Below are 1,153,433 nucleotides of genomic sequence, written 5' to 3'. Positions count from 1 at the left end.
GGTGCAGGGGTATTGGAGCCCGCCAGCCCGCATGTCTGGATCTTCGCCCAGCAGCAAGGGGACATCCAGCCCACCCCCTGGGAAGAGGAGCAGAAGGCAGAAGGGGCGCCGCAGGAGCCCGCCTTCTACATCCCCCCCGGACACCACCCAGAGACAGTCACCAGCCACAGCTCCAAAGGGAGGAAAGGGCCACAGGCCCACGACTAAGGAGGGCAAGGGCAGCAAGTCGGAGAGGTCAGGCAGCAGGCCTGCTGCCCAGGAGGAGCCCACAACCCCCATAGCCGCTGCCCCGGGAGGAACCGGCACAGCTGCCCCGGGAGAGCCCACCACCCCCATAGCTGCTGCCCAGGGAGGACCCAGCCCAGCTGGCCAGGAGGGCCCCACCACCCACAGCCCAGGTGGGCATTGAAGGAGCACCATCCCCGCTGCCCAGGAGGGCACCACCAGGCAATGAGCAGTTGGCCATAGACCGGCCGCCGTCTCAAGCACCGCTGAACTGGGCCCCGCCGTCTCAAGAACCGCTGAACTGGGCCCCGCCGTCTCAAGCACCGCTGAACTGGGCCCCGCCGTCTCAAGCACCGCTGAACTGGGCCCCGCCGTCTCAAGAACCGCTGAACTGGGCCCCGCCGTCTCAAGCACCGCTGAACTGGGCCCCGCCGTCTCAAGAACCGCTGAACTGGGCCCCGCCGTCTCAAGAACCGCTGAACTGGGCCCCGCCGTCTCAAGAACCGCTGAACTGGGCCCCGCCGTCTCAAGCACCGCTCCGCTGGGCCCCGCCGTCTCAAGAACCGCTGAACTGGGCCCCGCCGTCTCAAGAACCGCTGAACTGGGCCCCGCCGTCTCAAGAACCGCTGAACTGGGCCCTTCAAGGCAAGGACCGCTGAACTGGGCCCCGCCGTCTCAAGCACCGCTGAACTGGGCCCCGCCGTCTCAAGAACCGCTGAACTGGGCCCCGCCGTCTCAAGCACCGCTCCGCTGGGCCCCGCCGTCTCAAGAACCGCTGAACTGGGCCCCGCCGTCTCAAGCACCGCTGAACTGGGCCCCGCCGTCTCAAGAACCGCTGAACTGGGCCCTTCAAGGCAAGGACCGCTGAACTGGGCCCCGCCGTCTCAAGCACCGCTCCGCTGGGCCCCGCCGTCTCAAGAACCGCTGAACTGGGCCCCGCCGTCTCAAGCACCGCTCCGCTGGGCCCCGCCGTCTCAAGAACCGCTGAACTGGGCCCCGCCGTCTCAAGAACCGCTGAACTGGGCCCCGCCGTCTCAAGAACCGCTGAACTGGGCCCTTCAAGGCAAGGACCGCTGAACTGGGCCCCGCCGTCTCAAGCACCGCTGAACTGGGCCCCGCCGTCTCAAGAACCGCTGAACTGGGCCCCGCCGTCTCAAGCACCGCTCGGCTGGGCCCCGCCGTCTCAAGAACCGCTGAACTGGGCCCTTCAAGGCAAGAACCGCTGGCCCTTTGGCAGACGTGGCAGGGCAGGATCTATCTCGGGCAGGGCTGCAGGATGTCCTCTGGCCAACTTGCCTCCTCCAGTGGCAGTGGGGTCTGTTATGGACTGTATGGACCGTGGCTTTGCACTCCCCAGGATGGCCCAGTGGGCAGGCCACCCACTGTATGGACTGTATGGACCGTGGCTTTGCACTCCCCAGGATGGCCCAGTGGGCAGGCCACCCACTGTATGGACTGTTTGGACTTGCACTCCCCAGGATGGCCCAGTGGGCAGGCCACCCACTGTATGGACTGTATGGACAGTGGCTTTGCACTCCCCAGGATGGCCCAGTGGGCAGGCCACCCACTGTATGGACTGTATGGACTGTGGCTTTGCACTCCCCAGAATGGCCCAGTGGGCAGGCCACCCACTGTATGGACTGTATGGACAGTGGCTTTGCACTCCCCAGGATGGCCCAGTGGGCAGGCCACCCACTGTATGGACTGTATGGACTGTGGCTTTGCACTCCCCAGAATGGCCCAGTGGGCAGGCCACCCACTGTATGGACTGTATGGACAGTGGCTTTGCACTCCCCAGGATGGCCCAGTGGGCAGGCCACCCACTGTATGGACTGTATGGACTGTGGCTTTGCCCTCCCCAGAATGGCCCAGTGGGCAGGCCACCCACTGTATGGACTGTATGGACTGTGGCTTTGCACTCCCCAGGATGGCCCAGTGGGCAGGCCACCCACTGTATGGACTGTTTGGACTGTGGCTTAGCACTCCCCAGGATGGCCCAGTGGTCATGGAGTCCCCTCGTGGATCTGGCGTCGTGTACTCAAGTGGCTGAGGTGCCCCCCCTTCCCTTCCCCCTGAGGTGCCTGTCCTATTTTCTTTCTGATGCCCCTGCAGTGTTCTCTCCGTGGAGTTCTTGTCGTGGGACTGGGCCTTGCCCCTTTGCACAGGACCCCTGTGATCCACGGACAGTGGTTGGACTACATTTAGTAGCTGTGTATATTTTGTACATAGTTTATTTATTTATTGGGATTACTGGTGTACATATTTCAATATATCTGCCCGTTTATGATCTCTTCTTTTGGTCTTGGCATTATTTCGGAGGGGGGGGGTTTGTGGGTTGTGACAGTGATCTGTGGGAATGCATTGATGTGTGTGTTGTAGTGGGTGTGGGTGGGTGGGTGTGTGCCGGTAATCTTTTCCCTCCCCTGTGTCGTAGGTGCAGTACTCACCGATGTCTTCCGCGCCGCCGGGCGTGCTCCTGGTATATGAGCAGGTATAGGAGTGCGGGGATGACCTGCAACTCTGGTTTCATACTGCCGGAATCTCGCGTGGAGTGCGTAGAGGTGAGCGTTTTCCCGTTCGTAGTCTGTTTCCGCCGTGTTCTTATCGGCGGTGCTCCCGCCCCGGAAAAGGTGGCGGATTGGTGGGTCGTGATAGGGTGGGCGGTACATTGTCTGCCGCCTGGCTGTTGGCGGGGACCGCCGCGCTGTTTGTTTGTACCGCCGTGGCGGGCGGAGTGTTAATACGGCGGGCTGTGTTGGCGGTTCCCGCCAGGGTCAGAATTGCATATTTTAGACCGCCGGCCTGTTGGCGGCTAGGCCGCCGCTTTATCACCGACCGCCAGGGTCAGAATGAGGGCCTATGTATGCAATCTGATTTGATATATTGTTCAAAGCTTGAGTACTTCATCCTTCAGGACGTTGACACAACCTCATCTGATAATCTAATCCCTGACTCTTGAACCCTTGAACTCTCGCTGTGGCAGTCACCGATTTCCAAGAGGGCTGAGAGCAAAATGCAATGGTGGTATCTTAATGGTGTTGTACCTATGTGTCTAAATATAGGTTTCTATGAGAGACATAAAAGGCTAAAAGAGGGCTCCACTGTACATGTCCAGTCTCTTGCATGCAACCTCATTCGTAAAAGCAGAGACAAACGATAGGTCAATGCTTCTTTAGTGAGCTTCCTTTTGTAGTGTTTTCACTCATGACTGACTCAGGCTCTGCACCGGTACTGTTGGTACATTAAAACAGCAAGACTGACCTTCCACTAATACCCAGTCTGGATTCGCACCATGACTGCACCATGTAAGTTTTCAATGGTGGATTATGCTTGATCTCCAGTGTACCCTCCACTCACACCCCAGAAATCCTTACCCCACATCTACTGAAATCAAACAGAGAGCGTACAAAGTAGAGTCCTGCATCCTGCATCGCCTCTCTTAAATAAGGTGGCTCATTCACAGGCTGATGTGATTGGAAAGGCTCTTGCCTTTCAAAGAAAGCTCTGGCGGGGCACCCCAGAAGTGTGAAGATGGGAAGTCATTCCCCCTTTCTATGGAAAAAAACAATGATGATGAAATTCAGCAATGGATATGCATTGCACTCTCCTGCAACCATAGCACAGCATTTTAACAGTAGTGGATCACTTGGCACATGAGCTCATTTTTAGGTTTCGCCTAAAGAGCGCATGCACTGTTAGCAAAAGTTATTGTTTTAAAAAAAAAATAACTTAAAAGGTTCTTGGAGTCCTCCCATTACTTACCTTTAATTACCATTGGTTGGCTCCCATGTCACTCTCATTTCCTTGCTTGCTATTGGTGGATACCTCCATCTTGCCTCTGGCTTACTCCTGGGCTAAGTCTTCACCTCTTCTGGTTCCTGCTTGCTGTGGAGCATAGACCAAGTGCTGTTTCCTGTGGCCAGTGTCTTTCCACTGACTGCTTAAGGTACTCCTTTTTGCATTTAATTGTCGGCACCCCGGTCATTCTTTTTTACCCCCCCGCCCACTTTGATTCCTACCCTCCTCTCTCTTGTTGATTTTTTTTAAAAAATCCAGGTTTACAGAGCAAATTGGCCCGTAAGTATTGGAGCGCTTTACATGAAGACCATTTACTTTAAACAGGGACAGATTTATTTTTTAGTTTTGGCCAGGGGAGATCAAGTGATGTGCCCAGAATAACAGGAATGCTGAGGATCAAACCTGGTTCCCCAGTTCCGCTGGCGGCAGTTGTAGCTAGCATGCCACATCCTCTTTAAATGACATTAACAAAGTCAAATAGCTTTCATAATGTTTTTTTAAGGATGTTGCACACAGCACAATCTACTGTATAACATGATTGAAAGAAAACAATAAAACACCGTATGACGTGGTCAACTATGACGTGGCCAGTGCTGACTTGTCATAGCACTTTGTTTTTATTTACTGTGGGTCATGTTGCACAGCAACTATAGATGCTTTGCAGCATCTTTAAAATGAAAAATAATTGACAACACCAATGGGAAAATCTGTTGTTTTTGCCAGTGTTTGTTTTCCTTCTCTTTCTCCTGTCTCACTACAGATCCACTTCCAGTACACAAAGTCAACTTCTGGCTTGAAAAACTGGAATAGAAAAAGGATAAAAGAAAATCCACAGAGTAATGTTTAACTCTGGTGTCATCTTTCCATACCTCCAAATTATGCCAATAACAGCTATAGGGATAATTTATCCATAAGATTGTGTGTCCATTGACCTCTGTGGTGCTGGGCACACCAATTTTAAAATCCATAATTTCCTATCAGTCACACTAGTAGATGATGCCGCGATGGCAACATTTTAATTTGTCGTCAGAATTAAACATATGGTGTTCTGCTTGTGGACTTATTTTGAGCTCTCAACTTTATTAGAAGTTTGTTCTCACAAAAACTGCATAGTGTCAGAGCCACTAAAATTCTGCAGCAAAGGACAATCTAATTAGGCAACAAGGTTGACTAAATCATGCTGCCAGGAAAGCAAATTATGGCATTCTGTGGCATTCTGGTATCACTATTGTAGGAAAGTGCCCTTTTTATATGGTCTCCCTGCATTTTGTGCCCCACTGCTGATAGTTCTGACTCTGAAAGTCCATTGGAACCAGGCCCCATTGCCAGTGCTTCTCCCTAACAATGATGACTGAGAATTGGTATCCCCAATTGGAAAGGACTTTAACCCCCTTATAAGTCCCTAGGAAATGGTACCAGTGGTACACAGGGCATGGGTGCTAAAGGGGTCACCATGGCCTGAAGCACCAATTGTGACCCAAGTAAATCCTTGACCATTTGCATACTGCAGGAACAGTGGAAACTGCTCCAATTTGATGGTGCCCCCACCATGATGGCAAGGTCAATTTACTGATTTTAATACATGCCAGTCACACCTAAAGTAGGCCTTCCGGGCCAAGGAGACAGGGTACATTATTATATTGAATGTGTGGGCATAGAAGGGCAAATGTATATGCCACTATAGTGGCCTTTGCCATTAAAGGCTACTATAAGTGGCCAGCAGACTTTAGGCTAACATGGGACAGCACCTGGCATCCCAAGACCAACTCAGTATGGCCCTGCTGAAGAACTTCATGTTTGGTATCAAATAACTTGTCACATTAAACCTGATTTGAATCCAAAGTCCTATTTATGTGTCGTGCATCCAGGTGGCTGGCTTAGAGGTGCCCACTTTGTTGCCCCAGCATTTCCTGCACCCCAGCTGAGAGCCGGCATCTGCTGCTGCCAAGGCAAGATTCTGCCCCCTCCCCCAGCAAGGAAGCGTGAACACTCCCAAGAGTCTGAAACAAAGGCCTACCTTGGTGGGAGGTGTCACCTCCCTTCCAGGCAGGATGGCTAGTGAAGTGGCACATCAAGGAAATAAGCTTCAAAGGGCAAGCCTCCTCTGGCATGCAAGTAGACTGTGCCCCAAAAGAGGACAAAGCTGTCCCCCTGCTCTGCGGGAAAATTAGGTAGTCAGGAGGCGTAGACCCCCAGAAGGCTAGCCACGCCTCTATAGTGGGCTACATGGTCTGTATAGCTGAGGATGGGTTGTGCCATTTTGAAGAGTGCCAAAATAGAGGGCTAGTAGCCCATTGGCAACTTGCCCCACACCCATGATGCATCTAAATCTAGGATTTAAGGGGCACTCCAGGCACCAGAACCTCAGATCTGAATAAACTTGTACCCAAGGACAAAGAAGAGACCTGAGCCTGTGACTTCATTACCTGTACTCAGAAACGGAGCAAAGCTCTGCACCTGTGGCAACCACCCTGCAACTGCACAACAGCGACTCATCCTCAACCAGAGATGGGTTCTAAAGTCAAGAAGAACTTCTCTGAGCACTAAAGTCACCTCCAGAACTCCATAGGGCTAGAGCTACTAGACCCCTGCAGCCCAAACCAGCAGACTTGTGGAACCAAGGAATCATTGGTCATCAGGCAACCAGAGGGATCGTCCAAAAGTAAATGGTCTAGTGCATTGTGGGAAACATAGTCCTGATCGCAAGTATTTTTGAGGCTGCTACTCTTTTCTCCCGGACTCCAGGTCATTGAAGTGACTGCACGTTGTGTTTGCCACTGCAAGGCTTGTTGGTGATTGGCCAGGGTATCACCACCTTGAGAGAACCGTGCAAATACTCCAACCATTCCCCTCAGTTGCTCCCTTGTCGAGCTTTTGCATCCATTTCCACTTCAGCACCACCTAAGGGGTGAAACCAGCAACGGCAGCTCCTACGTTCAGCACCAAGGACAGTCAGGGCCACTCTGCACCAGGGCCATATGAGCCAGGTAAAGTTTTACTACCTGGTGAACCTTGGTCTAGGGACCCATGTCAGCTTAATCTCCTGTGGGTTCCCCTGAACTTGACCTGCAAGTGACAGTGTCATAAATGTGTTTTCTAGCAACCGTGGCTCCCGTTTTCAGCACCTTGGACAGCCAGGACAACACTGCACCTGGGCCCTATGAACCACCTAAAATTGTACTGACTGCTGAATTCTGGTCCTGGGACCAACATCACCTTAAGTCTCAGTGTTTTCCAGTGGACGTAACCTGCAAGTGACTGACTGTCACTAGCTGTTTTCTCCTTTGACCACAATATTAAAGTTTGACAGCAGTGAACTGCACAGATATATTTTCCATTCTAAAATCCATAACTTTGGTTATATGTACCTGATTGTGTTTGTTTTGGTGTCTACATTTATACAAAAATCTGCTCTATTTTCATAAATTATTGTCAGATTTTTTTGTGCAGAGTCAATTACTTATCATCTATGCTAGTACTCTGAAATGCTTAGCACATGTTCCTCTCGTAATGCCTGACTGCTCTGTGCAAACTAGCAGGACTGAGTTAGGGATTTATTATTTTGAATAAAAAGGACCCACATTGGGGCATTGTGTGAGTATTGCATAGTGAGACCTAACCAGCCTCACTGCATAATATTCCAGTTTCCTACATTGATGCTACAAGTGTGGGATCCTCAACTTGTGTTCCACAGTGCCACTTGCTCATATGTGATTTTTTTACACAAAAAAAATCTCAATTGACATTAGATACAAATTACATTTTCAGATTGTGTCAAACAAGTCTTGAATTGGAATTGACAGGACAATGCGTAGATCCCCATTCCAAAATGTAATTTGTAACCCAAAAGTTTCTAAAAAGTTAGACAAACCTTTTTTAAAGTTTTAAAAAGGTCCCAACTTTCAGGTAAAGTTATTGCACAATGGAAGCTGGCAAAAATCACAACTTGTCTATAATCCCTGCTCTGAAGATCAGTGACCTAAGAATGTTGAACAAAGTTTGGGGCATTAGCTGTAGAGCAACAGCTAAAATGGAGGACCTCAAAAGGGCCCTCGGCTCCTTTGAGAAAGTAAGACTAGAGAGGGAGGGACATTCTACAGAGGAGGACCTTGAAGAAAGAGAGGAAGATGCCCTAGCCTAAATTGAAAACAATGGGTGTTAGAAATGGGGTCTCTAATTGGCAGTCGGTTTACACCCTAGGGACCCTTAGGGCCTGATTCTAACTTTGGAGGACGGTGTTAAACCGTCCCAAAAGTGGCGGATATACCACCTACCGTATTACGAGTCCATTATATCCTATGGAACTCGTAATAAGGTAGGTGGTATATCCGCCACTTTTGGGACGGTTTAACACCGTCCTCCAAAGTTAGAATCAGGCCCTTACTCTAGTCAGGGTAAGGAGATACCCAGCTCAGATAACCCCTGCTCACCTCCTTGGTAGCTTGGCACGAGCTGTCAGGCCTATCTCAATGTGTAATGCATTTGCATATAACACACAGTAATACAGTGAAAACACTACAAAGGACACCACACCAGTTTTGGGAAAATAGAAAAACAAGACCAAAATGAGAAAAATCCCACATACAATAATAAAGATATCAATTTTGTAAGAATTGCTTAAAAATACAGTTCCTTGAAGTCGAAAGCTCCATCTGGGGCATGGACTCATGAACAACAAATCTAACAGTTAAGGCTGGCCGCGTCATTGCAGGCCAGCTACAGTGTCAGGAAGACCTGCAAACTGTACCTTGGAAATGTAGGGCTTTGTGATCCTCGCGATGAGATGCCTAGTGCAGAGTCGCTGGCGTCGGCAGGTGTCGGCAGGTGTCGGTGGGTGTTGGTTCCGTAGGTCCGTGCAGGGGTCGTCGGGCCTTTGAAATCACAAGTGTTGCAGATCGAATTCCGGGCTGATGACGAAGTCAGGAGTGCTGGTGTTGATGGCATCCAGGCTGCAGTGCAAGGCGGGACGTTGCAACGTGCGGTGCCCACAGATCACGGTGCAGGCAGAAGCTTGTTGATGGCATCCTGCTGCATTAGTGAGACCAGGGCTGCATTGTGAAGCAGGGCGGTGTGACTTGCAGTGTCTCCAGTTTGCAGTGCAGGCAGCGTCGTCATCGTTGTTGAAGGCTGTCACCGGTAGGCCGAAGGCGGTGGTACGACACGGGGAGTGCCCTGTGCGGCACCTATGGATCACGGTGCAAACAGGGGCATCTGTTGACGATGCTGGTGTCGCTGGCACTGGCATTGGTGGACCAGGGCTGCGGTGCAGGACGGGACGGTGCTATGTGTCCTTAACCAAGGTGCAGGCGCAGCGTCAGTGGAGAGTGGAGGCATCTGGGATACCAAGGCTGCGGTGTGAGCAAAGTTTTGCAGAGTGCGATACCCAAAGGTCGTGGTGCAAGCAGCAGTTAGGTGACAGCATCAGGTGGCGGCATCAGTGAGACCAGGGTTGTTGTGCAAAGCGGGGCACACATCCGTGCAGCACAGTCAGGTCACGGTGCAGGCAGCGGCGTCGTTGATGGCATTGTGGTGGTTTTTCTTCTGTTGCAGCACAAAACACCCAGCTCCCAGTGCTGCAGACAGATGAACTTGAAGTCTTTGATATCCCTGAGACTTCCAGCAGGAGGCAAGCTCTACTTCTAGCCCTTGGAGAAACTTCACAAGCAGGATACACAACAACGTCCAGTCTGTCCTCTTTAAGGCAGAAGCAACAACTGCAGGCCAACCCAGTAAAGCACACACAACAAAATGGCAGTACTCCTCTTTTCCCTGGCAGAGGTTCCTCTTGATTCAGAAGTATTCTAAAAGTCTGGGGTTTTGGGTCCACTACTTATACTCATTTCTGCCTTTGAAGTAGGCAAACTTCAAAGGAAAGTGTCTGTTGTTCACAAGTTCCTGCCTTACCCAGGCCTGGCATCAGTCAGAGACTGCATTGTGTGAGAACAGACACAGCCCTTTCAGGTGTAGGTGTCAGCTTCTCCCTCCCCACCTTATCCCAGGAGACTCATCAGGATATGCAGGACATACCTCAACTCCTTTTGTGTCACTGTCTAGGGAGAATTCACAAACAGCCCAACTGTCAATCTGACCCAGACATGGATTCCACAGGCAGGCAGCGGCACAGAATGGTTAAGCAAGAAAATGCCCACTTTCTAAAAGTGGCATTTTCAAACAGACAATCTAAAAAACAACTCCACAAACATTTAAATTGTGAGTTCAGAGACCCCAAATTCCTTATCTCTATCTGCTTCCAATGGGAAAGTGCACTTAAAAGATACCTAAAGGCAGTTCCGATGTTAACCTATAGGAGGGATAGGCCTTGCTATAGTGAAAACCGAATTTGGCAATATTTCACTATCAGGACATGTAAAACACATTAGTACATGTCCTACCTATTAAAATACACTGCACCCTGCCCATGGGCCTACATAGGGCCTACCTTAGGGGTGTCTTACATGTACAAAAAAGGGAAGGTTTGGGCCTGGCAAGTGGGTACACTTGCCAGGTCGAATTGCAGTGCAAGACTGTACACACAGACACTGCAGTGGAAGGTCTGAGACATGTTCACTGGGATACTCATGTCGATGGCACAATCAGTGCTGCAGGCCAACTAGTAGCATTTGATTTACAGGCCCTGGGCACCTCTTGTGCACTTTACTAGGGACTTACCAGTAAATCAAATATGGCAATCATGGATAAACCAATCACTAATATAATTTACACAGGGCGCACTTGCATTTTAGCACTGATTAGCAGCGGTACAATGTGCAGAGACAATAAACCAGCAAAAATTGAGCCCAGCGTATCATAAAAACAGGAGGTCAGAAGGCAAAACGACAGAGGGAAACATGCCAAAAGATGCCAGGTCTAACAATGCAGAAGAAGGTGAAAACCAATGCTCTATGCCCTTTCCCAGACCACCTTCATCAGTGGGTAGTGACAGGAGTCATTCTAGCAGACCCCCTACTGGTAAGGTGGTAGGTAACCTTGAGGAATAGCTTGACCTCCTCTCACTAGTGGAAAAAAGACTTGAACTCAAGGAATGGAGACTAGCTCTTGATGAGAATGTGTAAGATGGGCTTGAAGCCAAAAGATAATGGTGACAGCAATGTTCATAGGTAAAAAAAGAGGAAACATTTGACTTTAAGATCCCAAAAGGGATTGTCCCAAAGTTTAGTGATGGTGATGATATTGAGAAATGGTTTGCAGCCTTTGAGAAGGCCTGCAAAATGAGAAGGCTAGGTCAGTAGCACTGGGGCTCTCTATTGTGGGTGTTTTTCTCAGTGAAGGGCAAAGATAGACTCCTGACCCTTAATGAGGATGTGGCTGAGTCCTATCATCATATGAAAGAGACCTTGATAGAGGGATTTGGACTCACCACAGAGCAATGCAGAGTCAAGTTTAGGGACACCCAAATGGTCCAAACCAGACCTAAGAGGATTTTGTAGACTCCACGTTCAAGTCACTGGTAGGCTTTATAAAAGGCAATGAGATGGACACTTATGATGGGCTTTACCATTCAATTATGAAAGAGCACATTTTGACGAATTGTACCACAGAGAAAATGTGTCAGCATCTGGTGGATTCCAAGTTGCTTCTCCCAGATAGCTGGGGAAGATAACTGACAAGTGAGTCAGAACCATGGTGTTCTAGAAGGTTCTTGGTGGGCGTTGCCACATGAAGGGTGCTCAGGGTTCTCAGCAGAGGAAAGAGGTGAGCAACAACAATGATAAAAATAAGGTGGTCTCTAAAGGCCCCAGAATTCTTCCAAGGAGGGAAGGCCCCAGGACTTTTCCAAGTGCACATGTAAGGAGTAGCAGAATAAGAACTGGGATCCTACAAAGGCAGCTAGGGTATGCTATGACTGTCAGCAGTTTTGACATAAGGGAGGGCAATCAGCATGCCCCAAGAAGTCCCCCAATGGTGGACAGTCCAAGGGGTTGGCTAGGGTAGGAGTAGGGGTTAAAGCCCTATTCTGGAGAGGCCAGGGGTTACACAGAAGCTACTTTAGTTTTCCCGGGTGAGGTGGATATTGAAGCCCTGGAGATCTTACTTCTATGCATGGAGAAGTACAGAAAAAGGCCTAAAATCAATTGAACTGAAGTAAAGGCTCTGGATGATACATGTGTCAGTGTCACAATGGTGGCAGCTAGCCTGGTTTACCCAGACCAAATGATACATGTTGTTAGTCACCAGGTGACCACTGCTAATAATTAGACTACTCTCCATTTAATGGCCTTGGTAAGCTTAGAGTAGGGAGGGGTTACTGACCCAAAGAAGGTGGTTGTATCTCCTGTCATCCTAGCGGAATGTCCATTGGGAAATGATCTGGAAATGTCTGCTTGGGCAGAAGTGGAAAGAAAGGCTGATGCAGAGATGCCTGGTCTCCGAGTGGGTGTGTGTGACAATGAGAGCGCAGGCAGCACAATTGGGATGCCAAGGGACCTTGGAGCCTGAAATAATAGTCCAAGATTCCCAGCACAAGAGAAAGAGCAAGACGTCCAATAACTTACCTTCAAAGAGGCCACAGGACTGGGAGAGAATTCTCCTGAGGGAGATGACCTGGTGCCTGAGGAGGGAACTGCAGCTGAGGGAGTCTGGCCTGATCAGGCAGAGCCCCTCAGTACAGGGGGACCCATCAGAGAGGACATATATCATGGGCAAAGTCATGCTCTCCTCTTGAAGCCTTAGGCAGCAAGCTGCAAGGCAAGAAGAGGAAGATGTCAGTGACATCCACAGGGTCTACTGGGAAGATGGGCTTCTGTACACTGAGGCCAGGGACGCTAAAACCAGGGGCAACCAGGAGTCTCTTTATTGCATGATTACCTAAAATTGTTGCAAGAATACACAAAAATACAACAGAATAAATACAAAGGATATATATGTGCAGTACACAACCTGGAAGACATTCCATCACAATGGGTGATCTGTTTGGGTGGATAACAGTATGACAGGTAAATCTAGACCAATACAATAATTGAAGTTAAAACCCATGTATATATATTCAAGCTTAAAAATTAAAGTATCAGAGTGTTATATGATCAGTTATAAAATACAGTTTATGCTAAAAGAAAAGTCTAAGGGGGTCATTCTGACCCCGGCGGTCAAGGACCGCCGGGGCCAGGGTCGGCGGGAGCACCGCCAACAAGCTGGCGGTGCTCCGCAGGGCATTCTGACCGCGGTCAGAACAGGAAAACCGCTGCCCTGCTGAATCCTCCATGGCGGCGCAGCTTGCTGCGCCGCCATGGGGATTCCGACACCCCATACCGCCATCCTGTTCCTGGCGGTTCGCCCGCCAGGAACAGGATGGCGGTATGGGGTGTCGTGGGGCCCCTGGGGGCCCCTGCAGTGCCCATGCCAATGGCATGGGCACTGCAGGGGCCCCCGTAAGAGGGCCCCACAAAGAATTTCAGTGTCTGCTTAGCAGACACTGAAATTCGCGACGGTTGCAACTGCACCCGTCGCACCTTTCCCACTCCGCCGGCTCCATTCGGAGCCGGCTTCCTCGTGGGAAGGGGTTTCCCGCTGGGCTGGCGGGCGGCCTTCTGGCGGTCGCCCGCCAGCCCAGCGGGAAACACAGAATCACCGCGGCGGTCTTCAGACCGCGGAGCGGTGTTCTGGCGGGGGAACTCTGGCGGGCGGCCTCTGCCGCCCGCCAGAGTTAGAATGACCCCCTAACTGAACACTGAGGCCCTCATTACACCATTGGCAGTAAATCCCGCTTACCGCCGTGCAGAAGACCGCCAACACACCGCTGCGGCCGCAGAAATCCGCTACAGCTATTACGACCCACAGGCCGGAATCCGCCAAAATTTAGACACCCACACAAGTCCGCCACACCAAAGGTCAGTGATAAACTGGCGATAACAAAACCTCCACCGTCACGCCAACAGGAATACATCCACACTATCACGACCCACGAATCCACGCGGTGGTCTTTCAACCGCGGTATTCCATTGGCGGTACACACCGCTGTGCTCAAAATACACACACATTTACAAAACACAACCACATTGAACAATTCAAATACACACCCCTGATACACATACATACACCACTCCCACACACCCAAACCAATATATATCACACACGCACATCACCCACAAACCCCTACAACAAAAATTGAGAAAGAACCACAGAGAGAGTCACCACCATCAACAAACTAGCATCCAAAGGCACACAACACCATCACTCACACAAGATCTACGCACCTCACACAACACACACAAACACTTCCCCTCACACATCACAACACACACCACCTCACACATCACCCACACCATACCATGGCACCGCAAAGACACCCCAGGTTCTCTGAGGAGGAGCTCAGGGTCATGGTGGAGGAAATCGTCCAGGTAGAGCCACACCTATTCGGATCACAGGTGCAGCACACCTCCATTGCTAGGAAGATGGAGCTATGGCGCAGAATCGTAGGCAGGGTCAACGTAGTGGGACAGCATCCAAGAACACGGGATGACATCAGGAAGAGGTGTAAGGACCTACGGGGGAAGGTGCATTCTGTGGTCTCAAGACACCCGATTGCAGTTCAGAGGAATGGCAGCGGACCCCCACCTCCTCCCCCACAACTAACAACATGGGAGTAGCAGGTCTTGGCTATACTGCATCCTGAGGGCCTCGAAGGAGTAGCAGGAGGAATGGACGCTGGTAAGTCAAATCTTAACTTTTACAGCCCTACCTGCATGCTATCACATACCCCCACCCTCACCCTCACCCCTATCACTCCAACACCTCACATATGTCCCACTATCACAAACCACCCATCCCAACACCAAGCCCTGCATGCAACACCAAAGCATGTCCACTACAGATACCCACACAGATCCCCAAACCAAATATCACACATGGTCCTAGACAAGAATGTAAGCACTGGGGTACAGGGTCACCCACCCATTGCACACGATGGCACACACGGATGCAATAATCATGCCTTTACACCCCTGCTAGGACCCCTATCTAGACAGGAGGTGCTAGACATGTCCACCCCCCCACAGAAGAGGCCTACAGTGATGACAGCAGCTCTGTCCAACTGGATCTAGATGACCAGCCCAGCCCATCTGGGACCTCAGGACAGTCAGTTCCCCACACACTGGCACATGCCACCACAGAGCTTCTCCCCCCTCAGTAAACACCAGCACAGCACCCACCCAGCGGGCCCATCCCTCTGTCCCCTGGACACGTCAATCAGCAGTGTTTCCACCACTACAGGGAACCCAGGCAAACCCATCAACCCAAAAACATCAGGGACCTGGGGGCAGTGGCAGTGGGCACACGGTTCTGGGGACAGAGAAACAGGAAAACAGGGGAACTGGGAGGACTGCTGTGCGACAGGAGGAGGACAGGCCCAGGGTACCCACTCTCCATGAGGCACTCTCCAACATCGTGGGAGCGTACCATCATTCCCAGGAGACGATGGCAACTGTACTGGCCAAGTTTCAGAAGACCCAGCGGCTGCAGGAGGAACAGTATTTGGCGATCTGGGAGGAACACATGTCCATCAACACCACCCTGGTCACCATTGTAGGGGTGCTGAAGGACCTTCTGAACACCAGTAGGGACACTGTGGCACAACAAGGGGCCCCTGACACTAGCCTCGATGATGAACAGCCCACCACCTCCGCTGGCGCTAGTGGACAGGAGGCACCGCCACAGGACCACGACACCAGCACCCCACCCTCTGCAGATGGAGAACCAACCCGCAAACAGTCCCTGAGATCCAGGACAAGACAGAGAACAATGCCAAGACCCCCGCCAAGAAATGAGACCAACCTGAATGTCATCCTTCTGTCCCACTTCGTCACCCTGTCCATCCATCAACTGCCCTAGCTCCACTTCCTATGCCCCTTTGGACAATGCACCTGTGAGACAAATAACTGGACTCTGCCATGGACATTCCTCCACCATCACCCCTGACCATTTTACAACCCCCTCCACTATTTTGCACTTAAATAAACACCCTTGAATCACAAAACAATCTGGAGTCAGTCTGTGCTTTCACAAATGTGTATTTGCTATAACTAAGGAAAATAGCAATGCCCATTGTATTGTCAACATACCTATGCCACACAGCTCTAGTCCATGAGGTAATATAGCAGAGGTCACACAGTGGGACCCACATCTGTGAAATGGAAAGGCAAAGTGACAAGTCAGGGTCCATACACTGGGTGAAAGTGACAGACATATGATAGGTCTAACAATTGTATGAGATGTAGGAGGCAGTGAAGTCTTCTTACCTGTTCTCACTGGAAGTATTGCTGGATCACGTTGTTTCTGTTGTTGATATCCTCTTCTTCTGCCTCCTCTTCTTCACTATCCACAGGCTCCACTGCAGCCACAAAACCTCCTTCTGGACCATCCTCCTGCAGAAAAGGCACCGGTCGTCTCAAAGGCATGTTTTGCAGCATACAGTAGGCCACGATGATCTGGCACACCTTCTTTGGTGAGTAGTAGAGAGAACCACCTGTCATATGGAAGCACCGGAACCTGGCCTTCAAGAGGCCGAAGGTCCTTTCGATCACTCTCCTAGTTAGCCCATGTACCTCATTGTAGCGGTCTTCTGCCCTTGTCCTGGGATTTCTCACTGGGGTCAGTGGCCATGACAGGTTGGGGTACCCAGAGTCACCTTTAAATGTCGAGGGACAACTGTTAGACACACACTAACCCTTAGGGACAACCCCAGACCCAGACAATCATTCACATGGTATAGGGTCCTTGTCCTCACCTATTAGCCACACACGGTGCCTCTGAAGTTGCCCCATCACATAAGGGATGCTGCTATTCCTCAAAGTGTAAGCGTCATTCACTGAGCCTGGAAACTTGGCGTTCACATGGGAGATGTACTGGTCGGCCAAACACCCCATCTGCACATTCATCGAATGGTGGCTCTTCCTGTTTCTGTACACCTGTTCACTCCTGCGGGGGGTACCAAGGCCACATGTGTCCCATCAATGGCACCTATGATGTTGGGTATATGTCCCAGGGCATAGAAGTCACATTTCACTGTGGGCAAATCCTCCACCTGAGGGAAAACGATGTAGCTGCGCATGTGATTCATCAGGGCAGACAACACTCTGGTCAGCACGTTTGAGAAAATAGGCTGTGACATTCCTGATGCCATGGCCACGGTCGCTTGAAAGGAACCACCTGCCAAGAAATGGAACACAGATAGGACCTCCACTAGAGGGGGGATACCTGTGGGGTGTCAGATAGCTGAAATCAGATCTGGCTCCAATTGGGCACACAGCTCTTGGATTGTGGCCCTATCAAGTCTGCAGGTTAGGATAATGTGCCTACCTTCCATTGTCGCCAGGTCCACCAGGGGACTGTACACGGGGGATGTCTCCATCTCCTATTCATCCTCAGTGGTTGAACTCTAGGTTGAAAAACGGTGAGCAGAAGGTCATATTCAAACACGTACTCAGATTAATATGCAATTTTTGTTTTACAGGAACAGTATGTGAACTAGTAAGTCAGTTGATGTGCCTATTTGTGCTGTGATGCAGTTAGGTGTCATGGTCTGTGCCCCCCTGAAATGGAGGCTGCCTGACCTGTGAGGAGGGACAAGTGGAAGTGAGCTAATTCCGCTGGCGTTGTGCGCCGTTGCGGTTGGCGATCGATGACCGCTGTGCAACACCACATTGGTTATCATTGGGGCCTATGGGTTCCAGGAGCCAATGGTGATGAACGCCGGCGGTGACAATACGCACTGCTAAGGACGTGACCGCCATTTTCTATCTGTTCACTCACTTGCTACCTGACCTTCAACAGGAGAGGACCTTCACTGCAAATGCTGCTGTGACCTGTGTCTGGAAGCGACCATGGCTCGAGTGTCTGGGGAAAGGGCCCCTGCCTTTACTTCGGAGGAGTTGGAGAGACTGGTGGATGGGGTCATACCCCAATACCATTTACTTTATGGCCCTCCAGACCAACAGGTCAGTACACTGTGAGCATGATGCATGGGGCATGAAGGTATGGAGTGCTGTGTGTGTAAGCCGCGTGTAGGGGGGGTGACTGAGGGGTCCTGGGCAGAGTGCTGCATGGTGGTCAATGTATGTACATAAGGGGATGGGAGGGATATGGTGGGCCATGAGTATGACAGTCCAGATGGTATGACTAATCCCTTTTCTGCTGTATTTTTCCTGCAGGTCAGCTTGTGTGCATTAACATCATCTGGCAGAGGAGCAGAGGCACCGGCGACGGAGGGAGCTGCATCCCTCATGGGCCTGGAGGCCGAATCCACCGACGGTGAGGGCACCAGTGGGACGGAGGGCAAGGGGAGCACCACGATGGAGACAGGAGGGGACAGTACCGACAGCGACTACTCCTCCGATGGAAGCTCCTTGGCGGTGGTAGACACCTCTGTGCCCACTGCATCTACAGGTACAGCTGCCACCCCTGTACCAGCACCACCCTTCCAGCAGCCCCTCACCGTGAATCCCGTGCCCGCTCACCCAGGAGGGTGGGCATCTCCTTCGCCCCAGGCACCTCAGGCCTTTCCCCAGTCAGCCCTCCTGCCCTCAGTGAGGAGGCTATTGACCTCCTGCGATCCCTCTCTGTTGGGCAGTCAACCATATTGAATGCCATCCAGGGTCTAGCAGGGCATTTGCAACAAACAAATGCATACCCAGAGGGCATTCACTCTGGCCTGGCAGCCCAACAGAGAGCATTCCAAGCTTTGGCCAACTCACTGATGGCAGCCATTGTCCCTGTCTCCAGCCTCCTCCCCCAGCTTCCTCTACCCAGTCCCAATCCCCTCAACCCCAGCCTATCCCAAGCACACCTTCAGACCAGCGTGCACTCAAATCAACACACAGAAGTGGCTCAGGCAAACACAAGCACCACATTCATCCCACAGGCACTCACACAAGCACCATCCAGATGCAGACACACCAACATCCACTGCCTCCACTGTGTCCCCCTCCTCCTCGTCATTCACCTCCCTCCCAGTAGCATCTCCACTCACACCTGCATGCACTACATCCTTATCCACTACCTCCATCACCGGCACGCCTATCACTACACGACCCTCACTGGCAGTCACCAACCCCACATCCATGCACACGTCCCCTGTGTACTCTGCCACTTTGTCTGTGACCCCTCCTCCCAAAGTACACAGACGCAAGCACACAGACACCCAACAGCCATCCACCTCACAACAGCATCCAGCCCATGCACCTGCACCCAAACACAGCAGACTGACATCTCCTACAACCACTCCCTCTTCCTCCACTCCCAAACCTTCACCCTCTTCCGGACCCAGTGTCCCTATTAAGCTTTTCCTCGCCACCATTGACCTATTCCCTACCCCACCCCCATCCTTCACTTTGGCCCAGGGTGGCCAGAACCCAGCCCAGCACCTCAGCCACCCAGTCCACAGCCACTGTGGTTTCTGCAGCTACTGCAGGTGTGAGAGGCTCCAAGGAGGCACCCGTCAGCACAGCCAGTGTGCCAGCACCACCTGCCAAGGCCAACAAGGGGTTGCCACCTAGCAAGGGCAAGAAGGGGACACCAGCCAGCAAGGGGAAGGAGGCACCACCCGCCAGCAAGGGGAAGAAGGCACCAGCAGCCAGCAAGGGGAAGGAGGCACCACCAGCCAGCAGGGGCAAGAAAAGAACAACAGCTGGCAGAAGCAAGGAGACACCACCATCTGCCAAGGGCAGGAAGAGGCACACAACACCAGCCATGGCACTTCAGCCGTCCGAGGCTGCAGGGGAGGGGCTGGTGCCTCCCCCCACCACTGCCAGCACCGCCACTTGCCCCGCCACCAGCAGCACCACTGCCAGCAGCAGCATCCCAGTGGGCAGCAATCCGAGGCTGCAGGGGAAGGGCTGGAGCCTCCCCCACTACTGCCAGCACCGCCACCTGCACCACAGCTAGCATCGCCACCTGCACCGCTGCCAGCACCACCACCTGCCCCGCTGCCAGCAGCACCACTGCCAGCAGCAGCAGCCCAAGTGGGTAGCCGTCAGAGGCTGCAGGGGAAGAGCTAGAGCCTCCCCTCACCACTGCCAGCACCGCCACCAGCACCGCAGCCAGCACCGCCATGTGCACTACGGGTAGCACCGCTACCTGCCCCACCGCCAACAGCACCACTGCCAGCAGCAGCAGCCCCAGTGGGCAGCTGTCCGAGGCTGCAGGGGAAGGGCGAAGCCTCCCCCCACCACTCCCAGCACCGCCACCTGCCACGCCGCCAGCAGCACCGCTGCCAGCAGCAGCCCCAGTGGGGAGCCGTCCGAGGCTGCAGGGGAAGTGCTGAAGCCTCCCACCACCACTGAGCAGCCGTCACCGCAGCGAGCAGTGTGTAGGAGTGACTACATGGGCTACAGTGCGTCCTGGCCCCTGCAACGCCTGTCGGTGTGACACCCAGGTGAGAGACTGTGACCTTGAACCATCCAGGATGAAGCACACTGGGCACAAAGCCCCCTCCAGAAACAGTGGAAGAAGGCATCCACTCACCCCCTCCTTGGCAGGATGAAGCACACTGGGCACAAAGCCCCCTCCAGAACCAGTGGAGAAGCCATCCATTAGAGAGACTGTGGCCTTGCACTCCCCAGGACCAAGCAGTGGGCAAACCACCGACGAGAGAGACTGTGGCTTTGCACTCCCCAGGAACAAGCAGTGGGCAAACCACCCACTAGAGAGACTGTGGCTTTGCACTCCCCAGGACCAATCAGTGGCAAACCATTCACTAGAGAGACTGTGGCCTTGCACTCTCCAGGACCAAGCAGTGGGCAAACCACCCACTAGAGAGACTGTGGCTTTGCACTCCCCAGGAGCAAGCAGTGGGCAAACCACCCACTTGAGAGACTGTGGTTTGCACTCCCCAGGACCAAGCAGTGGGCAAACCACCCACTAGAGAGACCGTGGCTTTGCTCTCCCCAGGAGCAGGCAGTGGGCATGGAGCCCCCTCCAGGCCAGTGGCATTGTACCATCTTCCGGTTGAGGTGCCCCTCCAGTCCCCGTCCCCCTGAGGTGCCTCTGTGTTTTTTGACCTTATGCCCCTGCAGTGTTTCTCCGTATTAAGGCAGGAGTCAAGTGTTGGCTTGGCCTATGTGCTATGGCCCCGTGGGCCACGGACATTTTGGAGTGGGCATTGTCCCTCCTTTTGTAACTATTGTACATACTGTTTATTGATTTAAGGACGTGTTTGTCTGAAATTGTACTATTACACTCATTTTAATCCATTCCTTTTGTCCTTGTGTTCTTCCTGAGGGTTACGGGGTGTATATGTAATGTTGTTGCATCTGTTTGTGTGTATGGTGTTGGGGGTGAGGGTTGAGGTGGGGGTGTTGCATGTTGCATGTGTAGGTCGCTCTCTTTTTCCTCCCCCGTCCTTTGTGTACTAGGTGCAGTACTCACCGTGGTCGTCTTCGCCAGAGTTTGTGTTCCTGGTGTATGAGGAGGTACACCAGCATTGGAAAAATGTGCAGCTCGGGCTCCATGGCGTCGTGGTTCTTCCTTGAGTGTCGAGAGGTGAGTTGTTTCCCTTCAGTGTACTGTTTCTGCCGTGCTTTTGATGGCGTTGGTACCACCCCGGAAAAGGTGGCGGATAGGCCTGTTGTAATGCTGTGGGTGGTATATTGTCTTCCGCCTGGCTGTTGGAGGTTACCGCTGTGGTGTTTGTTGCTATCGCCGTGGTGGTCGGTGTGTTAAAGTGGCTGTCTGTGTTGGCGGTTTCCGCTGTGGTCATAATTCTATTTTTGTTACTGCCGGCCTGTTGGCGGTATTACCGCCACTTTATCACCGACCGACAGGGTTGTAATGAGGGCCTTAGTCTTGCTGAAGGGCTCTCTATGAGATTATTTAACTGACATATTCTGGTTGTTATAAAATCAGCCTTTGACTTCAGGTGATGGAGATGGACTTTGGGCTTTCCCTTTGCCGATAGCCAAATGGTCAGGTAGTTGTACACATCTGTTCTGCTGATGATGAGTGGCCCTAATTTCCAACGAGAATGCTGGTGTTTCAATGACCCTCCAAATATTACAACTTTTTTACAAATTTGTAAGCGTTCCCCTTCATTTTATTTGCAATTTTGTAGCTGTGCAAGGCTGTTAATTCTTTTTGTAACACAATTTTTGAGGAATCCAGCAAAACAATATTGTCTGCATGTTGCAAGAGGGTGACTTTAAGGTTTCCAGTTTTTGGTGGAATCAGGTTTGCTTGTCTTAGCGCCTGTGACATATCTGCTGTGGAAAGATTGAACAATAGCGGTGCTAGCACGCATCCTTGTTTTAACTCAGTGGTGGGGATCTCCTTGCTCACAACGGAACTTGACAGCTTAACCTTTACCCAGGTGGATGTGTACAATAGAGTTATTGCCCTTAGTAACTTACTTGGGATAGCCCAGTGTAGGAAGCTGGCCTGATGTGTGGTGGGTACCTAAGGTACTTACACATCATACCAGGTCCAGGTATCCCCTATTAGTGTAGTGTAGGCAGTGTCTAGAAGCCAGGCTCTCTAGAGGTAACTGTGGATGAGGGTTTTTATACCTTTGGTGCAAAACTGCACTAATGCAGATTTGCATCAAAATGTTTTGCACCGGCTTGCACCATTCTTGAGCGGCAACCTGGCACCATATTTATGGAGTGGTGCAAGCTGGCACAAAGGGTAGGCTAGCGTAAAAAGAATGACGTTAGCCCAGTGGGGGTGGCGGTATGGGAGAAGGGGGTTTTTCACCAAAACATTACGTTAGGAAGGTTAGAGTTAAAAAAAATTACTCTAATCAGGCTAGTGTCATTTTCTGACGCAAAACCATCCATACCACATGGCTCCTGTCTTAGAAAAGACTGGAGTCATGTCCACCACCCCAAAGGCAAGCACAGGGGACCAGGGTCCCCTGGGCATGGCCATTGCACCCAGTGCAATGTAGGGGGCCCATTTCAAGGCCCACAATGGCACTTTAAAAGCAATAATAATAATTACCTCTACATACCTATACTTTCCTGGGATGGGGTCCCCCATCCTCTGCTGTCCCTCTGGTGTGGGTGGGGTGTCCCTGGGGCCTGGGGGGGGCACCTGTGGGCCTATCCCATGGTTTGCCACCGTGTAAATTGGCCCACAGGTCCCATAACGCCTGCCTTGACCCAGGAATTAAATACTGGTGCAAAGCAAACTTTGCACTATTATTTGACCCCTCCTCCCCATGCGTGATTTTAGCACAGGGGGATAAATATGGCACTAATGCCATAGAGTAGGCCAAGGTAGATTTCCACGTCCAGAAAATGATTTTAACTCCTTAATGTTGGCGGTAGGTGGGTCTATTTCCAAAGTATAAATATGGAGTTAGTTTTGCACCGAATTAGCGTAAAAGAAATGACGCAAATTTGGTGCTCAGTGTTACAAAAATAAAGGTACTTTATTATGGTAACACAACACCAAAAATACTATAGAGGCAATACTCCCCAAGGAGGTAGGTAATACACAGGTTTTATACACTAGTTGTCAGAAATAGGCAGAAGAGTAGTTAGACAACAATGCAAATACTGTAAAATACAATAGAGAAGAGTGGCCCTAGGAGGAGCACAAACCATATACTAAAAATATGGAATGCGAGCTGTCACCCCCACCTAGGTAAGTGGAGTTTGTAGAGGGCCGCTGGGGGTACCAGGAAAGCACAAAGGTAAGTACCACAACACCCCTCAAAAACCAGGAAAGCAGGAGTAAATTACTAGATTTTCCCCAGAACATCCACTTAGAAGAAAAGAAGAGAATTGCAAAACCCAGAGATGACTGCAAGAAACCAATTTTGGATTCCTGGAGAGGAAGACTTGTGGAAAAAGGGGAAGACACAGCAGAGTCCAGTGGGGACAGGAGCCTCTACCCACCAATCTGAGGATAGCAGGAGTTGGTCAACAGTGAGGAAGGAAAGTCAGCATGGCAGCCCTGGAGTTGGAGTTGAGTTCCTCGAGGATGCAGGTGATATCCCATGACGGAAGGAAGATTTTAGTTGGGTTTGTGTGCCCGGATCTCACCAACAAGCCTTGGCACAAGCAAAACTTGCAGTTTGTGAAAGTGGCGCTGCCGGGGACCAGCAAAGCCCAGGAGGACTTAACACAGGAGGGGGAGTCCGAGAGAGTCGTCAGTGTCACAGAGAGCCCATAGAAGCACAGGCAGCATGCACAGGAGTCCCACAGGACGAGGAAACAAAAGGTGCAAATGGAGCCCAGGCAGCACTAGGAAAAGGAGTCCGACGCTACAGGAGAGCCACTCAGGGAGCTGTGCATCACAGGAAGGAGTGCTGGGGGCTGGAGCTACACGATGCCTGAACACTCCTTGGAGGAAGTGCCAACAAGCCTTGACAGATGCAAAGGATGCGGTGCACGGGTGTACTGACCTGCGTGGGAAGGCAAAGGCTTACCTCCACCCAAGTTGGACAGCTGGTAGAGAGGGCCAGCTGGACCACTTCTGACCATCACCTGTGTTGCAGGATCCATGCAGTTCAGCAGGAGAGGTGATCCACGCAGCTGATCACTGTTGCTGTTGGTGCCTGCAGATGCAGGGGAGTGGCTTCATCACTCCAAGGGAGATTCCTTCTTCTTTCCTGGGCAGACTGAAGACAGACTGTCCTCAGAGGATGCACAACCAGGGAAATGTTGCAGAAGCTGGAAGGAGCCAGAGAAACAATGTTGTTGGTAAAGTCTTAGTTTTTGTTGCAGATTGTCGGATCCTGGAGAGCCCAGATGCAGTTTCTTTGGTCAGAAGTCAAAGTAAGGGATGCAGAGGAATCCTGCTGGAATCTTGCAAGCTGAATCTGAGGAACCACCTAAAGGAGTGACCCTAAATACCCTTGAAAGGCGGATTGGTCACCTAGCTGGGTGACCGCCTATCAGGAGGGGGCACTGATGTCATCTACCTGACCTAGCCACTCAGATGCTCCCAGAGTTCCCTGCCAACCTTGGATCCAAGATGGCAAAACCCAGGGACCCTATGGAGAAGCTCTTGGCACCACCACTGCGGTGATGATGGACATGGGAGTAGTCACTCTCCTTTCCATTGTCCAGTTTTGCGCTAGAGCATGGGCTGGGGGTTCCTTAAATGGTGTAGACTGTTTTATGCATGGAGGGCACCAAATGTACCCTTCAAAGCCTACCAGTGGCTTTGGAGGCTACCACTCCCAAGTCATGTAACATCTACTTCCAAAGGGAGAAGGTGTGACACCCTTCTCCCAAAGGAAATCGTTTCTTCTGCCTTCCTGGGCTTGAGCTGTTCAAGCAACAGAAGGGTAGAAACCTGTCTATGAGGTGGCAGCAGCCGGGGCTGCCTGGAAAACCTTGGAATGCTGTGGAAGCAATGCTGGGTGTCCTCTCAGGAGCCCCTAGAGTGCATGGAATCAAACAACCAATACTTGCAAAAGTATTGGGGTATGATTCCAACATGTTTGATACCAAACATGCCTAGGTTTGGAGTCACCGTTATGCAGCTGGACATAGGTAGTGGCTTATGTCTAATACACATCGTAAAATGGCATCCCTGCACTCACAAAGTCAGGAAAATGGGTCTGGAGTTTGTGGGGGTACCTCTGCTAGTGCAGGGATGCCCTCACACACAGATACATGCACCCTGCCCTCTGGGCTGAGAAGGCCTACCATAGGGGTGACTTATAGTGACCTGTAATGAAAACGGGTGCATGCACCCGGTCCACGGAGACTGCAATGGCAGGCCTGCAGAATCCTTTGCATGGGCTCCCAATGGGTGGCAGAATAACTGCTGCAGCCCATAGTGATCCCCAGGACCCCCAATGCCCTGGGTACCTGGGTACCATATACTAGGGGCTTACATGGGGGCACCAGTATGCCAATAGTGGGATGAAAAAGGTTCCAGCAGCCAAGTTAAAAGGGGAGCGCATAATCACTGGTCCAGGATAGCAGGATTCCAGTTAACCCAGTCAAACACACTGACAAACAGGTCAAATATGGTGGTAACCAAGCTAGAAAGAGGCTATTTTCCTACACTCAGTTTTTTTGTTTTGTCCATAGCAAGTTCCTGTCCACTTCATCAAAGACTGTAGAATAATTCCCGAAACAAGCCAAGAAGGGTAGTGTCTTTTTGATGGCAGCCTCATGTGCCAAAAAAGAAAGGGCCACAGTGTTGTCTGTGGTCGCAGAGTTTGCCCTAAAGCCAGTTTGACAAAGGGGCCTAATCCTCTTGGCCTCTGCCCAGCATTGTAGTTGTTCAAAAAGGACTGAGGCAAAACCTTTTGCTTAAATATCCAAAAGGGCGATAAGACGACAATTAGCTGAATCTTGCCTATACTCCTTTTTGTAAGTTGGGTGTAATATGGAACCTCTCCAATTCAATGGTACTTCTTGAGAGTCAAGACAGGAGCAGTAAAGTGCAGAGAGGATTGGCGACCAGAGCTTCGTGTCTTCCTTGAAGTTTGTGCAGGAATACCACGGGGACGGGTGCCCCAGATGACCTCATTCTATGCAAGATGATGGAAATTTCACCTGAAGAGGGAGCAAGTCCTAGGTCCAGCTGAAATTCATGCTTTCCAGGTTTATCCCTTAGTTGTTCTGGGAGGGTGGATCAGATGCGTATTATTTTTTTACATGTTTTATCCAATCAGCTTCATTTATCATGTTGGTTTCTAGGTCGTTCTTTCTCATCTTGTTTTTGATGTACCTCCAAAGGTCGCCATGGTTGTGTTTTCTTATCAGGGAGTAGAAATAAATAGGCTCCCTCTCCACTTGTTGGCATTTTAAGGACTAGATCAGCTCCTTTATGTTGTTTAGTGTATGTTCGTAGTTTTGAGGCTAGCTCTATTTTTGTTGAAGGGTCCTTAGTTTTGCCATGTAGTGCTCCCAGTCTACCAAGACTCTGCTTACTTTCCATTATAGGATGCTGGGAAAGGGTTTTTGCGAGATGCCATTGTGAGGTGTTGGAGGATCTTGCTTGTTGTAAGAGGTTGTTAGTGATGTCTGGCCATTTACTTCGGAGTGTTTTGCCCATCATTAACAGCATAGTCAGGCCATTGGAGTTTGTCCAGGAACTGTATGCCTGTGATGCGATTGATCCCTATGTTATTCGTCTGATTATTTTGATTCTTTGCCCTCCTGGGAGGTTCCTATTAATTTTTGTGTTTTCAGGTGTGTCTCAAAGTTTGCTGTAAGTGGAAGGTGGTCACTGGCATTTAGTTGTAACATTTCAAAGATGCCAGACATTTAACAGGTTCCTCTGAGGCGAAGATGTAGTCTAGGGTGCTCTTGCCCTGAAAGGTTTTTGAAAATGTCTGTGCAGAGTAGCTTAATTTTGAGAATGCTGAATTGAGGAAAAGCTGTGTTTGCTGAGGAAGAATTTATGTTGTTTGGTGGCTGAGCATCCTGGCTGATCTGAGTCTGCTCTTGTTCCTAAAAGTCTAAGGTTGAAGTTCCCACAAATTATGATGTTGTAGCCAATAGAATTGCAGAATACTCCATCCAAAGTATCTACTAGTTGTGGCATACTTTCTGCTCTAGTCAGGCCAAATATGTTAAAATAGAGGTTGACTATTAGAGATTTTGATGTGTGGCCTTTTGGTGTAAGGATTTCCAATCTCATTACTTGCAGCATTTGATTTTGTGTAGGAACTATGCAGACTTTAAAGTCTACATTAATGTTTAGGTATATCGAAAGGCCACCGGAAGGCCTCCCGAAGATATTTCTTTTTATTGCAAATTGTTGTATTTCATAAAATCCTGGGATAACCATAGGAAAGGTTAGCCAGTTTCTTGCAGGCATAATATGTCAGCTGCATCATGTTTTAGGCATCTCTTGAGGCCTGCAACGTTCCAGGAGATGACTGTCAAGTGGCGTTCACAGCTCTCAGCTTGGCTATTGTTGTTAGGCATAATACTGAGTTATTCTCTCAGAAGTGACGGGGCTCCAGTTGGTGCTACTTTCATTTCCATGGTCAAAAGACACCTTTCTAATGCAGCTCATTGAAGATGGGTAAATACTGGATATGGAGAGATTGGTGTTCCACTCGTCTGCCCTGAGATGACCTACCCCTTTTAAAATGCTGCGAGTGCTAGGTTTTTAATACTGGGTTTCACTTGTTTTTTAGGGGTAGGGGTATTTAGGCTGACCAATCAACTCTACCATTATGCCCCATTCCTCAAAAGACCACTTGTTTGTCGATATCCGTTCCGCCAGTGCCAGAGAGCTTAAAGTCATTGTGGTAGATCTGCGGTAATTGCTGTATTCAGGTAGTACCTTGATTGCTACTCTTAAGATATCGACAGAGTTTATGTTGATCATCTCTGGTAATGTCTTAAACAGCCTTAGCAGGTTTGAACTGTTCAAGATGTTGTGGTTGCCTTCAGAGCGGTATTGGGGTAGAAGGGCTAGCTCTGCAGAGGATACGCTGTTCCTCAGCTCATTCGTTCCCTGTTTTTTTTCTTCTGTGACTTTTAATTCTCCTTGTTTGCTTCAGGTGTAGTGTCAGATTGTTGTACCCCTTATGATTGATCCGTTAACCTAGACAGTTTGAGGTTGTGGAGCGAGAAACCGGTGCTCACCACTGCAGAAGTAGCCGGTTTGAAGTCTGATGTGATTTTCACTGAAGCTATGTAGCCGCAAGACTCGCTTGGTTTTGTGCTTGTGCTGCCATTGTTATGTGCACAAACTTGGGTCAGTGGCTGTGTAGAATTTTTGTCTGGTAATTGCAGAGCTATGTAGACATAAGGCTTGCTTGGTGTTGTGCTTGTTCTGCCATTGTTTTGTGCACCAACTTGGGCCAGTGGCTGCGTAAATTGGTTGTCTGGTAGTTGCGAAGAATTCTGATTTTCCTGGGTTTTTTATCGGTTGCCCTATGCTTAAAGATGGAGTATGTGCTTGGTTCTTCCGGAGATGCCACCATGTGTTCCATTCTTTGCAGTGCCTGTAATGTATCCTTTTTCATTTTGCTCTTTTGCCTTTTTTAGCCTCTTTTTGGCTCACTTTGATAGCGTCTTTGGCCAGTGTGGATTTCTGCTGTTTGCTGAGTCATTAGAAGCATCTTTACTTCTCTACATTTATGTACTCCATTGAGGCGGAATGGGGGCTTGCTGTGAGGTGTTCTTGGCCTCATTGAGCGCATTCTCCCTAGAGTTTGGGGTGGTGGGCGAATTATCCAGCTGGGGCAGGTTGTCCATGAGTGCGACAGAAGTTAGGAGTGAATGCGCTTCTTAGATTGAGGTTCGATTTGATTGTTGGGATTTGATTTGCTTGTTTAACTTGCGCTGTATCAGATGTTGGAAGCCTAACAAGACTTATGCTTTGCAGAGCTGTTTTCCATTCTGTAATCATGGTGGTCACAACCTCCACTAGGGATGATAATTTTTCCACTATTGGGGTACAAGGACACATGGATGTGTTGCTGCTAGGTGCTGTAGTATTGATGCATAGCCCTCTCTGTTCAGGGCTGTAAACTTTGCATCTAATTTATTGATGCCAACAGATTGCTCTGCTCTATGTTGATTTGGGGTGCCAGAGGAGTTGCCTTCACCTGGGCACTTGGTAGATCCATCTGGCTTATATTATGGGGAGAGTAGTGCTGAATATCAAAAGAGTCACTGTACTTTCGCTCATTGCTAGCCACCTGTCTGCCTTTCGAAGCAATGTAGGAGACATGCGTGGGAACCAGCAGCCCTAGTGGTCCCTCGCTAAGATGAGGGAATGCTCTTTCTGATAGCGGGCTGCTTTATTGTGGAGTCAGAGCAATGTGAGGTGCGGCTGCACAGGTCTTGTGCTCCTGTTTGTTTGGAACTGACCCGAAAGCTATGTTGCTTAGAGGACTGGTCAAGATTACATTTCCATGTTCAATCCAATCTTCATACTTTGGGTGGTTTACCATTGCTGCTGGTGTATTGTCTGTGACACTATTTGATGATATTTCTATAACTGTGTCAGTCTTCACCCAAACCGATCCATTGTGTGCCAGGTCCTGACAGTTTGTTGGGCGTTGCTTAACAAATTTCTTGGTGCATAAGTTATCCCCAAAAGGGGACTGGCCTGAAGCTGATGCTGTTGCTTTCGGAGCTCTTGTGAAAAAGTCCAAAACTGATCTTTGGGCAGTTCCTTTGGCTGACTTGCCCTGTTTTGCTGCTGCTTTAGCATTTTTCTTGTGTAGGCATGATAGATCATAACTTTGTACATGGCTAGTTTTGGGTTGTTGCTCTGAAGTGGTCTCAATGTATTAGATGGCCACGGGGCAGAAGAATCCAAGGTGGTGAGCAAACTGTGTGTGGACATGACCTCCCCTGGCTTGCTATCCATTGTCTTCCCTGAAGGGGGTTTGGTAATGTTCTCGGTAGCTCTGAGCTGGGGGTCCGTCTGGCCCTGAGAATCCTTGCCACTACTTTAATTCGTCAGTGGATGGATAATAGGTTGGACATTTTCCAAGTAAGCAAGTGTGGATTTTATTTTTTTAATTGGATTGAGCATTGGCTTAAACTCTTCTTAGAGCCCTTGACCTTCACAGGCTTAAACTGCTTCCATCTCGCCTGGAGTTTGGTGGTCTGTGTCTGTCGGTGGAGGAGTGGCCAGAGTATGGTTAAAGATGCGTTCAAGGGCACAAGGAGCAATAGAAACAATATTGGTTGCATTGCAGGTTGTGTCAAGAGCCTTTGTGCCTGTATCTGAGTCGCTGGATCGCTGCGGTGCTAAATCACTGGACTACTGTAATGAGCGTGGGTGAAGCAAGATGAAATGAAGTAAGCAGAGTATGGTGGGCGGTGGCGATATGTTACTGTGGTCAAAACATGAATCTTTGGCAATAGCGTGCCGTGGCAAAGGCAAAGGCAAGCAGAGTCTATGCCCTTGTGCGCTGGATCTGGGCCTGGGAGGGATGCGTGCTTCAGATGTTTGGGGTTTGGGCTGGGGGCTTCGAGCGCGGCCGTACAGGCCTCCCACAAGCTGCACCTGGCACTAGCTGGGCCGCTTCCTTGGGAAATCCGGGACGTGCACTTAGCAGAGGCTGAGGACAGCCTCCGCGCTCTGCCTTTCCAAGTCCTCCCTTGGCCCCCCTCACTCACCTCTGCCTCCACTCAGCTCAGCTCGGCTCGGCTCGACTTGGCTCAGCTTCACTCTGCTTTCTTTCCCAAGGGCCAGGTTGTGCCTTGTAGGTGTCGGCAGTGGCAGAGGTGGCGAGGTCCAGGGTCCGTGTGTGCTCCAAGCCCCACGTGTCCACGTCTGTTGGGGGCTTCTGTGTCTTTCAAACCTCGACCTTGTATCATGCCCATTGGCGCTTCCTGAGGCTGAGGTGCATGTCCAAGTCTGGGTCATGTCTGAGCTTTCCGGGATCAAGACCCTCCTGGAGCTGGGGGTCCCTGGAGCTGGGTTGGGACCAGGGCCGAGGATGGGTCGGGGATCGCCCGGTATGCAGTGTGCCATGCACTGTGGCCATGTGTCTGTCTCTGCGCCGCTCTGCGTGATGCATCTTTCCACTCTTGCCTCAGGAGTGTGGTGATCCCCCACAACTTCAGACAGTTAATTCTGACTGTAGCACATGACATCCCACCTCGTTGGACATCTGTGACAAACTAAAACCTAGGGCAGTTTGGTTTCCCATTTTAATTAGCCCCAGATGTCTGAAAAAGTGAAGGAGTTTTTCTGCTCATGTGTCATCTGTTCGGCTGGTGACAAGACAGCAGGCCAGTCAAATACTCCCTTAATTATACTTCCAGTGGTTGGGACTCCCTTTGGGGGGGTAGGGATGGACCACCCTTGATCCTCAAACTGCATCCCCCAGGACTGCCACTGTCCCTGCAGTAGCAAAAACCCTTCTTCATATCTTCACCAGTGTGGGATTTCCTAAAGAGGTGGTCTCTGATAGACGGACCTGATGTCTGCATACCTAAAAGCTATGTGGATAAATGTGGTTTGAGCTATAAATTCATTACCCCTTATCACCCCCAGGCAAATGTTTTTTTTTAAAGATTCAACAAAACCATGAAAGGCATGATGATGAGCCTCCCTGAAAACTCAGAAGGAGACGGATTTCCTGTCATTTTGCCTCTTGTTTGCATACAGAGAGATGCCTCAGATGTGGTTGGCTTAAGCCCCTTTGAACTTCTGTCTCGACATTTCTTAAGGGGTTCCTTAAACTTGGTGAGGGATTATTGGGATAAGCCGCTCAAAGAACTCAAGCTGGACATAAAGGCCTATGTACTGGGTCTACGATCATGTATGGATGAGAACATAAAGAAAGCAAACAAAAACCTTGACACCAGTCAGGAGCTTGTCAAACACTGGTATGACCTGTAGTCAGCACTGGCTGAATACGAGCCAGGTCATTTGGTTTGGGTGTTCGAGCCTGTGGCTCCCAGGTCCCCCAGGACAAGCGGACATGGCCCTATCCCATCTTGGAAAAGAAGGGGGATGTCACCTACCTGGTTGACTTAGGCACTCTAAGGAGTGCTCTCAGAGGTCTCCTTGTAAATCACCTAAAGCCACACCAAGACAGGGCTGACATGACCATGCGTATGGTCACTGATGAAGGCAACGAGGAAGCTAGTGAAGCTCTCCCTGACCTTATCAACCAACCCACAAGATGGTTCAGTAGAGAGTTTTGTTTTGTTAGATACCCCCACTGCATAGCTGCAGACTGACTGTAGGCAGGTCCTCAGCCAGTTTGGTGAACTCTTTTCTTTGACCCCCGGTTAGACAAACTTGTGTGTCCATGATGTGGACACAGGTGACAGCCTCTGTGTCAAAAACAACATTTATAGACTGTCTGACCAAGTCAACACATGCATCAAAGCTGAAGTAAGCAAGATGCTAGAGCTCAGGGTAATTGAACCTTCTTACAGTCCCTGGGCCAGCCCAGTGGTACTGGTCTACAAGCCTCCCTCAAAGGGTAGCAGACCAGAGATGAGGTTTTGTGTGAATTACAGGGGCTTAAATGCAGTCACTAAAACTGATGCACACCCTGACACAGAGCTGATGAATTGATTGACAAGTTGGGTGCAGCCAAATTCTTAAGTACCTGTGACTTAGCTCAGGGTACTGGTAGATTGGACTCACACAGGGAGCCACTTTTCAAAGATTGGTTGTAGGAGGCTGGCCTGGTTTGTAGTGGGTACCTTGGGTACTTACACCTTATACCAGGTCCAGTAATCCCTTATTGGTGAAGTAGTAGTGTTCTAGCAGCTTAGGCTGATAGACCTAGCTATAGCAGAACAGCTTAGGCTGAGCTAGGAGACATGCAAAGCTCATGCAATTCCACTTATAGTTACACAGTACTTATACACAAGTAAAGACAATACTCAGTGTTACCAGTATTTATTTGGGTGACACAGTACCAAAAATATCTTAGAGACAATACTCCTTCTGGAGGTAGGTATTATACATAATATATATACTAGACACCACAATTAGACAAGTAAATAGTCATAGAACAATGCAAACAATAGGAAATGCTATAGAATGCAATGGGAAAAATACGTGTAGGGGCAACACAAACCATATACTAAGTAAGTGGAATGCGAACCATAAATTCCCCCCTAGGCAAGTGTAGTGTGTTCAGAATTTCTGGGAGAGTACGAATACAGTGAAGGTAAGTAAATTACCCCACCCCAGAGCCAAGAAAGGCAGGAGTAAAGTACTGCATGTTTCCTTAGGACACAATACATCTTGTGATTGGGATTTTGCAGCAACCAACCAAGTCTGCGAACAAGAACTACTGGATTCCTGGACCTGAAGACCTGCAAAGGAAGGGGACCAAGTTCAGAAGTCGAAAGAAGTTCTAGGAAGGACAGGAGCCCCTGCCAACCCAGAAGAGGGTGCAAAAGAAGAGTCCCCAGTTAGTCGAAGACTGCAGGAATGCACCCTAGGAAGATGCCAGTGGTTTCCTGCATGATGCAAAGGATGTGAAGGTCGTTGCATATGTGATTTCAGGTTGGAAGTCGCCAACAAGCCTTGGTTACGACAAAAGTGTATTTTGCGTCAAAATGGCACTGGATGGATCCATCAGAGACCTGGGGGCGTCACCTCTGTGTGAGGAGGAACAGGGGTCTCTCAGCATTTTAGAGAGCCCTCAGGATGCCAGTCAGCACCCCCGGGAGATCCAGGATGTGGAGAAAAAGGAGGTGCACAGTTGATGCAGAACAACAAAGGAAGGTCCCACGCCGCTGGAAAGCAAATCAGCAAGGTGAACATCGCAGGATGGAGTGCTGGGGACCTGGGCCAGGCAGTGCATGAAAGAATTTTGAAAATAGTGCACAGAGGCCTCAAGAGGTAAAGAAGACGCAGTACACAGGGGTACCATCGCTCTCAGGGAAGGCAAGGTCTTACCTCCTCCAAATTGCATCAGCAGGGCCTCAGAACAGTCTATGTTGATGATGTACACCCTCTGTTTCCTTAGGAGCACACTTGTGAGAGGAGTCCAAGGATACCGGTCATTGTCTTGGAAGGTGCCTGCTGGAGCAGGGGAGTGACTCCGTCGCCCGACAGGAGATTTCTTCGGTCCTTCTGGTGCAGGATGAAGACAGGGAGTCCCCAGCGTGTGCACACTGTGGAAACTGTTGCAGTTGCTGACTTGGAGTTGAGTTTGCAGAAGAAAGGTATCCCTTGTGGATACTTTGTTGCAGTTACAGCAGTTCCTGGAGCAGGCTGCGGTTGATCCAAGGTCAGAGGATGATGAAGTAGTTGCAGAGGATTCCCAAAGGAAACTTGCAAGCAGAACGTGAAGAGAACCCACAGTAGAGACCTAAATAGCCCTCAGAGGGGGATTGGCTACCTTATCACGTATGGACCTATCAGGAGGGGTCTCTGACGTCACCTGCTTGCACTGGCCACTCAGAGGCCTCCAGAGTGCCCCCACACCTTGCAAAGCAAGATGTCTGAAGTATGGGACACACTGGAGGAGCTCTGTGCACCACCCCTGGGGTGGTGATGGACAGGGGAGTGGTCACTCCCCTTTCCTTTGTCCAGTTTTGCGCCAGAGCAGGGGACAAGGGGTCCCTGAACCGGTGTAGACTGGTTTATGCAAAGAGGGCACCATCTGTGTCCTTCAAAGCATTTCCAGAGGCTGGGGGAGGCTACACCTCCCCAGCCTGTAACACAGATTTCCAAAGGGAGAGGGTGTAACATCCTGCTCTCAGAGGAAATGCTTTGTTCTGCCTTCCTGGGACTGGGCTGCCCAGAACCCAGGAGGGCAGAACCCTGTCTGTGAGGTGGCAGCAGCTGTAGCCGCAGTGCAAGCCTCAGAGAGCTGGTTTGGCAGTACTGGGGGTCCATGGTGGAGCCCCCAGGATGCATGGAATTGGCTCCCCAATACCAGATTTGGAATGGGGGGCAATTCCATGATCTTAGACATGTTACATGGCCATATTCGGAGTTACCCTTGTGAAGCTACATTTAGGTATTGACCTATATGTAGTGCACATGTGTAATGGGGTCCCCGCACTCACAAATCCCGGGTAAATGGCCCTGAACTATGTGGGGGCACCTTTGCTAGTGCAAGGGTGCCCTCACACTTAGTAACCTGGCACCTAACCTTCAGCAAGTGAAGGTTAGACATATAGGTGACTTAGAAGTTATTTAAGTGCATTGAAAATGGCTGTGAAATAGTGTGTGCACTATTTCACGCAGGCTGCAATGGCAGTCCTGTGTAAGGGTTTGTCTGAGCTCATTATGGGTGTGCAAAACAAATTCTGCAGCCCATATGCATCTCATGGAAACCCAATTCCCTGGGTACCTAGGTACCATATACTAGGGACTTATAAGGGGGGTCCAGTGTGCCAATTGAAAATGGTAAATTAAGTCACTGGACTAGAGTGACAAATTTAAAAGCAGGGAGAGCATAAGCACTGAGGTTCTGGTTAGAAGAGCCTCAGTGACACAGTCAAGCACTATACAGACACACATTATGTTATAAACTATGAGCACTGGGGTCCTGACCAGCAGGATCCCAGTGAGACAGGCAAACACTTACTGACATACAGGTAAACTTGGGGGTAACATGCCAAGGGAGGTGGTACTTTCCTATATTGGTGAAAATAGTCTTTTTAGGTCTGGACAACTTCAGTGCGGCAGATCTTGATGATTTTGCTGTGTTAGTTCCACATGGAAGGCTCATTAGGTGCCACCTGAGAGAATTACTTCAGGCCCTGCAACAGGCAGGAACAATTATCAAGGCCAGCAAGTGCAGAATAGGGCAGAGCTCAGTTGTCTATTTGGGCCACCTTGTAGTGGAGGCCAAATAAAACCTCTCCAATCTAAGATCCAGACCACCCTCGACTGGGAGACTCCCACATCCCACACCAAAGTCCAGGCTTTCCTTGGCTTGACAGGGTATTACAGATATTTTGTGAAGGGGTATAATGCCATTGTTGTCCCTCTCAGTGAACGTACCCCCAAAAAGCAGCCTAAGAAGTTCATCTTGACCACAGGAAGCCCAAAGGCCTTTGACACCCTGAAAGAGGCTATGGTGGTCATTGTAACCCTGGCGGTCGGTTTTAAAGCTGCGGTAAAACTGCCAACAGGCCGGCGGCAAAACATTGGAATCACGACCGTGGCAGAAACCGCCAACATAGACAGCCACTTTAACACTCCGACCGCCAAGGCGGTACAAACAAACACCGCGGCGGTAACCACCAACAGACAGGCGGAGGACAATGTACCGCCCACCGAATTACAACAGTCCAATTAGCCACCTTTTACTGGGCAGATTCACCGTGAACAAAAACACGGCGGAAACAGGACTTGGAAGGGAAAACGCTCACCTCTACACAACCCACGAGGAATCAGGATGCCATGTAATCCAAGCTCCAGATACTGCCAGCCTTTATCTTCCTGCTTCTCTACCAGGAACAACAAAGATGGCAGCGAAGACCACGGTGAGTACTGCACCTACGACACAGGGGAGGAGGAAGGGAAAAGAGTAACACACACACGCAACACCCCCACCCCCACCCTCACCCACGACAACACACACACTAATACATCATGATATATTACAGTTACACCCCCCAAACCCCTCTGGAAGAATGCAAGGACAAAAGGAAATGAGTTGAATGATTGTAATATATTCAAATACATGAATCAAAAATATATACATATATAAAGATATTCACACTATAAACAAATATATACACCAAGATTACAAGTCCAAGGGATTCCACCATCATAGTCCGTGGAGCACTGGGCCCAAAATGCATGGGCGAGGCCCACACTCAATACTCGAACAAGACGGAGAGAACACTGCTGGGGCATCAGATAGAAATAAAACAGGCACCTCAGGGGGAAGTGAAGGGGGGCACCTCAGCCGGATGAGTGCACGATGCCAGATTCACGAGGGGGCTCCAGGCCCATTGATGTATCGTGGGGAGTGCAAAGCCACAGTCTCTCAAGTCTCTCCAGTGGGTGGTTTGCCCACTGCTTTATCCTGGGGAGTGCAAAGCCACAGTCTCTCAAGTCTCTCCAGTGGGTGGTTTGCCACCTGCTTTATCCTGGGGAGTACAAAGCCACAATCTCTCAAGTCTCTACAGTGGGTGGGTTGCCCAATGCTGAATCCTGGGGAGTGCAAAGCTACAGTCTCTCAAGTCTCTACAGTGGGTGGTTTACCCACTGCTGCATCATGGGGAGTGCTTCATCCTGCCAAGGACTGAGGTAGTGGATGCCTTTCTGCACTGGTTCTGGAGGGGGCTTTGTGCCTAGAGTGCTTCATCCTGCCAAGGACTGAGGTAGTGGATGCCTTTCTCCACTGGTTCTGGAGGGGGCTTTGTGCCCAGAGTGCTTCATCCTGCCAAGGACTGAGGTAGTGGATGGATCTCTCCACTGGTTCTGGAGGGGGCTTTGTGCCCAGAGTGCTTCATCCTGCCAAGGACTGAGGTAGTGGATGGATCTCTCCACTGGTTCTGGAGGGGGCTTTGTAGGACGTTGGCTCTGTATGTGCTATTTCAAAGTAAGGAATAGCATGCACAGAGTCCAAGGGTTCCCCTTAGAGGTAAAATAGTGGTAAAAATAGATAATACTAATGCTCTATTTTGTGGTAGTGTGGTCGAGCAGTAGGCTTATCCAAGGAGTAGTGTTAAGCATTTGTTGTACATACACATAGACAATAAATGAGGTACACACACTCAGAGACAAATCCAGCCAATAGGTTTTTGTATAGAAAAATATCTTTTCTTAGTTTATTTTAAGAACCACAGGTTCAAATTCTACATGTAATATCTCATTCGAAAGGTATTGCAGGTAAGTACTTTAGGAACTTTAAATCATAAAAATTGCATGTATACTTTTCAAGTTATTGACAAATAGCTGTTTTAAAAGTGGACACAGTGCAATTTTTACAGTTCCTGGGGGAGGTAAGTTTTTGTTAGTTTTACCAGGTAAGTAAGACACTTACAGGGTTCAGTTCTTGGTCCAAGGTAGCCCACCGTTGGGGGTTCAGAGCAACCCCAAAGTCACCACACCAGCAGCTCAGGGCCGGTCGGGTGCAGAGTTCAAAGTGGTGCCCAAAACGCATAGGCTAGAATGGAGAGAAGGGGGTGCCCCGGTTCCGGTCTGCTTGCAGGTAAGTACCCGCGTCTTCGGAGGGCAGACCAGGGGGGTTTTGTAGGGCACCGGGGGGGACACAAGCCCACACAGAAATTTCACCCTCAGCAGCGCGGGGGCGGCCGGGTGCAGTGTAGAAACAAGCGTCGGGTTGGTAATGGAAGTCAATGGGAGATCTAGGGATCTCTTCAGCGCTGCAGGCAGGCAAGGGGGGGGTTCCTCGGGGAAACCTCCACTTGGTCAAGGGAGAGGGACTCCTGGGGGTCACTCCTCCAGTGAAAGTCCGGTCCTTCAGGTCCTGGGGGCTGCGGGTGCAGGGTCTCTCCCAGGTGTCGGGACTTAGGATTCAAAGAGTCGCAGTCAGGGGAAGCCTCGGGATTCCCTCTGCAGGCGGCGCTGTGGGGGCTCAGGGGGGACAGGTTTTTGTACTCACAGTCTTAGAGTAGTCCTGGGGTCCCTCCTGAGGTGTTGGATCGCCACCAGCCGAGTCGGGGTCGCCGGGTGCAGTGTTGCAAGTCTCACGCTTCTTGCGGGGAGCTTGCAGGGTTCTTTAAAGCTGCTGGAAACAAAGTTGCAGCTTTTCTTGGAGCAGGTCCGCTGTCCTCGGGAGTTTCTTGTCTTTTCGAAGCAGGGGCAGTCCTCAGAGGATGTCGAGGTCGCTGGTCCCTTTGGAAGGCGTCGCTGGAGCAGGATCTTTGGAAGGCAGGAGACAGGCCGGTGAGTTTCTGGAGCCAAGGCAGTTGTCGTCTTCTGGTCTTCCTCTGCAGGGGTTTTCAGCTAGGCAGTCCTTCTTCTTGTAGTTGCAGGAATCTAATTTTCTAGGGTTCAGGGTAGCCCTTAAATACTAAATTTAAGGGCGTGTTTAGGTCTGGGGGGTTAGTAGCCAATGGCTACTAGCCCTGAGGGTGGGTACACCCTCTTTGTGCCTCCTCCCAAGGGGAGGGGGTCACAATCCTAACCCTATTGGGGGAATCCTCCATCTGCAAGATGGAGGATTTCTAAAAGTTAGAGTCACTTCAGCTCAGGACACCTTAGGGGCTGTCCTGACTGGCCAGTGACTCCTCCTTGTTGCTTTCTTTGTTCCCTCCAGCCTTGCCGCCAAAAGTGGGGGCCGTGGCCGGAGGGGGCGGGCAACTCCACTAAGCTGGAGTGCCCTGCTGGGCTGTGACAAAGGGGTGAGCCTTTGAGGCTCACCGCCAGGTGTCACAGCTCCTGCCTGGGGGAGGTGTTAGCATCTCCACCCAGTGCAGGCTTTGTTACTGGCCTCAGAGTGACAAAGGCACTCTCCCCATGGGGCCAGCAACATGTCTCTGGTGTGGCAGGCTGCTGGAACTAGTCAGCCTACACAGACAGTCGGTTAAGTTTCAGGGGGCACCTCTAAGGTGCCCTCTGTGGTGTATTTTGCAATAAAATGTACACTGGCATCAGTGTGCATTTATTGTGCTGAGAAGTTTGATACCAAACTTCCCAGTTTTCAGTGTAGCCATTATGGTGCTGTGGAGTTCGTGTTTGACAGACTCCCAGACCATATACTCTTATGGCTACCCTGCACTTACAATGTCTAAGGTTTTGTTTAGACACTGTAGGGGTACCATGCTCATGCACTGGTACCCTCACCTATGGTATAGTGCACCCTGCCTTAGGGCTGTAAGGCCTGCTAGAGGGGTGTCTTACCTATACTGCATAGGCAGTGAGAGGCTGGCATGGCACCCTGAGGGGAGTGCCATGTCGACTTACTCATTTTGTTCTCACTAGCACACACAGGCTTGTAAGCAGTGTGTCTGTGCTGAGTGAGGGGTCTCTAGGGTGGCATAAGACATGCTGCAGCCCTTAGAGACCTTCCTTGGCATCAGGGCCCTTGGTACTAGAAGTACCAGTTACAAGGGACTTATCTGAATGCCAGGGTGTGCCAATTGTGGATACAATGGTACATTTTAGGTGAAGGAACACTGGTGCTGGGGCCTGGTTAGCAGGGTCCCAGCACTCTTCTCAGTCAAGTCAGCATCAGTATCAGGCAAAAAGTGGGGGGTAACTGCAACAGGGAGCCATTTCTTTACACAAGCCCCCCCCAGCCCACAGGCCAGGAGACTCAGCCCAAGCTGGGAGAGTCTTCCTAGTCTGTCAGGCGAGGAAGAGTAGGAGAAATAGGCTGGTTAGTTGCAGGGCCTACTCTGCCTTACATCCTTCTGTTCAGGTCATTCCCTTTGGGGAACTGACCTACTTCCACAGTGATAGGACCTAGTCTGAATTGCCTCTTGTCTGCCTCTTCAATGTCTCCACCCATTCTTTCTATCTTGGTCTTAGAGGTATCCACCTCTGCTAACCTTATCTTGGCCAGGGTTACCCCTAGCTTACCCAGAGAGGTTACCCAGAGCTGGAGTAACCCCACCATGACCAATAGGGTCAGGGGGCCTAACTTGCTATTTGGCATGGGGTCAGACCACCATGCTAAGGATAGTGCAGCCATAAAGGCTAACACCCAGCAGAGGCCACTGACAGCTGTCAGTGCCCAGAACCACACCTTTAGCTCTTCACCTAAAAGGGAAGGGGCTAAGTTACAGGCTTCTTTGGGTTCAGGTTGCCTGTCTGCTGTATTGGAGTGGGGGGTTACCACATCTTGTAGTAAACACCCTTCTTCCACTCTTTCTTCTGTTAGCTGAGGAGCCACCCACTCAGGTTTAACAGTTGCCTGACTAGCCAGGACTTCTTGTGGGTCAGGTTGGACTTTATCAGGGCCATTTTTGGAGTTCTCCCCTACTGGAGCAGAATCTCCTTGGCTTGCTGTAACCTTGGCTAAAGGTTGTCCACCCTTCCTACTCTGTTTTCTTTTCTTCTTCTTCTGGGGCCTGCTTGCATTTACTGCAGAGGCAGGACTTCCAGAATCCTTGGGAGAGGACTGGCACTGGACCAGTTCCTCTCTTGAGCTCTGACTAACCTCTGGGTAGTCATTTCCAAGGAGACAATCAAGGGGGAGGTCTGTACTGACTACTACCCTTCTCCAGCTAAGAGTGCCACCCACTTCTATGGGCACTAAAGCCACAGGCCTCTTAGTGACCCTGTCTAGGCTAACTCTTACCCTGGCAGTCTCACCTGGGATGTACTGGTTTGAGAGCACCAGCCTGTCATGCACAATAGTGTGACTGGCACAAGTGTCTCTCAGGGCAGTGGTTGGGATTCCATTCACCAGTAGGTGGTGGAAGTGTCTACTTCCCTCTGGAATCTCCAACTCACCTGTTGGGCCCTGTTTCCAGTTGAAGGCTAGGAAGACCTCCTCATCTGAGGAGTCATCTCCCATGGCTACACTGGTTACCCCAGGAATTTTGTTCTGGGGTTTGTTTTTGGGACAAGAAGTGTCCTTGGTGTGGTGCCCAGACTGTTTACAGTTGTGGCACCATGCCTTAGTGGCATCCCAGTTCTTACCCTGGTACCCACCTTTGTTTTGGGTTGTGTCCTGGGGCCCACCCACCTGTTCTGGTTTTTGGGGGCCTACAGAGGACTCTTTTTCTTTGTTTCTAGTGTTACCCACTTTCTCCTGGGGAGTTTTTGTAACCCCTTTCTTTTGGTCACCCCCAGTGGAAGTTTTGGTTACCCTAGTCTTGACCCAGTGGTCTGCCTTCTTTCCCAATTCTTGGGGAGAAATTGGACCTAGGTCTACCAGATACTGATGCAACTTTTCATTGAAGCAGTTACTTAAAATGTGTTCTTTCATAAACAAATTATAAAGTCCAACATAGTCACACACTTCATTTCCAGTTAACCAACCATCTAGTGTTTTTACTGAGTAGTCTACAAAATCAACCCAGGTCTGGCTCGAGGATTTTTGAGCCCCCCTGAATCTAATTCTATACTCCTCAGTGGAGAATCCAAAGCCCTCAATCAGGGTACCCTTCATGAGGTCATAAGATTCTGCATCTTTTCCAGAGAGTGTGAGGAGTCTATCCCTACACTTTCCAGTGAACATTTCCCAAAGGAGAGCACCCCAGTGAGATCTGTTCACTTTTCTGGTTACACAAGCCCTCTCAAAAGCTGTGAACCATTTGGTGATGTCATCACCATCTTCATATTTTGTTACAATCCCTTTGGGGATTTTTAGGATGTCAGGAGAATCTCTGACCCTATTTAAGTTGCTGCCACCATTGATGGGACCTAGGCCCATCTCTTTTCTTTCCCTTTCTATGGCTAGGAGCTGCTTTTCCAAAGCCAATCTTTTGACCATCCTGGCTAACAGAGGGTCATCCTCACTGAGAGCATCCTCAGTGATTTCAGAAATGCTGGACCCTCCTGTGAGGGAAGCAACATTTCTCACTATCATTTTTGGAGACAGGGCTTGAGAGGCCCTGGTCTCCCTATTTAGGACTGGAAGGGGGGAATTGCCCTCCAAGTCACTAATTTCTTCCTCTGTGAAGTCATCCTCAGAGGGGTTGGCTTTTTCAAACTCTGCCAACAGCTCCTGGAGCTGAATTTTGGTAGGTCTGGAGCCAATGGTTATTTTCTTTATATTACAGAGAGACCTTAGCTCCCTCATCTTAAGATGGAGGTAAGGTGTGGTGTCGAGTTCCACCACATTCATCTCTGTATCAGACATTATTTTGCTAAAAGTTGGAAGACTTTTTAAAGAATCTAAAACTGTTTCTAGAATCTAATTTCAAACCTTTAACAAACTTTTAAACTCTAAAAGACAATGCTAAACAGGGACTTAACACACAAGGCCCTAGCAGGACTTTTAAGAATTTAGAAAAATTTCAAATTGCAAAAATGAATTTCTAATGACAATTTTGGAATTTGTCGTGTGATCAGGTATTGGCTGAGTAGTCCAGCAAATGCAAAGTCTTGTACCCCACCGCTGATCCACCAATGTAGGAAGTTGGCTCTGTATGTGCTATTTCAAAGTAAGGAATAGCATGCACAGAGTCCAAGGGTTCCCCTTAGAGGTAAAATAGTGGTAAAAATAGATAATACTAATGCTCTATTTTGTGGTAGTGTGGTCGAGCAGTAGGCTTATCCAAGGAGTAGTGTTAAGCATTTGTTGTACATACACATAGACAATAAATGAGGTACACACACTCAGAGACAAATCCAGCCAATAGGTTTTTGTATAGAAAAATATCTTTTCTTAGTTTATTTTAAGAACCACAGGTTCAAATTCTACATGTAATATCTCATTCGAAAGGTATTGCAGGTAAGTACTTTAGGAACTTTAGATCATAAAAATTGCATGTATACTTTTCAAGTTATTGACAAATAGCTGTTTTAAAAGTGGACACAGTGCAATTTTTACAGTTCCTGGGGGAGGTAAGTTTTTGTTAGTTTTACCAGGTAAGTAAGACACTTACAGGGTTCAGTTCTTGGTCCAAGGTAGCCCACCGTTGGGGGTTCAGAGCAACCCCAAAGTCACCACACCAGCAGCTCAGGGCCGGTCGGGTGCAGAGTTCAAAGTGGTGCCCAAAACGCATAGGCTAGAATGGAGAGAAGGGGGTGCCCCGGTTCCGGTCTGCTTGCAGGTAAGTACCCGCGTCTTCGGAGGGCAGACCAGGGGGGTTTTGTAGGGCACCGGGGGGGACACAAGCCCACACAGAAATTTCACCCTCAGCAGCGCGGGGGCGGCCGGGTGCAGTGTAGAAACAAGCGTCGGGTTAGTAATGGAAGTCAATGGGAGATCTAGGGATCTCTTCAGCGCTGCAGGCAGGCAAGGGGGGGGTTCCTCGGGGAAACCTCCACTTGGTCAAGGGAGAGGGACTCCTGGGGGTCACTCCTCCAGTGAAAGTCCGGTCCTTCAGGTCCTGGGGGCTGCGGGTGCAGGGTCTCTCCCAGGTGTCGGGACTTAGGATTCAAAGAGTCGCGGTCAGGGGAAGCCTCGGGATTCCCTCTGCAGGCGGCGCTGTGGGGGCTCAGGGGGGACAGGTTTTTGTACTCACAGTCTTAGAGTAGTCCTGGGGTCCCTCCTGAGGTGTTGGATCGCCACCAGCCGAGTCGGGGTCGCCGGGTGCAGTGTTGCAAGTCTCACGCTTCTTGCGGGGAGCTTGCAGGGTTCTTTAAAGCTGCTGGAAACAAAGTTGCAGCTTTTCTTGGAGCAGGTCCGCTGTCCTCGGGAGTTTCTTGTCTTTTCGAAGCAGGGGCAGTCCTCAGAGGATGTCGAGGTCGCTGGTCCCTTTGGAAGGCGTCGCTGGAGCAGGATCTTTGGAAGGCAGGAGACAGGCCGGTGAGTTTCTGGAGCCAAGGCAGTTGTCGTCTTCTGGTCTTCCTCTGCAGGGGTTTTCAGCTAGGCAGTCCTTCTTCTTGTAGTTGCAGGAATCTAATTTTCTAGGGTTCAGGGTAGCCCTTAAATACTAAATTTAAGGGCGTGTTTAGGTCTGGGGGGTTAGTAGCCAATGGCTACTAGCCCTGAGGGTGGGTACACCCTCTTTGTGCCTCCTCCCAAGGGGAGGGGGTCACAATCCTAACCCTATTGGGGGAATCCTCCATCTGCAAGATGGAGGATTTCTAAAAGTTAGAGTCACTTCAGCTCAGGACACCTTAGGGGCTGTCCTGACTGGCCAGTGACTCCTCCTTGTTGCTTTCTTTGTTCCCTCCAGCCTTGCCGCCAAAAGTGGGGGCCGTGGCCGGAGGGGGCGGGCAACTCCACTAAGCTGGAGTGCCCTGCTGGGCTGTGACAAAGGGGTGAGCCTTTGAGGCTCACCGCCAGGTGTCACAGCTCCTGCCTGGGGGAGGTGTTAGCATCTCCACCCAGTGCAGGCTTTGTTACTGGCCTCAGAGTGACAAAGGCACTCTCCCCATGGGGCCAGCAACATGTCTCTGGTGTGGCAGGCTGCTGGAACTAGTCAGCCTACACAGACAGTCGGTTAAGTTTCAGGGGGCACCTCTAAGGTGCCCTCTGTGGTGTATTTTGCAATAAAATGTACACTGGCATCAGTGTGCATTTATTGTGCTGAGAAGTTTGATACCAAACTTCCCAGTTTTCAGTGTAGCCATTATGGTGCTGTGGAGTTCGTGTTTGACAGACTCCCAGACCATATACTCTTATGGCTACCCTGCACTTACAATGTCTAAGGTTTTGTTTAGACACTGTAGGGGTACCATGCTCATGCACTGGTACCCTCACCTATGGTATAGTGCACCCTGCCTTAGGGCTGTAAGGCCTGCTAGAGGGGTGTCTTACCTATACTGCATAGGCAGTGAGAGGCTGGCATGGCACCCTGAGGGGAGTGCCATGTCGACTTACTCATTTTGTTCTCACTAGCACACACAGGCTTGTAAGCAGTGTGTCTGTGCTGAGTGAGGGGTCTCTAGGGTGGCATAAGACATGCTGCAGCCCTTAGAGACCTTCCTTGGCATCAGGGCCCTTGGTACTAGAAGTACCAGTTACAAGGGACTTATCTGAATGCCAGGGTGTGCCAATTGTGGATACAATGGTACATTTTAGGTGAAGGAACACTGGTGCTGGGGCCTGGTTAGCAGGGTCCCAGCACTCTTCTCAGTCAAGTCAGCATCAGTATCAGGCAAAAAGTGGGGGGTAACTGCAACAGGGAGCCATTTCTTTACACAAGCCCCCCCCAGCCCACAGGCCAGGAGACTCAGCCCAAGCTGGGAGAGTCTTCCTAGTCTGTCAGGCGAGGAAGAGTAGGAGAAATAGGCTGGTTAGTTGCAGGGCCTACTCTGCCTTACATCCTTCTGTTCAGGTCATTCCCTTTGGGGAACTGACCTACTTCCACAGTGATAGGACCTAGTCTGAATTGCCTCTTGTCTGCCTCTTCAATGTCTCCACCCATTCTTTCTATCTTGGTCTTAGAGGTATCCACCTCTGCTAACCTTATCTTGGCCAGGGTTACCCCTAGCTTACCCAGAGAGGTTACCCAGAGCTGGAGTAACCCCACCATGACCAATAGGGTCAGGGGGCCTAACTTGCTATTTGGCATGGGGTCAGACCACCATGCTAAGGATAGTGCAGCCATAAAGGCTAACACCCAGCAGAGGCCACTGACAGCTGTCAGTGCCCAGAACCACACCTTTAGCTCTTCACCTAAAAGGGAAGGGGCTAAGTTACAGGCTTCTTTGGGTTCAGGTTGCCTGTCTGCTGTATTGGAGTGGGGGGTTACCACATCTTGTAGTAAACACCCTTCTTCCACTCTTTCTTCTGTTAGCTGAGGAGCCACCCACTCAGGTTTAACAGTTGCCTGACTAGCCAGGACTTCTTGTGGGTCAGGTTGGACTTTATCAGGGCCATTTTTGGAGTTCTCCCCTACTGGAGCAGAATCTCCTTGGCTTGCTGTAACCTTGGCTAAAGGTTGTCCACCCTTCCTACTCTGTTTTCTTTTCTTCTTCTTCTGGGGCCTGCTTGCATTTACTGCAGAGGCAGGACTTCCAGAATCCTTGGGAGAGGACTGGCACTGGACCAGTTCCTCTCTTGAGCTCTGACTAACCTCTGGGTAGTCATTTCCAAGGAGACAATCAAGGGGGAGGTCTGTACTGACTACTACCCTTCTCCAGCTAAGAGTGCCACCCACTTCTATGGGCACTAAAGCCACAGGCCTCTTAGTGACCCTGTCTAGGCTAACTCTTACCCTGGCAGTCTCACCTGGGATGTACTGGTTTGAGAGCACCAGCCTGTCATGCACAATAGTGTGACTGGCACAAGTGTCTCTCAGGGCAGTGGTTGGGATTCCATTCACCAGTAGGTGGTGGAAGTGTCTACTTCCCTCTGGAATCTCCAACTCACCTGTTGGGCCCTGTTTCCAGTTGAAGGCTAGGAAGACCTCCTCATCTGAGGAGTCATCTCCCATGGCTACACTGGTTACCCCAGGAATTTTGTTCTGGGGTTTGTTTTTGGGACAAGAAGTGTCCTTGGTGTGGTGCCCAGACTGTTTACAGTTGTGGCACCATGCCTTAGTGGCATCCCAGTTCTTACCCTGGTACCCACCTTTGTTTTGGGTTGTGTCCTGGGGCCCACCCACCTGTTCTGGTTTTTGGGGGCCTACAGAGGACTCTTTTTCTTTGTTTCTAGTGTTACCCACTTTCTCCTGGGGAGTTTTTGTAACCCCTTTCTTTTGGTCACCCCCAGTGGAAGTTTTGGTTACCCTAGTCTTGACCCAGTGGTCTGCCTTCTTTCCCAATTCTTGGGGAGAAATTGGACCTAGGTCTACCAGATACTGATGCAACTTTTCATTGAAGCAGTTACTTAAAATGTGTTCTTTCATAAACAAATTATAAAGTCCAACATAGTCACACACTTCATTTCCAGTTAACCAACCATCTAGTGTTTTTACTGAGTAGTCTACAAAATCAACCCAGGTCTGGCTCGAGGATTTTTGAGCCCCCCTGAATCTAATTCTATACTCCTCAGTGGAGAATCCAAAGCCCTCAATCAGGGTACCCTTCATGAGGTCATAAGATTCTGCATCTTTTCCAGAGAGTGTGAGGAGTCTATCCCTACACTTTCCAGTGAACATTTCCCAAAGGAGAGCACCCCAGTGAGATCTGTTCACTTTTCTGGTTACACAAGCCCTCTCAAAAGCTGTGAACCATTTGGTGATGTCATCACCATCTTCATATTTTGTTACAATCCCTTTGGGGATTTTTAGGATGTCAGGAGAATCTCTGACCCTATTTAAGTTGCTGCCACCATTGATGGGACCTAGGCCCATCTCTTTTCTTTCCCTTTCTATGGCTAGGAGCTGCTTTTCCAAAGCCAATCTTTTGACCATCCTGGCTAACAGAGGGTCATCCTCACTGAGAGCATCCTCAGTGATTTCAGAAATGCTGGACCCTCCTGTGAGGGAAGCAACATTTCTCACTATCATTTTTGGAGACAGGGCTTGAGAGGCCCTGGTCTCCCTATTTAGGACTGGAAGGGGGGAATTGCCCTCCAAGTCACTAATTTCTTCCTCTGTGAAGTCATCCTCAGAGGGGTTGGCTTTTTCAAACTCTGCCAACAGCTCCTGGAGCTGAATTTTGGTAGGTCTGGAGCCAATGGTTATTTTCTTTATATTACAGAGAGACCTTAGCTCCCTCATCTTAAGATGGAGGTAAGGTGTGGTGTCGAGTTCCACCACATTCATCTCTGTATCAGACATTATTTTGCTAAAAGTTGGAAGACTTTTTAAAGAATCTAAAACTGTTTCTAGAATCTAATTTCAAACCTTTAACAAACTTTTAAACTCTAAAAGACAATGCTAAACAGGGACTTAACACACAAGGCCCTAGCAGGACTTTTAAGAATTTAGAAAAATTTCAAATTGCAAAAATGAATTTCTAATGACAATTTTGGAATTTGTCGTGTGATCAGGTATTGGCTGAGTAGTCCAGCAAATGCAAAGTCTTGTACCCCACCGCTGATCCACCAATGTAGGAAGTTGGCTCTGTATGTGCTATTTCAAAGTAAGGAATAGCATGCACAGAGTCCAAGGGTTCCCCTTAGAGGTAAAATAGTGGTAAAAATAGATAATACTAATGCTCTATTTTGTGGTAGTGTGGTCGAGCAGTAGGCTTATCCAAGGAGTAGTGTTAAGCATTTGTTGTACATACACATAGACAATAAATGAGGTACACACACTCAGAGACAAATCCAGCCAATAGGTTTTTGTATAGAAAAATATCTTTTCTTAGTTTATTTTAAGAACCACAGGTTCAAATTCTACATGTAATATCTCATTCGAAAGGTATTGCAGGTAAGTACTTTAGGAACTTTAGATCATAAAAATTGCATGTATACTTTTCAAGTTATTGACAAATAGCTGTTTTAAAAGTGGACACAGTGCAATTTTTACAGTTCCTGGGGGAGGTAAGTTTTTGTTAGTTTTACCAGGTAAGTAAGACACTTACAGGGTTCAGTTCTTGGTCCAAGGTAGCCCACCGTTGGGGGTTCAGAGCAACCCCAAAGTCACCACACCAGCAGCTCAGGGCCGGTCGGGTGCAGAGTTCAAAGTGGTGCCCAAAACGCATAGGCTAGAATGGAGAGAAGGGGGTGCCCCGGTTCCGGTCTGCTTGCAGGTAAGTACCCGCGTCTTCGGAGGGCAGACCAGGGGGGTTTTGTAGGGCACCGGGGGGGACACAAGCCCACACAGAAATTTCACCCTCAGCAGCGCGGGGGCGGCCGGGTGCAGTGTAGAAACAAGCGTCGGGTTAGTAATGGAAGTCAATGGGAGATCTAGGGATCTCTTCAGCGCTGCAGGCAGGCAAGGGGGGGGTTCCTCGGGGAAACCTCCACTTGGTCAAGGGAGAGGGACTCCTGGGGGTCACTCCTCCAGTGAAAGTCCGGTCCTTCAGGTCCTGGGGGCTGCGGGTGCAGGGTCTCTCCCAGGTGTCGGGACTTAGGATTCAAAGAGTCGCGGTCAGGGGAAGCCTCGGGATTCCCTCTGCAGGCGGCGCTGTGGGGGCTCAGGGGGGACAGGTTTTTGTACTCACAGTCTTAGAGTAGTCCTGGGGTCCCTCCTGAGGTGTTGGATCGCCACCAGCCGAGTCGGGGTCGCCGGGTGCAGTGTTGCAAGTCTCACGCTTCTTGCGGGGAGCTTGCAGGGTTCTTTAAAGCTGCTGGAAACAAAGTTGCAGCTTTTCTTGGAGCAGGTCCGCTGTCCTCGGGAGTTTCTTGTCTTTTCGAAGCAGGGGCAGTCCTCAGAGGATGTCGAGGTCGCTGGTCCCTTTGGAAGGCGTCGCTGGAGCAGGATCTTTGGAAGGCAGGAGACAGGCCGGTGAGTTTCTGGAGCCAAGGCAGTTGTCGTCTTCTGGTCTTCCTCTGCAGGGGTTTTCAGCTAGGCAGTCCTTCTTCTTGTAGTTGCAGGAATCTAATTTTCTAGGGTTCAGGGTAGCCCTTAAATACTAAATTTAAGGGCGTGTTTAGGTCTGGGGGGTTAGTAGCCAATGGCTACTAGCCCTGAGGGTGGGTACACCCTCTTTGTGCCTCCTCCCAAGGGGAGGGGGTCACAATCCTAACCCTATTGGGGGAATCCTCCATCTGCAAGATGGAGGATTTCTAAAAGTTAGAGTCACTTCAGCTCAGGACACCTTAGGGGCTGTCCTGACTGGCCAGTGACTCCTCCTTGTTGCTTTCTTTGTTCCCTCCAGCCTTGCCGCCAAAAGTGGGGGCCGTGGCCGGAGGGGGCGGGCAACTCCACTAAGCTGGAGTGCCCTGCTGGGCTGTGACAAAGGGGTGAGCCTTTGAGGCTCACCGCCAGGTGTCACAGCTCCTGCCTGGGGGAGGTGTTAGCATCTCCACCCAGTGCAGGCTTTGTTACTGGCCTCAGAGTGACAAAGGCACTCTCCCCATGGGGCCAGCAACATGTCTCTGGTGTGGCAGGCTGCTGGAACTAGTCAGCCTACACAGACAGTCGGTTAAGTTTCAGGGGGCACCTCTAAGGTGCCCTCTGTGGTGTATTTTGCAATAAAATGTACACTGGCATCAGTGTGCATTTATTGTGCTGAGAAGTTTGATACCAAACTTCCCAGTTTTCAGTGTAGCCATTATGGTGCTGTGGAGTTCGTGTTTGACAGACTCCCAGACCATATACTCTTATGGCTACCCTGCACTTACAATGTCTAAGGTTTTGTTTAGACACTGTAGGGGTACCATGCTCATGCACTGGTACCCTCACCTATGGTATAGTGCACCCTGCCTTAGGGCTGTAAGGCCTGCTAGAGGGGTGTCTTACCTATACTGCATAGGCAGTGAGAGGCTGGCATGGCACCCTGAGGGGAGTGCCATGTCGACTTACTCATTTTGTTCTCACTAGCACACACAGGCTTGTAAGCAGTGTGTCTGTGCTGAGTGAGGGGTCTCTAGGGTGGCATAAGACATGCTGCAGCCCTTAGAGACCTTCCTTGGCATCAGGGCCCTTGGTACTAGAAGTACCAGTTACAAGGGACTTATCTGAATGCCAGGGTGTGCCAATTGTGGATACAATGGTACATTTTAGGTGAAGGAACACTGGTGCTGGGGCCTGGTTAGCAGGGTCCCAGCACTCTTCTCAGTCAAGTCAGCATCAGTATCAGGCAAAAAGTGGGGGGTAACTGCAACAGGGAGCCATTTCTTTACACAAGCCCCCCCCAGCCCACAGGCCAGGAGACTCAGCCCAAGCTGGGAGAGTCTTCCTAGTCTGTCAGGCGAGGAAGAGTAGGAGAAATAGGCTGGTTAGTTGCAGGGCCTACTCTGCCTTACATCCTTCTGTTCAGGTCATTCCCTTTGGGGAACTGACCTACTTCCACAGTGATAGGACCTAGTCTGAATTGCCTCTTGTCTGCCTCTTCAATGTCTCCACCCATTCTTTCTATCTTGGTCTTAGAGGTATCCACCTCTGCTAACCTTATCTTGGCCAGGGTTACCCCTAGCTTACCCAGAGAGGTTACCCAGAGCTGGAGTAACCCCACCATGACCAATAGGGTCAGGGGGCCTAACTTGCTATTTGGCATGGGGTCAGACCACCATGCTAAGGATAGTGCAGCCATAAAGGCTAACACCCAGCAGAGGCCACTGACAGCTGTCAGTGCCCAGAACCACACCTTTAGCTCTTCACCTAAAAGGGAAGGGGCTAAGTTACAGGCTTCTTTGGGTTCAGGTTGCCTGTCTGCTGTATTGGAGTGGGGGGTTACCACATCTTGTAGTAAACACCCTTCTTCCACTCTTTCTTCTGTTAGCTGAGGAGCCACCCACTCAGGTTTAACAGTTGCCTGACTAGCCAGGACTTCTTGTGGGTCAGGTTGGACTTTATCAGGGCCATTTTTGGAGTTCTCCCCTACTGGAGCAGAATCTCCTTGGCTTGCTGTAACCTTGGCTAAAGGTTGTCCACCCTTCCTACTCTGTTTTCTTTTCTTCTTCTTCTGGGGCCTGCTTGCATTTACTGCAGAGGCAGGACTTCCAGAATCCTTGGGAGAGGACTGGCACTGGACCAGTTCCTCTCTTGAGCTCTGACTAACCTCTGGGTAGTCATTTCCAAGGAGACAATCAAGGGGGAGGTCTGTACTGACTACTACCCTTCTCCAGCTAAGAGTGCCACCCACTTCTATGGGCACTAAAGCCACAGGCCTCTTAGTGACCCTGTCTAGGCTAACTCTTACCCTGGCAGTCTCACCTGGGATGTACTGGTTTGAGAGCACCAGCCTGTCATGCACAATAGTGTGACTGGCACAAGTGTCTCTCAGGGCAGTGGTTGGGATTCCATTCACCAGTAGGTGGTGGAAGTGTCTACTTCCCTCTGGAATCTCCAACTCACCTGTTGGGCCCTGTTTCCAGTTGAAGGCTAGGAAGACCTCCTCATCTGAGGAGTCATCTCCCATGGCTACACTGGTTACCCCAGGAATTTTGTTCTGGGGTTTGTTTTTGGGACAAGAAGTGTCCTTGGTGTGGTGCCCAGACTGTTTACAGTTGTGGCACCATGCCTTAGTGGCATCCCAGTTCTTACCCTGGTACCCACCTTTGTTTTGGGTTGTGTCCTGGGGCCCACCCACCTGTTCTGGTTTTTGGGGGCCTACAGAGGACTCTTTTTCTTTGTTTCTAGTGTTACCCACTTTCTCCTGGGGAGTTTTTGTAACCCCTTTCTTTTGGTCACCCCCAGTGGAAGTTTTGGTTACCCTAGTCTTGACCCAGTGGTCTGCCTTCTTTCCCAATTCTTGGGGAGAAATTGGACCTAGGTCTACCAGATACAGATGCAACTTTTCATTGAAGCAGTTACTTTAAATGTGTTCTTTCATAAACAAATTATAAAGCCCAACATAGTCACACACTTCATTTCCAGTTAACCAACCATCTAGTGTTTTTACTGAGTAGTCTACAAAATCAACCCAGGTCTGGCTCGAGGATTTTTGAGCCCCCCTGAATCTAATTCTATACTCCTCAGTGGAGAATCCAAAGCCCTCAATCAGGGTACCCTTCATGAGGTCATAAGATTCTGCATCTTTTCCAGAGAGTGTGAGGAGTCTATCCCTACACTTTCCAGTGAACATTTCCCAAAGGAGAGCACCCCAGTGAGATCTGTTCACTTTTCTGGTTACACAAGCCCTCTCAAAAGCTGTGAACCATTTGGTGATGTCATCACCATCTTCATATTTTGTTACAATCCCTTTGGGGATTTTTAGGATGTCAGGAGAATCTCTGACCCTATTTAAGTTGCTGCCACCATTGATGGGACCTAGGCCCATCTCTTTTCTTTCCCTTTCTATGGCTAGGAGCTGCTTTTCCAAAGCCAATCTTTTGACCATCCTGGCTAACAGGGGGTCATCCTCACTGAGAGCATCCTCAGTGATTTCAGAAATGCTGGACCCTCCTGTGAGGGAAGCAACATTTCTGACTATCATTTTTGGAGACAGGGCTTGAGAGGCCCTGGTCTCCCTATTTAGGACTGGAAGGGGGGAATTGCCCTCCAAGTCACTAATTTCTTCCTCTGTGAAGTCATCCTCAGAGGGGTTGGCTTTTTCAAACTCTGCCAACAGCTCCTGGAGCTGAATTTTGGTAGGTCTGGAGCCAATGGTTATTTTCTTTATATTACAGAGAGACCTTAGCTCCCTCATCTTAAGATGGAGGTAAGGTGTGGTGTCGAGTTCCACCACATTCATCTCTGTATCAGACATTATTTTGCTAAAAGTTGGAAGACTTTTTAAAGAATCTAAAACTGTTTCTAGAATCTAATTTCAAACCTTTAACAAACTTTTAAACTCTAAAAGACAATGCTAAACAGGGATTTAACACACAAGGCCCTAGCAGGACTTTTAAGAATTTAGAAAAATTTCAAATTGCAAAAATGAATTTCTAATGACAATTTTGGAATTTGTCGTGTGATCAGGTATTGGCTGAGTAGTCCAGCAAATGCAAAGTCTTGTACCCCACCGCTGATCCACCAATGTAGGAAGTTGGCTCTGTATGTGCTATTTCAAAGTAAGGAATAGCATGCACAGAGTCCAAGGGTTCCCCTTAGAGGTAAAATAGTGGTAAAAATAGATAATACTAATGCTCTATTTTGTGGTAGTGTGGTCGAGCAGTAGGCTTATCCAAGGAGTAGTGTTAAGCATTTGTTGTACATACACATAGACAATAAATGAGGTACACACACTCAGAGACAAATCCAGCCAATAGGTTTTTGTATAGAAAAATATCTTTTCTTAGTTTATTTTAAGAACCACAGGTTCAAATTCTACATGTAATATCTCATTCGAAAGGTATTGCAGGTAAGTACTTTAGGAACTTTAGATCATAAAAATTGCATGTATACTTTTCAAGTTATTGACAAATAGCTGTTTTAAAAGTGGACACAGTGCAATTTTTACAGTTCCTGGGGGAGGTAAGTTTTTGTTAGTTTTACCAGGTAAGTAAGACACTTACAGGGTTCAGTTCTTGGTCCAAGGTAGCCCACCGTTGGGGGTTCAGAGCAACCCCAAAGTCACCACACCAGCAGCTCAGGGCCGGTCGGGTGCAGAGTTCAAAGTGGTGCCCAAAACGCATAGGCTAGAATGGAGAGAAGGGGGTGCCCCGGTTCCGGTCTGCTTGCAGGTAAGTACCCGCGTCTTCGGAGGGCAGACCAGGGGGGTTTTGTAGGGCACCGGGGGGGACACAAGCCCACACAGAAATTTCACCCTCAGCAGCGCGGGGGCGGCCGGGTGCAGTGTAGAAACAAGCGTCGGGTTGGTAATGGAAGTCAATGGGAGATCTAGGGATCTCTTCAGCGCTGCAGGCAGGCAAGGGGGGGGTTCCTCGGGGAAACCTCCACTTGGTCAAGGGAGAGGGACTCCTGGGGGTCACTCCTCCAGTGAAAGTCCGGTCCTTCAGGTCCTGGGGGCTGCGGGTGCAGGGTCTCTCCCAGGTGTCGGGACTTAGGATTCAAAGAGTCGCGGTCAGGGGAAGCCTCGGGATTCCCTCTGCAGGCGGCGCTGTGGGGGCTCAGGGGGGACAGGTTTTTGTACTCACAGTCTTAGAGTAGTCCTGGGGTCCCTCCTGAGGTGTTGGATCGCCACCAGCCGAGTCGGGGTCGCCGGGTGCAGTGTTGCAAGTCTCACGCTTCTTGCGGGGAGCTTGCAGGGTTCTTTAAAGCTGCTGGAAACAAAGTTGCAGCTTTTCTTGGAGCAGGTCCGCTGTCCTCGGGAGTTTCTTGTCTTTTCGAAGCAGGGGCAGTCCTCAGAGGATGTCGAGGTCGCTGGTCCCTTTGGAAGGCGTCGCTGGAGCAGGATCTTTGGAAGGCAGGAGACAGGCCGGTGAGTTTCTGGAGCCAAGGCAGTTGTCGTCTTCTGGTCTTCCTCTGCAGGGGTTTTCAGCTAGGCAGTCCTTCTTCTTGTAGTTGCAGGAATCTAATTTTCTAGGGTTCAGGGTAGCCCTTAAATACTAAATTTAAGGGCGTGTTTAGGTCTGGGGGGTTAGTAGCCAATGGCTACTAGCCCTGAGGGTGGGTACACCCTCTTTGTGCCTCCTCCCAAGGGGAGGGGGTCACAATCCTAACCCTATTGGGGGAATCCTCCATCTGCAAGATGGAGGATTTCTAAAAGTTAGAGTCACTTCAGCTCAGGACACCTTAGGGGCTGTCCTGACTGGCCAGTGACTCCTCCTTGTTGCTTTCTTTGTTCCCTCCAGCCTTGCCGCCAAAAGTGGGGGCCGTGGCCGGAGGGGGCGGGCAACTCCACTAAGCTGGAGTGCCCTGCTGGGCTGTGACAAAGGGGTGAGCCTTTGAGGCTCACCGCCAGGTGTCACAGCTCCTGCCTGGGGGAGGTGTTAGCATCTCCACCCAGTGCAGGCTTTGTTACTGGCCTCAGAGTGACAAAGGCACTCTCCCCATGGGGCCAGCAACATGTCTCTGGTGTGGCAGGCTGCTGGAACTAGTCAGCCTACACAGACAGTCGGTTAAGTTTCAGGGGGCACCTCTAAGGTGCCCTCTGTGGTGTATTTTGCAATAAAATGTACACTGGCATCAGTGTGCATTTATTGTGCTGAGAAGTTTGATACCAAACTTCCCAGTTTTCAGTGTAGCCATTATGGTGCTGTGGAGTTCGTGTTTGACAGACTCCCAGACCATATACTCTTATGGCTACCCTGCACTTACAATGTCTAAGGTTTTGTTTAGACACTGTAGGGGTACCATGCTCATGCACTGGTACCCTCACCTATGGTATAGTGCACCCTGCCTTAGGGCTGTAAGGCCTGCTAGAGGGGTGTCTTACCTATACTGCATAGGCAGTGAGAGGCTGGCATGGCACCCTGAGGGGAGTGCCATGTCGACTTACTCATTTTGTTCTCACTAGCACACACAGGCTTGTAAGCAGTGTGTCTGTGCTGAGTGAGGGGTCTCTAGGGTGGCATAAGACATGCGGCAGCCCTTAGAGACCTTCCTTGGCATCAGGGCCCTTGGTACTAGAAGTACCAGTTACAAGGGACTTATCTGAATGCCAGGGTGTGCCAATTGTGGATACAATGGTACATTTTAGGTGAAGGAACACTGGTGCTGGGGCCTGGTTAGCAGGGTCCCAGCACTCTTCTCAGTCAAGTCAGCATCAGTATCAGGCAAAAAGTGGGGGGTAACTGCAACAGGGAGCCATTTCTTTACAGGCTTTATGTCCAGAGTGCTTCATCCTACCAATGACTGAGGTAGTGGATTCCTTTCTCCACTGGTTCTGGAGGGGGCTTTGTGCCCGGAGTGCTTCATCCTGCTCGTGGCAGCCTCAGTAGCGTCAAAATCTTTGGCGCTCACTGGCCTACGGATGCTTGTTGCGGCGGTGTCCTGTTCAGCAGTGCTGGTGGCAGCGGTGTCCTTGGCAGCAGTGCTGGTGGCGACAGTGTCCTGTTCAGAAGTGCTGGTGGTGGCGGTGTCCTGTTCATCGGTGCTGGTGGAGGCAGTGTCCTTGGCAGCGGTGCTGGTGGTGCCCTGTTCAGCGGTGCTGGTGGCGGCGGTGTCCTTGGCAGCGGTGCTTGTTGCAGTCTGGTCCGCTGTGCAGCTTTTTCCAGACTTGCCGGTTTTACTGTGCCCCTTCCCCACCGTGGATGGTGGCGCAGCTGTCTCTACACTCCCAACTGTACCCCAGGGAGTGGCTATGGTGGCAGATTTGTTTCCTCTCTCCCGCCGGGCACTGGCCAACTAGTTATGCTTTTGAGGTGGGGGACTGCCCGTGCTCTGGCTCCTTGCCACACTGGCTGCCCTGCTGCCTGGCGCACTCCAGAAGCCGGTTACTACTGGCACCACTGTTCCCGCAGATGTGGCTGAGGCGCTGGGTTGGGACCTGGAGAGGCAGACCCTAGGAGACTGAAGGGGAGGTGAGGGAAAGAGGTCAAGGTTGGACAGGAAACTTTTTTGGGCACACTGGGATGGGTAGATGGAGGGGGTTTGGGAGTGGAGGAAGAGGTAGTGGTTGTAGGAGGTGTACGTTTGCTGACTTTGGGTGAAGGTGCATGGGCTGGAGGCTGTCGTGAGGTGGATGGCTGTTGGGCGGGTGTGTGGCTGCATTTGTGTACCTTGGGAGGTGGGTTCACAGACATACTGGGAGAGGACACAGGGGATGTGTGAATGGTAGTGGGGGTGGTGAGTGCACATGAGCGGGGTGTGGTGGTGGGTGTGCTGTTGATGGAGGTAGTGGCTGACGATGTAGTGCATGCAGGTGTGAGTGGAGACGAGACAGGGAGGGAGGAGGGAGACGAGGAGGGGGGAGACACAGTGGAGGCAGTGGATGTTGGTATGTCTGCATGTGTATGATGCTTGCGTGAGTGCCTGTGGAATGTGTGGTGCTTATGTTTGCCTGAGCTTCCCTTGTGTGTTGACATGTGTGCATGCTGTTCTGATGGTGTGCTTGGGATAGGCTGAGGTACAGGGGTTTGGGTCTGGGTGTAGGAAGTTGGAGGGGGGAGGCTAGAGACAGAGACAATGGCTGCCATCAGTGCTGAGGCCAGAGCCTGAAAAGCTCGCTGTTTGGCTGCCTGACCAGAATGAATGCCCTCCAGGTATGCATTGGTTTGTTGCAACTGCCTCTCTACACCCTGGATGGCATTCAAAATGGTAGACTGCCCAACAGTGAGGGACCTGAGGAGGTCAATGGCCTCCTCACTGAGGGCAGAAGGGGTGACAGGGGCAGGGGCTGAGGTGCCTGGGGCGAAGGAGATACCCACCCTCCTGGGTGAGTGGCCAAGGGGCAAATGCTGAGGGGCTGCTGGGAGGGCGGTGCTGGTGGGGGGGGGGGTGGCGGCTGTACCTGTAGATGCAGGGGGCACAGATGGGCCTGCCACCGCAAGGGAGCTCCCATCAGAGGAGGAGTACGTATCGCTGGTCTCAGCTCCTGTCCCCGCCGTGGAGCTCCCCTCGCCCTCTGTCCCACTGGTGAATTCAGACTCCGTTGTGTCGCCCTCCAGGGCCATGTGGGATGCAGCTCACTCCTGCTCCGGTGCCACTGCTCCTCTGCCTGATGATGCTAATGCACACAAGAACAGGGAGACCACAAAAAGGGGGGGAAGAAAGAAGAAAGACATGTTGAGTGCATGCAATACCGCTACCGTTGGCGGACAATACAGACACAGAAGCCCCCTGCACTACGCGTGCACTTGGAGTTCTCTAATCAATCACAGGGGGGGAACATCCTTTTTTACGACTTTTTTTTTCCGAAAGTCGTGGTTGACGAAAGGGCAACAATGCTTTTTTTTAACCACGACTCTGGTTTTTTGTGCCTTAACTACGTATGTTCTGAACAACGAACATGCGTGGTTAAGGTACAAAGAAGTGAGTTGGCGAAGGTAAGTGGTGGGTTTAGGTTTTGGGGAGGGGTGGGGGGTCAGGGGGTTTTAGGTTTTGGGGTGGGGTTGGGGGGGTGGGGCGTTTTTGGTTTTGGGGAGTGGGTGGGGGGTCAGGGGGTTTTAGGTTTTAGGGTGGGGTTGGGGCGTTTTTGGTTTTGGGGAGTGGGTGGGGGATCAGGGGGTTTTAGGTTTTAGGGTGGGTTTGGGGGGGTGGGGCGTTTTTGGTTTTGGGGAGTGGGTGGGGGGTCAGGGGGTTTTAGGTTTTAGGGTGGGGTTGGGGGGTGGGGCGTTTTTGGTTTTGGGGAGTGGGTGGGGGGTCAGGGGGTTTTAGGTTGGGGTTGGGGGGGTGGGACGTTTTTGGTTTTGGGGAGTGGGTGGGGGTTTTAGGTTTTGCGGTGGGGTTGGGGGGGTGGGGCGTTTTTGGTTTTGGGGAGTTGGTGGGGGGTCAGAGGGTTTTAGGTTTTGGGGTGGGGTTGGGGGGGTGGGGTGAGGGATGTAGGGTGAATGGTGCCTATTGCTAATGATTTTATCAGGAATGCCTTTACAACGAAATATCGTTGTTAAGGCATTCGTGGTAAAATCATTAGTAGTAGCAACAAGGTCGGTGTTCCGACCTCGTTGTTAAGGCAGTAGTTGTTTTTGAATCGTTGTTTCGTCATACAGTCATCACAGGGACATGGGTTACAAGGCTATGCCCGATTGCTGCACATATGGATGTCACAAGAGCCTGACTAGCTGTAGTTTGCTCTGCACACAGGAGGGGTGGGGTGCCACAGGGCCTGCCTTCAGAAGGGACCTTGCCTACTAAACTCGCCCTGGCCTAGGGGAACCCAGAGCCCACTTACCCCACCCAGACACCTACAATGTGCGCTGAATCAGATGAATGAGAGTGCACTCACCCCCTTGTGGCTGCTGTGATGCCCTCATGCGCCCATCCAACTCCAGGTACGCCACTGCCAGTATCCGGAACATCAGGGGGGTCATGGTGCAACGGGCACCTCTCCCACGTTGGGAGGCCATCCCCAGCTGGGCCTCCACGGTCTTCTTGCTCCAGCGGCGAATGTACACCCATTTTTTCCAGCAGTGGGTGCTCCGTCTGTGGTAGACCCCCAGGGTACAGACTTCCTTGGCGATGGCACGCCAAATATCCTTCTTTTGGTTGTCGCTGACCTACATAAATAGTACAGGGGAAAAGGAGACGATATAACCGTCCGCACCGTCACAGTCATTGGCCCGCATCCCTACCCTTGCCATGACGCACATGCACTCACCGTTGTTTCATGCACGCCTCATTCTCCCCCCCTATCTTTCATCCACACCACTCCAAACAGCCATTGCCCATACATCATGCTCACAGTGTACTCAACTGTTTGTCTGGAGGACCGCAGAGTACCGTGTACTGGGGGAGGACCCCATCCACTAGTTCCTCCAACTCCTCTGTGCTGAAGGCAGGGGCCCTTTCCCCAGACACACGAGCCATTGTCTCTTCCAGACTGAGGTCACAGCAGCACTTGCAGTGTAGGTCCTCTCCTGTTGAAGATCAGGTATCAAGTTATTGAACAGAGAGAAAATGGCAGGCACGTCCGCGGCGGTGCGTACCGTCACCGCCGCCATACATCGTCATTGGCTCCTGGGACCCATAGGGTCCAATGTTAACCAATGCAGGATTGCGCCGCGGTCTTCGACCGCCTACCGCGACGGTGTACAACACCAGCGCAGTTACCTCATATCCCCTGTCCCACTTTACAGGTCTGGCAGCCGCCATTTCAGGGGCCCACATGGCATTATTTTGGACTGCGTCACACATATCTAGGCTTTGCTTAAACACTAATACAGCAATATGTCGATTTGCAAACATTTTCCGATTAAGTTGTGTTTACGTACCTCAGAGTTGGCTGACTCTGTACTCGCTGTTCTCCTCCATAGGCAACATCCGCTGGGGCAGTTGAGGAGATGGCGGCATCTTCCAGTGTACAGACCGCTGGTGGACCTGTCGACAATGGAGGAGCGACATGTGATCATCACCTACAAACTTGATTTAACCACAATCCTGGAACTGTATGCCCAGCTGGAGCCAGACCTGATGTCAGCTATCCACCATCCCACAGCAATCCCCCCTCTAGTGCAGGTGCTGTCAGTACTCCATTTCCTGTCAAGTGGGTCTTTTCAAACAACAGTGGCCATAGCATCAGGGATGTCCCAGCCTATGTTTTCCAATGTGTTGTCCATAGTGTTGTCTGCCCTGCTGAAACATATGCGGAACTACATCGTTTTCACTCAGGTGGAGGATTTGCCTACAGTGAAAGGTGACTTCTATGCCCTGGGACATATCCCCAACATCATAGGTGACATTGATGGGACACATGTGGCCTTGGTCCCCCCACGCAGGAGTGAACAGGTGTACAGGAACCGGAAAAGTTACCATTCGATGAATGTGCAGATGGTGTGTTTGGCCGACCAGTACATCTCCTAGCTGAATGCCAAATTTCCTGACTCAGTGCATGACGCTTGCATTCTGAGGAATAGCAGCATCCCTTATGTGATGGGGCAACTCCAGAGGCACTGTGTGTGGCTATTAGGTGAGGACATGGAACCTATACAGTGTGACTAGGTGTCTAGGTCTGGGTATGTCCCTATGAGTTAGTGTGTGTCTAACAGTTGTCCCTTACCATTTGCAGGTGACTCTGGTTACCCCAACCTGTCATGGCTACTGACCCCTGTGAGGAATCCCAGGACAAGGGCAGAGGAACGCTACAATGAGGCCCATGGGCGAACTAGGAGGATTATAGAGAGGACCTTCGGCCTTCTGAAGGCCAGGTTCCGGTGCCTCCATATGACAGGTGGTTCCCTATTCTACTCACCAAAGAAGGTGTGCCAGATCATCGTGGCCTGCTGTATGCTTCACAACTTGGCTTTGCGATGACAGGTGCCTTTTCTGTAGGAGGATGGTCCAGATGGAGATGTTGTGGCAGCTGTGGAGCCTGTGGACAGTGAAGATGAGGAAGCAGAAGAATAGGACATAAACAACAGGAAGACGGTGATCCACCAAACTTCCAGTGAGACACAGGTAAGAAGACAACACTGCCTGCTACATCTGATTTAATTCTACTACCTCTTATCTGTCTGTCATTGTATGGTCACTGAGTTGTCACTTTCCATTATGATTTCACAGATGTGGGTCCCACTGTGTGACATCTGCTTTGTTTCCGCATGGACTAGAGCTGTGTGACATAGGTATGTTGACAATACAATGGACATTGCTATTTCCCTCAGTTATTGCAAATACACAATTGTGAAAGCACAGACTAACTCCAGATTGTTTTGTGATTTAAGACTGTTTATTTAAGTGCTAGATAGTGGAGGGGGTTGTAAAATGGTCAGGGGTGATGGTGGAGGTGCATTGTCCAAAGGGGCATAGGAAGTGGAGCTGGGGCAGTTTAGGTATGGACAGGGTGACAAAGTGGGACAGAAGGATGACATTCAGGGTGGTCTCATTTCTTGGCAGGGGTCTTGGCATTGTTCTCTGTCTTTGTCCTGGAACTCAGGGACCGCTTGCGGGGTGGTTCTCCATCTGCAGGGGGTGGGATGCTGGTGTCATGGTCCTGTGGCTGTGCCTCCTGTCCACTAGCGCCAGCGGAGGTTGTGGGCAGTTCATCGTCAAGGCTAGTGTCAGGGGCCCCTTGTTGTGCCACAGTGTCCCTCCTGGTGTTGACGAGTTCCTTCAGCACCCCTACAATGGTGCACAGGGTGGAATTGATGGATTTTAGTTCCTCCCTGAAGCCCAGATACTGTTCCTCCTTGAGCTGCTGGGTCTCCTAAAAACTTGCCCAGTACCGTTGCCATCTTCTTCTGGGAATGGTGGTAGGCTCCCTTGATGTTGGAGAGGGCCTCGTGGAGAGTGGGTTCCCTGGGCCTGTCCTCCCCCTGTCGCACAGCAGCCCTCCCAGTTCCCCTGTGTTCCTGGGTCTCTGTCCCCTGAACCGTGTGCCCACTGCCACTGCCCTCAGGTCCCTCTTGTTGGGGTGGTGGGTTAGCCTGGGTTCCCTGTAGTGGTGGACACACTGCTGATTGACGTGTCCTGGGGACAGAGGGATGGGCCTGCTGGGTGGGTGCTGTGCTGGTGTTTCCAGAGGGGGGTAGCTCTGTAGTGGCCTTGCTAGTGTGAGGGGAACCGACTGTCCCGAAGTCCCAGATGGGCCGGGCTGGTCATCTTGATCCAGTTGGACAGAGCTGCTGTCATCACTGTGGGCCTCTTCTGTGGGTGGAGTGGACATGTCTGGACCCTCCAGTCCGGTGACATTGGGTAGGGGTCCTGCAGGGGTGTAAAGGCATGATTATTGCATCTGTGTGTGCCATGGTGTGCAATGGGTGGGTGACCCTGTACCCCAGTGCTTGCATTCCTGTGTGTGACCTTATGTGATAATGGTTTAGGGGGGTGTATGGGTATGTGCAGTGGACATGCTTTGGTGATGGATGTCCATGCTTTGGTGTTACATGCAGGGCTTGGGTTTGGGATGTGTGGTTTGTGACACACGTGAGGAGTTGGAGTGATGGGGTGAGGGCGAGGGTGGGGGTATGTGATAGCATGCAGGGGGGTGGGGGATGAAGTAGTAAAAGATTTGCCTTAACAGAGTCCATTCCTCCAGCTACTCCTGCGAGGCCCTCAGGATGCAGTATAGTCAAGACCTGCTCCTCCCATGTAGTGAGTTCTGGGGGAGGAGGTGGGGGTCCGCCGCCAGTCCTCTGAACCGCAAGGTGGTGTCATGAGACCACGGAACGCACCTTCCCCCGTAGGTCGTTCCACCTCTTCCTGATGTCATCCCGTGTTCTTGGGTGCTGTCCCACTGCGTTGACCCTGTCCACGATTCTTCGCCATAGCTCCATCTTCCTAGCTATCGTGGTGTGCTGCACCTGTGATCTGATTAGCTGTGGCTCTACCCGGATGATTTCCTCCACCATGACCCTGAGCTCCTCCTCAGAGAACCTATGATGTCTTTGCGGGGCCATGGGGTGGTGTGGGTGATGTGTGGGGTGGTGTGTGTTATGATGTGTGGGGTGATATTTAGAGGTGTGTTGTGTGAGGTGCTTGGATGTTGTGTGAGTGATGGTTTAAGGTGCCTGTGAATGCTATTGTTCTTTCTGGTGGTGTCTCTCTCTGGCCTTCTGTCGCAATTGTTCACGTAAGGGTTTGTGAGTGATGTGGGTGTGTGTTTTATATTGTTTTGGATGTGTGGGAGTGGAGTGTGTATGTGTATCAGGTGTGTATTTCGAATTGTCCAATGTGGATATGTTTTGTAAATGTGTGTGTATTTTGAGCGCGGTGGTGTGTACCGCCAATGGAATACCGCAGTTGAAAGACCACTGGGTGGATTCGTGGGTTGTGATAGTGTGGGCGTATGCCTGTTGGCATGACAGTGGTTTTGTTATCGCCAGTTTATCACTGACCTTTGGTGTGGTGGACTTGTGTGGGTGTCTACATTTTGGCGGATTCCGGCCTGTGGGTCGTAATAGCTGTAGCGGATTTCTGCGGCGGCAGCGGTGTGTTGGCGGTCTTCTGCACGGCGGTAAGTGGGATTTACTGCCAATGTTGTAATGAGGGCCTCAGTGTTCACTTAGACTTTTCTTTTAGCATAAACTGTATTTTATAACTGATCATATAACAATCTGATACTCTGGATTTTGGCAGATTCCGAGCTGTGGGTCATAATGACCGTGGCGGAATTCCACGGCCGCGGCGGTGTGTTGGCGGTCTTCTGCACGGCGGTAAGCGGCTTTTACCACCAATGTTGTAATGACCCCCTACATTCTTAGCACCTCTCCTGAAAGCAGCAGAGTATGGGAAATAATTCATTGTTCAATCAGGCACTTCTGAACATGGGATTGGGGTAGTGCTGTCACAAACAAATGAAGAGAGCCATGTTCAACTAGTAGCCGACATCAGTAGGCACCTCCTCCCTAGAGAACGGTGTGGAAGTGCCATTGAGAGGGAAGCCTTTTGCTGTGGTTTTGTCCCTGAAGAAGCTGAGATTCTACTTGTTTGGGACTCACTTCAAGGTTCAAACTGACCACAGGCCTCTCAAGTAGCTTATGCATACGAGAGTAGAGAATGTCAAATTGTTGAGGTGGTCCATTTTCCTACAGGTTATGGAATTTAAAGTGTAACACAGACCTGGGAGTGACCATGCTAATGCAGATGGCCTTTTCAGGTTCTTTCCCTTAGAAGAAAAGAACTGCCTGTGTAGAGGTTATTTGCTCATTACCTTTCATCGATAGGAGTCATGTAGGAAAGTGCCCTTTTTGTATGTTTGCCCCCACATATTTTGCCCCATAGATGATGGTTATGACTCAGAAAGTGTGCTGGTGTTTGATAACCAGGCCCTAGTGCCAGTGCTCTTTCCCTAAATTTGATGACTGTGAATTAGTATCTCTAATAGGCAAGGACTCCTATATGTTCCTAGTAAATGGTACCAGATGGACCCAGAGCATGGGAGTTCATGGGGATGCCAGGGCCTAAAGCATTATTTGTGCCACCCTGAGAGACCAAAGTAAACCTATGACAGCAGACCTGTATTGCTAACTGCAGGAATAGTGTAAACTGCTACCATTCAACTTTGCCCTCACCATGTGAGGCACCATCAACGCACTGCTTTTAATACATAACAGTCACCCCCTAAAGTAGGCCTCCTGACCTCAGGAGGCAGAGTATATTATATTAAAAGGGTGGACATAGAAGTGCAAGCTTATATGCCCCTATAGTGGCCTTTGCTATTAAAGGCTACCATAAGTGGTCACTGGGCCATAGGCTAACACAGGCTGGCATTCGGAGGTTGCCAGCTTAATTATGGTTCCGCTGAAGTATGTCATGTTTGGTATCAAACAACTTGTCTCATGAACCCTGACTTGAATCTGAAGTCAGATTTAATGTGACATGCACCCAGGTGGCTACCTAAGAGGTTGCCCACTTAGTTGCTCCAGCATTTACTGTCCCCTGGCTGAGAGCCTGTAGCTGCTGTCACCAAGACAGGAATCTGACACCCTGCAAAGAAGTGTGAACACTCTCAAGAGTCAGAAAAAATGCCTGCCTGGGTGGGAGATGTCACCTCCCTTCCTGGCAGCATGGCTAGTGAAGTGGCACATCAAGGCGGTGAGCTTCAAAGGGCACACCACATTTAATATGCAAGTAGGCTTTCCCTCAGAGGAGGACAAAGCCACCCCCTGCCCTCAGGCACATTTTCACATGGGCAGGCGAGAAATTTAGGTAGTGAGGAGGTGTACACCCCCAGAACGGTAGCCACACCTGTAGAGTGGACTACAAGGTCTGTACAGCCGAGGATGGGTTCTGCCTGTTACAAAAGTGGCAACATAGAGGGTTCTGGATAGAAAAGGTGACACAATCCCCTAGATGTGGTCACCTCAGGAGTGGATAAGTCACTGCGGCTAGTAGCCCAATGCATGGAGAAAAAGGGCCCACCTGTAAATATAAAGATAGGTCTGGGACCAGGGGTAATAGACAACCTAAAAAAAGAACATTCCCACTGACCTGTGTAACTTCTATTTTGCCTAAACGAATGCTCTTGGTTCTGATCCCTCAATGAAAAAGAATCACTTGAACATATTCATTTAATTAATTAATTTCCTTTGTTTGACATGATTTCATCTATAAGTATCAAAAAGGATTATACATCATAACATTTTTTCTGAATATTTTTGCTCTTTTTAAAAAACTATTTATAATAAACACCCAACAAAAATGATGACAATACAAAAATACAATACAAAATCAAAGACAAAATCAAAAAACAAATTGATATTATAGATTAAATCATGTCAACAATGAGGAAATACATTTATTGAATGAACATGTTTAAGTTATTCTATTTGCTTGAGGATCAGAAACGAGAGCATTTGTTTAAGCAAAATAGAAGTAACATAGGTCAATGGGACTTTTATTTAGTTCGCTAGTAGCCCAGTAGTCACTTGTCACCACACCCATAACTCCCCTATAACTAGGATTTAGGGGGCACCCCTGGCACCAGAACCTCAGATATGATTTGTCTTGCACACAAGGACAAAGAAGAGAACTGAGTTTGTGACTTCAGGACCTGCACAAAGAAAATGAGCAAAACTCTGCATCTGTGGGAACTACCCTGCAACCGCACAACTGTGACTTGTCCTGGACCAGAGACCAGTTCCAAAGTCAAGTGGAACTTCTCTGAGCACCAAAAGTAACGCCAGAACTCCCTACGACTAAAGGTACTAGTTTCCTGCAGGCCGCATGAACCAGCACGCTCTCGGAATGAAAGAATCTCTGCTCATCACGCCTGGTGAGGGTTTGCCCAAAAGTAAATGGTCTAGTGCATTGGGGGAAAAGTAATCATGACCTCCAGCAAGTTTGAGGGTTTTACTGTCCCCCCCCCCCGACTCCAGGACATCGAAGTGACAGCACGCCGTATTTACCTCTGCCAAGGCTTGTTGGTGGTTAGCCAGCCTATCACTACCTTTGCTCCATGCTGCCCCTCAAGGGAACGCTGCAACACCTTCAACTACCCATCTCAGTGGCTCCCTTGTCTAGCTTTTACAGCTGTTTCCTCTCCTTCACAGTCTAAGGGGTAAATCCAAACCTGCAGCTCCTGTTTTCAGCACCAAGGACAGCCAGGACTCTGCACCCAGGCTCTACAAGCCAAGTAAAATTGTACTGAAAGCTGAATCCTGGTCCTGGGACCCTCATCAGCCTAACATCCAGTGGTTTCAACTGGACTTGACCTGCAAGTGACTGATTGTCACTAGCTATTTTCTCCATTGTCCACAATTTTAAAGTTTGACAGCAGTGAACTGCACTGATTTATTTTTCATTCTAAAATCTATAACTCTGGTCATACGTACCTGATTGTGTTTGCTTTGGTGTTGAAATTGAAATTAAAAGCTGCTCTATTTTTATAATTTGGTGTCAGTTTTTTTTTTAGTCATGTCAATTACTTATCGTCCATGCTGGTACTCTGAAATGCTTAACACATTCCTTTAGTAAAGCCTGACTGCTCTGTACCACACTAGCAGGACTGAGGTAGGGATTTATTATCGTGAATGCAAATAACCCAGTTTGGAGATTGTATGACTACTGAATAGTGATACCGACCCAGCCTCACTGCACAATACTCCACTTTCCCACAACTATGTGACATTTTAATACCAAATGATAGAGACAGGACCCTAATGTTTTGGATAATACTAAGTATATTGAAGAAAGAAAAAACAATTAGTTGATCTAATCAAAATGTTATTCACCAACTTATAATGCTTTGACAGGCATGAAAGCACACGAACACCATGTTCTTAGCAGTGTGTTTTTGAATTTCCAGAGTAAAATAGTTTGCTTAAGGCAGACAATATTGCACCAAGCATAAAGCAAGGCTATCTGCCTGTAAACACAAAGGTGCCTCTTATATTTTGTGTATTCCAAATATGTTTTTCAGCTGGTGTTACACTTCAGATTGAGTTTGAGACTCTTGAAGCAACTCTTTCCAGTAAGATCATTTTGAGACAAAGAAGAGCTCTATATTTCATTTCTGTCCGATTACTTTTAAATATAAAACAATGTTTTAATATTGCAGAAAAAAAGTCATTCTTTTTGTTTCAATCTCAAATTATGCAGCAGCTGATGGATTGTAGTAAATCCTAGTTCGTGTTAATGGGATAACAGGAGTTAGCTTAGCTTCTGGCTTGCAGAGTCGTGCCCCCGTCACCTAGTGACTTTTAACCTACTTAGCTTGCTCTGTCTTAGCCCATTTAATTATTTAATTCTTCTAAGATGGCTGCCTTGTTTATAGTTAGGCCACTTGTTATGTTTTGCATTATCAGTGCCACCGTGCTAAAGCGTCAAGATCAAGCAACAAAGACAAACAAACAGTAGGTGTTCACACTTTGGGACTTTCCCTCTCTATACTTTCGAGGGATTGTTTATATTAATTGCCGTCCCATGCATGTCTGTTATCTATTGTTTGGGAACACACCAACGTCAGTGGTCCTGGTAGATCTGTATAAATACATCACACTTTAGACAGATAATCAGAGGGATTCCGACCAGAGGGCATCGCCACCATCGCTGACATCGATGCTGCACATCGTCTTGACGCTGACCCAGTCTTCGTGTCCCTGCGGAGTCTGAGATAGAGACCTCATTCCAAGGTAACAAGGGTTGGGGGCTCCTCTCATGGACATGACATTGGCAGATTAGGTTTAGCAAACCCAGCTCTCCTTTAGGTAGGAGGTTGGGCCTCTCATATTAGGGTGTTAGAGCATATTACATCGCGTATGTCTTTCTTATCCATTGCAAGATGGTGGGGGTCTTTGTAATAATGACTCTCGTCTTCACAATTCTGTTCCTTGCATTATTCATTATCCTAATCATTGCAGCCTGAGCAACGTATCGCAAATTGCAGTTATGTTAAATAAAAACTATTGAAACTTTACTGCATCTTTGTCATTGTCCGTGCTTGTATGAGACTTGATATATCTGTGAGAAAGGGGTAACCTCCGTTTAACCACGACACTCCCTGAGATGTCTTTCTCTCAAGTCCATACGTAAAGGCTGCCACAAATCACCTTTTACTATTGTGTTTCTGGTGAGGTGCTGCTAGTGAGCCGGTAAGGTTGGGACAAGAGTTGCGACTTGTTGTGGGATAGGCATAGTCACCTACAAACAAAAGCACTGTCATCCTTTAACCAGCAGTCTTGCCTAGAGTAAGAGTCCAAACTACGACATGGCACCACCAACAATGGTGTTTAGGCACTAGTTTAAGGATACCCCGACTATCACTGTCTCACAGATAACAGGTACCCTAAGTACCATGACACGGAGACGTCCATGGTCTTTGGGAAAATCCTCCTCAGCTGAAAAGGTGACACCTGATTAAGCTGTAGGTTGTTCAAGCTCGAACTCATAAAAGAACTGAAAGTCCCCGTTTTGGTGTTCCCTTTTCTAAACAAAAATGGCTGCTGCCATAGACATTCCTGAAAATGCTAGACATGCACTAACACACCATTTATTAACGCATGGCCTTACAGATGAGGGCGGGGATGTTACTCTTATAATAGAAGCTAATGAAGCATACCAAACAGAAACATTTTATTGTTAGGTCACCTTTCCTGAGGTGGACCAAAGAACACATACGTTCCACACATATGAAATTGCAAACGTACCTTTACAGTAGCATACCAGTATCATGAAATATCGCTCACATACCAAGAGCACCAGAACTGGTTTGAAGGTGCCCTACCACATGTATTACAAAGAGTGAGGCTAGGTCCCTTAAGTAATGACGGACCAACATGGCCTATGTTTGCCACATACACACCTCACCCAGGCATGCAAAATATGCCAATAGCAGATCTGCAAGATTTATTTAATGAATTGGTGACATTATATAGACAATTAGTTCAGTTCGTGATGCGAACATTGAACACAACACCAGCGCGTCCAGCACCGCCAGCACCTGGTGGTTACCAATTGGCTACTGGGATTAATCCACAAACAGTGCATACTATCATGGGTAAAGTTCCAGTGGAACGGGAAAAAATACCGTTCTGGATTGCCCAGAAAACTAATCAGCTCGAAGATGTGTTTCCCCATATGGGACCACAGGAAAAACATAGACTGCTCACTATGTGCTTGCCCTTTGGGATGGTTCCTTCGGTGGATGACTGTGCCACATGGGGTACAGTCTTCGCTGCCATATATAGTACCACACATGGTACCCCGACACTTGCCAATTTACCGGAAGTGTTAAAACAAATACGAAATGAGCATGGGGCTGCACCAGCCCTGGATTTGGGGATGAAATTAATGCGTAATTTTGACACGGTTTCCTCAATAATACTCAGTAATATTAAAGTGGAAGCAGTAGCACTGGCAATATGCCAGCGTCTCCAGGAAACTCCACACCAGGAACAAGAGAGACAGCTACCGAAAATAATTTCCGACACCTATACTGGTATAGGCCGGGATAGTTTGGGAGCCAAACCAACCAAATTGGAGTTACAAGGTACCACCCATAAAGAAGGTACAAAACAGGCACAAGAGGGCCCTAAGAAGCGCTGGGACAAACAAAAAGATTTCAAGGATAGAAGAAATAAGGGAGCTGATTCTCCACACCCAGAGAACTTCGAAAGGAGATACAATCTCAGAAACTGGGAGAACATTAAAACTCCAGACAGATATACTGATTTACGTCCCTCTCGTTACTTTCAGGACGCACCGGATAGATGTAGTGAGAGAGGGGGACGTCCAGATCGACATCCTGAATACGTGAAAGAAAAGAAAGACTCACAGCAGTCTACCATTAAAAAAGAAGAAAAGACTCCTCAGCAAAAGCCACAGTTTATAAAGAGTAAGGTGGCAGCACTGACAGCTAAAAATGCCAGTATACTTGAGAACACTGTTGAGGAACAAAACGTGGGCAGTGACTCTGTTAGACAGCGCAGCAGAGGTCACGATATGTCGCCAGAGTCCAAAAGATCATCTAGATGCGACAGCAACTAGCTATTTTATCGCAGTTGAAACAGCGGAGGGCCGCGTTCTCCCCCCGGACAGGGTTTATGATTTAAAAATTCAGATAGAGGGAGCCGTGAAGCGCACTATAGGTGTGAAATTTTGGAATTAACTTACTAGTGATATCCTACTGGCCAAAAGAGATTGGCCACCTGAACACGTCCGTAAGCTCCTGCATGGAGAAAATGTCATTTTGCCTTCTTTCTCCGATCTTGTTCCGGAAGCAGAAAAAGAAGTCTATGGTGCTGAATGGGCTATATTGCAATCATGTAGTTTGGGACAAGGAATCTCCTTGTCATGTTATTCCCGTTAAGTCTACACCCCAACCGTAGCCACAATATCCTGTCAAACATGAAGCAAAAGCTCCGGTGAGGGAGATCCTCACCCAACTTGAGTACCAGGGAGTAATTGAGCCCTGTACATCTGCAATTAATAATCCGTTATTCCCCGGTGCAAAGCCAGACCATTCATACAGAATAATCATTGATTATAGACATTTAAATAGTCATACACGCACATATGCTATCCAAAATTCACACAGCACAGCACTAATAAACAATGTAGTGTGCAATTAGACATATCTAATGTCTTTTTCTGCCAGAACTTAGCACATGAAAGTCGGGACCTGAGTGCATTCTCATTTGGCTCTCCTAAACGCTTTTGTCGTTTACCTCAAAGCTATAAAAACAGCCCGGGCTATTTTCAGCCCGTGTAACATCAATATTACATGATATTGATTCCGAGGCGTTATCCTACGTGGATGACATATATCTCACAGACGACAACCTCAGCATTCATCTTGCAAGGGTCGATCGGATCATTTTGGGATTTGCAGACCTTGGTTACAAATTTAACTTTAAGAAAAGCAAGATCGCCTTTCTCAGTGTATTATTCCTGGGATATAAGCTATAGAACGAGGGAAAGAGCCTTTCCCCGCACTTTCTGGAAAAATTTGCTCAACTGCACCCTCCTAACACACTTAAGAAACTACAGTTATTACTAGGTTTCTTTAATTTTGGCAGAACGTACATTCCAGATTATGCACAACAAATAAAGCCACTTTATGATTTGGTTCAGCCCAATTTTTCTGGCAGACACTGGACAGTTGAACACTCCTGATCCTTAGGGAAATGCAACAGGACCTGCTAGAAGCTAAACACTTGCACACACGTGACAATAAAACAAATTTGGTCATCAGAATAATTGCTGGTGCCATTGGATTTACTTCTGTCACCTTCAATGAAGGTGACACAGTACCTACAGCAAATAAATCACATTTATACTCCAATGCAGAACAGCGTTTTGCACCTACAGAAAAGATTCTGATGGCAGTTCAGGTGGCCGTCATAAAAGAGAGGCCACTTGCCCGGGTGGAAAGGTATTATTGTTGTCTCCCCGGTGCCAGCCTTAGAGGCTGTCACCAAAGCAAGCATTCCTAACGCTAAAGCATTACATCCACGTTGGATTCAATGGGCAATTTCTCTGACCGCCACTAATGTCGATTACATTTTTGATCCAAAACTTCAGACACAAGAGTTTCTCCAGTACGAACAAGAGTACCCCGTTCCTCTAAATATTTTGGCACTAGACAGATAACATAATGTCATATATACTGCCGGTTCAGCACAACCGGCTGTAGGTACTAAACATCAATACTCCGCACCTTGCGCAGCCGTGAGCGGAGTTATGGAAGATGGAGTCTTCCACCCACACAATACCTACACGCAGACATTAGGGGACTGCACAGCCCAGTTGGCTAAACTTAAAGCTCTTATACTAGCACTCAAACATACAGAGCCAGGAAGCCTGACTTTAATAGTCTGTGACTCATATTATACAAATCAATCATTGGAAGCTGAACGGGTTTAGAGACTCTAAAGGGAACACCATTAAACACAAAATATTGTGGGGGAGGGTGGCTGATCTTAAGGATAAGCTACCGCGTGTCCATGTAGTACATACATTGGGCCACCAACGTGTAGGAGTACACGTTACCGTTAATACATTGGCTGATGATGCGGCCAAGGCAGCAGTAGCTACGGCTTCTGTGGCTGCAGTGACTCATTCACAGACGAGATTGGATAATGAAACTTTGATTGCTGTGAAAGCTTTGGCTGCAGGCAAGCACCTTCTGAAGGGATACCCTACAAACTATACTTACCACATCAGTGCACAGAATGTTGCCTACGCAACAATACCTGGGGTTGGAGATCGAGTGATCCCCAACGAAGACCAGAGATTAGATCTAATTAAAGCAGCGCATGAGGGTGACGCTTCTGCACATGCTGGTATATCGGTCACGACCACACTCTTACAGAAACGCTTCTGGTGGCCTGGTCTATGCAGACTATGAAAACAGTATGTCCTTTGCTGTGACATTTGCCAGCAGATAAAGGGCTTTAATATCAAACACCCACCGCAGACATCCCTCTTAGTGTCCAACAGGCCACTACAGTGTGTGTACCTGGACTATTGTGGTCCCTTACAGCCTAATGGTGCATACAAATACATTCTAGTCACTGTAGATTCTTGTTCTAGATTCCTGTGGGTGTGGCCACAGCGGTCGGCTGACGCTCGGACTGTTATAAAAGACTTGCTGATCTTTATCGGTACATATGCAGTTGCAGTGTTTTATTCGGACCAGGGCCCTGCATTTTCCTCTAAGGCATTCAGGGACACCATGGGGACGATGGGTGTTGAACTCCATTACTCCTCACCATACCATCCAGAGGGAAATTTGGTAGTGGAGAGGCGGAATCTTGATCTAAAGCAGTCCTTAACAGCTCGAGTATTAGGTTCAGGTTGTAGTTGGTTACATCACCTATATGGGGTCCAGAGAGCACTGAATAATCTGCCAAGACGGTCCTTAGGGGGACGCACTCCATATGAGGTTCTCTTTGGGATACCTATATATGTCCCAGATCGTGATGCTCCTGATATGGTGGCAGCAGAAACACCATTTGACATAAATGAACATCTCACTGTTTTACAGGAGCTTTAGCAATTTCATGATGATAAATCATCTGCAAGTGCTGCCACCTTAGGAATAAGGGACTTAACTAAAACTTCGACTGGCTGGATTCCTAAAGTTGGGGATCTGGTTCGTGGGAAGATCGCTGTGAAGAAGGAATTCGGTCTATCATACAGAGCACCTGTACCGGTCTTGGGAATCCAAGGTATCAGGACTGTCATCTTACCACCGCTGTCTGGCTCTATAATGAACAGATTCATTTCCATCGATGACATCAAATGACACCATGTGGCCGATCCTTCACAGTAGACCAAGAGGTCCCTTGGGTGGTTCCTGATCCCCTCTCACCACCCAACAGGGCATACATCTACATAGTAGGATGGACAACACTACTACGGACTATGCAACGATGTCCAACGCTGTTCCAGATACCTCCTCGACCATGGGGAGGGTGGAAAATGAACTCTTGCTAGTTCCTGTCACAACTTCAGTGACCATTCCGGTCCAAGATTCAGCTGTTTTTTACACAAACACATCACAGACTAATGATACTGTTTACCAAGAGCCTCCATGTGAAGTGGACCAAAGTACGGACAGTGCACCGGCTCCCGTGTTTGCAGAGACGGCCTCTGGCTATTTCATTGATATTGATGATTTTTCTTCAGACTCATCCACTACTGTGATTGACAATGTTTCAAAAAGAAGTAAGCTGTATCAATGGCTTAAAAAGAACTATTTGATATACCCATGGAACATTTTTTGCATTATTTTTATGGGTTGGTTTTGTGACTGTTTTCTTTTTGCTCATAAATGGTCACTATATTCCTGATCGCTCCTCTGCGGAGCCTGTTGATGAAGTTTTAACTCCATATCATTCCTCACATAAGGTCCGAAGAGACTTGCCCCCTGTAAATGTTACAGCAATACCGATTTCTGATGGGATTGTGTGGGACAAAGTTCCATTTGATATATATGGGCCTACAGAAATTATTCAAATACCATACATGTTCAAAATGTCTATGACAGATGTAATTATACCTGATGTTGTCTCTGATGATTGCGATATCCAAACAGTTGATTCCAAGCTAACTGAAATGAAAGACTACTCCGCTTTTGAAAGTGATGATATATATGAACATACAATGAATTATGGGGAAATGTTCTGCTATAACAATTGGGGACATTACTACCTACACCGTGCCACTAGATACAGGTCAGTATTAAACTACCCACAGTGGGAACACTGTTCTACACCACTGGTAGGGAGCCCAAAATACTATGGTGATAAATTTACATATTTTTCTGGGCATGATACAAAAAAAGCAGAGTTGTATTATTTTAAAATACCTCCAGCACAAATTAGAAATTTTTTGCTAACTGACACAAAACTGATTTATTTAGATCCCTTTGTTTCCCGGCTCGCAGTTGAAGGTTACGAATACTGGAAGAGCACTATTGACTTGAAAAGTGTATGGGGAACATAAGATTGGCAGATACAGGGTAGGGAGGCTTTATTTCGAGCATGCCTGATTCCTGTGCAAATGATTTTCTTGAATGACACTATTCAGCAGACATCCTGTCTGGGGTTAGCAAAAATTAAGGACTTGAACACGCCCAGTATCCCCACACTGGCAAGGTTTAAAGATTGGCAATACTTCCTCAATATCACCGAGGACATGCAATGGTTAATGCTGGTACCTATAATTCTCCACTTTCCAGTCCTGGCGGGTGGTTAATATGGCTTACGGACACTAATGAGTGTCAAGTGCGTTTTTTGAACTCTTCAGGGTTTTTTTCAATTAACAGGCCAGACTCTCGCTTTGTATCGGGGCAACATACTGGTATAGTTACGACATACAACATTGGCGGTAAATCCCTCTTACCGCCATGCAGAAGACCGCCCACACACCAACGCAGCAGCAGAATTCCACCACAGCTATTACGACCCACAGCTTGGAACCTGCCAAAATTTAGCCACCCACACAAGTCCGCCACACCAGAGGTCAGTGATAAACTGGCGAGAATGAAACCTCCACCGTCATGCCAACAGGAATACGCCCACACTATCACAACCCACAAATCCACGCGGCGGTCTTTCAACCGCGGTAAACCATTGGCGGTACACACCACCGCACTCAAAATACACACACTCTTACAAAACACTACCACATTGGACAGTTCCAAATACACACACCTGATACACATACACACACCACTCCCACACCACTATAAAACACCCTCCCACATCACCCACAAACCCTTACTACCTAAAATATTGACGAAGGCCAGAAAGACAGCACAGTAAAGACAACACCACCGTACAGAGGCACACAACACCATCACACATACACATCCACGCACAAAACACCACACACCCCTAAACATCACCCCACACATCACAACACACACCACCTCACACATCACCCACACCACCCCATGGCACTGCAAAGAAACCCCAGGTTTTCTGAGGAGCTCAGGGTCATGGTGGAGGAAATCATCCGTGTAGAGCCACAGCTATTCAGATCACAGGTGCAGCACACCACCATAGCTAGGAAGATGGAGCTATGGCACAGAATCGTGGACTGGGTCAACGCAGTGGGACAGCACCCAAGAACACGGAATCACATCAGGAAGAGGTGGAACGACCTACGGGGGAAGGTGTATTCCGTGGTCTCAAGACACCACATCGCGGTTCAGAGGACTGGCGGCGGACCCCCACCTCCTCCCCCACAACTGACAAAATGGGAGGAGCAGGTCTTGGCTATACTGCATCCTGAGGGTCTCGCAGGAGTAGCAGGAGGAATGGACTCTGGTAAGTCAAATCTTAACTATTACATCCCCCACCCTACCTGCATGCTAACACATACCCCAAACCTTATCCTCACCCCCATCACTCCAACTCCTCACATATGTCCCACTATCACAAACCACACATCCCAACTCCAAGCCCTGCATGCAACACCAATGCATGTCCACTGCACACACCCACATAGAGCCCTAAACAATTAGCACACAAGGTCCTACACAGGAATGCAACCACTGGGGTATGGGGTCACCCACCCATTGCACACCATGGCACACACAGATACTAAAACTATGCCTTTACACCCCTGCAAGACCCCTACACAATGTCACCGGACAGGAGGTTCCAGGCATGTTCACTCCCCCCACAGAAGAGGCCCACAGTGATGACAGCAGCTCTGTCCAACTGGATCTTGATGACCAGCCCGGCCCATCTTGGACCTCGGGACAGTTGGTTCCCCTCACACTGGCACAAGCCACAACAGAGCCTCCCCCCTCTGGAAACACCAGCACAGCACCCACCCAGCGGGGCCATACCTCTGTCCCCAGGACACGTCAAGCAGCAGTGTGTCCACCACTACAGGGAACCCAGGCTAACCCGCCACCCCAGGAACAGCAGGGACCTGGGAGCAGTGGTAGTGGGCACACGGTTCAGGGGACAGAGGCCCAGGAACACAGGGGAACTGGGAGGGCTGCTGTGCGACAGGGGGAGGACAGGCCCAGGGAACCCACTCTCCACAAGGCCCTCTCCAACATCATGGGAGCCTACCACCATTCCCAGGAGACGATAGCAACGGTACTAGCTAAGAAGTTTCAGTAGACCCAGCGGCTGCAGGAGGAACAGTATTTGGGGTGCAGGGAGGAACTCAAATCCATCAATACCACCCTGGGCACCTTTGTAGGGGTGTTGAAGGAACTCGTGAACACCAGGAGGGACAGTGTGGCACCACAAGGGGCCCCTGACACTAGCCTGGATGATGAACTGCCCACCACCTCTTCCGGCGCTAGTGGACAGGAGGCACCCCCACAGGACCACGACACCAGCACCCCACCCGCTGCAGATGGAGAACCACACCGCAAGCGGTCCGTGAGATCCAGGACAAAGACAGAGAACAATGCCAAGACCCCGCCAAGAAATGAGACCACCCTGATTGTCATCCTTCTGTCCCACTTTGTCACCCTGTCCATCCATCAATTGCCCCAGTCCACTTTCCTATGCCCCTTTGGACAATGCACCTGTGAGACAAATAGACTGGACTCTGCCATGGAAATTCCTCCACCATCACCCCTGCCTATTTTACAACCCCCTCCGCTATTTTACACTTAAATAAACACCCTTAAATCACAAAACTGTCTGGAGTCACTCTGTGCTTTCACAAATGTGTATTTGCAATAACTAAGGGAAATAGCAATATGCATTGTATTGTCAACATACCTATGTCACACAGCTCTCGTCCATGAGGAAACATAGCAGAGGTCACACAGTGGGACCCACATCTGTGAAATCGAAAGGGATAGGGACAAATCAGGGTCCATACACTGGGTGAAAGTGGCAGACAGATGAGAGGTAGAACAAGTGTATCAGATGTAGCAGGCAGTGATGTCTTTTTACCGGTGTCTCACTGGAAGTATTGATGAATCACGGTGTTTCTGTTGTCGATATACTCTTCTTCTGCTTCCTCTTCTTCACTGTCCACAGGCTCCACAGCTGCCACAATACCTCCTTCAGGACCATCCTCCTGCAGAAAAGGCACCTGTAGTCGCAAAGCCAAGTTGTGCAGCATACAGCAGGCCACGATGATCTGGCACACTTTCTTTGGTGAGTAGAATAGGGAACCACCCGTCATATGGAGGCACCTGAACCTGGCCTTCAGGAGGCCGAAGGTCCTCTCTATAATCCTCCTAGTTCGTCCATGTGCCTCATTGTAGCATTCCTCTGCCCTTGTCCTGGGATTCCTCACTGGGGTCAGTAGCCATGACATGTTGGGGTAGCCAGAGTTACCTGCAAATGTTGAGGGACAACTGTTAGATACACACTAACCCTTAGGGACAACCCCAGACCCAGACACCTAGTCACACTGTATAGGGTCCATGTCCTCACCTAATAGCCACACACGGTGCCTCTGGAGTTGCCCCATCACATAAGGGATGCTGCTATTCTTCAGAATGTAGGCGTCATGCACTGAGCCAGGAAATTTGGCATTCACATGGGAGATGTACTGGTCAGCCAAACACACCATCTGCACATTCATGGAATGGTAACTCTTCCGGTTTCTGTACACCTGTTCACTCCTGCGGGGGGACCAAGGCCACATGCGTCCCATCAATGGCACCTATGATGTTGGGGATATGTCCCAAAGCATAGAAGTCACCTTTCACTGTAGGCAAATCCTCCACCTGAGGGAACACGATGTAGCTGCGCATGTGTTTCAGCAGGGCAGACAACACTCTGGACAACACGTTGGAGAACATAGGCTGGGACATCCCTGATGCTATGGCCACTGTTGTCTGAAAAGACCCACTTGACAGGAAATGGAGTACTGACAGCACCTGCACTAGAGGGGGTATCCCTGTAGGATGGCGGATAGCTGACATCAGGTCCGGCTCCAACTGGGCACACAGTTCATGGATTGTGGCACGGTCCAGTCTGTAGGTGACAATTACATGTCGCTGTTCCATTTTCGACAGGTCCACCAGCGGTCTGTACACCGGAGGATGCCGCCATCTCCTCACCTGCCCCAGCGGACGTGCTCTATGGAGGAGAACAGCGAGCAGAGGGTCAGCCAACACTGAGGTACGAAAACACAACTTCATTGCACAAATGTTTCAATCCGCTATTGGCCTGTCTTAGTGTGTATGCAAGGCCTAGATATGTGTGACACAATTAAAAATTATGCCATGTGGCCCCTGAAATGGCGGCTGCCTGACCTGTAAGGTGGGACAATGGGATATGAGGTAACTGCGCTGGCGTTGTACACCGTCACGGTAGGCAGTCTATGGTTCCCAGGAGCCAATGACGATATACGCCGGCGGTGACGGTACGCACCGTCGTGGACATGACCTCCATTTTCTATCTATTCACTCACTTGATACCTGATCTTCGACAGGAGAGGACTTACACTGCAAGTGCTGCTGTGACCTCAGTCTGGAAGCGACAAGGGCTCAAGTGTCTGGGGACAGGGCCCCTGCCTTCACCACGGAGGAGTTGGAGAAACTAGTGGATGGGGTCCTCCCCAGTACACGCTACTCTACGGTCCTCCAGACAAACAGGTAAGTACACTGTGAGCATGCTGAATGGGCACTGCCTGTGTGGAGTGGTGTGGATGAAAGATACGGGGGAGAATGAGGCGTGCATGAAACAACGGTAAGTGTATGTGTGTCATGGCAAGGGTAGGAATGCGGGCCAATGACTGTGACGGTCCGGACGTTTATATCTTCTCCTTTTCCCCTGTACTATTCCTGTGGGTCAGCGCCCACCAGAAGAAGGATATTTGGCGTGCCATCGCCAAGGAAGTCCGGACCCTGAGGGTCCACCACAGATGGAGCACCCACTGCCGGAAAAGATGTGAGGACATTCGCCGCTGGAGCAAGAAGACGGCGGAGGCCCAGCTGGGAATGGCCTTCCAATGTGGGAGGGGTGCCCGTCGCATCCTGACCCCCCTGATGTTCCGGATCCTGGCAGTGGCGTACCCGGAGTTGGATGGGAGCTTGAGAGCATCACAGCAGCCACAAGGGGGTGAGTACACTCTCATTCAGCTGAATCAGCACGCATTGGAGGTGTCTGGGTGGGGGAGGTGGGCTGTGGGTACCCCCAGGCCAGGGCCAGTTTTGTAGGCAAGGTCCCTTTGTAAGGCAGGCGATGTGGCACCCCACCCCACCAGTGTTAAAGCCAACTACACCTAGTCAGGATCCTGTGACGTCCATGTGTGCAGCAATCGGGCATAGGCCTTGTATCCCATGGCCCTGTGATTAATGAGGGAACTCTAAGTGCATGGCATAGTGCAGAGGGCTGCTGTGTCTGTAGTATCTGCCAACTGTAGCGGTATTGCATGCACTGAACATGTCTTTCTTATGTCTTCCTCTCCTTTATGTGGTCTCCCTGTTCTTGTGTGCAATAGCATCATCAGGTGGAAGAGCAGTGGCACCGGAGCAGGAGGGAGCTGCATCCCACATGGCTCTGGAGAGCGAGACAACGGACTACGAATTCACCAGTGGGATGGAGGGTGAGAGGAGCTCCACGGCGGGGACAGGAGCTGAGACCAGCGACACTGACTCCTCCTCTGATGAGAGCTCCCTTGCGGTGGTGGGCCCCTCTGTGCCCCCGCATCTACAGGTACAGCCACAACCCCCCCTACCAGCTCCGCCCTCCCAGCAGCCCCTCAGCGTGTGCCCCATGGCCGCTCACCCAGGAGGGTGGGCATCTCCTTCGCTCCAGGCAACTCAGCCTCTGCCCCTGTCAGCCCTGCTGCCCTCAGTGAGGAGGCTATTGACCTCCTCAGATCCCTCACTGTTGGGCAGCCTACCATTCTGAATGCCATCCAGGATGTAGAGAGGCAGTTGCAACAGATGAATGCATACCTGGAGGGCATTCATTCTGGTCAGGCAGCCCAACAGTGAGCTTTTCAGACTCTGGCCTCAACACTGATGGCAGCCATTGTCCCTGTCTCTAGCCTCCCCCCTCCAACTTCCTCCACCCAGACCCAAACCCCTGTACCTCAGCCTATCCCAAGCACACCATTAGACCAGTATGCACACACGTCAACACACAAGGGAAGCTCTGGCAAACACGAGCACCACATATAGCACAGGCACTCACACAAGCATCATACCCATGCACACATACCAACATCCACTGCCTCCACTGTGTTCCCTTCCTCCTCATCTCCCTCCTCCCTCCCTGTCATGTCTCCACTCACACCTGCATGCACTACATCTTCAGCCACTACGTCCATCACCAGCACGCCCATCACCACACACAGCTCACGTGCACCCACCACCCCACTACCATTCACACATCCCGTGTCCTCTCCCAGTGTGTCTATGAGCCCACCTCCCAAAGTACACAAACGCAGTCACACACCCATCCAACAGCCATCTACCTCACGACAGCCTCCAGCCCATGCACCTTCACCCAAAGTCAGCAAACGTACACCTCCTACAACCACTACCTCTTCCTCCACTCCCAAACCCCCTCCATCTACCCATCCCAGTGTGTCTAAAAAGCTTTTCCTCTGAAATGTTGACCTCTTCCCTACACCTTCCCCACCCCTTCCGTCCCCTAGGGCACGCCTTTCCAGGTCCAAACCCAGCACCTCAGCCACCACATCACCGGGAACAGTGGTGCCAGCAGTAACCGGCTTCTGGAGTGCGCCAAGCAGCAGGGCAGCCAGTGTGCCACGGAGCCAGACCACAGACAGTCCCCTACCTCAGAAACATAAGAAGTTGTCCACAGTCTGGAGGGAGAAGGGCAAAACACCTGCCACCAAGGGCTCTCCCAGTACTACAGCTGGGAGTGGCAAGACAGCTGCTCCCCCATCCAAGGTGGGGAAGGGGCAGAAAAAGAAAGGGAAGTCGCCGCCAACCTGCACGGCGGACAAGACCGCCACCAGCACTGCTTCCCAGGACAACGCCGCCACCAGCACCGCTTCCCAGGACACCACCGCCACCAGCACCGCTGCCAAGGACAGCACCGCCACCAGCACTGCTGCCAAGGACACTGCCGCTACCAGCACCGCTACCAAGGAATTCTTGGTGTATATATTTGTTAATAGTGTAGATATATATTTTTGAGTAATGGATTTTTATTGATTACAATCGTTCAACTCATTTCCTTTTGTCTTTGCATTCTTCCGGGGGGGTCGGGAGGTGTAAATGTAATGTATGAATATGTATTAGTGTGTATGTTGTAGTGGGCGAGGGTGGGGGTGGGGTTTTTGCGTGTTGCGTGTGTATGTCACTCTCTTTTCCCTCCGCCCTCCCCTGTGTCGTAGGTGCAGTACTCACTGTGGTCTTCGCCACCAGCATTCGTGCTCCTGGTAGAGGAGCAGGAAGACAATGGCAGGTAGAATATGGAGTTCCGGCTCCATGGCGTTCTGGTTCCTCGTGGGGTGTGTAGAGATGAGGATTTCCCCTTCCAAGTCCTGTTTCCGCCGTGTTGGCCTCTTATGATACTGTGGGCAGTACATTGTCTTCCGCCTGTCTGTTGGCGGTGACCGGCATGCTGTTTGTTTGTACAGCCGTGGCGGTCGGAGTGTTAAAGTGGCTGTCTATGTTGGCGGTTTCCGCCACGGTTGTGATTCCAGTTTTTTACCGCCGGCGTGTTGGCAGTTTTACTGCCGCTTTAACACCGACAGCCAGGGTTGTAATGAGGGCCAAAGTGTGGGTAAGCTGTGCCTGCAATGGGTACAGACCAAAACGTTAGCCGCAGTTAAGAAACACCTGAACACTGTTTCTGAAGATGTAGACTTACAGGATTTTCTGCTGGGTCCTAGAAAACAGCGCTCAAAAAGGTTTCTATATGCTATGTACAATGACATTTGGAAACTTTCACAGATTGAGGCTGCTGCACGTTTAGGGCAATTAGATAAGGAAAATTTAGAAAAGGTTTTAGCGGTTGGCGATAACGGCATGAATATTCTGTCCAACAGGATTTATTCACTATCAAATATACTGTTGTCTGCTATTGATATCACTCAGACAGACTTGTCCCAGTTATATCATGGGCAAACGCAGCTACGTTCCATCATGCAGCTGGGTTGGACTATACAGACACTGAAAAATGGCCGCATTCCATGGAAGTATATTAACAGGAGTGAGTTCTTCACTGCTTTTAAGTTTTCCGGAGAACAACAGACAATGGCTAAAGGGGAGGCTAGTTTCACAATGCTTCACGTAGAAAAATTAGATAAGTTGCTCTTCATGGTAGCAGAGAGTCCTTCAGCTATTTGGCTCTTAAATGGCATAATTAATTTACCCATTTCGACCTTTCGTTTCTCAAGCTGCCTGAAACATCTTGCAGTGGGAAGGTACGAGCAACTAGGAGATAGCTATATTAAGGAAGAGTGGGAGTTGCCCTTTGATTATAGGTGTCTGAATGGCGAAACAGAGGTCTTTCTTAGCAGAACTGAATGTGAGACTGCTGTTAGTCATTCCATGATATGTAAGCAGCTGTTCCTTCACGGTCTTTGTAATGCGGAGGTCGCGAATTTGGCCTGTTTACTGAAGGGTACTCCTGTCCCTTCGATTCGCCCGGTATTTCATGTACTTTCCAATGGAAGTTATGTGGTACTGAACGATCAATGTTGTTGCGGCATGCGACCAGGAATTGCCTACGCAATCTCAGTCCCGAAGGTCCTTACATGTTGTGGACATGTTTTGTCCCCCCCACACAAGAGATAAAAGTATCTGACATGTGGCCCCACATAGATACTATTAATGTGAACTATGACAAGCTGAGCAGGCTAAAGGCGCTATTGTTTCAAAAACAGGTCATCTTGACATCTGCAAAGGAGACGTATGCTCTCCAGATTGCGAGATCATCAGCCGAGATACAATCCCTATTAAATACCAACTTTCCCAAGCACTTTGGAGAACTGGTATCCAGAATATTCAATGCTTCAAGCACCACTGGGATTGTTAATTTCTTTAAGGCTGTCGGGTCTGGTTTTGTGTCCATCTTCCAGACTGTCTTCAGAGTCATCCCGTCAGCCATCCACTCGCTCTTCTCAAGCGTGTTTGGTGGCTTTCCAATTATTTTGGCTTTGATTGGCAGACTACTACTGCTATTTCTTCTGATTCGCAGTGGTTGTGTCTTTCCAGCTATGCAGAGCAATGGAGCCGCCCCCACCAACTCCACTGTGCCGTGAACGCATGGTTCGTATCTTCGGCGCACCCTTGCTGGTGGAACTGGAGCACGACTGGTCATTGTCATTTCGGCCCCTTCTCTGGTGCGTACAACCAGTCTTCTGCTGCATATGGTGCCTCTTTGAACATCTGCCTATTGTCTGTCTTGCTGTTGCACCGACATCTCCTGTGGACCTCAAGCTGCTGATGTCCCTGATGAGGGTTCATACACGGTCATGTCCCTTGAGACTGAGGTTGCTCCCCGAGGCCACCTATGAGCCTTCCGTTTTGAGATCTACCATGGACGAGGGCACTGCAATGAATGACGTTACGCCAGAAAGTACTGCTCACTACTGCTCTGTGGATCCGTTTGTCCTCCCAGCACTCGATTTAACATCAGATGATGTTGACTCATTTTTTAGGTCCTTGGTTGGTGACTTCGATGACACTCTTCAAGATCATGTGTACAGCAAATAATTTGATGAATTTGTTTGCCATTCCCGATTAAAGTTATGCATTTAAAATTGACTTGCTTTGGCACGCTGTGCTTGTCAATGGTTGACATTAACATCTCTGTATGTATTTTAGCAGAACTGTTTTTATTCCTTTTTTTACACATTTTAAAGATTTTTTTAGCTGGTTTTTATGCTTTTAGCTTTTTAGATCAAAGCAATTTTAGCGTTTGGGTTCCTGTACCTTCGTCATACCTGTTACGGCAATGGGGAGGGTGTAGTGAATCCTAGTTTGTTTTAATGGGATAACAGGAGTTAGCTTAGCCTCTGGCTTGCAGACTCATGCCCCTGTCACCTAGTGACTTTTAACCTACTTAGCTTGCTCTGTCTTAGCCCATTTAATTATTTAATTCTTCTAAGATGGCTGCCTTGTTTATAGTTAGGCCACTTATGTTTTGCATTATCAGTGTCACTGCGCTACGGCGTCAAGATCTTGGAACAAAGACAAACAAACAGTAGATGTTCACACTTCGGGACTTTCCCTCTCTATACTTTCGAGGGATTGTTTATATCAATTGCCGTCCCAAGCATGTCTGTTATCTATTTTTTGGGAACACACCTACGTCAGGGGTCCTGGTAGATCTCTATAAACACATCGCACTTTTGACAGAAAATCAGAGGGATTCCGACCAGAGGGCATTGCCACCATCACTGATATCGATGCTGCACTTCGTCCCTGCGGAGTCTGAGATAGAGACCTCATTCCAATGTAAAAAGGGTTGGGCACTCCTCTCATGGACATGACATTGGCAGATTAGGTTTAGCAAACCCAGCTCTGCTTTAGGTAGGAGGTTAGGCCTCTCACATTAGGGTGTTAGGGCATATTACATTGCATATGTCTTTCTTATGCATTGCAAAATAGTGGGGGTCTTTGTAATAATGACTCTCGTTTTCACAATTCTGTTCCTTGCATTATTCATTAGCCTAGTCATTGCAGCCCATGCAACTTATCGCAAATTGCAGTTATGTTAAATAAAAACAATTGAAACGTGACTGCATCTTTGTCATTGCCTGTGTTTGTATGAGACATGATATATCTGTGAGAAGTGGATTGCCCTGTTATGCAGGTCATTGGGGATAAGGGAATGGAATATAGGATTACGTTTAATGATAACTGATACAAATGATAAAATAGTTTTTGCAGTTGCAAGATATCTCCAAAGTGCATGGGCTATAAGAACTAGAGAATTGTCATAATTGTATGTTTTAACATATTGGTCTTAGTTATTTATTATAATAACCTGCTATTTGATTTGACTGGAATAAGATAATGAGCCATTAACCTTTTTACATTTAACATGACAGGATTTTAAGATTTTAAGAATAATAATGCTTGTATTGTACTGTTTTAAAATTATGTGATTTTAAAATTCATTTAGGGTTTTTAAATGTATAATGTGGTAATTCATTTATTCTTCTTTTCTACAAATTGATATGTTGTTTAACTATGACATGGTGTCTAATTGTTCACTTTTATGGCTTTTTGGCCGAAATAAAGTAAAGTATTGACATATATCTGTGAGAAAGGTGTAACCTCCGTTTAACCACGACACTCCCTGAGATGTCTTACTCTTGAGTCCATGCGTAAAGGCTGCCACAAATCACCTTTTAATATTGTGCTTCTGGTGAGGTATGGCTAGTGAGCCGGTAAGGTTGGGACAACAGTTGCGACGTGTTGTAGGATAGGCATAGTCACCTACAAACAAAAGTACTGTCAACCTTTAACCAGCAGTCTTGCCTAGAGCAAGAGTCCAAACTACGACAAGATTATGGCGTAAAACATTTTCTGCTTCAACTAGTCCCCAACAAGTGAAAATTACTTGGAAGATATAAAACAGAAAAACATATTCAAGAAATACATACAGCCCAATAATCAAGATTTACTACCTTTGATTATGGAAAATACACCTACATTCGCAAATTTTAGTTATTATCCAGGCTTACCTAAAAGTAATAAAAAGCAGTAAAAAATATTACCCTCTGAATTACCTCAGGCTCATTTTTGTGAAGTGCATTGCTTTCTTATTTGCATGTTACAGGCAACTTGTAGTAGTTGAATAGTTTTCATTGTTCAGAAGTCAGCAACTAATTCTTAAATCAGCAGAAAGGCTCAAAATTTCTGATAGAAATGTAATCAAGATAATGGACAGGCTCTTGAGGTAATTAGTCAATAATCTTCAAATTCCAGAAACAATTTCATCATGTTAATGCCTCTGAAGTAATCAAATAGTCATTTTAAATCATCCACAAGGCATCAGGAGCAATCACAGCTTGATAAATAATCTTGAACTAATTATTAAATTATCCTCAGTCATCAGCAACATTCTTATCTTGTGAAGTAATCAAAAGGTCATTTCCAAACCATCCTGAAACCATCAGACCTAGTTTCTAGACTTTGCTGGTGACTTTAAGAGCTTGATGACATATGATAATGAGAAAATGACTTTGAATGTATTTGGAAAATTAGCCAATGATTCTGCGATGGCTTCTAAAATAATCCTGTTTAACCAGGGGTGTCACTGTGATGACACAGTACTGGTCTCTGAGATGTGCTCAGCACAGCTAATACTTCAGGTGAAAAGTGCTCTCAAAGTGCCACGTCTTCTATGTTAACACAACAGCCGAAATACTGACACCGTAAAGGTCACACAGCTGCCACAGAGCGTTGCTTGAAAACAAGATAAGTGCAGCAGACTCTTAACCTATTTATCGTCAGCTGCGTCTTCGGAGATTCTCAGACAGCTGTCCCCGGGAGCGTTACATCAACATGAAGCATCTGCTACCCACAACCTGATGGAAGTGTTTGCTGCGATGCCTTCAACCCCATTCAGTCACTTTGTTCCACATGTTCTCGTGGAATGCTTTCAAGTAGCACTAAAATCTGAGAACATATTTTCCACACTTTCATGAGCATGGACCGAGGACTACATTTCTTGGCATTTCACGATATCTGACAGCCCTCTGGGTTTTTCGTTCTCACTGATGTGCCCTCGCTGACGCAGACGCTCGGCTGTCTCATGAAAACGGAACTACTGCAATCAGTCGGATTTGTTCAAGACAAGCAGACGTGTGTCTCTGCTGCTTCACAACATTGTGGAATTAGAAACGGGGTGCGAGGAGAACTGAACATCTAAGGAGAAAGACATAATCACATTGTGTTGAAACTTGTTTACGGACAACATTTATACCTCATTAGAGTTAATCTACAACCAATGGGATGATTTTTTTTTAATGGAAAACAATATCGAGGGCAAAATATTTATGGCTGCGGATAGTCCGACATACAAGCTATTAAACATTACGGGTATTGGGACAACAGTCCTCTGAAAACTTGCCCCTGATTTACTTTTAACGCATGCCTAATAGTATTCCATACTTTTGCTCGATACTCTGTCGGGACACTTGATTTGCTAAATATTTGTGACAAAAATGACAATGAGCCCAAAACCTTGATTACCAGTGGATTCACCCAAAGGGTATTTCCAATCCAAGTCTTTGCTGGCCCAACACACAAAGACGGGCAATTTGGTTGCATCCGGACAGGCCAATTTTCCTGTTCCCCTGAAGTGAGCAAGGTCTACTCTTATGTCTCCTATAAAGTCCCACTTGCCACTCCATTAAATGGTTACTCACACATGCTATTGTAAAGCATACTGTGTGCTGCGTGTCATGTTACACAAGTGTTGTGTGAGGTGCACAAAATGATGGTTCACATTCAGGATGACTTTGTCCCTTGATTGCTGCTGTGAACATCTCTATGATGTTCTCCGTGGGGTTCAGTCCCAGAGGTTTTGTAGCCACCTAGTGTTTTAGAGAAATATAAATACGAGCTAAGTCCACCTCTGCCCAACAATAATGCTCACCTCTCCCTGACATGAGGGACTGGAAGACCTTAGATGAGAGTTTGAGTGTGAGAGAGCATAACTTGGCTGTGCCATTATGCGTTTCAGAAATAATATGAACATTTAATCAATGACATATATAAATAGTGTTCATATGTATTCATGTAAACATAGTGCACTGAAAAGACAATTAATCAAAGGGCACACATAAGTAGAAAAACAAAAAATTCATATGTAAGTCCTGTAATGACATTTATTGATCGAAGACATACACATGGATGAATTTGTTATATTAAATTGTTTTGGGTATTATGATATCTTAGTTAAATTATATAGTTCCATTGATATTCTTCGTTTTTTGTGCTTATGAGAAATGTATGCACAATCATTTGTGGGAATGTGCATTAAGTTGTATGTTAAGTCAGCTGAAGTTAAGGCCTTAAATGCATTTCTGTGTTTAACCTTCAGGGTGGATTGCTCTTGTTACATATTTCTTTATTTGCAAGTGGACTGCACAAGTCTGTACTTAAAGAAGAGCATATTGTTAGTCTTAGGTGAAGGGGTGTGGGAAGATGGGTTGCCAAGGATGAGGAGTGTTAATGAGGAACCAAGAACACCCCTCCGTATTTCTGGACATAGTAGGGATCCAAGGTCATCCTGATGTTTGGTCTGAGAAATGAAAGGCTAGTGAGAGTTGAAAATCTCAAACTGTGCACGGAAATTGAAAAGTTACAGCTGTTGACATCAGCTACTGAAAGTCGTGTAGAGACTGAACTGGTGTTTGGTTAGTTAGAGACACAGATTCCTTTTATCCTTTGCCTAGAGTGGACCCTTAGAGACTTAGAAAGGTACAGATATATTATCCTTTACTTTGGCTGATGTGGCTTCATGCTATGCACATCTCTCTTCTGCAGAAGATCTACTGAGGTCTATGTGTTGCTGATCCTTTTGATTCATTTTCTTCTTTCCATAATTTGGGGATACTTTAGGTTTCCCTTAGTGTACTAGAATAGTTAGATTATTTAAATTTAAATGATCAGGCAGGATGATAGCAATCTGGACTCTGATCATCAAGTACTTTTTCTCATCTTTTTGATAGCCGCAACTGAGATTTTGGTATATCTTATGTTTGTTCAATTGATTCAGTGCTTTCATTCTCCTTTGGTAATTCTATTCTTTTAAAGTATGTTTCCGAGACCCATTTACATAGTCTGACCTAGAATTTGTAACAAATCTTTTGAACTCTAATTCCTCCTCCAAGATTCAATGTGTGGTGGAGTGGGTTCCACTGTAAATTGATAGAAATGAGTCTCTCCTTACCCCTTGGAACTCCTAAAAAGATTAATCCGACTTAGAAAATTAGTGAATTGGCTAGACACATTATCAGGTGCAATCTGTTAATCATTTGATGCTAGCCTCTTCTTCTGGCTTTGTAAATCTGTGCGAACACAGAAGAACCATCAGGGAGCCGCACTTAATCCTGGAGTCAAGAACATTTAAATATAAAATTAAGTTTTAACATGTGATTGCTGAACCAGTGATACTCAATGCAAGCACAGAAGACTCAGTAAACAAGCTGTAGGAAAATGCCTCTCATGGCATGGTTACCCCCTAACCGTTTGCCTTTTGTTGATGCTAGTTTTGATTGAAAGTGTGCTGGGATCCTGCTAGCCAGGCCCTAGCACCAGTGTTCTTTCCCTAAACTGTACCTTTGTCTCCAAAATTGGCCACGCCCTGGCACACAGATAAGTCCCTTGTAAATGGTACCCCTGGTACCAAGGGCCCTGTGGCCAGGGAAAGCCTCTAAGGGCTGTAGCATGTATTAGGCCACCCCGGGGACCCTTCACTCAGCACATGCACTCTGCCTCTCAGCTTGTGTGTGCTGGTGGGGATAAAATGACTAAGTCAACGTGGCACTCCCCTCAGAGTGCCATGCCAACAACCCACTGCCTGTGGCATAGGTAAGTCACCCCTCTAGCAGGCCTTACAGCCCTAAGACAGGGTGCACTATACCACAGCTGAGGGCATAGTTGCATGAGCACTATGCCACTACAGTGTCTAAGCATAATCTTAGACATTGTAAGTGCAGGGTAGCCATAAAGAGTATATGGTCTGGGAGTCTGTCAAACACGAACTCCACAGTTCCACAATGGCTACACTGAATTCTGGGAAGTTTGGTTTCAAACTTCTCACCACAAGAAATCCACACTGATGCCAATGTGGGATTTATTGAAGAATGCACACAGAGGGCATCTTAAAGATGCCCCCTGTACACCAGTCCAACCCCTAATGTTAGGCTGACCAGTTTCTGACAGCGTGCCACATCCAGACGGGTTTCTGGACACATGGGGTGAGTGCCTTTGTCACACTGTGGCCAGGAACAAAGCCTGTACTGGAGGGAGGTGCTTCTCACCTCCCCCTGCAGGTCCTGTAACACCTGGCGGTGAGCCTCAAAGGCTCAAGCCTGGTGTTATAGCACCCAAGGGCACTGTAGCTAGTGGAGAAGTCCGCCCCTCCGGGCACAGCCCCACTTTTGGCGGCAAGTCTAGAGGAGATAATTATAAAAACAAGGAGAAGTCACCCACCAGTAAGGACAGCCCCTAAGGTGTCCTGAGCTGAGGTGACCCCTGCCTTAAGAAATCCTCCTTCTTATTTTGGAGGATTCCCCCTATAGGATTAGGGATGTGCCCCCTTCCCCACAGGGAGGAGGCACAAAAAAGGTGTAGGCATCCTCCAGGGCAGTAGTCACTGGCAACTGCCCCCCAGACCTAAACACACCCATAAATTGAGTGTTTAGGGACGACCCTGAACCCAGGAAATCAAATTCCTGCAACCGGAAACAAGAAGAAGGACTGCTGACCTGAAAGCCCTGCAGAGACGACGGAGATGACGACTGACTTGGCCCCAGCCATACCGGTCTGTCTCCAGACTCAGAGAACCTGCACAGTGACGCATCCAGTGGGACCAGCGACCTCTGAGGAATCAGAGGACTGACCTGCACCTAAAAGACCAAGAAACTCCAGAGGACAGCAGCTCTGTCCAAAACTGCAACAAAGAAACCTTCTTTAAAGAGACTCCAGCCTCACTCCGGAAGCGTGAGTCTTCGCACTCTGCACCCGACACCCCCGGCTCGTGTCCAGAAGAACTAACATCGCAGAGAGGACCCCAGGTGACTCCAACGATGTGGACACCCTGAGTCGATCTCCCTGCACCCCCACAGTGACGCCTTCAGAGAGGATCCAGAGGGTCCCTCTGACCGCAACTGCCCGGTAACAAAGGAACCAGACACCTGGAAGAAGCACTGCACTCGCAGCCCACTGGACCGAGAGGAACCAACTACCAGTGCAGGAGTGACCAGCAGGTGGCCCCCATCCTAGCCCAGACGGTGGCTGGCCCGAGAAGCCCCCCTGTGCCCTACCTGCATCACCAGAGTGACCCCCGGGTCTCTGAATTGATTCCTATCTACAACCCGACACCTACTTTGCACAATGAACCCGGCCGCCCCTGTGCAGCTGAGGGTGTATTTTGTGTGCCTGTTTGGGACCCCCCCAGTGCTCTACAAAACACCCCTGGTCTGCTACCCGAGGACACAGGTACTTACCTGCTAGCAGACTGGAACCGGAGCACCCCTGTTCTCCATAGGTGCCTATGCCATTTGGGCCCTACTTTGACCTCTGCACCTGACAGGCCTTGTGTTGCGGGTGCTGGGTGTTTGGGGTTGACTTGAACCCCCAACAGTGGGCTGCTATGTCCAGGAGACTGAACTAGTAAGTGTTTTGCTTACCTGAGAAACTAACCAATACTTAGCTCCCACAGGAAATGTTGATTTTTGCACTGTGTCCACTTTTAAAATAGCTTATTGCCATTTTTGCCAAAACTGTGTACATTACCGTTTTAATTCAAAGTTCCATACTTACCTGTGTGAAGTACCTTGCAATGTACCTACTTACCTAAATTCTGAATCTTGTGGTTCAAAATAAATTAATATGTGGTGCATGGGGGTATTGTCTTGCGTGGGGAGGCAAGCTGTTACCTCTACCAAATAAGGACAGCTGGATCTTCTGGGTGGGGTATTTTACTTATCCTTGGTGTTTTCTTACACTCCCATTGCCCTTCTACACACTACACTTGCCTAGGTGGGAAACCGACTTTCGCATTCCACTATTTTAGTATATGGTTTGTGTTCCCCCTTGGCCAATTGCAACCTATTTGGATTTTCACTATTTGCACTGTTTTCCTACTGTGTAATTACCTGTTTCTGGTTACTAGTGTATATATTGTGTAATTTACTTACCTTCTATGTGATTATAGTCTCCAAAGTATTTTTGGCATTGTATGACTAAAATAAAGTGCCCTTATTTTTGTAACACTGGGTATTGTCTTTCATCTGAGTAAGTACTGTGTGACTACGGTGGTATTGCAAGAGCTTTGCATGTCTCATAGTTCAGACTTGGCTGCTCTGCCTACAGCTACCTCTAGACAGCCTGGCTTTGAGACACTGACAACATTTCACTAATAAGGGATAACTGGACCTGGTATAAGGTGTAAGTACCTTTGGTACCCATGACAAACCAGGCCAGCCTCCTACACCCCCACCCTAACCCCAGCGAGACTTCTGCTTATAGGGTCTATTTATGAGAAATAGCTACTCAAAGGCCCTAGACGGGTGGAGGGGTGTGGGCAGAAGTATAGAAGATAGTCTTGGGTTGTTCCTGATTGAATAGGATGTCGTTGATCTGATCTATACTTTCAGTCGAGGCTGGAGGGACCAGGAGAGGAAAAACTGAATCCATTGGATCAATCTTCTTGTACATTTGTTATCTATTAATCATTATCTGTATAAGATATGCTTTTAAGAAGCCATTCCACATAGAAGCAATAGGTCACTTACATAGTCCCTGATACTCCTCTCTACACAGTATGTGTCCTTCTGCAGTACCCCAGCTCAAGACCTCCTCGCACCAGCTGCCAGCAGTAGGGGCCCTAGGGGATCTCCAGCATCTGGTTATTTGATATTTGGCTACAAGAGCGCTAGGTCTACATGTTAAGGTTTTAGGGGTTTTGAGCCACGGATCGAGACACAGTAGACAGAATTCCAGTGAAAGACCCTAGCTATGTCCATCAGGGTAGCGTGAACAGTTGCCCTGCAATATCACAGGGAGGGGCACTCCCAGAGCATATGCAGTAGGTTAGCGGGGTCAGTGTGACATCTAATACATTGTGGAGATCCCACTGGGTACAGCCTATGTAGTTTCTGAGGGGTGAGGTACACCCTGTGAAGCAGTGAAAACTTAATACGATTGAATCCGGGGTTTCGTGCAATTAGGCTGGGATATTCTAGAAGAAACAGCAATTCCTTGTCATGTAGAGCACTGCTGAGACCCTCCTCCCACCAAACGCATAGGGGCGCCAGTGAAACTTGGAACTGTGTGTGTAAGCCTTTATATAGCCATTTTACAAGGTGTCTGCCTTTCCCCATTTCGTAGACCGCATGAATGAATGAGTGTGTATTGGGCCCAGAACCTGGTGGTGCTCAGTGTGTTCGAATATAGTGGGAAATGTTATCATGTGTCTGAAACAGGGAGTCAAAAAAGCTTGTACTGCATTATGAAGTCTTGATGTGCAAAGGGTGTCCCTTCCATAAACATATCTCCCATCATATGTATTCCAGCTGATTCCCAAGGTTCTAAGTGGCGTGATTCCATTTTTTAAAAGTTAATATATTGGATAATATTCACTTTTCCATATACTTACCTATTTAGTAATGATATTTTGGTTTTCTATATTTTTGTAGTCATTACTTTGTCCTTCACATTCCTTCCTGTCAGTAACTTAAAAAAAAAAAAATCACTGCTTTTACAAACATTGAACAATATACATACAGAGAGCATAGACCGACACTTATTTCTATCATTAATAATATATTGAGTGATTTCTAAATACCAATAAAACCGTCTGCAGCGTTTTCATTAATATTAAAAGGTAGGTCTAACAGTGAAACATATTTACATGTCGATTCCCTCAGCAAGATGACTAGAAGTGAGTATGCTTCATTTATCTCCAATCTAAATAAATTATCCCGAGGGATCCAGAGTCGTCATAAACATGTTGGTAACTTAATTGTGCCTTTCTGTGTGAAGAATATGTTTTTATGGAGTTCATGGAAAATGATTCCTAAATATACAGCACACTCGAAGTGGCTTTATGTTATTCACCAAACTAAAGAACAGTACTCATTATTAGGATAATAGGCTAGGAATAGATTTAAAGGGTCAACAATACACTTTACTCAACAAACAGATACGGGAGTTAATGTAGACATAGAGAGGCTTTGTGTCCCGTTAGCAGGTAGAATGAGCAATGGACTTCATGCCAGTGTTTTTCTATTGTCTCACAGCTCCTTTTTTACCATTTGCATTTAGGAAATATTTCCTACAAGAGTATTGATTTTTGGCATCTTACAGCCAAATTGCTTTTATAGCATTCTATGATAATTGTAAAAACATTAGGAAGGAAGCAGTTTTGATGAGTACAGCACGATGAAAATGAAATAAATCATATACATTATAAGCACAATTGACAGCCAAAGCTTAGAAAGGGGCGAGGGAGGTGGAGTGGAATGTGGTTGACTTATCATACGGATTGATGCGCAGTGGGCACATGCACGGCAGGAACAGCACACAGAGAGAGAGCACAGAGAAGGCACGCAAGGAGACCTGGGAAACAAGGGACATCTGGGTGAATCCATGTAGGTGGTGGGCGTCTGCAAACCCGGGATGTTTACTTCCGGGTTGTCCGTCCATATCTTAACACCCAAGGTGACAACAGGGAGGAAAATGTAAGAAATCAACATAAAGAAGCACAATTTGGGTAGGAAAACAGGCTTGTTTTCATCATAGTTCTAATTTAATTGGTATTACAAATATTAATGTTTGAATATATTTTTACACCATTCTTAATCCATGCCTAACCTAACTGCCGACACGTATGTGAACATTTGGAGTTAAATATGTCTCTTCTTCAGAGAACACTCAACATTCACTAAAACGGGTTTAGTGTAAGAAGTTTCAAGCGTTCGAAATCTCAATGTTCATAGCTATTCGATACATTTTCAAGTCCAAAGGAGTGCCAATTTGAGCGCGTCAGACCTTATTAAGTAAACTTACAAGGGAGAAGCCCATAGGCTTATGGATCTTTTCACTGCGCTTCGAGTAGTTCCCACCATATAACCCCGTGCCAATACAGATCAATAATGACAACAATCAATGACATCAATAAACAATAGGAGTCAGTAATTTCCACTGACCATGACCTCTTGGCCATGAATAACCACACCTTTATGTAAAAGTTAGAATGTTTATTTCCCAATATTAACACTGCTAATGTCACATAACTTAGGGCCAGATGTATCAAAGGGTTTTTCCCATTCTGTGTCAATGGGAAAATGTGTTTGTACATATGGCCCTTAGTCTCAAAATCAAATGCTAAACATACAAAAACAATACTGGCTGACCAAAGCGGCAAAAGAATCGCAATCTAATCAAAGCTTAGGCTACTACACATTCTAAGGTTACAGTACAAATTAATAGCAAGAATAACTGCGCAAAGAAATAACATACATTTAGGTTCCGCAAAGAAAAGACATCAACTGTTATTACATGTAGTGAGCTTCATCATTGAGAACCCTTACCTAACATTGGATTAGAATAGTATGTTTGGACTTCATGCAAATTTGGAAAAACAGCTAACTAAGGCACTATCAAAAGTAGCAGTTGGTACCTAGGGACAAAAGCAAATACACATAACAATCACTAACATCGTCTTATACCTTGCCTCAGCTTGGTTCAGCAAGCTGTGACAGACTTAGGGGGTGATTCTAACCCCGGCGGTCTTAGACCGCCGGGGCCAGGGTCGGCGGGAGCACCGCCGACAGACAGGCGGTGCCCCGCAGGGCATTCTGACCGCGGCGCTTTGGCCGCGGTCAGTGCAGGAAAACCGGCGGTCTCCCGCCGGTTTTCCGCTGCCCCTTGGAATCCTCCAAGGCGGCGCAGCTTGCTGCGCCGCCGAGGGGATTCCGACCCCCCCTACAGCCATCCAGTTCCCGCCGGTCCGCCCGCCGGGAACCGGATGGCGGTAGGGGGGGTCGCGGGGCCCCTGGGGGCCCCTGCAGTGCCCATGCCACTGGCATGGGCACTGCAGGGGCCCCCGTAAGAGGGCCCCTAAATGTATTTCACTGTCTGCTGCGCAGACAGTGAAATACGCGACGGGTGCAACTGCACCCTTCGCACAGCTTCCACTCCGCCGGCTCGATTCCGAGCCGGCTTCATCGTGGAAGCCTCTTTCCCGCTGGGCTGGCGGGCGGCCTGAAGGCGGCCGCCCGCCAGCCCAGCGGGAATGTCAGAATTACCGCCGCGGTCTTTCGACCGCGGAACGGTAACCTGACGGCGGGACTTTGGCGGGCGGCCTCCGTCGCCCGCCAAGGTCAGGATGAGGGCCTTAGTCAATAGGACATATGTTCGGTCAGTAAGACATCAGGATTCAGCATTAAAGTTCAGAAAAAACAAAGGGCCTGATTCTAACGTTGGAGGACGGTGTTAAACCGTCCCAAAAGTGGCGGATATACCACCTACCGTATTACGAGTTCCATAGGATATAATGGACTCGTAATACGGTAGGTGGTATATCCGCCACTTTTGGGACGGTTTAACACCGTCCTCCAAAGTTAGAATCAGGCCCAAAGTCTCTTAAAGCAATAAAGTTAAACACATCTCTTCTCAGAAAGGTCAATGAAAATAATAGATCATCTTCTCTCGGTGCAGTCTAGCTAAGTTAGATTTCCTAAAACTACTTCCCACATTCTTATTGGTCAATGAATCGCATGTTTACACTTAGTCCAATGAAAATAAAGCCCCAAATCTACAATTTTACTAAAGTATGGTTCACATGTCGATGAATGGCTCCTCTTCTCACGTTCCCATCGTTTGGCTTGTCAGGCATCAATATTGCTGCAGCTTATACTCCAGTCAGTGCATCCATTGTCTTCTCCTGGGAAGGTCACTCTTACACATACTACATTATACAATGTTTCTCTGGCTAGTACAGCATCTTCTAACAAGCAGTTCTCATGAGAAAGAACTTCAGCTAAGAGCACTTGGTCAGCAAAGTGGAAAATTACAATTAAATTTTTCCAATCAGCCATTTTATAAGTCGCCTAAGAAATGCAGCTTGACATGAGGCCGTACAACAAGGCCCAAGACCTCGCTAAGTTAAGGCCTATGATTAATAAAGCTAATATATAATGCATAACCCTTAATATGACATATTACTACATTAATAACACATGAGCTCAACATTTCATATTAATAAGCTATTAATAAGTACACTTCGTGAATATTGGTGGCCAGTCAGGTGGGCGCACTTTCAAATGTTTACATTCATTTTCTCTACGTTAATATATTTTTCTACGCAAATTCAACACTCAGAATACATGAATACTCATTAATAAATTCAGCGTTAACAATCCCTCCTCTGATGACTAAATATATCATCACACCAAGGGCCATATTTATACTTTTTGACGCAAAACTGCGCCGACGCAGTTTTGCGTCAAAAAGTTTAACGCCAGCTAACGCTATTTCTTAGCACCGCTCGGGCATCAAATTTATACTTTGACGCTCGGCTGCGCATACCACTGGTTTGAGTCATTTTTATTACTCAAACCAATGCACCACATCACAAAGAAAAACGACATTAACATGGCGAAAATGACTTTGATCCGGTTTACAACGTAGCAAATCGGATACGTGCCTTTTTTTTCCGCAATTGCATCAAAAAGCGGCGCAAACACAGCAAAATGTGCAAAGGAGAGCCAAAATGGATCCCAGAACACATGAGAGAACGCAGGAGGATGACAACTGACCAGGAACCAGCCAGGACGACCCACACAAGACCCAGGAGAGGGAGAAGAAGAAAAGGAAGTGTTGGTTCAGTGCAGAGGAGCAGGAAATACTGGTGAAAGGTGTCAGAACATCAGCACCAATTTTTTGTCACCTCTAAATTGCTAATTGTGAGGAGAGAGGCAATTTGGCAACAAATTGTCTATAAAATCAACAGTGTGGCAGAAGTACAGAGAACAGTCACCAAGTGCAAGAAGCACTGGCATGACTGCAAGCGCAGCACCAAGGAAAAGATGGCAAGGAACAGGAAGTCAGCACTGCAGACTGGAGGTGGGAGTCCAGCACTGCAGGAGGCCCTAGACCACATGGAGGAGATGGTGGCAGCCGTCATCCCTGAGATCATCACAGGGATTCAAGGACAGGACAGCGCAGACTACCAGGATAGAACACAGATGCAGGGTAAGTGGCATGGGGAACTAAAATGTCTAATTGTTAACTGCAAGCAGGGAGTTGACATACCTACTACACAATGCATGTAAGTCATGATAATCAGGGAGTGGAAAGGGCAAAGGGGCACGGCACAGGGGCATGGGCTGTGCAGGGCAAACCTGGGGCACAGCACAACACTACACCAACAACCTTTGCATTGGGGTATGCTGCCATGCCAAGGATGTTGGAAAAGCAAAGGCAGTCCAGGAGGGTAGGGTACAATGTAAAACTAGCATGCTGTCACACGACAGCTGGTATTGTTGCTACATGAACTAGGGCTCAATTAACAGTCTCAGGCCATATCCGCAAGTGGAATATAACATTGACAACAGTTGTCACTACCACCTCTACTGTGCGTGCAGGTCAAGTAGCTAATGGCAGTTACGTGCCCATGGATCAAACACACCCAAATTAGAGGGTTCAGGATGACAATGTTATCAATCCCCTGTAATGAACAGAAATTAGCTAATCCTGTTAAATGGTTATGTCCATAGTTGCTACAAACATCAGGCACTGTCATAAACATTATGAGGTATACAGCAGTAATATCATACCCATGCTGCACATGTTGGGGTCTACCCTGTGCCTGGGTCACAATAGCTGCAATGCCACCATGCAGCATCCCAACTGTCATACTGCTAAGACAACAGCATTGAGGGGCAGGACATATGTTCCCGGCTAGTGAAACACACCCGCACAGTCAGAAGAGGAATTAGGACACTGCTAGGACCATCAGTGCAATCCAATGTAGCACACATTCCCCAACATCAACATTACAAACTACCAATGCTGACACCTGTATTGTGCCATGCCATTGCTATACATAGTTTATGCTAGGTCTCAGCAACATATAGCTGGACGTGAAATATCAGAGACTGGGTCAGTTCCAGATAGTTAAGTTTGGTGCAAGTGCCATCAGAGCACCCTCAGCCAGTGCAAGGCCACAACATGAGAATGGAAGTAGACGGAGGGTTGAGTTGTACAATAAGGTGGCAACATACAATTTGGGCACAACCCACACCTAGAGGATGTGACGCAGCATGTGCCATGCAGGTGGGGCATAGGCCTGGGAGAATACTAATCTTAATGACAGGAACAATGAACAGGAACCAAGATCACAATGTGCAACTAATAGGAAGTCAGGCACGTCACATCATAAATGCCACAACACAAACACACTAATTGTACAATATCTTATTGCAGATGACGATGGCTCTCCTGGGGATATGCCTGTCCTGGACTTCCCTGATGACATGGATGACGAGCTGACAAACATTAGCCAGCTGACCCTCCAAATGTCCTTGGAACCCTCCAGACCCCACCTTCAATCACAAGGAAGAGCACAGAAGTAGTACAACCTGCCAGCTCCAACCCAGCTGAGGACTCTGACGACACTGGCACCAGCTTTGAGAGGACTGTAGTTGGAGTACAGTGGGAGCTGGCCAAGGAGGTGTGGGTGGGGATACAAAATATGGCAGCCAGCCTAGAGGGGGTGTGTTCGTGCATGATGTCATCTGCAGAACAGACAGCAGCCAGGCAGGGGCGAACATCTATCTTGCAAGAACTTCAGGAAAGTGTGAAGGAAATCAGCACAGCAGTAAGGGGGTTGCCACAACACCTCGCACACCAAACCTTTCACTGCGTGCACAAACGCAATGTTGACCCCCTCAGGGCTGACCTGGTTGCCTACCACAGTGATGTAGCTGCTATACTTAAGAACCAGCAGCTCCTCCTTGCTGCAGTACTGACCTTAATAGCCCCACAGTTGGCAGCTACCGAGATTTCTGACTCCACGTCTTCAAACACTGAAGTGTGTGTTGCCCCTTCAAACCCACCACCACCAAGGGCAGAGGAGACGACACACACATCAGAAGATGAAGATGTGGAACAGATCACCTTCACCCGTAATAGCACCTGGTAGCACAAGTACTTGCCAAATGGGGACTTATAACCAAGGTCCTGTGCTTCGTAACATGCCAGTCTTGCAACAGCTGCTCACATGCACTGTTCTCCGCCCACTGTTTACCTTGACACTATGCTCTGTAATTGTCTCTCACTACCTCATTGGCAATTCATGTTTCTCTGCACTGTGTGCAACATCCCCCCAGAATTTCCAATGACAGGTCCTTTTGCACTTGTGTAGTATCACAATGGAAGGCGTCACTATTGGACTCAAAATCCTGGACTATGTAAATATTGCACTACAGCACTTTAAAATAAATAGCACTTACACAACCACTTTGTCTCTATGTAATGTGACACATCAACCGTGAGGGAGATTAGTGATGTTTGCCTCATGTCAATGGCCATAGAATGTCAATACAACAGCCTTGAAAGATTGTGGGCTGATAACTATGCACTGGGGTCTGTATTGCACCATCATCTGCCCTTCCTGAGGGTTAATTCTGAAGTCAATAGAAAAATTACAGTATAATGCTGTGTTGGACAGAATAAGTCTGCTTCAAGGGATGTCTAAGCAGAAAATCAATGTCTTGAAATTTTTCTTCTAGACATTCTTTAGGTATGTGACATTTGACTCTAAAATTTTATCACACACACACCACACAGCAGGAATGGATGTGTACGAGTGTATGGACAAATAAGTAACCTGGCAGTACAATGTAAGAAATGATAGGTGTGAGTTATGTATACTATACTACATAAGATTATACCATCACTCACCTTATCAGGGTTCACATGAACATCAGACTGCAGGCTGACGTAGCCCAGTGTCCCAGAGACAAAATCTGGTCTTAAAGTATGACAGAATGAAAACATACATCCAAACTTAACAACAGATCGGGAACCATAGTAACCTTGAGTGGTGGGTGCAATGGATGGCAGATGCATAGAGAAGTAGCTGTGGTGTAGCTGCCAATGTGATAGCTCAATTGGGATTTGGATGCAGGATGGAACACAAATGCAAATACTAAATTGGCACTGTTCACCCATGCCTAGGCCCTGATGCCCAAGCATATGACACATACTGTAAAGGAGTACCTAAATATTTATTGAACTGTAAAAAAAGGATAATAAAACTAGGGGAAACACCTTAACTAACCTAACCTATCCTAACTACACATTACCCACAACTGGCCCTAACTACCTTAAGCTAAACTTACTTATCACATTTAACTAAACACTCTAAACATCAATACCCCACCCCCCTTAAATGACGGGACACATGGAGGACAACATATACTAACCTAAACACATAGGGGGTCATTACAACCCTGGCGGACGGTGATAAAGGTGCGGTAATACCGCAAACAGGCCGGCTGACAAAAAAAGGGAATTATGACCCTGGCGGAAACCGCCAACAAAGACTGCCACTTTAACACACCGCCCGCCACGGCGATACAGACACACAGCGCGGCGGTCACCGCCAACAGACAGGCGGGAGACCATGTACCGCCCACAGTATTACAACCTACCAATCCGCCCCCTTTTCCGGGGCGGATTCACTGTGGATAAAAACACAGTGGAAACAGCTTTTGCTATGGGAAAACGCTCACCTGAACACATCCCACGAGGAAGGAGGCCACCATGGAGCCGGAATTACAAATACTCCCTGCCCTTGTCTTTCTGCTCCTCTACGACCAACAGCTACGTAGGCACAGAAGACACAGATGAGTACTGCACCCACGACACGGGGGAGGGGGAAGGCAAAAGTTAGGGGGACACCCACCAAACACCCCCACCCTCGCATATTACAACATACACACCAATGCATTCACAATAAATCACAGTAATAACCCACAATCCCCCCGGAAGAATTAATAGACAATGCGAAATTCGGTCAAACAATGTAATGTGCCAATATACATGTCATACTAAAATATACAGATATATATTTCAAATTAACTCATAATTATAGATACAAAACGAGAAGTAGTGCAGATATGTACACAACAATGTCCGTGCACCAACAGTCCAAAAATGCATGGGCGAGGCCCACAAACGATACCTGACCACTATCGGAGAGAACACTGCCGGGGCATCAGATCGAAATACTACAGGCACCTCAGGGGGAAGGGAAGGGGGGGCACATCAACCAGATGAATGCGAAGCCAGATCCACAACGGGGTTCCATGCCCATTGATGTATCCTGGGGAGTGCAAAGCCACAGTCTCACAAGTCTCTACAGTGGGTGGGTTGCCCACTGTGCCATCCTGGGGAGTGCAAAGCCACAGTCTCACAAGTCTCTACAGTGGGTGGGTTGCCCACTGTGCCATTCTGGGGAGTGCAAAGCCACAGTCTCACAAGTCTCTACAGTGGGTGGGTTGCCCACTGTTACATCCTGGGGAGTGCAAAGCCACAGTCTCACAAGTCTCTACAGTGGGTGGGTTGCCCACTGTGCCATCCTGGGGAGTGCAAAGCCATAGTCTCACAAGTCTCTACAGTGGGTGGGTTGCCCACTGTGCCATCCTGGGGAGTGCAAAGCCAAAGTCTCACAAGTCTCTACAGTGGGTGGGTTGCCAACTGTGCCATCCTGGGGAGTGCAAAGCCACAGTCTCTCAAGTAGATGCAGTTCTCTACTGCTACTGTGTGGGACTGGTGCCCAGACTGGATGAGTCTCCCCATGAAAGTTCATGTCCTGTCACTGTCCCAGCTGCACATGGGATAAGGATGCCTGATGTGGCGGCCTTTTCATTCCTACGCGGTCTTTGCCCTGTTTAGCGGTCTTCACCATGGCGTTCTTTGCCCTGTTCAGCTGTGCTTTGCCATGGCGGTTCAGGACTGTTCAGCGGTGCTTTGACATGGCGGTCTTTGCCCTGTTCAGCGGTGCTTTGACATGGCGGTCTTTGCCCTGTTCAGCGGTCTTCACCATGACGGGCTTTGCCCTGTTCAGCGGTCTTCACCATGGCGGTCTTTGACCTGTTCAGCGTTCTTCACCATGGCGGTCTTTGCCCTGTTCAGCGGTCTTCACCATGACGGTCTTTGCCCTGTTCAGCGGTGCTTTGCCATGGCGGGCTTTGCCCTGTTCAGCGGTCTTCACCTTGGCGGTCTTTGCCCTGTTCAGCGGTGCTTTGCCATGGCGGTTCAGGACTGTTCAGTGGTGCTTTGCCATGGCAGTCTTTGCCCTGTTCAGCGGTGCCTTGCCATGGCGGTTCAGGACTGTTCAGCGGTGCTTTGCCATGGCGGTCTTTGCCCTGTTCAGCGGTGCTTTGACATGGCGGTCTTTGCCCTGTTCAGCGGTCTCCACCATGGCGGTCTTTGCCCTGTTCAGCGGTGCTTTGACATGGCGGTTCTGATACGGACATTGGTGTGTGGCATGACGTTCTCTACACTGGGCATTGGTGTGTGGCATGACGTTCTCTACACTGGGCATTGGTGTGTGGCATGACGTTCATTCATTGCCCAGCGGGACTGTGACAGCTGGGGCCCTCCTGGGCTGTGACTCCGGCGGTGGTCTCTGGACCAGTGACGATACTTGGGCCCTCCTGGGCTGTGACTCCGGCGGTGGTCTCTGGACCAGTGACGATACTTGGGCCCTCCGGGGCTGTGACTCCGGCGGTGGTCTCTGGACCAGTGACGATACTTGGGCCCTCCGGGGCTGTGACTCCGGAGGTGGTCTCTGGACCAGTGACGATACTTGGGCCCTCCTGGGCTGTGACTTCGGCCGTGGTCTCTGGACCAGAGACGATACTTGGGCCCTCTGGGGCTGTGACTCTGGCGGTGGTCTCTGGACCAGTGACGATACTTGGGCCCTCCTGGGCTTTGACTCTGGCGGTGGTCTCTGGACCAGTGACGACGGTGCTGGCGGTTGTGTCTGGTCCGCCGGAAATGATGGCGCACTTCTCCGCCGTTACAATCACAAGAGGCTGGGCAGACTTCCCCTGGACCTTCCCCACCTTTGTTGGAGTCACAGCTGACTCACCAATCCCCTTCAAACCCATGTCAGTTGTTGTCCCACCAGGAGTCTTAACACGGTCCCGTCGTCCACTCTCCAATTTGAGAGCCTTTACAGGGGGTGGGCTGCCAGTGCCTTGGCTTCGGGTCCTACTGCCTGCCCTAGTGGCCAGTGCACGCCACAGGCCTTGAAGACGCACCACTGGTATTGGAGGCTTTTTGGCTGAGGCGCTATGACGGGACTGATGAATTGGAGGAGGGGGTGGGGGCAAAAAGGTCAATTTTACAGAGGGACATTTTCTGACGAACACTGGGATGGGTAGCTGGAGGGGTCTGGGAGTGGAGGAAGAGGAGGTGGTTGTCGGAGGCGTCACTTTAGATGTTTTGGGTGCAGGTGCGGGTACTGGAGGCTGTCGTGAGGTGGATGGATGTTGAGTGAGTGATTGCCGGCGTTTGTGTACTTTGGGAGGGGGCGTCACAGACACACTGGGAGAGGACACAGGGGATGTGTAAATGGCAGTGGAGGTGGTGAGTGCAGGTGAGCGGCTTGTGGTGCTGGGTCACCTTGTGCGACTCATAGTGCCTGTAGATGTGGTGCATGCAGGTGTGTGTGTAGACGAGACTGGGAGGGAGGAGGGATAAGAGGAGGAGGGGACACAGTGGAGACAGTGGATGTTGCTGTGTCTGTATGGGTGTGATGCTTGTGTGAGTGCCTGTGGGATGTGGGGTGCCTATGTTTGCTTGAGCTACTTTTGTGTGTTGACTTGTGTGCATGCTGGTCTGTAGGTGTGCTTGGGATGGGCTGGGGTACAGGAGATTGGGTCTGGGTGGAGGTAGTTGGAGGGGGGAGGCTAGACACAGGAACAATGGCTGCCATCAGTGCTGAGGCCAGAGATTGCAGGGTTCGCTGAAGGACAGCCTGACCAGAATGAATGCCCTTCAGGAATGCATTACCATGTTGCAACTCTCGTTCTACACCCTGGATGGCATTCACAATGGTAGACTGCCCAACAGTGAGTGACCTGAGGAGGTCAATGGCCTCCTCACTGAGGGCAGCAGGGGTAACTGGGGCAGGGCCTTAGGTGCCCGAGGTGTGGTGGTGGGTATGCTGGTGATGAAAGTAGTGGCTGTAGATGTAGTGCATGCAGGTGTGAGTGGAGACGAGACTGGGAGGGATGAGGGAGATGAGGAGGAGGGGGACACAGTGGAGGCAGTGGATGTTGCTATGTCTGCATGTGTGTGATGCTTGCGTGAGTGCCTGTGGGATGTGTGGTGCTTATGTTTGCCTGAGCTTCCTTTGTGTGTTGAGGTGTGTGCATGCTGGCCTGATGGTGTGCTTGGGATAGGCTGAGGTACAGGGGATTGGGTCTGGGTGGAGGAAGTTGGAGGGGGAGGCAAGAGACAGGGACAATGGCTGCCATCAGTGCTGGGGCCAGAGTCTGAAAAGCTCGCTGAAGGGCTGCCTGACCAGAATGAATGCCCTCCAGGAATGCATTGGTTTGTTGCAACTGCCTCTCTACACCCTGGATGGCATTCAAAATGGTAGACTGCCCAACAGTGAGGGACCAGAGGAAGTCAATGGCATCCTCACTGAGGGCAGCAGGGGTGACTGGGGCAGGGCCTGAGGTGCCTGGGGCGAAGGTGATGCCCACCCTCCTGGGTGAGCGGGCACGGGGCGAACGCTGAGGGGCTGCTGGGAGGGCGGTGCTGGTAGGGGAGGTGGCGGCTGTACCTGTTGAAGTGGGGGGCAAAGATGGTGCTGCCACCACAGGGGAGCTCCCATCGGCGGACGAGTCTGTGTCGCTGGTTGGTGATCCGGTGGCCGACGTGAAGCTCCCCTCGCCCTCCGTCCCACTGGTGCATTCTGAGTCCGTGGTGTGGCCCTCCATGGCCATGTGGGATGCAGCTCCCTCGTGCTCCGGTGCCACTGTACCTCCGCCTGTTGATGCTGATGTACAAAAGGACAGGGAGAGCAGGAAAAGGGGGGGGAGACAGAAGAAAGAGAGTTTTAGTGCATGGCATTCCGCTACCGTTGGCGGACAAGACAGACGCAGCAGCCCCCTGCATAACGCAGTGCGCCTGCACTCTGCACATGCAATTTCTGGGTTATGGCCTACATGGCAATGGTGGACATCTGCGCACATGGATGCCACAGGGGCAACTATACCTCGACTTGGCACTCTGCTGAGGTGGGGTTGAGTGCCACATGGCCTACATTACGGAGGGGCCTTGACTACCTAACTCGCCCTGACCTAGGGACACCCACAGCCCACCTCCCCCACCCAGACACCTTCACTGCACGCAAAGTCAGCAGAATGAGGTTGTACTCACCCCCTTGTGTCTGCTGTGATGTCCTCAAGCGCCCATCCAACTCCGGGTAGGCCACCGCCAGGATCCGGAACATCAGGGGGGTCATGGTGCGACGGGCACCCCTCCCACGTTGGGAGGCCATCCCCAGCTGAGCCTCCGCCGTCTTCTTGCTGCAGCGGCGAATGTCCTCCCATCTCTTCCGGCAGTGGGTGCCCCGTCTCTGGTGGGCCCCCAGGGTCCGGACCTCCTTGGCGATGGCACGCCAAATGTCCCTCTTCTGGTGGGCGCTGACCTACATGACATGCACAAGGGAAGAGGAACAGTCATTACCAACTGCACCGTCGTTGTGAGTGGCCCCTCCCTACTCTGGCCATGTGGCCCATTCATTCCCATGCATTAATGTTCTATGTACTCTGCCCCCTTCCCTCTTCCAATCAGCCCTCTCCACCCAGGCCTAGCCCATACAACATGCTCGCTGTGTACTGACCTGTTGGTCTGGAGGACCGTAGAGTAGCGTGTACTGGGGGGAGGACCCCATCCACAAGTTTCTCCAACTCCTGTGCAGTGAAGGCAGGGGCTCTTTCCCCAGACGCAGCAGCCATTGTCGCTTCCAGACCGAGGTCACAGCAGCACTAGCAGTGTAGGTCCTCTCCTGTCGAAGGTCAGGTATCTATTGATTGAACAGATAGAAAATGGCGGTGACGTCCGCGGTGGTGACGTCCGCGGCGGTGCGCATCATCACCGCCAGCGCACCTGTTCATTGGCTCCTGGGAGCCATAGGGTCCAATGTTGACCAATGCAGCATTGCGCCACGGTCTACGACCGCCTACCGCGACGGTGTGCAACGCCAGTGCAGTTACCCCACAATCCCATTGTCCCACTTTAGAGGTCAGGCAGCCTCCATTTCAGGGGCCCACATGGCTTCATTAACTTCTGCGTCACACATAGCTAGGCCTACACTCAACACACATACAGGAAGGGTTTTGTGTCTGGTGTAGTCTTGTGTGTAACTGTGGGTACATACCTAGAGGAATAGTGACTGGTTCTTCGCTGTTGTCCTTCCTAGGCACCGTCAGCTGGGACATATAAGAAGATGGCAGAATCCTCCGGTGTACCGACCGCTGGTGGACCTGTTGACAATGGAAGAAAGACATGTCATCGTCACCTACCGGTTTGACCGTGCCACTATCCAGGAACTGTGTACCCAATTGGAGCCAGATCTGATGTCACCAATCCACCATCCGACTGGAATCCCCCCTGACGTGCAGGTGCTGTCAGTGCTCCATTTCCTTGCAAGTGGGTCATTTCAGACTACTGTGGCCATGGCATCAGGGATGTCCCAGCCTATGTTTTCCAGCGTGTTGTCCAGAGTGTTGTCTGCCCTGCTGAAACATGTAAGGAGGTACATCATTTTCCCTGAGGTGGAGGATTTGGCTACAGTGAAAGCTGACTTCTATGCCCTTGGACATATCCCCAACGTCATAGGTGCTATTGATGGTACCCATGTAGCTCTGGTCCCCCCCCACAGGAGTGAACAGGTGTACAGGAACAGGAAGAATTATCATTCGATGAATGTCCAGATGGTCTGTTTGGCAGACCAGTACATCTCGCAGGTAAATGCTATGTTCCCTAGCTCAGTGCATGACGCTTACATCCTGCGGAATAGCAGCATCCCTGATATGATGGGTCAACTCCAGAGGCACCGTGTATGGCTATTGGGGGACTCTGGTTACCCCAACCTTTCCTGGCTATTGACCCCAGTGAGGAATCCCAGGACCAGGGCAGAGGAACGGTACAATGAGGCCCATGGGCGGACTAGGAGGGTGATCGAACGCACCTTCGGCCTCCTGAAGGCCAGGTTCAGGTGCCTCCATATGACAGGTGGATCCCTATTCTACTCACCGAAGAAGGTGTGTGACATCATCATCGCCTGCTTCATTCTCCATAATTTGGCTTTGCGACGCCAGGTGCCTTTTCTGCAGGAGGATGATCCAGATGACGGTGTTGTAGCAGCTGTGGAGCCTGTGGACAGTGATGAGGATGAAGCTGAGGAAGAAGAAAACGACAACAGAGAGTCAGTCATACAGCAATATTTCCAGTGACACACAGGTGAGAACATTTTCAGGTTTAACATTACATTAACTTTCACACGTCTACCTCTATCCTGTTCCTCCATTTCAATCACTATTTGTTAACTGAGTTGTACCCTTCAATTTCAGTTTCACAGGTGTGGTAACCTACGTGTCAACTGTTTGCATCGTTCATGGGCTTGTGATGTGTGACATAGGTATGTTAGCCTTACAATGGTACAGCCATTATGACACTGTCATTGATAATACAAAGTACCAAATCATAGACTGACTCCAGATTGTTTTGTGTTTCAAGGGTGTTTATTTAAGTGCTCAAAACAATGAAGGGGGATTGTAAAATGGTGATGGGGGATGGTGGAGGAATGTCCATGGCAGAGTCTAGTCTATTAGTCTCACAGGTGCACTGCCCATCTGGGCATTGGAAGTGGAGCTGGGGCAGTTTGACTATGGACAGGGTAACAAAGTGGGACAGTGGGAGGACAATCATGGTGGTCTTATTTCCTGGCGGGGGTCTTGCCATCTTGCTCTGTCCTGTTCCTGGATCTCAGGGACCGCTTGCGTGGTGGTTGTCTGTCTGCAGGGGATGGGGTGCTGGTGTGGTGGTCCTGTGGCGGAGCGTCCTGTCCACTAGCGCCGGCGGAGGTGGTGGGCAGTTCATCGTCGTGGTTAGTGTCAGGGGCCCCTTGGAGTGCCACAGTGTCCCTCAAGGTCTGCTGTATGTCCTTCAGCACCCCTACGATGGTGCCCAGGGCGGAGCCGATGGTCCTGAGCTCCTCCCTGAACCCCATATACTGCTCCTCCTGCAGGCGCAGGGTCTCCTGCAACTTGTCCAGGAATGTGGCCATCGTCTCCTGGGAGTGGTGGTATGCTCCCATGATAGAGGATAGGGCCTCGTGGAGAGTGGGTTCCCTTGGCCTGTCCGCCCCCTGTCGCACAGCTGCCCTCCCAGTTCCCCTATGTTCCTGGGCCTCCGTCCCCTGGACCGTGTGCCCACTTCCACTGCCCCCAGGTCCCTGTTGTTGTTGGGGTGGTGGGTTACCCTGGGTGCCCTGTAGTGGTGGACACACCACTGATTGACCTGTCCTGGGTAGGGAGGTTTGGGCCCGCTGGGTGGGTGCTGTGCTGGTGTTACCAGAGGTTGGAAGGTCGGTGTTGGGCTGTGCCTGTGCAAGGGGAACCGACTGTCCTGAGGCCCACGATGGTCCGGGCTGGTCATCAAGATGCAATAGGGCAGACCTGCTCTCGTCACTGTGGGCCTCTTCTGTGGGTGGAGTGGTGTTGTCTGGACCCTCTGGTGTGGTAACGGTCCTTCGAGTTCCTGCAGGGGTATAAGAGCATGATTATTGCATGTGTGTGTGTAATGGTGTGCAATGTGTGGGTGTGCGTGTACCCCAGTGCAAGCATTCCTGTGTGGGGGCTTGTGTGATTATGGTTGGGGGGTTGTTATGGGTATGTGCAGTGAGCATGCTTTAGTGATGGGTGTACATGCTTAGTTGTGTAATTCAGGGCTTGGTGTTGGGATGGGTGGTTAGTGTTATGGGTAGATTAGTGAGGATTTTGAGTGATAGGGGAGGGTGTGAGGGTGGGGGTGTGTGATAGCATGAAGGTAGGGTGGGAGATATGATAGTTGAGATTTGACTTTCCAGTGTCCCATCCTCCACCGACTCCTCCGAGGCCCTCAGGATGCAAGATGGTCAAGACTTGCTCCTCCCATGTTGTTAGTTGTGGGGGTGGGGGTCCGCCGCCAGTCTGCTGCACTGCGATGTTGTGCCTGGAGACCGTGGAACGCACCTTCCCCCGTAGGTCATTCCACCTCTTCCTGATGTCCTCCCTATGTCTTGGGTGCTGTCCCACGGCGTTCACCCTGTCCACTATTCTGCGCCATAACTCCATCTTTCTGGCTATTGATGTGTGCTGTACCTGTGATCCGAATAGCTGTGGCTCTACCCGGACGATTTCCTCCACCATGACCCTGAGCTCCTCCTCGGAGAAGCGGGGGTGTCTTTGGCGTGCCATGGGATGGTGTGGGTGAGGTGTGGGGTGGTGTATGTGGTGATGAGTGTGGTGAGTGTAGTGGTTTGTGGTGTTTTGTGCGTGGATGTTGTGTGGGTGATGGTGTTGTGTGCCTCTGTGTGATGGGGTTGTCAATTGCTGGGCTGTGTCTCTGGCCTTCTTTCAGAATTTCTGGTCGTAGGGGTTTGTGGGTGATGTGGGTGTGTATTTTATATTGTGTTGGGTGTGTGGGAGTGTTGTTTGTATGTGTATCAGGTGTGTGTATTTGTAATTGTCCAATGTGGCGGTGTTTTGTAGATGTGTGTGTATTTTGAGCGCAGCGGTGTGTACCGCCAATGGAATACCGCGGTCGAAAGACCGCCGCGTGGATTCGTGGGTCGTAATAGCATGGGCGTGTTTCTGTTGCCGTGGAGGTGGAGGATTTGTTTCCGCCAGTTTATCACTGACCTTTGGTGTGGCGGTGTTGTGTGGGTGTCTGAATTTCGGCGGATTTCGAGATGTGTGTCATAATAGCTGTGGCGGTCTACCGCGGCCGCGCCGGTGTATTGGCGGTCTTCTGCACGGCGGTAAGCGCCTTTTACCGCCAACTTTGTAATGACCCCCATACTATCTTATACTAAGCAATTATATATTTTTTTGTATTTTTTATATATATTTTTTGCATTTTTTAATTTTTATTACACAAAAACCCCAACATCATCCCCCACCCACCCACAAAAAAACACATGTAAAAATATCATACCCCCACCCCCCAACCTACTTATACTAATTGAACTAACAGCCTATTCTAACCTAACACTAAGCCCCCTAAACCCACTAAATATAAGAACCAGGAAAGAGGCGGGAGGGGAGGGAATCATGGCTGAGGGTCCAACAGTTATAAGTTTGCCCTCCGCATGATCTTTTTTATCCCACGCACTCTCCTATTAATCTGGGACACCTCCTGCTGCAGCCTGTGCATGTTCTGAAATTCAACATTGTCATTGACTGCAGCAGGAGTGGTCTGTGTGCCAGTTGTGGAGGGTTGTGCTGTTGCCGGTGCCATGCTTTTAGGGGGAGGTGCAGGAGCTGCTGTCAGTGGCCCAGGAGCGGAGGATGTTGAGTGACCTGCAGTGATGGCTGTCATACATGGTGCCACTTGGGATGGAGTGGTGGTGCTGGTGGTGGCGGCTGTTGTGGACTGGGATGGGCCCAATTAGGCAAATGCCCTCCAGACCCCTGTTGCTGTCTCATGGCGATAACGCCGTGCCATGTGGCGGAACCCAGACTCAACATCCAGAATGTGGCAGTAACGCATCGCCCTCCTCTGGAATTCGCGGATCTGATTGGCATCCATAATGGCTGCTGTTAAAAAAGATGAAGCCAAACATTAGTTACATCACTGTATGATACAGCTACTGATGATATTTAAAAAATTCATCAAAATTAGCTTAAACAGGCCAAATCACAGTATAGATCACAGATTGTCCCTGAGGAAGTACATGCCAACACAGCCTACACATGTCCTATCTAACAGCACACCAATGCTCAAACAATTGTGTCCCTACTTAAATGATCTAAGCATCATTGTTCTGCCAGTAGTCACATAGCAAGTGCTGAAAGTCTTCCACATGTGACAGGCCAACTAATGACTATCTTCTGGATGACAATCAAGGGCCACAAGATCTGTGATTTTTAAATGGAATTGCCAGGATGGTATGCAGTGTCTAATCATGAGTGGGTATCCTAGGTTAGAACAAATTAATTTCTGAATCACATGTCTGTGTACTACACCTGGATCTTCACACCTAGGTACACATATTTCATAACCCTAAGCCTGTGCCTCGGGGGGATGGACAAGCAACACATACTTTCAAACATCAAGGACAGCCAGGAAACTTTCAGACAGCTTTCCATGGGTTTAGTCAGTCCACCACAGATAAGGAGGGTGTCCAACTAGGATAGACAAAAACATTGTACAATCACATCCACATTTATGTTCCTAATTGTAGACAATTGTCAACATCATTTGGTATCACCAATACCTATCCTACAACAAGCACATAGATGCAAGCACCCATCTGGGCTTGAGCTGAATGCGTACCTATGATATTTTACTCAAGTGCCACATAAACGTAGCACAACATGTGGAGCTAGATGCTGCTAGGAAGTCAAACATACAGTCCTACATGTTCATTAGTTAACAGGGAGGGTCAAGTATGTGGGTAATACTTCAGCAACCCTGCTCTGTGTGATTCAGGGTATGACTTGCTGACTAAATCATGAAAATGGCTACCTCCAAATATTTCATTACAAGAAATGTAACAACAGATTTCACCCTATTCACAGGGGAGTTCCTACAGCGCTGCACTACAATCCCAAAGGATGACTCTACGCCACTGATTGTCCAACTCAAATATGGCAAAAAAAAGTCAAACTCCATTTAACTCACATACCAGCACATCATACCTTGCTATGTGTCCAACACACAGGAGTCAATCACACAACAGCTGCAAACACAACACAGAACTGAACTATCAACACTTACTGGATATGTCTGGGTCCGCAAATCAAGCCACTTCTCCAATTGTGTAGGGGGCAGGTCCACCTGTAAAGCATGAAAGGGTGAAATGTGCTCAATGTCTGTGCACTGTACAACACTGTGAAGAAAAAATTACTGTGTGTGACATTATATTTGATAGTCCAGCCCCTCAGGCATGATGACACTCCAGCAGACATACGACTGCAAACATGTATTGACCCTGACACTCCAGTGGGTGATACACACACATATGCACACATGCAGTGGCCCTAACAATCATGTGGTGACAAACATGATTCCTCAATTGGTTGTAGATTCATTTATAGAGTGCACTCCATTTATTCATCTGTTGTTATGAGAGACATGCAAAGCCACGTTCCTGGTGCACTGCAATACCAGTCACTCAGGTATTGTGCCTTGTGCATTCAGGGACAATCAGTTACTGTGTGATGCTCATGTGGGTTGAGTTTAGGTCATGAATTATTATGCTTTCTATGGTCCATTACATGTGGGCCTATGTTGTCTGTAGGTTACATATGGCACATTGACAGTGTACCCTGAGCCAGATATGCCCCCTAAGACACCATAATGGCAGGGATCCTGTGTATTACTTGATGACAATCTGACGCTAAACATGGATTGGCAATTTATCTAAATTAATACAACAAATAAATATATGCTGATAGTGTCTATTTTGGTCATCCGTGACAGAATGCATGGGCACAGGTGTAGTCATTGCACCTGACATGTGTCACTCATTGCCCTGTCTACCCATATCGGGTATAGGATTTCACAGTTAGCCACATTCATCATCTTACATTAGCCAGGTTGGGTGATCTGCGGGTATACAACAAACTGACAATGTTCCATTATTGAAACATGGTTTAGCAAATGTCCTACTGTGGCAATCTTGATGATGTAGGTTCCAATTTGTATGCACCTTGGGAATGGCAGCAGTCACAGGAATGCTGGTCTTCTGATCTTACCATACACCAATGTCTGTGATAGACTTCATACTGGGAAGTTAGCTATTGTACATATGCTGCACTATATCAGCAGGGGTGTTCCAAACGTAAAGTAGCAAAGTATTTGGGCACTTTATATGTATGATGGAATCGGTCAGGGGTCCCTTGCACAACATCATGCAAGTAATACATTGTGACCATGCAATCACCAACTTAAGGTATCCCATGATGCCCCAATAACGTATGAGAATTGCATGGCTATAAAGTGACACAAATGGCAAATGCATCAGCTCTGTTCCAGCTATTGTGCCCAAGGCACATTACAACACACAGGGACAATGAACAGAGGGCCAGAGATATTTTTTATTCCTCAATTTGTAGCATTTGCTTCATGTTTTATGCTAGAGCAATGGAAAGTAGCACCAAGCATGTAGATATGAACCCGTTTGTATTACTTTGGCATCCATTTCTAATTTAATTGCGGCACAAACCAAGTAAAAGTATCAGCCCAAGATATTCCAGAGGTTAGGGAGAACTTTGTACGTATGGCCAGGAATACAGTTCAGACATGTATTCCTAATAATTGGGGACCACATTAATTCCTTGCTTTAGCTATTGAAATACATCTCTTTCTTGGTACACTCACAGACCATGAATGAAACATATGTTTGAGTCGCATTCCCATCATATATTGACATCAAAGCAGCACTAATTTACAAGATCAAGTTGTATTTTGTAAGTTTATGCAGCTGTTGCGTCAACAAATGACGGTAATGTGTAGCAAATATTGTATAAATCAGGTCCACTGTATATTTAACTTGCATTCCACCTGTCCAAAAACATTGCATGCAGCATATCAGCAAATCTGATAGTCACTACAGAGCATTTATATGTGCACATTAGTCTGAATTGTACTCACCAACAGCGCCAACATTCACCACACCCAGGTGGTCCAGCACGTCTTGCCCTCTGGCAACAAGGTCAGCCCAGCGGTGCTTGAGGTGGTGGTCGTTGCACGGTGTGTTGAAAATTCTCCTCAGATGGTACAGCACCTTGGACCACCTGAGCCTCCTCGCTCCCTTGTGATACCCCTGTATCACCCTTCCACCAGAGGGAGGAAGTGGCACACCAGCCAAAGGAATGCCCCCAGCTCCTCCTCACCCATTCTCCCCAGACGTGGCCTACTTAACATGACCAAAATAATATTTATAGGAAAGGATACAGAGGAAAATACAGGGAAAAGAGGGAGGAAAAGGACAGTTAGGTAACCCAAAAACAGCCCAACAATCCCCAAACTAACAATAACCACTACACACTCCCAACAGTACAAAGACAAAAGTATACACCAAGTATGACAAAAGCACACTTACAATGAACAACTGAGACAATTACTAAAACAATAGATGACAAATAGGATGGCACACTGGAGACAAAAGCACAATTTGGACAGTCAAAACTCTCAGTACAGCCACACAGTCTAGAAAAATCACAGACTGCAAAGTGAAAGTGAAAGTACACCCACTGTACCATTTTTGTAAAGAGGATATCCTATTACATCACTTCCTGTCTCAAATGCGGTGCGTTTTTCTTATGATGTGTGAAAATGTTATGACGCTTATGGGCTGTGCATCAAATATTTTTGATGCAATTGCTTCAAAATTCCCCCGCATTCATAGTTCCAAATATTTTTCATTGGTAACCAATTTCATGGGGTACCGTGTAGGAATTACCGCTCAGGCCCAATGGATGTATAATGGCTGTGAGCGTCATTTTTCAATGCATATGCGGCGATTTCTGACACATATGCATCTTTTTTGAATATCGGCCTTTTACTGTGTTTGTTTTATTTCTCTCCTTTGTAACGTACATGAAAGCTGTAACTGTACACAGATAGTCTGTTAGGGCCTGCGTTGTGTGTTCCAGTGTTTTGGTACATGTGGCAGACCACACTACTGCGGACCATAATACTCACGTTGTGTACCGGATGAGCACTCTTCACTGACGCAACACCTACCCAAACATTTTAAATAAAAATCAGTATTACCCAATTTGAGCAGGTTGTGCGTCAATAGAGGATGGCAAGGCTACGCAACTTAATACATTCACTCATGACCTGTGTGTTTATGTCTGTGAATGGCTATTTCAATTGTTGTTGGGCCTCTGTGTGAACGTCACAAGACGTGCTTTCATTAATGTGCTTGTATGCATGTGTTGTAAATTTGGATAACCATCAGATGCTATTCAGTGTGGAAATGAGTCAGGATATGTGTCATACACGTAGCATCTAATGCTGTGTGAACTTCCATGACATTTGGGACAAAACATCTTCCATGACAAACTATGCACAAATAGATAGAGGACGGTTGATAATGGCAATAAGTAAGCCATCACATGTACAGGAATGTTGGATACCACATCCTGGTCACTTGTTTGTATTCTACCTATGAGTCAGGCATTTCAAAATGCTATGTAGGTACAGTGTTTGTGACACAGAGTCCCAAAACCAATGCAAATATGTTATGTAACTCTACAGTTTGAGTCATATATATGACCTATGTTTTTCGTGTGGCAGTGGAGAACAGCAGACCAAGCTGCATGTGTTCACATATTTTCAGTGGTTAATTGCACAAAGGTGTCCAGTTCACATGTGTGGCTATGTGTACCCTGTGTCATTATTGGCCTCCATGTTGTCACAGTTACGTGCAGGTCTAGTCATGAGTCTGTGGAGCCATTCTCTGCATTAACAGAGTATCCTTCAAAGCAGAATTGACCAAAAGCCAAAGAGGAATTGACAACACACATGGGGATAGTCCAGCTATGGCACTTCAGATGTTTTATGAGGCAGACAACAGGCCAACCTTGGTGTGCTCACAAACGTAATGGATCAGTAAATAGAACCCGTCAGGTTTCATCACAACATTTGTACACAGGGTAGCCTCTAAACTTCCCACTGCAACAGAGATCATCCGTGCCACTGTGCTGATTAATCTCACAGCTAGTCACCACGCAAGCACCATCATTGGGTTGCAGCCAATGTGAATCTGTGTGCGGACCGCCAGGGCACAAACATGCTTTGTCCTTTCATTCACATTAGCAAACGTTGTTTTTTGTGGTGGAGGCACCATACACAATCCATGCATGCAGCCATAGTACACTGTCAATGTTTGTCACTCATGCATACATGAAACCCAGGCAAAGGATAGGGCCGGGATTAGGCTATTTGAATACATGTCCCAGACCATGATACGATAAGTAAACTGATTACACTATGCAATCTATTTGTGGATTCATCATAGACCTACCAGACTCAATACACCAGGAGGAAAGAGAGGGCATGGAAAGCAACTATGAGACAAATGTAGCCACAGGGAACCTCTATGGTATCACAAAGACAGCAACCAATCAGGCTAACAGGATGCAGGCTCTGTCAGGAACTAACATGAACAAGGCAAAGGCACAGTGAGTAGACTCTGACTGGGAAAAGCTGGAACAACACTGTGGTAAATAAAAACTGAATTTGTGCTGTGGGCTGCAATGTTACACAATAACCCAAGGGCTGTGTTACACAAGTGATTTATATGGCAATTACAACAAGGATATACATGAAATGGCAGCTTCTAAGCAGTTCCAGGCAGCAGCAATGGCAGTGCAGGTTGAAATGGCTGGTCTGCATGGAAGTGCTCACAGGTGTGTGCAGCTTCAGTCTCTCACAAGTCCTGTAGGTGAGAATCAAGTTCAAAGGGCCAACAGTACCTTTCACATGAGAAGCAATGGGCAGGTGACTACAGGTCCTACAGACTACTAGTCAGTGCATTGTCAGACCTGAAGTCCATGCAGACAGATGGACTATGACTATGGCATGCCATACTAAAGAGGGAAACACACTGGAGTCAGAATGTGAGTCTGGGTGTGTGTAGATGAAGGATTGTCAGGGTACAAATAGTCCAGTTACAGGACCCCCTAGAGAATGGTAGGGAGAGACTGAATACATGCCTGTGGAAGGACTTATAACCTGGGTTGACATGCACAAGACATGTCTTGTGAGCAATGCTTGTCATACCTGGGGCACTCATACTATCCATTTTCTGCTTAGATAGATTTCTTGTCACACATGCTCCTTGCAGAGATAGCTGATTTCACACTTACTGCTGTCAAGGGTTTGGTCATACATTCCTGTTACCAATGTAATAGCACATCCACTGCTTTATGTATGAAGCTGTTTTTTAACTTATGATTCATGGTGTCTTTGTTGTGTGCCATATGCTGCAATGAACCATGTTGCCAACATGGATGTGTGCCATAGCTGTGCTACTCTGATATTGCCCTTCAAATGTGAAATGGACACAATATACGTCATTTACACTGTGTGTGAAGTTGGGTGTACATTCATACCCATCAAATGTGATGTGGCTTTTTCAGTATCCTAATCTGTATTACTGCAATGCTCCATGAGGATAAACTCTGATTGTGATTCCTAGGGATCATGTGATGCATAAATAATTACCCAGACCATGATTTAGTGATCAAATGAGGTGTTTAATGACATATGGTAAGACAGTGTTGATGGTGACTAGAGTTAAAAGAGGTTTTGTACAATGTGTTGTCTCCGACGCAATCCTGCTGCAGTGTTTGGATGGTTCCCCTCATGTTGATGGACAACATCCTCCTCTTCCTCCTCTTCAGGCATTTGTGGCTCTGGTTCATAGAGGGGAATGTTCCTCCTTACACATATATTTTGCAGGAAGGCACAGGTCAAAATGATCTTGCAGACCATTTCCGGTGAATATAAAAGGCTGCCTCCGGTGATGTCGAGGCACCTGAATCATGACTTCAGGATGCCAAAAGTCCTCTCTATTATGGTGTGTGTCCTCCGATCTGCCTCATTATAGGCACGCTCTGATGCTGTGCTTGGGTTGGCAAATGGGGTCATGATCCATGGCTGGATCCCATACCCCTGATCAGCTGAAAGAGAAAATGAGTGAAAAATCTTTGATGGAGTTTGCACCATGATTATCACTTTGCATGGCAGTTGTTATCTTGTGTTGTCTGTGACTCATCTGTGTTTGTGTTATTGTGTGGAATCCTAGGCTTCTAGGATGTACCATCAGCATTGGGTTGTTTCGTTATCTAAACTGGTGTTTGGCTGATTGACCGGATATCAGCGGTATTTTTGTACACTTGCAGGGCATTGTGTACTCCCATGCATTATGTCATGTGAAAGAGGTGTCCATGTGTCTTCCCTGGGGGTGACATGATAATTCCACACACAGAATCTATTCCACTGTGTTGGTAACACAGTTGCACTATGTGGTCTGAAGATCCCATCCAATTCAACATACATAATAGCATGTGAAAAACAACAGTGAGGACCTTTGATTCGGCTAGGTGACAATGTAGAACACATCTCCATAAGTTGGCAGCACTGAAGTGTTGACAACTGACTACTGAAAAAAAATCCATGTGTGACAAGTTCTATGCAAACCTATTTTTGTGCCCTCACTGAGTTGGCTCATGTGCAAACGTGTACCTACACTACTTAACCTGCTCCAGGTAAACTGGCTAGCTTGGTTGTCAGATTGAAGGTTTAATTGTCAGAAGGTCCATATGCCTGTACATCTGGTGTGTATATGTGTAATTGTCTCAATCCGTATGCTTAGCAATGTGCACTTTGCAATAATGTCACATCAATATATGTTCTTTGCATAGTCCACTTGCTTATTGGTAGCGGGCAATGTCACCCCAGGAGTGATGTGAGATGTTGGTACTGCCTCACTGATTCCACGTCACCTTCATTAGAGTCATCATCTTCATGCTATGTGTCTCATGGTGTTTGACCTGCAGCGAAACACATTACACACCCCTTACACAGTACGTATTGCTTGGAAGGGTGTGTGATTGAGTGTTATTGATGTGATATTGAGAGATTCATCTTCCAAGTTGTACTGCCAGTTAAGGCCATGTCATTGTCACTGTGTGGTTTTAAATTGGTCCCTTGTGTCTCTGGAGAGGCATCTGTTGTTATTTGCATCTGTCATTTGTTCATAGGTGTGTATCCCATTGGGTCAGGATATCAAACATGACTAGCAGTGTCACAACGTCAGTGTGTTCCTGGCCACGTGTCAATGTAGTGGTGTATGTGTTGTGTGTCCTACAGGGTTGCTGGTGCAGTGTGCATATAACTAGGTTTCTGTACTTACCAACAAGTAGGCCATTTCCATATCGTCCATCCTGGAAGTGTTGATTGATGGTGCAGCGGTGGAAGATGAATGAATCATGTACACTCCCAGGATACTTTGCCACAATGTTGGTGATCAATCCCCGGTGATCCACAATGGCCTGCACATTGATGGAGTGTGTGTGCTTCCTGTTGCGGTATAGCTGCTCGGTTGCAGCAGGTGGCACAGTCTGTACATGTGTGCAGTCAATGGCACCAAGCACGTGGGGGAAGCCATTAATTTGATAGAACTCCTGTTTGGTCTCGTGCTGCTTCTACTGTGTGTTGGGGAAGCTGATGTGGCGGTGTGAGGGAGATGATGTCATCCAGTACCTTGGGAAGGAAGGCAGAGAATGAGGGCTGTGAGATTCCGGCAACCAGGGAACCAGTGGTTTGAAAAGAGCCACTTGCCAACATATGGAGGATAGCTAGCAGCTTGGTCTCGGGTGGAATGGTGTGGGGTGTCTGCAAGCGGGTTGCCAACTATGGCTCAATGTTGCGCAGCAGCTGCTGTATGGCTTGCCAGTTTAGTCTGTACGTCTGGATGATGTCATGTTCCCTGAGGCCCTGAAGGGTTGTCCTGGTCCGAATATCCTCTCCTGCCTTCTGCGTTGCCTTTGGGGTCCCTGTTGGTGTGGTGGAAGCAGCTGCTGTTGGTCGTGTGCTCTGCGTCTTTGTGCATGCTGGACGAATAGCACCTCCATGTCTTCCTTTTGGACCTCTGATGTTACTTTTGTGTGTTTTCCTTAAGTAATGGTGTGTTTGCCCCATTTTAACGCCTGCCCTGACCCAGGCGTCAACTTTTGACGCAAATCGGGCTGTGCGCCTTTTTCCGCCTCCACCTCCCAGCCATGCAGGATTTTTGTGTGGTTGGATAAATATGGCTCACAGGTATTTAAGTCATGTTTTGGATGGGAACGCCTACCTTGCATGTCATTAACGCAAGGCGGGTTCACGCATCCATAAAATGATGCACACGGCGGAATTTTGGCGTTCGCGGGGTCAGGCGTCAAAGTATAAATATGGCGTTAGGTTTGCGCCACATTTACATTAAAAAAAATGATGCAAATCCAGTGCAAGCAGAGTATAAATATGCCCCCTAATCTTCCCACACAAATTTTCTGCTTCAGCAAAAATTCTGTCATCTTTATCCCCTTAAATCTTTGTTCCCTTTTTTAATTTTCCCTAGACAAATATTCCCTTTTTATTTCTTCCCTCCTCTGATCATTTTTCATTTTCTTCAATTTAATAATCCCACACAATTTACATATTCCCCGTGCTCCAATTATGCAAATCATAATAATCAATATCCCTTGTATTAATTTCAACAATATCCCTTTTCAATGTTGCTGAGCCAATTTCGCACTGAAACAAATCCTTTGCCAACTTTCTCCCAGACACCTGGTTCTTTCAACCCTTTCAAATCAGCACTCTCATTAGTCAGATTAGTAAATAAGCTCCTAATTTCTACACTATTATCAGGAATATACGAACAGCAATGCTTTGAATAAAACATTTTGCAAACTCTGCCATCTTTTGCTAAAAGAATGTCTAAAGCAAGGTGGTTCTGACGATTCATAGGTCTTTCTGAGGCCAGTTCTGTATCTATCAGGATCATAGCTCCTGAATAATTTGTCAACATGTTATCCACAATAGTAGACAACTTTCAAATCTTTATAGAATTCAGAACAACTCCCACTGAAGGAATCATTGCTCAAAATATAACTCCCACTGTACCAGAAGGAGACTCTCTCCTTTCTCTACTATGATGTAACTGTCAATTTCAGTAATCTTTTCAAGTCATCAAGTTGGAATATCTTTGGGAATACTATCCCCAAATAACCTGTGCCATACCATCCTCTCGGAAGACGGTATTGAACATTAGGTCCACAAAAGTAATATATACCAAGAATCGCTGGATCCTGTCCATTCAACATAAATGTGCATTTACTCTGAAACAAGAACGCATGCTTACATTCACTCGTTCCCACAAAGTGTCAGTGCTAGATTTAGATCTATATACACAAAGCTTTCCTTTGTGTATCTAAAGCTAATTTCCCTTCTGTTTTTATTTCTCTAAAAGCATGATCATTTCTAAAAGTATTTTTCTCTAAGCCCTTTTCTACTTTCTCCTTCAATGCCTTTCTCCTGTCATCTGTCTGATCTAAGAAGCTGTTTTCTAATAGTGTAAGCAAGCAGGTCAAGTTATTCTTGTATACATATGCTGTGCCAAAAGTTAATGTAGGCTCAAAGAAACCCCTCACTAATACTATGTCATTGTGCTTAGCTACTCTAACCAGGTAGCTAATTATGGAGACAAACAGAAACACAACATCATGATTGGAATAGAAATATTGAATGTGCTCCTGGTTATAGAATCTTGTTAGTAACCATCTACAAATTATCTCCTAAGTAAGATGCAAACTATGATAGATAACTCCTTCTTTGACTCATGAAGGAATCTGTGTACGGACAAAACAATTCCTCGCATCCATCATCTCAACATACTCACTCAGTAAGCGATATAAGACATTTGAAGAAACTTCCCCTTGTTCATTGCCCATGTGCGGGTACTTCTCATCTAACCTAAAACTCTCTATCACTGTTAATGCAGTAGTTGTCTCTGAAGCTGAAGTATGGTTGGCTTTACTCTTGTCAAGAACAGTCATACCCACAATCAATAAAAATGTAAACTTCTCACTTGTACAGCACACTACTCACCTGTTAGGGTCTCAAGGCACTATACGCATACCGCTGTGGAACTCCTCCTGGCTTTTCCCTGTGAGGCGCCCACTCCTGGGAAACCCCCCGGGTGAAGCCAGGTATCCAAGCGTTGTCAGGGCCATTGTGGAGATTAAGGAAGCTATTACCCAGAGTTACAGTGTGGGACCCATTAATTAGATATGGCACTGAGGCAAGAATTATCTGGTCCAAAGGAATTGAGCCCAAGACCCACTCAGGTAGGAATTGAACCTTGGTCCCGGGCCAGATTTCTGCATCAGGGTCTGCTGCCCTAACTATTGTGCCACACTTCTCCACTGCATCATGCCCAATATCACACACACAATTGCCAAACCAATATTCATGTATTTACAGCAACTGTTGCTCCTACCCTGCTGGCTAATGGTACTTAGGATTTGTAAAGAATCAGAAAGTAGAAGAGAAAATGTAGTAATTATGCAGCAAAAAAAAAAAAAAATCTTCAATCTCTTTCAGCAATTATTAACAGCCTTCAGTCTCACTTCCAAAATTGCCAAAAATCGGTTTAGCAGCTTGTCAAATCAGGTTATCAAAGTCTTTTCCAGTTTTTTTCAACAGTCTCTTTTTCTTTGTACCTTCCTCAACTTGTCTCAACAGTTCAGTTCAGTAATTTCCTTCAAGTGCCAAAATATTGACCTGGAATGTCTCGATCAAAACAAAAAGACAAAAATTCTCTTTTCTATTCACTTGTCGTTGCATATGCCCATACAGGACGTGCGTACCTTCCACTTGCTATTCTCTTTCTTTTCAACTTTCGATCTCCATTCAATTTTCCTTCACTTAGGTCTTCCTTTCTAGTCGTATCTATTTCTTCTTCGATTATTGTCACTACGACTTCTTCCTTTCTCTTTGCTTGTGACTCCGGCCACTTATCTCCTTTCAGTGGAGCGTTGGTCAATGCTCTTTTCAGTGTTGAACTCGTACATTCTTCTTGCTCTGCAGAAGTTTCTCTTGACAGACCTGCGACTGGTTCAGGAGGAATCAGGCCACCTTGGCTTTGATCTGCCTCAACTCCTTCCCCCTCTGGGTCTAGCGTTTGCTCTGTTTGTCTCTCACTTTCATCTACTTCTGGGAGAGCCCTCCTCTGACTAGACTCTTCTACTGCCTCAATCAAGATTGGCTCACTATCACTCTCCTGGAGGTTTTCTCCTTCGTCTATCACAGGACTGACTGAACTGTTCTCAACTCACTCAGATCCGGTCTCAATTCCTCTTTCTCCTCTTTCCGGCTCTGAGGTTTGTTCGGTCATTGTTGGTACTCTCAACAACTCCTCTTCAATGTCCAAAGGAAATGCCGCTTTTCTCGTATGGCTTGCGTGTATCCATTTTGGAACTCCAGCACACTTCACAGCTGTGGTAGTGATTAGTACTACCTGGAAAGGGCCTTTCTATCGAGGTTCCAAACACGTCTTCCTCACATGTTTTCGGACCACAATCCAGTCACCCGCTCTCAGATTGTGTCCTTGATCTTGGGACGGTTGCAGTGTGGTCGCTTCCACCTGCTGAGAGAAAGAGCGAATCACATCAGCCAGACCTTTGCAACACCATATCATGTGTTAAGTTCACAACCTCATTGCTCTGCCCATGAGGATCTCGTGCAGTGCCAATCCTGTTTTCCTGTCGGGTGTGTTTCGCATTGTCATCAGAACTAACAGTAGTGCGTCTGGCTATTTCAGATTCGTGGACGCACACAGTTTCGCCATTCTTGATTTTAAGATACTGTTCATCTGTTCCACTAGTTCTGATGCATTAGGGCAGTAACTACAATGCAACTTCTGCTCAATGTTTAAGGCTGCACATAGTGACTTAATTTCTTCATTGTTGAAGTGACTTCGTCTGTCTGATTCTAAAGAGATCGGAAACCCTAAACGCGGTATCAGTTCTCTAAGCAGTAGTTTCGCTACTGTGAGACTGTCATTTCTCTGTGTAGGGTATGCTTCAAACCAATGACTAAAGATGCAGACAGTCACCAACACATATCTGAATCCTCCACACATAGGCATTTCAATAAAATCCATTTGCATTCTGCTAAATGGGCCTCCGGCTCTTCCAATGTGGCTCAAATTAACCACTGTCCCTTTTCCCACATCCATTTGTTGACAAATGACGCAACAATGGCAAACTGCTTCAGCAACTTGTCTAAACCTTGGATTGAACCAATTCTGCTTGAAGATGCAAATCATGGCATCCCTCCCAACATGTGCTTGACCATGATAATACCTAGCCATTTGAGACAACAAACTGTTTGGCAAGACCAATTGACCCTCTTCTGAAACCCACAATTCATCCTGTTGCTGTACACATTTCATTTTGCACCATGATTGTTTTTCCTCCCTGTCAACATTACTCTGCAGTGTTCTCAATTCATCCAATGTATCTATTACATGGAATGCATAGCTTGGACATGTTTCATCTTCTTCAGGTAACAATTCTCACTTATCTTTGAATGATATACAGTTCAAAACCTTGTGACTTGATCTGCAAATCCATTTCTCATTGACACAAAATCTTGCAATTTCAGATGTGCACTGCATTTCACCCCGGCAATCTTTTCAGGCAGCTGGATAGCTTGCAAGAAATCTGGAATTCTCTTACTATTTCTCACTGGTGAACCAAATAAGGTCATGAAACCTCTCTGTGACCACAATTGGCCAAAACCATGGACTGTTCCAAATCCATACTGGCTATCCGTATAGATTGTAACTTTAAGCTGAGCAGAAACATGGCATGCTCTAGTAAGGGCTACCAGTTCCGCTACTTGTGCAGAATATAATCCTCGAAGCCAGGACACTTCCAGTATACCAGTAATTGTGCACACTGCAATACTGCTCTCAGTACTCCTGTACTGTCTCTTAGAAAGAACCACCAACAAAAATAATGTGATCATTTTCTTTCAATCAGGTGTTTCTAATATCAGGTCTCAATTTTGTGCAAAGATCAGTTACTTCAAGACAATCATGCTCGATGTCTTCCAACTTTTCAACTTCAACATTTTCATTTGGACGCAAGGTTGCTGGTTTAAGCACTGTACATCTTTTCAATGACACATTTGAGGAACCTACGATGCTCATCTCATAGCAAGTCAATATTTGCACCTGTCAGGTACTGGGTTTTGGTTCAGGTAAGTAAAACTTAAACTGAGTGAGGGACCATTGTGGTTAAAGGGTGTCACATCACAATACCTCTCAACTGAGAAAACTCTTTCATGCAAGCCTGGTCTAACACTATGGGATCAGTGACTTCTTCGTGAGTCAGCTTTTGCAAGGGCTTGGAAATGACTGAAAAGTTAGGAATCCATTGGTGACAATAGCCTACAATCCCTAGAAACATCCCGACATCTCTCTGTGTGATTGGGGGACTCATCTGCAGTATTGCTGTGATCCTTTCTCTGGATATTTTCCTTATTCCTTCTAAATCTGGAGACCCAAATATTTAACTTCTCTCTGACAGTATTGTAACTTAAGTGGAGACACTTTATGACCATTCTTTCCCAAATGGTCCAGCAAGGCAATTGTGTCATACCTGCACTCTTCCTTTCTTTTGGATGCAATGAGCAAATCATCAATGTACTGTACCAATGTCGATTGAAAAGGCATTTCCAATTACTCCAAATTATTTCTGATTGAATATGGAAGTGACTCTGAAAACCCTTCAGGAATTTGACCCCAACAGTAAACTCGGTGTAAAAATTTGAAACAAAAGAGAAATTTACTATCCTCCTGAAGAGGCACAGAAAAGAAGGCTTGTGACAAGTCTATGATGTTAAACCATTCAGCATCACATGGAATCGGAAACAAAATCATGGCGGGATTTGGCACCAGGGGGCAACATTTGATCACAATGTCATTTATTTTTCTCAAATCCTGGGCAATTCAAACTTTCACAGAGGGCTTTTTCAATCCCATTATCGGTGAATTACATGGGCTGCTTAACACTTCTTTGAAGACCCCTTGGTTTACAAACTCTGCATTATGTGAGCAACCTTCATAAGGATATCCTGTGGCATGTGGTACTGGGGAATCTGAGGAAAAATTGCATTCGGCTTTGCAGGAAGTTTTACTGGCTCAACTCCTTTTATCAGGCCAATTTCTCTCCCTGTCACAACCCATACTTTTTCTTTAACAATTCCCTGAAAATCAGGAGGAAGCTCCTTCACTGTGAACACTGGAAAGAAATTAATCAGGAGGTACTCCTCATTTATAATCTCACACCCTGTCTCTGGAGCTGGGTCATCCTCATCATCACTATTCGTCTGTATCTCAATTCCATCGTTTGAACAAGTAATCGAGCACCTGGTTTTACACAGCAAGTCTCTTCCCAGTAGGGATACCGGACTTGGATCACACAGTACAAATTTGTGCAATCCTTTAAAGTTGCCAATTTTATCCTAAACTGGTTCTGTAATTGGGTTGCTCAAATACTAATTTGCTACTCCTACAATCTGGACTGTCTTACCTGATAGGGGCAAGTTTGGAACTTCTGCAGTTCTCACTGTAGAGTGTGTAGCTCCTGTATCAACCAAGAATGAAACCTTGTGACCTATTACCTTTCCTTTCACATATGGGCCTTTCTGATCTACTTCTAAAGAAGCTGCAAGCACGCATTCCTCTCACCCAATCATCATTTATTCCATTCTTACTGTGTAACAGGAATTGGTGAACTGTGTTATTACTCTGGGTAAACTTCTGACCTTTGACCTGTTGAGAAGCATCACCTACTGCTGTTCCATTGGGGCTTGAGGTATTTGAATTTGCTATCTAGGTACCATTTGAACCTGCTGTTGCATTGGCTGCATTTGTATCATTTGTACACGTGGCATTTGCACCTGCTGCACTGGTTGAAAATTCTGCATTTATTCATATTATTATGAAAATTTGGATTATGACTTCTTGGTCTTGGTCCTCTCATGTTTTGGAATGAGCTGATGTCACTTGTTTGCTGAACGACACCTTCCTGCACCATCATCGGACACTCCCTCTTCAAATGTCCGACCGTTCCGCAAGCGTGACAAGGCAACACTCTTTTCATTCCTTTCACCTCATTCTGTACCACTACAGTAATCCTATTGGGACTACGGTTTTCATCACCTCTGCGATCTCTACCTCTCATCTGATTTTGAAGCAACACATTTCCCTGTTGCTGCGGCTATGGAAAATTTCCCTGCATCCCTGTTAGTTTCCCTTTTATCTGCATCACCTTCGCCTTTTCTTTCAGCTTTCTGTGCTTCAATTCAATCTTGTAACTACAATACTTTGCATTCTGCAACACCTCATCAATCAGCTTTGCTTGCCGGCAAATCAAATGACTCTTAATAATCCGGCTAATTTCAGGTCTCAGTCCTTCCACAAATCTGAACACAAAACAAATCATGTCTTTCAGCTCTATCGTTTCGGTACCGCTGTAATGGTTAAATGCTTGCAACAAGCTCTCATAATATGCATGTAATAACTCCTTTGCTTCTTGAGCTGTCCTGTCTATTCTCTGCCAGGCAACGTTTTTGGGCAAAATTCTCATCTTCAAAAATTTAAGCACCTTGTACTAATATTTCATTACTTCAGGAGATGGCGGACCTGTAGTCGGTTCTCTTTCTGATTCTTTTGTCGGCCAATCTATACTCCGACACTCCATCCACAGATCAGCTGGGACTGCTATCTCTAATAGAGTGTTCAAGTCTTCCCACAGGCATTTTGCAAGTTTCACAAACCTGTCTGTCTGCTGGTACCATGCTACTGGCTTCTCTCTCAACCAGGGATAGTCATTTGTAAAAGATAGAGGGGGTCATTCTGACCCTGGCGGCCGGTGACCGCCAGGGTCACCGACCACGGGAGCACCGCCAACAGGCTGGCGGTGCTCCCAAGGGCATTCTGACCGCGGCGGTTCAGCCGCGGTCAGAAAGGGTAAACCGGCGGTCTCCCGCCGGTTTACCGCTGCCCCATTGTATCCTCCATGGCGGCGGAGCGCGCTCTGCCGCCATGGGGATTCAGACACCCCCTACCGCCATCCTGTTCATGGCGGGAAACCCGCCATGAACAGGATGGCGGTAGGGGGTGCCGCGGGGCCCCTGGGGGCCCCTGCAGTGCCCATGCGAATGGCATGGGCACTGCAGGGGCCCCCGTAAGAGGGCCCCACAAAGTATTTCAGTGTCTGCTTTGCAGACACTGAAATACGCGACGGGTGCAACTGCACCCGTCGCACCCCTGCAACTACGCCGGCTCAATTCTGAGCCGGCGTCCTCGTTGCAGGGGCATTTCCGCTGGGCCGGCTGGCGCTCTTTTGGAGAGCGCCCGCCGGCCCAGCGGAAATGTTTGAATGGCCGCCGCGGTCTTTTGACCGCGGTGCGGTCATTTGTCGGCGGTACCTTGGCGGACGGCCTCCGCCGTCCGCCAAGGTCTGAATGACCCCCAGAATGTCACTTCTCTTCTGCTCCAACGGACATGAACACAATTCCCTCCCGGAATCTCTCTATTTGGTAAAATTTTCATGGGATCCTTCTATGCTGCACGTTTGCAGTCAGCTCCGCAGAATCCCTTTTCCGCAGAATCCCTTTTTCTTTTATCTCTTTTCTTCGCCCATCTGCCTTCCCATTTATCTAAGGCTTCCCCATGTCTGGACACTTTGGAGTAACTCCCTAAGGTGTGTCTTCATTCCTGCAGATCTCATGTGTTTGAAGTCTTTTTGGTCAAAATCTAACCTGTAACTCCCTTTCAAATGTTTTGCTTTCTCTGTTGCTATGATGTACTTCTCTGCCAGGTCTGCTAGCCTCTGGTGCACATTGCTCACTTCCCTCGTAATTTATGGGCACAGATATCTCAATTCTTCTTCTCTGTAGGACTCTAGTCTGTTCACGCACATAGTTCCTTCAATGAGCTCACCCGCTTCCATTCCTAATCTCGTATAGTTCAAGTACACCTCCCCACTAGGAGCACTCTGTGGGGTGTTCTGCTTGTCTAACCATCCAGTTAAACCTTTTCAGCAAAATATTGTTGGCCTGGGCATGTGGCACTTGTTGCACCACTGGATTCTGGGACTGAGGTGTCAGTAATTTCAGGCTCTGACTAACATTAAACCCTATTACAGTATCCGGAGGAACTCCGTATGGGCTAAGGTCTAGCAATGATCTTGATCCATCAACAGCCTGTCCCATAGGAGAGACTACTCGGATATTCTCATTAAGTTCTCCCATCATCGAGTTCTGACTCAGGAGTCCCTGTCCATTTGAAGGGATATTCTCTTCTGCGAGCAAAGGTACAACTGGACCAATGGTGATAGGTACAGAAACAGCATCTGCGCTTGGTCTAATACTAAAGTTCTGTGGGTGCATAGTTCCCGCATTCTGACTCATCAGTACGGACCTGACTGACTGTGTCCCTATTATCGGCGCATATGTCAGCACTGCTTGTGGCTGCACTTGAGGCAGTAAGTGGAGTTGGCTCTGTCTAAACCAACATCAGTTTTGGGAAAACCTGTCCTGTTGACACTATTAGGTTTGTGGCAGTTTCCACTATGGGTACATCAGGGTAAATTCTCGGGACATTTGACAATAGCACCTGATTTTGTGCTACTGGAGTAATATGTGCATTAAGACTACTCTGCATAGGGTTCTGTGTCATGCTAGGATTACTCTGCACTAGACTTATTGTTATGTTAACCTTTGTTGGAGCTGAGGGATTTACACTGGTGCTTGGACTACTCTTGTGCTGCATATGGTGAGGGACAGTTTCTCAATAACTTCAAAATGAACTCATCATCGTCTGACTCTTCCTCAAGCGTAAAAGATACTTTAGACTCTTTTGATCTCTGCTCTCTACTCTCGGAAGGCATCCTGTTTGCCTTTCTGGTGGCTTTCCTTCCTTCTCTCTTGCTGTCTTGTGTAATTGCTGGAAACAGTTTAATCCCCTGTAAAGTCTCTGTCCTCTACAATTTCTGATCATTGTCCCCTCTAGCCTCCGCTAGTGTCTTTTCGGCCTTTCCCATTCTTCTTTCATATTTCTGTTGCGGATTGGCTACTAACTCCCAGATTTCTAATGCCTCCAACTGTGCTGGTCTCAGAGGGGGTTTCAGATCATACAGTACCCTCCTCAGATTCTCTAAGCTCCTCAAATTAAATGTTCTGTGGGCAGGAAACGCTAAATTCCCATCCTTCTCTGTCATTTTGCACCATTGTTTCAGCCAAAGACATGGCACGATACCCTGTTCTTCGATTATGATGGAAGCTTCCGTACCTTCTGGCGGTGCAATATTCCCTTTACTAATTGTAATGTACATATCTCCCCTCAAAGCACTCTTTAAAGTTTTGAAAAATGTAATCTTTGTGACCTTTCTGTTACTCAAATCAAATCAGGAAGTGACTTTTAATCCCAGAATTTTCTTCACACTCCTTCTCAACCAATTACGCTTCACGGATAGCTTCCAATTCGTTCATGACCCTTCTCACTAACCAACCTATCCCAGTTCGGCTCCAATGACAACACACACACTTACTGCGGCTGAGAAAGTCTTGCAGCTTGTCCTCCCAAACTCAAATTCACACTAAACTAATGCAAATAATTGCGAGCACTAAACAAAATCAAAACCGAATTTGTCCGTTTACTACAGGTAGGGTAACAGAAACTTTATGAATTTTTCACTGACGGCGTTTCGCTCTGTCAGCTATTCCTTCTTTCTCAGTTTCCCTGATTCAGAAGCAAAATTCGACCTGCAAATTTCACTCTTAACTGATCAGTGGCTCTGTCCTGGTGCACAAAGGACTCGCCAGATCTCAGTCAAAAAATTATTTCACCCACTTTAACTCACACTCTGACTTGTTGACCACACCTGATCAACCTATTAAACCAGACAAATTACAACAAAGACCAAGGGCCTGATTACAACTTTGGCGGAAGGGATTAATCTGTCCCAAATGTGACGGATATCCCACCCACCCTATTACGAGTTCCCTAGGATATAATGGACTCGTAATACGGCGGATGGGATATCTGTCACATTTGGGACGGATTAACTTCCTCCGCCAAAGTTGTAATCAGGCCCCAAGTGTCTCATTTACTTTTCAGTATACTCCGGAGTCTTAGAACATGCAGTGTCCGTATAGTAATAACCATGTGGACAATGTTTGAGCACAAAGCTCCACACATATGTGAAGTTCAACGACTTCCCTACTCTCACACTTCAGAGTATGCACACTCTTCTACAACTTCGTTTGGAATACTCAAACTCTCTAAACCCTTGAAAACATCACAATTCACCTGCGATTCGCATAAGCGGTGCAAGCACAAAACCTACTCCATTCACACAGTCACTAGAACACTGAGAACATCCTCAAACTATCATTGGCAAGCTCCAAGATCCTGGGAAAGTCATTTTAAGTACTTAGGGGCACATTTTCTTTCCACTTTGTATCATTGAATCTAGAAAACCCCAAAACTTCACCAATTTCACTCAATCTGTGAATTATTTTTCTCTTACTACTGTCTCCCCGAACACCTGTTACTCCTTGCTTGCTATCTCTGGGACCAAATACTCTACTACCTCTCTCTGTATTTTATGACAGGCTCTTAAGGAAACAAACCATGTACTGAGCCTCTATGATGGGCTCTTAAGGAGACTAACCATCAATTTCTGCTACTGTCTCTGCGAGCGCATCAGACCTTATTAAATAGACTTACAAGGGAGACGCGTACAGGCCAATGGACCTTTTGACTGCGCTTCGAGTAGTTCCCACCATATAACCCTGTACTAATACAGATCAATAAAGACAACAATCAATGATATCAATAATTAATAGGAGTCAATAATTTCCACTCACCATGACTGCTTGGCCATGAATAACCACACCTTTATGTAAAAGTTAGAAGGTTTATCTCCCTATGTTAACAATGCTAATGTCACTAAACTTAGTCTCAAAATCGAATGATAAGAATACAAAAATAATACTGGCTGATCAGAGCAGCGAAAGACTTGCAATCTAATCAAAGCCCGGGATACTACACATTCTAAGGTCACAGTACAAATTGATAGCAAGAATAACTGCTCAATCAAAATAACTTAAATTTAGGTTTACCAAAGAAAATACATCAACTGTTATTATATATAGTGAGCTTCATCAGTGAGAACCCTTAATATCGGATTAGAATAGCATGTTTGGACTTAATGCAAAACCAATTTAATCACACAAATTTGGAAAAACATCTAATTATGGCTCTATCAACAGTAGCAGTTGGTACCTAGGGAAAAAAGCAAATAGACATAGCAATCAGTAACATTGTCCTATACCTTGCCTCAGTTTGGTTCAGCAAGCTGTGACAGTCTTCGTCAATAGGACATCAGTTCGGTCAGCAAGACATCAGGATTCAGCATTAAAGTTCAGAAAAAGTCTCTTTACACAATAAAGTGAAACACGTCTCTTCTCGGGACGGTCAAGGAAAAAAATTGCGTATCTCCTCTAGGTGCAGTTTGGCTAAGTTAGATTTCCTAAAACTACTTCCCACATCCTTATTGGTTAACGAATCGCATGCTTACACTTAAATCCAATGAAAATGAAAACCCCAAATCAACAATTTTGCTAGCGTATGGTTCACGTCGATGATTGGCTCCTGTTCTCCTGTTCCCATTGTTCAGCTTGTCAGGTATCAATATTGTTGCAACTTATACTCCACTCAGTGCATCCATTGTCTTCTCCTGGGAAGGTCACTCTTATATATACTACATTATACAATGTTTCTCTAGCTAGTACAACATCTTCTAAAAAGCAGTTCTCATGAGAAAGAACTTCAGCTACAAGCACTTGGTCAGCACAGTGGAAAATCACAATGTAATTTTTCTAAGCAGCCATTTAATAAGTTGCCTACGAAATGCAGCTTGACATGAGGCCGTGCAACTAGGCCCAAGACCTCTCTAAGTTAGGGCATAAGATTAATAAAGCTAATACATAATGTATAACCCTTAATATGACATATTACTACTTTAATAAAACAGGAACTCAACATTTCATATTAATAAGCTATTAACAAGTACACTTTGTGAAAAATGTCGGCCACTCAGGTGGGTACACCTTCAAATGCATGCATTATTTTCTCTATGTTCATAAATTTTTCTTCACAAATTCAGCACTCAGAATGCGTGAATAATCATTAATAAATTCAACGTTAACACCAACTATAATATTTAAAAAAGAGAGCGTTTGACAAACACTGTTCAACAGCCATAGCGAGAATAAGGAGCGATACAAAAGGGTTAGTTACCCTTGACATTCCTACCCAACCCAGCACTGTTACCCCCTCTCTTATCAACATCAGAAGGATGAAAGACAGTGTTCGAATCCCTTACAACACAATCTCTAAAGTGAAGGTAATAATATAATGCTCTGTTCTACCAGCTTGACTGCCAGTGGTTGAGAAAACATATCCAAAAAAAGAGAGAAGAGTCAAACATAGGCCCATATTTATACCTTTTTAGTGTTGCATTTGCGTCATTTTTTGACGTAAAACCGGCGCAAACTCACAAAATGCAATTGTATTTTGGAAGTTTGCACTGCTTTTGTGTCAAATAGTGGCGCAAATGCGGCACTAAAAAAGTATACACATGGGCCATAGAGTATCAGACACAAGGGACATCTTTGCAATGTCTAACTACAGTGCATATCTCACAGAGTTACGCATTTGATCTGCATTATAATGGTGTAATATAGACGGCTAATGCAAAAAAGTCAGTACGGGCGGGGAAGGGGAGGTAATTTGTGCAGTTCAGTGGGCAGACTAATATATCAGAGTATAGTATTGCCCAAACTGATGATTAACGGGGAAAGACAGAGTGCGACGCTGTCAGCTGTAGCGGAATGCCCAGGCATCTGGCCAACTTTAGAAGAACAAAAAATTACACTTGTCATTAACTTCACAAACAAAATGACAAGGACAGACTTTCTGTGCACTCCTGATCTAAGAGAAAACACGAGGCACTGCACTACTGACAAAACGTCTGCATGTAAACGGATGAAAGAAAAACATCTCACTATATGCATGGTACGTTAGATTTGTAGTCAGGGCAGATGTGTCCTTGAGCATAAAACTGTCTTGTAAGCATCCAGTCTTGCAGTTCATATACCGTTTGCATGGCTGTTACCAGAAAAAGACAAGAATACTGACTTTTACATTGTCGCTGTATGAGCATATATGTCTATCATGCTTAAAACAGTTTCCATAGAAAGCTTAATACATTTGGTAAATTCCTGAGTGGAGGCACTCGAGAGGTTTTATAGCGATAAGAAGACGGCTCCATTCCAGCCTGATACTTTTGCTCAAACATAATCTGCAAATTTAGACAACACATGAGTCTCAATCATACTGTGACGTTTATGCATCTAGGATAAAGCTATCTAAATTAGTACTGATGGAAGGATTATGATGACAATGAATGAATTCGATCTGAACATGGATGGTGAGTCTCTCTCTTATATTGACTTGATCTATTGGTATGTGCTAAGAAAAAGGGAAAGCAATAAAAAAATATTTTGGTGCTCGTTCTGTTTTAATGGACTAACACAAATTTTAGATCCTGTAACCACTGTAATCATGAAATTTTGTTCATTGGTGATTATCTGCAGAAATCGAATAACATATGTAGCCAATCTATTTTGTTTTGTAATTTTTTAGATTTTCTTAGCACAAACGTCCATCATTTAAGTTTGTTTTTCTTAATGTGTTCTTTGAACTGGAAATGGTTATGTGAACAAGACTTCAATGGGTCGTACCACGTCATGTTTCTCTGCCATCAATAACACATTTGTGGGAGTAATTGATGGTCCGGTGTGGCTCGCATTTTATTGCGTACCTGCACAAGGGATGAGAAAACTGAATTTTCCAGGTGGTATGATATGAGCCCCGGTTCTTGTGTGGTAAATTTTCTACATTCTTGGTTCCTCTCTGTGTGGAAGGAGGTCTTGGGGGGGAGCGCGGATATCGACAGTCTCCCCCCCCGGGAAGTTTGCAGGAGATGGTTCAGCCCATTGGCGCCGTTTTGGGTGCCGTTTTGGGCTTCATGGGGCAATATTTTGGTAGCCTGGGGCTACCCTATAAAAGGGGCGGACACTTTAAACCGTCACCATTTTTTGTGGTGACACAGTGGTAGGTGAGCAGCAGGTTTTTTGGCAGGTGTGGGCGGTTAGCAGTGTTAGGAGTTACGGTGCTCTGTTTGGGAAAAGCAAAGTTAGTGTGGTAGGCTAGCATTAAAATATATATATTTTTTTTAAATACAAACATATATAGTGAGGACTTATTGGTGCGGCGCGAAGTTAGTTGAGTGGCCTTACCTGGTGTCGGAACGTGTCTGAACTGGTGGTCGTGTTGCCCTGGTCGACGGAGACATGGATAATCGAGTCATGCAGGCCCTTCAGCTTCTTCGGGAGGCAGGGCGCCTCGATTTGCTGGCGGATAGTGGCGATTGCAGTGCCCGTACGGCGCGGCAAGAGGCGAGTGGGGTGGCGGCTGCCGTCGTAGCATGTTCGCCAACCCTAGGGAAGCAAGGACGGGCCCCCAATGCAGGTGAGGAGGATGGGGATGGGGCGGGTCGGGGCGATGGCTGCGACGCGGCTGCCCGACAGAAACCGGGAGGCTATCCGTGCAGTTAGAGGCTCTTGGAGCCGGACTAGAGCGGCCCTCCTTGCTCAGGGAGCATGTGGGTGGCGGTCGCGCCCCTTGGGGCGCGGCTGCCCGTCCGAGCTGAAAATAACAGTGGTGAAGGCAGGCCAGAGGCTGGCCCGCATAGGCAGGCGGGCATGTCTTCGACAGGCCACGGAACGGAGGCAGTGAGGCAGGCCCGGCCTACGCCACACAGTGAGGCGGGGCCAAGCACGCTCCTTCCCCGAAGGGAAAAGGGCAAGGGGAGACTGAAGAGCGTGCTGGGGAGAGGGAGGTGCATCAAGCTGGGCGGGGAAAAAGGGGGTTTTGTGGCAGCACAGGAGTTGATCGGGCAGGACAGGGATGGGTGGGGGGCCCCGGGAGGAGTGAGTACCCAGAGTGCGGGTTGGGAGGCATGGCCCTCAGGGGACAGCAGTGGTACAGGTTCAACAGAAGGCAGGGACATGAGCCACATCTTGGAATGGAGTGATGATGCAGCCTGTAAGGAAATGCCTCTTTGGCATAGTTACCCCCTGACTTTTTGCCTTTGCTGATGCCAAGTTATGATTTAAAAGTGTGCTGAGGCCTGCTAACCAGGCCCCAGCAACAGTGTTCTTTCCCTAACCTGTACTTTTGTTTCCACAATTGGCACACCCTGGCATCCAGGTAAGTCCCTTCTAACTGGTACCCCTGGTACCAAGGGCCTGATGCCAGGGAAGGTCTCTAAGGGCTGCAGCATATCTTATGCCACCCTGGGGACCCCTCACTCAGCACAGACACACTGCTTGCTAGCTTGTGTGTGCTGGTGGGGAGAAAATGACTAAGTCGACATGGCACTCCCCTCAGGGTGCCATGCCAACCTCACACTGCCTATGGCATGGATAAGTCACCCCTCTAGCAGGCCTTACAGCCCTAAGGCAGGGTGCACTATACCATAGGTGAGGGCATGAGCACTATGCCCTTACAGTGTCTAAGCAAATCTTAGACATTGTAAGTGCAGGGTAGCCATAAGAGTATATGGTCTGGGAGTCTGTCACACACAAACTCCACAGAACCATAATGGCTACACTGAAAACTGGGAAGTTTGGTGTCAAATTCGCCCCCGGCTCGAATTGTGGAGAACCAACACTACAGGGAGGACTCTCCAGCGACTGCGAGCCCGTGAGTAGCCAGAGTTGACCCCCCTGAGCCCCCACAGCGACGCCTGCAGAGGGAATCCAGAGGCTCCCCCTGACCGCGACTGCCTGCTTCTAAGAACCCGACGCCTGGTAAGGACACTGCACCCGCAGCCCCCAGGACCTGAAGGATCTGACCTCCAGTGCAGAAGCGAACCCCAGGTGGTGGCTACCCCGAGGAGCCCCCCCTTGCCTGCCTGATTCGCTGAAGAGACCCCTGGGTCTCCCATTGAACTACATTGCAAACCTGACGCCTGTTTGCACTCTGCACCCGGCCGCCCCGTGCCGCTGAGGGTGTACTTTTTGCGCTGACTTGTGTCCCCCCTGGTGCCCTACAAAACCCCCCTGGTCTGCCCACCGAAGACGCGGGTACTTACCTGCTGGCAGACTGGAACCGGGGCACCCCCTTCTCCATTGAAGCCTATGTGTTTTGGGCACCACTTTGACCTCTGCACCTGACCGGCCATGAGCTGCTGGTGTGGTAACTTTGGGGTTGCCCTGAACCCCCAATGGTGGGCTACCTTGGACTCAACTTTGAACCCTATAGGTGGTTTACTTACCTGCAAAACTAACAAACACTTACCTCCCCCAGGAACTGTTGAAAATTGCAGTGTCCAGTTTTAAAATAGCTTATTGCCATTTGTCTGAAAACTGCATATGATATTTTGCTAATTCAAAGTTCCTAAAATTCCTAAGTGAAATACCTTTCATTTAAAGTATTGTTTGTAAATCTTGAACCTGTGGTTCTTAAAATAAACTAAGAAAATATATTTTTCTATACAAAAACCTATTGGCCTGGAATTGTCTTTGAGTGTGCGTTCCTCATTTATTGCCTGCGTGTGTACAACAAATGCTTAACACTACCCTCTGATAAGCCTACTGCTCGACCACACTACCACAAAATAGAGCATTAGAATTATCTCTTTTTGCCACTATCTTACCTCTAAGGGGAACCCTTGGACTCTGTGCATGCTATTTCTTACTTTGAAATAGTACATACAGAGCCAACATCCTACATTGGTGGCAGCGGTGGGATACAAGACTTTGCATTTGCTGGACTACTCAGCCAATACCTGATCACACGACTAAATTCCAAAAATTGTAATTAGAAACTGATTTTTGAAATTTTTGCTATTTTTCTAAATTTTTTAAAGTCCTGCTAGGGCCTTGTGTTAGTCCCTGTTAGCATTTCTTTTAGAGTTTAAAAGTTTTGTAAAAGTTTGAATTAAGTTCTAGAGATAGTTTTAGATTCTTAAAAAGTATTCCAACTTTTAGAAACATAGGCGGTCATTCTGACCCTGGCGGTTGAAAACCGCCAGGGCAGAGTGCCGCGGAAGCACCGCCAACAGGCTGGCGGTGCTTCATGGGCAATTCTGACTGCGGCGGTAAAGCCGCGGTCAGAAAAGGGCAACCGGCGGTTTCCCGCCGGTTTACCCCTGCCCCAAAGAATCCTCCATGGCGGCGCTGCTCGCAGCACCGCCATGGGGATTCCGACCCCCTTCCCGCCATCCTGGTCCTGGCGGTAAAATTCGCCAGGAACAGGATGGCGGGAACGGGTGTCGTGGGGCCCCCTAACAGGGCCCCATAATGATTTTCAGTGTCTGCCTAGCAGACACAGAAAATCGCGACGGGTGCCACTGCACCCGTCGCACACCAGCAACTCCGCCGGCTCCATTCGGAGCCGGCTTCATCGTTGCTGGGGCTTTCCCGCTGGGCGGGCGGGCGGCCTTTTGGCGGTCGCCCGCCCGCCCAGCGGGAAAGTCAGAATGACCACCACGGTGCGGTTTTCTGGTGGGCGGCGCCCGCCGCCCGCCGGGGTCGGAATGATCCCCATAATGTCTAATGCAGAAGAGATATTGATGGAACTCAACCTCACCCCTTACCTACATCTTAGGATGTCAGAGTTAAGGTCTCTCTGCAAAATCAGAAAGATTAAAACTGGTTCAAACCCTACCAAAGTACAACTCCAGGAGCTTTTGGCAGAGTTTGCTAAAAACAACCCCTCTGATGATACCTTCCCAGAGTGGGAAGCTAGTGATGTGGAGGAATTCCCACCCCCACTCCTAGTTAGGGAGAGCAGGGTTTCTCCAACCTTGTCTCCACAAGTGATAGTCAGAGATGCTGCTTCTCTCACAGGAGAGTCCAGCAACTCTGGAAGCATTGAGGGCAGCCTCAATGAAGAGGATCTCCTGCTAGCCAGGATGGTCAAAAGACTGGCTTTAGAGTGACAGCTCCTAGCCATAGAAAGGGAAAGACAAGAGATGGGTTTTGGTCCCATCAATGGTGGCAGCAACATAAATAATATCAGAGATTCTCCTGACATGATGAAAATCCCAAAAGGGATTGTAACTAAGTATGAAGATGGTGATATCATCACCAAATGGTTCACAGCTTTTGAGAGGGCTTGTGCAACCAGAAAAGTAAACAGATCTCACTGGGGTGCTCTCCTTTGGAAAATGTTCACTGGAAAGTGTAGGAAAAGACTCCTCACACTCTCTGGAAAAGATGCAGAATCCTATGACCTCAAGAAGGCTACCCTGATTGAGGGCTTTGGATTCTCAACTGAGGAGTACAGGATTAGTTTCAGGGGTGCTCAAAAATCCTCGAGCCAGACCTGGGTTGATTTTGTTGACTACTCAGTTAAAACAGTGGATGGTTGGATTCATGGCAGTGGTTTAAATGATTATGATGGGCTGTACAATTTATTTGTGAAAGAACACCTATTAAGTAACTGTTTCAATGATAAACTGCATCAGCATCTGGTAGACCTAGGACCAATTTCTCCCCAAGAATTGGGAAAGAAGGCGGACCATTGGGTCAAGACTAGGGTGACCAAGACTTCCACAGGGGGTGACCAAAAGAAAGGGGTCACAAAGACTCCCCAGGGGAAGAGTGTTGAGACATCCAAGGGAAAAAGTAAAGAGTCTTCTATAGGGCCCCAAAAACCTGCTCAGGAGGGAGGGTCCAGAGCCTCTTCACAATCCAATTTTGGGTACAAGGGTAAAAACCTTGATTCCAACAAGGCCAGGTGTCGTAGCTGTATTCAGCAAGGACACCAAACTGGAGACAAGGCCTGTCCCAAGAAAGGTTCCACTTCTAACTCTACTCCAGCTAACACTAGAATGGCCAATCTCCAAGTGGGATCAACAGTGTGCCCAGAGCAAATCGGGGTTCACACTGAAGCTACATTAGTCTCTGAGGGTGGGGTGGATTTAGCCACACTGGCTGCCTGGCCCCCTAATATGCAAAAATACAGGCAGCAACTCTTAATTAATGGGACAAGTGTAGAAGGCCTGAGGGATACAGGTGCCAGTGTCACCATGGTGACAGAGAAACTGGTTTCCCCAGGTCAATACCTGGCTGGACAAACTTATCCAGTCACCAACGCTGACAATCAAACTAAAGTGCATCCCATGGCTATGGTAACTTTAGAGTGGGGAGGGGTCTATGGCCTGAAACAGGTGGTGGTCTCCTCAAATATCCCTGTAGACTGTTTGCTTGGAAATGACCTGGAGTCCTCAACATGGGCTGAGGTAGAACTCAAACCCCATGCAGCCATGCTTGGTATCACTGAACTGGTGTGTGTCAAGACAATGGCACAGTGCAAGGCTCAGGGTGAAAAAGTGGTGTTGGAGAATGGGAAAAAGGCCTAACCCTGCAAAAGAAAAGGAAAGAAGGCTGGGGAACCAGCTTCAACACAACAAGACAAAGCGAACCTCTCTTCTCAGGAAGAAGTTCTGCCCTCTGAGGGAACTGAGACCATGGAGTTAGAACCTTATCAGGTTGAGCTCCTAGGCCCAGGGGGACCCTCAAGGGAACAGTTGTGTAAGGGGCAAGAAACATGTCCCTCTCTTGAAGGCCTTAGGCAGCAAGCTGCTGAAGACTCCAAAGGAAAATAACAGGAACACATAGGGGGGTATTCCAACTTTGGAGGAAGTGGTAATCCGTCCCAAAAGTGACGGTAAAGTGACGGATATACCACCAGCCGTATTACGAGTCCATTATATCCTATGGAACTCGTAATACGGCTGGTGGTAAATCCGTCACATTTGGGACGGATTACCACCTCCTCCAAAGTTGGAATAACCCCCATAGAGTCTATTGGGAAGATGGACTCCTCTACACTGAGGCAAGAGATCCCAAACCTGGTGCCGCTAGGAGAGTGGTAGTGCCTCAGGAGTTCAGGGAGTTCATTCTGACCTTAGCTCACGATATTCCTCTTGCTGGGCATTTGGGACAGACCAAGACTTGGGAGAGATTAGTCAACCATTTCTATTGGCCCAACATGTCCCAGAAGGTAAAGGAGTTGTGTGTCTCCTGTGCCACCTGTCAAGCCAGTGGTAAGACAGGTGGACACCCAAAGGCCCCCCTCATTCCCCTTCCAGTGGTAGGGGTCCCCTTTGAAGGAGTGGGTGTGGACATAGTAGGTCCACTTGAACCTCCCACACTCTCATGGAACCAGTACATACTAGTAGTAGTGGATCGTGCTACTAGATACCCTGAAGCAATTCCCCTTAGGTCGACTACTGCCCCGGCAGTAGCCAAAGCACTCATTGGTATTTTTACCAGAGTGGGATTTCCTAAGGAGGTGGTGTCTGACAGAGGTACCAACTTCATGTCAGCATACGTGAAGCATATGTGGAATGAGTGTGGTGTGACTTACAAATTCACCACACCATACCATCCACAAACCAATTGTCTTGTACAAAGATTTAACAAGACATTGAAAGGCATGATCATGGGGCTCCCTGAAAAACTCAAAAGGAGATGGGATGTCTTCTTGCCATGTCTGCTTTTCGCCTACAGAGAGGTGCCTCAGAAGGGAGTAGGGTTTTCCCCCTTTGAACTTCTGTTTGGCCATCCTGTAGGGGACCACTAGCTCTTGTAAAAGAAGTCTGGGAGAGACCTCTTCATGAGCCTAAACAAGATAAAGTGGACTATGTACTAGGCCTACGTTCAAGAATGGCAGAGTACATGGAAAAGGCAAGTAAAAACCTTGAGGCCAGCCAACAACTCCAGAAGATGTGGTAGGACCAAAAGGCTGCTATGGTTGAGTTTCAGCCAGGTCAGAAAGTCTCGGTTCTGGAGCTTGTGGCTACCAGGGCACTTCGGGACAGATGTAGTGGCCCTTACCCAGTGCTAGAGAAGAAGAGTCAGGTCACCTACCTGGTAGACCTAGGCACTAGCAGGACCCCCAAAAGGTGATCCATGTGAACCGCCTCAAACTCTTCCATGACAGGGCAAATGTGAATCTGTTGATGGTAACAGATGAGGACCAGGGAGCTGAGAGTAAACCTCTCCCTGATCTCCTCTCCACAGACCCTAAATATGGCTCAGTTGATGGAGTGATCTATTCAGACACCCTCTCTGGCCAACAGCAATCTGATTGTAGGAAGGTCCTGCAACAGTTTGCTGAGCTCTTTTCCCTAACCCCTGGTCAGACACACCTGTATACCCATGATGTGGACACAGGAGACCGCATGCCTGTCAAAAACAAAACTTTCAGACAGTCTGACCAAGTTAAGGAAAGCATCAAAGTGGAAGTCCACAAGATGTTGGAATTGGGAGTCATTGAGCACTCTGACAGCCCCTGGGCTAGCCCAGTGGTCTTAGTCCCCAAACCTCACACCAAAGATGAGGTTCTGTGTGGACTACAGAGGACTTAATTCTGTCACCAAAACAGATGTCCATCCCATTCCAAGGGCAGATGAATTGATTGATAAACTAGGTGCTGCCAGATACTTAAGTACCTTTGACTTGACAGCAGGGTACTGGCACATCAAAATGGCACCCGGAGCAAAAGAAAAGACAGCATTCTCCACACCTGATGGGCATTATCAGTTCACTGTGATGCCCTTTGGTTTAAAGAATGCCCCTGCCACCTTCCAAAGGTTGGTGAATCAAGTCCTTGCTGGCTTGGAGTCCTTTAGTGCAGCTTATCTTGACGATATTGCTGTCTTTAGCTCCAGCTGGCAGGATCACCTGGTCCAACTGAAGAAGGTTTTGAAGGCCCTGCAAGCAGCAGGCCTCTCTATTAATTCATCCAAATGTCAGATAGGGCAGGTAACTGTGGTTTACTTGGGACACCTTGTAGGTGGAGGCCAAGTTCAGCCACTCCAGCCCAAGATCCAGACTATTCTGGACTGGGCAGCTCCAAAAACCCAGACTCAAGTCAGGGCATTCCTTGGCTTGACTGGGTACTACAGGAGGTTTGTGAAGGGATATGGATCCATAGTGACACCCCTCACAGAACTCACCTCCAAGAAAATGCCCAAGAAGGTAAACTGGACTGGAGAATCCCAACAGGCCTTTGACACCCTGAAACAAGCTATGTGCACAGCACCAGTTCTCAAAGCTCCAGATTACTCCAAGCAGTTCATTGTGCAGACTGATCCCTCTGAACATGGGATAGGGGCAGTTTTGTCTCAAACAAATGATGATGGCCTTGACCAGCCTGTTGCTTTCATTAGCAGGAGGTTACTCCCCAGGGAGCAGTGTTGGAGGTCCATTGAGAGGGAGGCCTTTGCTGTGGTTTGGTCCCTGAAGAAGCTGAGACCATACCTCTTTGGTACTCACTTTGTAGTTCAGACTGACCACAGACCTCTCAGATGGCTAATGCAAATGAAAGGTGAAAATCCAAAACTGTTGAGGTGGTCCATCTCCCTACAGGGAATGGGCTTTATAGTGAAACACAGACCTGGGACTGCCCATGCCAATGCAGATGCCCTTTCCAGGTTCTTCCTCTTAGAAAATGAAGACTCTCTTGGGAAAGGTTAGTCTCATCCTCTTTCGTTTGGGGGGGGGGGGGTGTGTAAGGAAATGCCTCCTTGGCATGGTTACCCCCTGACTTTTTGCCTTTGCTGATGCCAAGTTATGATTTGAAAGTGTGCTGAGGCCTGCTAACCAGGCCCCAGCACCAGTGTTCTTTCCCTAACCTGTACTTTTGTTTCCACATTTGGAACACCCTGGCATCCAGGTAAGTCCCTTGTAACTGGTACCCCCGGTACCAAGGGCCCTGATGCCAGGGAAGGTCTCTAAGGGCTGCAGCATATCTTATGCCACCCTGGGGACCCCTCACTCAGCACAGACACACTGCTTGCCAGCTTGTGTGTGCTGGTGGGGAGAAAATGACTAAGTCGACATGGCACTCCACTCAGGGTGCCATGCCAACCTCACACTGCCTATGGCATAGATAAGTCACCCCTCTAGCAGGCCTTACAGTCCTAAGGCAGGGTGCACTATACCATAGGTGAGGGCATAGGTGCATGAGCACTATGCCCCTACAGTGTCTAAGCAAAACCTTAGACATTGTAAGTGCAGGGTAGCCATAAGAGTATATGGTCTGGGAGTCTGTCATACACAAACTCCACAGCACCATAATGGCTACACTGAAAACTGGGAAGTTTGGTATCAAACTACTCAGCACAATAAATGCACACTGATGCCAGTGTACATTTTATTGTGAAATACACCCCAGAGGGCATCTTAGAGATGCCCCCTGAAACCATACCCGACTTCCAGTGTGGGCTGACTAGTTTTAGCAGCCTGCCACACACCAGACATGTTGCTGGCCACATGGGGAGAGTGCCTTTGTCACTCTGTGGCTAGTAACAAAGCCTGTATTGGGTGGAGGTGCTTCTCACCTCCCCCTGCAGGAACTGTAACACCTGGCGGTGAGCCTCAAAGGCTCACCCCCTTTGTTACAGCACCCCAGGGCACTCCAGCTAGTGGAGTTGCCCGCCCCCTCCGGCCACGGTCCCACTTTTGGCAGCAAGGCCGGAGGAGATAATGAGAAAAACAAGGAGGAGTCACTGGCCAGTCAGGACAGCCCCTAAGGTGTCCTGAGCTGAGGTGACTCTGACTTTTAGAAATCCTCCATCTTGCAGATGGAGGATTCCCCCAATAGGATTAGGGATGTGCCCCCCTCAGGGAGGAGGCTCAAAGAGGGTGTAGCCACCCTCAGGGCTAGTAGCCATTGGCTACTAACCCACCAGACCTAAACACACCCCTAAATTGGGTATTTAGGGGCCCCCAGAACCTAGCAAGATAGATTCTTGTGACCTAAGATGAAGAAGGACTGCTGACCTGAAAGCCCTGCAGAGAAGAGAGAGACACCAACTGCTTTGGCCTCAGCTCTACCTGCCTGTCTTCCCACTTCAAGAAAAAACTGCAACAGCGACGAGTTCCACAGGGTCCAGCGACCTCTGAAGCCTCAGAGGACTACCCTGCATCTAAAAGGACCCAGAACTCCAGAGGACAGCGGCTCTGCTCCAAAGAAGAAACATCTTTGCAACAAAGAAGCAACTTTTAAAGAACACACGTTTCCCGCCGGAAGCGTGAGTCTTCTCACTCTGCACCCGACGCCCCATGCTCGACTTGTGGACAACCAACACTACAGGGAGGACTCCCCGGCGACTGTGAGCCCGTGAGTAGCCAGAGTTGACTCCCCTGAGCCCCCACAGCGAAGCCTGCAGATGGAATCCAGAGGCTCCCCCTGACTGCAACTGCCTGCTTCTAAGAACCCGACGCCTGGTAAGGACACTGCACCCGCAGCCCCCAGGACCTGAAGGATCCGACCTCCAGTGCAGAAGCGACCCCCAGGCGGCCCTCTCCCTTACCCAGGTGGTGCCTACCCCGAGAAGTCCCCCCCTTGCTTGCCTGCTTCGCTGAAGAGACCCCTGGGTCTCCCATTGAACTACATTGCAAACCCGACGCCTGTTTGCACTCTGCACCCGGCCTCCCCGTGCCGCTCAGGGTGTAGTTTTTGTGCTGACTTGTGTCCCCCCTGGTGCCCTACAAAACCCCCCTGGTCTGCCCACCGAAGACGCGGGTACTTACCTGTTGGCAGACTGGAACTGGGGCACCCCCTTCTCCATTGAAGCCTATGTGTTTTGGGCACCACTTTGACCTCTGCACCTGACCGGCCCTGAGCTGCTGGCGTGGTAACTTTGGGGTTGCCATGAACCCCCAACGGTGGGCTACCTTGGACCCAACTTTGAACCCTGTAGGTGGTTTACTTACCTGCAAAACTAACAAACACTTACCTCCCCCAGGAACTGTTGAAAATTGCAGTGTCCAGTTTTAAAATAGCTTATTGCCATTTGCATGAAAACTGTATATGCTATTTTGCTAATTCAAAGTTCCTAAAGTCCCTAAGTGAAATACCTTTCATTTAAAGTATTGTTTGTAAATCTTGAACCTGTGGTTCTTAAAATAAACTAAGAAAAGATATTTTTCTATATCAAAACCTATTGGCCTGGAATTGTCTTTGAGTGTGTGTTCCTCATTTATTGCCTGTGTGTGTACAACAAATGCTTAACACTATCCTCTGATAAGCCTACTGCTCGACCACACTACCACAAAATAGAGCATTAGAATTATCTCTTTTTTCCACTATCTTACCTCTAAGGGGAACCCTTGGACTCTGTGCATGCTATTTCTTACTTTGAAATAGTACCTACAGAGCCAACTTCCTACATAGCCCCAGAGGTAGAGGAGGATGGAATTACTTTGAAGGTGCGCCCGCCGAGCTACACTTATGTCGGCAGGAGGAGAGGTATCGGGGAGGGGGTAGCCAGAGGTACAAGCAGTTCTGACATTGAAGTGGCAGTGGGGGGGAGGAAGTAAATGGCAGGGTAGGTGGGAGAGTTCAGGGGGAAGGGCCCATGCTCACTGACACACTGGGCCTTTTGCAGAGGGAGCGGGAGCGAGGACGGAGACCCAGGCGGGTTTTTGGCAGCCTCTGCACCCTGGGAGGAAGAGAAGGCGGGGCCCGGTACGGCTGGCTGGATGGAACCTCGGCGCATCGGGGAGACGGTGCGGGCCAAGGCGCTAGCACGGCGGCGCCGGACCGGATTGGGTGTTGCGCCCACCGGTAGGTCGGTGAGTAGTGTTACACGGCCTGGCCACACAGCACGGTGGGGAGGACCAGTGGCGGCCCCTCGGCGTCCGTACACACTGGCGGCGCAGGCGGAGGACATCATCAAGAGGGCACATTTCGGGGTGGGCTTGGTGTCCGGTGATAGTGAGATTGCTAGTGACCATGAGCTATTAGACTACGAGGATGACAGTGCGGACGAGGGGGAGATTCGGGAGGACGAGGACAAATGGTGGACCGCGGGGGTAGTCTAATGTTCTTCAGTCATTGCAGATGCCAGCACCAGCCTCAGGTGAGAGGAGAGCTGCGGGGCGGACGGTTTCGGAGTGTTGACCCAAGTGGGTGTGGCAGTCGGTATGGAGGCCGGTGTGTGTGGCGCAGGGGAGCGATTGCATAAAGGGGTGTACGTAGCAGACATGGTGGTGGGCACAGATTCGGCGAAGGATCAGGTGAGTACGGTTGTGGAGGAGAAAACAGGTAAGGCCACCGAGGAGTATGGGGCCGGTAAGGTGAGTGGGAAGCATAAGCGTTTGCCGTATATGGGGACGGCGAAGCCATTGGGGGCCCATCTTATGCTGGCTCCGAAAGAAAAAAATTGGAAGGGGGAATACGTAGAGATGCTCAAATTGTTGCACAGGGAGGTACGAGCGAAAGAGGGATCTAAGGAGGAAGAGTATGAGTTGGCGAAGCGGCCCAGGGTCCCGGTGACCATTGGAAATTGGAATGCGGCTTTTCTTTTTTTTGCCAACGTGTATTGCAAGCGTTTTCCGGAACGGGCGGTGGCCCTGTTCAAGTATATGGATGTTATTCAGAAAGTGTACCTTAATTACAGTGGCTACGCTTGGGTGCAATATGATGAGGAGTTTCGGGCTCGTATGGCGGCCGATGATGAGGTGCAGTGGGGTGAAATTGATACAGATTTATGCCAGCATACGATGGGACCAGCGAAGTTTGAAAAGACGGTTTTCACAGCGAGCGGGTTACCGATTATATATTGGCCCTTTCGGGATCGCCCCACCCAGGGTGGGGCCACTTCGGGAACTAACACAGGAGAAAGGGGGGTCCGGTGGAGCAAACGCGGGTGCGTGAAAGTCAGGGGCATGCTGGGACTTTAACAAGGGGTTGTGCACTAGAGAGTATTGTAAGTTCAAACATGAATGCTCCAAGTGTGGGGGGAAGCATGCCCTTACTAACTGTTCGGGGGTAACACCGTCGGGCAGCAGGCTGCGTCATCGGGAGGCAATAACCAAGGGAGTCAGGGACAGGCCAGGGCAAGAGGGCAGGGTAGTCTGGGAAAAGGCTACTACGGCAATTAAGGTGGACAGGATCCGTTTTTGGGTAGGTCAATATGGCCTTGTGCGTCAGGGGCAGCTGCTGTTGCGGGGTTTCACAGAGGGGTTTGAATTGGGCTACGACGGACCTCATCTGCGGCGGTGGGCGGAGAATTTGCATTCCATTCATGGAAAACAGGAGCTTGTGCGGCTCAAGAAAGAAGTGGCTGAGGGGAGAATGGAAGGCCCTTTTTCGGATTGGCCTTTGGAGAATCTGATTGTGTCTCCTATTGGGGTGGTTCCCAAGAAGGAGCCAGGGCAGTATCGTTTGATACACCACTTATTGTGGCCGGAGGGGGCTTCTGTTAACGATTTCATTCCGGAACAACTCACAAAAGTGTCATATGCCTCAGTGGACGTGGCAATGGCATTGGTGGAAGCATTGGGGCCGGGCACCCTCATGGCAAAAACAGATATCAAATCTGCTTTTAGACTGCTGCTGGTGCATCCTTGGGATTTTGAATTGCTGGATATTCAATTTCAGTTAGGTTGGTATGTCGACAAGGTGCTGCCCATGGGTTGTTCCATTTCTTGCTCCTTGTTCGAATGCTTCAGCACCTTCTTGCAATGGATTTTCGTGCAGGTAACCGGTCATGCGTCGGTCACTCATTATTTAGATGATTTTTTCCTTGCAGGGCTGAAGGAGTCTGAATCCTGTGAGGTAGCTCTGGAGAGTTTTCAGTTGCTCATTGGGGACCTGGGTGTGCCTCTGGCCCCCGAGAAGATGGTGGGGCCCTGTACGGCCTTGTCTTTTTTGGGTATTGAGCTGGACACCGTGGACATGGTGGCTCGCTTGCCCATGGAGAAAAAACGGACCATGTTGGAGACGGTGCGGTCCATGATCCAAAACGGAAAGTGACAGAAGGTGACGGTTAAGGAAATTCAAGTCCTATTGGGTCACTTAAGTTTTGCGTGTCGGGTTTTGCGGGCTGGATGCACTTTTTGCAGGAGGCTCGGTATGTCACTGTCAGGCCACACCATGCCCCATCACCACGTGCGGCTTAGCGCTGGAGTAAAAGAAGATTTGAGGATGTGGTGTGTTTTCCTGGAATCCTTCAATGGTATTCCAATTCGGGCATGGCCTTTATGCGAATGGGACGTTCAGATTTTCTTGGATGCGTCGGGGCGTCTGGATTTGGAATCTATTGGCAGGGCAAGTTCTGTGCGGAGGAGTGGCCAGATGCGTGCCACTCGGGAGGGCGCAGCATTGACTTTTTTGGAGCTGTTTCCATTGGTGGTCGCGGTGTGTGTGTGTGGTGCCAATGGTTGATGCATAAACGAGTACTGTTTTGTGTGGATAATTTAGCAGTGGTGCAAGTGATCAATCGGCTAGAGAAGCGCAGGTGTTGGGGCTGCTTCGCGTTTTTGCGTTGGAATGTTTGCGGCGCGATATCTACTTCAGGGCCCGGCATGTGTCGGGGGAAAATAATGATATTGTGGATGCGTTCTCGTTCGCAGTGGGAGAGATTCCATGGGTTGGTTGCGGACGAACCCTTGAGCAGAACTACTATGCCGTTGGCGCTCTGGAACGTAGGCGACAGAAGATTCTGTGATTGGTTATGAATTCGTTGGCACCTTCCATTGAGCGAACGTATGTACGGGCTTGGCAGGATGTTTTGGAGTTGGGGGCTCGGGGGTGGCGGCTGGAGCAGGACCAGGTGGGGGACATAGTCAATTTCATTATGGGTATGGTGGATATCGGATTGTCTAAGGTTTCCATTGCAGGGAAATTAGCCGGTATCGCTTTTATGGGTAAGTTATTGTGGGGTTATGCACTGTTGGCAGGGGAGTTGGGTCAACGCATCTTGGAAGGTTGTGCCAGGGAACGTGGAGCCAGAGTTCAGCTACGGCAGCCGATTACATTGGGTATGTTGAAGCAAATGATGTCGGCGACGGAGGTGATTTGTCGGGAGGAAGCGGAATGCGCTTTATTTTGGACTCTTATGTCCTGGATGTTTTTTGGGGGTTTCCGGGTATCCGAACTTACAGGTTCCAGGTTATCGGCGGGTATCCAGTGGGAGGAGGTGTGTATTTCTTCCGGGGGTGGTGGTATATTTGCGGCGGTCAAAGATGGATCAACACGGTAAGGGGAGGCAGGTGTTCCTGATGGCCTACCCTGTGAGGGAGATTTGTCCGGTAAAATTGGTGCTGCGACTGAAAGGGATATTGGTGAAGCACAAGGGTGAGGTTTTTGGGCATTTGCGGTGTGATGCGGTTTCAGCGAACTAGCTGCTTGCGGATTTAAGGGCATGCTTGATGATCATAGGTTTGGAGGCTTCGCAGTTTGGAACCCACTCTTTTAGAATCAGCATGGCGACTGAGGCAGGCCTTCGAGGTTGGCAGAAGGCAGTGGTGTTAGAGTTGGGACGATGGAAATCGAATGCATATAAGAAGTATGTGCGACAAGGGGTTGCGACAACGGAATGGTAACATATATTTTTCTTGCTACAGGTTCTGTTCCGGGTCCAGCGGTGCAGTTTATTTCCATCTGGGTCGTGGGACATTCCTTTGTCAAATGGGCATGGAGACAGGCGCGGTCGACTACACTATGGGATAATTTAGGATTGAATGGGCAACGCTATCGAGTACGTTGGGAGGGAAAAGGGGTATGTGTTGGACAGAATTTTTGGACACACTGCAAAGACTGAAGGGAAGGGGTTTTTACCCAGATGTACTGTTAGTCCATCTGGGTGAAAATGACTTGATTAAGAGGACAGGACTAGATCATCATCATCAGCTTTATTCGATCAAAGACCATAAAAACAAGATAATAAGTAATTCTTAAGTAAATAAATAAATACACATCTATAAATTGGTGTAAAAACATTAAAACAATAACTTGAATTACACATATGACTCTAAAACTTATCTATAAAAGAAATGAGACATTAAATTACTTTTTGAAGATGGCATCGTATGCGCCAAGCTGTTACTAAATACTTGCTTACTGAAAGAATTACGTCAGCTGAATTATGGCTTTGTAGAACCCGTAGAGCCAAACAGCAGTTCTTAAATCCCATAGCCCTGCAAATATTGTGAATCCATTTTGATTGCAGAATCGCATAGGCTGGGCAGAAGAACATGAAGTGCTCAATGGTTTCGAAAGTACTGCCACAGGCAGGGCATATATCGGGAAGATTAATCGACCCCCACCTATGGATCAATGACATCAAGGGCAAAGAGCCAAAATGAAACCTTTCATATAAGCTCTTGCCCTGCAAATCCGGTATAATATCCAGATAGGATTCAAACTTTGAGGACCATTTAATATCAATGAAGGAATTAATTAAGCAACCATGGGATTTGTGGGTTATGTAGTTATCCTTAACATAAGACCAATAGGTTAACTTTAAAACGTTTTTATGCCGTCTCTCTAGTTTATGGGGATTTTCCCAATAATCACCCAGGCCAATAGCCGAAGCCAATGGGCCACATGGCGAATCCAGGGAAGAGTAATAGCGTTTTGGCATTTCAATAGATCGAGTAATGAGGTCTTATATATATCTAGTTCGGGGGTTATCCATAACCTGATCCAATAAAGGAGAGGTCTTAGAGTAGCTAGATCTGCTACTCGGCTTAACCCCAGATCTAGAAATAATGGAAGCAGGGGTGTGGTGCGTGGACATGCAGTTTAAGCCCTTGCAAAATTGTTTTCCCCCACACTGATCTTGTTACAGTTAGCGTAACCCCATACCTCCGCTCCGTACAGGGCTGCACTTTGAGCCTAAGCTGTATAAATTTTTATTGCTGGGGAAACAACTTTTGTAGAGGTGCTTTGATAGAAACGCAATATAGATGAGGCTCTGTGTTGTAGGAGCCCTGCACTTTTTGTAATCTGCTCTTCCCATGATAGTTTACTAGTTAGCCTAACTACCAGGTAATCTATAGAGCTTACTTCCTTCAACGGTACTCCCTCAATATGAATGGAACATTTTTTCCCAGGTCCCTTGGATAACACCATCAGTTTGGTTTTGTTAATATTAACCTCCAACCCATGATCGCTACAAAATTGGTTAAACCGGTCAACGAGGGTTTGCAACCCCATTGGTGTCTTAGAAATGAGAAGCGAATCATCGGCAAAGAGCAGGATGGGGATTTTTTGTGTATTCAGGGAGGGGGCATCATTCTGGCCTATGGACACAGCCTTTACTACTTCATTGATAAATATGGTAAACAGTAGGGGGGCTAGCACACAACCTTGGCGAACTCCCCTTCTAATTGGGATCTGTTCTGTCAGTTCGCCTTGTTCACCCCACCTCACTTGGGCATAAGTGTTCTCATGTAGTAGTTTTAACAGGAGTAATAGGTCCTCTGGGACTCCCAATCTACCCAGCACTTCCCACAGTTTGGCTCTTGGGACCAAATCAAAAGCCGATCGCAGGTCTATAAATACTACATACAGGCACTGCTTGGCAACAAGAACATATTTCCAATGCAATATGGCCAGTCGAAAGACCTGGTCTATCGTGCTAGTTTTTGCACGAAACCCTGCCTGTAAATGGGAAAGGATTTGGTACTCCTCAACCCAATTGATTAGCCTCTGCAAAATTTGTTTAGCAAAGATCTTTTGTAAGTTGTCTATAAGGCTAATTGGCCTATAGTTAGCTGGAAGATTAGCATTTCCTTTTTTATAAATGGGTATGATCTCTGCCCCCTTCCATGTACCTGGAATTTGCCCCCCTGCAGCTATGCTATTTGAGATGGCATTAATATACCAGGACCAGATATATGGTTCCGATCTATAAAGATCTCCAGGAAGCTTGTCCGGTCCAGGTGCTTTGCCAGGTTTCAGGCTATTTATAGCCTCAAGGGTCTCTTCTACTTTAAAGATGAGGCAACCCTCAGGGACACACTGGGCCTCCACTTGGAGGGCCATGCTGGAATTTGATTCCAACAGTTTTGTTGGAGAGTGGACCACATTGGTGTCCAATGGGCCCTCTGGTAGGGCATAAAGAGTAGTAAAATGCTCTACCCAGCTTCCTGGTTGAATATGGTTGCTGGGACAACTCCTACCTCCATTTTCTCTTTTAGACAGAAGTTCCCAAAAACGCTTGTTATTCTTCTCTCTGGAAGCATCTAATAATTCCTGCCACAGGGAATCCTCCCACCGCTTTTTTGCATTAGACAAAGTTACTTTGTATAAGGACCTAGCTTGTTCAATTTCCCCCTGGGAACCAGACATTACTGCTACTCTTAACCCAGACTTAGCCTTTGAGCACCTCTCATCGAACCATCCCTTGCGTGCCCCTTTCCCTTCATGTGGCTTTGACCGCCTTGTTTTGTAAAAGAACCCCCGTAGCTGAGTAGTCATGCTGTCATGTATTTTGAGAATCGGAATATTCCCCACAGCCTGATCTTCGTACTCAGCCAAACTATTTAAGAAAATTTGATATATTGCTCTAATATGGTGAGGGTTGGACATCACTTTTGGCCAAGTAATCTTAGTAAATTTGTTGTTCCAGCAAGGTGGCGGAATTATTGTAGCATAGTTGTTAAGTGTTCTCCTGAACATTTCTCCAGAAAGGGTAAGGAGCAAGGGGAAATGGTCACTATCACATCTCACTTCTACTTTCATATCTACCAAATGGGGCCACAACCTAACATCGACCAAGAAGTAATCAATAGTGCTTATAGACATGCCCCTTTTGAAAGTGGGTGCGCTGTTCATATCAGATGGAGTTCTACCATTACAGGCCCTAAGGCCATGGTTTAAACATAATGTGGCTAATTGCATGGCCACCCGAGATTTTTTGCAAGGCCGGGTAGTGGATAATTGTGGGATCCCCCACTGCTCATCCTCTTCATCAGTTAAACCACTTATGAGAATAGAAGGCTCGAAGGTACAGTTAAAATCTCCAGATATGATTAGGATAGTTGAGGGGTGGAGGCTTCCTAAAAATTCGGACAGAATAGCCAGGATATGGGACTCAGAGCCATATGGGACCGATCGTATATAAGCATTAACAATAACAATTGATAATCTTCTGTTGAACGTAATACACATGGCTTTTAGATCTACAGAATCAATTTCCAAAAGCTTATAGTCACACTGCAGATTCTTGTTAACAAGTAATAAAAGCCCACCTTTCGCCCGGCCCCTCCCCTTCTCTGGAGGTATAGCAGGTGCACTTAATGAGAGAAATCCATCTATATTAGTAGCATCCTCCGCCCAAGTTTCCTGAAACAGACATATGTCTATTTTTTTAATAAAAGAGGCCCATTCACCATCATATAATTTCTTTGCCAGGCCGGCAACGTTCCATGACATAAGTTCTAACGTACATTTATCTTGGTTTATCACCATGGTTGTGCATCCAGCATCTACCGCGCTCGGGTCATTACTACAAATGTCTAATGATGGTGCTTTATCATCCCCTGTCAAATGTAAGGCCTTGGAGCGGGCCATCACATTAGTTACTAATTCAGTAGTCAGTCATACAGGATTAGGCAGCGGCCTGAGATTAGTAGGTTCCTTTCGTACAGCACCTCCACGGGAATTAATTAAACCATCGAATCCTGCCGGTCCCATGGCTGGTCCAGAATTATGTGGGTGTAGCATGAGTCTTATTCCCCCCCTGGTTGTTGCATTATCCAAGTGGGTACGAGAATCAAAATCCATTAATTGTGTCACCATAGACTTGTCTTCAAAATAGATAGTTATTGTGTCAAAATTGGTCCCTGTGATGCTGCTTCTCTTGCCCGATATTATGTCAGAACGAATAACAGAGAGACAACTTCGTCGGGAGCGTATCCAGTGTATGACTTTGTTAATCAAGGAAGCTTGGTTCTCAGCTGACCCTGACGATAGTTTTGGAACATTAGTCAAATAGATTTTGTTTGTTCCCTGACTTGTAGGCAGGTCCTGTTCTTTAATAACTGTACTCTCAATATTGTAGCAGGAGAGAGTGATGTTATTATAGGGGATCTTGTTTAACCTGTTAGGGGTTTGTGTAAAACTGGACTCTTGGACAGTTTCCGGTGGGTCAGGTCTGCTGGTCCTACCTCTAGCTCTATCACTGGTTAAATTACTTGACCAGTTACCTTGACGATCTCCGTGTCTAGGTACATTTGTAGACCTCCTTCTGGGCCTCATATTATCTTTGTTGGGATCACAGCGGTAATCTTCCCTCCCTTGAAGAGCTGTCCCCCCTCTAATGGGGAGACACAAATTGTCCCTTAACTCCGTCCCCTTTGTTGGGGCAGATGATGGGAAAGCTTCTTCCCCCCTGACCTCCCCACAAACTTTTCAAATCCCTGCACAAGCATAGTTGTTTCCATGCTGGTGCGCACGGTTGCTCTTCATAAGATCTATTAATACTAAAACCGATCCCTTAACTTCATCGACTCTCTGAAGGACTGTAGCCAGGTTATCTCTACTAGCTGCAGATTCTTTGCCTTCCGACTCGAACTGGGAGATCGGTGAGATAACACTAGGGTTGGGTGTTCCAACTACTGGCTTGCACTTGGGCACACTCGTGGGCACGGGCGAATCCTCCATTGCTAATAGAGGTTCAAAGCGATTAGTACAGAATAAGCTAGGGACCACCTTGATCACCGGGGTCCGTGGTAGGAGAGTTGGTGTGTGTGGTACATGTGGGAGACCCCACTGGGATACTGGAGGACTCGCTATGTTATGAGTGGGTTTTGGGAAGGGGCCCCTACAGTTATGCGGGCCCCCATCTCCATCAGCCCCTGTTATAGTATCTATAGAATCCCTTGTCCCCTTCTTTTTAAATATCTCTGGGATTTTCCTATCCTTAGGGGGGCCTCTCTTTGGATTATTTGCCCCTATAGTTGTTTGTGTACCTAACATAGACCTCCTAGTTAAAGAAGTTGAGTCTATTTCATCCAATGGGTTAGACCCATTGGGTGTACCCAGATTCAAAGGTCTACTTGGGCGTTTTTTTGTGATTTTAGTACCCTAGGATTGCGCTGGTAAATCTATAGCCTTTCTTTTCCCCATGTTAAGAAGATGCCCGTAAGATAAAATAAATACAAAATACAGTGGTAAAAGAAAAGAAAAGGAAAGACAGCTCCCTTACTTATGAGTTGAGTGTCCTGTCACTGGAGTAACTGGCCCTGCCTAACAACCCTCTTCCGGGGATAGCAGCGTCTCACTCGTTAGCTGGGTGCTTGTTTTGGATTTGTTTGGGAACAGCCCTCTGGGTGATATCCTCCGGATGCCAGTAGAAGCTTATGGAAGAGGCCTACTGTTGTTGTAATACGGATGAAAGAGGGGGGGCCCAGCCCAGCCTCCTCCGGTCTCAGACGGGCACAGGACGGGCCCGCCCTTGGCCCGGGCACGCCCGCGCGCTTCCCGCAAGGCGGGAGCGCTTCCAAGTTTTTAAAGGGCTCCTGCCCCTTGTGTCAATGCCGCCTCCTCCTCCGCCCCCAGGTGCCGGTGATCGCGTTTCCCGCGAGGCGGGAGCGCTTCCAAGTTTTTAAAGGGCTCCTGCCCCTTGTGTCAATGCCGCCTCCTCCTCCGCCCACTTAGGCGTTATTAAGTCTGATGGAAATAGCTCAGACATGGGTAGAAAAAATATATATTTACAAAAAAACATATATTTACAACTTAATGATATAAAGAGTATTTTTGTATAAGCTTTTATCTGATGTTTTACAAATATTATGATGAATATCAATGATGAACTTGACTAACAACTTATTGGTAAAGGATTATTGTATAAATTATTGTTTATTTATGCTAAAATTGAACATCTTAAGATGGCTGCCGCTTTGTAATCTTAATGGTGGGTGAATTGTGGTTTTGCCCATTTTCGATGTTTATGATGAATTTGGGTTATTTATTTGGAGCACTATAGCAACAATCTATCCGTGACAAAGGCTGTTGCCGAAACACGTTGGATTTTTTTGCTGAAATAAATTGGTTCTTCACATCGGAGGTGTCCTGGTTCTCCTGATATGTTTAGGGATCGTTGAAGGATATGTGGGGCGTCTCGGAGCCCGTCCCGGACCGCTGTGCTTAGCACCTGCATTCCGGGACTTATGTATATATATATATATATATATATATATATATATATATATATATATGACCTTGTTACAACAGGGAAAGCAATTTTAGTCTAACTTTGGTGCAGTTTGACAGATCCTAACACTTTTTTCAAAACTAATGTAACAGTCACGTCCGCTGCTGTCTGGAAATATTTGGGGTGATTCATCAAGCGGGGGACAGAGAAAAGGGGGGGGGTCCTAAAACACGTTTGCCCTATGCAATTACCTAAAGAAAATTTAGACATGACTACAGCCTGAGGTGCGGAATTACACCAACTTTGACAGAAAGCTGGATCTTGGTCTAGAAAGATATCTTATTGCAATTTGGTGTAAATCTGTCATGTAGTTTTGGAGTTATTAATGTAAAAATATTTATGTATATGTAGAGATGCGGATCCACTGTGAATCCGGGTGGATTTGCGGATCCACACGCCAACAGCAATGCTGTGATTGGCTGGCCTCCACCTGAGAGGAAAGTTGTGGCTGTCGTTTTGTTCATCAGGACTCTTTTCCCAGTGATGAAACTAAAATTTTAAAGTAATGGAAGGATTCAAGGTAGGGGTACCTGATCATCGTTGGACTGATAGAGGGGCCTATGAGGGACCCCTCATGGGCAAGAAATTGTCCAAATTATTTTTTTAGCACACAAGGAACCAGAGAGGACCCGGATCCTCCCAAATACGGCTGGATTTGGGTAGATCTGTAAATCCAGACCCGATTAAAAGAAACACTTAGACCTACTTACACACTTGCACTTCTACTCACACACTTACACACCAACTTATACACACCAACTTATACACCCACACAACCACCCACACACCCACTCACACAGCCACAAAACAAATCACACTTCCATTCACAGGCCCACAAACACATATAGCCACTCACACACCCACTCACAGACCTGCAAAACCACTCACACACCCATTCACAGTCCCCATCACAACCACTCACACACCCACTCACAAACCCATACATTCACTCACACCCTCACTCACAGACACACAAAGCCACTCACACATCCACACACCCACACAGCCACACCCACTCCCAGACCCACACACACACTCACACACCCACCACACACTCCCACACCCACTTACACAACCACTCACATACATACCCACACACCCAGGTAACAGAGATGTTGTTTTTAGGATATAGCAATAAAAACCCACAGGAATTCACTGAAAAAAACAATGGCTACAGGGATTTTATAGTCAATACCATTGAGGGTCCCTGCTTTAATATGGTAGCTCATCCAGGGAAATTAAACAATTACAAATAAAAATAATAGAACTACTCTTTAATTATACTCCAAGGATATATATATAAAACCACAGTTGTATACCTGATCAATATGTATTTAATGTGTATGTCAAGGACTTATAATATATGATAAGTCCCAGCATGAAATATTCAAAATGGAACTATGCTTCTGTTAATTCTGTTCATTTAGACATACTTCATTAGATCAATCCTATATTTCTTTGATATGTTTATTATATTTTATAAAAAATTATGACAATAAATATATCAGAACAATCATGTACAAAAAATTCCTTAAGACAGTGCAGTACAGTACAACCTGAATATTTCGCTCCACATCAAACAACATGCAACAAAAACACTCATACCTCATTCATACTCAAATATACCAGACTCAACCATAAAATCATAGAAACTGTGGATTGTCCAAAATCTAATATAAATTTAATGTATAAATCATGCAAAGACAAATATATGCATACAGATATATCACAATAAGTTCAAACACTTCCAATAGTCTTTCATAGTGAAGAAAACACTTTGATAGAACATATATCAATAGAGTCAATGAAACAAAATGTCTGAACCCATAGCCTACGGGCGTTTCGGTATCCCTCTCATAGGGAGGCCACCTTCATAAGGGCGGTTCCAGTCCAATAGTTCATGTGGAGGAAGAACAAAGATAAAACAGGCGTAAATAACTACATGCCAGTTTTTTTAGATACAGCCACATCTGTAGATGATTTCTAAACAACAAAAAACAAACAGACATCCTTAGAACTTGAGAGACAATACACCCTACTATTCTCTTCACAACAATATAAAAACACTTCATTTTAAAACCAGTGTCTAAATTAAAATAAAAAGAGAAACTTTCACGTGTTTTTACTTATAGTGTGCCAAAGAAATTCAGATCGGATAAGTGCCACCATACCTTCCCATATTAAATGTGAACTATTCAATCCTTTCACCACCATGTCTTATCATCTATCATTAAATGCCTTTACATTATAGGGCAAAACTTTATAGAATTCAAGGCTGCAGTTACAGATTATCTATGAAATAATGGAACATAGTGACTACATCGCTAATAACTACTCTAGCTATGTCCTGTTTACTGTCCCAAAAATGGATAAAGCTACCTCCAGTTACGATATCTGTTCTGTGTTTTTAGCACCTTTGGGAGTACGGATCCTTTAACTTATCACTCACAGCATAGAGATGAAAACGATATCTGCTACAAGGAAAACAAAAGATAAAGAATAATAGCTGTCCTTAGAGATCGCAGGGAGTACATAAAAGCCTACATAAGCACTCATGAAGTGCAATAACCCAAAGGCCTCATCGGGTAACTGAGATACCTAAAAACCATTGGCCCAACATCATGCACATAAAGGGGCTACTGTATTATGTAAACAAATCCCTCCTTAGCTTACTTGCCTGATGCAGAGCTTGAAAAGTCGAGTCTTCTGTTCAAGTACTCCCGCGTTCCCTGTACGGACCTGACCTGATTTAAAGTTCCAGTCACATGGTATCTGACTGTCATAGGTCCACGCACTGCGTATACCAAAAGTCTATGTCGGCAAAAATAGGCTCACATCGGTGGCCATCTTGGAAGGGGGACAGTGTGCCCTATGTTCTAAAAGATTGGGGTTTATAAAAGGAACAAAGACGGCCTTATGGGAAAAGGATGCATTGTTGGGAAATCACATAAATAATACCTTCTAAATCCCATTGTCCTACTCAGATGGGGGATGTTACATTATAAGCAGATATATTCCCATACAAGAAATAAACACACAGCGGTTGCCATCTTGGAAGGGGGACAACGGGCCCTACTTTATAATAGATCGAAGTTTTAAGAAGGAACAAAGACAGCCTAATGGAAAAAGGGTGCAGGGACAGAAAATCACATAAATAATGCCTTCTATGCCCCATTATCCTACTCAAGAGGGGGATGTAATTTTATAAGCAGATATATTTCCATACAGTAAATGCAGAGACAAGGTGCATAACATCTTTCTTCTTCAAGTATAGAAAGCATACACAGTTAACAGAAAAAGAACCATAGTCTTGATGTAATATGGAATTACAGGATGTCACTTTCCATATATAGATTCAGCTTCTAACAAAGTTTACAACTAATCATATAGAGGGCAAGAAAAATACATAGAACTTTCTAGAACCCCATGGAAGCTGGACCAACCGTACTACCAGCTGTATCTCATTTCTGAACATAGAGATAGGTATGTCTAAATCCTCGTAAGCGGAAGTCACTCCCAACTGCTGTTGATCCAGGTGATCACATTTTTCTATGGAATGTATCAATTCAGACCACTTTTACATGTGTCCAAAGTGAAAATCCAGTATAGCTCTTGCTTCTTCCTGATTTTATTGCATTCACTTTCATGGGTGTTCTTGATTTTTTCCAGAGCCGTCCACCTAAGGTCATCTATCCTATGTCCCATTGTTTCCCAATGTTGGACAAGGGAGCTCCATCCCTTTTATTTCGAATATTATATTTATGTTCTGATATTCTCACTCTTAGTTCCTGTCCTGTTTTTCCCACATACCCTAACATACAAGGGCAGCAGATCAAATACACAGTTAGCTGTTCTACAGTTGATCACATCATTGAGTTTGAATTCCCTGTTTTTCCATAGTAATACATCCTCCATGATCACTCCTGGGCAGGCTTTACAGGTTCCACATCTGTGGTTGCTTCTAATAGGTTGCTGCCCCGTGATAAACATTTGACAAAAGTTCTTGTCTTTAGGTATGGTTGATCTAACCAACCAATTACAGGTGTTCTGATACTTCTTGAATGCAAGGAGTGTTTTTTCAAGGGGGGACAGATCTTGGTTGGTATTAAGAATTTGCCAATTGGTCCAAATAATTTTTCCAATTTTATCATTCAAATTAGAATGCTGGAGTACACACACCATTTGTTCCTTTGGACCTTTATTTTGTATTTCAAACATGCTATCCCTTTTGAAATATTTGCCTCTTTTATAGGATTCCTGTATAAATCGTTTTGTAACCTCTTAACAGAAGTTTCTGCTTTAGAATTTCTGCATGTTTGTCATAGTCTCTCAGACTGGTACAATTCCTATGGATGAGTAAAAATTGGCTGAAAGGTAAGCCTTGATTTTGACTCCTGGGATGAAAACTCTCAAAGGGGAGTATGGTGTTCTTAGCAGTAGGTTTAGTGTATAGTGTCACCTCTAAGAGGAGATTCTTATGTCCTATTCAGATATCCAAAAACTCAACTTTATCCCTGCTCTTATGGATAGTAAACCTAAGATTGGAATCACAGGCATTAATGCAATCACAGAATTAATTGAGTTGTTCTTCATGTCCTGACCAGATAAAGAAGATGTCATCTATATATCTGGACCAGAGCTGGACAATCTCATAGAAAGGTGCCACTTCATTATATGTGGGCTTCCTCAAACTAACCCACGTATATATTAGCTACACTCGGGGCACAAGCTGCCCCCATACTGACTCCTTTTCTTTGTTGGTAGATATCTCCATCAAACTCAAAATAGTTTTCTTCAAGAACAATCTTCAGGCATTGCAATACAAACTTAAGATGATCAGACATCCCCCCCTTTTCAAACAGCCGAGCAACGGCTTAAATCCATGTGGAAAAATAGTAGAATATGTAATAATTAATTTAGATTCTAATTGTCTAAGTTCCAGTTCTCTTTTGCCACCTCCTATACTGATGGGGATGCTGTCTAGCACACAGAATTTCAACAAATCCCTATTTTTCTGGTGAATAACAGCAAAGTATCTGGTGGTCGGATATGTTTTATCTTCATTGGTTATAGTTCCCATATGTTCCAATACTCTTTTCTTCACTTTATGAATCGTACTACCAATATAATACTTGTTACATGGGCAGCTGAGAGCATAGACACAGTATTTAGTATTGCAATTAAGGTTCTTTCTAATAACAAAGGGGCTTGTATTCCTAGATAGCTGAATCTTACAACAGTTATTACTACCCTTACATGCTTTACATTTACCACATATGAAAAAGCCCTGAACTATGAATTCCTTTTTCACCTGGGATGATTGCACTAGGATTTTGCATAGACGATCCTTTAGAGATGCACATCTTCTAAAGATCACCTGAGGTTGCTCTCCAATTGAGTCTGCTAAATGTTCATCGGTTTTAAGAATATTCCAATATTTCATTAAGATGAGTTTAATTTCCCATGCTTGAGTATTAAAGGTAGTAATGAACCTGATTGTTTGGTTGTCATCTACATTAGTACACTTCTGTGATATCAGTAATTTTTCCCGATCTAATAAAAGTACTTTTTCACAAGTACTGTCAATTAATTTGTGGGAGTATCCTCTCTCTAAGAATCTATTTCTCACTGTTTGCATTTCTGCCACAAAATCACTATTCTCACTACAATTTCTTCTTGCTTTCAAAAGTTCACCATAAGGGATATTGCAAATCAGGTTTTTGGGATGGCAACTATTAGCATGGAGAAGGCTTTTCCCTGCTTTTTTTTTTTACGGAACAGGATACTCGGTAGTCTGTTTTTTTAACTTGTAACTTGAGATCCAAAAATTCAATTTCCGAATGATGTGTATGTGAAGTTAATTTCAAATTGATCTGATTTGTATTTAACTGTTTCACAAATTCTACAGCCTGATCTTCACTGCCTCTCCAAATGCAAATAATATAATCAATGTAATGTACCCCTAATATCACATGTTTATCAAACATCTGCATGTTATAAACAACTTGCTCCTCCCACCAGCCGAGGAAGAGACCTGCGTAGCAAGGGGCAAAGCAAGTACCCATTGCAGTCCCTTGCAATTGTTGATACACTTCATGATTAAAGATAAAGAAATTGTTAGTTAAACATATTTTCATCATATATAGTAACATTTCAGTATGCTGTAAATGAGATAACGATCTTGCCCTGAAAAAATGCTTACATGCAGCAATGCCTAATTCATGGGGAATGCAAGTAAATAGGCTTTCAACATCTAATGTTAATATTAGGAATTGCACATCCCAGGGCACCTCATGAATCCTTTTTAGAAAATCCCTGGTGTCCTTAATGTATGATGGTAATGCTTCTACAAAATGTCTAAGAAAGAAATCAATATATTTAGATGTATTCTCCGACCCACTACCTCTAGAGGAGACAATTGGTCTGCCAGGTGGATTAATAGAATCCTTATGCAATTTAGGTAACAAATATAGTACTGGTAATTTGAGATGAGTATCTAAGAAATAAAAAATCCTCCTTTACAATAACTTGGTCAGTTACCGAATCGTTTAATTTGTCACTATGGTGGTCATTCTGACCTCGGCGGTAAAAGGCGCTTACCGCCGGGCAGAAGACCGCCATAACACCGCCGCTGCCGCGGGAAACCGCCACGGTCATTCTGACCCACAACAGGCAAACCGCCAAAAACCCGACATCCACAAAAGTCCGCCACACCAACGGGCAGCGAAATACTGGCGATGACCAAACCTCCACCGTCACGCCAACAGAAATACGCCCATGCCATTCTGACCCATGAATCCACGTGGCGGTCTTTCAACCGCGGTATTCCATTGGCGGTACACACCTCTGCGGTCAAAATACACACACAGCTCCAAAACACTGCCACATTGGTCATTTTGAAACACACACACCTGATACACATACTAACACCACTCCCACTCACCCAACACAATATAAAACACACACCCACATCACCCACAAACCCGTACGACCCAAAATTATTGACGAAGGCTAGAGAGAGAGCACAGAATAGACAATCCCACATCACAGAGGCACACAACACCATCACCCACACAACATCCACGCACAAAACACCACACACCACCACACGCACCACACTCATCACCACAAACGCCACCCCACACCTCATCCACACCACCCCATGGCACCCCAAAGACACCCCAGGTTTTCAGACGCTGAACTCAGGGTCATGGTGGAGGAAATAGTTCGGGTAGAGCCCCAGCTCTTCGGGGTACAGGTGCAGCGCACCACCATTGCCAGGAAGATGGAGCTATGGCAACGAATAGTGGACAGGGTCAACGCTGTGGGACAGCATCAACGAAATTGGGACGACATCAGGAAGCGGTGGAACGACCTATGGGGGAAGGTGCGTTCCATGGTATCAAGGCACAACATCGCGGTGCAGCGGACTGGCGGCGGACCCCCACCTCATACCCCAGAATTTACAACATGGGAGGAACAGGTCTTGGCGATCCTGCATCCTGAGGGCCTCGCAGGAGTAGGCGGAGGAATGGACTCTGGTAAGTCGAATCTCAACTACTTCATCCCCCCCCCACCCACCGGCATGCCAAATCATACCCCTGCCCTCCCCCCCACCCCCATCACACATCCTCCTTGCTGATGTCTCACCATCACAACCCACCCATCCCAACACCAAGCCCTGCATGCAACCACAAACCATGGACACCCATCACCTAAGCATGCCCACTGCACATCCCCCCCCCAAACCACCATCACAACAGCCCCTACAAGGGAATGCCAGCACAGGGGTACACGGGCACCCACCCATTTCACGCTATGGCACACACAGAAGCAATAACCATACTCTTATACCCCTGCAGGACCCGAACTCCACGACACCGCCCAGGAGGGTCCAGAAATGTCCATTCCACCCCCAGAAGAGGCCCACAGTGATGACAGCAGCTCTGTCTCCCTGGACCCAGATGACCAGCCCGTCCCATCGGGGACCTCGGGACAGTCGGTTCCCCTCAGACAGCCACAGGCCACAGCAGACCTACCCCCCTCTGGGAACACCAGCACAGCACCCACCCAGCGGGCCCATGCCTCTGTCTCCAGGACACGTCAATCAGCGGTGTGTCCACCACTACAGGGCACCCAGGTTACCCACCACCCCAACAACAACAGGGACCTGGGGGCAGTGGTAGTGGGCACACGGTCCAGGGGACAGAGGCCCAGGGAAACAGGGGAACTGGGAGGGCTGCTGTGCGACAGGGGGGGGGGACAGGCCCAGGGAACCCACTCTCCACGAGGTCCTCTCCTCCATCATGGGAGCATACCACCGCTCCCAGGAGACGATGGCGACGGTCCTGGCCAGGTTCCAGGAGCTCCAGGTACTGCAGGAGGAACAGTTTATGGGGTTCCGGGAAGAACTCAGAAGCATCAGTTCCGCAATGGGCACCATCGTTCTGGCTCTCAATCAGATTGTCAGCACATTGCGGGACCATGTGGCACCACAAAGGGTCCATGTCACTAGCATGGACCAAGAACAGGCTACCACCTCCGCCGGCGCTAGTGGACAGGAGGCCCAGACACAAGAACAGGCCACCAGAACCCCACCCCCTGCAGAAGGAGAACCACCCCGCAAGCGGTGCCTGAGATCTAGGAAGAAGACAGAGTAGGATGCCAAGACCCCCGCCAGGAAAAGATACCCCCTGATTGTCGTCCCACTGTCCCACATTGTCACCCTGTCGAACCTTAAACTGCCCCTGCTCCACCTTCCACAGGCATATGGACAATGCACCTGTGAGACTGAAAATCTGGACTCTGCCATGGACATGCCTCCACCATCACCCATCACTGAATTGCAACCATTTCCCTAAATTTTACACTTTAATAAACACACTTATTGCACAAAAATCATCTGGAGTCTGCCTGTATTTTTTAACAAATGTATTACACAGAACCGTGCCAAAATGTCCAGTTACATTGTGATGACAACATACCACTGTCACACAGCTGTAGTCCATGGGGAAACAAAGCAGAGGTCACGGAGTGGGGCCCACATCTCTGAAATTGGAAGGGAAAGACACAACTCAGTGAACATACACTGGGTGGAAACTCAGACACTAGAGAGGCAGGAGACTTTAAGTAAATGTAAGTTCCGGTGTTGATTCTTACCTGTATGTTATTGAAAATACTGCTGTATTACTCTGTCCCTGTTGTCTGTGTCGTCCTCTTTGTCTTCCTCCTCTTCACTCTCCGCAGGCTCCACAGCTGCCAAAACACCACCATCTGGACCATCCTCCTGCAGGAAAGGCACCTGGCGGCGCAAAGCCAGGTTGTGAAGCATACAGCAGGCCACGATGATATGGCACACCTTCTTTGGTGAGTACATTAGGGATCCACCTGTCATATGGAGGCACCTAAATCTGGCCTTCAGGAGGCCGAAGGTCCGCTCGATCACCCTCCTAGTACGCCCATGGGCCTCATTGTACTGTTCCTCTGCCCTTGTCCTGGGATTCCTCACTGGGGTCAGTAGCCATGACAGGTTAGGGTAACCAGAGTCACCAATTAGCCACACACGGTGTCTCTGAAGTAGTTCCATCAGGTAAGGGATGCTGCTATTTCGCATGATGTACGCGTCATGCACTGACCCAGGGAACTTGGCATTTACATGGGAGATGTACTGGTCAGCCAAACAGACCACCTGGACATTCATGGAATGATACCTTTTTCTGTTCCTGTACACCTGTTCACTCGTGTTGGGGGGGACCAAAGCAACATGTGTACCATCAATTGCACCAATGATGTTGGGAATATGTCCAAGCGCATAGAAATCACCCTTCACCGTAGCCAAATCGCCCACCTCAGGGAAAACAATGTAGCTCCGCATGTATTTCAACAGGGCAGACAACACTCTGGACAACACCTTGGAAAACATAGGCTGTGACATCCATGATGAAATGGCCACTGTAGTTTGGAATGACCCACTTGCCAAGAAATGGAGTACTGACAGAACCTGCACTAGAGGGGGAATCCCTGTGGGTTGGCGGATGGGTGACATCAGGTCTGGCTCCAGTTGGGCACACAGTTCCTGTATAGTGGCTCTGTCAAGCCTGTATGTCAGTATGACATGTCTTTCTTCCATTGTCGACAGGTCCACCAGCGGTCTGTACACGGAAAGATTCCTCCATCTCCTCGCAAGTCCCAGCGGACGGTGCCTAGGAAGGACAACATGGAGCACAGAGTCAATCTACCCACAGGTACGTTCCCACAGCTTGCACAGTACACGATTCTCAATGCATTGAATGGCTTGTATGAGTGTTGATGCAAGGCCTAGGTATGTGTGACGCAGTAGATTTTAAGCCATGTGGGCCCTTGAAATGGCGGCTGCCTGACCTGTGAAGTGCGACAGTGGGATGTGAGGTCAATGCGCTGGCGTGGCACACCGTGGCGGGAGGCGGTCGAAGACCGCGGCGCAAAGCCGCATTGGTTAACATTGAACCCTATGGGTCTCAGGAGCCAATGACGATGTGCGCCGGCGGTGCGTGACTGCCATTTTCTAACTGCTTAATCACTCGATACCTGATCATCCACAGGAGAGGACCTATACTGCAAGTGCTGCTGTGACCTCGGTCTGGAAGAGACAATGGCTGTTGCGACTGGGGAAAGGGCCCCTGCCTTCACTTCTGAAGAATTGGAGAAACTCGTGGATGGGGTCCTCCCCCAGTATGCGCTATTCTACGGTCCTCCAGACCAACAGGTAAGTACACTGGGAGCATGCTTTGTGGCCAATGCCTGGGTTGAGTGGGGTGAATGAACAATGGTGGGGAGGGGAGCGAATGAGGCATGCATCAAACGACAGTTGAGAGCATGTGCCACATGGCAAGGGTGGGGATGGGGGGCCACTCACATCGAGCATGCAGAAAATGATTGTTTATTTTTCTCCCCCTGTACATGTCACATAGGTCAGCGCCCATCAGAAAATCGACATTTGGCATGCCATCGCCAAGGACGTCCGGACTCTGGGGGTCCACAACAGACGGGGCACCCACTGCCGCAAGAGGTGGGAGGACATCCGCCGCGGGAGCAGGAAGACCGCGGAGGCTCTGCTGGGTATGGCCTCCCAACGTAGGAGGGGTGGCACTCGTCAATTGACCCCCCTGATGTCCCGGATCCTGGCGGTGGCCTACCCCGATTTGGATGGGCGCGTGAGGACATCACAGCAGACACAAGGGGGTGAGTACAAATACATTCTGCTGACTTTGCGCGCAGTGGAGGTGTCTGGGTGGGGGAGGAGGGCTGTGGCTAACCCTAGGCCAGGGCGATTTCCGTATGCTAGGCCCCTCCGTTAGGCATGGCCCTGTGCCCCCGCCCCCCACCTCTGTAGGTTGCCTAGTACAGCTAATCATGGCCCTGTGACACCTATGTGTGGATTTGTCATCCACAGGCTTGTAGGGCATGTCCCACGGATTGAGTAGTGTACCCCAAGTGTGCAGCGTAGTGCAGGGGGCTTCTGTGTCTGTCCTCTCCGCCAACTGTGTAGCCAATGCATGCACTCAACATGTCTTTATTTCTCCCCCCCCCCTTTTTTTTGTGGTCTTCCTGTTCATGTGTGCATTGGCATCATCAGGCGGAGGAGAAGTGGCATCGGAGCACGAGGGAGCTGCATCTCACATGGCCATGGAGGGCCATGCAACCGACTCGGAGTTCACCAGTGAGACGGAGGGCGAGGGGAGCTCCACAGTGGGGACACGTGGTGACACCAGCGACACAGACACGTCCTCTGAAGGGAGCTCCCTTGTGGTGGCGGCAACATCCGTGCCCACCACAACAACAGGTACAGCCGCCACCCAGCGCACCAGCTCCGCCCTCCCAGCAGCCCCTCAGCCTTCGACCCGTGCCCGCTCACCCAGGAAGGTGGGCATCTCCTTTACCCCAAGCACCTCAGGTCCTGCCCCAGTTACCCCTGCTGCCCTCAGTGAGGAGGTCATTGACCTCCTGCGGACGCTCATTGTTGGGCAGTCTACCCTTTTGAATGCCATCCAGGGTGTAGAAAGGGAGGTGCACCGGAGTAATTCATACCTGGAGGACATTCATTCGGGTCAGGCTGCCCATCAGCGATCGTTCAACGCTCTGGCCTCAGCACTGACGGCAGCCATTGTCCCTGTCTCCTGCCTCCCTCCTCCAACTTCCTCAACCCAGTCCCACTCCCCAGTACCTCTGCCTATCCCAGACACACCTACAGACCAGCCTGCACACACCTCAACACCCAAGGGAAGCTCATCCAGACATAAGCACCACACATCACACAAGCATTCACCCAAGCAACATCCACATGCAGACATGCCAACAGCCACTGCCTCCTCTGTGTCCCCCTCCTCCTCGTCTCCCTCCTCCCTCCCTGTGACGTCTCCACTCACACTTGCATGCACAACATCATCAGCCACTACGTCCATCACCAGCACACCCACCAGAACACTCCGCACACGTGCAGTCACCACCCCCACTAACATTTACATGTCCCCTGTGTCCTCTCCCAGTGTGTCTGTCACCCCCTCTTCCAAACCACACAAACGCAGGCAGCCACCCACCCAACAGCCATCCACCTCACGACAGCCTCCAGCACAAGCACCTGCACCCAAAGACACCAGACTTGACTCACCTACAACCACATCCTCTTCCTCCACTCCCATACCCACTACACCTATCCTTCCCACTGCTCCTAAAAAGTTTTTCCTTTCCAAAATTAACCTCTTTCCATCACCTGACCCACCCCCTCCATCTCATAAGACTCCAACCAGCACCTCAGCCACCACAAAACCTGGACCTACAAGGACAATAGTCCAAGGATTTTGGAGTCCAACACCTTCAAGGCCAGGTACTTCGGCTAGCAGTAAAGATACAGCCAGCCCACCCCCTGGAAAGAAAACCAAAAAAGCCAGTGCCCGGCGCGAGAGGCCAGAGACAGCAGGCTCCAAGGGCACTACTCTGGCACCATCAGGAAGTGGGGTGCCACCTGGCACACCGACAAAGGGTGGAAAGGGCCACAGAGGAGCAGGGAAGCGTGGCAAGGGCAGCACGCCCGACAAGTCCGGCAGCAGGCGAGCTGCCCAGGAGGGCCCCACCAGCCCCATTCCAGGGGTGAAGGAGGACACCCACGGGCCCAGGACGGCAGCACAGGAGGGCCCCGCAAGCGAGAAGATGGATGTGCACGAAGGGCACGGCAGCCACATGTCGGGTGGCGAGTGAGATCCATGTCATGGCCGGATCTGGTGCCCTGGAGACACATGTCAAGCACCGCTGAACAGGGCACTGCCGTCTCAAGAACCGCTGAACAGGGCCCTTCAAGACAAGCACCGCTGAACAGGGCCCTTCAAGTCAAGCACCGCTGAACAGGGCACCGCCGTCTCAAGAACCGCTGAACAGGGCCCTTCAAGACAAGCACCGCTGAACAGGGCACCGCCGTCTCAAGAACCGCTGAACAGGGCCCTTCAAGACAAGCACAGCTGAACAGGGCACCGCCGTCTCAAGAACCGCAGAACAGGGCCCTTCAAGATAAGCACCGCTGAACAGGGCCCTTCAAGACAAGCACCGCTGAACAGGGCACCGCCATCTCAAGAACCGCTGAACAGGGCCCTTCAAGACAAGCACCGCTGAACAGGGCACCGCCGTCTCAAGAACCGCTGAACAGGGCCCTTCAAGACAAGCACCGCTGAACAGGGCACCGCCGTCTCAAGAACCGCTGAACAGGGCCCTTCAAGACAAGCACAGCTGAACAGGGCCCTTCAAGACAAGCACCGCTCCGCTGGGCCCTTCAATTCAAGCACCGCTCCACTGGGCCCTTCAAGTCAAGCACCGCTCCGCTGGGCCCCGCCGTCTCTTCACCGCTCCGCTGGGCCCTTCAAGTTAAGCACCGCTCCGCTGGGCCCCGCTGTCTCTGCACCGCTCCGCTGGGCCCTTCAAGTCAAGCACTGCTCCGCTGGGCCCTTCAAGTCAAGCACCGTTCCGCTGGGCCCCGCCATCTCTGCACCGCTCCGCTGGGCCCTTCAAGTCAAGCACCGCTGCGCTGGGCCCTTCAAGTCAAGCACCGCTCTGCTGGGCCCCGCCGTCTCTGCACCGCTCCGCTGGGCCCTTCAAGTCAAGCACCGCTCCGCTGGGCACCGCCGTCTCTGCACCGCTCCGCTGGGCCCTTCAAGTCAAGCACCACTCCGCTGGGCCCTTCAAGTCAAGCACCGCTCTGCTGGGCACCGCCGTCTCTGCACCGCTCCGCTGGGCCCTTCAAGTCAAGCACCGCTCCGCTGGACACCGCCGTCTCTGCACCGCTCCGCTGGGCCCTTCAAGTCAAGCACCGCTCCGCTGGGCCCCGCCGTCTCTGCACCGCTCCCCTGGGCCCTTCAAGTCAAGCACCGCTCCGCTGGGCACCGCCGTCTCTGCACCGCTCCGCTGGGCCCTTCAATTCAAGCACCGCTCCGCTGGGCCCCGCCGTCTCTGCACCGCTCCGCTGGGCCCTTCAGGTCAAGCACCGCTCCGCTGGGCACCGCCGTCTCTGCACCGCTGGCCCATTGGCAGAAGGGGCAGGGCAGGATCTGTGTCGGCCAGGGCTGCACGAAGCACTCTGGGCACCATGCCTCCTCCAGAACCAGTGGAGTCTGTAATCCACTTGATTGACTGTGGCTTTGTACTCCCCAGGATGGCACAGTGGGCAATCCACCCACTGTAGAGACTTGTGAGACTGTGGCTTTGCACTCCCCAGGATGGCACAGTGGGCAATCCACCCACTGTAGAGACTTGTGAGACTGTGGCTTTGCACTCCCCAAGATGGCACAGTGGGCAATCCACCCACTGTAGAGACTTGTGAGACTGTGGCTTTGCACTCCCCAGGATTGAACAGTGGGTATGGAGGCCCCTCGTGGACCTGGCGTTGTGGACTCATCTGGCTGAGGTGCCCCCCCTTCCCTTCCCCCTGAGGTGCCTGTAGTTTTGCTATCTGATGCCCCTGCAGTGTTCTCTCCAATGGAATCGGGTATCGTGTGTGGGCTTTGCCCATGTGTTTAGGCCCATTGGCCCACGAACAATGGCTGATACCCAATTTGCACAGGACAATTTACATTTGTATATTTAGTTATGGATGTTGAATATATTTTTTAACTTAGCCGTTCAATATACTTCAAGATTCATGAACATTTTATTTTGTCTTTGCATTCTTCCGGGGGGTTGGGGGGTGTCACTCTGAGTTGTTGCTCTGCATTGATGGGTATGTGGTTGTGGGTGAGGGTGAGGGTGGGTGTGTTTCATATGTGTGTGCCCGTAATTTTTTGACCTCCCCCCTCCCCTGTGCCGTAGGTGCAGTACTCACCGGTGTCTTCTGCGCCGGCGTTCGTGCTCCTGGTAGAGGAGCAGGAAGACAATAGCTGGTAGGATGTGTAGTTCGGGTTCCATGCTGTCCAGATTCCTCGTGGAGTGTGTAGAGGTGAGCGTTTTCCGTTCGTAATGTCTGTTTCCGCCGTGTTTTTATTGGTGGGGCTACCGCCCCGGAAAAGGTGGCGGATTGGTGGGTTGTGATAGGGTGGGCGGTACATTGGCTCCCGCCTGTCTGTTGGCGGTGACCGCCGCGCTGTTTGTTTGTCCCGCCGTGGCGGTCGGAGTGTTAAAGTGGCGGTCTCTGTTGGCGGTTTCCACCAGGGTCAGAATTCCATTTTTTACACCGTCTGCCTGTTGGCGGGTTGGCCGCCGCTTTAACACCGACCGCCAGGGTTGGAATGACCCCCTATATTTCTTATTGGCTTCATGATACTGTTTTTTGTGCGTTTTTTCGTACTGTCTGCTATCACTGAGTTGCCTCTGACCCTCCTCCAAATATTTAGACAAAGGCCAGATTACCACATTACCGCCTTTGTCAGAGGGTTTAGTGACTATATTTGCATTATTCTTTAACTCAAGGATAACTGTAGTTGTTCTGAATTGAAGTTGTGATGACCAAATCTTCTGTTCTTATTCCTATTTAATCTTTTAAATTCACTAATAACACATTTTTCAAATACATCAATCGATGCAGATGTCACTTGGGGGCAGAAAGTGGATCTAGGTTTAAATATGTTGATTGCTGCACAATGTTGATTAGTCTAAAATCCTTCTCTTTCCAGACTGGCTATAGGATCATTCTCCCAATTACTGTCACCCATTAACTGTCCCATTGTTTGAAGTGTCTAAATATCCGCAATTTGTAACGGGACAAAATTGGCTTTTCTACTCTCATTTGTTGCCCCACAGAGGCCTTGGTAGTGAGAGAGCTTAGCTTACATAACCTATATTAAAATGAAATGCTTATATCAATGTGTAATGATGCTGTATAGAAAACAATAATAATAGCGATTTTGCTTAAACGTGCACCTGAAATTGTGATCACGATGAATGGCCACCAATGTATACGCAAACTAATAATGATGAATAAAATGTTCATGTTATGATTACTTAAGTTTATATTAACATTTATGTTACTGCATCTGTATTGAAAATCTTTATAGGCCTTAAGTTAGCGTGAGCTGCGGGTTTTAGCTGCCCAGCTCTCATATCAAATGCATTTTCTGTTTTTCCAGTGTGCTGACTCGCAAAGGGCAATGACCCTGCAAATGTTCTTTTTCTTCAACTTGGAAGACGATTGTAACCATATAAATTCCGTTCCCAAGCGCATATTCAGTGCCTTGGTTTAAAAGTTATGAGTAAAGTGAAACAAATGTAGATTAATGAAACATACAAGGTCATTTAGACCGATGGACAATGAATCTGCTGACCCAAAAGACGTGCCAAAGAGTGAAGTAACGCCGGATGTGCCACCTCCGAAGACGTCAATTATGAAGACCAATCAAAGAACTATGAATTCATGTGAGGTGACACTTGGGATTACCTAATGCTAAATTTGATAGGTTAAAGATAGTGGGTCCAATAGAATTTTGGGGGAATGTACTACGAAAAAGGGATAAAAACCCATGTCACAGAAGGGTCATTAGAATTAGGTAGGGAATGCTATTGATTTTATCCAGAAACTCTGTCACTCTGTTTGGTGACTTGAGACTTATTTAAACTATCCTCACCCATAGACTGCCCATTTACACTTCTCCTACTTACGAGGGAAGTGCCCCCTATGCACTTTAGCTGAGTCTTGACTGATGGTGTTTGACTGATGTCCTGAAGACGAAGACTGATCCTGTGTGCTGACCTAATCTTTGGAGGGTAATTATGACACTGCAATTTATAATTTGTCTGTTTGCTTTTCCTTTCTAGGTACCAACTGCTTGCTTTTGACAGAGTCCATAGCTAGATGTTTTCCAAATTGGTGTTCTAAATTGTTTTGCATTAAGCCCAATATGCCAATGCTAATTAGTGGTTAGGACAGGTGTTCATCAGATTGACGCAAATAGACAAACCACTGACAATGCCTTGTTGAACTGACGTGATATCAATATTATGCTATATTCTGGATCTGTGTTCACGCCGTGCTATGTTCTGATGTTTATGATTCTCGCCTTATTGAAATCTTATCAAAGTTGCCATATCGTAACTATGCTGTTGTATTTCTTGGCTTTAAGATTGACGCACTTAATCTTAGATTGTAACTAATAGGGAATAAAACACATAAAATTCTATCAACTGGTGTGGTTATTCATGGCTAGAAGGTCATGATTACGCCGTCAATTTGATTAATGACTTTGACTAAAGTGAAATGTATTGTTGTGATAAATATTGATGACATTATTGACATATTGATTGACATATTGATTAGCTATCTCGTCCTACGGTGTCTCTCAACTGGGTCAAAAGATTCATTGGCCTAAAACGAGTCCTAATGTGTAATAAATTAACATAAAAGGACGCGTTAACAGTAGCAAACCAATATTTAAGTTTCAATTTTCTAATAAAATGAAACAAATCTATTCTGCTCAAAGTGTAATCAAAGGATGCTGTTGGGCAAAATGAAAGGCCCAAGGATAGTACTTCTTCTGTGTTTACCACTGTTCCTTTTATAGGTTCACGGCAGTTTGACCCGTGGTGCGTATCCCCCATGTACTTTTGATGTCTCTTTGTTGTGGTCCACTTGATTTTGTTTCTCCTCTTCCTCCTTTTCAATGAACTCTGAAACCTGCTGCGCCTATGCCCCGTTGGGCCATCACTCTTCCTTGGGCCAGCAGGTTGAACTCCTTTAAAATTTACAATTTTACTCCCTCTGTCTCAGATTGATTAAAGACATCACTTTCACGGTTTTCACTTTCCGTAGTGTCCACTGGGGTCTTCTCCTGCACACCACCTGATGACATGGATAGTGTCTCTATATTTTGTACCAATTGTTGATGTCCTATATTGTCCATATTATTCCTCAGGTACTCATATTTGCGTGCAAAAGTCAAAATCTGTCCTCTTTCATAGTCACATTCATCTTGGGGGAATTTCCGTTGCTTTTAAGCCATGATTTCACCTTCCAATTTGTCCAGTCTCCCTTGAATTTTATCCATCTCACACTTAAATTCATCTGCACTGCATTTCTCTTGTAGTGCTAAAGTGTATTTCTCCATTTCCGCTGCTGCCTTCTCCACATCCTTTTTCGCATACTTGATAAGTATTTTAAGCATACCAATTGAACACTGATGGTTATTAATTGCCCATTCTTCAATCATTTCCGGATCAGGGTTAAATATTGTTGGTAAGATAAATATTCTCAATCCACGTGGTACTCGATCAACTTCAACATATTTTTAAAGAGTGGTGGCTTCCCACCACTTAGCCTGTTCACGCTTGGAGGCTTTCCATAAATTGTCCCAAAATTGTTTCTTACTTGCTTCATCACTTTGTTCACTTAATTTCTCAGAGAGGCTAGATTTTCCTCGTGAAGGTATAAACAATTTGGCAGCTGCCTCTTGTCGCCTTTGTTCTCTTGAGGATGTCATCTTTATGTACTCGAGAAACAAAAATCCAGAGTTAAAAACACTCCAGGATTAATATCTCCAGCTTGTTTATCATTTGAAACACACTCTTTTGCCAGCACGGACTCAACATATAATTAGAGTCCGCTTCTGTATGCCTCAAATTCTGCCATTAATCACTTCAAACGCCAGTCAGCTACCATGCCTGCGTCCTGTTTTAGCGCAATCTCATTAATGCACGCAACCGATTATGGTGCACTCTCTTCAATGCTGGTGATTCCCGCAAGCACTACACAAAACTTAAAGAGACACGCGCAGGTTATTGTCCAGTTCTCCAAGGATTTATCACTTACGGGCGGGCCGGGGTTACTCAATGAAATTCAAACAAGCGTTGCCTTCACACCAGCCACTTACTAACGGTGAATCACTGCAGGGCGGCGACCCCTCATAAATCCATCAAGAGTTGTCCAAACACTAAAGGAGCAAAATCCCACGACGAAAAAACAACCAGCGGTGACTCCATGCAAGATCATGTTTATTGCTTAAACAAGAAAATCCTAACGTATTTTCGAGCACTAGCTTCTTGATCACAGGTCAAAGGGAATGTTACATCGTACATACATTTTAAACTAAGAGAAAACATAGAAAAGGGACTAATGCCAGTCTCTAGACACCTATTGTAAAGGTGTCAGGCATTTTGAAACGGGGAATTATTATTGTTTCGTTCATGTATATGAACATGCACTAACTACATATTCACACATCAAAAAAACAAATGTCACATTATACATACACTTAAACTTCAAGAAAAAATATAAGAAAATTACATATAGAAAAGAGGAAAAACCCTGCTGATCTCTAGATACTAAATGCAAAAGTGTCGGCCATATTTAAACAAAATTCGTATAATACACTACATCATCCAGATGCTCATTATGAATTCACCTTTATGTATCTCTCATAATGCAAATGGAGCTCAAATACAAATAAATTCATTTTATACTTCTTGCATGACGAGCCTCTCAAAAACTATATTATTATTACGACAATATAAAATTGATATTGTAATACTCATCTAGTATGTAGAATGAACTCGTCAAGGGTTAAAAACCCTTATGTCAGATATAATAGCTCCTTGCATTCCGCCAACACTGCTCAGCAATTTCTTTATACCTAATAACAAAGTATGACATAAAAAATAATTATTAAAAAATAGTAATAATGACACTTAACAATTATCATATCGTATTCCCTTGGTTTACTCACAATGAGTATTATTGCCCCCCATATCTAAGTAGAACTACGATGAACTGCAGATTCCTCATCCTGATTAAATCCATGTGGAAAAATAGTAGAATATTTAATAATTAATTTAGATTGTAATTGTCAAGTTCCAGTTTTCTATTGCCACCTCTTATACTGACAGGGATGCTGTCTAGCACAAAGAATTTCAACAAATCCCTATTTTTCTGGTGAACAACAGCAAAGTGTCTTGCAATCGAATATGTTTCATCTTCATTAGTTATAGCTCTCATATGTTCCAATACTCTTTTCTTCGCTTTATGAATCATGATACCAATATAATACTTGTTACACGGGCAGCTGAGAGCATAGACACAGTATTTAGTATTGCAATTAAGGTCCTTTTTAGTAACAAAGGGCCATGTATTCCTAGATAGCTGAATCTTACAACAGTTATTACTACCCTTACAGGCTTTACATTTACCACATATGAAAAAGCCCTGAACTATGAATTCCTTATTCACCTGGGATGATTGCACTAGGCTTTTGCATATACGATCCTTTAGAGATGCACATCTTCTAAAGGTCACCTTAGGTTGCTCTCCAATTGAGTCTGCTAAATGTTCATTGGTTTTAAGATTATTCCAATATTTCATTAAGATGCTTTAATTTCCCATGCTTGAGTATTCAAGGTAGTAATGAACCTGATTGTTTGGTTGTCATCTACATTAGTACACTTCTGTGATATCAGTAATTTTTCCCGATCTAATGAAAGTACTTTTTCACAACTACTATCAATTAATTTGTGAGAGTATCCTCTCTGTAAGAATCTATTTCTCATTGTTTGCATTTCTGCTAGAAAATCACTATTTTTACTACAATTTCTTCTTGCTCTCAAATGTTCACCATAAGAGATACTGCAAATCAGCTTTTTGGGATGGCAACTATTAGCATGGAGGAGGCTATTCCCTGCTGTTTTTTTTATGAAACAGGATACTCATTAGTCTGTTTTCTTTTACTTCTAACTTGAGACCCAAAAATTAAATTTCCTAATGATGTATTTGTGCAGTTAATTTCAAATGTATCTGATTTGTATTTAACTGTTTCACAAATTTTACAGCCTGATCTTCACTGCCTCTCCAAATGCAAAAAATATCATCAGTGTAAGGTACCCATAATATCACATGCTCATCAAACATCTGCATGCTATAAACAACTTATTCACAGAAAAAACAACGTTTACAGGGTTCTGAATTTACTTGTACAAAACCTTAGAAATTCAGCAGTTATGGTTAGAGTTATTTCAATTAACTGTAGCTCGCACCCTAAGGTAATATAACTGGCGCTCTTTCCATGCACCATTTTTTTATTAATAATTTTATTGCAAATGTTGCAGTAATAATATCAAAGATGCCATAAAAGATATCATCAATTACATAATATGTGGAGTAATTAGCTGTGCATTATGACAGCACAAGTTATAGTTACCTTAGGGCTCGAGTTATAGTTACTTGAAATCACCATGATTATAACTGCTGAATTTCTCTGTTTTTGTATGAGGAAATTTGAAACCTAACTATGGCATCCTTGTAACCTTTGTTTTTTCAGTGAATTTCTATGGATTTTTAAAATAAAGTAATGTTAACTACTACACTTTAGCCAAACAACCGCTGCGCACAGCCCTGTGGCCAGGCTCTGCAGCCAAGCCCTTATAACCACCCAACCACACCTTTGGCCATGCGCAGCGGGTGTTGGCCACAGGGCCTGTGTAGGAGGCTGGACTGGCTTGTAGTGAGTACCAAGGGGTACTTGCACCTTGCACCAGGCCCAGTTATCCCTTATTAGTGTATAGGGTGTCTAGCAGCTTAGGCTGATAGATAATGGTAGCTTAGCAGAGCAGCTTAGGCTGAACTAGGAGACGTGTGAAGCTACTACAGTACCACTTAGTGTCATATGCACAATATCATAAGAAAACACAATACACAGTTATACTGAAAATAAAGGTACTTTATTTTTATGACAATATGCCAAAGTATCTTAGAGTGTACCCTCAGTGAGAGGATAGGAAATATACACAAGATATATATACACAATAGCAAAAATATGCAGTATAGTCTTAGAAAACAGTGCAAACAATGTATAGTTACAATAGGATGCAATGGGGAAACATAGGGATAGGGGCAACACAAACCATATACTCCAAAAGTGGAATGCGAACCACGAATGGACCCCAAACCTATGTGACCTTGTAGAGGGTCGCTGGGACTATTAGAAAATAGTGAGAGTTAGAAAAATAACCCTCCACAAGACCCTGAAAAGTGAGTGCAAAGTGCACTAAAGTTCCCCTAAGGACAAAGAAGTCGTGTTAGAGGAATAATGCAGGAAAGACACAAACCAACAATGCAACAACTGTGGATTTCCAATCTAGGGTACCTGTGGAACAAGGGGACCAAGTCCAAAAGTCACAAGCAAGTCGGAGATGGGCAGATGCCCAGGAAATGCCAGCTGCGGGTGCAAAGAAGCTTCTACTGGACAGAAGAAGCTGAGGTTTCTGCAGGAACGAAAAGGGCTAGAGACTTCCTCTTTGGTGGACGGATCCCTCTCGCCGTGGAGAGTCGTGCAGAAGTGTTTTCCAGCCGAAAAAACGGCAACAAGCCTTGCTAGCTGCAAATCGTGCAGTTAGCATTTTTGAACGCTGCTGAGGCCCAGGAGGGACCAGGAGCTCGCAAATTGGACCAGCAGAGAGAGGGGACATCGAGCAAGACAAGGAGCCCTCTCTGAAGCCGGTAGCACCCAGAGAAGTGCCAGGAACAGGCACTATGAGGATGCATGAAACGGTGCTCGCCAAAGTTGCACAAAGGAGTCCCACGTCGCCGGAGACCAACTTAGAAAGTCGTGCAATGCAGGTTAGAGTGCCGTGGACCCAGGCTTGGCTGTGCACAAAGGATTTCCGCCGGAAGTGCACAGGGGCCGGAGTAGCTGCAAAAGTCGCGGTTCCCAGCAATGCAGCCCAGCGAGGTGAGGCAAGGACTTACCTCCACCAAACTTGGACTGAAGAGTCACTGGACTGTGGGGGTCACTTGGACAGAGTCGCTGGATTCGAGGGACCTCGCTCGTCATGCTGAGAGGAGACCCAAGGGACCGGTAATGCCGCTTTTTGGTGCCTGCGGTTGCAGGGGGAAGATTCCGTCGACCCACGGGAGATTTCTTTGGAGCTTCTGGTGCAGAGAGGAGGCAGGCTACCCCCACAGCATGCACAAGCAGGAAAACAGTCGAGAAGGCGGCAGGATCAGCGTTACAGAGTTGCAGTAGTCGTCTTTGCTACTATGTTGCAGGTTTGCAGGCTTCCAGCGCGGTCAGCAGTCGATTCCTTGGCAGAAGGTGAAGAGAGAGATGCAGAGGAACTCGGATGAGCTCTTGCATTCGTTATCTAAAGTTTCCCCAGAGACAGAGACCCTAAATAGCCAGAAAAGAGGGTTTGGCTACCTAGGAGAGAGGATAGGCTAGCAACACCTGAAGGAGCCTATCACAAGGAGTCTCTGACGTCACCTGGTGGCACTGGCCACTCAGAGCAGTCCAGTGTGCCAGCAGCACCTCTGTTTCTAAGATGGCAGAGGTCTGGAGCACACTGGAGGAGCTCTGGACACCTCCCAGGGGAGGTGCAGGGGAGTGGTCACTCCCCTTTCCTTTGTCCAGTTTCGCGCCAGAGCAGGGCTAAGGGGTCCCCTGAACCGGTGTAGACTGGCTTATGCAGAATTGGGCACATCTGTGCCCAACAAAGCATTTCCAGAGGCTGGGGGAGGCTACTCCTCCCCTGTCTTCACACCATTTTCCAAAGGGAGAGGGTGTCACACCCTCTCTCAGAGGAAGTTCTTTGTTCTGCCATCCTGGGCCAGGCCTGGCTGGACCCCAGGAGGGCAGATGCCTGTCTGAGGGGTTGGCAGCAGCAGCAGCTGCAGTGAAACCCCAGGAAGGGCAGTTTGGCAGTCCCAGGGTCTGTGCTACAGACCACTGGGATCATGGGATTGTGCCAACTATGCCAGGATGGCATAGAGGGGGCAATTCCATGATCATAGACATGTTACATGGCCATATTCGGAGTTACCATTGTGAAGCTACATATAGGTAGTGACCTATATGTAGTGCACGCGTGTAATGGTGTCCCCGCACTCACAAAGTTCAGGGAATTGGCTCTGAACAATGTGGGGGCACCTTGGCTAGTGCCAGGGTGCCCTCACACTAAGTAACTTTGCACCTAACCTTTACCAGGTAAAGGTTAGACATATAGGTGACTTATAAGTTACTTAAGTGCAGTGTAAAATGGCTGTGAAATAACGTGGACGTTATTTCACTCAGGCTGCAGTGGCAGGCCTGTGTAAGAATTGTCAGAGCTCCCTATGGGTGGCAAAAGAAATGCTGCAGCCCATAGGGATCTCCTGGAACCCCAATACCCTGGGTACCTCAGTACCATATACTAGGGAATTATAAGGGTGTTCCAGTAAGCCAATGTAAATTGGTAAAAATGGTCACTAGCCTGTTAGTGACAATTTGGAAAGAAATGAGAGAGCATAACCACTGAGGTTCTGATTAGCAGAGCCTCAGTAAGACAGTTAGTCACTACACAGGTAACACATTCAGGCACACTTATGAGCACTGGGGCCCTGGGTTACCAGGGTCCCAGTGACACATACAACTAAAACAACATATATACAGTGAAAAATGGGGGTAACATGCCAGGCAAGATGGTACTTTCCTACACAACCCCCCCCCAAACGAAGGACAATAAGACTAGCCATGACCTGATGAGCCTTCATTGTCTAAGTGGAAATATCTGGAGAGTCCATCTGCATTGGAGTGGCTACTCCCAGGTCTATGTTCCACTGTATAGTCCATTCCCTGTAGGGATATGGACCACCTCAACAATTTAGGATTTTCACCTTTCATTTGTTTTAGCCAAAGTAGAGGTTTGTGGTCTGTCTGAACAATGAAGTGAGTGCCAAACAGGTATGGCCTCAACTTCTTCAGAGCCCAGACCACAGCAAAGGCCTCCCTCTCAATGGCAGACCAACGCTTTTCTCTAGGGGTCAACCTTCTACTAATAAAAGAAACAGGTTGATCCTGGCCCTCAGAATTAAGTTGTGATAGGACTGCCCCTACTCCTAATTCAGATGCATCAGTTTGGACATAGAATTTTTTAGAGTAACAAGGGCTTTTCAGGACAGGTGCAGAGCACATGGCCTGCTTCAGCTCCTCAAAAGCTTTCTGACAGTTTGCTGTCCATAATACCTTTTTAGGCATTTTCTTGGATGTGAGGTCATTAAGAGGGGCTGCAATGGAGCCATAGTTCTTAATGAACCTCCTGTAATACCCAGTGAGGCCTAGGAAGGCTCTCACCTGAGTCTGAGTGGTAGGGGGAACCCAATCAATAATTGTTTGGATTTTCCCCTGAAGTGGTGCAATCTGTTCCCCACCAACAAGGTGTCCCAGATAAACCACCTTACCCTGCCCTATCTGGCACTTTGAAGCCTTGATAGTGAGGCCTGCCTTTTGCAGGGCCTCCAAAACTTTCCATAGGTGGACCAGGTGATCATCCCAGCTGGAGCTAAAGACAGCTATATCGTCCAAATATGCTGCACTGAAAGCTTCCAGCCCTTGCAGGACTGTGTTCACCAACCTCTGAAAAGTGGCAGGTGCATTTTTCAAACCAAAAGGCATTACAGTAAACTGGTAATGTCCTCCAATGGTAGAAAATGCAGTCTTAGGTTTAGCATCTTCTGATAATTTGATCTGCCAATACCCTGCAGTCAAATCAAAAGTGCTTAGATACTTGGCAGATGCCAGTGTATCTATGAGCTCATCTGCCCTGGGTATAGGGTGAGCATCAGTTTTGGTTACCAAGTTGAGACCTCTATAGTCTACACAAAACCGCATTTCCTTCTTTCCATCTTTGGAATGGGGTTTTGGTACCAGTACCACAGGAGAAGGCCATGGACTGTCAGAGTGCTCAACTACTCCTAGTTCTAACATTTTCTGGACCTCTTGCTTTATGCAGTCCCTGACATGGTCAGGCTGCCTATAGATCTTACTTTTGACAGGTAAACTGTCTCCAGTATCTATAGTGTGCTCACACCAAGAAGTGGTACCTGGCACAGTAGAGAAGAGTTCAGAGAATTGATCTAGGAGATTTATGCAATTATCTTTCTGCTCAGCAGTAAGACAATCAGCCAAAACTACACCTTCCACAAGAGCATCTTGTTCTGTGGAAGAGAAGAGATCAGGTAGAGGATCACTGTCTTCTTCCTGTCCCTCATCAGTTGCCATGAGCAGGGTGAGATCAGCCCTGTCATAGTAGGGTTTCAGGCGGTTGACATGGAGCACCCTAAGGGGACTCCTGGCAGTGCCTAAGTCAACTGAATAGGTGACTTCTCCCTTGTTTTCAACAATTGTGTGGGGACCACTCCATTTATCTTGGAGTGCTCTTGGGGCCACAGGCTCCAAGACCCACACTTTCTGCCCTGGTTGGTACTGAACCAAAACAGCCTTCTGATCATGCCATTGCTTCTGGAGCTCTTGGCTGGCTGAAGGTTTTTACTGGCCTTTTTCATGTACTCAGCCATCCTTGATCTGAGGCCAAGTACATAATCCACAATATCCTGTTTAGGAGCTTTTAAAGGTTGTTCCCAACCCTCCTTTACAAGTGTGAGTGGACCCCTAACAGGGTGTCCAAAAAGAAGTTCAAAGGGGCTGAAGCCCACTCCTTTCTGGGGTACCTCCCTGTAGGCAAAAAGGAGGCATGGTAGAAGGATATCCCATCTCCTGCGGAGTTTTTCAGGGAGACCCATAATCATGCCTCTGAGAGTTTTATTAAATCTCTCCACCAGTCCATTTGTTTGTGGATGATAGGGTGTTGTGAACTTGTAAGTTACACCACACTCCACTTCCACATGGCCTTTAAGTATGCAGACATGAAATTGCTTCCCCTGTCTGATACCACTTCCTTTGGGAAGCCCACCCTGGAAAATATTCCCAGGAGGGCCTTTGCCACTGCAGGTGCTGTAGTGGTCCTTAAAGGAATAGCTTCAGGATATCTTGTGGCATGGTCCACTACCACCAAGATAAACCTATTGCCTGAAGCAGTAGGAGGGTCAAGGGGGCCAACTATGTCAACCCCTACCCTTTCAAAGGGAACCCCAACCACAGGCAGTGGAATAAGGGGTGCCTTTGGGGTGCCACCTGTCTTGCCACTGGCTTGACAGGTTTCACAGGACTTACAAAATTCCTTTGTGTCCTCAGACATCCTAGGCCAATGAAACAATGGAACCAGTCTGTTCCAAGTTTTCATTTGACCCAGGTGCCCAGCTAGGGGAATGTCATGTGCCAGTGTTAGGAGGAACTTTCTGTACTCCTGAGGAATCACTAATCTCCTGGCAGCTCCAGGTTTAGGATCCCTATGCTCAGTGTACAAGAGGTTGTCCTCCCAGTAAACTCTGTGAGAGTCACTGACATCCCCATTAGCCTGTTTGACAGCTTGCTGTCTGAGACCCTCTAATGTGGGACAGGTTTGCTGTGCCACACTCAGCTCCTCTCTGGCAGGCCCCCCTTCACCCAAAAGCTCAGCAGTGTCTGCTTCCAGCTCCTCTGGTGTAGGTTCTGCACAGGGAGGGAATTCTTCTTCCTCAGAAGTCGAATCCACTGTAGAGGGAGGGCTGGTAGGAAGTGGTTTGCTTCTACTAGCCCTTGCTTTAGGGAGCACTTGGTCCATTGTTCCAGGATCCAAGCTTCCCTGTCCTTTTTGCTTTTTGGCCTGAGCCCTTGTCAAAGCAAAAATATGCCCTGGGATGCCCAGCATTGCTGCATGGGCCTCCAACTCCACATCTGACCAAGCTGATGTCTCCAAATCATTCCCTAATAGACAGTCTACAGGTAAATCTGAAGCTACCACAACTTTCTTTGGACCAGTAACCCCCCCCCCAGTTGAGATTAACAACAGCCATGGGGTGGCTAAGTGTGTTGTTGTGAGCATCGGTTACTTGCTACTGGTGACCAAGTAGGTGTTGTTCAGGGTGGACCAGTTTCTCTATGACCATAGTCACACTGGCACCAGTGTCCCTGTAGGCCTGAACCTCAACACCATTTATTAGGGGTAGCTGCTTGTACTTATCCATATTAAGGGGACAAGCAACTAAGGTGGCTACATCAATAGCCCCCTCAGAGACTAACACAGCCTCTGTGGCCTCCCTAATAAGGCCAACCCCAACTAAGTTACCAATAGTGAGCCCAGCTACTCCCTTGGATTGGCTATTAGTAGGTTTGCTCCCACCACCACTGCTATTAGTAGGGACACTAGGTGTAGCAGTAGGGGTTGTAGTGGTAGGAGGCTTGGTGCCTTTCTTTGGACAACTGGGATCTGTTGTCCAATGGCCTTTTATTTTACATAAATAGCACCATGGTTTCTTTTCCTTGTTCTGATTAAAAGAGGATTTGGGCCCACCACCCCCACCAGAGTGTTTTTGTGGGCCTGATGAAGACTCATTTTTAGATTTGTCCCCACCCTTGTCAGAAGACTTACCATCCTTCTTTTTGTTGCCATCTTTGTCACCCCCTGTATGAACTTTTCTGTTCACCCTTGTTCTGACCCATTTGTCTGCCTTCTTTCCCAATTCTTGGGGAGAGGTCAGATCAGAGTCCACCAAGTACTGGTGCAACAAATCAGACACACAATTATTAAGAATATGCTCTCTCAGGATCAAGTTATACAGGCTGTCATAATCAGTAACTTTACTGCCATGTAACCACCCCTCCAAGGCCTTCACTGAATGGTCAATGAAATCAACCCAGTCTTGTGAAGACTCCTTTTTGGTCTCTCTGAACTTTATCCTGTATTGTTCAGTGGTTAAGCCATAACCATCCAGGAGTGCATTCTTAAGAACTTGGAAATTATTAGCATCATTTTCTTTCACAGTAAGGAGCCTATCCCTACCTTTTCCACTAAATGATAGCCATAGGATAGCAGCCCACTGCCTTTGAGGGACATCCTGTACAACACAGGCCCTCTCAAGGGCAGCAAACCACTTGTTAATGTCATCCCCCTCCTTATAAGGGGGAACTATCTTGTGCAGATTCCTGGAATCATGCTCTTTTGCAGGATGACTATGGGGAATACTGCTGCTGCCACCATGGGTTTCTAAACCCAGTTTCTGTCTCTCCTTCTCTACTTCTAAAGTCTGTCTATCCAAATCCAGCTGTTGCTTCTTAAGCTTCAGTCTGGTTTGTTCCACTCTCAATCTATTGAGCTCCCTTTCTAACAATCTGTCATCAGGGTGGGTGGGAGGGACATGCCTTGAAACAGAAGTATGGTGAGAATGGACAGAAGGAGACCTGTCCCTTACAGAAGCCACCCTAACAGCTTGGTTAACAGAAACATCACTACCAGTATGGTGAGAATAAATGCTTTTGCTATGATGTGAGACAACACTATTTATATGGTGTGGCTCATCATCATTACCAACTATTCTAGACTGTCTAGTAATGGGCAGGCTAGGAAGTTTCTTTCCTGAATCTTTTCCTGGGGGAGTCCCTGGATCAGATTGAGAACCATTAGCTACTTTTTCAACTGATTGGGCACTTATGGCCTTATCCTGTACTCTAAGCATGTTAATTAACAGTTCTAAGGAAGGATTCTTCCCTACACTCAAACCTCTCTCTATGCAGAGATTCCTTGCTCCTTTCCAGCTAAGGTGATCATATGCAAGTTTGGACAGATCAACATTTTGGCCTGTGCCAGACATTTTTAGAGAGAGTTAAAGTGATAGTAAAAGATAAAAAGTTTGTCAGAGCTTTTAGAAAGACAGAGAAAAAAACTTTGTAAACTTTTTAGAACTTTTTAGAAATTTAGAAGTACTTTTCAGCACTTAGAAAAGAGTGAAAAGAGGAAATGCAAAACTTTTTGGCTATGTGTATATACACTGACCTTGTTTTGTATATTTTTCTCTTATGAAAAGTACAATGACAAGAGTGGTAAGTAGTCTCAAAGCACTTATCCCACCGCTGCACAACCAATGTAGGAGGCTGGACTGGCTTGTAGTGAGTACCAAGGGGTACTTGCACCTTGCACCAGGCCCAGTTATCCCTTATTAGTGTATAGGGTGTCTAGCAGCTTAGGCTGATAGATAATGGTAGCTTAGCAGAGCAGCTTAGGCTGAACTAGGAGATGTGTGAAGCTACTACAGTACCACTTAGTGTCATATGCACAATATCATAAGAAAACACAATACACAGTTATACTAAAAATAAAGGTACTTTATTTTTATGACAATATGCCAAAGTATCTTAGAGTGTACCCTCAGTGAGAGGATAGGAAATATACACAAGATATATATACACAATAGCAAAAATATGCAGTATAGTCTTAGAAAACAGTGCAAACAATGTATAGTTACAATAGGATGCAATGGGGAAACATAGGGATAGGGGCAACACAAACCATATACTCCAAAAGTGGAATGCGAACCACGAATGGACCCCAAACCTATGTGACCTTGTAGAGGGTCGCTGGGACTATTAGAAAATAGTGAGAGTTAGAAAAATAACCCTCCCCAAGACCCTGAAAAGTGAGTGCAAAGTGCACTAAAGTTCCCCTAAGGACAAAGAAGTCGTGTTAGAGGAATAATGCAGGAAAGTCACAAACCAACAATGCAACAACTGTGGATTTCCAATCTAGGGTACCTGTGGAACAAGGGGACCAAGTCCAAAAGTCACAAGCAAGTCGGAGATGGGCAGATGCCCAGGAAATGCCAGCTGCGGGTGCAAAGAAGCTTCTACTGGACAGAAGAAGCTGAGGTTTCTGCAGGAACGAAAAGGGCTAGAGACTTCCCCTTAGGTGGACGGATCCCTCTCGCCGTGGAAAGTCGTGCAGAAGTGTTTGCCCGCCGAAAGAATGCCAACAAGCCTTGCTAGTTGCAAATCGTGTGGTTAGCGTTTTTGGACGCTGCTGAGGCCCAGGAGGGACCAGGAGCTCGCAAATTGGACCAGCAGAGAGAGGGGACGTCGAGCAAGACAAGGAGCCCTCTCTGAAGCCGGTAGCACCTGGAGAAGTGCCAGGAACAGGCACTATGAGGATGCATGAAACGGTGCTCGCCGAAGTTGCACAAAGGAGTCCCACGTCGCCGGAGACCAACTTAGAAAGTCGTGCAATGCAGGTTAGAGTGCCGTGGACCCAGGCTTGGCTGTGCACAAAGGATTTCCGCCGGAAGTGCACAGGGGCCGGAGTAGCTGCAAAAGTCGCGGTTCCCAGCAATGCAGCCCAGCGAGGTGAGGCAAGGACTTACCTCCACCAAACTTGGACTGAAGAGTCACTGGACTGTGGGGGTCACTTGGACAGAGTCGCTGGATTCGAGGGACCTCGCTCGTCGTGCTGAGAGGACACCCAAGGGACCGGTAATGCAGCTTTTTGGTGCCTGCGGTTGCAGGGGGAAGATTCCGTCGACCCACGGGAGATTTCTTCGGAGCTTCTGGTGCAGAGAGGAGGCAGGCTACCCCCACAGCATGCACAAGCAGGAAAACAGTCGAGAAGGCGGCAGGATCAGCGTTACAGAGTTGCAGTAGTCGTCTTTGCTACTATGTTGCAGGTTTGCAGGCTTCCAGCGCGGTCAGCAGTCGATTCCTTGGCAGAAGGTGAAGAGAGAGATGCAGAGGAACTCGGATGAGCTCTTGCATTCGTTATCTAAAGATTCCCCAGAGACAGAGACCCTAAATAGCCAGAAAAGAGGGTTTGGCTACCTAGGAGAGAGGATAGGCTAGCAACACCTGAAGGAGCCTATCACAAGGAGTCTCTGACGTCACCTGGTGGCACTGGCCACTCAGAGCAGTCCAGTGTGCCAGCAGCACCTCTGTTTCCAAGATGGCAGAGGTCTGGAGCACACTGGAGGAGCTCTGGACACCTCCCAGGGGAGGTGCAGGTCAGGGGAGTGGTCACTCCCCTTTCCTTTGTCCAGTTTCGCGCCAGAGCAGGGCTAAGGGGTCCCCTGAACCGGTGTAGACTGGCTTATGCAGAATTGGGCACACCTGTGCCCAACAAAGCATTTCCAGAGGCTGGGGGAGGCTACTCCTCCCCTGCCTTCACACCATTTTCCAAAGGGAGAGGGTGTCACACCCTCTCTCAGAGGAAGTTCTTTGTTCTGCCATCCTGGGCCAGGCCTGGCTGGACCCCAGGAGGGCAGATGCCTGTCTGAGGGGTTGGCAGCAGCAGCAGCTGCAGTGAAACCCCAGGAAGGGCAGTTTGGCAGTCCCAGGGTCTGTGCTACAGACCACTGGGATCATGGGATTGTGCCAACTATGCCAGGATGGCATAGAGGGGGCAATTCCATGATCATAGACATGTTACATGGCCATATTCGGAGTTACCATTGTGAAGCTACATATAGGTAGTGACCTATATGTAGTGCACGCGTGTAATGGTGTCCCCGCACTCACAAAGTTCAGGGAATTGGCTCTGAACAATGTGGGGGCACCTTGGCTAGTGCCAGGGTGCCCTCACACTAAGTAACTTTGCACCTAACCTTTACCAGGTAAAGGTTAGACATATAGGTGACTTATAAGTTACTTAAGTGCAGTGTAAAATGGCTGTGAAATAACGTGGACGTTATTTCACTCAGGCTGCAGTGGCAGGCCTGTGTAAGAATTGTCAGAGCTCCCTATGGGTGGCAAAAGAAATGCTGCAGCCCATAGGGATCTCCTGGAACCCCAATACCCTGGGTACCTCAGTACCATATACTAGGGAATTATAAGGGTGTTCCAGTAAGCCAATGTAAATTGGTAAAAATGGTCACTAGCCTGTTAGTGACAATTTGGAAAGAAATGAGAGAGCATAACCACTGAGGTTATGATTAGCAGAGCCTCAGTGAGACAGTTAGTCACTACACAGGTAACACATTCAGGCACACTTATGAGCACTGGGGCCCTGGGTTACCAGGGTCCCAGTGACACATACAACTAAAACAACATATATACAGTGAAAAATGGGGGTAACATGCCAGGCAAGATGGTACTTTCCTACAGCCTGTCTCTGTCAGTGGATCTGTGAGAGGGTGCATAAATGTCTGAGTGGGTCTCAAAATGGATGTGTGAGTCTATGAGTGGGTCTCAGTAGGTGCATGAGTGTTAGAGTGGGTGTGTGAGTGAACACATGAATCTCTGAATGCATATGAGTGAATGAATTAGTGTATGAATGATTATGTGAATTTCTTTTTGCATATTCTTGAATATTTGTGAATATCGTGCATGGTGAAAAAAAAAACATTTTAAACCCATAATTTGATGCTCAAACACCCCCAAATCACATCCGTGAGGTACCTCCACCCTGACCCCTTATACCACTTGTCATTTCTATGTTCAGCCGCAGGAACCCTCTCCCATAACATAAAATGGCGGCCACAACTTTCTAGTCAGGTTGTGGCCACCCAATTGCAGTGTTTCTATTTGCGTGCAATAGTCGCAAATATTTGCGATTTATTTACAGCCACAGATATACAAATTTGGATTATCCTTAATTTCTTGTAAACTACTGAATGGATTTACACCAAATATCCAAAAGTGTAATCTGTGTACCGAAAGCTACCTTTCTGCCAAATTTGGTGTAATTCCATCCAGCGGTTTGGATTGTAGCCTTGTTCAAAACTCCTATAGGAATTAACATGGGTAACACACATTTTTTGCCCCCCCCCCCTTTTCTGTGGCCCGCTTGGTGGATTACCCCAAAACTTTCTATGCGCAACAAGAATCACTGGCACACTTTTAAAAAAAAATGTCCATGAAGATTCATCAAACAGTGTCAAAGATATAGGCATGTCAAAAAACGCTTTTTCTATGGAAACATGGTCCTAATTATGACTACCTATTGGCAACCAGTACGTTTTATATATACCACATTACCCCAATGGGATCCGAGTGTTCTGCATTTAGAGAGAGCAGAGGGTAGTGAGATGACACTAAAACCTGCTTCTAATAGTTTCACTTGGCTTTGAACTGTGGCTAGTTTGGGGTAGTCATATGTGATAATTCCAATACGGGGCAGGAGCAGCACACCAGGCCGGACGCGCTTCCCAGGAGAACTGAATACAGCAAAAGTCCATTGAAACAAGAATGTGGTATTCCTACCTTGCTTTGGTAGGTGCAATAGCTCAGTGAGTCAAGCACTTGCTGCTGCCACCCGTAAGCAAATAGGAGATAGTGTCTTTGAATCTTGAGCAGGACATTCTGACTTTCATCCTTCAGAAGTCGATGAAAGGAGTAACATTGAAGTGGGGAATGGTACAGCCTGCTTTACAGTACTATGAACCAGCAGGGATGCGCTAAAATTAAATTAGAGCACTGGGAGCAGTATGTGAAATTATTTTCATGACAGATCTGCCTGTATAGTAGGCACCCTAGTGATTTTACAGCCCAGACAGAAGGCACAAGGCTGTGTTCTGCTGGTATGATGCAAGTCCTCTCTGTGAAAAATAGACACATACAAGGCCAAATTAGGTGTCCACCTTCATAGACTATAGAACCAAATATCCACAAAAATGACATCTTGGATACTGGAGATCTGTTTGCCTTAGCATACAGAATGATAAAAGTCGCAAGCCCTGAAAACTTGAATGGATTTTTGGGGAAAACATCCTATGTTGCAAGGGTTGTTTATACCTTTTCTTCCCAAAAATATTGGTATTTCCTTTGTAAATAAAATTACATACATTTTCCCTCTTTCTGCAGAATGCGCTCCCTCCTGGAAGCTCCATAAAGTCACTATTTACACCCCCCACTAAACAGTTAATCGTTTAAAGTGCGTATATATTCAGAGGCCCACCGGGTACCATGCATGCAGATGTTACAGACCTGGCGCTGTGTTCCAACAAACAGGTGCCAGTGTTTTAAAGAATATTGCAGCTCAGCGTCTGGTTGGCACTGTCAGGAAGGCACCACAGTTTGAGTCAGACAATACCTAATAATTGCGAGTTACTCCTGCTTTGGGAAAAGGGTCATTTGCCTGTGGGTTTTATAAACAATAATACATATATAGCTAGTAGCATTCATAGTGTTCATACTCCCATAGTAGTTGATAGTTAGGGAAAGCCCAGTGCACAGATCTGTACACCTCCACAGAGCCAGTGCTGTCATACTGCGCACACCCTGACCATGCCCTTGGGCGGGTGGCGTCCTCCAGGGGAGCCCTACTGAGCGGGGCTATGGTGGAGCCACTGGTGGCCCTGGGATCCACCGATAGCAGAATAGTGAAGCCGGAGCAGTGCCTGAGGAGGCCCATGTAGCAGGCTCTGTAGCTAGGAAAGTGTCTGAAGTCACTGAGGGGTCATGGGAGTGGAGGGGAAGTGGCTGGCACCACTTTTTACACAGTTGCTCCTATACAATTACTCACAGGACATAGAGTGTTGTGGTTACACAAGTTTACACTTAGAACAACCTGCCACCTGCCTGCAGAGCTTCTCAAATGCCACACTACTCATTGGTGCTTAGAGTGGTGTGGTTACACATGCATGTGCAGAGCTCCAGAATTGTACAACTCACAGAAGTTTAGAATGTTGGGATTACACATGAGTGTCTAAAACATGTTGCATGTGTGCAGTGTTGTTCCAGTGTTAGGAACACTAGAAAATGGAACCCTGCTGGATCACACTCAGCTGTCATCACACCACCTGTGTGCAGAGCTCCTTGTGTTACACTCCCCATACAAGCTTAGGCTGCTGAGGTCACACGTGTGCACATAACACAACTGGTCACTTGTGCGCAGAGCTCCTTCCCAGAGTCAGTGCTGCATGACACGTGAGAGGTCTAGAAAACTACAAAGGGTCACTCAGTCACATCTTGTCACCTATGTGCAAGGCTGTGTGAGAGTTTCAGTGTTAAACTTCCCACTGTAGCTTAGCCTGCTGGGGTCACAGGGGAGAGGTGCCCTCCTTGTCTAGTCACTTCCTAGTAGAATTGTTGGCAGCCAATCAGATCTCAGCACGAGATCAGGAATATTCGCGAAGCATTCGCGTCTCTAGATATCTCTATTTCTGTTTTTTTTTTAATATAAAAAAAACAACTGAACGAATTTACACCAAACAAGAAAAAGTCTTTATTCTGGATCAAAAGCTACCTTTGTGCCAAATTTGGTGTAATTCCGTCCAGCAGTTCTTTCTGTAGTCACGTTTGAAGTCCCTATTGGAATTATAATGGGAAAGGCATTTTTTTGCCCTCCCTTTTTCTCAGCCCCTGCTTGATGGATCAACCTGAAACTTCCCATGTACAACAAGATTCTCAGGAACACTTTTTCTGGAAAAGTTTGTGAAGATTCTTCAAACGAAGCTAAAGATATAGGCAAGTCCAAAAATATTATTTCTATGGAATCACGGTCCCAAATATAACTACTTACTAGTGACTTCCAGTAGGGAATTAATTAATATATGTGTCTGTGTGTGTGTGTGTGTGTCTGTGCGCGCACGTATGTGTATGTGTGTCATTCTTTAGAGAACTCTGTAGAGCTGCAGTAGAAGACAAGGGACTCATCTGAGAGGCTGCTCCTGTTGGAAGTACATGTTTTACTGAGATAGTCAGACTTCATTTTCATATGACTGAAATAGTGTGAATTCACAGAAAATATGTCCTCATTTTAGCTTCTGGAGCACCCTCCAGAACCCCTATGGGAAAATCATGAGAAACAGTTTTCTCCTAAACATGATTCATGAAATCCCAGCAGAAGGCTTTTTCACAGGGTGAAATCACTTTTCAACAACCCCACAATTCTTAAAATGAGTATGGTACCAACAACAAATGATTTATATTGTAACTAAGATCTATTATCACCCTTATACGTTCTCCCTTTTATGACCCTCAAAACCTGACATTCACCTCTATGCATTTCAATGGGGACCATGCCTCAGAGTCCTGTAAGTAATTCCACGGCATGTTGTCCAAACTTTAACCAGACAATAAAAGGAGGGGGTCCCTTGGAGACCCCCATATATTCCCTTTGGGGTATGGGTGTGCTCATCCTGCCCACGTACATACATTTTTAATTCATTTTCAGGACACTGGTACCAAGTCCATGATTCTTGTAATAGCTACCAAAATATATTGTTCAAGTTGTTACCAATAAATTAGGATTGGCTAGTCATCTTTAAACTGTCCAATCAAAGCATATCTGAACACCAACTAATCAGATATCTATGCTTCTTTTTCCTTTGATATGTCATAAACTACTGAACGGATTTACACCAAGTAACAAAAAGCACGATCTACTGCCCAAGATCTAGCCTCCTGCCAAATTTGGGGGAATTCCATTCAGCAGTTCAGGTTGTAGTCGTGTCTAAGGACCCGATGGGAGAATTCATGGGGAAAATGCATTTTGGCACCCCTTTTTTCTCAGCCCCCGCTTGACGGATCACCCTGAAACTTTCAAGACAGCAGAAAATTTCATGAAGATGCGTCACACTGTCACAAAGTTATTGGTAAACCAAAACATGCTTTTCTTATGGAAACTAGATCCTAACTATAACTACCTACTGACGACTGCATATTTGTATATATAATATATATATATATATATTTATATATATATATATATATATATATATATATATATATATATATATATATATATATATATATATACACACACACATATCTATGCAGTAAAAAAACAAAGGTTACAAGGGTGTTATAGTTAGGTTCAGATTTTCCATGCACAAAACCATAGAAATTCAGTTTTTTATAGTTATTTCAAGTAACTAAGTAACTTTAACTTGTGCCCTAAGGTTACTATAACTTGACCCTTCATCATGCAGTTTTCTCATCAATAATTTTAACTGCAAATGTTACAGTGATACTATCAATGATGTCTTTTCTTTTTCTTTAGTTTACTTTATTCGGTGCAAAAAGACCATAAAAGACATAACATAAATAAATAACATACAGAATTTCACAGTCATAAAAATTTCTAAAAGCATTGTTAATACATTGTCCGAACACCAAAAGCAGCATGTATAAAATTTAGCACAGCCTGGATTATGTCCATATTTCCCAAATCATGTAAGTGGGAGTAAGCAAGTTGGCTAGTTCTAATACTGTTAGACTGAAATAGCGGATGTAAAAACCTTTTTCTTGGAACAGGATATAAAGTGCAGAAAAGCATAAAGTGTAATGTACTTTGAGATGTCTTTCCATCGCAGCAACAGGGAGGGAGGATCTTAAACCAGGTTCCAGCAACTGGGAATGCTACCAAATAATGTAAGGTGTTTAAACGTAGTCTTGTGGTCGCTCATGATTAATGATGGTCAAGTACAACTTTGGTTGAGGTTGTTGTGTCTCATAGCTTGTCCGTTGACTCATTAAAATAGAGGCTGGGTCCATATCCTGATTTTTCTGCCAGAATATGTCTTTGACCTTCTTCATGTCCTGTCTTGTTAAAGTATCTGGTTTGAGGAAAAAATCTCCTAATCCTAATGATAGGAGAGAAAGATAAACATATCTAAACCAGGGTATATCTAGAAATCGTGACAGAAGGAGACAGTCCTGTATCACCTTTCTACATAGAAGCGTTTCAGGCTTAGTCCAGATTTTTATCCACAGTATAAGAGGTTGAAGTTTTATATAGCTAGATATGTATCTTAAACCTACTTCTTTGTGACAGAACTTTATTGGTGTAGATTGGGGGACTAATAGTAGCCTTCTTAGAAATTTATTTTCTATAATCTGGAGCCCTGTACATTCTGCAAGCCCCCAGATCCCAGCTCCAAATGTCGCGACGGAAAGGCATTTAGAAGTGAAGACAGTCATCATTTCCTTAACAGGTTTATGTCGAAGTCTTCTTGCAAACCTAAAAACAGCTTCAATGGTTTTTTGGAATTGTATTGAGCGTGTATTAACTAAAAACTTCCAGTTAAAATCTACATCAATAGGGACCCCCAGATACGTAAAATGTGGGACCTTAAGTATCTCATGCCCATTTAAAGTAAATTTTTTCGTTTTTGCTAATTTAGGACCGCACTTCATAACAAATGACTTGGTTCTGTTAATTTTAAGACCAAGGTTCCTCATAAAAGTATTAAAAGCATTCAATAAAATCTGGAGGCCATTCGCTGTCCTTGAAATTAGTACTGCATCATCTGCATATAAAAGTACAGGGATTAATAACTGCGGAGTCTTTCCCTAAATCGCAAAGAAATTTCTCCAACCCATTTATATATAAGAGAAAGAGGAAAGGGGCAAGAACGCAACCCTGTCTGACCCCTTTTTGTTAGGGGAATTTCTCTGTCAGGCCTCCCTCCCAAGAGTAACGGACCCGAGCCTCTGTGCAGGCATGAAGTTTACTGAGTGATATAACTATGTGTTTATCCACACCCATACCCAGCATTACCTTCCAAAATTTCTCCCTGCTGACTGTATCAAAGGCGCAGGAGAGATCCATAAATGCTAAGTGTATACAGCCCCTTTTGGCTTTAGTGTATTTCTGGACTATAAGTGTCAAATTAAGAGTTTGTTCGACTGTGCCCACCCCTGGGCGAAAGCCAAATTGTACCTCTGAGAGGGAGTGAGTATCAGTCGCCCATTCTTCTAGCTTATTTAAAATTACTCGGCCCACAATTTTGACTGAGCTGTCCAGCAAAGAGATTGGGCGATAGCACAGAGGGTCTGCCCTATCTCCCTTCTTGAAAATCGGGACGATGATCGCTTCTTTCCAAGAGTCTACTAAAGGGCCTACCACAGCCGATCTCATGACATTGGTTAGCAGTGGGCCCCAGAAGTCTGGAAGTGCTTTATATAAGTCAGCAGGAATTCTGTCTGGACCCGGGGCTTTCTCAGATGGACTATCTTGGATTGCCTGTTTAACATCATTCACACTTATAATGTTACTAAAAGCCAAACTTAGCTGATCATTTCCTGCAGGTTTTAGACAATTTAGCATTTTTGATTGGGTATTTGTCTCTATGGCGAAAGTTTTTTTAAAATAGTCCACCCAGGTCTTGGCTGGAATGACAGTGTCCATGGGCGTCTCATAGTTATCGCTCAATAGTGAAGAGTTAACCACACGCCAGAATGCAGTTGTATCTTTGAGTTTGCTTGCAGCCATCAGTTCCTCCCACGCAGATTCACTTAGATCAACTTTCCTTTTGGCAAGAACTTCTTTATAGTTTTTCCTGGCAATCTTAATTGCTTGTAGATCTTTGGGAGATGCATTGATTGTTTTTTTTAGCTTGCTTAAAGATGAGGTACATGCGTGGTTAAACCATCTTGGACCATGGACTTTATTAGCTCGTTGTGGCTGTAGTTTCTCTGCCATATAATTTGTCAGAGGGGAGAATGCACGAATAATTTCATGTGGGGCCTTATTTTCATCCAGCGATGTCATAACATCTGGCCATTTATTCAAAAAAACATCTCAATTTTTTTTTTATTGTTTATCTTCCCCCATTTGATTGTAAGCCCTTTTTGGGATGAGAGCTTCATGGCAGGGTGTTGCTTTCCTCTTCTTGAGTCATTTATCAGATCTAAATTAATCATAATGGATAAGGGATTAAGATCACTAAAACAGGTCGGGGTAACCCTGAATTGACCTGTAATAGGGGAACTCTCTAGAATGAATAATATAATCAATAGTGGTGTGAGTGTCCCCCCTTACAAATGTTGGTATCCCTCTGGTAGCGGGTGTGGGAAAGGAAAGGGAGTTTACTGTTATCAGAGAATTAAGGGCGTTCCCATACGGGGAGTGTTTGAAGTGTTGAATGGGAATGTCATTCTCGTCCAGGAGTCCACAACAGTCAAGGAGTTCTGGCTCGCAGAGATGGGCATTAAAATCACCAACCCAGACTATTCTTGTGTCCTTTTTACTGGATACTGTTACCTTATGTATTAGGGTCTCCAAACTACTGACCACGCTAGTGTCTGAGTTATCAAAGGTGTTGTTATAATAGTTGATCAGTAGTATATCGAATGGTTCTTCTAGTTTCAGAGATAGGGCCAGAAAAAAAGGCGATATACCTACAACACGTGCTTCCATCCCTCCAGCCTCCACAGATAAAAAGATGGCCAGACCGCCCTTAGCTCTACCTTCATGGGCCTTGGTTGCAGGGACATAATATGTGGTATAGCCATTAATATGTGGTGATTCTGTGAGCCAGGTCTCCTGACAACCAATAATAAGATTTCCCATCACGAAATCTATCCAATCGGGGTTTCCAATTTTTGATTTTAGACCTGCAACATTCCATGAAATAATCCCTAGGGGTGTCATACCCTGTATATCACGTATATTAGGGACTCCTTTAGATTCTAAGGGGGACTGTGAGAGTACGTTTGTCTCCAGAGGATCTTGCAAGGATGGCTCAGTTAGTGATTGTCAATCTAACTGCTCTAGTGAGGTCAGGGTCTCATACCTGTTAGATAATGTCAAAGCAGTGTCAGAGGGGTTAGAGAGACCAAGGTTTCTGGGATTCTGAATCCCAGAGTAGGTTGAATCAGAATAGCATGGGTTTGATAACGGATGGATAAACTTAGTCAAACGTTGGACTCTTATAGGCCCTACAGATGATCTCATAGGTGAGAGATGGTGGTACAGTGCATTAACGGTCAGGGGGGACTTAAAATTTATTATAATACAATCCCCAGGTGATGTTTTAGGGGATGAGCCAACCCAAGGTACCCTTCTTACAGTTAAGATGTCCCTATGGAAGTCAACCCGTCCTCCCGTGTGTTTTCCTACCCAATGAGTCACTTTATTCAGTAGAGACATATGGGATTCAGGGTGGGTGCTTTCCAATATAGGGGCATTTTCCAAGATTAAAACATAGGGGGTACATGCCAAAGGAATCCTTGGGCAGGCTGCCTGAGTACTTATAGTTTCCTGGCCCTGGCGACCTTCCCGTTTATTTGTGCCCCACTGATATTGTGGGTTTGTAGAATGTTGTGAGGCCTCTGCATTCAGGGGTTTTTGGATTGGGTTCTGGGCAGGAGATATTCTAAAGTTCTGATGCTGATGAGTAGGTGGAGCTGGTAAATATTCAGGAATGGAATGAATGTTCTGGGATTCGGCCTTCGGTGGTTCGGGTTTTATATTCGTTATAGATTCAACCTTCTGTTCGAGAACGGCCACTTTCTCCAGAACTGATGAGCATAACTTTTTAATGTCTCTAAGTTGGTCTTCAATTTGCAAAAAACAAGTTTTAATTGAATCCAGATTTTTACTGTCTTTTGGTTGTTTCCCTGTAGTTTGTTTTATTTTTGGGGTTTTAGAAGGACATTTGCTCCTGGTCTTCTTAGTTCCTGATGAGGACTCTCCAAAGCCTTCCCTATCTACAGGAAGTCCCATTTGGTGTATGGGGGTTACTGCCATTTGGGGGGGATTATTTGCCTGCTTTTTTTTTAGGGTGGACTCTCTGGAGTTGTAGGAGTAATTAAATCGATTAAATCAATTTCTGTTATTACACAAGGGTTTCTTTTCTTGGTCTTACTCGGCAGCAGTGTTGCCAACGGGTTCCGTCCCCCCTCCCCAACCTTTCCTGCTTTCTCAAGAGACGACTCTAGGGTAGCTTCTACCCTCCCTATCTCTGTCTCAATGGCACCCATTACATACGTTAGGTTGCTTGTTATTAGCCTGGGTGGGGGGGCCTTCTGGGTGGGTTCCCTTTCCCCATTATCTCCCTTACTTTTTCCCATTTTGACAGGCTAGTCTTTGTCCAAGATAGGGCACTGTAAATTACTTTAACGGATATATCAAACTCAGATCCCTGACTGGGGGAGAAAATAGAACCAGATTATAGTCAGTCAAATGTCCAGTCACAGCATTAACCACACCAAGTCCACTGCAGTTCTAGAGTTATAGGCCTGACTTACGCCTTGCGCGTAAACCGCCTATATCAGTCCTTGCGTGAGGGGGGGCGCGTCCTTCAAACTAGAAATCAGTGCTCCTTCACAGCAGCACCAAAAGCGCACTTCCTGAAGACCCTCTTTTATTTTAAAGAATAATCACCGGCACAGTACCTTTAGGTAGCCCTGTCCATTGGGCTAACTGATCCAGACTTTTTTTGGGTGGATGTCAGGGGGGTGGCCCTGCCCTGCCTCTTCCTGGCAATGACGGGCCCGCCCTTGCGCCCTTGGCCCGGGCTTGGCCCGGGCGCCGCCCGCGCGCGTCCCGCGCAGCGGGAGCGCGGTAATGTTTTTAAAGGGCTCCTGCCCCTCCTCTCCTAGCACACCGCTTCCCGCGACGGCGGGAGCGTGGTAATGTTTTTAAAGGGCTCCTGATGTCATAGAAGATGTCATGAGTGATGTAATATCTGGGGTAATTAGCAGTGCCAGTAGGTAGTTATAGTTAGGACCTAGTTGCCATAGAAAAAGCATTTTTTGACTTATCTATACCTTTAGCGCTGTTTGCTGAATCTTCGCAAAAGTTTCCAAAAAAGTGCCAGTGCATGACGAGGGCATGAGTTATTGTTGACATAAGGCACGAGTTATAGCTACTTGGGATAACTATAACTGTAACTGTAGAATTTCTGGGGCTTTATGAGTTTAAATTTGACTTTGTTACTGAATATTTCACTTAAGTATAATAGAGCTTCAAACTTTGTTTTATTTAGTGAATTTCAGTTTTTTTAATGTAGAGTAATATTTTGTGCATTACCTTCAACCAGTCATAGTGGGGATTGGTCTCAGGGCCTGTCCAGATGCCAGAACTTGCTTCCAGGCCCCCAAAGGCAGCCAACCCCATACTCAGCAATACCTTTTGTCGTGCATGGTATGGGGTTGGACGCAGGCAGCCAGACCCATGGTGCGTGTTGGCGTTCACTGTTTGCAGTGGGGGAATTGGCCATAGGGCTTGGCCTGTCACTAGGCCCTGTGCTCAAAACCCCAGAATTGGATCTTGTTGTGCAGGGAAACTTTCAAAATGACTCGTCAAGCGGGCCGAGAAAAAAGGGGGTACCAAAATGCTTTTTCTCCAAGCATTCTCCAATTGGGATCTTTAGAGTTCAAGAAAAGTGTGTTTCCCATGTTAATTCCTATAGACTCTTGAGACACACCTAAGCCCGAATCGCTGGATGGAGTTACACCACATTTGCCAAGAAGGTAGCTATTGGTTTGCAGATCACTAATTTTTTAATTTGGTGTAAATTCGTTCAGTAGTTTTTGAGATTTTAAAGGGAAAGAACATTTGTATATCTAGAGCTGCAGATCCAGGGAGATCTCCTGCTGAGATGTGACTGGCTGCCAACACTTCAAACAACAAGTGTTGGCAGCCATTTTGGGACTCAGCTTAAGGCAAGTCACCCCAAAAAAATGAAAAAAGAAAAGGAGGCAAGGTATATATAACCTAAGCTGTTAACCTTGGTCCAGGGGTCTCCCAGGGACTCACTCAAGGTTTCAAAGTATTTTTTTTTTAAATCACAGACGAATCCAGGGATTTCACTGTGATATAAAAACAAACACGGTCTGTTGTCAGCACAGCAGCAAACTACTGATATGTAAGTCTGGTCAGAGAACGTTTCCCCTTATTCGCTTTATTATTATTATTTTTTTAGTATTTGATGCTGCTGGACAAGTGAGTACCTTTTTATGCTATTTTACATCGCAAATACATATATAAGAGTTAAAAATGTAATGTCAGAATTTCTAAGTGACCAGGGATTGTGCGCTTGATTAAATTACACCCCCTCACTCAAGTGAACAAACAGAGTCCCGTCTAGTTACACTGTATTAAGTGAAAAATGTACTACTAGGTTTGTAGATAATTCTATAATAGCCCTGTACTGTTGTCAGGTGTATATCTGCAATCAAGCTGCACATTTGCATTCAGGGATGCAGGAGTCACCCATCTCCCCTTTCTATTCCTCATTGTTAAACTAGACCGTGACAGGCGGTCCCTGCCCTCCAAGGAGAACAGGTGTTGATACCCTCGCCCTTGAATTTGATTACTGGTTGATGTGATTATTTCAGATAAAGGCTTGCTTGATGTGCTGAAAGTACTCAACGATCGCGGAGAGGTGACTGGTGAAGCTACCAGACACCTTCCCGTGCAGAGCCACTGACACTGAAGAAGGCCTGGTCTAACCTAACTTGAGTTAACTGTGTGCGATATTGAGAAGGGAAAGATGGCGGGGGATGATGGGGGTGTGCCCTTTATTACCTCACTGCCGTGTTTGACAAAGACTCCGCAGAGCACCGCACACTATTTGCCTCAGTCTTGCACTGCATGCGCCTGGACGTTCTTTCTGCGTGAAATCACTTCATACAACAGTTATGTCCCAGAAAATTTTTCCTCATTGCAAACACACCATGCACATGTTGCCTTAAACTGATACCAGTGTCGCTTTATATGCAGTTCTTTGTGTCTGAACAGTGCGCACCCTGTGATACCTTACATGCAATACATTGTATCTGAAGCCATAATTTTGCATTTTGCTCACATTCATCAGTAGTTTCCAAGCCAAAGCTGTCAGAATGTTCATGAACATGTGAGGTGAAATGAGAGGTGCAATTTTGGTGAATGCTGAGGGAGCGAGTGAGTGGCCTGTGGTTGTTCCTCGGTGTGAGCCTTTAGTTAGGCAGGGGGCACAAGTTAATTGTATGGACCCTGGCATCCTGCTGCTTATAGCACTCAGATTAAACCCCTCTGGGCTCTAAAGCACCACCAGTGAACCCCCGAACTGCACACAATGCAGATGTGTTGTGGGAGTTTTCTCTGACTTTACCCTTCTTTAGAGGTTAACCCTGATCTGCAGCTTTTACCTAAACAATGGAATCCCCCTCCAGACGCGGCTCGTGGTAGGGAAAAGGGGCAGGGCAGCAAGTGGTGGAGGTGAACAATTTTTTTTTTGATAATACAAAAAATAAAACGTACCTTTTTTCTGCTCTGTGCTGCCGCTGCACCGTTCCATCCACTCCATCTTGCATTGCCAGCAAGGGATCAAAGTCTGCCCTGTGGCCAATTCTGACGCTGCTCAGAGCAGCATTAGGAATGGCAGGGAGCACCCAGCCTGTGCCTGCTCACTTCAGACCAGAAACACAGTACCGGGCTGGAGAGAGCACAGTGCGCATGTGTGTTTGGATGCCCCAAGACGGACGGCCAAATGTACATGCATACTGAACGGTAAGTGCTGTGCACTCCCCCTCCATCCCTGTCACGCCCGTGGCCCTGCCCCTTTTATGGTAAAAACATAATAAACTGAGTTTATTATGTTCTTACTATAAAAGGTTTGCAGACGGCTGCTGCTGGCAGGGAGGAAGCTCCTCCGCTGCAGCGGAGGAGCCGCCACTGTCCCCTTCCCAAATAAACAATACCACTTAGAACTGGAGACTTGGAACACGACTTCTGATTGACTTTGAGCATGTGCTTGGTGTTTCCTGGTACCCCTGCCTGCAAACATTATGCACACACGATGAGTGGTATTTTCATAGCACAGGAAAACGAGGAGGTGTAATGTGCAATATCTGAAAGCTAGAGATTGTCATAAATACATGACATTACAAATCTAATTCTCATATTTTGCAAATGTCACCATGGGTTAAAACACCAATGATACTCCCATAAACAAAATTAGGCCATGCTTCACAAAATATCTGATAATAGCTGAGGATTGGTCATTTCGAGACTCAGTGCTTTAAATGAAAATACAGAAGTCCAGGTCCTAACTCTTTAGAGTACCTGTTTGTTCCTTAGAAGTGCCTGTACTCTCCCATTAAATGTATTAAAGCAAAGCTGAAGAGTGCAGAAACTCTCCCTTTCAAATTGAAGTAAACATGTGAGCCCCAGATTCAATTAGTGCTACCTTCACAGACGTTCGGAGACTGATGGATGATTTTTCTTCATATTCTGGAGCATATATTTATTTATTTATTTACTTATGTGTATATGTATGTATGTAATGATTTATATAGCTCAAGGTCCACCGAAGCCCGTTTCACAGCAGTGTATAACCAGTGTAGAAATTTTTAGAGGCTGTGGATGGACGCATCTATAACAGCAGACAAAGGTAATGAGGGTATAGCAGGCCAGTAGTATGCAAGGATAGATCCATTACATAATTAAGTATGAAGAATGGGTACAATACTGAGAATACAATATGATCCAAAGCATGCATAGTTAGAGGTTGAAATTAATGCTTCATAAAGTTATGAACAATGCTAGCTGTGAATGCAGAAGGGTGACCAGGCACTAAAACAGTCGGGCAGGTACCGAGCCTAATGGTTGTCACTCTGAAACATTAGTCAACAGTGCTGAAGTGAGCGAGTAATGTGGCAATAAAAACAACGGTCCATTGACTTTATAAACAGATAGTATTTAAGTCAAAAAGGGGTTTCAAGAGTCTATCAGGATTTAAGTAAGAATGGAACAGGAAGTGGCAGTAGGATGAGTGACAGGCAAGTTTGAAGAAAAGACAATCAATCATGCAGGCTGTATTTATGTGCGGTGTCTGTGCGAGGGCGAGGTGAGCAGAGCAGAGGTTTCGGGATGGTTGGTGGAAATTCAGGTGGTGGTTCATGTATGCCAGTCCTTGACGGTGGAGGACTTTGCATGCATAGATCAGGAGCTTGAAGTGGCATCTCTTCCGGATGGAGAGCCAGCGGAGGTCTCTTAGGTGCTGGGAGATGTGAATCTTTTTGGGCAGGGTGAGGATCAGTTTGGTTGCTGCGTTAAGGATCGTCTGGGGTCTTCTCATGAGTTCCCCAGTGATACCTAGGTAGAGAGCGTTGCCATAGTCCAGTCTGCTGGTAATGAGACCTGTGCCACTGTTTTCCTGGTGCTGGTGGGTAGTCACTTGAAGATTCTGCGGAGCATGCGCAACAAGTGGAAGCAGATAGAGGCAACAGTGTTAACTTGTCATTTCATGGAGAGTTAGCTGTCAAGGTTGATGCTGAGGTTGTGGGCATGATCTTTTAGCGTGAGGGTGGGACCGAGTTCCAATGGCAACCAGGAGTAGTTCCAAAGGGAAGTAGGTCAGCTGAAAATCAGCATTTCAGTTTTGTCAGTGTTGAGTTTTAGGTAGTTGACTCTCATCCTGGCAGAGACATTCTTCATGGAGTTGTGAAGGTTGTTTTTTGTCGCGGTGGGGTCCGCTCAGAGTGGGAGGACGAGCTGGGTCACGTCAGAGTAGGAGATGATGTTGATGTCATGGGTTCTGACAATGTTTTCTAATCACATCATGTAGATGTTGAAGAGGGTAGTACTGATGGATGAGATACCGCAGATGGTGTGCTTGGGCTATGAGGTAAAGGTAGGGAGTAAAATTCTCTGTGTGCATCCAGTGAGGATGGACACCATCTCAGATGGATGCCATCCATCTGAAAGCATTGTCCTTGATGCCGATTTGGTGCAGAAGGTTGATGAGTGTGCGGTGGGAGATGGTGTTGAAAGCAGCAGAGAGGTCAAGAAGGATCTTCTCCTTTGTCGAGTAGTCATCTGTCACTGTGATCAGGGCTTTCTCTGTGCTGTGGTTGGCTTTGAATCCAGATTCGTAGGGGTCTAGGTGGTTGTTTCTCTCTAGGTGTTCTGTGAGTTTGAAGTTGATGGTCTTCTCCAGGACTTTGGTGGGAAATGGGAGCAGCGAGATGGAGTGATCATTCTGGAGGTTGTTGGGGGTCTTTGGAGGGTTTCTTGAGAAGGGGTAAGACTTCTCAGTGTTTCTAGGTATTGGGGAAGGTGGCTATGGAGATGGAAGAGTTGAGGATGGTGGTGAGCTGGTGGCTGATCTCATCGCTTCCGAGGCTGAAGAGTCAATGGGTGCACCTGATTGGCTGGAGTTCGTTAAGGACCTGGTGTTTGTTATGCTGGGTTGTTCCCATGTGGAAAGCAGGTGGTCTGCGGATGTCTTCGGAGGGTGGGGATGCTGAGGAGGTCGCTGGCTTGGGGTTTAAAGTTTCTGTAGATGGTGGCTATCTTATTGTAGAAGCGGTCTGCAAGGGTGCGCTGTGAGGGTGGACTTGAGTTTTCTGTGCCTGATGGGCAGGTGCACTCTTTGACATTGACAAAGAGTTCCTTGTTCGGATTGGCACTGGGCTCAGTGGGTTGTGTCAGGGCATTCTTTTTAGTGGTTTTGAGTAGGGGTGATATATGCTTGGAATACTTGAGGATGGCTCGATCACTGTCCTTTTTGCTGGAACTTAATTTTATTTCTAACTGTTTGCATCTGCGTTTCTCTGTGGTGAGTTCTGGGGTGGGCCAGGTGGCTTGTTTGGTGGGTCTGTGTGTTTTGGCTGGTTTGGTGGGGGCGACTTAGTCGACAGCGCAGGTGATCCAAGCATTGAAGTTCTCTACTGTCTGGTCCAGGTTAGTGGAGCATCGGGCTGGGTGAGACTGGAAGTCTGTTCATTGGTGCTGAGTCACCTTTGTCCAGCTGTGGAAAGGGGCAATGGGGCTTTTGGGTGATGTGCAGCAGGATCTGTCGATGGTAAAGTGTACGATGCAATGGTCAGATCTTGTGAGTTCTGTGGTGTGGCTGTATCTGATTCTGTTGCTGGGCGTGGGGTTTGAGACCAGCTGAGTGAGGCCTATGTTGTGCATTCAGTCCAGGAGGTCCGTAGAGTTGGTGTCTGTTCGGTTGTCCAGGTGAAAGTTGAGGCCTCCCACGAAGACGTAGTGTTGGGATTTGATGGCTAGTGGGATGATGAATTCAGTGATTGTGTCAATGAGGACAGTTCTTGGTCTTCGGATCAGTATGCAAGGGTGCCTCTCATGGTGGCTTTCCCATTAGTATTGAGCTGGAAATTCAGGTATTCCATAAATGGCGTGGTTTCATCTTTAGTGTTCGCACCGATTAATTCTTCCTTGTGTACTATGGCGATGCCGCCTCCCTTTCTGTTGGTGAGGTTGCGATGGTTCATTTTATAGCTACTGGGAGTTGCAGTGGCGATGTCCCTGGCTGACAAGTGGTTGAGCCAGGTCTCTGTGATCAAGGTTACATTAACTGAGATGGTGCAAATGGTGTCCCAGACTTCAGTGGTGTGTTTGAACAGAAATCTTGCATTGATTAGGAGGCATCGGAGTTGCTCTGGGGGTCTTGGGTGGTGAGAAAGGCAAAGTGCGGGATCCTGCTAGGGTGGTCAGTTCTAGGGTGGCAGTGCAGTGGCAGTGCTGTGGAGTGAGGAGATGCACTGGCAGCAGTCATTGTTTCATCTGGGGGTCTAGGGCATGGAGATCTGTGGCTTAATACCTGTGGAAATCTGGACGGCCAGGGTTCTTGCCACTCTGCACGGTCAAGGCGTGGACGGGTGCAGATGGGCTTGCCTTTGGTGTACCTTCGTCGAGTCTGCTGCACCCCTACACTGTGGTCTCCATGAAATAGATCCTGGGAGAGCCGCTGGGGTGGCGGGAGGTGTGAAAAAGTGGGAACTATAACTTGTGCCCAATGGTAACTATAACTTGCACCCTCGCCATGTACTGCTAATCACCCCACATATTACAACATGCATGACATCTTTGATATCCTCATTGATAATATCAATGTAACATTTGCAGTAAAATTATTGACAAGAAAATTGTGCATGGCGGGGGTGCGAGTTATAGTTACCTTATGCACGAGTTATAGTTACTCTAGCTAATCAAAAGTATAACTGCTGAATTTGTATGGTTTTGTGTGAACAAATTTAGAATCTAACTATAACATCCCTGTAAACTTTGATTCTTAAGTGAATATAGATATCTATTTATTTATATATTTATCTATCTGCATCTATCTATCTATCTATCTATCTATCTATCTATATATAAATAAATAAATATATATATATATATATATATATATATATATATATATATATATATATATATATATATATAAAACCACTGTGAAGTAAAAACAAAAACCTTTCGTTTTGCTAATTACTTTGGTGCTGTTTGACGAACCTTCACTGAACTTTCCAAAAACAAAGTTCATCCACCTCATCTCCTTCTAGAAAAGGTTTGGGGTGATCTGTAAACCGGTTCCAAGAACAACAGGGTGGTCCCAAAACACTTTTTTCCCCATTAAATTTCCATAGGAAAAATTAGACAACAATTTACAAATAAAAGGATGAACAGATTTACACCAAATGTGTTAGAAAGCTAGATAGTTATCAAGGTTGCATGTTTTTTGTGATTAAGTGTAATTCAGTTGAGCCGTTTTAGAGAAATTAAGGTTAAAATTTCAGATATCTCATGTCACTGGACTACCACGAAAAAGACAAAAAAACTGAATTCTGATTGTACAGGTCTGCTGGAGTTCTGTATGGGATGTGATTAGTGGCCGCAAGATGAAGAAAAATGTTGTGACTGCCATTTTAGGGCTTGGGGACTCGGTTCAGCAGCAAACCTATCATATAATAATAATATGTTACTTTATGTCACCCCTTTGATGCTCTGCTTGTGACCTCCCATTTTATATCACTGATGACATCTGTAATCTATGATGGTGAAAGTTATTCTTTGTCAATTCTGTATAACTGGCGAATTTCAGTGTTTTTTTGCTTTTAAATGGCAGAGCTTTTTCTGCTTTTTCAGTTTTTTAAAGTACATTAAAATCTTACTACCTTCCTCACCTATGAGTCCACCTTAACCTTAGTTTTTTTCACAGCTGTATATTATACAGGGGCAGTCACCACTTTGTAGTTATAATTAGGTCAGTGTTTTGATTAGAAGATTTTTTTTTTGTTTTGCTAATAACTTTGACACCTTTTGATGAATCTTCATAAAACTGTTTTAATAAAAAGTTAATCCTCATCAGCACCTTCCTAGAAGATTTTGGTGTGATCTGCGAACCTGGGACAGAGAAAATGGGGTCCCCCAAAATGACATTTTCCCATGTTAATTGTTATAGGAAAATCTGGAAGGCAATACCTAAAAAACAGCTGAACAGAATCACACCAAATTTAGCAGAAAGTTAGATCTTTACTCAGAAAGCGTACTTTTGTTATTTGGTATAAATGTGCTCAGATGTTTGCAAAAAATGTACATTTAAAGAAGGCCTTTGGTTGGGCATTATCTGGTTAACAAATTAGGCATGTCTGGAGCGTTGGTGACCAGTTATATTGTGAGTGGGCAATTCAAAGATGACTGTGCAATCTTGATTGGCTGGCCAAAACCTGAACAATATGTTGTGACAACCATTATAGGACTCAGGAACATTGTCCTGCATCCTGGAATATATTAAGAAAATATAAGCGGCGGATTGACCCCTACGTGGTTGACCCGACACAACAACATGTTATGGCATACATTCCAGGACTGTGGGACACAGTCCCCATTTAATTGCATTGAAGTGAGTGTCAGGTCCTGACATGAAAACATATTTGAGTCATAATATAAATATTGTGCTGGTGTTGTTAACCTTCCATTATGAAGTTCTGGTGAGTTCTCAAGTGATTTTACCATGTTAAAATTGCTGACCTTCTTCTGGGATTTGATGAAACATGTTTGAGAGGAACTTTCTCACAGAGGTTATGGAAGGTGCTCCTGAAGCTAAAATTAGCGCATATTTTCTATAAATACACACTGGAATAAAATCTGGTATTCGTAATAAAACATGTACTTGCCATAGCAGCAGCTGCAGCCTGCCCCTTGATCCCACAGTTTTATAGTACAGCTTCCCACAGTGTTTTAGTGAACAGCTAGAGCTCTAACTTTCTGTATTTGTAACACAACTATGCAATTCCTGAAGCCATCTTGATGGAATCATAACTGTAAAACCTAAATTATTTTCTTTAGAAATTAATAAAATGAGAGAGTTCTTTCTTGTCAGAGAAATCATGTCTAGTTCTTTGAAAAGCTAAAATGAAGAAACATTTTCTATGAGTTCTCAAATATCTTTCTCATCCATTTCATTATACCATTCTTATATGCAGAGTTAAACATACTGCCTATACCAGTAGGAGTCTGTCAGTTAACTCCCTAGTAATCAACTGCAGTAGACTTGTGCCCCCGCCATGCACAGTTTTGTCATTTTTTTTCAATAATGTTATAGAACATATCATGAGAGATGTAATATGTGGAGTAATAAGCAGTGCATGGTGATACTATGAGTTACAGTTACTTCAGTTAAATATAACTGTATAACTGGTGAATTTCAGTGGTTTTGAGTTTAAAATGTAACATTTTAACTGGCATTTTCAACTGACTGTAAAATCACTTTGATCTTTGTTTTTTCATGGAGTTTCTCAGGAGGTTATTGTAAAGTAAAATATTATACCCATTCCTAACTACATCATCACTTTAACCTTCATTTATTTTCAGTGAATTTCTAGTTTTTTTAAACATAAAGTAAGATTTTATTATTACACATAATTAGGATTAGCCAATGCTGTGCAGGGCCTTTGTACAAACGTTGCTTGGGTTTGGCCCAGTGATTGTGTAGTGGGGGTAAGCTGCATTCTTCCAGGGAAGCCTTGTAGAGTCACACCTGATTACTGTAAAACTCTATATGAAGGTCATCAGAGTTGGATGTTTTATTACAAGCCAGTTCTTCGATGGATCCATGGATTTTGCCAGCCAGGCGTGAGGGGGGGCACCCAGCAGGTCTTTAACTGTGGATGTTATCTTAGGTAGTGTGAGCTGTTCTAGAAAAGATTGGGCTGTCATGGCATCTGCAGAGGGGAGCAGTTTAAAGGCAGTTTAAAAATCATGGAATGTGGCATTAATCTCCAGTTGGATGGTGGCCTGAGTGTTCTGAGGTGTGGTTATAGTGAGGATTGTTGTAGGCAGTGCCTTGGCCAGATCATACAAGAAAGCAACGCAGTCGATTTATTGGCCTCGCTGTGGGTATTCTGAACATAGGCTCCATAATCAATGATTCATAAACGTTCCAAAAGCTCCTCATATTCAATTCTGACTTTTTGTAATATCAGGACATGTCTCCTAATCAGCTGTAGCCTTCTGTAGGGCACCCAAGCTTTCTTCAACACTACTAAGGTCTTGGAGTACTGTTGTACAGGTTCCCCCACCTGTGCCTATAGGTATTCACCGTACCACTACCTTGAGTGCTTCCCATTACACTAAAGTGGATGAATCTCCGCTGGTGTTTTCAGCAAAGTAAGTGTCAATTGTAGTAGCCAATGTAGCTAGGAAAACCCCATCTTCTAACAGCTGAGGTTGTAAATGCCATGTGGGGATGGGAGCCAGTACCCGGCCCCATGTGAATTCAGTCTTTAAAGGGTTGTGATCAATAGTGTCTTCCCCAGGGATGTTGTGTGAGGGACAGTGGTCTGGAGCAGACCGTGCATAAGATTCTATTAAGGCGGGTATGTAACAAGTGTGGAGGTGAGTAAAAGGAGTGTTCGTGCATGCCGTTATGGTGGCTGTGCCAAACATCTAAAAGGGGCCATCACTCTACCTGTTATAGTGTTGCTTTGGCTTGTCGCATTGAGCCTGCATTTAGTAGAGCGGGTGTGATCAATCCAGGTTGATATCCAGGACCGCATTAAAATCCTCCCTTAGGAACCAGCGGTAATGCGCCTACTCCACCAGGACAGTGGATAAATGTGCTAAGAATAGATCCTGTTCTGAGTTGGGAGTGTATTCACTTCCCAGTGCTGCTGGTGTGCCATCGAGGGTGCCTCTAAGAAGGATGAAGCACTTGTGTTTATCAATTCTAGTGCCTGAAGCTGTGCAAAGGCAGGATAGTAAGTATGAAATAGTTGGCCTCTCCATTTCTTGCATAATGTGAGGGTCTCAGGGATATTAAGAATGGTCTCCTGCAAAGACACTATGGCCCTTATTATGACCCTGGTGGTCGGCGGTAATGTGGTGGAAAGTACTGCCAACAGCCATTGGCAGAAGCCAAACCGCCAATGTACCACACCGACCGCCACTGCGGTAACGGCTGCAGGGCTGGAGATATCAATCCCCAGCCCGGTGGCCGTCACTGTACTGCCTGCGGGATAATGACCCCGCCTACCGCCATGGTTTTTGTGGCTTCCTTACTGTCACGAAAACCATGGAGGTAGGCACTATCGATGACAGGGAATCCCTTGCTTGTCACTGATAGAGGTCTTCCTCACTCCCACCTCCCTTCCCAGATTCTTCCCCACCCCCCTTCCTCTCCATACTTCCCATTCATTCACACCCCTCCCTTCAAACATGCATACACACACCCATACCCGCATTCATCCACACATGCATACATCCATTCACACACACACACATATCCACACACACTTTCATACATACACGCACACACGCATTCCTCAAAACACAACATACAGCACTCACACATCCATACATGCACACACATACGACACAGAACACACACCCGCATACATGCATGCACAAACATTCACATCCCCCTCACACATACACACAACAAACCCCAACCCCCTCCCCTGTTGGAGCACCTACTTACCTGTGCTTAGGGGGTCCTCCAGTAGGTGACAGGATGGGGCGGTGCTGCCAGCAGCAGCATCCGTCAGCAGAACACCGTCAGGCCATATTATTTTGCATAATACGGCTGGCGGAGGTCTACTGGTGTGGCGCTGCTGCTGGCAGCAGCGCCACCTTACCACCATCTGCTGTAATGGCCACAGCCGGATTTCCGCCATCCTTCTGGCAGAAATCCGGGTGTGGTCATGATACCGCGGATGGGTGGTAGCCACGACGATGGTCTTTTGGCAGCCGTCACCGCAGCGGTAGGAGGTTTTTACCTCCAATATCATAATGAGGGCCTAAATGTACACAATGACGATGCAGTTGGGCTAGGATCCTAAAACATTTCGTTGTGGGCCCCAGACCCCTAACATTCCAAGTAATTATGTTATATTTGTGTGAAACAGCCATTAGTACTTATGAGGAACAAACATACAAAATCAGACATGATCTGAGACCTGACAGCATTAAGAGCATAATCCACATGTGGCGATGTCATAGAACAATAAACATAAACAAACCCCAATACAAGGTCCAGAGAAAGAAACTTGTTCGACCAATACAGTGAAAGAAACAGGGAAACAATGTAACAGTGAGTGCAGTCGCCCTTGGCTTACATGGCATAAAGCCTGCAGGTATCTCTTGAGTGGGACAGGTGGCCCATCTATAAGCCGGTATCTTCCCAGGCCCAGATTCCAGCATCCAATGGTGCTAGGCTACATCACATTAAATGGAGACTTCCTTAGCATCATTAATCGGTGCGGGAGTCTGAAATCAGTATGTATTTACTAATGTAGGGGATATTAGGCTTGCATACATGGTCCCCATCATAGTAGGTAGTGGTGAGTTGTTGCATACTCAAGGGGGGCCCATCAAATAAATGTTTCATAAGTACAAGAGGGGAGATGTGTCCCAGTAACTCCTGCTAACAGTTAAAGGTGGATCTCTATGGTAATAGTACTTACAGAGTACTCAGCCCAGCAAGTCATTGGCAGTCTGTGGGGTTATTGATGGGAACAGTGATGAGCTACCCCCAGAATCAAGGTCCAATACGCTGTCTGGTGATGAATTAGTACTGGTGTCCCGGGGGGTGTCTCAGAGAGATACGGATGATATGAGTGCAGCATTTTCGGCCCCCAGGGCTTTTGTGGAGTTGGCACTGTGTTTCTCTGTGGATTTTGAGCGATCCCAACACTGCTTCCAGGGCGGCCTTTGCACTTCAGGTGTCAATGGTTGCGAGAGCTTGGGTCTCTGAGAGTCAGGAAAGTGTTGTCCCACCTAGTCCCAGGTAACCGCTTAGGTATCAAAGAACTGAGTCCTTTGTTCGTCGTTCACTTTGATCCAGGCCGGAAACAGCAGGGCGTATGTGAGCCCTAATGCACATAATTGTTGTTTCATCGCTTGGAAGGAGGATTGTTTGTGCTGAACTGCAAGTGTGTAGTCTGGGAAAAGCAAGATCCACTCATTATCCATTAGGATATGCACCATTTCCCTTGTGTTACAAAGGAGTGCATCCCTGAACCCATAGTTCAGTATGTGGCCCACAAATTATCGTGGTGACACACCTGGGGTGGGGAGTCTCCTTGCCGGTACCCAGTGCACCCTCTCCACTGTGAAAAACTCAGATAGACCAGTTAGTGCCACCTTGTTACAGTGCCATTCCTCTTTGTACTGTGTAGATTTGGGGCCCTCAAGCCCCTCCGGCAGGCCAAAAATTCTGACATTAATACGGCCTGTCCACCCTTCAGCATCTTCTACTAGTTCTTGCAGCATTTCAACTTGCCGCTGAAGAAGTGCCACTGTGACAGTCTGTTCTTTATGCCATGGTATCAATAAAGAGAGGGCAGCTTAATTTTTTTTATAATGTTACTTTCTCTGGTCATCTTTAAGGAGACTGATATCTGTGGTGACTGTTCCAGGATGCTGTTTGATGGCCACTCTGGAGTACTGAGCTTCTTGTAGTATAACATCTCATTTGTCCATTGGTGGCCCACCAGCATAGGAGATATAGGGGCATATTTATACTCCGTTTGCGCCGAATTTGCGTCGTTTTGTTCGACAGAAATTTGACGCAAAACTAACTCCATATTTATACTTTGGCGTTAGACGCGTCTAGCGCCAAAGTTCATGGAGTTAGCGTCATTTTTTTGCGTGAACACCTTCCTTGCGTTAATGAGATGCAAGGTAGGCGTTCCCGTCTTAAAAAATGACTCCCAGGCATGTGCGTGGTATTTATACTCCCGGGCAAGAATGACGCCTTTTTTTAACGCCTGGGTCAGGGCAGGCGTTAAGGGACCTGTGGGCTCAGAATGAGCCCATAGGCGCCCTCCCCTGCCCCCAGGGACACCCCCTGCCACCCTTGCCCACCCCAGGAGGACACCCAAGGATGGAGGGACCCATCCCAGGGAAGAAAAGGTAAGTTGTGGTAAGTATTTTTTTAAAAATTTTTTTGTGGCATAGGGGGGCCTGATTTGTTCCCCCATACATGCCACTATGCCCAATGACCATGCCCAGGCGACATAAGTCACCTGGGCATGGCCATTGGTCAAGGGGGCATGACTCCTGTCTTTGCTAAGACAGGAGTCATGTTAATGGTGTCTGGGCGCCCAAAAAAAATGGCGCAAATCGGGTTAAGACGATTTTTTTTGGCTCAGCCTGACTTGCCCCATTTTGGGACGCCCAAACGCCATTTTTCCCTACGCCGGCGCTGCCTGGTGTACGTCGTTTTTTTTCACGCACACCTGGCAGCGCCGGTCGGCTAACGCCGGCTAACGCCATTCAATAAATACGGCGCCCGCATGGCGCTTCAGAATGGTGTTAGCCGGCGCTAATTTTTTTGGCGCAAAACTGCGTTAGCGCAGTTTTGCGTCAAAAAGTATAAATATGGCCCATACAATCTTCTGGTGCCATAATGGAGGAACATTCAGATGGGAGGATTGAGAATGGGAGTGATCTAGTGGATCTGTTGCCTTGGCTCTGATACACTCCATTGTGAGCAGTGTCTAGTATCAATTAGTGCAGGAATGTGGGGGGCAAATCACGGCACACCACATGCAGGGCCACTGCACTCTCCTCTGTGCAGTGAAATGATGCTAATGGGGGTAAGTCTATGTTGAGTGGCTGTGAGGAAGTGTACTCCAGCAGTTCAGTCAGCAGGGTGTCAGGAAAACTATTGCCAGCATAGTTAAGTTCTTCCCTCAGCAAAAAATGATTCCCCTTTTCCTTGTACCCACGTTGATTGCAGCGGCGTCCTCACTCCCGGTGGCCCTTGCGGAGGCTGTTCTTAGAACTAGCTTCTTCAGGTTTAACTGCCACTCAAAATGGGGGCCACAAATCCTTGTGAGGTCAGCCCTCTAGTGTTTCTACCTTAGTCTCGTGCTGAAGCTTCCCTCCAGCTGTTTCTCTCTGGGAGCCCTGCACTTCAACTGTCATCCTGAGGAGAATGAGCAGTGTTCCTGAGGCACTTCGTTTCATAGAGAATTCTTCCAGTTTTGAGTAATTCATTATTTTTTTTGTTACGATGTGCACACCAGCTACTTTTTCCCTTTTGAAGAAGCTGAATTATTTCCTTCTTCCAACAACTGGCTTTCTGAGGAGAATTCATTTTGGCTTAAGAGAACTTCAAGCAACTGCAGTAAGGAATCCTTTTGTATGATTTCCAGACTTACCAATATACATATGTACATATATTCAAGAACTCTTTGCTTGCAGACTTGTCAGTCTTGGAGACAAACATCAGTGCTCAGACTAATTCCTAGAGACTGTGATTGAGAAAACTGAACCTTGAGAAGGAGTTTTCATTTCCTGTAAAAGACATTAGTAGTTTGCATATTTGTGAACTTTTAAACCGTTTTCCAATGAACCTCTGAAACCTCTGACTCCTGGAGAAAAGAAGATATTAAGTTAACATTGTTCTCATAGAGAGAGGCTAGTCTCACAAAGGATCCAGGTTAGGAGAACAATAGAATTGGGTGAATGAGAATGGCTGAACAGTTGAATGCACAGTGGGAGTGTACTTATCTATGCTCTTATCACCCAACTGCAGGTCCTTCTTTTAAAGATATCCCAATAAGAAGAAAGGTGCAGGTTTTCAGAGACACACAATGAATATCCTATCTTCAAGTGGGAAACACAGGCTGGAACTGGATCTGGAGGCAGTCTCTCTTTTTCATTTCCCATTCCTCTTTCCCCCTAGCGGATGCAGGGTTCAGATAATCAGTTAAAGTCTGAGCACGCATCTGTTGGAGCGAGTTGGGTAAAAGACATCTGCTCCTGTGGAAGTTTGATTTAATGGGTAATCTTCTAACACAGGGCATGGAAAGCGGGCCCCAGGTCACAGCAGTTCTGTGTTATAGGTGATGAGGGTATCCAGGGCATATGTGTGATCTTGAAACCTGCAACACAGCTTTAAAATTGACGTGCCACCCGCCTCGCAGTTGAAATCGATGCACCACTTGCATTACGGCTGGGAAATCGATGCATTGTGTGCATTGCGGCTTTAGAAACGATGTAAACACCCGCAGCGTGGGTTCTCAAGCACCGCCGCTGGGCATCAAAGTCACTGTGAAGCTGCGCGATTCTGAGGTGTCCATCCGGAAACCGATGCATCGCTCTCTTGTGGGTGAGCAAAACAACACATATCCTACCTGACTGAAGAAGAAATGATGTGCGGCCTCACTTGTGAGTAAGCAATCAATGCATCACTGTCATTTTGACGAACACTTGCCCATGCAGCTTTATTTTTGACGCAAACCAGGTACTTTGTGTAAAAACAATATTTCAATTGTTTTCCATAGAGTAAGACTCATATTATTTTTAAAAAAATCATATCTTGACTTGTGTATGTGGGATTTTTGGCATTTTGATCTTGTTTGACTTAAATAAATATTGCCTATTTTTCTAAACTGGTGTGGTGTCCATTTTGTAGTGTTTTCACTGTATTACTGTGTGTGTTGGTACAATTACTTTACACATTGCCTTTGGGATAAGCCTGACTTCTTGTGCAAGCTACCAAGGGGGTGTGCAGGGGTTATCCAAGCGTGTATCTCCATTGCCCTGGCTAGAGTGAGGGTCCCTGCTTGGCCAGAGTGCAAACTGACTGTCAACCAGAGACCCCATTTCTAACAGCACCCATATTTTCGGCCAGCGGGTGATGGATTCTTTGAACCTCGCAGAGGCAGCGGTGTGAGGAGGTGAACGATCATGCCGCTGATACTATTTTTGGTGTGCTGCGTGTCAGAAATGGAGTTTGTGAATGTAACTGCTCCCTTTATAATACATTTGCTGTGCTAGGAACGACTGGGTCTGGACATGCACTCCCAGAGAGTGGGGCGCAAAGCCAATAATATCCAGTGCTTGTGGTGATCATGCTATTAAAGGTGGAGACCAGGTGTTGGGGGGTCTGCTAGGCCTCAGCATGGGTCAGCCTGCGGGTTCCCAATGATCTTACCTCGTAGTATGAATAGTGTCTACCTCTTTTGTTCCTTCCTAGTAGTGAAGCCTTGTCTCTTGTCTCAGTGTCCACACGGCTAGGAGGCATTGCTATACCTTGCTGGGTTGCTTGGGTCATGGGAGCATAGAACTAGGGGCTACAGTGTTGTGTAGTAGTCTGCTCACATTTCTGACAAGTTCTGCATGCATGGAGTGGTTGATCAAAAGGGGATGGGGCCATGGAACGTTTCTAAGCTAGGCTGTCATACAGCCTCCCCTGCTGGCCTGTCCAGAGCAGTCCTTGCAGCCTTGGTTACTGCTGCTCGGCCTGTGGCTGGCCCAGAGTTCTACCCACAGAGTCTTCTGTAGATGGCCAGGCCCAAGTCCATCCAGCCTCACCGAAAGTGCCCAGGGGTGCTCTTCCCAAGTCCTCGCCCTGGTGTCTCTGGCCAGATCTCCTTTTGGAGAGATTGTTCCGGGTTCGGCCAGTGGCTTGGGTGCCAGGTGGGTGGAGAGGGGTTCTAGTATGCATGCAGGATGTGTGGCGACGGTAGTCCCTGCTGGTTACAGACCTCCACCAACAAGGCAGAGCACCATGAGGCCAGGACTGATGACATCAGGGCTCTCCAAAGTGGTAGTTATGATCCACCAGGGACAATGGTCGATAGAGAGCTAGACCAGGAGAACCGGGATGCATTATTTATGCAGGATGCCCCATTTTGATGCTGAATAATAGTGGATGTCCAGGCCAGGCCTGGGAGCTCAGTGATTATGCAGCCTCCATGTTTGGCAGCTAGCAGCCCCCTTTAAGGTATAACTAAAGAATTTGTAAAGTTTATGTATTTCAAGTTGTTTATTTTGTGTAGATGGACTAACTGAAGTTTTCCTAGCTATAACAACGGTTTAACCTTCGTATTTTTCATTGAGTTCATTTTTTTAATTTTTAATATCAATGTGTTTCAGATTGTCGTTTACTGTTGTCAAGTGGAGTGTTATGTTGAATGTGATACAGTGGAGTGTTGTATAGCAGAATAGCAAAGAGTGGTATGGTGTACATTGGAGTGGCATATAATGGTGTGCTGTTGAGTGGAGTCGGGTAGTGTGGAGTGGTGTAGGTGGAGTAGAGTGGAGTGTTGTAGAGTAGTGTAGAGTTGAGTGCACTTGAGTAGACAGGCATAGTGTAGAGTCAAGTCATTTATTATTAATTGGAGTGGTGTCTTGTAAAATACAGTGTAGGGACATTGTGTAGAGTACAGTGATGTATTGTGGCACCGAATGTAGTAGAGTCTAGTAGAGTGAAGTTGCATTGAGTGGAGTAGATTGTGGTACACGTGGGCTGTGTACAGTGGAGTGTTGTCCAGTGCCATTGAAGAAGGTAATGTGTTGTGCAGCGGAGTACAATGTAGTCGAACCCAGTGGAGTGGCAAAACATAGAGCGGGGTAGTGTGTTCTAAATTACAGTGGCATGGCATAGTATACAGTGGAGTAAAGTGTTGTAGGGTGGAGCAGTGTGTGGTACAGTGGAGTAGACTTGTGTGTTGTGGAGTGTCAGAAAGTGTTGTAGAGTAGAGTAGGGTATCACAGTGAATTAAAGTGCTTTACAGTGGAGTGGCATGGAGTAGAGGTGAGTGTGGTACAGTATTGTAGAGTCGAGGGGGTAAACCTCTCCTACAGTTGAGTGGCATAGCATAGCATACAGTGGAGTGGTATAGAGGGTAGTAGTGGAGTACAATGGAGTACAGTAAAGTCATGTCTCGTAGAATAGAATATATTAACTGGGGTGTAATGGTATAGAGGGAGTTGTGTAGGGTATTGCAGAGTGGAGTATAGTGTGGTACAGTGGAGGGGCATTGACTGTTGTTGAGTGAAATACAGTGATGGTGAGGGGAGGAGAGTGGCAAGAATGGAGTGGAGATGGGTAGAGTGAAGTGGTGTAGAATGTAGTAGCGTACAGTGGAGTGGCTTAGAGTGAAGAGGTATACAGAGCAATAGCGTACAGTGGATTGCCGAACCAGACAGTGGTGTAGATTGGAGTGGCATAGAATGGTATATCATAGAGTGGAGTTGGGTAGAGTGGAGTTATATTCAGTGGAATAGTGTAGAGTACAGTATTGTAGAACAGAGTGGTGTACAGTGGAGTGGCGTTGACTGAAATGGTGTAGAGTCGAGTACCATACGGTGGAATAGCGTGCAGTTGAGTGCTGTAGAGTATAGTGGCATAGAATGGAGTGCCACAAAGTGGAGTGGGGTAGAGTGGAGAGGTGTAGAGTGGAATATCATACAGTGGAGTGGCTTAGAGGTGAGTGGTGTAAAGTGGAGTGGGATTCGGTAAAATGATGTACAATATAGTACCATACATTCAATAATGTACAGTAGAGTAGTGTAAATTGGAGTGGTGGTAGAATAGAGTGGCATACACTGGAGTGCTGTAGAGTGGAATGGCATAGATTGGAATGGTGTAATTGGAGTGGCATACTGTGGGGTGGTGTAGAGTGGAGTGGGGTATAGTGGAGTAACATACAGGGGAATAGTGTACAGAGGAGTGGGGTAGAGTGGAGTGGCATAGAGTTGAATAGTAAAGAGTTGAGTGGGGTAGAGTGTAGTTGCGTACAGTGGAATAGTGTAACGTGGAGTGGCACAGATTGGAGTGGGGAACAGTGGAGTGGTATAGAGTGGAGCGGCAAGAGTGGGATATCATACAGTAGAATAACGTACAGTGGAGTGGCAAAGAGTGGAGTAGCATGTAGGAGAATAGTGGAGGGGAGATAGTGTAGTGGGGTATAGTGGAGAAACATACAGGGGAATAGTGTACAGTGGAGTAGAGTAGAGTTCTGTGGCATAGAGTGGAACGACGAACAGTGAAGTGAGGTACGATGAAGTACAATACAGTAGAATAGCATAGAGTGCAGTGGAGTGGCATAGAGTGGAGTAGCATGGAGTGGAATAGCGCATAGTGAAGTGCTGTATAGTGGAGTGCCGGACAGTGTAGTGTTGTAGAGTGTAATAGCGTATAGTGGAGTGACATAAGGTGGAGTGACATACAGGCAAATAGCATAGAGTGGAGTGGCAAATGTGGAGTTGCATACAGTGGAGTGGTGTAGCATGAAGTGGCATAGAGCGGAGTGAAGTACAGTGTAGTAGCATACAGTGGTTGAGAGTGGAGTGTTGAGGAGTAGAATACTGTAGAGTGTTGTAGAGTAGAGCAGGTGGAGTGTAGTATGGAAGACAGTAATGATTTATAGTGTAAAACCATACTGTGGATTAGTGTAGAGTGGAGCATTGCAGAGTGGAGTGGCATACAGTGGAATAATGTAGAGTGTATGTCCCATATATCTTTTTTAGAATATTTTGGCAAACTGAAACCATTAACTATTTTATATTTTTTACTTTCCTGATGATTTCCTATGCAGAAAGTGTCTGAATGTTTGTAAAGATTTTAAATAATTGTACAATAAAGATTTATGATGATGATGATAGTGTAGAGTGTAGTGGTTTAGAGTGGAGTGGCATAGAGTCACATACAGTGGCATACAGTGGAGCAGCGTGCAATGGAGGATTGTAGAGTGGTGTGTAGAGTGGAATAACGTTGAGGATTACTGGCATACACTGTAGTGATGTAGAGACATAGAGTGAAGTGGCATATAGAAGAATAGAGTAGAGTAAAGAGGCATAGAGCAATGTGTCGTTCAGTGGAATAGCTTAGAGTGAAGTAGGGTAGAATGGAGTGGCATAGAGTGGAGGGGTAGAGTGGAGTGGTGTAGAATGAAGTGATATACTATGTAAAAACATACAGTGAATCGTGGTAAAGTGAAGTGGTGTATAGTGGAGTGATATACAGTGGAATAGCGTACAGTGCAGTGATGTAAACTGAGTTACTGACAGTGGAGTGGCATATAGTGCAGAAGCATTAAGGGGGTGATTCTAACCCTGGCGGTCGGTGTTAAAGCGGCGGCCATCCCGCCAACAGGCTGGTGGTAAAAAATATGGAATTCTGACCCTGGCGGGAACCGCCAACACAGACAGCTACTTTAACACTCCGCCCGCCACGGCGGTACAAACAAACAGCGCGGCGGTCACCGCCAACAGCCAGGCGGCAGACAATGTACCGCCCACACTATCACAACTCACCAATCCGCCACCATTTCCGGGGCGGGAGCACCGCCGATAAAAACACGGCGGAAACAGACTACGAACGGGAAAACGCTCACCACTACGCACTCCAGGAGGAAGGAGGACAGCATGGAACCCGAATTAAACATCCTACCTGCTCTCGTCTACCTTCTCATCTACCACGAGTACGAAGTCCGGCGCAGACGACAACGGTGAGTACTGCACCTACGACACACGGGAGGGGGGAGGACGAAAGGTTACGGGCACACACATATGCGACCCCCCCCCCCCCCCAACTATGTACACACCAATGCAGAGCAACAAGTCACAGTGACACCACCCAAACACCCCAGAAAAATGCTAGGACATAATCAAATTTGGAATTAATATTTATGTACCAAAAAGGTCCTGAAAAATATCGTACAACCATGAAAGATATTCACAAGAAAACAAATGACATACACATCAGTGTATAACTGAAGTAACAAGTCCTGCACATCCTACGAATTCATCATGTCCGTGGGCCAAAGTTTTGAGAAAAAAGGGCAAAGCCCACACAGGAGACCTGAGTCCTTTGGAGAGAACACTGCAGGGGCATCAGATGTAAAAACTACAGGCACCTCAGGGGGAAGGGAAGGGGGGGGCACCACAGCCACATGAGTCCACGACGCCAGATCCACGAGGAGCCACCATGCCCACTGTACCATCCTGGGGAGTGCAAAGCCACAGTCTCTCAATGTCTCTACAGTGGGTGGGCTGCCCACTGGACCATCCTGGGGAGTGAAAAGCCACAGTCTCTCAATGTCTCTACAGTGGGTGGGCTGCCCACTGGACCATCCTGGGGAGTGCAAAGCCACAGTCTCTCAATGTCTCTACAGTGGGTGGGCTGCCCACTGGACCATCCTGGGGAGTGCAAAGCCACAGTCTCTCAATGTCTCTACAGTGGGTGGGCTGCCCACTGTACCATCCTGGGGAGTGCAAAGCCACAGTCCATCAGGTGGATGACAGTCTCCACTGGTCAAGGAGGAGGCATGGTGGGCACAGTGAACCATAAACAGTGATTGAGACGGCGGTGCCCAGCAGAGCGGTGCTTGAGATGAAGGGCACAGCGGAGCGGTGCTTGAGATGAAGGGCCCAGCGGAGCGGTGCTTGAGAGGAAGGGCCCAGCGGAGCGGTGCTTGAGATGAAGGGCCCAGCGGAGCGGTGCTTGAGAGGAAGGGCCCAGCGGAGCGGTGCTTGAGACGGCGGTGCCCAGCGGAGCGGTGCTTGAGAAGAAGGGCCCAGCGGAGCGGTGCTTGAGATGAAGGGCCCAGCGGAGCGGTGCTTGAGAGGAAGGGCCCAGCGGAGCGGTGCTTGAGAAGAAGGGCCCTGTTCAGCGGTGCTCTTCTTCACGGCGGGCCCTGTTCAGCGGTGCTCTTCTTCACCGCGGGCCCTGTTCAGCGGTGCACTTCTCCACGGCGGGCCCTGTTCAGCGGTGCTCTTCTCCACGGCGGGCCCTGTTCAGCGGTGCTCTTCTCCACGGCGGGCCCTGTTCAGCGGTGCTCTTCTTCACCGCGGGCCCTGTTCAGCGGTGCTCTTCTCCACGGCGGGCCCTGTTCAGCGGTGCTCTTCTCCACGGCGGGCCCTGTTCAGCGGTGCTCTTCTTCACCGCGGGCCCTGTTCAGCGGTGCTCTTCTCCACGGCGGGCCCTGTTCAGCGGTGCTCTTCTTCACCGCGGGCCCTGTTCAGCGGTGCTCTTCTCCACGGCGGGCCCTGTTCAGCGGTGCTCTTCTCCACGGCGGGCCCTGTTCAGCGGTGCTCTTCTCCACGGCGGGCCCTGTTCAGCGGTGCTCTTCTTCACCGCGGGCCCTGTTCAGCGGTGCTCTTCTCCACGGCGGGCCCTGTTCAGCGGTGCTCTTCTTCACCGCGGGCCCTGTTCAGCGGTGCTCTACTCCACGGCGGGCCCTGTTCAGCGGTGCTCTTCTCCACGGCGGGCCCTGTTCAGCGGTGCTCTTCTTCACTGCGGGCCCTGTTCAGCGGTGCTCTTCTCCACGGCGGGCCCTGTTCAGCGGTGCTCTTCTCCACGGCGGGCCCTGTTCAGCGGTGCTCTTCTTCACTGCGGGCCCTGTTCAGCGGTGCTCTTCTCCACAGCGGGCCCTGTTCAGCGGTGCTCTTCTTCACCGCGGGCCCTGTTCAGCGGTGCTCATCCAGCAGGTCAAGGGAGCCAGACCTGGCCTGGACTCCCTGCTCAGTCGCCCTCGGACCGTGACGTTTCTGGACCCTCCGGGGACGGACTCCTGGCCTCCTTAGTGTCCTCCTTCCCAGCTGGGATGTGGCATGTGGGGTCCACCTTCTCCGCGCTCCTGCTGCCCTTCCGCTCCTTTGATGGGGCTCTCGGGCCCTTGCCTCCCCTAGATGGTGTGGGTGGTGAAGTGGCCGCACATTGCTCCTTGGGGTCAGCCCTGTCGGTCCTCGCACGGTGGCCCTTGTTTTTGCGGGTCCTCTTGCCGGGGGGGGGGGCTGGACGTGTCCTTGCTGCTGATCGATGTGTCACTGCTGGCAAAGGGTGGGCTCCAGAACCCATGCACAACAGTGACACCCGAAGCTGGGCTGGTGGTGGCTGCGGTGCTCTTGGGACTCTTTGAAGATGGATGGGGGAGCTCATCGGGGGGAAAGAGGTCAAGGTTAGCCATGAAAAGTTTTTTAGGGCCAAGGTAAAGGGTAGGAGAAGTGGAGATGGAAGTGGAGGTAGAGGAGGTGGTTGTAGGAGAGTCAGGTGTGCTGTCATTGGGTGAAGGTGCTGGTGCTGTAGGCTGTCGTGAGGTGGATGGCTGTTGGGTGGGTGGCTGCCTGCGTTTGTGTGTCTTGGAAGGGGGGGGTGACAGACACAGTGGGAGAGGACACAGGGGACGTGTAAATGGCAGTGGGGGTGGTGACTGCACGAGTGTGGACTGTACTGGAGGGTGAGATGGTGATGGAAGCACTGGCTGATGTTGGGGTGCATGCAGGTGTGAGTGTAGAGGTCACAGGGAGGGAGGAGGGAGACGAGGAGGAGGGGGACACAGGGGTGGCAGTGGCTGTTGGCATGTCTGCATCTGGGTGTTGCTTGGGTGAGTGTTTGTGGGATCTGTGGTGCTTGTGTTTGGATGAGCTGCTCTTGGGTGTTGAGGTGTGTGCAGGCTGGTCTGATGGTGTGGATGGGATAGGCTGAGGAACAGGAGACAGAGAAAGGCTGGAGGCAGTAAGAAGAGGGAGGCTGGAAACAGGGACAATGGCTGCCGTCAGTGCTGAGGCCAGAGCAGTGAACGCTCGTTGATGGCCAGCCTGACCCGAATGAATGCCCTCCAGGTACGCATTGCTCTGTTGCACCTCCCTTTGCACACCCTGGATGGCATTCAAAAGGGTCGTCTGCCCAACAATGAGCGTCCTTACCAGGTCAATGAGCTCCGCACTGAGGGCAGCAGGGGCAACAGGGGCAGGGGCTGAGGTGCCTGGGGCGAAGGATACGCGCGCCTTCCTGGGCGAACGGGCACGGAGCGAAGACTGAGGGGCTGCTGGGAGGGCGGGGCTGGTGCGCTGGGTGGCGGCTGTACCTGTAGAGGCGGGGGGCACGGATGTTGCCGCCACCCCTAGGGAGCTCCCATCCGAGGACGTGTCGCTTTCGCTGCTCTCACCAGCAGTCCCCGTCGTGGTGCTCCCCTCGCCCTCCGGATCACTGGTGCCCTCGGTGTCTGTTCCTGGGCCCACCGGGGCCTTGTGTCCTGCAGCTCCCTCATGCTCCGATGCCAAATCTCCTCCGCCTGATGATGCTAATGCACACATGCACAAGAAGATGAAGAGAAAGGGTGGGGGGAGAAAAAAGAAGACCAGGTTGAGTGCATGCAATGTCAACACCGTTGGCGGAGAGGACAGACACAGGTGCCTAATGCACTAAGCCGCGCATTCGGGGTACACTACTCAGTACTACTGACTAAGACAACAGGCCAAGAGACGTCAAACGCGCACATGGGAGATGCTGGACCTTCAATGGCTGTACTTGTCACCCTACCGAGGTGGGGGCCGGGGGCACAGGGCCATGCCTAAGGGAGAGGACTTCACTACAGAAAGCGCCCTGGCCTAATGTCACCCACAGCCCTCCTCCCCCACCCATACGCCTCCACTGCGCAGAAAGATAGGAGAATGTGCTGATACTCACCCCCTTGTGTCTGCTGTGATGTCTTAAAGCGCCCATCCAATTCAGGGTAGGCCACCGCCAGGATCCGGGACATCAGGGGGTCATGGTGCGACTGGCACCCCTCCTAGGTTGGGAGGCCATCCCCAGCAGTGTTTCTGCGGTCTTCCTTGTTCCGCGGCGGATGTCCTCCCACCTCTTGCGGCAGTGGGTGCCCCGTCTGTTGTGGACCCCCAAGTTCCGGACTTCCTTGGCGATGGCACGCCAAATCTCGATCTTCTGATGGGTGCTGACCTATTTGACATGTACAGGGTGGAAAGGAGGAAATCATCAATGACCTGCATGTTAGATGTAATTGGCCCCCCCCCACCAACTTTGCCATATGGCACATGCTCTCATCTGTCGGGCGTTGCACTCCTCATTCGCCCCCCACCCCACCAACTTACATCCACCCCAATCCACACAGGCATAGCCCATTCCATGTGCACCCGGTGTACTCACTTGTTGGTCTGGAGGACCGTAGAGTAGCGCATACTGGGGGAGGACCCCATCCACGAGCTTCTCCAACTCTTCAGACGTGAAGGCAGGGGCCCTTTCCCCAGTCGCAGCAGCCATTGTATCTTCCAGACCGAGGTCACAGCAGCACTTGCAGTATAGGTCCTCTCCTGTGGATGATCAGGTCTCGAGTGATTAAGCAGATAGAAAATGGCGGTCACGCCCGCGGCGGTGCGTACCGCGGCGGTGCGTACCGCGACCGCCGGCGCACTTCGTCATTGGCTCCTGAAACCCATAGGCTTCAATGTTAACCAATGCGGCTTTGCGCCGCGGTCTTCGACCGCCTACCGCCACGGTGTGCCCCGCCAGCGCATTGACCTCACATCCCATTGTCCCACTTCACAGGTCAGGCAGCCGCCATTTCAAGGGCCTCCATGGCTTAATTTTGACTGCGACACACAGGCCTAGGCCTTGCATTGCCACACATACACGCCTTTCAACCCATTGCCATTCTTTAACTGTGCAAGCTGTCTGTACGTACCTGTGGTTTGGCTGACTCTGTGCTCCATGTTGTCCTTCCTAGGCACCGTCCGCTGGGACTTGCGATGAGAAGGAGGAATCCTCGCGTGTACCGACCGCTGGTGGACCTGTCGACAATGGAAGAACGCCATATAATACTTAGATACAGACTTGACCGTGCCACTATCCATGAACTGTGTGCCCAGCTGGAGCCAGACCTGATGTCCCCCATCCGCCAACCCACAGGGATTCCCCCTCTGGTGCAGGTTTTGTCAGTCCTCCATTTTTTGGCAAGTGGGTCATTCCAGACCACAGTGGCAATGTCATCTGGAATGTCTCAGCCTATGTTTTCTAAGATTTTGAGCAGAGTGTTGTCTGCCCTGATGAAACTCATGCGGAGCTACATCATTTTCCCAGAGGAGGGTGACTTGCCTACAGTGAAGGGTGATTTCTATGCCCTTGGACATATCCCCAACATCATTGGTGCCATTGATGGGACCCATGTGGCTTTGGTACCCCCAAAAGACGATGAGCAGGTGTACCGAAACAGAAAAAGTTATCATTCGATGAATGTCCAGGTGGTCTGTTTGGCTGACCAGTACATCTCCCATGTAAATGCCAAGTTCCCAGGGTCAGTGCATGACGCGTATGTGATGCGAAATAGCAGCATCCCCTATGTGATGGAGCAGCTACAGAGACAACGTGTGTGGCTAATAGGTGACTCTGGTTACCCCAACCTGCCGTGGCTACTGACCCCAGTGAGGAATCCCCGGACAAGGGCAGAGGAACGCTACAATGAGGCCCATGGGCGTACTAGGAGGGTGATTGAGCGAACCTTTGGCCTCCTGAAGGCCAGGTTTAGGTGCCTGCATATGACCGGTGGATCCCTAATGTACTCACCAAAGAAGGTGTGCCATATCATCGTGGCGTGCTGTATGCTTCACAACCTGGCTTTGCGACGCCAGGTGCCTTTCCTGCAGGAGGATGGTCCAGATGGTGGTGTTGTAGAAGCCGTGGAGCCTGTGGAGAGTGAAGAGGAGGAAGACTCAGAGGACGACACAGACAATAGGGACAGAGTGATACAACAGTATTTCCAGTAACACCCAGGTAAGAATCACCCACGCCATTTCACAATTGCTTATAGCCTCCTGCATCTGTACTTTCTGTAGTTCCCACCAGATCTTTTTGGGTCATTTTTATTTTTCCCTTCCCTTCTCAGTGCTGTATGACTCAGTGCCTGACTTCTGCTTGGTTTGCCCATGAACTACAGTGTATTGACATTGGTATGTTGTCATCACTAATTGACAGAACAGATATTGAACAGTAATATGTAATACATTTGCTAATAATACAGCATGACTCCAAACTGATTTGTGTGCAATATGTGATTTATTTACAGTGCTAGATATGGGTACATGTGATTATAAGGGTGATGGGTGGGGGTGGAGTAATGTCCATGGCAGAGTCCAGTTCTCAGTCTCACAGGTGCATTGTCCTTTTGCCTGTGGAAGGATGGAGCAGAGGCAGTTCATGGTTGGACAGGGTGGCAATGTGGGACAGTGGGAAGAGTTCAGGGGGTATGTCCTGCTGGCGGGGGTCTTGACATCCTACTCTGTCTTTTTTTTGGATCTCAGGCTCCTCTTACGGGGTGGTTGTTCTTCAGCAGGAGGTGGGGTTCTGGTGGCCTGTCGTGGTGTTGGGGCCTCCTGTCCACTAGCGCCGGCGGAGGTGGTAGGCTGTTCCTGGTCCGGGCTAGTGATAGGGGCCCTGTGTGGTGCCACATGGTCCCGCAACGCGTCTTCTATCCTGTTGAGGGCCAGGACGATGGTCCCCATTGCGGTCCCGATGATTCTCAGCTCCTCCCTGAACCCCATGTTGCGTTCCTCCTGCTGTGCCTGGATCTCCGTGAACCTGGCCAGTACCGTCGCCATCGTCTCTTGGGAGTGGTGGTAGGCCCCCATGATGGTGGTGAGGGCCTCTTGGAGAGTGGGTTCCCTGGGCCTCTCCTCCCCCCCCTGTCGCACAGCAGCCCTCCGAGCTGCCCGGTTTCCCCCGGCCTCTGTCTCCTGGACGGTGTGCCCGCTCCCACTGCCCCCAGGTCCCTGTTGTTGTTGGGGTGTTGGGTTAGCCTGGGTGCCCTGTAGTGGCAGACACACCGCTGATTGACGTGTCCTAGAGACAGAGGCATGGGCCCGCTGGGTGGGAGCTGTGCTGGTGTTGGCAGAGGGGGTCGGGTCTGGTGTGGCCTGTGGCTGCCTGAGGGGAACCGACTGCCCAGAGGTCCCCGATGGTCCGGGCTGGTCATCAGGTTCAGTGTCGACAGAGCTGCTGTCCTCACTGTGGGCCTGTTCCGGGGGTGGGATGGACATTTCTGGACCCTCCTGGCTGGTGTGTTGGCGTTCGGGTCCTGCATGGGGTAAGAGAGTTTGGTTATTGTTTCTGTGTGTGCAATGGCGTGCGTGTTAAGGGTGCCCTCGTCCCCCAGTGCAGGCATTCCCTTGAGGGAGGTGTTGTGAGGGTAGTTAGTGGGGGGGGGGTAAGTGCAGTGGTCATGCTTGGGTGATGGGTGTCCATGGATTGTGTTGGCATGCAGGAGTTGGTGTTGGGATGGGTGGGTTGTGCTGGTGAGACATTGTCAGGGAGGATGTGTGCTGGGGGGGTTGGGGGTGAGGGTGGGGGTGTGGGTTGGCATGCTGGTGGGGTGGGGGGGATATAGTAGTTGAGATTGGACTTACCAGAGTCCATTCCTCCGGCTACTCCTGCGAGGCCCTGAGGATGCAGGATGTTGAAGACCTCTTGCTCCCATGATGTAAATTCGGGAGGGGTGGGTGGGGGTCCGCCGCCAGTCTTCTGGACCGCGATGTTGTGCCTGGAGACCATCGATCGGACCTTCCCCCGTAGGTCGTTCCATCGTTTGCGGATGTCCTCCCTATTCCTGGGATGCTGTCCCACCGCGTTGACCCTGTCCACGATCCGCTGCCATAGCTCCGCCTTCCTAGCTATACTGGTGTGCTGCACCTGTGAGCCGAAGAGCTGGGGTTCCACTCTTAGGATTTCCTCCACCATGACTCGGAGTTCTTGGTCCGAAAAGCGTGGGTGCCTTTGGGGTGCCATGGGGTGGTGTGGGTGAGGTGTGGGGTGGTGTATGTGATGATGAGTATGTTGGTGTGTGGTGCTTTGTGCTACTATGTGGTGTGTGTGATGGTGTAGTGTGCCTCAGTGTGTATTGCTATGGATTGTCTGCTGTGTCTCTCTCTCCTTCTCTCAGTAATTGTGGTCGTAGGGGTTTGTGGGTGATGTGGGGGTGTGTTTTATAGTTGATTGATTGTGTGGGAGTGGGTTGTGTATGTGTATCAGGTGTGTGTATTTGTAATTGTCCAATGTGCCTGTGTTTTGGTGCTGTGTGTGTATTTTGACCGCGGCGGTGTGTACCGCCAATGGAATACCGCGTTGGAAAGCCCGCCGCGTTGATTCGTGGGTCGAAATGGCATGGGCGTATTTCTGTTGGCGTGACGGTGGAGGTTTGGTCATCTCCAGTTTATCGCTGCCCGCTGATGTGGCGGCCTGCAGTGGAGGTCGGATTTTTGGAGGTTTGGCCGTTGTGGGTCAGAATGACCGTGGCGGCTTTCCGCGGCCGCGGCGGTGTTATGGCGGTCTTCTGACCGGCGGTAAGCGCCTTTTACCGCCGAGGTCAGAATGACCCCCTAAGTGTATTGCCATAGAGTGGAGTTGCATACAGTGGAATAGAGTACAGTGGAGTAGCATAGAGTGGAGGGGAGTACAGTAGATTGGCGTACACTGGTGTGTCATAAAATGGAGTGGCATACAGTGTAATAGCCTACAGTGTTGTGGTGTAGCGTGGAATGGCGTAGAGTGAAGTGGGGTAGAGTGGATTGTGGTAATTAAAACATACGTAGCATGAAAGTGTGTGAATGGATGGAGATGTAATGTGGCAGGAAAATATATTATTAAGTGTAAATGGTAACTGTTGGTGGTATGTGTGAATAGCAGAAGTAGAGTTAAAGTTATACATTTTAAAATACTTAGGGCCTGATTTAGATCTTGGCGGTAATAGTCCTACCGTGGTTTTCCATCTGAAAATCCGCCTGCTGCCATGAAGGTCCATCTGCCCTACTTAGAGGTTAGTGCGCCCATAGTTGAAAGACTGTTGACGGTCCCGTTACCGCCAAGATTCACTGCCTGGATCGATGGTGCCATAGGCAAAAGCTGCTGGTGGCAGAACTCCAGCCCCTTTTCTCACCCAGCCAATCATGATGTGCATTCCTGCTGACACAACTGTGACGGCTAAACCTCCACACCTGAGTTGGCAGATTGGGAGGAGTATATGCACAAAATGTTTTTTTCAACTTTCCCCATTTCCTGGCATCATGAATCCAATCGTACCAGTACTACCCTTGCTGCTGCTACTAGACCAAGATGAAAACCAACCCTGTCATCACCAGAACAGAAGGTAAGTCCCTGTATTACATGTAATCCTTGGAATTGTCGCTGTACAGCAGCACTGGACTCGAGCTTGTTTAATAAAAGTTTTCAAACAACAGTACAATGACATGCAATGCATATGTCTATAATGTTGTGCTTAGAAAAATGTTTAAAAACACACTTAAAGATAGCAGTAGTACCAACCAATCTAGCACTAGCTGCCTTCATGGCAGTGGGCACCTATACCATAAGTCACAGCAATCCCAAATAAAAATGTGTCCATATAGGTGTGTTCAAAAATTTTCTCTAACTAACATATGTAATTCATAAATAGTATCCTCTGTATTCAGTCTGTGTGTGTGGATGTGTCTGTTGTGGATGTGATGTGTTGTTGTGATGTCTGTGCTGGGGCATGTGTGTGTGCTTACTCTTGGCATGCTGGTTCTATATGTGCGTGTTGGTATAGTGGTAGGTGTGGTGTCTGCAGGTGTTCTGTTGTGAGTCTGCAGGTCGTGGTGGGTGTGGGGCCTGTGGGTATGCTTGTGGTGATGAGGTGAGTAGCATCTGCATGTGTGTGTTGGTGTTTCTTGGCGTGTTGATGTGAGGATGGACTGTTTGTGTTCGTTGTAGTGGGTGTGTGCAAATGTTTGAATGTACTTGGGATAGAGCTGGGTGGACGGATTTTGGATGGGAAAGCGGTAGGAATCTGGGCACAAGGTTGGGGTCGGTGGGAGGTTGTGCTCAATGACGATGCCAGACCCTGGAATGAATGCTGTAGGCCAGACAGCTGTGACTGACATCCAGGTAAGCCAGCATCTGGGTATTCTGGCCAGCCAGCCCTTGATGGTATTCAATAGTGCGGTCTGGCCTACAGCGATAGTCCTTAAAAGATATACAGCCTCCTGATTGAGAGCAGGCTCGGACACCAGGGTGGGGTGCCTTCAGTGAAGGTGAATCTACCCCTTTTGGGGGGTCACTACGGCCAACTGGCGGGAGCAAGAGGGAGGGTGGATATTGGAACATGGCTGGTAAACGACGACAAAGGTGTAACAGTCGCTCCAGGGTCCACTGACACTAAGTGACAAGTCTTCATTGGAGGCCTCTGAAGGAGACATAGAGTAACTTGTGGCCTTCATGCCAGTCCCTTGCCCTTCATGCCAGTGGGTCCATTGGTGTCTCTGGTGTCCACAACCGAGCCACAGTGGCAAGCTTCTTCCCCGCCAATGTGGCCACTGTCACCTTCGCCTTGCCCAGATGATGCTGAAAAGACAGATGAAACAGTTTTAGGGTATCTTAGCAAATACATTTGGACATGAACTTTGATCACACATTTGCTCAAAGTCTAGAAATTCCCCATGCTCGCTCTTATATCATGTATGCCTTTGTCTCTTCTCCACTTGTAGTTCCCTCCATGACAAAGGGCTTCAACAGCATGAGTAAACAAAAAGGCTTTGAGCCATTTCTAACCCATCACAGTACTGAGATAAAATATATTCACATTTCCAATAGAGCCGTGGGTTTGGCTGGAAATTGACTTCTGAAGATGGGATATTACAACATCTATGTGATGTAACCTTCCATCTGCAGATGTCCCTTTAAGTATCACATTTCTCTCCATCATTGCTTTGTCATCTAGACAGAACTAAGGACACCAAAATGTTGTTTGGGGGACATGTAACTCTCTTACCAATGTGGACACATTCCTTTCAGTTCCAATTAATACAGTTTGGAATGTAATTTTACATTGTTTGACACAGACTGGTTACATGGACATTTCTGAAGGACTAAGACATCATGCCAACCTGTACTGTCCACATAAACTGACTAGAATTTTGCTGTACAAACCGGCTTCAAACATGTTCCAGATAAAGAATTATGCACTGTATACGTGTTTCCAGTCTTTTTGGAGGAGATGCTCATTATCATATTGTCATAGCACCAACTTACCAATGTCAAGTTTGATACATCAACTGCATCATAAGTGCGTAGTGTGGGATGTCACCAGTAATAGATCCTATGCTATCTACTCACATTTGTGATGGAGTATCCTACCTGACCCAATTATAAATTGGGGTATGTTTGGTCCAACTGTCCCTCATGACATATAGAAAATGCAGGTACCCCTTTGTTCGCATGCAGCCATGTGTCTGCTCAAAAGAGTACTTAGCTCGTGATGAGGAATCTAGTGGCAACCTTCGGCACAAAGCAATACACCAGACGCAGCATCAGACAATGTTTGATTTACTTATCCCTCCAGAAATCCTCTTGTGCGTTGGATGTGTGCCAACCATCATGTTGATGCCATACAACATTGCTGGAAATTAAAATGGTTAAACAAGAAAACTAGCTACAGACAATCACTTATCCCCTCAATGCTGCTGTGAGGCCCTCAACTACCCATCAAGTTCCAGGTAATCCACCACAAGGATGCAGTCCATTAGGGGGGTCAGGGTGTGGCGCACCTGCTTGGATCATTGGGAGGACTGTCCGAGCTGGCCTTCCTCAGACGTACACATCCAGCGTTGGAGGTCCTCCCACCTCTTCCAAGCAAAGCAGGCTGCACCACTTATGGACCCTGCCCCTCCTTTCCCCGGGTCCGCACCTTCTTAGCGATGGCCTTCCAGATTTCCCACTTTTGATGGACGTTGACCTGTATGGATGATAGGAAAGAACCAGAAAATATGTTTTGAGTGGTTTTGTTTGTCTCTAATGTTGTGACACAATTTAGTTGCATCGCTCATATGCATTCACCAAACTGTAACTTCATCTTTTCCTAAAACATTTAGAGGTTCCAAGGAAGCAATGATTTGATCTCAGAGGTTTTGCCTCAGATTCTTTCACAAGCACTGTCCGAGAAGTCAGTTAATATTATCAGTTGGAACATAGCAGGGTTAGAGGACAAAGGGGGTCATTACAACCCTGGCGGTCAAAGACCCCCAGGGCTGTTTTGTCTATTGCACCGCCAACAGGCTGGCGGTGCAATCTTGGCTATTTTGACCGTGGCGTTTCCTGCCACATTTGCTCCGGCGGTGATAATCTGCCTGGGCAGCGCTGCTTGCAGCTCCGCCCAGGGGATTACGAGTTCCCGACCGCCAGCCTTTTCCTGGCGGTTTGAACCGCCAGGAAAAGGCTGGCGGTACGGGGAGTTGCGGGCCCCTGGGGGCCCCTGCTATGCCCATGCCACTGGCTATGCAGACAGTAAAAAGCGCGACGAGTGCAACTGCACCCGTCGCACGACCGCAACACCGCCGGCTCCATTTGGAACCGGCTACTGTGTTGCGCCCGAGATCCCCGCTGAGCTAGCGGGCAGAAACCAGGTTTCCGCCCGCCGGCCCAGCGGGGATCTCATAATGACCGCGGCGGGAGTGCAGCCGCATTGGCGGCTGCCCGGTGGTCAGATCTTGGCGGGCGGCTGTAGCCACCGCCAAGGTCATAATGAGGGCCAAAATGTCCATCCCAGAATGTTTTTTTTTTATTGACGGGCATATAATTTGCTTATTCCAGGAAACCTCTGCCATGGAGCCCAAGCATAGACCAAGGTACAAGAGTTATTGGGTTCCACCAAACGGTGTCCTCCGGGAGACCCTCGAAGAGGTCTACTTATGTTAGGGTTTGTGCACAGCAAAGAGCATGTCCCCTCTCACTGCACTAGTGGGTTCTGTAATAGCTCCCTTTTAAACTTACTATTGAAAGCCTTTCTTGTTATCTCACCTTCCCCCCCGCCCCCCCAGGCTTCTGTGTATGTTGTTTAATGTGCTGTTTTGTTTACACATTGGGCCTTGCTTTTACCAAGGCTTCTTTAAAACACTCCTCTCTAGGCCATGTGTTAATTTAACTCATTTGCATAATAACTGAAACTCTGCACACCTTTCAAGCACATGTGCAGCATGTGAGGACCACACCCAGCTCTTCAAACCACACCCAGCTCTGCACACCTTTCAAGAACATGTGCAGCATGTGAGGACCACACCCAGCCCTGTCTATAAAAGGCAGCCCCCGAGCCTCACCCAGTGCTTGTGCTCGTCTACCTCTCGCTTACCTGAGGACAGATCCCTCGGCGCTGGCACTCCTGCTCTCTACAGACTTTCATTGGCTTCAATGGGCGCAGCTGCTGGCTCTTCCTTCTTCCGGTTTCCGGTTCCTCCTTGCCTCAGCCTCTCTCCTACAAGCAACCTGCAAAAGAGAAAGAAGACAAGGTTAGACTGATCAGTATCTCTTGCCAGCAACAATTAAGTGCAAAACTTTTATTACCTGAAAGAACTTTGACAACAATTTCTGGATTCGTGTATAGACAATTTGAAACAAGATACCTTCCACGAACATTGTGATTTAAACTCTTTGTTACAAGAATACTTTGCGGAACTTTGTGAAGCAAACATTTTTTTTTTTTATGGAACTTTTAAGAATCGAACCGTGGAAACCATTAACAGCAAGGCAAACAGTAAATCAAGGACTTGCACAAATTACATGCTGTATTTTGACGTAAAAGTACAGTATTTGTTTTATAAAAGATTCTGGAAATATGGGAAAAGTGAGTCTGCTATTGGGAATTTAGGCTTTAGTTATATTAAGATGAATGTTTGATATTGGTAATTCTGATAACGGTATTTGTTTAATGTTTTAGAAGCTTTAGAGTAATAGAAAGCACATCCCAGAGCAGTAACACATTCCAAACCTGGAAACTAGAGACCAGGATCCAAGAGGCACTTTTAGAAGAAAATTTCTAATAAATAAAGGGATAGTCAGGAACCCAGTTAGGAATAGGTTGTACTTATCTGTTCTTTGTTTATGTTTCATTAGGCACCAGTTTCTACAGAAGTCAGAGAGGGCCGCAGATTTGTGCAGCACTTCAACAGTGGAAACGCAAGAACGGTGTTGTCTCTTTATTTTATTTTATCCACTTCCCCCCTTCCCTTGAGCTTCTGTTCTTAGTGCACTGGTGGGGTCGGATTGTCTTCAACCTCCATCAGAACTGAACAAGGACTCAGGTGAGCTGGGCTTTGACAACTTATTTGGATTAGTGGCTGCCTTAAGTGCCAAGTGAGAGAATTGGATGTGGGTTGTGCTGATTTACAGGGCTGACTTCTGTCCGCCCACAGAGAGGAATCGCTACTACTGGTAAACACCTATAGTAGGAGTGTGGGAAGAAGCTTTGAATCCGAAGTTTTAAGTGTTCTGGATAATATTTTAGCTAGCAGATATAGGTGGTCATTACAACCCTGGCGGTCGGTGTTAAAGCGGCGGTAAGACCGGCAACAGGCCGGCGATAAACATTTTGCAATTACGACTGTGGCGGAAACCGGCAACAAAGACAGCCACTTTAACACTCCGACTGCCACGGCGGTACAAACAAACAGAGCGGCGGTCACCGCCAACAGACAGGCGGATGTCAAAGTAACGTCCGCAGTATCACAACCAACCAATCCGCCACCTTTTCCGGGGCGGATTCACCGCGGATAAAAACATGGCAGAAACAGGATTTTGAAGGGAAAATGCTCCCATCTACACACCCCACGAGCAACGAGGACACCATGGACCCGGAACTCCAAATTCTCACTGCGATTGTCTTCCTGCTCCTCTACCAGGAGCATGAACGCCGGCGGCGAAGACCATAGTGAGTACTGCACCCACGACACAGGGGAGGGGGGAGGGAAAAAACAGGGACACACACACACAACACCTCCACCCCCACCCCTACCCACTACAACACACACTAATACAGCATGATACATCACAGTTACACCCTCCAATCCCCCAGGAAGAATGCAAAGACAATAGAAAATGAGTGTAACCATTGTACTATATTCAAATCAAGTAGGCAAAAACATATATATACACCAAGTACAAAAATATATACCAAGCATAGTAGTCCAGGTAGTGCTCCAATTAAGTCCGTGGAACACTGGGCCCACAAGGTATGGGCGAGGCCCACACAAGATCCCCGACCATGACGGAGAGAACAATGCAGGGGCATCAGAGAGCAAGAAAACAGGCACCTCAGGGGGAAGGAAACGGGGGGCACCTCAGCCGGTTGAGTGCACAACGCCAAATCCACGAGAGGGCCACATGCCTGCCGTTCAGTCCTGGGGAGTGCAAAGCCACAGTCTCTCAAGTCTCTACAGTGGGTGAGTTGCCCACTGTTCCATCCTGGGGAGTTCAAAGCCACAGTCTCTCAAGTCTCTACAGTGGGTGGGTTGCCCACTGTTCAATCCTGGAGAGTGCAAAGCCACAGTCTCTCAAGTCTCTACAGTGGGTGGGTTGCCCACTGTTTCATCCTGGGGAGTGCAAAGCCACAGTCTCTCAAGTCTCTACAGTGGGTGGTTTGCCCACTGTTCAATCCTGGGGAGTGCAAAGCCACAGTCGCAGAGTGCTTCATCCGGCTAAGGACAGAGGTAGTGGATGGATCTCTCCACTGGTTCTGGAGGGGGCATGGTGCCCAGAGTGCTTCATCCTGCTAAGGGCAGAGGTAGTGGCTGGATCTCTCCACTGGTTCTGGAGGGGCATGGTGCCCAGAGTGCTTCATTCTACCCGTGACGGACTCAGTAGCGTCAGTGCCCTTGGCGCTCATGGGCCAGCGTTGCTTGAGACGGCGGTGCCCTGTTCAGCGGTGCTTGAGGTGGCAGTGCCCTGTTCAGCGGTGCTTGAGATGGCGGTGCCCTGTTCAGCGGTGCTTGGAGCAGCGGTCTCCTTTGCAGTGACTCAGCTGCTGGTGGTCCTTCATGGCCCAGCGGGGCTTTTGCTGGTGGTCCTTCATGGCCCAGCTGGGCTTTTGCTGGTGGTCCTTCATGGCCCAGCGGGGCTTTTGCTGGTGGTCCTCCATGGCACAGCGTGGCTTTTGCTGGCGGTCCTTCATGGCCCAGCGGGGCTTTTGATGTAGGTCCTTCATGGCCCAGCGGGGCTTTTGCTGGCAGTGGCCTCTTGGGCAGCTGGGCTGGTGCTGGCGGTGGCCTCCTGGGCAGCTGGGCTGGTTCTGTCGGTGGCCTCCTGGGCAGCTGGTGCCGGCGGTGCCCTCCTGGGCAGCTGGGCTGGTGCTGGCAGTGGCCTCCTGGGCAGCTGGGCTGGTGCTGGCGGTGGCCTCCTGGGCAGCTGGGCTGGTGCTGGCAGTGGCCTCCTGGGCAGCGGGGATGATGGCGGCGGCCTCCTGGGCAGCGGGGATGATGGCGGTCTTCTCCGCCGTGCTGCTCTTCCCAGACTTGCTGACTTTCTTGTGCCCCTTCCCCACCTTGGAAGGTGTCGCAGCTGACTCCACACTCGCACCTTTACCCCTGGGAGCAGCTTTGGTGGCTGGAGTCATCCCCCTCTCCCGCCGGGCACTGTCCAACTTCTGATGCTTCACAGATGGGGGACTGTCTGTGCTGTGGCTCCGTGCCACACTGCCTGCCCTGGTGGCCGGTGCACTCCAGATTCCGGTGACTACAGGCACCACTGGTCCTGGAGATGTTGTGGCTGAGGTGCTAGTTCGGGCCCTAGGAGATGGACGGGTGGGGGAGGTGTGGGAAAGAGGTCAAGGTTGGACAGGAAAAGTTTTTGGGAGACACTGGGACGGTAGCTGGAGGGGGTTTTGGAGTGGAGGATGAGGTTGTGGTTGTAGGAGGTGTCAGTTTTCTGACTTTGGGTGAAGGTGCATGCGCTGGAGGCTGTCATGAGGTGGATGGCTGTTGGGTGGGTGTGTGCCTGCATTTGTGTATCTTGGGAGGGGGCGTCACAGACACACTGGGAGAGGACACAGGGGACGTGTGAATGGTAGTGGGGTTGGTGAGTGCACATGAGCGGGGTGTGGTGGTGGGTGTGCTGGTGATGGTAGAAGTGGCTGTAGAGGTAGTGCATGCAGGTGTGAGTGTAGATGAGACTGGGAGGGAGGAGGGAGACGAGAAGGAGGGGGACACAGTGGAGGCAGTGGATGTTGGTGTGTCTGTATATGTGTGATGCTTGGGTGAGTACCTGTGGGATGTGTGGTGCTTCTGTTTGACTGAGCTTCCCTTGTGTGTTGACGTGTGTGCATGCTGGTCTGTAGGTGTGCTTGGGATAGGCTGGGGTTCAGGGGATTGGGTCTGGGTGGAGGAAGGTGGAGGGGGGAGGCTAGACACAGGGACAATGACTGCCATCAGTGCTGAGGCCAGGGTCTGAAAAGCTAGCTGAAGGGCCGCCTGACCAGAATGAATGCCCTCCAGGAATGCATTTGTTTGTTGCAACTGCCTTTCTACACCCTGGATGGCATTCAAAATGGTAGACTGCCCAACAGTGAGGGACCTGAGGAGGTCAATGGCCTCCTCACTGAGGGCAGCAGGGGTGACTGGGACAGGGCCTGAGGTACCTGGAGCGAAGGTGATGCCCACCCTCCCGGGTGAGCGGGCACGGGGCGAAGGTTGAAGGGCTGCTGGGAGGGTGGTGCTGGAAGGGGGGGTGGCGGCTGTACCTGTAGATGGGGGGGGCACAGATGTTGCCTCCACCACAAGGGAGGTCCCATCAGAGGACAAGTCCGTGTCACTGGTGTCAGCTCCTGTCCCCACCGTGGAGCTCCCTTCGCCCTCCGTCCCACTGGTGAAGTCCGATTCCATAGTGTGGCCCTCCATGGCCATGTTGGACGCAGCCCCCTTGTGCTCCGGTGCCACTGCTCCTCCGCCTGATGATGCTAATGCACACAAGAACAGGGAGACCACAAAAAGGGGGGTGGGACGACAGAAGAAAGACATGTTGAGTGCATGCATTACCGCTACCGGTGGCGGACACGACAGACACAGAAGCCCCCTGCACTACGCCGCGCTCTTGGGCTCCACTGTTCAATTCCTGGGAAATGGCCTATTAGGCTATGGACGACATCTGCACACATGTATGACACAGGGGCATGACTAGGTGTACTTGGCACTCTACAGTGGTGCGGTGGGGTGCCACATGGCCTGCCTTACGGAGGGACCTTGCCTACGGAACTCGCCCTGGCCTAGGGAAACCAACGGCCCACCTCCCCCACCCAGACACCTCCACTGTGCGCAAAATCAGCAGAATGCTAGTGTACTCACCCCCTTGTGGCTGCTGTGATGCCCTCAAGCGCCCATCCAACTCCGGGTCCGCCACCGCCAGGATCCTGAACATCAGGGGGGTCATGGTGCAACGGGCACCCCTCCCACGTTGGGAGGCCATCGCCAGCTGAGCCTCCGCCGTCTTCTTGCTCCAGCGGCGAATGCCCTCCCATCTTTTCCGGCAGTGGGTGCTCCGTCTGTGGTAGACCCCCAGGGTCCGGACGTCCTTGGCGATGGCACGCCAAATATATTTTTTCTGGTGGGCGGTGACCTACATGATTTGTACAGGGGGAAGAGAAACTTATTACCAACTGCACAGTCAAAGTGATTGGCCCCCATCCCTACCCTTGCCATTTGGCACATGCACTCACCGTCGTTTCATGCACACTGCACTCTCCCCCCCTTCCTTCTTACATCCACCCCTCTCCACACAGGCATAGCCCATACAGCATGCTCCCAGTGTACTTACCTGTTTGTCTGGAAGACCGTAGAGTAGCGTGTACTGGGGAAGGACCCCATCCACAAGTTTCTCCAACTCCTCCGATGTGAAGGCAGGGGCCATTTTCCCAGACACTCGAGCCATTGTCTCTTCCAGACTGAGGTCACAGCAGCACTTGCAGTGTAGGTCCTCTCCTGTCGAAGATCAGGTATCGAGTGATTGAATAGATAGAAAATGGCGGTCACGTCCGCGGCGGTGTGCACCGTCACCGCCGGCGTACCTCGTCATTGGCTCCTGGGACCCATAGGGTCCAATGTTAACCAATGCAGCATTGCGCTGCGGACTTCGACCGCCTACAGCAACGGTGTACAACGCCAGAGCAGTTACCTCACATCCCATTGTCCGACTTTACCGGTCAGGCAGCCGCCATTTCAGGGGCCCACATGGCTACATTTTCAACTGCATCACACATACCTAGGCCTAGACTCAACACACATACAGGCCACTTTTTAGATTATGAACGGTGTTCTGTGTAAGCTGTGGGTACGTACCTCTGAGTTGTTTGACTCTGTGCTCGCTGTTATCCTTCATAGGCATCGTCCGCTGGGACATGTGAGGAGATGGCGGCATCCTCTGGTATACCGACCATTGGTGGACCTGTCAACAATGGAGGAAAGACATGTGATCATCACATACAGGCTTGACAGTGCCACAATCCAGGAACTGTGTACCCAGTTGGAGCCAGACCTGATGTCAGCTATCCGCCATCCCACAGGAATCCCCCCTCAAGTGCAGGTGCTGTCAGTGCTCCATTTCCTTGCAGGTGGGTCATTTCAAACAACAGTGGCCATAGCATAAGGGATGTCCCAGCCTATGTTTTCCAACGTGTTGTCCAGAGTGTTGTCTGCCCTGCTGAAACACATGCGGAGCTACATCGTTTTCCATCGGGTGGAGGATTTGCCTACAGTGAAAGGTGACTTCTATGCCCTGGGACATATCCCCAACATCATAGGTGCCATTGATGGGACACATGTGGCTTTGGTACCCCCCCACAGGAGTGAACAGGTGTACAGAAACCGGAAGCGTTATCATTCCATGAATGTACAGATGGTATGTTTGGCAGACCAGTACATCTCTCATGTGAATGCCATGTTCCCTGGCTCTGTGCATGACGCCTATATCCTGCGGAGTAGCAGCATCCCTTATGTGATGGGTCAACTCCAGAGGCACTGTGTGTGGCTATTAGGTGAGCACCTGGAAGGTAGTCAGTGGGAATGGTTGTGTGGGTCTGGGGATATCCCTCCAGGTTAGTGTGTGTCTAACAGTTGTCCCTCGCCATTTGCAGGTGACTCTGGTTACCCCAACCTGTCATGGCTACTGACCCCAGTGAGGAATCCCAGGACAAGGGCAGAGAAACGCTACAATGAGGCCCATGGGCGAACTAGGAGGGTGATCGGGCGGACCTTCGGCCTCCTGAAGGCCAGGTTCAGGTGCCTCCATATGACAGGTGGATCCCTATTCTACTCACCAAAGAAGGTGTGCCAGATCATCGTGGCCTGCTGTATGCTTCACAACTTGGCTTTGCGACAACAGGTGCCTTTTCTGCAGGAGGATGGTACAGATGGCGGTGTTGTTGCAGCTGTGGAGCCTGTGGACAGTGAAGACGAGGAAGCAGAGGAAGAAGACATGTAAGAAGCAGAGGAAGAAGACATGGACAACAGTGACTCAGTGATCCAGCAATATTTCCATTGAAACACAGGTAAGAATACAGAGCTGCCTACTACATGTACTTAAACACTACTGCCTCTCTACAGTCTGTCGTTTTCACCCAGTGTATGGTCACTGAGTTGTCACTTTCCCTTACGATTTCACAGATTTGGGTCCCACAGTGTGTCATCTGCTTTGATTCCTCATGGACTAGAGCTGTGTGACATAGGTATGTTGACATTTCAAATGAAAGAGCTTTTTGCAACAGTTATTGCTAATACAGTATTCCGAAATCACAGACTGACTCCAGATTGTTTTGTGCTTTAAGGGTGTTTATTTAAGTGCTCAATATTGAAGGGGGTTGTAAAATGGTGAGGGGTGATGGCAGAGGAATGTCCATGGCAGAGTCCAGTCTATTAGTCTCACAGGTGCATTGCCCAAATGGGCAAAGGAAGTGGAGCTGGGGCAGTTTAAGGATGGACAGGGTGACAAAGTGGGACAGTAGGATGACAATCAGGGTGGTCTAATTTCTTGGTGGGGGTCTTGGCACCATTCTCAGTCTTGTTCCTGGATCTCAGGGACCGTTTGTGAGGTGGTTCTCCCTCTGCAGGGGGTAGGGTGCTGGTGTGGTGGTCCTGTGGCGGTGCCTCCTGTCCATTCGCGTCGGCGGAGGTGGTGGGCAGTTCATCGTCCATGCTAGTGTGAGGGGACCCTTGTTGTGCCACAGTGTTCCTCCTGGTGTTGAGTACTTCCTTCAGCACCCCTACAATGGCGCCCAGGATGGAATTGATGGTTCTGAGTTCCTCCCTGAAGCCCATATACTGTTCCTCCTGCAGGCGCTGGGTCTCCTGAAACTTGGCCAGTACCTTTGCCATCATCTCCTGGGAGTGGTGGTAGGCTCCCATGATGGAGGAGAGGGCCTCGTGGAGAGTGGGTTCCCTGGGCCTGTCCGCCCCATCACACAGAAGCCCTCCCAGTGACCCTGTATTCCTGGGCCTCCGTCCCCTGGACCGTGTGCCAACTACCACGGCCCCCAGGTCCCTGTTGTTGTTGGGGTGGTGGGTTAGCCTGGGTTCCCTGTAGTGGTGGACACACTGCTGATTGACGTGTCCTGGGAATGGAGGTATGGGCCCACTGGGTGGGTGCTGTTCTGGTGTTTCCAGAGGGGGGTAGCTCTGTGGTAGCCTGTGACTGGGTATGGGGAACCGACTGTCCAGAGGTCCCCGATGGGCCGAGCTGGTCATCTAGATCCAGTTGGACAGAGGTGCGGTCATCACTGTGGGCCTCTTCTGTTGGTGGTGTGGACATGTGTGGACCCTCCTGTCCGGTGACGTTGGGTAGGGGTCCTGCAGGGGTATAAAGGGATGTTTATTACATCTGTGTGTGTCATGGTGTGCAATGGGTGTGTGACCGTGTACCCCAGTGCTTGCATTCCTGTGTGGGACCTTGTGTGATGATGGTTTAGGGGGGTGTATGGGTATGTGCAGTGGCCATGCTTTAGTGATGTGAGTCCATGCGTTGTTGTTGCATGCAGGGCTTGGTGTTGGGATGGGTGGGTTGTGATATTGGGACATTTGTGAGGAGTTAGAGTGATGGAGGTGAGGGTGAGGGTGGGGGTATGTGCTGGCATGCAGGTAGGGTGGGGGATGTAATAGTTAAGATTTGACTTACCAGAGTCCAGTCCTCCACCTACTCCTGCGAGGCCCTCAGGATGCAGAATCGCCAAGACCTGCCTCTCCCATGTTGTTAGTTGTGGGGGAGGAGGTGGCGCTCCGCCGCCAGTCCGCTGAACCGCAAGGTGGTGTCTTGAGACCACGGAATGCACCTTCCCCTGTAGGTCGTTCCACCTCTTCCTGATGTCCTCCCGATTTCTTGGGTGCTGTTCCACTGCGTTGACCCTGTCCACTATTCTTCGCCATAGCTCCATCTTCCTTGCAATTGAGGTGTGCTGCACCTGTGATCCGAATAGCTGTGGTTCTACCTGGACGATTTCCTCCACCATGACAGTGAGCTCCTCCTCCGAGAACCTGGGGTGTCTTTGCCGTGCCATGGGGTGGTGTAGGTGATGTGTGGGGTGGTGTGTGGGGTGATAAGTGTGCTGATATGTGTAGGAAAGTACCATCTTGCCTGGCATGTTACCCCCATATTTCACTGTATATATGTTGTTTTAGTGTATGTGTCACTGGGACCCCGCCAGCCAGGGCCCCAATGCTCATAAGTGTGCCCTGTATGTGTTACCTGTGTTATGACTAACTGTCTCACTGAGGCTCTGCTAACCAGAACCTCAGTGGTTATGCTCTCTCATTTCTTTCCAAATTGTCACTAACAGGCTAGTGACCAATTTCACCAATTTACATTGGCATACTGGAACACCCTTATAATTCCCTAGTATATGGTACTGAGGTACCCAGGGTATTGGGGTTCCAGGAGATCCCTATGGGCTGCAGCATTTCCTTTGCCACCCATAGGGAGCTCTGACAATTCTTACACAGGCCTGCCCTTGCAGCCTGAGTGAAATAACGTCCACGTTATTTCACAGCCATTTACCACTGCACTTAAGTAACTTATAAGTCACCTATATGTCTAACCTTTACCTGGTAAAGGTTGGGTGCTAAGTTACTTAGTGTGTGGGCACCGTGGCACTAGCCAAGGTGCCCCCACATTGTTCAGGGCAAATTCCCCGGACTTTGTGAGTGCGGGGACACCATTACACGCGTGCACTATACATATGTTACGACATATGTATAGCGTCACAATGGTAACTCCGAACATGGCCATGTAACATGTCTAAGATCATGGAATTGTCACCCCAATGCCATTCTGGCATTGGGGAGACAATTCCATGATCCCCCGAGTCTCTAGCTCAGACCCGGGTACTGCCGAACTACCTTTCCCGGGGTTTCACTGCAGCTGCTGCTGCTGCCAACCCCTCAGACAGGTTTCTGCACTCCTGGGGTCCAGCCAGGCTTGGCCCAGGAAGGCAGAACAAAGGACTTCCTCAGAGAGAGGGTGTTACACCCTCTCCCTTTGGAGAAAGGTGTCAGGGCTGGGGAGGAGTAGCCTCCCCCAGCCTCTGGAAATGCTTTGATGGGCACAGATGGTGCCCATCTCTGCATAAGCCAGTCTATACCGGTTCAGGGATCCCCCAGCCCTGCTCTGGCGCGAAACTGGACAAAGGAAAGGGGAGTGACCACTCCCCTGACCTGCACCTCCCCTGGGAGGTGACCAGAGCTCCTCCAGTGTGCTCCAGACCTCTGCCATCTTGGAAACAGAGGTGCTGCTGGCACACTGGACTGCTCTGAGTGGCCAGTGCCAGCAGGTGACGTCAGAGACTCCTTCTGATAGGCTCCTTCAGATGTTGCTAGCCTATCCTCTCTCCTAAGTAGCCAAACCTCCTTTTCTGGCTATTTAGGGTCTCTGCTTTGGGGAATTCTTTAGATAACGAATGCAAGAGCTCATCAGAGTTCCTCTGCATCTCTCTCTTCACCTTCAGCCAAGGAATCGACTGCTGACCGCGCTGGAAGCCTGCAAAACTTCAACAAAGTAGCAAAGACGACTACTGCGACCTTGTAACGCTGATCCTGCCGCCTTCTCAACTGTTTTCCTGGTGGTGCATGCTGTGGGGGTAGTCTGCCTCCTCTCTGCACTAGAAGCTCCGAAGAAATCTCCTGTGGGTCGACGGACTCTTCCCCCTGCAGCCGCAGGCACCAAAGAACTGCACCACCGGTCCTCTGGGTCTCCTCTCAGCACGACGAGCGAGGTCCCTTGAACTCAGCAACTCTGTCCAAGTGACTCCCACAGTCCAGTGACTCTTCAGTCCAAGTTTGGTGGAGGTAAGTCCTTGCCTCCCCACGCTAGACTGCTTTGCTGGGTTCCGCGTGATTTGCAGCTGCTCCGGCTCCTGTGCACTATTCCAGGATTTCCTTTGTGCACAGCCAAGCCTGGGTCCCCGACACTCTAACCTGCAGTGCACGACCTCCTGAGTTGTCCTCCGGCGTCGTGGGACCCTCTTTTGTGACTTCGGGTGAGCTCCGGTTCACTCTCCTTCGTAGTGCCTGTCCCAGCACTTCTGCGGGTGCTGCTTGCTTCTGAGAGGGCTCCTTGTCTTGCTGGGCACACCCTCTGTCCCCTCACGCAATTGCCGACATCCTGGTCCCTTCTGGGCCACAACAGCATCCAAAAACCCTAACCACGACCCTTGCAGCTAGCAAGGCTTGTTTGGGGTCTTTCTGCACGGAAACACCTCTGCACGACTCTTCACGACGTGGGACATCCATCCTCCAAAGGGGAAGTTTCTAGCCCTTGTCGTTCTTGCAGAATCTACAGCTTCTACCATCCGGTGGCAGCTTCCTTGCACCCACAGCTGGCATTTCCTGGGCATCTGCCCACTCCCGACTTGATCGTGACTCTTGGACTTGGTCCCCTTGTTCCACAGGTACTCTCGTCAGGAAATCCATTGTTGTTGCATTGCTGGTGTTGGTCTTCCTTGCAGAATTCCCCTATCACGACTTTTGTGCTCTTTGGGGAACTTAGGTGCACTTTGCACCCACTTTTCAGGGTCTTGGGGTGGGCTATTTTTCTAACTCTCACTGTTTTCTTACAGTCCCAGTGACCCTCCACAAGGTCACATAGGTTTGGGGTCCATTTGTGGTTCGCATTCCACTTCTAGAGTATATGGTTTGTGTTGCCCCTATCCCTATGTGCCCCCATTGCATTCTATTGTGACTATACCTTGTTTGCACTGTTTTCTATTGCTATTACTGCAGATTTTGGTATTGTGTACATATATCTTGTGTATATTTGCTATCCTCATACTGAGGGTACTCACTGAGATACTTTGGCATATTGTCATAAAAATAAAGTACCTTTATTTTTAGTATATCTGTGTATTGTGTTTTCTTATGATATTGTGCATGTGACACTAGTGGCACTGTAGGAGCTTCACTCGTCTCCTAGTTCAGCCTAATCTGCTCTGCTAAGCTACCTTTTCTATCAGCCTAAGCTGCTAGACACCCCTCTACACTAATAAGGGATACATGGGCCTGGTGCAAGGTGTAAGTACCCCTTGGTACCCACTACAAGCCAGTCCAGCCTCCTACAATATGTAGTAGTGTGTAGTGTGAGGTGCGTGGAATTTATGTGGGTGATGGTGTTTTGTGCCTGTGGATGCTAGTATTGTTTATGGTGGTGTCTCTCTCTGGCCTTCGTTCGAGAAAATTTGGTCGTAGGGGTTTGTGGGTGATGTGGGTTTTTGTTTTATATTGTACTGGATGTGTGGGAGTGGTGTGTGTATGTGTATCAGGTGTGTGTATTTGGAATTGTCCAATGTGGCTGTGTTTTGGAGATGTGTGTGTATTTTGAGCGCAGCGGTGTGTCCCGCCAATGGAATACCGCGGTTGAAAGACCGCTGCGTGGATTCGTGTGTCGTGATAGTGTGGGCGTATTTCTGTTGGTGTGACGGTGGAGGATTTGTTTTCGCCAGTTTATCACTGACCTTTGGTGTGGCGGACTTGTGTGGGTGTCTGAATTTTGGCGGATTACGTGCTGTGGGTCATAATAGCTGTGGCGGTTTTCCGCCGCCGCGGCGGTGTGTTGGCGGTCTTCTGTACGACGGTAAGCGGGTTTTACCGCCAATGTTGTAATGAGGGCCATAATGCCTATTATATTTTGATTGCTGGGGACTGTAATGACCATTTGAACCTTATCCATGGGAGCAGGAGCTCTATCAAGAAGAGGACAGTCTATGGGGTATCCACAATTACTAAAGAGTAAAGGACAAAGACTGACTAGGGCGGCACTCCAAATTGTTAATATCATGCTTGCCCACGGTCTCTGAGCATGTAATGGGTGCTTTCACTCAGTTGTCAGTCCCTCGCCTACATTTAGACGAGGAGCATGTAGGAGTCATATTGACTACTTTTTACTGGATGTACGCTTGTGAGGGCATATGGGAGACATGGTGGTATTGGAGCACGAGAAAAGTGATCATGATCCATTGATCTCACTACCAGGAGTTTGCTACCTGTAAATGGGCCCCTGTATCTAAGGATTTTGATTGGCATCCCACTATGACAAATAGTAGACATAATGTTAAGTGGGAATACATCAATTCTTCCCTGTGGACCATTGCAACCGTGCTTAGATTAATGGCAAACCAAATTGAACTCATGCTCCAATTCGGGCAGGATGAGAGAAGGATACTGGCTGAACATTTGAAATTATTTGATTGCTTGAAATAACTATTCGTTAAATAGGCTGCAGGCAAAATGAGAACCAAGGGAAATGATAGGTGGCACAATAAATCTTGTAGAGACACTAAGAATAGGCTATTGAGGGATCTCAGAAGGGGGCTTAGAGATCCAATCAAACAATTGAGGAAACATTATAGGTTAGAGTTAATCAAGTCACAGAGAAGTTGGGAAAGGATGTGTTGGATAGCTCTTTTAGAGGCTGCAAGAAATAAAGACGTCAGTAGGTTTTGGAAACTGATCCCAAACAAAAGTAGTGAATCCCAGCCTCTGTTAGAGGCATCAATTCTTTCTGATGAATAGGTTAAACGCTTCAGTTTGCTCTACTATGAGAGAGACGAGCTTCACCTCACAGAGTGGAGTGTTAGTAGGGAAGAGATTGTATCCCCAACTATGTTTTCCTTAGTTGAGGTCAAGGCAGCAATATCTTCCCTTAAGTGGGGCAAAGCCCCAGGCTTTGACAAAATACCAGGTGACCTCTATAAGTCAAACCTTGACATCTGGACACCTTATCTAAATAAGGTTTGTAATGCAGTGGCTGCAGGCGCACCCATCCTTTATACATGGAAAGGAGCTGAAATAGTTCCCCTCTACAAGAAGGGAAGCCCCAGTGATCCATCTAATTATGGGCCTATAAGCCTGCTAGAAATGTTTTTCGCAAAGCAGATCTTGAATCGTTTGGAGGAGTGGATTGAGGAGTGCTGGCCATTTCGAGTTTGCAGGCTGGATTTCTGCCTGCACTTAGCACAATTGACCAAGTGATGAGGTTTATGGCAATCAGATGGAAGACCGTGGATATCGGTGGAGGGAACCTATATGTCGCCTTCATTGATCTCTGTGCAGACATAAGCTGTGGTACACACTGAGTATAATGGGAGTTCTTGGTGAACTCTTGAAATTAATTGTCCGACTGCACAAAGGTACTTTTGCCCGAATCAGGTGCGGCAGGGGCGTTGAACTGACAGACCCAGTTATCAACGAGAGGAAGGGTGTTAAGGCTGTGTTCTTGCTCCACCCTCTTTCTTTAGTGCATTAAAAACTGCATTAAGTATTTGAATAGTTGCATGAATGACTCGCCACGGTTGACTGGTTGGAAAATTTTGGGGTTGCCTTATGTGGATGACACCATTATTGTGGCTAAAACATCTATGGGATTACAAAACTTATTCAACCAATTCTGCTAGTTTTGTAAAGACTTTTACAATTGATGATTTGTTGCCAGAGAAAGAAGAAGGTGAAAGCAGGCATAACAATGAATTCTGTCATTCTAGAAAGAGTCAAAGTGATTGACTATTTGGGATTAGATTGATAGATTCGGGTAGATGGGATGCACATATTAGTAAAAGTGCCCATGTCATATGTCACAGAGGGGGAGCTTTGGGCCGCAAAGCTAAAGGTGCAGTTAGTACCCCATTAAACCCCATTGTAGAAATTTACAACATAGCTAGGCTGGGGAAGGGCACTCCAGTAGTACCCCTAAGAATGGATCTTGGGTTGAACAACATTGAAGATCATGTAGCCCTGAAGCCCCCCTTATATTGGATCCGACTCTCAAAGACAGAGGAACTGGAATCTTTCAGGGAGGCAATCAGAGACTTATTAGGGAACTCAAGCTGTTTAGATAAGGCTAGTTGGCTGCAGGAAATGAAATCTGTTTGGGTCGAATTAGGTTTCCCCCAGTTTTGGGGGAACCCTGAATCAATCCCAACCAATCCTGCCACGCTTGTTTAGCAGAGGTACTGGGGGAAGAAAATGATCAGATGTTTTTATCATTTTTTATATATTTTTACAGCAGTTAAGAGAGAACGTTGCATTTAAAAAGAAATTTCTAAGTAGCATGATAATTTGTAGGTATTTGTGCAGTACTCCGTAGACTTGTTTGTGAAGATTTAAATATATTAAAAATAGAAAACATTCAGTAGTACACTATAGGCCAGATGTATAATTTATCTGGATAGTGATTACCTAATTACGATTACCTGCGAATTGCAATTAGATAATCGCTATTTGAATGTATGAAACTCCAGTAGTTTCATGTACAGAGTCCCAATGGTTTGCAAATCGACCTACGTCATTAATATCCATGAGGTAGGTTGCAATTTGCAACCCATTGTGAATGGCTACAATCACAAGGTTGGTGTCCTACTTGGCTCAGCAAACCACCATGTCTATGATTGCTTTTAAATAAGGCAATCTTTTTTTTTTAATTGCAGCCTGCTTTCCCTAAAGGAAAACAGGATGCGTTTAAAAAAGAAAAATGAAAAGTTATATTTTCATTTTTTTAAGAGCAGGCAGTGGTCCTTGGGGATATCTTCTTGTTTGTGAATGGGTTACCACCTACTTGAAGTAGGTAGTAAAATGCGAATGCTTTGCGACTGCATTTCGGTCACAAAACATTCCTAAACACTGCTGCAATTCGGTATTAGGAAGGGACGCCCTTGTCACGCCCCTTCCTAATACCGAATTCGTATGTAGTCGCAGTTCCAAATTGCGATTCGGTAACAAGTTACCGAATCGCAATTTGGGATTCATACATATCAAAATGCATTTTGTGGTCGCAAACGGCCCGATTGAGCTGTTTGCGACCGCAAAAATGCATGATACATCTGGCCCCATATCTGTAAAATAGAGTCTAATACAGAGTATTTGATTTCTTAACATATTTATTTTTTAAATATATTTTAAATACGGGGTGCTCCGTCCATTTTTTATTTACTATATAGAAACTCATAGTTAATGTTCCCTACTTATTACTACTTTATTGAAGTGGTAATAGGCAGGAAAAAAATATCAAACCTAATACTTATCTATATGTAAGTGCATAATGCAGAACACAGCCAAAGTGTACCTAAAAACAACAATGCTGATTTACCTTTTGTAAAGGTAGTCATTAATCAATCACGTAATACCTTGTCATTGCTATGTACCTTGTTACTGTCACAAAATACAGTGTAATTTCGTGAAACTACAGTGACAGCAAATGTCACTAAGTTAAAATACTTTATAGCTTAAAAAATACTTGCACTACTTATATGTAGCAACCAAAAGGATCATCTGCACACCATAATGTATAACCCTGGCAAATCTCATGCAACTCTGTTGAGCCATTTTAGTACTATGTGAGATACAAAAGTCTATGGAAAATCCATAGGTGAAAAACATTGTTTTGGGACCCTCTTTATCTTTGCAGCCCCTTGACCAATCACCGGGAAACTTTTCATCCTCTGGCAATGTAGAAAAAACTATAGGTCTGTAAATTTTCATGGAGATTCGTCAAACAGGGGAAAAGTTATTAGCAAAGAAATTCTTACAAAGTGGCTAATGCCACCTATACATATATCTATATCTATATATATATCTATATATATATATATATATATGAAAAATGCAGATACGTGTGTGTGTGTATATATATATATATATATATATATATATATTTTTTTATGGGGCCCAACTCCCCATATAAACAAATTTCAGCCCGGGATGGCTGGGCCCCCGGGGCCTATGGAGGCTCGTGGAGTGGCTCCATTCACTCCCCCTCCCCTTTACATGGTGAATATAGTGAATACAGCCATGGGGTAGACTCCCTGGGACATAAAGTTAGTTAAATGTATACCTATCGAACGGGAGTCCCATAGGATTGATGTATTTTTTGACAATTGTGTTTCTTTAGCCTCTGGGTCCCTCCCATGGGTCATAGGGGGTCAGGGTATCCCTACCCTGTCGCCTTATATTATTATTTTTCTTAAACTTCAGGAGAGGGGTTCTAAGTCCTTGAGTCCCATAATGGTTTCCAGCTACATTTTTCTTATGTTGCTGCCAGGAATCAGAGTGCTCACTCGCACAGGAGTTTGACTCCCATGGGAGCAAGATGGCCCAGGGAAATAAAGTTCCTTGGGACAATGAGAACGCTCTATTTTTAAATTGCTACTCCTGCGAGAGTCTCTCAAGACTCTCTCGGTCTCAACCAAAGAGATATAGAATTACATTTCTCCCTTAATTTCTCCAAAACTACTAAACAGATTATCTATGGACCAAGATCTAGCTTCATGCTGAATTTGATGTAAGTCTGTTCATCAGTTTTTGCTGGTGACTTGCCTAATAAGTCAATGGAAAATGCATGGGGATTTTTTCCATTTTTGGAGCAGGACCTCCTTTTTTCTTGGCCCCGCTTGATGGATAACCCCAAAAGTTTCCATGCACAAAATAGTCAAAAAGTAGTGTTTTTTTGTAAAGATATGTAGACATTTGTCAAACAGTGCCAAAGTTATTAGCAACACAACAAATGCTTTTCCTCTGGAACCTAGTGGCAATAGTGTTACCGTACTGCAATTCCTGATGCTAGAAAACTTACATCTTTAAAATAGTGATTCCTTGAGTGTGTTGCAACATGAAATACTTCATGAATAGTAATGAGATAAGTTGCAATTTATGACCCTTTAGGAATCGCAGACCACTGCGTCAGCAGATCACCATATCTGTGATCTCATTTTGATAAAGCAAACTTTTTTAATGCAGCCCATTTTCTTTAAAGGAAAACGGACATGCATTTAAAAGGGAAAAGTCAAACTTTGATTTTTCACTTTTTTAAGAGTAGGTCCACTTCTGCTCTTACAAAATATTTTTTTAACATTCTCGCAGGGGAAGTGGTCTTCTAGGGACTCTTCCTCTTTACAAATGTGTTACCACCACTTTTCAGCTTGTAGCATAGTATTACTGTTTTGCGCCTGGAATTGGGTCGCAAAAAAATAATACATACCATAACAATTCACACCCCTTCCAATTACCAAATCTTTAACATAAATGGCAATTCAGTGGCATGTTACTCAATCACAATGTTTTGCTTTTGCACTTTTGTACATAAAAAAACATTTTTGTGGTCGCAAACGTCGGCAAGTGGCAAATCCGTAATAATGCTTTATACATCTGGCCCTTATTCCCTGGAGTCCTGTAATGCTGCTGCAACATTTTCTTTGATGTTGCGACAGGCCAATCATAGCTCTAGCTCCCTTGGAACCCTCACCCACAGGAGTGAGGTGGCACAAGGGAAAAAAAGACCCTTAGGCCAATCAGAATACTCTATTTGATAAAGTTGTGCTAAAGGCATTTTTGAGAGAGTCCCTCAAATCCAACCATCTAGATCAGCAGTTCCCAACCTGTGGCCGCGGACCCTCAGGGGTGCATGACAAATTCCTAGGGGGTCCGCTGGCCTAGAATGAAGGGATTTCTCCAACTGGGGCCTCTGACAAACAGGTGCATGTTTTTATATGTATTACTTCCTTTGTGCAAGAGTTTAAAAGCACTGCAAAGTTCCTTGTACATCAAGCAGCTTTGGGCACAAATAAAAGCATCAAGATAACTCTAGTGATTAATGTAGGTGCTGGAGAGAGATGGGAGTTTTGTCTAGTGGCAGTTTTGACTCAAAGGTAGTGCAGATGGTTAATATGCTTGCTGCAAAGAATGTGTATCATGCAAAGAACAGTATTTTATATGCAATGCTGAGTGGGATACTGCTTTTGTCACAGAGATTAATTTGTTACTGTGCCGTTCGTAATCTAGCCCAGGAAGTTATGAAGGGTCATTAAAGAGCTGCAGACAAACTGCATGGCACAAATTTCATTTTTTTCCAGTCTTTCATTTTCCTTATTTTGCTAAAAAAGGTTTGCTTGCGAAGAAATACGTTCTCAGTATTAAAGTCAATGTTAGCCACTGTATTGTGTTCTGAATTCTGAGTTTGTGCTTCTCCAGACCAAGCACTCTTAGAAAGTGCCTACCAATATGGATGATGTGAATCCTACACCTTGTCGTCCCCTGTAAAGTGCTCTGACACCCTGCACTGGTATGAGAAGTGCTATAAAACAAATGAAATACATGTGACAGAGAGGCTATGGAGAGATGAGAGGCCCTTATGGTTTTGCTTCCTTTCCCTACCATATATTTATGTGAAAAAGCTTTCTCAGATGTTATTTACCTAGAAAGTAAAAACAGAAATGGCTTGGGAAATGTAGAAGCTGACCTGAGTATTCAACTTTCTGAAATAAAACTAAACACTGAAAAGTTAGTCTCTGAGACGCAATGCCAACCTTCCCATTAAAATGTATTGATTTTTGCATACTTTTTTCAACATAAACTAATTATGGCCCTCATTACAACCCTGGCGGTCGGTGTTAAAGTGGCGGTAATACCGCCAACAAGCCGGCGGCAAAAATATTGAATCACGACCGTGGCGGAAACCGCCAACATACACAGCCACTTTAACACTCTGACCGCCACGGCGGTACAAAAAAACAGCGTGGCGGTCACCGGCAACAGACGGGCGGAAGACAATGTACCGCCCACACTATTATGAGAGGCCAATCTGCCACCTTTTCCGGGGCGGAACCAACACGAACAAAAACACGACAGAAACAGGACTTGGAAGTGAAAACACTCACCTCTCCACACCCCACGAGGAACCAGGACGCCATGGAGCCAGAACTCCAAATACTCCCTGCGATGGTATTCCTGCTCCTCTATCAGGAGCAAAAAAGATGGCGGCGATGACCACGGTGAGTAATGCACCTACAACACAGGGGAGGGGGGAGGGAAAAGAGAGTGACACACACACGCAACACCCCCACCATCACCCACAACACCATACACACAAATACATGCTGAAACATTACATTTACACCCCCACCCCCTTTCAAGAACGCAAGGACAAAAGGAAATGAGTTGAACTATTGTAATAATGAAAAAAACAGTAGTCAAAACTCTAAATACAGTATATACAATTATGTACACCAACTACACAAGTCCGGATAGTGCACCAATAATTGTCCGTGGACCACTGGGCCCAAAATGCATGGGCGAGGGCCACACTCGATACCAGACATCAAACGGAGAGAACACTACAGGGGCATCAGATCGAAATGAAACAGGCACCTCAGGGGGAAGGGAAAGTGGGGCACCTCAGCCGGATGAGTGCATGACGCCACTGCTCCATGAGGGGGCTCCATGCCCACTGCTGTATCCTGGGGAGTGCAAAGCCACAGTCTCACAAGTCTCTCCAGTGGGTGGGTTGCCCACTGCATTATCCTGGGGAGTGCAAAGCCACAGTCTCTCAAGTCTCTCCAGTGGGTGGTTTGCCCACTGCTGCATCCTGGGGAGTGCAAAGCCACAGTCTCTCAAGTCTCTCCAGTGGGTGGTTTGCCCACCGCTTTATCCTGGGGAGTGCAAAGTCACAGTCTCTCAAGTCTCTCCAGTGGGTGGTTTGCCCACTGCTGCAACCTGGGGAGTGCAAAGCCACAGTCTCTCAAGTCTCTCCAGTGGGTGGTTTGCCAACTTCTGCATCCTGGGGAGTGCAAAGCCACAGTCTCCCAAGTCTTTCCAGTGGGTGGTTTGCCCACTGCTTTATCCTGGGGAGTGCAAAGCCACAGTCTCTCAAGTGGGTGGTTTGCCCACTGCTGCATCCTGGGCAGTGCAAAGCCACAGTCTCTCAAGTCTCTCAAGTGGGTGGTTTGCCCACTGCTTTAACCTTGGGAGTGAAAAGCCACAGTCTCTCAAGTCTCTCAAGTGGGTGGTTTGCCCACTGCTTTATCCAGGGGAGTGCAAAGCCACAGTCTCTCAAGTCTCTCAAGTGGGTGGTTTGCCCACTGCTTTATCCTGGGGAGTGCAAAGCCACAGTCTCTCAAGTGGATTACAGTCTCCACTGGTTCTGGAGGGGGCTTTGTGCCCAGAGTGCTTCATTCTGCCAAGGACAGAGGTAGTGGAGGCCTTTCTCCACTGGTTCTGGATGGGGCTTTGTGCCCAGAGTGCTTCATCCTGCCAAGGACAGAGGTAGTGGATGTGATACTCCACTGGTTCTGGAGGGGGCTTTGTGCCCAGAGTGCTTCATCCTGCCAAGGACAGAGGTAGTGGATGCCTTACTCCACTGAAGGTGTTGCATTATGGAAGCGGCCCAGGATCCTGGAACTCACCACCAGGCTCGGTCGACTGACCACTGGGGATGGCAGCCATGTCTGTGGTGGTGCCACTGGCTCAGGACGTCGCAGGCCACTGGCGGTGCTTGCGGGGGCCTCTGTGGCATTGTTGCTGGCGGCGGACTCTGTGGCAGCGGTGCTTGCACCGGCCTCTGTGGCATAGGTGCTGGTGGTGGACTCTGTGGCAGCGGTGCTTGCGGCGGCCTCTGTGGTATCGGTGCTGGCGGCGGGCTTTGTGGTGGCGGTGCTGGTGGCGGAATCTGTGGCGGCGGTGCTGGTGGCCGTGCTGGTGGCGGGCTCTGTGGTGGCAGTGCTGGTGGCGGGCTCAGTGCCGGCGATGCTGGTGGCGGGCTCAGTGACTGCGGTGCTGGTGGCAGGCTCAGGGACTGCGTTGCTGGTGGCGGTGCATGTGGCGGTGCAGGTGGCGGTCTTCTCTGCCGTACCGGTTGGCGTCGACGTGGACAGAAGGTGTGACACTGGTCCCTTAGTCGGTGCCACCATGCCCACTCCTGACCTGCCCTTGATTTTCTGGCCCTTCCCCACCTTGGGTGGTGGCGCAGATGTCTTGCCACTATCCCCTTTTGTTTTCCCTGAGCCCTTGGTGGCTGGTGTTTTTGCATTCTCCCTCCGGGGTGTGGGCAACTTTTTTACTTTCACAGGTGGCGGAATGTCCTTGCCCTCGCTCCGTGGCACACTGGCTGCCCTGATGCTTGGCACACTCCAAAAGCCCGCTGTTGCTGGGACCACTGTGCCCGGTGATGTGGTGGCTGAGGTGCTGGGTTGGGACCTGGAAATCCTGGCCCTAGGGGACGGACTGGGGGGGAGGTGTAGAGAACAGGTCAATGTTAGCCAGGAAAATGTTTATACACACACTGGGACGGGTAGATGGATTGGGTTTGGGAGTGGAGGAAGAGGTAGTGGTTGTAGGAGGTGTACGATTGCTGAATTTGGGTGAAGGTACATGGGCTGGAGGCTGTTGTGAAGTGGATGGCTGTTGGGTGGGTGCGTGCCTGTGTTTGTGTACTTTGGGAGGAGATCTCACAGACACACTGGTAGAGGACACATGGGATGTGTGAATGGTAGTGGGGGTGGTGAGTGCATGTGAGCACGTGTGGTTATGGGCGTGCTGGTGATGGAGTTAGTGGCTGAAGATGTTCTGCATGCAGGTGTGAGTGGAGACGAGACAAGGAGGGAGGAGGACGACGTGGAGGAGGGGGACACAGTGGAGCCAGTGGATGTTGGTATGTCTGCATGGGAATGATGCTTGTGTGAGTGCCTGTGGGATGTGTGGTGCTTATGTTTGCCAGAGCCACCTTTGTGTGATGAGGTGTGTGCATGCTGGTCTGATGGTGTGCTTGGGATAGGCTGAGTTACAGGAGATTGGGTCTGGGTGGAGGAAGTTGGAGGGGGAGGCTGGACACAGGGACAATAGCTGCCATCAGTGCTGAGGCCAGAGCCTAAAATGCTCTCTGTTGGGCTGCCTGGCCAGAATGAATGCCCTCCAGGTATGCATTTGTTTGTTGCAACTGCCTCTCGACACCCTGGATGGCATTCACAATGGTAGATTGCCCAACAGTGAGGGATCTCAGGAGGTCAATAGCCTCCTCACTGAGGGCAGCAGGGCTGACTGGGGCAGGGCCTGAGGTGCCTGGGGCGAAGGAGATGCCCACCCTCCTGGGCGAGCGGCCATGGGACACACGCTGAGGGGCTGCTGGGAGGGTGGTGCTGGTAGGTGGGGTGGCGGCTGTACCTGTTGATGCGGGGGGCACAGAGGGACCTGCCACTGCAAGGGAGCTCCCATCAGAGGAGGAGTCGCTGTCACTGATGTCACCTCCTGTCCCCGCCGTGGAGCTCCCCTCACCCTCCGTCCCACTGTTGGCTTCAGACTCCATTGTCTCGCCCTCCAGGGCCATGTGGGATGCAGCTCCCTCCTGCTCCGGTGCCACTGCTCCTCCGCTGATGATGCTATTGCACACAAGAACAGGGAGACCACAAAAAGGGTGGGGGAAAGACAGAAGAAATACATGTTCAGTGCATGCAATACCACTACCGTTGGCGGACACTGCAGACAAAGCAGCCCTCTGCACTACGCCATGCACTTAGAGTTCCTAGAATAATCACATGCCCATGGGGTACAATGCCTATGCCCGATTGCTGCACACATGGAAGTCACAGGAGCCTGACTATGTGTAAATGGCTCTTCCCACTGGTGGGGTTGGGGTGCCACATAGCCTGCCTCACAAAGGGTCCTTGTGTACCAAGCTAGCCCTGGCCTAATGTAACCCACTGCCCCTCTCCCCCACCCAGACACCTCGTAATGCGCGCAGAGTCAGATGGATGTGACGGTACTCACCCCCTTGTGACTGCTGTGATGCCCTCAAGCGCCCATCCAGCTCCGGATACACCACCGCTAGGATCTGGAAAATCAGGGGGGTCATGGTGCGACGGGCACCCCTCCCACGTTGGGAGGCCATCCCCAGCTGGACCTCTGCTGTCTTCTTGCTCCAGCGGCAAATGTCCTCCCATCTTTTACAGCAGTGGGTGCTCCATCTATGGTGGACCCCCAGGGTCCGGACGTCCTTGGCGATGGCATGCCAAATATCCTTCTGCTGGTGGGCGCTGACCTAGAGGAATAGTACAGGGGAAAAGGAAAAACCTTAACCGTCCGGACTGTCACAGTAATTGGCCCACATTCCCACCCTTGCCCTGACGCACATACACTCACCATCCGCACATGCAGGCCTCAGTCTCTCCCCATGTATCTTCCATCCACACCACTCCAAACAGGCATTGCCCATGCAGCATGCTCACAGTGTACTCACCTGTTTGTCTGGAGGACCGTAGAGTAGCGTGTACTGGGGGAGGACCCCATCCACTAACTTCTCCAACTCCTCCGAAGTGAAGGCAGGGGCCCTTTCCCCAGACTCATGAGCCATCGTCGCTTCCAGACTAAGGTCACAGCAGCACTTGCAGTGTAGGTCCTCTCCTGTCAAAGGTCAGGTATCAAGTGAGTGAACAGACAGAAATGGTGGTCACGTCCGTGGCGGTGCGTACCGTCACCGCCGGCGTACATCGTCATTGGCTCCTGGGACCCATAGGGTCCAATGTTAACCAATGCAGGATTGCGCTGCAGTCTTCGTCCGCCTACCGCAACGGTGTAGAATGCCAGCACAGTTACCTCATATCCCTTTGTCCCATCTCACAGGTCAGGCAGCCGCCATTTCAGGGGGCCACATGGCATTAATACTAACTGTGTCACAGATATCTAAGCCTTGCATACACACAGTAACAGGCACATTCCGGATTTACAAATGTTTGCTAATGACATTTATTAATACCTCAGTGTTGGCTGACTCTCTGCTTGCTGTTTTCCTCCATAGTGCACTTCCGGTCGAGCAGGTGGTGAGATGGCAGCATCCTCCGGTGTACAGACCCGCTGGTGGACCTGTCGACAATGGAAGAGAGGCACTTAATAGTCACCTACAGACTTGATTGTGCAACAATCCATGAACTGTGTGCCCAGTTGAAGCCAGACCTGATGTCAGCAATCCGCCATCCCACAAGAGTCCCCCCTTGAGTGCAGGTCCTGTCAGTACTCCATTTCCTGGCAAGTCGGTCTTTTCAAACAACAGTGGCCACTGCATCAGGGATGTCCCAGCCTATGTTCTCAAACGTATTGTCCAGAGTGTTGTCTGCCCTGCTGAAACACATGCGCAGCTACATTGTTTTCCCTCAGGTGGAGAATTTGCCTACAGTGAAAGGTGACTTCTATGCCCTGGGACATATCCCCAACATCATAGGTGCCATTGATGGGACACATGTGGCCTTAGTACCCCCCGCAGGAGTGAACAGGTGTACAGAAACCAGAAAACCTACCATACAATGAATGTGCAGTTGGTGTGTTTGGCCAACCAGTACATCTCCCACGTGAATGCCAAGTTTCCTGGCTCAGTGCATGATGCTTACATTCTGAGGAATAGCAGCATCCCTTATGTGATGAGGCACCGTGTGTGGCTAATAGGTCAGGAAAAGGACCCTATACCCTGTGAATAGTTGTCTGGGTCTGGGGTTGTCCCTAAGGGTTAGTGTGTGTCTAACAGTTGTCCCTCGACATTTGCAGGTTACTCTGGGTACCCCAATCTGTCATGGCCACTGACCCCAGTGAGAAATCCCAGGACAAGGGCAGAGGAATGCTACAATGAGGCAATGGGCAACTAGGAGAGTGATCGAAAGGACCTTCGGCCTCCTGAAGGCCAGGTTCCGGTGCCTCCATATGACAGGTGGTTCTCTCTACTACTGAGCAAAGAAGGTGTGCCAGATCATCGTGGCCTGCTGTATGCTGCACAACCTGGCTTTGCGACGACAGGTGCCTTTTCTGCAGGAGGATGGTCCAGATGGAGGTCCTGTGGCAGCTGTGGAGCCTGTGGACAGTGAAGAAGAGGAGGCAGAAGAAGAGCATATCAACAATAGAAACAACATTATCCAGCAATACTTCCAGTGAGACACAGGTAAAAAGATGTCACTGCCTCACACCTCTCATACAATTGTTAGACCCATCATATGTCTGTCACTTTCACCCAGTGAATTGACCTTGACTTGTCACTTTGCCTTTCCATTTCACAGATGTGGGTCCCACTGTGGGACCTCTGCTATATTTCCTCATGGACTAGAGCTGTTTACATCGGTATGTTGACAATACAATCGACATTGCCATATTCCATAGTTATTGCAAATACACATTTGTGAAAGCACAGACTGACTCCAGCTTGTTTTGTGATTCAAGGGTGTTTATTTCAGTGCAAAATAGTGGAAGGGGTTGTAAAATGGGCTGGGGTGATGGTGGAGGATTGTCCATGGCAGAGTCTAGTTCATTTGTTTCACAGGTGCATTGTCCAAAGGGGCATAGGAAGTAAAGCTAGGGCAGTTGATGGATGGACAGGGTGACGAAGTGGGACAGAAGGATGACAATAAGGGGGCTCTCATTTCCTGGCGGGGGTCTTGGCATTGTTCTCTGTCTTTGTCCTGGATCTCAGGGACCGTTTGCGGGTGGTTCTGCATCTGCAGGGGGTGGGGTGCGGGTGTCGTGGTCCTGTGGCAGTGCCTCTTGTCCACTAGTGCCGGCGGAGGTGGTGGGCTGTTCATCATCCAGGCTAGTGTCAGGGGCCCCTGTTGTGCCACAGTGTCCCTCCTGGTGTTCACAAGGTCCTTCAGCACCCCTACAATGTTGGCCAGGGTGGTGTTGATGGACTTAAGTTCCTCCCTAATGCCCAGATACTGTTCCTCCTGCAGCCGCTGGGTCTCCTGAAACGTGGCCAGTACCGTTGCTATCGTCTCCTGGGAATGATGGTACGCCCCCATGATGTTGGAGAGGGCCTCGTGGAGAGTGGGTTCCCTGGGCCTGTCCTCCCCCTGTCGCACAGCAGTCCTCCCAGTTCCCCTGTTTTCCTGTGCCTCTGTCCCCTGAACCGTGTGGCCACTGCCACTGCCCCCAGGTCCCTGATTTTCTTGGGTTGGTGGGTTTGCCTGGGTTCCCTGTAGTGGTGGACACACTGCTGTTTGACGTGTCCTGGGGACAGAGGGATGGGCCCGCTGGGTGGGTGTTGTGCTGGTGTTTCCTGAGGTGGGAGGCTCTGTGGTGGCTTGTGCCAGTGTCAGGGGAACCGACTGTCCCGAGGTCCCAGATAGGCCAGGCTGGTCATCTTGATCCAGTTGGAAAGAGCTGCTGTCATTACTGTGGGCCTCTTCTGTTGGGGGAGTGGACATGTCTGGAACCTCCTGTCCGGTGACGTTTGGTAGGGGTCCTGCAGGGGTGTAAAGGCATGATTATTGCGTCTGTGTGTGCCATCGTGTGCAATGGGTGGGTGACCATGTACTCCAGTGCTTGCATTCTTGTGTAGGACCTTGTGTGATAATTGGCTTGGGGATCTGTGTGGGTATCTGTAGTGGACATGCTTTGGTGATGGGTGTTCATGCTTTGGTGTTGCATGCAGGTCTTGGTGTTGGGATGTGTGGGTTGTGATAGTGGGACATTTGTGAGGTGTTGGAGTGATGGGGTGAGGGTGGGGTATGTGATGGCATGCAGTTAGAGTGGGGGATGTAATAGTTAAGATTTGCCTTACCAGAGTCCATTCCTCCTGCTACTCCTGCGAGGCCCTCAGGATGCAGTATAGCCAAGACCTGCTCCTCCCATGTTGTTAGTTGTGGGGGAGGAGGTGGGGGTCCGCTGCCAGACCTCTGAACTGCAATCTGGTGTCTTGAGACCACGGAACGCACCTTCCCCCGTAAATCGTTCCACCTCTTCCTGATGTCATCCCGTGTTCTTGGATGCTGTCCCACTGCGTTGACCCTGTCTACGATTCTGCGCCATAGCTCCATCTTCCTAGCTATGGAGGTGTGCTGCACCTGTGATCCGAATAGCTGTGGCTCTACCCCAACGATTTCCTCCACCATGACCCTGAGCTCCTCCTCAGAGTGGGATTTACCGCCAATGTTGTGATGGGGGCCTATATCTTTTGTAATTCAAGTATTGCAATGGACTTTCTCGAGCTTTTATGATTAGAGGTTTAGAGATTTTTTCTAAATCTCTTCTGTATATATTTTTTCACAAAAACATTTTTCTTGGGGTTTTTAGATGCACAATATTCCATCCTGACAAAGGTATTAAATCAATGTAAATTAATGTGATATAGCAATATGCAACAGAGGGCTACCTGTATAAATATTAAATATATAATTTGCAATATACTGTCATAATATTTGTAAGATTATTACGTTGACACAAATATGTTATATAAATTGACAATCAGACAGGAAAGAAACTGCTTATACTTATAGTTATACTTATATCAATGGTATCCTACTAAAGGCATACTTTTCAACTTACCTTTACAAGATGGCATTTGCGTTTAGGGTAAAATATTTAAGCATTGTAGTGTGAGTCCTTTGTTTATGTTTGTGTATCTGTCAATGGTATTTATACTTGTTGTGTGCATTATACCCCCATCCGTGAACAAGGCTACGGCTGAAACGCGTTGGGAGGAAATACATCTTCTTGTTTTCTTTAATATACTTTTGAAACTGTCTGACTGGTGTCTTGATTTTCTTTCCGACTGGGTGAGAAAAACTTACAAATATTTAATGGGATTCCCGATCCCATATCAAGACCGCCACAAACTGAGCCTCGACAATTCGGGTTCCTTTTTTCTTGTGGTTATTATATATATATATATATATATATATACATATATATATATATATATATATATATGGTTTTGAACAAGTAAATTCAGAACCTAACTATAACGTCCCTGTAACCTTGGTTTTTCTGTGAATTTCTATGTAAAATTATTTTAATGACTATACGTTAATCCAACCACTGTCATGCATGGCTAGGCCCTGCAGCCAAGCCCATATAACCATCCAACCCTACGCCATGCACAGCCTTTGCCCGTGTGCAGAGGGGCTGGTCACAGGGCCTGTCTCTGTCAGTGGTTCCATGAGTGGGTGCATGAGTGTCTGAGTGGGTCTGAAAGTGGGTGTGTGAATCTATGAGTGGGTGTGAGTGAGTGCATAAGTATCTGAGTGGGTGTGTGAGTGGGCGCATGACTCTCTAAGTGCATGTATGAGTGAATGAATTAGTGCATGAATGAGTCTGCGAATGCTTTTTTTTTTTAAATTGCATATTTTTTTACTATTCTTGAATATCGTCGAATATCCTTGAATATTCAAGGTTAATCGAGGATATTGGAGGATTCTTGCGAATATCACACATGGTGAATTAAATTCATTTAAAACCCACGATTGGACCCTAAAACATCCTTATAGCACATGCCTGGGGTCAGGGTACCTCCACCCTGATCTCTTATACAACTTATTTCTATTTTCAGCCCTGGAGATCCTCTCCTATAGCACAAAATGGAGGTTGCAACTGTCTAGTCAGTTTGTGGCCAGCCAATTACAGCTCTTCTATTCGCATGTTCATTCGCAAATATTTGCTATTTATTCACTGCCAGAGATATGCAACTTTGGATTTTCTATAATTTCTCATGAACTAATGAAGAGATTTACATCAAATAACCAAAAGCAGAATCTGCGTACCGAAAGCTTGTTGGGTAGCCATTTTAATTATAGCTGAATGCATGTTATTTTAGCACTCTGGGCCTGCCGGTGTGCACTTTAACCTAGATATATTTTATTCAGCTTTGTTTATTATTTTAGCAATAGCCACATTTGCAGTCTTGTTTTATTTCTTTCTATCTAGCTGTCCTTTGCCTATGCCAGCATTGTCTTCTAAAACAAGACATTTCTTTCACTCTGTGCTTTTCTCAATGCTGCAGTAAGATAGGTTGCCGGTAAATGTGGTAACGCTTTGTCTCTAGTGTTCGTAGAAACATACACATCCTGACGTAGGGACATTTTCTCAGAACATCAGCTTTTTTTATTATAAAAACATTTCTATGTCACATACACATGAGAGGGAGAGTCCAGCCAGATGACCACGACTGCATGCTGATTGCTGAATGCTTCGCTACAGCTGCTTATGCAGACTTCAGGCCTCTTGCTCAGGTAAGGGGGTTGATGTCATCCCAGGGGAACCTGAAGGTCAGAACTAGAGCTTAACATGCTATGCTCTAACATAGCCTAGATAGGAATTATATTAGTAACTCTAGTGACAATATGGTAGCGTTATTTTTATGCTTTAATCTCCTCGTCACTATTTTAATCCTGTAATGCTTCATCGTCCTGGTTATTGCAGTAAATGCTTAACTATCTAAGATGCAGTTGCTTCATTAAACACACACAGTCTTTGTTTGTCCGCGTACACGTGAGACTCATGTAACTGAGAGAAACTGATGTGATCTGAGTGACCACGATTTCCCTGAGGAGTCAAATGTGTTATGCGCTCGGCTGCCAAACCATCCCTGCTCTTGGGTGGAGATGAGGCACTGCTAGTCAGCTGGAGCAAAAAACACAGATTAGGCCAACAGGTGTCACCTGTAGTGGGTTAGACTCAGTCCCCCACACCGCAGGCGATTCTGCCACTCGAAATCAGGTAGTCTCATTAGAATAATGGGAGCCTATGCGACAAGCTAACTTTCTGCCAAATTTGGTATAATTCTATCCAGCAATTTAGGCTGTAGTTGTGCCTAAAGGTCCTATGGTAAGTAACGTTGGAAACCAACTTTTTTGACCCCCCTTTTCCTTGGCCCCAGATTGACAGATCACCCTGAAACTTTCCACACACCACAAAAATTGCCAGGGCACTTTTTGGGGGAAGGTTTCATGAAGATTCGTCAAACGGTGATATAAATATAGGCAAGTCAAAAAACGCTTTCTCTATGGAAACATTGTCCTAACTTCCTAACTATAACTACCTACTGGTGACCACCAGTTGGTTTTTTATATATATATATATATATATATATATAAATATATATATAGAGATAGATAGATAGATAGATAGATAGATAGATAGATAGATAGATAGATAGATAGATAGATAGATAGATAAATAGATAGATATTTATTCACTGAAAAACCCAAAGGTTACAGGGACGTTATAGTTAAGTTCATATTTTACATACAGAAAACGATAGAAATTCCGCAGTTATAGTTATACTTATGTTAAGAAACTGTAACTCACTGCCTAAAGTTGCCTTATGGTATGAGTTATAGTTTCTTGAGATAAGTATAACTATAACTGGTGAATTTCTATTGTTTTGTGTGTGTAAAACTTGAACCTAGGTATAACATCCCTGAAACCTTTGTTTTTTTTTTAGTGAATTTCAATTTTTTTAATGTAAAGTAATATATGATAACCATACATTAATCCAACCACTTCCAAACACAGCACCTTTGCCCGTGTGAGATGGGGGTTGACTGCAGGGCATGACCTGTAGCTAGGCACTGTAACCAACCCCCCCCAAAAGCACTCAACTCCACAAAACATAGAGTGTTTGGCTCTGTGGACCGGGCGATGGCCCAGCAGCCAACCCCCCACATGCTGCTAACCCCACTCTGTGCACAGTCTTTGGCTGTGCATGGCAGAGGTTTGGCATGTGAGTGAGTGTATTTTTTTTACCATTGTGTTTCAGCTCTATGGATCCATTGTGAAGCTACAATGGGGGTTGCGATGAGTGCTGGAGTAGATCAGCGGATCCCCATGTAGGCCACCAACATTTTTTGGGCAATTTCTTGCCCATGAGGGGTCCCTCAGGAACCCTTCCATCTCTCCTATGGGGTCAGGATACCTGTATTTTTACCCCTTCTTTGATTTTTCTCTTCAATCTTTTCCTCCCCAGACCAACGGAGAAACAAAATGACAACCACAACTTTTCTCTCAGGTTGCCGCCAACCAATCAGGGCCTTGCTTTTTGCTTCGGATCCGTGGATCCTCCTCAGGTGTATCCACTGAGAATCCGCATCCCTAGATATGCATTAATCTCTTTCCTTTAGTGTCTCTGAAACTACTGAATAGGTTTACACCAAAATTACAAAAAGTGCTCTTTCTGGCCCAAGATGTAGCTTTCTGCCACATTTGGTGCAGTTCTGTCCAGCGGTTCAGGCTGTAGTCATGTTCAAAATCCCTACCATAAATTGCATGGGAGTATTTGGGACTCCCCCTTTTTCTCTGCCCCTGCTTGACGAATCACCCTAAAACTTCAACCCATTCACATACTCACACTCACAGACACATAAGACCACTACCACATCCAATCACAGATGCAAACAGCCACTCACACACCTACTCTCACACATACTCATTAATACACTGACACACCTGCTCCCAGACCCACCAAACCACTACCACCCCGCTGACAGACTCACACACCCACTCACATACCCATTCAAACACTCACATACTAACACACAGACCCACAAAACCACTACCACATCCACTCATAGACCCACACAGCCACTCACTCACCCATTCACACACTCACACCTACTCATACACTCATTCGCACACTCACACACCCACTCACGTTCCAACGTACACACCCATTCACAAATTCACCCACCCACCCACTCACAGACCTACAAAGCCACTATCAAATCCACTCACAGACCCACACAAACCCTCACACAGCACTCACATACCCATTCAGACACTCACACACCTACTTATACACTCATTCACATACCTACTCACAGACCCACAAAACAACTACCACACCCACTCACAGACCCACACAACTACTCACACACTCACTCATGCACCCATTCACGCACTCACTCACCTACTCACACACCCATTCACACAATCACACAAGCACTCACAATATAAAAGACAAACTCCTTATTTGACTGGGGATCTGCATGGATCTGAGTGAGAAATAAAAAAAAGGATTTGAAAGAAAAAAGAACCAGTGTTTGGAAAAAGGGTTGGCTCTGAAAAGAGCCTTTGGGCTTAAGATGATACTTACAGGATACAGGCAGAATGACGGAAGCACCGCCAACAGGCTGGCGGTGCTTCAAAGCCCATTCTGACCGCGGCGGTAAAGCTGCGGTCGGAAAACCGGGGCCGGCGGTTTCCTGCCGTTTTTGCCCCGGCTGGGCGAATCCGCCAGGGCAGCGCTGCAAGCAGCGCTGCCCTGGGGATTCTGACCCCCTTACAGCCAGCCTGTTTCTGCCTAGCAGACAGTGAAAAGCGCGACGGGTGCAACTGCACCCGTCGCACGCCCGCAACTTGGTTAGCGCCCACCGGCCCAGCGGGAATGTTGGAATGCCGGCAGCGGTCTTTTGGCCCCATGGCGGCCGATTGGCTGTTCCCGCCGCCCGCCAAAGTTGGAATGAGGACCAGAGTCTTTTAAGCTGTTGACAAGCACCCTGTTGCCTCTATCTATGGACTTCTTCTTCCTGACATATTCCATCCACATTGAAGCATAAGTTGTGATATAGAGCCCAACTTGTGGTCTCAGAGGAATGCAAAAACAGTTTTAATTATATGTTTCCTGGATTTCTCTATCTGCAGACATAATTCAGTTGACCATTGCCATTTCTGTCTTTGGCAAATGTTGGAGAAAAGTGTCATTAATTTACGAAAGGTATGCTTCATCAGGATTCCAAGACCTACCCAGTAATTGTACCTAGGTCATTACGACCACAGTGCACAATCATGAAGTCTGGATGTTGGCAGTCCACAATACTTTCAAAGGCAGCAATTGATGCCACTTCAACCCTCTGTATACCCAAGTAATGTCTTCATTAGGTAAAACCAGGTCCCTGACAATGCAACTCTTTCTAGCTCTCTCTCTGGCCCAAAACACCAAACTATGCCCCACAATCTAGACTCTGACCATTTTGGAGACAAGCGTGAGTAGTACAGAGGAAAAGGCTGCAGCAAAATGAGGCAGTTGTGAGGATGAAAGGCAGTTACAATGGAGATCAGTAATTAAAATATAAAAACATATATGACTGGATGATGGAGATGCGCAGGGAACTAAAATTAGGCAGTAATTTTATGAAAAACAAATAACTTATGCTGTGATTGCCTTTGGAAAACTAAAAAATAAGTTATGTTGTTTGGGATAGGTATGGAATTACAAACAGTCAACCACATCTCCTACAGCTATTGTAAGCTAGTATACTGTTGAGAGAAAGTCTTGTGAACACTGGTTGGCAGAAACTATTGGAAAGATGGTTATTATGGAAACAGAGTTAAAGGAGTATGGGGGAAGGGAACAAAAGAGACTGCAGTGTGAGGCTGAAAAGCAGACTGGTGTACAAAAATTGCTCAGTTGGAAGTGTATGTCTTGTAACTGACAATATTTTATAGACTAAAATTTAAATGAAAAGCATTGACAGCAGATTGTTGAATGCTTTTATGGACTGTAGTACAAATCCATTGATACACCTGAGACAATAAGGAGGGCCAGGCTGAGCCTCATGGTGAATTGGTGAATTCACAAAAAAAACTGAATTGGGCTTCTTTACAGGAAACATTGAAATGGTTAGCAAATAGTGCTCATTTTGAAATTGTATAACAAGCCTAAAAGATTAAAGGAAGTGATTTACTAAGTACAGCAGTGTGAGCGAAAGCGCAGTTGGAATGATTGCCATTATTGGTACTTTTCTATTGAGAGTTGGAAGGATTGCCATATTTCTGATTTTAGATTTGCAGTGGAAAACAGATATTAACAGATATGAACATAAAAGTTGCAAAAGAGCAAAGAGATTTTACAGGTATGTGAGTTGTACTATAAAAAAGTATATTAAAAAATTATGAGTTAATATACACTGAAAGAAAATGTGTAGCTTCTAGACACTACAATAAAAGACAAAATGGAAGAGAGATTAGATGAGAACATTAAGTAAAAAACAGTGTGCAGCAAAGGAGGACGGGAGTTGCCATATTGGAAATATAATTGCTTTATTAAGCCAGTGTGAATTAATGTGTTTGAAATTAGATGTAGGTGCTTGCTTATAGTATGTAATTTAATAGATTGTAATTTGCATCACTCACACACTCAAGGAGGCACTTACACACCCAGTTACACTCCTACAAAAGCCCAGTAATCATATAGATAGTCACTGACATACTCAGTTGCATACCCTTAAACCATTCACACACCCATATACTCACCTATACTTCCACTTAGAGTCATTCACACACCTATACAGGCACTGTCACACTCAGTCACACATCTAAGCTATGGTAGGGATTTGTAAATCACATGCCTACCTCAACGGGCTTCCCAGTGCTGAGACAGGTCCTTCGCACAAGGAATAAGCAAACTAAGCATTGGAAGAGATAGCTTAGCTTTTAAGTAATTTCTGAAATTTAGTTTCGTCCCCTTTCAACCGCAAGAATAAAGACAACAAGTTCCAGAGTTTTGGTGCCAAATAGGAGAAAGAACACCCTCCATTCCTGGATTTCTTTCTGTTTGGTACAATAGGGAGTCTTTGATCTTTAGATCATAGTAATCTTTGGGAATGTGAGGGGTTAGCAGCTGCTGAATTAGAAGGGAGCTTTTATTATAGATCACTTGGTGTGCTCGACAGAGAGATTCAAATGTGATTCTCTTGTGGACCAGCAGCCAATGTAAACCTGCCAAAAATGACAAGCCAGGATGATGCTTAGGAATCTTCAGGAGAATCTGAGCTGCAGAATTCTTAACAGTTTTGTATTTCAATTTTAGGGGAGGGTAGGTCTCTTAAAAGGTTAGGCCACTGGAATAAATTTCAAAGAGAGAAATTGAGCCGTGTGGCACCTCATGATATAAGGCAAGGGTTTTTAAGCAAAACCGTTCCTCCCAAACCTGAAAATTTCTGTTTTTGAGAAATTAGGTTAACCATTCTAGGGCTTTACCAGCTATGCAAGCCTCTTCCAATCTGTGTGTTGAATGTGACACTGTATCGAATGCACCACTTATATCAAGGAATCGAACTGCTGCTGATCCACTTTAAGTCTAAAATCATTTTAATGTCATCTGTGACAGCTAGAAGAGCCGTCTCAGTGCTATGACCTGCTTGAAAATCTGTTTGGGTATAGTGAAGAATTCCTTGCATCTTCAGAAATAAAGACAGGCTTTTATTAACACATTTGTTCATCCAGATTGCTGATAACTGAAAGCAGAGAAATTGGTCTGTAACTGTTAGTGAGGATTTCTAAAAAGTGGCTTTAGCATAACGTGTTTCAACCCCCGCGGTGCTTCACCCTTTCATAGAACTGATTGATTATGTTTTCCAGAACAGGATAGATAATTTTTCTGCCTTTCAGGAGGATATTAGGAGGTGGAGAGTCCAAGGGGGATCCTGACTTGATTGATGTTAATAAGTTTTCAATGTCTTCTGTATTAATCCTAGAGAAGGATAACAATAGCATGTTTGCCTTCTTTACCTGAGGGGATGAAGTGTTGTTGGGGTATTGAACTACCACCTCTGGCAGAGTTGAACAAATGCTATTTACTTTCTCCAAAAAGAAAGCAGCAAGCCTATTGTATCTGGCTTCCACCGGTGCTGGACCTGCGGATGAGATAGGAGTGTTCATAAGTGAGTTTGCAATTTTAAAAAGTTATTTTGCTGAATTGGCTGAATTGTCAATCTTAATGCTAACATAAGATACCCTGTCTTTCCTGATGGTGCAGTGGTATTTTTTTACTAAGAGCTGATAACCGTTTTTACTAGCTGTGTTGTAATACTTTCTCCAAATTCTCTCTTTTCTCTTTGACTTTTTCTTTAGGATTAGTAACTCATTTGTGAACCAACGTCACAAAATTACCTCTGTTTTTTTTTTTTTATTCTCTTAGGAATAATTTGCTCAAAGATTTTTCTATCCAATCTTCCAATCTTCAAATGTAAAATTGGCTTTGATCCATATCTCCTGTGAGTGTCGAAATGGAACTTGAAAGTAGGTAGTCATAATTGCCCTCATCAAGTTTAGCCAAACCTTGACCCAACCTACTTTGATGTATAGGAGTAGGTTTTTCTTCATATTTATTGAGATAAAATAAGATAATGTGATTGTTGGATCAGCCCAAGGGGAGTGGGGTGCTTGCCTTAGCTCATCAATATTTGAGAATATGGGGTTGAGAAGGATTGCAGATGTTAGAAATGGGGTCTCTGGTTGGCAGCCAGTTTGCACTCTGTCCAGGCAGGGACCTTCACTCTAGTCAGGACAATGGAGATACACACTTAAGATAACCCCTGCTCACCCCCATGGTAGCTTGGCACAAGCAATGAGGCTTAGCTCAAAGGCAATGTGTAAAGTATTTGTACCAACACAAACAGTAATACAGTAAAAACACCACAAAATGGACACCATACCAGTTTAGACAAATAGGCAATATTTATCTAAATCAAAAAAGACCAAAATGACAAAAATTCAACATACACAAGTCAAGATATGAAGTTTCAAAAGAAGAACAGTGTTACTCCATAGAAAACAATGGAAACATTGTTGTTACACAAAGTACCTGGTTTGCATCAAAAATAAAGCTGCACGGGCAGGTGCACGTCAAAAAGTCAGTGATGTGTTGATTCCTTCCTTCGGTCAGGTATGCGATGCATTGTTTTTCACACCCGCAAAAGAGCGATGCATCGATTTCCAGATGGGGCACCCCAGATCCGCACAGGCTTGCATTGATTTTTGATGCCTAACGATGATGCAGTAGAAATCCGGTCGTACAGTGTTGGAAAATTGTGCTGCATGGGGTTTGCGTAATTATCAGCAGTCACAAACTGATGTTGCATCATTTCTTTAGCTGCGATGCATCGATCTGCCAGCTGCGATGCAGGTGGAACATCGATTTTTGTTGCGAAGTGGGTGGCGGGTGTTTTTCAGCCGCGTTGCAGATGGTGCGTCAAAATTGTCTCTGTGCGGTGTTCTGTGTGTGGATTTCAGTCCTTGTTCTGCCAACTTCACCTTTCAAGGGCCCAGGGACTCGATGGGGTACCACTTGGCAGGGCAGGAGTCTCAACAGAGAGTCCAGGTGCTGGCAGAGGAAGTCTTTGATGGCCATGACACTTCAAAACAGGAGGTAAGCTCAGTTCAAGCCTTTGGAGATGCTTCACAAGCAGGAATATATCACAAAGTCTATTCTTTGGCCTCTTTCAGGCAGAAGCAGTAACTGCAGGCCAACCCAGCGCAGCACAGTCACATGCAAAGGGGCAGTACTCCTCCTTCAGCTCTTCAGCTCTTCTCCTTAGTAGAGGTTCCTCCTGATTTCAGAAGTAATCCGAAAATCTGAGGTTTTGGGTCCTCTACTTATACCCCTTTCTGACAATGAAATAGGCAAACTTCAAATGAAAGGCCTGGCTCCACACACACACACCAGGGGGTTGGAGATTGTATTGTGTGAGGGCAGGCATAGCTCCCTTTATCTCATTGCCTTGAGGGGATTGAGAAACAGCCCAACTGTCAGTCTGACCAAGACAGGGAACACACCAGCAGGCAGAGTCACAGAGTGGTATAAGCAAGAAAATGCCCACTTTCTAAAAGTGGCATTTTCAAACTGACAATTTAAAAAACAACTTTACCAAAAGATGCATTTTTAAATTGTGAGTTCAGAGACATCAAACTCCATTGTTCTATCTACTCTCAAAGGGAAACTACGCTTAAAAGATATTTAAAGGCAGCCCCCATGTTACCCTATGAAAGAGATGGGCCTTGCAACAGTGAAAACCCGAATTTTGCATTATTTCACAGTTAGGACATGTAAAACACATCAGTAAATGCCCCACCTCTAACATATACTGCACCCTGCCCATGGGGCTACCTATCGCCTACCATAGGGGTACCTTACATGTATTAAAAGGGAAGGTGTGGGCCTGGCAAGTGGGTACAATTGCCAGGTCGAACTGGCAGTTTACAACTGCACACACAGACACTGCAGGGGCAGGTCTGAGCCATGTTTACAGGGCTGCTCATGTGGGTGGCACAACCAGTGCTACAGGCCAACTAGTAGCATTTTATTCACAAGCCCTGGGCACCCCTAGGGTTACAAGTAAATCAATAGGCCAATCATGAAAAAGCCAAATACACACAATTTACACAGGGAGCACTTGCACTTTAGCACTGGTCAGCAGTGGTAAAGTGCCCAGAGTACCAAAAACAGCAAACCAGGGTCCAGTACACAGTCAAAACATAGGAAGCAGAGGCAAAAGAGACAGGGGAGACCATGCCAAGGATCCCAGGTCTAACAGCAGAACTCTCTGCATAAGATGAATATACTCTAAATCTAGAGTCAACTTGTTTATATTTGAACATTTAAAATTTTCAAAATGGGGATTGAGATCTCCCAGTACTAAATAATTTGCCTTCTGCAAACATTGTTCTGCTAAAATATCAAGTAATGCTTATATGAACTGTGCTGGAGTCCCAGGTGGATAGTATAGAAGAATTCCCAACAGTGTGAAGGTGTGGGAGAGTTCATATGCGAAGGCTAAATGTTCGCAGCTGGAAATTGATGAGTTGGAATGCCTTTTAACTATCTAACCTATGCAGCTATTCATGTACCCAACAATCAAACAGTCAGTTACACAATTATACATTCATGCCTTGAGTTATGTACTGTCATCCCACCCGTAAAGCTAATCACATACGTATTTACAAAAGCATAGAGACGCTCACACACCCTGCCAGACAGTGACAGAGGCACTTGCGTATCCACTCACATACCCACAAAGCACTTATGTATCCACCACTAACAGAACCACTTGCACACACAATACACACCAAAACACCCACTAACACAGCCAGTTACCAATCCTTATAACCACTTACATACCCATTTAGACACCCATACATTTGCAAACACACCAAGCCACACACCAACAGCTAATTACACATCCAGTGGCATATCCATAGAGGCACTGATACACTCACTCACGTATCCACTCAACCACTGACTCACCCAGTCACCAACCCTATTTATATACCACAACTTGTCACACACTAACATAACCACATATGTAGCTACTCACTTGCTTATAGTATGTAATGCAAAGGTAAATGTGGTCTCTATTTGCTTTTCAGATATCTACTATTGCTTAAAAATGAATGGAAGATGATATGGTGAGGTAAAAAAAAAAAGAATTATGCTTGTTGACAGCATCCATAAACTGGTCATTAGATGAAATTTTAGTACAAATGGCAAATTGCATTGCTTCAATGAGTGAACATCTCTCCCAGTTTTAGTGAAACAAAAAGGATGGTAACCATCTTGTCAAAAGATAAGGGTCCCACAGAAGGTCCAGCTGCTGATGACGATGCACCACCTTGCCTCCCTATTATCATGTTGTGAAATGTCCTTCTATTTATGGTTTTCAGGTGTTTCCAATTTGAGGATGTGCCATGTGAATACTTATTCATCATACCACTTGACAGTTTTTTGCTGCGTGTATTGCATTGGACAAATTTTAGAAAGAACTTTATTTTCTCCTGAATAGATGGAAAAATATTTCTTTGGAGGTGTAAGTCTTCTTCTTTGTCCTGTTCTTCCGCTTCTTGTCTATCTTCAGCAGAAGACATTATAACTTTGAAACTCTCTACTTTTGAAGGAAAACCAGGAAAATCAATGGAGCTGCGATTTTGAGTCTATCTCCATAGAGATGTGAAACCCAAACAAATAGTTTAGGGTATGGTTTGCAATGTGGATGGGTGGAGACTTAGGGCCTGATTTAGATGGTGGATGGGTTACTCCATCGCAACAGGATATCCGTCACTGTTGTGTTGGAGTAACCCATCCACCAATATCTAAATCAGACCGTTAGTGTATCTAACGAGAAGTGGATATTTGTGTGTGTTCTTGGAATTGCAACAGATTCATGGTGGCATTGCAGCAGATTTGTGGATCTATAAAATGAATACAAAAAAGAGAAAGACTTGCTGTAATACATTAATATAAAGTTGACAATTGCGCTTCCCTAGATTAGGGAATGTATCCCCTAAGTGCACTACTTCCAATGTCCCAATGACGGTTGTGACATCAATAATCCCTGTTTGTTAATTTTACTCAATGTGACTCCCAGCTTCAAGCGTTCAGTTCATCTCATTTATTTTACATTTGAATGTAGGTATAATTAGTAGATATCCATTCATGGTAAGGTCATGAATAGCTCACACCATGTTGCCAGTTGTGAATGTTTTGTATCAACATGAACTTAATCCCAATGCATGTCGGGTTGGCTCTTTATCAGGGGAAATTATTCTAAAACAAAGCAGGAAATGGAATTAAAAATCGATGGAAGTGTAGGAAAGTACCATCTTGCCTGGCATGTTACCCCCATATTTCACTGTATATACGTTGTTTTAGTCTATGTGTCACTGGGACCCTGCCAGCCAGGGCCCCAGTGCGCATAAGTGTGCCCTGTATGTGTTCCCTGTGTGATGACTAACTGTCTCACTAAGGCTCTGCTAACCAGAACCTCAGTGGTTATGCTCTCTTCTTTCTAAATTGTCACTAACAGGCTAGTGACCAATTTCACCAATTCACATTGGCATACTGGGACACCCTTAGAATTCCCTAGTATATGGTACTGAGGTACCCAGGGTATTGGTGTTCCAGGAGATCCCTATGGGCTGCAGCATTTCTTTTACCACCCATAGGGAGCTCTGACAATTTTTACACAGGCCTGCCACTGCAGTCTGAGTGAAATAAGGTCCACGTTATTTCACAGCCATTTACCAATGCACTTAAGTAACTTATAAGTCACCTATATGTCTAACCTTCACCTGGTGAAGGTTGGGTGCTAAGTTACTTAGTGTGTGGGCACCCTGGCACTAGCCAAGGTGCCCCCACATCGTTCAGGGCAAATTCCCCAGACTTTGTGAGTGCGGGGCACCATTTCACGTGTGCACTATACATAGGTCACTACCTGTGTATAGCGCCACAATGGTAACTCCGAACATGGCCATGTAACATGTCTAAGATCATGGAATTGTCACCCCAATGCCATTCTGGCATTGGGGAGACAATTCCATGATCCCCCGAGTCTCTAGCACAGACCCGGGTACTGCCAAACTACCCTTCCCGGGGTTTCACTGCAGCTGCTGCTGCTGCCAACCCCTCAGACAGGTTTCTGCCCTCCTGGGGTCCAGCCAGGCCTGGCCCAGGAAGGCAGAACAAAGGACTTCCTCAGAGAGAGGGTGTTACACCCTCTCCCTTTGGAAAAAGGTGTCAGGGCTGGGGAGGAGTAGCCTCCCCCAGCCTCTGGAAATGCTTTGATGGGCACAGATGGTGCCCATCTCTGCATAAGCCAGTCTACACCGGTTCAGGGATCCCCCAGCCCTGCTCTGGCGCGAAACTGGACAAAGGAAAGGGGAGTGACCACTCCGCTGACCTGCACCTCCCAGGGGAGGTGCCCAGAGCTCCTCTAGTGTGCTCCAGACCTCTGCCATCTTGGAAACAGGTGTTGCTGGCACACTGGATTGATCTGAGTGGCCAGTGCCATCAGGTGACGTCAGAGACTCTTTCTGATAGGCTCTTACCTGTGTTACTAGCCTATCCTCCTTCCTAGGTAGCCAAACCTCCTTTTCTGGCTATTTAGGGTCTCTGCTTTGTGGAATTCTTCAGATAACGAATGCAAGTGCTCATCCGAGTTCCTCTGCATCTCTCTCTTCACCTTCTGCCAAAGGATCGACCGCTGACTGCTCAGGACGCCTGCAAAAGCGCAACAAAGTAGTAAAGACGACTACTGCAACCTTGTCTCGCTGATCCTGTCGCCTTCTCGACTGTTTCCTGGTGGTGCATGCTCTTGGGGTAGCCTGCCTCCTTTCTGCACCAGGAGCTCTGAAGAAATCTCCCGTGGGACGACGGAATCCTCCCCCTGCAACCGCAGGCAACAAAAAGACTGCGTCACTGGTCCTCTGGGTCCCCTCTGAGCACAACGAGCATGGTCCCTGGAACTCAGCAACTCTGTCCAGGTGACTCCCACAGTCCAGTGACTCTTCAGTCCAAGGTTGGTGGAGGTAAGTCCTTGCCTCCCCACGCTAGACTGCATTGCTGGGTACCACGTGATTTGCAGCTGCTCTGGCTCCTGTGCACTCTTCCAGGATTTCCTTTGTGCACAGCCAAGCCTGGGTCCCCGACACTCTAACCTGCAGTGCACAACCTTCTGAGTTGTCCTCCGGCGTCGTGGGACCCTTTTGTGTCTTCGGGTGGACTCCTGTTCACTCCTCTTTCAAGTGCCTGTTCTGGTACTTCTGCGGGTGCTGCCTGCTTCTGTGAGGGCTCACTGACTTGCTGGGCGCCCCCTCTGTCTCCTCATCAAAGTGGCAACATCCTGGTCCCTCCTGGGCCACGGCAGCATCCAAAAACCCTAACCGCAACCCTTGCAACTAGCAAGGCTTGTTTGCGGTCTTTCTGCATGGGAATACTTCTGCAAGCTTCTTCACGACGTAAGACATCCATCCTCCAAAGGGGAAGTTTCTAGCCCTCTTCGTTCTTGCAGAATCCACAGCTTCTAACATCCAGTGGCAACTTCTTTGCACCCTCAGCTGGCATTTCCTGGGCATCTGCCCACTCTCGACATTGTCGCGACTCTTGGACTTGGTCCCCTTGTTCCACAGGTACTCAGGTCCGGAAATCCACTTTAGTTGCTTTGCTGGTGTTGGTCTTCCTTGCAGAAACCCCATATCACGACTTCTATGCTCTCTGGGGGTTATAGGTGCACTTTACACCTACTTTTCAGGGTCTTGGGGTGGGCTTTTTTTCTAACCCTCACTGTTTTCTTACAGTCCCAGTGACCCTCTACAAGCTCACATAGGTTTGGGGTCCATTCGTGGTTCGCATTCCACTTTTGGAGTATATGGTTTGTGTTGCCCTTATACCTATGTGCTCCTGTTGCAATCTACTGTAACTTTACATTGCTTGCATTACTTCCTTTTGCTATTACTGCATATTTTTGGTATTGTGTACATATATCTTGTGTATATTTGGCATCCTCATACTGAGGGTACTCACTGAGATACTTTTGGCATATTGTCATAAAAATAAAGTACCTTTATTTTTAGTATATCTGTGTATTGTGTTTTCTTATGATATTGCGCATATGACACCTGTGGTATAGTAGGAACTTTGCATGTCTCCTAGTTCAGCCTAAGCTGCTCTGCTATAGCTACCTTCTATCAGCCTAAGCTGCTAGAAACACCTCTTCTACACTAATAAGGGGTAACTGGACCTGGTACAGAGTGTAAGTAACCCTTGGTACCCACTACAAGCCAGGCCAGCCTACTACAGGAAGCACATATAAAAATCATCATGTAAGCATTACACTCCATGGTATGCATCACAGACACCAAAACCCCACAAAAGTACTGACTTCTAATCAATGGAAATGCCAGTAATGTCAAAGTATCAAAGTAAAAATGGAACATCATTCTGAGAAGATCATCGTGAATCAATGATAGCTGATTAAAGGGCACTATCGAGAAATGTGACACCTTATGACACCAACTGAAGCCGCTGTGAAAAAGTGACAGTCTAACCGTGGTAAGCAAACCATCAAACCGACACAAAACATAAACCTGACAGTCACAATCCATAGCAAAAATATACACAATCAATATCCGCAGGATCTTCCACTCACCCAGAAGTGTTCCACAAGTGAAAACCATCGGCATGATGAAACGTATGTTTGGCAATGTGATGGCGTTCAACACAGTAGCCATATTTGTACTGCAGGGGGAACCCGAAACAAACAAGGGACTCAGTGAGTCGAGACATGCAACAAAACAACAAAAAAAAACACTAAGGACAAAGTACAATAGCAAAAATACACACTGTCAATGTCCATAGGATCTTCACTCACACGAAAGAGTGCTGCATGTGAAAACTGACGGAATTGTGAAAAGTAAATTATGCAATGGAAGCACGGTAGCCATATTTATACTTCAAAGAAAAATCCGGTGATCATTTAAAACCCTCAAGGAAACCCCAAAATAAACAAGGGCATCAATGAGTCTAAAACAAAAAAACAATTAAAACAAAATACGACCATGATTTAACAAGAAAAGCAAACCAAGAAAATACTAACTCCTGCAAAATATCACCACAACTTTCCAAGTGCCTCAGTATCCAAGGCATTAGGGGCAATCAAATGCAAACAAAGTCATCTGGAAATCTAAACTATCCCAAAATAAACAAAACCGCATCAGTAAATACACCTGAAAGCTGTTCCTCCTGGCAGTACCAAAGAGTCAGAATACAGAAAAAGCACTGACCTGTAAATGACAGACGTAGTAAAAAACTAAATTAATTAAACTCATGCCAATGTGAATTGTATAACACACACCAGCAGAAGGTATAATTTATTAGTATAGGAACTGAAATACAATAAGTGTATGTCAGTATAAATGGTGCATTTTCTCTAAAGAACCCACCGTCAAAGAAATAATAATAATAATTCACTATCAAAGGAATAATAATGAAGATCAGCTCGATATATGTATGAAATACTGTTCTGCCACTCACCTGAATTCAAGGCATTTCGATGAGGCGATGACAATTCCCCAATCCCGGTGAGGATTAATGTGACTGTGGTGAAGAGTACATTGCCGTCTCGCCAGTCATCAGGAGAAAGGGGGTTTTGGGCAGGGAAAAAGAGAAAATATTAGCTTCTGCTTCATGGATTGCAGAGTCAAACTGCTGAACCCAGGACTGAGTGTCTCGTTGGGTGTCAGGACTTCTAATTTTTCAAAATACTAGGTTCTTGGTGTTTAGGATTGTGGGCAGCTAAGGAATTAATTCATTAATACATTGAACTTGTATACACTATTGCAAAATTATATATTGCATAATGTCAGTCATTGTTGACACATTGTGCAAACATTCCTATAAGGCTTATCAAGTCTCTTACTCTTTTTACAGAACTCAGAGTCTCTGAAGCAATGTCCAAACTCAAAAACAATAAACTTGACTAAAGGGCTTCTTTGTGTTCTGGAGAACGAGGAACATTGGAACTCGACTGCAAGTAGGCTGGAGAACAGGGAACTTGACTTGCACTGGAACTCGACTGGAGGTAGGCTGGAGGACAAGGAGCTCGACTTGACTGGAAACAACGGAGCACAACAATAGGTATGAAGCCAAGCAAGGCCACAGACTCACAAGCATCCCTAAAAAATAAGATGTGCACATGTGCCTTTTGGCAGTTGATTGCTTGTTAAGGAAATGAGCAATTATTCTCCTGATTGTGGCACATGTTCAATACAGATCACATTGTGAAGAGCACATGTTTTGACAGTTGCAATGTGCATAATCAATAAGCATTGGTTATAATAAATGAGACATTTAACAAACATTGGTATTGCAAACTTGATATTCAAGGATGTAATTAATATACCCAAATAAGTCTGGATGTTGCAAGCAACAGCATCTTACTGTAATCGAGCTCCTGGATGTGCTAGTGTACCCACAACAAATACATTAGATCATAACACATGATAAATTAAAGAAAACAACTGTATTCCAAAGGGTCATTGAGTCCCCTTAGCATCAATCTTTCCATTTTTTTGTATACCGAATATTTCTATCTGAATTAAAAACTTAATGTTTTCAAGAACTTCTCTGGTGGGTACTGATTCCAATACAGTAAAACGTAACTGACTAATGTTATGACCAAGTGAATTGAAATGACTTGCAATGATGGATCTTTCATTTTTAGTTCAGATGTTGCTTTTATGTTCATTGATTCATGTTTCAATTTTTTGCTCAGTTTTACCAATATATGCCAATCTACATGGACATTTCACTAAGTAAATAACATTTTTGGTGTCACATGTAGCAGTGGTATGCAATGATATTTTAGTGCCTGTGGGAGGATGCATGATTGTATTTCATTTTTTAATGTTATTACAGTTGCAAGAATGCAAGCAAGGTATGGTGCCTTTGTACATGGATTTGTTTGAAAGGTCATCCCTTTTTCCTGGCAACTCTTTAACATTTTCATCATTCATGCTCAAACAATGGTGGTTGGTTAAAAGACATTGTTTTCCATCTGTGACACAGACCAATACTTTAACACCACATTTTTCAAATTTTTACTCCTGGAACAAAACATAGATACATATTCACAACACTCAGAATTGTTATTGCTCTGACTACATTTCAACAGCCCAGACCTATCTTGGGAGTTGACATGCTCAATAGATTTTTTTATAACTTAATGAGGACCGCCACGTTCCATGAATTTATTCACCATGGTATTTTTGCTTTCTTCAAATTAAATCCCATTTCCTATTTTGTTTTAGAATAATTTCCCCTGATGAAGGGCCATGCCGAAATGCATTGGGATTAAGTTCATGTTGGTATTTAACATTCATAACTGCCAACATGTAAGCTAATCATATAATTGGCATAAATAGATATCTACTACTTTTACCGACATTCAAATGGAAAATAAATCAGGTGAATTGAACTCATAAACGTTTGAGTCACATTAAGTAAAATTAACAAATGTGGAGTATTGATGTCTGATGTTAAGCCTACTGCTCTGCCAAGCTACCAAGGGGGTAAGCAGGGGTTAGCTGAGGCTGATTCTCTTTTACCCTGACTAGAGTGAGGGTCCTTGCTTGAACGGGGGTAACCTGACTGTCAACCAAAGACCCCATTTCTAACAGATACCATTTAACCTGTTTACAGTTTCCAGACACAAAACAAGTATATCACATGCTTCTCATAAGGCACACTGCAACTGCACCATGGGGGATAAGCACGGACCTCTGTTAAGTGGGATAGGAAGAATTTTTCAGCGGAGAGGCATGTGCGTTCTCACCTTCAGAACGTCATATAAAAGATTAGTGGCCCAACACTACAATCAGCCCTGTGCCCCTTCCCCCACCACACATACACAGTCAAATAACAAACATCTCCACTTCCAGTGAACACAGAGGCATTTGAGTCCATTGCTGGAAAAGACAAGCCAGGCCTGCAAATGACCAGCAGATTAAATTGTAACCTGAATCTGCAAAACATCCCAGTCTTCTGAAAATCATGATATAAACGAACGTGTAATATTTGCATTAGCAATGTAATAGTAATTATTAAAGGGACCTAGAGGGATTCCAAGAAAAGTTTGACCATTCGCTGTCTGGGAAATGAGAAATGAGTTTAGGAAATATACAAAACAGTATTTTTGTATTCATTAAGTAAAAAAACAAAAAAACACAAATGTCTAGACTGCCTTATAGGATCCTATGTAGATTCGTTGAATGAGTTGAGTGGGTGCCAACTTCAGAGAGTTTATGTAAACTTCAAGTGGCAGACACGAATTCTAATAGGGCTCACTTAGGCTATCTGTCTTCCTTATGGAGTCAACAAAACATGATACTTTCAGTGACCGCGACTTGAATTAGCGAATAATCGATAACTCTGGCTGCTGCGGGCACTATCGAAAGAATCAAACAATTACAGGAAACCGCGTCTACAATGCATATCCTTCCGACTAATATTGTAGAAGCTGCACTGTGAACAACGTGTGGGATTTATGGATCTGCGTCTATACCTCCAATTACAAGGTGCAGAAGTGAAAACATTGTCCTCGAGCCTCTAGGGGAGGGTCGTTAACAGTAATTACAATTGTAAGTAATAAAAAGATTAAAATGCCTAATAACAATACTATTTATTATTATTACTACTACTGGTACTCGTGAGAATAAAAATAATAATAATTATAAGTAATAATAATTGTAATAACGGTAGCAATCACAAAAGTAGAAATGTTTCTGGTATTAATGTTGCTTCCAAAGGTTGATATATTTTCTGTTTTCTACAACCCATTTTTGTGCTGATATTTTTAACCCCGGTAGTCGAAATTCACAGAATCGATAACCATTTGTGTCACAGTGGGAAATTGGGATGCGTGCAGTTCCCTAAAATAAGATGGCTGTTGTCCAAGCAGCGGCCGCCCTGGGAATCCGCGGAGGAGGACAAGAGCAGCCCGAGTGAGACTGGAGGGAGCTGCTCCGTGGTACCGTTCCTGCGGCCTGGCTCAGAGCAGGTGCGCGTCTCGTCCTGTGTGAGGCTCTGTATCTCCATCTCGCTGCGCTCGTGGGAACCAGCCAGCAGCGACGTTTCCAAACAGCCTGTTAGATCGGCGTGGCTTCTAGCGGTTGGACAGAAGGAGTGCAGCTTCTGAAGTCGGATGGTGGCTGCTTTCGGGAGCCGCACATCCAGATGCAGCGTGCTGCTCGTCCGGCCAGGTAGATGTGCCGCTGCAGCACTCGCACACTGCCTGCTTGGCTTGGTAGCACATGAAGCCAGCATGAAGCTCAAACTCAGTGCCGTGTCCCTCTTTGTGGCGCTTGTCGGCGTTCTGAGTTTCATATTTCTGGTGGTGGCGCTGGGAACAGACTTCTGGTACATCATCGACTCTTCAGAACTGGAGAAATTCGGCAATTACTCTGAACCTCTCAGTTCTCATTCAGGACTTTGGAGAACTTGCAATTGTAAGTTATTTTTTTTTTTACAGTAGATCCAGTTTTAGCATTTCAGTGGTATAATATCCAGTACCTCTATTGCTAGTATTACCACTACCACTAATATTAATGTTAATGGTGAAAATAGTGAATGTAATTGTAGTTTATTATTATTTTAAAAAGTACATTATTGGTAGTACCTACTATAGTAGTAATATTACTGGGAGCAATATGACTATGATTAACAAATATTGCTATTCATACTAATATTCATGCCTTTGTTGTTGGCAATCATTATTTTGTCAACGGCAACACTAGCAGACCTTCTTCATAATTAGATGCAACTTAACATAAGATTACATTCCTGAAATCTGTCTTTTATATATATATATTTTCTAAACTGGCATCAACCACCTACTTTGATCCGTCCCACATATTCATAAATTCATAATCAACATCTGAATAGATGTGTGTGTCAGTAAGACTCTGGCATATATTTTTTCTTCCTGTGCGTGGCGACGGAGGCATGTTATGTCTTCCTCTTAACTGTCTTATCTTTTTCTGTCTCCAGATAGAAGCAGATGCGCCCCCCTCGTAAACCCCTTCTGGCACGGAAACAGAACCTTCTCTGACTCCCACAAACAGCTTCTGAGTGAGTACACTTCCCCTACCCCGCTCTATTTGTCTTGCGTGACTCCCCGTCATGTGCTGGTCAGGGCTGCAAGGTGCGCTCCACGAGACCTCTGACTAGTCCGCAAGGCTGGCGATGGCGTCAGAGTGCGCGTGGTACACAGGGCGTTTCACCGCAGGAGCCTCTGCTGATCCAAAAACTAATATGCCAGTTCTTGTAAGGGAAACTAATAACTGCTTAAATAGTAAATGGATACCAAAAAGTATATTTTAAAATGTTTTCGTGTCCGTGTCATCATCATTATCTTGTAGTTCTGTTATTTTTACTGTTTTTCCTTATAATCCTAATCATCATATTAATAATAATACTACGACTCCTACTACTAATAATACTGTCAACTACTAATAGTAATATTAGTATTTTTATTATCAGTAGTGATATAATACACATATAGGTAAGTATTTCTAACATACATTTGTGTTGTAATGATAATAATACTCTTCATCATGTTGATCGTACTATTCTTTATGACTTTTTCCATATCATACAGATGAGCATCATAATTGCATCGATTTTCACAATCAGGGTTACCACCAGACACGGGGGCAAATTCAGGATGGGACTGTAAAACAAATAGGACAAAAGGTCAAAATTCAGGACAAATGATCGAAATTCGGGACAGAAATTTAGGATAAAAGGAGGAGCTGCTATATTCCACAGGTTTAGCAATGCATTTATTCGCTATTTATTTTGTGAATATATACTTATTCACTGTGCTGTTCATGAGATTACCTCTAGGTATGCTACTTTCAGATGGAGCATTATGTCCTTGTTCAATAGTAAATTGATGCCCTTAAGCACAGTGTCAAGGACATCATTCCTACCCCAAAAACACAGTCTTTCTTAGAGAGAAAGCAACAGCAACATTTTGATTACATTTTTAAACATTTCAATACACATGGCAACAGTTTGGGAAACATTACGGTTGGTGACTTTTTTACCTTCTGCTAGTTTCGGTAAGTTGAACAAACACATCTGGCTCACCTGATCCTCCACTAGATGCCAAACTTAAAAAATTAATGAGACAGAGCAGATGGTGTGGGTGACAGTCTCACACCTCTCACACCAAATGTCAGGATGTGAGGTACTCACAACTTGCCTGTAGTCTCACAGCACCAAGGAGGCCCAACTGCTGCATTAGAGTGTGTCATCGACTCTATATTTATCTCAGAACGTGGAGCCCGACCACCATACAGCGAATTCAAGAGCAGGATGAAGTCCAGATCAGATGGGAGATCCACAGCAATTGATTTAAAGGGTAAATGCTAAGAACCAGATAAATAAGAAAGAGAAGAACAAGGTGGGACAATTCCTAAAATCAGATTCAGATAGTCCCTCCATGAGTACTGGCAAGTATTGCATATCTTTAGAGTAGTTACAGTAGCAAGGCCAAAAACAGAAAAGGTACTGTGAAGTGGTTGAAAAAGCAGCACCTTCCCACCATGGCAAACTCTGCTGGTGAGATGCTCCATTAGTAGTGCTTGTGGAGGGCTGGCAGGGGCCGGCCCAATGGAATATTGGGCTCTAGGGTATTGCCCATTCTGTCCTTGCCCAAAAATGGTTCTGCAGTTGAGCGAAACCTGATGCAATGGTCTGGATCATCCCTAAGGGCCAAAGAGCATGAATAACCTGCAAAATATTTGGGATACAAATTACACAACAAACAAAATATAAGAACATGATAAAGACTTAAAAATGTAGAAAGTGTTTATTTAACACATCGAAATGTTCCAGTTTGATATATTAGATCACAATATTGCATTGACATTTATTTGAAGTTTCCAAACATGTACTTTCAAACATTTATTAACTTTCCATTCTGAAAAAGCCTTCAGTCAGCAAAGCATATGGATTGTCAGGTGTCCCTTATTCCATAGCCAATAATATTTTTATGGATGGAGGGACCTTACAAGCTATTTAAGCATATACAAGTGAGGTATATACACAGGATCCATCTTGACCTGAATTAGTTGAATGTGCTCTCAACTGTAATTATCAAGTAAACTAGACACATGAAGTAACTTGATTTGACTTAAATCACACAATTTAGTCATGTGTGAGCTGGAATTTGAACCCAGGCTTCCAGGTCACATATAGTGCAATTAAACAACTGACTAGATTACTTTCTTTGTCTCTGTCAGTTTAAAAGGACACTGTGTTAAGTAAATACAACACACAGATTAATTTGAAACAATGTCTGAAAAAAAGAAAAGGCCTATAGTGAAGGTGAGGGACTGCAGGCCAACATATGATAACATCACTGGCTTTCTCAGTGATAGAAGGGCATTAAAAAGTATTGACACTGTGATCCTGAGTGCCACAGAGATGTGTTCAGTGAACATGGAGGTGAAATCAAAGGCTTAGCCAAAAACAACAAATATTCTGTGACTATTTTTTGATCTTTCATCATCAGGTTTTTACATCTAAAATAATGCACACCTTAAATGAAAAGTAAATGCAAGTAAAAAAAAACCCATTGGGAAATACTATATTTTATGCTATGAAACCTCTGTTGGCGAAAGTGCAGATGTATGTGTGTGCAATCAGAAGCCAATTGAACTAAATTCTGTTTGGTTCAGCAAGAAATAGTGATGTGTACTTTTAGTGCAAGGAGGCCCTTGCCCCTCACAGAAACAACTGTGAATTTGTATGTCATTATTTTAAATTTGCATTACACACAGTATAATCTAGGCTGCTACAAAATGTGTACATAAAATTACGTTAAAATTGAAAAAGTGTTTTCAAAGCGTACATTATAGTAATATGGTTAATGCACCTAGTGCAAACAGTTTCACCACCGGCCGTTAAAAGCACACACCCTACAACTCAGCTTGAAGCACCCACTAAAATACCTCTAAAAAAGAATACACCTTTGTCTTCAGGAAGCTTAAAATGTCTCCATCAATTAACACCACCTCTACTTGATCCCAAACAGCCTTTGCATTTAAAGATTAACCAACTTCACTGATCTTTTCAGGCAGTCTGCACCCTGGCGAGAAAGCTTGTTTCCAGTGTGTGTCTGTCCCTCCCTCGGGATCACAGCACAGGAGACCTTTCACTTCAGCCGAGGCATTTAACATAGGTCTTTTAGTATTAAGTCTGAATTTACAGATAAATGCTACCTGTTGAAATCTTCATCACAGACAATGGATTTTGGGCTTAATTCACGGACAGTCTATGAAAACTACGGACGGATAGTTACCCTATTGACAACATTATTAACTTATTGTTGAAGTAGTATGTTAATAACCCTAACACATTTGGAATTTAAGGTGCCCAGTGCATGTGTACATCTGCTGTGCTTCACAGGGACATTCAGGGAGCTGAAAGCAGCTAAAATGACCAGGTAAACTCCGTGGGAAAATGGAGAGCTCCTTGGGATAATTGTGTGTGGTACTCCTGATTTTCATGGTAATTCCTCATTTTTGAGTGAACCCTCAAGGATCAACTCAAAATCCATTGTATTCTTCCTCTCCCCCTGGACTTACTGATGTTCCCAGTATTTGGTAATTCTGAGGTGAGGGCATGCTATCTGTTTTACCGGAAAGATATTGTGTTTCATTGATGTGATTTGAAAATAGTAAATAACTGGATTTTAAGTACGGCACTCACACAACTTACTTCCAATGCAGGATAATCTTATCAAAGATGAAAGCAGACAAATTACATCCCAATAGTGAGTGGTTCGGTCCAGAGAATCAACATAGTCTTCCTAAGGATTTCTCTCGCTATTGGACTGCTGCTCAGTATTCCAATGCATTTCCACTGGTCAAAGAAAGCATACCTCTAAAAAAGCAATGTGTAAGTGAGAGTATGTGGCACATAGCTACTTAGGCAGCCATTCTGAGCCAGCCGGTAATTGAAGGTGCAGATACCTATACCGGAATTACTAACAGGGCCAAAACGCTACTCCTGTTACCAAAATGGGGACCGACATGCTGGACCAAGTATAATTCTGCGCGCAGTTCCTGATTCTGGGCCCGCAGGAGTAAAGTGTGCATGTAAACACATCAGTACTCATTACGAGTGGCCCACCGGGGAAGGCGATTATCACACTTTTTAAAAGGTTTGGTGCTTTCCACACCATGGTCTGCACCATAGTCCAGGCATTGTTCTCCAGCAAAGTTTGGCGAGTTTCACCTGCTAAATTTACCTGGGGAAAATTAGGAGGCAAATGTTAACTACCACAAAGCATTCAATTCTGATTTATGTGCAAACAATAGTTTGCTCAGGGATCGAAAAACAATGGTTGGGTCCCTTGGAATGAAGCCCATTTAGTCTTACCGGGTGCACTCTCGAACCCAGTAAAACACAGAATTAGGTAAAACATGTAACCTCCTAAAGCACAGTGCCCAACACACTCAGAAAAGGGCTGTAATGGCAAGTGGATTACATAAACAGATGGGTTGGAATGGAAGCTTTAGTGGAAGTGAGTATGGTCAATGTAATACTGCACATAAATAGTTCTTGACTTGGGACCGAGGGGGCGCTCAGGACATAATCGAGGGGTCATGAGCAGTGTAGTAGATTGTCAGTGAGGGAATTCTTACTCTTTCATATGAGACATTAGGCTTGTTTAAATGTTTGCAGTAAGGGAGTTACTTGTAGATCCGGCTGGTCCACTTTGCCATTTAGGCAGTGCTTTAATTTGAGGTGGTGGTTTCCGGTGCTTAATACTCAACACTGTTTTTGACGGCAGTCAACCACAGGGTGGCACTGTCTGTCTAATTCTGAAATGAGCAGAACAGTGTTTAATTGTTCAATATATGTTAAAATGAGTACCTACACCTATGCCACTCCTACACCTTGGGTAGCCTGGAATAGTCTGAATTGTCACACGTGTAGGAGTGTGACTGTTAGTTGTTATGTTGTTACTGTCATTGGCAGCCCTGGAAGGGGAAATGGGTGGTTCAAGCTGCAGTGGCCTCCTGTGAAGGGCTGTGGCACTTACTTTTATACAAATTAAGCACTGCATCTAGAGGAGCAGAAGTAAAGGCTCTCAACCTGGAAGCAGCACAGAGGAGTCTTGTTAGATGCAGGAGTTATTGAAAAGAAGGGAACTGTTAAGAATGTGGATCAGGTTGGTAGAGCTGTCATAAGCTTTTGTGGGACCAGCAGTAAATAATAACCTCTCCTCTTCTCTGCAACTCTATGCTCTCCCTTGCATCGCTTCCTTCCTTCACCCCCTTCTCTGAACATCCTCCGGTGACCATTCGTTTTACTTATAACCTATTTTCATATTCCAGTCTCTTCCTACCAGTACCAACCACACACGTATTTATCTTTTTAGCAAGTAATTAAATCACCGTGGGCCTTTTCCGTACCCTCTCCCCCACAATCATTGTGGCAACTCTTTTGTTGCTGAAGGAAGAACTGAAGTCATTTCATTTTTCATGTTATTAGTCAGATTGGATAACAACAACCCATCCACTCCACACTCACTTAAATAAATACAGTATTTACATAATAATCAATATCAGCATTTGAATAAAACCAAAGACAACATTTAAAAAAAGCTAAAGCTGTCACTGATGCACATGCTTGTATATCTCACATGATGCTCTGAATGCAGTTAGAAGATGTTTTGACATCTTTGTTCTCAGTCCTCGTGCCCAAAATAATCAGAATCGGAGCCCAAATTAATTGTTCCTAAATCACACGTTTCATAAAATGGTAATAATACTAATTCAGAATAATATCTATGCAATTTTCCCAAATTTATATAACATATATACTACTAAATAGAGCGTCTTCTGATTTATCTCCCCTAGCATTCAAAATACACTGGAAAAGACACTTTAAAAATTGTGAATCCCCAATTTCAAGAATAATAATTAAAAGACAGTTCACAAATTAGTCAATCCAGCTTCACAATCCCTATTGCATAGTTCTGTGTGTTAAATGATGGTGACGTCGCCATTTAGCAAGATTTCAACACCTTAATTCTCAGTTGCTAAGCAGCTCTCACATATTTCGAAATCTCAAACACCACAAGCGGGGCTAGCATTATAATTACAAATTCTTATAATTCTTATTGTAATTCCTTATGGCTGGAATTCAACACACTGGCTTAACCCACTTGGATCTAATTCTAGTATTTTTTATATAATGCACAAAAAATAGGTGTCTCTCTGTCTCTGGACACAGCTTACTTGATTGAGTCTTAAGCAGCCAGGCTTATGTAAAAGATGCTTACACAAGAGTACCTGGTCGATGCCTAAGGTACAGCGATATGGCTAAAAGGGATTGGATATTATCAGTAAAATATTGGTAAAAACCTCAAATTTGTAGTCCCACTTTATTGTTAAAAATTTGCTTGTCACTCTTCCAACAGTCGATGCGTGGGGTGAGGCGGCACACGGAGGGGTGTGGAGAGGGGAATAAACATTGTGCCACTTGCTGTGTAATATTCTTTTAATAATCTCTGTTTTGGAAATCATATGATGTATAATGTATTTTAAATCTGTGCTTTTATGGTTATTGTCATGGCTGAATAAAGACTGCTGAACAAATGAGACAGAAAGTCTGACACCTAAATAAATAAAAAACACTTACCTGGATCGTCACCGCCTCTGCCGATACCACCGTGTCACTCCTCTGGTGCAGGCTCAGGCTCCCAGTCTGCCCTGCAGCCAATCCTGATGCTTCTCAGAGCGGTGCCAGGATTGGCTGGGAGCACCCAGCCAAGGCGCTCCCATGCAGACTGGGAGCCTGCGCATTCTCTCTCCAGCCTGGCAGAGAGCCCTGTGGGCATGTGTATTTGGCAGGCCAATCATATATGCGAGTGCTCGTCAGAGCCTGTGGCCCCACCTCCTTTTCCCGAAAATGATAATAAACACAGTTTATTATCGTTTTCTTGTAAAGGTTTTGCAGCTGTCCCTGCTGGCTGGGGGAGTGGGGGTGATGCTCCTCTGACCTAGCAGAGGAGCCGCCGCTGCATGATTAATTTTTCCAGCAGACCAGGGCAAGAAATTTTCCTTTACAATTATTTAAGCACTTGGGCTGATTGAAGATGGTCTATCTCACCACATACCTAGCCCAAGTTCTATTAGAGTATTTTTAATACCTTTCATCCAAAGAATCTTGGATGTCTGAGCTCTATCAAGAACATCCTGTAGTCCCACCCTGTATGTTACCAGTACCTTGCATGTTCATTTGAGAGTTTCAGAGCAAGATCAAGTCTTACCAGCACTATCAGGGCTCTTTGGAGTAGTTTTATTAGCAATCATATAAAGATGTTTTCAGCTATCACAAGAATATTCAAATTCCAATAACCCCAAAGCTCTGAGCCATAGAGGACCACTATTACACCATGAGCTTTATATAATACAAGGCTGGGTGACACTTGCTTAATTGTTGAAAATTCTATGAACTTAGTGATCAGTGATACTCTGTTTTAACAATAGTGTACTTTTCTGGATTTGTACATTCCGTACATGTGAGTCAGAAAGGCCCCTTGTTAGATGCCACAGTAACAACTTCAGGGCGGGTTATCCTGAAAAAGTTGGAAGCATTGACAGAAATGAGTTCCTTTTTCTGAAAGACTCAATATGGCTTCCCTACTGCCTTGGGGTCTATTGAGCAGGCACTCAGCTTATCCCTTATCATGGGAAAATATGCCAAGGCTAGGAGGGGTTCATTACACTTGGCGTTTATGAACCTTTCCTGTGCTTTTGATTTGGTGGATAGGGGAAAGTTGTGGGCTTTGATGGAGTCAGCTGGGGTGGACCCTCAACTTTTGAACCTTATCAGGTGGCAACGCAGGGATACTAACACTAAGGCTCACTATAATAAAGAAGGCAATTGCACACAACCTATAAAGGTAGTTAGACGGGTTAGGAAGATATGTATAATAGCACCTTTTCTGTTTTTATTTTATATTAATTCTTTAGACAAAGCCCTGAGTTTATTCTGTGATGATACCCCTAGAATCACCTCTTGACCAGTCCCAGTTCTTTTATATGTGGATGGCGCAGTTTTAATGTCACTAACAGCAGCTGGCCTTCAGAAACTTTTAGATGGATTCAACAGTTTTATGACAAATCTAAGTTTAAAGGTAAATCGCCAAAAATTATTTATTTTAACTTACTGTTCAAAAAATACCAAAACAAAATCCTTTTTTTATTGGCAAGACCCAGAATACCAATGTTTTACCCTTCTGTTATTTAGGCATTTTGTTTGAAGCAAATTTGTCTTGGGGCAGCATTACTGACTAGAGAATACAGATACTAGGAGTACTGTGTGATTACATTTTTAGATTTGCAATAAAACTGGGGCAAAAGCCAATTAGGGAGATGGTTCAGGTATATAAATCTGAATGCTTGGGTGCAGGAACATATGGAACTGGTGTGTGGGGTTATGAAGCGCAAGCCAGAATGCATGTTTTTGAAAACAAGTTCCTCTGCCGATTATTGGTCATCCCTAAATCAACCCCACATTTTATACCCCACAGTGGATTGGGTTTGAGGTATTTGAAAGATAAAGTTAAGAAGCCCGCCCCCCCCTTTTACTCTGGGTTCAAATCTGATGTACCCCGCAAGCAGTTTTTTTAGAGATATTTTGAGTGAATGCCTGAAGTTGAACAATAAGTATTCTATTCCTTGGCTGTCATTTGTCAAGAAAAGTTTCAATGATATATGCCTGACAATCGTTTTGAACATCCCAATATAATTGGGCCACAAACGAAGGCCATAGTTAAAGGAAAATCTCTAACAATGAATGCAGATATTAGAATTGCAAGATTAAACCACCTAACTTCAGTTCTTAACTATTTCCCCATTTCTACACTGTATATTGAACAGTATCTAATTTGGGTGGAAAAGCCAGAACATTGTTTTATCTTACAAGGCTCAGGTTACACTTAATTCATTTTTTAGTTGCTTTTCCTAATAGTGGTTCCTGGTTTGAATATTTTTCAGTCTGTCCATGTAATAACTCCTCACCCCAATCAACAGTACATTTTATGCTTTTCTTCACGGGGAACATCCTTTTTTACGACTTTTTTATTACGAAAGTCGTGGTTAACGAAAGCGCAACAACGCTTTCTTTAACCACGACTTCGTTTTTTTGTGCCTTAACTACGTATGTTCTGAACAACGAACATCCGTGGTTAAGGTACAAAGAAGGGAGCTGGCGAAGGAAGACGACGCAGGTGACAAGGGGTTGACTAAGGTAAGTAGTGGGTTTAGGTTTTGGGGAGGGGGTGGGGGGTCAGGGGGTTTTAGGTTTTGGGGTGGGGTTGGGGGGATGGGGCGTTTTTGGGAGGGGGTGGGGGGTCAGGGGTTTTTAGGTTTCGGGGTGGGGTTTGGGGGATGGGGCGTTTTTGGTTTTGGGGAGGGGGTGGGGGGTCAGGGGGTTTTAGGTTTTGGGGTGAGGTTGGGGGGATGGGGCGTTTTTGGTTTTGGGGAGGGGGTGGGGGGTCAGGGGGTTTTAGGTTTTGGGGTGGGGTTGGGGGGTGGGGCGTTTTTGGTTTTGTGGAGGGGGTGGGAGGTCAGGGAGTTTTAGGTTTTGGGGTGGGTTGGGGGGTGGGGCGTTTTTGGTTTTGGGGAGGGGGTGGGGGGTCAGGGGGTTTTAGGTTTTGGGGTGGGGTTGGGAGGATGAGGCGTTTTTGGTTTTGGGGAGGGGGTGGGGGGTCAGGGGGTTTTAGGTTTTGGGGTGGGGTTGGGGGGATGGGGCGTTTTTGGTTTTGGGGAGGGGGTGGGGGGTCAGGGGGTTTTAGGTTTTGGGGTGGGGTTGGGGGTAGGGCATTTTTGGTTTTGGGGAGGGGGTGGGGGGTCAGGGGGTTTTAGGTTTTGGGGTGGGGTTGGGGGGATGGGGGGTTTTTGGTTTTGGGGAGGGGGTGGGGGGTCAGGGGGTTTTAGGTTTTGGGGTGGGGTTGGGGCGTTTTTGGTTTTGGGCAGGGGGGTGGGGGGTCAGGGGGTTTTAGGTTTTGGGGTGGGGTTGGGGGGGTGGGGTGAGGGATGTAAGGTGAATGGTGCCTATTAGTAATGGTTTTATCAGGAATGCCTTTACAACGAAATATCGTTGTTAAGGCATTCGTGGTAAAATCATTAGTAGTAAGGACGAGGTCGGTGTTCCGACCTCGTTGTTAAGGTTAGTAGTTGTTTTTAATTCGGTGTTCCGTCGTATAATCTTTCTTCACTTCATACAGCAGCCTGAGAAGACACTTTTTATTAGCTCCATTAAAGCATAAACACTTTACATCACACGAAGAGGTGTTGATTTTTTTTAATTTGTAAACACACGTACAATTTTTTTCTCTGTTCTTATTGATATTTTATCTGAAAGTAAATTTAGAAGGAGTTATGCTTCATAAGAATATTTTTCAGTTCCGATGAGATGCTAACAGCATTTAATTGAAAGTTAGTCTTAATGGGTGCTCATAAAGCATTTTTATATAATTTGTTAAATGTATACATAAAATATATTTTATGGAGTTTGTAAACATTGTGCCACTTGCTGTGTAATATTCTTTTAATAATCTCTGATTTTGAAATCATATGATGTATAATGTATTTTAAATCTGTGCTTTTATGGCTATTGTCATGGCTGAATAAAGACTGCTGAACAAATGAGACAGAAAGTCTGACACCTAAATAATCAAAATCCTTGAGCCTCTCCAATCCCTGTGAGCCTAGAATTATTTTGCCCCATGGTCTTTTACAATGGTTTAAAAGCATACATTTAGTTTTCTGGGCACCTATTTTCAGCCCATGATTACTGCAGCATAATTCAAACCTCTGAAGGAGTATTTGAAATCCTTTCTCTGTTTTGGATATTAGCAGTGTGTTATTTGCATAACACATAGCGGGTAACCTTCTTCCAGCCAAGGTCAAAGAGTCATTCTCACAACTGAGTAAAAAGTTTGTACAACCATTAATAACCAGTAAAACAAGGTAAGTGCACTGACCCAACCCTGTTGAACCCCTCTATTAACTTTGACTCCCTCTTCTTCTGAACAAAGTCCAACTAGGGAACTGTATATTAAAGTTCATAGGGCAAAATGATTCATCTATCCATCTCTCCACATGGCGTTGAAGGTGTACCATTCAATAGAAATGATCATGCGACTCAGACTGAAACCTTAGAGAAGATTCTCTAGACGTTCATGAGAACCGTGTCCATCTGCACTCTTCTATGTTACATTGTAACAACGGTATATGTTGTCATTCCACAGTCCTGAATGTACTGTACTCAAGGACAACTTCCCAGACTCACTAAGTGTAGAACAATAGACATCAACTACCAAGCTAGCATTCTCACGACAACGAAATCTAGAAGCTTCACGTTAGCAAGATGACTAAACAATTTCTGCGTAATGACAAATACAGGACCTCACAGGTCTCACTTAGGCTAATGCAGGTGAACTAAAACAGCACATTAAATCATACAAATAAGACAAAATTAACACACAAATTATAAATTCAACATTATTAAACTTTCATTAGCATTCATGTTACATTAACTTTTAAACAAAATACCTCAATACATTTATGTCAATATGATGTAGAATTAATTTCTCTAATGTTGCATTCAATTTTAAAACATTTCCCATTGGAAATCTAATATAATGGTAATGCAGACTATTAGTTTACACACTAAAATATAACATAGTTACAAGTTAATTCTTCAAACATGAAATCTATTACCTATACCACATGAGTTTCATTAGTTAGTCTAGTGTGAATGTACTCTAATTATGGCTTCTCAGTCCATCACTTTACGACTAAACTATCAATACTCTGATTAACACAATAGATAAACTGTCACATATAGATGATCACTGTGACATGAGGGATAGTATTAACACTTCTGCTAAATCAGTAGGTAGTGCTGAGCTGAGTCCCAAACTTAGCCTAAGGATTTTTCTTCCAATAATCAGTAGAATATGTTGAACTGGGATGGAAATCTTTAAACTGTATTCCCAACCCTCTCAGAAGATCGGTTCTAAGGTTCTCTAACAAACCAGCCTTTCATCATGATTTTAATTTAGTCTCAATCTTTAGAACAATATGGGCACCATGCAGCAGAAATCATGCTGGAGTGGATGACTGAGTAGCAATTCACACATGCCTGATCCAGTGCACCACTCTGTTCTTTAGAGAATTTTAGTTTTTGTGCATGGTGGATTTTAAGTTTGGCACACCAACCATACATATCACATTCTCCGTGGGATTTCTGCCAAATGACATAGGGTCTGATTTAGATATTGGTGGACGGGTTACTCCATCACAGGAGTGACAGATCCTGCCCGCCGAAATATACATCCCATTGGGTCCTATGGGATTTAGATATTGGCAGACAGGATATGTGTTACCGTTATGACAGAGTAACCCGTCCACCAATATCTAAATCAGGTTCATAGATTGGTAATTACTAGCCCTTTTCAGATCAGCCCTTGTCATTGAACCCGTTTGCATGTTTCAGGGATTTCTTCCTGGTTTGCTGGCCCTGTCTGTTCAAGTCAGCTTTTATTTTTACCATACTGGTAATATACAATTGGTACTAGATGTAGTAAAAACCCTATAGCAAATTATAATTAAGTGCATCATAACTGTTAAAAATGACTGTGCAATAAATAATTACACAAAAGGTACTGTTACAAAACAGGATACAATATTCTAAGACAATCATGTTCCACAGAGAATAAGTAATGGTATCTGCATACAGCTCTGTCAATGCACCTCAATCAACACATGTTTTTAATCCATATCATTAAACATAATATATATATTTTTATATTGTATATCTAAGCACTGACAATTACAGAAGTTACTATTATCCAATTGAATGATACTCATTTACCAATCTTAGAAAGATGGAAAACTGATTCTTTTTTTACCTTTCTGGGACTGGAACTTGTAGCACTCAGATTACTACAAATGTCAGCAGCAAGAGTTAACTCATTAGGCATCTTGCTGGTTTATTCAAGCTGTAATCCCTGCAGAGGTTTGTCAAATTTAATCAATGTCACCCGGGCGCCCCAGGTTATTCCTATATTGAAAGTCACAAACAACTCTACCTTGACTCCTCAAACATTTAGGTGGGATCCTCTACTATTCTGAACACACTGAGCTGCCAATAACCCTTAACTATGATAGTATCCTCCCCTGATATTGGGGCACTGGGGACAATCCAAAGCTCTACAAATGGACAACAGACCTGACCTACAATGTCCTAACTGTTCCATTACTGGGACCAATATACAGCTCTTCAACAGCAGCACAATCTAATGCTCTCCTTGATGTAGCACCCTTTCCATTCCAACAGTGGATTCACATAGCTTTAAATCCTGATTTGATGCACCTCTTATTATATCACTGTAGGGTTCACAGAGCTAAACCAAGACATTTCAATCCTGACCTTTAATACCCACTGTTCTAACAGCATTGGGACCCATAAACAGCTTGATTAATGATCACTCTCCAGGCCTGTAATACCCATGCCTTTGCAGTATTAACCCCCACACAGAACTCTCTATTTGCAATTCAATTCTGTTCTGTGGCACTTCACTTCTCTGCATGGACATCTACCCCTCCTGGAAGCTTGCTTTGTTCTTCCTGAACCAAGGCCTTCGTGAAATTCTACCAAAATTCTTTAGTCGTAACCCAAAACTTGCCATAGTATCTCAGGACTGAGACCCACACTTGTCAGTGCACATAATTCCTGACCTACAAACCTGTCTTCTATAATAGTAGTGAAAGCTGTACATGTCAGTACCATTGCAAGTCAATGCTGACTTACAGGACCTCAGGCTATTCCATTACTGAGACCCACACACAGCTCGAACACCTGACCACCAACATAGTTTGTAAGTCCATCAGCTCTATTGAAAATGCTCAATCCTTTCTTGCAGCACAGTCTATGATTCTTATACCAGACCTGGTATTTTTGGGCCATTGGCCACATTTTTCCCCAAACTCTATGCCGTTTTTCACTCACAAAATGTAATTCTGCCAAATCGGCAGGTTACAGCAAGCTACAACTTAGACATCTTGGCCAAAGTTTACCATGTCGCGGAAGTGCTATTCTGAAGTCCACACCTACTTACCTTGACTGTATAAATGTATATATAGATTTGTAAGGCATAGAGAGGTGGAGTTAGCAATAGTATATTTATACTTACATATTTACTTTTGCAATATAGGGGTAGTTGATTTTCTGGATATAATATCTTGGCAGGACAATACATTTGTTACATATATCTTCCACAGGAATCCTCTATCATTTACCTTGATTCTAAATCTGGCATTCACCACTACAAAGCTGTTTACCAACTGTTATTACATCATAAATGCCTTGCAGACTAGGCTGACAGGGCTCTCTAATAAACTGAACAGTGCTACTTGTCTGCTTTGACTGAAAGCAGAAAGCACAGTTGCAGGATGGGGAAGGAAGGCAGGGAAGGTTGTTGAGTTTGGTTAAAAATTCACTTCTAATTACCCCAAATATTGCAGCACTCATTACATAATTAATTTTACAATGTAACATTGGCAGTAAAATTATTGATGAAATAACTGTGCATGGCGGCGGCGTGAGGCGTAGTTACGTTAGGGCATGAATTAAAGTTACTTGAGATAAACATAACTTTAATTGCTGAATTTCTATGGTTTTGTGCATGTAAATTCAGAACCTATCTATAATGTCCTTGTATCTTTTGTTTTTGTAAGTGAAAAAAATATATAGATATTTCCTACTGGCAGTCACCAGTAGGTAGTTATAGTTAGGCCCATGTTTCCATAGGATAAGCATTTCTTGACTTGCCTGTATATTTGGCGCAGTTTGGCAAATCTTCATGACACCCGTGGGGTCGTTAGCTGGCGGTGGGAGAGGCACAAGAAATCTGGCGCATCCATACTGATGCACCATATTCTTGTGTATCTGGGCCTAAAGGTTACAGGGATGGTATAGTTAGGTTCTGAATTTACTCATACAAAACCATATAAATTCAACAGTTATTGTTAGAGTTATTTCAAGTAATTATAACTCGTGACCTCCAGTAACTGTAACTCGCGCCGTTACCAAGCACTGTTAATTACCCCACATATTAAACCAATTATGACATCTTCTATGACATCATTGATAATGTCATTGCAACATTTGCAATAAAATAATTTATGAGAATGGCACGGGTTATAGTTACCTTAGGTCACAAGTTCCAATTTCTTGAGATTACTATAACTGCTGATTTGTTTAATAGTGCTACTCATCACAATGCAGGGTCATCACACATATACATTATACATCGTCAATAACTTATACAAGTGTGTAAATCAATGTACAGGATATGTTGCAAGGAAACATGAGGGCTACAAGATGAGGTTGTCACAAATTATCCTTCATTGCTCACTGTGCTATATTAGAAGGATTACAGTTTATGACCTGCATGTAACAAACAGATCTCTGTGTTTAAAGCAGTGCTAATGTTGTGAATCCTAGTTCGTTTTAATGGGATAACAGGAGTTAGCTTAGCCTCTGGCTTGTAGATTCGTGCCCCCGTCACCTAGTGACTTCTAACCTACTCAGCTTGCTCTGTCTTAGCCCATTTAATTATTTATTTCTTCTAAGATGGCTGCCTGGTTTATAGTTAGGGCACTTGTTATGGGTAACATTATCAGTGTCACCGTGCCAAGGCGTCAAGATCAAGCACCAAAGACAAACAAACAGTAGGTGTTCACACTTAGGGATTTTCCCTCTCTATACTTTCGAGGGATTGTTGATATTAATTGCCGTCCCAAGCATGTCTGTTATCTATTGTTTAGGAACACACGTACGTCAGGGGACCTTGTAGATCTGTATAAATACATCACACTTTAGACAGATAATCAGAGGGATTCCGACCAGAGGGCATCGCCACCATCGCTGATAGCGATGCTGCAGTCGTCTTGACACTGATTCAGTCTTCGTGTCCCTGCGGAGTCTGAGATAGAGACCTCATTCCAAGGTAACGAGGGTTGGGGGCTCCTTTCATGGACATGGCATTGGCAGATTTGGTTTAACAAACCCAGCTCTCCTTTAGGTAGGAGGTTAGTCCTTTCACATTAGGGTATTAAGGCATATTACATATCATATATCTTTTCTACGTTAACCAAACAGAATTCAGCAAGCCCAAAGAAAAATGCATCAATCCCTACTAGTGTCCAATGAGTCACAGTATACACAGAAAATGACTTATTTAAACTGATATGGTGTGCAACTCCGCCAAGGCCCCTGCTGCACAAAGGAGCCTGCGGGGTGAAAAAACACCCCAATAATCGAAGAAAGGGGGGTTAGGGGGTGCACCACTTCAAATTATAAAGACGGTTCTTTATAATAGATACAGCAAGTCCCATACTATTGAGCAAGTAATAATATAGAGTTTCTGTTAGCTTCTTCCACAAAACTTTAATTGGTCAGAGACACTTGTTACGACAGTAAGTTCATGAAGACAAGCAGCCAAACAGCCAACACGTTTCGCCCTATAAACATGGGCTTCTTCAGGGCAAAAGTAGAGTTCCAATTGAGATTAAGTGGTCGTTCACAATGTACATATAAATACAAGTATATGAAGGTTCAAGAAACTGGAATGTGCAAGTATGTTGCTGCGCGATGATCCCAATGTATTAAAGGCCGGTAAGTCAAAAGGAAAGGGAGACGGGCCCGGCATTGTTGCCGCCCGTCCCACTGATTATATATACGTTCCGTTAGGCCTAACACTCGGACGCGGAACGTATATATAATCAGTGGGACGGGCGGCAACACGGCCGGGCCCGTCTCCCTTTCCTTTTGACTTACCGGCCTTTAATACATTGGGATCATCGCGCAACAACATACTTGCACATTCCAGTTTCTTGAACCTTCATATACTTGCATTCATATATACATTGTGAACGACCACTTAATCTCAATTGGAACTCTACTTTTGCCCTGAAGAAGCCCATCTTTTCTACGTATTGCAAGATGGTGGGGGTCTTTGTAATAAGACTCTCATCTTCACAATTCAATTTCTTGCATTATTCATTATCCTAATCATTGCAGCCCATGCAACTTATCGCAAATTGCAGTTATGTTAAATAAAAACTATTGTAACTCTACTGCATCTGTGTCATTGCCTGCATTTGTATGAGACATGATATGTCTATGAGAAAAGGGTAATCTCCGTTTAACCACAACACTTCCTGAGATATCTTATTCTTGAGTCCATGCGTAATGGCTGCCATAAATCACCTTTTACTATTGTGTTTCTGGTGAGGTACTGCGAGTGAGCCGGTAAGGTTGGGACAACAGTTGCGACTTGTTGCAGGAAAGACCTAGTCACCTACCAACAAAAGTACTGTCATCCTTAAACCAGCAGTCTTGCTCAGAGCAAGAGTCCAAACTACGATATGGCATCACCAACAATGGTGTTTAGGCACTAATTTACGGATACCCTGACTATCACTGTTTCATAGACATCTGGTACCCTTAATACCATTATACAGAGACGTCCGTGGTCTTTGGGAGAATCCTCCTCAGCTGAAAGGGTAACATCTGATTAAGCTGTAGGTTGTTCGAGCTCAAACTCATAAAAGGACATTACTACCCATTTTTGGTGTTCCGTTTCTCTAAACAAATATGGCTGATGCCATAGACATTCCTGAAAATGCTAGACAAGCGCTAACACAACATTTATTAACGCATGGCCTCACAGATGAGGGCGGAGATGTTACTCTGATAATAGAAGCTAATGAGGCATACCAAACAGAAACATTTTACTGTTGGGTCACCTTTCCTGAGGTTGACCAAAGAACGCACACATTTCACACATATGAAGGTGCAAACGTACCTTTACGGTACCAAGCATACCAGTATCATGAAATATCGCTCACCTACCAGGAGCATCAGAACTGGATCGAAGGCGCCCTACCACATGTACTACAAAGAGTGAGGTTAGGTCCCTTAAGTAATGATGGACTTACGTGGCCTATGTCTGCCACATACACACGTCACCCAGGCATACAGAATATGCCAATAGCAGATTTACGAGTTATATATAATGAATTAGTGGCATTATATAGATGATTAGTCCAGTTCGTACTACGAACATTGAACACAAACACCAGCGTGTCCAGCACCACCAGTAGCTGGTGGTTATCAATTGGCTACTGGGATTAATCCGCAAACAGTGCATACTATAATGGGTAACGTGCCCACGGGACGGGGAAAAATACCGTTCTGGATTGCCCAGAAAACGAATCAGCTGGAAGCTGTGTTTCCCCATACGGGACCACAGGAAAAACATAGGTTGCTCACTATGTGCTTGCCTTCTGGGATGGTTCCCTCAGTAGATGACTGTGCCACATGGGGTACAGTCTTCGCTGCCATATATACTACTACACATGGTACCCCGACACTTGCCAACTTGCCGGAAGTGTTAAAACAAATACAAAATGAACATGGGGCTGCACCAGCCCTGGATTTGGGGATGAAATTAATGCGTAATTTTGATGCCGTATCCTCAATAATACTCAGTAATATTAAGGGGGAAGTGGTAGGACTGGCAATTCGCCAGCGTCTCCGGGAAACTCCACACCAGGAACAAGAGAGACAGCTACTGAAAATAATTTCCGATACCTAGAATAGTAGAGGACGGGATAGTTTGGGAGCCAAACTGAAAAAATTTGAGTTACAAGTACCACCCACAAGGAGGTACGAAGCAGGCACAAGAGGGCTCTAAGAAGCGCTGGGACAAACGAAAAGATTTCAAAGACAGGCAAAATAAGAGAGCTGATTCTCCACACCCGGAGAACTCCGAAAGGAGATATAATCTCAGAAATACGGAGCACATTAAAACTCCAGACAGATATACTGATTCACGTCCCTCTCGTTGCTTTCAGGACACACGGATAGACGTAGCGAGAGAGGGGGCCGTCAAGATCGACGTCCGGAATACATGAAAGAAAAGAAAGAATCACTACAGTCTACCATTAAAAAAGAAGAAAAGACTCCTCAGCAAAAGCCACAGTTTAAAAAGAAGAAGGAGGCAGCACTGACAGGTAAAAATGCCGGTAAAATTGAGAACACTGTTGAGGAACACGACGTGGGCAGTGACTCTGTTAGACAGCGCTGCAGAAGTCACGATATGTCGCCAGAGTCTGAAAGATCATCTGGATTCGACAGCAACTAGCGATTATATCGCGGTTGATGTAGCGGGTGGCCGCGTTCTTCCCCCGATAGGGTGTATGATTTAAAAATTCAGATAGAGGGAGACGTGGAGCGCACATAAGTGTGATATTTTGGGATGAACTTACTAGTGATATCCTATTGGCCGAAAGAGATTGGCCACCTGAACACGTCCGCAAGCTCCCGCATGGGGAAGTTGCCATTTTGCCTTCTTTCTCCGATCTTGTTCCGGAAGCAGCAAAAGAAGCCTATGCTGCTGAATGGGCTTTAGCGCAGGCTCCTGCGCTATATCGCAATCATGTAGGTTGGGACAAGGAGTCTCCTTGTCATATTATTCCCGTAAGGGCTACACCCCAACCGCAGCCGCAATACCCTGTTAAAGATGAAGCGAAAACTCCGGTGAAGGAGATCCTATCACAACTTGAGTACCAGGGTGTAATTGAGCCCTGTACATCTGCAATGAATAATCAGTTATTCCCCGTTGCAAAGCCAGACCATTCATATAGATTAGTCGTTGATTATAGACACTTAAATAGTCATACACGCACGTATGCTATACAAAATTCACACAGCACAGCACTGATAAACAATATAGTGCGTAAAAAATATAAAACAACATTAGACATATCTAATGGATTCTTCTGCCAGAATTTAGCACATGAAAGTCTGGACCTAAGTGCATTTTCATTTGGCTCTCAGAAACGCTTTAGTCGTTTACCTCAAAACTATAAAAATAGCCCAGGCCTGTTTCCAGCCCGTGTATCATCAATATTACATGATATTGATTCCGAGGCATTGTCCTATGTGGATGACATATATCTCACAGACAACGTCCTCGACATTCATCTTGCGAGGGTCGATCAGATCATTTTGGGGTTTGCAGACCTCGGTTATAAATTCAATTTTAAGAAAAGCAAGATAGCCTTTCTTAATGTATTATACCTGGGATATGAGCTATCAAACGAGGAGAAGAGACTGGCCCGCACCTTCTAGAGAAGTGTGCTCAACTACAGCCTCCAAACACTCTTAAGAAATTGCAGTCATTACTGGGTTTCTTCAATTTTGGCAGAACATACATTCCAGATTATGCAGCACGCATCAAGCCACTTTATGAATTGGTTAAGCCCAATTTTTCTAGCAGACACTGGACAATTGAACACACGCACATCCTTGGGGACATGCAAAAGGACATGCTAGAAGCCAAACATTTACACACGCATGACAATAAAACAAACTTGGCCATCAGAATAATCGCTGGTGCCATTGGATTTACTTATGTCACCTTTAACGAGGATGACACGGTACCAATAGCATATAAATCACATTTATACTCAAATGCTGAACAACGTTTTGCACCTACAGAAAAGATTCTGACGGCAGTTTAGATGTCCGTCATAAAAGAGAGGCCACTTTCCCAGGGAACCGTATTATTGTTGTCTCCCCGGTACCGGCCTTAGAGGCTGTCACCAAAGCAAGCGTTCCTAACGCCAAGGCATTACATCCACGTTGGATTCAATGGGCAACGTTTCTGACCGCCACTGATGTCTATTATATATTCGATACCAAACTTCAGACACAAGAATTTCTCCAGTATGAACAGGAGTACCCCGCTCCTCTAAATATCTTGCCACTTGACAGCTACCATACTGTCATATACACTGATGGTTCGGCACAACCGGTTGTAGGTACTAAACATCAATACTTGGCAGCTTGCGCAGCCGTGAGCGGAGTGAAGGAAGATGGTGTTTTTCACCCTCACAATACCTACACGCAGACCTTAGGGGACTGCACGTCCCAGTTGGCTGAGCTTAAAGCTCTTATTCTAGCGCTCTAACATACAGAGACAGGAAGCCAGACTTTGATAGTCTGTGACTCATATTACTGCTTCCAGTCATACAATGAATATCTCAATCATTGGAAATTGAACGGGTATAGGGATTCTAAAGGGAACACCATTAAACACAAGACATTGTGGGGGAGGGTGGCTGATCTTAAGGATAAGCTACCGTGTGTCCATGTAGTCCATACATTGGGACACCAACGTGTAGGAGTACACGTTACCGGTAATACATTGGCTGATGAAGCGGCCAAAGCATCAGTAGCTACAGCTTCTGTGGCTGCAGTGAGTCGTTCTCAGATGAGATTGGATAATGAAATACTGATTGCTGTTAAAGCTTCGGCTGCAGGCAAGCCACTTCCAAAAGGATACCCTACAAACTATACTTACCATATCAGTGCACTGAATGTTGCTTACACAACGATTTCTGGGGTTGGAGATCGAGTGATCCCCAATGAGGACCAGAGATTAGATCTAATTAAAGCAGCGCATGAGGGTGTCGCTTCTGCGCATGCTGATATACAGGCCACAATAACACTCCTACAGCAACGATTCTGGTGGCCTGGTCTATGCAGACAAACTAAACAGTATGTCCTTTGCTGTGACATTTGCCAGCAGATCAAGGGCTCTAATATCAAACGCCCAGCGCAGACATCCCTCTTAGTGTCCAACAAGCCACTACAATGTGTATGCCTAGACCTTTGTGGTCCCTTACAGCCTGATGGTGCATACAAATACATTTTAGTGGCTGTAGATTCCTTTTCTAGACTCCTGTGGGTATTGCCACAGCGGTCGGCTGACGCCCGGACTGTTATAAAAGACTTGCTGATCTTTATCGGTACATATGCGGTTGCAGCATTCCATTCAAACCAATGCCCTGCATTTGCCTCTAAGGCGTTCAGGGACACCATGGGGATGATGGGTGTTGAACTCCATTACTCCTCACCATATCATCCCAAGGGAAATTCGGTCGTGAAGAGGCGGAATCGTGATCTAAAGCAGTCCTTAACAGCTCAAGTATTAGGTTCAGGCCGCAGTTGGTTACACCACCTATATGGGGTCCAGAGAGCACTGAATAATCTGCCAAGACGGTCCTTGGGGGGACGCTCTCCATATGAGGTTCTCTTTGGGATACCTATGTATGTCCCAGATCTAGATGCCCCTGGTATGGTGGCAGCAGAAACACCATTTGACATAAAAGAACGTCTCACTGTTTTACAGGAGCGTCACAATTTAGTGATGATAAATCATCTGCAAGGGCTGCCACCTTAGGAATAAGAGTTTTGGCGAAAATTTCAACTGGCTGGATTCCTAAAGTTGGGGATCAGGTTTGTGAGAAGATCGCTGTGAAGAAGGAGTTTGGTCCATCATACAGAGCACCTGTACCAGTCTTGGGAATACAAGGTACCAGGACTGTCATCTTGCCACCTCTGTCTGGTTCTAAGACGAACAGATTAATCTCCATTGATGACATCAAATTACACCATGTGGCTGATCCTTCACAGTAGACCAGGAGGTCCCTTGGGTGGTTCCCGATCCCCTCTCACTAGCCAACAGGACATCCATCTACATAGTAGGATGAACATCACTACTACAGACTATGCAGCAATGTCAACTGCTGTTCCAGACACCTCCTCGACCATGGGGAGGGCGGAAAATGAACTCTTGTTGGTTCCAGTCACATCTTCAGTGACTACCCCGCTTCAAGATTTAGCTGTATTTTACACGAACACTTCAACGAAGGATGACTCTGTCTACCAAGAGCCTCCCCGTGCAGTGGATCAGAGTACACCGGCTCCTGTGTTTGCAGAAACTACCTCTGGCTATTTCATTGACATTGATGATTTTTCTTCGGATTCATCCTCTACTATGATTGACAATGTTTCAAAAAGTAGTACGCTGTATCGATGGCTTAAAAAGATCTATTTGATATATCCATGGAACTACTTGTGGTTCTGTTTGACATTTATTGCATTATTTTTATGGATTGGTTTTGTGACTGTTTTCTTTTTACTTATAAATGGTCACTATATTCCTGATCGCTCCTCTGTGGAGCCTGTTGCTGAAGTTTTAACACTACATCATTCTTCACATAAGGTCCGAAGAGATTTGTCCCGTGTAAATATTACAGCAATACCGATTACTGATGGGATTGTGTGGGACAAAGTTCCATTCGATATATACGGGCCTACAGAAATAATTCAAATACCATACGTGTTCAAAATTTCAATGACTGATGTAATTACACCTGATGTTGTCTCTGATGATTGGGATGTCCAAACAGTTGATTCCATGCTAACTGAAATGAAGGACTATTCCGCTTTTGAGAGTGATGATGTATATGATTATACAATGAATTATGGGGAAATGTTCTGCTACAACAACTGGGGACATCAATACCTACACTGTGCCACTAGATAAAGGCCAGTATTGAACTACACACAGTGGGCACATTGTTCTACACCGCTGGTGGGGAGTCCAAAGTATTATAGCGATAAATTTACATTCTTTTCTGGGCATGATACAAGAAAAGCGGAGTCGTATTATTTTAAATTACCTCCGGCACAAATTAGGAAAATGTTGCTAACTGATACAAAACTGATTTATTCAGATCCCTTTGTTTCCAGGCTCGCAATTGAGGGTTACAAATACTGGAAGAACACTATTGACTTAAAAATGTTATGGGCAACACAAGATTGGCAAATACAGGGTGGGGAGGCTTTATTTCGAGCATGCCTGATTCCTGTGCAAATGATTTTCTTAAATGACACTATTCAGCAGACATCTTGTCTGGGGTTAGCAAAAATTAAGGATCTGAACACGCCCAGTATCCCTACTCCGGCAAGGTTTAAAGATTGGCAACACTTCCTTAATATCACACAGGAAAGGCTAGACGAAATGGTTAAGGCTGCTACCTATAATTCTTCACTTTCTAGTCCCGGCGGGTGGTTAATATGGCCTACTTACACTCATGAGTGTCAAGCGCATTTTTTTAACTCTTCAGGGTTTTTTTCAATTAACAAGCCAGACCCTTGCTTCATATCGGGTCAACATACAGGTATAGTTACAACATACAGTGTGGGTAAGCTGTGCCAGCAATGGGTACAAACGAACACGTTAGCCGCAGTTAAGAAACACCTGAACACTCTTTCTGAAAATATAGACTTGCAGGATTTTCTGCTGGGTCCTAGGAAACAGAGCTCAAAGAGGTTTTTATATGCAATGTAGAATGACATTTGGAAACTTTCCCAGATTGAGGCTGCTGCGCGTTTAAGGCAACTAGTTAAAGAGAATTTCGAAAAAACATTAGCTGTTGTTGACAATGGCATGAATACACTGTCCAACAGGATTTATTCACTATCAAATATAGTGCAGTCTGCTATTGATATCACTCAGACAGATTTGTCCTGGTTATGTCATGGGCAAACAGCTACGTTCCATCATGCAGCTAGGTTGGACATTACAGACACTGAAAAGTAGCCACATTCCATGGAAGTATATTAATGGGAGTGAATTCTTCACTGCTTTTAATTTTTCCAAGGAACAAGCAACAATGGCTAAAAGGGAGGCTAGTTTCACCCTGCTTCAAGTAGAGAAGTTAGATAAGTTGCCCTTCACAATAGCAGAGAGTCCTTCAACCATCTGGCTCTTACATGGCATTATTAATTTACCGATTTCGACCTTTCGTTCCTCGAGCTGCCTGAAACATCTAGCAGTGGGAAGATATGAACAACTAGGAGATAGCTTTATTAAGGAAGAGTGGGAGTTGCCCTTTGACTATAGATGTCTGAACGGCGAGAAGGAAGTCTTTCATAGCGGAAGCAAATGTGAGACTGCTGTTCGCCATTCTATGATATGCAAGCAGGTGTCTCTTCACGGTCTTTGCAATGCGGGGGTCGCAAATTTGGCCTGTTTTCTGAAGGGTACTCCCGTCCCCTTGATTCGCCTGGTATTTCATGTACTTTCCAATGAAAGTTATGTGGTACTGAACAACCAAAGTTATTGCGGCATGCGACCCGTAATTGCCTACGCAATCTCGGTCTCGAAGGTCGTTACGTGTTGTGGACATGTTTTGTTTCCCCCACACGAGAGATAAACGTATCTGACATGTGGCCCCACATAGATACCATTAATGTGAACTATGACAAGCTGAGTAGGCTAAAGGTGCTATTGTTTCAGAAACAGGTCGCCTTGACATCCGCAAAAGAGACGTATGCTCTCCAGATTGCGAGATCATCAGCCAAGATACAATCCCTTTTAAATACCAATTTCCCCAAACACTTTGAAGAACTAGTATCCAGAATATTCAATGCTTCGAGCACCACTGGGATGTTCATTTCTTTAAGGCTGTCGGGTCTGGTTTCGTATCCATCTTCCAGACTGTCTTCGGAGTCATCCCATCAGCCATCCATTCTCTCTTTCCAAGTGTGTTAATTATTTTGGCTTTGATTGGCGGACTACTACTGCTATTTCTTCTGATTCGCAGTGGTTGTTTCTTTCCAGCAACACAGAGCAATGGAGCCACTCCCACCAACTCCACTGTGCCATGAGCGCATGGTTCGGATCTTCGGTGCACCCTTTCTGGTGGAAGTGGAGCTTGACTGGTCATTGTCATTTCGGCCCCTTCTCTGGTGCGTACAACCAGTCTTCCGCTGCATATCGTGTCTCTTTGAACATCTGCCTATGGTCTGTCTTGCTGTTGCACCGACATCTCCTGTGGGCCACAAACTACTGATGTCCCCGATGAGGGTTCATACACGGTCATGCCCCTTGAGACTGAGGTTGCTCCGCGAGACCACCTATGAGCCTTCTGTTGTGAGATCTACTATGGATGGAGACACTGCAACGGATAAAGATACACCAGGAAATAAGGCTCACTTCTGTTCTGTGGATCAGTTTGTCCGCCCTGCACTCGACTTAACATCGGACGGTGTTGACTTATTTTTGAGGTCCTTGGTTGGTGACTTCGATGACATTCTTCAAGATCATGCGTATAACAAATAATTTGATGAATTGACTTGCCGTTCCCGATTCCAAATTATGCATTTAAATTGACGTTTCTGTTGCACGCTGTACTTGTCATAGTTGACATTAACATCTCTGTATGTATTTTAACATATTTGTTTAGCATATTTTTAACACATGCTAAAGCATTTTTAGCTTGTTTTTTGCTTTTAGCTTTTAGTTCAGAAGCAAGTTTTAGCATTTGGGTTCCTGTACCTTCATCATACCTGTTACGGCAATGGGGAGGGTGTAGTGAATCCTATATCGTTTTAATGGGATAACAGGAGTTAGCTTAGCCTCTGGCTTGTAGACTCGTTCCCCGTCACCTAGTGACTTCTAAACTACTTAGCTTGCTCTGTCTTAGCCCATTTAATTATTTATTTCTTCTAAGATAGATGCCTTGTTTATAGTTAGGCCACTTGTTATGGGTAACATTATCAGTGTCACCGCGCCAAGGCATCAAGGTCAAGCACCAAAGACAAACAAACAGTAGGTGTTCACACTTAGGGATTTTCCCTCTCTATACTTTCGAGGGATTGTTGATATTAATTGCCATCCCAAGCATGTCTGCTATCTATTGTTTAGGAAAACACCTACGTCATGGGACCTTGTACATCTGTATAAATACATCACACTTTAGACAGATAATCAGAGGGATTCCGACCAGAGGGCATCGCCACCATCGCTGATACCGATGCTGCAGTCGTCTTGACGCTGACCCAGGCCTCGTGTCCCTGCAGAGTCTGAGATAGAGACCTCATTCCAAGGTAACAAGGGTTGGGGGCTCCTTTCATGGACATGGCATTGGCAGATTAGGTTTAACAAACCCAGCTCTCCTTTAGGTAGGAGGTTAGGCCTTTCACATTAGGGTATTAGGGCATATTACTTCTCATATATATTTTCTACGTATTGCAAGATGGTGGGGGTCTTTGTAATAATGACTCTCGTCTTCACAATTCTGTTTCTTGCATTATTCATTATTATCCTAATCATTGCAGCCCATGCAACTTATCGCAAATTGCAGTTATGTTAAATACAAACTATTGTAACTCTACTGCATCTGTGTCATTGTCTGTGTTTGTATGAGAGATGATATATCTGTGAGAAAAGGGTAATCTCTGTTTAACCATGACACTCCCTGAGATATCTTATTCTCGAGTCCATTCGTAACGGCTGCCATAAATCACCTTTTACTATTGTGTTTCTGGTGAGGTACTGCTATGTGAGCCGGTAAGGTTGAGACAACAGTTGCGACTTGTTGTAGGAAAGACGTAGTCACCTACAAACAAAAGTACTGTCATCCTTAAACCAGCAGTTTTGCTCAGAGCAAGAGTCAAAACTACGACACTACTTACCTACCTACATAAAATAAAAATATGTCATCTGTATGTTACATGATGACATGCTTTGCAGAAGACTGCTAGACTTGGCATCCTTGGTGTGGTCTCCCCTAACTTTTTACCTCTGCTTCCCAGGTTGTTGATGTGTGCTGGGCTCTATTGTTGCTGTTTTGGATTCTCTGGGCACTTTACCACTGCTAACCAGTGCTAAAGTGCAAGTGCTCATATGTAAAATGTATTTGCAATTGCCATATTTGATTTAGTAGTAAGTCCCTTGTACAGTGCACTAGAGGTGCCCAGGGACTGTAAATCAAATGCTACTAGTGGGCCTGCAGCACTGGTTGTGCCACCCTGTAGGAAAGTACCATCTTGTCTGGCATGTTACCCCCATTTTTCACTGTATATATGTTGTTTTAGTTGTATGTGTCACTGGGACCCTGTTCACCAGGGCCCCAGTGCTCATAAGTGTGCCTGAATGTGTTACCTGTGTAGTGACTAACTGTCTCACTGAGGCTCTGCTAATCAGAACCTCAGTGGTTATGCTCTCTCATTTCTTTCCAAATTGTCACTAACAGGCTAGTGACTATTTTTACCAATTTACATTGGCTTACTGGAACACCCTTATAATTCCCTAGTATATGGTACTGAGGTACCCAGGGTATTGGGGTTCCAGGAGATCCCTATGGGCTGCAGCATTTCTTTTGCCACCCATAGGGAGCTCTGACAATTCTTACACAGGCCTGCCACTGCAGCCTGAGTGAAATAACGTCCACGTTATTTCACAGCCATTTTACACAGCACTTAAGTAACTTATAAGTCACCTATATGTCTAACCTTTCCCTGGTAAAGGTTAGGTGCAAAGTTACTTAGTGTGAGGGCACCCTGGCACTAGCCAAGGTGCCCCCACATTGTTCAGGGCCAATTCCCCGGACTTTGTGAGTGCGGGGACACCATTACACGCGTGCACTACATATAGGTCACTACCTATATGTAGCTTCACAATGGTAACTCCGAATATGGCCATGTAACATGTCTATGATCATGGAATTGCCCCCTCTATACCATCCTGGCATAGTTGGCACAATCCCATGATCCCAGTGGTCTGTAGCACAGACCCTGGTACTGCCAAACTGCCCTTCCTGGGGTTTCACTGCAGCTGCTGCTGCTGCCAACCCCTCAGACAGGCATCTGCCCTCCTGGGGTCCAGCCAGGCCTGGCCCAGGATGGAAGAACAAAGGACTTCCTCTGAGAGAGGGTGTTACACCCTCTCCCTTTGGAAAATGGTGTGAAGGCAGGGGAGGAGTAGCCTCCCCCAGCCTCTGGAAATGCTTTCTTGGGCACAGATGTGCCCAATTCTGCATAAGCCAGTCTACACCGGTTCAGGGGACCCCTTAGCCCTGCTCTGGCGCGAAACTGGACAAAGGAAAGGGGAGTGACCACTCCCCTGACCTGCACCTCCCCTGGGAGGTGTCCAGAGCTCCTCCAGTGTGCTCCAGACCTCTGCCATCTTGGAAACAGAGGTGCTGCTGGCACACTGGACTGCTCTGAGTGGCCAGTGCCACCAGGTGACGTCAGAGACTCCTTGTGATAGGCTCCTTCAGGTGTTGCTAGCCTATCCTCTCTCCTAAGTAGCCAATCCCTCTTTTCTGGCTATTTAGGGTCTCTGTCTCTGGGGAAACTTTAGATAACGAATGCAAGAGCTCAGCCGAGTTCCTCTGCATCTCTCTCTTCACCTTCTACCAAGGAATCGACTGCTGACCGCGCTGGAAGCCTGCAAAACTGCAACATAGTAGCAAAGATGACTACTGCAACTCTGTAACGCTGATCCTGCCGCCTTCTCGACTGTTTTCCTGGTGGTGCATGCTGTGGGGGTAGTCTGCCTCCTCTCTGCACTAGAAGCTCCGAAGAAATCTCCCGTGGGTCGACGGAATCTTCCCCCTGCAACCGCAGGCACCAAAAAGCTGCATTACCGGTCCCTTGGGTCTCCTCTCAGCATGACGAGCGAGGTCCCTCGAATCCAGCAACTCTGTCCAAGTTACCCCCACAGTCCAGTGACTCTTCAGTCCAAGTTTGGTGGAGGTAAGTCCTTGCCTCACCTCGCTAGACTGCATTGCTGGGAACCGCGACTTTTGCAGCTACTCCGGCCTCTGTGCACTTCCGGCGGAAATCCTTTGTGCACAGTCCAGCCTGGGTCCACGGCACTCTAACCTGCATTGCACGACCTCCTAAGTTGTTCTCCGGCGACGTGGGACTCCTTTGTGTAACTTCGGGTGAGCACCGTTTCACGCATCCTCGTAGTGCCTGTTTCTGGCACTTCTCTGGGTGCTACCTGCTGCTAAGAGGGCTCCTTGTCTTGCTCGACGTCCCCTCTACCTCCTGGTCCAATTTGCGACCTCCTGGTCCCTCCTGGACCACAGCAGCATCCAAAAACGCTAACCACACGATTTGCAGCTAGCAAGGCTTGTTGGCGTTCTTTCGGCGGGAACATACTTCTGCACGACTCTCCACGGCGTGTGGGATCCGTCCACCAAAGGGGAGGTCTCTAGCCCTTTTCGTTCCTGCAGAAACCTCAGCTTCTTCTGTCCAGTAGAAGCTTCTTTGCACCCACAGCTGGCATTTCCTGGGCATATGCCCATCTCCGACTTGCTTGTGACTTTTGGACTTGGTCCCCTTGTTCCACAGGTACCCTAGATTGGAAATCCATCGTTGTTGCATTGTTGGTTTGTGTCTTTCCTGCATTATTCCTCTAACACGACTTATTTGTCCTTAGGGGAACTTTAGTGCACTTTGCACTCACTTTTCAGGGTCTTGGGGAGGGTTATTTTTCTAACTCTCACTATTTTCTAATAGTCCCAGCGACCCTCTACAAGGTCACATAGGTTTGGGGTCCATTCGTGGTTCGCATTCCACTTTTGGAGTATATGGTTTGTGTTGCCCCTATCCCTATGTGTCCCCATTGCATCCTATTGTAACTATACATTGTTTGCACTGTTTTCTAAGACTATACTGCATATTTTTGCTATTGTGTATATATATCTTGTGTATATTTCCTATCCTCTCACTGAGGGTACACTCTAAGATACTTTGGCATATTGTCATAAAAATAAAGTACCTTTATTTTTAGTATAACTGTGTATTGTGTTTTCTTATGATATTGTGCATATGACACTAAGTGGTACTGTAGTAGCTTCACACGTCTCCTAGTTCAGCCTGAGCTGCTCTGCTAAGCTACCATTATCTATCAGCCTAAGCTGCTAGACACCCTATACACTAATAAGGGATAACTGGGCCTGGTGCAAGGTGCAAGTACCCCTTGGTACTCACTACAAGCCAGTCCAGCCTCCTACACACCCACACTAGTAGCCCTGTAAACGTGGCTGAGACCTTCCACTGCAGTTTCTGTGTGTGCAGTTTTAAACTGACAATTCAACTTGGCAAGTGTACCCACTTGCCAGACCTAAACCTTCCCTTTCTATACATGAAAGGCAACCCTAAGGTAGGCCCTAGGTAGCCCCATGGGCAGGGTGCAGTGTTTGTTAAAGGTGGGACACGCACTGATGTGTGTTACATGTCTTAACAGTGAGATACTGCTAACTTCATTCCTCACTGTTGCAGGGCTTATCTCTATAACTTTAAAGTGCAGATTACCTTTGAGAGCAGATTGAAATCTGGAGTTTAGGGTCTCTGAACTCACAATTTAAAAATACATCTTTTGGTGAAGTTGTTTCTTAGATTGTTAGTTTGAAAATACCACTTTTAGAAAGTAGCCATTTTCTTTCTTAAACCATTCTGTGACTGCCTGTTTGTGGATTGCCTGTCTGCGTCAGTTTGGCAGTTGGGCTGGTTGTGAATCTCCTCTAGATAGTGACACAAAGGGAGCTGGGATGTAGCCTGCATATCCTGATGAGCCATCTGTTCTAGGAGGGGAGGGAGGAGTGCTCACTTACACCTAAAAGGGCTGTGCCTGTCCTCACACAATGCAGTCTCCAACCCCCCGGTGTGAGTCTGGGTACCTGGCCTGGGCAAGGCAGGATCTTGTGAACAACAGAGACTTTCCTTATAAGTAGTGCTACTTGAAAGGCAGAAAGGGATATAAGTATTGGACCCAAGACCCATGAAAATTAGATCACGTCTGGATTCAAGAAGAACCTCTGCCAAGGAGAAGAACTAAAGAGCTGAGGAGAAGTGCTGCCCCTGCCTGTGACTGTGCTTTGTTGGGCTATCCTGAAGTTGCTGCTTATGCCTGTGAAAGGGGACAAAGATTGGACTTTGTTATACTTTCTTGCTTGTGAAGAATCTCCAAGGGCTTGAACTGAGCTTGCCTCCTGCCTTGAAGTCTTAGGGCCATTAAAAACTTGCTCTGCTAACATCTGGACTCTCTGCTGAGACTCCTGCCCTACCAAGGGGTGTCCTATTCAGCCCCTGGTCCCTTGAAAGGTGAAGTTGGCAGACAAGAGCTGAAAATCCACACACGGAACACCATGCAGGGAAATTTACGACGTAGCATCTGCAACGCGGCTGATAAACGATGCACTTCAGGCCACGTTGCTAAAATCAATGTTCCACCTGCAACGCGGCTGGAAGATCGATGCATCGCGGCTGGAGAAACGACATGCAACACTCGCTTGTGACTGCTGATAACGATGCAAACTCCGCACAGTGTGGTTTTTTAACACCATGAGACAGGATTTTCCACACATCATCCCTGGGTGTCAAAGTCGACCCGACTCTACGTAGATCTGAGGTGCCCCATCCAGAAATCGGTGCATCGCTCTTTTGTGAGCGGAAAAAAATGACACATCTCTGACCTGACCAGGGAAGAAAACAATGCACGGCCTCCCTTACGAGGACGGAATTGACCCATCACTGCCTTTTCCGCCACACGCTCCTCCGTGCGGCTTTATTTTTTACGTTAACCAGGTACTTTGTGTAACAACAGAATTCTCACTGCTTTCTAAGGATTAAGACTCTTCTTTTTAAAATTCATATCTTGGCTTGTGTATGTTGAGTTTTTGTCATTTTGATCTTGTTTGATTTAGATAAATATTACCTATTTTCCTAAACTGGTGTGGTGTCCATTGTCTAGTGTTTCACTGTACTACTGTGTGTGTTGGTACAAATACTTTACAAATTTCTTCTGAAGTTAAGCCTGCCTGTTCATGCCAAGCTACCAAGGGTGTGTGTGAGGTTAACTGAGCGTGGTTCTCCTTTACCCTTACTAGAGTGAGGGTCCTTGCTTGGACAGGGGGTAACCTGACTGCCAACCAATTACCCCCTTTGCTAACAGAGACATTTTAACCTTGTGTGCTACTTTGAGTCAAAACTGTGACAAGACAAAACACAGATCTTTCCAGCATATGCATTAACTACCATTATTATTCCCTGAGATTTACTGGCCACTGAAAGATCTCTGCAGCATATTTTGAAATGCAGACTTTGAAACCAGTTAAGCAGAACAGACTTCATGTCACACTTCTCAATGTTACCAATTTCTTTGTGACAGAATTTTTACAAAATAAATGTATAAGTTGAGGCATTTTGCTCTGCCTTGTGTTACCTCACTTTAGTTAGGTGTTACATAGGTAGTGTATGGGTGTTCCTGTGCAACCATCTATGTATTTTGACTCGAACCCATACCTAAAAGTGCTTGTATATGTAGGTTTACTCTAAAGTGATGCGCCTACCTGAGGCTGGCGTAAAAAGTAGAAATATCTTTATTTCTCCCTGTTATTTCCTCTTTGCATATATGATACATTCTGTAGCATACATACAACGATGGAATAGCCTCATTGGATAGTTTTTGCATGTAATAAAAAAACTGCAGCAAAGCAGCACAGCGTGCTACCTTGCATTACTGTATGTCAGGTACGCAGTTCATGGGTGGTGCATGGGCATTTCATCAGCTGATGTATTTTTGTGTACAATAATAGATGTGACCTCCCTAGGACAGACACACTAGTGTTCCCGTGGTCAGCTCTTGTGTCCCACCTCCATGTCTAAGGATCACGTGTATTCCCCATTCATGAGAGGGAGCACTCCAGCTAACCTTTCTAGTGAATTCAAGTCCTGGAAGTTCTGCAAATGCTTTGTGAAAGTCAAAGTGTCCCTGCGCTGTAGCACGACAGTCAGAGCAAGTTGCCCCTGAGGCCTGGTGGCTTAATATTCAGTCTTACCTGCTTTCGCTCGAGTAGCAATTCATAGTATTCTGGCATGAGTCTTCAGCCCAGGCTGTGAGCAGAAGTGGGGATGCTATTGAAGAGGTGGTAGGCGCCCACTCCCTCCTCCGGCTATGGGGTCAGCCTCACTGAATTCAACAGCAGGTCTTGGGTGCTTCTGGATTGTTGGGTAGTTGAAACATTGCTATTCTTCCATTGATCATTGCCTGCTTCTCCTTCATGGATGCACTCTGCTCCAGGGAGACAGCCCTCTCATTTCACCACAGCCTGCTCCTGACATACAGGGGTCGTAACAGCACACACAGGGCTACGGTCCCTTCAGGCCTCAGCACTTCACAGAGCAATGGCACTCTTGTCGATACAGTACGGTAATAGCCCTCAATCTTTACCTGGGATATGGTAGTCATGGGCAGCAGGAAAATGTTTCTGCTTTCACTTTGTGCAATTCAGCCACTAGGTGGACATCTCTTTATTTCTCCTATTTCACAACAAAAGTTAATGTTTTGTCTTTAATTCTTGCCGCTTGAGGTTAGAGCATGGCCGGCTTTCATTTGTGCATTTTTCACTGCAAATAAGGCTATCTTGTATAATCCTGCTTGCTTCTCCATTACCCAAATATTTCAGTTTTAATTCTTGGTGCATGAGATTATAGCATGGTTAGCAGGCAGAAGTCACATGAAAGTCAAGTGCATCCTATTTGTGGCCTAGATTCTTATTATATGTGGTGCAACATGACAGCCTTTTAGATCAAACACAAGAGAGAGAGATTTCAGTCCAACTTACATAGACCGATGTATGTATGTTATGCCTGTTAACTTGAGCTGATAGTTTCATATTTGGTCAGTAACACAGATTGATTGAGGCACATGTATATGCCAAATTTTAGAAATGACATGTCCTTCTTGCATTTATGCTGCAAATGTGCATTTTTCACTACAGATAAAGGCTATCTCATATAACCTCACTTTCTCCTCCATTACCCAAATATTTCAATTTTAGTTCTTGGTGCATGAGATAGAGCATGGTAGGCAGGCAGAAGTCACATAAAAGGCAAGTGCATCGTATATGTGGCCTAGATTCTTATTGTACATGGTGCAACATTACAGCCTATTTGGTCAAACACAAAAGAGAGATGTGCCTAGAATCATCAAATTTGGTAAAATTGGGAAGCCAGGATTGATCTCAGGTTTTCTGCTTTTAAATTGTTCATTTCAGCCACCAGATGGATATCTCTTTATTTCTCCTGTTTTACATTAAAGGTTAATGCTTTCTGTTTAATTCTTGGCACATGAGGTTGGTGCATGGATGGCAGGCAGAAGCCACATGCAAGTCAGCTGTCATGTGCACCCTATAAAATAGACCAGATTCTTATTACAGATAGAACAACATTATAGTTGATTACATTTCGCAAGTAGTTATTTGCCGGCTTCTGATAGCTAAGCCCAGTTCAACTTTCACTTATTGCTGTATGTTTGTGAAAGTACATAGACCGATGTATGTTACACTGGTTAGCTTGAACTGATAATTTTATGTTTGGTCAGTACCACAGATTGATGCACATGTATTTACCAACTTTTAGAAATTATGTGTTCGCCTCTTCTTTCATTCATTCTGCAATTGTGCATTTTTCACCTAATAAGGGCTATCTCATATAATCCTGCTTGCTCCTTCATTACCCAAATATTTCAGTTTTGTGCAGAAGCATATGAATCTGCCACACCACAAGAAGAAATGTTTTCCAAACATTTGAAGTTATGTGCTCTGTTTACTAGTTCCAATCATTAAATGTTGGAGAGCTGTTTTCCTTGAAAGGACGATAAGTTTATTTTTTGCAGCGCTGGAATTGCAAGCGCTGTATATGGCAGTGTTAAAGTTTGCCAAGTTGTTACCCATGCTGGAGTATGGCTGGTCTTGTTCTTTGTCATCTCGCACCTACCTACTACAGTGATGCGGCAAACTTTGAGATGTACTGTATCACAACACAGTAACACAGTGTAGCTTTGTTGTTATAATGCTCTTAGGTCTGGCAGATTGTTGTAATTCAATGTTATGGCATGTATGAGATAAAAGATCAGTTGTGCTTATATAGGGCTGGCTCCTTCAGGATTGGGCTACAGTGAAAGGGTGAGCCCGCAGGTTAGTGTTACTTAAACAAGTAGGTTGTAGGCCTTCTCTAGCACACCATGTTGACAGTATAGCATGCTTAGGTTGTGCAAAGTTTTTATAAGCGAACCTAGTCTAGTGTAGATTCTGATTACTGCCCACAGTTTATGGTGTCTTTTGCTGTTCCTACATCTCCCCACTTGAATAGTTTTTCCATACAAACTAGCAATATTTGCTTGTGAAGGGCACTATTTTATTGAAAGTGCTAGTTGGGACTGGAATTGCATGTGCCCTTTTCTTGTGAGTTAACTTTATTACCATTTTCTTTTCATCCTTGGATACCGGGTCACCTATACTTATTTTGATGTGGAGCTGATACCGCTTGCTATAAAATTCTTTGTGAGGATATTCCGGTTGTCCTGATTCCAGAGTGAGCTGTCAGGTTGTGCCAGTGAATGTGAGGGTGGTTTAGATTTAGTTATGCCATCAATAGGAAAATGAGAGATGTCTGCTGCTAAATGTGGAGGTGACATTTTATGAGGCAGTGTACAATTTGTAAAAACATAAATGCAGAGCCTCAAACTTTTTCTTAGGCTCCCATTGCTGAATGCCATGGTTGCCATAACTTTTGTACGTTCACTACCCTACACTTGTTTATTCTTGCAGGTTCTTTTTTCATCCCCTTTTCTGCCTTCCTCATTGTTTTCCTATCTCTCTTTCTCCTTTCTTCCTTTTCTGTTTTTCTCTTCTGGTGGCAGAGTTGGTTTGTTCAATCCTTGGGTAAAAGAAGCTTTATACTGACAAAAGCAACATTGTTTTATGTGTAGCTTGCAAAAGCATGAGCCTTTGTACTAAACCAGGAATGGTTGTGTTTATACTTCTCGTCCCTTGGCTTCATAATCCACTTCATAATCTCTACAAGCATGCTGGGTGATTTTCAAACATGGCAAGGATAGAGCTCATTTTGTGTTCCATGCCTTGGAACAGATCTGTCTGACAATTTAAGCGCTGGTTTCTGTATTTACTAGGATCTCCCCCCATCAAATGTCCCTATCTCTTAGCTTTAGATATTCCTAATTCAAATCTGTGGTTCTGATTACATCAGTTTTCCACAATGGGGAAAGTAAGTATAAGGTGACCTAGTTATGGTTCAAACTAATTTGCATGTTAAATGGATGTTACATGTTACATGTTACATGGATCTCTGCATGGATCTCTGCAATGGTAGACCTTAACCTCAAAGAGATAAATGACCTGTTCGCCACTTTGTCCAACATTTTACTTTACGTGTTTAAGCCTTTTAGAGATTTAAAAAAAAACTATGTTTTACATTGTTTCATCCCTTAGGTCGACCATCTGATTTTTGGATGCAGAAATGTTCTTTTGGTATATGATACTGCTTTTTCTTGTGACGTTTCAGGTAAAGCTGAAGGAGTTGTGCCCACAGAGTATGTTTGGGCAACTTATGTATGCCCAGAAAGTGGTGGCTGTCTATGTACTTAAGGTCTCTGGCTACACTAATGCTGTAGACACACCTTCCTAACAGGTCCTTCAAAGAAATGCACAAGAGCAATTTTGAGTATGTGTAGTTTGTGTTAGTGTATAGACCTGTTGAGGAGATTCTCTTTTAAATATAAACTCATATCAGTATGTTTCCAATTCTATATTGACAATGGTGGGAATACAATTACACCACAACTGCAAGCTATTTTGAGACCTCCCTTACGAAACTCTCTTGTTATTGCACATCTTTCTTCACTAATGCGTATAGATCTCATGGGCCTTCCTCTGCCTCTTTGGAGCCAAATGCTATTAGTTAACAGATGGCTTACTGCTCATGATGGATGATACTCTATCTAGAAAGGTAGGTCCAACTGCCCATCATAACAAGTTATACCAGATGCACAGGTTTTTAAAAGTGATTTTGTTATCCAAATGTTAGGGTTCAAATGATGTAAAAGGTCTCACTAATTACTTGTCTCTTATAGTTAAACAACCTGTGACAAAATGGCATGATCCAGAATATCTGAATTAATATAGGTGCAAAATATCCAGTTATAAATTATATTTCACAGGGATTATCACTTGCCATGCTCGGAATACCTTATGCAATGAGCAGTTTACATTTTTTATAATGGTTAAAGTTTGCTGAAATTATCAGTTTATATGATGGTAGCATGTTAGGTAGGTTAATGACTTTTGTTTCGCCTTTCAGAGAATTATATTCAAACGGCAACTCTCACTCTCCTTTAACATAGCTATCGCCTAGCCACTTGTATCTGCCCACAGCAAGACGGTTCAAACATTTCAAAAAACGAAAGGTGGAAATGGGCAGATTTATAATGTCATGTATGAGCCATATTGTTGATGGACTTTCTGCAAACGTGAAAGGCAACTTTTTTAACTTTCCTATATGAAGCATGTTGAAACTTGGTTCCCTTTAAGCCGTTGTCTGTTGTTCCCTGGATAAATAGAAGCAGCAAACTGGTCACTACTGTTAACGTATTTCCATGGAACGAGGCCATTCTTCAGAATCTGTAGTGTCCAATCTAACTGCATGATGGAACGCAGTTGACTTTGTCCATGGTGCAAAGAAGAAATGTTATTCTGAATGATGTCTATCTCAGAGGCACATGGGGGTCATTACGAGTTTGGCGGTCTTAGGACTTCTATGTTGGCGGCGGTGTCATACCGCCCACAGGCCGGCGGTGAAGACCGCGGCAGTCTTCTCAACAGAACACAGCCAAACCGCCGACAGTGAGGACATGCCACCACCGATGGTGGTAGGCACCTTGAGGCCAGTGGGGAACAGGTTCTAGCCGGACATATTACGAGGCTGCACACCGCCAAGGTTTCTGCTGCGGTTGCACCATCATGAAAACCCTAGCGGAAACCAACTCTATAAAAGGAAACACCCACATTCTGGCACACAAACCTGACTAGAGCCGCCATGGAACCTGAACTGGAAGTCCTCCCACCACTCCTGCTTGCACAACAACTCCGGAACCAGCGACAAAGACAACAACTGTCAGTACACAGACCTACCTCACAATGGAGGAAAAACCTAAAATATACACGCACACACAACATACACATCCGGGGCGGCTTGCGACAGCGACTCACACACGTAACCACATACACACACACCTACATACACACACCCATACTACACACAGGCACACCCATAATACACACACAAGGTCCAACACACACATGCCATACACACACCAACCCGCAGACACAGCACTGGCACTGTCTAACACAGCCATTGACAACAGCACTGATACACACACCAACAACACAACCGCAACAGCACAGATGCTTTGCCAAGCAATGTCACTGCACACCTCCACATAACAACACATACCAACAACAACACCAGACAACCAATAAACACGATCACACTAGCATACAATGAAGTATACGTCACAAAACACTAACTCCACACACAATGCAAAAGACATAGACATCACCACACACACGGACGCATACACAACAACCGCACAAGGGTACACAACACCACCATTACACATCTCTATACAGACAATACACAATTTTGCTACATACATGAATGTAACAAACACAAGAATACCTTATACACATTACACAGCAATGACAGTGGGAGAAATGGCAGAGCCACACCAATACATGCAGCCCAGGCACAACAGCTGGCACAACCAACACACACATGTTACACACGTACAAACCAAAGCCCACAAACACCAAGCTGCCATGTTGAAAGAAAGGCAGGACAAGTATGTCTACATTGAATCCAACAACATGTTGGGCCGGATATATTAATAACTAAGAACATATAAAAACAAACATATGTACAAATATAAGGCCACTGGCCAGTCCAAAGTGCCAAAGGCACAAATGGCTCCTTAGAGTGCCCCAACTTGACTCCTGACTGCAAAATGACCTCTACATAGTAGGGGCATCAATGGGGGAGGCAGGGACCTCAGGCATTGGGGAGGTTAAGTTGGGGGTTGGGCTTGGGAGGGGGTCCTTGGGGCTGTGCTTGAGATGGGTAGACTTCTTGGCAGGGGGAGGGGATAGGGCACTAGCGGGGGCAGGGGAGGACTTGGAGGTGGAAGGGATGGACTTGGGGAGGGAGGAAGAATGCTTGGGGTATCACGGGCTGGGAGAGCGGTACGAAACAAGGAAAACTGAGAGGAAATGCTGCTTAGACACACAGGGGTGGTCATAGCAAAAGGGTATGGGAGTGGAGGGAGAGGGAGTGATTGTAAGCTCTGTCGGTGTGGATGTCTTGGGTGCAAGTGCATGCGTTGAATGCTTGTGGGTACTGGGTGTCTTTTGGGTGGGTGAGTGTGGGTGTTTAGGTGTCTTGGGAGGAGGTCAGAAGGAGGTGCAGGGAGAAGCCATACTGGATGGGTGACTGTCTGTTGGGGTGGTGTCTGCAGGTATGGTAGATGTACTGCACGTTGGGGTGTCAGTGGTTGTGGGTGCGGATGTGGTGACTAGGGTGATTGTCTGCTGGTCTGATATTGTGCTGATTGTGAGTAAGACAGGTATTGTGGCTGGATCCCTGAATGATGGTGTGGTGGCTGCAGGTGTGTCAGGTGTAGTGTCTGTGAAGGATGGGGTAGTAGGGGAGTCTGTGTATTTAGTGGATGTTGGTGTGTCTGCAGGTGGGTATTGTTTGTGTACGTGCTGGTGATGGGTCTTGTGGTACTTGTGCTTGTCAATTGCACCCTTATCTGTTGAGGTGGATGCATGCCTGTGTGCATGTGTGCTTTGGGTAGGTTTGGGGAGAGGGGTTTGGGATTGGGAAGAGGTAGTGTGGAGTCCAAAACCTGAAATGATCTCTGGAGGCCAGCCAGGGCACCATGAATGCCCTCCAGAAATGCATTGCTCTGTTGGACTTGAGCTGCCAGTCCCTGGATGGCATTCACAATGGTGGACTGACCCACAGAGATGGGCCCCAGGAGATCAATAGCCTCCTCACTGAGGGTAGCAGGACTGACTGGGGCATGGACAGAGGTGCCTGCGGTGAAGGAGATGTCCCCCCTCCTGGGTGAGCGGGCATGGGCAGCTGGGTGGAGAGCTACAGGGATGGCAGTGCTAGTAATGGGGGTAGCGGACAAAGATGGTGCTGGGATGGTCCGAGATGGGTATGCCACCACCAGGAAGTGTCCACTGGAGGAGGATTCTGAAGAAGAGGTGGTAGATCCGGTCTGCCCTGTGGTATTCTCCTCCCTTTCCATCCCACTGGGTCCCTCGCTCTCACTGGTTGCAGCTTCCTGGGTCCAGTAGGCTACTGCTTCCCCACTCTCCTGTGCCCCTTCTCCTTTGTCTGACGATGCTGAGGCACACAAATAGAGAGGGAGGGAGGGAACGAAAGAGAGAGATAGGGCGAAAATGGGTTAACACATAGCTCCCATATACACCTATAAGCATGCATATCTGTGACAATACATATACTGGCTAGACCATCGCTGGTGCCTATATATACTACCTATATCATGTCACAATGTGTCACTACTGCCCACACCTGTATTGCAACACTCACATCTACATCAATATCTAAGTAATACAGCACAACTGGAGTCATCCACATGATGACTACCAAAGCCATTTTTGCTGGTGCAGCATGCCTTGGATGCAGTATGAATTGTATGCTTGAATACACATCATACCTCTCCATGCCCCTATCACCCACTGGATGTCCAGCTGACTGAACAAAACACTTCTGGCCACTACAGTTACAACACATGATCAGGCCATGCCCTCTGTAACATATCAATTATAATGAAGACAACTCCACTCACAGACGACACAGCACCTGCCTGTCACATTACATGCCAGACCAAACACTCTGTATAGTGATGCCAATATGGAAATCCACACTGATTTGGCTATTAGAAGTCAGACACCCAAACAGTTGACATCCAATGTGTAAAATAAGAGTCTGTGGAGCCATTTCAATAGTCTGACACATTCATAGAGCCAGATCAACAGACACCAGACACATATATCACAACTGACCATACTGCTAAGTGCATCTACAAAGACCCATATATCACATAAGACACATCCATACTCAATCACTGAGTGCAGTGTCCCAACAGATGCACTTCAGGAACACACACATTACATCATGGTCCACTTACAATGCCACCACACATGCACGTACACCTGTCAGACTGTGCTATATGACAACTCTACCCTCAAACACCATTCCAGAAATGGCAATACCTGTCACAGAGCCCAGACAACACACATCCCAGACAGTAAGTGTCAGAATGCATTAGGCACACAGGGACCCACAGTACTGCCTATACACTACTTACACATACCACTACTACATGAGCCAGCCTTGGTAGACTAAATGCAACATTAGATTCACATCTACATGCCATGTGACATGCAATAGGCCAACCTCTCCTAATCTGCCACTTCAGTTTGGCCAAGGGAAGCAGAAAAGTCCCAGCCCATCAGATGTGCCCCCAACTTACCATTAGGACATGATGGTGGCAGTAGCTCTGCAATATAGCATATCAACTGCTAGGGCATTGCCATACATCCCATATACATACCATGGACATATACGAGATCTGTCAAGGCACTTACCACCTATAGTGTCATCCCATTGGTTTAATAGTAATATCCCCACAAGTTTTGCACCTAGAAATGCATGATGTCTGCAATCAAATACCACATCAATTGTATATTTATCAGTATCCCAGTTTTCCTAATTTCACATACCTTACAGTCAGCAGGTCACCTATGTATGGCAATACAGCTATCAAATCAATAAATAATCCATTCCATTGAAGGCCATATCTGTTTTGGAACTGTAATGGCAGCCCCACATTCAGTCAGTACTATTACCAGTACATGATGTATTCAGTCCCTGTGACAAAAGTAGAGTCACACACTAGCATTTACAGGTAGGCTACACAGATGGGAGTGGACTGACACCTTAGAGCCACAAATGCAGATTGATAGAGCTGGTCATACTCAATGCTTAGGGTGATACTAATACTCACATCCTTTGCTTAGGCAGGATGGTCTCACACAAGTGGCCATGTCATTTGACCGTCTCCACATTCCAGACATAAAGAGGTCTAGAAATGGGAGATGTACAACCACTGACAGTAAAGCATGCCAACACATCTACTATTTATACTCAGGCAGGGTGCATACTACCCATTTCCAATAGACAATACACACAATGTAATTACAACAATGTCACTTTGCCTGCAGTGAGGCACATAATTCCTATTAAGCTCAGCCAAGTGCCAGGATACAGTCAGTACTCACTTCCTTGTGGCTGCTGTGCTGCCCTCAAACACCAACCACTTCAGGGTAGGTCACCACCAAAATGCAAGCCATTAGAGCGGGCAGGGTCCAACGAGCACCCCTCCCTCGTTGGGAGGACATCTCCAGCTAGTCCTCCACGGTCTTCCGGGCATAGCATCTCAGGTCCTCCCACCGCTTTTTGCAGTGGGTGCTCCACTGGCTGTGGACCCCCAGGGTCTTGCTTGGTTATGGCATGCCAGGTCCCTTTGTTCTGATGTGTGGTAATGTGACTGGATGACACAGACAGAAGGAGAAAGGCAGGTACACATGTCCCATACCAACAGCAGTGGACAATACACATCTGACTCACCAAGTGCCCACACATGCCCTTCCTATTGGCTCACATGCCTCAACACCATGCCCCCTGCATGCATGCACTCCCTCCCCAGTACACTTGTCCTGTACACCATCACACACACCCTTATCACAAATGACTATGGCATTGGGCTCACCTGCTCCTCTGGTCTCCCATAGAGCTGTCCATACAAGGGTAGGACCCCGTCCACATGCTTCACTAGCTCATCTGGGGTGAAGGCTGGGGCCCTATCACCTGCAGGATGTGGCATGATGGCTCCCAGAGAAAGGACACAACAGATCAGGTCGTGGAGGTCCTGCTTGGAGGAGTGTCAGGAGTCAAGTGAGCAAGGCGGCAGAAAATGGCGGTCATGGCCACCGCAAACAGGTCGGTCACCACCGCCGGTGATCGCCAGTGGCCCCAAACCCCCATAGGCAGCAATGTTAACCAATGAGAATTTGCACGACAGTTGCGACTGTCTACCCCCATGACGACATACACAGGCGGAGTTAGGACTCTTCCAACTGTCCTGTGCTGCAGGCCAGGTGGCCACCATTTTGTGCTCATATCATGCCTTGCAGTCCCTAAATAAGTGCGTCATACACATTTATGTCCAAACTGTGGAGTAGGCCTATGTTGTGCCATCATAGTTTAGGTAGTACATGCGACATGCATGTAACAGTGATGCTTCAGCTTGTCCATAATAGTATGTGTCAGCAGTGCAACGCATGTCTACAGTATAAGGTGTTTGCGATGATGATATGTTCTGCTTACATGTGTAAGATACTTATCACTTAGTACATTTTCTACTCTCTATCCAAGATACCCTGCCATGCCTTGCAACCATGGAGGACAGGCATGTCATTCAGACCTAACGTCTGAATCGTTAGACCATCATGGATCGGTGTGCTCAGTTGGAGCCTGATCTTTTGCCTGCCATACGCAATCCCAATGCCATCCCCCCCACAGTACAAGTCCTTTCAGTGATACACTTTCTTGCCACTAGGCCCTTTCAGAATACAGTGGACTTGACAGCAGGGATGTCACAGCCCATGTTCAGTCTTGTGTTTAAGGATGTACTGCGTGCGTTAATGAAACACCTGGACAGCTACATCAAATTCCCCCAATGTGGATATTTGGCCTATGTGAAGGCAGACTTCTGTGATATGGGACACATCCCTCAGGTGATAGGGGGAATAGACAGCACCCATATAGCCTTGGTCCCTCCCAGTGCCAATGAACAGGTGTATAGGAAAAAGAAGAACTACCACTCGATCAATGTTCAGGTGGTGTGTCTGGCAGACCAGTACATTGCATAAGTGACGGCCAAGTTTCCAGGATCTATGCATGACTCCTACATTCTGAGGAACAGCAATGTCCCACACATGATGGCATGACTATACACAGGCAGTGCTTGCTTCATTTGTATATATGCATTTGGATGTGTGTCTGTGTTATGGCACCTGTCATCGCATTCTTCCCTGTGGCTGTACCTATATTGTAACAGATCCTACCTTTATGTACACAGGTGACTCTGGCTAGTCTAACCTTCCTTAGCTGTTGACAGCTGTGACGCACCCTGTCACAAAAGAGGAACTCAGTTTCAATGAGGCACACAGCAGGACGAGCCATGTAATCGAAAGGACATTTGGCCTTATGAAAGCCATTTAGGAGCCTGGACGTCTCTGGAGGTGCCCTCCTCTACACTCCCCAAAAGGTATGCCAGATCATAGTTGCCTGCTGCATGCTCCACAATCTTGCCCTGAGACATCAGATACCATTGCTAGCTGATGATGACGAGGCAGCTGGACCAGTGGCTGGCGATGAAGACATGGAAAGTGATGAGGAGGCAGTTGAGGATGTTGCAGCTGACCCTGGGACTGAGCTTATCAATCAGTACTTCCACTGACATACAGGTATGCTGACTAAATTTGCAAGTGATGTATATCCACATTGATTGGTGACAATGCTGCTCTTGATTAGAATCATCAGTGGTGTGTAATGTGTTCCTATCCCTATGTATGTGTTGGGGGTGACTACTTGAATATAAGGTGCAGTTTACTTGTATTCTGTCTTATATGTGTAGTCACTGCAGGTTGCTAGATTGACATCTCCTATGAACAGACCTGTGTTGAGCTATATGTCCTGCATTCTCCTATTCTCATGTAATTCCACCCACTGACTGTGTTATGTCATTTCAATGCCTCTGCTACTTATGGTTTGAGGCATTCATGCTCATTAGCCGTCGGTAACTGTTTACTGAATAGAGTTTTGCACATGACAGATGGCAGCTACAGTGAATTATCATGTATTTTCTCTTACTGGAGATGTAGAAATGTCATCTGTTGTGCCCTGCTTTGGTGGCAATCTACACTGGGCTGGACAACTATGTACTGCATATGTGCTTTGTGTGGCACCATGCCTTCTATCCGAATGTAACTCTCTGTCATGGTCTCTTTTACAGGCTGAATGAGTGAATATACTGTAGTGTGTGTCTGGAATAGTGACTACCTTACATCTGCCCTGGGACATATCTGTTTTACCTTGTCTCCTGCAGAGGATACCTCCCTCTGCTGTCGTTTACACTGCCTGTTTGTTTAGGGGGGCATACCCACATAACATTTTGCAGACAAAACATTTGTATTTATTCAAATAAAGATACATATGCTGTTTTCGTTATCAATAGTGTTTATTGGGCCTACAGTGGAAATGTGAGAAAACAATGTATGGTGCATACAGACACAAACAGGTGATGTGTGGTAGTTGGAATCATCAGAGTAGGTGGCACAACTGTAGGTAGCACACATCCAGTGTCCAAGGGCCATGGGAAAATGGAGTAATGTAGTTGACCAGTCAACAGGGTGTCTGAAAAACAAGGGAGAGAAATCAGAGAGTTTCACTTCCTGGCAGTGGATTTGGTCTTGGCATCTGCTCCAGCTGGATGTCTAGATGGATGTCCATTATTTGCGGGGGGTTCATCAACTACAGAGGGAGTGGTGCCAGAGGCATGTGGTTCCCCTGGCAGGGCCTCCATTCCAGTAGCTGCAGCAGGTGTGGAAGGCTCAGGTGTGATGTGACTAGTGGAAGGGACCTGCTGGTGGGTGGAGGAAGCACGTAGGGTGGTGTTGAGGTCTCTGAGCACCCCTGCAATAGAGGCCATGGTGGCATTGTAGGCCTGCCACTGCTACGTGACCTTGTGGTGTGTTCCCTCTGCAGCCTTTGGTTTCCCCCCAACATGGTAATGATGTGGCCCATCCTGTCCTGGGGTTGTTGGTAGCTCCCAGGACTTGGGAGATGGTTTGCTGGTCATTTGACTCCCTTGGTTGCCCCGTCCTCCGGCCCACAGGTTCCTTCCCAAGCCTTGCCCCCATGTTCCTGTACCCTTGGACCAGTGTGCCCACTCCAAGTATCACCAGGCCCTTCATTGTCTTGCGTGTGAGGGGTTGACTCAGATCCCTGTACTGTGGGGCACACTATTGATTGACACAGGTTTGGGGACAAAGGCTCACTGGAGACTTCATCCTGAGGAGGGCTGTCTGTCTCTGGTATCCTCTCAATGGTAGCAGTGGCAGAGGTACCTGTGGATGGAATGAGAGAGAGTTAAATGGTGGACATGTCATTGGTTTTCTCTTTGTCTGATGCACACAGGGACTTGACATGTTTCCCAACAATGGCAATGACAGATGCAGTACTGCGAAAATTGTTTGTGGATTGTGGATTGTGACATGTGCACCATGCTCCGCTGAGGTAGGTGTCAATCAGGCTAGGTAACTTTAGCTGGGTGGGTGGGTTCAGGTCCTGTATAAAGGTTCACATGACAGGTGTGCCCTGTTTGCTCGAGGCAAAACAGGCTTGCTAAATGAGAGTGGGAATGACTGTATATTGCAACATGGTGTCCAGTGGGAGGAGGGTATGTGTATATGCATAGTAGCTTGTCCTGTCCACGCATTTGGTGCATGGGATTTACCTTTTTACTTTCTAGCCCATGATCAGTCCATTTCAGGGTTGTTGATCTGGATAAGTGGCCAATAGGTTTGATGACAGTGCTGTGGCTGTGTTTAGCCTTGTTTGCCATTGTGTTGTGCCATTGCATTGCTGTCATTGCCATGTAATGGTCCTCAGTTAAAGCATCCAGATGGTGTAGCTAATGCAATAGTCATACATGCAAGAGATGTGTTGTGAAGTGGACTTTTCAGGTTTTGATTTAGATGGGTTAGTGCATTGTGGGATTCATAGTCATTGTTATTTAGCACTACTATCCATGCACTTGCTAGGGACTGTGTGGGCATTGGGGCTTGGTGGTAGTGTGGCATGCAGGAGAGGGGCATTAGGTGATTAGGTGGGAGATGTAGTGGGAGATTGAGTGAATTGGGGAGTGTTTGGGTGGTGTGGAAGCATGCTGGACAGGACAAATGTGTGCCAGGGGAGTGGAAATTACTTACCAGTGTCCTGTCCGCCGGGTAGTCCAGTCAGGCCGTCTGGGTGCAGAATGTCCAAGACCTTCTCCCCTCACAATGTGAACTCTGGGGGAGAAGGTGGGAGCCCACCACCAGTCTTCTGCATGGTAATCTGTGGAATGCACCTTCCCCTGTAGGTCGTTTCACCTCTTCCTGAGGTCCTCCCTTGTGTGTGGATGGTTGCATACTGAGTTAACCCTGCTGACAGTTCTCTGCCATAACTCAATTTTTCTGGCAATGGAGATTTGCTGGACCTGGGCTCAAACAGTTGTGGCTCTACCCTGACAATTTCATTGACCATGACCCTCAACTTATCGCCTGTGAAGCATGGGTGCTTTTGTCGGGACATGGTGGTGGTTGTGTTGTGGGTGGGGGTGGGTGTTGTGTGTGCAAGTGTGCAGTGTAGGGTGCTTGGTGGGGTGGGGGTGTTTAGTTGTATGTGATGGTCGGTTGTGGTGTTTGTGGATATTTGTTATGTGTGTATTGTGTTGTTCGTGCAGTTGTATGGTGTGTGCTGAGTGAGATGTGTATGTGAGTCTATAGTGTAAAGGTGGTGCCTGTCAATTTTTGCCTGCTCTTGGTGCATGCAATTGTCATTTGAGTTACAAAGGATTGTGGGTTGTGTGGGGTGTGTGTTATGTAGTGCAGTGAGTAGGAGTGTCTGCCGTGTTTGTGTGACAGGTGTGGGGTCTTCAAACTGACCAATGTGGTGTTGTGTTCTGTCTGAAGTGAGTTTTTGTGCACCGTGGTTCGCACAGCCAATAGTTTTATGGCATGTTAGAACCGCTGTGGTGATTTGTGGGTTGTAATCTGGTGGGAGGTAAGTTGTCAGGCTCGCGGTGCTGGTGGTGGAACCGCCTCTTTCCCACCCACCTGTGTCCAGGCGGTGTCGGATTTGTGGCTCTTTAGTGGTGATCTCCAGTGTGTGACTCTTAAAACGGTGGCCGATGACTGCCAACATGGTGGTCTTTTGGTGGCCACCACCGCAGAAGTCTCCCGAAAAGACCGCCAAAGTAATGATGAGGCCCTATGTTATTAAAGAAGCATATTCTGTTGGACAGAGTATTCATGCCATTATCGACAACAGCTAAAGCCTTTCCCAAATTTTCCTTATCAATCTGCCTTAAACATTCAGCTGCTTCATTTGAGAAAGCTTCCAGATCTCATTATATATGGCATAGAGGAATCTCTTAGAGCAGGGCTTTCTGGGATCTAGCAAGAAATCTTGTAAGTCTATGTCTTCAGATAGCATATTAAGATGTTCTTTGACTGCGGCTAAGGTGTTAGTCTGTAGCCATTGCTGGCACAGTTAACTCACACTGTATGTAGTAAATATACCTGAGTGTTGACACGAGACGAAGTCAGGGTCTGATCGGCTAATCTTGAAACCCTCTGAAAAATTAACAAAACACGCCTGACACCCATTTGTGTCTACTGGCCACAATAACTACCCGAAGGGACTGGAAAGTGAAGAATTATAGGAACCAGCCTGAACCTTTGCATCAAATTCTTCCTCATTGACGTTTAGGAGGGACTGCGAATTGGTGAATTTTGCCAGTGTGGGGATACTGGGCACAATAATTTCCAGTATTTTTGCTAACCTAAGACAGGATATCTGTTGGATTCTGTCATTTAAAAATATAATTTGGACAGGAATACGGCACGCTTTAAGCAAAGCTTCCCTACCCTAAATTTGCCAATCTTGCGTTCCCCATACACTTTTTACATCAATAGTGTTCTTCCAATATTCGTATCCTTCAACTGTAAGTCGGGAAACAAAGGAATCTGAATAGATCAATTTAGTGTTTTTTAGCAAAAGTTTCCTAATTTTAGAAGGTGGTAACTTGACGTAGTATGATTCTGCATTCTTAATGCCATGCTCAGAAAAATATGTAAGTTTAACTGAATAATGCTTTGAGCTCCCCACAGGCGGAGTTTAACAGTGTTCCCACTGTGTAATTAAATACTGATCTGTGTGTAGCTGCTCAGTGCAGGTAGTAATGTCCTAAATGATTATAAGAGAACATTTCCCTATAATTCTTTGTGTTATTGTACACATCATCACTTTCAAATACAGTGTAATCCTGCAGTTCAGCAAGCATTGAATCAACTGTTTGAACATCCCAGTCATCAGAAAAAACACCAGGTATAATTATTACATCAGTCATTGAGATTTTAAAAACATATGGAATTTGAATGACCTCAGTAGGCCCTTATACATGTGATGGAACTTTGTCCCAAACAATCTCATCTGGAATTGGTACTGCTGAAATATTCACAAGGGTCAAGTCTTTTTGGACCTTATGTGAGCAAAGATATGGAGTTGAAACTTCATCCACTGGCTTGACAGAAGATTGTTTAGGAAGATAATAACCATTTATCAAGAGAAGGAAAACAGTTGCAAAAGCAATCCATAATAGAAAGGCAAGCAATGTCAGAGATATCCACAGGTAATTCCATGGATAAACAAAATAGTTATTTTTAAGCCATATGTACAGCTTACGTGTTTTTGAAACAGTTTCAGTTGTAAGTGCGAATGAAGTTGAAAAAAAGTCATCAAGTTCGATGAAATAACATGAAGCAGTCTCTGCAAACACAGGAGCCAGTGCATTACTCGTGAATGGATCTACTTTGCGTGGAGGTTCGTAATGGACAATATCGTTTATTTGTGTTGAGTTGGAGAAGAAGACAGTCACATCTTGGACAGTTGTTGTCGGTGAAGTGGTAACAGGAATTAGCAAGAGCTCATTTTCCGCCCTCCCCCTGCTCGATGAGGCATTTTTAGCAGTGTTGTACATGCTGGTGTATTCAGAAGTGTTGTTGCTTCTTCTTTAAAGAGAGATATCCTATGGGTAAGGAGAGGGGACCGGGGACTACCCAAGGGAACTCTGGGTCTACTGTGCAGGATCGGCCACATGGTGTGGTTTGAGGTTGTCAATGGAGACAAATCTGTTTGCTTTGGAACCAGGCAGTGGTATGGTAGGATGACAGTTCTGGAACCTTGTAGACCCAGGACCTGGACCTGTGATCTGTGGGATGGGCTGAATTCCTTCTTCACAGCAATCCACTCACAAACCAGATCCCCGACTTTAGGAATCCAGCCTGTAGAAATTGTTGGCAAATCCGTATTACTAAGGTGGCAGTATTGGCAGATGAATTATCATCACAACATTTCTGAAGCTCCCGTAAGACAGTGAGACGTTAAGTTATATAAAAAGGTGTATCTGATGCCATCAAACCAGGGCCATCTAGATCTGGGACATACATAGGTATCCCAAAGAGAACTGTGTAAGGAGTGCCTCCTCCCAAGACCATCTTGGCAGATTATTCTGTGCTCTCTGAACCCCCATACAGGTGATGAAGCCAGAACCTAATACTCTAGCTGTTAAGGACTGCTTTAGATCTCAATTCATCCCCTCTACAACCAAGTTACCCTCGAGGTGGTAGGGTGAAGAGTAATGGAGTTCAATACCCATCGTCCTCATGGTGTCCCTGAATGCCTTAAAGACAAAGGCAGGGCCCTGGTCCGAATAGAATGCTGCAACTGCAAATGTACCGATAAAGATCAGCAGGTTTTTTATAACAGTTCGAGCGTCAGCTGACCACTGTGGCCATATCTACAGGAATCTAGAACAAGAATCTACAGTGACTAAGATGTATTTGTATTCTCCATCAGGTTGTAGGGGACCACAATGGTCCAGGTACATACCTTGTGGTGGCCTGTTAGACACTAAGAGGGATGTGAGCACAGGGTGTTTGATGTTTGAGCCTTGAGGGGATATAGACCTGGCCACCAGAAGTGTTTCTGTAAGAGCGATATTGTGGCTGCAACTCTAGCGTGAGCAGAAGCGACAGCTTCATGCGCTGCTTTGATGAGATCTAATCTCTAGTCTTGGTTGGGGATCGCTCGATCTCCCACCTCAGGAGATTCTGTGCACTGATACGGTATGAATATTTTGTAGGGTATGCTTTTGGGAGAGGCGTGCCTTCAATTAAAGCTTTCACAACAGCCAGTATTTAATTATAAAATCACATCTTGGAATGAGTCACTGCAGCAACAGAAGCCCTAGCTACCAGGGTTGCTCCTCTGTTAGGGCTGAGGAGCATTGCCCCCCTGCGAGCAGCGGTAGCTGCAAAACCTTTACCAGAAAGTGAGAATTAACTGAGTTCATTATCAATTTCTCACAAAGGGCGGGCCACAGGGGTGACGAGCGGTGAGGGGGAGATTGTGCATGTATGTGTGGCCGGTCAAACACACATGTGCAGTAGGCACTTTCCAGCCCAGCAACACAGTTGCCGGGCTGGAGAGAGACTGCACAGGCTCCCAGCCCATCCTGATGCTGATCTGAGCAGGGCAGGCTGGGAGCCTGTGCCTGCAGCCTGCGATGGGGAAGAGCAGTGGCGCTGTGGCGAGGGAAGGTGACATGTTTTTATTTTTAAATTAAATTAATGTTTCCCCCCCCTTCCCCCACCCCCATGCGCTGCCCCACCCCTTCCGTGCCCGCGAGCCGCTACTAGTAACTACTGTAGATTTGGCTGCTTCATCAGCCAAAGTGTTTGCCAATAACGTGTAATCCTACTCATTGGTAGCCCAATGTTTAGACTGCATGAGTATTAGGTAGCTTATCCTTAAGATCAGTCACCCTTCCCTTCAGAGTTCTGTGTTATATGGTGTTCCCCTTTGAGTCTCTGAACCCATTTAATCACCACTTATTAAGGAAATTATAGTAAGACGGACCACAGTACTACGAATCACAATCAATGTGAGTTGTTCTGGATCCGTATGTTCTAGCGCTAAGATAAGGGCTTTAAGTTCAGCCAGCTGAACTGTGCAGTCCCCTAGGTTCTGATGAGGGTGGAATATATCATCCTTTATCACTCTACTCACAGCTGTGCAAGCAGCTGAGTACTGATGTTTAGTACCTACACTGGTTGTGATGAACCATCTGTGTAATTGGCAGTATGGTATCTGTCAAGCGGTAAGATGTCAAGAGTTGCGGGGTACTCCTGTTCCTATTGGAGAAATTCTTGTGTTTGAACTTTTGGGTCAATGATGTAATCAACATTTCAGGCAGTTAGGGAGGTGCCCATTGAATCCAATGTGGATGTAATGCTTTAGCGTTAGGAACCCTTGCTTTGGTGAAGGCCTCTAAGGCTGGCACCGGGGTAACAAAAATAATGTGTTTCCCTTGGGCAAGCGGACTCTCCTTGATAACAGCAATCTATACAGCAGTTAGATTGTTTTCTGTGGGTGCAAAGCGTTGTTTTGCATTGGAATATAAATGTGATTTATATTCTATAGGCCACGGTGACATAAGTGAACCCAATGGCATCAGCAATTATTCTGATGAACAAATTTGTTTATCTGTGACAAGTGTGTAAGTGTTTTGCTTGTTGCATGTCCTATTGCAATCCTCTAAGGATGCGTACTTGTTCAACTGTCCAGTGTCTGCTAGACAAATCTGGACGTATTAAGTCATAGAGTGGCTTGATGTGTTGTGCATAGGAATGTATGTTCTGCCAAAGTTGAAGAAACCAAGTTGGGCTGTAATTTATGAATAGTATTTGGTGGGTGGAGTTAACCATATTTTTCTAAAAAGTGCAGAGCCAGGCTCTTGCCCTCATTTGATAGCTCATATCTCAGGAACAATACACTGAGAAAGGCTATTTTAGTTTTCTCAAACTTAAATTTGTAACTAAGGGCTGCGAATTGCAAGGACGATTCGATCAACTCTGGCAAGATCAATATTTAGGTTGTCATCTGTGAGATAGATGTCATCCACATAGGACAACACCTATTGATCAAAATCATGCAATATTGATGTTACACAGGCTGAGAGCAGCCCTGGGCTGTTTTTATAGCCCTGGGGCAAATGACAGAAGCATTTTTGTGAGCCAAATGAGAATGCACTCAGGTCCTTACTTCCGTGTGCTAGGTTTTGGTATAAAAAGAATTGGAGATATCCAATGTTATTTTCTTTCTACACACTATGTTGTTAATTAGTGCCGTGCTGTGTGAATTTTGTATTGCGTATGTGCATCTGTAATCTAAGACTATTCTATATGAATGGTTGGGTTTTGCAATGTGGGAGAACGGGTTATTCATTGCAGAGACACAGGGCTCATTAACTCCCTGGTACTCAAGCTGAGTGAGGATCTCCTTCACCGGAGCTTTGGCTTGGTGTTTATTGGGATATTGAGGCTGAGGCTGGGTTGTAGGCCTAATTGGTCATACATGGTAAGGAGAATCCTTATCCCAGCCTTCATGGTTGCGGTATAGTGCAGTTGACAGCTTAGACTTGTTTTACCGCTTCTGCAGCAAGATAAGAAAAAGAAGGCAAAATCACATCTTCTCCATGTGGGAGCTTATGGACTTGTTCAAGAGGCCAGTCCCTTTTGGCCGATAGGATATCACAACTAGGTTCATCCTAGAATATTACACTAATGGTGCGCTCTATGTCTCCCTCAATTTGGATATTGAAATCATAAACCCTGTTGTGTGGGAGACCGCGCCCGTCCACAGTCTTGACTGCAATAAAGTCGCTAGTTGCTGTCGCATACAGATGATCTTTTAGAGTTTGGTGACAAATGGTGGCTTCTGCTGCACTGTCCAGCAGGGTCACTCCCCACGTCTTGTTCTTCAGCAATGTTCTCAAGTTGCTGGCATTCTTAATTGAAAGTGCTGCCACATTTTTCTTTTCAAACTGTGGCTTTTGTTGTGGGGACTTGTCTTCTTTTTTCTCTGAAGACCATGGTGAGTCTTTCTTCTCTTTCACATATTCATGAGATTGCTATGACCTGGTCACTCTCTCGCTACGCCTATCCAGTGAGTCCTGAAAGGAACAAGAGAAACATGACTCAGTATATCTGTCAGGAACTTTTATATTTTCTCTATTTCTATGATTATATCTCCTTTCGGAGTTCTCTGAGTGTGAAGAGTCTGCTCTCTGACTTTGTCTGTCTTTAATTTGTTTTTGTTTAGTCCAGTGCTTTTTAGAATGCTCTTGTGCTTGTTTTGTACCTTCCCTAGGGGTAGTACTGTGTATTTCAGGCTTTTTTCAACTTGGCTCCCAAACGATCCTGTGCTATACTGATATAGGTATAAAAAAGGATTTTCGGTAGCTGTTTATCCTGTTCCAAGTGTGGAATCTCTCGGTGCTGCTGGCGTATAGCTACTGCTTCCCCTTTGAGGAGACGGCGTCAAAGTTACGCATCAATTTCATCCTCAAATCTAGGGGTGGAGCAGTCCCATGTTCATTCTGAATTTGTTTTAACACTGCTGGTAAATTGGCAAGTGTTGGGATACCATTGCAGTAAAGACTTTACCCCATGTGGTGCTGTCGTCCACTGAGGGAACCATTCCAAATGACAAGTACATTGTGAGAATTCCATGTTTTTCCTCTGGTCCCATATGAGGAAACACAGCTTCCAGCTGATTAGTTTTCTGGGCTATCCAGAACAGGATTTTCTCTCATTCCATGCGCACTTTGCTCATGATAGAAAGTTTGTGGATTAATCCCAGTAACGGCCAATGGATATTCACCTGGTGCTGGTGGTGCTGGACGCGCTGGTGCATTACGAACTGAACAAGTCTTTTAAATAATGTTACTAGCTCATTTTAAGGATCACGCAGATCAGCTGCCTGCATGTTTTGTACACTAGGATGAGGAATATATGTGGCAAATATTGGCCACATTGGTCCTTTATTATCTCAAGGACGTAATCTCATGGGTTGCATTAGATGTGGTAGCTGGCCATTAAATCAGTTCTGATGTTCTTGATAATTAAGCAGTTTTCAAGATGCTGGTATGCTTGGTACCGTTGTGGTATGTTTGCAACTCTGTATGTGTGAATTGTGTAGGTTTTAGAGTCTTCCTCAGGAAAGGTGACCCAGTAATAGAATGTTTCTGTTTGGTAAGCTTCTTGAGCGTCTACAATGATTGTGACATCCCCACCCTCATCTGTTAAACCATGCACTATTAGGTGTAGTGTTAATGCATGTCTGACATTCTCAGGAATGTCTATGGCATTAACCATATTATGAAATGGGTAAAGAGATGGAACACTAAGTGGATAGAACGTCCTTTTAAGAGTTTGAGCTCGACAACCTACAGCCTAGTTAGGTGCTCCCTTTTCAGCTGAGGCGGATTATCCCAAAGACCACAGACGTCTCCGTATAATGGTACTTAGGGTACCTGTTGTGTGTGAGACAAAGATACTAAGGGCATCCATAAATTAGTGCCAAAACACCATCGCTGGGCCCTATGTCGTAGTTGGACTCTTGCTCTAGGCAAGACTGCTGGCTTAGGGATGACAGTACTTTTGTTCGTAGACAAAAAGGCCAATCCTACAAGTTGCAACTGTCTGCCCAACCCTCCAGGCTCACAAGCAGCACCTCACCAAAAACCCAAACAGTGAAAGGGGATTTCTGGCAGTGGACTCTGGAGTGCAACATCTCAGGTGAGTCATGGTTAAATGGAGATTACCCTTTTCTCACATGAGCAACAAGTCTCAGTCACACCACAGGCAGTGAAGGAAAAGCAGTAAAGTTTTCAATAGGTTTTATTAACAAGACTGCAATCTACTCTCAAATGCATGAGCTGCAATGATTAGTATAATGAACAATGCAAGAAGCAGAATTGTAAAAACAAAAGTCTTGAATATAAAGACCCCAACCATCTTGCAATAACATGAGATGTGAAATAAACCCTAATACCCTAGTATAGAGAACCTAATCTCTAACCTAATGAGAGCTAGGTGTGTTAGTTCTAATCTGAGTGAACCAGGTCCATGAGAAGCACTCCGCAACCCTTGTTACCTTGGAAGAGGTTGTCTAGATCAGACTCTGTGGTGACACGAAGGCCGGGTCTACATCAAGGCGACATGTAGCATAGATAGCATTGCTGGCATATGTTAGGAATCCCTCTGATAACCTTCTCTGCATGCAATGTATTTATACTGATCTTGTAGGACCCCTGATGCACGTATGTCCCCAAACAATAGATAAGAGGGCATGCGTAGGGCAGCAATTATATACACAATTCCTTCAAAAAGTACATTATGTTCTTGTCACACATAAGTTGGAAAGGAACATGATGTGAATACCTACGTATATCACTTGTCTTTGATGCTGATAGTGACGCCTTCACAGAGTGGCACTGCTAACGTGAAATCAAAACATCTTCCTAACTATAAATATAGCAGCCATCTTGGAAGAAATAATTCAAAAAATGTGCTAAAACAGAGCAGGCTAAGTAGGTTAAAAGTCAATAGGTGACGGGGGCACATGTATGTAAGCCAGAATGCTAGGCAAACTCCTGATTCCCAATAAAACTAAACAGGATCCACTACATGCTAAAGCAGTCCTGAACAACACAGCTTTGTGAACAGCACTCACTCTTTGAAGATGAAGGTGGTCTGTCTCACCATTAACATTGCTTATTTATTTACAATGCTTTATTTGGGTACATAATTCAAGCTTTTTAGTGGATCTAGAGACATGCAAGCAGATAAGTTCTACGTTTGACAGTTCCAGAAGCCAGGTCTGCTGATTGGGACAACCAATTTATCAACTTCTGTGCTTGCCCTCATGGTCATAGGTTCACATCAAAGCAACTCAACTCAAAGTTTCATCCTTTGGTGGCTGATAAAATGAGTATAATTTAGTTGTGTAGCTATATACATTTATTATTCAAGACAAGCTCATCCCAGGGTTTGAAAGATGAACATTCACTTTCAAATACATAGGTTCAGTTATTTTGTAAGTGTTTAACCACAGTATTCATTTTCCAGCTGTGCATTCCCCATCTGGCATTCTATTTCAGCACATATAGAAACAGTGATTGGCTTCCTTTATTTCTTGAAACAATTAACAACTACTGAGTAGACAGCTTCATGATAACATGGCTTTAATGTTGGTAGTGTAGTATTTACAGTAAGTGTAAATGCATAAGCTAGCTTTTAATTGCACATTTTTATGTATACTATCAGGAACAAAAGCTAGTGACCAGTGCCTACTTTTTGCTGGTAATGCTTATTTTGTAACATAGTCACATTTTTAGGACATTCCACTACATGGTGGTACTGCCAGTTTAATTTTAAACACAATACAAAAGCAGTAACTTTAACATATCAATATAAAAAATAGCAACACCTGTGCATCTAGGTTACTCTTATTGCTTTGGATGACCTAGAATAGACTAAATTGTCAGTTTTGCAAGAGTGCAATGGTTTACAGGTAGCGTAGGTATTGGCATTTCGTGGTGCTGCCAGGAACAGTGCATGGTGCCAGCTGCAATGGGCTTCTGAGAAATATCTTGGGCCCTGCCAGTTATGTATTTTTTTTTTTTTTTTAAATTAAGAACTGCTTGTGACACAACTATCCAATTACACTTTGAAAATTCCCCTGATTATGTTGGGATCACTATGGAATTTTGAAGTTAAGGTGTGTGTATACTGGAGTTGTGATATATATGGGTACCCTAGGCAGGATTCCTTTTCGGGGTCATAGAATGGCATCTCTAAAAAAACATTGTACTAAGGCCACCACATTCCCATGCTCTACTTTCTTTCAATTAACACAGCACTAACACTACACTCATATTACATGTATCTGTTACTACATGTTTCAGGATTTCCACGTCTAAAGGTTGTCAAGGTGAGAAACAGTTTTCAAATCCCACTCGAACCGATACCTAAAATCAGACTTGACCATGTCTTTGGTAAAACTGACTTTGAGTACCTAAAATAACAAATGAAATGCAGGATTTTCAATCTAAGTGGCTATAATTATGTGTTGACCATCAGTTGGCTTATGGCTAAGTTAGTCAGAGTGACAAACATGGCTGTAGGTAGGCCTACACATTTAGGTCCATATGTATGAACACATTTTCCCATAGACACAGAATGGGTAAAACCCTTTAATACATCTGGCCCTTAGTCGATGAGAAGTGGAATGCTGCAAATGTCATCTTTCTTCCTGGAAATACAGTTGCTTAACAGCAGTACCATTGTGAACGTCCCTGTCCATAATACCTGTATACTAGAGAAAGTTTAATTCATTATATTGTAAAAATACAAAGCAATATGTTTTTGTTGAGAGCATAGAGAATTGTATACCCTTTGAAAGTGATTCTTAAAACTTGTTTGTTTCTCTTCACTCATCATTCAATTGTATATATATTTTCCTACTGAGAATTTATTACCAACATCCTGTGTCATCAAATGACGATTCATGCTTAAGTGATAGTGAATTTCCAAGAGCTCATCCCTGCAAACTGTTGCTCAAGAAATTACAGTCACAGAAGTGTTTCTTAAACACAGTGCTGCAACATACAAGACACGGGCGATTGCCTCTTGTGGTCTTGATGGGTGGTGTCACCCCCACTGCCAACAAACAAGTCAGTCTGTAGGGCCAAGGTGCGGTAATGCCTGTTATCAAGAATGCAGCACAAATGCAGCAGTAGCACAATCATTACCATTGGGAAAAAAAGTTATTTGCAACAATTTCAAAATGTGCAGATATTCACCAGTTGCTGACTTCTTCCTTTCTCTGTTTCTGTTGACTCGTGCGTCGACTGGCATCACCATTGTGCTGCTGGCCCCAGGAAGGCATCCCAGGCTTGTTCATTGTTGCCTCAGGAGAGAACCAAGCACTGGTTTAGATTTAGATTTCGGTGGAGGCGTTACTCCGTCGCAATGTGATGGATATCCTGTCGCCGAAATCTAAATACCATAGAAAACAATGATATTTCAATTTCAGCAGATGGGATATCTGCTACCATTGCAACGGAGTAACACTTCTGCTGAGATCTTCATGAGGCATGCACACTCCAGATTCCTGACTTTGTGTAAAAGGCCATTTATTAGGACAGGGTTGCAAAGTACTGTAACATGTAACAAACAACACTTCTTAACATTAACATATTGAAACTGTTCCCTCTTTGACCTCCCCCCAAATCTTTTCCCATAAGGCTTTATACATTCTTTGCACTTTGTTCCACTCAATTCACCCCATTCCTTATGTCTTCATCACCTCCTTTACCAAACAAACTCCAAACGCCATATTTTTCTCCTACTCGAGGGCACCCTGTCCAAATATCTTCCTTCACCTGTTTTTCAGCCTTACTCCCCTTGAGGAGTAGACTTGACCACATCTGACTCTCCACCCCTCCAAATGCCACCTCTCACCATAAAATCCGTCCTACCATGGCAACCACACAGCTCCCACCTCCAACATACTGCAGGGCAGGTGAGCGGCTCAACTGAACTTTCCAGCCACCTGAGATCCATGAAGGAGACAGAAAGGGTGTCACTTCCCTTTCTGACTCCTTATGTGCTTTCCAGATCCCCGCCTGCCACCACCCACTACCCCACCAATCCTGTCCCTCACTGTTACGTCCTTGCAAACTCCCCAGGGTAAGACTAGACTACGTCCAGCTACCCCCAGGGCCCTCCAAAATCAGGCCCACTGTTTTTGTTCTATATGAATGTAATAGCAAGATGATTAGATAGGTAACTTTTAGCATAACAAATGACATACATGACATATGATATGACATAGTATGTAGAATGTTAAGTGATTTGGAAAACTGTACTGGCAGTTGCTAAAGGGATCTTGCTAGGCTGATCATGAATCTTCACTGCAATTTAATTAAAACGTATTTAAATATATTGATGCAGTGTGAGCTTTCAGATGGTAAGGAGGATGGGATACACCCTTTTCCAGGACCAATCCTAACTGATGTTTGAAGGGCTAGAAGCTGTATTGTAAAGCTGCTAGTTGGAGCATTAGTTGAACGTTACTGGGGAAACTGATAATTTTGTGGCATTCATGGGTAGAGACGGCACATGATAGGCAAGTATATCAACAGATGCAGTGACTTGTATGAAAGAAAGAAATATTGTGGAGGAAGGGCTTTCTTCGTTTAAGGCAAGTTTGTAAATGGTGTGTAGGTGCGCGAGCACAGAACACATGACTGAGGCAGTGCGTGAAGGGCCACTGCAAGTACAGAAGCAGTGACTGGGGCCGTGCGCGAAGGGCTGCGTGCTGCGAGATACAGTGAGGCAGCACATTAAAGGCTCAAATAGCGGGATGCATGAGGCGGCGCTAGGTCAGGAGCACCAGGTGCTTGTGCCTTTCTGCATGTGTGGCGTGAGGTACTCAACGTTAAAGCAGCAGTTGCTAAAGTAGCAGTTTTGTGCGAAAACGATGGCACACACACCACAAGGGAAATATGGCGTGTCCAGAGGAAGTGTGTCAGCAGTTCAGTGACACACACACATTGAGAGCAGTATATTAATTAGATATTGGCATAATTAAAAAGACTACGGACTATAGGGACAAAACAAAGGGCATTTGAAATTGAAAAATTCCCATGGCAGTGCTGTGCATGCTTTTCATGTTGTAGTTGGAAAGTGCTGAGTGATATAGTCAAGAGGTCATGCCAGATGGTCACATGTGATTATGTTGGCTGAACAGAGGGTAAGGTATTTTGGTGACCCATCAAAGTGGGTCATTAAACATTCAACGCTAGGCCGATAACCTGCTGAAGAGATGGTGAGTTCAGTGTCCATTTTTAACAGAGAACAGTGCCTACATTTATTGTGTTCTCTGTGACCATGGTGACTAGATTTTTTGCTTTAGTTTGTTGTATTTGCATGGTTTAGGGTTAGTCATGCAGTCTATTGCATCTCTACTTGTTTTCCTATCTGCCCCAGGTGATCTGATGTTGCCGTGAGAGGATGGCGGGAAGCTTTTGAAATGTATTTATACAGGGAGTGCAGAATTATTAGGCAAGTTGTATTTTTGAGGATTAATTTTATTATTGAACAACAACCATGTTCTCAATGAACCCAAAAAACTCATTAATATCAAAGCTGAATATTTTTGGAAGTAGTTTTTAGTTTGTTTTTAGTTTTAGCTATGTTAGGGGGATATCTGTGTGTGCAGGTGACTATTACTGTGCATAATTATTAGGCAACTTAACAAAAAATATATATATACCCATTTCAATTATTTATTATTACCAGTGAAACCAATATAACATCTCAACATTCACAAATATACATTTCTGACATTCAAAAACAAAACAAAAACAAATCAGTGACCAATATAGCCACCTTTCTTTGCAAGGACACTCAAAAGCCTGCCATCCATGGATGCTGTCAGTTTTTTGATCTGTTCACCATCAACATTGCGTGCAGCAGCAACCACAGCCTCCCAGACACTGTTCAGAGAGGTGTACTGTTTTCCCTCCTTGTAAATCTCACATTTGATGATGGACCACAGGTTCTCAATGGGGTTCAGATCAGGTGAACAAGGAGGCCATGTCATTAGATTTCCTTCTTTTATACCCTTTCTTGCCAGCCACACTGTGGAGTACTTGGACGCGTGTGATGGAGCATTGTCCTGCATGAAAATCATGTTTTTCTTGAAGGATGCAGACTTCTTCCTGTACCACTGCTTGAAGAAGGTGTCTTCCAGGAACTGGCAGTAGGACTGGGAGTTGAGCTTGACTCCATCCTCAACCCGAAAAGGCCCCACAAGCTCATCTCTGATGATACCAGCCCAAACCAGTACTCCACCTCCACCTTGCTGGCGTCTGAGTCGGACTGGAGCTCTCTGCCCTTTACCAATCCAGCCACGGGCCCATCCATCTGGCCCATCAAGACTCACTCTCATTTCATCAGTCCATAAAACCTTAGAAAAATCAGTCTTGAGATATTTCTTGGCCCAGTCTTGACGTTTCAGCTTGTGTGTCTTGTTCAGTGGTGGTCGTCTTTCAGCCTTTCTTACCTTGGCCATGTCTCTGAGTATTGCACACCTTGTGCTTTTGGGCACTCCAGTGATGTTGCAGCTCTGAAATATGGCCAAACTGGTGGCAAGTGGCATCGTGGCAGCTGCACGCTTGACTTTTCTCAGTTCATGGGCAGTTATTTTGTGCCTTGGTTTTTCCACACGCTTCTTGCGACCCTGTTGACTATTTTGAATGAAACGCTTGATTGTTCGATGATCACGCTTCAGAAGCTTTGCAATTTTAAGAGTGCTGCATCCCTCTGCAAGATATCTCACTATTTTTGACTTTTCTGAGCCTGTCAAGTCCTTCTTTTGACCCATTTTGCCAAAGGAAAGGAAGTTGCCTAATAATTATGCACACCTGATATAGGGTGTTGATGTCATTAGACCACACCCCTTCTCATTACAGAGATGCACATCACCTAATATGCTTAATTGGTAGTAGGCTTTCGAGCCTATACAGCTTGGAGTAAGACAACATGCATAAAGAGGATGATGTGGTCAAAATACTCATTTGCCTAATAATTCTGCACTCCCTGTAGGTTTTAGGAAGTTCTATTTTCTTGCAAAGAGGAAATTGGCACTGCTAAAGTACAGTTTGGGTGTAGTAGGAACGAAGGTGTTAAAAACATTACCAGGTGTTATTAACAATTTTGAACATGTAGACGGTAATGGGGGGTCAGATGAGGATGGGGAGGAAAGTGAAAATTATTATATACTATGGCAATAGATGCACTTAAATGAATCTGTCGACCACTATGTAAGTGCATTACGAACACTGGCTGTCACATGTAATTTCAGCGATCTACATGAAGAAATAATAAGGAATCAGTTACATAATCTTACTAGGAATATGAAGATACAAGAAAATTTATAAACATAGAAAGATGTTTCATTAGACAAAGCAATTTTTGTAGCAAAGCAGAGAAAGGATACATCTTGTTATGTTAAGTAGCTGAAAAAGAAAGGGGCAGATGAAGCTTCTGTGCAAGTAGTGAATAGGTTTGAGAATTATAAAAACGGGAAAGTAAGTTGGGTAAAATCACTGAAGTAAAAAGAATATGTTATAGATGTGTAAGTAAAAAACACATGGCATCATCATGAAATTGACCAGCTTTAAAGACAAAGGCCCTCATTAAAACCCTGGCGGTTGGTGATGAGGGGGCGGTAACACCGCCAACAGGCCGGCAGTAAAAAAAATGGAATCATGACCACGGCGGAAACCGCCAACACATACAGCCACTTTATCACACCGACTGCCACAGCGGATAGCAAAAAACACCTCAGGGGTTACCGCCAACAGCCAGACGGAAGACATTGTACCGCCCACAACATTACAACAGGCCTATCCGCCAGCTTTTCCGGGGCGGTACCAACGCCATCAAAAGCACAGCAGAAACAGAACACTGAAGGGAAAGGACTCACCTCTTGACACTCAAGGAAGAACCACGACACCATGGAGCCCGAGCTGCACTTTTTTCCAATGCTGGTCTACCTTCTCATACACCAGGAACACAAACGCTGGCGAAGACGACCACTTTGAGTACTGAACCTAGCACACAAGGGAGGGGGGGAGGAAAAAGAGAGTGACACACACACACACGCAACACACCCCACCTCCATCCCCAACACCATACACACAAACAGATGCAACAACATTACATATACACCCCATAACCCTCAGGAATAACGTAAGGACAAACAAACAGTTTTAGATATAGACGTTCTTAAACAATAAACAGTGTGTAAAATATATACAAAAGGAGGGACAATGCCCACTCCAAAATGTCCGTGGCCCACGGAGCCATAACACATAGGCCAAGGCCACACTTGACTCCTGCCTCAATACAGAACACTGCAGGGGCATCAGGTCGAAAAAACACAGTCACCTCAGGGGGACAGGGAATGGGTGGGCACCTCAGCCAGAATATGGTACAACGCCAGTGGCCTGGAGGGGGCTCCATCCCCACTGCTTGGTCCTGGGGAGTGCAAAGCCACAGTCTCTCAAGTGGGTGGTTTGCCCACTGCTTGGTCCTGGGGAGTGCAAAGCCACAGTGTCTCAAGTGGGTGGTTTGCCCACTGCTTGGTCCTGGGGAGTGCAAAGCCACAGTCTCTCAAGTGGATGCTTTCTTCCACTGGTGCTGGAGGGGGTGTTGTGCCCAGTGTGCTTCATCCTGGCAAGGAGGGGCTGAGTGGATGCCTTCTTCCACTTGTGCCCAGTGTGCTTCATCCTGGATGGGGCAAGGTCACAGTCTCTCACCTGGGTGTCACACCGACAGGTGTTGCAAGGGCCAGGATGCACTGTAGCCCATGTAGTCACCACTACACACTGCTCGCCGGTGGTGTCGGCTGCTCAGTGGATGCCAGTTGTGCTGCAGGTGGCGGTGCTGTCAGTGGTGGTGGTAGCCTCTAGGCCTTCACCTGCAGCCTCAGACGGCTGCCCACTGGGGCTGCTGCTGCTGGCAGTGGTGCTGCTGGTGGGGGGGGGCAGGTGGCGGTGCTGGCCGCGATACAGGTGGCGGTGCTGTCAGTGGTAGCCTTCACCTGCAGCCTCGGACGGCTGCCCACTGGGGCTGCTGCTGCTGGCAGTGGTGCTGCTGGCGGCTGGGCAGGTCGTGGTGCTGGCCACGGTGCAGGTAGCGGTGCTGTCAGTGGTGGTGGTAGCCTCCAGGTCTTCACCTGCAGCCTCAGACAGCTGCCCACTGGGGCTGCTGCTGCTGGCAGTGGTGGTGCTGGCAGTGGGGCAGGTGGCAGTGCTGGCCATGGTGCAGGTAGTGATGCTGTCAGTGGTGGTGGTAACCTCCAGCCCTTCACCTGCAACCTCGGACGGCTGAAGTGCCATGGCTGGTATTGTGTGCCCCTTCCTACCCTTGGCAGATGGTGGTGCCTCCTTGCTTCGGCAAGCTGGTGTATTTTTCTTGCCCTTGCTAGCTGGTGGTGCCTCCTTCCCCTTGCTGGATGGTGGTGCCTCCTTCCCCTTGCTGGCTGGTGTACCCTTCTTGCCCTTGCTAGGTGGCGGACCCTTCTTGGCCTTGGCAGGTGGAGCTGGAACACTGGCTGAGCTCACAGGTGCCTCCTTGGAGCCTCTCACACCTGCAGTAGCTGCAGAAACCACAGTGTATGTGGACTGAGTGGCTGAGGTACTGGGCTGGGTTCTGGCCACCCTAGCCCGAAGTGAAGGACGGGGGGAAGGGGTAGGGAATAGGTCAATGTTGGTGAGGAAAAGCTTCTTAGGGACACTGGGGTGGGAAGAGGGTGAAGGTTTGGGTGTGGAGGAAGAGGGAGTGGTTGTAGGAGGTATCAGTCTGCTGTGTTTGGGTGCAGGTGCATGGGCTGGATGCTGTTGTGGGGTGGATGGCTGTTGGGTGTTTGAGTGCTTGCGTTTGTGTACTTTGGGAGGAGGGGGCACAGACACAGTGGGAGAGGACACAGGGGACGTGTGCCTTGATGTGGGGGTGGTGACTGCCAGTGAGGGGCATGTAGTGATAGGCATGCTGGTGGTGGAGGTAGTGGATGAGGATGTAGTGCATGCAGGTGTGAGTGGAGACGCTACTGGGAGGGAGGTGGATGAGGAGGAGGAGGGGGACACAGTGAAGGCAGTGGATGTTTGTGTGTCTGCATGCGGGTGGTGCTTGTGTGAGTGGCTGTGAGAAGAAGTGTGGTGCTTGTGTTTGCCTGAGACACTTCTGTGTGTTGATTTGGGTGATTGCAGGTCTGAAGGTGTGCTTGGAATAGGCTGAGGTTGAGGGGATTGGGACTGGGTAGAGGATGTTGGAGTGGGGAGGCTGGAGACAGGGACAATGGCTGCCATCAGTGAGTTGGTTAGAGCCTGGAATGCTCTCTGTTGGGCCACCACGCTAGAGTGAATGCCTCCAGGTATACATTTGTTTGTTGCAAATGCCCTGCTAGACCCTGGATGGCATTCAGTATGGTTGACTGCCCAACAGAGAGGGATCTCAGGAGGTCAATAGCCTCCTCACTGAGGGCAGCGGGGCTGACTGGGGCAGGGCCTGAGGTGTCTGGGGTGAAGGAGATGCACACCCTCCTGGGTGAGCGGGCATGGGAAAAACGCTGAGGGGCTCCTGGGAGGGCGTTGCTGGTACGGGGGTGGTGGCTGTACCTCTAATTGGGGTGGTCACAGAGGTGTCCGCCACTGCCAGGGAGCTTCCACCGGAGGAGGAGTCACTGTCGGTAGTGTCTACTCTTGTCTCCATCGTGGTGCTCCCCTCGCCCTCCATCCCACTGGTGCCCTCACCGTCGGTGGATTCGGCCTCCAGGCCCATGTGGGATGCAGCTCCCTCCGTCTCCGGTGCCTCTGCTCCTCTGCCAGATGATGCTAATGCACAGAAGGACAGGGTGACAAAACAAAAAGGGGGGGTGAGACAGAGGATACACTTGGTCAATGCCAGCAACAACACTACTGTTGTTGTACACAACTCACAGGGAACAGCCCTATGCACTAGGCCATGCACTACCAGTTACAATGCTAGTCACCAGGCCATGGGGTACAATGCCTAACGCGATTAGCTGCACACCTGAAACCCACAGGACCCTGCCCAGTAGTAGATGCCCACTAACATTATTGGGGTTTGAGTGCATCTGAGCTTGCCCATCATTGAACATACCCTGCCATGTTCGCCCTGGCCTAGGGGCACCCACAGCCCAATGCCCCACCCAGTAAATACCTTAACATGTGCAAAGTCATGATTCTGAATCTGTACTCACCCCTTGTGACTGCTGTGATGCCTTCAAGCGCCCATCCAACTTCGGACTGGCCACCGCCAGGATGCTGAACATCAGGGGGGTCAGGGTACGATGGTCACCCCTTCCTCGTTGGGAGGCCAGCCCCAGCTGAGCCTCCGCCGTCTTCCTTGCCCAGGGGCGCAGGTCCTCCCACCGTTTGCGGCAGTGGGTGCTCTGCCTGTCCAAGACCCCCAAGGTCCGCACCTCCTTGGCGATGGCACGCCAAATACCCTTTGTCTAATGGGCGCTGACCTGCAGAAAAATTACAGCAGAAAAGGTATTAGTCATACTGTCCGGACTATTATACTCATGGTCCACCATGTCCCCCACCCCCTTACGCACATACATTGCCTACTGTACATGCAGCACTCTGCCCAGGACCCCTCAGACCCCCCCACATGAGGCTTACACACAGAGCAATGCATACATTCATGCTCTACGCATCATGCTCACAGTGTACTCACCTGTTTGTCTGGAGGACCATAGAGTAAAGGATACTGGGGTAGAACCTCATCAACCAGTCTCTCCAACTCCTCCAAAGTGAAGGCATTGGCCCTTTCCCCAGACACTCTAGCCATTGTCACTTCCAGACACAGGTCAGATAGCAAGTGAGTGAACAGATGAAAAATGGCGGTCATGTCCCAGGCGGTGCGTACTGTCACTGCCGGCGTACATCGACATTGGCTCCTGGAACCCATAGGCCCCAATGATAACCAATGCGGTGTTGCACGGCGGTCGTCGACTGCCAACCCTAATGGCGCACAACGCCAGCGTAATTACTTCATTTCCACTTGTCCCTCCTCACAGGTCAGGCAGCTGCCATTTCAGGGGGGCACAGGCCATGGCACCTAACTGCGTCACAGCAGACATTTGCTCATCAACTGACATACTGTTTCTGTAAAGCAAACATTGCATATTAGTGTGAAAATATGTTTGAATATGACCTTCTGCTCACCGTTTTTCACCGTAGAGTTCCACCACTGAGGATGAATAGGAGGTGGAGATATTCCCCTGTGTACAGACCCCTGGTGGACCTGGTGACAATGGAGGACAGGCACATTACCCTAACCTACTAACTTGATAGTGCCACAATCCAAGAACTGTGTGCCCAATTGGAGCCAGATCTGATATCAGCTATCCGCCACCCCACAGGTATCCCCCCTTAAGTGCAGGTCCTGTCAGTGCTCCACTTCCTGGCAAGTGGTTTCTTCCAATCAACAGTGGCCATGGTATCAGGGATGTCACAGCCTATGTTCTCAAACGCGCTGAGCAGAGTGTTGTGAAACACATGCGCAGCGACAGATTTGGCCACAGTGAAGGCTGACTTCTATGCACTAGGAAATATCTCCAACATCCTTGGTGCCTTTGATGGTACACATATTGCATTTGTCCCCCCTGGAGACATGAACAAGTGTTCAGAAATAGAAAAAGCTTTCACTCTCTGAATGTGCAGATGGTGTGTTTGGCGGACCAATACATCTCCCATGTCAATGCAAAGTATCCTGGCTCTGTGCATGATGCCTTTATCTTGAGGAATAGCAGCATCCCATATGCAATGTCTCAACTCCAGAGGCACAGGGTTTGGATAATAGGTGAGCACATGGTCCCCACCCAGTTGATGTAGGTATTTGGGTTTGGTCCTAAGGGTGAGTGTGTAGCTAACAGGTATCCCTCGATATTTGCAGGTGACTCTGGTTACCCCAACCTCTCATGGCTACTGACCCCAGTGAGGAATGCCAGGACAAGGGCAGAGGAACGTTACAATGAGGCACATGGGCGAACAAGGAGTATCATCGAGCGAACCTTTGGCCTCCTGAAGGCCTGATTCTGGTGCCTCCATCTGACAGGTGGATCCCTGTACTACTCACCCAAGAAGGTGTGCCAGATCATCGTTGCATGTTGCACAACATGGCCTTGAGATGCCAGGTTCTGCAGGAGGATGAGCCTGGGTATGGTTGTGTGGCAGCGGTGGGCAGTGACGAAGAGGAAGCTGAGGAAGAGGATGTGGACAACAGAACTACACTAATTCAACAGTACTTCCAGTGACACACAGGTAAGACACTGTAACTTCACCTTCCATTGCAGTTTTGTATTAGATATTGAACATGGCAGCCTGATTTCCCTATTTATATGGCCACTTACTGTACCCTTTGGCATCTCTATTTTCCGATCTCTGTGCCCCACTCTGGCTCCTGGTGTGTTTACTGCTGTCCACTACAGGTTATACCTATGTAAATATTACAGTACATTTGATTTGCAATGTTTACAGTTTGTTAAACTAATACATATGTTAAACAAATGACAGACTCCATACTTGTAATAGTTCCAAGGGTGTTTATTTCACTGCTGAACAGTAAATGAGGATGTGCAATGGGCCGAGTTGATGCTAGAGGAAAGTCCAGGATAGAGTTCAGTCTATTTGTATCACAGGTGCATTGTCCAAGGGGGCGTAGGAAGTAGAGCAACGACAGTTCAAGGTGGACAGGGTGACAGAGTGGGACAGAAGGGTGACAATCAGGGGAGTCTTATTTCCTGATGGGGTGTTGGCAATGTTCTCTGGCTTCTGCCTGGATCGCAGGGACCGTTTGCGGGGTGGTTTCCCTTCTGCAGGGGGTGGGGTGCTGGTGGCCTGTTGTTCCTGTGGCGGGCCTCCTGTTCACTAGCATTGACAGAGGTGGCGGGCTGTTCTTCGGTGTGGCTAGTGTCAGGGGCCTGTTGGTGTGCCACTGCTTCCCTCATGGTGCTGGCCATGTCTGCCAGCACCCCTGCAATGGTGACCAGGGTGGTGTGGATGTCCCTCAGGCACTCCCTGATCCCCAGGTACTGGCCCTCGTGCAGCCGCTGGGTCTCCTGCAGCTTGGCCAAGATCTGGCCCATGGTCTTCTGGGAATGGTGGTGTGCTTCCAGGATGTTGGTGAGTGCCTCGTGGAGAGTCGGTTACCTGGGCCTGTCCTCCCCCTGTCGCACAGCAGTCCTCCCAGCTTCCCTGTTGTCCTGTGCCTCTGTCCCCTGAACCGTGTGCCCACTGCCACTGACCCCAGGTCCCTGATCATCAGGTGCTTGTGGAGTTGCCTGGGTTCCCTGTAGTGGTGGACACACTGCTGATTGACGTGTCTTGGGGACAGAAGAATGGGCCCGCTGGTGGTATTTCCTGAGGGGGGAGGCTCTGTGGTGGTATGGGACTGTGCCTGGGTAACCGACTGTCCAGAGGTCCCTGATGGGCCAGATTGGTCATCGTGATCCAGGCGTGCAGAGCTGCTGTCATCACTGTGGGCCTCTTCTGGGGGGGACTCCTCTCCGGTGACGTTGAGTGGGGGTCCTGTGGTGATGTAAATGCAGTGTTATTGTTTCTGCGTGTGCCATCTTGTGCAGGGTATGTTTCCCTCTATGGTTGTTATTCGCAAGGTAGCTTTGGCTTGTGTGAGTTGTGATTTGTTTGGCTAAGCGATTGTCACTAGTGTGCATGCTGTGGTGATGGGTGTCCATGCAGGTCTGTGATGGGGGTCCATGCATTGGTGATGCAGGCAGGGCTAGGTATTGGGATGAGTGGGTTGTGATGGTGAGGTATATGTGAGGTGGTAGGGTGATGGGGGTGAGGGTAGGGGTTGTTGTTTCTGATTGCATGCAGGTAGGGTGGTGGATAAAGTAGTAAAGATTTGACTTACCAGAGTCCAGTCCTCCTGCTACTCTTGCCAGGCCCTAAGGGTGCATGATCGCCAAGACTTGCTCCTCCCATGGTGTTAGTTGTGGGGAGGAGGTGGGGGTCCATCGCCAGTCCTCTGTACAGCTGTCTGGTGTCTTGCAACCACGGAACCTACCTACCCCCGTAGGTCATTCACCTCTTCCTGATGTCACCCCTTGTTCTTGGGTGCTGTCCCACGGCATTGAACCTGTCCATGACTCTCTGCCATAGCTCCATCTTCCTTGCAATAGATGTCTGCTGCACCTTTAATCGGAATAGCTGTGGCTCTACCCTGATGATTTCCTCCACCATGACCCTTAGCTCCTCTGAGAACCTTGGGTGTCTTTGTGGTGCCATGGGTGTGGTGTGAGTGGTGTGTGTGAGGGTGTGTGGGGTTATGTGTTGAGGTGTGTGCTGTGAGGTGCGTGGATGGTGTATGAGTGATGGTGTTTTTGGCTCTGATTCAGTGGGTGCTCCTGGCTTGTCTCTCTCTCACTTGCCAAAATCTTTGGGTCGTAAAGGGTTGTGGGTCATGTGGGTGTGTGTTTTATATTGGTGTGGGTGTGGTGTGTATGTGTGTCAGGTGTGTGTATTTTGAATTGTCCAATGTGGTGTAGTTTTATATGTGTATGTGTATTTTGAGCATGGCAGTCTGTACCGCCAATGGTTTACCTCAGTTGAATTACCGCCGCGGTGATTCGTGGTTTATGATGCTGTGGCGTATTTCTGTTGGCGTAACGGTGTGGGTTTTGGTACCACCAGTTTACAAATGAAATTTGGGCTGGCGGACTTGTGTGCGTGTCTGTATAGTGGTGGATTTCTATGTGTGGGTCATAATACAGGTAGCGGTACACCGCCGCAGTTGCGGTATGTTGGCGGCAGTCAGCATGGTGGTAAGCGGCACTTACCACCAATATTGTAATGAGGGCCAAAGTGTTTCAGATGTAATTGAATTGGAAATTTCTCTAGGGTGTTTAACTAAAAGAAAATTAAATATAGGAAAAGTGTGAATTTTGTACAATATGAAGAGGTTACAGGTGAAGATGGTATAAGTACATCAGATGAAGATATTGAAGTGCTTATGCTGTGTGATAAATTGAAAGAATCACACAGTGAAATGGTATAAGTAGAGTGTGAAAGTAGGATAAATATGTTGGATCATGACCAATATTGTCCTCCTAAATGTATGTTAACTACATTATGTCATAATGCAAATGTGGGTGGATTCATGTTCATGGTATACATTAACTGATCAAGAAATGTGGTGTAAAGTGGACAGAAAGGAATTGTCGAGGTCAAATGTCCAGTTGATTGGGTACTGAGGAAGTAAATTACTAATATTGGGATGTTTCCAAATGGCATTGTGTTTCAAACAAAGAGAAATTTCATGTTGGATATATGTGGTGGAAAAGGGGCGATGCCTACTTGGTTGGAGGGGACAAGGAGTGTTAAATATATAGGGGTTCATTTTAACCCTGGCGGTCCAAGACCGCCAGGGCTAAAATGACGGGGGCACTGCCAACAGGCTGGCGGTGCCCCGCTGGGCATTCTGACCGCGGCGGTTTGACCGCGGTCAGAAGTGGAAAACCGGCGGTCTCCCGCCGGTTTTCCGCTGCCCATTTGAATCCTCCATGGCAGCGCAGCTCGCTGCGCCGCCATGGGGATTCTGACAGCCCATACCGCCATCCTGTTCCTGCCGGTTCGCCCGCCAGGAACAGGATGGCGGTATGGGTTGTCGTGGGGTCCCTGGGGGCCCCTGCAGTGCCCATGCCAATGGCATGGGCACTGCAGGGGCCCCCGTAAGAGGGCCCCACAAAGAATTTCACTGTCTGCATTGCAGACAGTGAAATTCGTGACAGGTGCCACTGCACCCGTCGCACCTTCCCACTCCGCCGGCTCCATTCGGAGCCGGCGTCCTCGTGGGAAGGTAGTTTTGCACTGGGCTGGCGGGCGGCCTTTTGGCGGTCGCCCGCCAGCCCAGTGCAAAACCCAAAATACCCTCAGCGGTCTTTCGACCGCGGAGCAGTATTTTGGAGGGGGAAGTCTGGCGGGCGGCCTCCGCCGCCCGCCAGACTTAGAATCACCCCCATAGTGTTGAATCGTAATATTGTGGAACAAGTGGTATCGGTAAACCATGCTGATGCGGAAATATGGAAGGTCAAATTCCCAAAGTTGTATGGAGATAAGCTTGGATGCTTAAAAAAGTTTGTGCACAAAATAGTGTTAAAGCAGGGAGTGATTGCAAAATGCATAAGGGGAGAAATGTGCCTGTGGTGTTGAAGGATTTGTTGAAGGTGGAATTGACCAGGTTATTGGAGATGGGGGTTATAGAACACATGGACGCAACTTACTTGGTAAGTCAATTTGTATTTGCCCACAAACCTACTGGGAATATTAGGATGTGTGGATCTAAGAGATCTAAATGACTGCATATGGGTGTACCATCATCTCATACCACATACAAATTAGTTATTGTTAACTTTACATCGTAGGAACATGTGTTGTGTTACAAATATTGGGAAGGAGGGTGTGTTGTATATAATATAATACTGCTTCCTTGACCAATGTCATTCCACTTCTCGCACTATAAGAGCTATTTGCAGCACTCCATAGTAGTGCATGTATTTGGAAGTCAACCTCTCTATCTCCTGTCTCCCTCCACATTGCTGCTTGTACCCTCCCACCCTCCTTTCTCTCACCATGTTGCTGCTTGCTCCCTCCAACCCTCCAACCGTCCCTTCTCTCTCTATGTTGTTACTTGTCTCTCCCTTTCTGTCTTGTATCAGTGTTAAAGACAGAAAGGCCATTAAGGAAGAAAGTGGCATCTCTTGTAATTGCAGTCTGTAGCTGATATTATTCAGATTAGGAATTAGTGTTAGGCAGCAGGGGTACAACCAAGAGACAAGCAGTTACATTGTGGGGTGTGTTTACTGAACACTTTTGAGTGGTAGAGTATCTCAGTGAGTCAGTCCATGAGCTGCAAACAGCCTGTGGTAACTAATAGATCAGGGTTCCCCTCCATAGCCTTTAATGGTTTCTGTGATTTGCCCTCCACATGACTTAAGCAATTCTTAATATGCTCTTTGTTAGAACTGACAACAGAGCTGCAGAATGCACTGCATGAGAAAATATCAATACATGCAAGAGCTTGCCTTGTACAGTTTTTGCTGTTCACCAGTGTCACACTTTTTAACATGTGCCACTCTGTTGTAATTTTCAAACTGTAAGACTAAAAGTTCTAGTAAAATATGCAATTCAAACATGATCATCAGTTCATCAACATGCCTGGGGTAGAGGAAGTGATATTACATGCCAGTTGATCGTTACTTTCACTCACACATACATATGCTTACATATACACACACACATTCAAACATACACACACGCTCTCTCTCATGTAAGCACATGCTCACCCGCATGCATGCACACAACATAAAATTAAAAGCATTATTTATTTACCTCAGCTGGGAAGGACATTTTCATCTAATTGTACTCCATTCTTTGTTATATGCTATTATTCACTATTGGTGTAATATCCAAAGTTACAACAAAACAAGGAAACTGGAGCCCCAACCAATGTCCATAAGACAAGCTGCTGCTGTGTTCCTGTCATGGTGTTTGCCACCTCTGATTCCAGGGGTTGCAAAAGCAGTACCAGGGGTTACAACAGGCAAGCCAGGGCTTGCAACTGTGAACCCAGAAACCCCTAAAGGACATCCCTGGATTCAAAGTTAAAGCTCTGACTGCCAGTAAAACCTGGTATCTATGGCCTAGTTTTCCCTGACTTTCTGCCTTCTGACCTCCTGCTTTGCTGACTTTGTTTTTGCTGGCTTTAGGACCCTGGGAACTTTACCACTACTGGCCAGTGCTAAAGTGCATGTGTTCTTTCCCTAAAAACATGTTACAATTGGCGTATCCACAATTGGCATATATAATTTACTCATAAATCCCTAGTAAGGTGCACTACATGTGCCCAGGCCAGGGACTGTAAAATATATGCTACTGGTGGGCCTACAGCACTGATTGTGCCACCCATTACAGTAAGCCTTTAAACATGACTCAGGCCTGCCACTGCAGAGCCTGTGGATGCAGCTTTTAAACTGCCATGTCAAATTGGCAGCTAATCCTCTTGCCAAGGCTAAACCTTTCTTTTTACTACATGTAAGTCCCCCCTAAGGTAAGTCCAGGACAGCCCCAAGGGCATGGTGAAGTGTTTTAAAAAAAGTTGGATATGTGTTTTTAAGATTCACATGTTCAGTTAGTGAAAAAAACTCTTACATTTGTTCCTCACCACTACAAGGCCTATCTTTCCCAAAGGTTAACATTGGGGATTGGATTGCCTTATTACCTTTTATAAGTGTAATTTCCAATTGGGACCAGACAGATATTTTGAGTCTAATGTCCCTGGACTCACAATTTAAAATCACAAATTACAGTGAAGTTGGATTTCAAGTTGCAAGTCTGAAAATGCCACTTTTAGAAAGTTGTAATTTTCTTACTTTAACCATGCTGTGTCTCTCCCTGTTTCTGAATACACGTCTGGGTGGGTGACGGTTGGGCTGTTGTGCTTCCCCCCCCCCAGAAAGCCACTCACAAAGGGAGCTGAGGTGTGCCACTTACAAAATGATTGGCTCATCACCCGTCTGATGGGTCTTACTGGCTGGATGGGAGGGAGGGAGGATCTCACACTTACACCTGAATGGGGCTGTTCCTGTCCCCACCCAAGAGCTGTACAGCTCCCTGCACAGTGTCTGGAGCCAGTGAAGGAAGGTCAGGGACCTTGTGCACTTCAGAGGTCTCTATTTGAAGTCTCCTCCACTTCAAAGGCACAACAGGGTATAAGTAGTGGGCCCCAAATATATATATATATATATATATATATATGTATGTACATATATATATATATGTATGTACATATATATATATATGTATGTACATATATATATGTATGTATATATATATATATATATATATATATATATATATATATGTATATATATATATATATATATATATATATATATATATATATACATACATACACACATATTTATATATTTTTTTATTCCTTAGGGCACAGATTAGTTACTTGAAATAACTCTAACTATAACTGCTGAATTTCTGTGGTTTTGTGTGAATAAATTCAGAACTTAACTATAATGTCCCTTTAACCTTAGGTTCTTTCAGTGAATCTCTATGTTATTTTAAATAGAAAGTCATTTTAATTACTATACGTTAATCCGACCACGAAGTGCATTGCCTTCAGCCGTGCACTCTGGAGGTTGGCTGCAGAGCCCGGCATGTGGCCGGGCCATGCAAGCAACCCCCAGTAACCACCCAATGCCATGCTAAGCATGAACTTCAGCTGTGCAAGGCGGGGTATGGCCGCAGGGCCTAGCCTGTGGCCAGGCCCTGTGGCCTACCCCCTATAATAACCCAAACACATCCCACGCACCACCCTCCCTGGAGCAACACATTAAAAAGTAATTAGGGGGCCACTTGGAACCCCGGGCCAAGGGGACCACCTCCTCCCTGGGGCTACATAAGATAATTTTTTATAGGGGTGCATGAACCCCCCCTGGCCCCCAGGACCACCACCTCCCCAGGGCAACATTAAATAAATATATTTGGGGGCACCACATGGATGCTGCAGACTCCAGGGACCACCACCTTCCCAGGGCTACATAATAAAAAAGTTGGGGGACTGCACAGACTTCCCCTGGTCCCGGGAACCATCAACTCCATGGGACAACATTAAAAAAATGATGGGGGGGTCTCACAGACCCCCTGGGCCCCAGGGACAACCACCTCACCGGGGCTACAAAATAAAAAAAAATAGAGAGACTGAACGCCACCCGCCCGGGTCCTGGGGACCACCACCTCCCCAGGACAACCTTAAATAAATATATTGGGGTCCGTGGCGACCACCACCTCCCTGGGGCTACATTATGTATATTGTTGGTGGGCCACCTGGACTTCCTGAGCCCCAGGGACACATGGACCACCACCTCCTTGAGCCAATAAATTAAAAATAGGGAGGTCCATGTGTACACCTAGGACCCTGAGGACTACCGCCTCCCTGGGCCCATTTTTTTATTTTTAAAGTGGAAAGGGGGGCCATGTAGCCCCTCTCCCGATGCTGATTTCTGCCCTGGGGCCCCCATCCCCTGGGGCCCAGCCACATCCTTGTGAGGCACCCTCTACTCCTTGATGGGACTGCTGTGGAAGCCTCAAGGCTCCCATGGCCCCAGCCGGTTCTCTGCCTCCTGTGGGAGCTGGCATGCTCACGCATGCAAGGAGCAGTTGAAACTGCAGCTCCCTGCGTGCGGGAGCTATCTTTCATCTCTTTCCCTGCCTGCATGAACTCTCCTCTTTCAGCAAGATGAGTGTTTACTTTTGGTTGGTGAGAGCTTTCAGCTTGCACCAAGCAAAAGCAAAAAGCTACCTACTGATGGACACCAGGGAGTCCGCAGATCCCCTCTATTATTTTTTATACATATAGCCCTGGAGGGGCGGTGGTACCCGGGACATGGGGGGGGGCACTGGGTACCCCTGCATAATCAACACATTTGGCACTGGAGAAGTGGTGGTCTCTGGGTTTGTAAAAACCCTAGGAGGGGGGCCCTGTTTGTCCCAACTCCTATTTGTAGCCCCTAATGCCCCTGGGGCCTGGGCCACCTGGGAGCCAAATAAATATAATGCACGGGAGGCCACACTTTTTAAAAAAAATCTCAGATAAATATGAGGATCCATCCATGGATTTTTTGAGAATTAAAAAAAAAACAATACCTTTCAGCCCTGGCGGGGTGCCAAGGGCACACCTGGACCAAGGCTAGGGGCTCAGGGTAGTCCTACCCTTGCCCTTTTCTTTTTTTTTTTTCTTTTTTCTTTTGAGACTCAGCAGAAGCGAGTCCCAAAATGGTTGGCAACAATTCCTTTTTGATGTTTTGTTAACCAATCAGATATCAGCACATGGACAGCTGGAACCGTGGAGGATCTGCCTCCCTCAATATCTATAATTTTGGATTTTTTATATCTCAGAAAACTACTGAAGGGATTTACACCAAGTAACAAAAAGCACAATCTGCGCACCAGGGTCTAGCTTTCCGCCAATTTTGGTGTAATTCTATTTTGGCTGTAGGCATGTCTAAAGGTCCTATGGGAATTAACATGAAAAATGCAACTTTTTTGAGCCCTCCATTTTTTATCCCTGCTTGACGGATCACCCCAAAATGTTCTGTGCGCAACAAGAATAACCAGGGCACATTTTTGAGAAAATTTTGTGAAGATTCTTCAAACAGTGGCAAGATATTGAAACATGGTCCTAACAATAACTTCCTAGTAGCAACTGCCACTAAGTTATAAATATATATATATATATATATATATATACAAATATATATATATATATATATATATACTTGTATATAGATATAGATATATATCCTTTCTCACTGGCTATAGTGAATTCCCCGTCCTCAAAGCGTGGCACGTGTTCGTGTATTTGGTGTAAATCTGTTCAGTAGTTTTAGTGATATTAATGGGAAAATACATCTGTATATTTCTGGCTGTGACAACTTCACAAGAAAAGACGAGCCTGTGCAGTGAAATCCACAGCTATGATTGGCTGCGAACACCTCAAACCAGGAAGTGCTGGCAACCATCACTAAAAAGGTAAAAAAAAACAAAGGGTGAGGGTAGAGTCATCCTGACCACTGGGCTCTGGTTCTGGGGTACAAGAGGGACCCTCCCCAGCGCTAGAATTTTTGTTTTGTTTTAATGTTTACTATGATTTGCAGCAGATATGGTGATAATTAAAAAAGAAAAACAAGTGCGGACTACCGCACTTGTTTTATATACAGCCTCCTACGCAGGGGAGGGAACCTGCCACCCCCTGCACCCCCAGGAACGACCACCTCCCAGGGTACTTTTAACATTGAGTGTGAGGGGCAGTGCAGCCACCCCGCAGCCCTGGGACCACCTCTCCCTGGGGCTATTAGTTAGAAGGGGGCCCTGAGGCCCCCCTCAAGGGGCCAGTGATGGCCCTGGGGACCAACACCCCCTAGGGCCAGCTCCTGCTATGTTCTAGGGTGTCCACTGTTGGGACATAGCTGTTTGCTGTGGCTTGGCTGCAGCTTTGACAGCTGCCACCAAGTCACAGCAAACACTCTGCCCTCAGTGAGGAAGAGCTGTCAAACAGGGGAAACAATTGCTCTCAGAGACAGAGAGAGCTGCTCTAGCAACTCCCTCTCTGTAACAGCAATGCTGGTTCCCGCAGGAGCTGGGGAGGCAGCTGGGACAGTGAGGGCCTTCAGGCTCCCCCTATGACTCCAACCTTTAGGTCAGATCGACAGGCCCCAGGTGATGGAGTCCCCCGGGGCCTAGATCGGCCCTGGGGAGGTAGGCCATGTGGCCCCCCTCCTCCCCCAAAAAATAATAGGGCTATGGGGAAAGAGGTCTCCAGGGCCAAGATCCAGAGCCAGGATCAGCCTGGGGAAGGGAGCTGCATGGGACTAGTCCCCTAAAAAAACAATTTAGGCCAAAAATTAAATGTGTAGGCCAGGCTGCAAGGGATGGGGTTCCGGAGTCCAAGATTAGTCTGGGGTGTGGGGCAGCGCGGCTCCCATTTCCCCAAAGAAAGTTAAATGTTTAGGGCAGGGTCTGGGGAATGGGATCCCTGGTGTTGAGATTGAACTGGGGGGCCACGCAGCCCTCCCCCACAGAAAATTATTATTTAGGCTGCGCCCCAGGGGTTGGGGTCCCTGGGGCCAAGATCGGCCTGGGTAGGGAGGCCATGCAGGGTTGGATTGTTATTTTGTTTGGCCACAGGCCAGGTCCTGTGGCCAACTCCCACTGCGCTGAAAGCCGTGCGTGGTGGTGGCTGGCTTAGCGTATATTAATGAAAAGTACTTTACGTTTAAAAAAATGAAGAAATTCATTAAAAAAACAAAGGTTACAGGGATGTTATAGTTGGTAAACAGAATAAAAAAAACTTCACTTAAAAAACAGAGACGTTAAGCTTTGTTCAGACACAAGGGAGGAACAAGTATAAGTCAAAACTACACCATTTCAGTCTGAGAGAGATGCATAAATTATGCAAAACAGAAGAGAGAACTCTGGTTAGTTCCCAAATTTAGGTGAAGAGCAGCTCTGAAGAGATATAATGACATCTAAACATGTGTCAAGTGTTGCTTTTACTCATTCTAGGTTGGCTTGGATGATATTTTACTATTCCAACTCTGTAATACTGTGCCTGGAGTGGTGAAAAGCTTTTGTCATTTTACAGCTTGGCAAGGATGGCACTTGGCCAATCCCATGCTTAAAGATTTTGCTGTACAAATGTCAAAAGACTTTGATACTTTCTAGCTCAGCATGGATGGGAACTACCCAGTGTTCTCTCTTCTGTTTGTGTATATCTATGTATATAGATATATATAGATAGTTATAAAAGTAATTTGAGATATTAGTCTTATAAATAAAAATCATCTGAATAGTAAAGCATTAATAATTATAACATTAATTATTATCAATGTAATAAATATTTAAAAGCAAGATTTTTAGTATTTTTGCTATCATTAACCTAATAATAATAATAATAATACTCAGAATTTAACAAATTGAACAACTAAACTTGTACATTTTAATAACATAATAAAAGCCTTGAACCTTAAAAAAAACTTTACCCCAAACCTCAGTCAATCCTTGAACACTAATTATTCCATGAACATAGAAAATCTCATCACTTAACCCTAAAAACTTAAAACCATTTGCTAAAACACTTAATAAATTCCTGGAACTTCTTCTAACTGTACAACCATTTCCTCTGAATGCTAAAATCCTATTTTCCTCAACACTCAACCCGTTTCCAAACCCAAAAAATTCTATTAACCCACTAAACAAAAAGCTCATCCCCTGAACCCTAAAGCTGAAAATCATATACCAAAACACTCCTCTAAACCTTAAAACTCCCTCTTTAGCCTAAACCAATCCCCACCTCTGAACTATAAAAACCTATTGTCCTCAAAACGTAACCCATCCTTGAACACTAAAAATCTAATTTACCAATAAAACTAAAACCCATCCTTGAAACTATATATTAAATCCCTCCCCTGCCCTTAAAATCTCAATTAAGCCTAATCCCATTGCCACCTGCACACCTAAAGTCTTAATAAATCCATAACTGGAATCCTTCCCTGAATCCCCACCTGTTAACTCTAAAAGTCAATTACTCACAAATTTATCCCTACCTTATCTCCAAAAAACACATGCACATGCACATACACACACACATATTACTCAGTTACAGTCACCACCTGGTAGTTATAGATATGACCACATTTCCATAGGAAAAGCATTTCATGGCTTCCTTATAACTTTGGAACTGTTTGATGGATCTTCACAAAACTTTCACAATTTTTTTATTTTTTTTAAATCTACCTCAGGTCCTTCCTGGAAAGTTTCGGGGGTGATCAGTCACGGGGGGACCGAGAAGAAGGGTTGCTCCAAAAACATGTTTTCCCCATTCTTTTTTGATAGGTAAATTAGACGCAGCTAAAGTCCAAACAGCTGAATGGAATTGAACCAAAATTGGTAGAAAGCAAGATCTTGGTTCAGAAAGTATTCTTTTTGTGATTTGGTGTAAAACTGTTCACTGGTTTTATGAAGCTACGGCCACAAAATATAGATAGAGGATCTGTGCAACCAACAGATCTTGAGATAAGATCTGATTGACTGTGATGTCATTAACTGCATCAGCAAAGATGTGGCTGCAGCCATCTTAGGACTTGCACACTTAGGAGTAAATTTGTGGAAAGTGGCCCTGCACCGAGTGCAGCTCCATTGTCCCTCTGCCCCTTATCACCCCCCTACCGCCAACATGTGTGCGCCATATTTAAAATACAGTGCACCGTGGCTTATGGTATGGGGCAATAGCGTCATCCTTCGTGCCGATTTTGATGTACTATGCAGAAGTAGTGCCAAAATATTGGCGCTACTCATGCAGAGTACATAGGGACCCATTATAAAGAATGGAAGGCCCCTTTCAACGCCTGCTCTTGAGCAGGTGTTAAAAGTGCCATAAAAAATAGCGTAAGGAAATCTCATAGATTTTTCCGGCTCCCTTAGCAGGGGAACGCCCCCTCTGCATACATTATGCCTAGTGCAGCCATAATGTAGCACAAAGGGTTACAGAGTGGTGCAATGCATCCAGCGCTGGGATTTTGGCCTTCTTGGGCCACATTAACGTCAAAATAAATTACGTTAATGTGACGCAAGGTGCCGCTAGGGGCCTATAAATATGCCCCATAGTCCCTTGTGTTCCAAAAATGTTACAATATCATATAGGAGGCAGAGTAGGAATACGCTGCCCCCTAATCCTGGTGAGGGTGTACAAGGGCGAGCCCTATGGGTCAAAAACATTTTTTTGTAAAACTTTTATAGCACATTTGTGAAATCTGCACTTTAATTAGGTAAATCCACTGGGATGGACAAATGCCTGTGGGGTGGCTCAAACAATTTGGGGAGGGTGGCACATCTCCACAAACCTCTCTGAGGCCGGGGAACCACATTTTCCATGGTTGATTCTAAATTAAAGGTTACAGGGAGTGTGGCCCACCCCCGAGCCTCAACAGACCAGAGGACCCCATCCCCTGGTGCCGGCTCAATTGTTGCGTTCAAAGGAGCTCATCCCCCAAGATACTGTTTCTCTACCTGCCAGTGGGAGCACATATTTATTTATATGACACAGGCCAAACAAGCGCTTCCTCAATTAAAATAAATAAATAATACAAATGAAAATAATTGTCGCCTCCAGCTGGCACCCAGAATGAACACTAGCAGGGAAGCCAGAGGGGCCGCAGGAGCCCTTGGGTTCACCCTTTGGCCCCAACAAACAAAAAGATGGTGGGTGTCCCATGTGTGCCTGGAACACCCACAACAATAATAAAACAATAAAAAAAAGGGAACAGATTAATTCTAATGAGCGGCAAAAGCAAGGAGCACCCCTTAATGCCCTAGCGTTCTTTTATGGCAGATATTTGTTTGCCTGTGGTGCTCCTAGAAGAGGCAGGGGCATCACCACATATTTTTTATTTATTTCGTGGAAGACTGCAGGGAGTGTAGCAGCCCTCCAGCAACATTACAAAATAACATTAATTCTCCTGGGTCACTAAATACATGACCACAGGAGAGCTTCCATATTTTTTAAAAGCACTGTGAGTTCAGATGGAGCTGAATTCTCGTCAAGCTGCAATGCAGAGACCTATAGTGGTTAGTTCTATAGTAGCCCTTTGAGCCTTGAATAAAGTAAAAAGAAAGGCTTAACAACATGTTATTGTTTTTTTAACTAAAATAGGCTTCATTCAAACTATTTTATGACATTCACTTACCATTCATTGCAATGTATGAATTTATGAAATATACATTTGTTTATAGCTATTGGTGACTCTTAGAAAAAACAGTATGTTTTCCTTTTTAAAATGACCCCATTTATATGGTTAAACATAGTCACTGCTGGGAGCTGGACACTGTGCTGGTCCTGCGCCCAATCCCCTGCAATGCACGGCTATAGGCTGTGTGCTGCAGGGGTTAGGGTACCGACAGGGGAGTTGGGTGCCTTGTCTGGCAATAGGCTAGACACTGCACCTAGCCCCATGTTGTTCATGCCAAATTACATTTTATTTTACATTAAAAAAAACATAGAAATTAAAGTTAAATTCACAAGACTTTCTAGTTAGGTATGGTAATAATATATTGTTTTATTGCTGGAGGATGATACAGCGACAGGGAAGGACATCCAAACCAGGAATGCGAAGGAACTGGCAGTGTTCAAATTTAAATATGAATACCTGGAGGCTAGATCAAGACAGAATAATATTTGTTTAGTCAATGTGCCTTAATCCTTCTCTACTGCCAACATAGAAACCTTTATGGAGCAATTACGTGTGGACCTGTTTTGGACATTATATTTTTAGTGCTCTGTTTATGGTGAAGCATAGACACCACTCCCTAGTACAAAGGCCATTTCTGGTTTCCTGGCCTAGACTCATCCTTGCCAAGTATCTGAATTACTGTGACCGTAAAGCAGCTCTGCGCAATGCTTGTGAACTGCGTGCCATACATTGTTTTGGGACTGATATTTTCCTGATCCCTATTCTTACTTTCCAAGTACAGGAAGCCAGAAGACTAATCTTGCCTATTGTTAGACCTGACATCTTTGCCGTGGTTTTCCCCCTAACTTTTTGGCTTCAGACCTCCTGTTTTTGCTGACTTCATTCTTGCTGGCACTAGGACTTTGCACACTTTACCACTTCTAACCAGTGCTAAAGTGCTTGGGGTCTCTCCTTAAAACATGTTATGTGTGCTTATACCCAATTGGCATATTTATTTTACTAATAAGTCCCTAGTAAAGTTGTACTACATTAACCCAGGCCCTGTAAATGAAATGCTACCAGTGGGCCTGCAGCACATTTTGTGTCACCCACTTCAGTAGCATTTTAAGCATGTCTCAGCATGCTATTGCAGCTTGAGCGTGTAGTTTTAAACTGCTATGTTGAACTGGCGTTAAACGTTTTGCCAGACGCAAACCTTTAACACATATAGGTAATTCCTAGGGTTGGCCCTGGACAGCCCACGGGGCAAAGTGGATTGTATTTAAGAAGTAGGACATGTACGTTTAAGGTTTACATGTCCTGGTAGTGAATAACTCTTAATTTTATTTTTCACTACTGAAAGGCCTACCTCTCCCATAGGGTAATATTGGAGTTATCTTATTACTTTCCGAAAGTGTAATTTACAAATGGGAACAGATGACTGCTGCCTGTGCCCCTCTTGCCTGGGTGAGATGCACTGGACCTGCATTGCTTGAACCCAGAACCCACAGTGACTCCAAGGACTAGTTGACTGGCCTCCTGATCTGAAACCTCAAGGACACAACAGGCTTCTATTAACATTGCACATGCACCTGGACTCTGCCATCTGTGAGTCTGACCTGTCAAATGGTGCAACCCCAGTCCTGGACCCTTGAAAGTGGGCTTAAGGCACTTTGTCAGTTTCTGTGGATCCAGTGGAACCGACACATCATCTCTGCAGTGCCGCACAACCTGAACAGATACAACACATCTACGCTGCTGCATGGATTGGACCTGTCGCAAAGACCCTCATCGCAGTCATAACATGCAATGCCTTCGGAACTGCCACTACGTGATGCATCCTTGATGCAGGCCCTTGCATTCCTTGATGATGGCAGCCTCACTGAGTGGGCCTGACTCTGAATTGCAGCCTCGCAGATCTTTGGAACCTGCCCCCTCAAATGCATCCTCAACAGCGGACTTTGCATTGCAAGGACCATCAATGAAATCCTCTGTGACGAAGCAGACCCTCACATTATAGCCTTGCCGCATCTTGGAACCGACACATTGCTTCAGCTATGCAATGCATCTTTAACGCAGATCCTCACAAAGCTCCACAAACCAGGATTTGAAGTACTCTGTTCAGGATGCCTAACTGGGTCCTTGTAGCCAACCCCCGCTCCATTTCAGCTGGCCTGAACTTGTGACTTTGTCCTGGTCCGCGACAACCAGACATCCACAGTTTGTGCTTTGTGTTTTTTTGACACTATTTTCACTAGAATCTTTATACCTGCATATCTCCAGTTCTACTGATTGGATTTTTGTTGTTTTGGTCTTGTTTTATTCATTAAAGAAAGCTCTGTTGTTTTCTAACCTGGTGTGAGATTCTTTTTGCATGGTGTTTTCACTTTGTTATTGTTTGAAGTGTTACACAAATGCTTTACACATTACCTCTATATTAAGCCTGACTGCTCGGCGCCAAGCTACTAGAGGATTGAGCACAGGTTTATTTAGGGTTGGCTTGTTCCTCACCCTGACAAGAACTGTGATTGCTGCTTGACCAGATCTCACACCCCAGCCAACTAACAACCAAGTTTCTCACTCCCATAAAGAAAAATCTTCAGACTATGAACGTAGAATACAGTATGCTAAACACTCAGAATGTTCCTAGGTGACAAGGCTCACACATTCTTGGACCCGCAGCGGGCGATGTAAGTGCTGAAAGACTTCCCAGGGTCATGATTTGCTGGGAGTGGTAAAGGTAGAACTGGTTCAGGGCCTTCCACGTTGGAGGATAAATACTGAGGATGTTATTGCATTCCTATTAAGTTATTTCCTATGTATGACTAATATGTTTTACTGTGCCATGATTATTGGATGTTAGTTTGAGTTTATTCAAGAAAATTCGTATATCACACTTTGGAATAGCATGGTATTGATAAAGCACTTCATGGCCATCTGTTAATATATTTTTATCTCTGTGAGTCTGCCATGATAGCCTGCACGTGTTCCTTAAGGCTTGATTTGCCAGATTACTCTTTAGCACCGGCAAAATATACTGCTTTAAGTATATACTGCCTAGAAGATGTGAGCAAGTGATGGTTAAGGTACTGCTCATATTAATAATGTGGCCACCACTGCCTTGTAGTGGTTGTAGAGCACACTATCCTCGCCCCTGTATGTGCTCTGCTCTATACTTTGTTGAAGGATGTTCTGATTGTTACTGGGTGGGTGAGGGTGGGTGCTATTTCACTGTGATTTTGAGTAATTATGTGGGAGGTGGGGTGTTAGAGCAGTTTAAAGAAGGGGAGCAAGGAATTACTGAAAGGCAAGACAGCCTCAGGAGGAGGGGGCAGTGGATGAATGTGCTGGTACATTGCATACTGTGTAGAAATGTTATTTGAAGTTGAGAAACATAAGTCCAATTTATTTACTTAGAATTTCAGGGGTATAAAATCTAATTTAAAGGTATGTAGTGTTTAGCTTACTTAAAGGGACACTTCATCGATGTGGCATTTTTTAGGAGGTGCATCTCGTTCAGCAGTCTGTAAATTGCCTTACTGGTGAAATCAAAGGCACATGCTATGTCTCATCTTTTAGCTCCTATGTCTGCTGTCTATTGCTTCGAATCCAGAAGGGATGTGTGATGCAAGTGGTTGAGTTCGCCCTTGCTCCTAATACTTGATATGGTATTGCTTCTAATAGTTAATATGGTGTGTCTCTTTGTGAGACTGAGCGAAGGAGGATGGTCATGGCCTGTGCCTATTGTCCTAATTACGACAATCCAGTTCTGTCGCAATTTGATACAAGTAATTATCAAGTTTCAATGTTGTAATATAATATGGGGGGATTTTAACTGTACTTTAAATCCTAAACTGAATAGGTTGCTCCCCACCGCCAAAACAATAGTCAACCACATGAGAATTATGCAGAAAGAGCTATTACTTGACATATATAGGCACGGGAATCCCTTTGGGAATAGGTTGGTATTTTTCTCTGTGGAGTACAATATAGACATGTATACCAAAAGAATAACCCCAAAATGTTAGGTTTGGGAAAGGGGTAGGTAAATATAAATATCACATATATTTCCGACTCACCCTGTATTACTTCTATCTGGAAATCATCCACTAATGATTAGTAGTAACACATATGTGTATATTCAAAATATAATATTTTATGTATCTATTATATAACACACCTGATTTCTGAATTCATAATGCAGCAAATGTATACATCATATTAGTCACAAACAAATCGAAACTAAAATACAATGCATTGTCAGAAGTCCCACAACCACATCTCAGACACAGGCATCTCATTCCTACCCCTCATTCATTCATAACAATTCAAATGATTCAAGGACCTCGTTTTACGCCTAGGTCAGAAGAATACATTTGTCTTTCTTCCATATAGTTAGAAACATACCGTGAATCTCAATAAAAGTGGTGGACCCAAGTTTTGATGGCTTTCTTTATAGTTGTGCTACCTTCTTTGGAACCGGCGTGTTAAAAAGATTTATTCTATTGCCATAAAGGCTGACTTGTAATGTCCATACTTTTCCTCTACACATCACATCACAAAGTTGACATGCCACCTTCTTTTTTTAGTTTTCTCAAGATCTCTTATTGCTCCTTTTTTATTGACTGAATAGTTATATAGACAAACCTCAGGGCTGTTATTTCCAAAAATACTTATTGGTTTATCCACTCAACTTGGCAAAAATCAATGCCGCAAGTTAGATTTCACTTTCACTGTGAATTCGGAGGTGTCTGTGGTCTATGGGACACGTAATTTTGAAATGTAATGGGACTGATATATTACTACTTCCCTCAAACTATCTGACTGGATAGCGTATAGTTCATTTGGTGAACATATAAGTGTTTTTGGAAATATTGATTAGTTCCAGAGACGTGCTTTCAGGCTTCAGACAAACCGTTGTATGTAGCAGACATTAATGATTATATTGGTGAGTTGATGATGGATGGCTTCAGAATGAACAGAGAGAGAGGCTGCGTGCTCCATTGAATTTAACCCCTTCCGTGCTGAGGATGGAATGGTTCTGTCTTCAGCCATGGTGCTCATGTGCTGAAGATGGAGCCATTCTGTCCTCTGCACTTGAGCAGGAATCGTTCTGGTGCTTTCACCAGAGGGATTTCCTTTCTGCAAAAACAGCCTGGGGAGGTGGGGAGCAAGCATAAATGTGGTTAGGCTAAGCATGTGAGACAGTGATAGGCCAAAAACTTATATATTTCCCTTTTGGACCCACTGTGGTTCCCCCTCAGTTTTTTATTTTATATGTTTTTAGGCTAACTCTGCTTTGGGCACCCACATAAGTGTGGGTGGGCCAATCGCCTGTGACAGGGATGGGCCAAAAACGTGTAGATTGCCCTTTTCGTCAGTATTTTATCATTTTATGGCTGACTGCTTTGGGCACCCACACAAGTGAGGTATCATTTTTATCAGGTGACCGAAGGGAACACTTGGTGGTACGAAATTTGTGCTGGTATGGTGCCATATATGGATGAACTATTGGTTTCACACCCATTTCTGTCACTAACTGGAAGGAGGTGGAAAGCACAAAAAATTGGAAAAATGGGGTATGTCCCAGTAAAATGCCAAAACTGAGTTGAAAAATTTGGCCTAAATTTAAGAAGGGACTAGCGCCAACTATTGCCACATTAGTGTCATTTTTTTACGCTAATGTGGCAATAGTGTGGCAAAAACGTTGTGCCATATGTACAAAGTGGTGCAATGCGCCACTTTGTAAACCCTTGCACCATATTATGCCTGCGTCAGGCATAATCTATTCAAGGGGGCGTTCCTCCATTAGGGGTCCACAAAAATGGTGCAGTGGAATCTATGAGATTCCACTGCACCTTTTGTAGCAGCATTTGTAACACCTGCGCAGAGCAGGCATTAAAAGGAGGCACACCATTATTTTTACTTGGCCTCTATGTACTTTGCAGGATTAGCACCGACATGTTTGCCGATAATCCTGCAAAGTACAACAATAGCGTAAAAAACTATGATGCTATTGTCTCTAACCTGCACCCTGGTGTGCCATATGTTATATATGGTGCATACATGGTGGTGTTAGAGGGGCACAAAGGGTCGCAAGAAAAGTGGCACTTCATGACACAAAGCACCACTTTTCTTAAAAAGTCTGGGCCTTGGATTTCTAATTCTAGTCTTCCTGTTCCTGAAAGCTGAGAAGATGGTGATTTATGCACTGAAAACCCTTTTTGAAGTCATTTGCAGGGGAAAAAAACAGATGCTTTCTCCTGCAGCACGATTTTCTCATTTTCCCCCAAAAAAACAATTTTTAGCTGTAGCACAGGGTAGGGAAGGCTTAGCAGCGAAGGGGTTAAAGAAAGTCAAGAATGGCCTTTAGACGTATGACTAACAGATGGCTTCACAATTTCATTTTTGTAAGGACTTTATAGACGAGTTAATGCCTCATTTAATAACTCTTTTTGAGACTGTTGCAGAGGGTGGCAGCCTCCCATCCTTCCATCTACCATGTGCAAGGCCTTTATCTGTAGCTTCTGGGCATTGGTTGCACCTCATTAGTACCAGTTTAACACCAAAATATAACAATAAGCAATAGGAAGGTGACCAATCCAGCTATGCAAAAGGCCATACAAGGGGCAGCAAGACGTGACGCCCCATTTTTAGTAACTTTTGAACCATTTGAGCTAGAAACAACATTTTTTGGTAAAATCTACTGATTGTGTGGCAGATGATGGATTATGTGGCAACTGTGTCAAATCTATAATTCTGTGAAAATTGCCGTGGCCGCACAATTGCATAATTCCAGTGGCCCTGCATACCTAAGAATTTTTAGAAAGGTAATAGCTACCGTGTTGGTCCCCTTCAGTCCAGATTTGTCCTACCAGATCAATCAGCCTTTATTATTGGCAGATCAACAATACACAACCTCAGAGGTTTTTTGGGACACTTTTGCAATTGAATCAAGATAACCACACAGGAGCTCTTTTATTAAGTACCAAGAAGGCTTTCAAATGTGTTGAACTGGCATATATGTTTGGGAAATTAGGAGCGGGTGAGGTTTCTGATTTGGCTTTTATATACTGATCAAACAGCCCAAATCCAAGTATACAATTGCATTACTAAAGCCATCATTATATGTAAGGGTATTCAGCAGGGCTACCAACTCTCCCTACTCTTGTTTGCTATTGTTTTCAAGCCACTGGCTTGTGAAATTAGGACAACACACATATAGAGAGCTTAGATTTCTGAGATACAGGCTGATACTCTGAGCTTATTCTCATGATGTCCTACTTTATTTAAGAGATTAAGGCCCTCATTACAACCCTGGCGGTCGGTGGAGAAGTGGTTTTAATACCGCCAACAGGCCGGCGGTAAAAAAAATGACATTACAAGCATGGCGGTGACCGCCATGCCAAACCGCCACTTCTCCACTCCGACCGCCAGGGTGGTGACGACCGCTGGGTTGGAGACTTCGGTCTCCAGCCCGGGGGCCGTCACTACACCGCCGGCGGTATCACGACCCTGCATACAGCCATGGATTTTGTGGGGTTCTGTACCACCACGCAATCCATGGCGGTAGGCACTATCAGTGCCGGGGAATTCCTTTCCTGGCACTGATAGGGGTCTCTCCCACCCCTCCCCCGCCCCAGAGTCCTCCCCCCACACCCACAACCCCACTACCGCCCCCCCAAAGGTGGCAGGACCCCCTCCCCAACTCCCCTCACATTGACATACACACCCCCACCCCCCTACATGCACACTCACACAGCAACTACACAAACACGCTGACATACACGCACACATACACGCACACATACACACAGACATACACACAGACATACACACAGACAAATGCGCACAGATTTCCCATACACACAACACCCCCCACATGCATACACACACTCAGACACCCCCTCTACACACTCACACACACACCCTCATGCATGCACACAACACACAACAGCCCCCCACCCCCCTCCCCTAACGGACGATCACCTTACCTGTTCCAGTGATCCTCCGGGAGGAAACGGGATCCATGGGGGCTGCTCCGCCAACAGCACCCCGTCACCAGAACACCGCCACACCGAATCATGGCTTGTGATTCAGTGGGCGGTGTTCTGATGACGTGGGGATGGAGGTGGAGCAGCCTCCACTTCACTGTCGACCACCAGTATGGCTGCTGGTGGCTCTCCGTCCAAAAAAGGGCAGAGGGCTGCCAGCAGTCATAATACGCTGTGCAGAAAACCACCTGCACTGGCGGTATTCAGCACGGCAGTACCTCGCCGGTCTTCTAAAAAGACCACTGAGGTAGAAATGAGGCCCTAAGCCATTACTCTGAGCCAGCACAGTTTGAGGTTCTCTGAGGATTGAGAATTTACCGGGATGAGTCCATTCTTTTCCACCCACTTACTGAGTTTATATGACAGTGGACTCATGAGTTCCCTCTGAAACGGACACTTAATTAGTTTTGCTATCTTGGCATCATGGTGCATGGGGACCCTAGGCTTGTGATTAACAGTAAATATGGCATTGTCTTAGATAAGTTGTCTAATAATGTTGATAGATGGAGTACACTCCAACTGTCTCTTTCTAGCAGAATTGCAATTATGAAGATGGTAGTATTGCCTTACTTCTTTCTAAATATTCAAATTGACTTGACTTGTACTTTTTTCTGGAATTTGCAGCAACTAATGATTCGGCTTACATGGGCAGGTAATCAGTCTACAATATGATAGTCTATTCTGATCCTCCTATATGGACAGGGAGATGCAGCAACTCCTGATTTCAAACTTTACTCTTAAGTAGCCCAGGGCTACTGTGCACATTATTGGATGCACTAACAGTGCTTTTTTCTCTTGTGGATGGAGAAGGATGCTTCTTCTCCTGCATCTCTTGGAGTGTAACATTTGGAACATTCTTCTACCAGACTGAACTGTAGGGATCCAGTGTGGGAACACTTCACATGATTGGCACTGGTTGTTAAAGTGTTACAAAGGTTATTTTTTATATTCTCCCGGGATCCTGGAATGTTTGGAAAGTCGCATGTGCACTTAGGTTGAGAGATTGCAAATTATACTGATGGGTGATTTATTTTATGAAGATAAGTTTAATACTTTGGATCAACTATTGAGCCCAAATGTAATCCCCCTCTCATTAGATATGGTTTTTATTATAGGATTTGTGAAGCTTGCATATTTTGCCTGCTTGCATACTTTCCCTCGGAACCTTCAGTGTTTCTTTTGCTGAGTCTCCTGATACGTACTGCCAACCCTAGAAACATTATGCCATGTGTGGAGTTACAGCTTGCCTTCATCTGCATGATTTTGCTTGAAATAGCATAATAATAATTGTGATATTTATGATGAGCAATTGCTGTTCTGCTGCCCAGCCATCAGAACGACCTTCTTCAATAGTCAGCATAGATTGATTCAGTTTAAATTTGTAAATCGATTTTACTACATTCCAGTCAAACTGTTAGGATTATGGGGGTCATTCTGACCTTGGCGGTCCATGACCGCCATGGCGGAGTGCGGCGGAAGCACCGCCAACAGGCTGGCGGTGCTTCATGGGCGATTCTGACCGCGGCGGTAAAGCCGCGGTCGGAAAACGGGAGCCAGCGGTTTCCTGCCGGTTTCCCGCTGGCCCAGGGAACCCGCCATGGCGGCGCTGCTTGCAGCACCGCCATGGGGATTCCGACCCCCTTCCCGCCAGCCTGTTTCTGGCGGTGTCCACCGCCAGAACCAGGATGGCGGGAACGGGTGCCGTGGGGCATGGGCAGTGCAGGGGCCCCCTAACAGGGCCCCACAAAGATTTTCACTGTCTGCTTAGCAGACAGTGAAAATCGCGACGGGTGCCACTGCACCCGTCGCACCCCTTCAACTCCGCCGGCTCCATTCCGAGCCGGCTTCATTGTTGAAGGGGCTGTCTTCTGGCGGTCGCCCGCCGGCCCAGCGGGAAAGCCGGAATGGCCGCCGTGGTCTTTTGACCGCGGGGCGGTCTTTCGGCGGGAATCGCTTGGCGGGGGCCGACCACCGCGGTAAGAATGACCGCCTATGTTTGATGGTGGATACCAGATTTGAGTAAATACCCCTTATTTATCGGGCACTTCCATTTTGTGCTGAATGCTATTGCTGGTTTTTAGAGACTGCACAATGGGGTACTGCTGTCCATTGCCCATTTTATGTGCCCTGACCCCTAAATCATGTTGAAATTGGTTATTCCCAGATTGGGGATTTTAACTTTTCTTTAAGGCCATGGTATACAGTGTAGTGATACACCCATAGCATGAAATGTTAAATGTTACCTGCGGACTGCAGTACTTATTGTGCCATCCACTAATGTGATCCATGAAAATATGGCTTCAGGTCTGTGACTGCAGCCTGACTGCTGCAGTGTAAAACCTGCAGTGAGATCTTTGACAGGTAAAAATGGTCCATTTACAAATTATTAAGTCACCCCCTTTGTAGGCATTTTATCCTACAAGGTAAGGCACATAGGCCCTCATCACGGCCTTGGTGCTCCGAAGACTGCCAGGGTGGCTGTGGCGGATGTCATCGCCGATGGGCCAGCGGTGGATACCACCAAATTAGGAGTTTGGCGGTTGGGCGAAAGCCAAACCTCTGAGCCTCCACCCATCCGCCACATTACTGCATTCCGCTGGGCTGGAGGTTAGAACCTCCAGCACGGTGGATGGCATGATACTGCTAGTGGTATCATGAAGGGGGAGACTGCCAGCATTTTTCTGGCATTTGCAATGCCAGAAAAAGATGGCAGTCTTGTCCCTTGGTGACAGGAATAAGCATTCCTGTCACCAGGATACACTCGGACACACATCTACATACCCGCATACATGCACTCACACACTTTTACACACAAACACACCGCCACTCACCCACACAAACGCAACATACAGACCCATTCACACTGACAAACAAACACAAACACTGTATACCTGCACGCATTCACTCCTCCTCCCCCATGCGCATACATATATTCACACCCCCATGCGGATACACACATCCACACACCCCTCCCCCAAAGCATACCTATATTCACACTCCCTCCCTCCCATGCGCATACATACATTCACACACCCCTCCCCAGTGCATACATACATTCATGCCCCCCTCCCCCTGCGCATACGCACATTCACACCCCCTCCCTCCTGCACTGCATACACACACTCACCCGCGCTCCCCGTCCACTGACACACATGCACCCCCTCCCCGTTCACTCACACAAACATGCACCTCCTCCCCATCCACTTATATACACCTACACACGCATAAATGCACTGACCCCTTCCACCTGCTCAATCACACTCACACAAGCACTCACATCCACACACATGCAGTCATGCACTCACCCCCTGCCCATCCACAAACACTCACAGCCACACCTCATCCACAAACACTCACTTACCCCGACCCCATTCACAAGCACTCACACGTCCTCCACCCCATCCACAAACACTCACTCACCCCCTCACCTCATCCACAAACACTCACTCACACCCTCATCCAGTCTACAATCACACCTTCCACCCCATCCACAAACACTCACTCCCCCATCCCATCCACAAACACTCACTCACCCCCCTCACCCCATCCACAAACACTCACTCACCCCCTCACCCCATCCACAAACACTCACTCACCCCCTCATCCCATCCACAAACACTCACTCACACCCTCACCCAGTCCACAATCACACCTTCCACCCCATTCACAAACACTCACACGCCCTCCACCCCATCCACTAACACTAACTCTCCCCCCTCACCCATCCACAAACACTCACTCACGCCCTCAGCCGATCCACAAACACTCACTCACCCCCTCACCCAGTCCACAATCACACCTTCCACCCCATCCACAAACACTCACACCCCCATCCCATCCACAAACACTTACTCACCCCCTCCACAAACACTCACTAACCACCCTCACCCATCCACAAACACTCACTCACCCCCTCACCGCATCCACAAACACTCACTCACCCCCTCACCCCATCCACACTCACAACCGCAGACACGCACCCACAAACATCCCACCTCCCCTGCATTCACAACATTCACACATGCACTCACATACACACACACACCCCTTCTCCTGTTGGACGATCCACTTACCTGGTCCATCGAGGAGGTCGTTAGGGAAGGGACGGGTCCTGGCACTTCCACCGCTGGGAGCACCTCACCATCTCGACACCGCCACACCGTATTATGGGTTGTAATACGGTGTGCGGTCTCTTTTTGGCGTAGCGGTACCGCCTCTGCACCGCCAGTCGCCAGCACGACTGGTCTTGGAATTCCACCCGATTTCGGGACAAAAGTCAGAGATCAGTCGTATTAGGGCAGTCTTAAGACCACCAGGACTTGCGGCATTTCTGCGCCGAAGGCTTCAATGGTCTTTGGAAAAGACAGCTGAAGTCGTGATGGGGGCCATAGTATTTAAAAATGAAACATATAGAAACTTAGGGCCATATTGATACTTTTGCGTCAAAAAGTGTAACGCCGGCTAAAGCCATTTCTCAGCACCACCCGGGCGTCAAATTTATACTTTGACGCTCCATGGCACAAACCACGGGTTAGAGTCATTTTTTTTAGCTCTAACCACTACGCAACTTCATAAAGAAAAACTATGTTAACGCGGCGAAAACTACTCCAATCCGGTTTACGATGCCGCAAACCGGATAGGTGCCATTTTTCCCCGCAAGTGCGTCAAAAAGCAGTGCAAACACAGCAAAATGTGCGAAGGAGCCCCAAAGTGGATCCCAGAAGACAGGAGAGACACCAGGAATACTCCAATTGACCAGGAACGAGCCAGGAGGACCCAGACAAGACCTAGGAGAGGGAGAAGAAGAAAAGGAAGTGTTGTTTCAGTGCAGAGGAGCATGAAATACTGGTGAAAGAGGTGCCAGAACACCAGCATCAACTTTTTGTCACCTCAAAATTGCCAATTGGGAGGAGAGAGGCAATTTGGCAACAAACTGTGGACAAGATAAACAGTGTGGCAGAAGTACGGAGAACAGTCACTGAGTGCAAAAAACGCTGTCATGACTGCAAGCGCAGGACGAAGGAAAAGATGGCAAGGAACAGGAAGGCAGCACTGCAGACTGGAAGTGGGAGTCCAGCACTGCACGAGGACCTAAAACAGATGGAGGAGATGGTGGCAGCCGTCATCCCAGAGGAAATCATCACAGGGATTCAAGGACAGGACAACGCAGACTACCAGGAAACAAAACAGATGCAAGGTAAGTTGCATGAGGGACAAAAATGCCTAAATGTTACCTGCAAGCAACGGGAGGGACATACCTACTGCACAATGCATGTCAGCCATGCAAAACAGGCAGTGGAAAGGGCAAAGGGGCATGGCACGGGTGCATGGACTGTGCAGGGGAAACCAGGGGCACAGCACAACACTACACCAACAACCTTTGCATGGTGGTACTCTGCCATGCCAAGAATGTTGGCAAGGCAAAGCCAGTCCAGGAGGGTAGGGTAGAATGTAAAACTGGACTGCTGTCACACAACAGCTGGTATTGTTACAACGTGAACTAGGACTCAATTTCCAGTCTCAGGCCATATCCGCAAGTGGTATTTACCATTGACAACAGTTGCCACTACCACCTGTGCTGTGTGTGCAGGTCAAGTAGCTAATGACAGTTAGGTGTCTATGGATCAAACACACCCAAAATAGAGGGTTCAGAATGACAATGTTAGCAATCCCCTGTAATTCCTAACAAAGTGTAAAGCCTGTCAAATGCTCATGTCTATAGGCGCAATAAACATCTGGTAGTGTTACTTACATTATGAAGTACACAGCAGTAATGTCACACCCATGCTGCCCACTCCAGGGTCTACCCCGTGCCTGTGTTACAATAGCTGCAATGCCACCCTGCAACATCCCAACTGTCATTCTGCTAAGACAACAGCATTGAGGGGGTGGACTTATGTGTCTAGCTAAGGTAACACACCCACACAGTCCTAAGAGGAAATGGAACACTGCCAGGCCTATTATTGCAATCCAATGTAGCACACATTCCCCAACATCAACATTACACACTACCAATGCTGACACCTGTATTGTGCCACACCAGTGCTATACATAGCATGTGCTTGGTCTCAGCAACATATAGGTGTATGTGAAATATCAGAGACAGGGTCAGTTCCATATTGTTAAGTGTGGTACAAGTGGCATCAGAACACCCACAGCCATTGCAAGGCCTCACCATGCTAATGGAAGTAGACGGGGGTTGAGCAGGACAAGAAGGTGGCAACATACAATTTGGAAAGAACCTACACCTAGAGGATGTGACGCAGACAATTTCCCAAACTGCTCACACTACATGTGACATGCAGGTGGGGCATAGGCCTGTGAGAATGCTAACAGTAATGACAGGAACAATGAACAGGAACCAAGATTACAATGTCTCACTAATAGGAAGTCAGTGACGTCACATTACAACTGCCACAACACAGACACACTAATTGTACAATATCTCATTGCAGAGGACTATGGCTCTCCTGTGGATATGCCTGTCCTGGACTTCCGTGATGACGTCGATTATGAGCTGTCAAATATTAGCCAGAAGACTCTCCAAGATGTCCTTGGAACCCTCCAGACCCCACCTTCAGTCGCAAGGAGGAGTACAGATGCAGCAGCCATCACAGAGGACCCACCCACCACCACAATAGTGCAACCTGCCAGCTCCAACCCAGCTGAGGACTTCAAGGACACTGGTACCACCTTTGAGAGGACAGAAGTGGGAGTACAGCGGGAGCTGGCCAAGGAGGTGTGGTAGGGATGCAAAATATGGCAGCCAGCCTTGAGGGGATGTGCATGTGCATGATGTCATTTGCAGAACAGGCAGCAGCCATGCAAGCGCTACCATCCCTCCTGTAAGGACTACAACAATGTGTGAGGGATTTCACCACAGCAGTTAGGGAGTTGCCACAACACCTGGCATCCCAAACCTTTCACTGCGTGCACAAATGCAATCATGACCCCCTCAGGGCCGACCTGGCTGCATACCACAGTGATGTAGCTGCTATACTCAAGAACCAGTAGCTCCTCCTTGCTGCAGTAATGCCCTTAATAGCTCCACAGTTGGCAGCTACTGGGAATTCTGACTACACGTCTTCAAACACTGAATTGTGTGTCGCCCCTTCAAACCCACCACCACCAGGGGCAGAGGAGACGACACACACGTCAGAAGATAAAGACGTGGAACAGATCACCTTCACCCATAGGAGTATCCGTAGCAAAAGTCCATGCCACATGGGCACTGATATCCTAGGTCCTGTGCTTGTTAACATGGCAGTCTTGCTACAGTTGGTAACATGCAGTGTTCTCCAGCACACTGTTTACCTTACCACTATGCACTGCAATTATCTCTCACTACCTCATTGGCAATTCATGTACCTCTGCACTGAATGATACTTCACCCCAGCATGTATAAAAACATGTCCCTCACCATTGCACTTTTGTTGCATCACAATAGAAGGCATCACACTAATGGACTTACAATCCTGGACTATGTAAATATTGCACTACAATACTTTAAAATAAATTTCACTTACACAGCCACTTTGTCTCTGTGTAATGTGACACATCTACTGTGTAGGAGATATGTGATGTATGTAACATGTCAATGGCCATAGAATGTCAATACAACAATGTACAAAGAATGTGGGCTCATAACTATTCACTGGGGTCTGGATTTTATCATCATCTGTGCTTCCTTAGGCTTATTTCTGAAGTTAAATGAGAACAAACAGTATAATGTTGGTTATTCTGTGAAGGCCGCCCGCCAGCCCAGCGGGAAACCCCTTCCCACGAGGAAGCTGGCTCCGAATGGAGCCGGCGGAGTGGGAAGGGTGCGACGGGTGCAGTAGCACCCGTCGCGATTTTCAGTGTCTGCATGGCAGACACTGAAAATCTTTTAGGGGCCCTCTTACGGGGGCCCCTGCAGTGCCCATGCCATTGGCATGGGCACTGCAGGGGCCCCCAGGGGCCCCACGACACCCCTCACCGCCATCCAACAGGATGGCGGTGAGGGGGTCGGAATCCCCATGGCGGCGCAGCAAGCTGTGCCGCCAAGGAGGATTCCTCAGGGCAGCGGAAAACCGGCGGGAGACCGCCGGTTTTCCGTTTCTGACCGCGGCCATACCGCCGCGGTCAGAATGCCCTTGGGAGCACCGCCAGCCTGTTGGCGGTGCTCCCGCGGTCCCCGGCCCTGGCGGTCCATGACCGCCAGGGTCAGAATGACCGCCAATATCCTTACTCAGCTTATCAGGGCTCACATGAACATCAAGCTGCAGACAGATGTCCCACAGTGCCCAAGATTCACATTCAGGACTCAAACGATGACAGATTGAAAAACACCAACCTTTACAACACATTGGGAACCATAGTAACCTTGAGTGGTGGGCGCAATGGATGGCAGATGCACAGAGAAGTAGCTTTGTTGTAGCTGCCAATGTGACAGCTCATTTGGAAGTGGGAATAACCATGTCAGTAATGGGATTCTGATGCAGGATGGAACACAGATGCAAATACTAAATTGATACTGTACGCCCATGCCAAGGCCCTGATCCGCAAGCATATGACACATACTGTAAAGGAGTACCTTAAACTTTATTTTACAGTAATAAAGAAAACTAAAACTAGGGGAAACACCTTAACTAACCTAACCTATCCTAACTATACATTACCCACAACTGGCCCTAACTACCCTAAGCTAAACTTACTTATCACATTTAACTAAACACTGTAAACATCAACCCCCCCACCTTATATGACGGGACACATGTAGGACAACATATACTAACTTAAATACATACTAACTTATCCTAAACAAATATATATTTTTTTGTATTTGTTATATTTTTTAATATTTGTTTGTATTTTACTTTTTTTATACACATAAACCCCAACATCATCACCCACCCACCGCCCACAAAAAAACATGTAATAAAATAACCCCTCCACCCCTCAACCCACTTATACTAACTAAACTAACAGCCTACTCTAACCTAACACTAAGTCCCCTAAACCCACTAAAGTTAAGAACGAGGAAAGAGGAGGGAGGGAAGGTAATCATGGGTGAGAATCCATTTTTATAAATTGTCCCTCCGCAGGATCTTTTTGATACCCTGCAGTCTCCTGCTTTTGTGGGACACCTCCTGCTGCAGCCTGTCCATCCAACATTTGTTGCATGTCACGTTTCAGCGTCTGTATGTCCTGATTGTCTATCACAGCAGCTGGGGATGTTTGTGTTCCACTTGTTGATGCCATTGCTGGTGCCGGTGCCGTGGTTGGAGGGGGAGGTGCAGGAGGTGCTGCTTGTGGGCCTGGAGCAGATAAAGTTGAGGGACCTGCTACAGTGGCTGTCATCCTTGGGTCCACTGTGGTCTGAGCTGTGATGGTGGTTGTTGTGGGCATGGCTGGCCCCCCTTCGGCAAATGCCCTCCAGACCCCTGTAACTCTCTCATGGTGACAACGGCGTGCCATATTGCAGAGCCCAGCCTCCACATCTAGTATGTGGCAGTAATGCATTGCCCGCCTCTGGAATTCCCTGATCTCATGGGCATTCATATTGGCAGCTGTAAAAATAGGGAAAAAACAATCATTAGTGACATCATTGTGTGATACATCTACAGATGATATGCTAACACTTCATCAAAAATAGCACATATAGTCCAAATCACAGTACAGATGATAGAATGTCCCTGAGGAATTACATGCCAATGCAACCTACACATCTGCTAACAGCACAGCAATGCACAACAAGGTGTGTACTTAATTAAATGATCTGTGCATCTTTGTACTGCTCTTAGTCACATAACAAATGCTGCAAGCACTCCACATGTGCCAGACCAACTAATGACTATCTTCTGGATGACAATCCAGGCCCACAAGACCTGTGATTTGTAAATAGAACTGGCTGGACTGCATGCAGTTGGTAATCATGAGGGGCCATTGTATGTTCAAACACATGAATGTTTGAATTACATGTCTCTCTTCTACACTGGGATCCTCACACCTAGGTACACATATTTCCTAACCCTAACCCTGTGCCTCAGGGGGGGATGGACATGCAACACATACTTTCAAACATCAAGGACAGCCAGGAAGCTTTGGACAGCTGTCCATGGGTTTAGTCAGTCCACCACAGGTAAGAAGGCCTGCCAACTAGGATGTACTCAAACATTGGACAATCACATCCAGATTAATTTTCTAAATGTGGACAATTGTCTACATCATTACATCTCACTGACACCTTTCCAAAATGAAGCACATTGTTGCAAGCACCCATCTGGCCTTGACCTGCATGCACGCCTATGACATTTCACTCAAGTGCCACATAAACAGAGCACAACATGTGGAGCTAGATGGTGACGCAATGTCAACCATACAGTCCTACATGTTCATTACTTAACAAGGATGCTCAAGTCTGTGGGTAAGACTTTAGCATCACTGGTCTGTGTGAATCAGGGTATGACTTGGTGACTAAATCATGACACTGGCCACCTTCAAATTAATCATTGGCATACATGTATCAACAATTCACCCTGTTCACCTGCCCATGCCTATAGAGCAGAACTCGACTCCCAATATATGACTCTTTGCCACAGAATGTCCAATTCTAACATGGAACAAAATGTCAACCTCCAGTCAAGTCATATATCAGATCATGTGCCAGCACATCATACCTTGCAATGAGTCTAACACACAGGAGTCAATCACACAACAGCTGCAAACACAACACAGGACAACCATATTAACACTTACTGGATACGCCTGGGTCCTCAAATCGAGCCACTTCACCAATTGGATATGGGGCGAGTCCACCTGTAAAACATGGAAGGGTGAAATGTGCTCAATGTCTGCTCACTGTACAAAACTTGGATAAACAAATTACTGTGGGTGACATTTTATATGATAGAACAGCACATCAGGCATGTAGACACAATCCCAACAGTACAAAGACAAAGCTAAGCACAAAAAATGCCAAAAACAAACTTACACAGATTTACACAGACGCTTACAAAAACAACAGATAACAATGGCATTAGCACACAAGAGACAAAAGCACAAGATTCACAGACACAACTCTATACACACAGTCTAGAAGAATCACAGACTGCAAAGTGAAAGTGAAAGAAAACCCACTGTACCATTTCCGTAAACAGGAAATCCTATTACATCACTTCCTGTCTCAAATGCAGTGCGTTTTTATTATATTGTGTGAAATTTTATGACGCTTACGGGCTTTGCATCAAAATTTATTGACGCATATGCATAAAAATTCCCCCGCATTCAAGGATCAATACATTTTCAATGGATAACCAATTTCATGGGGTGCAGTATTGGAATTAACGCTAGGGGCCAATCGATGTATTAGGGGTGTGAGCGTAATTGTTTAACGCACATGCGTCATATTTTGACCCATATGAGTCTTTTTTGATGCTTTTGCATCAAAAAATCTGTCTACAACTGTGTTTGTGTCATTTTTCATTTTTTTACCTACATGAAAACTATAACTATACAAAGATAGGATGTAATGACCTGCTGTGTGTGTTCTATTGTTTGGGCACATGTGGCAGACCACACTACTGCGGACCATAATACTCATGTTGTTGTGCCAGATTAGCTCTCTTAACTGACGCAACAGCAACACAAACTTTTGGAATAAAATTGATATTCCCTATTTTGAGCAGGTGTTGCATCAATAGAGGATAGTAAGGCTATGCAACTAAACAAATAGACTCACGGCCTGTGTGTTTCTGTCTGTGAATTGTATATTTCAATTGTTGTTGTGTCTCTGTGTGTACGTCACAAGAAGTGTATTGCATAATGCGCATGTATGAATGTGCTGTTGTGGTGCAGAAACATCAGATGCCATTTATTGAGGTACATCAGTCATGATATATGTTTGTTATATCTGTTGCATCTTATGCTGTGTGTACTTCCTTGACTTTGGGGACAAAACATTTCCCATGACAAACTATACACAGGATAGATAGAGGATGGTTGAAAATGGCAATGTCAGAAATGCAACTCATCACATGTAATGAAATCTTGGATACCACTTCATGGTCACTTGTGTGTATACTACCCATGAGTCAGGCATTTGAACATGCTAGGTAGGTACAGTGTTTGTGACACAGATTCTCAAATCCTATCTGAAAATTGATATCTACACCACTGTTTGAGTCATGTAAATGACCTATGTTTCTCTTGTGGCTCTAGAGGACCAGCAGACCATGCTGCATGTGTTCACATTTTTCTAGTAGTTCATTGCACAAAGGTGTCCAGTTCAAGTGTGTGTCCATTTGTACCCTGTGTCAGTATTGGCATCCATGTTGTCACAGTTACGTGCAGGTCTAGTCATGAGTCTGTGGTGCCATTCCCTGAATTAACAGAGTAACCTTCAAAGCTGATTTGACCTAAAGCCAAAGATCAACTAACGACACACATAGGGATAGTCCAGCTATGGCACTGCAGAACTTTAATAAGGCTGACGTCAGAGCAACCTTGGTGTGCCTAAAAACTTTATGGATGAGTAATAGGAAACAGGCAGCTTTCATCACAACATGTGTACACAGGGTGGGCTTGAAAATTCCCACTGCAACAGGGAACATCAGTGCCTGTGTGCTAAATAATCTCACAGCTAGTCACCACGCAAGCACCATCAAAGGTGGCAGCAGAAGTGAATCTGGGTATGGACCGTCAGGGCACAGACATGTTTTGTCCTCACATACACATTGGCAAGCCTTGTTTGTTGTGCTGGAGGCACCGTACCGAAATCATGCATACTGCCATAGCACACTGTCTCTGTTTGGCAATAATTAATTCATGCAAAACCAGACAAGGGATGGGGGCTGGATTAGGCAATTTGATTACATGTCCCAGAACTGAATTAATTTGAGTAAAATGATTAAACTATAATATCTATTTGAGGATTCATCGTAGACCTAAAAGACACAATACCCCAGGAGGAAAGAGAGGGCATGGAAAGCAACTATGAGACAAATGTAGCCAGTGGGAACCTCTATGGTTAACACAAAGACAGGAACCAGTCAGGCTAACAGGATGCAGACTCTGACTGGGAAAAGCTGGAACAACACTGTGGGAACTAAAAACAGTTTGTGCTGTGGTCTACAATGTTACACAATCCCCCAAGTGCTCTGGTACACAGGTGATTTTTACGTCAATGCACAGCAAGGAGATTCTGAATAGGGCAGTTTCTAAGTAGTTCCAGGCAGCAGCAAGGGCAGGGTCAAATGGCTGGTCTGCATGGTGGTGCTCACAGGTGTGTGCAGCGTCAGTCTCTCACAAGTCCTGGAGTTGAGAATCAAGTTCAAAGTGCCAAGTGGACCTTGCACATGGGAAGCAATGGACAGCTGATTACAGGTCTTACTGACCACCAGGCAGTGCATTATTTGAGCTGAAGTCCATGCAGGCTGATGAACTATGACTATGGCATGCCATACAGAAGTGGGAAGCACACAGGAGTCCGAATGGGAGTCTGGGTGTGTGTACATGAAGGTTCTCAGGGTACAGATAGTCCATTTACAGGGCCACCTAGAGAAGGGTGGGTAGAGACTTAAAACATGGCAGTGGCAGGACTTATTACCTGGGATGGACTGCGCAAGGCATGTCTTGTTAGCAATACCTTTCATACCTGGGACACTCGTGCTATGCATTTTCAGCTTAGATGGACTTCTTGTCACACATGCACTTTGCATTGATAGCTGATGTCGAACTTACTGCTGTCAAGGGTCTGGTCATACATTCCTGTCACCAATGCAATAGCACATCCACTGCCTCATGTATGAGACACTTTTTTACCCTATGAATGATAGTGTCTTATTTGTGTGTCATTTGCTACAATGGACCATGTTGGCAACATAGATGTGTCTCATAGCTGTGGTCCTCTGATATTGCCCTTTACATGTGACATACATGTGAAATAGACAGTATATATGTCATTTACACTGTGTGTGATGTTGGTTGTACATTCATACCCATCAAATGTGATGTGGCTTTTTCAGTATCCTAATCTGTATTTCTGCAATGCTCCATGAAGCTAAACTCTGATTATGATTCCTAGGGATCATGTGATGCATATTAAATTACCCAGAGCATGATTGAGTGATGAATTTAGGTGTTTAATGCCATATGATAACAAAGTGGAGATGGTGACTATAGTTAGAAGAAGTTTAGTACGTGTGTTGTCTGCGACGCAATCCTGCAGCTGTGTTTGGATGTTCCCCCTCATTTTCACAGACAGCATCCTCCTCTTCCTCTTTTTCATGCATTTGTAGGTCTGGTTCACAGAGGGGAATGTTCCTCCTTACACAAATGTTGTGCCGGATGGCACAGGTCAAAATGATCTTGCAGACCATTTCAGGTGAATATAGGATGCTGCCTCCGGTGATGTCTAGGCACCTGAATCTGAACTTCAGGATGCCAAAAGTCCTCTCAACTATGGTGCATGTCCTACGATGTGCCTCATTATAGGCAAGCTCTGCTGCTGTGCTTGGGTTGGCAAATGGTGTCATGATCTATGGCTGGATCCAGTAACCCTGATCAGCTGAAAAAGAAAATTAGCATAAATATTTGGCTGTTGGTTGCACCTTAATTATCACTTTGCATGGCATTTGTTCTCTTATGTCGTCTGACACTCTTCAGTGTTTGTGGTATTGTGTGGGATCCTAGGCTTATGTGATGTTCTGTCTGCATTGGTTTGTTAAACTGTCAAAACTGGTGTTTGGCTGATTGACCTGATATCAGTGGTATATTTTGTAACTTGATGTTCAGTGTGTATCTCCCATGCATTATGTAATGTGCAAGAAGTGTCCGTGTGCCTTCACTGGAGGTGACATAATACTTCCACACACACATCGATTCCACTGTGGTGGTCACACGGATGTACAATATGGGCTGAACATCCTATCCAATTTGACATATCTAATTGCATGCGCAATGCAACAGTGAGGCCCTATGATTTGGCTAGGTGACAATGCACAACACATCTCCTTAAGTTGGCAGGACTGAAGTGTTCACAATTGACAACGCATAATTATCCCATGTGTCACAAGTTCTATGCAAACCTATTTTTGTGCCCTCAACGAGTTGGCTCATGTGCAAACATGTACCTGCACTACTGAACTTGCTCCAGGTAAGCTGGCTAACTTGGCTGTGGGGGAGAAGGTTTTAGTGTCAGAAGGAACATGTGCCTGTACATATGTTATGTATATGTGGAATTGTCTCAATACGTATGTGTAGCAGTGTGCACTTTGCATTAGTGTCATATCCACATGTTTCATAGCACAATCCACTTCCTTTTTGCTAGAGGGCAATGTCACCCCAGGAGTGATGTGAGATGTTGGTACTGCCTCAATGATTCCATGTCACCTTCATTGGAGTCAGCGTCATCATACTATGTATCTCATGGTGTTTGACCTGCAGCAAAACACATTACACACCCCTTACACAGGACGTATTGGTTATAAGGGTGTGTGATTGAGTGTTATTGATGTGATATTGAAAGGTTCATCTTCCAAGTTGTACTGCCAGTTAACGCCATGTCATTGTCACTGTGGTTTTAAATTGGTCCATGTGGCTCTGGATTGGCATCTGTTATTATTTGTATCTGTCATTTGCCCATAGGTGTGTATCCCATTGGGTCAGGATATTAAACATGACTACCTGTGTCACAACCTCAGTGTCTTCCTGGCCACGTGTCAATGTAGTGGTGTATGTGTTGTGTGTTCTACAGGGTTGCTGTGCTGTGTGTAAATTCCTAGGTTTCTGTACTTACCGACAAGTAGGCCATTGCCATATCGTCCATCCTGGAAGTGCTGATTAATGATGCTGTGGCAGAAGATGAATGAATCATGTACACTCCCAGGATACTTTACCACAATGTTGGTGATCAATCCATGGTGATCCACAATGGCCTGCACATTGATGGAGTGTGTGTGCTTCCTGTTGCGGTATAGATACTCCTTTGCAGCAGGTGGCACAATCTATACATGTGTGCAGTCAATGGCACCAAGCATGAGCGGGAAGCCATGAATTTGATAAAACCCCTGTTTGGTCTCCTGCTACTTCTGCTGTGTGTTGGGGAAGCTGATGTGGCGGGGTGTGAGGGAGATGATGGCATCAAGTACCTTGGGAAGGAAGTCAGAGAATGAGGGCTGTGAGATTCTGGTAACCAGGACACCAGTGGTTTGAAAAGAGCCACTTGCCAACATGTGGAGGACAGATAGCAGCTTGGTCTCTGGTGGAATGATGTGGGGTTTCTGCAAGCTGGGTGCCAACTGTGGCTCAATGTGGCACAGCAGATGCTGTATGGCTTGCCAGTTTAGTCAGTACCTCTGGGTGATGTTATGTTCCCTGAGGCCCTGAAGGGTTGTCCTGGTCCTGAATATCCTCTCCTGCCTTCTGCGTTGCTTTTGGGGTCCCTGTTGGTGTGGTGGTAGCTGCTGCTGTTGCTCCTGTGCTCTGCGTCTTCGTGCATGCTGGATGAATAGAACCTCCATGTCTTCCTTTTTGAGCTCTTATGTTGCTTCTCTGAGTTTTCCTTAAGTAGTGGTGTGTTTGCCCCATTTTAAAGCCTGCCCTGACCCAGGCGTAAAATGTTGGCGCAAATCGGGATTTTCGTCATTTTCCAGCTCCGTCTACCAGCCGTGCACCATTTTTGCATGGTAGAATAAATATGGCGCACAGGTGTTTCATTCTTTTTTAGACGGGAACGCCTACCTTGCATCTCATTGACGCAAGGCGGTTTCACGCATCCAAAAAATGACGCACACTGGGATATTTTGACGTTAGATGGGACTAGCGTCAAAGTATAAATATGGTGTTAGCTTTGCGCCGAATTAGTGTAAAAATAAAATGACGCTAATCCGGCGCAAGGGGAGTATAAATATGGGCCTTAATATTACCATGTTCCTTAAATGACAAGGCCCTAAACATTATGTTCACTGTGTCAGACTGAGCTGCTTTATGTAGAAAACCAAGTATAGATGAATACTGTATCTTGAGAATGGAACTATATAGAAAAATAATTGGACCTCTGATTTTGATAGTTATTAAAAATCCAACTAACTGGTGAAGTTGTTTTTTTAATTAATATTAAGATAATATAACTTTTAGAAAGTTACATTTTTACCAGTCTGAACTGTTAGAAGGCCAATTAGCATAAGTCTTTGCTACCTCCCAACCTGTGCTCAAGCCTGGCATTAGGTGTGAAAGAAGTATGAAGCACGTCTCAGGAGCAAACAATAGGCTGACCTTAATTGGCATGGATGACTCATTTGCATGCCAGATAATATTCAGAGTGTGGACATTGGCATCCTGTGACACTACACTGTCATATCATGCTTTACCGTCCTGTTGAGTCACATGTAATATTTGGGGCACACTTAAAAGGGAGAGAAAAGGGTGTGAAGACAATTCTTGTCTATCCCCTGTTTAGTTGCTGAAGTATTCTGCTTTTGTCCTACCAGACATCAGTCTCTGGGTTTGTTGCGGGTAAGGTGTCCGTTTCGAACTGGATTTTGGTGTTAGAGTGGGAGGACACAAGTATTACCATAGCACACTCCTCACTCACACCCCTACCCAGAGAGCCTGAGTTTAGTGTGGCTGAAGAAATTCACTGATTTTCAAATAGGAACTACTGCAAAGGCAGGTAGACCAGGGCCTGGGAACTCTTACTTCACTAGTCAGAGAGGAATTAGAAGTGTATTAGGGTATGTCCCTACCTACAAGTTGGCAAATCCAAGAAGCTGAACCCTCCCCCAGCCTTCCTTTGAACATTGAAAGATGCCAGCAGACTTAAACTGCTGTAATTGACATCTATGACCTGTGAGAAGGACCTGAGCAGGTTGGAGCCCCTTTAACTTGAAGTCAAGGCAGAAAAGTCTCCAAAGATCATAAGGCTGATCTCCTGGCTTCCTCCAGGAACATAAACATGCTTAAGAGGACATTCCTGTAAAGAATCCTAGCTGGCCAGTGGCAACTAGACCTGGACTGGACTTTGTGTGACATCTTGCAAATCTTTGAGTGCGCCCCCCTCCCAAGGTCCTGAGAAGTGTACCTTAGAAGTGTACTCCAGTGGTTGTGCAACAAAAAATGCCTGGAACCTTTTTCAAAACATTTTCTCAAGAGCTTCAAGGTGATGGACCTGAGCAGGTTGGAGCCCCTTTACCTTGAAGTCAAGGACAGAAAAGTCTCCAAGGATCATAAGGCTGATCTCCTGGCTTCCTCCAGGAACATAAACATGCTTAAGAGGACATTCCTGTAAATAATCCTAGCTGGCCATTGGCAACTAGACCTGGACTGGACTTTGTGTGACATCTTGCGAGTGTCTAAGTGCGCCCCCCTCCCAAGGTCCTGAGAAGTGTACTTTAGAAGTGTACTCCAGTGGTTGTGCAACAAAAAATGTCTGGAACCTTTTTCAAAACCTTTTCTCCAGAGCTTCAAGGTAATGGACCTAAAACGGTGTCAGATTGAACTTTCGAACTTCAGATTTGTAACACATGAGCTAGAGTTTTTCCTCAGAAAAACAACACAGTCCCTTTTTAAATTGAGACTTTGCTTCCAATTGCTCCAGCCCACTGGGAAAATGCTCAATGGAATAGACAGGCAGTCTGGCACTGGCCACAGTCATGTCTGCCTTTAAAGTGGAAGAAGCTTCTGGATGCATGCTTTTGAAGTGCATATGTGCCCTGCCTTCTTTGCCCTGGCTCCAGACTAATGACAAGGTGTGGGAGCCCTTCACGTGAAGGCAGGAAACAGCCTATTCCAGTGTAAGTTGGGCTATGCCCAGCTTCTCCCTCCCATTCTAAGGCAGGAAAATGCCAACTTTTTAGAAAGTGGAATTTCCTAAATTGTAATTTAAAATACACCTTCACTATAAGATAGAAGTATTCATCACAATTCCAAAGACACCAAACATAAATGAATTACCTGTTCCCATTTGGAAAGTAGAGGTTATTAAATATATCCCAGTGTTATCCTATGGGAGAGGTCGGCCTTGCAGTAGTGAAAAAAAAATTAGGAGTTTTTCACTACCCGGACATATAAAACTTAACAGTACATACCCAACTATTTAAATATACTGCACCCTGCCTTTTGGGCTGTCCAGTGCCTACCCTTGGAGTGACTTATAAGTATCCAAAAGGAAACATTGGGCTTGCCAGAAGGTTTTGCCAGGTCAAAATGGCATCTCAGAACTGTAAACTCAGCCTGTAATGGCAGGCCTGAAACATGTTTGAAGTGCTACCTAATTGCACGGCACAATCAGTGCTGCAGGGCCACTAGTTCAAAAAAAGCAAGGTGTTTGATGGAATGCTTGAATTAAACTCAGCCACTGGGAATCGTTCAGAGCTGCATCCCACTCCATCCTTTCTTACCCACCGTGCCACCTTAGTTTGGACCCAGCCAGTTGCAAATCAGTCTTGACCCTGCTCCTCATAGAAACAGTCCAGCCCAACTGCCAAGTCAGGGCCTCCCTGAACCGTAACACAAGCAACCTACCTGAATCGGGGTTAGGCTCCCTTTATTGAACAGACTATGCTAGCAGCATTAAACTGTGCCTGCAAAGACTGTTATAAGAAATACAAGATGAAATTTGTGTTGTAAGTGGTGAATTTTGCATAGTATGTACTGTTGAAAATGAGCTGGTATTTTTGGTGCAGCTGTAAGAACCCACATGTCTTATGCATATTTACTTTATAAATAAAAAACTGTAAGTCCAACATTTTACAATGACAGCAAAGCTAAACAAATGAACTTGCAAGGGTGATTAGTAATTAATGTTAGCCTGCACTAAAGACAAATAGGGCATACTTTCTAAACAAACTATAAACCAGCAATTAAAATGTCATCATTTCAGTAAAGTAAATACATCAAAGAACACGTACACATCATATTGTTTTAACGTGTAAGAAAAGGACAGCAAGAGCAACATGTCCAAATAGCAGAGTGTAACAATCCACAAACTGCCTTTGCCTTGAAAGACAGTGCATTCAAGCAAGACAGGTCACAAAAAAACCACGAAAGTCAATGACTGAAGAGGCAGAAGGTAATGCCCATTCTCTCGTCACTACTTATTAAAAGTAACATTTTTTGTTAACATGAGGTCTCCCATACAAAAAAAGCTGACTGTAGTGAGCCCTAAAAAGATGACCTCTCAAAAACAGAGATCTATTGGATGATAGTTTTGCTGAACGTTGCGGTTAAAATCTTTGAAAAAAAACTGAATGAATTGAAGGCATGAGTTATTGAGAAAAAAATATTCCACCATTTCAGAACCATTGATAACTTTATGGCAAGCACCCTAATGCTATATTACACAAAAGACAAGAAAGTGTAATTGTTTAAATGTATAATAGATTACCTTACCGATTTTGACTAGGAGATATAAGCCTGTTATGTAGGAACTTGGTTTCCATTTGTTATCTCATGACACATGGGTGGAGGTTAAGTTGGGGATTTGTAATTAGGAAAAGATATTGGATGCCATACATGCTATAAAAAGGTTGCGGCTTTGTTAACAAGTTTTCTCATCCTTCACAGGAATTAATAAGCTTCAATACCACTGGTTGCCCAAAATGACAAAACAAGTTTAATCTACTTAGCATCAACACCATTAAGCATTCAAGAGTAATGCATATCATTAAAGAGATAATCTGGGGTACAGAAATATAACTGTGTTGGCATTTGACAAATTACACTGAGATCAAGAATAAGGGTTGGACATGAGTTATCTTTACAACTAAACAAATGAGACATGGATGTACGGGAAGAGACTAACACATGCGGACAAAAGACAAAAAGAGACAAAAATAATTTGAAAAACATTCTATCTCGGGCTAAGAGAATCTAACTCAAAAAATAAAATAGGTAGTCGTCAGCATGCTAGCTTCTACCTAAAGAAGGCATGTCAAGGGAAATAGCATTAACAGGTAGATACCTCTCCTACTGCCAGAATTCAAGGAACCTTTGTCTGCTGCAAAGCATGCAGCTCATCAACAAAGTCTGTTAAAAGCACCATCAGGGAAATGCAGAACACAAGCTGCTCAGAGAACAGTTCTTGGGGACAACAAGAAGATAACTACAAAAGGATAAATATCTAATCAGTGTCTAAACACACATCAGAGTTGCAACATGGTAAAGTTTTCTCAGGTTTGGTCTGTAGTCATCTCCTCCTTCGTGTGAATTCAACAGTCAATTACAATTTTTTATCAGTTGCAACAATTCAGATTCTCCCCAGGGTATACATTAGACTTGTCTCTTTTTCATGTGAAAGCACCTGTTGAAACAATTTATTTCGCCTTTAGTCCACTGGCCTAAATGTCCAAAACCCTTCGTCATTTAGAAACAAGTCTTGTAAACTTTAACAAAGGTACCCTTTACAATTCATAGGAACAACCTAATGGAGAAAACTAATGTTAGAAAAAGAAAAATTATTAATCACTTTTACATTGGTGCAAATACAAAGTCTGCAGGCCTAGTTATGCTAACCCAAGAAATACAATCAATCAATCAATCAGGAATTTGTAAAGTGCACTACTCACCCATGAGGGTCTCAGGGCGCTGAGGTGGAGGAGGAGATGCTACTGCTCGAACAACCAGGCCTTGAGAAGTTTCCTGAAGGTAGAGAGGTCTTTGGTCCGACGCAGGTGGGTGGGAAGAGTGTCCCACGTCTTGGCGGTGAGGTGCAAGAATGATCTGCTGCTGGTTGTGGTTCTGTGGACGCATAGGATGGTTGCAAGGGCGAGGTCGGTGGAGCGGAGATGCCGGGTCGGGGTGTAGAAGGTTACATCTGTTGAGGTATTCTGATCCGGTGCTGTGCAGTGCTTTGTGAGCATGGGTGAGGTGCTTGATGGTGATTGTCTTGTTGACTGGGAGCTAGTGCAGGTCTCTCAGATGGACTGTGATGTGGCAGTGGCGGGGGATGTCCAGGATGAGGCGTGAGGAGGCGTTCTGGATGCGTTGCAGCCTCTTCTGGAGTTTGGCTATAGTTCCTGCGTAGACGGCATTGTCGTATTCCAGTTTGCTGCTTATGAGGGATTTGGTGACTGTCCTTCTGGTTTCGGTGGCGATCAATTCGTAGATCCTTCGGAGCATGCAGAGGGTGTTGAAGCAGGAGGAGGAGATGGTGTTGACTTCCTGAGTCATGGATAATAAGGAATCCAAATGAATCCTTGGTTGCGTGCCTGGTCGGTGGGAGTCTGAGCGGCTCCGAGAGTGACAGGCCACCAGGAGTCATCCCATGCGGAAGGGGTGGAGCTGAAGATGAAGACTTCCGTCTTCTCGGAATTGAGTTTGAGGCAGCTGTTCTTCATCCATTCGGCGATGGCCTTCATTCCTTCGTGGAGGTTGGTCTTGGCGGAGTCTTTGGTGAGCGAAAGGATCAGTTGGGTGTCGGTGGCATTTGAGATGATGTTGAGGTTGTGAGATCGGACGATATTAGCAAGCAGGGCCATGTAGATGTTGAAGAGGGTCGGGCTGAGGGACGAACCGTGAGGTTCACCGCAGATGATTTTCGTGGCTTCGGAGCACGATTGGGGAAGGCGGACTCTCTAGGTTCTGCCGGTGAGAAAGGAGGCAACCCAGTCCATGGCTCTCTCGCAGATTCCTCCATTGCTGAGGCGTGTGCGTAGGGTGTGGTGACAGATGGCATTGAATGCGGATGAGAGGTCCCGGAGGATGAGGGCTGCGGTTTTGGCATTGTCCAGTATTGTCCTGATGTAGTCGGTGGCGGCGATGAGGGCAGTTTCGGTACTGTGGTTCCTGCGGAATCAGGATTGGGAGGGTTCCAGGGTGCAGTTCTACTCGAGGAGCGGGTTAGTTGTCTGTTGACAGCCTTCTTGATGATGTTTGCCACGAAGGGGAGCAGGGAGATCGGTCGGAAGTTCTTGATGTCCTTTGGGTCTGCCTTGGGTTTTTTGAGGAGGGTGTTGATTTTGGCATGTTTCCAGCTTTCCAGGAAGGTGGTGGACTCAAAGGAGCTGTTGATGATCTTCCTTAGTTGAGGTGCGATGACGGAGCTTGCTTTGTTGAGTATGTGGTGAGGGCAGGGGTCAGATGGGGAGTCGGAGTGGATGGTGTTCATGATTTCGATGGCCTTGTTGTTGTTCACGGGGGTGCAGGAGAGCAGGAGTTTGGTTGGAGGTGAATCTGTGGTGTTGGTGGTTGCCGGAGGGGGGTGGGTGCTGAAGCTGTCATGGATGTCTGAAATCTTGTGGCGGAAGTAGGAGGCTAGGGAGTCGCAGAGGTCTTGGGATGGCAGGATGTTGTTGGCATTGGAGCTGGGGTTGGAGAGTTCCTTCACAATGTTGAAGATCTCCTTGTGGGTGTGTGCGTTATTGTTGATTCGGTCTTTGAAGGCGGTTCTCTTGGCGGTTCTGATGAGTTGGTGTTGTCTGCAGATGGCGTTTTTGAAGGCTATGTGGATGTCTGGAGTCTGATCTTGGTGCCACTTTCTTTCGAGTCTACGGCAGGTTTGCTTAGATTCGTGGAGGTCGGCTGTAAACCAGAAGGCCCTTCTGTGGGTGCGTCTTTTGGAGGGATTCTTGATCGGGTTGAGAGTATTGGCACGGGTGTTGATCCATTGCCTGAAGTTGCAGACAGCTGCGTCATTGATGGTGGTGTCAATGGGTAGGTTCCGGGAGAGGGTTGCGATAAGTTGGTCTTAGGTGACCTTGTTCCCGCTGCTGTGGGGGATCTGTTGTGGGTGGTGGTGTGTTGTGGGTTTCTTGAAGGAGAAGTGGATGCAGCGGTGATCTGTCCAGTGAAGTTCGGTGGTGTGGCTGAAGAAGATGTGATTACTGGCGCAGAAAATAGGGTTGAGTGTGTGTCCCGCGGAGTGGGTCAGAGTCGTGACGAGCTGTTTGAGGCCGAGGTTGGAGAGGTTGTTGAGGAGGGTGTTGTTGTCGTTGTTGTTCTCGAGGTGGAAGTTCAATTCCCCAAGAAGTATGTAGTGAGTGGATGTAAGAGCGTGCGTCCTGATGATGTTGGTGATGGAGTCGCTGAACTGCTGTCAGGGGTCGGCGGGCCTGTAGACGTGGGTCCCTCGGAGGGTGGTGTTAGGGTCAGTGTAGATCTGGAAGTGCAGGTGTTGAAGGTGTCTTCGGCGCTGGTCGTGATCCTGACGGTGTTCTTGTAGATGATGGCTATGCCTCCTCCTGGTTTGTTGGAGCGGTCCCTTCGGGTGCACTGCATTAATGCATTTGTTAATAAAACACACATAATATGCAAACTTGTAAATTCAGCATCAATAATATATCATCAGAATAAGTAAAACATTTCATTATGAATTGCAAATTTGTTAAGGCATCAAGTTATATATGATAGAGAAGTGCATTTATTTTTATGTGCACATCTATTTAAACTCAGAAATGACACATTAAACATGATGGCCCTGATTTATACTTTTTGTGCAAAACTGCACTAACGCAGTTTTGCATCAAAAGGTTTAGCACCGGCTTGCACCATTTCTGTGCACCAGCCAGGCACCATATTTATAGAATGGTGTAAGCCAGTGCAAAGGGTAGGCTAACGTTAAAAAAAATATATATATATATATATTCGGGTGGGGTTGGTGGTATGTAAAAAGGTGGTTTTGCACCCAAAAATGACTTTAGGCAGGTTAGAGTAAAAAAAATGACTCTAACCTGCCTAGGGTCATTTTCTGACGCAAAACCATCCATACCACATGACTCCTGTCTTAGAAAAGACAGGAGTCATGTTCATCACCCCAATGGCCAGCAGTGGGGACCAGGGTCCACTGGGCATGGTCATTGCACCCAGTGCCATGTAGGGGGACCCATTTCAAGGACCTCAATGGCACTTTAAAAAAAATACTTACCTGTACTTACCTATACTAACCTGGGATGGGGTCCCCCATCTTCTGCTGTCCCTCCGGTGTGGTTGGGGGTGTCCCTGGTGCCTGGGGAGGACACCTGTGGGCTTATTCCATTGTATTCCAGCAAGCTTTGCACCATATTTTGACCCTTGCTTCACCCTTGTGTGTGATTTTTGCACAGAGGATAAATAAGGCACTAGGTCCTTAGAGTCATTTTTTGCACGGGGACGCCTACTTTGGATCTCATTGACGCAAAGTAGGTTTCCAAGTCCAAAAAATTTCTTTAACTCCATAAATTTGGCGCTAGACAGGTCTAGCACTAAAGTATAAATATGGAGTTAGTTTTGCACCGAATTTGCGTAAAAACATGATGCAAATTCGGGGCAAAACAAGTATAAATATGCCCCAATGAAATCAAATTTGTTTGTCTAATAGCAATTACTCTAATAATGTTTAAAATATACTTCAACATTACTTAAATCTTGTTAGCACATTGTTAAACCTGGTAGGCACAATGGTGACCACCACAAATAAAACATGAGCACTTTTAAAATAAGTGTCAGTGCAGCTTTCTATGTTAGGCTTTTAAACATGAATGAAAATGTCACCAACTGCTGATGTCTGGGTCACTAAAAGCATTACTAAAATGTATGCTCCAACACTTTTGGGCTAATAGGGTGAAAAAAGAGGTACACTTTATAGGTATCTTGCCATTTGGTTTGAAGAATTTGCTCATACTGGTGTTATCTTGCAATGTTACAAATGCAAGCAAATGCCCTTTAAGTGGCTGTTTTTCAACTGAGAAGTCTCTCTCTGTATCTTCTTGTTATAAAGGCAACATTTCTCCCAACCGTGACATATGCTCATGAAGTTTGTTTTTAGGTAATTTAGCTTTTTGGCAGACAGAGAAAAACTAAGCTATTTACATAGATGGTTTTTGATTGCACACTACAAAAACAGGTCAACTTAGAATTTTGATTGCTACAGCAAGTACTGGCACTAAGGCCCACCTTGTGAAATGCTGCAAGTAGCCAGAAGTACAGATAATTGTTCCATTAAAACCATCTCTTGTCATTATGTTAATATCTGTTTCCTGAAGTGCCAGTCTTTGGGCCAGCTATTAGGACTCAGCTATGTCAGATCTGTATTAATTTCCTCTTTGAATACTCAGGCCCAAATTTATACTTTTTTAGCGCCACATTTGTGTCATTTTTTGACGCAAAAGCGGTGCAAACTTACAAAATACAATTGTATTCTGTAAGCTTGCGCCGCTTTTGCGTCACAAAGCGGCGCAAATGCGGTGCTAAAAATGTATAAATATGGGCCTCAGATTCTTATTTTAAACTTGGCGTTAAACAACAATTACGAAGATCTTTATTTTAAAGATCTATATGAATTTTTAGAAGGGAAACTTTATTCAGTGATTGGTTCCGCAAAAATATACAGGATTTAGTTGAACATGATATATAATGTGAGCTATGTGTGAACTATGGACAGTTCTGTTTCCAGGCGTTTAAATTAACCACATTATCTATTGGCAGCTAGGCTGGTAAAATGACCCTTCATTTTAAAATTAATGGTAGAGGAATGTAATAAGCTTAACGATTCTATGTGAACACCTGATTTGATATGTTGATGTTATGTAGCTATCTCTGTATTGTTAAGAATGTTATGAATAGAAAATAAATGTATTCATAAATATATGATTGCCATCCAGCAGGGAAATTATTGCTATGATTACTATATTCAATTGATAGATTCTTGGAATGCTATTGCTGAAATCATTAAGGGCCATATGTACGAAAGCTTTTTCACATAGACACAGAATGGGTAAAATCCTTTGGTACATCTGGCCCTAAAATCCTAACCGTTTATATACAGTATTTTGGTGCTCATTCTAAGTGGCCATTAATGTGCCTACGATACTACACTCACATTAAGGATCAGATAAATATTGCAAGGCTTGTTATGTACAGGGGGCTTATTTACAAACCCCTTCTGCCGCCAGTATGTCACGTTTTACATGGCAAAAAGTGTTGCACCGGCAGCGCAACGTGCTTGTGACTAAGCCCTTGGTTGCATAATGTGTGCCCTTTTATAGTTTACTCTCGTCAAAAGGAAGGTAATGCCTTAATGTTATGTACATTCTTATATGTAAATGTGCGCTATTTGCCACCATTATGTCTGAAATAACTACCTGCGGAAAATGGGTGGGTTAAAAAAAGACCTCTGTTGCTCCATATTTACCGGGTTTTAATTCTGATTATGTCACAAACATAGGTTTGTGGTCCAGTGGAGATTTGTACCCAACTTAGAGTGCAGACATTTTTCACCATTCCTTTCAGTTTATTCTGAAGAAGGGGCTGTGGATCAGGACTGTTGTTTGTCCCTCTAAGTACTAACGTGAAAACAAGCATTTGCAATGCAATGGGTCTCACGTTTGCTTGAGTTAGAGCTACTGACATTGTACACCGACTGCAAACCATCCGTATCTGTCAATGCATTCGTTTTCCATTCAGAGACGAAAGCAAATGCAGATGAAGTGGTGTACTGGCTTTAGATCTTTGAGACCCGAATTATAATCTCAGTTCGCTAAATCTCGACGTTTCTGTGCACATCACTTTATTGCTATGTTTAATAGTTTTGAAATTTGCCAACAGAACTCAGCAGACTAATTAGGGACATTTCACTAAATGCACCAATAAAAATGAAGCATTTAAGGCAATCACAACAAAGAATGAATAGCAAGAGTAGGCATGGTTAAAAGCCCACAGAGAGATTGCAACAGGTTAGAGTGCTTGCACGCTAGACCCTAAAAAGGGATAATCAGGACAGCACTGAAGATGGTAAATCAGGTCAACACCAAAAATATAGGGGAAATCAGAACAGCACTGAGGTAATCAACAACAGCCGTAGTGGATGAGGTGAGGGGTGTTAAAAAGCAACACAACTAACGCCATCATATCCAAAAATAATACTAAATGAACACTGTTATAGATATAAAACTGTCCAAATGGTTCAGGGTTCAGCAACCAATCGGAGACTGGCTGGTGCACATTCAGATACTGCAGCATCAGAACAAACTGCACCTCAGAGGGTCCAAATGGAGATTTTGGTCCAGGCCCGATCGACCACACGTTCATTCTGTTCAGTTGTCTACTATCAATTGAAGCCAGTCCTGAACCAATCCAAACAGGGTGAAACCTCTGGGCCCTGGTAACGGTGTTATGAATTTCACCTCAAAGTAGTGTTCTCACTAAAAGCATATCTCCCTACCTGTAGTAACTAAAGGGGGAATCCTCCCTTCTTTACCACTCACCCATAAGACTGCTCCGAATATCACAGTCACAACAGTGCACCTTGGATAGTAAAATGACATTACAACTGATTCTCTGGTAAAGCCATCAATAAACTTTACCGGCCCGGGATCTATGCGGTGCACATCATCTCTTGACCTTGCTGGTCTGACATTACCCTGACCCAGATTGCCTTGCAGCAGCTACAGATCAAAAGAAAGATTCCAATTCAAAACACTGTGCATGGTACACATGTCACTATATGGAAGGGTGTAAGTTTACCTCCGCAAGGCTTGGGCGAATATAACCAGGCCAGACACTTAAGGTCAGCCTGCCTGCTTGCACCTAGAAGGGAACGAACAGGCTTGACAGCAACTGATAGAGACATCTTTTCAACCCAAGACTCCATCAGCTGGAATCTAATCCCCCTCCACTTGCTCAAAGAGAAACTTCCAGCAATTGCACAGATCCAACCCACGGAAACCACCACACCCCAGAGAGGTCACATTCAAATAACTGCAACTCTAATGGCTGTAAAGCAACATGGTTCCACATCAAAAACCTACAAATAAAATATTAAAATAAGGAAGGGTCTGACTAGCAGGTGGACACAAACTAAATCTTCAACACTTAGTGAATCATCAAGAGCACGAGGGATAGAGGGAATAAGCACAACACTGAACAGAAATGGAGCAGAGCACAGAGGGAGCCATCAACAGCAATGAGGAAAGAGAGAATCAACAGCTCCGAGGGTCCGACAGCAATGAGGGCAGAGGGAATCAACAATAGCACTAAGAGACCCATCGAGTACAGAAATAATTCACAGCACTGAAAGATTCATCAACAGCAACGAGGGCAGAGGAAATAAACAACAGCACTGACATTGGGTGATCGGAACAGGTCTGACCGAACCAGAGACACCAACGAGGGTCACGTGGAGGAATCAAGAGAACACTGTGAGAACCCTTAACTGAATGTAGATCAAAGTAGAAATCTCTGTCCGCATTCAGGCCACAGACACACTCACTCAGGTTCTGCACTCAAAGCAGCCAGTAGGAAGGGTTCAGGGAGAACAAGAGAATCACCCACATCTTGGTTACAGATGCCAGTTCCATGTGTCAGGATCCAAGTCGCTGCTTTTGAATGCTGGTCTTTCGGATGCAGGGAGTCGCTGCAATACTCGGGGATCGGCGTGATATGGTGGCCAATGTGAACTTTGGACACCCCCTTTCCTTTAGATGTACTGAACAAGTAATCCCACTCCTGCCCTCCTGCCTCTCCACTCTGGGGCTTTGGTTAGCTACCCCCCGTAGATTAGCTGAGACAGGACTAATAAAACGGCAGAGTGGCACTCTACCTACTGGCAAATACCCGGCGCGGAGTCGGGGGCATGCGCTCCTCTCAGCCAACTGAGGCCCAGTCACACCATCACTAAATTACTGTTACTTAAGGACACAAGGTTCACCACACTCACCTTTCCACTAAATGCCGGACCGTGAAAACATTTCTTAATGTAACCTACAGCAAGACAGAAACAACTTGGAATCTCAGCAACCTCCTCACAACGAAAAACACACCTTTCCTCTCCAAATATCACAAGCATTTGAAACGCAACGGGTCTCGCATTTGCTCTGGTTAGAGCTATTAGAGTTGTAAACTCGTAACCAGACTTTTCTTGCCATACAAATTACAAGAAAAAAACCACAGCGTGATCAAGCTATCTAAAATGCAGCACGATGAAATTCAAAATGGGAAAACCGAGCGCTATTGCGCTATGTAAACCCTGGCACGATTGCGCTGTGTGGAAAATAAAAAGATAATGTAGTCCGGAAACCATGCTGAAAACATCGAACCTCGAATGGTTTCAGTAGTTTACCGATGCAGTGTAAGTGGGCTAAACACCGGAAAAGGCATGACTTATGCATGCCTTTCACAAATGAAAGCAAGCGAATTTTAAAAGGCAAGCCCACGAACCAATGAAAGTGACTGACGTGACATGGGCGTGGTTGGAAATCCAAAGAGAGATTACAGTACGGGACAGAGCGTTTTGCGGTCGTCCATAATAATCTTTACTCCTGGCCTTTGTCAATGTGAACACCATTGAACAGGAATGGGAAGGCTGGCAGACGATGGATGTTGCTTTTGTTAGTACTTGAAAAGATCTTTGATGTTTTACTTGTCATTTTTTAATTGGTTAAGTGCTGTCCTTTTATCAATGTTGATTGTTAAATACGTTTTGTGCGATTTATAAATAAGTAATGATCATGCATTTTTAGACAGAATAAAAAAAGTCATTAAAATGCTTCTATTGCTTGTTAATTTTCTTACAAGTTTTTACACATGGTAGGAACTATAATTATAAATCTCTAGTTAAAATGTTAAAAAAATAAATCAATTTCATTTAATATCAAAACGATTTTTTCTTTTCCTAAAGTTTCTTTAGTTTTTTTAATAAAAATGGCACAAAACACCAAGTAAGGGAAAAATTTATATCCCACACTAGGGTAATAATCTATATGTGCAAGCCCCTGAATGCCCTAATCCCATGTTAGGCCTGCACAAACTCGTTTCAGTGCAGAAAGATGATGGAACATCTGCTTTTTTCCAGACAGAGATGCAGAGGAGTCTTATCGCTTGAGCCTCAGAATGGAGCACTCCATTACTATGTGCTTTTAAGAACAGCAATCTTAGTTGAAGTTACTCCTTTTAAAATACCCTCTAGAGATCACAGTGACCTAGAGGGAACTGTAAGGAAGATCACGTTGAACAACAGTGTAACCAGGCTATTTTCCAGGAAAGACTCAGCTAGTGATTTAAAAGGCCCCTTTTTAAGACCTGCCTGAATGAATGATGGCTTTGCACATATTTCTGAATCGAAGGAAGAGATTTCCAGTATTGACCTGCTTAGATGCAGTGCAGCTGAAGTTTTGCTGTTACCTTTTGTGTCACAGTAATGATCTATACATGACAAGTTTGCATTATAATGTGGAAAGTTCTAACATGTTAACTGTAAAGTGGTGCCCTGAAAGGCCCATGTCAAGGTGCATTCACTGTAGACTAGTGATCTAATGTGATGCCGTACAGCTATTTTAATCTAAGTATACTCATTTAATTAGAATTCTATGTGTTTCCCCATGATTTCAAGAAATAATTTTCACTGAAATAATAATTAATTTCTCTATAAAAATGTTTTAAATGTCATATGCAAATATTGAAAATTGTAGTTACCCATTAGAGTTATTGAAATGCATTAACAAGTAGTTTCACTCTGCAAATGTACTGTAACATGAATATTGACAAGGATTAATAAGGATGGATTTACAATTTCCTTGTTTATATGTGCCTAATTAATAATAATGAGTGTGTCATTTTAATTCTATTCTACTTTAGTTATCAATATTAATTTGCTAGGCCTTAGACTTTCACAATGTGAGAAACCTGCTTCATCTTGCTAAAGTGTCATTTGTTTATAGATGTCATTCCCATAAATTGTTAGTTTGAAAATATATGGTCATTGTTTTCCTCATAGAGAGCCAGAGAAAGTAAACTTGAAATTGAAAACTAAAAAACTAAGAACGTGACTATTTTGAAATTGTTGCAAAGTCTTACAGGAGAGCAAATATGATTGAAGTCCCATGCTGGTAATGGAAATCTTTTGTGATGTTGCAGATCCCTGTCGTATGATGAACTACGATTAGACAATTAAACTTTCTGATTCATGTGGTGTGATCCAATCAAGACATCATCTTTCACTTTGGACTTTAAGTTACAATTCCCCAGTTGGATTTGGAGCAGACTTCATTTGGACTTTAGGAATATTTTCCTTGGACTTCCTCTTTGCCCTTGCCCTCACCTTCCTAGTGCTCGCTGAGAGAAGACTTAGAATTTTCCCTGAACCACCAGAAGACTTTTGACCAAGCTTCTGAAATGCTGACACCTTACCCTTTTACTGACTTTTTGCCAACTATAGTTAGTTTCATCCTACCACAAATGTTGTTTTTCCAAAGTCTTTTTGTCCTTTATTTCCTTTTTACTTTGTTGTCAGCATGTTTTGTAGTCCAGCACATGAAAGTTAGTGACTTGTCACTTTTATGGATTTCTTTGCTTAACTAAATTGGGTTGTTTTATATTGTCTTCATGCTTAGAAGAACCGGTCAACTTTTAGTCTCATAACATCAGGTTCTGGTGCTTATGTTCTATATCGCATTAATAGAATTCTTAGTCTGTGGGATGTTGGATGTTAACTAGGTTTTGGCTATCCAATGTCTTGGACACCCAATGGTAATTCTGTATCTTTATAGTCTTTTCTTGAGAAATGTCTCTATGAACTTGAGTCTGAGTTTGTAATAAAACTCTTTAACTTTATTTCTAACTTGGGTTTTACTTCTGTAGTCAAATTGGTCATACTGTAGTTTTAAATGTGATTTAATTGTGATGTTATTGATTTTTTCTTAACCCTTAGCAAGTGTAAAAGCTGCATTGACCTCATTCAGAACATATCTGAAATGCTCCAGCTTATGCCTTTCCACCTATGCAAGAAATTTAAAAACAAGAGGCCTGATCTACAAAACTATTTTCTGCCATAAAATTGTGTTTAGGACAGTAAATGGGTACATGTACACGTGACACAAATTCATGTAAGTAAAGGTTTTTTCCCCTGCAGTTTTCTCCCTAACATCATCTGTATTTTTGTACCATTTTTTGTGATTCAGGTTGATGGTATTTTCAGTAGTGCCTCCATTACTGATGGGGGCCTTCAATAGAACTTAGAACATTTTGTCCTAAAATGTAGTACAAGATTGTGGATAACCCTATGCAGATGGTCTTACCACTCTTAAACCTTCATTTAAAATGTACAACTATATTTGTATACTTCCACATGCTCATGTCAGAGAACTCCATACATATGACATAGGATTGACTATGCACAGATCTACAATATATATCTATGTTTTTTTTTTTAAACAATTAAAAAATGGTCAGATAACTTTGACACCCGTGCAAATCATATTGTAACATTACAGCATATCTATGTTAAATAATACTATAGAAGTACTGCCACACATATCAGTAAATGCCGTTGTGGATTGCTCTCCACTAGTGTACAGTTCATCTAAGGTGTCATGGTGCACATGTAATTTGTTTCTACATAAACAATTGCACACATGAAAATGAGTACCAGCAAATGTATTGAACATATGTAAAATCCTGGAACTCACAATAGAAAAACAAAAACACAACAGGCACAAGTGTGACTGAATACATACAGATGAAAACACAGATACCAATGCACTTTCTCCCCCTCAAAATCACACTAAATCCAAGCAAAACACAAAACCTGTGCATTGGTAGCATCCTCCCTACCGCATATTGACGGTCTGGCGGACAGACCGCCAAACTCAGTAACAGGCCCTGAATGTTAGATTCTCAAATCATAATCTCATTCCACATTTGTCTATTCCGGGGGAATATTTTTAAGCTGCTATTATAAAACATATCACACTTAGGCCCTCATTACAACCCTGGCGGTTGGTGTTAAAGGGGCGGTAATACCGCCAACAGGCTGGCGGTAAAAAAAGTGGGATCACGACCACAGCGGAAACCGCTAACACAGCCGGCCACTTTAACATTCCGATCGCCACGGAGGTAGCAACAAATACCCCGGCGATAACCGCCAACAGACAGGCGGAAGGCAATGTACCGTCCACCCCACCCCATCACAATCCGCCAGCTTTTCCAGGGCGGTACCAACGCCATCAAAAGCACGGCGGAAACAGGACTTGGAAGGGAAACCACTCACTTCTCGACACTCAACGAAGAACTAGGACGCCATGGTTCCCGGGCTGCAGGTCCTGCCCATACTGGTCTACCTCCTCATCTACCAGGAATATGAAAGGCGGCGGCGGCGGCGACGACCACAGTGAGTACTGTACCTAGTACACAGAGGATGGGGGGAGGAAAAACAGAGCGACACCCCCACGCAACATGCAACGACCCCACCCCCACCCTCACCCACAACACCATACACACAAACACATGCATCAAAATTACATTTACACCCCGTAACCCCCTGGAAGAATGGAAGGACCAAAGGCATTGAGTTTAACAGTGATATTTTAGAAATAGGCAGATATACGTAATAAATAGAAAAACAGTATATACATTTTTTTTACAATATGTACATAGGATGGTACATTGTCCATTCAAAATGCCCTTGGGCCACTGGGCCAAAAATCATGGGCCAAGCCCACACTTGACTCTTGCCTCAAAACGGAGAGAACACTGCAGGGGCATCAGGTCGAAAACACACAGGCACCTCAGGGGAACAGGGGGGCACCTCAGCCAGAAGATGGAATAATGCCACTGCTCCTCGAGGGGGCTCCATGCCCACTGCTTGGTCCTGGGGAGTGCAAGGTCACAGTCTCTCTAGTGGGTGGTTTACCCACCGCTTGGTCCTGGGGAGTGCCAAGTCACAGTCTCACAAGTCTCCCAAGTGGGTGGTTTGCCCACTGCGTGGTCCTGGGAGTGCAAAGTCACAGTCTCACAAGTCTCCCTAGTGGGTGGTTTGCCCACTGCTTGGTCCTGGGGAGTGCAAGGACACAGTTTTCCAAGTGGATGGCTTCTTCCACTGGTCCTGGAGGGGGCTTTGTGCCCGGTGTGCTTCATCCTGCCAAGGATAGGGTGAGTGGATGCCTTTCTCTACTGGTTCTGGAGTGGGCCTTGTGACCAGTGTGCTTCCTCCTGGCAAGGATAGGGTGAGTGGATGCCTTTCTCCACTAGTTCTGGAGGGTGCCTTGTGCCCAGTGTGCTTCATCCTGCCAAGGATAGGGTGAGTGGATGGATATTCTGGAGGGGGCCTTGTGCCCAGTGTACTTCATCCTGCCAAGGATAGGGTGAGTGGATGTCTTTCTCTACTGGTTCTGGAGGGTGCCTTGTGCCCAGTGTGCTTCGTCCTGCCAAGGATATGGTGAGTGGTGCCTTTCTCCACTGGTTCTAGAGGGGGCCTTGTGCCCAGTTTGCTTCATCCTGCAAGGATAGGGTGAGTGGATGCCTTTCTCCACTGGTTCTGGAGGGTGCCTTGTGCCCAGTGTGCTTCATCCTGCCAAGGACAGTGTGAGTGGATGCCTTTCTCCACTGGTTCTGGAGGGTGCCTTGTGCCCAGTGCGCTTCATCCTGCCAAGGATAGGGTGAGTGGATGCCTTTCTCCACTGGTTCTGGAGGGTACCTTGTGCCCAGTGTGCTTCATCCTGCCAAGGATATGGTGAGTGGATGCATATCTCCACTGGTTCTGGTTCACAGTCCCTCACCTGGATGTCTGATGCAGCCATATGCACTAGGCCATGCACTACCAGTTACTAAGATAGTTTCCAGCCCATGGGGTACATTGCCTAATGCCATTAGCTGCACACCTGAACCCCACAGGAGCCTGCCCAGTAGTAGATGCCCACTAACACTATTGGGGCAGGATTGCTTCAGAGCCTGCCAAACAAGGGACCTACTGTGCCATCTTCACCCTGGCCTAGGGGCACCCATAGCCAACATCCCCACCCAGGTAACTCTTATTGCGCTCAAAGTCAGGTTTCAGAATGTGTACTCACTACCTTGTGGCTGCTGTTATGCCTTCAAGCGCCCATCCAAATCCGGATAGGCCACCGCCAGGATGCGGAACATCAGGTGGGTCATGGTGCGACAGGCACCCCTTCCTCGTTGGGAGGCCAGCCCCAGCTGGGCCTCCGCCGTCTTCTTTGCCCAGCGTCGCAGGTCCTCCCACCTTTTGCGGCAGTGGGAGCTCTGCCTGTCAAAGACCTTCAGGGTCCGCACCTCTTTGGCGATGGCACGCCAAATACCCTTTTTCTGGTGGCCGCTGACCTGCAGGGAAAACCCAACAGAAAAAGAATTAGTCATACCATCTGGACTGTCATACTCATTGCCCACCATGCCCCTCCCATCCCCTAACGCACATACATTGACCACCATGCATGCAGCACTCTGCCCAGGAACACTCTGCCCCCCCACATGTGGCTTACACACACAGCACTCCATACATTCATGGCACATGCATCATGCTCACAGTGTACTCACCTGTTTGTCTGGAGGACCATTGAGTAAATTGTACTGGGGTAGGACCCCATCCACCATTTTCTCCAACTCCTCCGCAGTGAAGGCAGGGGCCCTTTCCCCAGACACATGAGCCATTGTCGCTTCCAGACACAGGTCACAGCAGCACTTTCAGTGTAGGTCCTCTCCTGTTGAAGGTCAGGTAGCAAGTGAGTGAACAGATAGAAAATGGCGGTCACGTCCGCGGCGGTGTGTACCGTCACCGCCGGCGTACATCGCCGTTGGCTCCTGGAACCCATAGGGCCCAATGATAACCAATGCGAAGTTGTGGGGTGGCCTTCAACCACCTACTGCAACGGCGCACAACACCAGCGGAATTACCTCATTTCTACTTGTCCCTCCTCACAGGTCAGGCAGCTGCCATTTCAGGGGGGCACAAGGCATGGCATCTAACTGCATCACAGCAGACACTTTCACAGCAACTGACTGTCAGAGTCACATACTGGTTCTGTAAAGGAAAAAAATCATCATTAATGCAATAGATGTGTGAATATGACCCTCTGCTCACCGTTTTCTTCCATAGGCTGCTGAGGCTGAATATGAGATGGCGACATCCTCCGGTGTACAGACCCCTGTTGGACCTTGTGACAGTTGGGGACAGACACATTATCCTGACCTACAGACTTGATAAGGCCACAATCCAAGAACTGGATGCCAAATTGGAGCCAGACTTGATGTCAGCTATCCGCCAGCCCACAGGTATCCCCCCTATAGTACAGGTCCTGTCAGTGCTCCATTTCGTGGCAAGTGGTTCCTTCCAAACAACAGTGGCCATGGCATCAGGGATGTCTCAGCCAATGTTCTCCAATGTGTTGGCCAGAGTGTACTCAGCCCTGCTGAAACACATGCACAGCTACATCGTATTCACCCAGGTGGAGGATTTGGCCACAATGAAATCTGACTTTCATGCCCTTGGACATATCCCCAACATCATTGGTGCCATTGATGGTACACATGTGGCATTTGTACCCCCCCCGGACAAATGAACAAGTTTTCAGGAATAGAAAAAGCTATCACTCGATGAATGTTCAGATGGTGTGTTTGGCGGACCAGTACATCTCCCATGTGAATGCCAAATATCCTGGCTCTGTGTGTGACACCTTCATCTTGAGGAATAGCAGCATCCCATATGTGATGGGCCAACTCCAGAGGAACCGTTGGTGGCTAATAGGTGAGCCCAAGGTCTCCACACAGTATAAGTAGGTGTCTGGGTATGGGGTTGTCCCTAAGGGTTAGTGTGTGTCTAACAGTTTCCCTTGATATTTGCAGGTGACTTTGGTTACCCCAAACTCTCATGGCTTCTGACCCCAGTGAGGAATGCCAGGACAAGGGCAGAGGAACGTTACAATGAGGCACATGGGCGTACAAGGAGGATTATTGAAAGGACCTTTGGCCTCTTGAAGCCAGGTTCCGGTGCCTCCGTCTGACAGGTGGATCCCTGTACTACTCACACAAGAAGGTGTGCCAGATCATCATTGCATGTTGCATGTTGCACAACCTGGCGTTGAGACGCCAGGTGCCTTTTCTGCAGGAGGATGAGCCTGGAGATGGTCTTGTGGCAGCGGTGGAGCCTGTGGACAGTGAGGAAGAGGAGGCAGAGGAAGAAGATTTTGACAACAGAAGTAATATAATACAGCAGTACTTCCAGTGACACACATGTAAGAAACTGTAACTTCACTTAACTTTTCAGTTTTCTGTTGGTCATTGTACATGGCTGCCTGATTTCCCTATGTCTATGTCCACTTACTGTACCCTTTGGCATCTCTTTTTTCAGATATCTGTGTCCCACTCTGACTCCTGCTATGTGTACTGCTGCCCACCAAAGGTCATTCCAAAGTATATTTAACTGTACATATGACTTGCAATGCTTTGATAATGTTGAACTAATACATATTTGAATCATTTGACAGACTCCAGATTTGTATTTGTTCCTGCTCATAAGTAGAGGGGGATGTGCAATGGACTGTGGTGATGGTGGAGGAAAGTTCAGGGTAGAGTCCAGTCTCTTGGTATCACAGGTGCATTGTCCAGTGGGGCATAGAAAGGGGAGTAATGGCAGTTCAAGGTGGACAGGGTGACAGAAGGGTGACAATCAGGAGAGTCCTATGTCTTGGCGGGGGTCTAGGCAATGTTCTCTGGCTTCTGCCTGGATCGCAGGGACCGTTTGCAGGGTGGTTCTCCTTCTGCAGGGGGTGGGGTACTGGTGGCCTGTTGGTCTTGTGGCGGGGCCTCCTGTCCTTCAGCGCTGGCGGAGGTGGAGGGCTGTTCTTTGGTGCGGCTAGTGTCAGAGGCCCGTTGGTGTGCCACTGCCTACCTTATGGTCTTCCCCATGTCAGCCAGCACCCCTGCAATGGTGACTAGAATGGTGTAGATGTTTTTGAGGTCCTCTCTGATCCCCAGGTACTGTCTCTCCTGCAGCTGCTGGGTCTCCTGCAACTTATACAGTATCTGGCCCATGGTCTCCTGGGAATGGTGGTATGCTCCCCGGATGTTGGTGAGGGCCTCCTCGAGAGTCGGTTCCCTGGGCCTGTCCTCCCCCTGTCGCACAGCAGTCCTCCCAGTTTCCCTGTTGTCCTGTGCCTCTGTCCCCTGAACCATGTGCCCACTGCCACTGACCCCAGGTCCCTGATCATCCTGTGTTTGTGGGGTTGCCTGGGGTTCCTGTAATGGTGGACACACTGCTGATTGACGTGTCCTGGGGACAGTGGAATGGGCCCGCTGGGTGGGTGCTGTGCTGGTGTTTCCTGAGAGGGGAGGCTCTGTGGTGGGTTGGGACTTTGGCAGGGTAACCGACTGTCCAGAGGTCCCTGATGGGCCAGGTTGGTCATCGTGATCCAGGCGTGCAGAGCTGCTGTCATCACTGTGGGCCTCCTCTGGGGGTAGAACTGGACGTTGCTGGCACCTCCTCTCCGGTGACGTTGTGTAGGGGTCCTGTGGGGATGAAAATGCAGTGTTATTGTATCTATGTGTGCCATCTTGTGCATGGGTGTGTTTCCCTGTATGGTTGTGATTGCCCTGTCAGCTTTGCCTTGTGGGCGTGGTGATTTTGTGGGCTAGGTGATTCTCTCTAATGGGCATGCTGTGGTGATGGGTGTCCATGCAGGACTGTGATGGGGGTCCATGCATTGGTGTTACATGCAGGGCTTGGTTTTGGGATGGGTTTGCTGGTAGGGTGGGGGATATAGTAGTAAAGATTTGACTTACCAGAGTCCAGTCCTCCTGCTATTCCTGCGAGGCCCTCAGGATCCATTATTGCCAAGACTTGCTCCTCCCATGTTGTTAGTTGCGGGGGAGGAGGTGGGGTTCCACTGCCAGTCCTCTATACAGCTACCTGGTGTCTTGCAACCATGGAACGCACCTTCCCCCGTAGGTCGTTCCACCTCTTCCCGATGTCATCCCTTGTTCTGGGGTGCTGTCCCACGGCGTTGACCCTGTCCACGATTCTCCGCCATAGCTCCATCTTCCTAGCAATGGACGTCTGCTGCACCTGTGATCCGAATAGCTGTGGCTCTACCCAAATGATTTCCTCCACCATGACCCTTAGCTCCTCCTCTGAAAACCTGGGGTGTCTTTGGGGTGCCATGGATGTGGTGTGAGTGGTATGTGTGATGATGTGTGGGGTGATGTGTGGGGTGCTGTGTTGTGCGGTGCGTGGATGGTGTATGGGTGATGATGTATTGTGCCTCTGATTGAGTGGGTGCTCCTGGCTTGTCTCTCTCTGCTTGCTATCAATTTTTTGCGCTATAAGGGGTTGTGGGTAATGTGGGTGTGTGTTTTATAGTGATGTGGGTGCGGTGTGTGTCAGGTGTGTGTAGTTGAATTGTGCAATGTGGTGGTGTCTTCTAAGTGTGGGTGTGTTTTGAGCGGGGCGGTGTGTACCGCCAATGGTTTACTGCAATTGAAAGACCGCTTCGGTGATTCGTGGGTCGTGATACTGTGGGCGTATTCCTGTTGGCGTAACGGTGTGGGTTTTGGTACCGTCAGTTTATAATTAACCTTTGGTCTGGCGGACTTGTGTGGGTCTCTGTATAGTAGCAGATTTCTTAGTTTGGGTCATAACACCCATAGCGGAATACCGCCGCGGTCACTACCTGTGTTATTGACTGCACAAACAGATCGTTGCACTGACATCCACATGAGATGGGGGTCACACTACGGGCACCAAGTACACTTCTCATTGTTTCCCGGTTCAGAATTTTCTACAAAAAAGGGCACATGCACAGTCACAATACTCTTCCTTTGGGCAGGTTACTCACACTGCACTGTAACACTACACAAAATACACGTCCACTTACCGCAGGCATAGGGACAGTGAAGTGTACATATCATTGTTTCACATAACACCAACAATACACCAACATCTCATCTACAAATACAACTTACACGCTCACATTGCACACATGCCATGGACTGTCAACACACATATGTATGGATGTGGCATGGACCACAAACAACACTCCCATTAAACAGCCCTGCAATAGACACACACATCGCACACCTTGCAATACAATGGAAGTACAATGGGATGCACATTAGACAGAGATACAAATATACAATGCTCACAATGCAAACACCACCTGCACAACCCAGTGAAGGAAGCTGCAGTGGGACAACTATCACCTTGCAACTGGCCATAAAATAACTATTGTACAGCAACTGGTCCTTCAGGTATCTCTGGGACAAAAAATAATAGACCCAAATGACATGCCTATCTGCACAATGTGGAAGTGCAAGTAAAAAAACAAAACGCATACAACTACAACTACATGGGACATACCTCTACATGACATAGCTGCAATGTCCCCACAGCTAAATGGACACATAGACAGGCAAATGCAAACAAAGGTAGCACAATTTAACATATTCCATGCCTGCACAAACACAACTCAAGCTGACACACATCAGATGAATACATAATCCATATCAGGGGGGCAAATCTAAACCATTCATGCTCACATTGGACATCACAAGATGAAATACGTATCACAACAAACAGTACACAATGCCATGACACCCCCAAATGCATTTACACCCACATATCCATACACTCAACATACACCCTTGTCTTAGGGGACACAAGTACTGTCCACACAGTCAGATACTGCAAACAGCAGCAAATGGATCACCAAGCAGGCTAAAACACACAAAGCTGTAGGTAGACAACACAAGTTACTCAGGAACAACATAAATGTAGAAAAGGAATTGGAGGACAAATGTGTAGTGTTAGACTTGGCATCCTTGGTGTGGTCTCCCCTAACTTTTTGCCTCTGTTCCCCTGGTTGTTGGTGTGTGCTGGACTCTGTTTTTGCTGTTTTTGATCCTCTGGGCACTTTACCACTGCTATCCAGTACTAAAGTGCAAATGCTCATATGTAAAATGTATGTGTAATTGGCTGTTCGTGATCAGCGTATTTGATTTACTAGTAAGCCCCTATAACAGTGCACTAGAGATGCCCAGGGCCTGCAAATCAAATGCTACTAGTGGGCCTGCAGCACTGATTGTGCCACCCACATAAGTATCCCTGTAAACATGTCTCAGACCTGCCACTACAGTGTCTGTGTGTGCAGTCTTGCACTGCAAATTCAACTTGGCAAATGTACCCACTTGCTAGGCTTAAATATTCCCTTTTTATACATGTAAGGTACCCCTATGGTAGGTCCTAGGTAGTCCCATGGGCAGGGTGCAGTGAATGTTAAAGGTGGGACATGTACTCATGTGTTTTACATGTCCTGACAGTGAAATACTGCCAAATTTGTTTTTTACTGTTGCAAGCCACATCTCTCTAATAGGTTAACATGGGGGCAGCCTTTAAACGTTATTGAAATGCAGATTCCCTTTATGAGCAGATAGAAAAATTGAGTTTAGGGTCGCTGAGCTCACAATTCAACAATACATCTTTTGGTGAAGTTGGTTTTTAGATTGTCTGTTTGAAACTGCCACTTTTAGAAGTTAGGCATTTTCTTGCTTAAACCATTCTGTGACTCTGCCTATTTGTAGAGTCCCTGTCTGGGTCAGTTTGACAGTTGGGCTGTTTGCACCTCTCTCTAGCCAGTGACACAAGGGGGTTGGGATGTAGCACGCGTATCCTGATGAGCCATCTGTGCTGGAAGGGAGGTGAGGCGTGGTCACTCACACCTGAATGGGCTGTGCCTGCCCTCACACAGTGCAGTCTCCAACCTCCTGGTATGTGGCTGGGGCCTGGCCTGGACAAGAAAGGATCTTACAGACACTTGAGCCTTTACTTTGAAGTTTGCTGACTTCAAAGGCTGAAAGGGTATAAGTATTGGACCCAAAACGCCAGACTTTAGATTACTTCAAGGATTCAAGAGGAACCTCTGCCTGGAGAAGAGCTGAGGAGAAGTGCTGCCCTGGCCTGTGACTGTGCTGTGTTGGGCTATCCTGCAGTTGCTGCTTCTGCCTGTGTAAGGGGACAGAGACTAGACGTTGTTGCATTTCTGCTTGAGAAGTGACTCCAAGGGCTTGGAGGAGAGCTTGCCTCTTGTTTTGAAGCCTCAGGTACAGCAAAGGCTTCACCAACCAGACCTTAATCTACTTGCTGTGGTCTCTAGCTTGCCAGAAGGTGCCATTCCAGTTCCTGGACTCTTGGAATTGAATTCCTTGAGAAAAACCAGTCTAATGACGCCGGACGACACCGCGCTACTTCACAAAGGATGCCCCTGCCAGGAACCGCGATGCCACTTGCCCTGAGGCCGATGAATCCTATGACTCTGTGAGCTGGGGTTCTAACCCTGGAACAGCGACTCTGTCTGCCCCGAGGCCATGGACCTTATAGAAGTCTGACAACCCTGTAGGCCTTGCATCACTGCAGCCCCTGATCCTGTCCGACTTTGCTGACACCGGAGTATCGTAAGTCCAATGTCCATGACGACCCAACGCCATCACAGCGCCTGTGGTCCTGTGACGTCATCGCAACCCCGTGATGTTGTCCGCAGCATTGTGACTCTGCCGGACTTTAGATCTAACGAAACCAAGGGACCGACTTCGCATCTGATGCCACTTCACCTCAACCCCCTTATAATGAGGACCTGATGCCTCTGTGCGACGCCGCTGTCCTTCTGCCCCGTGGCACAGGATCCAACACCTCATCGGACCCAGCAAAGCCACTCTCCCTGACTCTGTGCACTGGTCTGCTTTCTACTTTTTTATTAAGGTACTGTACTTGGGGGTCAAACAACTCCGTAAATGGCGCCATTGGCTTTACATTGTAGGAAACGACTCCGTCATGACGCAGTATAATTCCAACTTGGAGTATTTGTGCCTCAAGGCACTATTTTCTTGCTTTTAACTGCTAAATTTGTATTTTAAACTGTATATTGTGAATTGTTATCGTATTTGGTCTTGTTTATTTGGATAAAATATTTACTATTTTTCTAAACATGTGTTGTGTCCTTTTTGTAGTGGTCCACTGTATTACTGTGTGTGTTTGTACAAATACTTAACACATTGTCTTTGAGTTAAGCCTGCCTGCTCATGCCAAGCTACCAAGAGGGTGAGATGCGGTTAACTGAGTCGGATTCTCTTTTACCCTGACTAGAGTGAGGGTCTTTGCTTGAACAAGGGGTAGCCTGACTGCCAACCAAGGACCCCATTTCTAACATGTACCCAACAAAACAACTGTTTGTGTTAATTGATTTGAAAATTCAAAATGTCTAAGACCATTGGCCAGTCCATACTCAATAGACAGTGCACATCACTTTGCCCACACTTGACTCCTAACTACCAGGAAACTTCTACAGGAAGGGGCATCAAGTGGGCAGGCACCTCGGGGATCATCCTTGGGGGTGGGTCTTGGGTTTGGGAGGGGTGGTCTGCATTTTGGGAGGGGTGGTGCGCTGGGGGGTATGAATGCTTACAAGGGAGCAGGAGAGGCTTTGGAGGTGGAAGGGAGGGGCTGGAAGGTAGCTGGGTGCCTCTTGGATTTGGGACAGGGGTGGAGGGGGCAGGAGAAAGGTTAAGATCAAACAAAGAAACTTTCTTAGGGGCACAGAAATGGGCAGCAGACATGGGTGGGGATTTGGCAGTTGAGGGAGTGGCTGTCTGCCATGTTTGTGTGGATGTTGTGGGTGTGTGATTCTGGGAGGTATGCTTGTGTTTGGTAGGTGTCTGTTGGGTGTGTGAGTAAGTGTGTTTGTGTGTCTTGGAGGTCTGGAAGGTGGAGCTGCTGGGGGATGGAGTGGTCGATGTGCGTGTCTGATGGGGGTGACTGCAGGTATGTGGATGTGATGGACGTCTGTGTGTCTGTGTGGGTAGTGTCTGCAGGTATGGTGCTTGTGGTAGGTGTCTGTTGGTGTGGTGTCTGAGGGTATGCTGGGCCTGGTAGGTGTGTCATTGACTGTTGTGCCTGTGGGTATGCTATATGTTGTGTGTGTAATGCTGGCAGTGGTGGTGGTGTCTGGAGAAGTGGTGACTGTTGTTGTATCTGTGGGTGACTGTTGTTTGCTTGCATGCTCATGTGTTTTGTGGTGCTTGTGTCTGTGTGTGCTGCTCATGTGTGTTGAAGTGGATGCGTGCGGATCAGTCTGTGTACTTTGGGTAGGTAGGAGAAGGGTAGATTTGTATTGGGAAGAGGGAGGTGGAGGGGGGACTGGCTGCCATCAGTGAGAAGGCCAGAGACTGAAAAGATCTCAGTAGGCCAGCCATTGCACCATACATGCCTCCCAGGAATGCATTTGTTTGTTTGAGTTGAGTTGCCAATCCCTGGATGTCATTGACAATAGCTGACTGTCCCACAGAGATACTTCTCAGGAGGTGAATAGCCTCCTCACTGAGGGCAGCAGGTGTAACAAGGGCTGGGACGGAGGTGCCTGTGGCAAAGGAGACGCCCACCCTCTTGGGTAAGTGAGCACGGCCAACTGGGTAGAGATCAACAGGGAAGGTGGTGTTAAAATGGGGAGTGGCAGACAAAGATGGTACAGGGGATTGCTCAATGGATCTGCCTCCACTAGGGAGTGTCCACTGGAGGAAGAATTCAATGATGAAGAGGATGTTCCGGTCTCCCGTGTACAACTCCCTAGCCCTCCATGACACTGGGTTCCTCTGTGTCTGTGGAGTCTTGACCCGAGATTCTGTGGCCACGTGCTTCCCCACTCAGCTGTTCCCCATTTCCTTCCTCTGATGTTGCAAATACGAAGACAAATAGGGTCATCACATGTCCATGAACAACATCTCAGAATAGAAAACATTACCATGATATCAAGTAGTCCCCAGAAACACACAGCACCTAATTGGGACATACATGTGCCATACCATATGCATGCATGCCATCTGAACTGTCAACAGTTGCCCACAGGAAAATCAGGATGTCAAACAACTACAAAAGCATGGCTGGAATTTTGGAATCACAATAACCATTCATCAAGTAGGAAATCCCATCACCCTCAAAGCTTTGCCCCATGGAGCAGACCTCAGTTACTTGTTGTCATACAATAGTAGGCCAATGCTAAAATGCATTCCTACAGATCCCACACAAGGTCATGCACACATCTATTTGTGACATACATAGTGACCCAACAATAAGAAATGATGCTCCAAAATCCTGCCATGTTGATGACGTAAGCACCATAGCCTGGAGAATTTGATATGGAAATATTCATGTCACACTGGAAGCAGCTCCACTATGCACACTTCACCAAGTGATATTTGTTCCAATAGAGTCATGGAGGTAGTACACATGTGGCATGGAAATGGACACTGCAGACATCATGTGCAATATGTCAGGGACAGATGTCCCCAAAATCCACAACGCAAAGAATCAGCAAGCCCCAGGATAGTCACCACTAATGTAGGCACCCCTTACAATGACATACTTTGAGTGCATCAGTAGACGTCATTAGTTCCTTGTATGTCCGAAAGCCCCAAATATTTGCAAGTACTTGGAGAAGGCCCTCAACATGTTGCCCAATTGGAAGTCACATCATTGTCTCCATTATGGTCATGCAGACCAAGATGTCTGTCTGTGGTTGAATGTTTGTACCTAAACACATGTGATTCCAACATAACTGCAAGTCACTCCATGATGCTGGCCAACAGTTAGGTCACAAACCTCACCCATTACACATGTGCAGTGCACTTTTCCACATGATGCCCCATCAATGACATAGATTTTCACATTGTGGTTCAAAACTCTACGCCTGCCTGTCATGTCCTTCATTGCTACAGCAGTTGTACATTCCAAATGACATGCTATGACACATGAGGGATAGTGTTAGCCAATTAACAACGGTGACGCACTGCTGTCTGTGGCACAACATGAAATGTACCCCCATTGTAAATATCTCATTCCACACAGTTTGTCATGCACATATATGTGAGGGAATACAGACATCATCCCATCAACATAGGTAGACCATGCATGAAACAGCAGCTTACAAATGTTTCTCCAAAGAGAAAGGGACACATGTTGACATGTAGGCACAAGGAATGTTGAAACAGTGATGGCACATAAATCTTGTCAATGGACATTCCCCACTTACCAAGGGAAAGTATTGGTCTATAGCTGACCCAAAGAACAATGTAAGATCTGTCACATGTGTGTTGGCCATCTTCCATTACAGACTGCAGTGAGACACCAGCACCCGCCCTACGCTGAAGACAACTAGCCTCTGGGTGGCAGATGCCTATATACTCATTTACCCATACACATGACTTAGGACAGTGATCCATCACTTACTTACCTTCGGCCTGTAACATTGAGAAGTAGTGGTCTGATGCATAGAAATTACACACACTATAACAACAAACAGTAATTGATTGATCAATGTATCCAGTCATATGTCGTTCCTGGAGAGCAAGTGGTTTGTGGAGTCTACCCAGTTGTTTCCTAGGTCCCTGCTATGCACCACATGACATGTCTACCCAAACAATCACTCATCTAATGTGTGACACATGGTTCATCCCATATTCTCAGGGGGGAGCTGTCAGAACCTAACTCATTCACTTGGCAATGTGACAGTCAGAAATATGCCCTGGATGCACCCCCATTGTTGTTGCTCTGCTGCCCTCAAGTGCCCATCAAGCTCCAGATAGGCCACTGTCAGAATGCGGGCCATTAGGTTAGTCATGGTCCGACTGGCACCTCGCTCACATTGTGAGGACATCCACAGCTGGACCTCAGTGATCTTCCAGGCCCAGCGTCTCGGGTCCTTCTACCTTTTCCCTCAGTGGGTGCTCCGCTGGCTGTGGCCCACCAGGGTACGCACCTTCCAGGTGATGACTCTCCATAATCCCTTCTTTTAATTGTCGTTAAACTGCATAGATGTGCTTGAAATGGGGTCTCTAGTTGGCAGGCAGCTTGCACAGTGTCCAAGTAAGGACCCTCACTCTAGTCAGGGTAAGGGAGTCACACTCCTAAGATAACCCCTGCTCACCTCCTAGTTAGCTTGGCACGAGCAGTCAGGCTTATCCCAGAGGCAATGTGTTAAGTATTTATACCCACACATAATAACACTGTGAAACACTACAAATCACACAACTTCAGAAAGGTAGCCAATATTTATTTAAGTAATCAAGACCACAATGACAAAAATCCATGATACCCAAGCAAAGATATGAATTTTCAAAGATTAAATACCAATAAAATCCTTAGAAACACAGCAGCTCCAACTGGTGCTAACATAGCGTTGTGACGGAGTCATTCCCAACAGTCTGACACTACTCACGGGGGAGTGCAGCACTGGTCATGGAGTCACATGGATCCCAGGTACAGTACCTTAGAAACAAGGCAGAGTCAAAGATGTGGCATGTAGTTGAGGAGGTGTGGCGTCAGTTCCATAGTGCTACTGGGGAGTTGAGGCATCGGTTCCTTACTGCTATGCAGCGGAGATGAGGCATCAGTTCCTTATGAAGGCAGCAGAGGTGAGGCGGTGGCGGTAAGGCATTAGTTATTTACAATCCAGCAGGGTCGATGAGTCCAGCGGGTCAAGGCGCGATGCAGCACCTTCACTGTGTTGCGGTCACACCACAGGGCCACAGGCGCCGCGGCAAAGTCGGGTGTCATGGACGTCTGTGACACGGCACTCGGGACTCACGATGTTGCGGGTCTTTAGAAGCGCTGTAATAGCATCACGCCTGCAGTGTTGATCCCAGTCGTTGCACTTCACTGGGGACAACGACCTTGGGTGCAGGCAGCGGTGCTGAGTCGGGCAGCGGCTCCAGCCATGGGGTCATCTGCAGTCGGTGTCCCTGGTTCTCCTTGTTTTATGTCTGACTTCACTCCCTCGGGCCCAGAAACTGGAGCGAGTATCTCTTGGCAAGTCATGACCCTCAGCAATAGAACCCATGGCTAACAGGTGAAGTCTTTGATGTTCCTGAGACTTCTTAACAGGAAGCAAGCTCAGTCCAAGGCCTTGTAGAAATTTCACAAGCAGGATACACAGCAAAGTCTAGTTTTGTGCGCTCCAAAGCAGCAACTGCAGGCCAACTCAGCAAAGCACACACCGCAATCAGGAAGTACTCCTCCTCACAGATCTTCAGCTCTTCTCCTTGGTAGAGTCTCCTCTTGATCCAGTTGTGTTTTAAAAGTCTGGGATTTTGGGTCCAATGCTTTAACTCATTTCTGCATTTGAAATAGGCAACCTTCAAAGGAAAGTCTTTGTAGTGCACAAGACCCTGCCTTTCCTGCCATGGTCCCAGACACACTGTGGGGGGGGGGGGGTTGGAGACTGCATTGTGTAAGGACAGGCACAACCCTATTCAGGTGCAAGTGTCAGTTCCTCCCACCACTCTAGCCCAGGAAGACCCATCAAGATATACAGGGCACACCTCAGCTCCCTTATTATGACTGTCTAGAGTGAATTCACAGCAAGCCCAACTATCATCCTGACCCAGACGTGTATTCCACATCCAGGCAAAGGCACAGAATGGTTAAGCAAGAAAATGCCCACTTTCTAAAAGTGGCATTTTCAAACACTCTGTTTCAAAACCACCTTCACTAAAAGATGCATTTTTACATTATGAATTCAGAGACCCGAAACTCCATATCTCTATCTGCTCCCAATGGGACATTACACTTAAAAGATATTTCAAGGCAATCCCCATGTTAACCCATGGGAGGGATAGGCTGTGCAGTAGTGAAACATGAATTTGGCAATATTTCACTATCAGGACATGAAAAACACACTAGGACATGTCCTACCTTTTAAATACAATGCACCCTGCCCATGGGGCTATCTTGGGCCTACCTTAGGGATGCCTTGCATGTAGTAAAAGGGAAGGTTTGGATCTGGCATGTGGGTCCACTTGCCAGGTCGACATGGCAGTTTAAAACTGCACACACAGACACTGCAAGGGAAAGTCTGGGACATGTTTACAGGGCTACACATGTGGGTGGCACAGTCAGTGCTGCAGGGCCACTAGTAGCATTTGATTTACAGGCCGTGGAGATACAGGGTGCCCCATACTAGGGACTTACTAGTGAATCAAACATGCCAATCATGGATAACCAGTCATAATCACAATTTACACAGGGAGCACTTGCACTTTAGCACTGATCCGCAGTGGCAAAGTGCCCAGAGTACCCAAACCAGCAAAAAACGAAATCCAACTCACAGTCAAAAATACAGGAGGCAGAGGCAAAAAGACAGGGGAAACCACACCAAAGATTCCAGGTCTAACAGGATGCAAAAGACAAATCAAGAGATCATGATCAAAAGATTCTTTATCCATGGTCGAGTCACATACATGTCAATAACATCAAGTTAGGACCTTTCTATTTGTCAATATTCCCAAAGTGTGAAACACACAAGCTAATAACTACAGGGACATGAATATAGAAATAAACGTTTCCATCTTCAGACTAACCCACTACCCGGCTCATGGCCTACAATGACTACAGAAGCTTACTGACCTCATGTAGCACATGCTCTAGAAACCTGTGCTGTGATGTGAGCCACTATAAAACCCATCACACATATGTGACTTCTGAAGGGCAAACTCCTTAGGCATGAACGTACTAACACATTCCTACTCTGTGAGAATGCCTCAACTGCCAGAATACAAACACAAACATCCCACATGAGTAACAATGGAAGGGAGACATGGTGGGTTCAACAGGTGTCTTCCCTGTCCACGTGTGTACATGTGCAATAACAAATACAGACTCATGCCACTTCAGGGGGTTTGGTTCTGTGCCATGTACCTGTACCACCTAACAATCCTTTGTACATATGTGTCCATTCTACAGAGATGGCATCCAAAGAAAGGCATGCGTTGTATAGTTTCCAATATATGACTCAGCTACTGAGTCACATATCATGCCCTCCCAGGAATCAACACACTGTTTGCACTGTGGGACTGTCATTTGTGCAATAAGCCTGTACAAGTCAAATATGACCTGTGGGAAGGTGACAGAGCTGTGAGAGTAAGGGACCTGTCATGAGTCAAACACACACATTGACAATGATGCTAAATGCACTAATGGCATAGAATAATGACCTACCTGTGTACCCATTCCTCATCTACTCAAAGGAATGAGTCTTTCTGGGCAGGATTTGCCACCAGAGCCCCATATTTGACACATGACAGGATCTGATGGAGTATAGGTAGTGGGCACAGTGCCACAGTGCATAGCCATAGTGACTCTATCCCAGCATAGACTAGGTCCCATACTGGGAGATGTATGTGACAGATCCTGGTCTCTGCAGGCTGGGATGACAGAACCTACATGACCCTCCATTTTCATCACTTCCATGCATGGAAGTACATCATGTAGCCAATAGCAATTGGGCTTGTGGTTTTTATGGCAATCCAAATGCTGAGTGACTCATAATATGCCTTCCAAACGGCAGTTTAGCAAGGGCAAATGTGTTCAGAAATCAGTGGCACCATACACATTGCTCACATTACTTTCAACTGACTCATACAACATGCATACTCAGCTCATGCTGTCATGCACATACATGTTGTCTGACATTTACAACAATAATGAGGAAATAAATGTCAGTGGATGTCAGTAAGTTCTTCCAACACAAACCTCACACAAGACAATGTGACTGAACTAAACATATGACACTGGCCACCAATACCTGTACATTGTCCTTCCCATTGATGCCACACAGACTGCAACTACAGGAACATGGGTAGTCAAACTGGCCCACATGGCCACATTCTAGCATGTGAGGAGGGAAAGGATGGTTAAGCAGAGAAAACTGTGCACATGAGCTACTTACCTGCTCCTCTGGTGAACGATAGTGCTGTTCATACAGGGGTGGGACCTCAGCCACTAGCCTCTCCTGCTCCTCTGGAGAGAAGGAAGGGGCCCTATCACCTGCAGGATGTGGAATGATAGCTCTCAGAAGTGGTATACAGCAGCTCAGGTCATGGAGATCTTGCTGGCAGCAGTGTCAGGAGTCAAGTGAATGAATCTGCAGAACATGACAGCCACTGGTGGACACAGACATTGGCCCGCGACCGTCACTGGCAACAACATTAGCCTACCGCTGTGTCTGCCGTGGTTGCAACCTCCTAACACCATGATGACTTCGGCCAGCGGTTGCAGGCGGTTCCAAATGTCCAGTGGAATAGGTCAGGCAGCTGCCATTTTGATCATGTGAAATGCAGTATTGGGCTTTATAAACTGTGTCACTGTAGGAGGCTGGCCTTGCTTGTAGTGGGTACCAGAGGTACTTACACCTTGTGCCAGGTCCAGTTATCCCTTATTAGTGTAGAAGAGGTGTTTCTAGCAGCTTAGGCTGAAAGAAGGTAGCTATGGCAAAGCTGCTTAGGCTGAACTAGGAGACATGTAAAGCTCCTACTATACCACTGGTGTCATATGCACAATATCATAAGAAAACACAATACACAGATATACTAAAAATAAAGCTACTTTATTTTTATGACAGTATGCCAAAAGTATCTCAGTGAGTACCCTCAGTATGAGGATAAGATATATACACAAGATATATGTACACATACCAAAATTATGCAGGAAATTGCAAAAGGAAGTAATGCAAGCAATGTAAAGTTACAGTAGATTGCAATAGGAGCACATAGGTATAGGGGCAACACAAACCATATACTCCAAAAGTGGAATGCGAACCACAAATGGACCCCAAACCTATGTGAGCTTGTAGAGGGTTGCTGGGACTGTAAGAAAACAGTGAGGGTTGGAAAAATAGCCTACTACCCCCAGAGAGCACAGAAGTCGTGATAGGGGGATTCTGCAGGAAGAACAAACACCAGCAATGCAACAACAGTGGATTTCTGGACCTGAGTACCTGTAAGACAAGGGGACCAAGTCCAAGAGTCGCGACAGTGTCGAGAGTGGGCAGGAGCCCAAGAAATGCCAGCTGAGGGTGTAAGGAAGCTGCCACCTGTTGGAAGAAGCTTGGTGTTGTGCATGAACGAAGAGGACTAGGAACATCCCCTTTGGAGGATGGATGTCCCACGTTGTGAAGAAGCTTGCAGAGGTGTTCCCACGCTGAAAGACCACAAACAAGCCTTGCTAGCTGCAAGGGTTGCGGTTAGGGTTTTTGGACGCTGCTGTGGCCCAGGAGGGACCAGTATGTCGCCACTTGGATGAAGAGACAGAGGGCGCGTCCAGCAACGTAGGGAGCCCTCACAGAAGCAGGCAGCACCCGCAGAAGTACCTGAACAGGCACTTAGAAGAAAAGTGAACCGGAGTCCAGCCGAAGTCACAAAAGGGAGTCCCATGACGCCGGAGGACAACTCAGAAGGTTGTGCACTGCAGGTTAGAGTGTCGGACCCAGGCTTGGCTGTGCACGAAGGAAATCCTGGAAGAGTGCACAGGAGCCGGAGCAGCTGCAAATCACGCGGTGCCCAGCAATGCAGTCTAGCGTGGGGAGGCAAGGACTTACCTCCACCAAACTTGGACTGAAGAGTCACTGGACTGTGGGAGTCACTTTGACAGAGTTGCTGAGTTCCAGGGACCACGCTCGTTGTGCTGAGAGGGGACCCAGAGGACCTGTGATGCAGTCTTTTGTTGCCTGCGGTTGCAGGGGGAAGATTCCGTCGACCCACGGGAGATTTCTTCAGAGCTCCTAGTGCAGAGAGGAGGCAGGCTACCCCCACAGCATGCACCACCTGGAAACAGTCGAGAAAGCCAGTAGGATGAAGCAATACAAGGTTGCTAGTAGTCGTCTTGCTACTTTGTAGCGGTTTTGCAGGCATCCTGAGCAATCAGCGGTCGATCCTTTGGCAGAAGGTGAAGAGAGAGATGCAGAGGAACTCTGGTGAGCTCTTGCATTCGTTTTCTGTGAGATTCCCAAAGCAGAGACCCTAAATAGCCAGAAAAGGAGGTTTGGCTACCTAGGAAGGAGGATTGGCTACCAAGAGAGGTAATAGCCTATCAGAAGGAGCCTCTGATGTCACCTGCCGGCATTGGCCACTCAGAGCAGTCCAGTGTGCCACAAACACCTCTGCTTCCAAGATGGCAGAGGTCTGGGACACACTGGAGGAGCCCTGGGCACCTCCCCTGGGAGGTGCAGGTCAGGGGAGTGGTCACTCCCCTTTCCTTTGTCCAGTTTCGTGCCAGAGCAGGGCTGGGGGATCCCTGAACCGGTGTAGACTGGCTTATGCAGAGATGGGCACCATCTGTGCCCATCAAAGCATTTCCAGAGGCTGGGGGAGGCTACTCCTCCCCAGCCTACACACCTATTTCCAAAGGGAGAGGGTGTTACACCCTCTCTCAGAGGAAGTCCTTTGTTCTGCCTTCCTGGACCAGGGCTGCCTGGACCCCAGGAGGCAGAAACCTGTCTGAGGGGTTGGCAGCAGCAGCAGCTGCAGTGGAGACCCCGGAAAGGCAGTTTGGCAGTACCCAGGTTCTGTGCTAGAGACCCGGGGGATCATGGAATTGTCCCCCCAATGCCATTCTGGCATTGGGGTGACAATTCCATGATCTTAGACATGTTACATGGCCATGTTCGGAGTTACCATTGTGACGCTGTACATAGGTAGTGACCTATGTACAGTGCACACGTGTAATGGTGTCCCCGCACTCACAAAGTCCGGGGAATTTGCCCTGAATGATGTGGGGGCACCTTGGCTAGTGCCAGGTGCCCTCACACTAAGTAACATTGCACCCAACCTTCACCAGGTGAAGGTTAGACATATAGGTGACTTATCAGTTACTTAAGTGCAGTGGTAAATGGCTGTGAAATAACGTGGACGTTATTTCACGCAGGCTGCAGTGGCAGGCCTGTGTAAGAATTGTCAGAGCTCCCTATGGGTGGCAAAAGAAATGCTGCAGCCCATAGGGATCTCCTGGAACCCCAATACCCTGGGTACCTCAGTACCATATACTAGAGAATTATATGGGTGTACCAGTATGCCAATGTGAATTGGTAAATTTAGTCACTAGCCTGTTAGTGACAAATTTGGAAAGCAGAGAGAGCATAACCACTGATGTTCTGGTTAGCAGAGCCTCAGTGAGACAGTTAGGCATCACACGGGAAACACATACAGGGCACATACTTATGAGCACTGGGGCCCTGCCTGGCAGGGTCCCAGTGACACATAGACTAAAACAACATATATACAGTGAAATATGGGGGCAACATGCCAGGCAAGATGGTACTTTCCTACACAACCCCCCCTGACCCCCCAAACGAAGGACAATAAGACTAGCCATGACCTGATGAGTCTTTATAGTCTAAGTGGAAATATCTGGAGAGTCCATCTGCATTGGAGTGGGTACTCCCAGGTCTATGTTTCACTGTATAGTCCATTCCCTGTAGAGATATGGACCACCTCAACAATTTAGGGTTTTCACCTTTTATTTGTTTTAGCCAAAGTAGAGGTTTGTGGTCTGTCTGAACAATGTAGTGAGTGCCAAACAGGTATGGCCTCAACTTCTTCATTGCCCAGACCACAGCAAAGGCCTCCCTCTCTATGGCAGACCAAGGCTTTTCTCTAGGGGTCAACCTTTTGCTGATAAAAGCAACTGGTTGATCCTGGCCCTCAGAATTCAGTTGTGATAAGACTGCCCCTACCCCTAATTCAGATGCATCAGTTTGAAAAATTAATTTCTTGGAGTAACACGGGCACTAACAGGTGCAGTGCTCATGGCCTGTTTGAGCTCCTCAAAAGCTTTCTGACAGCTAGCTGTCCAGAATACCTTTTTAGACATCTTTTTACTGGTGAGATCATTAAGTGGGGCTGCTATGGAGCCATCGTTTTTAATGAATCTCCTGTAATACCCAGTGAGGCATAGGAAGGCTCTCACCTGGGTCTGTGTTGTAGGGGGAACCCAATCCATGATTGTCTGGATTTTCCCCTGAAGTGGTGCAATCTGTTCTCCACTGTAATTTGGTAGTGCCCTCCTATAGTTGAAAATGCAGTTTTAGGTTTAGCATCCTCAGCCAATTTGATCTGCCAATACCCTGCAGTCAAATCAAAGGTGCTTAGATACTTGGCAGATGCCAGTGTATCTACCAGCTCATCTGCCCTGGGTATAGGGTGAGCATCAGTTTTTATACCTGATTGAGACCTCTGTAATCAACACAAAACCTCATCTCCCTTTTTCCATCTTTTGAGTGAGGCTTTGGTATAAGCACCACAGGACTTGCCCATAGGCTTTCAGAAGGTTCAACCACTGCTAGATCAAGCATTTTCTGAACCTCTTGTTTTATGGAATCCCTGACATGGTCAGGTTGCCTATAGATTTTACTTTTGACAGGCACGCTGCCTCCAGTATCAATTGTGTGTTCACATCAAGATGTGGTGCCAGGCACAGTTGAAAAGAGTTCAGAAAACTGTCCAAGGAGATTTATGCAGTTGTCTTTCTATTCTGCAGTCAGACAGTCTGCCAAAACTACTCCCTTCACTAAAGCATCCTCTTCAGTGGAGGAGAAGAGATCAGGGAGAGGGTCACTCTCTTCTTCCTGTCCTTCATCTGTTGCCATGAGCAGGGTGAGATCAGCCCTGTCATAGTAGGGTTTTAGGCGGTTGACATGAATCACGCTAAGTGGACTCCTGGCAGTGCCCAGTTCTACCAGATAGGTAACCTCACCCTTTTCCTCAACAATTAGATGGGGTCCACTCCATTTGTCTTGGAGTGCTCTTGGGGCCACAGGCTCCAATACCCACACCTTCTGTCCTGGTTGGTACTGGATCAGAACAGCCTTCTGGTCATGCCATTGCTTTTGGAGCTCTTGGCTGGCCTGAAGGTTTTTACTGGCCTTTTTCATGTACTCAGCCATTCTGGATCTTAGGCCAAGTACATAGTCCACTATGTCCAGTTTGGGAGCTTTTAAAGGTTGTTCCCAACCCTCCTTCACAAGTGTTAGTGGACCTCTTACAGGGTGTCCAAAGAGGAGTTCAAAAGGGCTGAAGCCCACTCCTTTCTGGGATACCTCCCTGTAAGCAAAAAGGAGGCAAGGTAACAGGACATCTCATCTCCTCCTGAGTTTTTCAGGGAGTCCCATTATCATTCCTTTGAGAGTTTTATTAAACCTCTCTACCAGTCCATTAGTTTGAGGATGATAAGGTGTGGTGAACTTGTATGTTATACCACATTCCTTCCACATAGCTTTCAAGTATGCAGACATAAAGTTGCTACCCCTGTCTGATACAACCTCTTTTGGGAAACCCACCCTGGAAAAGATTCCCAGGAGGGCTTTTGCCACTGCAGGAGCTGTAGTGGCCCCAAAGGAATTGCTTCAGGATATCTTGTGGCATGGCCCACAACCACCAAGATAAACCTATTGCCTGAAGCAGTAGGAGGGTCAAGGGGGCCAACTATGTCAACCCCTGCCCTTTCAAAGGGGACCCCAACCACAGGTAGTGGAATAAGGGGAGCCTTTGGTGTGCCACCAGTCTTGCCACTGGCTTGGCAGGTCACACAAGACTTACAGCAATCTTTTGTGTCCTCTGACATCCTAGGCCAGTGAAACAGGGGAACAAGCCTTTCCCATGTTTTGATCTGGCCCAAATGCCCAGCAAAAGGAATGTCATGTGCCAGAGTTAGGCGGAAATCCCTGTACTGCAGGGGAATGACCAATCTCCTGGCTGCTCCAGGTTTTGGGTCCCTTGCCTCTGTGTACAAGAGGTTGTCCTCACAGTAAACTCTATGTGAGTAACTGATATCCCCATTTTGCTGCTTGACAGCTTGCTGTCTAAGACCCTCTAATGTGGGACAGGATTGCTGTGCCACACTCAGCTCTTCCCTGGCAGGCCCCCCTCCACCCAAAAGCTCAGCAGTGTCTGCTGCCAGCTCATCTGGTGAAGGTTCTGCACAGGGAGGAAATTCTTCTTCCTCAGAAGGAGAATCATCTATAGAGGGAGGGATAGTGGGTAGGGATTTACCCTTGCTACCCCTAGCTTTAGGGAGCACTTGGTCCATTGTTCCAGGATCCAAGTTACCCTGTCCTTTTTGCTTTTTGGCCTGAGCCCTTGTCAAAGCAAAAATATGCCCAGGAATGCCCAGCATTACTGCATGAACCTCCAACTCCACTTCTTCCCAAGCTGATGTCTCTAAATCATTTCCTAGTAGACAGTATACAGGTAAATCTGAGGCAATCACAACTTTCTTTGGACCAGTAACCCCCCCCAGTTGAGATTCACAACAGCCATGGGGTGGCTAAGAGTGTTGTTATGAGTGTCTGTCACTTGGTACAGGTGACCAAGTAGGTGTTGTTCAGGGTGTACCTGTTTCTCTATCACCATGGTGACACTGGCACCTGTGTCCCTGTAGGCCTGAACCTCAACACCATTTATTAGGGGAAGTTGCTTGTACTTATCCATATTAAGGGGACAAGCAACCAAGGTGGCCAAATCAAGTGGCACCTTCAGAGACTAACACAGCCTCTGTGGTCTCCCTAACAAGACCAACCCCAACTAAATTACCAAAAGTGAGCCCAGCTACTCCCTTGGAATGGCTATTAATAGGTTTGCTCCCACCACCACTAGAGGCACTAGAATTTGCAGTAGGGGTTGTGGTAGTGGGAGGTTTGGTGTTTTTCTTTGGACAACTGGCATCAGTTTTCCAATGGCCTTTGACTTTACACAAATAACACCAAGGCTTTTTAACTTGATTTGAAGAGGATTTGGACCCACCACCCCCACCAGAGGATTTTTGTGGGCCTGATGAAGACTCAGTTTAACTTTTGTCCCCACCCTTATCAGAAGACTTACCATCCTTCTTCTTGCCATCCTTGTCACCCCCTGTATGAACTTTTCTGTTCACTCTTGTTCTGACCCATTTGTCTGCCTTCTTTCCCAATTCTTGGGGAGAGGTCAGATCTGAGTCCACTAGATATTGGTGTAACAAGTCAGACACACAGTTATTCAGAATATGCTCTCTCAGAATAAGATTATACAGGCTTTCATAGTCAGAAACTTTACTGCCATGTAACCACCCTTCCAAGGCCTTCACTGAACAGTCAACAAAGTCTATCCAGTCTTGTGAGGACTCTTTTCTGGTGTCTCTGAACTTAATCCTGTATTGTTCAGTGGTTAAGCCAAATCCATCTAAGCGTGCATCCTTAAAAACTGCAAAATTGTTAGCATCACTTTCTCTAACAGTAAGTAGCCTATCCCTACCCTTTCCATTGAAAGATAACCACAATATAGCAGCTCACTGCCTTTGAGGGACCCCCTGTACTATACAGGCCCTCTCAAGTGCAGCAAACCACTTGTTGATGTCATCCCCCTCCTTGTAAGGGGGAACTATCTTGTGCAGATTCCTGGAATCATGCTCTCTAACAGGATTACTATCAGGAATACTGCCATTGCTGCAACCATGGGGTCCAAACCCCAATCTCTGTCTCTCCTTCTCCGGGTCTAGGTATTCCCTGTTCAGAGCCAGCTGTTGCTGTTTAAGCTTCAGTCTGGTCTCTTCCACTCTCAACTTTTTGAGTTCCCTTTCTAACATGTTGTCTTCAGGGTGGGTGGGTTGGGAATACTTGGACACAGAAGATAAATTAGAAACAGCAAAAGGAAGATCTGTCCTTAACTGACTGGACTCTAACAACCTGGCCTCCAGGAATAAAAACACCCCTACTATGATGGGAGCTTCTATTACTACCAGCATTGCTAGGTGGTCTGCTAAGGGGCAGATTTGGAACAGAACCCTCCCCACCTCCCTCAAGGTGATCCCCTGAGGTAGAATGGGAGCCATCTATTAACTTCTCATTTGAAGTGCCTGCATGGGACTCATCATTCACAATAAGAATGTTATATAGAAACTCTTTTGTGGGGTTCTTTACTATCACTAAACCTCTATCTAAGCAGAGACTCCTTAGGTTCTTGTAATTTAAATTATCCTAGGTAGTATTGACCATTTTAAGAGCAGACTCTACATCAGACATGATAAAGGAAGGTTTAGAGACAGTTAGAAGAAAGAAAAAATGTCAGAACTTTTTAAAGAACAGAGAAAAAAACTTTTTCTAACTTTTTGAAATTTTTTCGAAGTTTTAGAGTACTTTTCAGCACTTAGTAGAAGTATAAGAGGAGAAAAGCAAAACTTTTTGGTTAGGTGTACATACACTGAACTTGTTTTGTATATTATTCTCTTATGAAAAGTACACGATGGCAAAGTGGTAAGTAGTTACAAGTACTTATCCCACCGCTGCACAACCAATGTAGGAGGCTGGCCTGGCTTGTAGTGGGTACCAGAGGTACTTACACCTTGTGCCAGGTCCAGTTATTCCTTATTAGTGTAGAAGAGGTGTTTCTAGCAGCTTATGCTGATAGAAGGTAGCTATGGCAAAGCAGCTTAGGCTGAACTAGGCGACATGTAAAGCTCCTACTATCCCACTGGTGTCATATGCACAATATCATAAGAAAACACAATACACAGATATACTAAAAATAAAGGTACTTTATTTTGATGACAATATGCCAAACGTATCTCAGTGAGCACCCTCAGTATGAGGATGAGAAATATACACAAGATATATGTACACAAACCAAAATTATGCAGGTAATAGCAAAAGGAAGTAATGCAAGCAATGTAAAATTACAGTAGATTGCAATAGGAGCACATAGGTATATGGGCAACACAAACCATATACTCCAAAAGTGGAATGCAAACCACGAATGGACCCCAAACCTAAGTGAGCTTGTAGAGGGTCGCTGGGGCTGTAAGAAAACAGTGAGGGTTAGAAAAATAGCCCACCCCAAGACCCTGAAAGGTAGGTGTAAAGTGCACCTACTACCCCCAGAGAGCATAGACGTCGTGATACGGGGATTCTGCAGGAAGAACAAACACCAGCAATGCAACAACAGTGGATTTCCGGACCTGAGTACCTGTAAGACAAGGGGACCAAGTCCAAGAGTCGCGACAGTGTCGAGAGTGGGCAGGAGCCCAAGAAATGCCAGCTGAGGGTGCAAGGAAGCTGCCACCTGTTGGAAGAAGCTTAGTGTTCTGCAAGAACGAAGAGGACTAGGAACTTCCCCTTTGAAGGATGGATGTCCCACGTCGTGAAGAAGCTTACAGAGGTGTTCCCATGCAGAAAGACCGCAAACAAGCCTTGCTAGCTGCAAGGGTCGCGGTTAGGGTTTTTGGATGCTGCTGTGGCCCAGGAGGGACCAGGATGTCGCCACTTGGATGAGAAGACAGTGGGGGCGCCCAGCAATGTAGAGATCCCTCACTGAAGCAGGCAGCACCCGCAGAAGTACCTGAACAGGCACTTAGAAGAAAAGTGAACCGGAGTCCACCCAAAGTCACAAAAGGGAGTCCCATGACGCCGGAGGACAACTCAGAAGGTTGTGCACTGCAGGTTAGAGTGTCGGACCCAGGCTTGGCTGTGCACGAAGGAAATCCTGGAAGAGTGCACAGGAGCCGGAGCAGCTGCAAATCATGCGGTGCCCAGCAATGCAGTCTAGCGTGGGGAGGCAAGGACTTACCTCCACCAAACTTGGACTGAAGAGTCACTGGACTGTGGGAGTCACTTGGACAGAGTTGCTGAGTTCCAGGGACCACGCTAGTTGTGCTGAGAGGGGACCCAGAGGACCTGTGATACAGTCTTTTGTTGCCTGCGGTTGCAGGGGGAAGATTCTGTTGACCCACGGGAGATTTCTTCAGAGCTCCTGGTGCAGAGAGGAGACAGGCTACCCCCAGAGCATGCACCACCTGGAAACAGTTGAGAAAGCTGGCAGGATGAAGCGATACAAGGTTGCTAGTAGTCGTCTTGCTACTTTGTTGCGGTTTTGCAGGCGTCCTGAGCAATCAGCGGTTGATCCTTTGGCAGAAGGTGAAGAGGGAGATGCAGAGGAACTCTGGTGAGCTCTTGCATTCATTATCTGGTGAGATCCCCAAAGCAGAGACCCTAAATAGCCAGAAAAGGAGGTTTGGCTACCTAGGAAGGAGGATTGGCTACCAAGAGAGGTAAGAGCCTATCAGAAGGAGCCTCTGACGTCACCTGGCGGCACTGGCCACTCAGAGCAGTCCAGTGTGCCACAAACACCTCTGTTTCCAAGATGGCAGAGGTCTGGGACACTCCCCTTTCCTTTGTCCAGTTTCGCGCCAAAGCAGGGCCAGAGCAGGGCTGGGGGATCCCTGAACCGGTGTAGACTGGCTTATGCAGAGATGGGCACCATCTGTGCCCATCAAAGCATTTCCAGAGGCTGGGGGATGCTACTCCTCCCCAGCCTTCACACCTATTTCCAAAGGGAGAGGGTGTTACACCCTCTCTCAGAGGAAGTCCTTTGTTCTGCCTTCCTGGGCCAGGGCTGCCTGGACCCCAGGAGGGCAGAAACTTGTCTGAGGGGTTGGCAGCAGCAGCAGCTGCAGTGGAGACCCCGGAAAGGCAGTTTGGCAGTACCCGGGTTCTGTGCTAGAGACCCCAGAGGATCATGGAATTGTCCCCCCAATGCCAGAATGGCATTGGGGTGACAATTCCATGATCTTAGACATGTTACATGGCCATGTTCGGAGTTACCATTGTGACGCTGTACATAGGTAGTGACCTATGTACAGTGCACGCGTGTAATGGTGTCCCGCACTCACAAAGTCTGGGGAATTTGCCCTGAACGATGTGGGGGCACCTTGGCTAGTGCCAGGGTGCCCTCACACTAAGTAACTTTGCACCCAACCTTCGCCAGGTGAAGGTTAGACATATAGGTGACTTATAAGTTACTTAAGTTCAGTGGTAAATGGCTGTGAAATAACTTGGACGTAATTTCATGCAGGCTGCAGTGGCAGGCCTGTGTAAGATTTGTCAGAGCTCCCTATGGGTGGCAAAAGAAATGCTGCAGCCCATAGGGATCTCCTGGAACCCCAATACCCTGGGTACCTCAGTACCATATACTAGGGAATTATATGGGTGTACCAGTATGCCAATGTGAATTGGTAAATTTAGTCACTAGCCTGTTAGTGACGAATTTGGAAAGCAGAGAGAGCATAACCACTGAGGTTCTGGTTAGCAGAGCCTCAGTGAGACAGGTAGGCATCACACAGGGAACACATACAGGGCACATACTTATGAGCACTGGGGCCCTGCCTGGCAGGGTCCCAGTGACACATAGACTAAAACAACATATATACGGTGAAATATGGGGGTAACATGCCAGGCAAGATGGTACTTTCCTACAGTCTCACATCAGAAAATGTATTTTTCACCACACAGACATGCTTATCCTGTCTTGTCATGTAGGTCTTACTACTCAAACACCATTGTAGTATGTTGCAGGGCACAGATGGCATTTAGCAGTGGGGTACAGTCCACCCCTGCTGATGGTCATTTTGGCGGTAGGGATTTAGAGTCAGATTTTGAGGGGCAATTGGGTTTCAAAACTTTGAGTTTGATCCAAATACATGTTACGGACAAATGTGTGGAAAACCATAGGGGTCGCATATGACCTTGTGTTATTTGCAGCTGGGATGTGTACTGGTTGCCATGTCTATCCATTCATAAATGCCTTGTCACATGATATAATTTATAAGCATAATGGATGTTGCCGTGGACGCAATGACTAGTGTTAGAAATCATGTCTTGTTATACATAGGTACCCAGGGAGAGGGAAGATGCAACAACCTCCTGTCTACCATCTACAGCCAGACCTTAAGCCCATGGAAGTACACCGCATTATCTTCCTTTGCCATCTGATTAGGCAAACAATAGTGGACTTATGTCGACAGGAGGAGCCAGATCTGATGCCACCTATTAGTTATCCAACCAGCATACCACCCATTGTACAAGACATGTCAATATTGCACTTCCTTGCCTCAGGGCCCTTCCAAGATACAGTGGCTCTAGCTGCTGGCATGTCCCAATATATGTTCAGTCTGGTGTTGAAGGATGTCCTCTCAGAAATGTTGAAACAACTGCACAGCTATATCCAGTTTCCTCAATGTGAGGATTTAGCCCATATGAAGGGTGAGTTTCATGGTTTTGCCATTGACGGCACACATGTTGGTTTGGTCCCACTGCATGCCAATGCACAAGTCTTCCGCAACAGAAAGAACTTCCATTCCATCAATGTGCAAGTTGTATGTTTGGCGCATCTTTACATTTCACAAGTCTGTGCTTGTTATCCGGGTTCAGCCCATGATTCCTTCGTAACGCAGAACAGCACCATACCCCAGCTGATGTCACAACTGTACCCAGAGAGGACCTGGCTGGTTGGTAAATCACATATGTCCTGAGTGTGTATGTTTAATGTCTGGTGCTACAATAATGAAGTAAGTGACTCATTGTTGCACATATGCCCCATGCCTTAACAGGAGACTCCACATATCCTAACCATCCTTGGTTGTTGACACCAATAAAGAATCCAACTACGCCAGAGGAAGTCCGCTTCAATGAGGCCCATTGAAGAACAAAGCGGGTAGTGGAGCAGTGTAGGAAAGTACCATCTTGCCTGGCATGTTACCCCCATATTTCACTGTATATATGTTGTTTTAGTTGCATGTGTCACTGGGACCCTGCCAGCCAGGGCCCCAGTGCTCATAAGTGTGCCCTGTATGTGTTACCTGTGTTATGACTAACTGTCTCACTGAGGCTCTGCTATCCAGAACCTCAGTGGTTATGCTCCCTCATTTCTTTCCAAATTGTCACTAACAGGCTAGTGACCAATTTCACCAATTTACATTGGCATACTGGAACACCCTTATAATTCCCTAGTATATGGTACTGAGGTACCCAGGGTATTGGGGTTCCAGGAGATTCCTATGGGCTGCAGCATTTCTTTTGCCACCCATAGGGAGCTCTGACAATTCTTACACAGGCCTGCCATTGCAGCCTGAGTGAAATAACGTCCACGTTATTTCACAGCCATTTACCACTGCACTTAAGTAACTTATAAGTCACCTATATGTCTAACCTTTACCTGGTAAAGGTTGGGTGCTAAGATACTTAGGGGGTCATTCTAACCCTGGCGGTCCACGACCGCCAGGGCTAAAATGACGGAAGCACCGCCAACAGGCTGGCGGTGCTTCCCTGCCCATTCTGACCGCGGCGGTAAAGCCGCGGTCAGAAAAGGGGATCCGGCGGTTTCCCGCGGGATTTCCCCTGTCTGGGCTGAATCTCCATGGCCGACCAACTTCCCGTCACCCTGTTTCTGGCGGTTTTTACCGCCAGGAACAGGATGGCGGGAACGGGTGTCGTGGGCCCCCTGGGGGCCCCAGCATGATTTTCACTGCCTGCTTAGCAGACAGTGAAAATCGCGATGGGTGCAACTGCACCCGTCGCACCCCTGCAACACCGCCGGCTCCATTCGGAGCCGGCTTCTGGGTTGCAGGGCCTTTCCCGCTGGGCCGGCGGGTGCTCCCTTGGCGGGCGCCCGCCGGCCCAGCGGGAAAGCCAGAATGGCCTCCGCGGTCTTTTGACCGCGGAGCGGCCAAGTGGCGGTTCCCGCTTGGCGGGCGGCGACCGCCGCCCGCCAATGTAGGAATGACCCCCTTAGTGTGTGGGCACCCTGGCACTAGCCAAGGTGCTCCCACATTGTTCAGGGCAAATTCCCCGGACTTTGTGAGTGCGGGGACACCATTACACGCGTGCACTATACATATGTCACGACATATGTATAGCGTCACAATGGTAACTCCGAACATGGCCATGTAACATGTCTAAGATCATGGAATTGTCACCCCAATGCCATTCTGGCATTGGGGAGACAATTCCATGATCCCCAAGTCTCTAGCTCAGACCCGGGTACTGCCAAACTACCTTTCCCGGGGTTTCACTGCAGCTGCTGCTGCTGCCAACCCCTCAGACAGGTTTCTGCCCACCTGGGGTCCAGCCAGGCTTGGCCCAGGAAGGCAGAACAAAGGACTTCCTCAGAGAGAGGGTGTTACACCCTCTCCCTTTGGAAAAAGGTGTCAGGGCTGGGGAGGAGTAGCCTCCCCCAGCCTCTGGAAATGCTTTGATGGGCACAGATGGTGCCCATCTCTGCATAAGCCAGTCTACACCGGTTCAGGGATCCCCCAGCCCTGCTCTGGCGTGAAACTGGACAAAGGAAAGGGGAGTGACCACTCCCCTGACCTGCACCTCCCCTGGGAGGTGCCCAGAGCTCCTCCAGTGTGCTCCAGACCTCTGCCATCTTGGAAACAGAGGTGCTGCTGGCACACTGGACTGCTCTGAGTGGCCAGGGCCAGCAGGTGACGTCAGAGACTCCTTCTGATAGGCTACTCCAGGTGTTGCTAGCCTATCCTCTCTCCTAAGTAGCCAAACCTCCTTTTCTGGCTATTTAGGGTCTCTGCTTTGGGGAATTCTTTAGATAACGAATGCAAGAGCTCATCAGAGTTCCTCTGCATCTCTCTCTTCACCTTCTGCCAAGGAATCGACTGCTGACCGCGCTGGAAGCCTGCAAAACTGCAACAAAGTAGCAAAGACGACTACTGCGACCTTGTAACGCTGATCCTGTGCCTTCTCGACTGTTTTCCTGGTGGTGCATGCTGTGGGGGTAGTCTGCCTCCTCTCTGCACTAGAAGCTCCGAAGAAATCTCCTGTGGGTCGACAGAATCTTCCCCCTGCAACCGCAGGCACCAAAGAACTGCATCACTGGTCCTCTGGGTCTCCTCTCAGCACGACGAGCGAGGTCCCTTGAACTCAGCAACAGTGTCCAAGTGACTCCCACAGTCCAGTGACTCTTCAGTCCAAGTTTGGTGGAGGTAAGTCCTTGCCTCCCCACGCTAGACTGCATTGTTGGGAACCGCGTGATTTGCAGTGGCTCCGGCTCCTGTGCACTCTTCCAGGATTTCCTTTGTGCACAGCCAAGCCTGGGTCCCCAGCACTCTAACCTGCAGTGCACGACCTCCTGAGTTGTCCTCCGGCGTCGTGGGACCCTCCTTTGTGACTTCGGGTGAGCTCCGGTTCACTCCACTTCGTAGTGTCTGTTCTGGCACGTCTGCGGGTGCTGCTTGCTTTTGAGTGGGCTCCTTGTCTTGCTGGGCACCCCCTCTGTCTCCTCACGCAATTGGCGACATCCTGGTCCCTCCTGGGCCACAGCAGCATCCAAAAACCCTAACTGCGACCCTTGCAGCTAGCAAGGCTTGTTTGCGGTCTTTCCTCACGGAAACACCTCTGAAAGCTTCTTCACGACGTGGGACATCCATCCTCCAAAAGGGAAGTTTCTAGCCCTTGTCGTTCTTTTAGAATCCACAGCTTCTACCATCCGGTGGCAGCTTGTTTGCACCCACAGCTGGCATTTCCTGGGCATCTGCTCACTCCCGACTTGATCGTGACTCTTGGACTTGGTCCCCTTGTTCCACAGGTACTCTCGTCAGGAAATCCATTGTTGTTGCATTGCTGGTGTTGGTCTTCCTTGCAGAATTCCCCTATCACAACTTCTGTGCTCTTTGGGGAACTTAGGTGCACTTTGCATCTACTTTTCAGGGTCTTGGGGTGGGCTATTTTTCTAACCCTCACTGTTTTCTTACAGTCCCAGCGACCCTCTACAAGGTCACATAGGTTTGGGGTCCATTCGTGGTTCGCATTCCACTTCTAGAGTATATGGTTTGTGTTGCCCCTATCCCTATGTGCCCCCATTGCATTCTATTGTGACTATACATTGTTTGCACTGTTTTCTATTGCTATTACTGCATATTTTGGTATTGTGTACATATATCTCGTGTGTATTTGCTATCCTCATACTGAGGGTACTTACTGAGATACTTTTGGCATATTGTCATAAAAATAAAGTACCTTTATTTTTAGTATATCTGTGTATTGTGTTTTCTTATGATATTGTGCATATGACACGAGTGGTACTGTAGGAGCTTCACTCGTCTCCTAGTTCAGCCTAAGCTGCTCTGCTAAGCTACCTTTTCTATCAGCCTAAGCTGCTAGACACCCCTCTACACTAATAAGGGATACCTGGACCTGGTGCAAGGTGTAAGTACCCATTGGTAGCCACTACAAGCCAGGCCAGCCTCCGACAAGCAGGCTTTCGGGCTCCTGAAGACCAGGCTCGCTGTTTTGACTGAACTGGTGAAGTCCTCCTTTTCTCACCCAGAAAAGTGTATCAGATCACTGTGGCATGCTGCATGCTCCACAACATCGCCCTGCGGCTTAATATCACATACATTCCAGAGGAGGGGCAGCCTGCAGTGCCTACGGATGAGAATCCTGAAATGCCAAGTGAGGATGACAGTGGTGAAGAGGGAGGAGCTGACTTGCGGGAAGATCTTATCAACAGCTACTTTTGATGTGTGTAGTATGTCATGTGATGTTCTGACTGTGACTGTACAATGTACTGTAGGTCTGAGAATGTGTGGAGTTGAGTGTTTTGGCAACAATACTCTGCAATATTCAGCCAAAAGGTGCTTGATGAGTTAGCCTTTGACATATCTCCACCTTGATGATGCTGCTTTGTTTGCGACAGTCTCATTACAATGTTATGCCATTTCCAGATGCTTGCTATGCGATTTGTGTAATAGATATGCCTTCAAGTCCATACTCCTTGTTTTGTCCTTGTACAGGTACCTTCACCATGACATCCTCATGTCGGCTTTTCAGAGTTGTGACACTGCCAGGTAGCTAACGCTGTTCTGACATAGGGAGTGGATATGGATTGTCCCAGGCTATGTAGGTCATAGATTTGCGGTGTATGAGACCTGTGCCAAGGCAGCTTTATCAGCGTTTGGGTGGAAGGTCTGACGTGCACATTGTACTTGTTTAATGTGCTTTGTTGGGCTAGTTGCATCATGTGTGTCATCATGTGGCATGAAATCTGTAGTCTTCAATTGAGAGCAAAGCATTCACCGTTCACATTTGCTAAACACTCTTCTTGTATGACCTGTACATAGCTGTAGATGTGTTTCATCATTGCAGGCCACAATGCCTGTGCCACAACACTGACATATGTCTGTGTCTTACCACCAGAGGCATGGTCATTGAATAATGATGAACCTGTGGTCAGGGACTGTTGTACTGCCCTCTGTGTGTACCTTGGTTTATATGATGGTGGATTACTCTGGTGTGGTATGTGATAAGTTTCAGGCTGGTGACACAATCCACTTTTCTGTGTGCCTATTTTACTGGACAGTGACTAACAGAGCACTTATTTCCGTGGTCTAGGGGGCTGTACCTTGGTATGTGTACCTTCACTCAATATGAGTCAGTCATCCTTGGCTATGACAGTCCAGGCATTTCAAAAGCCTACGTGCTGTACAGTAGAATAAAATGTTTGTTGTGACGAGACACTTGTTGCAATGTGTTAGTAGTAATCTTTAGCAGAACACTGTAGCTTTAACATATCCCTCCTTACATTAGTATCTTTTATCGTCCTCATTTGCTTCACATGGTTTTAAAACTCTGCGTAGCAATGTGTGCAACAGAAGCAAGCAGACAATGACCGTGAGATAAGTGAATTTAATTTAAATTTGTGCAGAATATAAATAGGGGCATGATGGAACAGAATAGTGAAAGGGTCAGTCATGGTGGTTGAAATCATTGGAGTAGATGCCACACCATTGTAAGTCCAAAGTTCATTGTACTCCTGCCATTGGAAATGGAAGGTAGTTTATGGACAGTCAACAGAGTGAATATGTGCCACATAAAGGTCATTTTGGAACAGGGAACTTGCTGGCAGCAGTGGGTGTCTTGCCATCTGCAACTCCACGGTTTTTAGCTGGACGTCCCCGTTTGTGGGATGGGTGTGTGATCTGCTGCAGAGATAGGGGGTGCCTATGGTGGGGTTCTTACCCTGACAGGGCCTCATTTCTGGTGGTTGGCACCTGTGAAGGGCTTGGTGTATATGCACCAACGGAAGGGGTAGTATGTTGTTGTTGATCCCTGCTCAGAGTGCTGTTAATTTCCCTCAGAACTCCTGATAGTGAGGCCATGTTGGTATTGTAAGCCTCCCACTGTTCATGAATTTCTCAATAGAAGTCCTTTGCAGCTGCTTCATTTCAAAGAGTTTAGAAAGTACCTGACCCATCACGCCTCGGGACTCCTGATAGACTTCAAAATCTTGGCTGATGTTGTCCTGGCCAAGATCATCTCCAGCCCACAACCTCTCTACCATGCACCCCACCCCCATTGCCCTATCCCCTTGCCACAGGGTGCCCTCTCCCACTAGTCCTTGGATCATCATTGTCAGAGGTGTTGTGCTGCAACTCCAGATCCTGGACTTGGGGATCACATGATGGTTGACACTGTGCTAGGGACACAGTTTGGGGGGCACATGGTTGCCCATGATGTAGTAGCAACCGGGCTGGGAGGTGTAGATGTGGCCACAGTGAGGCTCACTTCTGGTATCTGACCAGGTTGCCTAGATGGGCCAGAATCGTCTTCCTCATCCAGATGTCCAGGAGTGTCTTCAACACTGAAGGCTTTATCCAGGGGAGTAGTGGCTCTTCAGTGGCCTCTCTGTGGCTAGTGGCAGCTCACCCTGTCGATGTGAAAAATACAATGTTACTGGTTGTATTGTGACATCTTCCTCCAAAACTTTACAGTGACATTTCAAAAAACCTTGTGCATATTTGATTTGCAGCTATTCCTATTGTGACAGGTACACATGGTACACATGGTATTGGTTGTATTTACATGAGATTTGTGGATTTGTGGAGCATGCCAGATGTCCTTGCCTGACAGCTGCTAAGATGTGCAAAATATTGCCCTTTGGGGGGATGGACTGAGAATGTCATCTTGCTGCCAATGCAGACTAAATAATGGCTAGGCAAGCTAGGTTTTTGGCCCATTTTGAGGCCTAGTCAAATGTGTTGCAGGCAGACCCAGGAGTTTGTTGTATAGGTGAAAGAAGTCATCATGTGGTTACTGTAGTGCTAATATGTCTGCTGCCAATACCATTCTGGGAATGCATCTTGAGGCCTTTCGGATCATTTCTTTGCACACTGGGTAAGGTGTCCTTCCTGTCCTCAATAGTTAAATCTTGGGTTAGCTAGTCAAGATAAAGCTAGATAGCCAGAGACATTTCAGAGTTGGGCATGATCTCTATCCTGGTCACTCCCAGATGAATGTGGCTTAGCAGGCAAGGGTATATTGGATCAAGTGTCCACTGATGTAGTGTTCCGAGTTGGGGAAACCGTGCCCCTTAGGAAGTACAGTCATGTCACTGTCTCTAATGCACACACTTGACAATTATCATCCTCCCAGATGTGTGGAGCTCATTTTGGTGTTCTTTACTAAATGGATTTGGGCAAGTGAACAGGTTTTGTTGTTAGAGTTAGGTAAAAAGGGCCAATTTGGATGTGCACTCTGGTCGCTCACTCTGCTTCCCACCATGCTCTGTATGGTATCCTCCCAGTGGAATGAACTTCAATTGCGATTTCACAGACATGGCTATTTGGGCATATGGACTCTGGACCTGTGTCTGGAGTGAGGGATACAGAGCCTCCTGTCCTTAGCAGTCAGGTCACTCCCTCTAATACACACACTTTACAAATGGTATCCTCACATCTGATTAAACTTATGTTGTGATTTGCCAAACTGGGCTCTTTGATCTAATGTACACTGTTTTGGTGTTTGGAGTCAGAGAAACAGTGCCTCCTGTGAGTTGCAGTCAGGTTATTCTATCTACTTCAGACACTTAGCCAATGTCATCCCCCCAGGAGAGTAAACTTAATTTGGTAGTTGAGAAACAGGGGCATTTGTGAGTTGACAAACAAGGGTATTTGGGCAAGTGAATACTGTGCTGGTGTTTGGAGTTAGAGAAACAGTGCCCATTGGGCTTTGCAGTCATGTCACTCTCTCTACTACATACACCTGACAAATAGTATCTTCCCAGGTGTGTAAACTTCATTTGAGAGCTCACTAACAGGTACATTTGGACAAGTGAACACTGGGCTGGGGTTTAGTTTTGGAGAAACAGGGCCTATTGCTCTTTAGAGTCATGTCACTCCCTCTTATTCCCAACAGTTAGCCCGTGGTATCCTCACATGTGAGTACACTTCAATTGTGAGTTCACAAACAGGAGTATTTGGAGAAGATGATACTGTGCTGGTGGTTTGAGTCATTATAACAGTGTATGTTGGGAGTTGTAGTCATGTCAGTGCCTGTACTACACACACTTGACAAATGTTATCCTCCCAGGTGAGTACACTCAATTGGGAGTAAACAAACACAGGTATTTGGTGAAGGAAACACTGGGCTGGCGGTCTGAGTAATAGTAACAGTGTCGGCTGGGAGCTGTAGTAATGTAACTCCCTGTACTACACACACTATACAAATGTTATCCTCCCAGGTGAATACATTTCATGTGTGAGTTGCCAAGAAGGGGTCTTTGGACAGGTGAACACTGGGATGGTGAATGGAGTGGCAGTAAAAGTGGCAAAAGGTGAGCTGTGAACACGTATGACATATCATTTTGTTGACATGTTTTGTGGTATGACTTACCAGACTCCACTCACCTAGGTATTCCTGTCAAGCTCTCAGGATGCAGGATGGCCAAGACCTTCTCCTCCCAGAGAAAGAGATGTAATGGGGCACTGCGAGTGCCACTGCTAGTCTTCTTGGCCTGCACCTGGTGCCTGGAGACCAGAGAACGAACCTTGCCCCTGAAGTTATTTCACCTCTTACTAATATCCTCCTTTGTGTGCAGGGTGGTGCCTACAACATTCACTTTGTCGACGATCCTGTACCACATTTCAATTTTCCTACTGACAGGAGTGTGCTGGACTTGTGCTCCAAACAATTGTGGCTCTACTCTTATGATTTCATCCACCATTACTCTCAACTTATCCTCAGAAAAACGTGGATTTTTAGAATGTGACATGGTGGAAAAGAAAAAAATGTGACAGTGACTTACTAAAGAGGGGAGGTACAAAAGTGTGTGCTGGGTGTGAAAAGAGATGGTGAGAAAAAAGTGGTATCTAGTATCTGTGCTGTGTGGTAAATAATCTGCTCTGGCTTCAGTGTTTTTCAGTGTAAATGCAAAGGATTGTGGTATGTGAAGGGATGTGTTTTATAGTGTCCTTTGCAGTTGTGTCCAGTATGGCAATATGTGTCAACTGTCTTGTTTTCAAATCCATCCAATGTGCCGTTGTGTGTCACTTTGGTGACTGTGAACCACTGTGGTTAGGACCGCCATTGGCTGACGGCCATGTGTGTCCACCACTGTGACTTTGGACTTGTAATATGGTCAGTGCTTGGTTGCAGTGCTGTCAGCGCTGGAGGTCGGAACACCTATTTTCGGGCCACTGCTGGTTGCCTTTTTTGGTTGTCGGTCAGCGGTCCTGCCTGTTTGACTTTCAATAAGGTGGTCTTATAAGACTGCCAACATGGTGGTCGTTTTAGGACCATCAACATGGCAGTCTGGTGGTCCTAATGCCAAACTTGTAATGAGGCCCAAAGTCTTTTCACTCTTCCCTTTCTACAGCTTAATTGGACAAGACATGGGAAGAGCAATAAGGTACTGAAATCTTAAACTACAGCCCGTTAGAAACAAGCAACCACAACAAGAGCTGGATCACTAGGGAATTCCATAACATTTACTCAGACACAAAACAGTACTGCTGGTTGTTGTTAAGACTTGCTGGAGTTGCTTACTTGTGATTCTGGGAAGTCACAAACGAAAAGCGTTTCTGTGGTCAAAGCGACCTAATCTCCTAGCATGGGCACATGGTAAGGAAATGCATAAGCAGGAAGGATACCTTTAAGTGGCCTCATATGCACTAAATATCTGCTAAGTACAGTTAAGATCTGAGGTTCCAGATTTATATCTGACAAAATTCCCAAATTGTCTCAACACAGTGAATGATGCTATTTGTGCTTTCACTCATGAATGTTCTAGGGCCAGTTAGTGCTGCATAGTGTCTCTGATGGCAGCACAGTATTTTGAGATAGGTGCTGAATAAAAGATGACTGCTAGGCAGCTTGTGTTAACATTAGGGGTGGGTGAAGAATTCCACTCTGACAGCGGAGTTTGCAGAGTTTTTCCTGACTCCGTACTGCACACGGAGTAAAGGGAGAAAAATAGCTAAATTGGTGAGAGCGAGTGAGATTTCTCAACGTGAGCGGTTGCGGTAGGCTGCAACACTAGCGTTGAAAAAGCTGCTGCTCCTTTTGAGAAAGCTGCCACTCGAGTAGAAAATCTACTTGAGTGGCAAAAAGAAGGTAGCACCCTCTGGCGCACTGCATGATGTTGTGTGCACCGATTTGATAGCACGGGAGAAACTCCTGTGCTGAAAATCAGTGCAAATAGTGCATCTTACCCAAACTCCACCATTTGTGGAATTCCACATAACGATGCTGAGTTTTTTCGGCACTTTGCGTAGTTCCACGTAGCAGAACTCTACGAACTCCACCCATGCCTAGTTAATATAAGGCTAAGAGAAAGCTTCTTACCTGGTCTCCTGAAGATTTTTCATTCAAGTTGCTCCCAGGATAGAGAAGGAGTCCCCATCTCATGCATTATACATCCAAATATGTACAGCTAAACCCTTATGTTAATGTGGTGCTGCTTGATTAGATTTTGATCTCTGATCAAAGGTGAACCACCACAATCCCTATTTCAGCACACTAATGGTATGTTTTACCCCCATGATGCTGACCATGAGCCTACAGGTATGATTCAATGTAAGGAGGTAATGTGTAATGGCAAACATATGTTTCTTTAGAAAGTTACTAACTCTTACTGCCCGAAAGTAGGATTATTGCAAGAAAAGTCTCAGCCAAAATGCCATAAGGAAACGGGAAGATCAATGTAAGATGGGGACAGTTTCAGCTTTCAAAGTAGAATGGACTTTTTTTATAGGACTCACAGTCCTTGTATAGTTTAGTATGTGTTCCTCCTGATAGGAGCATGGGATTCATTAGGCTACAGGATTTAATCCTTATGTGGGTAGATCGGTGGTTCCCAACCTGTGGTCTGGGGACCCCTGGGGTTCACGAAGCCTCCTCAGGGGGTCCGGGACTACTTAAACAATTAAATAATATAAACAGATTAGGTCCCCAGCTTTCAGTAATGACTCAGTGGGGGTGGTCCCCAGATTCCAGTAATGATTAAGGGGGGTCCTCGGAATCCAGTAATGATAAAGTGGTGGTCCGCAGAAGTCAAAAGGTTTGGAACCACTGGGGTAGATTATAGAAATGTGGAGGGACAGTGAAACTGTGTTGTATGCAGCTTGATTTATTAAGGCTCTATTTAGTTAGCCAAAGTGAACAATTTATTCATCTCACATCACATCTCTTTCAATTGTTAGGGTTGAACAGCAAAGTATTGCTCTTAGTAATGTCTGAAATGTTAAGTGTATGCTGAGAAACCAATGCTCGTGAATAAGATGTTTTTTCAATAGAAATGAGGGTTGTCAAGAATGGGTAGAAAATCCAACAGGGATTTGAATTTGCAATTTTGGACTTATAAGAGTCACTAACAAATGACAATTATATGTTGTTATTCATAGTTTCAATTATCACATACATTAAATTTTATAGAGGCAGACATGTGGACTGGACAGTATTTTATTAAAGTAAATTATTTTTGCCTGGGCTGGCATGGGGAATGTCTCTCTGTAGTGCCAAATCTTAGAACAAAATGAAATCTGACTGGCAGACGGCATCATGAGTTGCATTATAGTAAAAAACACAACTTAATTTTCCTATGTAAAAATCTGGGGCCCTTTTATACATAGTGTTCCAGGGGTCGACTTGTGCACCTCCAGAGCACTATGGTGTTAAATAACTGGCAGTAGTGTGGGCCCCTCTACAATACTGATAGCGCTTGTGCACATGAAGATTCAGTATGATCTTGAAATGGTGTTCCCTCATTTTTAGTGGGATGTGGACCCATGAAAATGAGGGAATCAGTTTGACTCTGCGCCTATGTCCTATTTCGGGTACGAGCACAGAGGTAAAGAACCCTATAGGAGGTGCATTGATAGTGCGCCACAGGAAAGTGGCACACTGTCAGTGCGCCCCCTGAGGGCAGCCCTCTGGAGGATGGAAAGGGGGTCCTATGGACCACCCAGATTTCCGTCTGCAGGTGGATGCAGTCACTCACTGCACTAGTCAGCAAGTTATCTCTATTTCCTCTTTAAAGTGCAGACAGATGCCTTCTATACTGTGAAACATGGAGCAGCTTCTAAGCAGCCGCTCTGTATTTCACTGAATGTGCATCACTCATGGCGGGCACGAGTTTTCAGCTTCGCTGTGGGCATCACATTCATGATAATTTGGTGCGCTATCCCAATACATACCAGACATACGTTTTGGAAGGTGTGCCATGATGCAAATAGTGACACTGTCTTTACCTCTGCGCCCATGCCAATAAAAGTGTGTGGGTGTAGAGGCAAAGTGATTCCATCGTTTTTCTGGTGCCAAGTATAGAATATATGGTTGTGTGCTTTATAGTGCATAAAATGCAGTTGTCGATAAAACAGAGAGATTAACGGACTAGAAAGAGATGAGTCCAATGTTTACCATATTCTTGAAATAAAAGGCTTGATTAAAATTGAGTTCAAAATCTCTGAAACAATGCCTGTTGAAAAGAAGCATTTATGAATTCACTAAGTATTGGCCCAGTAAAAACATTATATTATTTTATCAATTTAGTTGGGCAGTGGTTCAGTTGGGGATTCAGTACATTTACTACTGTGAACGGAGGTGAAAATACAATTTCAGACCATGGATGAAACATGCATTCAGGTCTCTCATGACTAGCATGGGAACATTTGGCGGAGTTCAAATTGCTCAGAAGCAATCTCAGTCCGAATATTACCTGTTCTGCTCTAAAAGAAATCACCGAGCTTCTCAAAGCGTTTTATGGACTGGATCAATGAGAATGATGATGATGATGAGGGAGTGGCAAATCTATCAATCATTTAAGATTGTTCTTTTTGCATACTGGTAGAGAAATAGTGGTCTGTTATTGAAAGATTGTATTCCATTTTTTTACTGTTCTAATGTAAGGTTTGAGTTGGATGTGCTCTGTGATATGTGCAACTATGTCACAGGATCTACGTGCCAGTTGCTGTGCTTTAATTTTTTCAGTTGTCTGTTTAGAAGAGAACCAGCGTAATGATTGTGACACGGTGAGAAGCATTGTAAGGTTGGCATTTCAACCAGTATAGTAGTAATAGCTTATTTCAGACCGTCGATCCTCAAGATGAGTTGATCAGTGATACTCTCAGGGCCTCATTTATGAGATTTTGCTGCAGAGCAGCACAGCTTGTCACTTTGCTGTACTGGCAAAATCAAAAAGATATACCCAGTTCCAAAAATATCTCTAAAAAATTTACGGGTTGCTGGAAATCAAAATTATTTGAAGCAAAAGCCCTCACTCACCATCCGGTGACATGCTTCATCATAGGGCTATGCTCCTCGTCAGGCCGGCACTGCAATGCCTGACGGGCCCCACAAGGGGGCTCTTTGCCAGAGATCTTTTGCAAATGATGGACAGCAGGTCAAAAAACACTGATCTAGGATTGGTATAGAAAGCAGTTAAAAATGACTAGAGTTAAAACGCAATTTATTAGAATGTCTAACCTCTGACATGATTAAAAACAGAAGTGGGGGAGGCAATAAAACAGTGTCTAAACTTCCCAAAAAACAAAGATGTAAATAATAATCACTAAGGGGGTCATTACAAACCTGGCGGGCGGTGTTAAAGGTGTGGCAATACCGCAAACAGGCCGGCGGACAAAAAAAGGGAATTATGACCCTGGCGGAAACCGCCAACAGAGACAGACACTTTAACACACCGCCCGCCACGGCGGTACAGAGAAGCAGCGCGGCGGTCACCGCCAACAGACAGGCGGAAGACAATGTACCGCCCACAGTATTACAGCAGGCCAATCCGCCACCTTTTCCGGGGCGGATTCACCGTGGATAAAAACACGGTGGAAACAGTTACTGCAATGGGAAAATGCTCACCTGAACACATCCCACGAGCAACGAGGACTCCATGGAGGCCGAATTACACATTCTACCGGCCCTTGTATTCCTACTCATCTACAAAGACCAACAGCGGCGCGGGCGAAGACAACGGTGAGTACTGCACCTACGACATGGGGGAGGCAAAAGTTAGGGGGACACACACAAAACACCCCCCCCTACCCCCACCCTCGCATATTACAATATACACACCAATTCATCCACAAAAATCACAGTAACAACCCACAATCCCCCCGGAAGAATGCAAAGACAAAGCAAAATCAGTTCAAACATTGTCATGTAGCAATATACATGTCTGTCAAAAATATACAGATATATAAGAAAATCAGCCAGAAATATATACATTACGAGAAGTAGTGCAGATATGCACACAGCAGTGTCCGTGCACCACTAGTCCAAAAATGCATGGGCGAGGTCCACAGTACATACCTGTCCACAATCGGAGAGAACACTGCTGGGGCATCAGATAGAAATACTACAGGCACCTCAGGGGGAAGGGAAGGGGGGCACCTCAGCTGGATGACAGCACCACGCCACCTCCACAACGGGGCTCCATGCCCATTGATGTATCCTGGGGAGTGCAAAGCCACAGTCTCACAAGTCTACAGTGGGTGGGTTGCCCACTGAACCATCCTGGGGAGTGCAAAGCCACAGTCTCTCAAGTCTCTACAGTGGGTGGCTTGCCCACTGTTACATCCTTGGGAGTGCAAAGCCACATTCTCTCAAGTCTCTACAGTGGATGGCTTGCCCACTGTACCATCCTGGGGAGTTCAAAGCCACAGTCTCTCAAGTCTCTACAGTGGGTGGCTTGCCCACTGTTACATCCTGGGGAGTGCAAAGCCACAGTCTCTCAAGTCTCTACAGTGGGTGGCTTGCCCACTGTTACATCCTGGGGAGTGCAAAGCCACAGTCTCTCAAGTCTCTACAGTGGGTGGCTTGCCCACTGTTACATCCTGGGGAGTGCAAAGCCACAGTCTCTCAAGTCTCTATAGTGGGTGGATTGCCCACTGTTCCATCCTGGGGAGTGCAAAGCCACAGTCTCTCAAGTCTCTACAGTGGGTGGCTTGCCCACTGTTCCATCCTGGGGAGTGCCAAGCCACAATTTTGCAAGTAGATAACAGCCGCCACTGTCTCTGGAGGGGGACTGGTGCCCAGAATGGATTAGGCTCCCCGTGAAAGTTCCTGCCCCGTCACTGTCCCAGCTGCACATGGGATAACGATGCTTGATGTGGCGGTCATTTCATTCTTACCCGGTGCATGCCCTGTTCAGCGGTGCTTTGCCATGGCGGTCTCTGGACTGTTCAGCGGTGCTTTGCCATGGTGGTCTCTGGTCTGTCCAGCGGTGCTTTACCATGGCGGTATCTGGACTGTTCAGCGGTGCTTTGCCATGGCGGTCTCTGGACTGTTCAACTGTGTTTTGCCATGGCGGTCTCTGGACTGTTCAGCTGTGCTTTGCCATGGCGGTCTCTGGACTGTTCAGCGGTGCTTTGCCATGGTGGTCTCTGGACTGTTCAGCGGTGCTTTGCCATGGCGGTCTCTGGAACGGGCATTGGTGTGTGGCATGACGTTCCCTGGACTGGGCATTGGTGTGTGGCATGACGTTCCCTGGACTGGGCATTGGTGTGTGGCATAACGTTCCCTCATAGCCCACCTGGGCTGTGGCAGCCGTGGCCCTCCTGGGCACTGACTCCGGTGGTGGTCTCCTGACCAGTGACGATACTTGGGCCCTCCTGGGCACTGACTCCGGCGGTGGTCTCCTGACCAGTGACGATACTTGGGCCCTCCTGGGCAATGATTCCGGCGGTGGCGGTGGTCTCCTGACCAGTGACAATACTTGGGCCCTCCTGGGCACTGACTCCGGCGGTGGTCTCCTGACCAGTGACAATACTTGGGCCCTCCTGGGCACTGACTCCAGGGGTGCGGTGGTCTCCTGACCAGTGACGATACTTGGGCCCTCCTGGGCACTGACTCCGGCGGTGGTCTCCTGACCAGTGACGATACTTGGGCCCTCCTGGGCAATGACTCCGGCGGTGGCGGTGGTCTCCTGACCAGTGACGATACCTGGGCCCTCCTAGGCACTGACTCCGGCGGTGGTCTCCGGACCAGTGACGACGGTGCTGGCGGTGGCGTCTCGACCGCCGTGAATGATGCCGCCCTTCTCCGCCGTGATACTCACAACAGGCTGGGCAGACTTCCTCTGGCCCTTCCCGACCTTTGGTGGAGTCACAGCTGACTCTCCAATCCCCTTGGGACCCCTGTGAGTTGTCTTCTCTCCAGGAGTCTTCACACAGTCCCGTCATCCACTTTCAATTTCAGAGCCTTTACAGGGGGTGGGCTGCCAGTGCCTTGGCTCCGGGTCATACTGCCTGCCCTGGTGGCCGGTGCACTCCACACACCTTGAACAGGCACCACTGGTATTGGAGGCTTTTTGGCTGAGGCGCTACGACGGGACTGATGAATTGGAGGGGGGGTGGGGCAAATAGGTCAACTTTACAGAGGGACAGTTTCTGACGAACACTGGGATGGGTAGTTGGCGGGGGCCTGGGAGTGGAGGAAGAGGAGGTGGTTGTAGGAGGTGTCACTTTAGGTGTTTTGGGTGCAGGTGCAGGTACTGGAGGCTGTCGTGAGGTGGATGGATGTTGGGTGTGTGGGTGGCCGCGTTTGTGTACTTTGGGAGGGGGCGTCACAGACACACTGGGAGAGGACACAGGGGACGTGTAAATGGCAGTGGAGGTGGTGAGTGCAGGTGAGCGGGAAGTGTTGCTGGGTGTTCTGTAGCGACTCCTGGTGCCTGTAGATGTAGTCCATGCAGGTGTGTGTGTAGACGAGACTGGGAGGGAGGAGGGAGAAGAGGAGGAAGGGGACACAGTGGAGGCAGTGGATGTTGCTGTGTCTGTATGTGGGTGAGGCTTGCGTGAGTGCCTGTGGGTTGTGTGGTGCCTATGTTTGCTTGAGATACTTGTGTGTGTTGACTTGTGTGCATGCTGGTCTGTAGGTGTGCTTGGGATGGGCTGGGGTACAGGGGATTGGGTCTGGGTGGAGGAGGTTGGAGGGGGAGGCTAGACACAGGGACAATGGCTGCCATCAGTGCTGAGGCCAGAGATTGCAGGGTTCGCTGAAGGACAGCCTGACCAGAATGAATGCCCTCCAGGAATGCATTACCGTGTTGCAACTCCCTTTCTACACCCTGGATGCATTCACAATGGCAGACTGCCCAACAGTGAGTGACCTGAGGAGGTCAATGGGCTCCTCACTGAGGGCAGCAGGGGTGACTGGGGCAGGGCCTGAGGTGCCTGGGGCGAAGGTGATGCCCACCCTCCTGGGTGAGCGGGCACGGGGCGAATGCTGAGGGGCTGCTGGGAGGGTGGTGCTGGTAGGGGAGGTGGCGGCTGTACCTGTAGAAGTGGGGGGCACAGATGGTGCCGCCACCACAAGGGAGCTCCCATCGGCAGACGAGTCCGTGTCGTTGGTTGGTGATCCAGTTGCCGTCGTGAAGCTCCCCTCGCCCTCTGTCCCACTGGTGCATTCAGAGTCCGTGGTGTGGCCCTCCATGGCCATGTGGGATGCAGCTCCCTCGTGCTCCGGTGCCACTGTACCTCCGCCTGATGATGCTGATGCACAAAAGAACAGGGAGAGCATAAAAAGGGGGGGGGGGGGGAGACAGAAGAACAGGTTGAGTGCATGGCATACCGCTACCGTTGGCGGACAAGACAGACACAGCAGCCCCCTGCACTACGCCGTGCTCCTAGCCTCTGCTTATGAAATTCCTGGGATATTGGCTACATGGCTATGGTGGACATCTGCACACATGGATGCCACAGGGGCATATATACCTGTACTTGGCACTCTACTGTGGTGGTGTGGAGCGCCACATGGTCTGCATGACAGAGGGGCCTAGTCTACGTATTTCTGGTTGGCCTAGGTACACCCACAGGCCTCCTCCCCCACCCAGACCCCTCTACTGCGCGCAAAGTCCAAAGAATGAGGTTGTACTCACCTCCTTGTGTCTGCTGTGATGCCCTCAAGCGCCCATCCAACTCCAGGTAGGCCACCGCCAGGATCCAGGGGGGTCATGGTGCGACGGGCACCCCTCACATGTTGGGAGGCCATCCCCAGCAGAGCCCCCGCCGTCTTCTTGCTGTAGCGGCGAATGTCCTCCCATCTCTTCTGGCAGTGGGTGCCCCGTCTCTGGTGGGCCCCCAGGATCCGGACGTCCTTGGCGATGGCACGCCAAATGTCCCTCTTCTGGTGGGCGCTGACCTACATGACATGCACAAGGGAAGACGAAAAGTCATCACCAACTGCACCGTCGATGTGAGTGGCCCCCTCCCTACTCTAGCCATGTGGCCCATTCATTCACATGCATTAATGTACCCTGAACTCTGCCCCCTTCCCTCTTCCAACCAGCCCTCTCCACCCAGGCCTAGCCCATACAACGTGCTCCCTGTGTACTAACCTGTTGGTCTGGAGGACCGTAGAGTAGCGTGTACTGGGGGAGGACCCCATCTACCAGTTTCTCCAACTCCTGAGCAGTGAAGGCAGGGGCCCTTTCCCCAGACGCAGCAGCCATCGTCGCTTCCAGACCGAGGTCACAGCAGCACTTGCAGTGTAGGTCCTCTCCTGTCGAAGGTCAGGTATCTAGTGATTGAACAGATAGAAAATGGCGGTCACGTCCGCGGCGGTGACGTCCGCGGGGGTGCGTATCATCGCCGCTGGCGCACCTGTTCATTGGCGCCTGGGACCCATAGGGTCCTATGTTAACCAATGCAGCATTGCGCCACGGTCTACGACCACCTACCGCGACGGTTTGCAACGCCAGCGCAGTTACCCCACAATCCCATTGTCCCAGTTTAGAGGTCAGGCAGCCGCCATTTCAGGGGCCCACATGGCTTCATTTACTTCTGCGTCACACATAGCTAGGCCTACACTCAACACACATACAGGAAAGGTTTTGTGTTTGGTGTAGTCTTCTGTGTAACTGTGGGTATATACCTGGAGCAAAATTAACTTTATCGTCGCTGTTGTTCTTCGTATGCGCCGTCAGCTGGGACATGTGAGAAGATGGCGGAATCCTCCGGTGTACCGACCGCTGGTGGACCTGTTGACAATGGAAGAGCGACATGTAATTGTCACCTACAGGTTTGACCGTGCCACAATCCAGGAACTATGTACCCAGTTGGAGCCAGACCTGATGTCACCAATCCACCATCCCACTGGAATCCCCCCTGACGTGCAGGTGCTGTCAGTGCTCCATTTCCTTGCAAGTGGGTCTTTTCAAACAACTGTGGCCATGGCATCAGGGATGTCCCAGCCTATGTTTTCCAACGTCTTGTCCAGAGTGTTGTCTGCCCTGCTGAAACACATAAGGAGATACATCATTTTCTCTGAGGTGGAAGATTTGCCTACAGTTAAAGGTGACTTCTATGCCCTTGGACCTATCCCCAACGTCATAGGTGCCATTGATGGCACCCATGTAGCTCTGCCCCTCCCCACAGGAGTGAACAGGTGTACAGGAACAGGAAGAGTTATCATTCCATGAATGTACAGATGGTCTGTTTGGCAGACCAGTACATCTCCCAGGTTAATGCTATGTTCCCTGGCTCAGTGCATGACGCCTACATCCTGCGGAATAGCAGCATCCCTGATATGATGGGTCAACTCCAGAGGCACCGTGTATGGCTATTAGGGGACACTGGTTACCCCAACCTTTCCTGGCTATTGACCCCAGTGAGGAATCCCAGGACCAGGGCAGAGGAACGGTACAATGAGGCCCATGGGCGGACTAGGAGGGTGATCGAATGCACCTTCGACCTCCTTAAGGCCAGGTTCAGGTGCCTCCATATGACAGGTGGTTCCCTATTCTACTCACCGAAGAAGGTGTGCCAGATCATCATCGCCTGCTCGATGCTTCATAATTTGGCTTTGCGACGCCGGGTGCCTTTTCTGCAGGAGGATGGTCCAGATGACGGTGTTGTGGCAGCTGTGGACCCTGTGGAGCCTGTGGACAGTGATGAGGAGGAAGCTGAGGAAGAAGACAACGATAACAGGGAGTCAGTCATACAGCAATATTTCCAGTGACACACAGGTGAGAACATTTTCAGTTTTAACATTACATTCACTGTCACACGTCTTCCTCTATCCTGTGTGTAATTTATTCGGATTATTTGGTAATTGAGTTGTTTCTTTCCATTACGGTTTCACAGGTGTGGTTACCAACGTGTGTCATCTACTTGCATCCTTCAAGGACTTTTGATGTGTGACATTGGTATGTTGCCTTTACATCTCACAACGCATTTTGACACTGTCATAGATATTACATTTTAACAAATCATAGACTGACTCCAGATTGTTTTGTGTTTCAAGGGTGTTTATTGAAGTGCTCAGAAATGGGAGGGGGTTGTAAAATGAGGATGGGTGATGGCGGAGTAATGTCCGTGGCAGAGTCCAGTCTATTAGTCTCACAGGTGCACTGCCCATATGGGCATAGGAAGTGGAGCTGGGGCAGTTCAAGTATGGACAGGGTTACAAAGTGGGACAGTGGGGCGACAATCAGGGTGGTCTCATTTCCTGGCGGGGGTCTTGCCATCTTGCTCTGTCCTGTTCCTGGCTCTCAGGGAACGCTTGCGTGGTGGTTGTCCGTCTGCATGGGGTGGGGTGCTGGTGTGGTGGTCCTGTGGCGGGGCGTCCTGTCCACTAGCGCCGGCGGAGGTGGTGGGCAGTTCATCGTCCTCGCTAGTGTCAGGGGCTCCTTGGAGTGCCACGGTGTCCCTCAGGGTCTGCTGTATGTCCTTCAGCACCCCTACGATGGTGCCCAGGGCGGAGCTGATGGTCCTGAGCTCCTCCCTGAACCCCAAATACTGGTCCTCCTGCAGGCGCTGGGTCTCCTGAAACTTTACCAGGACCGTCGCCATCGTCTCCTGGGAGTGGTGGTATGCTCCCATGATGGAGGTGAGGGCCTTGTGGAGAGTGGGTTCCCTTGGCCTGTCCACCCCCTGTCGCACAGCAGCCCTCCCAGTTCCCTTATGTTTCTGTGCCTCCGTCCCCTGGACCGTGTGCCTACTACCACTGCCCCCAGGTCCCTGTTGTTGTTGGGGTGGTGGGTTATCCTGGGTTCCCTGTAGTGGTGGACACACCGCTGATTGACCTGTCCTGGGTAGGGAGGTTTGGGCCCGCTGGGTGGGTGCTGTGCTGGTGTTACCAGAGGGTGGAAGGTCAGTGTTGGGCTGTGCCTGTGCAAGGGGAACCGACTGTCCCGAGGCCCACAATGGTATGGGCTGGTCATCAGGCTCCAGTAGGGCAGAGTTGCTATCATCACTGTGGGCCTTTTATGGGGGTGGAGTGGTGTTGTCTGGACCCTCTGGTGTGGTGATGGTCCTTCATGGGTGTCTGTGTACCCCACTGCGAGCATTCCTGTGTGGGGGCTTGTGTGATGATGGTTAGGGGGTTGTTCTGGGTATGTGCAGTGGGCATGCTTAGGTGATAGGTGGCCATGCTTAGTTGTGTCATGCAGGGCTTGGTGTTGGGATGTGTAGTTTGTGTTATGCATACATTACTGAGGATTTGGTGTGATAGGGGATGGTGTGAGGGTGGGGGGGTGTGATAGCATGCAGGTAGGGTGGGGGATATGATAGTTAAGATTTGACTTACGAGTGTCCCATCCTCCACCGACTCCTCCGAGGCCCTCTGGATGCATGATGGTCAAGACTTGCTCCTCCCATGTTGTTAGTTGTGGGGGAGGAGGTGGGGGTCCGCCGCCAGTCCGCTGAACCGCGATGTTGTGCCTGGAGCCCGTTGAACGCACCTTCCCCCGTAGGTCGTTCCACCTCTTCCTGATGTCCTCCCTATTTGTTGGGTGCTGTCCCACAGCGTTGACCCTGTCCACTATTCTTCGCCATAGCTCCATCTTCCTGGCTATGGATGTGTGCTGCACCTGTGAGCCAAATAGCTGTGGCTCTACCCGGACTATTTCCTCCACCATGACCCGGAGCTTCTCCTCGGAAAAGCGGGGGTGTCTTTGGCGTGACATGGGGTGGTGTGGGTGATGTGTGGGGTGGAGTGTGTAATAATAAGTGTGGTGATATGTAGTGGTGTGTGGTGTTTTGTGCGTGGAAGTTGTGTGGGTGATGGTGTTGTGTGCCTGTGGATGCTGTTATTCTTGCTGGTGCTCTCTCTTTGTGCTTCTTTCAGATTTTCTGGTCGTAGGGGTTTGTGGGTGATGTGGGTGTGTGTTTTATATTGTGTTGGGTGTGTGGGAGTGGTGTGTGTATGTGTATCAGGAGTGTGTATTTGGAATTGTCCAATGTGGCAGTGTTTTGGAGATGTGTGTGTATTTTGAGCGCGGCGGTGTGTACCGCCAATGGAATACCGCGGTTGAAAGACCGCCGCGTGGATTCGTGGGTCGTAATAGCATGGGCGTGTTTCTGTTGGCGTGGAGGTGGAGGTTTTGTTTTCGCCAGTTTATCACTGACCTTTGGTGTGGCGGACTTGTGTGGGTGTCTGAATTTCGGCGGTTTCCGAGATGTGTGTCATAATAGCTGTGGCTGAATTCCATCGCCGCGGCGGTGTATTGGCGGTCTTCTGCACGGCGGTAAGCGCCTTTTACCGCCAATGTTGTAATGACCCCCTAAGTCTCTCAGTCGGGAGTATAGTGCTCCCAGAACAGACAGCATTTAAAGCTATGTAGGCGTACCGTCTGATGTGGAATCTCTGATAACCTTATTGGACCACTCAAGCTTGATGTTTTCCCCAATGGGGACCATCTTTTAGTATATGGAGGGTTCCTGTTAATCATACATTCCCTACTATGGGTTTCTAATTACTTAAGGATTAGGTAGGTGTCATCGTCCTGATGAATCGCACTAGATCATTTTGACTAATCTCTCCCCTCCCCTCCTTCCCTCCCCTCCCCTTATCTTTCCTCTCCTCTCCTCTCTTCTCCTCTCCCTAGTCAAAAGCTTTCTGAACACAGAAGTTTAAACCAATTCTCAAAACAGCACGTGGTTTGACTGTGCCCCCAAATATAGGTCTTAAGCATTGAACAGCTAGGTGCTCTATAGAATGAGAAACTTCCCTCTGCGTTTTTTTTACAGTTTGAACTTCAGTTTGTAGAACCTGAACAGTTGCTTGATTTGGGCGTATGCTCAAAAAGTCCTTGCGCTTTGAGCATAGGACTTTGAACGTGATCATATGATTCTTCATGAGCCAATAAAGAGTGTTTAATGAACACTGAAGAAGCTCTAGTTTTTCCCTGGTTAAGAAACACTCAATGAGCCAAGTGCCATATTATGAATAGTGTCCTAGGGGCAAAACGAGCATGTGCACCCACTTTGTGCATTGCCAGGACACCATGGTATTATTGAAAGGGCAGCAAATGATTGCACAGCCGTATGTAATACTTATAGTGTTGGCACACATCTAGAACCACCTCTGTCTTCAAAAGAAATTCCATTATTTGATGGGGGCATTTCCCTAGGCAAATGAGGGAATCACTTTACCTCTGCGCCTAACCTTATTACAAATCTGAGTGTAGAGGCAAACATGCCCTTAGGAGGCACTACATAAATGTGGGGAATTGCCAGTGGGAACCCTGAGTACAGCCCTCTAGAGGGTACGATGGACCACTCAGATATCCCTCTGAAGGTGGGTACAGTCACTTACTGCGCCTGCCTGCAGGGGGGGATCTATGTCCTCTCTTTAAAGTGCAGGCAGCTTTTGATTTAAGCAGCTGTTCTGTATTTCACTGAGTGCGCTTCCCACATAGAAGCTACAAGTTTACTGTTGCCCTGGTGGGCACACATTGATAACAGGGTGCACCATCCTGGTTCATGCCTGGTGCACCTTTCATGAAGAACAAAACTATAAATTCAGGTATGTTCCCAATCCTAAAAGTGATCTATCACACCTAAGATGCATCACTAATGCACAAGCAGTACACTAAAATGCATGTTAAAAACATTATGTACTGGCTCAGTCTCATGAACTTAGGTTACTGGAATACTCCGCATTGCAAAGAATAAATGACTTAAGGAAACAGCATTCCAGGAAAGATATTTGGAACATGTGGGCTACAAAAATAGAAATCACGCTTGCCTGGAACAGAGCAAAACCGGACTCCAGTTTCATTCTTGTTGGCAATCGCCAGAGGTTTAGACATAGTCCTGACATCAGCCAGGCATCCAGTACAGCAAACAGCACTCCACACAAGGTTAGGGTACTGCATCAGTCAGGCAAAACAGTAAAAGGTATCAGTTTTTTTCCCAATGCAGTGGGGAGTGTTCATGATAAAACACATCAATAATCCACCGACTCCAGTCTAAATCACATGAGCAACCATTATCAAACGTTATCAAATTTCTTTATTTCAGCTCTTCGGCCACAAAAGAGCATAGTGGAAAGATAATACATAAAAATATATGACAATAAAACAATACAGATCAGTGGAAATAATTCTGAGATAAAATTCATTAAAGGTCCTAGTAAAAAAAGAAAATGAATCATAAAATAAAATTCAAGTATATGCAATTTAAGAACAGAGACAGACAATTGATCAAACTGGCATTTAAAAAGGTAAATAAGCAGAGACTGGCCCATCAACAAGACACCCTTTCAGCCTGAGCCCCCGCATAAACATTTTCTCTCTGGCTCAAGCATTCGGATTACATTGTATTATCAATCACAAGCCATAATGTGGCTTAAGCAGACAGCATTCAAAGACAAATATTATATGGCCGCAATAAGTTATTTGGGAAGTCCCATGTCAATTATGATGCAGCCATACAGGCATTTCAATGTGAGGCTCCACCTGATGGACAGTTTGAAGTAGTGGAAGACTCTTAGAAGTATGGTCCGTTGGGAATCTGACAAAAAGTTCTATATTTTGCCGTTGAGATTGGACTGCTCTTTGAGTTTTAAGCAGGTCAAGTGAACCATGGTATTCTCTGTGACGAATATCAGAACACAGGTCTTGGATCTAATATAGCAGAGGCAATTTATATTCATGAATCAACCATTTATGTGTGCTTGGTTGCATGCTGGACCTTCAAGTGGATATGGTTCAAGATGTTATCTACATACAGTGCTACAAGGAGGTATTGTAGACTGTAGAAAGTGGTATTCATATCTTTCAAGGGGCCACACATTTGCTGACCAACAGGGCTTAAAGTGTAGATAACTGATGTACACCATAATGTTCTTGCGGAATCTCTATGAAGCAGTTGTAAAGTATTTGCCACAATTCTGAAGGAATTCATATATCCACACCACTCCAGTACTGGAAATTCACAACTATTTTTTCAGTCTCGTGAAATTGATATACTGGTCTAGGAAATCATTAATTCAACTGACATTAAGGAATTTTTTTACTGCTTAATGGAATTGATCCATGAAGATGACAATATTATTATTCTTGTTTAGGAGGGTAGTCCATCATCCTTCGACAAGGTCTAGGCCTATTTAAACATTGTGAAGCAGACTGTGTTTTTAAAAAATCACCCATAGCTATCCATGCCAGCACCTTAGCAGCTGCAGTGGTTTCTTCAGGGTATGAGCAATGTTAGACCTGACAGCCTTAGGGTGGTCATCCCCCAACTTTTTGCCTGCCTTCCTCTACTTTTCTGACACAGTTTCTGCTGGTTTTAGGACTCTGCGCACTTTACCATTGCTAACCAGTGCTAAAGTGCATATGCTTTCTCCCTTAAACATGGTAACATTAGTTCACCCCCAACTGGCATTTTTGATTTACTTGTTAGTCCCTTGTAAAGTGCACTACATGTGCCCAGGGACTGTAAATTGAATACTACTAGTTGGCCTGAGCACTGTTTGTGCCACCTATATAAGTAGCCGTTAACCATGTCTCAGGCCTGACATTGCAAGGCCTGTGTGCGCAGTTTCACTGCCACTTTGACTTGGCATTTAAAAGTACTTGCCAAGCCTTAAAATCCCATTTTTCTACATATAAGTCACTCCTAAGGTAGGCCCTAGGTAATCCATATGTCAGGGTGCTATGTAGGTAAAGGGCAGCCCATCTGCATGTGTGTTTTATATATCCTGGTAGTGGAAAACTCCTAAATTTGTTTTCCACTACTGTGAGGCATGCTCCTCTCATAGGATAGCATTAGGGCTACCCTCGTATAGTGTTTGAGTGGTAGATTCTGATCAGAAATGGGTAACCAGGCCATATTTAGTATGGCCAGAATGGTAATACAAAATCCTGATTAATTGGTGAAGTTGGATTTTATATCACTATTTTTCAAATGCCACTTTCAGAAAGTGAGGATTTCTCTGCTCTTGAAATCCATCTGCCTTACAGCCTGTCTCCATTCATACATCTGGGATGGGCTGGTTGAGAGCTCTTTTGTACATTTCAGACAGACAGCCACAAACACAGGATACTCAGTCACACCTGCACTCATCTGCATACTGAATGGGTCTTTCTGGGCTGAAAGGGTGAAGGGGCCTGACACTTACCTTTTAAAGGCTAGTGGCCTGCACTCACACAATGGACTGCCAAACCCACTACTGGGGCCCTGACAGACAGACTTGTACTGAAAGGGGAACTTGTGCACTTCGAAATCACTCTTTGAAGTCTCCTCTCCTTCGAAGGCATTTTTGGGTATATAAACTGGGTTTCAAACCCCACCAAATCAGACACTTCTGGACCAGATCCTGCAAACTGTCAAGAGGAACTGCCGGGCTGCCCAAAGGACTCACCTGGGCTGCTTTTCTGTAAAGGACTGCTGCCTTGCTGTTGCCCTGCTGCCTTGCCGACCTCTGACTTTGCTGAGAAGTGCTCTCTAAGGGCTTGGATTGCCTCCTGTTTCTGAAGTCTCATAGCCAAAAAGACTTTGGGGGTCATTACAACATTGGCGGTAAAAGCCGCTTAACGCCATGCAGAAGACCGCCAACACACCGCCGCGGAAATCCACCACGGCCATTATGACCCACAGCTCGGAATCTGCCAAAATTGAGACACCCACACAGGTCCGCCACACCAAAGGTCAATGATAAACTGGCAAAAACTAAACTTCCACCGTCACGTCAACAGGAATACGCCCACACTATCACGACCCACGAATCCACGCGGGGGTCTTTCAACCGCGGTATTCCATTGGAGGGACACACCGCCGCGCTCAAAATATACACACTCCTACAAAACACATCCACATTGGACAATTCCAAATACACACACCTGATACACATACACACACCACTCCCACACACCCAATACAATATAAAACAAACACCCACATCACCCACAAACCCCTACAACCAAAATCCCAAAAGAAGGCCAGAGAGAGACACTACAATCTACAACCAATCATCCACAGGCACACAACACCATCACCCACATAACATCCACGCACCTCACACAACACACCAATAAATATCACCCCACATATCACAACACACACCACCCCAAACATCACCCACACCACCCCATGGCACGGCAAAGACACCCCAGGTTCTCTGAGGAGGAGCTCAGGGTATGGTAGAGGAAATCATCTGGGTAGAGCCCCAGCTATTCGGATCACAGGTGCAGCACACTTCCATAGCTAGGAAGATGGAGCTATGGCGCAGAATAGTGGACAGGGTCAACGCAGTGGGACAGCACCCAAGAAATAGGGATGACATCTGGAAGAGGTGGAACGACCTACGGGGGAAGGTGTGTTCCGTTGTATCCAGACACCACCTTGCGGTACAGAGGACTGGCGGTGGACCCCCACCTCCTCCCCCACAACTAACAACATGGGAGGAGCAAGTCTTGGCGATTCTGCATCCTGAGGACCTCAAAGGAGTAGCTGGAGGAATGGACTCTGGTAAGTCAAACCTTAACTACTATGGGGGTCATTCTGACTTTGGCGGGCGGCGGAGGCCGCCCGCCAAAGTCCCGCCGGCAAAATACCGCTGCACGGTCAAAAGACCACCGCGGTAATTCTGAGTTTCCCGCTGGGCTGGCGGGCGACCGCCAGAAGGCCGCCCGCCAGCCCAGCGGGAAACCCCCTTCCATGAGGATGCCGGCTCCGAATGGAGCCGGCGGAGTGGAAGGGGTGCAACGGGTGCAGTTGCACCCGTCGCGATTTTCAGTGTGGTGGGGCCCTGTTAGGGGGCCCCTGCAGCGCCCATGCCATTGGCATGGGCACTGCAAGGGCCCCCAGGGGCCCCACGACACCCGTTACCGCCAGCCAGGTTCTGGCGGTCAAAACCGCCAGAACAAGGCTGGCGGTAAGGGGGTCGGAATCCCCATGGCGGCGCGCCGCCATGGAGGATTCCCTTGGGCAGCGGGAAACCGGCGGTACACCGCCGGTTTCCCGTATCTGACCGCGGCTGTACCGCCACGGTCAGAATGCCAGGGGAGCACCGCCAGCCTGTTGGCGGTGCTCCCGCGGTCGTTGGCCCTGGCGGTCCACGACCGCCAGGGTCAGAATGACCCCCTATATCCCCTACCCTACCTGCATGCCATCACATACCCCACCCTCGCCCTCACCCCCATCACTCCTACTCCTCACAAATGTCCCAATATCACAAACCACACATCCCAACACCAAGCCCTGCATGCAACAGCAAAGCATGGACACCCATCACCAATGCATGGCCACTGCACATACCCATACACCCCCCTAAACCATCATCACACAAGGTTCCACACAGGAATGCAAGCACTGGGGTACACGGTCACCCACCCATTGCACACCATGGCACATACAGATGCAATAATCATGCTTTTACACCCCTGCAGGACCCCTACCCAACGTCACCGCACAGGAGGGTCCAGACATGTCCACACCACCAACAGAAGAGGCCCTCAGTGATGACAGCAGCTCTGTCCAACTCGATCTAGACAACCAGCCTGGCCCACCTGGGACCTCAGGACAGTTGGTTCCCCTCACATAGTCACAGGCCACCACAGAGCTTCCCCCCTCTGGAAACACCAGCACAGCACCCACCCAGCGGGCCCATACCTCTGTCCCCAGGACACGTCAATCAGCAGTGTGTCCACCACTACAGGGAACCCAGGCTAGCCCACCACCCCAACAACAACAGGGACCTGGGGGCAGTGGCAGTGGGCAGACCGTTCAGGGGACAGAGGCCCAGGGAAACAGGGGAACTGGTAGGGCTGCTGTGCGACAGCGAGAGGACAGGCCTAGGGAACCCACTGTCCACAAGGCCCTCTCCAACATCATGGGAGCATACCATCATTCCCAGGAGACGATGGCAACAGTACTGGCCAAGTTTCAGGAGACCCAGCGGCTGCAGGAGGAACAGTATTTGGGCTTCAGGGAGGAACTCAGATCCATCAATTCCACCCTGGGCACCATTGTATGGGTGCTGAAGGAAGTCCTCAACACCAGGAGGGACACTGTGGCACAACAAGGGGCCCCTGACACTAGCCTGGACGATGAACTGCCCACCACCTCCGCCGGCGCTAGTGGACAGGAGGCACCGCCACAGGACCATGACACCAGCACCCCACCCCCTGCAGATGGAGAACCACCCCACAAACGGTCCCTGAGATCCAGGACAAAGACAGAGAACGATGCCAAGACCCCCACCAAGAAAAGAGACCGCCTTGAATGTCATCCTTTTGTCCCACCTTGTCACCCTGTCCTTCCTCAAACTGCCCAAGCTCCACTTCCTATGCCCCTTTGGGCAATGCACCTGTGAGACTAATAGATTGGACTCTGCCATGGACATTCCTTCACCATCACATCTCACCATGTTACAGCACTCTCCAATATTGAGAACTTAAATAAACACCCTTTAAGCACAAAACAATCTGGAGTCTGTCTGTGATTTCGAAATAGTGTATTAGCAATTACAGTGACAAAATGCACTTTCAAATGAAATGTCATCATACCTATGTCACTCAGCTCTAGTCCATGAGGAAACAAAACAGATGTCACACAGTGGGACCCACATCTGTGAAATCGTAAGGGAAAGTGATAACTCAGTGACCATACACTGGGTGAAAAGGATAGACAGTATAGAGGTAGTAGTGTTAAAGTACATGTAGTAGGCAGGTTTATCTTCTTACCTGTGTCTCAATGGAAGTATTGCAGGATCACAGAGTTCCTGTTGTCAATGTCCTCTTCTTCTGCTTCCTCGTCTTCACTGTTCACAGGCTCCACAGCTGCCACAACACCTCCTTCTGGACCATCCTCATGCAGAAAAGGCACCTGTCGTCGCAAAGCTAAGTTGTGAAGCATACAGCAGGCCACGATGATCTGGCAAACCTTCTTTGGTGAGTTGAATAGGGAACCACCTGTCATATGGAGGCACCGGAACCTGGACTCAAGAGGCCAAAGGTCCACTCTATAATCCTCCTACTTCGCCCATGGGCCTCATTGTAGCGTTCCTCTGCCCTTGTCCTGGGATTTCTCACTGGGGTCAGTAGCCATGACAGGTTGGGGTAAGCAGAGTCACCTGTAAATGGCGAGGGACAACTGTTAGACACACACTAACCTGTAGGGATATCCCCAGACCCAGACAACTATTCCCACTGACTTGCTTCCAGGTGCTCACCTAATAGCCACACACAGTGCCTCTGGAGTTGATCCATCACATAAGGGATTCTGCTATTCCGCAGGATGTAAGCATCATGCACTGAGCCAGGGAATTTGGCACTAACATGGGAGATGTACTGGTCGGCCAAACACACCATCTGCATATTCATCGAATCATAACTCTTCCGGTTTCTGTACACCTGTTCACTCCTGCAGGGGGAAAAAGGCCACATGTGTCCCATCAATGGCACCTATGATGTTGGGAATATGTCACAGGGCATAGAAGTCACCTTTCACTGTAGGCAAATCCTCCACCTGAGGGAAAACGATGTAGCTCCGCATGTGTTTCAGCAGGGCAGACAACACTCTGGACAACACGTTGGAAAACATAGGCTGGGACATCCCTCATGCTATGGCCACTGTAGTTTGAAAAGACCCACTTGCAAGGAAATGGAGTACTGACAGCACTTGAGGGGGGATTCCTGTGGGATGGCGGATAGCTGACACCAGGGTGGTCATTCTGACCTCGGCGGTAAAAGGCGCCTACCGCCGGTCAGAAATCCTCCATAATCCCGCCGCGGTCGCGGAAACCCGCCACGGTCATTCTGACCCGCAGAAGGCAAACCTCCGAAAATCCGACCGCCACAACAGACCGCCAGACCAGCGGTCGGCGGAAAGGTGGAGGTGACCAAACCTCCACCGCCACGCCAACAGAAATACGCCCATCCCATTACGACCCACGAATCCACGCGGCGGTCATTCAAACGCGGTATTCCATTGGCGGGACACACCGGCGCGGTCAGAATACACACCAACGAACAAAACTCACCCACATTGGACGATTTGAATCCCACACACCTGATACACATACACACACCACTCCCACACACACAATACAATATAAAACACCCACCCACATCACCCACAAACCCCTACGCTTACAAAATCGTAAAGAAGGCAAGAGCGAGACACCAGCATCCAAAACATAACAGCCACAGCCACTCAACACCATCACCCACACACTATCCACACACAAAACAACACACACCACCACACTCAACTCACTTAAATACACATACTCCACCCCACACATCATACACACCACCCCATGGCACCCCAAAGACAACCCCGCTTCACAGACGAAGAACTCAGGGTAATGGTGGAGGAAATCGTTCGTGTAGAGCCCCAGCTGTTCGGCACACAGATACAATACACCAGCATTGCCCGGAGGACGGAGCTATGGCAGAGGATTGTCGACAGGGTGAACGCAGTGGGACAGCACCCCAGAAATCGGGAAGACATCAGGAAGCGATGGAACGACCTACGGGGGAAGGTGCGTTCCATGGTATCCAGGCACAACATCGCCGTGCAGAAGACTGGCGGAGGACCCCCACCTCAACCCCCACAATTCACATCATGGGAGGAGGAAGTCTTGAACATCCTGCATCCTGACGGCCTCGCAGGAGTCGGCGGAGGAATGGATACTGGTAAGTTGAAGCTTCAATACTGCTTCCCCCCCACCTGCATGCCAAATCAGACCCCAACCCTCACCCCCATCCTCGAACCCCACCCTCACCCCCACCCTCACCCCCACCACCATCCTCACCCCCACCACCATCCTCACCCCCACCCCCACCACACCTATTCCCCGCCAATGTCTCACCATCACAACCCACTCATCCCAAAACCTAGGCCTGCATGCGTCCACTAAGCATGGACACCCATCACCAAAGCATGCCCAATGCATATACACATCCCCCCCACAAGCCACCCTCACCAAAGCCCCCACACACGAATGCCAGCACTTGGGGACACGAGAACCCACAGACACACCCATATGCGACACATTGAAACTATAACCATACCTCTATACCCCTGCAGGACCCGACCGTCAACACACCGCGGCGGAGGGGCCAGAATTATCCACACCCCCCACCCAAGAGGCCGTCAGCGATGACAGCAGCTCTGTCGATCTGGACACCGATGACCAGCCCGGACCATCGGGGACCTCTGGACAGTCGGTTCCCCTCACACAGGCACAGGCCACTATAGACCCTAACCCCTCTGGGAACACCAGCACATCCCACCCAGCGGGCCCATGCCTCTGTCTCCAGGGCGCGTCAATCTGCGGTGTGTCTACCACTACAGGGCACCCAGGATAACCCACCACCCCAACAACAACAGGGACCTGGGGGCAGTGGTAGTGGGCACACCGGCCAGGGGGCAGAGGCCCAGGGAAACAGGGCAACTCGGCGGGCAGCTGTGCGACAGGGGGGGGAGGAGAGGCCCAGGGAACCCACTCTCCACGAGGTCCTCACCACCATCATGGGAGCATACAACCGCTCCCAGGAGACGATGGCGACGGTACTGGCCCGGTTCCAGGAGATCCAGGTGCTGCAGGAGGAACACTATCGGGGGTACAGGGAGGACATCCGAGCCATCAACACCACCCTGGTTACCATGGTAGGGCTGCTGCAGGACCTCGTAAACAGCAGGGCGGACACTGAACAACACCCAAGGGCCCCTGCCACTAGCCGGGACCAAGAACAGCCATCCACCTCCGCCGGCGCTAGTGGACAGGAGGCCCCCGCACAGCAGCAGCCCACCAGACCCCCACCTCCTGCAGGAGAAGAACCACCCCGCAAGAGGGCCCTGAGATCTCGCAAGACAGAGTAGGATGTCAAGACCCCCGCCAGCAATGGATACCACCTGATGTCATCCCACTGTCCCACATTGTCACCCTGTCCATCCTCGAACTGCCCATGCTCCATCTCTCCACAGACCTCTGGACAATGCACCTGTGTGACTGTTACTCTGGACTCTGCCATGGACATTCCTTCACCATAGCCCCCACCCACTTGAAACCACCCATCCCATTTTGAGCACTTCAATAAACACCTATTTTGCACCAAAATATCAGGAGTCTGGCTGTGATTTCAATAGATTGTAATTGACATGACAGTGCAAATATGTCCTTGTACATGGTGAAGTCAACAAACAGCTGCCACAAAGCTGTAGTCCATGGGGAAACGAAGCACAGGACTCGTAGTGGGGACCCCAGATCTGAAATAGGGAGGGAAAAGCCAAAACTCAGTCATCATACACTGGGGCAAATAGACAGGCAGCAGAGATGCTGCAGAGTAGTTAACATTTACTAAATTATCTTTGAAATGTTACCTGTGTCCTATTGGAAGTACTGTTCAATGATTCTGTCCCTGTTGTCTGTTTCAGCCCCGTCGTCTTCCTCCTCGTCACTCTCCTCAGGTTCCACCGCTGCCACAACACCACCGTCTCGACCATCCTCCTGCAGGAAAGGCACCTGGCGGCGCAAAGCCAGGTTGTGAAGCATGCAGCAGGCCACGATGATGTGACACACCTTCTTAGGTGAGTACATTAGGGATCCACCGGTCATATGCAGGCAGCGAAACCTGGCCTTTAGGAGGCCAAAGGTGCGTTCGATCACCCTCCTAGTACGCCCATGGGCCTCATTGTACCGTTCCTCTGCCCTGGTCCGGGGATTCCTTACTGGGGTCAGTAGCCACGACAGGTTGGGGTACCCAGAGTCACCCACTAGCCATACACGGTGTCTCTGTAGCTGTTCCATCACGTAAGGGATGCTGCTATTCCTGAGGATGTAGGCGTCATGCACTGACCCTGGGAATTTGGCATTTACATGCGAGATGTACTGGTCAGCCAAACACACCACGTGGATGTTCATTGAATGGTAACTTTTTCTGTTCCTGTACACCTGCTCCCTGTCTCTTGGGGGAACCAAAGCCACATGGGTCCCATCAATGGCACCAATTACGTTGGGAATATTTCCAAGGGCGTAGAAATCACCCTTCACTGTAGCCAGTTCGCCCACCTCAGGGAAAATGATGTAGTTCCTCACGGATTTCATCAGGGCAGACAACACTCTGGATAACACCTTTGAAAACATGGGCTGAGACATCCCAGAAGCAATTCCCACGGTTGTCTGAAATGACCCACTTGCCAAGAAATGGAGTACTGACATGACCTGCATCAGAGGGGGAATCCCTGTGGGTTGGCGGATGGGGGACATCAGGTCGGGCTCCAGCCGGGCACACAGTTCATGGATAGTGGCACGGTTAAGACGGTAGGTCAGGATAATGTGGCGTTCTTCCATTGTCGCCAGGTCCACCAGCGGTCGGTACACGGGAGGATTCATCCGTCTCCTCGCCCAACCCAGCGGACGGTGCCTAGGAAGGACAACATGGAGCACACAGTCAGGCAACCCACAGGTACGTACTCACAGCTAGCACAGTATACGATTCTCTATGCAGTGAATGGCGTGTCTGAGTGGCTATGCAAGGCCTAGGCCTGTGTGACGCAGTTGAAATTGAGCCATGTGGGCCCTGGAAATGGCGGCTGCCTGACCTGTGAAGTGTGACAATGGGATGTGAGGTCAATGCGCTGGCGTGGCACACCGCGGCGGGCGGCGGGCGAAGACCGCGGCGCGAAGCCGCATTGGTTAACATTGAAGCCTATGGGTTTCAGGAGCCAATGGCGAAGGGCGCCGGCGGTGGCGGGACACACCGCCGCGGTACGCACCGCCGCGGACGTGACCGCCATTTTCTATCTACTTATCCACTTGCGACTTGAACTTTCACAGGAGAGGACCTATACTGCAAGTGTTGCTGTGACCTCGGTCTGGAAGGGACAATGGCTGCTGCGACTGGGGAAAGGGCCCCTGCCTTCACTGGAGAGGAGTTGGAGAAACTTGTGGATGGGGTCCTCCCCCAGTATGCGCTACTCTACGGTCCTCCAGACCAACAAGTGAGTTTAATTCTATCTGGATTTGTGGCCACTGGCTGGCTTGGGGGCCTGGCGGGGATGGGGGGCATGTTGGGCCTGGCGGGGGGCCTGGCGGGGATGGGGGGCATGTTGGGCATGGCGGGGGGCCTGGCGGGGATGGGGGGCATGTTGGGCATGGCGGGGGGCCTGGCGGGGGGCCTGGCGGGGATGGGGGGCATGTTGGGGCTGGCGGGGGGCCTGGCGGGGGGCCTGGCGGGGATGGGGGCCATGTTGGGCCTGGCGGGGGGCCTGGCGGGGATGGGGGGCATGTTGGGCATGGCGGGGGGCCTGGCGGGGGGCCTGGCGGGGATGGGGGGCATGTTGGGCATGGCGGGGGGCCTGGCGGGGATGGGGGGCATGTTGGGCATGGCGGGGGGCCTGGCGGGGGGCCTGGCGGGGATGGGGGGCATGTTGGGCCTGGCGGGGGGCCTGGCGGGGATGGGGGGCGTTGGGCCACTGGAAAGGAAAATGCTGAGTAACTTGAACGTGGTATTTCTCCCTCCCTGTACGTGTCACATAGGTCCGCGCCCATGAGAAGATCGGGATTTGGCGTGCCATCGCCAAGGAAGTCCGGGCCCTGGGGGTCCACCATCGACGGGGCACCCACTGCCGCAAGAGGTGGGAGGACATCCGCCGCGGGACCAAGAAGACCGCCGAGTCTCTGCTGGGGATGGCCTCCCAACGTAGGCGGGGTGCCTGCCGTCAACTGAGCCCCCTGATGTTCCGGATCCTGGCGGTGGCCTACCCTGATTTGGATGGGCGCGTGAGGGCAGCACAGCAGACACAAGGGGGTGAGTCCAAGCATTATCTACTCTGTTGTTGCGCAGTGGAGGTGTCTGGGTGGGGGAGGAGGGCTGTGGGTCCCCCTAGGCCAGGGCGATATCTGTAGGCTGGGCACCCCCGTAAGCCCCTGTGTCCCCAGCCACCACCCTCAGTAGTGTGTCAGTACAGCCATCCCTGGGCCGTGTCATCCATGGGTGCAGTTGACAACTCTAGGCGTGTAGGGCATGTTCCACGGAATGCGTAGCGGACCCCAAGTGCGCAACTTAGTGCAGGGGGCATCTGTGTCTGTCATGTCCGCTAACTGTACCGGAGATCCATGTAATCAATATCCCTTTATTTCTCTCTCCCCCCCCCTTTTTGTTTGTCTTTCTGTGCTTGTGTGCATCAGCATCATCAGGCGGAGGAGAAGTGGCATCGGGGCAGGAGGGAGCTGCATCTCACATGGCCCAGGAGGGCCATGCCACAGAGTCAGACTGGACCAGTGAGACGGAGGGCGAGGGGAGCTCCACGACGGGGACGACTGGAGCCTGCAGCGACACGGACATGTCCTCGGAAGGGGGCTCCCTTGCGGGGGTGGCACCATCCGTGCCCCCCGCCATTACAGGTACAGCCGCCACCCAGCGCACCATCTCCGCCCTCCCAGCAGCCCCTCAGCGTTCGCCCCGTGCCCGCTCTGCCAGGAAGCCGGGCATCTCCTTCGCCCCAGGCACCTCAGGCCCTGCCCCTGTTACCCCCGCTGCCCTCAGTGAGGAGGTCATTGACCTCCTCCGAACGCTCATTGTTGGGCAGACTACCCTTTTGAATGCCATCCAGGGGGTGGAGAGGGAGGTTCATCGCAGCAATGCGTACCTGGAGGGCATTCATTCGGGTCAGGCTGCCCATCAGCGATCGTTCCAGGCTCTGGCCTCAGCACTGACGGCAGCCATTGTCCCTGTCTCCTGCCTGCCTCTACTAACTCCCTCCTCCCAGTCTCCTGTTCCTCTGCCTGTCCCACCCACACCATCAGACCAGCCTGCACACACCTCAACACCCAAGAGAAGCTCATCCAAACATAAGCACCACAGATCACGCAGACATTCACACACGCAACATTCCGATGCAGACATGCCAACAGTCACTACCACCTCTGTGACCCCCACCTCCTCGTCTCCCTCCTCCCTCCCTGTGACGTCTACACTCACACCTCCATTCACCTCACCATCAGCCAGTGTTTCCATCACCAGCACACCCTCCACTCCAGTCCGCACACGTGCAGTCACCACCCCCACTGCCATTTACACGTCCCCTGTGTCCTCTCCCACTGTGTCTGTCACCCCCTCTTCCACACCACACAAACGCAGCCACCCACCCACCCAACAGCCATCCACCTCACAACAGCCTATCCCTCCTGCACCTGCACCCAAAGACAGCAAACGTGACTCACCTACAACCACATCCTCTCCCTCCACTCCCATTCCCACTGTACCTACCACTCTCCATTGTCCCAAGAAGCTCTTCCTCGCCACTACTAACTTCTTTCCTGACCCTGAGCCCCCCCCTCCTTCTCGTCGGGGTAAGAAGAGCACCTCAGCCACCACCAGCCCTGCAGCCCCCTTGACAAGGGTGCAGGGGTATTGGAGCCCGCCAGCCCGCATGTCTGGATCTTCGCCCAGCAGCAAGGGGACAGCCAGCCCACCCCCTGGGAAGAGGAGCAGAAGGCGGAAGGGGCGCCGCAGGAGCCCGCCTTCTACATCCCCCCGGACACCACCCAGAGACAGTCACCAGCCACAGCTCCAAAGGGAGGAAAGGGCCACAGGCCGACGACTAAGGAGGGCAAGGGCAGCAAGTTGGAGAGGTCAGGCAGCAGGCCTGCTGCCCAGGAGGAGCCCACAACCCCCATAGCCGCTGCCCCGGGAGGAACCGGCACAGCTGCCCCGGGAGAGCCCACCAGCCCCATAGCCGCTGCCCAGGGAGGACCCAGCCCAGCTGGCCAGGAGGGCCCCACCACCCACAGCCCAGGTGGGCAGTGAAGGAGCACCATCCCCGCTGCCCAGGAGGGCACCACCAGGCATTTAGCAGTTGGCCATAGACCGTCCGCCGTCTCAAGAACCGCTGAACTGGGCCCTTCAAGGCAAGAACCGCTGAACTGGGCCCTTCAAGGCAAGAACCGCTGAACTGGGCCCCGCCGTCTCAAGAACCGCTGAACTGGGCCCTTCAAGGCAAGAACCGCTGAACTGGGCCCGCCGTCTCAAGAACCGCTGAACTGGGCCCTTCAAGGCAAGAACCGCTGAACTGGGCCCTTCAAGGCAAGAACCGCTGAACTGGGCCCTTCAAGGCAAGAACCGCTGAACTGGGCCCCGCCGTCTCAAGAACCGCTGAACTGGGCCCTTCAAGGCAAGAACCGCTGAACTGGGCCCTTCAAGGCAAGAACCGCTGAACTGGGCCCTTCAAGGCAAGAATCGCTGAACTGGGCCCTTCAAGGCAAGAACCGCTGAACTGGTCCCCGCCGTCTCAAGAACCGCTGAACTGGGCCCTTCAAGGCAAGAACCGCTGAACTGGGCCCTTCAAGGCAAGAACCGCTGAACTGGGCCCTTCAAGGCAAGAACCGCTGAACTGGGCCCCGCCGTCTCAAGAACCGCTTAACTGGGCCCCGCCGTCTCAGGAACCGCTGAACTGGGCCCTTCAAGGCAAGAACCGCTGGCCCTTTGGCAGACGTGGCAGGGCAGGATCTATCTCGGGCAGGGCTGCAGTATGTCCTCTGGCCAACTTGCCTCCTCCAGTGGCAGTGGGGTCTGTTATGGACTGTTTGGACTGTGGCTTTGCTCTCCCCAGGATGGCCCAGTGGGCAGGCCACCCACTGTATGGACTGTTTGGACTGTGGCTTTGCTCTCCCCAGGATGGCCCAGTGGGCAGGCCACCCACTGTATGGACTGTATGGACTGTGGCTTTGCTCTCCCCAGGATGGCCCAGTGGGTAGGCCACCCACTGTATGGACTGTATGGACTGTGGCTTTGCTCTCCCCAGGATGGCCCAGTGGGCAGGCCACCCACTGTATGGACTGTTTGGACTGTGGCTTTGCTCTCCCCAGGATGGCCCAGTGGGCAGGCCACCCACTGTATGGACTGTATGGACTGTGGCTTTGCTCTCCCCAGGATGGCCCAGTGGGCAGGCCACCCACTGTATGGACTGTATGGACTGTGGCTTTGCTCTCCCCAGGATGGCCCAGTGGGCAGGCCACCCACTGTATGGACTGTATGGACTGTGGCTTTGCTCTCCCCAGGATGGCCCAGTGGTCATGGAGTCCCCTCGTGGATCTGGCGTCGTGTACTCAAGTGGCTGAGGTGCCCCCCCTTCCCTTCCCCCTGAGGTGCCTGTCCTATTTTCTTTCTGATGCCCCTGCAGTGTTCTCTCCGTGGAGTTCTTGTCGTGGGACTGGGCCTTGCCCCTTTGCACAGGACCCCTGTGATCCACGGACAGTGGTTGGACTACATTTAGTAGCTGTATATATTTTGTACATAGTTTATTTATTTATTGGGATTAATGGCGTACATATTTCAATATATCTGCCCGTTTATGATCTCTTCTTTTGGTCTTTGCATTATTTCGGAGGGGGGTGGTTTGTGGGTTGTGACAGTGATCTGTGGGAATGCATTGATGTGTGTGTTGTAGTGGGTGTGGGTGGGTGGGTGTGTGCCGGTAATCTTTTCCCTCCCCTGTGTCGTAGGTGCAGTACTCACCGATGTCTTCCGCGCCGCCGGGCGTGCTCCTGGTATATGAGGAGGAATAGGAGTGCGGGGATGACCTGTAACTCTGGCTCCATACTGCCGGAATCTCGCGTGGAGTGCGTAGAGGTGAGCGTTTTCCCGTTCGTAGTCTGTTTCCGCCGTGTTCTTATCGGCGGTGCTCCCGCCCCGGAAAAGGTGGCAGATTGGTGGGTCGTAATAGGGTGGGCGGTACTTTGTCTGCCGCCGGGCTGTTGGCGGGAACCGCCGCGCTGTTTGTTTGTACCGCTGTGGCGGTCGGAGTGTTAAGTTGGCGGGCTGTGTTGGCGGTTCCCGCCAGGGTCAGAATGCCATTTTTAATACCGCCGGTCTGTTCGCGGTCCGACCGCCGCCTCTCCGCCGACCGCCAAGGTCAGAATGAGGGCCCAGGTCTGGCTCCAACTGGGCACACAGTTCCAGGATTGTGGTACGATCAAGCCTGTAGGTGATGATCACATGTCTTTCCTCCATTGTCGACAGGTCCACCAGCGTTCTTTACACCGGAGGATGCCGCCATCTCCCCAGCGGACGGTGCCTATGAAGGACAACAGCGAACACAGAGTCAACCAACTCATAGGTATGTAAACACAGCTTACTCAGAAAACCATTTATAACCCGAATATTGCCTGTATGAGTGTTGAGGCAAGGCCTAGGTATGTGTGACGCAGTTAAAATAAAGCCATGTGGGCCCCTGAAATGGCGTCTGCCTGACCTGTAAAGTGGGACAATGGGATGTGATGTAACTGCGCTGGCGTTGTACACCGTCGTGGTAGGCGGTCGAAGACCGCGGTGCAATTCTGCATTGGTTAACATTGGACCCTATGGGTACCAGGAGCCAATGACAATGTACGCCGGCGGTGACGGTACCCACCGCCGCAGATGTGACCGCCATTTTCTATCACTTCAATTACTCGATACCTGATCTTCGACAGGAGAGGACCTTCACTACAAGTGCTGCTGTGACCTCAGTCTGGAAGAGACAATGGCTCGTGCGTCTGGGGAAAGGGCCCCTGCCTCCAGCACGGAGGAGTAGGAGAAACTCGTCGATGGGGTCCTCCCCCAGTACACGCTACTCTACGGTCCTCCAGACAAACAGGTAAGTACACTGGGAGCATACTATATGGGCAATGCCTGTGTGGAGTGGTGCGGATGAAAGATAGGGGTGGGGCGAATGATGCATGCATGAAACGACGGAGAGTGCATGTGCCACATGGCAAGGATAGGGATGCGTGCCAATGACTGTGACGGTGCAGTTGGTAATAACTTCTCTTTTTCCCCCTGTACAATTCATGTAGGTCAGCACCCACCAGAAGAAGGATATTTGGTGTGCCATCGCCAAGGACGTCCGGACCCTGGGGGTTTATCACAGACGGAGCACCCACTGGCGGAAGAGATGGGAGGACATTCGCCGCTGGAGCAAGAAGACGGCGGAGGCCCAGCTGGGGATGGCCTACCAACGTGGGAGGGGTGCCCGTCGCACCATGACCCCCTGATGTTCAGGATCCTGGCGGTTGTGTACCCGGAGTTGGATGGGTGCTTGAGGGCATCACAGCAGCAACACAGGGTGAGTGCACACTCATTCTGCTGATGCAGTGGAGGTGTCTGGGTGGGGGAGGTGGGTTGTGTGTTTCCCTAGGCCAGGGCGAGTATGCTAGTTAAGTCCCCTTTTTCAGGCAGACCCTGTGTCACCCCACCCCACCTGGGTACAGTGCCAACTACACCTAGTCAGGCTCCTGTGACATCATTGTGTGCAGATATCGGCCATAGCCTTGTAGGCCATGTCCCAGGGATTGTATAGTGGACCCCAAGTGCGCAGCGTAGTGCAGGGGGCTTCTGTGTCTGTCATGTCCACCAACGGTAGCGGTAATGCATGCACTGAACATCTCTTTTTTCTGACTCCCCCCCCTTTTTGTGGTCTCCCTGTACATGTGTGCATTAGCATCATTAGGCGGCGGAGCAGTGGCACCGGAGCAGGAGGGAGCTGCATCCCACATGGCCCTGGAGGGTGAGACAATGGAGTCTGAAGCCACCAGTGGGACGGAGGGCGAGGGGAGCTCCACGGCGCGGACAGGAGCTGACACCAGTGATACAGACTCGTCCTCTGATGGGAGATCCCTTGTGGTGGCGGCCCCATCTGTGCCCCCCGTATCTACAGGTACAGCCGCCACCCCCCCTACAGCACCACCCTCCCAGCAGCCCCTTAGCCTTTGTCCCATGCCCGCTCACCCAGGAGGGTGGGCATCTCCTTCGCCCCAGGAACCTCAGCCCCTGCCCCAGTCACCCCTGCTGCCCTCAGTGAGGATGCCATTGACTTCCTCTGGTCCCTCACTGTTGGGCAGTCTACCATTTTGAATGCCATCCAGGGTGTAGAGCGGCAGTTGCAACAAACCAATGCATTCCTGGAGGGCATTCATTCTGGTCAGGCAGCCCTTCAGCGAGCTTTTCTGACTCTGGCCTCAGCACTGATGGCAGCCATTGTCCCTGTCTCTAGCCTCCCCCCTCCAACTTCCTCCACCCAGACCCAATCCCCTGTACCTCAGCCTATCCCAAGCACACCATCAGGCCAGCATGCACACACCTCAACACACAAAGGAAGCTCAGGCAAACATAAGCTCCACACATCCCACAGGCACTCACGCAAGCATCACACACATGCAGACATAGCAACATCCACTGCCTCCACTGTGTCCCCCTCCTCCTCATCTCCCTCATCCCTCCCAGTCTCGTCTCCACTCACACCTGCATGCACTACATCTACAGCCACTACTTTCATCACCAGCATACCCACCACCACACCCCGCTCACGTGCACTCACCACCCCCACTATCGTTCACATATCCCCTGTGTCCTCTCCCAGTGTGTCTGTGAAGCCACCTCCCAAGGTACACAACCCAACCAACAGCCATCCACCTCACGACAACCTCCAGCGCATGCACATTCAGCCAAAGTCAACAAACGGAAACCTCCTACAACCACAACCTCTTCCTCCACTCCCAAACCCCGTCCAGCTACCCGTCCCAGTGTTCCTAAGAAACTTTTCCTGGCCACCCTTGACCTCTTTCTCTCACCTCCCCCACCCCGTCAGTCTCCTAGGGCCTGACTCTCCAGGTCCCAACCTAGCACCTCAGCCACAACAGCGGTGGGACCAGTGGTGCCAGTAGTCACTGGATTCTGGAGTGCACCAGGCAGCAGGGCAGCCAGTGTGGCAAGGAGCCACAGCACGGACAGTCCCCCACCTGTCAAGCATCAAAAGTTGGCCAGTACCTGGCGGGAGAGGGGGAAGACAACAGCCGGCAAAGTGTGGAGCCAGCTGCGACAGCTTCCAAGGTGGGGAAGGGGCACAAGAAACCCGGCAAGTCTGGGAAGTGCAGCATGGCGGAGAAGACCGCCATCAGTCCACCCTGCCCAGGATCAGGCCAGCACCAGCCCCCCTGGCCCAGACAGGACTGCCAGCAGCAGCCCCGCAGGCCCAGACTGGACCGCCAGCACCAGCCCCGCAGGCCCAGGCAGGACCGCCAGCACCAGCCCCGCTGGCCAGGAGGTGACCGCCAGCACCAGACCCGCAGGCCCAGACAGGACCGCCAGCACCAGCCCCGCTGGCCCAGACAGGATCGCCAACACCAGCCGCGCAGGCCCAGACAGGACCGCCAGCATCAGCCCCGCTGGCCCAGACAGGACCGCCAGCACCAGCCCCGCTGGCCAGGAGGTGACCGCCAGCACCAGCCCCACAGGCCCAGACAGGACCGCCAGCAGCTGAGTCGCTGCCAAGGACACCGCCGCCACAAGCACCGCTGCCAAGGACACCGCCGCCACAAGCACCGCTGCCAAGGACACCTGCCGCCACCAGCACCGCTGAACAGGACACCGCCGCCACCAGCACCGCTGAACAGGACACTGCTGCAACAAGCACCGCTGAACAGGACACCGCTGCCACCAGCACCGCTGAACAGGACACCGCTGCCACAAGCACCGCTGAACAGGACACCGCCGCCACAAGCACTGCTGCCAAGGACACCTGCCGCCACCAGCACCGCTGGCCTGAGCACCAAGAGCACTGACGCTACTGAGTCCGCCATGAACAGGATGAAGCACTCTGGGCACCAAGCCCCCTCCAGAACCAGTGGAGAAAGGCATCCAGTACCTATGTCCTTGGCAGGATGAAGCACTGTGGGCACCAAGCCCCCTCCAGAACCAGTGGAGATTTACATCCACTACCTCTGTCCTTGGCAGGATGAAGCACTCTGGGCACCAAGCCCCCTCCAGAACCAGTGGAGAAAGGCACCCACTACCTCTGTCCTTGGCAGTATGAAGCACTCTGGGCACCAAGCCCCCTCCAGAATCAGTGGAGAAAGGAATCCACTACCTCAGTCCTTGGAAGGATGAAGCACTCTGGGCACCAAGCGCCCTCCAGAACCAGTGGAGATTTACATCCACTACCTCTGTCCTTGGCAGGATGAAGCACTCTGGGCACCAAGCCCCCTCCAGAACCAGTGGAGAAAGGCATCCACTACCTCTGTCCTTGGCAGGATGAAGCAGTCTGGGCACAAAGCTTACTCCAGAACCAGTGGAGACTTATCCACTTGAGAGACTGTGGCTTTGCACTCCCCAGGATTGTACAATGGGCAAACCACCCACTGTGGAGACTTGAGAGACTGTGGCTCTGCACTCCCCAGGATTGTACAGTGGACAAACCACCCACTGTAGAGACTTGAGAGACTGTGGCTTTGCACTCCCCAGGATTGTACAGTGGTCAAACCAACCATTGTAGAGACTTGTGAGACTGTGGTGTTGCACTCCCCAGGATTGAACATTTGGCAAACCACCCACTGTAGAGACTTGAGAGACTGCGGCTTTGCACTCCCCAGTATTGAACAGTGGGCATGTGGCCCCTTCGTGGATTTGGCGTTGTGCACTCAACCGGTTGAGGTGCCCCCCTTTCCCTTCCCCCTGAGGTGCCTGTTTTATTTCTATCTGATGCCCCTGCAGTGTTCTCTCCATCATGTTTGGATATCTTGTGTGGGCCTCGCCCGTGCAGTGTGGGCCCAGTGTTCCACGGACTTAAATGGTGCAATACCTGGACTTCTATTCTTGGTGTATTTATTTGTTTATAGTGTATATATATTTTTGCGTACTGGATTTTAATAGATTACAATGGTTACACTCATTTTCTTTTGTCTTTGCATTCTTCCGGGGGGGTTGAGGGATGTAATTGTAATGTATCATACTGTAGTAGTGTGTGTGTTGTCGTGGGTGAGGGTGGGGGTGGAGGTGTTGCGTATTGCGTGTGTGTGTACCTGTTTTTTCCCTCCCCCCTCCCCTGTGTCATAGGTGCAGTACTCACCGTGGTCTTCGCCGCCGGCGTTCGTGCTCCTGGTAGAGGGTAAGAAGATAAAGGCTGGAAAAATGTGAAGCTCTGGTTCCATGGCGTCCTGGTTCCTCGTGGGGTATGTAGAGTTGAGCGTTTTCCCTTTGAAGTCCAGTTTCCGCCGTGTTTTTGTGCGTGGTGAATCTGCCCCGGAAAAGGTGGCGGATTGGTAGGTTGTGATACTGTGGGCGGTACATTGTCTCCCGCCTGTCTGTTGGCTGTGACCACCGCGCTGTTTGTTTGTACCGCCGTGGCGGTCGGAGTGTTAAAGGGGCTGTCTATGTTGGCGGTGTCCGCCTCCGTCGTGATTCCATTTTTTTTTTCTGCCGGCCTGTTGCCAGTCTTACCGCCGCTTTAACATCGACTGCCAGGGTTGTAATGACCACCTTAATCTCTTCAAGGAAACTCCGTGTGTGCCAAAAATCGATGCACAACCTGTCGGACAAGAACATTGAAACACAGCCGAACCAGAATGACGCAGCCCAAATTCTCAAGCAAAGATCGACTCAGCGCCTGCATTGCAGCTGGCAAATCGACGCATGGCCCTACTGGATCGACACACAGCTGATCTGGAACGATGCAGCCTGACTTCCTGAGTGAAGAATCGATGCAGCCGCCTGTCGTGCAACAAAAAATGTGATCCATCGCCTACCAGATCGATGCATCGCCTGTGACTTCTTCCTGCGCGCCCAGGATTTTCCCTGCATCGTCCCTGGGTGTCCAAAGATCTCCACATTGCTGTGAGGAACCAAGACTGTGTGCCAGAAATCGACTCAAAGCCCCTTGCAGCATGGAAAGAAAGAACGCATCATCTGTGCTGCGTTGGAAAAACACCTCATTTTTCAACGCATCTCCTCCTCTGCGCCCTCCCTGCATGGTAATTTGGATGCAAACTAGGTACTTTGTGCAAACAAGAGACATCTGTTGATTTCTAAGATTTAAGACCCTTTTTAAACTAGCAAAAGTGATACCTCAACATGTGCTTATTGAATCTTTATCGTTTTGACCTTAATTTAACAAGATAATTAGCTCATATTTTTCTAAACCTGTGAATTTTTGCGGTATTTTCACTGTGTTATTACATGGTTTGCACAAATAATTTACACTGCACAAATTTAATTTACATTGCACAAATAATTTACACATTGCCTTCTAAGTTAAGCCTGATTGCTCAGTGCCAAGCTACCAGAGGGTGGGCACAGGATAATTTGGATTGTGTGTGACTTACCCTGACTAGGATTGTGGTTCCTATTTGGACAAAGGTGAATACCTCTCCTAACTATAGACCCCATTTCTAACATGCAAGCTATTCATGTATGTATCCTGTGGGTTCAGAAATTAGGCTTAGAGCAAAATGGATAGTCTAGCTCAAGATGTACCAGCTGTGTTGATCTTAGAGTCTGGAAATGTAAGCCTTGAGGTTTAATTTAAAGGCTGGAATGAGGTAGAGTGTTCTCAGAAAGAATATCAGTAGCTTGAAGGACATGACTTTGGATGTATGTAGTGCTCTGTTTGCTTCTGGAATGAAGGTTGAGCAACCCAGGAGTAGTGCTTTTTGCAAAGACTTTGTGTTAGAAATTGGGTCTTTGGTTGGCAGTCAGGTTACCACCTGCCAAGCAAGGACCCTCACTCTAGTCAGAAATCGCCCTCAGTTAGCCCCCACTCACCCCCTTGGTAGCTTAGTACGAGCAGGCAGGCTTAACTTCAGAAGCAACGTGTAAAGTATTTGCACCAACACACACATTAATACAGTGAAAACACTACAAAATGGCACAAAACAGGTTTAGAAAAATAGGTAATAATCATATAAACAAAATAAGACCAAAATTACAAAAATCCAACAAACACAAATCGAGATATGAATTTTCAATTTAAAAAGTTTCTTAATCCTTGGTAAACAGTGAGAATACGGTTGTTACACAAAGTACCTGGTTAGCCACATGGGTGTGCGTGCGTTGGAAAAGTCAGCAATTCATCGATTCCTCACCTGCAAGTGAGGCGTGCGTAGTTTCCTTCTCCAGCAGGAGCGGCGATGCGTCGTTTTTCTCCCTCCCTTCCTTTCAAGAGAGCGATGCGTCGATTTGCAGATGAGGCACCTGTGATCCGCGCAGCGTCGGGTTGACTTTGATGCCTAGGGATGATATGTGGAAAATCTGGTTGCACGGTTTTAGAAAACCGCACTGCATGGGGTTTGTGTCGTTATAAGCCTCCGTAAGTGGGTGTTGCTAGTCATTTCTCCAGCCATGGCGCGTCAATCTCCCAGCCATGATGCAGTTGGAACCTTGATTTTAGTACATGTCCTACCTTAAACATACATTGCGCACTGCCCATAGGGCTACCTAGGGCCTACCTTAGGGGTGCCTTACATGTAAGAAAAGGGAAGATTTAGGCTTGGCAAGTGGGTACACTTGCCAAGTCGAATTGGCAGTTTAAAACTGCACACACAAACACTGCAGGGGCAGGTCTGAGCCATGTTTACAGGGATACTCATGTGGCTGGCACAACCAGTGCTGGAGGCCCACTAGTAGCATTTGATTTACAGGCCCTGGGCAGCTCTAGTGCACTGTACTAGGGGCTTACTAGTAAATCAGAAATGCCAATCATGGAAAGCCAATTACACATACCTTTTACATAGGATCACTTGCACTTTAGCACTGGATAGCAGTGGGATTTATTTTATCTGCCTCGTGCCTAAAATATTCTCTTTTTTAATGTAAGACTATAGGGAAAATCAATTCCCCAGGTTGTTTTCAAAACCACCCTCTTACCAAGTTCAAAATGTTGGAAAGTATGGTATATTGGATCATGGATAGCAGCATAAATGGGGTAGGGACATGGACTCCGCTAACAGAGGGCAGGAGAGAAATGGGCTGGAGCGCCAAACTGGCATTACAGGACAGACGTCAGGGGTTGCAGCAGCACAATACACCACACAGGGCAAGTGGGACATCAGTGCAGCACGATGCACCATGGAAAGCAATAGAGAGGGCACAGCGCCATGCACATGGCAACAGAGAGCAGATGGGAAAGAGGCAAGGGCAGCAAGTTGACCATACAGGACAGACAGGAGGGACAGCTGCAGCATTATGGACTATGAAAGGCAGGAGGGAGGGGGCAGGGGCATAAAAACACCCCAGAGAAGGCAGGAGAGAGGGGATAGGAGCATGCACCTGGAAAATAGAAGACAGGGGAAAGGGGCAGGGCAGGAGCAGTAAGCTGACCATGGAGGTCAGGTAGGATTGGCACTGGAGGCACAACACACCATGGAGATCAACAGTGAGACTATAATGGCATGCACACAGACAACATAGGGAAGGTGGGAGCAGGTCAGGGGCACCAAGCTGGCCACACCGGGCACGTGGGAAGGGCTGGCAAGGGCTGTGGCAGCACAGACCATGCATAGCAAGCGGGAGGGTTAGTGGTAGCACACTCCTTCCTAGGGGGCAAGGGCATGCTCAAAGGACCAAGAGGGACACAAGGGTAGGGGCTGGACACAGACAAGTAAGGGCAGGGGAAGTGTCTTCACAACAGACAGATTCACAATAGACCTTGCAGGAGAAGCAGAAGGAGCAGTTGCAGCACAACAGAGAATGGAAGGCAGACGATAGTGGCAGCAAACTGGACCACAGAGGACAGGGGATGGGCCATGGAACTCAGACAGGCAGGATGGAAGTAGCAGGGACAGGTGGCAGTCTTATGACAATTCTAAGCAGGTGAGGGGTGCAGTGGCAGCTCAACAGAATACTCAGAGTAGAAAGGAGGGCAGTGGCAGGCCCATGGAACATGGTGGGCAAAAGGAGGAAGCAGGGGAATGCACACAGAAATCGGAGGGAAGGGGGGTAGGTGCAGCAAGCTTAACACAGAGGCTTTGCAGGAGCAAATGATGGGGCATCAAATTGCGAAACAGAAGCAGGAGGAGTGGGCAGGAATATTAAGCTAAATGGAAGGCAGTGGCAGCACATTGGACCATGCAGGCAGGAGGGAGTAGGGTGGGGTGGGTTGTGGGAAGGACTTGGACAACAGAGGGTGGGGGGGAAGTGGATGGGGCTTCAAGCTAATTTAGGAGGCTGGCCTGGTTTGCAGTGGGTACCTAAGGTATTTACACCTTATACCAGGTCCAGTTATCCCTTATTAGTGAAATGTAGTCAGTGACTAGAAGCCAGGCTGTCTAGAGGTATCTGCATGCAGAGCAGCCAAGGCTGAACTAGGAGACATGCAAAGCTCTTGCAAGACCACTGTAGTTACACAGTACTCACACACATGAAATACAATACTCAGTGTTGCAAAAATAAAGGTACTTTATTTTAGTCACACAATGCCAAAAATACTTTGGAGACTATAAATCCCTTAGGAGGTAAGTAAATTACACAATATATACATTAGTACCCAAAAACAGAGAAGTAAATAGTCAGACAGTAGGCCTATGGAGAACACAAACCATATACTAAAATAGTGGAATGCAAAAGTTGGTTTCCCACCTAGGCAAGTGTAGTGTGAAGAGGGGCGCTGGGAGTGTAAGAAAACACCAAAGGTAAGTAAAATACCCCACCCCAGAGCCCGGAAAGCAGGAGTAAAACACAGCAGGTTTCCTAAAACACACTAGAAGTAGTGAAAAAAGATAATGCAAGAACCAGAAGAGACTACAAGACACCAGTGATGGATTCCTGGACCTGAAAACCTGTGGAAGAAAGGGACCAAGTCTAAGAAGCACTGAAGAGTCCAGGGAGAACAGGAGCCCCTTGTAGGAGGCTGGCCTGGCTCATAGTGGGTACCTTTTGGTACTTACACCTTGTGCCAGGTCCAGTTATCCCTTATTAGTAGAATAGAGGTGTTCTAGCACCTTAGGCTGATAGATGTAGCTATAGCAGAGCAGCTTAGACTGAACTTGGAGACATGCAAAGCTCCTATTATACCACTTATATCATGTAGCACTATATCATACGAAAACACAATACTCAGAGTTACTAAAAATAAAGCTACTTTATTTTAATGACAATATGCCAAGAGTATCTCAGGGGATACACTCCCTTAGGAGGTAAGTAATATACACAAATTATATGCACACAAACCAAAAACAGGTAAGTAACAGTTAGAAAAGTAATGCAAACAATGTAGAATCACAATATAATGCAATAGGCAGGAATAGTCCTAGGGGCAACACAAACCATATACTCCAAAAGTGGAATGCGAACCACGAATGGCTCCCAGGCCTAGTGTAGGTTGTAGAGGGTCACTGGGAGTGTCAGAAAACACTAAGGGTGTCCAAGATACCCCACCTCAAGACCCTGAAAAGTAGGAGTAAAGTTACCCTACTACCCCAGAAAGACAGTAAAGTCGAGATAGGGGATTCTGCAAGGACAACAACTGCCAGCAAAACACTGAAGATGGATTCCTGGACCTGAGGACCTTTAAAGGAAGGGGACCAAGTCCAAGAGTCACACAAGTGTCCTGGGGTGGCAGGAGCCCACTAAACCCCAGATGAAGGTGTAAAAGGGCTGCCTCCGGGTGGAAGAAGCCAAAGATTCTGCAACAACCGAAGGTGCCAGGAACTTCTTCTTTGGTCAGAAGATGTCCCACGGCATGCTGGAGGATGCAGAGGTGTTTCCATGCAGAAAGACCGCAAACAAGCCTTGCTAGCTGCAAGAGTCGCGGTTGAAGGTTTTGGGTGCTGCTAAGGCCCACTAAGGACCAGGAGGTTGCCCCTTGGAGGAGGGGACAGAGGTGGCACTCAGCAACTCAGAGAACCCCTCAAAAGCAGGCAGCACCCGCAGAAGCACCTGAACAGGCACTTAGAAGACCTGAGGACAGCGGTCGACTCAGAGTCACAAAGGAGGGTCCCACGATGTCGGAGTCCAACTCAGCGAGTTGGGCAATGCAGGAGGGAGTGCTGGGGACCTGGGCTAGGCTGTGCATGAAGGAAGTCTTGCAAAAGTGCACAGAAGCCCGAGCAGCTGCAGTTCACGCAGTACACAGGATTACTGTCTTGCGTGGGGAGGCAAGGACTTACCTCCACCAAATTTGGACAGAAGGGCCACTGGACTATGGGAGACACTTGGACCTAGCTCCTGTGTTCCAGGGACCATGCTCATCAGGATGAGAGGGGACCCAGAGGACCGGTGATGCAGAAGTTTGGTGCCTGCGTTGGCAGGGGGAAGATTCCGTCGACCCATGGGAGATTTCTTCTTGGCTTCCAATGTAGGGTGAAGGCAGACAGCCCTCAGAGCATGCACCACCTGGAAACAGTCGAGAAAGCCGGCAGGATGAGGCACTACAATGTTGCTGATAGTCTTCTTGCTACTTTGTTGCGGTTATGCATGCGTCCTGGAGCTGTCAGCGGTCGATCCTTGGCAGAAGTCGAAGAGGGAAGTGCAGAGGAACTCTGGTGACCTCTTGCATTCGTTATCTGAGGAATAGCCCACAGGAGAGACCCTAAACAGCCCACAGAAGAGGATTGGCTACTGAGAAAGGTAAGCACCTATCAGGAGGGGTCTTTGACGTCACCTGATGGCACTGGCCACTCAGACCAGTCCATTGTGCCCTCACACCACTGCATCCAAGATGGCAGAGGTCTGGGACACACTGGAGGAGCTCTGGGCACCTCCCCTGGGAGGTGCTGGTCAGGGGAGTGGTCACTCCCCTTTCCTTTGTCCAGTTTCACGCCAGAGCAGGGCTGGGGGATCCCTGAACCAGTGTAGACTGGCTTATGCAGAGAGGGCACCATCTGTGCCCTTCAAAGCATTTCCAGAGGCTGAGGAAGGCTACTCCTCCCCAGCCCTTCACACCTATTTCCAAAGGGAGAGGGTGCAACACCCTGTCTCAGAGGAAATTCTTTATTCTGCCTTCCTGGGACCAGGCTGCCCATGCCCTAGAGGGGCAGAAACCTGTCTGAGGGGTTGGCAGCAGCAGTAGCTGCAGTGGAGACCCCAGAAAGTTAGTTTGGCAGTACCCGGGCTCTGTGCTGGAGACCTGGGGATGCATAGAATTGTCACACCCAATACCAGAATGGTATTGGGGGTGACAATTCCATGATCCTAGACATGTTACATGGCCATGTTCGGAGTTACCATGGTAACGCTACATATAGGTATTGACCTATATGTAGTGCACACGTGTAATGGTGTCCCCGCACTCACAAAGTCCGGGGAATTAGCCCTGAACAATATGGGGGCACCTTGGCTAGTGAAAGGGTGCCCACACACTAAGTAACTTTGCACCTAATCATCACCAAGTGAGGGTTAGACATATAGTTGACTTACACGTTACTTAAGTGCAGTGTAAAATGGCTGTGAAATAACATGGACGTTATTTCACTCAGGCTGCAATGCCAGACTTGTGTAAGAATTGTCTGAGCTCCCTATGGGTGGCAAAAGAAATGCTGCAGCCCATAGGGATCTTCTGGAACCCCAATACCCTGGGTACCTAGGTACCATATTCAAGGGAATTATAAGGGTGTTCCAGTGTGCCAATGAGAATTGGTAAAAATTAGTCACTAGCCTGCAGTGACAATTTTAAAAGCAGAGCATAAACACTGAGGTTCTGGTAACAGAGCCTCAGTGATACAGTTAGGCACCCCACAGTGAACACATACAGGGCATACTTTATGAGCACTAGGGTCATGATTAGCAGTATCCCAGTGACACATAGGCAAAAAGCAAACATACATACAGTAAAAATGGGGGTAACATGCCAGGCAAGATGGTACTTTCCTACACCCCTGCTAACGCGGATGAAGGTGCAAAAGAAGAATCAACAGTGAGAAGAAAAGGTCAGTATTGCACACAAGAAGACAGATGCGGGTTCCATTTGGTGCAGAAGATGTTCCACACCAAATGGATGAATGCAGTCTGGTTTGCATCGCTGGATTCCGCCAACAAGCTTTGGCTCATGCAAAACACACAGTGGGTTATTCTAACTTTGGAGGAGGTGTTAATCCGTCCCAAAAGTGACGGAAAAGTGACGGATTTACCACCAGCCGTATTACGAGTCCATTATATCCTATGGAACTCGTAATACGGCTGGTGGTATATCCGTCACTTTACCGTCACTTTTGGGACGGATTACCACTCCTCCAAAGTTAGAATAACCCCCACAGTTGGCAGAAAATGGTGCTGCCTGGGACCAGGAGGGACATGGTGTCCTCTACCCAGGATGGGGAGACATAGGGGGCTCTCCACAACTCAGAGAGCCCTCAGAAGACCAGGCAACATGCACAGGAGTCCCACAGCACATGGTCAAAGGAGATGCAAATGGCAGCCCAATCAGCACAACACAAAGGATTCCCACGCCACCGGAGAGACACTTAAGAAGCTGTGGGTCGCGGGATGGAGTGCTGGGCGCCTAAGCTGTGCTGTGCACAAAGAACTTCTTGGAAGGTCTCACACAAGCCTTGGCAACTGCAAGTAACACAGTGCACGGGGTACGGTCTTGCTTGGGGAGGCAAGCTCTTACCTCCACCAAATTTGGACAGCTGAACCTTTGGACTGTCAGGATCACTTCGGTCCACCACTTTTGATCCGGGGATCATGCTCGTCGAAAGGAGAGGAGTCCCAGAGTACCGGCTGTTGTTGCAAAGAGAAGCCTGCTGAAGCAGGGAAGTGACTCCGTCACTCCATGGGAGATTCCTTTGGTTCTTATGGTACAAGCTGAAGACAGGCGGTCCATGGAGGATGTACGACCTGGAAACTGTTGCAGTTGCTGGCAGGAGCTGAAGATACAATGTGGCAGAAGTCATCTTAGCTTCTTTGTTGCAGTTTTGTATAGTCCCTGGAGGAGTCAGCAGTTGATCCGTTGGTAGAAGATGAAGTAAAGGATGCAGAGGATTCCTGCTGGAGTCTTGCAATCTGAATCTGAAGAAACACCCAGAGGAGAGACCCTAAATAGCCCTGAGAGGGGGATTGGTCACCTAACCAGGTAAGCACCCATCAGGAGAGGTCTCTGATGTCACCTGCTGGCACTGGCCACTCAGATGCTCCCAAAGTTCTTTTACCATCCTGATAACAAGATGGCAGAACCCAGGGACACTCTGGAGGAGCTCTGGGCACCCCCCCCCCGGGGTGGTGGTGGACAGGGGAGTGGTCACTCCCCTTTCCTTTGTCCAGTTTCGCACCAGAGCAGGGACTGGGGTCCCTGAACCGGTGTACAATGGATTATGAAAGGAGGGCACCATCTGTGCCCTTCAAAGCATTTCCAGTGGCTTGAGGAGGCTACCCCTCCCAGGCCTGTAACACCTATTTCCAAAGGGAGAGGGTGTAACACCCCTCTCCCAAAGGAAATCCTTTGTTCTGCCTTCATGAGCTCAAGCTTTTCAAGCAACAGGAGGGCAGAAACCTGTGTGGGAGGTGGCAGCAGTTTGGGCTGCTTGGAAAACCTCACAAGGCTGTAGGAGCAATGCTGGGGGTCCTCTAAGGAGCCCCCAGAGTGCATGGAATCATACAACCAAAACTTGCAAAAGTACTGGAGTATGATTCCAACATGTTTGATGCCAAACTTGCCTAGGTTCAGAGGTACCATTATGTAGCTGGACATAGGTAGTGACCTATGTCCAGTACACGTGTAAAATGGCGTCCCCAGACTCACAAAGTCTAGGAAAATGGTCATGGAGGTTGTAGGGGCACCTCTGCTAGTGCAGGGGTGCCCCCACATGCAGGTACGTGCACCCTGCCCTCTGGGCCCAGAGGGCCTACTATAGGGATGACTTATAGTGAACTGGTACAGTGACTTGTAGTAAAAATGGGTGCATGCTTCCGGTTCACGCAGACTGCAATGGCAAGCCTGCATAACCCCTTTGCATGGGCTCCCTATGGGTGGCAGAATATCTGCTGCAGCCCATAGGGATCTCCTGGAACCCCAATGCCCTAGGTACCTGGGTACCATATATTAGGGGCTTACATGGGGGCACCAGTATGCCAATTGTGAAATACAGAGTTGTGGGAGAGAGAGCTTAATCATTGGGTCCCGGTTAGTAGGATCCCAGTGAACACAGTCAAACACACTGATAAACAGGCCAAAAGTGGGGGTAACCAAACTAGAAAGAGGCTACTTTCCTACACAACACCTCCCACCCCAATTGAAGGACAATAAGGCTAAACTTGGCCATTTGAAACTCTATTGTCTAAGTGGTGTTAAGTCAACAGAAGCTCTGCAGTAGAGTGGTTACTCCCTTTATCATCCACTATGTGGTTCCTTCCCTGTGGGGGGGAGAACCACCCTGTTTGGTTACTTCTACGTGAAGTACATTTAAACTGTGGACCCTGTGATTCTCTATAAGGCGTGGTAAAAGTTTTAGAGTGGGGCAGTATGGCTGTCCCTGGATCCCTATGGTAGGACAGTGTTGCTGTCCTAAGGGTTGTAATGTTAGACAGGGGTGCTGTCTGAGCATTGCTAGAGCAGGACAAAAAGGTTGTCCCTAAGGCGGACAGGTTTGCTGTCCTACTTGGGGTAGAGCTGGATAGAATTGCTGTCCCACGGGCTCTACATAAGGACAGGTTTGCTCTCCTAAGGGGTTAGGGTTGGTGCAGGGATGCTGAAGTAAAGTTTCTCTGGTTGGGCTGGAGGGTTTCTCCAAGTTTTGCAGGACAGGGCAGGTTTGCTGTTCTGTCTTAGGTTCTTCACATAGGGGTACCTTTACTCCTGTGAGCTCAGCTGTGGTAGCTTTTGGCTGCACAGGCTCCACCCTGGGGGTGGTATTCTCCCTCAGAGGAGTGAGATCCTGAGTGGGAGGGTGGGCAGGGTATAATTTTGTATCTTGCGTGCCTGTGTTTTTAGGAGTGTCCTAGGCCATTTTTCCAGGCTCCAGGGCTCCTTCCCTACATTGCTCTTTAGTCTGCTTTGATATTAAAGGGAGAAAATGTTTGGGGATACTCAGCATGGATGCTGGGTAGGGAACTCTACATCAGCCCAATCTGAGGTCTCTATTTCATTTCATAAGAGCCACTCAACAGGTAAGCTAGGTGACACTACCGCCTGCTTAGGGCCAGTAACTGTACCCAAGCTAAGTTGTACTATATCTAAGGGGAGGAACTGAGTGGAGTTGTTAACATTAGTGACTTGATACTGGTGACCAAGTAGGTGTTGTGCAGGTGACACTATGTTTTCAGTAACTATGGTGTAGGCCAGGGCCTCAACACAGTTTATCTGAATGTGCTGCTTGTACTTATCCATATTAAGGGGACAAGCAGCTATGCCTACCCCAGTCTCTACTATGGACCCAAATGTGAATCCCACTATACCTTTGGGCTGACTACTGCCAGTAGTCCTACCACTATTACTAGTACTACTAGGGAAACTAGGAGTGGAAGTGGAGGTAGTAGTGGTGGAAGGCTTAGGGCCTTTACCAGGACAGGAGCTGTCCCCTGGCCTATGGCATTTATTATTGCACACATAGCACCAAGGCTTTTTACTGTGTGCAGATGAGGAAGAGATTTTAGACCCAACCCCAGAGGAGGTTTGCCCAGGAAGACTATTTAATATGTAGAAGCACCTCTGTGACACCTCCACCCTCTCTATGTACAGGCTGTCTGAAAAGTATGCACAAAGCCCAACTGTCACTCTGCCCAGACGTGGATTGGAGTCAAGCTGCAAAACACCAGAGTCATAAGCACAGAGAAATGCTCACTTTCTAGAAGTGGCATTTCTGTAATAGTAATAAAAGTTACACCTACACCAGTAAGCAGCATTTCTTACCGCCATTATGACCAGACCAAACATGCCTACGCTACCCCTCATAAATTATACAATACCCCTTGCACATAAGGCAGGGCATTTCCAATGCAATCCTATGAGAAGGCAGCACTCACAGCGGTGAGCAACCAAATAGGCTGTTTGCCACTACCAGGACAGGCCACATTATTAGGCACATATCCTGCCCTCTACATACATTGCAGGTCCCAGGCCATCCCAGGGCTTCTGGTCTCTGAAACCTTTCTGAGTGGGGGGCGGGATCCCTTGGTGCATAGCATCCTCTCTCCACTCTCCTTCCCACCAGTTCAGGAGCTACCCCCTGCCATTGGTCTTCTAGCCTAGGGACTGGTCCCATAGCCTGAATAGGGGTCAGGGGAGAGTCTCTCCTCCCCCTGCCCCTCCTTCTAGGTTTCTGCCCCCTCCGTGGAGGAGTGGTACCCCCAGAATCCAGAACTGTCAGGGCACTGGTGTTAGTCGTCCTGGTCAGCTCAACCACCAGTTCAGAGGAGTCCCTCTGTAACTGGTCCCCCAACCCAGGGTCCTTCCCCTCTGGCTGAGCCGGGGTCAGGGAAGAGCCTTTTCTCCTCCTGCTCCACCTTCTAGAGTTGTGCACCCTCCCACCACGAGTGATACCTCTAGAAGTATTGGTAGAGAGACTGGTGACAGCTGTCTCTACCTCCAGGTCAAGGGGGTTGCCCATGACCTGGTCCTCCAACCTAGGGACGGTACCCTTGGGCTGGACGTGAGTTAGGGTAGATTCCTCCCTCTCCCTCAAACCCTTCCCCTCAGAAGTGGAATTCCTAGGGAACAAAACAGTAGGGATGCTGGGTGCAGCAGTCTCTACTCCCAGATCTAGGGGGTTGCCCATGACCTGGTTCTCCAACCTAGGGACGGTACCCTTGGGCAGGACACGAGTTAGGGGAGAGTCTTCCCTCAAACCCTTTAAAGGAAGAGTCCGCACCCCCTTTGCGGTGTGGTGCTGCTGGTCTTCAGGGCTGGCGGGACACTGGTTCCAGTTGTCCCTCCCACTCCCTCAGACACTAGGGGATCCCTTTCAGAGTATCGCCCTTTAGTAATGACTAATTTCCTGCCTTGGGGCACCTTTTGGGTGCCTTCCAAGACAAGCATAAGAGGACAGGTCCCTCTGGATCCTGCACCCTCCTGTGCGCTGGATTTTGTCAGGGTCGGTTAAATTCCTTCCTTGGGGGCCCTTTTGGGTGCCTTCCAAAACATGAGTAAGAAGACAGGTCCCTCTAGATCCTGTACCCTCCCGGCTCAGAACTTGGCCTGGATTACCCAAAACCTGCCCGCCCCTTTCTAGGTGAACCTAAGACGGGCCTTGATGCCTTACCAGTTCTTCTAGCACTAAGCCAGTGGTCAGCCTCCTTTGCAAGTCCCCTGAGGTCGGAGAACTCACAGTGTGAAAGGTGTTGGCGTAACTCTGAAAAACAGCAAGGGATAGTTTGCTCCCAATGAGATTAAACAGCCTTCCATAGGTGGTTGCTGTGCTACTCTCCACCCATCCTTCTAGTGCTTTGCAACAATTCCCCATGAAATCCTCCCAAGACTGGTGAGATCGCGTCTTGCTGTCTGTGAACCTCAACTTGTGGTCCTCAGGGATGAGACCATACTTTTCTATCAGAGCCTTTCTGATGTGGGGATACCCCTGCCTGTCACTCCCTTCTGGGGCCAGAAGGGCATCCCTTTCCACCTCAGGAATGTAGCTCTCTAGGACAGTTCCACAATCCCTCTCAAGGATCCTGCACGCAACTAGAGCGTCCTCATACTCCCTCAGCCACTGACGTATGTTGTCCACTCCTTGAACCCAGGTACCAAGTCTGTGGGTAGGTAAGGATTTTGCCTAACACTACAACCAATGCTACCACCACTGGACTCCACCTGCAGTGCTGTTGAGTCCAGTTTTGTCAAACTGTGCTCTAGAGCGAGTCTTTCCCTGGCAAAGGCCCTTTCAGCCTCTGACATTCTCTCCTGGACTAAGGTCTTTTCCACCACAGCCTGTCTCTCTTCTACATCCAGCCTGGCTAGCTGCAGCCTCAGGTCTCTCTCTTCCCGCCTATCTCTGAGCTCCTCAGGTGACAGGGAATGGGAGGTGGCACTGCTGTTAGGTAAGGGACTCCCTTTCTACGGGGTCCTCTCTCTCTACTGGCGTCCCTGGCCAGTCATCTTCTCCCTCAGTGTCTAACTCTCTGGGGTCACTATCCCCCTGGGGTGTGGACTGGGGACCCTCCTCCTCAGAGTCCTCAGTACACTCTCATGGGTCTCTCTAGGGTCTTGAGCAGCTCAATCCCAGGAAGGCAGAACAATGCGTTGCCTTTAGGAGAAGGGTGTTACACCCTCTCCCTTTGGAAATAGGTGTTACAGGCACGGGAGGAGTTTCCTCCCAGAGCCTCTCGAAGTGCTTTGAAAGGCACAGATGGTGCCCTCCTTGCATAATCCAGTCTACACCTGTTCAGGGACCCCCCAGTCCCTACTCTGGCACGAACCTGGACAAAGGAAAGGGGAGTGACCACTCCCCTGTCCATCACACCCCAAGGGTGGTGCCCAGAGCTCCTCCAGAGTGTCCCTGGGTTCTCACTTCCCTGCTTCAGCAGGCACCTCTCTGCAGTGACGACCGTTACTCTGGGTCCCCTTTCCAGATGACAAGCTTGGATCCTGGAACACAGGTGATGGACTAAATTGACGTGACTGTCCAAAGGTCCAGCTGTCCAAATTTGGTGGAGGTAAGAGCTTGCCTCACTATGACAGACAGTACCCCTGAGTATTTTGCAGTTCCTAGGGCTTCTGTGCACTTCTTCAAGAAAGCCTTCATTCACAGTATAGGCCAGGTCCCCAACTCTTTATCCTGTGATGCTCAGCTCTGTGAGTTTTTACCCGGCAGCGTGGGATCCCTTTGTGTAGTGCTGCAATGACTGCCATGTGCAACTCCTTTGTCCCCATGCTGTGGGGCTACTGTGCATGCTGCCTGGTCTTCTGAGGGCTCTCTGAGTTGCCGAGAGCCCCCTCTGTCTCCCCCTTCTGGGTAGAGTCAACCTGGTCCTTCCTGAGCCTGGGCAGTGCCATTTTTCATGAAACAGGAGTTTTGCATTTACAAAGGCTTGTTGTCAGAATCCAGCAATGCAAACCAGACTACATTCATCCACCTGGTGTGGGACATCTTCTGCACCAACCAGGAACTCGTATCTGTCTTCTTGGTGCAATACTGACTTTGTCTTCTCACCAGCTGTTACTCTTTTGCACCTTCATCCGGGTTGGCAGGGGCTCCCGTTCTCCCTGGACTCTTGAGTACTTCTTGGACTTGGTCCCGTTCTTCCACAGGTCTTCGGGTCCAGAAATCCATAATTGCTGTCTTGCAGTCTCATCTGGTTCTTGCATTATCTTCTATCACGACTTCTAGTGTGTTTTAGGGAACTTGCTGTGTTTTACTCCTGTCTTCCTGGGCTCTGGGGTGGGGTCTTTTACTTACCTTTGGTGTTTTCTTAAACTTCCAGCGCCCTTCTACACACTACAGTTGCCTAGGTGGGAAACCGACTTTCACATTCCACAATTTTAGTATATGATTTGTGTGGCCCCTAGGCCCATTCTAGCCTATGGTGATTTTCACTATTTGCACTATTTTGTGTACTTACCTGATTTTGGTTACTAGTGTATATATTGTGTAATTTACTTACCTCCTAAGGGAGTATAGCCTCTAATATATTTTTGGCCTTGTGTCACTAAAATAAAGTATTTTTGGTGACACTGACTATTGTCTTTCTTGTTTGTGAGTACTGTGTGACTACAGTGGTATTGCAAGAGCTATGCATGTCTCCTAGTTCAGCCTTGGCTGCTCTGTCTACAGCTACCTCTAGACAGCCTGACTTCTAGACACTGCATACGTTTCACTAATAAGGGATAACTGGACCTGTATAAGGTGTAAGTACCTTAGGTACCCACTACAAGCCAGGCAGCGTCCTACATTCACCTACTTCGGCATCAAACTCAGCCCTCAAATAACAGATTTATACCGCGTGGATTACCCTCCCCTTACAAAACTAAAGGTAGACCTTAAACGTTGGGCTCCCATGTACAGATCCTTCCTTAGCAAGATTAATGCAATTAAAATGACTATTTTGCCTAAATCACTATACTTATTTCAGGGCCTTCCCATTGAACTTGAACATACCTTTCTACCTACTTTACGATCACTTTTTACACAATTTATATGAGAGGACAGTAGAGCCCGACTCCCTTACAAATTACTGAGATTGCCTAGAGATATAGAAGGTTAGCCTTGCCAGATCTGTACTTATACTTCAAGACAGTGGAGCTACGAGTTACTTCCGAGTGGTCTCTCAGTGCATCTGACAAGCACTGGCTTCATATGGACAGGGCACTGGTGGAAATATATATTTGGGACCTTATAGGGAGGCCAAAGGTGCATTGTCTGCCTAATTCTTACAATAAGACCCCTGTTGGAACGACCCTCAGGATTTGGGACGAAGTGACCTGGGTTGCTGAATGGACAACATTTCCCTCCCCTTTTACCCCGATTAATTACAATCAAGTACTTTGCACCCAGGACCTTTAGATCTTTGGTGGATAGGTGGATGCCTTAATATTTCTGATCTCTTTCATGGTTAGGATATTCTCACTTTGAAAATTGTCAGTGAGACTTTGGCCTTCCAGACTCTGAATGGTTCAACTATACCCAGCTTAAACACTGGGGCCCATATTTATACCTTTTTAGCGCCACATTTGCATCATTTTTTGACGCAAAAGGGGCACAAACTTACAAATTACAATTGTATTTTGTAAGTTTGCGCCGCTTTTGCGACAAAAAATGACGCAAATGTGGCGCAAAAATAGTATAAATATGAGCCTGGGTTCTTCACCCATGTCAGAGCAGCTGCAATGAGAGACCTTTCCCCTACTGAACAATTCATTGAATGGTCAGGTACCTCTAGAGGATGCATTTCTTTTCTTTATGCCCAACTTCTTTCCATGACAGTCAATCTGCGACCACGTTATATGGCTATGTGAGAACAAGCATTAGACAAATCCATTACCGAAGAAGAATGGTGCTAACTCTGTAGAGACATTTCTAGATTTAATCACTCTATCACTATGCGAGAAGTACACTACAAGCTTTTATTTGATTGGTACCTCTACCCGACAAAACTTTACAAAATCTTCCCTGATAAACTGGACCCATGCTGGAGGGGTTGTTGCCTTCTAGGGGACTTTCAGCATATTTGGTCGGACTACACGACCTTTCGCCCATTTTGGGAGGAAATTTTGCCCAAATTAAATATATCTTAGGCTATCCGATCCCGACCTCTGCCACTTCAGTCCTTCTGGGCTCCTAGGATGACTCTTTTAAGGGTCAAACAACTGGTGACAGGGCAATACTGTGGCTGTGTCTGGAGGTGGCCAAGATGACCATTGCGTCTGCGCAGAAGAAACAAGATGCACCGTCACTAACTCAAAGGCACGCTAGTCTATGGCAAGCAGAAACTATGGAAAAGATGGCAGACATTTTGTTAGATAAATTTAAACTTTTTGAATGCACTTGGGGCTCTCTGGTGGAAAACCTGTCGAAGGGACTCCCCCTATTTGCATACCCCATACAAACTCGTGCTTTACATCTTTTCCAGTTTTAGTTATTACCAAGCACTATCTGTGTCCTTTTAATCAGTGTTTCCCTTCAAATGCCAAATTCCTTTCTCAAACCTATTTAGTCTGTTCCCTTCTCATGCCCTAATGCTTCTTACCACCATTCCACAACTTGATTTGTTCTTGGGGCTTTTTTCTGTTTTTTCTTTTCTTATATATATGGGAGTCGGGGGAACGAGGGTTATGTATGCTATGTTTTTTTTTTTCAGATTGATAGTACTGCATTATACTATGCATAAGTGATCCCCTTATAGAAACTGTTTCTTTGCTATAGATTTTACTTGTGCATTAGGCGTGTCAGATGCTATCTCTACTTTTGATCACTATATCATACTTGAAAACTGATAAATAAAGTTTGATGAAAATAAATGCACACCTTGAACCAATGTAATGGTTAATTGACATGCAGAATCTTGTCATTTGACTGTGAAAGAATATGTACTGAAGTAACGATTTATGTTCTTTAGGTTCCTAGATTATCTATATTTATTAACATGAAGTTAAAATAAAAAATAAAGGGGGATATGCTCTTCTGTCGAGCCAGTGGATGAAGTTCTAACTCCATATCTTTCCACACATAAGGTCCCTTGTGAACATTTCAGCAGTACCAATTCCAGATGGGATTATTTGGGATTATGTTCCCTTTGACATATATACGGGCCTACTGAGATTATACAAAGTCCATATGTTTTAAACATTTCAGTGGGTGGTGTAATTACACCTGGTATTGTTTCTGATGACTGGAATGTTAAAACAGTCATTTTAATGCTTGCTGAGCTGCAGGATTACACTGTATTTGAAAGTGATGATGTATATATGAACACAGTAAAATATGGGGAAATGTTCTGTTATAATCATTGGGGACATTACAATCTACACTGAGCAACTAGACACAGATCAGTACTTAATTACACACAGTGTGAACACTGTTCAACTCCACCTGTGGGGAGCCCTAAAACATATATAGACAAATGTGCATATTTTTCTGGGCATAACACTACAAATGCAGAGTCATATTACTTCAAATTACCACCATCAAAAATAAGAAAAATGTTGCTGACGACACCAAATTAATCTATTCCGATTCCTTTGTTTCCCGACTTGCAGTTGAAGGACACAAATACTGAAAGAACACTATTGATGCAAAAAGTGTATGGAGAGCACAAAAATAAAGGAAATGAATGCGCCCAGTATCCCCACACCAGCCAAATTCACCAATTGGCAATCATTCTTCATTGTCACTGAGGAGGAACTAAATGCTTGGGTTCAGGATTGTACCTATAATTCCACACTTTCAAGTCCCGGTGGATGGTTATTCTGGCCAACAGACACAAATGGGTGTCAGGCATGTTTTGTGAATTCCTCAGGGGTTTCAGGATTAGCTGGCCAGACCCTTGCTATGTCTCAGGTCAACACTTGGGTGTAGTTACCACACACAGTGTGGGTAAACTGTGCCAACAATGGTTACAGACTAACACCTTAGCAGAAATCAAGGGACACCTTAATCTCCTATCAAAGGACATAGAATTGCAAGATTTCTTGCTAGGTCCAAGAAAGTCACGCTCTAACCACTTACTGTATGCTATATATAATGAAATATGGAAGCTTTCTCAATGGAAGCAGCTGCACTTTTAACAGAATCTACACCCTTCATAACATAGGCCCTCATGACAACTTTGGTGGGCAGCAACCGCCGCCCGCCAAGTTGTAACCGCCGTGCGCCGCCAATGTGGCCGCACTCCCGCGGTGGCCATTATGACATCCCTGCTGGGCCGGCGGGCAGAAACAGAGTTTCCGCCCGCCAGCCCAGCGGGGATGTCGGGCGCAACATGGGAGCCGGCTCCAAATGGAGCTGGCGGTGTTACAGCCGTGTGATGGGTGCAGTTGCACCCGTTGCGATTTTCACTGTCTGCTGTGCAGACAGTGAAAAGCTGTGTGAGGCTGTGGCAGGGGGCCCCGCGACTCCCCTTCCCGCCAGTCTTTCCATGGCGGTTCCTACCGCCATGAAAAGGCTGGCAGGAAGGGGACTCGGATTAAAACCGCAGAGACCAACGTGGTGGAAAACCGCCAGTCCCGGCGGTGCCACCGCCGCGGTCGTAATCCCCGAGTTTGCACAGCCAGCCTGTTGGCGGTACAACGTCCAAAATAGCCCTGGTGGTCTTTGACCGCCAGGGTTGTAATGAGGCCTATAGTGTCTTCTGTGATTGACATAATTCAGAATGACATGTTCCTCCTACACCAGTGACAAAATCAGCTGCACTCCATCATGCAGTTAGGTTAAATGTTGCAGATTCTGAAAAATGGCTGCATCTCATGTAAATACTTTAAGAGTAGTGACTTGTTCTCTGCTTTTAATTTGTCCATGGAACCACAGATAATGGCTAAAAAAGGAAGCAAGTTACACCATGCTTAATATAGAAAAGCTAGAAAAACTGCCTTTCACAGTAGTAGAAAGTCCTTCAACAATATGGCTTATACATGGCATTATTAATCTGCTAACTTCCACCTTTCATTTGACAAAATGTTTGAAACATTTTGCTGCAGGCAGATGCGAGCGACATAAAGAGGAGTGTGAGTTGCCTTTCAAGTTCAATTGTCTGAACGATGAAACAGAGGTCTTTCTGAGCAGAAGCGAATGCGAGACTAGTTAGTCATTCAATGAATTGCAAACAGGTGTGACTTGCCGGCATTTGCAATGTGGGTGTTGTGAATTTAGCATGCTTACTGAAGGGTACTCCCATCCCTTTGATTCGTCCAGCATTTCATATACTTTTGAATGGAAGTTATGTGGCCCTCAATGAACAGAGCTGTTGCAGTAGGAGACTAGGAATTTCAGTCTTTCCAATTGTAACTTGTTGCAGACATGTTCTATTCCTCCCCACACAAGAGGTAAGAGTAGCAGCAATGTGGCTTCACATTGATACTACTAATGTAAATGATGACAAGCTGAGCATACTAAAGGTGCTACTGCTCCAAAAACAAGTGGCATTGACATTGTCCAGAGAGACATATGCTCTCGCGATAGCAAGAGCATCAGCCGATATACAATCTCTGTTAATATACCAACTTCCCTAAGCACCTTGGAGAGCTAGTTTCCAGAATTTTCAACGGCTTGAGCAGTGCGGGAACTGTATACTTCTTTAAGTCTTTAAGGCTGTTGAGTCTGGATTAATTTCCAACTTCCAGATTTCTTCAGAGGCATTCCATCAGCTATCCATTCACTCTTTTCAAGGGTTTTTGGTGGCTTCCCGGTGATCATATGGTGCAGTTCTTTTGTGCTCGGTTGATGGAAGAATTGGAGCATGATTGGTCATTGTCATTCCAACCAGTCCTGTGATGCATGCAACCTGTTGTTCATTGCACCTGGTGTCGACCATGGGTGTGTCTTGCTGTTCCGCTAGTGCCTCCTGTGGACAGAGAACTACTGGTGTTCCCAATGAGAACTGAGGCTGATTTGCGAGGCCACCTATGGGCCACCCCTTGTCAACTATTTGGCTCCTTACGGCACTTTGGATAGTGCAGCCTTGGCATATGATCCTGCCCTTGAGGCTTCTGGGCACTTCTGCTTCGTGGATCCATCTGCCAATCCTGTCATCGATCTGACATCTGATGACGTGGAGTCCTTCCTGAATGCACTTCCATTCAATGACTTCTGAAACAGTCTTCAAGATCATGATTATTGTTAACTAATTTGACCATTGGCTTTATCCAAAGATTTAAACGTTTTGTCAAATTACCTTCTTAGATTAGATTAAATTTGGCCTTCTGTCCTTGTCATGGTCAGCATTTTATCTCTTTGTATGTTTAGCTAATGTTAATCAGATTTTGACATGTTTTTAGCTAGCTCTGAGCATTTTTAGCTTGGACTTATACACCTTCTTTGGCGTCAACAATATGATGTCATCCTCATTCTGGCAATGGGGAGGGTGTAGAGGATCCTGTTTAGTTTCACTGGGTCTCAGGAGTTTAGCTTAGCCTTCTGGCTTGTAGGCCTGTGCCTTCGAAACCTAGTGACTTTTAAACTACTTAGCCTGCTCTGTCTTAGTCTATTTATTTGATTATTTCATTTAAGATGGCTGCCTTTGTTTAGATTTAGAGCAATGTTTTGACTTACGCTATCAGTGCCACTCTGTGAAGGCGTCACCATCAGCGTCAAAATTAAGTGGTGTACTTCGGTATTCACATCATGTCACTTTCCCACTTACGTGTGACAGGAACATAATGTACTTTTGGTGGAAATTGTTTACATAATTGCTGCCAGAAGCCTGCCAATTATCTATTGTTTAGGAACATACCTGCTCCTACAAGATCTGTATAAATACATCTCACTCAGACAAGGTTATCAGGGGGGTTCCTAATAGGTGCTATAAACGCCGTTTATGCTGCACATCGCTTTGATACAGACCCACCTTTCGTGTTGCCACAGAGTCTGAGCTAAAGACCTCATTCCAAGGTAACAAGGGGTGGGGGGGAGTGTTTCTTGTGGACCTGGTACTGGCAGATTAGATTAGGTTTATCACACCTAGCTCTCGTTAGGTTAGATATTATGTTCTCCATGCTAGGGTTTTAGGGATTTTACATTTCATGTTTATTGCAATATGATGGGGGTCTTGGTATTCACAACTCTCATCTTTACAACAATACTTCTTTTATTATGCATTATCCTAATCATTGCAGCTCATGCATCTTACTGTAGATTGCAGTCTTTTTAATAAACCGATTGAAAACTTTACTGCATCCCCTTTATTGCCTGTGTGTGACTGAGACTTATTGTTAACGTGAGTAAGGATAACTTCCATTCCACCATGACTCCCCTGTGATTTTGAGTCCATGAGTAAGACTGCCAGAAATCATCTTTTACGCTTGGTGAGGTACTGCTTATGAGCCCTGGAGGGTTGGGCCGACAGACGCGACTTGTAGGAATTGCCAAGTCGCCTACAAACAAAAGTGCTGTCATCCCTAAACCAGCAGTCTCGCGTAAGAGCGAGAGTCCAACTACGACAGTATAAGGCAAATGAAACTCAGAGAACCAAAAGCAGAATGTACTGCTTTAATTAAGAGAAATAATTTCTAGTATTAAAAAGCAAATTTGGACAAAATGATTACATTTACTTTCAAAGAACATTAAAGCATTTTGGAAACTGACGCAGAAAGGGTCTAATGAGGACAGTGGCACCCCCAAGCTCCATTCGGTTTATATACTTATCAATGACTCATATTAGCAAAAATGTGTTTCCTCTAGATGAGTGATCTAGACCTGATGAAGAGCTGCAATGCTATTAGACAAAAACTGCAATAAGAAAGACAATACCTTACCTAAACCTATTAAGTATAGTGGGACCTGATAATTTACCCACAATTATTGTTAAACTAAATATCAACGGGTCGGTAATTGTTTTCTATTTATTATGAATTCGGGATACTTTCCTGTAAGTTGGGAAGGAGCGATAATCAAACTTGTTCTGAAGAAAAACAATCCCTCAGACCCCAAATTTATCACCAAATGAATCTAGCTGATGTGGGAGCTAAGATATTTGTGAAAATGAGTTTTCAATATCTGAAGGATTGGCTCACCATCAATGAGTTAATACCTGTTGAGCAAAGCTCTTTCACAGGGGAGCATGGGACAGAAAGCAGTGGAAACTTGAAGTAACTTAGGGGCATATTTATACTCTGTGTGCACCAAATTAGTGTCATTTTTTCACTCTAATTCAGAGCAAAGCTAACTCCATATTTATACTTTGGTACTAGACCCATCTAGCACCACATCTTTGGAGTTAAAGTAATTTTTTGGAAGTGGAAACCTACCTTGCCTTAATGAGATGCAAGGTAGGCGATCCAGTGCAAAAAATGACTCTATAGCTTTAATGCCATATTTATACTCCTGTGCACAAATGGTGCACAGGAGTGAGGAGAGGTCAAAAAATGGGGCAAAGCTTTCTTTGCCCCATTTTTTAATGCCTGGGTCAGGGCAGGCGTGAGGGGACCTGTGGGCCTATTTCCATGGTGGAACACCATAAAATAAGCCCACAGGTGCCCTCCCCAGGCCCCAGGGACACCCCCACCCACACCAGAGGGACAGCGAAGGATGGGGGACCCCATCCCAGGTAAGTATTTTATTTTTTAAAGTGCCTTTGGGGGCCCTTAGGTGCGTGTACTCTACCCAAGTCCAGAGGGTTCTCTTATTTGGGCCATTTTTTGATTCAGCCCTAAGCTGGCACCCTCTAATGCATAAGAAGTGTAAGGATTTGGGGTGAGCTGATGCTGCAATATTTAGCTTCGCCATGAGGCTGAGTAATAGACCAGTTAGGGCCCTGTTTCAGATTTATAGAGCCAAATGTGTATCATAGGCCATATATGGCAGCGAGGTATGGGGGCATATTAACCTTTCCAAAGTGCAAGTGGTAGAAAATAGGTTCTTCGCCAGCTCCTTTGTCTTCCCCAATGTATCTCGGCGTTTTCAATGTATAAGGAACTAGGTGTTGGCTTTCTTTCTGGTGTGGTAGTCTTTTGCCCCCTTACTTATGGTTGAAAGTCTGGCTCAGGCCAGGTCTAAGATTCACTAAGGATATTCTGGCAGACTGCTTGTCATTAGATCATGCTCTCCATATCCCCTGGCTCGAGTATATTAGGGATGTCTTACAGAATTTGAGGAGAGGCGATCTTATTAGCTTTCCAGGGGATATCTGCAAAGTAGATTGTATATGGGTCAAAGAGTGTTTTTTTAGGAATAGGCAAGTGGAAAGAGAGGGCCTGGCACTCACGAAACTGTATGTTCGGCAACATATTTTGCTTAAAACTGTCCCTCTCACTGAACCTTATTTGCTGTGGGTAAAGGATAGACATGACTGTTTTTTATGATTGAGGTTCAGAATGGATTTATTTTATTTTTTGCTGGCCTTCCCTTTGGGTATGAACAGAGGACAGAGATTAGATCCCTGTGGCCGCAATCATAATTCTCCACAGGACACTTTGCACTTTACTATGCTCTGCCTGTTTTATAAGCCTCCCTGTAGGGTCTATCTTGTACCTATTTTAAAAAGGGCCAATTTTGCACAATTTAGGCCGGCTCTTATGTCCATTATTAGCTTTATTTCGGTAAATATAAATACCATAAAAGCGCATCACACAAAAAAGGAACGGCAAGCTACATGATAAACAATTTAAGTCATAAAAGATTGAAAAGGAGAAAAAAAAGAAAAGAGAAATATTTACACATAAGCAGTTCCCTCATGGAAAATCGCACCTTATAGTTATGTAAAAACGCATTATAGGTAAAAGAATAAGATACAAGCCTGGCAAACCATATCAGATAAAAAGGACATTTCTATTTAAAAAATATCTAAGAAAAATAAAAACAGCAGGTAGGGAATGCATCTGAACCAATAAAAGTGATATGTGCATACAATGATAAACCCATCAATTGTTGTTTACCACATTCATTGTTAAATTTCCCTCTGCTTTTTTAAGCGTGTTCAGTCTGATACGCCAGATTGAGTCTAAATATTTTGACAAACAACAAACCACTAAAACCGATGAATCAGATTTAAAAATTCTCAAAGCTAGCAAGCAGTTTTTAAAACCCTTACTTCTGCACAGAGGAATAATCCAACGGGCTCTTTGTTTGGAGTATGCGGGGCATTGGAAGAGAATATGAGTTACTGATTCTTCTCTGGCACAGCCCATCGGACACATCTTAGAAGAACAACTAAAATTAGACCATTTATAAGTGAGGGAACGCAAAGGAAGAGAGCCCACCCTGAATCTAATGTATAATGAACGAGCAAACGGGGAAGATACTATATCCATATATTGTGCAAATTCATAATGGCATTTAAAATATAAAAAGTTTCCCGTCATGGATGATGACGAGACAGCGGACAATTGGGAAAGTTGAACGTGGAGCCAGAAGGCATCCTTTAGTGTCTGGGTTGCGTTCTTAGGGATAGATAATGGTTCCTTCCAATAGGACCCCAAACCAAGAAGCGAGAGGGTCCTTTCTACATATGCACACCACTTGATTTTGGAGCTAGTGTTGTTGGCCATCAAGTTAGCTAGCGCACATCTATAATGGACAAGAGAATCTGATGACCATAAACGAATCCAGTACAACAGGGGCTTGAGTGCAACGATCTGGCTGATAGAAGGGAGATTTAGGTCCATGCGTATTGGGAGCAGTGGGGTACTGGAAGGAACTCTTAGCAATGACCTTAAGAAAGAGTTCTCCACTTTTATCGAATCATCCAGGCAACAGTGGCCCCACAGTTCAGCTCCATAGATTGCTCCCCCTCTTGCTTGTAGTTTATAAATTTCTACTGCGGGCGTCATGGCAAAGCTAGGAGATCTAGCTGCAAATCTTGCAATGCCACTCGCTCGCTGTTGCAATCGTAAAGTTGCCTTCTGGATGTGGCGCTGCCACTTGTGCGAGTCTTCTAGTTTCAGGCCTAAATAATCAAAATCGCTGACTCTTTCCAGCGCGGCACCCTCTAAATAGATAGGTCGTCTCATTCTGCCTTTCCTATCGCCAAACACCATGCACTTGGTTTTTAATCGGTTGATTTCGAGCCCATAATCATTGCAATAGTCAATGAATCTTGAAAGCAGGGTTGAAAGGCCTGTGGCTGTTTGAGAAACCAGCAGGGTGTCATCGGCAAAAAGAAGGCAGGGGATCTTCTGCCCTCCTATTTTAGGCGAGTCGTTAGAGCACTCCATAAGATAAGGGATGCATGCGTTTATGAAGAGAAGGAATAAGGTAGGGGCAAGAACACAACCTTGTCTTACACCTCGGGCAGTAAGGAATTTTTCTGTTAATTCACCTTGTGGGCCCCATCTAATTCTACCATAGTTGCCAGTGTAAAGATCCCTGATAATATTTAAAATAGAGCACGGGACTCCTATTTTAGACAGAACTTCCCACAGTTTGTGGCGGGGTACTAGATCAAAGGCCGATTTTAGATCTACAAATGCTACATATAGATGGCCTAAGTCAACATCGACAACTTTCCATTTAATAGAAGTAAAACGAAATATCTGATCTAATGTGCTAATTTTTTCTCTGAAGCCCGCTTGTAGATGATTTAAGATTTGATTTTCAACTAGCCACTTGTTCAGCCTGCTCAACAACTGATAACAGAATTTTTTTTGAAGGTTGTCGAGGAGGCTGATGGGTCTATAATTACCCGGGTTGTTCCTCTCTCCTTTCTTATGGATGGGCACTATAATCGCCTCTTTCCATGAGTCAGGATAAATTCTGCTAGTCAAGATGGCATTAGAAAGTCTGTTAATATATGGGCCCCAGGTGTTCTGGTCCACTTTAAACATATCAGAGGGGATCCCGTCCATCCCAGGGGCTTTTGCTGCTTTCTGAGCTGCAATGGCCGACACAGTTTCGTTCAGTGTAAAAGGGGGCAAGAAAGCCATAGACTCGTCAAAAGTTGTTGGCTCCTCCGAAATTATGTCAGAAATATGACTTGCCAACAATGGTCCATACAATTCCTTAAAGTAGGAGAGCCAGATGTCAGGAGAAATATAAGACTCCAGGTGAGATGCGCGGTTCTGATCACCACAGGAAACTAGGAGCCAGAACCGTTTTGAATCATGGACGGTAGCTGCCTCAAGTAAATTGCTCCATAGCCCCTCTTCGTACTCGAATTTACTTTTGTTGCAAGTGGAAGCATAGTGACGTCTAGCAATGATGATGCCTGATCTGTCCTTGGTCTTTAGCGCGATGGCCAAAGTATTTTTGGCCTCCCTACACCTCTTGTTGAACCATTTAGTATGTGGTCGAATACAGGAAATAGTCAGTGGCCTTGGACGTTTAGTAAACAGCTCTTTCAAAGTAGAAAAAAGGTCCAAATGAAGAGGCAATATTTCTAATGGAGCCAGAATAAGGTTGGTATCAAATAACTGGTGAGAAGAGGTTAGGGCACGCAATTTTCCTTGAAGCTTATTTGATTGCACAAAGGAGTCCCACCTGACTGTACGCCTATTACTGGACAGCTCCATAGCAGTAGAGGAGACAGGGGGAAGTGCGACCCCTACTAGGAGAGAACTCTTGTATGTGATCTGGAGGGGAGCATGATCACTAGTATGGGGAAGACCCACCTCTAAGTCTAGAATATGGTGCCATAGTCTTAAGTCAAAGAGGATATAATCCAATTTGTTACTATATGAGCCCCTGAAGAAGGTTGGTCTGGCCGGAATGTCCGCTGGAAAGCGGCCATTACCCAAACGAAGGCCATGGGATATCATGAGGTCCACTATCTGTGAGGCCCTAACGCTTGGTTTATATGAATTTTGCTGGGTAGAATGAAAAGTCACAGGAGGAGGGATATTCCATACACTATCTTCAGACTGCATGACCTCTATGTGATCTGCATTAAGTTCAAGTAGAACGTTAAAGTCACCAGCTATTATGATATGATATTTGAGGCGAAGGTCTGAGATTAAGATATTCAGTAGCTCGACAATGGGAGATCGGTGATTTGAGGGTCCCGGTCTGCTATAAATATTTAGACAAAGGACAGGAGTGCCTGAGGCTGGGTAGATAGCAACGGCCAAAATATCATGGGAATCCACATATATCTCCTTTGTACCACTTCCCTCTATAGATTTTACCCATGTGATTAAACCCCCTGCCGCCCTGCCAGCTAAAGATGGCTTAGCAGGCTTGAAAAAGGAACTATACCCTTGTTTGTATGTACAATGCGTTGCCCATGTTTCCTGGAACATGCAGACGTTAAAATTTCCAACGAGTGCCCCCCACTCAGTGTCAACAAGTTTGCTGTTAATGCCAGCCACATTCCAGGATAAAAGTTTTGCTGTGTGCTGGACACAAGAAATGTTTGAGTTCGTGGTAGTATCAACTTGGACGTAACTGGCAACGGGGTTCGCCTTGAATAAACTTGTGGTATTATTAATAGTTCCAGGTTGTGAGTCCGATAAAAGAAGAGAGGCTGGGCAGAGTGAATTAGATGGAAAGTTCATGGCTGCTGTGGCTGTGCAAAGATTGGTGAAACATAGTCAGTCAATATCCGAGGTAGCCCCAGGATCATGGGTTAGTTGGGCCCTTGAAGCAGGGCCAAAACAGAACTTAGGGGCCAAATCAGGGAGTGGATCTCTCTGGACCTGCTGGCCTGTTGGTCTTATGTCTTGAGTAGTTGTAAAATTTTTCGGGCCAAATTGGCTGATCTAGTGGAAGGATTCGCACGCATATAGCTAGCAATAGGACAGCTAGCTGAAAGAGTAATTGCTGAGGACTTCCTGCGTATAGACCGTGCTTCCATTTCCATGAGGCCTGCTGCCAAATGTGGGCTTTTAAGACTAAGGGCCTGATTCTAACTTTGGAGGACGGTGTTAAACCGTCCCAAAAGTGGCGGATATACCACCTACCGTATTACGAGTCCATTATATCCTATGGAACTCGTAATACGGTAGGTGGTATATCCGCCACTTTTGGGACGGTTTAACACCGTCCTCCAAAGTTAGAATCAGGCCCTAAGTGTTATAAAGTCACTAGGACCAGAGAGACCAGGGGAACCATTAGATCGCTCGACAGAAACAATGTCATCATGGATGATTGAGCCACAACCCCTGGTATGTCTCACCCAGTGCAAGACCTTGTTTGTTAGTGAGGCTTTGTCTTCTCTCACGTTTGGGGGCAAAGGTGGAACATTGCACATGTATATGTAGTTGTTGCTAATTAATTTATGATTGTGGTATAAAGCTTTGGTAGTATCCCATTTGAAGGGAACATTAGGAAGGAGCGGGGTAGTTCTTCCAAAAGAGGACGTAAGCTGTTTTGCAGGACACTGATCGTCTATGGGACCTGCAGCACAAGCTAGTGGCAGAAGAGGCCCGTTTGGAAAAACGCCTTTTGCAGGTGGATGCTTGGTAGGCAAAAGGTTTGAGTTAGGCTCGCTAATAGGGGAAGGATATTTGCTTTTAAGAAGGGTGGTGATCTCAAGCAATAATGCTCTCAACTCGCTAACTTCAGTCTTAAGGCTACACACCAATGTGAACAAATCATTTTGTAGAGGAGGACTCACTATACATGGCAGAGCTGAGACGGCTGGTTGCTGATTGTCCGAGTCAATGGATGCCAGCGGAGAAAAACGATTAGAGCATAAAATTGAAGGGTGAGGTGTGCAAGCTCTAAGAGCATCTACATCGGAATAGGGTGTAGGGAGGGCAATAGGGTCTTGGCAAGGCAACGACTGTTGGAGTGGTTGGTGAGATGAGGCGACAGAATGAGAGTTAACAGCAGTATGTGAACTAGATGTTAGAAAGGGAATAAGCGTGCCAGATTTTGAGCCCTTTCGACTAGGCTTCTCCTTGTTGTTTAGAATCTGATCTACCTCTTCTATTAAATCATCTATTTCCTTGGCAACATGGCTAGTGTGGGGTAACATAGTCTTATTGATTTTGAGTATTTTGGATTTGCCAGAGCCTAAAGTCGGGCTGTCTTTGGCCTTACGCTTCCCCATTGGCGAATGGTACTATGTCACAATGTAGAGGAGAGATTGGAGTACTTCCCTATGCAGGAGGGACAATTGCCGTGCCTTAGGACCAAGAGAGGTGGCCCAGCCCGGCCTCCTTCGGCCTCGGACGGGCACGGACGGGCCCGCCCTTGGCCCGGGCTTCGCCCGGGCACGCCCGCGCGCGTCCCGCGAGCGGGAGCGCTTTGAAGTTTTTAAAGGGCTCCTGCCCGATTACAGCTTCCTGCGGCAACCACCACCAGCAACACAGCGCGTCCCGCGAGGCGGGAGCGCTTTGAAGTTTTTAAAGGGCTCCTGCCCGATTACAGCTTCCTGCGGCAACCACCACCAGCAACACAGCGCGTCCCGCGAGGCGGGAGCGCTTTGAAGTTTTTAAAGGGCTCCTGCCCGATTACAGCTTCCTGCGGCAACCACCACCAGCAACACAGCGCGGCTCTTATGTACCTACCTATCCTGGAGGGGGAAGTGGTTCTGAGTGTTCTTAATTTCTTAAAGGTTGCAGTAAGGTTAAGGAACAGTATGGAGTGTGAATTTGATAAACCTGAGAATGTGGGTGATGTACTGTATTACTGTTTTTGCATATATTTACACATTTTTAGCTGTTTCAGAGTAAGTTGCTGCTATTTATATGTATTATTATCTTTTACTGTTTTGTTGACTGAATAAAGCTAATAAAAAACTTTACTTCTCACTTTTTAGTTAATAATTATGCTCCTAATGAACTCATACATTTTCCCTCTGTTAATCTTTCCTTACACTGTGATCTTTCCTTTTACCTTTTTTGTACTTTTTTTATTTGTCTTTTCTTTTACCCATCAGTTCTCAACCCACGTGTTTTCACAATATGTGTCTTTCATAGTTTCTTCAGCTATGTGATAATCTGCTTCCTGTTTATATTTCCCTTACCTCCCACTTTTCTTAACTAGTTGATCTACCAATTGGATCCACTTTTCTGGTTAACACTGTTTCTAATTGGGGCCATGTTTTAATTATTTCTTCTGAAGCATATTTCTCTTTTACAATTTGTAATTCTTTATTGCTTATCATCATACCTGTTACTTCTTTTTGTCTGTGAACTTTCAAAATAAGACAGTAGGCTTGCACTTTGATTCCACTAGACTAAACTTTATTCTAAAGACACACCATACATGTGAACTCGTCCCCTACCTATTATTCTATATGCAGACAATGCAGTTCTTATGGCAAGAACTCGGAGGGCACTTCAAGGAATGATCAATGGCTATGTTACTTTCATGCGGGAGCTGGGTCTCCAAGTAAATGAAAGTAAAGCATTTACAATGACCGGTGGGAAGAGGTCCAAGAAGCAAGTAGTTCAGGATGTGAATAGCATGAAAGTGAGTAACACCATCTCCTTTTCTTATTTAGGGGTGCTATTTGATAGTAAATACCTATGGAAAGAAATGGTGGTAAATAGATCTACCACGCTAGAGAAAACTATCATAGAACTACAGAGCTTCTGTAAAAAATTTGATTCCAAACCACTGAAAGTGCTCTTATCCCTTTACTCTGCCAAAGCTGTGTCATCTGCTACATAAGGGGCGGGTGTATGGGGCATGGTGGATATGTGAATATAAACCATATTCAATCAGTAGAAGTCATCTCTCTCAAAGAAACTCCTGGTGGTCTCTAACTCTATGGTCCACAATGAGTTGGGTGCCCCTTATATAGAGGATATAACCAAACTAACCCCTTTAGCCCTTTGGCATTCGATTCAGGTGAGGGAGTCTACTCCATTAAACAGACTCATTATTGAGTACTGATTGCTAACGTGAGTGTGACGCTGTAGGAAATTGGGTTATTAGATGTGTATACCTCCCTCATCGCCTGCAAGGATTGCTCTAAGACAAGACTGAGAGAAATGTTTATTGCCAAAGCTGAGGGACTGAGGATGAGGGCTGATAGACCAAAAGCAACATTCTCTTTATACAAACTAGATCACCGACAGGAAGGCCTTCAACCCTATCGTTCTATAATCCAGAGCCAGGGACAACGTTTTGTTTTAACCAGATTTTGATTCATTTATCTTCCTCTTTTGGTTGGCCACCATGCTGACTGTCACTCTTTATCTGATTTAGGCCCGTTCCCCTGTTTTGGAATGTCAATCCAGTCTGGTTTGAATATTATGTTTTTTCTGCGCCTTTTATGATTTGCTGAGGAGAGAACTAATTGTTCCTTTGTTTAAAGTTTTTAGGTTTTGGCAGTGCAGACCGGCATCACTACTTTTACAGTGATTGCATGATCTTTTGGTCTGCTTTTGTTGCGTTATATTTGGCAAATCGTGAAATTAAGAAAGACTGCTGTGGCATATAGGAGGTAGAGAGGCTCAATCTGATGATTACAGATATTGATGGGGGATGTGCCATTTTTATTATTCATCATTTATATGTAAATATTTGAAAATGACAGGTTTAGTTAATTGATACTTGGAGGCTGTGTCTTCTTAACTATGTTATTCTTTTTAATGTTTCTTTGTAAATGGGGATATTTTAATCTATGTATGTGTATTTTATTCTTTTATGCAACAGGCATGCTGTGAATAAAGATTATTTTGACTTTGACTTGACTCCACTATAAATTTGTTTAAAATATTCTGTGTACTAACTTTACTTCTTGTAAAGTCTCTTTCATCAGCAAAGAAAACTACTGTGGTCAAGGTCTACAAAGATAGTGCAATGCAAGGTGGAGATCTGCAGTAATGCAATGTGGGAACGGCAAAAAGAGTGCAGCTTCATGTGGACTATGTATTAAAAATGCCATCTTAGTGAAAAGCTGAACACAATTTGGCATTTTGCTATTGCATACAAGTGAATGAGCAGTGTTTTACATGAGATTGGTACTAGACGCATACCATGCATCACAGTGTGCAAGCAATAGCCCAAGTGATACTTCTATGCTATATTATGCCTGAATTATCTGGGGTTTAGTACTATTCAGCGCTGTGGTCACGTTAACATTTGACACAAAAATCCTTGTCTGTGCAAGGCTTGAGCGACAGGTTGGCCTTTAGAGCTTTGTGAGCATTAGCACTAGAGAATAGAAAATCTCAATCTCAGTTTTTTCTAACATTAATTTGTTTTTATCAGGTTTTTTACCCCTTTCTGATACTGAAACCATCCCATTCTGTCCTTCAGAATTTTTCCTTTAACCCTTTTTTCATGCATGAGCAGCTGTTATCTCTCCTTCTGTTTCCATGCTGTACACCCATCCACCAAAGCTAGCCTTCTGTTTTTTTTTACTTGTACATATGTATATGACATTGGAAATGAACAGGAGAGGACAGTGGTGGCTGCTGCCAATCAAGTGTGGTGGAGCAGGGAATACTGTCGGTGAGGGGCTGGTTAAAAATAATAATAAAAAAAAGGTACCTGCCTGCTGCTCTTGCCCACCTTCATCGGTCCTTTCTTCACGTCCATCACTGGGGCACAGGCACCAAATCCAGATGTTGCTCTCATGCCTGAGTGAGCTACTTTGAAGCTCGCTCAGACACAGGGAGCCTGTGCCATTTCTCCAACCCGGCTGTGTAACACAGCTGGGTTGAAGAAATATAAGTGTGCATGTCTGTTTGGCCGTCCTAAGTTGGCAGGCCAAACCGACATGCAAGGACGGCCAAATCAATATGCACAATTTACAGTGCCTCCCACTCCTCCTCCTTATGGCTCGGCCCAGACCCGCCCTCTATGTGCATGGCCCATGCAGTGATAAATAAAATGAAAATAAAATTATTTTATTATCATATTATTTGCCACTGCCTGACTGAGCAGGGTGGCGACGCTCCTCCGCTATCATGGAGGTGCTGCCCCTGGGAGACGAGCTCTCACCCACACAATTTCATGAGACTAAGGCCTGAGTTGGACTTTGGTAGATATGGTACCCTGTCCAAAAGGCAATGTGGGGTGAAATGTCCAGCGCACAAGTGCTTTCTAAGGTGAAGATTACCACCCTTTAGCAGCAGAACAATTCCGGCTGTACCCTCAGACGTTACAGAAGTATTACAAAAATGTAATCAACATCACATATTCTGTGTGACTTAACCTCATTAATGTATCATTGAAGGTGCATTCATTGTAGAAATTAGAGTTTTGTATATACTTGAGTGTTCTAATGCTTAACCTTAACATGAAATTTGCAGTTTTCATCACATTTACACTTGTATTTTGAAATGCTGCATTTATTGAAAAACACAATGCATATGTAATCATGAATTCATTTATTCACGTTTTCCATTCATTCTGACATTATTTTTGTAGCTATAATTGAGTATTGGAAATGCACATTGAAAATGGTTTATTAAGTTGGCGTAACTAGGCCCTTTGTTTTAACACGAAATGTATTTTTCCTTGCTCTGCATATTTTTAGTTTGCAGGGGCGCATTTGTGATTTCTTAGTTGGAGGAAGAAGTATTGTGTATAAGAGCTAGAGAGGCATGAGAAGAGAGATTTTGGCACAGACTGGACGATTTAATGAGCAGAAAAAGCATCCTATTCATTCCATATCTGAAATAAAGAGACTCAAGGTTAATATGGTCATTGGAGTTTCATGGGATGGGAGATTTTTGCAAGTGTGCTCAGGGAGAAAGAGAAATAATTGGGTTTCTAGTGATGTGTTGGGAGATACTAATGGTCCTAGAACTTTCCATCTTAAATTAGTGTTCACATTGTTAGAGTTACAGCAGATTATTTTAGACTTTGAGAGGTACAGACCTCTCAGCACCCCCTTGCCCTTACAGTGCATAGCTTCATGCTAACATTAGTTTCTTTATTTTTGAAGACTTCTACTGAAGTCACTACAATGATGACATCTACCTTGCTATATTCTGGAAACCTTTGATATCATATCCTCATTAGTTTAGAACCTAACTAGATGTATTTAAATATGTTTATGCTGAGAATTAGCAATGCAAATTCTTTTACGGAATGTAAATTTGTATTTCTTAGTATCTGTATTGCTGTGTTGTAATTTCTGTATGCCTTATGTTATTGAGATTGAACCTATTTTGGCATTTCAGCTTGCCGGTGCTGATTCTGTACCTTTACAATTTGATTAATTGGAGGGGTTACTAATTTGTGATAGAACTCCCAAACTTCAATATAGATTCCTGGTCCTCTTTGTATGGTGGTTTCACAAACGTTAAATTGTGAATTTATTGCTAACTCCTTTGCCTCCCTGTAACCTGCAGGATCCAACAGATGGAGACCACCGTCCGTTTCCATAAGTGCCCTAACAGATGTAGCAGAGGATGGTTAATTACAGGATCAGGGAGTTAGAGTGCACTATTCCAGATTTGGCCAAAACCCAATCTAAGGGGGTTATTCCAACTTTGGAGGAGGTGTTAATCCGTCCCAAAAGTGACGGAAAAGTGACGGATTTACCACCAGCCGTATTACGAGTCCATTATATCCTATGGAACTCGTAATACGGCTGGTGGTATATCCGTCACTTTACCGTCACTTTTGGGACGGATTAACACTCCTCCAAAGTTGGAATAACCCCCTAAGTCTCTGAAGCCTGAGGTTTGAGTTGGAGGATGAATGGAGTTCCAGTTGTTCAAAAGAGAGGTGTAACAGTGGAGGAGTGAGTATTAATAAGGTCACAGGTTGTAATTGCTTATGTCCAGCTTGCACTGTTTTGCGGAGATTGTGTGGTGTGATTCAGTAATGTTTTAAGTTGTTGTGTGAGCGTGTCATTTGATGCAGGTTGAAGTTGTTATCAGGCTCGGCTTAGCCTAAGATCCTGGGATAGCAATACGTTGTTGGTGTAGAAGCACTGTGTTGTAATTGGCTGCTAAGTTTTGTGGTGCTTGTCGTGAGACATTACTGATGCCCATCTGAAATAGGGACATTTATCTTTGCATCAGAGTAAGGTGTGGATGGTGTGGCACATTCCTGGTGCACCGGAAGAAGTTACACCAATCAGGGTGGTTCCTCGCTGGTCCCGGTTTCATTCGAGTATGGATCAGAGTGGTTTGGAAGTGTCGCTCCGGACCGTTTCTTGTGTGCTTGACTACTTTAATTTCTTTGGATGCACAGGAAGCTTGTAAGGCGTATACCATTGCCCTGTTGAACCAACTGGCTGAAAATGGACATAAAGGCCCTCATTATGACATTGGTGGTAAATCCCATTTACCGCCATGCTGACTGCCACCAACATACCGCCGCCGTGGCGGATATCCGTTCACCATATTATGACACACACACACCAATCCGTCACTATTCAGCCTTAGACACAAATATGACACACCAAAGGTCAGTGATAAACTGGCGGTATCCAAACCCACACTGTTACGCCAACAGAATGACGTGCATCACATTATGACCCACAAATCACCACGACGGACATTCAACTGTGATAAACCATTGGCGGTACATACCGCTGAGCTCAAAATTCACACACACATACAAAACAACACTACAATAGACAATTTAAATAACACACACCTTACACCCATACACACACCATACCCACACACCCACACCACTATAAAACACACACCAACACTACCCACAACCCTTTACGACTACAAATAATTGCCAACAGAGAGAGACAGCAAGAGCACTCACATAACTAGAGCCACATGCCACTCATACCTAAACACCACTCACGCACCCCACATCACACAACCCAACACATTACCCTACACATCCTCACCTACATGCCTTACACAGCAACCATGGTACCACAAAGACACCCCCAATCTCAGAGGAGGAGCTAAGGGTCATGGTGGAGGAAATCATCATGGTCGAGCATCAGCTATTTGGAGCACAGGTGCAGCGGATATCGATAGCTAGGAAGATAGAACTATGGTGGGGAATCGTGGACAGGGTCAACGCTGTGGGACAGCACCCAGGAACCAGTGATGACATCAGGAAGAGGTGGAATTACCTATTGGAACGACCTACGGGGGAAGGTAAGTTCCACTGCAACAAGACACCAACTCGCTGTACAGAGGACTGGCGGTGGACCCCCCCCTCCTCCCCCACAACTAACAACATGGGAGGAGCAAGTCTTGGCAATCATGCATCCTAAGGGCCTGGCCAGAATAGGAGGACTGGATTCTGGAAAGTCAACTCTATGCTACTATGCCCCTACCTGCATGCCATCACATACCCCCACCCTCACCCTCACTCCCATCTCTCCAACACCTCCCACACCTCCCACCATCACATCTCACTCATCCCATTGCCAAGCCCTGAGTTCCATACCAATACATGGACACCACTCACAGCTCTGCATGGACACCTATCACTAAAGCATGCACACTGGAGAGAATCATCTAGCCCACCACATACCAACTTACACAATTGAAAGCTGCCAGGGCACTTACAACCAAAGAGGACAACCCACTGATGCACAATATGTCACATACAGAAACAATAATACTTCATTTACATCCCCACAGGTATCAGCAACTCTGGTTGCCTGGATCTAGATGACCAACCTGGCCCATTAGGGACCTCTGGATAGTCGGTTACCCAGGCACAGTCACACACCACCACAGAGCCTCTCCCATCTGGAAACACCACCACAGCACTCACCCAGCGTACCAACACCTCTGTCCCCAGGACACGTCAATTAGCAGTGTGTCCACCTCTACCGGGACCCCAGGGCACACCTCATACCCAAGACAATCAGGGGCATGGGGTCAGTGGCAGTGGGCACACAGTTCAGAGGCACAGGACAACAGGGAAACTGCGAGGAGTGCTGTGCGCCAGGGGGAAGACAGGCCCAGGGAATCGACTCTCCAGGAGGCACTCACTGAGATCCTGGGAGCATACCAACATTCCCAGGACACGATGGGCCAGATCTTGGACAATGTGCAGGAGAACAGGCGGCTGCAGGAGGGATAGTATCAGGCGATCAGGGAGGACTTGAAGACCATCAACACCACCCTGGTCTCCATTGCAGGGGTGCTGGCAGACATGGCCAACATAATGAGGGAGGCAGTCTCACAACAGCGGGCCCCTGCCACTAGCCAGACATCTGAACTGCCTTCCACCTCCGCTGCCACTAATTGACAGGAGGCCCTGCCACAGGACCAACAGGCCACCAGCACCCCTCCTCCTGCAGAAGGGAACCACCCCGCAGCGGTCCCTGTGATCCAGGCAGAAGCCAGAGACTATTGCCAAGACTCCGCCAGGAAATGAGACTCTCCTGATTGTCATCCTTGTGTCCCACTCTGTCACCCTGTCCACCTTGAACCGCCATTGCTCTCCTTCCTATGTCCCCATGGACAATGCACCTGTGCTACAAATAGACTGGAACTATACCCTGGACTTTCATCCATCATCACGCCAAGTATAGAGTATGTTACATTTTTTAAGTATGTATTCGCTTAACCAGGTTCAAACATTGAAAGTCAACTGTACAGTAATTGTGCACATAGGAAAGACCTGTATTTGGCTGCAGTGATCACACCAGGAGCGATAGTGGGGCACAAGCATCTGTAAAATGAATTGCCAAAGGGTACAGTAAGTGGGCACAGACGTGGGAAATAACAGCATTCCAGCATGCCAAAGAAATACAAATAATTGACAATGAAATGTGAAGTAACACTGTCTTACCTTTATGTCATTGGAAGTATTGTCGTATCACTGGTGTTCTGATTTCCTCATCCTCATCCTCTGCCTCCTCATCATCACTGTCCACCGGGTCTACTGCTGCCACACAGCCATCTCCAGCCTTCTCCTCCTGCAGAAAAGGCACATGGCGTCTCAAGGCAAGGTTGTGCAACAGGCAGCATGCCACGATTGTTGGAAAATGGGTTATTGATAGGGCAGGTAGGTACCTACACCTAGCAACAAGCCACAAACCTCCACAAAAGTACAGTTAGGTCTCAGTAAATTAATCCCAGCTCTACCCTTGGTAGCTTGGCATCGAGCGTCAAGGCTTAACTTAGGAGACAAAGTGTAAAGCATTCAAATATCACAAAACAGTAATTAAATAAAACACAGGAAACAGTTTAAAAATCCAAAACCAATTTATAAAAATAGCTTATATTTTTATCTTTAAAATGACACAAAAACGATTAAAATCGGTTCAGGGGAACCGGAGATATGAATTTTTAAAGTATTATTATTTTCTAGCGCATAGAAACAAAAAGCGCCAATCGGGTCATCTGGTTGCACCAGGACCGGGACAAAGTCAAACTTTCAGGCCGACCGCGATGGAGCCCTGCTCGGCTACAGGTCGCGGGAGGCCTCGGTTAAAAAGTTACCTTCTGACTTAGTCTTTATTTTGAAGTTTTTCTTCACCGGGACGAACCTGCCAGTTGGATCCGACCTCCTGGAGCCCTTGTCCGGATACGCGAAGTCGGTTTCCTCGGTGGTGATTTCTACCTTCGGACTTAGTCGTTTTTTCGAGATGAAAATCCTTCGACCGGGGTAAACCTGGATCTTGATCCGACGTCCGTGGAGCCCTTCTCGGATACGATGGCTGGAAGGTCCCGGTCAACTTTTTACGTTCGGACTTAGTCTCTTTTTTGGAAGTTTTTCTTTACCGGGACGAACCACGAAGTCAGGCCGGGTCGCGGTTGAGGCAAGCCGGCTAGAATTTCCGCGTCGGGTCGGTCACTTTATGGAGCTTTTTTCCAAAAATTCTCCAATCTTTTCCAAACTTCTGGGGCTTCACCCAGATGTTCTTTTAAGGTTCTTTTGGGGTCCACAGCTCACCCCAAGGGTCCAGAAGTTCTGTGATGGTCCTTGGGAAGTGCGGACTTCAACTCCCAGAATGCACCTGGCGCAAACTCCTTTTTGGCCACTGGACAGTGGTCAGCTGGTCACTTTTTCAGGAGTTGGTGCAGGGGACTCTGGTTAGCAATTTTTCACCTGTAGCAAACAGGGAGTCCCTCCTTGAACCAGTGGAAGCCAGGCAAAGTCCTTCTTGTGGTGAAGCCCAAGTGTGCAGCTGGTGCAGTCTTTCTGAGTGCAGGGTCCAGGTGCAGGCCAGGGGTCCAGCAGGGCAGTCCTTCTTCTCCTTGTAGTTCTTTCTTCTTGAAATTTGGTGGGGATCTGAGGCGTGGGTGCAGGTCTGCCAGTTTTATCCTTGCTCCTGGGTGAAAAGCAGGGGGGCCCTGGTCCTCCAATCAGGGACAGGGTCGTCCCCCTGTGATGACCACTTCCTGGGAAGTGTGGCAAAAATCCATCCCAGAAGGCAATAGTCTCTAAAAATCCAAAATGGATGAATCTGATTTTTGGAGGAGAGATCTGGCTGAGCCCACCCACTGGTGTGGCTAAAAATCATAAACACACCCCTCTCCTGCCCTCTCCTAATCTAATCAAGGGGGCACCTAGCTGTCTGGGGTTGCAGGATGTGGGGGTGTTGCTGGGTGCTCCAGATGTCCTTCTCTGCCTTTGAAGACCAGTTTGGCAGCCCTCCCCCTTCCTGCTTCCCCATCTGCTGAGGGGAGATTCTCTCCCCCAAGCACATTCCTTTGTGTAAAGCCAGGCCACTTCACACCTCATAAAAGTGGCCTGGCAGAAGCTGCTGCAGGCTGGCCAATCAGAGCACAGCAGCAAAAACAATGCAGAGCTGAAATTGGCAACTTTTTAGGTAAAGTCTAAACTTTTTACCTGCACTAGTTATATTAAATCCAACAACTGGAAGTTGTGGGATTTATTATAACAATCAATTTGATACCAAATTCTTGGTATGTAACATTTAAGGAGACTTTAAAATTTAAAATAAAGTCTGCCCATTCTAGCCTATGAAGGCCATTTACTTCAATGAGGGAAAAACGAATTTGGCTGTTTTTACCTCACCAGGGCTTATAAATCTATTTTTATAAAGTCCCTGCTTATAGTTACATGGCACCCAGCCCTAGGGGCACATAGGGCACACCTTAGGGGTGACTTATATGTAAAAATAAGGTAGTTTATAACTTTGGAAGTAACTTTAATTCCAAAGTCGAATTTGCATATAACTTTAATTTAAAAGCAGCCAGCAAGGCAGGCTTGCTTTTAAAATGACACTGGGCACCTCAGCAATGCACCTAGGTGTGCACCACCTATGCTGTGGTCCCTAAACCTACATGCCCTACCATATACTAGGGACTTATAGGTAGGTTAACTTAGTCAATTATAATTAGCCTAATTTGCATATCCATTTTACACAGAGCACTGGCCCTGGGACTGGTAAGCAGTACCCAGGGCACAGCCAAGAGTCAGTAACCACCAGTACCTATCCAGAAAGAGTGGGGGTGATCAGGCAAAAAAAAAGGACTTTCCTACACTGCCCCCCCCCAGATGAAAGGTGATGGGTACTAACCTACACCCTGGTAGTCCTCATCAGCTAAGTGGAAAAACCTGGAAAGGCCATCTGCATTGGCATGAGCAGTCCCAGGTCTGTGCTCCACTGTGAAGTCCATCCCCTGTAGGGAAATGGACCACCTTAACAGTTTTGGGTTCTCCCCCCTCATCTGCATCAACCATCTGAGAGGTCTGTGGTCAGTTTGTACACGGAAGTGAGTGCCAAACAAGTAAGGCCTCAACTTCTTCAGGGACCAAACCACAGCAAAGGCCTCCCTCTCAATGGCACTCCATTTCTTCTCTCTGGGGAGTAGTCGCCTGCTGATGAAGGCAACTGGGTGATCATGGCCCTCTTCATTAACTTGTGCTAACACTGCCCCAATCCCTTCCTCTGAAGCATCTGTTTGCACTACAAACTCCTTGCTATAGTCAGGGGCCAGTAACACTGGTGCTGAACACATAGCCTGTTTTAGGGTGTCAAAAGCTTTTTGACACTCTGGGGTCCAAATGACCTTCTTGGGTTGTTTCTTGGAGGTAAGCTCAGTCAGAGGGGCCACTATGGTCCCAAAATTCTGAACAAACCTCCTGTAATACCCAGTCAGGCCAAGAAAGGCCCTGACCTGAGTCTGGGTTTTTGGAGCCTCCCAATCCAGGATAGTCTGGATCTTGGGCTGGAGAGGTTGTACATGGCCTCCACCAACAAGGTGGCCCAGGTACACAACAGAACTTTGCCCTATCTGGCACTTGCTTGCCTTGATAGTCAGGCCTGCTTGAAGCAGGGCCTGAAGCACTTCCTTCAGGTGGACCAGGTGGTCCCTCCAGGTGGAACTAAATACAGCTATATCATCTAGATAAGCTGCACTAAAAGATTCCAACCCAGATAGGACTCTATTCACCAACCGTTGGAAGGTGGCAGGAGCATTTTTCATCCCAAAGGGCATCACCTTGAACTGAAAGTGGCCCTCTGGTGTGGAAAATGCTGACCTCTCCTTGGCTCTTGGACTTAAGGCAATCTGCCAATATCCTGAGGTCAGATCAAATGTGCTCAGGAATTTGGCAGCCCCCAACCTGTCAATGAGCTCATCAGCTCTAGGTATGGGGTGAGCATCAGTCCTAGTGACTGCATTTAGACCTCTGTAGTCCACACAGAATCTTAATTCTTTCTTCCCACCTTGGGGACTAGCTTTGGGCACCAGTACCACTGGACTGGACCAAGGACTATCAGAGTGCTCAATTACCTTCAGATCCAACATCTTAGCCACTTCAGCTTTGATGTTGGCCTTGACCTGGTCAGACAGCCTGTACAGCTTGTTCTTGACAGGCAAGCTGTCACCAGTGTCAACATCATGGACACACCAATTGGTGAGTCCAGGGGTCAGGGAGAACAGACTAGCAAACTGTCCCAAGACTTGCTTACAGTCTTGTTGTTGCTGATCTGTCAGTTTGGGAGAGAGTACCACTCCCTCCACTGACCCATCTTTTTCCTTTGAGGACAGGAGGTCTGGCAGAGGTTCACCCTCCTCCTCCTTCCCTTCATCAGTGACCATCAGCATGGTCATGTCTGCCCTGTCCTGGTGGGGTTTCATCCTATTAACATGCAGGATCCTGTGAGGATTCCTGGGGGTGCCAAGGTCCACCAAGTAGGTGACCTCACCTTTTTTCTCTAGGATTGGATAGGGCCCAGTCCATTTGGCCTGTAGTGCCCTAGGAGCCATGGGCTCCAAAACCCACACCAGCTGTCCTGGGTGATACTCAGGCATGGTAGCCTTTTGATCATGCCAGAGCTTCATGAGCTCCTGACTGGCCTCCAGGTTCCTGCTTGCCTTCTTCATATACTCAGCCATGCGAGACCGCAGGCCTAGTACATAATCCAGCACATTCTCCTTGGCTTCCTTGAGAGGCTTTTCCCAAGACTCTCTCACCAAGCACAATGGGCCTCTTACAGGGTGCCCAAACAGTAACTCAAAGGGGCTGAATCCAACCCCCTTCTGTGGCACTTCCCTGTAGGCAAACAGTAGGCATGGGAGGAGGACATCCCATCTCCTCCTGAGTTTGTCAGACAAACCCATGATCATGCCCTTCAGGGTCTTATTGAATCTTTCCACTAGACCATTGGTCTGTGGATGGTAGGGTGTGCTGAACTTATAAGTAACACCACACTCCTCCCACATGGCTTTCAGATAGGCTGACATAAAGTTTGTGCCCCTATCTGAGACCACCTCCTTTGGGAATCCCACTCTGGTGAACACACCAAGTAGGGCCCTAGCCACTGTGGGTGCAGTGATTGTCCGGAGGGGTATTGCCTCAGGGTACCTGGTGGCATGGTCCACTATCACCACAATGTACCTGTTACCTGAAGCAGTTGGTGGGTCTAGGGGACCAACAATGTCAATCCCCACCCTCTCAAAGGGAGTCCCGACCACTGGCAGTGGAATTAAGGGAGCCTTTGACTTGCCCCCTGTCTTGCCACTGGCTTGACAGGTGACACAGGAGCTGCAAAACTCCTTGACTTTTTCGGACATTTCTGGCCAAAAAAAATGGTTGACCAGCCTGTTCCAGGTCTTGGTCTGTCCCAAATGACCAGCTAAGGGGATATCATGGCTTAAGGTAAGGAGGAATTCTCTATACTTTTGGGGGACCACTACTCTCCTAGTAGCCCCTTCTTTGAGGGTCCTAGCCTCAGTGTAGAGAACTCCATCCTCCCAGTAAACCTTGTGGGTACCACTGGTATCCCCTTGTTCTTGCCTGGCAGCAGTCTGCCTCAGGCCCTCAAGAGTGGGACACTCTCTTTGTCCCTGGCACAAATCTTCTCTGGTGGGCCCACCTGCCCCTTGCAGTTCTGCCAAGTCAGGCAGAGTTTGCAGGGAAGGTGTCCCTCCTTCAGAGTTCAGATCCTCCCCCTCAGGGTTGGATTCTTCCTGACCCTCTGTACTTGTTGGGGCTGGCAAGCCAGACCCAGTGCCCTTTCTCTTCTTCTTGGAGGCTTGGCCCATTGTTCCAGGGTCCAAGTGTCCAGCATTTCCCTGTTGTGCTGCCTGTGACCTGGTCACAGCACACACCCATTCAGGGAGATCCAGCATCTTTGCATGGACCCTTCTCTCCACTTCTGACCATTCAGATGCTTCAAGATCATTTCCCAGTAGACACTCTACTGGGAGGGCAGGAGCTACAGCTACTTTTTTAGGGCCAGTCACACCTCCCCATTCCAGACTCACCATAGCCATGGGATGGAGTTTGGTTCTGCTATCTGCATAAGTCACCTGGTGGAAGACACCAGGTAAGACCTGCTCTGGAGAAACCAGCTTTTCTGTGACCATTGTCACACTGGCTCCTGTATCTCTCAGAGCTTCCACTTCAGTCCCATTGACTTTAGGCCTCTGCCTATACCTCTGCATGATGGGAGGTAAGGTGGCCATAGTTGCAATGTCCACCCCACCCACGGATACTAAGGTGACTTCAGTGTACCCTGATTCCACCCCTGGGCCAACTTCCACCCCCAACCCTACACTAGCAATCCCCTGGGATTGCCCACCAGTGGGGGGCTTCTTGGTGCAGATAGCATCTCCTCTTTTATGTCCTGGCTGATAACAGTCAAAACACTTGCCGGCCTTAGCAAGCTCCTGAAACTTTCCTGCTTTAGCAGGATCAAAATTCTTTCCCTGATACCCTTTCCCTTTAGAAGTGAATTGGCTCGGGGCTCCCCCTCCCTGAGAAGTTTTTGGGGACTCTTGTGAGGACTCTTTGGGTTTTTTGTCATCTTTCCCCTGGTTCTTCCCCTGAGAAGAACCATGTCCTCCCTTTTTCTGATCACCCCCTGGGGGTCTCTGGTTAACTCTAGTTCTTAACCAGTCATCTGCTGCCTCCCCCAGCTCTCTGGGGTTGGTCAACCTAGAGTCTACTAGATACTGGCGGAGCCTCTCTTGGACACAATTAGTTAGAAGGTGCTCCCTCATAATCAAATTGTACAGCCCCTCAAAGGTACTTACCCTGTTGCCCTGTATCCAGCCCTCCAGTGCTTTCACTGAAATGTCCACAAAGTCCACCCAGGACTGGGTGCTTGTCTTTTGGGTGTCCCTAAACTTAAGCCTATACTGCTCTGGGGTTAGACCAAACTTTTTAGTCAAGCATCTCTTCATACTGGGGTATGAGTCTGCATCCTCCCCACTCATGGTTAGGAGCCTATCCCTCCCAGAGTTGGGAACTAACTCCCAAAGGAGTGAACCCCAGTACTGAGGCTTGACTTTCCTCATCTGGAGGGCCCTCTCAAAGGCCCCCAGCCACTTATCAATGTCATCCCCCTCTACATAGGCAGGAACCACCCCTTTGGGTAATCTGGGGGCAAAACCCCCACCCAGGGACACCTCAGTTTCTTTCTCGCTGCTTCCATCTTTTTTTTCTTTGCTTGCCCACTTCTTTTTTTCTAGGGCAAGCTTATCTGCCTCCAAAGCTATGTAGGCTAGCTGGGCTTCCAGCTCTCTCTCCCTGATGGATGGGTTCTCTCCTCCTGAAAGGACCCTCTTCCTATCACTAGCTTTGGGTCTGCCCCTAGTGACTGTGTCCAGTGAGAACCGTTCCTCCTCTTCCTCACTTGGGGTCTGATGCCTTCCCTCCCCTGAATGGTTAGAGTTAGCATCTTCCTCTTTTTCTTCCTCCTCTGGAGCTTCCTCTGTCTCTACCTCTTGGGCCTCAGCCCATGCTGTCAGGGATTTAATTAGGATTTCCTTCCTGAGATTAGTGGTTGCAGGCAACCCTCTCTCAACACACAACCCCCTAAGCTGGACTACTGTCAGTGTAGGTAGGCTAGCCAGATCAAGCTCCATGGTTCCCTAGTTTTGTGTCAACAAAAACTTTTTGCAAAAATTGGTAACAGGAATTTAGAAAAATTACAAAAATTCAATAATTGAAATTAATCCAAATTAATTAAAAAAAAAAAAAAATTTAAAATTAAAAATTAAAAACAATTTTTGCACTAGGACAATTTAAAGGATTTTTAATTTGTTTTATCTAAAACTGTAACGTGATATTGAACACAAGTACAGGATCCCGTCGCTGCTTCCAATTATGTTGGAAAATGGGTTATTGATAGGGCAGGTAGGTACCTACACCTAGCAACAAGCCACAAACCTCCACAAAAGTACAGTTAGGTCTCAGTAAATTAATCCCAGCTCTACCCTTGGTAGCTTGGCATCGAGCGTCAAGGCTTAACTTAGGAGACAAAGTGTAAAGCATTCAAATATCACAAAACAGTAATTAAATAAAACACAGGAAACAGTTTAAAAATCCAAAACCAATTTATAAAAATAGCTTATATTTTTATCTTTAAAATGACACAAAAACGATTAAAATCGGTTCAGGGGAACCGGAGATATGAATTTTTAAAGTATTATTATTTTCTAGCGCATAGAAACAAAAAGCGCCAATCGGGTCATCTGGTTGCACCAGGACCGGGACAAAGTCAAACTTTCAGGCCGACCGCGATGGAGCCCTGCTCGGCTACAGGTCGCGGGAGGCCTCGGTTAAAAAGTTACCTTCTGACTTAGTCTTTATTTTGAAGTTTTTCTTCACCGGGACGAACCTGCCAGTTGGATCCGACCTCCTGGAGCCCTTGTCCGGATACGCGAAGTCGGTTTCCTCGGTGGTGATTTCTACCTTCGGACTTAGTCGTTTTTTCGAGATGAAAATCCTTCGACCGGGGTAAACCTGGATCTTGATCCGACGTCCGTGGAGCCCTTCTCGGATACGATGGCTGGAAGGTCCCGGTCAACTTTTTACGTTCGGACTTAGTCTCTTTTTTGGAAGTTTTTCTTTACCGGGACGAACCACGAAGTCAGGCCGGGTCGCGGTTGAGGCAAGCCGGCTAGAATTTCCGCGTCGGGTCGGTCACTTTATGGAGCTTTTTTCCAAAAATTCTCCAATCTTTTCCAAACTTCTGGGGCTTCACCCAGATGTTCTTTTAAGGTTCTTTTGGGGTCCACAGCTCACCCCAAGGGTCCAGAAGTTCTGTGATGGTCCTTGGGAAGTGCGGACTTCAACTCCCAGAATGCACCTGGCGCAAACTCCTTTTTGGCCACTGGACAGTGGTCAGCTGGTCACTTTTTCAGGAGTTGGTGCAGGGGACTCTGGTTAGCAATTTTTCACCTGTAGCAAACAGGGAGTCCCTCCTTGAACCAGTGGAAGCCAGGCAAAGTCCTTCTTGTGGTGAAGCCCAAGTGTGCAGCTGGTGCAGTCTTTCTGAGTGCAGGGTCCAGGTGCAGGCCAGGGGTCCAGCAGGGCAGTCCTTCTTCTCCTTGTAGTTCTTTCTTCTTGAAATTTGGTGGGGATCTGAGGCGTGGGTGCAGGTCTGCCAGTTTTATCCTTGCTCCTGGGTGAAAAGCAGGGGGGCCCTGGTCCTCCAATCAGGGACAGGGTCGTCCCCCTGTGATGACCACTTCCTGGGAAGTGTGGCAAAAATCCATCCCAGAAGGCAATAGTCTCTAAAAATCCAAAATGGATGAATCTGATTTTTGGAGGAGAGATCTGGCTGAGCCCACCCACTGGTGTGGCTAAAAATCATAAACACACCCCTCTCCTGCCCTCTCCTAATCTAATCAAGGGGGCACCTAGCTGTCTGGGGTTGCAGGATGTGGGGGTGTTGCTGGGTGCTCCAGATGTCCTTCTCTGCCTTTGAAGACCAGTTTGGCAGCCCTCCCCCTTCCTGCTTCCCCATCTGCTGAGGGGAGATTCTCTCCCCCAAGCACATTCCTTTGTGTAAAGCCAGGCCACTTCACACCTCATAAAAGTGGCCTGGCAGAAGCTGCTGCAGGCTGGCCAATCAGAGCACAGCAGCAAAAACAATGCAGAGCTGAAATTGGCAACTTTTTAGGTAAAGTCTAAACTTTTTACCTGCACTAGTTATATTAAATCCAACAACTGGAAGTTGTGGGATTTATTATAACAATCAATTTGATACCAAATTCTTGGTATGTAACATTTAAGGAGACTTTAAAATTTAAAATAAAGTCTGCCCATTCTAGCCTATGAAGGCCATTTACTTCAATGAGGGAAAAACGAATTTGGCTGTTTTTACCTCACCAGGGCTTATAAATCTATTTTTATAAAGTCCCTGCTTATAGTTACATGGCACCCAGCCCTAGGGGCACATAGGGCACACCTTAGGGGTGACTTATATGTAAAAATAAGGTAGTTTATAACTTTGGAAGTAACTTTAATTCCAAAGTCGAATTTGCATATAACTTTAATTTAAAAGCAGCCAGCAAGGCAGGCTTGCTTTTAAAATGACACTGGGCACCTCAGCAATGCACCTAGGTGTGCACCACCTATGCTGTGGTCCCTAAACCTACATGCCCTACCATATACTAGGGACTTATAGGTAGGTTAACTTAGTCAATTATAATTAGCCTAATTTGCATATCCATTTTACACAGAGCACTGGCCCTGGGACTGGTAAGCAGTACCCAGGGCACAGCCAAGAGTCAGTAACCACCAGTACCTATCCAGAAAGAGTGGGGGTGATCAGGCAAAAAAAAAGGACTTTCCTACAACGATTAACTGGCAGACCTTCTTGGGTGAGTAGCACAGGGATCCACCTGTCAGATGGAGGCAACAGAACCTGGCCTTCAGGAGGCCAAAGGTTCTTTCGATTATCTGTTATGTTCACCCATGTGCCTTATTGTAGCGTTCTTCTGCCCTTGCCCTGGCATTCTTTACAGGGGTCAGAAGCCACAATAGGGTGGGGTAAACAGAGTCACCTGCAAATATGGAGGGACAACATTTGACCACACACTATTCCATATGGCCAACACCATACCCATTCACCAACACCTACTGGGTAGGAACCAGTGCTCATCTGTTAGCCACACCCTGTGCCTCTGTAGCTGGGCCATCACATTTGGAATGCTGCTATTCCTCAGTATAAAGGCATCATGCACTGACCCATGATACTTAGCATTGACATGGGAGATGTACTGGTCCGCCAAGCACACCATCTGTACATTCATGGAGTGAAAACTCTTACAATTACGGTACACCTGTTCATTGTGACGGGGGCACAAATGCAATATGAGTTCCATCAATTGCCCTAATTATGTTGGGGATATGTCCCATTGCATAGAAGTCGGCCTTCACTGTGGCCAAATCCTCCACCTGGGGAAATACAATGTAGCTGCACATGTGTTTAATCAGGGCAGACAACACTCTGGTCAGCACTATTGACAACATTGGTTGTGACATTCCTGCTGCCAAGCCCACTGTCACTTGGAAAGAACCAGTTCCCAGGAAATGGAACACTGATAGAACGTGCACAAAAGGGGGGATCCCAGTGGGGTGACGGATAGCAGATATCAGATCAGGCTCCAATTGGGCACACAGCTCTGTGATTGTGACCCTGACAAGTCTATAGGTGAGGATGATGTGCCTGTCCTCCAGTGTTGCCAAGTCCACTAGGGGTCTGTACACGGGGTATGTTTCAATCCCCTTTTCATCCGCAGCAGTAGCAATCTATGGGGCAAAAGATTGAGGAGCCGTCACAAACTGAACATTGAAACCACAACAGTACAATGCATGATGTAAATTTGTATTGGGTAAGTGGGATTTGTCCTGTATGTCTAAATTGTAACTGTGACACAGTTATTATCCAGAGCCTGCCCCCCCTGAAATGGTGTCCACCTGTCCTGTATGGAGGGACAGATGGAAGTGAGGTAATTCCGCTGATGTTGTGCACCGTTATTAGAGGCGGTCGGGAACCGCTGTGCAACTCCTCATTGGTTAACATTGGGCCATATGGGGTACAGTGGCCACTGGTGATGTACGCCAGTGGCGCGGTATGCACCGCCGTGGACGTGACCTCCATTTTCTATCTGATTCCTCACTTGCTACCTGACCTTCAACAGGAGAGGACATACACTGCATGTGCTGCTGTGACCGGTGTCTGGAACCTACCATGGCCTGTGTGATGGGGGAAAGGGCCCCTGCCTTCACCTCGGCGGAGTTGGAGCGACTGGTGGATGGGGTCCTACCCCAGTACGGACTGCTGTATTGGCATCCAGACTAATAGGTGATTACAGTGTGGGCACAATGCATGTTACATGAATGAATGGAGTGGTGTGTGGGAAGGCCTCATGTAAGTGGGGTGGGTGGAAATCCTCTGGGTGGCGTATTGGTTGTGTGCTGGGCCATGTGTGTGCAAAAGGTGATTTGAATGGGTATGATGGGCCATAAGTGTAACAGGCAGGACTGTCTGTCTGATACTATTTTCCTGTGTGTATTACCTCTGCAGGTCAGGACCCATCAAAAGAAGGGTATATGGCGTGCCATCGCCAAGGACGTGTGGACACTGGGGGTCTACGGCAGGTGGAGCTCCCACTGTTGGAAACGGTGGGAGGACGTAAGATGCTGGGCACGGAAGATGGCAGAGGCCCAGCTGGGGATGGCCACCCAATGAGGAAGGGGTGCCCATCGAACCCTTACCCCCTTGATGGCCTGCATACTGGCGGTGGCCTATCCGGAGCTGGATGGGCCCTTGGGGGCATCACAGCAGCCACAGGGGGTGATTACAGTGCCCATCATTACAACCTACGCATGGTAGGGTGGTATCCGGGTGGGGGATGTGTGTCAGTGGGTGCCCCTAGCCCAGGCCTGACATTGCAGAGTAGGTCCCCTGGTGGCAAGGGACCTGAAGGGATAATCATGCTACCTAGCTCATAGGTATCCACAACTGGTCAGGGCTGCGTGGGTCCCAGGTGTCCTGCATTTGGCGGTGTGTGCCCCTCCCCATCCCTTGGTGGCTAGCAAAATAACTGGTAGTGCAATGCATAGTGCGTAGGGCTGTTCCCTGTATGTGAGATTGGTGTGTACGCCAACGGTGGTGTTGGTGCAGCCATTGACCAGGTGTATCCTTTGTCTCTTTCCCCGCTTTTTGATTTGTCACCCTGTCCTTATGTGCATTAGCATCATCTGGTGGAGGAGCAGAGGCACCGGTGACGGAGGGAGCTGAATCCCACAGGACCCAGGAGACAGAGTCCACTAACGCTGAGGCACCAGTGGGACGGAGGGCGAGGGGAACACCACGGCTCTGATACCTCCTCCATGGAAACTCCCTGGTAGTGGCAGACGCCTCTGTGACCACCCCAGCTACAGGTACAACCACCATCCCCCATACCAGACCATCCTCCCAGCAAGCCCCTCAGCGAGTTGCCCATGCCCGCTCACCGAGGAGGGTGGGCATCTCCTTCGCCCCAGGCACCTCAGACCCTGCCCCAGTGAGCCCTGCTGCCCTGAGTTAGGAGGCTATTGACCTCCTGAGATCTATCTCTGTAGGGAGGTCCACCATTGTGGATGCCAGCCAGGGGCTGGCAGCCCAAATGCAACAAATGAATGCATTTCTGGAGGGCATTCACACTGGCTTGGCGGCCGAACAGAGATCGATCCAGGCTCTGGCCTCCTCTCTGATGGCAGCCATTGTCCCTGTTTCCAGCCTCCAACTTCCTCTTCCCAATCCCATTCTTCTCAACCCCAACCTATCCTAAGCACACAGGCAGACGACCATGCACACAAGACAACACACAAGGTGCGGCACAGGCAAACACAAGCAACACACATCATCCCACAGGCACTCATACAAACACCGTCCAGATGCAGACATACCAGCATCCACAATTTCCACTGTCTCCCCCTCCTCCACCTCCCTGCCAGTTGCGTCTACACCCCCACCTGCATGCACTCCATCCTCATCCAATACCAGCATCACCACCACATGTAGCAGAACACACACCTCACTGGCAGACACCTCCACAACAGCCATGCACATGTCCCAGGTGTCCTCTCCCACTGAGTCTGTCCCCCCTCCTGAAGTACACAGATGCAAGCACTCAGTCACCCAACAGCCATCAACCTCACAACAGCATCCAGTACATGCACCTGCACCCAAAATCAATAGACAGATACCTCCCACAACCACTCCCTCTTACTCCCAAACCTTCTCCCTCTTCCTGCCCCAATGTCCCTAAGAAGCTTTTCCTCTCCAGCATTGACCTCTTCCCTACCCCTCCCGCACCCTGTACTTCACGTCTGGCCAGGGTGGCAAAAACACAGGCAAGCACCTCTGCCACCCAGTCCACGGGCCCAGTAGTCTCAACACCCACTCGTGGTGGGAAAGGATCCAGGGAACCTGTGCAGAGAGTGAAGGAGCCTGCACCCTGCAGCCTCAAGGAAAGGGGGCCAGCCCCAGCTGCTGCCCGGAAGGGCAAGGAGCCAGCCCCAGCTGCTGCCTGAAAGGGCAAGGAGCCAGCCCCAGCTGCTGCCAGGAAGGTCAAGGGGACAGCCCCAGCTGCTGCCTGAAAGGGCAAGAAGCCAGCCCCAGCTGCTGCCAGGAAGGTCAAGGAGCCAGCCCCAGCTGCTGCCAGGAAGGGCAAGGAACCAGCCCCAGCTGATGACAGGAAGGACAAGGAACCAGGGGCAGGGCCTTAAACAGAGGCCCCACCACCAACCATGGTTGTGCAGCCATCCGAGGCTGCAGGGGATGGGCAGGAGCTTCCCCCACCACCACCAGCAGCAACACCACCACAACCAGTGGGCAGCCATCCAAGGCTGCAGGGGATGGGCAGGAGCTTCCCCCATCAGCAGCAGCAGCATCTCCACCACCACCAGTGGGCAGCCGTCTGAGGCTACAGGGGATGTGCAGGAGCTTCCCCCCACCACCAGCAGCAGCACCACCAACACCACCAGTGGGCAGCCGTCTGAGGCTGCAGGGGATAGGCAGGAGCCACCCCCACCAGCAGCTGCAGCAGCACCACTACCACCACTGAGCAGCCGTCACCGCCGGCGTACGGTATGTAGTCGTGCCTCCATGGGCTGCTGTGCAGCCTGCCCCCTGAAAATCCAGTGGGTATGACACCCACCTGAGAGACTGTGACCTTGCACTCCACAGGACCAGGCACAGGGCATAGTGCCCCCTCCAGAGCATGTGGGCAAATCACCCACCTGAGAGACTGTGGCCTTGCAATCCCCAGGACCAAGCATGGGGCATGTTGCCCCCTCCAGAACCAGTGGTCTTGTTCCATCTGCCAGCTGAGGTTCCCCCCCTTTCCCCGTCCCCCTGAGGTGCCTGCCTATTTTCCAACTGCAGTGTTTTCTCCATGTTGATGCAGGCGACAAATGGGGGCTTGGACTTTGGCCTGTGGCCCTGTGGCCCACGCACACTGAGGACTGGGCAGTGTCCCTTGAACTGTACATTTGTATATACCAGTTACATTGCATATTTCTTATTTCTACCGTATTGATCTTATTACACTCACTTTGGTAAATTCATGTTGTCCTTGCATTTTTCATCCTTGGTACGGGGTACAAATATTTTGGTAATGCAGCTGATTGTGTGTATGGTGTTGGGGGTCGGTGTGTGTGTTGTGCGTGTCACTCTCTTCTTCCTCCCCCCCTCCCTTGTGTGCTAGATGGCTGTACTCACCATTATCATCTTCGCTGTCGTTGGTGTTCGTGGTGGAGCAGCTCGTAGAAGAGCATTGGGAAGACATGCAGCTCAGGCTCCATGGCGGCATGGTTGTTCCATGTGTCTCCAAAGGTGAGTCCTTTCACTTATGTGCAGTGTTTCCGTCAGGCTTTCGGTGTTGTTGGTACCGCCCCAGAAAAGGTGGCAGATTGCAGGATCTTAATACATGGGGCGGGACATTGGCTTCCGCCTGGCTGTAGGCAGCTATCGCCGTGGTGGCTGTTGTTTTCGCCAGCCTGTTGGTGGTATTACCGCCACTTTATCACTGACCACCAGGGTTGTGATGAGGGCCAAATTGTCCCCAAGTAAATTGCAATACTGTCTTTAAAAAGTACAATATCTTGGACATCACATTGAAAAGGGAGCGAAGAAAGTGTCACAAGAAAGTGATCCTGAAAATGAATCCAACTTCCCCACAGAGAAGTCAGAATGTTTTTGGGAATGGTGGGCTACTGTCACCAGTAGACACCTAACTTTTCCCTAGTGGCCAAGTCTTTACAGAGATGGACACAGAAGGATGTGTATGATCCAGTACCCTGGGATATCAATTGCTTGGTTGCCTTCCTAGAACTGAGAGAAAGTCCAGCACTGGGAATGCCTAATTATAACAAATCATTTGTTCTCTTCTGCAGTGAGAGGGAGTGCTGCACTCTCTCAGTACTTACACAAATGCATGGCAATTCACTGAGGCCTGTGGCCTGTTTTTCTGCCATTCTTGATCCCTTAGCAGCAAGGCTGTTAACAACGCCACCTTAAAGAAGAGGCGGCTGAGGGTGTCAGCATTGAGAAATGTGAGAATATTGTGTTGGGTCATCCCCTTACTGTATTTGTGCCTCACTCAGTCGAGCTGTTGTTGACTTGTACCCGCACTCAACATTTGACATACAGCTGTCTAACCTGCTATGAACCAATTATTTTGGCTACAAAGAATGTGAGTTTTAAAAAACTGTGCTGCCTTGAAACTTTTTATACTTTTACCCCTTTCTGAAGCTGAGGTAGAAGAGGAAGAAGTAGCACATGACTGACTAGATGTCACTGAACTATGCACCAAGCCAAGAGCTGACATTCGAGAGAAGCCATTACCTGGGACTGCTTTCATACTGTTTGTGGATGGGTCTTGTTTGGGAGACCATGGATGAAATCTACGGTCTCAGGAGTAGTCAAAGCTTCCGGCTTCATGGAGTGATCCCTGCACAAGTGGCTGAATTTGTCGCTGTTACCAGAGCATGCTGTGTTTCTGAGCAGCAGATTTGACAATTTTCACTGATAGCCAGTATGGCTTTGGTGTTGTCCGTGACTTTGGACAGTTATGATCACAGCATGGTTTCATTACCTCTTCTGTTCCTATCATTAGACATAGAGAGTATGTGAATAATTCACTTGAAGTTCTGCAGTTGCCTACTAAGATTGTGGTTTTAAAATATTCTGCACTCCTCCGTGGAGATGACTCTATAACAGTGGGTAATATGTATGCAGATGAAGTTTCAAAAGGCTGTGCTTATTGAGCTTGTACATTCAATGGTGAATACTGCAATGAAACCACAGATAAGACCAATTACAATCTTCTGTTGACTACAGCTGCCACATGGGAGGAAGTTGAGAGAATGCAGGAAGAAGTGCCAGAGGCAGAACACCAAGGTTGTGTGAGAACAGGTTGTGTCAAAAGATATGATTACATTTGGGTTTCAGCAGATGGAAGACCTGTGTTGCTGGTCTGTTGCACCCTTCAGCTAGATATTTCCAAAAAGCTGCCTATGTAGAGGAGATACCATAGTTATTTTGTTTTGTCAGACCTGGTTTAACACCAGATTTAGACTGATGGCTGAAGGGTTGTATCACAGATGTGTTGTGTGCCAACAGAAGAATGTAGGGAAAAGTAAAAAGAACTGCAATGACATTAAGTCATACAGGAAGATCAGGAGGTCCTTTCAATAGGATGCAGTTGGACTTAATCGAAATGCCTTTTTGCAATTGGCTGAGATATGTGCTTGTGGTTATGTGCACCTGACCAGAAGAAATGACAGTCTCACAGTTGCAAAATTGTTGTTGAGGGAACTCATCCCTAGGTTTGGTTTCCCAACTTCAGATAGAGGGACCCATGTCAACAATGAGGTCCTGAAAGCCTTGTGTGCAGCATTACAATTGGAGCAGAGACTACATCACAGCTATCAACCCTAGGCTTCAAGGAAAGTGAAACAGGTGAATGGTACACTGAAATCCAGACTGGCTAAAGTATGTGCTTTGATATCTTTAAAATGGCCTGATACTTTGTCCCTTGTCTTGATAAGTCTTCACAATATTCCTGATCACAGGACAGGACTGTCTTCCCATGAGATAATCAAGGGCAGAGTTATGAAATTGCCAGCTGTGCCTGCAAAAGTACTTGTGAACATTACAGATGATATGTAATCATGAATTAATTTATTCCTGTTTTTCATTTATTCTGACATTATGCTTGTGGTTATAATTTAGAATTAGAAATGCACATTGACAATGATTTATTAAGTTGGCTTAACTAGGCTCTTTGTTTTAACGTGAAATGTATTTTGTCATGGCTTGCATGCCTTCCTTTTGCAGGGGCGCATTCATGATTTCTTAGTAACAGAAAGGAGTATAATGTATTAGAGATAGAAAGGCCTGAGAAGAGAAATCTTTGCATGGACTGGATGACTTAACGAGCAGAAGATGCCTCCTATTTGTTGCACATCTTAAATTAAGAGATTCAAGCAGGTATTCTGTGCTCATGTGATCATAGCGTGTGCAATACCAAGTCAATAGAAAACATGTCAGTAACATAAAAAGGCAATCAAATAATAATGATGATTTCAGAGGTCTCAATAATTCACAGGTCCTGAAGTTTATGTGGCAAAACTGTTCATCAATCTAATGTTCTTACTTCCCAGAGTTTTGATGGCATTTTGACCCAGCATGATTATAGGGTCATCATCAGAACAAGAAAAGTTTCAAAAGATGCCGGAGCTAAGCATTTGAAAAGACATCAAGTAAATGTAATGGTTATTAATTCAAGGCCCCCACAAACTGGGAGTTAATGTAAAGCGTCCTAAGAAAAATCATGGGTCATTTGGCGGCTCCATTGGGGTTACGATTGAATATTTAAGCTGCTACAAAGTAACAGTTCATTTTGAACATCCTGCACTGTCGGTGTTCAGCATACCGTCTGCGAAGATCAGGATGATCTTTATTCTGGGCACCAGAGTTCAGATCGTGCAGCTCTTTCCATGAATTCACCAATGCCAACAGCTGGAATTTAATGGTGTTCTTGGCTTGCCCCTGCTTCTTGTTGGAACTTCAACATTTCCATGTAGAGCTTTTTTTTAGAGCCCCTACATGGCTGCCGGTCAGTCAGAAGACAATGTACTTGACCGGGTGGGTGCTGCAGTCTTGACAGCATCTGGTCTCTGATGTGTTGGGCCTGTGTCCAAAGGTGCTGGTGCTATAATGAAAGTTGGTGTGATGCATGCCTCACCTGAGATAGCTGACATCTGCAGGGACTTCCACTTTCAGTTACAGAGTGCCCTATTCACTGGGGGTTTCTGCTGTGCAATGTCCCTTAAATAGACCTGCACCCACGTTCAAACTAATTCTGTCACTATTTTTGTTGGTCTGGCATACACACTTTGAAAGAAAACACAACTTCAAGCAAAGTAATAAGTGGGAAATGCACTCCTCATTTGTTAGTACAAGTACTGCAGATGCCTGTCTGTGCATAAGCAGAGAGAAACATAATTGAATCCAGGTTGGCACACTGACTGATTGTGATTTGTGTATTGACGGTCCCAGACTGTGACTATAAACAAAGTGCATATGCAAATAATTTTACAACTGTATTCCACACAGTATATGATAGGCTGCTGCAAAATGTGCAAACAGATATTGTGTTATATGTGAAACAATTTAGCAATATATATAATATGAACACTGCATATAAAATAACATTTGTGGAAATTGCACTCATATGTTATAAAACCTCAACTGATTCATGCAATCACTGCAGTACTCTGTGTGTGTGTGGAAGGCTGTGTGTGTGCACATGGATGGGTGTGTGTGTTTGTGTGTGTGTGTGAGTGAGAGATTCAAGAGAAACATAATTGAGCCCTATTTGGTGTAAAGGTGACTAGGGACATGTGTATTTAGTGTGCTACAAATATGCAAGTTGTTACTTTAAAACAGAAACAGTAGGTCAAAGACTTCCTATTTCAGATGGTTTCTAACAGTTTTAAGATCTTTTAAAAGCTTTTCATTGCTCAAACGTGTGTAAATAACAGAAATGATCTCTTTTCATGAACTTCATTGCTTGGTTTTACTCGTGATAAAGTGCTACTCTAAGTGCCACACATTTGGCAGTTGAATGTCACTTAAAAGTACATTGAAACCATGGAAATGTGACACATAGCCAATCTGAAAACTTAGCAGCTATAAAAACATATGCATTCCAATGAAGTGCTGAAAGTAACAGAAAAAGGCACTGGTGTGCTCAATGGGCCTATTTTTAATGTGCTAACCTGTACTGAGTTAGCACTCTCGAGTGAGAAGCAGCAGGAGCCATCGGAGATGGCTATTGTTGTAAAGAAGTCCCTCAAGTAGCTCAACACAGGCACTGGTATGGAGACAGAAGGATACACCCAAACAGCCAATAGCATTAGGTGAGAGATGAATACTAATTAACAATGTCTCTAGCAAATAGTTAAAAAAGGCTGATTAAAGACAGTAAAGGGTATAAAGGGACAGACACAAAGCCCACTGTATGTGTCTTATGAACAATAAGTCTGTTCGATAGCTGTGGTATAAAAATAAAGTTCTAATAAAGTATTTTTCCTAATGCAAGCAGTGGAAGGATACCAGTCATATAATCAAAAGGAAATCAACAAAAGGTATGCTGCAGAGGAGAGACAAACAAAAGGGGAAGGAAACAACAAACTGTTCCAAGCATTGGCCTTCTATGCAATAGATATTTTGAAAACAGAAATCTAAAATTGTCCTTAGACAAGACCTAAAACCCACTTTATAGAATTACATCAAACTTTGCATGCTTAAGGAAGTATCATTGTTTGGTTTGGTGGAAATCTGGTTAGTAGTTTTTGAGTAATTCACTGTACAAAAATGTTTTGGGTGAGTTTCAAAGAAATAAAAGTTAGAGATATCTTGACAGCTATAAAATTGTTTTTGATTTGCCTGTAACGTTAGTACTGTTTAATGGAATTGCACAATTTGAAAGACTCTTGGATTGTTTTTGTGCTGTAAGTATTTTAAAGTTGTGTTGATCTGTCAAGTCTGGACACAGTTAAAAAATGCTCCAAAAATGCAGCATAGTTTTATAAATCAACATGAATTTGGCAGATATTTTAAATGTTTAACCTTCTGTGAATGCGGTAGGCTGTGTTAACATTCATCAAGGGGGCAAAGTTAAAAGGTGGGGGGATGCAAAAACATTTTCAATGCTAATAACTTTGGTGCTGTTTAAAAAAACCTGCATAAATGTGGAAACCTGTAAGCAAGTTATGCCAGTGAAGGATTTTAAGGATACATGTAAACCAGACAGGTGGAGGGGGTGGAAAGTTAAAAGGGAGGGTCAAAAAATAATTCATTTGCTACCAATTTTTGAAAAGTTTATAGATTCAAACAACTCGTGAGAGACACTTCATTTAATATGTCTTATTTACTCTTTATATTTGTAGTTTCATGGAAATCCACCAAAGGAGTCACAGTCAAAAATAGGAGCTCGAGAAAGCAATCATTTGCTGATAACGTTGGCATTGTTTAATGAATATGAATGATTTTTTATAGGGTGCTAGCAAGTTAGGAGCATTGCCAGAGGCGCAGGAAGGCGAGTACTGGCCAGGAAAATATACCTTGCACTGCTGTAAGAGTAAGAAAATACACCAGAAATTCAGTGTTGCAGCAATAATCTGGGTGCATGGGCCCCTCATATCTGTGGGTCACGTCGCAACTGAACCTGCTGCACCACAGGTAGATACACCCTGTGCATTGCAGGGTTTTCAGGTTTCAATTAGATCCAATAAGTGGGTCAAAGTCAATAGGGGTTCAAAAACCTTTGAACTACATGATATTTGGCAGACACTTAGAATGCTCATATGTTAAGTTTCATAACATTCCTTCAAGGGGCATGGTTAAAGTTAAGGAGAGCAAAAGTGTTTGTTTGCTAATAACTTTGGCACACTTTGACAAATACACAAAAAGTTCACAAGCAATTTATACGTTTAGTTTTTGTTAGCATTTCAAGTTAAGTGCAGGTTTCATGCAGGTCTGACAAGATGAAGTAAAGTTATATTTACTTAAAAACATAATGAACTATGGTTTGTGGTTGCCACTGGTAAGTTGTAATGGCAATTGTGTTTCCATAGGAAAAGCGTATTTTTTGTTTGCTTATAACTTTGGTGCCATTTGATGAATCTCCACAAAAGTTCCCCAAAAAAATGTTCCTTCACCCCAGCTCCATCCTGTGTGTTTTGTCACAAAAGGGAATTCCAAAATGCGTTTTCCCGTTTCATTTTTCCATAGAAACTTTAGATACAGCTACAGGCCAAACCTGAAAGGATTTACACTAAATTTGGCAGAAAGCTAGAACTAGGTCCAGAAAGAGTAGTTTATGGAATGTGTTGTAAATCTGTTAAGTAGTTTTTGAGCAATTAAGGCAAGCATATTGTATATTTCATGGCTCAAGGGATTCTAGGAGCTGACAGATGTCATGCTGCGATCTGATTGGATGACACCACATCACCAAAGATGTGGCGACATCTGCCTTAGGACTCAGTTCCTAGTTCTGCTTCAAATGGTCAAAAAGACATATGAGGGCAGAGTAGGGATATCCTGGGATACTCTAACCCCTAAGTCTGGTTGGGACGGGTTCTAGAGAGACCTCGCCTGCAGCCAAAATGTATTTTTTTAAACGTTGCTGCTAATTTGCAGAGGATACACTGCATTTTTTTTTAAGTTCTAGCTCCCACCCAGGTCAGGACCCAAGATGTAGAGCAAAACATTACTTAGGGGAGGTGGAGTGTGGCTGGTTTCCCTGGGCTGATCTAAAATTGAAGGGGATGGGGCATGTGCCCCCCCACCCCAAGCCTGTAAAGAACCTGAGAACCCCATTCCCCAGGGCCTGCTCAATTACTCTGACCAGGGGAGCCTACCTCAGGGAAACAGTGGTTTCCTGTTAGGGTTTGTGCACAGCAAAGAGCATGTCCCCTCTCACTGCACTAGTGGGTTCTGTAATAGCTCCCTTTTAAACTTACTATTGAAAGCCTTTCTTGTTATCTCACCTTCCCCCCCCCCTAGGCTTCTGTGTATGTTGTTTAATGTGCTGTTTTGTTTACACATTGGGCCTTGCTTTTACCAAGGCTTCTTTAAAACACTCCTCTCTAGGCCATGTGTTAATTTAACTCATTTGCATAATAACTGAAACTCTGCACACCTTTCAAGAACATGTGCAGCATGTGAGGACCACACCCAGCTCTTCAAACCACACCCAGCTCTGCACACCTTTCAAGAACATGTGCAGCATGTGAGGACCACACCCAGCCCTGTCTATAAAAGGCAGCCCCCGAGCCTCACCCAGTGCTTGTGCTCGTCTACCTCCCGCTTACCTGAGGACAGATCCCTCGGCGCTGGCACTCCTGCTCTCTACAGACTTTGATTGGCTTCAATGGGTGCAGCTGCTGGCTCTTCCTTCTTCCGGTTTCCGGTTCCTCCTTGCCTTAGCCTCTCTCCTACAAGCAACCTGCAAAAGAGAAAGAAGACAAGGTTAGACTGATCAGTATCTCTTGCCAGCAACAAGTAAGTGCAAAACTTTTATTACCTGAAAGAACTTTGACAACAATTTCTGGATTCGTGTATAAACAATTTGAAACAAGATACCTTCCACGAACATTGTGATTCAAACTCTTTGTTACAAGAATACTTTGCGGAACTTTGTGAAGGAAAAAAATTTTTTTTTATGGAACTTTTAAGAATCGAACCGTGGAAACCATTAACAGCAAGGCAAACAGTAAATCAAGGACTTGCACAAATTACATGCTGTATTTTGACGTAAAAGTACAGTATTTGTTTTATAAAAGATTCTGGAAATATGGGAAAAGTGAGTCTGCTATTGGGAATTTAGGCTTTAGTTATATTAAGATGAATGTTTGATATTGGTAATTCTGATAACGGTATTTGTTTAATGTTTTAGAAGCTTTAGAGTAATAGAAAGCACATCCCAGAGCAGTAACACATTCCAAACCTGGAAACTAGAGACCAGGATCCAAGAGGTACTTTTAGAAGAAAATTTCTAATAAATAAAGGGATAGTCAGGAACCCAGTTAGGAATAGGTTGTACTTATCTGTTCTTTGTTTATGTTTCATTAGGCACCAGTTTCTACAAAAGTCAGAGAGGGCCGCAGATTTGTGCAGCACTTCAGCAGTGGAAACGCAAGAACGGTGTTGTCTCTTTATTTTATTTTATCCACTTCCCCCCTTCCCTTGAGCTTCTGTTCTTAGTGCACTGTTTTAAAAACTAGTGTGCTGGAACAAGCAGTTTCAGGGTGGGGTCGGATTGTCTTCAACCTCCATCAGAACTGAACAAGGACTCAGGTGAGCTGGGCTTTGACATTTCCCTGCCTGCAAGAGCATGGCAGAGAAACATATGTCTGCTCCACACTGATGGGAGCACTTTTAAAGCTCCTGCCAGGTGGGAACAGTCATGCCCTCCCTGACTACAGGAACGTGGGCAGGGAAGGAGCAGAGCTTTGTTTCTCTTCCTGCGCTCTTGCGGGCAGGGAAAGCCGCATTGCTCTCCACCTGCCTGGCAAAACAGCTGCATGCTGGGAGCAGGCTGAGGCTGCCGGGACCCTGGGGCTCCCCCCACAGCTTCAAACATACTGTTTGGTGAGTGCCATGGGTAGACACTGTGGCACCCACCCAGAAGCACCTCAGGCCCCAGGAAATGAGGCCCCAGGGGCCACTATAGGCTCGGGGAAGAGGATTAGGTGCTACCCATCTCGCTATCAAATAAATGAAGACCCTGGGAGATAGGGTCCCCGGGTCCAGTATTTGCTCAGGGAGGAGGCCTTGCGCCCCCTCCACTTACTGGCTCTTAGGAGTGGAGTCCTCGGGCCCCTTGTGACTTCGAAGGGGGCAGTGTACCCTGTCCCCTTAACAAATATGTTTTAGCCCTGGAGAATGGGGTCCCCGAGACGCCTTGTGGCTCAGGGAGGGGGGCTGTGTGCCCCCCTATGCTTGACATATGTGGTTTGGCCCCGGGGGATGGGGTCCCAGGGGCCTCTATTGGCTCTGGGAAGTCACTGTGTGCCACCTTCCCCTTGATTTAACAAAAGGCCCAGCAGATGGGAATTTTAGGATCCTTAGTGGCTCACAGAGGAGACCATGCAGTCCTTCCCCTTAATAAAAAAAGACCCCAGGGGATAGGGACCTCGGGTCCTTAGTGCCTCTTCCCCTTAATAATAAAATAAAGGCCCCAGTTATCTGGTCCCTAGGCCAAAAGTGGCAATGGGTTGGATGGCGGGGCTCACCATTACTTCAGGTAACTGTAACTAGTGAATATCAGTGGTTTTGTTAGTTTAAAAGTCAGTTTAAAATAGTATGTTTTACCTGTTATTTTCTCCTACTGTCTCTTTAACCTTTGTTTTTTTCAGTGAAATTCTAACTTTAAAAAAAAACATTAAGTAAGATATTACCAAACTTAACTATAAGGTCACGTTGAACTTTATTTTTATTTACTGTATTTTTTATCATGTTTACTAACTCCCTCCCTTTTGACCTTGCACTGAGGGGTTGGATACAGGGACTGGCCTTGTGCCCCACCACTGCGAACAACCAGTTCCCAGCCGGGCATGGCTTTTGCCACACGAAAGGCAATTCATGGTATTGCAGGACCTTGCTAGCTTCACTTTTTAATGCTTGCATGGTCCTGCAGTACTGTCTCTTTCTCTCTCTCTCTCTCCCTCTCTCTCTCTCTATATATATATATATATATGTATATATATTGAAATTCACATGTTATAGTTATGTGAAAAAAAGTATAACTTGTCTGCTAAGGTAAATTACGGTCATGTTATCAGTGATGTCATAGAACATGTCATTGGTGATATAAAATGTGGGGTAATAAGCAGTGCACGGCGAGGGTGTGCAAGTTAGGGCTTGCATGGCTTTGTGTGAGTCCTAACCATATCATGTGATATTCAAGGTTTTTAAAACAATTTAATTTGTAACCATAACTGATTTTAACTGTGTTTTTTTGAGTGAATTTCTGAAGTTTTTGTTTAGATATTATTAGCAAAGCTAACCATAACCTCATTTTTACTATTGTTTCTTTCAGTGATGTTTTTGAGGATTTTAGATCATATACCACATTCAATAGCTTTCCAGCTCACTGCAGGTGGCAAAACTCGCTGTGCACTGTCTTTGACCATTTTCAGTGAGGATTGGCTACAGGGTCTTGCTGCACTGTGGATGACCAATTCCAGCAGTTCATTGCCTTCAGTGGGTCCAGGAGGGAATGTCTGCAGGGCCTGGCACTGTGCCAAACATGTCACAGGCAGGTAACCCCTCAATCCCATGCTGCCTTTGCCCATGTGCAGTTGGGGTTGACCACAGAGCCAGGCCTTTGCCCAGGCCCTGCACCCAACCCATTGCAAGTCGACAACCCATGCTGCACTAGACCCTTGGCCTTGCCCAGTGAGTGTTTGTTGCAGGGCTTAGCAATGTTTGCAAGTTATGGTTTGTGTGTCTTTTGTTCGAGTTATGAATTGCAGCCAAAGCCATAACTTGTAAATTAAATGTGGTTATCAGTTTTTATTCATTAACATAACTGTGATGTTTCTTTTTTAGGTGATTTTTTGTTTTTTGTAATCATATGCCTCATCCAATAGCATTGCAAATCTCCTTGGATTTCCAATCCCCACTGCACACTGCATTTGGTCATATGCAGCAAGCCCATGGACCTGGCCTATAAGGCACAGAACCTGGGCATCTACCCTGGCAAGCATCAGTGTATGCCCATTATACTTTCAAGCGTTTAGCTGTCCCTACTCTGGAACCCTGCTCTAATCATAGCCAGGATTCACAGATCTCAAAAGGACTGTGTGCTTGAGTCAGTGAACCCAGCCCTGGGGTCCTCAAACGCTGTTGCAAAATCACCATTTTTGTTCATGTATTCATATATGGTGTGGTTTCTCCTTATGGCCCCATAGCTGGCCCTCAGGATTTGAATTTACTCCCTGAGCTCCCTAATATGCCCTTTGATTTTGTTTTTAAGATGCAGGGACCGAGTACATGTATCCTGTGATGGTGGCTGCAACAGTTTTCTCCAAGTTGTGAGAAGAAAATTAATTCATTCCTGGTTCTTTGATCCTGGGAAATAGCTATTTCTTTCAATCAGATTTTTTTTTTAAATTTAGGTCTGCAAAGATCCACAAAACCAGGTGTATGGAACTCTATCAATTAATGTTCCAAATATGACTATAATCTAACCCTGTAAGCCCAGAAAAAATGTTAACGACATGTTTTTGGAAATAATAGAACAAATATACATCAAACCAAGTAAAAGCACTCCTGTGAGTAATGCTCTACATTCAGGCCAGGTTTGCTTTAATTCAGTTTCACATTTTTTTATCATCTTCATTGCTTATTTCGGACACAGAGGGCCTGATTTAGAGTTTGGTGGAAGGGGTTTCTCTGTCATAAACGTTACAGCTATGCCGTCCGCCGTATTATGATCCCATAATAGCCTATGGAGGTCATAATACAGCGGATGGGATATCCATCATGTTTGCGACAGAGTATCCCTTCCGCCAAATCTCAATCAGGCCCAGAGTCCTTAAAAACACACAATTAAATAAAATATTTTGATTCATTGCATACAATCTTAATGCCCTGAAATCAACTAAATATCAGTTCTGTACATTTTGTTCTGTATAAGAGAGCAAACATTCCTATGCGAATTGAGATTGGAAAAGTCACTTTTTTGACTATTTTTGGCCCTTACTTGATGGGTCAGTATGATATTTAAACGAGGTGGGCGGAACACAATTTTAACATGGTAGGAGCCCAACTGATTTTCGGCACATGCTCTGCTCTGTAAACGCTAAATAACTCTAGATAACCCCAAAAGATTGTCAGTAATGCATTATAGGTCTATTTGAATAATTATAGTACACAACACACAACAGTTTATTTGTGCTAAATAATAGATGTTATCTACTACCTAACTGAAACGCACTTACTCTATTGTCCTCAGGAGAATGATTCCTTGAGTTAGCTCTGCAGGGATACAAATGTAGGATTATATGTTTCAATATTTCATGCAGTGCAAAGCAGCAAGACACCCTGTTGTTCTGCATTAAAGGAAGAGGGCAGGAATATGTTAATAAAGATATTTCTCCTTGTTATGCCTCCCAGGGAAGTTATAGCATAGCATTTTGACTCATTCCCAGGTCTACCACTCATGATAAATCTAGGAATGCTCCAAAATTAATGGGTGGTTACATGGAAACATTCACGCTCCACCTATGGAATGCTTCCCTGTGGCAAAGTAATGCAAGGCAGCAACTTGCAATGCCTTGTGTTACTCCAAATTTACCATGCACCGCAGGGACACACTAGGTGGCCTTGCATGGCATGGTAAATCTGACTTTAGTGGTGCATTGACCTTGCATAACCTTGTGTGATACAAGGGCAATGCAACACTTTGCAAAATCTGGCTGTAAGCGGATGCACATTCCACCAAGATCTCATTGTAGGTGCATTATCCACTGAGCTGTTGTAATCAGGCTGGATTTTGTAACATACACTTTGACCTGTGTAACAAATGCATTTACTACTCACATAATAGGATTCAAACCTGTGACCTTCAATGTACACATTGTAGTCATCAGACATTAACCACCTGAGCTAATGTATGATTACTGGATACTGGATACTGAGACCTGCTCAGTACACACACAACACTCCAGAGTTTTGCTACCAACTTATAAACTTGGGCAGCAGATGTGGCCCTATATACAACTCAGTGGATGAAAATTGATGGTCACATGTTCATATTCTGTTGTGGTGATATCAGCTTTTTATCCTGCAAAGGCTGATAACATAAAGTGAGTATCAAGGAGCTGGGACTAAAACGTTTTATTGACAATGCTACCTACTGCAAAGCTGTGGTAACGAGTACCATGTAAAATACAAGTACAAGTGAATAAATGCATTTTAGTATACGATTGCTGTGTGTGTGAATCAAGTGCTGAAAAGGGGTACCACTTTTGAATTAAGTGCTTGTTAAAGACCAGAATTTGCTTTAATGTTGGATGGGCAGTTGTACCGCACCTGGGCAAAAGGCTATATTTAGCCCATAGTTGTGAATGAGGAAGTGGTGAACAAGGAACCCCAACCTATCAGGTCATTTGTTAGCCTGTCTTCTTCCTAAATGCAGCCTCAGCAGGTACGAGGAAGCAGGAAGTGGATTGAGGAGGTTAATGAAACGTGCCTGTTTTGAATAGAAAAGTTTGTCAGAACACATTGGGGGGGTGTATGACAAGCATTTTACATTAATAATAAAAGGAACAGGAGTGTGTGGGCAAGATTGCGATAGCACTGGATTGCTGAGCACGAAACTCTGTGTGAGCCCTAAAATTATCCTTATACAACTGGCATTCACCAGCCTTCATGACTATGAGAGAGGGACAGACCAGCTGACCCCTCCCGGGTGACTCGAGGTAACAGTACTACCTCGGAGAGACAGCCGGTGGACAGCTGCGCACACAGAAGATAGGCAAGTGCGTGGGCCGCGCCCCGGCCTGGTATGAGAGAGCCGCGCCAGCGGGAGACTGGAGAGAGGGTGATGGTGCGGCATCTGGGCCCCAGGGACACTTATCGACGGTCCCCTCGATATCCGGGGATACATCTACCTGTTGCGGTCGCGCTGGCCTCTGGGATGAGCCGCGGCTGCCACGGAGGTAGCCGGTGCCGCACCAGAGCCTTGGCAACGGCTGATATCGACTCCCTAGACTCCGGCATCTCCGGGCCCAGACAAACGGAAGCTCCTTTGCGGTGTGGAGGCACAACCTGACTGGGCCTGGAGGTGGGTTGCGGCAGTAAAGGCCTATGAGGACGGAGACAGCGCGCCACTTGGGCTCCGGCGACAACCATCAAGGATTCTCCCTGGAACCCATCTACCAGTGATGCTGGCTCAGCCCTGAGAGGACAGTGCCAGAACAGCGCAGCCCGACCTGGTGGTGAGTTGCAGCCATTCAGGGCCTGCAAAGAAGAGGATGGCACAGTGTTGGGACCCCTGCAATGGCCCCAGATGGTTCCCCTCCCTCTGGAGCCAGGGGACACGATTGCCTGGTACCCTCGCAAGGGCCCAGTTGGCAGCTGAAGGCGGTTATGTGTACCAGAGACAAGGAAGTTGGAGCTACTATGGGCTTGCCACCGGAGGCAGAGGAGACCCAGGTGGCTGCCCTGAGGGTGCATTGGGAAACCTTTCCACCCACGTTGGATGCAGCATCGTAGCCTGCCCTTACAGGCCTGGGATCCCACGGTACTGTTTCCCTTACAGGAGGAGATATCTGACGGGCTGGACACCCTGCTATTTCCTCGGCTATCAGAACGCCATCAAACATGATGGGGAAGCCAGGCCCATCAAGACACTGTCGATGGAAGCACCTGAGACCCGAACACCCTCCAGTCCCCCAGAAAAAGCTTCAAACGGCCTACAGCACCTCGAAGCCACACTAGCAACACATTCCATGCAATTTGATAAGGTATTCCTTGGAAACCCAGATCGACACAATTTCATTGGAGGTAAACCTGCTGCAAGCATATCACTGTAAACTAGCTGATCAGGCTGGCAACACGGAATCTACCCTTGATGTGGGCCCATCGGTCGAGGAAATGAAGGATCAGCTGAAGCGAGCGAAAGCTGAGGTGGCCACGCTTCAACACAGAGCAGAGGATGCAGAAGGACACTTTTGCTGGAATAATATCTGTTTCCTTCCCTTTCAAGAATGTGCAGAAGGCCCCAGTGCAGAATTATTCCTAGAGAGTTGGCTTACTGACACAGTGTGGGAGGGTAAGGTCCTGAAGCTTTTCTCCATTAAATGGACACACCATATCCTGCGGCTGCCCCACCACCTGCTGCCCCACCACAACCGTTAATAGCCCTGCTGCTTAGCTACTGGGGCCGAGACCTGCTCCTACAGAGGTTCTGGGCCAAAGGACAGCATGATCACGGCCTATCCGGATTTTACCATAACAGTGCAACATCAACGTAAATCCTACAGCAAGGTCAAGTCATGGCTATGCAAAGTTAATTTGCAATATGCCCTGCTGTACCCAGCAAAGCTCTGCATGACCGATGGAGAACAGAACCGCATTTTTCCTTCTCTAGAAGATGTCTGGACTTGGCTTCATGCTAAGAACCTAGCAGGATCACCGGGTGAGATCACGGAGAGTATGCTCTGGCTTACACCTAAGAATCGATCTCTGAAAAAGAAAGCACTCAAGTCAAAGCCAAGTAAGGATCAAATGGAAGCATCTCAAGCGCAAGAGGTCAAAGAAGCATCACTGTGCACTGCCAATACCTACTCCTCACTACACCCTGAGCAGACCCTGGATTCTAGCTTGGACACCGGTGGTTCATCCTCTTCCACTGCACTTTCCCACCTGGGCCCATTGGTCACACCTCGTTCTGCAGATGACTCATAAGGACCATGCTCTTTTTGGCAGCACTTGAACAGGCGCCAGGGAAGTACTCGATCCGGCGGTCAGTCATTGAAAACAAATTCGGGGACTCGCCATAAAAGAATCTTAGAGGGCACACACTGACACCCAAACATACTCTTAATTGGACACGCCTCCCTTTGTTGAACTTTCCCGCACAGACATGATTGGCATGCAAGTACCTGCTGTTCACTTATTATCTAGTTTGTTAAGGGATGGCATGGGGTTGTTCCACTCTCAGGCCTGGGGAATGGGAGTTCTTCACTTATTTGTTTTTTTGGTTTGCTCTAAGCTGTCTGGAGACTTTGATGGGGTAGCCCCAGTGTGAGGGTGGATATGATATGGGTGGGTTTCAGGGACCGCCTAGACATAGACACATTTACTTACTACTTATGGCTACTATCTATAATGTGCTTACATGGAATTTTAGGGACATAGCTACACCAACCAGAATGTACAGGATCTATGCACACCTTAGGCGACAACACATACATTTTGCATGTATACAGGAAACCCACCTCACTAAGAGTGAATTAGATAAGGTGAGTAAGAGATGGGGTGGGCAAGTATATGGCTCAGAATTCTCCGCTTATGCATGGGGGTCCTTGTCTGGGTAGCTCCTGAGGTGCCTTTTGTGAAGGAAAGAGTTTTGATTGATGCTGAGGGCCGCTATGTGGTGGTTGAGGGTAATGTTGATGGACCCCCATTCTACTGTAGAGAGTCCTAGTTTGATTTATTGGGATAGCAGGAGTTAGCTTAGCCTTTGGCTTGCAGACTCGTGCCCCCGTCACCTAGTGACTTTTAACCTACTTAGCTTGCTCTGTCTTAGCCCATTTAATTATTTATTTCTTCTAAGATGGCTGCCTTGTTTATAGTTAGGCCACTTGTTTATGGGTAACATTATCAGTGTCACCGCGCCAAGGCGTCAAGATCAAGCACCAAAGACAAACAAACAGTAGGTGTTCAGACTTAAGGATTTTCCCTCTCTATACTTTTGAGGGATTGTTTATATTAATTGCCGTCCCAAGCATGTCTGTTATCTATTGTTTAGGAACACACCTACGTCAGGGGACCTTGTAGATTTGTATAAATACATCGCACTTTAGACAGATAATCAGAGGGATTCCGACTAGAACTTAGACTAGGCTTTGCCACCATCACTGATACCGATGCTGCAGTCGTCTTGACGCTGGCCCAGTCTTCGTGTCACTGCGGAGTCTGAGATAGAGACCTCATTCCAAGGTAACAAGGGTTGGGGGCTCCTCTCATGGACATGGCATTGGCAGATTAGGTTTAACAAACCCAGCTCTCCTTTAGGTAGGAGGTTAGGCCTTTTTCACATTAGGGTATTAGGGCATATTACATCTCAGATATCTTTTCTATGTATTGCAAGATGTTGGGGGTCTTTGTAATAATGACTCTCGTCTTCACAATACTGTTTCTTGCTTTATTCATTATTCTAATCATTGCAGCCCATGCAACTTATCGCAAATTGCAGTTATGTTAAATAAAAACTATTGTAACTTTACTGCATCTGTATCATTGCCTGTGTTTGTATGAGACATAATATATCTGTGAGAAAAGGGTAAAATCTCCTTTTAACCACGACACTCCCTGAGATATCTTATTTTTGAGTCCATGCGTAAACAGCTGCCATAAATCACCATTTACTATTGTGTTTCTGGTGAGGTGCTGCTAGTGAGCCGGTAAGGTTGGGATAACAGTTGCGACTTGTTGTAGGAAAGACGCAGTCACCTACAAACAAAAGTACTGTCATCCTTAAACCAGCAGTCTTGCTCAGAGCAAGAGTCCAAACTACGACATGGCGCCACCAACGATGGTGTTTAGGCACTGATTTACGAATACCCTGACTATCACTGTCTCACAGACTACAGGTACCCTAAGTGCCATTGTACGGAGACGTCCGTGGTCTTTGGGAGAATCCTCCTCAGCTGAAAAGGTAATACCTGATTAAGCTGTAGGTATTTCGAGCTTGAACTCATAAAAGGAATATACTTCCCATTTCTGGTGTTCCTTTTCTCTAAACAAATATGGCTGATACCATAGACATTCCTGAAAATGCTAGACATGCACTAACACAACATTTATTAACGCATGGCCTTACAGAAGAGGGCGGGGATGTTACTCTGATAATAGAAGCTACTGAAGCATACCAAAGAGAAACATTTTACTGTTGGGTCACCTTTCCTGAGATTGACCAAAGAACAAAGACATTCCACACGTATGAAGTTGCAAATGTACCTTTACGGTACCAAGCATACCAGTATCATGAAATATCGCTCACCTACCAGGAGCATCAGAACTGGTTCGAAGGCACCCTACCACATGTACTACGAAGAGTGAGGTTAGGTCCCTTAAGTAATGATGGACCTACATGGCCTATGTTTGCCACATACACACCTCACCCAGGCATACAGAATATGCCGATAGCAGATTTACGAGTTTTATATAATGAATTAGTGGCATTGTATAGACGATTAGTACAGTTCGTAATGCGAACATTGAACACAATGTGCACAATCCAGCACCGCCAGTAGCTGGTGGTTATCATTTGGCTACTGGAATTAATCCACAAACAGTACATACTATTATGGGTAAAGTGTCCACGGAACGGGAAAAAATACCGTTCTGGATTGCCCAGAAAACGAATCAGCTGGAAGCTGTGTTTCCCCATACAGGACCACAGGAAAAACATAGATTGCTCACTATGTGCTTGCCTTTTGGTATGTTTCCCTCAGTGGATGACTGTGCCACATGGGGTACAGTCTTCGTTGCCATATATACTACCACACATGGTACCCCGACACTTGCCAATTTACCGGAAGTGTTAAAACAAATACAAAATGAGCATGGGGCTGCACCAGCCCTGGATTTACGGATAAAATTGATGCGTAACTTTGACGGCGTGTCATCAATTATACTAAGTAATATTAAAGGGGAAGCAGTAGCACTGGCAATTCGCCAGCGTCTCCGGGAAACTCCAAACCAGGAACAAGAGATACAGCTACCGAAAATAATTTCCGATACCTATACTAGTATAGGACGGGATAGTTTGGGAGCCAAACCTAAAAAATTGGAATTACAAGGTACCGGACATAAGGAGGGTACAAAGCAGGCACAAGAGGGCTCTAAGAAGCGCTGGGACAAACAAAAAGATTTCAAAGAAAGAAGAAATAAGAGAGCTGATTCTCCACACCCGGAGAACTCCAAAAGGAGATATAATCTCAGAAATAGGGAGAACATTAAAACTCCAGACAGATATACTGATTCACGTCCCTCTCGTTCCTTTCAGGACGCACCGGATAAACGTAGCGAGAGAGGGGGCCGTCAAGATCGACGTCCGGAATAGGTGAAAGAAAACAAAGACTCACAACAGTCTACCGGTAAAAAAAGAAGAAAAGACTCCTCAGCAAAAGCCGCGGTTTAAAAAGAAGAAGGTGGCAGCACTGACAGTTAAAAATGCCAGTAATATTGAGAACGCTGTTGAGGAACAAGAGGTGGGCAGTGACTCTGTTAGACAGCGCGGCAGAGGTCACGATATGTCGGCAGAGTCTGGATGCGACTGCAACTAGCGATTACATCGCAGTTGAAACAGCGGATGGCCGCGTTCTTCCCCCAGATAGGGTTTATGACTTGAAAATTCAGATAGAGGGAGACGTGGAGCGCACTATTAGTGTGATATTTTGGGATGAACTTACTAGTGATATCCTATTGGCTGAAAGAGACTGGCCACCTGAACACGTCTGCAAGCTCCCGCATGGGGAAGATGCCATTTTGCCTTCTTTCTCCGATCTTGTTCTGGAAGCGGCAAAATAAGCGTATGCTACTGAATGGGCTTTAGCACAGGCACCTGCACTATACCGCAATCATGTAGGATGGGACAAGGAGTCTCCTTGTCATATTATTTCCGTTAGGTCTACACCCAAACCGCAGCCACAATACTCTGTTAAACATGAAGCGAAAGCTCCGGTAAAGGAGATCCTATCACAACTTGAGTACCAGGGAGTAATTGAGCCCTGTACATCTGCAATGAATAATCCGTTATTCCCCGTTGCAAAGCAGATCATTCATATAGAATAATAGTTGATTATAGACACTTAAATAGTCATACACGCATGTATGCTATACAAAATTCACACAGCACAGCACTGATAAACAATATAGTGCGTAAAAAATATAAAACAACATTAGATATATCTAATGGGTTCTTCTGCCAGAATTTTTCTCATGAAAGTCAGGACCTAAGTGCATTTTCATTTGGCTCTCAGAAACGCTTTTGCCGTTTACCTCAAGGCTATAAAATTGCCCAGGCCTGTTTTCAGCCCGTGTAACATCAATATTACATGATATTGATTCTGAGGCATTGTCCTATGTGGATGACATATATCTCACAGACGACGTCCTCGACATTCATCTTGCGAGGGTCGACCGGATAGTTTTAGGGTTTGCAGACCTCGGTTATAAATTTAATTTTAAGAAAAGCAAGATAGACTTTCTTAGTGTGTTATTCCTGGGATATGAGCTATCAAGCGAAGGGAAGAGCCTGGCCCTGCACTTTCTAGATAAATATGCTTAACTACAGCTTCCGAACACACTTAAGAAATTGCAGTCATTACTGGGTTTCTTCAACTTTGGCAGAACATACATTCCAGATTATGCTGAACGCATCAAGCCACTGTATGACCTAGTTCAGCCCAAATTTTCAAGCAGACACTGGACAATTGAACACACGCACATCCTTAGAGACATGCAACAGGACATGCTAGAAGCTAAACACTTACACACACGTGACAATAAAAAGAATTTGGTCATCAGAATAATTGCTGGTGGCATAGGATTTACTTATGTCACCTTTAATGAGGATGACACGATACCGATAGCATATAAATCACATTTATACTCAAATGCTGAACAACATTTTGCACCTACAGAAAAGATTCTAATGGCAGTTCAGATGGGTGTCATAAAGGAGAATTCACTTGCCCAGGGGAAATGTATAATTGTTGTCTCCCCGGTGCCGGCCTTAGAGGCTGTCACCAAAGCTAGCGTTCCTAACGCAAAAGCATTACATCTGCGTTGGATTCAATGGGCAACGTCTCTGACCGCCACTGATGTCGATTATAAATTTGATCCAAGACTTCACACACAAGAATTTCTCCAGTATGAACAGGAGTACCCCGCTCCTCTAAATATCTTGCCACTAGACAGCTACCATACTATCATATACACTGACGGTTTAGCACAGCCAGCTGTAGGTACTAAACATCAATACGTGCCAGCTTGCGCAGCCGTAAGTGGAGTGATGGAAGATGGAGTATTCCACCCTCACAATACCTACACGCAGACCTTAGGGGACTGCACGGCACAGTTGGCTGAGCTTAAAGCTCTTATTCTAGCGCTCGAACATACTGAGACAGGAAGCCAGATTTGATAGTCTGTGACTCATATTACTGCGTCCAGTCATACAATGAATATCTCAATCATTGGAAACTGAACGGGTTTAGAGATTCCAAATGGAACAGCATTAAATACAGAACATTGTGGGGAAGGGTGGCTGATCTTAAGGATAAGCTACCGTGTGTCCATGTAGTCCATACATTAGGACACCAACGTGTAGGAGTACAAAGCATCAGTAGCTACGGCTTCTGTGGCTGCAGTGACTCGTTCTCGGACGAGATTGGATAATGAAATAGTGATTGCCGTTAAAGCTTCGGCTGCAGGCAAGCCCCTTCCGAAAGGATACCCTACAAACTATACTTACCATATCAGTGCACAGAATGTTGCTTATACAACGATTCCTGGGGTTGAAGATCGAGTGATCCCCAATGAAGACCAGAGTTTAGATCTGAGTACAGCAGCGCATGAGGGTGTCGCTTCTGCACATGCTGGTATACAGGCCACAATAACAATTCTACAGCAACACTAATGGTGGCATGGTCTATGCAGATGAACAAAACAGTATGTCCTTTGCTGTGACATTTGCCAGCAGATCAAGGGCTCTAATGTCAAATGCCCATCGCAGACATCCCTCTTAGTGTCCGACAAGCCACTTCGGTGTGTGTACCTAGACCATTGTGGTCCCTTACAGCCTGATGGTGCGTACAAATACATTTTAGTGGCTGTGGATTCCTGTTCTAGATTCCTGTGGGTATGGCCACAGTGGTCGGCTGATGCCCGGACTGTTATAAAAGACTTGCTGATCTTTATCAGTACATATGCAGTTGCAGCATTCCATTCAGACCAGGGCCCTGCATTTGCCTCTAAGGCATTCAGGGACACCATTGGGACAATGGGTGTTGAACTCCATTACTCCTCATCCTACCATCCCGAGGGAAATTTGGTCGTGGAGAGGCGGAACCGTGATCTAAAGCAGTCCTTAACAGCTCGAGTATTAGGTTCAGGCCGGAGTTGGTTACACCACCTATATGGGGTCCAGAGAGCACTGAATAATCTGCCAAGACGGTCCTTGGGGGGACGTTCTCCATATGAGGTTCTCTTTGGGATACCTATGTATGTCCCAGATCTTGATGCCCCTGGTATGGTGGCAGCAGAAACACCATTTGACATAAAAGAACGTCTCACTGTTTTACAGGAGCTTCAACAATTTTGTGATGATAAATCATCTGCAGGTGCTGCCACCTTAGGAATAAGGGATTTGGCGAAAACCTCAACTGGCTGGATTCCTGAAGTTGGGGATCTGGTTCGTGAGAAGATCACTGTGAAGAGGAGTTCAGGCCATCATACAGAGCACTGGTACCGGTCTTGGGAGTAAAAGGCACCAGGACTGTCATCTTACCACCACTGTCTGGTTCTAAGACGAACAGATTCATCTCCATTGATGACATCAAATTGCACCATGTGGCCGATCCTTCACAGTAGAACAGGAGGTCCCTTGGGTGGTTCCCGATCCCCTCTCACTACCCAACAGGACATCCATCTACATAGTAGGATGAACATCGCTACTACAGACTATGCAACAATGTCGACTGCTGTTCGGACACGTCCTTGACCATGGGGAGGGCGGAAAATGAACTCTTGTTGGTTCCAGTCACATCTTCAGTGACTACCCCGCTTCAAGATTTAGCTGTATTTTACACAAACACTTCAACGACTGATGACGTTGTCTACCAAGAGCCTCCACGTGCGGTGGATCAGAATACACCGGCTCCTGTGTTTGCAGAGACTACTTCTGGCTATTTCATTGACATTGATGATTTTTCTTCGGATTCATCCTCTACAGTGATTGACGATATTTCAAAAAGTAGTAAGCTGTATCGATGGCTTAAAAAGAACTATTTGATATACCCATGGAACTACTTGTGGTTCTGTTTGACATTTATTGCATTATTTTTATGGATTGGTTTTGTGATTGTTTTCTTTTTACTGATAAATGGTCACTATATTCCTCATCGCTCCTCAGTGGAGCCTGTTGATGGAGTTTTAACACCACATCATTCTTTATATAAGGTCCGAAGGGATTTGTTCACTGTAAATATTACGGCAATACCGATTATTGATGGGATTGTGTGGGACAAAATTCCATTCGATATATACGGGCCTACAGAAATTATTCAAATACCATACGTGTTCAAAATTTCAATGACTGATGTAATTACACCTGATGTTGTCTCTGATGATTGGGATGTTCAAACAGTTGATTCCATGCTCACTGAAATGAAGGACTATTCAGCTTTTGAAAGTGATGATATATATGATTATACAATGAATTATGGGGAAATGTTCTGCTATAATAATTGGGGACATCACTACCTACACCTTGCCAATAGATACAGGCCAGTATTGAACTACACACAGTGGGGACACTGTTCAACACCACTGGTGGGGAGTCCAAAGTATTATAGCAATAAATGTACATACTTTTCTGGGCATGATACAAGAAAAGCAGAGTCGTATTATTTTAAAATACCTCCGGCACAAATTAGGAAAATTTTGCTAACAGATACAAAACTGATTTATTCAGATCCCTTTGTTTCCCGGCTCTCAATTGAGGGTTACGAATACTGGAAGAGCACTATTGACTTGAAAAGTGTATGGGGGACGCAAGATTGTCAAATACAGGGTAGGGAGGCTTTGTTTCGAGCGTGCCTGATTCCTGTGCAAATGATTTTCTTAAATTACACTATTGAACAGACCTCCTGTCTGGGGTTAGCGAAAATTAAAGATCTGAACACGCCCAGTATCCCTACTCCGGCAAGGTTTAAAGACTGGCAACACTTCCCTAATATCACAGAGGAAAGGCTAGATGCAATGGTTAAGGCTGGTACCTATAATTCTTCACTTTCCAGTCCCGGCGGGTGGTTGGTATGGCCCACAGACACTAATGAGTGTCAAAGACGTTTTTTGAACTCTTCAAGGGGTTTTTCAATTAATCGGCCAGACCCTCGCTTCATATCGGGTCAACATACAGGTATAGTTACAACATACAGTGTGGGTAAGATGTGCCAGCAATGGCTGCAAACGAACACGTTAGCCGCAGTTAAGAAACACCTGAACATTCTTTCTGAAAATATCGACTTGCAGGATTTTCTGCTGGATCCTAGTAAACAGCGCTCAAAAAGGTTTTTATATGCTATGTAAAATGAAATTTGGAAACTTTCCCAAATTGAGGCAGCTGCGCGTTTACGGCAACTAGATAAGGAAAAGTTGGAAAAAACATTAGCTGTTGTCGACAACGGCATGAATACACTGTCCAACAGGATGTATTCATTATCAAATATAGTGTCGTCTGCTATTGATATCACTCAGTCACACTTGTCCCGGTTATATCATGGGCAAACACAGCTACGTTCCATCATGCAGCTAGGTTGGACATTACCGTCACTGAAAAGTGGCCACATTCCATGGAAGTATATTAATGGGAGTGAATTCTTCGCTGCTTTTAATTTTTTCAAGGAACAAGAGACAATGGCTAAAAGGGAGGCTAGTTTCACCCTGCTTCAAGTAGAGAAATTAGATAAGTTGCCCTTCACGGAAGCAGAGAGTCCTTCAACTATCTGGCTCTTACATGGCATTATTAATTTACCAATTTCGACCTTTCGTTTCTCGAGCTGCCTGAAACATCTTGCAGTGGGACGATATGAGCAACTAGGAGATAGCTTTATTAAGGAAGAGTGGGAGTTGCCCTTTGACTATAAATGTCTGAACGGCGAAAAGGAGGTCTTTCTTAGCGGAAGAGAATGTGAGACTGCTGTTCATCCTTCTATGATATGCAAACAGGTGTCTCTTCACGGTCTTTGCAATGCGGGGGTCGTGAATTTGGCCTGTTTTCTGAAGGGTACTCCCGTCCCCTTGATTCGTCCGGTGTTTCATGTACTTTCCAATTGAAGTTATGTTGTACTGAACGATCAAAGTAGTTGCGGCATGCGACCCGGAATTGCCTAAGCAATCTCGGTCTCGAAGGTCGTTACATGCTGTGGACATGTTTTGTTTCCCCCACACAAGAGATTAAAGTATCTGACATGTGGCCCCACATAGATACTATTAATGTGAACTATGACAAGCTGAGTAGGCTAAAGGCGCTATTGTTTCAAAAACAGGTCACCTTGATATCTGCAAAGGATACATATGCTCTCTAGATTACGAGATCATCAGCCGAGATACAATCCCTTTTAAATACCGATTTCCCCAAACACTTTGGAGAACTGGTATCCAGAAAATTCAATGCTTCAAGCACCACTGGGATTGTTCATTTCTTTAAGGCTGTCGGGTCTGGTTTCATGTCCATCTTCCAGACTGTCTTCGGAGTCATCCCATCAGCCATCCATTCTCTCTTTTCAAGTGTGTTTGGTTGCTTTCCGATTATTTTGACTTTAATTGGCAGACTACTACTGCTATTTCTTCTGATTCGCAGTGGTTGTTTCTTTCCAGCAACGCAGAGCAATGGAGCCGCTCCCACCAACTCCACTGTGCCGTGAGCACATGGTTCGGATCTTCGGTGCACCTTTGCTGGTAGAACTGGAGCATGACTGGTCATTGTCATTCCGGCCCCTTCTCTGGTGCGTACAACCAGTCTTCCGCTGCATATGGTGTCTCTTTGAACATCTGCCTATGGTCTGTCTTGCTGTTGCACCAACATCTCCTGTGGACCACGAACTGCTGATGTCCCCGATGAGGGTTCATACACGGTCATGCCTCTTGAGACTGAGGTTTCTCCGTGAGGCCACCTATGAGCCTTCCGTTTTTAGATCTACCTTGGATGAGGACACTGCAACAGACACACCAGGAAATACGGCTCACTTCTGCTCTGTGGATCCGTTTGTCCGCCCAGTACTCGACTTAACATCGGACGATGTTGACTCATTTTTTAGGTCCTTGGTTGGTGACTTCGATGACACTCTTCAAGATCATGTGTATAGCAAATAATTTGATGAATTGACTTACCATTCCTGATTCCAAATTATACATTTAAATTGACATTTGCTTTTGCACGCTGTGCTTGTCGTAGTTGACATTAACATCTCTGTATGTATTTTAACAGATTTTTTACAAATGTTTTTCTTTTTTCTTTTTTTCTTTTTAGCTTTTAGTTCGGAAGCAAGTTTTAGCATTTGGATTGCTGTGCCTTCGTCATACCTGTTACGGCAATGGGGAGGGTGTAGTGAATCCTAGTTCGTTTTATTGGGGTAACAGGAGTTAGCTTAGCCTTTGGCTTGCAGGCTCGTGCCCCCGTCACCTAGTGACTTTTAACCTACTTAGCTTGCTCTGTGTTAGCCCATTTAATTATTTATTTCTTCTAAGATGGCTGCCTTGTTTATAGTTAGGCCACTTGTTTATGGGTAACATTATCAGTGTCACCGCGCCAAGGCGTCAAGATGAAGCACCAAAGACAAACAAACAGTAGGTGTTCAGACTTAGGGATTTTCCCTCTCTATACTTTTGAGGGATTGTTTATATTAATTGCCGTCCCAAGCATGTCCGTTATCTATTGATTAGGAACACACCTATGTCAGGGGACCTTGTAGATCTGTATAAATACATCACACTTTAGACAGATAATCAGAGGGATTCCGACCAGAGGGCATCGCCACCACCGCTGATACTGATGCTGCAGTCGTCTTGACGCTGACCCAGTCTTCGTGTCCCTGCGGAGTCTGAGATAGAGACCTCATTCCAAGGTAACGAGGGTTGGGGACTCCTCTCATGGACATGGCATTGGCAGATTGGGTTTAACAAACCCAGCTCTCCTTTAGGTAGGAGGTTAGGCCTTTTTCACATTAGGGTATAAGGGCATATTACATCTCACATATCTTTTCTATGTATTGCAAGATGGTGGGGGTCTTTGTAATAATGACTCTCGTCTTCATAATACTGTTTCTTGCTTTATTCATTATCCTAATCATTGCAGCCCATGCAACTTATCGCAAATTGCAGTTATGTTAAATAAAAACTATTGTAACTTTACTGCATCTGTGTCATTGCCTGTGTTTGCATGAGATATAATATATCTGTGAGAAAAGTGTCAAATCTCCTTTTAACCACAACACTCCCTGAGATATCTTATTTTTGAGTCCATGCATAAACGGCTGCCATAAATCACCTTTTACTATTGTGTTTCTGGTGATGTGCTGCTAGTGAGCCGGTAAGGTTGGGATAACAGTTGCGACTTGTTGTAGGAAAGACGCAGTCACCTACAAACAAAAGTACTGTCATCCTTAAACCAGCAGTCTTGTTCAGAGCAAGAGTCCAAACTATGACACTACATCATATCAGTATATCTACCAAACACTGCGCAAGCTACTTTCCTGGATTCTCCTACCGCACTCTGAATGCCACAAGCACCAGGGATTTGGGGAGGGGACTTTAATTGTATACAGGACTACGGGCTGGGATAGATCTACCCCCCTCCTGGTACAGCGGGCATTCACACCACAAAACACTTTCAGCTTAGGACCATGGACCTCCATGACGTTTGGCGGATGGGTCACCCTGGGGGAGCGGAAGTCCTCCTACTATGCACCAGGACACTAGGTACACACGCGCTTAGATGACCTTTTCTGTAATTTGGAGTGTTGGCCATTGATACATACATCCGAATACCTGTGAAGAACTCGTTCAGATCATAACCCGCTCAAGGCCACCTTTCAGTGGGGAGGGTTGAGACCTGTTATAACTTCCTGGCACTTGCGCCCTGAGGCCTTACTGGACACTGTGTTTCGCATCACAATAGCCGCACAGATAACCACATATTTCACTGAAAATACAGGAATTGGAACAACTAGAGAGCGGAATGGCAAACAATGAAGGTCACTCTGTGAGGAATCTGCATCTGTACCTCATGGGGGGTGCACAATGTGCTGACCCGCAGCATGCTGGAGCTGGAGACACAGCTCTGTGTCGTAGAGTAGGAAGCGGTCACATCGCCCCAGGCCAGATTGAAATTGGTGCCATTGCGCCGCAAATACGGGGAGGAACACCAACAGTTAAGTGACCTGGATTGTAAAGTCTTGATGGCCCGCCAGCATGCTGAGGGAGACATACCTAGTAGGGTGTTGGCGTGGCTATTGCGGACGGAGGTGCCCAAAACACTGATAGGGGCTATCCGGGATCATAAAGGTGATGTCAAAACCACTCAGATAGACATTAATCATGTGTTTACTAAATATTGTGAGGAGCTATATATATATATATATATATATATATCTATATGTATATATATATATATATATATATATATATATATATATATATATATATATATAAAACCCCTGCAACTATAGGAAACTAAGAAAGCTACCCAACAGATGGCGCGCGGTAGGATACCGGGCACTGATGGGTTCCCATATTACCCCATGAAGCTTAACAGCTTTAAACAATCTCCTTGAAATATATGACTCAACAACATGGTGAGAGGCTGGACTGTCACAACTGGGTGCATTGTATCAAGAGGGTACTCTACTCTCTTTTCTCAACATATGTGTTCAGTTTGACATAGGAGCTGGGCAGTTTTTATGTTACTTGATGCTCACGGCAGGAATCACGACCCTCTGGACACAGGGACTAGCGGAACCACCAATACACCTGAGACTCCAATGCATTCTTACCCATGACTTGGACCGAAAGGCAATTTCAACTTTATACACACCACTATGATGGGGAAAGGGCCCCCCATCTAGAAGTAGAGAGCGATGGGAGGGCTCCTTGTCCACGACACTTACAGCTCAGCAATGGAGCATGGCTCTTGAGCAAGTTCAATGAGACTCCCGGAATGCACATCTGAAATACACACAATTAAATTATGTGTACCAGACTCATCTCACACCACATTGTCTCAGCAAGATATTTCCTGCGACACATTCTAAATGTCCTAGATGTAACATGGGACCAGGTGATAGAACTGATATTAGATATTGTGGAGGTCCGTATCCCCCCAACTCTGCTGGTTTGCCTGCTGGTTATCGTATCGCGCACCAAACATAATAAGCATTATCTGAAACTCACTGATCTAGCAACTGTATTATACAAGTGCGTTATCGTAATGCAGTGGAAGGACCCACACCCTCCTACAGTAATTAGTTGACTGAAAGCGAAACACAATAGGGAGTAGCCTAGTCCGAGGCAATGGTTCAATGCCGCATATTGCAAGGGGTTACTACTTACATTGCGGCCTGGGATGGATACATACAACGCATATCTGAGAAGATAAACTCACCTGAGACAGACACTAGAAGAGGGTGATACCTTGGGGCGCCCACTTGAGATTCAGCATAGGTCTGAGCCGCTGAACATGATGCCAATGAGGAGTACTGACCCTAACCCGAAAACATACACCTTCATGTCGCAAGGGCTGTGCACTTCCCTTTCCTGCATCCTCCCTTACTTAATGGGGCTCCGTACAGATATATGTCCTTAACCTCTCCCCTTCCCCTCTCCTTCTCTTTCCACACTGGACTCCGTCAATGATAAGATACACTCTCTCAATTGCTTGATCCAGGCAGATGTTTCTTTGTTTGTTCTGCAAAGTTGCAGTGTTATTTGAGGATATTATTGTTGTATTGCAATTCCTTTAATTGACAGATCTTGGGTTTATTCTGTTGAGTCGAGAATTTTCTTTCCCCAGGTACACATATTGCCACTTCGTTATGGTGGCCTTGAACTCATGTTCAGCATCCATCGTGATGCCGACTGTACTTCAAGTCACTTGTAATGCATTGTTATGTTATATGCAAACTATGACCTTTGAATTATCTCTTTGTGTATATATATATATATGAAGACCAAAATGCCAATAAAGAAATATATTTTTTTTAAAGGAACAATTTGGAGAGTCACAGCTGGAAAATAGTTTGTTTGGGATAAAAAAGAATGGAAAATTAGTATTCTGACTGGTACTGTATCCTCTTTAGTTTTTAAAAAAAAATCTGTTAACATGCTATCCAGTGCTTAATTGTTCAAGTGGAAGGCCTCAGCATTTCTTTTGAGCCTGATATGGATACTGCAGAATGCCTAGGTGGCAAAACACCAAGCCTGTCTAGTTGGAATTTCATCTAATTCCTCTTTCTTTCATTGCTTTCCAGATGCTATCTCTTTATCACACTCCTGCATTTTTTCATAACTGCTTTCTGCCTTTAGCACTATATTCCTATTTTTGTTCTCTTCCTTATTCATTCTCCGTTTTCTGCTACTCTCATTGTTGCTCTGAGGCAAAGCCTGAATCTTGATGCCCACCACATACAACCACCTGCACAAATTAAGAACTCCGGCTATGATTCTCAGAATTAATCCTTCAATCATAAACAATTTATTGCAGTAGGACCTGCACAATAATGCCAGAGAGGATGATCCTGGCTAAACACTGTGAGACAGGTACTCATGTGAAGGAGGATGGAGAAAGATGGTGAATTTAATGTGTTTAGCTAGTCTAGTGTGGTTCAGGGAATGGGTGGCTGGCTCACCGTGCTATTGGTTCTCCTGTCTGCAGAGATATGTTCACAAGTAAGTACACCATATGTACCTTGCCAATTGGAGTACTGTTGCTAAGTTAATGACACTTGCTAAGGGTGGGCATGCCCCCTGAATACTGAAGCCAGAATATTGTGGTATGGAAATATCATGGACAAAATATTGATCCCACAATATTGAAAGGTAAATAAGTATAGATTTTCTATACTTAACTCCACAAATATGTACCTTGACAATATAGCTATAGTGATGTGGAGTTAGGAATAGAAAATCCATACTTCCACTATGTGCACTTACCTCTTAAAATCGCTGGTCCTTGAAATTCTGTCATTGATATTACTATATCATAATATTTCTATGTTCGATATTCAGTAGTACAATCTTAAGGGTGTATTTATGTGTTAAGTAAATAAAGCTTCTTGATTTCCTCAATTCAGACATATTGTCTGTGCCAGAAGTTTGCACACCATGCAATTATGCTCTAAATGCATCTTATCACAGTTGTGGGCTAATATTTTAGGCATGGCTACCAACAGCTTCTTGATGTGATGTTCAGACTTCAGAACTGCTGTTGCTTCCAGAGAATTAGGGCCATATGTACGAAAGCTTTTTCTTATAGACACAGAATGGAGAAAATCCTTTCGTACATCTGGCCCCTAGTGTCCTCAACAAGAGCAGCTCCCTCAACGCATGGGAACAGTATTTGTGGGGGTGTGGATGTTCTCCAATGGTTCCTTTCTAGATAGTCAGTTTTCAGCGGTGTCATTGACGGCACCAGATGGAAGTTGCCCATCTTTATCATATTTAAATCATCTCATAATTCTCAAATAAATGTTTATGTCACCTAGTGACTTTTACCCTACTGAGCTTGCTCTATTTTAGCACATTTATTTAATTAATTATTTTAATGTGACTGCCTTGTTTTTAGTTAGGCCCATGTTTTAGTTTTCCGATATCAGTGCAACCGCACTAAGGCATCAATATCAAGCGACAAAGATAAACAAACTTTAGGTACTTTCCCTCTTCACGCTTTCAAGGTAATTGTTTATATAAATTAACAGTCCCAAGCATGTATTGTTGTAGGAGGCTGGCCTGGTTTGTAGTGGGTACCTTGGGTACTTACACCTTACATATTACTTTTTCATATTTACATAGTTCATTGGTATTTTCTGAAAGCAAGCATGGCCAGGCTTATAAAGTGTATGTATATGTGTATGTATGTATTATGTATGTCTGTATGTGTTTTTTGTATATTGCAATGGGACTGAAAGGTAGCGAAGCAATGTATGATATTAAATGCAAGGGTAAGATCAATGAGTGCCTGGGGAGAACATGGGTTCTGAGAGTAGAGATGGACTCTTAATTCATCAGGATGTCACAATCTTGGTCATGATTTCTTTGTAGATAAAGCATCTGATTTTTGAGATGGTGTGAAGATAGTGTGGGCTGGCAGTTGGAGACAATGTAGTTCTAGCAGGGTGAACTCCTGATAACACAGCTAGCCTTTTAGTGACTCCGGACTAAGGCTCTCCACACGCCTGTCACATCCTATATTGCCTCATTCCCATACCTGCCATTATTATTTCAACTACATTATGAAATTAACACATTGTATGCATTGTACTGCCATGGTGTTACTGGTGGGTGAGGTAATACATGCACTTTCAGGTAGCGCTCCAGAGGGCACTCATTGTTTTTTTCATTAAAGACAGAGAACATAGACCACAGATTCAAATATTTTCCTGAACATAATCAGAGATGCTGGGAGCACTAACACCTCTGTACCTGTTCAAGCACTCAATTATGTCCTTTCTACATGGAAAAACAGAAAAAATGAAATCCATTATATAGTACCCAGTCTGGTTTCACATGCAGTGGGCATCTATGCTACTCTGTTTTTTGACATTGTTAATATATATTCGATGGAAGATTATATGGTGGCTGCCCTTTTGCAGAACCTGATTTGTCTGAGGAAAGCTTGCATGCTTTGGTCTGTCCCATAGCTGCTCTTTATATGAGTAAGCTTTGCACTTCTGTTCTCTGTGCCAGGAAAGCTAGCAGTGGTGCAGACTATTCTGTGTGTGACCACACCGTGCACTACTGCTTACTGCTCTGCGTTTGATTGGAAAAGTCGGTTTGCACTACTGCCTCCCACCTGCTCGCTTTGTAATTGTCAAATCTCAGCTTTCCGTTTAGTCTGTAAATGTTTTTACTGAAAAAGACCTTAAAGGTGGAAAGGGGAAACCACCATGCATCTGCCACGGAGTCCCTCGATGATAGGCGTCTCACATATCCACAATCTCAGAGGTTTTTATCACTGAGCTTCATAAATTTCACGAGGAGGTGCTGGGATGATCTAATGAGAGTGTGAAAACCCGAGAGCAGGCGGTTTTCTGAACTATGAATATATGCACATAGTGTATACAAGTACAACAGTATTTGAAAATCTCCCATTCAGATTCCAATACTGCTTATCTCCTTGGATAAGAGACTGCAACGTCCGTTTAACGAATTGTCATTGTCAAAATATATGGTTGACACAGGTTAAACAAAACGTAATAGAGAGTAATCCGTATTCATCTAACATGATGGACCCTGCAGTGCTGCTCCTTAATGCCTTTTGCTCTTTAGCGCACGGGGGAATTAACACTGCATCAGCTGCCAAAGTTATATCAGGGACATTTGTGCTGCCGCTGCCTGTGTGTGGTCTGTGTATGAAGGAAGCTTACCCTTCTGCCTTAGGGTGAACCATTCATTAGAAAGCTGTGCCCAACGTGTTCCTAACGCTAAAAATTCTCAGCGTCAAATGTACATGCATATTTCTCATTACAGATGTATGGACATTACTCATTTTACTTCCAATATTTTTTAGTGGATGGATCAGTATCACTGTGATATATTTTTGTTTTCTTATAAAGTTTGAAATGCAAAAAGGGGCTGCACAAGCCTGCTACCCCACAGAAGACTGTCGTAGCCTCAAGCTGAAATGGTGGTAGAAAGATTGATTGAGTGCAAGACGTAAGAAAAGATCCAAAGCAGTCAAGCACCTAATGATCACAGCCCAGGGTTCTTGATCTGGAAAGCAGAACTGTATGATCAGTTGCGTTGAAGCAGCTGATAAATCAAGTAAAACCAATGCATCTGTATCATGTCTCCAAGCCTCATCTCAGATTGTCAAGTACAGATGTTTCAGATGTTACAAAAACCACCATGCTAGTACCTGCTCTGAATCCACCTTGAAAGAGATGGAGATTGTTGGCTACAATGAAAGATTTAAATTGGGTAAATACCAATTTTTCTAGCACTTTGGCAAGAAATGGTTGTAGAGAAATGTGCTAAACATTGTAGGGATTGGTCAAGGAAAGCATAGTTTGTTTAGCAGTGGTTGTATCATTGAAAACTACCATATGGCTTGGATCATAACCAGATTGAGAGAAAGATTAAGAAGTGGTGTAATATCTGTGCTCAGGTAAGAAGCAAGCTGCTTCAGGGTAAAGGTAGGGCAAGGATCCTGAGGCAAGCCAGAGGGTTTGGCACTGGCTAGTGCTTACAGCACTTCAAGGTTTGAGACTTCTTTAAAGGAGAACATATGGGTAAAAGCTACATTTTTCTGCTGACAAGACATCTATGTGAGGTTAAGGCTCTTTCTCAATTATATCTCTATGATATTATTAATCTTTTCAAATAAATATTTTGAAAGGGAATCACACATATGTCACAAGCTAAGAAATTGATCCTCATTGGCTTGTGGCAGCTAAAACCTTTACAACTTTGCAGTTGTATTATTAAGGTATTTGAGGCTTCAGCATATAATGTTGCGATATAATATTTTAGTTTGTCTCCATCAAATCTCCTTTTTGTAAAGTGCTAACACATCAGTGTATTGTTGTGTTAAACCAGGTGACTAATCAATCTGCCATTGCGATTCTGCCTTTCTGGTGCTAATCCTTAAGGACTGGACATTAGGGGTTTGTCTTGTAAATAGAGTTGTTGGGAGGCTTTGTTTGGTGGCTTGGAGGCACATTGTCTAAGCATTTAGTTAGGTTAGAATTAAGAACTGCCAGAAAGGTCTTGACATCGTCATGGCATGAGCATGATAAAGATAGTTCAGTAGTCTCCTCCAACAGTCTATTTAAACACTTCCTTAGAGAAATATTTCCAATTTCTGTCAGTCTCAAAGATAGACTGAACATAGACTTGCTCTCCTGAATATCTCATTTTGAATATAAAACTCATGTCTGTAGCCAGGAGTATGTTTTTTGGGAGGCATGGCCTCTAGGAATTACAATAATCTTAAATTGCTCTCAATGTAATTTGTATGGAAATGTGTTGATTTTTTAAATTTAGAATGGATATTGATGTTTTTTGTTTGATAATTGTGACTCTTTTTGCTCAAAGGAATAGAGTATAAAAATATGGGACCTTATAAAAAACACCAAAATACATTTGAGCACAAGCTAATGGGATTTCAAAACAACTTCAGATGTGGGGTGTATTGCATTTACAAGGACATTTGTGGAATATAAAAACCAATTATTATTTAAGAGCATTTAGGCCATGATTACTAGTAGCCCTGTATAAACTTAATAATTATCTCATCTAAAATATACTGATACCCTGGTGTTCAGTATTTAATGGTGTGATAAATAATACTTGTGAGAAATGTGGTTGTTGGTTGACTGGGGTGTAAGTCCTGGTCAAGCAGCAACCACAATCCTTTTAAGCGTAAGGCACAAGCAAACCCAAATTAACCTGTGCTTAACCCCCTCCTAGTTTGACACAGAGCAGCCAGGCATAAAATAGAGGCAATGTGAAAAGTATTTGTGCAACACTTCAAACAGTAAAATAGTGAAAACACCACATAAAAAAGTTCTTACACCAAGTTAGAGAAATTGAGCAAACTTTAATAAATAAAACAGGACCATGATGACAAAGATCCAAGCATTAGAACAAAAGATATGTTTTTTTTTTAAATTAGGGAAAAGAGTGTCAAAAGGCACAAAGCACCAACTCGGGATATCTGGTCATGCTGGACTAGGTCAAAGTCACACATTCAGGCTGACCACAATTGAGTGCAGGTCAGACACAGTCACCAGGTTAAAGCCATTGAAGTTTACCATCTCAAGTCTGTGCGAAGAGTCCTGTTCTTGTTGGAGAGTGCTGTGAAGGGCAGGGAAAGCAACATAGGAGGCAGTTGGTGCCAGCGCAAAGAGCCGGCTGGCATCCTGGGTGAGTGTTGCTAGAGCTTCACGCTGGCAGGCCCAGTGAGTGGAAAATCCTGGGGCTCAAAGGGTCAGGAGATGGAGATTCTCACTGGATTGCTGTGCAAGCAGCTAGGTCTCGGTGTGAATTTGCCCATTAATTGTCTCGAAGAGCCCAAAAGCTTGATTATAGCTCACTGAGCCACACCAAGGGTCGAGAATCTGAAGGGCACCACTTGGGGATCAGGAACTCGCTGCAGCTGGGTCCAGGGGATTGTGTAGGATGTTGAGGGGCCTCTTATGTCTTTGAGGCTTAGATTTGGAGGCCAGCAGACTAGCCCTTGCAGTCACTCTGGTGTCTGGGTTTAATGATGAAGTTGCAGGTCCAGTTCACTATTCATCCAGGCAAGAGACAGCAGGCATAAGATCAGCACAGCAGGGCAGCAGTTCCTTTAAACCAGCAGTCCAGCAGAGTGGCAGTCCTTATAGCAGCACATCAGTCCTTGTTCCTAGCAATGTATCTACAGGTACATATGTATATTGAAGAGTTGGTGTCTGATATCTAGTATTTATACACAATAGTGCCTCTGAAGTAGAGAGAAGCTTCTAGAGGCATGGCTTTGAAGTGCACAGGTGCCCTGCCTTCGTGGCACTGGCTCCAGACTAGCTATGGGGGTATGCATCCCTTTGAATGGAGACAGGACACAGCCTATTCAAGTGTAAATGACCCAGAGTCAGACTGATGGCACCAATTGGGTAAGGCAAGAATATGCCAACTTTCTAAAAGTGGCATTTTTAGAACTGCAATTTAAAATTCGACTTCAGCATGCATTAGGATTTTAAATCGTGGTTCCAGAGACACTACACGTGAACTGGTTACCTAGTCCCATTTGGAAATTACGCTTTTAAAGTGTAAAAAGGTAACTCCAATGTTGTCCTATGGGAAAGGGAGGGCTTGAAGTAGTAAAAAATGAAAGAGTTTTTCACTACCGCGACGTAAAACTTAAAGGTACATGTCCTACTTGTTAAATATATTGCACCTTGCTCTCTGGGCTGTCCAGGGCCTATCCTAGGGATGATTTATATGTATTGAAAAAGAAGGTTTGGCCTGGCAAAATATTTACTTTGCCAGATAGAATTGGCACTTTAAAACCTGAGGCAGAGGCTGCAATGGCAGGCCTGAGACATGTTAAAAGTAGTAAGTAAGTCGATGGCATAATCAGTGCTGCAGGCCCACCAGTACCATTTAAATTACAGGCCATGGGTACATGTAGTACCACTTTACTCATGCCATATAAATAAATATATTATGCCAGTTGTGTATAAGCCAATCTAACATGTTTTAAGGAGAGAGTACAAGCACTTTAGCACTGGTTAGCAGTAGTAAAGTGCAAAAACTCCTAACAGAAATGAAGCCAGCAAAAACAGGATGTCGGAAGGCAACATTTAGAGGAAAACCACAGCATGGGTGCCAGGTCTAACAGCATTTATTATGGGGTTTTTTCCAGATAAGAGGGGAATAATGTTGATTTTTATGTTTTACATACCAAACCTGCATGGCCAGGTATTTAACAGGGCCTTTTTACATGGTAAATATAGGTAGGTGTGAACTGCTGACATTTACCCGGGGAAATCTCCGACTCTAGTGGAAAACTCTGACCCACTTGTAGTTGTGATCCCCATAAAGATAAGTGTTGACATGATGCTGCACTTTACCAGGCTACCCGTAATAAAGGCTTATGACTGCAACACCAATAAAAACTAAATATCAATTATTGTAATTTTAAAGGGAGAAGGGGAGAAACTGTGGCATATCCCTCAACAAATTGTGAATAAAAATGTAGTAAATAGTTTGATCATGAATACAGGAGCTAACTAGGGAAAATCAAGGCCCTAATTATTACCAATCAGTAATCGCTTCATAGATTGGACCTTTGGTGCTTCCCATTTAGGTGATGATAAGGGCTCAACTGTCTAGGAAATAAACAGAATGCCTCTTCTCTTTGACAGCAGCAAGCCTTGTGACTTGACACGTCAGGCTTACACCCTAAATTCAGTTAACCTTTTTTGAAAGACATATCTGAGGCGTAACTGGAGCCCCGTTATCTTCATTGCTACTTTAGAAGACTAAGGAGTCTGCTGATTCTATTAAAAATTTAAAGGATTTACTTGTGGAGAGTAGATGTTGTTTTTTAGCAGCACAAACGATGCTCAGTTTTCATGATTTGAGACACTTCCAAATGTAAATGTAAGTTGGGCACTTTTCCATCCATACCCTCATTTAAGAAAGTCAGCATTGCTCTGTGTGATGGGTGTACTTTCAGTAAGAGAACCAACATTTCTGGCATGGGCTGCGATAGTTTTATTGAAACAATATCAACACTGTTCTGTAACAGAGTACGTTAACTACTAATGGGGTGGGGAAGAATTGCTATAGTTAAGAGATTTCCCAAAAAGCAATGTGCCACCAATAACACTGGTCATCTTTAAAAGGTCTGTAATGATCACCTTGAAGGATAATTATTTCCCAAGGATATTTTTAGGAAATCTACTTGAAAACAATCTGGGTCAACTGCACTGGTTGAATAATGATCAAATGTTGATTTGGTTAAACACTGACCAAATACATTGACAACTTTAAATACTGCTTTATCAGAAAAGTTGTTTTGAAAGTAGTGTAATATTGTGTCCTTTGCAGAATATAATTTAACGGCAGACATTACTTTTTTATACATATACCCTCCCCTCTCAATTTGCTCTTTTATGCTATGTAATTTCATCAATCTCACAATCTGTCCCCTCTGCCTCTCTAGGCCTTTGGCCTTTGATCTACTGTCTGTCTCTCTGCCTCTCCCTGTTTATCTGCTAATTTCCCTTTCTCTCCTACTTAGTCTCTGCCCACCTTTCCAATAGTTGTCCCTCCTACTTGCCCTTCCTCTCCCCTTCTCTCACTCTAACATTTAGCTTACTCCCTTTATATTTTCTCCTTTATCTACCTCTCTACAGCCATATTCTTCACTCCTGTGTACTCCTTTTCCATCTGTCCCCTGCTGTATCTTTAGCTCCTGCTTTATATTGTCCCATCTATGTTACTGGTTGGCCTTCTTTGTTTTCCACCTTTCCCCTCAATATGCAGCTCTTTGTGCTTTATCCTTTTCACCAGTTATTCTCCCATTCCCCATTTCTCCCTCCTGCTCTCTCATCCTTTTCTAGAACTCATTCTTTCTCTTCTTTCTAATTTTTACTTTCTCCATCATTTTCTGTAATCCCTATGCCCCTCTCTCCATGTATCTGCTTTCACACCTTCCTATAAATGGTCCTATCCATATTTTCATTAGGTCCATCTGAGGTGATATCAGGTCTAAAAGTTGATATGAAGAAATGTTAAGTAGAACTAACAGGGAATTTTTGGAAAGTGCAAGTTCTGCAGTAACCATTAGAAGCTAGTCTGCAGCCAACTTTCCTGCTCATTGGTATGCAGTGTGTGACTGTTATGAGAATTTCATATTTCCGGGGAGACATGAAACTTGAAAAGTATTATTATTTTGGTATTTTAAGACACCTGAAGGAAAATAGCACGTATTTTTGTCCAATGGGACTCAATAACCATGCACCTCTCCAACTTTCTCTCCACTTGAAACTACAAAAACAGATCTTGGTATAGACAAACACAGCTGTTGAACCTCTGCATATCCAGGTGCTGTGTTGAAGGCAGTAGTGGATGACATTGAAAGATAAAACTATGCATCACATTTTTGTCCTGGATAAGCACTAAAGAAGCATCAGCTGGCAGAGACTATAGACAATATCCTGAAGGAATGCTCAATGCAATGTATCCCAATCTGAATCATCTAATGATCTGGAAAGAGACCAAATATTGAAATTGATCCAACTATACACTTCTTTATTCAGAGAAGGTTCTCAACAAGTATGTTAAAATGAAAGAAACCATAGAACTAAGGCAATGTCACATAAAGGTATTTACAGGAAGGAAGAAAAATAACTATGTTCTGAGATTTCTGCACTACAATTACACACAAAAGAAAGCTGGAACATACATGCATTTAATGGGGGAATCCATGGCAATTCTCTGCTCACTCTGACAGCACATGCTAATTGACAGTCCACAAACCTGCCAAAATTGACATGGGAAGAAGTTCAAACAGCCAAAATCCTCTGATCATGACCAGCATGAAGAACAAATGGATTCAGGGAGACTGCTCACATCTTCATTAATTGAGGCTAGGGTGGAAATTACTAAACAAAGCACTGGTCTTGCAGCACAACAAAATACTTCAGTTGATAACACCGCAATCATGATCCGCAGGGGCAGACATCTAAAAATATTGATAACAAGGACAAAAACTCTATGCTAATGAAAAAAACATGTTTATGATGCACAGGGGCCATAAATATGCAATCACGTCCAAGACTGAATATCAGGAACATCTAAAAGTGAAACGCACACTGCCCTAACAAAAGAGGAATTCAAACAAAAAAATGAATCTGGGAAAGGATCTTGATTACTAGACTCAAATAAATACCTTAGTCACTGTTGGTGACGCTTTTTTACCTGGAGGGGTAGAGAGGGACTCCAACCCGCAGAACTCCCTATGGAGGCACTGAGCACCTGTAGGCACCATAAATTATCCTGCCACACCCGCGGTGAGGGAGACTGTTTTACCTGGAGGAGGTGGAGAGGGACTCCAACCCCCAGAATCCCCTGTGGAGGCACTTAACACTTCCTGAGTGCTTGAAGGCACTATAAATCATGGCACTACACCCGCTGCGCGGGATGCTGTTTTACCTGGATGGGGTGGGTGGTGAGGGACTCTAACCCTCAGGCTCCCTTGTAGAGGCACTGAATACTTCCTGAGCGCCTGAAGGCGCTATAAATCATTGTGCCACACCTGCAGTGAGGGACGCTGTTTTACGTGCAGGGGGTAGAGAGGGACTCCAACTCCAAGAATCCCCTGTGGAGGCACTGAGCACTTCCTGAGTGACTGAAGGCGCTATAAATCATCGTGCCACACCTGCTGTGCGGGATGCTGTTCTACCTGGAGGAGGCGGAGAGGGACTCCAACTGCCAAAATTCCCTTGTGAAGGCAATGAGGACTTCCTGAGTGCCCGGAGGCACTATGGGCCAGATGTATCATTTTTAAGAAATCACTATTACCGACTCGCAAAGAGCCATGTATCACATTTGCGAATCGGTAATAGCGATTTCTTAAAAATCGCAAATGCTATTACCGAATCACAAATTGCGATACCGGCCCCATTTGCAGATATGAACCAGAAATTGCAATTTTGGAAATGCAAAAGGACAGGTGCTGGGGGCCTAAGGCCCCCTCTCCTGCACCCCACATTTTTGGGGGGAACATGTAAGATACACACATGCCAAAAGGGCATGTGTGCTTTACATGTTCAATTTAAAAATGCAGTTTTACTGCATTTTTACATTTTGCACCAGGTTACCACCTGGTTGCATTTCATGGTATTTTGCAAGTGCAAAATGCAATTTTTGGAAAAATCGCAATTTGCGATTTTTTCCAGCATAGCCTTGCGACCTGGAAATTGCGAATCGCAAATTGCAACTCGCAATTTCCAGGTTGCAACGCAAGAAATCGCAATTTTAGCGATTTCCTATTTGTGGTCTGCGAATGCATTTCATGCATCGCAGACCACTGTTTTGCACTCGCAAATGGCCGAATTTACTGATTCACACCGTTTGCGAGTGCACAACTTTTTAATACATCTGGCCCTATATATCATCGCACTACATCCGTGGTGTGGGATGCTGTTTTACCTGGAGGGGGTGGCGAGGGACTCCAACCCCTCGAATCTCCTGTGGAGGCACTAGCACTTCCTGAGCACCCAGAGGCGCTATAAATCATCATACCACACCCATGCTGTGGGACGTGCTAGGACGAAGACCGGGCCAAGAGCGGGCCCGTCTTCCCCCTTCATCAACCAGAAGAGTCTGGGCTGGGCCACCCCCCTTTCATCTCCCTTAAGCCTGGCTGCTGCAGTAAGTGACCTTTGATCACCACAAGCTTTGTGTAAATTTATCAGTCCTTTTGATATGGTGATTGGCCAAGTCTGGAAATATAATAGCCCAACAATACTGAAGTGTCTGGTCTGTTGGTGTGCTAAAGTGGGAAAGCGTAAACTAGTAGCACCCCCGATAAACTTATGGCTTCCAATACGCTGGATGGGTTTCCATAGAAGGCAATGGGTGCATTGGATATGGAGATTCAGTCAGCCGAGAGGCGCCTTTCAATCTTAGCTCCTGCTCAGATCCCCCAAGGGCTATATTTCTCCTTGAACGATGGAACTTTGCAGTAAGGTTCCTGCTTTGCTTCAGCCTACTACTCTGGATAATGCACCACAAGGACCCCCTCCACTGGTCCCTGAAGAATACATGGGGGAACAGGTTGAGATAACAGACAAGCAGCCTGGCAATATGGACACGAGGGGAAAGAGGAAAAGAGTAGAAAAAAGTATAAAGATTAAACACCCTTGTTCAATTGACAGCGAACATCAAACCATAAAAGGGGAGACAATAAGGTTTGTTTACAAGGTACATCTACCTCACTCCTAGAAAGGTTTTCAGAGGAACTTGAGAAAGGACTGAGACCTGTTATTAATTGACTATCTGCTATTGAAGAGGCACTGATGAACTTTGTCAAATTGTTGGAACATGAACCTGTGTTAAAATCTGTGCCTTTCCTGGCACCTTCTCAGTCATCCACTGATCCAGTTCAACCTTTATTCCCTGTGACCTCTCCTTATAAAGTTTAGATCTGGCTTCTGTGATAGTTATTAATGTAGCAGAGCCTCATGTTAATGTTACTACACCCAATATCAACTTGAGCGTTCCAGGCCTTCGGGTGGGCACCCCGAGTGAATGTGATTTTAGCTACTATGAGGCGAGTGTATGGGGCATGAACCAGCGGTGTGGTGTAAAGTCTGAGGGCAGAAAGGAAAATGGTAGGAGGAATTCAGGGCTGAATATCCCAAATCGTCCTCAAGAAGCAAGTCCCTTGGTGGCCGTACTGGTTAATGTACCTAGTTTACCTCCAAGAGTAACAGAATCCTATTTGGAATTGAAAAACAAGATGCTCCATTGGCTTCACGTTAATACAGATTTTCCACATTATTTGGCACCAACTATACTTGTGGTGAGGAGGGTAGAATGGGTGGGCTCACTGGCAAAGCAATGTGAGGAAGAGTGTATCCTCTTAAACTTTGATTCTCCTTTGAGAGTGAAGCAGCTTTTTACTAATTGCCACAGGGTGGGTCAACAACATGGTGGCATGTCCTGCAACCATTGGCAACTTTTTACTCCAGGTTAGGTTTTACCCAGCCCCTGGGGACCAGCACAGGCATCTGCTTATTACTGCATGTTGAGATAAGGAAAATAACTATGCTTATCAAAGGAACTGCCATCATAGGTGTTGCTGCTCCTGTCAGAGGTGGATTGATGCTGAGAGGTGAATAGTCAGAGTGTACAGGGCCCTGAGATATGTCATCCTTCCCTCACTACTGATGGGAGGTCGCCTTTAGAGATTCAAATGGGCAGCGTGATCCTTTCTGCTGAATTACAGGAACCGCATCTAATGTCACAAATGTATTCAATTTGTTCCCTGTCGCAGGGATTATCGTGTGGGGATTTAAAAACTACTATTTCACATGTGATGAAAGTACTTAGTTGGAACATCGCATGGATTGGATTGAAGTTTGCAAATCCGGGATGGGGAGATTTTATACATACGCACCAGATTTTTACCTTTTAGGAAACTGGGCCCTGGAACCTAAGTACAGGGATGATTTTAAAAGTTTTTGGATACCTACTCGAAAGTCAGTAGCTGGGAGGGCTTCAGGAGGGCTACTAATTTTGATTAGTTGGTACCTTAAATGTACTGTGACTGAATTGGAATTGGGGTCAGATGATCTGAGGGGCCTTGTCTTGGTAATTAACAAAGAGGTTACTGTGTAACTGATCAACCTATATAAGAGAAGTGTGGGGGGAGCAGAGAATCAGAAATATTGTGCAAACTAGGTTAACCAGCGCAAACTATAGGCAAGAATTAGCCCCGGCAATACAACAGTGGGAAACTGAACGCTGGGATAATTTACATGCGGGAGCTAGAAGAAATGTCCAGAATTTTTTATGGGGTACATTATTCCCCTCTGGATAATGCCACAATTCAGCTCCCTTTATTCAATTTCTGAGAAGCCACAAATTGAACATGACAGTTCATACAGGAAGGAGACTATAGCTGTCCTAGAAGTCACCATAGCTGACACTTTGTTAGCTGTTATCTCATTTAAATTGGGTAAGGCACCAGGTCTTGATAAAGTACCTGGGGACCTTTAGAAGTCCAATACAGACATCTGGATCCCTTACATCAATGCTGTTTGGAATGTGGTTGCAGCTGGTGCTCTGATTCCACCTACGTGGAAAGGGGCAGAAATAGTGCAGATTCTTAAAAAAGGTAATCCTAGTGTCCCGTCCAACTTCCAGCCAGTTAGTCGGCTTTATAATTTGCAGAAGATTTTCTGTAAGAAGATTTTAGAACGGTAGATGTGATTAGGCTTCCTCTTGCACATCGATTATTTTTACAGTTTAGATATGGTACGTTGCCTACTGCTGTTTTCACTGCAGGTGGGATTCTCTGAAAGTGGAAGACAAAAAGTGCAAACTTTGGAGAATGAATCATAAGAGCATTTGCTTTTCTTTTGTCCTAGATATACTGCTCCCAGACGAAGATGGAGAGTGCTCCTTTGTAAAAATGTCGCCATAACTCAGAGCACATCTGCCTATAGAATGTGTAAGAGTGATCCCTCACAGAAGGTAGTGATAGCAGTATCAAAATGTTTATATGCAGCGTGGACTGTTAGACATAAAGAACTCTTTGCATTAGTCTGAATCTGTATTAATGTAATGCACTGTTTCCCTGTGGAATACCATGTTCTCTATATTAAGGGTTTTAAAGTAGGTTGCTATTGATAATAACAATAACTGAAAATGACTTTCACTTATGATAACTTGTATTTTTAAATTGATTTTTACATAGTGGATTTATATGCTTTTTTATTGTGAGTGATGATAAAATCATTTGTTTTGATCAATCAATAAACTTTGACTTTGACCTCAGGAACTTGATAGCCTGAGTTCCGTATCACCAGTACTTAATTTGAGCCAGTGGTTTACTGTGGGAGCCACAGGCACTTATTTTTGGGGACTGGCAGTTATTTTTCTGCATCTTACATTTACTGAGAGCAGGAGTTGGAAACACAAAGTGGAAAGACGGAGGAAGAGAAAGTTGGGAAAACCCTCATAAAGGGAGACAGCAGGAGCCTGTAAGAATGAGATAAAGGGGAGGGAGTGTCTGGAAGTGGATTAAAGAGGCATGATATTGATTCAGCACTATGCAGCCTTGGTATTCGGTGCACCAACATTAGTTGTACAGATTACAGGTTTCTGAGCATAAATGTGGGGCTCCGGCACTCACTTTATTACAAATTAAGCATCGCATATCATAGGTGGAACGCTTTGTTGGGCTCACAAGGTGAATTTCAAAACATGTGGCTATATTCAGGAAATGGGAGAAAATGTACTCTCTATGAAGGAGGGAGTAGTGTAGTGAATTATTCAAGGTGAGGGTAGATAGCACCCTGCAAACCTGCAGTTCAGACATTGGACACCTCTTTCCGCCTTTGTCATGAGAAGAATATCAGAAAAATACAGCTGTTATGTAGAGTAGGACAGTGTAACTGCAGCATGGTGAGAGATAAGCTCTCCCAGAAGTAGAGCATCAAATATGAGTGAGATTTTATTTAGAATAAAAAATAATATGAGTATACCTATGAAAGGGACAGAGGAAATTAACACTTGTGATTAGCAAAAGCAGGAAAAATGTTCATGCATGCGTTATGCAGGCAACTTAGAGATTTTGGGGGTCATTCCGATGCTGGCGGTCCATGACCGCCAGGGCGGAGGGCAGCGGAAGCACCGCCAACAGGCTGGCAGTGCTTCCTGGGCTATTCTGACCGCGGCGGTAAAGCCGCGGTCAGAAAAGGGGAACCGGCGGTTTCCCGCCGGTTTTCCCCTGGCCCAGGGAATCCTCCATGGCGGCGCTGCTTGCAGCGCCGCCACGGGGATTCCGACCACCTTCAGAATGACCGCCTTTGTAACTTGCATCTGTCTTAAAAGTGCATGTACATGTTAACCAATTAGATATTTGGTTGCATTCACAGAGGGTCCCGCAAAAAGTTTCTCCAAAAGCAGAAACATCAGTGTGTTGACCCTTGAAGGGCTATTTATTAATTTCATTTTTTATCATTACATACAACTATAGAGCAGCCCTTTGGAGAGATGGCAGGTTACGACATGTCAATTCATTTGAGATTCAACCAACTAAAGGACAGGCCACTTGTGTGTTTGCAGCAGACACTTTAGTCTGCTTAACTATCTCACTACCAAGATAAGAATCTGGATTCTAATAACTTAAATGAAGATGCCTGAAACAGACATGTTAACCAACTAAAATATAGTTCACAACTAGTCAGTGCTCTTCAAAAGGCACACAAACTGAAGTAGAATGAGTATAGTGTATCGTGTACCAGACATGATCTTAGCTCTGCTCTGCGAGAAAATCCAAGAACAGTTGTACAGAAAAATGTGGACATTTCTTAAGAGCACGTTGTCTCAGCAAGGCTGGAATGGTTTGGACACTGTCACTCAATTACTCATCAGTTATTGTGAAGACAGTTCATTAAATATACTGGTACAATGAGTAGATATCTTACAGAGTGATGCACTTTTGTGGCACCGCGAAATAAAGACTGTAATACTTGACTTGATCTTAATGGCTGGAAGAGAGCCCATTCAAATATGGTCTTTTTGAGAAAAAGTGCTACTGTCTGCATCAGAATGTGCAGCTACTGTCTCATTAGAAGTATAGCAAACATGCTTAGACGCCACAGTGTGCCCCATTAAAATTATACCTACAGGACAACTGGGAAATTCTAATAACATAATCAAGAAATCTGGAATTATGTGATTGTGCGGCCTCTGCATTTTCTGCATAATTATGGACTGCCATATCTTCCACATAATACATTATCTGCTGCATAATCTGCAGATGTTAACAAAACAAACTGTTTGTAGGTGAAATGGTTACTAAAAACAAATTGACGTGTTCCTGTACACTGGAAAGACCTTCACAAAGGTTAGCTGGTCATCTTTCAGTTGCCTACTGCTGTATTAGGTTGTTAAACTTGTATCAATGAGGTGTAGTCTTTGCCCAGATAGAGTAATCTGCAAAAATGACAAAATAATGAATACTATCCCAAAATGTGCTACATTATGTTGCATAATGTGCCTTTCTTGTTGCATAATTTACTCAACCATGATATATAATTTGGTCTCTTCTTTGACGTAAAAGTGTAGTGGCTGTGACTACAATGGACCTTTAAACATGTTTGTTTTGTTGAGTTATTACACAAACATGAAGCAGGTACATGTGCATCTTTCAGTGAGGCTGTTTACAGTGGTGTCACATATGATTTACACTACTGAAGGACCCAAATGTTTGGGTCAGTTGTTGAACACATAAAATATAGAACTCTCTGCACAAGTGGGGAGGAGTGGTGAAGGGAACACAGTAAGTGAGGTGAGGGTACAGGTATAATAAGGCCACTAGTCCACATTGAATGAAGGGAATAGGCACCTTAATGACATGGGGAGGAACTGAGAATGGGAATGGAGAAGGTGGTCTCTTAGTATGTGGAATGATTCAGATGTTCATGGCTATGGAATCTGAGGAGGACTCCAAGGATGCGTCAGTCACTTTAGAGAGTAAAGCCTCCCAACCTGGAGCCATAGGATGACTACAGTGTTTCTTTTGTGATTAACTTCCTCCCTGATCAGTGTGCTTTATACCTGTTGAAAAAGGTAAAAGGTGTACTGTAATGTGTATAGCACATAACATCATCCTGTCTCTGAACAACCCCAAATCAGTTGCGTAACAAAGGCCCCCTCTGCAGCCGTGGTGCGGGGGGCCCTAGCTCCACGGTGCCTCTTCAGCACAGTACTCTGGCCTGAGACCTCCTAAGTGACTCTGGAGAGAGGACCCCTCTCCGTACTGTGCAGGGGGGGGCCTCAAGTTTAGGCATGCACTGCCTCAAATTTATTCTAAACCTACTACTCCTTCAAGATAAAGATGTGACATACTAGTTAAATTTATATTTCCCACATATACGTACAAGTGTTCTGCAGTTCTTGTTTTGCATTACTTATTTCAAAACAAATGTAGTTCATTTAATTGCTCTGTTTCACTAGACTCTTTGCCAGACTCTCTGCCAGCTTTCTAGGTCATTTGACGTGGCCAAACCTCAGCATGGGCTGGGATGGACTGACCTGGCCCTCATAGCAGAATCCTGTAGCTATAGCCCTGATAAAACTACAATTATGAGAAGGAAACTGAAATCCAAGCAGTAGAATTCAAATATGAATCAGACAGAATAAGCTACCCACCCATGCAACTGTGAAACGTGAGAGTTCTGCAAAAACAGAGTACAAATTTCAAATAACTTTGAATCCAGCACCTCCGTCCCTTCGACCACACACACACACATATGACGGCACACATGCAGTGCTTTAAGTGGGATGAAATAACTCAGGGGCCTCTCAAAGGGGCGTGGCTTGTATAATTAAGAGCATGGCTTAAAAACACGTAAGCTAAAAAGCTGTGATTAGCATAGCGTGCCACCCAACTGGTATTTTGATGCTTCTTTCTGTCATTGCATCCAGATATATAATAGAACAAGTAACATTACAACTACAATAAGCCAGCACTATTGACTTTGTCAATGGTTGTTTGTTGCATAAGATAAATAAGTAGCAACAATGGCTGTGTTGCATATAATTTTGAAAATGCTTTATTTGTGAAATAATGAGACTGTGAAAGAACTATGATGAGTCTCTTTGGAGTTACATCAAAGGCAGCGTAGGATGGTACTGCTGCAGAGTTAAGATTTTTTTTTTCACTCATGAGTGAGGGCAAAAATGGAGAGCCCGATAGGGATCCTTCTCAAAACCTGCTTTTTAGAACTACTTATTTATTGTCTTCTCCAAAATTGAAGTATAGCAGTATGGCCAGTGGCAAATCTAATAGAAAGCCTTTGTTTACACAAGACGAAGGGAACACTCTACCTCTGGGCACTTACTAGTGTCCCACAAGACATTGCTTCTATGGACCTTATTTTAAAAGAGATCTCTGCCATGGGGCAAAGATTGTGATCTATGGATGTCAAAATTTCAGATCTCCCAACAGAAATGAAGACAATAAGGATGGACCTAAATGAGATAATGCGGAGTATTGGGGCTCGGATATCTGGCACCTGGAACAAAAAGTTATAGATTTGGAAGACAGGGCCCGATGTTAATTTTTATGGAATTCCAGAAAAAATTGAAGTCAATAATGATGTGAAGAAATTGCTACTAACGTTAATACCACAACTGTTGAACATATCTTTTGAGCATCCCCTTGAGTTGCAGAGAGCTCACAGAATTTGGTCAAGAACTTCAACTCTTGAAACAAGACCTAGATCGATTATTGCATGCCTCTGACATCATGAAAAGGCCAGCCAAATATTAACAGCTGCTTGTAAGCATGGTCCGTATGACTTGGAAGGCCATAAAGTATTTAATGCTGCAGACATTTCCACTGAAACCAATGCCAAACTAAAAGCATTCCTGCAACTTAGGCCAAGACTTCGGAAATGTGATATCAAGTATGGTCTTTTGAAACCTGCCACAATGTGGATCACAGTGGATGGGTGTTCAAAATGGGGTCTCTGGTCGGGTCGGCAATGCATCATTATTCTTCCTTGCAAGAGGGCGATGCATCAATATCCGGATTGGGCACCTTGGATTCGCGCACTCAGGTTGACTTTGATGCCCAGGGACGATGTGGGAAAAATCTGGTTGCACAGTGTTAGAAAAATGCGCTGTGTGGGGTTTGTGTCGTTATCAGCAGTAACAAGTGGATGTTGCACGTTGTTTCTCCAGCCGCGATGCATTGATCTCCCAGCCGCGATGCAGGTGGAGCATCGATTTTAGCCACGAAGCCGGTGGTGCGTCGTTTATCAGCCGCATTGCAGATGGTGTGTCGAAAATTTCCCCACATGGCGTTCTGTGCGTGGATTTTCAGCTCTTGTTCTGACAACTTTAACTTTTAAGGGCCCAGGGTCTGGATGGGACACCACTTAGAAGGGCAGGAGTCTCAGCAGAGAGTCCAGTTGCTGGCAGAGGAATTCTTTGATGGCCCTGAGACATCAAAACAGGAGGAAAGCTCAGTTCAATCCCTTGGAGATTCTTCACAAGCAGGAATATACGACAAAGTCCAGTCTTCGTCCCCTTTACAGGCAGAAGCAGCAACTGCAGAGTAGCCCAACAAAGCACAGTCACAGGCAGGAGCAGCACTTCTCCTCAGCTCTTCAGCTCTTCTCCTTGGCAGAGGCTCCTCTTGGTTCCAGAAGTTGTAAAACTTGAAAGGGAACTCTCTTGTTTGCAAGATCCTGCCTTACCCAGGACAGGCCCCAGACACACACCAGGGGGCTGGAGTCTGCATTGTTAGAGGGCAGGCACAGCCCATTCAGGTATACTTGACCACTCCTCCTTCCACTCTAGCACACATGGCCTATCAGGATATGCAGGCTACACCCCAGCTCCCTTTGTCTCCCAGTCTAGGGGGGATTCACAAACAGCCCATCTGTCAAACTGACCCAGACAGGGAATCCACAAACAGGCAGAGTTACAGATTGGTTTAAGCAAGGAAATGCCTACTATCTAAAAGTGGCATTTTCAAAATAACAATCTAAAAACCAACTTCACTAAAAGATGTATGTTTAAATTGTGAGTTCAGAGATCCCCAACTCCATATTTCTATCTGCTTTCAAAGGGAATCTACACTTTAATAATATTTAAAGGCAGCCCCCATGTTAACCTATGTGAGAGAGTCCTTGCAACAGTAAAACAGAATTTAGCAGTATTTCACTGTTAGCACATGTAAAACACATCAGTCAGTAAATGTCCCACCTTTAACATACAGTTAAAGGTGGGACATTTAGTGCCCATGGGCACTTTGCCCATGGGGCTACCTAGGGCCTACCTTAGGGGTACCTTACATGTATGAAAAGGGAAGGATGAGGCCTGGTAAGTGGGTACACTTGCCAAGTCGAATTGGCAGGTTAAAACTGCACACACAGACACTGCAGTGGCAGGTCTGAGCCATGTTTACAGGGCTACTTAGGTGGGTGGCACAACCAGTGCCTCAGGGCACTAGTAGCATTTGATTAACAGGCCCTGGGCACCTCTAGTGCACTGTACTAGGGACTTACCAGTAAATCACTTATGCCAATCATGGAAGCCAATTACACAAATGTTTTACATAGGAGCACTTGCACTTTAGCTCTGGCAAGCAGTAATAAAGTGCCCAGAGTATCAAAAACAGCTAAAACAGAGTCTAGCACACATCAACAACCTGGGAAGCAGAGGCAGAAAGTTAGGGGAGATCACACCAAGGATGCCAAGTATAACAATGGGAAAACAAGGGCTTTCACAGAGCCCAAGGATCTGGTACACTTCCTAGACAGTTTAGATGAACAACACAGACAACCAACACCACCACCCCTGAACAAAACATCTATGAATAGACCACTTAACTTACAGAATTATCCACGAAGCCATTTTACTGGTAGATTACACGTCCGTACCTTTAAGAAACATTCTGACAGAGATAAATCGGTCCACTGCGTACAGGTACTCATGCAGGAAAGTTCCAGGGACAAACCAAGGTCACCTCTAAAGTCATCCACATCTTTTGATAAATTATTTTCTCTTGGATGGACTGTATAACTCCATGGAGTGATTTTTCTTATAACCTATTTACCATTAGTGGTGTTCTTTCCTCCCCTGCAGAGTCTGGGTCTTGAATTGAGGTAGAGACCCACCAACGAAAAATACACATTCTTTGATCTGTAGTGTTCTTTTATATTCTAGCATTTAGAACGTGTATTTACACCATTTAGAGATTAGTGTTAACTATACTTTGTGATTATAGTTCCACATATTGATTTCAGGTTTACTATACTCCAGATAATTTTTTCCCTCCAGTGATTTTCCATTATCACATTACTATATAATTTATCTACCTACTTTTCCCTTTTTAGCATTTTAACCCAGTTTCACACAGTACAAATAAACTCTAACATTTCGAGTCCGCATCATGACAACAAGCCCTATGCAAAATAATTTTCTCTATCAATGTCAATAGTTTTACTAATTATATTAAAAGGAAGAGAATTATTTCCTATTTGGCTTCCAAACATACTGATATTACTCTCATCCAGGAGACACAACCATCTGATATAGAATCAGAAAAATTAAAACGAGATTGGGTAGGCCAGATTCTTTACACCTGCAAATCCCCTTCTTACGTACCAGGAGCTTATATATCCCATACTACTACTAGGAAAAGTGGTGTAGCCATTCTAATACAGAAAACACTGCTATGTCAAATACTACAGTCGTGTTCAGATGAGGATGATCTTTTTTTTTTTTTTTTTTAGCCAGGCTTAAAGTTGGTAATTTATATATTAGGACTGGGTTCCATTTATTCCCCTGTTGGGACTAAAGCCCCTTTTTTCCTTCATCTAATTAGAATTCTATCAGAAATGGGAATTTCCAAAATAATTCTGGGAGGTGATTGGAATCTTGCCCCAGGTATTGTCTTAGACAGAGCGAGTCCCCTAGACACAACTCGTGGCAGAGATAGAGCCATCCTGGGGGACATCCGAGAAGATCATGGTTTGATCGTCATCTGGCATTTACTATATCCATCAGATAAGGGGTTTACGGATCACTTGGCAGTACATGATACCCATTCTAGAATAGATTACTTTCTTATTTCACATTCTATTATATCACAAGTGCTAGATTGTGATATTTTAGAAATTGCACTGTCAGACCACGCTTCTATCAGTCTCTAGCTTGATTGGGGTCTGAAACGCCCCTGTAGGAAACCATGACGATTAAACATATCTTGCTACAAACTACTGGCAGAAAAGTCACAACTACAATCACATTTGACTACTTATATGAAAGATAACAAAGGCTCATTTTCTTCTCCACAAATCTTCTAGGCAGCTGCAAAAGCCACCATTAGGGGGCAAATTATGGGAGATTCTGCTATAAAAAATAAATACAGTGTAGAACAACAAGCCATTTTGGAAAAACATTTCAAAACACTGACACATGCACATATTACTAATACAAACTAAAACTTCCAGATGTAGATTGGAAAAAGCTAAGATGGAGCTTAATACAGTAATAACTTCCAAAGCAGAATATATGCTATATAGACTTAAGGCTCGCAATTACGAACAAGGAGAAAAAGAAGCCTGTTTACTGGGGCACGATTAAAACAGAGAGAAGCTATGACAGCTATTCCAGCTATATATAACCCTGAACGTAAGCAAATAACTGAGATTCAAGCAATAGCTAATACGTTTGCAGATTATTATACCAAGTTACATAGTTCAGAAGTTGATGATGACCTCCTCAATTAACAGGAATTCTTTGATAAATTAACACTCTCCTGTCTCAATGAACAGGACCTGCTAATACTGGCGGGGAAATCACAAAGGATGAAATTGCGCAAGCCCTCTCCAATCTCCCATACAATAAATCACCAAGAGAAGATGGTTTTCCTGTGGAATTTTACCATTGGGTAAAACCAGAAGCAATAGATGCCCTTTATGAGGTTTATAAAGCAGCAGAGGAAACTGGTAGTCTCTCCTCACTGTCAAATAAAGCTATCATAACTGTCCTTCCCAAACCTGAGAAAGATTCATTATACTGCAGTAATTATCATCCGATTTCTCTTCTGAATACAGTTTGGAAGATATGAGCCACCATTCTTGGCAAAAGACTCAAATGAGTTATCTCTAAGCTCATACATAATTCTCAAGTTAGAGTCATGCTAGGCAGAAACTCTTGTAGCCATCTCTGCACTTTGGCTCTCATACTTTGATTTTCCAAGGATGCTGGAGAAGACAGAGTAGCATTATCCTTAGATTCCGAGCAGGCCTTGACCACATTGAATGGAGCTATATGTTCCATACATTGCATAGGTTGGGATTAGGTAAAGAACATATCTTTAAGGTTAAATAGTTATGCCAGACACCATCTGCACAAGTGAATTGTGGGGGTTTCCTTTTAAAAACCTTTTTAGCACAAAGAGGAACCCATAAGGGTTGTGCTTTATTACCCCTCTTATTTCTTCTTGCACTTGAACTTCTGGCTGCAGCAATAAGACAGTGTTCACAAATAGCAGGCATTCCCACACCAGCAGGCATCTCAAAACTACTTCTATATGCAGATTATATATTACTTCCACTTACTAGAGGGAGCTCTAACAATCAAATGCTTCCCAGTATATGTACTTTAAGAGGGAGTTGTAGGAGCAGCCCAATTTCAATTGTCAATTGACGCAAAGCCCCCGCAGCGGAAGTAGGGAGAGATGATATACCCAGTAAAAAGGCTATGGACCCCTGTACCTTAAGCAACCCTTCATTGGGTATTGTGGGAGTAGAGGCAGGAATATATTGCAATGCTCAAGTGGCAGGGAGGGATTGTGGAGCTACACCCTCTTTAAGTAAGAATAAAGAGAGGCTGCAAAATATTGGGGACGGAAATGATCCACTAATTAAATTTTTATCTTGAAATGTGGCAGGTGTGTTACCAAAAACAACCAACCCAGAGTGGTGTAGTTTTATAGATCAACATCGCATTATCTGATTGCAGGAGACATGGGCCCCTTCTGCGACCTATAGAGCAGGTTATTGGACCCTCCAGAAGATTGCGCTCCCATCGCCATCTGGTAGGGCATCAGGGGGTTTACTAATTTGGCTAAAGCATGATCTGTTTCCAAAGGCGAAGGAGCTGTTTACTCTCACCAGGGATATACTAGCTGTGGAAGTCGAATTTAGCAGCTTAAGGGGGCCTGTTCGCATAGTAATTGTAAATATATACATCAGACCTGGCCTATAGAGGACCCAGATTGCTCTGCTAAATTTACTTGCAGATTTTTTGAACCAATTTCCAGGGGGCAGGGCTTAATCGTTGCAGGAGATGATAATATGCAACTGAGCTGTAAGATGACTCCCAGCAAAAAGGAATACAGTTTGTAGATCCATCGGACAGATCTGGGCCGGTTCAGGTTGTAACAAAGAAAACAGGGGGAACATTAGATTCATTAGAGGATTTAATAAAAGTAAAGGGGCTACGAATAGTAAATGGGAACACGAAGTCAGATACCCCGGCGATGCCTACATACAGAAAAGGTCTATATTCAAGCTGCCCAGATTATGACCTAGTAGACGACACACTCTGGAATTCTCTTATTGACATGGTTGTTTTTCCACGAGATGATAGTGACCATCAAGCTCTTTGTACATCTTTCTCAACCTCCACATTTAATTGTACCACACTGATTAAGTGGGTGAAGGGTAATGCCTTAACCGTGACAAACGATTATAAAAATGTGAGATGGGAATTGGTGGAAGAAGATATAAACTTCCAGATATTAATCTACAAAGCAGTTATATCGGCACTTCTCCCCTTGAAGTACATTGATTCTGTACTGGTTGACCTGATTAATTTGCATAGTATCTTGGTCAATCGGTTAAGACCATATTTCCAGGTAGTAAGGAGATGGGTAGAGGCTGGGGATAAACCATTGAGATGGGTATCCAGCTCCTGACGGCAGGCAAAAACACAGCTATAGGGAGCACTGAAGGCAGGGAACTGCTGATGGATAAGAGCAACCAGGACTGCCTACAAAATAGTATTGAAAAATGCCAAAAAAGAGTGGAAATCTAAATATTGGAACAGTTGGTAGATGCTCTCCATGAGAAGGACTTTAAACTGTTTTGGAAATTAGTGGCAGGGAAAGGTCACTCTCAAACCGTGGAGAACTACCCGGTAATCCAGCCAGAAATCTGGGTGTCACATTTTGGGAACCTACATAGAGCGTCTCAAATTAGCAATATTACTTTTTTTCTACCAAAATCCCAGAGCCTCCTTACTTCTATATACCAGCTACCGGGTCAGCCATATCATCCAAATTTGACCTGGACTCCTTTTCTCTAAAAGAAACAACTTTGGCTCTCCAAACATTACGCAAAGGGAAGGCCCCTGGGCTAGATGGTATCCCAGGTGATTTGTACTTGCCTTGGCCTAGAACTTGGTCTTTATACTTAAATGTACTTAGCAATGAGATACTGAGGGGTGGCGGGCTTCCCCCCACATGGCAAGGAGCAATCATAGTCCCTGTTTTTATAAAGGGGTCAAGGGAAGTACCAACTAACTACAGACCAATAAGTTTAATTGATGTTAGCCAAAAGATATTTCGTAAGCATGTCCTGACTAGACTGCAGACATGGATAGAGGACTCCCACATCCTTTCCAATTTTCAGGCAGGATTTAGGAAAGGAGTGAGCACAGTGGACCAGGCGTTCAGGTTCAATCTCCTTTGTTGGAAATACCTGACACTTAGCAAGAGCCACCTGTATGTGGCCTTTATCGACCTAAAAGCTGCTTTCGACATGATCCCTCAGGACTTATTGTGGAATGTCCTGGAGACCTACCAACTTGACAAAGAATTGCTGAGATTCATTAGGTACCTTCATGAGGGCACTTATGCCCAGGTACGCTGGTCTCAAGGTGGAGATCTAACAGAAGCCATACCTGTTGATAGGGGGGTCAGACAGGGGTGTGTTTTGGCTCCCACCCTGTTTAACCTCTTTATCAACGGTGTGGTAGATCAGCTGATGTACTGCAATCATGATGCCCCAAAGCTAGCAGGAGTCCCTGTCCCCATTTTAATGTTTGCGGACGACACTCTACTGATTTCAAGAACCCCAATGGTTCTACAAAATGAACTTGATGCTTTTTCTAAGGGTCTTGAAATAACTCCAATGAAGACAATGTTTATGGCTTTTAATCTGCATAAGTCATTTAGGGGGAAAATGTCTATAGCAGGACAACTGGTAGAGAGAGTTAGTCAGTTTGACTATCTGGGGATCCGACTAGCAGACGACCAACAGTGTTCGGCACAGATTGGGAAGAGTTTGTCTGTCCTTCGGCAGAGGTCAGTAGCAATAGGGAGCAAAATTGCTAACATCTCGGAAGGGGAAGCTTCACCTGCTATCACAGTATATAAGGCAGCAGTAGTGGCTGCTTCAACTTATGGTGCTGAGCTATGGGGGTACTGTAATTCCAGAAGTCTGACGACGATAGAAAACCGTTTTATTCGTAACTTCTTGCAGCTGCCGATGAGTATCCCTCTTATACCCCTTAGATTTTATTTAGATTTAAATGAGATCCACAATGAAATTGCCCTAAGACCTTTTATGTACTGGGTCCGCCTTTGGACTTCCGAACAACTGTCCACCTATTAAACAGCAACAGCTGAGCTTCTAATGGAAGGTGGTGTATTAAAAATTCCTTGGTTTAAATATATTAGTGACATGAGTAAATTTCTCAAAATGGAGGAGGTATGGAAAGATCCTTGTAATTTGACCAAGGAAGCAAAAGTAAGCATAAGGAAGTGCTACTGGGAGACTATTCTAGTGCAAACTTGGTCCAAAAAACTCAAGGCAGCAGGACATTACAGTTTCTAGATCATAAATGTAGTCCTAAGTTTGAGGCCTATATGGATAATATAACCCCCCCCCCCCACACACACACATACTAAAACCCTTTTTATCGAATTTAGGTTAGGGATTTTGCCGCTCAAGACATTCACTGCGAGGTGGAGTAAGGAGAATCACAATCTGAGTTTTTGCCATTTTTGTCACGAGCAACCAGAGTCACTCGCTCACTTTATGTTCTTTTGTCCCAGATATTTGACATCTAGGAAGAAGTGGATTATTCCCTTATGCAGATCAATGGGGATAAGGAAATGCAATACATCCTTATGCATTCTGGCAAGTGATACAAGTGACAACGTAGTTTTTGCAATTGCAAGGTACTTACAAACTGCTTGGGCTATAAGAACTAGAGAACTGTCATAACTGTGTGTTTTAACAATTTATCTTAGATTAAAATTATTCTTTACTGAAGTAGACTACTAAATGGAACCAAGATGCAAAGGTTTACAGGGTTCTAAAATTTGTTGTCCGTCTTGTATCGTTTTTATATTGTGTGTTTTTAATAATTTATTATGAAGGACTTTTTTAGGGTCTTTTAATGTACTATGTGGCACTTCTTGTTTTATTCTTTAATTGTTTTATTGTATGATTATGGTATGTTGTTATGGGATACTTTTATGGCGTTTAGCTGAAATAAAGTTGATTGATTGATTGATTGATACTCACACTTACTGATCTACCTACTTCACTCTCTGCACTCATGTGTACTATTTCTCGCTTCTCGAACATTTCTGGATACGTGGTCAATTAGAATAAGAGTGAAGTTCTCACATTATCCCGGGGTACAACAAAAGCAGCTATCTTAGGCTACTATGGTCAATGGAAAGAGGATCCCCTGAAGTATCTAGGTATTTATATAAACTCAGGCTTAGAACGTATGATTCAAGATAACTTAGATCCACTTATTGCTAAAACGAAGTAGGAGAATGAAAAATAGTCCCATCTTAACATGTCTTTTTAGGGTAGAGTCCAGGCAGTGAAAATCATTATCGTGCCTCATTTCATGTATGTTTGAGGTATGTTACTTTTGACAGGTAAAAAATCAACATTGCCAGACATTGACAAAGGTATTAAAACCTTTATTTGGGGATCTCTGAGACCTAGACTCAAAATCTCCAAATTAATTGCTCACAGCAATTTGGTGGCCTTAGCTTACCATGCATTGAGCATTAATCTACAGCCCTCCATTTATCTCCGTTGGTTTATATTTAGCTAAGACAGGATGACCCCCCACTATGCGTTCTTATTGAAAGACAATCTGTACAGGCATCTTCAGGTTTACAAATGTTTTATACTCATAAATTGCCTGCTTTACAAACTTTCCACCTATTATTCAATCTCTGCTTAAGATTTGGATACACGCCCACAAACTCCTTAAGGGTAACCCAATACTACATAATAAGGCTCCCATATGGCATAATACTGATATTAAAATAGTGAAACAGACCATTTCCTGGGACATATGGGAGAGAGCAGGTATTCTAATGTTGGATCGTTTAGTCATGTTAGAAGGCGAACTTAAAACCTTTAAAATGCTTCAGTTGTAATTTCAACTCCCTAGCTCTCAAAAGGAGAAATACGATTGAAACAAGCTCTATTTAGTAGACTAGGACCATTTCCGTGTATACCCGAGGATTCCCCAGTCATACAATACTTAAACATTTGCTTGAAATTTAAAGGAGCAGTCTCTGGATTTTATAATCTCATAGTGCATAAACTACACTCATCACCACTACTAGCACAACTCCACGCCAAATGGCAAGGGTTACTTAATGTAGCTTAGTACAATGAAGAATGGGCAGATGTTATTATGAACATGGAGAAAGGAATCCGAGAGGCAAGAATGAAATTTACTCTTTTCAAAACTCTTCATAGCTGGCACTGGTCAAAACAAAACCTCAAAACAACAGGTTTACTACACTACCTTCTACCTGTTGTAGGTGTCTCCATGAGGATTGCAACATAGAACACATTTTATTCCGATGCCCAGTTTTGAAGGAATATTGGTCTTCCATAACTTCTTGTCTACGCAGAGCTATGCATGTGCCCATTTCTTTACCAGAAAAATTAGTTATATTACATGATGTTACTGATGTCCCAAATTGAACAAACCATACAAGACGATTGATGGGTATCACACTCACTGTAGTAAAAATGTGTATATTACAACATTGGAGAACACAACAATGCCCTACAGATATTTAATGGCTTATTGAAATGTATAAAATGGCATCATATGAAAAGCTGATTTACAGGTTGCAAGATAATGTAGGAATTTTCATCCAAATTTGGAAACCCTTTCTAGCTAATACATTTTCTATTAATATTCCCACTTAAATGTTTTCTACTAATTAGAAAATACAGCAAAGAGACCCTTCCTCTTTTTTGTCCCCTCCTATCCTTATTAAGACATTTTTATTATTGTTTTGAGTCATGCTATTATTATTAAGACAGGTGATGCTTCACCCATTAACACTGTTATTTTAATTAGGACTTACTGCTCACCTATTCAACATTGTTAAATTGGCAGGAATAACTCCATTTGAAATGCTATATATGTGGATCTGTATGATATTACTATTTCAACTATCTTCTAACTATCTATAATATATGGTTTTATACATGTTGCATAATTTTATCTTTCCAGATTGTCTTTAATAGGTCCACTTCTAAGATTTAATTCACAGCTGGATGCCTTATGAACAATATCTCATATATTGAATTTATTGATATCTTTATTACTTTTTGTGTTTAGAAGTTAATATTTCATAGTATTTTACTATTTGACCATACTTTGATTCATTGTTTTATTCTCTTTTTGAACACATTGTTTATATATTGACATGTACTTCTTAATAAAAATATACAAAAAAACAAATCACATACTTACTCCCCTGAATGGTATTGAGTATCGCCCCCTGGTTACCCAGATAATTATGAGGATGAAAGGTGTATCAATAACACATTAGTGACATAGTGACTCGCTGAAGACATGTCAACACCAAGGCATTCATATTTCTTACCTGATATCTGTCGGATTTCCATTCTAAGGCTCTTTCTTAACTAAGGAGTGACCTGCAGTGTAGTGTGGAAAGACACACAACAGAGGTATTCTCTTGGCAGATACGCTGACCACCCTACCCTGGCAACAACCACTGGCAAAAAATCTGAACCGCACTGTCATTACAAATGTGTGCATATAGTCAGGGCAGGCTTTAAAACTGGTGGCACCTGAGGCAACAATCTTTTTTTACCCCCCAAATTAACTCCTGTTCTTCCTTGGATTTCCTCCTACCTCCTGGCGAAAGTGCCTCTCACCGCTCTATAACCCCTCTCTCACCTTCATTTCATTTGTTTTAAAGTGCTGGCAAATGCTGGCTTAACTAATCCACTCAGTTAACCACACAAAATACAGATCTGTTCTATTGGTCAAAACTCCCACTAGACAAAATTCTGACCTCTCTCTTTAACAGGAACATTAATCACAAAAGTTATCTTGACATTTATATTTCTGCCTGAAAGCTGGACGCACAAGTAGCTCTGCAGCAGGTGCTTTTAAATTGTTAATTATTGGTAAACACAACGCATCCTTTGAGGTCAGTACCACTGTCCCCTCCAGGGCAGTGCCCAGCTCAGCTGCACCAGCCTCACTGCCCTATAGCCGGCCCTACATATGGTTTACCATTACACTCTGGACAGTGGGTATCAAAGGGGCCCATCAACATATTTTGAGCAGATGCTGTATCACTGGAGACGTCTAGGGGCATATTTAAGAAATGTGGTGCTGCAACCTATGCAAGCACCACTTTTCCTGTGCCCCTTAGCGCCCCCGTAATGCCACTATGTGTGCACCGTATTTAACATAAGGAGCACCATGGCGGTAGTTAGGGAACTAGCGTCAAAATATGTGATGCTAGTTTGGCACTTTGCAAGATCAGAGTAAAGAATTGTTAGCTAATCCTGTAAAGCACCTAGAGGCCCATTGAAAACAATGGGAACCTCCTTTTAATGCCTGCTTTGTGCAGGCGTAAAAAATGCTAAAAACAAATGGTGCAAAGAAATCTTTGAGATTTCTTTGCGCCATTTTTTTTCCCCACCCTAATGGGGGAATGCGCCTCTTGCATAATTATGCCTGGCACAGGCATAATGTGGTGCAAGGGGCTACAAAGTGTTACAAAGCATGTATTGTGCAACTTTGTAAATATGGTGTATCGTTTTTGGCCTTCCAACGCCACATTAGTGTAAAAAATTGATGCTAATGTGTTGTTAGATGGTGCTAGAAGCTCATAAATATGCCCTCTAGTGTAGTGACACATACCTTTCAAGGCAGCCACCCGACACCAAGCAATAATTAGCATCAAGCTCCTGCTCTCACATTCTGACAGGGGTGACAGTTGGCTGAGGCGAGCGCCTTCAATCATCTCCCTCCAACGTGAGCATCCTGGTGGCGCTCCCAGAACATCTACAACTCATTCTTGCATGTGTGACCACCGATGCCTGGGTCCAAGGACTGAAGGTCTATTAATTGATCCTCAATTTCTCTGAATATGGGGATGTTTTTCACAGACTGCAGAGAACATCACCACCATGTTTGCTCTTGATCAGGCCTGGCAATCCGTTTATTAGATTAATTAAACTGCCTCACGACTGTTGTTTAGAGCGGACGCATTGGAACACGGCGATAATGTTAAACTGGCCTGCTCAGAGTGTCAGACCACGTGTCCCACAGACTGGAAGAAAATGTTCTACGAGTTCACGGAGAAGCTGTCCCTGTGATAACAACATGGCCTGCTCTGTAATTGCCAATGACCCACGTAAGCCATCTGGATGCAGGAGTCATATCTCACCCGTTATTAACTGATGCAGCTCCCGGATTTTCTACCTTTCCGAAAGAGTTAGAACCACAATGTAAAGGCCGCCAATAACAGAAAAACCACACTTTTCTGCATTGAGAAAACTGTCGATATCAGTCTTTTAAATATTGTATGAGTAAACAATCGGGCAATGTTGGTGGGAAATTGTAAGTAAGCATCGACGAAGCAAATTGTTCTGGCTATTTTATAAGTAAAAACGCGTTTTGGTTGATTTGAAAAAATACGTGTGCGCATGGGTGGGTGAATGGGTAAATTTGAGAATGAGTTACTGGTCTGTTCGATGGATGAGTGAGTACATTATTGTTTGAATGTGGAGTGATTGAGGGCCTGAATAATATAAACTAATGGTTGAGTGAGATGTATAGATGAATGCCTAAGAGCATGGATAAATTGTTGAATAAATAAATGTAATGATGGATGACAGGTGGATGAGTGGGTGAGTAAATACTTGGATGATTTCACACAGGGTACACCAATGTTACATCTTAAGGTCTCAGACAGAAATAGCATATTGTTATATAAATGGAAGAATTTGCGGTTTCATGCCAATGTGAACATTGCTCCAGGACTGGCACTATCATGCCACGAACGCTCAGGATATATAACGAATATCAATCATTATATCAGTGCAAGCATTACCCCAATGGATGGAGGTCATCATGCCAGGAGTTTTACAATATGTCAAGGTTTGCCACAATATTCTAGTTCAAGCAGTTCGCAGGAATCGACACCATCATGCAAAGAATGGTCACCATAAATCCGAGTTCCTACCATTTGTAACTTTCATATCAATCCTTCACTTACTAGCCCTAAATGCATGCTCAGAATTGCTCATTAATCCCTCATTAATCCCCGAATGTCATGTTTGGATTTGGCTCATTACGCATTAATCTGCATGTTTGATTGCAGATTAATGCTGATGTTTGATTTCGTTCCGTCAATCAGTAATCAGTGCGTATTCTGGATTGTACCATCACTGGGCACATTCAGACTTCGCTCTTTAATAACTAAACCTCAGAAAATAACCAGACTTCTTCTCCCTCAGTAGTAGTCAGTAATATGCGTACCACTACTAGAAAATGACTCAGTCAATATAAGTCAATACTTTACTACCAACACTGTAACTACTGAGACCTGTCCAGAGCTCGACCACGTTGAAACGTTTGCAAACATATCATTTAAATGTACCGTTCTAGAGTGCATTACATTGACATGCAAAGTCCTCACTCACCTAGATAAAACTGTAATGAAGAAATGTATTTCCGATGAGAATGTAAAACTGAATTGTTTGACAACCATTAATTCTTTAACCTATTTGTAGACAAATGATACACAAGAGAATTCTGGGTCATTGTTGGGACCAGATACACAGGTGTCTGCCAGCCAGTGAGGAGCTGGGATGCTGTCTGAATTTGTTCTAATCCTCCAAAAAAAGAATTCAAACAGCGTCTGGCTCTTGCTGTTATGCAGACACACACACATGTCTTCACACCAGCGAGGATCCTGGATGCTGTTTGCAAGAGAATATCCAAACAGCGCCTGGCTCCCGTCTGGAGTGAAGTTACATTCCCGTGTGTGCCAGCGAGGAGCCACAGTGCTGTTTGGATTTTTCTTATCCCTAGAAAAAATCAAAACAGCACCTGGCTCCTTGATGTGGCTGTGAGACACACCCCTGTGCAGCAGCAAGATCCCGGATGCTGTTTGGAGTTTATTTTAGCTTCAGAAAAAGGACAAAGAGCACCTGGTTCCTTCCTGGGATGCAAACACACAGACATCTGATCCTCAGCAAGGTGTTCTAATGCTGTTTTCAGACACACAATCTACTCCCTGGTAGGAGGCCAGACACTGTTTGGATTTTTCTTAGCCTAAGACAAAATCCAGACACCGCACAACTCCTCGTTGAAGCACAGAAAAACAGATATACCCTTGGGTCATCAGCACTCCAGGATACTTACCCATCTCAAATATTTCTGAGTACTAGACATCTCAAGGAGTCCATGTTGGTGTGGTTTCTGAGTATGCCACCACATTTTCTTACCCAGAATTCCCTACACAAGTGAAACATTGATTATAAATGGATGCTGTCACATTTCTGTGGCATTAGGTTCAAGGAATGTGTGTGGCACAGCAAAACATCCACCCTAGAGTTCCCACACTTCTACCAATAAAACATACCTACCGTTTGTAGGTGGGTCTATGATATCTTACAGAAAAGGCCTATTATGTAACAAAATAAAGTCAACATAGTGTCAATGTGATATTTACATGGTCACAATTTTAGCTTATTCCTGTCCCCTGCAATTGAGAGAAGGTGGCAACAGTGGATGGTAAGACTTTTGCCATCTGCCTGAAGGTCTGGAGTTTCCCATCACAGATAAGTGAAGAATTATGATTTTTACCCATGCTTTGATGTTTACAGGGGATCCCGGGTAATAAAGCAAGTTGGAATTCATGAAAGCCATATCACTGTGGATTCCCCTGTGTCTCTAATTTCCTGAAATATCAGAGGTTGGACAGTTTTCATGGGTGTTAGTGAACGTTTGCCCAAATACTGCAGTCATCTCCCATGGAATCTCCTCCTTAAAAACATTTCCTGATGTCTACTCTGGGGATCCATGCTCGGCCCTAGGAAAAACTCAACTATGTCTGATAACTCCACACATAAAAGCATAGAGGAATACAGCAATGAGTCAAGTCCTGGGAGGGATATGTTCCTGTGTGAGGAAAACTAGTGGAAACAAGCATGTTCAGTGAAACAATGTTGAGAATCTGATAAGTGTCTTATGCAGCACATTGTCCGAGCTAGCCTATCATGGAGAGGGTGGTCTGTCACTCAGTGACAGAACTCTCAGTGACCAAAACAGAGGTATCCGAAACCGGCATTTCACTTGTAGCTACTTTTGAAATTTTCAAACATGGTCAACATGGACTCATAGAAACCCCTTACTTTTTAGGCCCCCCATGTTCAGGAGAACTAGAGAAACAAAGTTGGCTGTCAAGTCATGAATTAGTTCCTGCACAAAGCAGACAGGATAGAATTACTATGTTTTGTCAAATAAAATTGATTAATATCTGTTCAAACTGGATGGCTAGGGGTGCACCTCCTCTTGCAGTTAATTGGGCTTGGACAACGATGATGTAACCAGGTGGCTCTGGGATCTGCCTACAGGCCTGAAACATCACCAGTCAGAAGTAGAGCCGGCCAGAACTGTGTTAACTTGATCCGTGTAACCGAGTGGCTGAGAGGGAGGCTTGGCTGCCGGCCGCCCATCTGTTTCATCGGCTCCACCAGCCCCACAGGCTCACTCTGCATCTGCACTGCACCTGCTGGCTTGAAGCAGAGATGGTCAGTGCTGCGGTAACTCAATCAAAGCGGCTGAGCGGCCGTGAGGTTTAGTTGTCAGCACCCCGTCTGTTTCTTTGTGCCGCTCCCGTGCCTCAGAGGCTGGCCAACCGCCATTTATCAGCCCCACCAGCCCCTTGGACACATTCTGCACCACCACTGCGCCGCACCTGTGAAGCTGTGGATCTAGGAGCCAGGAGGCTGATTGCAGACTGCCCCCCTACTGACAGCATCAAGTGGAGGTAGGACGGCATGGGTGTAAGACAACTCACCCAGCACAGGACAGTACAGGCCAGCACCGGCCCACACAGAGGTGACACGGAGTTGCAGGCCGGGTAGCCTTGAGACAGAAGGGAAACGTGTGGAGTGAGCGCGAGGACATGAGGACATAGGAGTGGAGGAGGTTTTGATGAGGTGTGGTGGTGAAGCAGCAGTGGCAGAGCTGTGGGGTACACATAGGGCAGAGCGGCTACGGATCCCCCTGCTCCCCTGTTCCCTCCCTTCCCCCACCCACTGAGTATCATATTAAGGAGGACAGAAAAGCTCGGAGCGCAGAGCAGCACAGAATCTTCCCCGTTCCTGCTCCCCCGCTCCCTGCTCCCCACACCCCCACCGTGCATCATAGCAAGGAGGACTGCGAGACAGGAGCACGGAGCTGCTTGGGATCTCCCCTTCTCCCATGCTGGATGCCATTGCAAGGAGCAAGCGCCTGCATCACATTAAGGAGGACTGCGAGGCACGGAGCAGCACAGAATCACCCCCGCTCCCCTGTGTCCCGATCGAGCTTTATAGTAAGGAGGACAGCGTGACAGGAGCAAGGAGCTGTTCGGAATCTACCCTGCTCCCTCTCCTACCCACAATTTATCACATTGAGACAGCGAGGCAAGAAATTTGGCCTTGTCTTGGATGCCTTTGCGAGGAGCAAGATTGTGTTGGAGCGAGCGCCAGCGCCATGGTATCACGTGGCAGGAGGTATAGAAGCGATTGAGAGCAGCGCCAACCAGCACCTGCTGGCAATCTCCGACCGGCATCTCCCAGTCCAGGGTCGGGAGCGGGAGGTGAACACGGCCAAGGAGGAGCCGCGAGCATCTGCATCTGCACACAGCCGCCGCTCAGAGGGGGGAAACTGCAGCAGAACGTCTGTCATGAAGAAGAAAAGGAAGCATACAGTGCGTGTTGGTTTCCCTCTTCGAGGGGGGTTACTCTGCAAAGTTCTTTCAAGTTCATTCAGCCAAGTTTTCTTATCCTTACTCAGACAAGTAAGCAACCAAGTCTGCAGCCAAGGCAGCTAAGGCAATAGCAAAGCAGTAGCCCAGCAGCAGCTCCACAGTAGCAGCACCAGTGGTACTGGTTCTGGTAGTGGGCAAAGAACCTCCTTCTGCACAAGGATGTAAGCTAAATGCCTCAGGAGGTGTAGGACTTTTCTTATTCGTGCATGCAAAAAGACTAAGGCCCTCATTTCAACATTGTCGGTAAATCCCGCTTACCGCTGTGCAGAAGACCGCCAACACACCACTGCGGCGGCGGAAATCCGCTACAGCTATTACGACCCACAGACTGGAATCCGCCAAAATCCAGACACCCACACAAGTCCGCCACACCAAAGGTCAGTGATAAACTGGCGAAAACAAAACCTCCACCGTCACGCCAACAGGAATACGCCCACACTATCACGACCCACGAAACCACGAGGCGGTCTTTCAACCGCGGTATTCCATTGGCAGTACACACCACCGCGCTCAAAATACACACACATTTACAAAACACAACCACATTGGACAATTCGAAATACACACACTTATACACATACACACACCACTCCCACACACCCAATACAATATAAAATACACACCCACATCAACCACAAACACTTACGACCAGAATTGCGAGAGAAGGCCAGAGAGAGACTGTAGGAGGCTGGACTGGCTTGTAGTGAGTACCAAGGGGTACTTGCACCTTGCACCAGACCCAGTTATCCCTTATTAGTGTATAGGGTGTCTAGCAGCTTAGGCTGATAGATAATGGTAGCTTAGCAGAGCAGCTTAGGCTGAACTAGGAGACGAGTGAAGCTGCTACAGTGCCACTAGTGTCATATGCACAATATCATAAGAAAACACAATACACAGATATACTAAAAATAAAGGTACTTTATTTTTATGACAATATGCCAAAAGTATCTCAGTGAGTACCCTCAGTATGAGGATAGCAAATATACACAAGATATATATACACAATACCAAAAATATGCAGTATAGTCTTATAAAACAGTGCAAACAATGTATAGTTACAATAGGATGCAATGGGGACACATAGGGATAGGGGCAACACAAACCATATACTCCAAAAGTGGAATGCGAACCACGAATGGACCCCAAACCTATGTGACCTTGTAGAGGGTCGCTGGGACTATTAGAAAATAGTGAGAGTTAGAAAAATAACCCTCCCCAAAACCCTGAAAAGGGAGTGCAAAGTGCACTAAAGTTCCCCTAAGGACAAAGAAGTTGTGTTAGAGGAATAACGAAAAGGGCTAGAGACTTCCCCTTTGGTGGACGGATCCCACTCGCTGTGGAGAGTCGTGCAGAAGTGTTTTCCCGCCGAAAAAACACCAACAAGCCTTGCTAGCTGCAAATCGTACGCTTAGCGTTTTTGGACACTGCTGTGGCCCAGGAGGGACCAGGAGGTCGCAAATTGGACCAGGAGGTAGAGGGGACATCGAGCAAGACAAGGAGCCCTCTTAGCAGCAGGTAGCACCCAGAGAAGTGCCAGAAACAGGCACTACAAGGATGAGTGAAATGGTGCTCACCCGAAGTCGCACAAAGAAGTCCCACGTCGCCGGAGAACAACTTAGGAGGTCGTGCAATGCAGGTTAGAGTGCCGTGGACCCAGGCTTGGCTGTGCACAAAGGATTTCTGCCGGAAGTGCACAGGGGCCGGAGTAGCTGCAAAAGTCGCGGTTCCCAGCAATGCAGTCTAGCGAGGTGAGGCAAGGACTTACCTCCACCAAACTTGGACTGAAGAGTCACTGGACTGTGGGAGTCACTTGGACAGAGTTGCTGGATTCGAGGAATCTCGCTCGTCGTGCTGAGAGGAGACCCAAGGGACCGGTAATGCAGCTTTTTGGTGCCTGCGGTTGCAGGGGGAAGATTCCGTCGACCCACAGGAGATTTCTTCGGAGCTTCTAGTGCAGAGAGGAGGCAGACTACCCCCACAGCATGCACCACCAGGAAAACAGTCGAGAAGGCGGCAGAATCAGCGTTACAGAGTTGCAGTAGTCGTCTTTGCTACTATGTTACAGGTTTGCAGGCTTCCAGCGCGGTCAGCAGTTGATTCCTTGGCAGAAGGTGAAGAGAGAGATGCAGAGGAACTCGGCTGAGCTCTTGCATTTGTTATCTAAAGTTTCCCCAGAGACCCTAAATAGCCAGAAAAGAGGGTTTGGCTACCTAGGAGAGAAGATAGGCTACTAACACCTGAAGGAGCCTATCAGAAGGAGTCTCTGACGTCACCTGGTGGCACTGGCCACTCAGAGCAGTCCAGTGTGCCAGCAGCACCTCTGTTTCCAAGATGGCAGAGGTCTGGAGCACACTGGAGGAGCTCTGGACACCTCCCAGGGGAGGTGCAGGTCAGGGGAGTGGTCACTCCCCTTTCCTTTGTCCAGTTTCGCACCAGAGCAGGGCTAAGGGGTCCCCTGAACCGGTGTAGACTGGCTTATGCAGAATTGGGCACATCTGTGCCCAAGAAAGCATTTCCAGAGGCTGGGGGAGGCTACTCCTCCCCTGCCTTCACACCATTTTCCAAAGGGAGAGGGTGTAACACCCTCTCTCAGAGGAAGTCCTTTGTTCTGCCATCCTGGGCCAGGCCTGGCTGGACCCGAGGAGGGCAGATGCCTGTCTGAGGGGTTGGCAGCAGCAGCAGCTGCAGCTGCAGTGAAACCCCAGGAAGGGCAGTTTGGCAGTACCAGGGTCTGTGCTACAGACCACTGGGATCATGGGATTGTGCCAACTATGCCAGGATGGCATAGAGGGGGCAATTCCATGATCATAGACATGTTACATGGCCATATTCGGAGTTACCATTGTGAAGCTACATATAGGTAGTGACCTATATGTAGTGCACGCGTGTAATGGTGTCCCCGCACTCACAAAGTCCGGGGAATTGGCCCTGAACAATGTGGGGGCACCTTGGCTAGTGCCAGGGTGCCCTCACACTAAGTAACTTTGCACCTAACCTTTACCAGGTAAAGGTTAGACATATAGGTGACTTATAAGTTACTTAAGTGCAGTGTAAAATGGCTGTGAAATAACGTGGACGTTATTTCACTCAGGCTGCAGTGGCAGGCCTGTGTAAGAATTGTCAGAGCTCCCTATGGGTGGCAAAAGAAATGCTGCAGCCCATAGGGATCTCCTGGAACCCCAATACCCTGGGTACCTCAGTACCATATACTAGGGAATTATAAGGGTGTTCCAGTAGCCAATGTAAATTGCTAAAATTGGTCACTAGCCTGTTAGTGACAATTTGAAAGAAATGAGAGAGCATAACCACTGAGGTTCTGGTTAGCAGAGCCTCAGTGAGACAGTTAGGCACCACACAGGGAACACATACATATAGGCCACAAACTTATGAGCACTGGGGTCCTGACTAGCAGGGTCCAAGTGACACATAACAAACATACTGAAAACATAGGGTTTTCACTATGAGCACTGGGCCCTGGCTAGCAGGATCCCAGTGAGACAGTGAAAACACCCTGACATACACTCACAAACAGGCCAAAAGTGGGGGTAACAAGGCTAGAAAGAGGCTACTTTCTCACAGAGACACCAACATAAACAAACTAGCATCCACAGGCACACAACACCATCACTCACAAACATCCACGCACTTCACACAACACACACAAACACATCCCCTCACATATCACAACACACACCACCTCACACATCACCCACACCACACCATGAAACCGCAAAGACACTGCAGGTTCTCTGAGGAAGAGCTCAGAGTCATGGTGGAGGAAATCGTCCGGGTAGAGCCACAGCTATTCGGATCATAGGTGCAGCACACCTCCATAGCTAGGAAGATGGAGCTATGGTTCAGAATCATAGACAGGGTCAACACAGTGGGATAGCACCCAAGAACACAGGATGACATCAGGAAGAGGTGGAACGACCTACGGGGGAAGGTGCGTTCCGTGGTCTCAAGACACCAGATTGCAGTTCAGAGGACTGGAGGCGGACCCCCACCTCCTCCCCCACAACTAAAACATGGGAGGAGCAGTTCTTGGCTATACTGCATCCTGAGGGCCTCACAGGAGTAGCAGGAGGAATGGACTCTGGTAAATCAAATCTTAACTATTACATCCTCCACCCTACCTGCATGCTATCACATACCCCACCCTCACCCTCACCCCATCACTCCAACACCTCACATATGTCCCACTATCACAACCCACACATCCCAATACCAAGCCCTGCATGCAACACCAAAGCATGGACACACATCACTAAAGCAAGGTCCTAGACAAGAATGTAAGCACTGGGGTACAGGGTCACCCACCCATTGCACACAATGGCACACACAGATGCAATAGTCATGCCTTTACACCCCTGCAGGACCCCTACCCAACGTCACCGGACAGAAGGTTCCAAACATGTCCACACCTCCCACAGAAGAGGCCCACAGTGATGACAGCAGCTCTGTCCAGCTGGATCTAGATGACCAGCCCGGCCCACCCGGGACCTCGGGATAGTCGGTTCCCCACACATTGGCACATGCCACCACAGAGCCTCCCCCCTCAGGAAACACCAGCACAGCACCCACCCAGCGGGCCCATACCTCTGTCTCTAGGACACGTCAAGCAGCAGTGTGCCCACCACTACAGGGAACCCAGGCAAACCCACCAACCCAAGAACATCAGGGACCTGGGGGCAGTGGCAGTGGGCACACGGTTCAGGGGACAGAGGAACAGGAAAACAGGGGAACTGGGAGGACTGCTGTGCAACAGGGGGAGGACAGGCCCAGGGAACCCACTCTCCACGAGGCCCTCCCAACATTATGGGAGCGTACCATCATTCCCAAGAGACAATGGCAACAGTACTGGCGAAGTTTCAGGAGACCCAGCAGCTGCAGGAGGGACAGTATTTGGGGATCAGGGAGGAACTCAAGTCCATCAACACCACCCTGGTCACCATTGTAGGGGAGCTGAAGGACCTTGTGAACACCAGGAGGGGCGCTGTGGCACAACAAGGGGCCCTTGACACTAGCCTGGATGATGAACAGCCCACCACCTCCGCCGGCGCTAGTGGACAGGATGCACCACCACAGGACAACGACACCAGCACTCCACCCCCTACAGATGGAGAACCACCGCACAAACAGTCCCTGAGATCCAGGACAAAGACAGAGAACAATGCCAAGACCCCCGCCAAGAAATGAGACCACCCTGAATGTCATCCTTCTTTCCCACTTCGTCACCCTGTCCATCCTTAAACTGCCCTAGCTCCACTTCCTATGCCCCTTTGGACAATGCACCTGTGAGACTAATAACTGGACTCTGCCATGGACATTCCTCCACCATCACCCCTGACCATTTTACAACCCCATCCACTATTTTGCACTTAAATAAACACCATTGAATCACAAAACAATCTGGAGTCAGTCTGTGCTTTCACAAATGTGTATTTGCTATAACTAAGGAAAATAGCAATGTCCATTGTATTGTCAACATACCTATGTCACACAGCTCTAGTCCATGAGGTAGTATAGCAGAGGTCACACAGTGGGACCCACATCTGTGAAGTGGAAAGGCAAAGTGACAAGTCAGGGTCCATACACTGGGTGAAACTGACCGACATATGATAGGTCGAACAATTGTATGAGATGTAGGAGGCAGTGATGTCTTCTTACCTGTGTCTCACTGGAAGTATTGCTGGGTAACGTTGTCGATATCCTCTTCTTCTGCCTCCTCTTCTTTACTGTTCACAAGCTCCACAGCTGCCACAAGACCTCCTTCCGGACCATCCTCCTGCAGAAAAGGCACCTGTCGTCGCAAAGCCCGGTTGTGAAGCATACAGCAGGCCACGATGATCTGGCACACCTTCTTTGTTGAGTAGTAGAGAGAACTACCTGTCATATGGAGGCACCGGAATCTGGCCTTCAGGAGGCCGAAGGTCCTTTCGATCACTCTCCTAGTTCGCCTATGTGCCTCATTGTAGCGTTCGTCTGCCCTTGTCCTGGGAATTCTCACTAGGGTCAGTAGCCATGACAGGATGGGGTACCCAGAGTCACCTGCAAATGTCGAGGGACAACTGTTAGACACACACTAACCCTTAGGGACATCCTCAGACAATCATTCACACGGTATAGGGTCCTTGTCCTCACCTATTAGCCACACACGGTCCCTCTGGAGTTGCCCCATCACATAAGGGATGCTGCTATTCCTCAAAATGTAAGTGTCATGCATTGAGCATGGAAACTTGGCATTCACATGGGAGATGTACTGGTCGGCCAAAGACACCATCTGTACATTCATAGAATGGAAGCTCTTCTGGTTTCTGTACACCTGTTCACTCCTGCGGAGGGGTACCAAGGCCACATGTGTCCCATCAATGGCACCTTTGATGTTGGGGATATGTCCCAGGGCATAGAAGTCACCTTTCACTGTGGGAAAATACTCCACCTGAGGGAAAACGATGTAGCTGCGCATGTGTTCCAGCAGGGCAGACAACACTCTGGACAACCCGTTGGAGAACAGTGGCTGGGACATCCCTGATGCAATGGCCACTGTTGTTTGAAAATACCCACTTGCCAGGAAATGGAGTACTGACAGGACCTGCACTAGAGGGGGGATTCCTGTGGGATGGCGGATAGCTGAAATCAGGTCTGGCTCCATCTGGGCTCACAGTTCCTGGATTGTGGCACGATCAAGTCTGTAAGTGATAATGATGTGTCTGTCTTCCATTGTCGACAGGTCCGCCAGCGGTCTGTACACCGGAGGATGACGCCATTTCCTCACCTGCCCCAGCGGACGTGCCCTATGGACGAGAACAGCGAGCACAGAGTCAGCCAACACTGAGGTATTAAAAAAAGAATTTATTGCACACATTTATCAATCTGCAATGTGCCTGTCACTGTGTGTATGCAAGGCCTAGATAGGTGTGACGCATTTAAAATTAATGCCATGTGGCCCCCTGAAATGGCGGCTGCCTGACCTGTAATGTGGGACAAGGGGATATGAGGGAACTGCGCTGGCGTTGTACCCCGACGGGTAGGCGGTCGAAGACCGCGGCGCAATCCTGCATTGGTTAACATTGGACCCTATGGGTCCCAGGAGCCAATGACGATGTACGCCGGCGGTGACGGTACGCACCGCCGCGGATGTGACCGCCAATTTCTCTCTGTCCACTCACTTGATACCTGACCTTCGACAGGAGAGGACCTACACTGCAAGTGCTGCTGTGACCTTAGTCTGGAAGCGACGATGGCTCATGTGTATGGGGAAAGGGCCCACGCCTTCACTTCGGAGGAGTTGGAGAAGTTAGTGGATGGAGTCTTCCCCCAGTACACGCTACTCTACGGTCCTCCAGACAAACAGGTGAGCACACTGTGAGCATGCTATATGGGCAATGCCTGTTTGGAGTGGTGTGGATAGAAGATACAGGGCGGGGGGGACTGAGGCCTGCATGAGTGGATGGTGAGTGTATGTGTGTCAGGGCAAGGGTGGGAATGTGGGTCAATCACTGTGACGGTCCGGATGGTTAAAATGATCCTTTTCCCCTGTACTATTCCTCTACTTCTATGCCCACCAGAAGAAGGATATTTGGCGTGCCATCGCCACGGACGTCCAGACCCTGGGGGTCCACCACAGATGGAGCACCCACTGCCGGAAAAGATGGGAGGACATTCGCCGCTGGAGCAGGAAGACGGCGGAGGCCCAGCTTGGGATGGCCTCCCAGCGTGGGATGGGTGCCCGTCACACCATGACCCCCCTGATTTTCCTGATCCTGGCGGTGGCGTATCCGGAGTTGGATGGGTGATTGAGGGCATCACAGCAGCCACAAGGGGGTGAGTACAGTCACATCCATCTGACTCTGCGTGGATTACGAGGTGTCTGGGTGGGGAAGGTGATCTGTTGGTTCCACGAGGCCAGGGCGAGTTTTGTAGGCAAGGTCCCGTCGTGAGGCAGGCTATGTGGCACCCCAACCCCACCAGTGGTAAGAGCCATCTACACCTAGTCAGGCTCCTGTGACTTCCATGTGGGCAGAAATTGGGCATAGGCGTTGTACCCCATGACCCTGTGATTAATCTAGGAACTCTAAGTGCATGGCGTAGTGCAGAGGGCTGCTGTGTCTGTAGTGTCCGCCAATGGTAGCGGTATTGCATGCACTGAACATGTCTTTCTTCTGTCTCCCCCCCACACTTTTTGTGATCTCCGTGTTCTTGTGTGCATTAGCATCATCAGCCGGAGGAGCAGTTCCACCAGAGTAGGAGGGATCTGCATCCCACATGGCCCTGGAGGGCGAGACAACGGAGTCTGAAGCCACCAGTGGGATGGAGGGCGAGGGGAGCTCCACGGCAAGGACAGGAGTTGACATCAGCGACAGTGACTCCTCCTCTGATGGGAGCTCCCTTGCGGTGGCGGGCCCCTCTGTGCCCCCCACATCAACAGGTACAGCCGCCACCCCCCTTCCAGCACCGGCCTCCCAGCAGCCCCTCAGCGTGTGTCCAATGGCCGCTCACCCAGGAGGGTGGGCATCTCCTTCGCCCCAGGCACCTCAGGCCCTGCCCCAGTCAGCCCTGCTGCCCTCAGTGAGGAGGCCATTGCCCTCCTGAAATCCCTCACTGTTGGGAAGTCTACCATTCTGAATGCCATCCAGGGTGAAGAGAGGCAGTTGCAACAAACAAATGCATACCTGGAGGGCATTCATTCTGGCCAGGCAGCCCAACAGAGAGCATTTCAGGCTCTGGCCTCAGCATTGATGGCAGCCATTGTCCCTGTGTCCAGCCTCCCCCCTCCAACTTCCTCCACCCAGACCCAATCCCCTGTACCTCAGCCTATCCCAAGCACACCATCAGACCAGCATGCACACACATCAACACACAAGGGTGGCTTTGTCAAACATAAGCACCACACATCCGACAAGCACTCACACGAGCATCATACCCATGCACACATACCAACATCCACTGCCTCCACTGTGTCCCCCGCCTCCACGTCTCCCTCCTCCCTCCCTGTCTCGTCTCCACTCACACCTGCATGCACTACATCTTCAGCCACTACCTCCATCACCAGCACGCCCATCACCACACACCGCTCACGTGCACTCACCACCCCCACTACCATTCACACATCCCCAGTGTCCTCTCCCAGTGTGTCTGTGAGCCCTCCTCCCTAAGTACACAAACGCAGCCACACACCCACCCAACAGCCATCCACCTCACAACATTTCCAGCCCCGGCACCTTCACTCAAAGTCAGCAAACGTACACCTCCTACATCCACTACCTCTTCCTCCACTCCCAAACCCCCTCCATGTACCCATCCCAGTGTGTCTAAAAAGCTTTTCCTATCAAAGGTTGACCTCTTCCCTACACCTCCCCCCTGTCTGTCCCATAGGGCCCGCCTTTCCAGGTCCAAACCCAGCACCTCAGCCACCACATCACCGGACACAGTGGTGCCAGCAATAGCGGGATTTTGGAGTGCGCCAAGCAACAGGGCTGCCAGTGTCCCACGGAGCGAGGGCACGGGCATTCCGCCACCTCCAAAGGTCAAAAAGTTGCCCACATCCCAGAGGGAGAAGGCGAAAACACCTGCCACCAAAGGCTCAGGCTAAACAAAAGTGGAAAGTGGCAAGACAGCTATGCCACCATCCAAGGGGGGGAAGGGCCAGAAAATCATGGGCAGGTCCACGTCGACGCCAACCTGCACGGCAGACAAGACCGCCACCAGCACCACAGTCACTGAGCCCGCCACCAGCAACACAGTAACCGAGCCCGCCACCAGCACCGCCGCCACAAAGATCGCCGCCAGCACCGATTCCACAGAGGACGCCGCCAGAACAGATTCCACAGAGGCCGCCACCAGCAGCGATGCCACAGAGCCCGCTCCCAGCACCTATGCCACAAAGCCCGCCGCCAGCACCGATGCCACAGAGTCCGCTGCAAGCACCACCGCTACTGACACCGCCGCCAGCACCGCTAGCGGCCCCGTGACATCCTGAGCCAGTGGCACCACCGCAGACATGACTGCCATCCCCAGTGGTCAGTCGTCCGAGGCTGGTGCTCAGTTCCAGGACCCTGGGCAGCTTGCATTATGCACTACCGGCAGTGGAGTGTCACATCCACTACCTCAGTCCTTAGCAGGATGAAGCACTCTGGGCGGAGCCCCCTCCAGAACCAGTGTAGAAACGCATCCACTACCTCAGCCCTTGGCAGGATGAAGCACTCTGGGCACCAAGCCCACTCCAGAACCAGTGGAGTATCACATCCACTACCTCAGTCCTTGGCAGGATGTAGCACTCTGGGCACAAAGCCACCTCCAGAACCAGTGGAGACTGTTATCCACTTGAGAGACTGTGGCTTTGAACTCCCCAGGATAAAGCAGTGGGCAACCCACCCACTGGAGAGACTTGAGAGACTGTGCCTTTGCACTCCCCAGGATAAAGCAGTGGGCAAACCACCCACTGGAGAGACTTGAGAGACTGTGGCTTTGCACACCCCAGGATACATCAATGGGCATGGAGCCCCCTTGTGGAGCTGGCATTGTGCACTCATCCGGCTGAGGTGCCCCCCATTCCCTTCCCCCTGAGGTCCCTGTTTCATTTAGATCTGATGCCAGGGTCCACGGGCTATGAATGGTGCACTATCTGGACTTGTATAGTTGGTGTACATAATTGTTTATACTGTATTTCAAGTTTTGACTAATGGATTTTTATTGATTACAATCGTTCAACTCATTTCCTTTTGTCCTTGCGTTCTTCCAGGGGCGGTTGGGGGGTGTAAATTAATGTTGCAGTGTGTATATTGTGGGTGAGGGTGAGGGTGTTGCGTGTTGTGCTTGTGTGTCACTCTGTTTTCCCTCCCCTCTCCCCCCTCCCCTGTGTTGTAGGTGCAGTACTCATCGTGGTCGTCGCCGCCGTCATTCGTGCTACTGGTAGAGGAGCAGGAATACTATCGCAGGGAGGATTTGGAGTTCTGGCTCCATGGCGTCCTGGTTCCTCATGGGTTGTGTAGAGCTGAGTGTTTTCCCTTCCAAGTCCTATTTCCGCTGTGTTTTTGTTCGTGTTGGTTCCGCCCCGGAAAAGGTGGCGGATTGGCCTCTTATAATAGTGTGGGCGGTACATTGTCATCCTCCACTTGAACATAAAAAGTATAAATTCCATTCTTCCTTTCGTCCAAAGGGCCACTCTGGAGAACCAGCCCTCAAGGATGACAACGATTTAGTAGCCTTCTATCTTGTCAATGGGGAGAGCATGGCTGGGTTTAATCCCTGTGAGGGAGGTCCTGGTGAACCAAATGTCTTTCCTGGCAAACAGGGATGATATCTCTGGAATTGGGGTGGGCATTGGTGTTGGAGTAGAGGATTTTACCCTTCCCAACATTGACTTGAACTATGTATATGGAGCAAGGAACCTCTTGTTGGTTGTCCAAAGTCCCCGGTAGATAGTAATCTTAAACTTAGTACTCCTGGACTAAGGCAGTTTAGCAGTACGCCTACTAACCACTCTCTCCCCCCTTCAATAACTTCCTTGACGCCAGAACTCATGTGCTCTCCGAATCTCCCGAGTGGCCCTCCACATCAAAACGTAGTACTTTCGGAGTCCTTTAAATGTCTTGAGAGAATTCTATCTTCGATCCTGGTTCTCCTGGAAAAATCAATGAACAATTCTGATCATACTCAAGACATACTACTATCTATATTGAAAGCCTTGTTAGATCAAAAGGACGCTAAATTAAGCTGTGATGGGAAATCTTTTAGGACCACGGAGGTAGCTTCCCAAAAGGGGGGGTGTCAAGATTCTAGTTTGATTTTGCTTACATCAGATGCCCGTGTGCCCGTGACCCCATCTTCTCTGCCTTTTCATTCTGACCCAGGTACTCAGGCAGGAAAGCCTCAAGTTCTGTGGAATTCTTCAAATACACAGGAGTCCTTTACTCACGAGAGTGCTGTCTATTCCCTAGAGAATCTTTTCTCCAGCCCACTCTCTTCAAGTGAAGCAGCCCCTATTTTTCCTGCACTTGCTTCTCCAAAAAAATGAGTTAAATCAACCAGTGGCCCCCTTTCCCATTTTTCTGTCCAGAGTATACCCTGACTTGTCGATGGTGGAGCATAAGGGGATTTTGGCTGTAAAAACTTTTAGAGAGAAGAAAATGGGAAAAAGAGGGAAAAAAGAGGAAAACCGGAGAAAACAGAGAATTTCCAATAAAAACCCAAGAAATGTTAAATTCGAGGACAAGGGCCCCAGTGGAACCTCTCCTCAGCGGAACATGAATTGGTGCTGAGTAAGGAGAGGCCCAAGGGTGTGAGATCAGTTCGATCCCCTACCCCTTGGGGAGAACAAGACTCAACACCTCCTCGGGGTGTGCAACTGTTTTTTCCAGATTAATATCTGACATGCATAATGTTCAGAAAGATCTCCGTGCCAACCAATCAGAGAGGGAGGGCAGTTACCCAGTGATTGAAACCTTAAGATGCGCAGAAGTTATAGATATATGGTTGTAGTATTTCCAGAAAGACCAGGGGTGATACCTGTGACCACAGATGCATAGCCTAAAAGGCATTTCACTTGCACTTGCTTTCCAAATCTTGACAATGCACTGCTCCCAGTCTGTCATCAATTCAAGGCAGGATTGATTGAGAAGGATGCATTTGAAGAAATTCAAATTGTGCACTAAACCATGCAAGACCAATATCATAAAACGTAAAACATTGTATTTAGATTATTGAAGCAAGCGTCATATGATTCCTGCAGACTGTGAAACTATGTCTTTACAAATAATTACTGAACTCGAAAATCATGTTTTTTCTCTTCCATGGCAGTTACTTTTTGTATGCATTTATTTGTTCCAATACATTATCTGAACGATTCTAAAACAAACCATTAATAATAACCCATTTGTTTCTTGGAAGTTCCCTAGAACGTTTTATGTGGTTTGTTGCCATATATAGTATATTCTCTGGTGTTTTCTCACGGAATGCTTTAGGAAACTGGAGCATCTATGTTTAACGGTATTTTTAACCGATTAGCCTGATTTAGTTAAAAATGCACAACCTTATGTAAAATAGCTGTTAAACTTTACAGTGTTTTACCAGTTGATAGTTCTTATATTTATACCATTCCGTGTTACATTTGAAACAAGTCCTTCTGATTATGCGGCAAAGTATCTGGACCACACAAGTGCTCAACAGCACTTAAACATTTAAGCCCTGATTGATACTTTTTGACGTAAACCTGCGTTAGCGCAGGTTTGCGTCAAAAAGTTTACCGCCGGCTAGCGCCATTCCTGGATGCCAGCTGGGCATCATATTTAAGGAATAATGCTAGCCGGCGATAAGGCCTGGCAAGCGTAAAAAAAAAATGACGCTCACTGGGTCGGGGAGGCGTAGAGAAAACAGGAGGTTGTGCATCAAGGAATGCCCCTAGTCAGGTTAGAGTCAGAAAAAATGACGCTAACCTGACTAGCGTCATTTTTTGATGCACAACCCCCATGGACATGATTCGTGTCTTAGTAAAGACAGGAGTCATGCCCGCCTGCCCAATGGCCATGCCCAGGGGACTTATGTCCCTTGGACATGGCCATTGGGCCCAGTGCAATGTAGGGAGGCCCAAGTCAGCCCCCCCGTGGCACTTGCAAATTATTAAAACATACCTGGACTTACCTTGGATGGGTCCCTCCATCCTTAGGTGTCCTCCAGGTGTGGCTGGGGGTAACCCTGGGGCAGGGAAGGGCACAGTTCCCCTAATGCCTGCCCTGACCCAGGTGTTAAATAATGGTGTTAAACAGGCATAGTGCCATTATTCAAGGCCCTCCTCCTCCCATGCGTGATTTTTGCACGGGAGGATAAATAAGGCACAAAGGCCTTAGAGTCATTTTTTGCCCGGGAATGCCACAAAGTAGGTTTTCACGGTAAAAAAATTATGTTAACTCCAATATTTTGATGCTAGACGGGTCTAGCATCAAAATATAAATATGGAGTTAAGTTTGTGCTGGATTTGTGTAAAAAAAAGAGGCAAATCCTGCACAAACAGAGTATAAATATGCCCCTAAATTTGTACACCCTCAAACCCCTCCTACCCTAACAATGCTGGTTACCCTTTATGTTGGACTTGGCCTTCAGCCTCTTTTTTTCTGAAACAGTTTTATTTTTGAGGTTTAGGACTCTGTGCACTTTACCACTGCTAACTAGTGATAAAGTGCTTGTGCTCTCTGCTTAAAACATGGCAACATTGGCTTATACGGAACTGGCATATTTAATTTTCTTGTAAGTCCCTAGTAAAGTGGCACTACCTGTGTCCTGGGCCTATACATTACTTGCTGCTGATGGACTGCAGCACTGATTTTGCCACCCTCTTAATTAGCACTTTAAACATGTCTCGGGCCTGCCATTGCAGCCTGTGTGTGTGAAGTTTTAAACTGCCATTTCGACCTGGCAAAGTAAACCTTTTGTTTGGCTCAAAGCTTTTTTTTCAATAGATACAATACACCTCTAGGGTAGGCCTTGGACAGCCCCCAGGGTAAGGTGCAAAGTATTGAAAAGTTAGGGCACGTACCTTTAGGTTTCACATGTCCAGGTAGTGAAAAACTCTCACATTTGTTTGTTTTTCAAGACTGCAAGGCCTATCTCTCCCATAACATCACATTGCAGCTGCCTGATTTCATTTTTATAAGTGTAATTTCTAAATGGGAATAGATAATCAGCTTATGTTTGGTGACTCTGGAATTTAAAATCCTAACTTATGGTGAAGTCAAATTTTAAATTACAAATTTGAAAGTGACACTTCTATAATGTTGCATTTTCTGGCCTTAACAGTTTGGTGCCTGAGCCTGTCTCTGGGTGACATGACTGGGTGAAGCTGACAGTTGGGCTACGTGTATTCCTCCTAGGCAGCCACACACAATGGGTATCTTAGGTGTGACTGGATGGGCCATTACTGGCAGGATGGGTGAGAAGAGCTGGGCCCAGCCCCACCTACGCTTGAGTAGGCTGCGTCCTGTCTATACACAAAGGGCTGCATTCCCCCTGTAGTTAGCATGGGACATGGAGCAGGAAGGTAAGGCATCTGTGCACTTAAAAGGTATGCCTTCAGAAGTTTTTCCATACTTCAAAGGCACAACTGTGTATATGTATTGGATCGCAGACACTAACTCTTCAGTACTCTTCTGGACCTGTAGATGCTCTGCCAGGAAGAAGTACAGCTGTGCTGCTACAAGGATTGCCACTCTGCTGGGCTTCTGCTCTGCTGTGCTGACCTGCTGCCTTCTTGCCTGGAGAAGAAGAGGTGGACTTGCAACTTCATCTTGAACCCAGGAACTAGAAGTGACTGCCTCCTGACCTGAGCCTCAGGGACATAAAAGGCTCCCAATCATCCTGAACCATCCACTGGACCCACCTGCAGTGAGGTCCTGACCCCCAAGTGGTGCCTCTCTGGTCTTGGACCCTTGGTGTGGCTCACAGGCATGAAACAATCAAGCTTTTGGTCTCTTCTCAACCACACTGGGCCCAATACCTTGTCGCTCACCCAGCAATACAGTGCGAAGTTCCATCAGTCAAGCTCTTTGCACAACAGCATTGACAACTAGACGGACTGCACCCACAAAGCTCCAGCAACTCCCACCCGCGTCGCTGGCTGGCTCCTCGCACTTCGCCGACAGCGTTCTGTGATGCTCTTCCTGCTCCTAGTGAAGCCCTGTATCCTTTTGAGGATCACATTGGGGGAAGGCTTCAACAGAGGACCAAGAGGGAGATGACCCTGAGAAGGATGAGGAGGAGCGGGAGGAATGACTTGACTCCAGAAGAGAGAGGGAGCCCACAGAGATTGATCCCCCTGCTGGACACAATGCAGGAAGCAGTGTATTCTCCCACACCCTGTCTCCTGAGGAGTTGAAGGACAGACAGGCTGAAAGGGACCTGAGGCTGAAGTTCGCCCAAATGGCTGCAGAAAGAGAGAAAAGCTGATGCTGAAAGAGCCTTGGCAGGGGACAGAAAGGCTGAGGCTGCAAGAGCCTCCGAAGAAAGAAAATTCTTGTTGGCTCACACACTGAGTTTTAAGGAGCTAAACTTGAAGGCAAACAGATGTCAGAGTTCATCAGGAATGGTGGTGGTGAAAACTGCAGTGACCAGTGCTAAAGGAAGGGTTCACATATCCAGGGACTTGGTGCATGACTTTGAGATGGGGGATGACATAGGTAGGTGGTTTGCGGCATTTGTCTTAGCTCTAGAGATGTACAGGATCCTTGAGATGGAGTGGGGATTTGGCCTTTGGAAGCATACACCTAGTGAGGGGAAGGACCCCCTACTTGCCCTTGAGAAGGGGGACAGAAGGAGGTACGCCCCCATGAAGGAGACCCTTGTCAAGAGATATTGATTCAACACAGAAGAGTACAGGTTGATGTACAGGGACAGTCAAAAACGGTTTCATCAGGTTTGGGGAGATTTTATCGACTATTTGTGTAAGGCACTGGATGGTTGGGTGAAGGGTAGAGAGATAAACACTTCTGCAAGAATGTACATGGGCTAGCCTGCTGGTCTCCTGATCTGAGCCTCAGTGACATACAAGGCACCCCAACATCGTGAACCAGCCCCTGGGCTCAGCTGCAGCTAGGTCCTGAGCCCCAGTGGTACCTCTCAGGTCATGGCACTTTGGTGGGGCTTCCAGGTGCCGAAATCAGGATTTTGGGATCTTTGCAACCGTGAACAGGGCCGTTCACACTGAGACATTGTCGCTTGCACCGCAGACCTCAGACCGAAACTCCGCCATCCCTACTCTTCACATGCCAGCATCAACCACTTGTGGGAACTGTTAGAAATGGGAACTTTGGTTGGCAGTCAGGTTACCCCCTGTCCAAGTAAGGACCCTCAATCTAGTCAGGACAAAGGAGAAACACACCTGGTTAACCCCCAATGACCTGCTTGGTAGCTTGGCACAAGCAGGCAGGCTTAACTCAGAAGCAATATGTAAAGTATTTGTACCAACAGACAGAGTAATACAGTGCAAACACTACAAAATGGACACCACACAAGTATAGAAAAATAGGAAATATTTATCTAAATCAAACAAGACCAAAACGACAAAAATCCAAACTATACAGGTTAAAATATGAATTTTCAAAAGAATAAGAGTCTTAATCCATAGAAAACAATGGAAACTATGATTTTGCACAAAGTACCTGGTTAGCATAAAAAATAAAGCTGCACGGGCGTGCGTGCATTGGAAAAGGCAGCGATGCGTCGATTCCTTCCTCGCAAGGGAGATCGTGCATCGTTTCCTCTCTGGTCGGGACGGTGATGCGTCGTTCTTCTCCCTGACAAGAGAGCGATGCGTTGATTTCCGTCTGGGGCACCTCAGATCCACGCAGAGTCGGATTGACTTTGATGCCCAGGGCCAATGCTTGGAAAATCCTGTCACACAGTGTTAGAAAACCGCGCTGCGTGGGGATTGCGTTTTTATCAGCAGCCGCAAGTGGGTGTTGCGCGTCATTTCTCCAGCAACGTTGCGTCGATCTCCCAGCTGCGATGCAGGTGGAGCATTGATTTTAGTTGCGAAGTCGGCGGTGCATCGTTTATCAGCCTCGTTGCAGATGGTGCGTCATAAATTTCCCCACACAGCGTTCTGTGCATGGAGTTTCAGCTATTGTCTGCCAACTTCACCTTTCAAGAACCCAGGGACTGGATAGGACACCACTTAGCAGGGCAGGAGTCTCATCAGAGAGTCCAGATGTAAGCAGAGGACGTCTTTGATGAACTTGAGACTTCAAAACAGGAGGCAAGCTCAGTTCAAGCTCTTGGAGATTCTTCACAAGCAAGAATATACCACAAAGTCCAGCCTTTGTTCCCTTTCACAGGCAGAAGCAGGAACTACAGGATAGCCCAACAAACCACAGTCATCGTCAGGAGCAGCACTCCTGGAGGGGTTTTGGGTCCAATACTTATACCCCTTTCTGCCTTGGAAGTAGGCCTACTTCAAAGGAAAGATCCTGCCTTGCCCAGGCCAGGCCCCCAGACACACACGAAGTCTACATTGTGTGAGGGCAGGCACAGCCATTTCAGTTGTAAGTGACCACTCCTCCCTCCACTCTAGCACAGATGGATCATCAGAATATGCAGTCTAGCTCCCTTTGCCTCACTGTCTAGAGGGGATTCACAAACAGCTCAACTGTCAAACTGACCCAGCCAGGCAATCTACAAACAGGCAGAGTGACAGAATGGATTAAGCAAGAAAATGCCTACTTTCTAAAAGTGGCATTTTTAAACTAACAATCTAAAAACCAACTTCACTACAAGATGTATTTTAAACTGTGAGTTAAGAGACCCTAAACTCCAAATTTCTATCTGCTCTCAAAGGGAATCTACACTTTAAAGTTATTTAAAGTCAGCCCCCATGTTAACCTATGAAAGAGATAGGCCTTGCAACAGTGAAAAGTGAATTTAGCAGTATTTGTATGTTAGGACATACAGTGCACCCTGCCCATGGGTCTACCTAGTGCTTACCTTAGGGGTGCCTTACATGTATGAAAAGGGATGAATTAGGCCTGGCAAGTGAGTACACTTGCCAAGTCGAATTGGCAGTTTAAAACTGCACCTACCGACACTTGAGTGGCAGGTCTGAGCCATGTTTACAGGGCTATGCATGTGGGTGGCACAACCAGTGCTGAAGGCCCACTAGTAGCATTTGATTTACAGGCCCGGGCACCTCTAGTGCACTTTACTAGGGACTCACTAGTAAATCAAATATGCCAATCATGGTTAAGCTAATTACACATACATTTTACATAGGAGCACTTGCACTTTAGCACTGGTTAGCAGTGGTAAAGTGCCCAGATAATCAACAAAAAGCAAAAACAGAGTCCAGCACACATCAGCAACCTGGGAACCAGAGACAAAAAGTTAGGGGAGACCACATCACATCTGTTTACAGACCCCTGGTAGATCTGGCCACTATGGAGAAACGTCACATCATTTCTACCTATCGACTTAAACGAGATACAATCCTTGACCTCTGTGCAGTAATGGATCCTGTTCTGAAGCCAGCCAATCGGATTCAGAATGTCATACCTACAACTGTGCAAGCACTATCTGTGCTCCATTTCTTGACCAGGGGCTCATTTCAGGTGACAGAGGGCATGGCTGCAGGGGTATCACAGCCAATGTTCAGCCACATCCTGTCCGATTTGCAATGTGCATCCATCCTTTGACCACCCCCTGGGCCACTGATGCCCTCCCACTGGCCCTAGCCCCCTGTGCCTGTGTCCCCTGCACAGGTCTGGCAGTCCCACTTGCAGTTGGCCCTTCATCATCCTGCCTGTTGGTGGGTGGAGACTCTGGCCTCTGTACATGTGGGCAGCCAGTCGGTTGCCTAGTGACTACAACTCCCTGCTTGCCTGGGCTAACGTGAAAGTCGACGACACCATCAAAACCATGAGCACTATCCACTCCAGCTCTCCGTCAGACCCAAACCCGCACCATAGCTTCAACAAAGCCAGTGCCACCATCGCACCCCACCTCTGCAAAGTCATCAACATCTCCTTCAAGACCACGACCTTCCCTGAGAGCTGGAAGCACACAGAGATCAACGTCCTACTCAAGTAACCCAAGGCGGACGCAAGAGACCTCAAGAATTTCCAGCCCATCTCCCTGCTGCCGTTCCCGGCTAAGGTCATCGAGAAGATCGTCAAAAGACAACTGATCCACCTCCTCAAAGAGAACAACATCGTGGACCCATCCCAGTCAGGCTTCTGCAGCAACCACAGTACTGAAACTGCCCTCATCGCTGCCACCCATGACATCAGGGCCCAGCATGACAACCGTGAAACTGTGGCTCTCATCCTCCTTGACCTCTCTGCTGCCTTCAACACCTTCTGCCAAAGCACCCTACGCATACGCCTCCACAATGCAGGGATCCAGGACAAAGCTCTGGAATTGGCCACCTCCTTCCTCTCCAGCAGAATCCAGAGCGTCCACCTCCCCTCATTCCGATCCCAAGCCTCCAAGATCATCTGCGGCGTACCCCAAGGATCGTCCCCAGCCCGACACTATTCAACATCTACCTGTCCCAGCTCACCCACGTCACCCGGCTGCATGACCTCAACATCATCTCTTACGCTGACGACACCCAACTGATCCTCTCCCTCACCAAGGACCCCCTCACCACCAAATCCAACCTCCATGAAGGAATGAAGGCCGTCACTGAATGGATGAAGAACAGCAGACTGAAGCTGAACTCGGATAAGAGAGAGGTCCTCATCCTTGGCACCAACCCCTCATTCTGGGATGACTCCTGGTGGCCAACCGCACTGGGAGCAACCCCAACACCCACCGACCACGCACGCAACCTGGGAGTCATCATCTACTCAGCACTCTCCTTGACCAAGCAAGTAAACGCCATCTCCTCCAACTGCTTCAACACACTCTGCATGCTCTGCAAGATCTACAGGTGGATCCCCACAGAAACAAGAAGAACAGTCATCCAGGCCCTCGTCAGTAGCAAACTTGACTACAGAAATGCCTTCTATGCAGGAGCCCCAGCGAAACTCCTCAAACGACTGCAATGTATACAAAACGCCTCTGCACGGCTAATCCTTGACACACCCCGCCACAGCCACATCACTCTCCACCTGAGAGACCTATACTGGCTCCCCATCAACAAAAGGATAACCGTCAAGCTCCTCACCCATGCACACAAGGCACTCCACAACACCGGTCCAGCCTACCTCAACAGACGACTCACCTTCTACACCCAGAACCGCCAGCTCCGCTCAGCCGACCTCGCCACTGTCCCTCGCATCCAAAGAGTGACCACCGGCTGCAGATCCTTATCCAACTTTGCCGCTAAGACATGGAACACCCTCCCCTTGCTCCTACGACAGACCCAAGACCTGCTGACCTGCAGGAGGTTACTCAAGACCTGGCTGTTCGAGCAGTAGCAGCACCCCCCCTCCCCTCAGCGCCTTGAGACCTTCATGGGTGAGTAGCATGCTTTATAAGTGTACTGATTGATTGATTGATTGGTGTGGGGTCGTTAGGCTAGAGCTGAGGATGTTGGCTGAGTGTTAGGGGTGTCAGTGGTGTCCTGGGTGGTGCTTCTGGAGGGTGACTATCCAGGGGTGTGGGATGGGCCGGGGATTTCCTCTGTGTCCAGACATCCCTCTACACTGGGCCTCTGTTTTCAGGTGGAGAACTGGCACTTCTTGGCGTGTCCGTCCGGGTGGCATGGGTGGTGGTGCCTGTACATATGTGGGTGTCCTGTACATATTTGTCAATTGCAGCACTGGTCAGCACTAATTGATGCTTACATTCTTATGTTGTGTCATACAAAGTCCCTTTGTGTACATTTAGGTGCATTTTTGTGGTGTGTGGAGGTTCATTGTGGGTGCTGTAGTGCCACTGGGCTTTTCCATGCAGGGGTAGGTGACTGTGCACAGGAGGCTGGATGGTAATTTTTTGGGGGGATTGTGGGCATACAGGGGACTTTGATATGGGTGTATGGGTGTTGTGGACTGGGTAGGGGATTGGTTTGTGGTGGTAGTGAGGGGATGGGGTGATACATGCATTACAGGTGTGGTGACTGTTAAGGTATTGTAGTTGACTTACCCGAGTCCAGTCCTTCAGGGAGTCTGGAGAGGCCCTCCGGGTGTAGGATAGCTAGGACCTTCTCCTCCCAATCTGTGTATTCTGGGGGAGGAGGTGGGGGACCATCACCAGTCTTCAGTACGGCGATGTTGTGCCTGGATGTCATGGACCAAACCTTCCCTCGAATGTCGTTCCATCTCTTCCTTATGTCCTCCCTTGTGCGTGGATGGTTTCTCACTGTGTTGACTCTGTTGACAATCATCTGCTATAGCTCCATCTTCCTGGCCACGGGTGTCTGCTGCACCTGTGCCCCGAATAGGTGTGGCTCGACCCTGATTATTTTGTCTACCATTGTCCTTAACTCTCTATTTGTGAATCGGGGGTGCCTAGGGGTGCCATGGTGTGTGTTGTGGGTGGTGTGTTGTAGGTGTATTGTGAGGATGCTGTTGCGTAGGTGGGTGTGTGGCTTGTGATGGTGGTTGAGCAATGTATGGGTTTTGGTGGTGTTTTTGTGTGTGTGACTTGTGTGATGGTTATTTCAGTGTATGTGTGTTGTGTTGTCAATATCTGCTGTGCTATTGGTGTTGCAAAGGATAGTGCGGTGTATATGTGTGTGTTTTATAGTGTTGTGGATGTGTGTCAAGTGTGTGGGTTTCAAACTTGCCAATGTGTGCATTTGTTCTTAGTGGGTCCCATTGCTGGCCGTGGCGGTCCGTACTGCCAATGGTCATTCCACATTCACTGTCCGCCAAGCTGATTTGTGCATCATTATTTGGTGGGGGGGGGATTTGTCTGCATGGCGGTGGCGGGGTGAGGTGTACTGCCTTTCCGCCGTCGTTGGCCCTGGTGGTGGGTGGAGGTTGCAGGATTTTTGGAGGTTTTACTTTTTGGCATCATGATTCGGCGGTTTGCAGTTCACCGCCACTGGCGATCTTTTGTTTACCGACAGCACAGTGGTTGGCAGCGATCGCTGTCAAGTTCATAATGAGGACCATAATCTGATTAGCTGCCATCACATCAACAAAGATGTGGCAGCAGAAATTTTCAGGCTCAGAGACTCAGTTACCTGTCCTACAAAATGTCTAAAAGACATGTGAGGAGCCAGGGTAGGGAGTACCATGCTCCTAGAGGCCTGGTGGGAGGGGCATCCCAGATTTTTTTTTAACAGGACCTCTTGTGAAATAAAGGGGGGGGAAGGGTAATGGTATCTCCTGGCCTTTGCGGGGGGAGGAAGCAGGGAAGCACTCAAGGGCCAAAATTAAAATAAATTGTGCCGCTGGTCCTATGGAGTTCCTGTGAAATCCAGCAAGGCCTCCCATGAGGACCCCAGTACTCCTTTGGGACTGAGATTGGCCCCTGCATATGGTCCTGTGGTACTGCAGTACAATGCAAGCAATAAAAGGTGACGCTTGCACACTTGCGTGGTACCATGGAGTGCCTTTTGTGTTACAAAGGCCATGTGCGCCTGGGGTTGGTCACTTGCAGGGTGAGGGACAGGGCCAGCCCCTGTGTCTAACCCCCTACCGTGTATGGTCAAAAGCTGTTGTCAGTGAGGAAGTTGGGTGAACATGATAAAAAAGTCACTGAAAAAACCAAAGGTTAAAGTGATGGCATGGTTAGGTATGGTAATAGAATCGTACCTTACCTTATAAAAACCCTAGAAATTCACTAAAAAAACGAAGGTTCAAGTGACGTTATAGTTTGGTATGATATCTTGCTTTGTGTTAAAAAACTATAGACAATTACTAAACCAGAGATTAAAGTGAATTTGTAGTTAGGTTTGGTAATGATATTTTACTTTATGTTAAAAAAACCTTTGTAATTCGCTGAAAAAAACAAAGGTTAAAATGAAGTTATAGTAAGACTGTAACAGTGTAAAAACTACTGTTTTAAAGCAAAAAAACATGCGAAATAGGCCAATTATAGTTTAGTGCACTAACTATAATTTGTGCCACCATCATGCACTGCTTATGACCTAACATATTACATCACTCATGACTAGAGGTGGACAATGAGCTCTATTACGCTGGTGGAGTTAACAAAGTTTTTGGCACTCTGCACTGTGCTTGAAGCAGGGAATATGGCCAAAAACTCTGCTAGCCCCGGCAGCAGAGCAGAGCTCACTGCATGCACACTGCAACCTATTTATTGCCCACACAGCACATGTGCAGAGAGTTTGTGCTTGCGCTGTGTGGCCCATAACTGGGCTGCAGTGTGCACTCGTCCCAAAGACATTAGTGGCCAGTATGGTTGTGGAGCTGCTGCAAGCTGTTGCTGAGGGGCTGCACTGCTGCCAGCACCGGATCCAGGCCTCCCTCATTTCACTGTCCTTAGCAGCCCGGGAACAGGGGCTAGAGGAAGGCAGAGAGTAAGGCAAATGGCAAAAGGGTCCCTGGAGGGACCCAGGTAAGACCCTCGTATCCCTTTCTCTTCTTTGTGCACACAGGGGCCGGCACTGGGCATGGACAGGATTTGCATATGAGGGGGGTCTGTGCTTGGAAAAAAAGGAAACTTGCAGTCAGAGCTCCACTTGAAAAGTACCTGTATCCCCAAAGTCCTTGGAAAAGGAAGTGATGTTATAGGGTACGGTGCTTAGGTCATCAAGGGCAGCTTGAGATCATGGGTCCATCAGCTGCTGAGTTGTAGTCTGGCAGCCTCCCCCTCCCCCAGATAGAGATGGGTGTGGCCTGAGAGAGTGCCGTAGAGCCCTGTGGCAAGCAATGCTAGGCACTTTACCAGGTGGTGGTGAGCTGGATTGCTGCTGCTAGTGCTGGGCCCTAAAGATAAGGCAGTCTGAGGCTGTGTGTAAGTGCAGGTAAAGCGATTGCAAGGTTGGTGCAAGACAGAGGGTGTGCTTGGCCCTCCAAAGCAAGTTTGTGAAGGAGGGCAGTTGGTGAAGGGAAGTGTGCAGGTGTGGTTGAAAGCAGCAGGCTCCAGGCTGGTGGGTTGTGTCAGCACAAGAGGCCTGAAACAGCAGCTTTTGCTGCAGTTTCAGCATACCCTGGTCTAAATGCTCCTGATCTCAGAAGCACTAAGTAGGGTTGGACCTGCTTAGTGCTACTACCACTAACTAGGCCTGACCCTGCTCAGTGCTTCCAAGAACAGGCACATTCAGCGTGAGGGTGGTAGGGCAGGAGGAACTCCGCCACATGTGGAACTTAGCGGAATTCCACAGAGATTTTCCCAACTCTGTAGAATTCTGCAGAGTAGAACTCTGTGAGCTCTTCCCACAACTACTCATGACATGTTAAATGAAATCATTGATAATATCATGGATGACATCTCAAATGATCTCTGATTAACCCATGTCTCCCCCTTGGAAATTGCTGTGAACTTTTTTTGGGGCAAGTGTGTCCCTTGTAATAAGATTATATTTGCTTTAACCTCTTTCATATAATTCATAACCTTCTCTTGTTTTTTTCTTATGTTGTAAATTTTCCAACACATTAAGGTGAACTGATAAGATAGAGTTTTTGAGGGGGTATTTTAAATTAGCTATTTGTATCCAACAAATAAAAAGATTGAAGAGACTTTTGGTATTTTAGCAGAGAAATATTTGTTTTGTGGTAGTATACTGTGTGTTGTCAAGCTGACTTGCAGGATACAACTTGGAAAACAGACACATATATAGTCCTGCAAGCTTTCTGAAGGGTCGCCAACTAGACTGTGGTGGATTCGCCATGGATTCTGGCAACTTCACAGGCAATGAAATGATCTTTCATCGAAGGGTTCCATGAGATGCTTGACTCAAATTGGTGCACTTCAGTTACCTGTCCAGTACTTACCTAACGCTAACACAACCGCAGAAAATGTGAATATTCTGTATCACACATATCCAAAAAGTTCTGTTTTTGATACTGTGGCAGAGTGGGCTTTTACCAAATGCCCGTCATGCCAAGAGGTACTGCATTTTTTGACCTAGATTACACCCAGTGTTACGACTGACCTTATGGGTAAAAGTTATATGTAAATCAGCGATATTCCCGGCAAATGTAGACTTTCCATGTTGTGAAAATCATTACATGCATCATGATGTCACGATCTTCATCAGATGGACACACATGAACCTCGGACAAGTGTGCAGCCCTGCATTCCATACTCTTTTAACTTTATTTTCTAAAGACTCCGATTTCAAACCTCCTTAGAACTCTAAGGATTATTGCTGAGACTGGTGTGGAGAGTGGCCTTCAAGCAGCTGTCTCTCTTCAATGGTGGGTCCTGCCTATATTATATGGGGACCCTGATAGTGCTGTGACTAACCTAACTAAAAACTTCCACTGAATTAGACATGTTTAGACTTTATAGCATCCTACTGAAAGGTTTTGGACCTGTCCCTGTCGGTAACACCACCATGAAAAGGCTAGCAGAGAACAGTAGACTGTGAAACATCCTCATCTATAGGTGTCATCAATCTTTCTAAAATGGAGTTAAATTCAGGAACCATTAGTCTTTTAACTAAGGGGCTTAATTTTTGTCCCAGGAATTTTGGTGATCCCTGTAGATCAAAGATAGATCTTTTCAAATTCGTTCGAAAATTAAAATTAAAAAGTTATTTCAATTACATCCGATGGAAAACCCTTTACTGGATACACCTACTGTTTCATTAAGTACTCTTTCAATTGAAGAAGTACGTGACACCGCACTTGTTTTATCTATAGCGGAAAGAGACCATGACCCAGGTATGCTTCCAAAAGTCTTACAGGAATTGGAAATTGATCCAAATAGGAGTGTCTCAAGTGGTTTAAAAAACAAATCCTGTTGGACTCCGAGGTCCGTGGGCTTGAACCCCTTTGATAAATTTTTCGATTTGGTCTGCCATGACTTTGACAAACATTTGTTGAAGAACAAATATAGACAATCTAACAAACACAACTTGAGTTTGGAAGAAATAACAGCACTTAATGTACTGAAACAAAATAAGGACGTCATCATTAGACAGGCTGATAAGGGAGGCAACGTGGTTCTCATGGACAAGACTGATTACGACAGTGAGATTTTGTCTCAACTAAATGACACTCTATGCTATGAGAAGATTACTGGCAATCCAATTCCGAGTTTAGTGTGTACTATCAATAGAAAGTTATCTGGATGGAGAGACCAAGGGTTACTTAGTAAAGATGAATTTCTTTACTTGAAGGTGGACCATCCTAGATACCCATGCCTTTATACCTTACCTAAAGTACACAAAGGTCTACCCTTTCCCCCGGGTAGACCTATTGTGTCAGGTGTATCAGGACCTACTGAGAGGCTCTCTGAATTTGTTGACTGTTTTTTGAAACCATTGGTGTGTAACCTTCCGTCTTTTATCAAGGATACCACTCATATTTTGAGTATTTTAAACGATTTGGAGTGGGACAGTAACATGCTATTGGTCACTCTGGACGTAGTGGCCCTTTATACTTGTATTAATCATGAATTGGGACAAGAAGCTGTTCAGTTCTTCTTGAGTAAAAGATCTGCAGGTTTACGGGAACACACAATGATGGTATTGGACATGATTAATGTGATCTTAACAAACAATGTTTTTGTGTTTAACAAAGATTGGTATAGACAAAAACAGGGTGTGGCAATGGGCTCCAAATTCTCCCCCTCATATGCAAATTTATTCATGGGGTGGTTTGAGCAGAAATGGATTTGGGGCCCGTTGTCCACTCAGTGGCAAACATATATATTGTTCTGGGGACGATATATTGATGATTGTTTTTTAATATGGACTGGTGGTGAACAGAAATTAACTGAATTTTGTACCTTTTTAAACTCAAATACTATGAATGTACAATTCACGTACCGCTTTAGCGCAGATAGTATTAAATTTCTGGACGTAGAGGTCTACATTGCTGATGGTAAAATCCAGAGTAGACTTTTCCGCAAAGCGACTTCCTGTAACTCTTTATTACATGCTGAGAGTGCTCACCCCAGACACCAAATAGCATCAATCCCTTATGCCGAATTGGTAAGGGCCCGACGTAACTGTAGTGTGAGAGAGGAATTCTTAAATCAGGTGGAAGATATGAGTACGAGATTTCTAACACGAGGGTACTCTAAGAAAGTGGTAAGGAAAGCTCAGATTAGAGCAAAAAATCTTGACAGAAGGGATACTTTGAAAAACAAGGGCCCCATCAAAAGGATGGATCATGACTCCAAAGTACGATTTATTACAGACTTTAATGACGCTTCCTTGTTAATGGTGAAATTTATGTCTAAACATTGGGGGATTTTGTCACATGAACCTTCACTGAAGGACTTCATATCTGATAGAATCCTAACGACATATAGGAAAGGTAGAAACTTGAAGAATCTTTTGAGTCCGAGTTTTACCACCATTGCAGTAAATAAAACGTGGTTATCCACTGGAACAGCAGGTTTCTATAAGTGCGGTGACTGTGGGGTGTGCCGTTGGGCATGCCATAATATTAAAGATCTGGTACACGGTGGCAAACACTACACAATAAAATCATTGATAAATTGCAATACTACCTTCGTGATATACATAATACGATGTAAATGTTCTAAAATGTATGTGGGGAGTACAATACGTGCACTCAAAGTGAGAATAGGTGAACATGCTCGGGCTCTGAAGAATTTGGATATTAGATACCCAATTGTTTCACATATTATGGAATGCGACTCACAGACGACCCATAAAAGTTTTGAATTTTTTGGATTTGAACACGTTCACAGAGACCCAAGAGGTGGTAACAGAGAATTGGCCCTTCGGCAAAAAGAGGCACTATGGATTATGAGACTTAGGACTGTTGAGTGTGGTCTTAACTCTGATAGGGAACTAGAATTTTCTTGGGAAAATGAAGGGAGGACTGAAATGACCTATTTGTATTTTGTATTATGTTGGTACACTGTATATTGTGATGTCTGTAACAACTAAAAATTCTCCAACAATTTTGAACAAACTAGAACTAGAATTTTCCTTGGGAAAATGAAGGAAGGACTGAAATGATTTGTTTGTATTATGTTGGTACATTGTTTATTGTGATGTCTATAACAACCAAAATTCTCCAACAGTTTTCAACAATTTCTAGTACTGGAATATGAACATATAAAATTGGTAGTTCACAATTTTGATTAGTTCATTACGTTTTTGAACTGACCAAATCATGGGTTTAGTTCTATGGTGACACATCTACTAGTTGACAAATTTGAGTATAGTTTGATATAACTATGGGAGCTCTAATAATAGGTGAAATAAGACATAATACTTATATATGGCAGTGATGTTTTGGCTCTTTTGAGGTCTGATATGATGGAATTCAGTTGTAGATATAAATGGCACAACAGTGAGGATTAGTATCCGTTTATATGCTGCATCAAATTGGTTTACACATGTCTGTAGTAGATAGAATTTTGTCCGATTTAAGGTTTGTGTGGATTACGGTCGCATTGAGTATTGCTGGTTAAAGTATAACGAACGTGTCCGTTAGTCCGTTGTTTGTCTTCATATTTGTAGACTCGTAACTATGGCGGCATTGAATATTGCTGGTTTTAGTGTAACGATCGTTCCGTTAGTCCGTTTTTTGTTTCCATGTTTGTAGACTTGTAACTCACCTCGGAAGCGTATTTAACTTCCAAGTGAATTAGACACGCTGTGCGTACTCGCAACATGGCGTCAGACTGCTTTTGAATGCCGGCTTGGATTCCCGTCGGAGGCACTCAGGTATAATATTTATGAAGACATGGCAGCGCCACCAATTGATGTTTTTTCATTTGACATGAGCACTAACGTTACAACGGTTGTTTACCTAGATATGCCCTGGAGTTATTGAACTCACGCATTGTGTGTATTCACTACATTGCGTGTCTCAGTACCGATCATTAACAAGCAACCGCCTGTTCTAGCCAGGTGAGCAATCAAGCGAGGGTAAACAATTTGAAGCAAATTAGTTTACATACAACTTGAGAGAGAATTAATGGTGTATTATTTTACATTTAGATTCGCATTGGACTATTTCATATACAAGTTGCGTGGGAAATTTGAACTAGTGGAAGATGCAAATAAGGTATTATATGAGTAATTACTTTCATTGGTTAATAACATGCCTTGATTAATTACATGTAGTCAGTATATTGAGATATGTTTTTGTTGTTTGGTTCATTAGGAACTAATTATTAAAGTCAAGTGGTGAGTACTCATAAGAATATAAGCATATTTAGAGTATTTCTTGGACTTTAATCTATGTTACCAGCTTTCTTATAGGAATATTGATTACTTTAGTGCATTAATTTTGAGGGCACATAATACATTGGTGTATTGAATGACACGGGAAGGCTTCTTGCTTAGTACTGGAAGGTGTACACTGGTGGGTGTATATCACGTTGTTTGAGTATTGCATGATGTTAGCACAAGGTATATTTTGGTTGTTTGGGGATGGGGTTACCCCATCGTTGTTTTCCTTCACCCTTTATCACTTTTTCACACGTTTTAATTGTATGGTACTAAGATATTGCCTTATCTGACCAGAGCCATTGCATGTTTGTAGTTCCTTTTGGGGGATTTTTGAGGATCGTTAGATTTTTCCAAATTGGAGCATTTTGGTTTATGTGGCTTTTTAGCATTTTAACAAATTTGTTTAGTGCACAGGTTTAATTTGTCTAATAACGTCTTTCCAGCCCTGAAGAAGTCGTTTGGGATAAGAGAAAACACTGTCCCGAGACGAAACACGTGTTGGCTGGCTTGAACCTTTAAATGAATCATGGCTTGAATTCCCAAAAATTATGTACTACAATGAATTAATTGTTATAAATTGACTTGAATTATAAAATTTGACGGACGAGCTACACTGTGTGTCCAAATTGATTTTGAAAATTGTAATTATACCTAAGTGTACTTTTCAAGAACCACTATGAATGTTTTTGATATAATTTTTTTGGGCTAAACCACAACTTTCTGTAATGGTTATTTCTGTGGAGAAGTGATTCTATTCAGATTTAAATCCATTTAATTGTTACATGAGAGGTACCGCACATTGATGTGATTAGATTTTTAGGTTCTCTTTGGAACCTTTTTGAGGGTCGGGTGATTACCCTCATGCAGGTATCCTCTTATCTTGAGATCTTTGGTCTTTTTGAATCCTGAGCGCCTTGGTATTCCTAGTTATTTCACCCCATTAGTAAGTCTAGCAGAGAACAGATGCAGGGGGACATTTTGAGACCCCTGCACTACCCATGCACTTAGCATGGGCAGTGCTGGGCCCCCTTCTCAGTACCATTGCAATGTTCACTGTCTGCTTTGCAAACAGAGAACATTGCAAGGGTGCTGGTGCACCCTGTTGGCTACAGCATTGCCACCTGCTCGATTATGGGCCGGAGACAATGCCGTGGGCTGATTCCAGCTAGGCCGGCAGGCGGAAACCTTGTGGGAAACTCTTAATTGGTCCTGTGGGGAGGTAATTAGTGTGGTGGCACCATCCCCATTGGAAGTTCAGCTGACAGTGCAAACCGTCTGCCGAACTCCTAATCAGGCCCTAAATGTAAAAAAAAAGAAAAAAAACACATAAAACTTCAATAGAGCTGAATAGGATGGCATGGACTTCCTAGCAGGCAGGTATATTTAGAACAGATATTAGTGTTAACGAACATCACAGGAAGATATTCTTATTAGCACAAAAAAGGTATTGAAGACTTTGTTTAAGCCTTATATGTATGAGTAAAAAATAAAAAAGGATATATAATAGAAAGAAAAAGCATTGGCAAAGGCCTGAAGTGATTGTGCTCAAGTTGCCCGCTGCAATGTCAAGAGCAGTCCCTCCTCTATTCTTCTCATCATCCAGTGACATTGGGTGACTGGCTAAGCAGGGATAAAGAGACGTTACCCTAACCAACAAGGACAGAGGTAGTGGATGTGATACTCCACTGGTTCTGGAGGGGGATTGGTGCCCAGAGTGCTTCATCCTGCTCGTGGTGGAGTCAATAGCATCAGTGCTCTTGCCGCTCAAGGGCCAGCGGTGCTTGTGGCGGCGGTGTCCTTTGCAGCGGTGCTTGTGGCAGCGGTGTCCTTTGCAGCGGTGCTTGTGGCGGCTGTGTCCTTGGCAGCGACTCAGCTGCTAGTGGTCCTGTCTGGGCCTGCAGGGCTGGTGCTGGCGGTCCTGTCTGGGCCAGCGGGGCTGATGGCGGTCACCTCCTGGGCAGCAGGGCTGATGGCGGTCACCTCCTGGGCAGCAGGGCTGATGCCGGTCGTCTCCTGGGCAGCGGGGCTGATGGTGGTCACCTCCTGGGCAGCAGGGCTGATGGCGGTCACCTCCTTGGCAGTGGGGCTGATGGCGGTCACCTCTTGGGCAGCGGGGCTGATGGCGGTCACCTCCTGGGCAGCAGGGCTGATGGCGGTCGCCTCCTGGGCAGTGGGGCTGATGGCGGTCACCTCTTGGGCAGCGGGACTGATGGCGGTCGCCTCCTGGGCAGCGGGACTGATGGCGGTTACCTCCTGGGCAGCGGGGCTGAAGGCGGTCGCCTCCTGGGCAGCGGGCTGATGGCGGTCACCTCCTAGGCAGCGGGGCTGATGGCGGTCTTCTCCGCAGTGCCGATCATCCCAGACTTGCCAGGTTTCCTGTGCCCCTTCCCCACCTTGGAAGGCGTCGCAGCTGACTCCACACTGCCACCTGTACCCCTGGGAGAGGCTTTGGTGGCTGGTGTCTTCCCCCTCTCCCGCCGGGCACTGGCCAACTTTTGATGCTTGGCAGGTGGGGGATTGTCTGTGCTGTGGCACCTTGCCACACTGGCTGCCCTGCTGCCTGGTGCACTCCAGAATACGGTGACTACTGCACCACTGATCCTGCCGATGTCATGGCTGAGGTGCTAGTTTGGGACCTGGAGAGTTGGGCCCTAGGGGACTGACGGGGTGGGGAGGTGAGGGAAAGAGGTCAAGGGTGGACAGGAAAAGTTTCTTGGGAACACAGGGACGGGTAGCTGGTGGGTGTTTGGGAGTGGAGGAAGAGGTTGTGGTTGAAGGAGGTGTACGTATGGTGACCTTGGGTGAAGGTGCATGCGCTGGAGGCTGTCGTCAGGTGGATAGCTGTTGGGTTGGTGTGTGCCTGCGTTTGTACACCTTGGGAGGTGGCGTCACAGACACACTGGGAGAGGACACAGGGGATGTGTGAATGGTAGTGGGGGTGGTGACTGCACGTGAGCAGGGTGTGGTGGTGTGTGTGCTGGTGATGGAAGTAGTGGCTGTAGATGTAGTGCATGCAGGTGTGAGTGGAGATGAGACTGGGAGGGAGGAGGGAGACGAGGAGGAGGGGGACACAGTGGAGGCAATTGATGTTGCTATGTCTGCATGAGTGTGATGTTTGCATGAGTGCCTGTGGGATGTGTGGTGCTTATGTTTGCATGAGCTTCTTTTGTGTGTTCGGGTGTGTGCATGCTGGTCTGATTGTGTGCTTGGGGTAGGGTGAGGTACAGGGGTGTGGGTCTGGGTGGAGGAAGTTGGAGGGGGGAGGCTAGAGACAGGGACAATGGCTGCCATCAGTGCTGAGGCCAGAGTCTGAAAAGCTTGCTGAAGGGCCGCCTGACCAGAATGAATGCCCTCCAGGAATGCATTGGTTTGTTGCAACTGCCTCTCTACACCCTGGATGGCATTCAGAATGGTAGACTGCCCAACAGTGAGGGACCTGAGGAGGTCAAGGCCTCCTCACTGAGGGCAGCAGGGGTGACTGGGGCAGGGCCTGAGGTGCCTGGGGCGAAGGAGATGCCCACCCTCCTGGGTGAGCTGGCACAGGGCAAAGGCTGAGGGGCTGCTGGGAGGGCGGTGCTGGAAGGGGGGGTGGCGGCTGTACCTGTAGATGGGGGGGGACCCAGATGGGCCCGCCACCACAAGGGAGCTCCCATCAGAGGACGAGTCCGTGTCACTGGTGTCAGCTCCTGTCCCCGCCGTGGAGCTCCCCTCGCCCTCCGTCCCACTGGTGAAATCAGACTCCGTAGTGTTGCCCTCCAGGGCCATGTGGGATGCAGCTACCTCCTGCTCCGGTGCCACTGCTCCTCCTCCTGATGATGCTAATGCACACAAAAACAGGGAGACCACAAAAATGGGGGGGGGAACGACAGAAGAAAGACATGTTGGGCCACATGCAGGAAACACTTTGCGACTCGCAAATGGCAAAATTTGCCGTTTGCGACTCGCAAATGCGTGTTTCCCATGCAGAAATGCATTTTGCGAGTCGGGACCGACTCGCAAAATGCATTTCCGAATCGCAAATAGGAAGGGGTGTTCCCTTCCTATTTGCGATTTGCAGTGGAATGCAATTCCATTTGCGACCGCATATGCGGTCGCAAATGGAGTCGCAGTTACCATCCACTTGAAGTGGATGGTAACCCACTCGCAAACGGGAAGGGGTCCCCATGGGACCCCTTCCCCTTTGTGAATGGACCCAAAACTATTTTTTCAGGGCAGGTACCTGCCCTGAAAAAATACCGAAACTAAAGGTTTCGTTTTTTTTTTTTTTAAGTGCAGCTCGTTTTCCTTTAAGGAAAACGGGCTACACTTAAAAAAAAAAAAAAACTGCTTTATTTAAAAGCAGTCATGAACATGGAGGTCTGCTGACTACAGCAGGCCTCCATGTTTGCGAGTGCCTATAGTCGCTATGGGGCCGCAATTTGCGACCCACCTCATTAATATTAATGAGGTGGGTCTTTGCGACCCCATAGCGACCCCATAGCTCCGACTCGCAAATTGCAAGTCGCAATTTGCAATAATGCTACATCTGGCCCGTTGAGTGCATGCATTACTGCTACCGTTGGCGGACATGACAGACACAGAAGCCCCCAGCACTACGCAGCGCACTCGGGGTCCACTATGCAATCCCTGGGACATGGCCTACAAGGCTATGGCCGACATCTGCACACATGGATGTCACAGGAGCCTGACTAGGTGTAGTTGGGACTGTACCCAGGTGGGGTGGGGTGCCACAGGGCCTGTCTGAAAAAGGGGACATAACTAGCACACTCCCCCTGGACTAGGGGAACCCACAGCCCACCTCCCCCACCCAGACACCTCTACTGCACGCTGAATCAGCAGAATGAGAGTGTACTCACCCCCTTGTTGCTGCTGTGATGCCCTCAAGCGCCCATCCAACTCCGGGTACGACACAGCCAGGATCCTGAACATCAGGGGGGTCATGGTGCGACGGGCACCCCTCCCACATTGGGAGGCCATCCTCAGCTGGGCCTCCGCCATCTTCTTGCTCCAGCGGCGAATGTCCTCCCATCTCTTACGCAGTGGATGCTCTGTCTGTGATAGACCCCCAGGGTCTGGACTTCCTTGGCGATGGCACGCCAAATATCCTTCTTCTGGTGGGCGCTGACCTACAGGAATTATACAGGGGAAAAAGAGAAGTTATTACCAACTGCACCGTCACAGTCATTGGCCCGCATCCCTACCCTTGCCATGTGGCACGTGCACTCACCGTCGTTTCATGCACGCCTCATTCTCCCCCCCTATCTTTCATCCACCCCACTCCACACAGGCATAGCCCATACAGCATGCTCCCAGTGTACTTACCTGTTTGTCTGGAGGACCGTAGAGTAGCGTGTACTGGGGGAGGACCCCATCCACAAGTTTCTCCAACTCCTTCGATGTGAAGGCAGGTGCCCTTTCCCCAGACTCACGAGCCATTGTCTCTTCCAGACTGAGGTTACAGCAGCACTTGCAGTGTAGGTCCTCTCCTGTCAAAGATCAGGTATCGAGTGATTAAACAGATAGAAAATGGCGGTCACGTCCGCTGCGGTGTGTACCGTCACCGCCGGCGTACATTGTCATTGGCTCCTGGGACCCATAGGGTCCAATGTTAACCAATGCAGAATTGCACCACGGTCTTCGACCGCCTACCACAACGGTGTACAACGCCAGAGCAGTTACCTCATATCCCCCTGTCCCACTATACAGGTCAGGCAGCCGCTATTTCAGGGGCCCACATGGCTCTATTTTTAACTGCGTCACACATACCTAGGCCTTGCCTCAAAACTCATACATGCTAATTTCGGATTATGAATCGTGTTCTGTGTAAACTGTGTAAGCTGTGTGTACGTACCTCTGAGTTGGTTGACTATGTGCTCGCTGTTGTCCTTCATAGGCACTGTCCACTGGGACATGTGAGGAGATGGCGGAATCCTCCGGTGTATAGACTGATGGTGGACCTGTCGACAATGGAGGAAAGACATGTAATCATCACCTACAGGCTTGATCGTGCCACAATCCTGGAACTGTGTGCCCAGTTGGAGCCAGACCTGATGTCAGCTATCCGCCATCCCACAGGAATCCCCCCTCAAGTGCAGGTGCTGTCAGTACTCCATTTCCTTGCAAGTGGGTCTTTTCAAACAACAGTGGTCATAGCATCAGGGATGTCCCAGCCTATGTTTTCCAACGTGTTGTCCAGAGTGTTGTCTGCCCTGCTGAAACACATGCAGAGCTACATCGTTTTCCCTCAGGTGGAGGATTTACCTACAGTGAAGGGTGACTTCTATGCCCTGGGACATATCCCCAACATCATAGGTGCCATTGATGGGACACATGTGGCCTTGGTACCCCCGCAGGAGTGAAGAGGTGTACAGAAACCGGAAGAGCTGCCATTCTATGAATGTGCAGATGGTGTGTTTGGCAGACCAGTACATCTCCCATGTCAATGCCAAATTCCCTGGCTCAGTGCATGACGCTTACATCCTGCGGAATAGCAGCATCCCTTATGTGATGGGGCAACTCCAGAGGCACCGTGTGTTGCTATTAGGTGAGCACCTGGAACCAAATCAGTGGTAATAGTTGTCTGGGTCTGGCGATATCCCTACAGGTTAGTGTGTGTCTAACAGTTGTCCCTCTGCTTTTTCAGGTGACTCTGGTTACCCCAACCTGTCATGGCTACTGACCCCAGTGAGGAATCCCAGGACAAGGGCAGAGGAACGCTACAATGAGGCCCATGGGCGAACTAGGATGATTATAGAGCGGACCTTCGGCCTCCTGAAGGCCAGGTTCTGGTGCCTCCATATGACAGGTGGTTCCCTATTCTACTCACCAAAGAAGGTGTGCCAGATCATCATGGCCTGCTGTATGCTTCACAACTTAGCTTTGCAATGACAGGTGCCTTTTCTGCAGGAGGATGGTCGGGATGGAGGTGTTGTGGCAGCTGTGGAGCCTGTGGACAGTGAAGACGAGGAAGCAGAAGAAGAGGACATCGACAACAGGAACTCGGTTATCCTGCAATACTTCCAGTGAGACACAGGTAAGAAGACAAACCTGCCTACTACATGTAATTTAACACTACTTCCTCTCTACTGTCTGTCCTTTTCACCCAGTGTATGGTCACTGAGTTGTCACTTTCCCTTACGATTTCACAGATCTGGGTCCCACTGTGTGACATCTGCTTTGTTTCCTCATGGACTAGAGCTGTGTGACATAGGTATGTTGACATTACAATTTAAAGAACATTTTGTCCCTGTAATTGCTAATACACTATTTGGAAATCACAGACAGACTCCAGATTGTTTTGTGCTTTAAGGGACTTTGTTTTAGTGCTCAATATTGGAGAATGCTGTAAAATGGTGAGGGGTGATGTTGGAGGAATGTCCATGGCAGAGTCCAGTCTATTTGTTTCACAGGTGCATTGTCCAAAGGGGCATAGGAAGTGGAACTGGGGCAGTTTGAGGATGGGCAGGGTGACAAGGTGGGAGAAAAGGATGACATTCAGGGTGGTCTCATTTCTTGGCGGGGGTCTTGGCATTGTTCTCTGTCTTTGTCCTGGATCTCAGGGACCGTTTGCGGGGTGGTTCTCCCACTGCAGGGGGTGGGGTGCTGGTGTGGTGGTCCTGTGGCGAGGCCTCATGTCCATTAACGCAGGCGGAGGTGGTGGGAAGTTCATCATCCCGGCTAGTGTCAGGGACCCCTTGTTGTGCCACAGTGTCCCTCCTGGTGTTGAGGACTTCCTTCAGCACCCCTACGATGGTGCCCAGGGTGGAATTGATGGATCTGAGTTCCACCCTGAAGCCCAAATACTGTTCCTTCTGAAGCCGCTGGGTCTCCTGATACTTGCCCAGTACCGTTGCCATTGTCTCCTGGGAATGGTGGTATGCTCCCATGATGTTGGAGAGGGCCTCGTGGAGATTGGGCTCCCTGGGCCTGTCCTCCCCCTGTCGCACAGCAGCCTTCCCAGTTCCCCTGTGTTCCTGGGCCTCTGTCCCCTGAACAGTGTGCCCACTACCACTGCCCCCAGGTCCCTGTTGTTGCTGGGGTGGTGGGTTAGCCTGGGTTCCCTGTAGTGGTGGACACACTGCTGATTGACGTGTCCTGGGGACAGAGGCATGGGACCGCTGGGTGGGTGCTGTGCTGGTGCTTCCAGAGGGGGGAAGCTCTGTGATGGCCTGTGCCAGTGTGAGGGGAACCGACTGTCCCGAGGTCCCAGATGGGCCAGGCTGGTCATCTAGATCCAGTTGGACAGAGCTGCTGTCATCACTGTGGGCCTCTTCTGTTGGTGGTGTGGAAATGTCTGGACCCTCCTGTGCGGTGACGTTGGGTAGGGGTCCTGCAGGGGTGTAAAAGCATGATTATTGCATCTGTATGTGCCATGGTGTGCAATGGGTGGGTGACCGTGTACCCCAGTGCTTGCATTCCTGTGTGGGACCTTCTGTGATGATGGTTTAAGGGGTGTATGGGTATGTGCAGTGGCCATGCATTGGTGATGTGTGTCCATGCTTTGGTGTTGCATGCAGGGCTCGGTGTTGGAATGTGTGATTTGTGATATTGGGACATTTGTGAGGAGTAGGAGTGATGGGGGTGAGGGCGAGGGTGGGGGTATATGATGGCATGCAGGTAGGGTGGGGGATATAGTAGTTAAGGTTTGAATTACCAGAGTCCATTCCTCCAGCTACTCCTTTGAGGCCCTCAGGATGCAGAATCACCAAGACTTGCTCCTCCCATGTTGTTAGTTGTGGGAGAGGAGGTGGGGGTCCACCGCCAGTCCTCTGTACCGCAATGTGGTGTCTGGAGACCATGGAACGCACCTTCCCCGTAAGTCATTCCACCTCTTCCTGATGTCATCCCTATTTCTTGGGTGCTGTCCCACTGCAGTTGACCCTGTCCACTGTTCTTCACCATAGCTCCATCTTCCTAGCTATGGAGGTGTGCTGCACCTGTGATCCGAATAGCTGTGGCTCTACCCGGATGATTTCCTCCACTATGACCCTGACTTCCTCCTCAGAGAACCTGGGGTGTCTCTGCCGTGCCATGGGGTGGTGTGGGTGATGTGTGGGGTGGTGTGTGTTGTGATATGTGGGTTGATATTTAGTGGTGTGTTGTGTGGGGTGCGTGGATGTTATGTGGGTGATGGTGTGTGCCTGTGGATGCTTGTTTGTAGATTGTCGTGTCTCTCTCTGTGCTTCGTTCTCAATTTTTTGTCGTAGGGGTTTGTGGGTGATGTGGGTGTGTGTTTTATATTGTATTGGATGTGTGGGAGTGGTGTGTGTATGTGTATCAGGTGTGTGTATTTGGACTTGTCCAATGTGGCTGTGTTTTGTAAATGTGTGTGTATTTTGAGCGCAGCGGTGTGTACTGCCAATGGAATACCGCGGTTGAAATACCGCTGCGTGGATTTGTGGGTCGTGATAGTGTGGGCGTATTCCTGTTGGCGTGACGGTGGAGGTTTTGTTTTCCCCAGTTTATCACTGACCTTTGGTGTGGCGGACTTGTGTGGGTGTCTGGATTTTGGCGGATTCCGGGCTGTGGGTCACAATGACTGTGGCGAAATTCTTAGGCGGTCTGTTGGCAGTCTTCTGCATAGCGATAAGCGGCTTTTACCGCCAATGTTGTAATGACCCCCTAAGTGGGGCAAAGTCGTCCACTGTGGAAGCAAGAGGCAGATGACAGGGGCTTTACTAGGAGTGTTGTGTTGAATTATATGAAGAGACAGACTGTTGATTGTATGCCAGAAACCATGTTAATGGTGTCGATGGAGAGAAGCAAGGAAACAGGGCTGTCTCCCAGCCGCACAGCAGACCTTGTGAATACCAGGGTGCACGCCTAAGTATCCCATACCGTCAATGTCAGTCTGTCTGTGCTGGAATGAGCAGCAGTATGCTCCCTCCCTCCCAGTGTTTAAAAGGCTCCCTTGAGCCAATTAGCTTAGGAGCTCAACTGGGATGCACCTGTGTGTCCGTGGAGTGGTAATGTGACCTGTGAAGACATGGGCAGCATTTCAGCAACCCAAAATGACTTTGCTCTGCTCTCTAATACTTCTGCTCTCTACTGATGAAGGGCTAAACCCATAAACATGTGTTTAGAGATAACAGCACTACCTGCACCAACTTTGGTGAAAAACTACAGCAACTTTAAAGTAAGCACAGTGCATTTACCTGGATGCAGTGGGGTCGACTGTGCTGTGATGAGAGGCAGTGTGCACCCTCCCTCCTAATGTCAGTCTGTCAGTCAGTTACGCTAGTTAAGCACTACGGGGTGAAGGAAGCAAACTCTTCTGCTAACTGTCGTATGGTACTGACAAGACCCCAACATTCCTGATATGACCATGCGCAACTGCACATAACTGGTCAGCCCAAATACCTAAGGACTGGAACCAATGACTCTGCTGGATGTGAACAATAAGTCACAATGAAGCTGGGAAATATGAATTGAGAGCCAAACCACAAAGAAGCCTGCATTCATTTACATACGCTGGGGCATATTTAGTGATGCATCAAAAACCTAACAATGTGCAGAAATCCATTACGATGCCATGGATGCACACAATTTACAATATGGGTGTGAGGAAACAGGGCTGGTTGCAGAGGCCCCCTAACTTTTTGCCCCCATTTTCCACTTTTGGCTGGTGTTTTCCTGACTCTGATGGTTCCCTGGGTACTGCTAACCAGTCCCAGGACATGTGCTCTGTGTAAAATCAGTATGCAAATTAGGTTAATTATATTTGGCTAAGTCAACCTACCTATAAGTCCCTAGTATATGATAGGGCTTGTAGGTTTAGGGACCGCAGCATTGGTAGTGTCATTTTAAAGGCAGGCCTGCCTTGCTGGCTGCTTTTAAATTAAAGTTATATGCAAATTCGACTTTGGAATTAAAAGTAGTTCCAAAGTCTTAAACGACCTTATTTTTACATATAAGTCACCCTTAAGGTGTGCCCTAGGGCTGGGTGCCATGTAACTATGAGCAGTGACCTTATAAAATAGTTTTATAAGCTCTGGTGAGGTAAAACAGCCAAATTCGTTTTTCCCTCATCGTAGTGAATGGCCTCCATAGGCTAGAATGGGGAGACTTTATTTTAATTTTAAAAGTCCCCTTAAGTGACAGATACAAGAGTTTGGTATAAAATTCATTGTTATATTAAATCCCACAACTTCCAGCTGTTGGATTTAATATAACTTGTTTGGGTAAAGAGTTTTAAACTTCAATTTCAATTTCAGCCATGCATTGTTTTTGCTGCTGTTCTCTGATTGGCCAGCCTCTGGCAGCCTGGCCAGGCTTCCTTGATGAGGTGTGAAGTGGCCTGGCTTCACACAAAGAGATGTGCCTGTGGGAGGGGATCTCCCCTCAGCAGATGGTGAGGCAGGAAGGGGGAGTGCTGCCAAACTGGTCTTCAAAGGCAAAGAAGGACATTTGGAGCAACCCAGCAACACCCCCACATCCTGCAACCGCAGACAACTCGGTGCCCCCTAGATTAGGAGAGGGCAGCAGAGGGGTGTGTTTATGATTTTTAGCCACACCAGTGGGTGGGCTCAGCCAAATGTAACCTCCAAAAACCACTTTCAGCCATGATGGATTTTTGAGGAATGTTGCCTCCTGGGATTGATTTTTGCCACACTTCCCTGGAAGTGGTCATCAGAGGGGTAAGGACCCTGCCCCTGATTGGAGAACCAGGACCCCCCTGCTTTTCACCCAGGATCAAGGATAAAACTGGCAGACCTGCACCCACACCTCAGTTCCCTACCAGATCACCACCGGGAAGAACTACAGAAGAAGAAGGACTGCCCTGCTGGACCCCTGGCCTGCACCTGGACCCTGCTCTCTGAAGGACTGCACCAGATGCACACTTGGGCTTCACCACAAGAAGTACTTTGCCTGGCTTCAACTGGTTCAAGGAGGGACTCCCTGTTTGCTGCAGGTGAAAAATTTCTAACCAGAGTCCCCTGCACCAACTCCTGAAGAAACCAACCAGCTGACCACTCCCCAGTGGCCAAAAAGGAGTTTGCACCAGTTGCATTCTGGGAGTTGTAGTCCACACCCCTAAGGATCATCTCAGAGCTTCTGGAACCTTGGGGTGAGCTGTGGACACCAAAAGAACCTTAAAGGAACATCTGGAAGAAGATCCAAAAGATAGGAGAAGTTTGGAGAACTTTTGAAATAAACCTCCATAGAGGGACCGACCCACCGCGGCAACTCTAGCCGGCTTGCCTCAACCGCGACCCGGCCTGACTTGCAGGTTTCATCCCGGTGAAGAAAATCTCCAAAATAGAGACTAAGTCCGAACGTAGGAGTTGACCGGGACCTTCCAGCCAGCGTATCCGAGAAGGACTCCAAGGACATTGGATCTAGATACAGGTTTGCCCCGGTCGAAGGATTTTCACCTCGAAAAAACAACTAAGTCTGAAGGTAAAAATCTCCAACGAGGGCTCCCGGGACACGTATCCGAGGAAGAGTTCCAGGAGGTCGGATTGGACTGGCAGGTTCGTCAGAAAAACGACTAAGTCCAAAGGTAAACTTTTGACCGAGGCCTCTCGTGGGGTGTAGCTGAGCCGGGCTTCATCGCGGTCGGCCTTAAACTTTGACTTTGCCCCGGTCGAAGTGTGACCAGATGACCAGATTAGCGCTTTTTGTTTCTAGGCGCTAGAAAATAATAATTCTTAGAAAATTCATATCTCCAGTTCCCCTTATCCGATTTTATTCATTTTTGTGTAATTTTAAAGATACAAATATAATCTATTTTTATAAATTGGTTTTGGATTTTTAAACTGTTTCCTGTATTTTATTTAATTACTGTTTTGTGATATTTAAACGTTTTACACTCTGTGTCCTAAGTTAAGCCTTGTCGCTCGTTGCCAAGCTACCGAGGGTTGAGCTGGGTTTAATTTACTGGGACCTAACTGGACCTAAGTGGAGGTTAGTGGCCTATTGCTAAGTGTAGGTACTTACCTGCCCTTACCAATAACCCATTTTCCAACAATGGGGCACCATGGCATAAGGACCCAAGGTGCATCAGAAATTCTGATGCATCTGTGGGAACTTTGCCATATCCGATTAGCCTCAAAAGTGGCACATTGCTGAAGTTGGTCACAGAACTGACGCAACTTCAGAGATGCATCAAAGTTTAGAGGTGCTACATCAGTTTTAAATGTTGTTAGTAGCCTAATGCTTTAGGATCAATGTAAAAGACTGTAAAATGGTGGAATATCACTGTATACACTTTACATTGGACCCAGATGGAAGAGGTAATGTATGCAATATGTCTATGTATCACATTACAGTGAGTATAGTCTACTTATGTGAATATGGGTGATATAGTGAGTGACAATGTAATGTAAGTGAATACAAGTATGTGTTGGAATATGAAGTGGCAAGACATGTATTACCTACCTACCTTACTTGTCTGTTGTCCTTTGCTGTTCCGATGCCTGAACTTGGGAACCCATTCCTGAAAAGTGATGATTCTGGTGTGTCCCTTGCAAAACATACACAACGTCTTATTGCCTTGCTACAGAGGAAAGACAGAGTCATAGGTGCCATGGTCCCAGGTTGGTCAAGGGGTCCTACAATATGATTCTCACATGTGTAGACCTACTACTAGTAGAGGGTAAGTGCAATAAATACATATTCAGCGTGTAAACTGACTTCAGCAGGTCAGATTCAATTGCTAAGCCAATGCGTCATTTTTACTTCTGGATTAAGGAGGTATAAGAATCTTGACGCATTTTAGACTCTGCACGTCATTTGCCTACGATGCATTGCTTCCCTAAAAACTTATAAATATGGATGCATCTGTTCTACATGGGATTTGCAGAGGGAACTCCTACCCTAAATAGGATTAACTTAACCTGACACAGACCGTTATAGTGCAGGCAAAAAATGGCACACAAGAGATAAAAGTGATGCATTATGCCTAATGCGTTACTTTGTAAATATGGAGTACTGAATGCACTGCCTCTGCATCAAAAAAATGATGGAGCTGTGGCTCAATCTCATTGTAAATATGCCCTTCTAAGTGAATTAATGTAACTCTCTTGATTACTTGATGCATGGTGCTCTTACCAAGCTCTCCATCACGACACATCCCATAGGTCAGCCCCAGAACAATGGCCCCCACACTGAATCTTATGATTGCTCACCTGCTACATCATCCAGAGCACCTTGTGACCATGATGTTATGGAGGCATTTAGAAGAGTGATGCCATCAGCTTGAGCACTCAAGGTGACCAGTAGCCCCATGGGTCCTGACTTTCTCCCATTGGGTCCAGCTCAACACTATTGTCAGTGACCAACATGGTTGCGCAAGGGAAACTTCCACAGAGTTTTCTGTAAATTGACCTATCATAATATTACAGGTCTCTGCCCTGTAAGGTTAGTCCCTATGTGTAGCTAGAGAGTACCAGGTATCTACACTAGTGCCCTCACTTGAGGTAGTTCAGTTTGGGGTCAATCCCTGTTTCTGTGGCAATGCGACCAGCATCTCTGGGACTGTAGGACCAATCTGGACTTACATCCCATGTTACAAAGATAAATTCTTATTTTGTGATCCTCACAATTGTCTCTAAAATCCATACAGGCCAATCCTTTTCTCTGAAGTGCTTTTAGGGGGTCAAAGACAGGACAGACACCACAAGACCCACTTCAATGGTGGACTCATCTATCGACTCAATATTGAATGTGCAGGAATTCAGCAAGCTGTGTGTAACAGCGGTGCAAGAAAGCAGAACTGAAACTAACCCTGAAACTTAAGCTACAGCTTCAAACAGTTCCGTAGAATAGTGTACAACAGCAGAGGAAACTCACCTAGAACACATTGCCAACTCAGCAGATTAGGAACAAGAAGTAGGGTACCTAATCAAGAAGACAGTAGATCTGAAAGACAGAAGTCAGTGGGATAACATAAGTTTCTCAGGTGTTCCTGAACACATTGATAAAGATGACATGCTCTCTGTAGTAATCACGCAGAGAAGGTGCCAGATTACAGATCCTTTATTCTTGTTGTATCTTCTTAAGCTTCCTTCCCAGTGTCGAGCTCCAGGTCTCCCCCAAGCAATCTTCCCAGAATGTTATCCTCCTTACATTCTATTACTTCACATTCTACACTACTCTTGTAAGCATAACCCTACACTTCTCCTCCCTTATAAAACCCCAAAATTCTATCTTATGGACACTTACCAAAATTACCTATAATACAAACAAAAAACAGAAATAACTATATACACATCATACCCTATTACATATGCATTTACTCAAGCAAGCATTCCTACCCACATTTAACCTTACACATATTTCCTATGCTCTACTCTCCACCATCTTCCAATTTAAAAACTGAGTTCTTCACCTTTACTACCCTTTGTGGTTCATAAAACTTACTTTCACCCTTCCTTACAGTTCCAACTTTCCTCACTGCCACCAAATCACCACAACTCACACCAGTACACTTCACGCATTTCTTTTTATCATAATTCATCTTATTACTCCTCTGAAAACACCTGACCCTCGCCTTCATGTCCTCATAATCCACCCACACTTGTTTCTTCCACTCAGCCGCCAAGGAGATTCTTTCGTTCCCGGTACTCTTCCCTTGAGGGCAATGAAAGGTGACACTCCCATCACAGAATGAGGTGTCACTCTATGCACCCACAACATCTTGTTCAACTCCTCCTTCCAGTTCAATCCATTTGCTACTTAAAGCTGTATGTTCTCCATCACCATCCTATTCGCCCTTTCCGCTAAACCATTAGCTTGCGGTCGGAACAACGCCACCCTGTCATGCTTCACCTCTAATTCACTAAGAAATTCTGTCATAGCCATAGACACCAACTGCACACCATTATCCATGACCAAAAGCTTAGGAACACCTTCCTCCAGAAATATTTCCTCAAGAAATTCTACTACACTATTGGTAGTAATTTGTTCCACACTTTTAATCACAAACCACTTACTGTAATAATCCACCAAGACCATGAGGAAACTATTTCTTCTACCCAACTTCTCCACTGGCTCCAACAAATCCAACGCTAACTTCACCAACAGTGCATCGGGAAATTGTACATATGCCAAAGGCGGTTGCCTGACCACTTTTGTCTAACACTATTTCTACAAGCCTGACACTCCTCCACCATTTTTTCCACATCCCTGTCCATCCCAGGCCACCAGTAAAACTGCCACAACCTCCTCTTTGTCAAACTCCTACCCAAATGCCCCTCATGAACAATTTTATTAATCTTATCCTCAATTTCGTGGGAGGTACAATTCTGCCCAGTCTCAATATCTTCCCACCTTGCACACTCAATTCATCACTCACCACCAAATACGGTTTAAAGTTTCCTTGTATCCCATCCACATTTTGCCCCATTATAAACTTCCTCAGTTCACTGTATTCCACATCACTCCTTACAGCTTCGTCCCATTCATCTTGTCCTAGTGCCAGCTGACCATCTATTGAAAATGCTTCACATTCCATAACACACATCTCATCAAAATTTCCATCAATAGGCATCCGTGACAAACAATCAGCTACCACATTTCTCTTTCCCCTCACAAACTCCATCTCAAAATTGTAATCAATGATGGTTATTAACCACCTAGAAATACGAGGTGTCAAGCTTCCTTCCAGACCCCGACCAGCTTTGAAAATCTGCAACCGTGGCTTATGGTTTGTGCGTAGCACAAAAGGAAAACCCCACAAATAATATCTAAAGTGGTTTATGCCCCAACCACAAGCCAATGCCTCCTTTTCAATAGCAGAATAAGATCGTTCAGCTCCTTGCAGTCGGTGTGATGCAAACCCAATAATCATCTCCTCACCATCCAGCATCTGGATTAATACAGCACCGAGACCTACACTACTAGCATCAGTCATTACAATTGTTTTCTTATTAACATCAAAATGGCCCAATTTTGGAGCCGTGGCAATCAACCACTTGATTTCCTCAAATGCCATCTTGCTCTCAACTTACCATTCAAATTCCACTCCTTTTTTCAGCATCACCCTCAAAGGTTCCACAAGATCAGCAAAATTATGTATACATTTCGAGCAATACTCAGCCAACCCTAGAAAGGATCTCAACGGATCTTTGTCACCCCGTCTAGGAGCTTCACTGATTGCCTTCACTATACTTTTTTTTGGTTTAATTCCTTCTGCAGACATCTCATGCCCCAAATAATTCACACAATCCTTCCTCAACTGGCATTTTTCTCTCTTTATAGTCAATCCATGGTTTTCAATCCTCGCAATACTTTCTCCAACAACTCATCATGCTCACTAAAGGATTTGCCCACTACTATTATGTCATCCTGGAAACCTAGTACATTGTCCAGACCATTAAAAATATTCTGCATTATCCTCTGAAATACAGCTGAGGCCGACGCCAAACCGAAAGGCAGCCTACAATATCGATATGCCCCCAGCAGCGTCACAAAAGAAGTCAAAGGTCGTGATTCCGGATGCAAGTTGACCTGATGATATTCTGCGGACCTATCTAGTACACTAAATACTTTGTATCCACCCATCATGCTTAAAATGTCTGTAATGTTCGGTAAGGGTTGTCTATCCACCCAAATGTTTCTATTAAGATCCCTCAAGTCAAAACATAAACAAATTTTGTTTCCCTCTTTAGGTGCTACAACAATGGGTGCCAACCATTCGGATGACTCAATGGGTTCATTTATTCCTTCCTCCAGTAGTTTATTCAGTTCTCGCTGAATAGGGTCTCTCATTAAAAACGGTACAGGTCTCACCTTATACTCTACTAGCATTGCATTGTTTTTTAATATTATTCGGTGAGTGAATCCCTTTAATTTGCCCACCTTGTTGGTGAAGACCTTTGGAAACTTAGTCATCACCTTGTCACACCTTTGCCCATTTGTCTCTAAACTTCCTACGGCGGCCATCCGCTCCACGATCATGAGTGGTTCACCCGCATTAGGGTCGAGTACAATTTCTAAATCTTTCTGATGCCGCCATCGTAGGAGGCTTGTTCCCTCACAAGTAACATACACCTTACCATGAACACCTCTGTTCTTGAATGAAATGTCCATCCACTGCATTCCCATAATTTAAATTCTTTTTCCACCATATCCAACTGCCTTCACATCAGCTTCCAACAACTCTACTATTTTTTTCTTCAAAGTCTCTTCATAAGTTCCTCTAGAAATTAGCGTAAACAAACTACCAGAGTCCGCCAATACTTTCACCACTGTAGAATCAATTGTCAAATCACAGTGAGGTTTGTACAATTGACTTGAACTTTCCCTTTTCCAATTCTTCTTATTCATGGATTATACGGCAATCTGACTAAACTCCTCAATTTCATCAACCGTTAGCACAATTTCTTGATAATCATCCTTTATGTCATCTACAGAGTTCACACTACTATTTACTATCTTTCCTTTGGTTCTACATACTTTAGCTATGTGAGCTCTCTTTCCACACAATCTACATGTCAGAGTTGCACGGTACAAATTGAACTGGAAGTAATGTGCCTTGGGCATCCGCATCTAAAACATAAAATATTTGTATTCTTCTTCTCACCACTTCTTACTCCAGTGTTCTCCAGCATTCTTTCCTGTCTTTTAGATCTAACTTCTTTATCTCAACAGTGGTCTCATTATTTGAATCTTTCATGTAACTTTTGGCTACCTCAATTTCTCTCATCCACGCAGCAGAATGCTCAATACTTCTCGCAATGTGGATAGATTCTTCCAACGTTGGGTCAATGGATAATAACTTCTCCTTCACCTTTTTGTTGTTTGTGCAACGTACTATTTGATCTCTTATTAAAGATTCATTTACATCACGGAAATCACATGTGACGGCTAAGCCCCTCAAGGCAGCAACATAGGACATTACATCTTCATCTTGAGTCTGAACCCAAGAAAAAAACTTGTGACATTCAAACACTATACTTAACTTGGGGGTAAAATGTTTTTCCAACATTTGTAGGGACATTTCATAAACATTCATGGGCTGACCCTCGCACATGCCCAAAGCTGTTTCAGGTAAGTCATCATAAATTCTTCTTCCTTCTGCTCCCAGGTGATGTAGTAATATTGCTTGCTTCCTAATCAGACTATACTTATCACCAGCTATGGCTAATATGTATGTTGTGAAAATATTTTTCCACCTTTTCCATGTTATTGTTGGCTCACCTGGTATAGGTAAGAAACACGGTGGAGCAGAGATATTCTGTTCCGCCATCCTACAAAAAGAATACAAAACAACTAACTACCAAAAAAGACAAAAATAACAATTTAAATTAATAGACTAAAATAACAATTCAAAACAATAAGCAAAAATAACAGTCTAAAATAATAATTTAAAATGACAATACTAGCAACGTTCTGAGTGGACTCTTCACTTTATCAATGCAATGGTCCTCTTTCTATTTTCTTTGCTAAGCTCTATTCGTGGTCCTTCTTTGCTCTTCATGCCATCAATGGTACTGGATCCTGCTTCTCAGTTTTACTTCCGAAGCTTACAGCTTTACAGTCATCTGCACTAAGCAGAATATTTAATCGGAGCGCCACACCAGGTAATTCACTTCTATTAAATACATTATTCTGAGCATAGGACAACACCACGCTCACCGCGCTTGTCGTTTCTTTTTAAGACGCGTTGCACGAGTACAATGGTGTTTCTACTCGCGCGCGTGTCGTTTCTTTTTAAGACACGCCGCGCGCTCCGATGTTGTGCACAGGAGGTGCAGCACTGTTTCCATTTGCAAGTGCCGGTGTTTTCTTTTAATAAAACGTCGCGCGCACCAACTGTTGTACTCCAACACGATCTGTTATTTACTATGCACAATCAATAATTTACTGCGCTGATTGTTGATTAACTTACTGCGCATATTTAATGCTTAAATCACAATTAAAGTGATGTATTTGGTTAAGAGGCACACTCAAATAAACGTCAGAAACAGGCACATTTAAGTATCATGCGCAGCTTGGTCACAGACTGGGATAGAAAGTTCAAAGTCAAAATTTTGGGTGAATTCTGAAAGGTATTACAAGCTTTGCACAAAAGACGCATAGATTCAATAACTGAAATCAATTGAGTCACATTGATTTCAACTTCAATCCTCGTTCAGCCATAAGCTTCTTTTATCCAAGGTTGGGAGTTATAAATGTCTCTGCCCCTGCACAGAGTTCCTCGTCGCTAATTAATGTAGTAATCACGCCAAGAAGGTGCCAGATTACAGATCCTTTATTCTTGTTATATCTTCTTAAGCAGCATACATAACTCCCAGCTTCCTTCCCAGTGTCCAGCTCCAGTTCTCCCCAACAGTCTTCCTAGAATGTTATCCCCCTTACATTCTATTGCTTCACATTCTACACTACTCTTGTAAGCATAACCCTACACTCTCCTTTCTGAGCCCCTTCCCCAAGGATCTCTGTGTACTCACTTTTACACCTACCCTAAAGTTTCAAAGGGCACAAAAAGTCAGTTCACGATAAACACCCCACACACGCTTCCTCTTGTTACATGCTGGCATGATTCCTTATATAGTAACAAGGCAAACAGATCCCAACTGCTGAGAAACAGAAAAGACTCCATCTATGATAATCATATGACTTTCAAAACATCTGACCTTTCAAATATACAATGGAAGAAATTCCCAGTCCTCTGTCCTTACCAGGTAAAATGGGACATCCAAACCAGCTTGTTAGAATCGGTCACCATGCTCATCATAATGGATAGAAGAAAGGGAGAATTTCAGAACACAAAGGAGTTAAAAACATTGTAAGTGACAACTGAAGAGAGAGTGTTGAGGCATCTTCCCTCTGGCCTTCAAGCTGACAGTGAATCTCCAGTGACTGAGACTGCTGTTGAACAGGACAGATTGAAAGCTGTTACAAAATGCTGAGCTCCCAAAGAATACTTATCAGAGGCTTTGCAGGTAAAGGAAAAAGATAAAGACAAATCTAGGTCTTCCCATAGACCTTAATTCGCAGATTTTGTTACTGTACTTGCTGCAACGATTACCATGGGTCTCTGAGGGAATATTCACCTTTACCTTTCCTCCTACTGGAGGAGATTTAAATTGTGGCAATAACATGCTGCATACCTTGCCCTTTTGCACAAGTTTGGATGTGAGACAAATGGGACCATCTAGTGTTTTCCCAGCCTGAGACTATCTAATCTTATTATCTTTCTGAGAAAGGGCTGTGCTGACTATTAGAGAGTGGGATTTCTGCTTTACCTCTCACGAAAGGGCTCTATTTAGGATTATACCCATATTACTCTATTTAGTTGCTGTGCTATATATATCCACTTTGATGCCATCACTAAAATGAGATGGATGAGAGTCAGAAGGATATAGGTATATTGCCCGTCTTTCCAAAATTATAGTTACAGTTTGAACACAATATTTTATCCTTACCAAAAGGTCTTCCAAGTGTAGAAGCCTTGGTCCTCTTCTGATTGCTGCTTTGCAAGTTAGCCGTGCTCACATGAGACACAGCTTCCTTTTGATCACTACTCCCTCACGGACACATTACCACCCATCCCTTGTCAGATTTAAAGACAGAGATGACTGTCTCCTGTTATAACACACCCATTCTGCTTGTTTTTTGTCCCTTGCACTCCCTTAATCCTTAGATGACATGCCAGCCACAGTACCCTCTGATCCTTTTCACACATGTTTTATCAGAGCTTACCACACAGCAAACACTTGACATGCCTCTGCTATTTTTGAAGGCCACTTGCAAGCCAGGTAGCATGCAGAATGGCCATGCCACAAAACTCTCCAACTCACTATAGGCCCCTAGCGATAGTCTCTCTCGATGTTAACTGCCTAACACACTACATCAGAGGTAAAACTGTCTTACCTGGCTTCTGAGTCAACCCAGATAGTGACAAGAGACCACTGGTGTTGCTCTCACCACTAGAAGCCCAGAAGTTGTAGAGGAATTGGGTGCACAGAGTACTCCAAGCATATAATAAAAAGAAGGAGGGGACTGATGGACAAGGACCTACTTCTACAAGCAAGATGCAGTGGCCATCCTCCTTAGAAGGTCATTCCCTGCTTGTTACTGAAAACCTGGATAACTGGAACATGACTTGAGGCCTCATTCTAGATAGATCTGGCAGGCCACACATAATAATACTGGGGACCTCAGCCTCTTAACTGACCTCATGAGGCATTTGTATTGTGTGCATTACACATACACCAGCATGAACTTCTTCCTGATCACAGCTTCCCTACTGCTCAATTTTAAACTATGCTCATTCTTTAAGATGATTACCAGAGCATCCTCCTGTACTATTACAAATGGACATAAGATAAGTAATGCCAAACCCAGGATGTTGCTGTATAAAATGTTTTATATCCAGCAGCCATAGGAAAAGAAGCTAACTCACTTACACATAGCAGACGTCTGCACAATGAGAATGATGTCCTCAGAAATGACTCTCAGGGCAGCCAGCAAAATCTATGAGAGACTCTGCTCTGAGAAAACGGAAAGTGGAAGGTAACCAGTAAGCACTGGAGGAAATCACAAGGGTTACCACAGCATGTTACACCAATGGCACAACCCTTACAAGACCTGATCATAGCCGTGTTAGAGCTGAATGCCCTCTTCAATTTACATTTAGAATTTGCACTGCAAAGACTGAAGAGACAGCACTACTACCTCAGCGAAAAGGCTGGGTGATTACAGGCACTACAACTGAAGCAGATTATTTTTATTTATGTTTTGCTAATCTGGAACTGCTGAAAACTAGTAAGTGAAACATAATTTGTTTAAAATTATCAATATTCTGTTGCAGGATGGCACTTATCTTTCTGTTTGCTCGAAGAATCATTCTGAAACGACTTTGAATGCTCACCAATGCATTTTAAGTGATTTACTTTATATGTTTGCTGTTAAAATAGCAGATTTCCCAGCCTTTCCCAATATTTTTACCACCCTGGATTAAAAAATACAGACCAGGCTGGTAAAAGAATGGGCAAGTGGCAAACCTATAGACATGTTTGAATTTGTACACCATGTGAGACAGAGTATGTTTACCACAATAGAAAGAGATAACATTAATGGTAGTGTGTAATGCCACATGTTTGATCACAGTCCTAGGTGCACAATAGGTCTGAGCACATATGATTCCTATATCTTTAAACACTGCACTGTATGAGAGACACAGGAGGTACAAAACTGTTCCTAAGCAAACATGGAGCATTGTTTGGACCAAGTAGGGTTGCCCTGAAGTATGATCCAGGAACCTGCTTCAAAATCACAATTACCAATGCTATGTTGCATAATTTAGCAATCTGTAAAGAAGCTCCCAAATGACCCTAGAAGTGACAAATCTGATAAAGAAATTGAAAAAATCCTCCTTGATTACCTCCTCCAGGACCTGATGCTACAAGAGCTGCAGAGAAACGTGTGCACAGTGATGATATCATAAACAACTACTTAAGGTACACATAACATACATACATATTTGTAAATCAAGATCACTCAAAGTGTACTCATTAGTAGGCAGACTTTTCAAATGTGTTACTATTTAGAGATTCATTTCAAGATGAAGAGCATGCTAATTTAGAACATATTACTCCGAAGCTGGTATAATATTTAATATTTACAAAAATAAACTGTTTTTGCTTAAAATTTTAAAATGCAGTATAATTGTATGTTTGCTATTTGCTGGTGTGTCATTAAGTAGCTGGCCTTTTAATGAACCACTGTGTAACCTTTCCTTATCCTTCCCTACTACGGCTTCTAGTGAACCTTGACATAGCTCGCTCAAGCTACTGGGTCAGATGAAGCTCTATATTGCTCAATTTTCCAAATATATTGACTGAACAGCAATAGGTTTCAAGGTGGCTTTTAAGATAAGCTAATACAATATTGCAGTTCTTCAGGGTCTGTCAAAGTATTCAAGAACAGTGAGGTTTTGTTGGACAACTGAACGCAGTGATATCTGCCCCCTGTGGGTTTTGGGAAAGAGTGACTGTCCCATTAGGAAATGTTCCTGGGCATTTGGGCTGCATTGAAGCCTAATGTACCCCAATTTACAGTTAAGAGGGCTTTTTGTAGGCTATTTTGCTACCGTTTTAGGTTTGGTGACCTGGTGGCTGGAGGTCGGTTCCTGCATTAAGCTTTTTTCCTCATTCTGTTTTATAAGCGTTAATTGGGGCAGTAAACTATTAATTATGGTGTCTATTGCCGAGAAAGTAGCAGAGGCCCTGTGCTTTTTGCACGAGGGTGGCCCCATGGACCTCTTAAAGGAGTTGGGAGTGGAGTCAAGAGAAGCGAGGTCTGTGCGACAGGCCTCAGAGCGAGTGGCAGAAGTTGTGGTGGCATGTTCCCCCCCACAGGAAATGTGGGCTGAAGGTTTGCAGGTAAGGAGAGGCCACTCTATACCAAAGCAGGTGGACCCTCAATAAGCGTAAGTGCTTCCCTGTGAGGTTCACACCCCGGCACCCCTGTGGCCTGTGTCAGAGCTGCACAAGGGGCGAGGTGGAAAAACAGGGCCAATGGCCTTGTGGGTGGCTGCTGCACTGGTATCAGCGGAACCTTCTCTAGTTAGGACTGATTTAGAGGAAGGGGAGAAGGCCTCATGGCTCGAGGTGGCGTCTCCCACTCCTGAGGTGACAGAAGCATGTGCATGCCCTACTGTGTGTAAGGGGCAAAAAAAGGAAGCAACAGCAAACAGGGAAGAGGGTCGGTTGCACCTCCCCACACCTAGGCATCCCCAGAGGAGAGACAGATATTCATGAGGGGAATAAGCAGCACATTGGTGGGAGGGGAGGCACATCTAGCCACTCATAGCAACATTTTATAGCAAGGTACATAGGTGCTTCGCGAGGCAGGACAGAAGTCACAAGGACAAGGATGGGGTCCCACAGGTTTTCTGGGCCCCCTACGGCTGACCTAGATGAAAAACAAGGAGAGACTTCTTGGCTGGAGGATGATCCCTGGTTGGGGTGGTAATACTGGGCAAAAAGGGCCCTTCGGGTCAAGTGGGGTGATGGGGGACCATGGAAGGTGGGGCAGGCTCAAGGCAGCAAGCAGCTGGTGAAAAACACGTAGTGGGGGGCAAGCAAGTCCAGTTAGGGGTGCCAGGTAACGCTGCTACACAGGTAGCGGCTTCTGTCATTGTAGCAGCCATGCTGGAATGGAGTGAATGATGAAGATGGCAAGGGCGAGTTCAGGGAAGAGGGGTTAATTTCAAGTGCCAGAGGATTAAAGGGGGAAAGATCTTTAGGGGGGCACATTAGCTGGAGGATGGCACTGGGACACTCTGAGGTGCTCAGGGCTAGGTCCTTGTGAGACAATGGGGGTTATTCTAACTTTGGAGGAGTGTTAATCCGTCCCAAAAGTGACGGTAAAGTGACGGATATACCACCAGCCGTATTACGAGTTCCATAGGATATAATGGACTCTTAATACGGCTGGTGGTAAATCCGTCACTTTACCGTCACTTTTGGGACGGATTAACACCTCCTCCAAAGTTAGAATAACCCCCAATGTCTTTAGGAGCAGGGAGGAATAGGGTTGCCAGCACAACAGTCCTCTCCTCTTTTTTGCAGGTGGAAGAATGCCATCAGTTTTCAGAAGGTTGGGCCCAGAATGGTTCACCGGATGCCTGGGGGAAATCCAGTTGCAGCCAATGGAAGTAGGACCAGGACAACCTTGTTGGCTTCGACAGTGGATACGTCTGGAGTGACCTCCAGCAATCTTCGCACAGATGGAGGGTTGGTGGTGCCAGGAGACTGGTATGGTCGGGTTCATAGAGCCCCCCTGGGGATCGGTGTTGACCCACACAACAGGAATTACAGGGGGTCCAGACACCATGATCGGGAGGATCTGGTGTGGGCCACGCAGGAAGACACCTCAGGTGTCTGTGTTGGACTACAGGGAAGAAAGCCTTGAGGAAGGTGAAGTGCGAGACAATGAGGGTAAGGAGGAAGTGCAGCAGGGGACATGGGTGGGAGGTGCTGCTAATGTTTTGTTGTCTAGTTTGTTGCAGGCACAGTAACAGCGGAATACAGATGTTGAGAGGCCAGTGGGAAGGCAGCAACCATCTGCACGGGGTCAAACCTTTAGCCATATAAGGGCAATGTGGCGGGCAACAGCCCAGTATTTGTATCCATGGGTATGGACTATGGGTATGGACTCAAGTTATGGTGCTAAGGGGGTGGGGGGAGCAAATGTGTAGTGGTAAGTATATGTCTGATATGGGAGTGGGATGACCACGGAAAGTGTGGTGGTCACTAAGGAGGCTAAGAAGGTAGAAACAAGGAAGGATGGTGACAGGACCACCACTTCAGGAAGCATAGAAGTTGACAAGGTCCAGGGCACAGAGGGCAACGGGGATAAAAAAGAAGAGCCAGTAAACAAGGAGCAGAAAATAAAACATCTTTCTTACATGGGAATGACAAAGGTTTTGGGAGCACACCTAATGATAACTACTAAAGAAAGGATATGGAAAGGGGAATACGTGGAGCTGCTTAAACTTCTTCATAGAGAAATGGCCATTGAGAATTGGACAGCGGCGTTCTCAATATACTCCAGCATTTATGGCAAGAAATTTCTATACTGCAGTGTAGTGCTGTTCAAATATATTGACTTTATAAGCAAGGCTCAGCTGACATTTGGAGGGTATGCCTGGGTTCAATATGATGAGGAGTTTCTGGCACAACTAGCTTGGGACCCCAAGGCCAAGTGTGGGGAGCTGGATACTGATTTATGGCAGCACACCATGGGCCCAGCTTAATTTGGGAAGATTGTGTTCACAGCAAGCAGGCTGCCAATAGCCTACAAGCCCATTCAAGGGTGCCCTACCCGAGGGGGGTTGGTCAGTCAACAAAAATTGTGGATGGGTGAAAAGGAGCAAGCTGGGATTACAATAAGGATATCTGTATTCGTGAATATTGCAAATTTAGGGACAAGTGTTTCAAGTGTGCAGGCCAACGATCACTCATACACTGTTTTGGCAACACAGGGGGTTCTCAGGTGCAGCCTGCAGGCCAGTGGCACAATTATGCGGGCAGTCAACATGTCTCATATAGAGGAGGTTGAGGGGCACAAGGACATGCAGTAAAAGACTCATTCTCTGCACCAGTTAAATTGCATAAGACTGGAGTACTGGCTGGATTTCTATCTTTGGCCAATAGAAGGAGGGTTGTTGAGGGAAGGTTTCAGGAAGGGTTTTCATCTGGGGTATGAGGGTCCTCGACTTCATAGGTGGGTGGATAATTTGCATTCTGCTAGAGGTGATAAGGAGGCAGTTCAAGACAAACTTGACAAGGAAGTTGCGGAAGGAAGACCGATAGGCCCATTTAAGGACTGCTCAATGGTGAATTTGATTGTGTCACCAAAAAGAGTGGTGACAAAGAAGGAATTGGGGCAATTCTAATTAATTCAGCACTTGTCATGTCCGGAATGTGGGTCAGTGAATTATTTTATTCCGGACTATTTGGTCTCAGTATCATATTCTTCAACGGACATGTTCATGTCCTTGGTGGTAGAGGCTGGTCAAGGGGCCCTGATGGCAAAAAGCGATGAAAAGTCAGCCTTTCATCTGGTCCCTGTACACCCGGATGATTTCCAGCTGTTGGGAATACACTTTGAAGACAAATGGCATGTGGATAAGGCACTACCAAAGGGTTGTGCCAAATCTTGTGTGCTTCAGCACCTTTTTACAATGGCTTTGCACCTGGCTCACAGGTCCATGGCTGGTGACACATTATCTGGATGACTACTTTGTGGGTACAACTGGCTTAGCAGACTGCCAGCTAGCGCTGGCAAGATTCCAGGTGCTCATGTGAGACTTTCGGGTCTTGCTCACAACTGAAAAGACAGAAGGCCCAAATACAGTTTTTCCCTTCTTGGGGATAGAATTGGATACAGATCATATGAAGGCAAGGCTCCCAGAGGGCAAAAAGGAGGCTATGCTAGCATTAATGTTAGGCATACTGGCTAAGGAAAAGGTAAAAGTGAGAGAAGTATAGGTAATGCTGGGTCATCACAACTTTGCTTGTAGGTTAGTCAGGGCAGGTAGGACCTTCTTTAAGTGGCTAGGCTTGGGCTCAGTGGGGGTACTCTGCTGCACCATCATGTGCAGTTGTCAGCTGTCATTAAGGAGGATCTGGTCTTTCTTTTTGAAGTCTTTCAACAGCATACCATTGGCCAGGCAGGGGTACAGAATTTGCGCACAAGTATGTACTCTTCATGGTGGACAACATGGCAGTGTTTCCCATGGTGAACAGACAGTCGCCGAGGGATAAGCAAGTGTTGAAGCTGTTGAGGGTTTTTGTGCTGGGTTGCCTGCGTCATGACATTTCTTTTAGAGCGCAACATGTTCCAAAGGATTAAAAGAAATTGCAGATGCTTCGTCTCATTTCCAATGGGAGAGGTTCTGTGGGCTGGACCAGTGGGCAGATAGATGAAAGACACTCATTGTGTTGGAACTGTGGTCAGTAGACAACAGAGGGTGGTACAATTGGTGGGAGGGTTAATCGCGGAATCAATTAGGAGAGCATACGGCCAGACCTGGACAGAGTTCTTCGCGCTGGGGGCTTGTCATCAGCGGGAGGCTTGGAAAAGGTCTCAGAAGATAATCAGTTTATGTTGGATTTGATGGATGAGGGACTGTCTTGAGTAACCATTGCAGGTAAATTTGCAGGTATTGCCTTTATGGGGAAATTATTATGGGGGTATAGTCTGTCTGCTGAGGAACTGGGGTAAAAAGGCTTGAAGGGAGGGCAAGGGAACAAGGTTGCTCAGAGCAGCTTAGGAGACCCCATCCCATGGACCTTTTTAGGCGTACGCTGTGGCCGTTACCTCAAATATGCAGAGGAGAAGATATACAGGCCTGTTTCTGCACTACTGGTGTGAATGTTTTTTGGGGCATTTCGAGTGTCAGAACTGTTGGGCAATAAACTAAGGAAAGGTGTCTTGTGGGAAGATGTGTCCATGAGTGTTGGCAAAGTGGTTGTTTGGTTGCGGAGCTCTAAAACAGACCAGAGAGCGCAAGGCAAGAATGTGTTGCTGCTTTTTCAGACACTGAGATTTGTCCAGTGTTGTGGGAGAATGAAATGGGACAAGCAATGTGGTTAGCTCAGAGGGGTGGTTTTTCAGCGTTGGTTAGGACCCAGGGTTTCTGCTTTCCAGCTTCATCTATATTGTGCAAGGCACTGGGGATTTTGATCCTCCTCCTGTAGCATTTGGTATGCACTTGTTCAGATTTGGCACTATAGGAGGCTGGCTCAGTATATTGTGTACACCTATAGGTGAGCCACCCTCTTCTGAGTGCAGGCAACCCTTAGTAATAGTGTTCCAAATAACCAAAGCTCTCGTATTATTTATTAAAACACAGGCACTAAACTAACTTTGGTATATCTCCCAACCTGTCAGAGTCACCAGATCCTCAGGGTCTGTGCACGTTCCCAACATGTCCACCACAAGACAGCTCCAATATTCTCATTAGAATGTCACAGAGTCTAAGAGAGTCCAAGTGGGGAAAGGGGAATAAGAAGGGAACAGCTGGGAAGGAGACCTGTGGGAAGCAAAAGGTTAAAATACACAATATCAAGATTATATCATATTAATCATTACTAGACTATGATTCTAAGCATTGTCATACTGGAAACATGGATAACTTAAGCATGGACTAAAATAACCAGGCCTCACGATGTCTGTATACTTGTGAAGGAGTCAAGAAAGATTAATACAACTTTCCAATGAACCTCTCAATGAAATGTTACACATGGATTAGAAACATCAGAACCTTCTAGAATTACACTTTCAAATTCAAGCATAGTAATTAGCATGAGGACCAGGAAATAATCTGATTGATTTCTATAACACCATATGGATTGTACTTAAGGGACTTATTATGCACATACAATATAACATCTAGAATTCTAACACTTTAGTTTTCTTAAAATGCAGGAACATGAATTGCGCACATTGGGATTTCCACAAGGGTTTAAAAATGCTGCGAAATGATTGTGTACAATGAATAACATGAGTTAGACACAAGAAATGAATCGCGCATCTTGCCGATTCGAAGGCCACCAAGCAAATGCCATGAAGTAGTAGTGCACAATGAACATCGTGATTTAAGCACAAGAAATGAATCGCGCGTCTTGCCGATTCGAATACCACCACGTGAATGCCACGAAATAGTAGCGCACAATGAGTAACATGAGTTTAGCACAAGAAATGAATTGCGCGTCCTGCTGATTCAAATGTCACCACGTAAATGCCATGAAATAGTAACGCACAATGAGTAACATGGGTTTAGCACAAGAAATGAATTGCGCGTTTTGCCGATTCGAATGTTACCTTGTTAATGCCATGAAATGGTAGCGCACACTGAATATTCACAAATTAAACACAAGAAATGAATTGCGCGTCTTGACGATTCGGGTGCCACCATGTGAATGTAAAGAAATGGTAGCGTACAATGAATAACATGAATTAAGCACAAGAATTGAATCACGCGTCTTGCTGATTTGGATGCCACCACGTAATTGCCATGAAATGGTAGCGTACAATGAATAACATGAATTGAGCACAAGAAATGAATCGCGCGTCTTGCCGATTCGGATGCCACCATGTGAATGCTATGAAATGGTAGCGTACAATGAATACCAAGATTTTTACACGAGTAAAGAATCGCGCGTCTTGCTGATTCGAATGTCAGCATGTCAATGCCATAAAACATCAAGCGCACATTCACACGCACAGGAGCAAAAAAATGTTATCATGCAAATTAGGCCCAAGAACTCGAAAACCTTCGAGAACTGGATCTGGGGCCCAGCCCGACCTCCGTCTTACCACCCTGATCAAGAATCACTGACAAAGTGAAAGGGCAAGGCCTGGAAGATCAAAGTAGGCCTCCGGAACAGGAGCTCAGGAAGTTGTTGCTGCTCTGTACCGGGACCTCTGAATAGTGAGCACGTGGAGCTGGGCTGGCTCCCTTATATAGAGTCTTGGCCCAGCCCACAAACCACACCTAGGCATGCTGCAGGGAAAGCTTCTTTTCAGGGACCACACCCTGACACACTCTGAAAGCCTGCAGCAGTACACTGCAAATGAACAGTATTTATAAGCACCTTGAACATAAGTCTTCAGGATTAAACTCTGCAATGCAAAAGGTTAAACATCAGCATATCAGCACAATGCATAAATTACGTTATCTTGAAAGTGCTGGGTTTTTGCATTCTAGTCACCCGTAGAGCACGCACTGCCCTGATGTTGACACAACCGGCTATATATACACACACAAAAATATACTTAGAAACAGGTAAGTAAAAGCATAAAGTAACATGGGCCCCTACGGGGGGCCAAAACATATACTAAAAATATGGAAAGAGAAAGTCACAACTAACCAAGACTGACACAGGATCTTTGGGACCAGGGAAGTACTAAAACACCAGAGGTAAGTAATTAGGTTTTCCCAAGTGCCCGTGTGCAGATATGTTACCCCGGGTCTGGTCCCAATAGGATAACATGGAGAAGTCTTGGTTAGAGTTCTTAAGTTTCAGGACCCTTCGCAGAGGACCTTGAAGAAACACATTGAGACAAGGAACATTTGGGAGTGCTCCTACCCGTGGATACCCTGAGAATGGAGTACCTACACTAGGGAGCCCAGTTGCAGAGGGGTGAATTCGTGTCAGAACCTCCCATTGAAGTCAAAGGGGACTTTGGCTGTCCACCGGCTACAGTGACCCATGGACCAGGTCGGTGGAACCCAGGTATGGATTCCAGACAAGGAGTACCTGAGAGGACATAGTCTAAGCCACCGGGAGTCACCTAAGGGGTGCAGGAGGCAAATGCCCAGCCTTCTCGTGGATACTTCACTGTAGGACAGAGGTCTTGAAGATGCAGTTGTGGAGTCCAGGTGATGCAGAAGGATCCCAGGAGTCATCCATGAGCTGTACCATGTTGGTGTTCGAAGAGTGGTCAGTGGCAAAAAGGCCCACCAACAAGCCTTGGCAAATGCAAAAGATGAGTTGCAAGAAGAGTTGCAGAATTTGGGACCAGCAAGGACCAAGGGATTCAACCTTTACAGGTAAGTCAGGGCCAGCCCTCAGCAAAAAGAAGGGCAAGCAAGAATCAATGGAAAACCCAGGAGGACCCTCTGGCAGCAGGCACAGGGAGTCACGAGTAGGCCTCAGCAGCACAAAGAAGATGGATGCCCAAGTTGCAGGAACTGCAGGGGGGATGTCCGTCTTGGAGTTGTGTATTGCTTGTGGTTGGTGCTTCTTGGAGCTAGAAAGTCTTAGGACTAAAGAGCCAACAAGCCATGGCAGCAAGAAAGATACTTGGTGCACAGGAATTTCATTCAAGCAGCTCCGAGGGGCCGATTATTTTCCCAGTTGGAAAGAAGATAGGCTAGACTTCTGGAGAGCCACAGAATCACCACCTGTATTGCAGAGCCTTGAAGAGTCCGTGGGACAGCAGGATTTACAAACCACTTGTCGATGTTGAGCTGCCTACGGGTACAGGGAGGTGACTCCTTCTCTCCAAGGGAGATTGATTCTTGCTGTCCTTAGTTCGGACAGAGTCCTTATGACTCTGGAGGATGCACAGCCAAGGAAGTTGCAGAGTCCTTGCAATACCCAGGGACAAAGTTGCATTAGAAGCCCTCCTACCAGTTGACTTGGTTCCTGACAAAGTCTAGCAGCAGAATCCAGTACCCAAGTCACAGAAGTGTCTTGAAAAAGAATCTTGCATACAAATCTAGGGTCCCACCCTCAGGGGAGCCCTTAAGTAACCCAGGAAGGAGGTTGGACAGCTTCTGCAGTAACCCACATATCATAGGGTGTCAGTGATGCTACTCTGCTGGACTGACCAGCCAGATACTCCCAGGGGCCCTGCTCATCTTACTACCAAGGTGGCAGAATCAAGTGGCCACCTGGCAGAGTTCTGGGCACCTCCCTAGGGGAGGGGCAGGGGAGTGGTCACTGCCCTGCTCTGTCCTTCATGTGGTTTCACACCAGAGCGGGAGCCAGGGGGGTCCTGCACTGGAATAAACCAGTTTATGCAAGGAGAGCACCAACTGTGCCCTTCAAAGCAGTCTGGTGGTGCTCAGGAGCACCCACACCCCATCCCAGAGACATCTATTTCTAAGGGAGAGGTGGTAACACCTGTTCCCTACAAGAAATCCTTTGTTCTGTGTTCCCCTGTCCGAGTTAGGCTCAGCAGCAGGAAGGCAGAACTGTGTCAGGAATCGGCGGCAGCACTACTTGCACGCAGGCCCTGCAAGACTGCACAGGCATACTTGGGGGATCCTCTAAGGAACCCCCACAGTACATGGTATCATGCAACTACCACTGGAGTCAGTGTAGTTGCATGATTCCAACATGTTTGATACCAAACATGACTAGGTTTGGTGAACCATTAAGTATGTGGACAACTCATGATGACCAGTGTCAACTACATTCCTTTAAATGTCTTGCAGCTCTCTGAAAGAAAATGGAGTCTGGGGTTTGTACAGATACTCCTGCTCATGTAGGGGTACCCTCACTGTTAGAACCATGCACTCTCCCCTTTGGCTGAGGGGCCTAGCTTAGGAGTGACTTACAGGGTCAGAGTGCAGTGACCTTGACATAGGGTAAACCTTATATCTGAGTTGAAAGGTGCATGCACCATTTCACACATGCTGCAATGGCAGGCCTGTAGACAGTTTGCAAGAGCTCCCATGGGTGGTATAATACATGCTGCAGCCCATGGGGGAATCCTGGTGTACCAATGGCCTGTGGTACCAGGTACCACATACTAGGGACTTACAGGGTTACACCGGTATGCCAATTGTGGTGTATAAGGAGTACTTACCAATCAAATTTAGGGGAGAGAACACTGACATTGGGGTCCTGGTTAGCAGGATCTCAGTGTATTACAGTAAAAAAAACACTGACACCAGGCAAAGAGTGGGGGTAACCTTGCCAATTGTGGTGTATAAGGAGTACTTACCAATCAAATTTAGGGGAGAGAACACTGACACTGGGGTCCTGGTTAGCAGGATCTCAGTGTACTACAGTCAAAAACACACTGACACCAGGCAAAAAGTGGGGGTAACCATGTCAGAAAGACCCTACTTTCCTACAGGGGCAGCAACAGAGGCAGGCAAACATGCATAGGAGCGGGAGGACATCATGTGGCTAGGCAGGTGGTCATCTAACTGCTTTAGGAGATATGTGCATGCCCGTGGGGAGGAAGCCTGCATTCCTTCCCTTTCTGCATGAAATTTACATCTTTTTCTGTTGCAGGTTCTGTATCGGGTCTGGAGGTGGAGGAGATTTCCATTTGGGTGGTAGGACACTCTGTCGTAAAGTGGGCAGAATGGAAGGCAATACACAGAGGGATCAGGTCCACATTGGGTTTTTAACATCATGGGATCTCAGTGACTTGGAGGGGGGGGGTAGGAGGCATGAGATGGCATGAACTTGTAAGTTTCTTGAATAGTATGCTGGTGGGAGGAAAATGCCCAGACATGTTGATTTTGCGCTTGGCAAAAAACGACTTGGTCCAGAGAAGAGAGTGGTGCTCATGAGGACAAAGAAGCAGGACTTGAGACAAGTGAAGTTTGTACTGCACAGACAGTGGAGGGGCGCAGGAAAGCCAGTGGCAGTCGATAGGGCTCATAGGAAGCTGAATGAGGGGATGAGCCGTTTTTGTAGGACTTGAGTTTTGGAGGCGTTTGCCTCTAAGACATTCAGTTTTACAATGTTGATTTTTTTCGTAGCAATTGTGTACATCTTTCCAGGTTGGGGGTGGAGTTATGCTTGTTGGAATTAAATAGGTGGTGGTGAGAACATTGAATTTGCGAAGGTGAAGACATGACAACACAAACTCATAAGGGGGAGGCAGAAAAAGTCAGTTTGCCTTTTTCTGGGTGGCGGTGGCAAGGAAAGTTTTTACAGATGGCTGCAGAATGTAGTGTTGAATTTACAATGGTAAAACATGGGGGATGGGGGCAGGCAGGAAATGATCATCCATTAAAATGAGCGTTTCTACTCGCAATTAGGCCAGCTAAAGACTGAGGCCCTCATTCTGACCTTGGCGGTCTTTTCGCAAGACCGCCGAGTTACCGCCGCGGTGAAGACCGCCGACCGCGGCGGTATGCCGCTGTGCGCATTCTGACCGCTGGGAGCGTTCCGCCGGAAAACCGCCAGCAGCCACACTGGCGGTCGGCGGGAAAGTGGAGACTGGTCAACCTCCACCGCCACGCCAGCAGAACACCGCCCACAGAATTACGACCCACATTTCTGTGTGGCGGTCTTCTGTTGGCGGTCTTCTGTTGGCGGTCACCTCCCCATGGCTCCCGTCGCCTCCCGGAGGACCAACGCACAAGGTAAGTTGACCGTCCGTGAGGGGAGGGGGTGGGGGGGTGTTGTGTGATGTGGGCGTGCATGGGGGTGTGCGTGTGAGTGTGTAGAGGGTGTGTGTGAGTGCGTGTATGCGGGCGGGGGGTGCTGCTGTGTCTATGGGTAATGTGTGCTGTTCGGCAGGTGCGCATGTCTGCATGTATGTGTGCGGGTATGTGTCCCCGTTGTGTATGTGTGTGTAGGGGGTGTGTATATGTGCATGTTGGGGGTGCGTGCATGTCGGGGTGCATGTATGTGCATGTCGGGGTGGGGGTGGGGAGGGGGTTCGTACCACCTCTGGGGGGTGGCAGGGGGGTGGAGGGTGTGGGGGGAGGACTCGGGTGGGTAGTGGGGGGTGGGGGAGACCCCTATCAGTGCCAGGGAAGGAATTCCCTGACCCCGATAGTGCTTACCGCCATGGTTCGCACGGCGGTTCCCGCCCGCAAGAAACCGCGGCGGTAGGCAGGGTCATAATACCCTTGGCGGTCTTGGGACGACCGCCGGGCCGGAGTGCGCAAACTCCAGCCCCGCGGTCATGACCGCCGTGGCGGTCGGAGTGGAGAAGTGGCGGTCGGTCGCGGCGGGGACCGCCGCGGTCATAATGCCATTTTTAATACCGCCGGTCTGTTCGCGGTCCGACCGCCGTCTCTCCGCCGACCGCCAGGGTCAGAATGAGGGCCTGAGTTTGGTGAATGAAATGAATCGTGTATATTCATATTAATTATAATATGTTCCTTTTTCACGTTTTACGTAATCATTAGTTTTTAAATGATTTTTATTGGGCTATTTAAAGAATTGAACATGATATGGATGACGTTTTTTTTCGAGCTCTGCCTGTCGTTATATTTCCATTCTGTGTCCAACAGAAAAAGAGAAATATCACATTTATCTACTGTGTCAGGACATGATGCCAATAAAGGCTCTCATGCCAGTTGACATAATATCAAAATATATATTGTTAAAAAATGTCATTAAAGCTGATACTGTTGTAAGCTAGGTTACATGTATCATATGTGATCGCAGACTGCCGATCATACATTCAAAGGTTAGGACAATTAAATTAAAGTACCTTTCAGAGGTAATCATTTGTTCCTACGTAGGATCAAGTCATTCGTTGTGCTGTGGAGCAATTCACTGTGCCTTGTGGCTATTCAGTGTGCCAGGGCTGATGCTCAAGAAGGTATATGCCGCTCATTATCAGCATAGTATGCCTCTTACAGACTCTGGCCCCACATTCAAGAATTATCTAGTATGTTACAGATAGTGGCTTGATGCAAGTTTTACATTGCCACATATGTAAAGCAGGACTACTTCTAGGTATCCTCATTTCATGACTATGTGAAACACCATAATCAGGCCAGTTTCCACAATACCTCAGTTTGCAAAGCTCAATATCCAGGTCTTTATTGCTCCAGGGCATAAGGCACCATGATCATGGCAGGTTTCCTAATTCCCCAAGATGTAAAGCATCATCGTCACGTCAGTATTCACACAGCCTCAATGTAAAAAGCATCATAACTAGGCATTTTCCACAATGCTCCGGCACATTTGTAAAAACTAGTTTTCACTACCTACGTGGGGTTCTGATTTATTGCAATTTGACAAAGTAAGGAAGAATACAAAAAAATACATATGAAAATATTCAGAGGTTTGTGGGAGTTTTTTGGAATAGAAGTAAGCTAATACAATACAGGAAGGGATGCGCACTGGAAAATCGTTAAAACGAGACTGCCAAGTGAGTGCAAGGCGTCGATTCGGATTAGAATCCCAGATTTACATTCACTCAGTATCTCTTAGGGTGCCATGTGTCAGGGTAGCTCGCCTTTGCACCTAGAATTTCTCTAAACATTTACCTCTGACTAGGTTTGTGCTCTGTTGCTGTCTTTGTGTTTTATTCCCCGTACCAACCCAAGTATGGACTTGTACGTATAACACAAGTAGAATATCTGCCTCTTTCCCTTTTCTCCTTGCTTCACTTGATCTCCTAGCATAAAGCGTGGTTGACCCAATGACTGCAGTCAGCAAGGGATATGAACTGAAGCATAACATAAACTACGAAACAAAATAGAAATGTGCAGAGTAAATTATAGTCGGTAAATAATTGAAATGATAATTCCCATGCCTCCTCGCACCCCCTTTCTCCTCATATTGCTTGGCGCTGCACACTAAGACAACATAAGAACAACTCTCTGGTTACTTTCTCATGACTCAAAAACGCTTCCCACATAGAATCACAACAAATACTACACTTCAACTCAGCACCCACCCATGGTATATAGCTTGCAGTCTGTCCGATAAGGCCCCGTGGCATCCCACAACAGGGCATGTCGAGCTTTAAAAATGTAAAAAGGCAACAATAAAATAAAAAAATAGAAAGTGATGCTCTGCACCATGCAAGGGGAGGAGACCTACTCACCTCATATTTGTTTTCTGCTTTTAGTGCCTAAATGGAGCGAGTATCGAGCCCAATAAGCTGTCTCCAAAGGCCCAGGCACAATATGAAATCTCCAGTAGTCTCGGCAGTCCAGTGCAGTGGTGAACACATCACACAAGATAACATAGCACCATTAAATGATGTAGGGATTAGAGATAAATTGAAACATATTGGGGCATTTAGCCAGAATGAAAGATATGAGCAGTTCAATGAAAGGCTAAATAATAGGTTTTAAAAATAGCAGAGAATTTGATATAGGTGAGAAACATCTCTGATTAAATGCTTAGTTAAACATAGAAAAACTATCATAACACAACATTTGGTGTGGTACTCTTTTTCTAGCAATAGAAGATTTTTATGAAGTCAAAGCTGTTTGAAAACACTGCGAAATATATGATGCAGGGCTGAAATGAAATTGTTCATACATGTATGGAACGGCTTGGGATTCTATGTAAAAGAAGAAACATTTTGCCTAGGGATGTTAACTGAAGCAAGAATAGATCTATGGCTTATTCTCAATTTGTTATTCTTATTGACATTTTGTCACAAAAAAGAAATGTTTTAAATTATGAAATAACACTGACAAGGAAAGAGGAGGGTGTTATGTTTTGTGTATGGGCTCTTCCATCGAAGAAGCAGTGAAAGGGAATGGCTTTAATTCCCCCTCTAGTGGTATTCTTCGATGGTAGAGTCCGTTACATAGTTAATTGTTTAATTAATTGTTTGGCCAATAAATACCCTGGGGAGGTTTTCCCCGGTGTGTGGAGCAACAAATCATTTCCTGGTGGAGTGCGTTTGTTACTGGTATCCTGTTAGAAGCTGTTTACTGTTGATCGCCTCTGCGGCTGTTCTTGGAACACCACAGATTGGCGACGAGGAGGTTTGTGGACCTGTCGTGTGTTTCCCTGTGGCTCTCCCGCTTTCTTCGTGCTTGTGGGAGTCTCGCTGAGCTGCTGGGTTGGAGTGTGGTTGCTGGAGCAACTGCGTTCAACGCTGCCTGGGGCCGCTGTGAGGGCGCGTCTTGCGTTGCCTGGAGACCGCCTGGGCCGCTGTGTGGGCCGCGTCTCGCATTGCCTGGAGAACGCCTGGGCCGCGTCTAGCGTTGCCTGGAGTCCGCTGCCTGGGCCGCGTTTGGCGTTTCCCTGGAGAGGCTTGCTGTGTGGGGGATTTCGCCCGTTTCTTTTCACTCCAGTTTGGTTGGAGGCTCGTCTTTCCTGCCTGGTGAGGGGTTTTGGCGCCTTCTTCCTCTGTGGTGTGCCCTCCATTGCTGGTATTCTGGAAGTTGGAATTTTGAACCTCCATGAACGTGTTCCACAGGTTGGGGGGGCAGTGTGATCTGGGACTTCACCTGGGACTTTTCATTTGGTGGTTGGTGTAATCATGGCATCTATCCCTGCATTGGAGCCTTTTGTTATTGATGGCCCTCCGTCTGCCCTCGCTGCCCGGTGGAAGGAATGGGTGGATCGTTTGGAAACATATTTTGCTGCAACAGCTGTGAAGAATGATCGACGCCATCCCATGTTGTTGCATGTTGGGGGTGCGGCGGTTCATAAGTTGGGCCGATCAGTAGTTGAGGAGGGTCCGCCATATACTTATCAATCATTGAAACAGGCACTGACTGCGCATTTTGAGCCTTTGGCAAATAACGATTATGAATGGTTTCTTCTTCGACAAGCAGGGCAATTTCCGCATGAGTCAGTGGATGCCTTTTATGCTAGGCTTAAGGATTTGGCTCATACCTGTACTTTGGTGGATGTGGAGGATGAAGTACGTGCGCAGTTTATACAGGGGTGTACCTCTGTGAAGTGAAGGGAACATATATTACAGGTGCCTGGCATGTCAATGGTGAACATCCTCACGTTGGGACGGTCTAAAGAGCTTTCCAAGGTACGTGCAGCTCATATGGAAGAGGCATTGCAGACTCAGGTCAAAGTGGATCCGGTGAATGCTGTTACTACTGCACCTGGGGAGAGGAAGAAGTACAAGTCCAAGACCCCACGTCACCCCGTTTCTGTTATTCTTGCGGGGGTCCTTTCCCTCATCAAGGGGTGTGTCCGGCGCAAGGCAGGATATGTTCTAATTGCCAGAAACTCAATCATTTTGTTAAAGTCTGCAAGTCTGTGTCCTGTTCTCGATCACAGAAATTCAAGGCTGCTCATTCGGTGCAGCCAGTCGTTGTCATGAATGATGACGATTTGGATGATGATGAGAATGGTGAAGGTACAGTTCATATGATACATGCATTGCAGCCTAGTGGGCATCCTAGGAAGCGAGTGCCAAGATGTTCAGTTTTGTTGGCGGGTCATAAAGTTGATGCACTAATTGATACTGGTGCTTCCATCAATGTCATAGCAACTTCAGTTTTGCAGCGTATTCCTTTCCAGCCCCATTTACGGCCTACAACAACTCAGGTTTATGCGTTTGGATCTTCAAAACCATTGCCGTTGCCAGGGGTGTTTACTACATTATTGTCTCATGAAAATCAGTCGATACAAGCAAAAGTGTTTGTTACCACCACGGGGTCGGACATGTTATTAAGCTGCCGGACTGCCGAACAGCTTAGTCTTATATCCTGTGCCTTCAGTGTTCATTTGGGGACTGTGGAGAATTTGATAACTGAGTTTCAATCACTATTTGAAGGCATAGGTTGTTTGAAGGATCGTATGGTGCATTTACATATTGACAACTCTATACAACCCGTGGCTTTGAAGCATCGGAGGGTTGCATTCCATCTGAGGCCCAAGGTGGAGGAAGAATTAAAGAAGCTGGAACTCGCTGATATTATTGAAAAGGTTGATGGGCCTACGCCTTGGGTGTCGCCCATTGTGGTTGCAAGGAAACCCTGTCAGCCAGCGGAGGTGAGGATTTGTGTTGATAAGCGCCTGCCCAATGTCGCTATCAAGCGTGTACGGCATTTGACACTGTGGATGACCTTGTCGCTGAGGTGTCAGGGTCGAAATGGTTTTCGAAGATGGATCTACGGGCAGGATACCATCAGTTGCTATTGCATCCTGATTCTAGGGACATCACCACATTTTCGACTCATATGGGTCTCAGGCGCTATAAATGGTTACGTTTTGGGATTTCTAGCGCTGCTGAAGTTTTTCAGGACACTATTTGTGGAGTGCTTGCTGGTCTGACAGGGGTCATCAATGTCAGTGATGATATTTTGGTGCATGCGCCAAGTAAGGAAGTACATCTTGCACGACTTAGAGCCACATTTCAGAGGCTATATGAAAATGGTTTGACACTCCACAAAGATAAGTGTTCGTTTTTGCAATCAGAAGTGGCTTTCTTCGGATATCGGTTTTCGGGAGATGGAGTGTTGCCTGATCCGGATAAAGTTAAAGACATTCAAGCCGCCTTGGCTCCCATCAATGTGTCTGGTGTTCGCAGTTATTTGGGTATGCTGAATTACTGTGGGCGTTTTATTAAAAATTTGACAGCTTTGACGGCACCTTTGAGAGATCTTATTAAGGCTGGCACTGTTTGGGAGTGGGGGCCTGATCAAGAAGCTGCTTTTCAGGCCACTAAATCGGCACTCTCTGAATATACCACCTTGGTTTATTTTGATCCTACTAAAGAATCATAACTGTCGGTTGATGCTAGTCCTACAGGGTTGGGAGCAGTGTTGGCTCAAAAACAGTTGGATGGGGCGTGGGCTCCTGTGTGTTTTATGTGTCCTGGTAGTGGAAAACCCCTAAATTCGTTTTCCACTACTGTGAGGCCTGCCCCTTTCATAGGCTAACATTAGGGCTACCTCATATACTGTTTGAGTGGTAGATTCTGATCAGAAAGGGGTAAACAGGCCATGTTTAGTATGGCCAGAATGGTAACAGAATGGTAATATAAAATCCTGCTTATTGGTGAGGTTAGATTTTATATTTCCATTGAAGAAATGCCACTTTTAGAAAGTGAGCATTTCTCTGCACTTAAAATCCATCTGTGCATTACAGTCTGTCTCCAATCCACGTCTGGGTTGGGCTGGTTGACAGCTCCCTTGTGCATTTCACTGAGACAACCACAAACACAGGATATTCCGTCACACCTGCACTCATCTGCATACTGAATGGGTCTTCCTGGGCTGGAATGGTGGAGGGGCCTGATACTTACACTTCAAAGGCTAGTGGCCTGCCCTCACAATGGACTGGCAAACCTCCTACTGGGACCCTGGCAGACAGATCTGTACTGAAAGGAGGCCTTGTGCACTTCAAAGCCACTCTTTGAAGTCTCTCCCACTTCAAAGGCACTTTGGGGTATATAACCTGGGTACCTGACCCCACCAACTCACACACTTCCTGGGACAGACATTCTAAACTAGATCCTGGAAACTGTCAGGAGGAGCTGCCTGGCTGCCCAAAGGACTCACCTGGACTGCTTTACTGTGAAGAACTGCCTGCTGCCTTGCTGTTGCCCTGCTGCCCTGCTGGCCTCTGACTCTGCTGAGACGTGCTCTCCAAGGGCTTGGATTGAGCTTGCCTCCTGTTACTGGAGTCTCAGGGCCAAAAAGACTTCAATTCTTCAAGGAAACTCCTTGTGCTGTGAAAATCAATGCACAGCCTGCCCAGCGGTGAAAGAATCACGCATCGCAGAACCGGATCGACGCAGCCCAGCTCCTCGAGTGGAGATCGATGCAGTGCCTGCATTGGAACCAGAACTTTGAAGCACAGCCATACCGGATCAATGCATCGCCGAGCCAGAATGACGCAGCCCGACTTCCTGCGTGAGGAATCGACACAGCACCTGCTTTGTGACAGAAACTCCGACTCATCGTCACACCGGATCGACGCAGCCCCTGTGACTTTGTCCTGCATGCCCAGGGTTTCCACGCATCGTCCCTGGGTGTCAAAAGACCCCGCATCGCAGTGAGGATAAAACACTGCGTGCTGGAAATCAACGCAAAGCCCTTGCAGTGTGGGAAGAATCGTAGCATCGTCTGTTCGCATCAGGAAATCTGATGCACACCTTCTTTTTTCCACGCATCTCCTCCTCTGTAGTCTTCGTGCGTGTAATTTTGACGCCTACCAGATACTTTGTGCACATAAGAGACATTTGTTGATTCTTAAAGACTTAATACTCTTCGTATCATTGCAAAAGTGATATTTCGACTTGTGCTTATCAAATCTTGAAAGTTTTGACCATAATTTGCTCAGATAAACATCTTATATTTTTCTAAACCTGTGTGGTGAATGTTTGCAATGTTTTCACTGTGTTTTTGAATGGTTTATTGCACAAATACTTTACACATTGCCTTCTAAGTTAAGCCTGACTGCTCAGTGCCAAGCTACCAGAGGGTGGGCACAGGATAATTTGGATTGTGTGTGACTTATCCTGACTAGGATTGTGGTCCCTAATTGGACAAGGGTGTATACCTCTGCCAACTAGAGACCCCATTTCTAGCAGATAATTAATAACCAGTGCCTCCAGCTGCCCCAATTCTTTGGCTGATGTTATCACCAATAAAAAAGCTACCTTTGTTGAGACCCAAGCCATGTTCTCAGTCTCCAATGGCTCTTCCTGTAATCCCTTAAGAACAACAGAGAAATCCCACGCAGCTGTAGATGAATGGGCTATTTGTCTCTTGGTTGTAACTTAAAACTGTAATAGTTGGAAAACCAAAGGAATGTTAGCAATGTTTCCAAATTGCCCTCTTCAGCCTTTAATCACTGCACACTGTGCCAACAGCCCTGTAGGTGAATAACTTAACACAAAACCATCATGCAATAAATCCAAAATAAGGAGCTAGGCACACAACATTGATTTCACCCCTTCTTATGGAGTCAGTTCTCAACAGTTTTCCGCTGTCTTGCATACAGCACAGAGGTTGAAGTCTTCCTACAGGCCTGGATGTCAATAACTACTTCCCTTGAACACCATAAGTCCTGTAGTGCTTGCCATTCAATCTCCATACCGTAAAGTCTCAACTGTGCTAGAGACAATGATGGACACTGAAGAGATAAGGGTTGAAGAGGGAGCTGGAGAAACCAAGCCAGTCTGGGTGAACACAGAGCCACCCAAATCACCTGTACCTGCACGCTCTGAACCTACTGCAATATTCTCTGATGGTGAGGTATTGGGGTAAATGCCAACAGCATCCATGATGCCACCCATTCTGATTTCATGTTTGAGCAAACATCAGATAGAATGTCATTGTTTGGAGAGGCAAAGAGGTCCAACCAAGGTCTCTGAAACCTCCTCTCTATCAACTGCAATGTCCTCTTGTTCAGATGATATGACACTGAGGTTAGCAGATTGCAACTCAGCCTGTCCGCTTTCACGTTCTCCACCCTGGGAATATATATTGTTCTTAATTCCAAGAACTGACCCCACACTCATGTGAAAATTTCCATGGCTATACTTGCCAACTTTCTGTTCTTCTTTGTGCCCCCAGTCTGTTCAGGTATATTTTCATCACTTGGCTGTTGGTCCTTACCAAGACAGGGGCATTCTCTGTATGGGGCGCAAACATCTGAAGGGCAAAACTTACTGCCACTACTCATTCCAGTTTGAGGAGCTCACCTTTCCCATACCTGACCATTCTCCCTTTACTTACGACCCATCAAGAGTGGTCCTTTAACACCACACACTCGAATGTTATGACTCATGGGCTTAGGGAATTAAAGTACACCCCCTTCTCAAGTTCCCCATAACCATCCACAACTGTAAGTGATCCTTTGTCTCCCTTAACAGTGAAATCAGTGCTGTCTACTTTTGTGTCATTTGGGACCAACTGTCTAACAGATAATAAACCACCAGTTTCAAATGTTGATGTGCCCAAGGAACTACAGCCGTTGTGGCTGACATCAAACCCTGAATTGCCATCCATTGTCTGGCTGTTACTTTTGGTAAGGATACTGTAGGAAAGTCCTCCTTTTTGCCCTGGTCATCCCCAAATATTTTGGACAGGTACTGGTGGTTACTGACTATTGGCTGTGTCCTTGGTACTGCATACCAGTCCCAGAGCCAGTGCTCTGTGTAAAGTGGATATGCAAATTAGGCTAATTATAATTGGCAAAATTAACCTCCCTATAGGTCCCTAGTATATGGTAGGGCATGGAGCTTTAGGGGCCCCAGCATAAGTAGTGCCCCCATAGGTGCACTGCTGAGGTGCCCAATGTCATTTTAAAGACAGGCCTGACTTGCTGGCTGCTTTTAAATTAAAGTTACATGCAAATACGACTTTGGAATTAAAAGTAGTTCCAAAGTCTTAAACTACCTTATATTTACATATAAGTCACCCCTAAGGTGTGCCCTATGTGCCCCTAGGGCTGGGTGCCATGTAACTATAAGCAGGGACCTTCTAAAAATAGTTTTATAAGCCCTGGTGAGGTAAAACTTCCAAATGTGTTTTCCCTCATTGTAGTGAATGGCCTCCATAAGCTAGAATGGGGAGACTTTATTTTAATTTTTAAAATCTCCTTCAATAACAGATACCAGAAGTGTGGTATCAAATTAATTGTTATAATAATATATCCCACAATTTCCAGTTGTTGGATTTAACATAACTTGTTCAGGCAAAGAGTTTTAAACTTTACTGGAAAAGTTGCCAACTTAAGCCCTGCAGGGTTTTTGCTGCTGTGCTCTGATTGGCCAGCCTCTGGCAGCCTGACTAGGCTGCCTTGATGAGGTGTGGAGTGGCCTGGCTCAGCACAAAAAGATGTGCCTGGGGGAGGAGATCTCCCCTCAGCAGATGGTGAAGCAGGAAGGGGAAGGGCTGCCAAACTGGTATTCAAAGGCAGAGAAGGACATTTGGAGCAACACAGCAACACCCTCACATCCTGCAAACCCAGACAATTAGGTACCCCCTTGATTAGATTAGGAGAGGGCAGGAGAGGGGTGTGTTTAGGATTTTTAGCCACACCAGTGGGTGGGCTCAGCCAGATGTAACCTCCAAAAATCACTTTCATCCATGATGGTTTTTTGAGGAATGTTGCTCCCTGGGATTGATTTTTGCCACACTTCCCAGGAAGTGGTCATCACAGGGGGAAGGACCCTGCCCCTGATTGGAGAACCAGGGCCCCCCTGTTTTTCACCCAAGAGCAAGGATAAAACTGGCAGACCTGCACCCACACCTCAGATCCACATCAGATTCCAACAAGGAAGAACTACAGGAGAAGAAGGACTGCCCTGCTGGATCCCTGGCCTGCCCCTGGACCCTGCACTCTGAAGGACTGCACAAGCTGCACACATGGGCTTCACCACAAGAAGGACTTTGCCTGGCTTCAACTGGTTCAAGGAGGGACTCCCTGTTTGCTACAGGTGAACAATTGCTAACCAGAGTCCCCTGCACCAACTCCTCAAGAAACCAACCAGCTGACCACTGCCTAGTGGCCAAAAAGGAGTGTGCGCCAGGTGCATTCTGGGAGTTGTAGTCCACACCCTCAAGGAGCTTCTCAGAGCCTCTGGAACCTTGGGGTGAGCTGTGGACCTCAAAAGAACCTTAAAAGAACATCTGGAAGAAGATCCAGAAGTTTGGAGAACCTTGGAGAACTTTTTGAAAAAAACTCCATAGAGGGACTGACCCGCTGCAGCAATGCTAGCCAGCTTGCCTCAACCGCGACCCGGCCTGACTTGCAGGTTCGTCCCGGTGAAGAAAATCTCCAAAAAGGAGACTAAGGGGGTTATTACAACTTTGGAGGAGGTGTTAATCTGTCCCAAAAGTTACGGTAAAGTGACGGATATACCACCAGCCGTATTACGAGTCCATTATATCCTATGGAACTCGTAATACGGCTGGTGGTATATCCCTCACTTTACCGTCACTTTTTGGACGGATTAACACCTCCTCCAAAGTTGTAATAACCCCCTAAGTCCGAACGTAGGAAGTTGACCGGGACCTCTCAGCCAGCGTATCCGAAGAGGGCACCAAGGACGTCAGATCAAGATCCACATTTGCCCCGATCGAAGGATTTTCACCTCGAAAAAACGACTAAGTCCGAAGGTAAAAATCTCCACTGAGGGCTCCAGAGACGCGTATCCAAGAAAGAGTTCCAGGAGGTTGGGTTGGACTGGCAGGTTTGTCTCGCTGAAGAAAATCTCCAGAAAAACAACCAAGTCCTAACGTAAACTTTAGACCAAGGCCTCCCGTGGGCTGTAGCTGAGCCGGGCTCCATCGCGGTCGGCCTTAAACTTTGACTTTGCCCTGGTGGAGGTGCTACCAGATGACCAGATTTGTGCTTTTTGTTTCTATGTGCTAGAAAGCAATAATTCTTTAAAGATTGATATCTCTGGTTCCCCTTATCCGATTTTATTCGTTCTGGTGTCATTTTAAAGCTAAAACTATTTCCTATTTCTATAAATTGATTTTGGATTTTTAAACTGTTTCCTGGGTTTTATTTAATTACTGTTTTGTGATATTTGAATGCTTTACGCTTTGTCTCCTAAGTTAAGCCTTGTCGCTCGTTGCCAAGCTACCAAGGGTTGAGCTAGGTTTAATTTACTGAGACCTAACTGGACCTAAGTGGAGGTTAGTGGCCTATTGCTAAGTGTAGGTACTTACCTGCCCTTACCAACAACCCATTTTCCAATAGATACTATCCAGGCTACCCTTGCCGGAAGTGCTTGAACCTTGCTTTCTGGAAAGGACACCTGCCTCTTTTGTGCGCCTATGAATGCCCAAATAAATGTCTTTAACTCTTCTGGGATTAGACTTCACTATTGATAGGTCACTATGAATCCCAGATCCTCCAGACAGGTTTACACATTCTTAATACTGGGCTCCACCTTTAAAAAATGAGTCAGAAATCAACCAGTCATAAGATATACAGAAACAATGGGATGCCCTGTGATAGGAAAAAAAGAAAAGACTGGCAAAGGTATTTTGGTGAACACCCTGAATGATGAAGATAGCCTGAAAGGGAGTGCTCTGAATTGTGAATGGTGTTTCTGAATCACAAGTCTCAGAAACTGCAGACTTTCTTTCCTTAATGGGACATGCAAATATAGGCCCTGCAAGTCCATGGTCACTAGGAACTCCTGCTTTGAAAGAATCAGAAACACCATCCGCAGTGTAAGCATCCTGAATGGTGTGTATTGCACTAGCGTGTTGAGCCATTTTATGTCTTGAACTGACCTTTCCTTCCCCTCTGGTTTTACCACCAAAAAGGTGTAATTGAATGAACACCAAACCCTTTCTGAAAGTCTGACACTGGTACTATGGCTCCTTTGTGGAACTTTGTCTGCTCATCTTTCGGCAGTACCTGCTTTTTTACCCAATCCTTTGGCTCCAGAGTGCTCCAGAAATTATGTTTTGGGGGGTTGGGTTGCAACTCTATGGGGAGTTCTTTCCTATCACTTATGATATCCTTTTGGTTGATGCAACTTGAACTCATCCTGGATAAAGTCCCCTAGGCGGGCTCCTACTGCCTTTCTCATATAAGATATCCCAGGCAGTTGATTGTCAGACTCTAGTTCGGAATTTGAAAGGAGTCAACTCCCTAAACTCTGGCCCTGCCTCGATAGGGATGTTTCTTCTTCTGCAACATTTGCCCCAGTTTCCTCTGGAAAAAATACTTCTTTGGCAGAAGAACTAGAAAAGGAAAAAGCATCTTCCTTTGCTCCACTGATTTCTTTAACCATCTCATCAAGTTGTGGACCAAACAACTTGTCACCCAGAAATAAAAGGTGATGAATCGAAGATCATTGTGACTGCTCCACTTTTCATAAAATAATCCACAAAAGCCTTCTACCAGGTATTAAAGCCCAAGACTCACTTGAGGCTGTCTACAAGGAGCCAAAAACAGTGTCTTACAAAAAATCCTAGAAGCCACATTTCTCCGAAGAACCTCCATGAGGACCTTCCCTTCTTCTATACAGTCAAGGGGCAACTGGAAATCAAATCCTTTAACAACACCCATGTAGCATAGGAAGCATATGTATTGGCTTAAAGAGGCAAATTCAAGACTGATAACTTCTTTTGAATGTACCATATTCCTCTCTACATCAAATGGAAGAGAAGACACCTTTGAGGCTAAAAATAAAGTGGATGCCATACCGTCCAAGATGGTATTAACTTTTGCCACCCAGGAAAAGTTCACCTCAGGCTGCTCCAGTGGATATCTTTTTGTCAAGAACCTCAGGAAAGAAGATTATTCTAAAGCTTTCTACTACTTCAGCACCATAGCTTTAACCATCTTATGGAATGGGAGAGCATCCGCTTGCTTGAGAAGCTGCATAGTGCACAAAAATCCTGCCCATCTTGTTGAGGCTTTTCCTGAAACTTCAAAATTTCTATAATGAGCCATCAGATCCATCAATTGAATCTCTTAAATATATTTTCCTAAAGAACCCTCATTGTTGTCCTCTTCTGAGTCCAGCCTTTATCTCTTGCCAAGCAGTTCAGTCAAAGCACTATTCACCACTTCATATATCAGAGGGTTCAACTCTGTAATAACTCTCATCCCAGACTCAGCTTCAACAGTAGCTTCTTGAATATTTTTTTTCTGGGCACTTCACTTACGTTCTAGAATAATCTGTAGAGACTCCACCATCAGTATGGCCAGCACTGACCTAACCTGTGGCTAGGTGGCTTTTCGAAAGATTTAGATAATTAAACAGACACATGACCATTACAAAACAAGGACTTGAACTTTTAACTATCAGGAAACCCAGAGCTTTACTGTTAAGCCAAATGAGTGTTTCTATTTCTGAGTTTACAGAGCTATTGCACTGTACCTAACTAATATTGCCACTCTCCACCCGCTTGCAGTAGCGCTCTGACATAGTGCAACACCCAAGACTGAGACTGCCCTGTGTGGTTTGTACACTGCCACTAAGCCTGTCAATTTCAATTTTTTCAATATATTTTATTTCACGATTTGGAACTCTAAAGAGGTCCACATGTACACACATCATCAACACAAAAAATAAAAATAAGAATAGAAATGGAGTCCATAAAAAAATGTATACTTACTAGTTTGAATACTATACTTAATATACATAAAATAAATGAAAAATGTAAAACAGGGTTATCTTAGAAATGCAATATAATCAGGTCTCTACCCATCTCTTGTGACTTAAAATACCATAAAATATTTACATGAAGGAATGACAATCGCAGAGAAAAATACAGTTTGATCACTTTAGTTCTCAACCCCCTCTAACCAATTACACAAATATAATCCAATGCGTAACATTGTGATGTAAAAACCCAGGAACATTATACAAAAGAGCAATTCAATACCAATCTACAAAGAGTTTAGTGCATAATCCTAAGCAAATAGCTTCTCGGAGGGGCCAGAATAGCACGTCGCAGCCTATGAGGTAAAATAGTTTGTGGCATGCGTTACATCCACCAAAAAATAATAAAATCAATAAAGATTTAAAAAAGACTTGAAAAATTTAAAAATCCTAAAACAAAATATTTAATTCAGAGGTTTATTCATAAATTTCAATACCTCACCTGGTGAAGTATATTAAAATTTACAAAAAGCGGTTTCAGCCATTTTGTCCTTAATTCAGCTAAGGTGGGACAAGCGAATAGCACATGCTTAAAATTCTGTACCCCCAACTGGCAAAGATCACAAATATTCGAGGATCCATCCCACTTGGAAGTTAAATCTTTAAGGGGTAATCTATCAAATCTCAACAAAATGAATAAACGTCGTACTCCATGTGGTATGTTCCACGATAAATAAGATTGAGGGTATTTAAAAATCATTAACTACCAATAGGGCGGTTTTAAAGTGATAATGGCACGCTCCTTTAAATTTGTAAAATTAATACTTTAATATACTCCAACGGTGCTAAAACTAAGAAAACCCCCCATTCAAAACTTAGCAAAGATAACAATCAATCATGTTATCAAATCAATTAAATACAATCAGCAATGAAAATTAATATAGCAAAAGTATTCAAAAAGTCCTCATAAAAATCAAAGTCCAATGATTAACTTAAGTTGTTCTTTATTCCTTTTTGGTAAATTCCAATTCAAAAAATGTTTCTCCAGTTTCAGTCCAGTCAACACGTGTTTCATCTGGGGAATACCCCTCAACTTCCTCAGGACTTTCTATAAACAACAATATCCAACAAATACATAATAAATATACATGAATTGTTCTCAATATTTTTCTCATCTCCCATATCCATATAATGTGACTATGTGATCCCAATACCAAAAGTGGAAACCGTAATCTCAAATGACAAAAATAGTCATCACCACTCGTGATTTATCAAAAGCATAGACAATATCTGTTATTAAAAACCAAAGTAAATCTCTTAAAAGTGTTAGGAAAACCTTATCCAGTCTGTGAAAGTGGTGTCATTACATAATCTACCTCCATTATAGAAATATGAAAGAATTATACCTGTTTATTCCTAAAGCCAATTTCTCATATTCCGCCTGTCTTTCTAATTAATCCAGTTATGGCGCATAATAATGCCAATCTTCATATCTGTGAATATGAATTCTGTATTTGTTAATTCCTATATTAATCCTTTGCTACTCGCGATGTATTATCACCAAGCCCTTCCTCATGCCGTTTACCTGGCATTATATAATAATAGTGTACCCTCCTTCTGTCTAGGATGCCCCAATAAAGTCAGATAAAGAAGTGTATCCTGCAATAGTAAGTTGTAGCTATTAAGAATTTATATTTATACCTAAGATACGTGATAATATTGAACGCTCACTGTGTGACAGGTCAGGTTAAATGTTTTGAAATAAATATAGATTCTTAATAGCTACAACTTAAATGAGGCTGACGTTAAAAACATATCTCTAAGCGGATCTCATTTTTGATAATGAGCTCTTTGAGTTTCACTGTACACTTTAAAGCATGAAAGCCTTGCTGGCTTGAAAGCCAACCTTCAATTTCTCTGAAGGTTTATTGGTGAATTTGCATCATACACATGAATTTCCCTAAGTTTTGTTTATAATTAAATCTTATCTCCTTACATTTTCTAGTAGAGTGGAATGTCAATGAGGTCAGCATTGGGGCTTCTGAATTTATTTGTATTTTAATTTGGACATTTAACTCAATTGCAGTCCCTCCACTACTTTACTTCCTTTTATCTCAGATTATCATCTGATTTCACTTATGTAGGATATCCTGTTTAGGTTTGAACCTATAATAACTGATAAAACCCCACTGTAAGGGAAACTGCCCTCATCGGTGTAAATATATAAACACTGATAAGTACCCGCACAATCTAAAATGGAATTCAAAGAAAGGAAAGTGAGAGAGATTGAGTCATTTTTATTTCTTTCTGAAGGAGTAAATACAATGTAAACTTGTTATACAAGGTAGCAGAAACAAAATGGATCTAAAGATATTCTGCTTGAGTTTTCTTGTTTAGGGATGTCACCAAAATATTTTGTCTTCTTTCTTTTGTTTATTTCAGTTTTGTGTGCTTGGATTAATGATGTAGGGTTTAAAAGCATGTTTCAGGTCTGATCAAACTATTTTAAGCACTGTAGAGAATCTGTGAATATTAAAATCATATTTGATCTTTTGACAGTGTTTCATTATTTCATTGATCGGTGATATGGCTGGATCATACAACCTTTGGCCAGTATGTGCTATCAAATTCACCTGCAGACACAGACTGGATAATACCCTATGATACATCAGTCCCTTTTTCTAACAAGTCAATATGACAGCAGGTCACCTGCCAAACACCCCATGGTTTAAACATTCAATGCAAGGAATAGTGACAGGTACTTGTGGAAAGAGTGTTGTCATTATGCACATGGGATAGTGGTGGAAACATGCCACAAAACCTTTCACAAACCTACAAAATTCGTAGCTGCAAGGTGTCAAGTTGTAACTTGTGATACCTTCCACTAACCCTGAACTTTTACCCAACTGCATTTAACTTGTGGAGTTTTTGAGCCTATAGTTTTAAGGTCACCAGGGAAAACTTAAGGTTCCAGAACACAATGCAATATTTTTTTAAATGTCAGGACTGACTTAAAGTGACACATTTGTGTAATGCGGACACTTGGCAACTATGAATGACCACATAACAGCAGGACCATCTTCAGGTAAAGAGTGAGGTTAAGTAGTGGTAAGCAGGCTGAAAACATCAAATTTCAGAAACCTTAGAATGCATGCTCACAAATGAATCTGTTGTAATTCAAAATGTTAAAGGCTTTACATGGTACTATGCTGTTGGCAGGGTTGACCATCCCTACAATGTCATAATATTTAGTAAGGCATAGGCGAATGACCCCTAACTCCATTAACAGTCCTGTAAACGAGATAGAGGTGTGACAGAGTGTTCGTGAAAAGCAATGGGGTGTAAGAGAGGGTAATGAGATATGAGTGAGCGAAAGTGCAAAACCCATGCTTTCAATGCTTAAGACAATAAAACATAAGTCCATTGAATAGACAGCCAATGGGAGGACACTATGGGCCTGATTCTAACTTTGGAGGACGGTGTTAAACCGTCCCAAAAGTGGCGGATATACCACCTACCGTATTACGAGTTCCATAGGATATAATGGACTCGTAATACGGTAGGTGGTATATCCGCCACTTTTGGGACGGTTTAACACCGTCCTCCAAAGTTAGAATCAGGCCCCATGTACCCTGCATTTCCTCTAAAATTAAATGTGTGCTTTTTAACAATCACTGCAGAACAACATGGTTTGTAAACACAGTTTTGTTTAATTTGGAGGTTAGGCAGCTGAATAAACACTGATAACCACTGATTTCAAAAGGGCTGGAAAACACTGAGAAACCACCACTGAAATCCACAAAAAAGACACTTAAAACAGGACAGTCTACATATGCTGGATGTACGTTGGAGCCTGAGGAGACCACAAGTCCCAGAAATACTTTGGCCATGGTGAGGAGGTAAAAGAGGAGGGCCCTCCCTACTCTGGAGTTACCTGCTACATCATTCTGTAAAAGCACTTTTACCCATGGTGCGGGGAGTGCTCGGTTGAAGACCAGGTCAAGAGCAGGCTCCCGTTCGCCTGTCAGGGGCCAATTAAGACTGGGCTGGGCCACCACTCTTTAATCTTAAATCTTGACACCTGTTTGATTGTCTTACATCATCATCAGTAGGTGTATAGTGGCTTCTAGTAATAACTCTTTCTGCAAGCACACTACCAACCACAGCATCTTAGAGAGAGCATTTGGGGTCATCAACAAAGAGATTGGACTTACTTTCACAAAACTTCCCATATAGTCTGTGGACACTGCACATTTCCCTGATATGATGAGGATAAATGAAACAAATTCTAATATTTGCCAAGGGGGACCAAATCACAGAACCATGACAAAGACTCCTGCTCACCGGAAATAACATCACTCACTGCAGAAGTAGACGTGTGTACCGTAGCAGCATTACAGAATGTTCTGCTTGACAAGTATAGTATAAATGTTTCCTTGGTAGTTGACCAGGGAGATTAATTTTGCTTTAAGCATACTCATTGTTGAACTATGTGACTTCTGTGAAACATTTAGAGGCCTAGCATATACTTAACAGTTCACAACTGGGGCCTGAAACTCGGTCTAGAGATATCCACATCAAAAAAGGATCACCTATACATGTTAGAACACGCAAAACAAAAATCAGATGTTAACAGAATACATACAAAGAAATGAGAATTATAATGTCACATTCAAAGCACCACATTGATTGCTATAGTTTGTTTTTCTGTACGAAGTACAGTACAAAACTGAATTGCTGTAGATGTGTTCATGTGTAAATATAAAATATTTTATTTTGATGGTGGTATAAGATGAATGTTTGATGGAGCAAAGTTTTTTTTCCCAGCAGTTCATTTTCCTTATACCAACAATAATTGACATCAGAATACTTAGCTTTTCACAATGTAAAAAGTAAATGATCATTCAATCCTTGACTCTTCTGCAAAGTTTAATCATGTGAGTGGTGGTTTTGGGCTTTTGGTGAGGGCATAGCTTCCAACTGTAGTGAGTGCGACATCCAGATGGCGTCATTTTTTCAGCCTGATGTGTTAAGGATCAAGGATCTCGCAGGCACATACCTACATTAGAAACACTGAAACCATGAACCTAAGCATGCTTAGATTTGTTCACTAAAAGTCACCATTATAACATATTGTAATTTTCAACTGTGTGAGGTCTGTTATGAGAGAAACAGATTGAAGAGGGCAGGTAAAGCAACTGAGAGACAGAAAGGGTCACAGAGAACAGGCTGATATATGAAGTACTCTATGTTATCTGTGGCAGCATTTCTCAGTCATAGACATGTCTTAGAACGTATATGTCAACAGAGCCAGTGACGCTTCTGACATGTTGATCTCTATCTAAACACATGAAGGCTTAATTAAAGGCCTCATGGCGCAGGGAAGCACATTAAGTGATTTTGCTGTGCTGCCCGGTGCCACAAGGAAAGGGCAGAAATGTGCCATATCTACGAGATACAGCGCATTCGTGCCCTTTCCCCTTGCGCTGTTGCACAATGGGCTGTGTAGCGCCGATGCAGGCATCCTTGCACCATGGTGCAAAGATACCTAAGTCGCAAACAGGATTGTTTCTGTGTAGGAAGGGACACCTTCTTGCACACAAAAAATCCATGGAGGCTATTTTCTCTTTCTATGTATGCTGCACAATATTTCTCCTCGTTGTGCCTCCCCTGGGGCAGCATAAGATTTTGACGCATTTCTATGTTGACAATGCCTTGTAACTCTGGGAATGTGCCAAAACCCATGGATGCTGCATGGGAAAACCCACTGTTACGCCCATGGAACGCCTACCTGATGTATTGTAAGACAACACAGTGACTTGCGCTGAGGTGACTTACATTGCATCTACAAGGCCATGAAAATCCACACAAAGTGGCATTGTGTGGCCTTGTACAAATGAGCCTGCACTATGCGCCACCACTGCATCACAAAAAGTGATGCAGCACACTGGGCTTGTAAATAAAACCATAAGAGCATTCATTTGTGTAGTTTCGGGGATTCATGTCTTCCACAACAAAAAACACTTGAGCTGACATGATCGCCTGCACTTGATGGACTATGCCGCTTTCCAAACCCTTTCATGCCCACGTCCCACAGGCATTCCCTGCTGATGGAAGGATCTCCACTAATGCTGGTTTACTCTGTTCTGAAGAAGTATGTTAATTGTCTTCTTTTCCTATGTTACCTTCGAGTTTGATCATGGTCTACCTATGTACTAGTCTCCAGGGGTCAGATGTAGAAAGAGATGTAGCGTTCACAAACCCTCTGATTTAGTAAATCCGATGGTTAGCGAGAGCTAAAACCCTTTTCAAATGTATTAAGCCCATTTAACGACTTGGAAAAGGTAGTTTGGGAAGGAGGGCAGTGAGGGTGGAGTGAGTTTACCTGCACAGTGCATTTCACAAGAAGTGTAAATGGAAAAAAAAAATCTGAACTGCTGTGAAATGCAAAGAGCATGACTCTCCCTTTTGCAGCTGCTTGGTCGTTGACTGTCATGTTCAATGGAAAGCTTACTATTTCAAGGGATGCACGTTTTTTACATTATTTTTGCGCATTTCTTTTTTTTTTTTACCTCAGCTGCGCATAACGCCTGTGTTAAATGCAAAATGGATGAAACACATTGACGTGCAATGGCATAATAAACATACAGAAAAACGTTTACACATGGACACCCACAAGCTACAATTGCCACTCAGATACTCAGATGTGAATGTGACTGTACGAATTTAGGATAAAACAACGACGAGCAGCCACAAGCAAGAATACAAAAAGTGGAGGCCTCCTCATTGAAGTCCTTCTGTTCTAAGGCACCTTAGTGCCTCTCACTCTGCTGTCATTTGAGGCACCACATGGCTGCACCAGACTGTTGGGTAATTTTACACCAACTCTTAAATACTTTAATGGTAAATGAAACTGAATACTAGTCACCTAAAAAGTTTATGATTGTGGTATATTTAACCTGCGAAAAAATCCACTTGTGTTAAATATCGATAGTGATACTCATACGTCATCTTAGATTGGTAAACTCAAATAATGTAGTATGGTTAAACTGCCGTCTTGAGAAAGACTAGTTATAAGGTTTGTTCACGTTCTTTTGAGAGAGTCAGGTGTTCTTCTGGAGATCCAAGAAGCCGAGTTCAACATTATCCATTGTTTGCTGGATTCCAGTACTCCTGTCCATGCCACATATGGGCCTGGCTCTTCAGCTGACCTGAGTCAGACTGGGACAGAAAACAGATCCAGGCACCAAAATATAAGTGCTCCCCATTAGTGAATTGAAAAACTAGAAATGTGGTCCTTGTTTGTGAACTGGGACAGTTTTGAACTTGTAAAAACAGGCTGTATAAGAATTTGTCAAGTTATGGTTGACTACAAGGATTTTTAGTTTGCTGTAGGCAATGCTTGTCTCAATGTCAAGGAAATCTACATAAAAAATCATCCCAGCAGAACAAAAACACAGGTCCACACACAGACTTTAAAGTGGCTCAAACATTAACCTTTCAGGCCAGCCCATTGGGCACTGCCTGGTTGCCTTGTAGGGTAGTCCGACACTGTACGGAGATACCAGAGCGGTTTGGACAGTGGTAGTGCTTAGTGTTCACTAAGCACACAATTCCAGGAACACACTGGCCTGCAGCACAAGGAGTGTCCTGCATTCCTTCCTTACTTGCAGATATGAAACCTTTGGTAAGATCTTGATATGACTCTTGGCATAGGCTTTGGGTCATATTTACAATCCCAATGCACCGCTAGAGCGTCACCTTTTTTGATGCTCCGGTGACGCAGAGTGCAGTCCCATATTTACAATGCCATGCAAAGCCACTTTGCATGGCTTTTCATGGCCTCATAAATATGGAGGTACGCAAGGCAGTGCAAGTCGCTGTTTTGCCTTACTTTGCGTCAGAGGACATTCCATGGGCACTGCGGTGGGTTTTCCCATGCAACACCCATGAGTTGTGACGCATTCCCAGATTTACAAGGCTTTGTAAAACTGGGAATGCTTTAAAACTGTACGCCTCCCTGGGGAAGGTGTAACAAGGAGAAATATCTTTAATTCGCCTCGTTTTTTCCACTTTCTACGAGTGTTAGATTCTGCAACACATATAGAGAAGAGGAAAGGGCCTCCATGGATTGTCTTTGTGCCGGAAGGTGTCCCTTCCTGCACAAAAAGGTTCGGTTCTCCAATTCCTCACTTCGTTTTTCCATTCTCTCAACCTTAGGATTCAGGGCCTCATTCACAAGAATCTGACTCATCGGCTCCAAAGCATCAGATTTGTTGTGCTGCCCTATGGCTCTCTAACGATGCAATGGATGCATTGTATTTACAATACAGAGCTCCATGGCACATGTTTTCCCAAATGTGACAGAAATTTGGCACATCTGTGGCTCTAAACTCTTGCATTGCTGGACTTGTGCCAAAAAATTCACTACTCCAGTATTGCCAGGAGGTCCCCATTGAGAAAAGCCCTACATCAGTTTTCTGACGCAGTAATGTCACAAAATGAAGCAGTGAAATGTAAATTTCACTGAGTCAGTTCTGCATGACTTATTCTGTTTGAATGCCTACCTTGCATACATTATACTTGGTGCAGGTGTAATGTGATGCAAGGCTTTACAATCTGACAGATTGGGACCAATGCATCAGTCTGTAAATGTGGAGCAGAGCAGAGCACTGCTTGCGCCCCACCAAAAAAATGACCCAACAGTGGCACAAAGGCCTTGTAAATGAGGCCCTCAGTGTCTTCATTAAATCTCATAACCTGCTTACCTTGCTGACTAATTTACAAACAGTTTGAGGATAAATATCTATTTTTCTTTGTGTGCTCACTGAAGCTCACTAAGATGTTGATGATGTTTTCTACGCTATGTTTTGAGAGTCTCCTTCATCATCTTTTTTTACCTGCATCGTTTTCCATCTCACTCTTCTTACCTTTCACACAAGAGCCTCTTACATTGAGGCTTTTTCAGTGTTTTGTGAACCTTTTATTACCTATGTTACTTCAGCCTCTTCTTCTCGTGCTACATTTATCCCTTGAATCTCGACAAACGTTCTGAGAAGTTAATCAGATTTGTCCCACCTTACAAATTATTCTGAAGACAACTGAGAACTCACAATGATTGATACTTAATATGTCTTTTCTGGGCTAGAAGCCCTGTCCTCTAAGTAGCCAGCAAAATAAACAAGTGCCAAAACGAAATAACTGACGCAATAGACAAATAAATAACTACTGCTTTCTTCGCCTCTCATGTTTATATCTGTATTGTCAGCTTAATCTTTATGCTAGGTTTCTACCTTACTAAAATAGCTATTTGCATTGCCTTATGTCAATTTCTATTTGTTCTTCATTTCTTCCCCCTTTTTCTCGACTATATGTGTTCAGCTTTTGATATGTTTTTGCAATACTCTTATTGATATATGCATTTCATTGCTCAGTATTTTGTTTGATCTGGCCTCTTCTAACTACATTATTATCTGTGAGCTATAGTAACTTGCTCTCATGACATACGTTGGGTTCATCTCTGGCGCTATTTCCTGCAGTGTTCCTACTTTATTCCTGAAATAACCACATCAGCTTTTGAGATTATGTTTCCAGTTTATTTAATTATTGTAATTGTTTGTCTACCATCTATACTTAATGAAACTGAAAATTTACCAAAGATTAGGCGCAGAATTTTGCTTCAGAATCTACTTTCCAAACCTCTTTTCCAGTTTCCCACCATTCCAGCTTCACATAGTGTAACCTTATCTGAGCAGGGTTCTTGATTTTTTGTTATTACACGAAACTTTGATTAGATTATCTCGTGTTTTTCTTCTGGTTAGTGGTGGGGATTTTAATTCGTCTTGCCCTCATGTTATTTGTCAGTCTTATTTAATCTCCAATCCTATGTACGTCCGAGTTTTGAGAGAGCTTTTTCTGATGAGTTGTTTTCACTAATTTAGAAAATATTTACAAAACCGTGTTAAAATATTCACGACCAGAATGATATCATGATATCATGTTAGGGATAATTCAGTTTGGAGAAAAGGCTGAGTAATCTTGAGAATAGTTTTCCTAATAGTAGTTACAAAGTAGTATTAACATATGTTGGACTTTTGGCCATACGCATGGTCATCCCTAGTCTTTTTGCCTCCTTCCTCCTGGTTTTTCTGACCTTTCGCTGTTGGCTCTAGGACTCTGAGCACTTTATCACTGCTGACCAGTGCTAAAGTGCAGGTGCTCTCCCATCTAAAGTTGGTATGATTGGCTTATACCTAATTGGCATACTTAATTTACCTATAAGTCCCTTGTACAGTGGTATCTCTATACCCAGGGCCTGTAAATTAAATACTACTAGTGGGCCTGTAGCGCTTCTTGCGCCACCCACTGAAGTAGACTTTCAAACCTGTCTCAGGCCTGCTAGCGCAGGGCCTGTGTGCGCAGTTTTCTGCCACAGGGACCTGGCATCTAAATTTTCTTGCCAGGCCCAGAACTCCCCTTTTACTACATGTAAGTCACCCCTAAAGTACGCCCTAGCTAGCCCTATGGGCAGGGTGCCATGTATGTAGAAAGGCAGGACATGTGCCATATTGCATGGCCTGTCCTAGTAGTGACAAACAGCCTAACTTGGTGTCTCACTGCTGTGAGTGCTGCCTTCTCATAGGATTGCATTAGAAATGCCCTGCCTTATGTGTAAGGGGTATTGTCTGATTTATGAGGGGTAGCGTAGGCGTGTTTGGTATGGTTGTGATGGTGATAATAAATACTGCTTACTGGTGTGGGTGTATTTTTTATTACTATCACAGAAATGCCACTTCTAGAAAGTGCGCATTTATCTGTGCTTATAATTCTGGTGTTTTGCAGCTTGACTCCAATCCACGTCTGGGCAGAGTGACAGTTGGGGCTTTGTGCATACTTTTCAGACAGCCTGTACACAGGGAGGGTGGAGGTGTCACCGAGGTGCATCTGCATACTGAATAGTCTTCCTGGGCTGAGAGAAGGGATAGGCGGGGCACACCTGCATTTGTAAAGACTGTGCCCTGGCCTCACACAATAGGGTCGTTAACCCCCCACTGATGTTTGGAGCCTGTGCTGAAAGGAGAGAGGGGGCACTCCCAGAACCAGTTGTAACTGGCTGGAACCTCCTCTCCCTACCATTGTAAAACACTGTAAGAACTGACTATAAGTACAGGGGAATTTTCCCCACAATTTGAACATTCTTGGAACTTGAAACTGGACACAGAACGCTGATGAATGGACTCACCAGGAAACCGCCATGGACTGCTGCTGCTGTGCTGACCTGTGACCTGCCTGGTCACTAGGAGGAACTGCCACCATCTGCACCCCTTGTGCTGGCCTGTAGCTGGGCCCACCGGCCCTGTGCTCCTTCTTGTTTAGTTGTTCCCAGGGGCAGGGTGCTGTGGCCCCTGACCCCTGCAACGATCTTTTACATCTTTGCCAGGAGGGAGCGCGAGGCGCCCCCCTCCCCCTTTAAAGGATTTCCCTGACTTGGGCCCCCCCCTTGGAGAGGGCCGGTGGAGGCCCGGGGGGCCCCCCAGTGATCACGGGTCCCAGAAGGGGCCCGTCAAAAATTCAGAGAGGGTGCGTGCCGCCCCTCTCGGTCTGCCATGTTGAGGGAGGCCCCCGTTTTTGCGCAGAGGAGCGCCGGGGGCCCCATTAGTTGTTTTAGGCACTGGAAGTGCCTCCCCATCAAGACAGGTACTTTTAAATGGACCAATATGTTCCTAATCTAAAGTTCTTTCTACAGACTTTGCTATTATGATATATTGCCTACCTGTTCTATGAATCTTTTACATATGTGTGCACATGTTCCTTTTATGGGCGTGACTTGCTAATATGTTTCCCTAACTTGCCATAGGTTTTCTAATGTTCCTACTATGGGCGTTTTATGATATTCTTATGACAAGTGTTCTAATGTGATTACGTGTTTCCTGACTACTGCTTATGTTGCAGAATACTGAGTAACCTGTGTGTTATGTGTGACTACTGCTAGTTTGCAGAGTAACTAATGTGTAATGTTCTGACAACTGCTAAGGTAGCAGGATAGTACTGTTATGTGATGTTGGTCTAATAATTACGTTGTGTACAATACAGTGTATTTTCATATAATCTGGTGTTGTGTTTCCTTTGTGGTGGGGATATTGCGTCACATGTATGTGTGTGTTGTGCAAACGCTTTACGCATTGCCTCCGGGTTAAGCCTGACTGCTCGTGCCAAGCTACCAAGGGGGTGAGCAGGGGTTATCTTGGACGTGTAACTCCCTTGCCCTGACTAGAGTGGGTAAGTTCTGCCTGGCTGAGGTGCATACCCTAGCCAACCAGAAACCCCATTTCTAACATTGGTGGCAGCGGTGGGATAGGACTTGCGCTTGCACAATACCATTGTGACTCATTATTTCACTACAAGGATTGCGTTTAGACCATCACATGTTTGGCTTCTCTTAACTTTCTCTCTTTGGTCATTTTTCCTGTTTTCAGTTCTCACGCTTGGGTATTGTGGTTGTCACAGTTGAGTTATTTGTACCTTTTCAAGATGGGGCTTACCTTTGATTTAGAGGACCTGCCGTTTTACACGCAGGAGGAATTAGAGGGGTTCTGTAGAGAGAGAGGGCTGCCTGTAGAAGGGGACCTCAGGAGATCTCTGAATTTCTTTGAAAGGTTTGTGACATTTACCCAGGGAGGGAGTGTGCGTAGGGGGTACCCAGAGGATCCTGAGTGTAGCGAGGGTTCCCAATGGGAGGGCTCCCAGACCTCATCCCTAGAGAGTGGTAGAGAGACTGATCAGGAGGGTGAGAATGACCGGTTGGGGACGCCAGTTGACAGGGAAGGCCCCAGTGATAGGGAGTCCCTTGCTGGGTCCAGTGTAAGAAGCAGGGCTACCTCTCATTCCTTGACGCCTGATGAGCTAAGAGATAGGCGGGAAGAGAGGGACCTGAAGTTGCAGTTAGCGCGCCTAGCTGTTGAGGAGAGAAGGGCTGAGGTAGAGAAGGCCTTAGTACAGGAGAGAATGGCAGAGGCAGAGAGGGCCTTTGCCAGAGAAAGACTCGCTCTAGAGCGCAGTCTGAAGGTTCTGGACTCACCAGCGCTGCAGGTGGAGTCCAGTGGTGGCAGCAATGTACAGTGCTGTAGCAAAGATGTTCCTCACATACCCATAGATCTGGTACCTAGGTTCCAAGAGGGGGGTGACATACGTCAGTGGTTAAAGGAATATGAGAGGGCTCTGGTAGAGCGCAGGATCCCTGAGAAGGATTGGGGAACTGGCCTAGGGAGTTTTATTCCTGAGGAGGGGAGGGATGCCCTACTGACTCTAGAAGAGAGTGACAGGGAGGGGTACTCCGCTGTGAAGAACGCACTGATTGTGAAGTATGGTTTTTCCCCTGAGGAATACAGAAAAAGGTTTAGGGGTGGTAAGAAACTGTCCCACCAGTCTTGGGAGGAGTTTGTGGAGGATTGCTGCATTGCACTAGATGGATGGGTGAAGGGTAGCACAGTAAACAATTTTGAAGGGCTGTTTAATCTGATTCTCAGAGAGCACCTGTTTCGTTGTTGTTTTTCAGAGTTACGCCAACACTTGTCAGTGTGTGAGCTCTCTGACTCCAGGGAGCTTGCAAAGGAGGCAGACTTCTGGTTGCGTACCAGAGGGTCTGGTGTGACATTAGGGGGTGTTCCTAATGAGAGTGGTCTAGGTGTTTCCCAACAAGGTGTGGTGGGAAAGGAATGGAGTGTCCCAGGTAGGTCCCAGTGGACTGGGATGGGTGAGGGACCCCATGTCCCGTCTCTGAGGAGAGGGAATGGGGCTGGGCTGAGGCCCAAGGTGCCCAAGATACCGTCCCAGGCCCCTGAAGGTTCCATGAGTGAACGCCAGGAGGTGAGCCTAACCTGTGCCGTAGGGCCAGCTGTTCAGAAGGATCCCATTTTGTCATTAGGATTTAGGCGGGTGGCTGGTGATAGCGTTCCGCCGGTCCTGGTGTCTGGTAGTCTCGCTCTACAGCGGAGGAGGCGGAAATCCAGGCATAGGGTTGAGAGGGGGCTGCGGGCCCCAGTGGAGAACCTGGAGGGTCAGGGGTCAGCTCTGAGTGCAGAGCCCCCCAGGAATGACCTTGGTGAGACCATTTCTGGGCTGGGGGGAATCCAGACTCTGTCCGATGGGCAGAGGTCAAGAGACCTGCGCCAGCCAGACTCTTGTGTGGCCCTTGGGGAAAGTGTTTCCCTGGTGGGGGGTAGGTGTGCCCCCCAGGAAGTCCTGGTGCGCCAGGCAATGATTCAACCGCAGGGTGGTGACTCTGGGTTGGATGATCAGGTTCAGGGGGTAAACTCTGACCTGATGGGGAGTACGTGTGCTCCCAAGGAAGTCCTGGTGCGCCAGGCAGTGGTTCAACCGCAGGGTAGTGACTCTGGGTTGGATTGCCAGATTCAGGGGGTAAGCTCTGATCTGGTAGGGGGTAGGTGTGCTCCCAAGGAAGTCCTGGTTCGCTGGGCAATGGTCCAGTCTAAGGGTGTCGTCCCTGGACTAGATAGACAGGTTCAGGGGGTAAACTCTGACCTGGTTGGGGGGGCGGTTAGTGTGCTCACCCCCCTGTGTGAAACTTCTGGTGGCTTCTCCCGAGGTGGGGAGACGCAGGACTCTGGAAGTGGGGTTCAGGGAGGGGGAAGCCCGCCCCGGACCCCGGTGCAACCCAAGGGTGTCGTCCCTAGGTTGGGTGGTCAGTCGCCAGGTAGTGATCCTGGGCTGGCGAGAAAGTTGTGCAGGGCTGCTGTACCCAGCACCCTGGCAAGTGTGGATTCTGGTGATACCCCTCCTAGGAGAGGAGGGCGGGATCCTAGAAGGAGGGGTAGAGGGAGGAGAGCCTCGCCTCTAGCCCCTGTAGAACCTATGGGTGCGGACCCTAGGTTGGTGGATCAGTGGCAGGGTAGAGCCCCTGAACTGATCAAAAATGGAGTGGAGACAGGTTGCTTTGCACCTGGGGCTACCGCCCCCCACTCATTATGGTTTCAGAGACCAGAGGCTCCTAGATGGCCTGGGGCCTGGTTCTGGCCATTGGCAGCTAGAGAATCCCCGTGGGTTGGTCTAGGCTGCCTGGGACGCATTGACAGAGAGATCCCAGTGGAGTCAGGAAGGCGTAGAACTGGAACATGCCCCTGCTGTTGTGGGCCTGGGTCCTTGTTCTATCGCCCCAATCAGGAAAGTACATCAAGGTATTGATTGTTCTCCCCTGGATTTTGGCTGGTAGGGGGTTGTGTTGGACTTTTGGCCATACGCATGGTCATCCCTAGTCTTTTTGCCTCCTTCCTCCTGGTTTTTCTGACCTTTCGCTGTTGGCTCTAGGACTCTGAGCACTTTATCACTGCTGACCAGTGCTAAAGTGCAGGTGCTCTCCCATCTAAAGTTGGTATGATTGGCTTATACCTAATTGGCATACTTAATTTACCTATAAGTCCCTTGTACAGTGGTATCTCTATACCCAGGGCCTGTAAATTAAATACTACTAGTGGGCCTGTAGCGCTTCTTGCGCCACCCACTGAAGTAGACTTTCAAACCTGTCTCAGGCCTGCTAGCGCAGGGCCTGTGTGCGCAGTTTTCTGCCACAGGGACCTGGCATCTAAATTTTCTTGCCAGGCCCAGAACTCCCCTTTTACTACATGTAAGTCACCCCTAAAGTACGCCCTAGCTAGCCCTATGGGCAGGGTGCCATGTATGTAGAAAGGCAGGACATGTGCCATATTGCATGGCCTGTCCTAGTAGTGACAAACAGCCTAACTTGGTGTCTCACTGCTGTGAGTGCTGCCTTCTCATAGGATTGCATTAGAAATGCCCTGCCTTATGTGTAAGGGGTATTGTCTGATTTATGAGGGGTAGCGTAGGCGTGTTTGGTATGGTTGTGATGGTGATAATAAATACTGCTTACTGGTGTGGGTGTATTTTTTATTACTATCACAGAAATGCCACTTCTAGAAAGTGCGCATTTATCTGTGCTTATAATTCTGGTGTTTTGCAGCTTGACTCCAATCCACGTCTGGGCAGAGTGACAGTTGGGGCTTTGTGCATACTTTTCAGACAGCCTGTACACAGGGAGGGTGGAGGTGTCACCGAGGTGCATCTGCATACTGAATAGTCTTCCTGGGCTGAGAGAAGGGATAGGCGGGGCACACCTGCATTTGTAAAGACTGTGCCCTGGCCTCACACAATAGGGTCGTTAACCCCCCACTGATGTTTGGAGCCTGTGCTGAAAGGAGAGAGGGGGCACTCCCAGAACCAGTTGTAACTGGCTGGAACCTCCTCTCCCTACCATTGTAAAACACTGTAAGAACTGACTATAAGTACAGGGGAATTTTCCCCACAATTTGAACATTCTTGGAACTTGAAACTGGACACAGAACGCTGATGAATGGACTCACCAGGAAACCGCCATGGACTGCTGCTGCTGTGCTGACCTGTGACCTGCCTGGTCACTAGGAGGAACTGCCACCATCTGCACCCCTTGTGCTGGCCTGTAGCTGGGCCCACCGGCCCTGTGCTCCTTCTTGTTTAGTTGTTCCCAGGGGCAGGGTGCTGTGGCCCCTGACCCCTGCAACGATCTTTTACATCTTTGCCAGGAGGGAGCGCGAGGCGCCCCCCTCCCCCTTTAAAGGATTTCCCTGACTTGGGCCCCCCCCTTGGAGAGGGCCGGTGGAGGCCCGGGGGGCCCCCCAGTGATCACGGGTCCCAGAAGGGGCCCGTCAAAAATTCAGAGAGGGTGCGTGCCGCCCCTCTCGGTCTGCCATGTTGAGGGAGGCCCCCGTTTTTGCGCAGAGGAGCGCCGGGGGCCCCATTAGTTGTTTTAGGCACTGGAAGTGCCTCCCCATCAAGACAGGTACTTTTAAATGGACCAATATGTTCCTAATCTAAAGTTCTTTCTACAGACTTTGCTATTATGATATATTGCCTACCTGTTCTATGAATCTTTTACATATGTGTGCACATGTTCCTTTTATGGGCGTGACTTGCTAATATGTTTCCCTAACTTGCCATAGGTTTTCTAATGTTCCTACTATGGGCGTTTTATGATATTCTTATGACAAGTGTTCTAATGTGATTACGTGTTTCCTGACTACTGCTTATGTTGCAGAATACTGAGTAACCTGTGTGTTATGTGTGACTACTGCTAGTTTGCAGAGTAACTAATGTGTAATGTTCTGACAACTGCTAAGGTAGCAGGATAGTACTGTTATGTGATGTTGGTCTAATAATTACGTTGTGTACAATACAGTGTATTTTCATATAATCTGGTGTTGTGTTTCCTTTGTGGTGGGGATATTGCGTCACATGTATGTGTGTGTTGTGCAAACGCTTTACGCATTGCCTCCGGGTTAAGCCTGACTGCTCGTGCCAAGCTACCAAGGGGGTGAGCAGGGGTTATCTTGGACGTGTAACTCCCTTGCCCTGACTAGAGTGGGTAAGTTCTGCCTGGCTGAGGTGCATACCCTAGCCAACCAGAAACCCCATTTCTAACAACATAGAAGGCATTTTTGTGATTGTGTACCTTTGGACTGCACCACCCATAGGTTGGGACTGTAGAAGACACCGTAAGATCAAGAGTATCTTAAGTTACCAAGTAGGCAAATTTGCTACCAGCTTTGTTTAAAAGATGAGCTGTCCTGATATCGTCTTACCTCAAGAGAATTTAAATGAAAATTCAAATAAGATTCTTTTTAACATATCAAGCTCATTATTCCATAAAACTGTTTCCATAGCATCCCTCCTGCATATCAAAACCATAAATAAAATTCCAAAACCAATTCACAGCTATGAATAGAAGAAGGAATGTTAGTTTGATCAGCCTTCATATAAGGAAGGGCAGAAGAGTCACCATACATATCTTTAAAACCTGAGAGACCCCTGACCACAGCCAGGCAAATGAAGGTTCACTTCTGGCTCTCACGCAAGGGTGTCCAAGACTGACTGTGATCAATGGGCAACCCAAAATAATTGTAAGCAGAAACTATATCCAGCTTGCTTGTACCGAGACAAAAACTGAAACAAGGTCTTCCCTGACTAATGTACATAGGGGCATGTGTACAAACCCCATGGTGCAGGATAGCACAGCAAATGACCTTGCTGGACTGCCCTGCTCCACTTTGAAAGGGCATAAATGCACTGTGTTTACATGATACAGCACATTTTTGTCCTTTACTTCTGTGCTGGTGCACAAATTGCTGCCTAGCACCAATGTAGGCATCCCTTCACCATAGTGTAAGGGTGTCTGTGTCATAGTTGGACTCATGCTCCTTAGCAAGACTGTTCATTTAGGAGTGGCAGCACTTTTGTTTGTAGGTCACTGAGTCACTCCTACAACAAGTCGCAACTGTGGGCCGAACCATCCCGGCTCACAAGCAGTACCTCATCGAACTCAGACAGTAGAGGTGATTTCTGGCAGCCTAACACATGGACTCTAGATGTGACTTCTCAGGGGAATTGTGGTGGAATGGAAGTGACCCTTTTCTCTTGTTAGCAACTGTTAGACCTGACAACCTTAGGGTGGTCACCCCTAACGTTTGCCTGCCTTCCTCCACTTTTTGGACACTGTTTCTGCTGGTTTTTGGACTCTACGCACTTTACCACTGCTAACCAGTGCTAAAGTGCATATGCTCTCTCCCTTTAAACATGGTAACATTGGACCATACCCAATTGGACTATTTAATTTACTTAGAAGTCCCTAGTAGTGTGCACTATATGTGTCTAGGGCCTGTAGATTAAATGCTACTAGTGGGCCTGCAGCACTGACTGTGCCACCCACTTAAGTAGCCCCTTAACCTTGTCTCTGGCCTGCCAATGCAAGGCCTGTGTGTGCAGTTCCACTGCCAATTCAACTTGGCATTTAAAAGTACTTGCCAAGCCTAAAACTCCCATTTTCCTACTTATAAGACACCCCTAAGGTATGCCCTAGGCAATCCATAGGGCAGGGCGCTGTGTAGGCAAAAGGCAGGACATGTACCTATGTAGCTTACATTTTCTGGTAGTGTAAAACTCCCAAATTCGTTTTTACACTGCTGTGAGGCCTGCTCCCTTCATAGGTTAACATTGGGGCTGCCCTCATACATTATTTGAATGGTAGCTGCTGATCTGAAAGGAGTAGGAAGGTCATATTTAGTATGGGCAGAATTGTGATATAAAATCCTGCTGACTGGTGAAGTTGGATTTAATATTACTATTTTAGAATTGCCACTTTTAGAAAGTGAGCATTTCTCTGCACTTAAATCTTTCTGTGCCTTCCCATTCACGTCTGACTGGGTTTAGTTGACAGCTCCTTGTGCATTCACACAGACATACCCGAAACACAGGATACTCAGCCTCACTTGCATACATCTGCATTTTGAATGGGTCTTCCTGGGCTGGGGGGGTGGAGGGCCTGCTCTCAACCAAAGGACTGTCACACCCCCTACTGGGACCCTGGCAGACAGGATTGAACTGAAAGGGGACCTGGTGCACTTCTAAGCCACTCTTTGAAGTCTCCATTTAGGTATATAAACAAGGCCTCTGCCCCTTCCAACTCAGACACTTCTTGGAGAAGAAAACTGGAACCAGAACCTGCATTCTGCCCAAAAGATCTGCCTGGCTGCCAAAGGATTCACCTGACTGCTTTCTGTGAAGGACTGCTGCCTTGCTGTTGCCCTGCTGCCTTGCTGCTCTCTGGCTGTGGTGAAGAAGTGCTCTCAAAGGGCTTGGATAGAGCTTGCCTCCTGTTCCCTGAAGTCTCAGGACCAAAAAGACTTCTCTCTTGCAACTGGACTTCTTATGAGGCAAAAATTCAATGCACAGATTGCTAAAACCGACAAGCAGCCTGTCCTGCGATGAGAAATTCACCGCATGCCGAATGACGCAGCGTGACTTCGCAAGGAGAAGATCGATGCGGCGCCTGCGTTGCGAACAGAACTTCGACTCACAGCACACCGGATCGGCGCACAGCCAACCTGGGACGATGCAGCCAGACTTCCAGATGGGAATCGACGCAGTGCCTGCCGTGCAGGAGAAAATTCCACGCAACGCCCACCAGATCGACGCAGCGCTTGTGACTTTGCTCCGCAAGCCCAGGATTCCACGCACAGACCCCGGGGCATCTGAAAACCCTGCAACCAAAGATGATCCATGACCGAGCACTGGAAATCTATGCACAGCCGTCCCTGCATGGAAACTAAATGATGCATCTCCGTGTGCAGCCCAAGAAATCAACACACATCCCTTTGTTTCCATGCTTCTCCTCCTCTGCGGCCCTTTGCAGAGATTTTTCATGCGAACCAGGTACTTTGTGCTTGAAAGAGACTTTGGGCCTCATTATGACCCTGGCGGGCGGCGGAGGCTGCCCGCCAGGATCCCGCCCTCCAAATTACCGCGCCGCGGTCAAAAGACCGCGGCGGGTATTACGAGTTTTCCCCTGGGCTGGCGGGCGGTTCCAGTTAAACCGCCCGCCAGCCCAGGGGAAAACGACCTTCCCACGAGGATGCCGGCTCGTAATCGAGCCGGCGGAGTGGGAAGGTGCGACGGGTGCTACTGCACCCGTCGCGTATTTCACTGTCTGCAAGGCAGACAGTGAAATACATTTTGGGGCCCTCTTACGGGGGCCCCTGCCGTGCCCATGCCATTGGCATGGGCACGGCAGGGGCCCCCAGGGGCCCCGCGACCCCCCCTACCGCCATCCTGTTCATGGCGGCTTTCCCGCCATGAACTGGATGGCGGTAGGGGAGGTCAGAATCCTCATGGCTGCGGAGCGCGCTCCGCAGCCATGGAGGATTCCAATGAGCAGCGGAAAGTCAGCGGGAGACCGCTGACTTTCCGCTTCTGACCGCGGCTGAACCGCCGCGGTCAGAATGCTCATTGGAGCACCGCCAGCCTGTCGGCGGTGCTCCCGTGGTCGGTGGCCCTGGCGGCCACCGGCCGCCAGGGTCAGAATGACCCTCTTTGTTTGCTGTAAAGAGACTTAAGCCACTCTATATAACTTTTCAGTGATATCGTTGATCGTTTGTGAACTGCAAATATCCAGAGAAATATTATATATTTTTCTAAACACTGTGTGGTGTATTTTTGTGGTGCTATATTGTGTTATTGTATGATTTATTGCACAAATACTTAATACATTGCCTTCTAAGTTAAGCCTGACTGCTCAGTGCCAAACTACCAGAGGGTGGGCACAGGATAATTTGGATTGTGTGTGACTTACCCTGACTAGAGTGAGGGTCATTGCTTGGACAGGGGGTAACCTGTCTGCCAACCAAAGACCCCATTTCTAACAGCAATAAGTCCCATACACACATAGGCAATGAATGAGATGCAGGAGGGTTTTCAATATATTTATTGAAAAGACTGCAATCTACAGTAAAATGCAATGATTTGCAATGATTAGGATAATGAGCAATAATAAGAGCAAAATCGTGAAGATGAGAGTTGTGAAGATGAAAATCCCCACCATATTGCAATAAATATAAGATCTGGAATTCTTAACAAAGAACGACTAATCTTTACCCTAATGAGAGCTAGGTGTGATAAACCCTAATCTGCCAGTACCATGTCCATGAGAAGCACCCACCATCCCTTGTTACCTTGGAATTAGGTTTCTAGACCAGACTCTGTGGAAATACAAAGGCTGAGTTCTCCAGCAAGGTGACGTGCAGCATAGATTGCATCTGGAAGGAACCCCTCTAATGACCTTCTCTGTGTGAGATGTATTTATACAGTTCATGTAGGATCCCTGACACAGGTATGTTCCTAAACAACTGATAATGTGGCAGACTTGTGTCTGTAACTATATAAACAATCCCTAAAAAGTGTGCATTATACTCCTGTCAAACGTAAGTGAGAAAAGGACATGATGACAATACCTATGTACATCACTGATAATGATGTATTCTTAGAATGGCACTGATAAACACATTTCTTACAAAATGTAGGCAGCTGTGAAATGCTAAAAGAAATAATGAAAAAATTAATGCTAAGAAAGAGTTTCTTTGTAAAAAGGGCAACAAGCCTGCAAACCGATGGCTAAACTGACTCCTGTGCCCCTTGGGGAACTAAAATGGATTCACGATCTCTGTATTGTCAGCAGGATTGTTTTTGTGCAGGAAGGAACACCTTCCTGCACAAAAACAATCCAGAGATACATTTTCCTCTTCATGTGTGCAACAGAATACAGCACACATGGAAAGAGGAAACAACGAGGAGAAATAAAGATATTTCTCCTCATTGCGCCTGCCCTGGAGAGACGTACAGTTTTGATGCATTCCGAGGTTTACAGATTCTTGTAAATCTATGAATGCGTCAAAACCCATGGGTGTTGCGAGGGAACACTCACTGCAATGCCCATGGTATGTCTCCCTGATGCAGTCCAAGTGCAAGGCAATACAGCAACGTGCACCGTGTTGCCTACCACCATATCTACAAGGCCATGAAAAGCCATGTAAAGTGCCTTTGCATGGCCATGTAGATTTGGCTCTGCACTTTGCACCGCTGATATGTCACAAAAAGTGACGCACTGGCAGTGCACGGACCTTGTAAATAAGTCTTCATCTTTTCAAGGATAAGTCAGAGATTTTAGGCCTGATTTATCAGAGTATTTTCCCTCATTCCGTGTCTTTGAAGAACGCATTGCTACACAAGAACCTCCATTTCTTAAATGAGCCCAAAAGTGATTAAGGTCTTGGTGGACTCCCACTCAGATATCACCCAGAAGCAATATATGACATGCAAAATGTGCACATAGAGGCCAATTACTGAGGTTTGCTTGAAATATTCCACATCAGCCGGCCTTAACCAGATCATTATTTCAAATATTGAAAACACTAAATTGACATTTACATTAGGTTTATTGAACAACCATGTATCCTCTGATCCTCGAATGTGTGTTTTGGTACTCGTCACATATAAACAATTGGTTTGCCTCCTAAGTAACAAGAGTTAATGCAGCTTTAAATATTTTCTGCTGTCTTGTTTTTTTACTACATCTCACATTGACCCATAACTGAACGTAACCTTCTTTCTCACCTCATCTATGGAAATCACAGGGATACTCTGGCCCTTTTGTTAGTTTCTGTCTTTATTTATAAATTTCCTCTTCCACATATAGATTTTTTGGACTGTTTTATTATTGCCCGTGCTTTTTTTTAAATCCCTCGTCACAGTTCTGATCTGTTCACATTTCTGTCTAAGCCCTTTGTCTTTCCTGCCACCTCTTTGTGCTGCTCTGTCAGTCAGGACCCTCTTGGCTACTGAAACTGCAGAGCTGGTTCTTCAGCTGGGTTTACTTTCTCTCGGGTCTAGATACTTTGGATAGTGGCAAGTACAGCATAACTTTGGAGCTGCCTCCAATCTCTCAGTCTGGTAGACTGCCTTCTAATAATGTGACACTCTTTTCTTGTAAGGTTTAATCACAAGTCGCTATTCCTCCTTCTGTTATTATTATTCAGCATTTTAGCATCTGCAACACTTCCAGCATGGCTGGTAATCATAGTGTCAGTTGAGTTGCTTGCATTTGTTGCGTTATGTTCTATCATCTGCATACATTAATGGTAAATAACAAACTGCACATCTATGTAGACTTATCATTCTGAATCAAAAGCTTAATGATACTTTACTACTTGCATTTTGTTAGAAATTGGGTTTCTGGTTGGCAGAGTATGCACTCTGTCCAAGTAGAAACCACAGTCCTAGTCAGGCTAAGCCACAAACAAACCCTATGTTAACCTCTGCTCACCCTCTGGTAACTTGGCACAGGACAAGATCAAAGGGTCATACCGACTGAATTGGAGTGCAAGCAAGCCACAGGGACCAGGTGAAAGGAAGTGCCTTAATCCTGGTTGCATCAACGTTGAGGTTACTAGGAGCAGATAGAATCAATGCATCAGTGTTGGGCCCCGCAGTGGAAGCAATGCGTTGGTCCTTTCCATGCAGCAGTGAAGAGGTGTTGATTTTCTCCACACAACAGCAGCAATATGTTGGGTCTGAGATGCAGCTGTTCCAAAGGTGATGCACTGAGCTCAACCCGTGCTGGAAAGGCTATGTGTTCACTCCGAATCACGCTGGTTCTACAGGGGCGATGTGCCAGTTCTGAACCATGGAGCAGCGACAAAACATTGGTTTGGAGTGGAGCAGCATTTTATACCCAATTCCACGGGCCCAGGACTGGTTTGGCACCACTTGGCAGGGCAATTCTCACAGTTGACAGAGACCAGGTGCTGTAGCAGGTGAGCTGCAAGTCTTTTGTGTCTCTGAGACTTTACAAAAAAGGAGGCAAGGCAGCAAGCTCTGGGAGCCACTTTGTTTCTGGTTTGGAGAGATGCATGTCCAGTCTTTCTCACTACCAGGTAAGGAGAACAGCAGGCGGCAGGTCAGAACAGCAGAGCAGGAGTCTAGCAGAGTCCAGCAGACTGACAGTCCATTCAGAAGGACAGCAGTCCTGCTTCATGGCATAGTTTCCACAGCTTCAGAAGTGTACTGAGTTGGTGGTGTCTGAGGTCCGTTACTTATACGCAGTTGTTCCTTCGAATTGGGAGAGACTTCAAAGAGAGGCCTTCCTGCCCAGGCTGCAGACTCACTACAGGGGGGTATGCAACCCTTTGTGTGGAGACTTGAAGAGCCAATTGAGATGTAAGTGCCAGCTCCTCCCTCTCATCCGGCCCAGGATGGCCCATAAGGCTGTGGATGGCCCATCCGTCACACCTGAGCTCCCTTTGTGTGTGGCTCTCTAGAGGGAACACAAAGTCCAGCTATCACCCACTTTAGACATGGATTCAGAGACAGGCAGAGGCCACCAAATGGCTAAAGTAAGAAAATGCCAACTTTCTAAATGTAAGAACAGATGGTGGACAGAATGCTGAGCAATGTCAAACATTCACCCCAGTCAGAGATCTGGGACTAAATCCATAGTTTTTTTCCCCAACATACCACCCTAGTTTGGACCCAGCCATATGCAAACCAGTCTTGACCCTGCTCCCCATGAGAACACTCCAGCCTGAACTGCCAGGCCAGGTCTTCCTTGGACCGGAAACAAGCGTCCTGGGACCCGTTGCAGGGTATCACCCCTCATCAGCCAGGCTAGCTTGAATCCCGTGACACAGTGAGCCTGTTACCACCGTCTGGGCATACCTTGCGCACTAAGGGCGGCAAATGCAAAAAAACATATGATGGACGAAATGCTTAGCAATGTCAAACATTTACTCTCAATCAGAGATCTTGGCAAAAATCCAGCAATTTTTTGCCTAGCATGCCACCCTGTTTGGACACAGCCATATACAAATAAGTCTTGACCATGTTCCCTATGGGAACAGTCCTGCGAGAGCTGTCAGACCAGGTCCTCCCTGACCAGAAGTAAGTATTCAGGGACTCGTTTTGAGTATCATCCCATTGCAGCCAGACTAGCTTGAATCCAATGGCACAATGAGCCCATGCCCTATGTCGGGGCATAACCGTCCCCCTTAGGGAGATGAATGCTGAGCAATGTCAAACATTCACCTCCATTCAGAGATCTGGGCATAACACCATTATTTTTTTGCCAACCCAGTTTGGACACCGTCATATGCAAATCAGTCTTTTTTGCCTCTCATAGGACAGTCCAGCCCGAATTGTCAGACCAAGTTCCTCCCTGGACAGGAAACAAGAATCCTGGGACCGGTTTTGGGGTATAACCCCCTCATCAGCCAGACTAGTTTGATTTCAGTGGCACAGTGAGCAAGGGACCTACGTCTGGGCATCCTTGGCACAGTCAGGACAAAAAATGCAAAAGGAACAGATGATGGACAGAATGCTCAACAATGTCAAACATTCACCCCCAGTCAGAGATCTGGGCCAAAATCCATCATTTTTTTGCCCATGAGAGCAGACCAACTAAAACTTCCAGACAAGGTCCTCCCTGGAAGAGAAACAAGCATCCTGTGACTGGTTGTTTCAGGGTATCACTCCTCATTAGCCTGACTAGCTTGAATCCAGTGACATTTCCACAATTACACTGTAAAATCCGATTTCACCATAAGCTGTGATTTTAAATTGTGTTTCCAGAGACACCAAATGTGGTCGTTCCATCTCTTCTCAATTGGAAATTACACTTATTAAATGATATCCTATGAGAAAGATAGGCCTTGTAGTAGTGAACAATGGCTTATATGTATTAAAAAGTAAGTTTGGGCCTGGCAAAAGTGTTAACTTGGCAGTTTAAACTGCACACACAGGCTCTGCAATGGCAGGCATGAGACATGTTTGAAGTGCTACTGAAGTAGGTTGCACAATGAGTGCTGCAGGCCCACTAGTAACAGATAATTTACAAAGCCCTGGGCACAGGTAGTGCACTTAACTAGGATGCCAATTGTGCATAAGCTAATGTTGCCAAGTTTTAAGCAGAGGGCACATGCACTTTAACACTAGTTAGAAGTGCTAAAGCCAACAAATTCAGCAAAAAAGTAGAGGGAAGAGGCCAAACGTCTGGGGATGACCCTGCACAAAGGGTCACTTCCAAAACGTATTGTCTAAAATTGTCATTTGGTGAAAAAGACTTCTCTTGATTCCACGTTCACAAATGAGAGGGTGAGAAAAAAGTAAAAGAAAGGAGAATGTGATTTATTGAATGCCAAGGGCATCCCTTCCTAATAATGAGTTGCAGAGAGATGTATGATTGTTTTGTGTCTGAGAATGATGTCACAAAACAATTAGTTACCACCAATTTCATGTTGGTAGTAACCCATTCTCAAAAGGGAATGGGTCCCAAAGGAGCCCTTCCTGTTTGTGAATGGGGGCACCAACATTTTTTCAGAGCAGACAGTGGTCCCATGAACCACTGACTACGCTAAAAAAGGTGAAAGGGAAACTTTTCATTTTTTAGGTTGAGCATAGCAGCACGCAAGCCCTGCTTTTCTAAGGTGTTGGTATCTATGTGGGCTTTTAACCAAGCCCATCACTTCCATTTGTTTGCGGGCTTGCCTTTTAACATTCTCTTGATTTCGTAAACGTCATGCCTTTCCCGCTGTTTTGCCCTCCGTGAGAGCACCGGCCAACTACTGAAAACATATACCGCTCCATGTTTTCAGCATGATTTCTGGGTTACTTTTTCTTTTTATCCCCTACACAGCACAATAGCGCTCAGCAGTATTGGACCTATTTGCATGCCGACCAGTTTACTTCCATTGTTTATTCCTGGATTTTGTTGTTTCTGTCACAGATTAACCTGAATGCATTTTAAATGCATATGATTACTCATGTCTTCGCTCGTGTTTGTTGTTGTTTTTAGATTGTTTTTAGGTAGTGTTTTTTTTTTTTGTTTATGTCATGGTTGTTTGTTTATGTTGCAGTTGTGTGTAAATGTATTTTAAAAAACAACTTTTTGTGTGTTTATATAGTAAACTGGACTGCATATTAACAAAACAAGCAGATAAATATGCAAAAGGTTGCTATAAAAAATACATTTACGCAGAACTAGAGATCAAACAAAATATAATGTTATAATGTAGCAACTGTCAGTCAGTCAACAAAGCTTTATTCGATCAATGATCATCAAAGCAATACATAATCAATATTACCATAAATAAATATAAAAGTACGAAATTCTATTAAAGCACGAAATTCTATTTTTACAATGGTCATTATTTGTGCGTACCTATAGTTCAAGAGACCAAGTGATCTTTCTTGCCAGTACACAGCCATTCCTATTAACAGTCAGATATCAATCCCATTTGTTTTGTGCACACAGATTGTATTTATGGTGATTCTATAATATTCTTGGTGTTTTGTAAAGTGATGTGTACTGTGTATTTCTACAATGTTTTAATCGATCAATTGCTTATTCTTTTCTTTTATCTAATTGTATTGTATGACCTTGGGGGAGTCCTGGATTTTATTTTTTTAATCTTATGATGGGTTTGGTTTTACCGTTTTTATCAAATTGCTTTTGTTTTCTTTTAGAAATGTATGAATTGTGTCGGTATGCTTTTATGGTATTGTCTTACCGAAATAAAGCTGAAATTGAATTGAAATATAAAAGTATAAAAAATATAAAATACTATTCCATCCCCAAAACATATTACCACATGGTAATCATAATTCTATGTAAAAATGATCACATCTTCTGGTCTTACTAAACAGAAGGATCTAATTTCTATAATCTTTTACTGATATAAAAGCTCCTTAAGCGCCATGCTGATAGTAAATATTTACTGACAGAGATTATTAACATTTTGGTGGAATCACTTTTTAAAATTCTCAGTGCTCATGCACATTCCCTGATTCCCATTTCTCGACATAGGTCACGGATCCATTTGGTCCTAGGAACCATGTATGCAGGGCAAAAGAACATAAAGTGCACCACTGATTCAGAATTGGTGCCACACACAGGACAAATATCATTGGTCACATTAGGATCCCATCTACACACCACGGTCTTCAATGGTAAGGTCCCAAAGCGAAATCTAGCATATAACTTTTTGCCTAGAATATCAGGTATAGCGTCTAGATAGGGTTCAAACCTTGGGTACCATTTGGTGTCAATGAATGAATTAGTTAGACGACCGCATGATTTGTGAGTAATGACATTGTTCCTCAAATATGACCAGTAGACACGCTTCAGTGCTTTAAGGTGGGCTTTCTCGAGTTTGTGAGGGTTCTCCCAGTAGTCCCCTAACCCCAGTGTCTTGAACCAAGTGAATACGTGCTTGACCCACGGAATAGAAGCTGAATTAGTAGATGTTAACAGGTCTAGAAGTGAGGCTTTATATATGTCTAATTCGGGGACGGTCCATAGCCTGACCCAGTACATCAAAGGACTTAAATTTATCAGGTCAGCAATCCGTTTTAAACCCAGTTCCAGGAACAGAGGGATTAGTGGAGTACTGGGAGGACTCTCAAGGAAAGCTTTAGGCACCGGCACATGATTGTTTACCAATTAAGCACTGCGAGCTAAAGGGGTTAAAAGTGTCTGTACATTTATTTAAAATGACTGAGATTGCTTTAGAATCATGGTATCTTACTATTCACATTCAACTGCAACAGATGCGCATTAGAAAGGAAAGCTTTAGGCACCGCCGCTTGATTATTTACAAATTAAGCACTGCACTAAAGGAGTTATATGTGCTGTACATACATTAAAAATGCCTGAGTTAGCTATAGAAAATTGCTACTTCAATATTCACATTGAACTCCTGCAGCAGCGCATTGCACAGGAAAGCTTTAGGCACCTGCACCTGATTATTTTCAAACTAGGCAATGCAAGTTTGAGCTAAAGGGGTTAAAAGTGGCTGTACATATATGAAATGCCTGAGATGGCTTTAGAATACTGGTGCCTTAGTATTCACATTGAACTGCAACAGCGGCGCATTGCAAAGGAAAGCTTTAGGCACCGGCACATGATTATTTACAAATTAAGCACTGGTTGATATGATAATTGTATATGCTTTATTAATCTCTCCTTATTGCAATTATGACCATGATTCAGGCCAACTTATCCTTATTACACTCTGACTGTTTGAACACTCTAGATATGTCTGGGCAACCATTTTAGTTTATTTCTCTTGTTACTCCTCAGTGGGTGTTTTGTGTCTTTTTATGGGGGAATTGTGGTAGCCAGCAGGCAACTCTGATGGTGGGGTGTTGAAAGTGGTATTCTATTTGAATAAGCATGGCAGATTTAAATTAGGATGCAAAATGGCAACATTTTCATTTTTTGTTGTAGATAGATTAAGAAGGTAAATGGAAGTGCTTTAGTTATATCCATGCCCACTGGAATTATGTGGCAGGAAAAGCCCAACTTATGAGGCAGGGTTGACCATTTTATGTGGCAAGAAATGTCCAGTTAATAATTTACAGCGCCAATAGCTCTAACTCAAGCACATGCGAGACCCATTGCATTGCAAATGCTTGTTTTTGTAATGCTTTCTGTTTTCCTTTAAGGAAAACCGGCTCCTTACAAAACAAAAACAAACTTCTTTATTTAAAAAGCAGTCACAGACATGGTGGTCTGCTGACTCCAGCAGTCCACCATCCATGTGAGTGCTGGCCATTCTCAAATGGGTCGCAAATTACAGCCTGACTCATGAATAATAATGAGGCAGGTCCCTTGCGAATCACAAGCAGTGTCAGCTTTCGTGACTTGCAAAGTGCAAGTCAATAAAAATCGCAATTTGGGAGTCGCAAAAGCTAACAGTCGTACATCTGGTCTAAAGAGATGTATTCAAAAGCTTGCGTTATCACCACAGAGAAACAACTTGCACCTAACAAGGGCATTGTCTTCTTATCATCTTAGCCAGCCTTTATGAACACTTCTGGCTTGCTGACACTTTTAGTGAATAATCTCAGTTTGTTTCTGCCTTCTGGTGGACACCTTTGATAATAGAAAAAATTGCTTCAAAACCTATCAATTGCTAATTAAATGTCTAGGAACGTCTTAACCTAACGGTGCCTGTATTTGTGTATCTTTAGGGCTGTTCGTTGCCAAATAGATATTTGGCGCACACATTTCATGGAAGAGTTTACTCTTACAATTGTTAAAAATCTACAGGCAATGAAAGGGCACTCTGGTGGGCACCCATGATTTTTTCCAGTATTTTCATCGTCAGGTCCAAGAGGGACGGGGAGGGCTAAAAAAGGCGAGCCAGTCACACCCGCCTGAATAATTAGCAGACTTCTATGTCTAATAGTGACTCCCCTCAGACAACATTTTATCATTAAACTTTAAGATGTGATGGTTTTACCAACTTTGAAAATTTAATGTATCCATTCTAGAAATTGAAATGTGTTTATTTAGTCTGTTTCTCTTTGTGGTTGTGACCCAAACCATTTAACATATATTTACCTTCAATATTGCACAATTTATTTTCATGTTTTTAAATCACCTCCTATGTCCTCGCCCTAGATGCACTGCACCCCCTTCACAAGAAGGCCCACTAATAGGCATGTGTTTTGGGAGGAGAGGTAATGAGTTCTGCATTAGTATATCAGCTAACTTGTTTATTTGTCTTTGATCATACTATATGTCCTGTTGTGCTGCATCACAAGCTGCCCCAATACTTACATCCAAAAGGGTGGGAACTGTACCTGATCTTAGCCCTCGTTCCTCACCACCACCACTCTGCAATGTCTCCAAATGCACTCTTGAGTGACAGCGAACATATTTGGCACCCACTCCTTTTGGTCCATAAATTTTATGACTGCTGATGCTCATCAGGTCTCTTTTAATTTAATTTACAACAACCACCTGTGCAGCATCTGCATTTTTATGGGAATTACATGTGTGACCGATTTCCTTTATTGGTTGTTTAACCTCAGTCTCACTGTTGACTGCCATAACAGATACGAGGGTTTTGTCTGCTCTTATAGAGGTCTCCATTTCATTAAGATCAAGGAGCCCGTTTTCCTTGACGGGCAAGTATGTTTTGTTATAGCCTGCCGCTTCAAATGAACGGCATGAGTTCAGCACACACTAGTGTTAGCGCGTCAGACCTTATTAAGTAAATTTACAAGGGAGACGCGAATAGACCGATGGACCTTTATATATCCCGTACATCAACAGTCAATAACATCAATAATCAAATAAGAGTCAGTAATTTCCACACACCATGACCTTGCAGTCATGAATCACCAGACCACTACGTAAAAGTTAGAATGTTTATTTCTCTATATTAACAATGCTAATGTCACGTAACTAAGCGCCAGATGTACAAAGCATTTTTCTAGTCGCAAAGGGGCTGATTCGCAGATGCTTTTTGGGATGTTCAAAGCCCAAACTGCGATTTAGTAACTTGTTACCGCATCACAGTTTGGGTTTTGCGATTCAGTATTAGTATCGGGCGTGTCAAGGGCGTCCCTTCCTGGTACCGAATCTAACTGGTATGTACAATTGTTTTGTGACCGCGAATGTGGTCGCAAAGCAATCGCAGTTAACACCAATTTCAAATTGGTGTTAACCCATTCGCAAAAGGGAAGGGGTCCCTTTGTGAATGCATGCGAAAACATTTTTTCAGAGCAAGCAGTGGTCCCACTTTTCATTTTTGTTTTCAAAATGCATTCCGTTTTCCTTTAAGGAAAACAGGCTGCATCTAACAAAAAAAATGCTGCTTTATTTAAAAGCAGTCACAGACATGGTGATCTGTTGACACCAGCAGGCCACCATCCCTGTGAGTGCCGCCATTCCCAATGGGGTCCCAATTTGCGACCTACCTCATGAATATTCATGAGGTAGGTCATTTGGGACCCTATTGGGAATCGCAGTGTCATTGACACTGTTGTACATCGGTTTTGCGATTCGCAAATTGCGAGTCGCCTAGACTCACAGTTTGCAAGTCGCAAAACCGGATCTTTGTACACGTGGACCTTAATTTCAAAATCAAATGATAAACATGCAGAAACAATACTGGCTGTCCAAATCGGCAAAAGAATTGCAATCTAACCAAAGCTTGAGCTACTACACATTCTAGAGTTACAGTAAACATTAATAGCAAGAATAACTGCGCAAATGATATTACATACATTTAGATTCAGGAAAGAAAAGACATCAGCTGTTAATACATATAGCACACTTTATCCGTGAAAACCCTAACTAACACCAGATAAGAATAGCATGTTTGGACTTCATGCAAAACAATTTAGTCACACAAATGTAGAAAAACATCGAACTATAGCTCTATCAAAATAGTGGTTGGTACCTAGAAACAAGAGCAAATAGACATGACAATAAATAACAAGGGCAGTATACCTGTCCTCAATATATTTCAGCAAGCTGTGACAGTCTTTGTTGACAGGACATCAGTTCGGTCAGCAAGACATCAGGATTCAGCATCAAAGTTCAGAAAAAGCAGTAAAGTTAAACACGTCTCTTCTCGGGATGGTCTAGAAAATAATGCCTGTATCTCCTCTCTGTGCAGTCTGGCTAAGTTAGATTTCCTAAAACTACTTCCCACATTCTAATTGGTCAAGGGATCGCATGGTCACACTTAGTCCAATGAAACTAAAACTTCAAATCCACAATTCTACTAGTACATGTTCACATGTTGATGATTGGCTTCTCTTCTCCCACTCTCATCATTTGGCTCGTCAGATATCAATATTGTTGCAGCTTATACTCCAGTCATTGCACCCATTGTCTTCTCCTGGGAAAGTCAGTCTTACACACATTACATTAAACATTGTTACACTAGCAAGTACATAATCTTCTAGCAAGCAGTTTCTTATGAGAACTAACTTCAGCTACAAACACATGGACTGTACAGTGGAAAATCACAATTTAATTATCTAAGCATCCATTTTATAAAATGCCTAAGAAATACAGCTTGACATGAGGCCGGGAACTAGGCCAAGACCTCGCTAAGTTAAGGCCTAACCTTGATAAATCTAATACATAATGCATAACCCTTAATATGACCTATTACCACATGATTCAAACATAAGCTCAACATTTAATATTAATAAGCTATTAATAGGTACTCTTTGTGAACATTGACGGACACTCTGGTAGGTGCACCTTATATGCAAATCTAACACTCTAAACACATGAATATTCATTGGTAAACTCATTAACATTCTGCGTGAACATAGTGTCGTAATTATACGCTTCTTCCATGATTTATAAAATCTTGCAACACCCTTAACAGCTGGGATATTGGACTAAGTAGCATCACTGGTGAAAATAATCTCTCTATGATCTTCTCCAATCAATGATGCAACTTGCTTGCTTGCTTTTTCCATGGCTTTTTCACTCTCCCAGCTGTGGGCATGAGTCCTAGAGTGAGGGTTGCCATAGTAGTTGACCAGCTAAGGTAGCATGTGGTTCAGCACTCTTGGGTCCAGTGGTGTGGCCGCCTGAACATCAGTGGGATTACTGTCAATTCCAAGTGGTGGGGCAGGGGGGAATACCAAAAAATTGCAGGTAAATAATAAAAACAAGTATAAAATACTACTTAGTGGCCGCTACCTTGCTCTTCTGCGCTTGTCCTTATCAACAGTCCACAGGCTAGTCCACACTGTTCAGACTCCCACATGCCAATCCAGATGCTGCTATCATGCTGGTAATACTGTTACTCAGCATGAGAGAAGCGTGGGATTGGTCTGAGCAGCCTGGTTTGGTGCTCAGACAGGGCCTGGGAACATGTGTCTGTTCTCCACCCAGTTGTGCGTTACAGGTCGGGTTGGAGAAATGCTAAGTGTGCATATCGGTTTGGCTGACCTATGAGAGCCGGTCAAACCAACATTCACACTTACAGTGACCAACAGTCCTTCTCCCTGAACCTGAGGATGGCAAGACCCCGCCCTAATACTCGTCTGGCACAGTGAAAAATAAAATGATAATAACATTTTTTTTATCATTTGATTTTTCATGTTTGCCTCTGCTGGCTATCAGAGTGGGGTGGTGCTTTTCCACGATAATGGAGGAGCCGCCTCTGCTAAACATCAAAGTACAATGGGTAAAGCTCAGGTTCTTCAAGATGTTCATGGCTATTTTCTGCTGTTACTCTCGTTACTGCTCCCGCAGCAAGCTGAATGGAGCTCAAAGGCACCCGAGAAGGGGAGGGTGCAGCCTGCTGTTCCCCCTTGAGCTTGGTCGGTAATGAGTTAGCTCAATGGCAGTTGTAAGAAATGTAGTTATTATTTGAGGGCAGTAAGTATCCACTTAAAGTAATAATCATAATCTTTTTCGGGGTGAACCACTAACATCCCTAAATAAACCAGACCACACCCTGGTATCTGGCACAGAGCAGAAAAGCTTAACTTAGTGGTTCTGTGTAAGGTATTTATGCAGTACTAAAACAGTAACAAAGTCAAAATGCAAAACAAAAAAAAATCTTGAAACAAAATTGAAAACGAGAGTAAAATTGAATAAACAAAATGACTCCAAAATGAAAAAAAAACAATAAGGGGAATCAGAGATATGAATTTTTAAAGTTTGTTCTAGAAATAGTGTCAAGAAGCCCAAAGCCTAATGTGCCAATGGGGTAGAAAAAAACTTAGGTGATATTTGATGTTAGAAATGGGGTCTTTGGTTGGCAGACAGGTTACCTGTCCAAGAAAGGACCCTCACTCTAGACAGAGTAAGTAACACACAATCCAAATTATCCTGTGCCCACCCTCTGGTAGCTTGGCACTGAGCAGTCAGGCTTAACTTTGAAGGCAATGTGTAAAGTATTTGTGAAATAAATCATGCAATAACACAGTAGAACACCACAAAAATACACCTCACAGTGTTTTGAAAAATATATAATATTTATCTGGTAAAATGCAGGTCAAAACTATTAAGATGCAATACGTCTATGCTGAGATATCACTGTAAAAATGATATAAAGTGCTTTTAGTCTCTTAAAAGCGATAAATGTCTTTTGCAAGCACAAAGCACGTGGTTTGCGTACAAAGGTGGTCATTACAACATTGGCGGTAAAAGCCGATTACCGCCGTGCAGAAGACCCCCAACACACCGCTGCGGAATTCTGCCATGGCCATTATAACCCAAAGGCCGGAATCCCCCAAAATCTAGACACCCACACAAGTCTGCCACACCAAAGGTCAGTGATAAACTGGCGATAAGAAACCCTCCACCGTCACACCAACAAGAATACGCCCACACTATCACGACCCACGAATCGACACGGCGGTCTTTCAACTGCGGTATTCCATTGGCGGTACACACCGCCGCGCTCAAAATCCACACACATTCACAAAACACATCCACATTGGACAATTCGAAATTCACACACCTGATACACTTACACACACCACTCCCACATACCCAATACAATATAAAACACACAACCACATTACCCACAAACCCCTACGACAACAATTGCGACAGAAGGCCAGAGAGAGACACCACCATCTACAAATGAGCATCCACAGGTACTCAACACCATCACCCGCATAACATCCACGCACCTCACACAAAACACCACTAAATATCACCCCACACAACACAACACACACCACCTCATACATCACCCACACCAACCCATGGCACCGCAAAGGCACCCCAGGTTCTCTGAGGTGGAACCCAGGGTCATATTGGAGGAAATCATCCAGGTAGAGCCACAGCTATTCGGATCACAGGTGTGATCACACCTCCATAGCTAGGAAGATGGAGCTATGGTGAAGAATCGTGGACAGGGTCAACGCAGTGGGACAGCATCCAAGAACACGGGATGACATCAGGAACAGGTGGAACGAACTACGGGGGAAGGTGCGTTCCGTGGTCTCAAGACACCAGATTGCAGTTCAGAGGACTGGCGGCGAACCCCCACAACTAACAACATGAGAGGAGCAGGTCTTGGCTATACTGCATCCTGAGGGCCTTGCAGGAGTAGCTGGAGGAATGGACTCTAGTAAGTCAGTTCTTAAATACCATATCCCCCACCCTACCTGCATGCTATGATATACCCCCACCCTCACCCTCACCCTCACCCCATCACTCCAACACCTCACATATATCCCACTATCACCAACCACCCATCCCAACACCAAGCCCTGCATGCAACAACAAAGCATGGACACCCATCACCAAAGCATGTCCACTACAGATACCCACACAGACCCCTAAACAATTATCACACAAGGTCCAACACAATAATGTAAGCACTGGGGTACACGGTCACCCACCCATTGCACACCATGGCACACACAGATGCAATAATCATGCCTTTAATCCCCTGCAGGATCCCTACCCAACGTCACCGGACAGGAGGGTCCAGACATATCCACTCCACCCACAGAAGAGGCCCACCGTGATGTCAGCAGCTCTGTCCAACTGGATCTAGTCAACCAGCCTGGCCCATCTGGGACCTCGGGACAGTCGGTTCCCCTCACACTGGCACAGGCCACTACAGAGCTTCCCCCCTCTGGAAACACCAGCGCAGCACCCACCCAGTGGGCCCATACCTCTGTCCCCAGGACACGTCAATCAGCAGTGTGTCCACCACTACAGGGAACCCAGGATAACCCACCACCCCAACAACAACAAGGACCTGGGGCAGTGGCATTGGGCACAGGGTTCAGGGGACAGAGGCACAGGAACACAGGGGAACTGGGAGGGCTGCTGTGCGACAGGGGGAGGACAGGCCCAGGGAACCCACTCTCCACGAAGCCCTCTCCAACATCATGGGAGCCTACCACCATTCCCAGGAGACGATGGCAACGGTACTGGCCAAGTTTCAGGAGACCCAGTGGCTGCAGGAGGAACAGTATTTGGGCTTCAGGGAGGAACTCAAATCCATCAATTCCACCCTGGGCACCATTGAAGGGGTGCTGAAGGAACTCGTCAACACCAGGATGGACACTGTGGCACAACAAGGGGCCCCTGACACTAGCCTGGACGATGAACTACCCACCACCTCCGCCGGCGCTAGTGGACAGGAGGCACCGGCACAGGACCACGATACCAGCGACCCACTCCCTGCAGAGGGAGAACCACCCCGCAAATGGTCCCTGAGATCCAGGACAAAGACAGAGAACGATGCCAAGACCCCCGCCAAGAAATTAGACCACCCTGATTGTCATCCATTTGTCCCACCTTGTCACCCTGTCCATAATGAAACTGCCCCAGCTCCACTTCCTATGCCCCTTTGGACAATGCACCTGTGGTACTAATAGACTGGACTCTGCAATGGACATTCCTCCACCATCACCCCTCACCATTTTTACAACCCCCTCCAATATTGAGCACTTAAATAAACACCCTTACAGCACAAAACAATCTGGAGTCTGTCTGTGATTTTGAAATAGTGTATTAGCAATTACAGTGCCAAAATGCTCTTTCAAATGTAATGTCAACATACCTATGTCACACAGCTCTAGTCCTTGAGGAAACAAAGCAGATGTCACACAGTGGGTCCCACATCTGTGAAATCGTAAGGGAAAGTGACAACTCAGTGACCATACACTGGATGAAAATGACAGACAGTAGAGAGGTAGTAGATTTAAATTAGATGTAGCAGGCAGGTTTGTCTTCTTACCTGTGCCTCATTGGAAGTATTGCAGGATCACCGTGTTCCTGTTGTCGATGTCCTCTTCTTCTGCTTCCTCGTCTTCACTGCCCACAGGCTCCACAGCTGCCACAGCACCTCCTTCTGGACCATCCTCCTGCAGAAAAGGCACCTGTTGTCGCAAAGCCAAGTTGTGAAGCATACAGCAGGCCACGATGATCTGGCATACCTTCTTTGGTGAGTAGAATAGGGAACCACCTGTCATATGGAGGCACCGAAACCTGGCCTTCAGGAGGCCGAAGGTCCGCTCTATAATCCTCCTAGTTCGCCTATGGGCCTCATTGTAGTGTTCCTCTGTTCTTGTCCTGGGATTCCTCACTGGGGTCAGTAGCCATGATAGGTTGGGGTAACCAGAGTCACCTGCAAATGTCCAGGGACAACTGTTAGACACACACTAACTCATAGGGACATCCACAGACCCAGACAACTATTCCCACTGATTTGGGTCCATGTGCTCACCTAATAGCCACACCCGGTGCCTCTGGAGTTGCCTCATCACATAAGGGATGCTGCTATTCCACAGGATGTAAGCGTCATGCACTGAGCCAGGACATTTTGCATTAACATGGGAGATGTACTGGTCTGCCAAACACACCATCTGCACATTCATGGAATGGTAACTCTTCCGGATTCTTTACACCTGTTCACTGCTGCGGGGGGACCAAGGCCACATGTGTCCCATCAATGGCACCTATGATGTTTGGGATATATACCAGGGCATAAAAATCACCTTTCACTGTAGGCAAATCCTCCACCTGAGGGAAAATGATGTAGCTCTGCATGTGTTTCAGCAGGGCAGACAACACTCTGGACAACACGTTGGAAAACATAGGCTGGGACATCCCTGATGCTATGGCCACTGTTGTTTGAAAAGACCCACTTGCTAGGAAATGGAGTACTGACAGCACTTGCACTTGAGCGGGGATTCCTGTGGGATGGCGGATAGCTGACATCAGGTCTGGCTCCAACTGGGCACACAGTCCCTGGATTGTGACAAGATCAAGCCTGTAGGTGATGATCAAATGTCTTTCCTCCATTGTCGACAGGTCCACCAGCGGTCTGTACACCGGAGGATGCCGCCATCTCCTCACATGCCCCAGCGGACGGTGCCTATGGAGGAGAACAGCGAGCAGAGAGTCAACTAACTCGGAGGTACGTAAACACAACTTACTCTGAAAATATTAAATTCAAATTTTGCCTATAATAGTGTTGCGGCAAGGCCTAGGTATGTGTGACGCAGTCAAAATTGAGCCATGTGGGCCCATGAAATGGCGGCTGCCTGACCTGTAAGGTGGGACAAGGGGATATGAGGTAACTGCGCTGGAGTTGTACACCGCCGCGGTAGGCGGTCTAAGACCGTGGCGCAATTCTGCATTGGTTAACATTGGACCCTATGGGTCCCAGGAGCCAATGACGTTGTACGCCGGCGGTGACGGTACCCACCGCCGCGGACATGACCGCCATTTTCTCTTTGTTCAATCACTCGATACATGATCTTCGAGAGGAGAGGACCTACACTGCAAGTGCTGCTGTGACCTCAGTCTGGAAGAGACAATGGCTCATGTGTCTGGGGAAAGGGCCCCTGCCTTCAGCACGGAGGAGTTGGAGAAACTCGTGGATGGGATCCTCTCCCAGTACACGCTACTCTACGGTCCTCCGGACAAACAGGTAAGTACACTGAGAGCATGCAGTATGGGCAATGCCTTTGTGAAGTGGGGTGGATGAAAGATGGCGGGGTGAGAATGAGGCGTGCATGAAACAACGGTGAGTGCATGTGGGTCATGGCAAGGGTAGGGATGCGGTCGAATGACTGTGACGGTGCAGTTGGTAATTACTACTCTTTTCCCCCTGGACAATTACTGTAGGTCAGAGCCCACCAGAAGAAGGACATCTGGCGTGCCATTGCCAAGGAAGTCTGGACCCTGGGGGTCTACCACAGATGGAGCACCCACTGCCGGAAAAGATGGGAGGACATTCACCGCTGGAGCAAGAAGACGGCGGAGGGCCAGCTGGGGATGGCCTCCAAACGTGGGAGGGGTGCCCGTCGCACCATGACCCCCCTGATGTTCAGGATCCTGGCGGTGGCGTACCCGGAGTTGGATTGGCGTTTGAGGGCATCACAGCAGCCACAAGGGGGTGAATACACTCTCATTCTGCTGATTCAGCACGCATTGTAGGTGTCTGGGTGGGGGGGTGGTCTGTGGGTTCTCTTAGGCCAGGGCGAGTTTGGTAGTTAAATTCCCTTCTTCAGGCAGGCCCTGTGGCACCCCACCCCACCTGTATACAGTGCCAACTACACCTAGTCAGGCTCCTGTGACATCCATGTGTGCAGAAATCGGCCATAGCCTTGTAAGCCATGTCCCAGGGATTGAATAATGGACCCCAAGTGCACGGCGTAGTGCAGGGGGCTTCTGTGTCTCTCGTATCAGCCAACGGTAGCGGTATTGCATGACTCAACATGTCTTTCTTCTGTCTTCCACCCCCCGTTTTGTGGTCTCCCTGTTCTTGTGTGCATTAGCATCATCAGGGGGAGGAGCAGTGACACCGGAGCAGGAGAGAGCTGCATCCCACAGGGCCCTGGAGGGCAAGACTACATGACTCCGAATTCACCAGTGGGACGGAGAGCGAGGGGAGCTCCACGGCGGGGACAGGAGCTGACACCAGCGAGACGGACTCCTCATTTAATGGGAGCTACCTTGCGGTGGCGGGCCCATCTGTGCCCCCCGCATCTACAAGTACAGCCGCCACCCCCCCTACCAGCACCACCCTCCCAGCAGCCCCTCAGCATGTGCCCCGTGGCCGTTCACCCAGGAGGGTGCGCATCACCTTCGCCCCAGGCACCTCAGGCCCTGCCCCAGTCACCCCTGCAGCCCTCAGTGAGGAGGCCATTGACCTCCTCAGGTCCTTCACTGTTGGGCAGTCTACCATCTTGAATGCTATCCAGGGTTTAGAGAGGCAGTTGCAATAAACCAATGCATTCCTGAAGGGCATTCACTCTGGTCAGGCAGCCCTTCAGCAAGCTTTTCAGACTCTGGCCTCAGCACTGACTAATGGCAGCCATTGTCCCTGTCTCTAGCCTCCCCCCTCCAACTTCCTCCACCCAGACCCACACCCCTGTACCTCAGCCTATCCCAAGCACACCATCAGACCAGCATGCACACACCTCAACACACCAGCACCGCTGAACAGGACAAGACCACCACAAGCACTGCTGAACAGGACACCGCCACCACCAGCACCGCAGGCCAATGAGCGCCAAAAGCTCTGCCGCTACTGAGACCGCCACGAGCAGGATGAAGCACTCTGGGCACAAAGTCCCCTCCAGAACCAGTGGAGAAGAGCATCCACTACCTCTGTCCTTGGCAGGATGAAGCACTCTGGGCATAAAGCCCCCTCCAGAAACCAGTGGAGAAGAGCATCCATTACCTCAGTCCTTTCCAGGATGAAGCGCTCTGGGCACGAAGCCCCCTCCAGAACCAGTGGAGAAGAACATCCACTACCTCTGTCCTTGGCAGGATGAAGCACTCTGGGCACAAAGCCCCCTCCAGAACCAGTGGAGATTTACATCCACTACCTCTGTACTTGGCAGGATGAAGCACTCTGGGCACAAAGCCCCCTCCAGAACCAGTGGAGAATCCACTTGAGAGACTGTGGCTTTGCACTCCCCAGGATTGAACAGTGGGCAGCCCACCCACTGTAGAGACTTGTGAGACTGTGGCTTTGCACTCCCCATGATTGAACAGTGGGCAAACCATCCACTGTAGACACTTGTGAGACTGTGGCTTTTCACTCCCCAGGATTGAACAGTGGGCAAACCACCCACTGTAGAGACTTGTGAGACTGTGGCTTTGCACTCCCCAGGATGCAGCAGTGGGCATGGAGCCCCCTTGTGGATCTGACGTTGTGCACTCAACTGGCTGAGGTGCCCCCTCTTTCCCTTCCCCCTGAGGTGCCTTTTTTTTATTTCCAACTGATGCCCCTGCAGTGTTCTCTCCGTCTTGTTCGGGTATTGAGTGTGGACCTCGACCATGCCTTTTGGGCCCAGTGATCCACGGACTATGATGGTGGAATCCCTTGGACTTGTGTTCTTGGTGTATATAATTGTATATAGTATAAATGTATATATTTGTAAATATTTTTGTTGTAGGTAATTGAATATATCACAATTATTCGACTTATTTCCTTTTGTCCTTGCATTCTTCCAGGGTGGGTTGGGGGGTGTAACTGTTATGTGTCAATATGTATTAGCGTGTGTGTTGTAGTGGGTGAGGGTGGGGGTGGGGGTGTTGTGTGTTGCGTGTGTGTGTCACTGTTTCCCCCCCCCCCTCCCCTGTGTCGTAGGTGCAGTACTCACCGTTGTCTTCGCCGGCGGCGTTCGTGCTCCTGGTAGAGGAGCAGGAAGATAAAGGCTGGCAGAATCTGGAGCTCCGGTTCCATGGCGTCCTGATTCCTTGTGGGGTGTGTAGAGGTGCGCGTTTTCCCTTCGAAGTCCTGTTTCCGCCGTGTTTTTGTTCGCAGTGAATCCCCCCCCGGAAAAGGTGGCGGATTGGTGGGTTGTAATAGTTTGGGTGGTACATTGTCCTCCGCCTGTCTGTTGGCGGTTACTGCAGCGGTGTTTGTTTGTACTGCCGTGGCTGTCTATGTTGGCGGTTTCCACCACGGTCGTAATTCCATCTTTTTTACCGCCGGCCTGTTGGCAGTTTTACCGCCGCTTTAACACCGACCACCAGGGTTGTAATGACCCCCAAAATCTCCGCAAAGAACCGCAGAGGAGGAGATGCCTGTAAAACAGGGAGGTGTGCATCGATTTTTCGGGCTGCACACGGCGATGTGTTGCTTTTTTCACGCAGGGAAGGCTTTGCGCCACTTTCCGGTGCTCGGATCCTCTTCTGGTTGTAGGGTTTTTGGTGGATGATGAAATCCGGCGCTGACAGGACGTTACAGGGGCTGCGTCGATCCAGTGGCCGTTGTGTGGAAATTTCTACCGCACGGTAGGCGATGTGTCAGTTCCTCTCAGGAAGGCGGGCTGCGTCATTCTGGCTCCACTGTGCGTTGATCCAGTGGGCTGTGCGTTGAATTTCAGGTTGCTATGTTGGCTTTAAGAAGCAATATTTGTTCACAAAATGTTTTCTTTGGGAATGTTTTTATTCAGATGTCTGATCAATATTTAATGTCGCACATAAAAGTGGAATTAGTCACTGACACAAGTCCTCTATTTCCCTGCTGTGTCCTTACTCCATTTGCCTGCTCTCCTTCATAGTAATAGTTACCTCGCCTGTCTTCACCTGTTCCATCCTAACTCTCTTGCCTGGTGCTCCACTCCAGGACGTACCTTTTCTCTCCTTTCTTTACCTCTCCTAATCACTCTCTTGCCTTCTCTCCTGCAGTAGTTGGCACCGTGCAAACTTCACTCCGATACTTGCCATGTTCAGTCATCAGCCCCTATTTCCTGTTTCTTTACCTATTCTTTCCTCACATGGTCAGCACATTCCTGGACCTTCTTTCTCCTACTCACACCTACTATTTTTCTTTACTCTTCCTTCACCTAACCCTCCCATCCTGGGTGGCGTGGCAGTGTAGCCTGGATTAAGGACAGCCTGCAGTGGAGTGGTTTTGGATTACTACACCCACTGTTTCATCAGTGAGAAAGTGACATACAGCAAGGTATGTCTTGAAGGATTCTGGAAAGTGACACTGTGGGGCATAGGCATGTGCACCAAGCTTCATAGAACAATTATTGGTGATGAGGCCAACTTTCATGAGCTGATGTGCACAGTCATCTTATGTGACATATGCTCATTCAAGCCACTTCCCATTGCTTTACTACACAGGGTGAGCCATGCACAGTTTACACACTCCTCCATAGCAAAATGATCTCACTCACCAGTGTATCACTCATGATGCTACTCCCATGGAAAAAAAGCTTTGGTTTCTGCAGGCTGTGGAAAGAAAGGCACAGGCAGCACAGCCTGGAGGATCAAAGAGTCTAGGTCTCCTCAAAAAAGTGATGGTGGGGTCCATCGGTTTCCACTGGCACAAATGAGCCGCTGACTAGCATACTACCTGTGTCATAAGCATACTGTAGTTGTAGAAGTTGAGCCCTAGTGACTGAATCTGGTGGTTACCAGCTCTGTGCTAATTCTATCAAATGTATTCTGTTGTGTAGACTAGTAGAAATCACATGATCAAGGCACTGACTTAATAGGAGTATTTTTTAAAGGGAAACAAATTGAGCTCAAGCATTTAACTTGATTAGCACCCTGCGACGTGTTATTAAGATTGGAGATTAAGCATTTTTACAATCCCGAAGCATTTTGGCTTAATACTTGCAAATAGGAGTTTATATTTTAAATCGTTGCACTTCGATGTATGCACTGTGAGAGCATGCAGGTGCGTAATTTACAATGTGTCATCTGATGGATCTTTTTAAGATGATCGAGACACCAAGGCAGTTGTCATTAATAAAACTATTCAATGCTCATGAAGCCCACTTGACCACACGATAGGGACCAGGAACTGGTGATTAAAGTTAAATATTTTATTTTATGGCCAATTAATAACCGTCGCAGCATATATGCATGTCAGGAGAATATTAAAAAGACACAAGATTACAGCATGAAAGCTGAAATATCACAATAGATTAGGTCTCAGCAGGATAAGATAGAAAATAATCACAGCCACACCAATGCAGAAAATTTGAAATATGTGTCCACGCAAAGTGGTGGAAGAGCAATGCAAACCTCAAGTCAGATTTATGAAGCCACACAAGGCCACTTTGCATGGCCCTGAGTGGCTCCATAAAACTGGAGTAAGGCAACGCAGCTCAAATTGCTTTGTTGCCTTACTCTGCTCTGGGAAGGCATTCTATGGACACTGCGTGGGTGTTCCTAAGCAACTCCCACATTTTTTGATGCATTCCCAGATTTATCATAACTGATAAACCTGGTAATGCAACAAAAAGATACGCCTTCCCAGGAGAGGAGTAATGAGGGAAAACATCATATCATTTTGCAGCACACATAGAAAGAGAACTATGCCTCTCATGAATGTTTTTGTGCAGAAAGGTGCCACTTCCTGCATAAAAACAATCCTGCATGCAACGTAGCCACCCTCGCACCAAGGTGCAAGGGTGGCTGCATTGGCGCTAGGCTGCCAAAAGAGCACCAGTACAGAGGAAAAGGCAGGAATACACCGTATTGCCTAAAATTGTTTTCTTTTGGAAAATTGTAATCATGGCTACACGTTTTTACACTATTACTCATACGGTCAGATAAACTGGATTGCTGTGCTTGCATTCTTGATGCGAACAAAAGAGTAAGCACAACAAAATAAGGCAACCCTATATTCCCACAGTTGGCTAGGTATACAAAAAAGTAATTACGTGTACGTTTTGGGGGTTTATCAAAACACATACATTGCATATAAAGATTTAAGTAAAGGAAATTGCCCATTTAATTATAATATATGTAGATTGATTTACATTTGTTCAGGAACACATAAACCTTGAACCCAGAAAGGTTTGCAGGCTATTGCACTCAACAGAAGTACAATAGATGAGCAACATGAAGATTGGCCACTTCATATAGTAAGGGAGATAAATACCATATTCACTGCCTAAAGGCCAGAACTTGAAGCCTTCATGGTATCCATGGTAACACCTGAAGAGGCTTACCTCTAACTAAGGATTTTTCCATATTGTGGAAGTCGCCAAATGAAACAAGAAACCGGTTTTAGATCGGGCTTCTGTTGTAGAAGTAAATAATGTTGTTCGTATTTAGATGAATTAATGATAAATGAATTTGCATGAAGTAAAATTGAGGAGTGTCTTGTAACAAAATAAAAAAATACAGTGCTTGAGGAAACTTGCTTTCTAAATGCATCTGCATTTTATATCACTAGTTATTCATTCTTTAGTATGGCAAGAAAACATAGGTTTTCTAACAGGAAAATGATTATTGATAGCTGTGCGTAGATACGATAGTAGATTACATGGTATTCTTATGTCTATGAAAAAGTACAAACCAGAGTGCACATGTTCTAGTTAAAATGAAGGAGGTTGTGGCGACATTTTGTTTTAAGAGCCGTTATAAATGACGTTTGACACAATCTATCCTTGTTAATGGAAAGAAAATCAGTATCAAGGAATCAATTTATGGGTAGGTGATACTTTGGTCGTTATACATTTGAAGTAAAAGGAAGGAGCAGATACTTTGCTATTTGTTAGTGGACAAGGTTCTGTAGCATGTTTTATTCTATTTATTGTAGTATGCCGTATTTCAACCAAATCCATCATCAATTCCAAAACAGGGTAAATATGCATTCAAAAAACCGAGAGCTGTAGTGTATTGCGGTGGCAAAGGAAGAGCTTCTCTCCTTTGGACCAGGGGTCGAATCCTTCTCTGCTTTGGAGAAGGTGGCCTGGACTTCCTTAACCGGGCCATTTTCTTTTGTTGCCACCCTGGACGATGCACCAGGAATTGAGGGTGGAACGGTCTCTTCAAGAAGCCCTTGAGCAACTTCATGATCACTTAGGTATTTCCTCAAATGTACATTCTGTTTAATGACATTCCGAAGAAGCAGAGTTTCCTTTTTCTCACAACTGAACATAGTTAATTGCATTAATCTGTTCAGGTTATAAATACCCATTACATTTTAAAAATAGAAAACAAATAACAGAGAATGTTTACATTGTATGAAGAAGGCCACAAAAGGGAGTGTAGGCATTTATATTTAACATGTGTAGTTAGTTAAAGCTCAATCAAAAATGTTAAACAGGACTTAAAAAATAATTTCACACAAGCACGATATGTTAAAATAAAAAAAGTTCTTGGGGATGAAGATACTGGGTAAAGGTAAAAAAGTGGTGCAATGTACTTTCGTCTTCGATTTCACAAAATGGCCTCTTTGTCCCTTCCAATAGCTACTCTGAAACCCATACAGAAAAGTGGAAATGAGCCCTCAATGAGGAACAGATAGAATTTCCTGATTTCTCTTGCAATCACATGACCCAACTGTAGGCATATTTACAAGAAAGTGATGCATCAGCTATGATGCACCACTTTTCTTGCGCCCCCCTGCACCCTCCTAAAGTCACCATGGTAGCACCATATTCACAATACTTCACACCATGACACACCTTAGCACAATACCATCATAATTGTTGATGCTGTTATGGCGCATTGGTCGACTAGCGCCAAAAATTATGGTGCTAGTCGAGCAATGCGTGGGGAGGCCCATTGGAAACAAAGGGAGAGTTACTTTAACACCTGCCTTGGGCAGGCGTTAAAAATGACGGGAAAAAGAGCGCAGTGAAATCTCGTAAATTTCACTGTATTTTTTTTCTGGGCCTCCTAACGGGGGAATGCCCACCTTGCATACATTATGCCTGGTGCAGGCATAATGTAGCAAAAGGGGTTACCATGTGGCACAGTTCAATTGTAAATCTGGCACAGGGAAAAGGCCTCCTTGACAATGACTTGGCATAGTAAAAAATAACTCCAGGGCGGCGTAACGAGGTGTTAGGGGCTTGTAAATATGCCTCTATGTTTCACAACTGGACTAAATTTTGAGATCCAAGATCCTGATTCATAATAGAATGAGTACATCTATTTATGGCAAATTTAGGCAGAGGATTTCTGTAAATGTGTTAAATTTCTAGGATTCACATATTCAAAAAGAGTTGGTAGATTTGAACTTCTACAGAAATCTTACATCTTTAGGCACACTCTTAGGGCCAGATGTAGGTAGGTAAAAATGTGCGAATCGGAAATAGCGACTCCATGCGAATCGCTATTTCCGACTCACAAAATCAAATTCAAGAAATATTTACAATACCAATTAGCGAGTCGCATAGGTGTCGCACCGCAATTTGCGACCTTCTCTTTTAGCAAGGTCGCAATTTGCATCAGTGCTGTCTAGGTTGGACTATGCCAACTACCTACTGGCGGGGATAAACCAGTCAGAATTTCGGCGGCTCCAGCGGGTTCAAAACGCTGCGGCCCGACTGGTGACTGGTCTCCCCAGGCGATGTTCGGTGTCCAATACTCTGCGCTCTCTCCACTGGCTCCCTGTGCAGCAGAGGATTAGATTTAAGGTTCTCTGTTTTGCATTTAAAATCTTAAAGGGTACTTCCCCGCAAATCATGGAGAAATTGCTGATTCCTTATGTTCCCTCTCGCACTCTTAGATCGTTAGGCCAGAACTTAGCAGTCGTTCCGCGCTTTAAGCTGAGCAGAATTGGGGGCCGCTCTTTTCAAATCCTGGCAGCGAGTTGGTGGAATTCTCTTCCTCCACAAATCCGGGCCATTGATGAGCTCCTTCAGTTTAGGCGGGCTATTAAGACCTTTTTATTTGTCTAAGCTTATCTGTTGTGTTTTGTCTTCTTTTGCCCGCTTTTAGTGCTGTGTTGTGTTTACCTTCTCAAAGCGCCGGGACGCCCCTTTGCTGGGGCAGCTGTGCGCGGTACAAATAAAAATAACATAACATAACATAACATATGGCCCCAAGTGCATACCTAACATGAGACGTTCCCAGATCGGCCTAGAGTTCAATTCATAAGAATAAAGATTCAGGGGCCACCTGTATTCATATCGTATGCTATTTTAAATTTTGGATGCAGAGTGGACCTAATTCCCGTACCAGATTACCACCTAATCTCATTATGCTTTCTTGAACACATCTACACTGTGCAACTCAGCTCAAATATCTGTTAATCAGCTGCCAATTTTCTTTCCCCAGCACCAGCAACATTTTGTTAATGTAGTGGCCTCTAACTCCTCTCCATAATCACAATATAGTAGTGATACATTCCTTTCATAACATAATACTTGGTTATACATTTTAAATCACAACTGCTGCTTTATCCCAAGTCAGTAGCAATCAGTTTAACAACATCTGAAGAATGCAGTCCATGATGCTGCAAATCAAACCTGTCATCATCAAAAAATGCAGAGCTTGGTAATGTGCTCTTATCTAACTGAGCTATTTGTTCCTCTCATTAGAGACAGCAATGAATTTCGACGCACCTTAACTTCAATTCCTAAAAAGGCTACTTGATTTTACTTTCCTTGTGTCCATTTAGGAGGTGCCTGGCTCAGCCTGTATGCTGAAACCAACAAGCGGTGTATTTCTTTCTTTTTATGTTTTTGACTTTTACTCATATCTTATTGTTATTTATAATTTCAGCACATATCACCAGGAAGGGAGCTTCCTCTGGGAAATTGGAGTTGCTGAGCGTGTGTTTCATTTTCTTTTGGCCATTGACTGGTAGAGCGCATAGGTTAGTGTTCCATGGTGCTCCATGTTAGGGATGGTGATGCAAGTCTGTATTAGAAGGATTTTCTCAAAAAAGCAACCACGCATAGAAGGCTACTTAATTTTACTTTCCTTTTGTCCATTTTAGAGGTGCCTGGCTCCACCTGCAAGCCACCCCCAACATGTGATGTCTTTCTTTTAGTCTAAGAATTTTTGTCTGGTTTTATTTTTCTTTAGCCACTTACTAGTAGGATGAATAGGTTACTTCTCCAGGTATTTCTCCTCTCTTGCCACACACCTGGCAATGGTGCTCTATTTCAGGGATTCTGCTTCAGGTTCACATAGTGGGTGTGCCAGTGACCCACCAAAGGCAAGCCCATCTGCGCGTGTCTACTCCTGGAATGCACCAAGCACCCAAAACCTCAGTCCACAGGACTTTTCAAATATATCCTTCAGTTCCAAAATTCCCTTCTACCCTTTAAGACACTTGAATAACTTGAAAGGTGGGAAGGTGTTTCCCTGTATCTTCTCATCCTTGGTCTGTGATTCTATCTGCTTTAGGGATGTGCCTCAAACTTTCTGCCATTCTCTCAAAACCTTGTGCCACCCTATCAATGTAAGCTAAACTGCATTCTTCTTGATGTCCGCTCTGTCTCAAAAAATGCCTATGTGTGTGTCTTTCTGATGAGAGGCGAAGACCGCTTCCAGTGGTGAGCACAAAAAACATCACAAGGACTTTTGCTCTACCCATAGCCTTCATTATCTATCCACTTTGATTTCTCTATGTGAAACCTTTGCTATTGTGGAAGAAATTTTACAACCACCATCCCTTATTAACAAAATATTGCCTCACAAAAATGTTGTCATGATTTGTCCACCTTCTTTCATGACAAAATATCATCCATTAGCTCTAATTTTATCAGCCAACCTCTGATTGTTTCTTTAACCTACATGAACATACAGTCTTCTTCATCTCAGGGTCTCTCAGTTTCAAAACGTCAGCTGATAGAGATTTCTTCCTTTCTTGCACTTGTTGCCTCTGTTAAATCTGGTTCAGTGTTTGACCCTTGCCCTCCACAGATTATTGATCTGGCCTTAGAGATCATAGTCCCTATACTGATCAACCTTTGCAACTTTACCTTAGTTTCCACTGAAGTTCTTCCAGCTCAGTGCATGCTTCTGCTTCTGAAAAACCCCACTGCAAATCCTCTATAGCTTAAAATCTAGCTCTCAATATCACTAGCCTTCTAAACTATTATAAAAACATGTGGAATAGACAATTGCCCTATCTGAAAAACCATAATCTGCTCAACCATTCTCATTTCTGTTTTAGGCAGGCCTCCAGCATTGAAACATTCTCATAGCAGCCTATGAACATTTTAGGCAGATACTAAATAAAGGTAGCTCTGCAGTCTTGTCTCTCTTGGACGTATCAGCTGCTTTTTATACAATTTCACACTCTGTTTTGATAGGTGGATTACATGAACAGGGCATCTTTTTAAAAGGCCTATTTTTTGTGTAATAGGTCACACCCAGCCTCTGTCTCTTCCTTCAAGACTGCCGCTATGCTAATTCTATGTGTGGTCCCCCAGGGATCATCTATTAGCCTGACAGTTTTTAATGTGTATGTCTCACTGCCTGCAGCACTAGTACACTCTTCCAAATGTAAGATTATCTCATCCGCAGATGACATGCAAATCATTTCAAACATCTCAGTCAATCAGTACAGGGTCCAAAACACATTTCAAATTGTGCATGGTATCTTCAAAAAGCTAGTAGTTTGCTGTCTTAAATGTAGCTGTGAAAAGAAAGAATCCATAGTATTCAGAAGGGACATCACCATCTGTTCTTCATGTTGAATGCCTACCTTCTCCTTTTCCTGTAGCTAGAAATCTTGGCATTCCTTTTGATCAACAACTGTCTTGTCCCAAGTATCAACCAAATTGCAGCTTTTAACTTCCCTCATATTAAAAAGTTCAGGAAAGCATTTTCTTATCTTCTGGTCCACTTTTGCAAAGAAAATAACCAAAAAGGATTAATTTAATGGTGCTGTTTACTTCTCAAGCTGAAATGTATTAGTTTGTGTTCCTCAGGAAGGAAGCTATGTAGTGAATGCTTGTGCTATTACAACAAATTAATGGTTCTAATCTCTAGTGTCCTCTAGCGATTGTTCATCATTTGTGCAGTCTATTGTTTTTATTTGTTGCACAAATGCCATGTTATTTCCTTCATTTCCTACATGCACCTTGTTAGGGTAAGTCACTACACAAACTAAATTATTCTGTGCTCACCCTCTGGTAGTTTGGCGCAGAGCAGGCAGGCTTACCTTAGAAGGAAATGTGTAAAGTATTTGTGCAATAACTCATACAGTAACACAGTGATAACACCACAAACAGTACTCTACACCAGTTTAGGAAAATAGATAATGTTTATCTGAATAAAATAAGACCAAAATGACATATCACTTTTTAGAGGTTTAAATGAGTCTCATTCCTTTTGAACCAGGGGTTGTATCATTTTAACACACAGTACTTGGGATGCATCAAAACTAACAAAGCAAAGGGGCTGCAGAGGAGGTGATGAGTTAAAAAGTAAGGGGTTGCATTGGATTTTCTTGCACGGCAAAGACAATGGGTTGTTTCTTTCTACATTGCAAGGAGATGGATCGATTTTTAGGAGCACAGAGTTGGTTCCTCACTGCTATGCGGGGATATTTTGATGCCCAGGGACGATGCGTTGAAAATCCAGAACGGGCTGGTAGGAAGGAGCAGGCACTGCGTCGATCCAGTAGGCAATGCAGAGATTTTCCAGCCATGAGGCAGGTGCTACATCAATTTCTGCTGGCATTGCATCAATCCGGTAGGCAAATCGGCAATTTTCTAGCTGTTAGGCAGGCACTGCATTGACCTCTGGATGCATTGTGTTGATTTTTCAACACACTGGGATTTTCTTCAATGTGGTGAAGTCTTTCTTGGCCCTGAGACTTCCGAACAGGAGGCAAGCTCAATGCAAGCCCTTGGAGAGCACTTGTGGAGGAAGTCAGAGTACTTCCAGCAGGGCCAGGGACCAACAGGCAGCATGGAAACAAGCAGAAGAGCAGTCCTTTCAGCAGAGCAGTGCAGGTGAGTTCTTTGGGCAGCCAGGCAATCCCTCTGACAGAGTCCAGTTGCAGGTCCATAAGTGTCTGATTTGGTGGGGTCACGGACCCAGTATATGTGCCTAAAAGTGCCTTTGAAGTGGAGGAAACTTCAAAGAGTGGTTTGTAAGTGCACAACCTTCCCTTTCAACTCAGCCCTGTCTGCCAGGAGCCCTGTGGGGGTTATCAGTCATTTGTATGATGGCAGGCTATTAGCTTTTGAAGTACAAGAGAGAGCTCTTTCACCCTTCCTGCCCAGGGAAACTCATCTGTATGCAAATGAATGCAGATGCAGCTGAATGTCCTGTATTTATGGCTGTCTGTGTGGAATGCAAAAGGGGAGCTGTCAACCAGCATAGACCAGACATGGACTAAAGATAGGTTGTAAGGCATAGATGGCAGTGAGGGCAGGGAAATGCCTACCTTCTAAAAATTGCATTTCTAAAATAGGAATGTAAAATACAACTTCAGCAGTAAGTGGGATTTCTCACTACCTTTCCAACCATACCAAATATGACTACTCCTCTTAGATCAGAAATTACCACTTAAAATCATATAAGGGAATTTCTAATGCTAGCCTATGAGAGGAGCAGGCTTCACAGTGGAGAAAAACTACTTTGGGAGTCTTTCATTATCAAGACATGTAAAACGTATAAGCATGTGTCCTGTCTTTTACTTACAAAGCACCCTGCCCTATTACCTACCTTAGGGGTGATTTACATGTAATGAAAGGGGAGTTTAAGGTTTGGCAAGTAGTTTTAAACGCCAAGTCGAAGTGGCATGAAATTGCACACACAGGCGTGGCAATGGCAATCCTATGACATGCTTATGGGGCTACTTAAGTGGGTGGCACAATCAGTGCTGCAGGGCTACTAGTAGCATTTGATTTAAAGGCCCTGGTCACAGGTAGTGCACTTTACTAGGGACTTAAAAGTAGATGAAATGTGCCAACTGGGGATGAGGCAATGCTACCATGTTTAGGGGAGAGAGCACATGCATTTTAGCACTGGTTAGCAGTGGTAAAGTGCTGAGAGTCCTAAAGCCAACAAAAAAACAAAAACAAGGTCAGAAAAAGAGGAGAAGGAAGGCAAAACGTTTGGAGTGACCCTTCAGAGAGGGCCATTTTCCAATACAACCCCCTTCCAGCCTAAAGCTAGGGTAGACTAATCAATACCTTGATGGACTATCCTACTCAGGGTGATAGAATGTGGACAATGGCCCATTACTGCAAGGGCACTTGCCAGTTCTATGGCCACTGAACTGACCCATGAGGAACCCTTCTCCTCAGTTGTGGACCCCATCTGTGAAGTACCTAACCATAATTTGCTCACAGATGCATCCCAGTAGGCAGACAGTACCACCATCGCAAACAACAGGATGTGGCACATTCCACCCCTTGGGTCTGACTTCTGTCCCCAACCCAAGGAAACCCTGTCCACCAGGACAGTAACCAACAGAGACCACTGACAGCTTTCAATATCAAGAGCCTGTCCCAGGCCATTCACTGCTAAGCGGAGGCCAAAAGTGGGCCACTAGGTAAGCTTCTCTTCCAGCCTAGGGGCTGGCAGGGAGACCCCATGGGCTCCTGAGGTTGCCATGACCTCTACGGTGTCTCACAGTGGGGTGCAGTAGCCCCAGGGGTTTTGAACCCCACTTTCACTATACCTTCTTCCAATTCAGGAATGGTATCCTGACACTGGTGAATCCACCCAGCGTCTGTACCCTGAGGCTGAACAGGGGGCAGAGGTGAGTTCTTCCTCACCCTGCCCCTACATCTGGGACACTGTACCCTCCTTTGGGAGTGGCACTCCCAGAAACAGAACTGGTAGGTTGCCTGTTGGGGGTACCCCCCCTCATCTGACACTGTGGAGCTCCCATCAGTGGATAGTCTCTTGGCACAGACTAGGTTCCCCTGCTTGGGTCTCCTGTGGGAACAGTCCAGGCTCTGGTGCTGGAAAAAGGGCACCCTGGGCCTCTGCCCACCCCCACCTCTGCTCCTACTTTTAGAAGGGGCATGGGACCCTTTTCCCCCCTTACTATACTGGGACCTCTCTGGGTCACTGTGTACCTCCCTCTCTTGAAAGTAACCTGAACCACCCTCCTTAGGATCACTCCCTAATACCTATTCAGAGACTCTGATACTCACCCAGAGGTCTGCCTTCTTTGCAAGCTCCCTGGGGTCAGAGAACTTACAATCAACCAGGTGTTGGCGTACAGTGACTGAACATGTGCTCTCTGGCAATCAAATTGTACAGCCCCTCAAAAGTGTTTACCATACTACTCTTCACTCAACCATCCAGTGCCTACAAAAGTGTCCCACAAAATCTACCCATGACTGGTGAGACAGTTTCTGACAGCCATTGAATCACAACCTGCACTCTTCTGGGGTGAAGCCATATCTCTTGACAAAGGTCTCCTTCATGGTGGGATCCCTCAGCCTGTCTCTCCCATCTAGGGCCTCTAGGGCATCCCTCCCATTACCAGGTGTATGCCTCCACAGACAGGACAGAGCCTCAATCCTCCTCAGGGATGCTATGCACTACTAGAGTGACCTCATACACCTCAAACCACCTGTCTCTGTCATACTCCTCCGTGAAGTCAGGCACCAAATCTTTAGGTGTGTTGACCTTTTCTTCAGCACTGGATATGGTAGTTTTGGGCTGCCACTACTGGACTCTACTTGATTTGCTTTTAAGTCTAGTTCCTTTAGACTTAGTTCATGAGTGAACAAGATTTTTCTTTCTTTCAAGGCTCTTTCAGCCTCAGCTCTCCTCTCCTCTGCCAGGGCTCTGTCAGTCTCAGCTCTTTTCTCATGTGCAGCCAGCTGGGCAAGCTGCAGTCTCAGGTCCCTCTCAGCCTGTCTGTCCTTCAATTGCTCAGGGGACAGGATGCGGGAAGAGATACTGCTTCCTGCATATGATCCACCAGGGGGCCCACTCTCTGTGGGTTCCCCTCTCTCCTGTTGAGCCACTGCTAAGTCATTATCCTCCTCCTAATCATTATCCTTCTCAGGATCATCACCCTTTTGGTCAGCCAACGTGCTTCCTCAAAGCATATAGGGCATTCTGCAGGTCCTACTTGGTGGACCACTATTTTACAGCCAGCCCTCTATCCTTGCAGAACTTTCTCAGCCTAATCTTGCTGAGGGCTTCAATGGGGAAAATGTCCATATCATTGTAGTCTGCTGAGAAGTTGCAATCCATTTCCAATCCATTTCCAATCCATTAATGTATCAGAGGTGCAACACACAGAGTTCCACGTTTATTAAGGTGAGTTAGGAATCAAATTTAGAAAAACGACAAATGGAGAGAAAAAGGAGAAAACAACTCGTAATGATCTTTAAATGTAGATAGTAATGTACACTAAAGCCCTCATTACAACCCTGGCTGAAAATGCTGCCTACCGCCGTGCTGACGGCCACCAACATACCGTGACCGTGGCAATAATCCATCACGGGTATTATGACCACACATAGAAATCCGCCACTATACAGACACACACACAAGTCTGCCAGACCAAAGGTCAGTGATAAACTGGCGAAAGCCAAACCCACACCGTTACCCCAACAGGAATACGCTCACAGTATCATGACCCACGAATCACAGCGGCGGTCTTTCAATCGCGGTAAACCATTGGCGGTACATACTGCTGCACTCAAAATACACACACATTTACAAAACACCACGACATTGGACAATTCAAAATACACACACCTTACACACATACACACCACACCCACACCACTATAAAACACCCACCCACATTACCCACAACCTTTCAACAAAAAAAAGATTGCCAAAAGAGAGAGACAAGCAAGGAGCACCCACTCAATCAGAGGCACAGAACACCATCACCCATACACCATTCATGCACATCACAGCATACACAACAACACATCACCCCACATCCTCACACATCCTCACACATATCACTCACACCACATCCATGGCACCCCAAAGACACCCCAGGTTTTCTGAGGAGGAGCTAAGGGTAACGGTGGAGGAAATCATCCGGGTAGATCCAGAGCTCTTCGGATCGCAGGTGCAGCAGACGTTCATTGCTAGGAAGATGGAGCTATGGCGGAGGATCGTGGACGGGGTCAATGCCGTGGGACAGCACCCAAGAACCAGGGATGACATCAGCAAGAGGTGGAACGACCTACGGGGAAAGGTGTGTTCCGTGGTTGCAAGACACCAGGTAGCAGTACAGAGGACTGGCAGTTGACCCCCACAACTAACAAAATGGGAGGAGCAAGTCTTGGCAATTATGCATCCTGAGGGCCTCGCAGGAGTAGCAAGAGGACTGGACTCTGGTGAATCAAATCTTCATTACTTCATCCCCCCACCCTACCTGCATGCCATCCCAAACTCCTACCCCTACCCTCACCCCCATCACTCCACCACCTCACATATACCCCACCATCACAACCCACCCATCCCAATACCAAGCCCTGCATGGAACAACAATGCATGGACACCACTCACAGACCTGCATGGACACCCATCACCACAGCATGCCCAGTAGAGAGACTCACCCAGCCCACAAAATCACACAAGGGGAAGCCGACAGGGAAATCGCAATCATAGATGGAAACGCACCCATGCACAAGATGGCCCACGCAGATACATTTACACTGCATTTGCATCCCAACAGGACCCCTACCCAACGTCACTGGAGAGGAGATGGCAGCTACATCCAGACCCCCCTGAAGAGGGCCACAGTGATGACAGCAGCTTTGCAGGCCTGGATCAGGATAACCAACCTGGCCCATCAGGTGCCTCTGGACAGTCGGTTTCCCTGCCACGGTCCCAAGCAACCACAGAGCCTCGCCCCTCAAGAAACCAGCACAGCACCCACCCAGTGGGCCCATGTCCCCAGGACACGTCAATCAGCAGTGTGTCCACCACTACAGGGGCCCCAGGCCACCCCACAAACACAGGACAATCAGGGATCTGGGGTCAGTGGCAGTGGGCACACAGTTCAGGGGACAGAGGCACAGGACAACAGGGAAGCTGGGAGGACTGCTGTGCGACAGGGGGAGGACAGGCCCAGGGAACCCACTCTCCACGAGGCACTCTCCAACATCCCGGGAGCATACCACCATTCCCAGGAGACCATGGGCCAGATACTGGCCAAGTTGCAGGAGACCCAGTGGCTGCAGGAGGGACAGTACCTGGGGATCAGGGATGACCTACCAAAAATATACACCATCCTGGCCACCATTGCAAGGGTGCTGGCTGACATGGGCAAGACCATGAGGGAGGCAGTGGCACAACAAAGGACCCCCGACACTACCCAAACCGAGGAACAGCCTTCCACCTTCGCCGGCGCTAGTGGACAGGAGGCCCCGCCACAGGACCAACAGGCCACCAGCACCCCACCCCCTGTAGAAGGAGAACCACCCTGCAAACGGTCCCTGCGATCCAGGCAGAAGACAGAGAACATTGCCAAGACCCCCACCAGGAAATAGGACTCTCCTGATTGTCACCCTTCTGTCCCACTCTGTTACCCTGTCCACCTTGAACTGCAATTGCTCCCCTTCCTATGCCCCCTTGGACAATGCACCTGTGATACCAAGAGACTGAACTCTTCCACGGACTTTCCTTCACCATCACCCTAGCCCCTTGCACATACCCCTATACTTATTATCACCCTTGAAACAAATACCAATCTGGAGTCAGTCTAATGATTCACAAATGTAATAGTACAACATTATCAAACCATTGCAATGTATATGTGCAGTGAAGTATAATACAGGATGACTTTTTGTGAGCAGCAGTACATATGGGTCACAGAGATCTGAAAATAGAGAATCCAAAGGGAACAGTCAGTGGCCATAGACATAGGGTAAGAGGCTGCCTTGCACAATGTCCAACAGATTACTGAAATGTTAAGGGGAGTTACAGTCTCTTACCTGTGTGTCACTGGAAGTACTGCTGTATTATATTTGTTCTGTTGTCAACATCTTCTTCCTCTGCCTCCTCTTCGTCACTGTCAACAGGCTCCACCGCTGCCACAAGACCATCTCCAGGCACATCCTCCTGCAGAAAAGGCACCTGGCGTCTCAAGGCCAGGTTGTGCAACATGCAACATGCTACGATGATCTGACACACCTTCTTGGGTGAGTAGTACAGGAAACCACTTGTCAGATGGAGGCAACGGAACCTGGTCTTCAGGAGGCCAAAGGTTATTTCTATAATCCTCCTTATACGCACATGTGCCTCATTGTAACTCTTCCCTTGTCTTGGGATTCCTCACTGGGATCAGTAGCCATGAGAGGTTGGGGGTAACCAGAGTCACTTGTATATAGGGTGACAACTGTTTGACACACACTAACCCTTAGGGGCAATCCCATACCCAGACATCAACATATACTCAGTGGGGACCTTTGGCTTACCTATTAGCCACACCTGGTGCCTCTGGAGTTGGCCCATTACAAATGGGATGCTGCAATTCCTCAAGATAAAGGCGTCATGCACAGAGCCAGGATATTTGGCATTCACAAATGAGATGTACTGGTCCGTCAAACACACCATCTGCACATTTATCGAGTGCTAGCTTTTTTTATTCCTGTAAACCTGTTCATTTCTCCGGGGGGGACAAATGCTACATGTCTACCATCAGTGGCACCAATGATGTTGGGGATATGTCCCAGGGCATAAATGTCAGCCTTCACTGTGGCCAAATCCTCCACCTGGGGGAACACGATGTAGCTGCGCATGTGTTTCAGCAGGGCAGACAACACTCTGGTCAACATGTTGGAGGACATTGGCTAAGACATCCCTGATGCCATGGCCACTGTTGTTTGGAATGAACCACTTGCCAGGAAACGGAGCACTGACAGGACCTGCACTAGAGGGGGGATTCCAGTGGGCTGGCGGACAGCTGACATCAGGTCTGCCTCCAATTGGGCACACAGTTCTTGGATTGTGGCACATTCAAGTCTGTATGTGATGGTAACGTGTCTGTCCTCCATTGTCGCAAGGTCCACGAGAGGTCTGTACACCGGAGGATGCCGCCATCTCATATTCTGCCTCAGCGGTTGAAGCCTATGGAAAAGAACGGTGAGCAGAGGGTGATTGTTAGAAATGGGGTTTTTGGTTGGCAGTCAGGTTACCCCCTGTCCAAGCAAGAACCCTCACTCTAGTCAGGGTAAGTCACACACAATCCAAATTATCCTGTGCGCACCCTCTGGTAGCTTGGCACTGAGCAGTCAGGCTTAACTTAGAAGGCAATGTGTAAAGTATTTGTGCAATAAATCTGTGACGGGTTGATTGGCGATCACCCGCACACTTCCAGGTCCTGTACTGACTCTGCCCCTGGGGACCGTTGCCTGACCCGCCTCCCGTCCCGTGATTGGTGGGACTCTCAGGATCGGCGGGCCGCCGCCAGGTTAAAATTGCCTCCGACAGCACTGTTGGAGATCGATGGTGTGGAGGAAGCAGACGGACGATCACAAGAGGAGGAAAGAATCGGGCTACCGGAGGTCAAAAAAGAAGAAGAAGGGCGGCGCTTCGAGACCCGGACCCAGCCACTGCTGAATGCAACTTGGAGAAACCAGCCGGAGACGTCTGACAGGTCCCGCGGGAGCAGGCAGCCGGGAGGACAAAACGCTAATGCCCGCCACGCTTCTGGAGAAGCGTGGCGAACCCAGGTGCGTGGGATCACATAGCTGAGTGGGGAAAAGAGAGAGAAATAGAGCGAAAGTGAGAGAGACGTATGAAAGGGGTAGGGGGGAGAAGAAAAGGTGGGGAGGGAATAAAAGGGGAGGGTGGGGAAACAGAGCACAGACACCCTCTCGCATCGAGCACACTGAAGCACTTTTGTATATAGACTAAGGCACTTGAAAGGCACTGCACCTACGTACCTATAGAAGGCACAATGGAAGAAGGGGAAAAACATTAACGCACTGAAAAGGCCAGAAGAGCGGTTTTCAGAACAGACGTACAACGAGAGACAGCAAGCAAAAGAGAGACAGTGAGATCATAGCCGTTGTAAAACATGAAGTAAAACAGGCAGAGACTAGAAAGAGAAAGGAGAGAGAAAAACCCCAAAAGTGAACCCTCCACTTACCTTATGTCCTCTGTTCTCTTCACATGTACCTCCCGGGACACCTATACACCAAGGAAATAAAAGAGAGAGAAGAGTGAGAGCGACCACAACAAGAAATCACCAACCACCCAAAGGAGAAAAACCCTTTAAAACTTACCTGCACCATACCTCACCGACTATTCTCTTGTTCTAATAAAACACTGGTACACCTGACCAACGCGTTCGAGTATTCCTTCCACACGGGAACCGATCACAAAATCATACAATAACACAATATAGCACCACAAAAATACACCACACAGTGTTTAGAAAAATATATAATATTTATCTGGATATTTGCAGGTCAAAACGATAAAAGATGCAAAATGAAATTGTAGAGATATCACTGAAAAGTGATATAAAGGGCCTGATTCTAACTTTGGAGGACGGTGTTAAACCGTCCCAAAAGTGGCGGATATACCACCTACCGTATTACGAGTTCCATAGGATATAATGGACTCGTAATACGGTAGGTGGTATATCCGCCACTTTTGGGACGGTTTAACACCGTCCTCCAAAGTTAGAATCAGGCCCAAAGGCCCTCATTCTGACCTTGGCGGGCGGCGGAGGCCGCCCGCCAAAGTCCCGCCGTCAGATTACCGTTCCGCGGTCGAAAGACCGCGGCGGTAATTCTGACTTTCCCGCTGGGCTGGCGGGCGGTCGCCTTCAGACCGCCCGCCAGCCCAGCGGGAAAGAGGCTTCCACGATGAAGCCGGCTCGGAATCGAGCCGGCGGAGTGGAAGCTGTGCGACGGGTGCAGTTGCACCTGTCGCGTATTTCACTGTCTGCGCAGCAGACAGTGAAATACATGTAGGGGCCCTCTTACGGGAGCCCCTGCAATGCCCATGCCAGTGGCATGGGCACTGCAGGGGCCCCCAGGGGCCCCGCGACCCCCCCTACCGCCATCCGGATCCCGGCGGTCCGACCGCCGGGATCTGGATGGCGGTAGGGGGGGTCGGAATCCCCGCGGCGGTGCAGCAAGCTGCGCCGCCGCGGAGGATTCAATGGGGCGGCGGTACACTGGCGGGACCCCGCCAGTGGTGCCGGTCCGACCGCGGCTTTACCGCCGCGGTCGGAATCCCCATTGGAGCACCGCCGGCCTGTCGGCGGTGCTCCCGCGGTCCTCCGCCCTGGCGGTCAAAGACCGCCAGGGTCAGAATGACCACCAAAGTGTCTTAAGTCTTTAAAAAGCAAACAAAGGCCCTCATTCTGACCTTGGCGGGCGGCGGAGGCCGCCCGCCAAAGTCCCGCCGTCAGGTTACCGTTCCGCGGTCGAAAGACCGCGGCGGTAATTCTGACTTTCCCGCTGGGCTGGCGGGCGGTCGCCTTCAGACCGCCAGCCAGCCCAGCGGGAAAGAGGCTTCCACGATGAAGCCGGCTCGGAAACGAGCCGGCGGAGTGGAAGCTGTGCGACGGGTGCAGTTGCACCCGTCGCGTATTTCACTGTCTGCGCAGCAGACAGTGAAATACATGTAGGGGCCCTCTTACGGGGGCCCCTGCAATGCCCATGCCAGTGGCATGGGCACTGCAGGGGCCCCCAGGGGCCCCGCGACCCCCCCTACCGCCATCCGGATCCCGGCGGTCTGACCGCCGGGATCTGGATGGCGGTAGGGGGGGTCGGAATCCCCGCGGCGGTGCAGCAAGCTGCGCCGCCGCGGAGGATTCAATGGGGCGGCGGTACACTGGCGGGACCCCGCCAGTGGTGCCGGTCCGACCGCGGCTTTACCGCTGCGGTCGGAATCCCCATTGGAGCACCGCCGGCCTGTCGGCGGTGCTCCCGCGGTCCTCCGCCCTGGCGGTCAAAGACCGCCAGGGTCAGAATGACCACCAAAGTCTCTTTCAAGCACAAAGTACCTGGTTTGGAGTGGAAAATCTCCGCAGAGGGCCGCAGAGGAGGAGATTTATGGAAAAATGGTGTGTGCGTTGGTTTCGCCCCTTCACACACGGACTTGCGTCGCTATTTTCCACGCGGGGAGACGTGCGTCGTTCTAAGGGAAGAAAAATGGTGTATGCGTCGGTTTCGCCCCTTCACACACGGACTTGCGTCGTTCTTTTTCACTCGGGGAAGACATGGGTTGTTTTCCGGCATGCGGACCGTCTCCTTCTGTGAGTCGCGGGATTACCAGATGTCCCAGGGTCTGTGCATGGAATCCTATGCTTGTTATCCGGCTGCACGTCGTTCTGGTGGGCTGTGCGTGGAATTTTCTTCCTCACGGCAGGCGTTGCGTCGATTTTCTCTCTGGAAGTCAGGCGGCGTTGTCCAGGCGGTCCGTGCTTCAATGTTCCGGGCACACCGCAGGCATCGCGTCGATCGGCGTCTTTCCGGATCGGCGTGCAGTGAAGTTTTCACCGCGGGGCAAGCTGTGCGTCAAATTTTTCTACGCACAAGGCGTCCAGTTGAAAAAGAGAAGTCTTTTTGGTCCTGAGATTTCAGGGAACAGGAGGCAAGCTCTATCCAAGTCCTTGGAGAGCACTTTTGCAGCAAGACAAGAGTTCAGCAAGGCAGCAGGCCAACAGCAAGGCAACTGTCCATTTGTAGAAAGCAGTCAGGGGAGTCATTTGAGCATCCAGGCAGTTCTTCTTGATAGGATGCAGGTTCTGGTTCAGGTTTCTTCTCCAGCAAGTATCTGTGGTGGGAGGGCAGAGGCCCTGTTTTATACTAAAATGTGCCTTTGAAGTGGGGGTGACTTCAAAGAGTGGCTAAGAAGTGCACCAGGTCCCCTTTCAGTTCAATCCTGTCTGCCAGGGTCCCAGAAGGGGGTGTGGCAGTCCTTTGTGTGAAGGCAGGCCCTCTACCCTCCCAGCCCAGGAAGACCCATTCAACATGCAGATGTATGCAAGTGAGGCTGAGTACCCTGTGTTTAGGGTGTGTCTGAGTGAATGCACAAGGAGCTGTCAACTAAACCTAGCCAGACGTGGATTGTAAGGCACAGAAAGATTTAAGTGCAAAGAAATGCTCACTTTCTAAAAGTGGCATTTCTAGAATAGTAATATTAAATCCAACTTCACCAGTCAGCAGGATTTTGTATTACCATTCTGGCCATACTAAATATGACCTTCCTGCTCCTTTCAGATCAGCAGCTACCACTTCAATAATGTATGAGGGCAGCCCCAATGTTAGCCAATGAAGGGAGCAGGCCTCACAGTAGTGTAAAAACGAATTTAGGAGTTTTACACTACCAGGACATATCAACTACACAGGTACATGTCCTGCCTTTTACCCACACAGCACCCTGCTCTAGGGGTTACCTAGGGCACACATTAGGGGTGACTTATATGTAGAAAAAGGGGAGTTTTAGGCTTGGCAAGTACTTTTAAATGCCAAGTCAAAGTTGTAGTGGAACTGCACACACAGGCCTTGCAATGGCAGGCCTGAGACAAGGTTAAGGGGCTACTTAAGTGGGTGGCACAACCAGTGCTGCAAGCCCACTAGCAGCATTTCATCTATAGGCCCTAGGCACATATAGTGCACTCTACTAGGGTCTTACAAGTAAATCAAATAGCCAATCATGGATAAACCAATCAACAGTACAATACAGGCAAAAAGTTTGGGGATGCCCCTGTAAAAAGGCCAGGTCCAACAGTAATATTTCCACATTTATTGCACTAGTGTTGATTAATTTATAATACAGAAGCAGTATGTGTACTCGAGAGTCAAGTGATGTGCCAATGTCTGCTGTGACACAGTTAGGTGCCATGCCCTTTGCCCCCCTCCCTGACCTGTGAGGAGGGACAAGTGGAAATGAGGTAATTGTGCTGGCGTTGTGCACCTTCGCGGTAGGCGGTCGATGACTGCTGCGCAACCTCGCATTGGTTATCATTGGGCCCTATGGGTTCCAGGAGCCAATGGCGATGTACGCCAGTGGTGACGGTACGCACTGCCGCAGACATGACAGCCATTTTCTAACTATTCACTCACTTGCTACCTAACCTTCAACAGGAGAGGACCTACACTGCAAGTGCTGCTGTGACCTGTGTCTGGAAGCAACAATGGCTCATGTGTCTTGGTAAAGGGCCCCTGCCTTCACTGCGGAAGAGTTGGAGAAACTGGTGGATGGGGTCCTACCTCAGTACACATTACTCTACGTTCCTCCAGACAAACAGGTGAGTACACTGTGAGCATGATGCGTGGGCCATGAATGTTTGGAGTGCTGTGGAAGTAAGCCACATGTTGGGGGTGCTGAGGTGTCCTGGCCAGAGTGCAGCAAGTAAGGTGGTCAGTGTATGCGCGTCAGGGCATGGGTGGGAACTGGTGGGCAATGAGTATGACGGTCCGGACGGTTGACTAACTCCCTTTTCTGCTGTCTTTTCCATGCAGGTCAGCACCCACCAGAAAAAGGGTATTTGGCGTGCCATTGCCAAGGAGGTGTGGACCCTGGGGGTCTTTCACAGGTGGAGCAACCACTGCCGCAAGAGATGGGAGGACCTGTGCCGCTGAGCAAAGAAGACGGCGGAGGCCCGGCTGGGGCTGGCCACCCAACGTGGAAGGGGTGCCCGTCACCCCATGACCCCCCTGATGTTCCGCATCCTGTCAGTGGCCTATCCGGAGTTGGATGGACGCTTGAGGGCATCGCAGCAGCCACAAGGGGGGTGAATACAAATTCTGAAAGCTAACTTTGCATGCATTAGGAGGTACCTGGGTGGGGGATGTGGGCTATGGGTGCCCCTAGGCCAGGGCGATCATGGCAGGGTAGGTCCCTTGTTGGGCAGGCTCTAGAGTACTCCTACTCTAATGGTGAAAGTGGCCATCTACTACTGGGCAGGGTCTTGTGGGTTTCAGGTGTGCAGATGCTGGCGTTAGGCATTGTACTCCATGGGCTGGTGACTGTCTCAGTAAATGGTTGGGCATGGCCTAGGGAATAGGGCTGATCCCTGTGTGTAGCGTACGCCAATGTGGTGTTGTTGCTAGCATTGACCAAGTGTATCCTCTGCCTATTCCTCCCTTTTTGTTTTGTCACCCTGTCCTTGTGTGCATTATCATCATCTGATGGAGGAAGAGGCTCCGGTGACGGAGGTAGCTGCATCCCACATGGGCCAGGATGCTGAGTCCACCGAGGGTGAAGGCACCAGTGGGACGGAGGGCGAGAGGAGCACCACGACGGGAACAGGAAGGGAGACCACAGACAGCGACTCTTCCTCCGATGGAAGCTCCCTGGCGGACATCTCTGTGCCCACCCCAACAACAGGTACATCCGCCACCCCCTCACCAGCACCTCCCTCCCAGCAGCCCCTCAGCGTGTTTCCCGTGCCCGCTTACCCAGGAGGTTGGGCTTCTCTTTTGCCCCAGGCACCTAAGGCCCTGCCCCAGTCAGCCCTGCTGCCCTCAGTGAGGAGGCTATTGACCTCCTGAGATCACTCACTATTGGGCAGTCAACCATTCTGAATGCCATCCAGGGTGTCGAGAGGCATTTGCAACAAACAAATGCATACCTGGAGGGCATTTACTCTGGCGTGGCGGCCCAACAGAGAGCATTTCAGGCTCTGGCCTCAGCACTTATGGCAGCCCTTGTCCCTGTGTCTAGCCTCCCCCCCCCAACTCCCTTTACCCAGACCCAATCCCCTCAACCTCAGCCTATCCCAAGCACACTTTCAAACCAGGATTCACCCAGATCAACACAAAAAAGTGGCTCAGGCAAACATAAGCACCACACTTCACCTCACAGGCACTCACACAAGCACCATGCCCATGCAAACACACCAACCTCCACTCCCTCCACTGTGTCCACCTCCTCCTCATCGTCCACCTCCCTCCCAGTAGCGTCTACATTCACACCTGCATGCACTACATTTTCATCCACTACATCCATCACCAGCACGCCCATCACAACACAGCCCTTACGAGCAGTCACCACCCCACAACCATGCACACATTCCCTGTGTCCTCTCCCAGTGTGTCTGTGACCCCTCCTCCCAAAGTACACAAACACAAGCACCCACCCACCCAACAGCCATCCACCTCACAACAGCATCCAGCCCATGCACCTTCACCCAAACTCAACAGACGTACACCTCCTACAACCACTCCCAAACCCTCTCCAGCTTCCCATCCCAGTGTGTCTAAAGAACTGTTCCTGGCAAACATTGACCTCTTCCCTACTCCCCCCCACCATCCTTCACCTCGGGCCAGGGTGTCCAGATCCCAGGCCAGTACCTCAGCAACCAAGTCGGCGGACACTGTGGTACCTGCAACTCCCAGAGGATCAAAGGAGGCACCCCTCAGGCCAGGTAATGTTCCACTGACCCCTGCAAAGGACCAACCCATTCCGCCACCTGCCAAGGTGATGAAGGGGCCAGCACGCAGCACAGCCAAGGAGCACGACCCACCCAGCAAGGCCTCCTCCAAAACTCCAGCTGCCAGTGCCAAGGTCCCAGCAGCATCTGCCAAGGTGAGGAAGGGGCAGAAAAGCCAAGGCAAGGCACTTCAGGCCTCGGAAGCTCCAGGTGAGGGCCTGGTGCTAACCATCAGAACCGACAAACCCACCACCTGTACCGCGGCACACACCGCCACAAGCACTGCCACCTGCACCGCCACCTGCACCGCCACTGCCACAACAACTGTCAGCACCAGCATCCCCAGTGGGCAGCCGTCCGAGGCTGCAGGAGATGGCCTGGAGCCTCCCTCCACCACTACCAGCACCTGCGCCATGGCCAGCACCGCCAGCATCCCCGCCGCAGGCACCACCGCAAGCGCCGCCGCAAACACCGCCACCTGCACCGCCACCTGCCCCATCGCTGACACAACAACTCTCAGCAGCAGCATCCCCAGTGGGCAGCCGTCCGAGGCTGCAGGAGATGGCCTGGTACCTCCCACCAGCACTGGAAGCACCCCCACCAGCACTGGCACTACCACCAGTTTGCAGCCTTAGTCGCCAGAGGAGTTTGGCCCTGCCTCCATTGAGTATCATGCTACCTGTTCCCTGTGAATCTGGTGCCTCAGACACCCAGGTAAGGAAATGTGAACTGCCACACCCCAAGTGCTGCATCATTGGGCACAAAGCCCCCTCCAGAACCAGTGGAGAAATGTATCCACTCACCCAATCCTTGGCAGGATGGAGCAGACTGGGCACAAAGCCCCCTCCAGAACCAGTGGAGAAATGCATCCACTCACCCTATCCTTGGCAGGATGAAGCAGACTGGGCACAAGGCCCCCTCCAGAACCAGTGGACAAGCAATCCACTAGAGAGACTGTGGCTGTGGCTTTGCTTTGGACCAAGCAGTGGGCAAACCACCCTCTAGAGAGACTGTGGCCTTGCACTCCCCAGGACCAAGCACTGGGCAAACCACCCACTTGAGAGACTGTGGCCTTGCACTCCCCAGGACCCAAGCAGTGGGCAAACCACCCACTTGAGAGACTGTGACCTTGCACTCCCCAGGACCAAGCAGTGGGCATGGAGCCCCCTCGAGGAGCAGTGGCGTTATTCCTTCTTCCGACTGAGGTGCACCCCCCCTTCCCCCTGAGATACCTGTGTGTTTATGACCTGATGCCCCTGCAGTGTTCCCTCCGTACTGAGGCAGGAGTCAAGTGTGGGCTTGGCCCATGATTTCTGGCCTAGTGGGCCACGGACATTTGCAAAGAACAGTGTACGGCATGGTGTACATATTGTAACTATTTGTATATACTGTTTTTATATTTGTTAAGTATATCTGCATATTTCAAAAGATCACTGATTTAACTCAATTTCTTTTGTCCTTGCATTCTTCCAGGTGGTAACGGGGTGTAAATGTACTGTTATTGCATGTGTTTGTGTGTACTGTGTTGTGGGTGAGGGTGGGGATGGGGGTGTTGCGTGTTGCGTGTGTGTGCCACTCTCTTTTGCCCCCCCCGTGTGCTTGGTGCAGTACTCACTGTGGTGGTCGCTGCCCCCTTTGATATTCCTTGTGTATGAGGAGGTAGACCAGCATCGGCAGGACCTGCAGCTCAGGCTCAATGGTGTCCTGGTTCTTCGTTGATTGTCGGGAGGTGAGTGGTTTCCCTTCCAATTCCTGTTTCCGCCGTGCTTTTTATGGCTTTGGTGCTGCCCCGCAAAAGCTGGAGGATAGGGGGGTTGTAATAGGGTGGGTGGTACATTGTCTTCTGGCTGTCTGTTGGCGGTGACCACCACCGTGTTTGTTCCTACCGCCGTGGTCGGAGTGTGAAAGTGGCTGTCTATGTTGGCGGTTTCCGCCGTGGTCATGATCCCATTTTTTTCCCAGCGGCCTGTTGCCAGTAGTACCGCTGCTTTAACACCGACCACCAGGGTTGTAATGAGGACCTAAGTCAGTGTAAGGCACTGCACAAACACAAGTCCTATCCTTACCGCTGAACACCAATGTTAAAAATTGGGTCTCTAGGAGGCAGAGGTATTCACCCTTGTCCAAGTAGGAACCACAATCCTAGTCAGGTAAGTCACTACACAACCTAAATTATCCTGTGCTCACCCTTTGGTAGCTTGGCACAGAGGAGGCAGGCTTTACTTTGAATGCAATGTGTAAAGTGTCTGTGCAATAACTCATAGAGTAACACAGTGATACCACTACAAAATGTACTCCACACAGTTTAGAAAAATATATTATATTTATCTGAATAAAATAAGACCAAAACAACAAAAATCTAATATGCACAAGTCAATATATCACTTTTTAAAAGTTTAGATGAGTCGCAATCCTTAGAAATCAGTGATTGTATCCTTTAACACACAGTGCCTGGGATGAGTCAAAAATAATAATGCAAAGGGGCTGCGGAGGTGGAGATGCGTTGAAAAGTAAGGCGATGCATTGGATTTTCCGGCACAGCAAAGACAATTTTATTCCTACACTGCAAGGCGATGCACTTATTTTCAGCAGCACAGCTGTGGTTCCTCACTGCGATGTGTGGATATTTTGACACTCAATGACGATGTGTTGAAAATCCAGAAAACGAGTAAGATGGAGAAGGCACTGCGCCGATCTGTTAGGTGATGTAGCGATTTTCCAGCAGCAAGGCAGGCACTGCGTCGATTTCTGAAGGTGTCATGTCGATCCGGTAGGCAATGCAATGATTTTCCAGCAGCGAGGCAGGCTCTGCATCAATTTCTGCAGGTACACCTCATGCTGTTTAGGGCTGGTAACATGGGATATAAATTGCCGATTTTATTGCAGGTAATAATTGGTTTTCCCCGCTATTTTCTAAACTTAGTTGGTTCCAATGGGGACATCCGGCAACTTGTTTTGCTCTAAGGTCAGTTTGTAACTCGCTTGCTGCACAATTGGTTCTATTACTGATAATCTGGTAGTAATTTGTTTTTTTTGGGTTCCAGTAATTTTTTGGGTTCTGCTAATTGCCCATTGAGGGCCTTAATTGAGGATCATAACTACGGTTGATTTATTGAGGACTTCCTAATTGACAGATGTTCCTACAAAGGTTTATTCTGGTGGGTTGTACCATTAGAACCCTACTGCTGTGCTACTCACTGTGTCATTAGTTTGTTTAAGCATGGAATTACTTCACAGCTTCATGGCACATAACCTTGCAATGGTGTACCCACAGAACAAACAGTGATTGGTTTGTCTAAGCATTGATTGGGCTCACAATTTTTGTCACACCGGTGACTATATACATTGGCCCTGATTCCTTACTGTTCTAGGGCACATTCAGTGGTTCACTAGCTTCAATTATCATCCTGATCCGAGTGTTGATACAGCATGAGACCCTGCATAGCAAATCTTTCCCGCATGTGATGCATGGTGTGGCAGCACATTTATATCATATTTTTGGCACATAGGCCCTCATTCTGACCTTGGCGGTCTTTTCGCAAGACCGCCGAGTTACCGCCGCGGTGAAGACCGCCGACCGCGGCGGTATGCCGCTGTGCGCATTCTGACCGCTGGGAGCGTTCCGCCGGAAAACCGCCAGCAGCCACACTGGCGGTCGGCGGGAAAGTGGAGACTGGTCAACCTCCACCGCCACGCCAGCAAAACACCGCCCACAGAATTACGACCCACATTTCTGTGTGGCGGTCTTCTGTTGGCGGTCTTCTGTTGGCGGTCACCTCCCCATGGCTCCTGTCACCTCCCGGAGGACCAACGCACAAGGTAAGTTGATCGTCCGTGAGGGGAGGGGGTGGGGGGGTGTTGTGTGATGTGTGCGTGCATGGGGGTGTGCGTGTGAGTGTGTAGAGGGGGTGTGTGAGTGCGTGCATGCGGGCGGGGAGTGCTGCTGTGCCTATGGGCAATGTGTTTAGTTCGGCGGGTGCGCATGTCGGCATGTATGTGTGCGGGTATGTGTCCCCGTTGTGTATGTGTGTGTGTAGGGGGTGTGTATATGTGCATGTTGGGGGTGTGTGCATGTCGGGGTGCGTGTATGTGCATGTCGGGGTGCGGGTGGGGAGGGGGTTCGTACCACCTCTGGGGGGTGGCAGGGGGGTGGAGGGTGTGGGGGGAGGACTCGGGGGGGCAGTGGGGGGTGGGGGAGACCCCTATCAGTGCCAGGGAAGGAATTCCCTGGCCCCGATAGTGCCTACCGCCATGGTTCGCATGGCGGTTCCCGGACGCCAGAAACCGCGGCGGTAAGCAGGGTCATGATACCGTTGGCGGTCTTGGGTCGACCGCCGGACCGGAGTGCGCAGACTCCAGCCCGTCGGTCATGACCGCCGTGGCTGTCGGAGTGGGGAAGTGGCGGTCGGTCGCGGCGGTGACCGCCGCGGTCAGAATGCCATTTTTAATACCGCCGGTCTGTTCGCGGTCCGACCGCCGCCTCTCCGCCGACCGCCAAGGTCAGAATGAGGGCCTTAGGTGGTCATTCTGACCTCGGCGGTAAAAGGCGCCTACCGCCGGTCAGAAATCCTCCATAATCCCGCCGCGGTCGCGGAAACCCGCCACGGTCATTCTGACCCGCAGAAGGCAAACCTCCGAAAATCCGACCGCCACAACAGACCGCCAGACCAGCGGTCGGCGGAAAGGTGGAGGTGACAAAACCTCCACCGTCACGCCAACAGAAATACGCCCATGCCATTACGACCCACGAATCCACGCGGCGGTCATTCAAACGCGGTATTCCATTGGCGGGACACACCGCCGCGGTCAGAATACACACAAACGAACAAAACTCAGCCACATTGGACGATTTGAATCCCACACACCTGATACACATACACACACCACTCCCACACACACAATACAATATAAAACACCCACCCACATCACCCACAAACCCCTACGCTAAAAAATTCGTAAAGAAGGCAAGAGCGAGACACCAGCATCCAAAAAATAACAGCCACAGCCACTCAACACCATCACCCACACACTATCCACACACAAAACAACACACACCACCACACTCAACTCACTTAAATACACATACTCCACCCCAAACATCATACACACCACCCCATGGCACCCCAAAGACAACCCCGCTTCACAGACGAAGAACTCAGGGTCATGGTGGAGGAAATCGTTCGGGTAGAGCCCCAGCTGTTCGGCACACAGATACAATACACCAGCATTGCCCGGAGGACGGAGCTATGGCAGAGGATTGTCGACAGGGTGAACGCAGTGGGACAGCACCCCAGAAATCGGGAAGACATCAGGAAGCGATGGAACGACCTACGGGGGAAGGTGCGTTCCATGGTATCCAGGCACAACATCGCCGTGCAGAAGACTGGCGGAGGACCCCCACCTCAACCCCCACAATTCACATCATGGGAGGAGGAAGTCTTGAACATCCTGCATCCTGACGGCCTCGCAGGAGTCGGCGGAGGAATGGATACTGGTAAGTTGAAGCTTCAATACTGCTTCCCCCCCACCTGCATGCCAAATCAGACCCCAACCCTCACCCCCATCCTCAAACCCCACCCTCACCCCCACCCCCATCCTCACCCCCACCCTCACCCCCACCACCATCCTCACCCCCACCACCATCCTCACCCCCACCCCCAGCACACCTATTCCCCGCCAATGTCTCACCATCACAACCCACACATCCCAAAACCTAGGCCTGCATGCGTCCACTAAGCATGGACACCCATCACCAAAGCATGCCCAATGCATATACACATCCCCCCCACAAGCCACCCTCACCAAAGCCCCCACACACGAATGCCAGCACTTGGGGACACGAGAACCCACAGATACACCCATATGCCACACATTGAAACTATAACCATACCTCTATACCCCTGCAGGACCCGACCGTCAACACACCGCGGCGGAGGGGCCAGAATTCTCCACACCCCCCACCCAAGAGGCCGTCAGCGATGACAGCAGCTCTGTCGACCTGGACACCGATGACCAGCCCGGACCATCGGGGACCTCTGGACAGTCGGTTCCCCTCACACAGGCCCAGGCCACTACAGACCCAAACCCCTCTGGGAACACCAGCACAGCTCCCACCCAGCGGGCCCATGCCTCTGTCTCCAGGGCGCGTCAATCTGCGGTGTGTCTACCACTACAGGGCACCCAGGATAACCCACCACCCCAACAACAACAGGGACCTGGGGGCAGTGGTAGTGGGCACACCGGCCAGGGGGCAGAGGCCCAGGGAAACAGGGGAACTCGGAGGGCAGCTGTGCGACAGGGGGGGGAGGAGAGGCCCAGGGAACCCACTCTCCACGAGGTCCTCACCACCATCATGGGAGCATACAACCGCTCCCAGGAGACGATGGCGACGGTACTGGCCCGGTTCCAGGAGATCCAGGTACTGCAGGAGGAACACTATCGGGGGTACAGGGAGGACATCAGAGCCATCAACACCACCCTGGTTACCATGGTAGGGCTGCTGCAGGACCTCGTCAACAACAGGGCGGACACTGAACAACACCCAAGGGCCCCTGCCACTAGCCTGGACCAAGAACAGCCAACCACCTCCGCCGGCGCTAGTGGACAGGAGGCCCCCGCACAGCAGCAGCCCACCAGACCCCCACCTCCTGCAGGAGAAGAACCACCCCGCAAGAGGGCCCTGAGATCTCGCAAGAAGACAGAGTAGGATGTCAAGACCCCCGCCAGCAATGGATACCACCTGATGTCATCCCACTGTCCCACATTGTCACCCTGTCCATCCTTGAACTGCCCATGCTCCATCTCTCCACAGGCCTCTGGACAATGCACCTGTGTGACTGTTACTCTGGACTCTGCCATGGACATTCCTTCACCATAGCCCCCACCCACTTGAAACCACCCATCCCATTTTGAGCACTTAAATAAACACCTATTTTGCACCAAAATATCTGGAGTCTGGCTGTGATTTCAATAGATTGTAATTGACATGACAGTGCAAATATGTCCTTGTACATGGTGAAGTCAACAAACAGCTGCCACAAAGCTGTAGTCCATGGGGAAACGAAGCACAGGACTCGTAGTGGGGACCCCAGATCTGAAATAGGGAGGGAAAAGCCAAAACTCAGTCATCATACACTGGGGCAAATAGACAGGCAGCAGAGATGCTGGAGAGTAGTTAACATTTACTAAATTATCTTTGAAATGTTACCTGTGTCCTATTGGAAGTACTGTTCAATGATTCTGTCCCTGTTGTCTGTTTCAGCCCCGTCGTCTTCCTCCTCGTCACTCTCCTCAGGTTCCACCGCTGCCACAACACCACCGTCTCGACCATCCTCCTGCAGGAAAGGCACCTGGCGGCGCAAAGCCAGGTTGTGAAGCATGCAGCAGGCCACGATGATGTGACACACCTTCTTAGGTGAGTACATTAGGGATCCACCTGTCATATGCAGGCACCGAAACCTGGCCTTTAGGAGGCCAAAGGTGCGTTCGATCACCCTCCTAGTACGCCCATGGGCCTCATTGTACCGTTCCTCTGCCCTGGTCCGGGGATTCCTTACTGGGGTCAGTAGCCACGACAGGTTGGGGTACCCAGAGTCCCCCACTAGCCATACACGGTGTCTCTGTAGCTGTTCCATCACGTAAGGGATGCTGCTATTCCTGAGGATGTAGGCGTCATGCACTGACCCTGGGAATTTGGCATTTACATGCGAGATGTACTGGTCAGCCAAACACACCACCTGGATGTTCATTGAATGGTAATTTTTTCTGTTCCTGTACACCTGCTCCCTGTCTCTTGGGGGAACCAAAGCCACATGGGTCCCATCAATGGCACCAATTACGTTGGGAATATGTCCAAGGGCGTAGAAATCACCCTTCACTGTAGCCAATTCGCCCACCTCAGGGAAAATGATGTAGCTCCTCACGGATTTCATCAGGGCAGACAACACTCTGGATAACACCTTCGAAAACATGGGCTGAGACATCCCAGAAGCAATTCCCACGGTTTTCTGAAATGACCCACTTGCCAAGAAATGGAGTACTGACATGACCTGCACCAGAGGGGGAATCCCTGTGGGTTGGCGGATGGGGGACATCAGGTCGGGCTCCAGCTGGGCACACAGTTCATGGATAGTGGCACGGTTAAGACGGTAGGTCAGGATAATGTGGCGTTCTTCCATTGTCGACAGGTCCACCAGCGGTCGGTACACGGGAGGATTCATCCGTCTCCTCGCCCAACCCAGCGGACGGTGCCTAGGAAGGACAACATGGAGCACACAGTCAAGCAACCCACAGGTACGTACTCACAGCTAGCACAGTATACGATTCTCTATGCAGTGAATGGCGTGTCTGAGTGGCTATGCAAGGCCTAGGCCTGTGTGACGCAGTTGAAATTGAGCCATGTGGGCCCTGGAAATGGCGGCTGCCTGACCTGTGAAGTGTGACAATGGGATGTGAGGTCAATGCGCTGGCGTGGCACACCGCGGCGGGCGGCGGGCGAAGACCGCGGCGCGAAGCCGCATTGGTTAACATTGAAGCCTATGGGTTTCAGGAGCCAATGGCGAAGGGCGCCGGCGGTGGCGGGACGCACCGCCGCGGTACGCACCGCCGCGGACGTCACCGCCATTTTCTATCTACTTATCCACTTGCGACTTGAACTTTCACAGGAGAGGACCTATACTGCAAGTGTTGCTGTGACCTCGGTCTGGAAGGGACAATGGCTGCTGCGCCTGGGGAAAGGGCCCCTGCCTTCACTGGAGAGGAGTTGGAGAAACTTGTGGATGGGGTCCTCCCCCAGTATGCGCTACTCTACGGTCCTCCAGACCAACAAGTGAGTTTAATTCAATATGGATTTGGGGCCACTGGCTGGCTTGGGGGCCTGGCGGGGGGCCTGGCGGGGATGGGGGGCATGTTGGGCCTGGCGGGGGGCCTGGCGGGGATGGGGGGCATGTTGGGCCTGGCGGGGGGCATGGCGGGGGGCCTGGCGAGGATGGGGGGCATGTTGGGCCTGGCGGGGGACCTGGCGGGGATGGGGGGCATGTTGGGCCTGGCGGGGGTCCTGGCGGGGGGCCTGGCGGGGATGGGGGGCATGTTGGGCCTGGCGGGGGTCCTGGCGGGGGGCCTGGCGGGGATGGGGGGCATGTTGGGCCTGGCGGGGGTCCTGGCGGGGGGCCTGGCGGGGATGGGGGGCATGTTGGGCCTGGCGTGGGGCATGGCGGGGGGCCTGGCGGGGATGGGGGGCATGTTGGGCCTGGCGGGGGTCCTGGCGGGGGGCCTGGCGGGGATGGGGGGCATGTTGGGCCTGGCGGGGGGCATGGCGGGGGGCCTGGCAGGGATGGGGGGCGTTGGGCCACTGGAAAGGAAAATGCTGACAAACTTGAACGTGGTATTTCTCCCTCCCTGTACGTGTCACATAGGTCCGCGCCCATGAGAAGATCGGGATTTGGCGTGCCATCGCCAAGGAAGTCCGGACCCTGGGGGTCCACCATCGACGGGGCACCCACTGCCGCAAGAGGTGGGAGGACATCCGCCGCGGGACCAAGAAGACCGCCGAGTCTCTGCTGGGGATGGCCTCCCAACGTAGGCGGGGTGCCTGCCGTCAACTGAGCCCCCTGATGTTCCGGATCCTGGCGGTGGCCTACCCTGAATTGGATGGGCGCGTGAGGGCAGCACAGCAGACACAAGGGGGTGAGTACAAGCATTATCTACTCTGTTGTCGCGCAGTGGAGGTGTCTGGTTGGGGGAGGAGGGCTGGGGGTCCCCCTAGGCCAGGGCGATATCTGTAGGCTGGGCACCCCCGTAAGCCCCTGTGTCCCCAGCCACCACCCTCAGTAGTTTGTCAGTACAGCCATCCCTGGGCCGTGTCATCCATGGGTGCAGTTGTCAACTCTAGGCGTGTAGGGCATGTTCCACGGAATGCGTAGCGGACCCCAAGTGCGCAACTTAGTGCAGGGGGCATCTGTGTCTGTCATGTCCGCTAACTGTACCGGAGATCCATGTACTCAATATCCCTTTATTTCTCTCTCCCCCCCCCTTTTTGTTTGTCTTTCTGTGCTTGTGTGCATCAGCATCATCAGGCGGAGGAGAAGTGGCATCGGGGCAGGAGGGAGCTGCATCTCACATGGCCCAGGAGGGCCATGCCACAGAGTCAGACTGGACCAGTGAGACGGAGGGCGAGGGGAGCTCCACGACGGGGACGACTGGACCCTGCAGCGACACGGACACGTCCTCGGAAGGGGGCTCCCTTGCGGGGGTGGCACCATCCGTGCCCCCCGCCATTACAGGTACAGCCGCCACCCAGCGCACCATCTCCGCCCTCCCAGCAGCCCCTCAGCGTTCGCCCCGTGCCCGCTCTGCCAGGAAGCCGGGCATCTCCTTTGCCCCAGGCACCTCAGGCCCTGCCCCTGTTACCCCCGCTGCCCTCAGTGAGGAGGTCATTGACCTCCTCCGAACGCTCATTGTTGGGCAGACTACCCTTTTGAATGCCATCCAGGGGGTGGAGAGGGAGGTTCATCGCAGCAATGCGTACCTGGAGGGCATTCATTCGGGTCAGGCTGCCCATCAGCGATCGTTCCAGGCTCTGGCCTCAGCACTGACGGCAGCCATTGTCCCTGTCTCCTGCCTGCCTCTACTAACTCCCTCCTCCCAGTCTCCTGTTCCTCTGCCTGTCCCACCCACACCATCAGACCAGCCTGCACACACCTCAACACCCAAGAGAAGCTCATCCAAACATAAGCACCACAGATCACGCAGACATTCACACACGCAACATTCCGATGCAGACATGCCAACAGTCACTACCACCTCTGTGACCCCCACCTCCTCGTCTCCCTCCTCCCTCCCTGTGACGTCTACACTCACACCTCCATTCACCTCACCATCAGCCAGTGTTTCCATCACCAGCACACCCTCCACTCCAGTCCGCACACGTGCAGTCACCACCCCCACTGCCATTTACACGTCCCCTGTGTCCTCTCCCACTGTGTCTGTCACCCCCTCTTCCACACCACACAAACGCAGCCACCCACCCACCCAACAGCCATCCACCTCACGACAGCCTATCCCTCCTGCACCTGCACCCAAAGACAGCAAACGTGACTCACCTACAACCACATCCTCTCCCTCCACTCCCATTCCCACTGTACCTACCACTCTCCATTGTCCCAAGAAGCTCTTCCTCGCCACTACTAACTTCTTTCCTGACCCTGAGCCCCCCCTCCTTCTCGTCGGGGTAAGAAGAGCACCTCAGCCACCACCAGCCCTGCAGCCCCCTTGACAAGGGTGCAGGGGTATTGGAGCCCGCCAGCCCGCATGTCTGGATCTTCGCCCAGCAGCAAGGGGACAGCCAGCCCACCCCCTGGGAAGAGGAGCAGAAGGCGGAAGGGGCGCCGCAGGAGCCCGCCTTCTACATCCCCCCCGGACACCACCTAGAGACAGTCACCAGCCACAGCTCCAAAGGGAGGAAAGGGCCACAGGCCCACGACTAAGGAGGGCAAGGGCAGCAAGTCGGAGAGGTCAGGCAGCAGGCCTGCTGCCCAGGAGGAGCCCACAACCCCCATAGCCGCTGCCCCGGGAGGAACCGGCACAGCTGCCCCGGGAGAGCCCACCACCCCCATAGCTGCTGCCCAGGGAGGACCCAGCCCAGCTGGCCAGGAGGGCCCCACCACCCACAGCCCAGGTGGGCAGTGAAGGAGCACCATCCCCGCTGCCCAGGAGGGCACCACCAGGCAATTAGCAGTTGGCCATAGACCGGCCGCCGTCTCAAGAACCGCTGAACTGGGCCCTTCAGGGCAAGGACCGCTGAACTGGGCCCCGCCGTCTCAAGAACCGCTGAACTGGGCCCTTCAAGGCAAGGAGCGCTGAACTGGGCCCCGCCGTCTCAAGAACCGCTGAACTGGGCCCTTCAGGGCAAGGACCGCTGAACTGGGCCCCGCCGTCTCAAGAACCGCTGAACTGGGCCCCGCCGTCTCAAGAACCGCTGAACTGGGCCCTTCAGGGCAAGGACCGCTGAACTGGGCCCCGCCGTCTCAAGAACCGCTGAACTGGGCCCCGCCGTCTCAAGAACCGCTGAACTGGGCCCCGCCGTCTCACGCACCGCTCCGCTGGGCCCCGCCGTCTCAAGAACCGCTGAACTGGGCCCTTCAAGGCAAGGAGCGCTGAACTGGGCCCCGCCGTCTCAAGAACCGCTGAACTGGGCCCTTCAGGGCAAGGACCGCTGAACTGGGCCCCGCCGTCTCAAGAACCGCTGAACTGGGCCCCGCCGTCTCAAGAACCGCTGAACTGGGCCCCGCCGTCTCACGCACCGCTCCGCTGGGCCCCGCCGTCTCAAGAACCGCTGAACTGGGCCCGCCGTCTCAAGAACCGCTTAACTGGGCCCTTCAGGGCAAGGACCGCTGAACTGGGCCCCGCCGTCTCAAGCACCGCTCCGCTGGGCCCCGCCGTCTCAAGAACCGCTCCGCTGGGCCCCGCCGTCTCACGCACCGCTCCGCTGGGCCCCGCCGTCTCAAGAACCGCTGAACTGGGCCCCGCCGTCTCAGGAACCGCTGAACTGGGCCCTTCAAGGCAAGAACCGCTGGCCCTTTGGCAGACGTGGCAGGGCAGGATCTATCTCGGGCAGGGCTGCAGGATGTCCTCTGGCCAACTTGCCTCCTCCAGTGGCAGTGGGGTCTGTTATGGACTGTATGGACTGTGGCTTTGCTCTCCCCAGGATGGCCCAGTGGGCAGGCCACCCACTGTATGGACTGTATGGACTGTGGCTTTGCTCTCCCCAGGATGGCCCAGTGGGCAGGCCACCCACTGTATGGACTGTATGGACTGTGGCTTTGCTCTCCCCAGGATGGCCCAGTGGGCAGGCCACCCACTGTATGGACTGTATGGACTGTGGCTTTGCTCTCCCCAGGATGGCCCAGTGGGCAGGCCACCCACTGTATGGACTGTTTGGACTGTGGCTTTGCTCTCCCCAGGATGGCCCAGTGGTCATGGAGTCCCCTCGTGGATCTGGCGTCGTGTACTCAAGTGGCTGAGGTGCCCCCCCTTCCCTTCCCCCTGAGGTGCCTGTCCTATTTTCTTTCTGATGCCCCTGCAGTGTTCTCTCCGTGGAGTTCTTGTCGTGGGACTGGGCCTTGCCCCTTTGCACAGGACCCCTGTGATCCACGGACAGTGGTTGGACTACATTTAGTAGCTGTATATATTTTGTACATAGTTTATTTATTTATTGGGATTACTGGTGTACATATTTCAATATATCTGCCCGTTTATGATCTCTTCTTTTGGTCTTTGCATTATTTCGGAGGGGGGTGGTTTGTGGGTTGTGACAGTGATCTGTGGGAATGCATTGATGTGTGTGTTGTAGTGGGTGTGGGTGGGTGGGTGTGTGCCGGTAATCTTTTCCCTCCCCTGTGTCGTAGGTGCAGTACTCACCGATGTCTTCCGCGCCGCCGGGCGTGCTCCTGGTATATGAGCAGGAATAGGAGTGCGGGGATGACCTGCAACTCTGGTTCCATACTGCCGGAATCTCGCGTGGAGTGCGTAGAGGTGAGCGTTTTCCCGTTCGTAGTCTGTTTCCGCCGTGTTCTTATCGGCGGTGCTCCCGCCCCGGAAAAGGTGGCAGATTGGTGGGTCGTAATAGGGTGGGCGGTACATTGTCTGCCGCCTGGCTGTTGGCGGGAACCGCCGCGCTGTTTGTTTGTACCGCTGTGGCGGGCGGAGTGTTAAGTTGGCGGGCTGTGTTGGCGGTTCCCGCCAGGGTCAGAATTGCATATTTTAGACCGCCGGCCTGTTGGCGGCTTGGCCGCCGCTTTATCACCGACCGCCAGGGTCAGAATGAGGCCCTTAGTATTTGGACACTGTACTATAATATATGTTTTGACATGAGCAAGAGTACTATAAAATTGTGATTTTAACTGTGCTTTCTGTCACATGGGGTATGCCTGAGCAATTATGATTTGTGGCTTTCAGTACATTTTTGTTTTCCCACTATTCTGTTTTCTTACTTCGTTTGGAATACATATACTTTTTTTGCCTGTTTTCCATTGCCTTCATTGTGATTCTATGTGGTATTTAAATCTATAGTCCTTTTACCAAGGGGGCCCTTGTTTCTTTATAAAATACTTTCCCCTAGTCCCTTAGTACCTCTGGGTTTTCCCTTGTGTGTTTCTACTTTCTAAAAGAGGGGTTTCTAAAGTAGTAATGTGGTTGACTTATATGTCATAAAAGGGGAATTTAAGGCTTTACAAATAGTTTTAAATGCCAAGTCGAAGGGGCAGTAAACCTACACCCACAGGCCTGGGAATGGCAAGCCTGAGACACAGTTAAGGGTCTACTTATGTGGGTGGCACAATCAGTGCTGCAGGCCCACTAGTAGCACTTAATTTACAGGCCTTGGACACATGAAGTGCACTTTACTAGGGTGTTACAACCAAATTCAAAATGCCAATTGAGGATAGAGACAATGTTACTGCTAACGCGTCCCTTTCTAGATAATTTATTCACTCTGGGACTCGTTTTAGGCCAATGAATCTTTTGACCCTGATTGAAGACACTTTAGGACGAGACAACTGATCAACATGTCAATCAGTATGTCAATAACGTCATCAATAAGACACAGAAACCACCATGACCTTTCAGTCATGAATAACCACACCAGTTTAGTATGATTTGTGGATAATTATTCCCTATTGATTACAATTCTACTAGCAAGTTTATTAGTCTCAAAACCATGAAACACATCAGCATTGCCTTAATATGGTAACTTGAATAAGATTTCAATAAGGCAAAAATCATGAATATTAGAATATAGCACATCGTCAACATAAGTTAACTTAGCAGAGTATCATTAGCGCATCATTCAACAAAGCATTGAACCAGTCATTTGTCTAATTGCGTCTGTTTTAGTGAACTCCTTAACTAACCTCGAATTAGCATTGGCATGTTGGGCTTCATGCAAAACAATTTGGTAACACCAATTTAGAAAACATCTAGCTATGGTCTCTGTCAAAAGAAACAGTTGGAACCTAGAAAGGAAAGGCAAACAGACAATTACAATTTCATCATCATATAGTTACCCTCAGTATTGGGGCAGCATACCGATTCAGTCTTCGTCCTCAGGACATCAGATGATTTTCCATCAGACAGGGAATTCAGAAAGACGGGTGAGAAGGGACACTTTCCTTATAAGGAGGAAAAGTATATAACGGGCAAGGTAAGGCACGGATGGTTTGAAGAACCAAACAGCAAAGTCTCTATGCAGAGTGACAAAGTGTCTGGGTGATAACAAAGTTCGCAACGGCATCTCCTAATGGCTCCTTGTGTCATAGGTTTTTATCCCTTTTCTGTTGTACAGTCCCCTAATTTCCGATTGGTTGGGGTTGATACCCCACTATCTCCATCCAATGGGTTTACAATGACTTCATCAAAATTGTCACCCCATAACAGTTCTCACGTAGTTTATTGGTTCTTATGATTGACGTCTCCAGCGGGCAGAATGTCCGGTATGATTTCAGACTCCTGTGGTCCTTTCGCATCTTCAGTCAGTAGGTCTATTGTTTGTACTGGTTTAGGCAACCCTGTACCTGTTCTAGTCTACAGTTTTGCATTCGGAAAAAATGTTTCACTAAGCAAGTCGAATTTCATGGGAACGGATCTACTACGGTTACATTCATCCTTTAGCTTTGGCAAAATATGAGTAAATGTCCTTCAGAAAGTCAGCACACTGCACGTTAGAAAAACACATTTAATATGAAACCAGGCAGCTAGGCCTTGACTCATGCTAACTAAAGTCTAATGATTTATTAGCAAAACTTTAACATATAACTTTTAATATTAGTGTAAAACCATACATTATCATATCATCTATTCACTATTAGTCAGTTTCATTAGTCATTGTATATATTGGTGGCCACTCCCCGTGGGCAAGTTTCAAGCACACGTTTAGCAAAAACATATTAATACATTTTCTATGCAGCATTATTATGCATTAGTTCATCAACATTTCATGTTAATTTTGAGTATAGGTGCTATGCTCTCTCAGTCCCTCCTCTGATGACACTTGTCATCACAGAAAACCTTTCCCTTCACAACCTTTCACTTTCTCAGACCATGCATTTCAATTTCTTCCCCCCTGTGTGATCTTTCCCAAATTTCTTTGAACATTTTCTCCTTTTTCTTTTCCTCTTTTCTTTTATTGCGTTTTGCCAAATTTCTTTTAATTCTTTTACTAATTTTGCATGATAACCAATATCCCCCGTAATATTTTTACAAGTACCCCATTCCAAATACTACTAAACCAGTTCCCTACTTTAGTAATTCCTTTTCCAATCTTTTCCCAAACTCCAGGTTCTTTCAGCTCCTTCAAATCTGCACTATCTCTTGTTAGGTTAGTAAGCATACCTCTAATCTTATTACTATTATCTGGAATAAATGCATAACAATGCCACTCATTAAACATCTTACAGACTCCGCCACTCTACGCTAAAAGAATGTCTAAAGCAAGCCGGTTTTGAAGAGTCATAGCCCTCTCCGCAGCAAGTTCAGTATCCATCAGGAGTATACCCCCTGTAAAGTTGGTCAGCATGTTATCCACAATAGTAGACAACTTTCAAATCTTTATGGAGTTTAAGATAACCGCCACTAAAGGAATTATGGCTCCAAATATGTCACCTACGACAGCAGCCGCTGTCTCTCTCTTTTGTCTAGTATGATGTAATTCAGACACTTTAGGAAGTTGCTTTAAGTCATCAATTTGGTAAATCTTTGGGAAAACTATTCCCAAATATCATTTCCCATACCATCCCTTTGGAAGACGGTAATAATCATTGAGTCCACATATATAATAGATCCCAGGGATTGCTGGATCCTGTCCATTTAACATGAACGTCCATTTACTCTGAAACAAAAACACATGCCTGCACTCACTCGTTCCCACAAATAAAGTGTCATGCTCAGATTTTGGCCTATATATACAAAGCCTTCCTACGTGTAATGCAGCTTTAGCTAATTTGCCTTGTGTCTTTATTGCACTATAAGCATAATCATTTGCAAACGTTCGTTTTTCTAATCCCTTTTCAAGCCTTTCCTTTAATGCCTTTCTTCTATCATCAGTGTGATCTAAGAAGCTCTTTTCTACAGGCGTTAGTAAGCAGGTTAGATTATTGCGGTGTGCATAAGCTGTTACAAATGTCAGTGTCGGCTCAAAGAAACCCCTAACTATTTTTATGTTATGTTCCTTAGCTAATTTATTTAGAAACTCAATCACAGGCACAAAAGAAAACACTACATCTAGATTAGAGTAGAAGTATTGATCATGTTCTTGATCATAGAATCTCGTTAACAGCAAACTACAGCTTATTCCATACGTGAGAGGCAGACTATGATAAGTAACCCCTTCTTGTACTGACGAAGGAATCTTTGTGCACACATAGCAATTTTTTGCATCCATTGTGTCAACATACTCATTCAGCAAGCGATCGAAGACATTAGTAGATAGTTCCCTTTTTGAATCAGTTCCCTCATGCAAGTACTTCGTATCCTGCTCAAATCTCTCCCATAGTGTTAGTGTAGCAGTCTCAGGAGTTGAAGCATTGTTAGTCACACTGTTATCCACCAATGGCATTCCCACAATCACGCCTATAATTATTATTGCACATACAATACCCAAAATAGCACTCAACCAACCACACATCCTACCTCTATCATTATCTCTAGTGTTAGCCATGATCTATAAAGAATCAGAGAGCAGAATAGGACAAAACAAACAATCAACTTGAGGATGATATAAAAGCTCTTTTTTTTTTCTTCTTCTGTGTGCAAAGTCTCTTTCTCTTAGCAAGTATTTACAGCGTTTCACTCACTCCCAGGACCCTTTGTCAAATCAGGTTAGCAGGTTGTCATAATCGTTTTTTTTTTTTAGAGTCAATTCAGTCTCTTTTCTCAGAGTTCTCTCTTTATGCAATTTTCAATTTTAACACAGTCTCTTTCTATGATTGAATTCAGGTGCCGTAGTATTGACCTAGGATTTCTCTATCAAAACAGAATGCCAAGAATTCTTGTTGCCATTCAGCTGATGTTGCAGACGCCCATTCAGGACCTGTGTATCTTCTGTTTGCAACTCTCTTTCTTTTCAGTTTGCGATCACCCTGTAACTCTCCTTCACTGAGATCTTCTATCCTGGTAGTGTCAACTTCTTCCTCTATTGTTTCATTAGGGATCACTCTCTCCTTTGCAGCTTGTGGCTCCGGTCAGTTATCTCCTTTGTGTGTTTTCTTTCTGGTTGGTCTTTCAGAATGTTGAACAGTGCCCTCCTCTTGTACTATGGTGTTTTCTCTTGATGGATCTGCAGGTGGCTCAGGAGAAGTCTGAACACTCTGACCTCCTTCTGCCTCACCTCCTTCGCCTTCAGGGTCAGTTATGGGCTCAACTTCAAACCTGTGTCCGTCTGCTTCTGGGAGAACCTCTCCTTGTCTCAGTTCTCCTGTTGCCTCGACTGAGATAGGCTCACTGTCACCCCTCTGGATCTTGTTTACTGTTTGAGTGACTAAGCCGTCCTCAGCAGGCTCTCCTTCAGTCTTAGTTCCCCTTTGATTACTCTCCGGCCCTGAGACTTCCTTCTCTGCAGCTGTTGTTTTGGACAAGTTCCTCATCAGTCGGACAAGTTACCTTCTTTGTGTGACTGGCATGTATCCAATTAGGAAGACCTGCACTTTTCACAGCAGTAGTAGTTGTCAGTATTACTTGATATGGCCCCTTCCAACGTGGCTCCAAACAAAACTTCCTCACGTGTTTCTTGACAACAACCCAGTCACAGGCTTTCAGGGTGTGACCTGGATCACTTATTGGTGGCAATGTAGTAGCCTCCACCTGGTGAGAGAAAGAGCGAACCACGTCAGCCAGACCCTTGCAGTAGTCCAACACCATATCATCTGTGATATTTACAAGAGCATTTGCAGGCACTGCGGGCAATCTCATAGCTCGGCCCATAAGAATTTCATGAGGAGACAGTTCTTTTTTCTTGTCGGGTGTGTTTCTCATTGACATCAGCACTAAGGGCAATGCATGTGGCCATTTCAAATTGGTAGCTGCGCACATTTTTGCCATTCTCGACTTCAAGGTACCATTCATCTGCTCCACTAGTCCTGATGCTTCAGGGCGATAGCTACAATGCAACTTCTGTTTAATGTTCAATGCAGCACGCAATAGCTTAATCACTTCATTGTCGAAATGTCTTCCCCTATCTGATTCTAAAGAGATCGGAAACCCGAAACGTGGTATTAACTCCCTAAGCAGCAGCTTCGCTACTGTGAGACTGTCATTTCTACGTGTGCGGTAAGCTTCAATCCAATGACTGAAAATGCACACAATCACCAACACGTATCACAGACCTCCACACACAGGCATCTCAACTAAATCCATCTGCATTCTGCTAAATGGACCTCCTGCTCTCCCACCATTGCTCAAATTCACCACGGTCCCTTTTCCCTCCTTCATCTGTTGACAGATGATGCACCTGTGACAGATGACTTTTGCAGCTTGTCTGAATTTTAGATTGAACCAATCAATTTTGAATAAGTTGATCCTTGCGTCTCTCCCAACATGTGCTTGACCATGGTAAAACCTCACAAATTGTGACAAAAGGATGTTTGGCAAAGCCATTTTCCCCTCTTCTGAAACCCATAAGTCATCAGATCTCTGTACGCATTGCATTCTCTGCCAGGAACGTTTCTCCTCTTTACTAGCACGACCCTGTAATTACTTTAACTCATCTAGTGTGTCAACCACCCTTAATGCATAATTTGAGCATGTTTCATTTTTATTTTCAGGTAACAACTCCCATTGGTCTTGAAACGATACACAGTTCAATGCACAGAACCTTGTGACTTGATCTGCATATCCATTTCCCATTGACACAAAGTCTTGTGACTTAACATGAGCATTGCATTTCACCACAGCAATTTCAAGAGGTAACTGAATCGCATGCAACAAGTCCTTAATTTTGTCGCCATTTTTCACTGGTGAACCAGAAGAGGTCAGGAAACCCCTCTGTGACCACAACTGGCCAAAATCATGTACAATTCCAAATCCGTATCTGCTGTCAGTATAGATAGTGACTTTCAGATATTCAGCTGCGTGGCATGCCCTAGTAACAGCAATTAATTCAGCCACTTGAGAAGAGTATACTCTTTTGAGTCAAGAAGCTTCTAAGATACCAGTGATTGTACACACAGCATATCCAACTCTCAGAACTCCTACTGCGTCTCTCAGGCATGAACAATCAACAAAGATAATGTAATCATTTTCTTCCAATTGGGTATCTTTAATATCAGGTCTCGGTTTGGTGCACAGATCTGTTACCTCAAGACAATAAAGTTCTACCTCCTCAGCATCATCAATGTCTGCATTTTCAATAGGAAGTAAAGTTGCCGGGTTCAACACAGTACATCTTTTTAGGGACACAGTGGGTGACCCTAGTATAATTGTTTCGTTCTTGATAAGTCTCGCATTTGTCATATGCTGCGTTTTGGTTCGGGTCAGCAGAATTTCAACTGAATGTGGGACCATTACTGTTAAGGGATGTCCCATCACTATGCCTTCACAATGAGTGAGGCTTTGACCAACTGCTGCAACTGCACACAAACAACCTGGTAAGGCTGCTGCGACTGGGTCCAAAGTAGCTGAAAAATATGCTACTGGACGGTTTGCAACTCCATGGACCTGTGTCAAGACAGACAAAGAACAAGCATCACGTTCATGACAAAACAGTACAAAAGGCTTCGTGTAATCAGGCATACCTAAAGCTGGTGCCCTGCACATGCTTTCCCTCAGTTCCGTGAATGCCTTCATCTCTTTCTCTGACATGGCTATGGCACCCGGGCCATCCTGAACTTCCTTAACTGTCAATCTCACCAAAGGTTTAGAGATAATCGAGAAGTTGGGAATCCACTGATGGAAGTAGCCCATCAGCCCCAAAAACATCCTAACGTCTCTCTTAGTTGTCGAGGGATTCATCTGTAATATGACTGTCACCCTTTCTTTGGATATTTTTCTCGACCCTTTCTCAATCAGGTGACCTAAGTACTTCACCTCTTTCTGACAGTATTGCAGCTTCTTTGGGGACACTTTATGTCCATTCTTTCCCAAATGGTTCAGTAAGGGAATTGTGTCATACCTGCAGTCATCTTTTGTTCTGGACGCAATTAGCAAATCATCAATGTGCTGTACTAGAGGCGAACTGAAAGGCAATTCTAAAGACTCCAAATCCTTCTTCAGTATCTGATTGAAGATGGAAGGTGATTCAGAAAACCCTTGAGGAATTTGACACCAACTGTAAACCTTGTCCAGGAATTTGAAACTAAAAAGAAATTGGCTGTCCTCATGAAGAGGCACTGAAAAGAATGCTTGAGACAGGGTCCACAATTGTGAACCACTCTGCATCACACGGAACCTGAAACATGATCACGGCTGGATTTGGCACTATGGGGCAACACTTTACCACAATCTCGTTTATTTTCCTCAAGTCTTGAACAATTCAAACTTTCCCACAAGGCTTTTTTAGACCCATTATTGGTGAATTACACAGGCTGCTCATCACTTCCTTTAGAACACCTTGTTTTATAAAGTCTGCAATTATCTGCGTCACCTGTATAAGGACATCTTGTGCCATGTGGTACTGTGGTATCTGGGGAAACACTGCATTTGGCTTTACCTCTACCCTGACTGGTTCTACTCCTTTTATTAGTCCCATTTCCTTTCCTGTCAAATCCCACACCTTTTCTGTCACTGTTCCCATTAATTCGACTGGTAAATCCATCACTGTGAACATCGGGATTAGAGTTATCAAAGGGTATTCTTCATTTGCAGTCTCCATCTCTAACTCTGAGAACTGACCATCGTCCCCTTCATCATCACTATTTGTCTGCACCTCAATCCCTTCATTGGAACAGGTAATCGAACACCTTGTCTTGCAAAGTAAGTCTCTTCCCAGTAGGGATACGGGACTCGAGTCACAGACTACAAATCTATGTAATCCCTGGAAAGTACCGATCTCAACTTGGACTAGGTCTGTAATCGGATTTGTCAGGAACTGATTTGCCACTCCTACCAGTCTTATGGTACGCCCCGAAAGTGGCAATTTCGGAACCTCTGCACTTCTGACTATAGAGCGTGTAGCTCCTGTATCAACTAGGAAGGAAACCTTATGGCCCATCAACTTTCCTTCTACATAGGGTCCCCTCTAATCTAATTCTAGGGACGCTGCAAGCCTGCACTCCTCACTATCTGAACAATCATCCGACCATTCATCGTTTATTCCATCCTCACCACGCAATGGGACTGCTGTACTGTGTTATTTTGACTTATGGTTTGACCTGTGACCTGTTGATGAAGCATCACCTGTTGCTGTCCCATTGGAGCTAATGGTATCTGCATTTGCTGTCTAGGTACCATGGGAATCTGCTGTTGTGCCTGCTGCATCTGTGCTGGTTGAACTTGTGGCATTTGCATTTGTTGCACGGGTTGGAGACCCTGCATCTGCACCATGTTATTCTGAACATTCTGATTTTGGCCCCTCACTTTTGGACCCCTCACATTTTGAAATGTACCAATAACATTGCTTTGTTGAACAACACCATCCTGCACAACCATTGGGCATTCCCACTTCCAATGCCCCACGCCCCCGCACGCGTGACATGGTGAAAACCTTTTTCATCCCTTGCACATCATTTTGAACCACAACAGTATTCAAGTCTGGACCATGGTTCACAAAACCTCCTCGACCACGACCTCTCGGTTGTGCCTGAAACACTCCAGTTCCCCACGGTTGCTGTTGTACCATCTGCTGTATTCCATTTCCCTGCATCCCTGCTTGCGCTGCCTTAATTTTCATCCCCATCACCTTCTCCTTCAATTTTCTCTGCTTCAGTTCAATCTTGTAACTACAGTATTTTGCATACTGTAACACCTCATCAATCGGCTTCGCTTGCCAACAGATCAAATGATTCTTAATCATCTGGCTAATCTCTGGTCTCAGCCCTTCAACAAACCTGAACGCAAGATGATTCATATCTTTCGGTTCTATGACCTCAGTGCCACTGTAGTGTTTGAATGCCTTCAACAATCTCTCATAGTAAGCATGTATCGACTCTTTGGCGACATTTTCTGCTTCAAAAACTCAATCACTTTATGATAGCACCTCATCACCTCAGAAGACGGTGCTCCAGTAACCTTTTCCCTTGCCGGTTCCTCTGTCGGCCAATCCACACCCCTCTTGCACTCAAGCCAAAAGTCATCTGGAATTATGATCACAAACAGGGTATTCAAGTCTTCCCAGAGACATTTCGCAAGCTTCACAAACCTGTCTGTCTGCTAGTACCATTCTATTGGCTTTTCCCTCAACCTGGGATAATCATTTGTGAATGACAGGATGTCACCCCTGGACCACGGTACATGGACTAGAACCCCTCCAGCTGTCTCTCTCATGGGTAACATCTTTATTGTCCCCGTGTCTGGGGCAGCTTTTGCCTGCTTTGGTTCTGGGCCGTCACCTTTTATTTTATCTCTCTTCTTTGCCCATCTGCCTTCCCACTTCTCTAATGCTCCCCAAATTTGAGCACTCTGCAGTATCTCTTTGAGATGTGCCTTCATTCCAGTAGACCTCATATGATCGAAGTCTTTAGGTTCAAAATCTAACCTATAGCTCCTCTTCAAATGTTTAGTACTTTCTATGTCCATGCCGTATTTATCTGCCAGGTTTTCCAACCTCTGATGCACCTTGCTCACTTCCTTGGTTATTTTGGGGCACAGATACCTCAATTCTGCTTCCGTGCATGATTCTAATCTATTCACCCCCATTGTCCCTTCCACTAATTCTGTGGCTTCTACATCCAGTCTCACAAAATTCAGGTATTCATCCCTTTCTGACCTCTCTGCGGTCACTGTAGTAGTCTGCGGAGTGTTGAGCTTATCTAACCACTCATTCAGTTGGTGCGCTGTTAAGCCTTGCAACAAGACATTTCCAGACTGCATCATTGGTGGCTGCGTCGTATTTGTACTCATTACCTGTGGTGTTAATGTTCCCAACCCTGCTTGCCTCATCGTCTCCAAAAGAACCCCAATCGGACTAAAGTCTAACAAGGATCTAGACCTTGCGGCTGTCTGTCCTCCCTGTGTCTTTCCCTGCAAGTTTCCGGTAGACCCTCCTCTTAGTGCCTCTTGGGTCATTATTCCCTGATCACATACGCCAGGCTTAGCTTGCGCATACAGCGGTACTGGTGGGCCAACAGTAATTGGCAATGATACAGCAGCTGGTGACTGTCCAAATCCCCAACCCTGTGGAGAATTAACTCCCATAGCTTGATTCATCATGGGTACTGTAGCTATTGACTGTAGTCCTGCAACAGAAGTGTAATTCGGAACCACCTTGGCTGCGGCTGGGGCAACAATTGCAGAGTTGGCTCAATCTGCACTAATTTTGATTTCGTGTATACTGGATCAGGCGGCACCATCAAACTCGTAGTTGTCTCTAATACTGGAACATCAGGATAGAGCCTCTGAATCTGTGGTGGCTGCAACTGTAGCTGCGTACCTGGTGCAGTGGGTACACTGACACCATTCTGTATCAAAACTGTATCACTTGTCTGCACTATACTCATGATTCCCTTATTTTGTGCCGGGTCTTAAGAACCCACACTAGTGCTCTGTACATTATCATTTATGGCATATGGTGGCAGGTGATCATGTAACAACTGATTAAGAAACTCTTCATCGTCTGAATCATCTTCATCTACCAAGGACCTCTGAGTCTCCTTTGTCTTACTAGAGCCCTTGTCTGTCTTACAGGTGGCTTTCTTTCCCTGTGTCTCACCTTCTTGGGTTATTACCGGAAACATCCTAATTCCGTCAACTATTCCCCTTCTCCACATCTTGGTCTCATTATCCCATTTAGCTTCTGCTAAAGTCTTTTCTGCTCTTTTCATTCTCCTCATAAATTTCTGCTGCCTCTGTTGTATGGCCATCAGATCCCAGACCGATAATGCCTCATACTGAGCTGGTCTTGGAGGTGGTTTTTGCACACTTAACATCAATCGCAAATTTTCCAAAATTCTTATATTAAACGTTCCGTGTTCCGGAAATGCCAAACATCCCTCCTTTTCTGTCAATTTGCACCACTGCTTTAACCAAAGACATGGCGCGACTCCCTTCTCCTCCATTACGATATAGGCTGGAGTACCCTCAAGCAGTGTAGGCTCCCTCACACTCGCTGTAATGTATGTATCTCCCTTCAAAGCACATTTTAGAGCCTTGAAAAACTTAATTTTTGCGTCTTTTATTTTGTTTAGAATCTAATCAGGAAGTGACTTTAATTCCCAGAACACTCTTCGCCTACCTTCTCAACCAATTGCCTCTCACAGACGGCTGCCAATCCGTGCGCGACCCCTCTCAGCAACTGACCTATCCCAGCGCAGCTCAAATGACGTCACACACACTGTGGCTGACAAAGTCTTGCGGCCTGTCCTCCTCACACAAAACTAATGCAATATATTGCGACCACCTTTAACAACAAAAACTCAAATTTGCCGGTTTTCTACAGGAAGGGGAACACAATTGCTTCAGAACTTTACAGAGATTTCACTTGAAGCCTCGGCCGCTACTCTCTCTTTCTAAGCTCCCACACTCGCAAGCAGAGTTCGACCCGCAAATCCTACTCTCGACTTGTCAATGGTTTGTTCTAGTGCACTTTAGAACTTGCCAAATCTCCATTGAAGGTTTCAATCACACAATTTGACTCCAACTCTGACTTGTCAACCACGCCTGATTGACCTATTAAACTGCACAAATTACAACATAAAGCAAGTGTCTCCTACACTTATCAATATACTCCGGAGTCTTAGACCACGACGGGTCCGTACATCACCAACAACCACGTGGATAATTTTTTAGCACAAAGCCCCACACTCACATGAAGTTCGCCGACTTCCCTACTCTCATACTGCGGAGTACGCCCACTCCTACTAAAGCAACATTACCTGGCCTAAATCCACACAAATTTCACAAATCACCTGCAATATGCATAAGCTGAGCAAGCGCAAATCCTACACCAAACATACTAAAACGCCGAGAACATACCCAACTTATTCAGGCAAGCTCCGAGATTCCAGGAAAGTCATGGGGAATTTAGAGACACATCATACCTCCAAATTGCATTATTTCAAAAAACACTTTTAAACAATGGTCCCCCGTCCTAGGGCCCCAAAGGGCCTAAACCGTCGCGTTGCTACCAGAACTGCTAACGCGTCCCTTTCTAGATAATTTATTCACTCTGGGACTCGTTTTAGGCCAATTAATCTTTTGACCCTGATTGAAGACACCTTAGGACAAGATAACTGATCAACATGTCAATCAATATGTCAATAACGTCATCAATAAGACACAGAAACCATCATGACCTTTCAGTCATGAATAACCACACCAGTTTAGTATGATTTTGTGATATTTATTCCCTATTGATTACAATTCTACTCTATAGCAAGTTTATTAGTCTCAAAACCATGAAACACATCAGCATTGTCATAATATGGTAACTTGAATAAGATTTCAATAAGGCAAAAATCATGAATATTAGAATATAGCACGTCGTCAACATAGGTTAACTTAGCAGAGTATCATTAGCGCATCATTCAACAAAGCATTGAACCAGTCATTTGTCTAATTGCGTCTGCTTTTAGTGAACCCCTTAACTAACCTCGAATTAGCATTGGCATGTTGGGCTTCATGCAAAACAATTTGGTAACACCAATTTAGAAAACATCTAGCTATGGTCTCTGTCAAAAGAAGCAGTTGGTACCCTAGAAAGGAAAGGCAAACAGACAATTACAATTTCATCATCATATAGTTACCCTCCGTATTGGGGCTGCATACAGATTCAGTCTTCGTCCTCAGGACATCAGATGATTCGCCATCAGACAGGGAATTCAGCAAGACGGGTGAGAAGGGACACTTCCCTCATAAGGAGGAAAAGAATATAATGGGCAAGGTAAGGCACGGATGGTTTGAAGAACCAAACATCAAAGTCTCTATGCAGAGTGACAAAGTGTCTGGGTCGTAAAAAAGTTAGAAACGGCATCTCCTAATGGCTCCTTGTGTCATAGGTTTTTATCCCTTTTCGGTTGTACAGTCCCCTAATTTCTGATTGGTTGGGGTCGATACCCCATAACAGTTCTCACGTAGTTTATTGGTTCTTATGATTGACATCTCCAGCGGGCAGAATGTCCGGTATGATTTCATACTCTCGTGGTCCTTTCGTATCTTCTGTCAGTAGGTCCATTGTTTGTACCGGTTTAGGCGACCTTGTACCTGTTCTAGTCTACAGTGTTGCATTCGGCAATAATGTTTCACTAAGCAAGTAGAATTTAATGGGAACGGATCTAGTACAGTTACATTCATCCTTTAGCTTTGGCAAAATACGAGTAAATGTCCTTCAGCAAGTCAGCACACTGCACGTTAGAAAAACACATTTAATATGAAACCGGGCAACTAGGCCTCGACTCATGCTAACTAAAGCCTAATGATTTATTGGTAAAACTTTAACATATAACTTTTAATATTAGTGTAAAACCATACATTATCATATCATCTTTTTATTATTAGTCAGTTTCATTAATCATTGTATATATTGGCGGCCACTCCCTGTGGGCACATTTCAAGCGCACGTTTAGCAAAAACACATTAATACATTTTCTATGCGGCATTATTATGCATTAGTTCATCAACATTTCATGTTAATTTTGAGTATAGGTGCTACGCTCTCTCATTACCATGTTTTAGGGAGAGAGCACATGCCCTTTAGCACTGGTTGACAGTGGTAAAAAGTTCAGTCTCCCAAAGACAACAAAAATGAGGTCAGGAAAAGTGTAGGAGGAAGGCAAAACATTTGTAGTGACCCTTCAGACTGGCTCATTTTCCAACATGCCTCATTATAATTATGCGTCAATGAAGGTCTTCCTAAATGTTTCTTATTTGATGTATCATAATTGCTTATGAAGCCATTGGTTTGCGTATTGATCCTCTCACATTTGCAATATTTGATGCATTATTGATGCTGATTTGAATTTGACTAATTATGTTTGCCTTCTGTAATGATTCTTAAGTTTGAATAAACCTCTATGGTTTTTACTTAAGACATTTGTCCTGCAAAGGTTTTCTTTTATTTGCGCAAGGACCATCCTCTTTCAAGACTACACAGCCCCAGTCTTGTCTCTTAACGCAATTGATGTATTAATTAAAAGCATTGACACATGTTTAGATGCTTCAGTGAGTGTGAAGTGGTCATGGGATGACAATATGCTGAATTACAAAGAGAGCAAAATCATCTTTAGTTTTTCTAAACAACTTGGAGAGGAAAATTGGGTGAAATAAATTTCCTACATCGGACCTGCACATCAACCAGAAAAACAGGCAGATTTGGAGCGTTTTATTCAGTTTGTATAGTTCTCCATGGAACACTGCACAAACGACAGAAATCAACTGCTTCTTTGTAGAAAAACTGTCTGCCTTCTTTATTTTTCATCCTTGGCAGGTAAAAGCAGTTCATGAAATTTCATAGATTAACACTGCATTCTGCCACGGTTTACCACCAACGATTAAAAAAAATCCCGCAGACTAATCAAGCATTCCAAGAGGAAGTGTACTTTTTCATATTTGCTAAACACAATCAGCCGTTTGAGACCACCATGAAAAAAATAGCTCTTTCTTAAGGAATAGGCAATCAATTCCCGCCTGGTTTTCTCACTGTTTAGTCCACTGATATGAAACTAAACCCCAGTGCTGACATTTCTTGTTTTGACTTTCACAGGGCCGAGCCTAGCAGCATGGCGGGCTATGTACTGAGTGTCATTCAAAGCCAGAAGTCCTGAACACCCTTCACCAAGAAAATCACTTTCCATTTCTAGAAAAATGATAAAGCTCTCACCATGGCCGCTTTTTGAATTAAAAGGTTTGGGCATTTTGTTGGATGCCTGGCTGCAGTAACACCATAGGAGTGCTGGTACAATACAGGTCATCGGAGGACAGTGTTTGTTTTTTTTGTTTTGTTTTGTTTTCATGGTGTTTACAAAGCGTCCTGGGCGGAAGGAATGACATCTAAATCTAAAGGTTTTCTCATCATAAATATTATAGACACCTGTCTTGGTCACCCTTCCTGGTCCCAGGACCAGAAGGAATAATCATATTAATAATGCATACACCATATGTGTTGTTCATTTAAACTAAAGAAAGTAAGTGAACAAAGACCTGTGCAGTACGAATTATATAGTCAGAAAGTGAAACAATCAGGAAGTGAATCACATGAGCCCTTGTGATTTCATAACTCTCTAGGTGCCAGTAAAATTCATGCCAGAAGTATTTCTTTTTTCTTTTCAATGAATGTCTTCAGCTCAGTTCGAAATCCCCACAGCAGATTGCAAACGAGAAATGAGACCCATTGTGTGGTCAGGTACGTCATCCTGGAAAAGATGCGCTGCCCACCTAAGAAAACAATTCCCAAATAAACAAAATCTTTACAGAAAAGATTATTTAAATATGTATGCCAGTATACTATAATACTATAATACTTGTTATACTGCCTATTTTTAAAATTGTTTTATATTTTAATGTAGATTTCCTTGCACCGAAGGAAGTTTTCTGGAAAAAGGGCTCCCGTCAATAGAATGGTTCATTTACATACCTAATAAGATGAAACTACAAGTAATCATTTATTTATATCTTGATAAAATTGCTTTTAGTGGGGTAAGCTTTTTTTCTAAGAAGGCTTCTGCCTCCACCAAATAGAAACTGCCTGTTATTACTACTCCTGAGAAAAAAAAACATTATGCATGACATTGAAAGACATATTCTGAGGTGGAATAAAAACCTTAACATCCAACAGAATGATGGTGACAGAGAAATACTCATTGGGCTGATGGAACATGCAATACTGTCATAAAGCAATGGCTGAAGATCATTGACCCAATTAAATGAGTGGTTAAAAGGCATTGACCTCAAGCCCACTCTGGATGGATTGTTTTACAAGATGTTTAGCAGACAGCTAAATATCTCGATCTGGATATCAAAATTATGCTTTTAATTTAATGCAAGTAGAGTGCAGGTCTGAACATTATTTTGAAAGCAATTCCTACAGTTAGCGTTTTTTCAAACTAAATGGTGACTTCATTGGACAGGCTTAGTTCAGGCCTCCTATGTGAAATAACCATATGATGTAGTCACTTGTTCATAACATCAAGCAGAGGTCAGCAAGTGGGGAAGATATTTAGACTACAAAGGCTGACAGTGCTGTCAGTTGTGCAAAAAAAGGAGCTAAGGAATTCATGCCATCTGATGCTGAGTATATATTAGACAGCAGGGGCACATTAAACCAGCACTGCATCAATTCATTTGCTTGTACTGGAATCAAGACATACTTTTAAGGTATTCTGGATTTCAAAAACAGACTTTACAGGACTGAAAGTGAGAACACATAACTCTGGCTGGAATGACATAATAATAAAATTTACATTACATATATTGTGTGCCTTAACATTACTAATGTAAAGTGAAGTATCTGAACATATTATTGAAGGTGCATTCACACTAGAAGATTAATAATTCATATATATGTGTTCCAATGTTTGATTTTAATATGCTGAAATGTATTACTCAAGCACATTTACATTCATGTATTTTGAATAAGGAATTGTGGTGAGCTTTGATATAATCATGTTTCCTTCATAATCGTGTTGCAATTATAATTGTAGATGCACGTATAATCATGTATTATGAATGTTCATTGAAATGCCTTAGTAAGTTATCTTAACCAAAAGCCTGAATTGTTGATTTTGTGTGTCTTATCTTCAATGTGGAGTCTTGCTTGTGTTGCAATATTCTTTATATGTAGGGGCACTCATCTGAGTCTACAGTTAATGAAAGACATATTGTGGCTCTGAGGTAGTGGGGTATGGGAGGATAATTTGGCAAGGAGAAAGGAGCACTAACAAACATGATGGAAAATTATTGGTGTTGGTGACTTTGATTTCTTGAAGGTTTTGTACGTTTAGTTGGCATTCACTTAGTTCAACAAAAGCAGATTCTCTTTAGTCTGTGACAAGAACAGATTAATTTAGGTTCTCCAATGGTTAGGCAAGAGGACCTCGACTTATATACAGACCATCAGATCCTCTTCTTCATATTTTGTATTGTTGCAACTGAAGTTCTTGTATCCTTATCCTTTTATAATTTAACCTAATTTGAAGCTTTGCTTCACCTTTGATGATTTTGTACTTACATGTCATGTTTTTGAGATTCATTTACATAAGATTAGCCCTTAAATTGCAATAAACTTCGAACTTTACTTTCTGTCTCTGGGATTTAGTATCTGTCCAAATATGTTACACTGTTAATCGATTTGAAGTGATGATTTTAACTCCCCTTTACCCCTGGAGACTCCTAAAAGGTTCTGTTGGAAGAATAGAAGGAATATAAGCTCGAACATCATCAAAAGTGACAGGTGACAGGTCACCCTGTAATATACTGTGGTCCCCTGAAAGGCAGAAGCTCCTTTTCAGACAGTGAAAGTTGATCCTGCGACCACTCAGTCTTAGCAAATGAGAATCAGTTCAGAGACTGAAGGCCTGACTGATTGCTCCCATTTATTTTGTGCCCAACAGTCAGGGCAGTAAGAGAGACAATGAGATGGTTGTGTAAGGACATTGAGCAGTTATTGTACTGATCTAAAGACATATGTAAACAATGCGGAAGGAAACAATTACTGCAGTGGTAGATCGGGGCTTCATTTAAAGATACCGAATGTGAACCCCCTGCCCCTCAGAGTGATTCCTGAGCCTGCTCAGATCGACTTTCTGAAGAGGCATTCACCAGACTCCATGCTTCCAGAGGAAGTAGAGAATGGGTACCATTGTGAACCACTTCCGTCCTTCACAGGAAACAGCTAATGGATAGGCATTCCATGGAACAATAACTGATGAAAGAAACATCTTTTGAGGTCCACTGGTGTGTAACTGACATGCTTACTTTTCTCTTTTTCACTCTTTTAGTGACTCTTGGTTTTACAGGTAATCATGCCTCGAAGAGAAGCAGAGGTCAGTGTCTGTTCCAAGGCCCCGTCTGTTTTCCGTGGGCAGTTTCTTCTGCATGTACATTCAATATCCTCATTGGCAGATTCTCTAAAGGCTACACATGAGCCAAGCAGTGTAACAAAGGTCTGGAACTACTCCCACTGTTTCTGGCGTGCTGTGACAGATTGTTTTTACTTTTTAATTTTCAGTTTTTTGATACATGATAACATACAAAGCTACATTCAGAAACAAAAATAAGTGCAGTTGGTGTCTTCATAGGAAAGGCTGCAGTAAAGCAAAGGAATTTTCTTCCACAATCATTCTCAATGCAAGCCTGCACACACTGCTTCTCTCTTGTCCTCGTTCGCCTCTAACCGCAGCATGTTACAGCAGTGGGCATTGGCCTGTAGCCCTCATGGACTTTGAGTTTGGAACGACTTGAAACCTTAGTAATGGTTCACGATAGGAAAGCAATCAGAACATATATATATATGATGGAAGAAAACAACCACTTTGTGCACCACTGACACCTTCAGATGACACACTGAACAGGACACTGGCATTTGAAGCCCTAAACTGTTACATTCTGTAGAACTTCTGGAACACTGCACAGCAATAGTGACATAATGGGCACCTCTGTGGCAGTAACACTGACCTTGCAAAATTAAGTAGCACTCTTGACTCATGTAGGAGGTCGACATCACACTGACCTGCATCCCAATCCTAGGGAGCACCACTCTGGCACAGCTTCTAGGAATATGTTGCATTGAAAGTGAGTATTGAGCATGACGCTGCCATAATCAGCAGCGCCTTGGCAGATGGGCAGCATCAGACATCGTAGCTACAAAAATGCAAATTTTCCACAGCACTCATGATTCTATTGGCAGTACCATGGAATACTTGAACAACACCCTCATATTACAGACAGGGCCCTCAAGTGTTTAGCGCAACCCTAATAATATTGGCAAATAAAAGGAATATTTAGGCAGTATCAGGACCCAGATAAGTATTGGCAGCAATTTGCCATATAATATCAGCACAGGCACATAGGACAGAAATTCTACTTTTGTTTTATTTTCTAGGAAAAGGAGTTATGTGAGATGGGCATCGTTACAGGAACTATTTTGGGCAGTTTATCTCGTGACACAGCATTTTAATCCGTTATTATTTACTACGGCACTTAATTAACAATGGTCATTTCTATTAACAACAGTCGCTTCTCCATTAGGAATCACTTTATTGGGGAGACCTTACTTCTTCGGTGGTGCAGACATTGTTCTGCTGTTTTGCGTTCCGTGCTTCTCCTAATGGTCACACAAATATACGTGCTACTGTGGAAGAATAATGCTCCTGGAGAACTGTGGCAGCCAGGTATTAGAACTGTTTGGTTATTCCTTGAACTTCTCTTCCGAATTGGCTTTAAGCTAACTGTTTTGCAAATTATGTATTTAGAAAAAAGTGTTTCACATTCATTAGTTAAAATTATTTTTTTAAACCTTCCAATGGTATTGCAACTCCCCCGCATATCTTCTGGAAATTGATTTTGCCAGCTGTCAGTTTAGGCTCATTGATAGCACCATTTAAGAAAGGATTATTTAGAGTTATTATTATAACTAGCAAAGCTTCCCTTTGTGGGCATTTATTACAACAAGGTGAGTAGTTATTTGAATGCAAACTTCACATAAATCCGAAATGAAGCAATGACATCATCTCTCTCTTCAAACCAATCAAGACATCCATTTAATAAACATTGGCAAAGCCATTAGGTCGCAGCTTCAAACAGCAGAGCTGTTGGGTTTCCAATGCCTTTTTAGACCACCATCAAGATGAATTTGCATGCTGGTCATGCCAGTAAGGGGATCTTGGAATGTGTTTCCTATTAAAGTAAACCCATTCCAAAATGACAATCATGCATCAGGACATATGCGATTGCATATGTTAAGAGGCATGTGCATATGAAGCAACATGTACATGCGATGTACATGCGATGCATACACAGGCATATGTGATTGTGCCTGCATGCACACTATCATGAGGCAGCTGACATTTGATGTTTTTTTATTTTATTTACCTTGCAACAGTAAATAAAATGAAAAAATGCATGTGAAAGAAAGCACGTTTGGAAAAAAGAGTGGCCTGGCTACCAATTTCAGCTGCCAGGTTATCCAAAATGCTGCTGCTGCTGATGGTAATAACAATAATAATAAAATAATACTAATGATAATAATAATAATACACAACAAGGAGGTCTTGGGAGAAACAGTAGAGTGGGAAGAGATCGGGGAGAAAGAACTGCAAGTGTAAAGGGAAGTCTAATTTAGAGAAAATAATTTTAAAAATGCGGGTGAGAAGGGTAGAAACCATATGGAGAGCGAAGGTAAATGAAAGGAGAAGCAGGACAGAGGGCCGAGAGCAAGAAAACACACGCAGTGCCATGGAATGCTTAAAGGAAAATACAAATGTAATTCCCTGAATTCAGCAAGATCAGCAGTAGAAGAAAATATGTCAACCAATCAGAACACAGGAGACCAAAATGGTTCTGGGGACACAACTGTGATAGACAACAAAGCCATCCATTCACGAACAATCGACTGACCCAATGACAACTCTATATATATTGTAAACAATAGATGTGGTCAGCTGTTTATAGCTGAGAATTACCCGAACAAAAAGCCCCACCTGTAGTTATCATCAGTGCTTCCTGGGGCAGATAAAAGAGTGCTGATTTTTGTGATTTAGCATTCTGTGCCAGTTTCAGCACTTTTCCTTAACCTCGAGAATGAGAGATACCATCAAAGACCTTTAGGCTGCAGTTGAAAAGATCCCATTGGCTAATCCAAAGACTGTTATTCACTTTAATACAAGGTCCAAATTGAGAGGTTTATGATAACGTCTTCCGTGTTCCTTGACACGGCTAGTCCCAGTAAGACTGTGCTAAACCTTTTTCTGCCCTTGACCTGCAAATCTCAACTGCAAAAGACAATCTGTGAGAAAGAGCCTAAAAAGAAACGTACATGGAAAAAACAGAAGGGAACAAGATGTTTAACGAGATAATTACCAGCAATTTTCGTTGGAGTTTTCTGGTTAAGTGATTTCTCAGAAAGTACTCGAAATCAATCCACTACAGCTTCACTGTAGTGAGAAAATGACAAAGCATTTTTACTTCACTTATATTTAGAGGTTTGTGTAGAGTTACTGAGGCAACTGGCAGGCAGCTCTAGCATGGTCATTGCAGGAAAAATAGTAGGCTACAAGTAGGAGTGCTATAGGTAAACTTGAAAAACTGGAGAAGTGCATACATATGATGTGGCTATATTTGGCCAACAAATACGGCCTTATTTTCTGGAAAAATTAACAATAAAGGGATCAGAGAAGATTGTTCTTGTTTAAGCAGCAGATGGTATTTTAATCGGATGCTGTTCTTCTCTCTGTCAGAGATAGAGTACAAGTCATATGCAACAAATTATTACAGAAAACTAGCTTTGTAACATTCTTAATGCAGGTGAGTAGGGGTGTCACGTCGAGATGGCATTGAGACTTTCACATGTCATAGTTTTAGGAGGAAAGAGATACATCATCTGCATTTCACTTGATGCTGCCATATCCTAATGGCGTGGAGAAGGTTTTATGAGATATCATTCTAACACCACAATATATGCAGATCGACTATGAAATGTCGTGTGGAAGACAATTTTATTTACAAATGCATTTGCCTCTTAGAGCTGTGTTTAGCACGATGGGCCAGGGGATGACAGATATGCCTTTGACAGCACATCTAGAGAGTATGTGTCCCATCATTAGGTTCCACATAACTCCGGTCATCCACCTATATCCCAGAGAAGTCCAATATTATATCTACCTGACTACTTTGGAGGGAATAGGTAAGAACATTGCGACAGATGTGCTGAAGCAGGTGTCTTAACTAAGAAATAATTAATGAGTGTTTATGTAATTTGAATAACAAATCTTGTAGAAAATGAAATAACATAGAAAAATAATGCACACAATTGAAAATGTGACCTCAAAGGATGGCCTCCAGTGTTCACGATATGTACTAATTAATGATTAATATCTATGAAATATTGAAAATGTATTAGACTAATGTAGTATTATGTCAAATTAAGGGTTATGAAGCATGCCTTAGCTTATTAATTGTAGGCCTTAACTTTGCGAGTGTCTTGGCCTAGTTTTGCCAGGCCTCATGCAGAAGCTGTATTTCTTAGCAGTTAATAAAATTGCTGGCAAAGTGAACTAAACTGTGAAATGTCGATTGTCTTGTTAAAAGTGCTTAACCAAAGCTTTTCATGAGAATCAACTAAAAGGAGATGATGTTTCTAGCAGTTTAACAAATCGTGTGTAATGTGTGTGAGATGTACTTTCCCAGGGCGCGAACAATGAAGACACTGACTGGAGATAAAGATGCAACAAAATTGTTACCTTACGAGCTGGATGATGACGATATCGTAAAGTGGACCAATCAACTTTGTGTGAAGAGCGAAATATTAGAATTCATAGATTTGGTATAGAACTATTATTGGGTAGTGTATAAACGTACGATTGACTGAACAACAGGGAATTAGGGGATAGTTTAAGTGACTTTGATATAACAACGCGACAGAGGGAAACGACTTTAGATTTGAGGATTCAAGACTAGAGATACTTTAGGAGAGAGAAGACGATGAGACCAGAGATCTAGAGTGACATTGGGAAAAGAAGAGAAAGAAATTTGAGATTCTGTTATTGGGCTCATACTCTCTGATTGAGAGCCTGATGTTTTGCTGAATGATTGATGACCTGAGGATGAAGACTGATTCTGCTTGCTGACCCATACCGCAGATAGATCGATATGACAATGTGACTGTTATGCATTTTATGCCTTTTCTTCCTAGCTACCAACTGCGCTGTTTGATAGATCCATAGCTAGATGTTTTTCCTAAATTTGTGTTCTAAATTGTTTGGCATGAAGCTCCACATGGCGATGCTAATCTGAGGTTAGGTGAGGTTATTCACATAATGACTGATGAATTTACAGGGGCTAATATTTGACGAGTTATCTTGCTGAATTCTATGTACGTGATTACTTCGTTGTAGCTGACTCTGCTACTAATATGTACGGTAACCTTAGAATGTGTGGGGATTCAAGATTTGATTAGAGTGCATTTCTTCCGCCACTTTGGACAACCAGTATTGTTCTTATATGTGTTCCATTTGATTTTGAGATTGATCCACATGACTTTAGTATTGTTAATATAAGGGAAATAAAAGTAATAAACATTACCAAAGGTGTGGTTATTTATGACTGAAAGGTCATGGTGAGTGAAATTTACTGACTCCATTGATTATTGATTTTGTTGATTACTAATGATTGTTGATTTTATTGATTACTAATGATTGTTGATTATTGTGAATTGATTATTTGTTCATGTACTGGAGCTATGGCGAGAACATCTTAAACAAGTCAAAAGGTTCATTGACCTATTTGCGTCCCCTTGTAAGTTTACTTATTAAGGTCTGACATGCTAACAGATGTACCACGCATTTTACCGTTTGAGATCGATAAAATGCATTCCTCTATGTACCAACCATATTTTGCGAGTCGGTAGTTATTACCGATTCGCAAATAAGGTTTGTGAGTCGCTATTAGGAAGGGGCATGTAAATGGTGTCTCTTTCTAATAGCGAGTCGCACTGGTATGCATGAATGTTTTGCGACTGAGAATGTGGTCTCAAAACATTCATACTTTACTGACTCCTTGAAAGAGGTGGTAACCCATTCGCAAAGAGGAAGGGGTCCTCAAGGGACCAATTCCCCTTTGTAAATAGGGATGCCAACATTTTTTCAGAGCAAGCAGTGGTCCCATGGACCACAGCCCACTCTAAAAAATTAAAAGAAAACTTAATTTAGTTTTTGAAATGCATCCCATTTTCCTTTAAAGAAAATGGACTGCATTTATAAAATATCTGCTTTATTTAAAAGCAGCCACACATTTGATGGCTGTTGATGACAGCAAGCCACCATCCCTATGTGTGCCAGCCATTCCCAATGGGCCACAAATTGCAACTTGCCTCATGAATATTAATGAGGCGGGTCCCTTGCGACCCATTTGGGAATCACAAACAGTGTCTCAGGCACTGTTGTACATCAATGTTTGTGACTCGCAATTTGCAAGTCACAAATAAATGTAAATTGCGAGTCACAGACACTGAGGGTCGTACAACTGGCCCATCCTCTTTAAAATAAAAGTTAAAACGGGTTGTACCTTAATGTGCTTCACTGTCATTTTAGGCATCACATGTCACCAGGACTCCAGGGATCCGTAGGGAGCCAAATCAGCCAATTTGTCTGTGCCTATTTTATTGACACAGAGGAAGTGGGGTGCTGTACTTAAACACATTACTGGTAACAAAAAGACGTAGTATTAAAAGAAAAATCAAAATAATAGAAAAAAGGAGTAATAGCAAACTAAAAATATAATAAAAAAATATAAAAAGTCAGGCGCTAGATGCAAAAATTAGGCAGCAGAAAAACAACAGGAAATGAGCTGCTGAACGACAAAAGAAAAATGTGATAGTTTAAAGACTAGTGTGCAGTCAGCTGTATGATCCCATCCTTTTTTCTACCATTCTTGATTCTTCCTTGGCTTGTATCCTCTAGAAGACTGGTGATCCATCTATATGTTTGTAAGGCTTGATGGTGCACACCAAGGGTACACCCACCCTTAAGTGTGAGGGATACACCCTTGAATTTTAGTTAATGGAAGACAGGTGGTTGGTGGCACTAGATTACCTCGGGAGTCGGCACAGGCATCTTAACCTGTATCCATGGGAGAAAACTCTCTGATAAAATCTGTTCAGTTCACAATGAACAGGAAAACCACTGTTTCAGTCAAGCCCAAATATGCGTTTTTAAAACTGACATGTAACGCACACATGCCCCTTTGGCATGTGCGCGCCTTACATGTCCAAAAAAACTATTTGGGGTGCAGCAGAAGGGGCCTTAGGCCCCCAGCACCCTGGGGTTTTGCATTTCCAAAATTGTGAATACCAGTTAGGAATTCACTATTTGGGAAATGTAAAAAAATTGCAAATATGGGCCTACAGGCCCATAGGTGCGAATGGGGGCTGTATCTCAATTTGCGATTCGGTAATAGCATTTGCGATTTTTAAGATATCGCTATTACTGAATCGCAAATAGGATACATAGCAGATCAGAAATAGCGATTTCTTAAAATTCACTATTGCCGATTACCAAAAGGCTTTTTGATACATCTGACACCTAGTTCCAAAACGGCATTAACACTTACGCACCAAAAAGGCATCAAAATGCGCAAATAGCCACTTTGAGACTTGGCAACTTCGGCACGGTTCCCCTTAACTTTTTGCCTTCTGACCTTCTGTTTTTTCCGACTTCGTGTTTGCTGGCTTTAGGATTCTGTGTATTAATTTGTTTTAGGTGTCTGGGGTCTGTAAATTAAATGTTACTAGTGGGTCTGCAGCACTGATTGAGCCACCCACTACGGTAGCCCCTTAATCATGTCTCAGGCCTGCCACTTTACAGCTTGTGTGCAGTTGTAAATTGCGATTTCGACCTGGCGTGTGCACCCACTTCCCAGGCACTAATTGTCCTTTTTATTACATTTATGTCACCCCTAAGTTAGGCTCTGGTTAGCCCCACAGGCAGGGTGCATTACATAAAACATTGGACATGTACATTTAAGTTTAACGTGTCCTTGTAGTGAAAAACTACTACATTTGTTTTTCACTACTGCACTCTCTTCCAAAGGTTAACATTAGGGCTACCTTGAAGTAGCCTTTAAGTGTAACTTCCAACTGGGGAAAGATAGAAATTTGGAGTTTGGGTCTCTAGACTCACAATTTAAAATCACAAGTTATGGTGAATTTGGATTTTGAATTGTAAGTTTAAAAATGCCACTTTCAGAAAGCTGGCGTTTACTTACTTTAACCATTCTGTGCCTCTGCCTTTCTCTGAATAGACGTCTGGGGTGGATGACAACTTAGCTTTGTGGATTCCCTCTAGACAGTCACACATAAGGGGAACTGAGGTGTGACATTTACATTCTGAGGGCTCATCAACAGGCTGGTGGCCTTCCTGGGCTAGATGGGAGGGAGGAGCTTACACACCTGAAAATGGCTGTGCCTGATTCTACACAAAGAGCTGCATACCCCCTGTAGAGTGTCTGTAGAGAGGGAAGGAAGGCCAGGGACCTTGTGCACTTAAAAGACCTCTCTTTGAAATTTCCACCTCTTCAAAGATGCAATAGGGTATAAGTAGTGGAACCCACACCCCACCAGATCACTACACTTCTGCATCTGAAGGATATTCTGCTAGGACAAAGGACTGTTGTGCTGCCAGGAGGGACTGCCAATCAGCTCAACTGCATTGCTCTGTTGGCCTGCTGCCTCTTGCCTGGGAGTGAGAAGAACTGGACTTTGCTCTCTACATTCTCTACAGAACCAAGTAACTCCAAGGACTTGCTGGCTTGACTCCTGTTGTGGAAGTCTGAGGGCCATCAAAGACGATTCCTCAATTCTGCTTCAGCTGATGGACACTGCCACTGTGAGCCCTACCCTGCCAAGAGGTGACCAATCTAGTCCTGGCCCTGAAAAGGGGCTTTGCAGCTGCTTTTCACCAAAAACCTTGTATCGAGCCTGTTGAGCTACCTGGAACCGCTGCAGTGCCCTTTGATGCAGGTGTGGTGCAGATTTGATGACAACACGGAATTTAACTGTGCGGCTCAACAACACATCACCTGCATCTGCGAGGCAAAATATCAACGCATCTAAACAAATGCGCATATTGAAAACTACACATTGCGCCTTTGACGCAGACGTTTGCTCTATCCAAGGCACTATTTCAGTGGGCCCTGCATGAGTTCTGAAGCCGGCCTGCCCTCCATTGCGATCTGCTTGAACTTTGGATATACCCCAGGCTATCATGATCTCAAGTAACCTTACACGGTTATTGTCTTGTAAGCACTACATTGCAGTTTATTCATTAAAAATTCATATCTCGAGTTCAACTTATTGGAGTTTTGTCATTTTTATCTTGTTTTAATCAGATAACTATCCTCTGTTTTTATAAATTGATGTACAGTCGTGTTGTGGTGTTTTTCACTCTGTACCGATAATTACGTGTTGCACAAATACTTTACATATTGCCTCCTAAGTTAAGCCTGACCGCTCTGGTCCAAGCTACCAGAGGATAAGCACAGATTAATGTAGGGTATGGATCTGACTTACCCAGAGTAGGATTGCTGTCTTTGCTTGGACGGTGTGCATAGCTCTGTCATCTAGTGACCCTATTTCTGACATTGGTGATCAGCGGTGAGGAAGGACTCGTGTTTGTGCAGTACCTTAATTAATTTGGTGTACACTACCACCCACATCTTGGCCAATTCAAATCAATTGTCTGTGGTCCCCATTGGCATGTTCTTTTGTCTACTCTATCTGATTGGCATTTTTCATTTTTAAATTCTCTCTGATTGGCATTGTTTCTATATAAACCATGTCTCTTATTGGAGGTCCTATAACTCTGCCTGCAAGCATACATTTTGAGTTGACCATGTTGGAGAAATACACAGTGCATCAACAGAAGGATATTTGCAAGGGATTTTGGGTTTCTACCAAAAGTTTCACAAAGAAGGTGGAGCTGTCAAAGGTGCTGAGGGCCTGGTTAGAAGCTAGGGATGCAGCACATGAGACGCCTGAGGAAGAGGATGTGGAAATTGAGCATAATGAGGAGCTGGACAAGGATGCAATGGAAAATCTGGGACTGCCTGGGAACCAGGGGCATGATACCTAGCAAGGAGCAGTGATTCCTCCCCTGCCTAGGAGCATACATTAATCAAAAGGTCTGTCCCCTGACGAGCTGGAGAACAGGAGGGAAGAGAGGAAATGGAGATTGGAGCAGGTTAAGCACAAATTGGAAAAATAGATGGAGGCAGAAGAGGAGGAGACGAAAGCGATGTTGGCGCAGGAGTTGAGCCTGAGGGAGGTGGACATTAGAGACAGGAGGGCAGCCAAAAAGGTGGCAGCAATTCATTAGTGCCCTCTGACAGGATGGTGCACATACCCAAGAGTCTAGTGTCTCACTTTGTGGTGGGAGACAACCAAGACAAATGGTTTGAAGCCTATCACATTGCTCTACAGATGGAGAGGGTCCCTGAGGAGCATTGGGAAGCTAGTCTGTGGAGGTACATTCCCAGTCAGGGGAGAGACACTCTACTGACCCTAGAAGGGAGAGACAGGATGAGGTATCCCCCATGAAGGAGGCCCTAATCAGGAAGTTTGGTCTGACCCCAGAAAAGTACAGACAACATTTCAGGGACAATCAGAAGATCTCCCAACAGACCTGGGTAGATTGTGTGGATTCCTTTTGAAAGGCACTGGATGGTTGGGTGAAGGGAAGTGAGGTAAAAGATTACCATGGGCTGACAAATTGTTTGCAACAGAGCACCTGCTAAGTTAATGGCTGATGGAGAGATGATACAAAGAACCCATTTGCCTGACAATACTAAGAAGTACAGTCAGCGGGTATCCATCAATGCGCAGAGGGTGGATGCTCTGGGAGACACAGGAGCCAGCATGTCTACCAGGTGTCTTCAGAGCAGATAGTTCCTAACATATTCCACAAAGTTGTTGCTGCTGACAACCATGAGAGCCAATACCCAGGGACTCTAGTTCCCTTTGAGTGGAGGGGGGAGGGTCTCAGGTCTGCTAAAGGTACCTGCAAGTCCATCCATGCCTGTGCATTGTCTGTTGGATAATGACCTAGAGCATACCATCTGGAAGGAGGTGTGTTAGAAATGGGGTTTTTGGTTGGCAGTCAGGTTGCCCTCTGTCCAAGCAAGAACCCTCACTCTAGTCAGGGTAAGTCACACACAATCCAAAATCAGCCTGTGCCCACCCTCTGGTAGCTTGGCACGAGCAGTCAGGCTTAACTTAGAAGGCAATGTGTAAAGCATTTGTGCAATAAATCATACAATACCATAATATAACACCACACAAATATACCACACAGTGTTTAGAAAAATATATAATATTTATCTGAGTATTTGCAGGTCAAAACGATCAAAGATGCAATATGAATTTGTAAAGATATCACTGAAAAGTGATATATAGGTGGTCATTCTGACCCTGGCGGTCTTTGACCGCCAGGGCGGAGGACCGCGGGAGCACCGCCGACAGGCCGGCGGTGCTCCAATGGGGATTCCGACCGCGGCGGTAAAGCCGCGGTCGGACCGGCACCACTGGCGGGGTCCCGCCAGTGTACCGCGGCCCCATTGAATCCTCCGCGGCGGCGCAGCTTGCTGCACCGCCGCGGGGATTCCGACCCCCCCTACCGCCATCCAGATCCCGGCGGTCGGACCGCCGAGATCCGGATGGCGGTAGGGGGGGTCGCGGGGCCCCTGGGGGCCCCTGCAGTGCCCATGCCACTGGCATGGGCATTGCAGGGGCCCCCGTAAGAGGGCCCCTACAAGTATTTCACTGTCTGCTGCGCAGACAGTGAAATACGCGACGGGTGCAACTGCACCCGTCGCACAGCTTCCACTCCGCCGGCTCGATTCCGAGCCGGCTTCCTCGTGGAAGCCTCTTTCCCGCTGGGCTGGCTGGCGGTCTGAAGGCGACCGCCCGCCAGCCCAGCGGGAAAGTCAGAATTACCGCCGCGGTCTTTCGACCGCGGAACGGTAACCTGACGGCGGGACTTTGGCGGGCGGCCTCCGCCGCCCGCCAAGGTCAGAATGAGGGCCATAGTGTCTTAAGTCTTTAAAAAGCAAACAAAGACTCTTTCAAGCACAAAGTACCTGGTTTCTGGTGGAAAATCTCCGCAAAGGGCCGCAGAAGAAGAGATACGTGGAAAAATAGTGTGTGCGTCAATTTCTCCCCAGCACACACGGACTTGCGTCGTTATTTTTCACACAGGGAAGTCGTATGTCGTTTTCCGGCGCGCGGACAGTCTCTTTCTATGGGTCGCGGGGATTACCAGATGTCCCGGGTCTGTGCGTGGATTCTCCTGCTTGTTTTCTGGGTGCGCGTCGTTCTGCGGGGCTGTGCGTCGAAGTTTCGCTCTCACGGCAGGCGTTGCGTTGATTTCTCCTTTGGAAGTCGGGCGGCGTTGTCCTTGCGAGGCCGTGCGTCGAAGTTCCGGTCGTCCCGAAGGTGTTGCGTCGATCAGCGTCGGTGTGCGGCGTTTTTCTCGCCGCGGAACAAGCTGTGCGTCGAAAATGTTGGCGCACGAATCGTCCAAGTGAAAAAGAGAAGTCTTTTTGGTCCTGAGACTTCAGGGAACAGGAGGCAAGCTCTATCCAAGCCCTTGGAGAGCACTTTTACAGCCAGGCAAGAGTTCAGCAAGGCAGCAGGCCAACAGCAAGGCAGCAGTCTTTTGTAGAAAAGCAGACAGGTGAGTCCTTTAAGCAACCAGGCAGTTCAGCAAGGCAGCAGGCCAACAGCAAGGCAGCAGTCCTTTGTAGAAAAGCAGATAGGTGAGTCCTTTAAGCAGCCAGGCAGTTCTTCTTGGCAGGATGTAGTTTCTGGTTCAGGTTTCTTCTCCAGCAAGTGTCTGATGAGGTAGGGCAGAGGCCCTGTTTTATACTAAGTTGTGGGGGTGATTTCAAAGAGTGTTTAAGAAATGCACCAGGCCCCCTTTCAGTTCAATCTTGTCTGCCAGAGTCCCAGTAGGGGGTGTGGCAGTCCTTTGTGTGAGGGCAGGCCCTCCACCCTCCCAGCCCAGGAAGACCCATTCAAAATGCAGATGTATGCAAGTGAGGCTGAGTACCCTGTGTTTGGGGTGTGTCTGAGTGAATGCACAAGGAGCTGTCAACTAAACCTAGCCAGACGTGGATTGAAGGGCACAGAAAGATTTGCAAAGAAATGCTCACTTTCTAAAAGTGGCATTTCTAGAATAGTAATATTAAATCTGACTTCACCATTCAGCAGGACTTTATATTACCATTCTGGCCATACTAAATATGACCTTCCTGCTCCTTTCAGATCAGCACCTGCCACTTCAACAGCGTATGAGGGCAGCCCCAATGTTAGCCTATGAAGGGAGCAGGCCTCACAGTAGTGTAAAAACGAATTTAGGAGTTTTACACTACCAGGACATATAACTACACAGGTACATGTCCTGCCTTTTACCCACACAGCACCCTGCTCTAGGGGTTACCTAGGGCACACATTAGGGGTGACTTATATGTAGAAAAAGGGCAGTTTTGGCTTGGCAAGTACTTTTAAATGCCAAGTCGGAGTGGCAGTGAAACTGCACACACAGGCCTTGCAATGGCAGGCCTGAGACAAGGTTAAGGGGGTACTGAAGTGGGTGGCACAACCAGTGCTGCAGGCCCACTAGTAGCATTTAATCTACAGGTCCTAGGCAAATATAGTGCACTCTACTAGGGACTTATGAGTAAATTAAATAGCCAATCATGGATAAACCAATCAATAGTACAATTTACACAGAGAGCATATGCACTTTAGCACTGGTTAGCAGTGGTAAAGTGCCCAGAGGTCAAAAGCCAACAACAACAGGTCAGAACAAATAGGAGGAAGGAGGCAAAAAGTTTGGGGATGACCCCGTCAAAAAGCCAGGTCCAACAAGGTGGAACTCAGGTCACACTTGTGAATGTTTGGGTTGTCTAAGGGGGTGTACATGACCCATGGCAGCCAGAGTGTGTCATCAGAAGAAATTGATGCCTGGAAAAATGGCACAGGGTCATGCCGAGAAGAGGAAGGACAAGGGTTGCGAGAAGCGTATTCCTGAGATTCTCACAGTCAAAGGGGGGACCGAAACTGAAGAGGAGGCCCCAGAACCTACAGGGGAGAAAATGGCTGAACTGGGGACCCTGCCTGAGCAGTCCACCTCGCAGCAAGAAGGGGGGTCACACCAGGTAGGAGTTCTGCAAGGCAGAGAAGGAGTGTCCTACTCTTGAGGGTCTTCAGAAGCAGGCTGAGAATGATCTCCTGTATAGCAAGCCTAAGAATCCTGAGCCTGGGGCTACATGTGTGTTGGTGATCCTCCAGTGCTACATGGCTTTCCTACTGGCTCTGGCTCATGATGTGCCACTGGCTGGTGTTCGGGGGCAAGGCAAGAACTTTGACAGGCTTACCTGTCATTAGCACCCCTTTTGACAGGCTAGCATCAACATTGTGGGGCCTCTGGATCCCAAGTCAGCCATGGGCAGCAGATTCATTCTGGCCTTGGTAGACCATGTCACCCAGTACCCAGAAGCTATTCGTCTGAGGATAATGACTGTATCCACTGTGGCCAGGGGACAGAGGTACCAACTTCGTGGGTCGTGGAGCCCGTGGAGCCCCATACTTTGCAAGACAGTTGGTCTGGGCCCTATGAGGTAAAGGAGAGGAAGAGTGATGTCACGTAATTGGTGGACCTCAAAACTCCAAGGCAACCTTTGAGGGTCCTATATGTGAACCACTTTAAGACCAGTTTTCAAACGCCTAAGATTACCATGTACTTGGTAACTGATGATGAGGTGGAAGAGGAGAGTGAACCACTGCCCAGCCTCCTGTCTTCCAAAGAGTAGGGTGGGTCAGTGGATGGTGTCAGCATCTCTCCTCCACTGATCAACAAAGAGACTTTCTACTGCTGCTGGGGCAGTTTACCTCTCTATTTGCACTTACCCCAGGGTTCACTACATGGTGCACCCATGATATTGTCACTGTGGACAGTCCACCTGTGAAGAATACAATTTACAAGTTGTCTGACAAAGTGAGGCTAACTTTAAGGAAAAGGTCTCCAAAATGTTGGCACTTGGGGTTATTGAGCCCTCTAACAGCCCATGGTCCCTGAACTCCGGTTCTGTGTGGACTACTGTGGGATCAATGCAGTCACCAGGACTAATGGACACCCCTTCCCCAGAGCAGCTGATGAGCTCATAAATTGCCTTGGAGCTGTTAAGATCCTCAGCACGTTTGACCTAACATCTGGGTACTGGCAGATTGCTTTGACCGATGGAGATCTGCATTCTATACACCAGAAGGGCACTTCCAGTTCCAGGTCATGCTCTTAGGGTTAAAGAATGCCCCTGCCACCTTCCAGAGGTTGGTAAATCAGTTCCTTGCTGGACTGGGGTACTTCAGTGCTGCCTATCTAGACAACATTGTGGTCTTCAGTTGTAGCTAGGAGGACCACCTGAAGGACGTGCTTCAGGCTCTTCAGAGGGATGGCCTAACTATCAAGGCCAGTTAATGCCAGATAGGGCAGAGTTCTGTGGTCCAGTTGGATCACCAAGTGGGAAGTGGCAAGATGCAGTGCGTCCAGGTTAAAGTTGAAACCACTCTGGCTCGGGAACCTCCGAAGACCCAGACAGAAGTGGGAGCGTTTTCCGGCCTCACTGAATATTACAGGAGAGTCATCAAGGAATATGGCACTATTTTTGCCCTCTCAACAGAGCTGACTTTCAAAAAGCAGCCACATCAGCTGATGTAGACAGACGTGTGCCAGGCCGCTTTTACCTCCCTGAAGGGAGCCATGTGCACAGCACCTGTGGTCAAAGCCCCAGACTTTTCCCAATAATTCATGGTGCAAACAGATTCCTCAGAGCATGGTAGAGGTGCTGCGCTCCCACAGCTAAATGACAAGGGCCTTGATCAACCTGTAGCCATTATTAGTAGACGGTTGCTCCCCAGGGATTAGAGGTGGAGCACAATTGAAAGGGAAGCCTTTAATGTAGTCTGGGCGCTGAAGAAGCTAAGGCCATACCTATTTGGCACCCACTTCTGAGGTTCAGACAGGCCACAGGCCCCTCAGATAGTTAATGGAGATGAGGGCTGAAAATCACAAACTGTTGAGGTGGTCTATCATCCTAAAGGAAATGGACTTTGTGATGGTCTCCTCATGTTCTTCTGCCTTATTAAAGAGAACTCCCAAGGGGCTGGGTAGCTCTCCCCACTTTCAGCTGTGGGGACACACCTGTCATACCTGGCATTCTTGGTGTGGTTTCCCCTAACCTTTTGCCTTCTGACCTGGCTCAACCACAATTGGCATATTTAATTTACTTGTAAATCCCTAGTAAAGTGCAGTATAGGTGTTCAGGGCATGTAAATTAAATGCTACCAGTGGTCCTGCAACACTGATTGTGCCACCCACTGCAGTAGCCAATTGAACATATCTGAGGCCTGCTACTGCAGAGCCTGTGTCTGCAGTTTTAAAATGTCATTTCGACTTAGCACGTGCACCCACTTAATTGGCCCAAAATTTCCTTTTTTGGTACATATAAGTCACCCCTAAATTAGGCCCTGGTCAGCCCCACGGGCAGGGTGTATTTGGACATGTACTTTTATGTTTTCCATGTCCTGGTAGTGAAAAAATATTAAATTTATTTTTGACTACTGCAAGGCCTGTCCCTCCCATAGGTTAACATTGGGGTTACCTTGAAGCAGCAGCCTTTAAGTGTAATTTCCATTTAAGAAAAGATAGATATTTGGAGTTTGGTGTCTCTGGACTCACAATTTAAAATCATAACTTATGGTGAAGTTGGATTTTAAATTGTAAGTCTGAAAATGCCACTTTTAGAAAGCTGGCATTTTCTTACTTTAACAATTCTATGCCTCTGCCTCTCTCATTGTAGATGACTGGGGTGGGTGATAGCTGGGTTTTGTGCATTCCCCCTTGACAGTCATACACAAAGGGAACTGGGGTGTGACATTTACAACCTGATGGCCCATAATCAGGCTGATGGCCCTTCCTGGACTAGATGGGAGGGAGGAGCTGACACGTATCCCTGAATAGGGTTGTGCCTGTCCCCATACAACTAGCTGCATAACCCCCTGTAACGTTTATGGAGCCAGGGAAGGAAGGGAAAGGACAGTGTGCACTTCAAAGGCCTCTTTTGAAGATTCCCCACTTCAAAGGCTCAACTGCGTATAGGTACTAGACCCCAAACCCCATCAAATCACTATACTTCTGGATCTGAAGGACATTCTGCCAGGACAAAGGACTGCTGTGCTGCCAGGAGGGATTACCACTCTGCTCAGCTGCATTGCTGTGTTGGTCTGCTGCCTCTTGCCTGGGAATGAGGAGAAGGACTGGACTAAGGCCTGGACTTTGCTCTCTGCATGCTTTGCGGAACTAAGTGACTTGAAGGGCTTGCTAGCTTGCCTCCTGTTCTGGAAGTCTCAGGGCAATCAAAGACTTTCCTTCAACTCTGCTTCAGCTGCTGGACACTGCCACTGTAAGTCTTGCCCTACCAAGAGGTGCCAGTCCCATCCTTGGCCTTGAGAAAGGACTTTGCAGCTGCTTTTCACCAAAAACTGACTCATAGAGGCCGTTGCCCCTTTCAGATCTGCTGCAGTACACTTTAACGTTGATGCAGTGCTGATTCAACCTCAAGTAACCTTTCAGTGCTAATGACCTTTAAGCGCTGTATTGCAATAAAAAATAAAAAAAATCATATATCGAGTTCAAGTTATTGGATGTTTGATGTTTTGGTCTTGTTTTACTCAGATACATTTCTTCTATTTTTCTAAACTGATGTAGAGTCTTTTTTGTGTGTTTTTCATTGTGTTACTGTTATTAAGTGTTGCACAAATACTTTACCCGCTGCCTCTTAAGTTAAGCCCGACTGCTCTGGTCCAAGCTACCAGACGGTGAACACAGGTTAATTTAGGGTGTGTATCTGACTTACCCTGACTAGGATTGTTCTCCCTACTTAGACAGGGTGCACACCTCTGCCAACTAGTGACTCAATTTCTAACATCAACCAAAACACACATCCTAACACTCATCCCCAGATTACCAACATTGTGAGCAGGGGGAAGCAACAGGGTCACCAAACATCACAATTATAACAGTTAATTTCCCGAACTGCACCAGTCAATCCCAGACCCTCCCACGACGGATGTAAATCCCGCACCCATATTATGTGATGACTTGAGTCTCACTAGATAAACTGGGCACACTCAGAACTTTGTTTCTTTACTTCTCTGGAATGAGGCTCTCTGTCTAGTACACAATGACTTTAGTTGCACCAGACTCCTTGGTCACACACTTTGATGCAAGTGCAGTCATGCCATATGAGGTGAAGTACAGTGCAACTCAGGTTGCACCCCACCTTCGAGGGTCGCATCCAATAAACAGGACACTGCATCCAAAGAGAGTGCAGCCGAGACTCACATGAGAGAAATGCAACACACTTGACAATAGAAGGCCCCGTGGGGTCCCACACAAGGTGACCCTGTTCACACCAACAAGATGTTTCAGTGTGCAGTGGTCCCCAGGATGAAGAGCCACTCACCCGAAGTGCGGTCAGTCCATGGTAAGCTCCGTACCAGGCAATTCCGGTCTCCAGACACAATGCTTAGGCCACGCTAACACTGCTGCTGCCGTATGAAGTCCAGCATATGATGTAGACGCAGAAGAGAGCACCGCACTCCAGATAATACCAGTCATTGATGTAAGCCCCTTTCAGGAGGTCTTTGATGTCCCTGAGACCTCCTCAGAGAACAGAGGGCTATCCAAGCTGTCCTTGGAGAGTTACCCTTCAGGATGCTACACAGCAACAGGCAATCAGTCCCAGTCCAGTCTCAATGCAGGAAGGGGAGCACAAATCCCCTCCAAGGACAGTTATCCTCCTCGGCACAACAGATTTCTCTGGTAGTGTACCCACACAGTCCAGCAGCACCAGCACTGCTTTGCTGTAAAGGTTACTCTATCTTGTGGACGTTGAGTTCCCCTATTTATACTAGATTGTTCCTTTGAAGTTGAGGGTGGGTCAAAGAGTTCTCACTTAAACCACATCAGTCTCAGCCTCAATGATCCATAGAATGAAGCCTAATTTATAATACACCAGAACCACTTCAGAATCTAGAAATGCCCACTTCCCAGAAGTGGCATTTCTAGGGCATTGATGACAAAACCACCTTTACCATCAGAAGGGGTGTGTCATCCTGAGTCCAACTATATTAAGCATCATTTGACAGTTCCCCTGCAATCCACTATTGCAGCCAGACTTAATAAGACTCATTCTCTCATGTCACTTTGTGGGCAGAGCATAGGTCATAGGTTGTGGGAACACGCATGGGTATTCAGCACTCCCTGGGCACAAATGCCCTGGCACACACCCAAGCCTGCTGGAGCATGTGGGACTCTTTTGTTTAAGTCACAGCAAAGATTCAGGTATGCCAATACTGGTTTGCACTATCAGGCTCAGTTCCTATATTAGGGTACTGGTGCGCAAATGTGCACACCCTGGCAAGTGAAGCCAGTTCCTGTACCTACAAAGGAAAATCACCAGGGTGCAGGTTACACACCCAGGCGGGTGATACTAGTCGCCAATCACACATAGCAACACCTGTGTGCAAGTATGCACACACTGACAAGTTGTGCCAGTCTCATTTAAGTGTGTGACGCCCTTGTGCAAGTAGGCACCTCAAGGCCAGCCATGACAAGTTCCCCATATATATGAACTCCCATGTGCACATGGGCACGGAGATGCTTGGGGCCTGGCTCTATATGTGATCCTGCACCACTTGACAAGGGAGTTCCCCTATTGGCAAGCTGTGCCAGGGGCAACATACATGAAATCCCCCTTCGTGTAACTGTGCACCCACTGGCTTTTTATGCCAGGCTCAGTAACTCTGAAGGCCCCATGGCCTCTGTGCATACCCTGCATCCTGCTATGGTGCAACCCACACACAGTCAGCACCACCTCCCCTCCAATGAGGACATGTGTGTGTACTTCCCCCCAGTCCATACAGGGGGACAGTGACCATGGCCCACGGCCACTAGTAGAGGACCGACCCACCCTCAGGGTCGTGGCTGACTCCCCCTCCCCTTTTAGGTAGGGAACACCCACATGTGGGTGCTCCCCTGGCCAGACAAGGTACACCTTTGTATACCTGCCCTGTTCTCTGCCTACCACCAGCCTCTCCATCTGGGCCCTTTGGGTAAGGCATAAGGCAGCTCAGAGTTGGCCCCCGCATGGGGATTGCCACTCTTGAGCACAGGCGTGCTAGCACCCCTGCAGGCATCTTCCATAGGCCTAGGACATGATTAACGGGGTTTTCTAGGGGGTAACACACCCAGTGCATGTCCCCCTTGTAGAAATGGCCGTATCCACCCCGGGTATGTGGTATGCCTATTTCACAGGGCCCTCCTGGATACTGCACCTCAACAATGTCCCTACCCACCCCTTCCTGTCACAAGTAGGATGGGTACACCCATTTTCCTACTGCTAGACAGTGGGGAAGTATCCAGTGTCCTAAATCCACGCACAGAGAGTCAGCAAAAACTGGGAGAAAAAAGCAAACCACAAAATGTTTCAGGAAAATTCCCTCAACAGAGCCATGTCTAACATACAGTTTGGTAGGATATTTTACTGCAAACATACTGAGAGGTATGAACATGTGATGATCATGTTACTGAGAGGTGCTTGGCTTTCAGAACAGTAGGGGTGAGGAAGAGTTGGAGGTGTCAGCAGAGTCTTCCTGTTGTTTTCAGAGAATCGTTTATATCAGTGGTTCCCAACCTGTGGTCCGTAGACCCCTGGGAGTTTGTGAAACCTCCTCAGGGGGTCCATGACTGCTTAGAAAATGAAATAATATTAACAGATTAGGTCCATAGCTTTTAGTAATGACTCACTGGGGGGTCCCCAGATTCTAATAAAGATTCAGTGGGGGTCCACGGGTTCCAGTATTGATAAAGTGGGGGTCCACAGAAGTCAAGAGGTTGGGAACCACTGGAATAGAATAGAAAGGACACACACAATTAGTCCTGATTTCTCTGGCGAATATGAAAAACCATTTTCAAAAAATGATTGATTATTTGTATACTATGGTATGTTTTTTACTTGGTTTATTTCTCCCGCAGACATGCATGGTACAGTTGTGATACTCCTGCCACTCAGCCTGATTCTGATGATATTCGGAGGAATGATGGGATTTGTCAGTATTCTTGCACGTGCCTATCTTCTGCTCTTGCTAACAGGAACACTTTTCCTCTTTGGAGGTAAAGTATGAACTTTATTTCAAGACAACCATAGTTTTGTGGAATTTAACTATGACCTACAGTGCTGAAATGTGGCTTCAGAATTTCAAGCAGGTGCATAATAAAATTCAGTCCAATGAATTGGTATAAAAGTTGTAATATTATTTTTTTGGTCTCTGGCTACAGTTGGCTTCAGTTGTTTATTGGGAGTGCTGGTACTCGATACAGGGCAATAACATCTCGCAGATGTTTAAATTGTGACACTGGCTCTACATGGTTATAGTGATATAGGAAAATGGCAAAGCAAATCCATAGTGTATGCACAGATAACACAGAACAGTCGGAAGCAGCGTCTTCAATCCTGTCAAGGTCCTAACTCTACAGCATGCAGATCCGCTAGTTTAACTTCTCAGCCCCCGCCATTTATGTAGCTCTGAGCACTGTACACAATCCAAGCTAAAAGACTGTCTATGCCAATGGCTGTTACATAATAAAACTTGTGTTATTATTTAGATTGTGAAGGATAAACAGTGGGGAATAACAAGAAGGAGTAAACATCAAATCTGTAATAATCAGTTGAAATTCAACAAAAACATAAACCGTGCAGTAAGTAAATCTGCCAATTAAAACTAGTCAGCTCGACGTAACGTTAATTGTTTTGAATTCTGTTGCTACAGTGACTGAACTCCTTTTGCACATTGAGGCATGCTAATCAGGTACTTGACATTTATCAAGAACAATAAAATAAGTTAAAATGATGATCTGCATAGTTTTTGACAAGCTTTTTAAAATGCAGTGACTTGGTTGTGCCACTCTAAAGGTTAGACATCATCCTCAAAAATGAATGACAAGTTTCTTTTTCATAAGTGCAGTAGAAACAGTTAATGATCTTTTGTAGATGCCCTGGCAGCAATCTAGAAGCCCAGAGCGTTGGTGCTGCATGGAAATGTCAATGGCATATTCCTTTAACACATTTTCAAGGGCCTTTATACCCGTGAATGAGAGATGTGACCACTGCAAACTTCTTTGGTGGCTATTTAAGCACTTGCTCCTATTACGTACTGACTGCAGTTTGGGCTTGCGCGGTCCTTTTATGCAAGCGGTAACTTCCACTTGAAGCTAGTGTTAATTGACCATGCAGAACAATGTGTAAAACGTATTAACAGGGGCAAATTAGGTACAGAAACTGGTGGATTACACTAGTTCCCATAATTTACCATGGAGTTCATAAACAGGAAAAAACCATTCCTGATACCAAGCTTGATTTTATTTGCAACTTGGGGCGGATCACTAAACATGTGTGACTGGTACTATTATGCACTTTTGGTGACTTGTTAGTCAGTACTTGGAGCAAACAACGTTTATTGCTGTATCTTGCAAGCAGGTTTGTGGAGGTGGTAATGTTTGTTCATATTTGTCATGTTGCATTGTGTTATAGTAATGATGTGGTGCGGTTGTGCTGCATTATTGTTTTGTGTTATTGTTCTGATGCACTGTGATTATTGTGTTATCTACTGTTTTTGACCGTTTTGTGTTGTGCCTGTTATCGTTTTCTGTGTTGCTGTTTTGCGTTCATATTGTACTCTGTAAATTCTTTAGAGATGTCAACTAATGCTACTATATTTCAGGTTAATAGCGACAATGAAAACAAAACAGGATACAACACAACTGTTGTGAACACCATAACAATGTTCTTTTAGTTAGTCTGTTTTCATACCTTGCCTGCTGTTAGCTTTTCTTTATCTCTAATAGAAAGAATAACAGTTCTAGAAAACAAGCAAAAATGTTTATATCATCATGACCGCCTCACTCTGAAAGCTGACATCATTTTTGTTTATTTTAATGGATGTATGTGGCCACTACAAAATCGCCTCTTAGAGTATAAGCATATGTTTACAAAGACGGAGCCTTACTAAAAACATGCGGATAGAGCTTACATATTTGTGTCATAGTATTGTAGTTTTGCAGTATTCCAGAGTCGCCAAACCCCCCCCCCCCTTTTTTTTTTATAAATCATGACATTCAATCATTGGTCAAACAGTATATAAACCTTAGGATTTGACCATTGATTAGGAGACGTCTTCGTGCTAGAATAATCACCAGAGGTCAAACCAGATTGTTGGGCCAGCTACTGTCAGTCCATTTCAGAAGCTGGGCAGGAGGTGTCCCTCACGAAAGCACATATTATGCTTTCTCATTAGAAATCTGATAAAGAATAGCTGAAGCTAGCTGTTCAAACGTTTCATAGGTGATAAACCCTAAGATACTCGAAAGCTAGGTTTGCTATTTAATGCTTTAGATAAGATTTAGCCTAGTTCTTCAGAAAAGCTTTAGGGTGCTAGGATGTAAGACAAGCTCTAAAATGCTAATAACTTTCATCCTTTTTTTAGCTGATTATTACATTCCTATCAACTTTCATTTATGCATTTTGTGTGGTTACTGTTCATGTTTATTCACTAGGCTGGGGATTTTAAAACAGTCATTTTAGGTTCCATACCCCTTGTCTTGTTGCTATTTTGAGCATGTCATTCAGTCAGTCAGTTAGTCAAAGATTCTTTATTCAGCATAATGCCATAAAAGTACAGAAAACACATTTACAATAAATGTAAAACAATATTCAGCAAGCATAGCTCACATTTCCAAGATACAGAGCTACTTACAAATATATGTAAAAAGGTTTTCATAATAATATTTAAAATGCAGTAACAATATCAAACATAAAAACTGTAAAATTCAGCACTTAATTAGTAAACATTTCCTTCCACCAACTCATACCGTTTCCTAATTGCAAATGCTGATCTAAAAAAGTTTAAAAGAGAATAACAGACTTGAGTGGATGACAGTTTTTGAGCATACATCAGTGTGTCATTATGGGAAAGAATACGTAGTTTCCCGAAAAGAGGCAATATAAAAGTACATCTAGGAACCGAATAAAGTAGACAAAATAGAAAAAAGTGACACGTGCTTTGCTTAGAAATAGTATTAAAAGGACAATGCGGGAGCACTTTTTGCCAAGTGCTTTGCTTGGGAAAGGCCACTCTAAAATGTATCAAATTTAGTCTGAATAAGACAAGAAGAGAGTATGATGAGGAACTCGGGAACCAGGTTAAGTAAGGTCCCATCAAAGTTGTTGTTGAATTCTGATGTAGGGATCAAAAGTTTTCAAATTCATAGCCCCCTGTAATCTCAGGTCCGAGATATACTCGAAATATCGAGTTTTGACCAATATCTTAGCATTTAAAGGCAGGGACTCTGGTAAACATGCTCTCCATGCCTATATTCCGAAATGAAGTTTGCAGATAGGTAAACCACGGAATTCTGTTAAATTATCCAGTTGTATGCAGGCAGTCATACAATCTTGTACCTTACTAGCCGCAGGATTCCACCAAGACTTCAACCACAGTAAAAGGGGAGCGACACCAATCAAATCTTCAATGTGTCGTAGTCCCAACTCTTCGTAACAGATGATATTTGCTACATTCTTTGGTACCAGCAATAGTCTATGAACAAATGTATTCTCTATGCGTTGAAGATAATCTACTTTAGTCTGGCCCCACAAACCCACCCCATAAATAGTTGCTGATACGCATTTGGCATTATAAAGACTAACAATATGGTTAACTGGTCTGTGGCCTAATTTGCGAACAAAACAAAATATTGCTTCCAGATTTCTCACCTTTTGATGAGCCTTGATAGTGAGATGAGAATTCCATAGCATAGAGGAGCTTACATGCAAGCCTAGATAACAGAATTCTTTAACTTTGTTTATAATATTTCCTCCCATAGTAAATCGTTCAGATCTAGTATTTCAGGAACCAACAGTCATGGCAAATGTTTTCGTAAAATTTACATAAAAATCAAGAAGAGGTCTAATAGACTTTGGAGGCCATTTGCTGTACGGGCAATTAAAACTGCATCATCCGCATACAGAAGGACAAGGAGTTGTCTCATTCCCATTCTAGGGAAATCCTTTCCGTTTTGAGTTAAAAAATCATAGAAGCCGTTAATATATAACAGGAATAAGAACAGTGCTAAAATACAGCCCTGTCTAACACCTCTCCTAGAGGGAAAAGGGGAAGATCTCTCACCATACATACCATACTGCACTGTAATCGTTAGATCAGAATATAATTGCTTAATTAACTCTAAGCGACTCTGTTCAACCCCTAGGGATTTCATAATTTGCCAGAGCTTTTCTCAATTTACCAGGTCAAAGGCACTTGATAAATCAATAAAAGCCAAGTGAATGGATTCTTTTCTGGCAATAACATATTTACTGAGGGTGAGATGAAAATTTAATGATTGTTCCACTGTACCTAAACCGGGTCTAAAACCATATTGAATTGAGGAGAGAATCTTTGCTTTAGCTGCCCATTCTTCCAACCGGGTCAGAATCACACTCCCCAATATATTAACAGTGGAGTCTATAAGAGAAATTGTCCTGTAACAGGTTGGGTCTTGCCTGTTACTCTTTAGGGATAATAATGGCCGCTTCCCAGTGGGGGGGGATGTTACTCTTAACTGCACTTCTTAGTACATTTGTAATTAGAGGACCCCAGAAGTCTGGCATAAACTTAAAAAGGTCACCAGGGATCCCATCGGGGCCAGGAAGTTTCCCAGGTCTACAATGAATAATTGCTGTAATGACCTCATGTAACTAAAGAGAGAAGTCTATTATATTCAGATTAAATTCCACTGGTCTCTTGTTGCTACTTTCATCCCCCTCCGGAGAAGTGTCATTTTCGGGTTGAAAAACCCTTGTGAAATGATTCACCCAGAGCGCTTCGGGTATCAAACAGTCATCCTCTTTATTATCCTGATCCTTAAAATAAGGATGGTTTTCCACCCTCCAGAATTGTGTAGTATCCTTCAGTTCGGTGGCTACCAAAAGCTTCTCCCATGCTCTATTGCTAATTTCATTTTTCCTCTCTGTCAAAACTGCCTTATAATGGCCCCTTGCCCTTCTGACTAAATCTCAGGAAAAAGGAATGCATTTGAGGGCTATTTTTGAATTTCTATGGGCAGTAGTACAAGCAGAGTTAAACCATCGGCAGGCCACTGGGGCCCCTGAGGTTCTAGCAATCACCAGGGCTTCTGAGATGACATAGCTTAAGTGCTCGTATTCAGATACTAATCGTTCATGCGATTGGTATTGAGACAGGCACAAATTAATAGAATCCAATTTTTGTTCGATCATTTTCTGATTAAATATTTTAGGATCAACCCTTTCCCATTTCAAACGTAAACCAACATTTTTGTTAAAAACAGAGTTCCTTCTCAGATCCCTGTTAATCGATACTGAATTTAAATTACAAGCAAGTATGATACATAAAGGGTTATGGTCACTAGCATAATGTGATATTATCTTAGAATCATGGATTAAATCAATATCAGGGGAGGTAATAAGAATAAAATCGATAATACTCCCTTTAAAATTTCCCATAAAAGTGGGTATTTTTTGGATGTATGTGGCAGCCTTTTCCCTTGCGAATACAAGATCAAATTTGTAAATAAAACAATTTAAAACTTCACCTTGTTTTGTGTGAATAAAATGATTAGACATCTTTCTATCCTCTATAGGGGTACAGCACCCATGTAAAGCTTCCGGAGTACATAGCGGCACATTAAAATCTCCTGCCCATATAATAATGAACTCATTATCCTGGAGCTTGTCATAAGAGTCCAGAAAATCTATTATCTCCTCGAAACTTCCCTTCAAGCAATCACATGGGATATTGTTATAAATGTTTATCAGCAATATATCCATACTTCCCTCAGTCAGCAATAAAATAATCATAATGTATGGTGATGACCAGATTAGAGATGCCTCCATTTTGGGGAGTTGTAAAGAAACGAGAACTAAGAGGCCCCCACTTGCCCTTCCCACTAGAGACGGGGTTGCTGGTTGATAAACAGAGGAATAACCATCCAAATAGAAGTGGTGCCTTGGCCAGGTCTCCTACAAGCAGATTCTGAAATATATGTAGATATAAATTCTAACCACTCTGCATTTTTTGCCTTTGATCGAAGGCCTGCGATATTCCAACAAAGTAGTGTAAGCGATTTGATCCCGTCCCCTTCCACCACTTCCTTATCAGTACTAGCCATTAATGGGGCATAAGGGACAATATCTAACTCACCAAGCAAATACTGTGATGAAGCAATACTAGCCCCATGCCTTCCACAGATCCGTCCTGGGCGTCATCTACACCCTTATCCTCATATCAATCATTCTCATCTAAGAGGATCGAAATCTGTTGGTCACTAGGAGTAGAGTTATTTGGCCGTGTTTGAGTTTTGGCCAACCCTGAATTACAGTAGTATTTAGCTTCTTTGGGAATAACACGTAGGGGGGATGGATCATAAAAATAACTGAGCGGATAAATGTGGATCCCTTCTTCCTTCGTAGCACAATAACACAAGTCAGCCAACAAACATTTTACTAAACAAGGGTTAGCATAATGAATCACAACACAGTCCCCCTCAAATGCTTTCCTTGAGGAACCGATCCAAGTTACTCTGCGAGCCATAAGAATTTTATCATTCAGATCCCCATGATATCTAGATTTAAACATTATCCAGTGAGCACACTTCCTCATCAATGCCTGAGTATCTTCGTTATGGCAAGAGTCTAAAGGGGACACATTTGCTAAAACATACGACAAGCAGTCTGGGGGGAGTTGTAATGACTTTTCCCTATTGGGAATGGTATTAATATGAGGAGTAGGTAAACAACCTGAATGTAAGTCTTTTACAGGCACTGTGAGGTGGCTGCGCTTTGTGAGTTTCACAAGTGGAGGGCCATGTCCGGCTAGAGATTGAGCCAGAGATAAGACCTGGTCATTTGGGCGGAGATTATGTGAAACGTCTCCCCTTTCCATCACATCCTCCTCCGGGTAAGAGTTATACAAACTAGTGGGTCTTAAGACTGATTGAGAATTCATCCTCATCATGTTAGAATGTAAATGATCCAGTTTTTTGGTCATCAGGGTGACACGTTTCTCCTCCAGGGCTACACAAAAGGGTTTAAGTATAGAGTCTATTATAGGTGTAATATCATCCCGCAGGACTTTCTTCTCTCCATCGTCAGTTATAGGGATGTCCGATGACATATCGAAAGCAGCCAAGTGACAAACAGAGCCTTTCAGATGTAAGTAAGATTTCCTCTTACCCCCTGGGTCATCTTTAGAATTTTTAGAGCGGGCTCCCGCTTTTCTCTTTTTCAATGGTGGTGGAGGCACAGAAGGACAATCGGTGTTAGGGTCCTTATGTACTCCTGAGGCTTGCGTACAAGTAGTTTCCGTGCCAGGCTGGAGGGAATTGATAATAGTAGCTGATAAAGAGCCCAGTTCCCCTTGGTTAGATTTATCAAGGACAGTAGGCTCAAGAGGTGGTCTCTGGGTAGGCTTCTGGGCTGCCCCAATTTTCTCTCCAACCTGCACTAGTTCAGTTTCTATAGCCCCTATAACAGATGACAAATAACTGGAGATAGATGATTGGGTTTGAGGGCCCAGGGCAACCTCTCCCTTTGGCATACTAATTTTCCTTTTACCCATATCATATAATATTTCACAAACCCTTATGAAGGTTGATTTTACCTGGAATTGTGAGACTTGCCCCACTCCTGCAATTTGACTCTCAGGTCACCGTATAAAACATTTCAGGGGCAGTGGCTCGACCCGGCCTCCTCCAGTCACTGACGGGCAAAGGACGGGCCCGCCCATGGCCCACGCACGTCCCACGTCACAGGAGCTCTGAGCGCGCTTTCGGTGCGTCGGTGGTTGCTGGCCCCGCCCCCTGGCTTTGCTTTCTTCTGGGGCACGGAGTCCCCGGTCCTGGCTGTAGGCAAGTTTCCACGCTCCCTGCGTCGCTGGAGCTCTGAGCGCGCTTTAGATGCGTCGGTGGTTGCTGGCCTCGCCCCCTGGCTTTGCTGTCTTCTGGGGCACGGAGTCCCCGGTTCTGGCTGCAGGCAAGTTTCCGCGCTCCCCGTGTCGTGGGAGCTCTGAGCGTGCTTTAGGCGAGTCGGTGGTTGCTGGCCCCACCCCCTGGCTTTGCTGTCTTCTGGGGCAGGGAGTCCCCCGTTCTGGCTGCAGGCAAGTTTCCGCACTCCCGCTGTCATTCATAAATAAAAGGTTATTTGGATTGCTATTGTGTCCCTGAACTCATCTAACAGGACTGATAGTAACCGTAAAACACTGCATGCGCACGAATGCTCAATGGGCTCGGGTTAGGGCTGCAGTACAACTGGGCTTTCTACTTTAATATTGGTGTAAAGGAGTAAGTCCTTTCATCAGAGGGTTAGAAACACAACTCATGCAGCTCTAAGGATCCCCTAGATATTGTATCACAACAAAAAAAGTCAAAACAGAAGGCAACATAATAACCTCAGTACAATACAACAAAAACAGATTGCAATAACATAGCACAAATACACAGGGGAACTAAAAATAACAAAACACACCACCAGCATAACACAATGTCCCAAAATAAATACACACAAACATCCTTGTCATACCTTACCATCTTCAGAAGACTGCTTTTAAAATACATTGTAAAAGAACTTTGTACTAATTGCTGCTTCAGATCACCACCAAGGACATGAGATAGTGCCAGTCAAAAGGTGTTTTATTCTGGCTCTGTGTGGGCACTCTAAGCCCTAATTTAAGGCATAATCTCTAACAGTTTCAGGCTGTTTTGGGCTAAGTATTGTCTTAAATACTTGAAGGGCAGAAGTAGCACTATTCCACCACCTTAGTCATTGCTAAATGGCTTGACCTTTAACAGTGTTTGGTGTTTTTGGCTACACATGTATTAACTTTTGTTAATATACATAACAAAACAGTGTATCCTGACACAACAATGTACACAAAGCCACATAACAACACCATTAATGTATAATTAAGCACACTGCACATAACAGTCGAAACAGCACACAACATAACAATGACAGTACAACGGAACAACACCACTTTGCAATAATGAAGCAGATAAACCCACCGGCACAAACAACAACAGCACACAGCACATCACAATACGTATATGCACAAATATTCTTGCCACACATTACCACCTCCAGATACGTGCTTTCATAACATGGTTGTAAAAGGGGTTTGCACCAAGACTTGTCTTAATTTACTGCCAAGGAAAAGTGCCTGTCAAAAATGTTTTGTGATCTGCTCACTTTATTGTGATAGGATCCTCCGTGGTTTTCCACCTGTTATTAGCTTATGGGTCAAAATGAACATGTATATGTATTCACCTGTTAAGACAAAGGAAATGTATTTAGTATGCAACCCAATTTTATATTTAGTTTTGCACCAGTAGAAAAGATGGAAAAATGAGGCAATGTCATCATGCACTATTTTTGCATGCTAAGAACTGCAAGTATTTCTGATGATATTCTACGTTCTTCTCCACCACGAACACCAACGCCGGCGAAGATGACAACGGTGAGTAGAGCAACCTAGCACTCAAGGGAGGGGGGGAGGAAAACGAGAGTGACACACACACGTACCATACACACACACAATCAGCGGCATAAGAAGTTAATCCCCCTCGGCCGAATAATGCAAGGACAACAGGAGTGTACCAAAGGGATTGTAATAAGATCAACACAGTAAAAATAATAATTTAGCCAATGTTACAGATATTTACAAATGTACAGAAAAAGGGACACTGCTCAGTCACCAGTTCGCGTGGCCCATATGGCCACAGGGCAAAGTCCAAGGCCCTACTTGTCACCTGCATCAATAAGGAGAGAACACTGCAGGGGCATCAGTTGGCAAATAGGCAGGCACCTCAGGGGGATGGAGGCACCTCAGCCAGAAGCAGAAACCAGACCACTTATTCTGGAGGGGACAACATGTCCTGTGCTTGGTCCTGGGGAGTGATAGGCTGCAGTCTCTCAAGTGGGTGTCTTCCCCACTGGATCTGGAGGGAGCAACATGCTCTGTGCTTGGTCCTGGGGAGTGATAGGCCACAGTCTCTCGAGTGGGTGACTTGTCCACTGGTTCTAGAGAGGGCAACATGCCCTGTGCTTGGTCCTGGGGAGTCATAGGCCACAGTCTATCATGTGGTTGAATGCCCCACTGTTTCAGGTGGGGGCAACATGCCCTGTGCTTGGTCCTGAGGAGTGCAAGGCCACAATCTCTCAAGTGGGTGAAAACCCCACTGGTTCTGGAGGGGACAGGCCGCAGAGCAGCCCATGGAGGCTGGATCACATTGTGTCCGCCGGCGGTGACGGCTGCACTGTGGTGGTGGAGGGTTCCTGCACAGCCCCTGCACCCTTAGCTGGCTGCACTGTGGTGGTGCTGGTGGTGGTGGTGGGAGGCCACTGCACAGCCCCTGCACCCTCGGATGGCTGCATTGTGGTGGTGGGAGGCTCCTGCACAGCCACTGCACCCTCAGATGGCTGCACAATCACGGTTGGTGGTGGGGGCTTCGTGACAGCTGCTGGTGCTGGCTCCTTCCCCTTCTTGCCTGTTGTTGCAGGCTCCTTGCCCTTCTTGACTGCTGGTGCAGGCTCCTTGCCTTTCTTGCCTGCTGGTGCAGGCTCGGTCTCCTTTTGGGTGGCAGTTGCAGGGTCCTTCCCCTTCTTGCCTGCTGTTGCAGGGTCCTTGCCCTTCTTGCCTGCTGGTGCAGGTTCCTTCCCCTTTTGGATGGCAGGTGCAGGCTCCTTCCCCTTTTCAGCTGGCTGGTGCAGGCTCCTTCGCCTTCAGTATATGTGGCCTGGAATCCTTTCCACCACGAGTAGGTGTGGATGGAACTGGGCCCGTGGACTGTGTGGCTGAGGTGCTTGGCTGGGTTTGTGATACCCTAACCATACATGCAGGACGGGGGAGGGGTAGGGAAGAGGTCAATGGTGGAAAGAAAAAGCTTTTTAGGGACATTGGGATGGGAAGAGGGAGAAGGAATGGGAGTGGAGGATGAGGAAGTGGTTGTTGGAGGTGTCTGTCTGCTGGATTTGGGTGCAGGTGCATGGGCGTATGCCGTTGTGAGGTGGATGGCTGTTGGGTGTCTGAGTGCTTGCGTTTGTGTACCTTAGGAGGGGGGACAGACGCAGTGGGAGAGGGCACAGGGGATGTGTGCGTGGCTGTTGTGGAGATGTCTTCCAGTGATGTGTGTGTTCTGCTTGGTGTGGTGATGATGCAGGTAGTAGAGTATGATCTAGTGCATGCAGGTGTGAGTGTACACGTAACTGGGTGGGAGGTGGAGGAGGAGAAAGAGGGGGAGACGGTGGAAATAGTGGACGTTGTTGTGTCTGCAACTGAATGATGTTTGTGTGAGTGCCTGTGGGTTGAAGTGTGGTGCTTGTGTTTGCCTGTGACACTCTTGGGTGTTGTCCTGTGTGCATGCTCATCTGGCTGCGAGCTTGGGATGGGTTGGGGTTGAGGGGAATGGGAATGGGAAGTGGTAGTTGGAGGGGGGACGGTAGGGACATGGACAATGGCTGCCATCAGAGAGGAGGCCAGAGCCTGGATCGATCTCTGTTGGGCCGCCAATCCAGTGTGAATGCCCTCCAGGAATTCATTAGATTGTTGCATCTGGGCTGCCAGCCCCTGGATGGCATTCACAATGGTTGACTTCCCTACAGAGATGGATCTCAGGAGGTCAATAGCCTCCTCACTCAGGGCAGCAGGGCTGACTGGGGCAGGGCCTGAGGTGCCTGGGGCGAAGGAGATGTCCACCCTCCTGGGTGAGCGGGCACGGGCAACTCGCAGTGGGGCTTCTGGGAGGGCGGTGCTGGTACGGGGGTGGGAGATGTACCTGTAGCTGGGGTGGGCACAGAAGTGTCCACCACCACCAGGGAGCTTCCATCCGAGGAGGTATCTGAGTCTGAATTGTCCCCTCCAGTCTCTGCCGTGGTGCTCACCTCGCCCTCTGTCCCACTGGTGCCATCAGTGTCGGTGGACTCTGCCTCCTGGATCCTGTGGGATTCCGCTCCCTCCGTCGCCGTTGCCTCTGCTCCTCTGCCAGATCATACTAATGCACATAAGGGCAGGATGACAAGACAAGAAAGGGGGGGAGAGAGACAAAGGGTACATTGGGTCAATGGCTGCACCAACACCACTGTTGGCGTACACAGCATCCTCACACACAGGGAACAGGCCTATGCAGTATGCATTGCACCACCACTGATATTGCTAGCCACCAAAGCATGAGGAGGGGCAGACACCGGCAACTGCAACACACCTGGGACCCGTGCAGCCCTGAACAGTAGTGGATGCTTACAAGCTAGGTAGGCAGGATTATCCCTTCAGAACCCTAGCCACCAGAGGACCTACACTGCTATGTCACCCCCTTGTGGCAGCTGTGATGCCCTAAAGCACCCACCCAGCTCTGGATAAGCCACCACCAGTATGCGGGCTATTAGGGGGGTCAGGGTCCAATGGGCACACCTTCCTTGTTGGGAGGCCATCCCCAGCTGGGCCTCTGCCGTCTTCTGTTCCCAGTATCTCAGCTCCTCCCCCCATTTGCAACAGTAAGTGCTCCGCCTGCCATAGATCCCCAGGGTCCGCACCTCCTTGGCGATGGCATGCCATATACCCTTCTTTTGATGGGTGCTGACCTGCAGAGGCAATACAGACAGGAAAACACCATCAGACAAACAGTCCAGCCAGTTACACATGTGGCCCACCATACGCGCTTATAGCACTATTGGAACACACATAGCCCAGCACCCAATGTGTACCCAGCCAGGAGGACATCCCTCCCCCCTTACACTGAGCTGTCACACACACCTCCATACATGCATGCCACAGGCATCGTGCCCACAGTAGTGTACTCACCTGTTGGTTTGGAGGCCCATACAGCAGTCCGTACTAGGGTAAGACCCCATCCAGCAGTCAGTCCAGCTCCTCCGAAGTGAAGGCTGGGGCCCTTTCCCTGGTCACACGGGCCATGGTAGGTTCCAGACACAGGTCACAGCAGCACATGCAGTATAGGTCCGCTCTTATGGAAGGCCAGGTAGCAAGTGAGGTATCAGATAGAAAATGGCGGTCAAATCCGCGGCGGTGCATACCGTCACCGCCGGAGTAGATCTCCATTGGCCACTGTAACCCATATGGCTCAATATTAACCAATGAGGGTTTGCACGGGAGTTCCCGACCGCCTCCCGTACCGGCGCACAACATCAGCGGAATTACCTCACTTCCACCTGTCCCTCCACACAGGACAGGCGGACGCCATTTCATGGTGGGAGGCAACCCTATGGAATCATACTGCGTCACAGGAGAAATTGGCACATATTGGACAAATCACACTGACCCATTACATGTTTACAGAATGCAAACTACTGTTGTGGCTCCAATGTTCAGTTTGTGACAGCCTCCTCACTCTTGTGTCCCTTAGATTCCTACCACTGCAGATGAATAGGAGATGGAGACATACCCCTGTGTACAGACCCCTGGTGGACTTGGCTACACTGGAGGTCAGGTACATTACCTTCACCTATAGACTTGACAGGGCCACAATCACAGAGCTGTGTGCCCAATTAGAGCTTGACCTGATATCAGCTGTCCGTCACCCCACTGGGACCCCCCCACTTGTGCAAGTGCTATCAGGACTCCATTTCCTGGCAACTGGTTCTTTCTAAGTGACAGTGGGCTTGGCAGCAGGAATGTCACAGCCAATGTTCTCAAACGTGCTGACAAGAGTGATGTCTGCCCTGATAAAGCACATGTGCAGCTACATTGTTTTCCCCCAGGTTGAGGATTTGGACAAGGTGAAGGCCAAGTTTTATGCAATGTGACATTTCCCCAAATAATTGGGGTGATTGATGGTGCACATATTGTATTTGTCCCCCCATGGCAGATTGAACAGGTGTTCAGGAATCGTAAGAGTTTCCACTTCATGAATGTTCACATGGTGTGCTTGGCAGACCAGTACATCCCCCACGTCAATGCTAAGTATCCTGGGTTGGTGCATGATGCCTTTGTCCTGAGGAATAGCAGCATCCAAAATGTGATAGGCCAACTACAGAGGTACAGGGTGTGGTTAATAGGTGAGCCCTGATTCCCACCCAGTATATGTTGGTGTTTGGGTATGGTGTGGGCCATATATGATAGTGTGTGGCTAAATGTTGCCCTTCAATATTTTCAGGTGACTCTGGTTACCCAAACCTATCATGGCTGCTGACCCTATGAGGAATGCCAGGAAAAGGGCAGAAGAAGATTATAATGAGGCACTTGGGTGAACCAGAAGGATAATTGAGAGAACCTTTGGCCTCCTTAAGGCCAGGTCCCGGTGCCTCCATCTAACAGGTGGACCCCTGTGCTACTCACCCAAGAAAGTCTGCTAGATAGTAGTGGCATGCTGCGTGTTGCACAACCTGGCCCTCAGACGACATGTCCCTTTTCTGCAGGAGGAGGAGACTGGAGATGCCCCTGTGGCAGCAGTAGACCCTGTGGACAGTGAGGATGAGGAGGCAGAGGATGAGGATGAGGACAAAAGAACATCTGTGATCCGTCAATACTTCCAATGACACACAGGTAGGACAGTGTAACTTTACATTTTAATGACTTTGGTTGTAATCTGTGTGGCAATGGCATGCTGATATTTCCCACTTCTATGCCCACTTACTGTTCCCTCTGGCAACTCAGTTTGTAGAAGTTGGTGATTTGACAAATGCTCTTGGTGTGATCACTACAGCCAGCTACAGGTCATTAATCTATGTTCATTCCATGTACAGTTCATTTGCAATGTTTGTACCTGTTTCAAAAAATACATTTTTGATGGACATGACATGCTAACATAAAGGGGGAAAGTGCAATGGGATGGGGCAATGATGGAGGGAAGTCCAGGGTATGGTTCCAGTCTGTTTTTAGCACAGGTGCATTGTCCATGCGGACATAAGAAGGGGAGCAATGGCAGTTCAAGGTCGACAGGGTGACTGAGTGGGACACAAAGGGGGATAATCAGGAGAGTCTAATTTCATGGCAGGGGTCTTGGCATGTGACTCTGGCTTCTGTCTGGATCGCAGGGAACATTTGCGGGGTGGTTCACCTTCTGCAGGGGGAGGGGTGCTGGTGGCCTCTGAGTCCTGTGGCGGGGCCTCCTGGCCACTAGTGGCAGCGGAATTGGAAGGCTGTTCAGATGGCTGGCTACTGGCAGGGGCCCGCTTGTGTGAGACTGCCTCCTTCATAATGTTGGCCATGTCTGCCAGCACCCCTGCTGTGGAGATCAGGGTGTTGTTGATGGCCTGCAAATACTCCCTGATCCCCTGGTACTCTCCCTCCTGCAGCCGCCTGTTCTCCTGCACTTTGTCCAGGATCTGGCCCATCGTGTCCTGGGAATGTTGGTAGGTTCCCAGGATCTCGGAGAGTGCCTCCTGGAGAGTCGGTTCCCTGGGCCTGTCCTCCCCCTGGCGCACAGCACTCCTCCGAGTGTCCCTTATGGCCTGTGCCTCTGTCCCCTGAACCGTGTGCCCAATGCCACTGACCCCTGGTCCCTGACTGTCTTGTGGGTGAGGTGCAGCCTGGGGTCCCACTAGAGTTGGACACACTGCTGATTGACGTGTCCTGGGGACAGAGGTGTGGGTATGTTGGGTGGGTGCTGTGGTGTTGTTTCCTGATGGGGGACTCTGTGGTGGTTTGTGACTGGGCTTGGGTAACCGACTGTCCAGTGGTCCCTGATGGGCCATGTAGGTCATCCAGATCCTGAAGTCCAGAGTTACTGTCATCACTGTGGGCCTCTTCTGTAAGGGGACTGGATAGTGCTGGCACCTCTTCTCTTGTGACATTGGCTGGGATACCTGTGGGGATGTGAATGATGTGTTATGGTTTATGTGTAAGACATACTGTACATCCCTGGCTTCCGATCTATGGTTGGATTTGCCCTGCCAGCTTTCACTTGTGTATGTTAGTGTATGGCGAGATTGATAGTTCTCTATGCTGTGCATGCTTTAGTGATGAGTGTCCATGCAGGGCTGTGAGGGTTGTCCATGCATTGGTACAGCATGAAGGGCTTGGCATTGGGATAAGTGAGATGTGATGGTGGAGTGTGTGAGATGTAGTGGAGTGATGGGAGTGAGGGTGAGGGTATGTGATGGCATGCAGGAGGGGGGTGATAATAGAAGAGTTTTGATTTACCAGAGTCCAGTCCTCCTCCGACTCCGGCCAGACCCTCAGGATGCAGTATTGCCAAGACTTTCTCCTCCCATGCTGTGAGTTGTGGGGGAGGAGGTGGGAGTCCACCGCCAGTCCTCTGGATAGCGAGCTGGTGTTTTGCTGCTATGGAACGTACCTTCCCTCGTAGGTCTTTCCACCTCTTCTTGATGTCATCCCTAGTTCTGGGGTGCTGTCCCACGGCGTTGACCCTGTCCACGATTCTCTGCCATAGCTCTATCTTCCTAGCTATTGATATCTGCTGCACCTGTGCTCCAAATAGCTGTGGCTCTACCTTGACAATTTCCTCCACCATGACCCTTAGCTCCTCCTCTGTGAAATGGGAATGTCTTTGTGGTGCCGTGGGTGTTATGTGAGGTGTGTTGGTGAGGGTGTGTTGGGTAATGTGTTTGGGTGTGTGATGTGAAGTGCGTGAGTGGTGTATAGGTGTGAGTAGTGTGTGGCTTTTGTTATCCCAGTGGTCTTGGTGTCTCTCTGGTGGCAATGATTTGTAATCGTAAAGGGTTGTGCGTAATGTGTTTGTGTGTTTTATAGTGGTGTGGGTGTGGTGTGTGCATGGGTGTCAGATGTGTGTTGTTTGAATTGTCCAATGTGATGTTGTTTTGTATGTGAGTGTCCATTGTGTGCGCGGCTGTATGTACTGCCAATGGTTTACCGCCATTGAATGTCTGCTGTGGTGATTCATGGGTCATAATGTGATGGGTGTTGTTCTGTTGGCGTAATGGTGTGGGTTTTGATACCGACAGTTTATCACTGACCTTTGGTCTGGCATTGGTGTGTGTGTCATAATATGGTGAACGGATATCTGCCCTGTTTACAGGGGAGTGCGCTTAGTATATCTCCAAACCCCTGCCGCATAAGCCGCCATAGATAAAGCTCTGGCCCAATAGATATTCACCATAGCTGTTCTAAGATGACTTCACAGTTTACTAACAAATCTGAAGATGCCACGAGAGTTCCTTCACATTTTAATTCTACACATGCAGATATGCTGTTCCCAGGACAGATTACTGGAAAAGAGGACCCCCGAAGAGCTGAAGAAATTAACTGTGGTGATTGGTGTGTTCTGGATGAAAAAAACTTCTACATTTCTGATTTTTAAATGCATCTCTTTTTCCTTTAAGAAAAACGGGCTGCATTTAAAAAAAAAAAAACTGCTTTATTTAAAAATAGTCACAGACATGGTGGTCTGTTGTCTCCAGCAGGCCACCATTCCTGTGAGGGCGGCCATTACCAATGGGGTCGCAAATTGCGACCCACACCATGAATATTCATGAGGTAGGTAATTTGCGACCCCAATGGGAATCGCAAACAGTGTAATTGATACTGTTGTACATCAGGTTTTGGCACTCGCAAATTGCGAGCCGCAAAACCTGATTTTTGTACACATGGCCCTTAGTGATTTGCCCAGAATCAAGGGACGTTGACCCGACACAAGACTCAAACCATGATTCTTAGGGCCAGATGTATCAGTGTTTTTGCATTTGCAAATGGTGTGAATGTCTGTTTGCGAATGCAAAAATGCGTTCTACGATGTATGAAAGCATTCGCAGTGGGAAAATAGGAAATCGTAAAAATTGCAAATGAGAAACAAATTAGTGTGTTGCAAACAGCGTATAGCAAATAGCGATATGATTTAACAAATCGCTTTTTGCGAAACGCTAATTGCGCTACTGAATAGCGAATCGCAGACAACGATCTCCAAAATCGGGCCGCTATTTGCGAGATGCGATGTAGCAAAAAAATAGCAAATTGCGATTATTCACAGAATGGCCGTTTGCACATGCAATTTACCACAAACTTGAAACCAGGTGGTAACCAGGTGCAACCTATATAAAGAGGCCCAGAATGCATCAGCCCCTCTTCCACAATGGCTGCACTCTACGTCATGGCGAGTAGAATGAGGATCTTGGCAGGTTTGAGGAGAGAGAGGAGGAGACAGGAGCGCATTTTCAGAGTGCGCATAACCCTTTTTGACCAGATTGAAGTACAGGTTAAGCTCAGCCATGATACATGACCTGATAGCTGAGTTACAAACCCATGTTGCATCGCAGAACACACAGGACCAATAGCATACTCACACATGTGCAGGTATTATGCTCCCTGCACCTACTATCCCCAGGGAGCTATCAAGGGGTCATAGCAGCAGCTGGAGGGGTGCCCTCTCTAGATTTGTCAACGCATTTTTCAATGCCATGCTGAGCAGAATACAACTGTACATAAGATTCCCCAACACCCCAAGGACATTACAACAAACTAAAGTTAATTTTTACCAGAAAGCACAGTTCCCACATGTCCTAGACGCCATTGATGGGACACATGTAGCAATCTGTCCACCATCGGCCAGCGAGTATGTGTATCGCAACCGTAAAAAACATCATTCTATAAACATACAGGTGATATGCAATGCCCCCTACATCATTACCGATCTCATGGCTAGATACCCAGGGAGCACACATGACTCCTACATCTTTCGCCACAGGGGGATACACACAAGACTGCTAGATGGGGAGTTTGGGGAAGGATATCTACTAGGTAATTTGATAGTTCAGAATAATGCATTGATGTAAGCATGACGTCAGACAGCAAATGTACTCATTTTACTCCCTGTGCATTCAGGAGACAGTGCCTACACAGTGCCCACCTATATGCTAATGCCCTACCTGAGCCCTGCCACTCCAGCAGAGAGGAGGTACAATGCTGCACATAGGGCTACCCACAATGTAGTGGAGCGCACGTTTGGGCTGCTGAAGAACCGTTTCAGGTGCATCCATAGGAGTGGAGGTGCGCTACAGTACAGCCCTAAGACAACACGCAAAATTGTGGCCACATGTGCTATCCTGCACAACATAGCAACCACCAGGGGCATACCAGTGGAACTCACTGAGACAGACTCAGATGAGGATGATGATCCCTTACCAACCCTTCTACCAGCAGACAGGACCAGTGCAGCAGAAGGCAGGCAAAGACATGCTGACATCACGCACAACCATTTTTGATGTAAGTAATGACAAACCCACTTCAATTATATGTATTTCAGTAGTTAGCAGCTTTATTACCTTGACTTCAGGTAAACAATGTGTCATTAGGACCTAGCTATTCACAATGGGCAGACATGAACTATTAACATTGTCACACTATTTGCATCATAGCATGACTTTAGTTCGAAATGTTGAGGTGGACCCCTGTAGCCCTCAACATCACTTCTTACGTCCACACACTCCACTTGAGTGCTCAGTGCCCTCACTGACACCTCTAGTAGCAGGTTCACCTGTAGTAATGTGTCTGGCACTGTGACGCCTCAGATCAATCACAGGGACTGTCAGACTGCTGAGGCTAGAGAACTCCTCACTGTCACCAACACCCAGTTCGCTGGTTGTGACACTGCATGCTGTTTGCATGGCATCCACTACGTTGGTAATTTGCACCAGTCCCTGTGCAATGTCCCGACTGTGATGTGCCATCTTACCTGTGTGGCAAAGGCACGCCGTGATATCTGGGCTGTTGAACTTGCAAGCCGATTGACTGATCTACAGAAGCTATCAAACTTTCCCAAATATTGGTGATGGCACCTACGCTGGCTGACGCGCTCCTGCTGTATCTCAGTGCAGAGTTCCCCAATGGCCTGTGTCAACTCCTTGGTGTTTTCTGCAACTCTTTGCTGTCCCTCAATCAGGGTCTCCAAGTGCTTGTTTTGTAACCCCATATTGCTATTGTGAGACACAAACTGTCTGTGCAGTGACTTCAAATGTTTGCATTGCAGGGCTGCACCTTCAGCATGGAAACTTCAAGGCCGCCAAAGATTGATGGGCCCACCCCTTCTTCTGTGCCCTGTCTACCTGCATCCTGGCACCTCCTGCGGGGAGTTGACTGATGCTGGCGCTGGTGGAGGGACTGCTGTCTTCCTGTGGGACTCGCCTCTGGTGGTGGTGTGGGTTCGTGTTCTGGCATCTCATCTGAGTCCAGGTTGTACTCTGGCAGTGGTAACACACTTGCCTTGTGTCTAGTCGGAACAATACTGTAGGACTCACTGGTATTTGAGTCTAACTGTGGCTGTGTTTCTGCTTCCCCCACTTTTTCAGATCGTGCAGCAGCAGGGACCGAGTCATCTGCAAGGACAATGTGCAGCACGTCAGTTCTAGCATTTGTCACAGATTTCCACAGTGTTGCCTTAAATGTACAATTAAATTGTGTCACCCTGAGTTGTTTGTGGTGTTTCTCTATGTGGCTGACCACTATCTTGCTATGTATGTTATGTATTCACCTTAGGGTTGTGTACTACCACTCCCATAAGGCACTGTTGTGTTGTATGTAAGATGTGATATCGACTACTTTTCACTGTGCATCAAGCTATGTTCTATTTCCTAAGGGGCATGTGTAATTGCACATGTGGGGATACACATGATCACTGCTGGTGCTGGGTGTCCCTGAGGTGTCAATGTTAGTTACACCACTGACAAATTCTGGCAGCAATGTGGGCTCCACCAGGTCTTCCATAGGGGTGGATGGTGTGTGGGTGGATTGTCCGCCTCCGGTGCTCTTTGCCTCCCTAAGCCTGCTGGCCACCCTTTCCTTGGCACGGGACCACAAGTCATACCATCGCTTGCGTATCTCCTCCACAGAGCACAGCGCAACACCCACTGAGCATATTTTTGTCTGGATGTCAGACCAGAGTTTCTGCTTCTCACTCTCAGGTACTTGGAGTGAGGTCTTGCCAAAGACTCTATCATGGTTCCCAACAACCTCCTCAATGAACACCTCCAATTCTTTCTCACAGAATTTGAGCTTCCTCTTCCTGTCTCCCTTCCCATTGCCGTCATTGGCCATGTTGCATTTTGATCCTGGCTTCCTCACAATGCTGACTCCCTGGTGCTGGGCTCTGTCTCTCTAACTGCCCCTATGGGTGTGGCATCTGGAAACAGCATGGTCTGACTCACTTCCTGGTTGTGATGTCATCAGGCTGTTCTGGTTTGCCGTTTTCGCTATTTGCAATTTTCAGTTACTGAATCGCAAAACTTTTTGCAATTCGGTATTTGCATCTCGCAAATAAGGTTTGCGAATTTTAGGAAATCGTTATTAGTGATTTTCAAATTTGATACATCGCGTTTTGCATTTCTGAAATTGCGATTTCATAAAATTTGCAGTTTGGAAATCGCTACCTGGAATCTTGATACATCTGGCCCTTAGTTCCAAAGTCAGAAGCTCTGGCCATAACGCCACATCCAACCCTCCTGCAAAACGTCTTTCTTTTGATGCTATTTCCCCTTGACACCACGGCCCAGAGCTCGAGCTCACCTGAAGCATTACATGAGCATGTCACCATTGGAGACCTGAAATAACATTGGAGGCCCTCATGTCTTCACACACTCCAGCCTCCTCTTTCCTGGGTTTAGGGAAAATCTAACATAGCAGTAAGATATCATTAATGTATATTAATTTTAATGGTGCATTTATGGAGTGTCACAAATCACATTTCACTCCCAGCATGATTGGAACATGATGTCACTGCGTGTTGTGCCCACTATTGTTTTAACCAATTTTTTTAAACTGTTCTATGATGTATCTAAACATAATGGCAGAAGTTAATGGGTTTGTTTCCTTTCATTCCAGAAACTGTCCAACAAGAAATTCCCTAGTAATAAGTGTTCTCACTGTCTGTACACTTGGCATGCTTTAAAAGATTTTAGAGTCATGTAGACTTTATAAATAGACGACGTGGATTTGAAGCCAGAGATTGGTTTAGGTAATGAAGAAAGCAATGAAACCTTTCTTTGAAATGACTGAAATATGTAGATCCTTTCAAATGATAAGGCACTCATAACCCAGCATCCATCGCTAATGACAACCTGTTGGTGTAATCCTTCCCAATTTTATATCAGTCAAAGTAATCATTAAAAATAATTTGGTAGTGTTGCTGAAGACTATTTTAAACTTTTTTCCTCTTGCTTTGTCACTCTATCTGAAATGTTGAAAAAGTTCTTGCTGTCACTACTATTGGTTGTAACCTCTTTGAACTCTCTGAGTTTGAGTGTGAGAATGCCCGATGATGAAGCATGCCTCAATATGTAAGTGAGGTCCTTGCAATTCCCAGCAGCACATTCATCCCAAGTAGGTGCCAAGGAGTAGCTCTATTCTTCTTCTTGGGTATATTTACAAAATAAACCACTACCATATCAAATTATGCTAATATTGCCAAAATTATATCATTTACATATATACTGTCATCCTACACTTAAATAAGTAATACACAAATTTCTTAAACAAAAATATTGCCACAAAAAATGTGTAAAATATAATTAAATCGAACACAAAAATAAAAAAATAAAAAATATTGTCATGCCACTACATACATAGAGAATAACAAAAAATATTAAAAACAACAAAATCGACTACAATATCATTTAAATGAATTGAAAAAATAATGCTGGTACTATACATATTAATAATAAGCTTTTAAAGCCAAGAAATTGCCAAAATACAAATAAAATAATAATATGACATATTTCACGTAAGCATACAAACCAAAAATACAATATTACAAATGATTTATAAAACCATTTCTACTCAAAAGACAATTAAAATTAATTCATCTGAATAAATACATAAGCAACTAATAAAGTAACATTAATATAAGAAACACTCTACTAATGGATCACTGATATAATGTTGGTGCGTACAATATTGAAACATAAAAAGAGCAAAAATTAAATATCAATAACAATAATATTCACTTCTTAAAATTAACTAGAATGGCACAAATAGTGAGAATACAAATATCATTGTTAAAATATTTATGTTTCATATATATATATATATATATATATATGTATGTATATATATATATAAATATATCACAAACAATAATATCTGAAACAAAACTATTGTTACCTTTAAATAAAAACATATAATATCTCAAAAATACTGATTCATAAAATATCGACTGCAATATTATCACCAAAAGAACAAAATAATCAATAATAAGTTAACTACATACCACAAAAATGACAAACACTGCAAGACGAGGAAACTCTGTCAGATTCTCTCACCATACTGTGGAAGAAGAAATCTGTGCACCTCAAAAACTACATAACAAAGTATTTAAAACATGGTACTTGTTAATAAACTTAAAAATGAAAAATAACAATAATTAATAAAACATTTTCAAGCTTCTATCTCTTTGGATAGACTTTCTAATAGACAAAACTACAACATAAAAAAGCAATAAAAAGCAATAAACGTTCAGATAAAACAACTACCACAAACCAGCAAAAAGATGTAAGAGAGTAAGTATACATAAATTACAAAAAAACTCTAATCTCACCCATATAGCGAGTAAAAATAAACCTAACAAACTCAGCCTCTACAAACTGCCAACAAATTAACATTTAAAATAAAACGAATTCGCTTTTTCGTCCAACAGAAAATAAACCACCTTCTCAACATTAGAACACCCCCAACAGAAAAGCTGCAAAACCATGTGAAACACATAAACAGAATATATATGTAAGTATACATAATAGAAGTAGTTGTAAATAACAAATGTACAAACTTTAACCCCTTCCGTGCTGAGGATGGCTTAGAGCCCCCTGCCCTCCCCCCCACAATCCGCCTCCATTGGGGGTGGTAGTGAAAATGTATTGCTGCTATCCGACCACCCTACTCCTCCCTACAACGGTGAGCATAAAAGTGAACTGACTTGCCTGTTTTGTTTTACATTTTTTGTTCCATTTCACTGTTGGCAGTAGTTTCATGTATTTAGTTAGACCTAGTCATAATTGATTTTTCATCTCCTTCAATTTTTTTATTTTTTTAATGTGATGGCAGTGTTTATGGACTGGTGCCTTGTTGGCTGTGTGTGTGTACTGGCTCTTTGCTGGTGGTGTCCATGAACTGATAAGTGGCTGGTGGTGTGTGTGGAGTGACACTTGGCTGGTGGTGTGCGTGGGCTGGCGCTTGGCTGACAGTCTGCATGGACTGGTGCTTGGCTGGCAATGTTCGTGGAGGGCACTTGGCTAGCGATGTCGGCTGGCAGTGTGCATTGACTGACCCGTGGCTGTCAGTGTGCCTGGATTGCTGCTTTGCTGGTGGTGTGTGTGGACTGGCACTTGGTGGCTGGTGGTGTGCATGGACTGGAGCTTGGCTGGCGATGGCATGGACTGGCAGTAATTTGATATATTTAGTTAGACCCAGTCTTAATTTCATTGCCTTTAAATTGGTTTGTGTTTTTTTTTTTTTTAATGTGATTGCAGTGTGTGTGGACTGGCGCCTGGGTGGCGGTGTGTGTGGACTGCTACTTGGCTGGTGGTGTGCCTGGATTGGCGCCTGGCTGACAGTGTGTAGATTGGTATTGGCTGCCAGTATGCATGGACTTGCTCTTGGCTGGTAGTGTGCATGGATGGCACTTAGCTGGTGGTGTGGGATGGCAGTGTGCATGGACTTGCACTTGGGTGGTAGTGTGCCTGGGCTGCTGCTTGGCTGGAGTGTGCCTGGACTGGCACCTGGTGGCTGCTGGTGTGCTTGGACTGGCGCTTGGCTGGCAGTGTGCATGAACTGACACTTGGCTGGCAGTGTGCTTCGACTAGCGCTTTGATCAATCAATCAGTGTTTGTAAAGCGCAACTACGCACCTGTAAGGGTCTCAAGGCGCTTGGATGGTGGAGTGTGAGTTGGCAGTGTACATAGTGTCTTGCTGCTGGTCACTACACACACATTGCCAGCAAAACTCCAGTCCACACACTCCGTCAGCCACCAGCAGTTTAACTGCAGTATCAGTCATGTGGGAAAGTGATGGGTCCTTGAAGGCGCTGTCTCTTGATGTGAGTGTAGTAATGCGTTGGTCCCACGGCTGGGGAGTGTGAATGGTTTTGTGTGTCATGCATAAAAAGTGTGTGAATGGCCTATGAAGAGGTTGATGCCTTGTCACAACTGTACAGCTCACAAGCCTTTAGTCATTGGTTCAGTTTTTGGAAATTTCAGTTATTAACATTGTATTTCAATTTTGTGAAATCTCTTGTTAATAAATGTTATATTTTGAACCTTTCACTCACTCTAGAGCCACATCCAACCATTATGTTTGTTTTCTTGAGGAACATGTGGTTGTGCAGTAATATTTATCTTTTCTGTCTTTCTCTAGCAGGGTGTACATTGTCTCAAGGGAAAAGCTACCAACTCTAGACATTTTCGTAAATTAGACACCAAGGAGAGTACAGGGTGGCGTGCTTCTTATTAATCCCATCAACCTTTCTTAGACACAATGCCCTGCAAACCTCAAAATTTGAATAAAATCACACATTTTCCTTGCATTTCTGGGCCATGTTCTCTAAGAATCAGAAGGAAATCACATAATTCCTACCACCCAGTGTTTCCCCACTTGTCCCATTAAAATGCTGCCCGCTTGTGTGACTGGGCTGAGTGCCCGTGACAGGAAGGATCAAACTAACATCAATGGGAGCCTTCGCAAAGGGACACTCATTGACCTTGGTTTGATTTGTTCTCTCACTAGCACCAGGCCCAGCCACACCAGGTGGAAGGAAGTTTGTGGCTCCCCAAGGATCCCAAAGCTTTCCATCACAGAAATATGAGGAAAATATGTTTTTGCCAGTCAAATGTTGAGGTTTGCAAGGGATTCTGGGTAACACAACCTGGTGCGAGCCACACAAGTCACCCCATCATGGATCTCCCTAGGTATCTAGTTTTCAAAAGTGTACTGGTATTTTAGCTTCTCCTAGGTGCCGTCTGAGCTAGGGCCTGAAAATTCAGATTCCAGAACTTTCCATCACAGATATGTGAGGAAAATGTGTTTTTTTGTCTAGTTCTGAAGTTTCTAATGGATTAAGGGTAATGCAACCTGGTGAGAGCTATGCAATTCACCCCTTCCTGGATTTCCCTAGGTGTATAGTTTTAAAAAATATACAGGTTTGCTAGGTTTCTATTGGTTCTGACTGACCTAGAGCCTAAAAACCACAGCTAGACACATTGCAAAAAAGGGTCAGTTTTAAGTGGGAAACAATGTGATATGTCCATGTTACATTTTGGGCAGTTTCCTGTTGTGGGCATTAGGCCTACCCACAGAAGGGAAGTACCATTCTTATCAGAAGGCTTAAAGGAACACAAAATAGTAGAACAAGTGTTATTACCAATTGTACATTTCAGCATTTGTGCCTTCCAAATGTAAGGCAGTGTGTAAGAAAGAAGTAGAAATGCCCTCTAATTCACATGCTAGTATGGGTACCCACAAGTTCAGAGATGTGCAAATAACCACTGCTTCTAAACTCCATATCATGTGCCCATTTTGTAAATACATAGGTTTCCTTGATACCTATTTTTCACTGTTTATATTTTACAATATGAATTGCTGTATGCATGCTTCACAATGAAAACACATTGGCCTGTTGGAGGGGAAGCGGAATCGGAGCGTCACTGCTTGAGCGGGCAGCAGTCACACATCGCTCTTCCAAGCTTTTTGGAGCCAGCAACCAGCAACCAGGCAACCCAGCAACTCGGCAATCTGAGGGCCAGGAGCCGGTTTGAGCAGTCTGAGCCTGGTCGGAGCAATTGAGGCTTCGAAACAGCAGCTCGCCCAGCCGGAGCTTGGAGAGTTTTGGTGTTTGGAGCCGTAAACGCTGATCACCTCGTGGGCCTCAGGCTCCCCCTCCCTGCCAGGGCGTCCTCTGCCGCAGGATCCACCAAGCGAGGCCCTGCCGGGTCGAGGACGACGGCGAGGGTCAGGTGGTTCAGCAGTCGTGTCATGGGGCCACAGCACCCTGGCCCCAAGGAGCCCAAAGGAGGCGGTAGGAGGACTAGGAGCAGTACAGAGCCGAGTCGGTCGGCCTAGAGAACACCCGGTTCACAGCGCGGACACTCTGACGGCAGGAGGACACAGGAGCGAGGTGGGGTGGGGGAAGAGTGAAGCGGAGCATCGCAGCAGAGCGGAGTATTGGGGAGGTGTCGTGGAGGCATTCATCTCTCCCTTAGTGTGGCAAGGGGGCAAAACAGTGCAGCAAGCAGCAGCAAGCAGCAGCAAGCAGCAGCGGCGGCGCCGCAAGGAAGATGCTGCAGGGCACAATAATGCGAGAAGGATTGGATTGAAGTGGGGAAGGAGAGGCTTTCACACGAGTGAGCTTGGGGCACATCCTTCAGATACTGTATGTGTTCTAACATAACGGCTGCGAGTTAAGAGGCAGAGGAAGAGCGGAGGAGTTCTGCACTTGATGTGGGCAGTGACACGGACGTGAGATTCTACCAACCAGCAGCTCCAGATCCCGACGGCCCTGCAGGGCAGTCTCCGTGCCTGGACCCCTACTACTACAAGCTCTGAAAACCACAAAAGTATTTTCCTAGCAAAGGTACTGAAGAAGTACAACTATTCCGCTCACATCTGATACAGTTAATGCGACGTAACGGAGGTGCACAAGGCAAGGCACATCCAGTTCCCAGGTCTCCAGGCACCCTCAGACTGCAGAGCCTAGACTCCTTGGACAAAGAATACACAACAAACACAGTGAAACATAGTGCCTGTGTGTGAACTGGCAAACTAGCAGCAAGCCAGTGTTCATGAATCTCCTAAAGCACTTGGCTGCACGCCTCCCTTTCAGCGCTGAAGCAGCCAGAAATAGATCATCTTGATTTGCACACACATAATCTAAAATCAATCACCAGTCGAAAGCACTCAGATATTGCCTGTCAACCCAGGGGTAGCAGCAAGGATGACATTAACACGTGGAAGAAAAAAAGAAGTAAAGAGGCAAAGGCAAGGCTCCCCACGGGAAGGCCAGCACGAGCCAAAAAATGAACCTACAGAAAGGAAAATATCCCCAAACCAGGCTCAAACAAAGAAATTGCCTTGCAAATCTCCTAGCAAGGGAGAAAAAGCAGGATACAAAATCACAGACTTCTTGCTCACTAAGAAGGAATCGAATCCCACCAGCGCCCTAATGGGTATAGCTCTTGTTAACAACCCGAGACAACATGTGCAGCTGATGTGAAGACTGCGCAGCACATTGAAAGGACCTGTGTGGACCTGGGAAAAATCAACATACCAACCAAATAAAACCGGCTAAACGATCAGCGCAGAAATTCACAGATGTTACCTTGATGATACTTTTTCCACTTTAAACCTCAGTAACTGGAACAACTGGGGTAAGAGTCTGTGCCGCACTCCTCCTTCCAAACAACCCTTGCAAGTAGAGAACGACACAGACTGCATCATAATTGAGGACTTTCCGATGATAGACCTTCCAGACACTTGCTCAGATACACCTCAGGGCATTCAGATCGCAAACAACAAAACAAAAATGATATCTACCTGTAGTACAAGCTCACCACGAAAAGATCTTTCATCTTGTAATATAACAACTACAAGAACATTCGACACGCATGTATCCCCAGCTGTCATGGCAATGGAGCAACTAGAGCAACTAGAGGAACTTGAAGACTCACTAGATCATAGAACAGGTGCTAAAGCAAATGCAGTTCCATCAACATCTGGAGACTCGTGGTGGCCTTGTTAGCAACAATGGACGCGTTATCAGCGGCCATCCAATTTCAAGCAGATAAGCAAGACAATCAGGTAGATTTACTTAACATCCTGGCCATCCACATTGTGAGCATCGACAACAAGCTACAATCCTTGAATGATCTGATAAAGAGGGCTCAATCCCACTCATACACTCAGCAGGTGACATGTCAGTGCTCCGTCACAGGCGATAATTCACAAAGATCCCTGGATATCCTAAATGACATCTTGAAAGAGGTAAAAATCCAGACCCTTAGAACTGAAGAGCATCTTAGTAGCAGTGGCGAGAAGATCCCCAAAAACCGAACGAACAAGGAAAACACACAAAACGCAAAGAAATCCCATGAGGAAAGCAATAACATCAAGGATATTCATTTATCCGGACAGGGAATGTCTCAGAGCAACACAGTGGGCAGATCATGCCTTAGTACACAAGAAATGGGACCCCCCACGGGCGGATCAGAGGACATAATTCCCAACAATTCAATAGCGGAGGAATCATCCCTCACGAAACGGGAAAAGAAACGAAAAAGGAAGGCACGGAAAAAAACAAAGGGGGTCCAGCAAAGCTGTATATGGAAATCGTTTGCTAAATCAAATGGTACGCAGTCTAAGGAATCAGATCGCACTGAAAACAGAAATAAGATCTGCCAATCTAGACAGATCAGGTCAGAACGGCCAGCCAGTGAGGACAATTCTACGGGCGAACCAAGTGCTTTAGTTAATCAATCCACATCTCTGCAACAGTCTCCGAAAAAACCCCGTTCTAGTAACAAGCAGGGTAGCAGCCTATTGCACGGAGAGATGGCCCTAAGAGAATTCCAGGGAAATAGAACAATCATCAGGTAGTGCCCAGAACAGGCAACTCAGCAGGAAGCTAGCAAACCCTGGGAATATAATCCTCAATGCATAAGCACCGCACATAACATGACCGTAACAAATCAACCTGTAGGTAACAACAAACAGACTCTAGATTATGGTTACCATCCTTGGTCAGACGATTGCACAAACAGCGCGGCACAAAAAGGAATCCCAGGACACCAGATAACGCAGGATAATGCGGCCTCAGAGGAAAATAAATTACTTTTCATTCCTTGCTATAACTCGAAGGGGGCTTTTGACATTCTAAATAGAGGCACCATACTGAAGTTAATAAATGCGAATTTGACCCTGGCTCACATTTCAACGACAGAACTGATGACTGTGGAGTTCACTCCACATCCAAACAATAAAGACAAAGAGGCAACGCTGACATCCTGGGCCACGTGCGCCATCATTGATCAAATTCTAGTACATCAAGACACGTTTAGTGCATGGGGCATCGTCCTGCAAAAACTAGAACCGCCCAGATACCCTAACCTTCTGGTACCGCAACAAAAGAAGGGCGGCTCAATCTTAAAAGGGGCTGTGGGAGTAGAAACCTCCCCAAGCAGTTGGGACCACATAACAATTGTAAAGCACCAAAGCATGCTCCATCCTGGCATGCACCAACAGATCTTCATTGACACTTCCTCAACAGTCAAACAGGCTGGAAGGCAAAATTTAAAAGACAACAACCATAAATGGTCCTGACGAAAACCCAGAATATATCCACATTTGCTCCTGGAACACTCACGGTTTAAAAAATCTGGTTACCGACAGGGCCGCCCTGAGTTTCCTTCAGCAGTTTGAAATTGACATGTTGCAGGAAACATGGTGCATGGAGCCGATACAAATTTCGGGTTATTCTGGGATAGACGTCTCTGCCAAACAACCTCAAAAACATGGACACCTTAAGGGGGGACTCACAACGTATTGCTCCACAAAAATCAACTGGGTGATCAAACAGATCGACCTGGGAATTGACTAGCTGCTACCAATAAAATTGGAACATCGGGCGCCATCAGGCAACAACAGAACTTTACTATTGATCATCGTATACATACACCCTAACAAAACCCAAAACAGTGGAAATATTGAAACATTGACCAGTATTTTAAAAATGCTGCAGAAACAAAACAAGGACGCAATACTCATTTTGTCTGGCGACTTCAACTTTGATCTGAGAAAAGGCAGCACAAAATACCCTAACAGAACATGTACATATGCAAAGTTTGAAACCCTGGGTTTGCGCTGCCTGACGCCTCTCCCTGAAGGCGCCTCATCCGCACAAGTAACCTTTTCAAGCGGCACAGAAAAATCCAATATTGACTTTACATTAATAAACAAAATCGCATTGCCAGTGGTCTCAGCATATAGGATCCAACAACGCACAGAGAGCGATCACTTTCCACAACTTATTAAGATCCAGAATGAATGGAATCGGCTCCCCACCACCAATATCATAATTTCATCCCAGTGACTTATGATACAAAAAAACTGAAATGGAAGGGGCCGGGCCTCGACAAAGGAATGGAAGTAGTGTACTGCAATGCACGCACAACTAAAGAGCTCAAAGAATCGTTAAGAGTGCAGGAACTAGAAGACCACCCACAAGGAGAGCGAGTGATCACTTGGACATACTTGTGTGATTCCCTAATAAATACATTTTCCATCAAAAAACGTCTCCCAATTTCGGTCACAGAGTCAAAAAACAAAGTCAAGAGTCGCATAGGAGAAAAGCCATGGTTCAACGGGACACTGCGCAATCAGAAAAATCAAGTCTCTAGAGAACTAAAAAAAGTCCTAAAGGACGTACACTGGGGGAAATCTGATGACACAAGGCTTTCTGAATTAAGAGCCAAATATAAGAAAAACTGCTGGTTACCACAAGGATCTGTGGACCAAGTTGCTTATGTCCAACAAACAGAAAAATAATAAAAAGTTCTGGGAACTAATAAACGGACTAACTAAGGGAAAAAATCGACACACGAATGCAGGTATCGACGCAGCCACGTGGGAAGCCCACGTACAGACAATGTTCTCACTCCCAGAGCACCATGTGAAAGAGGAGGCCACACAGATAGCCAATGACTTAAGCAAGATTAATTTTGGCTTCCGAGTGACAACACAAACAGACTTATTTCCAAACAGAAGTGAAGGAAAGCACGCACTAATGACCATTGATATAGAAATGCTGACAAGCCTTATCAAGAAACTGAAAATGGAAGGGGCAGCTGGTCAGAATGGTATTCCGAATGCCTTGTTTAGAGGAGACCCTTCATTCTGGGCGTATTATTTGGCACTGCTTTTTAACGATCTCCGAGGCACTACGGGTCTCCCAGATGCATGGAAAGGCAGCATAATTCACCCTATATATAAAGCAGGTAACCCCGCAAATCCTTCAAACTACAGGCTAATTGCATTGATAGACGTGGAAGCAAATCTCTACGCATCCTGTCTACTGCAACAACTAGTAGAATGGATTCATGACAGACAATTAATTCCACAATGCCAGACAGGCTTTAGAGCTGGTATGGGTGCTTCCACCAACCTGGCAACCCTGGTCTTGCTGGGAAACAAAGCCAGGCTTAAGAAAAAAAGGCTACTTGCATGCTTTATTGATCTAAAGGCAGCTTTTGATTGCGTACCAAGAAACCACCTATGGGAAAAACTGAAAGGTTGGGGCTTACCATGCAGCCTTCTTGGTGCAATGATGGACTTGTACACAGGTACTTGAGCGCAAGTAAAAATCGGAGAGGGAAGGCACCTTACCAACAGAACATTAACAGCAAAAGGACTTAAACAAGTGTGTGTATTGGCTCCCACGTTGTTCAACTTATATCTTGCAGACCTAGCCGAGGCTCTAGCTCCCGTAAATAGCCACCCGCCAGTCATGGCCAAGAAAGGAATTGCATGGCTACAGTCCGCAGACGACATAGTTTTACTCAGCCAAACACCTGTTGGGCTACAGCATAGCATTGATGCATTTTATACATACATAACAATGCAAGGCCTAGAACTGAATTTGAGTAAAATGAAGGTTGTCCGCCTAGTTGACAGGAAGTTTAAATCTGCTTCTTGGTTCATAAATGGACCCCGGCGGGAGGTTGCTCCCACATATAAGTACTTGGGATTCACTATGGACCGTCTCTTGACTTTTAAGCCGCAGCTTGCTGTCGCTCAAGCAAAAGCCCTCTCATTGACCTGTGGTTTTAAAGTTCTAAAACAAAAACTGAGCTGCCCTTCATACACTCACCTGCTTGCTGTTATGGCAGCGCAACATCACCTATGGCGCCAAAATCATGCTGGGGAAGGAGGCAGTGTTTCTCAATCAAGTCCAGACGAAGGCCTGCAAAACAGTTTTTCGGATACCACAACCAGCATCTCTAGCTCAGGTCCGTTTAGAATTGGGTCTGAAAAACTATGAATTTCAGAGTAGATGTGCCTTCATTAAACTATGCTGGAGGATACGTGCAGCTGAGTACTCTAAACAACCTATGTTGGATGGAATTGAGGAGCAACAGCGTCACAATGACAAAAGCACCTGGGGTCATCACTTAAATAACTGCATAAAAGTACTAGGTCTGCTAGAAGCTCGGGACCGGAACCCGGACAAAAAGGAGTTTTTTCAGAAGGCAAACACTGTCACTAAGAAGAAATCTTTAAATTCTGACAAACAAAAATTGGCAAGCAGACAGCATGCCTGGACTATAGTAACATCATACAAAACTTTAGGAGCACAGGAATATCTAGCAGCAACCTTCAACCAGTCGCTGAAACATCGGTTCATGCTTTTCCGCTTTGGGTTGATGGAAACGAAGGATATGGTCCCTTCATGGAAACAGCAGGGCCTGACACATTCCTGTCGACTGTGTGGGTACAGAAAAGAGTCATTAGAACATATTTTTTGTGTGTGCCCGGCTTTGATAAGCCACAGAACATTATATTTGAAAAACATTTTAAGACACTGAACATACGCTCATGCAGACCAGCCATCATTAGCTGGCTTAGCGGACTTTCGTTCCCGTTTTCTTGTTGAGGGACTAAATTCATGGTACAGGCCCAAAAAGAATTAGTGAATAAAGTCGAAGCCGAGTGTGCAAGGGCCACTACTTAGGATTCTCACTCGGCTTCACTCATTTACTATTATTGTGTTCGCAAGGGAGCAAGAAAGTCCTAAAGTTAAGTTCAAGATCAAGGTTGGAGTTAGTGGAGAACATTTTAGATATGCACAACTCATTAACCATGATATGTTTTAGTTTCAAATAAGCTTTTATGTTTTTATTATGGCTCTCCACTAACATATTGAATAGGCAAAGTATTTATATTATTATGCATTTTGGAATTGTGATGGTTTTAATTAACTGTGTCAATAAACTTAAATTGAACTTGATACCTATTTTTCACTATTTATATTTTTCCATATGAATTGCTGTATGCATGCTTCACAATGAAAACACATTGCAAGGTGTAGCGCAGTTCTTGGCTCTGGGTACCTCAAGTTCTTGGAAAATTCACAAACCCTATATATCCCCACAAGAAAAAGGGTCTAGCAGATGTAATTGTATGTGGTGCCCATTTTTTCCTAGTGATTTTCAATAGTTTTTTTTATTTCAACACTTAGGGCCTGATTGTGTGTTTGGCGGTCCATGGACTGCCATGGCAGCGGCCTTCTGACCGCCTTCGGGTTGGCAGTTGGACCACCGTATTGCGATGCATGCACTTACATAGAGGAAAGACTGCTGTGTTCCTGCCGGCACCACCAGGCAGCGCAAACTGCTGCAGTCGCGAGATAGGCAAATGAGGCTGTCAGAGGATAGACCAATAGTGTTTCTGCCGGACATATTATGATGTTACTTTCTGCCGACATCACTGTAGCGGTCCAACCACCATGTCTCATCTGGTGGAAATGGAGGCATGTAAGGCAGGATCCCACCCGCAGGCAGCTTCACACATCCTGTGGTGCCAGTGAGCTGATCCTTCACGTCCTGCTGATGCTGCTGCTGATAGAAGGAACCCAAAACCAGTGCTGCCTTGGACGCAACCAATGATAAGATAAAACACCTACCCGTGTCCCTAAACTCAACAGCAAATCGACGTGCCATCACTGACCTGGTATGGGGGTTGTGCACTGTGGACCAAGTGTAAATTTGTGTGTCCCAGGTCAGAGTAGTACACAATGTAAGACCCAATCACAGCCCCATTATACCCCCAGTGGCAGGTCACTGACACTGCACCACCTCATTCCACAAACTACACATGTCTACACATCTTAGTTTCAGGGACAGTGCAATGTATATAACATTGTGTCACACAACAGCAACACCATATCAATATCATACCCACTAACTGAAGTAATACCCTGACTTTGCTCACATGCCATTGCCTGTCGTGATATGGAAGACACATATGTATGGATGTGTCATTTAACCTAAGCACTCCTACCATGTAACATCCATGTAATGGACCCACGCATATCAACCATATTGCAAGAGAATGGAAGGTAAATATTTTGTAAGACAAATATCCAAAGCTCACAATGTAAACCATACCTGCTGAATAGGGATGGTGGCATCAGATGGACCACAGGGAGGATGTTGCCTTGGGACATATTTCACTTTGAACATGCCCCTAAAACACTATTCGCACAGGAACTGGGGCTCGATGTATCTCATGGACAGCCAATAGTATAACCAAGTGTCGTGCCTATGTGCCAAATGTGTATGTGCAAGTCAAGAAAACAAATACCACAGCAACAGCATGGGTCCACATTTAGATGAATTAGTTGGAAGGTACACACATGAAAATGGACACATGGTCAGTCAAATGTATAGGAAGGTAGCACAATTGAACACCCTCCATGTGTGGACGAACAAAACTTTAGCTTGCACACATGATACAAATGTCCAGTTGACATCAGGAGGACACATGTAACCCAATAGATGTTGATATTAGCCAAGCCAAGATTAAATACTTACCATATCAAACAACACGCAATGACTCCCCAATTGGAATACCACCCACATATCCATTCATTGAACATCTCCCGCTGGTCCTGGGTGACACCAACACTGCTTCCAAAGTCAACTCTTGCCAACCACAGCAAATGGATCAGCAATCATGGTGAATCAAACAAAAAGGTAGGCATACATCACAAATTACTCAGTAAAAACAAAAAGGTAGAATAATAATGGCAGGACAAATGTGTACCCAAATAAAGAGCTTAGCTTTACTAACACAACTTAAATTTTGATTAAAGGTCAATGGTCAATCCACTTATATTAGTCCATGCACACTGCTGTGCACAACAATGTGACTCCCTAATCACTGCCATGGGAACCTCCACAGGAAGGGGAATCAAGGGGGCATTCCAGGCACCTCAGTGATCACCCTTGGGTCAGGGGTGGTCTGATTTATGATGAGTCAGTTTGGCTATGGGATGGGTGGCCTTCTTCTTAGGGTGGGAGAGGTATGGCTGGTTTCAGGGTGGGGCCATGTGTGTCAGGGGAAGGCTTTGACGTAGAAGAGATGGGTAGGGATGTGGGAATGGTCATTTTGGTTTTGGAAGGGGGGTTTCACAGGGGTAAGAGCCAGGTCAAACCAGAAACTTTATTCAGGAAAACAGGTAAGGTCTGCAGTAGGAATTAGAGGTTGGAAGGTTGGGGAAGTACTTGTGTCAGCTGTGGATGTTGGTGATGGTGTGTGTGTGTCTAAGGTATGCTTGTGTTTGGGTAGTGTCTGTTGTGTGTGTGAGAGTGGGCATTTGCATCTGGTGATGGCTAAGGTGGGAGTCTGAGGGTGTTGGTGTGGTGTCTGGGGCTATGGTGTGTGCGGTGGCTGTTTCTGTGGGTGTTGGGTGGTGTCTGGGGGTATGGTGTGTGTGGGTCTGCAGGTCTTGGAGTGGTATCTGGTGGTATGGTGTGTGTGGTGTGTGGGTCTGTGGGTGTTGGGGTGATATCTGTCTGAACGGTGTGTGTGATCGTGTGTGTGAGTGACTGTTAAGTGCTTGCGTGCCAGTTTGTCTTATAGTGCTTGTGCTTGTGTGTGTTAAGGTGGGTGCATGCAGATGTTTGTGAGTGCTTGGGACAGGTATGGGTAGAGGCCAATTAGGTGGGGAAGAGGTAGGTGGTAGGGGGTAAGATTTTGGGCGGTGAAATACTGCCATCAGTGAGGATGCCAGAGCCTGAAGAGATCTCTGTAGGCCAGACATGACACTATGAAGGCCTTCCAAGTACGCAACCATTTGCTGAAGCTGCCTGCACCTCACCTGGATGGCATTCAGAATGGCAGTCAGACCACAGAGATACTCCTCACGAAGTCTACAACCTCTTCACTTAGGGCAGCAAGGGTAACGGGGGCAGGCCGTGAGGTGCCTGGTGCGAAGGAGACGCCCATCCTCTTGGGTGAGCGGGCACACCCACTGGGTGGGGAGCAACAGGGAGAGTGGAGATGGAACTGGGGGTGGCGGACAAGGATGAAACAGGTACACGTCCTGATGGATCTGCCACCCCTAGGGATTGGCCACTGGAGGAAGACAAAGAAGTTGATCCTGTGTCCTCCTTGGCTCCCACCCCGCCACTAGGTCCTTCCATGTCTGTTGTCTCATGACTGGAGGTACTGTGGTCAGCAGTTTCCCCACTGATGTCTGCCCTGTCTCCTCTGCTGGCCTGGTATGATTCTGAAATCACAAATACAAGTAGCGTCATTCCATGTGCCTCAACACACTTTGAACAACAGCTTTGATTACAAAACATTACCAAAATGTACAGTGGCCCACAGCCACAAGGTGTCTGATGTCTTTTGACTCCAGTTACCATGGCCAGCTGCTTTCACACTGGTTTCAGTCCTGTCTCCTCTGCTTGCCTCCTCTTCAGCAAAGTGGCTCTAACATTTGCTACACCATATGTATGCATGTTAAGTGACCTGTGAACAGTTACCCACAGGAAAATCAGAATCACAGACAACTCCAATTGCGTGGGTCAAGTTGTGCAATCACAATACCCATGGAGCAAGTAGGAGATCTTATCACCTTGAAAGGTTTTGCTTATATAGCATCCCTCAGTAACCTCTTGTCTAGTATGGCAATGCCAAGTTAATTCTCACGGATCCCACACAAGGCCATGCATCCAGCTAATCTTCACATACCCAATACCACATCATGGTGAAATGATGGCCAAATTCCGTTTTTTTGTGTCCTCCTGGCTCTTACATTCCAATGCACCTTTTGCCATATCTTAACCACAACGCTGGTTGGGTCTGGCAGCAGGATTTCCTTGACTGGATCCTCATCAGGGCCCATGGCTTCCCTACCCGCATACATCAACGGTTCCTTCTGAGTCATGGATGCCCAATCATTGACAATCAGAACTGGGCTGCCTAGTAATACATGATCAGATTCTGGAGGGTAACACCCCTCCCCATCAGTGGGCTTCCACATCAAGATACATAGAGCAATCTTTTACGGTGCCCCATCCCACAACATCAAACTGGCCACTGTGCCTACATCATGAAAAAAACTTGTCCAGGACTGTAAAAGGGGTACTCTGTAGTATGTATAAACATTCGGGCAGATATATCATCTTGTATAGGGCAGCCCAACACAACTTGGAGACAGGGAGGTTCCTCCAATGATTCACCACCTCCTTATACTCATCCAGTATTCGGTCCAGGTTTTCCAAGAGGAACAATTCACATTGCTCGGTAACACAGATGCCTAGGTACCTAAATCCTGTCAATTCCTACTTTAAGGGGCTCCCCTAACTGCTTGTCAGGATCCATCTGGTCAGAGGGAATCCAATAAATGTGTTCCAGTTAATACAGATTCCCTCATACATACCAAAGACCCCAAGTATTTGAAGAATGCATGAGATAAAAGCCTCTGGGTCAGACAGGTACAGCAGAATGTCGTCTGTGTACAGTGAAAATATGTCTTCCAAAGCCAGGATCCCATTTCAAGCCCCCTGACAATATATCCCCCTCAGATCCAGTTCGCCAGGAATTCTATCTCAAATGCAAATAAAAGTGGAGACAGCGGGCTTCCCTATCGGGTGTCCCTGCCGAGCCTGAATGCCCATAATCTTGCACCATTAACCCTGACCAGGGCCAAAGGCTACCAGTACAGCCGCCCAACTTACCCAAGAATGATGGTCTGACGCCCATCTTCGTCATGACTGCCATCAGATATGGCCACTCAACTGAAATGAATGCCTTTTTGGTATCCAGTGACAGCAATATTGCTGGTTCCCCTCGCTGTTCTTTGCAGGCCAGACATCCAAACAAGTGCTGTAAGTTTTGTCAAGTCAATCTGCATGGAGTAAAGCCTGATTGATTGGGGCTACAATAGTATCTACCACCCTCAATAGTCTGTTCACCAACACCTTTGCCAACACTCTGGTTTCTGTATTAGGTAAGGAGATTGGCCAATATGAGGCACAATACACCAGCAGTTTTCCCTTATTATGAATGAGGAAAATGTCCGACTGTCTAGGGCCCTGGGCAAGATGACTTTCTTCTTGGCCTCCCTGAATACAGCACACATGTGGCTCACTATGTAATGTTTCAACCCTTGAAGAATTCTGAAGGAAACCCATTCAGATCCGGGGTTCTCCGACTCTTAAGTTTAAGTTAGGTTGTCACCTCAGAAATTTCATCCTCCAAAATATCAACCTTCAGCGACCTGCAAACCTCCTCCCTCAATCAGAAAAAGGGAAGATCCCCAAGGAAATCCACCAGACCCACCAGGTTGTCCCCTAGTTTCTAGTGGTAGGCTCTACTCAGATATTCTGCAAAGGCCTGCACAATTTCTCCCAGGGTCTCAACCACAGTCCCCCTCCACCCCATGTGGCCACATTGTGAATTCCTCTCTCGACTTCCTCTTTTTTGACCAATCAGGCCAGTGGTTTTCTGAACTTGTTGGCAACTTTATACAATCTACCCTGTTACGTCCTATATTGCATCATTGCTTTCTGATGGGACCGGGCCCTGTATTCTTCTCCTATTTCCACCAAGCACTGCACCTGTTCCCTAGTGGGGTGCACATTGTATACCACCTTATTTTGCACCAACTTGGCCTCCAGTCTCCTGCATTCTTTCTCCCTCTCCTGCCTTTTTCCTGTGACATAGGCAATGAAGGTCCATTTCAATACCATAATGTAGTCTTCCCAAACAATATTGGTGGATTTCACTATCCCCATATTTTCCTCCAAATAATGTTCTGTGGCTTGCATTGTCAAACTGCACATGGTCCAGTGTGTCAGCACCTAGGCTTCTAATCTCCACCCTGTTCAACTGGGGCAATACCGTCTGAAGTGTCCTCATAATGGGAACATGGTCCGCTATTCCCCTGGGCAGATATTGCATACCTCTATAGTCTCCCATACTATGAAGTGGCACCAACAAATATTACAACCTGGACATCGACCTCACTGAGCTACAGGCATCTGAGTGCTGTCTCTTCTGGACATTGTGTGCCCTCCAAATGACAGCCAACTCTCTTTTGTCCATGATTTCCCTCTGGAATGTATCTGCCCTGGGGGGCATTCTAGATCTGGTCATCCAGTCGAGCTCCCCTTGTAACATGAAATTGAGGTCCCCGCTCCCTATCAGCATGGCTTCAGAGGTGTTCGTTATCCAGCTGCCAAATTTCACTGGACTGTCCCTACGTAGGCCCGGGGGGGGGGAAGTATCAGGAATTCCCTAAGCAAAGGAGACTCCAGCTGCCACTGAAAGCCATGTAGTGGGCCTGCACATCCACCCAGGTTTTGGTCACCTGCAAGGGGCAGTGATCTGTGCATCAAGATTCTGAATCCCTCAATCCCCCAGAAAAACGTACATGAACCAGAAGCCGTTATCACCCTAGGGTGAGAAAACCACAGATTTTGCCCACCAGATGGCTTTCCCGCAACAAGATCAGATGGGTCATGTTAAGTCAAGTATTTGATCAAAATTTCCCATTTCAGCCAATGTGCCGGGTGTTAACATTACAGGATATTTATCTAAGTGTTAACCTCTCCACATTGCATTTTGTCAAGTGACCTACCATGTGCATTTCATAGATAATCCCCTGTGCTTTTTGCACTATGGACATGGTGATGGATAGCTAGGTTCCTGTGCCACAACCTCCCCTCCCAAACTCCCCACTCAACTCCTCCCTCCCTACATCCTCGCACTGCAGGCTTAGAATTGCCAGGTTCTCAAACTGCTGAAGTGACAGTCGCTCCCTCACTAGAAACATTTGACTTGTGAAAAAATAACAACAACAATAGAGTCAGTCTATGATTTGGCAGGGCCTGTGTAACTGTATGAAGTCCTGTCAACAAGGGCCTATTGAGAACCCTCGAGTACACAATATGGCTGGTCCACAGCACATACATGCACACAGTGTCTTGTTAAATGATTTTGTGGGCTGTCATCAGCAGAACCACCAGCAGTAGTGAGGCCCCCTCTGATCCACCCCGTCAGCTGAATAATCTGACTCCACCCGCTAATCTCCCACCTATTGGCAACCACCAGGTTCTTTCTTTGGAGTAAGGCAGCAACTGCTTTAATTCTCACTAATTTGGCCTGGTCTTTCATGTGGGGATCATGGGGTGCCTGCATGGTCTGCAGCTCCCTTGACATCTCTGCCAGCCCCAGTCCTGTGCTTCTGCCCTTTGCTATGACATTGGGTACCAACCTCCAACCAGGCCCACTCATCCCCCGCTGTTGTGAAGAAATGAGATGACCCCTGGTCTTTTATCCTGAGTGTCACTAGGAAGAAAAGTGCATATTTAAGATTCCATGGTTTTAAGTGTTTTTTTAACCTCAAAACAGGATTTATGTTGCCCCCGCACCACCATGGTGTAGTCAGGATAGATGTTCACACTCCTGACATGAAGGCTCATGGTCCTTGGGTTCTTGCCACTTATAGGATGTTGACTCTCTCCTGGAAACTTAATAGCTGGGCCTCTATTGCCGAGGCCACCCATGGGTGGCCAGGAACCCTGTGTATCCATTCCACTTTAAACCACTTGGAGGTCTTCACCTAGAGCACCACTGAGGACAGCCACTCCTCAAGAAACAGATCCATGGTAGGACCTTCTGCTATCTCTAGGACATGCAACAGGTGCACCCGTTGGCATCATCCAGTTTGCTCACAAGACTGGCCATGGCCTTCTCTGGTGCCCAGAAGTTGGCATCCACCTCACTTACCATTGGTCCTATTTGGGCTAATGTGGATTCCGTTTCAGCCACCCTGTACCCCAATTTTTGGTGGTCAGCTCTGAGGACCACAATGTCATGGGCCACGATATCAATCTTGTGTTCCAGAGCTGTTTTGGTCTCTTTTTTAGTCTCTTTTATGGCCACCTGGATTGTTGCCATGTGGGATGTCCACCTCTGCGCTGCACAAGATCCCTTGGACAAAGTAACTTAGTGGCTTTGGTCCTGACCATCTCAGGGCCTCCCAGGTCTTGGGGCTACCGGCTGCACCTCTTCCTCTGTGCACCAAAGCAGGATATTTCATGGGTCACTTATGACAGTCTGTGGCCCTCTGGGGCTGCCACTCCAGATCCTCCCTCTGGTACTGGACGGGCACCACAGCAGCACCCCATGGCATGAGTACCCAACACAATAATCTCCTGATCCTCCACCTGCAGTGCTTGGAGAAAATCACAGATGCTGCCTAGTCTCATGCTCCTCCTTCCAGCTCAGCGTGGTCTCCTCATATATTCAGGCCATGCCTACCATTGCCACTGGTCTGTCACAGTGGGGCTGCTTCCCTCATCAGACCCCGGGTGGTGGCACCCTTGGTTCGTCCCTGGGTCCCTCTGGTGTGGAGGAGTGGTGAAAGGCAACACATGAGTGGCCTCCCTTTATTCACCGTATCTCCTCCTCAATTTGACTGGACATCACCTGTTGGCCTGAGTCTCACGGGACACCTGGTGCCTCCACGGCCTGCATAAATGGAACTCACCTACTGGACGTCGCTTTGGACTGCGTGATCCTGGTCAGGCAATCACTCCATCGGTGGGCCTTTAAGGCCATATCCAGTATGGCAGCCAACGATGCGGTGTTTGACCGCAGTGCTGAAATTTCCAAAATCAGGCTTCTCTTCCCCATCAGTGGCACAGCATGTGCCCCTTGGACACCGCTGTTAATGCAACCACCGCTGGACCTCTCTTCTTGCTTCATAACACTTGCGCCAGACTGTGATGTTTCACTGGAGGCCCAGCGTGGCAGACACCATCTTGTGTCTTTGGCAGAGCCAGAACTCTTGCCACCAACAGGGCCACAGAAACCAGCCTGGACCTTGAAAGTAAAGGATAAGTGTCTCCCCAGGCTGCTCGGTGCCAGAGCAGTTTACTCACATGGCCACAGACATGCGCGCACAGGCCACAATCCCTGATTCCTAAAATTATTACATTTGCAAGAAAAACTTATTTTAAAAATGGGAAGGGGAAAAGAAAAAAATGGATTGTGGTGTTCCTTGTTTAATGGCTTCTGTGACAGGGCAGTGGGGAGACAGAACAGAGGGAAGAAGACAGCAGGAAAAAAAGAAGTAGAAGTCAAAGATGTAAGTGTAGAAAAAAGGATTAGGTAGAATAAGTGAAGGACTAGAGAGTAGAAGATATAAAGAAAAAAGAACGAAGGAGGAACAAAGGCAAGATATCACAGGGTTGTGGAGAGGCAAAAGGTGGGCAAAGAGGAGGTAATATCAAATAACAAAGAAGGAAGATAGTAGGGAAGTGGGTAAATAAAACAAATGAATGTGGATTGTGAGAGGAGTTCAATGAAGTGAAGACAAGTGGAGGCTCCCTGAAAATAAGCAAAAGTGTACTTTGCAACAGGTGGGAAGAGAAGAAAAAAGTTAAAAAAAAAAAAAAAACGCCTTTAAACATTTTGCCAGAAAAATATTCACCAGGTGGTACCCTCCAACCTTGTAAATGCCTTTCATGGGGAAAAATTTATGAAAACTGGTTCACCTAAAATGGTTCGTCAGTGCCGGTTTTAAACAGATTGTTTTGTCTGAGCAATAACATACTTGTTTTTACCTAAAAAGTGGTAACAAGTGAGGTGACTCAATGAAAAAGAATGTTTGATGTCAAAAAATGTGCACCAGTTCGTGCATGGCGTTTTATGCAACCAGAAAACGGGTTTAAATCCCAGCTTTTCCTGTTGTTCAAAATGTGTACTTGTCGTGTGTGACCGTCCCATAAGAACCCCGTGATCAAAAGCCGTAAGGATTAAAAACATTGCTTTCCGCTAGCATTAACATAGATTTTACAGATTAACCGGCTTTCCGCAATACCTCAGGCTTCTATAGTCACACTGCTAGCAATTAAACCATACATTTTTCTTGAACGTTTACCCTGCACATCCCCCATCATTTTTCTTGTGAAGATCACTTTGCTTATCATGTGTTGTTGTCCATCAAGTTTGATTGCATCTGTGGTTATTACAGTCCATTCTGGATGATTTAATTGTGCTCCCCTCAAAATTGTGCAGGATTCGACCATTATTGAAGATCCTGATAGATCTGTCTGCACCAAGTTTTTCATATCTCCTTTGTTCTGCAATCTAACTTTTGAGAAAGCAATTGACAAATATTTTTAGTTAGAATCTCACTCAAGGAACCAGAAGCATGGACGCTGCTATTCCTACCTGGATCCTCAACGGATGCATGTCGGAACGACGCCTGCCGGAACAACGAGTGCCTGAACAACGAGGTCGGAACAATGACCTCGTTGTTACCACTAATGCCTTTACCACGAATGCCTTAACAACGATTTTTCATTGTAAAGGCATTCCTGGTAAAGGCATTAGTGATAGGCATCCATTGTTCCTGCATGCGCCACCCCTGGCCCCCATCCCCCACCCCTAAAAATTACTGCGAACCCCCTCCCCCCTAAAACCACCCCCACCCCCCACCCTTGCCCCTAAAACTACCCCCGCCCGCCCCTAAAACTGACCCCACCCTACCCCCAAAACCTAAAACATTCCCAACCCCCACCCCATCCCTGAAACCTAAAGCACCCCACCACTAAAACTACTCCAAGCCCCCCACCCTGCCCCTAAACCTAACCCCCCCACCCGCCCCTAAAATTAACCAACCCCCAACCCACCCCTAAAACCTAAAACCCCAACTCCTCACCCTCCCCCTAAAACTGACCCCCACCCTACCCCCAAAACGTAAAACAACCCCAACCCCCACCCCTGAAACCTAAAGTATCCCAACCCACACTACTCCGAGCCCCCCACCCTGCCCCTAAACCTAAATTCCCCCAACTCCCCACCCCGCCCCTAAAATTACCCGACCCCCCCAACTCACCCCTAAAACCTAAAACCCCAACCCCCCACCCCGCCCCCTGGCCCTAAACCAGAAAATGCCCTGACCCCGCACCCCCGGCCCTAAACCTAAAACCCGACCCCCCTTCCCCACCCCCCAAACCAGAAAATAACCCACCACCCACCCCGGTTCTAAACCTTAAGCCCCAACCCCCCACCTCTGCCCCCGCCCCCTGGCCCCAAATCAGAAAATACCCGACCCCCCACCCCCGCCCCCAAACCAGAAAATACCTACCCGACCCCCCACCCCAACCCTAAACCTTAAACCCCGACCCCCCACCCCTGGCCCCAAACCTTAAACCCCGCCCCGTCCCCAAACCAGAAAATACCCCTACCCCCCACCCCGACCCTAAACCTTAAACCCCGACCCCCCACCTCCGACCACAAACCTTAAACCCCGACCCCCCACTCCGCCCCAAACCAGAAAATACCCCTACCCCCACCCAGACCCTAAACCTTAAACACCGACCCTCCACCCCCCACAACCAGAAAATACCCCGACCCCAAACCTTAAACCGCGACCCCCACCCCACCCCCAAACCAGAAATTACACCCGACCCCCCCTTCCCCCGCCCCCAAAAACTACAACCCCAACCCCCCACCCCGCCTCACTTACCTGAGTCATTGCCTCGTCGCGTCGTCCTCCTCAGCCGACTCCCTTGTTTTTGCCTTAACCACGCATGTGTGTTGTTCAGCACATGCGTGGTTAAGGCACAAAACAACGAAGTCATGGTTAAGGAAAGCGTCCTTCCGTTTTCGTTAACCAGGACTTCGTTGTTTAGGAGTCGGCGTTGAGGGCGTTTCCCATCCTCAACCAATGAGTGCTTTATTTTTCAGAATTGTCTCTATGTTTGTTTTCGTTTTCTGCTTTTATGGTAGAGACACAACTTTCTAGTCTGTTTGGAATGTTGCTCCTATGAATTCCACATTTTTAGAAGGATTTTTAACACCTCCTCCTTCTCTCTTTTGGTCTTCTGTTTGTGCATGTTATAACCAATTGTACAAATATGGATAAAAAAGCACCACTTATTGTGAATAATGCCTTCCAAAAGCACTGACAACATGCTGATACTTACAACTCAATCTTTTAGTAAAGTGGTCAAAGATGTTTCCCCGTTGGTTGTATGAACCTTTATTGGTTGACTTGAAGCATTGTAGGGGAGAAAACATCAATCATACATTTTTGTCTTTGTGAAGTCAATGTGACCCCACAAAAAAGACCAGGAATCATCAAAAGTAGTTTAAGGGTTTCTTCAGATAGTTTATGAAACCAGTATATAAGCATACTAGGAAATGGTTCAAAAGATATAACAATGCAGCTAGTAAGCTGAAATATCTCTTGGATCGAAACCTGGACAGTAAACTGCAAGCTTGAACATCTCGTAGTCCTGGTACATGATGAATAAAAGCCTTCTTCTGACCATTATGTCTCCACGCTCATTGCCATGTTCTTCCCTTCAGGCTTCACTATCAACAGTCAAATATAGACAATACTTTTTTCTAGATAACAAGAATCATGATAATGCTCCTACAAAAGAAAGAAAGAAAAAACTGGCATGGAGAAATGCATTTCAATTGAGGCCTACAGTCAGGCTAAGTTAGGTTAGCATTTAGCATGAATTTGAATACATGATTATACATACACAAGTATAACTTTCAAAATAAATGAAAAACATGAATAATAACATTATGCTTACATGTGCACATCAGTGCTTTCATATACAAATCTCTAACCCCTACAATGATTACATTGCATTAGTATGTTTGAATGCTTCACACGTTAACATAATTGTGACAAATAAAGAATGGGGCCTAAATTGCACTAGTCAGTACAAACACCTTTGTAAAGCCCTTGTTGCTGACTTTAGATTGAAGGAAAGTACAGAAAACTGACAATGAAGGTCTGGGACAGCAAACCTTAAATATTTGTAATGACCTGGAAATATCTGGATATGAAGGCAAGTGATTTACAAATATATTGCTATTATGAACCTTTGGCATGAATCTTGGAATTACTTTTTGGAGACTGTCTATTTCTAAATTGACAGTCTTTTCACAGTAATTTACTGATTTTAAATCCAGAACTGGCTTGGAACCTTCTAACTGCTTTTCCGCAGGAAAGATATTTGTGCTGAATATTTTCCCTCCTACTTCATGTGGTACTGGCAAAACTGTTTTTTCTAACAAGCCACAGATTCTTTCCTGATTGTATATTGTACCTTGTGGTGGGAGTAAGGATGCTTCCCACTTTTCGAGGTGAACTTAATGTCCTATCCTCTCTCAATTATAGTCAGTGCACATTGACCCTTAACATTTATTTTGCAATCATCCTGAAAATGCTGAAAATACACTCAGACCTGCACAGCTGCCTTTTCCATTTGAGGATAGTCAGGACCTTTGATTACTTTGAGCAGGTCAGAAAGCAGAGCATTCCTCTTCTTTTTCCTTCTTTTTAAGCTGGATTTCTCGAGAAGAATATCTATTGTAGGAATTGTAATGAGATTATTACTTCCTGTCCACATAACAATGAAATGACAATTTTGCTTTACATGGTATAGGTGGTCATTCCGACTCTGGCGGGCGGCGGTTGCCGCCTGCCAGGCGGGAACCGCCATTAGGCCGCTACGCGGTCAAAAGACCGCTGCCGGCATTCTGACCTTCCCGCCGGCCCACGGGAAGGAGGGCTGCAACACAGAAGCCGGCTCCGAATGGAGCCGGCGGTGTTGCGGCCGTGCGACGGGTGCAGTTGCACCCGTCGCGCTTTTCACTGTCTGCTAGGCAGACAGTGAAAAGCCAGCCGGGGCCCTGTTAGGGGGCCCCTGCACTGCCCATGCCAGTGGCATGGGCAGTGCAGGGGCCCCCAGGGGCCCCAAGACACCCGTTCCCGCCAGCCTCTTCCTGGCGGTGACAACCGCCAGAAACAGGCTGGCGGGAAGGGGGTCAGAATCCCCAGCGCTGCCATGGCGGATTAGCCCAGCCGGGGCAAAATCGGCAGGAAACCGCCAGGCCCCGGTTTTCTGACCGCGGCTTTACCGCCGTGGTCAGAATGGGCTAGGAAGCACCGCCAGCCTGTTGGCGGTGCTTCCGTCATTCGTGGCCCTGGCGGTCTTAGACCGCCAGGGTCAAAGTGACCCCCATAATGTTTCTGTTCTTTAACCCCTTCGCTACCAGGCCTTTTCCCCTCCTTTGCCGAGCCTTTTTGTCCACATAAGCTACCCACACCAAATTTGCATCCTTTTTTTCCAACATCCAAGGAATTCTAGAAGTACCCAGAGTTTGTGGGTTCCCCTGAAGGAGGCCAAGAAATTAGCCAAAATACAGGGAAATGTTCGTTTAAATAAAAAAATGGGAAAAAGGGCTGCAGAAAAAGGCTTGAGATTTTTTCCCTGAAAACAGCATCAACAATCCCCAGCTTTCAGGAACAGGCCAGCTTGACACAGAAAAACAAATTTTTTAACACAATTTTGGCATTTTACTGGGACATACCGCATTTTTACTATTTTTGTGCTTTTAGCCTCCTTCCAGTTAGTGACAGAAATGGGTGTGAAAACAATGCTGGATCCCAGAAAGCTAAACATTTCCGAAAAGTAGACGAAATTCTGAATTCAGCAAGGTGTCATTTGTGTAGATCCTACAAGGTTTTCCTGCAGAAAATAACAGCTAAAAATAAATAAATATTGAAATTGAGGTTAAAAAACAGCCATTTCTCTCCACATTTTACTCTGTAACTTTTTCCTGCAATGTCAGATCTTTGAAAGCAATGTACCGTTATGTCTGTTGGACTCTTCTGGGTGCGGACATATAGAGCTTGTGGGTTCATCAAGAACCCTAGGTACCCAGAGCCAATAAATGAGCTGCACCTTGCAATGGGTTTTCATTCTATATGGGTATACAGCAATTAATTTGTGGAAATATTAAGAATAAAAAATAGGCATCAAGGAATCCTTTGTATTTCCAAAATGGGCACAAGATAAGGTGTTGAGAAGCAGTTGGTATTTGCACAACTCTGAATTCCGGGGTCCCCATACTAGCATGTCAATTACAGTGCATTCCTCAAATAGACGTCTTTTTTACACACTGTCTTACATTTGGAAGGCAAAAATGTAGAAAAAGATAAGGGGCAATAACACTTGTTCTTCTATTCTGTATTTCCCCAAGTCTCCTGAGAAAAATGGTATCTCACTTGCACGGGTAGGCCTAATGCCCACGACAGGAAAGGTAACATGGACACATCACATTTTTACATTGAAATCTGATGTGTTTTTTGCAAAGTGCCTAGCTGTGGATTTTGGCCTCTAGCTCAGCCGGCACCTAGGGAAACCTACCAAACCTGTGCACTTTTGAAAATCAGACACCTAGCAGAATCCAGATTTGGTGACTTGTGGGGCTCTCACCAGGTTCTGTTACCCAGAATCTTTTGAAAACCTCAAAATTTGGCCAAAAAAACACTTTTTCCTCACATTTCAGTGACAGAAAGTTCTGGAATCTGAGAGGAGCCTCAAATTTCCTTCCACCCAGCGTTCCCCCAAGACTCACGATAAAAATGGTACCTCAGTTGTCTGGGTATGCCTAGTGCATGCAACAGTAAATGCCCCAAAACACAACGTGGACACATCACATTTTTCCAAAGAAAACAGAGCTGTTTTTTGCAAAGTGACTAGCTGTGGATTTTGGCCTTTAGCTCAGTTGGCACCTAGGGAAACCTACCAAACCTGTGCATTTTTTAAAACTAGACACCTAGGGGAATCCAAGATGGGATGACTTGTGGAGCTCTCACCAGGTTCTGTTACCCATAATCCTTTGCAAACCTCAAAATCTGTCCAAAAAAACACTTTTTCCTCACATTTCGGTAACAGAAAGTTCTGGAATCTGAGAGGAGCCACACATTTCCTTCCACCCAGCATTCCCCCAAGTCTCCTGATAAAAATGGTTGCTCACTTGTGTGGGTAGGCCTAGAGCCCGCGAAAGGAAATGCCCCAAAACACTATATGGACACATCAAAGTTATCAAATACAAAACTGTTTTTGCGGGGGGCACCTGCGTTTTTGTTTGGTCCTGGGCTCAGCAGCCATATAGGGAAACCTACCAAACCCAAACATTTCTGAAAAGTAGACACCCAAGGGAGTCCAGGGAGGTGTGACTTGCATGGATCCCCCAGTGTTTTCTTACTCAGAAGTCTCAGCAAACCTCAAATTTAGCTAAAAACTCAAATTTTTCCCACATTTCTGTGTGGGATCACCGCACTGGCACACATTTCCTACCATCCAACATTCCACTCAGTCTCCCAGTAAAAATGATGCCACACTTGTGTATGTGGGCCAAGTGCCTGTGACAGGGAAGAGCCAAAAACTTGTCAAAAATGAGAGAGAACCAAAGAGGGTCCAAAAGGGTAGTTTGAAAAAAAACATTTTTAGACTGACAAGTGGGGCAGAATTTTTATTGGTATAGATGTGTCAATGCTGATGGTAAGAATTTTGTAGATTCCTGCAGATTCCTGAAGGTTCCATCAGAAAATGTGCGAAAAATGTGTGATTTCCAGAAAAGTTGGAGGTTTGCAGGGCAATGTGGGCAAGAAAATGGTACGGGGTGCATGTGAAGCACACCACCCTGGACTCACCCAGATGTTTAGTTTTCAGATGTGTCTAGGTCTCGTAGATTTTTCTACATGGAAGCGACCCAAAATCCAAAAACTGCAGCCCTCGCCATTCCAAGTGGGACGATTTTGAGAGTTAGGCAAGCTCTCATGGCCCAAATGTAAAACCAAAACCCAAAATAATCAAATGTCCTCTTGCTTGCCATGGGATAAGATGTTTTAGTGTGCGGTGGGAGAGCTGAGAGTCTGTTATCCCCTTCAATTGGGGTGGAGGCACACCCATGCCCATACTGGTTGGTAGCTGCCACCCCAGAATATATATATATATTTGTTTAATTCACTGGCATCTAGTAGGCTTTCTCCCCCCCAAACAGAAAAATGTTGTCCCCATTTATTTAGGGTGGGGGTATGGCCATACCCCCACCCTTCTTTTTCTGAAAAAAAATATTCCCTGGTGATGAGCCTTACAAAAATAGGCCGACCTGCCACCAAGGGGGGACAGAAATGGCCTAAAATAAATTTGTCCCCCAGGGGAGCGACCCTTGCCTAAGGGGTCCCTCCCTTTGCGTGAAATTGGTGCAAAACAAATCCCTCGTGTCTAGTGGTTTCTGCCTAAGAAAAAAAAGGCCGATCTGCTCCAAGGTGAGCAGAAATGGCCTAAAATAAATTTGCCCCCCTGGGAAACGATTGTTGCCTAAGGGGTCACTCCTCATCCGTTAAAAAAAACAAAAAACAATCCCTGGTGACTAGTGGTTTCTGCCCCCCTTGGGAGCAGATCAGCCTAATTAAAATAAGCAATCTGCCCCCAAGAGGGGTGGAAATGTCCTAAAATAAATTTGCCCTCCCAGGGGAGTGACCCTTGCCTAATCAATTTAGGCCAATCTGCCCCCAGGGGGGCAGAAAAGGCCTAATAAAATTATTGCCCCCTGGGGAGCGACCCTTGCCTAAAGGGTTGCTCCCCTTATAAACAAAATAAAAAAAAAATAAAAAAACATCCATGGTGTCTAGTGGCTTCTGCCCCCACTGGGGGCCAATCAGCCTAAACAATATAGGCTGATCTGCCACCCAGGGAGCGACCCTTGCCCAAAGGGTCGCTCCCTTTTCAAGCCAATAACCGAAAAAAAAAAAAATACCTGGTGTCTAGTGGGCATTTCTGCAGCCCGATCGCTTTACGTTCGGGCTGCAAAAATGCTCAGAATTACATCAAAAGAAAGGATAAGCTTTTCCTTTCTTTTGATGTCCCTGCCTACCCCCTTCTCCTGAGCGGAAGAGAAATGCTTACCGGACCGTGCTGGATGCATGCTTGGGATGTGACCTCACGCTGGAAGCATGATGGGAGGTGACCTCGCGCTGGAAGCATGTTTGGGAGGTTACCTCGTGCTGGAACCATGATGGAAGGTGACCTCTGATGAGGTCAGCACGCAATTGCGTGCTGACGTCATCAGACGTCACTGGGGAGATGAGGGGGTCGCAGTGGAAGGGTAAGCGGTTCCCCTTCCAGCCCTGCCCTGGGGGGATGGGGAGGAAGCCTAGTGCTCCCTCCGAGCTCCGGTGCTGGGACATAATGCTTATGTCCTTGGCACAGGAGCACTGTGCCGCAGGAGGTAACCATTATATCCGTGGCACAGAATGGGTTAAAGGCATTTGTCACCAGAAAAACATTCTTATAATTGTATTAGTCAACATGATCAAATTCTTCGGTGGAACTGAGACATGCTTGGAAAGTGGAGTCTGTGTGCCTGTCATTGATTTATTTTGCTTGTCCTCTGAGACTTATAGGTTGCCCATGATTCAAAGGGTTTGTTCACTTCATAACATTAACATGCCTGGAATTTGACATGTTGCTCTTAACATAGAGTTATGTTGTACATAGCTACACCTGTCTGTGATGGGCTTACAATAGAGTGTCTTCGAATAAAGCAATCGCCGTAGAAGCAACAGTGAATGCAGTAGCCATACCCAGAGTAAACTGTAGGCCAGATGTACAAGAAAGTGGCGTATCTGTCCTATTGCGCCACTTTTCTTGCGCCACCCTTAGTCCCCCTAACGTCACCATGGTAGTGCTGTATTCACAATACAATGCACTATGGTGCATGGTAGCACAATGGCATCAGAATTTATGGAGCTATTGTGGTGCTTTGCTGGGTTATTGTCATTAATTATGGTGCTAGTACAGCAAAGAACTAGGAAGGCCCATAGGTTATTATGGGCCCGTCACTTTAACGCCTGCAATAGGCAGGTGTTAGAAATGGGGTCTTTGGTTGACAGTCAGGTTACCCCCTGTTCAAGCAAAGACCCTCACTCTAGTCAGGGTAAAAGAGAATCACCCTCCGCTAACCCTTGCTTACCCCCTTGGTAGCTTGGCAGAGCAGTAGGCTTAACTTCAGAGTGCTAGGTGTAAAGTATTTGTACCAACACACACAGTAACTTAATGAAAACACTACAAAATGACAAAACACAGGTTTAGAAAAATAGGAAATATTTATCTAAACAAAACGAGACCAAAACTACAAAAATCCACAATACACAAGTCAAGTTATCAATAAAAATGCAAAAAGAGTCTTTATGTAGTTTTAAACACCCACTAGCGCTGCTAGAGTGAAAATGTACCTGGTGCGCGTCAAAAATAACCCCGCACAGGTGGGTGTGCGTCAAAAATAACTCTGCACAGCGGTACGTGAGTAAAAAATCCAGCCGCACGATGATCCGAAAATCCTGCAGCGCAGGTTGTGATCTCCCAGCCTCCGTCAGCGATGCTGCGCGTCATTTCTCCTGCTCCATGCGTCGATTCTTCGGTCGCGTTTCCTGTAAGCGTCGTTTCTCAGCTGCGGAGCCGACGGCGCGTCGTTTTTTCAGCCGCAGATCGGATTTGCGTCAATCTTTTCCCCGCACGGTGCTCTGTGCGTGGATTTTCTTGTCTTTAGGCTGCCAGCTTCTCCTTTCAGGGTCCCAGGAACTGGATGGGCACCATAGGGCAGAGTAGGAGTCTCTCCAGAGACTCCAGGTGCTGGCAGAGAGAAGTCTTTGCTGTCCCTGAGACTTCAAACAACAGGAGGCAAGCTCTAGATCAAGCCCTTGGAGATTTCTTCTCAAGATGGAAGGCACACAAAGTCCAGTCTTTGCCCTCTTATTCTGGCAGAAGCAGCAACTGCAGGATAGCTCCACAAAACACAGTCACTGGCAAGGCAGCTCTTCTTCCTCAGCTATTCAGCTCTTCTCCAGGCAGAGGTTCCTCTTGGTTCCAGAAGTGTTTCTAACGTCTGTGGTTTTGGGTGCCCTTCTTATACCCAATTTCTCCTTTGAAGTAGGCCTACTTCAAAGTAAAGTCTCTTTTGAATGTGAAATCCTGCCTTTCCCAGGCCAGGCCCCAGACACTCACCATGGGGTCAGAGACGGCTTTGTGTGAGGACAGGCACAGCCCTTTCAGGTGTAAGTGACCACTCCTCCCCTCCCTCCTAGCACAGATGGCTCCTCAGGAAATTAAGACTATGCCCCAGCTCCCTTTGTGTCACTGTCTAGTGTGAGGTGCAACCAGCCCAACTGTCAAACTGACCCAGACAGGGAATCCACAAACAGGCAGAGTCACAGAAATGGTATAGGCAAGAAAATACCCACTTTCTAAAAGTTACATTTTCAAACACACAATCTTAAAATCAACTTTACTAAAAGATGTATTTTTAAATTGTGAGCTCAGAGACCCCAAACTCCAAACGTCCATCCGCTCCCAAAGGGAATCTACACTTTAATCAGATTTAAAGGTAGCCCCCTTGTTAACCTATGAGAGGGACAGGCCTTGCAACAGTGAAAAACAAATTTAGCAATATTTCACTGTCAGGACATATAAAACACATTACTATATGTCCTACCTTAACCATACACTGCACCCTGCCCTTGGGGCTACCTAGGGCCTAGCTTAGGGGTGCCTTACATGTAGGAAAAGGGAAGGTTTAGGCCTGGCAAGTGGGTACACTTGCCAAGTCGAATTTACAGGTATAACTGCACACACAGACACTGCAGTGGCAGGTCTGAGACGTGATTACAGAGCTACTCATGGGGGTGGCACAACCAGTGCTGCAGGCCCACTATTAGCATTTGATTTGCAGGCCCTGGCACCTCCAGTGCACCTTAATAGGGACTTAATAGTAAATCAAATATGTCAATCATGGATAAACGAGTTACATACAATTTACACAGAGAGTATATGCACTTTAGCACTGGTTAACAGTGGTAAAGTGCTCAGAGTTCAAAAGCCAACAGCAACAGGTCAGAATAAATAGGAGGCAGGAAGCAAAAAGATTGGGGATGTCTCTGCATATGCAAAAAAAGTCCAACACAACCCTCTACCAGCCTAAAGCCAGGGGAGAACAATCAATACCTTGATGTACTTCGCTGATTGGGGCGATAGAACAAGGACCCAGGCCCACAACAGCAGGGGCATGTTCCAGTTCTACGCCTTCCTGACTCCAGTTGGATCCCTCTGTCCATACTCTCAGGGCCCACTAAGCTAACCCATGGGGAACCCTTATCCACATCTGTAGACACCATCTGTGCAGAACCTAACTTTACTTTGCTCACAGATGTATTGCAATGGGTAGATAGTACCACCAGGGCCAACACAGTGGTGTTGCCCACTCCACCCCCGGGGTGTGACTCTCTTTCCCCCACAGGGGCAACTCTGTCCACCCGGACAGCAAGCCACAGGGACCCCTGACAACTGTCAGGGATGAGAGCCTGACCTCAGGCCTCTCCAACCACTGTGACTGGGGAGAGTGGGGGGCGGTAGCCCCAGGTGCCTGGCACCCTTTGACCACTCTATCTTCCACCAGGTCAGGGATGACAACCTGACCCTTGTCCTCCCCTCTGGGGCACTGTACGCTCCCTGCAGGAGCGGCACCCCCAGAGTCCAAAATTGTCAGGGTGCTTGTATAAGCAGCCCTGCACAATTCTTCCACCAGTACAGGGATGTCAACCTGCAACTGATCCTCCAACCTGGGGTCTGTACCTTCAGGTCGGACCAGGGCCAGGGGTGAGGCTTCCCTCTCCCTGCCCTCCCTTCTGGGGTCCTACACCCCCCAACAAGGGGTGGCCCCCCCAGAAGACAACATGGTAGGGGCACTGTTAGAAGTAGCCCCTTCCTCCAGGTCAGGGGGGACACCCTGAACCTGGCCTTCCAATCCAGGGTCTGTACCCTTAGATTGCACTGGGGTCAGGGGTGAGTCTCTCTCTCCCCTGCCCCTACTCTCAGGGTTCTGCACCCCCGCTCAGGGAGAGTACCCCTTGAAATCACACCAGGGGGGGTGATTGGGCAAACCGCCCACCCCTTCAGGTCAGGGTTCACCCCCTGCACCTGATCCTCCAGTCCAGGGTCTGTACCCACAGACTGGACCACTGACTGGCAACCCAGGACTTCCTGGGGGGCATACCTACCCCCCACCAGGTCAGAGTTTACCCTCTGAACCTGGTCATCCAACCCAGAGTCACCACCCTGCGGTTGAACCACTGCCTGGCGCACCAGGACTTCCTTGGGAGCACACTTACCCCCCCATCAGGTCAGAGTTTACCCCCTGAACCTGATCATTCAACCCAGAGTCACCACCCTGCGGTTTAACTATTGCCTGGCACACCAGCACTTCCAGGGGAGCACACTTACCCTCCTCAGGGAACACACCGCCCCCAAGGGCCACACAAGAGTCTGGCTGGTGCAGGTCTCCTGACCCCTGCCCATCTGACAGAGTCTGAATTCCCCCCAACCCAGAAATGGTCTCACCAAGGTCATTCCTGGGGGGCTCTCCTCTCAGAGCTGACCCCTGACCCTCCAGGTTCTCCACTGGAGTCTGCAACCCCCTCTCAACCCTCTGTCTGGACTTCTGCACCCCCTCACTAGGATTGGTACTGCCAGACACCAGAACTGGTGGGACGCTGGCTACAGCCGCCCCTCCAAGTTCTCCTGACACTGTGGGGTCTCCCTCAACAGATGGCCCTATGGTACGGGTTAGGCTCCCCTCCTGGTGTTTCCTCATGGAGGCCTCCAGGACCTGGGACCGGATCTTGGGCACCTTGGGCCTCAGCCCATCCCCATTCCCTCTCCTCAGAGACTGGACATGGGGTCCCTCACCCATCCCACTACACTGGGACCTACCTGGGACACTACAATCCTTCCCTACCTCACCTGGTTGGGAAATACCGAGACCACTCCTCTCAGGAGCACCCCCAAACGCCTCTTCAGACTCTCTGGTACTCACCCAGAGGTCTGCCTCCAGTGTAAGTTCCCTGGGGTCAGAGAACTCACACTCCATCTGGTGTTGGCGTAGCTCTGGAAAATAAGGACTAGACATATTCTCTCCAGCAATTACATCACTCAACCCCTCACATGAATTAACCAAAGTACCCTTCACCCAACCATCCAGTGACTCTGCTTTGAAAAAGCACCTCACATCACCCTCCTGAGACTGGTGAGACAGTACCTGACTGTCCCTGACACTCAACCAACACTCTTCTGGGATGTCTTCACACTCCATAACCAGGACTTCTACCTGGGGGGAACCCCTCTCCCTGTCACTCTCACCTAGAGTCAGTAGAGTGTCCCTCCCACCAGTAGGAATATGACTCCCCATGCCAGTTCCCCAATCCAGCTCAGGGACCCTGTGCATCACTGGAGCTACCTCATACCCCTGAAACTCCTGGCGTGTGCTAACTTTCTCCTTCAAGTAGGGCACCACATCTCTGGGCTTGTGCACTTCTGCAGCAGCACTGGATTTAAAATTGTTGCTGCCACCATTCCAGCTTGACTCAGCCTTTATGACTTCCAGCTCCTTCAATTTGAGCTCATAAGCTCAAATCCTCTTTTTGATCTCTAAGTCCCTCCTCCTTTCTTCCAACTCCTTCTCCCTTTGCATCCTCAACTCCTTGAACTTCAACCCACGAGCCCTCTCTGCCTGTCTGTCCTGTAACTCTTCAGGAGTCAGACCCTTGGATGACACTATGCTACCCCTCCTGAGGACCCTCTCCCCAGGCATAACAGGTACCTCCACTACACCACTTTGTATCCTCTGCACTTCCCCACCCACATCCTCCTCCTCTGTGTGCCCTCCAACCTTTTAGACTGTCACTCCGGCCCTCTGTGCCTTTTGCATCTCCCCCTCCCTGGTGGAGCTCTCAGTGAGACAGTCAAGATCTTTAAGGAACTGTTTCAATTGAGCACCTGAGTACTCCTTCAGTTTCTCTATTTCAAACACAGCTCCAGCTGTTGCATCTACAGATTGAGACATGATGGTCACAAGTGCAAAGTTCCAAAGGCAGAAAATAAGTTCCCAATGAAGTAAAAAGAATCAGTCAAGGGATCAGCAAAATCATGGAAGTAGAGCAAAAAGGAGTCCTTAAGAGAAAAAGCAAAAGATCACCAAACAAGTAGTATGTTGTCATGTAGTGGTCTGCACTCAAAATAGTAGTGTACACTTAATCACTGTATGTCAAGTACAAATACAAGTCCAAATCCCAACCGTTGATCACCAATGTTAGAAATGGGGTCTTTGGTTGACAGTCAGGTTACCCCCTGTTCAAGCAAGGACCATCACTCTAGTCAGGGTAAAATAGAATCACCCTCAGCTAACCCCTGCTTACCCCCTAAGTAGCTTGGCAGAGCAGTAGGCTTAATTTCAGAGTGCTAGGTGTAAAGTATTTGTACCAACACACACAGTAACTTAATGAAAACACTACAAAATGACAAAACACAGGTTTAGAATAATAGGAAATATTTATCTAAACAAAACAAGACCAAAACGACAAAAATCCACCATACACAAGTCAAGTTATCAATAAAAATGCAAACAGAGTCTTTAAGTAGTTTTAAACACACACTAGCGCTGCTAGAGTGTAAATGTACCTGGTGTGCGTCAAAAGTAACCCTGCACGGACGGGTGTGCGTCAAAAATAACTCTGCACAGCGGTACGTGAGTCGAAAATCCAGCCGCATGATGATCCGAAAATCCCGCAGCGCATGTTGTGATCTCCCAGCCTTCATCAGCGATGCTGCGCGTAGTTTCTCCTGCTCCGTGCGTCCATTCTTCGGTCGCGTTTCCTGCGAGCGTCGTTTCTCAGCTGCGGAGCCGACGGCGCGTCAATTTTTCAGCCGCAGATCGGATTTGCGTCAATCCTTACCCCGCACAGCGCTCTGTGCGTGGATTTTCTTGTCTTTAGGCTGCCTGCTTCTCCTTTCAGGGTCCCAGGAACTGAATGGGCACCACAGGGCAGAGTAGGAGTCTCTCCAGAGACTCCAGGTGCTGGCAGAGAGAAGTCTTTGCTGTCCCTGAGACTTCAATCAACAGGAGGCAAGCTCTAGATCAAGCCCTTGGAGATTTCTTCTCAAGATGGAAGGCACATAAAGTCCAGTTTTTGCCCTCTTACTCTGGCAGAAGCAGCAACTGCAGGATAGCTCCACAAAGCACAGTCACAGGCAGGGCAGCTCTTCTTCCACAGCTATTCAGCTCTTCTCCATGCAGAGGTTCCTCTTGGTTCCAGTAGTGTTTCTAACGTCTGTGGTTTTGGGTGCCCTTCTTATACCCAATTTCTCCTTTGAAGTAGGCCTACTTCAAAGTAAAGTCTCTTTTGAATGTGAAATCCTGCCTTTCCCAGGCCAGGCTCCAGGCACTCACCAGGGGGTCGGAGAAGGCATTGTGTGAGGACAGGCACAGCCCTTTCAGGTGTAAGTGACCACTCCTCCCCTCCCCCCTAGCACAGATGGCTCATCAGGAAATGAAGACTACACCCCAGCTCCTTTTGTGTCACTGTCTAGTGTGAGGTGCAACCAGCCCAACTGTCAAACTGACCCAGACAGGGAATCCACAAACAGGCAGAGCCACAGAAATGGTATAGGCAAGAAAATGGCCACTTTCTAAAAGTGACATTTTCAAACTCACATTCTTAAAATCAACTTTACTAAAATATGTATTTTAAAATTGTGAGCTCAGAGACCCCAAACCCCACATGTCCATCCGCTCCCAAAGGGAATCTACACTTTAATCAGATTTAAAGGTAACCCCCTTGTTAACCTATGAGAGGGACAGGCCTTGCAACAGTGAAAAATGAATTTAGCAATATTTCACTGTCAGGACATATAAAACACATTACTATATGTCCTACCTTAACCATACACTGCACCCTGCCCTTGGGGCTACCTAGGGCCTACCTTAGGGGTGCCTTACATGTAAGAAAATGGAAGGTTTAAGCCTGGCAAGTGGGTACACTTGCCAAGTCGAATTTACAGGTAAAACTGCACACACAGACACTGCAGTGGCAGGTCTGTGACATGATTACAGAGCTACTCATGTGGGTGGCACAACCAGTGCTGCAGGCCCACAAGTAGCATTTGATTTACAGGCCGTGGCACCTCCAGTGTACCTTACTAGGGACTTACTAGTAAATCAAATATGCCAATCATGGATTAACCAATTACATACAATTTACACAGAGAGTATATGCACTTTAGCACTGGTTAGCAGTGGTAAAGTGCTCAGAGTTCAAAAGCCAACAACAACAGGTCAGAAAAAATAGGAGGCCAGGTAAGAAAAAATAGGAGGCAGGAGGCAAAAAGATTGGAGATGACCCTGCATATGCAAAAAAGTCCAACAGCAGGTGTTAAAAATGATGGAAAAAATGACGCAGTGAAATCTCTTAGATTTCACTGCAACATTTTTGGGGGTTTCCCTGAGGGGGAACAACCCCTTGCATACATTAATCCTGGGGCAGGCATAATATGGCACAAGGGGTTACAAAGTGGCACAATGCTTTGTAAATATGGGAGCATATTTAAGAGTCCATAGCGCCACCGGAGGTCACTTTTTGCGGCGCTCCGGTGGCGATATGCACTGTGCCGTATTTACAAGGTGGCGTTAAGCCACTTAACACCACCTTGTAAATACGGCCACTTCGCACACAGCACTTTGTGTGAAAGAGGCGTGCAATGGGTGTTGCTGTGGGCGTGCCACAGCAACACCCATTGCATTTTGATGCTGCCCTATATTTTGAGTTTTTGTAAACCTCAGGCAGCGCTGAAATCTAATGCCACCCCAGAGGTGACGTTAGCCTGGTGCAAGGAGGAGTAATGCTTTAATTTCTCCTTGTTTTTTTTTGTGCTCTTTCTATGTGTGCTGCATTCTGCAGCACACATTGAAAAAGAAAAACACCATTTAAGATTGTTAAGGTGTCCCTTTCTGCACAAATACAATCTCTCCCTCAATGCAGCCATCCTTGCACTATGCTGCAAGGGTTGCTGCATTGGCGCGTGGCAGCAAATTTGGCACCAGCACAGGGGGGAAACACAGGGTGTGCCATATTCTAGTAAATACGGCGCATTCCTGCATTTTGAAAATGACGGTTTCGGATATGCTGCCAATATTGGCGCAGCGCAGCGTACCACCATTTTCCATTAAATCTGGCCCAAGGTGCATCAGACATGCCTACCTAATGCCACATTAGCGTAAAAAATTACGCTAATGTTACGCAAGAGACTTGTGAAGCTGGGCCTCCGTTTTATAGCCAATGTGATGGTTGTACTATTAGGGAAAGTAAGATGTGTGTACATGGCTACTTGATACACAGTGTGATGCACAATTCAGGCATCTTCGCAGTATTGTAGTGGGAACTATATCCAAAACAAGTCAGCCACCAGCTTCAGGTTTTCCTTTGTCACTGAAACAAATGCCTAAAAGTACATGCTACTTCTATCAGTTTTTTTAGAATCTTTTGTGTTTCTTCACAAAACCCTGACCATCTGGAAGATTCTTTTGGTCAAGTTAATTTCTTTCTCACACAACCTAGACCTGACAATCTGGCTAATGTCTTTTTCTTTCCAGGCAGTGCGCTAAATGTTTCTCCGGATCCCTTTTTCCCTATTAGACCTCAGCTCGCCGCCGACGCAAATATTTATTTTCCGCCAACTACACTTTACTGGGTATCATAATCAGGTGTCCCTTTTGAGAACAGTCACTTTCACTACACTGCAAGCTGGGTATATGTCAAATCTATTTTCCAATGAGTGTCATTTGTCCCTTTTGACTCATGTCTCTTCACACAACCAAGCCTGCCCATATGGCAAATGTTTCGATCTGCCTGGTAAATTATATTCAAGAGACATTCCAATTATAAATCGCCTCTTTCGCAAGTAAACTTCCATATTTCTCAAACGAGGTCATGCTGTCTCATAAATATATGTTTTGCGCTCTCTCATCCTTCACCTTGAAATGATTTAATTTAATGGGCCCGCTTCCTATATCAGATAAAATGTCCCTTTCCAACATCGTTCTGCAACTTTTCAAGTTTAGTCACCCTCTCTTCTTGCTGTTTTACTGCTGCTGGAAAATTGTTAACTTATCCTTGAATCTTTTTTAACAGCTGTTTGCCAGGGTGAAAGCAAATGTGGGCTAAATCTTCCATTAATTGTTTTCCTCGGTCCATGGAAATGCTATTTTTTAAAATTGTATATTCTTTTTTAGATCTAACTGCAGAGAGCTTGCCTTGTCGACTTCATTTCATATTTCTTTTAAAAAGTCAAAGAAAAAGATTTATAGAGAGAATGGTCTTTGTCTTACTCCCCTTCAGCTATTGGCTTTCATGTTCATTCATGCTTTCCCATTGCTTGATTGCGCCCTCCTTTAAGGCAGTGGCTGAGATTAATTCAAGCACTCCATCCATCACCTTGTTGTTTTAGCATTTGATTCCCTAAGTTAGCTGGGTATGCCAGATATGGTCCCGGGCTCACTGTGCCACTGGGCCTAAACTAACTTAGCTGAAGAGCCCATAAGAAGGGTGAAACTGGTCCTGGATTGCTTGTGTTCTGGTTCAGAGAAAACCTAGCCTGGCAGTTCGGGCCTGCTGTTCCCAGGAAGAAAAGGAGCAAGACTGATTTGCATAAGGTTGGACCCAAGCTGAGGTGACATGGTGGGTGAAAAATGATGGATTGGGAATGTGGCCAGATCAATTTGCCAGTTGATGAGATTAATCTAAGCATTCCATCCATCACCTTGTTGTTTTTGCATTTGATGCCCTAAGTGAACTGGGTATGCCAGACATGTTTCCGGCCTCACTGCCACTGGACCGAAGCTATACCAGGCATCAATAAGAAGTTCTGGGTTGCTTGTGTTCTGGTTCAGGGAGAACCTGGCCTAGCAGATCGGGCTTGACTGTTCCTATGAAGAACAGGGTCAAGACTGATTTGCATGTCTGAGTCCAAACTGAGGTGGCATAGTGGGTGAAAAATTATGGTTTGAAATTCAGCCTGAGCGATTGCCAGTGGCTGAGATTAATTGAAGCATTCCATCAATTACCTTGTTATTTTTGCATTTGATGCCCCATGTGCACTGGGTATGCCCAGCCATAGGTCCCGGGCTCACTCTGCCACTGGAACCAAGCTATACCTGGCTGAATGGCCCATAGCAAGGGCAAAACAGTCCTGGATTGCTTGTGTTCTGGTTCAGAGAGGACCTGGTCTGGCAGTTCGGGCTGGACTGTTCCCATGAGGAAGAGGGGCAAGACTGATTTGCATATGGTTGGGTCCAAGCTGAGGTGGCATTGAGGGCGAAAAATGATGGATTGGGAATGTGGCCCGCAAATTGCCAGTTGATGAGATCAATTCAAGCATTCTATCCATCACCTTGTTGTTTTTGCATTTGACACCCTAAGTGCAGATATGTCCAGACATGGGTCCCGGTCTCACTATGCCACTGAAACCAAGCGATGCCACCTGGTTGAACAGCCCATAACAAAGGCAAAAACAGTCCTGAGTTAATGTGTTCCGGTGCAGGCAAGACATGGTCTGGCAGTTCAGGCTAGACTGTTCCCAGGAGGAACAGGGTCAAGACTGATTTGCATAGGGTTGGGCGGAAAACTGATGTGGGACGGTGGGTAGAAACCTCTTGCTGAGGTTAATTCAAGCATTCAGTCAATCAGTGGTTTCTAAAGTGCAGCTAATCACCCAAGGGGTTTCAAGGTGCTGTTTGTGGGCATGCTGCTCAATCTGAGAGCCAGGTCTTGAGGTCGTTCCTGAACTGCTTCAATGATGTGGTCTGCTTAAGTTTGAGAGGTAGCATGTTCCATGTCTGGGCTGAAAGGTAGGAGAAGGATCTTCCTCTCGCTGTGCTTTTACAGATCTTGAGAATGGCTGCGAGGGTGAGCTGGGAAGAACGGAGATGTCTGTTGGGTATGTAGAAGGCATGGTGGTGGTTGAGGTATGCTGGTCGTATGTAGGTGTGGATCAGGAGTTTGTATGTGATACACTTGTTGACTGGGAGCCAGTGTAGGTCTCTGAGGTGGGAGGAGATGTGGGTGTGTCTGGGGATGTCCAGGATGAGTCTGGCTGCTGCATTCTGGATTCTTAGTAGTCTTGATTGTAGTTTCTTGTTGTTGCCGTAGTCCAGTCTGCTAGTGACAAGTGCGTGGGTGACTGTCTTCCTCATGTTGGAGGTGATCCACTTGGAAATCTTTCAAAGGAGTCATAGGGTGTGGAAGCATGGCGATGAGATGTCATTGTGGGTCTTGGCTAGAGAAGAGTCCAGGATGATGCCCAGATTACCTGCATGGTCCGTGGGAGCTGAGGCTTTTCCCAGTGCGGTGGGCAACCAGGAGTGGTTCCAGGTGGAAGGGGTGGTGCTGATTCCAAGCATCTCCATGTTGTCCGTGTTGAGTTTGAGGCAGGTGGCTTCCATCCAGGTGGCGACTGCTCTCATCCTGTTGTGGAAATTTCTTTGCAGAATCATCAGATAGGGAGAGGATCAATTGGGTATCGTCAGCTTAGGAGACTGTTTAGCCCATGTTGTTTGATGATTTTAGCTAGTGGGGCTGTGTAGAGGTTGAAAAGTGTCAAGTTGAGTGATCATCCTTGGGGCACACCACAGCATCTGTCTTTGGGTTCTGATGTGAACGGCGGTAGTCAGACACTCTGTGTTCTTCTGGTGAGGAATGACCTGATCCAATCCAGTGCTTTGTATCAGATGCTGACATTGTGTAGTCTGGCACAGAGGGTGGAGTGGGAGACGGTGTCAAACACAGGAGAGAGGTCGACGAGGATGAGTGCGGCCATGCTAATATGGTCTAGTATGCTGTGTATGTCATTGGTGGCTGCTCGGAGTGCTGTTTGGGTGCTGTGGTTGCTTCTGAATCTGGGTTGGGATGGGTCTAGGATTTTGTGTGTCTTGAAGAATTTGGTGAGTTGCTGGTTGACTGCCTCTTCTGTTACTTTGACTGGGAAAGGGAGCAGAGAGATGGGTCTGTAGATTTTCAGCTCCTCTGGGTCAGCAGTGGATTTCTTGAGCAGCAGGTTGATCTCAGTGTGGTTGAGTCTGATGGGAAGGTGGCAGTCTTGAAGGATCGGTTGATAGTTCGGCAGAGCTTGGGTGCTATGATGTCATTGTCCAGGTTGAAGATATGATGAGGGAATGGATCTGAGGGAGTTCATGAGTCTTTGGGTACCTTCTTTGGTGATGGGGATCCAGGAGTTCAGGTTCTGGTGTGGTGCTGGGTCCATGGTGGTGTTTGTGGGCAGTGTGGATGGGTTTTGGTTCCTGAAGCCTTCGTAAATGTTCTGGATTTTTCAGTGGAAAAAGGTAGTGAGGTCATTGCATAGGTCTTGGGAGGGAGGGATGGGTGAGGTGTCTGTCCTGGGGATTGTGAACTCTTTGATAATGGCGAAGAGCTCTTTGCTATTGTGAGTACTGGTGTTGAGGTGTTCTTGAATGGCAGCTTTTTGGTGGCTCTGATGTTCTGGAGGTGCGTGGTGACTACATTCTTGTAGGCCCTGAGGTCTTCTGTTGATTTGCTATTCCTCCATTTCCATTCCAGTCATCTGCAGGAGCGTTTGGATTCTAGTAGGTCTGGCATAAACCATTTAGGTGTTTTGCTATGCCGGTTTCCTGCTAGTTTCCTTATAGGGGCTACGTTGCTGGCGCATCCCGATAACGAGTGGTGGAGATTGTAACCGGCTTCATTAGCACCCGTTGCATCCTGTGGAGGGGAGTGGTTGAGCGCATTAGTGAGTTGTGCTTCTGTAACTTTGCCCCAGCATCTGCCGAGGGATGTGGGGCATAGTGGGTTGTTCCCTGCTGAGAAGATGGAGGTCGAGGATGTGTCTGGCTCTGTGGGTGGGGATGTTGATGAATTGTTTGAGGCTGAGTGTTATGAGATTGTCCAGGAGGTTTGTGGTGTTGGGTTCCTCGTGGACATCAAGGTGGAAGTTGAGGTCACAGAGTAGGATGTAGTCAGAGGAGGTGAGTGCTTGGGGGGCAACAAGGACGGCGATGTCTTCGCAGAATTGGGGGCAGGGTCCGGGCAGCCTGTAGATGAATGTGCCACTGAGGGAGGAGTTGGGATTGGTCTGAATCTGGAAGTGTATGTGTTCATGGGTTGGCTGGGACGGTGACTCATTGGTGGTTGTCAGGTAGAGGGTGTTCTTGTAGACTATGGCAATGCCTCATCCAGGCCAGTTGGCTCTGTCCTTGTGGATGATTTTGTAGTTATCTGGGATGGCCACGGCGATGTCTGTGGCAGAAGTGGGCATGATCCATATCTCTGTGAAGAAAGCAATGTCTGGGGCGGTCGAGTCGAGGAGGTCCCAGACTTCTACTGGGTACTTGACAAGGGAACGTGTGTTGAGGAGTATGTATTGGAGGTGGTTGTCCGTGCTTGGTACAGGATCGTGAGGTGGTCCTTGGAGGGTGTGGGAGAATGCACGGCATGAAAAGGGTCCATGAGTGTTCCTGGGGTCAGCTAGGTGGCAGGCATTACACCCATCACCTTGTTGTCTTTGTCCTTCAAGGCAATGGCATTTTGAGGACAGCAACATTATCCTATTTGTTTCCTACTAGACTCTTGTAATGGTAATAAAGTAGTCCTTTGTTTGACTATAGATGGAACTTGACTTTCTGCTTATAGCTACTACACCATGGTAATCACTTATTTACCTTGCTCTTTGATTTGCTTTACTTTGTTATTAAGAGATTTATAACTTAAAAACTCAGTACCCATAAAGATGTTGCACAATCCATGCTGTTTTAGCCTTTGTCACATTATATGTTTTTGTTTTTGCAAAAGGAGGTTTATATCTATGCATCAAAAGTTAACCATTCTACATCAGTGTCATCAAGATGCTGAAGGGAGGTAAATAAAGGCATTTTTATAATATCAGACTACCTGATACAATGATTTTTAAAGGCAGTCACAGAATATTTACACAAGACTTCATACACAGACCTTCTCAAAATGTACTAGACATTGTCATTTTGTAAAAGTTTTATCTGAAACTTTACAAATGGTGATATTCCAGAAAAAAATCAAACACTTACGCTAGTTTGTATTGCTTGAACTCATCATATTTTACATATGTGGCACAATTCAATTTTAGTGTATTTTCTTTATTATTATTGGTCTTTCTTTTCTGAAAATGCTAACGTTTCAGCATTTCACTTTCAGACACCACCTTTCTCTGCTCGCACCACTGTCTGCCAGTACTGCTTCTGACCCGTACTTTTCCCTGCATCTATTCCTCCCTGCCTACATCACTGTCAGCATACATTTAGACGGCACCTATCTTTATCTCCACCTCTCACTGCCCAAGCCTCTGTCAGCCTGCTCTCATCCTTCACTCGGTGCGACTGGTGACACCATCCTCTGAGAGGCAGCCCATTTGCCCTCTGACAGGATAGGAGGACAGAACAGACAGGTGAAGAAAGACAAGAACAGTCTGCAGCGATATCTGTGTGTCCAGAAATGTTAAACGATTATAACAGCAGAAAAGCCGATGGTAAAGTAAATGCAGAAGAGATGTGTGTTTTGTCTAGTCACCGTTTTGACTCACAAAATAGTGCAGAGGGTTAATGTGTGTAACATGCAGATCATAGATGTATATTTTACAGATAGCTCACCGGCTGAAGCTTTTATGGCAGACATTCTTTTTATTACTTGCGGTTTATAATTGCAACTCTCCTAATATAGCGCAGTGAGCTATGAACCCGCATCAAAGTGCTACATGCACACTGCAAGGTGTTGTTTTAGAATCGTATTCTTCCTTCAATCTCTCATTAGTTTGTGTTAAAGCGATTCCTATGAGTAATGATTCATTGTCTCTGTATTATATGTGTGTATAATGCAAAATGTTCTGACACCCTACTTTGTGATGATAGCACTAAAGAAGAAGTTAAATGTATGTGAGAGAGAGGCTTTGATAAATGAGGGGCACCATTGGAAGGTGGTAGTAAGGGAATCTGTGGAGAAGGAGGTAATTTGCAGGCCAACGCTGAAGCAGTCTCTTCTTCACCTATCTCTGCTCTGTTTCAGCACCATCCCCTTCTATCCTACACCTTTCCTTATCCACACCTTTCCCTGACTGCACCTTTTCTAAAGTGTATCTCACCCTAATCATGCCTCTTCCTGCATCTCCTGCACCTCTCTTTGCCCTCACTTCTTCCTCCCGTAGCTCTGTCTGGCCACACTCCACCTTCAAGTGAACTCTTACTTCCCACAAATCTTCCAGCCTGAACCCAGCAAGGACCTATCTGAACCTCCTCCAGTCTGTTTTCTTCTCTGCACATTACTCTCTTTGACAGTACCTTTAACAGCCTTTAACAAACCTTCACCTCTGTCTCTAGCTCTTCCAGACTATCCCCTCACAGTTCTCACCTCTCTTCTATGTAGCATGGCTGCACATTTTAACTCATGTTCTTGACAGCACCTCTCTCTGCCTACACCGCTCAGTGCTTCATCGTCATCTCTCACCTCTCTGTGCCTCTCCCTACCCCTAATTCTCTCAGTTCATGCCTGGATCATGAGGAGTCCGTTTGACCAGGTAAGTTTATTTTATCTACATAGACCGGACAGTACAACTGCAGCAACCACCTCCGTCCAGGTCCTAACCGTTTTCCCCGTCCGTTCTCTTCCGTCGAGTCTCGTGCCCTTAGAATTCCACAACAAGCATGAGACTCGATAGAACAACCCAACACATCTCTCCCTCCTCATACCAGTACCTACCTATCTGTACCTCTCCTACTCTATACTGCTCCCTACCTTCACCTCTCCCTGTCTGTATCTCTCCTTGGCTAGATATTATCATTCCTGCATCTCTCTCATTGCATCCTGACCACACCTCTCCTAATCGGTTATATGTCGGAACCACAGGTGCTTCAAGCACCCGTGGCTCAACAACAATGTCAGAACAATAACCTCGTTCTAAACACTAATGCCTTTACCACGAATGCGTTTACAACGATTTTACCATTATAAATGCATTCCTGGTAAAGGCATTAGTGATCAGCATGCACGGTTCCAGCATGCGCCCCCCCAAACCCTAATCACCATAGCCCCTCCCAAAAACTAAAAATACTCTGAGTCCCCACCCTCACCCCTAAAACCTAAACACCCCAGCCCCCCAACCCACCCATTAAACCTAAACCCTGACCCCCCATAACCTTTACTCACCACTTCACTAGTTCCTTAAGGAAAGTAACCATCAAGCTGCTACCCAAAACTGCTAGCTCACCTTATCCTTAGTAAGTAAACTTACAAGGGGACGCGTATAGGTCGTTTAATCTTTTGGATCGCATAGGGTATCCTAGTCAAGTATGGCGAGTAAGAGACAGTATCAACAAATCAATACAATCACCCTTAAATTACCATGAACTAATCTAATCAGGAAAAAACCACCATGACTCATATGAAAATCAGTTCTGTGTATTCCCTATTAGTTACAACTCTAATCATAAACCTCTATTCAACAATATCATGATTTCCAATTATTTTATTAGCAACATAAGCAATACATTTTCATCACCTTATTAATATGCAATCATCTTTAAAAAAGCAATAGCAATTCATGAGATATCGAATGATTCAGCAATATAAGTCAGTCAGCCTAAGTCACCCTAAGCCACCCTTGTCAGCCTACCTATTTGCAGATTAGCATCAGCATGTGGGTCTTCATGCTAAAACAATTTAATCAAAAATCATTAATTTAGAAAAATCTAACTAGTGAAGAAAAACGTTTAAATCAGCGCAGCTGGTACCTAGAAAGAAAAGCATTCATTAATCATTCTTGTTATAGCTACCTATCCAAGATAGATCAGCAATGAGTCAGACTTCATCTCCAGGTCATCAGTCATCAATAAGACTCGGGCTCACAAGAAGCAAGTCCAAGTTTCAGCACTTCGGACAGCGTCTCCTGAAGTCATCAACTTTTCCCCTCTCCGTTCTGAATTTTCCCCTTATGTCATGACTTTTTATTAGGGTCTCTCAGTCCGTCCCACAATTTGCCCATTGGTCAATCTTATCAGGGGTTATGACTCTAACCTGTTAATTTTGTTTACCACTTGTCTACATTATTTTGAGAGTCAAGTTCCATTGCCATGATTGGTTCTTCTGCCGATGAGAACATCATCTGGTTCTTTAGGTAACTAAATTGTTGCTCCCAGCTCTTAGTCTGTAGCTCCATTGTTCAAGTCCTGGGAAAGTCCATTTAGCCTACTCTACACATAATTGTATCAATTTGTTCTGATCGTCTCCTGTCCGCTGGTGAGTTTGTGTCAGAGTCACCAGATCCTCGGGGTCTGTGCACGTTCCCAACACGTCCACCACTGAACAGCTCCAAGACTCTGATAGATAAATCACAGAGACTGAGAGAGTTCAAGAGGAGAAGAGGGGATTAGGAAGGGGACAGCTGGGAAGGAGACCTGTAGTAACAAAAAAGGTTAGAACACACAATATGAAAATTATATCTCCTGAAATCAATACTAGACTATGATTCTAAGCCTAGTCACTCTGAAAACATGAACAATCTAAGAGTTAAGTTTAAAATGACTAAGTTTCAAGATGGCCGGATACCTGTAAGGGAATCAAGATGAATTAAATGAAAACTTTCTTATTCAAGTACTTTCCTTTACATGAGAATCAGAAAAAACATTCTGACTAAATTTTAAACCAGTCATATAAATCCTGTTTTGAGAATGTATACTAGGACCATACAATATTGCATCTAGAAACTCTGGCCTTCTGTGTACTCTTAAAATGTTTCAACACAAATTGCGCATATTGCAGATATATATATATATATATATATATATATATATATATATATATATATATATAGTAAACACCATAAAAGGATTGTGCACCATGAATAACACAATATGGATTCAGGAAACAAATCACATAACTTGTCAACTCGAATATTACATAATAAATATCTTAGAATAGTGGCATTCAATAAACAACATGAAATAAACTCGAGGAGAGAATTGTGCGTCTTGCGGATTCGAGTGTCACCATGTAAAACACCAAGAAATGGTAGCACGCAATGAATATCAAAGTCAAATCATCATTAATCGAATCGCGCGTCTTGCCAATGTAAATGTCAAGAAATACCAGCTCACAATAAATAACAAGATCAAAGTACAATGAAACGAATCGCGCTTCTTTTGCCGATTCTTAAGCCACCATGTAAATGTCAAGAAATGGTAGCGCGCAATGAACAACAAAGTTAAATCCTCATGAAACGAGTTGTGCATCTTGCCAATTTGTAAAACATCATGTAAATGTCAAGAAATAGTAGCGCGCAATGGACAACAATGTTTAAACACCATAAAACGAATCGCGCGTCTTGTCGATTCTTAAGCCACCATGCCAATGTCAAGAAATGGTAGCACGCAATGAATAACAAAGTCAAACCTTTATGAAACAAATCGCGCGTCTTGCCTATTTGTAAACTACCATATAAATGTCAAGAAATGGTAGCGCGCAAGTAATCTGTTACTCATTTAAGAATTAAACCAAGAATATGAAAATTCTCAATAACGGTGTCGGAACAGTCCAACCACCATCTTACCGCCTGGAACAATGATCACCAATGAAGGATGAAGGGCAGAAGACTGGAAGATCCAAATAGGCAGCCGGGACAGGAGCTCAGGAAGAAGCTGCTGCTGTGCACCGGGACCTCTGAATAGTGAGCACTGGGAGTTGGGCTAGCTCTCTTTTATAGAGTCTTGGCCCAGCCCAGAACCACGCCCAGGCATGTTGCAGGGAAAGTCTCTGGAAGGCCCTGGAAAGGGGCCACACCCTAACACACTCTGAAAACCTGCAGCAATACATTGCAAAGGAACAGTATTTGTAAGCATATTAAAAATAAGTTTTCAGGATTGAACTCTGCAATGCAAAAGGTTAAACCACAACATATCAGCACAATGCATAAATTACGTTGTTTTGAGAGTGATGGGTTTTTGCATTTTTGTTGCCAATAGAGCGCGTACTGCTCTGGTGTTGACAGTTTGCAGTTTTTCTCTTAGTACAGCTCGTCGTTGAACTCTGTACAGTTCAAGGTTCTTCTCTGCAGTTCCAACCTGCAGCAGCTCATCGCGTCTCCATGTTTAAGCAGGCAAGGCCCAGAGCCGACTAGGCCTTTGGCTAAACTAAGAACGTATGGCATTACCAAACATAGATTATATCGTTAATTATGATATATTAATACAACTTTAAAACACTTTGACATTATTCAGTACTGTTAACACAAATTGTGACACTCCCCGTGGGCACATTTTGCACATTACACGTACATTTTACTCATTAATATTGTTCTTCTTATTAGTATGCATACACAAATCATTAGCATATTCTCATATTATCATATCTGCTGCCACAACCCTAATCACCCCAAGTCCCCCACCACCCAACACCCCCCCAAAAAAACAGCCCCAGTCCCAACCCAACTTATCTCCTCCTTCACCTCGACTCCGACTCCCTTCTTCTGTACCTTAACCACTCATGTACATTGTTCAGACATACGTGGTTAAGGTACCAAAACCAGGAAGTCGTGGAAAACGAAAGCATTGTTTCGCTTTCGTTTTTCACTACTTCGTGGTTTCAGAGTCGTTGTTCCGGGTGTTTCCCCTCCTAATCCGTACGTCTCCCTGCCACTACCTCTTCCTAACCATTATTGGACCTGAACCTCTTCCAGCCCATTGCTCCACGTGCCCATATTTCTCCCAATTTGCACATTTAGCACCCAGATAATTTTCTGCCAACACATCTCTGTTGTACCTCTCCCTGCTCTCAATCACCTCTCCCTGCCTCCATCCTTTAATGCGCCTGACTCTCAGTCTGCGCGCGGCCCACACCTCTTGCAGACTATAACTTTTACAGCTCCAGTGCTCCCTGCCCACGTTTGTGGCTGCTCACACCTATTATAGCTTGCATCTTTCTTTCTTTACTTCTCCCTAAACAGTACCACTCTCAACTCATTTCTCTCTGCCCACACCTCTTGTTTACTACACCTCTTACTCGTTGTATGTTTCTTTATGAATATTGCTCCCTGTCTCCATCTCTCCAAGGCCACAGCCCTCCTTGTTCGCATTTCTCCCATCCTGCACCAAGCCTTGTACACTACTTCCTGGCCACCCCTCTCCCTGCTAGTCATTTGCACCATTTAAGTCGAAGCATCCAAAGCCAATAACTATATATTAAAGAAAGTGCTACATGTCTGACATTCAAAGGTCCCCCCAAATCAAGGCATTTTAGGGCTTTTATAAATATTTTTAAATGGCGGCTCAAAAAAGCCAATGGATACATTTTTCTAGATGCATACTGGTCTGCCTGTAAACCTCAGCCGTGAAAGATAGCTCAGAGAAAATTCTGTCTCCACTACTCCACCATTTTGTTACATGCATGTTAAAGAGAGCAAACACAAGGAGGTTAGCAGGACAGACGTTGTGGGAAACATGAGAGTAGGGCTAGGGCCATATCAAAGCCCAGTACAAAGACAGCTTTTTCCCAGAATCTATGGATATTTGTTCCAGAAAGTCCAGAATAAGGAAGAGATGTATCATCAGTAAGCATGTGCCTTTCTCCCAGTGTCATAGCTCAAAATGATGGACACCTCCTCCCACAGAATTTGGAAAGGGTCTCCAGGTCTCCAATATCTCATAAATGTTCATAGGCTTTGGGCTGAATGGGCGATCACCTCGAAGGTTCAGGTACAAATGAAGGGTTAGTGTACCCCTGCACCAGAATGGCCTCAGGGGTCTGAGGTACGATCCTGATGTTCCTGTCCCATGTCAATGCTGTATTCCCGGAAAGCCCAGACCTGTGACATGAGGATCAAACTAATCCAGATTTTAAAGATATTCTCAGACGTTGTCAATTATTCTTATTTGATTCATGTTATTGATAATGTACTTCATGAAGATGTCTCAAAAATATGGCATAACTGTGGCCCATGCACCCGAACAGTGAATGCCCCGGTTTTATATGCCTGTCTCTGAAAGTACTCACCCAATTTCCTCGGCAGATGGATGCCGCTGAAGCCATTTCGAAACAAAAGATGATTCACACCAGATATAGAACACATCCCACATGCCTTTCTATATAACAACTGTCTCTGTACAAGACCTCCAGCACAGTTTGAAAAGCAACATATATTTTTCCACTCCCAACACTGAGAAGAAGTAACAAAGGGCCAGATGTATCAAACCATTTTGCATTCGCAAACGGTGCGAATCGCAGAATTTGGCCGTTTGCGAATGTAAAAACGTGCCCTGCGATGCATGAAAGGCATTCGCAGGCCAAAAATAAGGAATCAAAAAATTGCGATTTTTTGCGAAGCGACATAGTTTTGCGTGCCGCATTTTGCATCTCGCAATTTGCGACATGAAATACCGAATCGCAATTAGCATTTTGCAAATTGCGAGTCGGAATAGCGACTCGCAAATACCGATTCGGTATTTCACTTTGGAAATTGTGAGACGCAAAATGCGACTCGCAAAACCATGTCGCAATTCGATGCATCACAAATTTGCAAATTGCGAATTTTCGCAGAATGGCCTTTTGCACATGCAAATTACCACTGAGTGAAACCAGGTGGTAACCAGGTGCAACCTATATAAAGAGGCCCAGAATGCCTCAGACTCTTTTCCACAATGGCTGCACTCTACGTCATAGCGAGGAAAATTAGGATCTTGGCAGGTTTGAGGAGAGGGAGGAGGAGACAGGAGCGCATTTTCAGAGTGCGCATTACCCTTTTTGACCAGACTGAGGAGGAGATATATGATAAGTACAGGTTGAACTCAGCCATGATACTTGACCTGATGGCTGAGCTACAACCCATACTGCAGCGCACAACACATAGGACAAATAGCATACCCACCCATGTGCAGGTATTATGCTCCCTGCACCTACTTGCCTCAGGGAGCTATCAAGGGGTCATAGCAGCAGCTGGAGGAGTATCACAGAGTGCCCTCTTTAGATTTTTCAATGCATTTATCAATGCCATGCTCAGCAGGATACACCAGTACATCAGATTCCCACACACCCCACAGGAAATACAGCAGACTAAAATAGATTTCCACAAGATAGAACAGTTCCCCCACGTCCTAGGTGCCATAGATGGGACACATGTTACAATCTGTCCACCATTGGCCACAGAGTATGTGTACCGCAACTGTAAATATCAACAGTCAATGAATATACAAGTGATATGCAATGCCTCCTACATCATAACTGATCTCGTGGCCAGGTACCCAGGTAGCACAGATGATTCGTACATCTTTCGCCACAGCGGGATTCACACAAGACTGCTAGCTGGGGAGTTTGGTGAAGGATATCTACTAGGTATTGTCCCTCTGTACACTGGTGCATTGATGGCGTTGTGACGTCAAATGGCTCACTTACTCATTATACCCTCTGTTCCTTCCAGGAGACAGTGCCTACGCAGTGCGCACCTACATGATGACGCCCTACCTAAATCCCACAACACCAGCAGAACAGAGATACAATTCAGCACAAAGGGCAACCCGCAATGTGGTTGAGCGCACCTTTGGCCTGCTGAAGAATCGCTTCCGGTGCATCCACAAAAGTGGAGGGGCACTACAGTACAGCCCGGACACGACCTGTAGAATAGTGGCCACATGTGTGATCCTGCACAATATAGCTACCACCAGGGGCATACCTGTGGAAATATCTGATCCAGACTCAGATGAGGATAATGATCCCATACCACCCCTACAACCAGCAGACAGGACCAGTACAGCAGAAGGCAGGCAAAGGCATGCAGACATCACGCACAACCATTTCAGATGTAAGTAATAACAACACAACTTCACTGACATGTGTTCTGGTAGTTAGTACCTTTATTACCTTAACATCAGGTAACATAAGTGTCATTAGCAAAAAAAATAAACACATGTGTCTCTAAAATAAGCATTAACAGTGTCTTACTATTCATTCATAGTTCACTGTAAAAAGAAAATGCTGACAGTCCCCTGTGGCCATTAAAGTCACTTTTTACGGCCACGCAAGCCACTCGAGTGCGCAGTGGCCTCACCAGCACCTCTGGTACCTGCCTCAGTGGCAGTGCTGTGCCTGACACTGCGACCCCTAGGATCTGTCATGGGCACTGCAATGCTGCTGAGGCTAAATGAGTCCTCAGTCTCCACTAGTCCAAGTTCAGTGGGTGTAGCAGAGCGGTTACGCAGCATAGTATCCAGCACATATGTTATCTGGACCAGTCCCTGGGCTACATCCCTACTGCTGTGCGCTGCCTCCAGCTGTGCAGCCACAGCACACCGCGATATGAGGGCTGTAGATGTTGCAAGGCGATTGACCTATCTAAAGAATCCACTAAACATGCCCATAAATCGCTTCTCATGCCTGCGGTGGCTGACTCTGTCAGGCCTTATCTCTGTGCAGAGTTCCTTCACTGCATTGGTCAGCTCCCTGGTGTTTTCGGCAGCTGTGATCTGTCCCTCATGCATCTTGGAAATGTTCGAATTAAGGCACTCCAACTGCCGATACAGCCCCCCCATGTTGGCATTGTGTGCCTGCATCTGCCTATGCATTGCCGTAATCTTCTTATTTTGCAGGCGCTGCAGTTTAAGCATAGAGGATTCCAGGCCACCGAAGACTGATGGACCCTCTCCTGCTTCCACGTCCTGTGTGCCTTGCATACTGAGGCCTCCTGCAGGGTGTTGAGTGACGCTGGGGCTGGGACTCCTGCTTTACGGTGGATCTGCCGTCTGGGGATGGAGTGTGGCCGTCATCCTGCATGTCATCTGAGTCCTGGCTCAATTCGGGGAGAGGTACAGCCCTTGCCCTGCGTCTGATAGGCGCAATATTCACTGACTCACTGGTGTTGGAGTCTGATGGAGGCTGGGTTTCAGAATCCCCCACAACGGCACATGCTGATGCTGCTGGGCCTGGGCCATCTGCAACGACAATGTGCAGCATGTCATTTATGTATGTATCACCAAAGGTTACACAATGGTAATAAATGTACAGTTACATCATATCACTATGTAGTGGGCGTTGTGTTCTTCTGGGTGTCGCTCTACTTAATTATATTCTATGTGCTACTTTCAGCTCTGGGTTGTGGACTACCACTCCCATAAGGCATTGTTGTGCTGCTTCTAAGATGTGGAATGGACTACTTATCACAATGCTTTGCACTAATTGCTAATTCCTGAGGGGCATTTGTACATACAGATATGGGGTTACATTTCAATATTGCACTTACCTTTACTGGTGCTTGGTGTGTTGGATGTGTCTATGTCAGTGACCCCACTGACAGCTTCTGGGAGGAGTGTCGACTCCACCAGGTCTTCCATGGGGGTGGAGGGTGTCTCAGTGGATGGTCCACCTCCTGTGCTCCTTGCCTCCTGTAGTCTTCTGGCCACCCTCTCCTTTGCACGGGAACGCAGGTTGTACCACCTCTTTCTGATCTCCTCCACTGAGCGCTGCACAACCCCCACAGGGCAGATTTTGGTTTGTATGTCTGCCCAGAGTTTGCGCTTCTCACTCTCTGGGTCCTGGAGTGAGCTCTTCCTGAACAGCCGGTCATGGCTCCTCATCACCTCCTCAGTGAGCACCTCCAGTTCCTGCTCACTGAACTTGAGTTTTCTCTTCCTCTCTCCCTTCTCCTTTCCATTTGCAGAGTTGTCCATGCTGATGTGAAGTCCTGCCTTGTTCACAGACTTGCTCCCTGTGGCTGGGCTGTGTTTCTCTCACTGCTCCTTTGGGTGTGGCACCTGAAAACTGCCTAGAATGACTCACTTCCTGCTTGTGATGTCATCAGGCTCTGCCAGGTGTGCGTTCTCGCAATTTGCGATTTTCAAATACCGAATCGCAATTTATTTTGCGATTCGGTATTTCGGCCTCGCAAATTGCATTAGCGAATTTTAAGAAATCGCTAATTCCGAATCACAATTATGTTACATTCCATATTGTGACTTCTTAAAAATCGCTATTTGCGATTCGCAAAGGCGTTTATTCATACATCTGGCCCAAAGTTTTTTCTAACTTTCAGTTGAATGTGTCAAACCTACAAATGCTAGTAAAAAAGGAGCGGGTTTAACTGCTGGGATCAAAGCAGCACCTTGGGCCAAAGGAGTCAGAGGCGTGTGAATGGCCAACAGAGCACGAAGGGTCATGCTCTAGATTCAGGAGCTTAGACGATGGGTATGGAGGCAAGGTCAGGTGCACTAAAAAACTTAAGAAGGCAAATGAGAAGAAGGGACCACATACAAGTTAATACAGTAAATTCCTAGCATGTCCAGGCTAGCTTAAATCTACTCCACGGCATGTCAGAGAGCTTGGTCCTGCCCGTCGCACATAATGCTGCTAATGGGTATGTGTGTGTGTGCGTGCACGTGCATGCACACACTTGCTCATCTGTGTGTATACGTGCATGTGCGCCTGTGTTAATTTGAGTGTGTGGCAGCAGCATAGGTGAGGGTGGCTTCATCGAAACTGAGAAGGAGGGTTTCGTTTACTCAAATATTAAGCTGTTATTTGGGCCACAAAAGCCATATTTTATTAAAGGGACTTGCTTAGTTGATAAATGATCTCTAAATGTAACCTCTACCTGGCTAATTACACAATATTTTGCTACAAACTGAGAGAATTCATCTTAGGGCTGGGCAAAAAACGGAATATCTCATCAATGCTTTAACTACTGCAGGCCCACAAATGCAAGGATGGATTTAGGTGCTGACTGATAAGCAATGAGCTTTCTAGAACCACTGAAATTTGCTTGTACAGAACAATATATCAAGAAAAGGCAGAGTAAGTTATGTTTTTTTTTAAATGTGCATAAAGAAATATGAAAGGTGGGTCAGGATTAGCATGATTTATGCCTGTCCTAGAGTGCCTGAGGATGTCCAGCTAATTAGCAATAGCTGGTTGAAAGGCTAGACCTGGGCCCATCAGGTGCACTGGGAAGAGGCCTCAATTTTGAAATTCGAAGTGAGGAGAGAGTAGGAGAAGGCAGTCGGGATATCAGGCTCACTGATAGGTGAAGTTCATTTGTGCTGAGGAAGGCAACAACTGGAAGATGTTAACTCATGTTAATCAGAAGGGCCTTGAGTGTGAAGGGCAAATATATGTTGCTGAAAGCATGTTCCTGAATATTTTGCCTGGAGAAGTAGTTAAACAGAAGACTCCATAATGGACCATACTAAATTGTTGGCTGTGTCCTTCCTCGAAACACGGGTTGCTGGGTGTGGCAAGGGATCACCAGTAAACATGGCATTCTCATATCGCTGGAGGAGCAAGGAGGAATAAATAAGGAGATAGATGGTTGCAAGAATTGTAAACACAGAGAAAAATTTGGGGCACGTTCAAGGAGTCCAGGTGGCCCACTGGTTCACTAACAGGAAGATTAAGCAGCTTGAAAGGAGCTTTAGGTACTAGAGTGAGCTACGAGATGCACCATGGATTAAGGACGGATGGTAGCCCACCGAGAGTCCACTACAAATCTTGTCTGCAGGTGAGGAGACGGAGGTGCTATTTTTTATGTTATCCTTCCCCATTTTCTGCCTACAAGGTCAGTAAGACATTTCTTAAAACTATAGGGAACATTTTTTTTCAATTGGCGCTAAGATCACTGTGTACCAGAAATGAAGAGGTTTAGCATGCACACGAGCTGTCATGAGAAATGTTGTATCTGTTATTTCCACATAACGTCCGACCAACAGAAACCAGTGCAGCTTTTTGACAATACATCTATGTGCCAAGGACTCAAATCATCCAGGAACACATTTGGAAGTAGTCATATTCACAGAGGACTGACAGAAACACTGCAGTGCAAGATTAGATTTATGTGTATATAAATAAATAAAAAATCTTCTTACACAAGACATCTTTAAAATAGATTACCGACCATGAGTATGGAAATGAATGTAATTTAGATGAAGAAAAAGTGAGAAAAATACTGTCTGAAGTAGGAGGCATTTTCCACTGCGTAAAATACCTTGATGTAAAATATGAAGTCCCTTTGTAGAGCATTTTGATGCATCTCAGTCTCATGAGTAAGAATGGGCAAAACCCTTGGTCAGTGTTCGGTGACAATCTTCAAATTTCTACCAAGGCTTTGGTTCATTTCGTAAATATTCAAGCATCAACCCGTGGTTACAGCTAGAGAGAGTCTCTGAATCGCCCATGAATGTTGAGTTTTGAATTAGATAATAGTAAAAAAAGAAAAAAACAGTGAAAATAAAACTCCAACTGTAGGAAAGGCTGCAGAGATGAAGGTTAGGTAAGGTGGGTTGCGGAGGGAGGAACAATAGTGTGAAAGAAAAGGATGTTGATGCAAAGAACTCTTAAAATGCTTACCAATAATTGCATTACTCAGAGTCCATTCTTCTCACTCCCACTCTCAAACACCAATCTAAAATGAAAAAATATGGCCCTGCTCTACTGTCACTGCACACAAATTAAGATCTCCCCATCACCCTAACATCTTCAATGTAATCACGTTGATCAATGCAACCTTCTCCCCAGAGGTCAGCCTGGTTGACCAACGAAATGGAACGGAGAGTGGGAAGAGAAATAATGGATTCAGAGTGATGGTTTACCTGGAAATAGTTTAAGCAGTACCTATTTGTCCCTGTCCTCGTTTCAGCCACAATAAATGACCAACACCCAAGCTAAAACAGCTGAGATTAAATTAATTAGGATAAAAGACTACAAACTGAAAAGTTGCATAAACACAGAAGAATTTTAACAAAAATAATCTCTACATATTACTTCATAGCAAGGATCACTACGGATCCAACATTACAGGACAATCACCAGATATACACCTCTATTGTTTACTGAATATAGAAGCAGACCAAATTGCTCTGCCGATTTCAATGAAAGAAGTACTTTGGAATTGGAATTCCAACCAGAAAGCAGTCTTGCCTCTCACTACTCTACCCCAACCACCCAGAAGACAAGCAGGCTTCTGAATATCATAAGCCCAAGCAATGAGAAACTTAACTCATAGATTTAAAGTCAGAGCAAAGGGTTAATATCCCATCTGACTCCACCAAAATTGACAAAGAGAGAAACAGATTGTCAAAATGAAGACACCCTCTGAATATAGACCATAGTCCTAACATCCTAGTTATGCAGCTCCACTTACCCTGAGAAACCAAAGGACACAAAATACATGGAAAGAACAATTTTCTGTTTCCAATTAAAAGCAGTAGTACATATAGTAATAAAGTAAGGACCAAACCTCAAGACTATTCTGTTTGAGAACATCCTTAAAAAAGAATGTGTGCAAGACAAGGATCTTTAAATCTCCTAGGGAACCTATTCACAAAGGTACATTTACATGTGAGTGAGTCTACATGTGTACATTTATACTTTGTAGCAAATGTATTCCTTTTGTCTATTCACCATTTTCGAGTGTGCATTTACTACATAGAGTAGAGTTGCATGTTTCTACTCAGAAACGGTGTGGAGCCCAATTTACGAATATGAAGTTACTATAGAAACAAGCATTTGCAATGCAATGGGTCCTGCATTTCCTCGACTTAGAGCTATTAGTGTTGTGAATTCCTAACCAGACTCTTCCTGCCACATAAATTGAAAATGAAAAGTAATACAGTTTCACATAATAGAGACGATTCAAAGCGCCACAGCATCAGCGTGAAGCAGCACACCAAAGGAAAAAGAAGTTCACTTGCAGTCAAAAGTATCAGCAAAAGTGCAATTAGCCATGTAACAGGGGCGATGTCCAAGGTGGTAACTAAACCGCCCAAAGGAGGGACGAACATAAAGCATTTACCAATGAAAATAAAGGATTTTTGAAGGGCAAGCCCAATGACAAGTGATAGTGCTGGGCGTGTGGTGGGCGTGGATAATAGCCCAGACACATACCAACACGTCAGAAAAGCAGCGCTTGCGTGCTGCTAATCTCAACCTAAAAACAACACAGAGGCCCTCATTCTGACCTTGGCGGGCGGCGGAGGCCGCCCGCCAAAGTCCCGCCGTCAGGTTACCGTTCCGCGGTCGAAAGACCGCGGCGGTAATTCTGACTTTCCCGCTGGGCTGGCGGGCGGTCGCCTTCAGACCGCCAGCCAGCCCAGCGGGAAAGAGGCTTCCACGATGAAGCCGGCTCGGAATCGAGCCGGCGGAGTGGAAGCTGTGCGACGGGTGCAGTTGCACCCGTCGCGTATTTCACTGTCTGCGCAGCAGACAGTGAAATACATGTAGGGGCCCTCTTACGGGGGCCCCTGCAATGCCCATGCCAGTGGCATGGGCACTGCAGGGGCCCCCAGGGGCCCCGCGACCCCCCCTACCGCCATCCGGATCTCGGCGGTCCGACCGCCGGGATCTGGATGGCGGTAGGGGGGGTCGGAATCCCCGCGGCGGTGCAGCAAGCTGCGCCGCCGCGGAGGATTCAATGGGGCCGCGGTACACTGGCGGGACCCCGCCAGTGGTGCCGGTCCGACCGCGGCTTTACCGCCGCGGTCGGAATCCCCATTGGAGCACCGCCGGCCTGTCGGCGGTGCTCCCGCGGTCCTCCGCCCTGGCGGTCAAAGACCGCCAGGGTCAGAATGACCACCATAGACCCTTCCACGACCAGTCCATAAAAGCATTCCTACAGAGCTTGAACCAAACTGCCCATTCTGGAAAGAAGCCCCCAAAACATGAAGTGGACATTTGTTGTTCTGCAATATATGAGTGTTGGGTTTCAAAATGTGTTAGTGTCCATCTTTTTGATATTTTTTATAGGAATATCTGCTCTTTTCAGGAGGAAGGTTTGAAATCCTGGAACCCAGGGTTTGAACTGGGCAAACGCTACTGTAAAGTTGCAGAACATAAACAAAATATTAGCTTCTGTTTTGCACGACTTTTTCTTATAAAAAATATGTACATCTGAATCAAATTAAGTCACAGATTTCAATGGTGAAAGATTAAAATGCGGATCCCACTAGTACTGTAAGTTAAAAAGATTTATTGCGGTTTAATAAAAGTGTACAATACATTCTTGATGAAGCCCTTCCCTGTTTTCATGCAGAATTGCAAATTTCCCCTGAGTTAGTCTGAAGATATTTAGATACAGCACAGCTACACCGTGACCACTGACATGTCGAGGCAAGTTTGTGTGGTTCTGCACTGGAGATCACCCAGAGGGCTTCTGCCTGCAGTTCTGCTTGGATTAACATGTGGTTTCCTCAAGGAATGCAGAAGTATACAAAAGCACATGAGACCTGATGCTTTATCTTGCCATCCCTAGTCGCTTAAAACACCCACAAAAACAAATGTGATAAATTGTGTTCACGACTGAAAATGCACTGTAAGTAGTCTGAGTGCATAATGTGTAGAGTAGCACCATAAATGTAGGGTGGGGGTTATGAGTATATGAAATGTGAACTAAAAAGACCAGAAAAAATATAAAAATTAAAAGAAAAAAAACGCAGCACAATTGCGCAATGTAAAATGCAGCGCGAAGGCACTGCATAGAAAATAAAAAGATAAAGTAGTACGGAAATTGTGCTGAAAACATCGATCCTCGTATGTTTTCAGTAGTTTACCGATGCTATGAAGGTGGGCTACACACCAGAAAAGGCAGGACATATGCATGCCTTTCACAAATGAAAGCAAACAGATTTTAAAAGTTAAGCCCACAAACCAATGAAAATGACTGACTTGACATGGGTGTGATTAGAACCCCAAATTGAGATTACAACAGGAGACGGAGCGATTTGCGTTCGCCCCTAAAAAGGGATCCAGGAGTTAAATTCCAAACCACACATGCAAACCATTGGTACTGCAACACTCTCCCACAGAAAATAGTGGAGACAGGACTTAAAATAGGACCCGCAGCAATTCATGTTAAAATAAATTAATTTATTTTGACTGTTTAAAAATATATAAAACTTTAGTTTAATGTAATTATATTTTTTATAACATATACATATTTAATGATACAGTATCTTAATAACTTTTAGAAAATAAATCTATATTTGAAATAATTAACTTAATTGTATATTTAACTTTTTGTGACTTGTAATCCATAATAAATACGTACAAACATTTAACTTTATTAAGGATTTTTTAAAATAAATCTCAGTATTATTTTAAGATTGACCAATATATTTACATCAATTAAAAAGTTAATTCAAAATTAAGTTAAGAGTCTAAAGTTACTACTACTAAGTTTTTTTTATGGATGCAAACTTCTCCATTGCTGGGGTGTAGATAAAGTATAGAGGAAAAAGTTTATTAAACTTAAAATGTAACTAGTAAAAAAATGTGTATGGTACAAATTAATGTCAAATTCATTTTATGTATTTATTTATTTGAAATGCAGAACACAGTTATAAAATGCTACAGCACTATTAACATAATTTTAAATGCAATATTTAATTAAATGAAATATAGTAAATTAAATTTAAATTATTTTTAGGATTTATTTTAAAAATCAAATCTAAATTAAAATGTATAAAGCGATAGGTACAGAATTCATTAAATTAAGTTAATTATTTAAAAAAAAAAATTACAATTATTTCATAATTTAAAAAAGTTAGCAAACTATTTTACCATAAAATAACATACATTTTTATTTAAATATAATTAAAGCGTTAAATTAAATTTAAATATATTTTTAAAAAGTTGAAAAAAATTAATTTACTTTAGCAATATTTACTGTTGGGTTCTATTTTAAGTCGCTGCTTCCATTATTTTCTGTGGGAGAGTGGGTGTTGCAGAACTAGTGGTTGGACATTTGAGGGGCTGACCTTACTTCCACCGTCTGTACTGGAGTACATTTAATACTGTTTTGAGTCTTTTTGCCTGTAGTAACTTTAGAAATGCAGTTTTGTGAATATCAATAGGCTTATTCTTTTGTAAGTAGGTGTCTGCCTTTACCTAAAGCCATCTGTAGTACTCACTAAACACCTCCCATTTAGTAGTAAGTATTCAATTTTTTCAGCCACTGCCCAGTACCTCCCACATTTACTACTACTTAGTAAACTTACATGTGTAAGAATCTGCCCATAGAAAAGAAAGGAGAGGTAGAGGTGAAGTTTTACTCTTGCAGGTTTGCAAATTGATTGTACTAAGTAAGTAGTACTACTGTGGTACTAGTTTATGTACTACAAAATGTAGTTTGTGATTTAGACTCCTAGTGTCCTGGCTTTCTTAATAGACCCTAGGCAAAATTCCTTAAGAGCAAGAATTTTGAAAGCAACCTTCTGTGAAGGTTACAAGGAGGTTTTTTAAGAGTTCTGAAACCAAAGAAAAGTCCTAATTAGGAACTAGTTATATACAGACATGATTAAGGTGAACAGCAAATGACTCACAATCCTCAATGCCATCCCATAATTCTCTTAATAGAAGCCTTGTGGACCCAAAGGGAAGACGACTTCAGACCTAAATGGAACACCTCCTGGAGAGGAGAAAAGATCATATATAAACACCTTACTCTTTCAAATTATATATGGTCATGGACCTTCATCAGTATTTAAAGGAATCCCAGTTATAAGAGTATGCCTTCAGAACAGACTGGCCTCTACAGCCTTGGAAAGCTAATGGTAACTCTTTGAAACCTTATTTTTGCAAACTGATATGCTCAGTTTCCAAGCCACTATGCGAAGTCTAGTCAGGAGATTCTTAGACAACTCCAGAAATTTCATAGAAGGAAAAATTTGAAACACCCACTTGGGACACGTTTTCATCTGAATCAGAAGAGGATAATAAGATGAGTTAGACAATGCAGGAGTAATCAGAACTAAAGAAACTCTTCCTTTTTTTATCCCCAAACACACCTGAAAGATCAAAGGGAGTCTTGTATGAGTCAAAAGAAGTCCCTAAGGCCATTGGCAAGGCCGATTATTTTTCTGACAGGACCCCTCCTTTTGAACCATCAAGCAGAAATTTGGAAAAGGGGAATTCTCCTTACCCGCAGAAAAGTCTGATACCAGAGTACCCCATTTCTATCAGAGGGACACAGCAATTTGAAATTTAGGCAGCATTCCTGAAAAGGAGAACACTTTCTGCTGAGCCTGTCTGCTAACACACTCCGCACCCCTTGATTGTGTACTGCACAAAGAGGCATAGAAAATGTATCTGCCCACAGAAAAATAGCTGTTGCAATCTTGCTTGTAGTCACAGAACGAGTTTCCCATGCCTTTTTATTTAGGACTTGGTGGCATACTGTCCATCACAATCAGAACTGCCTTGCCTTCTGCAAATCCAGATGAGCCCAGCAAATTGTCTCCAGCTCCCCCAATTAATGGAATACTTCATCTCTATGAGAGATCATGTTTCCTGAAGAGACTGAGGTAAAATCTTGACCATGTAACTATCATACAGTTGTTGCATTCTCCTTGAATGTGTGCTCAGGATCTCACTGTTGAAGCTTTCTGCTTCAAAATGAAAATAATATATGCTCTGATCTTCTGAATCCTTCTTTCGGGAAGCATCACAATCCCCAGTTATATATATAAACAGCCCCTAGAAATTCTACATCTTGCATAGGTTGTAGACGAGGCTTCTCTTGATTTATCAGAAATCCAAAATCTTGAAGACATTTTAGTACCAACACCCATTCTCAAGGAGACTAGACTCTTGAAGAAGAGAGAATTTTAATAACTTTCCAAATATAGATGTAACATAATGCCGTCACTGTGCAACAGTGCCAACAAGGGTGAGCACTCTGGAAGTCGACTTGATACCTACAGGTGGGAATGCAAACTGGAAATTATGTTCTGTCACAATGAATCTAAGATATTTCTGATCAATGAGAAGAATAGAAATGTGCAGATAACCATCCTGGATATCCAGCATGACCATGAACTCTCCTGGATGAACCACTAACCTCACTTTTGGCAAGCAGACTATCTTGAAATTAATTGTTCTGACTCCAAAGTTAAACTTATTTAAATCCAACACTGGAAGTCTGCCTGAGACCATCTCAGAGAGAAAAAGAACTACATAAATCTCCTCATTCTTCCATAGGCACTAGAACAATTACCTTTTTTCTTTGCCATGCAAAGATACCTTCCAATTAAGCCTTTGCATTGGTCTTGTTTCTTGGAATTCTGCACAACAAACTGCACCAATTTGTCTGAAACTTCTTCTCAAACTGGTTGAAATTGTTAAATATGACAATCCTCTTGTGGTCTCTTACAGTCAGGATTTCTGCTTTTGGCCTGATAACTGAGATGTTGCTTCTGACTTCGAAGTAGGCATCTTGAGCTTGAAACAACTTTCATGATATTGATAAATGTGACACATGTTTGCTAAAATCCCAATGAGAACGAGCTTTTAAGTAAGAACCCTTGTCTATATAGGGTAAGGCATGTTTTCTATCTTTAAATGCCTTGGTATTCATTTACGTCCAATTATTCACCAAAAAGAATTAGCCTATAAATGGAATCTGTAACCGGATCGGTTTGTCTGCAAATTCTGCTTTCAAGTCCCTCATTGTGGTGACTACCAAACTGCGAAGCACCCAAAGACAATGCAAATGCTATCACTGTATCAAATGAGATGCTCTTAGTGAATCACATTAAATATTAGAAATAATACAGGCTTTCTGCTTCATTTGCACTAACAGCTCTGAATAATCCTCTTCCTCCTGCTTTGTGCTTATCAAGAACTCAATGTCCTTCACCAGGGGCTGGACTAAAAAGGCACTCAGTGATGGATTATTGTCTGCTAATGACTTCTTCCAAACATTTTCTTCTCTCTTATCAACTGGATCTGAATGAGAACAGTCCTCTGCATTAACCAAAATGTGGCTGATCAAAATAATTAAAATAAAATCAATCTTAATGTAAAACAGCAAAACGTCCTCTGCATCATTCAAGACATACATTCTGTGAAAGAAAGTCTCGGACACTGAAATCATTCAGGGCTTGCCATTCTCTTAGAAATAAGATTGTAAGGGCCTCATTACGACATTCGTGGTCCCACCACAGGACTACCAATGCCACATGGAGTTGGCATCCCCCCAGTCATATCACGAAGTTCCCACCAGGCTGTCCGGTGGGAACATTGTTTTACGAGGTTCCCACTGGGCTGTTCGGTAGGAACAGGGAGCGGAGGCCAATGCCATAGCATCTTAACACCGTCAGAATGCACACTGACTGCAAAGTTCAGTGCAGTGCGCCCCTGTGGCCCCCAGAGCTGGCTTACCACCAGCCTTTCCATGGCAGGCTCCGTGCCATGGAATGGCTGGCTGTAAATGGGGTTATGATCAGCACTGCGGCACTGAGTTCAGCACCGCCATGGCTGAGCACAACCCTCACCGCCATCAGCCCGTCGGGAACCATGTTCCCAGCAGTGAAGGCGGTCCCCCTGGTGGTCCGACTGCCATGGTCGTAATGTGGCGGTCGGACTAGCTGAAGTGTGGGAGTCCGACCATCACCTCTAGTCTGGCAGTCCTTGGACCACCAGACTAGTAATGAGGCCCTAAGTTTCTCAAACAGAGGTGAAACCAAACTTGATTTATCACACCGAGGAAACAGGCCATGAGAGCCTTTTTTCACTTACAGTTCTGGAAAACCCAAGTTTTCCCATAGAGGTCCACTACGTGAACAATATCCTCTGTCCTGACATTTTCCAGAGAAAGAGGTACCAGGTTCTCATAATTGGACAAGTAGGGAAAATAATCACTCAAGTCCTGCTGTTAATGATAACTGCAATGATTGTCTCTCTTCTTTGACTTCTCATAGGCTTTAGCTACTGCCACCTGTGAGAAGGTAGACTCTTTTTAGCATGGTTACCCCCATTTGTGGCCTGTTTGTCAGTGTGTTTTTCCTGTCTCACCGGGATCCTGCTAGCCAGGACCCCAGTGCTCACCGTTTGAGACCTATCTGTCAGTGTGTTTTTACTGTCTCACTGGGATCCTGCTAGCTAGAACCCCAGTGCTCATAGTTTGTGGCCTATGTGTGTTGTCAGTATGCTTGACTGTGTCACTGGAGTTCTGCTAACCAGAACTCCAGTGCTTATGCTCTCTCTGTTTACCAAATTTGTCACTATAGTCTAGTGACTCCATATTCCAATTCTAATTGGCACCCCCCTTATAAGTCCCAAATACATGGTACTAGATACCCAGGGCATTGGGGTTCTAGGAGATCCTTATGGGCTGCAGCATTTCTTTTGCCACCCATAAAGAGCTCATACAAACACTCCTTCAGGACTGCCACTGCAGCCTGAGGGAAATAGTGCACACACTATTTCACAACCATTTTTCACTGCACCAGTTAACTTATAAGTCACCTATATGTCTAATCTTCAGTTAATGAGGGCTAGGTGTAAAGTTACTGTATGTGAGGGCACCCTTGCACTAGTTAAGGTGCCCCCACGTGGTCCAGGGCCAATTCCCCGGACTTTGTGAGTGCGGTGACAGCATTATAAGCGTGCACTACATATATGTCAATTCATGTATGTAGCTTCTCAAAGGTAACTCCGAATATGGCCATGTGAAGTGTCTAAGATTGTAAAATTGAACCCCCAGTCCAAATCTGGTATTGGGGGGCTAATTCCATGCACCCTGGGGGCTCCACCATGGGCCCTCAGTACTTCCAAACCAGCTCTCTGAGGTTTCCACTGCAGCCCCCTCACAGACAGGTTTCTGCCCTCCTGGGGATTGGGGAGCTCAATCTCAGGAAGACAGAACAATGCATGCCCTTGATGAGAGGGGTGTTACACCCTCTCCCATTGGAAATAGGTGTTACGGGCATGGAGGGCTATCCTCCCAGAGCCACTTGAGGTGCCCTCCTTGCATAATCCAGTCTACACCGGTTCAGGGACCCCCAGTTACTGTGCTGGCACGAAACTGGACAAAGGAAAGGGGAGTGACTGCTCCCCTGTCCATCACCACCCCAGGGGTGGTTACCAGAGCTGCTCCAGGGTGTCCTTGGAGCCTCTGGAAAGGTTTTGAAGGGCACAAACGGTGCCCTCCTTGCATAATCCAGTCTACACCAGTTCAGGGATCCTCAGGCCCCGCTCTGGTGCAAAACTGGACAAAGGAAAGGGGAGACACCACTCCCCTGTCCATCACCACCCCAGGGGTGGTGCCCAGAGCTTCTCTAGAGTGTCCCTGGCATTAGCTATCTTGGATTCCAAGGTGTGGGGACCCTCTGGGAGCATCTGAGTGGCCAGTGCCAGCAGGTGACATCAGAGACACCTCCTGATAGGTGCATACCTGGGTAGGTAGCCAATCCCCCTCTCAGGGCTATTAAGAGTCTCTCCTCTGGGTGTATTCTCAGATTCGGTTTGCAAGACTCCACCAGGACTATTCTGCATCCTCTGCTTCAGCTTCTGACCATCGGATCAACCGCAGACTGCTCCAGGAACCGCTGTAACTGCAACAAAGTATCCAGGAAGGCTACTGTGACCTTCAACTTCAGCTCCAAACAGCAACTGCAACAGTTTCAAAGGTGTGCATGCTCTGAGGACTGTCTGTCTTCACCCTGCACCAGAAGAACCGAAGGAATCTTCTGTGGAGTGATGGAGTCACCTCCCTGATTAAGCAGGCACCTCTCTGCCACGATGACTGGTACTCTGGGACTCCTCTCCTGTCGACGAGCATGATCCCTGAAACACAGGTGGTAGACCGAAGTGATTCTGACTGTCCTAAGGTCCAGCTGTCCAAATTTGGTGGAGGTAAGGGCTTGCCTCCCTGTGCCAGAAAGTACCCCTCTGCATCGCGTCCTCTGCAGCTCCTTGGGCTTCTGTGCACTTCTTTCAACAGTTCTTCATGCACATTGTAGCCCAGGTCCCCAGCACTCTATCATTTGATGCACAGCTCTCTGAGTTGTTCTCCGGCAGCGTAGGATCCTTCTGTGTAGTACAGCAATGACCGCACTTTGCAACTCGTTTGTCCCCATGTCCTGGGACTCCTGTGGGTGCTGCCTTGTCTTCTGAGGGCTCTCTGAAGTGCTGGGAGCCCCCTCTGTCTCCTCAGTCTAAGTTGAGACCCCCAGGTCCCTCCTGGGTCCGGGCAGCTCCTCTTTGATGCACGAAAAGTTCTTGTGTGAACCAAGGCTTGTTGGTGGAATCCAGCAACGCAAATACCCCGCATCCAACAACTCGGCGTGGGAAATCTCTTGCACCAAGCAGGAACCTGCAGCTATCCTCTTTGGTGCATTTCTGTTCTTTTCTTCCAACCGGAGAATCCACTTTTGCACCTTCTTCCAGGTGGGCAGGGGCTCCTGTTCTTCCTGGACTCTTCATCAACTTCTGGACTTGGTCTCTGCTCTCCACAGGTCTTCAGGTCCAGGAATCCATTGTTGGTTGCTTGCAGTCTTGCTTGGTTCTTGCATAATTCTTCATCACGACTTGTAGTGTGTTCTGAGGGAACTTGCTGTACCTTACTCCTGCTTTCCTGGGCTCGTCGGTGGGGTACTTTACTTACCTTTGGTGTTTGTTTTACACTCCCGGTGCCCCTCTACACACCACACTTGCCTAGGGAGGATTCTGACCTTCTCATTCCAGTGTTTTCGTTTATGGTTGGTGTTGCCCCTATGCCCATTGCAATCTATTGTGTTTTTCACTGTTTGCACTATTCTATGACTCTTTACGTACGTGATTTTGGTTACTAGTATATGTATTGTGTACAATACTTACCTCCAAGAAGGAATATTGCCTCTAAGATATTTTTGGCCTTGTGTTACTAAAATAAAGTACCTTTATTTTTGGTAACAGTGAGTATTGTATTTTATTGTTTATAAGTACTGTGTGACTATAGTGGTATTGCAAGAGCTTTGCATGTCTCATAGTTCAGCCTTGGCTGCTCTGCTACAACTATCCCTAGACAGCCTAAGCTGCTAGAACACTGCCTACATTTCACTAATAAGGGATAACCGGACCTGGTATAAGGTGTAAGTACCCATGGTACCCACTACAAACCAGACCAGCCTCCTACACCTCCTCAACCATCCTCTCTGACATCACCCTACGTACATCAAATTCACCATCAAATGAATAATGATTTGAAGCACCTGTGTAACAACTGTCTTCTTTCTTGTCTGTGAAGACATCTGGAGACAAATACCTTGTATGTTGACGTTTTTCCCCTCAAGGTGTAAGACACATAGCCACCCCTGAAAGATGAGTTTGCACACTGCACAGCAGTCAAGCTTCAAACATTCAATCTAAATGACAATGAATGAAATGAATGAGACATAGCTGTCTGTCTGTCTTTATGCTTCTACTGAGTATTGTGTGATTAACATGCAGATTTCCCAGTTATGATGTGGCTTGGAATGTCTCAGGCTTTCTCCTTCTGAAATAAATGGAACAAGTACAGTTGAGCTAAATGCTAAAAGCAGCTATTATTAAATGTGCCAAGTTGCAACCATGTTTCAAATTTAATATGTCGATACATACATGCTCAATAATAATGAATAGTGAGTCAACTGTGAATTAAAAGATTATAAGGGGAAAGGTATTACTCACAGTTGTAACATGCATATTATTTTAATGAGTATGGAGAGTGTGGTAAGGAGACAACTGAATCGCTAGTTTGCAGAGCCTGTGGGTTGAGTATTATGAGATGTGGTATTCTGTGAGATGTGGGTGAATGAGCAATGTTGAAAAGTAAGTATTATGGTTTAATGTACATGGTTGTGGAGTTAAGTGGTATGTGAAATCTGCTGGATGGTGGTGGAAAAGGTTGGAAAAGTGTTAGCTATTTCGTTTTCCTTTAAAGATGTGACTGGGATTGATGTTAAAGACTTCTGTCTGGCCCGAAATCATAGCTCAGGGTCCGATTAGGCTCACATAATCAGAGCAATTTCTAAAAGACACCAAGCTGCATAGCTTGTAATAACTGTGTATTCTAAAAAGTGTCTTTTTAGAGTAATGTAGAAAGATCTGAATATAAAAAGAGCACAGTCTAAGATTTGAGGCAATGAAATAATAGAAGAGACTGTTATAAGTTTAAAAAATTGGAGTATTCAAGTGGAGCCTATTTAGTTGTAGAGAACCAGTTTACCCTGAACTATCTACCCTTCCATGATCCCACTCCTGTGACTGGGCAGTTCTGTCACGATTCTCCATAAATAACTGAACCCATCCGCACTGAAATGTACTTACACACCTCTAGCAGGTAGTGGCTCCTCGGAAATTATGGTCGATAGTGGTGTGTCCTAGAAATGCCCCTTTGATTTTTGTTAATTACTATTTTATGAATCCACTCTATATTTGGCGGCAACTTGGTTCTGTTACATTGGTTGTCTATTTCAAATGTGTCCTGAATTTGTCCAGAGGACCACAAGTCATTAACAAGCATTTGCAATGCAATGGGTCTTGCGTTTACTCAAGTTAAAGGTATTAGCAATGTAAACTCCTAACCGGACTTTTCATGCCATATAAACTGAAAAGTAAAACAGTTTCACATAAATGAGCAGATGGCCATCATGAGCGCAAAGCAACAGAAGTTTGCTCGCAGTGAAACGTATTGGCAAAAGTGCAATTATCCATGTAACCAGCAAAAGTGCAAATATCCATGTAACAGGGTCGATGTCATGCAAAGCGCTAGATTACTGCCCAGCGAGATCGCACTGCCTACGAATTAAAGACATAAAATAGTGCTGAAACCATACAGAAAACATGGAGCCTCGTATGTTTTCAGTAGTTGGCTGGTGCGCTCGAGGAGGGCTATAAACACAGGAAAAGGCATGACGTGTGCATGCCTTTCACTAATAAAATCAAGTGAATTTTAAAAGGCAAGCCCACGAACCAACCACACTGATGGGCGCGACATGGGGGTCGTTAAAAGCCCACAGAGAATCAACAGGGACGGAGCGCTTTGAGCTCGACCCTAAAAAGGGAGTATCTACGAAATTCCCATGTTAGTTTTTCTCTCAGCAACAGCAAAAACTAACCATTTACATCAAACGTGGCATAAGAGACAGCATGCTCCAGAACTGATACTTGTGGTAGTTTTGTGTAAATCTGTTCAATGCATTTTCAAATATTTAAAATGAAAAATACAAGCATGAGAGGTTTAGTCTTTTTAAGTAGATACTGCCAGGTTTGAGAACCATTTTATTATAAATATGTAAATTGATGGCTGAGAATGAAAATGTCAGCTTTGCAAACTGGCCCCTTTGTGAACCAAACCTTACTGAACAAGATTCTGTGCACCATTAAGCAGTACGAGGGCCAAATCCAGGCCTCATGAACCACATATCACAAATTGTTTTCAAATAATCCATAAAGAGATTAGCTGGGCACAAAGGTAACCAGAGAGGGTCTTGAGGGACACCCCAGGGGGGTGCAAAATGCCTTAAAATACCAAGAAAACAATATCTCCGAGTGGAGTGAGCTTCGTGAACTGTAGTCTTGCTTCATTAATCTAGGATGATGATTGTTTTATGGAGTTAAAAACTTTTCACAAATACAAACCTTAACCTAAAAAAGTTCAAGAATCATAAGTTAATTATTTAAAAGTCAAATATTCCTAAATACAATCATACAAGGGATCAAACCTGCTTGAGCTGGCTTTAGATAAAGGTTTTGTTGTTTTTGTGGTTCCTAAACGTGTCCTACTTACACCATACATCACATGAATCTCCAGGAATAAAATAAATAGGCCATGATTAGGAGGCTGGAAAGAGGCATTGTCCAAATAGTATATGCGCCTTTGGGCATGCCTTTGCTTACATTGCCACATTAAAATAATATCTATTTGCTTTTCCAATCATTGTTAGGTCTGTCTATAGAGAGTTTTAGCTATCTGGATAATCACATGTCATCAACTCTTCAAAAAGAACAATACTAAAAGCTACATAGAGAGTAAACTTTGTTTCAGCATCCCTCAATCTTTGCCTGTCGTGATTTTTCATGGTTTGCCATCGCTAAGATGGGCAATTTATTGACGTCATGAAATTTCGAGGATGGTTCCATTGTTCCATTTGTGCTCCCTTTTATTTTGGTGATAGTGAATTAAGTGGACATTTTATTAGGTTGCAGATGCAACGTGACATGCATCTGTTATTTAAAAGTCTCATAATCTGAAATATACTTACTCTACTGACACAACATTATAGTTGCGGAATTGTGGCCTTTTTGTTTTGGAAGTGTTGCTATTTGGATAACTTAGCCTGTCAAGAAGGGACAATGCCATTCACTAATTGCCCTTGCACATTAACTTGTTTGGCTTTGCTCTTATGACAACATGTTGATGGATTTACTGCTAAAAATGTGTGTGAACGTAGGTTTTCATAAGGACTCAACAGATGTACCGCCCCATTGCAAAAAAAAAAAAATGTGTTTTGAAATATTTTGCTATGTATGCCTTCTTTAAGTTCACCATTTACAACACAAACGTCATCGTCTGACTTCTTTTAATAACACTCTTTTTTTAGAGTATTGCTAATCCCTGCTAATACAGTTTGTCCAGCAAAGGGGCCCTACTCCCAGGGCCCGCATTGCCCAAAATATTGCTTTTTTTAATGGGATTTTCTTTCTAGGATGGCACGGGGGCAATATCAACTTTTACAAAATACCTCCCCTAACTAAAAGCCAGACCTATCCGCTTTCCTAATGTTTGTTTTTCAAATTGTGCTGAACAATTCGTTTAGAGCACATCTCTGCAAACATTTAAATATGGCAGTCAATGCTTTTATCAGCTGTTCTTTCCATTATGGCAAGGCCTATTGGACCAGAGGACCATACTGCAGGATATCCACATGTACTGGTGACCCAGCGCTTTCCCAATAGCAACCTGTGATCAGCAGTGACAAATATCATCTCTCAAAGCGCCTTCAAATGGAATAAAAATGGAGGGGGTCACAGGGATTCCAAGGACCCAGACTATGCAACTGATTGAATCCAGGCCTTACTTACAACTTTTTCTAAAAAGGCTTGAAAGCCGGTGTTTCAGCATGCATTTAACTAAACCAGCCACACATAGAAGTAATATTAAAGAATATAGGACAGGGAGCCTCCTCTCACCAAACAGATATTAACTCAGACATTCTGTATCTGAGCTAGAGCTCTAAAGTAACTGAAAATAATCATGTAGCGCTTTACAAGAACCCTAAGCAAATATACGAGATAAAGTCAAGAAATTTAGTACTACTTTTGTGTCTTGTAAAACACCAAGAAGCATTATTTCGCTTACGAGGAAAGCCGCTATGTTTACAAGAAAAGTTTTGCTCCTCGGGACAAGTTTCATGGCTAATGCGGCTGAGAGTTTTTTAGTACATGCAGCAGGGAAAGCAGTTTTTGTCCTTTTGCTCATCAGGGGTTCCCCCAAGTGCTTGGTTTTATTTACAAATGAAGCACTAGTTCCCCCTGTTCTTGTAAGAATTGTCAGACCCTGGACCACATGGTACTCTCCGGTCACATCTTGGTTTCAACATTCTGCCCCTCAACTGCTGTTCCCATCACTGCTGTTGAAGTAAAGCACAAACCGAACAAAGGTGTCACAGGAAAACATAAAACATTATTAATTCTATCTTTTGCTTGAAAAATATGTAGCTGTGATTCAAGAGAATAATTCAATTGTCAAAGTTTTATTAATAAATGAGAGGTAATAGAAATTATTAAAGTTGAACATAGACTTCTGTCGCGACACCAAAATAGACTGAAGAGTGTGTGTACAGATTAACCTCAAGACGGAGAGAGACCAAAATGAATTGCTTCGAAACACTTTTGACAAAATTTAAATGGAGTTTGAGAAAATTGATGCAGGGCAGTCCTGTGCTCCCTTAATGACATATAATGGAAGCAAAAGATAAATGCTCGATCCAACGATTAAATGTTGTCAAGAGGGCATTTTGAGGTGAACTAATGTCTTTAGAAATAACTAACCTTTGACAAATGATAAATATAAATTTCAGAACAGTACTGTAGTCAGTATAGTTTATCACAGCAGTTTATTATGGTGATTATAACCCAATTTAAAATACGAGAAGAGGGTAACTGAATTTTTAAGATAATACTTATTTATGAATGTATTATACGTCTACTTTAGCGGAATATCGAAGAGGAATGGATCCATACTTGGTTGCGGAACAGGTCATGTACAAAGCTAGAGGCTGCCCAAAGAAATTTGATAAGATATGGGGTCCGTGATGTAAATACTTAGGCCCAATTTTATACTTTTTGACGTAAATCAGCGCTAGAATGTGATAACTGAAGTACCCTCAGCAATGCAAGAAAGTAACTCAAACTTACCAACTTAATGGGATGTGATGTTGTAATGCTGTGTGATGTGGAATCACCCAAAACACAAGAAGCGAGAATCGGACTGCCAGATGTGATGCAAACTGATATGCAATGTTACGAGTGAGGTGATAAGGGTGCAAACCCTGGTGCACTCTTGTTTGTTTTGTTTAATGGTAAATGAATACAAATGCTTTTGCTCTCGCTCAAATTCTAGCAAGGAAAAAAACAGTTCATAATTTGAGCCGGTGGAGGGCACTGGCACTTATTTTTGAGGACCGGCACTCATTTTTCTGCATCAGGCAATTACTGCGAGCAAAAGACACATATCTGAAAGATGGAGGAAGAGAAAGATGGAACAGCGTAACAAAGGGAGAAAGCAGAAAGCTGCAAGAGTGAGCTGGAGGGGGCAAGGAGTGGGTTTAAATGAATTAAAGAAGACCGAGAAGGCTCCAGGATTACACTGCCTCAATATTCTGTGCTCGCACATTTAATGTAGTAGCCACAGGTTTCGGATGAGAGGTTTGGGCACCGGCACTTTTTTATTTACACATTAACCACTGGAAGAAACTGTTTATTAATTTCTATTAACCACATTTATAGCGCTTTCAAATCACGGAGGTGGCTTCAGAACACCTTGGCAAGTGACTAAATATTAATGAGATCTTGAAAGAAAAAGAAAGCAGTGGTATGCTATTCTGCTCTGCTCTCTGTGGGTGAGTTCCAGAGAAGAGTTTAATCAATCACAGGACAGCTGCTGCAAATGTCAAGGGGGGGGTAGGACGACAGTAACAGGGAAAATAATAAAACAAAAACACTTACAGTTCCGCTGTTCCCACCGTCACCACCTCCTGCCACCTCGCTCCTCTGCTCCTGATGGTATCTTAGCATTCACTGGGACACCAGCACAGGCTCCCCAGCAATGCTGGTGCTTATGTCATGCTAAACGTAGCATGAGAGCAGCATCAGGATTGTTCTGAGCGGCTTGAATTGTCGCTCAGACAGTGCACTGGGGTCTGTGTGCTTTCCCCCAGTCCTGGCCGTACAACACAGCTTGGTTGGAGAAACCTAAGTGCACATGTGTGCTTGGCCAGCCTAAGACAGCCGGCCAAACACACATGCCCACGTAGGTGCACTCTACTCACCCACCCTTCCTCCCCTCTCCCGTGGCCCAGCCCTGCATCTACCTGCACTGCTGGCTGAGCAAGTAGATGAAAAATCAAACAGAAGTAAATTATTGTTTTATTGTTTATCTGCTGGCTCTTAGCCAGGGAGCGACGCTTCTCCATCATTGCGGAGGAGCCATCCCTGATCAGTCATATTTCATTGTACAGAAAATCCATAGAACTTGCACTTTATTAGAGGAAGTCGGAGAGTTTTCAAATGACAAGAAAATGGCTCCTCTAAAGTGACACAGAATGCAAACCCACGTCTTTAATGAGTTCCAAGCTCGTCAGGTCTGCCTGATTGCACACATGGGGTCAGAGCTTGGTGGGAGTTAAGCCCCAATTAACCTGGCGTGGTTTATCATTAACGTTACAATAACTGTACTTTGAATTCTTAATGTAACATCAGCACTTTTGCATGGGCTATCACTATTGAGGATGGTAATTTTATTCTGCATCAGCACTTGAGCATTGGCTATCACTAATGAGTTTGCTAATTTCAGGATGCAGAATTACGTGGATTACAAGAGGACCCCTGAGAAATTAGGATTTATAAATTGAATCAGTTATCCTGAGCCTCATCAATTTAGCTATTCCCCATTCTCAACCATAGTTTCCTCTTGGTCTTGAAATACCCATGGCACATTAGCTTCCGTTACTAGCCCAATGAGGTTTTGTGAGAACCTCATAAGTGGAATGAGTACTGTAAGAATAGTTCACAGGTGGACTGTATGTGGTGCAGCTGCAGAGCTGTAGTGTGTGCCCTGATGTTAGATTTGTTTCCATGCCACAGGTGAAATGTATGTTAATTCCAAGCAAATGTCTTAATGCTGACATATGCATTTCACTCTTCATTCATAACTGTGTGCTGGGATCTAACGCATCAGTTGTCAAGTGATCTCCATTTGAAAATGCCTTGCCACTCCTCCATATCTATCATCCTTTAGCACAGACTATGACCCCCACCAAATATATGAAAATATGTGTAAGATGTCTGTTTCGAGTTCCTCCAGATTTCATAGAGGGCCTATGTTACTTACTTTAGATTAGGTGGCAGTGAAACATAATGATTTTCTCTGAGGTACATTTTTACCCCTATTATGTTGTCATCTATCGCTTGACATAATTAGTAAACATTAACATAGTTCAACATGTGAGAATCTAGGGAGGAATTGGCAGAATTCGGTGACTATGTTTTACTCTTGTTACACAGAGTTCTGGCTGGATTCTGCCAATCGGTGCATGGCTCATTTTTTTCCTCAAGGCTCCAGAGTTATTTGTCATCTGCTGGAACAATTTTTTTTAGGTCGGGTGGTCGTGGTCAGAGTGCTGCTTCTCGAATAGATTTGTGCCCTTTGAATAGATTTTCTTCTTAAGCAGCATCAAAATCAACTAGAATGGTTGAGCTCTCTTACACACCGCATGGTGTTACTTGCACTGATTTTTCAGCACTACTTGCGCAACTGGTGCTAAATTGCAGTGCAAGCAGTGGGCATGCATATTTTCCACCTGTTTGGGGAACTCCTTGTAATTTTTAGGAGTTTTTGTGTAACTCTGAAGAATTCCACAGAGTGAAACTCTGCAAGTTCCACCCACACCTAATCCTAGGGTGAGTTCCTTCCACAACCCAGAGCTAGGAGATTGGAAATCTGTTCTTAGCTCTGGCTAAGGTTCAGAAATGTGATAACGGACCTCAGGAAAATCCATACAAGCCCTGTTAATTGTTTCAGCTGCATAAATCACAAAATTCCTCAAGACATTGCTGACAAGTTTTAAAGAACAGACAGGAACAGAGAGATACCCCAAAAGTGTTTCTCATTCTTGTTATCCAGCAATTATACTAAACTCATCACATGCAAAATTCAGTACCCGAACACTAAAGCATTTGTATCCACTAACAATGTTGGTAATGTTGCTTGAATGTGAAGTTACCTTAAAAAGTAGAAGACAAGAGGCGTTTGGCAAAACAGGAAAAATTTATTTAATTAAACATTACGGCAGGGAGAGCAGTTACTGAACTGAAGGTCTGAGGACTGTCTTTCAATGTACATCAGTTTGGAGTGGATTTTTATACATTTCCTTGAGTGCCAATAAAATAATTAAAACATACCTTTTTTGGTTAAAGAAAGAGAACAGTTGTCATGGAGTCATAAATAAGGTCCCGATAAAAAATGCAGGTGGACCGCCACTGTGAAATATAGGCCAGTGAGTATGTTTCCAGGTGTCCGGCCTGAGGGGCGCATGGTCGGTGCATGTTGCTGTGTGTGCTGTGTTTTGATTGTTTAAGTGTTCTTACCTACATGTGACATCTAACATTATGATGTTTTTGGGAATGTACGCACCCCTCTGGCTATGTGTGTTTTGTTGGGGCCAATCTCCTGGGACCATTGTAGTGTTGCTGCACCTAGCTATGGGATCTGATCTGTTTCTAGTGTGCATAATTGTCTGCCTGCTATGCGTCATCCCACCTGTGACCTGTCAGTCAGTGACATCAGGCCTAGATCTCAGAGCCTGGCTGACCACGTATCTTCGTGCCGGGGTTAATGGAGAGTTCACGGCAGGGGAATCTAACAGTGGTGATGCAACTTTAATCTTATACGTGAATGTATCATTGTGCTCTTCAATATCGACTATTCCAATATAGCATTCCCTCCTCTAGTTGAATTTTCAGACACCACCTAACCCATACGTCATGACAGTCACATTGTTGGGGGCTTGTTGTCCTACTTCCCTAGCTCCATGAATTCTACCCAGTTTGAGGGCTGTGTTTTTACAGAGGAAACCCCCACTTTTAGGTAACCGCATAAAAAAGTAATATAATGAAAAGGGGCAACAATTATGTGCATAGACTGGTCAGCCACCAGGGGAGCCAGGAGAACGAGTTTGTGAATCACTTCTGGTCAGGGGCACCTCCCTCTTCATGCATGTCTTTTTCTAGTCAGCGCAATGCGTGGTTGGCAAGAGTCAGAGTTCCATTGTACATGTCATTGCCAGGTGTGAACATACAGCACAATCTTCACACATACCCCAGCTTCCACTGCGGTAATCAAGTTCAATACATACCGATGTTGCATCACCATGAGGTGGATGGCTCTGAGTTCTTCCTTGGTTGCATTAAGGCCAAACTCAGTGCTGTTCATCATGTTGAGCATTACCCACCTGGTTATTTGCAACCAGCGGACATTCGCTTTGTCTGCAAGGTGAAGAAGGGTATGGACCCTCCACTGATACCTGTGCATCAGTAAACAGTTTGAATTGCTTTGTAATGTCCTTGTATTGAGCTCAGACAATATAATCAGCTGTTCTTTTCTCCTGAGCCTGATGCAACAGCGCCATCTTCTTCCTTAGCGGGTGTTGGTACAGTTCTGACAGATCTTCTCCGGGAATGACCAAGGTCAGGGTATGTATGGTGAAGAGGGATCAGAGGTCACACCATTGAGGGACGAGCTGAGTGTATGTAAACTCACTCCACTGCCAGTAAGTGTCCATCAGCATGGTGGTGCCCCATTGCATGTCCAGAATTTACATGCTTGTGCCACAATTTTCATTCATACTCACAGGAATGATTTAGTTGCCTCTGAAACATAATGAATACAGCATGAATTTTTTACAATTAGGGTTTGCCCCTTCCCGTCTATCCACGTATACCTATCTATCTTAGTGTCCCAGATTTCCTGACATGGGGTATCGATGCTGTTATTCAACCCTTCTCTATGAGACCTATTTCCCTTCATATCATCGAGGTTGATAGCCCTGCATTGAAACTCCATGTCTAGGGTCCACTTGTTGTTAATGAAGACAGCCCCCAATACGCTATGGGATGCCCTGGGAACACAGATGAAAGTGGAAGCAGATGCGTTTGTGCACTGGTTAGGCAGTTTTGCTACCTCCCAGAATCTTTTTTCCGTATAATCTCGGGGCCAAATAGTATTCTCCCCTATAGTGCCCTTCCTGCGCATCCTATCTAGCTCAATTTGGATATTGCTAGGCTCAGTGAGAAGGTACAATGCTGTGGGAATTGTATCACAGTGGGTCAGATTAACTACTACCATGTGTAACTCTACTCTATTAGGTTGCACTTTGGCCCTAATCCTACATAGGAATAGATGGAGGGGCTACCTATTGGGACAAGTAAAGCACATTTGCGCCCACTGCATGTGGTATCAGCGAACAGACATAACGTGACCTGGCTGATGTCTTGGAACTCACGGTGGTCATGTACTGATACCAATGTTGTGTAAAATGGTGCTGTGTAGTGCATGTTAAATGCTAGTGTTGGGTGTGGTGTAATTAAAGGGGATGTGTGAGAGGTTCCTATGCAAAAGAGATGGTAATTTCTGAGCAGGAAACGCATGGATGTGGTAGCAACCCAACTAAACAGAGAATGTGTAAATGTATAAAAACATACAACTTGTAGAACATTGTACATCTTGAGATGATTCTGACGGAGGTGTCCATAGTCCTCTGGTGATGGGAATTTCTTGGTTGTAAGCAGTTTGGAAAAAGTCTTTGGAGCAGGGTGTGGTTCGGGATCCCATTGGGGATACTGATGTAGAAAGTTCTTAGAGTTGGTTGTAACTATGGATCCTGTTAGAAGTATTCGTGCGGAAAGTTAGCAGCTCGACTGCAGAAATGTTGAATAAGAGATAGTTTTAGTTGTTATAAAAGAAAAACATTGCATCCTTACAGCTGTTGCAGCCAATTATTTCCTAGGAATTTCTTGCGTTTTTGTCATTTTAGTGGGGCAGCTGAAGGTGGCCCCACTCGGGGTATCTCATTTTGGGGAAAAAATAGGTTATTGTTTATGAACATATTGATTTCATGGGTTGTTGGGCCTCCCCCTTCACCATGCCTAACTAGATGCACCGCTGTAAGTATGTTTCACAGAGTGATCTTGTGAGTATAAGGGTAATTTTAATAATTAACTGATGCTCTGTCAGTGTCACCAGTCCTCTAGTAACCTAGTGTGTGCATGGGGATTTCATCGGTATGGGCGGGGTTCTTGACATACACATGCACAGGAGATGTGTAAAGATGAGGTGTGTCACACTGAACATTGGTCAGTGATCGCAACGTGCCCTGAGGTCACATGCATACCCCTCCAGTCCTGACATGTGGTATGCAGTGTGACCGTCTCTGGTATCGCCAGGTATCTTGTTTATGCCCTTTTTCTAGAGGTTTCTTTTGGGCTACCTTTGGGCTTCTTCTTATTGGTCCTTGGGCACTTCCCTAGACCTTCGCATTATTTGTTGTATTAATTGTCATGAAAGGAAGGGGGTCAGAGCATTGTCCCATGGCCCCCATGTGCCTCTGATATTGTGGTGTCTGAAATTGAGACTATGGCTCCTTCCAGGTGATGCGTGTGTTGGCTGATTTCAAGGCCTGGTAGGAGGTGAGCAGCTTTCTGTGTTCTACTCTTCTCGCTTCGGTGATGGGTGTTTTCGACTCTCTTTCTCTGCCCCCCCCCCCCCACCCAGACCTTCTTTTCCCAGGACTTTTGGATTGAGAGTCCGGTGCAAGGCCAAGAACTCGTTGAAGCTTGTCCAAGTTGTGGGAATGGATTAGAATGGCTGGATGTTCTGGTGAACCCTCTCTACTGTTCAGTGCCATGAGGTGCTCCTCAATCCTCCAGAACTCATGCATGCACTGCCGGAGGTTATGGGGTCTCCACTATTCCGAGCGCACGGGAAACCTGGCTCCCAGTAGTGAAGGACAGCTTCATTTTTGAACAACAAGCAGCCTCCATTTGGCTGGAGGCCATTAACTTTTAGGAGCACTATTGCTGTTGGGACTACACAACAAAGGCATTCAATTCCCAACTGCGTGGCCGAGAATGAAGACCTTTTGATTTGGTAATTGGAACCCATCCCATTTGATTTGTTGGTGTGGGGACCCTGCTGCCTGCTTTTTAAGCACTGGTCTTCCCTTGGGGTGTGGCCAACTGACCCCACTCTGGGAGATGAGCAGCAGAGTGTGGCCTGGTGGACTCTAGTGAGGATGCCTGAGTGGCAGAAGACATACAGCAGCCTTGAGTTTCCCAAATGCAACTAACTCTCTAATGTTATCTCATTGGTCCTTCTTTTGAGTTTTGCGTACAATGAATTTTGAGACGTGCGTGAAATTGAAACTTTGTATTGGGGGTATTAGGGTACTGTGCATTTGAGTTTTGCTTATGCAGATGCCATGTGTTGGTCCAACTACCTGACCCCGGTTGCATTGGTACAGCAGTGAACTGACTTCCCTGCAGCTGAGTATAAGGTGCAATCAGGTTTTCCTGGACTCGGTTTTGTGGGTGGAAATTTTGTGAGGACTGGCCCTGGCTCATTGACTTCTCCTTCTAATATACCCTTAGCCGGCACCTGTCAGCCATGTGGCCCTTTCTGTGGCAATAGTAACATTCTATGCGATCTGGCTGCTGCCAACATCCCTGATTGCTGTTATTATAGATGGGTTGAAACCCTCTAGGGTTTTATGTTGGAGCTCCTTTCACAACTGGTGCCATTTTCACTCTTGTTGCCAATGTGATCCCCTTAAAGGTGGTCCTGTTCAATTTATTTTGGACCAACTTAGCGGTGTCTCTCTGGCCTTGCTCCTGTTTTTCCTTGTCCTTTTCCTGTTTCTTTTTGTGAAAATGCAATGCGCTAGCTTGTATCTCCCACCAGGGTTTGGTGTCTAGCCCTAATACATTGTCCAAACCGATTGTATTTCAGTGGGCAGCCCCTTTTTGAGGATATTGTAAAGTAACATGACTTGGGGGCCTGTATCAGACCCCTGATGTCCTGTCTCCTGTCCCCACCATTCTCTCATCCTATCCAGAAAATTGGTTATGGTCTCCCTCAGTTTTTATGGTTTCTTCCATTAGCTCTCCTACATCTGGGCAGTGAGGGAACATTTCCCTCAGGACCTTTGATAGTTGGTGCCTGTATGAATTGAATGTGGCCCCATCATGTTCGGTATTTGTCAGCGATGCGGGCTCTGGTGAACACTGTGTTAGTCTGCTATCTGATGATACTGCTTAGCAGACTTTTAACATCACCTATCACTGGTGTTATTCCAGCGGTGTTCTTCTCAATGCATGAGATCCATTTCCCACCTCATCCAACAATGGCATTAGTTTGGCTCTTAGCCCTTGCTTATCCATCTAAACGCATGGCATATACATGGTCCCTTATGTTCCTTTCTGCAGCAGTGGGCATATTCTTGTTTTGGACAGCTCCACTGGTTTCTCCTCAACATAGCATTCCCATCTCCTTGAACAACCCTGCATGTAAGGGAAGTTCCATTTGAGATCTCCCCCTCCACGCCAGATCTTCTGCAACAGCTATGCATCTCTGGTTCGAAGGATCCCTCCTCTGGCCTGGGTCTGTCATACTGGTCACATCCTTCGGTCCAGCGGGCTAGCAGGTGACAAAAGGGTTGCGCAAAACAAATCACCTTCCTCTCAAGCTATCATCTCTGTTGGGGTTAGTTTGACTGTCCAGCGTGTTAAGGAAGAGTGGTGTATGTCTTCGTTGCTGTTTCTCTCGTGCACACACAAAAGTGCCATCTTGGTTGTCTTGCATCTAAGTTGAGTTTGCACAAGGCTACCTTGGTCTTTAATGTCCTGGTCAACCCCTCTAATTTGTTGTGCTCGGGTGAGGCTCGGACCCCAGTCAAAAGCCTCTCCTCTAATTCTACCTCTGATTATTCATCAACCGGGGCTCTGTACCTACCCCTGCTCCCCTCAGGTGGAGGGTGCACAGCTCTACTCCCTCGCTGGGCTTCCGTGGTGCAGACTCTCTCTCTCTCCTTAGTTCACACCTTTCCTCTACATCCCACCTAGATTACCTCCTTCACTGTGAGCTATGCACTGTTCTTCTTAGTTGGGACCTACCCTCAAACTCACTCTCTGTTGTTTCTCTGGCTACCTGAGCTTACCCTGTGGCTCCCTCTTCATCATTGGATCTCAGAGGCCTGGGACCCCTTTCCTTACCTCTGCTAGTTGTCTCACTGTCCAGAACCGCTATGAATCTCACTGACACTTGGGTGTATTCCCTGGAGCCACTGGGAGTGTGTGTTCTTCATGGTGCTGAGGTTCAGGAGCTGATCGCAACGGGTGGGGGGGTCAAACTTTGGGGAGCTCTAGCACTAGACTGGGATGGTGCTGGGATTGCCTGGCCTAGTTGGTCTGTTCGTCTGTCATTCCGAGACCTAACAGCTTGTAGTTTGCTGGGAGATTGTCAATATTTCTCGTAGTGCTTCTTTTTTGCCCTTCTTTTGCCCTGTGTATTTTGTCTGTATGTGTGTTCTCATGTGTTCAATTATGTCAGTGTCAAAGGTTCCCTCCTTTGGCCAGGGAAACGGTTGTGTCTTGGAGTGTGTGTACCATTTGTGGCAAAACTAGTCAAGCTTTTTAGCCTGTGTGGGGAACCTGGTTTGCATATTTAGTGGCGATCGCATGCTAAATGTAGGTATTTTTCTCAGGGGACAGTCACTCTTCTAGCTTTTATGATTGCAGGGGGTTTTAAATTATATGCATCTAACTTTTCTGGTTTTAGGGAATTTTTAGCTTTTACTCTGATAGTTGGGAAATATATACACAGGGATTATTAGTTCTATTCTGGTAATGGGGAAATATACACAGGATTGCTAGATCTAATGAGCTCAGCGTTATTTAAAGATGCATCAAAATAAACATCTAACAAACTCAAATAACAATGCATATGAAGGGTCACAACCTAGAAGAAAGTGCAGTTGTTAATTCAGACTTATAAAACTTGGCATTAAAATAGCGAGCTTTACTTTGGTCTCTAACAGTAATTTGTGAGAATTAGCAATGTCTTCATGGCACAATAAATCATTCACAAAACACAATACTCAAGGCAAAACACAGTTACATTAATTTTCCAGTGTCACAATATCAAAATGACACCATTTCAACTGGCCCAAAGGAAAACTGACAAAGCACCAAGTGAAAGTACCTTAGCCTGCTCCTGGGGCATTCTATTCTGTGACCAGTGGAAGCTCTGTGCAGTACTCAGGATTAAGTGAGCCTGATAATCCTGTCAAAATAACAATAATTTATGTGGAGAAAAAAGGTATACTTCAACAACCAAAGCCCTTATCGGCCAAGCATAAACTACGCCTAATCTCCTGGATTCTCTTCCCTAACGTCTGAATAGCACCCTATATCACACTCAAGGGTTTTATGCGTACCATCTGTGTCGTGCCCAGTGGTCCAAGAAAAAGATAACACCTCTCTCTTCTTTCAGATGTCAATAGTGTTAAGAAAACAATGGCACTGAGAAGCCCTTTCATACAAGATAGCTAGGCTGCGGTGCAGACCCTAAATAACACCCAGGGCCTCTGTGTCACATCCCGCGGGCTAAGCATTGAGGCCTCAGCCCTATATCACACCCAGAGCCTATGCATTCCATCTGTGTCACGGCCAGCGGTACAAGCAAAATGCAAATCTTAGAAGAGGTGCTGGCCCTATATCACACCAAGGGTCTATGCATACCATCTGTGTCACGTCCAGCAGTCCAAGCAACTTTCATCTTTCCAGGCACACTGACTATAAAAAAAAATGTGACTTCTGCAGGATTACTTTTTTCCTAGTTTGCCATATGCCAAATGCTGGACTAAGGCTCTGATGTAGTCTCTTACCCTCTGATGGTGGCTTTGGGACTGACCTCTGCCAGCAGATTCAGCAGAACTTCCAATCAATTGCAGCATCTGCTCACCTTTTTTGTTGAGCAAATGTAAATCTGTCTGGACGGGGGCCCCTTCCTTTGGTCGAAGTCGGGTCCAAGGAAACAATCAGCTGCTGGCTGGCTCAACAAAATGTTGCTCAAATGTGAATTTACCATAAAAACAGAAGGCAAGAGGGGTTCGCCAAAACAGGAATGGTTAATTTAATTAAACATTACAACCAGGAGGACTGTTACAGAACTGAGGTATGAAGACTGTCTTTCAATGTACATCGGTTTGGAGTGGATTTTTATACATTTCCCTGAGTGCCATAACATAACTAAAACATTCCTTTCTTGGTTAAAGAATGCAAACATTCATAAATAAGGTTCTGATAACAAATGTAGGTGGGCCTCAACCTTGCGTGGACATTATGTGGGCCAGTGAGTACGTCTCCAGATGTCCGGCCTAAGTAGCGTGTGGTCAGTGCATGTTGCTGTGCATACTGTGTTCTGACTGGTTAAGTGTTCCTAACTACATGTGGCATCTAACTTTATGACATTTTTGGCAATGTACGCAAACCTCTGGACGTGTGAGTTGTATTGGGGCCAGTCTCTTGGGACCATTGTGGTGTTGCTGTGCCTATATGTGGGATCTGATCTAAGTTTCCTGTTTTCATGTTTGTCTGCCAGCAACACGACACCCCACCTGTAACTTGTCAGTCAGTGACATCAGGCCTAGGCCTCAGAGCCTGCTTGGCCACGTATCTTCATGCTGGGGTTGAGGGAGAGTTCACTGCGGGGTAATCTATTAGTGGTGATGCGACTTTGTTCTTATATGTGAATGTATCGTTGTGTGCATCAACATCGACTATTCCAATATTAACAGTAATACATCAGTTCCCTAAGATATAACCCTAGCCCTTTCTTTCTCTTCACCTCTGTTTCTCACTGCACTCATTAAACTCTCTTTATGATTCCTCTAACAGTCTACTAAGAGCACAATACATTTGGTGCTGTTTAAATGGTGCAGCTATCTTGAAATGGTGAAATTGAGTTATTTTGGTTTGGAAATGGGGTCTCTGGTTGGCAGAGGTATTTACCTTTGTCCGGATAGGGACCACAATCCTAGTCAGGGTAAATCAAAAACTATCCAGATTATCCTGTGCCCACCCTCTGGTAGCTTGGCCATGAGCAGTCATGCTTAACTTGGAAGGCAAAGTGTCAAGTATTTCTGCCATAAACCATACAGTAACAGAGTGAAAACACCACAAAAATACACCACACAGGTTTAGAAAAAGATAAGATATTTATCTGGTTAAATTAAGCTCAAAACAAAAAAGATTCAAAAAGCACAAGTTGAGATATCACTTTTGCAAGATTAAAAAGAGCCTTAAATCTTAGAAATAAACAATTGTCTCTTGGTTTTAGAAAGTACCTGGTTTGCGTCAAAAATATCATGCACGGAAACCGCAGAGGAGGGGATGCGTGGAAAAATAGGGTGTGCCTATGAATTTCCAGCGTGGCATGGCCGATGCATTTCTTTCCATTCTGCAAGGGACTTTGCGTCGATTTCCGGTGTCAGTCTTGGTTTCTCACTTCGATGCGAGGGTCTTTTTGATGCTCAGGGACAATGCATGGAAATCCTGGGCATGTGGGACGAAGTCACAGGCATTGCGTCGATCCGATGTGGTGATGCATCCAATTTTCTATTGCACGGAAGTGGCTGCATCGAATCTTCACTCGTGAAGTCAGGCTGCGTTGCTCTGGTTTGGCTGTGTAGCACTTTCCTCATTGCAAGGCAGGCTGTGCCTTGTTTCTTGCAAGCTGTGCGTCAATTTTCGGTGCAAAAGGAGTTCCTTGAAGAGGTGAAGTCTTTTTGGCCCCAAGACTTCAGAAAACAGGAGACAAGCTCAATCCAAGTCCTAGGAGAGCACTTTTCAGCACAGTCCGAGAGGAGCTGGGCAGCAGGGCAACAGCAAGGCAGCAGTCCTTCTTAGCAAAGCAGTTCAGATGAGTCCTTTGGGCAGCCAGGCAGTTCCTCTTGACAGGCTGCAGGTTCAGGTACAGATGTGTCTGAGTTGGTGGGGTAAGGGACCCAGTTTACATACCCAAAAATGCCTTTGAAGTGGGGGAGACTTAAAACAGTGGTTTTGAAGTGCACAAGCTCCCCTTTCAGTACAGGTCTGCCAGGGTCCCAATAGGGGGTTCAGCCGGCCATTGTGTGAGGGCAGGCCACTAACCTTTGAAATGTAAGTGCCAGGCACTTCACCCTTCCAGCCCAGGGAGACCCTTTCAGTATGCAGATGAGTGCATGTGTGACTGAGTATCCTCTGTTTGTGCTTGTCTGGGTGAAATGCACAGGGAAGCTGTCAACCAGCCCAGCCCAGACGTTGATTGGAGACAGAGCACAGATGGATTATGAGTGCAGAGAAATGCTCACTTACTAAAAGTGGCATTTCTAAAATAGTAATATAAAACCCAACCTCACCCATAAGCAGGATTTTGTATTACCATTATGGCCATACTAAATATGACCTGGTTACTCCTTCCAGATCAAATCAACTACTCGAACAGTTTATGATGGTAGCCCTAATGCTATCCTATGAAAGGAGAAGACCTCAGAGTAGTGGAAATGGATTCAAGGTTTTTCCACTGCCAGGACATACAATACATACATGTCCTGCCTTTTACCTACATAGCACCCTGCCCTATGGGTTACCTAGGGCCTACCTTAGGGGTGACTTATATGTAGAAAAAGGGGGGTTTAAGGCTTGTCAAGTTTTTTAAAATGGCAAGTCAAAGTGGCAGTGATACTCCACACACAGGACTTGCAATGGCAAGCCTGAGACATGGTTAAGGGGCTACCTATGCGGGTGGCACAACCAGTGCTGCATGCCCACTCCAGCATTTAATTTACAGGCCCAGTGCACATGTAGTGCACCTTACTGGTAAATTAAATATGCCAATTGGGTATGAGCCAATGTTACCATGTTTTTAGGGAGAGAGCACATGCAATTTAGCACTGGTTAATAGTGGTAAAGTGTCCAGAATCCTAAAACCAGCAAAAATGAGGTCAGAAAAAGAAGAGGAAGAATGCAAAACATTTGGGGGTCACCCCGCAGAGAGGCCATTCCCAACATTTTGCTAATGCACTTTCTAATGCTATATGTAAATCACAGTGTTGTATCACAGAATCTTTCCTTTTGCATTCCATAAGGTTAGATTCATGTATTTATATATCTACAAAAAATATCTATGTTTAGTTTTTTTTTTTTTTAGTTTATCCTTAGTTTATCTATAGAGGTCAAAACCTTTACTGTCTAAGTTTGTTCGCATATTGTTTTACCTTAAGTTATATGCAAAAGCAAATCAGTGCTTGTTTTCCACTTTTAAAAATAGAGATTGCAGTTTTTAACCTTCCTGGTTTTCTGAGCTTTGCACGGCCACGGGGTTCTCTGCTATTTCCTTTGTCTTCTCTTTGGTGCCATCTTAGGGAGATTAATCAAGTATTTCACAACAAAAGGGGTCTTAACTCTGATATTTGATGAGAGGATAATTATAATCAGAAAAGGCAAAATTAAATACTAATAGTGATGACAGCTCCTGCACCACAATATGCAGCTACTCAGGGCTCAGCACACTTGTCAACAATATGACAGCTGCACAGCTTGCTAACCAAGCACAAGACAGGCTTCCTCAAATATGCAAGCCAAAGTCAATTCATCTACAACATCTTAGGGAATCTACCAACTCAAACCAAAATGTGGCCATCTCTGCATTTGAAGAATGGATGAAGGCATATTGTGTGAGCTCTAATTGTTAAAAAATTGGAACACTGCTAGTCAACTGAATTGAGTGGTACCTCCAAAAGATTGTAAGCTCTAGTTAAAACCTTAAAGCAAAATGAGCATGGAGAAGGCAGCCAACACTATAGCAGATATTTCACATTAGATTCCAAAGAAAGTGCAACAGTTTCTAGTTCAAAGAGAAAGAGCAATGTCAGTAAAGACACTCCCTGTGGCATGTGGTCTAAAGTCTGAACCTGCACCTATTAATGTAAAAATATACTGTGGCCAAAAAGGGTATGCTTTTCTTGAGCTTCATGGACCTTACCTCAGCCTTTGATCAGGTGAACTGGGCTAAGCTCTGGTTAATGATGATGTCTCTAGGAGTTGGCCCAGCTTTGGTTTTGTTTCTGGCTGACATTCATAGTGATATGTCAGCATCTGTGACGTTTGGGAGAGGGCTCCTGCACAAAGCCTTTCCCTATCACTCAGGGTGTCAGGCAGGGGTGTATCTTTACCCCATTTCTTTTCATCAATTCCATAAATCGTCTAGAGAAGGTGCCTTCTGGCAAAGCAATGCGATGCCGCTTTCATAGGCTCCTGCCCATCACCAGATCTGTTGTACTCAGACAACACCATTCTAATGTCAAGGAACGCTTTAGGGTGTCAGTCATTACTAGATTCCTTCCCTGAGTTCATGACTAGCCTTCACCTCTCTAGCAACAACTCAAAATCTTACCTTATGGTTGTTGGCACCAAACCAGTTAAGCAGGAAGCCCTCTTCTGTAATAACTCAAGGATAACCCAAACTCACACTTCTAATTATCTGGATATCCTGCTAGATGACAGAAACACATGTGGTCCCTTACTTACCTTTAAAAGACTCTCACTGGCTCACTCTAGGGGGTCAGTTCTGGATTTCAGTGAAAGGCTGGTGAAGAAACCATTCAAGGTCCTCCTCCACTTTTATCAGGCTAAATGTGTCTCTGCCACATGCTATGGCAGTGACATTTGAGGGTACTGGGACTGCTTGGTCATTCACCTGGAGGAGAATAGGTTTGCCAGGTGCCTGTTGGGCGCCTTGCAAAGCACCTCAACCTATGCCCTTCACAAGGAGCTGGGCCTGAAGTATATCCTAGATACTATCTGATTAAGGCCTCTGCTGTGGTGGAATTTAATATGGTCCAAGAGTGAGCCAGACTTAAACAAGCTGATTATTATGGCTTGTCTTATTCTGGACAATGTCAGAGCAATCCCCTGGCTGAATTGTATTAAGCTCCAATTTGCCTCATTGGGTCACCTTAATTTGTTCTTATGTCTCAACAAGGTTAATAAGGCTGATTATATGTGGGTGAAACAGATTTTTTTAACTACATTCCACTACTGCAAGGGGGAACTCTGAACTGCAGAAACCTGCCATTTTCGCCCACTGCCTAATAAAAACTGAAATTTCAATTGAGCCTTACCTGACCTGGATGATTAATGTAAATCATCACCAGCTCTGAATCAGGTTCAGATTAAACATCTTCTTGCAGCTTATCTGTTTTCCCAAAGTTTGGTCCACTATCGGCTCACTTGGACCTTGTGAGTCTGATAATTTCTCTACACAGTCTGTTATCCTCTTTATCTTTTTCTGTCCGTTTCATACTGTCCCATGAAAAGTATTTTTATTCTCGATGTTAAAGGCTCTAAATTTTAAACAAGTGAGAGCAACTCTGCTATATCTACTAATGCTTAAAGGTGACCACACTTGCATGAACCTCTGGTACTTTTTGAGAGGCACTATTAACAGTGCTTAATTTGTGAACCGGTGCCGAACGCTCTCCTTTGAAACTAGCGACTACTGCAATCAATCCCTCCGCTGCCAGGCCTTTTCTCCTCCTGTGCCGAGCCTTTTTTTGGCTATTTGGGGCAGTTCACTCTTAGGCCCTCATAACCTTTTCCCCACATGAGCTACCCATGCCAAATTTGCGTCCTTTTTTCCCAACATCCCAGGGATTTTAGAGGTACCCGGACGTTGTGGGTTCCCCTGAAGGAGAAAATTTCGTATTTTTCAAAAAAATTGGAAAAAAGGGATGCACAAGAAGGCTTGTGGTATTTTCCCTGAAAATGGCATCAACAAAGCATTTCTGGTGGTAAAGTCACCATCTTCCCAGCTTTCAGGAACAGGTAAACTTGAATTAGAAAACCCCATTGTGCAACACAATTTTTACATTTTAGTGGGACATACCCCATTTTTACTATTTTTTGTGCTTTCAGCCTCCTTCCAGTTAGTGACAGAAATGGGTAAGAAACCAATGCTGGATCCCAGAAAGCTAAACATTTCTGAATTGTAGACGAAATTTTGAATTCAGCAAGGGGTCATTTGTGTAGATCCTACAAGTGTTTCCTACAGACAATAACAGCTGAAATAAAAGAATATTGAAATTGAGGTGAAAAAAACAGCCATTTTTCTCCACGTTTTACTCTGTAATTTTTTTCTGCGATGTCAGATTTTTTAAAGCAATATACTGTTACATCTGCTGGACTCTTGTGGGGATATATAGGGCTCGTAGGTTCATCAAGAACCCTAGGTACCCGGAGCCAATAAATTAGCTGCACTTTTTAATGGGTTTTCATTCTATACCGGGTATGCAGCAATTCATTTGCTGAAATATAAAAAGTGAAAAATAGGTATCAAGAAAACCTATGTATTTCCAAAACGGGCACAAGATAAGGTGTTGAGAAGCAGTGGTTATTTGCACATCTCTTAATTCCGTGGTGCCCATACTAGCATGTGAATTTCAGGGCATTTCTCAAATAGACGTCTTTTTTACACACTGTCTTACATTTGGAAGGAAAAAAATGTAGAGAAAGACAAGGGGCAATAACACTTGTTTTGCTATTCTGTGTTCCCTCAAGTCTCCTGATAAAAATGGTACCTCACCTGCGTGGGTAGGCCTAATGCTTGCGACAGGAAACACAAAATGGACACGTTATATTTTTACATTCAAATCTGACATGTTTTTTGCAAAGTGCCTAGCTGTAGATTTTGGCCTGTAGCTCAACCGGCACCTAGGGAAACCTACCAAACCTGCACATTCTGAAAAACTAGACATCTAGGGGAATCCAAGATGGGGTGACTTGTGGGGCTCTGACCAGGCTCTGTTACCCAGAATCCTTTGCAAACCTCAAAATGTAGCAAAAAAAACACTTTTTCCTCTCATTTCGGTGACAGAAAGTTCTGGAATCTGAGAGGAGCCACAAATTTCCTAACACCCAGCGTTCCCTCAAGTCTCCCGTAAAAAATAGTACCTCACTTGTGTGGTTAGGCCTAGCGCCCGCAACAGGAAACGCCCCAAAACACAATGTGGACACATCACATTTTCCCAAAGAAAACAGAGCTGTTTTTTGCAAAGTGCCTAGCTGTGGATTTTGGCCTCTAGCTCAGCCGGCACCTAGGGAAACATAGAAAACCTGAGCATTTTCTAAAACTAGACACCTAGGGAAATCCAGGATGGGGTGACTTGTGGGGCTCTGGCAAGGTTTTGTTACCCAGAATCCTTTGCAAACCTCAAAATTTGGCCAAAAAAACACTTTTTCCTCTCATTTTGGTGACAGAAAGTTCTGGAATCTGAGAGGAGCCACAAATTTCCTTCCACCCAGTGTTCCCCCAAGTCTCTCGAAAACAATGGTACCTCACTTGTGTGGGTACGTCTAGCGCCTGCGAGAGAAAATGCCCCAAAACACAACGTGGACACATCACATTTTCACAAAGAAAACAGAGCTGTTTTTTGCAAAGTGCCTAGCTATGGATTTTGGCCTCTAGCTCAGCCGGCACCTAGGGAAACCTAGCAAACCTGTGCATTTTTGAAAAGTAGACACCTAGGGGAATCCAAGATGGGGTGACTTGTGGGGCTCTGACCAGGTTCTGTTACCCAGAATCCTTTGCAAACCTCAAAATGTGGCCCAAAAACACTTTTTCCTCTCATTTCGGTGACAGAAAGTTCTGCAATCTGAGAGGAGCCACAAATTTGCTTCCACCCAGCGCTCCCCCAAGTCTCCCAATAAAAATGGTACCTCACTTGTGTGGGTAGGCCTAGCGCCCGCAACAGGAAATGCCCTTAAACACAACGTGGACACATCACATTTTCCCAAAGAAAACAGAGCTGTTTCCTGCAAAGTGCCTGGCTGTGGATTTTGGCCTCTGGCTCAGCCAGCACCTAGGGAAACGTAGCAAACCTGCTCATTTTAAAAAACTAGACACCTAGGGAAACCCAAGATGGGGTGACATTTGGGTCTCTGACCAGTTTCTGTTACCCAGAATCCTTTGCAAATCTCAAAATTTGGCCAAAAAAACACCTTTTCTTCTCATTTTGGTGACCGAAAGTTCTGGAATCTGAGAGGAGCGTCAAATTTCCTTCCACCCAGCGTTACCCCAAGTCTCCTGATAAAAATGATACCTCACTTGTGTGGGTGGCCCAGGTGCCAGCAACAGAAAAATTTCAAAAACCTGTAGAGATTGAGGAGATAGCACAGCGAGTTGTTAAGCAAATATTTAGCTTTTATACATCTTTTAGGCTGACTCTGCTTTGGGGACCCACACAAGTGAAGTATCATTTTACTTGGGAGACTGAGGGGAACGCTGGGTGGTAGGAAATTTGTGCCGCAGCGGTGATCCTACAAAGAAAAGTGAGGAAAACATGCTTTTTAAGCACATTTTGAGGTTTGCAGAGGAGTCTGGGTAAGAAAATGTTGGGGGATCCAGGCAAGCCATATCTCCTTGGACTCCTTGGGGCATCTATTTTTAAAATATGTCTGGGTTTGGTAGGTTTCCCTAGATGAAGGCCACACCCGGGACCAAAAACATAGGTTGCCCCCCCAAACACAGGTAGTTTTGCAATAGATCATTTTGATGTGTCCACGTACTTATGTGATGTTCCAAACACTAAAATTGTGAAAAAACGCACATAGGTTATGTTAAAAAAAAAACTCACCCACCAACCAAGGTTCTTCATCATCGGGGTCCCACCCGAGACACCTAGGGTGTCACGGGTGTGCTCGACGCCTGATTACAGCGGAGCAGGTTTTGTCATTTTTACCACACATACTGGTTAGATTTGGCACGAGGGTAAGTGATGGTTCAGTGGATCACATTTTATTAACAAGAGATTTCACAAAAATGAAATGCACTGTTGATAACTGAAAGGCCAAAAAACTGAACCAATGACTCACAGCTCGTGAGCTGTAAAGCCACGACAAGGCACCAACCTCTTTACAGTCCATTCATACACCTTTCATACATGACATGCACAAGACCATTCACGCCACCAGCCACGGGCCCAGCACATTACAACTCACATCGACAGACAGCGCCACTCAAGGGCCTATCACTTACATACGCCCATATGCCTGATACAGCAATCACACCAGCTGATGGGAGAGTGTGGACTGGCGTTTGACTGGCAGTGAGTTGCAGTAGCCAACAGCAAGTCAATATTTACACCGTCAGCCAAGCGCCACTCCACACACAATGACATCACTTTTTTGTTTGTTTAAAAAAAAAAGAAACCACTAACTAATTAGAAATAATTACACAACTTCAAACACAAAAGCTCTAACTAAGTACATGACAGAAATGCCAACCATGCAACTGAACACATGAAAATATAAAACAGTCAGTTTACACTCATGGTAGTTTCCAGTAATTCTTCTGGGTGTGGTAATTCCTGAAACAACCACCCACACACAGCCCAGGCTTTAAAGGACAATCTGGCCAGTACATTCGAGTCTCCCTCCGGATATCTCTTCGAGCACAGACTTGACATTTCTTAGCTGGAAAGTCCTTTTTGGGCGTGGGAGGAGGGTGCTCAGCATAGTGGCAATCTTTCAATCTAGCCACATCCTCCACCACTGCTTCTCTAGGAACTCTTGCCTGTTCCACCACAATAAGGCTTTGTATCACTGACTCCTGAAATTTCACAAATGTCATCTTTGACTCTGGAGACCTATCCTTAAACACAATAAAAGCATTAAAAGTTGCCAAGTGGAAGAGGTGAATTGCTAACTTCTTATACCAAACGTAAGACTTACGAATAGCAGTATAAGGTTCCAACCTCTGATCAACTTTATCTACACCTCCCATGTGCTTATCATAACTTAAAATGCACACAGGTTTGTGCACTTCAGCAACCTGGCCCCAAACATTCTCAAGGGAAGTACTCTCATTATGTATGGTACTTAGCATGTAAACATCCCTCCTGTCTGAACATTTCAAAGCTAACAGGTCATCATTCCGCAAGGCACTGCCCTGTCCCCTCTCAAGTTTTTTACAGACAAGCTCCCTTGGATAGCCTTTCCGGTTACAATGAATTGTGCCACAAGCATCAGTGTCCACTCTAAACAATTCCTTGAACAACTACACTCCAGTGTAGAAGTTATCTACATACAAATGGTGACCTTTGTTAAATAGTCGTCCACCAAGTTCCCACACAATTTTCTCAGTAAGTCCAAAAGTGGGAGGACAACGAGGGGGGTCAATACTGGAATCCCTACCAGTGTAGAGCAGGAAATTATACACATATCCTGTACTACTTTCAGACAGCATATACAATTTAATTCCATATTGTGCCCTCTTGCTAGGAATGTACTGCCTAAAAACCAAACGGCCCTTGAAGAGGACCAAAGACTCGTCCACAGCTAATTCTTTGCCTGGAACATAGACCTCTGAAAACCGATCTACAAAATGATCATGGACAGACATAATCTTAAAAAGACAGTCAGAATCAGGGTGCTCTTGTGGAAAGGCTAAAGCACTGTCAACATAATGCAGCATCCTAAGAAGAAGCAAATACTGATTACGACTCATGGTTGCAGGAAATATAGCTGTTGCCATCAAGAGACGAGTAGACCAATAAGAAGCCAGTGACAGCTTTCTTATCAACCCCATCAAAAGAGTCAAACCCAAAAACCTTTTCATCTCCTCCAAATTTGTGGGAATCCACTGGATACCTCTAGAGTGTGGCCTAAGTCTATCAGCCTTGTCCTTCAAATACTACTCCGCATACAAATTAGTCTGCTCAACAATCTCTTCCAAAAACACATCATCCATAAATAACTCAAAGAAATTAACAGGCAAAAGGTTCTCAGTATTGACTCTACACCCCGGTAGACCAGTAAAGGCAGGCAACTCTGGCTGCTCCATGTTTGGGGCAACCCAGAGTTCTGCTCTTCTAACGGGAAACCTTTCAGCTCAAGGTTGCTGCACTAATGGCACATCCGTGTCCTCCTCTAAAACAGGCCCTTCATCTGCACTGAGAGTGGCTTCCTCATCAGAAGATTCCTCTCCGACAGAAACTTCACTGCCAGAGTCTCTCACTTCCTCCTCTGCCTCAGATGCAGAGTCAGTCTCATAATCAAGATCAGACAATGACTCAAAAAGCATGCCAGCAGCCTGCTGAGCAGTCATCCTGCTGCTAGCCATGATCCTTCCTACAAAAAGTAACTGGACAAATGCACCACCAACAACCAGCACTGTGTAAGATAAGTAATAAACAAAGTGTGGCTTTATATAAAGAGTTATGTACTGAAAAACGCTACCGCTCACTTGCCACAAAAACCTCTCACCAGCAACTACTCTACATAGACAGCAATCACCAGTGATATCCAACTAAAAAGAAAGAAAGAAAAGCAAATTAGAAATAAGACAACTCAAATATCATTGTGCACAAATCTAAGGACAATTTCACACACAATCCTGCATTTAGTATACCACCTACAAACATGTCATTCATGCATGGCAACAATACTCCTTTGGAGTAAATTGTTTTTACTTACCTAAAACATGCAACTATGCAAACCGCAGGTAAACCACCGCCAAAACTGCAAGGAGCCACTGCAAAGAAAGCAAAAGCTTTGAACTAGAACAAAAAGGAGAAAAAAAATAATATCACAAATGCAAATAATTCGCCAGTTGACAAATACCCCACCATCAAGCATTTAGAAATTGGTGCCTAATTGGATTCTGCCCCCCACAGGGGCAGAAGGGCCTACTAAAAAAATAGGCCTATCTGCCTCAAGGGGGGGCAGAAAATACCTTTAGTAGTGTGTCCCCTTGGGGAGCGACCCTTGCCGGAGAGGCCACCCCCAAACAAAACAAAAAACACACACACACTATCCCTGGTGCCTAAGTGTCTTCTGCCTTAAAAAATAGGTCGATCTGCCCCCAGGGGGGGCAGAAATGGCCAAAAGATCTATGCCCCCCTTGAGGGTGGGGGCGACCCTTGCCCAAGGGGACGCCCCCCCCCCATAGAAATACACAAATAAAAAAAATCCCTGGTGTTCCAGTGGTTTCTGCCCCCCTTGGGGGCAGATCATCCTAAAAATAATAGGCTGCTCTGCCCCCAAGGGGGGCTGAAATGGCTTCAATGAACCCCCACCCCTACGGGGAGCGACCCTTGCCCAAGGGGCTGCCCCCCATCCAATAAACACACACACATTGTCCCTGGTGCCTAAGTGGCTTCTGCCCCCCCTGGGGGCAGATGGGCCTAAACAAAAATAGGCAGAAATGGCCAACAGTTCTATGCCCCCCTTGGGGGGGCATCACTTGCCCAAGCGTTCCCCGACACAAAAACAGCACACTAAAACAAAACATTAAAGAAAATCCCTGGTGTCTAGTGGGCATTCCTGCTGCCCGATCGCAATGGGATCGGGCAGCAGGAATGCTCAAAGAGACATTGGGGGAAAGGAAAACCCTTTCCTTTCCCCCAATGCCTCTTTGTTTGAAACTCCCCACTCGCCGGAGGAGAAACTTACCTGTTTATCCCTGATCGCGCTGGAAGCAAATGGCTTTCTCCCTCATCGCTTGCTGATGTCATTAGGGGGAGTGGGGGACGGGGGTGGAAGGGGAAGGGCTTCCCCTTAAATCCCTGCCTTAGGGGGGTGGGAGGGAGCCCATGGAGGGAGCGCTAGCGCTCCCTCCATGCTCATGTCCGAGGACGTAATGGTTATGTCCTCTGCACAGGAGCACTGTGCCGGCAGACGTAACCATTACATCCCCGGCACAGAAGGGGTTAAATGTGCAGACCTAGAATACGGAGGCAGCGTAATCCTGAAGCCATCTCGGGCCTCTTTAATGCATTTACTGCCACTCCCTGCCTCTTCAGCTCACTCTTGCTGCTTTCTCCTTTCTCCGTCTGTGATGCTTTTTTCATTTTTCTCTTCCCCCATCTTTCCAAATGAATCTGTTGTGCATAGTAAATGCTTGAGACAGAAAAATAAGTGCCGGCCCCTCAAAAATAAGTGCTGGTGCCCTGCACTGGAAGCCACCAGCACAAATAAAGCACTGACTATCAAGCTCTGGGAGGCTTGGCCCTAACCTGGCGCATTACCCTAGTGCTAACTCAAAAGGAACCCAGAAATCTTTCTTAGCACCTCTAGACTTTGGTCTTTGGGTACCTTGAAATGGTACCTTTTATATATGTTTCCCGTTACTGTTTTTGCTGGTATAATCATAAAATGTTTGCACTATCACTTTATTCTAAAATGACATAGCAGACCCTAAAAGAGGGTTTTGTTTTTCAGATTTAAAAAGGTAATCCCACCTGTCTTGCATTCTTTGGCTCTCTGTTTATTCCAAATATGAAGTCCTCCTAAATTTTTTCCTCATATCTTATTTCTCTGTTACTGCCCAGTATGATAAAAGCATTAACTGACTTTGGTGGACATTACAACCCTAGTGGACGGTGTTAAAGCGGCGGTAAGACCGCAAACAGGCCAGCGGTAAAAAAATTGGAATTACGACAGTGGCGGAAACCGCCAACAAAGACAGCCACTTTAACACTCCGACCGCCACGGCGGTACAAACAAACAGCTTGGTGGTTACTGCCAACAGACAGGCGGAGGACAAAGTACCACCCACAGTATCACAACCTACCAATCCACCACCTTTTCCGGGGCGGATTCACCGCTGACAAAAACACGGCGGAAACAGTACTTCGAAGGGAAAACGCTCAACTCTACACACCCCATGAGGAACCAGGACGCCATGGAACCAGAGCAGCAGATCCTGCCAGCACTTATCTTCTTGCTCCTCTACCAGGAGCACGAATGAAGACCACGGTGAGTACTGCACCTACGACACAGGGGAGGGAAAAAACAGGGACACACACACGCAACACGCAAAACCCCTACCCCCACCCTCACCCACGACAACACACACACAAATACATCATGATACATTATAGTTACACCCCCCAACCCCCCCCCCCCCGGAAGAATGCAAAGACCAAAGAAAATGAGTGTAACCATTGTAATATATTAAAATGCAGTACGCAAAAATATACATATATACACTATAAACAAAATATACATCAAGAATAGTAGTCCAGGTAGTGCTCCCTTGAAGTCCATGGAACACTGGGCCCACATGGTATGGGCGAGGCCCAGACAAGATCCCCGACCATGACGGAGAGAACACTGCAGGGGCATCAGATAGCAATAAAACAGGCACCTCAGGGGGAGGGAAAGGGGGGGGCACCTCAGCCGGTGCACAACGCCAAATCCACGAGGGGGGCACATGCCCACTGTTCAATCCTGGGGAGTGCAAAGCCACAGTCTTTCAAGTCTCTACAGTGGGTGGTTTGCCCACTGCTTCATCCTGGGGAGTGCAAAAGCCACAGTCTCCCAAGTCTCTACAGTGGGTGGGTTGCCCACTGCTTTATCCTGGGGAGTGCAAAGCAAAGTCTCTCAAGTCTCTACAGTGGGTGGTTTTCCCACTGCTTTACCCTGGGGAGTGCAAAGCCACAGCCTCTCAAGTCTCTGCAGTGGGTGGTTTTCCCACTGCTTCATCCTGGGGAGTGCAAAGCCACAGTCTCTTAAGTCTCTACAGTGGGTGGGTTGCCCACTGTTCAATCCTGGGGAGTGCAAAGCCACAGTCTCTCAAGTGAATGACAGTCTCCACTGGTTCTGGTGGGGGCATGGTGCCCAGAGTGCTTCATCCTGCCAAGGACTGAGGTAGTGGATGTATCTCTCCACTGGTTCTGGAGGGGGCATGGTGCCCAGAGTGCTTCATCCTGCCAAGGACTGAGGTAGTGGATGTATCTCTCCACTGTTTCTGGAGGGGGCTTGGTGCCCAGAGTGCTTCATGCTGCCAAGGACTGAGGTAGTGGATGTGTCTCACCACTGGTTCTGGAGAGGGCTTGGTGCCCAGAGTGCTTCATCCTGCCAAGGACTGAGGTAGTGGATGTATCTCTCCACTGGTTCTGGAGGGGGCTTGGTGCCCAGAGTGCTTCATCCTGCTCGTGACGGACTCAGTAGCTTCAGTGCCCTTGGCACTCATGGGCCAGCGGTGCATGTGGTGGCGGTGCCCTGTTCAGCAGTGCTTGTGGCGGCGGTGCCCTGTTCAGCGGTGCCTGTGGCGGCGGGCGGTGCCCTGTTCAGCGGTGCTTGTTGCGGCGGTGCCCTGTTCAGCGGTGCTTGTGGCGGCGGTGCCCTGTTCAGCGGTGCTTGTGGCGGCGGTGACCTATTCAGCGGTGCTTGTTGCAGTGGGGTCCTGTGCAGTGACTCAGCTGCTGGCGGTCCTTCATGGCCCAGCGGAGCTGGTGGTCCTTCGTGGCCCAGCGGGGCTGGTGCTGGCGGTCCTCTCTGGCCCAGCGGGGCTGGTGCCGGCGGTCGTGTCTGGCCCAGCTGGGCTGGTGCTGGAGGTCCACTCTGGCCCAGCGGAGCTGGTGCTGGCGGTCCCCTCTGGCCCAGCGGGGCTGGTGCTGGCGGTCGTGTCTGGCCCAGCGGGGCTGGTGCTGGCGGCCCTCTCTGGCCCAGCGGGGCTGGTGGTCATGTCTGGCCCAGCGGGGCTGGTGCTGGTGGTCCTCTCTGGCCCAGCGGGGCTGGTGCTGGCGGTCCTGTCTGGCCCAGCGGGGCTGGTGGCGGTGGCCTCTTGGGCAGCAGGGCAGGTGCTGGCGGTGGCCTCCTGGGTAGCGGGGATGATGGCGGTGGCCTCCTGGGCAGCGGTGCTGGTGGCGGTGGCCTCTTGGGCAGCAGGGCAGGTGCTGGCGGTGGCCTCCTGGGCAGCGGGGATGATGGCTGTGGCCTCCTGGGCAGCGGGGATGATGGCGGTGGCCTCCTGGGCAGCGGGGATGATGGTGGTCTTCTCCGTCCTGCTGCTCTTCCCAGACCTGCTGACTTTCTTGTGGCCCTGCCCCACCTTGGAAGGTGTCGCAGCTGACTCCACACTCCTGCCTGTACCCCTGGGAGCGGCTTTGGTGGCTGGAGTCTTCCCCCTCTCCCGCCGGGCACTGGGCAACTTTTGATGCTTCACAGGTGGGGGACTGTCCGTGCTGTGGCTCCGTGCCACACTGGCTGCCCTGGTGGCCGGTGCACTCCAGATTCCGGTGACTACAGGCACCACTGGTCCCGGAGATGTAGAGGCTGAGGTGCTAGGTTGGGACCTGGAGAGTCGGGCCCTAGGAGACGGACGGGGTGGGGGAGGTGTGGGAAAGAGTCCAAGGTTGGACAGAAAACGTTTTTTGGAAACACTGGGATGGGTAGTTGGAGGGGGTTTGGGAGTGGAGGAAGAGGTTGTGGTTGTAGGAGGTGTCCGTTTGGTGACTTTGGGTGAAGGTGCATGCGCTGGAGGCTGTCGTGAGGTGGATGGCTGTTGGGCGGGTGTGTGCCTGTGTTTGTGTATCTTGGGAGGTGGCGTCACAGACACACTGGGAGAGGACACGGGACGTGTGAATGGCAGTGGGGGTGGTGACTGCACGTGAGCGGGGTGTGGTGGTGTGTGTGCTGGTGATGGCAGTAGTGGCTGTAGATGTAGTGCATGCAGGTGTGAGTGTAGACGAGACTGGGAGGGAGAAGGGAGACGACGACGAGGGGGACACAGTGGAGGCAGTGGATGTTGGTGTGTCTGCATGTGTGTGATGCTTGCGTGAATGCCTGTGGGATGTGTGGTGCTTATGTTTGCCTGAGCTTCTCTTGTGTGTTGACGTGTGTGCATGCTGATCTGAAGGTGTGCTTGGGATAGGCTGAGGTAGAGGGGATTGGGTCTGGGTGGAGGAAGTTGGAGGGGGGACACAGGGACAATGGCTGCCATCAGTGCTGACGCCAGAGTCTGAAAAGCTCGCTGAAGGGCCGCCTGACCAGAATGAATGCCCTCCAGGAATGCATTTGTTTGTTGCAACTGCCTTTCTACACCCTGGATGGCATTCAAAATGGTTGACTGCCCAACAGTGAGGGACCTGAGGAGGTCAATGGCCTCCTCACTGAGGGCAGCAGGGGTGACTGGGGCAGGGGCTGAGGTGCCTGGGGCGAAGGTGATGCCCACCCTCCTGGGTGAGCGGGCACGGGGCAAAGGCTGAGGGGCTGCTGGGAGGGCAGTGGTGGTAGGGGAGGGTGGCGGATGTACCTGTAGATGCGGGGGGCACAGATGTTGCCACCACCACAATGGAGCTCCCATCAGAGGACGAATCCGTGTCACTTGTGTCAGCTCCTGTCCCCGTCGTGGAGCTCCCCTCGCCCTCCGTCCCACTGGTGAACTCCGAGTCCGTAGTCTCGCCCTCCAGGGCCATGTGGGATGCAGCTCCCTCCTGCTCCGGTGCCACTGCTCCTCCGCCTGATGATGCTAATGCACACAAGAACAGGGAGACCACAAAAAGGGGGGGACGACAGAAGAAAGACATGTTGAGTGCATGCATTACCGCTACCGTTGGGGGACACAACAGACACAGAAGCCCCCTGCACTACGCCGCGCACTTGGGCTCCACTGTTCAATCCCTGGGACATGGCCTACAAGGCTATGGACGACATCTGCACACATGGATGACACAGGAGCCTGACTAGGTGTACTTGGCACTGTACACAGGTGGGGTGGGGTGCCACAGGGTCTGCCAGAACAAGGGGACCTAACTAGCACACTCGCCCGGGCCTAGGGAAACGCACAGTCCACCTCCCCCACCCAGACATCTCCACTACGTGCAAAATCAGCAGAATGAGAGTGTACTCACCCCTTTGTGGCTGCTGTGATGCCCCCAAGCGCCCATCCAACTTCGGGTACGCCACTGCCAGGATCCTGAACATCAGGGGGGTCATGGTGCGACGGGCACCCCTCCCACGTTGGAAGGCCATCCCCAGCTGGGCCTCCGCCGTCTTCTTGCTCCAGCGGTGAATGTCCTCCCATCTCTTACGGCAGTGGGTGCTCCGTCTGTGGTAGACCCCCAGGGTCCGGACGTCCTTGGCGATGGCACGCCAAATATCTTTTTTCTGGTGGGCGCTGACCTACATGATTTGTACAGGGGGAAAAGAAAAGTTATTACCAAATGCACCGTCACAGTCATTGGCCCCCATCCCTACCCTTGCCATGATGCACATGCACTCACAGTCGTTTCATGCACGCCTCAATCTCCCCCCCCATCTTTCATCCACCCCACTCCACACAGGCATAGCCCATACAGCATGCTCCCAGTGTATTTACCTGTTTGTCTGGAGGACCGTAGAGTAGCGTGTACTGGGGAAGGACCCCATCCACGAGTTTCTCCAACTCCTCCGATGTGAAGGCAGGAGCCCTTTCCCCAGACACACGAGCCTTTGTCTCTTCCAGACTGAGGTCACAGCAGCACTTGCAGTGCAGGTCCTCTCCTGTCGAAGATCAGGTATCGAGTGATTGAACAGATAGAAAATGGCGGTCACGTCCGCGGCGGTGCGTACCGTCACCGCCGGCGTACATCGTCATTGGCTGCTGGGCCCCATAGGGTCCAATGTTAACCAATGCAGCATTGCTCCGCGGTCTTCGACCGCCTACCGCGACGGTGTACAACGCCAGTGCAGTTACCTCACATCCCATTGTCCCACTTTACAGGTCATGCAGCCGCCATTTCAGGGGCCCACATGGCTTAATTTTTAACTGCGTCACACATACCTAGGCCTAGCCTCAACACACATACAGGCCAATTTTCGGATTATGATTTGTGTTCTGTGTAAGCTGTGGGTACGTACCTCTGAGTTGGTTGACTCTTTGCTCGCTATTGTCCTTCATAGGCACCGTCCGCTGGGACATGTGAGGAGATGGCAGCATCCTCCGGTGTACAGACCGCTGGTGGACCTGTCGACAATGGAGGAAAGACATGTGATCATCACCTACAGGCTTGACCGTGCCACAATCCAGGAACTGTGTGCCCAGCTGGAGCCAGACCTGATGTCAGCTATCCGCTATCCCACAGGGATCCCACCCTCAAGTGCAGCTGCTGTCAGTACTCCATTTCCTTGCAAGTGGGTCATTTCAAACAACAGTGGCCATAGCATCAGGGATGTCCCAGCCTATGTTTTCCAACGTGTTGTCCAGAGTGTTGTCTGCCCTGCTGAAACACATGCGGAGCTACATCGTTTTCCCTCAGGTGGAGGATTTGTCTACAGTGAAAGTAGACTTCTGTGCCCTGGGACATATCCCCAACATCATAGGTGCCATTGATGGGACCCATGTGGCTTTGGTACCCCCCGCAGGAGTGAACAGGTGTACAGAAACCGGAAGAGTTATCATTTCATGAATGTGCAGATGGTGTGTATGGCCGACCAGTACAAATCCCATGTTAATGCCAAGTTCCCTGGCTCAGTGCATGACGCCTACATCCAGCGGAATAGCAGCATCCCTTATGTGATGGGTCAACTCCAGAAGCACTGTGTGTGGCTAATAGGTGAGCACCTGGAAGCAAGTCAGTGGGAATGGTTGTCTGGGTCTGGGGATATCCCTACAGGTTACTGTGTGTCTAACAGTTGTCCCTCTCCATTTGCAGGTGACTCTGGTTACCCCAACCTGTCATGGCTACTGACCCCAGTGAAGAATCCCAGGACAAGGGCAGAGGAACGTTACAATGAGGCCCATGGGCGAACTCGGCGGATGAACGAGCGGACCTTCGGCCTCCTGAAGGCCAGGTTCAGGTGCCTCCATATGACAGGTGGATCCCTATTCTACTCACCAAAGAAGGTGTGCCAGATCATCGTGGCCTGCTGTATGCTTCACAACTTAGCTTTGCGATGACAGGTGCCTTTTCTGCAGGAGGATGGTCCAGATGGCGGTGTCGTTGCAGCTGTGGAGCCTGTGGACAGTGAAGACGAGGAAGCAGAAGAAGAGGACATGGACAACAGGAATTCGGTGATCCTGCAATATTTCCAGTGAGACACAGGTAAGAATACAAACCTGCCTACTACATGTACTATAACACTACTACCTCTCTACTGTCTGTCGTTTTCACCCAGTGTATGGTCACTGAGTTGTCACTTTCCCTTACGATTTCACAGATGTGTGTCCCACAGTGTGACATCTGCTTTGTTTCCTCATGGACTAGAGCTGTGTGACATAGGTATGGTGACATTACATTTGAAAGAGCATTTTGCCTCTGTAATTGCTAATACACAATTTCGAAATCACAGACTGACTCCAGATTGTTTTGTGCTTCAAGGGTGTTTATTTAAGTGCTCAATATTGGAGGGGGTTTTAAAATGGTGAGGGGTGATGGTGGAGGAATTTCCATGGCAGAGACCAGTCTATTAGTCTCACAGGTGCATTGCACAAATGGGCATAGGAAGTGGAGCTGGGGCAGTTTAAGTATGGACAGAGTGACAAAGTTGGACAGTAAGCTGACATTCAGGGTGGTCTCATTTCTTGGCGGGGTCTTGGCATCGTTCTCTGTCTTTGTCCTGGATCTCAGGGACCATTTGCGGGGTGGTACTCCCTCTGCAGGGGGTGGGGTGCTGGTGGTCCTGTGGCTCCTGTCCACTAGCGCCGGCGGAGGGGGTGGGCAGTTCATCGTCCATGCTAGTGTCAGGGGCCCTTTGTTGTGCCACAGTGTCCCTCCTGGTGTTGAGTACTTCCTTCAGCACCCCTACGATGGTTCCCAGGGTGGAATTGATGGCTCTGAGTTACTCCCTGAAGCCCAAATACTGTTCCTCCTGCAGGCGCTGGGTCTCCTGAAACTTGGCCAGTACCGTTGCCATTGTCTCCTGGGAGTGGTGGTAGGCTCCCATGATGGAGAAGAGGGCCTCGTGGAGAGTGGGTTCCCTTGGCCTGTCCTCCCCCTGTCGCATAGCAGCCCACCCAGTTCCCTTGTGATCCTGGGCCTCCGTCCCCTGGACCGTGTGCCCACTACCACTGCCCCCAGGTCCCTGGGGTGGTGGGTTATCCTGGGTTCCCTGTAGTGGTGGACACACTGCTGATTGACGTGTCCTGGGGAAGAGGGATGGGCCTGCTGGGTGGGTGCTGTGCTGGTGTTTCCAGAGGGGGGAAGGTCTGTAGTGGCCTGTGACTGTGTGAGGGGAACCGATTGTCCCGAGGTCCCTGATGGGCCGGGCTGGTCATCTAGATCCAGTTGGACAGAGCTGCTGTCATCACTGTGGGCCTCTTCTGTTGTTGGTGTGGACATGCGTGGACCCTCCTGTCCGGTGACGTTGGGTAGGGGTCCTGCAGGGGCATAAAAGGATGTTTATTACATCTGTGTGTGCCATGGTGTGCAATAGGTGGGTGTCCGTGTACCCCAGTGCTTGCATTCCTGTGGGACCTTGTGTGATGGTGGTTTGGGGGGGTGTATGGTGTATGGGTATGTGCAGTGGCCATGCTTTGGTGATAGGTGTCCATGCTTTGTTGTTGCATGCAGGGCTTGGTGTTGGGATGGGTGGGTTGTGATAGTGGGACATTTGTGAGGAGTAGGAGTGATGGGGGTGAGGGTGAGGGTGGGGGTATGTGATGGCATGCAGGTAGGGTGGGGGATGTAATAGTAAAGCTTTGACTTACCTGAATCCATTCCTCCATCTACTCCTGCGAGGCCCTCAGGATGCAGAATCGCCAAGACCTGCTCCTCCCATGCTAGTTGTGGGGGAGGAGGTGGGGGTCCGCCTCCAGTCCTCTGAACCGCAAGGTGGTGTCTTGAGACCACGGAACGCACCGTCCCCCGTAGGTCGTTCCTCCTCTTCCTGATGTCATCCCTATTTCTTGGGTGCTGTCCCACTGCGTTAACCCTGTCCACTATTCTTCGCCATAGCTCCATCTTCCTAGCTATGGAGGTGTGCTGCACCTGTGATCCGAATAGTTGTGGCTCTACCCGGACAATTTCCTCCACCATGACCCTGAGCTCCTCCTCAGAGAACCTGGGGTGTCTTTGCCGTGCCATGGGGTGGTGTGGGTCATGTGTGGAGTGGTGTGTGTAGTGATAAGTGGGGTGATATTTAGTGGTGTATTGTGTGAGGTGCGTGGAAGTTATGTGGGTGATGATATTGTGTGCCTGTGGATGCTTGGTAGTTGTTTGTGGTGTCTCTCTCTGGCCTTCTCACGGTGATTCTGGTCGTAGGGGTTTGTGGGTGATGTAGGTGTGTGTTTTATATTGTAATGGGTGTGTGGGAGTGGTGTGTGTATGTGTATCAGGTGTGTGTATTTGTAATTGTCCAATGTGGTTGTGTTTTGTAAATGTGTGTGTATTTTGAGCGCAGCGGTGTGTACCGCCAATGGAATACCGCGGTTGAAATACCGCCACGTGGATTCGTGTGTCGTGATAGTGTGGGCGTATTTCTGTTGGCGTGACGGTGAAGGTTTTGTTTTTGCCAGTTTATCACTGACCTTTGGTGTGGCGGACTTGTGTGGGTGTCTGGATTTTGGCGAATTCCGTGCTGTGGGTCATAATAGCTGTGGTGGAATTCCACGGCCGCGGCGGTGTGTTGGCAGTCTTCTGCACGGCGGTAAGCGGCTTTTACCGCCAATGTTGTAATGAGGGCCTTTGTGTCTTACAGGTTCTGTTTTACTGCACTTTATAATTAATTTGTGGGATGAAAATGTTAACACTCCAGACGTTGCACCATTTTTGGCTGGCACTTTATTTTTTTGATGAATTTATCTTAAGATTATTATTATTTTTTTACATTGGATCAAATTTTGCATTAAATGTCAGTGTTTTAGTATGTATGATTTGATGTTACTTAGACCATGTATTATTATTATTATTATTATTATCATTATTGTTATTATTATTATTATTATTATTGTTATTATTAATCTGTCACCACGCACAGGAGGGACACCTTTTGAAGTTTTGGAAGGAAGGAGCCATTTTGGGAAATCTGCGATTTATCAATACTTGAATTCAACATCTAGAAAAATCACAAGATGCTGCAGGGAATTAACCAGTGGTGAGGGATAGTGAGGCATCCTTTGACTGGGCATAGATATTCTCCTACAACTTTCCATCTTGACTTTTAAAGATGTGCATAACAGACAGACTCTAAGAAGCACTGAGGACTACAGAAGAGGAAAGAAGGACTGTGCTTGGGCGAATCACTCACCGGAGTGATGACACACTACGGACTTATATTTTCACATTTCTGTTCGACCTTTAGCTTCAGGGGCATTGGCTATGGCCTCCCTATTCCCTGTGGGGACAGTAGAAGATGGGCTTGCTGGGGATATTGTAGGAGAGGGTTCTGTAGGACTTTTGTGGACTGGTACTTTGAAAAGGTATCCTTGAAGGGGGACCCCTTTTCTCCTGCCAACAGGCCGTGGGGTAGGGTAAGTCCAGAAGGGCAGTGTAACTTGTCTGGAGGACCAAGGAATGCTGTGCTGGAAGGCCATGGCCAAAGGGAGTACCAAAAGCAAACATAGCGGAGACGGCCCTAAGCTCTGTTCTGCTCCCTCTTGCAGGAAGGAGGTAGCTGGGACCTGGAGCTGTTGAAAGAGTCTTGCACCACCAAAAGAAATCTACAAGACACTGAGGTGGCAGGAGGGCAGGCACCTGTTCTCTTCCTCATTTGAGGAAAATCTATCTAAATAAAAAAAACTATCCTTCAGAGTAGGTGCCAAAAAGAGAGTGAAACCCCTGTTGAATTGGGCCTGCTTGTCTAGAGAAATTACCATGTTTTGACATTCTGCTCATATGCAGCAGTTTACATTGCAGCAATGGTGCCCTGGGGCTTGGTGGCACTGCCATGTGTGGTCTGGCTCAGGCAGAACCATTGGAATAGCCTCTGGGGAGTGTCAGAACCCTGAGGAACTGTCTGGCTGCATTGCGCCTAAGGACTAGAGATGGGGCTGCTCTTGATGACTCGATGCTTGCTCCCTGGTTGGTGCCCCCCTTGGCTACCTCAGTGGCCCTGTTAGCAGAGGGCGTTATCTGACTGCTGCATTGCATTTTTCCTTACCATTCCCCTTGCTGAGACCAAAGCAGCTCAGGAAGAACGAGAGTTGGGAGAGGGAGAGCAGAAAGCAGACTGAAGCCAGCTTCCCTGCCAGTGCAGAGAGAAGTGTGCTAGGTGAGCAGATAGTCAGCTTGGCCTTGCAGCCTTAAGCTCCCATGTGCCAAACATAAGGCAGTGGCTGTCTATTACTAACAAATAAAATTAAAAAGGCAGTTATAAGGTAAGCATTTCTGGAGCTAAATGTGTTCCCTTTAAGGCGCTGGTTTTACAGTTTTGGAAATGTGTATACTTTGAACACTTTGCCCCTCAAGGCCACCAGAGAGAGAGTTGATTGATGCTGAGGGCAATCCAAGTTCTGCAGTGTGGCTCCATCACGTAGCAGAGAGTTATACAAGAGTTGGTGTAAAATATTAGGACATTAATTGAAAGGGGTGAGTACCAACCACAAGTGTTACCAAAAACTTCTCATGGTGAACCCTTAAAGTAACTAAGTTAACCTGAGATCAACCTCCCTTTTAGGGTATGGCATAGAGCCAACAGGCAAAGTGAAAAGTATTTATGCAGTACCAAAATAGTAATAAAGTGAAAATATGAGAAAAATCACAATTTACTTCAGAAAAGTAGTGTACATTTTAATAAATATAATGACACCAAAACAACAAAAACCCAATAAGCAAAACCAAAGTTATACATTTTAAAAATGTAAGGTTCAAAATAGTGTTAAAACGTGTCAAGTGCTAACCCTGGTCATCTGGTTTGTGCTTGACCAGTAGCTAGGTGCAAGTTATGATCAATTGCAATGTGTTACGACTTGCAGTACTTGCGCAGTCTAAAACACATGGGCGGGCTCTGTTGTTGCCTATAAATACACTTTGCATGCTTAGCTTTCTCTCTTCTATGCTGCACCTCCATTCGGTGGTCATGATCCTTTGTGTGTTCGTACATGTAACCCAGTCACTCCCCGTCAACCCTTGTACTCACCACTTTCTTTATTCACACTCAAGGTGGTGTGATTTTGTGGGCTAATTTGTGTGAGGTGGGTTGTGGGTGTGTTCCTTGCTGCATGTGGGGGACCCAACACACTCCTTCAGGGAGTTACAGATGTATTGTCCTCCTGTGATTTTAAGCCCTCCTTTCACTTGCGGACTCCATGGACCTCGAGATATTGCGCAGCTGGGATCCAGGGGCCTCGCAATATGAGGCCTCCATCTTTGATTGGGCTCACTATTAAGCGGCGCTCGGCTTGGCTTCTTGATATTTTTGTGGGACCAGGCTCTCCCAATTCTACGCTGACTCTTTATTGACTCCACTGCCCTCCTGATACCTCAACTTGAAATTGCTTCTATCACTGGCACAATCTTCAGACCGCTACTTTGGGTTCATATTTTTGAAAACCTTCTTAAAGGTAAAGACAAGATATCCTTAAAGCTTCTTGACTCACACCTCTTTATGGTTCTTTGGTTTTCTGTTTGGTACAGGTGCAGTGATCCTTTAATCCCTAAAGACATGCTATTCCAGGATAAGAATTGCTACTATCCTGTCCTGTAGACACCAAATATTACCCAATTCCTTTTTGTCCTGCATTTTTGCCATTGACACTTCTTTCCTCTCAAGGCTTTGTGGCCAGAGCTTACTAGCTTTCATCAGTTACACTTGGGTTGTTTTTGCTACTTAACTCCTATGTGGATAATAGAAGATTCCTGGGAAATACCCTATCTATACTTTTGAATAGAAGGATTGGATTGTTTATGCTCTTTCCCTTGATGGTGAGTGTGAATGACGGTATCTATTACGGAACGGTTTTGTGTGGCTATTTGAAGAGTTTATAGTGAGATACTTACCCTCTCTTTGTGATTTTTTCTTTATAATCACATATGGTATCCATGGATATCAATCTCATGGGCCTAAGCATCTTCTCACAGCCTGAGAAAGCCTGGTCTAACATACCTCCAAAAACAGGGGAGCTGTCTTTTCCCTTTGTTTCCCTTTCTCCCCTGAGATCTAACCCACCACGCTCTTGGTTATTGGAGCATTGGGGAGGTAGTCCAAAGGTGAGAGGACCGACTATCTTTGTTCCTGCGGGCTCTGATTTCCGGGTGAGTTGGATTCTGACAGAAAGCCAAGCCCAAAAACTAATAGCTGCAAGAGCGAAGATTGATCAGGGTGGGTTATCTGGGGATCAAGTTCTTTCAAGGGGCTAAATGTCAGATCATGCAATGCAGGAACTTGTTCTTACATTATCTGCAGTACAGGCAGAAGTTCACGCCCTAAGGCAGGAAAATCAATCCTTAAAGAGTGACCTAATCAAGTATAGACTTAGGGGAGACCCCAGTGGGCAGATTTCAGGAGGGGCCCCAAAAACACAAAATCCTGTTTTGCATCCTGCCACTTTACACTCTAACAAAACAATACTCCCAAGTGGTAGTCCCCCCTGTACACTTGACAGTAGTAACCCCTTTGCCTGTACTGTTGGCCTCCCCCAAAGGATTTAGCAGGGACAGCAATAAATTCAGTATTTTTGTCAGTCAATGTCACATATAGTTTGTAGATAGACCCACAGCTTTTCTGGATGATGCAGCAAAAGAGCCCCTTGTTATTTCATATTTGACAGCTGCTCATTGGTCCGTACCTTTGGTGGAAAACAACCGCTCCTTCGTCTGTGCCATTGGTGGAAAACAATGACCCAATCCTGTGCAATTTCTCAGCCTTTAAGAAACTTGTGTGAAAGCTGTTTGCTAAACATACGCTCATGCAAGCTAGTGACTCCAAACTCTTTAACCTTAAATAAAGATTGGCTCAAATATATAACTAACTTTAACAGAGTGGTCTCAGAGACACATTGGACTCCAAAGAAGTGTACTTCCCTGTTCTATCTGGGGTTTCATTATGAACTAAAGACATTTTGCCACAAGTAATCGACCCTCCTAGTAAGTTCTGAATTTATCAATTTTATGGTCAAATTAGACCATCTCCGAGCTGAAAGTAGACGGAAAATAGGAAACACAGATTCCCCTTGAACCTATATGACCTATAGGAGATAAGAAAGATGAGCCAGGATCTAATAGCAGGCTGGAACACATGCAGATAGGTGGCATGAGAGGTCGTCTTTCCAAGGAAGAGAACAGAAAAAGACGTACCTTGAATCTGTACCTTTACAGTGTAAAGGGGGTCATTTCGCCTGCAAATGTCCAGTGAAACAGGAGTACGATTCCTAACAAATCCTTCACCATGGTGGAACTTGGAAACACCATGTTATAATGGCCAATGTGAGAGGGACAGTGTTGAGGATGCAATCTGTTGTACTCCCACAAACTTTGTAACCCAGGTACCACGTCATTTTACTATCATACTTATTATGGTTCCCACAAGTACCAAAACGGAAGGTCCTTCCTATTATGTTGGATTCAGGAGCAACAGGAATTTCTTAGGTAGAACATTGACAAAATAAATGGGTATTCCTTGTCTTAGGAAAAAGGAACTTGAACCTGTCTGGGCAGTAGATGGGTCAGAACTATCTTCCGGTTTAATCATTTACCATACCGAACCCATTACCAGGAGTTGTGACAATGTGCATTCTGAGAACATCAGTTTTGATCTGATTGATTCTTCCTCTATTTGGGCCATTCTATGAGGTGCCATGGTTACAACTACACAATCCCTAATACAATTGGGTGGTGCATATTGTAACTTTGAACTTGAAACACTGTTTTTTGTATTGTTATCAGCAAGCTATAGACTGGGCTTCTCCCCGGACATATGCCTTCTGTATCACATCTGAAAGTACACAGCTCCCTAATTCTTCTCAGCAATATGCTGACGTGTTTCACAAACAAAGGCCACCACATTGCCTTCCCATCACAGTTTTGACTGAAGGATTGACCTTGAGCTGGGAGCTACGCTTCTATGTAGTAGGATAGGATGTTTGATCTCTCTGTGCCGGAAACCCAGCATCTTAAGGAATAGTTGGATGAGATATTATCCTGTGGTTTTATCAAGCACTGATCATCCCTTGTCTTGTCCCCTCCTTTTTTGTGTCAAAAAAGGGGGGGATCGCCATGCATGCATCTATTACAGGGCCCTCAATAAAATGAGTGTTAAAAATAAGTATCCGTTACTTCTGATACCTGTGCTTCTTGATCTAGTATGACAGGCCTCAGTCTTTGCTAAGCTAGACCTTTGCAGAGCATTTCATCTTCTTAGACTCTGCGAAGGCAATGAATGTAAGACGTCATTCCGCATGAAGTACAGTTTGTTCAAGTACTGTGTGATGCCTTTTGGCTTATGTAAAGCCCCTGTTGCTTTTCAGGTTTTTTTTATTTTTATAAATGAGGATCTCAGAGAATTCCTTGATATCTTTGTAATCGTCTATATTGACAATACTTTGATTTTCTCAAACACTCTCCAAGACCCCGCAGCTCATATCTCTCAGGTCCTACAGAAATTAAGCAATCACCACCTCTTTGTAAAGTTGGATAAGTGCATGTTTCATGTACAACAGGTAGATTTCCTGGGATTTGTGATATCCTCACCAGGAATTCAGGTGGATGATAAAAAAACTGAAGCAATATTGGACTGGCCTATTCCTACCTGTGTGAGAGACGTATAGGCTGTACTGGGGTTTGCCATTTTTACAGGCGTTTTACAACCCATTTTTCTGATGTCACTATCCCACTCACTAGACTACTTAAAAAAAGGAGTTTTGTTTCATTGGTCCCCAGAAGCAAAAGCTGCTAAAGAAGAGTTTCACTACTGCTCCTGTATTGGTATACCTAGACCCCGCATTGCCTTATTTTGTGGAAGCTGATGCATCACAATATGCAGTGGATGGGGTTCTATCACAACAGAATGAAAAAACTGGCCATATGCAGCCTACTGCTTACTTCTGGGACAAAGTCTGGACAGCTCTGAGAATGGATTTCCGGGTGTCATCAGCTTCCCATCCACAGGTAGATAGGCAAACAGAGCAAACCAATCACTCAATGGAATAATGTCTGCATTGTCTGCTGGCTACCAAAATGGGTAGTTGAGTAAAAGCTTTGCCCATGGTAGAGTTTGCCTATAGTAACAGCATCCACTCGGCTTTGAGAATGTCTCTATTTTACTGTGCCATGAGCTTTCATCCCAAGAAAATGCCTTTTCATCCTACCCACTAGTTGCTTACAGTTGACTCTTTACAGTATGTGGGGCTTTGCAGAATATCTAGAAAACTGCTCAGTCACACGTGCTAGCTGCTAAGGAATGGAGGAAATGACAGGCGACCTTTCATCGCCGTCTGGCCCAATCATATACTCCTGTGATAGTCTGATTGCCCTCTAAGAACCTGTGCTTGGAGGGCCCCATAAGTTGCTGCCCAGATATGCTGGGTCACTGAAAATTTCAGAAGTAATCAATCCTGTGGCCATGAAACTTGAGCTACCTGTTGAGTACTGAGTTCACCCAGTGGTTCATACTTCACTCCCAAAACCCTATGTCCCTTCCTCACATCCTGTACCTTTATCCCCCACTGGTTGTTGACAGTCATGAGTAGTATATGGTAAATTGTATTCTTGACTCTCAAAGGCACCAAGGGAGGTTATTTTATTTGGTTGACTGGAGGGGTTATCCCCGTGAGGATCGTTCTTGGGAGCCCACTGGCCATGTTCATTCCTCTTGTCTGCGGTGGCTCTTTCCAAATCCCATCCTATTAGTCAGCCTTTAGAAGGGGTACTGTTATGACTTGCAGTACTTGTACGGTCTGTAATACATGGATGGGCTTTGCTGTTGCCTATAAATAAACTTTGCTTGCTTAGTTTGCCCTCTTCAATGCTGCATATCCACTGGGTGGTCACGTTCCCTTGTGTGTTGGTTCATGTAACCCCAGTCACTTTCCATCAAACCTTGCACTCACTGCGTCCTTTATTCATCTTTGCGATGGTGTAATTTTGCGTATTGATTTGTGCAAGGTGGTTTGTTGGTGCATATCTTGCAGCTTGCAGAGGTCCCAATGCGCACTCCTTCAAGGAGTTACAGACTTGTTGTCCTCCCATGATTTTAAGCCCTCCTCTCACTTTCGGACTCCAAGGGTCTCGAGATCTCATGGAAAAGGGATCCTGAGGTTTCGCAATATGTGGCCGTCATCTTTGATTGGGCTCACTCTAAAACAGATCTCTGGTCTTTCACACGTGCTTGGCTTCTTGAGCTAGTCCAAAGGTGAGAGGATGAAGTATCTTTGTTCCTGCAGACTCTGGTTTTCTTTTGAGTGGATCTCTGACACAACGGAGCATGGGTCAGATACAGAAATCAGGTTTGACCCGGTTGGAAGTTTTACTTTTGAACTTAGTCACTGAAATGGAACTCAGGTGGCAAATCAGCAGGTGGTGGCTGAAGAGGGAACCACATAATTAGATTAATTAGACAGCTGCTGGGTGAGGTCTTGGTGAAGCTGTTGGAGTTTGGCTGGAAACCTCTGGGCAGGAGAAATCTGAATTTTGCTTTCAGAAAAGGTCCCTTGCAGACTGAATACATTTCAAACCTTTACCTACTGAAGGTTTCGACCTTTGGGCTCAGTCACTTTTTTTGGAAGTGAGGTAAGACTGCAGGCTGTAGATGAAAGAGGTCAGATACTTCCTCCATGAGGTCCCATTGAATTAGATTTACTGCTGCGGAAAAGCTCTGAGCCGGAGAAATGTGGATCTTTGACCCAGCAGCAATGCATCTTCCTCAGAGTGGCTGGACAGATTGGTCCCAGTCCTCTGGAGGTCTTTAAAGACAAAACGTTTCTCAGACTAAGATTTCATGGAACGTTAGGAGGAGTACACATTGACATCAGTCAAGTGGCTAGGACCTTGGAGACAGCACGTTGGGGTCTTGGCACACCCCAGCAGAGCCCAGCATCAGAAACCAGGGAGGGTCCAGTTTGACCTGGTCAGCTGGATAGTTGCAGAAAAAGACTTCTGTAGTTTGTTGTGTCCCTGTAGCTGAAACAGGAGGTCAGTCTTATTATCTTTTGTGTCCACTTCTTTGTACTGGTACAAGAGGAAGAGCTGGGCTAGTCTTCAGGAATCTTCTCTGGTTCCACAGAGCAGGTCCAGTCCATTTCTGTTCTTCCACAGGTCCAGAAAGTGTTCTGTGAAGGTTAATCCAAGTCCTACCTTTATGTTGGCCACCAGCATGTTGGTGGGGGAAGCACTTGCAACTCCCTAACAAATGGGGTTAAAGTTTCCAGGGTAACCTTGTAGCATTCCCTAGGTGCCCTACTGCAAACAATCCCAAAGTGTAGCTCTCAAAATAAAACCAAGGTAGGAGAACCTTCCTTCCCCTGTACAGAGTTCCTGTGCCCACCCTAGAGTTGTGGCCAGGGAAATGAGAAATACCTCCTGTGCAGTCATTCAAAATCAGTTCAGGCTGCAGATCCTCTCCCACTGGAAATGATGCTTGACAACAGGGACAAAGGTTGAGGCAGACCAAGGTGTTAAATACATCTGCCTGTGACATGGTAGGTCTCTTTGAAGTTAACCAAGTTCTTTGGCACAGTCTAAATGGTCATCCTACCAGCAAACAGAACACCTTCCCACATTCAAGGCTTTTGTCACAGCTCTGGGAGCAAGTTCATACTTCATCAAGAGCTATTCAGCTCCTGGGTGTCGGTTGTAAATCATGCAAATGATACCTGGGGGACGTCTGGCGGGGAAAAGGTAACTTTCTAAATGTACCTTTTCCTCAATATTTCCTTCAAATCTGACTTCACTAGTGAATCAGGCTTGTAATAAAGATTTGAAAAGGCCAACAATGAACTTTGTAACTGCTTGGCAGCTGGAGATACTATTAAGTTAAATATTGTAACCCAATGCTTTCCTTTGGAGCAACCAACTGTGGTACAGTGAAAACAGCTTTTAGGGCCTTTTCACTCTAAGGGCATCTTTACCATTAAACGGGAATAGGTCCTACTTTTAAATTCCATGCACCCAGCCTTAAGGGCAGTAAGGCCTACTTAGGGGTGGCTCAGTAATATTTAAAAGGAACGTTTAGGCCTGGCTAAAGTTTTGACAGCTGGAATTAGAAGTTCAAACCTACAGAGTCAGGTTACACATGGCAGGCCTGCAGTAATGTTTACACTGCCACTGCAGTGGGTGGCACAATGGATGCTGCAGCACATTAGCAACATTTACGTTACAAGCCCTGTGTAAACTTTGTACCACATACTAGGGACTTATTGGTAAATTAAATATGCCAATCAAGGGTATTTCAAATTCATCACATTGAAAGTGTCGTACCTGGACTTTACCTTTGGTTAGCAGGGGTAAAGTGCACAGAGTTGTACAGCTAGCAAGAATATTCAAGGAAAGAAATTGGGGGTACACCACACAAAAGAGGGTCATCTCCAACACAGGTCTCCCTCAGCTGAAGATATGGAGAAATGCCCACCCTCATGGGAGTTCTCATCGCTAAGACAGATAAACTTGGAAAGACCATTGGCACTGCGTGTTCAGTCCCAGGACGATGTTCCACTGTAACATCTATACCTTGTTGGGAAATGAATCACCTCAACAGTTTAGGCTTCTCATCTGACGGGTCTGTGGTCTGTCTGAACCCAGAAATGAGTCCCAAACAGATATGGTTTCAATATCTTCAATGCCTCAACCACATTCAATGCTTCCCTCTCATTTACACCCCATTTTGTTCCCAAGGTAGCAGCCACTTGCTGATTAAGGGTACAGGTTAGTCAAGGCCCTCCTATAATCAGACTACTCGTAAATTATACTTTTGACAGGCATGCCACCGCGGGTCAATATCATGGGTGTAAGGAGTAAGGCTGAAAAGAGAGGAGAACTCTTCTGGTAACTGGTGACAGTCCTTCTGCTGTTCTACTGATAGTGTGGGGGGGGGGGGGAGAGACACTGACCACTAACTCATTCTGCTCCTCAGAAGACAGTAGGTTTGTTTTATAAATTGGGTTTCTGGTTGTCAGAGGTATGCACCTTGTCCAAGCATTAACCAAAATTCTAGTCAGGGTAAGTCAGATACACTGAATAAATTAACCTGTGCTCACCCTTTGGTAGCTTGACACGGAGCAGGCAGGCTAAACATCAGAGGCAATGTGTAAAGTATTTGTGCAACACCTCAAACAGTAAAACAGTGAAAACACCACACAAAACATCAACCCCTAGGTGTTAGAGCAGTCTCTAGTAGGCAGTGGTTTGCATCCTGTCCAAGTAGGTACCATGTGTCTAGTCAGGTTAAGGGAGTTACGCAGCTAAGATAACCTCTGGTCACCCCCTTGGTAGCCTGGCACAAGCACTCTGGCTTATCTCAGAGGCAATGTGTAAAGTATGTGTAAACACACACACAGAAGCACAATGAAAGCACTACAAAAAGACTCCAAACCTTAGAAAAACAGCCAACATTTATCTGGGTAGAAGAAGACCAAGATGTCTAACATTCAACATACAAAAGTCAAGATATCACTTTTAAGAGTTTAAGCAAGTTTAGTTCATATAAAACAATGGATGTGTTTGTTTTAGGGCAAAGCACTTTAGATCTGTGGTTCCCAACCTGTGTTCTGGGGACCCCTGGGGGTCCGCAAAGCATCCTCAGATGTTCTGCGACTGCTCAGAAAATGAAATAATATTAACAAATTAGGTCTCCATCTTTCAGTAATGACTCAGTGGGGGGTCCTCGGATTCCAATAATAATCCAGTGGGGGTCCGTGGGTTCAAGTAATGATAAAGTGGGGTTCCACAGAAGTCAAAAGGTTGGGAACCACTGCCTTAGACGTGTCATAATCAAAGGTGAGAACAGGCACAGGGGCGGTGAGGTGCTGGAAAAGCAAGTAATGCGCCAGTTCCTTACTGCCAGGGGAGGTGATGCATTAGTTCTTTACTGTAGCAAGGAGGTGATATGTTACTGTCAGGGGAGTCAATGCGTTAGTTTATGGACACTTAGCCTCAGTTCCTTACTGTGGTGTGGTGTTGACGAAGGAATTGGTACCCAGGGATGATGCACCGAAAATCCAGACGCACTGTGTTGGTCTACAGTGGTGAAGCAGGTGCTCTATCGATTCTGCAGCGGTGGTGCAGGAGCTGGATCCGATCCTTCCATCGATGTGTTGATTTACAGTAGTGCTGGGAGACAAATCGTAGATTTTCTCCTTAAAATCACCAGAACTCACTTCCAAGGGCCCAGGGACTGGATTTGGCACCACTTAGCAAGCCAGGATTCGCAGCAAGAGAACCCAGGGGGTGGCAGGTGAAACATGTGATGCCCCTGAGACTTCTTAACAGAAGGCAAGCTCAGTTAAAGCCCTTGGAGAACCTTGGAAAGCAGGATGCAGAAAGCCAAGTCTAGTCCTTTCATTTCCAGGACAGAAGCAGCAAGCAGGAGGCCTGCATAGCAAAGCAACAGGCAGAGTGGCAGTCCCTCCTACAGCATCCAGCTCTTTTTCCCAGCAGAATGTCCTCAGTCCAGACGTTTTCAAACTATGTGGTGTCAGAGGTCCAGTACGTATACCCATTTCTGTCTTCGAAGCAGGCAAACTTCAAAGAGAAGTCTTTGTAGTGCCCTGCTTTTCCCTACCCTGGTCCGACACACTCCAGGGGGTTGGGGACTGCTTTGTGTTAGGACAGGAAAAGCCCTATTCAGGTGCAAGTGTCAGCTTCTCCCACCACTCTAGCTCTGGAAGACCCAGGCCCCCCCCCAAGTACTCTTTGTGTGTCTGTGTAGAGTGAATTCACAAACAGCTCTCATCCTGACCCAGATGTGTATTCTGGAGGCAGGCAGAGGCACAGAATTGTTAAGCAAGAAAATGCCCACTTTCTAAAACTGACATTTTAAAACTCACAGTTCAGAAACCAACTTCACCAAACAATGGCCCGTATTTATACTTTTTTAGCGCCGCATTTGCGCCCCTTTTTGACGCAAAAGCGACGCAAACGTACAAAATCCAATTGTATTTTGTAAGTTTGCACTGCTTTTGCATTAAAAAGCAGCGCAAATGCAGCGCTAAAAAAGTATAAATATGGGCCAATGTATTTTTAAATTGTGAGTTCATAGACCCGAAACACTACATCTCTACCTGCTCCCAATGGGAAATCACACTTGCAAGATATTTCAAGGAAATCCCCATGTTACCCAATGGTCGAGATAGACCTTGCAAGAGTAAACACCAAAATTAGTAGTATTTCACTATTAAGACATATAAAACACACCATTACATGTCCTACCATTTAAATATCCTGTATCCTGTCCGTGGGGCTAGATTGGGCCTACTGTAGGGGTAATTTACAGGTAATAAAAGGGAAGGTTGCCCTTGCCAGGTCAAAATGGCAGTTTAAAACTGCACACACCTCCAAGACAGACCTGAGCTATATTTACAGGGTTACTCATGTGCGTGGCACAATCAGTGCTGCAGGCCTACTAGTAGTATTTGATTTATGGACCCTGGACACACACACTATGCACTGTACTAGGGACTTACTAGTAAATCAAATATGTCAGTCATGGAGAAACCAATCACCAATACAATTTACACAGGAAGCACTTGCACTTTTGCCCTGGTCAGCAGTGGTAAAGTGCCCAATGTCCTAAAACCAGCAAACACAAAATGCATCACACAGTCAAAAACAGGAGGTCAGAGGCAAAAGGTTTAGGAATAACATTGTAAAAAGGGTGATTTCCAAACCAACCCCCTCCCAGCCTATAGCCAGGGTAGGTCAAGCAATTCCTTGCTGGACGTCTCTGCTTACGGCGATAGAACCTAGACAATGGCCCACTACTGCAGATGCCTTTGTCAGTTATGCACCTCTCTGAACCCAGGTGGATCCCTTTGTGTGCACTCCCAGGGAACACTGAACTAACCCCGTGGGAAATCCTTATCCTCATCTGTGGTCACAGATGCATCCCAGAAGGAAGATAGTACCACCATGGCCACCAGTGTGATGTGGCCATTGGCACTGACTTTGGTCCCCAACCCACAGAAAATTCTTACCACAAGTCAACAACCAACAGAAGCCAGGGTATTCCAGGGTCTCTGGCCTCTGTGGTTATTAAAAGTGGGGGGCAGTAGCCCCAGGTGCCTTCTGTCCTTTTTCTACCTCACTTCCCACCAGTTTAGGGGTGGTATCATGAGACTGGTCACTCAACTTAGGGTTTGTACCTTCAGGCTGAGCAGAGGACAATGGTTGGGATCTCCATCATCCTGTTCCTCTTGCTGGAGTCCTGTACCTTCCACTTTGGAGTGGTACCCCAGAAAACTGAACTGTTAGAGCGCCTTTGGTGGCTGCCCTTTTCCAGTTCCCCTGACACCGGTGGCAACTCATTCACCAGAATGCAGTCTAAGGGTATCTGGGGACTAACTATGGCCCTTGTCTCGGCCACCTCCCCACCTTACTCTAGGGACACCAGAGCCATAGGGTAGAAACAGTTCTGCCCATAGGCTAGGGCCACTCTACCCAACTGGCTGGTGTACTGTTCTGGGGAAACTAGCCTTTCCACAACCATGGTCTGACTAGCCCAATTTCTCTCACAGCAGTGACTGGAAGCCGCTCAACTTTCACCTGGTGGATGTGACCACTCCCACTCTCTGGGATCACCAACTCACCCTCTATATTCACTTTCCAACTAAGGGAGATTATGACATGGTCTTCTAAGTGCCCCTGGGGTTACCTTCACCTAAGGCCACATTGGCACTGACTTTGGTCCCCAACCCACAGAAAATTCTTACCACAAGTCAACAACCAACAGAAGCCAGGGTATTCCAGGGTCTCTGGCCTCTGTGGTTATTAAAAGTGGGGGGCAGTAGCCCCAGGTGCCTTCTGTCCTTTTTCTACCTCACTTCCCACCAGTTTAGGGGTGGTATCATGAGACTGGTCACTCAACTTAGGGTTTGTACCTTCAGGCTGAGCAGAGGACAATGGTTGGGATCTCCATCATCCTGTTCCTCTTGCTGGAGTCCTGTACCTTCCACTTTGGAGTGGTACCCCAGAAAACTGAACTGTTAGAGCGCCTTTGGTGGCTGCCCTTTTCCAGTTCCCCTGACACCGGTGGCAACTCATTCACCAGAATGCAGTCTAAGGGTATCTGGGGACTAACTATGGCCCTTGTCTCGGCCACCTCCCCACCTTACTCTAGGGACACCAGAGCCATAGGGTAGAAACAGTTCTGCCCATAGGCTAGGGCCACTCTACCCAACTGGCTGGTGTACTGTTCTGGGGAAACTAGCCTTTCCACAACCATGGTCTGACTAGCCCAATTTCTCTCACAGCAGTGACTGGAAGCCGCTCAACTTTCACCTGGTGGATGTGACCACTCCCACTCTCTGGGATCACCAACTCACCCTCTATATTCACTTTCCAACTAAGGGAGATTATGACATGGTCTTCTAAGTGCCCCTGGGGTTACCTTCACCTAAGGCCACATTGGCCTCCCCTGTAGAGGGGCTACCAGTGGGGGTTTTCTTAGGACAGACAGAGTCCCTTTTCTTGTTTCTTAGCTGGGAACACACAAAAAAGGGGTGCCCTGGGCCACTACCACAACCTCCCTCCTTTCTGTCGGAAGGGACATTGGAACCTTGTTCTCCCCACTCATCCTGGGACCTGTCTGTGTCTTCCCGGACCTCCACCTCTTTCCTCTGTTGGGGCCCCTGCCCACCCTTGGCTGAGTATCCCACAAACAACTTGATTGGGATCCTGGTGTTGAATCAGCAGTCCACCTCCTTGGACTTTCTAGGGCCTACGTTAGGGGGAACTTGTATTCAAAAGGAAGATTTGGGCCCAGCAAGAGGGTTAACTTTCCATGTCAACATGGCAGTTAAAACTGTACACACAGGCTCTGCAATGGTAGACCTGGGACATTCTTGAAGAGCTGCTGAAGTGGATGGCACAATCAGTGCTGCAGGCCTACTTGTAGCATGTAATTACAGGCTCTGGGCACATGTAGTGCAGTTTATTAGGGACTGAAAAGTAAATAAATATGTCAATTATGGATACCACTTATCATGTTTTAAGCAGAGAGCACATACACTTTAGCACAGGTCAGCAGTGGTAAAGTTGCCAGAGTCCAAAAGGCAGCAAAAACGAAGTCAGGAGAACATGAGGTCTGATGACAAAAAAGTTAGGGGAAACCATACCAATGATGCCAGGTCTAACAGTTTGGGAGGAGTTCACTTTCCTACTCCTCACCACCATCTGTTACCATGATCATTGTTAAGTCAAAACTCTCACAGTGTGGCTTGAGGTGGGTCACATGCAGTACTTTTAAGGGTGTCATCATTTCCTGGCTTGTCCCAATATTCTCACTGGCTTCCTTCCTGAAGTGTCCCATCTGAGGCTTGAGCACTAGCATGCAGCTCAATACACCTTGAGGGGGTTTCTTAGGGGCTTGCTCCCATCCCTCCTTGACAATACTGGGTGATCCTCTAATAGGGAGGCCAAAAAGGAACTCAAAGGGTCTAAAGTCCACTTCTTTATGGGGCATGTCTCTATAGACAAAGAGAAGGCATGCCACCATGACACCTCAGGGGCATTGAGATTACCATAATCATGCCCTTCAGGGTCTTATTGAACCTCTCAACGAGCCTTATTTTTGGGGGTGGTATGGAGAACTTTTAGGTTGCCGCACAGTCATCCGACATGGCTTTCATGTTTGTTGACATGAAGTTGGTATACCTGTTTGAAAAACCTCCTTAAGCAAAACCCACCTTGGTAAAAATCTTTATCAGTTCCCTGGCCACTATGGATGCAGCCACTGTCCATAGAGGTATTGCCTCAAACAACCTTATGGCATGATCCGCTAAGACCAGGATAAACCTGTTGCTTTAGACTGTCTTGGGGTCCAGAGGTACAACAATATAATTTCCCACCCTCCTAAAGTGTGTTCCATCACAGGGCAAGGTTGCAGCAGTGCCTTATGCTTTACCCCTGATTTACCACTCGCTTTGCCAGTAACACAGGACCTACAGAACACATCTGACTTAGTCCTCATTTAGGGCCAATAAAAGTGGGTGATCCAAAGATCAGAGGTTATGGCCTGTGCCAGATGTCCTGTCAAGTATATTTCATGAGCCAGTTTCAGTAGGATGGCCCTGGGGGACCACCAACAATCGGGATGGACAAGGCTCAAGGACCTTAGGTTCCCTACATAGGAAACCATTCTCTAAAAAATATGATCAGTGGTGATGGCATCAGCCTGTCACCATAGGTGCTGAAGAGTGAGGCGCTCATTCTCTACCTAGCAGAACTCAGCCTGGGCCAAACCTCTGCAGTTTGCCACCCAGATAGCTCAGGTGGATCTTCCAGGGCTGCAATTCCTTCCCCAGGGCCTCTCCTACAGATTCAGCCACTTCCCAGGCAGTGGGACTGTCTGAGGTGGGTTTCCCATGCCCCTAACCCTCCTCTCCCTGCCGACACCTGGGCCACTGTTTCAGGCTCCACTTCCTTCTGACTCCTCTGAAACACTGCCACACACCATGTGGCATTAGCACTCACTTAGGCAATCCCTACATCTCAAGAAGACATCTGAGTTCCTCTTTTTTTCAGGTAGCATGGTCGAGGCCATTCCCCAAAAGACAATTAACAGGCATGGCCAGACTCATTGCTATTCTCAGAGATCAAGAAATGCACCCCACTGAAAAGGAACCAAAGCCACAGCGGCTTATCTGGTTGCGGGCTGTCACAACCTGGTGGACTACAATATAGATGACGTGTTGTGAAGCCACCAGATGACAACTAACAGTAGTCATGCTGGCTCCTGTGTCTTTCAGAGCCTTTGCCCTCTCCCCTATTGATGGTTAGCCACTGGCTTATCTTCTTACTTTCAGTTCTACTGACTTTTAATTGAATAAAGAAGATAGATGGAATACAGCGATGAATGGCAGTGCAAAGAATTCAATTGTCCAGCCTGCCACACATACATTAACATCACTCTGTGATCGCATCTGTCTAGAGTTGCTTCCAGTTTTCTCTGCCTCCCCCTGTACATACTCAACAACATGTAACCAAGAACAATTTGATCAGATCCCATCAGCCACTTTGGATTCAATTGTCCCAGTATCCTTGCAATTATTTTTGCTCTGTGTTTGTGTTACCCTACAGTACAATGGCCTACTCTATTTTGCCTCCACCACTCCCATGTGCATATTACTTTTTGGGTGTGTATCTTTGTAGTGTTCTTCTCATTGTTCATTATTCCTTGAGAACCTAGAGTCAGTTCATGGGAATCTAGTCGCCGACAGGTCTAAGATTTTCTGTATCATCTCTGCCCAAATTTTTAGGTCTTTTATCAGTTTTTCATTGTGTTGTAGCAGTTGTAAGTCCATTTCCTTGGCAGTTGCCCATTCTATCAGATATGACCTCCATGCTTTGCTCGTGGGCGTTCTAGGACTTGCTCAGTGTGTAGCTATCCTTCTCTTGGCTAGTTGCATGCCTATCTTAAAGAACTTGCTCTTCAAACACTTTTTTTTCCTGTGGGGAGTATATTGAGAGTGTAGCTTTTGATAGAAAACGTGGTACCTCCCTTTATGTATTTGCCTGCCGCTTGCACCACTTCCTGCCAAAGCGTGTGGATCCCCTGGCACTGCTACGTCATGTGTAGAAAGCCTGCATCTGTCTGCATGCATCTCCAGCAATTGGCCAAGATAGTTGGGTAAATCTTGTGTAATTTTGAACAAGTTAATTATGTCATGTGGATGTAATTGTGTTGTATAAGCTTAAATTGCATGTTACTAGGGAGCATCCGGACTCCTTGCAACACCTCCCACCACTCTTTGTCTGATAATTTACTTCCAAGCACTTTGTTCCATGTGGTTTAAATTGGTAGTGGTGCACCCTATTTGTCTGCGTACAACTCCTGATATAAGAATGTGTCCAGGGGTCTACATCGCAGGAAGCTAGTAGCATAATCATGGAGTTGGATATCCAGAAGACTGAAGCCTTTGGAAAGGAGGTCCATATTCCCCTGGCTAAATATGTCAGCTTTACGTACTGAAGGAACTGTTCCACCTGGAAACCAAGCATCGTCTGAGCATCCTCGAATGTGATAAATCTGTTGTCTGGTTATAAGTCAGCAAGTTTCCTCTTTTCCATTTCTCTCTCTCTTTTTCTATATTGTAATTCTCTGCTATCGTTTCACAAATACAAAATACCCTACAAGGGCCGCAGGGATCCATAAAATAATAATCTCCGACAAAATGCCAAAAAAGGGACTATGATGAAAGAGGGAGGTAGAACAATTATGACAGTTCAATCCGCCTAGTATAAAAAAGATAGTCAATGTAGATTTTTTGATGAAACATACCACACCCCTAACTGTATTGAAACCCTTAGTTTGGACGTGAACAGTGTAATACACAGTTTAATCCCCTTTTGTACACAAGAGGTGTTTTTCTACATGTTTTCAGCAGAAAGGCTGTGGCCCTTATTTAACAGAAAATGATGGAGTGCGATGCTGCATCAAAATTGGCAGTGCTATAATTTTTACAACGCAGTGACGTGCCGTATTTAATTGAATACAGGGCACCTCTGTGTTGTCCCCTGTGCTAACGCTAAATTGAGCTGCCTAGCGCCAACGCGGGCATCATTGCACCATCAAGCAAGGATGTCTGGGTTGAAGGGTTTGATTGTTTATGTGTGTGTGGCAATTTGGCACTTCTGTGTGTGCTGCAGAATGCAGCACACAGAGAATTGTCAAACCGTCACTTTGAAATAATTGTTTATGTGCAGGAAGGGACACCTTCCTGCACATAAACAATCATGTCTGGCATTTTGCTCTTTCTATGTGTGCTGCAGAATGCAGCACACATGGAAACAGCAAAAAAACAAGGAGTAATAAAATTATTCCTCCTCATTGCGCCTTGCAAACACCACCCCTGGGATGGTGTTAGATTCTGGCGCTGCATCAGGTTTATGAAAACTCGTAAATCTGAGTCAGCATCAAAACGCAATGGGTGTTGCTGTGGCATGCCCACAGCAACAACCTTGCACACCCCTTCCACGCAAAGGGCTGCGTGTGAAGGGGCCGAATTTACAAGGTAGCGTTAATCCACAAAAAGTGGCTTAACACCACCTTGTAAATATGGTACAGGTCATTGCGCCACCGGAGCGTCACAAAAAGTGAAGCTCCTGTGGCACTAGGGGCTTTTAAATATGCCCGTGTATGTGCTAGTTGGGAAGCCAGCCAACAGGACTCCATGTGTGGGAGTCGTAAACCCCGCCATGGTTTTGGTATATAATTTACAAGCCTTAAGGCATGGCCTAAGGTCACTCCATATAAAAGTCTGAATAAGATACTAAGGGGCATATTTATACTCTGTTTGCACTGGAGTTGTGTAATTTGTTTTACGCAAATCCGGTGCAAACCTAACTCCATATTTATATATTGATGCTAGACCCGTCTAGCGTCAAAATATTGGAGTTAGCATCATTTTTCTTGCCTGCAGAAAACTACCATGTGTCAATGAGATGCAAGGTACGAGGTCCCGGGCAAAAAATGACTCTAGGGTCTTTGCGCCTTGTTTATCCTCCCATGCAAAAATCACTCACAGAAGGAGGAGGGCCTTGAATAATGGTGCTAAGCCTGCTTAATGCCATTATTTAAAGCCTGGGTCAGGGCAGGCGTTATGGGACCTGTGAGCCAGAGACCATGGAAACAACCCACAGGTGTCCTTCCCTGCATCTAGGGATACCCCCACCCACACCTGGAGGGCACCTAAGGATGGGGGGACCCAACCCAGGAAAGTCCAGGTACGTTTTTGGATTTTTTATCCAAACTGCCATAGGGGGACCTAACATGGGCACATGGCACTGTGCCCAATGGCCATGCCCAGGGGAAATAAGTCCTCTGGGCATGACCATTGAGCTGGGGGCATGACTCCTTTCTTTACTAAGACAGGAGTCATGTCCATGGGGGCTGTGTGTCAAAAAATGACGCTAGTCAGGTTAGAGTCATTTTTCTGACTTTAACTTGACTAGTGGCATTCTTTGACGCACAACCTCCTGTTTCCCCTACGCCTCCCCCACCCGGTTAGCGTCAATAATTTTGACGTTAATTGGGTCTTAGCGCCGGCTAGCGTCATTCCTTAAATATGACACCCAGCTGGCATCCAGGAATGATGCTAGCCGGTGGTAAACTTTTTGACGCAAACCTGCACTAACGCAGGTTTGTGTCAAAAAGTATAAATCAATGCCTTAACCTCCTGTAAAAGGGAAAGGGGAATCCTCAAGGGGAGCATGCTGCAGACATAATTGAAGTTAAGCATCACATTCATTTTTATGATCTGTATTCTACCCCGTAGAGACAATTGTAATTTACACCAAATTGCAAATTCCAAAGTTAGTTTGTTTAGTATTGGGGATATGTTGACTCTGACAACATCAGTGAGTCCTGTGTTCAGATACATGGCAAGGTTTTTAAGACACCTGATTCACCAAGCGAATGGCGAGGTTCCTAAGGCATCTTTGGTGGTAGTATGTGTTAGTAGAAGGGCTTCAAATTTGGACTGATTGATCCTATAACCTGAGAATCGCTAAAAACAGCCAATGCTGTACATGAGAGATGGTTCTGAAGTAAGCAGAGCAGACAGGGCTAATAGGACATAGTCAGCACAAAAATGCTTTCTGTTCCTCTGCTACAGAATGTATCCCATGGATGTCAGGTGTGTCACATATACTACCAGTGTCTCCAGCCCCAACAGGAACAGTAAGGAGGCAGCCCTGTCTTGTCCTCTGACCTATCTAAAAAAAGAAGCCTCCACAGGAGACCAACTCGGTGGGAGAACTGTACTACCAACAGACTTTGTCGATAAAGAGGGTTCCCAGTCCTAGATGTTCCATGATCTTAAACATATATGTTCATTCCACACTGTTGAAAGCCTATTTAGTGTCAAGGGAGATGAGGATCGTGTCATTTCTGTCATGCCTGACCTGCCACATAATTTTAGCTACCATTTACAGTTGATTTGTGGGTGTGCAGTTTTCAATCCAAAAGCAGTTTTTGACAGAGTATCAAGAAGCATTATTTGGTCACAAGTGGAACATTGGAGTATTCTACAAACTTTTCTATGAGCAATACAACTGTTATATTCAAACACATGGGTTCAACTCAAGTTGGGAGAAGGAAACACACTATTGCACGAAAAACACCACAGCGGATAGACTAAAGCAGGTTGTATTTCTGCTCCCCTGCTCTTTAACCTATATAAAGATGGCCTGAATACTGCGATTAGTAATGTGAATACTCGTCCCACATGATTTGCTCATCTATCAATCACAAGCCTAAGCCTACAATCCGCTGACAATATTATCATGCTTTTGAAAGCTCAGATTTATAGAACTTAATTTCAGCACTCAAGGTGTATACTGTAAAAATTAACAAGGTGATTAATACAAAGACAACAATTGTGTTTGCGTTGAATCTCGTAAGTGAAAAACAGGAACCTGGTTTCTCAATGGGAATAAAACAGAATCCCTAGAGACATATATTCTTATCTTGGGGAGATCTTTGATAAAAAAGGAAATTACAAGGTTCATCAGTCATCTCTTTGAGCAAAGGCCCACTCTCTTATGTACAGTTTTAAACCTCTAAATCAGTGGTTCTCAACCTTTCGACTTCTGTGGACCCCCACTTTATTATTACTGCAAACCAGGGACCCCCACTAAATCATTTTTGGAATCCGGGGAACCCCACTGAGTCATTACTGGAAGACGGGGACCCTGGTCTAAACATTGTCTATGATTTGAAACGCAAAGCAATACAAAACAAATACAGAAACAAGCATTCACCGAACACAAATGATAATACATTTGATTTAATTTTCAAACTAACATAAATTAAAAAAAATATCTTAATAGGGAGGTTGGATCTGTTCAAAATTCAATTGAAGCCACACATCGTCCACACTATTTTCTGTTTCATGCACCTGCACTACTCACACAAAACAATCTGAGAATACTAACTTAATTTTTAGCCTCCAGTTTCAAATTCCTTGACATTTACAGTACGTTTTACAATTCTTAGTTGTACATTTAGCAACTTTATTTATGTACACTTTATTAATCTACTAATGTTATTTAATTTTTGAAGCAGTCGCAGACCCCCTGAGAAGGCTTTGCGGACCCCTGGGGTCTCCAGACTACAGGTTGGGAACCACTGCTCTAAATAGTAAAACGCAGAGCCTTTCATTTGGGCCATTTGTAAAGATTGTAAAAGCAAAATTATTGCCCACAATAACATATGGGATAGAGATCTTAAGTGAGAAAGAATACTCAATGGAATCCAAGCCAATGTATACATAAACGTATCATCATAGGCACAAATACATCATAAGCACAAATCTGTTTACAAGTTGGCCTGAATAAACAGCAATTAACCCGCCCAAGGGGTATTTATTAAACTTGGTAAAAAACTGAAAAACGTCCCAAAGCATAGACTAAGCAATGTAATTTGGCAAGGAATGAGTAGATCAAAGACAAACAAAAAATGGCACAACCACTTGAAGGCAGCATTGGCAATTCTATAACTACATAGTTTTGGGGCATCTGCAACTTCAGCAGCGGAATTTGAGCGAACACTGAACAAAACAGAAACATTATTATCACACTTATAAGACAAAGAAGATTTTGAAAAACAAACATTGGCCTGGATGGTGATACATGCATACAATCAGAATAGACTTCAAGCTTAGTTGTGTGTTTATTTTTCTGACTATCTGAAACTGAAATTTTTACCTCACCGAATGGGTGGGGTTCTACCAAAGACCTAATCCCAGATTGGGAACATACTTGATGAACCATGCTCTGTGGTTACAAAAGTGAGTTAACATTATATATTCTGTGTGCCTGTCTGGAACTCCTAGGATCATGAAAATTGCTGATATGACCATGCCTAAAACATTGGATGTACACACATGCAGACAACTACTAATCCAGAGTCTGAATGACGAACACACATAGTTAAACTTCATGCTTGTAAATTGCTTGTGCATTGCAACTACAAAGCTTAATTCAATGGGCTAATCATCATTAGATAGTGGGCCTTAGATAGATAAGTGTTTTATTGGGGAATAATTTATGTTGTAACCGAAAAGGTCAGGTTAGCTGGCCATATACAAACCGGTACTATGTATTTTACATTACGTTACTGTTTCAATAACAATTTTTAAATTATTGACTGTATTGCAAAAATGCTGTGAACTTGTAATGATTTTAATTCATCCTAATTAATCGAGCAATAACTTTACTACTAAATAAAAATAGTGCCAAAATGTTTTAAGCTCAAACCATGGATGAATGAGCGCAAATTCGGTACACCAGGTACGACCTAGTTGAAGGTTTTACCTTGGGACTTAGGGCCATATGTACGAACACTTTTTCCCATAGACACAGAATGGGTAAAAACCTTTGCTACATCTGGCCCTTAGTATCATAAATTAAAGTGCAAAGTCTTTGGGGGGGGAGAGACACTAGGCTGTAGTCATAGAGGGGTCTAAGCTGTTGGACAAGGTTCTGGTAAAGTCATTTGTTTTTGACTGGATAGCTCCAAACAGAAGAATCTAAAATGTTGCTCCCAGGAAAGGTTCCTCACTGGTCAGATACTCATGCCAGCTTGGCTTGGTAAAGATTTCACTTTTTTGGAGCTTGGACTCCTGCAAAGTAGCAAGGCTGCAGTCTGTATCAGAAGAGGGCTCCAAAAGGCCAGATGCTGTCTCTCCAGGGTCCTTCAGATGAGGATTAGTAATCACAAAGAGCTCTGAACCAGGCAAACCTGAATTTTCAGTCTAGCAACAAAGCACCTTGGCGGGATCAGTTTTTCAGGTTTGTCCCTGTCCTCCAGAAGTCTTTGGAACAAAAAGATTTATAAGTGTCAGTGGTAGACTTTTCATCCTTGGCGTGGTCTCCCTTAACTTTTTGCCTCTGTCCCCCAGGTTGTTGATGTGTGCTAGACTCCGATTTTGCTGTTTTTATTACTCTGGGCACTTTACCACTGCTAACCAGTGCTAAAGTGCAAGTGCTCCTTTACAAAATGGGTATGTGTTTGGTTTATCCATGATTGGCATATTTGATTTATTAGTAAGTCCCTATTACAGTGCACTAAAGGTGCCCAGGGCCTGTAAATCAAATGCTACTAGTGGGCCTGCAGCACTGATTGTGCCACCCACATAAGTAGCTCTGTAATCATGTCTCAGACCTGCCACTGCAGTGTCTGTGTGTGCAGTTTTATCTGTAAATTTGACTTGGCAAGTGTACCCACTTGCCAGGCCTAAACCTTCCCTTTTCTTACATGTAAGACACCCCTAAATTAGGCCCTAAGTAGCCCCAAGGGCAAGGTGCAGTGTATGGTTAAGGTAGGACATATAGGGCCTGATTCTAACTTTGGAGGACGGTGTTAAACCGTCCCAAAAGTGGCGGATATACCACCTACCGTATTACGAGTCCATTATATCCTATGGAACTCGTAATACGGTAGGTGGTATATCCGCCACTTTTGGGACGGTTTAACACCGTCCTCCAAAGTTAGAATCAGGCCCATAGTAATGTGTTTTATATGTCCTGACAGTGAAATATTGCTAAATTCGTTTTTCACTGTTGCAAGGCCTGTCCCTCTCATAGGTTAACATGGGGGCTACCTTTAAATCTGATTAAAGTGTAGATTCCCTTTGGGAGCGGATGGACATGTGGAGTTTGGGGTCTCTGAGCTCACAATTTAAAAATACATCTTTTATTAAAGTTGATTTTAAGATTGTGTGTTTGAAAATGCCACTTTTAGAAAGTGAGCATTTTCTTGCTTATACCATTTCTGTGACTCTGCCTGTTTGTGGATTCCCTGTCTGGGTCAGTTTGACAGTTGGGCTGGTTGCACCTCACACTAGACAGTGACACAAAGGGAGCTGGGGTGTAGCCTGCATATCCTGATGAGCCATCTGTGCTAGGAGGGAGGGGAGGTGTGGTCATTCACACCTGAAAGGGCTGTGCCTGCCCTCAGACAATGCAGTCTCCAACCCCCTGGTGAGTGTCTGGGGCCTGGCCTGGGCAAGGCAGGATTTCACATTCCAAAGAGACTTTACTTTGAAGTAGGCCTACTTCAAAGGAGAAATTTGGTATAAGAAGGGCACCCAAAACCACAGACTTTAGAAACACTTCTGGAACCAAGAGGAACCTCTGCCTGGAGAAGAGCTGAATAGCTGAGGAAGAAGTGCTGCCGCGCCTGTGACTGTGCTTTGTGGAGCTTTCCTGCAGTGCTGCTTCTGCCAGAGTAAGAGGGCAAAGACTGGACTTTGTGTGCCTTCCATCTTGTGAAGAAATCTCCAAGGGCTTGATTTAGAGCTTGCCTCCTGTTGTTTGAAGTCTCAGGGACAGCAAAGACTTCTCTCTGCCAGCACCTGGAGTCTCTGGAGAGACTCCTGTTCTGACAAGTGGTGCCCTATCCAGTCCCTGGGCCCTTGAAAGGAAAGCTTGTGGAAATCCAAGGAAATCGACTCCAGCCGACTTCGGACCGACGCCGCTGCTGAATCCGGTGACACCGCCTGCAACCGACACGTGACCTTCGCTGGAACGCGATGCTCTTCGCAGACCCGACGCCGCTGCAGCCTCGCTGAGGTCCGCGACTCCGTGGAAGTTGCCGCACCACGTCGTGACCGACGCCGCTCGAAGTGCGCGGATTCAACGTTTCACACAGACGCCGTGGTCCCCGACTTCGCGCATCGGCTTGTTTTCACTCTTCACCAAAGGTACTGTACTTGGGGGTCTACGCGACTCCGTGTCCGGCACCCCTGGTGTCGGCTTGTTGGGAACGACTCCGTCACGACACCGTGTTAACACCTCAACGAAGCATTTTTGTTTCTAAGCGCAATTTATGAGTTTAATCTTTCAAAATTCATAACTTGACTTGTGTATGTTGGATTTTTGTCGTTTTGGTCTTGTTTTGTTTCGATAAATATTTCCTATTTTTCTAAACTGGTGTTTTGTCATTTTGTAGTATTTACATTAAGTTACTGTGTGTGTTGGTACAAATACTTTACACCTAGCACTCTGAAGTTAAGCCTACTGCTCTGCCAAGCTACCAAGGAGGTAAGCAGGGGTTAGCTGAGGGTGATTCTCTTTTACCCTGACTAGAGTGAGGGTCCGTGCTTGAACAGGGGGTAACCTGACTGTCAACCAAGGACCCCATTTCGAACAGTCAGGTTTTCAGGAGTGGTAGTAGAAGTCGACCCACACTGGGATTCCAAGACCTCAGGAAAAGCACTTGGGGGTGATGACTCACTCCAGCAGAGGCCAACCGCAGGGTGCAGCACAGGGCCACATGGAATTGGTCAACTGGGAATCTACAGGAGTGGTCTCTTGTTGTGTCCTGTAGGTTGAACAGGAGGTCAGCCTTATGACCTATAGAATCTACATCTTTGCCCTTAATACAAAGGAAAACAGGTCCTGTATTTCAGGGTTCTTATCAAGTCTCAGCAGGTTCAGTACTCTTTTAATCTTGCACAGGACCATTAGTATTCTGAGGATTGTACTGGGGATACCACAGTTATGCCTGGCACCAGCTTGGGGTGATTGGTGACTTCTGGCTCCTCCTTAACTAATAAGGTGAATGTTCCTAAGGATTACTCTACCCACATTTGCAGCATTTCCAATGTGCCCGACTGCAAACAATACCACAGGACATCTCTGGCTAAATCCAACCCTGTGAAACCCTTCTCCCTTTGCACAGAGCCTGTTCACCCACAGCAGAAGTGTGGTCAGGGAAATAAACTGTGGCCCATCTTAATGGATGAAAGGGCCACACACCCCCACCTTTTGCCCGAAAAGGAGAGTGTCTGTCAAGTTGAGCAAAGACCAGCCTGACAGACACTCTATATTCAGGTCAGGCAGCTAGGAGCTAGACGTGTGCTAAATGCGCTAGCTTCTGCCTGTCTGAGATAAACTTTTCCTGGCTCAAGGAGTCACAGGTCTTGTAGGGTGACATCTTCAGCCAAGCAAAGCACCTCAAAGCCCTCCCCCTGCTGACAAGGGGGCATCACTGATTGCCTTGGACCTAGGTTCTTCAGTTTTAAGCCATGAAGTGCCCAGGGCTGAGAGTCTATCAGTGACACCTTGTCACAGAGTGGGGTGGGGATGACAACTCTCACTGATCCCATCCCACTCTGTAATCAGAAGGGAAGACAGCAATCCCAACCTTCCTGGGACCTCCAAGGGCAGCTGCAGGTTAGTGAGTGTTGTGAATGGATGTGTGTGTGTGCAAAGGTGTGCTAATGCGTGGGTGTGAGTCAGTGCTTATGTGTGCGTCTGTGTCCCATCCGCCCCCCTCCCTATAAGTACCAGCCGCCACTACCCTTGCATCACGTATGGTGTCACAAAGGCACCACAATACTTAAGTCTGATTTACGAAGCACCACAAGGTCACCTTGCATAGCCCTGAGTTACTTGGTAAATCTGGAGAAGGAAAGGCAGTGCAAGTTGCTCCCTTGTGTTATTCTGCCCTGGGAAGGTGTACCAGGGGCAGAGTGTGGGTGTATCCACCAATAGATTTTAGTACAATCCCAGATTTTACCAAGACTGGTAAACCTGGGAATGTGTTAAAATGCTAGGCTTTCCCAGGGGAGGTGAAACAAGGAGAACGATCTTTATTTCTCTTCATTGTTTTCACATTGTGTAGCACACTTAGGAAAAAGACCCTGAGGATTGTTTTTGTTTGGAAAGGTGTCCATGTGTGCTCAAAAAACAATCCTGCCTGCAACAGAGGCACCCTTGCACCATGGTGCTAGGGAGCCTGACTTAGAGTTAGGCAGCACATATTATGCCATCGTAAGGAAGGAGCAGGAATGCACCATATTGCAGTAAATGTGGTGCAATCCTGCCTTGTCCATTTGACTCAGCAGCGTAAGTTGTCTTGCTGTGCTGCGGCAAACTAAGATAAATCTGTCCATTAATCTCCCCTTACCTTAAAAAACACAAAGTAAATGAATCTGACCTTGTGTAATGTAACTGGTGCTCACATAAAGTGCTCCAATGCACTTGGGCTTAGTTTATGTTATGCAAAACTGCATGAAAATGGGATGCATCTTTAATTCAGTCATTCATGTTTACCCTTTTGTGATTATCTTCATTGGGAGGTAGTGGTTAAGAAGTCCAAACATTATCTGCAACAACTAGCTGTCCTTGCGTGGTGCTCTGCTAGTTCTTAACCCCTTCACTGCCAGGCCTTTTCCCCAATTAGCCAAAATACAGTGAAATTTTTTTTTTTTTCAAAAAAATGGGAAAAAGTGGCTGCAGAAGAAGGCTTGTGGTTTTTTCCCTGGAAATGGCATCAACAAAGGGTTTGCAGTGCTAAAATCACCAGCTTCCCAGCTTTCAGGAACAGGCAGACTTGAATCAGAAAACCCATTTTTTCAACACAAATTTGGCATTTTACTGGGACATACCCCATTTTAAAAAAAAATTGTGCTTTCAGCCTCCTTCCAGTCAGTGACAGAAATGGGTGTGAAACCAATGCTGGATCCCAGAAACCTAAACATTTCTGAAAAGTAGACAAAATTCTGAAAATCAGCAAGGGGTCATTTGTGTAGATCCTACAAGGCTTTCCTACAGAAAATAACAACCGAAAAAGAAAAATATTGAAATTGAGGTGAAAAAAGCAGCAATTTTTCTTTCCGTTTTACTCTGTAACTTTTTCCTGCAATGTCAGATTTTCGAAAGCAATATACCGTTACGTCTGCTGGACTATTCTGGTTGCGGGGATATATAGGGCTTGTAGGTTCATCAAGAACCCTAGGTACCCAGAGCCAATAAATGAGCTGCACCCTGCAGTGCGTTTTCCTTCTATACCGGGTATACAGCAATTCATTTGCTGAAATATAAAGAGTGAAAAATAGCTATCAAGAAAACCTTTGTATTTCCAAAATGGGCACAAGATAAGGTGTTGAGGAGCAGTGGTTATTTGCACATTTCTGAATTCCGGGGTGACCATACTAGCATGTGAATTACAGGGCATTTCTCAAATAGATGTCTTTTTTACACACTCTCTTATATTTGGAAGGAACAAATGTAGAGAAAGACAAGAGGCAATAACACTTGTTTTGCTAATCTATGTTCCCCCAAGTCTCCCGATAAAAATGATACCTCACTTGTGTGGGTAGGCCTAGCGCCCGCGACAGGAAACGCCCCAAAACGCAACGTGGACACATCACATTTTTTTAAAGAAAACAGAGGTGTTTTTTGCAAAGTGCCTACCTGTAGATTTTGGCCTCTAGCTCAGCCGGCACCTAGGGAAACCTACCAAACCTGTGCATTTTTTAAAACTAGAGACCTAGGGGAATCCAAGATGGGGTGACTTGTGGGGCTCTGACCAGGTTCGGTTACCCAGAATCCTTTGCAAACCTCAAAATTTGGCTAAAAAAACACATTTTCCTCACATTTTGGTGACAGAAAGTTCTGGAATCTGAGAGGAGCCACAAATTTCCTTCCACCCAGCGTTCCCCAAAGTCTCCCGATAAAAATGATACCTCACTTGTGTGGGTAGGCCTAGCGCCAGCGACAGGAAATGCCCCAAAACGCAACGTGGACACATCACATTTTTTTAAAGAAAACAGAGGTGTTTTTTGCAAAGTGCCTACCTGTAGATTTTGGCCTCTAGCTCAGCCGGCACCTAGGGAAACCTACCAAACCTATGCTTTTTTGAAAACTAGAGACCTAGGGGAATCCAAGATGGGGTGACTTGTGTGGCTCTGACCAGGTTCTGTTACCCAGAATCCTTTGCAAACCTCAAAATTTGACTAAAAAAACAGATTTTCCTCACATTTTGGTGACAGAAAGTTCTGGAATCAGAGAGGAGCCACAAATTTCCTTCCACCCAGCGTTCCCCCAAGTCTCCCAATAAAAATGATACCTCACTTGTGCGGGTAGGCCCAGCGCCCGCGACAGGAAATGCCCCAAAACGCAACGTGGACACATCACATTTTTTGAAAGAAAACAGAGCTGTTTTTTGCAAAGTGCCTACATGTAGATTTTGGCCTCTAGCTCAGCTGGCACCTAGGGAAACCTACCATACCTGTGCATTTCTGAAAACTAGAGACCTAGGGGAATCTAAGATGGGGTGACTTGTGGGGCTCTGACCAGGTTCTGTTACCCAGAATCCTTTGCAAACCTCACAATTTGGCTAAAAAAACACATTTTCCTCACATTTTGGTGACAGAAAGTTCTGGAATCAGAGAGGAGCCACAAATGTCCTTCCACCCAGCGTTCCCCCAAGTCTCCTGATAAAAAATATACCTCACTTGTGTGGGTAGGCCTAGCGCCCGCGACAGAAAATTCCCCAAAACGGAACGTGGATACATCACATTTTTTTAAAGAAAACAGAGGTGTTTTTTGCAAAGTGCCTACCTGTAGATTTTGGCCTCTAGCTCAGACGGCACCTAGGGAAACCTACCAAACCTGTGCATTTTTGAAAACTAGAGACCTAGGGGAATCCAAGATGGGGTGACTTGTGGGGCTCTGACCAGGTTCTGTTAACCAGAATCCTTTGCAAACCTCAAAATTTGACTAAAAAAACAGATTTTCCTCACATTTTGGTGACAGAAAGTTCTGGAATCAGAGAGGAGCCACAAATTTCCTTCCACCCAGCGTTCCCCCAAGTCTCCCAATAAAAATGATACCTCACTTGTGTGGGTAGGCCCAGCGCCCGCGACAGGAAATGCCCCAAAACGCAACGTGGACACATCACATTTTTTGAAAGAAAACAGAGCTGTTTTTTGCAAAGTGCCTACATGTAGATTTTGGCCTCTAGCTCAGCCGGCACCTAGGGAAACCTACCAAACCTGTGCATTTTTTTAAACTAGAGACCTAGGGGAATCCAAGATGGGGTGACTTGTGGGGCTCTGACCAGGTTCGGTTACCCAGAATCCTTTGCAAACCTCAAAATTTGGCTAAAAAAACACATTTTCCTCACATTTTGGTGACAGAAAGTTCTGGAATCTGAGAGGAGCCACAAATTTCCTTCCACCCAGCGTTCCCCCAAGTCTCCCGATAAAAATGATACCTCACTTGTGTGGGTAGGCCTAGCGCTAGCGACAGGAAATGCCCCAAAACGCAACGTGGACACATCACATTTTTTTAAAGAAAACAGAGGTGTTTTTTGCAAAGTGCCTACCTGTAGATTTTGGCCTCTAGCTCAGCCGGCACCTAGGGAAACCTACCAAACCTATGCTTTTTTGAAAACTAGAGACCTAGGGGAATCCAAGATGGGGTGACTTGTGGGGCTCTGACCAGGTTCTGTTACCCAGAATCCTTTGCAAACCTCAAAATTTGACTAAAAAAACAGATTTTCCTCACATTTTGGTGACAGAAAGTTCTGGAATCAGAGAGGAGCCACAAATTTCCTTCCACCCAGCGTTCCCCCAAGTCTCCCAATAAAAATGATACCTCACTTGTGCGGGTAGGCCCAGCGCCCGCGACAGGAAATGCCCCAAAACGCAACGTGGACACATCACATTTTTTGAAAGAAAACAGAGCTGTTTTTTGCAAAGTGCCTACATGTAGATTTTGGCCTCTAGCTCAGCTGGCACCTAGGGAAACCTACCAAACCTGTGCATTTCTGAAAACTAGAGACCTAGGGGAATCTAAGATGGGGTGACTTGTGGGGCTCTGACCAGGTTCTGTTACCCAGAATCCTTTGCAAACCTCACAATTTGGCTAAAAAAACACATTTTCCTCACATTTTGGTGACAGAAAGTTCTGGAATCAGAGAGGAGCCACAAATGTCCTTCCACCCAGCGTTCCCCCAAGTCTCCTGATAAAAAATATACCTCACTTGTGTGGGTAGGCCTAGCGCCCGCGACAGAAAATGCCCCAAAACGGAACGTGGATACATCACATTTTTTTAAAGAAAACAGAGGTGTTTTTTGCAAAGTGCCTACCTGTAGATTTTGGCCTCTAGCTCAGACGGCACCTAGGGAAACCTACCAAACCTGTGCATTTTTGAAAACTAGAGACCTAGGGGAATCCAAGATGGGGTGACTTGTGGGGCTCTGACCAGGTTCTGTTACCCAGAATCCTTTGCAAACCTCAAAATTTGACTAAAAAAACAGATTTTCCTCACATTTTGGTGACAGAAAGTTCTGGAATCAGAGAGGAGCCACAAATTTCCTTCCACCCAGCGTTCCCCCAAGTCTCCCAATAAAAATGATACCTCACTTGTGTGGGTAGGCCCAGCGCCCGCGACAGGAAATGCCCCAAAACGCAACGTGGACACATCACATTTTTTGAAAGAAAACAGAGCTGTTTTTTGCAAAGTGCCTACATGTAGATTTTGGCCTCTAGCTCAGCCGGCACCTAGGGAAACCTACCAAACCTGTGCATTTTTTAAAACTAGAGACCTAGGGGAATCCAAGATGGGGTGACTTGTGGGGCTCTGACCAGGTTCGGTTACCCAGAATCCTTTGCAAACCTCAAAATTTGGCTAAAAAAACACATTTTCCTCACATTTTGGTGACAGAAAGTTCTGGAATCTGAGAGGAGCCACAAATTTCCTTCCACCCAGCGTTCCCCCAAGTCTCCCGATAAAAATGATACCTCACTTGTGTGGGTAGGCCTAACGCTAGCGACAGGAAATGCCCCAAAACGCAACGTGGACACATCACATTTTTTTAAAGAAAACAGAGGTGTTTTTTGCAAAGTGCCTACCTGTAGATTTTGGCCTCTAGCTCAGCCGGCACCTAGGGAAACCTACCAAACCTATGCTTTTTTGAAAACTAGAGACCTAGGGGAATCCAAGATGGGGTGACTTGTGGGGCTCTGACCAGGTTCTGTTACCCAGAATCCATTGCAAACCTCAAAATTTGACTAAAAAAACAGATTTTCCTCACATTTTGGTGACAGAAAGTTCTGGAATCAGAGAGGAGCCACAAATGTCCTTCCACCCAGCGTTCCCCCAAGTCTCCTGATAACAAATATACCTCACTTGTGTGGGTAGGCCTAGCGCCCGCGACAGAAAATGCCCCAAAACGGAACGTGGATACATCACATTTTTTTAAAGAAAACAGAGGTGTTTTTTGCAAAGTGCCTACCTGTAGATTTTGGCCTCTAGCTCAGACGGCACCTAGGGAAACCTACCAAACCTGTGCATTTTTGAAAACTAGAGACCTAGGGGAATCCAAGATGGGGTGACTTGTGGGGCTCTGACCAGGTTCTGTTACCCAGAATCCTTTGCAAACCTCAAAATTTGACTAAAAAAACAGATTTTCCTCACATTTGGTGACAGAAAGTTCTGGAATCAGAGAGGAGCCACAAATTTCCTTCCACCCAGCGTTCCCCCAAGTCTCCCAATAAAAATGATACCTCACTTGTGTGGGTAGGCCCAGCGCCCGCGACAGGAAATGCCCCAAAACGCAACGTGGACACATCACATTTTTTTAAAGAAAACAGAGCTGTTTTTTGCAAAGTGCCTACATGTAGATTTTGGCCTCTAGCTCAGCTGGCACCTAGGGAAACCTACCAAACCTGTGCATTTCTGAAAACTAGAGACCTAGGGGAATCTAAGATGGGGTGACTTGTGGGGCTCTGACCAGGTTCTGTTACCCAGAATCCTTTGCAAACCTCACAATTTGGCTAAAAAAACAAATTTTCCTCACATTTTGGTGACAGAAAGTTCTGGAATCAGAGAGGAGCCACAAATGTCCTTCCACCCAGCGTTCCCCCAAGTCTCCTGATAAAAATTATACCTCACTTGTGTGGGTAGGCCTAGCGCCCGCGACAGGAAATGCCCCAAAACGCAACGTGGATACATCACATTTTTTGAAAGAAAACAGAGGTGTTTTTTGCAAAGTGCCTACCTGTAGATTTTGGCCTCTAGCTCAGACGGCACCTAGGGAAACCTACCAAACCTGTTCATTTTTTAAAACTAGAGACCTAGGGGAATCCAAGATGGGGTGACTTGTGGGGCTCTGACCAGGTTCTGTTACCCAGAATCCTTTGCAAACCTCAAAATTTGGCTAAAAAAAAAAGTTTTCCACTCATTTCGGTGACAGAAAGTTGTGGAATCTGAGAGTAGCCACAGATTTCCTTCCACCCAGCGTTCCCCCAAGTCTCTCGATAAAAATGGCACCTCACTTGTGAGGGTAGGCCTAACGCCCACGAAAGGAAATGGCCCAAAACACAACGTGGACACATCACATTTTTTCACAGACAACAGAGGTGTTTTTTGCAAAGTGCCTACCTGTGGATTTTGGCCTCTAGCTCAGCCAACCCCAGGGGGGGCAGAAATGGCCTAAAATAAATTTGCCCCACCAAACCCCCCCCGGGAGCGACCCTTGCCTACGGGGTCGCTCCCCCGCGTGACATTGGTGCCAAAGAAAAAATCCCCGGTGCCTAGTAGTTTCTGTCCCCTTGGGGGCAGATTGACCTTAAATCCGCCAATCTGCCCCCAAGGGGGGCAGAAATGGTCTAAATACAATTTGCCCCCCAGTGGAGCGACCCTTGCCTAATGGGTCGCTCCCTATCTCTAAAAAAACAAACAAACAAAAAAAAAACACCCCAAAAAAATTGCCCTGGCTCCTAGAGGTTTCTGCCCCCCCGGGGCAGATCGGCCTAATAACAATAGGCCGATCTGCCCCAGCGGTGGCAGGTTGGCCTAATAACAATAGGCCGATCTGCCCCCAGGGGGGGCAGAAATTGCCTAAAGTAAATTTGACCCCCGCCCCCGGGAGCAACCCTTGCCTACGGGGTCGCTCCCCCTGTGTGACATTGGCGGCCAAAAAAAATCCCTGGTCCCTAGTGGTTTCTGCCCCCTTGGGGGCAGATTGACCTCAAATCGGCCAATCTGCCCCCAAGGGGGGCAGAAATGGTCTAAATACAATTTGCCCCCCAGGGGAGCGACCCTTGCCTAATGGGCCGCTCCCAATCTCTAAAAAAACAAACAAACAAAAAAAATAACACAATTTTTTTTTGCCATTGCGCCTAGAGGTTTCTGCCCCCCCTGGGGGCAGATCGGCCTAATAACAATAGGCCGATCTGCCCCCGGGGGGGGGCAGAAATGGCCTAAAATAAATTTGCCTCTCACCCCCTCACCCACCCTCCCCCGGGAGCGACCATTGCCTACAGGGTCGCTCCCCCTGCGTGACATTGGCGCCAAAAACAAAATCCCCGGTGCCTAGTGGTTTCTGCCCCCTTGGGGGCAGATTGACCTAAAATCGTCCAATCTGCCCCCAAGGTGGGCAGAAATGGTCTAAATACAATTTGCCCCCCAGGGGAGCGACCCTTGACTAATGGGTCGCTCTACATCTCTAAAAAAAAAAAAAAAAAACACAAAATATTTTTTTGCAGAAATGGCCTAAAATAAATTTGCCCCCCCAACCCCGTCTGGGAGCGACCCTTGCCTACGGGGACGCTCCCCCTGCGTGACATTGGCGCCAAAAAAAAAAATCCCCGGTGCCTAGTGGTTTCTGGCCCCTTGGGGGCAGATTGACCTAAAATCGGCCAATCTGCCCCCAAGGGGGGCAGAAATGGTTTAAATACAATTTGCCCCCCAGGGGAGCGACCCTTGCCTAATGGGTCACTCCCCATCTCTAAAAAGACAAACAAACAAAAAAAAAAAAACACAAAAAAAAATTGCTTTGGCGCCTAGAGGTTTCTGCCCCCCCGGGGGCAGATCGGCCTAATAACAATAGGCCGATCTACCCCCAGGGGGGCAGAAATGGCCTAAAATAAATTTATACCCCCAACCCATCCCCCCCTCGGGAGCGACCCTTGCCTTCGGGGTTTCTCCCCCTGCGTGACGTTTGCGCCCAAAAAAAAATCCCCGGTGCCTAGTGGTTTCTGCCCCCTTTGGGGGCAGATTGGCATAGCAAAAAACGGCCGATCTATGGCCTAAATACAATTTTCCCCTCCAGGGGAGCGACCCTTGTCCAAGGGGTCGCATTCCATCTGTAAAACGAAAAAAAACAAAAAATCCCCGGTGCCTAGTGGTTTCTGCCCCCCTTGGGGGCACATCAGCCTAATCAAAATAGGCTGATCTACCCCCCAGGGGGGCAGAAATGGCCTAAAATAAACCCCCCCCCAGGGGAGCGACCCTTACCTAAGGGGTAGCTCCCCTTGCGTGAAATTCACGAAAACAAAAAAAACTCCATGGTGTCGAGGGGTGTCCAGGGTGCTCCAAGACAGACTGGGAGCCTGTGCAGGCTTTCCCCAGCCCGGCAACACCGGGCTGGAGAAAGCCTACAGCACATGTGTGTTTGACCGGTCCGAGACAGCCAGCCAAGAACACACATGCGCTCTGAGGGGAGTGCTCTGTGCACTCCCCTCCGAGGCTGTCATCCCCTAAGTCCTGCACCCTTTCACGATGAAGGAATTATAAACCTAGTTTATTATTCCTTCGTGGTCAAAGCGTTGCAGCTTCTGCTGCAGGTGGGGGGCGACGCTCCTCTGCCTATATGGAGGAGCCGCCCCTGGTAGTTATTTAAATGGGTCTAGTTTAATATTAGCATATTCAATCTGAAAATAATAATTGTTTAGCAATCTGTTTTCCTGCATCAGAAGGGTGACTAATAAACCTATGGGTGAAGATTAGGGGCCTGATTAGGACCTTGGCGGAGGTGATTACTCTGTCCCAAATGTTACAGATATCCCACACACCCTATCACAAGTTCCATTATATCCTATGGAGCTTTTAACAGGGCGGGTGGGATATCTGTCACATTTGGGATGGAGTAATCCCCTCCGCCAAGGGCCTAATCAGGCCCGTGGTCTCTTCTAGCTATTTCTCTTCGACAATTCCCATAAAGCGCCAATGTACCCCATCCATACTTATTTCCTCTGGAGCCTGTGTTTTCTTCCATGCAATTTAAATTCAGAGAAATGCAAGGGAGGTTAAGTCAGATGCAGGACAGACTCATGACGCTCTTGGTGAGACACAGTAACCTTTGGCAGTAGCGTGAGCACAAGTCTTGAGGCATATACGGGCTCCTCAAGAGGAAATCTTTATCGAAGCTTTCTGGCAAAAGCAGGAACAAACTGCACTTACCCAGATATCATCCCTAGATTTCACTGACAGTGGCTATATCGTTGAATGAAATTTCACACTATGCACCTCAGAGAATGCTGCAGGCATTATATTCATGTTGTTGCTACTGTATCCTTGGTGTAGACAAATGTGATGAATCACAGTTGATTTTCTTTTACGGTGGGCAGTTGCATGCACTGGCCAACTATTAAAAACATATGAGGCTCCATGTTTTCTGTATGGTTTCTGGACTACTTTTTCTTTTTTATTTCGTAGGCAGCACGATCTCGCTGGGCATTAGTCGAGAGCTTTGCATGACATTGACTGTCTTACATGGATAATTGCACTTTTGCCGGTCACGTGGATAATTGCATTTTTGCTGATACGTTTCACTGTGAGCGAACTTCTGCTTCCTTTTGTGTGTCTGCTTTGAGCCTCATAGCAGCCATCAGCTTGCTTATGTGAAACTGTTTTAATTTTCATTTTCACTTTATGTGGCAAGAAAAGTCCGGTTAATTATGTGAAACTGTTTTACTTTTCATTTTCACTTTATGTGGCAAGAAAAGTCTGGTTAGGAGTTTTGTAGGAAGCTGGGCTGGTGTGTAGTGGGTACCTAAGGTACTTACACCTTATACCAGGTCCACATATCCCCTATAAGTGAAATGTAGGCAGTGTCTAGAAGCCAGGCTGTCTAGAGGTAGCTGTGGATGAGCATCCAAGGCTTCTCCAGGAGAAATGCAAAGCCCATCCAATACCACTGTAGTCACACTGCACTTATACACATGAAAGAAACCATACAGTGCTACAAATGTATTATGGTAACACAGCACCAAAATAATATAGAGGCAATACTCCTTTAGGAGGTAAGTAATACACAAAATATATACTATATTAGTTGTCAGAAATAGGCATAAGAAAATAGTGACCCTTGGGGAAGCACAAACCACATGCAAAGAAAATGGAATGCAAGAGTCGGACCCCCACCTAGGTAAGTGGAGTTTGTAGAGGGGCTCTAAGGGTACCAGGAAAGCACAAAGGTAAGTACCACAACACCCCCCAGCAACCAGGAAGGTAGGAATAAATTACTAGAATTTCCCCAAAACACCTACTTAGAAGAAAAGAAGAGAAATACAAAACACAGAGATGAAACCAATGGTGAATTCCTGAAGAGGAAAACCTCTGGAAAGAGGGGACCAAGTCCAGAAGACACAGCACAGTTCATTTGGGACAGGACCCCCTACCCACCAGGCTGAGGATGCAGGAGTTGGTCAACGGTTAGGAAAGAAAGTCAGCACTGCAGCCCTGGAGTCAAGTTGCTGGTGGATGCAGGTGATGTCTCACGCCATAAGGAATATTGCAGTCAGGTTTCCGTGTCTGGATTCCACCAACAGGCCTTGGCACAGCCAAAACTCACAGTTGGCGGAAAATGGTGCTGCCGTGGGAAAGCAAGGCCCAGGAGGACTCAACCCAGGAGGTGGAGTCAGCGGGGGCCCTCAGCATCACAGAGAATCCACAGAAGCACATGCAGCTCTCACAGGAGTCCAACAGGACGGGGACACAGAAGGTGCAAATGGAGCCTATGCCGCACTACAAAAAGGGATCCCACGCCACAGGAGAGCCACTCAGGGAGCTGTGCATTGCAGGAAGGAGTGCAGGAAGGAGTGCTGGTGGCTGGAGCTACACAATGCATGAAGACCCTTGATGGAAGTGCCAACAATCCTTGGCTGCTGCAAAAGACGCAGTGCATGGGGGTACTGTCCTGCGTGGGAAGGCAAGGGCTTACCTCCATCCAAGTGGAACAGCTGGTAGAGAGGACCAGAGGGACCACTTCTAACCACCACCCATGTTGCAGGATCCATGCAGCTTAGCAGAAGAGCGGATTCATGCAGCGGGTTGTCATTGATGTTGGTTACTGCAGATGCAGGGGAGTGACTCCTTCATTCCAAGAGAGATTCCTTCTTCTTTCCTGTGTAGACTGAATACGGGCTGTCCTCAGAGGATGAACAACTGGAGAAATGTTGCAGAAGCTGGAAGGAGCCGTGGAAACAATGTTGCAGGCGAAGTCTTCGTCTTTGTTGAAGATTTTCGTGCCCTGGAGAGTCCAGATGCAGTCGAAGTGGAGGTTGCAGAGGGATCCTGCTGGAATCTTGCAAGCTGAATCTGAGGAACCCCCCCAAAAGAGAGACCCTAAATAGCCCTGAAAGGGGGATTTGTCACCTAGCTGGGTGACCACCTATCAGGAGGGGGCTCTGACGTCACCTGCGGACCTGGACACTCAGATGCTCCCAGAGTTCCCTGCCAACCTTGGATTCAAGATGGCAAAACCCAGGGACCCTCTGGAGGAGCTCTGGGCACCAACCCTTGGGTGGTCATGGACAGGAGAGTGGTCACTTCTCTTTCCATTGTCCAGTTTCGAGCCAGATTAGTGACTGGAGGTCCCTGAACTGGTGTAGACTGGTTTATGCATGGAGGGCACCAAATGTGCCCTTCAAAGCATACCAGTGGCTTTAGGAGGCTACCCCATCCAAGTCCAGTAACACCTATTTCCAAAGAGAGTATAACACCCCTCTCAAAAAGAAAATGTCCTTGTTCTGCCTTCCTGGCCTTGAGCTGCTCAAGCAACAGGAGGACAGAATCCTGTCTGTGAGGTGGCAGCAGCTGGGGCTGCCTGGAAAACCGCATAAGGCTGTAGGAGAAATGCTGTGGGTCCTCTAAGGAGACCCCAGAGTGCATGGAATCATACAACCAATACTTGGAAAACTATTGGGGTATGATTCCAACATGTTTGATACCAAACATGCCTAGGTTAAGAATTACCAGTATGTAGCTGGACATAGGTAGTGACCTATATCTAGTACATGCGTAAAATGGCATCCAAGCACTCACAAAGTCCAGTAAAATCGGTCTGGAGTTTGTGAGGCATCTGCCTAAAATAGCCCTAAAATAATCGGCCTTAGGGTCTGGGGCCCGGCAAACTGATGTTCATCCATGCTTTCTCGTTATTACAAAATATTTTTGTATCAATGCTATTTTTATGTTGATATTGAGTGCAAGTGATTTCCATGTTGAACATTCTTGGCAAGTCATATTGTTTTAAACTCATTTTATATATGTTGTTTTTATGTTATGAACACTTTTAAAAGATTGTACTTCATTGGTTTCATGGTGCTTAGGATTAGCTACAGTGTGAAAACTTGCAACAGGAAGACGGAATTGCAAAAGCTAATAATGTGCCTGATGAATAAGCTTAGTTTTAAGATAGCATTTGGAATTACTTAAACATCCACTAGGTCTCTTTTGATCAAGAAGAGCATTTCAGCTTTCTGTTTAGAGAACTGAATGCCATTCCATCAATCTTAGAGAGCATATGACTGTAGGTGTTAACAAGCATTTGCAATGCAATGGGTCTCTCGTTTGCTCAAGTTAAAGCTATTAGCGTTATAAACTCCTAACCGGACATTTCTTGCCATATAAACTGAAAATGAAAAGTAATACAGTTTCACATAACTAACCAGACTTTTCTTGCCATGCAAAGGGAAAATGAAAAGTAAAATAGTTTCACATAATCGGGGCGACGGCAGCCATGAGTGCAAAGCAGACACACAAAAGGAAACAGAAGTCCGCTTGCAGTGAAACGTATTGGCAAAAGTGCAATTATCCATGTAACCGGCAAAAGTGCAATTATCCATGTAACTGGAAAAGTGCAATTATCCATGTGAGAGGGTCGATGTCATGCAAAGTGCTTGACTAGTGCCCAGCGAGATCACGCTACCTATGAAATAAAAAGAAAAGGTAGTGCAGAAACCATTCAGACAACATGGAGCCTTGTATGTTTTCAGTAGCTGGATCGTGCACTCGAGGAAGGCTAGAGACCAGAAAAGGCATGAAGTGTGCATGCCTTTCACTAATGAAATCAAACAAATTTTAAAAGGCAAGAGCACAACAAACCAAACTGATGGGCATGACATCGGCGTGGTTAAAAGCCCACAGAGAGATTACACCAGGGACAGAGCGCCTTGTGCTTGACCCTTAAAAGGGTTTAAAAACTCACCCTGCTACAATGGAAAAGGGACCACCCAAAAACCATGGTCCGCCTCTTCTATTTTAAAAACTGTTTGAATGTAGACAGCTCATCATTTAACACTTCCAATTAAAATGTGAACATCAGAGATGATGCACACTTCCTGTTCTTTTGTTCGCTCCAAGACAACATTGTGTGCTCACACTGCACTTAATCTTAATACTATTTGATGAGTATAGCTAGGAATTGGGGTCACTTATAAGGAGTGGTTTGGCTTGTAGATTTGTTCTGTTGGCACTGGGTGTCTGTATAAGTGCTTTTCCTAGATTATTTTGGGATCTAGCAGGATGACTTCCAGAAGGCAGCATATGGGGTAGTGCATGGCTTCCCTTCAAGGTAATGTTTGCTGTTGAATCTGCCCACTATGGCAGCTGCTAAGGAGCTGGACTACCCATACCTCATTTGGGGTGATTGTGCTGTTTACTCCGGCTCTGCAATGCAAACATGTGATTAAATAGGTTACAGGTATAAATTACCATAGGATAGAATAAGTATTTTCAAGGTGCTTGCAGATTTGCCATGCCACTCCAATATATGTTGATAAGGTCAGAGCTGATAGGCTATAGAAATAAGAATACATTGCTAGAGCACCCACCAAATTACACAAAGTTAAAACATAAGCTTCAACAAGGATTCATAATATTTTAAATGCAAGGGACGGATCACCAAAACGTTAGTTCTATTTCTTGTGCATCACAGTAAAATAAGCATTTCAGGTACATTTAGGAACATACATGTTTGTGGTGCCCCTAATGAGACTTGCAGTGCTACAAGCAAATGAGAGGACACCTTCACATGGAGTGATTTTCAGGCAAGGCCAAATCCATATTCAGGAAAAACATTACTCTGGTACACCAAGCATGGATAATAGTAATGCGAAAACATAGACATAGTTTTAGAGTTCAGCGGATGGATGCTCCACCACAAATGTGACGGATATCCATCCGCTGTTTTGCAGGTGCCTTATTTTCTATGGCACTGTAATATTACAGATGGGACAGCCATTCATGATAGAGTATCTTATCTCACAAGCTCTACATCAGAGATATCAAACACATCTCTTACAAAACACAGAGTTTAAAACATGGACTACCAAAAATCCCAACTTTACATACATATCTTCTTAACATTTTTTTTGTTTATTCAAATTTCTTGAGGGGAAGGGTGTGTACAACATTAAACAGGAAACATTAACAAGTATACAGGGAAAAATAATACAAAAATTGTGCTTTTTAACAAAACATTCAAACTCATTAAATGGGTGGTGGGGAAGGGTAGGATGGTTAGAAGGAGGGGAAGGAAAAATAGGGCAGGAAAAATGTGAGGGTTAAGGTAAGGGCAATGGGATGCAGTGAATATAATATTGTACCAGTCTCTTGTTGTACAAAGGGGTGCCGTGTCAAAAATGTGCCTTCAGGACCCACCAGATAAAACTTGGTGGGAAGGGGTAGCGAGGCCAGACAACTCTATGTGTGCTCCCCCTCAGCAAATTGAAGAAGTGATGGGGATTCAAAGGGCAATGTTTTTGAGTATCATGAAATGTCCCCACATGCTGTCAAAGCTCTCTAACTTGTCAGTGAGCTTGTAGATAGTCCTTTAATGGCTGGCTACTTTATGAAGTTTGACTAACCACTCATTGCACATCGTTATGGAGGGCTGCTGCAAGTGGCAAAGGATTCACACTTTGGCCACTCAAAGTGAAGTTGCTAACCATCAGTGTGAATAGGGAGTCAGGTCTAGGATACTGGAAGTATCATGGAGGATGGCCAGCTGTGGTGAGGAGAGTAACAAGAAAGAACGGAAGTGGTGCATATGTGCCCACATGTGTGAGCAGTACCCATCCAGAGCTGGTTAGGGCCAAAGTATGTGATACATGTTGTAATTATTGGCATTGTACTTCGAGAAGTTGTGTGGCAGGAACTTGGCCTTCTTGAGCTTCCAGGGGCATCAATGCTAGTTATTTAGTATTATGATTTAAAGAAATGTAAGTTTGCATTCTGTGAGCAGTCTGTCATATTTACTGAGTAGATTCTTGGGAATAGTTCTCGTTAAGTAGCAGCTGCACCTTTAGTTTGGTTGCATGGAGGGAGGGACCCAAGTGTATATTCTTGATGAGCACCCCTTAGAGACCAGAGACCACTCCTTGGAAGCCACCTAGAGCCTGAAGACACTGACAAATTAGGAATTGGAGGAGTTTGCCAGATGATGCTCAAGTGGTTGTCATAGGCAAGGAAATAGTTGGTGGTGGCACTGTTAGTGTGTCTGACCTTAATAAGTAAACTTACAAGGGGACGCAAATAGGTTGATGAACCTTTTGAATCGCAATTAAGATGATCCCACCATAATTCCAGTGCGTACAGATCAATAATCAATAACCAATACACAATATCAATAATAAACACTAGTTAATAACATTATTAGAGTCAGTAATTGTTGCGCAGCAAAACCTTGCAGCCATGAATAACTACACCTTTTAGTAAAAGTTAGAATATTTATTTCCCTATATTAACAACACTAAAGTCATGTAAATTACTCTCAAAATCAAATGATACACATACAGAAACAACACTGGCTGTCCCAATTGACGGAAAAACGTAATATAATCAAAGTATGAACTATTGCACATCCTAAGGTTACGGTTCAAATTAATAACAAGAACAATTTTGTTCCGACATCACATACAGGTAGCTTCAGAAAGGAAAATCATCAAGCATCATTCCTTATTAGCAGATTTTCATTAGTGAGGATCCTTAAATAACACCAGATTAGCATCAGCATGTTGGGCTTCATGCAAAACAATTTAGTAACACAAATTTGGAAAAACATCTAACTATGGCTCTGCGCAAAACAGTGCGGTTGGTCCCTAGAAAGAAAAAGCAAATATGGATAACAGAGACATGGGTACAATGAATACCTCTCCTAAATTGGATCAGCAAGACAAGATAGTCTTCGTCATCAGGACATTAGTCGATCAGCAAGGCATCAGGATTTAGCATCAAAGTTCAGAAAACGCAAAGATTTTAAGCAATAAAGTTAAGCATGGCTCTTGTCAAGATGGAAAATGGGCAAGAATGGGGGCTCCCCTCTCGGTACAGTCTTATTAAGTTAAATATCCTAAAACTATTTCCCAAATCCTTATTGGTCAAAGGATCGCATGTTCACATTTTGTCCAATAAAACTAAAACTCCAAATCTATGAATTCTACCATCACTCCGTTCACATGTCGCTGATTGTTTTTTCCTGCAATGTCCTCATCATCCGGCTAGTCAGGTAATAATATTGTTGCAGCTTCTACTCCAGTCGGTGTCTCTCCTCCTGAGAAAGTCATTCTTACACATTTTACTTACATATTGTTACATTAGCAAGAACAGCATCTAGCCGTCAGTTCTCGTGAGAAAAGATTCTCAGCTGTGACCACATTTACACAATAGAATGGAAAATCACAGTTTAACTCTCTAGAACAGCCATTTATTAAACTTTAAGAAATACAGCTTGACATGAGGCCTGGCAACTATGCCAAGACCTTTGCTAAATTAAGGCCTACAATTTATAAAGCTAATACATAATGCATAACCTTTAATATGACATATTACTACATTAGTCAAACATATGCTCAATATTTCATAGCATTAGACTATTAATAAGTACACTTCGTTAATATTGACGGGCACTCATCGTGCATTTTCAAATGCGTGCATTATTTTTCTACGTTATTGTATTTTCCACACATATCCATTACTATATACATAGACACGTATTAATAATTTTTATTTAAAACACCTGCGCTAGCAATCCCTCCTGTGATGACTAAATGTGTCATCACACTATCACCCACACATTTTTGCATCAGCTAAAATTCTGTTGATTCAATCCCTTCACACTTTTGTTCCCTTTTTGAATTTTCCCTGAACAATTTTTGCCTTTTCGTTTCTTCCCTCCTCTGATTATTCTTCGACCTTTTCAATTTAGTTCTTTTGCATAGTTTACACAATCCATATATTTCAATTAGGCAAACCACAGTAATCAATATCCCCTGCAAGATTTCCAATAGAATCCCATTCCAAATATTGCTGAGTCAATTTCCCACTGAAGCAAAACCCTTGCCAATCTTTTCCCAAACACCTGGTTCTTTCAATTCTTTCAAATCAGCACTTTTATTAGACAGATTAGTAATTAAGTCTCTAATTTATTTACTATTATTAGGAATTTACGAACAACAATGCCTAGAACTAATTATTCAACAGACTCCGCCATCCTTCGCTAGAAGAATGTCAAAAGCAAGATGATTCTGAAGAGTCATAGCTCTTTCAGCAGCTAATTCAGTATCCATCAGGAGTATGGCTCCTGAAAAATTTCTCAGTATGTTATCTACAATAGTAGACAACTTTCGAATCTTTATAGAATTCAGAACGACTCCCATTGAAGGAATCATTGCTCCAAATATAACTCCCACTATACCAGAAGGAGACTCCCTCCTCTGTCTCAAATGATGTAATTCAGTCACTTTCGGAAACTTCTTCAAATCGTTCATTTGATACATCTTTGGGAAACCTATCCCCAAGTAACATGTCCCATACCATCCCCCTGGAAGACAGTAATAAGCATTAAGACCATGGATGTAATAAATTCCAGGAATAGCTGGGTCCTGTCCATTCAACATAAACGTCCATTTACTCTGAAACAAAAACATATGTCTACATTCACTCCTTCCCACAAATGAAGTGTCAGTTCGTGATTTGGGCCTATATATACAAAGTTTCCCTACATGTTGCACATCTAAAGCTAATTTGCCTTACGTTTTAATTGCATTATAAGCCTAATCATTCCTGTAAGTCCTTTTCCCTAAGCCTTTTTCTAACCTCTCCTTCAATGCCTTTCTCCTATCAGCTGTGTGATCTAAGAAGCTTTTCTCTAAAGGTGTAAGCAAGCATGTCAGATTATTCCTGTGAGCATAAGCTATGCCAAATGTAAATGTAGGTTCAAAGAAACCTCTAACTAATACTATGTCATTATTCTTAGCTACTCTACTCAAATAACTAATTATAAGGACAAATTAAAACGCCATGTCATAATTTGAATAGAAATACTGAATGTACTCCTGGTTATAGAATCTTCTTAGCAGCAGACTATAACTTATTCCACATTTTAAAGGCAAACTATGGTATGCAACTCCTTCCTCAACTGAAGAAGAAGTCTGCATACACACATAACAATTCCTCGCTTCCATCGTCTCAACATACTCACTCAACAAGCGATAGAAGACATTAGAAGAAAGTTCTGCTTGCCCCTTAGTATCCTCATGCAAGTATTTCTCATCTAGTATAAACTTCTGTATTGCCGTTAGTGCAGTAGTTGTCTCAAAAGCAGAAGTATGGTTAGCTTCACTCTTATCAAAACAGACATACCCACAATCAACACCACAAACAATATCCAACACATAGTCGCCATGCCAATACTCATATATTTACAGCACCTAGTATTCCTACCCTGCTGGCTAATGTTACTCATGATCTGGAAAGAATCAGAAAGCAGAAGAAAATTTAGAAAAGCTGCAACAAAACTCAAAAACAAACAACTCTTCTTTCAGCAGTTATTTACAGCTTTCAGTCTCACTTCCAGGATCCCTCGTCAAAATCGGTTAGCAGCTTGTCAAAATTAGATTTCAAAAGTCAAATCAGGTTATCAATGTCTCTTCCGGTTACTTTCAACAGTTTTCTTTCTCAAAAACTTTTCTCTCTGGTTGTTTAAACAGTTCAGTTCATCAGCTTCCTTCAAGTGCCCAAATACTGACCCAAAATGTCTCTATCAAAACAAAAAGACAAAAATTCTTGCTGCCATTCACTTGTAGTTGCATACGCCCATTCAGGACCTGAGTATCTTCGACTTACTATTCTCTTTCTTCTCAATTGTCGATCACCATTCAATTCTCCTTCACTTAGATCTTCTCTCCTTGTTGTATTTACTTCTTCATCTATTGTCTCAACAACCACTTCCTTTCCTTTTCCTTGCAACTCCGACCACTTATCTCCTTTCAGTGGACCTTTTGTCAGTGTTCTCTTCAGAGTCAAACCTGAAACTTCCCCTTGTTCTGCGGTGTTTTCTCTTGATGGACCTGCAACAGGTTCAGTAGTCAGATCATGTTGACTTTGATCCACCTCACCTCCTTTACCCCCCTGAGTCTGGCAATTGCTCTGTCTCTCAAGATCGTCTGCTTATGGGAAAGCCCTCATCTGACTAGGCTCTCCTACTGCCTCAATTGAGATAGGCTCTCCATCACCTTCCTGGAGGTCTTCTCCTTCATCTCTCACAGGAGTGAATGAACCGTTCTCCATGGGCTCAGATCCGGTCTCAGTTCCTCTTTGTTCTCTTTCCGGCCCTGAGACTTGTTTCGCTGTTTCTGGCACTCTCAGCAACTCTTCTTCCTCATGATCCAGGGACATGCCACTTTCTTCGTGTGATTGGCATGGATCCAATTCAGAATTCCAGTGCACTTAAAAGCTGTGGTAGTTGTCAGAACTACCTGGAATGGTCTTTTCCAACGAGGCTCCAAACACGTTTTCCTCAAGTGTTTCCGGACCACACAGTCTCCGGCTCTCAGGTTGTGCCCTGGGTCAGGGATCAGTGGCAGTGTGGTGGCTTCCACCTGCTGAGAGAAAAAGCAAACCACATCAGACAGACCTTTGCAGTAATCCAACACCATATCATCTGTAATGTTGACAAGTGCATTTGCAGACACTGCTGGCAACCTCATGGCTCGGCCCCTAAGGATCTCATGCAGCAACAATCCTGTCTTCATGTCGGGTGTGTTTCTCACTGACATCAAAACTAAAGGCAATGCGTCAGGCCATTTCAAATTGGTGGACCCACACATCTTTGCAACTCTTGACTTTAGGGTACCATTCATCTTTTCCACTAGTCCTGATGCTTCAGGGCAGTAACTACAATGCAACTTCTGCTCAATGTTCAATGCTGCATGCAGTAATTTAATTACTTCATTGTTGAAGGAACTTCCCCTATCTGATTCTAAAGAGATCGGAAACCCAAAACATGGTATCAATTCATAAGCAGTAGTTCTGCTACTGTGAAACTATCATTTTGTTTAGGGTAAGCTTCAATCCAGTGACTAAAAAGGCAAACAATCACAAACACATATCTCAAACATCCACACACAGGCATCTCAATAAAACCCATCTGCATTCTGCCGAATGGACCTCCTGCTCTTCCAATGTGGCTCAAACTAACCACTGTCCCTTTCCCGGCGTTCAATGGTTGGCAAATGACACAATGATGGCAAACTGCTTCAGCAACCTATCCAAACCTTGGGTTGAACCAATCATGTTTGAACAAAAGAATCATGGCATCCCTCCCAACATGTGCTTGAGCATGATAATACCTAGCTATTTGAGACAACAGACTATTTGGTGAAACCAATTGACCCTCTTCTGAAACCCACAATTCATCGTGTCTTTGCACACATTTAATTTTGCTCCATGAACGTGTTTCCTCCCTTTCAGCATTATTCTGCAAGATTTTCGATTCCTCCAAGGTGTCAATTACTTTCAATGCAAAACTTGGACATGTTTTGTCTTCTTCAGGTAACATTTTCCACTTATCTTTGAACGATATACAGTCAATGCGCAAAGCCTTGCGTCTTGATCCGCATATCCATTTCCCAAAGATACAAAGTCCTGCGACTTCAGAAGTGCACTTCATTTCACCACGGCAATCTTTTCAGGCATTTGGATAGCATGTAACAGTTCTTTAATCCTTTCACCATTTCTCACTGGTGAACCAGAAGAGGTCATGAAACCTCTTTGTGACCACAACTGGCCAAAATCATGGACTATTCCAAATCCATACTGGCTGTCTGTAGAGATTGTAACTTTCAGCTGAGCAGAAACATGGCACGCTCTAGTAACCATTTCCGCTACTTTGGGCAAAATACACTCCTCAAAGCCAAGAAGCTTCTAAAATACCAGTAATTGTGCACATGGCATAGCCTGCTCTCAGTGTCAGTGCATTGTCTCTCAGACAAGAACCATCAACAAAGATAATTTGGTAATTCTCTTCCAATTGGGTATCTCCAATGCCAGGCCTCGGTTTTGTGCACAAGTCAGTTACTTCAAGACAATCATGCTCAACGTCTTCCAATTTCTCAATTTCAACATGTTCATTTTGGAGTAAGGTTGCCGGGTTCCACACTGTACATCTTTTCAATAACACATTTGGTGACCCTAGAATACTCCATTATATCTGGTCAACCTCGCACCAGTCAAATATTGGGTTTTGTCCTTGTAAGTAGAATTTTAATAGAGTGAGGGACCATTATAGTCAGGGGGTGGCCCATCACAATGCCTTCACACTGTGTAAGGCTTTGTCCAACCGCTGCAACTGCTCGCAAACAACCTGGCAAGGCTGCTGCAACTGGGTCCAAAGTAGCTGAAAAATATGGAACTGGGCGGTTTACACCGCAACGGACCTGTGTCAAGACAGACAAAGAACATTCATCATGCTCATGACAAAACAATGTGAAAGGTTTCGTGTAGTCAGGCATACCCAAAGCTGAAGCCTTGCACAGACTCTCTCTCAATTCAGAGAACACTTTCATTCCAGCCTGGTCTAAGACTATAGGATCAGTGACTTCCTTATGAGTCAGCTTCTGCAATGGTTTCGAAATGACTGAAAAGTTTGGAATCCATTGGCGACAGTAGCCTACCATCCCTAAAAACATCCTGACATCTCTCTACGTGGTTGGGGGATTTATCTGCAATATGGCTGTAATCCTTTCTCTGGATATCTTTCTTGATCCTTTCTCAATCTGGTGACCTAAGTACTTCATGACTTTTTGACAGTATTGCAATTTCAGCGGAGACACTTTATGACCATTCTTTACCAAACGGTTCAGTAAGTCGACCACAACTCACTTGCACTCGTCTTTTGTTTTAGACACAATCAGAAAGTCGTCAATGTATTGTACCAAAGTCGATTGGAAAGGCAATTACAATGACTCCAAATTATTTTTCAAGAGCTGATTGAATATGGAAGGTGACTCTGAAACCCTTGAGGAATTCTGCACCAACAGTAAACTCGATCCTGAAATCTGAAACAAAAGAGAAATTGGCTGTCCTCATGAAGAGGCACAGAAAAGAAGGCTTGCGACAAATCAATGACAGTGAGCCACTCAGCATCACATGGAATCTGAAACATTGCAACAGCTAGATTTGGTACCACAGGACAAAATTTGGCCACAATCTCATTTATTTTTTTCAAATCCTGGAGAAGTCGAACTTTCCCACAGGGGTTTTGCAAACCCATTATCGGTGAATTACATGGGCTGCTCAATACTTCCTTCAGAACCCCTTGCTTTACAAAGTCTGAAATTATCTGAGCAACCTTCATGAGGACATCTTGCGGCATGTGCTACTGTGGAAGTTGCGGGAAAACTCTATTTGGCTTCACAGTAACTTTAACTGGCTCAACTCCCTCTATCAGACCTACTTCTTTTCCTGCCAAGTCCCACACTTTCTCCTTAACTGTTCCCTGCAAATCAGGATGAAGCTCCTTCACTGTGAACATCGGGAAAAATTCAATCAGAGGGTACTCCTCATTTGTAGTTTCACCTCCTAACTAGGGGGCTTGGTCGTCTTCATCATCACTATTCGTCTGAATCTCAATTCCATCATTTGAACAAGTAATTGAGCATTTCATTTTACACAGCAGGTCTTTTCCCAGTAGGGAATCGCAGACTACAAATTTATGCAATCCCTGAAAGTTGCCAATTTCAATCTGAACTGGTTCTGTAATCGTGTTGGTCAAATACTGATTCGCTACCCCTACAATCTGAACTATTCTACCTGAAAGGGTCAAGTTTGGAATTTCTGCACTTCTCACTGTAGAGAGTGTAGCTCCTGTGTCAACCAAGAATGAAACTCTGTGTCCCATAACCTTTCCCTTCACAAAGGGACCTCTCTGATCTACTACTAAGGAAGTTGCAAGCACACATGGCTCCTCATCCGAACTTTCACTCGTCCAATCATCATTTCTTCCATTCTCACTGTGTAACAGGAATTGGTGCACTGTGTTATTACTTTGGTTAAGCCTCTGACCTGTGACCTGTTGAGAAAGCATCCTCTGTTGCTGTTCCATTGGGGCTTGAGGTATTTGAATTTGCTGACTAGGTACCATGGAAACCTGCTGTTGCATTGGCTGCAGCTGTGTCATTTGAACACGTGGCATTTGCACCTGCTGTATGGGTTGAAAATTCTGCACTTGATTCACATTATTTCGAAAATTTGGATTAGAACTGCTCACTCTCTGCACTCTCATGTTCTGGAACAAATTGATGTCATTACTTTGCTGAGCGACATCTTCCTGCACCATCATCGGACACTCTCGTTTCCAATGTTCAACGGCTCCGCAAACATGACATGGCAATAATTTCTTAATTCCCTGCACATCATTCTGAACCACTACAGTACCCAAGTCTAGACCACGATTAACATTACCTCTGCAACCTCTACCTCTCATCTGGGGCTGAAACATCATATTTCCCTGCTGCTGCGGTAACTGTTGTAGAAAATTCCCTTGTATACCAGTTTGATCAGCTTTAATCTGCATCACCTTCGCCTTCTCTTTTAGCTTTCTCTGCTTCAACTCAGTCTCATCACAGCAGTACTTTGCATACTGCAACACCTCATCAATCGGCTTTGCTTGCCAGCAAATCAAATGACTCTTAATCATCTGGCTAATTGCAGGTCTCAACCCTTCCACAAATCTGAAAACACAATGAATCATGTCTTTCGCCTCAATTGTCTCTGTACCACTGTAATGCTTCAACGCCCACACCAATCTCTCATAATACGCATGTATTGACTCCTTTGCTTCCTGAGCTGTCCTATCAACCCTCTGCCAATCATTATTCTTGGGCGAAATTCTCGTTTTAAAAAATTCAGTCACCTTAATGCAATATTTCATTACCTCAGGAGATGGTGCACCTGTATTCATGTCTCACTCTGGTTCGCTTGTTGGCCAATCTGCACTCCTCTTAATCCACAAATCAGCTGGAACCACTATCTCTAGTGACATGTTCAAGTCCTCCCACAGGCACTTTGCGAGCTTCTCAAACCTGTCTGTCTGCTGATACCACTCTACTGGCTTCTCTCTTAATTTTGGATAATCATTTGTAAATGATAGCATGTTACTTCTGCTCCAAGGGACATGAATAAAATTCCCCCCTGGAATCTCTCTCATTGGTAAAATGTTGACTGGATCTTGGCCTTGCTGCACATTTGCAGTCAGCTCCACAAAATCCCTTTTTCTTTTGTCTCTTTTCTTTACCCATTTGCCTTCCCACTTGTCTAATGCTCCCCAAGTCTGGGCACTTTGAAGCCATTCCTTAAGGTGTGCCTTAATTCCGGCAGATTTCATGCGTTTAAAATCTTTAGCCTCAAAATCTAATCTGTAACTCCTTTTCAAATGCTTCGTTTTCTCTATTTCTACGCCGTACTTCTCTGCCAGGTCTGCTAGTTTTTGATGCACATTGCTCACTTCCCTCGTAATCTTCAGGCACAAATATTTCAACTGAGCTTCTGTGTAGGAGTCAAATCTGTTCACACCCATCGTTCCCTCAATGAGTTCATCCACTGCCATGCTTAGCCTAGCATAATTCAAACACTCCTCTCCCTTAGGAGCACTCTGCAGGGTGTTCAGCTTGTCTAACCATTCAGTCAACTGCTGAGCTGTCAAACCTTGTAACGAAATGTTACTGGCTTGGAATGGTGGTACCTGCTGTGCAACTGCATTCGGGGTGTGCAGTGTCAACAATTCCAAACTCTGCCTAACGTTTGACCCTACCATAGTATCTGGAAGTGCTACAAATGGACTAAGGTCTAACAATGATCTTGATCCGTCAAAAGCCTGTCCCACAGGAGAGACTTCCCAAGCATTTTCATTATGTCCTCCCCTTATTATATTCTGGGACATTGCACCCTGTTCACCTGCAGTAAGTTTCTTCTGTGCAAATAGGGGTACGGCTGGACTAACAGTAATAGGTAGCAATACATCATCTGGGGTTGGTCTGGTACTTAAGCTCTGTGGGAGAGTAACTCCCATGTTCTGATGTATCATTGAAGACATATCCGACTGTGTCCCTGTTACTGGAGTGAATCTTGGCATTACCTGCCGCTGCACTTGGGGCAGTAAAAGTGGAGTTGGTTCAGTCTGAACCAACATTGGTCTCAGGAAAACCTGTTCCGTAGGCACCATTAAATTCAAAATCGTTTTCATAATGGGCACATCAGGGTAGATTCTCTGAAGCTGTAGCGGTTGCACCTGATTTTGCACTAAAGTAGTAGTAGGTACATTAAGACCATTCTGCATCGCACTCTGTGTCAGGCTAGCACTAAACTGCATTTGACTCACTGTCCCATTAACCTGTGTCAGAGCTGTGGGATCAGCACTGCTACTCAGACCACCCTCATGTGCTGCATATGGTGATGGGCGAATTCTCAATAACTGTAAAATAAACTCATCCTCATCTGATTCTTCCTCCACTGTTGAAGACTTTCTAGCCTCCCTACTTTCAGACGGACTGCTGTTAGTCTTTCTAGTAGCTTTCTTTCCTTCCTTCTCATTGTCCTCCATAATTCCCGGAAACCACTTAATTCCGTGCAAAGTCTCCATCCTCCAAACTCTCTGATCACTGTCCCACCTAGCCTCTGTTAAAGTATTTTCTGCCTTTCTCATCCTCCTCTCCAATTTCTGTTGCTGTTGCTGTCAGACTACTAGCTCTTAAATCGCTTATGCCTCAAACTGGGCTGGTCTCAGAAGGGGCTTCGATTCTATAGCACCATTCTTAAATGCTCTAGAACCCTCAAATCGAACGTCCCATTTGAAGGCAATGCTACGTTCCCATCCTTCTCTGTTACTTTGCACCATTGCTTTAGCCAAAGACATGGCGTGACACCCTTCAATCGCAATGTAAGCTGGTTTACCTTCTGGTGGCATAGCCTCGCCTATACTTGTTGTAATATACGTATCTCCCCTTAAAACACTCTTTAAAGCTTTGAAAAATTTCATTTTTTCGATCATTTGTTATTCAAAATCAAATAAGGAAGTGACTTTTATTCACAGAATTCCCTTCACCTACTTTCTCAACCAATTGCCTCTCATGGACGACTACCAATCTGTGCGCGACCCTTCTCACTAACCGACCTATCCCGGCACGGCTCCAATGACGCCACACTTACACATACTGCGGCTGACAAAGTCTTGCGGCTTGTCCTCCCAAACTTCGATTCACACAAAACTAATGAAAAATTGCAAATGCTAATAAAAAAAAAATAATCTGCTGGTTCACTACAGGAAAGGTAACACAATCGTTTTGGAAACTTTACGGATTTTTGACTGACGGCTCTTTCAGCACTTACAGCTACTCCTTCTTTCTCAGTATCCTAGATTCGCAAGCACAATTCGACCTGCAAATTTTACTCTCAACTGATCAGTGGGTCTGTCCTGGTGCACATATGACTCACCAGATCTCAGTAGAATTTTTTTTTCACTTACTTTGACTCACACTCTGACTTGTCGACCACGCCTGATCGACCTATTGAACCAGACAAATTACCATATAAAATCAAGTATCTCATACACTTTTCAATATACTCTGAAGTCTTAGACCACACAGGGTCCATACATCAACAACCACGTGGACAGGTTTTGAGCACAAAGTACCACACACATGTGTAGTTCCACAGCTTCTCTACTCTCACACTGCAGAGTACATACACTCCTTCTACAACCTCATTTGGAGTACGCAAACTCCCTAAACCCTCACAAACATCACAATTCACCTGCGATTTGCATAAGCTGTGCAAGCACAACCTACTTTATTCACACTGTCAGTGAAATGCCGAGAACATCCTCAAACAATCATTAGCAAATTCCGAGATTCTGGGAAAGTCATTTCTGGACTTAGGGAAACATTTTCTCTTCATTTAGCATTCAATGAAAAATAAAATCCAAATCTCAGTAATAATGAACTCTCAAGGGACCAAATCATCAAGCTACCACCATCTCTGGGAACACCTACAACAAACTCTTAGGGTGACGGACTATTACCTCTGTTATCTTCTCTGTACCAGGCGTCTATGGTGAGCTCTTTAGGAAACAAACCTTTACCTCTGTTACTATCTCTGGACATCTATGATGGGCTCTTAAGGAGACTAGCCATCACCTCTGCTACCATCGCTGGACGTCTATGATGGGCTCTTAAGGAGACTAACCATCACCTCCGCTACCATCACTGTTAGCGCATCTGACCTTAATAAGTAAACTTACAAGGGGATGCAAATAGGTAGATGAACCTTTTGAATCACAATTAAGATGATCTCACCATAATTCCACTGCCTGCAGATCAATAATCAATAACCAATACACATTATCAACAATCAACAATAGGCAATAACATTAATAATCAATAGAGTCAGTAATTGTCACGCACCATGACCTTTCAGCCATGAATAACCACACCTTTTAATAAAAGTTAGAATATTTATTTCCCTATATTAACAAAACTAAAGTCATGTAAATTAATCTCAAAATCAAATGATACACATACAGAAACAACACTGGCTGTACAAATCGACGGAAAAACGTAATCTAATCAAAACTTGAACTTTTATACATTCTAAAGTTACGGTACAAATTAATAACAAGAACAATTTCGTTACAAGATCATATACAGTTAGCTTCAGCAAAGGAATTCATCAAGCATCATTCCTTATTAGCAGATTTTCATTAGTGAGGATCCTTAACTAACACCAGATTAGCATCAGCATGTTGGGCTTCATTCAAAACAGTTTTGTAACACGAATTTGGAAAAACTATGGCTCTTTGCAAACAGTGAGGTTGGTATCTAGAAAGAAAAAACAAATATGCATAACAGACACATGGGTACAATTAATACCTCTCCTCAACTGGATCGGCAAGACAAGATAGTCTTCATCATCAGGACATCAGTCGATCAGCAAGGAATCAGGATTTAGCATCAAAGTTCAGAAAATGCAAAATAAAGTTAAGCACGTCTCTTGTCAAGACAGAAAACAGGCAAGAATGGGGGCTCCCCTCTCTGTGCAGTCTTGTTAAGTTAAATTCCCTAAAACTATTTCCCAAATCTTTATTGATCAAGGGATCACATGTTCAAACTTTGTCCAATAAAACTAAAACTCAAAATCTATGAATTCTACCTTAACTCCGTTCATATGTCGCTGATAGGTTTTTCCTACAATGTCCTCATCACCTGGTTCGTCAGGTAACAATACTGTTGCAGCTTCTACTCCAGTCAGTGTCTCTGTTGTTCTCCTTCTGAGAAAGTCAGTCTTACACACATTACATACATATTGTTACATTTGCAAGAACAGCATCTTTTAGCCGTCGGTTCTCGTGCGAAAAGGTTCTCAGCTGTGAGCACATTTACACAATACAATGAAAAACCACAATTTAACTCTCTAGGACAGCCATTTATTAAACGTTAAGAAATACAGCTTGACATGAGGCCTGGCGACTAGGCCAAGACCTTCGCTAAGTTAAGGCATACAATTAATAAAGCTAATACAAAACGCATAACCTTTAATAAACATATTACTACTTTAGTCAAACATATGCTTGATATTTCATAGCATTAGACTATTAATAAGTACACTTTGTTAACACTGGCGGCCACTCATTCGTGATCGCATTATTTTTCTACGTTATTGTATTTTCTGCACATATCCGTTATCCAGAAGACATAGGCCCTCATTCCAACCCTGGCAGTCGGTGTTAAAGCGGCGGCCAACCCGCCAACAGGCTGGCGGTCCAAAAAATGGAATTCCGACCCTGGCGGGAACCGCCAACACAGCCCGCCACTTTAACACTCTGACCGCCACGGCGGGACAAGCAAACAGCGCGGCGGTCACCGCCAACAGACAGGCGGGAGACAATGTACCGCCCACACTATCACGACCCACCAATCTGCCACCTTTTCCGGGGCGGTTGCCCCGCCGATAAAAGCACGGCGGAAACAGACTTTTCTAACGGAAAACGCTCACCTCTACACACTCCACGAGGAATCTGGACAGCATGGAACCGGAACTACACATCCTCCCAGCCATTGTCTTCCTGCTCCTCTACCAGGAGCACGAACGCCGGCGCAGACGACAACGGTGAGTACTGCACCTACGACACAGGGGAGGGGGGAGGCAAAAAATTACGGGAACACACATACGCCACACACCCACCCCCACCCTCACCCACTACAACACACACATCAATGCAGAGCAACAAGTCAGAGTGACACCCCCAAACCCCCCAAGTCAGAGTGACACCCCCAAACCCCCCGGAAGAATGCAAAGACAAAATAAAATGATCATTAAAAATGAAGTATATTATAGCATAATTGAAGTTAAGTGAAATATGAAATATATAAATAAAATATATTACATCATAAACAATATATACATAGGTCAAAAGTCCGGCCCATATTGGCTATCATCCATTGTTCGTGGGCCAATGGGCCTAAACACATGGGCAAACCCCACACACGAGACCCGATTCCATTGGAGAGAACACTGCAGGGGCATCAGATAGTAAAACTACAGGCACCTCAGGGGGAAGGGAAGGGCGGGCACCTCAGCCAGTTGAGTCCACGACACCAGATCCACGAGGGGCCTCCATGCCCACTGTACCATCCTGGGGAGTGCAAAGCCACAGTCTCACAAGTCTCTACAGTGGGTGGGTTGCCCACTGTACCATCCTGGGGAGTGCAAAGCCACAGTCCATCAAGTGGATTACAGACTCCACTGGTTCTGGAGGAGGCATGGTGCCCAGAGTGCTTTGTGAAGCCCTGGCCGACACAGATCCGGCCCTGCCAATGGGCCAGCGGTGCTTGAGATGAAGGGCCCAGCGGAGCGGTGCTTGACAGGAAGGGCCCAGCGGAGCAGTTCAGAGACGGCGGTGCCCAGCGGAGCAGTTCAGAGACGGCGGTGCCCAGCGGAGCGGTGCTTGACAGGAAGGGCCCAGCGGAGCGGTGCTTGAGATGAAGGGCCCAGCGGAGCGGTGCTTGACAGGAAGGGCCCAGCGGAGCAGTGCTTGACAGGAAGGGCCCAGCGGAGCAGTTCAGAGACGGCGGTGCCCAGCGGAGCGGTGCTTGACAGGAAGGGCCCAGTGGAGCGGTGCTTGACAGGAAGGGCCCAGCGGAGCGGTGCTTGAGATGAAGGGCCCAGCGGAGCGGTGCTTGACAGGAAGGGCCCAGCTGAGCGGTGCTTGAGATGAAGGGCCCAGCGGAGCGGTGCTTGACAGGAAGGGCCCAGCGGAGCGGTGCTTGACAGGAAGGGCCCAGCGGAGCGGTGCTTGAGATGAAGGGCCCAGCGGAGCGGTGCTTGACAGGAAGGGCCCAGCGGAGCGGTGCTTGACAGGAATGGCCCAGCGGAGCAGTTCAGAGACTGCGGTGCCCAGCGGAGCGGTGCTTGACAGGAAGGGCCCAGCGGAGCGGTGCTTGACAGGAAGGGCCCAGCGGAGCGGTGCTTGAGATGAAGGGCCCAGCGGAGCGGTGCTTGACAGGAAGGGCCCAGCGGAGCGGTGCTTGACAGGAAGGGCCCAGCGGAGCAGTTCAGAGATGGCGGTGCCCAGCGGAGCGGTGCTTGATAGGAAGGGCCCAGCGGAGCGGTGCTTGACAGGAAGGGCCCAGCGGAGCGGTGCTTGACATGAAGGGCCCAGCGGAGCGGTGCTTGACAGGAAGGGCCCAGCGGAGCGGTGCTTGACAGGAAGAGCCCAGCGGAGCAGTTCAGAGACGGCGGTGCCCAGCAGAGCGGTGCTTGATAGGAAGGGCCCAGCGGAGCGGTGCTTGACAGGAAGGGCCCAGCGGAGCGGTGCTTGATAGGAAGGGCCCAGCGGAGCGGTTCTTGACAGGAAGGGCCCAGCGGAGCGGTGCTTGACAGGAAGGGCCCTGTTCAGCGGTGCTTGTCACGGCGGGGCCCTGTTCAGCGGTGCTTGTCATGGCGGGGCCCTGTTCAGCGGTGCTTGTCTTGAAGGGCCCTGTTCAGCGGTGCTTGTCACGGCGGGCCCTGTTCAGCGGTGCTTGTCTTGAAGGGCCCTGTTCAGCGGTGCTTGTCACGGCGGGGCACTGTTCAGAGGTGCTTGTCACGGCAGGGCCCTGTTCAGCGGTGCTTGTCTTGAAGGGCCCTGTTCAGCGGTGCTTGTCACGGCGGGGCCCTGTTCAGCGGTGCTTGTCACGGCGGGGCCCTGTTCAGCGGTGCTTGTCTTGAAGGGCCCTGTTCAGCGGGTGCTTGTCTTGAAGGGCCCTGTTCAGCGGTGCTTGTCACGGCGGGGCCCAGTTCAGCGGTGCTTGTCACGGCGGGGCCCTGTTCAGCGGTGCTTGTCACGGCAGGGCCCTGTTCAGCGGTGCTTGTCATGGCGGGGCCCAGTTCGGCGGTGCTTGTCACGGCGGGCCCTGTTCAGCGGTGCTTGTCACGGCGGGGCCCAATTCGGTGGTGCTTGTCACGGCGGGGCCCTGTTCAGCGGGGCTTGACATGTGTTCCCAGGGAACCAGATCAGGCCAATATTTTCCGCTCAGTCGCCATCCGACCTTTCGCTTGCGGGGCCCTCCTGTGCTGGAGTCCTGGGCCTGTGGGTGTCCTCCTTCACACCCGAAATGGGGCTGGTGGGGCCCTCCTGGGCAGCTCGCCTGCTGCCGGACATGTCCGCCCTGCTGCCCTTGCCCTCCTTCGCCGATTCTCTGGGTCCCTTGCCTCCCTTTGTGGATGTGCCAGGTGACGGTGCTGCTGTAGTGCCTTTGGGGGCTGCCGTCTCTGGCCTCTCGTGCCGGCCCTTCCCTTTTTTTAGTTTTTTTCCCAGGGGGTGGGCTGGCTGTCCCCTTGCTGCTGGCCGATGTTGCTGCCCTAGAAGCTGGGGGACTCCAATAGTCCTGGACTATGGTCCTTGTAGGTGCAGGGCTTGTGGTGGCTGAGGTGCTGTTTGGACTCTTACGAGATGGAGGGGGTGGGTCAGGTGATGCAAAGAGGTTAATTTTGGAGAGGAAAAACTTTTTAGGAGCAGTGGGAAGGGTAGGTGCAGTGGGTATGGGAGTGGAGGAAGAGGATGTGGTTGTAGGAGAGTCAAGTGTGGTGTCTTTGGGTGCAGGTGCTTGTGACGGAGGCTGTCGTGAGGTGGATGGCTGTTGGGTGGGTGGCTGCCTGCGTTTGTGTGGTTTGGAAGAGGGGGTGACAGACACACTGGGAGAGGACACAGGGGACGTGTAAATGGCAGTGGGGGTGGTGACTGCACGTGTGCAGAGTGTTCTGGTGGGTGTGCTGGTGATGGACGTACTGGCTGATGGTGGTGTGCATGCAGGTGTGAGTGGAGACGTCACAGGGAGGGAGGGAGGAGGGAGACGAGGAGGAGGGGGACACAGAGGAGGCAGTGGCTGTTGGCATGTCTGCATGTGGATGTTGCATGTGTGAATGCTTGTGTGATCTGTGGTGCTTATGTTTGGATGAGCTGCCCTTGGGTGTTGAGGTGTGTGCAGGCTGGTCTGTAGGTGTGTCTGGGATAGGCAGAGGTACAGGGGAGTGGGACTGGGTTGAGGAAATTGGAGGGGGGAGGCAGGAGACAGGGACAATGGCTGCCGTCAGTGCTGAGGCCAGAGCGTTGAACGATCGCTGATGGGCAGCCTCACCCGAATGAATGCCCTCCAGGTATGCATTGCTCCGGTGCACCTCCCTTTCTACACCCTGGATGGCATTCAAAAGGGTAGACTGCCCAACAATGAGCGCCTGGAGGAGGTCAATGATCTCCTCACTGAGGGCAGCAGGGGTAACTGGGGCAGGGCCTGAGGTGCCTGGGGTGAAGGAGATGCCCGCCTTCCTGGCCGAGCGGGCACGGGGCGAACGCTGAGGGGCTGCTTGGAGGGCGGAGCTGGTGCGCTGGGTGGCGGCTGTACCTGTTGTAGCGGTGGGCACGGATGTTGCCGCCACCACAAGGGAGCTCCCTTCCGAGGACGTGTCTGTGTCGCTGACGTCTCCAAGGGTCCCCGTTGTGGAGCTCCCCTCGCCCTCCGTCTCACTGGTGAACTCGGAGTCGGTTGCATGGCCCTCCGGGCCATGTGAGATGCAGCTCCCTCGTGCTCCGATGCCATTTCTCCTCCGCCTGATGATGCTAATGCACACATGAACAGGAAGACCAAAAAAAGGGGGGGGGAGAAAAAATGACATGTTGAGTGCATGCATTGGCGACACCGTTGGCGGAGAGGACAGACACAGAAGCCCCCTGCACTACGCCGCGCACTCGGTATACACTACTCAGTTATTGAGACTTGGCCTACAAGCCTATGGACGACAACTGCACACATAGGTGACCCAGGGCCATGGATAGCTGTACTTAGCACCCTACAGAGGTGGGGGGCGGGGGCACAGGGCCATGCCTTACGGAGGGGCCTAGCCTACAGAAATCGCCCTCGCCTACAGATACCCACAGCCCTCCTCCCCCACCCAGACACCTCCACTGTGCGCTAATATAGCAGAATGTGCTGGTACTCACCCCCTTGTGTCTGCTGTGATGTCCTCACGCGCCCATCCAAATCGGGGTAGGCCACCGCCAGGATCCAGGACATCAGGGGGGTCAATTGCCGTGTGGCACCCCTCCTAGGTTGGGAGGCCATCCCCAGCAGAGCCTCCGCGGTCTTTCTGCTCCCGCAGCGAATGTCCTCCCACCTCTTTCGGCAGTGGGTGCCCCGTCTGTTGTGGACCCCCAGGGTCCGGACGTCCTTGGCGATGGCACGCCAAATGTCGATCTTCTGATGGGCGCTGACCTATGTGACATGGACAGGGTGGGAAAATAAATATCATCATTTTCTGCATGGTCGATGTGAGTGGCCCCCCCTCCCCAACCTTGCCGTATGGCACATGCTCTCATCTGTCGTGCGATGCATGCCTCATTCGCTCCCCTCCCCACCATCTTTCATCCACCCCACTCAACACAGGCATTGCCCACAAAGCATGTTCCCAGTGTACTTACCTGTTGGTCTGGAGGACTGTAGAGTAGCGCATACTGGGGGAGGACCCCATCCACGAGTTTATCCAATTCTTCAGAAGTGAAGGCAGGGGCCCTTTCCCCAGTCGCAGCAGCCATTGTCTCTTCCAGACCGAGGTCACAGCAGCACTTGCAGTATAGGTCCTCTCCTATACCCAGTTGTTCCTTTAAAATAGGGGAGAAGCTTCTAGAAGTTTCCCTTTGAAGTCCCCAGGCATCCGGCTTTACCCTGTCTCGGCTCCAGATTATCTACCGGGGGCATGCAGCTCTTAGTTTGAAGGCAGGACACAGCCCATTCAAGCGTAAGTAGGGCTGTGCTCAGCTCCGCCTTCCCACCCTGCCAGTGATGGCACATCCAGGCACACCCAAACTCTCTATTGCAGTGGTTCCCAACCTTTTGACTCCTAAGGGCCCCCACTGAATCATTACTGGAAGCCAAAGACCCCCAAGCAATTTGTAGGATTTACATTTCAAACAATCATAATTCACAAAAAATACACAAACAAGTACACATCAAACAAATACTAAAGATTTAAAGATATAATTTATATAAAGATATAATTATTTTATATTGAAAAAATATGCAAAAATTGAAACATTTTATGAGAAGGTTGGCGCTGCATCTCGGCAAATAACTTTTCAATGTTTAGTTGTATTTAGGAAAGCTAAATCCTCAGGTCAGATTATTTCCCAAGTGATTTCTGTTTTTATTTTTTAGGTATATAAGATCTGAGTAAGCCTTTTCACACACATATGTGGTGGGGAAAGAAAATAAAGCCATAAAGGCCTCTCATCTCCCCATAGTCCCTCTATCACACGTAATTCATTTGTTTTATAGTACCTCACATACCAGTGTAGGGTTTCAGAGCACTTTACAGGGGACTACAAGGTATAGGATTCATGTCATCCACACTGGTAGGTATTTTCTAAGAGTGCTTGGTATGGAGAAGCACAAACTCAGGATTCGGAACACAACACAGTGGTTAGCTTTGACTTTAATAATAAGAATGTATTTCTATATAAGCAAACCTTTTTAGCAGCGTATGGAAAATGAAAGTCTAGGGAAAAAACTACTTTCTAATCTGTGCCTTGCAGTTTGCATGCAGCTCCTTAATGACAATTCACAGCTCACTGTGCTAGATTATGATTGTCACTTATGTACTGCACAGTAACAAAGGAATCTGTGACAAAAGCAGCAACCCACTGTGCTATGCACATAAAATACTGTTCTATGCCTGTTACATGTTCTTTGCAGCAGACCTATTTACCGTCTGCACTACCATTGAGTTAAAACTGCCACTAGACAAAACTCCCATCTCTCTCCATGAGGTACATTAGCCACTAGAGTAATCTTGATGCTTTTATTTGTGTCCAAAAACTGCTGGATGTGCAAGAAAGTTTGCAGTGCTTTTACAACTGCTGCACAAAGGAAGCAATAAATATAAAAAAAAACATGCACAGGTTTGTCTAAGGCACCAGCTGGAGAAGTGCCTTCCTCCCGGCCCAGTCCTGCGGACCCCCTGGGACTGTGTCCTGGGGGTCTGTGGATCACAGGTTGGGAACCATTGCTCTATTGTGTGTGGCTGTCTAGGAGGAATATACAACCCAACTGTCAGCTACTGTTGGAAAATGGGTTATTGGTAAGGGCAGGTAAGTACCTACACTTAGCAATAGGCCATTAACCTCCACTTAGGTCTAGTTAGGTCTCAGTAAATTAAACCCAGCTCAACCCTTGGTAGCCTGGCAACGAGCGACAAGGCTTAGCTTAGGAGACAGAGTGTAAAGCATTCAAATATCACAAAACAGTAATTAAATTAAAACACAGGAAACAGTTTAGAAATCCAAAACTAATTTATAAAAAAATAGATTATATTTTTATCTTTAGAATGACAAAAAAACGAATAAAATCGGATAAGGGGAACCAGAGATACGAATTTTTAAATAATTATTGTTTTCTAGCGCCTAGAAACAAAAAGCGCCAATCTGGTAATCTGGTCGCACCTCGACCGGGGCAAAGTCAAAGGTTAAGGCCGACTGCGATGGAGCCCGGCTCAGCTACAGCCCGCGGGAGGCCCCGGTCAAAAGTTTACCTTCGGACTTAGTCGTTTTTCTGAAGATTTTCTCCTGCCAGTCCAATCCGACCTCCTGGAACTCTTCTCCGGATACACGTCGTGGGAGCCCTCAGTGGAGATTTTTACCTTTGTACTTCGACCGGGGCAAACCTGGATCTTTATCCGACGTCCTTGGAGCCCTCCTCGGATATGCTGGCTGGGAAGTCCCGGTCAACTTTCTAAGTTCGGACTTAGTCTCTTTTTTGGAGATTTTCTTCACCGGGACGAACCTGCAAGTCAGGCCGGGTCGCGGTTGATGCAAGCCAGCTAGAGTTTCCGTGGCGGGTCGGTCCCTCTATGGAGCTTTTTTTCAAAAGTTCTCCAAACTTCTGGATCTTCTTCCAGATGTTCCTTTAAGGTTCTTTTGAGGTCCACAGCTCACCCCAAGGTTCCAGAAGCTCTGAGATGATCCTTGGGGGTGTGGACTACAACTCCCAGAATGCACCTGGCGCAAACTCCTTTTGGCCACTGGACAGTGGTCAGCTGGTCGGTTTCTTCAGGAGTTGGTGCAGGGGACTCTGGTTAGCAAATTTTCATCTGAAGCAAACAGGGAGTCCCTCCTTGAACCAGTTGAAGCCAGGCAAAGTCCTTCTTGTGGTGAAGCCCAAGTGTGCAGCTGGTGCAGTCCATCAGAGTGCAGGTTCCAGGTGCAGGCCAGGGGTCCAGCAGGGCAGTCCTTCTTCTCCTGTAGTTCTTCCTTGTTGGAATCTGATGGGGATCTGAGGTGTGGGTGCAGGTCTGCCAGTTTTATCCCTGCTCCTGGGTAAAAAACAGGGGGGTCCTGGTTCTCCAATCAGGTGCAGGGTCCCTCCCCCTGTGATGACCACTTCCTGGGAAGTGTGGCAAAAATCAATCCCAGGGAGCAACATTCCTCAAAAATCCATCATGGCTGAAAGTGATTTTTGGAGGTTACATCTGGCTGAGCCCACCCACTCTTGTGGCTAAAAATCCTAAACACACCCCTCTCCTGCCCTCTACTAATCTAATCAAGGCAGCACCTAATTGTCTGGGTTTGCAGGATGTGGGGGTGTTGCTGGGTTGCTCCAAATGTCCTTCTCTGCCTTTGAAGACCAGTTTGGCAGCCCTCCCCCTTCCTGCCTCACCATCTGCTGAGGGGAGATCTCCTCCCACAGGCACATCTCTTTGTGTGAAGCAGCCCACTTCACACATCATCAAGGCAGCCTGGCCAGGCTGCCAGAGGCTGGCCAATCAGAGAACAGCAGCAAAACACTGCAGGGCTGAAGTTGGCAACTTTTCAGGTAAAGTTTAAAACTCTTTACCTGAACCGGAAATTTTGGGATTTATTTTAACAATTAATTTGATACCAAACTCTTGGTATCTGTTACTTAAGGGGACTTTTACAATTAAAATAAAGTCTCCCCATTCTAGCCTATGGAGGCCATTCACTACAATGAGGGAAAAATGAATGTGTCTGTTTTACCTCACCAGGGCTTATAAAACTATTTTTATAAGATCCCTGCTTATAGTTACATGGCACCCAGCCCTAGGGACACATAGGGCACACCTTAGGCGTGACTTATATGTAAAAATAAGGTAGTTTAAGACTTTGGAACTACTTTTAATTCCAAAGTCGAATTTGCATGTAACTTTAATTTAAAAGCAGCCAATAAGGCAGGCTTGCCTTTAAAATGACACTGGGCACCACAGCAGTGCACCTCTGGAGGCACTACCTATTCTGGGGTTCCTAAACCTCCATGCCCTACCATATACCAGGGACTTATCCGTAGGTTAACTTTGCCAATTATAATTAGCCTAATTTGCATATCCACTTTACACAGAGCACTGGCCCTGGGACTGGTATAGCAGTACCCAGGGCACAGCCAAGAGTCAGTACCCACCAGTACCTGTCCAAAAAGTTTAGTGGTGACCAGGGCAAAAAGGAGGACTTTCCTACAGCTACCACCAGTCATGTGACTAGAGAAAGGCTACAGGCACTAAAGGGCAAATTTAGGAAAAGTGCTGCTGTGTGCCCCTTAGTGCCCCCCTTAACACTACCATGTGTGCACCGTATTTAAAATACCCACTCACCATGATGGTAGTCAGGGGGGCTAGCATCATAATTTTCTACACTAGTCTGGTGCTTTGCAGGATTAGCATAAAAAATGATGGTGCTAATCCTGCAATGCACCCAGAGGCCCATTGTATCCAATGGGAGCCACGTTGATGAAAATGACGCAAAGAAATCTCATAGATTTCTTTGAGCCATTTTTTCACCCCCCTAGCGCTTGACGCCCCCTTGCATATATTATGCCTCGCGCAAAAGCTTGCAAAGTGGCGCAATGCAAGCATTGTGCCACTTTGTAAATATGGCATGGCGTTTTTGGCCTTCTAACGCCACATTGGCATGAAAAAATTATGCTAATGTGGCATTAGAATGGCGCTAGGCCCACATAAATCTGGGCCTTAATGGCTAAGGCAGGAAAAATGCTAACTTTCTAAAATTCAGCACAAAACACATATCCACGTGAAACTCATTTTCAATCAATTTAAATATTACAGCAGAAACATCTTGCTCCTGGTTAACTCTTACACAAAATTCTTAAATGAAGACGAAAATCATCTGTCGAGAATCTTTCAAAAAAGCTCAACTGAATCCAGTACCAACACATATGTGAAAAACATGTTTTTTATGTTTTGAAAGGTGCATCAGCATATAATGGTGACTCATTTTTATAATCACACTTTAGGAAAATAAACAAAGAGTGATAGTTGAAAAACGTGATCCTAAAGTGAGAAAAGAGACACCACACCATAAAGCAATAAAGAAATTGCTTATAGTTCTGTAATCTTTGGTGTATCTCACAAGGCCAGCCTCTTATTAAGTTATAAAGTGTGGTTGTGAATACATTGATTGATAATTTAAAACATAATAGAAGAGGTCTTGTCTGATTAACGCGTCAACAGCGTTTCAACCCTCATGCTGGATACTAGGGTCTAATCAGGACAAGAAATGACCTAGGAAACTGTCAAGGAAGAGAGCATCAATAAGGAGTGTGCTATGATGTACAGAATCAAAAAGGGGTATATTTAAAATATTACCCGTACTGGTGATAGGTTGGAATTTTTAAAGCCCCAGCTGCATGTCGAATATTGGTATCTCAAATAAAGGGACTCAATTCAGTGTATAAGCTTATAATAAAATTAGCTTTAGTGGAACCAAGTTATATTAAGGCATAACTCACCACTGTCTGACCCAGAACGGTGCTTTTGTCACCTAAAAAAAGAAAAGCATTCATGAGCCTGTGGAAAATAAATGCATGACAGCTTGAAGGGAGAAAATTATCTTTTTCACCTTAATATAAGAGCTGGGTAGACTGCAGCATATTCCCACAGTGGAGAACACTGTATTTTCTTAATTCTGAACTCTAGATACAAGGGAAAATCAGGTCTGACTCTCCTTCTGGAAACAGAGCCTGACTTTGGTGCTTGCCTAAGGGTAAAAGGCAATTAGAGACAGCTGTGGACAAGTCGAAGACAAAGATATTATACTTTGGGCTCGTTTGGATTAGGTAATATAAAAAATAATACTGAGAAAGTTGAATGTGAATCGGAACAGCCGTATAAGTGAGGTGGACTTGTCCACAGATGTCTCTAATTGCCTTTTACCCTCGGGCAAGTGCCATAGTCAGGCTTTGTCTACAGAGGCCATTTGGCACATCGAACCTTTCACCACACTCTGTTCTGTGCGTGGATTTCAGTCCTTGTTCTACCAACTTCACCTCTCAAGGGCCCAGGTGCTGGCAGAGGAAGTCTTTTAAGGCCCTGAGACTTCAAAACAGGAGGCAAGCTCAGTTCAAGCCCTTGGAGATTTGTGTCAAGCAGGAATGCACAACAAAGTTCAGTCTTCGTCGGCTTTCACAGGCAGAAGCAGCAACTGCAGGATAGCCCAATAAAGCACAGGCAGAGGCAGCACTTCTCCCCAGCTCTTCAGATCTTCTCCTTGGCAGAGGTTCCTCTTGATTCCAGAAGTGATCTAAAGTCTGGGGTTTTAGGTCCACTACTTATACCTCTTTCTGCCATCGAAGCAGGCAAACTTCAAAGGAAAGTCTCTGTTGTTCACAAGATCCTGCATTGCCCCGGCCAGGCCCGAGACACACACCAGGGGGTTGGAGACTGCACTGTGTGATTGTAGGCAAAGCTCATTCAGGTGGAAGTGACCGCTCCTCCCTCCACTCTAGCTCAGATGGCTCATTAGGATATGCAGGCTACACCCCAGTTCCCTTTGTGTCACTGTCTAGAGGAGATTCACAAAAAGCCCAACTGTCAGCCTGACCCAGACAGGGAATCCACAAACACGCAGAGTCACAGAATGGTTTAAGCAAGAAAATGCCTACTGTCTAAAAGTGGCATTTTCAAACTAACAATCTAAAAACTACCTTCACTAAAATATGTATTTTTAAGTTGTGAGTTCAGAGACGCTAAACTCCATATTTCTATGTGGTCTCAAAGGGAAAGTACACTTTAAGGATATTTAAAGGCAGCCCCCAAGTTAACCTATGAGAGAGATAAGCCTTGCAACAGTGAAAACCAAATTTGGCAGTGTTTCACTGTTAGGACCTATAAAACACGTCAGTACAGGTCCCACCTTTAACATACACTGCACCCTGCCCCTGGGGCTACCTAGGACCTATCTTTGGGGTGCCTTACATGTATAAAAAGGGAAGGTTTAGGTCTGGCAAGTGGCTATACTTGCCAGGTCGAATTGGCAGTGGCAAGTCTGAGCTACGTTTAAAGGGCTACTTACGTAGCATTTGATTTACAGGTCCTAGGCACCACCAGTGCACTTTACTAGGGACTTACTAGTAAATAAAATATGCCAATCATGGGAAAAGCCAATTGCATATTTAATTTCACATAGGGAGAACTCACTCTTTAGCACTGGTAAAATACCCAGAGTAACAAAAACAGGAAAAACAGAGTCCAGCACACAGTCAACAACCTGGAAAGCATAGGCCAAAAAGTTAGGAGAGACCACGCCAAGGATGCTAGGTCTAACAAAGATATTGGTCACCTTAGAAATAAAAGATCCTTTGTTCCATATAATATCACCAGACCCAAAAGACAGTCGCTTCAGATTCTGAAATCCAACACCTCCATCATAATTAAACCAGCTGACAATGGAGGAGGCAGGGTAATTCTAGACAGAGATTGATATGAGGTGGAAATTATGCACCAGTTGAATAATACTAGACACTATAGGAGAATCACTACAAATCCTTTACCAGAAATTAAACAGATTATTCTAGATATTACATCTCGTGGCCTACAACAAGGAATTATTTCCCATCATCAATTTGCTTTCCTTAGTAAAAAAATTCCCAGGACCCCTATCCTTTACATTTCGCCCAAAATTCACAAAGACATTAGGAGCCCTCCAGGGATCCCCATCCTCTCTGGATGTGACTCTGTACTGGAACCATTGGGTGAATATGTTAAATAACTTCATTAAAGACTTTGGCGGTTATTCCGACCCTGGCGGTCATGGACCGCCAGGGCCGGGGACCGCGGGAGCACCGCCAACAGGCTGGCGGTGCTCCCAAGGGCATTCTGACCGCGGCGGTACAGCCGCGGTACAGCCGCGGTCAGAAACGGAAAACCGGCGGTGTACCGCCGGTTTTCCGCTGCCCTGGGGAATCCTCCATGGCGGCGCAGCTTGCTGCGCCACCATGGGGATTCCGACCCCCACACCGCCATCCTGTTCCTGGCGGTTTTGGCCGCCAGGAACAGGATGGTGGTATGGGGTGTCGTGAGGCACCTGGGGGCCCCTGCAGTGCCCATGCCAATGGCATGGGCACTGCAGGGGCCCCGGTAACAGGGCCCCACCATGATTTTCAGTGTCTGCCATGCAGACACTGAAAATCGCGACGGGTGCAACTGCACCCGTCGCACCCCTTCCACTCCGCCGGCTCCATTCGGAGCCGGCATCCTTGTGGAAGGGTGTTTCCCGCTGGGCTGGCGGGCGGCCTTCTGGCGGTCGCCCGCCAGCCCAGCGGGAAACCCAGAATACCCGCGGCGGTCTTGTGACCGCGCAGCGGTATTCTGGCGGCTCCCGCCGGCCCTGCGGATACCGCGGCCGGCGGGATTCAGAATGACCCCCTTTGTTCCTATTTTGGATACCTATGTAAGGGAGCGTACATACATGATTAATTTAATTGACAGAATGAGATATGACCCATCCAAGGAAATTCTGGTGACACTTGATATTGAGTCATCATACACCAACATTCCTCAAATAGACAGCATTGAGGTGACCAGACAGAATTTAAATACCCTCCCTGCCCCATATAGGGTTCCAACAGATTTCATGATGGAACTACTTGAGATTGCCCTACCCAGAAATTATTTTCTTTTTGGAACAGATTTTTATGGATGTATGATGGAACAACGAATGCGTTTACAACGCATGCCTTTACAACGCGGTCTTTACAATGACCGCACCTTTACCACGCATGCCTTTCCAATGAATTTATTTATAAAAGCATGTTACCAAACATGCTTTTACAGCTAAATTCTTTGTAAAGGCATGCATGGTAAATTCTTCCCCGCCCTGCCCCCTAAACCGGACATCATACTCCACCTGCCCAAGCCCTTAAAACTGCCCCTTCCAAACCCTGCCCAGAGCCCTAACCCCCCAGCCTACCCTACCCTGTCCTAAAACCTGTCGAAACCTTTTCAAAAAATTACCCTGACCCCCCACACTGCCCTAAACTCTAAAACCTACCCTGACACTAAAAACGACCCCACCTCTCCTAAAAACTACCCAGCACCCCGCCCTAAACAGTAAAACCTACCCTGGTTTAAAAAACTACCCTTCCCTGCCCTAAAAACTACTCCCACCCTCACCCGAAACCTAAAACCTACCCTGCCCTGTCCTAAAAACTACCCCAACCCCCTGCCCTAAACCCTAAAATCTTCCCTTTCTTAAAACCTACCCTGCCCTAAAAACTACCTGACCCCCTGCCCTAAACCCTAAAACCTAATCTAACCTGCCCTGTCCTAAAAACCACAGCTCTCCCGCCAGAAAACCTAAAAGCTACCCTGTCCTAAAACCTCTACACTGCCCTCTCCTTAAAACTACCTGGCCCCTGCCACCCCTACCCTAAGCTTTATAACCTACCCTGTCCTAAAAACTACCCTACCCTTTACTAAAAACTACCTGAGCCCCCATCCTGAACCCTAAAACCTACACTGCCCTGTCCTAAAAACGACCCCAACCTCCTGCCTTTGCCCTAAACCCTAAAAGCTACTTGCTCTGCCCAAAAACCTACCCCGTCCTGTCCAAAAAACTACCTGTCTCCCTGCCCTAAACCCTAAAACCTACACCGTCCTGTCCTAAAAACTACCCCAACCTCCACCCTAAAACCTACCCTGCCCTTTCCTAAAACCTACCCTGCTCTGTCCTAAAAACTACCCAACCATGCTCTAAACCCTAAAACCTACCCTGTCCTAAAACCTACCCCACCCACTCCTAAAAACTACCCTGTCCCCCGCCCCACCCTGAATCCTAAAACCTTCCCCTGGTCCTAAAAACTACCCCGACACTATCTTCACCCTAAACCCTAAAACCTACCCTTCACCTGTCCTAAAAACTACCCCGCTCTGTCCTAAAAACTACCCAACCCCGCTCTAAACCCTGAAATCTACCCTGTCCTAAAACCTACCCCACCCTGTCCTAAAAACTTCCTGACCGCCCCTTCACCTTAAAACCTACCCTACTCCTGTCCTAAAACCTACCCTGCGCTGTCCTAAAAACTACCCAGACCCTCCTCCTTAAACCCTAAAACCTACCCTGTCCTAAAACCTACTTCGCCCTGTCCTAAAAACTACCTGACCACCCTGCCCTAAACCCTAAAACCTACCCTGCCCTGTCCTAAAACCTACCCTGCTCTGTCCTAAAAACTACTCAACCCCTCTCTAAACCCTAAAACCTACCCTGTCCTAAAACCTACCCTACACTGTTCTAAAAACTACCCTGTCCCCCTGCTCCACTCTGAATCCTAAAACCGACCCCACCCTGTTTTAAAAAACTGCCCCAACCCCTGCCTTCACACTAAAACCTACCCGTCCCCTGTCCTAAAACCTACCCCGCTGTGTCCTAAAAACTACCTGACCCCTGCGCTAAACCCTAAAACCTACCCTGTCCTAAAACATACCCCACCCTGTCCTAAAAACTACCTCAACCCCGCCTTCACCCTAAAACCTACCCTACGCCTGTCCTAAAACCTTCCCCACACTGTCCTAAAAACTACCCGATCCCCAGCCCTAAACCCTAAAACCTACACTGTCCTATCCTAAAAACTAACCCAACCCCCAGCCCCACTATAAAACCTAAAACCTACCCTGCCCTGTCCTAAAACCTACCCTTCCCCTGTCCTAAAACCTAACCCGATCTGCCCCAAAAACTACCCGACCCCGCTGTAAACCCTAAAACCTACCCTGTCCTAAAACCTACTCCACTCTGTCCTAAAAACTACCTCTTCCCCGCCCCACCCTGAATCCTAAAACCTATCCCACCCTGTTCTAAAAACTACCCCGAAGCCCACCACCACCATTAAACCTACCCTTCCCCTGTCCTAAAACCTACCCTGTTTTGTCCTAAAATCTACCGACCCCCGCTCTAACCCCTAGAACCTACCCTGTCCTAAGACCTACCCCCACTCTGTCCTTAAAACGACCCCATCCCACCACCCCGCCCTAAACCCTAAAATCTACCCTGCCCTGTCCGAAAACCTACCCCGATCCCTCACCCTGTCCTAAAAACTACCACAACCCTCCCTCCCCAACCCAGTTCCCACTTACCTCTCCCCTCTGGTCGCTGCTCCTTCCTGTTGTCTTCCTTTCTTCTGCCCGACTGTTCTCTCTACTGTTACCACGCATATGCGTGGTAAACGCATGCGTAGGAAACGGATATGCGTAGTAACAGCAGCGTGGTCAATGCATATCATTGCATTGACCGCGTTATTTCCCGATTTTTATGAACAATGCTCCGGTACATCTATGGGAGCTATTTTTGCACCAAATCTGGCCAATCCGTAATTTGGCGATTTTGAACGCAAGTTTGTTACTTCGGAGAACAATCCTTTATTTAAGAACATAAACTGTAGGAAAAAATACATTGATGATATCATCATGATTTGGGAAGGGAATGATGAAATTCTCAAATTATTAGTTCATTATTTAAACTACTCTCAACCCTGTCTTAAGTTTACCCATAATGCAAATCAACAGAGTATTCCTTTTCTGGACCTTCTGATCAAAAACGACAATAATCAACTCATTGTTTCACTCTTCCACAAACCAACAGAACGCAACACTCTACTACAGTACTAAAGTTTTCACCCTAGGGCATTGAAAGATGGATTGCCATTTAGCCAATTCCTCTGACTTCATAGGAACTGCACCAAGAAAAATGACTAGTTCAGAGAAGGAGCTATACTCAGTCAGAAATCACTTGAGAGAGGCTACCCCAAGCGATAAATTAAGAATCCTTCAAAAGGGCATGGTGCAATCCAAGGGAGACAATTCTACAAACTAGGGAAAAGCCCCCTATGAACAAGATTGTCTAAGTCACTACATTCTGTCCTCAAACCAACAAGATTGTCAAAATTATCAAAAAACATTGGTGAAAACCCTGGTCCCTTTGCAAGATACCCCTCTTTTCTCTTTCAAGAAAGGTAGGAACCTTAGGGACCGCTTAGTTCATGCTTAAACGAGAATTCATAAAGATTCGCTAACATTGCCTCTTCATTTGGTTTCAAACCAATTAAAGGTCATTACAAATGTGGCAATTGTGTTGCCTGTCAATATACATTTAATACAAAACCTTTTGTACATGGTGACATTCAATACACTTTGAGACAGCACACTAACTGTGCCTCGACCAATGTTGTTTATTGTGTTTGGTGCCCCTGTGGTTCAATTTATATTGGACAGACGCCCCAACAAGTGCAAGCAAGGATCAGTCAGCACAGAAGCCGCATCAGATGCTGAATTGAAACAGCATCTATGGTCCAACACTACCAAGAGCGAAAACATATCCTAGAAGACTTCAGATGGCAAGTCATTGAAAAGGTTATTCCTTCACCCGGAGTAGGACACATTGCATTGAACTTACAGAGACTGGAATGTAAATGGATTGATAAATGTGATTCCATAAGAAAAGGACTGACCTCCATGGAAGAATGAAGGAAGTATATTACACTATTGAACTGATGTGTCATATTTTATGGTGTAATTGTATATTACAGTCAGCATTTTTATGTACCAACTGTTAATTAATGTGACAGTCCATTTCAGTTTTCAATTGCCCTTCCCCGCATGTTACTCTGATATCCAAATAAGCAAGTCCCCTCCCCTTCTTTTTATACATATGTCCATGAGCCAATCTTAACCATGTATGTATGAGGTTATTATTCCCCTAATTTCTTATGTCCTTTTCCTCTTTAATTTCCTATCTGAACCTTTTTTACTTCCCTCATTGTTTATGCCCCATATCTAGCACTTATCAGATACTCTGTTACATTCATATTGGTTGAGTAAACATAACCATAAAATCCCTAGCCCACAAATATACATCATATTGGTTGAGTGAATAATATCCACTCCAACGATGTTTGTAATTCTCCATAATCAGTGGTAAAACAACTCCTTCGCCTTTATGATTTTTCTCCATTTTTTGGTTAACCCTTTTTGTCACCTCCTTGGTGGCTGTGAGACACTTCCATTACCTACCAAATCCCAGGAGTTAGGTTCGAGACCTATTTCGAGCTAGCACCTCCCTTTTTATTTTATTTTTTATATATATTTTATTATTAATTCTTTCTCCCACTAAGTATTTAAATTCAATATAATTCACTTGCAGTTCCTGGATTCCGACGATATCTTTAATTCTCCCGAAATAATGGTATTAGCAACCCATTCGTCCAAATGACATTTACCCCTTATTTTGGGAAGGTGCTCTAGTCACCTTCCGGATGGCACTTTGGCAATTCCATTACCTATTAAGGCTGAGGTGCTAGGTTTGATTCTCCATTTGATCTATTTTGCCCTTTTTAGGCCCTCATTACAACCTGCTTACCGCCGTGCAGAAGACCGCCAACATACCGCTGCGGCCGCGGAATTCCACTACAGGTATTACGACCCACAGCCCGGAATCCGCCACAATACAGACACCCACACAAGTCCGCCACACCAAAGGTCAGTGATAAACTGGCAATAACAAAACCGACACCATCACGCCAACAAGAATACGCCCACACTATCATGACCCACAAATCAACGCGGCGGTCTTTCACCCGCGGTAATCCATTGGCGGTACACACCGCCGCGCTCAAAATACACACACATATACAAAACACGACCACATTGAACAATTCGAAATACACACACCTGATACACACACCACACCCACACACCCAATCCAATATAAACACAGACCCACACTACCCACAAACCCTTACTACCAGAAATTTGAAAGCAGGCCAGAGAGAGACATTACCTAAAACAACACCAGCATCCACAGACACACAACACCATCACTTACACAACATCCACGCATCTCAAACAACACACACCAACACATCACCTCACACATCACAACAGACACCACCTCACAGATCACCCACACCACATCATGGCACCTCAATGACACCCCAGGTTCTCTGAGGAGGAGCTCAGGGTCACAGTGGAGGAAATCGTCCTGGTAGAGCCAGAGCTATTCGGATCACAGGTGCAGCAGACATCCATTGCAAGGAAGATGGAGCTATGGCGCAGAATCGTCAACAGGGTCAACGCAGTGGGACAGCACCCAAGATCTAGGGATGAAATGAGGAAGAGGTGGAGCGACCTACGGGGGAAGGTGCGTTTAGTTGTCTCCATACACCAGATTGTGTACAGAAGACTGACGGTGGACACCCACCTCCTCTCCCACAACTAACAACATGGGAGGAGCAAGTCTTGGCAATACTGCATCCTGAGGGCCTTGCAGGAGGAGCAGGAGGACTGGACTCTGGTAAGGCAAATCTTTACTACCTTATCCCCCGACCCCACCTGCATGCCATCATATACTCCCACCCTTACCCTCACATCCATCACCCCAACAACCCACAGATACCCCACCAACACAACCCACACATCCCAATACCAAGCCCTGCCTGTAACACCAATGCATGGACACCCATCACCCAAGCATGTCCAGTACAGAGACTCACCCATGCCCCAAAATCACCAATCACACAAGGACCAAGCCAATAATGCAAGCACTGGAGTAGAGGGTCACTCACCCATTGCACACGATGGCGCACACAGATACAATAATTATGCATTTACCCCCCAACAGGACCCCTACCCAACGCCACTGGACAGGAGGTGCCAGACATATCCATTCCCCCCACAGAAGAGGCCCACAGTGATGATAGCAGCTCTGCATGCCTGGATCAAGATTACCAGCCCGGCCCATCTGGGACCTCGGGACAGTCGGTTCCCCTGCCACAGACACAAGCCACCACAGAGCCTCCCCCCTCAGGAAACACCACCACAGCATCCACCCAGCAGGCCCATCCCTCTGTTCCCAGGACACATCAATCAGCAGTGTGTCTACCACTACTGGGAACCCAGGCAACCCCACTAACACAGGACGATCAGGGACCTGGGGGCAGTGGCAGTGGGCACACGGTTCAGGGGACAGAGGCACAGGATAACAGGGAAGCTGGGAGGACCGCTGTACGACAGCGGGAGGACAGGCCCAGGGAACCAACTCTCCACGAGGCACTCTCCAACATCATGGGAGCTTACCATCATTCCCAGGAGACGATGACAATGGTACTGGCCAAGTTTCAGGAGACCCAGCGGCTGCAGGAGGAACACTACCTTGGGATCAGGGAGGACTTGAAGTCCATTAACACCACCCTGGTCACCATTGCAGGGGTGCTGGCAGACCTTCTCAACACCAGGAGGTACAGGGTGGCACAACAAGGGGCCCCTGACACTAGCCTGGACGATGAACAGCCCTTCACCTTCGCTGGCGCTAATGGACAGGAGGCACTCCCACAGGAACAACAGGAGACCAGCACCCCACCCCCTGCAGATGGAGAACCACCCCACAAACGGTCCCTGAGAATCAGGAACAAGACAGAGAACATTGCCAAGACCCCCACTAGGAAATGAGACCCCCCTGAATGTCACCCTTCTGTCCCACTATGTCACCCTGTCCTTCCTTAAACTGCCATTGCTCCACTTCCTATACCCCTTTGGACAATGCACCTGTGAAAAAAATAGACTGGACTCTGCCATGGACATTCCTCCACCATCACCCCATCCCATTTTACAACCCCCTCCACTTATTAGCACAGGAATAAACACACTTCAATCACAAAACAATCTGGAGTCAGTCTGTGCTTTCACAAATGTGTAATTGCAATAACTATGGAATATAGCAATGTCAATGTACTTGTTCACATACCAATGTAGGCCAGCAGTAAACATACCAGAGGGCACAAAGTGGGACCCAGATCTGTGAAATGGAAAGTCAAAGTTACAAGTCAGGTTCCATACACTGAGTGAAAATGACAGACTTATCCTAGCTCAAACAATAGTATGAGATGTGGGAAGCAGTGACATCTTCTTACCTGTGTTTCACTGGAAGTATTGCATGATGATGTTGTTCCGGTGGTCGATATCCTCTTCTTCTGCCTCCTGTTCTTCATTGTCCACAGGATCCACAGCTGCCACAAGACCACCATCTGGCCCATCCTCCTGCAGAAAAGGCACCAGCCGTAGCAAAGCCAGGTTGTGCAGCATACAGCAGGTCACGATGATCTGGCACACCTTCTTCGGTGAGTAACCAGAGTCACCTGCAAATGTCGAGGGACAACTGTTAGACACACACTAACCCTTAGAGAAAGCCCCATACCCAGACACCTATGTCAAATGTATTTGGACCTTGGCCTCACGTATTAGCCACACACTGTGCCTCTGGAGTTGCCCCATCACATAAGCGTCATGCACAGAACCAGGATACTTTGCATTCACATGGGAGATGTACTGGTCTGCCAAACACACCATCTGCACATTCATCAAATGGTAGCTCTTCCGGTTTCTATACACCTGTTCATTCCTGCAGGGGGGTACAAATGCCACATGTGTACCATCAATGGCACCAATGATGTTGGGGATATGTCCCAGGGCATAGAAGTTGCCTTTCACTGTGGGCAAATCCTCCACTTGAGGGAACATGATGTAGCTGCGCATGTGTTTCAGCAGGGCAGACAACACTCTGGACAACATGTTAGAGAACATTGGCTGGGACATCCCTGATGCCATGGCCACTGTTGTTTGAAAAGACCCACTGGTCAGGAAATGGACTACAGGCAGGACCTGCACTAGAGGGGGGATTCCTGTGGGATGGCGGATAGCTGAAATCAGGTCTGGCTCCAACTGGGCAAACAGTTCCTGGATTGTTGCACGATCAAGTCTATATGTGACTAGGATGTGTCTCTCTTCCATTGTCGACAGGTCCAAAAGAGGTCTGTACACCGGAGGATGCCGCCATCTCATCACCTGCCCCAGCAGACGTGCCCTATGGAGGAGAACAGCGAGCAGAGAGTCATCCAACACTGAGGTATCACAATGTGTAATTTGCAGAAACATTATTAATCCGCAATTTGCCGGTATCTCTCTATATTCCCAGCCTAGATAGGTGTGACGCAGTTAACATCCATCCCATGTGGCCCCCTGAAATGACGGCTGCCTGACCTGTAAGGTGGGACAAGGGGATATGAGGTAACTGCGCTGGCGTTGTACACCGTCGCGGTGGGCGGTCGAAGACCGCGGCACAATTCTGCATTGGTTAACATTGGGCCTATGGGTCCCAGGAGCCAATGACGATGTATGCTGGTGGTGACGGTACGCACCGCCGCGGACGTGACCGACATTTTCTGTTTGTTCACTCACTTGATACCTGACCTTCAACAGGAGAGGACCTACACTGTAAGTGCTGCTGTGACCTGTGTCTGGAAGCGACGATGGCTTGTGTCTGGGGAAAGGGCCCCTGCCTTCACTTTGGAGGAGTTGGAGAAACTAGTGGATAGGATCCTCCCCCAGTACACACAACTGTACGGTCCTCCAGACAAACAGGTGAGTACACTGTGAGCATGCTGCATGGGCAATGCCTGTTTTGAGCGGTGTGGATGGAAGATCCATGGGGGGGCTAAGGCCTGCATGTGCGGATGGGGAGTGTATGTGCGTCAGGGCATGGGTGGGAACTGGGGGGCAATGAGTATGACGGTCCGGACGGGTAATGAATTTCCTTTCCCCATGTACCATTCCTCTAGGTCAGCGCCCACCAGAAGAAGGGTATTTCGTGTGCCATCGCCAAGGACGTCCGGACCCTGGGGGTGTACCACAGACGGAGCACCCACTGCCGTAAAAGATGGGAGGACCTGAGCCACTGGAGCAAGAAGACGGCAGAGGCCCAGCTGGGGATGGCCTCCCAGCGTGGGAGTGGTGCCCGTCGTACCATGACCCCCATGATGTTCCGGATCCTGGCGGTGGCCTATCCGGAGTTAGATGGGCGCTTGAGGGCATCACAGCACCCACAAGGGGGTGAGTACACCCTCATTCAGCTGACTCAGTGCGCATTACGAGGTGTCTGGGTGGGGGAGGTGGGCTGTGGGTTCCCCTAGGCCAGGGCGAACTTGGTAGGCAAGGTCCCTTGTGAGGCAGGCCATGTGGCACCCCAAACCCACCAGTGGTAAGAGCCATCTACACATAGTCAGGGTCCTGTGACTTCCAGGTGTGCAACAATTGCTCTTAGGCCTCACAACCCCATAGTCAGCTGAAATTTCTAGGAACTGTCAGTGCATGGCGTAGTGCAGAAGGCTTCTCCCTGTGTGTTGTGTCCGCCAACTGTAGTGGTGTTGCATGCACTGAACATGTCTTTCTTTTGTCTCCCCCCCTTTTTGTGGTCTCCCTGTTCTTGTGTGCAATAGCATCATCAGACGCAGGAGCATTGGCACTGGAGCAGGAGGGAGCTGCAACCCACTTGGCCCTGGAGGGCGAAACAACAGAGTCTGAAGCCACCAGTGGGACGGAGTGTGTGGGGAGCTCCACTGCGGGGACAGGAGCAGACAGCAGTGACAGCGACTCCTCCTCTGATGGGAGTTCCTTTGCGGTGGCGGGCACCTCTGTGCCCACTGCATCAACAGGTACAGCCGCCACCCCCCTACCAGCACCGCCCTCCCAGCAGCCCCTCAGCGTGTGTCCCGTGCCCGCTCACCCAGGAGGGGGGCATCTCCTTCACCCCAGGCACCTCAGCCCCTGCCCCAGTCAGCCCTGCTGCCGTCAGTGAGGAGGCTATTGACCTCCTGAGATCCCTCACTGTTGGGCAATCTACCATTATGAATGCCATCCAGGGTGTAGAGAGGCATTTGTAACAAACAAATGCATACCTGGAGGGCATTCATTCTGGGCAGGCAGCCCAACAGAGAGCATTTCAAGCTCTGGCCTCAGCACTGATGGCAGCCATTGCCCCTGTGTCCAGCCTCCCCCCTCCAACTGCCTCCACCCAGACCCAATCCCCTGTACCTCAGCCTATCCTAAGCACACCATCAGACAAGCATGCACACTCATCAACACACAAGAGAGGCTCAGGCAAACATAAGCACCACACATCCCACAGGCACTCACACAAGCACCATCCCCATGCAGATACAGCAACATCCACTGCCTCCACTGTGTCCCCCTCCTCCACGTCCTCCTCCTCCCTCCCTGTCTCGTCTCCACTCACACCTGCATGCACTACATCCTCAGCCACTGCCTCCATCACCAACATGCCCATCACCACACACCGCTCAAATGCACTCACCACCCCCACTAACATTCACACATCCCCAGTGTCCTCTCCCAGTGTGTTAGTGAGCCCTCCTCCCAAAGTACACAAACGCAGGCACACACCCACCCAACAGCGATCCACCTCACAACAGCCTCCGGCCCATGCACCTTCACCCAAATTCAGCAGACATACACCTCCTACAGCCACTACCTCTACCTCCACTCCCAAACCCCCTCCATCTTCCCGTCCCAGTGTGTCTAAAAGACTCTTCCTGGCTAACATTGACCTCTTCCCTACACCTCCCCCGTCCTTCCCCTAGGGCCAGGCTTTCCAGGTCCCAGCCCAGCACCTCAGCCACAACATCCCCAGGCACCGTGGTGCCAGCAACTGCGGGCTCATCAAGAGGGCCTCCCATCAGGGCTGCCAGTGTGCCACGTATCAAGGGCAACGACATTCCACCACCTGCCATGGTGAAAAAGGTGCCCACATCCAAGAGGGAGAAGCCGAAACTACCAGCCACCAAGGGCTCAGCAAAAACCAAAGGGGACAGTGGCAAGACAACTGCGGCACCATCAAAGCTGGCGAAGGGCCAAAAGCTGAAGAAGGTCAGGAGAGGGCATGGTGGCACTGACTGAGGGACCAGTGTCACACTTTCTGTTTACGACCACGCCAACCTGTACGGTGGAGAACACCGCTAGCTGCCCCACCACCACAACCACGACCTGCACCGCCACCTGCACCGCCCGGCATGTCTACAGCCTCAACGACAGTCCCCAGCCTCTTCCTCAGCGGGCAGCCATCCGAGGCTGCAGGAGACTTCCTGCTGTGTCCCTCAGCAGGTGCTGACCCATGCACCGTCACCAGCACCACCGCCAGCACCGCCGCGACAGACACAGCCGCAAGCACCGCCGCAACAGGCACCACTGCAAGCACTGCCACCGGTCCTGCGGCGTCCTCGGACACAGGCACCACTGCTGATATTGCTACCATCCCCAGTGGTCAGTCGTCTGAGGCTGGAGGAGAGTTCCTGGACCCTGGGCAGCTTCCATGAGGCATGACTTCCATCACTGTTTGCACCTGCATGTGGGAGGTGCAGCCGCAGCAGTATGGGGTATGTTGCTGCCTCCATGGCGTATCATGCTACCTGAACCTCGTAAATCTCGTGGCACGGACACCAGGTGAGGGAATTGTACTGGTCACACTGCACGTGGAGCACTCTGGGCACCATGCCCCCTCCAGAACCCGTGGAGTATCACATCCACTACCTCAGTCTTTGGCAGGATGAAGCACTCTGGGCACCATGCCCCCTACAGCACCAGTAGAGTATCACATTCACTGCCTCAGTCCTTGGCAGGATGAAGCACTCTGGGCACCAGGCCCCCTCCAGAACCAGTGGAGACTGTTATCCACTTGAGAGACTGTGGCTTTGCACTCCCCAAGATAAAGCAGTGGGCAAACCACCCACTGGAGAGACTTGAGAGACTGTGAATTTGCACTCCCCATGATACAGCAGTGGGCAAACCACCCACTGGAGAGACTTGAGAGACTGTGGCTTTGCTCTGCCCAGGATAAAGCAGTGGGCAAACCACTCACTGGAGAGACTTGAGAGACTGTGGCTTTGCACTCCCCAGGATACAGCAGTGGGCAAACCACCCACTGGAGAGACTTGAGAGACTGTGGCTTTGCACTCCCCAGGATAAAGCAGTGGGCAAACCACCCACTGGAGAGACTTGAGAGACTGTGGCTTTGCACTCCCCAGGATAAAGCAGTGGACAAACCACCCACTGGAGAGACTTGAGAGACTGTGGCTTTGCACTCCCCAGGATACAGCAGTTGGCAAACCACCCACTGGAGAGACTTGAGAGACTGTGGCTTTGCACTCCCTAGGATAGAGCAGTGGGTAAACCACCCACGGGAGAGACTTGAGAGACTGTGGCTTTGCACTCCCCAGGATACAGCAATGGGCATGGAGCCCCCTGTGCAGCAGTGGCGTTGTACGTTCATCAGGCTGAGGTGCCCCCCCTGAGGTGCCTGTATATTTTCGATCTGATGCCCCAGCAGTGTTCTCTCCGTTTCCAGTCAGGTATCATTTGTGGGCCTCGCCCATGCATTTTGGGGCCAGTGGTCCACAGACAATGATTAGTACACTATCCAGACTTGTGTAGTTGGTGTACATATTCGTATATACTGAATTTTGACTTTTGACTAATTGAGTTTTAATGATTACACTGGTTACAATCATTTCCTTTTGTCCTTGTGTTCTTCCAGGGGGTGGGGGGTGTATATGTAATGTTTTTGCATGTATTTGTGTGTATGTTGTTATGGGTGAGGGTGAGGGTGGGGGCGATGCGTGTTGCGTGTGTGTGTCACTCTCTTTCCTCCCCCCTCCCCTGTGTTGTAGGTGCAGTACTCACCGTGGTCGCCGCCGCCACCTTTCCTACTCCTGGTAGAAGAGGAGGTAAACCAGCATGGGTAACACCTAAATTTCGGGCTGCATTGCGACCTGGTTCCTCGTTGGGTGTCGAGAGGTGAGTGTTTTCCCTTCTGTGTACTGTTTCTGCCGTGCTTTTGATAGCGTTGGTTCTGCCCCAGAAAAGGTGGCGAATAGGCCTCTTGTAATACAGTGGGCAGTACTTTGTCTTCTGCCTGTCTGTTGGCGGTGTCCGTCGCGCTGTTTGTTTCTACCGCCGTGGTGGTCAGAGTGCTAAAGTGGCTGTCTATGTTGGAGGTTTCCGTCACGGTTGTAATCCCATTTTTCCCGCCGGCCTGTTTGCGGTATTACCACCGCTTTAACACAGACCGCCAGGGTGGTAATGAGGGCCTTAGTTCCACTAAGTATTTATTTACCCTTTATTTTGGGAAGCAGGTCAGATCACTTTCGGATGGCTCTGTGGCAATTCCATTCCCCAATGAGACTGAGATGCTAGGTTTGATTCTCTATTTGACCTATTATTTCTCCCTTTTAGGGTCAAGCGCAAAGCACTCTGTACGTGGTGTAATCTCTCTGTGGGCTTTTAACCACGCCCATGTCAAGCCCATCAGTTTGGTTGGATCGTGGGCTTGCCTTTTAAAATTAGCTTGATTTAGTTAGTGAAAGGCATTCATAGCTCATGCCTTTTCCGGTGTTTAGCTCTCCTCGGCCAACTACTGAAAACATTCAAGGCTCCATGTTTTCCGTATGGTTTCTGCACTACTTTTTCTTATTTCGTAGGCAGCGCAATCTAGCTGGGCAATAGTCAAGGGCTTTGCATGACATTGACCTTGTTATGGATATTTGCACATTTGCCGGTTACATGGATAATTGCACATTTGCTGATACGTTTCACTGTGAGCGAACTTCTGTTTCCTTTTGTGTGTTTGCTTTGCACTCATGGCGGCTGTCAGCTCGCTTATGTGAAACTGTTTCACTTTTCGGTTTATGTGGCAAGAAAAGTCCGGTTAGTTATGTGAAATTGTTTTACTTTTCATTTTAAGTTTATGTGGCAAGAAAGGTCCGGTTAGGAGTTTACAGCGCTAATATTTTTAACTTGAGCAAACCGAGACCCATTGCATTGCAAATGCTTGTTTTATTTCCAATCAGTATTTATTTCTCATAGATTACATTGACCTCACTTATACGTCTGTTCCAATTCACATTCAACTTTCTCATAATTATTGTTTATATTACCTAATCCAAAAGAGCCCAAAGTATAATATTTTTCTTGTTGACTTGTACACAGCTGTCTCTCATTGCCTTTTGCCCTCGGGTGAGTGCCAAAGTCAGACTTTTTCTCCAGAGGCTATTTATAGGAGAGTCAGGTCTGACTTTTCCTTGTATCCAGACTTCAGAATTGAGAAAATACAGCATTTCCCACTGTGGGAAGATGCTTCCAGTCTACCCAGCTTATATTGAGGTTAAAAAAAGTTATTTTCACCCCTCAAGCTGTCATTCATTTATTTTCCACAGGCTCATAAATGCTCTTCTTTCTTTAGGTGACAAAAGCACCACTCAGGGTCAGACAGTGGTGAGTTATGCCTTAATATAACTTGCTCCCACAAATACTAATTTTAATATAAGCTTTTTCACTGAATTGAGCCCCTTTTTTCAAGATACTAATATTCGACATCCAGCTGAGGTTAATAATTCCAACCTTTCACTAGTACGTATGTTATTTTAAATATACACCTTTTTGTTTCTGTTCATCATAGCACACACCTTATTGATGGTGTTTTCCTTGACAGTTCCCCAGGTCATTTTTTGTCCTGATGAGACCCTAGTATCCGTCATGAGGGTCGAAACACCGTCGACACATTAATCGGACAAGACCTCTTCGATTATGTTTTGAATTATCAATCAATGTATTGGCAAGCATACTTTACAACTTAATAAGAGACTGTCTTTGTGAGATACACCAAAGATCACAGAACCAGTGTTTTCTTTATTGCTTTATGGTGTGGTGCCTCCTTTCTCTCTTGGGATCACTTTTTTCAGCATTCACTCTTTGTTTATTTTCCTAAAGTATGATAAAAAAAAATGGTTCACCATTATATGCTGATGCAGCTTCCAAAACATTAAAAACACGTTTTTCACCGATGTGTTGGTACTGGATTCAGTTGAGCTTTTTGAAAGATTCTAGACAGATGATTTTCATCTTCATTTAAGAATTACATTTTTTGTAACAGTTGACCAGTAGCAAGATTTAAATTGATTGAAAATGAGTTTCACGTGGATATATGTGTTTTGTGATGATTATACCCAGGTTCAGGTGGACATCCTTGGTTGCTCTTGTATTTGTTTAGTAACTTTCTAAAAGTGACATTTTCAAAATTGGAATTTAAAATCCAACTTCCCACTAAGTTAAGATTTCTCGTTACAGTTCTAAAACCACCAAACATGAAGGGATTACCTGTTCCCATTTGTAAACCACAGCTGATTAAATGTAATAAGGTAACTCTAATGTTTTTCTATCGGAGAGGTAGGCCTTGCAGTAGTGAAAAAAAAGTTGAAGAGTTTTTCACTATTATGAAATATAAAAGTCGAAGTACATTTCCTACTTTTTAAATACACTGCATCCTACCCTCTAGGCTGTTTAAAGCCTAACCTAGAGGTGACATATGTCTTAGAAAGGAAGGTTTGGTCTTGGCGAAAGGTGTATTTTGCCAGGTGGAAATGAGAGCTTAACTGCACACAGAGGTTGCAATGGAAGGCTTGAGATATGTTTAAAGGGTTTCTTAAGTGGGGGCACAATCAGTGTTGCAGGTCCACTAGTTGCATTTAATTGGCAAGCCCTGGGCACATGTAGTACCACTTTACTAAGGAGGTATATGCAAATTAACTATGCCATTTGGGAAAGAGTCAATGATACTCTGTTTTAAGTAGGGGGCACTGGTTAGTAGTAGTAAAGTGCACAAAGTCCTAGGGCCCGCAAAAAAAGATAAGCAAAAATAGAGGAGGAAGGCAAAGGTTTTGGGAGAAGACCACCCTAAGGCTGACAGGTCTAACATTTAGGCAACTCCAATGTATTCTTTTCCATGCAGGCAGATCAACTTATGGCACAAAGGTGTAGTCTTACCCTGATGAACATTATGGCCAAAGTATTTTGTTGTCACACCACTTTCTCAAGGTTGGAATTTGAACAATTAAAAATATTCACTGCTAACATTACCTATTTCATTTCATAACAGTGCCATAAAAATTAAGGTCAACAAGCAAATGAATCAGTAATTCAATTCCAGTTACTTCTATCAGGGCCTATGTCCTGTTGATTATACTCTCTGGTCATATTACAATATGCCAGGTTCTGCTTCATCTTTTCCGGTGATTAAATAAAGTAAAAGGTCCAAAGGTTCCATTTCAATTTGGAACATTTGGTCATGATACCTGGAATTCTTACATATCTTTTGTAGTATAAAACTCCAAATATCACTGATCAGCCTGTTGACCATTGTGCACGCTTAATCCAGCTCACATTTGACAAGTTGAAAATCAGGGAAGATAGTTTCTGGGCTCTCTACAAACTACTGCTGAGTTTTCATTATCTCTAAGATCTTCCTCCACATGTTAATAAGAATGCTACTTGACTTGGTAAAGACAAGAAGGAAAGAAGACTGCTTGTTTTCCCCTGTCTTCGGGGAGAGTACAGATGAGAGGGATTATGCACTCTATTAAACCCAAGCTTTGGAAGCGATTCTAAATGGGCCAAAGAAGCAGGTCTCCTGTAATCTTTGGGGAAGTCATAGGCAATGGCACAGTGGCACCATGGAAAAAGGAATCAGCAAGTCCAATGAGACTGAAGTTTTGGCTATGGCTTATGGAGGCAAAGGCTGCAAAGCCTGCTTCCCCCTTAGTTATGTGCTGCGGATCCCTCTGCAGAGCTCCTCACAGCCTCAGAGCATTTGGAGTATTCCAGAAAAAACATATTCAGCTTTTGGAGAAGTTTGGATCGATAAATATTTTGACCTCTTTTACAGACGTTCAAGGTGTCACAGCTAAAGACAATCGTGACATCTGCACACAGGATTCTTAGGGCCAGATTTACAAGGCCCTAGCATTTCCTTGCGTCACATTAGCATCATTATTTTAACACTAATGTGGCTCAAGGAGGCATATTTCGCTGCACCATATTTACAAAGAGGAGCAGTGCATGCATTGCACCCCTTTGCTACCCCTTGTGCCACATTAAGCCTGCATCAGCCATAATGTATGCAAGGGGGCGTTTCGGCATTAGGAGGCCCGCAAAAATGGCGCAGTGAAATCTACAAGATTTCACTGCGCCATTTTTTGCATAATTTTTAATGTCTACTCAAAGCAGGTGTTAAAGTGACACACTCATTGTAATCAAGGGCCTACTTGAACTTTGTTGCACTAGCGTCAAAATGTTTGATGCTAATGTAGCAAAGTGCCACAATAGCGTAAAAAATGTTGATGCTATTGGCCTTACGTGCACCATGGTGCGCCGAATCGTAAAAACGGCGCACACACATGATGTCATTAGGTGGGGCAGGGGTGACGCAAGAAAGCTGGTGCTTCAGCACTGATGTGTCAGTTTCTTGTAAATATGCCCGTTAGTTCGTCCGACTGACAGCTTTTTTTGCCACAAAAAACAACACTTCAGTAGAACCTCACACACAAGGTATTCAACTTTGTGAAGCTGTGCCTGGTTGTGGCTGCCAACCTCACCCTGTTGGAAGATTTCAAACTCCTGAGAAGTGATGAGTGAGTGGGAAAAGTGGCAAAGTGGTCCCAGATTTCAGCACCAAGACTTTCCAAGTTTGTCTTGCTCAGAGCTTTTGCCATCAAAATGCAAGTGTTCAGTGGTATCCTGAACTTGAAATATGCAATCTTCTGTGGCAATAACATCCTGCCTTGCACAGCGAAATAATTTCTACACCTAGGTAAATGACTAATTCAAAATGTAAAACAGTTAACTGTGGCAAACTGCCAGGCATTACCCGACTCAGATTCCATTGTATGCAGCAATGAAGGTGTGTCTAGGACCTAATCACTTGCTCACCATATACTGACATTGACTTTTGACTTCCCTATTGTTTTTACAGATGATTTTTGCTTTTACTTTACAAATTTAAAATAGTCACTTTTTGTTTATTTGGTGCTTGTTTTCATCCGTGCATTTTTTTACAAATTGACTTGGGGAATTTCTTTGTTTAATTTCTTGACATTAATTTTGTCTTGTTGCTCTTAAATTTCTCTACATGCGTTTTGTCTGAGGAAAGCCTTCCACTTTGAGCCACAGTTACCAGGGCTAAGCCTGGGAGTTCCTAACGGAATCGTTTTTTTAGGTCGATCATAGTAGCACATAAGCGCTGCTTTTTCTGACATGTTGTTATCCATTTTGGGTTTTAACCACGCCCACCTCAAGCCCATCGCTATCGCTTGTTCATGTGCTTGCCCTTCAAAAATCCTTTGTTATCTTTGGAAAATGCTTTACGTTTGTCCCTCCTTGGGGTGGTTTGATTACCGCCTTGGACATCGACCCTTTTACATGGCTAAATGCATCTTTGTCCACACGTTTGACTGCGAGCGAACTTCTTTTTACTTTTGTGTGTCTTTTTCTTGCTCATGGCATGGCGCTTTGAATCGGCTTGCTTAGGTGAAAATGTTTTACTATTCATTTTCAATTTATGTGGCAAGAAAAGTCCGGTTAGGAGTTTACAATGCTAATAGCTGTAACTCAGGCAAATGCAAGACCCATTGCATTGCAAATGCTTATTTTGTATTCTAAGTTGCCTAACGTTTGGGAGCTGCTTCAATGCTCCCTCTGTAGTTGGTAATCCAGTGTCTCACAAAAGGCAATAATGTTCAACTAAAAGAGGTTATATGATTTCAGTATTTATAGCTCAGGTTTTTGAGAACTGGATTGTGGTAAATCCTTCGGCTGGGCAAAGTGTAAAGGTAGTCAATCACTTCTTCATAGTAGATGCATTTCAGTGGTATTTATGATAGACATTCTAATGAGCCATTACTCAAACTCAATGAGCAAAAATGTCCCCCTTTTTATTATTACTCCATTAATATTTATTCAACATTGGAATTCAGGTTTACAAAAATAATTAAATGAGAAAATTATTATTAAAAAGGGAGAATAAATAGCAAAATAAACAACATAAAAAATACAGGATCATGGGCCCGATTTAGAGTTTGGCATATGGGTACTCCTTCACAAACCTGAGATATCTCTTGCAGGTGACATAGGATATAATGTACATGTAAAAATGTAAACAGGATATATCACATTTGTGATGACGTAACCTGTCTGTCAAACTCTAAATCAGGCTCCAAGCCTTGCAATTAAGTGAACAGAATGTGCAATTGTTCAAAAAATAGGTTGTGACAAAACGTTGAGGCTACAAAAATATAAAGAAAAGTAGTAGGATTCTCAACATATGAGAAATCAGATTTGAAAACAATACTATAATCGTTATAGTCAAGTAGCCATAAAAGGTCCATGTGTCTGGAGAACCAGGAATTAGATCGAAGGAGGAACAAAGTTGTAATAAAGAAGAAAATATATTTGGAATCTTGTTTAATTGTAGACAGAGCGGCAATTGTGAATACTTAAGGTGTAATTGCATTCCAGATGTTTGAAGCACATCTGTGCAAGAACTGGTTCAACTTTATATTCGTGTTGAAGACTACAATTTCATACATGAGAGTGTCAAAGCTTCTTAACTGGGTATGAGCACCCTTAACCCTTCAGTTTTCTAGACAGTGATAGTGAAGGTCAGAGTTTAAGTTTTAGCTCTAGAAACGGGCAATTGTAGGAACTTCTGCCATCAATAGGGAGTGAGACTAGTGAATTCAGTACTGGTTAATTGTGATCAGAGCAGAGCCACAGGAATGCCAGTGAGGTTTGGATTGCCATAATCAATACTCAATATTACCAACATTTGCATCACCTTTTGTAGGTCTTTTTCCCAGAGGAAAAATTTGTTTTCATAAATCAATCTAAGCTGGACATTTGTGTTGCTGGCCATTGTGTTAATAAGTTTCTAAAGATTGCGTTGAGACTTGAGGGTGAAGCCTAGAGATTTGACATTGTCATTAATGGACAGCTTGCCAGCTAATTGTCTGGTGGAGCCAAGCCATTCCTGAACAAGGGTGGCACATATCGTTCAAAGGATATAACGAGAAAATCTGTTCTGTTGGCATTCAGTTTAAGGGAATGTGTAGTCATCCATGCTTGGATGTTCTTGAGGGTACCAAAGTAACATCTTCAAGTAAAGCAGGGTGCTATCAGAATACTGGTGATTTGAAATATATCTCTGATAACATCAGTTAGTGGTTCAGGGTGAAGATTAAAAGGTACAGGAATAAAATTCTAAGGCACTCGTTGAAGAATAGGAGCATGACTGAAGAAAGATGCGCATTTGAGAATGGCTCGAAAGGTAAGATATGAAGCAAGCTAGAACCAAAACCGTAAAACCCATGCGTTCCTTAAATATACGAGGAAGGATGTTGTGGCTAACAGCATCAAAGGTTGCTGAGCAGGAAAGAGTAACTCCTGTCTAAGATACATAGGGCATCATCAATAATTTGCTGATGGCCTTCCCTTGATCAGTCATTCTAGTAGAAGGTGAGGAGTTAGTGACAGACTTGACAGTGTTATAAGGTTGTAAGGTTTCTTGTGTTTTGTTGCTGATAGATTCAATTTGGTATCTGATTCCCAATCATCTGGATTCATAGATATGTTTTTGTAAGATGTTCTAGCCCCTCTAAGGCTTACCCCATGGTTAGCCTTAGAGGGGTTGAGATACCAACAACTTTCCGCCTATATAAGTAATTTCTTCTCATGTTTAAGAGCCCAGGTATACTGTGAAGTAAACTTCTTAGAACTTTTTTCCCTAAATGGTGCATTATCATTAATAATCACAGGCATTATGTAATCAATTAGGTAGCTTGTAACGTTCATGCCCTGATTTTCAGAGAAGCAGGGGATATTTTTTACAGGACTGGAAGCAAGGTCATTCTTATTGACATTCCTTAATCAGACAGACACTTTTTCAGATCCTTGGTTTCTCTACAGGGGTAGTTTTCTGTGGGTAAGGAAAGGGAATCTGGCAATAGTTTGACTGATCTATTTTGATAGGGTGCTCAACTAAAATGGAGTAACAACAAGCAATAATTAGCTCAAGTGTGGAGTCCTTGATGTAATGCAGTATTACGTCCAAGGATTTTCTTTTAAAAAGGAGGCAAACGGAGGATCAGCTGTCATGAGGGTTGTCACAGTGGACATTGAAGTCCATAACAAAAATGTATATATCGATGTATAATGTGAGTTGTGATGATAGAAGGTCCAAGTACTGTTTAACATTTGTTTTTTTGTTTTTATTTTTTGTGAATACATGACTGTACTTATCTAAAATCACTTGACCAGACTGAAGGTAAATTCAGGCAAATTCGGCTTAGGTTATTTAGAGAAATTCCAACCATCTGGATAGTTGCCCTATGGATTGGGTTTGGACTCCAGAGTCTTTAAACCAAATCTCTCAGTTTATTACATGCAATACTTTTTAAACTTGATAGTCAAAGCCAACCTCAGCTTTAGTGCACAGTTTTTTCTTGACCAATATGAAAGAGAACACAATCTTTTAATGCAACCCAAGGTGTCCTTAACACTATGTACAGTTTGGAGCATCTAGTTTGCTTTATCAAAAATATGACCCACCAATTAGTGTCTCTTTTTAAAAAAAGTGCAGCCAAATCAAAATGCTAATTATAAATTTGGCCTTGAACAAAAGCTTGTTTTGTGGAATTCTGTGATCGAAAGATTTAAAGCAAGGTCTGCTTATACAAACATCTTGACGGCGACATCAGATTATGATTCAGAACATTGCTTAATGGGATTGAATTATCCTAAATTGCGTCAGGTGTACTTTTGGTTATAGATTAGGAAAGGGAAATTATTGGATGTCCTTCTTGGTGGTACAACCTTCCTAATTGAGCATCATATCATTAATTTAGGATAATGTTCTTTTTTATCTGGCAATATAGACTTTGACTGGAAGACAGATGCCATGAAAAAGTTAATGTGTTTTATAAATATTAATTACTGTTTTGAAGTTTTAAAATCCATTAAATTATCAGATGGAGAAGAAATGGATGTATTGGTGACTTCAATGGCATGTGAATGGTAATTAGTAAAACCTTTTTCAAGTAGTCTACATGCCACCAAAGATTTGCACAATTACAACATTGTTGCAAAAGCACATGGTCTGGATGCTGCATCCCTTACAACCCAGCAAAGAGGAGTTTGTGGGACACTGAGAACCATGGAGAGACTCACCCCTGCTCACCTGTGGACCACGGACTCAACCAGACTAAACCCCGATGGACCACACAGCATCAGGACCATCCTTGAATATCTTTATGCCTGCAACCCTAAGCATCAGGACCACTCCATTGTCGTCTATGATGGTCATCCTGTAAAGTTTGGATCTTGCTTTAAAAATGCTCTGTTGGCCCAGTAACTGTCCAATGCATCCATTCTGCCCAGCTAGACCTCTGCTCTGCTGGACTTGATTGCCCAACTTAGGCTGGAGTTGTCAAACAGTTTCAAACGTTTCCAAACTTTTTGATAAATAATTCTTGCTTGAGGTTGTTTTAAAAGTTATTTATTGCTTACAAAATATGTATCTCAGAAACTCTCGGGTGGATTTTAATGATTAAGGTCTCTAAAAATTCCTTAAAATATGCTCTATTTTTATAAATTGGTGTCTTGTTTCTATCATGTCATGTGAATTCCTAATTTTGCTGTTTGGTGCTGCTAAATGCTTTACACATTGCTCCTTTGCTAAGCCTTACTGCTCACAGCCACAGCTACCCATGGTTGAGCTTAAGGTTAAGTAAACATACCTGACTTGACCCAAGATGGTATTTGAGAATGTACTGCATAATCGGGCTACCCAGCCATATCATGTAGTACACCCAAATCCTCAAAAGGTTTGTATTACTTTATGGCAAAAATATATTGTATAATGTGTGGCAGATACTGTCATGAATCTTTATAATGCACTGTGCGTATTGGTGCTTCTGCTTGAGGACTTCTCAGTTTGTTTAATTGAACAGCATTGAATTGTGGTCTGTTTTACTTCCTGTAGAGATTGTTTTTTTTGGGCTGCATTGTTAACCAGTTCTGTAGTGTTGATGCAGTGTTATGTGGTGTTATATCAACTGGTTATGCTAATATGCTCTAAATGTTCTGAAATGTATATTTCCGTGTGAGTTTGTATGTGCTTTTGAGGCGGCAACACATTACCAAGCAGTGCTTAATCTGACCTGATGATTTCCAGTACCTGGCTCCGGCACTGAATTGTGAACACCGACACCTATCGCAGCACAAAAGAATGATGGATAGAGTGCTCAAACTTTTCAATCACTCACCCCCAGTCACAAATCCGGGTTTAATCAATCAGTATTTTGCTCTCCATGCCACCCCAGTTTGGACACAGCCACATGCAAATCACTGTTGACCCTGTTTCCCATGGGAACAATACAGCCTGAGCTGCCAGACCAGGTCATCCCTGGACTGAAAACACGCCTCCTGGGACCGGTTTTGCGGTATCAACCCTCATCAGCCAAGCTAGTTTAAATTCATGGGCACAGTGGGCAAGGCACCCACGTCTGGGCATACCCTGGCCTCTTAGGGCAACTTTAGCAACACAAAAGGATGATGGACCGAGAGCTGAAACTTTTCAAACATTCACCCCTAGTCACAGACCTGAGTTTAATCCATCACTCCTTTGCTCCCATTCCGCCCCAGTCTGGACCCTCCATATGCAAATCAGCTTTAACCCTGTTCCCCATGGAAACAGTCAAATCGGAACTGCCAGGCCAGGTCCTCCCTAGACCAGAAACAAGCATCCTGGGACCAGTTTTGGGGTATCACCCCTCATCAGCTAGGCTCACAGTAAACAAGGGACCCATGTCTGGGCATTCCCTGGCCACTTAGGGCAACTTTGGCAACACAAAAATATGATGGATGGCGTGCTGAAACCTTGCAAACACTCACGCCCAGTCACAGACTTGGGTTTGATCAATCATTATTTTGCTCACTATGCCACCCCAGTTTGAACCTAGCTATATTCAAATCAGTCTTGACCCTGTTCCCCATGGGAACAGTCCAGCCCAAACTGCAAGGTCAGGTCCTCCCTTGACTGGAAACAAGCATCCTGGGACCAGCCTCCAATTATCATCCCTCATCAGCCAAGCTAACTTACATCCAGTGGCACAGTGAGCAAGAGACCCACACCTGAGGATAACCTTTGCTTCTTAGGGCAACTTTACAAACAAAAAAGAGTGATGGATTGAGTGCTGAAACTCTACACTCACCCCAAGTCAGAGATGTGGGTTTAATCCATAATTCTTTTGCTCACATGCCACCCCAGTTTGGACCCAGCCATATTCAAATCAGTCTTGACCCTGTTCCCCATGGGAACACAGGTCCGCCCTTGAATGTAAATAAGCATCCTGGGACCGGTTTCGGGATGTCACCTCTCATCAGCCAAACTAACTTAACTTCAGAAGCACTGTGAGCAAGATACTCACATCTGGGCATATCCTGGCCACTTATGGCAACTTCAAAAACAAAAAAGGATGATGGACCGAGTGCTGAAACTGTTCACTCAAACCAGGTCACAGATAAGGGTTTAATCCATAATTCTTTTGCTCACATTCCACCTCAGTTTGGACCCAGCCATATGCAAATCAGTGTTGACCCTATTGCCCCTAGGAACAGTCCAGCCCGAACTGCCAGGCCATGTACTCCCTGGACTGGAAGCAAGCATCCTGGGACCAGGACTGGGGTGAGTGTTTGAAAAGTTTCAGCACTCTGTCCATCATCGTTTTGTGTTGCTAACACCTGCACTTTTGACAGTCTGCCACATGATGGTGCTGTTTGTTTAATTTAGAGGTAGGCACAACAATAATTTATTAGTTCAATATACATCGCAAAATTAATATTATCTGTTGTCCAAACCATTCTTATAGCTTTGAGGGGGCTTTGAAAAGTCAGAATAGTCACATTTGTAGGAGCATGATGGTTAGTAGTTGTGTTGGTACTGTCATGGCAGCAATGGGTGGTGTAACCTGTGGTGGTCTCTTCATGAGGACCCTATCACTTATTTTATTTTGTTCACAAATTAAGCACTGTTGCCAACTATATGGTTTTGGTGCAGCGTATTGCACATGAGAGTGCCATGAGGTCTGTCTAATGGGTTCTGTTGGGGTAAAGGGATTATAAATGTATCTGGTAAAAACAGAATAAAATGCATTGTTATTTGGTAAGTATTTTTGAGAATCCTTTAATATCCAATAACCTGCTCATTCTGTATTTGCCAGTAGTGGTGAAGAAGAGAAACATTGTTCAGATATCCAGTTACTGGCAGTGTTTGCCCTGTGCACCTTTACAAACATTCCCAGAACAGGAGGTGTACCAGTAATGCTGCATGCTACCCTTAATTTACAGTGGGAAATCTGGTGTCTCAGGCTTGCTTTGTTGGGGAGATTTTGCAGTACTAAACACCAGTAACAATTTTTCTGTTGGTTGTTCTCTAAAACTCACAAAAGATGAAAGTCTGAAAGAGGCAGCTGGTAATTTTAATACCAGTTCTGCTCTTTTTAACATATTTCATGCTTGTTCATCAACATGTTATACATATGATTTACTCGACCTGTGTTGGATGACTGGGATCTGATCTGTATAATGCGATCTGGAGGAGGACTGTGAGTTATTTATTGCTGTCAGGTGTTGTTGGGAGTTCCATGATAGCTGTCTATGTTGCATATCTGAGTTGTGTTAGATGTATGTAAGATCCTCTGTCTGAGATGTGCTGTTGGGGTGTCCTATGTGAACAATCAAAACAATGCAAATAATGCTATCATAAATTGATTGATCCAAAAGCTTAGCAGGAGTGTAATGGGCTCCAACGCAAGCCAGGAAAACAAGCCCTTTTAGCCCTGATTGGATAGTAGATCATCAGTAATTGGGAAGCAGTGCCCCACTAGTCTCATGTGTCCTGGTTCCAATGCACCTGCTGCACTGTTGAATACTACCCCCTGTATAACTCTAATATCAATCACTTAGTCAGGATAACCCACTGAGTAAATACAATGGTGTAATATCCGCACTTTCACGAGTTAAAGAGCAGGCAAAAGATGTCACTTTAGATAGGTGCTCTATTATACTGACTGAATACTGTGCTGCAAGGTATGACTCATAAGGTGCAGGAGGTCATTTTGGGATGTGATACTGTAATAGGCATTACATGTGTCCTTTGATCATGGCTTATAAACTCACTACAAATCCACTATACAGTAAAATGGAGATGTGATTGATAATAGGCTAAAAATAAGGTTTCCTGAGGTATTTGTAAGATTCACAGTAAGTTAGGGAGGCAGCCATTTCCAAGTTGCAGTTCAAGAGGTCTATCTATAGATTGTTTGATGGAACATAGCAAGATACTCAATTCTCACCAAATATTTGTTTGTTAGTTCCACTCAGAGTCCAGTTACAAGGGACATGGAGAATTACTCAGTTCCCAAAAATTGGGTGACCAGCCCATACATGACTTAGTGGGATTTTGTTGGGTTAATCAGTTATTTAAGTGTTTATGATGCCCATCCACATGTGATCCCCAGGAAACATAAAGCCTTAAAGCCTTATTTATAGTTTGGTGGCCACATGTAAATTATTTACCCCACCAAATCTAGAGTTGTTTCCCTAAAATGGCTCTCTGCTCATTAAAAGACCTGCTTTAAAAAAATCTGTTACCCATGTTATTCCAAGAGAAAGACCCCTTAAGCAGGGATTCATCTTCAGACCATGCATAACTAATTTCTCATGTATTGGAAGTTGTCTCCCAGCTCGTGTGGAACATTTAAAGGTTTTTTTTCTGTGCAGGATAGTCATTGCAACCCCATACCGAAGGTTTACAGATGGAAACGTTGTCCTACAGGCCACTCTAAAATGAGCAGGGGGGCTCTCTGATATGATTATAGTCAGCGCCCAGGTAGAGAATTTCCCTGTTTCCCAGTGTGTGTTTGCGTTTGTGACTGTTTCCTGGATGTGCTATAAAGTCACCTTAAGAGTTACTTTGGCCCAGATATATGAAAAGTGGTGCTGCACCTAGTGCAGCGCCTCCTTTCTTGCACCCCTTAGTGTCCCTCTAACGCCACCATGTGTACGCCGTATTTAAATACGGCACACCATAGGGGTAGTCAGGTGTACTAGCGTCATAATTTTTTAAGTTAGTCTGCCGATTTGCGGGACTAGCGTCAAAAATTTTGAGGTTAATCCTGCAAAGCACCCAGAGGCCGATTGAACATAATGGGAGCCTCTTTTTAACGCATTCACTTAGCAGGTTCATGTCATTGAGCAAGGTGTGTACTGTACCTTGTTTGTTGTTCTTGGCAAATAATAAGAATTCTGTCTTGGTGTGTTGAGCTTCAGGTAGGTTCTGTACATCCAGGTCTGGTTGATGGATAAGCAGTATTTGCGGTGTTGGATGTCTGAAACAAAGGTGACTTTCAAATAGAGTTGTGTATCATCTGCACATTGGTGAATAATTATGCTGTTTTCTGTGAGTGGACCACCATTTGGCTCCATGTAAATGTCAAAGATGATAGGTGACAGTATAGGGTGCTCCTCATGTGATAGGGATGCTTTGTGGCCTGGAGGTGCCCATGTGAACAAAATGGGTGTTGTTTGGAAAGGCAGGAGGAAAACCAATGAAGGACATTGACAGTAAACCATTTTCGCGACTCAATATGAAGGTGGGATTATAGATTGTGTTGAAGGCAGCTGAGAGATCCAGCAATATCAGGTTGCGAGGTCATCTTCATCTGTGGTTGTGGCATTGTCTACAATGTTTAAGATGTCAGTGTACGAGTTGCATCATAATCTTATTCCAGACTGGTAGCTGTGCATTTCTTCCTTTCTATTCCTTCTCTTTCTTGTCTTTTTTTTTCTCACCCAGCGCCATGGCAGAGCACGGGCAAGGCGGCACCATTGCAGGGTGTGCAGCTAACCATATAACTTGCGCCAACCGGTGCTGCCAGGGAATGCAGCCCTGCACCATTCTCAGTGAGGAGGAGGTGACCACACTGTTATTTTTTTGTGCAGCACCATCTCCCCTCAATACTGGCAGCTGGCATCGGGCCCGGGAGTGGGTATGGTCTGTTGGAGCATCAGCTGCTGTGGTGGGGGGTTTGCTTGTGTGTGCACAGGCATACTTGGGTTTAGTGCACCCAGCAAGATTTGACACACCGGTGGTCCGACATCCTGGAAGCAGGACCTGTCAGGGGTCCAGGTTGTAAGGCTTGGTGAGTACTAGTTACTAATTATTTGCTGAGTACAACAATGCTATTCTTTCTTCAAATAGCACGCTGCTCACACTCTGAGATAAGTTAAGTTCATGTAACGTTGGAAATATTATGCAATCCAATTTGTGCGAGCCAGGTGCTCAGTGTTACCTAGTTCTGTTCATCATTGTATGCGATCGCTTGGGCTGATTATTTAAGAAGTCATGCAGACTCCTCTGTCCTGTCACTAAGAAAGTGATACTGTGGTTGCAGTAGTAATATCAGTGAGTTAGCATTCTCTGTGTTTTATGTAGCTCATACAGTCTCAAGCAATCTCCCAGTGCTGAGTAGCATGCATCTATAGAAACTGACTGAGTAGGCCCATCAAAGAGGGTTTCAAAGCAAACATTATTTGCTGCAATGCATTAGTAGATTCAAATGAAGTTTAGGAAATTTGGAATAGAGCTTAGGTAAGGTTTCGGAAATTAGGAATAGGTCAACTAAATAGTACAGGGGATCTGATTTAGAAAAAGTACAATGTCAATATGTTACTGTGTTTGCCTTTGTCTGTCAAAATATATTCTAGGAGATTAACTGTACCATGAATCTATTTCTGTTATCTTCTTTGTTTCTTACATTAGCATGCATGGGAAAGAAGAGGGCATTGGAGGGTCAGGCCGAGGTTGCCACCACCAGTACCACTGTAGGTGGAAGTACCACCACCAACACCATTGCTGACAGCTCTACTGACCCTACTAAATGCATGTTAATATTATTTATATCTCTTACTTTTACCTCTCTCTATTAGAATATGTTTTCCTTGATTCTCTTATACTGTGATTTTTTTTTTAATATCCTCTTCGTTCTATTTAATGTTTGTTAATTCTTGTTATCCCTCCCTGCAGTATCTTTTTTTTCTATATTTCTTGTTTCCGTAGCTGACTTCTTCCTATCTGTATTAATCCGTTGCTTTTTTCTGCTTGTGCTTGGTTATTAAGCTTTCCCTCTCCCTTAACTTATCTATCCTGTGGACTGGCCCTGTAAGACTAAGACAGTAGATTAGGCACGCTACTGTAACCATTTCAGAGTTTGCAGACCCAAGCAAGCTATTCTACGCTTGTTTGCTGAGAAGGCTTTCTATTTCTTGTTCATGCTCACATGAGAGTGGCCATGGCATGGTTATGGTGACTCACCCACAATGTTGTGTTCTATGTATTATTCAGTATCCCAGCAGTTTTGATGACAGTGCAGCATGGCAGGAAAGTAGGATGAGGATGGTCCCTTTACATTTGCCAACCAAAACCATTGAGCAATTTATTTTACCCCTTCACTGCACTTCAAATGACTCGCAGTCATCATCATATATCTGTCCCTTCATTACGGTTGACTTTCTTCCCACTGTCTATTGATGGATAGACAGGATATCTATCATCCCCATGTTAGACATGATGTGTGTGACATATAATATTCAGGGTAAAATTGAAAGGCATTTGAAGAAAAGCAGGGCCTCTGTAATTTGAGATAATTAATTGCCCACTGCTGCAGCCCCAGCTGCAGACTGCAGAGCGTAGCAAATTTGTACCTGATGTGCTAGCTAGCACACCAAGAATAAAATACTTTTACTCCACAGTAGATGATGCTTCATTCATTATTCAGAGTTACTTGTCTTTTTTCCACATAAATAGTCGGTGTGGTTTACTTTTTCTTAGGAAATCCTTTACAAGAAGTTTCTTCAATCTGGGGTTATGCTGCCCCCTTACAGCCAGTCAGCTTTTATGTGAGGCATGTATTGGTGAAATCATGTCCCGGTGACCCTCCTAATCACATCGAAAATTCCCATGTCCCTAGGGGAACAGCAATGTCCTGCTACTGTGTCACTATATCATTTTAAACAACTGTTTGCAAAGAGCATTCTTTACAATTTGTTTTCTTTATTTATTTTTTCTTTCTTGCTATAGCTACTCCTGCTGGTCTACCACCACCACCGACCCAGCAGGAGGTAGCGGCTTGGAGTCAACCCAGGCAGAATTCCAAGAGCTAGTGGAGTAGGAGGGTGAGGCACATGCCCCAGGCTCCAGTTCTGTCAGCCAACCACCTGTGCCTCCAGCCTCCAGCCTCTACGTCAGACGAGTGCCAGCACCGCCAGAAGCTTGGAGCAGCCTGTCCCTGTACCACCATTGCTGCCCCACTTCAGGCCGGCTACTCCATCACCGAGTGCTGCGTGAGCTGGCCCACTTGGGCCATAGGATAGCATGCCTCAAGGCCCAAGTGCAACACCTGTAGACCCTCAGCGAGAATGACCTCTTTTATGACGTCTTTCAATGTTTTGTTTTGGTGGGAAGGAGTTTTGTTGTGGGTGGAGAGGATGGGAATAGGGCAGGCCATCTTTGGGCTTTTGGCCATTAATATTTATATTTGGACATTGGTTGGGGATGGGGAGATATTGTTGAGGGAGAGGGGTGAGCCTGTTATGGGGAGAGTGTAGGTTTAGTTGTTGATGTTTTGTTTTAGTAAAGGGAAACTTTTCTATTCTACTTTATGTCTGAATATTTTGTTGTTGTTTTGCTTTAACTTTGCACTGATGCCTTTTTCGTACAGCCTGTTTTCTAAAATCGACTTCCCAAAGTGTTTGCCAGATAGTTATAGTTAGATATGCCTTTGTCCTACTACCCTTCATAACGATATTCACCATAAGAGAGTTAGGCTGCCATTTCCTAAATTGCTACAGAAACCTGGATAAACAATTACTTATCTCTTCTGCAGCAGACGTTAGTTACGCACTAACTAAACTAGTTCACTCCACCCCATTGTTCTCTTACCTGAATAGATGAAGTGATGGCTGCTCCCTCTGCCAATCTTCCAGTACCTTATGGGAGGGTTTCCCCAATCCCCTTCTTCATGGTAGTGCACTAACAGAGAAGACATCACAAGTGAGGTCCCACACCAACCTAGGTGATCTTCAACTATAGGATTAATCAAAAGGATTATCCATCAAAGGCAACCAAATTGAAAGAAGAAACGGAGTTAGTGGGTTATACATATACATTTATATTATAGCTTTAGAAAGATGGATGACCAATTGCTACCACCATGGCACATCAGAATACCATGTATTATAACAAAAGCTAGCAACAGTAAATTATTTTGAGCAATGGTGAGCATGGAATTTAATGAAAATAAAAGTTACATAATCCTCAAGTCAGTAAAAGTGCACTCAAAGTCTGTAGTCAACAAGTTTAGGGGTTCATGCATAACAAAGGCTAGAATGAAGATGTTGATGTGGATGAATGATGTTCTTATGTGTAGTTGGGAAAGGGGGGCTAGTGTGTGCTATTGCTCAGGTAATAAAAGATCCTGCAGTGAGTTTGTGTTGCATTTAACTTCATCTGCTCCAACAAGTGTGTGATCCATTTGGTGTAAATTAACCTCAATAAATCACACAGCCTGGGGTAAGAGGGTTAGGGGTTTGATGAATGGATGGGAAAGGGGATGTGGGGAAAGGTGTGACAAAGACAAACATAAGGACAATATTTAACAGGGCGATGAGCAGCATATCATCATCAATCTGGAAAGAAGCAGAGGAATGAGTAAAACACAATATAGTTAAAGGCATTACAAACACTCCTTCTGTCCCATAGACCCAAGTTACTAGATATATAAATATTCTGCCCTCTAGATTTGAAAAGATAAAAATATGTAGGAGTGAATTGAAACCACTCAGTTCTAGAAATAGGATTGCTAAATTAAAAATTATATGCTTTGCCAAATTGGGCGGTGCTTCTGCATTCTCCTCAGGAATGTCCGTCACTCTTGGGTGCCTGGCTAAGCCAGTCCATTATGTAAGTAGGAGTGTTGCAGTCAGCTTTCGCCTTTCATTCGTGCAGGAGAGGAGAAGGCATGTGGATTTCATGACAGAAACTGTATTGTAGAGTCAAGGAGAAGGACAGAAGGGAGGTAAGCTTCATGAGGAATGAACCAGGAAGACTCAGAGCAAAAACGAGAAGTTTCACATTTGCCAGAAGTGCAGCACACACACACACTCAGTAGCATTACCAAATCAACGTAACTCTCTCCATTTTACCTAGCTGAGTACCAGGCCTCAGAGTCCACCTCATCATAGTTTCCCTTTGATGTTGATAACGTCCTTCTTCTCTCTGTTGAGGTAGTTCCATCCTGAGTCTTTCCATTCTCCTCCTGACTCCGAGTAAGTCTGCCCCAATCCTAACCTGAGCAAGATAGACCAGTAGTGCACTGCTGTTGAAGAACAAGTAGAGAAACAGAATTGCAGTATTTTGTGTAGATTTGTGTTTGCTATCTAAAGTGACTAGTCTGGTCTCTGAATAACTAGAAAAAAGCAGTAGACACTGCAGGAACATTTTTGCTAATTTGAAAAGACCAATCACTTTCAGGAAAAATTATCACCCATCAGACACCAAGCATTGCAATTCATCAAAAACAAGTTTTCTAATAAGTTGAACACCCTCCCTCACTGTCCGCCACCAATAAATCGCCAAGCATCCCTCACAATCACTCAATAATATATCATCACTCATTGATGCAATAGTTGGAGTTACCTCTTCCAATCCAAGCATGATGGTAGGTACACAATTGCATCTCCTCGTTGATGCAAAAAACACATTGGAATATGGCATCGGCAGTCCTGAAAATCAATGATCTTCTGGGGAAGCCCTTCTATGTGATACAAAAAAGGATAAGCATGCAAGGAAGCAGGCATTTTCTCCGGTAGCCTAATATCCCAACCTTTTGAATTCTGTGGAACCATCTTTTTTATTACTGGAACCCGGGGACCCCCACTGAATTATAATTAGATTCCAGGGATCCCCCACTGAGTCACTGCTGAAAGGTGGGGACCTAATCCGTTAACATCATTGAATTTTCTGAGCAGTTGCGGTCCCCAAGAGGAGGTATCATGGAGGTCAAGGGGTCCCCGGACTACAGTTTGGGAACCACAGTCCTGAAGAAATTGTGCAGGCTTCTTTACCGCACACTGGTCCAACTCCATCCATACATGTGACTACAAAATAGTGAAGCAGCATAAATCATACACAAACATAATGTTTCACTAGCTATTTTACGAGGGGACAAAGAAAGAAGTTTAACAATAATACTTAAAAGTTCTATGGTGGCATACTCAGTCAGGGAAGCAAAGTTCTTCTTCAAACTCAGGTGGTTTGCCCAGATGTTGACAGCTAACACACTTGATTCTGACCAATCATCTTCCTCTTGTACTGTTTCAGTAATGGTGTGATTGTGTTGTATGAAATGTTGGTTTATTTTGATCATGGTCATCTCTCCATGTTTTGAGGGAACAGACTGGTCCTTTCCACTGTGACAACTGTACCAACTGCACTGAACACATCTTCAGCAAATACACTGGTTACAAGACAAGCCAGATACTTTATTACCAGTCTGCTAAGCTATAGCCATTAACACATCTTCCCATATCAATAGACCAATGGGTTTTGATCCACATATACCTCTTTTGGGTCATCCAGATACCCCTGGAACATCCTCTGAATAGTTAATGGTGCTGCCACTTGCTCACCCTCTTTTGCCTTTGCCTCTACACTAGACGTAAGACCTGCACCTTGAAACCAAGCCAATGCAGAGGTTGGGGCCAATTCTTTTGTTCTGGTTGTTGCTGGTGTTCTTGTTCCTGGGGCTGCCCTCTCTGGAAGTTGAAGGCGGCACCCCAGAACCTCAGACTGGGACTCTAATTTCCAGTTGTTATTCTTCCAGTTGTTGAGTAAGCCTCTTGCTTGCTCAACAATACACCTCTTGTATTTAGAAACATCCCCTTTAGAAAAAGCAATGTAAGTGGGCAGAATGTTTTTGTACAGTGGATCAAGTAGTGTGGCACAGATTTACTCTTTGGACAACATGATGTCATCCTTCAGCCTTGCATTACAAGCCAAGCAAAGGAGTAAGCTCTCAGCTAAGGCATGCATTTCTGGGTTTCATTCACACCTTCAACTGCAAAGCTTACAGACACCTTCTTTAGCTGGTCTGGTAGCAGATGCACCAACGGGATAGCTTAGCTCATCTTACAGTCCTCCTTGCTGACTTCCCATGTGAAAACCTCAAAAGGGGGTAGAATATGTGTCAGGCGTTTGACAAGGCCCCATTTGACCACATCCATGGTCATAGCTTTTCTAATTGCACCACCTCCTCTTTGAATTACATAGTCATTAATCTGTCTGTACAGCTCAAACAGACGCTGCAACATGTAGTAGGTTGAGCTCCAACTTGTTGGCACCTACTGTATTAGGGCTTTAACTGGTACTCTATTAGCACACTGAATAAACTGCAAGTGCTTCCAGGCTTTAAAAGAATGTCTGAAATGATTGAATATTCTTCTGCAGGTGGTCAGTATGTTACTGACTATGTCTTCCTTTTTGAGGAACTCATGCACAACCAGGTTGATGCAATGCACCAAACACAGGACCCTAAAATAGCCACCATTTGTCATGGCCTTGACTATATTACTGTCCTTGTTTGTGGCAGCAGATTCATTTATGAGACCTCTCAGCCATTCCGATACCACCTTGCTGTCAAATTGTCCAAGATATTTGCAGCTGTATGTGATTTATCCATGGCGGACATGGCTACTGTTGCATACCACCGAACGCTCTTAAAACTTTCTTCGGGGCTAAACCCTGTAGATAGCTATTTCCATATCCCTGCAAAAGAGATCCAGTGTGCAGTGATGCTCATGGAATCAGTCAAGTTGCATGACAACTGGTCTACATGTCTGTCGTCAGGTGGATAGTGTGAACAGCACTTTGTTGCAAAGCGTGTCTGACCAATTGCAGTACATCATGATGCAGTGCTGGAACAGCAACTCTGGCAAAATTGGTCCCACTTGGGACCTTCCAATTCAGGCAGCTGGCAGACACAAATTCAAAAAGTCCCACTCCTTCCACAAATTCAAAAGGGTGGAGGTCCAACTCTAACATTTTTGCCAGCTTCACATTGTATGAATGTGCCTTTGGGTGGTTCAAGTCATAGAGCCCCTCCTGCCTAAACATGCCCCTAAAATAGCCTGGATTTCCTTCCTTTCTGGGGCCACTGACGTATGTGATTTTTGAGGAGTGATAGGTGGTTGATTCAATATGCGTCTTGGGGCAGTTACTCTATGCCGTGGTGGCTCAATCTGACTCTGAATCTTGTGCAATTTAGAGGTTGCTGAGGTGGGTGATGCTGGTGCACTCCTGGGGAAAGAGCTGTTTTGTGTGTGGATGTCACCCTCTTCTTCCTCAGGACCTCCCACCACGATTGAAGCTTCCCATCTTTCCTCACCTTCACCACTACCACATTCAGTATTTTTTTAAGTTGCTCCTCCCAAAGGATTGTATGATTTTTTTTCATATGGGTCGTTTGGCCTCCAGTACCATAGTGTGAACTACACTTACCTCAATGAGCACTCACATGGCAAATGGAGAATATTGTAATGTTCTCCACCTGCTTTCTAAGCATAAAAATTCCCAAACTGTGGACAAGTACCTTCTTAGTGGGCCAGTGCCAATGCCTGAAAACGAACTGTAGGTAGGTGGGTGTGTCATTGAATGCCTCTCAGCAGTGCATATTTCTACTGAGGTAGGGGTTGATGCAGGTCTCAGCTGGGGCTTTACAAATATGGGAGCTGGCGATGGTACCTGTGCCACATCCCTTGGAGCAGGATGAATAGGAGGAATAATCCTGGACTACTCTGTGCCAGCATCCACAATGACTGGCTAGTCATTGTCGTCATCCTCCTCATCATACCTTTTCATAATTCTAAGTCTTTCAGGAACTTTTCTTTTCCCTTGCCTGTTATAGTGTCTTCCGGACAGGGTACACTCCATGCCCATATCATTAGAAGGGGTGCTTGGAGAGAATGGTGGAGTACACTTCCTTTTTCTTGCTGGAGATCTGGGAGCTAATGATTCTAAAAGAGGAAGTTCTTGCTCGGCAAGAAGCTCAACCCCCTGTTCTGCTCCAACTTCAGGAAGGTTTACTATTGCTGGCTGTGACTGCTGTCCACTTTGCTCTGTTTCCTGAAATGGTTGAGTACTACGTTGCAAAAGGGACAAATCCAATTCAACATCACTGCTTGTCGGCATCACAATGATTTCAGTGGTTGCCTCGCTGACAGCCATGGATTTAGGTTAGGGTGGTGCTGGTGATGCGGGAGTGCCGCTCCCAGGTTCCTCCCCAGTGGCCACTGAGGCAAGCATATTTCTCCCAAAAAAGGTTGTGGTCAGCACACCAGTGGCAGAATGCTGCTTCTTCTCACTGGCCACTGTCTAGGCAGCACCTTCCTTTGGGGCTATATTAAAGATCTCAGTTGTCAGCGGCACTAAGGTGCACAAACAGAAGAGATTGGAGGACTGACGTCATGTGTTTTTGTGAAGGCCTTTTGTTTGGCAGTACTGCGGATGATGTCTCTTCTTCTCCTGTGCCCTTAAAAGCAAACAATTAAAATGGCATGGGCACTGCAGGGGCCCCCGTAAGAGGGCCCCACCTTGTAGTTCAGTGTCTGCTTTGCAGACACTGAAATACGCGATGGGTGCCACTGCACCCGTCGCACCTTCCCACTCCGCCGGCTCAATCCTGAGCCGGCGTCCTTGTGGGAAGGCTGTTTCCCACTGGGCTGGCGGGCGGCCTTTTGGCAGTCGCCCGCCAGCCCAGTGGGAAACCCAGAATGACCGCCGCGGCGGTCTTCTGGCGGTTCCCGCTTGGCGGGCGGCTCCCGCCGCCCGCCAACATCAGAATCACCCCCAAAATGTTGACGAGCCACATGACAACAATGAGCAAGGAGGCATGGAGAATAAAGAACACATTCAGGCCTATGGACACAGAGTACGCAAAATGGCCCATAGCCAAATGGCATGGAAAAGAAAGACAAAGGGTGGCCAATTGCAAACACACTCACACACACATTGGCCAGACAGAAGAGGCATGGTAACACTAAAGAAAACACTACCATTTTATTCAGCAATGCCACACCAAAATTAGCTGAGCTATACAATTTTGACAACAATACACATCCTATTATGGCATCAAATATTACCCCACATATACACATTTTGCAGGAATAAAAACTTGAAATGCAAACAATATCCTACATATTAATTCAATCCAATGCAGTGCCATCTCTGCCTTAAATGATGTTTTAAAAAACATATACTACAGAAACATGTCTTTCATGCACTGATGACTAGTACTGGGCCTACTGGCTGGATGACCCATTGGAAGACTAGGCCACATAGTAAAATGAATGAATATTACAGATGTAAGAAAAATTTAGAAAAGGTACCTAACGGTGCAATGTTTTTTCTTTACAAAACGTGAAAAATGAAATGCAAAAAAAACTAGGGCCCTACTGAATCTCCAGGCCATCAACCACAATGAAACTAAAGAATCAAAGTATAAAGAAATACTGGTGCATGTGCTATCAAACAAGCAACACCCTTATACAATAGTTTTTTAACTTACTTGTCTGATATCACAAAAACAGAGTCCTTAAATCCAAAGGTATATATCCCCTTCTGTGCCCAGGACGTAATGGTTACGTCCTGAGGCACAGTGTTCGCGTGCCCAGGACGTAACCATTACGTCCTGGGCACAGAGCCCAGAGGGAGCGCTAGCGCTCCCTCTGTGGCGTTCCCCCCACCCCCCCAAGGCAGGGATGGAAGGGGAAGCCCTTCCCCTTCCACCCCGACCCCCCCACCACCCCCCTGTGACGTAAGGGCGCGATTGTGTGCTGACAATCACAGAGGCCTCCTCCCATCGCGCTGGAAGCTCAGCTTCCAGCGCGATCGGAAGAGAAATGCAAAGCATTTCTCTTCCGATCACATGGAGGAGGCCGGAGAGGCTTCAAAGGGAAGGAAATGAATTGGGCAAGGCAAGGGTCGCTATGGGGGAAATTATATTTAGGCTATTTCTGTCCCCCTTGGGGGCAGATTGGCCTATTTTTATGAGGCCAATCTGCCCCCAAGGGGGACAGAAACCACTAGACACCAGGGATTTTTTTTTTTTTTCATGAATTTCGTGCAAGGGGAGCGACCCCTTAGGCTAGGGTCGTTCCCCTGGGGGGCAAATTTATTTTAGGCCATTTCTGCCCCCCTGGGGGCCAGATCAGCCTATTTTAATTAAGCCGATCTGCCCCCAAGGGGGGCAGAAACCACTAGGCACCGGGGATTTTTGTTGTTGTTTTACAGATGGGGAGCGACCCCTTAGGCAACGGTCGCTCCCCTGGAGAGGCAAATTGTATTTAGCCCATTTCTGCCCCCTTTGGGGGCAGATCGGCCGATTTTAGGTCAGAAACCACTAGGCACCAGGGATCTTTTTTTTTGCGCCAACTTGACGCAAGGGGAGCGACCCCGTAGGCAAGGGTCGCTCCCCGGAAGGTTGAGGGGGCTGGGGCAAATTTATTTTTGCCCATTTCTGCCCACCCCGGGGGCAGATCGGCCTATTGTTATTAGGCCGATCTGCCCCCAGGGGGGGCAGAAACCTCTAGGCGCCAGGGCAATTTTTTTTCTTTTTTTTTAAAATTGTTTGTTTGTTTTTTTAAAGATGGGGAGCGACCCATTAGGCAAGGGTCGCTCCCCTGGGTGGCAAATTGTATTTAGACCATTTCTGCCCCCCTTGGGGGCAGATTGGCGGATTTTAGGTCAATCTGCCCCCAAGGGGGGCAGAAACAACAAGGCACCGGGATTTTTTTTTTTTTGCGCCAATGTCATGCAAGGGGAGCGACCCCGTGGGCAAGGGTCGCTCCCCGGCGGGGGTTGGGGGGACGGGGGTGATTTATTTTAGGCCATTTCTGCCCCCCCCCCGGGCAGATCGGCCTATTGTTGTTAGTCCGATCAGCCCCCAGGGGGGCAGAAACCTCTAGGCGCCAGGGCTAAATTTTTTTGTGTGTTTTTTTTTTGTTTGTTTATTTTTTTAGAGATTGGGAGCGACCCATTAGGCAAGGGTCGCCCCCCTGGTGGGCAAATTGTATTTAGACCATTTCTGCCCCCCTTGGGGGCAAATTGGCCCATTTTAGGTCAATCTGCCCCCAAGGGGGGCAGAAACAGCTAGGCACCGGGGATCTTTTATTTTGCGCCAATGTCACGCAGGGGGAGCGACCCCGTAGGCAAGGGTCGCTCCCCGGGGGGGGTTTGGGGGAGCAAATTTATTTTAGACCATTTCTGCCACCCCTGGGGCAGGCTGAGCTAGAGGCCAAAATCCACAGGTAGGCACTTTTAAAAAAACACCTCTGTTTTCTGTGAAAAAATGTGATGTGTCCACGTTGTGCTTTGGGCCATTTCCTTTTGTGGGCGCTAGGCCGACCCACACAAGTGAGGTACCATTTTTATCGGGAGACTTGGGGGAACGCTGGGTGGAAGGAAATTTGTGTCTCCTCTCAGATTCCAGAACTTTCTGTCACCGAAATGAGAGGAAAAAGTGTTTTTTTGGTCAAATTTTGAGGTTTGCAAAGGATTCTGGGTAACAGAACCTGGTCAGAGCCCCACAAGTCACCCCATCTTGGATTCCCCTAGGTGTCTAGTTTTCAAAAATGCGCTGGTTTGCTAGGTTTCCCCAGGTGCCGGCAGAGCTAGCGGCCAAAATCCACAGGTAGGCACTTTGTAAAAAACACCTCTGTTTTCTGTGAAAAAATGTGATGTGTCCACGTTGTGTTTTGGGCCATTTCCTTTCGTGGGCGCTAGGCCTACCCACATCAGTGAGGTACCATTTTTATCGGGAGACTTAGGGGAACGCTCGGTGGAAGGAAATTTGTGGCTCCTCTCAGATTCCTGAAGTTTCTGTCACCAAAATGAGAGGTAAAAGTGTTTTTTTGGTCAAATTTTGGTGGTTTGCAAAGGATTCCGGGTAACAGAACCTGGTCAGAGACCCATAAGTTACCCCATCTTGGATTTCCCTAGATGTCTAGTTTTCAAAAATGCGCTGGTTTGCTAGGTTTCCCCAGGTGCCGGCTGAGCTATAGGCCAAAATCCATAAGTAGGCACTTTGTAAAAAACACCTCTGTTTTCTGTGAAAAAATGTGATGTGTCCACGTTGTGTTTTGGGCCATTTCCTTTCGTGGGAGCTAGGCCTACCCACACCAGTGAGGTACCATTTTTATCGGAGACTTGGGGGAACACAGAATAGCAAAACAAGTGTTATTGCCCCTTGTCTTTCTCTACATTTTTTCCTTCTAAATGTAAGGCAGTTTGTAAAAAAGACGTCTATTTGAGAAATGCCCTGTAATTCAAATGCTAGTATGGGCACCCCGGAATTCAGAGATGTGCAAATAACCACTGCTTCTCAACACCTTATCTTGTGGCCATTTTGGAAATACAAAGGTTTTCTTGATACCTATTTTTCACTTTTTATATTTCAGCAAATGAATTGTTGTGTACCCGGTATAGAATAAAAACCCATTGCAAGGTGCAGCTCATTTATTGGCTCTGGGTACCTAGAGTTCTTGATGAACCTACAAGCACTATATATCCCCGCACCCAGAAGAGTCCAGCTGATGTAACAGTATATTGCTTTCAAAAATCTGACATCGCAGGGAAAAGTTACAGAGTAAAACGTGGAGAAAAATTGCTGTTTTTTTCACCTCAATTTCAATATTTTTTTCTTTCAGCTGTTATTTTCTGTAGGAAACACTTGTAGGATGTACACAAATTATCCCTTGATGAATTCCGAATTTTGTCTACTTTTCAGAAATGTTTAGCCTTCTGGGATCCAGCATTGGTTTCTCACCCATTTTGGTCACTAACTGGAAGGAGGCTGAAAGCACAAAAAATTGTAAAAATGGGGTATGTCCCAGTAAAATGTCAAAATTGTATTGAAGAAATGGGTTTTCCAATTCAAGTCTGCCTGTTCCTGAAAGCTGGGAAGATAGTGATCTTGCCACCGCAAACCCTTTGTTGATGCTATTTTCAGGGAAAGAACCACGAGCTGCCTTCTGCAGCCCTTTTTACCAATTTTTTTGAAAAAAACAAATGTTTCACTGTATTTTGGCTAATTTCTTGGTCTCCTTCAGGGGAACCCACAAAGTCTGGGTACCTCTAGAATCCCTAGGATGTTGCAAAAAAAGTACGCAAATTTGGCGTGGGTAGCTTATGTGAACAAAACGTTATGAGGGCCTAAGCGCGAACTGCCCCAAATAGCCAAAAAAAGGCTCGGCACAGGAGGGGGAAAATGCCTGGCAGCGAAGGGGATATACAGCAGACAAAGGGAGTGAAAAGTGACCAGGAGAAAAACAAAGCACTTGGAGGAGCCTGCGTGACAGGAAGAGGAAGTTAGAGTCTCTGGGCATTTCCTTCCTGTTGGAAAAAAAGTCAATAAAAAAGGAAAAACAACTTCAACTGCCCATTGGAGAAGAAAATCAACTCTAAACGTCTTTTCAAATAGATTTAGCTGCTTCTTGAGTAGAGAATCTGCTTGAGGTAGGCTCACAAGAGGCACTATAATGGCGCCGTTACAGCCGGAAGCCTCTCAAGCAGCCTTGAAATCTTACACACGCTCACTGGTGGCCTGACAACATCATGGCTCCCAAAGCAAATCTTGTGCACTCTGGGGGAAGAAAGAAATCTGCTTCAGGTTACTCCACATAGTGTGGGGTGTCCAAATTCCAAAATTCTCAAAACTCAGCGAGATGAGCTGGTTTTACCACCAAAGCCTTGTATTGATGTGATCTTAGGGTGGAACATAGACTTCTTTTTCAATGATATTGCTGATGAATGGTAGGTGAGTGATGGGCAGTGGAGGCTGCTGAGGTAATCAGGGTCTAGTGTAGGGGACTTTAGGAGTTGGAGGATCTGGCTAGTCTTGAGAGCTTGTCTGTGGAGTGAGGAATCGGTGAGTCTGGGATGGGGTTGATTCAGTGATTGATTGTCTTGAACAGTGTTCTGCTTCTGTTGGTGGCTTCATTGATAATGATGGTGTATTACTTTACTTTGGCTGATATGATGAGCTGCCTGTGGGTTTCACTGAGGGTTTTCAGTATCGAGAGATCCCTCAGGGGTTCTGTATTTCTTCCATCTTCTTCACTGTCTGCAAATTAATTGCTTATTAGTGGCAATATCTTTAGAATACCAGTGTGCGAAAGGCCATGACTTGTGCATGTATGTTGTATTTGGGACATGGACGATCAAATAGATAATTGCTGAAGTGAAGTTGTTTAGAAGGGTGTTGGTAAAGGACATTGAGATGAAGGGGTGAGCAATGAGTTCCAGCATAAGGTTGTCTATGGAAAAGTCTTTGAAGGATCTTAAGGTTTGGGATTCTCTTCTTGTGTTGATCTTGGTTTTGTTGATAGAATGCTGAGCTGGGAGATAGAGATGGCACAGTGGTCAGACCAGTCCAAGGGTAAGGATGGTTTGCAATGGATTGTTAATGATTGTTGGAAATGGCTGTTTCTGCAGGGTCGTTTTTTGCCCTCCTCATCCTCGTTTTCTGACCTTGTTTTTGTTGGCTTTAGGACTCTGTGCACTTTACCACTTCTAACCAGAGGTAAAGTGCTTGTACTCTCTCCCTAAATGTGGTAACATTAGCTTATCCACAGTTGGCATATTTAATTTACTTGTAACTCTTTGGACAAGCTAATTATATGTGCTCAGGGCCTATAAATTAAATTAAATGCTACTAGTGGGCCTGCAGCACTGATTGTGGCACTCACTAAAGGAGCCCTTTAAACATGCCTCAGGCCTGCCGCTGCAGGGCCTGTGTGGGCAGTTTTAATTTGTCATTTGGACCTGGCAAGTGCACCCACTTCCTAGGCCAATAACTTCCTTTTTACTACATATGTCACCCCTAATGTAGGCCCTAGTTAGCTCCGAAGGCAGGATGAAGTGTATTTAAAAAGTTGGACATGTACTTTTAAGATTAACATGTCCTGGTATTGAAATCACTAAATTCGTTTTTCGCTACTTCGTTTGGCACAATTGCAAGGCCTGTCTCTCCCATAGGTTAACATTGTGGTTAACTTCAAGCATACTTTAAGTGTAACTTCCAATTGAGAAAAGAGAAAAATTTGAGTTTAGTGTCTCTGAACTCACAATTTAAAATCACAACTTAAGGTGAAATCGGATTTTAAATTGTAAGTTTGAAAATGCCACTTTTAGAAAGTTGGCATTTTCTTACTTTAACCATTCTGTGCTTCTGCCTGTCTCTGGATACATGTCTGTGGTGGATGAAAGCTGGTTTTGTGTATGCCCTCTAGACAGTCACACACAAAGGGAGCTGGGGTGTGACATTTGCATCCTGATGGCACATCACCAGGCTGATGGGCCATTAACTGTCTTGAAGGGGGGGGCAAAGCTTAACACTGCCTCACTTACACTTGAATAGGGCTGTGCCTGTCCCCACACAAAGGGCTGCATAACCCCCTGTGGAATGTCTAGAACAAATAAGGAAGGGCAGGGACATTATGATCTTTAAAGTCCTCTTTGAAGGCTCCTCCACTTTAAAGGCACATTTGGGTATAAGTAGTGGTCCCCAGGCTCCACCAAATCAGTATACTACTGGTCCTGTGGATAATCTGGGTTAAGCCTGACTGCTCTGTGCCAAGCTACCAGAGGGTGAACACAGGTTAACTTAGGGAGTGTAACTGACTTACCCTCACTAGGACTGTTGTCCCTCCTTGCACAAGATGCATACCTCGGCCAACTAGAGACCCAATTTCTAACAATGATGTTGTAAAGACAAGATTAAGGATGTGACCTTTGGAGTGTATTGATTGTGCGGCCTGCTGAACCGCGCTGAGTTTATCAATGAAGTTGAAGAGGGTATAGATTGATTTTGTTTAGCTTACACTGAATGGGAGGTTGAAGTCACTAAAGAGGGTGTTGTGGGCATGTTGGATGGATGAAGTGATGAGGAGGTCTGAAAATTCAACATTGAAGTCCTTGTCTGTTCAAGAGGCCTGCAGATGAGATGGAATGTGGTGGCCTGAGTTACAGAGAGAGAAAAATGGCAAGCTAGCATCCCTGTGGAGTTGAATTTTACTCACTTGCCTGGTGTGAAGGATCAAGAGGATTTATGGATAGCAGCAAGGCATCCCCCCCTTCCTAGTTGCAACATCTACATGATGGATGCTGTAGCCTGTTGGAAGAAGTCTATCTAGAACGTGTGAAGATGTGCAGGTGAATCATGTTTCTGTGATGAAAAGGGTGAAAGCTTGTGATAGGCGTGCACGCTCTGGTGCCTGGAGTACTATAGTGAGTGCATTAATGAGCATGAGTTGGAATTTGTGTTATGTAATTTGAGGGTGTGTATAGTTTTGGGATGTGAATGAAGTTGAGTTTGTGTTTTGTGTGAAAGCTCTGTGAGAGTCTTGGTTATCTACATCTGGTTGTGATAGTGTGGATTAAAAATATGGGGTTCAGAGTGAGGCACATGATTATTATCTTACCTTTGGGTTTCACAGGAACAGGGGTTCTCCTCTTCAGACCCCAACGGACCCAGACAGGCAATACCCTTGCCCGTGTCTGTGCTTTGCTGGGGACACCCAGGTGATGAGATGCCCTGAAGATTTGACTGAGGTAGGGTGAAAGCAAGAAGTGATGACACTTCCTGTGTAGATGGATGATGGGAATTCCAGTGAAATCACATCCTGTGCATATGGATGTTGGGAAATGCAGTTATGCAATTTCCTGTGCAGATGGATGATGTAAAATGAGAACCTCTTGCTTGGCTTCTTTTTTTCTAAACAGGAAATAGTAAATCTGATCCCTCCAAGGTCCAGTGCTTTTCATATTGTTGTTCAGATTTGACTGAGAATAGGGAATTCTACTGGTTAAAAGTCCAACACTTTCTCCACTGTTGCTTAGTTTAGAGTGGGAATAGTAAATTTGACCCACAAAGCCTAATTACTTTTTATTTTTATTTTTTATTTTTAGTTTTTAACATATATTTTTGTGATTTAATTTTAACAGTTGTTTTGCTTTTAATTTTATTGTACATTTTTGAGTTATAATAATTTTATTAAAATAAGTTTTTAAATTTAATAATGTTGTTCTATGTGTTTATTTTTCCTATCATTTTTACGACCTTGGCGTGAAATGGGACGGATATTTTTCCCGCTGTATTACAAGTTCTATTATATCCTATGGAACTTGTAAAATCGCGGGTGGGATATCTGTCATGTTTGTGACAGAGTGATCCCCTCCGCCAAGGTCGTAATCAGGCCCCAAGTTTTAAATAAATTGTAATTATTATTTGTATTTTTGTTTCTCCTGTTTATTTAATAATTTGATTTATTTCCATGTTATGTTTATTTTGATTTTACATTTTTTTAATAAATCATTTTAATTTTATATTTTAAAGTTGTACGACCTCCCAATTTATTAATAAATGCTGGGCACCATTCTCAGGGAGTAGAGACATCTAGCAGAATCTTTTTCCCTTGTTTCATGCATTACTTTTTCTCTCTGTTTGAGATGAAGAATACACTGCCTGACAGAGCGAAGTTGATTCTTTGGAATCCAATTTGATCATCATTCGGTCTAGTTCAATCTGACAGGAGCACTTAATGACCAGACAGCCTTGGTGCTTGATAGCAACATTTATGAAGTATACATAGCACAATCCCTCTTAGCAAATTTAAAGACTTTGTAATTTGTAATTACCAGTAGCTGACATTAACTCAAGCATTCCACCCATCACTATATCGTATTCTTCAGTTGATTCCAATAGCAGCTGAACTTTGAGATGATGTATGTTTTGGATTGTTCCATCCAATCTCCCCCAGGGGATATTAGGTCACTGACATATGCTAACCTGGTAATTGGCCTGGTCTCTTACTATTCTAATTTGGCAATTGGGCGTACAGGCTGCAAAACACCTTAAGAATCTTGCAGTTGCTCATAGCAGGAGTTCAGGAAATATGGAAGTAGGCAGACTCAATCAAGTCTTCCCTTCTTACAATGACCAATCATTATCTCTCAGCACCAATATTGAGCATTTAGGAGTCCTCTATGCTCTACAAATTGGTCATTGGCATTATTGAACTCCAATGGTAATAGATCTTCACCCAGATGTTGAGATGGATTTGCAAAGAAAAGGTGGTAAGGTGAATAATGAGTATTAACTACTGACATACAGCAATTCAGTATAAACGCTTTACCTAAACACCTATGGAAAACATTGAAGAGTGTTTAGTTCCTAGTGTAGCAGTAAGTATTTTTTTTCCTTGTTATGCAGTTTAGTTTGGCCCTGTTGATTCCCATGGATGGCTGCGCTCAATACCTGCCTAGCCTTTAGTAGGCCATAAGAAACTCTTTTAGGGCCCAGTGGGGAAGTTTGAAAGGAGAGAAGGTGTTACTTGCCATTTTCTATGCGGTTTTCCCTCACCTGGCTCATGATAAAGCCCTTGTTGAGTTCATGAGCCCTTTCTTTGGTTCTAATGGTGTTATATGCACATTTCTTTAGATCCATTTAAACTATAGAATGGATGTTTCCAACATTGAACATAGAAAAGCATATTGAGGAATTTATAGGGAACCCTTCCTGTCTGTTCTTCCAGACATTCTTATTAGCCTCCTTATCCTTTGGTTTATCAGAAGGTCAATTCCTTTGTCAACAGTGCTCAGGAAATCATTCTTGCATCCTTGTTCTTTGTCCTAACTCAATAGAGGAACAAGGATATAATTGCCCAGAGAGCAGAATGATAGTGACATGTTACATTGGCAGTTGAAGGGGAGGTTGCATGTCTGACAATTTTTTAATATCTTGGGGAATCAGGGCATGCCGGGAAAGCTGCTCCTCTTTCTCCTAATTGTGAATCATGCCCAATCTTGCATTGTCTCATTTGTTGGTTCATTTTGTTTTGCCCAGTGGTATTCATGGTGCTTCACCAGGGTTATAGTCCATCTTGGGCAGAGGTACAGGGTGTCCATCTTTGTTAGACCCTGCCCTTTTTACAGTGTCATCCCCAAACATTTTGCCTTCCTCCTCCTTTTTTTCTGACACTTATTGCTGACGTTAAGACTATGGGCACTTTACCACTGCTGATCAGTTCTAAAGTGCATGTGCTCTCCCTTCTAAATTTGGTATGACTGGCTTACACCTGATTGACACATTTAATTAACCTGTAAGTCCCTTGTACAGTGGTAACTCTATACCCATGGCCTGTAAATTAAATGTTACCAGTGGGCTTGCAGCGCAGCTTGCAACACTCACAGAAGTAGCCTTTCAAACCTGTCTCAGGCCTGCTGGCACAGGGCCTGCATGAGCAGTTTACTTCCACAGGGACCTGGCATCTAAATGTACTTGCCAGGCCTGGAACTACCCTTTTATTATATATGTCACCTCTATGGTAGGCCCTAGGTAGCCCTATGGGAAAGGTGCTATGTATGTAAAAAGCTGTACATGTGCCTATTTGTGTGGTCTGTCCTGGAAGTGAAAAACTGCCTATTTGTTTTCTCACTGCTGTGAGTGCTGCCTTTCTTATGGGATTGTATTGGAAATCCCTTACCTTATGTCTGGATGGTATTGTCTGATCTATAAGAGGTAGCGTAGGCATGTTTGGTATGGTTATAATGGCAGACAGAAATGCTGCTTTCTGGTGTAGGCAGATTGTTTATTTCCACTATAGAAATGCAATTTCTCTGTGCTTATGACTCTGGTGTTTTGCATCTTGACTCCAACCCATATGTGGGCAGGGTGACAGCTGGGCTTGTGCCTACTTTTCAGACAGCCTGTACACAGGGAGGGTGGAGGTGTCACAGAGGTGCATCTGCATATTGAATGGCCTTCCTGGGCTGAGAGAAGGAGAGGCGGGGCACACCTGCATTTATAAAGGCTGTGCCCTAGCCTCACACAAAGGGTTTGTTTACCCCCCACTGATGTCTGGAGCCAGTGCTGTAGGAGAGAAGGGACACTCCTAGAACCAGTTAGGACTGGTTAGATCCCCTTTTCCCCCTTTTGTGGAGACTGTGCAAAATGAGTATAAGTACAGGGGCTTTCCCCCACATTTTAGACACCGACAGCCTTTGGACTGCTGCTGTTGTGCTGACTTATGACCTGCTGGGTCACTAGGAGGAACTACCACTGACTGCAATTCTTTGTGCTGGTCTGTTTTCTTGGGCCCTGCTGTCCTCTGCCCCATTCTACTGTCTCTAGGGGCTGGGTGGTGTGTCCCCCTGTTCCCCTGCTGCTTTTCCCAGAGTTGGCTGTGGTGCAGGAAGAGCGCTTGGCTTTATGTGAATCAAGCACACTGTTTTGCCGAGTGGATCCGAAGCGCAGGAAGAGCGCTTCATTGTTTTTGTTTAAGCGCATGCCGAATGCTTTACTTTATTGGGATAAAGCACATGGAGAGCCCTTTTGTGTTGCTGCCAGCAGAGGATTCTCTGCCACGACCTGGGCAGGTCAAGAAAATCCAGCGTGCATAAAGCCCCGCGGCACAGGAGCGCATAGGAGAGTGCCCCTGAGGCATAGGCAGGCACCTGCTTTGATGCGTTCACCGCCACGGCCTAGGAGGGCTGTGGAGCAGGAGGCTCACGCACCAGGTCGGGTGCGGGCATGCCCGCCGACGGCAGAGTGTGCTACTCGGGGGGAGGCAGGTCGCCTCCAGGCCCGGTGAGCTGCGAGGAGCGCTGCTGGAGAAGCCAGCATGAAGAAGGCCGCCCCGTGGGTTGCGGGCCAGACCCCAGCTCAGCGCTTCACCCGGGGAGATTGGAGAGATCTCCCCACCGAAGAAGAAGGTATGTGGGCTCCTTTCTCCACATCCCAGATGTGGAAAGGTATGTGGGCTCCTTTCTCCACAACCCAGCTGTAGAATCCCTGGGGATGCCGGGGGCCTTCTTTTCTTTGGGGATTGCGGGGTCCTTGTTTTCCGTGGGGGCTCGCTTGACACCCTTAAGGAATCAGAACGCAGGAACTCTGTGAATTGGGACATGGATGTCCCTGTAGGCCCTCGGTATTTTGTGTGGTGTGACCAGATGGAAGGGGCAGATCACGCTCACCAGTTCTGGTGAGAATAGTCTGAGGTGATATGTGCATGTGTTTTTCAGTGTTCTACATATGCCATTGGGGACTGTGTCTTATGATAAGGTTGTGGCCTCCGTGTTACCTACCAGGGGCATTTCTGGTGATGCTTTCACTTTATATGTTGTCATGATAATGTTTTACAGTATGATAATACCATGAGCTTTTATACTGCTCATATTATGCACATTCATGATGATGCTTTGGTAGTGATGATCATGTTTTTTACTATGACATATGCCTTGTAGAAACAGTGTTTCCTGACTACTGCTTATGTTGCAGAATACCCAGCAAACTATGGGGGTCATTCTGACCCCGGCGGGCACCGCCACTTGGTGGGAACCGCCACTTGGCCGGTCCGCGGTCAAAAGACCGTGGAGGCCATTCTGACTTTCCCGCTGGGCCGGCCGGCGCCCGCCAAGGGAGCGCCTGCCGGCCCAGCGGGAAAGGCCCTGCAACACAGAAGTGTTGCAGGGGTGCGACGGGTGCAGTTGCACCCGTCGCGATTTTCACTGTCTGCTATGCAGACAGTGAAAATCATGCTGGGCCCCTGTTAGGGAAACCGCCGGATCCCCTTTTCTGATCGCGGCTTTACCGCCGTGGTCAGAATGGGCAGGAAAGCACCGCCAGCCTGTTGGCGGTGCTTTCCGTCGTTCACGGCCCTGGCGGGTTTTACCGCCAGGGTCGGAATGACCCCCTATGTGTTCTAGTACTAGTAACTGAGTAATGTTCTGATAAATTATTGTGTAGCAGGTATTACTGACATGTTGTGTTTGGTCTAATGATGTTGTGTACAATACAGTTTATTTTTATATAACTTAATGTTGTGTTTCCTTTGTAGTGTATTTATTGAATCATGTGTTTTGTGTGTGTTGTGCAATTGCTTTACACATTGCCTCTGGGATAGGCCTGACTGCTCATGCCAAGCTACCAAGGGGGTGAACAGGCGTTATCTTAGGTGTGTAACTCCCTCACCCTGACTAGGGTGGGTGGGTTCTGCCTGACTTAGTTGCATACCCTAGCCAACCAGAAACCCCATTTCTAACAATCTCATATTTGTAATGCAGCTTTACGAGCGTCAGTAAAAGATTTGGTTCAATGTACCATCTGTGTGTGGATAACTGTGTTCTTATGGAGAGGGTGTGTTGAAATCTGTGTGCATGTGAATCATGTTTAGTAGCATTCAGGTGGTGAATTAGTGCAAGTGGCTCAGTGGCAATTTGCAGTTCTAGCCCAAAGCCATGCCTGTGTTTTCATATCTCATTAGATAGGTTGGGACAAGGAATGTTTTGGTAATATCTTATTACCCTACTGTAATCATATTAACTTATAGTCCTATTCTTTCATGTCAGTCTTTATGAACCCTCCAGCCCACTCAATCTATTGCTAAGTTTATCCTGAATGATCCTTGCATATGGTCTGAGACTCAGCCTATTTTATGACACTTTTGTTGGTTGAGAAAAGCAGGAATCAGAAAAGAAAATTGAAGCAAGCTCCAGTTTCACTTAGTTAGCAAGGGGGAGGGATGAGAATATTAAGACTAAGGGCTTGTTTTAAAGTTTGGCGGATGGGGTACACTGTCACAAATGTGATGGAAATCCCGTCCGCCGTATTATGGTTCCATTATAGCCTATGGACATTGAAATATGGCAGAAGGGATATCTGTCATGTTTGAGACAGAGAAAACCCATCCACAAAACTCTAAACCAGGCCCTAAGAGCAATGACAATTGCAAGTAAGTACTATAGTTGTTTGTCTAAAATAAATGGAGATGGAAATAGGAGGTCTCCAGAAACCATGGTATTATATGGTTCCGTGTATCGACTAAATCAGATAAATAAAGAGTACACGTTGAGGATTTTTTTTTTTTAAAGCTCCTGCTTGGCAAGCCTGTTGATGCAAGGGTCTATGAAATAATAAAGTTCTGCAATTATCCTCCATAACACTCAAATCCTTTTTTTGTGTTCTTTGCAATTCATTCCTATGTAATGAATTTGCACTTACTATGCTCTAACAGTAGAGGTCAACATACATTTATTTGGTATTTTTTTAGTTGTTACAAATTGTATATTTTTCTATAGGTATTCTTATGGTTTTATTACCACTGTTTAGTGTAGATAGAGACAATGACACATGAGAGATAAAGCCTCTAGTGTCTTGTGATGCCTCCACTCCTTCCTGAACATGGTAATGAATGACATTTTTACTTACTCCTCCTCACCCCGGTCCTAACAACTGAGGTTATGCCCTCACCACAGGCATAGCATGTTAGTCCTTTTTCTATTTTTTTAATTTTATTTAAGGTCCTCCCCATCTCACCTCCACCTGTTATGTTACCAAGAAAAAAATGAGAACAGTCAGGTAGGGAGGGCAGGAGGGAGGGAAGAGGACTGGGACGAGGAGGTCCCCATAATCAGGGTAATGAAGATTACAGGTAAGTAAGAATGTCATTAACCCCTCATAGCGTTCTTCTCTTCCAAGTCCTCACAACTGAGAATATAACAAACTTAGAAAGAACACAAAACACACAAGATGCAATGTAGAACAGGGTTTTATTCAAACTGACACAACATCATTTTGTAGCAGTTGCCAAAACCTGTGACCCAAAACTGCCCTCCAAGTCAGCACCATCAGAAAGACAGTAATGATGAAGAAAAGTATGAGGGGAAGACCAAGCCCAGCCACTGTCCAAGAGGTAAAAACCACCCTAGTGGAGCTGCCATGGACATCAGAAGGAAGAACCTCTCCAACCACTTCATAGGCACAGGCAATGGCGTGACAGATCCAACGATTAAGAGTTTGAGTGGAGATTTTCCTACCTTTAGCAACAGAGCCTTAAGCAATAAACAATGAAGAAGACACCCAATGCGACGTTGCGTGCTCCAAAAATTTCAGAAGAGCCCTCCTGACATCAAGAGTAGAAGAGAGGTTAGAAGAAGAATCTAGAAAAAAAACAGCAAAATGACCTCCTGAGCCAAATGAAAGGAAGAATCCACTGTAGGAACAATCTTAAGGTCCAGGTAAAGCAACACTGGGTCAGGAAAGAACTTCAGATAAGGAAGATCTGCCATTGTAGCCCAGAACTCTCCCAGGCATCTCACAGAAGTAATGGTCTCCAAGACAACCACCTTAGCGGAAAGCCACACAAATTCTGCTTCCTCCAAAAACTCTAAACAAGCCAGCTGCAACCCCCTGCGAACAAGAGCCAAGTCCCAAGAAGGAACCTCCTTCTGAATAGCGGAATTCTGGTAGGTGGAACCTCTGAAGCAACCTGAAAACCAAAGAAGAAATAGTAGAGAAATCATTAGAAAAGATTGGAATGCCTTAATTGCAGCCCACTTAGTGGAAAGAGTACTATGGCCCATATTTATACTTTTTGACGCAAAACTGCACCAACGCAGTTTTGCGTCAAAAAAATTAGCGCCGGCTAACGCCATTCTGAAGCGCCATGCGGGAGCCGTATTTATTGAATGACGTTAGCCGGCGTTAGCCGCCGGCGGTGTCTGGTGTGCGTTAAAAAAAACGACGTACACCAGGCAGCGCCGGCGTAGGGGGAAAATGGCGTATGGGCGTCCACAAATGGTGCAAGTTAGGCTGAGGCAAAAAAATCGCCACAACCCGATTTGCGCCATTTTTTTACGACGACCATCCCCCATTGAAATGACTCCTGTCTTAGCAAAGACAGGAGTCATGCCCCCTTGCCCAATGGCCATGCCCAGGGGACTTCTGTCCCCTGGGCATGGTCATTGGGCATAGTGGCATGTAGGGGGGCACAAATCAGGCCCCCCTATGCCACAAAAAAAAAAAAAAAGAAATACCTACCTGGACTTACCTTAATGTCCCTGGGGTGGGTCCCTCCATCCTTGGGTGTCCTCCTGGGGTGGGCAAGGGTGGCAGGGGGTGTCCCTGGGGGCAGGGGAGGGCACCTCTGGGCTCATTCTGAGCCCACAGGTCCCTTAACGCCTGCCCTGACCCAGGCGCTAAAATCCGGCGCTAATGCAGGTTTTTTAGACCCGCCCACTCCCAGGCGTCATTTTTGCCCGGGAGTATAAATCCGACGCATATGCATCGGAGTCATTTTTTAAGACGGGAACGCCTACCTTGCATTTCATTAACGCAAGGAAGGTGTTCACGCAAAAAAATGACGCTAACTCCATGAACTTTGGCGCTAGACGCGTCTAACGCCAAAGTATAAATATGGAGTTAGTTTTGCGTCGAATTTGCGTCGAAAAAAACGACGCAAATTCGGCGCAAACGGAGTATAAATATGCCCCTATGAGTCTGACGCTTGAAAAAAACATCGTGCAAGAAGGCAAGAATTTGGAAGGAGTCAATAGCCTTAGAAACCTCAGACCAGGCCAAACACAATTTGAAAAAAGAAACCCAGCGTTTCTTATTGGATTTAAGGGTAGACTTCCTATGAGATGACTGGATGTCCAAGGCTACCTGAGAGGAACAACCCAGAGACTTCAACCCTATGCACCCAAGCTGTCAGATTTATCCTGAGGAGCATCTGAAGAGACAGACATGAAAAATGAAGAGGAGAGGGCCGGCAAGGGAGATGAAGCATCCGACCCTGAGACAGAGCCAGAAGGAGAGGAAACCAAGGGCCTCTGGGACAATAAGTGGCTATGAGGATTATCTTAACCTTCTCCTGTCTGACCTTCTGAAGAATCCAACTCAGGAGGGGAATCGGAGGGAATGTGTACAGCAGACCCTGAGGCGTAGGAACTGACAGGACATCAACCACCCACACCTGAGCAGACAGACTCTGTGCAAAAAGCCAGGCACTAAGCATTGTCTAGAGAGACAACAGGTGAAGCCAAGGATCCCTGAACCTCTGACAGACAAGAGGGAAGAGCGAAATAGACAGATGGTACTGCACTGAAGAAGGGACATTCCTGCTGAGACTACTGGCCCTAAAATTCAACTCTCCTTTAATGTAAATTGCAGTCAGGCCCAGACAAACTTTCTGCCCAATGAAAGATCAGGGACACAATCTGATTGAGGGATCCGCATGCTGTACCCCCCTACCTTTTCAAGTAGGCCCTTGCCAATTGATTGTCGGTGTGGGCCACCACATTGGTTCCCCACCATCATGTTCCAGACAGCCATCAACTTCTTCCAATTTGAGTACTGTCCCCCAGGGACCAAGGAGCACTCAGAGAGCCTAACACCTCTACCCAGCCCCACATGCTGGCATCCGTTGTCGCCAGAACTGGATGTGGCAATTGTAACTGGACCCCCTTCCCCAGGTTGTCCTGAACTAGACACCAGGACAAGCTCTTCACAACTTGATCTGTTATGGAAATAGACACATCGTAGCGCTGCAAGGTGGGATCCCAATGGCGTAGGATGTGGTTCACCACAGGCTTTAAATGAAAATGTGCCCACAGGACCACTGCTGTGGAGGCCTCCAAGAGACCCTGCATTCGCAACCAACACCATGCAGAATTTTTGAAAAATGTGTTAACAAAGTCCAAACCCCCGAATGAAGAGAGAGCAGTCTGTCCTCCGGGAGAAAAGCTGCACCCATTCGAGTGTCCCGATGAGTACCAATGAAAGTCTGTATTTGAAAAGGAATGAGATGTGACATGGACACATTCACCATAAGTCCAATGTCCTATAGAGTGGAGAGGACCAGAGCCACATGTTGACTTGCCTTGGAAAAAGAAAGAGCAGTCATCAACCAGTCATCAAGATAAGGATACAAAACAACACCCTGCAAGTGCAAAAAAGCAACAAGCGGAGACAATACCTTGGTGAAGACACAGGGAGATGTGGCCAGACCAAAGGGCAGAATTTGAAACTGGTAACAAAGATTCTCCATAGCAAACCTCAGGTATTGCTGACTCTCCAAATGAATGGGAATGTGAAAATATGCATCCTGCAGATCCAGAGTCACTATGAAATCCCACTTCATGAGCAAGGGAATGACGACTTAGAGAGATACCATTCGGAAATGTTCCAACAGAACAAATTTATTTATGGACTTCGTTTCGAAAATGGGATGGAAGGAACTGTCTGGCGTGGAGACTAAAAACAGAGTGGAATAAAACCCCAAACCCTTCTGCCAACTGAAACTGAAACAATCGCCCTCGGAGAAGCAGAGACTGGACCCCCAACTGGATACACTGAAGCCTGACAGGGTCCCTTTCAGGAGTAGATCTGATCTGAAGTGAAGCAGAAGAACAGGACTTTTGAATGAAATCTGATAACCATGTTTGACTATCGAAAGGACCCATGCATCCATCACCTCTTTCTTCCACTGAGGGAGAAACAGCCTGAAGACAAACTCCCACCATCATATAGTCACTTCTGCTGGGATTTGTTATAAAAGGCAGCCTTCCTACCACAGGCCCACCCACAAAAGGGACGCAGCTCAACCAACTGAAAAGCAGGCCATTTGAACCCAAATTGCTTCTTCCCCTGCACCAGCTTGAAAAGCTGCAATATGTTCTTCTCCTCAGATGCCTTTTCCACCATGTCAGTCAGCTGAGGACCAAACAGTTTTGGGCCCAAAAAAAGAAGCTTATGAATCACAGATCACTGGGAGGCCTCCAACTTCCAGGACTTTAACCACAGGGACCGATGACCAGAAATGGATGTACCTGCTGCCGTCATGGAATCCCAAAGACAATCAAAAACAGAGTCCAATAAGAACTGGGACAGCATTTCCACATTAGAGAGAAGAGTTGTGGGAGCTTCTTGGTTTTGAAAACAGTCAAAGGGAGTGTGGAAGTCCTTAAGAAGCACCTGGGTAGCATAGGCAGGATACATGGCCACCAGAATACCATAATTGGAGGCAGCATACGCCTGTTTCATAGTGGATTCAACACACTTATCCACTAGATCAGAGACAACAGTGTCCTCTGAGGCCAAGGACAATGAAGAAGATATGGAGGCCAGAATAGTATTCACCTTAGGTTCCTGAGGGAACTGCTCATCAAACACCTCCAACAAGTAACGCTTGGAAGGAAATCAGGGAACAGTAGATTTATCAATGCCCTTCCATTACTTCTGCAGCAAGGAATAGATCACATCATAAAGGGGCAGGACATCCTGAGACACAGAATGGTATTGAGCCAATAAGTCCTCTTCCACCATATCTGGAGGAGCAAACCCCATATGGGCCAGAACTTCTTTGAGCTGCTCACCCTTAAAATATGTCCACTTAGAGTCATTAGGCTCATCAGAATCATCATGAAGGCGAGGACGCTTAGAAGGAATCACCCTCTCCTGAGTATCAGTATTCACTGCATCTATAATGATAGCCTGCAAATCACCCCCAGAAATATGAAGGAGCTCCTCCACATCCCTTTGAGCAGGAGCACTACTGCAAGTATCCATTACTCGTAAACCAAACGACAGGAAGTAGCAACGTGCTACAGCAGCATCCTGCTTCCTGTTTATATGGTAGCAAGGCAACCAAAATCTCGCTGTGCAAGAACCAGAACCATAAAATGAGTGCAGACAAACACCACGCTCCACGTAACCAAGTAACACCTGGAGGGGGTTTGGAAAACAACACACGGGCTCCGGAACGGACTGGCTATCAGGTGCAAATAAAGGCTCCCTGCCCCAGCTCGGCACATAGGCAGGGAGCATGACCAACAGCCGGCGCACAATGTGCTCTACCCGCTCAGCAGGGCAGAAAACAGCATATAAACACAATCAGATATTGGAGCCGGAATCCAGAAACAGAGGCACACTTACCCAATGTATCCCAGGCCAGGGTGCATGCTCGCGAAACAGGAACAGAAACAGGAGGTGAGGGGGAGGACCTTACATTTTAAAAATAAACAAAAACCATAGAAAGACGACTAGTGTGCTATGTCTGTGGTGAGGGGGCTACCTCAGTTGTTGGGACTGGAACAAGGAGGACACCATGAGGGGAGGAATAACATATTACTCTCAGCACAGTTGCATATATGGTTTATGAATTTATGGCTCATCATAATCAACTGGCATAAATAACATTATTTATTAGAACCAGGACAGAAGGGGTTACATTTGTGCAGTGAGATCAAATTATATGGATTAGGACTTTTGAGTATTGTCATTTTCCTCTGTGATCTGTGAGGTATGAAGCAGTATTTTCTCACAGTATTTATGTTGTACCATGGTAAAAACATGGAGTTTGATCTCTGCACTGCAGCAATAAGTGGGATGGAAAAAGATTAATGGCCACCGTTGTTTCGAATTACACATTTTATTGGATAAATGTATTGGGACTTGTAAGGTCTACATGTTTATATAGCTACCAAAACCATTTTGGTTAGTGACGCTACTTCTCCTATTTGTCTTTAGCTCTGGTGACTCTTACTGGAATAAGTGTTTACATCGCCTATTCTGCAGCTGTATTCAAGGAGGTTGTCTGCATCTCGGGGAAGCAAATTCTTGAAGGCATCGACATACGGTTTGGATGGTCATTGGCCCTGGCCTGGGTCTCATTCATCGCCGAAGTCCTCACGGGAACAGCATTCCTAATGGCTGCCAGAGTGGTTGGCCTGAAACGAAAACGCGATCAGAAATTCTGAGCTGGCGAGACCAATGAGAAAATAATGTTCTCAATTTAATACAGATAGAACACTCGATAATTTCATGGAAGGCACCGTATGACTCATTCTTCATCACCTTCTATGAGAAACTGCGACGTTTGCATAATATACAAGAATGTCTTTTCTGAAACCCTTTGTCTAGAATTGTGAAATAATGATTTGCTGCTACGTTTTTTTCCTGTCTACAATAGTTAACCAGGTGCCCTTTGCGACTGCGTCTTTCTGCAATATTTAACTAACGTCTAAGTCTTTATACTGGACTGCTTCTCCCTGATCAATGGAGAAGGCTGAAAGGATTTGCGAATAATGAAATCCAAAGGCCTAGACGCGGAAGAGTTGGGCGGCGCAGGTCCCCAATTAGGAAGCCCATCTCCTCGGATAAGCACAGAGTGCAGGCAGTGATATTTCAGTTGGGAAATGTAAGCATGGGACAACAAACGAGAGAGCGATTACAGCATAGATCCACCCGACCAATTGTTCGTGGGTCATAGACTGCTCGTGGACTAAGAAGACTCTGAAATGTTCTCAGAGATTCTGGTTTGCAAATTACAGCAGCTGTGTGGCAGCCTGAAGAGTGTGTGTACCTCATTGTGTTACGTGTTCTATTTTCAGTATTGAACTGCTGCTACCTCTGCATTATTGTGTGCCCATTAATTCTGAGTGGACTCATTGCAAACTGGTCATGATAGTTTTAATGCTTCGCCAATGTTATCAACGTTAGTATGCATGAAGACAATGAAGGCTAAACATGTACAACAATGAGCCTTGAGTGCTTCATTTGACTTTTTTTTTGTTTGGGGGGGAGGGCGTGTCATAAATGGTCAAGCCTACAAAGATGAATCCAAATTTTAGAGTGTGAACGCTTGCATTTGTACCTTTTGGGAGTGTGCGACTCTTGCTTTCCGCTTTCAAGTCTGAGAAAAAACGGAAGACACAACAGCCAATCGCATTTTAACACCCAACTGGTTCTACATAAACAAGTGCTTAAACACAGTGTAAGTGATGGAAGTCCTTTACTCTGTAGTTCTTGCTTTTGGAAATATTTAGGTTTCTTCTGCCTTCAAAATGGGTTTAACGCTAATGCACTGCAAGACGTGAAATGAAAGCTCATACAAGCTTTCAGAAGGCTCATTACAGAGATTTCCTCACTGAACCAGCCAATAAGCATAAACACTTTTTAGCTGACCAATAAGCGCATTTCAGATTCCCTAATTCCAAGGCAATGTTACGGTAGGACGGAGAAAACAGAACATTTTCACTGGTAAGCAGAAACAAAAGCATTGCTCACGATCACTAACAAACACAAAATCAAATCACTGTCCTTGATAAGTGATTTTTGCACAAAATTGAGCTCGAAGGAGGAAGCATAACGTTCTTCTCGTAATCAAACCCTGAGATCGAAGCAACACGTATGTATTCATTACTGTTTCTATTTCAGATTTCCACTGCAGTAGATAATACATGTTCCTGTAAATGCGTTTCTTGACACTCAGTGGATTGACTCCAAAAAGTTGTGGTCAGGAATATCAAGAAGGGAATATTGAACTACTAAAATATAGCAGCCAAAATATCAAGAACCAATATACTGAAGAGGTTAGTCCGTGAAGTAATCATAGCTTTACCATTCTCAACACCACATCTACTTACCTATGTGGAGCTAGGAATGACAAACTTAAACTTATCAGCTTATTGTTACACTTCTTTATGTTACATTTCATTTATTCTTTAAACTATTTTTTCCAGGTTACAGAACCATATTTTCTCACTGTTTGATATTTGCAGGATACACAAAGATAGGGCTGAATTAATACTTTTGAAGATGTCTGAACCAAAAACATGAATAAATGTCAAGGAATTTCTCAACAGATGTGTGTATCACACCAGATGTTTGTAAGAAAAATGACCATGAGGTTCTGTTGGAAAATGGGTTATTGGTAGGGCAGGTAGGTACCTACACCTAGCAACAAGCCACTAACCTCCACCTAGGTACAGTTAGGTCTCAGTAAATTAATCCCAGCTCAACCCTTGGTAGCTTGGCAACGAGCGTCAAGGCTTAACTTAGGAGACAAAGTGTAAAGCATTCAAATATCACAAAACAGTAATTAAATAAAACACAGGAAACAGTTTAAAAATCCAAAACCAATTTATAAAAATAGTTTATATTTTTATCTTTAAAATGACACAAAAACGAATAAAATCGGATAAAGGGAACCGGACATATGAATTTTTAAAGAATTATTACTTTTCTAGCGCTTAGAAACAAAAAGCGCCAATCGGGTCATCTGGTTGCACCAGGACCGGGGCAAAGTCAAACTTTCAGGCCGACCGCAATGGAGCCCTGCTCGGCTACAGGTCGCGGGAGGCCTCGGTCAAAAAGTTACCTTCTGACTTAGTCTTTATTTTGAAGTTTTTCTTCACCGGGACGAACCTGCCAGTTGAATCCGACCTCCTGGAGCCCTTGTCCGGATACGCGATGTGGGTTTCCTCGGTGGTGATTTCTACCTTCGGACTTAGTCGTTTTTTCGAGATGAAAATCCTTCGACCGGGGTAAACCTGGATCTTGATCCGACGTCCGTGGAGCCCTTCTCGGATACGATGGCTGGGAGGTCCCGGTCAACTTTTTACGTTCGGACTTAGTCTCTTTTTCAGATGTTTTTCTTTACCGGGACGAACCACGAAGTCAGGCCGGGTCGCGGTTGAGGCAAGCCGGCTAGAATTTCCGCGGCGGGTCGGTCCCTCTCTGGAGCTTTTTTACAAAAATTCTCAAATCTTTTCCAAACTTCTGGGGCTTCACCCAGATGTTCTTTTAAGGTTCTTTTGGGGTCCACAGCTCACCCCAAGGGTCCAGAAGTTCTGTGATGGTCCTTGGGGGGTGCGGACTTCAACTCCCAGAATGCACCTGGCGCAAACTCCTTTTTGGCCACTGGGCAGTGGTCAACTGGTCTCTTTTTAAGGAGTTGGTGCAGGGGACTCTGGATAGCAATTTTTCACCTGTAGCAAACAGGGAGTCCCTCCTTGAACCAGTTGAAGCCAGGCAAAGTCCTTCTTGTGGTGAAGCCCAAGTGTGCAGCTGGTGCAGTCCTTCTGAGTGCAGGGTCCAGGTGCAGGCCAGGGGTCCAGCAGGGCAGTCCTTCTTCTCCTTAAGTTCCTTCTTCTTGAAAGTTGGTGGGGATCTGAGGTGTGGTGGCAGGTCTGCCAGTTTTATCCTTGCTCCTGGGTGAAAAGCAGGGGGGTCCTGGTCCTCCAATCAGGTACAGGGTCGTCCCCCTGTGATGACCACTTCCTGGGAAGTGTGGCAAAAATCCATCCCAAAAGGCAACAGTCTCTAAAAATCCAACATGGCTGAATCTGATTTTTGGAGGTTACATCTGGCTGAGCCCACCCACTGGTGTGGCTAAAAATCATAAACACACCCCTCTCCTGCCGTCTCCTAATCTAATCAAGGGGGCACCTAGTTGTCTGGGGTTGCAGGATGTGGGGGTGTTGCTGGGTGCTCCAGATGTCCTTCTCTGCCTTTGAAGACCAGTTTGGCAGCCCTCCCCCTTCCTGCCTCACCATCTGCTGAGGGGAGATTCTCTCCCCCAAGCACATTCCTTTGTGTGAAGCCAGGCCACTTCACACCTCATCAAGGCAGCCTGGCAGAAGCTGCTGCAGGCTGGCCAATCAGAGCACAGCAGCAAAAACAATGCAGAGCTGAAATTGGCAACTTTTTAGGTAAAGTCTAAACTTTTTACCTGAACAAGTTATATTAAATCCCACAACTGGAAGTTGTGGGATTTATTACAACAATTAATTTGATACCAAATTCTTGGTATGTAACATTTAAGGAGACTTTAAAATTTAAAATAAAGTCTGCCCATTCTAGCCTATGAAGGCCATTTACTTCAATGAGGGAAAAACGAATTTGGCTGTTTTTAACCTCACCAGGGCTTATAAATCTATTTTTATAAAGTCCCTGCTTATAGTTACATGGCACCCAGCCCTAGGGGCACATAGGGCACACCTTAGGGGTGACTTATATGTAAAAATAAGGTAGTTTAAGACTTTGGAAGTACCTTTAATTCCAAAGTCGAATTTGCATATAACTTTAATTTAAAAGCAGCCAGCAAGGCAGGCTTGCTTTTAAAATGACACTGGGCACCTCAGCAGTGCACCTAGGTGTGCACCACCTATGCTGTGGTCCCTAAACTTACGTGCCCTACCATATACTAGGGACTTATAGGTAGATTAACTTAGCCAATTATAATTAGCCTAATTTGCATATCCATTTTACACAGAGCACAGGCCCTGGGACTGGTTAGCAGTACCCAGGGCACCATCAGAGTCAGGAAAACACCAGCATAAAGTGGAAAATGGGGGCAAAAAGTTAGGGGGCCTCTGCAATCAGCCCTGTTTTCTCACACAGCCCCCCCCCCCAGCCCACACGCCCAGGAGACTCAGCCCAACCCTGGGAGAGTCTTTCTGGCTTGTTAGGCGAGGAAGACAGTGAAGAAAACTGGCTGTCCCTTTGCAGGGCCTACTCTGCCTTACATCCTCCTGTCAGGGTCACTCCCTCTGGGTAGTGAACCCACCCCAACAATGAAAGGACCCATCTCAAACTGAAACTTCCCTCCAGGGGGGTCTTCCTCCTCTCTCTCTGCCAACTTGGGTAGTGTGGTGCCCACCTCCCCTACTCCAAACTTTGCTAGGGCAACACCTAGCTTACCCAAAGAGGTCACCCAACACTTGAGCAACCCCACCATGACCAATAGGGTCAGGGGGCCTACTTTGTTATTGGCCCTGGGGTCTGCCTCCCAGGTTAGGTACAGTGCTGCCAGGAAGGCTAGCACCCAGCAGAGGCTACTGACAGCTGTCAGTACCCAGAACCATACCCTAAGCTATCCACTGACAGGTGGCTGAGCTGCTTTAGGGGCAATTGTGAGGTCCTGGCACCCCTCTTTCTGTTTAGAGTGGGGGGCTACCACTTCCTGTGGCAGACACCCTCCTTCCACTCTCCCTTCTGTCAGTGCAGGGGCAACACCCTGCATCTGGACAGCTGCCTGTCTACTCAGGACTTCCTTGGGGTCAGGGGAGGCCTCACCAGTGCCAACTCTGGGCTCCCCCCCTACTGGGGCAGAAGGCCTTTGGCTCCCTGGAATTCTCTTTAAGAGTGGCCTACCCTTCCTTTTCTTCTTTCCTTTTCTTGGGGACCCCTGTCTCCTAACTGTAGGGACTGACTCCCCAGGACTTTGGTTTGGGGGGCGCCCTGGGCGACCACCCCATCTGTGACCAGACTCACCTCTGGGAGGTCATTGCCCAGGATACAATCTAGGGGAAGGTCAGCACTGACTACCACCCTAATCCAGTCAAGGATACCCTCCCTCTCTAGGGGCACTATGGCTACAGGTTTGGAGGTGACCTCCCCTGTGGCTATCCTGACTTTCCTAGTCTCTCCTGGGACATACATGTCTGGGGTCACTAATCGGTCACTCACTATAGTGTGACTGGCACAGGTGTCTCTCAGGCCCGTGGTAGGGATCCCATTCACCTGAATGGGGTGGAAGTGCCTACTTCCACCCTCAGGGATCACCAGCTTACCATCTGGTCCTGTCTCCCAGCTCAATGCTAGGAGGACTTCATCATCTGAGGAATCCTCCTCTATGGCTACACTGGACAGCCCAGTGCTAACCACCTACTTTGGACAGGCTGCATCTCCTCTGAAGTGACCTGTCTGCTGACAGTCAAATCAAGCCCTACTGTCCAAGAGCTTTTTTAACCCTGGGTCTAACTGTCTCTGCTGGTCAGAGTGGGAGTGGGATTTACTCTCCTCCTTCTTAGGGTTCTGGGGTACAGAGGGAGTCTCTGTGGTGGGCTTACCACCTCCCTCCTTAGGTTTTTGGGGACCTGTCCCCCCCTTCTTGGAGTCTCCCCCTGGGACTTGACAACCACCCTGGTTCTCAACCACTCATCAGCTGCCTCCCCTAGCTCTCTAGGGTTGGTCTGCTTAGAGTCCACTAGATGCTGGCGTAACCTTTCTTGGGTACAATTGGTCAAGATGTGCTCTCTCATGATCAGATTGTATAACCCCTCATAAGTTTTTACTTTGTTACCAATAATCCAGCCCTATAGTGCCTTAAGTGAGGTGTCTACAAAGTCCACCCAGGACTGGGTGCTTGTCTTTTGGGTGTCCCTAAACTTGAGCCTGTACTGCTCTGGGGTCAGACCAAACTTTTTAGTCAAGCAACTCTTCATACTGGGGTATGAGTCTGCATCCTCCCCACTCATGGTTAGGAGCCTATCCCTCCCAGAGTTGGGAACTAACTCCCAAAGAAGTGAACCCCAGTACTGAGGCTTGACTCTCCTCATCTGGAGGGCCCTCTCAAAGGCCCCCAGCCACTTATCTATGTCATCCCCCTCTACATAAGCAGGAACCACCCCCTTGGGTAATCTGGGGAAAACTCCCCCACCCATGGACACCTCAGCTTCTTTATCGCTGCCTCCATCTCTTTTCTCTTTGTATGCCCACTTTTTCTCTTCTAGGGCCAGCTTGTCTGCTTCCAAAGCTATGTATGCTAGCTGGGCCTCCAGCTCTCTTACTCTGATGGATGGGTTCTCTCCTCCTGAAAGGACCCCCTACCCACCACTAGCTTTGGGTCTGCCCCTAGTGACTGTATTTACTGAGGACCGTTCTTCCTCATCCTCACTTAGGCTCAGATGCCTTCCCTCCCCTGAGTGGTTAGAGCTTGCATCCTCCCTTCTTTCTCCCTCCTCTGGAGCTTCTTCTGACTCTACCTCTTGGGCCTCAGCCCATGCTGTCAGGGATGTGATCAGGATTTGCTTCCTGAGATCAGTGGTTGCAGGCAACCCTCTTTCAATACACAACCCCCTAAGCTGGACTACTGTCAGTGTGGGTAGGCTAGCCAGATCAAGCTCCATGGTTCCCTAGTTTTGTGTCAACAAAAACTTTTTGCAAAAATTGGAAACAAGAATTTAGAAAAATTACAAAAATTCAATAATTGAAATTAATCCAAATTAAAAATTAAAAACAATTTTTGCACTAGGACAATTTAAAGGATTTTTAATTTATTTTACCTAAAACTGTAACGTGATATTGAACACAAGTACAGGATCCCGTCGCTGCTTCCAAAAATGTTGGAAAATGGGTTATTGGTAGGGCAGGTAGGTACCTACACCTAGCAACAAGCCACTAACCTCCACCTAGGTACAGTTAGGTCTCAGTAAATTAATCCCAGCTCAACCCTTGGTAGCTTGGCAAAGAGCGTCAAGGCTTAACTTAGGAGACAAAGTGTAAAGCATTCAAATATCACAAAACAGTAATTAAATAAAACACAGGAAACATTTAAAAAATCCAAAACCAATTTATAAAAATAGTTTATATTTTTATCTTTAAAATGACACAAAAACGAATAAAATCGGATAAAGGGAACCGGACATATGAATTTTTAAAGAATTATTACTTTTCTAGCGCTTAGAAACAAAAAGCGCCAATCGGGTCATCTGGTTGCACCAGGACCGGGGCAAAGTCAAACTTTCAGGCCGACCGCGATGGAGCCCTGCTCGGCTACAGGTCGCGGGAGGCCTCGGTCAAAAAGTTACCTTCTGACTTAGTCTTTATTTTGAAGTTTTTCTTCACCGGGACGAACCTGCCAGTTGAATCCGACCTCCTGGAGCCCTTGTCCGGATACGCGATGTGGGTTTCCTCGGTGGTGATTTCTACCTTCGGACTTAGTCGTTTTTTCGAGATGAAAATCCTTCGACCGGGGTAAACCTGGATCTTGATCCGACGTCCGTGGAGCCCTTCTCGGATACGATGGCTGGGAGGTCCCGGTCAACTTTTTACGTTCGGACTTAGTCTCTTTTTCGGATGTTTTTCTTTACCGGGACGAACCACGAAGTCAGGCCGGGTCGCGGTTGAGGCAAGCCGGCTAGAATTTCCGCGGCGGGTCGGTCTCTCTCTGGAGCTTTTTTACAAAAATTCTCAAATCTTTTCCAAACTTCTGGGGCTTCACCCAGATGTTCTTTTAAGGTTCTTTTGGGGTCCACAGCTCACCCCAAGGGTCCAGAAGTTCTGTGATGGTCCTTGGGGGGTGCGGACTTCAACTCCCAGAATGCACCTGGCGCAAACTCCTTTTTGGCCACTGGGCAGTGGTCAACTGGTCTCTTTTTTAGGAGTTGGTGCAGGGGACTCTGGATAGCAATTTTTCACCTGTAGCTAACAGGGAGTCCCTCCTTGAACCAGTTGAAGCCAGGCAAAGTCCTTCTTGTGGTGAAGCCCAAGTGTGCAGCTGGTGCAGTCCTTCTGAGTGTAGGGTCCAGGTGCAGGCCATGTGTCCAGCAGGGCAGTCCTTCTTCTCCTTAAGTTCCTTCTTCTTGAAAGTTGGTGGGGATCTGAGGTGTGGGGGCAGGTCTGCCAGTTTTATCCTTGCTCCTGGGTGAAAAGCAGGGGGGTCCTGGTCCTCCAATCAGGTACAGGGTCGTCCCCCTGTGATGACCACTTCCTGGGAAGTGTGGCAAAAATCCATCCCAAAAGGCAACAGTCTCTAAAAATCCAAAATGGATGAATCTGATTTTTGGAGGAGAGATCTGGCTGAGCCCACCCACTGGTGTGGCTAAAAATCATAAACACACCCCTCTCCTGCCCTCTCCTAATCTAATCAATGGGGCACCTAGTTGTCTGGGGTTGCAGGATGTGGGGGTGTTGCTGGGTGCTCCAGATGTCCTTCTCTGCCTTTGAAGACCAGTTTGGCAGCCCTCCCCCTTCCTGCCTCACCATCTGCTGAGGGGAGATTCTCTCCCCCAAGCACATTCCTTTGTGTGAAGCCAGGCCACTTCACACCTCATCAAGGCAGCCTGGCAGAAGCTGCTGCAGGCTGGCCAATCAGAGCACAGCAGCAAAAACAATGCAGAGCTGAAATTGGCAACTTTTTAGGTAAAGTCTAAACTTTTTACCTGAACAAGTTATATTAAATCCCACAACTGGAAGTTGTGGGATTTATTACAACAATTAATTTGATACCAAATTCTTGGTATGTAACATTTAAGGAGACTTTAAAATTTAAAATAAAGTCTGCCCATTCTAGCCTATGAAGGCCATTTACTTCAATGAGGGAAAAACGAATTTGGCTGTTTTTAACCTCACCAGGGCTTATAAATCTATTTTTATAAAGTCCCTGCTTATAGTTACATGGCACCCAGCCCTAGGGGCACATAGGGCACACCATAGGGGTGACTTATATGTAAAAATAAGGTAGTTTAAGACTTTGGAAGTACCTTTAATTCCAAAGTCGAATTTGCATATAACTTTAATTTAAAAGCAGCCAGCAAGGCAGGCTTGCTTTTAAAATGACACTGGGCACCTCAGCAGTGCACCTAGGTGTGCACCACCTATGCTGTGGTCCCTAAACCTACATGCCCTACCATATACTAGGGACTTATAGGTAGATTAACTTAGCCAATTATAATTAGCCTAATTTGCATATCCATTTTACACAGAGCACAGGCCCTGGGACTGGTTAGCAGTACCCAGGGCACCATCAGAGTCAGGAAAACACCAGCATAACGTGGAAAATGGGGGCAAAAAGTTAGGGGGCCTCTGCAATCAGCCCTGTTTTCTCACAGGTTCATTTTAAAACTTATAGTTTTAAATCGTATCTGTGTTTGACTGGTTTAGCCTGCCTAGCAAAGATTTATAACAGTGATTTTCACTGAAATTTTTCAGTAGTTTAGGTGGCTGCGTATACCTTCTGACCAATGATTTTTTAGAAGTAAAGTTCACTTGGAAGTTTAGAGAACTCTCTCTTTCTTGAATTTCCTCCCCACCCAGAACTGCCAATCACCCTGGCCACTGCTCTTCATTAAGAATCCGAAGAACATTATCGGCTCCCTTTCAGGAAGTCAAGATGCAGATAAGGGCTACTAGGCCAAAACCATGGTAGTGGAGGCCTATTGACACTTCTGCCCTGGGGTCTGCCCTACTATGGCTCTGAAAACTGGGCCATGTACAACTTTTCACATTTGACCCTCAGTGGTAGCAAGACGAGCAGTCACAAGCTTCTTAATTAGGTTAGTGTGGGGGTTACTCAGTTTTAAGAATCAATACCACCCCTCCCTGCAGCGCAATAAGATCAATGCCCAACCAAGTGCTTCTCTTTCAAGGAAAGACAAGTAATTATCACAGAGAAAACCTAGAGTTCCACTACACACTGACCAATACACAAATACCTCGTTCTCAGATGTGAGTGCATGTTCCATGGGCCTTGGGTGTCTAGGCCTAAACTGTCTCTCAAAGGTCCTCCCTTTCACTGGGTTCCCACTCCCAAATTTAGAGTTTGAGGCAGGTCTCAAGGTGCAGCTTGTCCCAACTGCCCCCCCAACACCCCCTCTCAATCCGGGGTTGTATTAGCACTCAATCTATCGGGCTGAGGTCAGCTAGGTCTCTCATGAAGTTCATAGCAGTTGCAATGGGCCATGTTCACCCCTCCACAATGGCAGGATCTCACCAGCAGAAATTAGGCTCCAGTTGGCATCTCACAGTCTTTACGGGGGTTTTGTGGCACCTGGTCATGCAGCATATCATTTAATAGGCCTGGCCGGAGTGGAGGGTTCTGGAAGGACCCTCTTCTGGGTGGCAGGCTGCAGATCACAGCTCACTCTTGCACTATGGTAGGCCCTTGAATCATGTCAAGGCTCACTCTGATAGTGAGTACTAGGTGCTTCTTTTTGAAAGTGACAGCCACTCTCTCACAGATCACAATACTTCAGCATGGTAAAAGCCAGGCACTGTCTTTGGCACACAGTGCATCAAGGCAACAACTATGATTCTTCATGGGGTGCCACTGGGCATCTCTTAGCTCATTTAACCTTCAGCACTGGTTCCGACCCAATAACACACTTGGCAGGTTCATGGTCACACTGTCCGCTTATAGGCACACAGGCCACCTGCTGCCTCTAATCCTGGCTTCAGCTGAATCTACAACACAGGCAGTCTGCTCCTGGTGCCTTTCTGGGACTGTCAGGGATAAGTGACAAAGGTATCACTGCCTGATGTGGCAATACCTTGAATCCTTTGATGCATTTGTTTATTGAGTCTCTGTTGGAGGGACCCTACACCATGGTCAATCACACCAGTTCCTTCTACAATTCTCTCCTCATTCAGGGTTGGTGCTTCCTTCCTTCGTTCACAGGCTGAATATCTTGGCACCCAGGACTGTCCAGTAATTCCGCCATCAGATCAGACTCCAGGTAATGTTCCTCTGCTTCTGTGGAGTTGGCTGTCAGTGTGATAACAACCCTTGCCTGCATAGTAGTCCCTTAGTACTTAGGTAAGAGCAGGCTGCACCCAGCTACTTATGACCCCTTCACACAGAGATCATGGAGGGGAGATAAGATGTTGTGCCCCTTTAAAAGACGTCTTTCCTTACCAACAGATACTGCAGGCCTCACACTGCACCCCCATCACCTGCTTAATAGCAGCTGCAGTCAGTCATTTACAGCCAAATGTAACAAGAACTCTGGCACTTGTAATAAAAGCCTATCTCCCTTTTCTTCTCCAGGGAGTCTGGTGCTCCCTCACCCCACCTAGGAGATGCCAGCAATACAAATATGCTGTCTAGGGGAAATAACTTCTCCTCTATCTTGTACTCTGGTCCAGGGTGTGGGTTCCCAAAATGAATTCCAATGGCCTGATTCACTTGCAATAGTGCTGGAACAATTTTCAAACTGTGGATTCTGCCATCAATGTTCATTTGCACTATCCTGTTTATTTATTTTGAAATATCTGTACAGTTTACTTAGGGGTATTTAAATTGTGTGTCTTAGAAGAACATGACATCCCCCAGCCTTTTCTTTCACATCAGCAAGATTGTCACCTACTCCACTTTGCAAAATCCTCACATTTTGCAGTGAAAGAAACACAAGTAAACACCAGTCTCTATGTTATAAGAATAGGCAGCAATTTGTCAGATGAGTAGTGTTGGAAATGGCCTTCTGAAGGGTCACCCCCAAACTTTTTGCCTTCCTCCTTCTCTTTTTCTGACCTAATTTTTGCTGGTTTTAGGACTCCGCACACTTTACCACTGCTAACCAGTGCTAAAGTGCATGTGCTCTCTCCTTAATACATGGTGAAATTGGCTCATACCCAATTTGCTTATTTAATTTACTTATAAGTCCCTAGTAAAGTGCACTACATGTGCCCAGGGCATGTAGATTGAATGCTACTAGTGGGCCTGCAACACTGATTGTACCACCCACATAAGTAGCCCCCTAACCATGTCTCAGTTCTTACATTGCAAGGCCTGTGTGTGCAGTTTCACTGCCAATTTGACTTGACAATTAAAAATACTTACCAAACCCTAAACTCCCCTTTTTCTACAAATACGTCATCCCTAAGGTAGGCCCAGGGCAACCCATAGGGCAGGGTGCTATGTAGATAAAAGGCAGGACATATACCTGTGTAGTTTATATGTCCTGGTAGTGTAAAACTCCTAAATTCGTTTTGCACTGCTATGAGACCTGCTCCTTTCATAGGCTAACATTAGGACTGAACCCATATACTGTTTTGAGTGGTAGATTATGATCTGAAAGGAGGAACAGGGTCATATTTAGTATGGCCAGAATCGTAATGCAAAATCCTGCTGACTGGTGAAGGTGGATTTAATATTACTATTTTAGAAATGCCACTTTTAGAAAGTGAGCATTTCTCTACACTTAAATCCTCCTGTGCCTTACAATCCACATCTGGGTTAGTTGACAGCTCTCTTGTGCATTTCACTCAGACAACTCCCAGTCACACCTGCACACTTCTGCATACTGAATGGGTCTTCCTGGGTTGGGAGGGTGGAGGGCCTGACACTTACATGTCATAGGACAGTGGCCTGCCCTCACAAAAGAGACTGCTAAACCCCCTACTGGGACCCTGGCAGTCAGGATGGAACTAAAAGGGGACCTTGTGCACTTCTAGGCCACTCTTTGAAGTCTCTCCCACTTCAAAGACACATTTGGGTATTTAAACAGGCCCTCTGACCCTACCAACTCAGACACTTCTCAACAAGAAACCTACTGGGAAAGGAACTCTGAACCAGAAAGTGCAACCTTCTAAGAAAAGATGCCTAGCTTCCCAAAGGTCTCACCTGACTGTTTTGTGTAAAGGACTGCTGCCTTACTGTTTCCTTGCTGCCTTGCTGCCCTCTGCCTCTGCTGAGAAGTGCTCTCCAAGGGCTTGGATTGAGCTTGCCTCCTGCTTTCTGAAGTCTCAGGGCCAAAAAGAATTAGGCCCGTATTTATACTTTTTTTGCGCCGCATTTGCGTCGTTTTTTGACGCAAAAACGGCGCAAACTTGCAAAATGCCATAGGTTTCCGCCGTTTTGCGTCAAAAAGCGGCGCAAATGCGGCGCTAAAAAAAGTATAAATACGGGCCTTAATCTTTGCAAAGAACTCCTTGTGCGGCAAAAATCGACGCACAGCTTGCCGGAATCGACACACAGCCTGCACCGCAGTGGGAAAATCACTGCACACCTAACCGGAAAGATGCAGCCAGGGTCCCTGAGTGGAGATTGATGCAGCGCCAGAGTTGCGACCGGAACTTCTACGCGCAGCCCACTGTATCGTCGCATTGCTGAGCCGGAACGACGCAGCCCAACGTCAAAGGAAGCGGTATCGACGCAGCCAGCGCCTGCCATGCAACAGAAATTTCCCCGCATTACCCACCGGATCGAAGCAGTTCCTGTGACTTCATCCTGCATGCCCAGGATTTCTCTGTATCGTCCCCAGGGCATCCAAATACCCCGCAACCTTCAGAGGATCCATGTCCGCACGCTGGAAATCAGTGCAAAGCCCTTGCTGCACGGTAAAACATCGACACATCGTCTGTGTGTGCCTGTAGAAACCAACGCACACCTCCCCATTTTCCACGCATCTCCACCGCTGCGGTCCTGTGCGGTTAATTTAGATGCACACCAAGTACTTTGTGCTTGCAAGAGACGCATATTGCTTTTTAAGAACTACAGACTCTATTCATCATTTTAACAGCAATATTGCAATGTGTATTTCTAAAATCTTGATCCTTTTGACCTTAATATACGCAGATAAATATTCTATATTTTTCTAAACCTGTGTGGTGTATTTTTGTGGTGTTTCTACTGTGTTATTGCATGATTTATTGCACAAATACCACACACATTGCATTCTAAGTTAAGCCTGACTGCTCAGTGCCAAGCTACCAGAGGGTGGGCACAGGATAATTTGGATTGTGTGTGACTTACCCTGACTAGAGAGAAGGTCCTTGCTTGGACAGCGGGTAGCCTGACTGCCAATCAACGACCCCATTTCTAACAACTAGACTCACATTTGACCCCTGCCTTTGAACGCACAGCAAATGTGACATGTAAAAACAAAATTTCAAGTCATCTTTCATGCTTTTTGACTTTTGGAACTCGAGCATGGTTGTTTGGGCGTGCTGCAGCACCCCACAATGCCTACTTCCATTGCCTATGATCATTTGTCAGCAGCCCCTCAGATCTAGCACACATGTACACCAAAAAGGATCCAAAGTTCAGGATTCTGAGTTGATCATGTTATGTTATGTTAGACTATGTTGATTTGTGTGGTGCACTAATCACCTGGGAGGGTATCTAGGTACTTGAGCAGCAGAATTTTAGATGAATGGGCCTGTAAGCTTGCATTCATATCTCACAGGTAAAAAGCCTGTCAGAATTCACCAACAGGGTATGCTGCCACCACCGCCCTCCTTCAATGAAGCTTGCATCAGGGATGGAAATCCCCTGTCTCTATAAGAATGCATTTGGTGCTCTGCTCCTGTTTCAGAAGTAGGTCCAGAACCTATCCATGCAATACAAGCACACAGGATTAGTGTGTGGCATGACTAAAAATATAACAAACAGCATCACAGGTTTGCAGTTCTGGCACTCAGAGCAGTAACACACAACTGTACATCATATGGGGACATTCCTGTGGCAGCAACCATCCTCCTCAAGTAATACATCATCTATGTGTGACCCTCTGGATAATTAACATCCTGGTTATTCTGCCTGATTAGCTTCTTTTATTCCTTTCCTTTGTACTTCTCCCCTTTGAAACACCTTGTTGCTTTTCACCCAAATCTGCTCTATATAAACCTCTATTCATACAAACATATATCACTTTTACCATCTTTTTCAGTAGCCCCTTGAAAAAAGCTAGCAGTACTTCAAAACGTGATATTGCAACCTAAATAACTGATGTATTATAGAGAACAGTTCTGCAAAGTCACTAGGCGAGGTTTCTGATCATTTTTCGATTAGTGAGTGGCAAATGCACACACAGAATGAATTGTAAGGCAATTTTCTATGTGACTTGATACACGAGGCTCCTTTGTGCAAACATATGTTGCACACTTAGACCAGGACACGCATGAAAAGTACGGGGGTTAGTGGTAGTAGGGGTAGGGCAGAAGCTGGAGCATTTCATTATTACAGACACGCTCCTTGACATACTATTCCTATCCTACTCAAGACCAGGTGCACGATGAACACCAGTGAAGATACAGTGTACATGCACCCACATATCTGCAGTCATGCAAACACACATCTAGAATCATGCGAAGTTTAAGCCTTATTTTCACAACAAATTGTAGGCTTGATTTAGTGTCAGAGAAAATAATGCAACATTTTCCTAGACGTGCTCTTTCAGGCCCAGGCATACAAATGTGCTCATCAACCAACAGGGTGGATGTTATAAAATGCTGCTGACATCAGCAGACCCAGTCAATTTCTCCACGTAACTCACAAGTCGAAAGCCAATTCATACTACTGTGCATGCCAAGTAGTTCGGGTGCCCAGGTGGTGAAGCTGTGCAGCACTTCCGCTGTCAACAAACTGTAAGTCGTGACCTGCATGTTGGAAAGAGTACACAAAATGTGCGCCGAACACCCTGCTCTTCACAGATTTATGGTAAAACTTTGATACAAAGGCCACTATTTTGAATACTGTCAAAGATCAGGAATATTTCATTTGCCTTGCACACTCTAGTCCCAGATTAGCAACAGATCTTCACTTCTACATATGAGTTCTGTTCTTTATGAGCACTTTACTCCAGCTGCTAGGAGTGTCAGACATTCCTAACTCATTGCTAGACACATTTAGGTCGGGAGGGAGAGGTGAACGTTGTAGAGGAGAGAAAGGAGGGGTTTAGGAATAACCAAGCTAGTATGTCATGATACCCTCTACTCTCAGGTAAAATGTGATGGTATTCGAAAAGTCTAAAATGGCAGTTGTGGACACTATAAAAAAAGAAACAAACACTTGGAAAGCTAATAGGTCTGTGTTGGCTGCCAGCATTTTAGCCTTATCAAGGCTTCTTTTATCTTTATTTTTGTTAAACTTTATTGTTGACGGAGATGCCTGGTGAGTGCTGTCACTTATAGTGAAGTTGTCAAATGGCTGAAGTGGGCTGAACCATTCTGTGAATGGCACAACAACAGACCAGTGGATGAAGAGGGCTGGCCTAAAACCTATATCAGTAAGTATTTTATACCTATGATTTTAGCAATTCAAAAGGTCTTGGCTAATGCCAAATCCAAAAATAGCTTAGGTATGAAACCTGTTTAGCGTGTGATAGGAGTCAAAGAGCACTGGTAATAGCTGGACGCCTCACCTTCGGAGCAATGTGCAAAACAACTCTAAGCAATACATAAAATTGGGCCAGTGTTCCCCTAACAAAAACTGAGGCCCATATTTATGAAGGTTTTGTGTCGCAATTGTGCCTTGCAAAGGAGAAGCATAGGCAACACAAAACCTAAATGAGATTTACCAAGCCACACAAAGGCCACCTTGCGTGGCCCTGAGTGGCTCTGTAAATCCAGAGTAACACAAGACAGTGCAAATCTCTGACTTTCATCACTCTGCGGCAGGGAGGTGTGCCTTGGGTGGAGTGTGGATGTTCACATGCATCCATCCATGCATTCTGACACATTTCAAGATTTACCAACACTAGTAGACTTTAAAATGTATCAGAATTGTATGCCTCTCCGTCAGACGCACAATGAGGATAAATATCTTCATTTCTCTTCATTGGTTCTTCTTTCTAAGTATGTTGCATTGTGCAGCACATTTAGAAAAAGGAAAATGCCTCTGCAGATTGTTTTTGTGCAGGAAGGTATCCCTTCCTGCTCAAAAACAACCCTGCCCGCAACTCATGCACCCTTGCACCATGGTGTAAGGGTGCCTGCCTTGGTACTAGGCAGCAGTTTGCCCATGCAGGTAGAGAGCAGGAGTGCACCATACAATGTTAAATACGGTGCATTCCTTCCCTCTCCTTTTCACGCAGTGCAACACAGCAAGGTGACTTGCTGTGTTGTGTTAAATATTGATAAATATCTTTAATGCAGCATGCTTTCTACGTTCTATCGTCTGAAATTCAGGAGAGCACTAATAAAGGCTCTTTTTATCACCATGGCCACGTTACAGGCAGTATACGGTAGATAAATAGTAGGGACTGGCACTGGAGTTTTTTCTGTTCTTACTCTTCCACAACACGACATAGTTGTTCAAAGCTTTCTGTTTACCCCGCCATGTTTGAAGCACATCTTCGAACTTCACACATCCCAGGCAGTACCTACTGACATCATAAACTGCATCCCACATCCTCCTGACCACACACTCCCAATGGGTCACTGGAATTTTAATCTAATTGGGGCGTTTCCTGGCCCCAGTAGAAGTTTGAGCACCATATAAATTCCACAATACAATTAGTGCAAAAAAAAGTCATGACATGAACAATGCAATATTAAAGCTGTTTGGTCCATTGGGAGAATAAAATCACGATTTCTGGTCATTGCTTCTTCAATGTCTCGATTTATTAGTAATAATAATTACGTGTATCTTGAAGGTCTGGTGCGAACTGATGCAACTCCGGCCTTTGTAAGCACGGCTTCCTCCTTGCCTGCAACGCAGTCTGTTCACTGTAACACACGAGGATGGTACACTCGTACTCAAGGCTCACCACAACGAAGTGGTTAAATGCCCCAGCTTGATTTTAATACATGCATAGATCTTTTGTGCCCGTGTTCATGGACCCATTTATAATTTTTTTTTTCACAGCTTCAGTCTGTAGCTTTTCAACTGGAGGGTTATGCAAGGAAGTTTCTGCAAGAGCGTTATTTTTGTCCTCCTCATTGTTACTTTAATAGTCCTATCTCCCAATCCTTCGCATGTGCCATGATCTAAATTGGGCATTTCAGAGAAAGGAGGAGGGTAGAGAAGCAACTGCTGAAATGTAGTGCACGAGTTATGCTTTGTTACAGCTTGATTATGGAGAGCATTTACATCCATGGAGGTCTCATAGTACTAAAGACAAGGGGCGTGCCTCCTGCAAAATGAAAACCCTGGTAGTAGTTCTTTGTGCTGTCAATGTTGCAAAAATTAGCCAAGTGACAAATGGGTGTGTTTTTCCTGCAGTAGAGAGAGAGGGACTATGCATAAAAGAGCAGCAGATACCTAGCCTGCCCAGCTGTGCACCAGTAAAGTCGAAACGTGTAAATTTAGAATAGCAGCTTGGAGGGAGGTGAAAGTCAGCGATTGGGTGCAAATTGTAGACTTCGTCTAGAGAAGAAAAGAGCTAGAGTCATAGAACTTGTAAATCATATACACAGATTGAAACTTAACCAACACGTGAATAGATAGCCTGCTCAATTGTAGTTTTCAAGCAGGGGTATTGTGGCCATTTTTAGGTCTCAGCTGTAGACGTCACGCATGTGTGGCTCAGAACCAAGACTGATGTGTCTACATCGTGGGCTTCAGTCCACCCACCGCCTTCCCATTTGCTGCCACCATCGTCTTTCCATTTTGCAGCATCCTGATTCATGAAGGGCATGCCAACATCCTGCTTTTTCTGGTGTCTAGGCCTCCCCGCAAGCACTGGCCAACTACAGCTAAGATCCACAGTGTCCATGTTATTAGTCATTGTTTGGGACTACTTTTTCATTTACTTTTCAATGGCTGACTGGTCGGCTATACAGTACATTAGGAGCACTATTTTTCCTGTCGCTTAGGTTTCGGTTTCATTTTGATATATTTTTGGGACAAAAAGAGACAAATTAGTTCTCTTTGCATTATTTTCACACCTGTGCGTACCTTGGCTTGACCTCGACCAGCCAGGGAGCTAATGGAATGTGCCTAGGGATTTGGTATAGCTGCCTTTAACTTAGTTTAGAGAGGGATCTTCCTTAACCTTCTTCCGCCCTCTGGTGCAATTTAATTGAACAGCACAAATGATAGAGCGATATTATGAGCTCAGCAGTCACTGCAGGATGGAGGCCATGCTTCAGGGTTCAATTGGTGGTTGGTAACCTAAAAAGTGTGAGTAGAATACTGGGATACCTTTCCTCATGAAACTGGAAAGTGACAGTTGTCCCACCCCTGGAAATGACGGCACTTCCGTTACCGGGACTTCCGCTGCCCCTGAGAGCCCGCCCTGGAACTGACGAAGGTTTTGGTGTGTCAAGTGGGTTGACATCATGCGATCACGTGTTAGTCATGTGCCAGGGTCCTAGTTCAAATGTTGCAAAAGGTCATGACACGTGGTTAGGCTTAAGTGTAACCCCTCAACAAATCAGAGCCATCAAGGGGAGCATGTGACTGCTATGTGTTGTAGAGGAGTACGCCCTTTTTGAAATGTAGAATACATATAAGGACCCAGCTAGAGCTGCATGCCACACTGTGAGCCACAGCTGAAATAGATTGTCAGGACATTATGAAGAGATACAACCCTCTCACCAGAAAAGCCACCTCCTCAGGTACCCTGAACACTATAAATAGATATTATCGACCCCTAACACCTTCAGTGATGGCTAAGAATGCACAGCCGGCTACCCCTAAAGATGGGGGTTCCGACATTACCGATTTTTAAGGGGAACTCTGCCATCGGCTTGAAAAGCTCAGCCTCAAGGATCTGCCGCAACTGATATCCCCTATTAAGGCTGACAGCAGCAGTAGCAAAGCCTTGAAAGGCGAATTAAATGTAGGAATCAACTTCATTGACACTGAAGATGATGAAGAAGGTATAGCACCACCAAATTCATCGTTCTATGAAGATGTTTCAGGAGGACCCTGATCCTGAGACAGTAGTTGTACAGCCGGCGAGTGTAAACTCCAACACTGCTTATGCCCCATGGACCTATGCACCATTTCAGAGCAGCCGCTGAGTGTAGCAAAAATGATGAGGTTAGTAAAAAAAAAAACTCTATAGAAAAGTATTGCATATAAGCTGACATCATACTTTTAACTAATAGTTTCTCTTTTCTTTCTGTTTGAACTGTGGAAAACAACCGCAAAACAGATGCGCTGGAGGGGTCAGTGTCAAAGGTTAAAAATATAAACATTTACTGCTTATGCTGTTCCAAAGAGTCTGAAAGTATTAAAACCAGAACAAAGATCTGCGTGAGAAATGTGTTTGCACCTACAATAACACAGATTTTGAAAATGAAAATCCGGGCATACCCTATGACGCCATATGGCCTGTTAAAGGTTTTGCAGCATCTGTTGTGAACACATGTGTTAAACGTGACTATTATAACCTATGTTATGGGCATATGTGAGAGAACAGGCTGATTGCAAAGGTTCCCTAACTTTTTGCCCTCATTTTGCACTTTGTGCTGGTGTTTCCTGACTCTGATGGTACTGCTAACCAGTCCCAGGGCCTGTGCTCTGTGTAAAATCAGTATGCAAATTAGGGTAATTATAATTGGCTAAGTCAACCTACCTATAAGTCCCCAGTATATAGTAGGGCGTGGAGGTTGAGGGACCCCAGCATAGGTAGTGCCCCCATAGGTGCACTGCTGAGGTGCCCAGTGTCATTTTAAAGGCAGGCCTGCCTTGCTGATTGCTTTTAAATTAAAGTAACATGCAAATTCGACTTTGGAATTAAAAGTAGTTCCAAAGTCTTAAACTACCTTATTTTTTACATATAAGTCACCCCTAAGGTGTGCCCTATGTGCCCCTAGGGCTGGGTGCCATGTAACTATAAGCATATAAGCAGAGACCTTATAAAAATAGTTTTATAAACCCTGGTGAGGTAAAACAGGCAAATCCGTTTTTCCCTCATTGTAGTGAATGGCCTCCATAGGCTAGAATGGGGAGACTTTATTTTAATTTTAAAAGTCCCCTTAAGTAACAGATACCAGAAGTTTGGTATCAAATTAATTGTTATAATAAATCCCACAACTTCCAATTGTTGGATTTAATATAACTTGTTCAGGTAAAGAGTTTTAAACTTTACCTGAAAAGTTGCCAACTTCAGCCCTGCAGTGTTTTTGCTGCTGTGCTCTGATTGGCCAGCCTCTTGCAGCCTGGCCAGGCTGCCTTGATGGGGTGTGAAGTGGCCTGGCTTCACACAAAGTGATGTGCCTGTGGGAGGAGATCTCCCCTCAGCAGATGGTGAGGCAGGAAGGGGGATGGCTGCCAAACTGGTCTTCAAAGGCAGAGAAGGACATTTGGAGCAACCCAGCAACAGCCCCACATCCTGCAAACCCAACAATTAGGTGCCCCTCTTGATTAGATTAGGAGAGGGCAGGAGAGGGTGTGTTTAGGATTTTTAGCCACACCAGTGGGTGGGCTCAGCCAGATGTAACCTCCAAAAATCACTTTCAGCCATGATGGATTTTTGAGGAGTGTTGCTCCCTGGGATTGATTTTTGCCACACTTCCCAGGAAGTGGTCATCATAGGGGGAAAGACCCTGCACCTGATTGGAGAACCAGGACCCACCTGTTTTTCACCCAGGAGCAGGGATAAAACTGGCAGACCTGCACCCACACCTCAGATCCCCATCAGATTCCAACAAGGAAGAACTACAGGAGAAGAAGGGCTGCCCCCTGGACCCCTGGCCTGCACCTGGACCCTGCACTCTGAAGGACTGCACCAGCTGCACGCTTGGGCTTCACCACAAGAAGGACTTTGCCTGGCTTCAACTGGTTCAAGGAGGGACTCCCTATTTGCTACAGGTGAAAAACTTCTAACTAGAGTCTCCTGCACCAACTCCTGAAGAAACCAACCAGCTGACCACTGTCCAGTGACCAAAAAGGAGTTCACACCAGGTGCATTCTGGGAGTTGTAGTTCACACCCACAAGGATCATCTCAAAGCTTCTGGAACCTAGGGGTGAGCTGTGGACCTCATGTCCATGCCGATATGATTAAAGTTAATTCTTATAGGTTGTCAGGCCACACCAAAACAGTTTTCAGAAAATTCCATATATGTAATAAAGTATGTTAATGAAAGTCTTGGGCACGTCTTGTGATCTCTTCAGGTTTATTCTTTCCAAGGCATGATACATCCAAGAAGGCAGCCGACATGTGTTTCATCATCTAGACTTTCTCAAGGCTGCAAGAATCAATGTACAGACATAAAAAAAACAGTAAGATGTAATCACAATAACAGGGGTATATGGCTGTTGTAAAAATCCATAATACCACACATATGAAAAATAATTGTGTTGAATTTTCACAAAAGACTAGTACGTGGATATCTAGGTATAGACAAAGTTGCAGACAGAAAAGTCCCACACCTGATAAGATAAAAAAAAATCCACAAGGTGGGGTCAAGTGAGAAAAGTGAGGAAAAGATAGTAATACCAGATCCACTCCAAACAAACTTGTAATATCCTAATCTAAGTAGGCCCAAGATTGGCATGCCTCAGCAAGACAGTCCAAGTGGTGATAATATTTAACAAAGATCAACCACAGACACAAATAGTGCCTTAAAATTATCCAAGAAGTGGTCAGTTGTTACTATAGAGAAAACAACATACCATATATTGTTGAGGATAACGTCAAAGCATAATAAGGAATATAATTGTATCAGAAATATTCTTTAGGAAAAGGAAAAGTAAGAGAGTATGTCAGTAGGAAAAGCATCTAGAATCACATCTTCCCTAATAAGTCACAGATTTTTTCATTGTATCAAAACACATACAGTTACAGAAAACCCATGAGAGAGAGGATTAATAGTTTTGGTTTTTAGCCAATGTAGTACTATCCGTCCGCAAATCACCCCAACGATCGAAACTTAAAAAACATTCCAAAAACCATAAATGAGTAAATTGTTGATACAATAATAAAATCACCCATGCACATAGTGATATAGAGCTGTTCTCAAAATTAGAACTTAGGTCCAACGTGACCTGAATTGTCAAAAATTGGTGCAACCAGGGAGAGATTGTTGCCAACTGTATTAATACAAGCATCAGCAGGAGCCTTACCTATAAGCATCTGTTCAAATGCTGGATTAATTGAAAAGAGTTTGTAGAGAAATGGCCATGACAAGCCTTCATCAAGGTATTAACCATAATACCATGGAGAATTAGAAAAACACCCGCAGACTCACCTCTCCTGTTAATGCCCTAAGCGGTGACATTTCTGTTAGTAGTACGTAAAATGCCAACATGCAGGTGTGTTTATGCAAGGGAATGCATGAAGGTAGAGACAGAAAGCGTGAGGTGAGGAATAGACAGTGGAGAGTGCTGGGGCGCATCTTGGAATGTGGTACATAGTATCTGATGCCATCGTTCGTGGATGGTATTTTTAGAAAGATTAGTATATATGTGTTGGATATTATTGCAATTTGTGCAGTGCTTTAAATAATTTAGACCCATAATAATAAAACAATAAATGCAGTATATATCCATAGGTAAGATTACATGATGGCTCTAGAGCAGTCAAATACAATGATGAGTACAGTTAATAATTATTTCTGGATATAGAGAACACAAAAATATAAACAGCATTCAAAAGTAGAAATTATAAGGTCTCTTAAGGTCTAAAATTATTGTTACAGTGCATTGCATGTCACAAAGTAAACATCTATTAAGGATAAAAAAATTAAATAGATTCGGCATATAGATATTAAAATTGTGTCACAGTTCTAACAACAGTAATTAGTATGTTCTGAAATGGGATTATTTACTTATACACATATTAAATGTCACTTCCTGCATATGTAAACAGCCCAAAAAGAAGGGTAATACTGCTAGATAAAAAAACATAATATGCTTCCCAGTACATATTTATAGAAACGTGTAAATCTTTGTCTATACTAAGACCCTCTTCTACCGCTCTAAGTTTGGTGATCCATTTGCTTTCCATACATCTCAGGGTCAGTGTTTTATCCCCTCCTATTGTACCAACAGCGTCTATACCATGTACTGATATGATTAAGGTCTTGGCAGCAGCGTTCAATGAGCTCCGATACTCTGGCAGGCCCTGCTCAAAACTCAAGCGTATGCAAGAGATGTGTACCTATTTTGACAGAAGATTGATAGAAAGGGTCTTAGAAAGACAAAATGTGTGATATTTATTATAAAAATAGAAGAATTGTGTCTTTTGCCCTACAAAGGTTGTTTTAAAAAAAATACAGAGGTCGAGGGTAGTGGGTCATAACTGTGTTATTTAACGTTACACACTTGCTCACTTTTAGAACGAGAATCAGAATGTCTATGAGTTACACCCTAGATACATATGCATTGCCAGAATGGTATAGGTGCTGCTTAAAGAAAGAATAGCTGAAATACACCCTATAACTCCATCTAAACATTTCTGAGCCGCCAACTTCAGGGCTGTGTGACATGCCTGAATGTATAACCAGATGGCGTATCAAAGCGTGGACGCCTAAAAAGATAAATACAGGAGCGTGTACAAAGGGTGTATGCGGGAGTTAAGACTTTTGCCAATGACCGTATTATGCACAGCTTTGGAGCTTCTGACCGATGATTATTTCACAAATAGGTGTTTTGAATTGTCAGGCCTGGAACTGTACGAGCTTATGAATGCTGTCAGTATCCTGAGTGTTCAAAGTTATAGGAGGGGTGAGAGGGAAGTCGTGTCTAGAGCTATCGAGTGTATATGACACTGAGGCCGAGGAGCAGTGTGGGTCCTAATAAGGTATGTAGCATGTGTCATACTGTGTACGCATAGTGAAAAGCCAACATATTGAACGACAATGCCGCCCATAAGACCAATAGCTAGAAACTGTAAAGTAAGTTGTGTTTATGCTATGCTAATATTCTTTATTTTTAATAAAATGGCCTCACAAAACATTTGTCTTTTATCTCATGGATTGTAACAGCTAATAACATGTCCAATGGCAGTGGGTTAAGGAAGCTTTATTATGATACAAGTGGTGTCAGTAGCTTCGGGGGTTCTGAAGCACTGATTAGAAGGGCTCTAGTTGAAAAAAGGACGGTAAAGAGAGCCCAGGTGAAACCGTGGCTATCTGTGGAAGAGGCATATTCACTCCATAAGCCCGCCCGGAAGTGGTTTGAGAGAAGATCTACAATAGTTAACACTCAAGTAGATTATCAATGGCAGGTGGACATAATCAGTCTTCAAGATTTAGAAAAACATAACAGTGCTCAATATATATTAGCAGTCATAGATGACTTAACTAAGTATGCATACGCAGAAGCCTTATTCGATAAAAGTGGGAACAATGTGACTGATGCCCTTAAAGCCATCGTCAGGAAAGGGCGAACACCTCAAAAACTACAAACAGATGCTGGAAAAGAGTTTTTAAACAGAACGATTCAGAAATTACTAAAACATCACAATGTTAAACATTTTGTAACATATACTGAGGTGAAAGTGGCTGTTATAGAGCGTTTTAACAGAACCTTAAAGTCTAAGATGTTGAGATATTTCACTGCCTATAACACTTACCGATACGTGGATGTTCTACAGGCTTTTATAGACGTTTATAATGTCACTTACCACAGAACCATCAAAACGGCACCCGTAAATGTAACAACAGATAATTTGTTAAAGGTGTGGAGAACTGTGTACAGGAACTGGATTGCTGCAGGTGTAAGGAAGCCTATTTTAAAAGAAGGCGACCATATTGGGGTTTCAAAATTAAAAAGGGGCCTTTATGAAGGGTTACCAACAGACTTTTAGTGACAAGATATTTATAGTGGAAAGTGTGGAGCTTAAAGAGGATGTATATTTTTACACGCTAAAGGACTATGATGGGGAAAAGGGTCAGGTGTCTTTTACAAGGAGATGCTACAGAAGGTACCTATTAATCCACACAGGGCGTATAGAGTTGAAAAGATTCTGAAAAAGAAAGGTAGCAGCGCTAACCAAAAGGTTTTTGTCAAATGGCGACGGTGGCCTAAGAAATTTAACAGTTGAGTGCTGGCCAGTTCTGTGCAGTTTGTGTGAGTACGACGGGGTGTTGTTATAGATGTCAAGATGGAGACAACACAGTTTTATATTATGTTGCCATCCAACGCCTCAAAGGACATGTTCCCTGACAATAAAATTTCTAATTATACAGTGAAATTGGCTAAACCCATAGACCTGGAAGGGGATTGGGAGGTAGCCCTAACAGAAATCCAGTACCCGAGAACATGGAATAGTTTTTGACTCCTCTAGGCCAAATTTAATGTAAAGTGTGAGCAGGACCCTTTGAGCATCCATGCTGGATTTCTTCAAGGCTATTACCCAACCGTCGCCTCAGTGGTCGATGCCATGAACAATTCTATAGGCAACATTGAAACGTATATGAATGTTCATCTAGTGGTAGATAACGTTAGACGGAAGGTGTTTCTTGAAGCTCCAAATCGCGATACAGTGTTTAACTGTTTGGGTAAATTAAGAAGGGTTTTAGGGACAGTACAACATGTCAGAAGTCAAATAGAGCTGGACCACTCGTGCCCCGATATTACGGAGTTTTCTATACACTCTTCGTGTATAGTGACATCATAGAGTCGCAGAGTCGCAGAGGATGGGGGATACTTATTTGCCATTGCTAAGATCGCTCAGGTGAAGGGTGAAAATAACACAATAGTTAATATACAATACAACAAACCAGACTACGTGTCAATTTCTAAAAACTATTTTGGCACCATTACGATTATGATCTATGACGATCAGGCTGAGACAGTGTCTTCTAAATATGGGAAAGTTATTGTTAAGCTTCATTTAAGACAGCGACGCAACAGAGACTAATAACGAGCCAACATGTTGATTATGAAAACATACGGCAACCCCTCTATGTTTAGGGATTATTACAGAATCCAGGCTAGATATGGAGCCCTGCCGCTGTACTTTCAAGGGGCCCCTATTATGTATGACCCAGTTTGGGGGGTTTCTTCCGTAGTTTGTTTAGAATAGACCATTCTTGAGAAGAGGCTACGAAATTGCAAAACTGCACGTCAAAGCGGCTTCCACAAATGTTGTTCAGGATGTGGTGAGTTCCGTGATGTCTGCGATTGTAGAACGTATGAACAAACAGCTTCAAGAAGGAGCGGGGCTAGTGTACATGTCTTTCACACGCATTAAAAGGAAGTATGGTGCTTAAAAGCACAGGGGGCCACCAGCCCCCCATAAAAAAATACGCTGGTCTTCAAAAAGCACTCACAAACAAAGATCCATAAGTCAGAAGAGAGCTACGAAGAAGAGGATGAGTAGGGACACTAATGTAAATATTTCTTTAAAAGCTGAACACTTTTCTACTCATCAATGGTATCAATCTTACGATCAAACTATCTTGCAACAAGGACATCTTTCTGTCTCGTCAGTGGGGATGCAGAACAGTATGAACTTGTTATACTGTTCGCCAGTTTGTTTCTAAAGAGAGAAAGTGTCACCAAGCGTCAGACTGGCACAGGCAGAGGCCCTACAGCTATTAAGCGTCAAGTACGCTGTTTAAAGAGTGGCTCTGAAGATATTCAGCATACCCAATGGTACCAGATTAACCCAACAGCAACATTTATTTCTGGGCCATCTAACAAAACTTATTATCATAGAGTTTGTGGACAATACCGCTTTTAGCTGGCTGTATACCTCAAACGCTTTCAGTTTCAAACATTATGACATCAACTACGCTGTGCTGGTACACAAGGGTGCTGTGATTCCTGCAAAGCCATACATGCAGAGTTTTGGCACATCTAATTCTATCAGGAAATATCTCGTATTGGTGTCGATAACCGGAAAAAATCTGAGGGACTTGGGAGTCGTTGTATCAAGAGAAAGATATGGGGCTCGCTACACCCTTTTCACTTTTGATCTGACGCCCAACATGGAAGACGGGGATCACTATAATCAGATAAAAAAATGGAAATCTAAAAGCTAAAATACTTTTTAGTCAACCCCTGGCTACCAATGTGAATTTGGTTGTGTTTGCAGTGTTCGACAGCGTCATTCAGGTCAACCATGCCCAACAGATTATTAAAAGACATAAAAAAAATGAAGAAAAAAAAAATTTGAACATATGCCAGAGTAATGAAACGGTTAAAAAGCGTTTATTACATATAATTTTAGTATAAGCAATAAGCATCCAAAAATGCTAAAGAATATAAATGATGAAAGAAGGCAGTCAATACATTTTGTAAAACTGTACCCCCAAACATTGTAAAACAAAATACATAGGATCACAAGTATCACATATTTAACCACGTTTTCCTTTTTTACAATGTCTTTTTAGCCTCTGAAGGTAGAGGTGGTGTGTTCCAAGAGGGGGCTAGATGGGGGAATTGACACCCTCAGGTGGGTTTCAAAACAACTGCTGATGGTGTATTTGGTGGGTTGTAAGTAGGATCTTTCAAACTTTCACGCAGCCTACAGTGTTCGGCATTACCAACAGTAGTAGAAGGAACTTTGAGCTCTGCAGTGGCCTGTAGAAACTGGTTCCAACCTCTAGGCAGTTTCTGGAGCGATAGGGCTTTGAGGTGTGTGAAACCTTTGATGAGGTCGTACATTGGCGACGCAACAACTGGTTTCCCTTTGTAATGTAATTTATTCTGTTCATTCCAAGAGGTTAGATCTTTAGAAGCTGCACCTCTGTACCTTTGACATATTTTATAAAAGTTCTTCAACAAAGACGTCTGAGGGCGGTGATGTTGGGACTGACGACTGTAGGGGATGATGATCCTAAGGCGCTGTATGGGCTGGTGGTGGTAGATCACAGTGTGGGGAATACAGAGTCAATGTTTTTTTTTTCAGAAGTCCATTGCTTATAGTTTTGTAGGAAGTTTTGAAGAGCTCTGGAGTAAAGATCCGCTTTGTCGTAAGGCTTTAAATCAGTACAGTTTAAAATGTTTTTAATCCCAGCATCTAGGCACAGTGTTTCACTTTTTCAAATATCCCAGGTGTCGCCTGTAGATGGCCCCAACTGTTCCAGCTGTTGGCACTGTACCAAGTACATCTTTTGGGCATAATCCATCAGTTCCCGGTAAGGAGGATTGTAATTAAAGGTAGCGCTATGCCAGGAGCGCTCCTATAAAGCCTCTCAACTGTTTTACAAGTTTCCTCCTAGAAATGAGGGACGCCCTTTTTATTACTAAGCTTTTTGATAAGGGCACACCTCTTCTTCAGTATGCGGAACTGACTCTCTGATATAGGGACGTTGCCTTTTAGGGTGTTTAGAGCTATTTCTGAAAGGGCTGCCACTAAGTCGTCCGAAGCTGCGCACAGTATGGCCTTTCTTTGTTGGCGGCTAGCGGTTACTAGCATTTTAAGAAGTGCTAAATTATGGTGTACCCTTGCAAACATGGTCAACACCTTATATTATATATAGAAAGTAAATGTTAAAAAAGTCGTTTTAGCAATTTGTTTTATAGGCCCGGGGTCTCGTTTTACATGTGTAAGCTACAAGGAGATCTGGTGAGAAAATATCAGCACATAGAGGGTCATTCTGACCCTGGCGGCCGGTGGCCGCCAGGGCCACCGACCACGGGAGCACCGCCGACAGGCTGGCGGTGCTCCAATGAGCATTCTGACCGCGGCGGTTCAGCCGCGGTCAGAAGCGGAAAGTCAGCGGTCTCCCGCTGACTTTCCGCTGCTCATTGGAATCCTCCATGGCTGCGGAGCGCGCTCCGCAGCCATGGGGATTCTGACCCCCCCTACCGCCATCCAGTTCATGGCGGGAAAGCCGCCATGAACAGGATGGCGGTAGGGGGGGTCGCGGGGCCCCTGGGGGCCCCTGCCGTGCCCATGCCAATGGCATGGGCACGGCAGGGGCCCCCGTAAGAGGGCCCCAAAATGTATTTCACTGTCTGCCTTGCAGACAGTGAAATACGCGACGGGTGCAGTAGCACCCGTCGCACCTTCCCACTCCGCCGGCTCGATTACGAGCCGGCATCCTCGTGGGAAGGTCGTTTTCCCCTGGGCTGGCGGGCGGTTTAACTGGAACCGCCCGCCAGCCCAGGGGAAAACTCGTAATACCCGCCGCGATCTTTTGACCGCGGCGCGGTAATTTGGAGGGCGGGATCCTGGCGGGCGGCCTCCGCCGCCCGCCAGGGTCATAATGAGGCCCATAGTCTGTATTCTTCTAGAGTCCTGAGTTTTAAGTCTACCAGCTGGTACCCGTGAGGTTTACCGGTGGCATTGTTAAAGGCTTCTAAGAAAAACTGAGTTTTTCCAAGGTACATCTGCTTAGCGATAATAGATTTGCTGTTTGTCCCTGTTTTTTTTAAATAAAACAAGGTATGAGGTGTTCAGACTTATATACCAACTGCTCTTACCCTTGTAAAACAAGTTTTGCACAATGTAGCATATGCTTAGGTTACGATGGTGTGAATATTGGGTAAAAGCTGTTTCTGTCTCTGGATGATCCCCAACCTCGCGCATAAGGTCATCTACAATCACCATGTTTACGAAGTGTGAAGGTAACAGAGCATCATCTTTGAGATTACTAGGTATGCCTTCTACAGATTTGATGTGAGGGACCCTTAGGGATAGTTCCGTATAAAGATCTTGCTAGCATGAATAAAGTCACATAATATTGTTGGGGTTTTGAGATAGAACATTGGGAGCATTTTCTAACAACTTCTTTATAAAATAACTTTTACCGCAATTTGAGGGACCTGCTAGAATGCAGGAGAACGGATGTTGCAAGCGGGTGTCCATAGTCGTGGGGATTCAAGAGTCTCATTCCTTTTCATAACCATACAGTAGAGTTTTGTAGTCCTCAGTCAGAACCCTTTTATCAAACAAGGTTTTAGGTAAAGGTTGGGTTATGATTTCCTACCACTTTTTGGACCGCACTATGCAAGGCTGATGTACAACAATTCTTTTATTATTTTCATGGGTGTCGGACATAGCATATTCGTTTACCAACTCCTTAAGACTGTCAAAATTGATTTTGACTGTATTGTTGACATTTACGTTGATACTTTTGACTTTCATGCACACTGTATTGTTTGAGATTTGAGGTTTTGTACGAATAGGTTTTATGACCCAATGAGAACACTATGGGGGTGATTCTCATCCTGGCGGTCGGTGATAAAGCGGCGGCCAAACCGCCAACAGGCCGGCGGTCCAAAAAATGGAATTCTGACCCTGGCGGGAACCGCCAACACAGCCCGCCACATTAACACTCCGACCGCCACGGCGGGACCGACAAACAGCGCGGCGGTCACCGCCAACAGCCAGGCGGTAGACAATGTACCGCCCACACTATCATGACCCACCAATCCGCCACCTCTTCCGGGGCGGGAGCCCCGCCGATAAAAACACGGCGGAAACAGACTACGAATGTGAAAACGCTCACCTCTACGCACTCCACGAGTACGGAGGACAGCATGGAACCCGAATTGAACATCATACCTGCTCTCGTCTACCTGCTCATCTACCACGAGTACGAACTCCGGCGCAGACGTCAACGGTGAGTACAGCACCTACGACACACGGGAGGGGGGAGGACGAAAGGTTACGGGCACACACAAATGCAAACCCCGCCCCCCAATATGTACACACCAATGCAGAGCAACAAGTCACAGTGACACCAACCAAACCCCCGTAAAAAATGCAATGACATGTCAAAATTGTCAATAAATATTTATGTCCAAAATAGCCTCCGATAAGTATTGGTCAACTAGCCAGAATATTTACATTTATAAAGTCAATATACACAGCAGTGGACAACTGCAGAAATCAGTCCTGCACATATTACGTAGTAACGATTTGTCCGTGGGCCAAAGTGTAGCAACACAAGGGCAAAGCCCACACACGAGACCTGAGTCCTTTGGAGAGAACACTGCAGGGGCATCTGATGACAAAACTACAGGCACCCCAGGGGGAAGGGAAGGGGGGGCACCTCAGCCACATGAGTCCACGACGCAAGAACCACGAAGGGGCCACCATGCCCACTGCCATATCCTGGGGAGTGCTTGACAGGAAGGGCCCAGCGGAGCGGTGCCTGAGACGGCGGGGCCCAGCGGAGCGGTGCTTGAGACGGCGGGGCCCAGTGGAGCGGTGCTTGACAGGAAGGGCCCAGCGGAGCGGTGCTTGACAGGAGGGGCCCAGCGGAGCGGTGCTTGAGAAGGCGGGGCCCAGCGGAGCGGTGCTTGAGACGGCGGGGCCCAGCGGAGCGCTGCTTGACAGGAGGGGCCCAGCGGAGCGGTGCTTGAGACGGCGGGGCCCAGCGGAGCGGTGCTTGACATGAAGGGCCCAGCGGAGCGGTGCTTGACAGGAGGGGCCCAGCGGAGCGGTGCTTGAGACGGCGGGCCCAGCGGAGCGGTGCTTGACAGGAAGGGCCCAGCGGAGCGGTGCTTGACAGGAGGGGCCCAGCGGAGCGGTGCTTGAGACGGCGGGACCCAGCGGAGCGGTGCTTGAGACGGAGGGGCCCAGCGGAGCGGTGCTTGACAGAAAGGGCCCAGCGGAGCGGTGCTTGACAGGAGGGGCCCAGCGGAGCGGTGCTTGAGACGGCGGGGTCCAGCGGAGCGGTGCTTGAGACGGCGGGGCCCAGCGGAGCGGTGCTTGACAGGAAGGGCCCAGCGGAGCGGTGCTTGACAGGAGGGGCCCAGCGGAGCGGTGCTTGAGACGGCGGGGCCCAGCGGAGCGGTGCTTGAGACGGCGGGGCCCAGCGGAGCTGTGCTTGACAGGAAGGGCCCAGCGGAGCGGTGCTTGACAGGAGGGGCCCAGCGGAGCGGTGCTTGAGACGGAGGGGCCCAGCGGAGCGGTGCTTGACAGAAAGGGCCCAGCGGAGCGGTGCTTGACAGGAGGGGCCCAGCGGAGCGGTGCTTGAGACGGCGGGGTCCAGCGGAGCGGTGCTTGAGACGGCGGGGCCCAGAGGAGCGGTGCTTGACAGGAAGGGTCCAGCGGAGCGGTGCTTGACAGGAGGGGCCCAGCGGAGCGGTGCTTGAGACGGCGGGGCCCAGCGGAGCGGTGCTTGAGACGGCGGGCCCAGCGGAGCGGTGCTTGACAGGAAGGGCCCAGCGGAGCGGTGCTTGACAGGAAGGGCCCAGCGGAGCGGTGCTTGAGACGGCGGGGCCCAGCGGAGCGGTGCTTGAGACGGAGGGGCCCAGCGGAGCGGTGCTTGACAGAAAGGGCCCAGCGGAGCGGTGCTTGACAGGAGGGGCCCAGCGGAGCGGTGCTTGACAGGAAGGGCCCAGCGGAGCGGTGCTTGACAGGAGGGGCCCAGCGGAGCGGTGCTTGAGACGGCGGGGCCCAGCGGAGCGGTGCTTGAGACGGCGGGGCCCAGCGGAGCTGTGCTTGACAGGAAGGGCCCAGCGGAGCGGTGCTTGACAGGAGGGGCCCAGCGGAGCGGTGCTTGAGACGGCGGGGCCCAGCGGAGCGGTGCTTGAGACGGCGGGGCGGAGCGGTGCTTGACAGGTGGGGCCCAGCGGAGCGGTGCTTGAGACGGCGGGGCCCAGCGGAGCGGTGCTTGACAGGAAGGGCCCAGCGGAGCGGTGCTTGACAGGAGGGGCCCAGCGGAGCTGTGCTTGAGACGGCGGGGCCCAGCGGAGCTGTGCTTGAGACGGCGGGGCCCAGCGGAGCGGTGCTTGAGACGGCGGGGCCCAGCGGAGCGGTGCTTGACAGGAGGGGCCCAGCGGAGCGGTGCTTGAGACGGCGGGGCCCTGTTCAGCGGTGCTCTTCTGCACGGCGGGGCCCTGTTCAGCGGTGCTCTTCTGCACGGCGGGGCCCTGTTCAGCGGTGCTCTTCTGCACGGCGGGGCCCTGTTCAGCGGTGCTCTTCTGCACGGTGGGGCCCTCTTCAGCGGTGCTCTTCTGCGCGGCGGGGCCCTCTTCAGCGGTGCCTGTCTTCACGGCGGGGCCCTGTTCAGCGGTGCTCTTCTGCACGGCGGGGCCCTGTTCAGCGGTGCTCTTCTGCACGGCGGGGCCCTCTTCAGCGGCGCCTGTCTTCACGGCGGGGCCCTGTTCAGCGGTGCTCTTCTGCACGGCAGGGCCCTGTTCAGCGGTGCTCTTCTGCACGGCGGGGCCCTCTTCAGCGGTGCTCTTCTGCACGGCGGGGCCCTGTTCAGCGGTACTCTTCTGCACGGCGGGGCCCTGTTCAGCGGTGCTCTTCTGCACGGCGGGGCCCTCTTCAGCGGTGCCTGTCTTCACGCCGGGGCCCTGTTCAGCGGTGCTCTTCTGCACGGCGGGGCCCTGTTCAGCGGTGCTCTTCTGCACGGCGGGGCCCCGTTCAGCGGTGCTCTTCCAGGAAGACTAGGGAGCCAGACCTGGGCTGGACACCCTGATCACTCGCCCTCCGAATGTGCAGTGGCAGGCCCCTTCGGGGATGGAGTCCTGGGCCCTTTGCTGTCGTCCCTTGCAGGCGGGATGGGGCTTGCGGGGCCCTCCAGCTCCGCGCTCTTGATGGATGACCTCTCCGCCCTGCTGCCCTTTCGCTCCTTAGATGGGGCTCTCGAGCCCTTGCCTCCCCCGGCTGTTGTGGCAGGTGAAGTGGCCGTTGTTGGCTCCTTGGGGGCAGCCGTCTCAGTCCTCTCACGGCGGCCCTTCACTTTACGTGTTCTCTTGCCTGGGGGTGGGCTGGATGTCCCCTTGCTGCTCAGTGAAGTGTCACTGCCGCCAAAGGGTGGACTCCAGAAGCCATGCACCACTTGGACCCTCGATGCTGGGCTGGTGGTGGCTGAGGTGCTCTTGGGACTCTTAACCGATGGAGGGGGTGGGTCAGGGGAGGGAAAGAGGTTAAGATTAGAGAGGTAACATTTCTTAGGACCAAGGTAAAGGGTAGGAGTAGTGGTGATGGAAGTGGAGGAAGAGGATGTGGTTGTAGGAGAGTCAGGTGTGCTGTCTTTGGGTGCAGGTGACTGAGGCGTAGGCTGTCGTGAGGTGGTTGGCTGTTGTTTGGGTGTCTGCCTGCGTTTATGTGTCTTGGAAGAGGGGGTGACAGACACAGTGGGAGAGGACACAGGGGACGTGTAGATGGCAGTGGGGGTGGTGACTGCACGTGTGAGGACTGTAGTGGAGGGTGTGCTGGTGATGGAAGCACTGGCTAATGGTGGTGTGCATGCAGGTGTGAGTGTAGACGTCACAGGGAGGGAGGAGGGAGACGAGGAGGAGGGGGACACAGAGGTGGTAGTGACTGTTGGAATGTCTGCATCTGGGTGTTGCTGGGGTGAATGCTTGTGTGTCCTGTGGTGCTTGTGTCTGGATGATCTGGCCTTGGGTGTTGAGGTGTGTGCAGGCTGGTCTGATGGTGTGGATGGGATAGGCTGAGGGACAGGAGACAGAGAAAGAGTGGAGGCAGTTAGAAGAGGGAGGCTGGAGACAGGGACAATGGCTGCCGTCAGTGCTGAGGCCAGAGCAGTGAACGATCGTTGATGGGCAGCCTGACCCGAATGAATGCCCTCCAGGTAGGCATTGCTCCGATGCACCTCCCTTTCCACCCCCTGGATGGCATTCAAAAGGGTAGTCTGCCCAACAATGAGCGTCCTCACGAGGTCAATGAGCTCCGCACTGAGGGCAGCAGGGGTAACTGGGGCAGGGGCTGAGGTGCCTGGGGCGAAGGAGACGCCCGCCTTCCTGGGCGAGCGGGCATGGAGCGAAGGCTGAGGGGCTGCTGGGAGGGCGGAGCTGGAGCGCTGGGTGGCGGCTGTACCTGTGGAGGCGGGGGGTCCGGATGTTGCCGCCCCCGCTAGGGAGCCCCCAAACGAGGACGTGTCCGTGTCGCTGGTGTCTTCACCGGTCCCCGTTGTGGTGCTCCCCTCGCCCTCCGGATCACTGGTGCCCTCGGTGTCTGTTCCAGTGCCCACTGGGGCTATGTGACTTGCAGCTCCCTCGTGCTCCGACGCCAATTCTCCTCCGCCTGATGATGCTGATGCACAAGAAGACAAAGAATAAGGGTGGGGGGAGAAATAATACAAAGTTGAGTGTATGCCTTGTCAATACCGTTGGCGGAGAGGACAGACACAGGTGCCTCATGCACTAAGCCGCGAAATTGGGGTACACTACTCAGTACTTCTGACTAGGCCAACAGGTCTAGGGACAACAGACGCGCACATGGGTGATGCAGGACCATGGATAGCTGTACTTGGCACCCTACAGAGGTGGGGGGCGGGGGCACAGGGCCATGTCTAAGGGAGGGGACTACACTACAGAAAGCGCCCTGGCCTAGTGTCACCCACGGCCCTCCTCCCCCACCCAGACGCCTCAACTGCGCTTAAGGATAGCAGAATGTGCAGCTACTCACCCCCTTGTGTCTGCTGTGATGTCCTCAAGCGCCCATCCAAATCAGGGTAGGCCACCGCCAGGATCCGGGACATCAGGGGGGTCAGGGTACGACTGGCACCCCTCCTAGGTCGGGAGGCCATCCCCAGCAGTGACTCGGCGGTCTTTCGGGTTCCGCGGCGGATGTCCTCCCACCTCTTGTGGCAGTGGGTGCCCCGTCTGGTGTAGACCCCCAGGGCCCGGACTTCCTTGGCGATGGCACACCAAATGTCGATTTTCTGATGGGCGCTCACCTGTTAGACATGTACAGGGTGGGAAAGAGAAAACGTGAATTTTCGGCATGTTTGGAGTACATCCCCCCCCCTCCCCAACCTTGCCATGTGGCCCATTCTCTCATCTGTCGTGCGTTGCAGTCCTCATTTTCTCCCCACCCCAACAACTTACATCCACCCCACTCCACACAGCCATAACCCATTCAATGTGCACTCAGTGTACTCACCTGTTGGTCTGGAGGACCGTAGAGTAGCGCATACTGGGGGAGGACCCCATCCACTAGTTTCTCCAACTCTTCAGACGTGAAGGCAGGGGCCCTTTCCCCAGTCGCAGCAGCCATTGTCACTTCCAGACCGAGGTCACAGCAGCACTTGCAGTATAGGTCCTCTCCTGTGGATGATCAGGTATCGAGTGATTAGGCAGATAGAAAATGGCGGTCACGGCCGCGGCGGTGCGTACCGCGGCGGTGCGTACCGCGACCGCCGGCGCACATCGTAATTGGCTCCTGAATCCCATAGGGTTCAATGTTAACCAATGCGGGTTCGTATAGCGGTCTTTGACCGCCTACCGCCACGGTGTGCCACGCCAGCGCATTGACCTCACATCCCATTGTCCCACTTCACCGGTCAGGCAGCCGCCATTTCAAAGGCCCACATGGCTTAATTTCAACTGCGTCACACAGGCCTAGGCCTTGCATTGCCACACATCCAAACATAGCCATCCATACCTTTTCGTGTACTGTGCATGCAGTGGTGAACGTACCTGTGACTTGCTTGACTCTGTGCTCCATGTTGTCCTTCCTAGGCACCGTCCGCTGGGACTTGCGAGGAGAAGGATGAATCCTCGCGTGTACCGCCCGCTGGTGGACCTGTCGACAATGGAAGAACCCCACATCATACTACGATACCGGCTTGACCGAGCCACTATACATGAACTGTGTGCCCAGCTGGAGCCAGACCTGATGTCCCCCATCCGCCAACCCACAGGAATTCCCCCTCTAGTGCAGGTTCTGTCAGTCCTCCATTTTTTGGCAAGTGGCTCATTCCAGACAACAGTGGCCATGTCATCTGGAATGTCTCAGCCTATGTTTTCAAAAATCTTGTCTAGAGTGTTGTCTGCCCTGACGAAACACATGCGGCGCTACATTGTATTCCCTGAGGTGGTTGATTTGGCCACTGTGAAGGGTGATTTTTATGCCCTTGGACATATCCCCAACATAATTGGTGCTATTGATGGGACCCATGTGGCTTAAGTACCCCCAAAAGACGATGAGCAGGTGTACAGAAACAGGAAAAGTTACCATTCGATGAACGTCCAGGTGGTCTGTTTGGCTGACCAGTACATCTCCCATGTGAATGCCATGTTCCCTGGGTCAGTGCATGACGCGTATGTGATGCGAAATAGCAGCATCCCTTATGTGATGGAACAGCTACAGAGACAACGTGTGTGGCTAATTGGTGACTCTGGTTACTCCAACCTGCCTTGGCTATTGACCCCAGTGAGGAATCCCCGGACCAGGGCAGAGGAACGGTACAATGAGGCCCATGGGCGAACTAGGAGGGTCATTGAAAGAACCTTTGGCCTCCTGAAGGCCAGGTTTAGGTGCCTACATATGACAGGGCGATCCCTGATGTACTCACCAAAGAAGGTGTGCCAGATCATCGTGGCCTGCTGTATGCTTCACAATCTGGCATTGCGACGTCAGGTGCCCTTCCTGCCTGAGGATGGTCCAGATGGTGGTGTTGAAGCAGCTGTGGAGCCTGCGGAGAGTGAAGAGGAGGAAGACGAAGAGGACGACCCACACAACAGGGACAGAGTTATCCTACAGTATTTTCAGTAGCACACAGGTAGGAATCTCCCACGCCATTTACCATTTAGTGAATGCCCCCTGCATCTTTACTTTGTGTATTGCCCCCCAGTTCTTTTAACCTGAAGTTTACTTTTCCCTTCCCTTTTCAGTGCTGTATGACCCACTGCGTGACTTCTGCCTGGTTAGCCCATGGACTAATGCTTATTGACATCGGTATGTTGTCCACACATATATAACAGAACATTATTGATAAGTAATGTGTTATACATTTGTAAATAATACAGGCTGACTCCAGAATGATTTATGTGCAATGAGTGATTTATTTTTAGTGCTATATTTTGGTACATGATATTAAACGGTGAAGGGTGAGGGTGGAGTTATGTCCATGGCAGAGTCCATTTCTCGGTCGCACAGGTGCATTGTTCATATGGCAGTGGAAGGATGGAGCAGGGGCAGTTCAAGGTTGGACAGGGTGACACTGTGGGACAGTGGAATGACATCCGGGGGGATATTAGACTGGCGGGGGTCCTGGCATCCTACTCTGTCTTCCTTTGAGATCTCAGGTTCCTCTTGCGGGGTGGTTGTTCTTCAGCAGGAGGTGGGGTTCTGGTGGCCCGTCGTTCTGTGGGGGCCTCCTGACCACTAGCGCCGGCGGAGGTGGTAGGCTGTTCCTGGCTAGTGACAGGGGCCCTTTGCGGTGCCACATGGTCCCGCAATGTGGTTTCAATGCGGTTTAGGGCCTGGACTATGGTCCCCATTGCGGTAGCGATGGCCCGGAGTTCATTGCTGAACCCCATGTTCCGTTCCTCCCGCTGTGCCTGGATCTCGGTGAACCTGGTCAGTACCGTCGCCATCGTCTCCTGGGAGTGATGATACGCTCCCATGATGGTGGTGAGGGCCTCTTGGAGAGTCGGTTCCCTGGGCCTGTCCTCCCCCCTCTGTCGCACAGCAGCCCTCCCAGTTGCCCTGTTTCCCCGGGCCTCTGTCCCCTGGACGGTGTGCCCACTACCACTGCCCCCAGGTCTCTGTTGTTGTTGGGGTGTTGGGTCAGCCTGGGTGCCCTGTAGTGGCGGACACACCGCTGATTGACGCGTCCGCGGGACAGAGGCATGGGCCCGCTGGGTGAGAGCTGTGCTGGTGTTCCCAGGGGGGTTTGGGTCTGCTGTGGCCTGTGTGTGGGGAACCGACTGTCCAGAGGTCCCCGATGGTCCGGGCTGGTCGTCAGGTTCTAGGTCGACAGAGCTGCTGTCCTCGCTGGGGGCCTGTTCTGGGGGTGGGATGGACATCTCTGGACCCTCCGTGGCGGTGTGTTGTCGTTCGGGCCCTGCAGGGGTAAAGGAGTATGGTTATTGTTTCTGTGTGTGCCATGGCGTGCATTTTGGGTGCCCTTGTCCCCCAGTGCTGGCATTCCCTTGTGGGAGGTGTTGTGAGGGTTTGGGGGGGGGGTATGGGTATGTGCAATGGTCATGCTTTGGTGGTGGCTGTCTATGGTTTGTGTTGGCATTCAGGGGTTGGTGTTGTTTGGGGTGGGTTGTGCTGGTGAGACATTGGCAGGGAGGTTATGTGCTGGGGGGTGAGATTGGGGGTGAGGGGGGGTTGGCATGCTGGTGTTTGGGGGGGGGGGTGAAGTGGTTTAGATTCTACTTACCAGAGTCCATTCCTCCTTGTACTCCAGGGAGGCCATCAGGATGCAGGATGTTTACCACCTCTTGCTCCCATGCTGTGAATTGGGGTGGGGTGGGTGGGGGTCCGCCGCCAGTCTTCTGCACAGCAATGTTGTGCCTGGAGATCATCGAGCGCACCTTCCCCCATAGGTCGTTCCATCGCTTTCTTATATCTTCCCGATTTCTGGGATGCTGTCCCACAGCGTTGACCCTGTCTACGATCCTTTGCCATAGTTCAGCCTTCCTTGCTATGGTGGTGTGCTGCACCTGTGTGCCGAAGAGCTGGGGCTCAACCCTCATGATTTCCTCAACCATGACCCGGAGTTCTTGGTCCGAAAACCTTCGGTGTCTTTGGGGTGCCATGGGGTGGTGTGGATGAGGTGTGGGGTGGTGTTTGTGGTGATGTGCGTGGTGATATGTGGTGATGTATGCGTAGATGTGGTGTGGGTGATGAAGTTGTGTTCCTGTGTGTGTTGGGGTTTTCTAATGCTGTGCTCGCTATTGCTATCTCTCGCTCTCGCTCTCGCCTTCGCTCCGATTTCCAACTAGTGGGGGTTTGTGGGTGATGTGGGTGTGTGTTTTATAGTTGATTGGATGTGTGGGAGCGTTGTTTGTATGTGTGTCAGGTGTGCGTATTTCAAATTGTCCAATGTGGCAGTGTTTAGGAGCTGTGTGTGTATTTTGAGCGCGGCGGTGTGTACCGCCAATGGAATACCGCGGTTGAAAGACCGCCGCGTGGATTCGTGGGTCAGAATGGCATGGGCGTGTTTGTGTTGGCGTGACGGTGGAGGTTTGGTCATCTCCAGTTTTCCGCGGCCCGCTGATGTGGCGGCCTTCCTTGGATGTTGGATTTTTGGCGGTTTCACAGTTGGTGGTCAGAATGACCGTGGCGGTCTACCGCGGCCGCGGCGGTAGTATGGCGGACTTCTTACCGGTGGTAAGGGCCTTTTACCGCCGAGGTCAGAATTACCCCCTATGTGTTCTCCCTCTTGTAGTTCGCTAGTCAAATCACCTAATGGAGGGTCTTCATCACCTACTTTACTCACAAATATAACAGAGTCTGTATCATCATACAGACACCTGTCCTGCAGGTTATATAGCACTCTGTAAAGCTCTAAATGGGGGTGAGCGGTAGTGAAACATGCTATCAAGATGTTTATATTGTTACATGTTGTGGGGTACTCTTTAGTGTACTTCCAACACAGAGCTGCGGTCTCATCATAGATAAACTTGCAACTGGACACCTCATAACAAGGTGCAAAAAGGTACTTAAACAACTCATCAAGATCTGTTATTATGGTTGTGCTTGACAAGTTTGTACGCTGTGCAAATTTCCTCCATAAGGTGTTTAGGCAGAGTTTGGCTAACTGCTGCCGGGCAAGGTTGACCTCGATGAACTTGGGTCTCAAGCGTATACCCTCGTGAGTGTAGTAGTCATCTATGCACTTTTGCTTAAAGGCCTCATCAACACACCACTCTGGAAACCCCAAAGCCTCATGTTTGTCTCTTAGAAACAGGTTGAGATAATTAAAAAATAGTTGTCTTGTCATCCTTTCAAAGTGCCATATTTCCACTATTTTACCAAGCCGGTATGCTTTCTCTACGGCCTTTTGTACCTCAATGCTACACAACATACCAGTCAGCATCCTTTGGTCTTCACTGTGTCTACACATGCTTGTCTCTTTAATTTCAGTGCATGTACGACATAGTAGGAACATTAGCTTACCGCAACTCTGTACAGAAGTACAGGGAAGACGGCATGGTGGGTAGATTTGGCACTTAATGAGCCCAAAGTATTCGCCAACGGACTTAAAGTCCCTGTATATGGATAGTTGGCTGATCTACAAGGTACAGCTTTTGCTTGTTCACAAATGGATACAGACTTGTGAAGTCGTAGTGTATTTTCTCCCCATCGCCCACAGCCCTGTACAGCTGTATAGCGTTTGTACGCCCACCAAATAAGGCATTGCGGGGCTCCATAGGTTCTGGTAACTGGCGACTCTTAATGAAAGACACAAGCTCAGTGTTAGTTGGTAACATATCTAGCCATTCATGCTTCCAAAGGGGTTCTTATGACAAAGTCGCAGTTTTTAACATATTGCGCCTTCATCAGAGTAGGACAGTTTAAGTGCTCAAACTTGGTGCCAAACAGCCTGTTAAACTCATGGGGTTTGTAACAACGAGGACAACTGTGGTAAAAACACCTATTGTATTCAAAGGCAGTTGACACACCATTAATTATGGCATAACCATCAAGATAAATAGGCCCCAAGTGGTATTCTCCACCCTGTAATGCAAGTTGAATGGCTATGTTTTTCTTGTCCGAGATATACATGTGCCACTGGATCGGTGGGGTTGAATAACGCTTCTGTTTACCATTATACAGGTCTGGCAGTACTAGGGAAATGCTGTACAGTTTCAAAAACATGTGTTTGTAGATAGACATACACATGGAAGCCAGCGTGATATTCTGTAAAGGGTCTATGTATTCTACAATCTTTGTCATCTGGGGTGTGTAAGACTTCAAAACCTTCACCTGTTTGGTCATCTCCACCACTACATCTCTGAAAAGGTTGCAGGCTTTTTAAAAGATCATTATATCGGCCTGACAGTATGCTTTCAACTCGGTTTGAAAATGAAAGTTACTTTCACGGTTTTCATTGTACCATTGTAGAAAGCTCTCTATCTCAGTACGCATCATATACTCGACACCGTAGCTGGAGGGCAGAGGCATGGGACTCTCATAATTCTGGTTGGCCCATATGTTGAAAAAGTGGGGGAAATAACCTTTGCAACCTGGTAAACCAAAGGCTTTGGGTAATTAACTCAATTTCATAGGTAGAAAATTTAGGGTATTGATGAACATTATTTGAAAAGGCACCGCCGTCAACAGCACCAATTTGGAGCCCTGGGTTATGAGTTCTACAGCCATCTGTTCACCAATCATTATTTGCAACATAAAGAAGGAGTCGTACGTTTTAGAGTTATGAGCCATTATAGTATACCCTTTGAATTTAGGCTGCATGAAAGTGGTGAGGAAGTCATTCACGCACGTGCGCCCTTCAAACTCCCAGTTGTCATCGGAAGTTAGATAATGAGCAGAAATATAATTAGGCTGGTGTACATCTGTCTCCTGTGTACACTCTATCTCAAAAACTATGTCATCTTCAGTTTTGGTCTGAGGTCACCCTTTAACCATGTATCACTTGTGCTCTGTCATAGCCTGAAAATACACCTTACACCTGGGACATTTCATGCCTTTACATTTATGCTGAGAGAGGATGTAATGCTGGCAAGTCCTACAGTCTATTTTAGGGAAGCAGAAAACAAGGCTGTTGCGTATGCTCAAGCAGTTTTGCGAGCGACAAAACAGATTACATGTGCGTCACTGGACCTTCTGCTCAGCGGCCTCAATACAACCATCCCTCTGACACATTTTACAGTGCATTTCATACCTCTGAGTTGTCTGTGTGTTGTAGATATGGTTGAAGTGGAGGCATACTTACTTGGCTCCTACAAAACCCTTCAGGTTCAAAATACCATAAAAGTGGTTTTCATGATGGAGAACATGAATGGTCTTGTTTTTTGCACTCTCCCCGGTTGTTAAGTACTTCCAGGAACCATTGTGATAAAGAACTTTCACCGTAATGGCAAAATAGTTCTCAAAAAGCCCTACGTCTCCAAAACCGACTATTCTGTTGTGTGGTATTTCAAGATCCCTGTGGGCTTCAGTCGTTCTTGACATAATATGAGCATCTGATGTAGTGCAATCCACCAGTAACCCCATTATGCTTGCAGCCAGGCAGGTGCTGGTTGCTCCTGTGTTAAAATTGAACAACCATTGTTGTTTCTTACCAATGATCTTACTATACAAGACACTTTTTAATGGTCTGGAAACACCACCCTCGCGGCCCTGGACAATGAAGGCTATAACCCTAAAGGTCCTGTTTGCTACTATTTCTGCCTTACTCTGCAACAGGTTACGGAGATTCTCTAGAAATTCCACAGAGTCAAACACATCACTGGGTGTTCTATGTGTGAACAATGGACTGTCAATACCCTGCCCCTTGAAACGCAGTTTAAAGTAATCATTATGACCCACATCGTGTAACAACCTTTCTATTAGTGTTTGTACAGCTTGGTGGATGGCTAAAACACAGTGATCAGAGGAATTTATATTGTCTAGGTTAACAAACGTGAATTCCTCATAGTGTTCTGTAGCACTAAACCTTTCTATAGTACAACTGTACCTTCAAACCCTTTCTAAAAAAGGCAAGTTCTGAATCCTCAGCTTGAGCATCGCTGCTGTCTGGTGGGATCCCTTGAGTGTCATTCTGGGGTAGCGGACTAAGGCTCTGTGTTGGTGTGTTTGTAAGCCTCTTTGGCTTTCCTTAATTTCCTTATTAGGCACCTACGTTGTCTAGTGCTACTAGCCCACTTCTGTTTGTTACAAGACCACCTGTTTTTAGGTAAGCGCCCATAGCCTATTTGAATAGCAGCTGTTGTATTTACGGGCTGTGTGCCTGCAACTTTATCTACTGCAGCCACGGATAAGAACCCCTCAGGGTGTTAGAGAGCTACCATGCTCTGAACACCTCCTCTTGAGGTCCTGAAACACCCTATGTTTGTGATGTTCCCTCCTGACTTTATGTTTTGAGTGCTAGCAGGGGTTGTTTTATTTGTGAAGGTAATGGAATTTGGGGCTTTTGAGGATTTGTTGGGGGTTCCACCGGCTTTTTGCTTTTGAGTGTGCGCAAGAACTGAAAAACCTTAGTGAGTATCTCTAGGGGTTTGTTTTTATATTTAGACCTCTGGACACCCTTATTACCCTGTAGGAAGTTGGCTCTGTATGCACTATTTCAAAGTGAGGAATAGTATGCACAGAGTCCAAGGGTTCCCCTTAGAGGTAAGATAGTGGCAAAAAGAGATAATACTAATGCTCTATTTTGTGGTAGTGTGGTCGAGCAGTAGGCTTATCCAAGGAGTAGTGTTAAGCATTTGTTGTACATACACATAGACAATAAATGAGGTACACACACTCAGAGACAAATCCAGCCAATAGGTTTTTATATAGAAAAATATATTTTCTTAGTTTATTTTAAGAACCACAGGTTCAAATTCTACATGTAATATCTCATTCGAAAGGTATTGCAGGTAAGTACTTTAGGAACTTCAAATCATCAAAATTGCATGTATACTTTTCAAGTTATTCACAAATAGCTGTTTTAAAAGTGGTCACTTAGTGCAATTTTCACAGTTCCTAGGGGAGGTAAGTATTTGTTAGGTTAACCAGGTAAGTAAGGCACTTACAGGGCTTAGTTCTTGGTCCAAGGTAGCCCACCGTTGGGGGTTCAGAGCAACCCCAAAGTCACCACACCAGCAGCTCAGGGCCGGTCAGGTGCAGAGTTCAAAGTGGTGCCCAAAACACATAGGCTAGAATGGAGAGAAGGGGGTGCCCCGGTTCCGGTCTGCTTGCAGGTAAGTACCCGCGTCTTCGGAGGGCAGACCAGGGGGGTTTTGTAGGGCACCGGGGGGGACACAAGCCCACACAGAAATTTCACCCTCAGCAGCGCGGGGGCGGCCGGGTGCAGTGTAGAAGCAAGCGTCGGGTTCGCAATGTTAGTCTATGAGAGATCTAGGGATCTCTTCAGCGCTGCAGGCAGGCAAGGGGGGGGTTCCTCGGGGAAACCTCCACTTGGTCAAGGGAGAGGGACTCCTGGGGGTCACTTCTCCAGTGAAAGTCCGGTCCTTCAGGTCCTGGGGGCTGCGGGTGCAGGGTCTCTCCCAGGCGTCGGGACTTTAGGTTCAGAGAGTCGCGGTCAGGGGAAGCCTCGGGATTCCCTCTGCAGGCGGCGCTGTGGGGGCTCAGGGGGGACAGGTTTTGGTACTCACAGTATCAGAGTAGTCCTGGGGTCCCTCCTGAGGTGTCGGATCTCCACCAGCCGAGTCGGGGTCGCCGGGTGCAGTGTTGCAAGTCTCACGCTTCTTGCGGGGAGCTTGCAGGGTTCTTTAAAGCTGCTGGAAACAAAGTTGCAGCTTTTCTTGGAGCAGGTCCGCTGTCCTCGGGAGTTTCTTGTCTTTTCGAAGCAGGGGCAGTCCTCAGAGGATGTCGAGGTCGCTGGTCCCTTTGGAAGGCGTCGCTGGAGCAGGATCTTTGGAAGGCAGGAGACAGGCCGGTGAGTTTCTGGAGCCAAGGCAGTTGTCGTCTTCTGGTCTTCCGCTGCAGGGGTTTTCAGCTGGGCAGTCCTTCTTCTTGTAGTTGCAGGAATCTAATTTTCTAGGGTTCAGGGTAGCCCTTAAATACTAAATTTAAGGGCGTGTTTAGGTCTGGGGGGTTAGTAGCCAATGGCTACTAGCCCTGAGGATGGGTACACCCTCTTTGTGCCTCCTCCCAAGGGGAGGGGGTCACAATCCTAACCCTATTGGGGGAATCCTCCATCTGCAAGATGGAGGATTTCTAAAAGTTAGAGTCACTTCAGCTCAGGACACCTTAGGGGCTGTCCTGACTGGCCAGTGACTCTTCCTTGTTTTTCTCATTATTTTCTCCGGCCTTGCCGCCAAAAGTGGGGCCTGGCCGGAGGGGGCGGGCAACTCCACTAGCTGGAGTGTCCTGCTGGGTTGGCACAAAGGAGGTGAGCCTTTGAGGCTCACCGCCAGGTGTGACAATTCCTGCCTGGGGGAGGTGTTAGCATCTCCACCCAGTGCAGGCTTTGTTACTGGCCTCAGAGTGACAAAGGCACTCTCCCCATGGGGCCAGCAACATGTCTCGGTTTGTGGCAGGCTGCTAAAACTAGTCAGCCTACACAGATAGTCGGTTAAGTTTCAGGGGGCACCTCTAAGGTGCCCTCTGGGGTGTATTTTACAATAAAATGTACACTGGCATCAGTGTGCATTTATTGTGCTGAGAAGTTTGATACCAAACTTCCCAGTTTTCAGTGTAGCCATTATGGTGCTGTGGAGTTCGTGTTTGACAAACTCCCAGACCATATACTCTTATGGCTACCCTGCACTTACAATGTCTAAGGTTTTGTTTAGACACTGTAGGGGTACCATGCTCATGCACTGGTACCCTCACCTATGGTATAGTGCACCCTGCCTTAGGGCTGTAAGGCCTGCTAGAGGGGTGTCTTACCTATACTGCATAGGCAGTGAGAGGCTGGCATGGCACCCTGAGGGGAGTGCCATGTCGACTTACTCGTTTTGTCCTCACTAGCACACACAAGCTGGCAAGCAGTGTGTCTGTGCTGAGTGAGAGGTCTCCAGGGTGGCATAAGACATGCTGCAGCCCTTAGAGACCTTCCTTGGCATCAGGGCCCTTGGTACTAGAAGTACCAGTTACAAGGGACTTATCTGGATGCCAGGGTCTGCCAATTGTGGATAGAAAAGTACAGGTTAGGGAAAGAACACTGGTGCTGGGGCCTGGTTAGCAGGCCTCAGCACACTTTCAATTGTAAACATAGCATCAGCAAAGGCAAAAAGTCAGGGGGCAACCATGCCAAGGAGGCATTTCCTTACATACCCTTATTACAAAAAGTGGATCTTACACTCCTTAGGGGAACACGCTGGCTTAGTCATGCTGGTATATTGTCTATGTCTTTCATGGCTGATTCACAAGCTTGGACCACTTCCCTTCTATACCTTGCCAGCTTCAGGATTAACCTTCTCGGGGAGGGACTGGAGGATCCGGTATCACACCCCACTTTTCCCAGTTTTGAGGTCTTTAGGTTCAGGCATGATTTTAGTTTCCTATTGGTCTTCTGTATTTCTTTCAGATATGTTTCCAAAACCCTCTTGTGCACCATATTTTGATCCGTTACATGAGACATTAGATTTGTGGTTCATATTGCCCCGGCCCTCCCCATGGCAGGACAGCTGTTAACCTCAATCAGCCCTTCCTCAATGGGGGGGTCGGGATGGGTCAAAAAACCGGCCCCAATGTGCTCACCGTGGTGCTTCAGAGGCCTGATCATCACTAGATGGAGTTCTAAAACTCAGATTTTGTGAACTTCTACAGCATGTAGTGCTGTCAGGGGATGTTGAGGAGGAGGGGGAAGACCAATGTGTCCATGCACTTGATGTTGGGCTGATGGGGTCATACGCCCCCGGGGGTGTAATTGGTGACATTAGATATGGGGAAGTTAAATGTTGGTCATAATAACTCAAAGCCTCTGAGGCATCGGAAGCTCTGTGGCTGGGAGCGGGTTATTGAGGTCCGGATGATTGCAGCCCTTCGGGGTTGCGTTAGAAGGGTCACTGGGCATAGTTGCAGCTTTTGCTTCAGAACTCTCTACCAAATCCGCTAGTGCCATAAGAAGTCCAATACACCCAGAATAAGGATCCTCTATGGCGTGATCATTTTTCATTTGTGTGTCTCATAAACTAGGAGGGCTAGTTATACAGGGTGTTGGTGCTAGGGCGTCAACAGGACCCTCTATACTAAGCTCCTCAAACATTAAGCATTTAGACCGCTGTGGGTTATGTGGAACAGTCTGAGCCATAACTGTATTTTTAAAAGACAGGTCTAAAGGCAATGATTGTAGCTTTGGGGATGCCAGGTTCTTCTTGTGATTCTTTAGGGACAACCAAACTACTTTTGGCTTGTTGCACTGGTTAGGGACCCAACCATTTGTTCTACACGTTTCAGGGTGTTGTGGGTCTGAGGCTGTGCGCGCTCCACTGTCAGAGTGTCCAAACCCTTGCACATAGGGAGTTCCTGTAGAAGTGTTAATGGTACTGGGCATAGCCTTCATTACTGCTGGTGTGGTGTAGTTAAGGGCTGTACCTGGTCTATGACAGCTGTCTGCAGATTGCTGCTCGGTTTGTCCTGGTCCCCTGCGTTGATCATGGATGCTGCTGGAGCCTTTGTGTTTTGAAGGGTCACAATGTTGTCCTTTAAAGGCACTGCCATTCTCTTAGGTTTACAGCGGACTCCTCCAGAGCTCTTTTGTGATGGGTCTATGATGTAAAGATAACAAAATACATATTAGGTATTGCTATAGAAGTGCTATCCTAGAGGCGAATGAGGTTTGAGAGACAATAAGGATTGAATTCATCTGGCTCTACAGTTTCTAAAACGCACCTGCTGGGTTCCGCCGTGAGGGGCCTTTCTTTATCGGTGGTCCGTCCTTAGGAGTGCAGGACTTCCTTTTGTAGACCGTCTTTTTAACACCCCCTACCACATTCTGCATCATGGGCATGTGGGGCGCTTGTACCGCCGGGGGGGTTTGGAAGAAAAAAGAATAAAATGTCACATTTACAATATAATACACAGCCTATACATGCTCTCTGAGGGTGCCTTCTACAGGGTTTTTATGTAGCTTTTTGAGGTTTTCACAGCGTTTACTCAAGGACTCATTTTATTTACCCGCAAAAGCTGTATAGTATGCTATGAATGTCTTGAGCCTGGAGGATTTGTTGTAGAGCACCCACAGCCATCTGCAGTTCCACATCACAACCTGTAAAAGCACACAAACACAGGAAAACATTCATGTTTTAGGTTGGTTGTTGACAAGGTTCTCTGAACTGTGAATCTCTAGATACATATACCGTGTTGCAAGGCATCCATTTCCTCTGGGGACATCGTTAGCTCTAGGGAATCCTACGTACAGAAGAGACAAAAAGAAAAGGACTTTTAGACCCTAGTGCTTTTTACGCTATATTCATAATTGCAGGGTAGCAACGCAGATAAATAATAGTTAAAGCATTACCCCTCATCACAACTGTAAGCCTTATTAAATAGCACGGTACACATACTTTTAGAGACATATACTAAAACATATGTCGCATCTCAAGATACACTTTTACAAACACAATTAGAAAATAAAATTCAGGTTAAGTAGGCTCACTGATGATAATACCTGTTCAGTATCCTATCAATCCGCACAAATCCGCGCCACAACAATGTTGTGAAAGTACAATACAAAAAGCCTCTTGTTCACATTTCTCAAATACATGAGCTGTTTATCAAAAAGTCCACATGGCAACGCTGATGCACAACTTAGGATCTAGGAATATGCCAATATGGCATTATTTATAGTGCTCCAGAACCTTCACAACATTATTTAGACATATTAGGATGTCATTTATAGTCCATGTATTGCTCCCGATAATTATAAAATTATAACACAAAGCATTTAGCAATTTGAAACATTACAGTTAATTGTATATATATATATATATATATATATATATATATATATATATATATATATATATATATATATATATATATATATATATATATATATATATATTCACAAAGGAATGGCTGCCATCCTAGGATCCATTTCCATGTCTTTGCCTTCACTCCCCATGCTCTCAATGCTGTGTGGGGTGGAGCTATGGGGGCTGCCTTGCTAGGAAGAAGGTTGGAGCCAGCTGAGGGCACAGCCTTGTGTTCCTCTAGACACAGGGAGCTAATACAGGCCTCCCCAGCCCCATGGAGAACGCTAGGGCCCCCACGTTTGGAGGCCCTAATTTTGCACCACAGTACCACAGGTATGTAAAGTGGGCCCCTTTGAGGGTCCACCGCCTCGGGTTACATTTTAAAACCCTACTCGAGGGACAAACAAAGCAGCGCTTCCAGCCCTATTCAGACCCCTACTGAGGTTGCAGGGCTGATTGTGGGGCTGGGGGACCCGTGCCTCGCGCTCGCCGGGGCCCTGCTCTCATTCCCTATTCACCATCTGGGCCTGTGAGTAGGTAATGAGGGCAGGGACCCAGTTTGTGTGCGGACCTGGTGACCCACATGGTCCTAATACAACATTTGTATAATGGCTGCGTGCAACCCGGTTCTCCGACCGCCTGTACAGACACTGTTGTTAAGGACCGAATGGTCCTAACAACAATATGTGTGATTGCGGGCGGAGACTCGGGCCATGCGCGGCCCGGTTCCCCGACTGCCATTACAGACACTGTTAAGGACTGCATGATCCTCACAACAATATGTGTAATGGCAGTCGGGGACCCAGACCGCACGCGGCCTGTGTCCCCGCCCGCAATTACAGACATTGTTTTTAAGCCCCAGCATGGTCCTAACAACAATATGTGTAATGGTAGTCGGGTTCCCAGACTGCCATTACACACTGTTGTTAAGGACTGCATGGTCCTAACAACAATATGTGTAATGGCGGGCGGGAACACGGGCTGGCCCAGGTCCCTGGCTGGCATTACAGACATTTTTGTTAAGGCCCACATGGACCTAACAACTATATGTGTAATGGCGGTCAGGGACATGACCGCCATTACAGACATTGTTAAGGCACACATGGCCCTAACAACTATATGTGTAATGGTGCCCTGGGGACCCGGGCCTTGCACGACCCTGGTCCCCAGGGCACCATTTCATACGTAATGTTGGGGTCGGGATGGAGACTCAGCCCGGCCCCAGCAGTAAATATGTAACAAAGGGCTGGGGCAGGGCTCAGTCCTAACACTCAGGGGCACCCTGGGTGTAAGAATTATTTTTTATGTACCCTCCCCACATCATTGGGTGGCCTCTCACAGCCATTCTGCAAATATGCCCCTTATTTCTACATAGCACCCTATTTCACGTACATTTTGTTTTGTTTTAAAGAGCTTGTAAAGGCTAACTTTACTAATCCACACATCTGTCCATATAAAATTTAGTTCTGATGGCACATTATACTGACAGCTACTTTTATGGCGAATCAGTGCTACCTGTAGACAAAACTAGCATCTCTCTCCCTAGCATGAACATTGATTACAAGTGGTATCATGACCTTATAATAACTTCCTGAAGGCTGTACGCCAAAGGAACTTTTCAGTAGGTGTTTTTTAAATCGCATGTTTCATAAATATATCTAAACACATTGGTCCCATGAGGTCAGCACCACCCGTTCCACATCAACACCCGGTGCGACCACACCACTCACACCACCCTAAAGATGGGCCTGCTAACAACATTTAAAACATACGGGGCTAGATAACCCTATTTTAAAAATCAGCATAGTAATAAAATTGTAGGGGTCTAAACTACATATCTAGGGCTTACAATATTAAAAATGTTTAATTATTATGCATATTGTACTATAAACCTAGACTTTCTATTTTTACCACAATCCCTGTTTTTTAACTTTAAAATACTGTTCCACTCTATAAATTAAACAGAGCCCTAGACAACATATAAAACTCCCTTCTCTGATAATCCTGTGCAAAAATGAAAACACACATTACGCTCCAGCTCTGAAGACTATAGTATGAGACACAACATTGTAAATATAAAAAGCAGTCCTTGTTACTTACCTTAGGTCGAAGAGGGTTAGCATCACTAGTCTGCGTTCTGCCCTTCAAGTTTTCCTCCTTGGAGGTTCGATTGGACCCTTCTGTCTCCAAGCTTGAAATACGTAGTTCAGAAAAAAGAGCCCTGAGAATGTGGAGTCGCTTTTATACCAGCCTCATTGTGCTAATTATGCATAGGTTTTTTGGGGGGCAGGGCCTTGAAATAGACATCTGTGTTAGGTTTGCATTACATAGCCCCTCTTTTGTTTCAAACTTTTAATTACATGGTCAGTTTACACTTAGACATCTGTTGACCTCCTTTTGAAGCCTGTCCTGGGAACTCTTGAGGGCTGACACCTGTTTTAGGGTTGCATTGCATGTCATCTTTTCAACTTTTAAGTGCACAACCTGCTTATACTTTGACAGTTGTTGACCATCTTTGAAGTCTTTCTTGGGAACTCTTGGGGTTAACACCTGTTTGCTTCAAACCTTGATTGTTTGGTCATTTTACACTTTGACAGCTGTTGAACACCTTTGATTCCTGTCCTGGGAACTCTTGGGCTGATAGCTGTTTGTTTCACACCTTGCATGTGTGGTCAGTTTACACTTTGACAGCTGTTGAACACCTTTGATTCCTGTCCTGGGAACTCTGGGGGGCTGCCAGCTGTTTTAGGGTTGAATTTCTATAATTAATTGGTTGGTTGTAACAAAGCCACATTTGACCAGCCTGTAGGAAAGTACCATCTTTCCTGGCATGTTACCCCACATTTCTGCCTGTTTATCAGTGTGTTTTTACTGTCTCACTGGAATCCTGCTAACCAGGACGCCAGTGCTCATATGTTATGGCCTATATGTGTTGTCAGTATGCTTGACTGTGTCACTGGAGTTCTGCTAACCAGAATTCCAGTGCTTATGCTCTATCTGTGTACCAAATTTGTCACTATAGTTTAGTGAATCCATATTCCAATTCTGATTGGCACACTGGACCCCCCTTATAAGTCCCTAGTATATGGTACCTAGGTACCCACTGCATTGGGGTTCCAGGAGATCCTCATGGGCTGCAGCATTGCTTTTGCCACCCTTAAAGAGCTCATACAAACACTCCGTCAGGACTGCCATTGCAGCCTGAGTGAAATAGTGCACACACTATTTCAAAGGCATTTTTCACTGCCCCAGGTAACTTAAAAGTAACTTATATGTCTAACCTTCAGTTAATGATGGCTAGGTGCAAAGTTACTGTGTGTGAGTGCACTAGCAAAGGTGCACCCACGTTGTCCAAGGCCAATTCCCCAGACTTCGTGCGTGTGGGGACACCATTATAAGCGTGCACTACATATATGTCAATACATATATGTAGCTTCACAATGGTAACTCCGACTATGGCCATGGGAGGTGTCTAAGATTGTGAATTTGAGCCCCCAATCCAAATCTGGTATTGGGGGCCAATTCCATGCACCCTGAGGGCTCCAGCATGGACCCCCAGTACTGCCAAACCAGCTCTCTGAGGTTTCCACTGCAGCCCCAGCGGCTGCCACCTCACAGACATGTTTCTGCCCTCCTTGGGTTTGTGCAACTCAATCCCAGGAAAGCAGAACAATGCATTTCTTTTAGGAGAGGGGTGTTACACCATCTCCCCTTGGAAATTGGTGTTACAGGCATGGGAGGGGTATCCTCCCAGAGCCTCCGGAAAGGTTTTGAAGGTGCCATCCTTGCATAATCCAGTCTACACCAGTTCAGGGATCCTCAGGCCCATCTCTGGTGCAAAACTGGACAAAGGAAAGGGGAGACACCACTCCCCTGTCCATCACCACCCCAGGGGTGGTGCCCAGAGCTTCTCTAGAGTGTCCCTGGCGTTAGCCATCTTGGATTCCAAGGTGTGGGGACCCTCTGGGAGCATCTGAGTGGCCAGTGCCAGCAGGTGACATCAGAGACACCTCCTGATCGGAGCATACATGGGTTGGTAGCCAATCCCCCTCTCAGGGCTATTTAGGGTTTCTCCTCTGGGTGTTTCCTCAGATTCGGTTTGCAAGACTCCACCCGGACTCCTCTGCATCCTCTGCTTCAGCTTCTGATCGTCGGATCAACCGCAGACTGCTCCATGAACCGCTGTAACTGCAACAAAATGTCTAGGAAGGCTACTGTGACCTGCAACTTCAGCTCCAGCCAGCAACTGCAACAGTTTCCAAGGTGTGCACGCTCTGAAGACTGCCTGTCTTCACCCTGCACCAGAAGAACCAAAGGAATCTCCCATAGCAGGCACCTCTCTATGATGACGACTGGTACTCTGGGACTCCTCTCCTTTCGACGAGCATGATCTATGGAACATAGGTTGTGGACCAAAGTGACCAGGACTGTCCAAAGGTCCGGCTGTCCAAATTTGGTGGAGGTAAGAGCTTGCCTCCCTGTGGCAGACAGTACCCCTGTGCATTGCGTCCTCTGCAGCTCCTTGGGCTTCTGTGCACTTCTTCCAAAGGTTTTTCATGCACAACGTAGCCCAGTTCCCCAGCATTCTATGCTGCGACGCACAGTTCTCTGAGTTGTTCTCTAGTGGCGTGGGATTCTTCTGTGTAGTGCTGAGACAACTGCACTTTGCAACTCCTTTGTCCCATGTCCTGGGACTCCCGTGGGTGCTGGCTGGTCTTCTGAGGGCTCTCTGAAGTCCTAAGAGCCCCCTCTCTTTCCTCAGTCTCACTTGAGTCCCCCAGGTCCCTCCTGGGCCCGGGCAGCTCCTCTTTAATGCAAAACGCGCGCTTGCATGAACCAAAGCTTGTTGGTGGAATCCAGCGACGCAAACAGCCTGCATCTAACAAGTCAACATGGGACATCTCTTGTACCAAGCAGGAACCCACTCTTTGGTGCATTTCTGTACTTTTCTTCCAACAGAAGAATCCACTTTTGCACCTTCTTCCAGGTGGGCAGGGGCTCCTGTTCTTCCTGGACTCTTCATCGACTTCTGGACTTGGTCTCTTCTCTTCTCAGGTCTTCAGGTCCAGAGCTTCATCAGGGGTTGCTTGCAGTCTTGCTTGGTTCGTGCATAATTCTTCATCACAACTTGTAGTGTGTTCTGAGGAAACCTACTGTACTTTACTCCTGCTTTCCTGGGCTCTGGGGTGGGGTACTTTACTTACCTTTGGTGTTTTCTTACAATCCCAGCACCCCTCTACACACTACACTTGCCTAGAGGGGAATCCGACCTTCGCATTCCACTATTTCAGTATATGGTTTGTGTTGCCCCTAGGCCCATTGCAATCAATTGTATTTTTCACTGTTTGCACTATTCTATGACTGTCTACTTACCTGATTTTGGTCCTAAGATATTTTTGGCCTTGTTTCACTCAAATAAAGTACCTTTATTTTTGGTAACACTGAGTATTGTCTTTTATTGTGTATAAGTACTGTGTGACTATAGTGGTATTGCAGGAGCTTTGCATGTCTCCTAGTTCAGCCTTGGCTGCTCTGCTACAGCTACCCCTAGGCAGCCTAAGCTGCAAGAACACTGCTTATATTTCACTAGTAAGGGAGAACTGGACCTGGTATAAGGTGTAAGTAAGTACCTTGGGTACCCACTACAAACCAGGCCAGCCTCCTACACAGCCTCCTTTTTTTGGATTAGCCAGCAGTGTGGAGGTTTGGCCTTACATTTCCACTGCTTCTCCCTGTGAGGAGACACCCAGCAGCCACGTGATCCTGACTGTCTGACATGTCCAGGCTTGTCCTCTTAGGCGCACAAATTGGGTGCACAACAGCAGGCCCCATTTTACATAGCACTTCTTGCCTTTCTCTTGTTTTGTTCACTGGGATCCTCTGTGCATGGAACTTTTCTCTCTAGTCCAAGTTAGTCTCTGAGACTTGGCCTTTACTGAAATCACAGCCTAGTTTCTTTCCATTTTTTCAGCAGATCCTGCGTGCATTGATGGGTGGTTCCTTTGCAGTGCTGAAGGAGCGTCACTGTACTGGCTGAGCAACCAGTTGAAAAATAAAACAATGTTTAATATGTTTTATTTTTCAGATGCTGGCTCACCAAGTAGGTGCAGGGAGGGGTATGGCTGGTCCATGGGAGGGGGGAGGAAGGGGAGTGGAGTCAGTGCACCTAAGTGTACATGTCAGTTTTGCCAGCCATCTTAGGCCAGCCAAACTGACATGCCCATGTAGGTTTTTCCACCCCGGCTGTGTGACACAGCCAAGTTGGAGAAACTGCACAGACCCCAGTGCACTGTCTGAGTGGCCGACCAAGCCTCTCAGGCCAATCCTGATGTTGCTGTTATGCTATGTATAGCATGTGAGCAGTGCCAGGATTGCTGGGAGCCTGTGCTGGAGTCCCAGGGACTGTTGGGACACCATCACCAACATAGGAAGAGGATCAAGGTGGGCATGGTGGCTGCAGGTAACTTTTAAATATATATATATATTATTTTATATCCCGCCGTACCACCTCCTCCCACCCCTTCCTTTGCAGCCGCGTGCACCTGGTATTTTCCTTTAGCTTTGTATCCTGTTCTACAGCCACAGCTCTGCCTAGCTTCTTTTTAGGTGTTGCGTTACTGAAGACTGTTTGATTTATGAAAAAAGTACAATATATTTATTCAAAGTGAATGTCATCCACCTGACTTCATCCATTGATCTGTTGGAATATCATTCATATTTTGTTTCTGCCCAGTACCGCCTATAGCATGAGGAAGGGGGTCACTTCATTCACTGGATGACTTCACTTAACAGGACTGAATTTTGCTCTTTCATAAGAAGCAAATACCCACACAAGGTAGTTTACTTCAGTGCAATTGTTTATATTTTTACTTTATTTATGTTGCTGTTGCCTTTGTCTTTTGAGTCTGATAAGATAACAGGACACCTTCTGCCAGCTCTTCATGTTGATAATAGACCACATTTCATGTTTATCAGTTCCTATTTCCTTCTGATGCTGTTGTAAACTCATTTTAGAGTGGCCATTTTATCTGGCTGCCACTACTTCACACCACACCAAATGTTGTCCTTTTGAAACAGTACTTTGTGCAGTTCTAATTTAATTTTTAGTTCTCAGCTCTAGACGGCGTGCATATGCATCTCAGAACTGAGACTGCTGTGTCTACATCGTGGGCTTCAGTCCATCAAAAGCCTTCCCATTTGCTGCCAACATTGTCTTTCCATTTTGCAGGATTCACGTTCTTGAAGGGCTTGCCAACGTCATGCTTTTTCTGGTATTTAGCCCTCCCCGAGTATACCGGACAGCTACAGCTAAGGTCCACAGCGTCCATGTTATTTGTAATTTTTTGGGAGTACTTTTTCATTTACTTTTCAATGGCTGACTGGTCCCGCTGCACTGTTGTTCCTGTCTCTTGGGTTTCGGTTTGAGTGTGATATAATTTTGAGGGACAAAGACACAAATGAGTTATGTTTTGTTAGACCTGACAGCCTTAGGGTGGTTACCCCTAACTTTTTGCCTGCCTCCTTTCACTTTTTGGACACTGTTTTTGTTGGCTTTTAGACTCTGCGCACTTTACCACTGCTAACCAGTGCTAAAGTGCATATGCTCTCTCCCTTTAAACATGGTAACCTTGAATCATACCTGATTGGACTATTTAATTTACTTATAAGTCCCTAGTAAGGTGCACTATATGTGCCTAGGGCCTGTAGATTAAATGCTACTAGTGGGCCTGTAGTACTGGTTGTGCCACCCACTTAAGTAGCCCCTTTTTCTTGTCTTAGGCCTGCCATTGCAAGGCCTATGGGTGCAGTTCACTGTCACCTCGACTTGGCATTTAAAAGTACTTGCCAAGCCTAAACCTCCCCTTTCTCCACATATAAGTCACCTCTAATGTGTGCCCTGGGTAACCCCTAGAGCAGGGTGCTGTGTGGGAGAAAGGCAGGACATGTACCTGTGTAGTTTACATGTCCTGGTAGTGTAAAACTCCTAAAATCATTTTTGCACTACTGTGAGGCCTGCTCCCTTCATAGGCTAACATTGGGGCTGCCCTCATACAGTATTGAAGTGGTAGCTGCTGATCTGAAAGGAGTAGGAAGGTCATATTTAGTATGGCCAGAATGGTAATACCAAATCCTGCTGACTGGTGAAGTTGGATTTAATATTACTATTCTAGAAATGCCACTTTTAGAAAGTGAGCCTTTCTTTGCACTTAAATCTTTCTGTGCCTTACAATCCACGTCTGGCTGGACTTGGTTGAATGCTCCTTGTGCATTCACTCAGACGCACCCCAAACACAGGGTACTCAGCCTCACTTGCATACATCTGCATTTTGAATGGGTCTTCCTGAGCTGGAGAGGTTGAGGGCCTGCTCTCACACAAAGGACTGCCACACCCCCTACTGGGACCCTGGTAGACAGGATTGAACTGAAAGGGGACCTGGTGCACTTCTTAGCCACTCTTTGAAGTCTCCCCCACTTCAAAGGCACATTTGGGTATAAAACAGGGCCTCTGCCCTACCTCATGAGACACTTGCTGGAGAAGAAACCTGAACCAGAAACTACATCCTGCCAAGAAGAACTGCCTGGCTGCTCAAAGAACTCACCTGTCTGCTTTCTACAAAGGACTGCTGCCTTGCTGTTGGCCTGCTGCCTTGCTGAACTCTTGTGTGGCTGTGAAAGTGCTCTCCAAGGGCTTGGATAGAGCTTGCCTCCTGTTCCCTGAAGTCTCAGGACCAAAAAGACTTCTCTTTTTCACTTGGACGCTTCGTGTGCCGAAATATTCGACGCACAGCTTGTTCCGTGGCAAGAAAAACGCCGCACACCGACGCTGATCGACGAAACGCCTTCGGGACGACCGGAACTTCGACGCATGGCCTCGCAAGGACAACACCGCCCGACCTTCAGAGGAGAAATCGTCGCGACGACTGCTGTGAGAGCGAAACTTCGAAGTGCAGCCCAGCAGAACGACGCGCAGCCGGAAAACAAGCAGGAGAATCCACGCACAGACCCGGGACATCTGGTAATCCCTGCGATCCACAGAAAGAGACTGTCCGCGCGCCTGAAAACGACGCACGACTTCCCCGCGTGAAAAATAACGAAGCAAGTCTGTGTGTGCTGAGGAGAAATCGACGCACTCACCATTTTTCCTTCTTCTGTGGCCCTCTGAGGAGATTTTCCACTCCAAACCAGGTACTTTGTGCTTGAAAGAGACATTGTTTGCTTTTTTAAGACTTAAGACACTTTGGCGGTCATTCTGACCGCGGCGGGCGGCGGTCGCCGCCCGCCATGTGGTCACTGCCAAATGACCGCACCGCGGTCAATAGACCGCGGCGGCCATTCCAACTTTCCCGCTGGGACGGCAGGCGCCCTCCAAAAGAGCACCCGCCGGCCCAGCGGGAAAGCCCCTGCAACCATGAAGCTGGCTCCGAATGGAGCCGGCGGAGTTGCAGGGGTGCGACGGGTGCAGTGGCACCCGTCGCGATTTTCACTGTCTGCTAAGCAGACAGTGAAAATCTTTGTGGGGCCCTGTTAGGGGGCCCCTGCACTGCCCATGCCAGTGGCATGGGCAGTGCAGGGGCCCCCAGGGGCCCCACGACACCCATTCCCGCCATCCTGGTTCTGGCGGTGTAAACTGCCAGAAACAGGGTGGCGGGAAGGGGGTCGGAATCCCCATGGCGAGGATTCCCTGGGCCAGGGGAAAACCGTCGGGAAACCGCCGGTTCCCCTTTTCTGACAGCGGCTTTACCGCCGCGGTCAGAATAGCCCAGGAAGCACCGCCAGCCTGTTGGCGGTGCTTCCGCTGCCCTCCGCCCTGGCGGTTTCAAACCTCCAGAATTGGAATGAGGGCCTTTATATCACTTTTCAGTGATATCTCTACAAATTCACATTGCATCTTTATTCGTTTTTGACCTACAATTATCCTGATAAATATTATATATTTTTCTAAACACTGTGTGGTGTATTTTTGTGGTGCTATATGGTGGTATTGTATGATTTATTGCACAAATACTTTACACATTGCCTTCTAAGTTAAGCCTGACTGCTTGTGCCAAGCTACCAGAGGGTGGGCACAGGATAATCTTGGATTGTGTGTGACTTACCCTTACTAGAGTGAGGGTTTTTGCTTGGACAGAGGGTAACCTGACTGCCAACCAAAAATCCCATTTCTAACATTGGTGATCAGCGGTGAGGATAGGACTTGTATTTGTGCAGTGACATACAGTAGCTAAGTATTTCACTACCTACCCACAGTTGAAGGTCAACTTGATTTTTATCTCTTTTTTGCAAATTCGTTTTTCCTGACAATTTTCAAAAACTAAATCCTCACTCAACATGTCTCTGACTGGGTCTCAAATTGGAGACTTTGACCTAGTCCTGTTGGATACATATACGATAAAACAGCTAAGAGGGTTCTGCAGGGCAATGAGGGTACCCATCCAAGGGGCCACCAAAAAGGAGGACTTTCAAGTGGTGCTAAGGGCCTGGGCAGAAGCCCATTTAGAGGAGGATGATGAGGAAGAGGAACCAGAAAATGGCCCCTCAGAGGATTTGTTGCCATCAGTGGATGATGTTACCACTGCAATTGTGCCCCCTTCCAGACCAGGGAGCAGTGTCTCTGTGCAAAACCTGACCGCAGAGGAAAGGAGAGAGGAAAGGGAGTTCCAATTGCAAATGGCAAAACTGAAAATTGAGGCTCAACAGGAGGAAAGAAGGGCAGAGAGAGAAGCCAAGCAAGCTGAGGCTGAAAGAGCAGCCAAACAGATTGAAGCTGAAAGAGCTGAAACTGTAGCTGAGAGAGCCTTGGCTGAAAAGAAACTGTTATTGGCTCATGAACTGAGTCTCAAGGAGCTGGATCTCAAGGCAAAGCAGTCTGAGTCCAGCAATAATGGTGGCAGCATACTGACGGCACCTGCTGGAGAAAAAAAGGTTTGTATACCCAAAAATGTGGTGCCCAGTTTTGAGGTGGGAGATGACATAGATAAATGGTTAGCTGCTTACGAAGTTGCACTAAGGGCTCATGAGGTTCCTGAAGGGCAATGGGGGGTAGCTATGTGGGGTTATGTGCCGCCATTGGGGAGGGACACACTTCTCACATTGGATCAACCTGATCAAAACACATACCCACTCCAGAAAGCTACTTTACTTGCCAAGTTTAGTCTGACCCCTGAGGGATACCGTCAGAGGTTCAGGGACAGCACCAAACAAACCACACAAACATGGGTAGATTTCTTTGACTTTTCCAGTAAGGCACTGAATGGATGGGTGCGGGGCAACAAAGTAGATAATCACAAAGGGTTATATGACTTGATTCTGAGAGAGCATATGATCAATAGTACTTTTACAGAGTTGCGCCAGCACTTAGTGGATAGTAAGCTGACTGATCCCAGGAAGCTTGCTGAGGAGGCGGACCTCTGGGTTAGCACCAGAGTGTCCAAGAAGGTACCTGGGGGGACACCCACAAAGGTGGTCAGGGTTCCCAACAGAAGAAAGAGGGTGGTGATAAACTTACAGATAAGGAACTCTCCAAATGCCCCCAAAAGAATTCCCACGGAGGGGGTGGCAACCATTCCTTTTCCAGATTTGGGAAAAAGCCAGGGAATTATGACAAATCAGGGAGATCCAACCCCAAATGTTTAGAGTGCTACCAATATGGTCACTATAAAGGCGAACCCCAGGGCTCCTAGAGGGCACCGTCCACTAGTGGTCAGACACCTGGGTTGACTAGTGTAGCGCTCGGGGGGAGATGGACCCAGATAGCTTTGGGGAACAGGTAGAGATTTCCCTAGTGTCCCTGGGAGAAGGAAAAATGGTGCCCAAAGCCCACATGCCCCAAAATACTTCCAAGTACAGGCAGTGGGTCACCACTGATGGGCAAAAGGTGGAGGCTCTGTGTGACACAGGAGCCAGTATGACTACTATCAAGAGTCAGATGGTGTCAACAGAGCAGATAGTTCCTAATACATTCCACCAGGTCACAGTCGCTGACAATCGTGAGAGTCACCTACCGGTGGCTCTGGTTCCCTTTGAGTGGGGGGGGTCTCTGGTACTCTGAAAGTAGCTGTGAGTCCTGCCATGCCTGTAGATTGTCTGTTAGGCAATGATCTTGATCATACTGCTTGGAAAGAAGTAGAGCTCAGATCTCACCTGGAGATGTTAGGGTTACCTGAGTGGGTCTGCATGACCACAAGGTCCATGGCTGACCGAGAGGGAAGTCAAGGGCGTCTGGAGCCTGGAACACTGGCCCAGAGAACTGCCAAGAGAAGGGACAAGGGGCATGGGAAACCGGCCCCAGAAGTTCCCGCGGTGGTTGACGGAGCTCCTGAGGACGAGGCTCCTGAACCAACTGGGGAAGACATTGCCACCCTAGGTGACCTACCTGAGCTTGCTGGCTGGCAAGTTAAGGGTGGACCCACCAGGGAGGAATTCTGCAAGGCACAGAAAGAATGTCCCACTCTAGTGGGTCTGAGGAAGCAAGCCTCAGACCAGGCGGCAGGTGAAGCCTCTGGCGATCACAACATATAGTGGGAGAATGATCTCCTCTACAGTGAGCCTAAGGTTCCGGCCATTGGGGCAGCGCTTGCGCTGGTGGTCCCCCAGTGTTACCGAACCTTCCTACTGGGTCTGGCTCACGACATTCCCCTGGCAGGACATTTGGGGCAAGGCAAGACCTTCGACAGGCTTGTCACCCATTTTTATTGGCCCAGAATGAGGACAAACTCAGATAAGTTCTGTAGATCTTGTCCTACCTGCCAGGCCAGTGGTAAAGCAAGAAAAAGGGTTAAAACCCCCCTGATTCCACTTCCTGTCATTGGCACCCCCCTTTGAAAGGGTGGGCATCGACATTGTTGGTCCATTGGACCCCAAAACTGCCCTAGGCAACAGGTTCATCCTGGTTTTGGTGGACCATGCCACCCGTTACCCAGAGGCAATCCCTCTGAGGATCGTAACTGCACCAGTGGTGACCAGAACTCTGAGGGGGATATTTACCCATGTGGGATTCCCAAAGGAGATAGTGTCTGACAGAGGCACTAACTTCATGTCTGCATACATGAAGTCTCTGTGGGATGCGTGTGGTGTAACCTACAAGTTCACCACACCCTATCACCCCCAATCTAATGGTCTTGTGGAGAGATTCAACAAGACCTTGAAAGGCATGATTGGTGGCCTCCCTGAGGCCATGAGGCGTAAGTGGGACATCTTCTTACAATGCCTTCTCTTTGCTTACAGAGAGGTCCCCCGGGGGGGTGGGGTTCAGTCCCTTTGAGCTTCTCTATGGGTACCCTGTCAGGGGACCCTTAAGCATTCTCAAGGAGGGGTTGGAGAAAGCTCAAAAGGCGCCCCCTCAGGATGTGGTCAGCTACATGTGGGTCCTCCGCAACCAGATGAACCACTCCTGGAAAGAGGCCCAAAGTAACCTTGAGGCCAGTCAAGAGGTAATGAAACGCTGGTATGACCAGAAGGCCATCCTGGTAAGTTTCAACCTGGAGACTAAGTGTGGGTAATGGAGCCAGTAGAGCCTAGGGCTCTCCAGGACCGCTGGTCTGGCCCATTTGAAGTAAAGGAGCGGAAAGGGGAGGCCACTTACCTAGTGGACCTCCAAACCCCTAGGAATCCCCTAAGGGTGCTCCATGTCAACCGACTAAAGGCTCATTTTGAGAGGTCTGAGGTCAACATGCTTCTGGTCACAGATGAAGGAATGGAAGAGGAGAGTGAACCTCTCCCCAACCTCCTATCTGCACAAGAAGGTGATGGGTCAGTGAAAGGGGTCATTCTCTCTGACTCCCTGACTCTAAACCAGAAAGGAGACTGCTATGAGCTGTTGGAGCAGTTCTCCCCCCTGTTCTCCCTTACTCCTGGACTGACCCACTTCTGTGTTCATGACATTGACACAGGTGACAGTCTCCCTGTGAAGAACAAAATTTACAGGTTTTCTGATAAGGTGAAGGCCAGCCTCAAGGAGGAGGTCTCCAAGATGTTAGCTTTAGGGGTTATCGAGAAATCCAGTCGTCCCTGGGCCAGCCCGGTGGTGTCGGTCCCTAAGGCTATTGCCCCAGGTGTGAAGCCAGAACTCCGGTTCTGTGTGGACTACCGGGGTCTCAACTCAGTCACACGGACTGTTGCTCACCCCATCCCCGAGCTGATGAGCTCGTTGACAGACTGGGCGCTGCCAAGTTCCTGAGTACGTTTGATCTTACTTCAGGGTACTGGCAGATCGCCCTGACTGAGGGGGCTAAAGAGAGATCCGCATTTTCAACCCCTGATGGCCATTACCAGTTCCGGGTGATGCCATTTGGGTTGAAAAATGCCCCCGCTACCTTCCAACGGTTGGATAACGGGGTCCTAGCTGGCAAGGATGCTTTCTGTGCAGCCTACCTGGATGACATAGCTGTCTACAGTTCCAGCTGGCAGGAACGCCTGCTCCACCTCAAGGAGGTGCTTCAGGCCCTGCAACAGGCAGGCCTGTCCATCAAGGCTAGTTAGTGCCAGATTGGGCAGGGTTCCGTGGTGTACTTGGGACACCTAGTGGGTGGTGGCAAGGTGCAGCCACTCCAGGCCAAGATTGAAACTATCAAAGCCTGGCAACCACCTAGAACACAAACTGAGGTGAGAGCCTTTTTAGGCCTCACAGGATACTACCACAGATTTGTCAAGGGCTATGGTACCATTGTGTCACCCTTGACAGAACTCACTTCCAAGAAACAACCTAGGTTGGTGAATTGGACAGAGGCTTGTCAGAAAGCCTTTGAATCTCTGAAGGAAGCCATGTGCACTGCCCCCGTGCTCAAGGCCCCTGACTACTCCCAGGAATTTATCGTGCAGACAGACGCTTCAGAGCATGGCATAGGGGCAATCCTAGCACAGCTAAATGAGGAGGGCCTAGACCAACCAGTAGTCTTTATTAGCAGAAGGCTATTACCACGGGATTAGAGGTGGAATGCTACTGAGAGAGAAGCTTTTGCTGTTGTCTGGGCACTGAAGGAGCCCTACCTGTTTGGGACTCACTTCCGGGTTCAGACAGACCACAGGCCCCTGAGATGGCTCATGCAGATGAGGGGTGAGAATCCAAAACTCTTGAGGTGGTCCATTTCTCTACAGGGGATGGACTTTACGGTGGAACATCGCCCCGGGGTTGACCACGCCAATGCTGATGGTCTCTCCAGATACTTCCGCCTTAGCGATGAGAGCTCCCAGGAGGTTGGGTAGCTCTCCCCACTTTCAGCTGGGGGGGACACATGTTAGACCTGACAGCCTTAGGGTGGTCACCCCTAACTTTTTGGCTGCCTCCCTCCACTTTTTGGACACTGTTTTTGCTGGCTTTTAGACTGCTAACCAGTGCTAAAGTGCATATGCTCTCTCCCTCTAAACATGGTAACCTTGAATCATACCTGATTGGACTAGTTAATTTACTTATAAGTCCCTAGTAAGGTGCACTCTATGTGCCTAGGGCCTGTAGATTAAATGCTACTAGTGGGCCTGCAGCACTGGTTGTGCCACCCACTTAAGTAGCCCCTTTTCTTGTCTTAGGCCTGCCATTGCAAGGCCTATGGGTGCAGTTCACTGTCCCCTCGACTTGGCATTTAAAATTACTTGCCAAGCCTAAACCTCCCCTTTCTCCACATATAAGTCACCTCTAATGTGTGCCCTAGGTAACCCCTAGAGCAGGGTGCTGTGTGGGGGAAAGGCAGGACATGTACCTGTGTAGTTTACATGTCCTGGTAGTGTAAAACTCCTAACTCCTAAAATCGTTTTTGCACTATTGTGAGGCCTGCTCCTTTCATAGGCTAACATTGGGGCTGCCCTCATACAGTATTGAAGTGCTAGCTGCTGATCTGAAAGGAGTAGGAAGGTCATATTTAGTATGGCCAGAATGGCAATACCAAATCCTGCTGACTGGTGAAGTTGGATTTAATATTACTATTCTAGAAATGCCACTTTTAGAAAGTGAGCCTTTCTTTGCACTTAAATCTTTCTGTGCCTTACAATCCACGTCTGGCTGGGCTTGGTGGACAGCTCCTTGTGCATTCACTCAGACACACCCCAAACACAGGGTACTCAGCCTCACTTGCATACTGTTATAAAATGACCAACACTGTAGGTTCGATGAAGATTTATTGCAGGAAAACCAACCCAAGATAGGATCTGTGCTCCGTCATCATACAACTGCTCTACATTCCTCAACCGCCTTTCTCTAAGAACCTTAGCGTCTCCAAGCTCCAGAAGTAGATCTTGGAACACAGGGAACGGCAAGGTTCCAGGTATGACTAAACTAAGCATTACAACACATCCCCCGCCTTTTACATTGATGTCCCAAAACCCAAACAGAACAAAAACAAACAAAGAAATAAAAGATGGAAAAATACAGTGTTAAAATAAACCCACAATTAACAGCAAGTTAAGAAACATAGGAGGTCATTACAACCCTGGCGGACGGTGTTAAAGGTGCGGTAATACCGCAAATAGGACGGCGGACAAAAAAATTGAATTACGACCCTGGCGGAAACCGCCAACAAAGACAGCCACTTTAACACACCGCCCGCCACGGCAGTACAGACAAGCAGCGCGGCGGTTACCGCCAACAGACAGGCGAGAGCCAATGTACCGCCCACACTATTACAACCCGCCAATCCGCCACCTTTTCCTGGGCGGATACACCGTGGATAAAAACATGGCGGAAACAGTTTCTGCAATCTGAAAACGCTCACCTGAACACATCCCACGAGGACCGAGGACACCATGGAGCCGGAATTACAAATCCCACCTGCCCTTGTCTTTCTGCTCCTTTACGACCAACAGCTACGTAGGCGCAGAAGATACTGGTGAGTACTGCATCTACGACACGGGGGAGGGGGGAGGCAAAAGTCAGGGGGACACCCACTAAACACCCCCACCCTCGCATTATACAACATACACACCAATGCAGTCACAAAAATCACATTAACAACCCACAATCCCCCCGGAAGAATGAAAAGACAATGCGAATTTCAGGCAAACATTGTAATGTGCCAATATACATGTCATACAAAAATATACTGATATATATCTCTAAATCACTCTTATTTACACATACAATCCGAGAAGTAGTGCAGATATGTACACAACAATGTCTGTGCACCAACAGTCCAAAAATGCATGGGCGAGGCCCACAATAGATACCTGACCAAAATCGGAGAGAACACTGCTGGGGCATCAGATAGAAACACTACAGGCACCTCAGGGGGAAGGGAAGGGGGGGCACCTCAGCCAGACGAATGCGAAGCCAGATCCACGACGGGGCTCCATGCCCATTGATGTATCCTGGGGAGTGCAAAGCCACAGTCTCTCAAGTCTCTACAGTGGGTCGGTTGCCCACTGTGCCATCTTGGGGAGTGCAAAGCCACAGTCTCTCAAGTCTCTACAGTGGGTGGGTTGCCCACTGTGCCATCCTGGGGAGTGCAAAGCCACAGTCTCTCAAGTCTCTACAGTGGGTGGGTTGCCCACTGTGCCATCCTGGGGAGTGCAAAGCCACAGTCTCTCAAGTAGATGCAGTTCTCTACTGGTACTGGGTGGGACTGGTGCCCAGACTGGATGAGTCTCCCCGTGAAAGTTCATGTCCTGTCACTGTCCCAGCTGCACATGGGATAAGGATGCCTGATGCGGCGGCCTATTCATTCCTACACAGTGCTTGCCCTGTTCAGCTGTGCTTTGCCATGGCGGTTCTGGACTGTTCAGCGGTGCTTTGACATGGCGGTCTTCGCCCTGTTCAGCAGTGCTTTGACATGGCGGTCTTTGCCCTGTTCAGCGGTGCTTTGACATGGCGGTCTTTGCCCTGTTCAGCGGTACTTTGACATGGCGGTCTTTGCCCTGTTCAGCGGTGCTTTGCCATGGCGGTCTTTGCCCTGTTCAGCTGTGCTTTGCCATGGCGGTCTTTGCCCTGTTCAGCGGTGCTTTGACATGGCGGTCTTTGCCCTGTTCAGCGGTGCTTTGCCATTGCGGTCTTTGCCCTGTTCAGCGGTGCTTTGACATGGCGGTCTTTGCCCTGTTCAGCGGTGCTTTGACATGGAGGTTCTGATACGGACTTTGGTGTGTGGCATGACGATCTCAACACTGGACATTGGTGTGTGGCATGACGATCTCCACACTGGACATTGGTGTGTGGCATGACGATCTCCACACTGGACATTGGGGTGTGGCATGACGATCTCCGCACTGGACATTGGTGTGTGGCATGACGATCTCTACAATGGACTTTGGTGTGTGGCATGACGATCCCTACAATGGGCATTGGTGTGTGGCATGACGTTCCATCATTGCCCAGCGGGGCTGTGGCATCCTGGCCCTTCCTGGGCTGTGACTCCGGCGGTGGTTTCTGGACCAGTGACGATATTTGGGCCCTCCTGGGCTGTGACTCCGGCGGTGGTTTCTGGACCAGTGACTATACTTGTGCCCTCCTGGGCTGTGACTCCGGCGGTGGTTTCTGGACCAGTGACGATACTTGTGCCCTCCTGGGCTGTGACTCCGGCGGTGGTTTCTGGACCAGTGACAATACTTGTGACCTCCTGGGCTGTGACTCCGGCTGTGGTCTCTGGACCAGTAACGATACTTGTGCCCTCCTGGGCTGTGACTCCGGCGGTGGTCTCTGGACCAGTAACGATACTTGGGCCCTCCTGGGCTGTGACTCCGGCGGTGGTCTCTGGACCAGTAACGATACTTGGGCCCTCCTGGGCTGTGACTCCGGCTGTGGTCTCTGGACCAGTAACGATACTTGGGCCCTCCTGGGCTGTGACTCCGGCGGTGGTCTCTGGACCAGTAACGATACTTGGGCCCTCCTGGGCTGTGACTCCGGCGGTGGTCTCTGGACCAGTAACGATACTTGGGCCCTCCTAGGCTGTGACTCTGGCGGTGGTCTCTGGACCAGTGACGACGGTCCTGGCGGTTCTGTCTGGACCGCCGGAAATGATGGCGCACTTCTCCGCCGTGACACTCACAACAGGCTGGGCAGACTTCCTCTGGACCTTCCCCACCTTTTTTGGAGTTACAGCTGACTCACCAATCGCCTTCGATCCAATGTCACTTGTTGTCCCACCAGGAGTCTTAAGACGGTCCCGTCGTCCACGCTCCAATTTCAGAGCCTTTACAGGGGGTGGGCTGCCAGTGCCTTTGCTCCGGGTCCTACTGCCTGCCCTGGTTGACGGTGCACTCCAAAAACCTGGAACACGCACCACTGGTACTGGAGGCTTTTTGGCTGAGGCGCTACGACGGGACTGATGAATTGGAGGGGGGGACAAAAAGGTCAATTTTACAGAGGGACAGTTTTTGACGGACACTGGGATGGGTAGCTGGAGGGGGTCTGGGAGTGGAGGAAGAGGAGGTGGTTGTAGGAGGTGTCACTTTAGGTGTTTTGGGTGCAGGTGCAGGTACTGGAGGCTGTTGTGAGGTGGATGGATGTTGGGTGAGTGATTGCCGGTGTTTGTGTACTTTGGGAGGGGGCGTCACAGACACACTGGGAGAGGACACAGGGGACCTGTAAATGGCAGTGGAGGTGGTGAGTGCAGGTGAGCGGCTTGTGGTGCTGGGTGTCCTGGTGCCAGTCCTAGTGCCTGTAGATGTGGTGCATGCAGGTGTGTGTGTAGACGAGACTGGGAGGGAGGAGGGAGAAGAGGAGGAGGGGGACACAGTGGAGACAGTGGATGTTGCTGTGTCTTTATGTGGGTGAGGCTTGCGTGAGTGCCTGTGGTGTGTGTGGTGCCTCTGTTTGCTTGAGCTACTTGTGTGTGTTGACTTGTGTGCATGCTGGTCTGTAGGTGTGCTTGGGATGGGCTGGGGTACAGGGGATGGGGTCTGGGTGGAGGAAGTTGGAGGGGGAAGGCTGGACACAGGGACAATGGCTGCCATCAGTGCTGAGGCCAGAGATTGCAGGGTTCGCTGAAGGGCAGCCTAACCAGAATGAATGCCCTCCAGGAATGCATTACCGGTTTGCAACTCTCGTTCTACACCCTGGATGGCATTCACAATGGTAGACTGCCCAACAGTGAGTGACCTGAGGAGGTCAATGGCCTCCTCACTGAGGGCAGCAGGGGTGACTGGGGCAGGGCCTGAGGTGCCTGGGGCAAAGGTGATGCCCACCCTCCTGGGTGAGCGGGCACGGGGCGAACCCTGAGGGGCTGCTGGGAGGGCGGTGCTGGTAAGGGAGGTGGCGGCTGTACCTGTAGAAGTGGGACGCACAGATGGTGCCGCCACCACAGGGGAGCTCCCATCGGCAGACGAGTCTGTGTCGCTGGTTGGTGGTCCGGTGGCCGACGTGAAGCTCCCCTCGCCCTACGTCCCACTGGTGCATTCAGAGTCTGTGGTGTGGCCCTCCATGGCCATGTGGGATGCAGCTCCCTCGTGCTCCAGTGCCACTGTACCTCCGCCTGATGATGCTGATGTACAAAAGGAGAGGGAGAGCAGGAAAAGGGGGGGAGACAGAAGAAAGAGAGTTTTAGTGCATGGCATACCGCTACCGTTGGCGGACAAGACAGACGCAGCAGCCCCATGCATTACGCAGTGCTCCTGAGCTCTGCACATGCAATTTCTGGGATATGGCCTACATGGCAATGGTGGAAATCTGCGCACATGGATGCCACAGGGGCAACTATACCTCAACTTAGCACTCTGCTGAGGTGGGGTTGAGTGCCACATGGCCTACATAACGGAGGGGCCTTGCCTACCTAACTCGCCCTGGCCTAGGGACACCCACAGCCCACCACCCCCACCCAGACCCCTCCACTGCACGCAGAGTCCGCAGAATGAGGTTGTACTCACCCTCTTGTGTCTGCTGTGATGTCCTCAAGTGCCCATCCAACTCCGGGTAGGCCACCGCAAGGATCCGGAACATCAGGGGGGTCATGGTGCGACGGGCACCCCTGCCACGTTGGGAGGCCATCCCTAGCTGAGCCTCCGCCGTCTTCCTGCTGCAGCGGCGAATATCCTCCCATCTCTTCCGGCAGTGGTTGCCCCTTCTCTGGTGGGCCCCCAGGGTCCAGACCTCCTCGGCGATGGCACACCAAATGTCCCTCTTCTGGTGGGCGCTGACCTACATGACATGCACAAGGGAAGAGGAACAGTCATTACCAACTGCACCGTCAATGTGAGTGGCCCCCTCCCTACTCTGACCATGTGGCCCATTCATTCCCATGCATTAATGTACTATGAACTTTGGCCCCTTCCCTCTTCCACCCAGCCCTCTCCACCCAGTCCTAGCCCATACAACGTGCTCCCTCTGTACTAACCTGTTGGTCTGGAGGACCGTAGAGTAGCGTGTACTGGGGGAGGACCCCATCCACAAGTTTCTCCAACTCCTGTGCAGTGAAGGCAGGGGCCCTTTCCCCAGACGCAGCCACCATCGTTGCTTCCAGACCGAGGTCACAGCAGCACTAGCAGTGTCGGTCCTCTCCTGTCGAAGGTCAGGTATCTAGTGATTGAACAGATAGAAAATGGCACTGACGTCCGCGGCGGTGACGTCCGCGGCGGGGTGCATCATCACCACCGGCGCACCTGTTCATTGGCTCCTGGGACCCAATGTTAACCAATGCAGCAGTGCGCTGCGGTCTACGACCGCCTACTGCGACGGTGTGCAACGCCAGCGCAGTTACCCCACAATCCCATTGTCCCACTTTAGAGGTCAGGCAGCCGCCATTTCAGGGGCCCACATGGCTTCAGTTACTACTGCGTCACACATAGCTAGGCCTATACTCAACACACATACAGGAAGGGTTTATTGTCTGGTGTAGTCTTGGGTGTAACTGTGGGTACATACCTGGAGGAATAGTGACTGGTTCTTCGCTGTTGTCCTTCTTAGGCACCGTCAGCTGGGACATATGAGAAGATGGCGGAATCCTCCGGTGTACCGACCGCTGGTGGACCTGTTGACAATAGAAGAAAGACATGTGATCGTCACCTACAGGTTTGACCGTGCCACAATCCAGGAACTATGAACCCAGTTGGAGCCAGACCTGATGTCACCAATCCGCCATCCAACTGGAATCCCCCTTGACGTGCAGATGCTGTCAGTGCTCCATTTCCTTGCAAGTGGGTCTTTTCAGACAACTGTGGCCATGGCATCAGGGATGTCCCAGCCCATGTTTTCCAACGTCTTGTCCAGAGTGTTGGCTGCCATGCTGAAACACGTAAGGAGATACATCATATTCCCTCAGGTGGAGGATTTGCCTACAGTGAAAGGTGACTTCTATGCCCTTGGACATATCCCCAACGTCATAGGTGCCATTGATGGGACCCATGTAGCTCTGGTCCCCCACACAGGAGTGAACAGGTGTACAGGAACAGCAAGAGTTATCATTCGATGAATGTCCAGATGGTCTGTTTGGCAGACCAGTACATCTTGCAGGTTAATGCAATGTTCCCAGGCTCAGTGCATGACGCCTACATCTTGCGGAATAGCAGCATCCTTGATATGATGGGTCAACTCCAGAGGCACTGTGTATGGCTATTGGGGGACTCCGGTTACCCCAACCTTTCTTGGCTATTGACCCCAGTGAGGAATCCCAGGACCAGGGCAGAGGAACGGTACAATGAGGCCCATGGGCGGACTAGGAGGGTAATCGAACGCACCTTCGGCCTTCTTAAGGCCAGGTTCAGGTGCCTCCATATGACAGGTGGATCCCTATTCTACTCACTGAAGAAGGTGTGCGACATCATCATCGCCTGCTCCATGCTCCATAATTTGGCATTGCGACGACAGGTGCCTTTTCTGCAGGAGGATGATCCAGATGACGGTGTTGTGGCAGCTGTGGAGCCTGTGGAGCCTGTGGACAGTGATGAGGATGAAGCTGAGGAAGAAGAAAACGACAACAGGGATTCAGTCATACAGCAATATTTCCAGTGAGACACAGGTGAGATCATTTTCTGGTTTAACATTACATCAACTTTCACACGTCTACTTCTATCCTGTATCTCCATTTCACTCACTATTTGTTAATTGAGTTGTACCCTTCCATTTCAGTTTCACAAGTGTGGTAACCTACGTGTCAACTGCTTGAATCCTTGAAGGGCTTGTGATGTGTGACATTGGTATGTTGGCCTTACAATGGGTAACCCATTATGACACTGTAATTGATAATACAAAGTTGCAAATCATAGACTGACTCCAGATTGTTTTGTGTTTCAAGGGTGTTTATTTAAGTGCTCACAAAATGAAGGGGGGTTGTAAACTGGTGATGGGGGATGGTGGAGGAATGTCCATGGCAGAGTCCAGTCTATTAGTCTCACAGGTGCACTGGCCATCTGGGCATTGGAAGTGGAGCTGGGGCAGTTTAAGTATGGACAGGGTGACAAAGTGGGACAGTGGGAGGACAATCAGGGTGGTCTCATTTCCTGGCGGGGGTCTTGCCATCTTGCTCTGTCCTGTTCCTGGATCTCAGAGACCGCTTGCGTGGTGGTTGTCCGTCTGCAGGGGATGGGGTGCTGGTGTGGTGGTCCTGTGGCAGGGCGTCCTGTCCACTAGCGCTGGCGGAGGTGGTGGGCATTTCATCATCGTGGCTAGTGTCAGGGGCCCCTTGGAGTGCCACGGTGTCCCTCAAGGTCTTTTGAATGTCCGTCAGCACCCCTACGATGGTGCCCAGGGCGGAGCCAATGGTCCTGAGCTCCTCCCTGAACCCCAAATACAGTTGGTCCTGCAGACGCAGGGTCTCCTGCAACTTGTCCAGGACCGTTGCCATCGTCTCCTGGGAGTGGTGGTATGCTCCCATGATGGAGGATAGGGCCTCGTGGACAGTGGGTTCCCTTGGCCTGTCCTCCCTCTGTCGCACAGCAGCCCTCCCAGTTCCCCTATGTTCCTGTGCGTCCGTCCCCTGGACGTGTGCCCACTACCACTGCCCCTAGGTCCCTGTTGTTGTTGGGGTGGTGGGTAGCCTGGGTGCCCTGTAGTGGTGGACACACCGCTGATTGACCTGTCCTGGGTAGGGAGGTTTGGGCCCGCTGGGTGGGTGCTGTGCTGGTGTTACCAGAGGGTGGAAGCTCGGTGTTGGGCTGTGGCTGGGCAAGGGGAACCGACTGTCCTGAGGCCCACGATGGTCCGGCCTGGTCATCAAGATCCAGTGGGGCAGAGCTGCTGTCGTCACTGTGGGCCTCTTCTGGGGGTGGAGTGGTGTTGTCTGGACCCTCTGGTGTGGTGACGTTCCTTCGGGTTCCTGCAGGGGTATGAGAACATGATTATTGCATGTGTGTGTTTGATGGTGTGCAATGGGTGGGTGTGCGTGAAGCCCAGTGCAGGCATTCCTGTGTGGGGGCTTGTGTGATGATGGTTGGGGGGGTGTTCTGGGTATGTGCAGTGAGCATGCTTTGGTGAGGGGTGAGCATGCTTTGTTGTGTCATGCAGGGTTTGGTGTTGGGATGGGTGGTTGGTGTCATGGGTAGATTAGTGAGGATTTGGGGTAATAGGGGAGGGTGTGAGGGTGGGGGTGTGTGATAGCATGCAGGTAGGGTGGGGGATATGATAGTTAAGATTTGACTTACCAGTGTCCCATCCTCCACCGACTCCTCCGAGGCCCTCAGGATGCATGATGGTCAAGACTTGCTCCTCCCATGTTGTTAGTTGTGTGGGAGGAGGTGGGGGTGTGCCGCCAGTCCGCTGTACCGCGATGTTGTGCCTGGAGACCGTGGAACGCACCTTCCCCCGTAGGTCGTTCCACCTCTTCCTGATGTCCTCCCTATTTCTTGGGTGCTGTTCCACGGCGTTCACCCTGTCCACTATTCTTCGTCATAACTCCATCTTCCTGGCTTTTGATGTGTGCTGTACCTGTGAGCCAAATAGCTGTGGCTCTACCCGTAGGATTTCCTTCACCATGACCCTGAGCTCCTCTTCGGAGAAGCGGGGGTGTCTTTGGCGTGACATGGGGTGGTGTGTGTGATGTGTGGGGTGGTGTATGTGTTGATGAGTGTGGTGAGTGTAGTGGTATGTGGTGTTTTGTGCGTGAATGTTGTGTGGGTGATGGTGTTGTGTGCCTCGGTGTGATGGGGTTGTCAATAGCTGTGCTCTATCTCTCGCCTTCTCTCAGAATTTTAGGTTGTAGGGGTTTGTGGGTGATGTGGGTGTATATTTTATATTGTGTTGGGTGTGTGGGAGTGGTGTTTGTATGTGTCTCAGGTGTGTGTATTTGGAATTGTCCAATGTGGTGGTGTTTTGGAGCTGTGTGTGTATTTTGAGCGCGGCGGTGTGTACCACCAATGGGATACCGCGGTTGAAAGACTGCCGCGTGGATTCATGGGTCGTAATAGCATGGGCGTGTTTCTGTTGGCGTGGAGGTGGAGGATTTGTTTCCGCATGTTTATCGCTGACCTTTGGTGTGGAGGTGTTGTGTGGGTGTCGGAATTTCGGCAGATTCCGTGATGTGTGTCATAATAGCTGTGGCGGTCTACCGCGGCCGCGGCGGTATATTGGCGGTCTTCTGCACGGCGGTAAACGCCTTATACCGCCAATGTTGTAATGACCCCCATAGTCTTTCATGCAGATTGGTTTAGAACGTAGTCTGGACGGAACATTAGTAGACTCCATGAAAATCTTTGTAGAGAGATTTCTTCTCCGATCATTCAAGGTGGAAGAGGTCTCAACACCAGTAGAGGAGTTCTCCACACCAGTCCATTTCGCTATTCTGGATATGCCCCACGCATCCCCATTGTCCAGGATCACAACATTTTTCTTTACTTCCCTGATGCGGAAAGGGCCCTTGAAGGATGATTTACCCTTGGTTCTAAAACTCGAATGCTTCACCAAGACTAAGTCACCAACCTTCCACCTCACCTTGCCAACACAATGCTTGGCATCAAAACGCAACTTGTAATTGCGTTGGTATTTGTCTCGGAGACTAGGTGCCCTATCAAACCTATCTGGGTCCAAATCGACCTGATGTAGAGTGTTGCTGAACCATGCCGGGAATAACTTAGTACGACCCAACCTTCCTCTCATGTACTCAAAAGGCGCTATATTGGTGATGCTATTTGGAGTGTTGCGATGTGCCCACCACAGATCTCTTAGAAGGATGGCTAAGGGAGTCCTAGTCCCAATAGCTTCCTGCACACAAGCCTTCACCATCCTATTCATACGCTCAGCTAAACCATTAGCTTGTGGCAGGTACAAGGCCGTTCTCAAGTGTACAATAGCAAGGGAGTCTAGAAATTTCTTCATATCTTGTGAAATCAACTGCACTCCATTGTCCGTGACTAAATGACTAGCTATTCCCTCTTTAGAAAACTCTTCTTCCAAAAATTCAATGACAGTACGGGTATCAATTGAGTTCACACATTTAGTCACTACCCATTTGGATGCATAATCCACCATGAGCATGACATATCGTTCATTCGGTGGTAACAGATGGAAGGGTCCCATGAAATCAAGACCTAGTTTCACCCAGGGTTTATCCGGGATCTCGAAGGGAGAGAGAGGCGCTTTCACCACCACTTTGCTCTTGTCATTATGTGCACAACTCAAACAATCTTTCACAACAGCTTCAGCATCTCTATCCAGCCCTGGCCACCAATAAATGGCTCCAAGTCTGGATTTGGTTAAACTCCTACCCAGATGCCCCTGGTGAGCCAGATGCAAAATTTTACTTCTCAGCCCCATAGGAGGAATAGATTTGCTTCCCCTAAACAACTCACTCTCATTTAAGGAAAGTTCATTTCTCACATTCCAATACCCTTTTAAAAAGTCAGGTAGATCTCTAAACTCTGGCCAACCCTTAATAATAAATTCACTAAGCTTATGTCTGTCCGAGTCCTTCTCTGCAGCTAACTTCCAGTCCTCTTCGTTGATGGCCGTTTCCCTTACCCAACCAATCATAACCTCATCATCTGCTTCATCACCTCTGTCAACCGAAGAACGGGACAAAAAATCCACCACAATATTCTTCGGTCCCGGCACATACTCCACAATAAAAGTGTTTTCTAACAATCCTTCTGTCCACCTCCGTATTCTCGGGTCAATTCTTCATTTTTCTTAGGAGAAAAGATTTGGACGAGGGGTCTGTGATCCGTCCTCACCACAAAAGGTAGGCCCCACAAATAAAACCTGAAGTGTTTAACCGCCCGCATACAGGCAAGGGCCTCTCTTTCTATGACCAAATAGTTTTGTTCAGCCTCTTTGAGAGAACGGGAAGCAAAAGCTATTACCTTCTCCTCTTGACCAACTCTCTGCACCAGAACGGCACCAAGACCCTTGATGCTAGCATCAGTGTACAAGAACGTTTTCGCACACACATCGAAATGTCCTAAGGTGAGCATCCCTCTAATACAGTTCTTTACGAAAGCGAAAGAAGACATACATTCTTCCCCCCAGACAAACTCACACCCCTTTTTTAAAAGGGCTCTCAAGGGTTGTGTTGCGCTAGAGAAATTGGGAATAAATTTTGAATAATACTCCGCCAACCCCAGGAATGGCCTCACATCATCCTTCTCTCTAGGTTCAGGTGCCTGAATTATAGCACCCACTAGTTCCAACTTGGGTCTGATCCCTTAACCTGAAATGGTGTGACCCAGGTATGACACAGAAGTGACTCTGAACTTGCATTTTTCCTTCTTAACAGTAAAACCAGCCTCTGCTAACTTACTCAGAACCACCCTTAATACCTTGTCATGATCAGCTACCGTTTTACCATGAACTAGAATGTCATCCTGGAAACACAACGTGCCTGCGACTTCTCCCAAGATTTTTTTCATGATGCGTTGGAAACACACAGCCGCCGAGGCTAGGCCAAATGGCATCCTTAAGAATTGGTAAGCCCCCAAAGGTGTAACGAAGGAGGTGAGATGCCTGGACTCGGGGTGCAAAACAATCTGAATGTAAGCCGAGGAAAGATCCAATACACTAAAAACTCTAGACCCACCTAAACTTGACAATTCCTCCGTAATGTTGGGTAGTGGTTGGCGATCTATCCAAATGTACTTGTTAAGATCCCTGAGGTCCACACACATCCGGATGCGTTTCCCATTATCTTTGGGTGCCAAAACAACAGGGGCTAACCATTCTGAAGATTCTATCTCTTCAATAACTCCAGCTTTAAGTAACTTATTAAGTTCTGCTCTGAGAGGTTCTAGCATTAACTTGGGTACTCTTCTAACTTTATGTACAATTGGCACAGCATTTTTTTTTAGGATAATCTTGTGTTCAAATTTTTTTAGGCAACCTAAACTATCACTGAACACACTCTGAAACTCTTTACAAATCTGTAATGGATCATCTTCAATGTTTACCACCATGACTTGATTGTCTGCATTGGGATCTAATTTAATACCCATGTCACGTAGGTGTCGCCATCCTAACAAGTTATTACCGCATTTAGCTACATAAACTTTTCCTATGGTCACTCTGTCTTGGAACTGTATTTTTGTGACTCTATATCCTATTCTGGTTCCCCCATAGCTGACCGGGTTGATGTCAGGTTCAATAAGAGAGTCCAGAGACTCCCCGAAAATGGCTTGCCAGTTGTTAACACCAACCATAGTGTAGGGAGAACCTGAGTCTGCTAAAACCATAACTGTTCTATTATCAAGTTTAATAGTGCACTCAGGCATGATCACGGGTCCCTCATCTATTGTGCCCGTAACATGCCCAACATGGTCAATCTCTTGACACACACATAATACCATCTTATTGATATTATCGGTGACACAATCAACGTTGCTCTTATCGTTGTTGCAAACTCTAGCGTAATGGCCTTTCCTCCCACACTTTCTGCATAAGGAGGTACATGCAAAACAATTGCCACTGTTAGCAGCATGACCTGCGTTGCCACAACGGTAACAACGCAACACTTTAATGTCTCTTTTTTTTTCTTGAATGGATGCTTGTGCTTTAAAGTCATTGCTAATCCTAGAAACTTCTTCTTGAACCTTTGGTACTTGCACAGTAGCCATATTGTCCCCTTCAGTATGATTCATTTCTTTGATCCAGTTGCTAGTACTCTCCATACCTTCAACGATAGCAATGGCTTCTCTTAAGTCAGGGTTTTTCGTCAAATGTTTTTCCGGAACCTTTTTACTATTGGTACAGCGCACAATTTGGTCGCGAATAAGAGAGTCCGTGATTTCACCAAAATCACAGGTGCGTGCTAAATTGCGTAAGGCAGCTACGAAATTCCCTACGCTCTCAGTGATACCTTGGGATCTGGCGAAAAATGTATGTCTCTCCAACACCACATTAAGTTTGGATTCAAAATGTGCTGCAAGGATTGCCACCGACATCTCATAAACATCTCTAGGTTCACCATCCGCTCCACCAATAACCAAAGGTTCCAAACTGTCATATATATTTCTGCCTTCGATTCCCAAGTTGTGTAGAAGAACTGCTTGTTTCCTGGCTGGGGAATAATTTTCTCCACCAATAGCTATTAAATAAGAATCAAAAAGGTTTTTCCACCTTTTCCATGGGAGAATGGGGTCACCTTTGTCAGATAAGAAAGGAGGTGGTTGTGACATAGTAGGTGTAGCCATAGTAGCACAAAGGAAAATTAAGTAAAAATCGTCACGAATTTAGTAGCATTGTAGCAACTGTATTACACACCAGTAAATAAAAAAAATAAAAAATAAAGCAACAAGAAAATGTGAGTTCTTTTCCCTTTTTTTCTTCCTTTGTTGAAAACGTGGAAACCAATGAATAGAGATAATGAAAAACTATACTTGGATGCTTATCAGCTTGGACGTTTAGTACACATCTTCTTATAAGCCGCAGTTCAATTTTAAGAAATTAGCGGTCTAGATCCTGAACCGCTTGCACAAAAGGCACTCAAAGGCACACATCACATGACGTTAGGATTGCCAAGTTCGCCAACATGCCCATAGGAAGGCGCGAGGATGTAGGAAGTAGCGGTCTAGATCCTGAACCGCTCTCCCAAAGGCATGCGTGATGTCAGGATCGTCACGTTCCACAAGTCAACAAGCGCGCATGGAGGCACGAGGGTGCACGAGAAGGAGCGCGCGCTCTGACAGGAGACAACGGCCACAGCACGAGCTTGCTTCGTTAGAAGGCAGTCTCCACACGGGAACAGGTAGGAAAAATAAATAAATAAAAAAAATACAACTAAAGTCTCAGTTGTGGCACAGTACCTCCAGTACTCCTCCAGCAATCCTCAGATTGTAAGCTCCTTAGCCTCAAGCACCATAAGCGGCAGCGCGGATCAAAAATCATCAAAATGGCCGGTGAGTCCGTGGGTTCAGGGTTGGTAAATCGTCGCCAGTGTTATAAAATGACCAACACTGTAGGTTTGATGAAGATTTATTGCAGGAAAACCAACCCAAGATAGGATCCGTGCTCCGTCATCATACAACTGCTCTACATTCCTCAACCGCCTTTCTCTAAGAACCTTAGCGTCTCCAAGCTCCAGAAGTAGATCCTGGAACACAGGGAACGGCAAGGTTCCAGGTATGACTAAACTAAGCATTACAACACGTACATCTGCATTTTGAATGGGTCTTCCTGAGCTGGGAGGGTGAAGGGCCTGCTCTCACACAAAGCACTGCCACATCCCCTACTGGGACCCTGGCAGACAGGATTGAACTGAAAGGGGACCTGGTGCACTTCTTAGCCACTCTTTGAAGTCTCCCCCACTTCAAAGGCACATTTGGGTATAAAACAGGGCCTCTGCCCTACCTCATGAGACACTTGCTGGAGAAGAAACCTGAACCAGAAACTACATCCTGCCAAGAAGAACTGCCTGGCTGCTCAAAGGACTCACCTGTCTGCTTTCTACAAAGGACTGCTGCCTTGCTGTTGGCCTGCTGCCTTGCTGAACTCTTGTCTGGCTGTGAAAGTGCTCTCCAAGGGCTTGGATAGAGCTTGCCTCCTGTTCCCTGAAGTCTCAGGACCAAAAAGACTTCTCTTTTTCACTTGGACGCTTTCGTGCGCCGAAATTTTTGATGCACAACTTGTTCCGGGGCGAGAAAAACGGCGTACACCGACGCTGATCGATGTGACTCCTTCGGGACGACCGGAACTTCGACAAACGGCCTCGCAAGGACAACGCCGCCCGACCTCCAGAGGAGAAATCGACGCAACACCTGCCGTGAGAGCGAAACTTCGACGCGCAGCCCCGCAGAACGACGCGCAGCCAGAAAACAAGCAGGAGAATCCACGCACAGACCCGGGACATCTGGTAATCCCCGCGACCCACAGAAAGAGACTGTCCGCGCGCCGGAAAACGGCGCACGACTTCCCCGCGTGAAAAATAACGACGCAAGTCTGTGTGTGCTGGGGAGAAATCGACGCACACACCATTTTTCAACGTATCTCTTCTTCTGTGGCCCTCTGAGGAGATTTTCCACTCCAAACCAGGTACTTTGTGCTTGAAAGAGACTTTGTTTGCTTTTTAAAAACTTAAGACACTTTATATGACTTTTCAGTGATATCTCTACAAATTCACATTGCAACTTTATTCGTTTTTGACCCACAATTATCCTGATAAATATTATATATTTTTCTAAACACTGTGTGGTGTATTTTTGTGGTGCTATTTGGTGGTATTGTATGATTTATTGCACAAATACTTTACACATTGCCTTCTAAGTTAAGCCTGACTACTCGTGCCAAGCTACCAGAGGGTGGGCACAGGATAATCTTGGATTGTGTGTGACTTACCCTGACTAGAGTGAGGGTTTTTTCTTGGACAGAGGGTAACCTGACTGCAAACCAAAAACCCCATTTCTAACATGTTTGTATTGTTTTCACAAATACATTTACCTTGGCTGGTTCTCGTCCAGCCATGGAGCTAATAAAATGTGCCTAGCGCTTTGTTAAGCTGCCTATAGCAAGCATGCAACATAGTTAATGTGCCATTTGTGAGTGAAATATTTACTTATCCGGTTGCCAGAATGTTTCCTTAAGCCCACAGTAGGTTTTAGAATTTCAATTTTTTACTGACAGTAAACTTATCCATTTACAATTTTAGAGAATGGTGCTTGAGCAAGGTCTTTAGCACCACAAAAGGATCATGGACGGAGTGCTGAACAATGCAAACACTCACCCCCAGTCACAGATCTGGGTTTAATCCACTGCTCTTTTACTCACCATGCCACCCCAGTTTGAACCCAACCATATGCAAATCAGTCTTGACCTGTTTCTCATGGGAACAGTCAAGCCCAAACTGCCAGGCCAGGTCGTACCTGGACCAGAAACAAGCATCCTTGAACAGGTTTCAGAGTATCTTCATTCATCAGCCAGGCTAGCTTGAATCCAGTGGCACAGTTTGCACGGGACCCACGTCTGGGTATACCCTTCCCGCTTAGGGCAACTTTAGCAACACAAATGGATGATGAACAGAGTGCTGAACAATGCAAACACTCACCCCCAGTCACAGATCTGGGTTTAATCCATTGTTCTTTTGCTCACCATGCCACCCCAGTTTGGACCCAGCTACATGCAAATCAGTCTTGACCCTGTTCCTCATGGGAACAGTCCAGCCCGAACTGGCAGGCCAGGTCCTTCGTGGACCGGAAACAAGCAGCCTGGGACCGGTTTCAGGGTATCACCCTTCATCAGCCAGGCTAGCTTTAATCCGGTTGCACAGTGAGCACAGGGCCGGCTTTTGGGTGGTGCGAACACACCGGGCGCCAGCCTCGGGGGGGCGCTGTGTTTATCAATAACTTCAGAAACGTGCAATTTAAAAGCTCCTGCTGAAAAGTTCCTTGTGAGTTTAGCATTCAAGAAACAATTAAAATGTCAAGGTACCTCTTGTGATTAATGTTCCTGCTAGGGAGAAAGATGGTAGTTTTGCCTAGTGGCAGCTTTGACTCAACAATAAGTAGCATAGGGGGTTAATATGCCTGCTGCAAAAAACAGAACTAGGGGCATATTTAAGAAAAGTGGCGGGGGAAATCCCCCTTTGCATACATTATGCCTGGCGCAGGCATAATGTAGCGCAAAAAGTTACAAAGTGGCGCAGAGATTTTGGCCTTCTAACGCCACATTAGATAAAAAAAATTACACTAATGTGGCGATAGAATGGCACTAGGGGCTCTTAAATATGCCCCTATGGGGCATATTTGAAAAAAGTGGCACTGCACACAGTGCTGCACCACTTTTCTTGGCCCCTTAGCGCTCCCCTAATGCCACCATGTGTGCACTGTCTTTAAAATATGGCGCAACATGGCAGTAGTTAGGGGAATAGTGTCAGAAGTTTTTACGTTAGTCTGGCACTTGGCAAGATTAGCGTCAATTTTTATGCTAATCTTGCAAAGCACCCAGAGGCCCATTGTAAACAATGGAAGCCTCCTTTTAATGCCTGCTCTGAGCAGTCATTAGAAGTGCGGGGAAGAAAATGACGCAAAGAAATCTAACAGATTTCTTTGCATCATTTTTTTGACCCCCCCCCAACAGGGGGCTGCCCCCTCTGCATACTTTATGCTTGGCGCAGGCATAATGTAGCGCAAAGGGTTACAAAGTGGTGCAATGCATGCATTGCGCCTCTTTGTATATATGGAAGGGCGTTTTCGGTCTTCTAACGCCCCATTAGTGTAAAAAAATGACACTAATGTGATGTTAGAGTGGCACTAGGGCAGAGGTCTCCAAACTTTTCAATGTCGTGCCCCCCTAGTTGAAAAATAAAAATCATTGTGCCCCCCCTCAGAGTTTTTCACAATTATTTTATAAAGGTGGCAATGTTTAAATATGTCAAGACCTATTTAAACTTTTGCAGTTAGGTACTGTTAACTTTTTAAAAATGCAATAACATGCTTATGCTTTAAACCAAAGCACTGTTATCTGAATAATGCTTCTTTTGGCCAGAACCTCGTGCCCCCCTGGGATCACCTGAGGCCCCCCAATTTGAAGACCTCTGCACCAGGGGCTCTTAAATATACCCCTTTGGCAGTGCCTAATTTGTGCTTGCTGTTTCTGGTGCGGAGCACCAGCACTTATTTTTGAGGGCCGGCGCTTATTTTTCTGCCTCAAGCATTTACTGCAAGAAAAAGACACATATGGGAAAGGCGGAGGAAGAGAAAAATGAAAAAGCGTCCCAATAGGAAAAAGCAGAAATCCGCAAGACTGAGCTGAAGTGGCAGTAAGTGCCTGTAAATGGATTGAAGGGGCATGAGATAGATTCAGGATCACGATGCCTCTGTATTCCGTGTTCACCCATTTAATTGCAGCATCCACGTGTTTAAGAGGAGCGCTTTGGGCACCAGCACCTTTTTATTTACAAATTAAGCACTGCCCTATGGGGCATATTTGAAAAAAGTGGCACTGCACAGAGTGCTGCACCACTTTTTTTGCACCCTTTAGCACCCCCCCACACCACCATGTGGGCATCATATTTAAAATACGGCACACCATGGCGTTAGTTTGGAGACTAGCAGCAGAATTTGTATGCTAGTCCCGCGCTTTTCAGGATTAGCATAACAATTGTTGACGCTAATCCTGCAAAACACCCAGAGGCCCATTGTAACCACTGGAAGCCTCCTTTTAATGCCAGCTGTGAGCAGGCATTAAAAGTGCTGGAAAAAAATTACAGAAAGAAATCTGTCGGATTTCTTTATGCCATTTTTTGGCCCCCCCTAACGAGGGAAAGCCCCCTTTGCATACATTATGCCTGGCTGGCACAGGCATAATGTAGCGCAAAACGTTATAAAGTGGCGCAGAGATTTTGCCCTTCTAATGCAACATTAGCTTAAAATAAATTACACTAATGTGCCGTTAGAATGGCACTAGGGGCTCTTAAATATACCCCTATATTTTATGTGGCTATCTTAGTGGATTAGTAAAGCCAGCCTTTACAAGTGATTTAAAACACATAAATGTATGTGAAAGGGGAGCGATGGAGAGAAGAGGGGCACATTTGCTGGGTGGTAGTGAGTGAAACCGGGGAGGAGATCATGGGGTGGGCGCGCCCCACAATAATCTATCGCACAGGGCACCACCAGTCCTAAAGCCGGCCCTGAGTGAGCAGGGACCCACGTCTGGACATACCTTTCCCACTTAGAGCAACTTGAGCAAGGTCTACCAGCTGCAGGTGGCAGCAAATGTAATATATACCACAATAGCAAATATGCTGTAAAATCATTAATGAATAACGTTACATGTAGAAAACAAAAAATATGAAACCTAAAGTGGGTTAAAATAAACATGCTGGCGACCAAAGAAGTGAAATTGTGTATTCTATCAGTTTTAGTATTAACATACCATATTTGTTTGAGCTCCGGCTTCATTTTTTACACCTTAATAATAATTTCACCTTTTGTGGGGGGTTTTCTTCTGGCAAACAAACACTTGCCACTCTAACAGATAGTATACTATGGTACGCCAACTTTATGTAGACAAATTACAGTTTTGTTGCATAGCCAGCCAATATTTTGTGAAGCTTGCACTAAGCGTTTTTTTTTTTTTGCATGAATAAGACAGTTTCTTTAGCACTGACACTCCCATGCGCCTAATACGGACCCTATTGCTCTGTTTTATATGTTCGTATGAAGCGTGAAGCCTATCTCAAAACAGAGGCACAACCATAACACATTTCGTATTACGACAGGAATAAATCAGTGTTTGCCTCTGTGAGTCATCATCATAAATTAAACCTCGAATGTTTTTCATATTTTAAAGTGAAATTGTATGACCTTACAGGCTACAGTGATCACTGTCCACACATTTTCCTCGGTGAGAGCAATCTTTTTTAGTTTATAGAGGCATGCTCGCTATTACAGATGCATGCTCATTGTCGTCAACTTCAACACCGTCAACAATGACATAACACAAAATGATGCCCCTGCAAAATGGGGCAAATGCCCTCTGAGAGCGGCATAGGCTGCCGATACGAAAATACCTAGTCGCACAGGTGTCCTGGGGCACTAAATCATGGAACTAAATATCCCATTATCCCCTATTTGCTCAGTACAGGATTGCCACGATTAACTTGCAGTGAGCCCATGGGCCTTGGTGAGAATGCAGCTGGTGCACTAAAGCAGAAGGGGTCTAATTTACACTCTTGGACAGAACTGAT

General features: G+C 46.6%; 1 protein-coding gene and 1 pseudogene across 3 annotated transcripts; one reads left to right on the top strand and one right to left on the bottom strand.

Annotated features, from left to right (window-relative positions):
• Positions 1-287,123: 287,123 nt before the first annotated feature.
• Positions 287,124-1,067,992, top strand: TMEM114 (transmembrane protein 114). Of its 3 annotated transcripts, none has more exons than XM_069210612.1 (4): positions 287,124-287,732; positions 288,274-288,354; positions 808,077-808,214; positions 1,066,934-1,067,992. In XM_069210612.1, the coding sequence occupies exons 1-4, from the start codon at positions 287,429-287,431 to the stop codon at positions 1,067,161-1,067,163; spliced, it is 753 nt and encodes a 250-aa protein (XP_069066713.1). In that variant the 5' UTR covers positions 287,124-287,428; the 3' UTR covers positions 1,067,164-1,067,992. The 3 variants fall into 3 exon arrangements, with proteins under 3 accessions (XP_069066713.1, XP_069066715.1, XP_069066714.1); XM_069210614.1 differs by lacking the exon at positions 1,066,934-1,067,992 and adding an exon at positions 884,486-884,895 and having other exon boundaries at positions 287,241-287,732; XM_069210613.1 differs by lacking the exon at positions 1,066,934-1,067,992 and adding an exon at positions 831,738-831,816 and having other exon boundaries at positions 287,241-287,732.
• Positions 719,310-735,042, bottom strand: LOC138261066 (cysteine desulfurase-like; annotated as a pseudogene).
• Positions 1,067,993-1,153,433: the final 85,441 nt, after the last annotated feature.

This window comes from Pleurodeles waltl, chromosome 10 (genome assembly GCF_031143425.1).
Source record: "Pleurodeles waltl isolate 20211129_DDA chromosome 10, aPleWal1.hap1.20221129, whole genome shotgun sequence".
NCBI lineage: Eukaryota > Metazoa > Chordata > Amphibia > Caudata > Salamandridae > Pleurodeles > Pleurodeles waltl.
Note: the sequence above shows the minus strand (reverse complement) of the source record. Positions and strands in the feature narration are given on the sequence as shown.

Coding starts and splice junctions, on each gene's coding strand:
- TMEM114 (XM_069210612.1), top strand. CDS start 287,429: ATGGTGGCTGCTTTCGGGAGCCGCACATCCAGATGCAGCGTGCTGCTC. Junction 287,733..288,273: donor ACTTTGGAGAACTTGCAATT/GTAAGTTATTTT, acceptor TTCTGTCTCCAG/ATAGAAGCAGATGCGCCCCC. Junction 288,355..808,076: donor CTCCCACAAACAGCTTCTGA/GTGAGTACACTT, acceptor TTTCTCCCGCAG/ACATGCATGGTACAGTTGTG.